A 1,100,225-nucleotide genomic window follows, 5' to 3' on the forward strand; every position below is an offset into this window, starting at 1 on the left:
AAGCGATACGCAAAGAGCGAGTTTGGAAACAGAGATTACAGAGGAAGAACTGTCGACAGCCCTATCCCAACTCCAAAATGGGAAAACCCCAGGGCCTAACGGCTTCCCAGTGGAAGCTTGGAAAAAGATCGGCAATGAGCACATAGTACCACAGATGCATAAAATGTTCCGATATGCCAAAGGTAAAGGAATTCTGCCCCCGGATCTGAGAAAGGCCACTATAGTGGTGATACATAAGGAAGGCAAACCAGCAAACATATGCAGCTCCTACAGGCCGATCTCACTTATAAACATAGAAGCTAAGATACTGGCCAAGACACTGGCTAACAGGCTCCAGACAGTCATACACACCCTTATCCATCCAGACCAATGTGGCTTTATGCCACGGAGATCCACACGAATGAATATCCACAGGCTACATGCCGCCATTGAGAAGTCTCCATCGCTGCGGGATGCACTAGCACTCCTCGCGATTGATTTCGAAAAAGCCTTCGATTCAGTCCACTGGGAGGCCTTGTGGAGCATTATGGGTAAAATGGGGTTGGGTGAGCAATTCATAGGCTGGGTCAAGCTGCTCTACAACACACCGACAGCTGAGATAAGGGTAAACGGGTGGACATCACGTAGTATTAACCTGGGTAAAGGGACCAGGCAGGGCTGTCCCCTTTCGGCAATGCTATTTGCACTGGCAATCGAGCCCCTGGCAATAATGCTGAGAGAATCACAGTTGTGGAAGGGGTTCCGGTGGGCCCGAGATTGGGAGGATAGGGTTTCCCTCTATGCCGACGATTTACTGATCTACATGAGTGATCCACTAGTATCATACCCCATCGTCACCCAAATACTAAATAGATACGGAGCATTTAGTGGTCTACGGGTAAACTATAACAAATCCATCCTTTTTCCGATCCAAGGAACTGATACGACAGCTCTACACAATTGCCCATATAGAGTAGAAACCGAGCATTTCAGATATCTTGGGGTACAGGTTGCGACGGACCTCACGCAATATGTTCCCCAAAATCTCCATCCAATCAGAGATAGATTTGCGAATGATGTGAAACACTGGATGACCCTACCCCTCACCCTGCTAGGAAGGGCGGCAATGTTTAAAATGCTCACTCTGCCACGATTCGTGTACATCCTCCAAAACGCCCCACTGTATGTACCCAAGATAGAATTCCTAAAAATAGATGAGACTCTCAGAAAGCTCCTCTGGGGTGGAGGGCATCCACGGATCGCGCTCAAAACCCTACAACGTTCCGCATGGGAAGGAGGTATAGGACTGCCCCACCTACAAACATATTATTGGGCAGCCCAGATGCCGGTGATAAATGATATCCTGCATAACAACCCTGAACTACCACATATTAAAGCGGATAGCCAGATGAGTGCCGGGCTCACCCCATTAGAGACCCTCTACAATAGTAGGGTACGCATGATCCCCAACACGATTAGAGCACATAGAACGCAAATATGGCTAGATGCACACAAGCACCTGGGATGGGATGGGAAACTCACGCTGGCACAGCCCCTATGGCGTAACAAACGTCTGCCGGAGCTAAGTAAAATCCCAAAATGGGCGACCTGGGAATCAGCTGGGATAACAAGGCTAGCAGACATAATACAAGATGGAGCAATAATACCATTCCAGACCCTGCAGGACAAATTCAACCTACCCCCCACAGAACACTTCCATTACAGACAAATACATCACGCACTTATCACATGTGAGATCGACCCACCGAACATTCCAGATTGCACACCAATTGAGAGAAACATCGTGGTAGATCGTATCGATAATAAAATAACCTCCACAATGTACAATGCAATAGCCTCTTTCGCCACAACGGAACTTACAGATCTGAAAGCAAAATGGGAAAGAGATGTGGGACCAATACAACCGGAAGAATGGATCAAAGCACTCATGTATCCGAGGGAAATTGCCATCTCGGCTAGAATCAGATTGATCCAACTCAAAATTCTACACAGGGTATACTATCCGAGAGAAGCTTTACATCAATGGGGGAGAGCAACTGATCCCAACTGTCTAAGGTGCCAACAGGCGAGGGGGACCTTTTTTCACATCTTGTGGGAATGCCCACGAATCCAAATTTTCTGGCAGAAATGTTGTGACAGGTTATCGGCAGTCATCGGCCGACGAATACCCATGGACCCCAAATTGCTATTACTAGGGATGGATGACGACCTAGACATCCCCCGATATGAGAAACTCATGCTGGCAACAACCACGGGACTCATAAAGAGGAATCTGGCCCAATTGTGGGGCTCACCCTTATCCCCTCAATGTGACCAATGGATAACAGACGTGGATATCTGTGTGCAAATGGAAATGAGAATATACACTACCAGAGGGTGCCCAGGGAAAGCACGCAAGATCTGGCAAAAATGGGAAGACACGTAGGGCTCTGTGAACTCATGAATAGACTTGACAGGGAAAGCACGCAAGATCTGGCAAAAATGGGAAGACACGTAGGGATCTGCGAACCCATGAATAGACTTGATAAACGTTTGGAGTCCTGCGAAGACTCATCTGCACAATGTATAATTTGGACGCCTAGTAACCCATTTCATGAAGGACCTAAAACTCTGAAACTTGCAATGTGCATGAAGAGCTATGCTTAGTGATTGCCTGTATGCCCGAGCGATGACTTGTTATTAACTTGTATGTATATGTTTACGTTTATAAAATAAATAAAATATGTTATTAAAAAAAAAAAATGCAGTGTTACCGGCAGAAATGTGCTAAAAACTACCGGTGCTGGTATTTCCAAAGCCAGAATTTCCAGCACCAGAAATAGTGTCATCGCAGGAATGGGAAGCTCTCTGGTGGCCATTTTGAAGAGCTCAATCCACTTAAAATCACCCACTTCCTGCTGCCAACCACCACATCTGAGACAGAAGACATTCCAGGAAGTAGAAAATCAAGAGTCCCCAAGGTCCAGCTTCAAAAGCCACGGTTCACGAAGCCGGAGATGATTGCCCTTAACGTAGAATCTGGTTGCGAATACAAAAGGCCCTCTTCAGAGCTGGTAATCATAGGACCAGCCAGAGGAGAAAGGTGGCCATATTGCAGGAGGTGGCCGACGAGGTTACAGCAGTGGGGACCGTCCCACGCACACCACGTGACGGCTACAAGCGCTGGGATGACTTGCGGCTGAGGGTCCGTAACATCCTGGCCACCCATAGGAGAGAATCTTCTTACTTTTCTTGAACAATTTTTGTTCTTTGACTCATCCCAGTCTGTCTTCAATCTGGTGCGAAACACTGAGAACATGTTGGTCTCAATGCTCAATGACCTCATGTCAATATTCATTGCGTCGTGGGAGCTCTTATCTTGTTGGACCTCTCTGCTGCCTCCGACACGGTGGACCATACGATTCTTCTAGATCACCTCGCCTGTGCCAGTATCTCAGGAGTTGTTCTGTCTTGGTTTTGATCTTTTCTCCAAGACCGCTCTCAATCTCTCTCTTCCCCCTAGAGCTATTTAATGTATATATAAAACTCCTCACTAAATCTATCTCCTCCTTTTGGTTCCTCTGCTATTCTTACGCAGACCATACTCAAATTCTATTCCGTCTTGAACTCTCCTCTGCTGACGCTTCACTTAGGATTAGATCCTGTCTTCAATCGGTTGGGGAATGTATGAGCCTTAATTGCCTGAAATTCAATGGCAACAAAACAGCTGTCCTTGTCGCTGTGGATACTTCACTCTGGACTCTCACATTCTTGGCCCTTTTCCTCCTGCTCTTCATGTTGTTAGAGATTTGGTTAAGATCTCCTCCTCTCTATCCATGGAGCCCCAAATCAGAGCTGTCTGCCAGAAAGGTCATCATCAGTTAAAAATTCTTAGCAGAGTCTTACCCTTCGTGCCTTCTCATTTTTATGCCCCAGTGGTCACCTCTCTCGCTCTCTCTTCACTAGATTATTGTAACTGCCTTTACTTTGGTCAGTCCCTCTACCAGATTAACCGTATTTAAGTCCTTCAGAAAGCTGCGGCTCGGCTTGCTCCTGCATTCTCCTGAATAGTGCCTATCTCTTTGATCCTGCGCCAGCTGTATTGGCACCCCATTGCTAAACAACCTCATTTCAAGGCCTTGCGCCTCGTACATCGAGCTCTTCATCATACAGGTGTCAAATATTTGTAGAAGAAATTCCATTGCTAGGTTCCTTCTCAGCCCGTGTCATAGCGGATTATTTCTCCAGGCCGCCATGGGGCAATAATGAACAAGATCGAGAACTAGACTGCGATGAGGAGTAACATGCTGAATGCATCATTGCACACATTGGCCCTCATTACAACCCCGGCGCTAAACCATGGCGCTTTTAGCACCATGGTTGGTGCCGGTGTTGTAACGAGTCCGCCATGGTGGAATGGGGAAATAGCGGCCCATTCCGAGGTTGGCGGGGCGGTATTTCCCCATTTCACCACGGCCCTTCCCCATTCCAATTTACGCCCCATAGAGCTCAATGGTACTGGGGAAGGCGCTAAGTACGGTACCGCAAATTGCGGTACCGTAATTAGCACCGAGGTCCCTTTGCGGCACCCTACTTTAACGGCTGGTAAAACCAGCCGTTAAGGTCGGGTCCCGCAAAGGGACCTCGTAATCAGGCGTTAAGGGTTTAACGGCGCCGACACCTTTTACGGCGCCGTAAAACTCTTAACGCCAGGGTCGTAATGACCCCCATTGAGTCAGGAATCTCAAAGGAAGAGTGGACAAGATCATCAGGTGATGATACTGAACCAAAAACCGTATGGCAAGCAGTACAGGAAGGATGGGTGAAAGTTGGCAATACCCTCAAAGAGTACTCACAAATCCAAAACGAAAATTGTAGAAGACCCAACATGTGTGTTTAGAGGAGAACGCATCATCGCACCGGCTAGTTTAAGAAAGAAGATCGGGAATGTGGCTTACGAAGGTCATCTAGGGAGGAACCTTACAAAAAGGAGATCCCGTGGGAGCTATTGGTGGCAGGGAATGTGGAATGAGGTTGAAGATTTAGTAAAAAATTGTCAAGCGTGCGCTTTGAGTGACAAAAGTAAGACAATACAAAATACACAGCAGCAACCAGTGGAGATCCCAAACATGAACATGGTTTGGAAAAAGTTGGCAATAAAGATTAAGGGCGTTTTGAAACTTTGGAGGCACACAAAATACATGTGGTAGTGTTAATAAACTACACATCAAAGGGGGTTGAATGGGGAATAATGGAGGGCACAGCAATGACTGGAAAAATTGTTAGATTTTTGGAAGTGTGCTCAGCAGAGAAGGTGATCCACAGAAAATAGTGTTCGACATTGGGGCACAATTTGTGTTGGAGGAAATGCCAGGGTTCTTAAAAGACTGGACTATAGAGCACAGACTTATTTTGATATATCATTGTATGGCCAATGGGCAGTTAGGCCCTAAGCCAATGCTTCTTTGTAGTTGACCTTGCTGACTGTTTTCTTCCTCTGAACTTTAAAGGGAGTGAAGGAAAAATTGCTATCTTTGCCGGGAGCTTTATGAATAGGCCTTGTTTTCTGGTCCTGAATCACATGTGAGGCGACCATGATTTCATACATTTTGTCCTTCGATTTAGTGCTATTTGATTCAATTATATTGGGTGCTATTACAGTCCTAAACCTCTGGACAACTGGTTGCTCCATTCTGCATGTGCTTTCTGCATCTTTAATTGAAGAATACTTGGCACTCACAACTGTTCACTCCTTTACTTAATCTAAGAGAAATATACCCTGCGTGAGTAGCTTATCCTCTTCGACTCCTTTCAAGCCTTGCAGTTGCTTCTTGCTGTGGCATCCTTGATTCGGAGCCAAGCAAATATTCTTTGTTCTTCCACAAATCTGTATATCAGTGCCTGTCAGCACTGCAGCTTTGGTTTTCCTTCTTGAGGCTTCTCGCTTATACGATGTTGACATCAATTTTCTCAACATGGCTGCTTTACTCGCTTTCTATTTCCTAATTTAGCAAGTTCTACGTTGTCTTATCTACCTTGCATTTCTGGCTGTATACATCGATTACAACTCTTGTCACTTATCTTCTCAGTGTATATGGTTTTCTTCATATTCACATATGTTTACTTTGTTACTTCAGTCACATCTTCATTCTTTAGATAGCCATACATCAAATTCAGTGTGTTCACATATATTCTCTTTCTAGTGGCATCTCTTTACATCTGTTAGACTTTGCTTATAGTTCTTCTTTGTCCAGCGGTGTCTACAAGCCAATGTCTACTGCCTCAGTTCGAGGGTATATTTGATACGGTTGTCTGAGCGCATATCGTAACTCATACCTTTGATGTGGTATTTGGATGATACCAGGTTTCAAACACAGTGATTTCTTGCTGTTCTTCCAGTATGACAGAGGTGAGGGGATGGGCTCTAGAAATGACATGCACATCTGCCTCTCTACATTCCCCCTCTGGTTTAGTCCTCAACCACTTCCTCAATTTTCTTCACCTTTTCTTCACACTGTGGTGTCTTCGGAATCCATATTTCTTTCATCCCCCTCATGTCACCTGCATTCTTTGTGTTCATCCACACTCCAGGTCATATGGCAACACTCCCCAGTCAGCATGCAGAACAACAAACGTCCCACATTGTTCTTATGGGCCTTGGGATAATAAAACTTTCCTGGTAGTGCCATGGGGCTTCCTTGCAGGTGCTCATGGGTAGTGTTCTCAGTCTGTGTGTGTTTGTCAATCACAACATTTACATTGATCATTATCTTCATTCCAACAGCTCTCTTCGCTGTCTTCTGACATTGTCCTATGATTATTCTTATGAGACAGAATCCCAGCAACACTAACACTAGTATAGCTCCTAACATTTTCGCCAGCCAGGTGTTCGCCAGCCAGGTTGGAACCCATGAGAACAGGTATGAAAACCAATCTTCGTCTTTACTTTCATCTACTTCTTCCACCATTTTCGTATGTAGGGTTCACTACAGAGTTAAAACGTCTGTCAGTGTTTCATTTTCTTCATCACAGACAGCAAGGAGGCGCGATCTTGAAACACACGCCTCCTTCCATTGCAGAGCATACCTGTTTTGGAGAGTCATGATTCTGAAGGCCCTCAATTCTTCTTTAATCACATTAAATCCTTTTATTGTCATGTTAATGGTTTGTAGCAGCCCTCACTTCGTGATTTGTAACCACTTGGTGTTTGCTGCAGCTTGAATTCCTTGCATAAATATGGCTGTAAATATCACTGCCGTACTACTGAACAATTTATGCTCATCTGGAATGTCGTAATGAACATCTGTTGATTTTGCCGAAAAGTAGTTCTCTCTCATCTGCCGGGTGAAGTTAAGCAACTTCATCTTTCTTTGATGTGCATCCATTTTCGGAAAGTTGGTTATGTGAAGATCACTTTGGGGGATCACCAACACAGGAACATGTATTACCACCATAAAACATATTCCTCCCCAATTTATATGTAGATTCATATAAGCGTTGGATCCACAGGCCCAATAGTGGTCCATTAGCACGGCAGTTCCTCCTTTTATTCCTGGCACATGAAATTATGTGTTTGCATACTTTATTTTCTCCAACTTTAGTCTGATCACTGTTTTTGAAGCAAGGTGTTGTATTCTTCATTGACAATATGGATACAGGTCCTGCTTCATCTTTAACCCATGTTAATAACTTTGTATACCTGGCCCATTCTTTAAGACATTCATCATTCACTACGTGCCCTATATTAACTGGTGCTGTCATCAATAAGTGTGCACTACATCCTACAATTCCTTCTTCCCATCCTGTACTGGTTGCTACTTGTCCATATACCAATAGCTCAGATCCCTTCCAGCATCCTGGCAATCCTGGTGTTTCCCACGTATCTGCACAATACAGGGCCTCATTACAACTAGTGCGGAATGGGTTTAACGGCGCCGGTAATGGTAATGGTGCTGGTGCCGTTAAACCCACTGCACACTATTACGAGGTCCCCTCGCGGGACACGCACTGGACGTCTGGTTTTTCCCGTTGGTAGCTCCCTCCCCATTCCCATTGAGCCCTATGGGGGCTCGAATGAGAATGAGGAAGGACCTGGCCGGGGTTCCCTGAAGGAGGAAATACTGGGCCCTCCAAAGTCGGAATGGCCCGGTATTTCCCCATTCAGGGAACCCGGACCCGGACACGATTTTGGAGGCAGTCATGGTGCTAATTGCACCATGGCTGCCTCCAAAGTCGTAATGAGGCCCACAGTCTTTTTTGTTCAACAATCTGCATCTGTCATCTATTCAGACCACACAATGAGTACAGGACCATTGTGCTCTTCCATCTTGGATCTTTTATCATCTTCTGAGTTTTTATGTTAACATCTTCATACGGGAACATCCTTTTTGACATCCATTGTCGGGTTAACCACTTCCCTTAAAATTGTACTCTTGTCATGCATGCTGCTATATGGCTGAGACACTTTGCATCATGTGTAGGTATTTCTCTTACTATAAATGTTCTGGATGTGCTCATGGCATAAGAGAACATACATAGCAGCTCACATCTGACATTCCTCCCCCCACTTTACTCATGGGTTGATACCATAGATTATTTTTTAAATGGGCTGACATATCAAGATATGCATTTATATCCTTATAATCTTCTCCAGCATTCCTCTTGAGCCGATTAATTCGTTTGGCAATATCAGGAAAAATATCACTTGTACTTTTGTTCGGAATAGAAACATATGCCTCATTGTTGCACACTCCATCTATATTGTAAAACATAATTTGATGAAACACTATAATAATAAGGAAGTAAAGACTACACATTGTACAAAACATAGCTACAGGGAATATTGCAAAAGAATTGATGCGCCACAACACATTTTGCATATTAAGCGGCCTTCTTGCTAGCAATGTGTATCTTACAAAATGGAAGATTCCCGTTCTTTTTTAGTCAACGTTTAGTACTTATTACTTTTTATTATCACCACACTCTTTTTATAACAGAAATTGTAATAATATTGCAATGATGATCCTGCGGATGATAGGAGCTGTTTTAAAATTTCCAAGAAAGGTGACAGTATCAACGTTTCGTCTCACTAGAGCTAGATAGGATCAAAGAATATATGTAAAAACAGCATACAAGAATGTGTGCAACGTTATAGGCAACATAAAGTTGTGTGTGCTCTTCTTTTCTTCAAAGCATTGGGCCTCATTACAAGTTTGGCAGTAACCCTGCCGGTGCTACTGGCGGGTTGCCGCCGGACTTGCAAGATTTACCGGCACCTGGCCTGCCGGTAACACTGGGGGATTACATTCTGGGAAGTCAGGCACCGGTAAATTGTAAATCCCCATTCCCATTTGAGTCCAATAGGTCTCAATGGGACTGGGGACCACGGAAGCACCAGCACTGTTATTAACTGCGCCGGCGCTTCCGTGAACTCTGCCAGCGGATGCCGCTCCACCCACCAGGTCTGACCCTGGCGGGCGGGATGGCACCTGCCCGCAGTTTCGTACTGTGCCGTTCCGGTAACAATGGACTGGTAGGTTTACCGGCACCATTGTTACCATACTGGCACAGTCATAATGAGGGCCATTGTCTCCGTTGCCTAACAAAGTTAGTTCTGTGAACACTGGAAAGTTTATTTGTTTCCTTTTAAACTTGAGAATGATCGACAGTCCAAATTGTTTTTATTTTGAGGACTCCTGTTGGCTCTTGGTAGTCAATCTGGTGTGCATACATGGAACTTCTTCTATTGCGTCACTGTCAAAGGTTGCAGGAGGGGTAGGGGTCTCTCCTTTGTAGAGCTTTATGTCAACCGGGTGCAGCCATGTGCGTGTTCCTTGAATCTTCACGGCAGTGGAGGTGACCTCCTCTACCAGGTAAAGTCCTTCAAATTGGTGCTTATGCCAAGTGCAGACAAAACCTTTGATGAGCACTTGGTCTCCAGGATACAAACTAGGTGGTTTTAAAAGTTCAGTAGGGTTGATTGTTTGGCTGTCTTCTTCAATCTTCTTAGATCCTTTCCTCAATTTGTTTATCTGTTAGTGCTCATATTTGTCAAATAATTATGCATCTCATCCCCTAATGTTTTTGCTACGTTATGGGCATCAGTTTCTGTTCGAGTGGGAGGAGCAAGGGGTACTCTCATGTGGCGTCCAGTCACCAACTCTTGAGGAGTCCGCTGGGGATCTGAGCCAGGCTGGTTTCTTAATGCAAATAGGGTAAGGGGTAGGCAATATAGCCATCCCTTCTTCAAAGTCTTCTTTATCTTGGCTATCCTCTCTTTCAGGACTCAGTTTAAACACACACAAATACCATTTGCCTGTGGGTGATAAGCAGATGAAAACGTATGCTTTATGCCTAATAGAAGGATATATGCTGAAATACCTCATTTACATAAAGAGGCCCATTATCAGACTGTAGAGGAGGAGCCAAGTACCCCTACTCCAACCACCCGCCCATATTACCTGTCTGTTGGAAACCAGAATATGAGACATACACAGAGCAGTTGAACAGACAAAGGTCAGAGTATGGACTCTGTGCAGTACTCGTGAAAGTACCAATACCTAAGAAGATCTGGGAGGCAAGGTACCCATTCCATTGAGAAAACCATACCTGCATACAAGAAAATATGATGGCCATTTGAATATGATTCCTGAAGAGGCAGGGCAGATGAATGGCAAAGATGAATGGTGACGTCATACAGAATCAAGGTGACGTCTGCAGAAGAGATGCAGAGACCAGAGGATGCAGATATCCTATAAGGCATCAAGAAAGTAGCAAGGATAAGTGACATCTTGGGATCAAGGTAAAAAAGCTTCTGCCATAGAATCAGATGAAAATATTAAGCTAGTTTATACGTGTACAGAAGCAAAAGAAACGCAAGCAGATAAAGTAATGTAGAGGCTAGCTGTACAGTAAATAGATTGCGGCAAGCACCAATATATATATATACATATGGACAAGTAAAGGATGTATGTTTCCACTACGCATTATAAGCAGTGCTGGACATTAGCAAGAAAGCCTCATTTCAGTGTATCACAGTTAAAAAGCAAATTGAATTACAAAATGAATCCCAGCAGGAAGAGTTCGATGAGCCTGAGAAGCCAAAGTCTTATCAAACTGGAGTGAACTGACATTGGGTACAATTAGTGCAAATGTCACCTTTCTCCCCCTTGAGAGATTAGCTGTCCTACAAACAAGACCTCTTCCTGGCAATACTGTAGTTTCTCTTTGTCCACTTTGCATACTTTTTCTGCTAGTACTGTCATTAACAGGACTGAATATTCTCTGCATTTGTCTTCTGTCTCACTGCACACTAATAGATCATTTACATACTGAATGATTGCGCTCTCTAGTTGTATGTTAACTAGGTCCATCTGAAGGACCCTATTAAAGATTGATGGGGGTTCACAGTGCCCATATGGTAATCTAATATGTTTCCACCGCTGATTTCTATATGAAAATGAGGTCAAATCTTGGGAGTCCTCATGAAGAGGAATTGGAAACTACAACTGTAAAATTTTAGACTGTAGCTGGGGTGTTACATAATACTGTAGCTGGATTCAGAACCAAAGAAAACTCTGCTTCAACAATATTGATTAGGGGGCGTGGATTTTTAATAAATCTCCATTGATTTCTTTACTAGGTACACAGCCATATTACACAGGGAATCTGATGGTACCAGTATTCCCTGCGGTATTAAGGCGGAAATGTTTTTAAATATGCCATCATCTGCATCTCTGGACATGGGGTAATGTTTTGCTCATGGTAAAATTGCTCCTGGCTTGAGATGTATTTTAACTGCTCCTGCTCCACTCAATAGACCCACGTCATATGGACTGTTGGTCCATTAGATGCGTTGCACCTTTTCTAAATCTTCCTGAAAAAATAGGCATTCCTTTTTTACCAGTGCCATTCTCTGTGGTATTTCCCTATTCTCAATTGTCATCCAATATGTAAGGCTAATGAAAAATACTAATTCATCATCTGAATCTTCATTGCTGAACAACTCTTCATCTGTCAAGTCTGTAAATCTATATCCTTCATCAAGAGCTATTACTGTCTCCATGCTCTTCCCTTATCGTCCGTCCCATGAACAACCACCCTTTCCTCTCTTACTAATGCTGCCTCCAGTTCTATGGGAAAAACCTGTCCTTCCTCATCATCGATAGATACTGCTGGTCTAAACAAAAATCCATCAGGTATCTTCAGTAATTTACCTATCAATCCAGGAAGCCATGTCAACAACATATTTACTCCATACAAACATACTTCTGGATCAAAAGGAACATCTCCCAATGCTTTTTTGCCTGTAAATGCTAATATAAATTCTCTTACATTTATGTAATCTATTCCTGTGGTGGAACATATTATCCCTTTGTCAGTAAAGAATATCATCGCATTAAACTTTGTCATCAAGACACATCCTAATATGTTAATTAGTGTCTACCGAGAATACAATAATGGCATAGACACGTCATGTTCTATTGAAATTGGTAATTCATCAGTAAAAGTCTCCAAACTCATAGCCCCATAGAAGCCCTGTGCATTCATGGTGATCCCAGACATTGGATACTTTCCCTCTCGAATCACATAAACAAGGTGCTCCTCTGTCTACAAAAAATGAAAATGTTATGCCTCCTATAATTACCCTGACCCTTGGTTCATCTTGGGAGTCTGGGGTCACAGAGAGTACTGAACACATCAGGCCACTCTGTGGGATTTCCTATTATGGATATAAATTCATCCCTGTACCCGTAAAAGGATTTTCTCCAACTACTGTCATGCTCCCTATCCTGGGTGTAGGTGTTTGTGGGGCTTCTGTATTCCCCTTCCATTGTGGCATTGTCACCTGTTGTGTCTGTGCTTGCATAGGCGTTTGCTGTGGTTGCCTTTGTGATGACTGTGATTGCAGCAGAATTTGCTGTGCTTGCTGTATTTGCGGCACAATTGTATGATATTGCGTGTTATAATAATCTGTTGGTTCTGGAAATAGCATGTCCCCCCTCGTGAGGTCTTCCAGTTCTACTGCATGCCCCCTCCACTTCTACACATACATTCAATATGTCCATTCTCCTACAATTCCAGAACTGCTGCCGCAGTCCTCCATTTAATCCTCCCCTTGAGCATTTTGAAATCCGCCTCCACATCCTCTAGGTCCATTCCCTCTACCATGTGGCCAAAAATGTTACCCGCCCGATCTACTGGGTACCCTACATTGATTGGCTGTGTAGGCAGCAACTCTTGTGTGGCCGCTCCTTCGGTGCTCGTCAATCTTATTTGGCAACTTTTGACAACTTTTTCTGAATTAACTTTGCTTCCTCAACCTTCCTATTCTCAGCTTTTTTCATATTCTTTTCTTGTAACAGTTGACAATGCTGTTGAATAGTCAACTGTATTTCTGGTGATGGCTTCGCTTCCATCCCTACTTGTTTGTCATCTACCTTTGCATTGGCTTGGGCAGCCCCTGATATAAAATATGATAAAATAACACTATTGGCTCGGGCAACCCCTGATATAAATTATGATAAAATAACACCATGGTTTTATCCCACGGTTCCCTAATCTCAAGACGCAACATTCTTGAATCTCCTGAATAGAAGCAACAGGATCTTCGTCCTCTCCCATTTTCTGTGTCATGATTGTGCCCATGTCTGTCATATCAGGATATTGTACTCGTAAGTGCCCTCCACATATCTGCTCTGCAATTATTAAATGGCACTCCATCATGTATTATGTTTTGTACTGTCACACTAGCATATCCCGTTTGTCTCCAAATGTCATCAGCTCTCTCCCCTAGAATCGGTGCTAGGAGGCCTTTTATGTCACCCACCACTAATGTCATTCCTGATGTCATTCTTTCTAGCCCATGAATTCATTTATCCGCTCTTGAAGTTAAACAAGGTAATTTGCATTTCAAATTGTCTTTATACTTTTGCAGCCATGATATATATTGGGCCTCATTACGAGTTTGGAGGTAGCCATGGTGCTATTAGTACCATGGCTGCCTCCAAACCCGTGTCCGGGTAGTCGGAATGGGGACTTACCAGGTCATTCCAACCTTGGAGGACCCGGTAAGTCCCCATTCTGAAAACCATTCCCTGATTCACTTGCATTGGAGGGGTGGCAGTGTTGCATTCTGGTACCGGTATTTCATTGGGTTTGAAATGGCCTGGTCAGTGACTGCTACATCTCTAGTTATATGTTCCTCCTGTGTGTTGTGCGATTTGATGTATGTGCAGGGTACTTGCCGGACATGCATTTGTGACATATTCCAGCTCCCTTGCCTGTCACCCATGCTGCAATGTAGGTGTAAATGTACATGTACTCACCCAACATCCAGGTCTTTTGTCGTCCGTGACACACCATGTAAGCCGGCAAGGTGCTGTGCCGGAGGACCATGGAGTTATGGGTTGATCCTGGGAACCGGGCATCGCAGTGCGTGATCACAGGTCAGTGTCACAGGTCACCTGGAAATTGAGAGACTGGAACTGCTTCCAGTTCCTGTAGACCTCCTCTGAGGCGTGGGCGGTACCAGCTCTATGTGCATGAAGTTCAATTCTGCAAAGACATTGAGCATGCCCGCAATTGCAAAGAAGCAGGCTTTGGTGGCATTTACCTGTGCCTGGGTGGTGGGGAGGGCGATGTGCTGGCCAACCAGGCACAGGAGGGCCTTCAGTACCTGCACCAGCACTCTGGAGAAGGCAGGCTGTGAAATGCCATGCAGCTGGCTCACAGAGTGCTGGAACGTGCCAGTGCCCAGTAAGTGCAGGACCGACACCAGCTTCAGCAGTGATGCTATGGCTGCCCTAATGCCGGACCTGCTCCCAATGTCATCAAATGGTCTCACAAATGGTCTCCCTGTTTAGGCGGTACATGGTGTGCATCTGGCTGTCTGTGAGGGCCCAGGATGTTGCACTTGTGTGAGGGATCACGGCATGCCTCTGTCTCGCACCTCATCCTCCTCCTTCTCTGTCCCTGGCCTCCTGTTGCCACTGCTGCTGCTCCAGTACCATCAGCTGCACAACAGCATGCAGAGCCTCCAGGTCCAGGTAGCGACAATGAGTGGCATGGTTATGTTGTGAAGTGTTTTTGGAGTGGGCGTGGCCCTTTAGTACTGTTCCCATGTGCACTGGGTGCACCTGGGTATATTGGGTGGACTTGTGGCCTTATTTCCTTCACCTAGCTCTATTTGCAGGCAGCTCTGAGGTGGTGGTATCTAAGGCTTGGATTATCCAGTAATACCGGCAAATATCTGCCTGTATTACCGACAAGTCCATGCTCACAATGTGCCGGTGATACCATTGTGCCTGTACTACCGGTACATGTTTCTGGTATTGCCAGTATTTCCATTGCCTGTGTTACCGGTGCTGGTAATTCCGGGAGAGGTGTTATCGGTGCCGGAAATTCCAGAGAGTGAGTTCTGTGAAACCCTTACTTTACCGGACCTGCAAAAGTGCCAGCAAACGGTATTACTGGCACTATTACAGGATAGCGGCAAACTTGTAATGAGGCTAGTTGTCTCTTACCTGCCAGTTGCTGTCGACTGGTTTTGAGGGCAGGTTTGGGGCTCCCACAGGTGAAAAGAGCAAGCTGCGGACCAGCAGATAGGGCAAAACATTCTTGCGTTGGTAACATTTGGCACTACAACCTTAGCCTGAAACTACTGAAAACAATATTTGCACTTTGATAAGGCTATGATTGTTGAGGATATGCCATACATAAATCCTCAATTTGTCCCCTTTGGTGTGATCATTATGCATCAGAAGTATCACAGTGATCATTACTCTTGCTTTTGGAGTTTGCTACTGTGTCTAGCTGTCAAATTACCAATCTACAGGAAACGACATGCAAAGTCATTTGAGTGTTTTTCATACAGATGCTTCCATGTCGTGCCATGTGGGGGCCATAGGAGTGGCCTGCAGGGTTGGTCTGCCAGCAATTTAGTCTATTTGATTGACCATATCATTTCTTAGCTTCCAGAGAAATTACTTTTGAGTTAAATTCCTTTGTCTGCTGGATATAGAACTGTGCAATTATATTGTCTGTCGGCACTCTGACATTTTTGTTTGAAATACCTGAAGAAATTCTTGAGTGCAAGAAAATCATTGTGATCTCCAAAGGACCACGTTCACTTTACAGTGGTCAGAAGTATATACCAGCCTACACCGCAACGCAAGGTCATCGAGCCACTTACAACACATTTACACCATGGCAGCAGTGAGGGGGAACTCACGAGGAATCAGGAAGCAATATTTGTCATCAGCTACCACTTGGGAGCTAAGTCATCTGCAATGAGATTTGAGCAAAGTGAGTACTTCACTCTTTGTGCAGCGGTACATTGACCAGCACTGATTCTTTCTTGGAGCTGGCCTAATCGAGACCGTGGGCATTAGCTGCAGGCCAAGATGGCCACCCCCTGCTCAGCACAGGAGTGCCACGGGAGGTTTCCATGGCAACCATCTGGTGCTGTGCCGATTGGCTGGGTGCACCCTTTTTCTGTCTAATAGGCAGCTGGCAGGCAAAGAAGCCGGCCCCCAGCTCAAAGGCCCACATCAGGCCCTGCCAGCACTGAGCTCTCTCCACTACCAGCCAACACCGCAAAGTGGGGACATTGCACCACTTAGCGCACCTTTACATCATGGCAAGGAATCAGGAAGCAATATTTGTCATCAGCTCCCACTTGGGAGCTAAATCATCTGCAGCGAACTTTGAGCACAGTGAGTACTTCACTCTTTGTGCAGCGTTACGCTGACCAGCACGGATTGTTTCATGGAGCCACCCTAATTGAGACTGCCCTAATTAGCTGCAGGCCAAGATGGCTGCCTTGCTCGGCACCGGAGTGCCGTGGGAGGATTCCCTGGCAACTATTTCACTCTGTGCCTGATTGGCTGGGCACACCCCTTTTCTGCCCAATAGGCAGACAGCAGGTGAGAAAGCCGGCTCCTGGGAGGAAAGGCCCATATCTAAAGCCCCTGTTTGTGCCTGTCCGGGCTGACACCCTTTTTCCCCTCTTCAAACTATGAAGCAGCTTCCTGACTTACAGCCTGCTACCCCACGAAATTGGCCCCCTGCACCTCTACACTCTCTGCAGATCTACCTGTACAGGAGGGTCCTTTTCCATCCCATCAAGCTTTCTGCCATCTGTGGACTCTGACAATGGAGACTGGACAAAGGAGGAATGGATTCCCGGATACAAGTTCACAGTCATCTTTAATACAAGTTCAAAAAGACAAACCCTATCCAAAAGCCAAGACAAAAGCCCTCCCTATCCTTTGAATGAGTGGCTTGTCTGTCACTCACAAAGCCCACATTAGCTCATTTTGGCAAGCACCGGCTGACTGACACATGGACTGATAAGCTTATTTTAGACTCAGCTAAACATAATTACAGAGCCTTCAACTCCTGCCAAGAACCAATCCTTATCTAATTCGCGAGGTCCTGCCAAATTTAATTGGCAGCTCATACTGTGAAAAACTTCATGAGCTCATTTTAATTGTTGCCAATTAAGCAGCTGTTCTGTCTAATTGGTAGCTTTCCCATGCCTTTATCTGATTTACTATCAATCATGCCTGGTTTCCTTGCAAAGATCTTTAAATATACCATCCCAAATGTGCTTATCTATGGTGAACTGCTGCCAAAGAATATCTGCTATCTGTATGAGTAAGGGCTTTGGACACCTGGTTGTACGACGCCATTTTGTATTTGAAATCCCTTTTAGAATCTATCTCAGCATGTTCAGCCTTGCTACCAAACGGTAAGTCAATTTACTTTTGAGCATAACTCATTTTTTATCCAGTTTCTGGAATATATTCTTACAAATTCATGATGTATGTGTAATACCTGAGGCACCCTTCATTTCCTTGGTCATTCTGACCCCAAATATATGTCACCCAATATGCACTTTTTATCTTCAAAAAGCACTATAATTCTGATTTTTGCAATACTGGAACCAACCTATCATGTTTTCTGTGCTCAGTGTGGGGGGTCTGGTACTCTCATACATACCACTGCCTCCTGAACTAACAACATCTGAACTAAAACTGTGCCTATCTCACTCTGCCTTCCTTGCCTCACCTAATCTACTTCTTATTTCAGTGCATTTTGTGTTCCTTTTGAAAAATCAAAATTTAGGTGTATGTTTTTAAACATCTTTGCACCCCATTTTGCATTGCATTTTGTGTCCCTTTTTGAAATTTCGAATTTAGGTGTGTGTTCATTAACATCTTTGCACCCCATTGTGCTTTGCATTTGGTGTACCTTTTTGAAATTCAAATTTAAGTGAGTGTCATTTTGTGTCCTTTGTATCCTTCTTGTAACTACTAGGCTGCCTGGTGAATTCGGGCTAGGAATGTGCTGTGAAGCCACTCCTCTTTCCTTCAACTATCCTCTGCCGCCCCTATGGCACTCAACATCTCCCCTATATTCTCTAACTGATACACTATCACCTACCCTTCCTCTCTCATTAAGTCTGGCAGAAAAAGGCATAAAAAGACATCCTGAACACTAACCCTGGCCTCTCCATTGCAGACACCTATGTCAACTTCCAGACGGGACTTCACTGATATCCTCTCCTCTGTCCCCTCCCCAGATCTATGGACTCCTCATCTCATCTCTGCTCGCTCCCCTTTCATATCCTCTCCCATTAATGGTGGCATCAACAAATGGGAAGTCCCCTTGGTATGCTTTACATCATCCAGGTGTATCATTAATGTCTATTACACTGGCACTATCTTTGTTCAGGGTCCTCAACCCAACCTCCTTCTCTTTGACTGGTGCCTGCCATCCCTCATTAACTTCCTTCCCACATCTGCTATTCACTCTTTCACTCTCTTGGCGTACCTCCGACTGGTGTACCACGCCCCTGCACCTCTCCTCAGAAAACCTTCAAAGGTGGAGACCTCCTTCATCTAGCTCGCTCAGCCATCAAACACGCTGCCAACATCTGCCTCCTTCTTGAAGACATTGACCTTGACATTCTCGCTCTTACCGAGATGGTGGTTCAATGCCAGCTCAGTCAATGCTTTTGGCTCATTTATCCCTGATGGCTACAAGATCATCTCCAAGCATCATCCTAACTGTGCTGGCAGTGGGGTTTCCCTGATTTTCACTGAGTGGGTCCCTTTCTCCTTCATACCCACCCAACCTTACTCTTCCTTTGAGAGCCTGGTTTGCAAGCTGGTCATCTCTCCAAGCTCCTCTCTTATCATTGCCACTATCTACAGGCCACCTGACTCTACCACCATGTTCCTCTATGAATGGGCTGATTATTGCTCCTTTCTCCTCACAACCACCTCTGAGCTCCTTCTTATGGTTGATTTCAACATCCATCTGGACTCCTCTATCATGGCATCTACTCTCTTCCGTGACCTTTGCACCTTGCTCTCCCTCTCCATTCTGCCTTCTGATCCAACCCACTTGGCTGGAAACACTCTTGATGCCCTCGTCCACTCTGATCTTTCACTCTCCTCCCCACTGATCACCCCTCTTTCCTGGTCAGGCCACTCTCTCCTCTCCTCTCATCTGGGTCCTCTTGGCCCTCAGACTGCACCTCCTCCAGCTCTGCCAACCTCATTCATGAACATCTGGCCGATTAAACGAGTGTCATCTGCTGCCTTTGATTCCACCTTCATTCCTCCTCATCCAGCACTGGAGACTCTACCTCTGACTATGCTCTGAGCAACCTCCATCTGGCCATTACTAACACTTTGGACATTCTTGCTCCTGTCATGAGGATCTGCCTGAAACCTGCCTCTAAGCGCAACACCTGGTACGACTCTGAACTTGCAGCCCTGAAACAGAGCTGCGGAACGGAAGTGACAGACCTCTGGCTCACCCTCTGAAAAACTGGCCCATCGCCTGCTCCAAAGACAATACAGACCATCCATCTGTGCCAAGAAAAGGACTCTCATCCAGGTATGTGTCTCAACATGGCTGAACTCTTTAAAATCTGCAGGGAACTAGCCATTCATTCCCCAGTCTCCTCCTCACCCCTCCCCTCATAAGCCCTCTGCAATGCATTGGCCACACACTTTACTATCCTTTCCACCCCATTGCTTCCTATGGCCTCCCACCCTCCTTCTTCCTTTCTCTACTCCGTCTCACCTATTACACCTGATGAGGTCACCAGAGTTGGCCGCTACATGAAGGTCTCCGGCAAACAGGTTTCCCCCTGCTCTTCCAGAACCATTAAGGACCATATTGGCTCTCTTGCCCCTGCACTTGCAGATTTCTGCAACCACTCTTTTGCCACTGGATCTTTCCACTCCTTCCTCAAGCACACTCCCTTGTTAGCCCCCTCCTGAAAAAACCTTCAGCAGAGCCCATTTGTCCAGCCAACCATTGCCCTATACCTATCACAACATGCTTTCCATGGCATGGTCCTCCATTTCGCAGGAAATTAAAAGTTATCCAGCATCAGTCGAGTCTAATCCCCAGCAAACTCGGCTGCGCTTGACAGCAGCCAGTATTAGAGCGATGATTCACCAATATGCCACAGTAGGGGATGCTTTGACGACCTCCGAGACGACACTAAGACCAAACTATATCCCAATCTTGATCAAGTATAAGACCAAGCAGAAAGAGGAAAAGGTCCCTCCAATCATCCACAACCATACCTATGACAAACTAATAGCAGATAAAAAAAAGGCCCTGAGAAAATTAAAACGCACTGCCAAAGCTGAAAATACCAATTGGGCATGGGAAATGTGGACAAAATAACATAAAATCTATAAATCATGGATCAGATTACGAAGGGCAGCACTATACCAAAATGATGCTGAAACAATGCTGAGAACCCTCTCGACTAAAAAATCAGCCGACTTCTGGGCTCTTATTAACATCTCTCTAAGAAATTCAGGGACAAACATGATAAATTCAGTTACTGAAGCTGCTTGGGTCACATTTTTTACAGATATTTTCGCCAGTCCGACAACGAACATGACCCCCTGCCTTGAGACTAATCTGGTGCCCTGGGTTGATCTCTCCTCACAACCAGATATAAGCTCGGCCATCCACAAGCTTAAAACATCTAGAGCTCCGGGCCCCGATGGTGTCACTAATACTGACCTAAAAAAATATATCAATGAATGGACAGTCTTCATCAGCCTCCAGTTTAATCACTGCAGAGCCAGCAGACAGATTCCAGCGTCATGGACGAAAGCAACTGTCATTCCGATCTTTAAAAAAGGAAGTAGGGAAGACCCGGCAAATTACCGCCCCATAGCTCTTCTGGACTTTATGGGTAAATTGTTTGCTACCCTCCTCCTTCAACATTTCCGTCACTGGGCCAAATCGGCTCCCTGCACTGACCACTTCCAGTTGGGGTTCAAGAAGAACAGCAGCACCGCGGTGAACATTTTCATACTCAGCATTCTAAAGGCTAAAATAAAACAGGGAGCTCCCACAGTCTATGCCGCATTCATAGACCTCTCACAGGTGTTTGACAAAGTCGACAGAATGCTCTTACGGAAAAAACTAAAACATTGGAGCTGCCCCAAATAAATCCTAAATCCTATAATAGTGCTTTACACCAATACCTCCTTATGTGTCCGTTTGAACAGGCAAGGTACGCTGTCCAAAGAAATTTATGCAGAAAGAGGAGTCAAACAAGGCTGCCCACTGGCACCGGCACTTTTTGTAGCTTTCCTTGGAGACTCCAAAGATTTGGAAGCAACTGTTCGCTGCTTTGCCCCGAAGATTGGTAATATTGAGGTGTTGCACATTCTTTATGCAGATGACATGATACTTCTTGATCAGACCCCAGTAGGCCTTCAACGACAGCTGGATAATCTTGCAGAATATATGGCCACTAACAGCCTCTGCATAAATAACACCAAGACCAAAATCATGATTAAAACTTGACCTCACAAATGAGGATGATTGATCGAAAGTTCGGTAAATTTTCGCTGATTCCAGATATCAACTTTTATAAAGGCAAAATAGTACCTGCATTAACATACGGTATGGATGCCATGATCACCATGCCAAACTCGATCTGGCAGAAACTGGAGGGATACATCTGGAAAACGGTCCTGGGTCTCCCGACCTCTATACCAATTTCGGCAGTGAGAAGAGAGTTGGGACTCCTGTCGCTGGGTGCTACCGTCAGTGTGTCTTCACTGTCCATCTATACGAAGACTCTTATACAAGATGGCCTTCTGATTTTCAATACCATCAGGAAAGAGCTTGTGTCAACGAAATATAAGGTGCTTCAGAAGTGGATCAATCAGCAAAAAAATAAACTGGAAGAACTTGCATGTACAACAGATGATTTGATTTCAAACCCACAAAGAGTGATCCACAAGCTGAAGAACCAAGACTGGATAATTACAGGCGAGCAAACAGTCGCGATCAAGTTCCTGAAACATCTGCCGCCAACATATAATAAGTTAAAAACACCCTTGGCGTATTGTATAAAATTTCCAGACAAAAAGCTCTGAAACATCTTCCTAAGAGCACGACTCAACCTGCTCCACACCAGAGAGATCCTGGGGATAAAAGCCAAGCAAGTGCGACAACATGTAGACTCTGCAAAACTCCGGACTCCAAAGAAACAGTGCGTCACCTCCTGTTAAATTGCACCATCTTAAATCCAGAGCGCACAGCAGTTTTGGCACCCCTGTGGGTCAATGCCGTGCTGGTAGAAGAAGACACATGGTGGTGTCGCCTTATTTCGGAGGAAAAAACAAGATGGGCAGTAGCCACATGCAAATTAATGGAAGTAGCCTTTACAAAAATAAACGCCAATGACACCAACCAATCACCACCGACTAACCAATTGTAAGCCACAGCCGACTGGCAAAGCTTACTTCGTGCCTTGGCTCCATTATTTGGAGGGGACTTACGTAGATACTCGATACTTGCAACGTTCGGAATTGCAAGCAATCAGGGATATTTGCTTGTCTGGACTTCGAGTTCTTAGGACTGATTAATCATGCGAAACAATGTGCATATCTGGAACATTGGTCGGAAGAGAGTATCTGCAAATTTCATTTTCTTCTTCTTGTAAAAATCATTAGTGTATTTCTTTGATTATACACAAGTAAATAAATAAATAAATAAATACATACATAAATAAATAAATAAGGCAATCTCTTAAAATGTCACTCTCCACAGTAGTCTATTGCAAAGTTATCACTTACCTGTTTGGCTTTGTGCGACCACCATCTGAGGACTTTCTTGATCTGGGTGTGACTCAAATATTGTAACATTCACCCATGGACTGGTTGCCAGTGCCTTCAGATATTGCTTAAGTGTCCTCAGTCGAAGCCTGCAAATTTGGACTGGATAGATGCAGGAGAGGACAAGACCTAATACAGCTGTGAAGGGCCAAACGGGTGTAGGGACATGGATCCTACACTGACCCCGCTCTGAAGGCTAGTTACTGAACTCTTTCTGGAAGCAGATTTACCTGAAATGGTCAACAATGACTGAGCATATTTTGTAGCTATTGAGGTCTCTCAGAACACACTTCTACCACTGCCTGCTTGAAGTTGGCAAGAATGAGCCAGTCATTTAGATAACAGTAGATATATAAACTCTTAGTCGTAGATTTGCCTCTACCACACCTAGGCATTTGGTGATCACTGAAAGTTCAGACAGCAGCCGAATGGGACATTTTTGAATGAGTATTGTTCCCCAGGATCCTGCAGTATAGAAATTCCCTGTAATTGTACACATTCCAGTGCGCATTGTGGCAGTCCACTGCGACCATGTTGAAAGATTTTATAAAAATGTATTGGTTCAGTAGTCTGTTGTTCAGAATGGGCCTGCACCCTTATTTGTTGTTACATTAAGACTCACAGAATTCCTGATCACTTTGAATTGACCTCTACCGCGTTGCTCGCCAGTCACTGGAAAACTATTTTCCAATCAATTGTTGATAGTCAATGAAGCAAGACCGGTATATTTGGTAAATTGTGTCTCCAGGTTGGAGAAGGTGTCAGCTGTCAGGTGGCCCAAAAAAAGGTTTGACCCACTATAGAACCTTTGTTGGGGGGGCAAAAAGGTGAAAGCAGAGAAACAGAGTTGTCACACAAGGGAGGCAGGTCAAGTCAGGACTGTTACTACCTGCTGCTGGTCTGGACTAGACTAGATTGGTGTAAAACTCTAAATGGTTTGATGAGTGAGAGGACAGCTGACCGCAGAGACATGCACACGGATCAAGGTCATGAAGAGCCGTTAAAAACAGCTCCTTGTCATCAGGCATCACCCGGGGGTCAGGAACTATCTCTGGGGTCAAGGGCCTAATACATGGCATGCTGTAAATATAACTTACACATGAGATACAAACTACCTTTTTGGCCATTATATCTTGGGTTGCTTTAATGTCTTCCAGAGTTCATCTCACATAGGTATATTTGTGTGGTAAACGTTGGCCTGGAGAAACAGAAGAAGGTCGTGGTGGCTTTGGGTGTCGCAAAACCACTCCTCGAGGCTACAACCACATGCTTAATAAGTTCCTAATAACTTCAAACCTTGCAGAAATAATGGGTAAGATAGCTAGTCCGTTAGATTGTTGACTCATTCACTGCCGCTGTTCCGTAAGAAGTGCTCTCCAATCCCTTGCTTTCACTTCTTTGGATTCATGTTGTCTTGTCTAGACCACTCTAGTTGGGCAGCTCTCCCTTTGACAATTAATGGTTATACAATAATTGGACATGATTTTGAACTATTCTTCAAAATCAACCTGGAAATCCCTGGAAATGTGTATTACCCATTTAACCCATAGCGTTAATTTAATTAGACCTTTACAGCCCATCCAGTTCCCTTTGAACTGCTTCCCCTCATCGAGTGGGGAGATGGGCTATCTAAGCGCTGCATTCCTGCCAGGATCCGCTTCAGATTCCTTCTTGTCCTGCTGTGGGAGGGATTTAACATTTGTAATCACGGATTGTAGTAAGTGACGGTATATGCTATTGTGAGATGACTGCTTTACATTTTGACATGTCTCGACTTTGAGCTTGCTGGTAGTCCTCATCCTTTTCTGAGGCCCCTCCTGCGAATCTCCGACTGGGAAAATATCTTAGTTTGAAAGAAGAAACATGAAATCCTCCTTTCTCAGAGTCTAAGTATCCAAACAGAAGAATTTAAAACCGTAAGATCCAGAGGTTTTAATCATGTACTATCTATACACAGAGCATATCATGGTGGTCTGTATAATGTATGGTAGCCTTCCCTTCAGGGCCAGAATGGGATAGGGATGTAAGGCTCCTAGGGTTTTTTCATGCTTTAGGACCCTCAGAATGAAAATGCAGCCTTCATCCTTTGGAGGATGATAAACCAAGTGCCGTTACAATTGGGTATTAGAAACATCAGTTATTTTCAAGGCAGACAGAAGAAAGGATCCTGATGTGGCAGTAAATTTGAAAGCGGCAGATTGTCACCTCCATGCCATCATGACAAATGACTGTGTTGAATGGAATGTCTAATGTCTTGAGGTATGAAACACCTGAGGGTTTGAACTGTGCCGGGTGCCTCGTATCCAGATTGGCTCTTCATCTGGGGAGAAGACTAACAAGGTGAACTGTAGGTACGCTGGAAGACATGGAAAGAGGAAATGTAAGCTTATTCTTGTGCAACATACGAATGATGGGGCCAGAGCTTTCCTTAGCGATGGGCAACTAGCTGACAGCTGTGATGATCTTCTCAGAGATGGACCTTAAGGTCACAGCTAGTGGGCAGGAGATGAGGACCTATTTGGCAATGACCATCTTCACAAACTCACTGTCACCTGAAAACAAAAACTGGAGGCAAAAATCTACCAGAAGGACCCCTGGGCAATATTGGTATCAGTTCAGATGTCCTTGCCTGGTTCGTTGAATGTGATTTAGTCTGTAAAGAAAAGATTTTCCCATAGGGATGAGACCTTTTGGATCACCCAAGGAAGGGATTGAGTTCCTTGCTTATTTTGGTGTCCTCTCAGGCAGAGAAGTAGGTCATAAATGTATGGCTTCTGGGAAACTGACCCTCTGAAAGGAAGACCCCAGTGAAAAGGAGAAACTGCATCTTTAATTTTCAGGGTACAAGCCTTCTAAGCCATGAAAGAAAGATAGGAGCTTCCGAGCCCTATCTTGTCTGGTCCCGATGGGAGAACCAGCAGAGATCTTACAGACATGCACCTTATGGTCTGAGTATAAACAATACAGGAAAAAATGATGTGGCTCTCACGGTTTCAGGTTCTACTATTTGATTTTGGCCTGGTGCTCAAATCTTGGTCGTCAAACTGTTTGGGAATCTTTGCTGTGGCCATGGAGGGTCTTCAAACATGCAAAGATTGTATATCTGCTGAGACACATTTGTTGAATTTGTTTCTGAATCCAACTACCCAAGATGCTTATAGCTTTTTGGAAATGCTGCATTCCATACTTGAACAGTGGTGCTGTGAAACACGCCACGCCTCTGTGATACTCGGCGGCAATTTAAATGTGAATTGCTTTGAACCAAGTAATATCAGAGTTAATAAACTGTATAAAAAGAAGATGTATTATTTAACTCCTAAGGAAAGGGGGTCGTTTAATATTAAATATCTTACACACTTCAGACTTGCAAGGGATAATTTGGAAAATTGGAAACCGCAACCCCAAGCACCACTTGTCAAATCGGGTCTTCATCAGCGGTTTTAGACTATGGCCCTCATTACAGGATTGCCAGTATTCCACTGGTGATTCCGGCACAATACCAGCAACCGCGCATTACCATCTCCACCACCTGATATCCCAGTATTATCTGTAGTAGTATCGGGATCACCCTAAAGATGTGTCTGTATCCCCCAGCATACCAATGATGAAAAACACAATGAGAATATTCTACCTGGTGTTCGAAATCTCCGATCCTACCCAAAGGATAGGATAGAATGGATGGAGTGGACGGAGTGGATGGAACGGACGGAGTGGATGGAATGGATGGAGTAGATGGAACTGATGGAGTGGATGTAACGGATGGAGTGGATGTAACGGACGCAGTAGATGGAACGGATGGAACGAATGGAGTGGATGGCACGGATAGGGCGGATGGAACGGATGGAGCGGATGGAACGTGTGGAGTGGATGGAATGGATGGAGTGGATGGAAAGGATGGAGTGGATGGAACAGGTGGAATGGACATGGAACGGATGGAGTGGGTGAAAAGGATGGAGTGAGTGAAACGGAGGGAGTGGGTGAAACAGATGGAGTGGATAAAACGGATGCAGTGGATGAAATAGATGGAGTGAATGAAACGAATGGAGTGAATGAAACGGATCGCGTGGATGGAACGGGTGGAGTGGATGGATCGGGTGGAGTGGATGGATCGGGTGTAGTGGATGGAACGGGTGTAGTGGATGGAACGGGTAGAGTGGATGGAGCGGGTAGAGTGGATGAAACGGATGAAGTGTATGAAACGGATAGAGTGGTTGAAATGTATGGAGTGGATGATGCGGATAGAGTGGATGATACGGATAGTGTGGATGAAATGGATAGAGTGGATGAAACATATAGAGTGGATGAATTGGATGGAGTAGGATGAAACAGATGGAGTAGTATGGAACTTATCGAGTACAATGAAACAGATGCAGTGGATAAAACGGATGGAGTGGATGTAACAGATGAATGCAAGGGATGAATCAGTTGGAGTAGATGAATCGAATGGAGTAGATGAAACAGTTGGAGTAGATTAAAACGGATGGAGTGGATGAAACAGACTGGATGAAACGGATGGAGTGGACGAAACGGATGGAGTGGACGAATCGGATGAAGTGGACGAAACAGATGGAGTGGACAAAACAGATAGAGTGGACAAAACGATGGAGTGGACAAAACAGATGGAGTGGGCAAAACGGATGGAGTGGAGAAATACGGATGGAGTAGGCAATACAGAGAAAGTAGATGAAGCAGATGGATTGGATGAAATGAATTGGATGGAATGACGGAGTGAATGCAGTAGATCGAATTCGATGAATCAAATAGAATTAACGACATGGATGGAAATGGGTGGTATTAGATGGAACTGGATTAGGCGAATGGAGTAGATGGAGTAGATGTGACCGAATGAATGGAGTGCATGGAATCGGATGACACCGATGGAACTAGATAGAGTAGATAGAACTGGGTGGAATAGATGGAACTGGACAGAGTGGATGGACCTGGACAGAGTGGATGGAACCGGACAGAGTGGATGGAACCGGACAGAGTAGATCGAACCGGACAGAGTGGATGGAACCAGACAGAGTGGATGGAACCCAGACAGAGTAGATGGAACCGGATAGAGTTGATGGAACCAGACAGAGTGGATGGACCCGGACAGAATGGATAGGACCTGATAGAGTGGATGGACCCGGACAGAGTGGATAGTCCCGAACAGAGTGGATGGACCAGACAGAGTGGATGGAACTGGACAGAGTGGATGGAATCGGACAGAGTGGCTGGAACCGGACAGGGTGGACGGAATTGGACAGAGTGAATGTACCACACGTTGTACCACTGTGCACTGTTCCCTTGTTGTTGCCATATATATGCAGCCCCTATTCATGCTATATATCTGTATGCCCATATATATCTGTATCCCCATATATACCTGTACCGACCGCTGTCGCTACATATCTGTATCCCCATGTATATCTGTGTCCCCGTATATATACCTGTATTGACCCCTGTCGCTTTATATCCGTATGTCGCTATGCATGTCCCCACCGTCCTGTCCACGTGCCTGGTCTAAGGCCTAAGGCGCTTTTACAGATAACCACCATTTCACACCACTACGCTTACTCGCTACTTTACACCATCATTCAACTAGAACACAGCTATGCCCCTGATAATTCGGCCTAGCTGTTAACATACGAACACAACCCCATGAACACCTCATCACCCTAACAAAACACAGCTAGCGGAGCACATTCCGGCCTAGCTGTTCACATAGGCATTCCTCAGGCCTAACACAGTCACAACTAGTCTGGGTGTCCACCCACCAGACTGCACACATCCAACTGATATCCACCACACCTATGGCTAGGAAGCAGCTATCATCCAACAACTACATCAGATGCTCACATATCCGGTGCACCCACACACCATACAAAACTATCTCTCTCTACTAACTTGAACTATGGTTCCCAGGGGCGTTCAACCTACCTGACCTTTCAGGTCATACCAATGAAATATAAAGCACTCTAAAAATGGCAAGTAACATAACAACATAACATATTAACGGCGGCGGAGTGCCGGTAAATTCCCATTCCCATGGAGTCAGATGAGATTACCCGAATAACCGGCACCAGGAGTACCGGTACCTATGATTCTGCCATTTATCTGCTGGTAGGGGCCTGATATACCGGCAGGTCTGGCCTGCCGGGAGATCCGTGCCCCCACCAGCAGACTTGTGTTTTGCTGGTTCGGAATAAATGCCAGTACCAGAATTATCCGCATTTATTCAGGCATTTATTACAGACCAGCAAATACATAAGGAGGGCCAATATATTTCTATCGGAACCGTTGATGTACTTGTTTTCTACCCTTACTGTGATTCCAAATAATTTGAGTGACCATTCAATTCTACTCTGTACCCTGTACATCTCTACACCCGTGGCCAAAAATCTTAAGCAAGTTAACGTCCAGGTAAATTTGCCTGGTAACCGTCTTAAATGCCCTCCCTCCACTATTAGGCTTTTTAATGCAAATATGCAGCAGCTCCAGGAGAACCTTTCGGAGCATCAGTAGTGTGATCTTGTAGCTTCAGATTCATTCGCTAATTGTGTTTATGAAAACACCCAGGTTGGGTTGGGGTTATCATAGCACCTGTATTTTCGAAAATGACAGAACATGCTTCACTTTTTTGACAGAGAGGTACAGACCAAAAAAGGGGAGCTGAGGCGATCACTCTGTCAAATTCCCTGGGGTAATTATATTGAATATATGATTCTAAAAAAGAGAGTACTTCAGCAATATAAAAACTGGTTTAAAACCCATAGAGCTACACTAAACCGGAGGGACAGGGAGGTGATGTTAAAAATCTTGGCTAAAAGGAAATCGAAAGACTTCTGGGGATGGATTCATGGTAATGGTCACGCTCAGGCCTTACTCCAGTTAACTACTATAACAGAGGAAACCTCTGTCCTATATTTTTCTTAATATGTACAATAAACCTGAGGGAACTTCTACAGAAGATTGGTTGTTGTTTAAATTAAATGTATCTAGAGCCGCGAGTCTGGACGGTTTGTCGAATTTAACCATAAAATCTTCATCCTCTATGTGGGCCAGATGTTATACATAGACTAATCCTTCAAGGGGTGAACAGAGAAAGATACGTATATCCTATCAGTCTTCTTATGTTATACGTATTTTTAAATAGGTTAATAGAAGCCTTTGCTAGTACTTATGGGCCTATTGCCCTTCTGGATATCATGAGCAAATTGCCTAATTGATATTGGACGGTTGCAGATCTGGGCATTTAAGATGAAAAGAATCGACAAAATGCAACAAGGTTTCCATGATACGGATAGTGTGGATGATCATAGGGGGATCTGAAACACTTTGAACGGCCTAGTTATACCTTATGTCAAAACACCTGGAGCAGGAAAGGTTGTCTCTATGCAGCCTTTATAGATCTAACGGCCGCTTTCGACAAAGTAAACAGGGAGAGGCCGTGCAAGAAACTGAAGATGTGGGGTCTACCATTAATGGTTCTGGGACCTATTATGGACCTTCATACAGGTACATCAATCACTCTATGTAAAGTTGAATACAGAGGGTTCGCTTTTCACTAAAGTCCCAACCCTTAATGGTTTATGTCAATGGTGTGGTTTTAACCCCTTTTCTTTTTATTCTATATATATTGGACATAGGGCACATGCTAGATACCGTAAGAGAGTTCCCACCCAAAATAGGGGTGACCCAGATTCACTAAATTATACGCTGATGACCTGGTTATATTGATTTTTCCCCAAATTGCTCTTGTTAGATCACTGGCAGCCATAAATCAATATATGGAATTAAATGATATGGAGATAAATATGATTAAGTAAAAAATGATTCAGTTTTCCAATACTAGGAAAAATAATGTGAATCATCCATTTGGGAGATTATTTTGTGATAATTCGTAAATTGATGGAGAGTTTAAATACCTAGGATTTCTTATTTTAGGAACCCCCTTTAGCATTTAGCTCCATTTAAGGATGTGTCAGAAGTTGATGGTTTCATACGCGCAAATGATCCAAAACTACAAAAAATATGGAAGCTTTTCTATGTTACTGATTATTAACTACTATACATTAAAGGTGATCACTATCTTCTTATATGGTGCCTAGATTAAATTACTTAATGATAAAAAACTGGTGGGATAAGTGGGAAGGACTATTATGGAGACGTTTTCTGTGTTTGCTGCCATCCTTGCCAGTTGCTGTATTCCAGTTTTAATTAGGTTTGTCTTCTTAAATGGCCCTAGTTAATTGGAAATCACTGATGCTCTATGTAAAGATGTTCATCCCCCTCCCCAAGCCCCCTCCCATTCCTTGTTTGTGGATATGAATTGTGGGATGAAGAATGCAAAAATAATGAATTGGGGGGATGAATAATGTAGGTTCTGGGTTTTTACATAACTGAAATCTGGAATGTCAAAATATATTGAAGGAGGTGGATGTATCTTTGGATCTATGTAAAATGGATCCAAACCGTGCAAAGAAAAAATTCCTGAAGAACGATTGACTGTCCACATGAAATAAAATATCAGGGATAAAAATGATCGATAGTTTGCAGAGGAAAGTGCTGTCAGTACCTTACGAGGATACCTTCTAAAATTCCCAAATTGAACATGGCCTGCGTCTCAATCTATATCCAACATAGGAGGTTGTGGGAGTAATCAGGGGTTCCCTGGATGCATTGGAATATGTAGGGTATGTAAAGGATCCGTAATAGAGCCTTTAAGGCACCTTCTTTAAATGCCCTATGCTATGTCGGCAGAGAATTCTATATTTTGAGAAATGTGTTCGTGCTGTTACGAGTGTGACTGGAAAATATCCTTTGGTCACAGATTTTTGCCGGGGCTCCGATTGCCTTGGCATTGGCAGCTTTTCCTTTTACATCATGGATTTTTAAAGAAAATTAATTGAATTTGAGTGAAATTCTACAGTGTCGAGAATTAAATCAATTCCTGTAGGGAATCTCAACACAGTTAGGGGAATTAATTTTATAGATGGAAATATATTGACATTTTTAAATTGTATTGTCGTCTTTGTTATCCCCCTTTCTGATTTTTCTTTGCTTCTCCTTTTTCTTCTTCCTTTTTTTGTGAATAAAGAAAAAACTGTGTATGGTTTGTGTGTTTAAATCATTTCACATAAATAAAAAATTTAAAAAATGTGCTCTGTGAAGAGGGAGTTTTTCTCATGTGGTGCTTCAAAAGAAAGTATTTTGTCAGTTGAGACATTTGAGGGAGGGATCTCACAAGAGGGGGCCTTCCCCCAGCAGGTCCTAGGTCAAGAATTGTGAATGTGTAAGGCAGCATTAACAAAATTTCAGAAATCTACACTTAACAGTGTTAAGCAGAAGGTGGGATGGAATCTGAATATGGTCATGGGTGGAATGCAGAACATAGGCAGCTTAGGCGGAATTACGGGATGGAATCTGAACATGGTCATGGGAGAAATACAGAGCATAGGCAGCATGGCGGGATGCAATCTGAACATGGTCATGGGAGGAATGCAGAACCTGGGCAGCATGGCGGGATGGAATCTGAACATGGTCATGGGAGGGACACAGAGCACAGGCAACCGAGGCTGCATGGTGGAATGGAACCTCAACATGGTCATGGGAGGGTTACAGAGCACAGGCAACATAGGCAGCATGGCGGGATGGAATCTGAACATGGTCATGGGAGGGATACAGAGCACAGGCAACCGAGGCTGCATGGTGGAATGGAAACTGAACATGGTCATGGGAGGGTTACAGAGCACAGGCAACATAGGCAGCATGGTGGGATGTAATCTGAACATGGTCATGGGAGGGATACAGAACATAGGCAGCATAGTGGGATGCAATCTGAACATGGTCATGGGAGGAATGCAGAACCTGGGCAGCATGGCGGGATGGAATCTGAACATGGTCATGGGAGGGACACAGAGCACAGGCAACCGAGGCTGCATGGTGGAATGGAACCTCAACATGGTCATGGGAGGGTTACAGAGCACAGGCAACATAGGCAGCATGGCGGGATGGAATCTGAACATGGTCATGGGAGGGATACAGAGCACAGGCAACCGAGGCTGCATGGTGGAATGGAAACTGAACATGGTCATGGGAGGGTTACAGAGCACAGGCAACATAGGCAGCATGGTGGGATGTAATCTGAACATGGTCATGGGAGGGATACAGAACATAGGCAGCATAGTGGGATGCAATCTGAACATGGTCATGGGAGGAATGCAGAACCTGGGCAGCATGGCGGGATGGAATCTGAACATGGTCATGGGAGGGACACAGAGCACAGGCAACCGAGGCTGCATGGTGGAATGGAACCTCAACATGGTCATGGGAGGGTTACAGAGCACAGGCAACATAGGCAGCATGGCGGGATGGAATCTGAACATGGTCATGGGAGGGATACAGAGCACAGGCAACCGAGGCTGCATGGTGGAATGGAGCCTCAACATGGTCATGGGAGGTTTACAGAGCACAGGCAACATAGTTAGCATGGCGGGATGGAATCTGAATATGGTCATGGGAGGGATACAGAGCATAGGCAGCATGGCGGGATGGAATCTGAACATGGTCAAGGGAGGGACACAGTGCACAGGCAACCGAGGCAGCATGGTGGAATGGAAACTGAACATGGTCATGGGAGGGTTACAGAGCACAGGCAACATAGGCAGCATGGTGGGATGTAATCTGAACATGGTCATGGGAGGGATACAGAACATAGGCAGCATAGTGGGATGCAATCTGAACATGGTCATGGGAGGAATGCAGAGCATAGGCAGCATGCCGCGATGGAATCTGAACATGGTCATGGGAGGAATGCAGAGCATATGCAGCATGCCGCGATGGAATCTGAACATGGTCATGGGAGGGATACAGAGTACAGGCAACATTGCAGGATGGAATCTGAACATGGTCATGGGAGGGATAGAGAGCATAGGCAGCATGGCGGGATGGAATCAGAACATGGAAAAGGGAGGGATGCTGAGCATAGGCAGCATGGCGGATGGAATCTGAACATGGTCATGGGAGGGATAGAGAGCATTGGCAGCATGGCAGGATGGAATCAGAACATGGTCATGGGAGGGATAGAGAGCATAGGTAGCATGGCGGGATGGAATCTGGACATGGTAAAAGGAGGATACAGAGCATAGGCAGCATGGCGGGATGGAATCTGAACATGGTCATGGGAGGGATAGAGAGCATAGGCAGCATGTTGGGATGGAATCTGAACATGGACATGGGAGGGATAGACAGCATAGGCAGCATGGCGGGATGGAATCTGAACATGGTCATGGGAGGGATAGACAACATAGGCAGCATGGCGGGATGGAATCTGAACATGATCTTGGGAGGGATATAGAGCATAGGCTGCATGGCGGGATGGAATCTGAACATGGTAAAGGGAGGAATACATAGCATAGGCAGCATGGCGGGATGGAATCGGACCATGGTCATGATAGGGCTATACAGAGCATAGGCAACATGGTGGGATGGAATCTGAACATGGGCATGGGAGGGATACAGACCATAGGCAGCATGGCGGGATTGAATCTGAACATCGTAAAGGGAGGGATACAAACCATAAGCAGCATGGCGGGTTGGAATCTGAACATGGTAAAGGGAGGGATACAGACCATAGGCAGCATGGCGGGTTGGAATCTGAGCATAGTAATGGGGGGATACAGAGCAAAGGCAGCATGGCGGGATGGAATCTGAACATGGGCATGGGAGGGATACAGAGCATAGGCAGCAAGGCGGGATGGAATCTGAACATGGTAAAGGGAGGGATACAGACCATAGGCAGCATGGCGGGATGGAATCTGAGAATGGTAATGGGGGGATACAGAGCATAGCCAGCATGGCGGGATTGAATCTGAACATGGGCATGGGAGGGATACAGAGCATAGGCAGCATGGCGGGATGGAATCTGAACATGGTCAAGGGAGGGATAGAGAGCATAGGCAGCATGGCGAATGGAATCTGTACATGGGCATGGGAGGGATAGAGAGCATAGGCAGCATGGCGGGTTGGAATCTGAACATGGTAAAAGGAGGGATACAGACCATAGGCAGCATGGCGGGATGGAATCTGAGCATGGCAATGGAGGGATACAGAGCATAGCCAGCATGGCGGGATGGAATCTGAACATGGGAGGGATACAGAGCATAGGCAGCATGGCGGGATGGAATCTGAACATGGTCAAGGGAGGGATAGAGAGCATAGGCAGCATGGCAAATGGAATCTGAACATGGGCATGGGAGGGATACAGAGCATAGACAACATGGCGGGTTGGAATCTGAACATGGTAAAAGGAGGGATACAGACCATAGGCAGCATGGCGGGGTGGAATCTGAACATGATCTTGGGAGGGATACAGAGCAAAGGCAGCATGGCAGGATGGAATCTGAACATGGACATGGGAGGGATAAAGAGCATAGGCAGCATGGCGGGATGGAATCTGAACATAGTGAAGGTAGGGATAGAGAGCATAGGCAGCATGGCGTTATGGAATCTGAACATGGTCATAGGAGGGATAGAGAGCATAGGCAGCATGGCAGATGGAATCTGAACATAGTAAAGGGAAGGACATAGAGCATGGGCAGCATGGCGGGATGGAATCTGAACATGGTAAAGGGAGGGATAGAGAGCATAGGCAGCATGGCGGGATGGAATCTGAACATGGACATGGGAGGGATAGAGAGCATAGGCAGCATGGCGGGGTGGAATCTGGACATGGGAGGGATAGAGAGCATAGGCAGCATGGCAGGATGGAATCTGAACATAGTAAAGGGAGGGATAGAGAGCATAGGCAGCATGGCAGGATGGAATCTGAACATGGTAAAGGGAGGGATAGAGAGCATAGGCAGCATGGCGGGATGGAATCTGAGCATGGACATGGGAGGGATAGAGAGCATAGGCAGCATGACAGGATGGAATCTGAACATGGACATGGGAGGGATAGAGAGCAAAAGCAGCATGGCGGGATGGAATCTGAACATGGTCATGGAAGGGATAGAGAGCATAGGCAGCATGGCGGTATGGAATCTGAACATGGTCATGGGAGGGATAGAGAGCATAGGCAGCATGGCGGGATGGAATCTGAACATAGTAAAGGGAGGGATAGAGAGCCTAGGCAGCATGGCGGGATGGAATCTGAACATGGTAAAGGGAGGGATAGAGAGCCTAGGCAGAATGGCGGGATGGAATCTGAACATGGACATGGGAGGGATAGGGAGGGATAGAGAGCATAGACAGCATGGCGGGATGGAATCTGAACATGGACATGGGAGGGATAGAGAGCATAGGCAGCATGCTGGGATGGAATCTGAACATAGTAAAGGGAGGGATAGAGAGCATAGGCAGCATGGTGGGATGGAATCTGAACATGGTAATGGGAGGGATAGAGAACATAGGCAGCATGGCATATGGAATCTGAACATGGGCATGGGAGGGATACAGAGCATAGACAACATGGCAGGATGGAATCTGAACATGATCTTGGGAGGGATACAGAGCATAGGCAGCATGGCTGGATGGAATCTGAACATGGGCATGGGAGGGATACAGAGCATAGACAACATGGCGGGATGGAATCTGAACATGATCTTGGGAGGGATACAGAGCATAGGCAGCATGGCGGGATGGAATCTGAACATGGACATGGGAGGGATAGAGAGCATAGGCAGCATGGCGTTATGGAATCTGAACATGGTCATAGGAGGGATAGAGAGCATAGGCAGCATGGCGGGATGGAATCTGAAAATAGTAAAGGGAATCTGAACATGGTCATGGGAGGGATGGAGAGCATAGGCAGCATGGCAGGATGGAATCTGAACATGGTAATGGGAGGGATAGAGAGCATAGGCAGCATGGTGGGATGGAATCTGAACATGGTAATGGGAGGGATAGAGAGCATAGGCAGCATGGCGGGATGGAATCTGAACATGGTAATGGGAGGGATACTAAGCCCATGCAACATGGGGGGATGGAATCTGAACATGATCTTGGGAGGGTTACAGAGCATAGGCTGCATGGCCCGATGGAATCTGAACATGGTCATGGGAGGGATACAGAGCATAGGCTGCATGGTCCGATGGAATCTGAACATGCTAATGGGAGGGATACAAAGCCCATGCAACATGGGGGGATGGAATCTGAACATGATCTTGGGAGGGTTACAGAGCATAGGCTGCATGGCCCGATGGAATCTGAACATGGTCATGGGAGGGATACAGAGCATAGGCTGCATGGCCCGATGGAATCTGAACATAGTAAAGGTAGGGATAGAGAGCATAGGCAGCATGGCGTTATGGAATCTGAACATGGTCATAGGAGGGATAGAGAGCATAGGCAGCATGGCGGGATGGAATCTGAACATAGTAAAGGGAGGGATAGAGAGCATAGGCAGCATGGCGGGATGGAATCTGAACATGGTAATGGGAGGGATAGAGAGCATAGGCAGCATGGCGGGATGGAATCTGAACATGGTAATGGGAGGGATAGAGAGCATAGGCAGCATGGCAGGATGGAATCTGAACATGGTAATGGGAGGGATACAAAGCCCAGGCAACATGGGGGGATGGAATCTGAACATGATCTTGGGAGGGTTACAGAGCATAGGCTGCATGGCCCGATGGAATCTGAACATGGTCATGGGAGGGATACAGAGCATAGGCTGCATGTCTACTCACAGACTGAGGAGTTGTGAATGGGTTGTCAGACCCAAGGCCCTCTGGTAAAGTTAACACTGGGGATGATTAAACGTGTGCCAAAAATGTCCATGGATTCCGTGGGCGATGTTGACAGACAGTCTCAAATCACAAATCACGTACATCTATTAAACCTCAAATTCCACACAACTCATCTTGCAAAGGTGGCAAAGGCCAAAGGAAGTCCCGCCCAATTAGAGTGGAGAAGGCAAGACCACATACATCCAAAGAAAGGGATAAGTAAGTGCTGCGGTAAACCGGTGCGTCCTAGTCCAGAAGTAACATCGAGAAGGGGTGCTTGGCTAGTCCAAGGATCACTCCAAGACGACAGAACGGAGTGCAGAGGACTCCAGACCTCGCAAGTGAAAAGATGGGAAAATAATGGAAACCTCACCATTCAAACGAGAGGATAAAGAGGGCAAAGGTGCTGGTCTAAACATTACCTAGCAATGGTAAATTATCCAGATGTCAACAGACACTTATGATTCCTTTTGGTTTTCATAAGTTGTGTCCGGGGGGCATCTCATTGAGAAATGCTGATATTTGACGATTTCCTCCCTCGCAGGCATGTGCCACCACCGGCAGTCTCCCCCCGCCACTGACCTGGAAAAGCACTTTCTACACTTGCACTACAAATAGAAATATCTCTCCTCAAACTCCCAAGTAACTGCTCCACTATCTTTGAATCCTCTCAAGGGGCATTGCAGGAGAAAGTATTCATGTCCCGGGAGGATAGCTCCGGTGCAACATGCTCGCCTTGGAAACAGAAGAGGGCATCATTGTAAATTTGGTGGTATCTACCTAATTCCGGCCGACAAGAGTGGTTACTCCCCATTCCATGCAATCACACAAGTAGCCGGTATTACCAGCACCACACCAGCAAACTCAGAGTATGCTGGTGTTGAAACGTGGTAAACAGAATTACTGGCAAGCTAATTCTGCACTGGGATACTTGATTTCAGCTGCTATGGGGAGATACCTAATGGCAAAAGCTGGCATGATAGATTTCGGGTTAGGCAGTGGAGCTGGGTAGGCAGTAAGGGAGAGTGTGAGTGTGCTTTTTGTAAGGTGTGTGGGATGTGTGCAGCATTGAGTGAAACAAGTTCTCTGTGTTGTCTGGGCATTTAGTTCCTACACCCTTCTGCTAATATATTAAATTGGAAATATTCATGTTTTTATGTTTACAGTTTTAGTATATTTGTGTTCAAGCACAAAGCTCCTAGGCACCGAAAGGTTGAAGAAAAAAAGGCCTGCACATGGACTTGACAGTTGAAAAGGTTCCCATGACAGAAGAGTTGGAAATGGGAATTTCAACAGAGCAGTGACCCACGTGATAAAATGGATGGCAGAGCAGCAAGCAGGTGGCGTGAAAATATTCACCCCCTGACGTCACTATGCACATCTGACCTGAGAAAGTAGAGCACAGCTGATCGGCTTTCCTCAGGGGGTACAGAAAAGTGGAATACCCACTGCTCGAGGTGCTGCTCAAAGAAAACCAGATAAGAAATTCGAACCAGCTGTGGGCCATGCACAGGTGTCTCACCTTACCGCTTGAGTATTCCAAGTGAAAAACGTGGGAGCAATGCACAGTAACTGGGACACAGAGGCAGTCTGATTGCAACAAGATACATGCACAGGAAGTCACGCTGGGAGCACACAGGAGAAATGACATTGTTTTATTCAGAAATATAAATACTGCAGACAAGAAAAACTTTCCCTGGATGTAGAAATGTTCTCTGTACAGCTTTTACAAAACAATTCTCCCAAGATCTTATTTTCTAACTTGAAGACCCCGCCGCAGGCCAGAACGCAGCGACGGAAACCCCCCCCCCGCCCCGAAAACCACACATTGGGGGGTGCACATTTCAAGTGGCTTCACCTCTTGCTGAATGGGAAATAGTGGACAGGAGACAGTATTCAGGCAAGGATTTGTTTAGCAGCAGCTCCACTACAGGGTAAAGCCAACATGCAGGCTCCTTGGGGTTCTGGGAGTCCTGGGGTACTGGGGGTGATGAGGAAGGAGAAGACTGGAGGTACTGGCCACATTCCAGACACCTTTCTAAAAAAGCATTTGGAGCCACAGGGTCGGAAGCGCCCTAAACTATTATGGAAGGATGCCGAACATGAATAAGGAAAATAGGCTTTTATTTCTGAATGCAAGATTTAAAAAAAGCAGCCTATAAATGCACTGGCAGCCACAGCAGATCCCACTAAAGGCTGGATTCAAATCATCCAACAGAACATTGGTTCCAGGATCGGATCTTTCATGGATGGAAATGCCTGTGTCTCCAGGACCCTGGAACGTAAGAACAAAGCTAATAGAGCAATTGATCAAGCGTGCTAACCGGGCTCAGAATCTCTGCCCTCTGAAAAATCAAACCCCTCATCCCGCTGAAAGACTTCCAGACCGTAGTGCAGGCCTTTGTGGTCTCGCACACCGATGCGAGAAGTGCTCTCCTGACAGGGCTCGGAGCTGCTCACTTGGCTCCCCTAAAAGCAGTGCACCGCGCTGCAACACGTCTTATAACGGAACCATGGAAATTTGATCAAATCACCCCCATCCTCCACGAACTACATTGGCTTCCACTCCAAGCCAGGATATTGTTCATGACTGCATGTATCATCTACAAGGCATTCACGCGTAGCACAGCAGCGTACCTGGTGGCTAAGCTCCACGTATCTGGTGGCACAAGCTCCTCCTGCAGCAAACAGACCAACCAGCTTCCATTACAACTGGCAAACAATCCTTCTCTTGTCATGCACCCACCCTCTGGAACTCGATCTTGGTGTTAGCTTAGAATACCCCCCAATTATTCAATTTTACAAATCTCTCAAAACATAGCTCTTTCAACAACATCTAACCAATGACTAGTTCCAGTGGACACACATACCGAAGCACACACCTTACAATACTGCGGTAGTGGTAAAAGATGCCAGTCCAAATGCTAGCTACCCACACTCTGTACAGCGCTGTACTGCTCTCAAACTAGATCCGCTCTTTAAACAATAAAATAAAAAATACAAATCTTTCATAAATGGATACGCATGCATCTTCCCCATCATTGATGGTGATTGAATTGAATTGATATTTTATTTCTATCGTGCTCTTACACAAGTGTTTCAGAGCGCGACAAGGCAAGGGAGGGGAACAAGGGGGAAAAACAATGATCTTACTAGGCCCAGTGATATTGAGAACGTGCAAGTGCATGAGGGAGAGGGAGGGGAAACGTGTAAGGAAGGGGGGAGAAGTGGAAAGTGCGGAGCAAAAGGAGAACAGAATATAAATAAATAATAAATAAATAATAAACGCAACAAAAGTAGTAGTCCAGCCAGCAAGTGGCAAGTGTTGAATTTAGGGCAGCACACAGGGTAGGTCAGATAAGTGCAAGAAGAAAAAAAAAGGGGGAGAACTGTATGGGTACAGCTACAGACCCCAGTGCAAGGGGTGGCCCGGAGGCAGTGTGGGAGGGTGGCAGGGTGTGCAGGAACCTGGGCCCGGAGGACAGAGGGTGGCCAGGTGCACAGTGCCAGGAGAACAGATCAGCAGGGGAGAGGGAGGTGGCGAAGGCGGAAGCAAACAGGAAGGTCTTGAGGTGCTGCCGGAACCAGAGATGGTTCTCCTCAAGTTTTAGAGTGGCAGGGAGGCTGTTCCAGAGGGAGGCCCCAGCCGAAGACAGAGATCTCCCCCAGCTCGTTTCTTAGAAAAACGACTGACCCTGAGAGAGTTAGAGGTAGAAGAGCCAAGAGCTCGAGAGGGGAGGTATTTGCGGAGGGATAGCTGAAGGTATTTTGGACCCAGGCCCCAGAAAGCCTTGTGGACAATGCAGAGGGTTTTGAATTTAATTCTTCATCCACCGGGAGCCAATGGAGAGATTTCAGAGCTAGGGAGATATGATCCCAGGGCATGAGGCCAGGGACACGTCTCGCAGTCCTGTTCTGTATTCGTTGCAGAGAGCGTAGAGTAGAGGCAGGTAGGTTTAGAAAGAGGCTGTTACAATAGTCCAACCTAGAGAGAACCAGAGCTTGGAAGACAGTGAACTTCTGGGAGAAGTAGAGGAAGGGCAGAGTACCTCTGAGGAGTTGAAGTAGGAAATTTGACTTTTTAGAGACATCAGAGATGTGGACGGAGAAGGAAAGTGTGGAATCAAAGATGACATTAAAGTCACCTAAAAGAACATTGGTTTAAGCATGACAACTTAAATTGATGGATATGACATGCGTGTTTATCTTCAGGGCTCTTGAAGATGATACTAAAGTCACCAAATTGAGCGTGTGGGATCTTTCATAGAAAGATAGGGGTGCATCTTCAAGAGCCTTTGGTAGATGGCAGTCGATAAACATTGGGCATCTGTGAAAACTCATGTGCTCGAGAAGCAAGTTTTGGAACTAGCAATTTACATGTATTGCCCTTTTTGCCACACCCACCTCGGATACCTCCACAAGCCTGCGTCTGCCTTACAGAAGTCTTTGCTGAGGTCGCAGCACTGGAAATTCCACACTTCCAGATCACTGGTGCGTCTGTGTTTAGGTAAACAAAGGGCTAGACTACTTCCTGCACGAGTTCCAACTTATACTTTCCAGGAATATGTATTTCAGGCACTTCATTGAATGGACACGGGCAGCACCAGCTCTAAAGTCATGCTGATTCTACCAAAAGCATAGACCTCCCCCCCAAACCACTAACCGGGCTGGAGGCCCCTCTGGACAGCTCACAGACAACAACTAATACAAAGAGGCTTGAAGGAACCTGAACCCAAAGATTGTAAAACAGTGAGCTTTTTAAAAGTACATTGAACGGCTTGGAGGGTGAGGAAGGAAATACCCGATTAGACAGGATCTCCTGGATTATGCGAATGCCCATGAACACGCATGCCAGTTAATCCAGATGCACATAGTCATGCCAGGACCATATGCCCATCAACCAGCATGCCAGGCCCAGAAACATGCATGACAGGACCAGGTACCCATGAAGGTATTGGCATGCCTGCCTTCTCCCTAGTTGAGGACACAGCCAAAGCGGTTACATGTCTTTATACCGAGGTATTGTATAAAGAATGCACATATATCGAATATTATATAACGAAAACTGAAATAGAGAATGCACTTTTTTTGCCCCCCCAAGCACCCCTTTCAGACCGCTTATAATCCGCCCCAACCGTTCTCCAAAAATATTTAACCCTTTACCCCACCCCAAAATGCATTATCTATAAAATCTTTCGGTAAAAAATCTTCGAGATATGTGCAATTTTTTTATATGATATTTAATATAAATACTGCATACCCCAGGTGAGATATGCTGTGTGGTGAGGGTTTGCCATCCATCATTTTAGGTCCTGTGTATTTATTTTCTTTCCTTTTTATACAGTTATTTCCGGTGTCCAGTCATAATTTCGAAAACATAATTTCTAAAGTCAAAAAAGTCGAATCAAAAATGTCGAAAAACAAAATGTCGAATTGTTTTTTTTTCGATATTTTTTTGGGCTCTAGTTTCTGTGAAAAAAATAGGTAAAAATAAAAAAAAGAGGGTTGGGGGGGAACCCCCCCATTTCGAAAAAAAAACGTCATTAAAAAAAAATTCGACATTTTTTTTCCGACGTTTTTTTTTCGACTTTTTGACTTTCGAATATTTTGTATTCGAAATTATGTCTATGAACCGTTATTTCCATTTTGCCCACGCTGTAGTCCCCTCTTCTTCCCAGACTGCAGTGGCACGCGTAAAATGGAAATAAACGTGAGGCCCTAAAATCTCCTACGGTCTCTCACCTCGCAAACACCAGGATGTCATCACTGATGTTTAAGACGCCATCCAAATCAGCGGGTGCCACACAGATAATGTTTTGAAAAGCTTTTGAAAAATCGCTGCCGATGACACCCCAAAGCTCATGCTCTTATAGCGATAGAGACCACGGTGTGTGGTAAAAGTTGTTATATAGCGTAAGTCAGGGTGCAGCACCACCTGATGGTATCTAGCCCGAAGGTCAAGCTTAGAGAAGAAGTGGGCCCCTTACAGCTCAGTGATGATGTCACTCGGCAGATGACACTCGGCAGATGTGTGCACATCTGCCGAGTGTGCATTGTAAATTTGGTGGTATCTACCTAATTCCGGCCGACAAGAGTGGTTACTCCCCATTCCATGCAATCTCACAAGTAGCCGGTATTACCAGCACCACACCAGCAAACTCAGAGTATGCTGGTGTTGAAATGTGGTAAACAGAATGACTGGCAAGCTAATTCTGCACTGGGATACTTGATTTCAGCTGCTATGGGGAGATACCTAATGGCAAAAGCTGGCATGATAGATTTCGGGTTAGGCAGTGGAGCTGGGTAGGCAGTAAGGGAGAGTGTGAGTGTGCTTTTTGTAAGGTGTGTGGGATGTGTGCAGCATTGAGTGAAACAAGTTCTCTGTGTTGTCTGTGCATTTAGTTCCTACACCCTTCTGCTAATATATTAAATTGGAAATATTCATGTTTTTATGTTTACAGTTTTAGTATATTTGTGTTCAAGCACAAAGCTCCTAGGCACCGAAAGGTTGAAGAAAAAAAGGCCTGCACATGGACTTGACAGTTGAAAAGGTTCCCATGACAGAAGAGTTGGAAATGGGAATTTCAACAGAGCAGTGACCCACGTGATAAAATGGATGGCAGAGCAGCAAGCAGGTGGCGTGAAAATATTCACCCCCTGACGTCACTATGCACATCTGACCTGAGAAAGTAGAGCACAGCTGATCGGCTTTCCTCAGGGGGTACAGAAAAGTGGAATACCCACTGCTCGAGGTGCTGCTCAAAGAAAACCAGATAAGAAATTCGAACCAGCTGTGGGCCATGCACAGGTGTCTCACCTTACCGCTTGAGTATCCCCTGTGAAAAACGTGGGAGCAATGCACAGTAACTGGGACACAGAGGCAGTCTGATTGCAACAAGATACATGCACAGGAAGTCACGCTGGGAGCACACAGGAGAAATTACATTGTTTTATTCAGAAATATAAATACTGCAGACAAGAAAAACTTTCCCTGGATGTAGAAATGTTCTCTGTACAGCTTTTACAAAACAATGCTCCCAAGATCTTATTTTCTAACTTGAAGACCCCGCCGCAGGCCAGAACGCAGCGACGGAAACCCCCCGCCCCGAAAACCACAGACCTGTAGGACATTGGGGGGTGCGCATTTAAAGTGGCTTCACCTCTTGCTGAATGGGAAATAGTGGACAGGAGACAGTATTCAGGCAAGGATTTGTTTAGCAACAGGGTAAAGCCAACATGCAGGCTCCTTGGGGTTCTGGGAGTCCTGGGGTACTGGGGGTGATGAGGAAGAAGACTGGAGGTACTGGCCACATTCCAGACACCTTTCTAAAAAAGCATTTGGAGCCACAGGGTCGGAAGCGCCCTAAACTATCATGGAAGGATGCCGAACATGAATAAGGAAAATGCTGGGAAAATAGGCTTTTATTTCTGAATGCAAGATTTAAAAAAAGCAGCTTATAAATGCACTGGCAGCCACAGCAGGTATCCCACTAAAGGCTGGATTCAAATCATCCAACAGAACATTGGTTCCAGGATCGGATCTTTCATGGATGGAAATGCCTGTGTCTCCAGGACCCTGGAACGTAAGAACAAAGCTAATAGAACAATTGATCAAGCGTGCTAGCCGGGCTCAGAATCTCTGCCCTCTGAAAAATCAAACCCCTCATCCCGCTGAAAGACTTCCAGACAGTCCTGCAGGCCCTTGTGGTGTTGCACACCGATGCGGGAAGTGCTCTCCTGACAGGGCTCGGAGCTGCTCACTTGGCTCCCCTAAAAGCAGTCCACCGCGCTGCAGCACGTCTTATAACAGAACCATGGAAATTTGATCAAATCACCCCCATCCTCCACGAACTACATTGGCTTCCACTCCAAGCCAGGATATTGTTCATGACTGCATGTATCATCTACAAGGCATTCACGCGTAGCACACCAGCGTACCTGGTGGCTAAGCTCCACGTATCTGGTGGCACAAGCTCCTCCTGCAGCAAACAGACCAACCAGCTTCCATTACAACTCGCAAACAATCCTTCTCTTGTCATGCACCCACCCTCTGGAACTCGATCTTGGTGTTAGCTCAGAATACCCCCCAATTATTCAATTTTACAAATCTCTCAAAACATAGCTCTTTCAACAACATCTAACCAATGACTAGTTCCAGTGGACACACATACCGAAGCACACACCTTACAATACTGCGGTAGTGGTAAAAGATGCCAGTCCAAATGCTAGCTACCCACACTCTGTACAGCGCTGTACTGCTCTCAAACTAGATCCGCTCTTTAAACAAAAAATAAAAAATACAAATCTTTCATAAATGGATACGCAGGCATATTCCCCATCATTGATGGTGATTGAATTGAATTGATATTTTATTTCTATCGTGCTCTTACACAAGTGTTTTAGAGCGCGACAAAGCAAGGGAGGGCAACAAGGGGGAAAAACAATGATCTTACTAGGCCCAGTGACATTGAGAACGTGCAAGTGCATGAGGGAGAGGGAGGGGAAAAGTGTAAGGAAGGGGGGAGAAGTGGAAAGTGCGGAGCAAAAGGAGAACAGAATATAAATAATAAATAAATAATAAACGCAACAAAAGTAGTAGTCCAGCCAGCAAGTGGCAAGTGTTGAATTTAGGGCAGCACACAGGGTAGGTCAGATAAGTGCAAGAAGAAAAAAAAGGGGGAGAACTGTATGGGTACAGCTACAGACCCCAGTGCAAAGGGTGGCCCGGAGGCAGTGCGGGAGGGTGGCAGGGTGTGCAGGAACCTGGGCACGGAGGACAGAGGGTGGCCAGGTGCACAGTGCCAGGAGAACAGATCAGCAGGGGAGAGGGGGGTGGCGAAGGCGGAAGCAAACAGGAAGGTCTTGAGGTGCTGCCGGAATCAGAGATGGTTCTCCTCAAGTTTTAGAGTGGCAGGGAGGCTGTTCCAGAGGGAGGCCCCAGCCGAAGACAGAAATCTCCCCCAGCTCGTTTCTTAGAAAAACGACTGACCCTGAGGGAGTTAGAGGTATAAGAGCCAAGAGCTCGAGAGGGGAGGTATTTGCGGAGGGATAGCTGAAGGTATTTTGGACCCAGGCCCCAGAAAGCCTTGTGGACAATGCAGAGGGTTTTGAATTTAATTCTTCATCCACCGGGAGCCAATGGAGAGATTTCAGAGCTAGGGAGATATGATCCCAGGGCTTGAGGCCAAGGACACGTCTCGCAGTCCTGTTCTGTATTAGTTGCAGAGAGCGTAGAGTAGAGGCAGGTAGGTTTAGAAAGAGGCTGTTACAATAGTCCAACCTAGAGAGAACCAGAGCTTGGAAGACAGTGAACTTCTGGGAGAAGGAGAGGAAGGGCAGAGTACCTCTGAGGAGGTGAAGTAGGAAATTTGACTTTTTAGAGACATCAGAGATGTGGACGGAGAAGGAAAGTGTGGAATCAAAGATGACATTAAAGTCACCTAAAAGAACATTGGTTTAAGCATGACAACTTAAATTGATGGATATGACATGCGTGTTTATCTTCAGGGCTCTTGAAGATGATACTAAAGTCACCAAATTGAGCATGTGGGATCTTTCATAGAAAGATAGGGGTGCATCTTCAAGAGCCTTTGGTAGATGGCAGTCGATAAACATTGGGCATCTGTGAAAACTCATGTGCTCGAGAAGCAAGTTTTGGAACTAGCAATTTACATGTATTGCCCTTTTTGCCACACCCACCTCGGATACCGCCACAAGCCTGCGTCTGCCTTACAGAAGTCTCTGCTGAGGTCGCAGCACTGGAAATTCCACACTTCCAGATCACTGGTGCGTCTGTGTTTAGGTAAACAAAGGGATAAACTACTTCCTGCACGAGTTCCAACTTATACTTTCCAGGAATATGTATTTCAGGCACTTCATTGAATGGACACGGGCAGCACCAGCTCTAAAGTCATGCTGATTCTACCAAAAGCATAGACCTCCCCCCCAAACCACTAACCGGGCTGGAGGCCCCCCTGGACAGCTCACAGACAACAACTAATACAAAGAGGCTTGAAGGAACCTGAACCCAAAGATTGTAAAACAGTGAGCTTTTTAAAAGTACATTGAACGTCTTGGAGGGTGAGGAAGGAAATACCCGATTAGACAGGATCTCCTGGATTATGCGAATGCCCATAAACACGCATGCCAGTTAATCCAGATGCACATAGTCATGCCAGGACCATATGCCCATCAACCAGCATGCCAGGCCCAGAAACATGCATGACAGGACCAGGAACCCATGATGGTATTGGCATGCCTGCCTTCTCCCTAGTTGAGGACACAGCCAAAGCGGTTACATGTCTTTATACCGAGGTATTGTATAAAGAATGCACATATATTGAATATTATATAACGAAAACTGAAATAGAGAATGCACTTTTTTTGCCCCCCCAAGCACCCCTTTCAGACCGCTTATAATCCACCCCAACCGTTCTCCAAAAATATTTAACCCTTTACCCCACCCCAAAATGCATTATCTATAAAATCTTTCGGTAAAAAATCTTCGAGATATGTGCAATTTTTTTATATGATATTTAATATAAATACTACATACCCCAGGTGAGATATGCTGTGTGGTGAAGGTTTGCCATCCATCATTTTAGGTCCTGTGTATTTATTTTCTTTCCTTTTTATACAGTTATTTCCGGTGTCCAGTCATAATTTCGAAAACATAATTTCGAAAGTCAAAAAAGTCAAATCAAAAATGTCGAAAAACAAAATGTCGAATTGTTTTTTTTTCGATATTTTTTTTTGGGCTCTAGTTTCTGTGAAAAAAATAGGTAAAAATAAAAAAAAAGGGGGGTCTGGGGGGACCCCCCCATTTCGAAAAAAAAACGTCATTAAAAAAAAATTTGACATTTTTTTTTCAACTTTTTTTTTTCGACTTTTTGACTTTCGAATATTTTGTATTCGAAATTATGTCTATGAACCGTTATTTCCATTTTGCCCACGCTGTAGTCCCCTCTTCTTCCCAGACTGCAGTGGCACGCGTAAAATGGAAATAAACGTGAGGTCCTAAAATCTCCTACGGTCTCTCACCTCGCAAACACCAGGATGTCATCACTGATGTTTAAGACGCCATCCAAATCAGCGGGTGCCACACAGATAATGTTTTGAAAAGCTTTTGAAAAATCGCTGCCGATGACACCCCAAAGCTCATGCTCTTATAGCGATAGAGACCACGGTGTGTGGTAAAAGTTGTTATATAGCGTGAGTCAGGGTGCAGCACCACCTGATGGTATCTAGCCCATAGGTCAAGCTTAGAGAAGAAGTGGGCCCCTTACAGCTCAGTGATGATGTCACTCGGCAGATGACACTCGGCAGATGTGTGCACGGTTCGGGCTCCGTGGTCGCTCTGACACGGCCGGGAACGCCCCATTTATTTAGACTGCACCTTTTCAGGGTGAAATGTCACTCCGTCGCATGTGTAAGCCATTAAAGGGGTAAGCACCGCACTGGTGGCGCCAGTAGCAGGCCCGTGGTGTACGGGGTACCAGCCCTAAAGGAGAGTCGGGCTGGAGCCCCCGTTGCAGCTCGGGCTTGCCCAGTCTCGCCCACCTCTAGCTGCTGTCCCCATGGATCAGCAGCACGGCACTGACTGGAGAGGGAAGCCAATGGGAGATAAAAATAATAAAACATACTAGCTGCCCTCTGCCCTCACGTCGCAGCCAGATAAAAAGAAAACCATATCCGTCAGAGAAAATGCTGTATCCCCTCCTGTGATGCCATATGTTTCCCCCTCCTGCGATGCCATATCAGTTACTTGTGAATTCTATCATTCTCTGGTATGACGTCACAACACGGGGATAAGGCATGCAGAAAGGGAAACACTTGCGAGCGCCTGCCTCAGGAATGCATGCACATGCAATCAAAGGCACAGCAAACGTTATACGTTCCTCTCCGTAACTCAGATGGCAACATCCTGCTGGAGATGTATTTTAACAATAATAACACAGTAAGTAGGATACTGGCAGTGGCACCCTACGCTTAATCTAACCAGCATTCCGAGCTCTCCAAGCAAATGTATCTATTGGGGCGGGCACCAGAAGTCAGCGCCCGCCACTGTTGGGTTGCTGCAGAGGACTGTGTGCCAAAAGCCATGTCGTCTCAGGTTGGTCTCAAACGTCTAGCTCAATGTCAGATGGTGTCTTTTCTATTCTTACACACACCGCTCCCTCAATTTCTCTTCCAACCTCAGGACCCCTTCCCCCTCTCGCCACAGCACTACACAAGAAACGCACATCCATACTGTGTAGCTTGGGAGCAACTGATTCCGTTACTCCTAGAGCCGCTCATTCGCACCCATGTGTGATCACACTGCCACCTAGTGGAAACACCTGTATATATGCGCGTTATAAACATCATATCATATATCACAGTCCTACAAACACATGTGCATACTGAGTTCAAATAAACATGTGCAGTCAACTCAGGCACCCCTTCCGCTGGCGCCATGCATCTCTAAAACACACTGCTCTTTTATGGTTGATGTCAGAATCGGTCACTTTGACCGTCTGTCTTATATGCCTGATGCTATAAATGACCGAATGAGCACACATTTCCACTTCTGCGCATCCCTAGCCAATAAGGAGGTCTATCAGAGACTCGTACCTAGAAGGCTCCCGGCTCCCAGCACACGTGTCTGCAAACTGGCTACCATTTTCCAATGTGTGCGCATCACCTAATTGCAATTGGTTACTTATAACGCGCTCAATACCCAGAGGTTTCTAAGCACAGACCCGGGGATGAAACCTGTGTTGCTCTGAGTCGGCTTGTTTGCAAGGCGAGCACATTGCTGCTGAGCTATCCTCCCAACCTAGATGGAAAAACCATGGTTCAATGTTCATAGAATAAATCTGATATTTCTTTCTGACCATTAATTCGGAAGGAAATCAAGCAATTTCACAAGAAAATCCAATGTCAGAAACCATTTGATTTCAGCATTTTTCTAAATTGCATGCCCCGAGGGGGCCCAAATGTTATTGGACTCTAATAATATATCTAAATCATGGTCCCTTGATTTTGATATAGACGATATCACTTGGTACATTAAGAGGTGCAGTACTTCAAGAGCACCAGGTCCAAATGGGCTCTATAGCAATATCTTCAAAAATGCACCAGAATGATGGGGCGCAATTCTATACATCCTTCTTGCTCAAATAGTGAATACTGGCAAGACTGCCGCCTTTTGGAAATAAGCTGATATTGTTTCCGCAATAAGTTACATCCAAATAACTATAGCTCCATCACCTTATTAGATGCAGACAGTAACATTTTTATGTCATTAATGTTAAGGGATTTAGAATTTTGGGACAATCAAACGGGGCACATCAAAAACAATTTCACACTTGAAGAGAGGGTCCCTGGAATGGCCCTCGTGTCCCATATACGCATGATAACCTGATGAATGATAAACGAGAGATGCCAGTCGCTGTTTAGCCACGCTCCAGGAGGGCCAGTACATCCTACGTATGTGAGCAGATATTCTCTTAGACAACAGCTCAAACCCTATCCAGCTGATGTCTTTGCGGATACGGGTGTCTCATCACTGGACCAGGTTGACTAATGATAAATATCCAGCCGTGCTGACATCATTTAGTGACACCACGACATAGCAACGTTAGTCACGAGGCAAACTCGCATTCTTGCACAAAGTTACACATACACGCACATGCACACACGAAGAACATGCATAGACAGTTCTGTAGACAGAGGAAGATGCATGCACATACTGTCTGAAGCTTTTTTTCCTTTTTACTAGCCAAACGCAGAAACTCAAGAAAGCAACAGTCACACATAGCAAGCTTGCAACCGCTTCACTGCAACTAACCATATGGAACTTCGGGGACGCATAAGGAACCTGCAAGAGCCAAATACTACTAAACCCTAATGAGAATACCACAATATATACATGTAGGAAAACCATAGAATGACTGAAGTGAATTCACATGAAGCCACAAGTCTCAGAATAAGGAACGAAAAGATGCAGATTATGCAGCACAAAGCAAAGGGCCAGTGCTCACAACCAAGGACAAGGGCGGGTGGCACATTCCTGGCTCTCAGGGCAGAGAGCTACCTGCAAAATGACAGAATAAATCCTCACTAATTGCAGATAGAAAAGCTCAGTTTTGCGGTCCTCACCCACGTGGCTCAGCCTAACCGAATAATTGCCCTTTACCCGTGGTGCGAAGAGAAGCAGTTCCCAGCACAGACAAATGAAATGTGTTGTCCAACGAACATTGCAACCTGCAGGCACTGTCCCAGGCTAGGTGGTTACCCCAGTGGCAACAATTGGGACACACAGTTTTTCTCATTACCTTGAGAAGGTACACTGAGCGCTGTGAACAGAGCAGGGTCCCAGGCCTGGTGGGATCCGCTCCAGCCAATCAGGGAGCACACATCCTGGGATGGTGTGTAATGGGGCAAGGGCCAATGGCCATCCTACATACGTGCAACAATGTAATAGATCATTTTTGGGGAAGTCTCAGGCAAGCTGACCTGACTTGGAAGGACCAGTGGGAACACTCATATAGGGGACACCTATAGGTAATAGAACCCAAGCTACCCAATAGAACACACTCTTAGGTTTTTTGGGGAAGGGTTAGCAATTGTGTTGTCATAATACAATAAAAGCTTGTGACACAGGCTGTGATTGCTGGAGAATTTTGTTTTTCCTGTAAGATCCCTGTCTGTTTGGAAAATAAAGGACAGTTATAACTTGCCCTTGGCTGAGTCCTCCGTCATTGTTGGGGGAGGGTTTGTTGGGCCCTTTGAACTCTGTTGAGCAGTGCTTTGTAGCGCGAACCGCGGTCATCTGGCCCTTTACAAATTGGTAGCAAAGGACAGTTTGCTACGTTCGTTTGGCACAAAGCTGCCTCTTCCTTAGCAACACCTGGAGGGCTAGGGTATGACCCATGGAAGGCAAGACCGCATAAAGGTGCACCAAGTGCAAGAGGCCATCAGGAGCCGCCTTGAAGAAAATCCTGCTCGCGGTCCGTGGGAAGCCTAGCAGACCAGAAGGGCAGAGTGGCAGATTTGGGGAGAGCCGGTGGCCGAGCAGTGTCAGTGGAATACAGAGTGTAAGTATTGACTCAGCCATAGAGCAAATAGGGAAAGTGGTGAAGAGATGTTGGATGTGGGGTGGTGTATTTATGGAGTATTAAGTGGTGGGGAGTATTGATGAGTATTAAGTATTTAAGTATTGTTGAGCAAGTAGTGGAGGTAGATGCAATTTGTTAGTGGTTAGGGAACATTCGATCTTGAAGAGATTGGTTGAGGCAGTTAGCTTAGACGACTGGATTAAAGGTACGGATGAAAGAAGTTATGTAAATATTGGATTTCCTGTGGATTGGGGTTGTAGCTCAGGTCATGGATGATGGTATCCCCATGTGTAGGGCTTAGCAAATTAAGCTAGCTTCAATAGCGGAAGGTGTTCTTTTGGTTAAGACTCGCGGAGGAGTTTTATCTAAAAGGCGACACTGTAGGTACAGATTGAGCACGTAAAATATTGGTATCCCCTGTTAGGAGGCAGGATGACGGCCGTGAATATATGTTATTTGTAGTTGTGAAGATCTCAGTGTCATTGGGAAGGGTTTGTGAGCAACGCTGTGAGTGGGCGGGTATTGGCGATTTTGTGTCCTTCACTTATACATTATAGAAGTGATATCACCAGTGAGGTTTGTGTATAGGACTTGGTAAGCACGAGGAGTTACAAATGTTTTGACGATTAAAGTTTGGTGGAGCGGTGGTATTTCTGAGGCGGTGCACAGAAAGCACATGCGCGGGATTGGTGGGTGTGCCTAAGGAGGTGGAGGTTTGTAGAAGTGAGGTGCATGGAGCACTCCCAAGGTATTAGTTGAGAGCCGGAGAGGCATCAGATCTTCTGGGGTATACTATTATTCGAAACCTTTGAAGTAACGTGAGGTAAAAGTAAATGTGTTGAATAAACAGTGGAAGTGTCGAAAGCCCCGGCTTGGGGTCAAGTAAGTATTAAACGTAATGTATCATGGAAATAATGTGGGGGACACACTCCTACAGCATATGAGCCAGCCCGTTCAGCGATATAAGGACAACATTTGTGAATATAGCGCAGAATGGACACAGAGCACAGAAGGTAAATTGCCTAAAACATGACCAAAAGGTGGGAGCTTCTCCAAATATGTGCAGCAACCATTACGTACACATATACAAGAGGTCTACAAGGGGAAGAAAGTGAGCAAACGAATGGTGATATTCGAGTTGTGGAACATGTTCCAGGACGACAGAGGGGATGTGGCGCGGCATCAATGAATGCTGAACCAACAGGAGGCCCTGGCTGAAAAGCCCCTGGCCCCACTCCTCCTCCTGCTGAACATGAGAGCGAAGGGGGAACAGCAGGGGTACAGGGATTATATCCAGTGAGGGAATTGAGAGCAGCGGCAGGGTACACAAACCTTTATATCTGCACCTCGAGCATACAGCAGAAGGAGGGGGTGGAACGAGGGCAGGCAAACAGCCACAGGAGCAGGAAATGCAGGAGGAGAAAAGAGAGAACACAGGGAGATCCAAACACGCATATAGGAGAACGACCTGGGAACAGAGGGGAGACAGCGAGGACTGGAGAATATAGCATTGCACAAGTGGGTGGGGGGACAAATATTGCTTATATTAGATGGGAAGACAGCAGGAGAAGCGGGTGGGCCAACTAAGGAAGCAATGGATTGCAAGGACACGAGTGAAGCAAGGGATGGGCAGAATTAATGGAAGAGGTAGAGAGATGAGAGAGGGAGGAAAGGGAAGAACGTGTGAAAGTGCGGAGGAAAAAACAGAAGGCAGAAGCGCAACAACACAAACAGCAAGAGATACAGAGACAGCGAGAGCTTGAGGAGATGGCGAGGAAAAGGGAAGAAGAAGAAAGAGAAAAGCAAGTACAGGTTAAGAGGGAAAAGAGGAAGTTTGAAATAGAACGGCTCCTAAGAGAGCAGCAGTGCAGGGAAGAGGAAGTGCATGCTGTGAAAGAAGTTAGAATAGAGATGGGTTTAGCATGTTTTGATGATAATGTGGCGAGGGAAGAGCAAGTAGAACGAGACCAAGGGAGGAGATAGGGTAGGGCAGCTATGCTGCTAGACAAAAGCAATACTGAGTCCTCCATAAAGGGGGACTGCAGGAGCGTAATTGATATAGAGGAAGGGAAGCAGGGAGGCAAAGTATTAAGAAGACTAAGCTTCCAAGACAACATTGACAGCGATGAAGGAGGCACCGGGTTAGATGATGGCTTCAGAGGGAGTGAAGACAAGGAAATGGGGCGATCTGCCTGAGGGATTATAGGGAAGAGCACAGAGACACGATATAGGGAGCTGGCAAACACACGGGTGGATTGCAGAGCTACAAAAATGAGAGGAAACATCATTCTCAGGCCATATTGCATAGCGTAGATAGCGTTACCCCATATATGCAGAGGCTCAGAGAACTTCCAGTGCGTAGGAGGGGAGAATTGGCGAGGGCGTTCACCGCCGACAAAGAGACCGGGAGATAGGATGGGAAGCCAGGGCTGACACAGTTCCCATTACTGGAGAAGGGAGGAGGGTGACCTCAATACATACCATAGCAACAAATAGACAAAAATTCAACTTAAGGTGTAAGCTACCCTCATTGACCGAGGGAGCATGGAAATAGATATACAAGATGGAAAGACTAACAGCAGTTCAGACATTAGTGGTGGGGGACATGAAAAGTTTACTGTCTGCTATTCTCAGAGAGGTTGCTGATGACGTATGGAAAAAAGCAAGCTACTCAGAAGTAACCGTCCATAACATGGTGAACGATGGTTCGCCATTTAACCACTGCCGAGCGGCTGTATGGCAAGCTCTACAGGTGCAGTAACCAGACACCTCGGACATTAGTGATATCATGGCATGCAAAATGGGAGAAGACGAAGACCCCTTACAGTATATCCAGGCTAGCCAAGAGAAATGGAGACTTGAAACACGAGAACCGTGGGACAAGACAGTGGGATTATTCTATCATATTCTATGTCAAGGGTTGCTAGAGCAGGTGCAGAAGCAACTAAAGGAGTTAGTTGGGATGGAGGCAAAACCGTGGTCAGAAATTCAACTCACCATAGTACACTATTTCAGGCTAATGCAAGAAAATGTGAGAAAGAAGCACGAGGAAAGAAAGCAGGAAGAGGCAAAGTTAGCACGGATGAAATTGTCAAAATATGCCATGGAAGGGGCAGTGTTAACAAGTATGGGAGGACAAGGTGCACCATAAGCGCAGTATGCACCGCCGCATGCGCATGCGGGGGGACATTGCATGGGGTCGGGCAACATGTATCACGAGTTTAGGGGAAGAGAGGGGCCACCGAGGGGCCACGGGTATGGGCACCCAATGCAACAAGGCCAAGTGGGGATTTCAGGGGGGTACCTAAAGCCAATGAGGGTACCACCCCAGTGCTGGGTGTGTGGACAGATAGGACACATCTCCAGGATGTGTAGAAACAGAGTGGGAATGCAACAGAATGGAGGTATGCAGTATCGACCCACATATCAAGGAGAACAGACAACAAGTACAGACTTCGAATGCATACCCACAGACATGCCAACCCATGACTCAGTTACCACAGATGCAGGCGCCAGCTCAACCGTACCCACAGGCACCACATGCACCACAGATGCAGAATAATACGCATCCACCACTGACACGCACCTTCCATGGGAATGACTGCCATTCAGAAACTAGGAGGGACTACCGTAGTGGGGGGTGGACCCATTTGCAGGGAACGGCATGTCGTTATACCCTCAATAGGACAGCCCACAGATAGACCTGATGTGCTCCATCCTATCGCTTACACCCAACCCGGCAGAGGAACATTGTAGAGGGGTGACGATAGGTGACAAGACTTTCTCCTTTCTTGTAGACACAGTGGCGACTAGATCCTGCATCCGGGAGGGAAGGTATAGAATGTCAGGCAACACCATAAATGCACAGGGATTTTCAGGGTGACTGAATTGGTTCCTTTTACAGACAATCTTACAATTTCTATAGAGGAGCATGACCTGGCTCTACCCTTATTGTATTCCTGACAGACATCAGTAAATATAATGGGAAGAGATGTCATAAGTAAACCTAACATAACCATCTTGTTCACTGACAAGTGAATGGTGTGTTCCACTCCTGGAATTCACCTTCTGAATGTGAGAGAAATTATCCAAGCCTATTGCGGACGCACAGTACAGAGGGGGTTGCCAACAGATGAATAGTTATTTCGATATGGAGCTGAAGTAATAATAGCATGGTTCCCGGGGATCCAGGGAAAAATGTGGCGCCTTCCAAATGAGTACATGTTCAGACCAGAGTTACCATTATACGAGAAGGAACAAGTTACTTACCTGTAACTGTTGTTCTCCAGCATGGGTCTGGCATGGATTCACATGCTCATGAATATTCCCCGTCGTCAGGCTGGGAATCCTCGGTAAAGAAAAAATCAGTTTCAGTTTCGTTTCTGAACTGTCTTTCTCCTAATAACCAATCACAGGTCTCTGGGTCATACTGCCCCCGCCCAATGACTGCCCTGTATCTAGGCCCCTCCTCTGGCAGCCATCTTCAGATTTGGTAGCACGTAAAGTGGCAGTAGGACCAAGTGAAGAGCCACAGAGGGGTAGGAGGGACGGTTCGCATGTGAATCCATGCCAGACCCATGCTGGAGAACGACAGTTACACGTAAGTAACTTGTTCCTTCTCCAGCATGGGGTCTGGCATGGATTCACATGTTCATGAATACAAGAATACATAGCAGTACACACATGCAGAACCACTGGAGGTGGCAAGGCTCAACATTAAGCATTTCATCACTCAACATTAAGCATCTCTTACCTCTTCACCAAGCCCACCTTCAGGCGAACAGGTTGTGCAGCACTGCCTGGCCAACTCTGGACTCCTCCCTGGAATCCCGGTCGACGCAGTAGAATCTCGTGAAGGTGTGTGTCGACCTCCACGTAGCAGCCCTGCAGATGTCCAGCAGGGGCACACCAGATAGGAACGCTGTGGTAGCAGCGATCGCTCTGGTCGAATGGGCACTCGGACGGCCGGGCAACGGTCAGTTTGCCAACCGGTGACAGTGCATGATGCAGCCGGAGAGCCATCTGGCAATGGAAGCCTTCGAGGGGGCCTTCCCTTGGTTCACAGGTCCAAAGTTCACAAACAGCTGTGATCTCTTCCGAAAACTCTTTGTGCGGTCCACGTAGAACTTCAGCGCTCCAGCTACATCCAGCGAGTGCAAAGTCCTCCCGGCCGGTGACGAAGGCAACAGGAAAAAAACAGGCAACACCAAGGGCGCGTTGAGGTGGAAGTCCGACGGCACCTTGGGCATGAAGGAGGGGTGCGTCCTCAGCACCACCCTTGTCTCGTGGAAAGTCAGGTATGGAGGTTTACAAGAGAGGGCCTGGGTCTCTCCCACTCATCATGCGGAGGTGATGGCCACAAGAAACGCTGTCTTCCACGACAGGAACTTCAACAGTGCCGAATGCAGAGGCTCGAATGGAGGCCCCGTGAGCCTGGTCAGCACCACGTTGAGTTCCCACGCCGGAGCTTTCTCCGGCGGGAAGGATCGGAATAGTCCCTTCATGAACTCCTTCACCAGATGATGGGACCACATGGATGAGTGCCCCGGAGTTCTGGTGAAGCGTGAGATAGCCACCAGATGGATCTTGATGGAGGCATGAGCAGCCCCGCCGTGGCCAGCAATAGCAAGTACGGCAGCACTTGAGGGGCCGTAATCCGCAGAGGATTAATCTTCTGTGCATGGAACCAGACAGAGAACCTCTTCCATTTGTGTCCGTAGCACTTGAGAGTTGAGGACGCCCTGGCCTTTGCAAGTACCTCCTTGCAGTCTGCCGGGATATCGTACCCTCCAAACTATAGTGCCGCAGGAGCCAGGCCTGCAAGTTCAGCGACCCCGGGTCGTTGTGGAGGATGGCACCTCCATCTCTGGAGAGGAGATCCGCGTCCATCGGAAGTTTGACTGGGGGGGGACGCTGACATGTCCAGAAGTCTGGGAACCAGATCTGTCATGGCCACGCCGGTGCAACGAGGATCATGCTGCACCGGGACCGTCTGAGTTGGTTGATGAGTCGCAGCAGCAACGGCAACGGCGGGAACGCATAGAGGAATAGGCCGTCCCAGGGGAATGAGAAGGCATCGACCATGCTCCCCGGCTGGGGAAACCTGCTGGTGAACCTCCGGCACTTGGCATTCGTCGCCGTCGCAAATAAGACGATCTGGGGATTGCCCCACCGTTGGAATAGCAGATCCACTTGATCCTGCCGCAGTTCCCACTCGTGGCACGAAGTAGCTCCCTGCTGAGTGAGTCAGTGATGGTGTTCTTTATTCCTGCCAGGTGGAAGGGTACCAGCAACATCCCTTGGGCTACGGCCCAATGCCAAAGATCCTGGGCCTCCTTGGATAGGGCTGGGGATCTGGTTCCTCTCTGTTTCCGAATGTAGAAGATCATGGTGGTGTTGTCGGTGAAGATCCTCACCACCTTGACCTTGAGGGACGGAAGGAATGACCTGAGAGCCCAGAACACGGCTCGGAGCTCCAGGACGTTGATGTGCAGCCACTTCTCCTCCGGGAGCCAAAGGCCTCTTGCGTGGAGATCTCTGGTGTGCGCTCCCCATCCCTCCAGGGAGGCATCCGTCGTCACCGTCTCCTGGTGTGCGGGGTTCTGGAAGTCCATCCCCGCTGCGAGATGCTTGGCGGAAGGTCTCGTTGAGCGAGATCCTGTCTTCGAAGTTGCCCGCCGCTTGCATCCAATAGGCATTGAGAAACTCTTGCAGTGGACGCATCCGCAGCCTGCACAGACGCACGAGGTAGATGCACAAGGACCTCATGCGAGCAGGGACTTGATGGACCTCACCCTGGCCACGTCCATGGCCGACAGTCATTGCACCTTGCCCAGGATGGCCTTCGTCCTTTCCTCCGAAGGAGAGATCAATCGCGCCACTGTGTCGAGCTTGGCTCCCAGAAACAGTGCGACTTGTGATGGGACCAAGTGGGATTTCGCGTAGTTCATGGAAAATCCCAGATCCATGAGCAGCTGGACGGTCTTCGCTGCATGTCCGACGTTGAGTTCTCTTGTCCTTGCTCGGATGAGCCAATCGTCCAGGTAGGGGTAAACGTGGATCCCCTGCAGGCGCAGCGCGCCACTTCTGGTGCTAGGCACTTGGGGAATACCCTGGGCGCCGACTTCAATCCGAAGGGGAGGGCCTTGAACTGGTAGTGCCGTCCTCGGACTACGAATCTGAGGAACTTTCGATGTCCTTTTAGAATGGGGACGTGGAAGTAAGCATCCTCCAAGTCCAGCGACGATAGGAAGTCGCCCTCCTCCAGCTGTCCCAGCACGTGCTGGAGAGTGACCATCCAGAACTTTTGGGACTTGATGTACTTGTTTAAGCGACGAAGGTCCAGGATGGGTCACCAGCCACCTGTCTTCTTCCTCACGAGGAGGTATCGTGAGTACACTCCGGAGCACTGGAGCCTCTTTGGGATGAGCTTGATGGCTCCTTTCTTCAGCATTGCCCTTACTTCCAGCAGCAGTTTAGGGACGTGGTTTTCCTTCCTGGCCACGGGAGGAATGCAGGGACACTTTTTTAGAAACTCGAGAGTGTGCCCGCGGGCCAGGGTATCCAGCACCCATAGGTCGGTGGAGATGGTTTCCCACACGCTGACGAACTTCGCCAGCCGGCCTCCCACTGGGGTGCTTAGGTAGGGGCCCAACGCTACGGCTGTTCAGTCCTGCTTGGTAGTGGCCTTGCCACCTTGGCCTCCTTGACGACGACGATGGGATCCTCCTGACTTGCCGCATCCTCTGTAGGCCTCCTGCGATGAGGAGCGGGCCGCCTGGCGGTACGTCGAGGAGCCATCATCGAATCAGGTTGTTTTCGTCGAAAGGCATGTCCAAAACTCTGCTTTGCTTGTCCTGGTGGAAATCGGTTGCCTTGAGCCAACCACGCCGGCGAAGACAAACACTGTTGCCCATCTGGCGGATGCCGGTGTCAGCAATGTCCATGGCCACCGTTATGGTGTGGTTCGACACCACCTCGCCCTCCTGCAGCATCTCCTCCATTGTCTCCAGGTCCGACGCCGCCTCAGCCCTCTTGTCGTCCGGGAGGAAGTCCAGCAGAGGAGCGATCTTAAACCACAGCTCCCTGTCATAGCGGGCCACAATCGCGAAAGGCGTTGGCCGCTTTAATCGTCGTTGCCACCGACAAGATGACCCGTCGTCCTATGGCATCCAATTTCTTCCCTTCGCCGTCCGGCGGGGAGGTCGAAGTTGAAGCTGTCGCCCCCACCGCTTTCTTCTTGGCCACCGCTGAGACAACCAAATCCGGGTTCGGCTGCGCCCTAATGCACATGGGGGCAGAATCCGGGACCCGGTACTTCTTCTCGTGCCGGTCTCTCTTGGCAGGGGTCGTGGAAGGGTTCTTCAGGAGCTCCAGCCCCTCTTCACAGATGTCGTCAAGGGTTTATAGTGATCATTTCGAAAACAAAAATGTCGAAAGTCATTATTTCGAGAAAAAAAATGTCGAAAAAAAAATGTCGAATTTTTTTTTCAATACATTTTTTTCGAAATGGGGGGGTTCCCCCCTCATCCCCCCTTTTTTAAATTTTTTTTTGTTTTACCCCTTTTTTTTTACTCCCGGACCCCAAAATAAATATATAATTTTAAAAAACGTAATTCGACATTTTTTTTTTCGACATTTTTTTTTTCGACATTTTTGTCAGTCGACATTTTATTTTTCTCCAAATTATGACTGACCACCGTCATCAAGCAACGGGACCGAGAGGACCATCTTCCTCTTGGCCTCACGCCGTTGCTAGAGGAAACCTTCCTTCTTCTGTTCCACAGGGCAGAGCTGAAAGAGCTCGGATGCCCTGCCGATCATGGCATGGAAGGAGCCAATTTCGTCAGGCAGGGAAGCCCGGGGCTGGGGGGTTGGTGATGGAAGGCCCATCCCGTCGTCACCACCGTTGTCATCCGTCCCGTCATAGCCTTCTCTGTTCCTGTGTCATCCCTTGGATCCGGGGAAGGAGATGAAGGCCTTGAGGGCCGCGCCGGCTGGTAGGGCGGGGGAGGGCTGAGTTCTCCTCTGCTTGCTTGGAGGGCTTCCCGATGGTCCAGGCTCCACTGGGTCGTCCGTTGAGGGTAAGGGCAACCTTGTCCTTATCTCTGTACACAAGGCCTGGATCGCCATCAGGATTGCTCCTGAGTTGTCCTCTGGCCCAGGTACCGGTTGCGATGGGCACGACGGTTGGGGAGAGGAATCCTCCACCTCCACGGGAACCTCGTCGGCGTCACCGTCGCTTTCTTCGTCGGCCTCGTCGGGATCCCTCCCGCAAGACCTGACTTCCTCGGACCTCTTTTCCAGGATCTTCACGACTTCAGCCAGCTCCTCTATGTCTGTGTCCACCGCCCCTCCACTCTTTTTCCACCGGGGTTTTCACAGGGGTCTTATCGATGGGCTGAAAAGAGGATTCCCTCCGCGGTGGCAGAGAAACTCTGGGCCCGAGGTTGCCTCCACCGGGTAAGCCTCCAAAGGCCTTGCCATGGCCGCCACGTCTCCCTTGATAGAGGCCTTAGCCGGGTGAATCAAAGCCTTGACAACTTTGGATGCCCTTTAGGCCTTCACCTTGTGGGGAGGGTCACCGCCGCGTCGCTCCCCCTCGCCTTTCTCCGTCGGGATCGACCGGGGCTTCTCCCGAAGCTTACCCGGGTTCTCCGACTTCCTTTTCCCCGAGCCAGAGCGTTGGCTCGTGGTGAATGGCGTCGGTGAAAGTGCACCCTGCCTGGCAGCCGAGGAGCCTGACCGTTCGGTGCTCCAGGTGCCCGCGAACTCCCGGTGCTTTGCCTTTAGTTGAGCCACCGCCGCTGGAGCGCCCTCAAAGGTCTTAGAAGACCGCTCAGACCTCTTCTTCTTCTCACCTGCCACTGGGCTCTTCCCCGCCAGCCAGTTGGTGAGGCGGATCCACCAATCCTTCATGGTCCATTCTGACATGTTCTGGCAAAACACACAGTCCTTCTCCACGTGCGTTTTGTCTTCGTGAAGGCAGTAGAGGCATCTAGAATGCTTGTCCTCCTTGAAGACATTGATGCATAGAAGTGCCACAGAGAATGGCGATGATGCTACACGCACAGCTGACATTACTTGAGGAGGAAGACTTAGCAAAGGTCCCCAGTGTCTTATTGACCATAAATCCTTATGATGTGGGGCTTCTGAAGAGAATAGAAGCAGTGAAGGTAAAATGTAAGCAAGGGGCAATTTTACCAAGAGCTAAACAATATCCCCTGTCGAGGGAGGCAGACAAAGGCATCTACGAGACAATTGCAGCCCTAGTAAAGCAAGGCTTCTTAATACCATCAGAGTCACTGTGCAACACAGCTGTGTACCCTGTGAAAAAGGCAACAGCGGGATTGTGGCATTTTATACAGGACTTACGCCCTCTGAACCATATTGTTGAGGCAGAATTTACTTTAGTTCTGAAACAGTGACAATTTTGTGTATTATTCCTACGGAAGCTACCCACTTTATGGTCATAGATTTGAAGAACGCTTTCCTCCATATACCACTACATTCAGACTCACAAGACTTAACATCATTCCTATATAGAAATAAGAAGGGGAAACACACTAGACTTCCTCAAGGGTACTGCGAGTCCCCTTCCATATTCAACAGGGTCCCACAAATGGATTTAGGAAATGTACGGTTAGAAAGTGTCATTATGCAATACGTAGACGCATCTTGATTTGCAGCAAAACAGAAACACAGTGTAGAAATGACTCTGTCCACATGTTGCACGTGCTTGCAGAAAAAAGGGTATGAGGTAGACAAAGCCAAATTACAATATTGTCAAAAAGAAGTGTTGTACTTTGGACAATCAATATCGCAAGATGGGTGGAAAGTGACACCAGAAAGAGCAGAGGCAATTCACAGGACTACAAACCCCACGACTATAAGACAAATGCAGACATTTTTAGCACTATGTAATTACTGCAGAGTGTGGATATTTGACTACAGCACTTACACTAGGCCCTTGTTAAGCGCACGGAAAGAAGCACAAAGAAGGGCGGGCACCTTTCAATGGAGAGAAGAAATGACCGATGAATTTGAAGAGCTGAACATAGCAATATGCACTGACTATCAAGACAAATTCTTCTTATTCTCGCACTCCAATGGAGTAAGAATGGCTGCAGTACTGACGCAGCAGACAACCATGGGGCACAAAACATTGTATTTGTAATAGTAATTGTTTATTTATACAGCACTTATGCACAGGTGGAGTGCTTGAAAGCGCTTCAAGGCGGGAAGGGAACAAGGGAATACAGTAATCATTCTTAGGCCTTGAAGTTTCTGAATGATCTAACAGAAAAAACGAACATACTAGGCCTGACGGCATTTCTCCTAGTGCATGAAGTGTTACAGTTGCGACCAAGCTGAGGTGGAGGGACGAAAAGGGGGGGTGGCAGGACAGACGTACGTACTAGTCCTAGTACATTTAGGTCATGCATGCGTACAGACAGAGGTGCGAGAAAGGTGGGGTGGAGGGGCACAAACGAGTCCAGTCCAGCACGGACCTGAGTTAAGTGCAGAGAGGTTGCAGTGCTCATGAAGCATAAGATGAAATTGCAGTAATGCTGATCATAGTGCAGCGGTCCAGAGGCAAGTGCAAAAGACTGTTGGGGAAGCCTGAGACCTGTAGGCTCTGGAGGTGAACCAGGCAACCAGTCAGCAAAAACTCAGCAGAGTTAGGGAGGAGAAGGGGGAAGGAGGGTGGAGAGAAAGAGAACAGAGGTTAGCAGGGCAGAGGGAGAGATAAGGAAGAGGAGGGTCTTGAGGAGTTTCCAGAACTTAAGGTGCTCCAGCTCAAGACGGAAAGAGGCAGGGAGGCTGTTCCAGAGGGAGACACCTGCAGAGGATAACGGTCTACCCCCAAATCTCTGTTTGTGAAAGCGGCTCACACGCAGAGAGTTGGAGGAGTACAAGCAGAGGACTCTAGAGGGAAAGTATTTAGGAAGGGAGCATTGTAGATAGTGTGTGCGCTGCTTAAAAGTTATCAACATGTCAGATACCCCAATAATTCACCTATGCAAAGTATTCCCTAGATATAGTGCCAACATTATTAAGTATCATGCTGAGTGGGTGAAAGGGACTGCTGGGAAGATGTACCTGTCATGGCCACATGAGGGCACTAACTGTAAAAATGTACTCTAATACATGTGTGCATACTTACACGCTACACACAAGGGAAGGAAGCTCAAGAACAAGCTAGGCATATTAGAACTCTGGAAGGCCTTAGAGGAAGAGACAGAGGGTCCTAAGAAGGAATGGATGCTTAATATGTGTCAGGCGGAGCGCGAACAGCCCACAGTGCTGCTGCCCCCTCCATCTGAGGAAAGCGCTTACACACAGCCAACAGCTTCGCCACCACCAGCTGAGGCAGGCATCCACACACAATTCACAGTACCACCTCCGTATGAGGAGAGCACACCAACCTCGACCATCCCAGGAATATACCATGTACAAGCAGCAGCTGTAGGGTATAGTAAACCCAGGTAAGAATCGCCTGATGGGGAAAGTGATGATAGTAGGAGAAGGGTGAAATTGGTAAAACAAAAGGCGCCATTAGTGCAAATGGAGAATGAAGCATGGAACCAGAGAAATGGGTAGGAGGAAAAATATTGCTGAAACTCAATGGGAAAGGCACAGAAAATAATTATGTGAAAGCAGTGGCGTATGAGGAAATGTAGGAAGCAGCCAGGGAGGAAGTCAGGAGTGAGACACAGGAAGAGATAGAGCAAAATGCACAAAAGAGAAAGAGAGGGAACAGAGAGAAGCAGCAGAGAAGATGGAGAGAGAGGAAAAGGAAAGACAAAGAAGGACAAGGGAATTAGGAGAAAGGGATGAGTATGTAAAGAGGCTAAATGAGAGGAACAGGAGAATGGCAGGAGAAAAGGAAGAAATTGAAAAAAGGAGGAAGGAGATGAGCCAAAAGATGATCAGAAATATGATTCCAGAGATTTGGGAAGAAGGGAGTGGGACAATAACCCCAGAGACTAGGGGCAGAGATATGTTACCAGAGAGAATGTGTGGAATATGTGTAAAGGAGCCTGTTAAGGGAGTGAGTTTTGATCTCATACTTGAACAGAGAAACAGATTGGGTAAACATTGATGGTGAAGAGCGGGGAGAAGAGGCACCACAAACCCCACAAATGGATATCACAGGACCACACGTAGGAGAGATAGCAGATTTACTGGGGCCAAACGTAAGCCTGTATCCATCCCTCACATCAGTAATGCCCATATATGAAGACCATAAATCACCATATTTCGTAAGAAACTTACCAGAACGCCAGCAACACTGTGTAACTGTGACATTGAAAAGGAGAACTCACGCAGCATCACCTTTGCGCAAGAAAGGTACAACACAATCACCACTGCTCCACAAGGGATTAGGGCAGCCCCACTATACTCCATGGAATCAGACAGACAAACATAGCATGATGGGAAAGCTGCCATCACTGACAGCAGGGGCAGGCTGGTGGATCTACAAGCTAGAGCGGGAGACAGCTGGGATAGCATTAGCTATAGGTGACATGAAAATACTATTTACATACACATTGGGTGACCAGGCAGAGGACGTGTGGAAGCGATCAGGCTATTTTGCAGTCACAGAACATAACACCACTAAATATGACAGGCCACCATTAAATAATTGTAGAGCTAATGTATGGAAGGCACTGAGGGTGCTGTTTCCATATAAATCTGACATTAGCACCATAATGACTAGGAAAATGGAGCATACTGATGTCATGATTCCTGCCCCTCATGTCCCCAGACCTCCAAGATGTCAGACTGGAGCCAGGCCACGATCACCTACATGGCCCTCAAGGGCCTCTCCATCCCTCCAAAGACCCACTTGGAGTCAGACTTGGCGCTTGTGGCACCAGAATCACTCACTCCCATAGCATAACATTGAGGATTGGACTTGTAGTGCATTGATGGGGACAAGATGGATGCCCCCACATATTTCGGTTCCCAGAACTGCATGTGCAGTCTAGTCTTTTGGGGGTGGTTCAGCCCAGAGACACCGGGGATACCCAGAGACTATTTAAGCCACGCCCAGGCTGAGAAACATGCTTTGTGTTTTCTGCACCTGCAGCGTGACACTCACTGTGTTCGGATCGGTCTCCAGTAGACCTGCATCTTTCTTCTGCGCTCAGCTCCTGCAAGAACAAGAACACCGTTAGGTACAGCCTTACCTTGCGGCGCTTCTGCCCATCATTCATCACTTCTTCTGTTCTGCGGGCATCTTCAGCGGTGTCATTCCCATCCCAGCACGCCGCTTCCTAAGGAAAAGGGAAAAGAACAGAAAAAAGGCATTAGTAAGCATTCAGCAAATCTTTGCCTATTTTTAAACACTGTTCGAGCTTCAAACGCTTACCTGAATCCCAGCCGCTGTGGGGGAACTCTGTCTCCGGAACTTCTTATCCATCTGCAAGAGGGAAAAGACACAGGTTAGCGTGGAAATATCTAGAGGCGACGCATACCGCGCTTACTCACCGCATTTCTTCTTCATAACCGGCATTCACGCTGAAAACGTTGCAGCACCTAAAAGACACAGAAAAAGAACTCAGTTCAATACAAATACGAAAGGGTCGCATCACGCTCTCACTCACCTTCAGCGCTACTTATCTCAGCAGCACGCCGCCATCCCCGGACGCCGGCCATCATCTAAGGAAGGAAAGGAATGAAGTTAGAGAACTGTTCAAAAGACTCATTATACTTACCTGTCGGACTCTTGCCAGTGAAGTAACTAGGCAGCAACGAGCCTGCATCAATCAACGCGCCCCTGTGCTGAAAGCAGGACAGAGAGCATACTTTCCAAGTAAACAGGGTGAGCTATGGATCAAAGGGAAGGGTTTGACCCCGGGGAAGAAGGGGTTCAAGCACACAGAGACAATAGGGAGTTAAACTCTACCAATCCTGTGTTTCAGGCCCAGTCTCCAGTCAAGTAGACTCCAGGGAAGGGTTCGAGGTCGTAAGAGGTCAGAACAGGCTGAGTGGCGTCCCCGTGGATACCAGGTGAGCGCTACAACTGAGTACCGCGCTGCCTATATTGAAGACATTAAAGAACGTTGGTGTTTGAAAACTAAAGAACATTGGGATACAAATATACCAATGTTTTATCATATTCTATGTCAGGGCCTACTTGAAGAAGTACAGAGACAGTTAAAAAGATTGTGTGGATTGAAATGTGACCATGGCCAGAGATACAACTGATCATTGTCCATCATTGTAGGTTAAAGCAGGAGAAGGATCAAACGAAAATAGAGGAAAGGCAAAAGAAAGAGGCACAAATGGCAGTAGAAGGAGCAGTATTGATAAATACAGGAAACGGGAATAATGGACAGGGAGCTGTCATGCCACAGCAGGGCATGGGTGGTTATTTTGCAGGAAGATGGTAGAGTAGTTTTTACCCCAGAGAAGGAAGAGGATTTGTTCACCCTGGATTTGGGTTTGGTGGGGGACAGTCTTGCTTCAGAGTACCTGGGGGCACTGGAGCAGTATCTTGACATGTGGGAAAGTAGGTCACATTTCACAAGTGTGTGGAAGTAGAGGAGCCATGCAGCAAGGTGCAATGCAGTATGTGCCAAAGGGGGGCAATGGCATATCCAGAACCATATGACTGACATTGCTCTAAATGTATGTTTCAATGTATGCAATTGTCCTTTCCTTGTAACCAAGTCTTAAGTATTCTTGTACTCTGTTGCGCCAAGTTGCCTAAGGGTTTGGTGCGCCCTAACAAATAAATAAACAAACAAACATATGGTGCACCACAACAAGACTATGGTTATTATGACTATACACAATATTCACCAGAGCAGACAAATGCACAGCAGGTGCAGTAACCCCAAGGGCCACAGATCCAGCCACAGATAGCGCTGCAATCAGAACAAGCAGTGACACAGTGGGATGCAAACATTTTGCCCCAGAAACCCCAGATAGGAGGAGTGACAGCGGTTGGGGGAACCCTTTTACAGGGACAGGGCTGTATCCCCAATAGGATAGCCCACAGAATAGCTTGATGTGCCCTATCCTATCAGTAACCACAGACACTGAACAGGTGGAGGTACCTATAGATGACCAGATTCATTTTTAGTTGACACTAGGACAACACAATACTGTGACAGTAGGAGATCTGATGGTAGCTATCCCATTCCTGTATTCCAGGAAGACACTTGCTAACATATTGGGAAGAGATCTGATGGCCCAACTCAATATGTCAATATCATTCACAGAGGACAGCATAATATACTCCACACCAGTCATATATTTCCAGACAGCAAAAAAATACATACAATCCTTTCATGGGCAGAAAGTACAGAGGGGAGTACCAGTGGATCCTGAAGTATTTTTCTATGGAGTACAAGTGATGTTAGCATGGCTTACCCACATTGAGGGATAGTTATTGAGACTACCCACAGACCTTTTATTCAGAACACAGATTCCTAGAGATGTAACTGAAGGGGAACTGGGTACAATTAAGATAGAGATGGATGTAGTGAGGGAGGATAGAGTGATTTTACATGACACTGATGAGGAAGGGGTGAGTTGGTGCACAGTAATCGCACTTGACGCCTTACACAGACTGACTCAGTTGACAGATGAGTTATTTGACTGCAGTGACTCTGATGATGAGGTATTGTTTGAGATAAATATACCATGTCAAGTGAGAATATAGTATACAGAGGTGCCACAACAAATAATGCTAGCTAAAAAAGTACCATCATTTATGGAAGAAGATTTGGCAAGGGTACCCAGCACACTATGGACAACCAGTCCATATGATGTGGGGTTGTTAAAAGGGATTGGAGCAGTAAAAATTAAATTCAAAAATGGGGCAATTTTACCTTGACTAAAACAGTATCCAATGTCCAAAGAAGCAGAGAAGGGTATTTATGAAACAATACATTTGCTCATGAAGCAGGGAGTGATAGTACCATCAGAATCTCCTTGCAACACTGCTGTATACATAGTGAAAACATCTCAGGGAGCGTTGTGGAGATTTATTTATTTATTTTACATTTATAAAGCGCACAATACTCTCGGGCATCACGGGTTAGCAAGATTCTGTGACAAACTGCATAAGGACTGGATGTATTATCTTCCATTGGCTCCTTTTGCCCTGCGCAATAAGCAAGGCTCAGACATTCACCTGACTCCATATGAGTTGGTGACAGGTCGCAGGATGGATGTGCCCATTACCCCACCCATGCACGCACAGACAGAGGCCCAAGCACTGCGTCTGTGTTTGTAAATGAGTTACATGACTATTTGATGTCCATGGCTAAATACCTCTCTCATTTCTTGACAGGAAAGGAAAGGTGGGGAGGTATCGCTAAAGGCACAGACAAAGACAAAACAGAATTGAATACTACTGCAGTTGTCAACTCCATCATACGACAATACAAGAGTGCCGTCTCCCTGCCCAACTACCAGGATCCCGTGGGAGAAGAGATGAAAACAGACCCAGGGCAAGAGCTCAAGTGCATGCTGTGAGAGAAAATAAAACGAATAAGGAACTCCAGAGTAAAGAAAGTGTTAATCACATTGCACCACTTGAGGAACACTGATGCTGAACTATCACTGGAACAGTAAGAAAGGAGTTGATGCTCAGGAATTTTTGAATACATCACCAGCACAGCATTAAGGACTATTTTTCACACGAACATACATCTATAACAGACTATTTCTTCTACATTCTGTCTTTACATTTTTATTGGGACTATTTCTATCTTCCACATTTTTATATTTTTTTTATCATCACTATTTTAATATTTTTATATTTTTCAATGAACCACATAATAGTGGAAGTGGTTTGAAAATCATCAGTCAAATCTTTTATACTGTCATTATATGAGGTTGAAAACATTTTTTAAAAAAGGTATATACAGCTCACCTCACTCACCATTGCAAAATAATAACCTAATATTGCCCGGTACTGTATGAACGTTTTCATATCATTATGTTCTGATGTCTTCATAATACCCTGATCAATATGCTGCAGGACACATCTACAGACAACCGAGATTATGGCTATTGCATTTAACTGATTATGATAAGATAAATGCGTCCCTATGGCATAATGTTAGTGAAGAAGTTAAAAAAGAAGTAGATTTCCAGTTAGAGCAGAAAACGGTATTCCACCCAGCTATGGAGACAGTAAGGGCTAGGAGAAGTATTGCAGATGATGAATATCACATGAGAAGGTATTTTGATAATTCCATAACTATTGAACGAAACTCATGGTATAGGTCAATGGAGAAGGTAGGACGAGAGAAATCAAGGCAAAGCTGCTTTGTCTGCTCACTTATCCCCTATGCCATAACAGTTTCTCGAGTATTTATACCTCAAGAAGTACCTGAGTCCAGAGCACACTGCGTAGTACATCTCGCATTATGCCAGACCAGAGGACAGTTTCTGGGACAATCAGCCATGATGAAGTATCTCACAGGACCAGAATTTCCATACGTAGATAACTATTTAAAAGAGGCACGCATGATGGGGAATATTAGAATGAAAAGTAAGCTGATCAAGTACATACTATCAGATCCAAAAAGCGGAGATGTTGAAGTAGTAGATCACCAAATATTTTGATGTACAGATGCCCAGTTTAACTTGATACCTCATTGTGCCAACAGACCACAATTACAAATAAAAGGGAAAGTATATTCCTCAAAAGGATTGGTTGATGGAATAATGGTATGCAAAGCAGAGGCAGTATGGACTGCACCAATAGAAGTGATAAAAAATGCATACAGAGTATGCCTTGAATAATGGAAAGAAATTGCAAAATGTTTAACATAGTTGTTAGATGAAGCAGGACCACTACCCATAACCAAACTACAAGCACCGACATTATGTTTTAGAATGATTCAGTAAAGCTTGTAACAATGAAGGGTGCAAACACATTGGGCCTCATTACGACCCAGGCGGTAAGGGGTTTACGGCGGCGTAAACAGCGCTGACCCTTACCGCCTGATTACGAGGTCCCTTAGCGCCATGGAGGTTTTAACACCTGCTTTTAGCAGGTGTTAAAATCCATGGCGCTAAGGGACCTTGTTGTTAATTACGCCACCGTAATTTACGGTGGCGTAATTAACGCCTTCCCCACTCCCATTATGCCCTATGGGGCAAAAATGGGAATGGGGAAGGGTAAATGGGTAAATGGGGACTTACCGCCCCACTCACCTCGGAATGGGGCGGTAAGTCCGCCAACCACCATGGCGTAAACGTAGTTTACGCCATGGTGGTAAAGGTACGACCCAGGCGGTAACTTACCGCCTGGGTCGTAATGAGGCCCATTATGGATTTATCAGGTATGCAAGATGGCACAGCTGTACTAATGGACTATTACTGGGCCTGTGGTACAAGAGCCTATATGCAGCTTCCACCCAACGCGGGTGGCATATGTACAATAGTGCTACTAAATGCACCATCATTATTAATACCACAAAGTGAGGTTGACATTGGGACTTTTCCTTTAATGGCACACAAGAGGAAGGAAAGATCCCTAGGCCTGAAACGCACAAGAAAAACAATTTTTCCAAAGAAGCCAATGCTACATTCGATGAAATATCAGAGAGTCATACGTTGTTCGGTAAAACAACAACATTCTTCACATCCTTTCTAATGCGTGGCCTGCAAGCAGCAGCAAATGCACACTGGATCCAGATAACTAGGTGGGAACTGTTACAAACTATTAATAGCACAATAAAAGGCATCAATGCCATCAAGGAGGAGTTAAGAGCAGTCAGACTGATGACCCTAAAGAACAGGTATGTTCTGGAGCTTCTCACAGTCATGGGAGGGAGGAGTGTGCGGAAAGATAGGGCCAAGTTGCTGTACATATGTACCCGCACATGATGAGGAGAATGGGACCTTGACAGAGGCCATATACTCCCTGAAAGAGCTGCATGATAAAATGGAGGAGGAAGTGGAAGACATTGCGGATGATAGCTGGTTCAGTTATCTATTCTCCTGGATGCCTACCTGGCTTTCAGATGCATTAAAATTCCTGTTAGCAATTTCGGTACTGGCCTTAATGGCTTTTTGTATCTTGAGAATAGCAATAAGCCAATGTAAAAAAAACTGGCAAGAAGGCACTCCAAATGACAGGAATGGTTAATGTGGCTGACACCGTACATCAGTGCAGTCAAACTGATGATGAAGTTTACTGTTCCATGCACCCATTGGATCTGCCAGCTGGACAACCTGGAGCATAGTTTACATGCCCAAAAGCTACCCAAAACTACAATAAGCACTGGATGAAATGTGACGACAATGGCTAGTGCTGGCTTATGACATGCAGTCCAGCAGAATATGTAGCACAAAGAGGTAACTTGAGAGGGGTCACCAGAGTGTGGCTGCCCAAGGATGGCTATAATATGAGAGAAAATGAAGGAGTGGTCGATGACTCGACCAGTGGGGGAATGTAGTGGGCCAATTATTGACAAGAGATCATTTACAGCTCTGCCCCCAGCCTTCCTCAGAAGTAACAAAATTATAAAATAAGAAAGGACACATTTCAAACTGCACTTTAAATGCTCCTGGAAATGCAGCTAGCACAAAGAATAGTTTGTTTTGCCACACAAGTAGGGGACAGATAAGGCATTAGCTTGCACAATTAGTGTGTTTTAAAATAGAATAGATTAGGTGACAGGAAGGCGTGTACCCAACATATGGGCTTACTACACAAGTAGGGCAGGAAATAGTACGGCAGATAAGGTTGCTGATACCCATAGGTAGGGAGAAATATAATGTGACAGGCATACATCAGGAACTCTGTAGATAGAAAACAAATGTGTCCTGCAGAGGAAAATAACGTGACAAGCAGCTGCCATTTTAAAACTGCACCAAACACAGCAGAGAATTAAACACTGCAGCTTTAAGACAGGACCCAGTTAAGCATGCTTTGTGAACAAATACATTTAATTCAGGAAAATGCCGTGGCCAGCTAGATGGTAGCTGCCTCAAAGGAATGTGAAGGCAAAAGACTCCGTAGGGGAGGGTTAAATGGCGGCACAAGATACCATTGTGTGCATCCAACTGTCAAGGTGAGTCAAGTTATGATAACACAGCGGACTATTTGAAGTCTATGGGACGAACTGAACATCCAAGGACATTTCATAAGTAGTTGGCAGATTGATGTCTCAGCGATCGGCTAGGCGTGACAAAGAAACGCGAAGCGACTAAAAAAACAAATAATGACCCTGCACGTGGTGAAAGCCGAATGATTCATAATAATAGTTATTCATAAATGTGTCAAGAACAGGATGGCATGATTACTGTTGCAAGAAGTGGTCCTTGAGACTCAGGTTATCATGGCAGGGACAACATAGGCTGTTTCATTTAATTAAGAACAAGGCAATATGCTTGTCTTCTCCTCCCATCTACATAAAACATGCCATCACGCAGCCAGTTCATGGAGAGTGTGACCGCATGTTAACAGAAAAGCACATGTCTTTTTTCACCACAGAATTCATTTAGAGCTTACCAATAATATTCAAGCACGATGAGGTAGCACATTTTTATGGGATGATTTATGGGTGGGATCCTAGATAAAGGATTGTCCAATCATTTTTATTGGACATATACAATTGTATATGTAGCTTAGTAGAGGGAGCCAATGACCAGGAGCGAAGGTTTTCATAACTGTGATATCAAAATGTCTATAAAAAATGCTGTTTCCTGTTGAGATGTGGAGAACAATGTTGAGTGAGAGCCTAGCTGTTAATCTTGTTTTTCCCCCATTTTATATTGCAATAAGGCTGGGTTACCTTGCATTTGACATACCACAATCCACTCAGGTGTTGTCTCTTTTCTGGCAAATACCAGTTAGAGGGTGTGATGCTGCAAATGCATTGGAGGGACAGGGCCTCCCTGTCCTTGTCCTGTAGTCCTTTTTCATTTGTGTTCTGTATTGTCTTCTGCCCAGAGTCCATGTGGGACTCCTGGCAGTGCAGCTCTTCCTATTTTTGGTTTGGTGTACAGACTCATGGGATAACCTTATGGCACCCATGGGTGAGGGTACAACCCTGTGCCCCTAGTGTATGTTTTTGGCCCACAGAGAAGGGTATGCGCTGGTGGCAGCTCCATGCTGAATTAGACAGGTGCTCTGAGAATCCTCCATTTTGGGAAACCCACGCCCTGCCATTGGAATCAGTTGATTCCTTATAGGAAACAAGATGGCCCCTGAGGCCTCTTGCTTTCTATTGCCTGTTACCTTGTTTTCCAAAAGACCTGGGAAGACCTGACTCTGTCCCTTCCCCCTGACTGGCTGTTGGGTGGAAGTTCTATATATGGTATTGTAGTGAAGTCCAGGCCAGACTGGCTGGAGCCTTCCCAGTGACAGTATGTTGTGGGTACACCCTGTGGGTGGGACCTGAGTGAATGGAGTGTGTGACCAATATGTACTTCTTGTTGTGGATGTCTGGTTTCTGGTATGAAACACAATGACTGAGACAGCCCTGCCCGAAACTGGTATGAATACAGTGTGTAGTGTTGAATGGCTGGGTACTTCTCCCAATACACATTCCTTGTTGTGAGTGTCTGAGAGGGAGGAGAATGGCCTGAATGCACTGTATGCCTGATTGGCTGATTGCCCTTCTGAGCGATTGGTTGCCTGAGTGTGACCCAGCAGAATGAATGGGAGATCAACAGTATATCTGCAGGCCTCTCACTGCTAGAAATCATTCAAAAGCTGAAGTCAAAACTGATGCTTGATCTCGAAGCCGAGCCTGAAGAAGAAGGTTGACTGCTGTTACCTTCACCACAATCTGAAAGCCGCCGTGACGTCAAGACTGATCCAAGAGAGTACCTGGTTAGGCACCCTCTTCCTGAGCTCCGAGGGACCATCGAGCACCACTAACCTTCGCTGAAGCTCCCTGGAAGTCAGACCCTCGACAGGCTGCCGACCAGAGACGGGGACCGCTGAGGAGAACGAAGAGAAGCACTGGACATTCCGTCCACCGTCGTCAACCAGGGTTCGCAGGTTTACTATAACTGCTGGAGACCCGTTGAAGCAGTGTTGCCCAGAAGCGGGGACCGCTTGACGCTGTGCCATCAATGCCCGGAGCCGCAACGCTCCATTGATTAAGACATTGTGATTCCCGGACGTGCTCGTCGGCACCGCTGACCGCCTTATTCCGCTAGAGAAGGCAAGGCCGTCGATGCGCCAAAGACCATCCGCCGGTGAGTTTCCCACCACCCAAAGACCATAGAGACGCCGGATGACTCAACGCCCTTGCTGGGCCAAAGATCTTCACAATCTCTTTGCGGTCCTGAACTTACGACACTGAGGTGCCCTGCACTCCTCTTCCTTGCAGGACATCTTCGACTCGTCGTCGACGAGCACCGCCAGGACCGAAGCTGCTGACTCGATGCCGCCGAACTTCTATCGAGGATTCTCCACACCAAGTTCACTTTCTCCGAGGTCCATCGATGATCCGTGGCTCCTGCTTTAAAGGGAGTCACTCAAGAAGGATCCCTCGACGCCTCCTCAAGGAACTCTGCTATTCAAGGTACTTTTGGGTGGTACAAACATTTTAGAAGGGAATAAGACTCATTGAATAATATATGGACTGTGCTTGTAGTATATCTTTACCTTATAGGTTGCCCAGGTGGGGGGATCTCCACACAGAGCTGTGTCTAGTGTTAGGGGCCAGTATTCTGCCAATTGTTCTAACCATCTGCTTTCCTCCTATGTCTTTTGTTGGTTACCTTTATTAATTGATTTTGTGACATTTGCCCAGAGTACAGTTGATGCACTTTAATGAAATCTGATAATAATTGTGGTACCACTTGGAACTGTATGTATTTGCCATTGTAGATTAACTGAGCACAAAGTGAGTTATTGTGATTGTGTGTATAACCTTGAACCTTAATTATATAAAGACTGTGTGGTAACTAATACAGTATGCGGACATTCCTTTGTGGGTGCTTGGGGACTACAATGTACCTAAGAACCAGCCTGCATCAACTCCTGAGAAGCTAATCCTTGATTGCTCGTCCATTGCTACCAACAATAGAGAATCTTGTCTGATGTCCTCTGTGCCTCTCCTCTACCATAGAGAACAGGAGTATAGACACCCCCTCCAGTCTTTACAGAGAGCTATTTGGCTTTTTGACCTCTGTTTCAGTTCTCCTTCCATTGTTCAATCTTGTTTGCTTTTTCCTACCCCACACCATGGCCACCCCTCACTTTGCCAACAAAAATAGCATCACAGCCACCCGCCGAACTCTACTCTCTATCAGCCTCGTATACCCCAGCAAAGCCACTGTTGGTGCAGGATCCACCTGCTCCCCAATAATGACACAGATTATAGCAAACACCTCCTCCCAAAATTGCAACACAGGGAGGCAACTACATGCCACATGCAAAAAATCTGCAGGTTACACCACACACCGAACACTCTCACCAGGTGTCTCCGGATAGATTTACTGCTGGCGTATAGTAGATTTGGTGACGGTACTTGAAATATATGAGTTCAAACCTACTGTTAAGCGCTACATCCTGATTTGTGTGCAGCAGTAGCGCATAGCTCCACCATTATAACCTCGCCCAGATTCCTTACCTACTTTCCCCGGGAGGCCTCTGCCTGCTGTACCCTACTGTGAATTATTTTACCATAGAGACCCGACACAAGTTTGCTAGTGTCATCCACCCCATCACAACACCCAGAATAGCAGGCACCTCCGGCTCCCTAGGAAAGTTTGGGAACAATGCCTTTAAAGACTCCTTCAATCGAAAGTACAGAAACAAATCTAAAGGCGTAACACCACCTCGCCATTTAAACTCCTCCACAATGAGGAATTGCCTCTCTGGGAATACGTCTCTAAGTCGAGACACCTCCAAACTTCCCATACACTTTACAAAACCAGGTTCACTGGTCAGTGGCACATTCGGAATGCGCACGACCGGCAACTTAGGAGAATAGAGAACATCTCCCCTACCTATGCCTTGGATACAAGTCCAAATTCTGCACGTCAACTCCACCAGGTCTTTGGGTCTGAAAGAGTTACCAGGAGCCGTAAGTACGACCGTCCTCAGTAAAGCTGGAGCTACAAGGGCCCTATCTAATTTCACATGTCTTCTATCCACTCCCAAACGAAACCAATACACCATAAATGTTGCCTGAGCTTCCTCATAGGATGCTTCAAAGTCTGTCTTTGGTATTCCCCCTCTATCTATCAGCGCAGCCAGCCTTCCTCAACTGAAATGCGGCTGTTTCCCCCCACCCATAGACCCAGACACCACCGATTGTACCCACTTAAAATAAGAACGACGGATCGTCCCCCGCAGCATTCAAAAACGCATACAAGAAACGTGTTAACAATACCATTTTGACCATGGAAATCCTCCCATACAAAGTAAGGGGCAGGCCCACCCACCTCCCAACTACCAATATAGTCTGCTCCAACACCCTCCCATAATTCAGTTGAAATAAAATCTCCTCGGAGCGAGCAATATCAATTCGCAGGTACCGGGTGTAGTCCATGTGCCACTGGAACTTCAGCCCTTCATCATATTGTAGAGTATTGATAGTCAGCAGAAAAAGTATAGATTTCGTAGTGTTGATTTTCAGCCCAGAGAAACCCCCAAACCCCAACACATCTGCCATAATCGGCCGCAGATTAACCTCCGGATCCCTAACATACAGCACCATATCATCTGCATAAAAGGACACCAGTAGCTTATGATTGTACAGCTGTACCCCCCAATGCAGGTTTTTGTCTCTGATCAATTCAGCAAGTGGTTCAATCACCAAGGCGAACAGCAACCGACAGAGTAAACTGACCATTAACTCTAATCCTGGTGCTGGCCGACTCGTACAACCGAGTGACCATCGCCAGAAATCCCTCCTCCATCCACTGCAACACTGCAAAGAGAAAAGCCCTTTCCACCACATCGAACGCTTTCTCAGAATCCAACAACACTGCCACTATTGAATCTTCCTGCCTCACCGCTGACTTCAAACCAAATATACGTTGCAACCCATAAAAGGTTGACTGCCCAGAATAAAACCAGACTCGTCCGACTTAATGTATTTATACATTAGTGGCATGTGCCGTGTAGCCAAGAGCTTGGCCAATATCCTATCTAAATTAATGAGCAAGATAGGAAGGTATGACCAGAACTCATCAGCATTTTTCCCAGGATTCACCAATGTAGTGACCACAATTTCCTGCATGGAGTCCGACAACTTACCATCTAGTAGGGCTTGCTGATACACTGCAAAAAGGTCACGGGCCAGGATCAGAGCAAACGCCTTATACAACTCTGCCGTAAAGACCATCCGGCCGCGGAGCCTTCCCCGACAACAAGACCTTAATCGACTGCAAAAATTCCTGCACCGTAATGGGTTGGCACAACCACTCCCTCTCCTCAGCACTAGGCCAGTACAGCACCACGTGATCAAGTTAGTGATCAATTTCGGGAGGGGGCACCTGAACCTGTGAGGAATAGAGACGTGTGTAGAAATCATAAAGTTCCGGAACAATATCCTAGTCCTTACATTTCGAAAATCTCTGCTTGTCTCGAATAGCCGTGATGTATGCACCAGGACTACCAACTCTAGCTGCTCTCGGCAACAACATACCAGGACGCTGAACTTACCCATACTGCCTAACTGCTGCTGTCTGTGCCCTAAATGTCGCCTCTCTCTGGCCCGCAATACGAAACATTTCCAATTCATCCGTGCCACACAATCTGCCAGTCCTTTCTGAATTGTTTTCAAAGTCCCTGACTCCCTGGATATGCATTCTCCATGTATTTAAAGGCATCCTGCAGCACTAAAAATGAGGTCAAAGAGGCCACATTATTGATTATCCTTAAAAAAATGCTCTGTAGTCTGTGCAGGAGCCGTTCTAAACACAGCATCAAACAGGATGGCATTCTTAAACACCCAAGGCGGCCTCCCATCCATCTTCACGGGACTTCAAATATAATTTCCACAGGTGCACAGACCGATAAGATACGTGCCCAAATCGCAGCCTCAGTCACCCACCCCATCATCCTATCCGAATCCAAAAAGTAATCTATCCGCGAAGCCGATTGATGTACTGCAGAGCTAAACGTGTAGCCCTCGTCACTCTCAACATCTCTCAGTTCCCAGGTCCAACACTTACAAGTTGATTTTGAAAAAGACCTAACCCCCGCCCCCCTTGTCCTGTCCATGGCAGGTTCCAACATCATTGCAGTTCCCTGCCCACACAATTAGATTAGAAGACTACTTAACTAGTTGCTGGTCTATCCACTCCAATGTTCCCAATGTGTCAACATTAGGCCCATGATAGTGACCAGCATTATCACATGACCATGTATCTTCCCTGTTCTGCTACCAACAACGCCCTCCCTCTTGATTGCCCACCACTTCAATAAGGCAAAACCCACAGAGCTGCGTATCAGTGTACAAACCCCTCGGGAATAATTGGAGTAGGAAAAGAAATATCGATGACAACACCATCCCCGCCCAAACTGTGATTCCCGGGATACTGTGAGATGTGTCTGCTGTAGGAAGACTACATCAGTGTGAAGCCGTTTCAAATAAAGCAGTACCCTGAGAGACTTGGTCGGGCAATTCAGACCTTTGACCTTCCACGTCAAACAACACAGTCCCTTAGCCATAACTTCGTACCCCCACATCAAACCTCCCTATAATCCCAACCCAATGCACCCCACCCTTTCAACTCCAAAACCGATCAAACGTATCCACACCAGTGCCATTCCCCTCCATCCAACTTGAATCACTGATAAAAGTAAATCTTATCTGCCCCCGATCAAGAGTACAGTCAACCATTGCCATCCCCTGCACACAACTACAACCCCACCAATCCCCCTACCATCAAACTCCAAATTGTCAGTAATAAGCATTCCACCCCAAAACAAATTGCAAAGTAGGGCTTCCACTAGAGGTAACTCTACTACCCAGGCAACCCAGCGGACCTTAAAACACAAAAGTGCTGCTCCTCTGTCACCTCCCAATCAGAAGTAGTATCTTCTGCCATCAAGCATCTTTAATCAGCTGCTCTCACTGTGAAGTCTCCACATCAGTCATTGTGCCCCCTTTGTTTAGAAACTCTTGGGAGCGATTCCAGGAAAGTGTTGGCTTCCTCAGGAGAATGAAAAAACAAAACCCGTCCATTATACGGTTATGCTCCACCGGCCCTCCCGATCCTGCGGTCGCGGATCGTGAGGTTGGAGACTGTATTCACGCTGGTGGCTAACTGCGCGGCACTGCACTTACCTGCGGGCGCCTGGCTTCACTCCACTGTTCCCAGGTGCGCAGCATTGACTTTGGCCCCCTCGATGGTGGTTGCCCGGGATTGTTGGGTGCTGACATGCTTTGCAAGAGCCTAACGGATGTCACGTCGTCCGTCACATGACCACGAATGCCAGTTTAGGCGTTGCCAGACAAACAAACCCCAACAACCTCGTTATGGTGATGAGGCATAAAATAACTAGAAGCGCGTAGCTTGGCGCGTCTCAACTTGCTTGTAGACTACACTCCCTCGCTTTCCTCTGCTCTCCGTTTACCCACTCTGGGTGCTTCCTTGACCTGATTCTTGCCTGGTCCTTCTTTGCTTTCTGTTCTACTCCCTGTGGCCTTCCCTTGCCTTGCTCCTTGCTGCCTGCCCTCTGGCAACTTCCTGTTTTGTTGGACTCCACTCTCTTATGCTGTCTGCAATTCATTCCACTGTGGTGCCCCAATCAAGTGCTTTGCGCTGTTCCTGCATCATGTTAATCTGGGGCACACTCTCGTGGTGCAGGAAGACCAACCTTGCACCTAGCCCTGTCAGGTGTAGGGGGGGTTTTGGTACCGCCTTTTCTTCACCAACACAGCAGACAACATGGCAACCCCTGCTCAACGGTCTCCACGCTCAGGTACGCATCCGTGCTCAGTACTGCTTAACAGATTGAGACATCCTATGCCAGACACTGCCGATATGGAGGCAATTCAGGAGTTATGGGATGAAGTGGTGGCACTTGGACAGGAAATGGCAACCCTTACAAGAGAACCAGTTGTTAAAAGACACTATTGCACAACATACTGTGGCACCTCTGGCAGAAAGCACTATGGCCTCTTCTGGATCTATCAAATACGATGGAACCCCCAGGACTCTTACTGAATTATGTAACCATTGCTGAGTACAGTTTCTATTTCGACCTGTGCATTTTGTGAGTAAAGACCAAGATAGGATATATCCTAAACAATCTGACTGGGAATGCCCTGGCCTGGGCAAAAACCTTACGTATCCACTAAGAGCCCTATTTTGGATTCTTATGCAGACTTTGAAAAGGGTTTTCTTAAGGCGTTCCAGTCGCCAAACACAGCAGCCATAGCCCATAATTGTCTCCTAGACATCAAACAAGGATCACAAAATGTTATCCTCTGCATTAGCCGGTTTCACCAGTTGGCCAATGAAGCCATATGGCTAGAAGAGAATCAAAAGACATTGTTCTGCATAGGATTGAGAGAAGAATATAAAGACAAGCTAGTCCATGAACCAGGACCTGTATCTATTCAGGCCTTGATAGACCAAGCGATCAAGATAGACCATCGCCTAACAGAAAGACGTACAGAACTCTGACGAAGTGACTTTAATAGACCTGTTGTCCAGACGACTCAGGCTCCGAGAGGTCCTCCTCCTTCTGGGGATGTTGGGGTAGAACCCATGCATCTGTGAGCTGTACGGGGTCCCCTATCTGAGACAGAGAGGATGAGACAAAGAACGAATAACTTGTGCCTGTTTTGCAGCAATGAGTCATTTTCTGAGCAAGTGTGCTGTGCGACCCGCGACACCAGGTGGAAACTAACAAGCTTATTGTCAGTCGGGAAGGAATCAACAAGCCCAGTCATTCAGTCCTGCCTTCCTATAGGTTTAGTGCATGCTATGCCGCCTCGTGCATTGTTTGTTGTGCCAGTGATAATGTCCTGGGGCACCCACAAACGTATGGTGAACACCATGGCGTTGGTGGATTTGGGATCCTCAGGCAACTGTATGGATGAAAGATTCCATGAACAGCAAGGGAGAAGACCCCATCCACAGTGGTTGAGGGTATTGATGGGGCATCTCTGGCCTCAGGCCCTCTAACTCATGAATCCGAGCCTGTTATGTTAACCAACATCATGAAACATTGGTTTACAACCTCATTCAGTTCCCCTCCTATCCATTGGTGCTTGGACTGCCACGGGTGGTCTTCCACAATCCCCACATTAATTGGACTACTCAGACCATGATCTTTTGTTCGAACTACTGCACTAGAAGGTGTTGTTCTGTTTCTCAGCCCTATCCCATCCAGTTTTCCCTCACCAATCCGAGTCCCGTACAGTCAATTTCCTGTTGCCGGAAGTGACCTCCAGAATATGCAGTTTTTGACAAGGTTTTTTTCTCCACCGGAAAGACATACCCTTGCCCCCATCATGCCCCTACGATTGTGAGATACATCTGCGTCCTGATCAACCGGTCCCTCATGGTCATGTTTATTCACTTACTACACAAGAACGTAAAGAACTGTGGCACTACATCACAGAATTTCTTGAGAAAAGATATAATCAACCATCTCATTCTCCAGCAGGTGCACCTTTGATTTTTGTGCCCAAAAAGGAAGGAACCCTTAGACCTTCTTTTGACTACCACCTGCTTAATGATATAACTATTAAAGACAGGTACCCGCTACCTCTTATCCGAGACATATTGGAGTCCTTGCACAAGGCATGTGTGTTCACAAAGATCGACCTACGCAGTGCTTACCATTTGGTGAGAATTAAACCATGGGATGAAAGGAAAACCGCTTTTAAATCTCCCCTCGGGCATTTAGAATACTGCGTAATGCCTTTCGGAATGTGCAATGCCCCCGCCGTTTTTCAGTGGTTTATGGATTCCATTGTTTCTGACTTACTCGGTCTGACCACTTGGGTGTACCTTGACATCATCCTAATTTTTTCTAAATCCCTCGAGGACCATGTGATGCATGTGTCTGAAGTCTTGCAAAGGTTGAAGGTCAATCATTTATACACCAAAGAAGAAAAATGCTCTTTTCATTAGTCACAGATAGAATTTCGGGGGTATGTGATTGACTTAATCGGCATCCAGATGCATCCCAAGAAAATCAAGGTCATTAGGGAAAGGTCCAGTCCACGCAATGTCAAGGCAGTCCAAAGTTTCTTGTGGTTTGCCAACTCCTATATGCGTTTTATACCAGACCTTGCCCAGAAGACAATGAAAACCACACGGCTATTACGAAAAGGTGTTATCTTCTGTTGGGACGAACCCGCAGAACAAGCATTTCAAGACATCAAAGCAGAATTCACGAAAGCAACCATCTTGTGACACCCGAACAAAGCACTCCCATTTATAGTCGAAAAAGTGCATCTGCTTGTGCCGTTGGCTCTATTATTTTGCAATGGAACCGTGAGACCAATCTTGACCATCCCATTGCTTACTATTCCTGTCAGCTAACACCCTGTGACCGGAACTATGCCATTAGAGGAAAATAACTTTTGCCCATTAAGGACAGTTTTACAGAGTGGAGGCACCATCCCCTTGGTGGCAAGTATCCAGTGGAGGTCCGAACTGATCAGAAGAGCCTACAGTACCACAAGTCCTTATCCTGCATCAACAGTCATCAAGCACATTGGGCATTGTATTTTTCACAGTTCATGTTTATCATTTCTCATATACCTGGTACACAAAACATTAAGGCTGATGCCTTATCTCGTAACTTGGACACCGATGCTATACCCCTCACTGAACCAACCACAATTCTATCTGCTCGGCACTGCATGTTAGCAGCCCAGACCTTCTTAGATATGGTGAAAGTGGCCCAGACTATGGATCCCAAGATGGATACTTTGAACAAGTCCTTATTCTTCAGCGTTCGCGACGGTCTGGGATTCTACCGTGGTGGTTTACATCTCCCCACCACTGAACTGCAACATTTGATCTTGCAGAGGTTGCATGATTCCAAGGCAGCGGGCCATCAGGCCAGTCTTCAACTGTGGATATTATTTCCTGTCAATATTGGTGGCTCAATATGAAAAGACAGATCCATTCCTATGTATCCACCTGTCCCACTTGTGCCATGCAGAAGGTGCCTCAACATACAACTGTAGGTCTACTGTATTCCACCAAAATTCCACCCTATCCCTGGCACACCATCTCAATGGATTTTATTGTTGACCTCCACCCATCGCAGGATTATATCTGTATACAAGTAGTGGTAGACAGCCTCAGTAAACTGGCTAACCTTTCTTCATGAAATCTACCATCTGCATGGGCTACCAGAGAAAATCATCACTGATCGAGGATAACAGTTTGTGTAACATTTCTGGACCGTCCTCTGTCAAACACGGGGCATACATAAGGCCCTTAGCTGTGGTTATCATCCACAGACTAACTGGCAAACAGAGAGAACAAATGAAACATTGGAGGCATATCTACGTTGTTACACCTGTTCCATTCAAACCGATTGGGCCACTGTTCCGGACATGGCTGAGGTGACATATAACAATGCCAAACACACAGCCGTACATTGTAGTACATTCTTTTGTTCCTTTGGACTCATTCTGAAGATCCTACCAATACCTACCATGTCTGCTACCTACTTGCCTTCCGTGGACATCCTGATCAAGAAACTGCAAGATACACATAAGACCGTGTCAGATATATAACATTCCGCAAAGCGGTGAAAACATTGATCTTCACCTGAACTCCATCCTCTACCACAGATAAGAAATATACCTGCATGACACAATGTACATTGTATTATGTGCAATTAATTATGTACAGTATTGCCTTTATCATATGTAACTAAGCACCTCACAAGTAACAGCACCGCAATGCCCAAGGGCTGCCTGTGCGCTATACTAATGCAAAAATAAATAAATAAATAAATATCCTAGTACACACCAAGGCACAGCAGGAACGTTTCACCAACAGACACAAGCACCCAAAACATCCTACTCCGTTGGCGACAAAGTCTGGCTCAGTACTCGCTATTTGCCTCTATGTAATTGTCCCTGGAAATTCACACCTCGTTTTATGGGTCTTTTTGATATCATCAAGAAGTTGTCTTCTGTGGATTTTCGACATGATCTTCCATCCACCTGGCCTATCCTCACAGTATTCCATTCGTCCCTTTTCAAACCTTTCCTGCCAGATACCTTCAGTCGGACTAGTCCTTGTCCGGCACCTATTCCAGTCTATGGGGATCTTGAATACGAGGTCGAGGCCATATGTGATGCCCCTATTTCTCATGGCTGGCTCCAGTTCCTGATTCATTGGAAGGGCTACGCACTGTGTGACCATTCTTGGCAACCCGCCTCACAAGTGCATGCCCCTCGTTTGGTCATCGTTTCCATCGGCAGTTGCCCTGGAAGCCCAGTGCCGCAGTTGTTTCTGTGGGGGAGGGGGTGGATCGGGAGATTGGAGGCTGTATTCACGCTGGAGGCCCCTTGATGGCAGTTGCCCAGGATCGCTGGGCACTGCCATGCTTTGCCAGAGCCTCAAAGATGTCACGTTGTCCATCGTGTGACCATACATGCCAGTTCAGGTGTTGCCAGGCAACCAGACCCCCACAACCTCGTTATGGTGCAGAGGCATAAAAGAACTGGAAGCGCCAAGCTCTGCGTGTCTAAACTTTCTTGTTGACTACGCTTGCTCGCTTTCCTCTGCTCTTCATTCACCCACTCTGGGTTCTTCCTTGCCCTGATTCTTTGCCTGCTCCTACTCTGCTTTCTATTCTACTCCCTGTGGCCTTCTCTTGCCCTGCTCTTTGCTGCCTGCCCTCTGGCAACTGCCTGTTTTGTTGGACTCTTCTCTCTTGTGCTGTCTGCAATTCATTCCACTGTGGTGCCCAGTCCAGTGTTTGAGCACCCTCTCATGGTGCAGGAAGACCAACCCTGCACCTAGCCCCTGATCCATTGTTTACTATCGGTTAGCTAGCGTGTAGGTTTTTTTTGGTACCGCCCTTTCTTCACCAACACTGCAGACAACATGGCGACCCCTGCTCAATGGTCTTCACGCTCAGTTACGCGCCTGTACTGCTTGACATATACTCAGCGGAAAGAGCATTGCATAACTCAGGCCCCTTTCTCTGAGCCATTTTGTAACATCTATATACATCTTCCTTGATGCCTGAACCTTATTGTAGAAGTCCGAGAAGAGTTTAATAGGATCGCCCTTATATGTCAATGTACCTCTCTCCATAGCTTTCCAGAGAGCCAGATCCCTATCCGGATAATTCAATAATCTCACAATAATTGGCTGAGCCGGCGCACCCGTAGACACTACCACTAGGAATGTAGTGTGTCCTCTCGGCAATAAACACTGTATAGAAGACCCCATCGCTCAGTGCTTCATGCAGGATCGGCTCCACAAGCGTTTCCATGTCTGTCTGACCCACTGACTCGGGCACACCCACAGTCCTCAGGTTGTTTCTCCAGGGCCTTGATTCAAGATCCTCATGTTAAGCTGCAAGTTCTTGAAGCACCTTCTTGACCTGGACAAATTCCATGAAGTTGCCGAGGATTCATTTGTATAATGCTTTATTTCGACAACAATGTCATAAGAACACACATTTCATCATAGTCAATTCATTAAAATAAATCATCCATATAAAATAAGATATTTGTTAAAAATTGGAAAAACACGACATATAGAGATAAAAACAAGTAACCTAGCTAATACATGCGATCTAATACATGTGCCTTCTTCTGTCTTACCTTCCACGCTCACACAAGGTATTTACAAGTAGCATAAACTGTGAACACATCGCTTAAATTGACACAAACAGCCATGGCCTCAGCAATCATAAAACAACCTCGGGCCCTCAATAATGGTCTTAGGAAGCATTTTCTTAGTAACAGTGTTAGTTATGGTGCTTGGATTGGTCCAATACTCCCCGAGACCCAAGCTGTTTAACAACTCCTTAACATGGGAGTCTCGAGGGAGACACGGACCGCATCATTACCTTGCTCAGCAGTATATCTCGATAGTGCTTCACTATACCTTGCCAGTGAGATCCTTGCTTTGTTCAGGTGCATCACACAACTGCAATACGTCGTGACCCTTATCCCCAAATTGTAATATAAACGGACCTGTTCTATGGGGCCCTCATCCAACTCTAACTTTGGAGCTCTTTGCTTTTTCTTTGGTTTGGTGTTAAAAGTCATTTAGTCTTTGAGACGTTGAGAGCCAGGCCATTGTTCTCACAGAAGTTCAAAAAAATCCCTAGTTGCTTGCACACGCCAATAGGTGTTAGCGTCATTAAAATGGCGTCATTGGTGACCAGTAGGGCCACGATCTTGTCTCCTGCTAGTGAAGGGGCATCAGACTGGGAGACCAGCAGCTCATCAAATACACAATTTGTAAAAATACAGAATAACTTAGGTGCCGGAACTCACCCATGTCGGACTCCATTTTCAATCTTGAATGACCTTGAGGTGCTTTCATCTGTGCCCCATTGCACAACAGCTAAATGCCTGAATATAGGGTCTGAATGGCATCTAACAACTGCACGGGAATATTTAATCCTCAGAGAACCTCTCACAGCCGGCTCGTGGGCACTCTGTTAAATGCTGTCTGAGAGCTACGAATATCGAATGGACACTAATTCTCCTAGGGACAGCATACTTGTCACATATCAATCTCAGCCGTAGGCATTGATTGAATGTGCTCAAGTCACCACAATACGCAGCTTGGCGGTGGTTAATTATGTGGTTATCAGAGAGCCAGGATTCGAGATGCGTGAGGATCGCTCTGGCATGGATTTTACCCCCTGCATCCAATAATGAAATTAGATAATAATTTGAAGCGATTCTCTAGCTCCCTTTTTTATGAATGGTAACTATCTCAGCCTGGTGGGCATTGTGTTTTGGAACTGCGTGAAAAATCTTAGTAAGATAGGGGATCCAAATACCAGGCCCTATGGCGTATAAGTTTATTGGCGTCCTATCTGGGCCCAGTGCCTTCCCCAGTCTTTGACTGTAAAGGGCTCTACCAACTTCCACACGTGTGAGGGCAAGTGGAGGATGATCACTTCCTGACACCCTCATCCCATTGCCGTCTTCCCCCAGATTTCCCTGGGTGAAAGATCTATTCTCCTTGTAAAACACAGAGAAATGCTCGACCCAGGTGGATTCCGTAATGCAGCCCTTCTGTGTGTTAAAGTGTTCCCGCACCCATGATGCTCCAAAACCCCCAAGAGTCTCCTTTGTCTATGGAAGTCAGTAGTGCACCCCAGATCTCCTCACTCCAGTCCCTTTTCTTGTGCTTTAGGAGTTTCTGGTATTGGTTTCTAAATTCCCGTTAATTAGAATAGCCGTTAACTAACCAGCCTTTGGCCTTCTTTCACTCTATCATTCCATGGGGTCCTAGCCTATGTGAATTTGCGCAACAGTTTATGGGGTTTGGAGAACAGGGACCCAACTTCGCAGTCACTTTCCCATGGAGTTTGTCTATCGCAGCATTATCTGCAGGTTCCGCAATGGCGAATTCCTCCAGGAGTGGGACTATACTGTAATAGGCTTTGGGCAAGATTGTTTCCAAGTCAAGATTTCCCTACCTGATGATAGGTCTAGCGTGACCGGAGATGGTCATTGGCACATTATCCTCAGTTGCCTCGAGTGCCATAACACCGTTAATTCCCAGAAAAGACACCTTCCCCTCCAGCACCAGGGGCTGATGGGCACTTTCAATCCTGCACTGGCTGGCAAAACTACTTATGTAGGATCATGCTTCTATGTTTACAGAAATGTAGTGAATTCTGCTTTGGGCCACATCATTGTCATAGGTCGCAATTGCCGGCGCATCCCCGGGAAACCACCCATTACACGCCCTGAGATTGGCCGAGAATAGGAGAATGGGTATCTCTTCAGTGTAGCTATATATAATGCCTATTCGATTTAACTGAATTAAGGCTCCCTATTCCCCAATGGCTGTCTTCCTCATCCATTATTTTGACCAAGCTGTCTAGAGACTTGAACTGGAGATTGAGGTCCCCAATCACCATCATCCTCAGGCAGTTGAGTGGATTAGATCTCCACAGGTTAATGCTCTCGGTCATTTTCTGGCGGAAGTCAACACCTATCCCAGGTGCAGCCCTGTTATAGAAATTTTATGAACATCAAGTTGGTATCGTCAATAGGTTTCAGGTGCAGTTCGAGTATATCAGGGGACTCGCAGTCCTGGACGTGTATGGATTTTAATAAGGTAACTTCTACCCATGCCACCAGCCCACCACTTGGGCGGCCCTTCTTTCCCTTCCTAGCTGGGACTGCAAAAGTGGCCTTCCCTTGAATATGGGGGGCATTAGTAGCCCAGGTTTCGTGAAGGTTAATGATCCCATGTCCCAGAATATTGTTATGCCATTCATTGTCCACAAGATACTTATTTACCCCAGCTGTGTTCCATGATAGAGCACGCACCCAAGGCCTCTCCTGATCAGGAGGCCCAGTAGGGTTTTGAGGTCCATCGTCCCCCATGTTTAGGGGCTCCAGCACCCCTGGATTCAGTGCTGGTGCCTATCCTTGGAGGGGGGGGTTATTAAATCCGACGCCCCTCACGCCTTTTCATCAGCCAGCACTGGAGCCTGGACGTCTACTCCTCAGTGCTCCATAAATAAGACCAATGGACGCATTCCTCTGCACGAACCGCTCCAAATGGTCTCACACAGGGGGGCTAAAATGGTTGTTTACTACCCATCGGCCACTGGGGCCGACACAATAATAACAGGCTGGTGCGGCCACAGGCTCTCCCCCGAGTACAGGGATTGTGGCTGCCAACCGCCTGAGACAAAGGCCAAGGGGTGGAGACCTCTTGATAGAAATAGCTAACCCCCTTGGTGGCAGTGACAGCTGCTCCATTGCCAGTATGCGTTTGACCAACTTATGGTCATTCATTTGGATTTTAATCGAATCCCTAGCCCTGCCAGTCTCACACAGGTTGCTATGTCGCTCAGAATAATCGAATAGCATCTCCTTTTTGCCCTCCACCAGTGAGTGGCCTTGTTGATCAAGCTATCCCCCTGTTCATAAGTTGGGTTCTGTGGTTTAGGGATATTCACCAAATAAAAACAATTAGTCAATGTGTTTCTACCATTGGCAGGGGTTTGGTTTGAGTGTGGGTCAAAGGACACTCCCCTCGCAGTACTCGCTACGTGGCTCTGCCCATAATGTTGAGAAGTGGTGGCCAACTGAATGTCTGCCAACATCTCACCATTATTACTCTTATGAGGCTTGCCTTGCATCCCTCCCCCAGATTCGTCACCCTTGTTGGCTAGTGTGGCCTTTTCAGGCATGGGCTCCGCAGTTGGTTGTATGCGAGATACCATCTCCCCAACCACCCTGTGAAGTTCGCTCAGCTGTAATTTAGGTGTCTCATTATCTTTTTGCAGAAGCTCAACGAGCAATAGCACTTGCTTACAGCCCCCACAGCACCGGGTGCACCTGTGCCACCCGATTGCTGTGCTAACTAAGGTATGGGACCAATAGAAGTCCTTTAGAGAGGTGAAATAGAGTCAGCCTCGTGGACACTCAAACCTATTAGCAATGATGAATTCGAGGGGCGAACAAGTGCCCTAATTTGCATTTGGGACTAGTACCATACCATCCCCATCTCCTCCCCTCACCCCACATCCCAGTAAGTTCCCTGTGGTATGGTAATTCACCTCAACCGTTATATTAAAAGAGTTCCCACACTACTGGTCAGGGTGGTTGATGACTTTGTATCCTGGCAACATTTGTCCTACTTCCTCTCTGGCCAGATTGAGTGAGAGTTTACGGGTCCCCAGGTTATCTCGAGCTTGTTTGCGAATTTCCTCTAGCCTAGGCTTGCATGGGAAGACTTTTCGTTGGGTAGGGATATCAAGTGGTCCAACTTCCTTCATAGCCATAACACACACTTCGTCGTTGACATAAACCACCACAGTTGGAATCAACTTTCAATCCCTTACATCTCCCATCCCCCTTCGCAGGGTTCTTTATTAGGGGTCTATTTCCATGTTGATCGACGTCATGCAGAGCCCTGCAATTTCACTAATCATGCCATTAGCCTCATCTGTTCGATGGATGAACTTGGAAGTTCTCTTGGCAGCCATGAAGTTGGATGGTGGATTGGCGGCCTTCCTTTTTGACATTTTGAGTAATTAAGTGACTTCAGGTGAGCACACAATATAAAGTGCAGGTGTAATAAGGTGCTTTGTGCTCAACGTGGCTATGGGCTCTCTTGGAAGGGTGCCTGGTGCCGAATGCAAAGGCCACAATACAGTATACAGTGCAGCCGCAGTGCTCACATGCACACTATTCAAGGGGAGACATGAACACCCCCACTAATTTGAACAAAGTGCGTGTGCTTTGTTCAAACCCCACAGTAGGTGGGCAGTGCTAGAGGTGGGATGTGGCCTGTATGGCTGCTGAAGTGCACAAATACCAAAGCACTTGCTCTGAGGGAAAATGCTATATGTCTTGTCTAAAGTCCCAGAGTTAGCTCTGTAGTGTTATCTTTGTGCTTGATTTGTCCAATCCAATAAAATATGGTAATACAAAAATGCAGAGCACAAATCGGTATAAACATATAGCTAGGCTGTTAGCAAAGACACATATGGTAATAATCCGGCATCTAAAAGTAAAAGATTCTGTTCCCAATGGCCCCACTAATGATAGGCCACAATAAGTGGTGGATCCCAAAAATTCACGAGTGGTCTTGCTGCCCTACTAGTCAATGCGTGGTGTCAGAGCATGTATCCTAATCCCCCACAGTGAAAGCTGGGCAGACTGCAACACTCCCAACGTAGAGGCCACACAGTCTAGTGCAGCCCAATTGCAGTCCTACGTAGGGTGAGGCATGCCCGACAGCTTGAGAGGCCGCCAGAGTCCATCTCGCTCCGCCCCACCCTGCCGTGCTGTTCTGCTCAGGTAGTCTGCAGGTTATTAACCTTTGTGTGGAATAAGTTAACCTATTCTGTGCTTCCTTTGGGACCCCTCTCACACCTCCGGGCGCTACTGCAGGGCTCAGAGACCAGTAGTATAGCTCATGTGTACAGGCGTATTGAACAGGGCCAGTCTCCAAAGGGGCGCCTCCTCGTTGCACAAAGTTCCAAAGACAGGACACACGGCAGCACACAGAACACAATATGTAATGTCCCTGTAATGGGGTTGCATGCAGGGCAGGGCGCAGGCAGCTGAATAACACACATCTACACAAGGGGGAGGTCATAGCAGGACTGCTTTACTAGCATGCCACGCGCGCTCACATTACTGCAGGTCAGCTGACCCTCTACGCTCATCAGGTGACAGCCGGCGATGCTAGACCTCCCCCCACAATAACATCATCCTATCCCATCTCCTCGATCCACCGTCTTAGCTTTCGAATGGTGCAGCAGGTCTATTGTTGATGTGGCGAACTTTGTTCTCTTCCTCGGTAGCTTCTTCAGCTGACGCCAACTCCTCCATTTTAGATTCTTCTTCATCTCCTGAGTAGTCCGACATTTCCCTTGCGTAGTCCTCTTTCTCACTCCAAACCTGCAGCCCTCTTGATCTGTCCTCTCCTATTTTTCTGAATAGTGAGCTGTTCCTTATTATCGTCCAACCCTCCCTTTCAGCCACCCCCCTGGACCCTTTCATCATGGGTGATGGTCAATGGCCGAGAGTCAAACGGTGGGAGGTCCTTGTGTGATTCAGCCTGACGTACCAAGACCTGATCTCCTGTACCCCATTCTGCCAATCGCGCTCTATTCGTTTTGTCAGCATAGTCTTTCATTTCTACTTTTGCCTGGTCATCCCTTCTCCTCGTAACCTGTCCATGCGGCAGTCTTGAGCGCACAGGGCAACCAAACATCAATTCAGCCGGATACCACACATATTCTCCTGAACTCAAGGGGCCAAAAAAGTCTATTGCCACTTCCTCCCACACCCCTTCCGGGTGTGGTGTCATGTTCAGAGGTTCTGGGAATACAGAAGGCTGTAGACTGAGACAAATGTAGCATGATTTTAACGTTGTCTCAATCATTTTGTCCATTCCGGGCAAACATACTTTCCTCCAGAGCATTCGCTTTGCAGACACTATCCCTCTGTGGCTCTTGTGTGCAATGTCAACTGTGCACGATGGAGTGCTGCTGGCTGCACAATGCAATCTCCTTTTAGTATTAGAGATGAGGAAGACACGGGCAGTTCGTCTATGGATTTGGCAATATATATATTGAGAAGGTGCCTGTCAAGGGCAGGTGTGCCTGGACGGAGGCTACTGCAGAGTGCCACTGTCCATTTCTGATGCAAGACGTGGCCAGCGAGAGTGTGGGATCTTCCGCTGTGCACTTAGTCAGTTCTGCCATTGAGATGGCTGGTGGCACTGCATGGTGGATGATGTAGTTTACGTAAGCATCCGCTCTGCTGCCCGATGACTAGAGGGAAAATCTGCTGGATGTTGTCCTTCCATGGCTTGTGTATGATGACGTCTTTGTATTCTTGTAAACACAATCCCCATCTCGCTGTCCTGGGTGGCATATGCGCCGCCGGCTTTCCATAGATGGTGACAAGCGCTTGATGGTCGGTGATGATTGTGAAGGGCTTTCCATGTATGTACAAGTGGAAATGCTCACTAGCCCAAACTACTGCCAGGGCGTCCTTCCCCTCATTCACATTTGTTCAGCTCCGGTAAGACTCTTGCTGGCGTAGGACTCCACCTTTCTTTGCGCGTGTTCACTTCCAGAGTTCTGGGCCAGGACTGACCCGAGACCCACCAGGCAGGCATCCATAGTCACCTCCGTTTGCATGTTTGGGTCAAAGTACGACATGAACACAGCTGTGGCGATGTCCCTCCGGATCCGGTCGAAACCCTTTTGCGGTGCCAGACACCATTCAAAAGTCCTGCCCTGTTTCATGAGCGACCGAAGGGGTGCGCCTGTGGTGGCAAACTTTGGCAAGTACCGTATGCAGTAGCTCGCCAACCCCAAGAACGACCTCACTTGTGCAACATTTAGTGGGTGAGGGGCCTGCGTGAATTCTGGAATCTTGTCTGGGTCAGGCTGAATATCTCTTTCCGAAAATATATGTCAGAAAAGCGTGCTTTTATTGAAGTAACATTTTTCTTTATTGAGGATTAGTTTGGCATTGTCGAGTGTTGCGCAGACCTTCAGCAGCGTGGCGTTGTGCACTTCGTAGGAGCGCCCAAATATCAGGATATCGTCACTGTAATTTTTGCAGTGTGGAATGTGACCGATGATCATGCGTATTTCTTCCTGAGAGATTTCTGCGGCTGCTGCGGCTGATGAAATCCCGAAACTCAGACGCTTGTGTTAAGATGGATTTCTGAACTCTGTCCTGGAGGGGCAGAGGTTCAGAAGGCCAGCCTAGTTTCTTGGAACAGGGTAACCTCTGGACAAGCCGGACCAATCAGGGTAGCGATCGCGGCAGTCAAGACTAGGTCTCAATAGGGGTGAGGGTGACTGAAAGCCCGCAATGAGCACTCAAAGCAAGGACATTTACAAATTACTCCAAGCAGGTGTTATATTAAAAATATATACACATTTATTACAAGGCCTTTCTAACATTGACCGTAGCGAGAAATCACAATAAAACTCTAGTAAACCAACACATACAAATCTAATACAATATATATACAAATACAAATGAGTCTAATGAGTTAGACGCATGAAATGTGTAGACCACCTAGATGGGAAGGAAAACAGGCAGTGCGAATTATAATTAGACCCAGTCCGCCTTCAGAGGCACGTAACTAAAGGGAAGTCCAAGCCCTACGAAGAGTGGAGCCTTGTGCTCAAAAGTACCTGCACACGCTGGTGCTAATGGGCAAAAGGGGAGTCTCTTCGAGGGAATCAGGCAGTTTAGTTCGATGAACAAATGAAGATGAACAGAGCTCCGCAACTCAAGCGCAGCCTCCACTGGGGGCAGAAGCAGAGCGCAAGTACGGAAAGGCGTGCTGGTAGACACAGCGGGGAAAAGCGATGGGCTACTGCAGGAGGGCGACCAGTTCCTAGCGATGCTACTCACCGGTCCCCGATGCAGGCAGACCCAGGCTTCTCCGCGTCAGTTTCAGTGCTGGCAGGTTCAGATATGAGCAGGGGACGTCTCGGCGTCATGTAGATTCCGCAGCAGCAGAAGTTGAGTTGAGGAGGTCCCAAACGCAGTAAACCCGCACAGTTTGTTACCACAGCAGGGCAACGGAGTGGCAGTGTGTATTTCAGCCAAATGTACACTACTCACTTCAGACCTGGGAATGCCAAGTGTACGAATCGTGTGAGAGTGACAAGGACTCGTAATACAACACAACCTGACGGCGGTTACAGAGCAAGACCCCTGGGTAGGCTGGTCAGTCTGCTGGATGGCCCAGAGACACTTCCGAAGGCTTACGTGCAAGATATGGTGAAGATCCAGAGAATAGTTGTTCCCACTCTTCCAAGGGTCAAAGTGCCAGTACAGGCCTTCTCGTTCGATCCGAGGTAGAAAGGGTTTCACAAAGCGACAGCAGTGCAGAGGAGCAGTCCTTCAGCGGGTCACCAGCGATTCCTCGGTTTAGCCTTGTGGTTGCAGGATACTTGGCTCCTGTATTCCTTTGTTCGTGAGAACTCAAGAGATCGACCTGGTAGTGGTGTTTCCAGCCCCCTCTTATCCACGGTTCCCTTTGCGCCAAAACGGAGGGGACTCAATGGGAGATCTGCTCATAAAACACTCACACCATACGTGGACCTATCACGGACCACGGGGGTCCCAGGCATTTACGACACCCTAGACTTGCTGGCGCCCAGGATGTGTATTGGGACCAGACATCCCAGCCCACATCCTGGAGGCACACACACGGCCTGTAGAAGCCCGCGAAAGCATCTGTGTTTCGCGGGAAAGTACATGCCCAAATAAGAAAGGCCCCGGGTCGGCTCGACCTGGGGGAGGTGAAGGGGGCAAGACGGTCAGCCGACAGGACAAAGAGCCTCGTGGTCTGGCCATTTTGGGATTCAGGCCACCATTTTGGGCTAAGCGCGAGAAACGCGCTTAAACGCCAAAAGAAGCTCAAAAACACAAGAAACGATCGCTGCCACCAGTCCCGTCCGTGATTCACTTGCACCGTTCATTAACAATCCAAAGAGAGTATCTAGGGCCTGTAGAACACTAGAGACCCAAGAGAGCAGTAACTTAGCTAACAGTGCCCTCTTGTGCCATGTTGCTCGAAAGCTGCAACATGATAAAAGAACTACGGAAAACAACGTTTCCCGGTACTGACTGTCTTACGGGCATGTCAGTTTCCCCGTAAGAATGGAGCGAAAGCCCAGAGGAGTGCGGCAGAAGATTGCACTTCTCTGGCAAAGTCTAGATCCTGGTAAAAACAACAGCAAAAAGTTTAGGGGTTGCCACATGGAAGGAAAATGACCCACAATTAAGAAATCTTTCCTAACACTAGCTGTGGTGATGTCCCTCCGGATCCGGTCGAAACCCTTTTGCGGTGCCAGACACCATTCAAAAGTCCTGCCCTGTTTCATGAGCGACCGAAGGGGTGCGCCCGTGGTGGCAAACTTTGGCAAGTACCGGATGCAGTAGCTCGCCAACCCCAAGAACGACCTCACTTGTGCAACATTTGGTGGGTGAGGGGCCTCTGTGAATTCTGGAATCTTGTCTCGGTCAGGCTGAATATCTCTTTCCGAAAATATATGTCAGAAAAGCGTGCTTTTATTGAAGTAACATTTTTCTTTATTGAGGATTAGATTGGCATTGTCGAGTGTTGCGCAGACCTTCAGCAGCGTGGCGTTGTGCACTTCGTAGGAGCGCCCAAATATCAGGATATCGTCACTGTAATTTATGCAGTGTGGAATGTGACCGATGATCCTGCGTACTTCTTCCTGAGAGATTTCTGCGGCTGATGAAATCCCGAAACTCAGACGCTTGGAGCGGAATAAGCATAGATGCTTGGTGAAGGTTGTGATGTATTGCAACTCTTCACTGAGCTCAATTTGATGGCATCACTTGTTGAGGTCTGGGTGAGAGAAAGCCTTGGCCCCGTTCAGTAGATGTATCATGTCAGTGATGCGCAGTGACTGGTAATGTTCCCGGAGGATGGCTTGGTTGGGTGCCCGCATGTCCACCCACAACTTTATCTGACCTTCTGTGCCCCTTTTTGGCACTGCGCCCACTGGAGGAACCCATGGCGTTGCTACTGAAGCTGGTTCGATTATGTCCGCCTCTACGAGCGAGATTAGTTCCTTCTCTACCTGATGTTGAATATTGAAGGGGATACCTCTGAAGTACTGTGCAATGGGTTTCACTATTGAATCAATATGCAACCAGATTTTTCATCCCTTGAGTTTTCTGATCCATTTGACCAGTCAAGGAAAATGTGCAGCTACTCCGGCGGCAGGCGAGTTGTATTTGCTTGCCATTCGAGTATATTAATTAGTCCCACTTGTACTGCCTTCTTCAAACTTAGCACACATCTGGTTGCAGCTTCTGTCGCCAGGACGTGTACTAGTATGCAATCTTGTTTGTCCTTGTGTTGACAAAGAGTTTCGAATGCGACCAAGCACGAGAGCAGCTCCTTGGCCCCATATGCATAAATGGCTACACATGCTTCCCTGGGATTGCATTTGAGTTTCTGATATTCTGCTTCTGTCATAGCATTTGTGGTCGCTCCAGAATCCACAAGGCCGAATGGGACTGTGTTCCGATGCAGTGGGATTTCCTAATGCATATAAGTACCCTCGTCTCTTCCTGTCTGTGCTGGAGTTCGACTCAGACTATTTTCGTGTGGAGCCAGTGAATCATCCTCCTGCCTTTCCGATGGTGATCCAGTGATGGTGAACATTTCTCTCCTTGTACTGTCGTCTTTCAGGGATTTGTGTTCGCTCTTCCCGATGATGTCGGGATGTGGATTTGTGTCAGAGCTGTCCTTGCTCCAACAAGCTGACTCATGCTGGCCTTTGGGTTTCCGCTCTGGTTCTCTCTAGGCTTGACTATTGTAACAGCCTCTTTCTAAATCTGCCTGCTTCTACTCTCTGCCCTCTGCAACTCATCCAGAACTGGACTGTGAGACTTGTCCTAGGCCTCAAACCCTGCAATCGTATCTCTCCAGCCCTGAAATCTCTTCATTGGCTCCCAGTGGCTGCAAGGATTAAATTCTAGACGCTTTGCATTGTCCACAAGGCTTTCTGGGGCCTGGTTCCAAAATACCTTCAACTCTCCCTCCGTAAATACCTTCCCCCTCGAGCTCTTCACTCCTCCACCTCCAACTCCCTCAGGTTCAGTCGCTTCTCCAAGAAACGGGTTGGGGTAGATCTCTTTCCTCGGCTGGGGCCTCCCTCTGGAACAGCCTCCCTGCCACTCTAAAACTTGAGGAGAACACCATCTCAGGTTCCAGAAGCACATCAAGACCTTCCTCTTTGCTTCTGCCTTCGCTCTTCCTCTCCCATGCTGATCTGTCTGCCTCGGTACCCTGCACCTGGTTACCTCTGACTTCGGACCCAGGTCCCTGCCGACCCATTCACTCACCCACACTGACTCCTGGCAACCTCTGCACTTGGGTCTGTATCTGCAATACTACAGTTCCTTATCTGCACTTATCAGGCACGCCTTGTCTGCATTTAAACCCTGGACTTGCCACCCTGCTGGCTGCACTTACAGTTGTTGTTTTTATCCCTTGCTTAGCACTTTCCACTTCTCCCCTCCCCCTTCACTTTCCCACTTCCCGCTCCACTGCACTTGCGCATTCTGAATGTCACTGGGCCTAGTAAGATCATGGTTTTGTCCTCCCTTGTTTCCCCTCCCTTGTCCCGTCGGGCTCTTAAACACTTGTGTATGAGCGTGATACAAATAAAATATCATATCATATGCAGCTACTAGTTTTAACCATTGTTGCTGAGTAAATATTCTTTAAATATCACAATTTGCTGAGATTTTAACAAAGAACACACCCTTGGGTACTATTCAAACAGTTTGTCACTAAAGGAATGAATTGACATTTGCAACTGTTGGTCACTTTTTCATTGGTGTAAGAGACAGTATTATGCTCCAGTCCAACATGTGAGCCATCCCTGCCCATTTCCTCCATTTAAAACATTTCAGGCTGGCGTCTGCATGCCCACCCCCTGCATTAATGCTTTATTGCACTAGTATTTCTAGATATGTTTTAAAAAACAAAATTTTAATCAATAATTTTAAAATGTATACAAACGAAGAACATACTATGAAGATGCCCCTTGCTTGTCCCTGGGAGCCAACAGTGGGGTGGTCAACAGGGCCGGATGCCAGTCGCACTAGCAGATGCTGCCACAAAAGAGTTATATGGGGATGCCCAGACTACCCTCACTGGTTCCCCACCCTAAGGCAGAGGGCAATCGCAGGAAAGCTCAGTCCCCTTATATCCCTACCACCAGGGAATAGTCACAGGGGCACTCATACCTTCAGTGCTTTTCTGATATGCAAAAACACCAGGGGATTGCCATGGCGGCCCTCAGAGTCCCACCAGTCCTCTCTCAAGCAACATAACCATCAACCAATGACCTCAGTACAAAGGTGTCCTATGTAATATCAAACACCTGCCAATAAGAGGCGACACCTTACTATAAAAAGTAGCTGGTTCAGTCTAGCTGTCTGTAGTTGGATGAATGAGTTTTGCAGAGTGGTGAGCAGGAGGAGTTCTGAGAGGAGAGCAAGAGAAGAGAGCTGGCGGTTGAAGGGAATTGGGGGAGGATGGAGGAAAGGTGAGGGTCATCATAGGGATGAGTGTGGTTGATGAAGGAGGCGGACCACGAGAGGAGAGGAGAATTGGGAGGAGGTTGGAGGAAGAGAGAGTTGCCATTAGGGGGAGGGAGGGGAGTCACTGTGGGGTGGAGGAAGCAGATCATTGGAGTAAGAGGAAGCTGTGAGGAGTTTGTTGGAGAATTGTTACCATGTAGAGAGAGACCTTGTGGGGAGGTTAGAACCCCTGCCCAGAAGAGGGAAGGAGGAAGAATCTGTTGTGGACTGAAATGCAGCACGGCACCCGTCATAGCAGCACGTGCTGCGGTCAGCTGGTGTCTCGTTTCCTGCGTCCATTACAGCCATGAATCAGAGCGCATGGCGGGCTCGGACGCAGTCATTAGGGGCAAACTTGGCTCACTGGAAACACTCTAACCTGTGTGTCTCCTCATTTGCCTCCCGGTTTCTGACTCAACTATCTGGCGACGAGCAGGTAACTTGCCTTCAAAGCCGTGCTAGGTCCTATTTTCTGGTGTTGCGTTGCCTTCCTGTGGCCACTGCTGGTATTGCTAGCTTCCGGAAGAAAGCTCACTGAAGACTGGAGCTCTAATCCTGGTAGCTGCCTACGTCATTGCCGAGTACAACCTGCCCGGAGTACAGGTTGCAAGGAGTGTCCGTGGCCATTGGTTACTGAGTGCACAACTGTTGGGTCTCTGCACTAAGACACTGTGCAGATTTTAGTGAGCCACACCGCCCCACATTGAAGCTGGTGTTATGTAAACCCTGAAGGCCGCCATTCAAGCGCACCCGCCTTTCCAGTCCACCACGGAAGAGCCCAGGATGGTGTGGGAACAGTGGGAAAAACATTTTGATGCAAATTTGATTGCCATTGGGGAGAACATTTGATGCTGAGAGGGAGAAAGCTATTTTGTTGAACAGTCTTGGTGTGGAGGGGAGAAGGATCTTTGAAACTCTCCCTCCTGTTCCTGTTGGAGATGGTAATGGTGACGCAGAGAATGTTTATGTGACAACAGAACAAACCCATATGGAACAGGTTGGGCACTGTACTAATGTCATGTAATGCCATCTGTTTTTTTGTCGCCGACAAGGATCCGGTGAGAAAGTTGGTTCATATGTTGCAGCCTCAAGAGGACTGGCGAAGAATTGGGCCTTTGGCAATCTGACAGACAGTCTCATTAGAGACCAGATTGTGTGCTGCACCACAAGTAGGAGGCTGCAGGAGAGACTATTAATGATTAAGGCCTAATCTCTAGAGCAGGCAGTGAGCATAGCCACGTTTACTGAGCAGTATGCAGCATACTCTGCAGCCTTGTCCAGCATACAAAAATGCAAAGTCAACACAGTGGACGTGAAGAATACCAAGACCAGCGGAGAAAGGGCAAACTTTGTGAAATATAGGGGACGGTGGAACTCTCAGAGACAAATGTTCCTGAACAAATCGAAAGTACACAAAATCGAGTGTTTTGCATGTGCTTAAAGTGGACGTGTCTCCACAAACTCTTGTCCTCTCAGAAATGTAATGTGTGGTAAATGCAGAAAGCGAGGTCATGTGCAAGATTCTGCAGAGTTGACCGGGTTATCAATGATGTGCGGCGTATGGATGATGACATGCAATACTTGCAAGAGGAAGTAAATGATATTTTATTGCTACTAGAGACAAACATGGTATGGCAGCGCCGTGCTGCATGGTCCAGATTGATGGTAACGATTCGCGCATGCTGCGGATTCGGGATCGAAGTATACTGTGGTTGCCATGAATACATCTGAGAATCTGGGGTTCAAGAGGTCAGACCTTCAAGCCTCTGACATTAACCCTAAAGGAAATGGGGGTTTTCCAATAAGAAGTGTTATGCTCCTGGTAGGCTCTATGTAGCAGACAAGGGGGTATCTCTGCTGAGTTGGAGGCACCAGAGGCATTGAAGATTGTACTTGACCCGAATGCAAGAGAACCAGTGATGCTTCTGGAAGGGGATTTATGCAGTGAATTTAAGGACGTTTTCAATGACAGAATTGACTGTTTGAAAGGGTTTCAGCACAAGATTGTTTTGAAAAGGAACGCAAGGGCAGTTGCTCACAAAGTAAGGCCTGTACCCCTAATGTGAAAGGATAAACTCAAAGCTGAGTTAGATAGGTTGTGCCAGGTGAATGGGATTGAGTCTATAAGGCAGCTGAGTGGGCTTCCCCTGTGGTCATAACAAGAAAACAAAATGGAGGGATTTGCATGTGTGTGATTTACGCTCCTTAAACAACAGTATATGGGTTGACCAGCTTTTTCTTCCAAGGCTGCAAAAAATGATAACGCTGTTGCATGTAGTGAGGTACTTCACGACTATAGATCTTTCTAGCGCATATCACCAGATAGAGTTGCACCCGGAGTCAAGGGCTCTCACATCATTTGTGACTCCGTTTGGAGCATAAAGATTTACAGCTGCCGTTTTTCAGCATATGATGGAATTTCTGTTTGAAGTTATAGAGAATGTGAGATGTTTCCAAGATGACACCATGATTTTCACATCAGCTGCAGATCAGCACAACATATGTGTAAGGAAAGTACTGTCTGTCCTTCAGAAGCCAGGGATGACAGTTAAAATAAAAAATTGTAAGGTCAAGGTGAAGGAGGTGTCTTATTTAGCTCATGTTATCAATGAACAGGGTATCAAACCAAAGACCAATCTGGTAGAAGCAATTGTATAGGCTCCCGCACCCCAGGACAAAGACGCCTTGAGAGCATTTCTAGGATTAGCTAAATATTATTAAAGGTTTGTAGAGAGGTTTGCCACTTTAAGTGCTCCGTTGAGGGATTTAATGAACAAAAAGTGTGGTTTTTACTTGGACTGAGTGTCATGATGAAGCTTTTATGAGAATAAAGGAGGGTGTTCTCCACGCCTTGACTCTGGGGATGTTTGATCCGTGTAAGAAAACTGTGTTAACCACTGATGCTAGTGCGGTAGGATTGGGAGCTGTGTTTACCCAGGTGAAGGAGGGGTAGGAGGTTGTAATCGTGTTCGCCTCAAGGGCACTTCAAGGTCCAGAAAGGAATTATTCTACTGTAGAGCTTGAAGCATTAGCTTGTTATTAGGCAGTGAATATTTTTTTAATTATTTCTTTGGGTATCCATTTTTTATTGAAGACCGACCACAAATCTTTGGTGCATGCCTTGGTGGGGTACAACTGTGGTGGTTCCTCTAGGATAAATTGGTGGGCTCTTGCCCTGTAGGAATATCATTCTGAAATGGCATATATACGCCTGGATTGACTAATGTTGTTGTGGATTGTTTGTTCAGGTTTCCTATTGAGGCGGCACACAAGCAGCCAATTGAGCAAGAGGCAGTGGTAGCACATATCACTCAAAGTGCAGTTTTGGAGCCAACAAATTGGCGAGAGGAATGGGCAGTGGATGAGGAAAGGAACAGGGCCTGTAAATTGTTGGAGGAAGGATGGCTGAAATCATCTTCGGGAGTGAGTGTGCAGTTCGATCATGTGCAGGGTGAATTGCGGATGGAGATCGGTCTGCTGTATAGAGGAGAGAAAAATGTGCCTCCCAGAGGGATGAGGTCAGTAATTCTTGAGGTGGCACATAGGGGCCATCTGGGTTGTAACATGACCAAGAAAAGAGTCATGGAAACATTGGTGGCCAGGCATTAATTCAGAGGTTGAGAGCATGGTAGTGAATTGCTCCTCTTATGCGGCCAGTGACAAATCACATGTGTCGGTGGAGCCGCCCTTGAAACCGATCCAGATGCCAACATGCCCCTGGGAGAGGGTGGCCTTGGGCATCATTGGGCCGTTACTTCGATGTTATCAGTGCAACACATTCATGTTCATGTTAATGGATTACCACAGTAAATGGCCATGTGTAGGTTGGGCTGACGAGGTTAGAGCCACTGCTGTGGTGGACTTTCGGATGATGTATTTCATAGAGAGGGATTTCCCTCAGTTGTACTAACAGACAATGGTGTACAGTTCCAATCAAATGTATCTGCCAGCTATCTAAAAAGTGCTGGTGTGAGGCATGAGACCACGGCTTTGTATTGTCCCAGGCAGAATCATTTGGTGGAGAGATTTAATTGAGTGGTTAAGGGGCTATTGCAGCTGGCTTTCATGTCCCGACTGGATGTTGCGATGACGGTGAGGGATATGGTGTGGGCATACCGACCGATGCCTCATTTGGCAACTGGGGTCTCTCCATTTGTATCCCTGAGGGGAAGGATGCCCATCTGCGAGTTGGCTCCGGAGTGGTTGGGCACGTCAGGCCTGGTAAAAGTGATCAGTAGAGGTGTATCATGAGAGATATAAGAGATGGTTTGATGACAGGAAATATATACAACTGGACTATTTTAAGTGGGAGACAGAGTGCGAGTAAGAAACCCCAGGGTAAGGGGAAAAGATGTTCCGTGCCTCTCAAGTCCTAGGAGAACTCAGAAGGTACTAGGTACCGTGGTAGTGTAAGAGGAGGGAACAAAGTGGAGCATGAGGCAACTAGTCAAATGTCACGAGGCGGTCGGTGTGTGAAGAGAGTGGTAGGAGAATGGCAAATGATGTTTCTTGTGTAGGAAGTACCACACAGAGGGATCAAAGTGCTGAAGGATGCGAGAGAAGCAAGTTCATGGTGAATGTTAATTTTAGACAGTTAGTCATTGGAGACCGATGTGTCTGGAGCTGAGGTTGAACCTACCATTTCTGGAGGGGTTGCAAAGTCTATGATGGCAATGGAAGTTTCACCAGACAGGGAGAAGACTGCACTGTGGAGAGATCATGAAGCAAAGGGCAAGGGGGACTCTAGAAAATAAAGACTGTGTATTGAGGAGAAGGTGGATGCAATATCGAAAGGTTCTAGGGTGGAATGTATCCTAAACAAATGAAAAGATTAGGTATTAAGTTTGTTATCTTGAGGAAGAGGTGTATTGTGGACTGAACTGCAGTGCGGCGAAGGTAATAGCAGCACACACTGCAGTCAACTGGTGTCTCGTTCCCTAAGCCTGTGACAGCCGTGTGTGCATATTTGAATCAGCGTGCACAGCTGGCACGGATGCGGTGACAGAGTCATTAGGGGCAAGCTTGGTGAGCGGTCGCCGTGCAGTGGCTCACTGGAAAAAACTTACCAGAAATAAACGGACCTCCTAACAGTACCGTGTCTGTCTCCTCATTTGCCGCCCGGTTTCCGACTGAACAGAATCCATTAAAAAGTAATATTGGTGGCAGAGAGAAAAGAGCTAGATGGGGAGATACCACTTCTACACCTGAGGAGGTTGGCTGAGAACAGGTATCCCTTTTAGAGAGACAGGACAGGGGACTGACTAGGACTGTTCCAGTGGACTGACTAGGTGGTCCAGGTCAGAAACTGGAAGCGGTAAGAGGAAGTACAAGCTGGTGCAATCTCACTGGGGGCCAGCGAGGACACCTACCGGTGGGGGGGTCAGTGAGGAGGTGTTTCGGGGAGCTGGCCCCCGAGAAGGGAGGTGGTCAACCGGCAAAGAGCTTCTCAGTCCTATCCAAAGAGACTGGGAGAGTTGACAAGTCCTACTGAGACTCACACAGTGTCTATCCCTGCTGAAGGAGACCTGCCGACTTGTGCAAGCCCAGAGCAGACCTGCCACAGGCGGCTTATAATTGTACTCAAATGGCGAGGGGTTGGAAAGCCGGCAAACCAGTAGCAAGAAGACAAAATTCAGGGTTATACATTGGACTCTCCAGTAGGGGTGGATGGATGCCTTTGCTGGAACTGTTTTACGAGGATTCACTAACGGTTTATGGAAAGGACATACTTTTACCATCGTTTTTTTGTGGTGGTGATCAAAATAAACACTCTTCGGTTACTGAAACGTACATGTGTGTCAGGCAGCCTCTTAGTGCCTTCCCACCCATGTACCCTGTCAAAAAACCTAGGAGGAAAGTTTTCCATTAGAGACACACATCAATTTACGGATGATCTATATTGTTTTACATATGAATTTCTCACTTTAAATGGAAATCAAAAATAAAAGGCCAGGTTAGAAGAAGGTCAGCATGCTTTTCGTTATATGTTATATTGAACAATTTAAGCAAACATACATTCCAGCAATGTTATTTATATATTTGTTTCAGTTTTATAACAGGCCTTGAAAAAGCTTGCTCCAGATCCAACAGCGACAAGCACTAAACACGTGTCTGATGGATGCTTCCTTTACTGCTTATTTATTTGTTTACATTGTCTAGTGAACATCGGTTTGTTTTTCCGTGCAAAAGATTGTGAATCGAAAATGGATTGTAATGTCCACGGGAGCGATGAAATTTGTTCTGTGGAGCTATTTTTTTGTGAATAAACACTAATCATCCAAACGCTATAATTGGCACTAATTGCTGGTTATGGTGAGTAATAGAATGACATAATGCAGTACACCTGCAAGTTGCGCGTGTCTCTTCTACTCCAATTTCCAAATGCCATGACTCCTAAAAAGTTTGCTTTAATCAGTTCGCTGTGACGTAGCTATGAATAATGTGGGATCACCCTTCGGAGTGTGTAACACAACTGACTTTCATCATTCATCTTTGCACACCGTTTCTTTAAGCAATGATCGTCATAGGGTAGTTCCCGCGCTTCCCTGTACTCTTGGGCTGGCCCTGGAACCCAATTATGCTAGAATGCAAAGTGGATAAGTTCGTTCCGTTTCTTAAAGTTCGACTGGTACTTTGACCCTCTTTACCAGCGGGCGGCCTGCATTGCTTGGCCCCGTCTCTTTTTAGCCTTGAATAAGGTATGCCATGCCAGCGACATGATCCAATTCTCCTGGGTTTAAGCTGGCCACAAGGACCACATCTACCAGCCTGCAACATGAGTCGGTTGTCTTTCTTCCCCTTAGATTTGAACTTGCAAGCAACCCATGTGGCTTGGAGACAGTGTCTTGAGTGCGCGCACCTCACGTACAGCATGCAACGCAATATCATTGGCTTCACGTAAACCTAGAATTTTCGTACTTCCGTTCCCTTTCTTTGCACTTAAGTAGATTTAAGGGCACTTAAGTGGCTACCCAACTGGGTTGGTTCACTTCCTTTGAGATTTGGCTGGTAACGAGGCCTACATCTACGACATTCCACATATACAATTTATTTCACTTTGACTGGCACTTGAACCACCTCTCCCGAGCACGAATTGTTTCACTTTTCTAGAATTTCGGCTGGCAACTTGAAACACATTCAATATGAACAACTTACATCCCGTCACTCGCGTTTTCCTGGCACCTGAAAACGCATTCACTGCGCCATATGAACTGCAGATATATAGTTCAGTTCTCGTTCCGTGTGGCCTGCAGTTTGGACCACACTATTGGCATGCACATTGAAATGTCTCTGCATTCCCTCGCTCAGCAGATCTTCATTTGTCCATCATTTTCCTTACCCTCTCTTTCTTGCAGCGGGCCTCCTTAACCATCTGGTGACACATTGGTACCCCTTGTTTCTCCACAACTTGGTTCTCTGTGGGTGATTGGGGGGCGTGGCCAACCGCCATGTGAGGAAGCCGTACCTTGGAAGAGCTCCGAGTAATACGCTCAACGATCCGCCGCCAACTGAAGATAAAAATTGCAAAAATACTTGAGAATAGCCTCATCGGACCGTGAATGACTGGGGAACTGGCAGCTGCGGCTTGGAGCAGATCCGTTCCCTTATTCCGACACTGCGACGCATGAGAGGGGAGAGACGCTGACGCCGGAAAATGGCCCTAACGCCCTGACTTTGCCTCGGATCACCCCCACCCCCTTAGGGATAGAGGGCAATGCACTCGGTCATATAGCGCAGCGCTGCGCTCCCACGAGACGGACCACCCCGACCACCACCTGGGGCCAGCAGAGCACTCGGCGGGCCGCCACATCACTTAAACCATGTCGGTTAAAAACGCCAGAGGCAAACATAGACAGACCACTATGGAATCCTTTGCCGCCTCCGGGGCACCCGGCCCGGACGCCACCCACGCCACCCACGCCAGCAATAAGGCACCAGACGCAGAAGCGCCTGAACCATCGAATTCGCAACTTCTGGAGGCCATCATGACACTCCAGAAAACCATGGAAAACAAGATAGATGCTGTGGCCATAGACGTGAATCTGTTACGTCAGGATGTGCGATCCATTGCCGATAGAACAGACACCCTAGAAACCCAAATAAAGGAACACTATGAGTCCAAAGCTAAGCTCTCAAAGGAAGTGGACGTCCTTGTACAGAAGGTAAAGAACCTCGAAGATAGAGCCGAGGAGGCAGAGGGAAGGGCCCGCAGGAGTAACATCAGGATCATCGGCCTACCCGAGGGAAATCGAAGGCAATGACCCCACGAACTACGTCGAAAACCTACTTATACACGAGATTGGCGCGGGGAAGCTGTCCCAAGGTTTTACTATTGAGAGAGCCCACCGATCCCTAGCCAGACGGCCGCCACCTGGAAATCCGCCCAGGCCTATAATAGCCAAAGTACTGAATTATAAAGACAGGGAGGCAATCCTGGCATTCTCCAGGCTGGGCGGTTCCATACAGCGAGACTCCGCCAAGGTCACCATTTACCCCGACTACACCCTACATGTCCAGGTCCAGAGAAGCAGGGCTATGTTCAACCACACCAAAGCCAGACTAAAAAATGCTGGATTGCGATACATGCTCCTATACCCGGCCAGATTGAAGGTCCTTCACAACAACAAGGCCCATTTATTCGACACTCCCGCTGAAGCGACTGATTGGATGGACAGAGCACAGGTCCCAGACTGGGAACCGAAACAGCACAAGCCTAAACCGCCCATCCCATGAGATCGCTCATACCATTCCCAAGCAACACCTGCCACATACTCAGAACTACCAGATGAAGAGCGGCAACCCAGATGCGACCAGAGCCACACTCACCACGGAAGTACTTCACACTTGTTACAATCAGGAGGTGAAGCCACACCCGCCCCAGAACTATCTCTGTTTTTTCGGGTAATTACCCGCCCGTAGGGCACCTAGGGACTTAGGTCCATGGAGCAGAAACGGGAATGTCAGAACGGGGGATACCCCGCTAGACGAGTTATGTTACAAGTTCAGTTAACAGTTAACGTTTATGGGGACAAAGAAGATCAAGACCAACGAACACACCGCAAACCAATCATACACCCAAAGATGCCAATGGAACTGATCAGATTCACTCGCCATATGATAGGCCGCCGAACTAAGAGCCAGACGCTGCTGGACGGCCCACCCAGGTACTCTCACCCACACCACATTCATGGCTAATGCGATCAGAGTAATGACATGGAACGTTAGAGGATTGAACAGTTACATTAAGCAACACAGAGTCTACACCTTCCTCAAACGCCATAAGATAGGCATTGCCTTATTACAAGAGACCCACCTGAACGCACGGAAATTAGCAGCGCTGGCCGGGGTGTGGAGGGGGACCCTAATAGGCACCAAGTACTCCAGCTACTCCAGAGGGGTGCTAATATGGATAGCCCCTAACATGCCTATCAAGGTGATGCACACTAACATAGATGACGAAGGTAGAATGGTCCAGATACGTTGCACTATAGAAGGCAAGGAACTATGCTTGGTCAACACTTATGCCCCCAACCATGACGCCACGGTCTTCTTTAGATCATTGTATAACCGATTGAGCCCAAGCCGGAATGGCACGGTCATATGGGGGGGGATCACAACTGTACTCTAGAGCCGCGCATGGATAGATCAGACAGTAAACACTCACAGCCCTCCCCGCCTGCAAAAATATTAAAGGCCCTTACACAACAATATGCCCTATGCGACCTCTGGAGAGCACAGCACCCCGAGGGTAGAGCCTACTCCTTTTATTCACCACCGCATGCAGTGCACACTAGAATAGATAGCATACTGGTTAGCGACGAACACTTAGACGCGTTTGAAGACACCCAATACCTGGCCAGAGTGCTGTCGGACCACTCCCCTCTGATGACCACATGGTCCCTAACTGCGCCCAGACCCCCTATACCCACATGGAGGCTCCGGAGTGAAGCGTTACTAGACAAGGCATTCTGTGAACAGATAGGGCAATGCACATCCACCTACTGGCAAATAAATAGAGACAGTGTCCAGCATATCAACACTGCCTGGGAGGCATACAAAGTAGTGATAAGGGGGGACATGATAGCCGCCGCAGGGGGCGCCCAAAAATCCATCACCTCCCAGCTAACGCGTGCAGAGGACGAGCTACAACACCTAGAGGCTGCAGCCTCATCGGACCCTGCCCAAATATGCAGAGCAGTCGAACTAAAGCAGGCCTGCCTGCTGCACTGGGAGGCGCTCGGGAGGCTCAGCTATGCCAAACACATAGAAAGAAGCCATGCCCTAGGCGACAAACCTGGGAAGTTGCTAGCGTGGCTATATAAACGAGAGGCCCCTAGACAACCCATCTGCCAAATCCGGGATGCAGCAGGGCTAGAAACATACTCACAAATAGATATCAACCGCACTTTTGCAGAATACTACCAGAAACTATACACTGACCCCTCACCCCCCACTGACATGGCAATAGAGGATGTGTTAGACATCATTAGGCTACCACACCTAGAGGAACAAATGGCAGAGTCCCTGGAAGGACCTGTCACCCCTGAGGAGGTAGCGACCGCCATCAGATCGCTGCCCTCCGGGAAAGCACCTGGACCAGACGGACTCCCAGGAGAGTTCTATAAGACCTACGAAGATACACTGGCCCCGTTATTGTCCCAGGTGTTCAATGAGGCGTATGAGTTAGGCTACCTCCCGGACACCATGAGAGAAGCAACCATCATCCCACTGCTAAAGCCCAACAGGGATGCCACAGACTGTGGGTCATACAGGCCCTTGTCCCTATTAAATGTGGACAGCAAGATTCTGACGGCAATATTGGCCATGAGGTTGCGCAGAGCCATCCCGATCCTGATCCACCAAGACCAGACAGGGTACGTGCCGGGTAGAACCATCACGGAAAACCTGCGCAAACTGCACCATGTCATTTACAGTACCGAGGGTAGACGAGAGAAATACGCAGTAGCGTCCCTAGACGCCTCAAAAGCGTTTGACTCGGTTCGCTGGAGGTGGCTCCTAGCTACCTTGTCCAAAATGGGGATGGGGCCCAGCTTTATTAAATGGGTTACACTCATTTACACTAACCCAGAGGCCAGAGTGCGCACCAATAAAACTTATTCGGACAAATGGAGGTTATCCCGAGGTACTAGACAGGGCTGCCCCCTGTCCCCCATGCTATACATCCTCGCCATCGAACCCGTGGCAGCATACCTCAGACAGGAATATGAGGACGTTGGCATCGAGATAGATGGTGTATCCCACCTGCTCTCTTTGTATGCAGATGATATGCTCCTCTATCTGAGGAACCCAGAACACACACTGCCCTACATCCTAGAGACCCTGGAGGGGTTTCACAGAGTCACTGGCATTCACATCAACCATAGCAAATCCTGCTTGTTCCCCCTGGCGGCCTTGAGCGAGCTTGCAGCCGACAAGCTCCCTACACTAGAATTGAAATGGGAACCCACCTCCTTTAAATACCTGGGCATCGTGATCCACAGAGACCCTAAGACGGAACACATCCTTAACACAGTCAGGGCAAAGGAAGGCCTAGTGAAATCAATGAACTTTTGGAGCAGGCTGCCGCTTTCGGTGGCTGGCAGGGTGGGGCTGCTCAAGATGGTAGCATTACCCAGGCTTCTTTACCACTTTACCAACGTGCCATACAACATCCCACATCAATTCTTTGACGACCTACATAAGCTCTGCAGGAAATTCCTGTGGCAAGAAGGAAGGCACAGAGTGGCCCTAGACACGATGCAAAGACCCTATGACAAGGGAGGCCTGAGGGTCCCCAACCTTGAACTGTACTATTTAGCCGGTCAGCTAAAACATGTGATCCAGTGGATGGCGGATGGTGCTTCCACAGACACCCGCCTGCTGCGGCCAAGCATCGCCCCATCGCTACTGAGAGACCTGCTGTGGGTTGAGCCATGCCAAAAACAACGATACCCATACTTAGTCCAACTCGGAACTCAGATTTGGAAAAGAGCCAGCAAATCCATGAGCCTCAAGGACCCCTACTCCCCACAGATCCCGATAGCTGCACTCATGGCAAACAGACCGGGGAGTCGGAAAATAATAAGAGACACATGGGAGCTGTGCGGCGTTGCCACCCTGGGGGACCTAGTGGATGACCAGGGCATCCTGACATTTGCTGAACTGCAGGAAATCTCTGGCCTACACACGGGTCAATTCCTGCTGCACAATGCTGTAGCGAAGAGGGTGGCTGCCCGCTGGCCATCTGTAGAAAACTTGGACACAGGACACGAAGGGATCGAGAGCCTGCTGGCGGCGGCGGAAGGGGGCCATGAGACCTCCAGGGTTTACGAAACGTTGCTAGACAGTACTACCCAGCACAGCCTCAAGTGCAAGGCAAAGTGGGAAATGGAACTTGGACAGCAATTTGAAGATGCTGAATGGGAATCCATTACAAGATACCACAAAAAGGTATCCAGAAACGCCAGATTTCAGCTCATACAGTTCTACATAACAAACAGAGCATATCTCACCCCGGCAATCATTTCCAGATTCAACGAAGTCAACAGCAGGGGATGCCCCAAGTGTAACGAACCCCACGCAGATATGACACACATGTTCTGGGGGTGCCCCGCAATACAAACCTTCTGGACACTAATCAAAACCAAAGTGGCTGAGGCTGACGTCACCCTGGAGGTGCATACGCCCACAGCATGCATCCTGGGAAGATACCCCAGGAACCGGAAGAACAAGCCACTGAATAAGCTAAAAGACCTAATGTACATTCTTGCGAAGCGACGCATCGCCATGTGCTGGAAACGCCCCCAGGCCCCGTGTTTAGTGACATGGTGGGAAGACCTCTGGAGATGGACACAGGCTGAAACGGGGGCCTGGGAAAACGCCCGAAGCCAGCAAAGGCTGGACACCTCGGCCGACCTACTCCAATGGGTGGAGCTCACGGTGACGCTGTTCAGCCCCAAGATGGTGGACTCAGCGAGCGACAGTACGATCACTGTGGAATAAAGCGGAAAGGACCTTGCGGTGCAGAGCAAAATGGTCTTGCGAGTTGGGAGGGAGGGAGGTGCAGGGTAGGGGCGGGGAGTTCAAAAGGTGTTGTATGCGGCCAATTCAAGGCCCTACTGTTTGTATGTTTAACTAAATGTAATAAACAAATATAAAAAAAAAAAAAAAAAAACTTGGTTCTGTTTTCACCGCTGGTTCTGCATTGGAGGGAGTCTCTTGAGTTTCTCACAGAGACGCGTTGCATTGGTCACGCTAGTCATCTTTCTTCCATCTGCAATTGCTAAGTCACCCATGGCGAGGCTGGACAATGTTGCTCTTTATTCTGGTGCTCGGCGTTCTCCATGGAGGCTCTCTCTCTGGATTGGCAACGGGTCTTGTTCTGGTCTTCCCCACTCGCTTAGAAAGCAGTCACCTGGATGGGTGCTCCAGCGCAACTCAAGTTGTGTAAAAACATCATGTAGCGAGTATGTGACTCGTGCTTGGCTTCCATCTTGCTTACACAGCTTGTTTTCTTCTCCACGCCGCCACTCCAGTATCATATGTGGGTATGCAACCAGCTCTCACAATTTGTCTGGCATCAACTGTGGCTCATCACGCCTTCCACCATGCCAGCATTTTAGCCTTGCATAGGCGCCCCAATGCCATACATCTCAACCCTTGGAGTCAGCATGCCGGATGAAAATTGAGGATTTTGGTTTTGGTGGGGATGGGTCATTTAAGTGTATGGACTGTTAAGGGGCCTGATGGGTGAGTGAGTGATCCAGCCCCATGGCGGGTGATGTCCGCCAAAAGTGTGTGAGTTGAGAGGCATACAATGCATTGTGGATTTTGTGGCTCCCTCTCTGTGTTGCCTCTGCTCACTTTTACTCACAGATCCGCAGGCACAGTCATATGTTCATAGAGATGAAAGACAGACTTCTCATAGTGCCACTATGTATGGTCAGATAGTGGCGCTTTACCACATTCACATAGCACTTGATTTTTCAGGGCACCTTTTGGTTCTTCGGTACATTTATTTTCAATGTGTGTAATGATTGGGCTTCTTTTATTTTGGATTACATTGTAGCGTTGTATGCATTCGTTCGATGTCTCATGGATTTGTATTAACAGTATATTCCCTTTTGGGGTCTTTTTGTACCTTCCTCCTTTCTCCACAGCTTTGGATACCATTTGATGGTTGTCATTAGCAGTTGTAACTTGTTTTGGGACCAGGGATTCAACTATACTTTTTTCATGTGCCAAGTCCACCTGGGCCTTTTACACAGCAAGGCCTCTGGCAAAGGCTACTGTGATCTAAGTTTGCGTCTCATTTTCTCCTTGGGTTACCACTTATTTCAGTGGGCTAATATTTTGCCAAAAAAGGGTGGAGCTCCTTTTTTTAACCACAACTAAGCTCTTGCTAGTTATCTTGTGCCTTTCTCCTGTTTTTGTAATTTTCCAGGTTCCATAAACATGTTGTTGAGGCTCTTCATTGACCGTTTTGACCACTTGTTTGCTCGCCAATGTGCCCAGGGAATGGCGGAATAGATAGATAATGGGCCTCATTACGACCCAGGCGGTAAGTTACCGCCTGGGTCGTACCTTTACCACCATGGCGTAAACTACGTTTACGCCATGGTGGTTGGCGGACTTACCGCCCCATTCCGAGGTTGGCGGGGCGGTAAGTCCCCAATCCCCATTTACCCTTCCCCATTCCCATTTTTGCCCCATAGGGCATAATGGGAGTGGGGAAGGCGTTAATTACGCCACCGTAAATTACGGTGGCGTAATTAACATCAAGGTCCCTTAGCGCCATGGATTTTAACACCTGCTAAAAGCAGGTGTTAAAACCTCCATGGCGCTAAGGGACCTCGGAATCAGGCGGTAAGGGTCGGCGCTGTTTACACCGCCGTAAACCCCTTACCGCCTGAGTCGTAATGAGGCCCAATGTGTATATGGTGGTGGAAGTGCATTAGTGATAGCCAAAATATTTCCCAAAGGCCAGTGTGGACAATAATGGATCATGGCCAATCTGAGTAGTCTGAGGAGTACTGATGGTCAATCTCTCCATCCTTATCAACCGCGCCTATGTTTCTTTACTTACTCCAACGCATGGCGCCAGGCGGCTGTGATGTCATGATATGCCTGTGCACATGACATCACACCACCCGTGCCAGCATTAATGACAGGCAAGCCGAGGCCGCGCTTGTTTACAAAGCTTCGGGTCTCAGAGTTTACCCTCGCTAGAGCCAACACAACTTTTGATAGGTAAGTGACAGGGTTAGGTTGGGCTGCTGCTTCTTTTGGGAGCAGGCGACCAATAATTGCACATCATATGTTTTTGCTATTGTTCCCTTACGATTTTATGTAGGCCATTTTGGTGCGTGATCCTCATCTCCATATGAGGTAGCAGGTTTTGAACTCAGGTATGATATGACTCTCTATTTTTCATGAATGTATGGTTGATTTCAACAGTGTATAGGCACCGTTGTCTCTCATTGCACGATTTTCCTCCTTAGTTACATGCCATCCATACAATAGCAGGTATTGTGAACATCTGCTACATTATTTTGGTTGCATACAATGAGACTAATTATTTTATTTTCACGTTCTTGATGTCCTTGTTCTATTTGTTTTTTATGTACAATTGTGTTATCATTTTTCTTGTTTGGTTTGATATGTTTCACAATAATGATTTTTGTTTGGTGCACGACGCAGTGAATATTGCGATGTGCAAATAGTGTTTTAGCCCTGAAGACGGACTCTGCTCCGAAATGCATTGGCAATACAACAACTATTAACGCTCACTGCCTTCAAAGATGGAATAAATTAACTGAGTTATTATACTAGTTCGGACTGATATTTTTGAAGAACGGCATCAAGACCTTACCTTATTGAATGTATATTAATTTCGATTGAATTCTGAATAATTGAGGATTGAGAGCATATGGTTGGTCCAGGGGAACCCCTGAACCCTTCTTTCTCAATCTCTCCATCCTGCCATTGCATGCCATCCCCCTTTGGGCCAATGATATCTACATCTGCTATGGTTTTTCCTAGGTTGGTTGTCTCCTAACCACTGCAATCTCACATTTTTCCCAAAGGGCTAATACAGTGGGCAGTGCCTTACTCCAGCCAGTAATGTAATAGGTTTGGGAGCTTCAAGGACGCAGTGCCACCTATTCCTCACTTTCAATTTCCAGCTGGTTTCTTCTCCTTACACTGCCATCGAGGACTTCTTGGAAGTGATCCTGGGGCTCTATGTCATTGAATCGAAATCCTTGCCTATAGATCCTTTCATTACGTCGCTGCATTGACGATTCATACCTTTTGCTACATTGTCGAGTTTTCAATAATTGACTTGCCTATGCCTGTTTTTGCACTGGTTTTACTACTTAGGAAAAACTCTGTGAGCTGAACAGTTTTTCTTTTAAATTGCTAATGCTCTTCAGACTTCTTAATTTGCGCTTTGCACTTTACCATCGTGAATGATTTTTAATGATTATCATATAGATTTTATTAATCGCGTTCTATGCCTTACCCTGACGTTATTTCTATAACATGTTGAGTTGCTAAAAATGTTTTATTGATTGATGGCACTAGGATTGGCAAGCGTAAGCCTTTGGACGCGAGGGGAAGTGCGGTTTAGCACATGATTTACTGTGTATATTAACTTTTTGAAACTCTAGTTGTTCTGAAGGGTGCAAGGAGTCTTATCCCCCCCTTATTTTGTGGTAAAACAATTTGCTGTAAAAGGCACTGTTCTAAAATAGAATCATTCACCCCATATGTGAGGATGCTTGGTAATCTGGCTCTGGGTCACCCTCTGCTGTGCCATCTGATTCAAATACACCTTCTTGAACTGGTTGTCTTGGTGCATGTCTCCTTACCTTCAGGTAAAAGCTACAAGCACCAGGTGTGCCCCTGTGAAAGCCATGTTGCTCTCATGTTCTGCTTTTCAACCCAGTTCCGACAGATCCTAGTTGGCGGCAGTTCCTGGCGCTGGTCACAATGTTTTATTGATACACATAGGATATTCATCATCAATTCAGTCATTTTTTTTAATGAAATTAATTCAACAAAAGCTAGTATCTCATTCAAGAAATGAAATTATTAGGTGTGTTGCTAGTGTCTTCATTTAATCAAGCAAAATATTTTTTAAGTTTGACCAATAGTCTCAATCATCATAGTGCATCATTTTACAGCGTTTTTGGAAAAGGTTCAACAACCTGCACATAGAACATAATACAGGAGACGGTGCTTGACAAGATCCAATCCAGTCTACACTGTACACACATAATTCTTATAGTTTTACAGACAAAATAACAAAAAAACAATCTGCACAGAGTTTTTGCGAATAGTCCAGGGTCAAAGCAGAGTAGCTGCACTTCGGCGTGAAAAAATATGCCGCCTTCTTCAGGACAGGACTCCCAAATCTTGTTCAGATGCAAAGAACCGGTCGACAGTAGTTGGTTTGCACTCTTTATTCAATTAGTTTTGAAAGAAGCTATCTTCTCTTATTCTGAGGAATGCTGATGGAAAGTGATGTGACAATGCACACAAAGTTATTGCATTTCAGAGGCAACAAATCCCTCTTTAAATTGGAATCAAATCAAAGGCTGGATCGCGTGCAAGCTTCATATTACCAAGAAGTCTGTTTTGTTGGCCCGCCTCAATTTCCAATAATTTTCTGGCACTCTCTAAACGAGGTCCTTAGTCTACAAAAATGAGAAGAGGTTCACTCATTGGAAGTGAAACACATAGAATGTCTTTATCAAATGAGGATCTATTTACAACACAAAGAAACGAAGTATAGGTCGCAGCAGGCCACCTTTAGCAAGACATCTTGTATATGACGTTGGCAATCATGTTATTTTTTAGAATCGCCTAAGCTATCGACTTCCAAACAAAAAGGTAAACTTTGTGCACTCATTTGTCATAATACCCACCGGAATTGCTTTAATGCAACCAATAAGGGAAGTACCTATGAGGACTCTATAGAGCAGGGGCATAGATCACTCAGTCCTATACCACGGTTTCAAATAATTCTCTAAATCTTCTGAGTGTGAACCAGTGATTCTAACTACCCTGTAACGTGTGTATAATCGTGTGGTTTGAAAAAAGGACCGCAGCGATACAAAGTCTTGCAGCGAGGAGAGCAAAGCTTAAAACACACGCAGCCAAGGTAGGATAATATGTGTGGAAAATGTAACTAGTTAGTTTAGGATACGCTATGAGAGAGCTCCAACTAGTAACTTAAAACAATCACAAAAACCTAATACAAAGCATTCAAAGAGTAAAGTTATGACTGTGTTGTGAACACTAACTGTTATTTTTATCAAAGCATAGTATTTAATAAAGAATAAATCATTATATTGCACTGACAAAAATGTTTAGTTTGGATTAATTTCTTAAATAATCTGGAGACATGTGCAAGGTGTTTATAGAAACCAATCTACCAGCTTTACCTTTGAGGGGCATTCTTTGGGCGATTAGTCTGCACCTATTGAACACATGCAGCAATAACTTAGCCCCTAGCTTGTCCATTCAGATAATGTCAATATGGGCAAAGTCTATGTAACAAAGTGACCTATAAGATGCCCACTCCGGAACCAGAAAATGCATCTGACCATGGGAAGATATCAGCCACGTGACACAACCCCTTGAGGTGGCAGTAGGGGTCCCACAAAGCTCCCTCTGTCTCCGCTCAGACCATGCTGTGTGATCTATGCAGATTATACCCCAGCTACTGCCAAAGTCTGTCCGGAATTATCCCAACAGAAACAAAGTTCTGGATTCAAAAGCAAGCTGTTTTTAGAGAACGTATCTGCTTCTAAGCATATTCTCCATTTACATACCATGTATTAATTTAACTATCACAGTTATTAGATTGTCCCATTTGTTCTACAGAAGCTTTGTTTAGTTTAGCAAAAACATTCCTGCCTCTTTATTTATGGAAGTAATTTCAAGACTAATATCTTGAGATCTAGGGTTTTCCATGGAGATTTCTAAACACTGTTAGCATTTACAAAGGATGTGAGACAACTGGAGTATATAAATCGGGCTTTCACTTAAAAAGCCACACTATAATGTGTTTTGCATTTTACTACCCAAATATAGTGTGACGATTTACTGCATGTCGTCACTTCTCCCTGAGGGGGTTCAGGGAGGTAAAACCACTACCTGACAGTTCCCTTGGGGGGCGGTATAATGAGGGAGGATCTCAAAAGGATGCCCTCCACCCCCCCCCCAGGGAGAAGGACAACCATCTAGGGTTTAGTCCTTATAGGAACATCACACCCCCACACACTCAGGCCTCGTGTTCCTATGCTAGTCTCTTTGTAGAGACAAGTTATATGTGTTGTTGTAAAGTAAACTACATGGGATGTAGTAGAACATCAGGAACATAGCTAATCCAAGTACGGGTACGGGGACGAGGTGGGACACAAGAGCAATGAAGAACACTAATAAGAAAGAACTGCAGCGGTATCGACTTCTACAGAGGCATGGTCCTGCTTGCGCAATAAAGATCAAAGAAGGACTGCCTGAAACAGAGACACAGCCAACCAGACTGAGAGACCGTGAAGCTTGGAAAGCATGACAGAAGACGCGTAGAAGGCCAGGATGTAGTAAAGAGGACAATGGAACGGGAATCCTTCACGCAGCGGCGGCGGCGTCCAGATGGTCATGGGAGGCTGTCAGATGGTGACGCAAACGCAAGAAACAGCGTACATACAGTTACTCAAAGGCTGGGCAGGAGATCCGCAAGGAAAAGGAACAGAGACGAGGAGAAGCTCGTGCAACTCTCTGAACAGGAGAAGGACCCCAGGAAGTATTGCCATACTGTTAAGGTCTTATGTTTAGGAGGAGGAAACACAGAAAAGTAGCCCCATAGGCTTTGTCATAAATTCCTAAGAGGAAAATCAGTATGCAGGGCTGGGTCCCCGACCATGTACCCACGCACAGAGAGGGAGTCTGTGACACATGCACATTGTGTGTGCTAGTCCCGGGGTGGATCTCTGAGCCTGCTGAGAAATACTCAACACAACAGGCAAAACCCATCCATGTCTTTGGCAGATATGGCTGCTGCGACACGTCAAGACACAGGAAGGCAGGACCTTCTGAGTCAGCTGCAGGCAGGGTAGTGGAGAGGCTTCCTCTCCATGACACAACACAAGACACCAGAGGAGCAGGCGTCCCTTCAAGGACTCTGGAATGTAAGGAGTGAGTTATTGATAGGGCATGAAAGAGTCCCCCTTCACGGTACCCAACTGGTCATCCCTGTTGCACTCAAAGACCAGGTCCTCAGCCTTGCACATGTAGGCCACCAGGGTGCCAGGAAGACAAAAGCTCACCTCAGAGAAAAGGTGTGGCTCCCGACATGGAAAGGAAAGTATATGAGACTATTAGCAGGGGAACGTGATGCCAGACCACTGGCAAAAGGTCCTCTGATTGCCTCACCATAAAGAGCATCAGCCCTGTGGAAGGCGCTTAGCCTAGATTTTGGAACAATAATACAATCCCGGCACTTCTTGTTAGTGCTGGACGATTTTTCACTGTATCCCCTGGTGCAGTTTGTGTATTCCATGCAGGGCCATCTTAAGCTCTTTGGGGCCCGGGGCATGGACACTTTTGGGGGCCCCCCTCCATCAAGCCAAATGAATTAAGGTATCCAGAATATCTGGTCGTGCCCCCGTCATCGCGATCACAACACATAGCTTGGCATGTTACCTCGCAGCTATTAAAACAGCCAACGGTATTCCCTTTCAGTCCCCTTGCTCTCTTCCTTCTTGCTGTAATAAGAATGATAAAGAAGTAGCATTTCAAGGCCGACATTAGCAGTCCACGACAAGGCTACTTGCATTCTAGCATAGGTACAGGCCCTTTTTCATCATTAGCAGTAATGAGGAAGGTACACCAGCCATAGTATACATGATTCAGCACACAGATCGTATGTAAAAGGCATACATGATCCAGAATAGACAGGCTCACATTAGCTCCCTCACAGAATGCAAAAATGCTCAAGCATGGATACAGAAGACCAATTAGAAGCAAGGAGAAAGATATCCCTACCATAGAATAGATAGTGGATGAAGATTAGAAGCTACGAGGAAGGTACACACATCCAGACAGATTGAGATTAGAAGAGGTACATGGTTTTCAGGTAGGGTTGCCATTACAGAGCAAAGAAACAACGGGCTGTGGTGTGCAATATATTGATGCTCACTATTAGTATAGAGGAAGCAACACTATAGCCAGTTAAACCCTGTGTGAAGCTGTTGTGAAGCTCATACCTTGAGAACAAAATCACTCAGAAGGGTGACAATTGTGAATGGTTTAGGGACTGACAATTGTGACATATCAGGCAGTGCAAGATTAAATGAGATGCCCAGGATTACACAGTGGTTAAAAGGTGAAGCTGGGATTTGCAACCACTCTGCAATTTCTGCACTTTACCACTTGCCTTTCTAGTACGTACCATGAACTAAAATAATCCCATTTTAGAGATCTGATTTAGAAAGTAGACCAACCACATAACCTAAAATGACAATTTTAAAAGCAAAATGTTGTAGAAGCTCATTATGCAAAATGGGAATGATTCTAGCTTCATTGTCTGGATCCTCAAGGGAAGTATGTAGGTGCCAACATACCATTTGATGTGATCCTAAAAGATTACATCTGGGTTTCTCTTTTGTATTTTAATGCTTTAAATTGGCCCAAAACACAGGCTTGTGAAATTGCTATTTATAAACATACACAAAAACCTTTTGGTTGTACAAAAAAGCAAACTGTTTTTTTGTGCCAAATGAGCAGACCTTGAAATATGCTTGCCAGAGGCATGCGTTATCTGATCCGCTCTCTTCTGTCTAGGACCTTTACCGCTGAAAGGACCTACATAAAAAGTAAGAATGGGCTAAACAATACCCTCAACATGTGAAAAGGCAACCTTTTCAAGGAAGACAGTACAGTAATGTCAGTGAAATAAGTTGATTTGTCCAGGATCACTGCATCGTCTGCTGGGGAAGCCAGGATAGAAGCATGAACGCTTTGGTTCCACTGTCTTGAATTGAATACCTAATCACTTCTCTGACTAACACTTTATTGGGCCGCTTATAAATGTACCGGTCCAGTAACAACGGTGCCGGTAGGCTTACCGGCACCGTTGTTACTGGACTGGCACACTACGAGACTGCGGGCAGGTGCTGTCCTGCTCGCCAGGGTCAGACCTGGCGGGCGGAACGCCACCCGCCCGCAGTCTTTCATGGAAGCACCAGCACTGTTGCACACTCAAATGGGAATGGGGATTTACATTTTCCGGCACCTGACTTCACGGACCGCCGGGGCTGTAATGGGCTGTAATGTCCCCGTGTTTCCATGAAGTCAGGCACCAGAAAAGTTTGCAAGTCTGGTGGCAAACTGCTGGTTTTACTGGCACGGTTGCCGCCAGACTTGTAATGAGGCCCATAGTCTTTATTTGAGGTAGCTGCCTAGGTTTTACAAGCCTCCATCTGCAGAAACCAATTTCTAGACCTTCACCATACTGATGCTATATTCGTTTTTGTTTTTATAGCAACCACAGTTAGAGGTACACTGCTGAAAATAGCACCTGTTGCACTACAAAACAAAGTACACATACCTGCAGATTTATCAACTTCAAACATAGGAAAGGCTGAGTTGCGGCTAGTGCTTAACACACTGAGCTATCTTCTGAACCGACACAGCACTCACATTTATCAGTATGCATTTCAACTTTGGCTATTGCATATGATCAATATTATTCCCATAGAAAGGTGATATTGCTACAGGAGTTATAGTGAACACACAAACGATGTGTGGGACAGTGAACACAGAAAGCATTACAGGATGTATTGATCAGAGCAGAAAGTATTTGTTGCAACAGACAGGCAATAGGTTCAAAGCCTCAGCAACACGCCATAAAATATCTTGATGTGTTAACAATGGTCACTAACCTCTTTAGATCAGACACCCTTCTGGGGGCCCCCTCCAAGGTGGGGGCCCGGGGCAAGTGCCCCTTTTGCCCTCCCATAAAGACGTCACTGATTCCATGGCAGCCAGCATGAACATTCCCATTCTGGAAGATATGTTTGTGGCGCACAGTATTCCTGAGTAAGTAAGATCGGACAATAGCTCCCAATTCCAGAGCAAGGAGATTGTAAAGTTCTTGGACTTCTACAAGGAGATGCACAAGCCCTTAATTCCCTGCTGCTGGCCGCGAGCCAATGGAGATGTGGATAGATTTATGTGGACCCTGAACAAGGCTTTTCCGCATAGATGTGGACAAGAAGCAACCACTGGAGCCAGCGCTTACGTTCTTCCTCATGGCGTAATGCACCACACTCCACTCCCCGATGGGGGTGGCGCTTGCAGAAGCATTTTTAGGGCGCAAAGTGAGGTCCGTCATCCTAGACATTCAGTGGGAAACCAGAGAGGAGAATATGATAATGAGTATAGCATGGGAGAGAAGTGAAAACTACTTCTCAGAGGTGTTCTTTGAATTGTGAGTAGAGTAAATGTGCCGACATTTCTTCTACAATGCTCATTTCATGCTCTCTCTCTCTCAAAAACATGTTAGAGCTGGGCTGATATTTAGTTTTTCATGCAGAAATAATCACGATTACATTAAAACTCAAGTAATGAATGAAATAAGATTTAAGTGGTTAAAAGTAAAGTGTACCAGTCAACGGAAATTTGACGTGACCTGGAGGGAGGTGATGCAGAGGGCGATGAAATTGGGACATAAATTACCTGAGTAATTAATGATTGAATGATTGTTCTAACGCTGATAATTGTACCATATGATGACCAAAACTGAGATAACAATGTCACGTAATGGGACAGCAGGAGCCTCATTACGAGTTTACTGCCAAATTCGATTACCGTTACTGCCACTTGGTCCTGTGGTGGTAATCCCCCAATTTATCAGCCCATAGAACTCCATGGTGATTTTTGCTGGATTTATCACCGCACAATAAATCTGCTGATTTTTGGTGGTAATGTGGCAGGTTATAATTAAGCAATGCAGGGAAACAGAATTACTGCCACTTTTTTCCTCCATGGTTGAACCTGTAATGAGGCTTCAAGAGCGCTATACCCATTGCTTTGAAATGCATGTTAGTAGTTAGGAAAGGTTTTACAAGCAGTTAACCTGGCTAGAATGGGGTTCTCAAAATCACCCGAACACATAATCCTCATGAACACCATGCAACCTTTTCCAGTGATTCCTTTGTCAAGTTGCCTAGGCAAATGCCCTTTGTTGGCAAGGACAAGTTTTGTTTATTTGTCCTACCTGAACATACAGTCAAGAAGACAACATGTTTGAATTATTGGGTCTCCGGAGGTATTTTCTCGGAACTACTGTGACTGCAAGAGACAGCGGTATGTCACGTGGTGGGACAGGGCGTCTTAGAAGTATTTGTTTACACTAAAGAACGCCTAGTTGGCTAACATTTAACTGTCCTAAGGGAAACCTTCACTATTGCCAGGTGTTCACTAGATTAGAGGAGCAAGCGCTCTCAGAAAAACCCTAATGCATAGATTTCAAAATGCACTGAATGTTCCCCTTTTATGTGGCACAATGTGACGAAAGATCTTCAGCATACATCATAAGCCTAAACCAAGCAATTGACTTAATGTAGGAATACATTCTAGTGCCTTCTGTTAAGTAAAGGAAAAATTATAACATATTGCCACGTGATGCTGGTATTTAAAGGCATGGTCTAGTAAAAAATGTTATTGTCCCTATGGGTCGGCCATGTTTTTTTAAGCCTAAGTGGCTCGATTTTAGAAAACTTTCCTATGGACCTTACCCGAGTTTTCGTCCATTAAACGCATGCGAAAACAAGCACCAGGGAGCTGCCATTTTCTGATAATCCTATCTTTTCCCCCATCGCCCTGGCTGACCTGCTTTTGCGGCACTAAATCAATTCCCCCGCCCCTGAGCCTGTCATCAGCAGACTCATACCGCCCATTTCCCAACGCCACAGCACGTCTCGTGTCAACATTCGCTGCGCTTCAGCTAATGACGTGTCGCCATGGAAATGGCAGGACGCCTCTTTCCTCAATAAGTATAAACAGACCGTTTCACAACACACAGCAGCAGATTTTCGATTCCATTCCTCTCTCTGTGTTACTTTGAGTATTCTGTGACTCGTTTCAGTGCTCTGGTCAGCTACCTTCGCCGCTTGTAGCCCGTGTGAACAGATACCAGTACCACCGCTATAAATTATTTTAGTTTGTTTAACGCACAATGGCTACAATAATGCCCTACATGTACGAGCCCGAGTATACCGAGGAGGAACTACTGGAAAGGGAAGCACGTAAAAATGATGGGGATTCGGACGGCAGTTGGCAGGACGAATCAACAGATGAAGAGCCTGGGCCTAGTCGAATGGACGGCGTCTCCACCTGGTGCACATGCAATCGGTGCGAGCTAATGCCAACTGAGGACGAGAACTGCTGCTGCCGAGAAAACTCGGGATGCCTGGCCTACATTTCGGAAGGCGAGCCACGACCGCAATGCATCACCGAGCTGCCAGACTTCAGGGCAGCCTGCTTCACACAGGCCGTGTTGAGAATAATGATGGTGCTTATGCACAAACTTCACGCAACTGTTCGTCCTCGTAATCCGGGTAACGAGTAAGTATACTCTGCTTGTCATGCCACTACTATTTCATGTTCTTCTACTATATCCAAAATTAAATCTACATATCATTATAACGCATGTAAGTCGTTCAATAGTGTACATTGTCTAGATAGCATTTGTCCGTGCAGAATGCCATTAGTTACAAGAATTGTCATTGACAACAAACGTTTATTAAACTTATCTTGGTCATTTAAAAACAGTTTGTTTCATTCCTTTTCACAGGTGGTACAGGCTGGTGGCCTATCGTTCCTTTACATGGTGGTTCCACGGGAGGCTTGGGCGCTGCGTTCCAAGAGTGATACCCGCCTGTGCCGTTCATGCCATTAGAGAAACGTTCCCGAGTGACAGCGGTCAGTACAGGGGATTTTCTCTCGCTGTGCTGCAACCTGACCTGTGTAATCTTTAAAGTCTAATATTTTTGTGTCATGAAAATAAGATACAAAATAAAACACCACATATATTTTAACAACGTTTGTTTTGATTTTTTAAATGAATCAAGTGTGTCTCCATTCAAGGATGGACGTCAGACATCTGTGCTCCGAATGGGTGATGGTCTGGTCGCTGGGAAGCAGGGTGGTCACTATCTATCTAAGCTAACATAACATATTCTCGATAATGCATGCACTAAATAACACTTGTTCAAAGTCTTTCAGTAGGTTATGTCTCTATAAAGGTCACACATATATCTATACTAACAATTACCATTGGATTATACAGGCCTTAGGGTCTTGACCACTATAATACACCGGTTGAAGTGTGGGTCTGTGCTCACAAGAATCTCCGGTATGTGGCATTTGTTATTGATAAGCAATGATATACTATCATTGATATAAAGGCGATATACTATATATTGATATAAAGGCGGTTCGCGCCAGTGGATGAGCGCTGGCATGGGAGGCTGTCAGGGGCGCGAAAGGCCAAGGTGCCAAACTACATGTACACTTTAAAAGGTGTCCCACGCCAAGGGGCCATCGGTCACATGGCCTCCTCAGACCCCGTGTCTCCAGCCAGGCCTCCCCTTGAAGCAGGCCGCCCCCCTGCAATCCACATAAGTGTGTCTCCATTCAGCAGTCTTCCTGTGCCTTATCTGCACGCCCCAGGCCCATCCATCCCACCACCCTGTATCAAAGGCGGTTCGCGCCGGTGGATGCGCGCTGGCATGGGGGGCTGTCAGGGGCGCGAAAGGCCAAGGTGCCAAACTACATGTACACTTCAAAAGGTATCCCACGCCAAGGGGCCATTGGTCACATGGCCTCCTCAGACCCCGTGTCTCCAGCCAGGCCTCCTCTTGAAGCAGGCCGCCCCCCTGCATGCCACATAAGTGTGTCTCCATTCAGCAGTCTTCCTGTGCCTTATCTGCACGCCCCAGGCCCATCCATCCCACCCCCCTGTATCAAAGGCGGTTCACGCCGGTGGATGCGTGCTGGCATGGGGGGCTGTCAGGGGCACGAAAGGCCAAGGTGCCAAACTACATGTACACTTCAAAAGGTATCCCACGCCAAGGGGCCATCGGTCACATGGCCTCCTCACACCCAGTGTCTCCAGCCAGACCTCCCCTTGAAGCAGGCCGCCCCCCTAAAACCACGACATACATACGTCATTCATTCACAAACACACCCCTGTTTCTAATACTTTATAAACCACTTGATATGTCTCATGAGAACATCTTTGTGCTTTGCAAGTCAACTCCTGAACGTGTTACCTGGCAACCACTGAGATCTACGCTAATCTGCTCGTCGTTGTGCTATCCGTGAACTTCTGTGACCGCTTAGAGCAAACCCATCAGTGTGCTACCTGTGGCCACCCACCTATTTTCCTGCAACATACTGCTCTGCTTGCTGAATCCAACTGTTTGTTGGTCAAGGTAAGGCCATGTATCCTAGTCATATTTCGCAGATTTTAAAATTTCTATCTATTTGCGAGTTGAGTACACAATAGTGCTAGGTTCATTGGTCTCATTGCTATTGACTTGAGTTTCCATTGCTATGCTATCAATAGATCTATTTATTTTCATCTGTGTCTATTGTCATCGAATTGCACCCTTCGGGGGTACAGTCTATAATGTAAGCATGTTTCCTTCTTGTGCAATACAGAACATCCAAGGGATGAGTCACATGTTCAGTTTTTAGTGACATAATTTATACATTTCTGCAACTTATGCAAATACTAAGCCGCACATAATGAACTGGTATAGTTCCTGCGACCAAAACAAACCTTGCATTGATCATTGTATTATTAATTTACTTTTGTATCAAATCTTTATTCTTGAAGATTGTATAATAATGTCGATATTTACTTTTCAGATTTATCAACAATGCCTGCCTGTTCAATTAGCGGTTGCCCTTCGAAGACCCATGCTAAATCTGAAGGCACTACAATGCATGTATTCCCGAAAACTGCTCATCGAATAAGAGAATGGGTCAGACATTGCAGATATCAACTGGATGAGCTGAAAAGTAGAGTCCAACAAGTTTTACAGGACAAGAGGGGTGATCGATACCGCATCTGCAGCCAGCCCTTTTCCTTGGACATGTACACAACATCTTGGGTAACAAAGAAGAATAAACTGCGAACGACACGGAAATTGCTCGAAACCGCTATTCCCACTCTATTCATCCACATTCCGCCACCGGTGAGTCAAGTGTCCGGATTTAGCTTTAGGCCTTGCGGTAGTGTATAGGTATGCGAATGGATTAATTGATATTGTAGGTGTTCTATCCCTTGTAATAATTTCGATATTGATATGAGTGTATAGTTTTATGAATAATGGCATTTACCAATATATTCTTTTTCGATTTCATAACCCACAAACGCAATGTATATATATATGGCAACAGGGAACTGTGCTGTATTGAGCATTTTACAAGTATTCTGTTGCCTTACATGGCTATTTTTAATATTGGCATTTCATTATCAATCATTAATTTACCTTTACACCTTCTTGACTATCCCTTGAATCTGAAGCAAGAACATTCTACATCCTTGACGTGGTCGCAGTTATCAACCACTTCTAGCGTGTATCAGGTAATCTTACTAGGCTAATCCGCTACAGACTTGTTTTATGCATGTCAAGTAATATTTTTATTTTATCGTGTAATCATTTTACCGAATGTTTGGTTAGTGCTTTCCAATTGATATACACCTTAGTTATCGTCCACTGGTGTTTGTTTTCAGTTATAATTAGTGTTATCCATACTATTTCAAGTACTGTCTTGCAGGGAGATGCGGAAGCGTCCGCCACATCTACAACATTTCTAGATGTTCTTCAACAGCAGGAGGTATGGATACTGACAGCTTCATCGAGCTTCATCATCAGAGCTGGAATTCTTGTTGTTTGATTGTTCTACACAATGTTTCATTCGTGGTTAGCCGTTGATATGTACCTGTGCTGTCGACCCTAGGTGTGAGTTATGTTTTCACTATTGTAATCCTCACTAATGCAAGTACTATGTTTCAGGCAGTTGATGGAGTGTCAACCTCTGCACTTGATGCAGAGCCTGACATTCAAGTAAATCCAGGGCAAGTGGAAGCGGGGCCATGCGTATACGAATCGGCGCAACAGCTTTCGGAAGTGCGCACTACATTTGCAACATCCAAAGATATTCTTCAGCAGCACGAGGTATGGATAATGACAGCTCCATCCTGCGTGATCATATAACGTGATTCCATTTGCTATACTTTCTTCCCTATTAACGCAAGTGCTGTGTTTCAGGGAGACGACGAAGCTTCCACTACATTCACAACATCCAATTTAGATGATGCAGATGTAAAGGAATCGTTGAAATAAGTCGATGAAATGTGATCATATTTGGATTTTCCTTGATTCTTTTGGACAATGCATCATTTGTGGTTATCTCTTTATATGTAGCTGTGCCGTCGACCCCAAGTGTGTGTTGTGTTTCCAATATCGAAAAGCATACTAATGCAAGTACGGTGTTTCAGGGAGATGCGGATGCCTCCTCTCCAATACAACCATTCATGGCAGTCCATGCAGAGCCAGAGGTGTGGATACTGACAGTTCCATCGAAATAGATCATCACTGGTCGAATACTTGTCGTTTGATTGTTCCACACAATGTTTAAATCGTGTTTGGCTATTGAGATGTACCTTTGTGTTCGTCCTCACGTGTGTTTTATGCTAACAATATTTTGATACATAGTAATGAAAGTACTATGTTTCAGGGAGACGATGGAGCCTCATTCTGTGCTGTCTATGCGGATACAGAAAATATAGTGGTTGCAGCGCAAGAGGAAGGGAGGACATGCGGAAACGAATCGGAGCTACAGCGTGCAGATGTTGAAGGTCGAGTCAAAAAAGTTGCAAAGAAAAAAAACAAACAAAAGGTTAGTTACAAACAGTTCATAACTTGAAAAAAATGTTTGTGCTGGGGACTATTTTATGTTTTCTTCCAGTCAATTCTACTACACTCAATCTTGTGTTTAAACTGAACATCCCTTTTCCAATCTCTCCTCCAGTTACCCGTGGGTGCCAGAACTATACACACACAGACAGTGAAGCGAATGAGAGATGTGGCTTGCCAGACCGTGTACACTATGGAGGAACTATTAATTGAGGCGAGGCGTGTTCAGGCTCGAGATGCTCATGTCCAATGGCTAGAACATGAATTAACTGTGTTTGGAGACTACAGCAAAGTTGCATTGGACCATAGCTACAGTGCGACCGCACCACCACAAGAAGATGTTATTGAATGTATTGAAGATAGCTCTGAAGTAGTTGCAGATCAATTTACACAATCTACACCCGCCAAAAATTTGCCACCAAAAAACCTGTCGACATTGTTGTGTTCTCCCATCAATGTTGAAGTAATAGATGTCGAAATGACAGAGAATGAACCAGCCGCAGCATCCATAGACGCATCAGAAATTGATATCAGCGATATTACTTTCCAATGTGTTGAAATCTCCACAACGTCACAGGCCGAAACAACGTTGACGCAGGATGACAGTCTCATGAAAGAGAGCAAATACATTGTATTTGACAGTTGTTTGATGGAAATTATAAGTATGCTGAAATGTGTGCATTCCATTAGAGGGAAAGTATGTGGGAAGCCATTGATTAATGTGACTCGTCAAATAAAAGGCAGTAACATCAAAATAAATGCCGCCTGTAGATTAAATCATAGGTTCTCATGGTCTGCACAACCGATGCTGGGGAAACTGCCAGCAGGCAATCTACTGTGTGCAGCTGCATCACTTTTTAGTGGCTCCAGTTTTAGAAAGTTAGAAGCTTTCTTTCAGTTTGTGGGACTCCATTTCATTTCTAAAGCGCTGTACTACATATACCAACGTGATTATCTGTTTCCGGCCATTAGTGATGCTTGGAAAATTTAACAATTGTCTCTAGCAAGTACATTCGAAGGCAAACGATTCAGGCTAGCCGGCGATGGACAGTTCGACAGCCCTGGATTTTCTGCCAAGTACTGCACCTACCACTTTCAGGACATGGATAGTAAGAAAATTGTGAGTTCGGTTGTCGTGCAGGTAACACAATGTACATCGTCAGTGGCCATGGAGAAACTAGGATTTATAAAATCAGTGGAATATCTACAATCAAGGGGAATGCATATCGATCTCATAGCCACGGATAGACACGTTTCACTTGCCAAGACAATGAGAGAGCAGTTCCCACATATTAAACATCAATTTGACGTATGGCATCTTGCTAAATCAATCAATAAGAAAATCTTGCCTACAGGGAAAAAAAAAGGTTTTGAAAGTATTTTGCAGTGGTCACATTCAATCACCAACCATCTTTGGTGGAGCTCAAAAACTTGTGAGGGGTCAGTGGAAATACTACTTGAAAAATGGCGGTCACTGATGCACCACTGTACCAACGTTCACCGCTGGACAGCAAATGAACATTTCCACCAATGTGGACATGGCCCTTTGTCCCCAGAGGAGGAACGCAAGAAGAAGTGGTTGATTCCATCTTCACCAACACACAAAGCCATTGAGAAGATTGTTTTCGGCAAAACTCTATCAAGAAATTTGAGAGGACTGACAGAATTCTGTCACACAGGAGATTTGGAGGTGTTCCACAATATGTGCCTAAAGTACAGGCCAAAGCGCTTGCATTTTAGCTTTCGGGGCATGAAACATCGCACTCTACTAGCGGTCTTGGCCCATAACAGCAATGTCAGACGTGAACAATCTAGGACTAGGGGTAAACTAAGGATGCCTCGCTACACTAAGGTGTTTTCAAAACAAAGTAAGCAATGGGTGATCAAACCAGCCTATGATGAAATGCAGTTCGACTTTGTGAAAGACCTTATTGTTGCTGTGTTAGAGAAGCACAGATATGGAATTTTGGACGTTTCTGTGCAGAGCAGTGATCCATTGCCACCGAACATTGCGACTGTGCCATGCCCACCCGAAGCACAGCTGATTGGAAAGTACAAATCCCGGTTTAAATAATTGCAATACGATTGTCTTTATGTAAATAAATGTTATTGTACAGTGTACCTGTAACCCTAACCCCTACCTTCACCATCATGGGTGGCGAACAAGCTGGGTGTCATCTTTGAATTCTCTCTATTCACCTCACATATGTGTATGTATATATTTTTCTCATGTCTCATCTCATGTAAATGTAAATGCTGCGCACTGTTAACGGAGGGGAGGCTTGCGTATTGCAAATAATAAAATAAACAAACAAACAATAAATCTAACTTTTAACTCAACTCCTGTGGTACTTTATATTTTCCCTGATCTTCCGCCTAAAATTAAATGTCTCAATTTGGGCTGCAAAGCTCGCAGACAACGGGGACAAAATTGGGGCACTTAGAACGCGCCAGCCAAGCGGGCCGTGGCATTTGGGAGAGAAGCCAGTTCGCATTTGCACATTGAGGCGCACTACATAGACGTATTCTAAACTTCAAGTTCTCACAGATGCCTATATTACGTGATGTTGCAAATAAAGAATGCGAAGGACAGCGCCCAGATGAGGCCCACAAGTCGCACTGGAAGTATAAGGGTCTAATGTTTTTTTACCTTGAGACAGGGACCATGCCGAAAGAACTACATTTGAAAGGAGTGCGCAATAACATAAGAGACGATAAGGCAGAAAATTCAGAAACTAGACCGAGTTTCATTTTATTTCAGTATACGAAAAATTGTTGTCAAGAGCATGGTCCGTTTTACAGACTGCATTACGAAGAGACACAATGGAAATTTCAAATATAATGTAACTAAATCTTTACACGCTTTTATACCAGAATGAAGATTTAATGAATGGATGCATGAATAAATGAATGAATGAATGAAGAGCTAGGAAAAGCAAGTAAAACGTGTTCGTAGTGGGCACATGGGCATGCAGGTCCACTGATCTCACCGATCTCGGTCCTTGGCCCAGCCACTTTTCCCTGCACTGCCTACCTGCACTACGGGACTGTCTCTGTATCCTTCAGCCCCTTCTCCCGGCATTTACCTTGCACTTGCCACCAGCTGGCCCTATTATTTAATTTGTATTTAACTAACCATGTACAACCCTTCCCCATGCGCGATCAGAAAGACACCTGGCCTAGTAGGATCGTTGTCTGTCTGCCCTTGTACCCCACCTGCCTCGTCACGCCTAGAAACACTTGAGTATAGGCGCGTTACAAATGCCATACCATATATCATATCATTCCTCACGCATGTAGACTAACTGTCGTTTATCATTGTGTGTTGGCCTCGATTTATCTCGTTACTTTTCGCATTGATTTTAGAGACGAACATACTCCATTGAACTATCCTTGCAAGCAAATAGTTTCTGATCGGCCGTATTAAATAAAATAAGTAATATTAATGAAGTTCGGCTAGCGAGACTAATTATAATTATTTTTGTTTTCATAACAGGTATTTGATCCCATTCTGCCACTGCCATCTGTTTGAGACACCGGCGGATGGATTCTTCAGCAGACACCTGCAGCTTCGTGTCAACAACTGGAGCACGATCACCATATTATGTGACGATCGCCAAGGGCCCACATGCCCTTACGCTGTACTAGTGGCGAGAAGCAACATATCAACCTTTACGCTGGACTAGTGCCTAGTTGATGGAACAGCCTTGCGGTTCACCGTGCTTCCAAAGTGATTCTTTTTACGAAAATGAACACCCTGTGTACCATAAAGGAACAGCGCGTGACTCAAGATGAAACGGAACAGTTATTGCGGATACAGATAAAAGAAAATAAATGGCTTTCGGAGTTCATATGGCAATTGCTGAATATTCTCTAAACATTTAATGTCAAATAAATGTACTTTACCAAATGTACTGTGTTGCTATTTCATTTTAAAGTACAGTTTCATATTCCGAATTGTGGCGCGCTGTGTTGTGAGTTGATCTGTGTTGGTTTCCGGGTTCTGTGTGGAGTCGCGCAGAAGATGACTGGGCGCGTTTGCCTACGCAGCACAGTAACGTCACGGAGAGAGGCGGGGAATATGAATGTTTTGATAATGTCAGGCTCAGGGGCGGGGGAATTGATTTAGTGCCGCAAAAGCAGGTCAGCCAGGGCGATCGGGGAAAAGATAGGATTATCAGAAAATGGCGGCTCCCTGGTGCTTGTTTTCGCGTGCGTTTAATGGACGAAAACTCGGGTAAGGTCCATAGGAAAGTTTTCTAAAATCGAGCCACTTGGGCTTAAAGAAACATGGCTAACCCGTAGGGACAATACCATTTTTTACTAGACCATGCCTTTAAACAATTTGTGAAATGCCTCACTCTAAATGGCAAAGCGGCATTCAAATGTGCAAGCTGTTAAAGGCAACCACAGGTAAAACTCAATAACCACGTACCACAAAATAGCCTGAGTGGGAATATAGAGGCAGACACAAAGCTACAGGTAATTAAAATGACACAGGTTTATTCAGAAAACACAAAAAGTCAGGATAATACTTCAATTATTTTGTGATAAAAAGAAAGTCTCTTTCAACGTTTGTGCCCATCTTCAATCTGCTTCAATATTTTCTACTGTCTTAGTATTCAGGTTTGCGTTTTTTTTCTGTTCCTGAACTTTCTTCCTCTGTGCTCCGGTTCAAGTCATCTGATGCCCACGCGTCCCGTCCTGGTAGTAATCTGTAGTCTCCACAAGCAGGAGTTTGCAGGCACTATTGCATCTTCCTCTGGATGGCTTTGCTCCCTCAGGATATGGAGAATAGGCCTAGGGGTATCAGCTTTCCTTTAACCACCACTCTGCTCTAGAGTACTAGTCCCCAGGATACCCCTCCAACCTCCAGCTTTCTCCTCCAACCTCTCCTCTCAAATATCCTCACGCTTGCCAAAAGAGGAAACGACCAGGTAAGCATTTGAGGTTGCCTGATGTGCTTGCGACTCCTTAGTCATGGGAGTTTTGCAACTTTGAAACTTCTGCAATGTTTACTGGAGCAGGAGGACGGGCTGTGTTATTTTTTCCAGTCTCCGGTGTAGAACGCGAGTCAGTTTCACCTTGCCCACAAGCAACTTTGTATCCGTTGGGTCTTCCCGGGCCGCCGCAAGCATCTCTTCTAGTAGAACAAGTTTGCCTCTGTACTCATGCAGGTCTCTCATGTGTGTCTTGGAAATCTTGCAGGTTTGTGTTTTTTAAAGTGGAAGACATTACTTCCTGTGCAGGATATCTGGGTCTGGCAGTGAAGCTGGAAGAGATATCTAAGTGGATGATTCTTATGGAAGAGGGTATCTTTCTGGGTCTAGGGCTCCCCCTTTTCCCTCTGGTGGTCATTGATGTGTTCTGGGGTGATGTGGATGGGTATACACCTGTGACTGAGCCCTGTCTTGGGGTGGTCTTGGGATCCACCAATATACTTTCTCTGGGTCCAGCATCCACAAGCTTGGAGCAGCACCCATCCCCTTTGACCACCTGACTGTTGTTCCCCAAGGTTAGGCAGAGGACTGTCACACTTCAAAGAGGATGCCCCATGATTTTCTATTCAGAAGGTGACTGAGTGACACACCTTTGAAAAAACAGTATCTGAGTGAGAATAGAACTATAAAAGCACTGCACACCGATTCATATGATGTTCTTATTAAGTTACTTTTGTAAGACACAGAAGATAAGGAACTGAGCAGCAGACTGAGTACAAGAAAGTGTTGTGCCAAGGTGCAGAGACTGTCACAGACAGCTGAATAATTAAGGAACATAATCTATTTTAAAGTTTAAAGCGAAGGCCATTGATAGGTACATGAAACTGCAAGAGATCTGCCAGTTAAGAGACACTGCATGAAACCATTGCAACACATCTCTGAGTGGAATCATTTTTCTGATGTTTCTCAAATGGTTATTATCCTCTGATGCCATTTTAGGACTCTATCTGACATGAAGATGGATCCTCAAATATGAAATGGGTGTACACACTCATTGTTCCCCTCAAGGAGCCAGTAGCTCCTTGGGCAAAACTTTAACCTGCAGACCTTCAAAGAACAAGTTACTTAAGTTGCAGGTAACATTGGATCTGGTGGACATGAATTCTCCTCTGTAAATTCCTCATCTCAAATCATGCTAGCAGGGCACTGGGTGTAGCATTACTCAATGAGGCCATGCCTTGTGGTCCTCGCTAAAAGGGACATTGCCCCGAGGCCAACAGGTCCCGATGCCTTTTGCAACAAGTAGACTGTGGACTAGGAACCTTCTGAGGCATCCATGGGTAGGGGGATTGGCAGGTAAGGGCTCTGCACAGAAGACATGCCATCCATTACAACCAACTTTACCCATACGTTACAGAACCTGTTCATCTCATGGCTATGATCTTCTCTACCGATCCCTCAGCCCTTGAATTCTGACCGTGCTTTGCAAATGTGTGCAGTCAACCAGGTCGCTTCCCTGCAAATCTCCGTGATAAGAACCCTCTCAGCAACCCAGTGATATCTGCATGACGCCTGGTAGAATGCTTCATAATCCACCCCAGAGGAGTCGTGAATTCAACAACCTAGCAATTTCTGATGCATGCAAAGATCCATCTGGAGAGGGTCTGCTTGGACACAGTCACCTTCATGACCAAAGGTCACAAACAGTTTCCTATCCATTTGGTAGTCTTCTAACCTGCATATATATTGGCTCAAGGCTTGGGCAAGCCACTGCAGCCTCTCCTCTACCTTACACAGATGAAAGCAAGGGTGGGGGGGTTCTGAAACTGTATAAATTGGTTCATTTGAAAATCACTGTTGCTTGGAAACAAAGTGTCACCATGTCCTTCGAAAAGATCATGTAAGGCCTTTCAGCCGACAGGTGCTGCAATTCACTCATGACATGGCCGAGGTTATGGCCACTAAAAAAGTAGTCTTCTGTGTGAGGACCCTAAAGCCACAGTTGTGCATAAGCACAAAGGTTAGAGCACTTGGTTGTGCTAAAACCAGATTTAAGTCCCACTGTGCTTGGTTATATGGTGCCTGTGGACAGAGGAGCCCCCTCAGAAATTCGACCACAATCCCTGTTCGGGCCTCGGCATAAGCATGGATAATTCCGCTAGGCACCTCTTCACAGCAGACACCTGCAAATCTCCCTTTACTACAGGGAGCATAACTACCAGATGGCCAGGTTCGCAAAGCTACCATCTGGTTGTGCCATGCATTACAATGGGCCTGGGTGGAAATGGGCACTGGACCTCTGGCAAAGGACCAGCAGGCCACCAGGGCATAGGACCGGTTCCCCTGGGAGGCAATACAACAGTGGTTGTGGGTGCTAGGTGGGCCCCCTGGGTGGGGGGCAACCTCTAAATGTATTACAGCTTTGCAGAATCCCGGGGCCAACCCAGAGCATGCAGAGGATGCTACTGGGTAACGGGGTATGGGTTTGCTGGCCAGGGTGCACTAGAGCTTTACCCTTCTGGGACGCACAGAGACTTCCACAGGGCATGGGGTGGCCGACTCTAATGGGAGGCTAGTGTCCAAGGGTGGGGGCAGCAACCCTGGCCATCCTGGAGCTCTGGCTGGGGTGCGTTAGAGCATTTCCCTCTGCGGTGGGCCATCCACTGGTTCGGGAGGCGGCTAACTCTCATGGAAGGCAGGTATCCAAGGGTGGGTGCAGCACACCAGGCTGTACTGGAGCTCTGACGGGCGTGATAGAGCTTTTCCTTCTAGGGAGGGCGAGGGCCCATGCCGGATGAGCTGACACCTCCGCTGGGCAGGGATGCTCCCAACCCTAGTGAGAGGCAGGTGCCCAAAAGCGGGGGCAGCATCCCCCACTGTCCTGGAGCTCTGGCTAGGCACATTAGAGCTGTTTGTTAGGAAAGATTTCATATTTGAATGTAATTTTCCCTCCATGTGGCAACACCCAAACTTTTTGCTGCTGTTTTACACCCTGATCTAACCTTTGCCAGAGAAGCGCAACCCTCTGCCGCACTCCTCTGGGCTTTCGCTCAATTCTTATGGGGAAATTGACATGCCCTTAAGACAGTCAGTACTGGGAGACTTTGTTTCCCTTAGTCCTTTCCTCATGTTGCTGCATTTGTGCAACATGTAACAAGAGTGCAATGTAACTTACTTTACCGCACTCTTGGTTCTCTAGTCATTCCAAAGGCCCTAGAAACTCTCGCTGGACTTATCATGAACTGCAGGTGTGTCACCGACTGGTGGCAGCTATTGTTTATCTTATGTTTTGAACCCTTTTTTGCCATGTTATCCGCTCTTACCGCGTTTGGCACGAATAGGGGGCCTGGCTCCAAAATGGCCATGCCACAAGGTTCGTTGTCCGGTCCTTTGGCCATCTTGCCCCTTCACCTTCCCCAGGTCAAGCCGACCCGGGTACGTCCTTATTTGGTCATGCACTTTCCCCGCGAAACCCAAAGCTTTCGCGGGCTTCTGCATGCCTTGTGTGTGTGCCTCCAGGATGTGGGCTGGGATGTCTGTTCCCAATACACATCCTGGGTGCCAGAGAGTCTAGAGTGTCCTGAATGCCTGGGACCACCGTGGTCCGTGATTGGTCCATGTATGGAGTGAGCGTTTGTGAGCAGATCTCCCATTGGGTCCTCTCCGTTTTGGCGCGAAGGGAACTTTGGATAAGAGGAGGCAGAAAACACCACTACACCAGGTCGATCTCCTGAGTTCATACCGAACAAGCGATAAGGAGCCAAGTATCCTGCAACAAGAAGCCGAGGAACCGCTGGTGAACCGCTGGAAGTATGGCACCATGAGCCCACTGTCGTCCTGCGAGACCCCCTCTGCATCTGATCGTCCTAGAAGGTCTGCGAAGGCGCTACGACCCATTGGAATAGTGGGACCAACTATTCTCGGCACCTTCATCAAACCCTGCAAGTAAGCCTCTTTGGAAGTGTCCCTGGGCCAACCAGTGGGGTGACCAGCTTACGCGGGATGTTTGCTCTGTCACCGCTGCTGTTTCGAGGAAGTCCTCGAAACTTGGAATCCTGCTTGCTCTGTGTCCCCGGCTCCCTCACACCGTATTTCGTACACTTGGCATTCCCAGGTCTGAAGTGAGACGAGTGTGCCCTGACAGCAATGAGAGCTGAACTGGCGATGTCTGGGTCCGCCTGCGTCGGGGACCCGTGAGTTGTCCATACCCCAACTGATGGCCCCTATCGCAGGAACCCATTTCGTTTCTATCGCTGTTGCGAAATTTGGGTCCTATCCCGCACTCTCACCCTGCCTCTGCCCGCAAGTGGAGGTCTTGCTTGAGTAGTGGGGACTTGTTCTTCATCGCCTCAACCACCTTCCTGAACTGTCAGAGACCCTTGAAGAGACCCTATTTTGTCCATTGACACAAGCGTGTGCATGTACCATTGAGCATAAGGCTCCTCTCTTCATAGGGTTTAGACTGCCTCCTAGTTAGGTGAATTTCTGATGTCGAACTGGGTCTAACGATTACTTGCACTGCCTGTTTTCCTCCCCATCTAGGTGGTCTACATATTTTGTGCTCCTAACTCCTTAGACCCCTCGGTCATGTATATATATTGTATTGATTGTGATGTGTTGGTTTACTTTAGTATTATTGTGATTCTTTACTATGGTCGACGTTACAAAGGCCTTGTAATAAGTGTGTCTATATTTTTAATATAACACCTGTCTGGAGTAATTTGTAAGTGTCCTTGCTTTGTGTGCTCATTGAGGTCTTTCAGTCACCCTCACCCCTCTTGAGACTTAGTCTTGACCGCCGCCATCGCTACCCTGATTGGTCTGGCTTGTCCAGAGGTTACCCTGTTCCAAGAAACTAGGCTGGCTTTCTGAACCTCTGCCCCTCCAGGTCAGAGTTCAGAAATCCATCTCAACACTGTTCCCTTTGCGGTGGTTCGGAACATCAGCCGGGGCATGCTGGGACCTCGTTTGGCAGGGACGGCTGACCCAGTTTAGAGGCACGTGCGCAAGAGTGGGGGAAGCAGTCCTGGCCATCCTGGAGCTCTGGGCAGGGCACAACAGAGCTTTTCCCTCTAGGAGAGGATGGGGACCCTGCCGGGACACGCTGGGACCTCTGCTAGGAAGGGACATAGCTGCCAAGTTTCCCAGTTCCATGCAGGTATCTTCGAGCCAGTCCTGTTTTTTTTCACACTGATGCTGGGACTTGTAGGCCCACCCTTACATTGGGAAAGCAAAATCCAGGACTGGCTTGAGGTGTTAGACATGGAACTGGGAAACATGGCAGCTATGTCCCTGACACTGAAACTCAGGCTACTGCTGCACAGGACACAGTTACACTCTATGCTTTTGGCATGGGGCTTATACAAGGGGAATTTTATCAGCACATTTCCCTTACAGAGATGGAATTACCAGCATCATTTTATTAATTTAATAAAAATCAAAAAAGCCGGGGTTCCTACACCCTTACCAAATGGCAATCCGTCACACATGTTCTATAATTGAGGGAGCAGTCTTGAGGCAAAAAGGAAAAGCAAAACTGTAGGAACTACCTGGGTTGACATGCGTCGGCTGCAGTTCTGAGAAAGATGAAATGAATATTATTTAGACTCTTAAATGGCTCAACGATTTTTGTATTTTGCTCCTTAATGTGACGTCACTATGTTTAATTACCACTGTTATTTATGATTATGCCTTCATTGTTACATAAGCTACATATATACAAATAAAGTATGTATATAAAACACCTTCCTAAATGATTCTCCAGATGTGAGAACAGTGCCAGTGTCCACACCACATGTTGGTGATAAATGCATTGAGGAGGGTCACAAGCTGGGTAGATTGGCGAAGGGAGGAGCATGGGACAGATTGATGCCAACCCCCTCGCAGGTTCTTAAAGGCAGGCACAGGCGTTGCTAGGGGGGTGGTGGGGCCAAGGGGGCTATAGCCCCTGGTCTTTTGGTTGTAGCCCCGGATAGAATCTTAGGAGCTGCAGCCAAAAGGCTAGCTACCCCCCCCCCCAGTGCCGACAGTTCTGAAATTAGCTTAGCCCCGGGTCTTTTCCAGACCTAGCAACACCCCTGAAGGCAGGACTCTAATATCTACAAGAGTTAGGTGCATGGGTAGCAACCTCTGGTTTTCACTACTGGGGCAGAATTCCCACCCCCTGCCTGAATATGATCAAGCGACAGGGCTAAGTGAGAGCGCCCAATTCCTGCCCAGATTACAACGGTGCATTTTACAGCACATTTTTCAGAAGGCATTGGAAAAAGCCATAGGATTCACAGGCAGCTCTGAACATCCAAGCAACAATCACTCGCCCTGCTGAAAGGACTTTGCAGTTCATAACCCGAAGTTCATAGAAATTAAAAATGGCTGGGGATCCTGGACACTGCTCAAAATTGTTAACAGTAAGGTTTATGTCCATGCCTTAAAAGCTAATAGTGTTTTATTGGCTAAATAAGGTTCATGCCCCGCTTGTTAAAGAACTAGGGGGCAGTTGCACCTTTTCCCACGTGTATGGTTGGGTGCTCGTGTGGTGTCCTTCGCCTTCCACTGCCAGGGTTTATGGGGGGATTAGGAGATCAAGCATAAGTGTTTCTATTGACTCCTCTAAGCAGCCATTGAAAGATTGGTTCAAATTGGTTAGGATGCCCATCACCAAAACAATTTCTCACCCCTAATGTTGTGACGTTTAGTGACTAAAGATGCATTAAATTGCAATGATCTGATTGCAATCCTATGCACGCAACACGCGCATTTTGAGAGTCCCAGGAAGAGAAAGGGCAAATGCTGGGTTTACATATCTCAAACCCAGGTTGACATGACAGAATCCTTTCTAAACTAAATGAAATCAAGAGAAAACAGGAGAATCTATAAGATTATTGCCAAAAAGTATAGCAAAGGTGACTTGTTCCCAGTCCTACAGAGTGAGACGGCTGATATCCAGGGGAAGGAAATATCAGCTGACCTGTAAAAGGAGGTCAAGGGAGTTGGGGTATGAGAAAGGGAGAGGCATCACCTCGTACAGTTGTTTAATCTTAATTAAAATTAAGTCGTTGTGCTTCTGCTTCATAGTGTTCAAAGAACACAGGCGTGCGACAGAAGAGCCTACCCACAAAAGTAGTCATAACACAGCAATACTGCCAAAACCTACAGAAGACGCATTATGAATTGAGCACTTGATAGCCTGGCCGGTCGGGTCATGAAGGTGCACTAGGGGAAAAGCAAATCTGCAGACGAGTCTTCTGAATCCAGGGACATGCTGAGTAGGTCAGAGGTAAGGTAGGGGTTCCAGACCACTGGCCAGCCGCTACATTTCCCAGCGTATGGCAGCTGGATGCGGAAGGTACAGTACCTTCAAATCGGATACTATTTTTCTTCGCCTCATTCAGCAGCAAGCAAGGTGAAGCGAGACCTACGGTTCATGGTGCCAATGATGTGAAAGTCAGAATGCCATATACGTAGTACTTTCTAATTGGAATCACATCCAATAATAAACCAGGAGTCAATGGAGTCATTAGACATCTTTGTGCAAAAGCATACTCTGTAATAATCCAGACATACCAGGAATAAACACCTGGCTGGTCAGCTCCACCCGGTGGTTGATCTGTAAGGGGTAATAGGTGTACCGCTGGGTATTGGGTGGTTTGGAAATTTGATCTTCACTACAATGGTCACATGCAGCTGTGATTGGCTTAATGTGAGATGTGGTGGTGATTGAATTCCACACATTTCACACCTACCTGGATGCCTTGGCAGACTGCGCTACACTCCGCAGCCAATGCTGCAATATCTCTGGAACGATACAATGACGTCACACCAGGGCATCATAACAGTTAGTTTTAATAAGACAATAGCCAATAATTCAATGCATTATTTTACATCTATGTTATTTTCATAAACAATTGGATTTTAAGGTTCAAATAAGTTTTCGAGAGCCAGCCTGTCTTCGCATTTTAGCTGACGCCCCCGGCAGAACCCTGCCTACTGTGTCCGCTCGGTGTCCTGCGGGGCTCCAAGCCTGCTCTCCAGGGCCAGGCTAAGCTTTCGCAGGGCGCCCTGGAACTGCGGGTACTCCTGCTGGATCTGATGAACGATGGTGCTGACATTGTGCATGCGGCCTTCCTGCTTCTGCTGCTCACAGGCCAGCGCTTGCTCCGTGCGGCACATTAGTGTGTACTTGCCCTCCTTCACCGCCTGCAGGTGCTTGTGGCGGGTCTGGTGCGCTACAATCTCAAAGAGGTTCTGAATGGGAAAGTGGGAACAAAAGGGGATGTTTAGAAGGCATTGCAATAACATAATAAATCAGCAAAATCAATTGTAAAACATGAAATCTATATGATATGATATGATATGATATGGCATTTGTAACGCGCCTATACACAGGTGTTTCAACTTTACTCTGCTTTTCCCATATAGGAGTCATCCATCTTCTGCCAAATCTCTGGCAAGGTTTGGGGTTACGTCATTTCTGTGTGCTGTGTTGTTTAGTGAATGGATACAACCTACAGCTGTTGTTGTAAGCATCTTCTATTCCAAGAGAATTTGAAGTAGAATACCTATTTCCATTACCAATCAATCATTTATTAAAGGGTTTGTAGTTAGTATTACATCTTAGACAGTTTTCATCATCACCAGGAATAATGAGTCTATTTAAATGGTTCCATATTGTAAGGGTGACATTTATACCATTCTATTTACTAATATAATTGTATCTATAATCAACATTCTATTGACTAATATAATTGCATCTTTAATGAACATTTACTTCCAAATGACAAGAACCAAAATCAGTTACACCATACCTTCATACAGTTAATATCTAGGTATTCAAACAAGACACCACATATGGCAATATTATGGGATGTAAACCAGGGCAATTATATGATTTTTGGTAAACAGTAAACATTAGAATGTTGTTTTAACTGAACATACTTTGGAGTGAAACATCAATGGGCAGACCTTTTGGGCAGATTATGCTGCCTACTCAGAGGTTGAAGATGCAGAATATAGATGAAAATATGTATGATTTTTATAAAGAGCAAATCTAGCTGGCTAGCAAGGGAGCACTATATATGGTGAGCTCGAATATACAACAACCTTTGTCATTGGCGGTTTGGACGATAGGCGGTCAGTTGGCTTTTCAAGCAGAAATTGCTTGAAAAGTGAGGTATTTAGTTATTTCCTGAACTAAAGGAACATTGGTGCTGTGCAGATGTCTGGTTGAATACTGGACCATAGTGTTGGTGCCTAACAGGAGAAGCCTGTTTCCTGATTAAAGAGTGCGACAGAGTAGCCAACAGTCCGAGCTAAAGGCGTGGCTGTCCGCCCTTGCTTGAATGTCCAATTAAAGGCCTTTGTCTTTGGGGTGCAGATTAGTAAGGTTTCCAAGCCACTGACGGTTCAGTACTATGATAGGCATTCCATGGCCAATATGTATAGGGCGTGTACCAGCCGGCAGGTCGCCTCCAGGAGGTCAAGCCACTGGGACCACTCTCCCAGGTTCTCAGGGTGTGGCCTTTGGTGCTTTCCTTAAGATGAACACCTCCCTTCTCTGGGGTCCAGGCCCTGAGGAACCCACCTCACTCACCATATCTTGTATCTTCTCCCTGACCCCTGATGATAGGGACCTGTCTCATACCATACCTCCTCCTGCCTCCACTAGTTTCAATCAGGCAAAATAGATGTGGCCCACCCTGTATGTCCTCTCTCTCTCTGCAGCTGACGTTAATGCCTTGCACCTCATTCTCTCTCTCTGACTGTTGATCTAAGGATGGTTCCTTTTCCCTAAGCTCCCCACCCTCTGTCGCTAGATGCTATTGAGTCTCCTGAATGACTTCCTAACTCTGATGGCCTGTCTCCTCCGCTTCCAAACAATTCTTCTACCCTCTTTCTCCAATGTCTTCCAAACTCTTTTACCAGCATCCACCTCTCTCTTCCTGCACTCCTCTCAGTATGGCACTTTCCCGTAAACACCTTCTTCTAACTCCTACTTGAACAGCCCCACACTGGTGACGGAACTGGCTGCTTTTTATAGTAAAGTTCCCCCACTCCTCGGGTGGTGCAAAAGGACATGGAGGACACCTATGCACTGAAGGTTGTGCAGCCCTGTGATTGCACCATGTATTGGTGGTAGACAGGTGGCCTGAGATTACCTAAGACCCTGCCAACACTTGGAACTCACTGTGGGCATGGACGTGTGTGGGGTCCCCCACCATCCCCATTGGATCCCTACTAAACGTGCCTGTGTCAATCTAGCGCTCTAGGTTCTGTGTGTTTCACATCAGAACATTCTCTGCTAATCAGGGAGGCTGCCTGTTACCATTGTAATTTCTCTGTCATTGGAAGGTTCTGTTGCTAGTGAAGCAGGTAGCATAGGGTGTGCTTATTTCGTCACGTGAGCTTGTCACCCAAACCACTTCTTCATTGTTCAGGTGACATTTTGTATCTGTGGGACTTCAGCGGTCCACGCGAGAACACACTACAATGTGGAATGCTCTGGCGGCCTCTGCATTGGTGAAAATAATTCATGTTTTCAATTGTTGGGTCCCTTGAACGGTTTCAGCTTTATTCCATAGAAGGGAGAGCACATAATCTCTGCATTGTATGTGTGGGTCTGTCTAGTTGTAAGCTTTGTGGGGAGTTTCCTTAAGAGGCTTGGGCATAATAGTTACTAGCATGAGTAAGGGTGAAGGGATTATGAGTGTCTGTGTGTCTACCCCCTTGATGGTCCTGTGAATCAACCTCCTCCGATCCCAACATCTGCCCGCGGTGGGTGCCACACAGCCCCTTTGGGCACCTCACTGTGGTTTCCCAAGGTTAGACAAAGGACTTTGGCTCAAGTGACATTCAGGTCAGAATCCGGATAATAATGTATATTATATTTTCTTGGTCTGCTTCATTGCGGCCAATGGTGCAAACGCTGAAGATGACAGAGTCACATGTAGAATGTGTAACAAGGAATTGCTCAGAGACAGAGGCACACCCCTTACATCTTCCTCGTGGATTGCATTACATTCCGTCCTGTCACGCCTTCAGGAGAGTTCCACTACTAGCAGACACACACACAAGTGTTCCTTTTAAATAGTAAGACCAGAGGACCAACATTCAGGCATGCACTTCCTATTCCAGCAAGGGGCTGGGAAGAGGATTTCATTTGGGACTCTGTCAAAATATTGGTACCCAGCCTTTTATCTTGATTTTCAAATGTCAAGATTGCAAATATACAACTCACAAACTCGTTCTTCGTGTAATATTGATTTGAAAATCTTGATAAACTCTGGATTAGTAGCAAACTAATTGAAAATATTCCCCTACCTTTAAAGAACAGGAATGTTGAAAAAATAGGGTTGGGGGGGGGGGGCGCTGTTGAGCGCCGAACAAGATGGCCGCCTGAGCGTAGCTCTTCGTGGTTGCAGATCCCACAATCCTTTTTTGGGCACCTTCCCGATCTGGTACCTTGCCCTGGAGGGCACGACTGATCCTTTGAGGGGACCTGGCACCACTTGGCCTTACTCCTGTTCGAATCGGAGCTGGGGATCCTGAGATCCGGGCACCCCTTCGCCCTTCACCCACCGTCGGTGCAGCTTCGCGCCAATACCTGGCCTGGCTGGGGGAGACGCGCCTGCCTTCCTGCGCTCCGGGGACTTCTGGCCGCTCTGGAGCGGGGCCGCGGTGTGCCCCGGGGCCCTGACCCCCATCGCCTGCTCCTGCTTGGTCCCACCGTGTGGGATCGTGTCCCCCGGGGCCGCAGACCCCTCGTTGCCCCGGGGCCGCCTCCTGCCGCTGCGGAGGCACCGCGGCTGTGGCCGCTGCTGCTGGGCGGCTCCTCGCTTGCCCTGGACTGGAGGCCCTCGCCGACCGTTCCGGGGGGGACCTGTGTTGTGCCCGTGGTCCCGGCCCCCACCGCCTGCTTCCACCTGGGCCCTTCTTGCGCGGGAGGACCCCCTGGAGCCGCGGCCCCGCGCTGGCCCCTGGACCGCCTGCGGCTGCTGCATGGGTGTCGCGGTTGCGGCTCGGGCCCCCAGAGGGACTTCCTCGGCGCTGCCGCGGCCGGGCCTCCTCCGGTCTTGGCCCGCATCCTGCTGGTGCCCCCCCACGTGGCAGACACCGGCACCCTTGGACGCGGAGCCAGGAGTGATAAAGGTACGTCAAGGGGAGGTGCTGCTGCGCCCCCCCCCCCTGCTTGGTTCCGTGACTCTGGGGCAACCACGGACACTGGTCCTTTCCGGTGCTGGCTGTGCTCGGGCTGTGGGCCCTCCTGCTTTGTGGTTCCATCTTCACCTGACCGCCCTACTGGGGGAGCCCTAATCTTCGCTGGCCGCCCGCATCCCTGCACTGGGGGGTCTCCTATCTCCTGAGTGGGCCGCGACGCTCCTGGAGCCACTACTTCTTGCTGGATCTGTTGTTCACCTGGGGCCTGCCTTACCCCACATTGCCGACTTCGATGCCGAGATCGGCCCGCCCTACTGCCGGGGCATTTAGCTCGGGGGCGCTCCTCCCTACTCACCACACTCAGTCATCTACGCCTGGGCCCCTGCTTTCAGTGACCGCTGGACATCGCCACCCCCGCCCCTGTGGTCTCCTGCATCTGTGCTCCCCTGGTGTTGTCCGCCAGGTCTCCCTGGGCTAGCTAAGTTTCCACATTCTGCCCTGGCAGCTGCAATATCTCATACTCATCGATCCACAACCTCTGGTTTCTCCATACTACTTCCTGTTCCATACCATACTTTGCACACTGTGATACGAGGTACGGGGTCCGAGCTCCCCCCGCCTTCTCCTCGACCTCCAATATCGCCAGGATGACCAAGGGGGGGCGTGAGGAAACAGAGCTCCATCAACATGTTTGCGAAGGCAGCGCTGAGATCGCCGGAGGAGGCTGCCAAGCAGGCCCCTGCTGCCTCATCTGATGCAGCTCCGGAATCCCAAAATATGATGGACTTTATTCGGGAGGGCTTCACCGCACTTCACTCAAAATTAGACGACATGAACGGCACTATATCCTCCATTAAGGCCCACATCGAGAGGACTGATAGCCTAGTGTCGGAGGTCGAGACGCGGGTCGGCTCCGCTGAGGAGGCGCTGGGTGCCCTGCGCTCCGAGGTTGTCGCTTTCTCCAGCTGAGTTCTCGAGGTGGAAAAGAAGAACAAGGACTTGGAATCCCGCTCAAGGCGCAACAACCTCCGCATTATCGGGGTTCCCGAGAATGAAGTCCACGAGCCAATGGAAGATTTTGTTCAGCACACATTGCTGTCGCTCCTTGACGCGCCCGAGCTTTCTCCGCACTTCGCTAGTGAGCGGGCACACCGCGCTCTGACAGCTAAACCTAAGCCCGGTGCTCCACCTCGGCCCATCATAGCTCGTGTGCTGAACTACCGTGACACTGACGCCCTCCTCAGGGCCGCAAGGGTGAGCTACTACTGGGCGGCGCAAGGATTCACCTTTACCCAGACTTTTCAACAGCCGTCCAACGGGAACGCAAGACTTTCCAATCGGTGAAACGAAGGCTGCGAGACCACTCAATCAAATAGGCTATGCTTTATCCCGCCAAACTTCGCATAGAACACGCTAACCAAGTGTTCTTCTTCACGATCCAAGAGGAGGCCTCCAAGTTCATGGACGAACATTTCCCTGGCCGGTCCCCCTCCTCTGACCACGGTTCTACAGTTACCCTTGGTGCCCGACGGGGAGTGGCCAGGCCCAGCCGCCTTCCTGCATCGGGGCCACACTGATCCTCTATCCCGTAATCTGCTTGTTCTGCTCATCTTACAAATACGTGCCATATCACCATGTACAACTCCCTTGCCCAAGTTACATGTGATTTCTATTGTGGGCACATTTTGTTCTACTGGATCTGCCGTAGCCCAGAGCGACGCGGCCAGTCCGGCGTACAGGCCCCCAGGCGCTGATGCCCCTGGTTTGGTTTTGGTTGAGGGGGGTTGGGATTGTCATCCCTCTGTTTGGGGGGGGATGTGGGTGGGGGTGGGACATGTTCGGGGTTATGTTATTAAAAAGTTGGCACTGGCAGCGAAGGCGGACTGTGGTGTGGCACTCAGGAACTGTTGCCGCAGGGCTGCGAATCTGACCCATTGGTTATTGACATTTTCCCTGTTTCAAACGCCACTGCATCTGTGATCGAGAGTGACTTGACCTTTATGAGCTGGAACGTACGGGGGTTGGGTAATTATAAAAAGATGAGGCAGCTCCAATTGCAGGCCGAGTGCCCCGGGTCCAAGATTCTTTTTTTACAAGAGACACATGCTCACACGGAACAGTGCATGCGCTTCGCCAAAACCTGGGACCCCCATAGATTTTTCACTGATTTCTCTACCCAAAGCCGTGAGGTCATGACCCTCATCCATAAGAGTCTCAAGTTCACCCTCATTTCCTCACTAATTGACCCCCAAGGCAGGTATGTACTACTTCATGCCACGCTCCATCACAAGGAGGTGGTTCTGCTGAACATCTATGCCCCTAACCTAGATGACCCGGATTTTTATGTGCAGGTCACCTCCCTCCTTGATGGCTTCCCCCTTGTCCCTATCCTCTGGGGGGGTGACTTCAACACAATCTTTGATGTAGCCCTTGATAGATCTGGCTCCAAGCCCCGTCATCTCTCCAGGGCAGCTCACGCTGCACTATCATCCCTACCCCGTCTGGCCATGGTAGATGCATGGAGGTTCTTTTATCCGGATTCCCGCATCTACTCTTTCTACTCCTCAGTCCACGATTCCTATTCCCGCATTGACAGATGGGTGATCTCCAACGAATTGGTTAAGAACGTTATACAGTTAATGATCCTTCCCAGAACCCTGTCTGACCATTCTCCAGTTACTGTTACCATCGGTTGGGGTCCAGATCCCGGCCGGACTCGCAGCTGGAGGTTGAAACCTCTCTCCCTACTGGACCCGGAGTTCTGTTCCGAGCTCGAGGTGTCGATTGCAGAGTTCTTCGAGACTAACACAGGCTCGGTAACATCTCAGGCCACTCTATGGGAGTCCTTTAAGGTTTATATTAGAGGGATTGCGTTGTCCAAGGAGAATGGGGTCCTTAAGTCGATCCGGAGAGATCTTGCCGCGAGCGAATCCAGACTTTCGACCCTGGAAGCTACATGCTCACTTCACTCTACCCCGGGCAACCTGGCGGACATCGGGATGGAGTTGGCTACGTTCTGATCCCTTGCGGAGCGTGAACAAAGGTTTTTGGATAGTCCTGGCATGGCGAGGAGATACAGGGAGGGTGAACGCCCTGGTCGATTTCTGGCGCGATTGATCCGTCACGAGATGGGGTCCCCACACATACTTGGAATTGAGAGGCCTGACGGCTCCATGGCTGTCTCCTCGCAAGACATCAACACGGAATTTTTCATATTCTATGAAACCCTATATCCTAACTCAGATGAGGTGTCAGTGGCGGAGATCGACTCCTTTCTCGATGCCCTTCCTTTGTCAACCCTGTCTCCAGAGACCGCGGGTTCCCTTGACTCCCCACTCACACTGGAGGAGCCGTCAGACGCTATTGACTCCTTATCCTCGGGGCGTGCCCCTGGCTCGGACGGTATCCCAGTCGAATTTTACAAGCATTATAAGTCACAGCTGCTCCCTCACTTGCTGGCTCTTTGGGAGGAGTCTGTGGAGGCCGGTGTATTCCCCCTTCACTCCGTGAGGCCACAATCACAGTACTACTTAAATCTGGTAAATCCCCTTCGCAATGTGGTTCATATCGCCCGCTCTCACTTATAAATTGTGATGTCAAAATATACGGCAAGGCTCTGGCGCTCCGGTTAGCTCCCTTTCTGCCATCTATCATCCATCCAGATCAGGCGGGCTTCATCCCAGGTCGCTCTACATCCCTGAACCTGAGGCGTCTATTTAACATAATTAACAGAATCAGTCCCGAGACGCACGCAGTGGCTGTCACACTCGACATGCAAAAAGCGTTTGACTCAGTTTCATGGCGGTATCTATGGCGGGTTCTCGAGAGTTGCAAATTCGGCCCCTCCTTTCTCTCCTGAGTCAGATTGCTTTACTCTACTCCTGTAGCTAGGGTCCGCACCGACGACCGTTGCTCCCCCCTCTTTGAGTTCGCCAGGGGGACGAGACAGGGGTGCCCCTTCTCTCCCTTGATCTTTGCTATAGCAATAGAGCCCTTCGCTGATATGCTCCGCCAATTCCACGCTCATAGAGGCCTCCGCACTGCGGGCCAGACGGACATAGTGTCCCTATATGCGGATGACGCATTGTTGTTTGTGCGCTCTCCCTCCATCAACTTACCCCCAATACTGGAGGACATCATTCAGTTTGGCCGAATCTCGGGCCTTAAAGTGAATTGCTCGAAATCCACTCTCTTCCCACTCACGGAATGCACTCTCCCCCCTCCTGACACCCTGGGTTTCACATGGGCTCAATCCACGTTTACCTACTTGGGGATAGAGGTAACGCGCCAGCAGGCGCTGACCTTCCAGGAGAACTACCAGAAGTATCTTACACACCTGACGGCTAAAGTCCGGGTCTGGGAAAAACTCCCGATTTCCCTTGCAGGCAGAATAGGGCTGTTGAAGATGGTGGTGTTGCCCCAGTTGCTTTATAGGTTCACTAATGTACCCTTGTGGCCAGGGGGGGGCTTCTTCCGTGATTTGACCCGTACAGTTAATTCCTTTCTTTGGCACTCGGGTGCGGTCCGCCTAAAAATCGACACCTTGTCTACCCCCATGACTAACGGGGGCTTCGGTGCCCCTGACTTTCTTAAATACTGGCTGGTATCCCAAATCCAATATACTTCCTACTGGTTTAATACAACGGACCCTCCCCCACATGTCCGACTTGAGAAACTTGCGGTTTGTGACCGCGACATCCGCTCCTTAGTGATACAACCCGCTCTCCTGGCACTGGACTCACAGAGTCCGGTCGCCTGCACATCCCTCGCATTGGCGAAAACGTGGAGGCTGACCGGAACTGCTTACGCCTTCCATGGCAACCTCCCTCTTTGGAATTTCCTCCCGGGGGTCCCACGAGTTCCACCAGGCACGGTTCGTCGCTGGGCTGACGCGGACTACGAGTTGCTGTGTGATGTGTTTGACCAGGGTATATTTGTTGAATGGCCCGATCTCCCATTGCCCTTGAGGAGCGGCCAGAGTGTATGGCTCTAATATACATCCCTCCGCAGGACCCTCAAGCTTAATTACAAAATGTTCCCCGCGTTGCCACCGGACGACCCTGCCATTGAGGAGCTCACCTCCCCCTGGCCCACGAGGGGCAAAATTTCCAGGTTATACACTATGTTACAATCCAGATCTGTCCCAGACTTTGCCAAACTGAAGCGTGCGTGGGAGGTAGACCTTGGTGTTGAAATGTCAGATGAGCGCTGGGCACACCTATGCGAGCGCACACATCGAGTGTCCTTCAACTCCCGGTTTAAACTTATTCAGTTCAAAGTATTACATAGGTTTCATTACACCCCGATCAGATTACATCGTATGTCCAGTAATCACCCTTCTGGCTGCCCTAGGTGCGGCCAGGATGATGCCGACTACATTCACATGATTTGGTCCTGCCCCCACCTCTCACAGTTTTGGGAGGCAGTTTGCTCGACAGTGTCTGCTGTGCTCGACCACCCCATTGTTCCTTCCCCGGTGTTATGCTTCTTTCATGACCTCCCAGGACTCTCCCGGAACTCCAAAAAACTAGCTGGCCTCTGCCTGCTTCTCGCGGTGCGATCCATCCTGCTCTGCTGGCTTCGCCCCTCACCTCCCACGCACGCCCAATGGCTAAGAGCGGTCACGTGGGCCTCGGACTCTGAGGAAGCCTGGTCTCATATGCAACCCACCCACTCCAGGCCTGGGAACATCTGGCTCAGGTTCCGTTCTTACATGTCCGACCTCAACACGACACCGGATGCCTCCCCCCCACCCACCCACTTCCCCCCACCCGCTCGGGTCCTCACCCCTATCATAGTTTTCTGTTATCCTCCCTATGCTGTAATTTTGCCTATTGATTGTGTTATTATGTGAAGTAACCTCTGCGCACCTACATTGTGTACATTGTATTCATATTGTATTTGCCTGATGCTGTTCACCTGTGTTTTGCTGCCACGCTGAATAATAAAAAAGTTTTTAAAAAAAAGAAAAAATAGGGTTGGGAATAATTTGTTAATAAAGCTGAAGTGGAGGCACATTTTTTATTTTTATTTATTTATTGCATTTGTGTAGAGCCCAAACCCGAGGGTGCCAGGATGCTTGAACCCAAATAGGTACATATAGGTAAATCAGGAAACGTGAGCATGCGCGTGACATACAAAGGTGAGGGTTAGTCATATTTGCGCAGTAGAGAGATGTGCTGTGAGACTGGAATGGCATGCTTCGTGTTCTGTGGTGCTTAGGGCTGCGCCCTTACTCGTCCATTTTGGTTGTGCCCCACTTCTTGCTCTTGCCAATGGAGCTTGGTGCCGGGGGCAGTAGGAGCTATCGACATTGTGCAGATTACAGACGTTCTCCTGCCTCACCAGTTTGGTTCAGTGAGGCACTGTGTCAGGGAACTCCAAGAGGCGACCGAAGCCAATAACAGCAAATTACCACTCTCCAAAACAAAATCAATGACAAAAAAACAGCCCGCAGACTAGCGCGCAGCACAAAATCCATCAGACCAGTGCTAGCACCAACAGTGATACCCTAAAACCATTCTCCTTCTCTCCCTTATCCACTACTGATGTTGAGCACATCATTAATAACCTCAAACCATCCAATTGTCAGGGTGACTTATGTCCTCCCACCATTGTTAAAGAAGCATCGCACAGTCTAGCACCTTTCATTACCACACTCATAAATTCTTCTTTCAGCACTGGGATTGTCCCTGATAACCTCAAGGATGCCTGGGTCATTCCCCTCCTAAAAAAACCAACCCTGGATGCTAATATACCCACTAACTTCAGACCCATTACAACAGTCCCCTTCCTCTTAAAGATTCTTGATCGCGCTGCATACTTGCAGATCCAGGACTACCTGGAAACCAATAATCTCCTGGGACTGAGACAATCAGGCTTCCGCCCTCGGTATGGCACGGAAACTGCCCTTCTAGATCTAAAAACTCAGATCGAAGACCTAAAAGACGAGGGCAAGCTTGCCTTACTACTCCTTTTAGATCTCTCAGCAGCCTTCGATTTAGTAAATCACCAAATCCTCTGCCGTCCCCTTAAAACTGCCGCCAACTTCTCAGACAAAGCCACGGCCTGGATCACTTCCTTTCTGGAAAACAGATCCATGAGAGTCTTTTCCCCCACCGCCATGGCGGATCCCACGCCTGTCACCTGCGGGGTTCCTCAAGGTTCATGTGTTTCCCCAACACGCTACAATGTGTACACGAAACCACTCTTTGATATTTTGGACTATCTGGGTGTCACATATACCAATTACGCCGACGACACCCAGATACTCATCCCCATCACAGGTGACCACAAAACTGACACTCTAGACATCGACTCCATCTATCAAGTCATCCAGGCCTGGATGGCGAAGCATGAATTGTGCCTGAATGATGAAAAGACGGAGATTCTCATCCTAGGCTCTCACCAAAGACTTAGCAAGCTAGACCCGTCCTTCAAATCATTCATAATCGATGGCAATACCATCAAAGTGGCCAAAGATACTAAAACACTTGGTATCTATCTTGACGCCACCTTATCACTCTCAAGACAGGTTAACGCCGTCTCCTCTGCAGCATCATACACATGCAAGCTCATCACTGCATGTCGCCCATTCCTGTCACCAGCCAACTGTACTACCTTAGCCAGGACCCTGGTCCTGTCGAAGATCGACTATTGCAATGCCCTCTACCTGGGCACTAACCAATGCAACATCAGCAAACTACAGATCATTCAAAATAATGCCATCAGAGCGGCACTTAACATCCCCAGGAACCTCCACATCTCAGACACCAGACGGAATCTCCTTTGGCTATCAGTCTCCCAAAGAGTTTCTCTCAAAGCACTATCACTAACACACAAAAGCCTCTCGCTTCAAGCACCTAGTTACCTGGCCAGCAGATTCTCTCTACACACCTCCTCAAGACCACTCAGAAGCGCCCAAACCAACTGCCTCTCCACCCCCCTCTTTAACCTCCAGAGATCTGGCGGGAGCAGTATCCCAGTCATGGCTGCGAAATTTTGGAACTCACTTCCAATTCACAATTATAGCAGAACCATCCTTCCTGGCCTTCAAGAGCAAACCCAAAGCCTGGCTGGCAGCCCAAGAGCAGTTTGATTGCTAGCATCCACTGGCACCCCGCTACACCTGCGCAAATCTGCTAGCTGCATGATCGTTATTATGTATAGTAATTGTATAATTGTATATTTTTCAAAAATTGCATTCTTTATCATTATAATTGCCTTTATTCCCTCCCCTTGTCATATTGCTGTATATACCCTGTAACATACCTGTAACCTAAATCATGCGCCCGGATGCCCTTGGGCCTGGTGCGCTTTACAAATAAATAAAATACAAATAAAAAATACGTATGTCAATATCTAGACCCTTTTAGTGCCATTGATCAGTTAAAGAGTGCTACCCCTCTCCTACTGTCTCCATTGAGTAGCGCTCTGGGGGTTAGCAGTATGGCTGGGTTTGAGGAAGGGGGGCTAATGGTGTAGAGTCCACTGCCCCTCCACCAGTAGGCAAAAATGATATGCCAAGTATGCAGCACTCATAGCATTTATAATAAAAAAGGGTTGTGCGTTGACTAAATGCTAATTGTTAAACTAGTTCAATGGTCCATCAGTTCATTAGTGAAATAGCTAAGAAACTGGCTATCTAAACAATATAATGGTGGAATATGTATGGAACTTACATAGAAATGCCATACTTATTATTTACAGAAATTATATTACTTAAAATGAAGATTTGTTGAAGATATTTGTAAATCCAGATGTAACTATAAGTATAATAACAGGGCAGGATTTACACGCCGTGCTATTGGAGAAGCTACACCAGGATCAGAGAAGACTGGGTCCAAAGTAACTGTGCTTCAGCTTAAAGAGAAAAAGATGACCAGTTATTACCATAAACAGACCCGTCAGAATAGCATGTATATGCGGAAACATGATTGCGGCAAAAATAATACACCTAACACATTGGACAGGGCATCAAATCAAAAAGAAACAGCAATAATGCCCGACAGCTCCTTTTAAAGAACTTGCCTTAGTTTACAATCATAGGCTCGCAACACCGAATTCGAACTTAAGAAATCATATCCTCAAGGGCAAAGGGGCTTGGAGGTCATTCTGAGCCTCGCTAGGCAGATGGGGTGCAGGTGCAAGTGGATCTAGGTCACCTGGCCTAAGCCCCACCTACCTGGTGCCTTCCTGCTTGCCGCTCTTTTTCACCACTTAGCAAGCCCCGCCCACCTGGTGCCTTCCTGCTTCCCGCTCTTTTTCACCACTTAGCAAGCCCCGCCCACCTGGTGCCTTCCTGACTGCCGCTCTTTTTCACCACTTAGCAAGCCCCGCCCACCTGGTACCTTCCTGCTTGCTGCTCTTTTTCACCACTTAGCAACCCCTGCCCACCTGGTGCCTTCCTGCTTCCCGCTCTTTTTCACCACTTAGCAAGCCCCACCCACCTGGTGCCTTCCTGCTTCCTGCTCTTTTTCACCACTTAGCAAGCCACGGCCACCTGGTACATTTCTGCTTGCCGCTCTGTTTCCCTACTTGAGGAGCCCTCCAGCTTCTTTTCCTTTGCAGATGGGGAGCAGGTGCAAGTGGATCTAGGTCACCTGGCCTAAGCCCCGCCCACCTGGTGCCTTTCTGCCTGCCGCTCTTTTCCACCACTTAGCAAGCCCCGCCCAACTGGTGCCTTCCTGCTTGACGCTCTTTTTCACCACTTAAAAAGCCACGCCCACCTGGTGCCTTCCTGCTTGCCGCTCTGTTTCCCTACTTAAGGAGCCCTCCAGCTCCTTTTCCTTTGCAGATGGGGAGCAGGTGCAAGTGGGTCTAGGTCACCTGGCCTAAGCCCCGCCCACCTGGTACCTTCCTGCCTGCCGCTCTTTTTCACCACTTAGCAAGCCCCGCCCACCTGGTGCCTTCCTGCTTCCCGCTCTTTTTCACCACTTAGCAAGCCCCGCCCACCTGGTGCCTTCCTGACTGCCGCTCTTTTTCACCACTTAGCAAGCCCCGCCCACCTGGTACCTTCCTGCTTGCTGCTCTTTTTCACCACTTAGCAACCCCTGCCCACCTGGTGCCTTCCTGCTTCCCGCTCTTTTTCACCACTTAGCAAACCCCACCCACCTGGTGCCTTCCTGCTTCCCGCTCTTTTTCACCACTTAGCAAGCCACGGCCACTTGGTGCCTTTCTGCTTGCCGCTCTGTTTCCCTACTTGAGGAGCCCTCCAGCTTCTTTTCCTTCGCAGATGGGGAGCAGGTGCAAGTGGATCTAGATCACCTGGCCTAAGCCCCGCCCACCTAGTGCCTTTCTGCCTGCCGCTCTTTTCCACCACTTAGCAAGCCCCGCCCAACTGGTGCCTTCCTGCTTGACGCTCTTTTTCACCACTTAAAAAGCCCCGCCCACCTGGTGCCTTCCTGCTTCCCGCTCTTATTCACCACTTAGCAAGCCACGCCCACCTGGTGCCTTCCTGCTTGCCACTCTGTTTCCCTACTTAAGGAGCCCTCCAGCTTCTTTTCCTTTGCAGATGGGGAGCAGGTGCAAGTGGATCTAGGTCACCTGGCCTAAGCCCCGCCCACCTGGTACCTTCCTGCCTGCCGCTCTTTTTCACCACTTAGCAAGCCCCACCCAACTGGTGCCTTCCTGCTTGCCGCTCTTTTCCACCACTTAGCAAGCCCCGCCCACCTGGTACCTTCCTGCTTGCCGCTCTTTTTCACCACTTAGCAAGCCCCGCCCAACTGGTGCCTTCCTGCTTGCCACTCTTTTTCACCACTTAGCAAGCCCCGCCCAACTGGTGCCTTCCTGCTTGCCTCTCTTTTTCACCACTTAGCAAGCCACGCCCACCTAGTGCCTTCCTGCTTGCCGCTCTGTTTCCCTACTTAAGGAGCCCTCCAGCTTCTTTTCCTTTGCAGATGGGGAGCAGGTGCAAGTGGATCTAGGTCACCTGGCCTAAGCCCCGCCCACCTGGTACCTTCCTGCCTACTGCTCTTTTTCACCACTTAGCAAGCCCCGCCCACCTGGTGCCTTCCTTCACCATCACTGTCTTGTGGCCAATGCTGGATTTGTCTTTTATGGACTTTATTCATTCACGGTGCGTCACTCTTTCTCAACTCTCATGCTGGACTTCCTTTGTACTCATGGTGACCCTGAATCATGCTGTTCCCATCTTCATCTTGTATCCTGGCTTGCAACATTATGTGTTACTACTGAATCCTGCAATTGTATTCGCTCTCCACGCTTGCTTCTCCACTCTTGTTGACTGCTTAATCTCTTTACTCTCCTCCTTTCCCTTCTCCCTTTTCCTATCTCCTCCCCTTACTTTCTTCTGTGCGCTTACTCTATCAGAATTGTCCCTGGACCTAATATGATAGCAACCTCGTCTGTTTCCTCCACCCTCCCATTACTGTTTTTTCCTCCCCACCACCTCTCCAGCACTATCTGAAATGTCGTCAGGCCTAGTATGATAGTTGCTTGTTTTGTTCCTCCCCTCCCTTTCTGCATGTCATCTGTTTCCATTTCCTTCCCACTCTCCCCCTCCCTTCCTTATCTATGTCTTAGCTCTTTCACTATCTGAAATGTCGTCAGGCTGAGTACGATAGTTAATTTCACATCCTTACTGTTCATGGCCCGTAAGAATGTGGTTGTATTTTCCCTTTTTCCCTCCCTTGCCTTGAAGCGCTTTGAAACACATTGTGTATAGGCGCTATATAAATAAACGATCATATCAGTGGGGCTTCAGTGAACCAGACGCACAGGACCTTCAATGATGATGACACTGCTTAAGAAACCTGATGGAGTTGGACTGTACCAAAGCGCACTTGGTCTTTCTTATTTCTACACTGCCAGCCACCTCTTTAAAAGCATTGCACTTCGTTTGCAAATTTCCACCTTTACGATGATATATATGCTGAAGCTAAAATCATACTGGTTTCCTAAGTAATTTGCTAATGCTATCACAATCAAATAATGAACTGATTAAAGAAGTATTATTATACAGATTATTTGAATGCAGACAGTCAATTAGCCTACCCGAAGAGAGTGGGGAAAAATACATCATGGTGAAAAGTGGTGATGGAAATCAAAATTTGATAGCCCCAGCATAAAAAATGTATGAACACTTCAGTAAATCAGTAAAAATAAATAACGCAAAAATAAAGAGAAATGGCAAGAAGCAGGGATATATAAGAAATGAAATATGCCTAAACTTGGGCCCCAAACTGATACATTAGAATGATATACCATGGCCAGTAAGAGGTCTGCAATATTAATAGGCCATAAGAATAAGGCGACTTTGATAGAAAATGTGGATGGATTTTATGACTTGCAAGATCTGTCCACATCGAAAGAAAGGGTTAGAAAGAGAAAAGCTAAAGTGAAAAACAACAAATCATGTCGCTATGTACGTCCCCACTGTCCTGCTCACGTCCCCGGTCTCAGGCAGGCACTTGTACTGATATCCACCATACCACACCACCATGCTTACTCTTTTCTATACACCACCATTCAACTAGAACACAGCTATACCATGATAAATTCGGCCTAGCTGTTCACATACGAACACGACCCCACAAACACCTCATCACCCTAATAAAACACAGTTAGATGAGCACATTCCGGCTAGCTTAGGCGCTCCTCGGTCCTAATGCAGCCAGAACCCCGTCTAGGTGTCCAACCACCAGACTGACCACATCCAACTGATATCATCAGCACCACACCTTTCGCTATAAAGCAGCTACCATCCAACAACCACACCAGCTGCACGCATGGCAGGTGCACCCACGCACCATATGACACACTTTCTCTCTACTGACTTGAACTACGGTTCCCAAGGGGGTTCAACCTACCAGCGCTTTGAAGTCATACCAATGATACATAATGCGCTATATAAATGCCAAGTAACATAACATAACATAACAGGATATGATGGAGACAGCATAACACTTTCTTTTGGCAGGACCGCCGATATCCAGAGGAGATATGTGGACTTAATCTAGAAGCAAGAAACCAATGGACAGTGGACATGCTCTTACTGAGTGTGATAAAGATGGAGGAAAAACTGGAAATCTCACACTGAGTCAGATCAGCAGTGATTTAGATAAGTCAGCAATGGACAAATCATGTTGTTGAAAAGCAAAGGAGTGTGTGGATTAGGAAATCAAGCTCATGCTTCCTCAGGTACTTTATACAAACATATTGCACAGTCTAGTCATCTGTCATTGGAGGGGATGCATTTGCTAAAAGCAATCATAAGGATGGATGAACTAGTTAAGCCATCTTTTGAGGGTGAGGAGTGGTCCATGCCACTAAATTGAACTTATATTAAAAATATCTGGTAGGGAATACCACGATTGGGAGTAATAATGTCTAGGGACTTGTCACAAGCAGACATTTATAATGAGGAAACGGGAGGAAACGGTTTCTTTAGTGAAGATTTATTTACGATCTATGGCAGTGGTGAAGTTGATATTGGATGAATTGGAGGCGTTATTCGCTCTTGGCGTTGATGTAACTGTATGGAAGGATTTGATTAAAAGGTTAAAAGTTCCATGCCTTGCCTGCAAAGTATTGTAGTACGCTGCCACTCGCTGTCCCCCACCCCGTGCTTCAAGGTCACATGAAAGGGGAATGCACACTCTCCTTGGCTCCCCCAATGCACCTCGTGGATGTTCTAGGGAAGGAGGGCTTACCCACATTGTCCTGCCACAACCCTACTCTGACCTTACCACCCAGGCAATTACTGTCTTGGGGTTTCTGTGTTCTTCACGGCATCCAGTGTGCCACTTCTGATATCGATGCTCCTTCCTAGGACCAGCCCCCCCCACACACACACACAAATACACCCTGCTGCCCGCCTCCCTCATACTAGGCCATGCTTCTTTCCCACAATGCAATTGCAGAACACTTTCCAGGAAACAATCTTGTAGTATTTTTCTGTACCAAATATTTAGTCGTTGGTTTTTGTAAAATATCGTGCTTGTACTAAAAAACCTTAGATAAAAAATTCTCTGAATAAACTATGATGTTGATCAAAAAGAGTACGCTTGGATGTGTATAATACTGATATGAACTACAGTATTTAAGAGTCCCATTTCCTACCTTATCAAAGGGAGAAAAGGGAGGGCTAACCAGTTTTCTTTTTGTTGCATATGTTCCGCTACCTCCCTGCTTCAAAACTGGTCCCCCGATAACAAAAAATATGGGAAGTACCCATATGCACACTGACCTAACAAAATACTAAAATGTTGAACCAAGATCCCTAACATAGGAGATTTGTAACGCTTACCTGGCACTTCCTGGAAGCACCTGGGTTCTCTGCTGAGTAACCCACGCCACTTACCACCCCAAGCACATGCAGCACTAATGCTTTAATTCGCCACCAGGCTTGAGAGGAAAGGGATGGGGATGGTGAATGGGACGATACCCCGGACTGGAGAGTGGATTCGACGTGTGGAATCTTCGATGTGTGGAACCGGTAACAGAAGTGGACGTCCTAAAACCAAATAACACAGATATCACAGGTGTGCCCAAGCTCCTGTGTTTCCCCTCTAGAGCTCTCCCTGGGAAGGCCGGATTCACCTTAGGGTTATGTGAGGAGAGATGCGCCGGTAGCTTCTTGCACCCGATGCCTGTTACTTCACTGGTATGCGCTTGCCCAGGCCTGCTGTGGCTTGCCAGGTACTGAGGGTAATGCTCTCCAGGTGTGTTATGCTTGAATAAAATGCCGCTGGTGGCAGTATATTCTGGGAGCGCTCGGAGCCATGATGGATATTTACTTCATTCCGCTGGGATAAGCTGCACATATTTTGCTGAGTGTTAGATTCACGGTGCTGAGGAAAACATGCTTTCCAAACCTGGTATGCGGTCAAGGACATTTCTGCTGGGAAAGCTAACTTTGTTATGGTTTGTTACTGTTCTCCGTGGAGCGTGTTTTTAGAGAAGGGAGACACTCTGCTCCTTGAGGGTAGCTCTCGATTGACCCAGCTGGCAACCGACGGCTGCTCATCAACTGCGCAAGTGCCATTTCCAGAAGGTTCGAAAACTGAATATATGCGGAAACCAAGAGGTGGTCAGGTGAGACTTCAGCCGGAGAAGGACGCTTACGTCCAGCACTCCTGTGAGCTGCGGTGCTCTCGGCCTGGCTGTTCCTGGGGTCTTCCAGCCGCTTCTGGGCGAGATGAAGAATTCTGTTACGCTCATGGTGATGTATTTCCTTTTGAATTCTTTGCTTCTTCTGTGATTTATGTCTATATTACTTCTGTGAATTATTCCTATGTTATTATTGGTTGCTTCTAAGCTTTGAATAAATAGCCGTATAAGAGCTGATTATCTTCTAAGAGGGTGTGGTTGTGAGTTATTGCGTCTGTCTACGTTCAAAGTATTTGCTCTGTTATTGCATTGGTGATTTATGTTTTTCCGTGTACTTTGGGGAGAGCAATACATTTTTGGCGTCACAAACAGGATACTTGTGATGAGTGGTTCTGAGTATTCAAGAATCTGTTTAAACGTAGATAGGATTCGGTTGTCTTGCAAGTGAAGTTTTTGAGTAGTGACGTTTTTTTTTCCTTTGCCAGTGTGTGAGCGTTTGTGGGAGTGAATGCAGCGTGGAGAGAAAAAAATATATAGATCCAACGAGGTTTTGTTTTGTTTGCGATAATGAGTAGTTTGTTCAGGAAGAAGGGCGTTACCGCTGGCTGTGACTGTTCTGATGTTGTTATTCCAGGCTGGACTAAGAGTCCATATGATAAGTTGGCCCAGGCGTGGGCATGTGGTGCAGGTCTAAGTGAAACATGGGATCAAGGATTGGGAGATGCCGATCTGTCTGATGTAATGGCATGCTTGCAACAAGTTCCGGTAGAACGTGGCAGAGAATGTGCGGCATTAGGTAGGCGAGGTTGGGTTCTTTTGCATGCTTATAGGAAAATACATCAAATGAAGGTGGACATGAAAAATGAGGTTTTGCGATTAGAAAGAGAGCTAGCTGCAGAACGGCAGACTGCGTTAATGCAGCAGATTCAAATGAAACTGTTTAAAGATAAGGCTGACACATATCAGGCGGTGGCCGAGAGGGCAGCAGTCAGAGTAGCCCGGTATAAATATAGGAAAGGACTGGGGGGGGTCAATAAAAGAAAGGTGGCAACTGTAATCGCTACCGCTGGTGTGGATTGGGATCCGGATAAGTGGGATGGTGATATTTTTGATTCAACCAGTCTAGAAAGTAGTTCCACAAATGAGTCTGACCCCAACATGGAAGTGAAACAGAAAACAGTAGCGGCTAAGCCCATTAGAAGACGGCGAGCCGGACCCCACCCGCAGAATCCTGCTGGCAGAATGGTGGATTTAACCACGCTGGAGGATTACACACAACAGGAGGTTGGGGAAATTGTTACCCGTTTGAGGCAAAAATCAGGGGAAGCTTTATTGACATGGATGGTGAGATTACTAGATGGGGGTGCTGCGGGGTTGTTGGTAGATTCTACGGATTCACCACGTTTTTTACCCCTGTCAATTGACACCAATGTACAGGAGGTCTTAAGGGCAGGACCGCCCCCCTGATGAAAATGGTCAAGATACTCAGGTGTCTTTGTTGCACCTGGTAGCCCAAGCATGTAACCGTAAATACCCCATTACCACAGATTGGCCTAGTGAAGAAACAAAGTGGCATACGTTGAGAGAAGCAATTCAAAAAGTCAGGGAGCATGCTATGAAAGAGGCCATTCACATAGATGCTCCTGATCACATGGGAGCCGTGTCGCTCTCAGTTTCAACTCGAAACATGGTGATTAGAACCGCATACGAAAGTGTCATTATGACTTTGCTCGTAGGTATGACGGGCAAAGCTACTGATGAGGTAGCAGATGCCATTCGGCAGCTTGCAGATTTAGGGGAGTGGGATAAGAGCGATAACAAGCCACGGGAGCGAGAGGGGCATAGTGAGAGAAGAACCGAAGGCAGGCGGCAAGATAGCAGAGACTCCCGAGTGTCCCGAAAAGACATGTTTTTGGCTTCGTTAAAAGATGGTGTGCCACACGAAGGAATTGATGGCATTGAAACCAGAGTATTGTATGAATTATACAAAAAACGAGGACTTGCAGCCAAAGAGCGCTATAAACAGGTTAAGAAACAGGTAGTCACCACGCCACAGGGGGACCCCTCACCTTCTGCTCCCCCTGCGGAAGAACAAGACAAAGGGTCTATGGGGACACCTTCCCCGTACCAGCCAACATACGCTGATTTGAGAAAGGTGGTGAGTGCGATGTTAGAGGCGGAGTTGAGCCACACTCATTCGAAGTTTGACTAGGGCTTCGGCCAAGCTCCGGCAGCATCTGCCCACATAAAAGTGGATAGGCGGCCTCATGTTGATGTTAAGATTTTTTGGGGGCCAGGAAATACACAAGGGGTGCGGGCATTGATAGACACCGGGACGGAGGCCTCTTTGATTCATGGTAATCCAACACAATTTAAAGGCAAACAGTTTACTATTACAGGTCTAGGGGGAAAGGAGACCCCCGCGGTACAAACGAAAGTGGAGATGAAAATAGGCAATTTGAATAGGCAGAAATACCAAGTGTTGATTGTCCCGATACCTGAATATATAATTGGCTTTGACATTTTGGAAGGGTTAACCTTGGGACTTGGCGGTAAAACGTACCAGTTTGGGGTGAGTGCATTGATCTGTACACCCATTACCGTAGGCAAATTGAAGATGCCCCCAGTGCAAGTGCCAGTGGCAACCAAGCGGGTAGCAATGAAACAATACCGCATTCCGGGGGGCACAAGGAAATTTCAGACACCATCAAAGAGTACATGGAGGCGGGTGTATTACGCCCTATTACCACCGCATGGAACAATCCGCTCTGGCCTATTAAAAAGGGAGATGGGTCGTGGAGGATTACGGTGGATTACAGTGAGTTGAATAAACACACTCCTCCCTTAGTGCCCGCAGTCCCAGATGGCATTACCTTGATTGAGAATGTCCAAATGTTTGAGGTATGCAGTGATCGATTTAGCCAATGCATTTTTCTCCGTGCCAATTGCTGAAGAGTGTCAAGAGCAGTTTGCATTTTCGTGGAGTGGACGTCAGTACACTTTCACGAGGCTACCTATGGGGTACATACACAGCCCGAATATCTGTCACCAGCTGGTGGCGGGGCACTTAGACACGATACTGTGTAAACCTGACATACAAATCTCTCATTACATTGATGATATTTTGATTCAGGGCAAGGATGAGCACAGTGTGCAAAGCCAGTTAGATGTCATTATGGAAGGATTGAAGAAGGAAGGGTGGGAGATTAACCCAAGTAAAATTCAAGGTCCAGCTGAAACAGCGATACTCCTAGGGATTCAGTGGCATCATGGGCATCGAGAAATGGTGCCAAAAGCCTGACAGAAAATACTTGAATTCACCACTCCAATGAACAAAAAGCAAGCTCAGCAGTATAGGGTTGTTTGGGTTTTGGAGACAGCACATTCCCCATTTAGGGCAGATATTAGCCCCCCTCCACAAGGTGACACGAAAGAAATATGAGTTTCAGTGGGGGGAGGAGCAGCAGAAAGCCTTTGAGATGGCGAAAGACACCGTGCAACAGGTGCTTGATTTATGGCCATTGAAGGAAGACGAAGTGGAATTAAATGTGTATGTACAAGACAATTATGCTAACTGGAGTGTGTGGCAGAAACAAGACAGGAAACGTGTGCCATTGGGATTTTGGAGTCGTAAGTTGCCCGATGCTGGTAACTCATACACTCCGTTTGAGAAGCAATTGCTGGCGTGTTATTGGGCTCCTGTTGATACCGAGCAGATGACGGTGGGCCATGATGTATTCATGAGACCAGAAATACAAATCATGCAATGGGTACTGAGCTCTCCTAAAACTCATAGAATAGGACATGCTCAAGAAGCCAGCATAATTAAGTGGAAATGGTATATTCAAGACAGAGCCAAATCAGGAAAGGGTGGAGTGGCAAAATTACATGAGCAAGTAGCCAACATACCGCCCTCAGATTACATACCCCCGGAAGTGCCTGAAAAACGTGAGTCTCCCGGGAGTAATTTACAGCGATTTGACCGTGGAGCAAACAGAGCATGCTTGTTTCACGAAATGGTTCAGCTCGATATGTGGGAACTGAGTGGTACTGGAAAGCAGTGTCGTACAATCCCAAAACAAAAAAGATGTTGACAACGACAGGGAAAGGGAAGAGCAGTCAGTTTGCAGAGCTTTACACAGTTTACCAAGCATTGAAACAAGAGACCCCTGGACAATGTTATGTGTACACAGACTCATGGTCAGTGGCAAATGGATTGGCAGTGTGGTTGCCAACTTGGCAAAAGAATGGGTGGAAGATTAATTCAAAAGAGTTATGTGGAAAAGAACTGTGGCAAGATATTGCAGAAAGGTTGCTACAAAGTGAAGTCACTGTATATCATGTGGACGCGCATTGTGCCACAGACTCATTAGAACGTTGGTTTAATTCTGTTGCAGGCAAACACACCAAGATTTCATCTGTGGATGCAGAGGCTCAGGAAGACGATTTGGAGGGTTTGGCCAAATGGGCCCATCAGAAATGTGGGCACCTTGGAGAAAAGGCTACTACCAGGTGGGCACAAGCTCGAGGAATCAGTCTTCCTTTAGAAGTAGTGAAAACAATCATTTTGCAATGTCCAGTGTGCCAACACCAACTGCATAGACCGATCCCTCAGATTGTTCGAGGCACATTGAGAAGAGGAAAATTACCAGGTCAAATTTTGCAGATTGATTATATCGGTCCCATGCCAATCAGTAGAGGTTGCCAGTATGCATGCGCTATTGTGGATACATACTCAGGATATTTGATGGTTTTGCCGTGCAAACATGCAACTTAACTGAACACCATCAGGTTGTTAGATCAGATCATACTACATTATGGAGTGCCTTTGCAGATTCAAAGTGACAATGGGTCACATTTTGTCAGGAAAAGAGCATTGAGTGGCTGTACCACGTTCCTTACTACCCAGCTGCTTCAGGGTTAATTGAACGAATTAATGGGTTATTGAAAGAACAGTTGTGCAAATCTGGAGAAGGCAGTTTGGCAGGCTGGCGTGATCATGTGTTTGATGCGGTGCAAGTATTAAACAATAGGCCTGTGTATGAACATGAAACTCCTTTGAAGCGATTAATGACCCCTACTTTACAGGTTCAACCCAATTCAGTCAGAGAAACACTATTGTACTGGGAAATTACTCCAGGTTCTTTAGCTCCCTATCGAGCAACTCCAGAGTCAGCAGGGGTAGACTTGCATTCCCATGAAGAAATCAGATTAGACCCGAGAGGGATAGTTTTAATTGAAACAGGGATTGGAGTACAAATTCCCCCAGAGCATATGGGATGGATTGCCCCTAGATCTGGCCTAGCATTGAAGGGAGTTCAAGTGTTGGGAGGGGTAATTGATGCTGATTACCAAGGCGAGATTAAAGTCATCCTAATGAATAGTGGGGACCAATTGTTATCAATCCACAAGGGTGATTGAGTGGCCCAATTGATAATTATTCCCGTTAAGTTGTCCATGATTAAGAGGGGGGAGCCTCCTACAGTGTTAACTACTCGTGGGGACCGCGGTTTTGGCTCTTCAGACAGTATGGTACCAGGTGCAAAGGTGTGGGTGGAAAAGCCAAGTGGCCCACCAGTGCCCGCAGATGTCATTGCATCAGGCAAAGATCAAGTAGTTTTAGTTATGGAGCCTGGTAGAAAGAAATAGCAATATGTGCCCGCAGACAAATGTTATCTGAGAGAGTGATGTGCAACACTGTTATCTCTTTTCTGGGTTTGCCTTGTAGATCCTGTGTCTGGCTGGTGTAATTGTGGTACTAAATGGACTCCATTTGGGAGAGTTAAACAGCCTGCTGCTACCAACGAAAAATGTCACATCTGTGCCAGTGATCAAGGGGATACTGATAGTGATGAATAATGTTGTCCCAAAGCAGCCTTATGCCGATGCCGAAAAGCCAGCCAAACCAAAGACATGGATTCGTGAAATGCGGCAAACACATCAGGAGCAAGTGAAAACAACCTTGATGCCAGTCATGCAAGATGCACTTTCAGGAAGGCGAAAACATTCTCCTATGATCACCCAAACGGAGAATATGTGGATATATCTGGCACAGCAAGTACTGAACATATCACACTTCTGTCTTACTGATGTGCCCAATGCTGAAGCATTATTGACTACGTGTTTAGCAGCAGTGCCAACGCCTGTTCCGGTTTTAAAGCATATCTTCGGCGTCACACACAATGATTCTTTGGTGCAAGACTCGGATATTAGGCAATCTTTTTCCGTTTATGAATATTATAGGTTCTGCTAAGAGACTAATCGTAAATGGAGAAATTTGACACGTGTTATTACTTATAATATAACCCAAGGTGATGTATGTTATTTTATGACCTGCAATGCACAAGAAATTGGCAAATGCCGACAGATCGAGTTAACCAACCAGCACAATCATACAATGTTTGAGAGACGACTATGTTTGCGAGTGCCACGCAAATGCACCAGTGTAAATAATACTATGTCTTGTAATCATACAGTGATAGCAGCCAGTCATTTCAATCATGTGAAACTTCCAACAGGATGGCTCTTTTCATGTGGTAATATCACATACACTTATATTCCAGCTAATATTTCCGGAGGTCCATGTGCTTTAACTCGATTAGGACTAATGATGTTTCCTTTACACCCAGCGACAACTCGAGGTAAAAGATCAACTTTCGAATCTGTAGGTCTATCTCCTGATTGTGATTCACATGTACACTTGTTATCAGAAGCTGAGGTTCTAGCATTAACCCTTTCATTAGTGGGAGTTTAGCTGCTGGAGGTTACAAATCTTTGATGAAATTAGCATGTTTAGTAGTCAAAAGCCTTAATCATACTTCTCAGGCATTAGAAGAATTACTCCTTGATAGTCAAGTTATTAGAAAAGCAACTTTTCAGAACAGAGCTACTGTTGATTATCTATTGCTAAAGCATAATTTAGGGTGTAACGCATTTGAAGGTATGTGTTGTTTCAATTTGAGTGACCATTCACTATCTATTGAAAGTCATATTCGAGGTTTGAGAGATCTCATTTCTCAAGTGTCTCAAGATCGTACTGGGAATTGGTGGGATTGTTTATTTTCATGGATACCTGATATTGGGGGTACACTATGTTACGCTTTTGCTTGCATTTTCATTATATTAGCTATCATAATACCTTGTTGTTGTTGTATTCAATGTATTCCCAATTTAGCTTTCATGTTTCGTAGGTTTCAGAGACCGGTTCCTTTGCCACCGGGCTATGGAAGGTAAATATCCAAGGGTGGAATTGTTATGCTTGAACTAAAATGGCGCTGGTGCGCAGTGTATTCTGGGAGCGCTCGGAGCCATGATGGATATTTACTTCATGCCGCAGGGAAAAGCTGCACACATTTTGCTGAGTGTTAGATTCACGGTGCTGAGGAAAACATGCTTTCCAAACCTGGTATGCGGTCAAGGACATTTCCGCTGGGAAAGCTAACTTTGTTATGGTTTGTTACTGTTCTCTGTGGAGCGTGTTTTTATCGAAGGGAGGCACTTTGCTCCTTGAGAGTAGCTTTTGATTGACCCAGCTGGCAACCGACGGCTGCTCATCAACTGCGCAAGTGCCATTTCCAGAAGGTTCGAAAACTGAATATATGCGGAAACCTGGAGGTGGTCAGGTGAGACTTCAGCCGGAGAAGGACGCTTATTTCGGCACTCCTGTGAGCTGTGGTGCTCTCGGCCTGGCTGTTCCCAGGGTCTTCCAGCCGCTTCTGGGCGAGATGAGGAATTCTATTACGCTCAAGGTGATGTATTTCCTTTTGAATTCTTTGCTTCTTCTGTGATTTATGTCTATATTACTTCTGTGAGTTATTCCTATGCTATTATTGGTTGCTTCTAAGCTTTGAATAAATAGCCGTATAAGAGCTGATTATCTTCTAAGAGTGTGTGGTTGTGAGTTATTGCGTCTGTCTACGTTCAAAGTATTTGCTCTGTAATTGCATTGGTGATTTATTTTTTTCCGTGCACTTTGGGGAGAGCAATACAAGGTGGCACTTGCTTTCTGTGCTTCGTTGCATTCCCAATGTCTCTATTGTCCAAAAAGGTTCCCTGTGGCAGTGTCCTTGCTTAGCCTTTGTCTTTCTCCTACGTGTCTAATCCCTTGAGACGGACGGGCTTGCTATATTCTGTCCATGTTGCGGTTTGCTCTGTCTCCTGCCATTTTGCTGTTGCCTTGTTGCCACAACCAGAGCTCGCGGTAAGTATTTAGCTGCGTGAGCAGATCAAACGCGAAGCGAGGTACGAGCTCTGGGGTGTGGTTTATATGGAGAGCTGCTTTGAAGAACTAGCGCGTGTCCCTTGCTTCTCCTCAGTGGGTCTCCACAGTGGCCGTCTTCGGTTTTGGTTGTTGTTTGAATGCGGTGGCCATCTTGGAGAGTCCTTGTTGCCTTTTGCCAGCATGGGTGATCTGTTGTGCAGGCACCAGTGGCGCAGTAGGGTAGTCCAGCCCTCCCTTTCCTTGCTGATGGTGGAAATGGTGTGGGTGCATGGGGCCCGTGTATGTGAAGCTCAGGAAGGGGCGCTGAAACCCGTGATCATGACAGCACTCCCCCTCAAGGTACCCCCCAAGGTGGTGCCACCGGGTACTGGCTTCATTGGGTGGTTCCGATGGAATCGGGCTACCAATCGTGGTGCGTGCACATTCGCAGCTGGTCCCCAGGTTCTATCTAATGGCCCGTACCCTTTCCAGTCTATGAGTTGGTACAATGTGTGCCGTACCATTTGGAGTCTAAGATGTTGTGTACTTTGTACTCAGGGTCATTGTTCCTGGTCTGTACTGGGGGTGGTGGTTTCAAGGAACTACGGGTCCCTGGTTGTACTGGGTTTAGTAGAGACACATGGAATACTGGGTGAATGCATAATGATGGTGGAAGAGCCAGTTTAACAGCTATGGGATTAATCAGTGCAGTGATGGAATAGGTATGTACCGTGGATTAAACCTTCGAGGTTCCTTTAACTGGATGTGCTTAGTAGCTAAACATACTTTATCACCAACCTGATATGTGGGAGCTTTCTCTCTTTCTGTCTGCAAACCTTTTATAGGCTTTGGCCTTTTGTAGATGTACAGAGGCTTGTTTTAGGACCTGATGGATGGTATGGTGCAGTGTCGTAATTTCTGGCATCTATAAGGCTTCCAGAGGGTCATAGGCTGAAGTTCGTGGGTGTCTGCCATGTAGCAAATGGAATGGGGTAAAGCCTGTGGAACTGTGCAGGGTATTGTTGTAGGCGTACTCCGCCATCCACAGTAGACCCCCCAATTCCTGTTAGTGTGTGAAAGCATGCAACGTAGATATTGTCTTAGAGTTTCATTTGTTCTCTCGGTTTGCCCGTCTGTTTCGGGATGGTGACTGGTTGACAGGCTGGCCGCTGGCGCAACACCTTCTCCAGAACCGAGATATAAACGGGCTTCCCTGGTCCGAGAATACTATAGTTGGGAATCCATGCAACTTGACTACTTGCTTCAGGAATGTCTGGGTGAGGGTACTGGTGTTGAGGAGCCCTTTGACTGCTATGAAGTGGGCCATCTTCAATAGGAGGTCAACTACTACCAAGAGGGTTTTAAATCCGTTGTATGCGGCAGATCCATGATGAAATCAAGTGAGACCATATGCCATGTGGCTGGGGGCACAGACAATGGGTGAAGAAGCCCCTGTGGTTTTTTTCTTCAGCGTCTTCTGTTGCACACTCACGTCGCACATTTGGACATACAGTTTGGTGTCCTTACGCCACGTAGGCCACCAGTAATGTATTTTGGCACGGGTTTTGGTGATTCCAGGATGACCTTCAATGAGAGAATTGTGATAACTGTCCAGGACTAGTGTTTGCTGAGTCGTGTTGGGAAGATACAACCGGTTGCAGTGGTAAGGAAGACCACCCCGATCTTTACGCTGTGCAGCTTTTGCAACCCATGTTTGAAGTTCTTTTGGCGTAAACATTTGCTTGACTGTGTTCTGCAGTTGTTCCAATGCGGTGGGCTGAATGTTTCTAGCGCCTAGTAACTTGTTCCTTGGGATGATGAGTATGAGTTCCGTAACTGCATAGACTCCGTCCCCTTCTTTGCTGCACCTGATTCTAGATAGTGCATCGGCCTTTATGGTAAGCGTTAAGCTGCATGAGCAGATCAATTGAAAAGTGAGGTACGAGCTCCGGGGTGTAGTTTATTTGGAGAGCTGCTTTGAAGGACTAGGGCTTGTGCCTTGCTTCTTCTCAGTGGGTCTCCATGGCAGCTATCTTGAGTTTTGGTCGTTGTTCGAATGCAGGCGGACATCTTGGAAAGTCCTTGTTGCCTTTTGCCAGCATGGGTGATCTGTTGTGCAGGCGCCAGTGGCGCAGTTGGGTAGTTCAGCCTTCCCTTTCCTTACTGATGTTGGTGGCAGTGGTGTGGGTACACAGGGCCCGTGTATGTCAAGCCCAGGGAAGCGGCCCTGAAACCCGTGATCATGACAAGATTAAAGTTTAATATTCCCTCGAAAAATATGAATGCAATTGAAATTAAATATGTAAATGAGAATGAAGGTGGGGTTGGTTTATAGGGAAAATCATATAGAAAATATTAAGGGGGATAACCAAGAGTGGGCTTCTTTACCACAGGCTTTACAACCCTGATCTTTGTTTTATCCTTAAATGTTGAGCAAGATGCTATTCCTATAATGTCCTGGAACACAAGAGGTTACAGGAGTTTCTTAGTAGAGGAAAATGGAACACCATAAAATCATCCTGGAAGAAATGTGGTTGACAGATGTCCCTGTAATTGATGGGTATAATACTTCAATACTATTATGATACTGGCAGAGATGGGTTGGTAAGCCCTCCCCAAGTGGGGACTAATTACAGCGATTAATGGAGCCATGGTGGCAGAAGAAGTCATACCAGGGTATTGGTGATTTATACACAAAAGGTGAAACTGCTGCTTGTGAGTATTTACTTTAACTGCTTGCAGCACACATAAAGAGGTGCCTGAACATATTTTCAGACATATAAGGCCAACTCATCGGATGTTGAATTCATATTGGCTGGAGATTTAAATGCAAAATACCCTGCGATCTGCCAAGAAAATCTTTGTTTAGCTATGTATAGTTGTAGACTTAAATCGCCCAATGTTAATGCAAAAGAGATGTGATTCTAAGGGTGGATAGGCATTTCGTTCTTAGCAGATCGGGGATTAATTATGGCTAATAGTTGTATGGAAAGGGTGATTTTACATGGATGACTGTACAATTGAGATCAACAATAGATTATTCAATTGTACCCTGCTGTATGTACCAACCAGTGCTTCACTTAATTGTAATAAGGACTACAGTAACTGATCAATCATGTCACTACTTAACAATAAAATATTGATAGGTTGAATGTAAGTAAAAAGATAAATGGGCAAACATTCATAAAATACCTGTTATAAAACTATGGTATTACAGTATTCATCAAGGGGAAAAACTGCTAGATGTCGCTGTGCTGTAAAAGTAATTTCTTGGAGGAAGCTTCTGAATTGACAAGGGAAATAGCTAATAGCAGTAAGAAATGGAATCCTATGAAGGGAGGGGTAGTAGAATGTCCATATGATCAGAAAATAAGGAATAGGAAAAGAAAAATGAGCCGATCTCTGGACAGCTTAAATCTAATAATTATGTGACACTAGAAGAAAAAATAAGAACAATCATCTTAATTAAACATTAGAGAAGCTGAAGTAAAAATGTAGAATACTGAATAACAGATAGATTGAAATGCTAGAAATAATTAAAAGAAGAGACACAAAGACAATTTGGGCCCTTATCTTGCATGATCAAAAATCTTAAATATATTGGCGATAAATCCAGTCTCAGAATTCGCCTGAGAGCAATTTAGGAAATGGTAGGGAATGTTTGGGAAGGAAGATATCGAGGCTATTGTAGCAAGATTTAAAACCTTGAGACCACCTGGGTTTAATGGAATTTCAAATACTTTCAGAAGAAAAACACATTTATCTGAGAGGAAAGCTTAGAGATTATATTTTCTAAGACTACCGAACGAACAGAAAATGCAGGATTTTATACCTTTTATTAGACAAACTGGACATATTATGCATAGGTGGAATAATGCATTAGCTTTCGAAGACCCACAGACTTCTACATCAGATGGTGCGGGGTGAAATGATTAGCAAAGGGACACGCACATTACAGTTCATTCTCAAAGCGAAAAGGAAAAAAGGTATTCTCAAATAAAATTTCATTGGTTGAAGAAAAAGTAGCTAGCAAGACAATGACATCAAGAAAGTGCGACAACAAACCTCCAGTACCACCTCTTACCTACAGTGGTTCGATACTTCCGTTTAGAATACCTAAAGGGTGAGGACACAGGACATTGACACTGGAAATCCTTGCTTTCTAGACTTAAATGGTTGGTAACCATTATTGAGCATGAGATACACTGAGATAACAATGGACATTGCACTGCTCAAAAATGGGTAATACATTTTGTATTTATGACATTTATGCACGCCAGGAAGCCATTGTGAAGCTTAAGAAGACATCCCTTATTAAACCTGGTGAACACATTTTGGAGTTTCACATTGTATACCACTTAGCAACTTTTATCAGCTATTTCAAAACCACTATATGTTCCTGACATTTCATAGAGGCTGCAAAACATGCTTGTAGACCCTGTGTAAGGAAAAAGCGATGATTGCCCTGCTTTGCAATTATGTTGTTATAATCTTTTATTTATTTTATGTATTTATTTATTTTTGCATTTGTAAAGCACCTGACCCCAAGGTCATCAGGGTGCTGTTATAGAAACCAGTTACATTTGACGTTTGCAGAAACCCGGGACAGGAGGCCACCCCATCAATAACAGTACATTCAGGGAGAAAGAGTTAGCTCCTCCACTCTGACGAAAATAGTATATTGCCGTAGAAGGAGAATATTCTTTGCAATTAGTTGTTTAGGCAAAGAGCCACATTTTTAGGGCCTTAAGGAAGGGCCAGCAGGCCTCCTCGGCCCATAGGGATGGGGGCATCGTGTTCCAGTGGTGTGCTGCCACTGCCGGTAAGCTTGAGCCTCCTCCTCTGGCTTTTTTGATGGTAGGAGGGACGAGGCGGTGGGCGTGGAGAGATCTTACTGGTCTGATGGACTTGGCTCTCACACACATTTGGGAGAGGTATATAAATGCAGTGTTGGCAAGGCATTTATGACTGATGGAGAGTGTTTTGAAGAGGATTCTTCCGCAAATTGGGAGCCGGTGTGTTTTCTATCTTGCTGCAGAAATGTGGTCATTTCTTGGAATGTTGAGGGCTGCACGTAGGGCATTGTTTTTATTCATTTGGAGCCTGTTGATGTTCCCTTCAGATGTTCCTGCGATGAGGACGTTGCAGTAGTCAAGCTTTGCTCCTGTGATTGCTCTGGTGATAGTGAGGCAGCTGGTAGGAGTGAGGAAGTGTATGGCTGCATTGATGAGCTTGGATGTATAAGCAGCCAAGGAGGCAATAGCTTATACTTGTCTGTAGAGGGTGAGGGAGACATCCTGGTAGACACCCAAGATTTTCACTGATGCTGAGATGGTGATGCGATTGCCATCTATGGTGTAGGCAGCGTATTGGGAATCTAGCTTTTTGAGCAGGGTTGGGGACCCTGCCAGAAGGATCCCAATTTTGTCATCATTAAGGCAGAGATAATTCCTAGCCATCCAGGCTTGTTGACAGCTAGGGAGTCCATGTCGTAATTGCCCGAAAGGGGGAGGAGGATTGGGTGTCATCAGCATAGTTGGTGTAGGCTATGCTGGGAGAGTCCAGGTGGTCAAAGAGGGGTTTGGTGAAGATGTTGTAGAGGGTGGGGGAGATGCAGGATCCTTGAGGGACTCCACAAGGGATGGGAGTGGAAGAGGCGCTGGCAATGTTTGAGAAGACTCTCATGGTTCTTCCTTCTGGGAAGGAAGCTACACATGTTGTGGCCTCTTGGGAGAGGTTGGTGGCTGCCAGGAGGTGGTGACATAGGGTTTTGCGGTCCACCAGGTCAGAGGCGGCGGACAAGCCTAGGTGGAGTAGGAGGGCTGGCTTGTCTTCATCCCTGAAGGCATCAAGCTGATTCTTTAGGTCTAATAGTGCTGATTCAATACTGTGCCCTGGCTGGAAACCTGATTGGCGCATCCCGAGGATGTGGTTGGATTCAAGGAAGGCTTGTATTTGTTCGTAGGCTGTCCTGTCCAGGATTTTTAGTGGGAATGGTACTGTTGTAATGGGGCGGTAGTTGTTCGGTGATAGTGGGTCAAGCAAGGGTTTCTTTAGTAAGGGGAGAACCCACGATTCCTTTAGGCTTGATGGGACTTGGCTGGTTGAGAAGGAGGCGTTGATGCATTTGGTGATGAGTGGGACTAGGGCTTCTGAGCAGTCTTTGATGATGTTTGGGGGGCAGATGTCCCCTTTACATTTAGGGGGTTTGAGTTTTCAGAGCATGTCTGGAAGGGAGGGATGGGAGGGAGATTGGAGTGGGGGCAATGTGGTTGGGGTGATTCGAGCTTATTTAGTAATTATTTTCTGTTGGAGGGAGGTGATTTTGGTGCGCATGGCTTTTTGAATGTCTATACACCAAGTCTCGTGTTTGATGAGGGTGGTGGGGGAAGGGGTGTTGGTGGATGGGGTTTCTAACTCTGAGAATACAGAAGACTTCTTGGGTGTTCGAGCGGGCATTGGAGATTCTGGTGTTGTAGGCGGATGCTTTGGCTTTGATGATGGCTTCTTTGTATTCTTTGGAGATTGCATTAAAAAGCTATTTCTAGTTGATCAGAGGGTTTTTTTCTCCAGAGGGCTTCTCCTTGTCTTTTCTTCTGGTGCAACGCTAGTAGCTCCGGGGTGAACCATGAATTGAGGGGGGCCACTGGTTTGGCTTACCTCGGTATTAGGGGGGCCACCAGGTTGACAGCTTTGGTTAGGGCGTTGGAGTAAATGAGGAAATCTACAGAAATCTTTGACTTTAATATGTTTTTAAAAGAGCATCACCAATTTTAGGAAATTACTGTAGCCCACTTTAAGACTGCCCTTTCCCAACTTTGAGAACATATTACATTGAACAGTTACATTTTGATTTCTTTTTATTTATTTATTTTATTGGGTGTTTTTTATTGGCTTTTTATAACACGCATAATACTGTACCTGAGTTCAGTTTCTAAGCGCAGATCCGGGATTCAAACCTCTGTTGCTCTGCATGGTCTTGCTTCCAAGACCAGCGCGTTGCACCTGTGATATCATTTTGCATGCAGAAGATAACATTTCTATACATGGGATAATATAATTAGGATAGTATAGTAATTAAATCTTGATTAGCCGATTATTTACCAGTCTGCTCCAATCAAGAATGTCCTCTAAGATATGTCCAAAATACCCTGAAGGAGCGGTTGTTTGTTCATGAAATTGTGGTTTAGTCTATTGCAAATGGTTAAACATACAGGTGCACGACGAAATACCCCTGCAAGGGGAAAGTAGAAACAACTAGACACTCTCTGTCAGATGCGGTATGCGGATTGTTAGTGGTCAGCAGAAGTGTATATATGTATGCATCCATGTATGAAATTTATGGGGAAACTGACATGTCCTTCAGGCTGTCAGTACTGGGAAACTATGTCTCCCTTAGTTTTTGACTATGTTGCCATTTCTTGGTAACTTTTTAATCTATGTGCCAAGTACCTTCCAGTACTGCACATAGGGGTCCTTTTGTTTCATGGCCCTACCGACCCTCTAAGGATCTTTTGGCCATTTTGTCCCTTTGCCTTCCCCCAGGTTGGGAGACCCAGGTATTCCTTATTTGGGCATGCAGCCTCCTGCAAAAACATGCATCTTTTGCGGGCTCCGGCATGTCACGTGTGCTGGTGCCCAGGAAGAGGGTTGGGACTGTCTGGTCCCAATCCACACTACTGGTGCAAGTATGTCTGGTAGTCATGAATGAATGGAACCACCATGGGCCACGAGTGGCCCATGCCTGCCGTGCATGCAAGAGAGCAGATCCTCCATTGGCTATCTGTAATTTGAGCGTGAAACAAGTCTTGGATAAGAGAAGGGGCTCTGCATCCATTCCAGGTCGATCTACTGAGGTTCACACAAGAAAGCATACTCGAGGAACCACTGGTGACGTGCTTGGAAGGTTTGGCAACCGGACCCTGCTGTTGTCCCGTCAGACCCCTGTTTACAAGAAGGCCTGCAAGGGCGCTTCGCCCCTTTGGAGTAGTAGGAACAACTACTTTCGGTATATCCTACTTACCCTCTGTGATGCTGGAAATGTATCAGAGGGACAGGGCCTCTGAATCCTTGTCCTTTTCTGCCTTTTATCGTGTGTTCTGTTATGTTTTCTGCCCAGGAATCCATTTGGGACTCCTGGCAGTGCAGCTCTCTCTTTTGGTTTGGTGAACAGACCCCTGGGATACCCTTATGGCACCCATGGGTGGGGGGTACAACCCTGTGCCCCTAGTGTATGTTTTTGGGCACCTGTGGGTGGCCCACAGAGCAGGGTATGGGCTGGTGGCAGCTCCATGCTGAATTGGACAGGTGCTCTGGGTGTCCTCCATTTTGGGATACCCAGGCCCTGCCATTGGGATCAGTTGATTCCTGATAGAAACAAGATGGCCCCTGTGGCCTCTTGCTTTCTATTGCCTGTTGTCTTGTTTTCCCAAAGTCCTGGGATGCCCTGACTCTGTCCCTTCCCCCTGACTGGCTGTTGGGTGGAAGTTCCATATATGGTGTTGTTGTGAAGGCCCAGCTAGACTGACTGGAGCCTTCCCTTTGACTGTATGTTGTGGGTACCTCCTGTGGGTGGGACCTGGGTGAATGGAGTGTGTGACCAATATGCACTTCTTGTTGTGGTTGTCTGGTTTCTGGCCTGTGAGACAAAGACTGAGACAGCCCTGCCCGAAACTGGCCTGAATGCAGTGTGTAGTGTTGAATGGCTGGGTACTTGTCCCAATCCACATTCCTTGTTGTGAGTGTCTGAAAGGGAGGAGTGTGGCCTGAATGCACTGTGTGCCTGATTGGCTGACTGACTGCATGAATGCCCTTCTGTGTGATTGGCTGCTGTGTGTGTGCCAGCAGTGTGGATGAGAGACAGAATAGTATATCTGGGGACCTCTCACCACTGGAAATTGTTCAGAAGCATTCAGAAGCTGAGTCTCCACTCAAGAGTAACTGGATTTGCTGATCCTCGACGTCCAGCTGGAAGAAGAAGACTTGCTGTGGCATTTGCTTCGACGGAACTGAAGGTTGTCGAAATTGTCGAGGGCTGACCCGAGAGAGGACCTGGCTAGGCGCCCTCTTCCCGTGCTCCGAGGGACCATCGAGCACCGCTGAATCTTCGCCGAAGCGCCCTGGAAGTCAGACCCTCGAAAGGCTGCCGACCCGAGACGGGACCGCCGAGGAGATCGAAGTGAAGCACCCGGACATCGACGCCGTCGAAGTCCATTGCCGTCGACCAGGGTTCGCAGGTCTGTGTAACCGCTGGAGGCCCGTCGAAGTTGTGTGCCCAGCCGTGGGAACCACTTGACGCCGTGCCGCCGACGATCGGAGCCGTCCGCTCCATTGCCTAAGAACATTCAATCGAAGGACTCTCTCGACCGCATCGTCGACCGCTTATCCTGCCGGAGAAAGTCGAGGACGACCAACGCGCCGAGGAGAAACCTGCCGGTGGGTTTCCCGCCACCCGACGACCCCAAAGACTCGGACGACTCGACGCCCTTGCTGGGCTCCCGTCTCTACAATCTTTGCGGTCCAGAACTATTGTCATCGAGGTGCCCCGCACACCTCCGCCTTGCAGGACGCCGACGCCCCGACGCCGACGAGCACCGCTCGGACGGAGCTGCCGCCTCTTCGACAACGTTCGGCCTCGTTTGTCGACGGACGTTCGACGCCCCGTGCCTCCCGCCTGAAAAGGAAGGCATTCAAGAAGGGCCGTCGATTCCCCGTCGCCGAACAGCGAGTCCCTCGACGCTTGTCGACGCCTTTTCGAGGAACTCGACTCCACCAGGTACATTGGGGGGGTAAAAACATTATAGGAGAGAAATAGACTATTGAACAATATCTGGACTGGGCTGGTGTTATATCTCTTTATTTTGCAGGTTGCCCAGGTGGGGGGATCTCCACACAGAACTGTGTCCAGTAGCAAGGGCCAGTATTCTGCCTATTGTTTCAACCCTCTGTTATCTCTCCTCCCTCTATTGCTGGTTTCCTTCTTATTGATCTGTGTGCCATTTCTACAGTATTGTGAATGCACTTTAATGAGGTCTAATATTAGTGGTACCACTTTAGAATTGTAGATATTTACCATTGCTGATTTTCCTGAGCACAAAGTGCGTTATTGTGATAAGTGTACATAACCCTTGAATATTAATTATATAAAGACTGTGTTTTCAGTAATACAGTGTGTGGACATTCCTTTGTGGGGGCTTGGGGATACACTGTACTTAAGAACCAGCCTGCATCACCTCCTGAGAAGCTAGGCCTTGATTGCTCGTCCATCGTTACCATATTAGAGAATCTTGGCTGGGGTCCTCTGTGCCTCCCCTCTAACATATAGAGAGCGGAAGTACAGACCCCCCTACCAGTCCTTACAGCTGGTGGCAGCGGTGGGATGCTTATGGTTTTAAGACTCAGTGTATAACCGTGCCACTTACAAAATATCCGCACTTTTATTAGATTAAGGTTTGGGTGTGTACCAAATAACTGCATTACAAGCAATGGAGGCCATTGCAAATGGTAAATTGACTCGGATGAGCTTAGAGGCTCTCCAGAGTGCTTGTGAAGCCAGGGAGTTAGACTTTGTGGATAAGTCTAGGGCTGAGCTGATAGCTGCCCTGGTGGATTACCAGACTGATGGTGAAACTCTTGAGGAAGGGGGGGATGCAACCAGTGAGGACTCTGCCCCTGGGGTTGTCGCTGAATCTGTTTCTGGGAATGCCACCATTCCTGCTGCCTCTGTTCCAAACCCCAGCAATTCCATGGAACTTGAGTTATTGAGGATGAAGTTAGCCTTTGAATATCGCAAGTTGGAAATAGAAGCTGAGCTTAAGAAAGAGGAGCTGGCACAGCAAGTGGAACTCAAGAATAGGGATCTTGAACTCAGAAATAAGGACCTTGAACTCAAAAGCCAGGACACTGAATGTCAGAGAATCCAGCTAGAGAAAGCTAGAGTGGAGACTTCAGCTAGATCCAGTGAGAGTGTCAGGTCCCCAGCCACCAAGTTTATGAAAGATTTGGTTGGTGTGTTTGTGGAGGGTTCAGATATCCTCCAATGGATTGAAGCGTTTGAAATGGCTTGTGCAATTCATGATGTAGATAAAAGAGATTGGGCTAAGTGTTTGTTAAGCAGAGTGCCTCAAACTGGATATGACTGTATTCTGAAGCTGAGTGTGGAAGAAAGGGGTCAGTATGAGTGTATGAAGTCTGCTTTGATTGCCAAGTTTGGCAAGACACCTGCCCAATACCTTAAAAGGTTCAGGGAATTTAAGAAAAGAGAGAATGTGTCTTGGGTTGACTGGGTGAGTACTGCGCACATGAACATGATGGGGTGGATTGATGGATACAAGGTGAAAACTTTTGTTGAGTTGTCCCACCTCTTGTTTTTTGAGCATTTTTCTGAAGCCTGTTCACCAGAGCTGCGTCAGTATGTGGCTGACCAGAACATTTTGGACCCCTTTAAGCTGGCTAGGTTGGCTGACAAGTGGGTCTCCCACCGGGTGTCCCCTAAGGACTCCAGTGGGAAGGACAAGGACAAGGAAAAGGGGGCCTCTCAGAAAGCTGAGGAGTCCCAAAAGCAGTCACAGTCGGGTAAACCAAAACCTTCCTCTCCTAAGACCCAAAAATCTAGTGGGGATAAGTCCTCTGTGGGTGGGAATAAGAGTAGTGGTCCACCTGCTGCAAAGCAGGTTCCCAGTGGTTCCAGTACCGTACCCCGCACTCCTGGCACTTGTTGGGATTGTGGGGCTCTGGATCACAAAAGGGGTGACCCCAAGTGTAAAGGTAAGGCACTTGGAGTACAGGCTGTCAGCCTGACCTACCCTTACCCCGTGTCTGAGGTGGAGGCCACTGTCCTCCCCTCCTCTACCGGAATCACCTTTGGTGCTCCGGTAGAGATTTCCTTAGTGTCCCTTGGGGCCTGGGACCAGTACGCAGAAGTACTGGCAACTATCCCGCAGAACACCCGTAGGTTTTTGAGAAGTGTCCTCTTGAATGGCCAGCCTTCTACTGGTTTGAGAGACACTGGGGCAAGCATGACAGTGGTGGACAGGACCCTGCTCAAGCCAGAGGACTATGTAGGTGCTCCTCTGAGAACCACCAGGTTAGCTGGTGGGCCTCCCAAATTATCGCCTGTAGCCCTAGTCACACTCATGATTGGAGACAAGACAGCAAAGCTTCCTGTCCTGGTTCAGGACAATGTCCCTGCTAACATTCTGTTAGGAAATGATCTAGTAGAGTTGGGGTTGATCTCGGATGGTCTTCCCATGACTGCTGCTGCAGTCACTAGGTCACAGGTGACACCGGGTCTGGCTGTGAGTCAGGTATCCGAGCCAAAGGCGAGGCCTAAGGCAAGAAGAAGGAAGACCAAGAAGGCCACCTCTGTGGAGGGAACACCTTCTCTTCCTGCTGTTCCGACAGCACCCAATGGGATCCATGCTCCGGACGGGCTGGGTCCAGCGGAAAACCCAAACTCAACTCCTGTGGGAGAAGAGACAGAAGACTCTCCTGTGGGAGAGGTTCTCAACCCGGAGGATCATCCCGACCTTCAATGCTTGTTAGCTGAAGGGGGACCCTCCCGGGCAGACTTCTGTAAGGGACAGAGAGAGTGCCACTCTCTCGAGGGCCTGAGGAAACAGGCCCTGTCCCAGGCACAAGGTGAAGTGCCTAGGACATTCAAGATTTATTGGGAGGGTGAGCTCCTTGTTAGTGAGCCCACTAAGCCCGAACCTGGTGCCCGCAAGAGGTTGGTGGTACCCCAGGTTTACAGGCCCTTCCTACTGCAGTTGGCGCATGAGGTGCCCTTGGCTGGTCATCTTGGGACCAAGAAGACTAAGCAGAGGCTCTCTGCCCATTTCTACTGGCCACGGATGGGAGTAGAGGTGGAGTCCCACTGCAGGACCTGCCCAACTTGTCAGTTGTCTGGCAAGACTGGAGGCAGGGTCATTGCCCCACTGCAGCCATTACCAGTGGTTGGCACACCATTTGAGAGGGTGGGCATCGACATCGTCGGTCCCCTTGACCCTCCCACTTCAGGTGGACATCGGTTCATCCTGGTCTTGGTAGATCATGCCACCAGGTACCCTGAGGCAATACCCCTTCGGACTGTTACTGCCAAGGTGGTTGCCAGGGCTCTCCTGGGCATTTTCACCCGTGTTGGATTCCCCAAGGAGGTTGTCTCTGACCGAGGATCCAACTTCATGTCTAGTTACATGAAAACCATGTGGAAAGAGTGCGGGGTAACCTACAAGTTCTCCACCTCTTACCACCCCCAGACCAATGGTCTGGTTGAGAGATTTAACAAAACTCTCAAGGGCATGCTAGGTGCTTTGGAAGAGCCCCTAAGGAGGAAATGGGATCTCCTCCTGCCATGCCTGCTGTTTGCTTACAGAGAGGTACCTCAAGAGGGTGTTGGTTTCAGCCCCTTTGAGTTACTCTTTGGACATCCCGTGAGGGGGCCCCTCGCCTTGATCCGAGAAGGCTTGGAAGCCACCCCTCCAGGTCCCGCCAAGCAAGTGGGGGACTATGTGTTAGGCCTCAGGCGGAGGATGACACAAATGATGGGTCAGGCAACAGCAAATCTCAAGGCCAGCCAGGAATTGAATAAGTACTGGCATGACCTGAAAGCTTCGCAAGTGGATTGGACTCCGGGACAGGAAATCCTTGTGATGGAGCCTACCAAGCCTAGAGCTTTGGCAGACAAGTGGACTGGACCCTTCAGGATCATCTCCAAGATGGGCGAAGTCAATTATCTGGTGGACATGGGAGCCTCTGGGGTAGCCCCCCAGGTGTTCCATGTCAACAGGCTCAAGCCTTTCCACAGGCGAGCAGAGGTCTCATGTCTCTTGCTAGCTTCAGGGCAAGAAGAGGATGAGAGTGAGCCCCTTCCTGATTTGCTGCATAGCAACCCTCAGGATGGCTCAGTGGAGGGAGTACAACTCTCTCCCGATTTGACAACAGAGCAGCAGAGGGCCTGCCGGGCTTTGCTCCAGCAGTATGCCCCTCTGTTTTCACTGACACCGGGCCTTACACCGTGGTGTAAGCACGAAATTGACACTGGTGACAGTGTGCCTGTCAAAAGCAGGAGCTATCGTATGTCAGATACCGTCAAAAACCACATCCAGGCTGAGGTCGCCAAGATGTTGGATCTGGGTGTTATTGAACCCTCCACCAGTCCCTGGTCCAGTCCAGTGGTCCTTGTCCCCAAGGCAAGTTCCCCGGCGGGTACCAAGGATTGGAGGTTCTGTGTGGACTACCGAGGAGTCAATGCCGTCACCAAAACTGACGCGCACCCATTGCCCAGGGCTGATGAGCTCGTGGACACTATAGGTGCTGCCAAATTTGTGAGCACCTTTGACCTTACCTCAGGCTATTGGCAAATAGCTCTGACGGACCATGCCAAGGAAAAGACGGCATTCTCCACACCTGAGGGACTCTACCAGTTTAGGGTCATGCCCTTTGGGTTGAAGAATGCCCCTGCCACCTTCCAGAGATTGGTCAACCATGCGCTCAGTGGGCTGGAAGCCTTTTGTGTGGCTTACTTAGACGACATTGCCGTCTACAGTTCCACCTGGGAAGAGCATTTGACACATCTGGATAAGGTGTTGCAGGCCTTGAAAAGGGCTAACCTCACTATCAAGGCCACCAAGTGCCAGATAGCTCAGGGGAAAGTTACCTATCTTGGTCATGAGGTAGGAGGGGGTCAAATCCAACCTCTCTCCAGTAAAGTACAGGACGTACAGAACTGGGAGACGCCCACTACTCAAACCCAGGTGAGAGCCTTTTTGGGCCTCACTGGGTACTATCGCAATTTCATGGCAGACTATGGAACCATAGCTGCACCCCTGACAGCTCTAACTTCACCCAAACAGCCTAGGAAGGTTAATTGGACTGAAGACTGTCAGAGGGCCTTTGATGGCTTGAAAGAAAGTCTGTGTAGGGCACCTGTGTTGAGTGCGCCTGACTACAGCCGACCCTTTATCGTCCAGACGGATGCCTGCGACACCGGAATTGGAGCTGTCTTGTCCCAGTTAGATGACAAAGGGAGAGAACATCCTATCATATTCATCAGTAGACAACTCAAGGGTAGAGAACTTAGGTGGGCTACTGTTGAAAAGGAATGTTTTAGTATAGTTTGGAGCCTTAGGCGTTTTAGGCCCTACCTTACGGGGTCTACCTTCAAGGTCCAAACAGATCATAAGCCCCTGAAGTGGCTTATGCAGATGAAGGGTGAGAACCCGAAATTGCTCAGGTGGTCCATTAGCCTGCAAGGGCTAGACTTCACCATAGAGCACAGACCAGGGAAAAGTCACGATAATGCAGATGGCCTTTCCAGAAGGTATGTTGACCGTCTGGATGAGGGTGTCTATCCCGTGGGAGATTAGACACCCTCCACCTCAGTCTGGGGGGGGCGACTGTGATGCTGGAAATGTATCAGAGGGACAGGGCCTCTGAATCCTTGTCCTTTTCTGCCTTTTATCGTGTGTTCTGTTATGTTTTCTGCCCAGGAATCCATTTGGGACTCCTGGCAGTGCAGCTCTCTCTTTTGGTTTGGTGAACAGACCCCTGGGATACCCTTATGGCACCCATGGGTGGGGGGTACAACCCTGTGCCCCTAGTGTATGTTTTTGGGCACCTGTGGGTGGCCCACAGAGCAGGGTATGGGCTGGTGGCAGCTCCATGCTGAATTGGACAGGTGCTCTGGGTGTCCTCCATTTTGGGATACCCAGGCCCTGCCATTGGGATCAGTTGATTCCTGATAGAAACAAGATGGCCCCTGTGGCCTCTTGCTTTCTATTGCCTGTTGTCTTGTTTTCCCAAAGTCCTGGGATGCCCTGACTCTGTCCCTTCCCCCTGACTGGCTGTTGGGTGGAAGTTCCATATATGGTGTTGTTGTGAAGGCCCAGCTAGACTGACTGGAGCCTTCCCTTTGACTGTATGTTGTGGGTACCTCCTGTGGGTGGGACCTGGGTGAATGGAGTGTGTGACCAATATGCACTTCTTGTTGTGGTTGTCTGGTTTCTGGCCTGTGAGACAAAGACTGAGACAGCCCTGCCCGAAACTGGCCTGAATGCAGTGTGTAGTGTTGAATGGCTGGGTACTTGTCCCAATCCACATTCCTTGTTGTGAGTGTCTGAAAGGGAGGAGTGTGGCCTGAATGCACTGTGTGCCTGATTGGCTGACTGACTGCATGAATGCCCTTCTGTGTGATTGGCTGCTGTGTGTGTGCCAGCAGTGTGGATGAGAGACAGAATAGTATATCTGGGGACCTCTCACCACTGGAAATTGTTCAGAAGCATTCAGAAGCTGAGTCTCCACTCAAGAGTAACTGGATTTGCTGATCCTCGACGTCCAGCTGGAAGAAGAAGACTTGCTGTGGCATTTGCTTCGACGGAACTGAAGGTTGTCGAAATTGTCGAGGGCTGACCCGAGAGAGGACCTGGCTAGGCGCCCTCTTCCCGTGCTCCGAGGGACCATCGAGCACCGCTGAATCTTCGCCGAAGCGCCCTGGAAGTCAGACCCTCGAAAGGCTGCCGACCCGAGACGGGACCGCCGAGGAGATCGAAGTGAAGCACCCGGACATCGACGCCGTCGAAGTCCATTGCCGTCGACCAGGGTTCGCAGGTCTGTGTAACCGCTGGAGGCCCGTCGAAGTTGTGTGCCCAGCCGTGGGAACCACTTGACGCCGTGCCGCCGACGATCGGAGCCGTCCGCTCCATTGCCTAAGAACATTCAATCGAAGGACTCTCTCGACCGCATCGTCGACCGCTTATCCTGCCGGAGAAAGTCGAGGACGACCAACGCGCCGAGGAGAAACCTGCCGGTGGGTTTCCCGCCACCCGACGACCCCAAAGACTCGGACGACTCGACGCCCTTGCTGGGCTCCCGTCTCTACAATCTTTGCGGTCCAGAACTATTGTCATCGAGGTGCCCCGCACACCTCCGCCTTGCAGGACGCCGACGCCCCGACGCCGACGAGCACCGCTCGGACGGAGCTGCCGCCTCTTCGACAACGTTCGGCCTCGTTTGTCGACGGACGTTCGACGCCCCGTGCCTCCCGCCTGAAAAGGAAGGCATTCAAGAAGGGCCGTCGATTCCCCGTCGCCGAACAGCGAGTCCCTCGACGCTTGTCGACGCCTTTTCGAGGAACTCGACTCCACCAGGTACATTGGGGGGGTAAAAACATTATAGGAGAGAAATAGACTATTGAACAATATCTGGACTGGGCTGGTGTTATATCTCTTTATTTTGCAGGTTGCCCAGGTGGGGGGATCTCCACACAGAACTGTGTCCAGTAGCAAGGGCCAGTATTCTGCCTATTGTTTCAACCCTCTGTTATCTCTCCTCCCTCTATTGCTGGTTTCCTTCTTATTGATCTGTGTGCCATTTCTACAGTATTGTGAATGCACTTTAATGAGGTCTAATATTAGTGGTACCACTTTAGAATTGTAGATATTTACCATTGCTGATTTTCCTGAGCACAAAGTGCGTTATTGTGATAAGTGTACATAACCCTTGAATATTAATTATATAAAGACTGTGTTTTCAGTAATACAGTGTGTGGACATTCCTTTGTGGGGGCTTGGGGATACACTGTACTTAAGAACCAGCCTGCATCACCTCCTGAGAAGCTAGGCCTTGATTGCTCGTCCATCGTTACCATATTAGAGAATCTTGGCTGGGGTCCTCTGTGCCTCCCCTCTAACATATAGAGAGCGGAAGTACAGACCCCCCTACCAGTCCTTACACCCTCACAAAGAGCCTGTTTGGAAGTGTGCCTAGACCATCCAGTGAACTGTCCTGCGTGAACCCAGGGTATTGCACAGGAACGCCGCCGTCCAGAGTTGAGACTCAAGACTTTGGGAATCGCTAGTGTGTACTCCTAGGCCCTCTCCCACCAAAATCCTAGCTCCTCAGTGTCGCGATTTATGAGAGTGGGCTCCGTGTCGCACCGCTGTGGTGACCTGCACGTGTCCTGGGAGGTTCTGCACCAGAACTATCCTTCTACTGTCTTCGAGAGCTGAATAAAGGCTACTGTCCCGCCACGGACAATCGTCCCTTCCTGCAGCCGCTGAGAGCCAGAGTGTCCTGAAACTGCAGGGTTAGCACCTACGAGTGAAGTGGGATTCGAACTTCTGTTGCTCTGCATGGTCTTGCTTCCAAGATCAGCGCGTTGCACCTGTGCTATCCCCCGTTCCCCATTTTCTTAATATGCAACTCTCAGTTACAAATGCAGACTGGGTTCAGTGTAAACTGTTATTTGCTCTTTGCCTCCAGGAGTTTTATTGTTCTTTAGATAAGAAAGCCACATCAGATCTATATTCCATGCATTCTTTATCTTCAACCAATGAAATTAAAATTGAGAATACTTTTTGATTTTTGCTTTGAGAATGAACTGTAATGACCAGAACCCTCTTTCAGGACCTTCCACAATAACCTCAAAACCTGGCTCTTTACACAAGACTCCTAAACACTAGGAGACCCCTTTGCTCCCATTGCTTACTCCTACAAGTGACAATACCACAGGTCTGGACAGCGCCTCTCTGTAACCAACTACCAACCTAACGTGCAATGTAGCCTTTCTGCCTATTGTCTTTTCTATGTAACCAGCGCACAGATGCCTCCGGGCTTGAAGCGCTCTACAAATGCTAAATAAATAAATACATGTAGGTATCCATTTGCTTATTATTCGTTTCTGCACCATAGTAATGAAGTATATGGAACTTCGAAATCTAATGCATTGTTCCGTCTCTGCATAATATTGCCAGTAAGTACAAAAAAAAGGTATCAAAACCTGCCTTTTTGTGTGACTTTAAAACTGGAATGACACAGCATTGAACTTTCTTTGCACTAGTGGAAAAACTCAATACTTACTCTAATTTTTAAGAAAGGACAAAGGGCGAACCCAAATTGTTATCAGTTGGTGTATTAAGTAAAATCTTTTGCACCCTTGTTGCTAAAGAAAATTTAAGGACACAGCCAAACTTGCCAAATGGGATTCAGGCGGTATGGGAAACGCTTATAACATGTCAAATTGGTGAGTGGGCTCCCCTTTTTCGTATTCATTATATCGAAGTATTCTACAAAGTTATAGGTTTTGTTTCCAAATTTTGCATGGAGTGCAGCCCACTAAATAGTGCCACCGTGTCAGGCTCCGTGTGTAGTGCGAAGAAAAAAGAAGACCAAAGCTTATTAGCCTTTGTTGTGGGCCGCGTACTCTATTATCCGCCAAAGGTTTATTTTCTTAATCATCAAGATCTTGTAGCAGCTGTTATTATTCCCTGATTAAATTGTTATTCCAGTTGAAAAGAATAAAGGTTTTATTTGGTAATAAATGAAATTAGTAGCAATTGCGAATATTGGCCTATGCATTTCAGACACAGGGCCCTTCGTCGGGGCCTTTTGTTCTCGCCTGTTCGAGATTATCCATAAGGTTGTCCACACATTTGAATTAATCAAAGTGGTCAAATGGCACACGTGAAACAATCGCAATATATGCAGTAAATCCCATTAAAAAACCAACCATAAATGCAAAAATTAAATTACATTCTAACAGTTAACAGCATTCGCATAGCCAGGTACATGTAAACGACATTGCAGACCACTGTGCCCTTGCTGAACTTAGCCCATTGTGCTTATGTTGAATTTAGCCTATTGCAGCCCACTGTGCCCATGCTGAATCTAACTCACTGTGCCTATGTTGAATGTAGACTTTCGCAGCCCACCATACCCATTCTGAATTTAGCCTACGCCAACTAGATATCAACCTGAGCTTATTTGATCCAGCCTATTGTAGCTTGTACTAACTGCCCTCAGTGACACTCCTATTCCTTCGTACTCCGAACTATAAACCTAGCTTAGTGCATTCATATGCCATGACTTAGAAGGTGCATCCTAACTCATCATAAGCCACCGTCCAAACAACATCACATCATGAGCATTATAGCCGGTAGCCTCTTAACCTACTTAGGTCTACTGATCATTATCCTTCAGACTCTTCATAGTAGCCACCTTACAACCAACAAGAGAGCTCTACACAATTCTACAATTTTTCTCTCAGTAACCCCCACCACCATGGATCTCCCTCACGCTGCCCCCAAAGTAATCCATGTAGTCTGCCCCTTTGAAATTCTAGACTCCGAGCAAGACTCACAAGACTCCATGAGCCCCTAACTAGAACCCTATCCCCTGCCAACAAAAGATCCAATAACGAGAAGGTAAATATCACCCACCTTAATATCATGAGACCTCTAACTACTCACACTAAAATAAAACCTACCCAATCCACTGGAGCGGCCTGCCCGCTTAAAGGAGGATTAATAAATGCCAGATCCCTTACCGCACACGCCACTGATATCTGTGACCTAATATCAGCCGATAATCTGGACTTTCTTGCTATCACAGAGTCTTGGCTGCACGACGCAGCTGGACCCCTACTCTCATTAGCAATCCTGGATGGGTACACCATACTGAGACAGGATAGAACTAATATGCGAGGCGGCGGCATTGCCATCATTGCTAAGACCAGCCTAGGTATGAGAACTACACCCACCCTAGTGTCTGAATCAGGTGAAGCGCTCACTATCACACTTCCTCTACTTAACTCCCAGACATTGACTATCCACCTTATCTACAGACCACCTGGACCCTTAGGAACATTCGAGGAGGATTTCCACAGCCTACTCTCCAATAACCTTAAAATATCTTCACAATTACTTCACAAAGACTTTAATTTGGGATATAATGACCCCTCAGATAAATACGCCACCACCATTGCCAATATTCTTTCTGAACTAAAGAAGTCTATGGAACTTCGAAATCTAATGCATTGTTCCATCTCTGCATAATATTGCCAGTAAGTACAAAAAAAGGTATCAAAACCTGCCTTTTTGTGTGACTTTAAAACTGGACTAAAACAGCATTGAACCTTTCTTTGCACTAGTGGAAAAACTGAATACTTACTAAAAATGTTAAGAAAGGTCAAAGGGCGAACCCAAAATGTTATCAGTTGGTGTATTAAGTAAAATCTTTCGCACCCTTGTGCTAAAGAAATTTTAAGGAGACAGCCAAACTTGCCAAATGGGATTCAGGGGGTATGGGAAACGCTTATAACATGTCAAATTGGTGAGTGGGCACCCCTTTTTCGCATTCAATATATCGAAGTATTCTACAGTTATAGGCTTTGTTTCCAAATTGTGTATGGGGTGCAGCCCACTAAATAGTGCCACCATGTCAGGCACTGTGTGTAGTGCGAAGAAAAAAGAAGACCAAAGCTTATTAGCCTTCGGTGTGGGCCGCACAACCTTTATCCGCCAAGGGTTTATTTTCTTAATCATCAAGATCTTGTAGCAGCTGTTATTATTCCCTGATTAAATTGTTATTCCAGTTCAAACAGAATAAAGGTTTTATTTAGTAATAAATGAAATTAGTAGCAATTGCGAATATTGGCCTATGCATTTCAGACACAGGGTCCTTCATCGTGGCCTTTTGTTCTCGCCTGTTCAAGATTATCCATAAGGTTGTCCACACATTTGAATTCATCAAAGTGGTCAAAGGGCACACGTGAAACAATCGTAATATATGCAATAAATCCCATTAAAAAACCAACCATAAATGCTAAAATAAAAATACATTCCAAAAGTTAATGGCATTTGCATAGCCAGGTACATGTAAACCACATTTGCATAGTTATAATCATGAGTAGGGCGCCCACAAGAAGAGAAACATAATCATAAGTATATTTGTTAGTTACGTTGTTTAAAGTAGACGAAAAATCATTTGTGCTCGTGCTTATTGCTCAGCCCAAGTTTATATATCTAGACATACATGCGAGTGTCTAAATCATGACTCATCACCATCCTTTTAAACTTGAGGAGAACCATCTCTGGTTCTGGAAGCACCTCAACACCTTTCTCTTTGCTTCTGCTTTTTCTCCTCCTCTCCTCTGCTCTGCTGACCTCCTGGCTATAACCAGAACTGCACTGGCTACCTTGACACCCTCTGATCTCAGGCCCAGGTCCCTCCCCCGCCAGCAGCACACACCTGCACTGCCCACCTGGCAACCCCCGCACTTGGGGACTGTTTCTGTATCCCTACAGTCCCCCTACCAGCCCTTGACACCTGATGTCTGCACTTACCCATGCACTTGCCATATGCTGGCCGTTACTTTACTTATTGTTATCTATTCTCATGTATTGCACTGTCCCTGCCCCTTCCCACACACTTGCGTGATCTGAATGACACCTGGCCTAGTAGGATCGTTGTCTGTCCTCCCTTTGTTCCCCTCCCTTGCCTCGTCGTGCCTTGAAACACTTGTGTATAGGCGCTTTATAAATGCCATATCATATATCATATCTCTTGTGAGTTGTGTATGTTGTATTACTGTTAACGTATACTGCAAGTACCCCCCTTAAGTAAGCATATGATAGCCTCTCAACTGTGAATTATCACTGTGGTATCTTATGGTGGTGTGTACTCATATTGAGCTGCTGGCGTATACTTTATATAGCTCTATTTGTTAGAGTCATGGTGATTCTGTTTAATGGACTGATAATGAAAGGCTGACCTGCTGTTGTACGAACGTTGTTCGTGATGCCTGATGTGATCGTGCGCTCTGTCAGAGAAAGGGCGTGTGTGTCAGTTATACAAGACTTTCTGTTTTCATGAATGATAATGTGCGCTGTAAATAAACATACCTTTCGTGTGTATCAGTGTTGGATTTTGCGAGCGCGTGGCAGCAGTCAAGCACGAATGTCGTGCCTGCTCAAATTTGTCTGCATATGTTGCCATGGTGATCGTGATGCGGACTGTCTGACAAGATGGCCGTCCAAATGGGACATGAGTGGCTATCTTACGTCAGTGGTCCGCTTACCTATCGAAGATGTGGATTCACTGGATTGCGCAATCTCTGTTAAAAAATGTCATGTGTCACATTAGATAATTTGAGAATTGTGTTGTAAAATCTACCAATTGAACATCTAACAAAACAAAAAGGCCCCCTATATGTGCCGTGTCTTTAGCTCGAACAGTGGCATTTGATTCAGTGGATATAGGGAAAATATGGAGGAAGCTGCAGGAACGAGTATAGATGAGGGCGACTAAAAATTAATTATGCTACTATACACTGTCAATGCAATTAAGATTTGTTTAAATGGGGAAGGATACTCTTAAAAGAGCTGTCCACTAACAAAGGTCTGAAGCGGGGGGCTCTTTTACCCAGCCTTTTTCATCCATATATTTCTGATATAACTGTGGAATTGGAGGGTATTAAATGTTCCCATCAAAAATTGTTACGGGACACGTCTCCTGGTTAGCTTAAGCTGATGATATAGTGTTACTGGATCTGACCCAGACTAGGCCGCAGCAGACCTCAGACTCAATATGGTAGTACTTGATAAGAAAATCAGGTTCATTTGGGAACAAAACAAAATAAAAAATGTTGGCACTAAGAGGAGAAAGCAATATTGCAATTGGTATTTGAGTGTAAAGAATATGGACGTTGTAAAAGAATGTGTATATTTAGGCATTTGGTTACCAGTAAATATCTCTGTTTAGGCAATCAATAATAAGCTGAAAATAAAAGATTCCCCTGTGATGGCAGTGATTAGAGGTTTTGACTTTAAATATGGAGGCTTCTCCTGGATACATATAATTATGGCATTTAACAAAAGAAAATCTGTCCTATTATTTTTCCACAGTTTGGAAGTGAGGGTCAATATACTGAACACATGAACGAGGTGGTTGGAAGGATTGTTTTGGAGAGCCTTATTAAGTCTCCTCCCTACTACACCAACATAACTAATATGGATTGAAGTGTGCCTTCATTCTTTCGAATGTGTACTGAAGGTATGATAAGACTTTTTTTATTAAAACATTTTGCATGCAGAAGATAACATTCCTATAAACGGAATAATATAATTAGAATAGTATAGTAATCAAATCTTGATTAGCCAATTATTTACCAGTCTCCCAATCAAGAACGCCCTATAAGATACATCCAAAATACCCTGAAGGAGTTGTTGTTCGTTCATGAAATTGTGGTTTAGTCATTGCAAATGGTTGAACATACAGGTGCACGGCGAAATACCCCTGCAACGGGAAAGTAGAAATAACTAGACACTCTCTGTCAGACTCCGATAAAACTAGAAACTTTGCCTCACCCAGTTTGGATGCGCTGTACAAAATACTGAAATAGCGGCGTCCAACCAATTCTGGGTGAGGATTGCGAGTGGTCAATAAAAGTGTATGCATGTATGCATCCATGTATGAGATTTATGGGGGAACTGACATGTCCTTCAGGCTGTCAGTACTGGGAAAGTATGTCTCCCTTAGTCTTCAACTATGTTGACATTTCTTGGTAACTTTTCATCTATGTGCCAAGTACCTTCCAGTACCGCGCATAGGTGTCCTTTTGTTTGATGGCCTAGCCACCATCTAAGGATTTTCTGGTGTTTTTACAAGTGTGCCTAGGACGAACCGGGCAGCAGTTTACTTTTAAAGTATTTTTACTTCATTTTTATGGACCATACTGCGTTTACCGCTTTTTGTTCAAAACTGTGGCCAGTGGCGAAATTGGTCGTGCCACAAAGTCTTTTGTTCGCTCCTTTGGCCATTTTGTCCCTTTGCCTTACCCCAGGTCGGGAGGCCCAGGTATTCCTTATTTGGCCATGCAGCCTCCTGTGAAAACCGCATCTTTCGCGAGCTGCTGCATGTCACGTGTGCAAGTGCCCAGGAAGAGGGTTGGGACTGTCAAGTAAGTATGTCTGGTAGTCATGAATGACTGGAACCACCGTCGGCCACGAGTGGCCCATGCCTGGCGTGCATGCAAGAGAGCAGATCCTCCATTGGCTGTCTATAATTTGAGCACGAAACGAAACTTGGATAAGAGAAGGGGCTCTGCATCCATACCAGGTTGATCTACTGAGGTTATCTTGTTATTCCACCACCCCCATCATCAGCCTTAGGCTCATCGCATTATTGTATATATGTTACATAGTGAATCAGCGTGTGTGGTAATTGTTTTCTTGATAACTGTGGTCTAATCGTGTTTTTGTTATAAAGGCCTATAATAAATATATTTTTGATATACCTCTGTCTAAGGGCCATCTGTGGAGTTTTACTGTGTGTGCTCATTGTGGGCTTCCGATCACTCTCACCCCTACTGAGATTTAGTCTTCACAGTCTGTGAAGCTACCGTAGATTGGGCTGGTTTGTCCAGAAGGTTCCCCTGTTCCACTAAACTAGAGTGGCCTCCTAAACCTCTGCCCACCAGATCAGAGTTTAGAAATCCATCTTAGCAGGATCCCTTTGAGGACCTTTGTCCAGGATATCTTTGAGGTCATCCTGTTCGAATGGGAGGGCTGGCCTGCGCCATCCCAGATAATCAACTACCTTGGTCATTAATTGGCTGTAAAAGACATCTGCATGCTCATCTGGTTCTGGCCTACCAGAATCCAACTCTGGTGAAGTGTCCACTCCACTGGCTCTCTGTAAATGTTCATGCAGGTCCCGTAACATAGATTCTTCTGATATGAATCGATAAGGAGCATTTGGAGTGCCATACCCCAATCCAAAGGGTGCATCATTGTCATTAAACGGTTCGTTGTCCCCAAAAATGGAAGTGAGTGACTTAAAGAGTGAATGTTTTCTGATTTACAGGCAAAGGCGTTGATGGCTTTGAAGGTTTCGAGCCATATGCCGATGGAGTCGTCTATGTCTTTGATGAAGACGTCTTAGACGTCGATGCCACAGTTGGCGTTGATGGCGTCGATGACTTTGACGTTGGCTTGTCCTTGTACTTTGCCCGTGACAGACTTCGATGGCTCAGAGGATTCCTCAATGACTTTTCATCGTGTCGAGGCCTCGACGGCTCTCTATGAGAATCTTGTCCCGGGCTTGAGGGTGCACAGGATTTGGTTCGAGCCCTTTCCTTACTGGCGTCAGAAGGCGTGGTAGGAGCATGGCCTACTTGCTTTGAGGGTTACTGGCTCTCGAAAACTTTGAGCATTTCCTGCCTGAATGGTTCCCATTCAGCCGGAGTAGAGGCCTTAGTGAGGCAAGATATAGTCCTCTCTGGGGAGGAGATAGATGAGGAAGACAAAGTAGGCGATCTGTGATGCCTTTTCTTTGATTTGCTCGACAACAACGAGGAGTGGTGGGAGCCACTCAGTGACCTGGACCCTTTAGTCTTCTTCTGTCGAGGAGAGTAGTCTCTCGCTTTGTCGGTAATATGTTTTTTCAACGGTGTAGTCGTATGGGATTTTTTGGGGAGTCTACCTATCGCCGATTTCCCTTTATGCTCCCTCAGAGCTTTTCCAGTCATCAACTGACACTTCTGACAGGCTGAGGTCTTGTGCTCCACACCGAGACATCACAAGCATACTCTATGTAGGTCTGTCAGCGAAATCTTGGCGTTGCAGTATTGACATTTATTAAACCGGTCTTCAGGGTTGTCGGAGACCTAACACAAAGACATTTTTTGATAGTTTCACGAAGCGAAAGCTTATTCGGAAAAACAGAGCTGAAGATAAAGGGTGCTGCGCGTTATATATATACCTTTGATTACCTCATCCTAATGACAGTTGCCCTCCAGGGGCATCGAGTCAACAGCATCGACGCACAGCACCCTCTCCCGAATTTCTTATTCGAAGCAGCAGTAGCTGGATATTGTAGATATCAAAATATGAGGAATACATGGGAGGACACAATCCATTCAAAAGTCTTGTACCTGAATACAGGACGTCTGATCCAAGATCTTAAGCAGGAACAGGACATTGGTAATAGGCCTATAATTTGAAGGGACACTGGGATCAAGAGATGTTTTTTTTAGGTTTTTTTAGGTAGCAGTGAAATCCATGCCTGCTTGATACATGGCGGCACGTTGCATCGACTACAAGAGGTATAGACAAATTTAGCGATCAGAGCGATAAGCTGAACAGCACAAGCCTTTACAACTAAAGCAGGATATAAATACACCTTGCAATGAGTCAGTTTCAGCTGATGTAGCAAATCTGAAATCTACAAACAGTGACTAATCTAAACTCAAACAAAGGGATGGTTTTCACAGGTCCAAGAGGATCTGGATGAATTACATGGCCTAGCTAGTGCAGCTCGTTTATTCACGATAGCTTTCTTGAACTTTCTTGATCTTATTTATCACTGAATTGTCTTGATCTTATTTATCATAGCGTTCTGAATAGATATACACCAGCTTTTATCTTTATTTACCATGGGAGCCGATGGACAGGGATCTTCTAACTCTTTAAGAATCTTAAAGAGTTCTTTGGAGTCAGAGTTAGCATTTTCGATTTCCCTGGTCATAAGAATATTTTTTGCCAAGATAATTGCAGCTTTATGGTCCTGGACAAATATATGTAATCCTATTTTAAAGACCGGAGGGGGTATCTGTAGTTCTGCCCTCTATATCGTTGGGACAGAGGCACAGAGCACCCCAGCCAAGGTTTATCTATATGGTAGCTCGGACGAGCAACCAAGGCTTCAGGCTTCTTTCTCTTTCACATAGGTTGCAGATCCCTCTGGGATGTTTCCAACTTGCTCTGGGCCTCAGTCCCTTGACTATAAGTTTCTTTGCTCTTGAATGGGCCCCTGACCAGTCTGCTTTGCTTTTGTGGGCCTCACCCAACTTCATATGGGTCCCAGACACTGTTGTGTTGCTTTCGCATTTTCTCTACCACTGCTTCACTCAATGTCCAACTGAACAGACCTGCTGTACTCTCCTGCTAGGTACTGTTCCACATAGGATACTTTGTAAAGTGTGTTCTAGCTTTTACAGTGCATTTGGGATTGGTCCCTTAGTATCTCTAGGGATATTAGTTCCTTTCAAGCACAATCTACATTCTCTCTCCTCTTGATATTCTCCGGGTCCCAGAACCTCTAATGTCGGCTTTGCCCTTATATTTTCCCCAACCAGTTTATTTTGGCTTTACCTCTGTGGTTCTCGTGGGTCGCAGACCCCTATGTATTGGCCTTCCGGGACACTTGGTTTACTCTCCTGTCTAGAGTCTACTGATGCAGAATATGTTTGTGTTGTTATATTTCTCTTTGTGTCCTTGACTCATATATTATCAGCTTCAGTTCATATTGGGTCCCCGACCCATTTTATGCTCCCCTCATTTGGTCCCCAGCCCCTCTTATGGGCTCAGGCAGCACCCATACCTTGTTTATGTGTTTCCGATGCATGGCATCCTGCTCAGGTTCATCCAACTCCCTCAGAGAGCTTCTGATTGTCCTCTCTCAGCTCCCACTGTCGTCTGTGGCCTTGCTTCGGCTTCAGCAAGTCGGGTAGCACGGCTTCTCTTCAGGAGGCATCTAAGTCTTCTGCGTACTTGGTTTCTCATGGTCTGCTGGTTATTGGCAGCACCCTTAGAGACAGCGGGTCCCTTCCACCATCTTCCCGGTCCACGGTCTAGTCCTGTCTCTCTCCATCTGTGGCACTCAAACTTCACGCTCAGTTCCTCCGGGGCAGGCTTGACGATTGGTTTAGTCCTTCTAATTTGTACTTTGGGTAACCAATAGGTAGTCTTCAGCAACTAGACAGTGTATTTGGTTCCCATAGGTATTTGTCATTTCTCCATCCATCCTCCTCATCATAGTACTGAATAGATGATCACCAGAGAGTTCAGTAGCACTCTTCTTTGTCTCAGTATTCTGTTGGGACTTGGTTTCCTCAATTCTACATAGATAGAGGTGGGGGGGATAACATGGGGTGTCTCATCCGCTAGTCCCCGGGATCTCTCAGGTGGCCAGGGCATGGCCATCACTTTTGTATCCAGACCCTGGGGGTTAGACCAGTACGGGAGGATCAACAGGGTGAGGGGTCTTTGGGGAGTGGGAGTGGGACACCTGATGGCGAGACACGGTACCCCAAACCCAATATAACACATTTACTCCATCCTACCAGGTAGGATACCTGGGAACTGTAAAACCCCACCTCCCCCACCCCTTTCCCTACACAAATACTTTCACACAGAAAGCCCGCTCTGGGAGAAAACAGACTTATACCTGAGCATTGTAACTGACATGTTCTACTACTATGGTCAGGCAAAGTCAGGCAATTACTGTTAACAACTCTTATCTGACTTCCATTAAGCTTCCCGACACAGATAAAAGGTGGAGCACAACAGCACACTCTGAGCGAGGCAAAGCACATGAAGGAACAGCGTTTTCTAGACAGCAGCTGAACGAGGGAAGAAAGGCAGCAAACCGAGAAGGGAGAGCAAGGAGGGAGATACTCTTGACCTTTCTGGCGAGAAACCATTACTTTCCAGAAACCTTCAGATTAAAAGGCGTAAGCTCATAGTATATTCGCCGCATGAACGTACACTGTAGATGCATGCCACCCACCCCTCTACGAAAAGTAACGCTCACGCTTTGGAAAATTAAGCACGCTCCCATACTGGGAACCTTATCCTATAAAATGTACAATGATCACAAATGTGTTTTAAAAGATGCAAAACTCACTGAGCTCCATATTCTTGCGGCGAAGCATGAATTACAGTCAACGATTTGGCTCAGATATATTCTCTAACAATCCAAGACAAAACCATAACCATATCATACACAATATCGCGGGCAGGTACTATGAACCAAAAATATCCTTACAGAATGATCTCACGAGAAAGTGCCTCCTGCACAGCAATGGACAGTGAATAATAAAATTTATCTAATGATTCCCCTCTTTCAAATTTGGTTTAGTCTCACCCTGAATTGAAGCCATCACAGGGAGACGGCACCAAAGAAGGAAAGGAACATCCCCCAAGCCCAGAGGGAGACGCGCAAGTCTTGGACATGAGGTAAAGATTAGCAATTCTAAATCCCGAATGTATGTTAAATGAAGATAATGAGAACAGGGGCAATAGAGGCTCCGACACCTCTATGTGGGCAAGGGTTTCCCAGGGTAGTGAACAGGTCACTACTAGATCAATATGATCTCTTATAGTGATTGTGGTATTTACTTGCAAACGAAAGGGATGTTCAGCACACCAAGGTGAACAAAATGTGTTTAATTCTTCCCCAGGTCGGACATGGAGGCCCGCCATATCTGATGGACAACGCGATTGTTAATACGCACTCAGACCACAGGTTCTGAAGAAGATGACTACACCTACCTTGTCATCGAAACCGGTCGACCCCTCCACTGTAATATATCCCTGAAGGGAATTGGGGATACAGTATATGCTTGTTAAAACCTCACTGTCGGTAGTACCGTCACCTCATTGGTGGTACTTATCAGATTCATCTGGTGAGAACTGAGGAAAAGAATAACCATCTCATTCTTTTAAAATGTTGAATCATAACATGATCTATACAGTATGCACATACTTCTTTGCAGGTGAATAAAGAGAAAACGGCTCTGTGCCGGAAGGAAATGCTTCCTCCTCGAAATGTTCATGAAAGAAATATAGACTTGGTTCAACAATTTCTGTTTCTGAATATTCTCTCTGCTCTTTCCTATTAGATAGGCGGCGCACCAGCTCTGACCTAGGGACAGCATTACCCTATAGGGATAGGGTGTGCTTCTGCCTAGGGATAGTGCTAGCATATACATTAAGTGTCTGCTGTTGAAACACTGATGATACAAATAAGAAGTATGTTCTATGATTGTTCGTGTGTGATATAATACATTGAATACCTAACAATAGAGTGCTTTTTAACCCTAATCAGGTTCCCTGATTGTTGTTGGATGTAAGGTCAGGAAACCAGACTGAAGAATTCTTCATTGTGTGTCGGAGATACCCATGGCCCTCCTGCATGACTGGCCGAGTTGGAGAGGAGCAGCAGCCACTGTGGTACTATCCTTGGCTCCAGGATCAAAGCAGCGCCAGAAAAATCATCACAGCCGGTGAGTTGGGGAGACAGATGCAAGACCGTTTAAGTCAAGGTTGCAAGCAGCAACATTGTATGAAGAGCGCAAGAGCGAAGACTATTAATGCGTGTAATTGTCCATGAATTTTATAACTTTAATATGAATCAGAGAAGGTATGAGACAAAGTAACAAAGTGGTCCGGCACCGCGTGTGTGCTCAATCAAAGTCCTCTGTGTGATGTACCCAGAAAGGAAGTGGCAGAAACAAAAGCAATAAAGTGAAAGTTATGGATAAAGGGAATCAAAGTGGTCCTGCAATGGTTTAAGAAAAATCCATTGCACAGTCGCAAGACTTTGAATTTTGATAACAAAAAGAAAGCAAAGAAAGAGAGATTATAAGGTCTGAGCCCGATCGAGGGAGACCAATTGTGAACTTGTGTTTAAGGGTGTCCGAGCCCGACTGAAGGAGACCCATGGTGAACAATGAACTGGAGAGCTTGTGAATGGAAAAATCCTGATGAGAAAGGAACTTTGGTACTTGTTTGATACACCAGGCACTCTGCAATAACAGAATTTATTGGGAAAGAGACTTTGGTGCAGAAGGCCCAGATACCCATGTTCTGAATTGCATCTTCATGGCAGAGAAGCCAGAGTGTGTACGAAGCTCGAGTGTGCCACCATGTCCCATGCTGAAAACGTGGGGAAGGGAAGCTAACTGCTCAACTATCCTGACATATTGTTTCTTGAACACTTTTCTTTTGCATACATCGTTTCCTACACCATTTGTATTTAGAAGTAAGGATTGGCAATAGATGTATTAGTATAGGCCCTTTTATTTTGGCAGAGAGTCCACTAGAACAACATTATTATTTTATGGTCGTAGCTTGCTCCCATCCTTAGATTTAGGGCTAAATAGGCATTCAATCAACCCATTGAAGTTCAATAAACGCCCTTGTACTGAGTGGGGTGAAAGGAAGGAGGGCACAGAAATGAAGGAGGGAAATACTGCATTCTCCCAAGGTGATCGTCACTGGTCCCACGGAGGGTTTCCATCCCCATGAGATCCACCTGCCTAGTACCACCACCAGGGGGACTATCGGGTAGCAACCTCACCTCCCTGGCCTCATGGGAAGGGGCTTCCCCAATGAAAGCAGTGACAATACTCTGGGATTCGTCACACACCTTATAATCAGACTCCTGTAAAAACACTGAAGTCCTCAGCTGGAGGAGTAGATTCTGATACGCTAATCCAAATGGCAGAGGTGGAGACACGCAGAGCGGATGCTTCCGCTGGATAGTGGAACAAACATGTCCTGACAGAGGGGCCACAGAGAGGACATGGTGGGTCAGGCACCCAAAAAACTCTGCCGAAGCTAGAAATGCTGGGGGCTGAAGCGCAGAAGGAAAGAGAACCCAGATGAGACCCGAGAAGGCTGTTGCGATAGGAGGCAAAAAGGCAGCAGGCCGAGACACATTCTGCCAATAGCAGCATCACCGACCCTCCCTGGCCGAAGCACCATAAGAGACCAGGTATGCAGGCGGCACAGGAAGACGGGAGGCATGTGGTTGAATGCTGCGGGGAAGCCGAAACCCTGAGTTCTTTACTGGCAAGCGAGCCCGTGAACGACCTGAGCAGGGACCAAAGTGTCCTGAATAGTTACAGAATGGTAAAGAAACCATAAAAGCCAAGTAAGCCATATTGAAAAGTCCCACCAGGAGGAAGGGACTCAAACAGAGAAGAGAACCCATGAATAGCCTGCACAAGGGCCTAAGTGCCCCCAAAGGACACAAGGACTGCTACCAATACTGAAGGCCAAGAGAGTCATAAAAGGGAACTGAAAAGTAGAATACTCATGCTAACCGGAGTGTGAAGGCCCGAATGAGCGCATGGGGCAGTAAGATACAGAATTGTTGGAGGGGTCAGGTTGAGTACCCCATTGGACCCAAGCATTGAAATCTTTGTTGAATTGAGTTATCCTTTATGATCACTTGACAACCCTTCCTGAACTGAGTGACTTTGTAATCGGAGAAACTGAGATAGACTTGGCTTTTTAACTTTTTGGTTGCTTCGTTTGAAAACCGCTGTGGTGACCCAAGCCAGGAGCCGTATCCTGGGGCAAACATTTGAATATGAACATTGTCTGCAGCAGAAGGGGTCAGCTAGGAGGCCTGGGCGACCTCCAGTTTGAATACACATTCTCTCAATTTTTGTTTTCTTTTCCATCTAGTGCTAGGGCTAGTTAGTTGGACAGTTAGGCCAGAGGACTGTTTTGAGTTGTTTGACAACCTGACAAGCACCTTAGTTTTAGTTGTTAGGAAGGGAAAACCCACTTCAGCAATAGGGACAGTGAGGCATTTTATTTCAGTTAAATAAAAGTTTACTGTTGAACCATGTCCTCTAGTCCAAGTATTACTTCTAGTTCTCCACAGGTTATGCAATGTGTTTGTGTATATGTAGAGTGTGTTCATATTGGTACACTGTTTGTGTGATATGCATTACGAGTATGTGAGTAGTATGCACCATGGTCGACTGAGATGAATGGGAAGCATTTGAGATGAATGTACTGTAATTGAGTGAAGTGCATGTTTGCCATGCGTGATATGTGGGTTGAGGTTGTTCCTGTATTTTCATCTGTCCTGCCACTGGGGTACATAGTGATGCTGCACAGCAGGTTTAGTTGCATGGAATAGGTTTTATTGGACATTTAAGGGCTTGGTTTGTGCTTGTGCATAGCAGTCTTGAGCATGGAGCTTTTGATTGCCCTAGTAAATGTTATCCATGGAATTGGACAGTGTGAATTTCAGGCTTTTGTGAGAATGGTACATAGGTCTCTAGTATGGACATCCCTAAATTTTGAGGATGTGTGAGTTGGACATAGTGTTCCATGCCTAATATGAAATCTTACACTGAGGAGGTCGACTAAAACATCACTGATTGGAAGATGGTTGTCAGTGGACAGCTGTGCCAATTCTTATGTCTCTCTAATTTTTGGTGCTGGGTGCAAGATGTGCATGCATGTAGTTATTGATATGCATGGAGCCTGTATCTGCATTGTCATTGTGACGGATTGCCATCTGCAAGGAAGTAAATGCCCTGGCCTTTTTGCTTTTTATTACATAAAGTGACACATTTAATTCTGTTGCTGAAAGGGTGGTTTGCTAATCAGAGCCCCATTTCATAAAATGCTCCATGCCAGAATTATAGTGCATACATAGGCCTTTGCTGGGACAGCCCTCAGACCCAGCCCTGTAGGGGACAGGGCAGGGATAAGGGTCACATGTGCATCCCTAATAGCTGCTGAGACACACGGTTCCTGTAGGCAGAGTTGGCTTTTGAATCATCTGCACCTCTAATCTAAATTACAACAATTGTATGCCTTAGTCGGTCTGGTGGCACATAACTCTTTAAATATAGGTCATGCCTATTTAAGGCCAGGCCTTGTTATGGCAGTGTGACTGCTAAGAGCACACAATTATACAGCCACAGCAATCTGATATAACATTAGTGGCATCACGTTTTAGCAGGGCACACCTATGACAAGACAATGTATATTGGTATCTGGCCTGTCTCCACAGCTGATATGTGGACTCCTGTGAACCAGTGCCTCAAATGCAGCACATACATAAAAAAGCCACTCTCACACTAGGATGCTGACCACTGGAGACCCTTTGGAGTCAGCAGGCATGGGGAGGCATGGTGGTAGAGTAGACAAGAGGGAAAGAGAGGCTTAGAAATGGGTTCCACCATCTTGATTTCCGTCAGGGCTCTCTATCTCTTCCTACTTCCTCACCCCCATTTTATGCTGGCAAAGCACTCTGTATGTGATGTTATAAGGCAAAGGGCACTTATCACAAATGCCTGGATTGAACTCCTTACAGCAGGCTTTCTTTGGACCAATCCCCTGTGACATTTTATAAGGAGTGGGGTGCCCCATATTTCCTTGATTTATATGTGGGCTCTTGAAGCACAAGAGGAAATCACTTGACCTCGGTTGGGTATGTAGTCCATTCCTAAGAAATCCATCAGAGAGGTGAAGACAGAAGACATCCAAGTCTGAGTAGAGCTCTGTCTCATCATCCCTACGGAAACAAGTGGGGCTGAACTGCTGTAGAATGTGTCCCGACTCCATGCTCCCTGCACTGGAAACAAGCTCATGTTCACTGGAGGTAAAGCAGTCGCTTGTAGGTGGCAGCCACTTTATTGAAGTGGAAGCGGTGACCTGAAGGACACACCTTGCTCCTAAACACCCTGGATTGGCCTTCCCAGCAATCTAGAAGTCAAGTAACAGCTGTGGATGCTTATTTCCGCCTTTAACTGCTTTGCAGCTACAGTGAGTCGGACATTGCCTGCCTGTCCTACGCTTCTTCTTGTCATTGTAGCTAGTGAACCACACCTGGCTTGATGCTGTAGAACAAGAAAAAAGGGCATTTGAAGAGTCCCCGTCCCCCTGGTTTATTATAAAGGACCAAAGTGACTTTTAAGCCCCTTCCACTACCTTGTTCTATAAAGAAATATCCTTGAACGGTGACAGGGGTGGGTTTTTCTAGTGTTTTCCAGTTAATTGTTTACATTTTATTGTTTGATTAAATGTCTATACTTTTAGACAACCTGGATTGGATATTCTTTTATTTTACAATCAAGTGTCAGTTATTTGAGATGCTACTTCTATCAGCTCACACCACTCCTGAAGATATAGCTTTCACTAGCACACAAGCTAATGGAGGTATATATGTTAGGCTGTGCCCGTTTCTCCTTTATGATTGGGATCACTGCTGGTTTAGTAGTACTGTGGGGCTGAGTAGGTAGTTTAGCCACTGCTCATCCTTGGGGCCATTTGAAAATGTTGCTATTAAAATGTAGTCAAGTGAAAAAGTAGTGAGCAAAAAAAGGAGTTTTCAAAATATAGTCAATCAATAAAAGCACCGTGAAGTGTGAAAATGTTGCCAGTGTTAAAGTCACTGAAGAATCTATTTTTAAACACTCAAAAGTACAAAAGATGTAATCATGAAAATGAACCAAACCCCTAATAAAGCCAGTTAATCATGAGCCCTCCACACTCACCCTATCCCTAACCCTAACTGCAGCCATTATTTTACCCCTGACCTTTATGATTTCACTAACCCTAACTTTTCAGCACTCCAAAGCATCTTACTTGCATGTGACATTATACAAAACACCAAATATATAGAAAACAAATAGAAACCATAACTCCAATCCCATCTCTAGCTCTCCACAAATTCAATAGCCCTTAACTAAATGCAAACCCTTGCTCTAATGCTAACTTTAGTCTTACCCTAACCCTTACTCTTCCCTATCCCCTAGGGGAAACCTAACCCCTCTCTAACATCAACCTCATCAGACCTCCCAACATCCTTTTGCCCTTCTTTAACTCTACCCAAACCCCAACCCTTATTCTACACTAACCCACAAACACCAATAACACCAGCCTCCCACAACCACCCTTACCCTAACACTTAAGGTAATTATAAGCATAATCTTTACTGTAGCCATAACCCCTATCCTACCCTAAAACAATCACAATGCATGCACACCTCTTTCATCCATAATGCATATCCTAGCAACACTGCATTTGTGGCTACTTTCTGCATATTTTACGTCAATTTGCTTGGAGACTTTTTCACCTCAAAGTTATTTTCGGCACAACTTTTTTACTGGCTACATTTTAGTTGGCAACTTTTAACTTGATACCCTGCACTCCTGAGGAGTAGTAATTATGTCACACTGGTGGCAGCGGTGGGATGTGCAGCTTAGTTATCCAAAATAGAGTGCAGTTAACATTAGAAATGCTACCAGGCATATTTTTGATTTTGCACAACTGAGCTATACATGGTCTCAGAGAGGGGAGAGGTCTAGTTCCCTGTGGGAGCTATGTCAAGCACAGGGATTTCCCCACTGCACTAAGGGTAGCAAGCCTGAATGTTTTCAAGGAAGCTAGGGTGGGGGAGAAGGCCCTGGGGGCCATTAGTGATCTGGAGAACCCAACGCAGGTGCCATTCCACTGGAGGATGGAATTATGGAGGGGGACAGAATTAGTGGCAGTTGTTCCCGCCATTCTTCCCAGAAGGTGGATAGTGTGGTCCAGAGTTTCAGTAATATCCCGAGCTTCGTTTAGGTCACAGACCTCAGTGTAGCCTCAGATTAGTATCGCTGGGGAGAAGCTGCCTGCTAGTAAGCGCCGCTTAAAGTAGAAGGAAGGTTGCCCTAGCAGAGAAGAAGCAGAGGGATTTGGCAGCATTAGAAACTGAAAAATAGAGGGATTTAGTGATTCTGGGAAAAATTAGGTGGGAGTGCTTAAAGTGGTAGCACCCAAAAAAAGCTTATATGCCACATCTCCAAGGATTTAGTCTAACCATATTAGGTGTGGAAAGACATCTTTGAGTGGTTTGAAGTACTGGAGCTAGTCTTTTGGCTCCAGGAGGTGGAGTAGGAATTGTAGGGTACAGCCCTAATGAGCTGGCTACTAATGGCTAGAAATGATGAAATAATCATGTTGGTTCCTGAGAGGCCCATTCATGCCAATCTTGCCTTCCCTGATGTCTGTGAGCTGTGTGGCTGTATTTCCTCCCAGTAAGGTGAGGAGTGTGTTAAGATGAGACAGTGTGCAACTTGTTTGTGATGTGCAAGGACAACAGGAGTGTTAGGCATATATGGCTGGCTGGTTTACTGTATGGGTGGCTAGCAACTTTAGGAGAGTTGTGTGTGCTTAGTTATTTGGACCTGATCTCGATGGGCCCAGCCACCCTGTGTGTGATGGTGTGTGAGCAGGCTTTTGGCCAGGAGGTCCCTCCTCAGTACACACCATAGTTAAAGAGTTGCATTTTTTGTACTGCTAGCTTTCCTTTTGTGCCCAGTCATATACTTTCTTGTCCAGAAGAATAGATGTTTTGAGTTTGTGTTTGGTTCTGTGATATAATGTTATAAGTGATATGCATTAACATTTTAGCTCTGCATGGCTTCTGGGTCTTTGTGGTGCGGGGTGTTTGCGTTGTTGGTGGTGGTGTGTGTGTACGCGTGTGTGTGTGTGTGTGTGTGAGTGTGTGAGAGAGAGAGAGAGAGAGAGAGAGAGAGAGAGAGAGAGAGAGAGAGAGAGAGAGAGAGAGAGAGAGAGAGAGAGAGATATGAATGGAGTTATGACTCACTCTGCATGGCCTCTTCAGGCTGTTTGCGTTTTTTCACCTTTGTCCTCATGTCGTGTGGCATTTGTAGTTTTTTTAAGTGGGTCTTTGAGTGAGTTTGTTGTGAGTTTGTTGTGAGTTTGTTGGGAATGAGAGTGGCCTTGGGTCTGAGCCGCTGGCATGACTAGGTGGTTGACTGCGTGCATGTATATGGTGCGCAAGAGAAGGAGAGGCATTTATTTTATTTATTTATTTTTTACATTTATTTCAGTGCACAGAACCTCGGGGATCTGGACACTAGATACAGAAAGTGCATAGTACACTGGTCACAGGTAGGTAAAGAGCGACAGAGGTTTGGGTGCACAGTTTGGAAAGCCTCACCTCATTGTACGGGGTGCTACAAACATGCAGTTACAGGTAGGAAAGGAGCAAAATGTGTCTAGGTGCATAATTGGAAAGCCCGCACCTCATGGTGCAGGGCGCTATATCAATCATATAGTGTCAGATAGGTGGGAACCAACATAATGTATCATGCACAATGACAGTAGGATGTTCACCATTATAGAGACCAACACAATCTAGCAATAGCGTGAGACATGGGATAGGTGAGTGTCAATACGCAGTGGGAGCAATTCATCAGGTAGTGATACAATTGTGGGTCTGACACTCTCAGGCGAGCTTCTAGACGTGGTCGGTGGATAGCCTGGTGGACTAGGGAGTGGTGTATAAACCCCAGTTTCAGGTCCCGCATTGATAGGTGCACAGGTCAGGGAGTGCGGTGATGGGTGTATTGGGTCCTGTCTGCCTGTCCTGCTGGCTATCATGAGTGAGGGATAGAATGTTGGTGTATTCTGTGTGCATGAGTAGCTAAGAGAATGAGGGTGAGTGATGAGAGAAACCTGAAGGTGTCTCACTTACTAGTCCCTTTGGATCTGTCATCCAGGTGGCCCGGACACTGCCATCGCTATTGGATCCAGTTCCTGGGGGTGAACCAGTGAGGGAGGATCACCTGAAGAGGGGGGGGGTCCTTGGGGAGTGGGAGCGGGATGACGATGGGTGAGACGCGGTATCCCCCTTATTCCAACACATTTTCCTCATCCTACCACATAGAGCATTCAGAAACACAAACCCCCCCTTTTCCAAATTAACACTTTCGCACAACATAAAAGAAAACGGACTAACTCTAGAGCTGTTTACCTGTCATGTCCCCACACAAGGGTCAGGCAGAGTCAGGTAATTGACCAGAATCACATAACCTGACAGACCTTTCTCTTCCCCACAGGTATAAAAGGTGGAGCACAAGGGCACAGAACGAGCAAGGCAAACCGCAAGATGAGAGAGCTAAGCTATCCAAGCACGGCAGTTAAAGAGGAGGAGAAAGGCGTCGAGTATCGTAGGCACAACAAGGAGAGAAGTGACCTTGCCCTTTCGGACCCAGACCCGCAAAGCCTCTTCAGAAGGAAACATAAGACCGCAGACAATAGCCCAAGTGTGTTGTAAGCAGATGTCAATGATACACAGAGTGTGCCCACACTGATAAGGGGGACAGAGGGAGATGCCTGCTACCGTATTACCAGCCTTGACTCCAGACAGAGTGAAAAGCCAAATGGTTCATCACAGCCGGTGAGTCGAAGGGGAACCGATAAAGAAACCGAACTGTGTTGAATGAAAGTCGCTTAGTAGCACATTGAGGAAAGTTGAAAGAACTGTAACTTGTTAAGGGACAACCAGCTGCAGACCAGCTACAGAGGGGTCCGGCTGTCATGCACTGCATGCCATGGAGCCTGTGGTCCCATGGGCGGCTACACCACGGCCAGTAGTGATTCCATTACGTTTTTACATGCTGCGCCTGCAGCAGTCTAGTGTTGTGGCTACAGCCTCCAGGGAGGCATATTAGTCACTAAACGCTGTGCATTTCCTCTGTTGCTCTAACGCTTATTAACTTTCCTCTTTTCCGCTGTTTTTCTTTTCGGGACATTTCCCGTTCTCTCTCTTTACTCGCAGTGTTCCTCCGGGTGCACCGCACTCCTTTGCTCCACTGCGTTCCTTCGGGGGCTCCAGTCTCTTCCCCTTGTTTCCGGTTTCCCTCGCAGGAAGGTTGGAAGCCCTCTTAGTTCCGGACCGATCACTCAGACTACTGAACTCTTAAGACTGTCTATGTATAGCAGCATTCTGAAGAAATCCAGTTCGATATTATACGTGCTGCACACTTTCCATTGATTCTGGGAATCACATGGTTACGGAAACACAATCCCCGCATTGACTGGTCTACCAACAGTCTAAGTTTTGAGTCACTGTTCTGTCGCAAGAGTTGTCTTCAAGATATACTCTACATCAAGGCAAAGGTGCATGTCATCCCTCCGGTTAACACTGTTGGGGATCACTCCCTTCTATTTGATTTTACTGGTTTGAGGCAGTCTTCGCAGAGAAAACCACTGCACCGGCCAGAAGGCTGTTCTATAGACCTAATACCCAACGCACTGGTTCCGTTTGTTAGGATGTTTGCATTGTCTCAGGTGGAAAGGAAGGCTCTCCTTTCATATCTGGATGACAATTTACAGAACTGACTCATACGACCATCTAAATCACAGGCAGGGGCACCACTGTTTTTCATTCCCAAGAGGGATTCCCTTGATCTCCAACCCTGCATTGATTATCGAGGATTAAACAAAGTAACAGTTTGGGATCGCTATCCTATGCCTCTAATAACAGATATCTTGGAGGCGGTGCAGGGAGCTAAAATATTCACAAAGTTAGATCTCTGCAGTGCTTACCATTTGTTAAGGATTTGTTCAGGCGACGTATGGAAGACTTCGTTTAGAACGCCTTTTGGCCTGTATGAGTATCACATGATGCTGTTTGGACTAGTCAACGCCCCAGCTGTGTTTCAACGGTTCATGGACCGTGTGTTCTCAGATCTCATGATAGTGTAAGTTATTGTGTATCTGGACGATATACTGGTATTTTCCCAAGACCCACAGGAACATAAATTCCACCTAACAGAAGTCCTTAATCGTCTGAAGCTACATCGTCTCCTCACCAAAAGAGAAAAATGCCTATTTGGCGTCAGTTCTGTACCCTATTTAGGGTATATCTTGTCATCACAAGGTGTTCAGATGGATAAAAGAAAGACGGAAGCTATCCTGAGCTGGCCCTCTCCTATATCGATCAAAGAGGTACAGAGGTTCTTGGGGGTGGTTTTGCCCATTACCCACTTACTGAAGCAGTCCTCTTCTCCCTTTGCCTGGGATTCTAAAGCTTTTACACGTCTCAAGGAACTGTTCTGCAGTGCTCCCATTTTGCGGCATCCAGATCAAGGTAAACATTTCGTGCTAGAAACCGATGCCTCGGCCGCTGTTGGGGCAGTACTGCTGCAAGAACAAGATCACGAGGAACACCCGATAGCATACGTATCACGGACACTCACAGAAAGTCAACGCAATTATTCAGTAATTGAGAGGGAGCTCCTAGCAATGAAATTTGCCCTCGAAGAGTGGAGACACTTGTTACAGGTGACCACTCACCCCTTCACCATTAGAACGGATCACAAGAACCTACAAGTGCTCCAAACTATGGATTGTGTCAATTCACGAAAAGCCCATTGGGCTCACTTCTTCGCTCAGTACGATTTCCGGATAACATTCATACCTGGAAGTCAGAACACTCTGGCGGATGCACTATCACGCAAAGGGGTGTCTCCGGGTTCCCATCACCCTCCTCTAGAAAGGATATTTCCAAGAAGCAAACTGGTTCGGCCAAGTGACAACATTCCTACGACAAGTAAAAAGAAACCTTGCTTACAACAGGACCGTATGAAGAAAAGGAGAAGCTCACAGAGCAAGAGGGGCTATTGTTCCATGAGCATCGGTTGTACATACGCACGGACCCACTCCATCATCAGGTTCTGACTTGGTGTCATGATCACAAGATCGCTGGCCATCGCGGCTAAGATGGCACTTTGGACCTCATCCAGAGATCATTCTACTGGCATGGTTTAAAGGCCAATGTTAAGAGATATTTTCTATCCTGTAAAGTGTGCAATAGCAGTAAACATCGCACCACCAAGCCCTTAGGCCTGCTTGCACAAAGTCCTATACCCTTACGCCCCTGGAGCCATATCTCCACTGACTTTATTGGAGACCTTCGGGAGTCACAGGCTTGTACATGTTTTATGGTGACTGCAGATATCATGTCCAAACTGGCCCATTTTTCTCCTCTCCATGGTTTACCTACAGCCGCAGAAATGGCCGAGATTTTCATAAAGGATGTATTCCGTCTGCATGGTCTTCCTGATAAGATCACCTCAGATAGAGGCAGTCAATATATCTCTAAATTTTGGTCAGCCATGTGTCACAACTTGGGCATTGAACAGGCCTTATCCTCTGGGTTCCACCCCTAGACCAATGGGCAGACAGAACGACTAAATGGCACACTCAAGCAGTATCTCCGCAGCTACATCAATCAAGAACAGGACAATTGGGTATCTCTTCTACCTACGGCTGAATTCTCTTATAATAACTCACAACATACCGCCTCTGGCCTCACTCTGTTCTTTTGTACCTTTCACCCCCGTGCCATACTGCCTGTTGCTCCAGTTAAATCAAATCTACCAGCGGAGAAAGACACCTTGACCAAGATACGGGAAGCCCATAGGACGGCCAAACTGAGCCTTGTAGACAACCAAAAGACATACAAGATCTAGGCAGACCGACACCGCTTGAAAGTGCCAAAGTGGAAGCTGGGCACCAGGGTGTGGCTTTCCATGAAATATTTACCTAGTTGGACTCGTCCATCCAAGCTGTCACCTGGCTTTATCGGTCCCTATCCCATTATGGCTAAGATCAACCCAGTGGCATTTTGCTTAAGTTGCCCCTAGCCTACTACATTCCTCTTTACTTATAGAGGCGGTGCCAGGCTCAACTCTCAGACCAATTCCTTTGCAAGCCCCATCCGATTCTGGTGAAGAATACAAGGTCTCACAAATATGTGATTCTCGTTATAAGCGGGGTCGCCTTGAATACCTCGTACATTGGAAAGGGTATTCCAGGGCGGAAGACTCGTGGGAACCTTACTCGCACATCAAGGCCCCCATTTCACTTAGGAAGTTTAATCAGGCTTACCCCGGAAAGCCTGGGGGCTCTCGGCTGGGGGGGGGGGAATAGTGTCATGCGCCACATGCCATGGAGCCTGTGGTCCCGTGTGCGGCTACACCGCGGCCATTAGTGATTCCATTATGTTTTTTCACGCCGCGCCTGCAGCGGTCTAGTGTTGCAGCTACAGCGTCCAGGGAGGCATATTAGCCACGCCCTCCCTGAACGCAACGCAACCCTGCTTGGTCAGCCTGGCTGGTGCCATGCATTTCCTCTGTTGCTCTAACTCTTGTTTACTTTCCTCTTTTCCGCAGTTTTTCTTTTCAGGACGTTTCCCTTCTCTCTCTTTACTCACAGCGTTCCTCCAGGTGCGCCGCTCTCCTTTGCTCCGCTGCGTTCCTTCGGGGGCTCCAGTCTCTTTCCCTTGTTTCCGGCTTCCCTCGCAGGAAGGTTGTCCTTCTCCTACTCGCTCCTCCTCTGGTTACTCTCCTCCTCTCTCTCTCGCTGTTTTCTATATCTATTTCCCTTCAGGCATCTGTTGTTTTCGTATACCTGGCTCCTGTATTAATGCGGATTCCCACACTTTTCTTGGTAAGCCGCTTGTCACAGTAATTTGGAGACTCACCTTTGGTACGCACTTACCTGCCTCTCCATAGAGCCTACAGGGCCCATTTCCCACTCTGCATTGGTGAGGCCAGATCAACACCAGCTAAACTACTGCTTAGGGGTTTTTGTGCCTGGACAGCTTTTCCCCAATTAGTCCCTCACAGGAGAGGAGTCACAGGTTGTGCTGGCGGGCAGCTTTTCAGAGAGAGACGCAATCTACGAAAAAAAAGGAAGAAAGAAGAAGAAGGATTATCGAGCCCGAAGACCCCTGTCGTCTGCTACTCCAGACTTTAGTCTGTCAGGTGAGGAGGAGGAGGAGGAAAGTCAGGGACTTTGGGAGGAGGATCAGCCGCAAGGGGTTGACACCAACACCACATCAGTGCTCACTCGAGAGACTCTGGTTGATCCCACGTTGAATGAAACTAATACCAGAAGGTACTAGGGGAGCTGTGAAGGTCAAAGTGGTCGTACCGGGTTCTAGCAAAATCCCTATACAGTCAATGGTCTTTGACCGAAAAACCATTGAAAACACATGGGAAGTAAATCCTGCATCAGAAGAAAGTAAAAGGAATTGTGAAACGGCAAGAGTGAACCTGGCGGAATGATGCCTTTTTGTAGAAAAGAGACTTAACCACCGAAGGTCCTAATCCGGGAAGCGGAACTGCTGTCTCGTGCTGGGAAAGCTCGAGATGGCTCTGTGCTCAGGAGTCCTTCCCTGTCCTGTGCTCAAAACGTGGGGAATGGAGACCCCCGGCTAACACATCGTGACTTATCATTTGTGAACACCTCTTTCTTTCTTGTGAACCTTATCCCACACTCTTTTTATATTTAGCGTAAGGATTGGCAATATGTTTTTCTTAGTATAGGCCCCATTTTATCTGACACAACGCCACCAGGACTGCCTTATTATTATTTGATGGTCGTAGCTTGCTCCCATCTTAGATTTATATTAGGCATTTTTCCAACCTACCTATACAGTTTAATAAACACCCTCGAACTGTGATCACTTGTGTCTGTCCATTCTTGATACCATGCCTTCCTTACAGTGCTTTGAATGTATATCCTGTGTGAATGATGCCTGTTAGGGTCCGAGTTGGTATGGATGAGGTGGCCAGTGGGTGTCTCCTGTTTTATGATAGAAGATGAAGCTCCTTTGTAGACTGGCCTATCTGTGTCATGCTTGAGAATCTAAATTGCAGAAGGGTTTCTTTTCCAGGAACATGGTGAAGAATGTCTGTGCAGTCAAACTGGATCACTAGGCCCACTGGAGTTAACAGGTCCAGGGTGTCTTTGCAATAGTCCACTGAGAGGAAGCATGTGGCTTGCTACATGCAGATCCTTGCATGAAGTCCAGCTGAGATAAAGTGTCCAGATCATAGCATCCAGAAGGTTGGATGCCACCTCGGTAAGGACAGCCTCCTGATCATAGAATTCCACTGGGAAATCCTCCACCTCTCCTGAATTCAAGGGTTCCGACCCATAACATATGGGATCACACTCATCGTCAAGGTTCTGGCCCATTTCTGTGCATAATTGGGCCACCAGAGCCAGAGTAAACTTCAGTTAAGTGTTGGCTACCTGCTGAAACTGAGAAAGCTACTGCCAGGGGTATGAAGCCCAAAGGTGGGGCCACTCTGCATTAAAAGATAGCAGTTTCAAGCTACTGCACCAAAACTGAGCTTTGAGGTGTGCTTCTGGAGTCTGAAGAGATGCCTCTGCTGGCTTGTTGAAACATGATCTGACCTTGCACCACTACTAGCGCTGGAACTAAAGTCGCTGGCACATTGGCAAGGATGTCTAGCATCTGTTTCCTGAATTCCTCGTATTGCTCTGGCTTAGAAGAAAAAATGGGGAAGGATACCTTCATGAGTGGCGAGGTTCCCTAATAACCTTCATCGTCCAGTGATGACTCTTCTTTTTGGAAGATGAGAAGGCAGAATAAGGCCGAGATAGTTTTCTGGGTGATCTAGACCTCTAGTGATGCTTCTTCTCTTTCTGACCACCTTCATCAGAGCTGGAATCTTCTCAATGTGTGTCCTCCCTCAAGCTGTGTTCCACCCCTTTGCCCTCTAAAGACCTGGCCTTCTTGGCAAGGGGCTATGAAGCAGGAGACTTAGAGGAGGTGTTTTCCCAAACTTGTGGATTAAGATGTACAATTGAGCAGCATGCCCCCAGAGGGCCTTTCCATGCATGAAACGGCATGAACTGCAGCCTTTCATTTTGTGTTCCTCCCCCAGACAATAAAGACAGATCTACCCCATTTCCATGGATTTTACCATTGCCCTTCTATGGGGGCCATCCCCTCATATCCCAGTTCTACCACCCCACCTCCATACTTTTTACCTCACTAACCCCTTCTTTTCCACCCCTTGTCCCTCTACCTGGCCATATCTGCTATGGTGAAAAGAAGTAAAAATCCTGCTGTGAAATGTCGCTGGGGGAATGGAGATAGCGAAAAGATAGACCATTTGGGAATTGGCGACAGACATCTCCCTTGAGCAATGCCTACAGGGCTAGAAGCCCACCTTAGGATTTGGCATAGCACAGCTATGGTTTGTAAAATGCTAGTGGCTTTCCTGAGCAGAGTCCTGAGGCCATGGAAAAAAGGAACTGAGGCCATGGGGTACCAATGGTTCCACATATACTGCCTCCAATGTCACATCAGGCATCATGGGGTCATGCACTGGAGTTCAGTGGAGCTAAAGCGCAACAACATGGCACTCCTTGTGGCTGAAAAAAGTTTCTGAAAGCAGCCATCGCTGGAAGATATATATCTAAGAGGAGGAATCTGTGTGAGGAAGGAATTGCTTAGAAAAGTAAGCTATGATACTGAGGAAAAGAGATTTAGGTAGTACTCATTTGTAGACATTTTAGGCATTGTACATTAACGTAACATGCCAAACATTATCCATAAACAACATCCTTCTCTTAGTGGACCTAAGGTAGCATTTTCAGCTTTAGCTTTACCAGTATTAGCTTTTAGTAATTTACCTGTCGCTTCTTTTCCTGCAGCCTCTCACACTCAGTGTCCAAGGCATCACTGTCAGACTGTAGGCTAGCATTGCGGAGCTGCTTCTCCTGGAGGGCATCAGAGAGGCATCTTTGGGAGTCTTGTAGCTCATTGATTGTCCCGTTACACTCGTCAGCGTTCTATGAAAAGCAGAGGGAGGCATAGTGTAAACCTTCTATAAATTTAAAAGCAACTATTTCCCCGGAATTATTACATGGCTAGATGGACTGCAGTCTCTACCAGGCACTGACCCTCATGAAATGCCAGTCTTCTTGCAGAAACCTCTAAAGCACCATGCACTTCTGGCCTGTTTGAATACCATGTGGTCTTCTGGTTACCCACGTTTTTGATCTGTGTGGACTCTGCCAATTTAAGCAAAAGTTCTTAACCTGGAGCCATGACTTTCTGGTGTAGGTGTCCTAAAACAGTCAGACCCCTTGTAAATGCTCTTTTTTAGACTATTGGTCCTCAAAAATTGGTATTAAATAATTCTCCAAAACAAATAGTCATTTAACATCCACATTATCGCCATGTCAGTAATTCTGAACAATAATGGCAATAATGGTGATATTTAGTTATTTTGTAGAACACACACAGCTAACACAACAATATTCCTCAGAGGGTTGAAAGGAAAGGTTTTGGATGACCATTCAAGTTACTTTGGTCAAGAGCTGTTGCCAAAGGGTGCTACTGTGGTGGGCACAGCTCTTGTGTATTACCTTCTGAATGTGTGAGTTGCCACATGTTCTTAAATATTTCTTAAACTCATTGAAACTCTTTAATACCGAAATCAGATAATACAAAAACCTGCCTTTTTTCAGAGGGCCATAGTCTTGTTCTAGAAAGTGTATTCGGAAGGTCTAGTGATGACAGCAAAGGGTTCAGAAAGTAGACGGTGAAGTGTGGCGAATCCACAAACGTAGAGTGTTAACAATGTTTATTGTTGTTAGATTAAGGTTGGGCTAAACTCCTTTGAGGACTAGAAGTTTATATACTTTTTTTATTTTTTATTTTGTATCTAGCATTAGTTTATTAAACAAAAACAAACGTTTACAAATTACATTTCAGCTATTCCATCCCACATGGTTCAAATTATATAGTCTCAATGTCATACACCATGTCACAGAAAGGTCAAGGATAATCTGTTGGAAGGATTCCATTGTGGGTTGTCTGTTAAAAGGACCTTGTTCATAAAAGTTGACAACTGACCAGACTCGAGAGACCATATTGCCTTTGTCAAGGCACCCCACCATTCCCCCGGAGACCATAATGGGAAGGCCCGGATCAACAAACCAAAAATAGTATTCTAACCTCGGGCAGCCCTGGGCAAAACAGGAGCAGATACTTCAAAGTCTCCACTTGACCAATCTCTGAGCTAAATCAACACTGGCTTGTTTTTCTTTGCTGGTGATGGAGATCTTGAGGCAATTATTTCGTTAGAGTCCGCCTTAAACAATTACCAAAGTAGCCAAATTCTACATCCAATGGCGGTCCGCATACTGAGTTCAGATGTGCCTGAGGTGGCGGCTCTGATTGGTTGAGGCCACTCATTTCACCGGCCTATCCGAAAGCCAGCAGGCTTGCCGGCCCCCATCCAAAGGCCCACTCCTAAGCGCCCTGTCTGCTCCCTGTCTGCTGCCAGGACACTCCCAGGTGAAATGCTGTCTCCCCGTTGTATATATGCGCTTGTGTGCCTGAACCCTGCATCTAACTATGCCCCCTGTTGTATGTATGCGCTTCTGTGCCTGAACCCTGCATCTAACTATGCCCCCTGTTGTATGTATGCGCTTCTGTGCCTGAACCCTGTATCCAGCTGTTCCCCCTGTTGTATGTATGCACTTGTGTGCCCGTAATCTGTATCTAGCTGTCCCCCCTGTTGTATGTATGTGTCTGTGTGCCTGAATGTGCGCTCTTTATTTGACTCAATGCATCTTGTGTCACTGCCGCCCAGCAACATGGGTTCAGGTTCCTCGAATGTGCCCTCTTGATTTTAATCTTTGCATCTTGTGTCGCAGCCGTCCTGCAACATGGGGTCAGGCTCCTCGAATGTGCCCACTTGATTTGACTCTTTGCATCTTGTGTCGCAGCCGCCCTGCAACATGAGGTTAGGCTCCTCGAATGTGCCCTATTGATTTGGCTCTTTGCATCTTGTGTCGCAGCCTCCTGGCTAGGCGAATGTGTCCTCTTGATTTGACTCTTCTGCATCCTTGTGTCGCAGCCACCCTACAACATGGGGTTAGGCTTTGCAAATGTGCCCATTTGGACCTTATTGCACACTGTAATGAAACTGCCTAGCTACATGGGGCCAGGCTATGCGACTGTGCCCACCTGAACTCTACTGCACTTTTGTGATGTATTACCTCCGTTTGTTCTTGCCTGTAACCCAACTTTTGTAACCACATTAACTTTACTGTTCTCTGTGATGTAATTACTTCCTGTTCATTCTTGCCTGTAAACATAAGCACTGTAACCAATTTCTTAAGTATAAGTGCCTAGATACCTCTGGTTTTGTGCCCTATATATATTTTTTCTTTTTACTTCATATAGTTTATACAAACTTTTCGAAATATAAAACTCAAGTCAAATATTTCCTGTGATACTCATCTAACAGTCAGCTTTTTGGATTATATTACTTAACAGAAAATAGGACAAAAGCAAGACTTGGTGCCCTATATATATATAAATAAATAAATAAATTAATTAATTAATTAATTAATAAAAATAAATCAGCCACTATCCCCCCCCCAGGGTTTTTGCATATTATTTGCTACTGCATTTACTGTTGTCCCCGCGTTAGGCCTTTCTCCCTCTATCCAGGTGTCCCAAGTCTAGGCGCTGCAGTTGCATCTAGGGTTATTGCGTTTTCTGTTACTGCATTTACTGTTGTCCCCCCGTGTTAGGTCTTTCTCCCTCTATCCAGGTGTCCTAAATCAAGGCACTGCTGTTGTATCTAGGGTTGCATCTCCTGCTGAGTCCACCTGCTATTAGTCCCAACTCTAACCAGGGTCCGCCTTAAACTATTACCCCCGTAGCCAGATTCTACATCTAATTAGTATCCCCCAGGGTTTTTGCATATTATTTGCTACTGCATTTACTGTTGTCCCCGCGTTATGCTTTTCTCCCTCAATCCAGGTGTCCCAAGTCTAGGTGCTGCAGTTGCATCTAGGGTTATTGCGTTTTCTGTTACTGCATTTACTGTTGTCCCTGTGTTAGGCCTTTCTCCATCTATCCAGGTGTCCCAAGTCTAGGTGCTGCAGTTGCATCTAGGGTTATTGCGTTTTCTGTTACTGCGTTTACTGTTGTCCCCCTGTATTAGTCCCGTTCTCCTTCTATCCTGGTGTCCCAAATCTAGGCACTGCTATTGCATCCAGGATTACTACATTACTGTTGCCCCCCCCCGTGTTTAGACAGTGTTTAGACCCATTCTACCTCTATCCAGGTGTCCCAAATCTAGGCTCTGCGATTACCTGGGGTTATTAAAATTTATGTTACTACATTTACTGCTGTTACCATGTTAGACCTTTCTCCCTCTATCCTGGTGTCCCAAATCTTTAAAGTATGAAGGAGATTATGTGGAGATGATGGAATAATGGAGGCCAATGGTATGCCCTCTTCCTCTCCATATTCCGTTAGGAAAGATAATGAGCATACATTCAGTAAGTCAGCAGGGCCATCTCTCATTTCCACATGCTCTCTGTGTGTAGGATCCTTATTAGGGTAATCAATAGCAACACTTTGTTGTTCTAAGGCTAATTCTAGTAGACTTCCATCAGCTATGAAATGAGTCCCTTCCAAATCCGTGTTGAGGGCCTCCTTGTAAATTCCTTGTCTAATCCCTGCACTTGTGCCCGCAATGGAAAAAAGTCCCTAATAGATCTATTTCCTTTTTCTACACTTGGTGTTTTATGGCACGTCACAGTGTATAATTGCCCATTCTTCTCAAAACCTTAATTACTGGGAGCTATGTGAGAGGCATTTGGGTCATTGGCGATCTCTAAAACACTACTCAAAGCTGATGGTGTTTGTTCAATGAGAATGTCCTGGAATATTATTGCAAGTTGGAAGATCTAATTAGCAGTCATCCAGTACATTTTTACTCTGATTACTATGAAGATTATAATTATAATGTTGCCCAATCTGTGTAGTAAAATGAGGAGTAACAAATGTCTTTTTTTTACCATCATTTTCTTTAATGTGATCAGTCTCCAGCAAATGTGTCAGCGCTTAGGAACACACTAGCCACGCCAAACACCTCCCACTGACTCCAATTACTACCTCTGAATATCACAATATGGTCTTCTTGCACAACGTCCGTTGCGCGTTTCCTCTTGTCAAACTTGTCAAACTTATCAAGCTTGTCAAACTTGTCAAACTTCTTACTACCGTATCACAATGAGGCGTGATCAGGCTGCACTGAAATTAGCCGCCTCCGAACAGCCTCAGGTACGGCGTCCAACTCCTCACAGCCACGCCCTTGATTCAGTTGGAAACTCGCTGCTTAGGAAGTCGGGGCTGGGTGTTTACGTCAGCCGCCTCCAACCTTTCCGATTATTAAAGCTCTGCAGTTAGAAACAAAAGTTTCTAAATTTCTAGACCGTGCTTCTTTTATATACAGACTTGCTGGAAAATTCTGTATATTTTAATACCCGCTGCACTATCATCGTTTGAACACTTTCTCTGGTAACCTAACTCTTCCCTTGAGAGTGTACCATGCCCCCAGCCAAAGAGAAGTACTTTCTACTTTTGTCTGTTCAACCTTTATGATAGAAACAACACAGAGCCAGGTTGAGGTACAAGTTCAAGTTTGGACACCGCATAGAAGTCTTTGTCCAACTACTTCTTCTGGTCAGAATAGGATTTCTTTACAAGGCCAGTCAATCTCTGACAGAGGCTGACATGCATTATTACTTTGTTTAATAGCTCAGGGTTTAATTAAGAAGAACTAAAACATTTTGAGAATGTGTTACCTTTTTATGAACATTGCCTAAATGTTAGTGTGTGCATTGCTATGGTGGATATATGTATTTCCTTTGAATGGTCATTTTGTTGATTTTAATACAGTGTTATATTTTCTTTTGTGGTGTTTTGTTTTGTGTAAACTGCAAGATGTTTGGTGATAAATCAAACTCTAATTTGTAAATAGTAAGTTGTTTTGTAAAAAGTCAAATTTGTATCTTTGTATTGACTATAGCACAATAAAAAAATAGTGTAACTGGAGGAAAAGCAGAAGTGAACTATGGTCACAAGTGCCTTGTGAGCTTTCTATTCTGTTAAATGCCAAACAAAAAGAAGAGAATCTGGTAAAGTTTGTGGATCAGATCTGTCGAAAGTTGTGTCACATTTAAGAATGAATCCAATAAGACTTTGCAAGGGATACACATAATTGATACCAAACCGTACAAATACAAATGGTTGAAGCCATTCCCGCTTGTGCTTGTCCAAAGAAATAACTCACAATAGTGAAAAACAATCTCATAGCATCATGGGCTAACCAGACTGACAACAAAACATTCTATTAAAATGACATTCATGAACCGCAGGGTCAGGTGCCAGATCACAAATGGTAATCAGCTTTTGATCAAAATGTTATAAAATGTACAGAAATAGCATATTACATACCTGTAACTCCTGCCCTCCAGCAGGTCCATGAGCTTGGAGGGTACCACATTGAGCTCCCACGCTGGAACTGGTGTGTTTTTACTGGAAGGAATGTCTGGAACAGACCCTTGAGGAACTCCTTAACCGGCCTATGAGACCACAGGGAAGGCTTGCCCGCTGGGCAAGTATAGCGATAGATGGCCGCGGGATCCTTTAGGGATCCGTGTGCCAGCCCTGCCTTGGCCAATGATAGAAGATATGCCAGTATTTGATTTGCCTTGATTTGAAGAGGTTTGAGCCCTTGTGAGTGACACAATATAGTGACTGTTTGCCACTTGTGCTTGTACCAGGAGAGAGTGGACAGAGCTCTAACCTTTCTAGAATTTTCCTTCAGTCTAAAGGCAATATGAAGTTTCTAAATTCTAGGCTCCTACAGCCATTAACATCAGGGACGCTGGGTCATGGTGCAGAACGGATCCTCCTTTTCTGGAGAGCAGGTCCGGACGAGGAGGCTGTCTGATGCAAGATGCTACCGGCAGATGTAGCAGGTCGGAATACTAAATCTGCCATGGCCACGCCGGAGCAATGAGGATCATCAGCTCTGTTTGAGTGCATTCATTACTCATAGAAGAAGAGGAATTGGAGGGAATGCATATAGGAAACTGCCCTCCCAGGGCACAGTGAAAACGTCCCACAGGCTCCTCCCTTGCGGGTACTTGAAGACAAACTGGTTGCACTTGGATTTTGACGCTGTGGCGAACAAGTCAATCTGCAGGCAACCCCACCTTGAGATAAAACGAAGAACTTGATGAAGTTATCATTCATGGCAGGATTGGAGTTCCCTGCTGAGGGAATCTGTGATAGTGTTGTGGATCCCTGCTAGGTGAAAGGGAATGATGAACATGCCCTAGGATAGCGCCCACTCGGTGGTGATGTTCAGTCATTGCTCGACAAACTGTGCTAGCCAGCCTCCCACGGGGGTGCTGAAGTGGGGTCTCGAGACTTGACGCTGGTCATGCTTGTTTCAGGGTGGCATGCGGGTGGAGGCACAGTGTCGCCTTTGTGTACCTCTATGCGCCTGTGATCTTCCTCTGTATGCCTCCTGCGAGCTGGACTTTATATTTTTTCTCCAGTTGGTTTTTCTTTGGAGGTGCTGAGGAAGGATTCTTCATAATCAACAGCCAATCCTCGCAGATGTCGTCAAGCATTGGGACAGCAACTACAGATTTTCTGGAGGTTTCCGACTCTGAAAAAGGAACCCCTCCTTTCGGTGCTCCTCTGGAACAAGGTCAAACACCTTTACAGCTCACGAGAGCAGAGCATGGAAAGAGACCATTTTGTCCGGAGACTAATCTCTGGAAGGCAAGTCTGGTGGCTGCCAATCATCTTGTACCAGATCGTCATACTCATTTGTAGTAGTATGCATGTCCGAAGATGCATCCGTATCAGGGTCAGTATCTGTGTCTGTGAGCGTAGCTGCAGGGGCAGCAAACAACTGAGGAGTTGGTCATGGAGGTCGTGGTGGCAGAGCCACTGCCTCACATGAAGGCCTGGGAGGAGGACTTCTACTTGGACTACTTGGGCCACCGTGTGCACCTTGCAGGACTGGAGGAGGCAGGCGCTGGTACAATTCAGTGAAAAAAGTTTGTAGAGTAGACAGAATGTCTACAGACAGGTCTCTGGATGCTGCTGGCATTCCCACTGGCACTTTGGAACAGCCACTGGTGGCTGGGGAGCAGGCAGAATTGGGTCCGGTTCTTCCTTCATTTCCTAATGCTCAGAGAATAAAGGTTCCAGAGGATCTTCATCTCCTGAGAACACACTCTCTTTCATCAACTGGGCAGGAGGTCTCGCTGACACCAGAGTGAAGAGTGGTTTGGTTTTAGTTGGCTGCGGTAGGGAAGAGAAAGGTGGGGGTATCTCCCTGTACATACTCCTGCACATAGGAAATAAAGCGAGTGCTGGTGCTTGTGGAGTCGACAGCAGGGCCGTAGACGCCAATGGTGCAGATGCTGGCCTTGGAGGCAGACAAATCCTGGATACTGTGGTAGTCGTTGTCAAAGTCGTTGACAAAGCGATCGTAGACCGAGTGGTCGTCAACAAGGTGTCAGATTTTAATCGATGCACCACTGACGGAGTCGTTGACAGAACTGTCGTTGACAAGGTCGTGGACGAAGTAACTGGCATCAACAATGATGTTCGCCTGTGGCTCGTAGACAGGGTAGGCACTGTGGTCATCGACGGACCCCTCTTCTCAGAAGAGTGGGACAAGTGTTTTGTCGTTGCTGTAGTCGTGATGTTAGGCAACGTGGTCGTAGACAGGACCGGAGATCGGGCCACTGCCGATATCGACGGGGAGGCCTTCCAAACCTGCGACTTATGTCCCCTTTTAGGTTTATTCCCCCAGGAAATATCCTCATGGGATCTCAACCTCTTTGTATAGGGAATCCGATCTATGGATCTGCCAACCCTGGCAGAAGCATGACTCCGGACCGAGTCAGAAGCCTAACACCCTCTCCCAGCCAAACCACCAACCTTCTAAGGCGATCCTTGCGAGTCTTCATGGAGAAGGCTTGGCAAATGGAGCAATCGGCTACCTCATGTGGGTGCAGGAAATAGATGCATGTTTCGTGTCAAAAAACTTTCTTGAGGCGACACTTAGAGCAGCACCTGAAAAAGCTCATCTTACTGGCAACAGCCATGCCTACGTGGACAGGGCTACAAATTGAGAAGAGGGCATCTCTGAAGATCGTTGGATGTTCAGAAGATTGTCAGATATTCAGATCTTCACCGGCAACAGACCCATGCTACCAGCAGTCACAGCAGTGACGGATGATAAAGAAAGTGCAACATTTTCTCAAAAGTAGACGCAAAAGTCAAACTTTTGAGGAGCGAAACAACGAGTACTCTCAACACTTAAACTTGCACTAAAAAACTGTAGATGTCCACCAGGAGTGGAGCTACGGTGGACCACTGCTATTGGTTGCGGCAGTGTGACCCAAAGTGACAGCAATAGCATATACAAGTACCAAGCAGTTTTTTAAGTTATGAGCAAAACTGCTTTATTATTACTGAGAATTCCCAGCCTGACAACGGGGAATATTCATGAGCATGTGAATCCATGAATGATCCAATACTGGAGAACTAGCCATTACAGCCAGCCAACATCCTTTCCAGCTGCTTGGGGAATGGGAACACTCAAGTCCATCCCCTTTTGATCCATAGCTGTAACGCTCACCTGGTTCCCTCGGAGGCGCTGGTCTTGACTGGACGGTGAAAACGTCTTCAACGTTAGGCGTAGGATTCGTTTGGCTCCCGGATTTGGCCCCTTCCTCACCGAAAGCTTGACCTGCAGAGTGAGGTGTCTGCAAGTGGAAAATCAAGGTATTAGTGGCTGGAAGGTTGGGAGTAGTTCTTAGCCCCTCTCTCCCTCTCTTCCCGTGGTACTCGGGTGATTGTTGTGCTCACCTTAAGTAAGTGAATGCTGCGCTCTCCATCCTGCGTCTTGTGAAGGGGCGCTAGGTCCAGTTACTTCACTGGATGTGAGTTCCGCCTCTTGATTGCAGAGGGTAGATGAGAGCGATGCCGCCGTTTGCTGCATGAGCGTGACTTGTAAGTATTAAAGTTTTCTTTAGATTGCTCTCTTCAAATGTCTTTTTTCCTTAATGTCTATGGCCCTCATTACGACCCTGGCGGAAATCGGAAAACGATGGCGGAAATGCAATACCGCCATCGAATAGCGCTCGGTGCGACTATGACCCGCCACCGCAAAGTACGAAGCCATTAGCGACACCGTAGTGAACGCCAACGCTAACTGCACCAAGTACGCGCGCGCGCGCCATGCCAAACCGTAAATACCACCATGGCGCAAGGGTACGCGAATTCCGACCCTAGCGGACATGTACCTAACGCCATCAAGCATGGCGGAAAGCACCATTCCGCCATGGTGAGAAGTACGGCATCGCGAATCAACCGTAAACGGCCCCACTGAGTGCCTGTACACCGCTCCCTGCCCACAAAGTACAACTCCCCGTAGGTGCAATGAAGTCACAATGCAACCAGTGAAATGTACAAGTCACCCATGCATGCCAACGAACAAAAGATTCACAAGAGGGGCCAATGGGAGCTGCAGGGCACAGATGGCACGAATACAGAAGCCATTCCAATGGACATGACCACAGTCCCCCCCCCCCCGAAACGCACGCAAACACAGGCACCTGTGACCAGCAATATTCCGAAAATCACAACATTCCACCAGTCCACCTGGCTGACCGGCGTCTGTTACACAAAACCCAATCCCCCGCCCCTGAGCATGACAACATTCAAACAGTCATATTGGCAGCCCCCATCCCTGACCTCACTGGGCTCCGTAGGCAAACGCCCCCAGCACAGTACCACGCGACTATACTCCGAAACCGGAACCCAATGCAGATCTCCTCACAATACATCGCTCCCCAAATAGGAATATGCCACATCACTCGCAAAGAAGAACGCTACACGGCCCATATCAGAATAGAAATTTAATGCACAACTAAATCACCAAGCTCATACAGCCATTAGTCCATGAACTCCAAAACACATATCACCATTGTGGGCTGCATCCGCAAGGAATGACCAGCTACTACTTGTGTGACGCCCTGTTCCATCATGGTACACAGAGCCACATTCACGTACGAAAAGGCAACATGGAAGCGCACAGAACCGCAGGCCCGTCCCAATGGGGAGGCACTAGTCCAACTGAAAGGCCGAAATGTTGCTCCGAGCCACTAGTACTGCGTAAGGGCATGTGGCCCATTGGCGATCGTCCCATAAGATCGTAATGCTGCTCCACTGATTAACACGAAGCAGCAGGTGTCGGGAGTAAACGCCATCTGCAGGAGTGGCATACAGATGGCAGTGGCAAAAGGGGAGGAGATACCTGTCAACCAAAAGAAAAGAAAAAGAACAGAATGGCCATCAGAACTACATTCGAACAACTCACTTCAATGATCACACTAAATCCACAGCCATATGCATGCTAGCCCACTCCAAAGGATCATCACCACCCCAAAACCACTTGCGACTCATAACTATCTATATCGAGGTGTAAACACCATCACAAACGAGTGTACCTGTGCATGCGTCTGTCAAAACAGATTCCATCAGATGGGAATGTTAACGTGCATGGACACAAGTGTCTGAAGGCGCGTCGAGACAGGGAGGGCTCAACAAGGCCAGATAGACGATGGTCCCACTATGGCAGCCCTGCATCACATAGCGCAGGGAAGGCGGATAGATTCCAAGAAGCACTGTACATGGCAAACCCTGTATCAAATCACCTGCCCATGCATCCATTCATCATTCCCTCATCCTGTTATAAAAACGCCTGAATATTTACTCACAAAACATTCGAAATTTCCATTGAGTCTGTGCGTTATGCAGCCTGCAAAATCCACAGTGCCCCAGCCCGTAATTCCAGTGTTGTGAAGTTACATGTATTTGGGAACGTCCGGCCTCATCGGCCACGTCACTATTGCGTATCCCAAACTATTCATATCAATCATTGCTTCCTCGCCATGGCCTCTGTCTCAAGGACATTGAACAATAGAACGTTATATTTGCAGTCAGACCTGTGGGCATCTCCTCTCCGCTAGCTGAAAACCGAAAGCGCCGGCCTTCGAATTCCTCATTTGCAACATCACGTCGAAAAGGCATCTGTGGCCGTTTGAAATCACAAATTAATCCATCTAGTGCGGCTGTGTGTGAAAATGGCAACTGCCATCACCCACTAATGGGACGCCCCGCCCGTCGTTGCAACTCGGTACAGTGATGCATGAGGGCCCACCGTTACTCGAGTACTACGTTCCACTGACCCATCACAAGTCTGTTCGCGACTGCAAAGATTGTATGTGAAACAATGGGACCATAGCCGAATGTACATATCAACAAATGTTACACGGCCATCGGGTACAAATACATGATTGCAATAGCAAGATGCCATTCCTCGAATAGCAGCGTTGTGTGCGGGACGTGCTCGCCCAAAGGGGAGAGCAGCTTGCACAGGTGGAATGAATCACCACAGGTGGAGGCCATACAGCCTGAAAACACATAAAGTGCACACCCAGTCTCCTCCCACAACCACACCCACTCCGAAATGCTACCGGCAGGACTCGCGATGTTGGCCCTGGGGGACCTGATAGCACTGCAAGTACTCCAACTACAAGAAGAAGACGAACACCAACTACAACCGGCCGCACGGAGGAGACGCAGGAGGAGGAGGAAGCCAAGGCAGGGCCCGCAAGGTCCGCCAGCACAGCCACTACCACCACGCAGGCAGCCCGCAATCCCACGCCTCCGAGCACATCCGTTCAACCTCACTGATGAGCAGATCCACACCCTCTACCGTTTGGACCGGGACACCATAGCCGCAATAGTGGACATGACACAGGCTGACCTTGTCAGCATGATAGATAGCCCAACCACCATCCCACCCCTACTGAAGGTGGTGTCTGTACTCCACTTCCTGGCCACAGGCACCTACCAGCACACAGTCGGACAGTTGCATGGCATTTCTCAGCCACTGTTCTCACGGACACTATCGCAAGTGCTCGATGCCCTCCTGCAGCATGCAGACAAATACATCTCTCTACCACGCTCGGAGCAGGAAATTACCAACACAAAAGTGGGATTCCATGCACTTGCCGGCATACCGGGTTGCATTGGTGCCATCGACTGCACCCATGTGGAATTGGTCGTCCCACATGCCATGGAGGCCCAGTACCGCAACCGAAAACAATTTCATTCCCTGAATGTACAGATGGTGTGTGACTCCAACAGGATCATTACACATTGTTGTGCCAGATTCCCTGGATCAACCCATGATTCTATGGTCTTGAGGAACTCTACTATACCACGCTACATGGAGCGACACGCAGGGAACAGATCCTGGCTACTCGGTGAGTCTCTTTTCATGCATGATGATGTGGGGTATGTGATGCGGCAATGACCTGGCAGGAAGGGGGGGTGGTGTGCGTACGTAGCAATGGCATTCCACATCATACGTTTATCGTCCACATACAGGTGATGCTGGGTATCCACTGAAGAGATGGCTCCTCACACCAGTCCGGAACCCACGGGACCAGCAAGAGGAGGACTACAACCATGCCCACTCACGTACCCGTGTAGTCATTGAACAGGCATTCGGCCTACTGAAGACTCGTTTCCGCTGCCTCAGCAGGTCTGGCGGGGCTCTCCTGTACCGCCATGAGAAGGTTGCAAAGATGGTCATGGCATGTGTCATGCTCCACAACATGTGCGTACGTAGAAATGTGCCCATGCCCCCTGACGCAGAACTGCAAGCACCTGATGATGGTCATGATGAGGGTGGGGATGTGGCAGCACCTCAAGGAGTCTGCGAGGCACCGGAGGGCCGTGACATTCGTCAGCATCTCATTGATGCATGCTTCTAGCACTCACGCCTGGTGGCTGATACATGGACACGGGACTCGTGGCACTGTGTGTGTCTGGTACATGCACAATATGGACTGTACGCCTATGATGGCCTAGTACACAAAGATCATTGTCGACACATCTCATTGGTTGATCGTGCACTGTTTATGGCATATGTGATATCATGTTGAACACCCTATCGACCCGCCACCCAAGTGAGCCCAACACACCCCCTCCACCCTCCTACCTCCCCCCCGAACACCAGTGTCCAAAGATGCTCATTGTCAGTGGGCTGTCGCTATTGCAAGCCCCCTCTGCGGGTGTCAGGGGCACCCCTGCCTGTGGAGCGCAGGTTCCTCCCAGATCTACGTTGGGGGCTGCCCTGGACGGAACTTGCAACGGATGATGTCTCTGCCTGCTCACGTCCATGCATGTCCCTAAGGGTTTGTGAGAGCTCAGTGAGCACACGGCGCACTGCGGCAAGTTCGGCACATACGTCTTTGGACGTCGCATGCAGTTCCCCCCTCAGGCTCTCGGTGCTACTCTCCATTTGTGCCCTTAGTGTCTCTGTACTTCTCTCCATTTCTGCCCTGAGTGTCTCAGTTGTTGTTTCTATGTCTGCCTTAGTGGGCCCACATTCATCGGCATGGTCCTTGAGGAGCGTGGCCAGTTGCTGCTGTTGCACGATTAACTGGTCGAGGGACTGTTGCCTCTGCTGGGCCATGGCCATTTGCGGGGGTGTCACAGAGGGGCTGTTGACCTCATGTTGCCTTGCCACAGGGCTTGTGGGGGATGGCCAGTCGTCGTCTTGTGGGTGCCCCTGCGTGGTATCCTCATGTTGTATGGGATGGGACAGACAGGGGGAATGGGACAGGTCATGGATGGATCTGACTTCGACATCCCCGTCTTCTGTGTCGGAGCATGCTGCCATCAATGGGGTGTCACCTATGGTGCTGCTGCCACCAGAGGCAGTGCCTTCTGTGGCATCCGTTGGGGGGACCTGTGGTGGTGGTGTTGTGGGCATGCTGGCTGCTGGGGTGCCTGTTGATGTTCCCTCCTCTGTGCTGCCACCTGATTTGTGCTGCTGCCGTGTCTTGATGCGTGCAGCTGAGGTGGAGGGTCTTTGGCCGTTGGTCTTGGCCCTCTTTGCAGGTGTGCTGGTAGGGGTGTCCTGATGCTCGTCGTTTGGATCGGACCCTGTGGTGGAGTAAAGGAGGGCGAGGGTTATTAATGGGTCTGTGGGTATTGGAATGGCATTGTATCACATGCATTGGGGTGGTACCTGAGGGTGATTTGGGTCAGGGCCTTGGAGGTGCTTTCATTTGTGTGTGGAGTGAGGGTGCAGTTGTTTGGCAGCCTGCAGTTAGGGTGTGCCTGCTGGACGTGTGGTGGGTGTTTTAGGGGTTTTTAATTATTTATGTATTTATTGTGGTTTTAAAGTGCGCTATCAGGGCGATGTGTGTGGACGTTCTCCTGGACATGTGTTTCTGTTGCACTATGTGGACACATGGTACTTCACATGATTGGACATTGTGGATTTAGCATTGTTTTATCTGGCCCACCTACCTGATTCTTCTGATGTCTGCACTCCTTTCTCCATCCCTCCGACTCCCTCTATGCTCTCCATTCCGATGGTGGAGGCACAGATTTCTTCCCAGGGGGTCAACTTGATGGGTGATTCAGGACCTCCCCCGGTGGCTGTGGCAATGTTGCGGTTGGCAGAGAGTATGCTGCGGACGCGTATCCGCAGGTCGTCCCACCGCTTTCTGCATTGCTGTGGGTTGCGGGGTGCGGTCCCCACCGCGCTTACCCGCTGTGCCACCAGAGCCCATATGGCCTTCTTGTTCGCAAGTGCCGTCCTGGTCATTTGCGTGGAGAAGACGACGGCAGCATTCTCCTGGAGGGTCTCTGTTAGCACGGTGAGTTCCTCACGGGAGAAGTGGACCTGCCGCTTGCGGTCGCACGCTTTCTTCGCTACTTTTCCCATTTTTCTTGGTTTCGCTAGGGTGGATGACGGGTTGGGGTGTGTCTCGGGGTAGTGTTTTTAGTGGTTGTGTGGTTTTTGTGGTTTTATAGGTGTACGGCGGGATGTTTCCCGTTCCGGGCCCATGTTTTTACTTCCGTTTCCGTATATTTCCGGTCACCGTACTTTCCGGTAGGCGCACTCTGCGGTGTCCGCTGTGATGGGTGGCGGTATTGCACCTAGGGCGACGTACGGCGGCGGTGTGGGCCGTTTTGGGGTCATTTCCGCCATCGCGGACTTTGCACTTCCGCCATGCCGTGGTGCTCGTGCCCGATGGGTCGGAATGGACCGCACTTTGCTCCTTCGTGCAATGGCGGAAACGCTATTTACGCTGTTGCGGTCCGGTCAGTCACTTTCCGCCAGGGTCGTAATGAGGGCCTATGTCTTTTATTTTTCAGATGCTGTCGGTGTCAAAGAAGATGCTCTCCCCGATTCGTGGCAGAGAGCGTGACAGGAAGATGATGAATTCGAAGGCACGTAAGTAGGAAGGCGGCTTTAGGGCCGTAGAATGCACCTTAATGTCCCCTTTTGTCTTTACAGGTGCCGGAATGCAGTGCGAGCAAGTTGGAGCAAGCGCAACACAGGTAAGCAGTATTGTAACTAAGCGTTACTAAACCAATGTTCTTTGTCTTTGCAGGCCCGATGCCGGACGAGAAATGCCGAAAAAAAACGTCTTGGATGCTGCCGATGGATCGGGTGAGTTGAAGCGCTAACTTGCCTTTGTTCAATCTGTGCCTTTTGTTTTGCAGGAGCCGCTGAAGATTGAAGATTGGTTCCCAGCAGGTAATTTTCGTAATTACAGGATCCGGAGCTGAAGATTCGCTGGAGCTGACACGGTGAGCGTCCTGCTGCAGATGCAGAATAACGCGAAGCATGTGGTACCAATCGGGTGTGGTTTAAATAGCCCATAGGAGTGCTTAGGTGTCTTCTTCCACAGCAGCCTCGCCCAGGTAAAAGAGTTCCTGCTTCCAGAAGGGTTCCAGCATCAATGATCCAGGGAGTGGTGCCTGCCCCACCCAGAAGGAAAAGTAGTCCCTGCCAGAAGAGAGTAAAGCATCATCTTGCTGGTAAGTAAGCAGCATGGTCTGCTCCAGGTAGGTTCACCCAAGCACTTTTACACTTGATATGAGCCCGGCGCTTCCTGTGCCGGGCGGGTCCTTACTATGAGCATGGCACCACCGGTGCCAGGACAAGGTCCAAAGGGTCCCTATTGGGACTTGCTGGTGCCGATAAGACATGTTATGAGCCTGCTTCCAAGGATGTTGGGTAGGTCCTGACTCCTTGAAAGCAGTGGTCATGACAATAGCTTAAGAAGACCAATGGGCTTGGGACAGGAAACACCACAGAATCCCAGCTTCTTGTCCCATGAGACATGGGTTTGGGAGTAGCTACCCAGTTTTCCACCACTGTCAGACCTCCCAGCAACACTCTTTTTCAGTCCACTACATCGGGATACACTTAAGGCTGAGGATGAAAACGCTGGTGCTTTACACAATCAAGCTATCTGGCAACCAGTGCTCCCTTAAGGAGCAGACCCAGTTCCCACACGTGACCCTTCTACTTCTCAAGACTGGGGATATGCATAGGTTCAGTTCCTACCTGTCAGCACCATCCACCAGGATGGAGCTAAGCTAAGAACACACCCAGTACTTCCGCATTCAATTTCTCTCCAACCATGCTTGGAATTTGTGCACACCCAGTTCTCACATTTGCCCCCTAATGAGCTGAGGTAAGAAGCACTCACAGTTTCTTCACCTTCCATAACCTCTCTAGTCCGGAGTGGTGATAGATGCACTCCATTTCCCTTTTACCATAAAGGCTATTCTTAATTTGCTGTACCTACAGTCCCCACAAGAGAGTAGCCTTCATTTCCCCAATCAGAAAGCCTGGACAACCATTGGGGAGGACTGGGAGTTTATGCCTGACAATCCAGATGGCAGACTGAGGTTTTACAACCTCAGTCCGTGCATGGAGGAGCAATTGGATAAGTAGGGATATCACAAATGTGGGCCAAAGCTGGGGAAAATGCATAGAGACCAGCTGGAAGAGGATCTCCAACAATCATGCAGCACTGCCATAATAGAAAAATTGCCAAACCAATCCCCTGTGTGTTTATGCTCTTTAAAGGGTGAGCAGGGATATAAAAAGATGCAGGGGAAATAGTTTTGAGGAGGTTGATACATTGGTCACTAGACAGTTGTTGCAACAGGAGAGCGAGAGATCGAAGACAAGAGCAAAGAGCCAAAGCATAGTGAGTGTTATACCTCAGCCCCTAATACGAGTCAGACAGTGAGAATAGCCAGCGGCAGAAAGCCTGTTGTGCTACAACCCAAATTCTGGCAAGGGCCAGAGAACACAAGAAGGAGAATATTTGTTGCCAGCCTGTAGGCACTATAACCCAGATTCTGCCAGAAGCCAATGGCTAGAAGGAGAAGAATTTCTTGCCAATGGGGGTCTTGAATGCAGACCCTGGCATGTGTTGGGAGAGAGAGAGAGAGAGAGAGAGAGAGAGAGAGAGAGAGAGAGAGAGAGAGCCAGAGGGACATGCAGAGGCAGAGGCAGATGGAGAGACAGATGGAGAGACGGCCTGCTGTGGGTTCAAGCCTGGGAGGACATGGGTGAGTAACCCTTGGCTGGTGGGCTACAATAATTTCAGTCTGACAAGCACTCAGGTGGGATAAGAGGCAGTAATGTTGCAGCTGACTTCAGGAGACTGAGGAGAAGACCACGAAGCAACCCCTAAGAAGGTAACTAAACGAATTGGGCGCTCTATCCTAAGAATGGTGTAAGATTAGGGAACTGGCACAACGTCCCATTTAGGATTACTGATTTTATGACTTGAACACTAGATCCTATTTACGACTAGAGAGTCTAGACTAGGACACTAGATCCTGTTTAGAACAAACCCTTGAACCTATATTCTTATACATCCTGATATTATTTTCCCCAGTTTTTCCCAACTTGAAGGACATTCCTCCAACACCACTTTGCTGTACAATAAAGCTGTTAAAGTTTAACTTGTGTCCAGATGCTCTTTAGTCCCTCTCCTTCAAACAACCATTAGGCGATATTGTATGATTCTCCCTAACCTCTCACCTTTGTGTTGTTACAAAGCTTTTATTCTGTACCAATTACCACTGTAGTAGCCTCAGAGTGCCCAGGCATGTCCGACAAATGGTGTACTGTGGCCATGTCAGGGGTTTCCAGACACCAGTGTTTGAGTAAAGGGAAATCGGAGGAAGTAGAGGAAAAGGAAAGGGGTAACAAACAATGGGCAATAATGAAAGAAAAAGCTAGAAGGTACAATAAAGAGGGGTGATGTTCCAATGAATAATGCAACAATAAGCCTGAAAAGTTAAAGAATTGTATGACAAATGAAGGTAAAGAAATGGGAGAATTTACTGGAGATCAAGTTTATTATAGAATATTGATGTTTAGCGTCCGGCTGTGTAGAAGATGATGGCATTTTACATTAGGTTAGTGGACGTACATGTGCCTCGGACGGTGCAGGACAGCAGTCATCACTGTGGCAATGTCATAGGAACCACAGCCATGCTAAGGGGCGGTGGTGCGGATAAAACACTGATTGTTTGGCACGCGTACAGATGCCGATAAGGCTGTACCAGGATGAAGCCAGTGCCCCAGGCTCAGGTACGGCTACATAAATTACCCGGATTAGATCATGAAGCTGGTTTAGCTGCCTGAGAACCGGAATGGTGACCACGTGACTGCGGGTTTGGCATTATTAGCTGCAATGGAAATCTCCCGTAGAGGTGGTGGTGGTCTAGGTCACGTAGGTGGGTTGAGCAGTAGTACAATGAGCGAATGTGGTCCTTCTAAAGCCATGCTCCCAATATGTATTGGTAGGTACTTCAATATTAATGTAACCAACTAAATGTATCATACAAGTTTTCTGTATTGGGTTGATTGTCTAAAGCCATATTTAAAAAAAATGTTTATGCTCTCAGCGGTCACATTTTAGGCACAGTGATACTCTGCCAGATTCCCTGTCTGTTTCTGGACAGCTATATGGAAATAAACCCTGTCTATACGTTTGCTGACCGTTTCCCTGTTGGATTATTTGGTGATGTGCTTAGAGTGTCTGTATTTGGTGACATTACACCACTGATCAACCCAGCAGAGACAGTATTGTGAGTAGCGGAGCGCTTCCCTTAGAATCCCTTTGTGAACAAAAAGGATAGATAAATGGCCTACTTGAAACCTCCAAAGCGGTGTCAGAGAAGAGATGCCATTAAGGGTTGGTGTGTCTCAATGGGATGCCTTTCTAAATTGGTTTGCAGAGAGTTCAAAAAGAATAGGAGACCCAAGAATAGGAAACCTAGAATAAACAAACAAGAAAAAAAGCTATAAATTAGAGAGGGTGCAGCAACATGAGGGAGTAACAGAAGGGGAAAGTCATAACTCGTATGTCCCCAAGGCTAAAGTGTATCCACAATTGAAAGAGAATAGAAAGGGGGAGGTAACAGAAGAAACCGGAATTATAGAAACTTAAAGGACGCACTGCATGATGCAAGCGGCGAAGGTGAAAGCAGCACGATCTATGCAAGATCAACACTAGGAAGCCCCCTGGAAAAGCACATCACGATAGCCCCAAGATCTGGTCTGCTCTGCTCTGCGGGAAGTGGGTCCTCCACAAGTCCCTCCCTCACCGATGCATGTGGCATTCATGGTGCAGAAAATGAACCCCTCAAAGACTCTCTGAGACACTTACCAGGAGTGTGTTCCTGTTGGAAAAGGTAGCCTGCTAATGGTACATGTCCCATGCCATGGAGGATTTGAGAAATGTCTATAAAGAGTTTTGAAATATTATCGAGGAGCCTGAGAAATTCACTGAAGAATTAATTACAGTACTATAATTCCTGATGGGCTTAGAGGAATCAGCTCATGAGAGTGAATATACCTGGGGAAGTGTGCCAGTGTTTCACACAAGCGTTTTGGTCTACTTCCAGGTACGGTGCCTAGATGGTAGAGATGCTTTGGTACGATAGATTGCTTCAGTGTGTCCATGTACAACTGACTGGGCAAACATGTCCAATTGCAAGCAGAGGAAAGATGAATCGCCATAGATTGTTTGCATTTTTTTTTACACTTTTACACAACATTTAGGAATAAACCAGCAGAGATAGCACAAGAAGCAATAAAAAGTGCATTTGTAAAGTGCCTGTTGCCCAAGATAGAGCAGCACCCGAAATTGGTTTGTGTTAGATGGCAGACTAAGCTGCTCTCGCAGTTAATTTCAGTTGCGAATCATTGTGTATCGTGTCAGGAGCAAATGAAAGAGGCTAATAAGGGTGAATGAATGCCCCACAAGGTACAGAGCTTACAACAGCAGCAACAAATGGTGGTTTGGGCAAAGGCAGTCTTTGCAGTCAATGCAGGCATTCTCTCCGGCACATTTATGCTGGAGGGAAAATCAATAAGGCGTTTGTAATGCCGTAAAATATAAAGAAATAGGACTTGCGTTAGAAATGAAGCAGAGCCTTTCAATAGGAATAGATCCAAGGCAGAAACAATGTCATGGAGGGCAATTAAAAGTACAATATGTAAAAGTTATCATAGCAGTCAATACAATAAAATTATTAAAGTAAAATACAATATAGCAGCGCTGCGAGTGGCTTTAAAATGGAGATCCCCACAGGAACAACCTCACCTCTCGTTTCAAATAGTTTTTTTCGCTGCCCAACAATGATGATTTCTATAGTCAGCGCTGCCTTCTCATTGATTCAAATCCATATGGAAAAAGAACCTTTGCTTGACTCTAACACTTAGTGTCCCTCAGATAATTGGGAAACAATCGGTACCCCCCTTTCAGGACAGATGGTATTGACATCTCCAGTACCTCACCTTCTGTACTTCTTTGATCTTTTTACGCAGTTCCTGTAGTTTGATCTGGAAGTTGCTGGCTGTGACCTGCTTTTTATCCTTTTTTTCCTGGTTCTTTGCTCGAATAACGATAGTCTCCCTGCGAGCAACCACCGCCTCCATGTCTCGAATCATCTTCTCTTGCTGCTTCAGGAGCTGACCGTATCTGACCTGCATCATGAGACAGGGAGAAATAAAATTCAGGACAGGGTCAGAGGAGAAGAGGAACATGGACAAAAAAGTTCAGGATGATGTATAATGAAGGAAAAAAGTGCCCAGTGGACCAGAGGAGGGTAGAAGAGAAAGAAGGAGATGGAGAGTGTTGATAGAAGAAGATGGAGGATAAGAAGAGCATGGAAGAGAAGTGTGAAATGATGGATGCAGGAGAAGAAGCGGTTAGGAGAACATCAAACGCTGGAGTGCGACAAAGAAAGATGGGGCAGAGGATAGAGGAGTGCAAAGGAATGCAAGAGATCAAGGGCGACTAAGAAAATAATGGGCTGCAGAAGAGTGGAAGAGATCATCAGAGATTGAGGGTCAAGAAGGAGGAAAGTGCCTGGCTGAGAGGAAGGTGAAATAAAGTGAGAGATGGAGGATGATGATGATAGGAAGACGTCTGGGAGAGAAGCCATAGTGGGGGAGAAAGAAATCTATTGTAATATTGGGTCATTACATTTTTGGTATTTTGTACTGTGGGGCTGGCTATAGTCAGTTATCTACACAGTTGATGATATCTCAATGATACCAAAAAGTGACTTACATGTAACCCTACTTCCATAAGGAAATACTCCATGGTCACACACACACATTTAGAATAGTCCCGGCTGCCGGAGGAGAGTGGGCCGAGGGAGGTCTAGTAGCACTATGAAAAAATTGATTTGGGATATGAATTTCATAAGTGAGGGTCATCTTGTTTTTATTCCTATGACAGAGTAAAGTGAATAAAATATCCCCATCAGCAGGATTTCTTTTTCCATTTGGAGTAAGAACAGGACAAAAAAGTACAGCATTCTCAAAAATAAGGGCGGTTGATCCTGGCCTACACTTGAGAACTAGAAATTAGCACATTTCCTCCCCAGAAAATGACTGCCTTTAGATGTGGATGGATAGCCAAGAGGTTGATGCAGTGAGCCTCCAATAGCATGTTGAAACTGTGGAATGAGCTTCCAGATGGCAAGGTTATTGAGAAAGTATCTCTCCTCTTGAGCAGGTATCAGTGGTGGTGTCCAAGCAGAAGATATGGACCAATTTTCGGTGGCGTGCTTTGCTCATTTTAGCATACCTTTTTAGTTACTTACCTGTAATTATTGTTCTCCAGCATGGGGTCTGGCATGGATTCACATGCTCATGAATATTCCCCGTCGTCAGGCTGGGAATCCACAGTAAAAGAAAAAACTGTTTCACTTTCGTTTGAAAACCGTATTTCTCCTCTAAACCAATCACTGTCCTCTGGGTCATACTGCCCCCATCCAATGACAGTCCTATCCCTAAACTCCACCCCTGGTGGCCATCTTCAGATTTGGTAAGCAGGTAAAGTGGCAGTATGAACCAAGAAGAGCCACAGAGGGGAAGGAGGGAGGGTTCGCATGTGAATCCATGCCAGACCCATGCTGAGGAACAACAGACTTAAACCTTCTTCAGCATGGGGGTTGGCATGAATGCACATGCTCATGAATAACTATTACATAGCAGTATATATGCACAATCACAATAGGTGGCAAGCAATAAACACTTACCTCTGTAAAAGACTCACCTCAAATGAACAGGCTTTGTAGCAATGCTTAGCCGACTCGGGATTCCTGCCTGGAATCCCTGTTGATGCAGGAGAACCTTGTGAAGGTGTGTAGATCTCCACGTAGCAGCCCTGCAGATGTCGAGCAGGGGCAAACCAGAGAGAAACTCTGTCGTTGCTGAGTTGTTTCTGGTGGAGTCGCCTCTTAGCTGGCCTGATAGCCAGTCGATGATAGTGCATGATGCAGCCGGAGAGCCACCTGGAGATGGAAACCTTTGACAAGGTCTTTCCGTGATTCACAGGTCCAAAATTGACGAACAGCTGAGAAGGCTTCTGAAAGCTCTTTGAGCGTGCAACGTAATACTTTGAGGCACGACCAACATCCAGCAAATGCAAGGCCCTCTCCGCTGGCGACCATGGATTTGAGAAGACGGGCAACATGAAAGGCTCATTGAGGTGGCACTCCGACGGCACCTTCAGCATAAAGGTGGGGTGTGTACGCAGTACCACCTTGTAAACGTGATTGATTGATTGATATTTTATTTCTATCGCGCTCGTACACAAGTGTTTCAGAGCGCGACAAGGCAAGGGAGGGGCACAGGGGAGAACAAAACAGCGATCTTAGTAGGCCCAGTGACATTGAGAATGCGCAAGTGCATGGGAGAGGGGGGAGGGGAAAGTGCATGGAAGGGAGAGAGGTGGAAAGTGCAAAGCAGAGGAGAAACCGATAAATAACAATAAATAAATAATAAAGGCAACAAACAGTGGTAATGCAGCCAGCAATTTGCAAGTGCTAGGTTTAAGGCAGCAGACAGGGTAGGTCTGATAAGTGCAGGAAGAAAAAGGGGGGGCTGTATGGGTACAGATACAGACCCCAGTGCAAGGGTTGGCCCGGAGGCAGTGCGGGAGGGTGGCAGGATGAGCAGGTATCTGGGCCCAAAGGACAGAGGGTGGCCAGGTGCATGGTACCAAGAGAGAACAGATCAGCAGGGGAGAGGGGGAGCGAAGGCAGAAGAAAAGAGGAAGGTCTTGAGGTGCTTCCGGAACCGGAGATGGTTCTCCTCAAGTTTTAGAGTGGCAGGGAGGCTGTTCCAGAGGGAGGCCCCAGCTGAAGACAGATCTACCCCCAGCTCGTTTCTAAGAAATACGACTGACCCTGAGGGAGTTGGAGGTAGAGGAGCGAAGAGCTTGAGAGGGGAGGTATTTGCGGAGGGATAGCTGAAGGTATTTTGGACCCAGGCCCCAGAAAGCCTTGTGGACAATGCAGAGGGTTTTGCATTTAATCCTTGCATCCACTGGGAACCAGTGGAGAGATTTCAGAGCTGGAGAGATACGATCCCAGGGCTTGAGGCCAAGGACAAGTCTCACAGTCCTGTTCTGGATTAGTTGCAGAGGGCGGAGAGTAGAGGCAGGTAGATTTAGAAAGAGGCTGTTACAATAGTCCAAGCTAGAGAGAACCACAGCTTGGGATACCATGAGCTTCTGGGGGAAGGAGAGGAAAGGCAGAGTACCTCTGAGAAGGTGCAGTCGGAAATTTGACTTTTTAGAGACCTCAGAGATGCGGGCAGAGAAGGAAAGGGAGGAGTCAAAGATGACCCCGAGGTTCTTAGCCTCACAGGTGGGGGTAGGAGGAGGGCCAAGGGAGGCCGGCCAGAGAGTGAGGGGAAAGGATGGTGAAGGTGTGCCGATGAGGAGGATCTCCGTCTTGCTGGCATTCAGACAAAGATCATTGGCGGCACACCAATCTTGAATGGCAGTTAGGCAATCAGAGATGAGAGAGGGAGAGGAGGTGCAGAGGGTAGCCTGAAAATTATTTGAGTGTCGTCAGCGTAGCACTGGAAATTTGAGCAGAAAATGGCAATGCAGTGGGCGAGAGTTGCCAGATATTGGTTGAAAAGCCAGGGCGAGAGGTTAGACCCGTGGGGAACACCACAGGTAGAGAGGAAGATATATGAAAGGAAGGACCCAAGTTGGACCTGGGAGGGTCGATCTGAGAGGAAAGAGGTCAGCCAGGCCAGAGCCTGATCAGTGATACCCAGGTTTTCACGGAGACGGTTGAGCAGGATGGTATGGTTGACCATGTCGAAGGCAGAAGAGAGATCGAAGATGATGAGGACAGAGGGAATGTTAGAGTCAAGGTTGGAGAGCAGATCTTCACGGATGTTCAGGAGAGCAGTTTCCGTGCTTCTGGCAGCTCTGAAACTAGACTGGTGGTCATGGAGACTGCCAACAGAATTGGAATGAAGGCTAAGCTGAGAGATGGCCAACTTTTCCAGGAGTTTGCCAAGAAAGGGAGTAATGGAAATTGGGCGATAGTTAGCTGGACAAGAAGGATCAGCTGTGGGTTTCTTGAGAAGAGGATGCACAAATGAGTGCTTCAGAGGGGAGGGGAAGGATCCAGAGGCAAAGGAGTGATTGCAAAAATCAGCAAGGGCCGGAGCGAGGGTGTCAATGTGGTCCTTGATGGTTTTAGAGGAACAAGAATGAACCTGTTTTGAAGAGGCTTTCATAGATCGGACTTGTCTAGCAACCTCGTCAGGGGTGAAAAGAGGAAAGGACGAGAAGGATGGTGGAGGGTGGCTAAAGGAGGGTCAGCAAGCACAGATGGAGAGGGAAGAGGAGGGGTGTGGGTGGAGAAGGTGGACAGGATGTCCTGGGTTTTTGAAATTAAGTGAATGGCAAGGGCATTGCAAAGAGTTTATGGGGGCAGCTTGCACGACAGGGCCTGGAACTCCCCGACCCGTCTGGCCCAGGTGATCACCACAAAGAAGGCAGTCTTCCATGATAGAAGCTTGAGCGTGGCCTGATGCATCGGCTCAAAAGGAGCCCCCATAAACCACATTGAGCTCCCAAGCTAGGGCAGGAGCCTTTACCGGCGGAAAAGTCCTGAAGAGTCCTTTGAGGAACTGCTTAACGAATGTATGCGACTACAGAGAAGGCCTACCTGGCGCCCTGGTGTAGTGGGATATGGTGGCCAGGTGCACCTTGATAGAGGTCTGAGCCAGTTTAGCGTTGGCCAAGGAAAGTCGGTATGCCAAGAGCTGGGGGGCTGTGATACGCAGAGGGGTAATCTTCTGAGCCTGGCACCACACGGAAAAATGCTTCCACTTATGGCCATAGCACGTCAACATCGAAGAGGGCCTTGCCTTCACCAGGATGTCCTTACACTCCACAGGTAAAGCATAATGTCCAAACTCTAAGGCTGCAGGAGCCAGGCACGGAGGTTCAGCGACGCTGGGTTGTGGTGTAGAATTGCTCCTCCCTCTCTGGACAGATAGTCCGGAAGTAGTGGCACCTTGATGGACGGGACCGCTGATAGCCGTAGCAGGACTGGATACCAGATTTGTCACGGCCACGCTGGGGCGACGAGTATCATCCTGTAGTGACTCTGTCTGAGTGTGTTGACCACTCTTAGCAGGAATGGGAACAGAGGAATAGTCACTCCCACAGGAACGAGAATGCATCCCCCATGCTCCTCGGCTGTGGGAACCTGCTGGCGAACTGCAGACACTTGGATTTCATCGCCATTGTGAAAAGGTCGATCTGGGGATGACCCCATTCGTGAAATAGAAGATCCACGCAGTCCTGGCAAAGCTCCCACTCGTGGCAAGAACGTAGTTCCCTCTTGAACGAGACTGCAATGGTGTTCTTGGTGCCTGCCAGATGAAAGGGGACAAGAAACATGTCCTGCCGAATGGCCAAGTACCACAGATCCTGGGGCCCCCTTGGATAGAGCCGGAGAGCACGCCCTGTCCTGCTTCAGGATGTAGAACATGGTGGTGGCATTGTCCATGAAGACCCTCACCACCTTGCCCCTCATCGACCGCTTGAGGGCCCAGAAGACGACTTGAAGCTCCAGGGCGTTGATGTTCAGGGTCTTTTCTTCTGGAAGCCAGAGGCCACTGGCGTGCAACTGTCCAGTATGAGCTCTCCAACCCTCCAAAGAAGCATGTGTGGTGACTGTCTCCTAGTAAGGAGGGACTTGGAATGGGGCCCCTTGCGTGAGATGAGAGTGCACGCCCCACCACTGAATTGCTTGTCAGAACTCCTCATTGAGGGGGATCTTGTCCATCCAGGACCCCGGGACTTGCATCCAGAAACTTCTGGAGAGGCCTCATCTGTAGTCTGAAAAGGAGAACGAGGTTGATGCAGGAGGACATTATGCCCTACAGCGATTTGACTGCTTGCAAAGTAGCCGACTGCACCGATTACAGGCGCTGCACCAATGGCTCCAAGCAGGACTGGATAATTTATGGAGAATCCCAAGACCTCGCCGTGTGAAGGCTCGCCAGAGCATGTGAGCCAGATCTACTAGCAAATCCTCAGGATAAGGGTATAGGTGGATGTCCTTGAGACGAAAAAGTGGCGCCACCAGAGCCAAACACTTTGCGAAAACCCTTGGGGATGATTTCTGGCTGAAGGGAAGTGCCTTGAACTGATAGCGCCTCCCCTGGACCATGACTGTAGGAACTTGCAGTGCTTCCGATGGATGGGGATTTGAAAGTAGGTGTCCTGCAGGTCCAGAGACTTCAGGAAGTCACATTCCTCCAGTTGGCCGAGCATGAGCTGTAACGTGACCATCCTGAACTTCTGGGACTTCAGGTACTTGTTAAGGCGTCGCAGGTCCAGGATCAGACTCCACCCTCTTGTCTTCTTTCAGATGAGAAAGTATCTGGAGTACACCCCGGAGCCCCAGAGCAGCTGAGGAATGGGTTCTATCACCTGCTTTTTTAACATGACTTGGACCTCCTGTAGTAGTGTGCTGTTCTTGTCGAGCTACAGGCGGAATACGAGGACACATTCATTGGAACTCCAAGGTGTGCCCTTGTCCGAGAACATCCAGCACCCATCTGTCGTGGTGATGATGATGATGATGGTCCGCCACGCGCTGAGGAACCTCACCACCCGGCTTCCCACCGAGGTGCATGAGTGGGGACCCGAGTCCACGGCCAGTTCAGGCCTGTTAGGCGCCGGGGCCCAGCCATGGGGGCCGCACTGGCGCTGTCCTCCGCTGCCATATGCCTGCGAGCGGCCTCTGTACGCCTCCTGCATCGTGGAGTGGGAAGGCTCCGACAAGGGATGGTGTAGCCCTTGGAGGACAAGCCAGGTTTTCCCCTTGAGGAACGAAAGGATGACGACCGGCGTTGATGCAGGCTGCCCAGCGAACGTGCCGTCTCCATATCACTTTTGATCATGTCAAGAGACTCGTCGACCATCTTGCCAACCAGGTTTTCTCTGTCAAATGGCAGGTTTAAAACCTTCGACGGAACATCCACCCTGAAGTTGGTGACTTTTAGCCATCCCTGCCAATGAAGAGACACTCTGTTACCCATCTTATGCAATCCTGTGTCCACGATGTCCACCGACACTGTGATGTCGTGGTCCGAGGACACCTCCCCCTCCTGGAACAGTTTAAGAGCTTCTGCCTTCTTGTCGCCAAGTAGGAAGTCAAGAATAGGGCCCAGCTTATACCAGAGCTCCTGGTCGTAGGGCGACAAAATGGCCAATGCATTAGCAGCCTTAATGGTGCTGGCAGCCGTATAGCTAATCCTCTTCCACATAGCTTCCAGATGACGGATGACGGATTTGCAGATCGTTCCCCAGCCGTGGCTTAGACCACAGAGTCCGGTGAAGGTTGGGACCTCAGGCACTTGGGGGCTGAATACGGGACTCTGTATTTCTTCTCGAGCCTGTCCCGCTTGGGCGGTGCTTGGATTCTTCAACAGTGCTAGGCCTTCTTTACAGATATCGTCCAACAAAGGAACCAACATGATGGTCCTCCGCCTGGACTCGCGATGTTGATAAAGGAAACCTTCCTTTTTCGTCTCCTCAGCCACCAGTTGAAAAGCTTCTGAGGCCCTGGACATCCTTGAATGGAAGGAGCCAACCTCATCCAGTGCAGAGGCCATGTGCGGGACTTTCGTGTCTGCTGGCTCTCTCTTAGCTGACACAAAGTCATCGGCTTCGTCGGTGTCCATTGCCATATCCGCACCCATATCCATGCGTGTGGCAGGGTCCCTTGTCGGGGTCAAAACCCGAGGTGGAGGTGGCGGTTGGCACCTCGGAACAGCAGGGTAATTTGACTTTTGTTGCGCCCCTTGGAGGACTTCCAGGTGGCACAGGACCTGATGTGGGCAGCAGTCGTTGCTGAATTTCTGATACCAGCGTGTGCAGCGTGGTCAGAATGTCCAACAAAACGTCTCTGGGTTAAGGTGTAGAAAGAATGAGAGGGGGAGGCTCTGGGCTGGTAAGCCTCTTCTGGAGAGGTAGGCGATATGGTTCACTATGTGGCGACCCACCTTCCAGCGAGGGTCCCTGACCCCCTTCGTGGTCTGAATATAAGCCCTCAGGCAGGTCGTCACCCTCATCGGAGCTAGTATAAATGTGCCCCGGCACACTTGGTTCAGCTCCTTGTTTAGTACCCTTCCTAGTACCCTTCCTAGGGGTCATTGGAGGCCTCCTCCCTCCCCTCTCCTGAGACTTCTGGGACGAAGAGGCTGCTGTTGCCTCACGCTGTGCCAGTAGGGACACCCGCTGAGTAGCCGTCGCTGTCACGGTGGGCGCCACCTTCGTGGTCTGCTGTCCTTTCGAAGGAGTAGTGGTCGTCAACGAGGCCGTCGCCGGGGTGGCAACATCAGTCATAGTTGTTGTGGCCGTTGATGACGCAGTTGAGGATGGTGTTGTCTTGGCTGGTTGAGATGTTGATTGAGGCAGAGATGGGACCATCTTGGATCTCTCCTTCATCGCCTTGTTCGCTGATGGCAAGCTGAGTTTCAAAGGAGTCAAGTACTTTCTCTTTGAGTGTGCAACCCTCACTGGCAGGCTCACCATGGATGTGGTCAGCGATGGCGCTCTTATCCTTCCCAAACTGGGACCGCAGCAGCAGCGAAACCAGTGGGATCCGTGGCGTGTGGCCTTGCCTTCTTTTAGACCCAGCGGGCGTGGCATCCTCAAAGGACCTTGTTGGACTGGCCGGTCTTGGGAGAAGCGTGCTCATGCCCTGGTGCCGAGTCAGAGGCCTTATCCGATTTTTACCATGCTGCCAGCCTGCTGTTGCAGTCCTTCTTGGTCTTCTTCAAAAAATCACTGCAGACCTTGCATCCCTCCTCATCATGGAGGCGTAAAGACATTTGTGGTGTCGATTCTCCATGAAAGTTTTCCTTAGTCCACATTTCACGCAGAGTTTGAAGAGGCATCTCTTCTCTTCGGTCATGGTGAAAAGGCAAGAAGTAGGCCTAAACCTGGGCCCTCTCTGATCCGATGAAAGATCCTCGATGAAGTATGATCTTCATAGACAGCGGATCCCCGTGGCCGGTAGTCGAACTATAAAATGTTAGCAAAAAAAGCTTGGAGAACACTAAGAGGACTCCCAACACTGAAGCATGCAGTAAAAATCTGAAGATGGCCACCAGGGGCAGGGCTTAGGGAGAGGACTGTCATTGGATGGGGGCAGTATGACCCAGGCGACAGTGATTGTTTTAGAAGAGAAATACAGTTTTCAAGCGAAAGGTAAACAGTTTTTTCTTTTACTGAGGATTCCCAGCCTGACGACTGGGAATATTCATGAGCCTGTGCATCCATGCCACACCCCATGCTGGAGAAGAAATATTGACCAACAGAACTGCAGTTACCAACAGACCTTTTGATATGATACTCTAGAATAAAAATTGAAAGGATTTCCCCACTCAGAGGTGCTTTGCTTAAAAATAACTTTTCCTATAACACAAGGTCATCAACAACAAAGTTTGTATTTTGTCTCTACATGCTTTGGTTTTATTCAAATAAAAAGGCATAGTATTGTATTGGAACCAAGAGTTCAACATGGAATGCATTACCAAGAAATGTGACTTAATGGAAAAGTGACTGATTGCAATAAAACCAGTGTTTCAGGAAGGTGATTAAAGGTGTTTGAAGAATTACCTTTTCTTTATGAAAATCAAATAGCTCGTCACTTTACAGAGCATGACTTTCACCACTTCTTCTACATGAGCCACATTGAAAGCTACTTCCCAATGCCTCTGGAGAGTATGTATGCTGACACTGACCAATATTAAGTCTAACCAGAGGAGGGATGTTTCTTTTTAAATGCTCAAGAATGACAGCTAATCATTAAAAGCAGCATTTGCTGGAATCTTTTTGCTGGGCAGAATCCCAATAATTAGAAGAATAAGACAGGCATTGCATCGTCTAATTGACTGACTCTGGAATAATAGCCCCTTTTCATTCTTTCAATAAATATTCTTTATACAAACACTCCTCCTGATAAACGTGTGGTGATCCCATAAGACATTTGGGGCTCATGTGAAGCCAGATATCCCAACTAAATCAGATGAGGATCAAATGCATCTTCTTGCATATGAGTGAGTGACCATACTCCCATCAGGGCCTCTTGCCTTGTAACACTAACACCTAAAAGGTTACCATGGATATGTTGAGTGTATCAAAAGGAGTAAGGACAGACTAATTGTAGTACTGAAGGAATTGGACCATAATAATATTGAATGAAAAACAGCTATAGACTTTGAGGCCTAGTCAGATTATTCTGACAACACGTCTAGTCTTTTCTAGAACAAAGACAAACTGAACATTTGACATGGGAGGTAGAGGCATGTGGGCTAGACTGCATTAGAAACGTTCATGCTGAGAGCCAGAGAACGTGGTGCCATTGCATACGGTGTAAGAGAGCCTGACATCTTACCTGCATGCGATGTACCTCTCCCCTCATGGCCCGAATCTCGCCCTGCCCAGCCTCTGAGTCCACAGCGTACCGCATTTCTTTGGCTAACTGGATCTTCTTTTCCCACAGCATGATCTGATGTCTGGGAGGTGGAAGCAAATGTAGAGAGAGAAACAGAAAGCAAAATAGAGAGGAAGTGAAGGAAAAAGCATGAGACAGGTTATAAAGATTTTATTTGTAAACAAAGCTTCATTGGTCTCTGGCATGATGTGTTCTCCGATGGGAGCATCCCAAGTGGAAAACGTAATGATCACACTGGCAACACTGTGAATTGACATTCCAAATAGTGTTGATAGGCACACCCTTAGAATGATACGTTATTGTTTCAGAAAATTATATGGAACAGAATGAAGAGGGCAAAAGTTAGCCAACAAATGCGTACCTGGATTCCTACCATTGTGTTACCCCAGTAATGTCTGCTTCAAATTGCGGTATCATACCAGGGTGTCCCTGTCTATTTCCTTTGCCGTGGAGAAAACCTCTATTCTTAACAACGCCATCCTGGCTTTTCACATCCTTTTAGAGTACATGCTGCTGGTTTAACAGCATTCAAGCAGAACTATGTGTATATTTGTGTTGAGGTCTGTAAAGACAATCTCTTGCATGCATTATTTGGCACGATAAGATGAACAAATTGCTTACCACCTGGTAATGTTCTTTCTGATGGATCTTTCTCCCACCCATTCCTCATCTATGATATCCCTATCCCAGGGGAACATGCATCAAAAAGAACATTAGCAGTCACTCCTCTTGTAGAATGAGCACACAGACCCTCAGGCAAATTCTTACAAGCCAGATTGTAGCATTCTGATATGCAGATAATGGTCCACTTGGACAGGATTTGCTCGGTCACAGCCCTGCTAGGACCAGCAAAGCCAACAAAAAGCTTGTCATCCTTTCCAGCCTCTCTAGTACGAGAGATGTAGAACTGAAGAGTCCGAACTGGGTCCACTTGTTGGAATAGTTTCTCTGCCTTGAAAGGGTTAAGCAGAGGAAAAACACAGGAACATTGATTTTCCAAGAGAGTTGGAAATTCGAGACCACCTTTGGCAGAAAGGAGGGTATCACTCTCAAGTCACCTTCTCTTTGGAAAAAACAAATAGGTGGGTAAAACAGTCAATGCTTGGAGCTCACTCACCCGCCTTGCGGAATTGACGGCCACCAGGAAAATCACCTTATGGAATAGCAATCTAATAGAAGAGGAATGAAGGGGCTCAAACAGAGTGCCAACAGGAAACGTTAAAACTAAATTCAAATCCCACGCAGGAACCACAAACTGCTAGGGAGGAAACTGGTTACACAAACCCTGCAAGAACAGCATAATAGTAGGGACTGTGAAAAACGAGCCCTGTTCTAGGGACCTCTTGGACATCGAAATAGCAGCGAGGTAACCCAGACAATGACAGTGCATGATGCAGCCAGAGAGCCATCTGGATATGGAAGCCTTAAACAGAGCCTTCTCATGAATCACTGGTCCAAAATTGGGAAAGAGGTGAGACGTCTTCCGAAAAACCTTCATGCATGCCACATAAAACTGCAAGGTGTGAGCAATGTCCAGTGAATGCAATGCCTTCTCAGCAGGCATTGAAGGGTTCAGGAAGAAGACTGTCAGAACCAAAGGCTCGTTGAGATGGAATTCAGAAGGAGCTTTCGGCATAAAGGTGGAGTGGGTCTGCAGCACCTCCCTCGTAGCATGGAAGGACAAGTAAAGCTGCTTGCAAGAGAGGGCCTTGATCTCCCCAACTCGTCTGGCTGAGGTGATGGCCACCAGGAAAGCAATTTCCATGAAAGAAACCTCAGAGGAGCTTGATGCATGGGTTCAATCGGGGATCCCATGAGCTTAGTCAAACCCACATTGAGCTCCCAAGCTGGAGCAGGAGCCTTCAATGGTGTAAAAGTCCTAAAGAGGCCTTTGGGGATCTCCTTGACGAGCCTGTGCGACCACATGGAGGGCTTACCGGCGATAAGCCGTTAAACTGACCCGCATGGGGACTGGCTTCCTCAAAGCTGGTCAGTCCCCCACTGCTAAGTGTTGTGCGTTGGCATGGCAACCTTGTGCACGTGCAACAGAGTGCCGTATGGAGCTGCGGCCATCTTGCGAGTGTCCATGGTTACAAGTATAACGCTATTCTTCCGAACTACTCTGTTGTTACGTTGCATGGGAATGGGGCATATTAGTTGCAATAATGACTTGGTGCCCCACCTCTGTGCATGTAATTCACTAAGCAGACCCTTCAGTTTACAGCGATTTTGCGATCCCGCAAAATGCCGCGAAAAACTGCAGTTTTTGCAAAAAAACACATAAATTGCAGTTTTTGCAGAAACACCCACAACAACGTTTTTGCAACAAAAAAAATACTCAAGGGGCCAGTTTCTCAACTCCTTTTTTGAGACTCAAGAAATGAAATGCGCAAGCACATCTCATCCCATTCAGATGTCCTTTTTCACACCTTTGCGCAAATCAGGGGGCGTTTCTGAGCATTTAAAAGCGCATCCCAAATTGACAAGCAAGGTGCACTTTTAAATGTGCAGAAATCGTAGGCCACCCTATACGTGCACGAGGGATGCCACTGCTTTGCAGAGTCTTTACTGACCCTACTGACTAACGTAAAACGTTTTTAAAAATCATTTTACAGTGTGACAGCTGCTGTCTCACTTGCATTTCTGTTCACCAAATGGGATAGAAATGTGTTTTTTTTTAGTTGCATTTTACAGTGGCAAGACCCTTAAGGGCCAGGCACAGTGAAATGTATGGGGAGCCTGTAGACCATCGCCGGGAGAGCACTTCCAACACAAACGTATTTAAGGCGGCTGGCCAGCCCATCATTTGCGCTACAGGTCAGACCTGTGGAAATGTGCAGGTCACTGTTGAGATTAAGGTGGCCTGCTCATTTCCAAAAATGGGTTATCTAAAAACAGCACATCCTCTGCTCTTTTTTTAGATGCCCCATTTTTTTAGGCCAAAATCTACAGTTTTCTTCAAAAATTGAAAAATGGCACAATATGTGAAAGGAGTGAGAGGGTGAGTGATGGGTGAGCTGTGGCTTGGTAGGCAAGAAAGCAAAGGGAGACCAGAAGGAGAGCAGTGGGTCAGAGGGGGAAGCGATGGGCAAGAGAGCAGAGCAGATGCAGTGGGGCGGTGGGCCAGAAATCGGAGAGAGAGCAGAGGTACAGAAAGTCTTAGGAACGTGGGCTCAGGTGTAGTAAAAGGCCAAAAGCAGAGAGGGGTTGGCTAGAAAGGGGCAGTTAACTGCAGATTGGGAGAAAGGATGAGGAAAGAGTGTGATAGAATGGGAGAAAGGATGAAAGATGCGCAGGTAGCACACAAGAATGAAGGACTTTATATACTGCAGGAGATATTGGGGAGCGTACTGTGTGTACGGTGTGTTGGAGTTTGGCAGGGACTAGAGAGCACAACTTTTGACTTGGCAGTGTGAGTATGACTGAGGTTCATAAATACAAGTTGTGATGGGGAATTGGTGAGACGTGTGAGGTGTGTTGGGTGAGAGAGGTGTGTGAGTGTTTGCGGGATTGGGGAATGATTAATAACGTTAATAATATTAAATAGGCATGCACATTAAACCAAAAAAACATAGCCAAAACAAACACTGTTCTGCCAAACCAGAGACATCTAGGACTCTTCCTATTTGATACAAAAGATCCATAAAAACCCTCCATTCGCATACAAAAATTAGAGTTAAATTAAACCATCCGGGCGCCCTAGCGGAGAAGATCATCGTAAATCGAGGGGTTCAGCAGGGTTGTCCCCTGGCGCCGGCACTGTTTATAGCATTTCTAGGTGACTACCAACTCTGAGAAAGCAAAATCCGAGCTTTCCCATCGAAAATCGGGAAAACGGAGATCCCACGCCTATTGTATGCGGATGACATCATTTTGATCGATCAGACGAAAGTGGGCCTACAAACAAAATTACGTAACTTTGAGGACTACATTGCTGAAAACCACCTGGTGCTAAACAAAACAAAGACAATAATTCTGGTGATGGAGAAAGTTCCCAGTAAATCAACGAAAAAACCAAATTTGTTCCTCGACAACACCCGAATCGAAATAGTAAAAAATTTCAAATATCTAGGGATTCAAATGGACAGTTCCAGAACAGAAAAGATTCTCCAAAACCAACGATGGGAAAAAGCGAAATGCTTGACCGCCCAAATAAGAGCAGTTGATCGCAAGTTCGAAAAATTCTCACTGATACCGGCAATAACCTTTTACAAAACCAAAGTGGTTCCTGCTTTGGCTTATGGAATGGAGGCCTCGCTATACTTCCCACGTAACACCTGGAGCAAATTAGAAGGCTATGTTTGGAAAACAGTGTTGGCCCTTCCTAAATCAACTGCAATGCCAGCTATCAGGAGAGAGCTGGGGCTTGTGTCATTAGCGTCCATGGTAGATCAAAGTGCGATGCATCTGTATAGAACAATAATCATGTCGGACACGCTACCCATCTTTAACATCATAAAGGATGAAATGGAAACAGGCAAATGTGAGGCTCTGAAAAAATGGGTAAAAGCTAGAAAGGATGATCTGGCAAAAATTGAATGTACTGAAAAAGGGCTGAAAGAAAATCCAGATCGAATTAAAAGAAAAACGGAAGAAACGGACTGGATTCTGACAACAGAGAAAGCGGTGGGGAATAAACTTCTAAACCACCTGCCTCCAACATTCAATAAGGCGAAAAAACCACTGAATTACTGTGCCAAGTTCCCAGACAAGAACCTGAGAATCTGTATTATGAGAGCAAGACTCAACCTACTGCCAACCAGAGAGATCATAACAATCAGAGGAGCTTCGACCGACAAGCGATGCCGCCTTTGCAAAAAGGAATCTTCCATCGAAACATTGAAGCACCTTGTGATAGAGTACGTAAAAATGAACGAAAACAGAAACATCTAGCTTCCCTCGCTGGCGGAAAGCCTATGGATATTCCAAACGAACAATCTGTGGAACAGATTAATTTCTGGCGAGAACACAAGATGAACCACAGCTTTGGCCAAACTTATCGAACTTGCTTTTGATCAGATTAACCGTAATCAGCCCGACGGCTGCACTTTGCAGGACTCAGAACCAGGATAAAGAAATGAAGAATCAGGAATTTAAGCAAGCTTAAGTGGCTTGGCCAGTTTTGGGGAGGTTTCTGCAGTTTCTCTGTGAACAAGAGCCTGAAGACGTTGAAGTTTTGACAAAACTTAGTTGTAACTGAGTAAAGTTCAAATAAAAAAAAAAAAAAAAAAGATACATATATTAACACCCTGGCTCTCTTGTAGCTTTGCACAACGCCTCTTTCCTGAAATGTACCAATCTTGCACCCTCCAGCCAATACAGTCAATAATAAATGTACTGCAAAAATGCCACCATAAATAAAGGTTTGTGCAAAATCCTGGAGGGTCTGACTAAGAGAATAGATCAAAGACAATTCGGCACTCTGTTGCACGTGCACAAGGTTTCCACGTCAACGCACAACACTTATTTAGCAGTGGGGGATTGAGTGGTTTTGAGGCAGCCAGTCCTCACGTGGGTGTATTTAACAGCGGTACCAGAGAGAAGTGTAAGTACCAAAACCATTTGGGAAGATGTTTTATTGGTCTAGTAAACTAGATGCCGGGCACGCACTTACAAGACATAGTGTCCGCGTGAGGAACGATAGCAGGGACAAGCTACTGTATGGTTCCACTGCAAACACATTGTGGAGCACTTGTATAGAGGCACACGCCAGTTGAAAGAATGGTCTTTGATCTATACACTTAGTAACTGCTAAGCGGGATCGCAGTCTCAGCGTGAGGAACGATAACGTGGACAAGTTACTGTATGGTTCCACTGCAAACACATTGTGGAACACTCATATAGAGGAATACGCTAATTAAAAGAATTGCATGCATGCTTTTCAGCACGCATTCCTCGAAGTACTGACTTGATAATAACAGCTACATAAATACAACTGCGGGGATCATCAGGGACTTTAGGCTATTTGCCAACAGCCATTTGTGACACAGATTTGGTCTGTATATTTCCCCTTAGATCACCAGGAGTGAGTGGAGAAAATTCACGAATTCAGCTCTAAAATAATAAACGAGTACATGACGGAATACAGCGCCCTGTGGATTGACTGTACATTTTGGACGTCAGTTTTAAAAGGAAAATAACTATTGACACCATAAGCACACCCTATGTAAAAATAAATTAAGCGTGATTGCAATGTACCGAAAACTAATTGTATCTGGAGATGTGTTTTGAGGTGCAGAGGAGAAGGATGCAACCTTGACACCTAGGTTGCTTGATATATAGGAAGAACAAAGAAGTTCCCTAGACGGGAACTTACGTCCCCTGCACACTATCTTTTGTCTGGAAAACCAGACCAAACATTAGAGGTATTCAGACATAAGGTTCAATCAAATTAAATATATCAAGTAATAGAATAATCTTGAAAGAATAATTTCTCAGACAGAAAATTTTAGGTCACAAGAAACCATCTTCTTTTTATTCATGATGTCGAAGTCAGGAGAGGCCCAACGCGTTTCGAGTGCTTCACACTCTTCATCAGGGGCAATAAGTGATTTCTAAACAGAAATTATAATTTGAGCTTATGTTAGTAATTTAACATAATAATTGTAAAACAATTCTGACTATAAATTTGTACCATATAACTGCCTTTACATCATCATGGTATTTCTAATTTATCATTATTCGTTTATCATAACCATTTAGATTTTCAAGTGATGGAAAATTTCAGTACTGGTTTCAAGAAGGCAAATCCAACTGATGTTTTGACTTATAATTCGCAAACAATAGATGCATAGATATTCCTGACTGTTGTGGAAAAAATTGCCTAACTTCAAGTGGTCATAGGGGCCAGCTAGTTAGGCTGAAAAAGATTTTTTAAAAAAAAAAGCTTCTAACCTTGTGTTTTTCAAACTCCACAGGGTAGATATAGAGATGGAAAAGTCCTCAGGGTGAGCATTTTCAAGTTTTTAGTCCGATATGTGCGTCCAGGGGCTGACTGGGCTCCTGCTTCCCGGTTCTATCTGTTAGGTAAGGCCACAGAGAAAATTAGGACTGGGTTAATAATAGGAGTGTAAAAAACTCCATGGGGATAACTATTCCTAAGTATATTGAAAGGACTTAGGCTCAATGAAGATTACTACCTAGGTCCATTCATTTGACACCACAAATCCACACATATTTTTTTGAATTTTTTTTAATCCTTTGAACACTATTCTGTGTATACATAGCTATTGACAAGAATGTGAACCTGTATCACAGGACAGGTAAACGGGTTACCAGCAGTTGGATTATTCATTCAGTGCTTACTGCCAGCTATGTATTATCGTTTTCTCAAATATTGTTGGCGGAAATTGAGTTTTCACCCTTAAATGAATATGATTCAGAATGTGAACCCTATGCAGGGCAGTGGACTCTTATTTTGTAATATGACTCCTAAATTTTCTTATAAACATGTTTGCATAATGGAGGATATAACGTCTGAGTTGATTACATGTAGAAATTGCACTAGGGGTCCATTTAGGGCCCTTGAGTACACCTAGAAGGACATGCGAGATTGGTCACACATTGCCTCCGTAATCCGTAAAAAATCTCTTTTACATCCCAATGATAAATGTACATTTGGAGTTTTTTCAGTGCACCTGAGTTTTTATTATCTTTGCACATTAATTGCCACCCAAAAATTCCTTTTACTCACATCTCTCATAAACCAGTCAAGAGAGTAGTTGGGCGTGGTTGCGTTCCCCCTCTCATCCTTGAGCAACAGAATAAGCCTGTTTTAACACATGGACGTCTCTTGCCTATATCCGACGTCATCCAAGCTGTCTCGTGGGTCGGTCAGAAGTTCTCTTGGCAACTCTTTCTACTAGGTAGGGTGGCGCTATGTTATTGAGGCATTTAGAAGTGAGATAAAGTGTTTTAAGGAAGATCCTGTCCTTAATCTTAAGCCAATGAGCATCTCTTCTGAATGCAGAGATGTGCTCTCTGTTCGGGATGTTTAGAGCTGCTCTAAGGGCATTATTTTGGAGTCTTTGCATTTTATCAATAATGTACTTATAGGATCCAGCGTATAGAGCATTGCAGTAATCCAATCTGGATAGAATAAGGCATTGGTTGTAGCTTTCTTTTTTGAATACTTAGTTCTTTCAGATGTGGGGTGAACCAATTATTAAGGTGAGATGTCTGTCTGCCTTTGCGGATTTTGACAGGTGCGCTAGTGTCTAGTACCTTTCTGTCAGTTGGCTTGCGTTCTAGTTCTTCCGCCTCTATGTCGGACAATACTCCCTCCTCACCTGTTTCTTCAGACGTGCTTTCCTGTCGAAAGTCCTTTCTTTGTCGTCCTCTTGTTTCTTTTTGAAGAGAAAGGGTCTTCTCCGGAGCAAAGCCACAATGCTACCCTTATTGAAAGGGCAGCAAGGGGCCCTCTCCGGAACAGCCCTTGGAGAGGAAAAAGCCAGGAAGGCGGAAAAAATCTCTCAAGAAGATTGATTGGCAGGACAAGCGGAGTGGTGACTCAGCGGTTGATGGTCTTTCCAAGGTATTAGAAGAGCTGGCTGGTCCAAGCTCTTTGAAGGTCTCCAAGGCACACAGGCGGTCCTTTCAGTAAGTATGGGAAGTGGAACAGTAATATTCAGATGGAAATGCAGCAGAACCCAGGAAGACTGGTTCCGCGAGGGTAAGTATGCCGAAGACCCGGCAAGGAAGGGAAAAAGAAAGAATGAGCGCCAAAAAATGGGACGGACCCAACTCGGCGAAGGAAAGGGGAAGCCGGGTAAAAAACCAGAAAAGGGGAAGAAAGGCTAATAGCGGAGGAAACCGCAGGGAAAAGGGAACAGAGGAAATCGCAGAGGAACGGGAGAGGGAGCGAGCAGGAAGAGAAAACAAACAGCGTGTAAACCCAAAAGCGGAAGTGAAAGGGTTGCAACGCGACGCGTCGCAGGAAGGGGAGTGGTTAAAAAGGGCCGGAGAGATGACAGGTAAGAAAAAACAACTAGACCCACAAACCCGGAAGTAAAGAAGAGAAAGAACGGCACACCCTAATGGCCGGAAAACCTCCAAGCCCTCCATAGCCTCCATGAGGACAGGCGGCCAAGGTGCATGACACTTTCTCATGGCGCTATTGAAGGCATCCACTAGTAGAGTGGGGTCTGTATTGTTGGTAAGATTGTTGAGAGTAGGGAGGAGATGTGGTAGTAACTTTTCCGCAGTAATGTCTTTTTTGCTCCTAGTAGGGAGAGGTGGTGCCATTACTATCTTTTTAGGGCGGATGAGGTCTAGCGAGGCAGAGAAGGTAATTAAATGGTGGTCCATCCATGATTGAGGTGTTATATTAGTGATGGTAATATTGCAATTCAGGTCGGCAACCCAGTCTAAGGTCCTGCCTTTGGTGTGTGTAGGGGTGGTAACTTTTTTTGTCAGCCCATAATCCTTCAATAGTGAGGCTACGGATGTGGCATGTTTATCATTACTATCGCTGAAACCGAGGTTAAAATCTCCCAGCAGCAGGATTTGTGCATGATCCTTGGTATTAATGGTCAGGATACAGTTTAGGTCATCCTCAAAGGATCCTAGGGGTCCAGGTGGTCTATAGATCACATGGATGGTAAGGGTACGGTTACTGGAGAGGTGAAGTTTAGCTGTAAGAGTCTCACAGGAATGGAACAATGGGGTGGGAGTAAGTCTGATAGGAAGGTTAGATTTGTGGATGATAGCGAGACCGCCACCTCTGGCGTTGGGTCGGTCAGCTCTCAGTAATTGGTACCCATCTGGTACAGCTAACATAATGGTAGGGCCTGCAGCCTCGTGGAGCCAAGTCTCGGTTATGGCCAGCAGGTCCAAGTTCTCATTGGTTAAGGTGTCCACGATGTCAGCAGCATGCGCCACCATAGATCTGGCATTGATAAGCAACCCCGATAATGGTAGGGTGCTTGTAGGTTTGGTAGTATGGGGTTGTTTAGTTGTAAGTTTAGTAGTAGGAAGTTGTTTATTTGTAGGTTGGGTAGATCTTTGGGGGTTTATGGGTGTGGTGGCTAGGGGAGCAGAAGTCCGGTAGTTATGGGTGTGGTGCTGTGTGCGTTTAATGGATGATCCTATAGGTTGGGCAGCCTTACGTGTGAGGCTTCTAGTGGAGAGGTTTATTATAGGGTCATAGAGGCGGGGCAGTCTTGATCTCAATCTCATGTTTCTGTCCTTTGGTGGGCATGAGGCAATGGAGGCAGTGGCCATAATGGCAAGGAGGCCTAGTGCAGTATGGATTATCAAGGTTCTAATGGTTCTACTCATGGTCATGAGCTGGGCAAGGCAGTTAAATGATCACAAAGTAGGGCTGATGCAGCATCAAGCATAAGCTTAGTGTAGCACTCAGTTGGCGTGGTGAGTATAGGCCAGATGCAACATTCAGATAGTGGCCGATAAGGGCTAATACAGCACACAATTAACGAGGCATGTATATGTTAAATGCAACAATCAGATAACAGGTAAATATGGACTGTTACTGCACTCAAAGTGCAAGGCAAGTATATGCGGAATACATCATTCAAGTAGTGAGGTCAAAATAGGTTAATGCAGCACTCAAAAAGGCACTCAAAAAGGCATAAAGGCAAAGCAGGTATATTCTAAATGCAACAGGCAAATGGCTAATGCAGAGCACACGTAGCAAGGGAAATAGGAGCTAGTGCAGTGTTTAAATGGCAAGGCAGATATAGGAAAAGTACAACATACGCAGGGAGGGCCAAATGCAGGATAATGCAGCAATCAGGTGGCAGGATAAATAGGAGCTTAATGTCATAGTTAAGATTGTGTAAACGGGAGGGTAGTTTCATAGGTTCATTTAATTGTATAATTGTATACTTGGACTTGACATACCCCCCCTTTGGGATTCAATTTATGTTGAAATATATACTTTGGCCTGCAGTGCCAATTCAGGAAGTTCTAAATTGAATGACTCTATCTAACATCTGTTGTATCATTGGAAAATGTTGGATCATGATCCGTACATTTTAAAATAAAATTGGATTGTTCTTAACTTTGAAACTAAAGAGATCGGTCTTCTATTGTAGGAGTACTCTCTGGTTATGTAATCCACACTTTGTTGTGATATTGAACAATTTTGACATAAAAAATAGTCATGTATGAGGGTTTAGGCCTCTAAGAGTGCACAGGGGTTACCTGTTGGCGACAACAGGGAGAGCGTGATAGTATTGATTAAGGTCTCCTAAGGACAGGAGATAATACCCCTATGCACCTGAAGTGTATCTTGAATAATTGAATTATCTAGTTTGTGACACTAGGTGTTGCGTTACTAAACAGGAAACAAACAAGAAGTTAACAGCCATTATAATTGTTGTGCCCCTCTACATAATCTGACGTTCTCCCCCACAGGAACAAGAAGGCAGTCCCCAGGCTCCTCGGCTGAGGAAACATGCTGGCGAACCTCTGGCACTTGTAGTTGGCAGCCGTTGTGAAGAGGTCGATCTACGGCTGACCCCACTTGCGTAAGTGAAGGGATACTTGAGCCTGACTAGTACCCTCTCATGGCAAGACTGCAGCTCCCTGCTGAGCGAGTCCGTGATGGGGTTCTTGGTCCGCCAGGTGAAAAGAAACAAAGAACATGTCCTGAAGAATGGTCCAGTGCCACAGGGTCTTGGCATCCAGGGAGATCGCGAAGGAGCCCGTCCCGCCCTGCTTCCAGCTGTAGAACATGGTGGTGGTGTTGTCCGTGAAGATCCACACCACCCTCCTCCGTAGCTGGGGTTGGAATAATTTGAGGGCCCAGAAGACAGCCTGCAGCGCCAGGAAATGGATGTGGAGGTCTTTTTCCTGCGGGAGCCAGAGGCCTCTGGTGTATGACCCCAACCCTTCCAGGGAGGCATCCATGGTGACCGGGGCCTGGTACGGTGGGGTTTGAAAGGGAGCTGCTTGCCTGAGATGTGGGCATACTCCCCACCATCGTACAGCTTGCTGGAACTCTTGGGTGAGCACAATCGTGTCTGTCCAAATGCAAGTGACCTGCAGCCGTCGTGAGTCTAGCATCTATTCAAGAAGCCTCATCTGGAGCCTGCAGAGGGCCGCCGTTCCCAAAAGCTGGACGTATCGGCACCAAGAAACCTCTGTCTTTATCTGGTAAGTCCTGAGCTCCAAGGCATGTGGGTGAGATCCCTAGAGGGTACCCTGATGGTCGTAATAGATGCAGCAGGACCCTGCTGTGCCATAGATGAAGATAGTGGTGTGTTACCGGTGATGCAGAAACATCTTCAGGCAGAGGTATACTCAATCCTCTAATCTGAAGGATTAGGTAGGGAAAGGAACCTACACCGGACACTCAGGGGACTCCCTGTAGCGGTGGCTCATCTTCTTCGAAGAGGAACATGAATGTTGGTGTGAAGACTGAACTCGGAGACCACGACCTGTTCCGATGCTTCTTCTTCTTGTTTGTCTTTTCCTTGTGCAGAGCCGTTTGCTCTTTGAAGCATCATTCCGCACTGTGCACACTCGACTGCGCAGACCCTCACCATTTGCCTTGTGGACAAATGTGAAGAACTTTGCTGCCCTCTCCCAGAGTGCCTTCAGGTGTATGGACTGGCATGACTCGCAATCTTGGGTGTCATGTTCCTCACCCAAGCAATACAAACAAATTTGGTGCAGATCCGAGACTGACATCTGCAGGCCGCAGTCCGCACATGGCTTGTAGCCTGAGGCCTTGGACAGAGTAGGAATGGAATATGAAAAAATAAGTAAGCTCGACCAGCGCGTTTCGATTAGCGAACAGAGTGCACAGAATAAAGGAAGTGAGGTAACAGGGCGCCACGCTGCTATATATACTGATCTCAGTCCTTAAATCAGCAAAACAGCTTTTAGATATCTTAAACAGCTTTTGGATTTCTTAAAGAATTGCAGCAGCAGAACTTCTTCCTCCAGCTGGATTTCAGGATTTAAGATTTGTGATACTTCCGCTTCTGCTTCGATTCCAACTTTCAGCTTCTGGCAAGGAGGTAGGTGAGCGGTCCCTATTTATACACACATGTGCCCTATTCACTTAGGTGAGCTAGGCTCAGTCAGCCAATCACACACGAGTGCATTCATGCAGGCACCACACAATCAGGCTCACAGGCATTCAGGCCAGTCACCCAAAATGTGGATTGGAGGCAACTCCCCAGCCTTTCAAAGCATTCACTGCATTCACTTTCAGTCAGGGCGGGTTCAGGCAGGACCGCAGGCCTAGTGACGCATGCCCAAAACCAGACACCCACAACACAGGATGTGATTTCACTCCTCTCTCCATTCAGGCAGGTGCAACCCCTGGGGTGTACCTACAACAGCAATCCCTGGGAAGGCTCTAGCTATTCTAGTAGGAGGCAGTCCCAGTTCCATATATGGTCCTTCCACCCAACAGCCATTCAGGGCAAGGGGACAAAGTCAGGGCTTTTTCCAGGAATCCATTGATTTCTATTGCAGGGCCTGGGTATCCCAAAAAGAGAATACAGAGTGTAAGAAACCAGAAGGTGTCTCACCCAGTAGATCCAAGGATCTGTCATCCAGATGGCCAGGACATGGCCATTGCTTTTGGATCCAGCTCCTGGGGGTTGACCAGTGCGGGAGGATCACCTGGGTGAGGGGTCTTCAGGGAGTGGGAGTGGGACACCAGACTGTGAGATGTGGTATCCCCTTCCTTAGAACATCTTTACCCCATCCTACCCAGTAGGATATTTAAGAACTCCAAACCCGACCCCTTTACAACAAGAACACTTTCTCACGGAGAGCCTTCTGTGGGAGAAAATGCACTTACACCGAGCTGTATACCTGACGTGTCCCAATACAATGGTCAGGTAATTACTGACCATCACACACACCTGACTTCCATTAAGCTTCCCCACAAGCATAAAAGGCGGAGCACGAGAGAACGCTCTGAGCGAGGCAAAGCACACAAGGAAACAGCAGTTCCAAGATGGCAGTTTAACAAGAGGAGAAAAACAGCGAAACAGAAGGGGATCGCAAGGAGGGAAGTTCCCTTGACCTTTTCGACAAGGAACCATTGCTTTCATGAGCCCTTGAGATTGGAAAGCGTAAGACCAGGAAAACAGGCTGAAGAATCCTGCAATGTCTCTCGGAGATACCCGGGGCCCTTCCTCATCAATAATCAAGGCAGGGAGAATTCTCAGCAACCGTGATACGGTCCTTGGCTCCAAGAACAAAGCAGCCGCAGCGTCAGTGAAATCATCACAGCCGGTGAGTCTTCAATGTTGATACAGTAAAGAAAAGGTGTGGCAAAGGTGATAAAGGTGGTACAAGCCCGGCAGAGGGAGATCAATTGAAAGCTTTGTATTAAAGTGGATCTGAGGCCAGCGGAGGGGGACCCGAGGTGAAACAAAAATCACCAGGGAATTTGTACATGTGAAATCCTAAGAAGAAAGGAACTTTGATTTTTGTCATATTGCATCAGGTCATATGAAAAAGAGACTTTGAATGGCAATGAGACTTTGGCACAGACGGCCATGTGGTTGAAGTTCTGAACTGCACCCTCATGCTAGAGGAGCCAGAGACTGTGCTAAACTCGAGTGTGCCGCCTTGTCCCGTGCTGAAAACGTGGGTAAGAGAAGCCAACGACTTGAATATCCCGACATATCATTTCTTGAACACTTTTCTTTTGCACCACATTGTTTAACACACTATTTGTATTTAGAAGTAAGGATTGGCAATAGGTTTATTAGTATAGGCCCTTTTATTTTGACAAGACACCACTAGGACTGCGTTATTATTATTTGATGGTCGTAGCTTGCTCCCATCTTTAGATTTAGGTTTAGCTAGGCATTTTCCAAACCCAATTGAAGTTCAATAAACACCCTTGAACTATTATCACTTGTGTCTGTTTTACTGTTTGATACCATGCCTTCCTTACAAGAGCCACTCTCAAGTCAGCATGTTGCTCCCATCAGCTCATACCCTTCTATGTGGGAAACCTACATGTGCCCAAAAATACACACTAGGGGTATAAGTGTGTACCTTCTACCCATGGGTGCAATAAGGATAGGCCATGGGACTTTGTCCGCCAAGAACAAAAATGAGGAGCTGCACTGCCAGGGATCCAAACTGGACTCCTGTGCACAAAATAATGAGAACACACAGTCTAAGAGGGTTGTGGGACATGGACGCAGAGGCCCTGTCCCTCCAAGGCATTTCCAGCATCACAGTGTGTTATCTGTACAGATAGATTAACACAAGATGTACGACAAAACTCAGACTTAGGGTATTTTTTTGCAACACCTGAGCAACCTACCAATGAGTCATCAGGTACACAGGAATATAGAGAATTATAATTAAAAAGCCCTTTTTACCCTCCAGTGCATAATTCAGTGTTGGATATGTTTGAGAACATGACATTTTCCAAATTAGCTTGTTTGAATGTTACCAAAAAATCCAAAGATCACTTTTCTCGCAAAGAGGTGGCAGAGTTAAAACGCCTAGCAGATGGTCCTACAATCACAATCAAACAAGCTGATAAAGGAGGAGGAATTTTCATTATGACCACAGAGGATTATAATACAGAATGCTTAAGACAGTTGTAAGATGACACAACCTATATGCCTTTATCACATGGCCCCACAGCAGAGGTAATGTCATTACGTAAAGACACATTGGAACACGCAGAACATGTGGGGTGGATTTTTGAGAAAACAGGTCATTTTTGTCAAACAAATACCCAGTTATGCCAGTATTCTATATACGGCCCAAAATCAATAACATCACCACCAGGACATCCCACCATAGCAGCACTCAACAGGTTACTAGAACCATTGGGTTATTGTGATGAAATATTGCAACCATTCATCCAATGAACATACACTTATTTTAAGGGTTCCACACATTCTTTACAATTATTGGTACAAACATCCTTTGCGGATTCTGACATTCATGTAACTATATATGTAGTTAGTCACCTCAAGTCTGCTTGCTGAAGGATTAGAGGCTATACAATGGTGTTTATTAAATCGTAATATTACTGATGCCATTCCATACTTTGTTCTGAGCATAGTTAAATTCATTCTGAATAAGAATTTCTTTTGATTTGGTGAACAATATTATTTACACATTTCAGGAACCTCCATGCTTGCCTGTATAGCACCTGTCTATACAAATATTTTCATGTATGTGTTTCAGAGACAACATATCTTGGGCCAAACGAGATGGTTACCTCACATTAAACAGACGTTACATGGATGATTTTTTTTGATATGGCAAGGGGGACATAAAGACTTAGAAGCCTTCTTTGGATACCTGAATTAATTTCATACACATATTACATTTACTATGGAGAATAGTGAGTAGTATGCACTATCTAGATATTCAAATCACAGTTTATAAGGCCCAATTCGTACTTCGGTTTACACAAAACTTACAGACAGGAATCATTTGCTTCAAGCTAACAGTTTTCATCCACCTAAACTAGTTCAGAATCTACCATACAGCCAATACTTGAGAATTAAAATAATCGACCAAATTGATTTTGACTAAAGAAAATGAAACACTCAAACACATTTCTAGTCGAGGATACTCGCCAACCCTGATGTAGTGTATGGTGGCGGTGTTGTCTGTGAGGACCTGTACAGGCGTACCTCGGATTAATGCTAAAAGGATTTGCAATGTGGTCAAGCTGCATGGAGTTACAGTAAGTTGATGGAAAGGACGTCTCACTGAAATATACTTCAAATGAGCTCTCCATCCACTCAAGGATGCACACATGACTATAATGAAGGACGGCCTTGGCTGTTGAGACGGGGCAGCATTAAGGAGCTTTGTCATGTATGCCCCCCAGCGGAGGTCTGAGGAAATGTGTGGGGGATCAGGATAATGTCTGTCATGCCCCACTGAACATTGGCTTCTCGGAGACCAATGTAGACAAAGTCCTGCATCACTATGAAGTTGCAGGAGGCTGTGAGTCCTAACATCCTCAGGAAAGCACCTGCTGGAAGTCCCCTTTTCGGTTGGAAGAGCACTACTGTGGTCTGAATGCTCATCACTCACTCTGATGGAGGGAAGGCTTTGCCTCATTCCGTATCCACGCTGTCTATACACATTTGGAGGGGTTGTTTAGAAAGCACTTCTTTAGTTTGATGGAGAAACCCAAGTTGTGAAGAAGATTGCACAGTATCCCTAAGTCGCGCAAGGCACACCCTTCCATTCTGGCCCATAGGAGTCAGTCATTGAGGTAGGGAGTGACATGTACTTTCTTTCTGTGAAGATGGGCTACCACCAACGACATGACAATTGCAGACACTTCCGATGTTTAAGATGGATAGGAACGTGGAAGTACACATACTACGGATCCAAAGATACAAGCCAGTTCTGATTATCCAAGGCCAGTAGGATGGCTGAGGTAACCATCTTTCAGAGGAGTTTGGTGAGGAGTCTCTGGTTTAAGTTAGGTCTGGCACCTCAATCCTTTTTTGTAATCAGGAGGTCATGGAAATACCACCCTTTCCTGACTTCATCTTCTGCAACTACCTTCACCACTCCCGGCAGCACTGGATGTGTCAGTTTTTCCAAGAGAAGCATTTTCCGGAGGAGCCAAAGATAAAATAAGTGGGGCATTGGGAGGATTTATTACAAGAAAGGCAAGCAATATCCTTAGTCTACTGACTATAGAAACCATCTACCATGCATTTCTGAAGAACTGAACCATCCTGCCACCTACAGGAGAATTCTGGTGCAAAGAGGAGAACAATGTAATGTAGATTTGCTGTTTGCAGTCCTGATGGGACTTTAGCAGAAGCTTTTTGTTCTCCTTTTTGTTGGGAGAATATTCTGCTCCTGAAGAGTCTAAAGAAACCACTTTTCTGCTGAAGCTGTTGGTCCACCAACCTTTGCAGTGAATGGAATAGGGCCTAAACCTCCCCTGTGTCCAAAGATCAGTAGTGGGAGTTGACAAGAAAAGACCCAACAGCCTTGTAGCGTAACTGGACTCCATATACATATGAAGGCTCTCATCTGCCTTTGTCCCAAACAAATCAGAACCATCAAATGGCATGTCAAGTAATTTGTTCTGCAAATTGTGCAGTTCAGAAGAGGAACACAAACTGATTATCTATCTCACTGAAAGTTTTATTAAACAAAAGAACAAATGTCTATCTTTCCCTATACTATGGGGTTTTCCGACCTAATAAACTAGCTACAGTGCTTGTCATTCATCATTGAGAGTCTAAACAGAATCTGTCCACCTCCCGAACTAACCTGTTCTGACCCTATTCTGACCACCTTTTCTGACCACTATTATAATAACTAAAGACAGGAGAATGACTCCCATCTCCTGAAGGCTTTTTTCTGACAAGGTTCAGTTCAGCAAACTATCTTAAAGTAGTTACTGTTTTGATCAACTCGTATAGTTCTATTACAAGGTAATTTAATTTCTGGGTTTTCTTCCATTGCGACTATTCTGTTTCTTTTTTGTTCTTCTCTTGAATTGTTTTAGTTATAGTTATCCTTCTCTTTTCTCAAGGTAGCGTTAACAAATACTTAGGGCTCTCCTCTTAGACTCTCTGGTCTTTGTTATATAGTTCAGTCTTTGGTTTCTCTTTGGACTTTACTCTTATTTTCTGTTTTAACCTTATCTTCAGGATTTTATTTTCTATTATGTCTCACTTCTTTAATTAGATCTTCTTTGTCTGGTCTAACACCATTTTGAATATTCCAGTCTGGAGGCTTGATCCCTCTCTTACTTTATAGGGAGCCAAGGTTTTCTTCTTGACTGGGACGAGTATGAGTATCCCAATAAGGACTAATTCACTTCTTTGAATGTGAACATTTTATCTTGACAGGGACGAGTAAGAGTAATCCAATAATGATTCTCATTCACTTCTTTAAATGTCAATGCTTCATCTTGACTGGGACGTGTCTGAGCATTCCAATAATGTTTCTCCGTCCCCCTGCCAGGTCTCGCATTTTCCCTGTTACCTGCAGTTGTTAGGGATAATATCACCAGGTGTATTATTCAGGAGAGAATTCTCTCCAGTTTGTCAGGATGGCCTCTCTTGATTCTTCTTCTGCTATTTCTTCAAGTTGCTGCATAAGAAGGCTCCTCAGTACTCCGTCTGCCAGTAGGTTCCACGTTAATACTAGCGGGGTGGTATTGGCATTGTTCACATGACCTCTGGTACACCACAACTCTGTTGTGGTCACGTCACAACTCGTGTCTCTGTCTGAGAAAAATTGAAGACATGGAAGTGTTTCCTCTTGTTCTTCCACCTCAAAAATATCTATATATCTTTTATATTGCTCTGCTCTACTTAGGCTTGTAAAAAGAACCATCTGACTTTGACTCATATGAACCTGGCTGTACCGCAAGCAAGTGCCTGCAAATCTGAGGGCACTTGCTTCAATGTTATCGGCATTAAGTGCACAGCCAGCGTCGACAGTGCTGATGCCTTAGGGATAGCGGCTGAAAGCTTTTCTTTACTTAGCATTGGAGGTGTCATCTTCGGAGATGTCGATGGTACTGGACATAAAAAGGATATAAAAAGTCTAGTGGCCCATTCTCTGACAGATTTGGGTGTTATTGTCCAAAAGAATCTTCACTCCTCTGTGTCACGGTTGTTACGAGGTAGAAAAGACATCAGGAGTGCAAATCCATCACTGACATGGAACAGTAACAGGTTTTACAGGCCATAAAGGTTGAATTTGGTGGTGAAATTTTGAAATTTTAAAAGAATTGTCCAGTGACCTCGAAAGCCCCTTAGTGTTGCCACTGAAAAAATGAACTGAGGGAAAATTGCGCTGACGGTTCCGAACATTCCCATCTGTTACGTAATCACGGCACGAAATGCTGCCGACGAGAAGAGGAGGCTGTGATAGAGCCGCACAGCTACAAAAGGTTTCTGGACTTGAATATGCAATAGGGGATATTTCACAAGATGAGGAATCTGTCCATTGGAAATGGCACACACTAAGCTAACCAAGAATAACAACTTCCCTCCGGAAAGGATCTCCCAAGTTGTACTCACATTCCAGACTTGCCTTAGTCTTCCTACATTCACCAGTTTCTATGAAGACCTCTCTGTAAGGAAGGCATGGTATGAGCTTCTCTGGCACAAGGTCACAGTTTCTTTCACCAACATCAGGGACTTCTGTGTCTAAGTCTCTTTTGTGAAAAGTCTCTTGCATGTGATGAAAGTCAGGTGTGTGTAATTATCAGTAATTGCCCGACTCTGCCTGACCCTTGTGTTGTTTGTGAGAAAATGTTCATATCGGAAAAGGGGGAGATTTAATTTCTAGGTGGAGAAAAGGTTTTGGAAGGATGAGGGGGTACCACGTCTCACCCATTGGTTTCCCACTTCAAGTCCCGGAAGACACTCCATCCAGGTGATCCTCCCGCACTGGTCCACCCCCATGAACTGAAGCCAATAGCGATCGCCGTGTCCTGGCCTCCTGGATGACAGATCACTGGGGACTAGCGGGCGAGACACCTTCAGGTTTCTCACACTCTCCCAGGGGTAATATGCTGTGGTTACTTGTATCAGGCTCTTTCTCACAGGCTTAGTTTCATCAGCTTTCACATAAGGGATTTACCAGATAATGTGCTTCACAGCATTAAACTCAATATGTCTTTCACAGAGATTGGGTTTCAATTAACTTCAATAAGCCGCTCCCCCGACCTTGGGTTTCACAGCATTAAATTCAGTAGCTATTTCCCCCCTAGTCATTTCTAGTCCTTTTAAGGCAGACAGTATTATTAGTTAAGAAGCTCCTTCCTTCAGGCTCCCCCCCTCTTAGCCTAGGACCACCCACTAGGTCCACCTTTCTCCAAGCAAAGAACTTGCACCTGAGCCGACAAACTCTCTTGTGTGCTTGAGCACGCATGGAGGAGAATGAACTAAAAAAATGGCTCAACTTACCTTTTCACTGGTTGGGTGAAGAGGGGTCAAGAGGGAGAGGATCACTGCTAGCAGGGGGTCAGCGCCATGATAAGATAACAAATGGAAAAGAGGGTTTGGCGTGTCTCTCGCTGTATTCTTCAGAGCGTATTCTAAATAAATTCCAAGTAACCATTCACATTTCTTTCACTAGTTTCAGGAGAACGAGTTTCAGACAAACATCAACCAGATAATCTGTTCTTTTCTGAAAACGGACAACAATGGCAAATTTCAACCTTTAAGAACACAACACCCCAGGTGCTGCATTTTGCTTTGCAACTGTTCTTGGTGAGTACTCATGGCTGAGAAAATGAAAGAGTACATTTTAAATCAGAAGCTGCCACTGGGAAGGAATTTGGATCAACCCGAAGCACTCTTACAAAATGAACTTTAAATCCCACAGACGAGTACAGCACTTAAACAAGCATTGGCAATGCCAACAGTTTGGGCATTTGTGTAGGTATGGTAAAGGCACTTACCTGGCACAACCGTAGTGTTATTAACTATCCATTGTTGGTAGCAGGTGCAAAATGGTGCGAGTGCCTGGTCATCTAATAGCAGTGCCTAGCAAAAGCTTACACCTTATGCACAAGCCAAAAATGTTGACGTTGCCAATGCTTGTTTGAAACAGGACTACAGTGGCTTTGCCAATGCTTGTTTTTAACAGAACTTCAGTGAAGGACATGCAGAGGGTTTATAAATCGAGTGGCTGAAGGAAGGCCTGGTAAGACATTGTTATTATACCAGTAGCATGTTTACAACTCCAATTAAGTCATTAACTCTCAGAAGACTGCTTTGAACAAACACTGGCAGGCACTTTGAATGCAAAGCCTGATGGTAAGGCTTGATTATATCGAGCTCAAAATGTTCCCATGAGGAGGTGTTTTGGGCAAGAAGAGGCAGGAATGGGTGGCAGGAATGGGTGGGAATAGCCATAGAAATTAACAGGCCATGGGTAGGCAATGGATGGGCACATAACCAAAACACAGAGATTGTGTGTGCCTCTCATATGTCATTCCTCGGTGTCCCTCCTCATATGCCATTCCTCCCTATCTGTACTCCAATGCAATAGTTTTGGTTAATAGGTGTTGCGCACGACACCTAATAGCCCAAACTAAAAATGCGAGCACCAACTCTGTGCCTGCCCTGCACTAAGAGCACCCTGCCGCTATGCTATCAAACCTGAATCTGCCGACAAGAACACAAAGCAAATGCAGAGGGAATGCAGGAACAAGGGTTGAATGTGGGTGGGCAATGGTACTCTGAGGAGCAGTGGTGAGGTCTGGGGAAGGGGGACTCTAAGTAAGGTTTTGCCTAATTCTAGGAGGCAATTTGAAGAAATACTGTTGTTGACAAGGCCCACTCCTAAGGCCCCTGTCAGCTACCTGTCCGCCATAGTCTTGCCATTTTGATCGGGATGATGTAGGTCTGGGCCACATGTGCAACTTCTTCCAGGAGCGGAGCCAAGAGGAGCACGATCATGCCCAGAAGCTGCTGAGATATCAAAAGAAGAGCGGGGGCCGTCTGGCCCTGCAGGATATCTGGAAGCCGGAGCGTGAGGATTGGGGCAATGCATTGGAGGCTATGCAAGCAGCTCTCCACCTGGAGAAGACGCTTAACCAGGTGCTACTTGACTTGCACAAGTTGGCAACAGAGAAGAGTGACCCCCCATCTGTACGATTTTCTGGAGACGCTATATCTACAGGAACAGGTGAAGACCATCAAGAAGCTGGCAGACCATGTGACCAACCTGAAGCACGTGGGCGTGTCACAGATGGGCCTGGGAGAGTACCTGTTTGACAAGCACACGCTAGGTTAGCATCGCAGGGGTGAGGCTCCTGCGCCCAAGGAGAATGGATGTTGGCCTGTATCATTAAATTATTTTTAAAACTGGAGAAAAAAAAAGAAAAAAAAAAGAAATACTGTTGTTTTCATCCTGTGTGCAGGAGGCCACAAACGCTCCTGCTGGGAAGCACTGTCACCCAGTGGTACTGTAAGTCATTTTGAAAAATGTAAGCGATAGAGAGACCCTGAGCAGATGCTTGACACTAAGCATAATGCTGCTGAGCCCCCCTTTTTAGGTTAGCAGTGAAAAGAGCATACAGCATACATCACTATTATATCAATTTTGATCAGAGAACCTGACGCCTGCTGCCCTTAGGCCATGCCCACACATGCTAGGCCCCCTAAATTTGGTATCCCACTTAAAGCACTGTCCAAGCAGTTGGTCCGCTGTTATGTAGAGATCTGGGTTAGCCCTCTAGGAAGTAGCTGATGCAGTTTTATCAAGGCAACACTTTCTACTCCCAGGTAGGATGGTCCACGTGTATCCAGTGACAGTTGTAGAATCCATCTGTTACCGCCAGGCTTATTCTCTGTTGACCCCTTTTGATTGTCCTTCTGGTGAGTCTGCACTTGGGCTAGCCCTTTTGGATTGGCTAGGGCCAATGTGGTTCAGTCTACGGGTTTCAGATTTTTTATATGTGCTGTTACTAACATACATTTTAATCCCTGATTTAGGTATGCTTTGCAGTGGTTAATTGTGAGATTTCCCTCCCCTATTATCGCCACTTTTAAAAACACCATCTGTAGCATTGCTGCCATCTTGCAATCTCTCCTGCTCCGGTATTGGCATCTCCTGCATTCTGTGTGAGTGGAAAGCCGATCCATGGCTTCTGCTGTCATCTCTCCCGACATCAAGATCTACCGTCTTCCAAACTCCTTCGAGGGTAAGTGTGTGAACTTCTTGGTTGCTTTCACAGGAGCATCACCCTTGTTTTGTTTGACACTAGATTGGTTTTCTTGTGAACCACTCCTGTGATGTTCACGGCGGGTTTAACATGAGGAGCTGGTATTATATGAGGCTCCTCAGTGGGTAATAAAGTCATACTAGGCATTGTTGCCTAGAAACCTTGACCTGGACCTTGGGTAGATGTCCCTGTCATTACTTCTCTGGGGTTTGAAGGAGCGGTCTGTACCCAATGAGTGGGTATTGTTCTCTGCGTGGGATGGTTGTTGAGCTTGTAAGATCCCTGCTCCTTCCTCACTCTGGGAGGCGCATCGGGTAGTGACTGGCCCAACGTAGTCCCTAGCGGCTCGCACCCTTACAGAGTCAGATGCTGGGTTATTGCAACTCACCACACCTGTTGGATTGGATTACCTATACCAGATAGTAAAGGGGTAAGAATAGGAACATAAAACAGTGACAGGGACTGGAGGATATTACAACATTTTTAACATTGATCACCTGAGGCCAGTATTTACATATTTGAAAAATTCCACAGACTAGTCCTGGGGGCAGAATGCAGGACAGGTGGGTTGGGACATTAGTTTGAATGAGAGGGTGTGGGGATATGCAAATCCTTTTTCATTGCTAGCAGGTAGAGTTTGAGCCTAGTTCCGAAGAGTTCCCCTAAAGAGATGGCATTAATGGCTCAAGGGAGAGCATCCCATTGGGCAGGGCAAGTAGGGTAAATGAGTGAAAGCAGGAAGAGGCACAGGGGAGGGTTGGGGGACTAAAAGGCGGATAGTTTGGGAGGGAGCGTACAGTGAGAGGCATTCAGTAAGTTAGCGCGTAGCTAGTCCATGGGTGGATTTATGGACAAGAGGCAAGAATTGAAAGGTCCATTTCCATGGAGATCCATCGAGCATGGTGACGGTAGTTAGATGTTGGAGGATAATCTGGGTATGTTGAAAAGAGTGCTTGATGCAAAGTAGAGGACATTGTCGAGGGGATCGAAAGGGTAGAGATGTAGACCAAGAAGTAGGCTTGCCCAGTAGTACAGTTTGCTGAGCATTAGAGTAGAGATGAGGGTTTTAGTGGAGTAGTGTGTAGGATATGAGCACATTTTCCTAATTGTTTGGATGTTGAACCTGGCTGCAGTGGCCATAATGAACAGGTAAACTTTCAGGTTGCCGTCCAAGATAATCTCAAGGTTGTGAACCATGGGTAAGGGGTTGAGGAGGTCAAGGAGAACGAGACAGGAGAAGGGAGAGTGGGTTTGGCAGGGAGAAATAGGACTTCTGTCTTTGAATAGATTAGCAGGAAGCAGCTTAGTGCCCTCCAGTGTTGGTGGCAGTTAGACAGTTAGTTATGCTTTTAGAGTTTGGAGGAATGTAGGAGGGGGATGAGAATTATCTGCGTACTGTCATTGAGAGAGGATAGTTAAAGCCAAAGGAGGAAATTAGTTAACCATTCAGAGGAAGTTTATAGGGTGAAGATTGGGCCTGGCACTGATCCTGAGTAACACCCATGGGAAGCAGAGTTTGGGAGGAGATGCTGAAGTCCAATGAGATGGAGAAGGATTAGTCAAAGAGACAGGGGACACCAGTCAAGGACAAGAAGTGAAAGGGTTTGAAGAAGGGAATGATGATCCACAGTGTCCATGGCAGCTGAAACGTCTGGAATGATGAGAATGGAGAAAAGGGGAGCATGGGGGGACAGTGGTAAGGTGATGTGATGCGTGCAGTCTCATGGAGTGTTTGGACTCGAATCCAGATTGGAGGGCGTCAGCGAGCGAGTGCACCTCGAGATAGTTGAATCTGCAGTTGTAGGCAACCCTTTTGAGGATTTTAGAGTGATGTTGGGTCAGGAGGATAGATAGCTCAGGGGCAACGCATTTATCTTGGAAGCAAAACAACGCAGAGCAACAGAGGTTTGAATCCCGGTCCTGCGCTTAGAGACTGGTCTCTGGTATTAAGCGTGTTATAATTAAGGGAAGAGAGACAGGGTTGTAGGCAGAGGTGTTGCTGGGTTCAGCATTTACTTTCTTTAGGAGAGCTACGAAATGCCAGTCTAAAGAGACAGGTTGAATGAGGTGGAGAGGTGGGTATATTTTGTGTCGTAAAGGGATCACTTGGAGCACAGGCAGGGACGTCATCTGGGGGTCGCAGCAGTTATAAGTGTAAGGGACAGAGATGGGGACATTTTGACACAGGTTGGTGGACTTTTTAGTTATGAAGACATCCTGCTGTGACTTCACCTCCAGTCCCACCACATCCCTCCGGCCACCCCCTCCCATCACAGGTGAGTACATGTTTTCCCTTTCTAGCACTGCAGATAAGTGGATGCGCACAGGCCATGCATTCCAGGAGCACATGTAAACACTGTATAGTACCTTTCACTCTGGAGACCACTGGAGAACCCTCAAGCCTTCACCACCGCCCCTCACCCTGCACTGTACCCACTCTTGCCCACTATAAGGGGCCTCTGCACCCATCCACTCTGGAAAGTAGGCTGATAGCCCCCAGCACTCGCCATCCCTCCAGCTAAAAACGACCCCCAGGAACGCGCACAACTCACTCTGCTTCCACCAGGCTGGTCAGGATGCGCTCCTTCTCTTCTTGCAGGCTGCCCAGCTTCTCCTGCATCTGGATGGATTCCTTTTCCGCTTCCTGGGCACAGAAAACAGGAGAACACTGTGAGACGGCAGCCTCCCTGGCCAAAGCTGCCTGTGGATCATCACTAGGCCTCTACTGGCTGCTACATATTACCATAACCCAACAACGAGAAGGTTTCCAATGTGTATCTATTAATAAAGTAACTTCGTGCTCTGAACAAAAGCATCGTGCATAAGGTGGTGCGGTAGCAGGAGCAATACCCTCGTTGGGTGGTGCAATAGCTGAGCATTGGACATATGTATTGGCTGATGCACGAATCTCTTTGCGAGATGGATATATAGATGTGGACAGTTAAAGACAAGCTTGCAATATTTACAGTAAATTATGCACGAAATTCTTCATAAGCATTTGCACAATTTCCAATATTTACAGCAAATGTTCTACAGTATAGCTGATCCCTCCCACCCCGCCCCCCCAACCACCACCTCAACCCCTCTTCTCCACCAAGACCTCCACGATGTAGAGTTTGCACCAAACGTTTCTCGGCGTTGACACCAAGCGGTAAACTGAGAAAGTTACCATACTCGTCTTTTCCAGTCACTTGTTTACTATTGTTCCTTTAATTCAAACATGATGCAACACCGCCACCTAGTGGACACATCAGGAAAGTTTGCCAAACCCTCACGGTGTCGTTATTTTTCCCAATTTACAAGGCTCCTCGTAATCCTTCCCTACCAGACTAGCCTCGCTCCTAACCATAGGAAGGGCATCCAGCCCTAAAGGCAGCAGCTGGGTGCAGGTAAGCGCAAAGCAAATTTTGAAAACAGGACTTGTTCTGGCTCTGTGGAAAAATCCCCCATTATAGTGGACATCTAGAAGGGTGACCAATGGAGCCAGGTGCCCCGCCCTCCCCCAGGTAGTGGATTATGGGCCCGGTAGGGGCACTTGGTGAATTTTTTAATTGGAGGGGCATAAAAAAGAACCAACAGAGGTTTGGGGCGGTTCTTTCACCCACCAACACCCCTCTTCCCCTCACACGTAACCCCCCTAATCCCTCCAACACGCCACCCCCAAGCAATCTTAGAATAATGGGTCCTTTCTACGTATTACAGCACACTTTCTGTGAAAAATTGGGTAAACAGCAAAGCATTTCCAATCGGTTTTGTAGGGTAACGCATGAAAAAATCCAATCGATGCAAGTCACCAACAGCGCAGGCACATTTCCCAATGCGTTTTCATGATGCCTTTCCCCACAATATATGCCTGTATAATAAGCATTTTTACGCTGGCTGTGCCCATACGTTTCCATGCTGGTTTCACCTATACATGCCAGTATTTCCATATGAGAACGTACTCATGTTCGCTTTGGACATAATTAATGCCAGAAACGATACTATAAGAACATGTGTCCACGTTGGCTCTGCGAACATATTTGCCAGTACTTGCACATAAGAACAAACGGCCGTTGGCGTTGACATTAATCCATGCCACAATAAGAAAACATGTCTGACACGCAATAATGTTTGCTTCATCGTAGATGTCCAGTGAAAATGTCACGCGCCAGTAAGAAATGGTTAGACTGGATGCACCAAAAAGAAACAATGTTGCAAAGAAAGAAAATCACATTAGCACGGGTAGCGAAGGGCCATTCCGCCATCAATGGAACATGATTTGTTTTATTGGATCTACGTGATTTTTCCGTCACGGAAACGTCTGCAACGGAAATGTTCGCATGGGAAATGTACGCACTACAAATGTTCGTACATTTCCCATGCGAACATCCTACAGAAAACCATACATTCATACACCCCCACCCACAACACACCCTCACCCACACCCCCAACGTACCCCCACCACCCTACTTACCTTTCCTTCCTTCGCGCTGTGTCATTGCAGCGCCGGTTCCCTTTCACCTCCGTGATCGTGGAACTGGCGCCGCTGGGTCCTTTCCTTTTTTTTTCGGGTAGCTGCAGGGGTGTACCCCGCAACCCCCGCTCACTATACTGTAAAGTATAGTGAACAGGGTGTTGCAGGGGACACCACCGCAGCCCCCGGCTTTTTTCTCTTTTCTTTTTGCTAGGGTGAGCTGCAGGAATGTATAGTATAGTGAGCGGGGTGTTGCGGGGGACACCCCGCCAGCCCCATACCGACCCCACCGAAACACATTTCGAACTTTTGGTAGTTAGAACTTTTTGTGGTGTGTGTTTTAGGTCTTTTGGTGGGGTCGGTAATTTTCATTCAGACATTTTGTCCGAACCCGTTTTATTCAGCGGTTGCTCGACGAGGCTGCTCAGAAATCAGAGCAATTGTATTTTTTTAGGGCACTGCCCTGGTAAACCTGAGCGCACATCAGCGCTGCGCCACAGTGTAGCGTCACCATCACTCAGAGTGTCCACCGTGGATACAAACAGCGTGTGTAGTGTGCACCAGCTCATGCAGGACACCAACACAAGACACACAAGTGCGTTCGCTTTGCTCGCCTTCTGCGCAGAGCGTGAGCGCAGGCGCTGGAGCCTTGGCACAGAGCGGGAGCCCTATGCACACCCTGAAGAGCCTGCCTGCATCCCCAACAATAGTTGAATACAATCCTAAATGCTGGGCCTGCCTTTTAAATGCTTGGTCCCTCCTCAAAGTGCTAAAGCAAACAGGTGATTTCATTAAGCATACCCAATCCCAGCCACAAACTCATTAACGTTCACATGGGCAACTTTCACAGGGGGCCTAGCCGCAGAGGAGGGGTCACAGGGATTTTTAAGTGCAAGATCTCTGCCAGTCAGTGGGGGTAGGAGCTGGCACATGAGTTTGGAGCAGTTTGGTGAGCAAGTAAGGAGTTTGGTGTGAGAGCGTAGAGTGGAGTTGGTTGGAGATAAGGGGGGAGGAGATAAATCTGGAGGGGTTCAAGGATCCGCAGGAGGCAGCTTGAGGAGAACAGGAAGTTGACTGAAAACATCAGAAGGGCATCGGGTGGAAAGATGAGCAGGAGGTTAGTTTAAAAGAATGAAGAGTATACCAGGCGGCTTGCAAGATGAAGAAGAGAGCCCACTTGGCCCAGAGAAGGAGTGAGAGCCCGATCTAAAGGGGCTAGGGCCCCCCACAGTGGGCGGAGGAACGAGCATGTGGCATGGCATTGAGGGGGTGCAGGACCAGGGCAGGAGTACAGAGGGGGTAAAGAGAAAGATTAGGTCCCACGGAGAGGGAGGCAACAGAGCGCACCTAAGGCCACCTGCGGAAACTGGCTAGACAACACTCTCTCTCAAAGTGGAGGAGAACGTCATTTACTACCTGCAGCTCATGGCAGAGACGCAGTGACAGCTGCAGGATTTGCATGGCCCAGCGGAGGGGATTGTATCCCACCCGCAACCAAACTCAAGCAGGAAGATGCACTAAAAGATTACCCCTGAGACAGAGTGACAGGGAAGTTCCACAAACCTTGTGAACATGTGCCTCACCGAACACTGGTGAATGGGACTATACCGATGCTTTTCATTTAAAGTTTGGCCCAGCAGAGAACCTTTGTGTGTTTAATAAAATCTCTTTTTACCTGAGACATTTTGTTCAGTCTTTTTGTGAACCCCACTGGGCTATATGATACCTCATAATCCCATATAAATCTCTACTTCTTCCTGAGAATGTCCTGTATTTCCAAGCTTGAGCAAGGCTGTAGCCGTGTGCCAGGTATAGAGGGAGGATAATGTGGCAATTCAGGACGGATAAAGGGTCATGTCAATTACTCTGCATAATGAAACATGACCTCCCATCTTACCTCATTCTTACAGTAATAACCATATGAAGAAATATCCAGCAATGTAACAGACTTGCTCAAGAACCACTCACATAACTCTATCTGCTGCTTCAGTAACTACATTGGAGGCTTCACGTTACACAGTTGATTCAAGAGCTCGTGAAGGAAGTCTGACCAACGGAAAAATCGAAAGAAGCCTGTCATGTCAGACGAATGATGATGCCCATGTCGCTGCATTGTAAATCTGCCATGGACCCCTCGTAGGCCTCTAAGTAAGAGGCCACAGTATGTCGGGTTGATCTCCTTTTAAGAGACCCAGGCAGCAGCTCTGCTGCCTGGGGGCAGGGCTCCCCAATAGTAGCTTTTATCCATCTGCTCAGGTGTAGAGAAGCCCCTCAACGCTCACACTAGAAAAAATACAACCCACTAGGGAAAAAGGCCCAGCACACCTCTTGCAAGGAAAATAAAGTTTTATTTCCACAAAACTAGAAATGCGCAAGCAAAGGACTCTGCTGCCACGGAACGTTCTGCCAAAATCAGTACGAACAACACTTTATGAAGGCATACAGAGTCAACAGTGACGTAAGTTACATAATGTACAAATCCAAATGGCTGGTTGGTGCGACCCTATACATAGACTACCTGCTCCAAAGGGGATGCCAGGCCATTGGTCCCAGCCCGGTCTGTCCATCTTCTTCCACGTGGGTTCCTCCTTGCAAGTCATCAGGCATTAAGTTTCAACTAATTGGCAATTATGTGAAGAAAAACAACACTGGCTCCATCTCTGACCTGATGTGCACCTGGCACTGCAGACATGGGCTAAGAGGATACTTCGAGGCCATCGCTTCTAACCAATTACAGCTTAATTCCAGACACCTTGGCGCCCAACCACAGTTCCCCACCCTCGTTTTAGCTTTGTTGTTTTATCCCTTCCGGTACCTCGCAGCACAAATCACGTGACTTATGGTGTAGGCAACTGATCCCTGTTTTCAGATCTTTTCTGATCGATTGGGTGTCTAACAGTTGTATGGTTCATGGTATGGGACTGACTGGTACCTTGGAATGCAGGGGGTCTTCGGTCTGGGGCTTTCGGGTGCTATTACTTAGAGCTGGGACAGGAAAGGGCGGAGGCTCGTGCCCTCCTTCTCATGGGATCTCTTTTCATAGAAAGCTCTCAACCCCCACGTGGCCTTCTAGGAAACGAAAGGTTGGCAACATGAGACAATGAGGGGTCAATGAATCTCTGCAGCTCTGGCTTTCTCACCGGTGCCCTAGCTACAACCCAATCCAGGCATGCATACCCTTTATTTCTATGTGTGGCTCGGGGCTGTGGCCCTGGCAGCAGCACCAAGTTAGGCCTAGATTCCAATATGGCTGCTACTATGTAAAATGGTGTTTGTTTCCCCATGTTCGCTGGACCAAAAGAAACATCCCCCATCCTCCCAGCGCAAAGAATCTGAGCTTCTCTGTGTAACGTGACAGAGGTTACAACTCAGCACTTGCTTACATAGTGCAGCGCTGGGTTTTCTTGTCCATGAGGACCATCATCCTGTTTGCCTGCAGCTGGGAATGAAAAGCTTACAAGGTGAGGCGAATAATGCTCTGCTCCAGCAGATTGATGTGCACCCTCTCTGCTCTTTCTTATCACCTCAATGATGATTAGGTGGCCACCACAGCCCTCATTAAGGCCTCCGTGCCTACCTGCGTCTGAAAAACCAATAAGGCAATCGGCTCTCCACCAACATGTTTTGATCATTGTTCCACCAGCTCAGATAATGATAATTATGGGTTATTTATTTAGTGCTTTCACCAAAGCGGTTTACATAGAACATATTTACATACAATATTACCCAACCAAAATTGGTACTCCTATCAACCTCGAAAGGATGAAGCTCAACCCGCTGAGCTAACATGCCGGCTTACAGATCTTGCACCAAAGGGTTGCTCAACGGCAGCTTGTCCCACATGGTCCACATTGCCTTCGACCATCTGACTCTCAGTTCCCAGTGGAATGTCCTCATATTAAGTCTAGACTAAGGAACCAGCAAAGTACAGGAGGCCATCTGATCCAGTAATTTCCGGAAACAACCGTGGTGCAACCATGACGCTCAACCTGAAAGTTGCCAGTGTGCACCTGATCACCTGGAACATCTCTGCTGGTGGAAAAGCTTTCATCTGTGCTGTGTCCAACTTTGCCCTGATAAACTGCAGCCATATCATCAGAAGAAGATATTACTTTGTGTTCTGTTCAGGAAGAACACCAGTCTTTTCAGCAGTCATACGATCTGTTGAAGTGCTGACAGCAACCAATGCAGACCCAATGACTTCACTAACCAGTCATCAAAGTTGTGCCACACCTCCACATCTGCCAAAAGCAAGTGAGCCACGACCACCACCATAACATGGGTGAAGGCTTGTCGATGCTTATATTAAGCCCTGGGACCTCAAACTACTAATGCTGATCTGTCATCACAAAGCTAAGGACCTTTCCGTGAGCTGGCAAAATTGGAACATATAAATACATGTCCACTATTCAACTGCCCTCAGACAAAGGCATCAGGATTTAGAGTAGAGTCAATAGCTTTATGTTTTCATTTTGCACATCTTTGTTTAGACCTTTCAGATCCACAATTGGCCTCAACTTCCATGGTTCCTGTTTAGGAATCCAAAGATATCTTGTGTAAAACCTAGTAAGATGTTCTACTTCTGCCATATTTTCTATAGTTCCTTTGTTAACCATCTGCTCTTCCACTAGGAGCAGCTCTTATTGATAGAAGTCATGCCCTTGGTCTTGCAGTGGGCACCATGGAGGAAAGGTAAAGATAAGTAAGATTGTAACCTATCCGTACTATCCATAAGACGCACTGGTATTTGGTCGCAGTCTTTCACTCCTCTGTGAAGTGCCCGATTCCGCACAGCAATGCAGTATTCTGTAAGGACACATTAAAGTGGCTTCCACGAGGCAGGAACTACATGAAAAGCAGCCAGCTATGAAGCAATCGTTTTCTGGTTCCTGCTTCAAGCAGTCCTTCTAAATAACTGCACTCTAACCAGCGTCACTTTGATAACACTTTGTTATTGTGGAGTAGCTTGCATCAACCTTGCGCCTGCACCGCTGGGCCTTAACAGCTTTGGAGTGGCAGACAAACCCAAACCATCTGGATTCCTTGTGCTTTTCTACGGTGTGTTCCTCCATATCCTCGAATAGCTTGTTCCCTTGAACAGGACATGTCCACAAGCTTTGCCTGGACCTCCAGCAAAATTCCAGATAACCTCAGCCAGCCATGGGAACTGGAAAATTGCAGACATTGGCATACCTCTGGCCAGAGACCCCACTGTCTCCAGTTCTGCCTTATTATGTGCATTGAGGCCTCAAATACTTCAGGCCCCATCTTACACATCGCATCACAGGTCTGCTGGCAAGTGATCCACAGCCTTCTCCACCAGACGTATTGACTGCAATGGCAACTGATGGGGCGATATAACCCGAGGAAGCAGACCCCCCCATTCTATAACGTACTGCCGGCCAAGTTAAGGGCCTTAGCGAAGCGTCACCGCAGTTTATATCGCCTTTAGCACCCATGCAGATCCTACGCTGGTGCTAATGGTCAGTATAACTGATACAAAAAAGAAATCTTACCTTTTTGGGTGGTACTCTGCTCCATGTTCAGAGTCTGTTTTCTGTGTTGATAACCGTCACATCATCAACACAGAAATGGACTCCGGAAAGGTAAGATTTCATTTTCTAAAAAAAAAAAAAAAGGTTTGACTCACCCTTAGCACCCACATAGGATCTACACAGGTGCAAATGGGTGCTAATGGTTGCGTGGGAAGCAGGAAGAGAAGAAGGGGCAGGAAAGGCCATTTTCACTATCTGGAGGCAAGAATGTCATGAGTCCATACTCGTCCAGATCGTCGCTATGGGAGAGATGGAGGTGTGGCCAGTCAAGACAACATACAAGCTGCATACGTCAGCCTAACCACGATGGCGGTCGTATGACAACTTGCCTTGCTTCACCCAGATAGCGGTTAGCGCCAACACACAAAGGCATGAAATCATGATGTTGCGGCCCTAGTCACGAAAGAGTCACTTCCATAAATGTGACGGCAAGCAACCACATCGCAACACACAGGTCAGTGCGTTTCCAGTGCGGATGTTCTTCCACCACTTCTTTGCTCTTGTCTTGTTCGTGCCTCTGCCCGCCTCATTTCTCCAGTGCTTATTCTGTGTTCCTCCAGTTGCTCCTTCCTTGAACCCCTTGAGTGCTATTGTCCCAGCGTAAGGGTTTTAACCTTTGCAGCCGCCGTAGGACTCACTAGGCATTTTCGTGACAAGTTGGTGGACTTTGTGTGACTAGCCTAATTCTCTATGACCATGGCATCTAGAAGCCAATCTAAGGTACTTCTACCTAACACTTTGCAATGCCAGCTGTAAAAAAATATATATGGATAAACTAACTGCAACAGTTAGCCACAGCTGTGAAGCCCTTTCTACCGAAGTTCAGGCATTAAAAGTTGAGAGTGTCGCATTAAAGCTAATAGTCTCTGATGGGAACCCAGTGGATGTTCTGGTTGGTGGTCTACCCAATTGCAAGTTTAAACGGGAAGCAAAGAAACTCCAAGAATTCCTTGATGCATTGACCGTGCACTTTACTTTCAAGGACCCGTCCTTTCCATTGGATCATTCGAAGGTTGGGTATATGATTTCAAATATGGCTAGCAGTACTCTAGCCTGAGCTACACCCCTAGTGACCACTGGCCACCCTATATTGGATGACTATCCCGAACTTGCAAACAGTGTAAAATCTATGTTTAGGCCTCCACAGTTAACCTATTCTGCCCAAGAAACACTACTGGACTTTCACAAAGGCAACCAATACATACTGGCCTATGAAAGTCGTGTCAAGTGGCTTGCCTCTGAAACAGCCTGGCCAGAAGAAGCATAGTTAGCCTTATTCTGTAGGGGTGTAAATGAAAACCTAACGGAGGAAGTGGCCCAAGGACAAAGATGTCTTGCGCAACTGATTACTCTTGATCTGCAATTGGATTACCGCTGTGACAAATCCTGAGGTATTGCTGTGCTTTAGATGGGGGAGTCCCTTTCCATGAAGCTAGGGAGGTGAGGATGCTACCCGATAGTCCCCATGGGGGTGATACTCAGCAGGAGGATCTCATGGGCAGGAAGGACCGCATTGAAAGTAGTGACCATTTTGAGAGAACACAGTATCCCTTTGACCCTCTCACCTTCCCTCAAAAATCCTCCAATTCCACACTCCCTAATGCCTCCATTTGTTTTTGCAGTATATCCCAGGCAAGAACATCTGGGATGAGAAAGACGCCACAAGGAATGAAGATCATTGACCGGAACGAACGTGCCCGCTTTAGACTTTCGAGTGATCCTTTTGGTCAGCTATCATTCAAAGGCAGAGGGGAAGAGAACAATGACATCTTTGTTTTCAGCCCGGCACACAGGTGTGCGCAGATTAGCAGAACGGAGAAGCAGAGGATGTCCAAGGGAGAGAAACACTTGCGGAAGGCCTGCAATACAGACAGTAGACCGGAAGAGTGGTAACATACCTGCCAATGATCAAGGCCACTGGTGTGCAAAGAAACCACAGTTGAACTGCAGTAGAGATGCGTGGAAGACCAGGGAAGGTCCCGCTAAGTCAGAGAAATGGCTGAAGCTCTTGGGAAACACCCGAACAACCGGAGGGTGATGGCCAAGACCCTGAAGGTACTAGAGGGTGGCTAATCTCAGGGTTGGGCAGACCGAGAAGGGGCTTGAGGCCTGAAAGAAAGCACTGAAGGAGACTTCATCGGGGCAGAGTAACCAAGTGAAGGGGGTCTGGGACCCACATTGGGAAAATATATCCGAAACAGTAATAAAAAGGAATACAAACTTTGTATGAACAAATAATGCAGGAGTAAACCAAGGCTGTGGTTTAAACAGAGACCAGATAAAGAGACAAACTTTGAATATACAATTGATACTCACAGACCTTTGCAGGGGAGTAAACCAAGGCTGTTGTTTAAAGAGAGCCGAGATAACACAGACCTTTGCAGGGGAGTAAACCAAGGCTGTGGCTTTCAGAGAGACCAAATTAAAAAACTCTGAGAGTAATCATGCAAAGGTGGTCTGGGACCCACGTTGGGGACGTGCACCCCGAACAGTAATAAAGAGGAATACAAAGCTTACATGCGTAAGTGACAAACAGAGCCCTTGGCAGGAGAGTAAACGAAGGATGTGGGTGGAAGTGAAGTCAGAAAGAGGAAACCGTGAGAAGGAGATCGTTGAGTACCCTACTTGGCATGAGAGTGGACCAAGGAGGGGTTACTGAGAAAAGAAGATTCGGGACCCTCAGCACAGCTTGGGAGACCGAACCAGGCTATTCTTCCTCGTTGCAGTACCTGGGAGCCGGGCTTGCTTAGAAGGGTCAGGGACCCTCAGCACTGCTTGGGAGAGAGAACCAGGCTATTCTTCCTCATCGCAGTACCTGGGAGCTGGGTCTGCTTACCAAGGCGCCCTCAAGACGGCTTGGAAAAGGTATCCAAGCCATCCTTCCTTGTCGTAGGGCCTGGGAGTAAAGCCTACCAAGTAAAGATAAATACCTATCTTGACCATTGAAGACACAGAGACTATTTTGGACATAGTTGGAAAGACTGTTGGTAAAGGGAATCTACTTTTGTTTGCTTCATACACCTTTTTGGAACCTTTGTTTTGAACTATGAAGTGGGGCTGCATGCCCAAGAGTCTAACCAGGCTTGTCCGTGTCTTCGCTCTTATGTCATACCAGGAACACCGCTCTATACCTAGTGGTTTCTGGAAGACCTACAGGCATCAGGATTATTGATGATCGGTTATCAACATGAGACAATCAGTTTCAGTGTCATACAGGCAGCACATTTCCTATCTTTCTTGGTCTACCATGGCTCATAATACACAACCCGTATATTAAGTGGTCATCAGGCACTTTGTTCAGAGGATCCGAACATTTTGTTAGTCAATATTTCCTAAACAACGCAAGCGTGGACTTGACAACTACATATCATCTCCGTAATACCAACCAATTGGTCTCTGCAAACCAGCTACAAACCATCCCTGTGCAGTATCATGAATTCCAGGGCGTGTTTTCCGATTTTACAGAGCGAAAGCTATCTCCACATTGTGCAGAAGACTGTACAATTGACTTGATGCTCAAATACCCTTTGGGCAAATGTACACCCTTTCAGAACCAGAAAAGACAGCCCTTTTACAAACATATGTAAACTATGGTCTTACTGTGCATTCTGAATCCCCTGCAGGAGCTTCTCTCTTTTTTGTTCCAAAACGATTGCTATGAACTACGGCCATGCCTGGACTACAGATGACGGAGCAGTCACAGTGAAGAATAAATACCCTCTTCCACTCATCCCTGACATGTAGTATGTGAGGCTACCATATACACTAAATTGGACCTCAGGGGAGCTTACCACATAATACGCATTAGATCAGGGGATGAGTGGACAACAGCGTTTAGAACACCCATTGGGCATTTCGAGTATAGGGTGACGCCCTTTGTACTTGCGAATACCCCGTCCTATTCCAAGGGTTCATGAACCAAGACTTTTCTGATTATCTACTACAGTCAGTAATCATTTACCTGGATGACATTTTAATCTACTCCAAGACGCTTCATGAGCAACATGTGAAAGCAGTCTTGCAATGAATGTGAGCTAACCATCGCCTAGCTGTGAGGAACCAGGAATGAGACACAGACACAGAGGACTCATGATTGTGGTTATAGACTTTTATTAAATAACTGGGTTGGAAAATGCCTCACTGTGCCTAATCTCTGAGGTATTTCCCTACCTCAACCAAAACTAAGGGTCTGTCCTGTGTCAAGATGGGCAAAGCAAAACAAGTCCTGTGTCCAAAATCCTATCCTAGCTCTCGCATTCTAAAAGTACCCCTAAGGTGTTAAGGGTACTGACTTTGGCTTGAAAAATGTTCAAGTTCAACAAAAGATTATAACTCCAACAAAAAAAGTTCCAAATGGATAATATTCAGAGTTCCAGGTAATAACTCCTTTCCCTAGGTTTCTCACCACAATCCAAAAGTCAAAAGGATGACCAAATTCTTTACAGGCCAAGAGCATAACCCCTCCTCTTGGTGTTCGTGTTCCAATCTACTCCAGGGGAAATTATTCCCTTTCGCAGGTCTCTTCCACATTCAAATGCAATTCCAAAATCCTAATGGCATGAATCTTCCTTGGGATTTAATTTTTTAAAAAATACCACTGATGCAATTCAAAGTACAAAGGGCATGAATCTTCCTTGGGATTCTCTTTTTCAAAGTATCACAACTTGGGTGCGGGTCCCAGACTTGAACAACACTGGTAATTCATAGAATCCAGCGCACAAGTAGCGCACGCGGCTGGCGCACAGCGTGCGCCTGCGATAGTCTGCGCCAGCCGCGTGCGCCAAAACCGAATCCGGCGCACAGCGTATTCATGGATTTTAGCTTCCCCAGGCAGCCGTGGCGCACAGTGGCGCAGCGACTCGCTGCAGCGCCAGTTACGCCCCCAGGAATGCCCCTTGCGCTGGGAAATCTCATAAAAATCACAAACCAGCGCAAGGGGCTGCGCTAACACTGGACCATCACGGCAAGCGGCCCATGCGATTTTCAAGGGTGCGCGGGAAGTTTCACACGTCAAATCCCAGGCTACGTCCATTTCAGGGGTGCGCGGGAAGTTCCACACGCGAATAGCCTGGCCGCGTGTATTTCAGGGGTGCGTGGGAAGTCCCACACGCGAATAGCCTGGGCGCGTGTATTTCAGGGGTGCGCGGGAAGTCCCACACGCGATTACAGCAGGGTACGTGTATTTCAGGGGTGCGCGGGAAGTTCCACACGCGAATAGCCTGTCCGCGTGTATTTCAGGGGTGCGCGGGAAGTCCCACACGCGATTACAGCAGGGTACTTGTATTTCAGGGGTGCGCGGGAAGTTCCACACGCGAATAGCCTGGGCGCGTGTATTTCAGGGGTGCGCGGGAATTTCCACACGCGAATAGCCTGGGCGCGTGTATTTCAGGGGTGCGCGGGAATTATCACACGCGAATAGCCTGTGCGCGTGTATTTCAGGGGTGCGCGGGAATTTCCACACGCGAATAGGCTGGGCGCGTGTATTACAGGGGTGCGCGGGAAGTTTTACACGCGACTTCAGCAGGGTACGTGTATTTCAGGGGTGCGTGGGAATTCTCACACGCGAATTGGCTTGGTACGTGTATTACAGGGGTGCGTGGGAAGTTACACACGCGATTAGGCTGGGTGGGCCCTCACAGGTGTACCCTGTACACCCTCCACGGCCCCTGCAGGCAGCCCACAAAACAGGGGACTACCCTGCACACCTGATCATGTCCCCCTGCACCCCCATCCACCAGGGGCACCCTCCACCAGGCCCCCACCCATGTCTCCCACCACCCCCACCCCCCATCCACCAGGGGCACCCTCCACCAGGCCCCCACCCATGTCTCCCACCCCCCCCACCCACCAGCACTGTGGGGCACGTGGCCAGCAGGCAGTCAGGCAGCAGCAGATGGCAGGTGGGAGCGTGCTCAGGGCTCTGGGGGACTGTAATTTTGCCTCCTGGCCAGGAGCGTGGTCTTTCGTGTTTGAACGCGTGGACAGCCTGATAGGGAGTGAATCTGCACGTGAAAACCCCACACTCAGCGAATCGCGCGAAAACCCGTCACCAGCATATGTGCGTCTATAGTTACCTGCACGTGCAGTGTCAAAGCGTGTGATTGGTGAAAATGGATCTACACGCAGGAGTGACAAAGCGTGTGATTGGTGAAAATGGATCTACACGCAGGAGTGACAAAGCGTGTGATTGGTGAAAAGTGAGCTACACGCAGGAGTGTCAAAGCGTGTGATTGGTGAAAAAGGATCCACACGCAGAAGTGACAAAGCGTGTGATTGGTGAACATGGGCCAAGCACGTACACGCCGTAAGTGACGCTGTACGTGTGGGCCTGTATATAAGGTAGTGTTGAACACCATTTCCTTGTACGTGCTTTTCGTGGAGAGCGAGTGGGTGAATTCTGTACTTCTTGTCGTTTCACACGCGATTTACTTCACGGCGTTTCCAGTTCGTACTCCCTGTTACCTCTGACAGCTTTTTCTCTTTTTCCTCTTGTACTGGTTTACCTGGGCCTGTTCCCTCAAACAGTGTCCCCTTCTACTGTTGTCCTGTCTCCTCAGACAGCGTACACATCTTCTTTTGGCGGGGGTGTTGCCAACCAAACGCGCTCATTTTTCACGCTCTTTTACCTGGCAGACGGTGAGTCACGCACGTATCTAACTTCTGTGCTTGCCCCGTGTGTAGCCTACCCCTTCAGAGGTCATTCTAGGCTGCGTGTGACACGCATACGTTCATTGTGTTACTGGATGCCACAGCGTAGTGCAGGGTTTTCCATCAGCACACGTGGTCTAGGAGGGGTATTGTGCACGTTCCTTAACTTTTCTGGGGTGCCTGTGCGTTGCGTGACCCGTCATCTTTCCCCAGGGGTGTCATATAGCCTTGCCACTGCACTAGGGTACGAATACCATCTGGTACCCAACCCCTTTGACACCCAATTGCCCAGGACAATTGTGCACACCGACTCCCATACGCACAATAACATCAGTGCCATGGTTGGGAGGCGTGCAAGTCGTAAGGGTGGCAAAGGTGGCCGAGCCACACGTGGTGGCCGTGGAGGATCCACTAGGGGACGTGGTTGTGACTTGCAGGGTGCCCCTGTCCCCCCCAGTCTGGAGGACCAGTCAGGGACACCCATGCCCCCCCCCCCCCCAGTTGAGGGTCATGTGGCTGATACCAACCCTGATCAGCCCTTGTTGGACCAGCCCATTGTGGCAGCAGACCTGTCCGAGGGTGATCCCATCGCTGACATCCAGGTCAGCAGGTCCACTGCACGTGCACCGGTGCACATTGGTGTCATCAGGGCACGCGCATCTATGCCAGATAGGTCATCTGCTGGCCCCCGTAGCCAGGGTGTGGCTCCATCCACCCCACCTCTCATACACCCTGCCAAGACTGTGTCGGTCCTAGTTCATGCACCTCAGATCAGGCCTGACCCCATCCCACTACCCCCAATGCCTGCACCTACTCCCATGCTGAGTGTGCAATCCCACACACCCAGTACTGAGTCCACCACGGCTCCTGCCCCTAGTGTCCACAGCGGCGTAGGACACTCTGGATCCCCACCCCCTTCCAAGCGCAAGAGGAAGAGTGCACGTCCGGCACAGGCTGATTCCCCAGGCACGGCTGCACAGTCCGGCCCATCAAGGAAGCCAAGCTTCACAGACGCCGAACTGAATGCACTTGTTCAGTATGTGTCAGATCATGATAGGGAAATGGTCATCGTTGCAGGGTCCAAGACCACACATGCCAGACGCCAGGCACACTGGCAGACCATTGCTGACAGAATAAGTGCCCTTGGAGTAGTGAGGCGCACAGCTAGTGATTGCCAGAAGCGCTGGAATGACCTTAAGCGCAGGGCAAAGGATAAGCTGGCCTCAAGTCATGCCGCAACCTTGGTGACTGGAGGTGGGTCCCCAGCACAGGAAATAGAACTCACACCACACGAGTCCGTAGCTGGATCCTACGTCACCGAGGGACAACTCCAAGGTGTGGGAGATCTCCCTGATTACGAGGCATCATCCGGTGAGTGCACATGCATGTGTGTATTATCCATGTGCATGGTGTGTGTGTGAAGCATTCATGTTGGGTGCCTGTCAAGGGGGTGTGTGGCAGAGTAGATAGTGGCACCCATGTGCCTCATCCAGTATGTTCAGTGCAACACCATCTGCCCACAGCACTATCCCAACTGGCAACAGTGCACATATGGCCCTACACCATGGAAGTTGCCCTTGAATTGTCATTTTGTCACTACATTGTTGCTCATACTCCCCTGTCTATTCATCTGATGTCTTACATACCATTCCTATACTTTCCCCCAGCCAATCAAGTTTCATCTTCACATGCCTGACATGCAATGATACCACATGCTAATGCGTCCTCTGTATATAAATGCCTACCAACATGCTGTCATACTGTGGATGTTGCCTTGACATCCACCTCCTACCTGTGTGCTTTGGTACCGTCTGGTTTCGAGCCCCATTCCCTCACACTCCATGCTGCTCTTCATGGTCTATCTTCCCTGACTTCTACAGTTCAGACCATCGTGCCCTACTCACGACACCTGCTTGCTAACAGTCAAATGAGGGCACCCTGCCCTCCAATGCGACCCACCCTATTGCTGACAAGTGCATCTGAGCCTACTCAAAGCCAGCTCTCACTGACATCTGCTCATACATGCCTTTGCCTGTCCCATAGACCCTTCACATGGTCCCTGTCCTCTCTCCTTGCTCCTCTTCCACCATCAATGGTGGGACCCGTTGGGGTGTACTCCTGGCCTCCTTCCAACCCTCAGAGGCCACAATTGATGTGCATGGTAATGGGAGCATCTCAGTCCAAGGCCCTTAGGCCAACCTCATTCTCCTTGAGAAATGCTAGCCACATCTCATCAACTTCCTTACCTCTCCTGCTGTCCCCCCTCCTCTCTCCTCATCAATCCTGCACTGCCTCCCTGCACCCTCCCATGATCCTTCTCCGCCTCCCACTCCAACTCCTACACATGCTGCACCTCTGATCTCTAGCACTCCCCGTAAGTCCTCCAAGGCTGTCAACCTCCTCCACAATTACACTCCTTTCACTGCGGCTGCATCAGGCATTCCTCCGATATCTGTCACTTACATGAGGTTATGCACCTTGACATCCTTGGTCTCATGGAAACATGTCTGACGGCCAGCTCTGTCTGCATCCTTCACACACTCCTACCTGATGTTCAGGAGACCCTCTCCTTTGCCCGCCACTACTGTGCAGGGGGGGTGTGCCCTTGGCTTCCCTGAGGGTATTCCTGCCACTGTCACTCCTACTTAGACCTACTCCACTCTGGAATGGCTTGTGTGACGTCTCTCTCTACCACACCTTGACATTCACAAACTGTGCGTACTGTGTCTAGGAAAACTGGTCAAATGTACTACTTCCTTTCTGAGTGTCCTCACCTCTCCTCCTCACTCATGTCCCCAGACACAGAAATCCTCTTCCTTGTTGCTGTACGCATCCACCTGCATGCTTGTTGACCCCCCCACGTGACCTTTCTGTGACCTCAGCAACTCCCTCTCACCCTCTAGACTCCCGTCTGTCCCTACTCATTCTGCAGGGCACACTCTTGATGCTCTGATCTCATCTGACTTTCCCCTCTCCGTCCATCTCTGCACTCCTCTCTCCTGGAGTGATCACATTCTCCTCTCCTCCCAGCTCACCCTCACCACACCACAGGCAAAGCCACGCTCACCACTGTCACACACCTTCTTGGTATTCCAACCCATGAAGTGTGTGTCAGTCGAGGCTCATGCTGCCAAAATCTCCCCCCCATCCAGCTCCCCCTTAGGCTCACTCCCATCCTGACAGGGCCCACTCCATGCTCCACTCTATGTCAGGTACACTGGATGTCTTTGCCACGGTCATGACCACCTGTCTGAAGCCCCATGCCAATGCAGAGTCCTGGCATGACTCGGATCATGTGAACCCAGACCACAGGTGCCGGGTGGCAGAGAGGGAATGTCCTGCATCATGCTCATCCTCTGGCAAACTGGCCTGCCACATGCTCCAAAGGCAATAGCGCCTCACCCTTCTCACCAAGATGAGATCCCCAATCCAAGGGCACATATCTGCGGCATGTGACAACTCTGCAGGACAGATAGAAATCTGCAAGGACCTTGCCGAGCCAGATGCAGTGTGTACCTCCCCTGTCCCCTCCGAGCCCACAGCACTGCATGATTGTCTCTGTACCCCTATAGGCCACCCCCCCCAGCACTTGTCTGCGCCTAACACCATCTGCCCTTGACGTTAAGTCCTACTTACCTTGTACAGCACTTCCAGCCGCCACTTCCCCTTGCACATCATTGTGCCACCCACCCCTGCACTTGCGTGACATGAATGACACCAGCACCAGTAGGATTGTTGACTGGCATCCCCTACTGCCCCACCACCCCTCAGTGCTCCGCTGTACCTTCATACATTTCTGGACCGGTGCTTCACGAATGCTATATGATTCCTTAACAGGTGATGGGGAGGTGGAATCTCATTGTTTACTGCATTTTGTTGATGTAGACAAGGCACTGTGCATCGTGGCCAATTTGGACTAGCAGATCCATGTACAACATGTCAACTTATTGATGTGATGATGCAATGTCAGGACCAGAGTGGTAGAAATCCTAAAAAGTTGCCCTCCTCTCCCTCTTCACTTGGTGGCTATGTCACATGCCATGTGTGTGATGGCATGTGCCTTTGACATGGCAATCACCGGCCAATGTGTGATGGCAGTGCTAGGCAGCATGGTGAGCAGGCGTTGCTCTCCAATCTGTACATTGTATGCCCTGAGCCTCCCCTACAGACCCAGTGATGGTGAATGCATAGGAGCTCTCCCAGTCATGTGGGACATGTGTCGTAGAACTACTGCCTCTGTTGTTCATCAGCCCTTGTTGCATGCCATGGTGCTAATGCCTGTTTCCATTTTTCTCTTTCATGTCTTTGCAGGGGACGAAGCACTTGTTGATGCTGGGGATGTGGTGGTTGAGCCGTCCCAGGAGGGCAACCCGGGCCGACCTTCCACAAGTGAGGGACGTGGTGTGTTTGTGGGTGAAAACCCACAAGTGCTGCAGGTCGTGCTGTCGAGGGGTGTCTCTGGGGGTTCCTCCCCCGAGCAGTATTCAGGTGTAGACTCGGAGGATGACACCTATGTGCAGTCGCAGGTGAGTGTTCTTGGGAGAGAATCTCCTCTGTCCGACCCACCTGCAGCCGGGCCATTGCCCTCAATGGGGATGTCAGTGTCGGCAGCTCAGCCTCCGGTGGTTACGGATGCAGGGCCACACCACACAATCTCTGATCCTGTTCCTGGGGCTGCAGATCAGAGAGGGAATGCAGTCCTGCAGCCTGAGGCCTTGCCGGCACAGCAAGGCGCAGTCCGCCTTGCCCCAGGCAGGTGTGGTGCCCGTCAACGTGGTGGCCGTATGCCACCTGGCAATACCGCTTGGGAGCAATCCATCTACGGTATGGCCAACCAACAGGCAGCATCATCCGAGATGATTGCACAGGCCATGGATAGGGTGGCCACTTCCATTGTCCCCCCAGAAAGGCTGATGGAGCGACTGGAGCAGGCTACAGAGTCCATCAGCCAGGCACACAGGGAGGATATGTTGGCGTCCAACAAGGACAGGCGGGCGGCACTGGCGACTCTGCGGGAATCACTTTCCATGGAGTCCCAGCGCCACAGGGAAGGCCTGAGGGAAGAATTCCGTCACCTCAGGTCGACCCTGTTAGAGCTTGAGGCTTCATCCCATAGAAGGACAGAGGAGCAGCTGGAGCGTCTGACACGGACGCTCTCGGCCGAGATGCAGGCAACTCGTGCGGAGGTCAGGTCATCCTGGGAGTTACTGCATGGGGACCTCCGCATGATTATAACCCAGAACCAGAACTACCAGACCCGCCTGCTTGCAGCCATGGAGGAGCAAACTCGTGCTTTGCGTGGGCTGCCTCCCATTGTCACACCATCTTCTGAGGCAGCTCCCCCACCTCCTGAGTCAGCTGCAGGGTCTGGCCAGAGCGATAGCGACTCATCTCCCACAACAGAGTAGCCGTGTGGGCCACGAGCCTATGGGGTGTTTTAGTTTCCCATGATCCACACAGGTGGATTGTGGCGTGCATCCTGTCCTCGGACCTCATAGGTGGCCCCCCCCCCCCGCCGGCCCTTTCATGGCCATTTTTTCTCAATTTTCTTTTTTCTTTTCCAAGAGTGTTGCCTTGTGTGGGTACCTGGGCATACACTGTTTTGTGGCTGGGCACATGCAGGCTTGTCCTGAGTTTGGTTTAGATGCTTGGGTAGCAGACATCCACACCCCTCCTGCTTCCGTTTACATGGGCTTGCAAAGGGTGTGCCCAAGTGACAGCAAATTACACGGTGACATTGGACTCCCATGAGCTGTTGGCCAGTCCATAGTCAATACTGTGTAGACATTCATAGTGTACATTGTTGTTGCACCTAACTATGCATGATGGTTTGATATGTGCCTCTACTTACATATGTTGCTCATGTTTTGCAGGTATTTCACACAGTTCTTCACACGGGCATACTCTCTGGAGTCAGACTACATGTCGGTAGATGTGCACTGACACTTTTGCGTGGCGCCATCACTGTACATCTGGACGGTGAGGACATACCAGCAGAATCAGGTAATGAGACTACCATTGATTACATGCATTGTGTCTTGTTTGGGTGGGCTTCAAGGTGGGTTGGTGTGTAATTTGATTGAAATTACTCTTACACAGGTGTGTAGTAGTGGCTCCAGCGCGGTTAGCTGTTCAAGTGCGGCTATGTTCCATTTGGGGCACTGCTATTTGTGACACCGGTGTCATGTTGTGATGGCCAGTTTGTTTGCTCTCACATACCATGACATGGTGTCCTCAGTGGCGGGACTGTGAAGGGAATGGGTGACATGGCAATGTTGTCATGTAGTGAATCGCCTGTGGCAATGCATATTTGATTGATGGAGTTGTGTCTTCTCGTTGTGATGCATTGCTGGTGTATGTGTAGGTAGGGGTGCACACATAGTGACACTTCCATGTTAACAATCTCAGGCTGATGTGTATCTGACAGTTTATTGTCGAGTAATTTTGTGACATTGTCAGGTAGTGTCATCATTGATTGTCAGATGGTATGTGCCAGAGCAGTGTGCACTAGCCAGCACTGTGATTCCTAGGTGAAGAAGTTGGCCACCAGTTGCGTACGGGCTGCCACCCCCCGTGCCCTTTCCCCTCCCATGCGCAGCGGGCGTGCATGTGGTTGTGGATGTGGGGGCACCACCATGTCCACGGGCAGGCCCCGGCGTGTTGCAACGTTGTGCAGGACACATGCTGCCACTATGATCCTGCACACTATTCGGGGAGCATATAACAGCTGCCCGCCAGAACGGTCAAGGGAGCGAAAGCGTGACTTCAGCACTCCGAATGTGCGCTCCACTATGCCCCGTGTTGCAATGTGGGCTGTGTTGTACCTTACCTCGGGTGGCGTGGTGGGGTTCCGGATTGGGGTCATCATGTGGGGGCTGATAGGGTAGGCACTGTCCCCTGCGGGGGTGGTGATGGGTATCATTAGTGGTGTTGTGTCATGACCCAGTATCTGACATGCATGCATGTGCAGTGGCATTCATGCTCACCAAGCAGCCATGTATCTCCATGCTGGCCAGCCTCCAGGTCCCGGCATAGTGTAGACATTCTGTAGATGAAGCTGTCGTGGGTGGACCCGGGATAGTTGGCATATACTGATGTGATTATTCCCTTGGCATTGCATACAACTTGCACGTTGATGGAATGCCAGTGCTTGCGGTTTCTATAGATGTGCTCTGTTGCCCTGGGTGGACGTAGAGCCACATGTGTGCAGTCAATTGCACCAAGCACTTTGGGGAATTGAGCCACACCATAGAATTCCTGGATGCACGTCCGCCTTTCTGCATGAGTCCTGGGGAGATATATGTGCCTGCGGACTGATGGCCGTGCAGTGATGATGTTCAAGACCTGGTGTAGGCAGCGTGACTGCGTGGCCTGTGACACACCACCCACTATGGCACTTGTCCGCTGAAAGGATCCAGTGGCCAAGAAGTGCAGTACATTCAGGACCTTCTGCAGGGGGCTGAGTGCTTGGGAGCACAGGGTGGGTGATGTGAGGTCATCCTCCCACTCACTGACCAGGTCCAGTATGATGTGTGCTGGAAACCTGTACCTCCCATACACCTGGTCATCAGGCATCCCGAATAGGCTGGTTCTGGGTGTGAATATTCTGGCCCTGACTCTCCTCCTCCTCCTCCTTTGGTAGCCCACTGCCACTGCTGCTAGGAACGGTATGTTCATCCTGGCATCTGGCTTGTTTATTGATAAGTGCGCAAATTAATGCCTTGCGCGTGTTCTAGGCGAGCGTGTGACCCTCGCACCCCTGGAATCTAGTTCCCACTCCAATAGCGTGTGGAAATTCCCACGCAGCAGGCATACAGGTGCGCTGACGTACTTGCGTGTGTAAGTGCCCGCGCACCCCTGTAATACACGTACATTGGCCAATCGCGTGTACGCGCACTTTTGGCCAATTACACGCGATGACACTCTGACGTGCAGTATTTCCACGTGTGCTCCGTCATCACGTGCTGAGTGGGGAACGCCCGTGCGGATCACGTCAGACGCGCTTACGCGGTGAGGGACTCTGGTCCAATAGAATCGCGTATGCGTGCTGATGCACTTACGCGCTAAGGCCCTTTCCTCGGATTTCACGCTGACGTGCAGGAATTTCACGTGCCAAATCACTCTGGCCACCCGAAAACACACGGAACACCACGCTCCTGCCCAGAAGGCCGAGTTACTGCCCCCCCAGTGCCCTGAGCAGCCTCCCACGTGCTATCTGCTGCTGCCTGCCTGCCTGCCTGCCTGCTGCCACCGTGCCCTGCCATTTGGTGCCTGCACATCAGCCATCTGCAGGGGTCCAGTTGCTGTGTCCACCCCTGCTGGAACTGAAGACTCCCAACTGGGATTACATCGCTCCACAGCCCAGCCCCAGGACCCAGTTGCCCACCCACACCTGCCTCTGGGGTTGCTATGTCGGGCACTTCGACATCTGGCACCAGTGGCAACCCCAGGCCAGAGGGGCAGAGGGGCACCAGCTTCACTGCCACCGAAGTTGGTGTCCTGGTGGAGCATGTCCTGGGGCAGTATGATGCCCTCTTTGGATCGTCCCGCGCCAGCAAGGAAGGACGGGAGAGGATCTGGGCCGACTGTGTGGTTGCCATCAACGCGGAGGGGGTGGCAACCCGCAACGTCCAGAAGATCAAGAAGCGCTGGGAGGACTTGAGGTCCAGGACCCTTGTGAAGGCCCGGCGCCTCGTGGAGGGGGGCCGGGGCCGCATGAGTTCCATCCAGAAGAGGGTCCTGGAACGCGTACGCCCAGCGCTCCACGCCCAGGTCCTTGAGAGGGAGGCCCGTCTGGAGTTGAGCGGTAAGTGTGCAAGCATTACTGTGTGAGACAGGGCATGTTGCGGTGTGCTGGTTCTATGATACTTGCCTGTATGTGTGCCATGGGCCATGTATGCATGTATGTGTGCAGGGACATCATGGTAATGCATGTGCGACCAGTGATGTGTGACCCACATGGTTGTTGCATGTGTTGAAATGTGGCATGGGGAGCCCTATGCAGATTTAGGACATGAGAGCATGCCAGTCTCTGTACCTGGACATGGATGGGGGTGAAGGATGGGTGCTGATGCCAGGTACATATATGGTAGCCATGTCTGTGTGCCTGACCTGCGTGTCTGTGACTTGTGCATGCCATGGATGCATGACACATGTGTGTGACAATGCACAGATTCTGTGACGCACCCAACTAACCCTTGTTTCGCCTGTGTTCGTTGTGTTTGGGGCCAGATGGATGTGACTGAGGTGAAGTGTGTGCATGTGATATGCATGAGCCATGATGCATGTGAGTCACATATCATTGAATGTTTCAAGAGTCAATTGGACATGCATGGAAATGTGCATGGCATGCACCATGCCTGTTACTGTGTGTGTTTTGCCTGGACTGACCCATGTGTTGTGGAGGGACATGATGGAAGTGTACTTTGACAGGGGTGCTCATCTGCTATTGCTTCCTGTCTAGGGGACCATTTTACAGTAGCCTGATGCTTGTGTCCTTTGTCTCCCTCTACGCAGCGGCTAGTGAAGAAGAGGGCGGAGACGGCACTGTCGAGCAAGGCGGCGGGGATGCCCCCACGGCTGCAGCGGAAGGGGTGGGTGAGCCCCCACAGGGGCCTGCTACGGCGGGAGACGGTGAGGAGCCATCCAGGTTGGTGGTTTGCACAGAGGAGGAGGAGGCCGACACTGGTGCACACATGGGGCCTGGTGGGAGCATCCCTGCTGGTGCAAGTGGTGCAGTCCAGGGCCAGGGGCAGGAGGCAGCACAGGTCACCGTGGAGGTGCCTGTGCATGTCGCTGTCCCTGACCCTGTGAGTGCACCACCATGCACCAGCAGGGATGCCCCGTCCCAGGCCCGTCCGCAGGTAGTGGGGATGTCCATGTCAACTGACTCCCCTCCACCTGCGGCCGTGGGAACCCCTGGCCGCGTGGAGCAGGTCCTGATTGGGGTCGCGATGCGCACGGCTGTGATTCGTGATGACGTGCGTGCTTCCCGGGAGGAGCACGCACGTCATCACGAAGTGCACCGTGCCGACGTGGCCCAATTGGGATCGGCCATGTTCGGGGGGTTCCTGCATGTGTTGGCCAATCTGACGGCCCTCTCCTCCTCTGTGCAGGCTATCCAACGGTCGTTCTCCTTGCCGTCTTCCGGCCCAGATGCCACCATGGCCCCCTGTGGACCTGCCCCGACCAATGCAGCCAGCTCGGTGGGGATCCCATCCCTGCCACAGTTGGGAGTCGGAGGTCCAGCAGGGGTGGACGACACAGCAAGTGGACCCCAGCAGATGGAAGATGTGCCGGCATCATCGGGCAGGGCACGTGCACGACGGCGTCGGTGGTTACCATCAGCCTGGATGCCGTCGTGCTGGCAGAGGCAGTGGCGTCGGAGGCAGCAGCGGGCTCGACGTGGGAGGCATCATGGCTCAGGGCCATCAAGATCAGAGGGGCAGGCATCGGCCGGAGGGCAGGGCAACCCTGGCATGGCGGTGTGTTCCGTGTGGGAGGAGTTTGGCCAGCGGATAGGTGCGGAGCGGCAGCGGGCGGAAGAGGAGCGGCTCGCCATGGCCAGGGCGGAGATCTCCATGCATCGGGCATTGAGGCGGGCTGAGTGCCTCGAGGAGGCTCGCAGGGATTTTGGTGAGCACATGGGGTTGTCCCTGCGAGACCTCGGGGCCAGGACAGAGTCCCGCCTCCAGGACATTGACATGGAGTTCGAGGATGCCCTGGCCAGCATCACCAAGTGAGCCGCAGGACTAGCCCGCTGCCTTTGTATATAGTTTTTTAGTTAGTTAGTGCTAGGTTTCCTTTATTTATTTTTATTATTTTGGACCGCTCGGACAATGGCCACTTTTTTGTACATATTTATTTTATTAGTTAGTATTAGGTTTCATTTGTGCTGTTGGGCTCATGGACCCTGGACATTCCTGTATATATTGTTATATTTTGGGAGATACATTTTTTAATTTTTTTATTGTTTACACCATGACGTAATGGTTTTTCTTTGATTTCCTACTACATGGTTTTGCTTTGGACAAATTATATTGATTTTTTAATCCTTTGTTTTTTGGTTTATCATTTTTGTTCTCGGACATGGACCTTTTATTTACTTTGCCACATAGTTGTATGTTTTATTGGTTTACTTGATTTGTGTTTTTTATACATTTTTATATTATCTTACACTTGTGTTATTTTCTCTTTGGTTTCTTACATGTCATGATATGGGTTTTGACATTCACTTGCACCCATTGTGTATGTGTGTGTGACAGACATGTGTTCTTTTGCATACTTGCCTTTGGGGTTGTGTCATGTGATTGCATTCACTATGTGGGTGCATGCAATCCTTGCCTGGGTGTTTGTGCTGGGTATGCTGGCCATTACTGCCATGATTGTGTATCGTCAGGACCTGGGGCCAGGGGGACATGGGTGGGGGCCTGCTGGCAGGTTCCCCACAGTGCTGGGGGTGGTGGGAGACATGGGTGGGGGCCTGGTGGAGGGTGTCCCTGGTGGATGGGGGGTGGGGGTGGTGGGAGACATGGGTTGGACATGGGTGGGGGCCTGCTGGCAGGTTCCCCACAGTGCTGGGGGTGGTGGGAGACATGGGTGGGGGCCTGGTGGAGGGTGTCCCTGGTGGATGGGGGGTGGGGGTGGTGGGAGACATGGGTTGGACATGGGTGGGGGCCTGATGGCAGGTTCCCCACAGTGCTGGGGGTGGGGGTGGTGGGAGACATGGGTTGGACATGGGTGGGGGCCTGCTGGCAGGTTCCCCACAGTGCTGGGGGTGGGGGTGGTGGGAGACATGGGTTGGACATGGGTGGGGGCCTGCTGGCAGGTTCCCCACAGTGCTGGGGGTGGGGGTGGTGGGAGACATGGGTTGGACATGGGTGGGGGCCTGGTGGAGGGTGTCCCTGGTGGATGGGGGGTGGGGGTGGTGGGAGACATGGGTGGGGGCCTGGTGGAGGGTGTCCCTGGTGGATGGGGGGTGGGGGTGGTGGGAGACATGAGCAGGTGTGCAGGGTAGTTCCCTGTGGTGTGTGCTGCCTGCAGGGGCCGTGGAGGGTGTACAGGTAATGCCTGGGAGCACACAGCCATATCGCGTGTGGAACTTCCCGCGCACCCCTGAAATCCACGTACCCGGCCATATCGCGTGTGGAACTTCCCGCGCACCCCTGCAATCCACGTACCCTGCCATATCGCGTGTGGTACTTCCCGCGCACCCCTGAAATCCACGTACCCTGACTAATCGCGTGTGGAACTTCCCGCGCACCCCTGCAATCCACGTACCCGGCCATATCGCGTGTGGAACTTCCCGCGCACCCCTGAAATCCACGTACCCGGCCATATCGCGTGTGGAACTTCCCGCGCACCCCTGAAATCAACGTACCCGGCCATATCGCGTGTGGAACTTCCCGCGCACCCCTGCAATCCACGTACCCGGCCATATCGCGTGTGGAACTTCACGCGCACCCCTGAAATCCACGTACCCGGCCATATCGCGTGTGGTACTTCCCGCGCACCCCTGAAATCCACGTACCCGGCCATATCGCGTGTGGTACTTCCCGCGCACCCCTGAAATCCACGTACCCTGACTAATCACGTGTGGAACTTCCCGCGCACCCCTGCAATCCACGTACCCGGCCATGTCGCGTGTGGAACTTCCCGCACACCCCTGAAATCCACGTACCCGGCCATATCGCGTGTGGAACTTCCCGCGCACCCCTGAAATCCACGTACCCTGACTAATCGCGTGTGGAACTTCCCGCGCACCCCTGGAATCCACGTACCCGGACATGTCGCGTGTGCAACTTCCCGCGCACCCCTGAAATCCACGTACCCTGACTAATCGCGTGTGGAACTTCCCGCGCACCCCTGGAATCCACGTACCCGGACATATCGCGTGTGCAACTTCCCGCGCACCCCTGCAATCCACGTACCCTGACTAATCGCGTGTGGAACTTCCCGCGCACCCCTGAAATCCACGTACCCGGCCATATCGCGTGTGCAACTTCCCGCGCACCCCTGCAATCCACGTACCCTGACTAATCGCGTGTGGAACTTCCCGCGCACCCCTGAAATCCACGTACCCGGCCATATCGCGTGTGCAACTTCCCGCGCACCCCTGCAATCCACGTACCCTGACTAATCGCGTGTGGAACTTCCCGCGCACCCCTGAAATCCACGTACCCGGCCATATCGCGTGTGCAACTTCCCGCGCACCCCTGCAATCCACGTACCCTGACTAATCGCGTGTGGAACTTCCCGCGCACCCCTGAAATCCACGTACCCGGCCATATCGCGTGTGCAACTTCCCGCGCACCCCTGAAATCCACGTACCCGGCCATATCGCGTGTGCAACTTCCCGCGCACCCCTGCAATCCACGTACCCTGACTAATCGCGTGTGGAACTTCCCGCGCACCCCTGAAATCCACGTACCCGGCCATATCGCGTGTGCAACTTCCCGCGCACCCCGGTATACACGCACACGTTTATTTTTTCTCTCTGCGCGTGTCTGTGTTTGTGGGTACCCCTTTGTACGTCATTTGTCCTGGAGGGCCACAGTATTGGACATTGATCATGTCTGTATATAGGTGCTATTTGTTGGCGCACCTTTTAGCGCACATTTCTTGCAGGCGCAGAGACGCTACCGCCTGCTTTCTTGTGGCGGTCGTGTTTGTGCCTGTTTGTGCCTGTGCGCTGCTTTGAGCGTGCGCTTTTTTGCCCTATTCTATTCCATGAATACGTGTTGTACGCGAGCGTGTGGGCGTTCCGCGCACTTGCCTCCTAAACTTTCCCCGTGCCGCCCACATTCTTCCCCATTCCGAGTGTTGTGCCCCATTTTATTCCCCATTCCGAGTGTCCCGCCCTGTGTTCCGCCTACTTTAGAGCTGTGCGCTGCGCTCGGAGTGATAGCGCAGTGGCCGTGGCGAACGACGTTGGTTGACCTGTGCGCCGGCCTGCGCCGCGCGCTTTTTCAGCGCACGTCCTCTGCTTTTCTTGCGCACGGACTTCCATGAATCGACGTGAGCTGGTTTCCCTGCGCTTTTCGCTTATTTTCGGCGCAGCGCACGTATTGGCCCCTCTGCGCCGGGATTTTCGGCGCACATTTATTCCATGAATCGGCCTGCTCTCCTGACAGGTTTTCTCATATAGTCCCTTTACACAAACACCTGGTATACTCTCCTGCCAGGTTTCTTCATATATATTGGATGAAAAATCCTAAGGGCATGAATCTTCTTTGGGATTTCTCTTTTCACACAAATTAGGATGCAGGTCCCCGGCTCGCAAGATACCTTGTATAATCTCTTGCCAGGCTCTATCCTATTGATTCTTATGGTTGCAAATCCCAGATCCGCAGTTCGCTGGTATATTCTCCTGCCAGGAGTTTTACATATAACTTCTTCACTTTGCATGCAGGTCCCAGACTTGCACAGTTTGTTAGGCCTCAGCCTTTTCAATATTCTTCCCATGTTTTGGGTTCATGACCCGCTGCTTGTCAGTTCATGGCTTTCTTTCCACTCGTGAAAGTCTTTCACTCTCTCAATCTACTTTGTTATTGCTGTCCCAGCAGCGCAGCATTTGCTGTGAAGCACCAGGGCGTCCCTCCTCCTCCTGCTGGGCTCATTGGTCTGCTGAGGTTGCATCGACAAGCTTTGCGCCGCTCGGCTGTTGCTGTTGGCCTGACGGATATGTGGAGCATCCCACTCCCTCTCCACCGCTTGTCTGACTCCCAGTGTCCTCTGAAAGCCTTGCGCTGCCCTCAACCTCAGGCTGCCTGACTTCCAGTTCTCCAGCGTACAGGGACCAACGGATCCTTCAGTCATCCTCGCTCGGGTAGCACTTCCCTTGCTTCCCGCTCTCTGTCTTGTCTCGCCTGCACCACAGCTCTTCTCACGCGTTCCCTCCACCTAACAGGAGGTGTCGGCCACTGTCAGCATCTCTCTTTCTTCCTTCAGATGTCAGGTTTTTAAATATCCTGGCATTGCATGCTTCTCTCCAACGACTGGAGCACAACGCCGGCTTTCGTGCTCTAGGGATCCTCACAACTCCATTCCTCTTTTTCATCCCAGTATTTTCGAAGGATTCCTATACAGAGGATTGATAGTCAGATCTTGTTATTTTATCGGTTATCTGTTTTGTGAGTTGTTGAAGGGGGCTATCACAATATGTCAGTAGGCATGAGAAATGGAGGGGCTATCCCTAGAAGGGAAAGGGGATACCATGTCTCATCTGTTGATCCCTGTTCCTCCCCGTTAGGTTTGCCTCCCCCTATGTGATCCTCCCTTGTATAGCCACCCCCAGGACCAAGATCAGGTAGCAGCTGCAGTCCCCTGGCAACACGAGCAAAGGCTACCTCCGGGAAAGGAGGGATAACGTCATCAGATTCATCAAATAGCCCAACCAGAGAAGTGCATATTTCACCAACCTCCATTCCATAACTTGAATACATTCTGTTACCTAAAGAGACGGCTATGGACCATCATAAAGTGTCTGCTATTTTGGAGTGTACGGCCTCTCGATCTTTTGAAGAACTGCAGCAATACCTCGGAGTCATGAATGTTTATTGAAAGTTCATATCAAACTACTCCAAAAGAATTCTCCCATTGACTCGGTTTTTATAGAAAGAATTACATTTCCCCTGGGATTGTCTAAACAAGGAAGCATTTCATGCCATAAAAAGAGCCTTTTCGTCGGCACCCATCCTGTGCCAACTGTGAGAAACCTGAAGGTGTCTCACCCGTTAGTCTATGGGGATCTGTCATCCAGGTGGCCAGGACACGGCCATCGCTATTGGATCCAGTTCCTCGGGGTGGACCAGTGCGGAGGGATCACCTGGATGGGGGGTCTTCGGGGAGTGGAAGTGGGACACCGAAGGGTGAGATGCGGTATACCCTTCCTTATGATATCTTTGCCCATCCTACCCCGTATTATATCTAGAAACTCTACCCCCCTTTTCCTACACAAACACTTTCTCACACCACGAAAGACAACGGACTAACACCAGAGCCATTTATCTGACATGTCCCAACATAAAGGTCAGGCAATACCGATAATTACACACACCTGACAGCCCTTTCCCTTCCCCACTGGGATAAAAGGCAGAGCGTGAGAGCACGCTTTGAGCAAGGTCAAACGCATGAGGAAGCAGCTATTCCGGGATGGCAGTTCAAACGGAGGAGTAAGGCGGTGGAAACCGAAAGGACAACAAGGAAGGAATTGACCTTGGCCCTTTCAACCCAAACCCACAAAGTCTTCAATGAAAGAATCATAAGACAGGGAGTCGCAGCAGGTGACTGGTGTGGCAGATGTCAATGGTACACTGGGCCCTCCCGCACTGGTAGCCAGGGTGGGGAAAAGAGCTTGCCGCCATGGTACCGTCCTTGACTCCAGCGGAAGAAAAGTTCAGCGCAGCCGGTGGGCCGGAGGAACCTGATAGTGGACCAGACTGTGTTAAACTCTGGGTTGCAGTGGCAACAGTTGTATAAAGGAAAGAGGATACAAGACAAAGGTCTCTTTGTGAAAAAATGAGGCATCAGCGTTAAGAGTAGTCCCATGCCACGTGGGTGCTCATTCGAAAGACTCTAATGAATGCCCCGCTCCTGAACAAGGAAGATATGGTAAATTGAGAAAACTGCAAAAACCAAAAGGCCCTAGGTGAGGCCGACGTGAAATTTCAAAGTGGTCATACAAGGGTTAAGTCAAACCCCTTGTACACTCGAAAGTCTGTGATATGTTGTGAATTGGAAAGCTAAGTGAACTGCATTGTGGTGACAAAAGTGACTCCGACTGAGGTATGTCCACAGTGTGATGTTGGTTTGAGCCTGGTTGAGGGAGGCTGACGTTGTGAAAGGGATCGGAGCCCGGCTCAGGGAGGCCGGGGGTGAGGAGAAAACGCCCACCATAAAGATTAACAGAAGGAACTGTGAGTTTGTGCCGGTGAAGCCTGGAAGTGTGCTGTGCTCGAGAGTCCCACCTTGTCCCATGCTTCAAACGTGGGGAAGGGAGACCCCGACCATACCATCCTGACTTATCATTTTGACACTTCTTTCTTTTCTTGTGAACATTATCCCACACTCTTTTGTAGTATAGCGGTAAGGATTGGCAATGGTTATTTTTTAGTATAGGCCCTTTTATTTGACTAGACTGCACTAGGACTGTATTATCATTATTTGATGGTTGTAGCGAGCTGCCATTTTAGAGTTAGGATTAGATTAGGCGTTTATCTAACCCATTTTTACAGTTTACTAAACACCCTTGAACCGTGATCACTTGTGTCCGTCTTACTTAGATACCATGCCTTCCTTACACAACACTTATAGAGCCTTTGTAATTGAGTCTGACGCATCCAATGATGCAAAGCAGCCGTGTTGAAACTACTACAAGGTGACCCACTGCCTATTTATCACAGACACTAACCAATTTAGAACCGAACTATACCATACTCAAAAAGGAACAACGGTATAAACAAACCTGCTTTGAATGGAGACATCTGTTGTTAGGTTCCCATCATCCCGTTGAGATACGGACAGACCAACAAAACCTGCAAGTGCTACAACAGTTTGAGTGTTGGAATAGCCACCAGACAAAGTGGGCATATACTTTCCTGCAATATAGCACGGTTCTAAACGATCTACTGTGAATAATCGGAGGGCGTCCTCACATCTTTTCCCAAAATATTCTCCCCCCAGGTGGCCAGTGAAAGGCTGTTGCTTTCAGATCCTGACCCTGGTGGTGGCTATGCAAGTGAGGATCACCTGGGAAGAGGAAACTTGGGGAGTGGGATGAGGCACTCTTGGGTGAGACACGGTATCCCCATTTCCCTTTCATCAAGAATCAAATGTCCTCCAGGGTTTTATCGGATATTTCTAATCCCTTCCCTATTGTGTTAAAAAAACCATCTCACAATGTATACCACAATGATACTGAGATGAGGAAGAGACCACATAGGAACTCAAATTCATCATTTATTAGCTCAGACATACACAAACACCCCTCCTATACCGGGACGAGGAAGAGGGATGCCGAGTACCAAGATCGTTGTGAAATCAGTGTGAATGGCCTGCACCTGAAGCCAAAGGGGCAGTATAAATGGCCCACTCGGGTGAGGCTAATGAAGGAAGTGATGAGATTGAGATCGCCTGTGGAGTGCTTGCAGATGGAGAAGCAGGAGGTGAAGGCAGAGAGATGAGGCTGGAGCGCTGAGGTGCATCAGAGTTGCTGCAGCAGAAGCAGATTGTGGCTGGCGCTGTCGGAAGGCCTCCTGTGGCAGGGTGTAGCTTCCGACCTCCTGGAGTCAAGAGAACTCCCTCTTCGGTAGCCTGAGGTGTCAGAGACCCAGGAAGAGGGGCCTGCTAAGCCAGAAACAGCAGCAGCCACAAAGAACCAACCAAAGCGGAGAAGGGCACACAAAGACAACATACCCGGTGAGTCAAGTGAGGCTGAATGACTCTGGGACACTTTGGAGCGAGCCATGTTGTGAAGGAAGGTTGGAGCACTCACGAGTGAGCGGGTGACAGCGGAGTGCAATGTGACTGCCGGTCCAAAATTGTAAAACAAAGAAGTTTCATGACTACAATAATGTGAAGGTTGATGAATGGAGCGGTTGGTGAATACCTAACTGAATTGAAATTGGGAAGGCCGCGGAAGGTGCCAGAAAAGCTTGAAATTGAATGCAAGGTGCAAATTCCCAGCAGGTGAGAGAACTGGGAATTTGCAGTTACGTTGTTTTGCTATGAATGAACTGCAACTTTGAATACCGAACCAAAGAAAAATAATGAGTGAATGCCACATGAGTGGAAAGCAGAGGAAAGCATTCCCTGATACAAAGGAACTGTGAATCACAGAAACTAAAGAAAGCAACCATTGGTAATGAATATAAAGAACTGTGAATTGTACAAGCTGTGGAAAAGCAAGCATCGGCAAGAGCCATATGAAAAAGAGGAATTGTACAAGCTGAAAGGTGAAACTGTGGCAACACTAGGAGAAAGTTTGATAATCAAGCAAGTGGACGGTGGCAAAACAAGTGTTTAAAAGAACTGCAAGAATATAAGTCCAATACCACTGTTGAGCTGAAGCATTGGTGATGTAACTGTAGAAAAGAAGCCAATAAGGTGTGCCGGTTGCTTGACCTGTAGTGGGTGGACCGTGTGGTCCGACGAACTGTGCCTAGACCGACTAAACTCCCATAAAACGAAGCCACTTGACTCATATAAACGCTTATGGTTGAATATCCAGAGAAGCTTGTACATTGTGAACTTAACAAGTTGAACTTTATGATATTGATGAAAGAGCCAAAAAGCCTGAAAGCTGAAAAGAATCCAGAAGGGTTGTGTTGTTGTGAAAACAGCAAGAGACTTTAAAAGCTTGTGGAAGGGAACCCCTTGTGATTAACGGTGAAGCTTTTTGAATTCTTGGGAACGGTGAACCCCTTTCCAACCAAGAGCTGGAAGAAGCTCTGAACTTTTGTTTGAACACTTTTTCATTTGAGGCTGACATCCCCACACAGTTTGAAGAAAGAGATGTGAGCTTTCGACTCAGACAGACATTTAGTTTGGGCTTCCTGACACAGACTATCCTTAGTTTTAGTTAGGTAGGGAACACCCATCTTAGCATAAGGAAAGTTAGACCTTATCCCAACCTATGTGTCATTTTAAGTAAAGGTTTCTTGCCCAAACCTTCCTCAGTTGTCTGTGTCTACTTCCTGATGCCTTCACACTATCAGGAACTGAGAACATAACAACCGATTTTCTTTCTAGAAAGATATGTTCAGCTACAACAACTTTCACACCAGGAACATTGTTACACCAGGCTACTTTTGTCTTTGTGGTCACAGACTTTCTCCATTGAGTTGACATCTACAGCTGGGGAAAACCACTCAGTAACCCAGTCACTACTTCAACAGCAAACTGCCACCGAGAATGAAGGGTTGCTATGTCATGGACAAAACCTGTATTTTATTGTTTCACAAGTATGTCAGTGACACAATAGGTAGAATTTGTAAAACCTTTATTGAAGGTTCTGGGGTTGGGAAAACTTCTACTTTGCCCCAGAACTAAGATGGGAGTAGTCTCGACCATCAAATGATAAACAAAACAGTCCTAGTGGAGTCCGTCAAATCAAAATGGCCTATGCTAACAAGACCTAATGCCTGCCCTATCTCTTGTACAAAAAGTGTATAAAGGAGAAATGTATGCAAAAGGAAAAATCAGTGTTCAAAAGAATAAATGTAGTTGAACCAGCTCCCCTCCCCATATTAGACCACACAGAGTCAGGCGGTCCCTGTAGGCAGGATCACACATTCGGGCTCAGTTATCAAAATAATGAACAGTTCCAAAACGTGGATCGAGGCCCGTCTGGCCCTCCACGTTAAAGTCTCTCTTTCCTGACTTCCAAATAATGTTTCCACAAATATTTCACGTAGGTCCCCCTCTGTCTGGCTCAGACCTCTCACGACAACGTTCATCTGGGTCACCCTCTTATAGGCTCAGACCTCGTCAGAACAAAGTTCAACAAAACTTGCAAGGGGGGCTCCAGTCCCCAAGCTTATTACACTTCGGATCTCCCTCAGTCGTGCTCATACCACTTTCGGATGTCAAAGACTTTCGAATGTGCATGGCTTTATTTACAGACTACCCCAGGACCACTTTGACTCAAAGTTCAAAGTTTAAATTTCACTCTCCCCTTCTCTAGGAGTTAATTTTGCTTACTTCACTTTTGCCGTTCATTTGCTTTATCGTTTCAAACAATGCACCTTGCACTGAGGTCCTTTCGCCGGACCACTCCGTTACTTGGTATCACTGATTTCTCAGCTGTCCTTACTTCAAAGTCCATTCACAGGTCTGCCTTTCTTCATGCCTCAGCCACATGCGTGCAGCCTTCACTTGCAATATAATGTTGCTACTTAAAACTTTAACACACAAAGGTCTCTCAGGTCGCTAGCCAACTCACCGGCTGTGTCCGTTTCTTTCTTGGTTTTACACATTTCCAATTCACAGGTCAAGGTTAGTACCACAGGCTGGGCCTTGCCTCCCCAACTCTGGCATTCACATGGGAGGGTCGCTGACGTCCTTGAAACACAATGCAGCCTTATGATGTGGGATAAGCTGATCTGGGCTAAGAGAAGGGGCTCTGTAGCCATTCCAGGTCGATCACCTGTGCTCTAACTGAACTACAGAAGGAGCCAAGTCTCCCACACAAAAAAACAGACTTGTGAAAAAGCCAGAGACGCTTTGGAAGGTTTTAGCACCCTTCGCCCCCTCTGCTGTCCCATCGGACCAATGCTTTCTTCTTCGATCAAGAAGGCCTGCCAAGGTGCTTTGCCCCTTTGGAGTAGACGGAACAACTTCTCTCTGCACCCCCCGCTTACGCACTGACCGAGCTCCTTCGGAAGTGTTCCTAGCCCATCCAGCGAACTGTCCAGCTCTACCTCAGAGAAACCAGCTGCACCGCTGCCGTCTTGAGCGCAGACTGGAGATGTGGGACATCACTTGCTTACGGTCCCGTGCATTCTCCTGCCAAATTTCTCAGGCCTAGCTCCTCTGGGTCCCGAATTAGGGGAGTGTGTAACGCTGCCCGAATACACGATTCCAGTGTCACTACCTGTTGGTGATGGTCGCTATAGTTCCCCTGCTTTTTTTGTTCACCTGTGACCTGAAGCCAGCTGCACCAGAATGTTCTTCATACCTCCTTCGGAACCTGAGAAAAGCGAACTGTCCCGTCACGAACAATCATTATCCACTGCAGCCGCTGAGAGCCAGAGCGCCGCAAAACTGCAGGACTCGAACTCACTAGCGACCTCGACTAAACTGGCGAAGTTTGGTCCGAACTGTGCTGAGGGTCGGTGAGTACTTGCATAACTTATCTCCTCAAGCCCCTTCCTGACTTGCTACAGCCCCTACAAGAAGACAAGCTTTTTGCTCATCTGGGCGATCGTGCCTTTTTATGCACAACTATACTGTTGAGCATAAGGTTCCCCACTTCTTATGGTTGGACTCGACAGTTAGGGAACGAACTCTGAAGAATTACCTAATGCCATTTGTATGCTAACTTAACCCTCTCTTCACAGGTTGTGGTTATTTCATCTAACTGAAATAGCATTTTGCGTTAGGAATTGTACTGTATTTATATTGTATAGTTTAAGGATTTGTGTGATAACAGTTTTTCTCATTGCTAAAGTTACTTCTGTCTATTTGGTCCATCCGACAATGAATGTATAGATCTTTTTGATATACATTTGTCTAAGAGTAATTTGTGGTTAGTTGCTGTGTGTGCTCATTCTGGGATTCCGATCACTCTCCCCCCTCCTGAGACTTAGTCTTGACCGCCTGGCAAGCTACCTAGATTGTTCTGGCTTGCCCAGTTTTACTAAACTGAGGATGGCCTCCTAAACTTCTGCCCACCAGGTCAGAGTTTAGAAATCCATCTTAACATCCGGCAAAATCCCAGTCATCAACGGCCTTGCAAGAACTATGCAACTTGGCATGGTTTGTACATTTGTGCGTGAAAGTATTGGCCGTATTCCAGAACGGGGGACCAAATCTCAGGGAATCGGTGTAGCAGCCCCTCCTTAGCTGCTGTGACCTTTTCCGCTACTAGAATGTCCCAGACTTTTGCCCACCACTCGGAATAAGCAGGCCTTCAAGGGCTTTCCAGGCCTGGGCGATTGTAATTCTTACTGCGAAGAGGAGGTGAGTAAGCCGTCACCCCCGACCTTGGGTATTTCTCCAGGATTGGCACCCCCAGCAAAGTTACTTTGGTTTCGAGGGGAAGCTGGACCTGGGTTATAGCCTCCATTGTAGCCATCACTTTTCCCCAGAAAGTCTGGACCATGGGCATTCCCACCACAGATGAAAATATGTCCCTTGTGCCCCGCATTTCCACCAACATGCCGGATCCAGGGATTTTCTGATATTATGCAGCCCAACCAGGGGTAATAACAAGAGTATGTCAGCTTAAAGACACACTCCTTGTTGGTCAGACATTTGGAGGAGGAGTAGTTTTGTGTTTCCCTGCCGAATGACGGCCAAATGCCATTCATTCACTACAGGTACTCTGAACCCCTTCATACTCATCCACTACGGATGTCTCAGTCACGAGAGTGATTTAGGAGTTTCATGCATTGCCTCCTTTATCTGGTGCCTTACCAGACGTTTGCATCAGAATTGGCCGCAGTTACACACTTTGGCACCTCCTGGGGCCACTTTGTCCTCTGGGCCCCTGCAATCCTCCTCTACTCTGTCCTGCTAGTCCAACCGTCAAGTGGCACTTTGGACATATTGAAATCTGACCAGTGCATATTCAGCTAACCGTGCAAGCCTCTTCGGGCTGCTCAATCCAGTTACCTTAGAAGGCAAGTCAGGCAACAGCTTTTGAATACACCACAGACTCCACCAAGTCGTGAGAAGTGATACCATTTATGATGTTAAAAATAGTTTTGCCCTCTCGTTGTGGTGGATCAAGGTATGGGACGTGCTGGTGGTAGAAAAGGTTACAGCAGCAAAAGAGGGAAAGATACACCAATATCTGTCTATATGGTCCCCCCAACTGGACTACGACTTCAAGTATCCAGCATTGACACTTAAACCCCACCTAGCGATACTCTATCTGAACGCAGGCGAAAAGAAGTAACTTTTGAATCCCCCGGGGTAAACAAAGTATATGAGCTATGAGGGGTATTGGGGGAGACTATGTTTGTTGGCATTCTGGCCATCCAGTTAAATGTATACAATATGACCCATGAGGGATGCTAGAATAATTGTGCAATGTGTCTTATGTCATGTTATATGTGGATTATTCTATGCTCCAACCATTTAATAAAAAAGAAGTTTAAAAAAATGGTTTTGCTCTTGAAGAATGTCCTTAATAAGAAGAACAGAAACATTTTGGGTTGTTTTTAGAGAAGTATAACATTTGGTATCATATAGACTGCTGTGGGTGGATGCAGTAGTGGAGACATTAGTGGTGGTGTAACCCCTATTGGTGTTATTTTACGGTTTAGGTTCAGCACATCGGGTGGTGTCAGACATTTATTGTTTTCATTTGTGATATTTATTTTATGATCACATACAGCTACATGTATAGCCCTACTGTTATTTTTAGAATAATTTTGGCTTTGTATGAAGCATTAAAAAAGTATATTTTTATAAGCTCTTACTACTTATCTTTTTTATATATAGCAAATCAGTGGTACATTATGCCTTCCTCTGCCCATAACTTACAGTGAGGGGATATCTTTTGTGTTAATACGGAGTAGTTTCGTGACCAGATGTCCACCCATGTCTGATCATTGACGTGGCGGCCTACATCCGCCTCCCACTTGATCATGTACCGGGGCCGGACAGACCACGTGTTCACCTGCAGAAGTCTGTATAACCTGGATATGTTCCCCCTCGTGTGCCCTCTAGTAGGTTAAGCTCAATGACCCCCAGATCTCGGGTTGCTTCTTGCCGAAACAGCGGATTAACTTTCCAGTGCCTGATTGAGCGTAGCTGTATCTATCGCAAACCTCTCCTTGCAGTCTACAAAGGTCAGAAGTGGCCCAATCTTAAAAAGCTGCGAGAGGCAGTGTGGGCCTCCCTGTGACCATCTACTGACCTCGGCGGGCCGAAGGCCTGGGGTGAAGTCTGGTTTGTGAAGGATTGGGGAGCGTGGGCCCAGGCCCCTTGGGATTTCTGTTGTTTTCATCACCCTGTCCCATATTGATACCGTAGTTTTCATGGATGAGAGAAGCCCGGCCCAGTATTTCCACGCTAGTGTGGAGAAATATGACAAGGAGCAGAGGGGCAATGGGAGCCTGGACTGCTCAATTTCCACCCATCTTTGGGGGTCGTTTGTCACGTGCCAGGCCAATTGTGCTGCAGCGTTGTATTTGCACAGGTTGGGGGCCCCATCTCTCCCAGCCAAGCGTTCCCCATCCTCATTGCTTTGGGGAGTCTTATTTTCCTTGCCGTATGAACCGGAGGATCTTTTGTTACAATCGAAGCAGGAGCAATCGCGGGATCTCCACTGAGAGCACCACACAATGATAGAGGAACCTTGGAAGCAAGTTCATTTTACAAGCAGTGATGTGACCCATTATCGAGATCTACTGGGTTTTCCACCTGTCCAGGTCGGTCTCCAGGTCCGTGCAATGTTGTGGCAAACTAGTGGCATAAAACTCTGTCGAACGTGATGAGAAATGAACCCCCAGATAGCCTTTAGCCTTGTTTTTCCATGTGATAGGACAGCAGGGCTGGAGGGCCTCCACTTCCCCTTGCGTCAAGCCTACCCCCATTGCCCCAGATTTAGGGTAATTGACAACAAAGCCTGCAGGGCATTTGAAGGAATCTAATTCTATTAGAAACTGCTGCAGGAATGACTGGACATTCATGAGGGTTAGCATTACGTCCTCAGCGTATTTGGACAGCTTATATTGTTTCCAGCCCACCATTATGCCTTCGATGGAAGGGTTATTTATGACTTGTTGGGGAAAGGACTCCATTATGAGGATGAAGATTAGTGGTGAAAGGGGGCACCCCTCTCTGGTTCCACAAATAAGTGGTATGGAACCCGCCTGCCTATGGTTTACCCATAGTGAGGTTCTGGGCGAGCTGTAATTGGGCAGGATCATTTATTTAAAGAGCGGCCCAAAGAAGAATGCCTTGAGAGTCAATTTCATGAGGGCCGAGTTGACCCTGTCATAGTCCTTAGTGCCGTCTAATGCCAAAAGTGCTATTTTGTACCGCGAGAGACCGGGGAGAGGCCAACATGATTTATTTTCAGTGTGATTCTGCTAACTGTACTTTGGTGTCCTCTGAGTACTGCACTACTCCTCAAGAGTCCCTTAGTCCCACTATCGTGTTCAGCCATTTCATTTTTGCCAACTTCCTGACAAGGAATTTGTTTGCCTTTAGGGTAATATCCCTGTTTCGTTCTGATTAGGGCCTGGGCAGTTTTATCCGCGAGATGTGCTTCTAGTTTATCACAAGCTATCTGGAACGACCGCTGTGAAATCGCTCCCTTTCCCCACTTGGCCCTCAACAAAAGGAGCCAGCTCGGATTCCAGATCTTGTAGAAATGGCTCTTGCCTCTTGATAGGGGCATAAACACAAATTAGGGTATAAAGTTAGCCAAACAACAATGTTTGAACCCCACATATCTTCCATCTAGGCCCTGTTGTGTCCCCAAATCGACAACTGGGACCACTCTCGCGGTACGGATAGCTGTGCCTCCTTTCTTGGAGCCACTAGAGGCCATGAACTGCTATAAAAAGTGTTTGCTTCACAAACTGGGGAAGTCCTAGAGGGGCCAGGTGGGTCTCCTCCAGGAATGCGATAGAACTATTTAGGTCCCCAAGTCCCTGCAGGATGGATTTATGCTTGGGCAGCAAGTTGAGCATTATAAATCTCAGCTTTCAGTGGGGATGGGGGGCTGTTGATTGTGGTTCTGCGCTCTCCTCAGAGGTGAGGGGGGCGAGGCGGGTGTCAGCTGCCAAATGGCTTCGCAGTCGCTTTGTGCTTCTGGTGCAACTGAACTTTTTTCAGAAATCTAAACCAAAACTGTACCAGTGCCAACAGGGGCCATCCGCCCAGGTTACAAGCGAGCAGCATTACTCTAGTGATCGGTCTGGCTAAGTCCATGCAGGGCTCGGGCCGATTTGATATTGCAGTAGTTTAGGAGCCGGTAGCCTGCAGTCAGCTTGCGAGCTGTGCTTACTCGGGTAGGAGTCGTGTCCGGTGTCATTTGCGCTTCGGGTGAGCTCCAGGTTTTCAAACTATCCCCATCGCTGACCACAGGGTGCACTGAGGCTTCGGATCATCGTCCCTCGAGGACGTGGGCTGCTGTGGAGGGGAGAATTTGTCTGCCACAGGCTGGGTATCTTCCCACAGACCATTCCCCTCCTCGAGGGAGCCGATTGTCTTCGTAGTATTCGCTATATTAAACTGAAGTGTTGCTAGGAAGATCCACCAGTGGCAGATTTAGTTGTCTTGGAGGATGGTGGTCTGCGGTCTAAGGGTCCCCCGTTTCATTATGGTCACCATCGCTAAATCCTGGTAGATCTATAGGGATGCCTCTTGGTATATTATTTCTATTTGTGTCAGGGATGCAGCCATGATGACTTGCTTAGTGGTGAAGAAGTGCACTCTCGTTATCACATCTGCTGGGGGGTCCAAAGGATTAGTCCTCTGATGCCCCTGCAGTCTGTGAGTATGGTCCAGTAGCGGGGTGGCTCGCTCATGATGTGGGCGTAGCATTTGGAAAACGTCACCAACATATTCGCCTAGAGCCTGGTCCGGGATCGTGGATGGGACCTCTTTAATACGCAGATTATTTCTCTGCACCCTATTCTATAGGTCCAACTGTTTCAATGCCATGGCCTCGCTGTCCCCCTCAAGGGAGTGAACTCGGCGCTGCAGGTCTGCGATCACCGACATGTGTTTATAAAGACTAATTTTATAATGACTCATGTTACATCGAATTTTAAATATCGAACAATACATTTAAAGAATTGATTTTATATTGAATTATTCATTGTAGAATACATTTAATAAATAATTATTAATATTTCATATTTAATACATATAACATTTTAAATAAATCTACATACAATCACCAATTGCTCTGCTGTGTTTTTTTCTTAATTCTCGCAGCAGAAAGCTGTCCAAAACTGAAGTTTGGTTTGTTGGGTAGATCGTAGGGAGCTATCCGGGTGCTGAAACATCTAAAGGTGTCCCATCGAACATACTCATTTAAGTGTAAGTTATTTTATACCTGGACTGTAAATGGCCCAGGCATACAGTATCAACTAAATGCAAACATAGGGTTCACTGGAAAGGATGAAGTGTGGAGGGGTCTGGCCTCAGACCCTGTAGGGAGCAGTGCACATTCAGAAAGCTCAGGCACAGCGAGCGTTTATTCAATAAGTTGTACTATATAACATTCTACTTAATGATTACATACAGTTCGTCTGCATTTCGTTGTAAGAACTGCCGATATATTGGAATCGTTATAAAGACATGTAACCTGTTCCCACATCTGGTACTCTACCTCCCCCAGCATTAGCTCTGCCTCTAACGCTCAGCCATCCAGCCATTTAATCTTCGTAGCTTGCTCTGACATACAGTTGCGGAATTCCACCTTCATTTCTGTCATAAACGTCTGGATGTCTTCCTTCATTGCCAGTTGCCCAGGAGAATCCAGAGGCCTTTCTGGGGAGTGAACCATGGTCCTCACCATTTCTGTTTTTCTGTCTTTCTCCTGCAATTGCAGTAGGGTGGCTATGTCCAAGCTCTTGTTTGTTTTGTGCTTGGCCTTTTCTGGTTTTGAGAAGCCATTGGTCGCGACTATTTTTGGACCTTTCCTAGTCCCTTTCCGCGGGAGAGGCTGCGTTTTATAAAGCGGGGAATATTCTATTGGTGATGGGCCCTTCTCCCAGCCCCGGGCACTGTGCCCGTCTCCGGTGGACTTCCTCTTCGGGCTGTTTCCAAGCCTCCTTTGTGTTTAGGCCTCCCTCGACTGAGGTGGTAAGCAGTTCTCTTCTTGGGGATGCCCTGCTCCCACTGCTGTGGACCCAGCTGTGCTACTTCTGGAGACGCCTCTAGGTCTGGCACTCGGGACTGCCTGGGAGGAGAAGGTCTGGAGGTGCGCCTCCACACACCAGCCACAGACTCACTGCTGTTTCAGTGTCCTGTGAGTTGCAGGCTGCCAAGCCTAGGTACTGGGTAGCTGTTCCCACATTGTTGCCTCGCAGGATAGCGCTCGGGTAAATGCAGCAACTCCTTCTCTTGCCACGATGGCTCCCTGCTGTTAGTTTGAGCTCCGGCTCCCTCATCTAGCCCAAGTAAGCGGCTTGGTTGTTGAGATCATTTTGTACCCCGTGTGGCTTATACATGCAGTGGAACACACTGATGCTGCTCAGGAAGATAGCAGGAGCGCAAACCAGTACCTAGTCCGGCGCCGCTCCAGATCTAGCCTGGACTCTGCAAGGAAACCATCCACGAGACGGCTCCCTCATTGTAGGTAGCCCCCGCTCCTAGATCCGTTCAGCCTCCTCTTCAGAGAATGTCAAAGCTCCCATAGGGGGCGCTCAAGGGACATCCCACATAGCAGGACGCCCCTCTGGCCGCCTCATCCCCTCTTTAGGTTCTGTCGCCCCTCCCTCCTGTAGGAAGGGGTGTCTCCAGGGCAAGAGCATCCGGCGTGCCCTGGGGACAGTATATAAGGCAGGGGGGGACTGGAGCTCAGCCTCTTTCCAGTCCCCCCGCCTGAACAACCACCCACCCTCACCCTTCTTGGCTAAGTCAGAGCAGATAGGACCCTGCAGGTCCGCAGGTGATTGCTGATCAGGATAGCGTACAGAAGGAAATATGAAGTTGTGGCAATATGTCAATTTTGTTACAGCAGATTTTGATTGGTAAGTTGGTAAATACAGTTGGATGTTTTTCTCACTAAATAAATATGTTGAATATGGTGGTAAAATCTTGGTGGTTCTTGTTCCTTAATTATGTATTAATTGTTCATTTTCTGTCACAGGCGGAGTTCGGGGCAGGCCTAGCCGGGGAGAGGAGTATGCCGCGGCTTCAACCGTGGGCAGGTTGCCCGAGGGCCGCACTCGAGCCAAACTCGGACGATGGGCACTGAGTCCATTAGGGACACTTGAGATTCCTCACCTGCAAGTTTCAGTGGCCCGAGGAGGAGCAGTACATGCTGGAGTGTATGTCTGGTGCCTTGCAAAAGCCGTGGGCGGCAAGGGGACACCATGAACATCCAGAACTTTGACATTGCCCTGCTCACGGGCCACATTTGATAAAGTATGGTCGTGAACCATGATGTGTTTAGTGCTGGATCTGCCCCTCTTGTTATGCTCCAATAAATTGTGATCTGTTTCCAAAATGTAGAACTATTGTCTGGCGATTATTTGGTTAGTAATGGTATGGTCCAGTATCTGGTATCCCCCTCATGGAAGAGGGGCTGGGGGGCCAATGGGAGCTCACACCGCTAAGCGCCGTGCCTCCCGCGCCCGTTCACGTTGGGTGCGTTAACTCTTCTGCCGCATAGGCCATCCACAAGCCCCACTTCGACCAGGCAGGGGGTCCATTCCCCGGTGGCCCTCCCGCTGTCTCCGCGCCGTCAGCAGCTGCCCTTTACACTTCCGCTGTGAAGGGGTATGGCTTGCTTATCATGGGGGGCCCCCAATCATCGCTCTTAGAACCGCTGGGCTCATCCGTTCCAACTAGCCCACTGATGCGGTGAGCGACTGCAGGTCTCCGCTACTGATGAGCAGCAGGCACCATCTTTGTCTTTCTCCATGGCCGTTCCCACTGGAGCTTCCACAACTTCAATCGCTGGGGTTTCTCCGTTCCCAGATGATTTCCTCAGCTTTGTTATGCTCCTCGACAGCTCCTAAATGTATCTGCTGCATTTAGGCTCTGAGATCAGCATTTAACCAGTATTAATCGTTGATTGTTCCGAGCATTGCATGGAGGTTCTCAGAAGAGAGTCCTCATTGATGACACTCCAAGCCACGCCGCCCACTCCCCCATAGGCAGTTGTTTTGCCAAACAAAATATTAAATTTCACCCTTGCCTCAACCAGTATCCAGTGCAATTTCCTAAGCACCGGTGGATTTACCACATCCGAGGAGTATTGGTCGAGCTGCAGAATTAAGGAGAATTTGTAGTAGTTGAAGAATGTTCTTATTTGCGCCTAAAAAGAAGGCAGTACAGTAATATACTTTCACGCCGATAATGGCCTGTGCAATAATACGATTTTCTGAGGCTAAAATGGACTGCCTTAACAGAATCAGATAATAGAGTTGCACTAAGGACTGCATTCGCTCGGGAAGTATGGGCATCCTGTTATCAAACACCAAAGGATTAAACTTTGTCAGCTACTTTAAAAAATCAAGCAGCATGAGTGGAGCAATTATTAATAATTATTAACCAAAAAAAGTAGGGTTGTGGTGTGCACAATGTAAGTTGTTACTATTATGAATAATATTAATAATATTAATATAATCATTTCCTCTTATCAAATTGTTGACAGGCAGATGAATACATCATACGTAGCTATTGCCCCTCCGCAACAGGGATCTCAATTCAACAAAATGCCAGGGGTAGCGGAAGTGACATTACACACACGGTGACATCATAGGGAGTGATATCACAAGACCTTTCACCAGGATGACATCAAATGATATTTAACCCCAATGACTATCACCTCCTTCTTGCCTCACCACATGCTTGTACCTCCCCCAGTCTACCGCAAAAGAGTAGCATGCCTGTAGCGCCTTCCACCATGTCTCATTCTTTTCAGGTTTTGTCTTTTCTGCGCCTGCTCCACAAATCATCAACAGCTCCCTAACTCAAGGCACCTTCTCATCGACCATAACGATTCTAGATCCCGACAACCCTGGTAACTATCGCCCCATCACCCATCTTCCCTTCCTAGATAAGATGATTGAGAAAGCGGCAGCCGCGCAACTGCAGCAACACATCGACACCAACAAACTCCTCCAAACCTACCAATCCTGGTTCAGACCCAAATGCAGCATGAAGACGGCAACCATACAGGTGGACAACAACGCCCTCAACATCCTTGATGACGGCCACCCAAACCTCCTTGTTCTACTCGACCTATCGGCCACTTTCAGCACAGTAGACCACTGGGCGCTCACGAACACCCTGCATTGGCAAATAGGGATCAGCGACCTTATCCTACACTGGTTCAAGTCCTACCTCGTCAACCGCCAGCAGTTTCTTCAGATGGACTCCTCTAGATTGCCAGTGCTACCCTTCACCTGTGGAGTCCTGCAGGGTTCTATCCTCTCCCGAGTGATCTTCAATCTATACATGGAGCAGCTTGGAGCCCTCCTAGCCAAACACAACATCCACATCCACCAATAGGCAAACGACACATAGCTATACCTCAAGATCGGCTATATCAAGGACATCCACAGGCTCAAAACCTGCCTCTCGCGGATCCAGTCTTGGGATGTCCAGTGCATACTTGAAGCTCAACCCCTCCAAGAGCAAATTCTTACTCCTCACCAACAACACTGAACCCCCAGACATACAGACATACTGGATATTAACCATGAACCCTGAGGACTTCACAACCAAGCACACCTGCTACGCCAAGTCCCTCGGGTTCCACATCGACAAACACCTCTCCTTCAAGACAAACATAGCCAAGAAAACTCAGACAGCTTGGTATCAGCTTTCCCACCTGTGGAAAGTCAAACCCTCCCTCCCTTTAGATCCATCTTTCAAGCACTTGTCCCATCCTTCCTGAATGGGGGTAATGCCCTCCTCGAAAGCCTCCTGTCATCCTCCCTTATACCCCTGAAAAGTGTCCTACATGTGGCCGCCGCCTAAAGGTCTATACAGATACGACCACATCACCCCAACCCTCATCGACCTTCACTGGCTCCCACTGCACGCACAAATCATCTTCAAGTCTTGCTGCATCATCTATAAGACAGTCGCCCTCAAGTCACCCAGCTACCTCGTAGAGAAATTCAGCCTCTGGCGGACTACGCACCACCAAAAGCCAGGACACGGGCAGACTTGAAATCTGCTGCTGCAGAAAGTAAAGGACTAGAAAACAGACTTCTCTGTCTTTGCCCCAAGACTATGGAACTTCCTCCTCCCTGTCAGTATCAGACATGCCCACACGCTCCTACAATTCAGAAAAGAATTCAAAACTACCTCTTCAAAGAGTATCTCCTCCTCAACACCTAGGCCATCACGTCGCCCCCGCGCCACCTGACCCAATGTCTGCCCCGTTCCTCCCTGCCACCCTGTACAGCTGTAGCCCTCCTCTGTGCCCCTCTTTATCCTTCCCCCCCACCCTGCTGTATATCTGTTCTGTTGTTACCTCGGAAAAGCACTCAGTTATGCATCAGTACTGTTGTATACCTCTGTAAAGTGCTCAGTTGTGTGTCTGTATTGTTGGATACCTCTGTAATGCGCTCTGTTGCTTTTCGAAGCTAGGTCAGTGCTCAATAAATACCATAATAATAATTATAATTTCATAAAATACCAAAATGGTAATAATGTATACATAAGAGTTTTTTTAAATACCAACCACATTTTAGCTATGTTGCGTTCCTGAATTGCAATGGAGGGGGTCATGTTATGACAGGGCTAGCCTTGTCCAAAACAGCATATGCCAGGAGCACTGCCATACTTATTCCACTGCGGCCATATTTACTGCCATATTATTCCAAATATAGCTGCTCATGTCAGGTTACTAATAATGTAAAGCCCCACATTTCAAAGTGCTGCCTCAATACATTATACCAAATGTAGATTCTATTTGGGGATACTGACATCTCATATCTGTTGTAGCATTGCAGTATAGGTACAGTCAAAATATATTAGTTATAGCTTATGTTATGTTATGGGAACTTATTAAGCGCAACGGTCACGCAAGGGCATCTTGCCACTAAGAGACCAAAAGTAGCCCGCAGAGATAGGATCAAATTTGATTTAGAAAAGGAGAGTCTTCAGGGAGCGGCGAAAGGAGAGGTGGTTATCAATCGTGCAAAGGGAGAATGGGAGAGAGTTCCAGGCCTTTGCTGCAGCAACGGAGTACGCGCAACCTCCTATCCAGGTGGAAAGCAAAGAGCAAAGTGCTATTGAGGATACATAGGCACAGAATTGTTCCTGGAGATATTCATCCCCTAGTTTGTAAAAGGTGCTCTGGACAATACACAGATTTCAACACTACATGCTTTCCAACATTGAGCCAATGCAGCTGACGTAGAAGGGGAGTCATGTGAGAACGAAAATCAGCGTGGAGTACAGCTCTTGCAGACATATTCTGCAAGAGCGGGAGTCAACAAATCAAATAGGCAGATTGAGCCGGATAGATGGCGTCACAGTAGTCTATACTGCTCATGACTAGAGGAGATACTACAGGAGATTGGAATTGAGAGCGAATAAACGGCAGGACTTTACGGAGGGTTCTTAACTTGAGATGGCCAGCTTGACAGACAGCTGCCACCTGGTCAGACATTGACAGAGATGCTGAAATGTTAACGCCCATATCTTTCACCACATTAGCCGGCACCGGACAGGGTCAGAGACTAGCAGGCCAGAAGTCAGGGGTCCAGAACAGAGAAGGGGAGACAGATGCAACTATCAGCACCTCTGTCTTATCACCATTCAATTTCAGCCAATTCCTGGTCATCCATCCACCCACGGCCCCCAAGCAGTTCCTAACCTGAGCCCCCATATCAGGGCAAGACAGATCAAGACGTAGAATAGTTTGCGTGTCATCGGCATAGGAATAGCAGTGGAAACCGTGAAAGCCGATGAGAGCCAGGAGTGGCTGGGAAATATTGAATAGGATCGGTGACGACGCGGAGCCTTGTGGGACTATGCATGACAGAGGCACTGGATTGAAAAAAAAAGGAGAAAGTGCAAAAAGTCATGGGTTCAATCCTTGCATTTATCTAAAGACCACTTACCCATCAAGGCACAGTGATTTGGATTAGCCCTGATTTGAAAAAGGCGGTGTTTTGTCCGCTGAAACACGTGTCATCACAAAGGGCAACTGTACAAAAATATAACACCACCACTCAATATTTATTGAAGTGGTCTTCACATGAAAAAGTGTGTGGACCTTGATTTTTCTATGGCGCATGAATGAAATAAGAAGTAAGATTACAATTGCTTTAGGATCTTAAATGCAACTCCAACATAAAGGATTCAGAAGGATACTCTGCTGGGTATTCTGTTTATCACCTTTCATTTGCCTAAATCAATCCCATTCAACCATGAGTGTTAAGAAAATATTTTATTTTTGCAGCATTCAAAGTAGCCCACGCAAGCCTGCAGACTGTGTGATTCTGAAATGATTTTTGAGAATAAGGTATTTTTCAACCTCACTCGCTGGCTTGACTTATTTTCTTTTAGGGCACTGGTCCGTCCTTAAGGATACCAGAATAGGGGATCCTGTTCCCCATTTATGTCTATGGTAAGCACTACCACATGCCATAAAGATAGTGTGGGGGAACCTTTGCTCCCCGTTCTTTTTACTTTTTGAACATTTTTCTAAACCTACTGCAGCCTCGACAGGCTGGTGGCATTGTACCTTTATTTTTTTTGATTTATGTGTGATTTGGTTTACAAAAAACATTACACAAAATACAAAAGAGAAAACATATTAGAATTAAGAACATGACATACAATACATTATTATTACATCATCATCAGACTCTTCCATCGGATAAATCGTTTAGTAGTTTTATAAGGGATAAACTATTACCCCACATAAGGCAAAGCTATACAGTTCTTTGTCAAAGCACTTTATTCTGATCAAACTCAAAGAGTAACAATCCCAGTGTCTCAGATTCTCCGCCACCTCCACCATGGAATTACCTTTGCAGAAGCAGCAGGTAACCACTGTGCCAGCCCCCTCTGAATCAGAAGTGTACCAATTCCTTGTGCGTTCGAAGGTATGAATTTGATTCAGCCTAAATCTCAGGTATACCGTACGGGGCTTCGGGCAGGGAAAGCATTTTAAGTGGGGTGGGTGCTAATCCAACCTTTGGGGAACCGCATATTCCTTTTACGTGGAGAATGTATTCATGGTTTCAATCGTAATTCTCCAATCATCCCTAAACAGCTTGTCCTTAACTGTGTCAATACTGCATTTGAGCTCAACCACATTCAAGCCTATGCTTTCCAGTAAGGTGTCCATATTGTCTCGAAACCCTTTCACAGACTGTCAGAACCTTGCAACATAATTCACAGGAGGATAGCTCTGTGGCAACGTGCAGGTCTTCGAAGCCAAGACCACGCTGAGCAAACGCAGGTTCGAATTCCGGAACCGCGCTTCAAAAAAAAAAGAAAAACAAAAAAAAGGAAAAAAAACAAGCGCGTTATAAATAACCTGCCCTTCCACAATGAAACTAGTGCCTAGATACCTACAGGTTATGAGCGCTGCGAATAAAAGCAAAAAAAAAAAATTATAATCTGATTCAAGTCTATGTACAGTGAATTACTCGGAGGGCATAGAAACTTGAAATAGGACAATAACTGTCTCCATTGGAATCTGGCCTGCAATGAAGTTAAACTGAATACATGCCTAATGATACCGCTGGGCACTGTCAGGGCTAGCGCCTACACCGTTTTCCAGATAGTCCCTTGCATGACGTTCAGGCAGGCACAAAGTTCTACAGACGCCATGTCTAGCCCATACAGCAGTATCAGCTCTATCTTGCCCAAGGAGTATTTAAGAACAGGCAAGATAGAGAACCTACATAATTTCCAGAAAATGTGTTTCATATGAGACAGTAAAGGAGCCAACTTCTCCTTTAGTGCGCATGTGTACATTTTGATAGACCCAATGTTGGATGGATTGTAACCCAGGTAGCGCACGGACAGCACCCTTTCAACCTTTCCTCCCCCACACATCATCGCCTGACCTTAGGGTGCTTGAGTTTCGAAATCGCCACCTTTAATTTTGCACCATTGATGGCCAGATTATTTAATGTGGTATAGGCCGCACAAATGTTAAGTTCGCTTTGGAGGCCCTCGGAATCTGATAAAAAATGATGATATCATCCACAAAGGCTTTTATTTTTCCAGCTTCTGGGTGCACTCCTGTGCACCTTTTCTTTTACTGCATGGCAGCATAATGGGTACTTCAGTGCCCAAAATGGCTGGCCATGCTGTTTGAAGCCCTGTCTTTGTGCCCCTGTCTATGCGCGTCACTCTCCTTTAGACCATCTTCCTCCTGGGCAAGGGTAGGATGTGACCATATATTTACCCTTTCTTTCAATGCAACTGTTTGGACTGAAAAAGGGGGCTGCAGATGGCCCCAATACACATTTCAAACCTTCAGTGAGTCAACCCTGTAATTGAGCTGGCAGTTCATGACTGAATAGCCACCCAGGAGTTTGAATGCAGTAGATTCCTTGATAGGTGGGCTGGGATCCCATCATGCCAGGATGTCACATATTAGGGGAACATCTGGAGCCATTCTTCAGTCGACCATTGGAGTCAAGTATCTGAAGACAAAGAAGACACAGAGGGATGCTTACGAACTGCTGCTGGATCCACCACTGTCCAAGCCATCCATCCCAAGGTGAAGCACTGCTCTTCACTAGAGAGGGGGAATATTCCTCTGTGCCTTCTTCCCTTGAACCGATGGGCCTAACCAAGACAGAGGTCTGGATTGCCAGAGTCATGTTTCTGGGGCACTGAAGAGTCGTGGTCCTGTATCAAGAGCTGAGCAATGAATTGGGGACTTCTCCTGTTGCTAGGATCCTGTGCAGCCTGGTGCTGCAAATTGTTCAATGTATCCTCGTCCTGATCCTGGGACCTTGCTGCATCACTGCCTCTGCACTCTACCAAGACAGAGGTACCTGGTAAAGCCTTTGTTCTACAGACCTTCCTCCTTGTTCCTACAGACCATATGCAGGGTCATTTCAACAGGTCGTAATGCCTGAGGTGTTCTGGGGCAGGGAGTCCTCCAACGTCTTGGGCACCATTGCAGAGCCCTTCCTGCAACTTCAGTTCAGTTCAGCCAGGTGGTGATTCATTTACGAAAGGTGGCTGACATGGACCGGAACCACCGAATTATCAGAAGCAGCTGTCATAGTTGTCATCTGAAGTCCACTATACTCCAGCAGCCCTAATGTATCTCGGATCATTGTATCTCTTGATCAGGGTTCAAGGGGCTGGGTTGCTTACATGTATGGACTCCGCCTATTGCATTTTTATTGTAACAGCTGTAAACTACTTACCTGCAGCTACCCAAGCCTGGATTCTGTGAGATGGAACCTGAGTCTGGGCATCCTGTCTGGGGTTCCTCCTGGGCAACTGGGATATGTAGCTATCCCTCCCCCACACGGGAAACGTTACTTTCCTATCATATGAAAACTATATAATGCCTCTGGTATTCTCTATTTCACCAAGCCCTATGGTAGAACTGTGAATAACTTTACAAACTATTGCTAAGCAGCCAAAACAGGGTTACTTACCTTGAACACTGGTGGTCTTGGTTCTTAGGAGAGGGCTTGGACTTGGTAAGATTAACAATAAAAATTGTATCGCCTTATACCATTATAGGACTCATGAGATATTGTCTAACAACTCCCCTCCCACCAGCCTAAGGCTGTTTTTCAGTGCTGCTGTTGAAACTGTGAAAATACTAAAGTGTGGGGTGTCCCATTTGGAACACCAAACTGTGACTGTTTACTCTATTTGTGTATGCATTGTTTTAATTACCTTTCAGTATCTGACTTAATGCATGTGTGTTGCTAAATATAGCTTTTCGATACTCACCTGTGTGGACAATCTATTGCTTGACAAGTTCTTGTGTTTGTTAATTGTACTGTACACCAAACCCATGATCTCTTTAATCTAAGCCTCATTGCTCAGCTGTGTTACCTAGAACCCTACACCATTAATGGTTCTGAGAAACCTACTAACAACTCTCTGATGAACTCTTCAAAAACAGAATTAATCTCTCTCCTGGCTTCCAATCCTGCCCCCCGTAACTCCCCTAGTCTATCTCCTTCCACTTGACCTTCTTGCTCCATCTCCATCGCCAAAAGTGCACAACCTTGTAGTCCTCTTTGATAGCGACCTCTGACTGCAACAATTCCTCACTAGCGCTACCTCTGCAGCTCATATTTATGTACTAAACAATCAGAAAAATATGTTATTTTCTTACTACCCACTCTAGGAAATCTCTAATCTCCATCCCAGCAAACCTGACTACTGCTCAAGCCTACTCCTTGGCCTTTCTCTTTCCCATCCTTCGTTCTTCGAGCGTCCTCAACTTTGCTCCCCGCACTATCTACAACCTACCCAGATCCTGCCCCACTTCTACCTACTGACAACATGCTGGTTGGCTCTCCATGCAAAACCACTCCCTTTTCAAGTTCCTTCTCATTGTCTAAAAAGCTATCAATGGACTAGCTCTTCCAGTTCCTGTCTGATTGTATCTATATTTACTTACCATTGCATTCCCTCCTATCAACCTCTGCATGCAACCTCAATGTCCCACGCCCCCGTGCCTCCTCTCACTTCTGCTCTTTCTCCCTACACCGTCCAACTGCACTGGAACCCACTGCCATCACATTCAAAGCCAGCCCAACTGTGGATCTCTTCAAAGCTCAACTTAACTCCTCTTAAGTTTAAAGTACTTGCCCCTTTTGGTTAATGTTCCCTTTGTAAGTAAAATGTTTTCATATATATATATATTGTTTTCTGTTTATTTTGTATATGTTCCACTTTTTCTTTTTTTACTCAATTTGTACTAATCTTTGTGCTACTGTACAGGCACCATATGTGGAAATACCTCTGCTTCTATAAATGTGTATTTGTAAGCTATTTCTGATTGAAATTGACATATCTGTTCTTTAAATAAATACAAAATACAATGGGCAAGGCCAAAACAAATGAAATCATTTGTATTTGTCTATATTTTAGCATTAAAACACCTTAAATGATTTGATTGATTTTGGATACTTATAATGCGCTCATGACAGACTTAACCATATAGCGGCACAGCTGATATTAAAAGCAATAAAGTCACCAAAGCAGTGTAGGCACCAAAAACTATTTTCATAACCAGAATGGCCCTCCATCACCATCCCATTGCCCCTTTACTTAAACAGAAGTGCCTTGAGTGCTCTGCAGAACTGGTGGAGCGTCTCAAGAACCCTGATCTCTCTGTGGATACTGTTCTACAGCCTTGGAACAAAGACTGCACATCTTCTGTCTCTCCTTGATACACACCGATGGAGGAACAGTCAAGAGCAACAGATCTCTTGACCGTAGACACCTAAAAGGTTGGTAGCGACAAATCTTATCTCTTAGATAGGCAGGTGCCAATCTATTTAAGCATTTAAAACCAAGGCACGCCACCTTAAATTGAATACCTTCCTCCACTGAAAACCAATACAACGCTCGATGGGACGGAGATACATTGGCCGATTTGTCCAGACTGCATACCAATCTAACGGCCGCATCATTCTGAGTTTTTTGGAGCCTGTACAGTTGTTTAGCCGGGATGCCCATCAACGGACTATTGCAGTAGTCCCAATGGGCATTCGTTAAGGCGTCCCCCACTATGGCATGATCTTCATATTGGATAAACGGCAGAATCGGCCCTAACAATCACAGTGAACACAAAAGTGCCTGTACCTTGGCTCCTACCTGGTCCCTGTTACCAAGATTGTCCTGCCAAATACAGCCCAGGTTTTTAATCTTGGAAGAAAACCCCAGGTCAGTGCCCATGAGATTAGGGACCAACAGTTCTTTAGCAGTTGTGAGTAGATGTTCAGGTCCAAACAATACAAGCTCCGCTTTGGACGCATTCAACTGTAGCTGATTCGTAGACATCCACTTAATAATAGCTATTGCAACCTATCTAACCTCAGAACAGCGAATAGTCAAAATAAAGCGGTATTCGGGCAACACTTAGTGTGGGAGAACTGAATTTTGGAGGCTGGGGAGATGCATAATTGAAGGGGGCACTGGCGACCTCCCCCATGATATGAACAATTATCAGCAATATATGAAGGGGGTGTGCTATTTTGAGGTGCTCTATTTTGTCATGGCTCTTTTGAGGTAAGCAAGTTTCAAAGTATCTGTTTTGGACCAGAACCTTATTTCTCTGGCTTTCACTCCCTTGGGGAACTTGCTTTCGACTTTTATCACTGGCATGTAAGTGGTAGCTCTTCGAGAGAAATCATTGTTTCCGATAAGGTGCGTAGTAATGTGACTGAGAGCTGCACATCACTCTTTATTAGAATAATTCTCCAACATTGGGTCTTCTAATGATTTGGTGAGTGGTTCCTAGGCATGAGAACTGGACCGTTGCCTTAGCCGATGACAGCGATAATTCATTGCAGGAAATAGATCAATGGAAGATGGTAAAGGTTATGTAGCTGCAACACGAGTACAACTTCAACGGCATTAGAACGTTTGATAGATCCGGCTGCTTTAAAATAACCCCTGACATGCCTGTTCCCCAAGGAATATTGAAAAGCATGTTAATCCTTGCAAGACACCAACGCTGAAGAAATAGTGGTGCAGGTAAGCATGTTTCTTCTTTTTCTTAGACTAAAGCATGACAGAGAGAGAGAGAGCAGGACACTCCTCTACATTATGTTGTTTGCCATGAGGTAGCCTTTCACACAAGAAAGATATTCATCTACATTACTAGGCCTGTTTCCGCCAGAGCACCTTACCCTGAGTGCACGCATGAAATCACTCTCCATCAGCAGGTTATCTTGTTGCAGCTGCTCCTTAACACTGATATTCTTGTTCAGCAGGGTATTGAGCTTCACCATGTCATTGGCCAAGCTTTTCATGTGATGCTCAATGTCTTTCTGTTCGGTCCTCTCTTGCTGTATCTCATCTGTCGGAAAGAAAGGTCAGGAAACTGATATAGGTCTATAACGCGTAAAAGCAAAAAGAACATTTCCCACATAGACTTTGAGCACACCAGAAGCTAAGATTAATCATCCTATATAGGCAACTGGGACATAATACTTTGCAAGCTCTATTACTTTCATAACAAGACACGAATTTGTGTCATCTCTGTTTCCAAGTGTATTACACATGTGTCCCTCAGGGAGCGATGAGAAACTAACTCTAAAATAAAATAGTTTTCTCTACAAACATACTGCCTGATTTATTGTTTGCTTTATTCATTGTCCAGAGAAAGAGCATACAGAATACATGTCAGAGACATATAGACATTGGGCCTCACTACGAGTGTGCCGGTAAGGAGCACTCCAAGTCTGACGGCCGGAGCACAACGGCCACGATAGGCAGACTTCCACGGAAGCACCGGCACCGTTATTACCAGGCGCCTGTAAAATGTGCAAGTCCGGCGGCAATCTGCCAGTTTTTCCGGCATGGTTACTGCCGGACTTGTAATGAGGCCCATTGTGTTACCTAGTGTGCACTATAGGACTATGTGATCAACACACTAAAAACATTTATGTTTTCTGAGGTGCAGGATTCCAATTATTTGTCATCTTTTAGATGTTCCTAACATTTGTAAATGTTTGGAATATTTGTGTGTGATCCTATTAATTGTGACCAGTTATATTAGTCTTGTGTAGTGAACAAAACAAGTAACTGCTAAAGTAACAACAGCTCTACTTTCAGCACAAGAAAAGTTGTCATAGCACTTTAAGTCAGTAAACATTACATTTATGATGATTATGGCACTCTTGGTCCTTGCTCCCCCTTCTTTATGACTGACTAGCAATAAGTATCCGTTCTTGGAATGGGTTCTGTGGACAGACATGACAATACTCTCATCAGTTGTTGAAAATCAATGGTCCTGTAGGTCGCTGTTCCTATTCCGATGCGCTTATTGCTTGATGTGCTTTGCACGCTGAGGTAAATTACACTTAGAACGGGTGTGTGTGGCTGGCTAACATACTCCGGAGCAGACATTGGAGAGCGGGAGAGTTGGTGCTGTAAGGAACTCATGGTGACAACACTAAGGACAGACCCAAGCAATCACAGTTCAAGGGTGTTTATTAAACTACATGCAGGTTGGAAAAACGCCCAATCTAAACCTAAATCTAAGATGGGAGCAAGCGTCAACCATCAAATGAAAATAAGGCAGTCCTAGTGGCGCTGTGTAAAATAAAAAGGGCATATACTAAGAAACCTATTGCCAAACCTTACAACTAATACAAAAGGATGTGGGATAGATATTTAATTAAAGAAAGAAGTGTTCATAAATAATATGTTAGGATGTGCTAGCCTGGGTCTTCCTTCCCCGCGTTCGAGAACGGGGCAAGGTGGAGTCTTGGAGCACAGCACACACTCGAGCTTCTGTAGCACGAGTCGACAGTTCCACCCGCAGCTTCAGGACCGTCGATAACCAAGTCTTGTTTCTCTGAAAGTCTCTTATTTTCGAGAGCCTGACATGTTCAAATAACAAAACAAAAGTCCCTTCAACAAAATAAAAGTTAGTTTCCTTCTCTTGCTTAGGGTGAGGATTCTTCACCCCTGGGTCCCCCTCTTCTGGGAGCTGACCCTTGTTCCTTATCAATATCAAGGCCTTCAGTGGTTGAGTCTCCGGTTTCCGAGGGCCTCAAGGATTCACAAAAACAACTAACAAACACAGAGTTCTGTCTCAAATCTCTCGTGTGTTGGCTTCGCCTCTGGGTCCCCTTCTTCTAGGCGCAGACCTCTCTGAATACTTTTGGGTGATAGTTTCACCCCTGGATCTCCCTCGGCCGGGCTCAGATCCCAAATGACAATCAGGATAGTGTACTTCTCCTATTTTATAGTGCCTCTTGGTTTCTCCCTTGTTCAGGCACGGACTCCAAATGACAAGCGGGACAGTGCACTTCTCCTTGTCTTCCTAATGTCTTTTCAAACAGTTCTTAGTGGACATCCCTCTGCCGGGTTCACATGTGTCAACACACTGTTTCCTGGGACTTTAGACTTTGCCCCCTTCTCGTCAGCATCCCTCTTCTGGATTTTCACTTGCCAACCTCCCATTCACTTCTGTTTGCAGGATTCGCTTCCCTTGCTTTCTCATATGGCAGGATTCACTTCCCATATTCACTTTACCTTCAAGTGTTGAAGGATTCACATCCCTTGCTTTCTTTCTCTCAATGCAGGATCCACTTCCCTTGCTTTCACAAAGTTTGTAGATCCAAGTCTTTTGATTGTACTGGGAGTTTACTAGACCTCCTGTATGACCACTTTGATGTCTTTTGGCGATTCTCCTACGGCCTTATGGTACGTGTAGTTTCGCTGAAATGGGGATCCACCATAGTCTCTCAAGTTAGCACCCATGTGTTGCCGGTTTCCCTCTGCAGCTTGTCTCCCCTTAACACTTTTCACAGTTCATTGAACTTGATTCAAACTTGCCACTTTGCGATTCTCATTCAACACAGCCCAGTTCTTATCGGCTCTCCCCTCGACTCACCGGCTGTGATGAACCACTTGTCTTTCGGCTTCCCTGAAATCAATACCGCTACCACAGTTGCAAGAGCTTCCCTTGCTCCTGCTTATTGGCGTAGGCTTGCCCCGAGTACTGTTGACATCTGCTGCAAGACTCTTGTGGTATTGTTAGCAGTCTTATGTCCTCTTCCACAAAGGTTCTGCGGGCCAGGGACGAAAAGGGAAAGCTTGCTTCTCTCCCTGCCACTCTCTCGATTCCCGCCGCCTTTCTCCTTCTCTCGAATTGCCGGGCCTGGTTAGCTGTGCCATTGTGCGGTTAGCCTGGCTCTTCCAGTGCTCTCTTGCTCCACATTTTATCCCTGTGGGGAAGGGAAATGGCTGTCAGGTGTGTGTGATTCTGATCAATTGCCTGACTCTTGTATGGGACATGTCAGGTAAACGGCTTTGGTATTAGTCCATGCTCTGGTGTGTCGTGTGAAAGTGTTTTTGTCGGAAAAGGGGGGGGGGGCAGTGGTTTTGAATGTCCTATGTGGTAGGATGGGGAAAAGGTGCTGAAAGAAGGGGGATACCGCGTCTCACCCGTCGGTATCACACTTCCACTCCCTGAGGACCCCCCCTATCAGTGATCCTCCCTCACTGGTCCACCCCCAGGAACTGGATCCAATAGTGATGGCTGTGTCCTGTCCACCTGGATAGGACTAGCTAGGGAGACACATTCAGGTTTCTCACAGTGTGCTTCTGCATACTGGGACCTACTGTGCTCTCTCCCCACCTGCTGCCTCACCTTGGTGTGGTGCAGTGCGGTGCAAATGTCCCAGAAACCATGCCATGTCAACCACATTGATGTTTTGCCGATTTCAGGCAACCGTCTTATGTGTGAAGGTGCTGAAATCCAGAGGGATGCGTATAATTTAGCCTCCAAAGCATATCAGTTGGCAATCATTGCCACAAAAAAGACATTGGGCTTTATTACGGTGGTAACCCGGCAGACTCGTAATGAGGCCCAATGTTTGACAATAGTCTCTCTAAGGCACAATGTGAATCCAAAAAGTTATTAAAAGTTCTAAAAGAGCTGGAAAATCCTTGACCAGGAGTTAAGGATGGTTAAAAAAAAAAGTCATCACATGGTGCATGCAGATCCAAGCAGATACAAGCGCCCATGTTGAGGGAATTGGAGCGAATTAAACTAAACATTGAGACTAATAGAAAACAGTACATGCCCCTTGTACCGTTAATATACAGACAAATAGAGAATGCCAATTTAGTTTCAGACCAGTATCTGAAACAGAGTTGGCAGCTATTATAGATAAGCTCAAACCCACTAAGTGCAAAGTGGATGCGTACCCAGCCACCACCATCAAAGCTTGCACTCCAGCACCGATTAGGATTTTGTCTAGATTTGTTAATCTTTCTTTTAAGGACAGCCATGTTCCTGATAAACTGAAGAAGGCCTGGATTATGCCTTTGTTGAAAAAAAAACAGACTGGAGCCATTGGTGAGCATAGACTATAGGTCCATTAGCAACACACCATTCTTATTATAAATTCTCCACCGCGTTGAGTATGTACACATTTTAGAATATCTGAACACACATGATATTTGAAATAGATGGCAGTCTGGCTTCAGGAAAGGTCACAACAGTGAAACAGCCTTATTAGATGTAAAGTCTAGGCTGTTACAGGTGTTGGATAAAGGGCAGGTTGCACTACTCATGCTGCTTGACCTATCTGCAGCTTTCGACCTGATTGACCATTCTCTATTGGTCACCAGGTTGACGGAAGTGGGTGGCTTCTCATATAAGGCTGCTCAGTGGATCCAAATAACAGGTTAGGCTTTGTAGTGAGGACGCAGAGGTTGCGCCAGCACCATTGCTGTTTGGGGTACCACAGGGGGCATGCCTCTCCCCCACACTTTGCAATATCTTTACATTCCTCCTTTTTGATATGTCGCAGGAGAGGTGTGTCTGGTTTACAAATTACGCAGACAATGCCAATGTGTTATTCTGCTCTCTGGCATGCATGAGCAGGACACCAAAGATGTGAATGAAATAATCAAATAATACATGCCTCGATGGTGGATAGTGGCCTAGCTCTGAACAATGGGAAAACCAAGCTGATGATTGCAGGCACAGAAAACAAAATCACCAAGCTCGGAGAAGAATACTTGCATTTTAAAGGTAGCAGAGTGTCTAATTGCCACACAGAAGAAAGTCAAAACACTGGGTATATTTTTAGACCAGAATCTTAACATTCAAGCCCACATGAATAATCTAGTATCCATATCAGCTTACTATATAAAATTGTTGGCCCAGCTACGTCCTTACATTGCCACAGCAAACTGTGAGACGGTCGCTAGAGCAATTGTGGACGCTAAAATTGACTACTTTGGCCATTTACTGGTAGGGATCTGCAAGAGTGATTGTGCCAGGCTTCAACTAATACAAAACAGCACTTTTAGGATCACTCTAGCCTTGAAGAAGTGAGACCATGTAACTGAGGCTAGACGAGGCCTACATTGGCTCCCCATTGAGGCTAAAATTGAACATCGGCTGATGATGATCACTTTAAATGTATGACATCTCGAATAAATGATTATACTTATCTGAAGTATTAAAGAGTAAGGTATTGAGTCGAAAACTCTGATCGAACAGCCTGAACATACTGAAAGTGCCCAGGTGTAAACTCACACTGGTGGAAAAAGGGGTCTTCTTTCTGGAACAGGCTAGCGGCTGATGTTAGGGAAATTAAATCTCTGGACATTTTCAAAAAGACGAGAAAAACGTTACTTTTCAGATAGCGTCCATACTTAATTAGCTGAAGTTGCTTGCCGATGTGTTTCGCATATATGCCATTTTTGTACTGTATGTTACTGTTTTTTGTTGGTGTTTGTCTGTCTGCAATGCACCCATATGTCTCTGGGCCAATTGATGCGCTTTATAAATATATTAAAGTAAAGGAAAGGAAAGGGGTGGGGTGTTGTGAGAAACCAGAGGGTGTCTCACCCGCTAGCTCCCGGGGATCTCTCTCTCTCAGGTGGCCAGGGCACGGCCATCACCTTTGGATCCAGACCCTGGGGGGGACCAGTGCGGGAGGATCACCTGGGTGAGAGGTCTTCAGGGAGTGGGGGTGAGATAGCCGATGGCGAGACCAGGTATTCACCCATATTTTGTTTATCAAACCCATCCTATGTTTTAGGATGCTCCGAGATCCCAACTCCCCCCCCTTTCTACAAAAACACTGGGCTGAGGAAGAGGATGACTGAGAATAACAACACTGACTTGCATACATCTTACTAGCCATGTCCTGCTAATCGTGGCAGGCAAAGTCTGGCACTTAATCCTAAGTGCATACACCTGATACCAATTAGCTCTCCTGACACGAATAAAAGGTAGCAAGGTGGAACACGAGAACGAGCAGAACCTCCGGGACGAAGGCACACCTACTGGAGCAGAGCAACAGACCAAGGGACGAGAGCAGCGGGCCGAAATCAACAAGACTTTTCTATTGGAGGTGTTGCCTCTGACAGACCGCGAAAGATGCCTAGAGAAAGCCAGATCCCACAAGTGAAGATTGCATTGTGTTTCAAGGACGCCAGAGACCATCCTGGGTGCACGGCAGAGTTGGGGAGGCGAGGTCAAGCCTGCGGTACTAACCTTGACTCCAAAATCAGAAAACGCCAAATAAGAAAAAAGGACAAAGCCGGTGAGTTGGCAAGCGACCCGAGAGACCAGTGTGTGTTAAAGTGAATGAAGTAGCAACATCATATCACAAGTGAAGGATGCACGTGCATGGATGAGACGCAAAGAAAGGCAGACCTGTGAATTAACTTTGATGTAAAGAACAGCTGGGAAATCAGCAATACTAAGTAGCGGCGAAAGTCTCAGTGAAAGGTACTTTGTTTAAAGCGAGAAAACGAATGAACAGTAAAAGTAAAAGAAGAATAAGAATATTAATTCCTAGAGAAGGGAAGAGTGAAAGTAACACAGTGAACTTTGAATAGAAGTTGTCCAGCAGTGGTCTGACAAATAAGCCATGCACATTCGAAAGTCTTTGACATCTGAAAGGGGTCTGAGCCTGGCAGAGGGAGACCCGAAGTTTGTGTTGAAAGTTATTGTGAATGGTCCGAGCCCCACAGAGGGAGAGCCTAAGTGAAATAAGCTTGGGGAAGGGAGCCTCCCCTGCAACTTGTGATGAACTTTAGCATAGATCATCTGAGCATGACAGAGGGAGATCTAAAACAACTTTGTGGTGAAAGGTCTTAGCCCCCGGCAGAGGGGGATCTTTTGGGAACGTTTTGGATAAGACATCATTTTGGAAGAAAGAGAAAGAGTCTCGAGCGTGGAAGGCCAGACGGGCCTGGATCCACGGCTTTTGCACTGTGTATATTGTGTTGAAAGCGAGCCAGAGTGTCTCATCCTACCTACGAGGATCTCCTTACTCAGTGAAGCCAAAACGTGGGGATGAGAACTGGTTCAACTACATTATCATTTGGACTTTTTGTAGCCATTTTTCCTTGTCATTCTTTTTGTACAAGAGATCGGACAGACATTTGTTTTTTTTTTAGCATAGGACATTTTGATTTGACAGACTACACTAGGACTGCGTTATTTATTATTTTATGGTCAAGACTACTCCCACCTTAGTTATCGGGCAAAATAGGAGTGTTTCTAATCCCAACCACTTAAATAAAGGTTTTACAAATTGTACCCATTGTGTCAGTCTCTGCTTGCGATACCATGCCTCCCCTACAGCGTCCAAATATTATGTAGCCAGTAACGTCCGCAGGGTCCTAAACAGGTAACTATGCAAAATTTGGTGCAGAATGGTGAAACGATGTGGAATTGTATAAGGAACAACACTTCGCCAAAACACAAACCCACACATTTTGACGTGTGCTGAAATCCGGGGAAAGAAGTAGGGTGTCCAATTGTCATGTCACCAGTAATGTCCAGAGGATCATAACAGTTAACTATGCAAACTTTGATGCAGATTGGTGAAACGGTGTGGAATTCTATAAGGAACACCGCTTTGCCAAGCCACAACCCCAGCCACAAACCCACACATTTTCACTTTTATGAATATAGATTGGGAAAAGCTTGCACCGCAGCTGTGCTCGAAAAGGCATGTTAAAGATTGCTGTTGCTTTCCAAACTTTGCACACTATGACCCTGCATGCTAAGGACTGCTCCTAAATAAGTGCACCACTAATCACTGTACCTTGTTCCAGAGGATCTTTCCTAATACGAATATATTTGGAGAATTGCATATGGTTGAGAACTGGTAAGAGTGGTCTGCAGTGGTGGGAGCAGACCCTGTTTGAGTTTGAGTGTTTTTACCGTTTCTACTGCAAGAAGGCTGTGCATTTCACAGCAGAAGGAAAATGACACCTTTACAAATCTTAAACCTGTGTGGAGCGCTGCGCAGAGTGGTCATCAAGTGGTCTGCACTGGTCAGCAGGGGTGTGCAGGGCGGAGCACGCCTGTACACAACACTCCACACTGCAAACAGACCTTGCACCATGACCTTGCTTCCTAGAAGCAGTGTGGTGAGCGCCTATTTCTTCTTCTTTCTCGTTAGAGACTGTAACATTGCACTGTTGAAGCATCAGCCCATATTGTACATGGATAAACGCTCCAATCAACATTTTCCAGCATACTGTATCGAGTTACCTTTGTACCTCAGTGATAATTCATTGCCAAAAACACTCCCTGACTAGATACAATGTATAATTTACATAGCGGTTACTTTCCAGATGATCTGAAAGCAATTGAACTAGACCATATTGATTACATGGGAGAGGTGGACATGCTCAATCCGACGCCTGAAAAAAAGTGCAGGAACGGCTGGAGTACCGGCACAAGCTCAAACTTATTCACCTCTGATAGTAGGTGAACATAAGCGTACTTCATCCAAAGCCGTCTTGAGCGCATTAAATCAGAGAGGGCCGCCGGGGCTGCCCAGACAGGTAATGAATGATTACATGCTTTCAGCTTCTTCAATAAAGCGAAAAATACTTTACTTCTTTAAGAAGGGACGCAGCCAGATCCTGTCAAATCTACAGCTGGTAGAGACCCCACTTCGAATCAGGCTATTGAGGACACCAGGGAGGAAGACATTGTAGAATTTCTGCTATCGAGGCCATGACAACGCTCAAATCAATCACTTTGCATGGATTTTGAAGGCAACCTCAATCTGAGTTCTATCTCAGTGATGCCAGCGATTGGGGATTCATAAGGCCTGTATGGTCATTCAAATGTGGGTGGAAAGCTTGTGGATCAAATCTAACCCCACCCACAAACCCCTGAGTTGCAAGGAAGATTTGGCAAATACAAAAGCAAAGTGACCCTGACAGCATTGAACTTTGGCTTTGAATTGCTAAAAGATTAAGTGCAGGTCCATTCCGGAATTCTATTGGAATTGACTATGGAAAAGGAATGCTGCGACTCGTCCATAGTGGGTTTAAAGACAGCAGTAAACACATACATTTTCAGGATGTTGGATTCTAGAAAATCAGAATTCAGGCACCATTCAGTATTATTGGGTGTCATGAAATCGAATACGCCAGCAACAACAGCCCAATTAGGCAATATAAGAGAGAAACTCGCTAATATGTTCAGTGGCAATCATCCTAATAATGATCAAAATGAGCGAGTCACACTGGTACATGAAGCAGAGCAGGCCCACAATGACTTGAATGACACTCCACTCTCGGAGTCCGCCTTGAAGGATTTTATAAGGGTAGCCCAGGTCCCCTGTGAGCAGGGGGAGTATAGAGGCTTTTGGGGTGAGGGAGGAGCCCAAATCTGCAGCCTGATCCTGCTGCAACTAAAAAGCAAAAGGAAAAAGAAGAAGGGTTGAGGTGACAATGGTCCACGTTGCAGGGAACCCCCAGAGCAGATATAGACAAATAAGAAGAAGAAGATCATCAAGAATGGCACAAAATTAACATTTCTCGAAGCACTTTCAACTCCTGGGCTGCACAACAATGATCATGGTGATATAGGCCTCTTCGAAAGAGGCGGCCCAGCTACTGCAGTACCAAATGTGGCATCTATATTCATGAAAAAGGGGAGGAAGGCTCAAACAGTAGAATTCCCTATTAATGTAATAAGGAACAACGCTAATTTCCGGACAGTTGAGATGGCCTGTCAAACCGAAAAAGCAATACAGGAAAATTCTCATATAGTGTGAGAAACCTGAAAGTACGCTCACATCTACCTCCCGGGATCTTCTGTTCAGGTGGCCAGGGAAGGGCCATCGCTTTTGGATCCCTGCCTTGGGGTTAGACAAGCAATGGAGGATCACCTGAGTGGAGGGTCCTTGGGGAGTGGAGAGAGGGTACCTAAAGGCGAGACATGGTATCCCCCTTCACTAACCTGACCTACCCGACCCTCTCTCAGTCTTCATGGGATATTGTCAGTCCTTTCCCGATTTTCCCTATAATCTCTCATCAAGTAATGAGAACAGAAAGAGGCAACCAAGAGAAATGCACACTTCTAATGGCAAACACCACTCTGGTACTAGGACGAAGAAGAGTGGCCTGAAGGCATCAGTAATGAAGATTAGGCATGTCACACTAACAGGCTTATACAAGGTCAGGCAATTGAGTCTAACCCTTTTCACCTGCAGCCTGTTAATAATGTTAAAGAGTATAAAAGGTAGAGTCCAAAACCAGACAGTGAGAGAGGGGAAAGAGACTGCCGTGTTGGGACCAGGCCGAGAAGCAGATACGCTGGGAACTAAGCCTAGAGACCTGCAGGAGGGACTTTGCAGGACCAGGAACCCTCTGATTGTAAGGCGGGCAGCAGGCACTGCCGTGTAGCAGGTGGCAGAGAAGAACCGTCCGCGCCCAAGCCCGGGTGCAGCTGGAGCTGCGGAAGATGCATGGAGAGAGAGCAGAGGTGCCGAGGCGGGTATGGAGACGTGCCCGGCGAACTGGCCAGTGCTTTGCCGCTCGGGAAGAGCCACTGGGAAGAGCCGCAAAAGCTGGTAAGTGTCAGAAGACACTGAGGAGACCAGAGCACTCTCAAGGAACTTTGAAACAAATAACGATGCCTGCATTTAAGCAAATGCTACCCATATTGAATATCGAACTGAAAGAAAGTTGCCATTTTAGTGAATACAAGTAAATGCTACCTATAATGAATGACTAACTGAAAGAAAGCTGCAAATTGAGTGAACTGCGATGTGCTGAATGGTGAATGAACACTTTAATAGACTTGGCAACCAGCACTGCTAATAAAAAGCAGTATAGACAGAATTAAAGGCATATGAAGGATTGAAGAGAATCCAGGATCTCCTTTTGTGTGTATTGTGCTACTTGTGAACTTGAGAAGTTAAAGCCCAGGACCTTTGTTTTGTGTAAACTGTACTATGTTTGAACTTTTGTGTAAATGGTGGTACATTTCAATTTGGAGACGGTAATTTCAGAACTTGACCAAACCCTATTTGAATTGAACCTTTATTGGAATTGTGTTGAACTTGAAACAGGGAACCTAACAAGAACTCAAGCTGAAAGTAGCTCAGTCTTTACTTTTGACCATTTATATTTTGTTGAGAAGATTCCCACATCATGTTGTGTTATAGTTGTGAGGACAAGCATAGGTTTTGACACAGACAAACTTTCATTTTGGACTTGCAGACAAAGACTACTCTTAAGTTTCTTTAGGCAGGGAAAATCCAATTATAGTACAGGACACGTTAGGCGTTACACCATCCTGATCATTAATAAAGTTGCCTGTCTCACAAGAGGTGTTCCAGTGAATAGTGGAATTGTTACATTCTCAGCCAACCTGGGTCTAATTGACTTAACAAAAGAATCACAAGCCCAGGCTACCTCTAACTCCGGTAAAAGTGTGCACCCAAGTGAGAAATTTAACACAAGAATGTCCATCAGGGAGCGTTGGAGGGTGTGAGGGATCAGAGATGAAAGTCAGACACAAGGTTGTCATGTTTTTGGTTAAAAACTTTTATTTAACTGAAATGAGTTGGGAAAATCCCTCTCCAACCCTATTCTAAAGATCAGTTTCACTACCTAAAAAACTAAAAATGAAGTATCTGTCTGTGTCAGGATGTCAGAAATCTAAAAGCCGTCCTTGTGTCCAAACATTCTATCCTGACCCTCACACTACAAACAAAATAATAAAGTGAGAAGGAAAATATCTTTAATCTGGTATTGGCAAAAAGTGTTCACAAATGAAAAACAGAATGGCTCTAACTTAAATGTTCTCCAAGATGAAAAAAGACATTGGTTCCAGAGTGGTCCCTTCCCCTGGATTCTTCAATGGGATGGCAATGTCTTTTGTTCTAACAGTTCTTTGTGCCTCTCTTTGGCCAACAACACCTGTTAGGTAAAAGGTTCTTTAGCCTTGCAAGTGCTTCTTTAACACAAGTTTCTTCTTTATTTAACAAACACTGTCTTCTCTTAACATTTCTTGTAGTTTTGCAATTTTCTTAAAAAGCTCCCCTGCCAGGACTTTTTAGGCACTTCCAACTGCCTGGAGTACTCCCCTGCCAGGACTTCTTATTTACTCGCAACTGTCTGGTGTACTCTCCTTCCAGGACTTCTTATGTAAGTTCAACTGCCTGGTAATTTCTCTTGCCAGGACTTCTCCTCTTGTACTTTCAAAACTGCATATACCGTTCTTGGTGCAGTAGATCTGTCTGTTTCAATGTTCGCTTAAACTTTTCCCCACATTTGCACATCAGACTCTCATATATGTTATTGGGGTTTGGGTCTGCACTCTGCCATTCTTACTCAGAAACAATCTTCTTACTGTTTCTGTCTTGGCAATCTCAAAACGTTCAAATTGTCATTGGTGTGGTTGCTGAAATGCCATGGGGTCCCCACTTGGTTTGGACAAATTCACCGGCTCTGTGTAGGGTCTTCGGTCCTGTTCGTGCTTACGCGGCATTGCTCTACCACTTGCTTCCTACTCTGGGTCTCTCTGGCTAACCTCACTACTCTGCTCCTGCATGCCTGCTTCCCTTCGATCCAGGTAAGGATCCAGATGCCTCTTCGAGCCGGCGAGTGCCCAGGAACCCTCTTGCATCTCCTGGCGTCTCAACGGCATGTGCTGCTCGCACAACGCTACTCTCCTTCTATGCTGGTGAACTCTGCTGTTCCGTCACACCAGCTCGTGCTTACAGTATTTGCAGGGCTCTGCGAGAGATGCAACGTTTTCTCCAGAACCATTTATCAGAGTGCGGTGGCCATCTTTAAATTTAAATGTCCCGCCACAGATGTTTTAGGCAAACGACTAGCATGCTCATTGAGTTTGAGGCTCCTGTTGACCATCATCAACTCCTTCATCCTCCTCATCTCAGTACTTAGGAGGCTGTGGGAGTTGGAGTCCATTGAGGTTACTTGACACTGTAAGGAACTCATGGTGGCAACAGAAAAGACAGGCGCAAGTGATCACAGTTCAAGGGTGTTTATTAAACTGTATATGCATGGTGGAAAATGCCTAACCTAAACCTAAATCTAAGATGGGAGCAAGCGCTGACCGTCAAATGAAAAATTAGGCTGTCCTTGTGGCATCTTGTCAAAGTAAAAAGGCCTATACTAAAAATAAATATTGCTAAATCCTTACAACTAATTACAGAAAGAGTGTGGGATAGGGATTTCAATAAAGAAAGAAGTGTTCACAAATAATAAGTCAGGATGTGGTTGCCAGGGGTCTCCCTTCCCCACGTTTTCAGCATGGGACAAGGTAGGTATCCTGAGCACGGCACACACTCGAGCTTTCCCAGCATGAGCAGACAGTTCCGTTCAAGCTATCAGGTTATTCGATGGTTAAGTCTCTTTTCTTTCAAAAGTCTCTTGCCTTTGAGTGCCTGATATTTTCAACAAACACAAACGTTCTGTTCCACGTATGGCTTTGGGTGACGGCTTCACATCTGGGTCCCCCTCTTCTGGGGCGCAGACCTCTCACAGTAGTACTCGACAACTCAATTAACAGTTCCTTTCTTAACAAACTTTGGGTGGGGACTTTCCACCCCTGGATCTCCCTGTTCAGGGTTCGGACCCCTTTTCAATTTCCTGCCTCCCTCCTTCGGGTTCACAATTGCTTTTCTTTCTGGTTTCCCTCTGCTGGGCTCGGATCCCAATGCCAAGGGGGACACTCCACTTCTCCTGGTTTTACAATGCTTTTGTATTCAAAAGAAACTAAATGTCTCTTTAAACAATTCTTTCAGGTTTTGACCCTATTCCAAAACAGTTCACTGTGGACATCCCTCTGCCGGGTTCACTCCTGTCTACACAATGTTCATGCCTTTAAACTCTTACACTCCCGAGACTTAATGTCTTGTCAAACAACTCACTATGGACTTCCCTCCGTCGGCTTCACTCCTGTCCACACAATGTTCAAGGGACTTTAGATTTCGTCCCCTCGGTTAGCATCCCTCCACCGGGTTCACTCTTGCCAACCTTTACAACGCACTGTTCGTGTACTACTTTTACCATGCAAGATTTGTTTCCCTTACTTTCCCAATCATCTGTAGTCAAAGACTTTTGACGGTACAAAGGATTTCACACGACCCCCATATGACCACTTTGACCCCTCTTCTTGCCTTTCACCCAAGGCCTTCTGGTTACTGTAGTTCAATAGTAGGGTAATCGCCTAGCATTTCTCAAGTGAACACCCATGTGGTGTTTGATTCTGTTATACTGGCTTTCCCTTTTTCCAATAAGCAATCAGTTCTTTGTTTATTCAAAGTTCAATTAGCCTCTTGCTACTTTCCTTCAAAACAGCTCGGTTTCTTTATCGGCTCTCCCCTCGACTCACCGACTGTGATGAACTGCTTTGCTTTCCTGTCTGTAGAGTCAAGGCCGGTACCATTGGGCCATGTGGCTCTCCCTGGCTTGGCTGTCAGCGGAGGAGGCACCCAGGTACCGTGGCCATCTGCTGCAACACACGCTGGCTATTTTCCGTGGCCTTCCGATTCCTTCTCTTGAGGCTTCACAGGTCTCTGTCGATAAGGGCAAGGTCACTTCTCCCCTTGGTATCCTCTCGACTGGCGCCGTCTTTCTCCTTCTCTTGAACTGCCGTGCTGAGTTAGCTCTCACTTCGTGCGGTCTGCCTTGCTCGTTCTATGCTTTTGTGCTACACCTTTTATCCCTTTGGGGAAGGGAAAGGGCCGTCAGGTGTGTGTACTTCTGGTCAATTGCCTGACTTTGCCTGACCATTGTATTGGGACATGTCAGATAAACAGCTCTGGTGTTAGTCTGTTGTCTTTTGTGTTGGCGAAAGTGTTCATGTCGGAAAGAGGGAGGTGGCAGTGTTTTGGAATATCCTACGTGGTAGGATGGGGAAAAGGTGTTCAAAGAAGCGGGATACTGCGTCTCACCCGTCGGTGTCCCACTCCCACTGCCCAAGGAACCCCCATCCAGGTGATCCCCCCTAACTGGTCCAATCCCAGTAACTGGATCCAAAAGCGATGGATGTGTCTTGGCCACCTGGATGACAGATCCCCAGGGACTAGATAGGGAGACACCTTCAGGCTTCTCACAACACATAGTATTTGGAGAATCACTCTCAATGATTCCATATGAAAGATTAGTCTTATATGAAGGTAACTTAAGTAAAAGGGTTTTGTTGGAGCCTTCATTCTTCAGGTCATAGATGGAAGTTTGACCTAGAATATTGGGAAAAGGTTTTCTTGTCTTCCCTAATGGGGGGAACTAACGCATGGCAATAGGACATTATGGTATTGCTTATTAGGGGGTCTTCCTCATTGGAAAAGGGGGGATACCGCCTCACCCGATGAAGTTAGGATATCTGCCTGGAGGTTGTCTCTCCTATGTGATCCTCCCTCATACAGCGGCCCCCAGGGTCAGGATCAGGTAGTGACTGTCGTCCCCTGGCCACATGTCAAGAGGTCACTGCCGGGAAAAATGTGATGAGTCCATCAGATTCATCACATACACTTCCTATTAAGATCGGGCTTCCCGCATAAGGACTACTTTTAGATAATGAATTGGGGCTTCCCCTGTGAGAATGGCTTTTCCTTCAAATTTGGTCTCCTCTTTCAAAATGGGGTGTCCTAGTACAAATCCTTCTCTTCCGTTGGTGTCAATAGGGGAATACAAATCTATAGGGTTATTAACATTCCCTAAAGTGTTCTTGTCATTAGGGAGACATGGCAGGGGTTTTGTCACTAGTGGGTCAAATGTTTCCTTTAGGTTGGGGAGTCTAGCCTTCTGCATTCTTATTCCCACTTGGGCCACCTGTGAGACCCATTGATCAAAATGGGGAACATTACTCCCTATAACTAGATGGGCCAGAAGCTCAGGGATTATGGCTAACACATTGTGTAGTTCTTTTTTCCATCATGGTGATGGGGATCTGTTCTTATTGCATACCCGTTACTCCCAGTGTCCAATTGGGCCCAAGTAGTTTTTTTCTTTTAGGACAGCAGAGATTCTAAAGGTAGTTTTGGTCCCAGTGTATAGGAAAACATGGGTCTCTTTCCTGTTCCTATGTTTCTACCCTTTCGGGAGAGGTTTCTTTTGGTTCTTTTCCCCCTCTGCTAGCATCTCACTGGGTCGGGTATAGAGCATACTTGTATAGGATGGTTCAGCTTGACTGGGATCTTTTAACGATGGTGTGGTAAGGATACTAATCTTATTCAAGGGGCAATGCCTTGTTGGATGACTATACTCCATGCAAGAGAAGCATAATTTCCGGGCATCAGAACCTGGTTCATCATTCTTGGAACCACTAGGTGTTTTTTCTGGGGGAAATGGTTCTTGGTTTTCTGGGTGATACCCAGGAGGAAATTCACATTCTGCCCGTGAGGGATCTATCTCCTCTCCTATGGGAGATGATGATCTAAGGTTCTTTGGGGAAAATAACAGAGCGCCTGTAGTTTCAGGAGTGTTACAATTTTCTGTTTTCAAGGAAAGTGGGATATTGCGTGTTATTGGGGTATCAGGAGCTCTTCTCTCTTCCCCTAAGAGTCTTGACTCCGTGTGATAATAACTAGAGTCAGATTCTTTTCTCAGCCTCCAGCTTCGAGCCATACAAAACAAATTCTTGGTCCCACCGCCCATCAGGTGGTTTCCCTGGGTTATCTCCATCTCCCTTCAAACTGTCAGACTGGGACAGAGGTTCCCAAGGGGTTTCATGTACCAAGAGCCCCACCAGGGTGTCCGGTCAAATGTTCGAAAACAAAGGGTCGAATGACCTTTTGATCGAAAATAAAAGGATCGAAAAAAATGATCGAATTTTTTTAATGTATTTATTTATATATTTTTTAAGTTTAGAATGTAAAAAAAGTTTTTTATAAAAATAAAACAGGGGCTGTTAGAGTAACCCCCCTTAAAAAAATTTTTTTAACAAATTCGATCCTTTTTTTCGTTCCTTTGACTGTCGAGAAAAAGGCATTCGAGCCTTTTGTTTTTGAAACTTTAACTGTGAACGCCCCACCAGCTCACCACTCTTAATCTGCATCAGACTGAAAAAAAGTTTAAGAGGGCTATTTGTATCTGCTCCGCATTGAACAAGAGAGGCAATACCTTTAATCTTGCCTTTTGCCTAGTTTCACTCAGAGCCGTAAGATAAATAACCAAGTTAGCAGGGATGTCAACCTTAAGCTCTAGGGAAATTATTATTTTGTCCCTACCGGGAATTTGGCATTCATGGGGAAAGAAAGGGTTATAAGTGTTACCTTCCACATTTTTCCTAGTGGGGAAAATGGCTTGGGCGGTCAAGGGGAGAAACCGGACTCCTACTTTGTGGCCCAGATGGTGAAGGGGCTCTCCTGATCTTTCTACAGGTTCCAGCTCACTGGAAGAAAAGAGGCCCTATCAAGATCTCTCCCCAGGTACAAGGGTAATGAAACGGGCACCTATCTTGGTATTTTGGGTGTAAACACCTGTGTGGCTAAAGCTTTCTCTACTCAAGTGGGATCCCCAGTTTGTGTCAACTGCATCCGATCCAACTTCTGACACCATATATGAGGGGTCAGAAATGAAGGACGGACACTAAGTTGTCATTTATTTGGTTAAAGACTTTTATTTAACTGAAATGGGTTGGGAAAATGCCTCTCTGACCCTATTGTTAACAGGAGTTTCCCTACCTATAAACTAAGGATCTGTCTGTGTCAGGATGTCAGAAAGCTGTCAAACATTCTAATCTGACCGTCACACTGTAAACAAAATAATAAAGTGAGAAGGGTATGGGGTGGCCATGTATTTTATTCTAACAGTTGTTTGTGCCTCTCCTTGGCCAACAACAACCTGGTAGGTAAAAAGCTCTTTAGCCTTGCAAGTACTTCTTTAACACAAGTTTCTTCTTTATGTAACAAACACTGTCCTTTCTTGACATTTCTTGTAGTTTTGCAATTTGCCTGGTATACTACCCTGCCAGGACTTTTTATGGGTTTTATTAGTGTTTCTAATCAGGTTCAACTGCCTGGTACATTTCTCTTGTCAGGACTTCTTCTCTTGTACTTTCAAAACTGCATATACTGTTCTTGGTTCAGTATATCTGTCTGTTTCAATGTCTGTTCAACCTTTTCTCCACATTTGCATTTCAGGCACTCGTATGCTATTGAGGTTTGGGTCTGCACTCTGCCCTTCTTACTCGCAAACAATCTTCTTATTGTTTCTGTCGTGGCAATCTCATAGCTTTCAAATAGTTGTTGGCACGGTTGCTGAAATGCCCCAAGACCCCACTTGGTTTCGGCTGACTCACCAACTATGTGAGCGTCTTCTGTGACGTTTGCGATTAAGCGGCAATGCTCTGCCGCTTGCTTCACACTCTGGATTGCTCTGACGTCTCTCCAGGCGTCCCTCATGGCCCTGCTCCTGCACACCTACTTCCCTTCAGGTCCCGGTAAGGATCACGCTGCCTCTTCCAGGTGCCGAGTGCCTAGGAACCCTCTTGCGTCTCCTGGCGTCTGCAGGGCATGTCCTGCTCGCACAACGCTACTCTCCTTCTCTGCTGGCAAGCTCCACTGCTGGGCCTCATAGTGCAGTGGCCATCTCTAAATGTCCCGAACACAGGTGTTTTCACCAAATGATTAGCAAACTCATTGAGCTTGAGGCTCCTGTTGTCTTGCATCAATTCCTTCATCCTCCTTGTATCAGCACTTAGGTGGTTGTAGGAGTTGGAGTCCATTGAGTTTACTTGATGCATAGTATTTGGAGAAGCTCTCTCAATTATTCCATATGAAGGATTAGTGCTATATAAAGGTGACTTAGGAAAAAGGGTTTTGATGAGAGTTTAGCCTAAAGGGTATTTGGAACAGGGTTTCTTGTTTTTCCTAAATGGGGGAATCAAAACATGACAATAGGGCATTAGAGTATTGGATAATAGGGGGTGTTGCTCATGGGAAAAGGGGGGGATACCGCACCTCACCCGATGAAGTCAGGATATCTCCCCGGTGGTTGTCTCCCCCCATGTGATCCTCCCTCATACAGCCACCACCAGGATCAGGATCAGGTAGCGGCAGCCATCCCCTGCCCACATGGGAGGTGGTCACCGGCGGGGAAACAGTGATGAGTACATCAGATTCATCACAAGGGACTGTTGGAAGTAGGGGGCCTCAAAGAAGGGGGACATATGGCACAAGGCCTATGTATACAGAACAGGACGGAAAACATTTTGGAAATGAGTAATCGTTTCAGGATGGATGATTTATTCCATGATGACGAGAACTTAATCATGAATCAGAGCATTATCCTGTCCCTGCTGCATTACATCCCGGCATTGAGAAACAACACCTCTAGGGACACATCGAGAGTGGTATTCATTTCGGATTATAACCTGGACATGGCAGTAATCAATCTCCCCTCCATCTTGGTCCAAACCCACTGTTGTCATATATTGATGACCTAAGACTTAGGGGTCATCGATGTTAGTACGTATGGATGGTCCCCGACTTACCCCATCCCATCTAGAATGTAATGTTGATTGTTGGTGTGGCTGTATGCAGCATTGCACTAGAGCAACTCGAGCCCAGCCTAATATGAGAGGTGAAATTGGGTCTGGGTCCCAGATACACAAGTGACTGGCGCCCAGGGGGCACTGTTTGAACAATCGGATTTTTAACTTTGTTAGTTGGAATTCCAGAGGGTTCAAGCAACTCACCCACCAGAAAAATGCCATTGTAAAACTTGGTGAAATGGATCCTATCCTTATCCAGGAATCTTTGCTGATGGGTGCGGTTACTATTGATGGCTTTGAGGTGTGCCAGTAAATGGTTGGTAAATTTGCTTGGTAGACCATGAGGGGGCATGTTGGTTTCAGTTAAGCAGGAATGGGTCCACTCATTAGATCTTTTATGCTCCCACCCTTGTGCATCCAGGTTGTGCGTCACACTCCATGATGTGATCTGGGCCCTTTGTTGATTATTGATCTGTAGACTATTTATAGAGAAATAAAACAAGCAGAAATCAATGAATGGCTGGAATACATATTGATGGACAACCAAAGTGGCCAGAGCCCTAAACAGGTGGTATTAGCAGGTGATGTCAATATTGACTGTTTTAGGAGTGGCACGCACTCAATGAGTACATTGGGTGTGACGGGCCTAAGGTGGGAAACATTCCAGAGACAGTGGGATCTTATCCCGCTAAATGTGAATGTGCAAGGAGACCTGGAGTGTACTACTCCTTGGCAGCGTGGTAACAAGGTTTCGAGGATTAACTTCATATTTGTTTCACCAGGAATGTTCCGATGCTATGAGCAATTTATTGTCAATAAGGCTGAACCAAGTGATAATTTCTAAATTTGCACATTTATGCCAAGGAGAAACACTGGGTCGGACACCCAATGTAACTGTAAACAGCTCAAAAAATAGACTTGAATATTAACAAAATTGGCCACTTCATGAAACTATTTGCCGAAGCCTGGAATAACATGGGGAGTGATGTAAGGGATATTATGGCCCTTTGTGCCCTGTTTGTTAGAGTATTGTAAGAGACCACTGAAAGCTTTAAGAAAGAGTTTTTTGTGCAATTCCAAAGAGGGGGATTTATATGCCTGAAATTCAAAAACTAAAAAGCAACATGCGTATGATTATGAGAAGTTTTTAAACAAAAACCTGAGCACTCTCGAACGCTCAAAGGCATAAAAGAAGCAGAGAAGAGGCAGAGAGATATAGGCATAATTTAAATGTTCTACGAGTAATGGGATATCAGAGAGAAGGGGAGAGAATATTAAGGGCCATAATGAAATAATCTGATAAAGAGCTGTTGGCAGATTATAAATGGGAAAGAGGGTGTCCAAGTGTTAATTCAAGAATGTCTTGTTCCAGAGAAGCTTTGGGCGACTCATTTTACTCAGTTATACAGCACAAGTATACCATCTTGTATTTTTGAGGCTGTGGTGGGTTCTTGGGATTTGGACTTTGTTCCTGAGGATATCGAGGTATTAATACAGAAGCTCAGTCACTCGAGGGCTCCTGGGCCGGGTGGGCTCTGTAACGGAGCCCTCAAGTCTGATCCCCCTTTTTGGGCCACTTTACTACATGGAGTATTTAAATCTGCCCTAGCTACTCAAACATTTCTGGAATCTTGGCACATTGCCACTGTCGTCCCCATTTTCAAAAGAGTTGACAAATATACTACCCTCAATTATAGGCCTTTAGATCTTTTGGACTCCAAAGTCTTTGCAACCTTTGTCCTGGTGGAGCTCTCCTCATGGGCTGTCAAAGAAGATATTCTAAAATCAAACCAAATTGTATTCCGCAAAGGAGTAGGGACCACCAATGCGGGCATCTTTATCAACCATCTTCAGCAGAGGGTATGGGAAAGGCAAGTGCCTGATATCTATGCTATTTCCATTGATTTATCGATGGCGTTTGAAAAGATTGAGAGAAACCTGCTCTGAATAAACTAAAGAAGTAGGGTGTCCCTAACACCCTGTTGGATATCCTGGTAAACTTGCACTCTGGCACGACTTAACGTGTAAGATTACGTCAGGGGTGTAATACATCTGTAATTATACAAACCTCGAATGCACTTCACCAGGCTGTGTACTGGCGTCATTCTTATTTGACATCTTTGTATCGGATATTGAGGAAGAATTGGCAGATACAGTGTTTATTGACCCCTCTGTGCTTGGGTGCAAGTTATTCTGGGTCACATATTCAAACGACATCCTGCTGTTGGATCACTCCAAGGTCGGCATCCAGTGTCTTTTGGATGCTTTTGGCAGATACACAATGAAAATGCATTGATCATTAATTTGAGCAATACAAAAATGTTGGATGTCCATGCTGGTCGAAGGAAGCTTTCAACAAGCTGGAGGTTGACTTCGCAAAATATTGAAGAGGTATGCTACTTAAAATATCTGGGCTTGTCGGGCGCTATTGAGCATGAACAAGATGGGAGCTTAACCGTGCGGCTCTACAGCTTGTGATTTCAACACAGCAGTTAATGCATCCTTGCCACATACATAACAGCACAGAAATGGCTGAGAACAGATCTGAAAGGGTACAGCACCCTCCCAGCCGACTTGTGGTCCTGTCTGCAGACTCTGACAGCGGCTGACTTCTGTCAGTGACCCATGTGGCCTGCACAGTGCCTGCTACAACTCGCCTGCTACGACTTGCCTTCCTCCGGCCCGGCATCTGACGGCGGTGCCGGGAGCGCAGAGGCTGCGGGACCAATGCCGCGAGTCACCGTGTGACATCACCTGCAGCTGCAGGGACCGCCCGTTTACCAGCATACCCTCATCTACCCGGTCTCTGTGGTGGCTGTCGACCCTGTGCCCAAGGCGCGCTACTCTGAAGCTTCGTGGGACAGACTCTGACAGCGCATCAGCTGCCCTGGACCGCTGTCAGCATTGATGCGCCTTTTGCACTGTCGTCGCCTGAACCGCGGCTCGCGTACCACCTACACTGCCGCTCCCATCTGAGTGTACCGAAATACTGGAGGGCGAGGGCAGACGCGAAGTAGGACTGCAGGGGGCGCCCCTCAACTGCTGATGCTGGTAGGTGATTGCACGGAGGGAGTGTACCGGCACTGCTGCTCCTGGCGCCCCGCCACCTGGATCCTGTCATAAGGCCTGTCTTTGCAACTACGGCACAGAGAGGAGCTGCTACATCCCCAGCCCTGAGGCCTTTCACATGTAAGGCCTTGGATCCTGCAAGACTCGCCCTCGAGCACCACCAACACTACAAGGCTGCAACACCCCGCAGGTACCCTCTCCAGAGCTGTTCCTGAACCTCAACTGTGGGGGTGGGTGATCATTCCCCCTCCCCACCCCATCCTCGGTGGCGACACTGATTTGCGTGAGCCAGCATTACCAGTCGCCTCGGTCTCACGCATTCCTGCCTCTGGGAGCGCACTGCAGCATGCCAACCAATAGACTGCCGACCTGGGGGCTGGGTGAACTGTGCACAAACTTGACTAGCTGCAGTGGGGCTCAACCTGGGGAGAAATTAATAGTTACTCACGGTAGTGACTAACGTACTCTAAGTCCATAGTCCCCTTTCCTCCATACTGCATGGGGCGTCCCTCGCTAGGGACGGAAGACGGAACCTTTTTCACCAGAAAAAACCCTTCTGCCCCTTTAAATTGAAAGGCGCGCTGGGGCGCGGCCCTGGGAGCATGCGCTCCCCTGACTCTGCCCACCGGCGCCACTCTTCAGTCCCCATTGACCCGTCAACAATAATTAACATTGCCTAATGACACCAGTATTATTAGGGGGGAGGATTGTGGGACGTTTGGAGGAAAGGGGACTATGGACTAAGAGTACGTTTGTCACTACGGTGAGTAACTATTAATTACTCTTACGTCCTGTCCCCTTTCCTCCATACTGCATGAGCGATTACAACTGAATGTAGCTCTAGGGTGGAGAGGAGACCCTCCTAAGAAAACAGATTCCTTAGAACCGCCTGTTCAAAAGTTGCGTCCGACTTAAGAGCCGGCGTCCAAACAGTAATGCTAACAGAAACCCACATCTATTCCCATCCTCCAACCGGCAAGCGTTGCCTCACTAAACCCATCTGCCCTCCACTCAAATCAAGGGTACAACCATGACCAAAGGAGGGGGTAAAAAGCAAAGCTCCATAAATATGTTTGCCAAAACTACCCCCAGAGAACTAGGGGACGCTGGCGATGCTGGGGCGGGCCCCCCCCCACCTCCAGCAGGGAGCCCACTGAGCTGCAGCAGATGATGGACTATATACAGGAGGGGTTTACAACCCTTATTACTACACTGGATGACATGGGCAGCACGATTAGCGCCATAAAGTTCTGCATATAGAAAACTGACACTCAAGTCACTGAGGTCGAGACCAGAGTTGGGTTGGCCGAAGACGACATCAATGTGCTCAGAACCGATTTTACCGCGCTCACCAAACAGGTGCAAATTGTTAGCAAGAAGAATAAGGACTTAAGAGTCCAGATCACGGTGCAATAATATACGCATAATTGGGGTCCCTGAGGATAACATTACTGGCTCCATGGAGGATTCCGCGGAGCGCACCCTCCTCTCCTTGCTGGAGATCCCTAAGCTATCACCTCAATTCGCTATAGAGCGTGCCCATCACTGGCTGACCACGAAACCAAAACCTTGGGCCCCTCCCCGCCCAATCATCGCCAGAGTCTTGAATTACCGAGACAGTGTAACGCTCACCTGATTCCCGTAGAGGCGCCGGTCTTGACTGGGCGTATACCGTATCTTCAAAGGTGATGTGTAACACACGGCTGGCTCTTTGGGCTGGACCTCTGTGCACTGTATGTCTGGCTCGAAGGGTAAGATGTCTGCAGATAGAAAATGTGGGATTAATGAACTGGGTTATTGAATGTCTCTCTCTTCTTCCCTTTCTCTTCTCCTGTAGAACCCCAAAGGTTAACGCTCTCACCTTAGGTAAGTGAACGCCGTGCTCTCCATCTGCCTCGAGGCAGGGTGCTGTAACCAGTTTCTTCACTGGATAAGGGGAGCAGGCCTCTTGACTTCAGAGGACTGCTGTCCGTCGTTTACTGCACGAACGGTAAGTTTCGAGTAATTCTAATGTCTTTAAAGTCTTTAGTAATGATGTCTCTTGTTTTTCAGGGTTCCGGCGATGGCGGATGGCGGGCTGAAGTGAGTTGAAGATGGAGCCCGTGTGATGAATAGAAGCGCCTGGAAGCACGTAAGTAAGCGCTTGTTGCCTGCTTCACGATGCGCTCTAACTGTCTTTTTATTTTGCAGGTACAAGTTCGGGGCGGCTGCAGGGTGCCGGAATACCCACTGGGTTAGATGTGGAAAGGAGTAATGGCACGTGAGTATTAAAGTTCCCCAATGTCTTTAAACGCACCTTGTTTTGTCTTTCAGATGCGGGATGCAGCGCCGAAGGCCTCCGGAGCGTGCAAAGAGTTGGTAAGCTTTTGTCTTTCAGATGCCGGAATGCAGTGTGAAGACCTCCGGAGCGCACGAAGAGTAGGTAAGCCTTTGTCTTTTAGATGCCGGAATGCAGCGCGAGGCGTTGGTGACAGCCGATGGACCAGGCAAGTGAAGAGCTGTCACTGAAGACCGTAATGCTAACCTGTTCTTTCTTGTCTTTATAGGTGTTGCTGAAGACTGGATTCAGAATGGTAAGCCTTTTTCCTTAGGCCCAGGATCAGATGCAGAAGACACGATGAGCGTTCTGCTGCTGAGGATGCAGAATAACGCAAAGCAAGATTCATCCATCGGGTGTGGTTTAAATAGCCTCCTGTAGTGCTTAGGTGTCTCCTTCCACAGCCACGCCTAGGTAAGAAAAGAGTTCCTGCTTTCCAGAAGAGTTCCAGTGTTCTGAATCTAGGGAGTGGCTCCTGCCCCACCCAACAGGAAAAGTAGTTCCAAACAGAAGAGGATCAGAGACTCAACTGGCAGGCAAGTAAGCAGCATGGTCTGCTGCAGGTAAGTCCACCCAAGCATTATGAGCCTGGCGCTTCCAGCGCTGGGACTGGGCATATTTATGAGCCTGGTGCCACTGGCGCCAGGACTGGGTCCAAAAGGTCCCAATTGGGACTGGTTGGCACTCGGAACCTGGGTTATGGATCTGCTTCCAAGGGAGTTGGGAAAACTCTGACCTTTTGGAAGCAGAGATCATGACAGTACCCCCCCTCAAGGCCCCTCCCAAACCGGGCTTCTCCGGGGGTTTTGGCTTGTCAGGAAATGTTCGGTGAAATCTTTTGATTAGGCGAGGAGCGTGGACATATTCAGCAGGTTCCCAGGATCTCTCTTGGGGGCCGTAGCCTTTCCAGTCAATTAGGTAGAATAGTTTAGATTTGGAGATCTTGGAGTCCAGAATGCTTTTGACTTCAAACTCGAGTTCTCCATCAACTAGGATAGGTTTTGGAGATTCGGTTAGTCGGGTTTGAGGTTGCACGGGTTTTAATAGAGAGACGTGGAAGACCGGATGTATCTTCATGTGCGGGGGCAAGTCCAACTTGACCGCTACTGGGTTTACTATGGTAGTGATGGAATAGGGACCAAGGTATCTTGGGTTGAATGTGCGTGGCCCTTTTAGAGGTAGATATTTGGTGGATAACCAGACTTGATCCCCTACTTGATATTGAGGGGCTTCCTTCCGATGTTGATCTGCTGCTTTCTTGTATTGTTCTTTAGCCCTTTGAAGGTGAGAAACAGCTTCCTTAAAGGCTTGGGTGATTGTAGAATGCAGGTAGTCTACTGCTGGTGTTTCAAGATCTTGGAGGGGATCCAACTCCGAGGTTCGAGGGTGACTGCCGTACAAAAGAAAAAAAACGGGGTTTTCCCAGTTCCCGAATGGACAGAGTTATTGTAGGCATATTCGGCTATCCAAAGGATGTCTTTCCAAGCTTTTTCAGTTTGTTGCAGCATGCAGCGTAAATACTGTTCCAGAGTTTGATTGGTCCTCTCGGTTTGTCCGTCGGTCTGAGGGTGGTGACTGGTCGATAGTCTCACATCAATTTGAGCCGACCGACAGCAACTTCGCCAAAAATGAGAAATAAATTGACTACCTCGATCCGAAATTAGAACCGAAGGAAAACCGTGCAGTCGGACGATGTTTTCGAGAAATTCTCGGGCCAGAGTTGCTGCTGTTGGCAAGCCTTTGAGCGGAATGAAATGCGCCATCTTGGAGAATAAGTCCACGATTACTAGAATCGTATTGTATCCGGAGCATGGAGGTAGATCGGTGATGAAGTCCATAGAAAGCGTATGCCAAGGGCGAGGTGGGATGTCAATAGGGCGTAAGAGGCCTGCTGGTCTTTCCTTTTGACTCTTGTTTTGGGCGCATACTCCACAGGACATTATAAAGTCTCTGATATCTTTTTTCCAAGACGGCCACCAGAAGTAGCGCTTGATCTTTTCTGAGGTCTTGGCCATACCGGGATGTCCTTCCATTAAAGAATCGTGATAACAAGAGATTACTTTTTTCTGTAAATCTGTGCTGGGTAGGTATAATCGTTCTTGGAAATACAATAAGTTGTCCTTTACTGCAAAGTCCTTTCCCTGCAGATGCCAATTCTGTATGTCTGCTGGAGTTACAAGTTGCCTGGCTTTATCCTTAACTTCCTCTATGGATTCTGTGGCGATTACACCCAGAATTCTTTGTTCGGGAATGATTGGTACAGGTTTAGGGTTGATCAAGTGTTCTTCCACTCCCATCCGAGAAAGGGCATCAGCTTTACCGTTTTTTATACCAGGTCGATAGGTAATTATGAAGTCAAACTCGGCAAAGAATAATGCCCAGCGGAGTTGTCTAGAGGATTGGGCTTTTGCGGTTTTCAAATATTGCAGGTTTCGGTGATCCGTAATCACAGTAAGGGTGTGTCGGGCCCCCAGCAGATAATGCCGCCAAGCCTTAAAGGCAGACTTGATAGCCAGAAGTTCCTTGTCAGTAATCGTGTAATTGATTTCAGGAGGCGAGAATTTGCGGGACCAAAATGCAACGGGATGCAACTGATTGGTTACCGGGTCCTTTTGTGATAGAACTGCCCCCATGGCAAGGCTTGAAGCATCAGTTTCCACGATGTAGGGGAGTTCGGGGTGAGGGTGTTTTAAGATTGGTGCAGAGATAAATTTAGTCTTCAAATCCTGGAAAGCTTGTTCCGCCTCGGTAGACCATTCAAAACGTTTGTTTTTCTTTAACAAGGCAGTGATGGGCTGGACTATTCGAGAGAATTCGGGGATAAACCTTTTTTTTTTTTTTTTAAATGTATTTATTGGTTTTAACAGATTAACAAAAACAAGTATACATCGCTTGAGTATCAGACGAATAATCAGAAAGTAACGTAACCCTCCCACCCCCACCCCCCCAACTCAAGACCAAGTAAACATTATTGTCCCATTACGATAGGCCAGATTGATGGCTAGGGAAGTCCGATCCATCCGAGGCATCGTCAGAGTTATTAGGATGCAGAAGTGGCTCAGTCAAGGCCACCCAGCGTTGTAGTTCTCCGCTGGAGTCTAGCCTTTGTTCAAGGATTGCCGTTTCCCACGCGCCAGTCTCCGCCGTTATCCATTTAGTCAGGTCCCCCCACCACAATGCCTCATGCGGGGCCCTAGGGCTCTTCCATCCCATGGCTATGCGCCTCTTCGCAGTTATGTAGATCAAGTCTTTGAGCTTGTTCAGAGGTTTGTTTTTGTGGTTGCGTTTGCATCTGCCCAGGATGCATACTGCGGGGCAGTTCACCTCTAGCTCGATGTCTGCGTCCGCCACCCTCCCCTGAACCTGTGTCCAGAAGTGGCGTATCTCCGGGCAGCCCCAGAACATATGCGTCATACCCGCCTTCGGCTCCCTACATTTGGGGCATAGCTGGACCTCGGCTCCCCTGAAATTAGATATAGCCTCTGGTGTTAGGTAGGCTCTGTTAGTGATGTACAGTTGAATGAGTTGCAATCGGGCATTCCTGGAGACTTTTTTATGGTAGTGGGTTATTTTCTCCCATTCGGCATCCGTGAAGTCTAAGCCAAATTCGATTTCCCATTTTGCTCTACATTTAAGCTCGGTGTTAGTCGTGCCCTGGAGCAGGGTTTCGTACAATCGCGAGGTTTCATGGCCGCCCTCGGCTGTGTTCAATAGTGTTTCTATGACCGTATTTTCCGTCATGGGGGTGGTAGCCTCCGGCCATCTGACCCTAATGGCGTGTATCACTGCCCCATGGAGCAAAAATTGGCCAGCGGGTAATCCCGTAGTTTCAGCGAGATCAGGAAAGGGCATGATCTCTTCATCCCGCATTAAGTCTCCCAGGGTGGCCACTCCGTAAGGTTCCCATTGGGTGCGTGATTCGTGAAAGCCCCATGGCTGATGAGCCATAATTGCTGCTATAGGGATTTGAGGTGAGAAAGGATCAGCTGGCCCCACAGTTTTGCACGCTCTGTTCCAGAGCTTTATTCCAAGTCTAATTAAGTATGGAAGGGGCTGTGTGAATCTGCCCTGTGCCCACAGTAGGTCCCTCAGGAGGAGGTAGGGTAATGCAGGTTGGAGGAGCCGAGTGTCCGAGGAGGTCTCATCGGCCATCCATCGCATCACTTGCCTTAGCTGGCTCGCCAGGTAGTACAATTCGAAATTAGGGACCTTAACTCCTCCCCTCTCGTAAGGTCTTTGGAGTGTGTCCAGCGCCACCCTGTGTCTGCCCTCCTGCCAAAGGAACCGTCTGCATAGTTTGTTTATGTTTTTAAAGAAGGAGGGGGGGATATTGTAGGGAACGTTTGTAAAGTTATATAGTAGGCGGGGGAGAGCAACCATTTTGAGTAGACCGGCCCTACCGGCCATCGAGAGCGGAAGCTTACCCCAGAATTCCATAGATTTTTCTAGAGCGTCTTTGGCTCTCACCGTATTAAGTGTATGTTCCGTGAATGGGTCCCGGTGTATGGTGATTCCCAGGTATCTAAAGGAGGTCGCTTGCCATTCTAGATCTAGGGAGGGGAGGGATCCAGGGCCATCTTTATGTAGGGCGGCAAGCGGGTAGAGGCAGGACTTATCTTTGTTAATACGGATACCCGTGTATCTACTGAATCCGTCCAGTGTTTCTAGGATGTAGGGCAGGAGGTGTTCAGGGTTATGTAAGAACAATAGCGTATCATCCGCATACATAGAGACGAGGTGGGTCACTCCGTCGATTACAATACCCCCATCTCCGTATTCCTGCCTAAGGTACGTGGCTACGGGTTCGGTGGCGATGATGTATAGCATCGGGGAGAGTGGGCAGCCCTGGCGAGTGCCTCTATGTAACGCCCATTTGTTTGAGAAGGTCCTGTTCGTGCGCACCCTAGCGGTGGGGTTGGTGTAGACTAGCCGGGTCCATTTCAGGAAGGCAGGTCCTATCCCCATTTTAGCCATAGTGGCATAAAGCCATTCCCAACGCACTGAATCAAAGGCCTTGGTGGCGTCTAGTGACGCCACCGCGTATTTCTGAGGCCTCTGCTCCGTGCTGTACATAATATGGTGCAACCTACGCAGGTTCTCTGTTATGGAGCGACCGGGCACGTAACCCGTTTGGTCCTGGTGGATCAGGTGGGGAATTACCCTTCGCAGTCTACTAGCTAGCAGGGAGGTTAGGATCTTGCAATCGACATTTAACATGGAGAGGGGTCTATATGAGCCGCAGTGCGATCCGTCTTTCCCGGGTTTCAGGAGAGGGACAATCACCGCCTCCCTCATGGAGTCGGGGAGGGCACCCCGCTCGTAGGCTTCGTTGAACACCTGTGCCAACAGTGGGGCCAAGGTCTCCTCGTACAATTTATAAAATTCCCCAGGGAGGCCATCAGTGCCTGGGGACTTACCGGTTGGGAGTGACCTAATGATTGCCTTGACCTCATCTGGGGTGATGGGTTCGTCCAAGGCGTCCGTCATATGGGGCTCTAGCCTGGGGAGATCTATGTCGTCCAGGATGTCCTCTATGTCGGAGACGTCCACGGGTGGGGGTTCGGCGTATAAATTGCTGTAAAAGTCAGAGAACACCGAATTAATTTCAGTCTGGGTGTGCACTAGGGAGCCATCTGGTTTGAGTACTTGGCAAATGGGTGTTCTGGGGGCTTCTCTCTTGTACAGCCAAGCTAGGAGTTTACCAGGTTTATCACCTAGAGCGTGGGTACGTTCAGTGTGTTTGGCATAGCTCAGCCTACCCAGGGACTCCCAGTGCGTGAGACAGGTTTGTTTGAGGTCAATCACCTTCTGTAAATGTTCTGGGGATGGGTCTAGTCTGCCTTCGAGCTCCCCCAACTCACTCTCTGCATGTTCTAAGGAGGAAGTAATCGACCTCAGTGCTCCGCCCATGGTTGCAATCATCTCCCCTCTCAGGACCACCTTGTATGCCTCCCAGGCGGTGCCTATGTGTTTAACACTGTTGAGGTTCCTTTCCCAGTAGTCTTCAGTCCTATCAGCAATGTGTTCGCGGAGGGCTATGTCTAGGAGAGCTTCAGCCCTAAGTTTCCAGGTGGGGACCGGGGGTCTAGGCGGGTAGATCTCCCAGGTGGCTACTAGTGGGGAATGATCGGACAGTACTCTGGGCTGGTACTGAGCACCGCCGAACGTTGCCTGTTGTTCTAGGCTCACGAAAAGGTAGTCTATCCTAGTGTGGACTGCGTGAGGAGGGGAGTAAAAGGAGAACACACGTGCATCTGGGTGCTGTTCTCTCCACAAGTCTCGGAGTTGTAACTGCTGTATCAACCTTGACAGAATTTTGGCAGGCGGGGAAGGGCGTGTATGTTTATCGTCCGACCTGTCTCTCAGGGGGTCTAAGGTGCAGTTATGGTCGCCCCCCCATATCATGGTTTGGTCCCTGTAAGGGCCGAGGCGTGGATACAGGGAGTGGAAGAAGGTGGTTGCATCATGGTTGGGTGCATAAGTGCTGACTAGACAAACCTCTCTCCCTTCAATGGTGCCACATGCAATTGCCATCCTGCCCTCATTGTCTGCTTTGGAGCCGACCAACCGGAAGGGGACAGAGGGGTCCACCCAGATCAGGACACCCCTGGCGTAGGAGGAGTAGGAGGAACCTACCAGGGTACCACGCCAGGCCTTTGCCAATGCTTTCAGTTTGTCCGATGTAAGGTGTGTTTCTTGTAGCAGGGCTATTTTGGTTTTGCTTCTTTTAATATAGGAGAGTATGCGCCGTTGTTTCACGAAGCTGTTCATGCCTCTGACGTTCCACGTCAGGATTTTCAACGAATCGGCCATGTGAGATTTGGGATTCTGGTGGCTATGTCCAACGCCCCCGGGAGCACCACCAGTGGCCGGAGGATCGTGGGGGTCTTGTGGTTTCCTGGAGATTCGTGCATGCGGGTCTCAGCCGGGTTACTTGCACCCCTGAACTTCTGCTTCAGTGACTGCCAGCCTATCCAGCGGAGGGTAGGTGCCTCGTCCGTGCTGACTGAAATGGATGTTGGTGGTCTTGGTTGTCCCTGATTCGGGCACTTAACAACTGTGCCAACTTCCCCTATCCCTCCCCCCCGTAACTGTGAACTTCCCCAACATAAACCAGGTCGAGTGAGGAGCTCCTCACTATGACAGACCCGTTTCCGCTCCTTTAGACCGAAGGACGGTCGCATGGTGCCCTACGGGCGGGTAATGAGTACCCTTAACAAGAAAGAACTTCCAGGGGTAGGAGAGTGTTCGTCCGGGCGCCTCGTGTTATGAAATCCGGTCAGCTGCGGCGTAAGTGGCCGTTCCATGGTGGGGCCTCCGAAAGGCACCGGGGCCCTGAGAGACGGGGCTCAGCGGGGTTGTCGTTTCCTGACTTCGACATCTGGGATCTGCTCCCTGTCCATCCAGTCTCGGGCCTCTGCCGGGGTATCGAAGAGGTGAGTTCTGTTGTTTCGTATCACCTTCAATCTGGAGGGGTAGAGGAGCATGTAGCGTAGGCCTGCAGCCTTCAGTCTTGCTTTGGTGTGTATGAACTGTGCCCTCTTCATTTGAACCTGAAATGTATAGTCAGGGTAGATGGATATCTTGGCTGAACCCCTGCAGATCTGGCCGCCTGACCGCGAGAAGGTGAGGATGGTTTCCCGGTCTCTGTAGTTAAGTACTTTTGCGATCACGGGTCTGGGTGGGCTGCCAGGAGGGGGTTTCGATGTGAGGGATCGGTGAGCCCTTTCGATTACAAAGCCCTGAGAGAGTTTTTCTGCTCCAATCTCCTGTATCAGGAGATTCTCTACGAAGTTCGTGGGGTCCGATCCCTCGATGCCCTCCGGGAGCCCCAGGAGGCGAATGTTGTTGCGGCGTGCGCGCCCCTCTGCCTCCTCGACCCTGTCTTCTAGGTTTTTAACTTTTTGTTGAAGTGCATCGACATCTTTGAGGAGCACTGTCTTAGCTTCCGTGTTCTCGCGGACCTGGGCCTCCAGCACCTCTGTTCTGCCGGCCAGGGATCGGACGTCTTGGCGCAGGAGGTTCAAGTCTATGGCGACAGCGTCTATTTTATGCTCCACGGCTGCCTGGGAAAGTTTGATAGCTTCAAGGATCTGTGTGTTACTAGGTTCCGCTGAAGGCCCCAAGGGGTCGGGTAGGTCTGCAGCAAGAGTCTCGCTCATGTTATCTGGCGCTGTGGGCCCCGCCGCCGTGAACGTGTCGATGGTGGTCTGACGTTGCTTAGCCCTTGCTCCTTTGGTAGACATGTCGACTGAGCCTCCGGGCTTCGCTGTTACCGAGGTGGCCGGGGTGAGCCGCGATGGAGTGGCCGAGGAAGCCGTATCGGGTGGGCCGCGATGGCGGATCGCTGTATGCTGTGGGCGGCTCCGTAGGCACAGGGGGGACGGATAGTGTGCGCCGGGGCCGCTTCTTCGGGTTACCAGGCCGGGCACGCCTGTATGTGTCGGTTGCGTTAGTCCCCCCCGCTCACCTCGAAGGGCCTCCGAGACCCTGGCTCCCGGTTCTGTGGCTGGCAGCGCCCTCGTCCGGGACGTTCCAGGCTGGTCGTCCCGTTGGCACCGTCGTTCGCGCTCCAAGCTTCACGGGTGCCCCACAGGCCCCCCTCGTCAGTCCAGCTGGGCGTTCGTGTGTCCTCGGCCCTCAGCTGAGTGTTACGGCGCGAGCGGCTTTAGAGTGCGGGCCGCCGCATCTTGCAGGGCTCGGGAGCCGCCATCTTGGCCCTGGTCCGCGGGATCGTGTCGCACGGTCTATAGGGCGAGACCGGTCCTCCAGGGCCACAGGAATCGACCCGCAGGTGCAGCAGGATGTCGGCCCTCGATGAGGCGGTTCGTGGGGTTCGGAGCCCCCGAAAAAAGTAGTTAAAAGCAGCTTATGATGGTCGCATCAAGCGGAGCGCAAGGAGCGAACGTCCTCTTCACATGGCGGTTAGCCACGCCCCCCGAATTCGGGGATAAACCTGCGGTAAAAGTTAGCGAAGCCTAACATGCTTTGCACACCTTTTACGGAGGATGGTGATGGCCATTTGAGAACTGCATCGACCTTCTTTGAATCCATACGCACTCCGCCAGGTGATAATATGAATCCCAAGAATTCAACTTCAGTCACGTTGAAAACACATTTTTCCAACTTAGCGAAAAGTTTGTGTTGACGCAATCTTTCGAGGACCATTTTCACGTGTTTCCGATGTTCAGATTCCGATGAAGAATAAACGAGGATGTCGTCAATGTAAACAACAACACACACATCTATGAGCTCTCTGAGGACATCGTTCATAAAATATTGAAAGGCGGCCGGGGCATTACAAAGTCCGAAGGGCATGACCTGATATTCAAATAGCCCATACTTGGTGCGGAAGGCCGTCTTCCATTCATCGCCCTCTTTTACTCGTACCAAGTGGTAAGCTCCTCTAAGATCCAGCTTTGTATATATGCATGCTTTTCTGACTTGGTCCAGGAGTTCAGGGATCAAAGGTAACGGATATCTATTCTTAACGGTGATCTGGTTCAGGGAGCGATAATCTATACAAGTTCTAAGGTCTCCTTCCTTTTTTGGAACGAAGAACAAAGCTGAAGAAGCAGGGGACTTGGAAGGACGAATAAACCCATTTGCCAGGTATTGATCCAGGTATTGTCGAAGGTGAAGGTTCTCAGGCTCGGTGAGGGCATAAATTCTACTACAAGGAGGAGTAGATCCAGGTATCAGGTCGATCTGGCAGTCATAAGACCTATGAGGAGGTAGAGAGTTAGCCTGATCCTTCCGGAAAACATCTTGGTATTCTAGGTATTCGGGAGGTAACTGGGGAGTCTCTGAAGAAATTGCTGCCAGTGCAACACCAGGTGGAGGGTGACAAGTAGAGACACATTCTGGAAACTGGACCGTTCTTGCTCGCCAATCGATCAGAGGATTGTGTTTCTCTAACCAAGGTATTCCTAGAATAATCTGAAACTGAGGGGCCTTGATCACATCGAACACGATCTTCTCATGGTGTCCATCTTGACTTACTAGCGTCACTTCTTGAGTGGTATGCGTTACTGGCCCGGAGGCTATCTCCGTACCATCCACCGTAGTAATGACGTCCTTTACAGCCTTGGGACAAAGAGTTAGATTCATCCTCAAAACCATTTCATGATCCACATAATTGCCGATGGCACCGCTGTCGACGTAAGCTTCAATTGCATGTAATCAATCCGGATTATCAGGGCTAATGAGGACCATAGGTATCACGAAATGCGAGGTCACGGAACTGGTTTTCACGCTCGGCAAGAGGACCTCTATTCTTGTCGGGCGAGGTCGTTTCGCTGCTCAGAGTTTGTAACTTTGGTAACTGCAGCTCCTACTGCCTTCTTGGCAGGTTTCACCGGACAGTCTCGAAGAAAGTGCCCTGAGTTTCCGCAATAGAGGCATAATTGCAACTGTTTTCTCCTTTCCCGCTCCTTTTGTGTTAGAGGACCTTTCAGACCCCCTATTTGCATGGGTTCCCCGGAGTCTACTCCTTTGGAAGGAGTTGGCGGTTTGGAAAATACTCGAGCATCAAACTTGGAACGATCGGCCTTCCTGTTCTGCAGTCTGTGATCTATTTGAACGACTAAGTCTATATAGTCCGAACAATCTTGTGGGGGATTCACTACTTGGGCTAACACATCTTTGAGCTCTCCGCGTAGACCTCTATAAAACAGCGTAATCCTTTTGTCCTCAGGCCAGTGAGTTTCCACTACCAGTCTGTTGAAAGACGCAAAAGGTCTTGATTACCTTGTCGCAACGAAAGAAGCTCATTGTCCAAGGCCTGCCCCTGTGAATGTCGTGCGAACAGTTTTTCCATACTGAGCTGAAAAGCTTGAAAATCATGGAGGACCGGATCGTCTTGATTTACTAGAGGGATCGACCAGTCTGCCGCATTGCCACTAAGGTACGAAAGCACGAAAGCTACTTTAGCTTGATCAGTTGGAAAGGCTGCTGGCCGGCATAAGAAGTGCAACCGGCACTGATTGATAAATACTCCAAACCTCTTTGGGTCACCAGAAAATCGTTCGGGCGGAGCCAGAGGTACATTCCCAGGTAGGTTGATCTGCACTGGATTCATAGAGGATGTAGAAGGAAGATTTCCCCCAGATGCGGGTAACGGGGTCTGACCGGCTTGTGACTGTAGCAATTGTCTAGCGAGGTCATCTGTTCGCTCCTTGGAAATAATCAGTTCCCTTCTTAGAGCGTTCGTTTCCTGACGGGCTGCATGCACTTCTGCCCTTAGTTCCCCAAGTAACTGGGCTAGCTGGTCGGTATCCGAGGTTTCCATAGCGCCTGGATGGGAGTTTTGTGGTAGGCTTTGCGTTCTGTAACGCTCACCTGATTCCCGTAGAGGCGCCGGTCTTGACTGGGCGTATACCGTATCTTCAAAGGTGATGTGTAACACACGGCTGGCTCTTTGGGCTGGACCTCTGTGCACTGTATGTCTGGCTCGAAGGGTAAGATGTCTGCAGATAGAAAATGTGGGATTAATGAACTGGGTTATTGAATGTCTCTCTCTTCTTCCCTTTCTCTTCTCCTGTAGAACCCCAAAGGTTAACGCTCTCACCTTAGGTAAGTGAACGCCGTGCTCTCCATCTGCCTCGAGGCAGGGTGCTGTAACCAGTTTCTTCACTGGATAAGGGGAGCAGGCCTCTTGACTTCAGAGGACTGCTGTCTGTCGTTTACTGCACGAACGGTAAGTTTCGAGTAATTCTAATGTCTTTAAAGTCTTTAGTAATGATGTCTCTTGTTTTTCAGGGTTCCGGCGATGGCGGATGGCGGGCTGAAGTGAGTTGAAGATGGAGCCCGTGTGATGAATAGAAGCGCCTGGAAGCACGTAAGTAAGCGCTTGTTGCCTGCTTCACGATGCGCTCTAACTGTCTTTTTATTTTGCAGGTACAAGTTCGGGGCGGCTGCAGGGTGCCGGAATACCCACTGGGTTAGATGTGGAAAGGAGTAATGGCACGTGAGTATTAAAGTTCCCCAATGTCTTTAAACGCACCTTGTTTTGTCTTTCAGGTGCGGGATGCAGCGCCGAAGGCCTCCGGAGCGTGCGAAGAGTTGGTAAGCTTTTGTCTTTCAGATGCCGGAATGCAGTGTGAAGACCTCCGGAGCGCACGAAGAGTAGGTAAGCCTTTGTCTTTTAGATGCCGGAATGCAGCGCGAGGCATTGGTGACAGCCGATGGACCAGGCAAGTGAAGAGCTGTCACTGAAGACCGTAATGCTAACCTGTTCTTTCTTGTCTTTATAGGTGTTGCTGAAGACTGGATTCAGAATGGTAAGCCTTTTTCCTTAGGCCCAGGATCAGATGCAGAAGACACGATGAGCGTTCTGCTGCTGAGGAGGCAGAATAACGCAAAGCAAGATTCATCCATCGGGTGTGGTTTAAATAGCCTCCTGTAGTGCTTAGGTGTCTCCTTCCACAGCCACGCCTAGGTAAGAAAAGAGTTCCTGCTTTCCAGAAGAGTTCCAGTGTTCTGAATCTAGGGAGTGGCTCCTGCCCCACCCAACAGGAAAAGTAGTTCCAAACAGAAGAGGATCAGAGACTCAACTGGCAGGCAAGTAAGCAGCATGGTCTGCTGCAGGTAAGTCCACCCAAGCATTATGAGCCCGGCGCTTCCAGCGCTGGGACTGGGCATATTTATGAGCCTGGTGCCACTGGCGCCAGGACTGGGTCCAAAAGGTCCCAATTGGGACTGGTTGGCACTCGGAACCTGGGTTATGGATCTGCTTCCAAGGGAGTTGGGAAAACCCTGACCTTTTGGAAGCAGAGATCATGACAGACAGGGACGCAATGCTGCGGGCTATCAGAGCTAAAGGGGAGCTACTAACGGGATCAAAAAAAATGAATCTTTACCCAGACTTCTCCATCACATTGCAACGGGAGTGGAAATCCTTCCTGGTAGTGAAAAAGAGGCTTTGCGACCTTGGCGTCAACTACGCTATGATGTTTCCCGCCAGGCAACGAGTGGAGCACTCTGAAAATGTTTATTTCTTCACAATCCCTGAAGAAGCAATGAAGTTCCATGACCACCATTTCCCTGGGCGGACCTGTCTATACTATCGCTAAGTAAATGACTGTATCTAATGGCCACATTTAAGATAGCGAGGCAGAACCCAACAAAGCATGTCTGTATTGGGCCAAGAGTGGTAATCATCCTCTCTTTTCTGTGTCAGTACGGACCATTTATTATTGTGCTTATTACACTTGCTATACCGTACACCGCTGTGTTGTGAAACGGGCGGAACAAGGAGTGGCTGACTTCTTTCCTTTCTGACCGACCCTCCCAGGTTCAACTTGGGTCCTTCCTGTCCTCTATTTCTACCTGTGGTGTTCCCCAGGGGTCTAACCTCTCTCCCTGGCTGTTCAACTAATACCTGGCACTTCTTGCCCACCGTATTGCCGCAATCTGCCCCAACTTCCAGTGCTATGCGGATGACACTCAGCTCATTTTCAGGCTACCCTCAGCCACCTCTTCTCCCTCTCTCATCTCTGACTGTCTGACTGCTATCCAGGAGTGGTGTGCCGCCAATGATCTCTGCCTTAATGCCAGTAAGACTGAGATTCTCCTCATCGGCACACCCGCTCCCTCCTTTCCCGTCACACTCAGGCCGGCCTCTCTTGGCCCTCTTCCTGCTCCCACCTGTGAGGGTAAAAACCTCAGGGTCATCTTCGACTCTACACTCTTCTTCTCTCCTAACATCTCTGACGTCTCTAAGAAGTCACACTACCAGCTGCACCACCTCAGAGGTATTTTTCCTTTCCTCTCCTTCCCCCAGAAGCTCACTGTCTCCAGAGTTCTGGTTCTCTCTAGGCTGGACTACTGCAACAGCTTCTTTCTAAATCTGCCTACTTCCACTCTCCGGCCTCTGAAACTCATCCAGAACAGGACTGCGAGACTTGTCCTTGGCCTCAAGCCCAGGGATCGTATCTCTCCAGGACCGAAATCTCTTCACTGGCTCCCAGTGGCTGCGAGGATAAAGTTCAAAACCCTCTATTGTCCACAAGGCTTTCTGTGGCCTGGGGCCTGAATACCGAAACTCTCTCTTCCTAAATATCTTCCTTCTCGAGCACTTCGCTCATCCACCTCCAACTCCCTTAAGGTCAGTCGCTTCTCCAAGCAACGAGTTTGTGGTAGATCTCTTTCTTCGACTGGGGCCTCCCTCTGGAACAGCCTCCCTGAAACTTGAGGAGAATCATCTCCGGTTCTGGATGCACCTCAAAACCTTTCTCTTTGCTTCTGCTTTTTCTCTCCCTCTCCCCTGCTGACCAAAACCGAAACTGCATTGGTTACCTGATCACCCTTTTGACGCGGGCCCAGGTCTCTCCCCCGCCAGTCACACACACCTGCGCTGCCTTCCTGGCAACCCGCGCACTTGGGAACTGTTTCTGTATCCCTACAGTGCCACCACCAGCACTTGACACCTGTTGTCCGCACTTACCCTTGCACTTGCTACCTGCTGGCCTTACTTTTATTTATTGTTATTTGTTCTATTATCCCTTGTACTGCACGTTCCCCCTTCCCATGCACTTGCACGATCTGAATGACACCTGGTCTAGTAGGATCGTTGCCTGTCTCCCCCCTGGTCCCCTTTCCCTTGCCTCATCGTGCCTTGAAACACTTATGTATAGGCGCATTATAAATGCCATATCATATCGTATCATACAGTCCCCCCATGCTAAGTGGCAATTGTTATGGTTATCTATGTTACACGGTTTTCATCCCCCTGATTGGGAGGGATTTGGGGGTGGCGGGAGGGGGCCGGGGAATAGTAAACAGATGGTTACAACCCTTCAGAGTAATTTTTACAGGGTGCACCCTGTGGGCCCGCCTTGGGCCCTTGGCTCTCTATCTACAATGGGCAGATGGCGGCTGACACACTGGGGTGCATAAGCTGGAATATTAGGGTCTGGGCAGCCATGCTAAGAAGCGGAAGCTGCAACTATATGCAGAACAGCACAAAGCCTGTATCCCTTTTTTGCAAGGAACACACTCGCTGGCAGCAGGATGCGAAAGATTTGCTAAAAGTTGGGGTACACAGCGCTTTTATACGCAATACTTGACACAAAGCCGAGGCGTTATGATCCCGATTCACAAATCACTACAATATGTACCATAAACCACACAAGTAGACCTCCTAGGGCGTTACGTGCTGACGCGCGGCTTGATGGCTGGACTGGAGGTGGTACTACTCAATATGTACGGGCCCAATAAAGACAAACCCGATTTCTACACGCAGCCATGCTTGCTATATACCCTCTAGTTCCGGTCCTGTGGGGCGGGGACTTGAATACCATTGCTGACCTCAACCTGGATAGGTCTGGTAACAGGGCCCGGCAGCTAACTAGAGCCACTCGGACTATACTGGACAGACTGGTCTGACTCAGGGTTGTGGATGCCTGGAGACTATTGCACCCTCAGTCTCGTGGATACACATTTTACTCAACAGTGCACAACTCACACTCTAGAATTGACCGGTATCTGGGACACTAATAAACCGTAAAGCGGATGCAGACATACTCCCTAGGACATACTCAGACCATTCTCCAATCACCCTGACCCTAACCCTAAGGCTTAAGCCTCAAGCGCTGTTAGAGCCTGTATTTAAGGCTGAGCTGGGGGATTGTGTGAGCGACTATTTTAACATAAACACGGGCACAGTGGACTCCCTGGTTTCTCTCTGGGAATCTTTTAAAGCGTACATTTATGGCATAGCCCTTGCCAAAGAATCAGGAATCCTCAGCGCGATATGCTGAAATATTCAGTAATGTAAGGCCTCTCTCAAGCAACTCGAAACATTATGTGCTACAGACCTGGCCGCCACAATCCTAGGTGCAATTAAAGAGGTGCTGGACAACTTCAGAGAGTCTGCCGAAAGGGAGCGGAAATTCCTCGACAACCCAACAACTGCAAGGCAATATGGCGAGGGGGAACTGCCAGGTAGCCTTCCTGCACATTCCTACACGGACTGTCGTTGTCGGTGCTCTCCAATGAGACTAGAGATGCCCTTGACTGACCAATGGAAGTCGGGGAGATATTGCAGGCTATTTAGGCATTACCCTACGATAAGGCCCCGGGCCCAGCTGGCTTCACCATGAACTTTTATAAGTGTTACAGATCCCGCCTAGCGCCCCAATTAGCTGCCTTATGGGAAGACTCATGCGCAAGAGGGGTGCTTCCCCCGACACTCAGAGAAGCAGTGATAACGGTACTCCTCAAGCCCGGTAAACCCACCATGCACTGCGGCTCATACCGCCCCCTATCACTAATCAACAGAGATGTCAAAATATTTGCGACGGTGCTTGCCCTTCGAATCGCTCCTTATATGACGCACCTAATACACACTGACCTGTCTGGATTTGTTCCCGGCCACTGCAGCCCCGACCGACCTCATGGGTTCACTTGGGGTCCTACTGAGATAGAATACCTCGGGATCACGAGGCACCAAGACTCGCTATATGAACATAACTTTGGGTCCTATTTACAGCAACTTAAGACATAGCTACTTACTTGGGCTAAGATGCCCATTACCCTCATTAGTAAGGTGCCGCTCCTCAAGATGATAATATTACCGCAAATAGTGTACTGCTTCTCAAATGTCCCAATATGGCCCAGGGCTGCGCTGTTCGATGAGCTCAGAACCGCGATAAACAGTTTCCTGTGGCATTCTGGAGCGGTAAGACTAAAATGGTCCACACTTATGAGATCCTACAGTCAGGATGGCCTAGTGACCCCAGATTTTCGAGAAATACTGGCTAGCAGCCCATGCTCAGTATGCGGCATACTGATTGCAGAGGGCCTTTTGCTCCCACATGTGACCTCCGCTCCCTGGTACTACCCCTGTTTAATACTGGCAACACCACCATGGAGCCCTGTAGGACTGCATGGAATGGAGCTTAACCACCCTTGCCGGCACTTGTAATCTGCCGCTAATTCCGGCAGACAAAGTGCCGACCTTGGTAATTCCGTTTGGTGGTATCGAGCCGGATTTACCGGCAGGATGCCACGAAACATGTAATGAGGCCCATTGTCTTTCTCTCACCATATGAAAATGTATGCCACTGCAGCAGGAGAGCTGTTTCTTTGATTTTCTCCTATCTGAACACATTTCTATGCAATGTGCAGTGCTCAAGTGGTGGGCCTGATTAAAGGGCTTCAGGGGCCTGATCCAGCCCAGGGTCTTTATGTTTGACAACTCTGGGTCAAGACCAACTGAGGCTACTCATACTAGTGTACTAGTGCTAGAAGACAGACCTCTAGATACAAGAATAAGGTAGGGTGTCTTGTGATGTAGTAGGTAACCTATTAGTGGAGATTCAGGTGAAACCATATTGCTCATGTGCCCCATGCTAGAAGAAATTAAATAAATGGTGATGTGAACGAGTCTTCATTGGATACAAAAGATACCGTAGTGGTGGGTAGAAGAGATGCTTTGAGTCATGCACACAGATTCCACGTTATAAACACACACACACAAAATACATGCATACTACACAAACACAAATGATCCACCTACTTTCAGTGCGGAGCTTCTTCTGCTCGTGAATGGTCACCTCCTTCTTCAACATCTCCACTGATGCCTCCTGCTCTTCCCGCTCTCGAGTAAGCTTCACCAGCTCATTCTGCAGTCGTAGCCAGTACTGCCGCAGGGCAGCGATCTCCACACTGTAGTCCTCAATCTGCTTCGTCAATGTGTTGATCTGGATCTCCAGTGGCCCTAGTTCCTTTCCCTAAAGAGGAAACAATAAAAGGAAACCAAAGTGAAACTAAATTTAGTGTTGGCTCTGGAAACCTCCTTTGTGCCCCAACGCCATTCCATCCAAGTATTGTTGCCCATGAATAGAACTTTGATTGCCATTACAGTTCCCAACTCTATTCAACCGAATTTGCTATATGCCGAGCTTTTTTAGATGTCATAATTTAATAACTAGGCTAAGATTTAATTGACCACTTATTAACTTAGTTTTTTCTTTTTTATGGATGCATTAGAATTAAATATACATCTGTTGTTCTTTTGTCTGTGCTACTATGATATTGGGAAACAACAATTACTCGTTTATTGAAAGAGCAAGGTTTTAATAGATGCCGCCCAGCTTTTCTTTTCTTAAGATCAGCTGCATCTGTTTTTACGTGGACGTTGTTATCTTTTCTAAAACCAGCTCCTAATAGAAGGATGACAGATCTAAAGCTTCAATCAGTGTAATAGATTAATCTCTGTCCTGTATCCTAACTTCTTTCCTTTCTTATGTTATTTTTGTTCTTTTTATTTTTATTTTGGATCTATCTTGTATTTGATAAGTATGTTGTTTTAGGGGCCTTGTGGCCTGAAATAAACTTAATAAAGCAGGAGAATGAGATATGATCAATTTCATGACCGCAAAATGCCCACAATGCAAACAGGCAAAAGGGAACTCTAGTTGGAGGCACTTGAACTGCTTGAAGGCCAAATGTACACACTGCCACAGGACAACAAGTTGTGCAGATGAAGAAAAAAAATCCCATGGCCTTATCATCAAGTCAACCGAGGCACATCTTGCTCTAGTTTTGAATTCATTGTCACTTGACTGCAAATAGTCCAGTGTGGCTGCCCATGCTGGTGTCAAGCAGGATATGTCCAGTTAGTAGAGCAAATCACAGTGAGTTATTTTATTTTAGTGCAATCCACTTGCTGTAAAATACTGATGAAATAGCAAATGTACTGCCTCCTCTCAACGTGGCTGCTGAATGATACCGGCCCTGCATGGAAAGCTTCAAAAAATTAACATCCTCTTTCAAATCTATGTGTAAATGTACCCCCAAGGAAAACCAGCAAAAACAGGTCAGTTGTTATCAGGGCTGTATAACCTATTAAGAACTCTATAGTGCAGCGCCACCTCTGAAAACAACACCTGCAGAGGGATAGAAACAGAAAGGATACAAAGTAGGATAGTTTGTGTCAGGGGGGGAAATATGCAAATATATACTTAAAGAATTCATATCAGAAATGTAATTGTAAGTGAACTTAATATAACTATAAGGATTATGCAGAATTCAGAAAGACTAAGCCTCAATATTAATTTTAGTCCTAGTGCAGCTGAAGAAAGAATCAATTTTGAAAGTGTTTGTCTCCAGGCAGAATGAAGAAAGGTATCTTGGCAACTAACAATGGATTTACTTGTACATTTTTAATCTACTTCACTAGCAACAAATATTTAGAAACATGTTTGCACTGCCAAACAATATATCACAGCCTGCTGATGATGTTATTTCAATTGAATGCTGTTAGAGGAATATTATAGCCATTAGACCGATGGAGGGATCATTATTACGGATAATAACCTGCCACCAAGTTATTGGCTGAGGCAAAGCTGAGGGCCTTAAGTTGGGGAAGGGTCATTATCCCGAGCGATAATTACCCCTCCCGAGGTGTACAAGGCTATTAGCACATAGTGGTAGTAGCAATACATGTCTTGGTGGTGAAGCAAGAAAAGAACAAATTACTTACCCATGGTAATGTTCTTTCTGATGGATGTTAATCCCACGGGTACCTTATCTTTGATATATCCAGTATCCTGGTAGCAGTTCTGGAAACTTTTGAACAGCAGAAAACTCTGTGCATCGTCAAATTGTGGTTTCTCTGCAGCTTCCATCCCGCTCACGGACTTGACATTGACGCTGGAATAAGTAGAATGCACCGCGACTGTTGCCTCAGTTCATGTTGTTCCCCTCTTTATGGCATGCCGTCTCGAAGGTTACAGAAACCCAGACGTTAAAAGAGAGGAACATGGAAACCATGGAAGTTCTAACAAAGAGAGAGGGGTAGGCTGGGAGGGTGATGAGGAACCTGTAGGAGGAACATCCATCAGAAAGAACATTACCAGGGGTAAGTAATGTGTTCTTCTAATGGATTGTATCCTCCCATCTGTCTAGGAATCTCAAATTCAGCTGTGTTTATATCTGCCACTTTGTGAAACCCAGGCCTTTCTCCCACTAGCTAGGAATCTTAAACGTAGGTGTGTTTATATATGCCACACTGTGAAAACCAGGCCTTTCTCCCACTATCTAGGAATCTAAAATGTAGGTTTGTTTATTTCTGCCATTTTGTGATACCCAGGCCTTTCTCCAGGCTGACTAGGAATCTCAAACGTAGGTGTGTTTGTTACTGCCTTCTGTGAAAACTAGGCCTTTCTCCCACTATCTAGGAATCTCAAACTTAGCTGCGTTTATATCTGCCACTCTGCGAAACCCAAGCCTTTCTACCACTATATAGTAAGCTCAAACTTAGCTGCGTTTATATCTGCCACTCTGCGAAACCCAGGCCTTTCTACCACTATCTAGTAATCTCAAATTCAACTGTGTTTATATCTGCCATTTTGTGAAACTCGGGCCTTTCTCACGCTGTCGAGGAGTCTCAAATTCAACTGCCAGGCCTTCACCAACCACCCAGGAACATCCGGCTACCCGCTGAAAGCAACTAACCATAGCTTGATTACTACCCAACTAACTAAGAACCAAGGTCAAGTCGTTCACCTCCCACAACTGACTGATAACCCAACTGCCTACTGTCTCTCCAACGCTTAATATCCCAACACCACTGCACTTAGACCCTCCACCCACAGGAAATAGATACGAAACCCAAATCCACTATTTAGGCAGTCACCGGGGAAACCCCCAGCAAACTACCTGCACCCTAGAACAACCCAAGCCCAGAATCCCCCAAATATCTCAAAAATTACTCATATGCAGACACCCCAGCCAATCTACAAAAGCAGCCTACTATATCACAACTACCCCACAACTAACCCCGTATTATAACTATGTCAAAAGAAGCGAAGTGAGATAGTGCACAGCGCAATCACAAGGCAAAAAGACAAGTCTCAACACCACCCAAACCACAAGAGATCCTACAGGTGGGATAAAGCCCCTGTAACCGAAACCAAAAATAAAAAAATAAATGTCCAATCCCTGAGCCCACCTAGGGCCACAAGATACACCGAAACAGAACAGGACGCCACGAAAGAAACACGGAACAAGGAAAAATCACAATGCAGCCGCTCCCTCTTCCAGTACAAACTGCCACGAATACAGAACACACCCCTACAAACAGCACAACCAACAGAGCAAACGTCACGAGAAGAGAAAAATCCCTATACCTAACACTGTACCTCGCAACTGCCTCCACACCGCAACACCCCAATGCCACCGGCAGTTCTAGTCAGACAGAAAACCCATTGGAACCTTGCAGGAAAAGAAGAGAAGATCCGAGAAGAGAAAGGAAAACAAATCAATGCCCTCACTCCCTATAACACAAAAATACAGGGTCAGCGTCAACAACTACATTAAACAAAGAAGATGAAGTAGAAGATTTCTCAAATACAGGAGCAGAGTATACAGAGCTCCAATCAATTTATGTAGGCAAAACAGAAGCAACCCAACAGAACTACTGCAAGACAAAACAGATAAAAAATCAAAATAAACAAAACACTGTTGAAAAGATCCATTGTAACCTAATCAACGCAAGATCAATGTCCAAACATGCCACAGAGATTTTTTACCTGCTGTGCGACGGGGGTATTGGCATCCTATTCATAAACAAAACTTGGCTAGACGAAATCTACAAAAGCACACTCTACAACTGCCTCACTGACAACTTCAAGTGCTCACAGGCAAACAGAAAAAACAAAAGAGGAGGAATGGCAGTAGCTTACAACCACTAAGCATAGAAAACTGCGAATCCCTAATCATTCACCTAACAGCAAACCCCAAAACAAACCTCAAATTTGTTCTAGTTTACAGACCACCGACATACGATGCAACCTTCGTGGACGCCTTCACAGAATCCATTACCAACCTAGCCATCGAGCAGGAACACCTGTTAATCCTGGGAGACTTCAACATCTGGTTTGAAGAAGAAATCGCTAACTGACAAAAATCACTAGCCAAACAATTGAAGAAAATGAAACTACATCAGCTAGTCAAAGGAGCAATTCACACGGCGGGTCATACACTGGACGCAATCTTTGCCAACAAAAACCTCATCACCACAGCACCACCAATACAGATCCTCTGGAGCGACCACCTCATCATTCCTTTCATAATCACGCTGCCCAGAACAACAGCCAAACAACCGGACAAACCGACCACCATCATGAAAGAGACTTGAGGACCAATAAAGCTAGCAACCTAATAGAACAACTGGAAATCAGCAAACCACCGACAATGGCCATGGACCAAGCTGACCTCGACAAAAAAACAGAACTACTGCACAAGTGGATCACCAAAACAATCGACGACATGTCCAAGGAAAAACCTTTTACCCCATCAGGCAAAAGAGCAACAGCAAAATGGTTTAACCCGCTTCTCAGCGACATGAAAATACAAAACAAGACGCTTGAACTAGAGTGGAGGAAAAAATACGACCAGGCAAAGAAATTACAATTCCAACGACAAAACCGCTCGTACAAAAAGGAAATCCACAAGGTCAAAAATAAATTCTACGACAACCGAATCTCTAAAGCTGCCAACACTCAAAAAGAACTGGATAACATCATAAAATGAGAAACCCCCTAGCTGCAACAACACACCCATGCCCTCCCTGAAACTATGCAACAACCTTGCAGATCACTTCAAGACAAAAATCAGCACCATCCACCATACAAAGCAGACCAATCTACCACAACATGCAACCAACCTTGCCAGCCGAAGATCGTCTGAACAAACTACAAAACCTTCCCCAAATATCAGCAGAGACATTCATCAAGCTGGTAAGAAACAGCAACATAGTTGGCTCCCCTGTGGATCCCTGCCCCCCCCACACCCCCAGACATACACAAATCAATCCTCACGCAAGGAGCACCCATGGAACACTACAGAAACTTTTACAACCAGTCACTATTGACAGGTAAAGTACCACGATCATTAAAATCAGCATACAGCAAGCCTCTTCTCAAAGACACAGCAGGCAGCGTGGAAGGCCTCGACAACTACAGACCGATCTCAAACATCCCCTATTCACGAAACTGCTCAAAACCTATAAATATATAGAACAATACAAGATTACATAGAAGAACACCTTCTGCTGGACCAGGCACAAGTAGGCTTCAGACCGATGAGAGGAACAGAAACAGCACTGCTCTCAATCTGGGACGACCTGAAGCCTAATGCAGACTCAGACACAAGCGCAGCTCTAATACTTCTGGATCTCTCAGCAGCATTTTACACAGTCAACCATGAAGTCCTTATCAGGAGATTGGAAGAAATAGGAATCATATTCCTAGCCTTACGCTAGATTAAATATTTCCTAACAGATAGAACAGAAACCGCCTGGATCAAACCCTTCAAATCCACCCCAAGGGAATCCACCTGTGGAGTACCACAAGGATCCTCCCCATCTCTGCTGCTCTTCAACATATACCTGGCTCCACTAATCAAGCTCATTAAAAGAAATGGCCTCACATGCTACAACTACGCTGATGACATACAGATCATCTACAAAGGACAAACACACGCGAAGAAAACACAAACCTGCAAGAATGCCTACAAGAATTCTATGGCTGGATGAACACAAACAACCTCAAACTCAACCCTGGCAAAACAGAAATAATGGTTATATCCAAAAACAGCCACTACATACCATGGCCAACAGAACTAGGAACATCACCAACACCATCAACAACAGTAAAGAACCTCGGAGTCCTGATGGACCGCAAACAAACACTTGAGCCACAAGTAAATGCTATAATCAAGAAATGCTTCTTCCTCCTGCACACAATAAAAAGGATTCTACCGTTCCTCTCCTTCACCCACAAAACACTCACCATCATCAAACTCATGTCCAGAGTAGACTAAGACAACAGCCTATACCAAGGAATGCCAGAACGCCTATTAAAGTAACTTCAGCGTATACAAAACGTAACAGCCAGACTCCTGCTCAAACTACCACGAAGAGAACACATTAGCCCAGCACTGAAAATACAAAACCGGCTAGCGATAAAACAGCGAATAAGGTTCAAAACAATGTGCATAATGGACAGAGCAATCCACGGCCGAGGAGCAGAGTTCCCAAAGAAGAAAATAACCATCTACCATCCAGCAAGGCCACTCAGATCAAGCTACGACATTCGCCTAGAACCAAAACCATACAATAAAAGAAAATTCGGAGGAGTATCTTTCTCACACCTGGCTCCTAAAACATGGAATTCCCTACCAAAAAAACATACGCAATACAAGGAATCATCTGGAATTCAGAAAATGATTAAAAACTTGGATCTTCACCCCAAAATCAGAAGGGAATGAATAGGAATCATACATTCTGGCAGAACCAGGAAGCCCACGGAGGGACCTACAATCCATTGCCTAACCATCCCCAACTGGTGGCCGTAGGGAGGACATTTTGGACCTCTCATTCACACACGCCACCAAGTTTACAGAGGAATACCACAGTAGGCAGGGCTCCCCCGCTAGAAGTCAAGGGAGAGACCCATAACCTTCCTAACCTATCCATCTCTAACCCCAGGGCAGGGGGGAACACACCTCCACGACCCATGTCCACATACCGCTAGACTTCTACAGAAGATAATTACCACACCACAACGTACCTGCCGACTAGGATGCCAAACAATTTCAAAGCACACAGGACGGTCAAAGATGCTGACCACAGAAACCAAAGCAAAGAGGTAAGAAAAAAAACCTGCTAACCCAATACTAAAACGTAATTTTTCCGCAAACTCTTCTCCTACATCTCTGCACAGCAAACTGCACATACTTCACCACACTGCAAAAACATACAAACAACACATAACCATACACAACAGCACATGGGAATCGCTCAGACGCGAAAATCGCACCTAAGCTCAGCGAACGGTGCAAACCGAACTGAAGCTGCCAACAGAACATCATATCTCACTTTCCTATTCCCACTGCACCTTACTAACCCGCTCCCACAGCCTCCCTGTTTCACACCGTCCTTTTTCAGATTCGCCAGAGGGGACCACTCCGGTGGCGAAAGTGCACAGTACAAGTAACCTTTAACATTAACATCTTTGATAGTCTCCCATAGCAGTATGCAGAAGGAGGTGAGAAAAGAGAATTTACTTTCAAATTATTCTGTGGAGAACAGATTTACCAAATTTAGCCCCCTGACCGGATACAGAATCAAGGCAGTAATGTTTTGTAAAGGTGTGCAGCGAAGACCAGGTTGCAGCACGTGCTAATGTCCTGCACCGGCACCCCTTTTTGAAGGGCCGAAGAAGTAGCCACTCCTCTTGTGGAATCGGATTTTCAGACCCTCAGGGACCTCTTTACCAGCCAAAGTGTAACATTCTGTAATGAACAAAATGATCCACCGAGACACCCACAAAGAGCTGTTCCTCCTGCCTGACTTTAGCAAGCCTGCTAATGTAATAGCTCAACGCTCTCTTGGGTCCAAATGAGGAAGCCTCACTTCATTCTTGGAAGGTTGAGGAGGTGGATAATAGGATGGCAAGACAATTGTTTGTGCCAGGTGAAACTCTGGCAGCACCAGAAATGAAGGGCATACCCTCAAAACAACCTTCTCTTTATAAAAGGTAGTAAACAGTGGTGTGCAAGTCAAAGGCTGAAGCTCGCTCACTCTGCAAGCCGAAGTGATCACTGTCAGAAAGACAGTTTTCAGAGTCAACATCCTAAGAGGACACAAATGTAGAGGTTCAAAAGGAGCCCCCATTAAGAATGTCAACACTAAGTTAAGGTACCAAGCCGGAACTATAAAAGGAACCAGTGGGAAGATGTTTGCCAGTTCCTTCAGGAAATGGACAACAATGGGAACTTTAAAATACAAGCCTTGTTCGGACAAGCGCTTGAAAATGGATAGCACCGCCAGATAACCTTTCACAGTGAATCCTGTAGCCCCTTATGGGCCAGATGTTACAAGAAAGATGACACTGAAGATGTGTCACAAGAAAAAGGGTCTATATTTTTATCTCTACACCAGCTGCAAAACTTGTTCCAACAGCAGCAATATAGAGCTTTTGTTGCTGGTCTTCTTGCCGAAAGCAACTGCTCCATTACGTCCTCTGGGAGATCCCAATCCCTATACCTTAACCTTTCAGAAACCAGGAGTGAAAGTTCAAGGTTCTGATCTCTGGGCAGAAAAGGGAACCTCCCTCCTGAGTGAGTAGGTCTGCTCTTTGAGGAAGATGAATCAGAGCACAGCTGGACATGTCCAGCGGTTCTGAGTACCACGTCCTCTTGAACCTATCTGGAGCAATCAGGATCATGAATTTCCCAAAATTCCTCAACCTCCCGATGATATGAGGAATGACAGCGATTGGTGGGAATGTGTACAGCAGTGGGAATTCCCAGTCCACTATGTATGCGTCCCCCAGAGCTCCTCTCTGAGGAAATTCCCTGTAGCAGAACAGGTCACATTTCCTGTTGATACTGGACTCAAACAGATCCACTTAAGGGGTTCCCCAAAGGACCACGTTTGATACCTTGAAGGATGCTAGTGGTCCAGATACTTCACCAGAAGTGGAATATGCCACGCCAGATGACACTGGGCATGCTGATGCCTCATATAGATTGGTCATGGGCAAGGTGATGGAGTATTTAGGCTGAAGTAGACCAGTAGCAGAATATGAGAAGGATTACCTCATGGACATTCTTGATAAGGGTCCTCCAAAAGATCTGGTATTGCCTTTTCATACAGCACTGAAGAACAGGGTCTTGGAAAACTATAAAAAGCCAGACACTACACTGGCAGTAAATAAGGACTTGACAAAAAAGTACAGACCTTCGGGTATAGACCCATATTTTCTGTCTAGACATCCAACTCCAGAAAGTCTCGTTGTTCAGGTGGCCACGTCAACCTCAAAGGTGGATGCCTATCCCACAATCCCTCCAGAAAGGAACAACAAGAGATTTGACAATGTGGGAAAAAGAGTGCTTTATGCGAGTAGCCAAGTATTTGTCATTATAGAAGCCTTTTTCGGTTCACTCAAAGGGTTGGGTGGAGCTGCCTTTGTAAACATCTCTAACATTTTGAGGTGAAAATCTTCCCATTCTGCTGTTGAAGCAGATTTACTAAAGAAAACGTACCTGTTTTCTATTGGGCAAGGAGTCAGAGGAAGTCAATGGTCTTCGCTTCCTAGATCTCTTGTGAGAGGAGGACGACAAGTGTCATTCTAGACTGGATAGTGGAAGGGGATTTGGACAAGGCCTACCTTGGGTGAGTTTCCCCTTCCTTTCCTTCAACTGGCAGCCGTCGACCTTATGGCCCACCCCAAGACACCAGAGGCAAATTCGGTGTGGATCCGTGATGGACATCTTTGACCCACACTTCGAACACCTTTTGAATCCGGTCATCGGAATAGACATCTCCAAGATTTTGAAGACACGCAGTAGAAAATCGCTCTGGCGAATGAACTGTTTTGAAGCGTGCAGTGCATGCAGAAAAACAGAACTGAAGCAACAGGCTTGGTGCGTGCTACTTATACCAGTGTCGATGTCACGGCCGAAAGGGGGATGGAAGCCGCTGAGGTGCCCATGTCAAACCTGCACATGCTACAGCAGGCCCTAATATGAATTGAGACAGGATTGCCTATAGCTGGGGGACCCATGTAGGAAGAGGGGACAGAGCTTATGAAGTCTTTTATGTGTTTGCTTACCTGTAACGTCTACCCTGCATACAAGAAATCCAGAGATTGGCTAGGGGGATCAGCTTGGAGCCCATAGAGGGGGAATGGAAAGTATGAAAAGGGGCACAGGAAACACGAAACAGTGGGTTTTTCAGGTTAGATCAAGGGAGTAAAAGGAGGACAAAAATACCAAGCAGAGGAAGGAGTGTCCAAGGTGAGGTATTGTTTGGTGGGGGAAAGTGGTACTTGGGTGAAAGTGTGCATGCTGTGAAGAATTGTACAGATCCCTCACTGAAACCCTGTCTAAAGTCTCCTTGCAGGTGGCAAGGCAAAGACAGACGCTTCCTGATCCTGATCTTGGGGGTGGTGTACTGCGGGAGGAGATCCAGTGGGATAAGACATAGTATTTGTCCTTTGAAATGAAGAACCTTTCTAGGTAATGTGAAGGCATCATGAAGTACGACACAGACAACAAACTTCAAATTCAAACATAAGATATTTATTAACTTAAATGTCAGAATGGTTGAAGGCCTAAACGTGCCCTATGCTAAGGTGGGATTTCCCTACCTGAATGAAACTAAGGAAAGTCTGAGTCAAAGAGTTCAACTTAATGGTCCATCTGTGTCCAAAACCTAGTCTTATCCTCACAACTAGAACAAACAAATGTGTAGGGATATGTGAGAAATCTGAGGGCATTCTCACATTTAACCAGCTTAAGACCCCCTAACCCCTGAGGTAACCAAGAGAAGGGTGATGCTGTCAGATTCTGTCCCCGGGAGTGAGGCTGTGAAGGGGTACTGCTGGGATGGAGGGTCTTTGAAGAACGGAATTGGGATGCCCGAAGATGAGATCCTAATCCCGATCTATCCTACCTCTCCTCTACTGTCATAGGATATCATCACGCATTTCCTAACCTACCCCAAGATCTTCCGTTGAACACTCACACTCGGAGGAAAGCAAGAGAATGTAAAACCCCTTTTTCTAACAATAACCCATACTTATCCTCCTGACCCTCTGTGAGGAACTTGAAGGTGTCTCCCCATTTAGTCCCCGGGATCTGTCATCCAGGTGGCCAGGACACGGCCATCGGTTTTGGAGCCAGTTCCTGGGGGTGACCAGTGCGGCAGGATCACCTGGATGGGGGGTCCTTGGGGAGTGGGACACTGACGGGTGGGACGCGGTATTAAGCCAAAGAAAGGGATGAGGAAGACGAGCTTCCTCATGCTTTTATAGGTTGCACCAACTCAACCTCCCTTTCACCCAAAGGATCTCCCTTATTCCAATCCCATGAACACTCTGTATCTGACAGATACCCTAGGAGCCCAAACCCTGTCGCACTTAAAACCTACAACCCCCAGAATCCTTGTTTTCCTACTTTCCATTCAACTGCTCCCCATCCCCCGTTTCCACATCCCTCTGGCTATTCTTTCCAGACCACCCAGTCTACATGGACTAAACACTACCATTCCCATAATCCCTCCGGTAGCAAGTGGCTATTTGAACTTTGAACAAACAAAGAACTGTTCATTGTTTTGAAGGGGGAAAACCAGCAGTAGAGGAGTCCGGCACCATGTGGGTGCTCACTCAAGAAACTCTGGGTGATTACCCAACAGTAAAGACTACCATGACCAGAAGGCCTTGGGAAGAGGGGAAGAACGGTCAAAGTGGTCATACAGAAGTCTTTGTAAAATCCTCTGTACCGTTGAAAGTCTTTGACCAACAGAGAATTAAGAAAGCTAAGGGAAGTGAATCCCGCATGATGAAAATGTACATATGAACTGTGTTTTGTGAAGATTGGCAAGAGTGAACCCGACAGAGGGATGCTAATTAAAAAGGGGTGAAATCTAAAGGTCCTGTGAAGAATTGTTGGTAAAGGTTGGCAAAAGTGAGCCCGGCAGAGGGAAGCCGACAACCAAGGGAAAGAACCGAAAGTCTGTTTAAAAAAACATTTAAAGTTTGTGAAATCAAAAAGCATTGCAACATAAGGGGAAGGAAAGTGTCCCTCTTGTTATCTGGGGTCCTAGCCCGGCCGAGGGAGTCCCAGTGGTGGAAAGTTATCAGCCAAAGTTCACTGAGAAAGGAACTGTCTTGATCATTTGTGGAATATGACTTCTGAGGGCTCTGTGCCCAGAACAGGGGGACCCAGAGGTGAAGCCATCACCCAAAGTATTTGTGGAATGGAACTTTGTGTAGGTTTGTCGAGAACATCAGGCCCCGAAGGCAAGAGACTTTTGTTAAAGGAGCCTTGGCCATCGAAGAACCTGATAGCTAATACAGAACTGTTAGCTTGTGCTGGGAAGGCTGAAGTCTGTGCTCTGCTCCAAGGTTCCACCTTGTCCCGTGCTGAAAACGTGGGAAAGGGAGACCCCTGGCAATCACATCCTGACTTATTATTTGCAAACACTTTTTTCTTTATTGAACCCTTATCCCACACTCTTTGTGTAATTAGTTTTAAGGAATTGGCAATAGGTTTTTCTTGGTATAGGCCCTTTTATTTTGACACAACGCCACAAGGACTGCCTTATTTTTCTTTTGATGGTCGACGCTTGCTCCCATCTTAGCTTTAGGTTTAGGTTAGGCGTTTCTCCACCCTGCATTTGCAGTTTAATAAACACCCTTGAACTGTTATCACTTGTGTCTGTCTTTACTGTTGCCACCATGAGTTCCTTACACCCTCTAATATCATCAACTACTGTGAGAACAAATCTTTTCTTTCCCTTTTAACCTCATTTACTGAGGGTACCAGAGTGAAGGAACCAATACCAATCTCCCTATACCAGAGATATGGTATCCCCCCTTCCTTGACAGTACCCTACCAATCCCCCCTCAGCTTCAAAGAATGTATCAAGACACACAATCTTCTTTTCCCTCAGTATCACTCAAGTACTGTGACGAAGAAGAGCAAATCAAGAGGAGTACAGATTTACTATGAGAAACACTACTATGGTACTGGGACGAAGAAGATGCAAATAGAGGCACGTAAACATCTTCATAGGCCATGTCCCACTAACAAAGCCAGGCAGGGTCAGGCAATTGAAATCAACCATGCCCACCTATCAAGTCTTCAGGAGAGTATAAAAGGAACACTAGCAATCAGCAAAGGGAGCGAGTTGGGAGGAGAGCCGAGGAGCCGTCGCTGCCCAGGACCATCTGGAAGAAACAGGGACACTGAGACGCTGAGGGTCTGTGTGAGGAAGCATCCGGGAGAAGTGTGGCTAACGACCCTGTTTCCAGCAAAGAAGAGAAGTCCAAAGAAGGGAGCCGAGAGGTGATCCCTTGTTACTTTGGTAAAATGAAATGCTTGTTCCCCTAGGCCAGGACAGGAGCCCAGGAGTGTCTGAGGGGTAGGTGGTGTGAGACACATGAAGGGGTCTCACCCGCTAGTCCCCGGAGATCTGTCATCCAGGTGGCCAGAACACGCCCATCGCTATTGGATCCAGTTCCTCGGGATGGACCAGTGGGGGAGGATCACCTGGATGAGGGGAGTGGAAGTGTGACACCGAAGGGCGAGATGCAGAACACCTTCCTTTTAACACTTTTTCCTCATCCTACCCCATGGGATGTTTAGAAGCTCTAACCCCCATCCCTATTCCGTCACAAACACTTTCTTACACCGTGAAAGACAATGGACTAACACCAGAGCCGTTTACCTGACATGTTCCAACACAAGGGTCAGGCAGAGTCAGGCAATTGACAATAACTACACACACCTGACGGCCATTTCCCTTCCCCACAGGGATAAAAGGTGAAACATGAGAGCACACTGTGAGCAAGGCCAAACGCACAAGGAAGCAGACATTCCAGGACAGCAATTGAAACATAGGAGAAAGGCGGCGAGACCGGAAAGGACAATGAGGCACGTGCCCTTGCCCTTTTCAACCCAGACCCGCGAAGCCTAGGTGAAAGGAATCATAAGACTGGGAACTACAGCTGGCATGTGGTGTGACAAATGTCAATGGTGCACAGGGCCTGTCCGCAGTGATTGCCCAGGCGGGGAGACACGCTTGCTACCGTGGTACCGTCATTGACTCCAGAGGCAAAAACACCAACAAGTTCAGCACTGCCGGTGAGTCGGAGAGAGCTGATAGTAAACCGAACTGTGTTGACCCCAAGGTTGCAAGAGGCAACATTATATGAACAAAGCACTTGACGGTGATAGAACTTTAAAGAAAACCCAGTGAAAAACCAGCTGCAGAATTAACCAGCGCCACGTGGGCGCTCATTCGAAGGACTCTGGTTGGTCTCCTTTGTTGAAACTACAAATACCAAAAGGCCCTAGGAGAAGCCGGTGTGAGGTGTCAAAGTGGTCATACAAGGGTTAAGTGTTACGCTTACCATGTCTCTGCGGGGGCGTTTGGGCATGGTTTTAGCCCTCCCAGGGGTGAAATTCGTCCTGGGGCTGCGCTCGCCTTCGGCACTTGTGACTGCGGTAGATGGAAAGATGCTTCTCAGGGTCACGCACCTGGTTATTAATGTCTGTGGGCACTCCGTCCTGCTACTTCTGGCAGGGGCGCTTAATTGCTTGGACCGAGTTTCTTCACTGGTCCTATGCAGGCGGTAGACCAGTCCAACTGCGACTACCCACTTCTTCTGATAAGTAGTGTTCTTGTCTGTTTTCCTTTGCGTGTTTGTTTTCAGCATTCCCTTGTTTGTATTGTTTGTCTCCCGTTACCGTTCGTTTTCGTTCGTTCCTCAATACGCTGTTCGTTCTGTGTGCCATTGTCTGTTCCTTCTCTGATCTTGTTCTTTTGCTCTTTCCCCGTGTAGGTGGTGGAAGCGCGGCCCTGGAGCTGCTGAGCGTGACTGCTGTAACCGGAGCGGTGAAGAACTGGATCCGCGGCTGCAGGTAAAAGGTATGCTGTATTGTAGAGCTGCGCGCGTGCTTATGAATGCGGCACGGCTTTTCAGTTGGTGAGATGTTCTAATCTTCTTTTGCAGTGACTGGGCTTGTGGAAGGAGACTGCCGTGGAGATCGTCTGATTCCAGGGTGAGTATTCTATCCAAGGTTAGTGCGTCTGTGCGCGTCATGTTGCTTTTAAGTGCAAGATAACGCGAAGCACTGGCTTCGAGGATGAAGCGGCTTATATACCTGGGCTCCCCTGGCCACGCCTATTAGCCTGGTTTGTCTGCCACACCGAGCCACACCCAGTAGCTGGCACATGAGGTTGGGCCAAGAAGGCCACACCCAGCAGTTTGCAAGTAAAAGAGGCCTAGAAATAAAGCGGCCCAAATGGAATTAATGCAACCCAATGTTAATTCCTTACATGAGCCTGGAGCCAGAGGCGACAGGACAGAGTCCAGCCGGGCCCAATGTGTCTGTGTGTCCCGAAGGGACATAAATGGGTCATTCCTCGGCATGGTCCCATGGCACCCACCACCTGGGGGGTTTGTGCATGTGTTTCTGGGTGTATGGTCGTGACAGCACTCCCCATCAAGGCCCCTCCTAAGGGTGATCCTCTCTCTGGACTCGGTTTGGTTGGGTGATTGAGATGAAAAAGTCTGATTAACCGTGGGGCGTGGACACATTCACTGGGTTCCCAGGTCCGGTCTTGGGGTCCGTACCCCTTCCAATCAATGAGATAGTATAACTTGGATCAGACTAATTTGGAGTCCAAGATGTACTTGACTTCGAATTCTGGCTCCCCATTCACTATTACAGGATCTGGCGGTGCATTGATCCGTGTACCAGGCTGCACTGGTTTCAAGAGAGAAACATGGAATACAAGATGGATTCGCATATTGGGTGGCAGGTCCGGTTTCATGGCGACAGGGTTGATCACAGCCTTGATGTGATGGTGTAAGGTCCCAAGTATCGGGGGCGGAATGCCTGTGGGCCTTTCAGGGGAATATATTTTGATGCCAACCATACCCTGTCTCCGACTTGGTAGTTTGGAGCCTTCCTCCGATGTTGATCCGCAAATTGCTTTTGTTTCTCTTTGGTCTTGGTTAGATGTTCTGTGGCTTCTTTGAGGACCCGGGTGATGGTCTTGTGTAGTGTCATTACTGCTGGCATTTCCAATGACTCAGGTGGGTCGAAGACGGATGTTCGCGGTTGGCGTCCGTACTCAATGAAGAATGGGCTTTGTCCCGTATTGGTGTGGATAGAGTTGTTGTATGCGTACTCCGCTTACCACAATACATCCTCCCAGGTGTCCTCAGTTTGTTGTAGGATACCTCTCACGTATTGCTCCAGTGTTTGATTAGTCAGTTTGGTCTGACCGTCGGTCTGGAGATGATGGCAAGTGGGCCATCTTGGAGAACAAGTCTACAATAACTAAAATGGTGTTGTACCCGTTACAGCAAGGAAGGTCTGTGATAAAGTCCAATGACAGAGTGTGCCATGGAGCGGGTGGTACCACCAGAGGACAGAGGAGATCTGCAGGGCTTTGTTTTTGGGATTTGTTCTGTGCGCAGACACCACAGGTTGCGATAAACTGGGCAGCGTCCCTCCGCCAGGTTGACCACCAGTAGTTTTTTTTATCTCGGCCAAAGTCTTGGCTATTCCCGGATGTCCATCCACTAATGAATCGTGATAGCTTGCAATAATCTGATTCTGTCGTTCCTTATCTGGGATGTAGAGCCACCCATGATAGAATGGCAGATTGTCCACAATGGTGTATTTTCCTTTTGCCGCCCATTCCTGTTGTGCCGTTTGATCCATGAGATAGTTGTTGGAGGACGGATTTTAATTCATCTAGGCTGGAAGCCGCAGGAATCGTGCCTAGGATTCTTTCTTTTGGGATGATGACCACCGGGTCTGGCGCAGCAAATGCATCCTCATCCTCGCTCATACGGGACAGAGCATCTGCTTTCCCAATGTGTACTCCGGGTCTGTAGGTGATGATGAAGTCGTATTCAGCGAAAAAGAGAGGCCAACGAAGTTGACGTGAGAACTGAGCTTTGGCGGTTTTCAGGTATTGTAGATTACGGTGATCCGTGATTACGGTAACTGTGTATCTAGCTCCCAAAAGATAATGCCTCCAGGCTTTGAATGCTGCCTTGATCGCTTGCAATTCTTTGTCAGTAATCGCGTAGTTCAATTCGAGGGCGGTGAACTTGCGTGACCAGAACGCCACGCGATATAACTGTCCGGTATTGAGGTCCCGTTGTGACAGAACTGCTCCCATTGCTATGTTGGAGGCATCGGTTTCGACTACATATGGTAGTTCTGGTCGGGGGTGTCGCAGAATCGGCACCGTAGTGAACGTCTGTTTCAATTTCTGGAAGGCTTTCTCTGCCTCTGCAGACCAATTGAACTGTTTATTCTTCCGCAACAAAGAGGTGATTGGGTGGACGATCTGGGAGAACCCTGGGATGAATCAGCGGTAAAAACTAGCGAACCCGAGCATGCTCTGGACCCCTTTTATGGATGTTGGTGAGGGCCAGTTGAGGATAGTGTCCACTTTGCGTGTGTCCATATGTACGCCTTTTGGAGTGAGAACAAATCCAAGGAATTCAACTTCTGTTACGTGGAAGAAACATTTCTTCAATTTGGCGTATAGCCGATGTTGCCAGAGTTTTTCCAGGACTGCTCGGACGTGGATGACATGGTCTTCTTTTGTGGCCGAGTAAATTAGGATATCAACTATGTACACTAGTGCACAGACATCTAACAGCTCATGGAGGACGTCATTCATGAAGAATTGGAACGCCGCGGGGCGTTGCAGAGCCCAAAGGGCATAACCTGGTATTCATAAAGGCCATATTTTGTGCAGAAAGCGGTCTTCCATTCGTCCCCCTTTTTAACTCTTACCAGGTGGTAGGCCCCTCTGAGGTCCAGATTTGTGTACATTTGGGCGTCTTTGACCTGATCCAAGAGTTCCGGGATAAGCAGCAATGGGTACCGTTTTTTTACCGTGATCTGGTTGAGTGATCTGTAGTCAATTACGGTTCTTAAGTCCCCCTCCTTTTTTGGACGAAAAAGAGGGGTGAGGCTGCAGGTGACTTGGACGGGCGAATGAAGCCGTTTGCCAGGTATTGATCAAGGTACGTCCTTAAGTGTTGGTTCTCCTGTTCAGTTAGAGCATAAATCCGGCTGTAAGGAACTTGAGCTCCACGTACGAGATCTATCTGGCGTCGTAAGACCTGTGTGGAGGTAGAGTGTTTGCCTGCTCCTTCTGGAAAACATCCATGTAGTCCATGTATTCAGGTGGTAATGTTCCGGTTAAGCCCAGCATGATTCCCTCTTTGGGTCCTGGTTCCGTTGGGCCATTTGAAGGGGATCCTTTACCATAACAGGTGTTGGCCCAGTCTTGGGAGAAGACCAGAACTCGTGTACGCCAGTCAAACCTGGGGTTATGGCTCATCCTGCCAGGGCATGCCTCGGATCATCTGGGACTTAGGGGCGCTGGTGAGATTGAAGGTGAGGTCCTCCCAGTGGCCGTCCGGACACAGAAGGGTGACTTTCTCAGTGTAGTGCGTCACTGGGACTGAAGATAGCTGAGATCCATCAACTGCTGTGACGTTTTCCGATATCCGCATCTGCCGGAGAGCAAGGCCTATCCGGTTCACCAGGTCTTGGTCGATGTAATTGCCCACAGCTCCACCGTCTATGTACGCCTACAAGGCATGTAGCTTCGACGGTTGTTTGTGGTTCACTAAGAGCACTGGAATTACTAGGTGTGAGGTCTGTAAAGGTTCCTTCTCGCTGCTCGACAAGTGGCCCCCTACGCTTGCCGGGCGCTGGAGTTTTCCAAGTCATGTTCTTCTTCAACTTTGTCTGTTGCTCCGACTGTTTTTCTAGGTGGTTTCACCGGGCATTCTCGGAGGAAGTGACCGGCCTTACCAAACAAAGCTGCGGCTGTCTCCTTTTCTCATTTTCTGCCTTGGTGAGTGGGCTCCGCAAGCCCCCAATTTGCATAGGTTCAGACTGGTCGTGTTGTTTGGTTGGAGCCTCACGAGGCCGCACGTAGACTGGTCGCCCCTCTGACTTGGCTCCATCAGTTTTGCGGTCCTGCAGCCTATGGTCTAGTTGCACCGTCAAATCAATGTATTCTGCACATCCTTCGGGGGGGATTCACTACCTGGGCTAACACGTCCTTTAGTTCCCCTCGCAAACCCCGATAGAATAGCGTAGTTCTCTTCCCCTCTGGCCAGTTAGTTTCGGCTATAAGGTCATTGAAGGAGGCGATATATGTCAACAAGTCCTGGTTGCCCTGTCAAAGTGACAACAGCTCGTTGTCCAGGGCCTGACCTCGGGTGTGTCGAGCGAAAAGCTTCTCCAGTTCACGTTGGAAACCCCTGAAGTCTCGAAGCAAGGGATCATCCTGGTTCACCAAGGGTATTGACCAGTCCGCTGCACTACCCCTTAGGTATGAAAGTACAAACGCCACTCTTGATTGATCATCGGGTAATGCTCCCGGTCTGCACAGGAAATGCAGGCGACATTGATTCATAAAGATGGCATACTTATTGGGGTCGCCTGAAAAGCGCTCGGGAGGGGCCTAGAGGAACCACCCCAGGAAGGACAACCTGCACTGGCGTGGATTGCGAGGCTACGACGGGAGGTGCAGACCCGGGTAGTGGGGCCTAGCCAGCCTGTGTCTGGAACAGCTGTCTTGCTAGATTGTCCGTATGCTACCGGTTCACTATTAACTCTCTCCTCAGGGCATTGGTTTCTTGTCTTGAGGCATCTACTTCAGCCCGTAGCTCCCTGAGCAACTGGGCCAATTGGTCAGTGTCTGACTTTTCCATTACGGCCAGCCAGAGATTCGTAGGAGGCTTCCGTTCTGTTATGCATGTCTCTACAGGGGCATAGGGGCATGTTTGTAGCCCTCCCAGTGGTGAAATTTGTTCTGGGGCTACGCTCGCCTTCGGCACTGGTGACTGCGGTAGATGGAAAGATGCTTCTAAGGGTCACGCACCTTGGTATTAATGTCTGTGGGAACTCCGTCCTGCTACTTCTGGCAGGGGTGCTTAGTTGCCATGGACCGAGTTTCTTCACTGGTCCTATGCGGGCGGTAGTTCAGTCAAACTGCGACTACCCACTTCTTCTGGTAAGTAGTCTTCTTGTCTGTGTTCCTTTGCGTGTTTGTTTTCAGCCTTCCCTTCTTTGTATTGTTTGTCTCCCGTTAATGTTCGTTTTCGGCTTTGAGGATGAAGCGGCTTATATAGACAGGCTCCCCTGGCCACGCCTATGAGCCTGGTCTGTCTGCCACACCCAGTAGCTGGCACGTGAAGTTGAGCCAAGAAGGCCACACCCAGCAGTTTGCAAGTAAAAGAGGCCTGGAAATAAAGCGGCCCAAATGGAATTAATGCAACCCAATGTTAATTCCTTACATGAGCCTGGTGCCAGAGGCACCAGAACAGAGTCCAGCTTGGCCCCCTGTGTCTGTGTGTCCCGAAGGGACATAAATGGGTAATTCCTCTGCATGGTCCCATGGCACCCACCACCTAGGGGGTTTGTGCATGTGTTCCTGGGTGTGTGATCGTGACATTAAGTCATACCACTGGTACAATAGAAAGTCTTTAATATGTTGTCAAGAGGAAAGCTAAGAGAAGGGAATCCATCATTGTGATAAAGCAAAGTGATCTGTGTATTTGGCAAATGTGAACCCGCCTGATGGATGCCTCTGAATCGGGGTGAACAATAATAACCTTGTGAACATTGTGTTGACATGAGTGTACCCGACCGAGGGATGTCCACAGTGAATGATTGTTTAAAAAGACATTGAGCCTCACAAATTCAATAGATGATGATATTTTTGAGGCAAGAGAATGTGTGAAAGAAACTTGGTTGCAGAAGGACCTGATATTGGTGAAAGGAACTGTAAGCTCGTGCTGGAGAAGCCCAGGAGTGTGCTGTGCTCAGGAGTCCCGCCTTGTCCCGTGCTAAATATGTGGGGAAGGGAGACCCCAGCTATACTATCCTGCCTTATCATTTTGTGAACACTTCTTTCTTTTCTTGTGAACATTATCCCACAATAATTTGTAGCATAGCGGTAAGGATTGGCAATAGTTTTCTTTTAGTATAGGCCCTTTTTATTTGACTAGACTCCACTTGGACTGTATTATTATTATTTGATTGTCGTAGCTTGCTCCCATCTTAGATTTAGGTGTAGATTAGGCATTTATCTCACCCATTATACAGTTTAATAAACACCCTTAAACTGTGATCACTTGTGTCTGTCTTTACTTCGATAGCATGCCTTCCTTACAGTGGGGAGACCCTGAGGTCAGATAACAAAGACGTTAACCCCAGAACGAAGAAAACACCACCGGTGAGTGTTCACCAAGGGTATTGACCAGTCCTGATGGATGCTGAAATGTAGTGAAAGCCCGGGTGTACCGGGTGGCCACCAAGCGAGAGTGATCTAGGCTGGCTGCAGAGACCCCAGAATAAGGAAAGAGTATTGGAAAAGCATTGCGATGGCCACCAGGTGGGAAATTAAACAAGGTGGGCCACAGAGACTGCAGTATAAGGAAAATAGAACTCTATTAAGGATAAGGCACCTGGTTGCACGACCTGTAATGGGTGGACCGTTCGGTCTGACAACTGCGTCACGATCAGGTGAGCCCAATTGAAACAAAGGAGCTGCTCTAAAGGGCTTCGGGGTTCACAGAAAAGAGGACCCGGAGAAGCCTAAAGAACTTACCAGGAAAAGGTACAGTGAACTTCTTTTGCCAATTGAACCTTTTGCCAAATTAACTTTGTGCCAAGTGAATTTTTCTTTGCCAAGTGAAACCTGAGAGACTTATGGTACCTTATATTCCTGAGTGCCTTAAACTTGGGGAAGGGAGCTGCAGAAAGGCTCCATTGTCACATTAACTGTCACATTAATTGTCACATTAACTTTACTTTGAACACTATTGAGTTGGCCAAATGCCATTTGCCATATTATTCTGTAGCCATGAGGACAAGCATAGGTTTTGACACAGACAGTATTTTGATTTGGACTGACACACTTAGACTTCCCTTCATTTTCTTTCAGTTAGGGAACAGATATCAAAGTCAAAAGAAACAGTGTTCAAGTCAAGGTTCTGAGCTTCTTCCAGCTAACAGCTTTCTCTCAGCTCCCCTTCCCCAAGCATAAAAACGTTCCATTTTAAAGAGTCTTAAGTTTACCTTTCTCCAAGACAACGCATATAGGTTGCCAAGTCTCAGGGTTCCCTCCCCCAAGACTTCAATGTCTCACACAGGTTCCTTGGTACTTGCTCCTGTGCACCAGGTCACCTTTACTTGATTCCTTTTGTTGGCCTCTGGGCATAGGGTGTGCTCTTGGGCTCCTCTGGCTTCCCCTAAGTACCCTCGTGGCTCTGCCACCATGTGTCACACACCCCTTTCCAAATGGTAGCCTTGCCAAACTGCATTCACTCATTAAGGTTCGCTGTTTGGGCTTCATTCAGCCTTTTATGTATTCAACTTGAAGATTTGTATTAAACTTTAAGGTATAAATTCATTTGTTCTGCAACATGCATTCAGTATTATTCAAATGCAGTTCAGAGTTTCATGCAGTCTTATGTTGCTTAATTATATTCACTTTTCAAAGTTTATTTGTAATTAGGTATTCAATATACATTGCCTTTCTTTGAATTTCCCTTTAGTTCGGTATTCAATATGCATTGGCTTTCTTTAGTTTTAGGATTCTCTCATTCGGAATTCAATAATTTCAAAGTTCACATGCTTTACGTTTTTTACTTTAATTCCTTAGATGAAGACTTTCGACAACGTTCTTTCTTTTCCCCAAAGTGCGCAACCATTTCAACAACACATTAATTCCATAAGAAGAAAGGATTCATAACGTTCGGAGACATATGAAAACTTGCATGTTTCTTTAATAAGACAAACTCTGATACATTAAAAAAGTCTCTGGTTTCATTTAACAATAGCTGTTCACTTCTTAAGACTCACGGTTAAAGTAACACTGGGTTTCAATATCTTGGAAAATCACTGGCTCAATTTGAAGTCCTTTTCCGTATTGCGTTGGCCACAAACTTGGCATCTTCTGATCAGGGGTTCTTTCTCCGCCCCTCAGACACTCTTGCGCTCTTACAGCGCCACAGGAGAATGAGCACTCCCTTCGATGGGATGAAGGACGACCCATCATCTGGTCTCCTTCCTTCACCTCGCCCACGGGGCTCCTGCTCCCAAGCCACACTCGCCTGGACTCCCAGCTGCTTCATTCCCCAGCATGTTTCTCAGGCTGTAGAACGGCTCACCACAGCTCCCATCAGCATCTCGCCTCTCTCTCTTTACCTTCCTTTCTACACCTCTTTAATACACTTATGTTGTGTAGAAGGGTTGCAGGTGTGTGTCCTCTCAATTAATTGCCTGACTATAGTTAGGCTTATTAGTAAGACATGCCTGGTCTTTGCAACAGTACTCCTCCGAGGCCCTCTTCCTCATCTCAGTACCAAAGTGGTAAAATGAGGGGAGCTGGCTTATAATAGCCAAAAGTCCAATAGCCCTGAAAGACCCTCCACACAGGAGACCCTCCCTCGCTTCTTCACCCCAACGGTCAGGATCCAGGAGCGATGTCCTTTCCCTGACCACCGGCGCAGAGAATCCAAGGGGAATAAGAATGAGAATACCCTCAGGTTTCTCACAGTTACCAAAACAGGTAATGGCTTATTGCCATTATAATGTCCCTGACCCGCATACAAGACCTATGGCTATGGGTATAAGCACTATAAAATCTGAGCAATTCTTACCTATAGAAAGACCTTACCAAGTAGTTCAGAATAAACACCTTCCTCAAACCTAAAGGCAGAATGGAAAGAAATGTAGAAATATTGCCTTAACTGAATTGTCTTCCCCTATAATCATGAACTCTAAGGATTCCTCTTTAAATGACTTTGAGGGAAGTAAGTTCACCCTCAAAATTAAGTCAACACTTAAAAGAACTAATTGTGTTATTGGGGACTACATGTCACATAATCCCAAGAGTACTGGGACAAGGAAGAGGGCTGAAGATGCATGCTATGGCAGTAGTCAGGCAATGAAGCCTAACAGCCTACACCTAAAGGAAACTGAGGCATAAAAGGCCCCCTCAGGTGGAGGCAATGTGAGGGAGTTGGAGCTCTGGCTGGAGTGAGCACTGTAGTAGCAGAGACAGAAGGAAGAAGAGACAGTGCTGGCAAATCAAGCAGAGGTGGGAGAAACAGAGGGATGCTGGAACGTGGATGCAGCAGATTTCACCTGCTTGTTCTGAGAGGGTCCTGGCTTCCCAAACTCAGAAGTGCAGAGGCTGCGCAACGGAAGATGTGCAGGGAGGCTGTCTTTCGCCATGTGAGCCTGATTGCCGTCTTGCTGGGCAGGATACGTGTTAGAGACCAAAGTGAGGAGCCGTGGGAGGGTTGCTGTTCTCAGGAGTGAGAGGGGCTTCAAAAGAAAGAGACTGGACCGAAAACCCCTTCAGCGAGGAAGGGTGCGGGTCCCTGAGAAGCCAGAAAGTAGCAGTTGTACCTGTAGTCGTAGAAGTTGGGCAATTCACAGAACAAGGATCACAGACGACGGTGAGTCAAACCTGGAATTCTGATTCCTTGCACGAGCATTGCCTGCAACAGTATCCAGTTCCAATATTCACTCACGTATAAGTTAAAGAGAGCTGAAGTGTTCGTTGAAGTCTTTAAATCAAGGGACATTGGGAAAGTAGCACTCGCGTGTGAACGAGTAATTTACATTTCACTTGCGTGAAGAGCAAATGTTACAAAGACCATTGTTAAACCCTTAAAGCTCATAACGTTATGAAGAAGTGGTTGTGTGTCTTCCATTATACCAAATAACGGTGCGAAAGACATTGTTGAACCTCTAACCTTTGGGAAACCTATTAAGTGGTTTCCAAAGGAATACTGAACTCTAACCCTTTATTCACGCGAATAATCACAACTCATTTAAGAAGTCAAGTGGTTAAACATTGTATCATTACATATGCAGCTGAAGAGATATAGCAAGCATTGCCCAAGCCAAGAGTCTTTCCCTATATAACACTGAAAGCAGCCTTTCTCAGAGCCAATAGAAGTTCAATCTTTCTTAAGATATCAATGTGCAAGCAGTACCTGAAGCCAAGTGAGTGGCACCAAGGCTTTTGGATAATTGTTTGGCTAACAGTTGGCAGAGAAAGTGAAGGCAAAGTTGGGGAAGGGGAACTTGCTGCTCATAAATATTGTTGAAGTTGACACAACCTATGTTGCCAAAGACTGTGAGAGAGAAGTGGATCATAAAGGCAAACATGGGTTGTTACTGTAGCAGACAGACAAGAGAATCAAAAAGGCTGCCCCTTTTGAAGAGAGACATTCAGAGGAAGAGTGCTTTGCACATGTGAGGGTGTTGAAGTACTGTGAAGGGAGTCTTGACAACGTTTGTAGACTTAATACTACTGAAGCAGTTGTGGTATATCTTATTGTCAGTGGATGCAAACCTTCATTGACCCAAGTAAAGTGGAATGTTATGAGACGGAGGAGAATGTCCTCATGGTAAACTACACTAGAAGTGAAGTTGTTGAAGTGGAAGTAGTAGTAGCATTGTGAAGTATTACTGACAAATATACCTATTGTGAAGACTAATATTGAAGCTGTGGTTGTATCACAATGTACTGAGACTGTGGCTGTATCACAAAGTACTGAAGCTGGGGTTGTATACCAATTTGAACAGAAGAATAATTACTGTTAACCAAGACTCATTCTTCACTAACCTTCTAGACGTTGTATTTCTTTTAAACTGCATAAGGTCTTCTTGAAAGAGGTGAAAAAGCATCATGGTTGGGAATAACATTGATGCTGTTCTGAGGAAGTGGAAAGTCTGCATTTCTTCAGGAAGAAAAACTCTGTTGTTGGGACTTTGGTTAACAAAACTTCGCCTTGCTATTGGAATTTCAGGAACTGGAATACGAATTTGCTCCCTATCTGGATTTCCTTCTTTTTTCTTTGATGAACAGTGAAGCTGAACTAACCTTCAATCCTGGGGAAGGGAGTTCACCCAGGTTACTAAAAAGTTTCACAAGAAACTGACTACCGTGGTGTGGTGTATGTTGATTGAATTGCCATATATTTTTCTTTGTATTGCATGTTTAAGTGTGAGGGCCTGTGTTAGAATGTTTCCCCTTAGTTTTGTTTGGCAGGGAAATCCTCAGCAGAGTAGACATAGTGAGGCATTTAATATTATTTTCACCTTAATAAAATGGCATGTTTAACACTCATCAGTTGTCCACCTCGCATTGCTGACACCTCACATAGCAAAGTATGTGAGTGAGTCAGGGGAAGAGTAGAGAGTGACTAAAAGGTGAGTGAGGGAGTGAAAAGAGGGTGACAGAAGGAGAACAAAGGTGTGGGAGTGTAGAGTAGTAATAGTGTGTAGTAGCAGTTTAACTATACTAGTAGTAACAGTAGTGTAGAGAGTGGAAAGCAATAGCAGAGTGGAGAGTAATAGTGTAGAAAGGAGAGAAGAGTAGTATTGTGGAGAGGGGAGAGTAGTGGTAGAAAGCAGTGGGAAGTAGGACTAGAGAGAGAACATTGGATGGACAGAAGGGAGCACCACAAGAGGGTGATACAAAGAAGAGTGGGAGGAAGAAGTGGAGAGATTAGAGGGAAGGGAGAGAAAGGATAGTACATCAGGACGAGGAGTAGAAGGGAAAAGGACCAAATGGGATCTGATTGTCTGGAAGACACCTATTCTTGTATTCATTGTATTTTGGGAGCTAGGTTAGAATTCACATAGATTGTTCCCAAAGGGAGATGGATAGAAAGCGATTTTTTGCCCTTAGGCCATCAGGCCCAACCAAGCAGTGATTAGACAGAAGGCGTTATCAATCTCTCGCGATCATCTGGGCGTTGAGGGATGCCTGGGCTAGGGAAGGAATCACCCAGCGAAGACGAGAGAGCAAGTAATGGCCTTTAGCAAACTATTTATAAAATACTACCAAAAAAAACTAGAACTGTTTGAGAGTTGGTGTGTTCCTGAAGCCATCTATGAAAAGTGTTAGATGTAGGTTTGGCATTCTTCTATATACTTATACACCCTGTCAGATAAGGTTTATTTGCCTTTACTTATAGAAACTTGCAATACAAATTCACTGGGCTCCAACAGTGGTTCGTGGAGAGTCCAACTATCTCAGATTTAAAAATTAGACCTTGATTCACTGGTTCACTCGATTCAAAGGGGGTGGTGGTCGGTTCCGATTCAATAATTAAGTGTTGCTCACCGGAGTGGTCCTCCATCCTGTATGGGCGTCCCTCGCTAGGGACGGGAACAGAACCTTTTTGCACCAGAAAAAAACATGTTCCCTTTAAATGTATACGCACACTAGGGCGTGCCCCTGGGAGCATGCGCTCCCCTAACCCTGCCCACCGGCGCCACACTCATTCCCCTTTGACACGTCGGCTGTATTGAACTGTTCAACCTCACTGCTCTTTTTTTTAGGGCGATGGATGGTGGGACGTATGGCGGAAAGGGGTCTATGGACTCGGAGTACAATAGTCACTCCGGTGAGTAACAATTACTCCTATGTCCTGCCCCCTTTGCTCCATCCTGTATGGGTGACTACAATTGATACAACCGCACTGGAGAGGAGAGCTTGACCCCCGAGGCAAACACGTTACGCAGCACAGCCTGACCAAATGCTGGGTCATCCCTGGCACTGGTATACACACAGTAGTGCTTGCAGAAGGCCGATGAGGTGGCTCATGCCTCCGCCCTGCTAATAACTTGCCACGGTACGTGGCACTGAAAGGCAACAGCCACTACCTTGGCCCTGATGGTGTGAGCGTGCATGCCCCTTGGTGATTGTTTCTGCTGAGCATTGTATGCCTCTTGGATGGCAGCAGTCATCCATCTGGCTATTGAAGCTTTGGATGCTTGTAGTCCAGGCCTTGGGTCACCAAATGTGACAAATAAGGCATCCGTCTTGCGAAAGTCCTTGGTTCTGTCAAGATAGAATTTTAAAGTTCTTCTGACGTCTAATAAGTGTACAGCCTTCTCAACGTCTTCCTTGGGGTTGGGAAAGAAAGTGGGGAGCATAATCTCTTTGTTAATGTGGAAGGAGGAGACCACCTTTGGTAGGAACCTGGGGTGAGTGCGGAGCACAACCTTGTCCCGATGAAATATAGTGTAGGGCTCGGAAGCCACCAGAGCCTGAATCTCGCTAACTCTGCAAGCTGAAGTAAGCCCCACTTGTAGCGCTGTCTTGCGCATGACCAATTTGATGTCCACAGTGGCCATGGGCTCAAATGGTTTGTGCGCAAGGGCCTCAGAACCACGTTGAGAACCCAGACTGGGTGTGGGCTTCTGACAGAGGGGTGCAGCCTGGTTACACCCGCTAGATGCCTCTTCACTACTGGATTTGCCGAGGCGGAGGTAAACTGGTGTGATTTTCTGTATGCGCCAATGGCTGCTAGGTATGTCGACCTGGACTTGTGACCTGGCTAAATACGCAGAGAAAGAAAACACCTGGTCCAGAGTGAAGGATAGCAGGTCCACTCAACTTTCCTTGGACCAGAAGCAGAACCTGGTCCTTTTGCTTTTGTACTGCTTTCCAGCAGCCTGACTCCTGGCTCCCTGGATGATTTCTAGGTTGTCCTAAAACAGCCAGAGATGTTGGAGTCACCTGCTCTGGTACAAGGCTGCTAGGGCTAGCCTCTCCAGGCAGGGGTTAAGTAACGTCCCTCGTGCTGCATCATGAGCTGACCCTTCCCGAGTGGGAGAGGGACTTCTGGCTGGACTGACAGCTGCCGAAAGTCTGAGAACCATGGCCTGGCCGGCCACTATGGCGCTATGAGGATGAGACACAGTCAACGGGACTGTCTGATCTTGCAAACAACCTTGTGGATGAGCAGGTAGGAGGAAATGCATACGCCTTACCTCACAGGATGTGAACTGCTGACAAGTTTGGTTGCTCTCTGTCGCAAACAGGTCTGTGACCGGGTGACCGAACCTGCTGAAAATCTCCTTCAACGACTCTTGTTCAGTTGCCATTCATAGTTGTCGGAGCCCATCCGACTGAGTCTGTCTGCCTCGAGTTTGATTCTCCTGGAAGATGCACTGCTGAGATCCAGATGTCCAGTGCTATCGCCCACTCACAGATGCTGAGGCCCAGCCTGCATAGAGTGGTGATCTGGTGCCCTCCTGCTTGTTTAGGTAATACATGCAGGTAGAGTCGTCTGTCCAAATGCAAACAGCACTGCTCCAGATTAATGGGAGGAATGCCTAGAGTGCGTGCCAAACGGCCAACAATTCCAGCCAGTTGATGTTATTTTGCTGGTCGATCTTGGACCACAGGCTGTGTACTGAATATGACCCCAGGGTAGCGCCCCACCGTTTTAGTGAGAAGTCCATAGTCCTAGTTGGGTGCTGTGGACTGAGAAGAGCTATCATTGATTTTTTGGGTCGGAGGCAGATGACTGGGAGGGGGAGTGAGGGGGACTGAGAAAAACCCTTGTGCAAAGACTTCTGATGTTTTCACCTATGTCGGGTGGGTGACCTGCCTTGCCCGGCGGTCCTGGAAACCCCGGAAACCGCCAAAGGATTGCCCATTGTCTGATCGAGAGTGGCCCCATAAAAAAGAGGGTTTGGCTGCTGGCTTGGTGAGAATGGCCAGTGATTTGGCCGTCTGCGAGCTGTTAGTCTTTTTATTGAGTTCCCCGTCTGTGGTGGAGTGGAACAAGTCACCGCCCTCAAAAGGTAGGTCTAGAATCCTGTCCTGAACATCAGGGTTGAATCTGGTTGCCTTGAGCCATGCCGTCCTTCTCATGTCAGTGGCCACACTGATTGCCATGCTAGCGGTATCTATGTGCGCCATTGTGGCTTCCATGATGTCCTGTGCCACAAGTTTCGCTTCTGTTAGTTCTGCCTTGAAAGAGGCTTATTTGTCGGATGGAATATCCGGGAGGAAATCTGCGGTCTCCCTCCACAGCCGTTGTTTAGCCGCTGCCAGGATGGCATTGGCGTTGGCCAGCCTGAGATGAAATCCCTCATTAGAGTACACCTTCTTCCCATAGGCCCAAGCATTTTTTCTTCCTTGCCCAGTATGTCTGAAGTTGAGGTGCTCATGGTAGAGGTCTGGGGCTTGGCTTCAGAGACACCGCCACAATTAACGACGTCAGTGGCTGGGGGTGCACCAACATGAGCAGAGTGTCGCCCTGCACCTGCCTGAATTTTGTATTGAGTATTTTACTTGTTGGCTGAGTGGAGTAGAGCTTGAGCCATCCCGTCTTCACCAGATCCTCCACGTCGTTATGCAATGGGATGCCAGATCTGGATGCTGCGTTAATGGTGAGTACTTCATCCAGTACCCCCGACTCCAGCAGCTCCTTCTGGGGCTGAGGTATGCCCAGGTATTCCGCTAAACCAGCGATCCTATCATGGAATGCCCTAGCTGAAGAATGCGTGTCCTACTCCTCCTCATCAGTGTCTTGTTGGTCACCTGTGTTAGAGGGGGTCCCTGGGTCCGCAGGCGTTAGTTCTGCCACTGGAGAAGCCCCATGCACTGGAACTGGAGCTGTAGGCACTGCAACCTGTGAGAAACCTGAGGTGTTTCTCCCAGTTTATTCCCGAGGATCTTTTCTTCAGGTGGCCAATGGAGGGCCATCACTCTTGGATCCTAACCCTGGGGGTGGCCGAGTGGGGGAGGATCACCTGGGCATGGGGACCTTGGATACTGCAAGAGGAGCGCCCTTGGGCGAGATGCAGTATTCCAATTTTTCCAATACAGCCCTACCCGATATCCCAGCAGTCTTTATGGGATGTTGTCACCAAAATCCCATCCCCCCAGCACTTTCCCTTACGGAAAAGATGGAGAAAACAGGGGAACCCCAAATTACCTCTAAATCCCAAAACAAATTGTACCTCTCCACAACACTACAACTCCCATAATCCCATTCCCCCATTAAAATCCACAAGGACTGGGCAGAGGCAGTTGGAGTAACGAGGGTTACTGTCCATAGGAGCCAATGGGCAATGGATTCCTATGGACAGTCTCCATAGGAATGGAGTCCCGATAACGAGGTCAGGCAGAGTCAGGCAGGGAGGGACAACTATTTACACCCGATTCCAATTAATTCTAGCTGGGAGTATAAAAGAAGGTGCCAGGAACAGCATTGTGAGTGAGTTGGGGATGCTGGAATGTACCGGAGAGCAGGAGAGAGCCCTAGTGAGCTGGTTAGACCCTGGGAGACCCGCAGAAGAAGGAGAAAACAGCCCAAACACTGGCCCTGCTACCATAGAGGGGATTGCAGTGTGGAGGAGGAAACCATTCCTCCAAAAGGCAAGACCAGGGGCAGCTGGGGTTGCCTGGAGGTACCAACAGTTAAACTGCTCCCCTGGGCCAGGCAGGCAAACTCGGGTCTCTGAGGGGCAGAGGGAGAGACCCTGACCACCTACAAACATCCCCTTTTGGCTCCTGCAGCACCCAATGACAAAGTGCCATTTCAGGGAGCAAAGGAAGTGGGAGCAAAATCAGCCAAGTGCATTCTGAGACTATAAGTCCCACAACCTTTTTTTGTTAAAATTGTGACTTTTGCAAGCAGCTCCCGACCCGGAAAAGGGATGCCTTTGTGAACCTACAAAGGGATCTGTGCCCGGCCAAGGCAGAACCTTGAGGCAGGAGAAGGTTCAGAGCCCCGACAGAGGGAGACCCTGTGGTGAAGCTATAAATAAGTAAAACCTTAAAGACCAGCTGCAGAGTGGTCCGGCACCACATGGGTGCTCGTGAGAAAGACTCTGGCTGATCCCCCCCACTTTGTTTTGCAGTGAAACTACAGATACCAGAAGGCCGTAGGAGAGCCACTGAAACAGGTCAAAGTGGTCATGCAGAAGGTCTAGCAAAATCCCCGTACAGTCGAAAGTCTTTGATGCAAGAACTGTAAAGAAAGCAAGGAAAGTGAATCCTGCAAACATTAAGAAGCAAAAAGCAAAGGAGAAGTGACAAGAGTAAACCCGGCAGAGGGATGTCCACTACGAACGGTTTGAAAAGACATTGATATTCAAGAGGGGTTTGCGCCCGGAAGATGGGGACCCCAAGGTGAGGAACCATCACCTCAAGTGAAATCCAAAAGGAACTTTTTGTTTGTTGTTTTGTAAACCTGTCAGGCCCTTGGAACTATGAGAGTCAACCACCGAAAGCCCTGATATTGATAGGTTTTGTTTTGAGATCCAAGCCCAGAAGATGGAGATCCATGGAGATCTCCATGGGGTGAAAAGCTGCAACAACACGAGGAACAGGCTTACATGCTTCCGAGGTCAATAAATGAGCACCACACACCGTGGGTAATCATAAGCAGTGCTCAGATACCTGAAGGTTCGTAGCGCTATATAAATGCTAAATTATTATTATTAATTATTATTATTATTACTGTTTGTTATATTTGTCCCTCAAAGGCAAGAGACTTTATAAGAGAAAGAGACTTGGCCATCGAGACTCCTGATAAGCTGAAACAGAACTGTGAGCTTGTACTGGGAAAGCTTGAGCGTGTGCTGTGCACATGACTGCCACCTTATCCCGTGCTCAAAACGTGGGGAAGGGAGAGCCCTGGCTAAAATCCATCCTGACTAATAATTTGAGAACACTTCTTTCTTTACTAAAACCCCCATCCCACACTCTCTCTATATTTAGTTGTAAGGATTTGGCAATAGATTTTTTTTTAGTATAGGGCCTTTTATTTGACACGCCACTAGGACTCATTTGATGGTTGACGCTTGCTCCCATCTGAGATTTAGGTTTAGATTAGGCGTTTTTCCAACCTGTATATTGTTTTAATAACACTCTTGAACCGTGATCACTTGTGTCTGTTTTTACTGTTGCCACCATGAGTTTCTTCCAAACTGGAATTACCAGAGGCATGGGCAACGGTGGTGGTGGAGGTGGAGGTACAGGCTGCGCAGGCACCGGCTCAAGTGGTAGTGTGGACGGCAGCATCTCCTGGATTATGCCTTTAAGGATGTTTCCCATTTGCGGAGACCGTATAAGGGTAAAAAATGTGTCGAAAACTATCCTTGCCAGCGGGCTGGGTGCGATCCTGCACCGGCGCCGGATGGGGTGGAGTAAAGGCCTGCTGTCTGCCGCCCACCTTACGAGTATATGCCCTCATGGTACCGAGCCTGACCCGTGAATGTCGGGTATGACATGGTCCACGTGACCGGAGTCATAGGACCCCAATTTGTCCTAGACATAGGCTCATGTCTTTGTGGTTCACCTGGTTGGCAGGCTTCTGTCCTGGGCGCCATCTTGTCTGCGTGCGCCGCCATTTTGTCCATCCCTTCCGCATGTAGGACTGTGGACGCTGCGGTCCTGGGCTCGGCCTGCATGCCTGAACGCATCGGCACTGCCGACCCTGCACCTCAGGCATGGGCCTAGTAGGCAGTTGGCCCTCAGCCATGTGGTCGGAAGCGCTGTCTGCGCTGCGTGTAGGTGCCCCTCAGGCGTGTGCTCGGTAGCAGAGCAGAGCCCCTCGGGACGTGTATCGGGACCAGATCCCAAAGGCTCCTCTGCACCAGAGCCGTTAGAGCCCACGGCCGTTAAGCCGATAGCTACAAGAGCCTCGGTGACCTTGCTGCTGGAGCGAGGGTCCGACTGACCCCTTCACCAGTAGGCTTCCCCCGGGAAGGAGACATCCCTGCGGGGTGCTTTTGAAAGAGTACGCTTACCTTCTTGGTCTTCATGCGTACCTATTCCTTAATGCTCTCCGGCGGAGTCATGGAGAACAACTCGCTCCACTGCGCGAGCCAGATTCTGGGGGATTGGGGTGTGAGCATTGCACGCTGAGCAGCCTTCCCATCCGTGGTCTTCCCCAAGGCACTGAAGGCAGAGCACATGCAGATCCGAGGTGGGAAAGGAACCGTCGCACGGCAGGCACCTGCTGAAGCCAGCCGTTGGACAGTGTTCCCATAACCTGAAAATTAGAAAAGCAAAAGATCAGGGAAAGTGCATGGAATGACAAGGCTTGAGGCCTCACCCAGGAGCGCTGGTGAAAGCTGTCCGCTCCCGTTGACGTGGAAAAAAGGACCGGCGTGTGGCGCCGGTTAGGGGTGCACATGCTCCCAGGGCCGTGCCCCTGCGCGCATATGAATTTAAAGGGAAAGTGTTCTTTTTCTGGTGAAAAAAGGCTCTGTTCTCGTCCCTAGCGAGGGACGCCCATACAGGATGGAGGAAAGGGGACGGGACGTAGGAGTATGTGGATAATCTCTTATTGGCACCCCACTTACTAGAAGCATGTAAACAAGATACTGACCTGAAGTTTGAATTAATGTAATTTTGTATCTAACCAGAACCCAGACTGGTACAACTAAGAGAATTTCTTAGAAAGGCTGGTTACTGCCAACAATTGATAATGGGCTATGCTTGATAGTGACACTCTTATAGTATCTTACCATTGATTCAACTCCTGAACCCCTCCGCATGATCCACTGAGGTGGATAAGTCATTAAAATCAAGCAAGAACTGGCAAGGCTCTGACCTCAGGTTTGCCAAACTATCAAAAATCTTTTAACATTTATTGCAATCAACATGTGTTTTATTAAGGTGAATTTACACAATCGGCCATGTGGACAGATTCTGAGAGTCCACCCTATTCTGGTAAACAGGGAAAGACACTAATGTCTTGCCAAACTATCTGGGTAGTGCGAGTGAGCAGCAAGGCTTAGATGTAGGATGTGTGAGAATGGGGAAGGGTTCAGTTAAGCACACACAGAGGACTCTTAGACGGAATGTATCAAATATAATTATTTATTTAGGCCTTGGACACATTTCTAGCAATTAAAAACCTTCTTCGGATACTGAGTCAGAGCTGGAGGGGGGTGGGGGATGAGGAGGGGCATGAGCGAGTGGGGCAAGGGCAGTAAGAGAAACCGCAATCATGGAGGCATACTAACGAAACAGGAAGTAAACACCAGGTACACAAGGATTAGGGGAGGAGTAGGATGAAAGACTAATGGCAAGGCTGTTGCATATTTTCTCACGTAATGTACGAGGCCTAAACACTCAGGTAAAACAGAAGAAGGTGTTAACTCAGATAAAGAGATATAGCGCAGATATATTCCTACTACAGGAGACACGCATCCGGAAAGAAGACCGGCACAAGACACAGATACAGAACTACACCCAATTGTATCAGGCAAATGCCCGGAACAAGACAGCGGGGGTAATGGTGGGCTTTAAGAATACACTAGGTGCACAAATAATGAACACACTAGTAGACCGGAATGGGAGGTACATATTTGTGCACAAGCAAATAGGAAAGAGAGCTATTACCATTGGTACTATATACGCCCCTAACACAGGACAAGATCCCTTCCTGTACCAGGTCTTGGGGGAAACTGGAACCGTTTGCTGTGGGGGAATTCATAATTACAGGAGATATGGAGGGCAAAAAAGGAACAGGAGACCGGGTACACATGCTTCTCACATGTGCACCGCACATATTCCAGAATAGATTATGCATGGGGTACACCCGAAATACTCGGTTCATTAAGGGACATAGAACTGAGTTAAAGTTAAGCAATCCCTTATGGTCATGGAGACTCCCAGGGGACCTCCTGAGAGACCCAGTAATTCGGGAAACTGTGAGGGGCAAAATAATAGAATACTTTGCATTTAACACTACAAACGGGGTCCCGTTGAGGAGCGTATGGGACGCCTTTAAGGCAGTTTTAAGGAGGGAGCCGATTTCATTAAAAGCCCCAAAGCAGAAATAAAGAGACAGACTGGAGAAAGAACTAGAGGAAGCGCTGACATAGGCACAAAGTCTATTAGCGGGCCGGAAGAATAAGGAGAACTATAATAAAGTTAAGGAGGGACAGAGGCAGCTGCGGCTATTAAACACCTCGAAGGCGGAGAGCACCCCGTTAAAGCTTAAGCAACAAAAGTATGTTGACGCCAATAAGGCGGACAAAATGCTAGCCAGGCTCCTGAAACAGCAGAAGGGGCAACGGCACATAGAGGGAATAAAACAAGCAAACAGCGCGTTAGTAACGGAATCAGGTGGGATAACAAATGCCTTCACAACATATTATAAGGAGCTCTACTCTACGGGGCTCCCAGAAGTACAAAAGATACGGGCCTTTCTGGAAGGGATAGAACTGACCAAGATCAAGATCATGGTAGAAGAGAGGGATAGTGTAGACAGGGGAATTACGGAGCAGGATGTGGAATGAGCGATTGAAAAAATGCCAAGCAATAAAGCACCGGAACCGGATGTCTTTCCTGTTTTTTTTTCTAAGGTCTTTAGTAAAGAGGTCAAAGAGTTCCTTGCAAAACTGTTTAACACCTTTAGGGATGGGGAAGGGGCGACGAGTTCCATGACGGAAGCAAAAGTAGTCCTATTCGGGAAACCAAACAAGGACCCCCACTAACTGTGGGTCATACAGGCCATTAGCATTACTGAATACAGATGCTAAAATCTACACTGGGATATTAGCTGACAGGGTAAAGGAGGTTCTCCCGGGGTGTCATTGGGCAGGATCAATCGGGATTCACAAAGGGGAGGCAAACCTGGGACAACCACAGAAGGGTGACCCATCTCTTGGAGAAATTAGAAATTAAGCAGCTGCCGGCCACTCTAGTCTCGTTGGATGCTGAGAAAGCTTCTGATAGAGTGGAGTGGCCGTATACGTTTCAGACGATGGAGCTAATGGGGTTTGCATCAAGAAACATGCAATGGTAAGGGCAAGCTATAGCAATCCTCTGATTCGTTTGGCAGTGAACAATCAAATCTCTGAAGCAATACGGGTAGAACGAGAGACGAGACAGGGATGCCCCCTATCCCCACACCTATATGCTATTTATTCAGAACCCCTGTTAGTAGCAATAAGGCAGAACCAGTTCATCAAGTCCCATTTGGAGGGGAAACACATAAAACGGCTGCATATGCTGATGACATGCTGCTAACACTGGTGGATCCGGAGAGGTCTATCCCGGCTTTAGTATGCACTCTTAAAGAAAAGGAAGGGCTGTCGGGCTTCAAAATAAATATGGGGAAATCAGAGATGCTGGAAGTGGGACTCTCGGAGGAAGCGGCTAGCCAAATACAGAATAATTCCCCAATCCGTTCAGCAGAGGGAAGCCTTGAATATTTAGGTATAAAATTGAGAAGCAGGGTGGCAGCACTGTACAAAGTAAACTTTCCTGAACTAATCAAACAGACGTTGATAGATTTTGCAAAGTGGTCCCTGCTGCGTATATCCTGGCTGGGACGTGTAAACACAGTGAAAATGGTGACACTGCTGAGAGTCCTTTACAGGTTTCACACATTGCCAATAGCTATCCCGAACACTTTCTTTAAAGCACTGAATACACTACTCTCTAGATTCATCTGGCAGAATAAACATCCTAGAGCAGATATGGACTTACTGAGGTCCCCCAGACACAGGGGTAGTATAGGGCTCACTAATTTAAATCAATATTATGAAGCTACACAATTTAGAGTGGTCAGGGAGTGGTTTACTGGAAGTACAGACAAAATATCGGCTTGTATGGATAGAGCGGTGGTCGGTATGCCATTGACAGGCTTGTTGTGGCTACGAGGGAATGCAAGACCCCCGACCGATAGACGCAGTAGGATTTTACGTACGAAGTGTGACATCTGGGACAGGAGGTTAGGAAAGGTCACCTATCTTCTATACCCTCCCCCTTCACTCCAATGTTCGAAAATCCTAATTTCACCCAAGGTTTGGCAAAGTAAAGATCAGAGACATGGCGTGGGAGGGGGAAGTAATGTCTTTTGTGGGTTGCAAGACACAGGTGGGGGCGACGGAGGGGGATAGATTTGAAGATACACAACTGAGGCACTGGGTGAGGCAGAAGGAGACACTTTAGCTGCAATTAGGTCACTAACAACATTTGAGACATATATTAGCACACACTCTGGGGGCAAACATTTGGTGGCGAATACATATAGATTGCAAAAGGAATGCCTAGCCCCAAGACTTTGGCCGTACCAATCAGGGTGGGAAGGCTCCCTGGGAGAAGCAATACCCCATGGGACATTAGGAAGAACTGTGGAGGAAGGTAACAAAATTAACCAGGTCACTGCAATTGCGAGAGGCATGGTATAAAATGATGCTCCAGTGGCACTACACCCCCAGCAAAATGAATAAGATGTTTAGATCAGCATCAGAGGAATGCTGATGGGGCTGCAAGGGAATTGGGAATTGGCTGCACATTTGGTGGGGTTGTCCCAGGATAAAAGGGTACTGGGAGGAGATTATAAGAAGTCTGCGGGAAATACTCCCAGAAGTCTTACCCTTTACACTAGCCGAGACCCTGGTAGGGATATTGAGACCGGCGTTACATATAATATAAAGTCGCAGAAACAAGCCCTGACAACGGCACTAATAGCCGCTTGGATGGCAATTTCTAACGATTGGAAACAAAGATCGCCCCCTGTCTACAATCAGTAGGTTTTGCAAACTTTGGGACATAGTGGCGATGGAGTGGACTACCTACAGGGTCCAAGGAGAAGCGGACAAGTTCCAGATGGAGTAGGGGGAAATGTTACGTTTCTTAAAAAGCGATTTCGTCCAATAGTGGTGCCCACAAAACATCCGGGTGCTGAACATTATTTTATTTTATTTTATTTAATGTTTATTATGCGCCGGTAGCCCGCGGGCCTCGGGGCGCAGAGACAAGGACACGTTGCAAGGGACAGGTGCTTTGCAAAAAACGGGACAGACAAACAAATGAGCAGTGGGCCTAGTAGTGGGTTTCCACAAAAGATTATTTAAAGATAAGAGTTTTCACTTGCTTGCGGAAACTCATGTAGTTGGTTTCCAGTCTAATGTGGGTGGGAAGATTATTCCAAAGACCAGGTGCCAGTATCGGGAAGGATCTGCCAAGACCGCATTTGAGTTTATGTGGAGCAACTGTGATTTTGCAGAGGTGGGTTGATCTTAGTGTTCTGCCTGGAACATAGGAATGAATCCTGGATTTCAAGTAAGCCGGGGCTTTTCCATGGATACATCTATGTACGATAGTTAAGGCCTTGAAATGTACCCTATCCTCAATTTTCAACCAGTGTAGCTCTCTTCTGGAGTCACTGATGTGTTGTGATCTGGTTATATGCTTCACAATCCTTACCGCGTTATTCTGAATATGAATTCAGATGAATTCAATATGAATTGACATAATGGAAAAAGTTAAAGAGCAATGGACTATAGACTGGTTGTTTTGAAGTATGTGGAATTTGGAGGCGGTTCCTGAGAGGGGAGAGGGGGACTTCTCAAAATGTTTAACAAATGCCAATAAAAAGATCTTCACAACAAAAAAAAACAATACGAGCAACTGTAGGGTATCAAAGCGAGTGAATCAAGAACAAGGTAAATAAGAACCAAACTAGAAAACTAATATGTAGGAAAGAAAGGAGTTAGATGCAACATACACAGTCTTATTAAGTCACTACACCTTAAAAAGTACTTCCCTAGCTAGAAAAGAGGGGACGTTAAGAGTCACAGGTCCCAATGTAGTTATTTTCAGAAGGCTAGTAGTCTTTAAAGGAAGGCTGAACAGGTGTTGGCAATGCGAACAGGCAGATGCAAGTGTCTCAAATTTGGAAGACAATGAAAGTAAAGTTCTTGGGAGAGCCTCTCCCAATCCTATGGCGCCATTCCCTTCTAACCGTGGGGACATTTGCAGGGACTTCAAACTAGCTTGTAGATCCTAGGTCCAAAGCTGTGTTTTAGGTAATATTCACAATTGGGTTTTTTAGGCTTTCCAAATGTTCCCCCTCCTGATCAGCACCATAAGAAAACTGTTGCTATTCTATTATCTCCTGCAAGAGGCCTTCTTTTCTACACTAATTGTGTATCGCTATTTATGGAAAATAAAATTGCAAATTCTGTCGGTCTACAACAAGCAACATCACTATCAGTGCTATATGTTTATCTTTTATTAATGATTTTTCTTGCATTGAATCTAGTTATGCAACTTAGCACAAAACTAATTGGGACTAGAGTCGTTATGTGGGTTAAGTGCTACCTGCCATTAGGCACATTACTAAATTGCTATCTCCCCCAAGAGATAAAAGATAATTAGGTTGGGAGACATTTGCTGAAGGCATGAGCTATCTGATTACCGGAGTAACACGATTCTTAAATTGCCACCTTTGTTAGAAAAATGGCAAATGATCAGGTAACGGTCAGTGTTTGTAAACTGTGTATATAAGATCCTGAGTTATGAATACTAACAGGAGGACACATAGAAATAATGGTAGCCCCTTGCCTTATAGACTTTGAGCAAATGGGCACCGCCATGATAATGAATATTAACATGCTGTAGACAGCACCCTACTGGGATAGTTCCAAGCACCAAGTAGTGATGGTTGTCGTTAGCATTACAACATATGTGAGGTGAGGGTGCAACTAATAACAGTGTAAAGTAAACCATATAGACAGTTTACAAACACTGAACATTACCTGATCTCATCAGAAATATAGAGTCTAAAGCTTGTTACTCTGTATATAAATGAACAATGAGAGTGTTAGATTATAACTATATACAATAGCAACTCTTGTACATTAACTTACAAACGAAAGGGGACCGTTTCCCCTTTTCCCAACAGGAAGTTAGCAGTGTGACTCTTCCAGATCTCCTGTGACCTTCATCTCTAACAAAACTGTAGCTAAAAGAATGACTTGTGAGTATCTATTTTCCATATGTATGTATGCTCCTCAGTTGATGGAAAAGCAAAACCAATAAAATATCACACAGGAGTGATCGGAATAAGTGATACGGTCTCCTCTCAATCTTTTCAGGGGCAGGTTGAATGTCTCAACGCCCCAATTAAGATCAGACCGCTCCAATACAACGTTACTGTCTTGGAAACGGAATTAGGGTGCTTGATTACAAGTGAGCCATACCTAATTGCAGATAATCCTTACCAACACATCACAAACACAGTCCTGAAGAAGGTGGCAAGAATAAGAGAGCCCACTGAAACCAGTCGACAAACACAGGGAGACAGCAATGAAGGTTCTGCTGCAATCGCCGACATAATGAAAGGGGTCCACCTAGACGCTAGAGTCTATAGACACCTTATTTACAGTTTTCATAGTGAAAATAGTTTTAGCTCTTCACTTAGAGTGGTTCCTAGTTTTTAATGGGGACATGCTGATCCTACAGTACTGGCCAATAAAGTAATCATTGCCACAATACTGTACGACAACCATCCCATTTCACATTTTAATACATCAATACGAGTAAGGTACAAAACTGGTTATCGTTGGCCTGGAAATTTAGATGCACTATACAATTTGGTAGTAAAGTTGAAAGAGTCGTTTTGTAAAAAAAAGAAAAAAGATTATATTTCCTTTTCCTTTATCTATCCGCTTTTAGATAAGCTGCACATCAGCGCAGACTAGGGATAGTCCAAGAGTGAGACAGAGTGAGATAGAACTTCTCTATCACCTTTACCTTCCTGTCCTTGAGATAACTAGCAACCACCCACCTTCCAGCTTCCAGTCTCTCACCCTCACAATTCTGTTGTTCCTCGAGAAACTGGCCAGTATGTAACCATTTAAATTCTGCCACTGTCCCTTGGTCCCATAAAAACAGTTCCTAATCTTTAGCGCATTATAGATGCTTAGCTGAACTTTAAAAAAAACGGGTATGTAGCCCCAACACCTAAAGACACATTCTGAGCAAGGCGGAACACTAGTACGAGCAGAACCTCTGGGACAAATAACATAACATAAGAAAGGCACACCCACTGGAGACTGGAGCAGAGTAACGGACCAAGGGACAAGAGCAGCGGGCCGAAAACCACAAGGGTTCCCTACTGTAGGTTGTTGCCTCCAACAGACTGTGAAAGACACATGGAGAAGGCCAGATCCCACAAGTGAAGATTGCATTGTATTTCAAGGATGCCAGTGACCCTCCCAGGTGAACGGCAGAGTTAGGGAGGTGAGGCCAAGCCTGTGGTACTAACCTTGAACAGTGAATTGGAATTAGCAAAACAAGAAAGAAGCGCACACAGCCGGCGAGTTGGCAAGCGAACTGAGAGACTGGTGTGTGTTAAAGCGAATGATGCAGCAACATTACATCACAAGAGAATGCTGCACGCGTGTGGATGAGACGCGAAGAAAGGCAGACCTGTGAATGAACTTTGAATGAAAAGGCAGCTGTTAGATCAGCGATACTAAGTAACAGGGTCGTCAGCGAAAGGAAGTAGCCAATTCGAAAGTCGCTGTGAAAGGTACATTGTTTGAAGTTAGAAAGCAAACTAACAGCTAACGTGAGTTAAGCAAGAGTAAACGTGAACTTTGAGTCAAAGTGGTCCTGCGGTGATCAGTAAAGTGCCACGCACATTAGAAAGTGTTCGACATCCAAAAGGGCTCCAAGAGACCAGAAGTACAATAAGCTTTTGGAAGGGAGCCCCCTGGCAAGTTTGTGTTGAATTGTGACGTGAAAGGTCTGAGCTCAGCAGAGGGGGACCTTCATGAACTGTTGTGCTGTAAGGTCTGAGCCCGGCAGAGGAAGACCTTTGTGTACTTTAAGTTGGAAATACAATTTTGGAAAGCCAAGGAAATGACATTAACGTGGAAGGCCAGGCGGGCCTAAATCCACGGTTTGGAACTGCTTAGACTGTTAGAATCCGAGGCAGAGTGTGTAATCCTTCCTACAGGGACAGCCTTACTCTGTGAGGTGTAATGTGAGGAGGAGAGCTGGTTCAACTACCTTTATTCTTTTGAACACTGATTTTTCCTTTTGCATGCATTTCTTCTTTTACACTTTTTATACAAGCGATAGGGCAGGCATTAGGTTTTGTTAGTATAGGCCATTTTGATTTGACTGACACCACTAGGACTGTTTTGTTTATCGTTTGATGGTCGAGACTACTCCCATCGTAGTTATAGGGCAAATTAGGAGTTTCTCCGACCAACATTTTCAATAAAGGTTTTACAAATTGTATCCATTGTGTCGGTGTCATACTTGTGATACCATGCCTTCCCTACAGGAGTTACCGCCATCTCCGCTGCCTGTAATATCCCGGTAATGCCAGGTTATCATGCGGCATAGACTGTGGCACTGTTCGCTGGTATCCCGCTGGTAATACCAGCGGGATACCCGCTGGTAATACCAGCTGGATACCAGCAAACACATAATGAGGGCCTATGACATCTCTCTCTCTCTATTCTACCCTCTGGCCCAACTCACCATGCAGGCCACACGCTTGATATTTTGATCTCTTCCAACCTCCCCCTCTCCGTCCCTCTGACCACTCCTCTTTCCTGGAGTGATCACTCCCTCCTTTCCGTCCTTCTCTCCCTCTCTACCCCTCAGGCCACGCCAACTGCAACACTGCCACCTACCTTCTCGCTCATTCGACCCATGAAGCGTGTGTCAGTTGAGGCTTTCGCCGCCACTTTCTCTCCCCCTCCTCCTCTGGCTGACTCGCATCCCAACGCAGCCCTTTCCATGCTCTACTTTTCTATCTCTGCTACTCTTGATGTTCTTGCCCCTGTCATGAGGATCCGCTTAAAGCCGAAAGCCAAGTGCAACTCTTGGTACGACTCTGACCTAGCAACCCGTAAATGCAAGTGTACTGTGGCCGAGAGTAAATGGCGGGCTTCTTGTACATCCTCTGACAAACTGGCCTGCTGCCTGCTCCAAAGGCAATACTGGCTCCTTGTCCGAACTAAGAAAAGAGCCCGCATCCAGGCCTGCATCTCTGCGGCATCTAACAACTCGGCCAAACTCTTTAAAATCTGCAAGGATCTGGCCAACCCTGCTGCAGTCTCTACTTCTCCTGTCGCCTCCCAGGCCCTTTGCACGGCCCTTGCCTTTCATTTCATCTAAAAAACTCAGGACATCCAGTCCACCCTCTCGTCCTCTCCTCTTCTTTGCCCTTCTCTATCTGCTACCTCTGGCCCTCTTGCTGCCGCCCCCCTCCCTCTTTCTCTTCCTTACCTCTGTTCTCCCCGGACGCCATATCCAGACAAGTCCGATCTATGAAAGTCTTGTCAAAACAGGTTCTTCCCTGTTCGTCCGAAACCATCAAGGACCACATTGACACCCTTGCTCCTGCTCTGGCCGACTTCTGCAACCTCTCCTTCACCCCTGGAGCCTTCCCCTCCCTTCTGAAGCACTCTCGTGAAACCCACAGCCGACCCCTCATGCCCGGCTAACTATAGCCTGATCTCCATCACTCCTTTCCTGGGCAAACTCCTGGAATAGCTGGCCGTCTCCCAGCTTAATCTCCAAACCGATTCTGTTGGTTGTCTCCATGACAATCAGTCTGGCTTCAGAGCTGCCAGAAGCATGGAAACTGCTCTCCTGAACATCCGTGAAGACCTGCTCTCCAACCTCGACTCTAACATCCCTTCTGTCCTCATCCTACTCGATCTATCTTCTGCCTTTGACACGCCCAACCATGCCATCCTGCCCAACCGTCTCTGTGATAACCTGGGTGTCACTGATCAGGCCCTGGCCTGGCTGACTTCTTTAGTCTCTGATCGACCCTCCGAGGTCCAACTTGGGTCCTTCCTTTCCTCTATCTCACTCTCTACCCGTGATGTTCCCCAGAGGTCTAACCTCACTCCCTGGATTTTCAACCAATACCTGGCACCCTTTGCCCACCGCATTGCCGCTGTCTGCTCCAACTTTCAGTGCTATGCGGATGACACTCAGTTCATTTTCAGGCTTCCCTCTGCCAGCTCTTCTCCTTCTCTGATCTCTGACTGTCTGTCTGCTGTACAGGAATGGTGTGCCACCAACGATCTCTGCCTTAATGCCAGTAAGACAGAGATTCTCCTTATCAGCCCACCTGCACCCTCATTTCCAGTCACTCTCTGGCCGGCCTCCCTTGGCCCTCTTCCTGCTCCCACCTGTGAGGCCAAGAACCTCAGGGTCATCTTCGGCTCCACACTCTCGTTTTCTCCTCACATCTCTGAAGTCTCTAAGAAGTCAAACTACCAACTACACCTCCTCATAGGTATTCTTCCTTTCCTCTACTTCCCCCAGAAGCTCACTGTCTTAAGAGCGTTGGTTCTCTCCAGGCTGGACTACTGCAACAGCCTCTTTCTAAATCTGCCTGCTTCTACTCTCCGCCCTCTGCAACTCATCCAGAACAGGACTGCAAGACTTGTCCTTGGTCTCAAGCCCTGGGATCGTATCTCTACAGCCCTGAAATCTCTTCATTGGCTCCCAGTGGTTGCAAGGATTACATTCAAGACCCTTTGCATTGTCCACAAGACTTTCTGGGGCATGGGTCCTTCAACTCTCCCTCCGTAAATACCTTCCTACTCGAGCTCTTCGCTCCTCCAACTCCCTCAGGGCCAGTCGCTTCTCCAAGCAACAAGTTGGGGGTAGATCTCTTTCCTTAGCTGGGGCCTCCCTCTGGAACAGCCTCTCTGAAACTTGCGGAGAACCATCTTCGGTTCCGGAAGCACCTCAAGGCCTTCCTCTTTGCTTCTGCCTTCGCTCTTCCTCTCCCATGCTGATCTTTCTGCTTCGCACCAGGCACCTGGTTACCCTCTGATTTTCGGGCCAAGGTCCCTGCCCACCCAACCACACACCTGCACTGCCTCTGGCAACCCTTGCACTTGGGTCTGTATTTGTAACCCTACAGTCCCCTTACCTGCACTTACCAGGCACCCCTTGTCTGCGTTTTAACCTTGCACTTGCCAACTTGCTGGCTGCACTACCAGTTGTTGTTTTATCCCTTGCTCAGCACTTTCCACTACTCCCCTCTCCCTTGCACTTGCCCCCTCCCCTATCCCCTGCACTTGCACGTTCTCAATGTCGCTGGGCCTAGTAAGATCGCAGTTTTGTCCTCCCTTATTCTCCTCCCTTGCCTCGTCGCGCTCTGAAACACTCTGGTATGAGCACGATACAAATAAAATATCAAATCATATCATATGACATGTACTGAGAAGAAGAATATGATCAGGAGTCAAAGGATCACTATCGAAAAGCAGAATGAGCGCTCTAGTTTCCTAACAAACGTGATTAGGCCAAAGCAACTCTGTTTCCCAACGCAGTAGTTTAAATGTCAGACAGCTGAGATGCAACGGAGAGACAATCCTCCAAGGAGGAAACTGGCAAAAAGTACTGCAGTGAGAAGGGCAAGAGCTAGCTGGAGGGAAGCTGAAGGTGAACGCGAGAAATATCCCAGAAGCCAGGACTGCTCAAGTTATTGCCGACTGGAACCTCTGGGCACCCAGAGCACCGGTGAATCACCCAGCAGAGAGGACGCACTGCCGGGAAGAAGCAGATGTCAGGAAAGCTGCTCCCGGCCGTAATGAAGCCCTAACGTGACCAGACCCTCCAGAGATGCTACAGTTGCTTGGGAAACAACAGTACCTTACCTTCCATTGGGAAACAAACAAGTACAAGGGTTACCTGAGTGGTTCAGGAGGTCCGGAGGAGCCAATGGGTGAAGGTGGAAGCCGCAGAATGGGGGTTTGGGACCCTGGGAACCAAGTGCGAGTCTCATATGAGAAACTGCAACAAAGCCAAAACGAATATTGAGAGTCTGGGACCCGCAGCCAAAGAGAGGTAGCCTATGTAGGAACTGTTACTTGGCAGGAGAGTAAACCAAGCAACTGTGAAGGTTCTGAGTCTGGGAATTGTACCCATAGAGGGACAGTACGTGAGTTGACGAAGGCTTGGCAGGAGAGTATACCAAGCCAGATTGAACATTGCAAGTCTGAGACGCTCACCCACAATAAGAAAATACAGTGCAACAAATCCTACAATTGGCAAAAGGAGTGTGCCAAGTTGGTAGGATAAATAGGCGAAGCAGAAGGAGGATATTTTTGCGAACTGCTTAATGACAATTGTATAAGCAAGAACAGGCCTGAGGGGCCTCAAAAGGAGAAGAACACTATAATAAGAAATCTAGAGCAAAGAATTACGACACTAACCTTGGAGGCCTACAGTTTTGAACATTTCTTTATTTTGTGCCATTTTTCGCCGAAGAGACTGGGAACTTTTCTGTTACGTGGAACCACAAAAAACACTTACTTTGGGAAGAGATCTTCCTTACACAGTTTGTTAAGGAGAATTCTCAGAAATGCGGTAATTCCTCTCTACCTTAGAGACCCCCAGCAACTTTGCTGGATTTTGAGGACTTGCATTTTTAACCTGGAGAGAGTGAGACCCTTTTTCCCCACTCTCTCATGTATTCTTAATGTGATTTGAACTCTGTGTTTCTTTTGGTTGTGGAGTCTGATAAACTCCATAGACATCATCTTTCACATTGTGTCACACAGCACCTTCAGTGCAGTGACACAGGGAAGTCTTTCAGATTTCCCCAAGGTTTAAATACCATCTCTTGGATAAACTACTGTTTCCAAGAGCAGTGAAATGAAATTGACTTTACTTATAGTGTAACTTTCTAGACCCAGCACACACTATCTTACAATAAAGTGCTGGAGGGGTTACTTAGTATGCCCTTTGTCTAGCGTCTCATGTAACATTTTTATGTTACCCATTTTCTCGATGAATGGCTGGTGGCAGTGGTGTACTTTTAACTACTGTGGTGTGCATTTACCGCGGGCTGCGTTAGCAGTTACAGCAAAGCACTCAAGAGTGCCATTTTTGTAAAAATGGCCCTGGTCTTCTTTTTTCGCCCTTTCATGTGTGGAAAGGTCCTCCTTGAGATTTACTCTGCGTGCCAAACAAGGTTTGGTCCCTTTGTTTGCTTTGCCTTTGGCAGGATTCACAAGTGAAGCCCGCCTCTGGCTCCAGGGTGTCTGGCAGGGGCCGGAAGCGAGGGAGGTGCCCGAAACTCCCTGTGCTTAGTCTCCTAAGAGAAATAAATGCACTCTTAGGTGATTGGCCGGCTGGCTGTCCGGCAAGGGCAGCCACCCTGCTGGATTACTGACAGCTAGGCTGAAATGAATAGGAGAAACCTGCATAAAAGGCGAGGCCTTTTGGTTTGGAAGGCTGAGTTGACCAATGGACGAAGGAATCCAAAGAAGAACTTGAAGAAGACGGCTGCTGCAACTCCTGGACAGTTGGTTTGCCCGGTGAAGTCCTGCTGCTGTGCTGAAACTCCAAATTCGTTCCAACCAGAGAAGCCCTGCAAGGACAAATTCTCCCCTTGAGTTGGTGGGACCAATCAACTCCAAAGTAAGCCACCTGGACATCATCTCGGAGCTGGTTGAAATTCCACTGCAGTTGCTGCTGGAACCGAATAGCCAGGGAGAGGAACACCAGATTGTGTGTGTTTTTACTTTAAAGTTGGCCAGGAGCTCCAGGAAGATCCTCTGGACTCCCAGGAAGCAGGACTGACTGAGCCTGAGCCACCTCAACACAGTGCTGGACCCCAGATGCAAGGAAAACCCATCCCAACAGCCAAGAGTCTGCGGTGGTGCTATTTGCTTAAACGCGAGGAGCTGAAACCGCGAAGTGCCACTGAATAGAAGTTGGTCCTTATCTGTCACCGCCCATCCCGTTGCAGTGCAGGAGTCCTCCAGATGTCCTCCCTCTTGTCCCCGCGACTGAGGCCCAGGAACACAGAATCCTCAGAGCTGCACATGAACAGAAGCCAGCCAAAGCCCTTTTCTTCTAACCAAAGGTACTGTACAGTCTAAGAGAATTTACCTCTTGTTGTGCAACCTCAATTGTTCTCTGCTGAGACCTGTCTTGGTTGCTCTGTAGAGTTGCTAACAACTCCTTTACTTCAAAAGCCTAAATAGCTTGTGACCCTACTTTGATTTCTTTTTTTCCACAAAGACTTCTAAAACATTTTGCAATACTTTTACCTACCTCTGAGAAGTGCTTCAGCTCAAGTAGACATTTGCCCAATTGACTTTGGCCTGGCCTGGCTCCCTGAATGACTCATCTTCCCTCTGACATTGTATTTGGTCGTCCTTCCAGGAAGGGGTTAACTAACTTTGCATTGGGGGGTTTTCAAAAATACTTACCTGCTTTCCGAATATTTGTGAGATCTCTTCTTTTGTCCTAATATCCTTTTTCTTTGACAAACTCTTAAATCTGATTCTAAATGCTAACAGTGATATATTAATGTCCACAGTGTCCTAGTTACTAAAGTCACCTGAGGGTGTCGGAAGTGACTGTGTGCCATCCCAAAAGGGTACTTACTGATTTAGAAATATTAAGAATGTATATTTTTTACTGTATTTGTGTGCTTCTATTGTATTGCCCCTAAACTGACTTAAATAAATTAATAATTGTTTAATCAAGAAACTTTGCGTGTAAGAGTTTATTTGAATACTTGTCACTGTAAATCTCTGTGTAACACCCCTACAGCTCACATTGACCCCTCTTGAGATAAACCTGGCTGCTCAATCACGCTACCAACCTGTGTAGTACAGACTTGTACCAAAGGTTGGGTTCCCATTGCAAGGAGGTCAGGGTTGTTTTAGTGCACCCAAAGGGTACTGCATACAATCTTGCCTCACACAGTTCATTGATGTTATTAGTGTTAGGGGCAGACGAAGGCTTTTTGAGACACAATAGGGACGGAATTTATCATTTGGACAATCTGACAATTCGATTAGTTTTCTTAGAGGCAGGAAAACCACTCTTAGTTTTAAGGACAGAGAACAATTTTCCAACCCCTTTTCATATAATAAACATTTCTGCCGAAAACCATGCCACCATTGTGTTAGAGTCTTACTTCTGACCCCCTCACACCTGCGAAAGGGTAATCTTGTGGTAAATCCATGGGAACGAGTGGCAGTAACGGTAATTGATTTTTGCTGTAAATCTGCTGATTTACTGCCAAACCTGTAAGTAGACCCAAGATGTTTGGGGAGAAGCAGCCCAGGAGAAAAATCTCTGTGTTATCTCTATTCAGGCAGGCGGTTGTCTTACTTCCATTACTGCACCACACATTCGGTCAACCCTCAAGGCATTCCCTCTATCATTGTCAAGATCCATCACTAAAAGTCTGACACAACCAGCAGAAGAAAGGTTGGCCTCACTCTCAGAGTCACCTTCTGCTTGGAGAAGACAAGGTAGGGGGTTTATCAGACAGAGCCCGAAGCCCCCTCCCCACCTAGTGGAAGTGATGGCAACTAGGAAAATCACCTTAAGTGTGAATAAACGCAAAAAGGCATAAAAACAAAGGCTCAAAAGGTGCCGCCATGAGAAAAGTCTAAATAAGGAATAAGTAATTTACCTTTAATTCCTGTTCTCTAAAATTGGTATATTTCATAGATTCACATGCTTTTTGAATGTTCCCCATCATCACGCTGGGAATCCTCTATAACATTAAGCAATTTCATAGAAATGCAAGAAACTGCATTCACTTTAGTGTTGTCTTAGTGTTGGTTTGGGTCGTTTACCCTCTAGCCAATAGGAAGTGCCTTCCTTAGCTCCACTCCTGGAGACCATCTTTAGATACTTTACTGCACGTTTAGAGTTAGGAGTCCTCTCCGAAGTTCTCACTTTACTTGATGTTTTCTACAAGAATCTTCATTGTTCAGCTTTACTTTTGACATTGTTTGAAAGCTACAGATAAGTAAAAGCTACAGATAAGTAATTTACTATTGTGGGGTATGGATGTTCCCACACTCATTTGGTGTTCACTTACAGGGGACATAAGTTGATTTGTGTTCCTCCAGGGTTCAGCCCTGCACAGACTATCAGTATTGCTATGTTGTGTACCTGGCCTATGCTCAATAATAAAGTAAAACCATGAATGCTTATGGTCCACCTGAACGGTTGAGGATTTCACCCTTCATTTTCATCAGCCACTTTAAGGGATGTCAGTCTGAATGGTGAAGTGAGTTCCAAAGAGGTAGTCTGTCGGCTTCCTAGGGCCCACACAATGGCAAAACATTCCTTTTACAGTGTCCCACCTCATTTAATCTGTCCTTGAGCTGGTGACTGATGAAATAAATAGAGTGTTTCCTGCATTTGTCATCTATCTGTGAGGGGACTACTCAAATTCCAGTGTCAGAGGCATCAGTTTCTACTATGAAGGGTCACAGACAGTCGGGTGCTCTGAGAACAGGGACCTGCCCAAAGAAGTATTCAAGGCCTTGTCAGACTCCTCTGACCAAGAGCCCATCTTACGTTTCTTTGGAGTAGTGAGAGCAGTCCAAGGGGCAAATATGGATCAATAATCTGTTAAAGTTCCGTGTGAAGCCAAGATAAGCCCTCACCTGGGTTTGGGTTGCGGGAGTCTCCCAGACCAGTGCAATTTGTACTTTAATGGATAGAGGCTTAATCTTGCCCCCACCAACCTCATGCCCAATGTAGGTCAGAGATCCTTGTCCAATCTAGCATTTAGTTGACTTTATAGTCAAGTGGGTATGGAGAAAGGCCTGCAATACAATCTGGAGGCGTCTTACATGTTCGTCCCAAGTGGGACTGAATACTGCACTATCATCAAGATATGCCATGCAGAATCTGATTAAAGATGTATCCTTCACGACAAATTCATGCCTGGAGGCCAGAATGAAATCCAATGATGTGTTGGCGCTGACCAGCAGTTGTGCGAAGTACACACCAGGCTTCGACACAGGTAGGTGTAGGTGAACAGCTTGACAAGTAGCGTGTTATAAATAACCTATCATATCATATATCATATCATATCATGTGGTCGCATCTCAAAGAGGTGCCCCCTGATGGCCTCACAAGGCACAGTGGGCATATATATATATTTCCCTGAACCAAGACTGAGGCTGTCAGTGGTGAGGCCTGCATTCCAGCGATTGCTCCAGAGGCGAGGAGCTAGAGGGAAGGACATCAGTTGTTTAGGTGGTGATTTCTCTGACGTATCTTCATCATACTCCATGGAGTGGGAGTGATGGTGGCTCTTGGAGGATGAGGACGAAGAATCCCACTAACGTTAGCGAGTCCGTCAGGCATTCAGTGGAACAAAGAATATATGGATGACAGCAACATACACAACGGATGCTGCTATTAAAGGCGTTGGCTGCTCCCCAAGTAACAAGGCAGCATGGATAATGCAAGCGGTGGTAACACATTGCATACACGTTGACTGTATGGGCTAACATAGACTTCAGAACCCAGGCGAGTGCTCTGAACCAATCAGAGGAGCGGCCTACGAGGATACTAAGCCATAAGTGACAGAGATGTGCAACTTAGCACAATAAGATCCAAGGTGTCACGAGGGGTAGTCACCAGGAATCACGGAGATCTGGGACACCGCGACACTGGAGGACATTGGAAAAGATGACGGGGATGATGAGGACCCAACACCAGTCTTGATCTGTAGAGTCAATACTCCACAACGGAACGCATTAGGACATACCGCCAAGGGCTAACGGCCACATATATTATAGACACAGGCCCAGACGCAGAGGGTCAGACCCAGGCAGTGCATGAGGCGAGCCGGACACACGCTTAACGCCAACCAGTTAAGATATAACACGCCCATCAGCGCCGTAGAACCTAAATTAGAGTGCTAGTAGAGCCACTGCCAGCGTGGAGGTTACCAGATGCCAACATCACCCAGCACATGGGATAAGCAATGCTAAGATATTATCAAGCCGTGGTCAACACTACTCTATATCCGGGAAAGGAACATCACAGCCCAATGGGTGAAAGTCTCTACGACTAGAGAGATTGGTCCTTCCCAGGTGCACGGACGATTACCAAGAGACCCTACCAGGAGGAGGCTACAGGTGACAAGACCTGGTGGATGAATGCAGTTAGGCTGAGTGGTGACGAGACTACATAGAGACGCCTTACTAACATACTGAAACGGGGAAGGAGAGCGGCCACACACCAAGGCGGGGCGAACCACAACTAAGCGCACCGACGGTAGCCCACAGCGTTGTCGAGCGACCCGCAGCCTGTACCAAGTGGGACACGCGAAGAGTCTACGAAGGCAACATGTCTTCCAAAGTGGTCAAATCAAAGGTGAAACAATCCTCCTTAGACATTTTTAGTAAGCCAAACCGGGGAAGCGGCTAACCCACAGACCACATCCGGGAAGGGGGAAACGCTGCAAGGAGATCTACAAATCCTGGAAGCGATAGCTGAGCTGAAGTGTGTATGGGAATCCAAACTCGATGCTACCATAGCAGCACTGAAAACCTCTCTCGAGACTAAGATCGATGTGGTCAGTGTGGACGTTAATCTCCTAAAACAAGATGTCAGGGCTATAGCTGAAAGAACGGGAACGCTGGAGAAGAAAGTGAAGGCTACCTACGGAGTCCTGCGCGGCAGGCACCAAGGAGATCCACATCTTATGGCAGAAAGTGGACAGTCTAGAAAAAAGAACAGAAGAGGCAGAGGGAGAGCAAAAGCAAAAAGAAACAACATCTGCATTGTGGGGCTTCCGGAAGGAGAAGAAAACCCAGACCCCACCAACTATACTGAAAACATGTTATTGCAGGAAATAGGTGCGGGAGCGCTCTCCCAAGGGTTCACAGTGGAAAGAGCACACAGGGCCCTACTAGAAACCCCCCACCTGGAGCTCCACCTCGACCGATCATAGCCAAAATATTAAGTTACAAGGATAGGGAGAAGATCCTTGAACACTTCCAGAAAGGCGGAACAATCAGGAGAGCGCCGGCGACAGTAACGGCGTATACGGATTACACATTCTTGGTGCAGAGTCGTCAAGAAACAGTTGAGAGGCACTGGCCTGAAGTACAGACTGCTCTATCCAGCGAAACTGAAGATCTTACACGGGGACAAAGCACTTTTCTTCAAAACTCCGGAGGACGCAGCGAAGTGGATGGACGGGATGAACTGCGCAGACGGCCGGACATCGGATGAAACGGATAAGTGAACTGATGTTTCCTCCTTGATTGGCGTTGAGACTGTGTAACGCTCACCTGACTCCCACGGAGGCGCTGGCCTGGTTCGCGCTGCTGTGACCTCTTCTAAGGTGATGCACATGGTTCGGAAGACGGACTGGACCGGGCCCCCAAATCTGGCTTGTCTGGCTCGCAGAAGTATCCTTCTGTAGGCGAAAATAGGGGATTAACTGTCTGCGGGGTAATGCAATCGGCCTCCCACTTTCCCCTCTCACCCTCCTCGAAACCCTTCTGTGATTCCTCGTAGCGTCTCACCGTAGGGTCTGGAAGGACGAGCTCTCCATCCTACTTCTGATGCAGGGGCGCGTTGGTATCCAGTTACTTCACTGGATTTTCGGATTGGTGAGAACCAAACTTGCTTGGCTTCCAGGTAAGTTTCTTGATAAGAGGTTCCCCTTGTGTCCATGCATTAATGTACTAATGCTAGTGTCTTTTTCCCCATAGGGGCCGGGGTACGGAATGCCGGGGAACAGGCACCGACCCGAGATGAGAGGTGAAATCCTTGTAGAAATCAGGTAAGTCTTTAATGAGCATTTTTTGATAATGTCTTTTCATTCGCTCATTAACGCTGAATTCTTTTTTTCCCCTTAGGGGCCGGGGTCCGGAAATGCCAGTATGCGGCGCTGACCCGAAATGAAGAGGGAATGAATCAACAGGTAAGTCTTAACATGGAGATTTAGCTTTCCTTATTCCCTTCTCTCTCTCACCTTTTGTTCTGGTCTTTTTCTCCCTAGGCGCTGGGGCGTGACTGCGAATCCGGATGATCGCTGCTGAACATGGAGGCGCCCTTAAAGGTGAGTGGAATGCGGCGCTGCAGCGATCGACGCGATGAGCTTTTAAATAAAAGTTTTCCTTTTCAGGATTGTCGTCGAGATGTCTCCGGGATGCGGAATTAGCAGGTAAGGACTTTTCCTTCTTCTGTTCTCTTCTTCTCTTCCTTTGCAGGTGATCCAGGATGCTGGCAGGCGTGGCAGAAGTCAGGAGGCAGGAGCAGACACGGTGAGCGTCCAGCTGCTAGATGCAGAACAACGCGAAGCACGTGTGGCTGTTCGGGTGGGGTTTAAATAGCCTTGGAAGAAGTTCTAGGGATGTATCCTTCCTCCAATCAGGTGTGTATCCTTCACCAACCACGCCCGGATGGTAAATTAGTCCCACAGGTAAAGTAGTTCCTTTCAGGCCTCAAGGAGGGCGGGATCCTGCAGCATGGTCTGCATCAGATAAGTGCACCCAAGCACTCCCATAATGAGCCTGGCGCCTATGGCGCCAGGACTGATGTCTTTTATGAGCCTGGTGCCATAGGCGCCAGGACACTGTCCAAAGGGCCCCTATATGGGGTTGCTGGGTCCTTCTTGGGGACTGGATGTCCGCTTTCGGGGACGCAGGGCTTGCATCATGACAGCACTCCCCCCCAAGGCCCCTCCCAAGGTTGTTCCCTCCGGGGGTTTTGGTTTGTCTGGGAAGAGTCGGTGGAATTTCCTGACTAATCGAGGTGCATGCACATGGTTGCTGGGTTCCCACAACCTCTCCTGAGGTCCGTACCCCTTCCAATCAATTAGGTAGAACAGTTTTGACCTAAACATTTTTGAGTGTAAAATGTTCTTCGCTTCGAATTCGGGCTCCCCATCTATTAGAATAGGTTCTGGAGGTTTGAGTAGTCGGGTTCCGGGTACCACTGGTTTCAGAAGTGACACATGAAAAACAGGGTGAATTTGCATACTAGCTGGTAAATCAAGTTTAACAGCCACTGGGTTAATTATTGCCGTAATAGTATAAGGTTCCAGATATTTTGGGTTAAAAGTTCGAGGTCCTTTGAGTGGTAAATGTCTGGTAGCTAACCAGACTTGATCCCCAATCTGATACGGAGGTGCTTCACTCCGATGTAGATCAGCATTCTCCTTGTATTTTCTCTTGGCTTGTTGTAAATGCGTAGTTGCCTCTTTGAAGGCTTGGGTAATTGTAGAATGCAGATGTTCTACTGCAGGCATTCCGAGGTTCTGATGTGAGTCAAGGTTTGAGGTTCGAGGGTGATGCCCAAACAAAGTATAAAAAGGACTGTGGCCAGTTCCAGAGTGTAACGAATTATTATATGTGTATTCGGCTATCCACAGAATGTCTTCCCAGTTGCTTTCAGATTGCTGTAACATACACTGTAAGTACTGCTCAAGGGTCTGATTTGTCCTCTCGGTCTGACCATCGGTCTGAGGGTGGTGACTGGTCGATAATCTTACGTCGATCTGCGCCATTTGACAACATTTGCACCAGAAGTGGGAAATGAATTGGCTTCCCCGGTCAGAGATTAGTATAGATGGGAATCCATGTAGCCGAACAATATTTTCGAGGAATTCTTTGGCTAGGACAGAAGCTGAAGGTAAACCTTTCAAAGGAATAAAGTGGGCCATTTTGGAAAACAAATCCACAATTACCAGAATAGTATTGTACCCCGAACAAGGAGGCAGGTCCGTAATAAAATCCATTGATAGGGTGTGCCAGGGTGCTGGCGGTATGTCTAGAGGTTGAAGGAGACCGGCTGGTCTTTTCTTTTGACTTTTATTTTGGGCGCAAACACCACAGGACATCACAAAAGATTTAACATCTTTTCGCCAAGAGGGCCACCAAAATTGTCGTTTCACCTTTTCCTCTGTCTTGGCAATACCGGGGTGTCCCTCTATTAATGTATCATGATAACCGGAAATAACTAGTTTGTGTAATTCCTTTTGTGGCAGGAATAAGCGTCCTTGGAAATAAGGTAAACCATTATCTATGGTAAAGTCTGATCCCTTTTGTATTCATTCCTGTAAGGTTGTAGGGTCCAGGAGTTGTTTCACTCTGGCTTGTATGTCTTCAAGCGTCTGTAACGAAGTCATGCCTAGAATCCTCTGTTCGGGAATTATTGTACTGGTTCTGAGTTTGTATCAGATTCTCCCATTCCAATTCGGGATAAGGCGTCTGCTTTGCCATTCTTGCAGCCAGGTCGATAGGTAATCACGAAATCAAATTCAGCGAAAAACAAAGCCCATCGGAGCTGCCGTGATGACTGAGCCTTGGCGGTTTTCAAATACTGTAAATTCCGGTGATCAGTGATCACCGTGATGGTATGTCGAGCGCCAAGCAGATAATGCCGCCAGGCTTTAAAAGCGGACTTAATGGCTAACAGTTCTTTGTCCATGATTGCATAATTAACCTCGGGTGCCGAGAATTTTCTGGACCAAAATGCTACGGGATGCAGTTGGTTGGTTTCGGGATCTCTTTGGGACAGGACAGCTCCCATGGCTAGGCTGGATGCGTCAGTCTCGACGACATAAGGGAGATCTGGACGCGGGTGTTTCAATATAGGTGCGGAGGTAAACTTAGCTTTTAAATCCTGCTCGGCTTCTTCAGACCATTCAAAACGTTTATTTTTCCTCAAGAGTGCAGTAATGGGTTGTACCATGCGTGAAAATTCCGGGATAAACCTGCGATAGAAATTGGCAAAGCCGAGCATGCTTTGAACCCCTTTTACAGAGCTAGGTGATGGCCATTTGAGGATGGCATCCACTTTTCTTGAGTCCATTCGGACTCCTTTGGGTGTCAGGATAAAACCTAGAAACTCGACTTCTGTGGTATGGAAAACACATTTCTCCAATTTAGCAAATAGTTTGTGTTGGCGCAGTTTTTCAAGTACTGCCCTGACATGTTTTCTGTGATCAGATTCCGAAGAGGAGTACACCAGAATGTCATCAATATATACGACAACACAAACATCGATTAGTTCCCGAAGGACATCATTCATGAAGTATTGGAAGGCAGCCGGCGCGTTACACAATCCGAAAGGCATCACCTGGTACTCGAATAATCCGTATTTAGTACGGAAGGCAGTTTTCCATTCGTCGCCTTCTTTAACTCGTACCAGATGATAAGCCCCCCGGAGATCTAACTTGGTGTATGTGCAAGCGTCCTTCACCTGGTCAAGGAGTTCAGGGATCAGAGGCAGAGGATAATGGTTTTTAACCGTTATCTGGTTCAATGCACGGTAATTGACACAAGTTCTAAGGTCGCCTTCTTTTTTGGGCACGAAGAACAAAGCCGAGGATGCCGGGGACTTTGACGTGCGAATAAAACCATTAGCTAGGAATTGATCCAAATATTGTCTCAAATGCAGATTCTCAGGTTCGGTAAGGGCATAAATCCTGCTACAAGGGGGTTGTGCACCGGGCACCAGATCGATTTGGCAATCGTATGATCTGTAAGGAGGTAACGTGTTGGCCTGTTCCTTTTGGAAGACGTCCTGAAAGTCTTGGTTTTCCGGAGGTAGTTGCATGGAGGCAGAGGTTACAGATGCTAGATTAATCTTCAGGTTTTCTGGGTAGCAGGTTTGTGTACAATCCGGGAAGGTTATTCTCTTAGCTCGCCAATCAATTCGAGGATTATGTGTCTCTCACCAAGGGATTCCAAGAATAACCTGAAACTGTGGAGCCTTGATTACATCAAACACAACACCCTCCCGATGGCCGTTGGGACCAATAAGGGCCACCTCAGTAGTGGAATGTGTTACCAGTCCAGAGGCAATTTCAGTTCCATCGACTGTGGTGATGACATCTTTGCTGGTTTTAGGACGGAGAGGGAGGTTAATCCTAGAGACCAGTTCATGATCCACATAGTTTCCAATAGCCCCACTATCGATGTATGCCTTTATTGCATGCAACCGCTTAGGCTGTTCTGGATCTACGAGAACCACCGGCACAATGAATTGCAAGGTCTGAGAGTTAGTTTTCAAGCTCGGCAAGCGGACCCCTACACTTGTCGGGCGGAGTCGTTTCCCGAAACAGAGTCTTCATGGTTTTTTATCAGCGGCTCCTACCGCCTTTCGGGGTGGTTTTGCCGGGCAATCTCGTAGAAAGTGTCCAGAATTCCCACAATAAAGACATAATTTTAACTGCCGCCTCCTTTCACGTTCCTTTTGAGTTAAGGGTCCTTTAACCCCTCCAATTTGCATAGGCTCAGAGACATCAACTCCCTTGGGATTAGCATGGGTCTTGACCAACACCCGGGTCTCAAACTTGGACTGATCTGCTTTTCTGTTTTGAAGTCTGTGATCCAATTGGACCACTAAGTCTATTTACTCTGTGCATTCTTGGGGCGGATTTACAACTTGGGCCAAGACATCTTTAAGTTCTCCGTGACTCTTTTAAGTTCTCACAATGTGACTCTTTTATCCTCTGGCCATCCCGTTTCCACAATTAGTCTATTAAAGGTTGCAATATAGGATAGGAGGTCCTGATTGCCCTGTCGCAGGGATAGAAGTTCGTCATCCAGAGCCTGCCCCTGAGAGTGTCGAGCAAATAACCTTTCCATGCTTGCTTGAAACCTTTGAAAATCACGGAGAATCGGGTCATCTTGAGTAACCAGTGGAACTGACCAGCCGCTGAGATATGACAATACAAAGGCTACCTTGGTCTGATCATTAGTGAAGGCCCCAGGTCTGCATAGGAAGCGCAAACGACACTGATTCATGAATACGGCAAATCGTTTGGGGTCCCCAGCAAAGCGTTCGGGTGGGGCCAGCGGCATGTTTCCAGGTAGATTAATCTGCACAGGGTTACTGGAAACCACAGGAGCGGGGTTCCCTTAGGAACCGGGTAGAGGAGTTTGCCCAGCTTGACCTTGCAAAAGCTGTCTGTCCAGGTCATCAGTTCTTTCCTTTGATATTATTAATTCCCTCCTGAGGGCATTAGTCTCTTGACGAGCGGCATGTACTTCGGCCCGTAATTCCCCCAGCAATTGGGCCAACTGATCAGTCTCAGAACTTTCCATAGCGCCTGGGTGGGAATTTGTAGGAAGGCTTCGCGTTCTGTAACGCTCACCTGACTCCCACGGAGGCGCTGGCCTGGTTCGCGATGCTGTGACCTCTTCTAAGGTGATGCGCAGGGTTCGGAAGACGGCCTGGACCGGGCCCCCAAATCTGGCTTGTCTGGCTCGCAGAAGTACCCTTCTGTAGGCGAAAATAGGGGATTAACTGTCTGCGGGGTAATGCAATCGGCCTCCCACTTTCCCCTCTCACCCTCCTCGAAACCCTTCTGTGATTCCTCGTAGCGTCTCACCTTAGGGTCTGGAAGGACGAGCTCTCCATCCTGCTTCTGATGCAGGGGCGCGTTGGTATCCAGTTACTTCACTGGAATTTCGGATTGGTGAGAACCAAACTTGCTTGGCTTCCAGGTAAGTTTTTTGATAAGAGGTTCCCCTTGTGTCCATGCATTAATGTACTAATGCTAGTGTCTTTTTCCCCATAGGGGCCGGGGTACGGAATGCCGGGGAACAGGCACCGACCCGAGATGAGAGGTGAAATCCTTGTAGAAATCAGGTAAGTCTTTAATGAGCGTTTTTTGGTAATGTCTTTTCATTCGCTCATTAACGCTGAAGTCTTTTTTTCCCCTTAGGGGTCGGGGTCCGGAAATGCCAGGATGCGGCGCGGACCCGAAATGAAGAGGGAATGAATCAACAGGTAAGTCTTAACATGGAGATTTAGCTTTCCTTATTCCCTTTTCTCTCTCACCTTTTGTTCTGGTCTTTTTCTCCCTAGGCGCTGGGGTGTGACAGAGAATCCGGACGATCGCTGATGAACATGGAGGCGCCCTGTAAAGGTGAGTGGAATGCGGCGCTGCAGCGATCGACGCGATGAGCTTTTAAATAAAAGTTTTCCTTTTCAGGATTGTCGGCGAGATGTCTCCGGGATGCGGATTTAACAGGTAAGGACTTTTCCTTCTTCTGTTCTCTTCTTCTCTTCCTTTGCAGGTGATCCAGGTTGCTGGCAGGAGTGGCAGAAGTCAGGATGTGTAACGCTCACCTGATTCCCATAGAGGCGCCGGTCTTGACTGGGCGTATACCGTATCTTCAAAGGTGATGTGTAACACACGGCTGGCTCTTTGGGCTGGACCTCTGTGCACTGTATGTCTGACTCGAAGGGTAAGATGTCTGCAGATAGAAAATATGGGATTAGGGAACTGGGTTATTGAATGTCTCTCTCTTCTTCCCTTTCTCTTCTCCTGTAGAACCCCAAAGGTTAACGCTCTCACCTTAGGTAAGTGAACGCCGTGCTCTCCATCTGCCTCGGGGCAGGGTGCTGTAACCAGTTTCTTCACTGGATAAGGGGAGCAGGCCTCTTGACTTCAGAGGACTGCTGTCCGTCGTTTACTGCACGAACGGTAAGTTTCGAGTAATTCTAATGTCTTTAAAGTCTTTAGTAATGATGTTTCTTGTTTTGCAGGGTTCCGGCGATGGCGGATGACGGGCTGAAGTGAGTTGAAGATGGAGCCCGTGTGATGAATAGAAGCGCCTGGAAGCACGTAAGTAAGCGCTTGTTGCCTGCTTCACGATGCGCTCTAACTGTCTTTTTATTTTGCAGGTACAAGTTCGGAGCGGCTGCAGGGTGCCGGAATACCCACTGGGTTAGATGTGGAAAGGAGTAATGGCACGTGAGTATTAAAGTTCCCCAATGTCTTTAAACGCACCTTGTTTTGTCTTTCAGATGCGGGATGCAGCGCCGAAGGCCTCCGGAGCGTGCAAAGAGTTGGTAAGCTTTTGTCTTTCAGATGCCGGAATGCAGTGTGAAGACCTCCGGAGCACACGAAGATTAGGTAAGCCTTTGTCTTTCAGATGCCGGAATGCAGCGCGAGGCGTTGGTGACAGCCGATGGACCAGGTAAGTGAAGAGCTGTCACTGAAGACCGTAATGCTAACCTGTTCTTTCTTGTCTTTATAGGTGTTGCTGAAGACTGGATTCAGGATGGTAAGCCTTTTTCCTTAGGCCCAGGATCAGATACAGAAGACACGATGAGCGTTCTGCTACAGAGGATGCAGAATAACGCAAAGCAAGATTCATCCATCGGGTGTGGTTTAAATAGCCTCCTGTAGTGCTTAGGTGTCTCCTTCCACAGCCACGCCTAGGTAAGAAAAGAGTTCCTGCTTTCCAGAAGAGTTCCAGTGTTCTGAATCTAGGGAGTGGCTCCTGCCCCACCCAACAGGAAAAGTAGTTCCAAACAGAAGAGGATCAGAGGCTCAACTGGCAGGCAAGTAAGCAGCATGGTCTGCTGCAGGTAAGTCCACCCAAGCATTATGAGCCCGGCGCTTCCAGCGCTGGGACTGGGCATATTTATGAGCCTGGTGCCACTGGCGCCAGGACTGGGTCCAAAAGGTCCCAATTGGGACTGGTTGGCACTCGGAACCTGGGTTATGGATCTGCTTCCAAGGGAGTTGGGAAAACCCTGACCTTTTGGAAGCAGAGATCATGACAGTACCCCCCCTCAAGGCCCCTCCCAAACCGGGCTTCTCTGGGGGTTTTGGCTTGTCAGGAAATGTTCGGTGAAATCTTTTGATTAGGCGAGGAGCGTGGACATATTCAGCAGGTTCCCAGGATCTCTCTTGGGGGCCGTAGCCTTTCCAGTCAATTAGGTAAAATAGTTTAGATTTGGAGATCTTGGAGTCCAGAATGCTTTTGACTTCAAACTCGAGTTCTCCATCAACTAGGATAGGTTTTGGAGATTTAGTTAGTCGGGTTTGAGGTTGCACGGGTTTTAATAGAGAGACGTGGAAGACCGGATGTATCTTCATGTGCGGGGGCAAGTCCAACTTGACCGCTACTGGGTTTACTATGGTAGTGATGGAATAGGGACCAAGGTATCTTGGGTTGAATGTGCGTGGCCCTTTTAGAGGTAGATATTTGGTGGATAACCAGACTTGATCCCCTATTTGATATTGAGGGGCTTCCTTCCGATGTTGATCTGCTCCTTTCTTGTATTGTTCTTTAGCCCTTTGAAGGTGAGAAACAGCTTCCTTAAAGGCTTGGGTGATTGTAGAATGCAGGTAGTCTACTGCTGGTGTTTCAAGATCTTGGAGGGGATCCAACTCCGAGGTTCGAGGGTGACTGCCGTACAAAAGAAAAAACGGGGTTTTCCCAGTTCCCGAATGGACAGAGTTATTGTAGGCATATTCGGCTATCCAAAGGATGTCTTTCCAAGTTTTTTCAGTTTGTTGCAGCATGCAGCGTAAATACTGTTCCAGAGTTTGATTGGTCCTCTCGGTTTGTCCGTCGGTCTGAGGGTGGTGACTGGTCGATAGTCTCACATCAATTTGAGCCGACCGACAGCAACTTCGCCAAAAATGAGAAATAAATTGACTACCTCGATCCGAAATTAGAACCGAAGGAAAACCGTGCAGTCGGACGATATTTTCGAGAAATTCTCGGGCCAGAGTTGCTGCTGTTGGCAAGCCTTTGAGCGGAATGAAATGTGCCATCTTGGAGAATAAGTCCACGATTACTAGAATCGTATTGTATCCGGAGCATGGAGGTAGATCGGTGATGAAGTCCATAGAAAGCGTATGCCAAGGGCGAGGTGGGATGTCAATAGGGCGTAAGAGGCCTGCTGGTCTTTCCTTTTGACTCTTGTTTTGGGCGCATACTCCACAGGACATTATAAAGTCTCTGATATCTTTTTTCCAAGACGGCCACCAGAAGTAGCGCTTGATCTTTTCTGAGGTCTTGGCCATACCGGGATGTCCTTCCATTAAAGAATCGTGATAACAAGAGATTACTTTTTTCTGTAAATCTGTGCTGGGTAGGTATAATCGTTCTTGGAAATACAATAAGTTGTCCTTTACTGCAAAGTCCTTTCCCTGCAGGTGCCAATTCTGTATGTCTGCTGGAGTTACAAGTTGCCTGGCTTTATCCTTAACTTCCTCTATGGATTCTGTGGCGATTACACCCAGAATTCTTTGTTCGGGAATGATTGGTACAGGTTTAGGGTTGATCAAGTGCTCTTCCACTCCCATCCGAGAAAGGGCATCAGCTTTACCGTTCTTTGTACCAGGTCGATAGGTAATTATGAAGTCAAACTCGGCAAAGAATAATGCCCAACGGAGTTGTCTAGAGGATTGGGCTTTTGCGGTTTTCAAATATTGCAGGTTTCGGTGATCCGTAATCACAGTAACGGTGTGTCGGGCCCCCAGCAGATAATGCCGCCAAGCCTTAAAGGCAGACTTGATAGCCAGAAGTTCCTTGTCAGTAATCGTGTAATTGATTTCAGGAGGCGAGAATTTGCGGGACCAAAATGCCACAGGATGCAACTGATTGGTTACCGGGTCCTTTTGTGATAGAACTGCCCCCATGGCAAGGCTTGAAGCATCAGTTTCCACGATGTAGGGGAGTTCGGGACGAGGGTGTTTTAAGATTGGTGCAGAGATAAATTTAGTCTTCAAATCCTGGAAAGCTTGTTCCGCCTCGGTAGACCATTCAAAACGTTTGTTTTTCTTTAACAAGGCAGTGATGGGCTGGACTATTCGAGAGAATTCGGGGATAAACCTGCGGTAAAAGTTAGCGAAGCCTAACATGCTTTGCACACCTTTTACGGAGGATGGTGATGGCCATTTGAGAACTGCATCGACCTTCTTTGAATCCATACGCACTCCGCCAGGTGATAATATGAATCCCAAGAATTCAACTTCAGTCACGTTGAAAACACATTTTTCCAACTTAGTGAAAAGTTTGTGTTGACGCAATCTTTCGAGGACCATTTTCACGTGTTTCCGATGTTCAGATTCCGATGAAGAATAAACGAGGATGTCGTCAATGTAAACAACAACACACACATCTATGAGCTCTCTGAGGACATCGTTCATAAAATATTGAAAGGCGGCCAGGGCATTGCAAAGTCCGAAGGGCATGACCTGATATTCAAATAGCCCATACTTGGTGCGGAAGGCCGTCTTCCATTCATCGCCCTCTTTTACTCGTACCAAGTGGTAAACTCCTCTAAGATCCAGCTTTGTATATATGCATGCTTTTCTGACTTGGTCCAGGAGTTCAGGGATCAAAGGTAATGGATATCTATTCTTAACGGTGATCTGGTTCAGGGAGCGATAATCTATACAAGTTCTAAGGTCTCCTTCCTTTTTTGGAACGAAGAACAAAGCTGAAGAAGCAGGGGACTTGGAAGGACGAATAAACCCATTTGCCAGGTATTGATCCAGGTATTGTCGAAGGTGAAGGTTCTCAGGCTCGGTGAGGGCATAAATTCTACTACAAGGAGGAGTAGATACAGGTATCAGGTCTATCTGGCAGTCATAAGACCTATGAGGAGGTAGAGAGTTAGCCTGATCCTTCCGGAAAACATCTTGGTATTCTAGGTATTCGGGAGGTAACTGGGGAGTCTCTGAAGAAATTGCTGCCAGTGCAACACCAGGTGGAGGGTGACAAGTAGAGACACATTCTGGAAACTGGACCGTTCTTGCTCGCCAATCGATCAGAGGATTGTGTTTCTCTAACCAAGGTATTCCTAGAATAATCTGAAACTGAGGGGCCTTGATCACATCGAACATGATCTTCTCATGGTGTCCATCTTGACTTACTAGCGTCACCTCTAGAGTGGTATGTGTTACTGGCCCGGAGGCTATCTCCGTACCATCCACCGTAGTAATGACGTCCTTTACAGCCTTGGGACAAAGAGTTAGATTCATCCTCAAAACCATTTCATGATCCACATAATTGCCGATGGCACCGCTGTCGACGTAAGCTTCAATTGCATGTAATCGATCCGGATTATCAGGGCTAATGAGGACAATAGGTATCACGAAATGCGAGGTCACGGAACTGGTTTTCACGCTCGGCAAGAGGACCTCTATTCTTGTCGGGCGAGGTCGTTTCCCTGCTCAGAGTTTGTAACTTTGGTAACTGCAGCTCCTACTGCTTTCTTGGCAGGTTTCACCGGACAGTCTCGAAGAAAGTGCCCTGAGTTTCCGCAATAGAGGCATAATTGCAACTTTTTTCTCCTTTCCCGCTCCTTTTGTGTTAGAGGACCTTTCAGACCCCCTATTTGCATGGGTTCCCCGGAGTCTACTCCTTTGGAAGGAGTTGGCGGTTTGGAAAATACTCGAGCATCAAACTTGGAACGATCGGCCTTCCTGTTCTGCAGTCTGTGATCTATTTGAACGACTAAGTCTATATAGTCTGAACAATCTTGTGGGGTATTCACTACTTGGGCTAACACATCTTTGAGCTCTCCACGTAGACCTCTATAAAACAGCGTAATCCTTTTGTCCTCAGGCCATTGAGTTTCCACTATCAGTCTGTTGAAAGACGCAATATAAGCCAAAAGGTCTTGATTACCTTGTCGCAACGAAAGAAGCTCATTGTCCAAGGCCTGCCCCTGTGAATGTCTTGCAAACAGTTTTTCCATACTGAGCTGAAAAGCTTGAAAATCATGGAGGACCGGATCATCTTGATTTACTAGAGGGATCGACCAGTCTGCCGCATTGCCACTAAGGTACGAAAGCACGAAAGCTACTTTAGCTTGATCAGTTGGAAAGGCTGCTGGCCGGCATAAGAAATGCAACCGGCACTGATTGATAAATACTGCAAACCTCTTTGGGTCACCAGAAAATCGTTCGGGCGGAGCCAGAGGTACATTCCCAGGTAGGTTGATCTGCACTGGATTCATAGAGGATGTAGAAGGAAGATTTCCCCCAGATGCGGGTAACGGGGTCTGTCTGGCTTGTGACTGTAGCAATTGTCTAGCAAGATCATCTGTTCGCTCCTTGGAAATAATCAGTTCCCTTCTTAGAGCGTTAGTTTCCTGACGGGCTGCATGCACTTCTGCCCTTAGTTCCCCAAGTAACTGGGCTAGCTGGTCGGTATCCGAGGTTTCCATAGCGCCTGGACGGGAGTTTTGTGGTAGTCTTTGCGTTCTGTAACGCTCACCTGATTCCCATAGAGGCGCCGGTCTTGACTGGGCGTATACCGTATCTTCAAAGGTGATGTGTAACACACGGCTGGCTCTTTGGGCTGGACCTCTGTGCACTGTATGTCTGACTCGAAGGGTAAGATGTCTGCAGATAGAAAATATGGGATTAGGGAACTGGGTTATTGAATGTCTCTCTCTTCTTCCCTTTCTCTTCTCCTGTAGAACCCCAAAGGTTAACGCTCTCACCTTAGGTAAGTGAACGCCGTGCTCTCCATCTGCCTCGGGGCAGGGTGCTGTAACCAGTTTCTTCACTGGATAAGGGGAGCAGGCCTCTTGACTTCAGAGGACTGCTGTCCGTCGTTTACTGCACGAACGGTAAGTTTCGAGTAATTCTAATGTCTTTAAAGTCTTTAGTAATGATGTTTCTTGTTTTGCAGGGTTCCGGCGATGGCGGATGACGGGCTGAAGTGAGTTGAAGATGGAGCCTGTGTGATGAATAGAAGCGCCTGGAAGCACGTAAGTAAGCGCTTGTTGCCTGCTTCACGATGCACTCTAACTGTCTTTTTATTTTGCAGGTACAAGTTCGGAGCGGCTGCAGGGTGCCGGAATACCCACTGGGTTAGATGTGGAAAGGAGTAATGGCACGTGAGTATTAAAGTTCCCCAATGTCTTTAAACGCACCTTGTTTTGTCTTTCAGATGCGGGATGCAGCGCCGAAGGCCTCCGGAGCGTGCAAAGAGTTGGTAAGCTTTTGTCTTTCAGATGCCGGAATGCAGTGTGAAGACCTCCGGAGCGCACGAAGAGTAGGTAAGCCTTTGTCTTTCAGATGCCGGAATGCAGCGCGAGGCGTTGGTGACAGCCGATGGACCAGGTAAGTGAAGAGCTGTCACTGAAGACCGTAATGCTAACCTGTTCTTTCTTGTCTTTATAGGTGTTGCTGAAGACTGGATTCAGGATGGTAAGCCTTTTTCCTTAGGCCCAGGATCAGATACAGAAGACACGATGAGCGTTCTGCTGCAGAGGATGCAGAATAACGCAAAGCAAGATTCATCCATCGGGTGTGGTTTAAATAGCCTCCTGTAGTGCTTAGGTGTCTCCTTCCACAGCCACGCCTAGGTAAGAAAAGAGTTCCTGCTTTCCAGAAGAGTTCCAGTGTTCTGAATCTAGGGAGTGGCTCCTGCCCCACCCAACAGGAAAAGTAGTTCCAAACAGAAGAGGATCAGAGGCTCAACTGGCAGGCAAGTAAGCAGCATGGTCTGCTGCAGGTAAGTCCACCCAAGCATTATGAGCCCGGCGTTTCCAGCGCTGGGACTGGGCATATTTATGAGCCTGGTGCCACTAGCGCCAGGACTGGGTCCAAAAGGTCCCAATTGGGACTGGTTGGCACTCGGAACCTGGGTTATGGATCTGCTTCCAAGGGAGTTGGGAAAACCCTGACCTTTTGGAAGCAGAGATCATGACAGGATGCAGGAGCAGACACAGTGAGCGTCCAGCTGCTAGATGCAGAACAACGCGAAGCACGTGTGGCTGTTCGGGTGGGGTTTAAATAGCCTTGGAAGAAGTTCCAGGTATGTATCCTTCCTCCAATCAGGTATGTATCCTTCCCCGACCACGCCCGGATGGTAAATTAGTCCCACAGGTAAAGTAGTTCCTTTCAGGCCTCAAGGAGGCCGGGATCCTGCAGCATGGTCTGCATCAGGTAAGTGCACCCAAGCACTCCCATAATGAGCCTGGCGCCTATGGCGCCAGGACTGATGTCTTTTATGAGCCTGGCGCCATAGGCGCCAGGACACTGTCCAAAGGGCCCCTATATGGGGTTGCTGGTTCCTTCCTTGGGGACTGGATGTCCGCTTTCGGGGACGCAGGGCTTGAACCGGCTCCCCGGGAGCGGGCATCATGACAGACTGTTGGGTTGATGCTGAGCATCATTCTAATAATAAGACAGGTGTAGGAGGGTCGTCGGAAATATTGCCATATAAATCAGGATAATGGGGGTACACTGGTATGGGCTGGGCACAACAAATGTTTGTGGACTCTTACTCAAGAATTGATAGTTGCACTGGATTATATCACAGGAGCGACACTGAGGATAGGTAGTTTAGTTGAGTTAGTTTAGTTGAGTTAGTTTAGTCGGGATACTTTTAGGGCGGTATCCCCCTTCTGAGTACAGAGTATCGGTATACGAAAAAAGGGCTAGATGAGGGGTATCCTGAAATCCAGGGATGGATCTGGGCAACAGTTTTGGGAGGTTGGAAGGGGCACAGGGGGAGGTCACCATTTGGGTTGGGTAGGGTTGGGGGAGGCAAGAGGGGTGGGAAGTTGGATGGGTTGTTAACGAAACCAGCTTACACACATACGCCATTACACATGAAACGGAGGACAAGGGGGGTGGTGGGAGGAACAGGATAGGATGGGAGGCCTGAAGATAGTCACCTGGAACATCAGGGGGCTCAATAGCTATTTGAAGCACAATAAAATAATGATGAACTTGAGACGGCAGAGAGTTGATATTGCCCTACTACAGGAAACTGTCAGGTCCAGTCTTGAATCTTCCTTCAGGAGTGATGCTGGCCCACCAGACCCCCCCAAGTATGCCCGCCAAACAGTCCTACAAGATAAAACTACCTAGCTGGCAAACCCAAGGGGAAAGGGGAATGGAGGATAAAACAACAAAAGACAGATCTTCACTGGCTGGCACTGGAGTTCTCTGGAGTTGGTAGACGCTTCAGGTCTCAGTGTCTGTGAAATCTAAGAGACAATATATATATATATATATATATATATATATATATATATATATATATATATATATATATATATTAATTATAAATCCACATTACTAATATTATTACTATAATACCACCCTTCTCTTTAAATACCTGTAGCCTATGCTCTGATGCCTATAGGCTTATTCAGTTTGTAGTATTGAATTAGGTAATCAAAGTCTCTGCATTCTTTTACTGTGGAAGGATTTCTTAGGAAATGTCTTGATTTGTATTTAGCTGACTTATGAGAATTCAACCTTATTTATACAAAAAATATTTTACATAAAAAATAACTTCTCCATAAATACTAATCCTAGTATTTATTGATTCTGAAAAGAGTTTATTGCATAAGTTGAGTTAGTAACACTCGAAATGTCCATCTGATGAAAAATTGTAGACTCCTTAACAGATCGACTCAAGTGAAAAGATTACCGTGAACAGTTTGTTTCCAGAAGGATTCAGACGACACAACGCTTCACGTACACAGTTGTCCTGAAGGAACGATCGCTTCCAGGAAAAGCGTCACGACGTAATAACGCGCATAGAGACGTATGCAGGGTTCCTTACTCTAACTTCTAAACCATGCACTGCGTATTACTAAACAAAAAATAAACGCTCGCGGTAGAACTGAAAACGAGCGAATATCAAAATAAACAAACTAACAAGCGAACCGCTAAAGAAGAATTACGCGCGCATTGTTAGTAATATTACACGCGCGCAAGTAAACTTCGATTCAAAAATATGCGCAACAATGGAAATTCAAAAACAAACTCAGAACAATTTTCTTAAAACCAAAAATCAATAAAGGTTAACGTAGATATCACACAGTCTTTATCTTTTATAGCAATAACTTCGAATATAAATTTCTCGATGTAAAACTTTGTAGTGTAAATGACTTAGCTTGCTTCATCTGTTCAGTAATTCACAGATTCCCGAATAGCTTCATTAAAATTGTCCATTAATTTCTAAAATCTTCTTAAAGGATTACTAAGGATTAAATATACTTAAAAATAAGTCACTGGAGCTAAGGAAACTGCAACCTGCCACTATGGCTACTAAAATGAAAGGCAGTTTAGAACTCTGATCAACATTCCAAACTACCTCATCAATTGTTTACTCGAATCACTGCTGCAGGACTAACCCTCCATCTTGCTTTGGGGAAGGAAGTGATTCCTGAAATCTCATTAAGGAATTTTTGTACAATTTTTTTATAATAAAAAACATAACCCAAACATCACACTTCTAAATAGAATTACCTCCAAAGGTCTTATTGCTAAATGATGATTTTTAATTAAAATGTGTAATTAATTGATGTCTATGAGAATTATCTTGGAATTGTAACAGTGTGTCTTTTAAAGTTTTGGACCCTTGAAACTCTAGAAATATACCATGGAATCCTGACAGAAACCCACCTCACGAAGGAGAAACTTAAGACGGTAGGGAGGAAGTGGAGAGGCATTACTATAGGAGCGACGTACTCAGCGTTTGCCAGAGGGGTTATCACATGGATAGCACCACATGTCCCCTTGAAGCAGTTACAGACCACTATAGAGCCTGATGGGAGGATGGTACTGGTTAAAGGTCTGGTAGAAAATAAAGAGGTGTGTATCATCAATACATATGCCCCTAACCAAGATACGGTGGGGTACTTCAAGACCCTGTATAGTAAGATTGGCCCTTATATGGGAGGAGAGGTCATATGGGGAGGAGACTTTAACTGTACACTAGATCCCAACATGGATAGATCAGATGGTAAGATGGTCAAGCCCTAGGAGTCCTACTGAGGGATTTTGGTCTAGCGGATATATGGAGGATGCAGCACCCGAGGGACAGAGAATACTCGCACTACGCAGCACCACAGAACCTACACACACGGCTTGACTACGTATTTGCTACAGCTGGCTTGACAAGAGAGTTAATGGGTTCAGAGGATAAGGCGAGAGTCTTATCGGACCATTCGCCATTGATCATGGAGTGGCAGTACTCACCACCCAGAGCACGGATACCGACATGGAAACTGAGGGCAGAGGACTTGAAAGATATAAGGTTCAGGGAAGACATGAGAAAAGAGATAATGGAATACTTTGAACTGAATATGGGTAGTGTGGAATCAGCAGGCACACTATGGGAGGCATTTAAGGTGTTGTGAGGGTTGCAGCAATATCCAAATCCAAAGGCCTACAGGATAAGATCACTAGAGAGCTACATGCAGTGGAGGAGAAACTCGAGGGAATCGTGCTCAATGGGGAACACTCCACGGAAGAGATTAAAAGTATTGGCAGATTAAAAGAAGATTGTGAAGGACTATGAGGAAGGTTGTGTAACAAATTACAGAAAGTACATAGAAAGACAGCATGCGGGGGTGACAAGCCAGGCAGGCTGCTAGCCTGGTTGTACAAAGGTGAGATGCCTAGGCAACCGATCAGGGCAATTAGAGACAAAAATGGGCATACACTAGACACCCAAAAAGAAGTGAACGATGGTTTCTATCAGCAACTGTACGCTGACACGGGAGGGGAGACAGACGAGGATATATTAGACACATTGGAAGATATTGGCCTTCCCAAACTGGGGACACAGGAAAGGGAGGACTTGGAGTCCCTGATCACCCTAGAAGAACTAGAGGCGGTGATCAAGCTCTTACCCACTAGTAAGGCCCCGGGAGCAGACGGACTCCCTAGCAAATTTTATAAAACATACAGGGCGGAACTGCTCCCACCAATGCTGGTAATGTTGAATGAAGCACTAGAAAGAGGAGTGTTGCCAGAATCTCTGAGGGAGATGGAGCCCCCCCTCCCAACATCAGGCATCACCAGCACCCGTGAGGAGGAGTGGGCTGGAGCCCCCCCTCCCAACACCAGGAGATTCTGCTGCCTGCACAGCTGATCGTCGGAAGAATCAGCTGTTCTTCGATCATTTCCAAAGCGCGGCCCATTCCAAAATGGCCGGCGCGAATCGGGCCCATATCGAGGCTCGACCAGGTTGCTAAGCGACCAGCCCGCTTTTGCCCCAGCAAGCACCGCCGGCAGGCGGAAGCCGTCGGAGGAAGGCCAGGAGAAAGGCCCTGTTTGCCTCCTGTAGCCACTTGTGCCACTAGCCCGGCAGTCTGGAGCTTCTTGCTAACTCAGAGAAGTAGCTCACATTCTGCAATCGCCCAACAAAACCCGTGAGTACATATGTGCTGCTAATTTCTATTCACACAGCAAACAATCATCATGGTGCACCTCCATATTCAGCACTATAACCTGACTGATCTTCAAATCTAGCATCTGCTAAACTCTGAACTACCACCCGGACCCATTGCTCTCAGTTGGTTCCTAATTATGCTACCCTGCCCTGTCATTCCCTATGGTCGTTAATGGACCATTGCTACTGTGTTGTGCCCTATGGTCGTTAATGGACCATTGCTACTGTGTTGTGCCCTATGGTCGTTAATGGACCATTGCTACTGTGTTGTGCCCTATGGTCGTTAATGGACCATTGCTACTGTGTTGTGCCCTATGGTCGTTAATGGACCATTGCTATTGTGTTGTGCCTTATGGTCGTTAATGGACCATTGCTACTGTGTTGTGCCCTATGGTCGCTAATGGACCATTGCTATTGTGTTGTGCCCTATGGTCGTTAATGGACCATTGCTATTGTGTTGTACCCTACGGTCGCTTACGGACTATGCATTCTTATGCCACATTGTGATTCTTAAATATCATGCTCTATTTTACTTGGTAAACCTGACTAACAACTAGCCACCTGCTATCTACACTGTCCTACTCTAGCTAGACATCCTAGCAAAGTAAGGGAAGTTATTAACGGTACCAGCTAACCATACTAACTACCATGCGTAGTAACCTGACCTCCCTGACCTTCATAACTATAACCATGGCCTTTGCTACCTACAGCACTAGCCCCCCCTCAGACAGAAACTTAAGACTTAGGGCAAGACTACCTTGCATATACGAACCTAAAAGAAACAGCACCAACTATACTGCCAGACCCTTAACCACACAGACGCACTTGGACAAGCAAACTCAAACTACAATACCTTTAGTTCCGACCCCAAACCCCACGCGGTATCACACAAAAAAAAAACACTTGAGTCATAACAAGCTCACTGATAAACCGGTAAGCTATCCCACCACTAAGAACACCTTACCTCTTACAGGATCCTTGATTAATGCAAGATCCATGGTAGCCCATGCAACTGAGATCGCTGACATACTAAACACTAGTAGCATTGACCTCCTTGCCGTAACAGAAACATGGCTCCACGAGGCAGCAGGACCCTCCCTGATGCTAGCCATACCTGAGAATTACCAGATCCATAGAGTAGACAGACCTAACGCTAAAGGCGGTGGCTTAGCCATCATTACCAAAACTACTCTGCCCATCAGACTCACCACCTCTCCCCCATGTACTTCCTGTGAAGTACTATCAGCTAAAGTGCAACTTTCCAATAACCGTACGCTATCCATTCACCTGATCTATAGGCCCCCTGGCCCCATGGGAACCTTTGAAGACGATCTCACTACCCTCATAGCAAACAATAACCAAAATCGTTCGCAAATGCTGATGCTGGGCGACTTCAACATCGGCTTTAATGAGCCAGACAACAAAAATGCCCTCGCCATAACAGCTATTCTAAATGACCACGGCCTTACACAAAAAGTCCTCTCCCCCACACATACTAAAGGACGGACCCTTGACTGGGTATCTGAACTTAACTGCAACATAGTCATTACTGACATCACCCCTCAACTATGGACCGACCACCACCTAATAAACTTCACTGCCACACTTGACCTGCTCAGCCCTAAAATTATCAAAATGATACCACCACTTCCCACTAGAAGTAAAAAAGACATTACCACAGAAAAACTTATCCCCCTTCTCCTCCCCACTATCAATGGCCTGAAAGACAACACTGACCCAGACACCTTAGTAGACACCTTTAATAAAGCCATGTCTCATGCTCTAGACACGATTGCACCCCCAAAACTACGTAAAGCTAAACAAGAAGCCCACCTTAATGCTTGGTTCACCCCCCAGCTTAAAGACCTGAGAAATCAGAAACGAAAACTCCAAACTATCTGGCGTAACTCGCCCACCGACGACAACAAGGCTAACTTAACCCAATTTACTAAACTTTACAAGTCTGAAATTATCAACACTAAAAAAAATGTATTCAATAACAGAATTACCAATGCCAAATCTAATACTAAGGAACTCTTTGCCATCCTCAGGGAAATGGAATCTCCCATCCAACCTACTGATACAATTCCCAAAGACAAGATATGGTGCACGAATATCCAGAATGCCCTATCAAATAAAATTGCCACCCTCCAACTTAAAATAACTAATAAAAAGGACACCCTCTCTCCCACTGTTCAACAAGTACCACTAGTGACTGAACCCAATACTATCCCCCCTTTTAGCTTTAAACCTATCTCTATCATCGACACTGAGAAGGTTATACTCTCACTGAAGCCTTCCAATTGCAAGGGTGACAGTTGCCCTGCCCAAATAATAAAGGACGCAGCTAGAGATTTAGCCCCATTTATCTCGAAGCTCATTAACTCCTCCTTCAAATCCAACACAGTGCCAGCCAACCTAAAAGAATCGTGGGTCCTCCCCCTTCTTAAAAAACAAACCCTTGACCCTTCCATCCCGACTAACTATAGGCCTATCACCACTGTACCCTTTCTACTAAAAATCATCGATAGAGTGGCCTATCTCCAAATTCAAGATTACTTAGAATTCAACCATCTACTTGGCTCACGCCAATCGGGCTTCCGCCCCCTCCATGGCACCGAAACAGCCTTAATAGATCTTAAAACTAAAATGGATGAATTTAAGGATAGTGGTAAAACAGCGCTGCTGCTCCTACTGGACCTGTCAGCAGCTTTTGATCTGGTGGATCATGCAGTCTTATGCAACCACCTCAAGCTCGCTGCCAACTTCACAGGAGAAGCTATAGCATGGGTACAATCCTTTCTAGCCAACCGCACCATGAGAGTGTTTTCCACATCCACCTGTGCCGACCCCATCCAAATTACATGTGGAGTCCCTCAGGGCTCTTGTGTCTCACCCACCATGTACAATATCTTCACCAAGCCACTGTTTGACAAGTTGGACAGACTGGGTGTTACCTATACAAATTACGCAGATGACACCCAGATCCTCATACCCCTTTCGGGCAACTATGGAGCGGACCTGGCTTTGGTGAATAAAATCTACATCCTCATTCAGGCATGGATGGCCACCCATGGCCTCTGCCTGAACGACGATAAAACTGAAATATTGCTCCTCGGCTCAGACCATAACCTTTCTAAACTCACCCCGGACTATGCCTCATTCAACATCGACAATAATACTATTAAGGTTATGCGCGAGGTTAAAACTCTAGGTTTTTACCTCGATTCAGCTCTCTCCCTCAAAAAGCAAGTGAACTCCCTAGCCTCCACAACCACTTACACGTGTAAACTTATCCGTGCTGCCAGACCCTTCCTGTCAAGGGCCAGCTGCCTCACCTTGGCCAATGCTCTTGTCATGTCCAGACTGGACTATTGCAACGCCCTATATTCAGGTGCAAACAAGGCGGTCACAGACAAACTACAAAGATTACAGAATAATGCTCTTAGAGCAGCCCTGAATATCCCACGTAGAGAGCACATTTCCAAACATCGGACCGAGGCACACTGGCTCAAGATCAAGGACAGAATCTTCCTCAAAACCATCTCTCTCACAGCCAAATGCCTTAACAACCAAGCACCCCCATACCTAGCTGAAAGAATCCTATGGAGGTCCTCTAACCGATCGACAAGATCTGCCAACACCTACTTACTTGAAGTCCCTAGATTTAAACTCACCACGGCGGGTGGATCTAGCTTCCCAGTCAGAGCTGCCCAAGCATGGAACACACTCCCACTTGACCTTAGACGCCCCCTACCTTACACTAGATTTAGATCTAATGCCATCAAATGGCTGCACAACAACGATTGCAACACCTGTTAAGACAACATTCCTCTGCGCTTCCTCCTGCTGATCCTACATGTACTGCCTCACCTGTATCACCTGCTGTAAAGTATCACTTGCTGTAAATTACCACTGTTTTTGTAATAGGCTGTGTTCAGGCCTCTGTAACTAAGTTTCGAATCTACTTGTTTTGCTGCGCCCGACTGCCCACGGGCTTGGAGCGCATTAATAAATAAATAAACAATAAACAAACAATAAACAATAATCCCACTCCTTAAACCCAACAAGCCCAGCGAGGAGTGCGGGTCGTACAGACCATTGTCCTTGCCGAACCAAGATAGCAAAATATTAACTGCAGTGCTGGCGAGCAGGTTGAGACCGGTTATTAATAAACTAATACACCCTGATCATACGGGTATGTCCTGTACAGGAATATATCTGATAACCTCAGGAGGCTTCATCATATCATTGAACAAACGGGAGAGGACTCACAAGAGGTGGCAATAATATCATTGGACGCGGTGAAGGCCTTTGACTCTGTTAAATGGCCTTGGTTGATGGCGGCTCTAAGAAGCTACGGGATGGGACCAATATATTTGAGGTGAGTGCATCTGTTATATAGTGAGCCACTCGCTCAGGTCAAGACGGGCGCAATCATCTCTGAGCGCTGGCAACTTGGTAGGGGCACCAGACAAGGATGCCCGTGGTCCCCGATGCCGTTTATCCTGGCTTTGAAACCCTTAGTGATATACTTGAGGCAACAGTATGAGGAAGTGCGGATCCCTATGAAGGGGGGGGCTACATTTGATCTCTATGTATGCTGATGACATGTTATGCCCAAGATATCCGGAAGAAAACCTAGCATACATATTGGAAGTGATGGATAAGTATGCATCGTTTTCTGTAATAACTGTGAACCCCAAGAAGTCATGTATGTTCCCCCTGGGCAGATATAAAGGAATACTACGGGATGAGCTACCATCACTCCAAATACAATGGGACATAGAGACCTTTAGATCCTGGGGATCGATATATATCATAGGCCGGAGGATGAACATAAGCACACTACGGAGAGGGCAGTGGCTAATATTGAACGCAGCATGACATTTTGGGCCTACTCCCCCCGACCATGATGGGGAGAGTGGCATTGCTAAAAATGGTGGTGTTGCCTAGGTTGTTGCACTTCTTCGGGAACATACCACACATGATACCCAAGCGATTCTTTGTCAGCCTGTGTAGGGGATTTATATGGCACAATACTAGACATAGGATAGCACTGTGGAAACTGCAAAATACATACAATAGAGGGGGCATCAGGTTGCCAAACTTTGAGACTTATTACTTGGCCAGCCAACTGCAATATGTCGCAAGGTGGCTCTCAGACAACCCGACACCAGAATCTAGACTACTAAAGGCAGAATGCGCCCCGTTCTTTCTGATAGAATGGATTTGGTTGCCAAAAGCACAGCAGAAGGGATGCACGGGGATGTTGGACCTGGGACGGAAAATATGGCAGAGAGCTTGCCAGGCTATAGATAACCCAGCCCCGTGCTCCCCACAGGTACTGCTAGTGACATTGAGGGGAGTGGATGAACAACTGAGGAAGATAATCCGCAGACATTGTTGAGCCGAATGGTATTGCAACGGTTGGGAACATGTGGCAAGAAGGAAAGGCAGGCAATCACTGATAATTTCACACACCTGACTTCCATCACACTTTCCCACACAGATAAAAGGCGGAGCATGAAGGCACACTCTAAGCAAGGCAAAACGCACAAGGAAGCAGAAATTAGAAACTGGCAGTTTAAACCGAGGAGAAAGGTGGCGAGATTGGAGAGGATGACAAGGAGGGAAATGCCCTTGCCCTTTCCCAGACAGAACTGCGACTTTCAAGAAACCTCAAGGAAAAGAAACTTAAGACCAGGGATTGCAGCTGACGACCAGTGTAACATGTGTCTAAGGTACACAGGGCCCTCCCGCATTGATAGCCAAGGCGGGGAGAAGCGATTGAGGCCGTGGTACTATCCTCAACTCTGACAGTAAAGCAACGGCAACGAGTTCAGCACAGCCGGTGAGTCTGGAGAAAGCGATAGCAGGCCCGCTGTGTTATGGTCAAGGTTGCAAGCAGCAACACTGTATGAACAAAGAACTTGTGTACGATTGAACTTTAAGAAAACCCAGTTAAGTAACAGATACAGAGTGGTCCGGCGCCACGTGGGTGCTCACTCGAAGGTCTCTGTCTGGTGCCCCCCCCCCAAATAGGGAAGAATTATTGAACTGTGGAATTGAAGTGTCCTGCAGCGGGTTACGTTAAATCCTGTGCACATTCGAAAGACTTCGATTGGCTAAGAATTGAAATTGGTCTGAGCCTGAAAAAGGGGACTAATTGGTTAAAAAAGGGAATCTGAGCACAGAAGAGGGGGACATGGGGTGAACAGTAAAAGTCACCCGAGAAGATTGTTGTGGCAAATGTGAACCCGACTGAGTGATGCCTGAAAATTGAAGTTGGTCTGAGCCCGACTGAGGGAGGCTAAAGGTGAAAGAAGGATTGGAGCCTGGCTGAGGGGGTCCAGGGTGAAGAGTAAATCACCCGCTGTGAATAAGGAGTAAGGAACATTATTTGTTGTTTTTGGTACATCAGCTCTTCTGAGGCAAGAGACTTTGCACAAAAGAGACTTGGGCACAGAAGGCCCCGATATTGGTGAAAAGAACAGTAACCTTGTGCCAGAGAAGCCTAGGAGTGGTTTGTGCTGGAGTGACCCACCTTGTCCCATGCTAAAAAGGTGGGAAAGGGAGGTCAACGGCCTAACATCCTGACTTATCATTTTGTGAACACTTCTTCTATTTATTTTTTAACATTATCCCACACTATTTTGTAGCATAGCGGTAAGGATTGGCAATAGGTTTATTTAGTATAGGCCCTTTTTATTTGACTAGACTACACTAGGACTGTATTATTATTATTTGATGGTCGTAGCTTGCTCCCATCTTAGAGTTAGGTTAGATTAAGCATTTATCTCCCCTATTTTGCAGTTGAATAAACACCCTTGAACTGTGATCACGTGTGTCTGTCTTACTTTGAAACCATGCCTTCCTTACAGAACCCAGACTGATGCTGAAGAGTGCATTTCTAAGATGAAGAATCTATGCAAGGAAGCCATTAGAATATGCATTTGACAGAGGAAATGGTTAAATCATGCTTCGGTTAACACCGACATCTCCACTAAAAGGCAGGGTTTGCCCTTCATCTGCTGCCCAAGATTCCTGGTAGCTCACCTTGCTGTGATCCTGTTTTTGTGGAAGGCATGGGGGATTCACGGGCACATTAGGGCTGTTATTTTGCTTGGTGGCCTTTGAGACAAGCAAAGGGTTTTAAACCAGTGATTATTTTTGTTGTGTAAACTTAAACTTATGTTGATCTTTTTAGTCGTTTTTCTTTTCTTGCATGGAGTTATTAATGCTTTAATTGGTCATGGCTGCCATACGTTTGATTCCGGGGAACAATTTAAGATATCAAATAAAGAGTAATGAACTACTCCTAGAACAGCAACAATGAATTGAATTACAGTCACATCGCAGTGTGGCCCTCGACAATCAGTCAACAGCAGGCCCTACCTTGGCCCTATTGTCCCTCTGCCTCACCTTGCATGTCGCAATGACCTTACAGTTCATAATAAATATGTGTCTGAAAACTCCACAATACTTATAATGCAACCGAGTACTGAAGCATGAAGGCAAAAGACCCCGGGCTGAGGAACATACCCCGAAGTGGACGACAGCTGCCTCGATCTGTTTGCTAAATAGATTGATGGCCGCCTGCTTGCGCTCAATCACGAGGACCCTCTTGGAAATCTCATTCTGGCTGTGGGTGATCAGCTGATTGATATCTTGCATTTCCTTGTCCAGGTCATCAAGGGTCTTCTTCAGCATATTTATACGTGCAGTGATTTGGGTCACCTCCAGTGCCATCTGTGCAGTTTCATTCTCTATCTTGGCAATTTCTGCCTCCTGAGGAAAAAGAAATAAGTAAGTTCAAAAGAAAAGGCCGGATACACAGGTATTCAGGTTTTTTCTGCACAATACATTTAAACCCTCAAGTGAGGAATTTGAATAAATGAATTGCCTGCGTCTTTCTTGTTTGCTCCCTCAAATGTAAATATATTAGAAATTAAAAATATTATAAATATAAATACACACACAGGTGCAGTCCCAAAAGCCTAGCTTAGGTTACATCTCAGGTTACATAGGAAAATGGAAAAATGCTTTCTGTGTTAACAATTGAATCTTTGGCCAATTTTAATATCCTACAAACTTCGCATTGCATGGTGGCAGCTTTCACCCAAATGGGAGGCCCATAATCAGTAGATGGAAGTGTACAGGAGATTGCAACATGTATTATAGTGCCTACTAAATCAAAACAGCTTGCTGGCCCTCAAGATGTGGGGCTGATGCCTATAACACTCCATCTTCATGATAGCCTCCCACATGGAGGATGATGAAAAAGGGCAGACATACTAAGCCAAAAGTCGTAAATCCTTCACATGTGGGAGCTGCATGTGGCAGTGCTGGAACTGATTTTTCACACACGGGGAACGCCAATAGTTGACTCTTTGCCACCCGACAAAACAAGAAGTGAATACTGTATGCATCCTAGAAGGTGGGGGGACGGGGGTGAATAATTCTCAGGGGGATGCTTTCCACCTCCTAAGGGAGGGACAGACTTTTTATGACTTTCCAACTGTCCCCTTAGTGTTGCGCGTCCTGCATAAATTGAACGTGACAAGGAACTGTCATCTGATTCTGATTGTGCTGAACTGGCCTAAAAAGGGTATTGTACTCGATATGATATGATAAGTCATTTATAACGCGCCCGTACACAAGTGTTTCTAGGCCCAACAAGACAAGGAAGGGAAGACACAAGGAGGACAAAACAATGATCTTACTAGGCCTTGGGTCCTTCAGACCGCACCAGTGAGGGGAGAGGGGGGGCGAAGGGGGAGAAGTTCCAAGGGGGGTAGGGAAGAGTGTAATGGAACGCGTAAATGCTGCCAGGGAGGTGGCCCATAAGTGCAGGGAGTCAGGGGACTGTAGGGTTGCAGATACAGTCCCTAAGTGGTTGGAGGGCAAGGGCAACTGGTTGTGCAGGAGTCTAGTCCCCTAAGTTCACTGGGTGGCCAGGTAACCGTTTGCGCAGCAGACAGGAGCATCAGCAGGGGAGAGGGAGAGAGAAAGCAGAAGTGAAAAGGAAGGTCTTGAGTTGCTTCCGGGAACATTCAGTGGTACTGCTCAAGTTTGAGTGAGGCAGGGAGGCTGTTCCAGAGCGACGCCCCAGCCGAGGACAGAGATCTACCCCCCACTCTCTGCCTGGAGAAGCAACTGACCCACAGAGACTTGGAGGTGGATGAGGAGAGGGCTCGAGAAGGAGATGCTTAGGAAGTGAAAGTTGGATGTAGTGTGGTCCCTGACCCTGGAAAGCCTTGTGAACGATGCAGAGCGTCTTGAATTTGATCCTTGCAGCCACAGAGAGCCAGTGGAAAGATTTCAGGGCTGGCGAGATACGATACCTGGTCTTGAGGCCAAGGACAAGTCTTGCATTCCTGTTCTGGACAAGTTGTAAAGGGCGAAGAGTAGAGGCAGGCAGATTTAGAAGAACAAGTTACTTCTTACCTTGTAACGTTCTTTCGACTGGATGTTCCTCCGACGTATTCCTCATCTTAGATATCTCCTTCCAGCTCTGCTGGCCTCGGAAAATTTTTCTCTAGAGGGCGCTGCGCGTCGACGTCCTCCGAGTCGATGTCCCTCGACAGCCGCCGTATCGACGTCGACGTCATCCTGCCTATAAAGGCCGCGCGCAGCGTCCGTTGCTCAGTTCCGTTTTGTAGCCCACAATAATTCTTTCTGGACTAGACTAATCACCCTGAAGGAGCGTGAGCTGCAACAACAAGGGAAGTAGAACTGCGGGGATGGATGGGAGGGTCGATGAGGAATACGTCGGAGGAACATCCCGTCGAAAGAACGTTACAAGGTAAGAAGTAACTTGTTCTTCGAAGGGATTGTGTCCTCCGACGTATTCCTCATCTTAGATAGGCTCCCATAGCAGTATTCTATTATCGGAGGAGGGAGTACTGACTTCATGCTGTCTTCTATTGATGAATAGAATGCAGTACAGCCCTTCCAAACCTAGTCTCTTGACTGGAGGAGGAATTCAAGTTGTAAAATCGTGTAAAGGTATGGACAGACGACCATGTAGCGGCCGCACAGATGTCTTTAACCGGCACACCTCTTTTGAGGGCCGATGAAGCTGCAATACCTCTGGTCGAATGAGCCCTAAGGTTTTGAGGGGGCTCTTTCCCTGCCAGTTTATAACATTCCAGAATGGCTAGAATGATCCATCTGGAAATGGTCTGCTTAGTTATTGGTAACCCCAGCTTGTGTAACCTACAAACAGCTGGTCTGCCTGTCTTATCCAGGTTAGTCTACTGATGTAAAAACTTAAAGCCCTTCTAGGGTCTAGCCTGTGTAACCTCTCTTCCTCTTTCCCCGGATGAGGAGGAGGATAGAAAGATGGTAGGGTAATCTTCTGAGTGATATGGAATTCCGAAGCCACCTTTGGGAGGAAATTAGGCTTCACTTGCAGGACAACTTTGTCTTTGTGAAATATTGTGTGAGGGGGTTTACAAGAAAGAGCTTGTAATTCGCTCACCCTTCTAGCAGATGTAAGTGCTATTAATAAAATAGTTTTAAGGGTAAGGAATCTTAACGAACAAGAATGGAGTGGTTCGAAAGGTGTGCCCATCAGGAAAGTTAGTACTAAGTTTAAATCCCATAGGGGAACTTGGAATGGTCTTGGGGGATGAACATTGTTTAACCCCTTTAGAAACTGTATTACCAAGGGTAATTTGAAATAGGATGGTTCCTCCGCAGTGCGCTTAAAGATGGATAGCGCTGCGAGATAGCCCTTAATGGTGCCAACTTGAAGGCCTGAATTCGCCAAATATAGAAGGAAGGACAAAACCATTGGTGTACCACATGAAAAAGGGTCGATATTCTGTTCTCTACACCAGCTGCAAAATCTATTCCAACGGCAGCGGTATAAAGATTTTGTTGCTGGCCTCCTTGCCGAAAGCAACACCTCCATAACATCATCAGGGAGGTCCCAATCCTTGTACCTCAACCTTTCAGAAGCCAAGTGTGAAGGTTGAGGGTTTTGATGTCTGGATGGAGAACCTGACCTCCCTTCTGTGAGAGTAGGTTCTCTCTGAGTGGAAGTCGAATTTGAGGGCAGATGGACAAGTCTAGAAGGTCCGGGTACCACGTTCTCCTGGCCCAATCCGGGGCAATTAGGATCATGGTTCTGCGGAATCTTCTCAACCTCCTGATCATTTGAGGAATGACAGGGACCGGTGGGAACGCGTACAGAAGCTGAAACTCCCAGTCCACTATGAACGCGTCTCCCAGAGCTCCTCTCGGGGGAAATTCCCTTGAGCAGAACAGATCGCATTTCCTGTTGACGCTGGTGGCGAACAGATCCACCTGAGGGGTTCCCCAAAGGGCAAAGATCTCTTGAAGGACTTCCTGAGCTAGTTCCCACTCGTGGGAGACTGTGCTCTGCCTGCTCAGAGCGTCCGCTGTCAAGTTCTTCTCTCCGGCTAGGTGAACTGCCAATAGAGAGATTCCTTCTTGGATTGCCCAAAACCAGAGCTGCATCGCCTCTCTGCACAGGGGTAGTGATCCTACGCCTCCTCTTTTGTTGAGGTAATGCATGGCCACTGTGTTGTCCGTCATTATCAGGACGTTTTTCCCTTGTACAGCTGGCAGGAACGCCTTCAGCGCAAGTCTGATGGCTCTCAGCTCTAACAGGTTGATATGTAGTCTGGACTCCGATGGAGACCAACGACCGCTGATGGTCAAGTTGTTGGCGTGGGCTCCCCACCCAGTGAGTGAGGAATCCGTGACTACTGTTATCTCCGGCCAGGGTTGCCAAAAATGTTCTCCTTTCAGAATGTTCTCCTGACAAGCCCACCACTGAAGGTCTCGAGCTACTCTGTCGGGAACCTGAAGAAGATCTGTCATTCTCCCTGAGAATTGTGACCACTGAGTCCTCAGTGCCCACTGGAGGGATCTCATTCTCAGGCGAGCCTCTGGCACTAGGAAAATGCAGGATGCCATGAGGCCTAGCAACCTCAAAAAGTCGAAGGCTGGGAGGCGTTGGGCATGTTGAAACTTGGTAACCATCTGTAGAATATCTTGAGCCCTCACCTCTAGTGGCGAGGCTTTTCCCAGGGAAGTGTCCAGGATCGCTCCTATGAACTGGAGTCTCTGCGATGGTATCATTTGTGACTTCTTTAAATTGAGGGAGAAGCCCAGTCTGTGAAGGGAGTGGCACACATGATTTAGTTGGATCTGAGCTTGTTCCGAAGAAACAGCCCTGATCAACCAATCGTCCAGGTAGGGGTAGACGTGAATCCCTTCCCTCCTTAGACTTGCTGCCACTACCGACATTAACTTGGTGAAGACCCTCGGGGCGGAGGTCAGCCCAAATGGCAGCACTCGAAATTGATAGTGAGAGTTGCCAATTGCGAACCTCAGGTATTTCCTTTGTTTGAGATGGATAGGCACATGGAAATAAGCGTCCTGAAGGTCCAGAGATACCAACCAGTCCTGGAACTGAAGGGCCTGGAGGATCTGAGAAAGAGAGACCATCTTGAATTTGTCTTTTCTGAGGAATTTGTTCAATTCTCGCAAGTCCAAGATGGGTCTCAGTCCTCCGTCTTTCTTTGGAATGAGAAAGTAAGGGGAGTACCAGCCCTTGTTCCTCTCCGCTACAGGTACCGGTTCTATGGCACCTTTCTCTAGCAGGTCCAAAATTTCCTGCAAGAGGAGCGGATTTGGAGCTTTCTGAGAGCTGATCCCCGGTGGATGACTCTGAGGTATACTTAGGAAAGGCAGGCAGTAACCTTGGGCAACTGTTTCCAATGCCCAAGCATCTGACGCGATAGCCTGCCATACCGTCAGATGTTGAGTCAACCTGCCTCCTACAGGTGTCCTGTGAGGGAAGTCCTCAGAGTGGTTTTGGGGCGGCTGATGCAGATGCCGATGGTAAAGAGGCACCTGCTGTTGCTGCGGCTTTTGAATATCTACCCCGTCCACCTCGGGTAGTTCTTCTTTGTCCCCTTTGAGCCGGTCGTCCTCTACCTCTTCCGAATGCGGAGTAGAAGCGAAAGGATTTGCCCCTCGCAGAGGTTCCTGTGGGACGAAAAGGAGTCTGACGGATTGCAGCTCCTAGGGATTTTGCTGCTGCTTTTGAGGTTTGCAGTTTTTCTAAACTGTCATCCGCCTTTTTCCCGAACAAAGAAGAGCCATCGAATGGCATGTTCAAGAGCCTGGCTTGCACATCTGGGGCAAAACCAGACTTTCTCAACCAAGAGAATCTCCTGGTTGATGTACTTGCCGCCATTGCTCTGCTGATACTGTCAGCCGAATCAATGCCCGTCTGGAGGGATTCACACATAGCGTCTTTACCGTCCTGTATAATATTCAGGAACGCATCCCTTTCTTCTCCCTCCGGGATGCAGTCAGCCGCTGTAGAAGCACACTCCCAAAGTGTATGGCTGAACCTAGCAAGGGTGCAAGTAGCATTAACAGATTTTAACGCCATGCTACATGCTGAAAAGACTTTCTTTGCCATAGCATCATATTTTTTATCGTCCCTGTCCTGTGGGACGGTAGGATAAGCCGTCTTGACATCGGTAGAGGATTCTGCCTGTACCACCAGACTTTCTGGGGATGGGTGTTTAGACAAAAACTCCGGGTCTGTAGAGGATACTCTGTACTTAGTAGACAGTTTTTTATTTACTGCTGGTACGACATCTGGGGTTTCCCAGTTTGTCATGACCTTCCTCTGAAGAGCTTTATGAAAAGGCACCACAGGATCCTCCTGTGGGCCTTTGTCAAGAATATCCGTGAGGTCATCTTGTTGGAAAGATTGTGAAGGTGCAGACCACCCCATGAACTCTGTGATCCTGGCCATTAAGGCTCTATAGGGGGTTTCAGCATGCTCCCCCGGGTCTGGCCTAGCAAACTCCACCTCAGGGGAAGTGTCTAACCAACTTGCCTCATGTAAGGAATCATGAAGATCCTTTAACCTGCGTTCTTCAGAGGAAAATTCCTCTCTAATTGGGGTTACAGGACCCTGCAACTCAAATGTGTCTTCCTGTTCAGACAATTCACCCACTTCCAAAATTGAGGACATAGTTCTCAATTGTTCTGAACTCATAAAGGGAGTAAATCCCATTTCCAGGGCAGAGGGTGCCGAGCTTGTCATTATTGGCCTCGAAAACGTCAATGTCGTCGACGCCGACGTCGAAGGCTTCGAGCGTGGCGTCGAAAACAAAAGCGGATGCTTCGATGACCTCGACAGAATTGGGATTCTACTCGACAATCTCGAAGCCATCGCCATCGAGGACCTGGGGATAGTCACTGGGTGTGTCGTGACCGTGACTTTTCTTGGCGTCGACGCCGGTGTCGAAGCTGGCGTCGAGTCGACAGACCCGTGTGTCGAAGGTTCCTTCGACAACGGCGTCGAAGACACCGACCTCGGCGTCGACGGAACCCTCGTCGACGGAACCTTCAAGGAAGGTTTGGAGGTCATTGTCCTACTCGAGGGTTCAAGGCGCGCTCGAGAGGTTTCCTTCGCCGGGTACTGCGACTCGCAGCGTTTTTGACCTTCAGGTCTTTCGACCAGAGCATCGCTCTCGGCAGTCTTCGAGGGGGTCGAGGCCGCTTTCTCGAAGACGCTCATCATATTTTTGCGGAATTCCTCCCATTCAGCCCGGGAACTATGTTTCGTGGGGCAAGGGATTCTTTTTGGCGAAACAGAGGAAGAGGAAGACGGAGAAGGGGATCTCCGACGTCTCCTCTTCGAGTGTTTCGATCTCGAGGAGTGATGGGACCCACTCCGAGACCTGGAGCGCGAATGGTGACGAGGAGACGAATGTCTCGACTTCGTCGACGAAGAAGAAACTTTAAAAGTCTTACATTTCTCCAGCTTCCCCCTACGCTCCTTCAGGGCTTTAGCTGTCATGGACATACAGTCCTCGCACTCCGAACAATGATGTTCAGCTCCCAAACACCACAGACAAACTCTGTGAGGGACAGTCAGCGACATCTTTTTTCCACAATCTCGGCATTTTTTGAAGCCGGATCGAGGAGTTGTCGGTTCCGACGAGGAAGCCATCGAGTACGGATCGAATAACTCGAGGAAAATAGGATTAATCTGACAAGAACTGAGCAACGGTATTCCGAGGCACTGAGTAAGCGCGGAAAAACGGAACTGAGCAACGGACGCTGCGCGCGGCCTTTATAGGCAGGATGACGTCAACACGGCGGCTGTCGAGGGACATCGACTCGGAGGACGTCGACGCGCAGCGCCCTCTAGAGAAAAATTTTCCGAGGCCAGCAGAGCTGGAAGGAGATATCTAAGATGAGGAATACGTCGGAGGACACAATCCCTTCGAAAGAGGTTGTTGCAGTAGTCCAGCCTAAAGTGAACCAGGGCTCTGGAAACAGTGAGCTTAGGGGGGAAATTGAAAAAAGGAAGAATACCTCTGAGGAGGTGCAGCTGATAGTGTGACTTCTTAGAGACGTCAGAGATGTGAGGAGAGAAGGAGAGGATAGAATCGAAGATGACACCAAGGTTCTTAGATTCACAGGAAGGTGCAGGTAGAGGGCCCAGAGTGGGCAGCCAGAGTGAGAGAGGGAACGCGGGAGCAGGTGTCCCAATGAGTTGGATCTCAGTCTTACTGGCATTAAGACAGAGATCGTTGGAGGCACACCATTCCTGAATTGTGGACAGACAGTCAGAGGCTGAGGGGAGCCTGAAGGAGAGCTGAGTCATCCGCATAACACTGAAAGTCTGAACAGAAGGTAGAGATGCAGTGGGCCAGAGGTGCCAGGTAGTGGTTAAAGAGCCAGAGAGAGAGGTTAGACCCCTGGGGAACACAACATGTAGAGAGAGAGAGATAGAAGAGAGCAAGGACCCAAGTAGTACCTGGGAGGGTTGATCAGAGAGAAAGGATGTCAACTAGGCTAAGGCCTGACCAGTGATACCCAGGTTATCACAGAGATGATTGAGCAGGATGGCGTGGTTGACCGTGTCGAAAGCAGAGGGTAGATCAAGAAGAATGAGGACAGAAGGACGGTCTAGATTAGAGAGCAAGTCTTCACGGGTGTTCAGAAGAGCAGTTTCCATGCTTCTGGCTACTCTGAAGCCAGACTGGTGGTTATGGAGACCACCAACAGATTCAGTATGTAGATTACACTGGGAGATGCCCAGCTTTTCCAGGAGTGTGCCCAGTGTAGGGGAGGAGTTGTCCAAAAGACCCCCCCTTGCCTACATCCCCTCCCCAGGTGAGGGCCATGGCTCATTGGGCATCCCCTCAGACCACCCGGGCCCAGGTGGTGGAGGGTTCACCTGCTGAAGTCATTGCCCACATGTATTGAATTTAGCTAGGCCCAGAAACCATTTTGTCTATCAAAGATGGTGTGAGCTCAGCGCACTGTAGCGCGGCCCCCACCCTCGGAGAGTTTCAATTATCCCTGTCGCCGCAGCACCCTGGCAGATCCGCTGTGAGCCCGTTCCCACGAACAAGACGGACATGAGCTAGCATAAGATACTAACACTGTAACATTTCACCGGCCACAGTGTATCACTGCTCCCAGCATGACCCGGTCAGCGAGGCCTGGGTGATGGGGAGAACTGTAGAATGGTCATCCGATGAAAGCAGAAAAATACCCAAATACGAATGTCAAAAACTACTTGTAATACGTGTATCCTTTCCATAAAACTACTTCTACTAAAGAAACCTGTAAAATTTTGTAATTATTGTAAGAAACGCATGTTTACATGACACCAGCAATAAAAGACCCACACCCCTGCAGGGGTGTGCAAATGATAAAAAGCATTCCGGGGGATTATTCTCTATATGTATCATTGAAAACCGCACACCCCGCGGTCCCGCGCCATAACTGAACTAATGCTGCTAGAGTGCAGGGGAGGACGAATGCAACTATACATAAGGCTCGTGTGAAAAGACGCGGGCAAATGCGCCAGTCATGTGTACATATCTACAGCCCTTATATGCCATTACCGCCACATACAATGGCGGGTCTCGTTCTCTATGCTCCACCAACCACACTACTACCTCACGTAATGCAAATATATATGCATATTACTAAATGCTGTAGTTGTTAAAACATAATGTACTAGCAAGGTGCTCAGACTGGCTATATTCGAGAGACATGTAGTGAGTTGAAATGTATGTTTTCAAGTGATCCAAATGAGTATTATAAGAATGTTCAAATGTTTATGATGTTCTCACCAAAAGTCGGCAACACACGAGAAAAATACCTTTGTGAATATGTGCAAGGCCATTTCCCCCCCCCCCACCCTGCAAAGTCTGCCAAATAAGAGAGCTAAGGCCTGCGCCACGCTGCTCCACCTCCCCCAACTAGGCTGGAGCCACTTCAAAGATTTGTAGTCCCTGCTACAGCACCCAAGGCCACGGCCTGCCACCTGCATTATTTACAGCCCAGCAGTAAACCTCCGCTTGAATACCAAATCCAAGGCGCCCCCTCGTAAACCCCACAACCCCCCGGAACACCTCAGACTTATGACCCGGTGCAACGAAGACACCCAATACTGTAGCAACACACAACAGCCCATTCATAATAACTTCTAACGAGACAAAAAGACATGTACCGCCCGTCCCATGCCCGGAGACTTAGCCCCACGACCTATGGTACCGGTCAAACAGGACACCGGTAACCATGCACAGATAAATCACCATCAAACCCCTCACAAGGTGCATTCCTCCTGTGTTGCATTAACCTATAGAATAACCTATTGATAGATTTACTAAAGAAGATAACATTGCAATGACTGAATGACTGCGGTGTGCATGGCATAGGGCAAATAAGTCAGGAAAAGACATTCATCTCTGACACTGGCCACAATGGCACAACAACACCGCCCGGATGAACTCAGCTGACCTGCCAGGCCCAGCCCAACCCACGAGGCTGACCAGTGACGTCCTCCAGCCAAGGCCAACCACATCGCAGCAGCACCTATAGCTAGTCATCGCCACCCAATCCCATTGAACTTGTGCCCCTTATAGTATGTAGGTACTGATGACGTTTTTTGTAAATATATACGCCTGTCTTTGCTATTGTCAGACAGAGCGCTCTCGGAGTTTGCAGAGTTCTTTGCATGCCCTATTCTGATTGATAAACTCCCATTTAAGCTCACCCGCACTCTGTCTTGGCTTTATTCCCGACTTGGGAGAGTCCGTCATTGTCTCTCATAGCGGGGAGGATCGTGCTGGCTGGGGACGCTTGCCTTCAGTGGTGACCCCGAAAGCGTGATTATTATTATTATTTTTATTTTTTCCCGACCTAACATTACCGTCGCCTTTTGGCACGAGAATCTCCGGTCGAAAAGGGATACGCACGGTGCGCCGGCTCTGGGAGGCTGCCCGCCAACGGCGACCGGTACACTAAGAAGTGCGCACTCAATAGAGAGAGGGTACGGGATCCCGGTTGAAAAATCCCCTTTGAGTGCCGCTCGCCGGAGCCGGGGCTGACTGTTGAGCGGACGGCAACACTGCTTGGACGGACCCAGTTTCGGAGACTATCGGTTCAAGACGGGCACGTGAGTATTGAGTGCGAGCGACCGTAAAGGGAGTGGAGGAAGAAATTTAGGACAGAGAACGAAGAGGGGCAGAAAAGGGGGGTACGCAGATCTACTAAGGATCATCCTAAACTTTCTTTGCTTTTTCTTTGCATATGGCCATTAGGATTAAGAGGTGAATAAGAGATAAAAGTGACGGGAACCTAGCTCCGAAAGGGGGTGGAAGGCGGCGCCGCATAGTGCTATCTTGACTAGTACTGGGAATATATGAAGAAGTGGATAATAAGATAAAAGTGTCTGGCAAAGGGGGACACGGAGAATATATTAGTGACTGCTATTTCTTCTTTCTATTCTTTTCTTTAGGGTTGGGGGGGAAAATAAAAGTGAGATCAGTACAAAACGTTAGGGAGAAAGTAAAAGAGAGAGAGTCCTACTAGAAGAGGGAAGAGCAGACCAATATATATATATATATGCGCATCCATATATCTGAATAAGACTGACAGGGACAGCCGGCTAGGGAGGAAAGGGAGGGCAGCTTGAATTGTGAATAGAGTGTTACAGAGAGGTGTGTGCACCTCGTATGCGTCAGAAGACAATTTGGTGCTGTGGGTGTGTAAAATGGTTATAAATGTATAGTAATTGAATGGTCATGGTAAGTGTGGCCGGATAAAGCTTCTTGAAGACAAAAATGACAAGGTGAAGTGAGTGTGTACCTTTTTGATTTCCGGGTTAATATTGTCAAAATCACTGATGGTTTGCTCTTGTATGTGCCCCCCCCCAAAGAGAATAGAATAGAGACTGTGTACAGCCAGTTTTGTATTGCGCAGGCAGGGGTAAGATCACAAAGGAGCCCATTATTGAATGTGAAGTAGAAGACGAAACCCATATTGGTAATAGGTTTACATTGTAATTGTGGACACACAGAGACACACAAGTACTAGGAAAACATAAAGATGGGGGCCGAAACACCCTTATCACATATCTGTAAGAACCTACCAGGGTACGCGGAGCGAATTAAGAAATATCATGACCAATGGATAACAGAGCTGAAGGGAGAGGGGTTACCCCAGATATGGCCCGAGGGGGGGTCATTTGATAAAAGTGTTCTGGATATGGTGGCCACATGCATTTGTTTGAAATACAAGGGGAAGCAGTTGCACAATAGGAGGGAAATATTAGATCTCTGGAGGTTATTTGAAGAGATACCACCGCCTAAAGCACCAGCATTAAATCCTGACCTACCATCCACCACTGACAATCCACTGATGATACAGAAAGATGCTAAAGAATCGTCAAATGTAGAGCCACAAATAGAGGTAATAAGCTTGTACCCGATATTAAACAAGCCTGTGCCCGCAGAAGGGTACAGTGACCCCACTTATGTCCCTCCCCTGACAACTACTACACCCCACCGGCCAACGGCACCCCCGCCATATGAAAGCACAAGGGAGCGAGCCCAGGCATGTACACAAAGGGTGGACATAGAAAAGCTAACAGAAGATTTACAATCAAGACTCTCAATAGCGAAAGATGAGCTCGCAAGGATAAAAGACATATGTGAACAAACAGCACTTAATGCAGCAAGATCAGGGCGCACGTCTAGAGCGCCGAGTGAGAATAGAACACTTGAAGACGGGTGGAAAAAAGGTGAGATACTGTTCAGAATTGAGGAAGAACCGACACGAATAATCGAAGTAGGGACACGAGAGGGAGGTATTGATAATGAAGAAAGGCCTAGAGGGGACAGAGAGGAACTACTATGTGATATAAGGGACGATTTAGAAGAAAGCGACAGGTTGAGCATGGCAATGGGAGGGGGAAGTGAAGGGGTGGATGGTACATGTTCAATGAGAACACTTGATGATGAGTGGATGGGGCGATTAAGGAACAGGGTGGGGAAAATGGCATCACTGGGAACCTCAGCAGCCAAAACGGGTGTAGATGCAACGACAAAAGGAAAGCTACAGCTCCCATTGATACATAGGGGAGGAGGGAGGCCGAATTATATCCCATGGGCTCAGATGGATAAAGCCAATTTATTAAAGCTATTGCCCCCGTTATCGGGAGGGGCAAGTAAGTGGATATACGCCTTTGAGAAACATACTGCCGGGGTACCCCTAGCAATAGGAGATGTGAAGAGCTTGCTTGTATCAGCAGTGGGGGATCAGGCTGATAGAGTATGGGTCAAGGCCGGTTTCCCGGGAGTAACATTAGACTGCGACCGCCATGACGAGGCCTCCTTTAACACAGTGCGTGCAAGGGTGTGGGATGCCTTGCGAGAAACGTTTCCAGATACGCCAGACTTACAGTCAGTAATGCAGTGTACAATGAATGACGGGGAGGAGGCTATGGATTACATTTTTCGGGTCCAAGAGATGTGGAGAGCAGAAATGGGCACGCCCTGGTATCAATCGACATCTTTATTTTACTTCATTATAAAAAGAGGGCTCCCAAAGGAAGTGCAAAAGGCGCTCGACAAGATAGCAGGTATTGAAGCGAAGGGATGGCCTGAGATTCAGAGCATAATAGTACACCATTGTAAGCGAATAAAGGAAAGGGAGAAGGAGGTGGCGCAGAAGAGATTGGCAGACGAAGCAAAACTAGTGCAGACAAAGTTGGTGAAGGTCGCAGCGGCTGTAGCCGCACTCCCCCACAGCAGGGAGGGAGATGAGGAGGAGGAGGGACTGGTAGCAATACAAGGTAGGATGGCAACTAATTGGGCTGGAGCAGGACAGCGGCAGTGGAACGAGCAGGAGCAAGGCAGAGGTCCGCAGTGGCAAGAGTGGACCCCTCGGGGGGGACGAGGTGGGTAGAGGAGGTGGACCGGGTACGGGGGAATGGGAGGAAATGGATGGCAGGGCCCTAGAGGTGCACAAGGGAGTTGCTGGAACTGCGGAAGATGGGGGCATTACTCTAGGGAGTGCAGAGCCAGACCCAACAACGGGTTCCAAGAGGTAGAACAGTATGGCCATCCCCACCCGGGGAGCCCATATGGTCTTCCAATGGGACAACAGCAACCGAGAAACCCAGGCCAACGTAATAATGAGCAACAACAAGGGGCACCAGTATAGAACACAGAACCACCCACAAAACAATGACAACATGCAGTACACGCCAGGCAACCCTTTTGCGACAACAGCAAACAGGGCCCCCGCACCAGCACCTTACAACGGCGTGTCAGTAGTTTCAGGAAGTGTCTTTAATGAAGGGGGGGCGATTAGACACCCCGCATAGGACAGCCCACAGAGAACACTTGCGTGTCCAGTTCTATCTACCACCTACGATGCAGCAGAGGAACCATTGGTAGGGGCGCAGATAGGAGACAAGCAGTTCATATTCATGGTGGATTCGGGAGCGGAGAAATCATGTATCAGGGAGGGCCGGTTCCCGTTATCTAACCGGAAGTTAGAGACGCAGGGGTTCTCTGGGGCTGTAATTGAAGTTCCTTACACAGAAGCATTGGATGTAACAGTGGGGGGTAAGACTGTAAAGACACCCTTACTGTATTATGAACACTCACCAATAAATTTATTAGGGAGGGATCTCCTGAGTAAACTCAACATGACCATATCATTCACTAAGAGAGGTATAGTGTGTTCAACACCCGGAATATGCCCATTGCGTGCAATGTTGGTAGTACAAGCCCACACGACCACACAAGAAGTACGAGGTTTGCCGGAAAACGAGGAAATGTTTATTGAAGGGCTAAAGACATTGGCCCTCATAATTCCAGAGCTGAGGAAGATGGATTGGAGGATTCCAGCAGAGTTCCTCTTCTGCCCCATAGTGTGCCCCGACACAGCACCAGGGTCAGTGGTATCATTAGACTTGCACACTGTACAGGTATCAGCGAAAAGGATTGCGGTGATTGGAGTAGATATGGAAGGATGTGAGTGGCGTACAGTACTGTGCACGAATGCCAACATCGCCCTAAGAGACTTAACAGATGAGGATCTCTTTTCAGATGCAGAGGGGGATGGTGAAATTGTAATGGAAATAGCGATGCCCTGTGACATTTTGATTCAAGCTAGGGAAATCCCCGCTCAACTGATGGCAGTGGTAGGAGCACCGCCATCATTCTTTGATGATGACATGAGACTCGTACCAAATAATTTGTGGACAACAGGCCCCCATGATGTAGGGCTGTTGCATGGAGTACAACCTGTGATAATAAAACTAAAGCAAGGAGCAATTCTACCCCGAGTGAAACAGTATCCATTGTCCCGTGAAGCTGAACAAGGGATAAAAGAGACAATAGATGCACTACTAGCACAAGGGATAATAGTGCCTTCAAATTCCCCATGTAACACATGTATTTATCCAATCAAAAAAGCAAAGGGAGGGTCTTGGAGGATGATACAGGATTTACGCCCCCTAAATGATGTAATTCAGAAAGAGTTCCCTTTGGTCCCGAACCCTGCATCAATATTATGCAGCATCCCAAAAACGGCATTACACTTCACAGTAGTCGACTTGAAAAACGCATTTTTCTCAATCCCCCTGGCTGAAGAGAGTAGATACCTGACAGCATTCACACTGGGGGGAAAGAGATATGAACACTGCAGATTACCGCAGGGATACTGTGAGAGCCCAAGCATATTCAACCGCATATTGCATGAAGACTTGGGAAACCTATCAGTTGAGAGTACGATCATTCAGTACGTAGACGATTTACTAGTGTGTGCACAAGACGAAGAAACATGTAGAAAGGATTCAACAACGCTCCTGACTCTATTGGCCAATAAGGGGTACAAGGTAGACAAGGAAAAGCTACAGTACTGCCTGACAGAGGTCTTATACTTGGGACAGCTGATATCAAAAGATGGAAAAAGAATAATCCCCGACAAGGTAGAAGCGATAAGATCAGTAGGAGAACCCACAACAGTGAAAAACATGCAGAAGTTCTTGGGAATGTGCAACTATTGCCGAGCATGGATATTAGACTATGCAGCATACACGAGACCCCTACTACAAGCATTCAAAGAAGCACAACAGGAAAATAAAAAAATAGAATGGTCAGAAGAAATGAGCGCGTCATTCAAATCATTAAAAGAGTTAATTTCAAGCGCTCCAGTGCTAGCAAATCCCGATTATGGACGCGAATTTTACCTATTCTCACACTGCAAGGGAACACTCATGACAGCTGTTCTGACACAAAAGACGTCCCTAGGTCACAAGCCTTTGGCTTACTATAGTGGTACTTTAGATGCCGTGATGCAAGGCCATTTCGCGTGCGAGCAATCACTCGCTGCAGCCGCATTCGCGATTGAGAAAAGTGCCACAATAGTAATGAGATGCCCTATGACATTGTTTGTGGAACATTCACTATTTGCAATACTTGAGAGGTCAAAAAGCACACTGACGACACAGCGGGCAACAGCCTATGAGATCATATTGTCTAGCGCCAATATCCATGTGGTGAGATGCAAGACAGCGAACCCCGCAACATTCATTACAGAAGCATGCACACTAGAGGACATGCAGGACCACGATTGTGCAACTTACACAGGAGAACGAGGGGAGGACACAGTGGTGTGTGAGAACGCTCTGAGCGAGGGGGAAGTGTACTTCGTGGATGGGTCTGCATCGATTGATGTGGACACGGGAGAAAAACATGTTGGTATGGCAGTGGTGAGGTTAGAAGACGGTGAGTATGAAACACTATTAAAGTACCGCCTCCCATCACATTACTCCGCACAAGCAGCAGAACTGATTGCGCTCATAGAAGCACTACATGCATCAAAGGGTTGCGCAGTGACAATATATACAGACTCAGTTTACATGACGACGACAGTGCATGGAGGTCTAGCGAGATGGGGGCGGAGGGGATTTCGACGGGCAGACGGAACACCAGTACAGCATGCAGAATTGTTGAAAGAGTTAATTGAGGCCCTACAAAACCCTACTGCGGTAGCAATAATGAAGTGCCAAGCCCATACATCCAACACAGACGTTGTGTCCTTGGGAAACGCGGCAGCGGATGCTGCCGCCAAGGAGGCTTCCTATTTTCAGAAATATGAAGCAGGTGAGTACATGCTGCAGCACAAGGCGAACGAAGAGCTCCCAGAAGGGTACAACATGATGCCTGTATCACAAATACTAGAATTACAGGAAGGAGCTAGTGCAGACGAAAAATTAATGTGGACAAAACGAGGGTGCAGCAAGTCGGCGACAGACTTACTTTGGCGGCAAAACAACTCAGGGAAAGTGGTAATGCCAATCAAGTTATTGGAAATTGCGTTTCAACAACTACACTTCCCTGCACACAATACCAAACAGCACATCGCAGCAGAAATACAGGAAGAATGGTTCGTGCCCTGTCTCCAGGAGCACGTATCTCGATTAGCGATGGAATGCACAACATGTCAGATATACAATTCAGGAATGACATTACGCACGCTCCGGGGAACAATTCCAAAACCCATTGGCCCATTCAGAGAGCTACATATGGAGGAAAGGTGTAATGGAGCACGGTACATGATCGTGGTTGTATGCCCATTCTCAAGGTGGGTAGAAGCAGGACCATGTGCACGACCTGATGCCAAAAGCGCTGCAAAGTTCCTAGTGAGGGAAGTGTTCCCGCGCTGGGGAATTTGTGACGTTATTCGCTCAGATAATGGCACTCACTTTGTAAATGAGCTTTTCAAGGAAGTTACTACATTATTGGGAATAAAACATAAATTGTGTTCGATTTATCATCCTCAAAGTAATGGCGTAGTGGAAAAGATGAACGGACTGTTAAAGGCAGGTTATCAAAACTATGCTTTTCATTGAAAAAGAATTGGATTTACTGTCTGCCCCTTGCGCTATTTGAGCTCAGAAATCAGCCAAGCAAAGACCACCATTTGTCCCCGCACGAGATCGTGACTGGGAGACGAATGTACACAGCACACTCTCCACTGCGCGAACACTCAGATGCACACAGGAGCGCCACGATATTGGGAGAAGAGTTCACAGACTATTTGAAGAAATTGACAAGGGCAGCGCGCGCAATATCAAAGCAGCTCTCTCCACCCTTCACGAGAGAGGAGGGAAACATAACAGGGTCTGCCACGAAGCCTGAGCAACAGCTACAGCTGATGCCGGGCGAATTCATTTATGTCAGGAGTTTTGTGCGTCGATGGAATGCACCACGGTTCCATGGCCCATACGAGGTAGTGTTCTGCACGCCCACGGCAGTAAAAGTAAAGGGCCTAAAATACTGGGTACACTTGACAGATGTACGAAAAGCATATAGTAATGTGCAAGAGGAGGTAGATGAGGAGGTACAGACAACAGCAAACGATGCAGCTGAGCAGAATGTCTGAATATGAACTTGTGTATGTGTGACAGTAACGGACCTGAATGGGAAAATGACTGATAAGTATACTTGCATTCTTTTTAAGATGTTACTGGGAAAAAAAAAAAAACGTTTTTTCTTTTTATCTTGTGGACTTATATGTAATTAATGAAGTGATCAAATTATGACGTGTTTACACCCTTGTCTGTGAATACCCTTCCCTGCAACCCTACCCACTTCCATTCCCCGTCAATATATAACTGGCACTGGTAGTGCCCACAAAATGTTTACATTCATGCACTTAATGCACTTTTATATCTCCAACAGGAACTACCATGGCATCTAACGGGCAGCCTGCAACGGATACATTTACTAGAGTTAGAGAGTGGTTAACTGAGAAATGCAGATATTCGTATGAATGTGGACTATCAGTGTGTATTACATTGTTTTTTACACTAATGTTTGGCCTGGTCACATACTGGTTAATAGCGTTCATCTCTATCGAGATAAACGAGGGGGAGGGACTAACAGCACTACTGTAAGTAATGCAACCACGAGTGTAAATACTAAGGAAGGTGACTTCTTGGTATGGGACGGGACGAAACTTGTATGGGGTTATTATACAACACCATCCAATGCTGTCATGATAAAAAACGAAGAGCTACAGGGTGAAATGCAAAATAACACAGTGTCCCCGCCAAAGATATCTAATTACAATGCTCACAGTCTAAACGACCGAAACCCCTCCGCCATATCCTGGTTGTATAACACCCCTACCAGCCAACCTGCCCCCATAGCTATAGACACATTGTCAAATAATAGAATGGAAGAAAATGGAAGAATGAAAGCAACACATGAAATATTATATGATGATTGGGTGAAGGGGGGCGGGAAGGAGAAAGGGGGGTCTACTGTGTCTATCACCCTTGAAGCCGGGAAGTACATTAGGAAAAGAAATAACAGAAGAAAAAGGGGAGCGGAAAGGAGGAAGTATGATGAGTACTATGGGTTAGGATTAGATAGAATGGAAGACCCACGACACCCCCACCAGACGAATAAATGGTATGCGGATATGAGTGCAACAGCTAAACAAACAACAAACGAGAGCTGCTATGTCTGCTCCCTCATTCCCCATGCTTCAGGTACACCCAAAGTATTGTTACCCAAAGAGTAGCCAATTATATATGCCCAATGTCTCCTTCATCTCACGTTATGCAGGATTAAGAACACCTTCCAGGCACATGGAGTTACTTTTAGAATGCTGCAGAACGAGAAAACTTGCTATCCAAAGACGGCAGGGGTGGTATGTCTGGAGGAACCATTTTTTGTAATACAAGGGACACTTTTTTCGGACAAGTGGAAGGATGAAGAAGTAATGTGTAAAGCTGAAGCACTGAGAGATGTGGCACCAGAGAAATTGCAATGGATAGAAGAAACATGCACACCAGTATGGAAGGAACACATTTCAAAACTAACTTGGGTAACCGCCATTGAAAAACCGTTCAAACTACAGAACGAAATAGACTATGAACTATGTTTTAAAGGAGAGGGGAAAACCTCCATGGGGACAAACAAGAACTGTAACAAGACCCTCACCATCCCAGATCTGAGAAAAGGGACAGCGGCCCTGATGGACGCGTACTAAGTATGCGGCAACCAGGCATACCTGCACCTTCCCCAGTCATGGAGTGGCAGCTGCTCAATGGCCACTCTGCACTCAGCCCTAATGGTAATACCAGAAAGCCACATTGATGGGAGCAAAAATACACAGGAACGCATACAACAGAGTGCAGCCCAGCCGACTGCGGAGTCACAAATGTATGTCCTGTCTTCCGGGAGCAAGGGAGAGGTGCTGACCCGTAACAGATGAGCATCAAACTACATATCAAAGGCATCATCAGAACTGTTGGCTCAGATCCCAGACAGATATCGATTATTCAGCTCAGCAGAAACATCCTTTGCCTCACTCATCTCAAGTGTCCAAGCAAGGGCAAACGCAAAATGGCTCCAGATAACACGCTGGGAATGGATTCAGCTGGCAAATGACACTGAAGAAGGGTTCAACGTAATAAAAGTGGAACTAAGGGCTTTACGGCTGATGACAATGCAAAACAGGTATGTCTTGGACCTGTTGACGGCGATGGATGGAGGTGTTTGCCGAAAAATTGGAAGTGCCTGCTGCACTTTCGTACCTTCCGAAGACGCAGAAAACGGCTCCCTGTCCCATGTGATCGAAGCAGTACACAACCTAGGAGAAAAAATGAAAATGGAAGGTGGAGCAGAAGACAGTACGTGGTTCGATAACATCTTCTCCTGGGTCCCCTCATGGCTTGGAACGACTGTGAAATTTTTGATGCCAGCTGTGGTGTTCCTCCTTTTAATTTTTTGCATGTGCCAGGTGGGTCTTCGATGTTGTGCTAACGCAGTACCTAATGGTGCAATGATGATGGTGACAATGGGCAACACCCGTGGGACAATGCAAACTATGCAGGAAGTGCAGGTGCAAACCGGAACTGATGATACACCAAGGTATCAACTAGTGCCTAGGTATCATGACAAGGATATCATAGACAAATTATGGCACACCACCATCAGAGAGCCCCGTATACTAGAATGGTATCAGGAGGTGTGGGTAGACTTGGAAGGAGAGAGCGGATGTATATACCTAACCTGTACCCCAGATGAATATGCTAGGAGGGGTGAGAGCTTAAGGGGGGTGTGCAGAGCCTGGATGCCGATAAAAGGCACACCAGCATGGGATGAGGCAATTATGGACGAAGAAGAGTGTAGGAGATTGAATGAGTTAAAGAATTTGTTACTTAAGTAAGGAAAGGGGGGAAATGTAGGGGAGGAGTGGTCCAAAAGACCCCCCCTTGCCTACATCCCTTCCCCAGGTGAGGGCCATGGCTCATTGGGCGTCCCCTCAGACCACCCGGGCCCAGGTGGTGGAGGGTTCACCTGCTGAAGACATTGCCCACACGTATTGAATTTAGCTAGGCCCAGAAACCATTTTGTCTATCAAAGATGGTGTGAGCTCAGCGCACTGTAGCGCGGCCCCCACCCTCGGAGAGTTTCAATTATCCCTGTCGCTGCAGCACCCTGGCAGATCCGCTGTGAGCCCGTTCCCACGAACAAGACGGACATGAGCTAGCATAAGATACTAACACTGTAACATTTCACCGTCCACAGTGTATCACTGCTCCCAGCATGACCCGGTCAGCGAGGCCTGGGTGATGGGGAGAACTGTAGAATGGTCATCCGATGAAAGCAGAAAAATACCCAAATACGAATGTCAAAAACTACTTGTAATACGTGTATCCTTTCCATAAAACTACTTCTACTAAAGAAACCTGTAAAATTGTGTAATTATTGTAAGAAACGCATGTTTACATGACACCAGCAATGAAGGACCCACACCCCTGCAGGGGTGTGCAAATGATAAAAAGCATTCCGGGTGATTATTCTCTATATGTATCATTGAAAACCGTACACCCCGCGGTCCCGCGCCATAACTGAACTAATGCTGCTAGAGTGCAGGGGAGGACGAATGCAACTATGCATAAGGCTCGTGTGAAAAGACGCGGGCAAATGCGCCAGTCATGTGTACATATCTACAGCCCTTATATGCCATTACCGCCGCGTACAATGGCGGGTCTCGTTCTCTATGCTCCACCAACCACACTACTACCTCACGTAATGCAAATATATATGCACATTACTAAATGCTGTAGTTGTTAAAACATAATGTACTAGTAAGGTGCTCAGACTGGCTATATTCGAGAGACATGTAGTGAGTTGAAATGTATGTTTTCAAGTGATCCAAATGAGTATTATAAGAATGTTGAAATGTTTATGATGTTCTCACCAAAAGTCGGCAACACACGAGAAAAATACCTTTGTGAATATGTGCAAGGCCATTTCCCCCCCCACCCTGCAAAGACTGCCAAATAAGAGAGCTAAGGCCTGCGCCACGCTGCTCCACCTCCCCCAACTAGGCTGGAGCGGCTTCAAAGATTTGTAGTCCCCGCTACAGCACCCAAGGCCACGGCCTGCCACCTGCATTATTTACAGCCCAGCAGTAAACCTCCGCTTGAATACACAAATCCAAGGCGCCCCCTCATAAACCCCACAACCCCCCGGAACACCTCAGACTTATGACCCGGTGCAACGAAGACACCCAATACTGTAGCAACACACAACAGCCCATTCATAATAACTTCTAACGAGACAAAAAGACATGTACCGCCCGTCCCATGCCCGTCCCATGCCCGGAGACTTAGCCCCACGACCTATGGTACCGGTCAAATAGGACACTGGTAACCATGCACGGATAAATCACCATCAAACCCCTCACAAGGTGCATTCCTCCTGTGTTGCATTAACCTATAGAATAACCTATTGATAGATTTACTAAAGAAGATAACATTGCAATAACTGAATGACTGCGGTATGCATGGCATAGGGCAAATAAGTCAGGAAAAGACATTCATCTCTGACACTGGCCACAATGGCACAACAACACCGCCCGGATGAACTCAGCTGACCTGCCAGGCCCAGCCCAACCCACGAGGCTGACCAGTGACGTCCTCCAGCCAAGGCCAACCACATCGCAGCAGCACCTATAGCTAGTCATCGCCACCCAATCCCATTGAACTTGTGCCCCTTATAGTATGTAGGTACTGATGACGTTTTTTGTAAATATATACGCCTGTCTTTGCTATTGTCAGACAGAGCGCTTTCGGAGTTTGCAGAGTTCTTTGCATGCCCTATTCTGATTGATAAACTCCCATTTAACTCACCCGCACTCTGTCTTGGCTTTATTCCCGACTTGGGAGAGTCCGTCATTGTCTCTCATAGCGGGGAGGATCGTGCTGGCTGGGGACACTTGCCTTCACCAGGAAAGGAGTGATGGAGATCGGGTGGTAGTTTGCTAGAGAGGAAGGATCGGCAAAGGGCTTCTTAAGGAGGGGGTGCACAAGGGATTGCTTAAAAAGGGATGCAAAGGTTCCGGTGGCAAAAGAGTGATTGCAGAAATCGGCCAAGTCATGAGCAAATCCGTTGGTTCCAGTGAGAGGTGCCCAGGAGCTGCAGGTGCAAGGATTCTTCCGGTCAGGTACAGCAGCAACCTCTGGTGAAGACGATAGGCAAGATTCACCAATGCAGACCTCTTCAGGACACCTCACAGGATGGAGGAAGACAAGTTCCAGCTATGGTCTCCGTACACAGGCGACGACAGGCATCCTTCCAGTCACAGTCACAGAAGCTTCTCTAGAACAGGATCCCTTGATGCTGAGATGGTGAAATTCAGAGGGAAGGTGACGTGTGGCATGTGCTGGTGACTACCAAAGTTCCGGGTGCAACCACGGAATGGCGACTGTTCTTGTGAGGTAGCCCACAAGGGAGTTGGTTAGTCCACGGATTGGTCCAGGGACTCTTCTGAAGGCCCAGGACAGCTGGATCCTTGAGAAATCGTTGAGACTAGTTGGCCCCACTAGTCCAATGGCTAAAGCACCACATAGGGTCTTCGGAGATCAGGTAGTACAACAGGGCTTTGTCAGATCTTCAGTTGGCTGTTCATCTACGAGGGATTATTGGCTCCAATACTTGTCTGAAGAAATAGCTGCAGGAGTTCTCTTCGTAGCCAAAATCCAGGCTGGAAGCAAGTCGAAGCCCCCCAATGGTACGGATCTGCACCATTCAAACAGCCAGCAGTTGTCAAATCAGGGACAACTACTGGTTTCACTCATGCCCCACACATAGATCCCCTGGCACTACAGATGTGGAGTGGGACCAGGCAGTCCCACCCCCTTCCTGGGCCATACACACACAAAGGCATCACTAAGCCACTGCATGCCTGGGCAAGTGCATGACCGTATATGGGATTTCCTGACCTGCCCCATAGGACTCTATGGGAGTGGGGACCACGGAAGCACCGGCACCGTTAATAACGGTGCTTTGGTGACAGTCCGACCTGTCGGGTAGAACGGCTCTGGCAGCCAGAGCTGTAGTATGCCGGTCCGGAAACAACGGTGCCGGTAAGCTTACCAGCACTGTTGTTTACGGAGCGGCATTCTTGTAATGAGGCCCTCTGTGTTTACTTACCTTAGTAAAATTGTTGATACCCCCATCAACACACATACATTGTAACTTACCTGCAAACACCTGGTAAGAAACATAAGGCCCATTCTTCTTCTTTCTTTGAGGGCCGCCAGTCCCTTTTCAGTGATCAGGAGTCTTCCACGCCGTAGTTTGGGCATAGACATGTCACAGTTGGAAAGAGGTTATGTACGCAATGCCAAAGTGATTTTTCGTTCCACGCCATGCTTACCGTTACGCAGGAAATGAGGCCTTGAAGTCGTGCCAATCGTACCTCCGTCCCAGCTTCTCTGCGCCCCTCGAGCCAAAAGACCAAAAGACCACTTAATGATCCACTTGGCGATCCACGCTGTTCTGGAGACTATATGGTAGTCGGCAACCTTGCGGGCAGCAGTGGCTCCTCCCAGTGGAATGGAGAGTATAGACAGACTCCAAACTGAGGACTGTTCGTGATGGGTTTGTTAGATAAAGCGTAGCATAGCACATCAAAAAGCAGTCAGTGCAGTGAATCACCAAAAGGCCACTTAATGATCCTCTTGTCGATCCGCACGTGCTATGCGCTGTTCTGTAGACTATATGACAGTCAACCTTGCCGGCTGCAGTGGCTCCTCCTAGTGGAATGGAGAGTAGAGACAGACATCAAGCTGAGGACTGTCCGTGATAGGTTTGTTAGATACAGTGTAGCGTAGCACATCAATAAGCAGTCAGTGCAGTGCATCACCAAAAGACCGATTAATGATCCACTTGTCGATCTTGGCATTCTCTGTGATGTTTTGGAGACTATATGTTAGTCGCAACCTTGCCGGCAGCAGTGGCTGCTCCCAGTGCAATGGAGAGTAGAGACAGACTCCAAGCTGAGGACTGTTTGTGATGGGTTTGTTACCACTTAATAATCCACTTGTTGATCCGCCCATTCTTCTTAGAGATTGGACTGCTTAAGTTAGGGAAATCACTTAGGAAATAGTTCCATCATATACTGCATTATTTTACTTACCTCCTATGGGTAATGTATGTATGCTTATTATTGAGTTCTGTGCAATAATATCAATTGTTAGTTTCATTTTTCAGTGTGTGTAGAAGGCCTAGAATAAATCATTATATTTTTATACATACATGTCTAAATTGAATTATTGTGTATTATGCTGCGTGGACTCATTTAGAGCCCACTCACACTCTCCAGAGAATAGCCTTGACTGCTCTCCACTGTTACCTTGAATGGGTTTTGGATAACCTTTCAGAGTTCCCTTTTCACTATAACTAGGGTGGCATCCTAAAATCTTGTCTCCGGGCCAGATTCTAGAAATCCATCTTAACAAATGGTGACTGATTCCACCACCTAACAAGGGGTAGATCCATGCATAAGCCAGTTGTCGAGGTACGAGTAAATATGGATCCCCTGGCAATGCAGGCGAGACTGCGCGGCCATTGCCTTTCTAAATATCCCCATTGCAGAATTTAGGCCAAAGGGCAGGACTTTGTACTGGTAGAGCGTATTTTGAATACTGACGCGTATGAATTTCTGTGGGGTTTCCAAATCGGGATACGCATGTGTGCATCCTCTTAGTCCAGTGTACACAGCCAATCCCTCTCCATGAGGGAAGTCTGGATTTGTTGCAGAGTAGCCACCTTGAACTTCTCTGCCAGAAGGTATCGGAGAGGTCGAGGATAGTACTCTATCGCACTTCATCCTTCTTGGGCAGGGAAAACATGAAAAGTAGCCATCGGAGGTTGACTCCAGAGCTACCAGCCCTATACGATCCACCTTCAATAGTATTTGAACACCCTTCATGGGGTTTGATGAAAATTGTTGAAAGGGGTTGGGGGCTAAGGGATGTGGTATTTGTCTAAGTCCAAAGGTCTGATGGTAGTTCCCGCCATAATGACTGGTGGAGGGATACCCATACATGCTGCTGGATTTTTGGGGGTGTCACACATTAGGCTTTTCAGCCTGGCTCGACGTAGAGTTCAAGAATGTTTTACATGTTCGAGGGCTCGTCCTTGCTGGGAGTCTGGTGCTCTGGCCCGGCTTATCCATGTTCTGGGAATGGGCGGCCAGAAACCCCCAAAACCTGTCAAAGCTTTTGGGCCCCCTGATTCACTGAACACTACAGCTTTGGAAGCCAGCCTGGAGATTGTGAAAAGACTTCTTGCCGTAAGAGAGTGAATCATTTCCTTAGTGAGGACCTTATGCGATTAAAAAAGGGTTAGACGATCAAAAGGCAATGCCATGACCTTTCCCTGGACCTCTGGTAACACCTTCATGCTCTTGAGCCAGGCACTGCTGCGCAGATCCATTCAGAAGCACATCCCTATCACTGTCGTGTCTACATGCAGATTCAAGAATACCAGGGGCACCATCTTGGCCTCTCAAACACCTGAATGAAATTGCTCCATCCTGTCTTCACTAAGATCAGTCACAAACTCTTCTATTTCTTTCTAGGGCTTGTTATTAAAAGCTGCTAGTATAGCACTGGCGTTCGCATGCAACAGGTATAGATCGCTGTACAAATAGATCTTTTTCCCAGCAGAGTCAAAAGGCCTTTTCTTCTTTGCCCAAAGGGCCAACAGAGAGACTGCAGCCCCTGTGCAAGAGGTGGAATGGGCTTTGCCCTGCACTAGAGCAGTCGTAACCACCACGGAGTGCACTGATGGGTTTATGCTAAAGCACAATGCCTTTCATGAAATAAACCCGAAATGTGCATCCAATGCCTTACTTATGGGTGGCATGTTGTGAGGCTTCATCCTAATTTTCTGGGCCTCTGCAATGATATCCAGCTGCAGAGGGATCCCCGATTTCTATGGTCTTTTTGTGAGAACCTCTACCTAAACCCCAGCCTCAGAGAGGGCAGTTCTAGTAACTCCATGACGTACAGATTCCCTCGTGGAACCAGCAGATTTAATCTTGCCTCTCTTCCTCATTATCTGCTGAGTCTTTATGTCATTTATCCTGCATTTGTATAGCGCCTCCTGCCATAGTTTATGGCTTCGAATAGCTTTGCATGTCAGAGAGGCAAATAGAAAATTCAGTAGTGATAAGGAGAAGCAAAGTAGGGTAGATAGTTTGGATGGGGGTGAGGGATAGAAAAGATGCACAGGAAGGCATGAAAAGGAAAAAGTAGAGGAGCTATGTGTACAATTTGACCACATTACTCAACTGTATTCAATGTGGTGCAGTGCCAAGAGGAGAGATAGATGTAGAGGAGGCGTTCTCTGTGCAAGGGGGGTATGTCTGGAAAAACACTCACTGCATGGTGCCTCTGGGCATGTTGAAAACACATGCAGAAAAGCCCTTATGCTTACTGCCCTAGGCCCCAACAACATTTGGGAGGGGTTGTATGTCAGAAATCTAAATCTGTCAAGTTTTTAAAAGCTCCCTGAAAAGTGAGCAAAATAACTCACTTTTTTGGGTTTCCTCATTATGTCATGGGTTCCTAAAACCCTAGGCTTGTGCTCAAAGTGGTTATGGCCAGACTTTCAGCCTTCCAGCCTTCCAGCCTTCCACAGTGCCATGTTGAGCCAAGGCATGTAGAAATCCATGCCCAATAACACACAAAGTCCCTCTACTTACTCCCCGAACAGCCACAAATGGCCCGATTCTATATATGGGACACCTAGAAGAGAAATATGTGCACATTTAACTGGAGGTGGGATTTCAAGCAGCGCTTCCTTGGCAGCAGAAGCCCAGTCCGATCTTCCTGGAGGTTAAAGAGTCCTGCTACGGCCCTTAATATAATTATTATATTGGTGTGTGGGGCAGGAATGCTCTTAGGCTGAGGCTGGGCACTTATGAGAGTTAATTTACTTAATCCAGACTTTGACTAGCCTTCCCATCCTGGGCTGCAGTTACTGTATAGTGTTAATAGAGGGTAGCATATGAATGTTAGGTAAACATAGGAGTGTATGCTCTAGTTAACAGATTAGGTTTCCAGGTCTACCTTCTAGTTTGTTTTTTGCCTGTTTTGGGGGTTGTTACCTGGTGTCATAGGGCTGCTTCAAAAGCGCTTGAAAACTAGACAATTAATGCAAAACATTATAATGAACCCTCATCATAATGTAACATGACCTAAATAGCTCCTAGCCCAAAAGGAGTGAATGAGTGTGTTGTGGGATGTAAATGCTTACAACACTGAAGTAGACAAACAATTGGGAAACCAATTATGCTATCGCAGATTGTTTGGGAACCCTACTAAGGGACTAACGGAGGAAATCATGAGCCTTATGAACCATGCACATGACCAAAAATGGATTTGCAAAGATGATTTTTTGTTTTTGACCAGACCTAATCCTGCCATTCTGGCCTTCTATCTACTACCCAAAATGCACAAGAATGCGAGTAATCCTCCAGGCCGCCCAATTGTCTCAGCAATTGGCTCCTTGATAGAGCCCTTGTCCATCTATGCAGACTCATTTCTAAGACCGTTTGTGGCCAAGATGAAATCGTACATCCAAGATACGACAGCAATGATTCATACCATCGCCAGTTTACATCCTGGGACAAATGATATCTTGGTAACTCTCGATGTAGAATCATTATATACTAACATTCCACAGGACCACTGTATTGAAGTACTGCATCAATATCTTGAGAAAAGGGTAGACCTCACAGTTCCATCTAATTTTATTATCAAATGTGTGAGGTTAGCGTTGACTAAGAACTTTTTCTTGTGCAAACAAACTTTTTACCAACAAAGACAGGGTACATCAATGGGGGCTACCTTTGCACCAGATCTGTCCAATTTGTATATGGACCATTATGAGACCAACTTCATCTATGCAATGACCAATCCGTTTCGCGAACACATTAGTTCATGGCATCGCTATATTGATGATGTCTTTATGTTATGGCATGGCAATCAGGAACAGTTGGAACATTTCCTTCTGTGGCTCAATGAACAAACTCCAACCATTAAATTTACTATGTCCCATAGTAAGGACAGTATAGCCTTCCTCGACCTAAAAATCTTCAAAAAGGCAGACCATCTGGGCACCACTCTATTTAAAAAACCCACAAACAAAAACACCCTACTACATTTTAGTAGTTTCCATTCGTCTAGTTTACGGACAATTCCTGAGAATTCGACGCAATTGTAGCGAAATTTCTGATTTTAAAACAAATAGCCAGGAACTCAGTGAGAAATTAAAATACAGACAATATCCCCGTAAAATCATTAAAAGATCTATGAAAAGAGCACGCAATGCTAACCGTGCGGTAATACTACAAAAACACAAGAAACCTCATGATGAGAGAATTACATGTGTTTCATCTTTCTCACCCCTGAGTAATGACCTAAGGAGGGTCATCTTAAAGAACTGGATAATCATTCACACTGAAGATTTTAGACCTAATTGCCCAAGATTCGCTTTCAAACGGATGCCAAATCTCAGAGACAAACTAGTACACACCTACCCAATAATGAATAATGAGATACCAACACAATCTACACTGTGGGGTTTACCGCCAGTGAATGGTCATTACGCATGTGGACAATGCGCAGTCTGCCATCTGACAAAAAATCTGAAACAAATTGACCTTAATGGCTGGATTTGGAAATATAGATCCTTTTCAAATTGTTTAACCAAATGGGTGATTTACGGAATAAAATGCCCTTGCGGCCTAATATATGTAGGTAAAACTATCAGGTCCGTAAAAGTGCGAATTGACGAACATCGCTCAGCCATTCGTAATGGCACTCCGGACAAACCACTTGTAGCCCACTATACAAAGGCCAAACATACATGTGAGGATATGTTTTGGTTTGTCATTCAAATAACTAAAGCTCACCCACGTGGTGGTAATAGGGATATGTCCCTTAAAAAACTGGAACAGAAATGGATCTATACACTAAAAACAGCACAATCCGGACTAAATATTTCTGTGGAATGGAATCTTTTTATCCACTAACTATATAAACAGTCTATTGGGTGTGAAGCATTGGTGTACAAAACTATTGCTTACCATAATGGTGGGTCCTATATGATGGTATGCTAATGACCACCTGTATAATTTATCTAGCATTGCGTGAGCACCTAAAGTGCCTATTTTCCCAATGTTGAGTACAAGGAATGTGCCCGTAGCACATTTAAATCATTTACAAAGTTAGTGGCTGATGTTAAATAACTTGCCACAGAATAATCACCTTTATAGATTAGCATATACAAACAACATAGCGCGATGTTTATGGATGCAGTCATGTAAGGACACAAGCTCCATGCTATCCCAGGGTCTTCCAACAGCCGGCCAGTGTTTGTAATCATTCACCCATTCCAAAATGGCTGCCCCCGTGAAAACACTGTGGGAGTCCTTAGTCCTTCCCCCTTTTTGATTTCTAAACAGGAAGACGCTGATATAAGATCATAGAGAGTCCTTCCTCGATGTTTACGTGTGCTTTTTTCATCTATGAACACGGTGTGAATGCAGCCGCGTCTTACACCGGGACCCTGTGATGGTTGGAAGCGACTTGAGAGGTAAGCCCGCTATGATCCCTCCATTAAAAACCTGGAGGGCACATACGGTCATTTGACCAATGAACAAGAGTATGACTTGTCCTTTCCTGTCCTTACATAGAATAATCCTCTGGAGCAAGCATTCTGCGAGTCGATATCTCGCAGTGAAATAGGAGACACTCGATAACTAAGGCATCCCTGTGGACCACCACTGTATAAGTAAGTGATGCAGACTTGAATTTAACTTACTAACAACTAAGTAGAATCAGCGGGGAATTGATATATATTCTTACCCACTATAGATTCTATGATGCCGTGTAGGAAATGTAGTGCCCTATCATGGACATGACCGACGTCTGCGACTAAGACGTAATGTGGGATCTGTCAACAAGACACTGAGGTTTATACGGAATGGTAAATACCCATCACTATGATAATAACCGCTTCTAAGCCATACATCTATTAATTAAAAATATGTATTGATCTCCAGCTTGAACCATTGAGACGGACTTGTTTGCCGCCAAACTTAGATTGACTATTGCAATCGCCTCACCCATCACATCATAAGAAATAACCATAAGGTCAGCAATTTGGCTACTTTTTTGCTTTTTAATCATCACAACATTGATACAAGGTTTTTAGACACATTGAGCAACTTTTATATTTATTTTATTTTTACTTATCCTTTAGGTTACCACACCGACATATAGGCGCCATGTTGATAGTGTAACCTGGTTCCCAACCAATTGCGTCCTGAAGACGGGTCCAATGACACCATTGATAAGCTTTAGATTGCAACAGTGCTGTCTTTGGACCCAGAAACACACTTAGATTGTGGACGCTACTATACTACTTTATGTATAATTGTAATGTGATTAAGTCACGCTATTACTAACATCACATTTGCCAATGAATGCTTACCCACTGTAAAATACATTGGTTTGAACAACAGCCATACATGCAAAGTGGTATTTTCTCTCTCTCTACTGTGGTTCGAAAAAAAAATAATGAACGCTGGAAATGGTTTTTTATGCCTTTTTATTGTTATGTTTTTGAGTAATTAACTATTAAAATATGCCAAATATATCACCTTGATCTTGATGAAATTCCTAGTATGAGGAAAATTGCTGATGAGTAGCCCCTTTGGTGTGTTAGAGGTGGGTAGCTAGTGGTCAGTGCACCTTGTTTTTGGTGAATGAGTACATACAGAAGCATTGAGGTAGATTCTAGTTAACGTGCATTTAGCTTTGGGAAAAGAACACTATGATCCCAGCAGAGCCAGATATTACAAACCTGTTTGTGCAGCTTAAAACTTATGCTGAGTTGGGGCTTGTCTCTGGGGATCAGAGGGCCCCGTCATGCCCGGCTGTCCAGTAGGGCCTGTTGTGGGTGCCTCCGTTGGCTGTTGTGATATCTGCCTTTCCACTGTCCTCCTGTATGAGTGATGGAATGTTGAGGAGTGTTTGAGTGACAGCTCAGGAGAATGTTGTGGTGTGAATGTGTGTGAAAGTTCCAAGGGTTGACAGCGGGGGCCTGAGCTGGGATGCATGTGGATGCTGGTGGTTTGTGCTCCATTCCCTCTTTCCTGTCCTAATGTACATATCAACTAAGAGTAACAGGTGCATGTATATATATATATATATATATATATATATATATATATATATATATATATATATATATATATATATATATATACATATGTGAATAAAGAAGATTACCTGGCAAACCTACTTGTCTACAGCTGGTCTGTGACCCACACTATCATCTCGCCCAAAACAACCTCATTATAACATACTGGCGACGAGTTGGTCGTTGAAAAGAAGAAAAACGTATTTCAAGAGTAACTGGAGTCTGGACAGACAGAGTGGACCCTGTAACGACCAAGTAAGGATATCTTAGAGCTGTGGGTGGGGGGGGAAGCAGCTAAAGAAGCAACCACCGTCTCCCCAATGATTAACATTCATCCCATCACCCAGCAGAACAAGTGGTCCTATAAGGAACCGGTGGGCTCTGAATGGCATCTTCACCCCAAGTCCTCGGTGTGCCATGTGCCCCTAGTAATTGCTGTGCCACGGCGGGCGTTATCTCTGTAAATGGACAGGTGAGCGGAGGCAGCTTGAAGTTTGGGTGGATACAATAACCGCAAGGGGGGGGGGGGGAGTATAAAGCATACTGAAATTTCAAAGTGGAATGTTGGTATAGGAGCACTATCCCGAGATATCTGAGGTTGTACCCGTGCAGCTCTATTCGAGCAAGTTTTTGAGGTTTAGACTGAACCTATATCCTATGAAGGAAATCATGCGGTTAGGAAACAATGGCAGGGACCAGACATGAAATATAGATTCTGTAATGGGCATGAATCCGAGGAGTCGTTGTACCATTTAACCCTGGTTTTTCAGGGCCTCACAGAGAAGAGAACCTTGCACCTGGGTGAAAGTCTAAATAAACAGAGTACGCCCTCCTTAGACGAATGGTGGAGAAGGACCCTTACCATCGCTATGATCAACTACTTGGAGGATATCTTCCAAGGATTAGATAATGAGGTTGAGAAGCCTTGTTAAAATCTCAGGCTGGGAGAGAATTAAGACCCTACCGCTTGTAGAGAGGAATCAATTTTAACTGCATCATGGGGTTTTAATGTGCTTTAAAAGTGTGGTGTCTATGTATTGTGAAATTTTGTATGTTAGGAGAGGAATTGTTTTTATTAAGTGTGGGAAATGTGTTCTTTATGTGTGCTTTTGTAATTGTTAGGAGTGGAACTGTTTTTATTAATTGGGGGAAACGTGATTTTACATATATGTTTTTGTAATTGGCGAAAGGTTTATATATAAGCCAAAGGACTAAGAAATAAATAATAATAAGTTAAATATGGGACAGCCGGCATAATGTTAGCGCTACGAGTGCCGGGAGTGTAGTGCTAACATGGGGGTTTGGCACTGGGGCGGAAATTGGCAAAGTGGTACCCGTGGGAGAACATTCAACACCAGGTTGCGGACATGGTCACCACACTGAGGCTGCTTATCACATGGTTATCATTTCTTTGAAGAGACCAGAGCGCTGTGAGACACCTGAAGGTGTCTCACTTACCACTCCCCGGGGAGCTGTCATCCAGGTGGCCAGGACACGGCCATCGTTATGGATCCAGTTTCTGGGGGTGGACTAGTGAGGGAGGATCACCTGGATTGGGGGTCCTCGGGGAGTGGTTAGTGGGACACAGATGGGTGAGACGCGGTATCCCCCCTGCTAATAACACCTTTTCCCCTTTTACCCATCCTACCCCGTAGGATACTCAAGCACCATAATCCCCCTCTTTTCTGACACAAACACTTGACAGGAGTGATCCCGGCGGAGGGAGGCAAACATCAGAGAGGGATCTGAGCCCGGAAGAGGGGGACCTAGGGGCAAAGAATTATCATCCCAAGTACTAAGAGGGAAGAAGGTTTGTATTATGATTTTGAGCTAATCAGGCCCACTGAAGCAAGAAACTTAGAAATGTAACAACCGAATGTTCTGATATTGCCAAGAACTTTTGTGAGTCTGAGCCCCGAAGAGGTGGATCCAGGGGTGAAAGGTATCACCCAAAGTGCAAGCAGAAAGGAACCTTTGTTTATTATTTTCGGAATTCATCAGGTCCTCGGAGGCAAGAGACTTTTTGTGGAAAAGAGACTTCACCACCGAAGGCTCTTATAGCTGAGAACAGAACTGTTGGCTCGTGCTGAGAAAGCTTGAGCGTGTGCTGTGCTCCGGAGTCCCACATTGTGCATGCTCAAAATGTGGGGAAGGGAGACCCCGACTAACGTATCCTGACTTATTATTTGTAAACACTTCTTTCTTACTTGTGAACCTTTGTTAGTATTTAGCGCAAGGATTGGCAATAGGTTTTTCTTAGTATAGGTCCTTTTATCTGACAAGACGCCAGTAGGACTGCCTTATTATTATTATTTGATGGTCGTAGCTTGGTCCTATCTTAGATTTAGGTTTAGATTAGGTGTTTTTCCAACCCACATATACAGTTTAATAAACACCCTTGAACTGTGATCACTTGTATCTTTCTTTACTGTTGCCATCATGAGTTTCTTACATAGCTACCTGATCCGAAGTGCACTCGTTGGGCTAGTCGGGGTCACGAGCATCCTCCTGGTTTTGGGTTCCCCAATCGCCCACCTGCAAGGCGGTGAGCTAGTCTGAGAGGCCCTTCATCCAGGTGCCATTTGAGCTCCCTGGAGATCCCTCCTAGGCCAGGGCTAACGAGGCATGATGAAGTCTTGGCATCTTCAATGCTGTCTGCGGTGCACGCTCACCGTGCAGCCACGGCTATACACTGTGTGTGCGTGTTTCATCATTGGGTTCTGAACTTTGACCCCCTAGCGACTTTCAATGCTGCAGCGCCGATGGAGGTTAATGGAATGGCTACTGTTTCAGAATGATTTGCACTCCGATCCACGTCAGAGTTTCTGTTTCCTGCTTGAGAATGGAGGATTGAGTTCCGATAGACGTCCAAAGGGAAAAACATTCGTATTTGAGTTTCTGGCTGTGTGCCTCCTAGGGAAAACATTTTTTTAATCGTATGTTTTATTTTTTTTAAAATGGTTGGGTTGCGAGGGACATTAAAAAAAAGAAAATTTACAAAAAAGAAAATTGGTTTGAATGCATGTTTTGCAACTACGTTATGCATTCCACAACCATGTGTTTGAAATGCCCCTCTGTTTCTCATGGAAAGTGGGAGGAGAGATGTTGCGCTTCTGACAACTGGTTTATGTGTGCTCTGCCCAGCAGAAACATTGCGCTTTTCACATCTGTTTTATGTACTATGAGCCTAATGTTTTACAGCGCAGGAGGAATATAACCCACACTAAAAGTATTACGCACTGTTGCAGTTTGTTTTAGCATTGCATGGGAAAAATATTTTGAACTGTAGTAGTTTTGGGGGGTGGTTTTTGGCTCGCAATGTTGCTTTAGGAGCCGTGTTATCCAACATTTGCTGTATCGTCAGCTGGCTCGTCAGAATTTAAGAACATGACATTGTAATCAACTTGGTTGGGGGCAACGGGCAGCAGGACCGCTGTAGCAGTCTGGTTTCTTCCACTGTATATCACTTGGTTGTTCAATGAATGCAATTGCAGGTTTAGCACAAGAACTATGGTGGCTGAAATGTAAGTTTGCTTAGCAATATTAACAGTAACGTCTTTGGGCCATTGTTTCGTGCTCCTCAGTTTAAATGTTCTTTGTTGTGGCCACGTTGGATGTTGTGTGATCTTATGCTTGCCATCAGGGGCAACCGCTCGCCTTGGAAGCAAGACGACATGGAGCAACACTGGTTCGATTCCCGGTCCGTGCTTAGAAACCTTTGGGTATTGTGATAAACCAGAGGCATTTATAGCAGGCTATTACCAGGGATACTTGGAAAATGCTGGGGGGGGAACGCGGGCAAGACAGGGTATTCTTCTCTTCCTAAAGAAGAACAAGTTACTTACCCATGGTAATGTTCTTTCCACTGGATGTTCCTCCCACGTATTCCTCATCTTATGATATTTCCATATCAAGCTTCAGCTGCTTTGGACATTTTTTCCAGCACATGGCGCTTTGTGTCTATGGTGGTCAACTCGATGTCCCTTGGAGGCCTTTATCTCGATGTCGACTTCATCGATGGTATAAAGCGTGCGCAGCGACCGTTGGTTTCAGTTCCGTTTCTTAAGCATGTATAAGATATCCTACACCCAACAGTTACTTCTCCTGAAAGAGTGAAGACTGCAATCACATGGAAAATTCTACTGCAGGGCAGGTTGGGAGGAGCGATGAGTAATACGTGGGAGGAACATCCATTCGAAAGAACGTTACCATGGGTAAGTAGCTTGTTCTTCGAATGGATTGTGTCCTCCCCCGTATTCCTCATTTTATGTATGTATTCCTGGAGGAGTAAGTCCAGATTTTCAGACTCATAATAATTTTGAAGTTCCTTCATAGGTCGGCGTGCACAGAAAGTAGCACTGCCTTTCCAAATAAACCTTCCCGGCTTGAGGAAGAGTCCAGATTATAGTGTTTGGTAAAGGTGTGTACGGACGACCAGGTGGCTGCCGCACAAATATCTATAATTGGGACACCCCTCTGTAATGCAGAGGAAGTAGCCATGCCACTGGTTGAATGAGCTCTAAGACCTTCAAGGGGATACTTTGCTGCTAATCTGTAGCATTCAGATATTCCCAAAATAATCCATCTTGACAACGTTTGTTTTGAAATTGACATACCCAACTTGTGGCCCGTGTAACCTACAAAAAGTTGATCATCGTGTCTTATCTTAAACATCCTGGAGATGTAAAATGTCAGTGCACGCCTGGGATCAAGCCTGTGTAATCTCTCCTCTTCCTTTCCAGGATGAGGAGAAGGACACAATGAAGGTAAAATTATTTTATGAGTTAAATGGAACTCAGACACAATCTTAGGCAAGAAGGTCAGTTTCACTTTAAGGACCACCTTGTCCTTATAGAAGATTGTATAAGGAAGCTGACAGGACAAGGCCTGAAGATCGTTCACTATTCGGGCTGATGTAATGGCCACTAAAAGGATGGTCTTTAAAGTTAATAACCTTAAAGGACAAGTATGGATAGGCTCAAAACTAACACACATTAGAAATCTCAATACTAAGTTGAGGTCCCAGGTCGGCACTTGAAATGGGACTGGGGGAAATGTATTTGTCAGTCCTTTTAAGAATTGTATCACAAGGGCAATCTTGAAGAAAGATACCTCTTCAGAGAGAGAGAGAGAGAGAGAGAGAGAGCGAGAGAGAGAGAGAAAGAGAGAAATAGGGAGAGAGAGAGAGATAGAGAGAGAGAGCGAGAGAGAGAGAGAGAGAGAGAGAGAGAGTCCATCCTCTTTGTGGAAGACGTATCGGAGGGCAGATGGACATGGCCAGAAGGTCCGGGACCACGTCCTCCTGGCCCAATTCGGAGCAATTAGGATTATGGATTTCCTGAACCTCCTGAACCTTCAGATGACTTGAGGAATTACGGCAATTGGATGAGAAGCATACAGGAGTGGAAACTGCCAGTCCACTACGAACGCATCTCCTAGAGCTTCTCTTAGGGGAAATTCCCTTCAGCAGTACAGTTCGCACTTCCGGTTGACCCTGGTCACGAACAGATCCACTTGGGGGGTTCCCCAATGGGTGAAGATCTCTTGAAGGACTTTCTGAGCTAGTTCCCACTCATGGGAGACTGTGCTCTGCCTGCTCAGAGCGTCTGCGGCCGTATTCTCCACTCCGGCTAGGTGAACAACTATAATCCCGGTTATTCCCTTGACAGACCTCCAAACTATTATTTTACGGATTTTTCTAATTAATTCCACAAACACTACAACTCCCCAGATTCTCACCCTTCCGATTTTACCAACCCTCCTAGGATGAGGAAAAAGGACCCAGGAGACAGAATAATTCCCCATAGGAATAAGAGGGCTATTCCTCCCTATGAGAGCCCGCCATTTTGTCCCAATTTTGAGGCCAGGCAAGATCAGGCAATCAGCTTTGATTACACACACCTGACGTCCATTTGTCTTCCCCACAGGAATAAAAGGCAGAGCAGGAAAGCACACTTTGAGCAAGGGAAAACACACAAGGAAGCAGCAGTTCCGAGGTGGCAGTTTAATACGGCAAGACCAGAAAGGGCTGAAAGGAGGGAATTGCTGTTAGCCTTTTCAGAGGAAGAAAAGTGCTACTTTCATGAGCACTCGAGAATAAGAAACATAAGACAGAATTAAAGCTGAAGAAAGGTGCATTGTGTGTCGAAGGTACCTGGGGCTCTCCCGCATCAATAGCCGAGGCGGCGAAAAGCAAAGCCTCTCCAGTAAAGTCAGCACAGCCGGTGAGTCAGGGAGACTGATAGACCGGTCTGCGTAAGAACCAAGGTTGCAAGCGGAATGTTGTATGCAGAAATCTGCAAAGACCACAGTGTAAGGCGTATGTGATGAGCGACGCAAATATAATTGAATATACAAGGAGTGATTGAACTTATGAAACCAGGGCGGATGCCATATACAGAGTGGTCCGGTGCTATGTGGGTGCTCATTCGAAGGTCTCTGTTAGGTATCCACCTGAGAGTGGAAAATTGTGAACTGTGAAATCGAGGCGGTCCTGCAATGGGTCAAGCCAAGCCCTGTGCACATTCGAAAGTCTTTGATAGCTAATACGAACTGTAATTTGTACAAGTCAGCTGAGGGAGACTAATTGTGAAAAAGGGATCTGAGCCCGGCTGAAGGGGATCCGGGGTGAACCGTGAGTCACCCAATAAAAGATATTCTATAAGCGTTGGAGAAGAGGATCTGAGCCCGGAAGAGGGGGATCCCAACTAAAGGTTGTGGTCGAAAAGGTATCTGAGCAAAGCTGAGGGGGATCCAGGATGAAGCGTGAATCGCCCCGACTTGAATATTTGTGAAGGAACTTTCCGTTGTTTTGGAACGTCAGGCCATCTGAATCAAGAGACTTTGATAACTTAAGAGACTTGGGCACAGAAGGCCCTGATGTTGGTAATTGAACTGTGTCCTTGTGCCGATGAAGCCCAAGAGTGTGCTATGCTCGAGTGGACCGCCTTGTCCGTGCTGAAAACGTGGGGAAGAGAGGCCAATGGCCAGAACATCCTGACTTAACATTTTGTGAACGCTTCTTTCTTTTTCATGAACATTTCCCCACACTATTTGTAAATTAGCGGTAAGGATTGGAAATAGATTTTTTAGTATAGGCCCTTTTATTTTGAAAAGACTACACTAGGATGGCATTATTATTATTTGACGGTTGTAGCTTGCTCCCATCTTTAGATTTAGGTTTAGATACGTGTTTATCACAACCTTGAGAAAGTACAATAAACACCCTTCAACTGTGGTCACTGTGTCTGTCTTACTTTGATACCATGCCTTCCTTACAGTATTAAGCGTGTTACAAGTAAGCAATTATAATTATATTCCCTCACTGTGCTTGTTTAGTTTTCAAGCTGTTTTAAAAAAAAAGTTCCAGAAGTTAATGCCGTGAACAATGGTTATGTTTTCTGACTCGTGGAACAAGGTCCGAGATTTCATTTTCCTTTGGTTTGCATTTGGTTGTCTTTTTTTGTGTGCGCATGTAAAAGTTGCCACTGCATTGTGGTGTAGTTATTGTGCACATGTAATAGAGAATTTTGTTTTTGTCTGTTGTACCCCGAGATGGATTATTTCTTTTTTTTATGGAAAGGGTGGATCTCTAGGAAAATGACCTCTGTGTGGGTACGCTTTTGCATGATGATGGGCAGTTTCCAACTTCAGGTTGTGTGAGTGTTGTCTGGGTAGTGGCCTCTATGTCTAACTACTTGCAAGTTTCTTCAACGACTCTAGAGTGTGTTCCTAGTTGTTGCAACATTGTTTAGTTCTCACATTGTTTCCTTCTCATCATATATGTTACTGCCAGGTGTACCACTTTTTGTCTTCCTTTGTGAGGATGGTGTGTTCTGTGTTTAGGAAGGTAGTCGACTACGTGCCCCATCTGTGATGTTGTACTTTGCTTGTGTGCGACACTACCAGGTTGTTGTTTGCTGAATGGTCTGGATGTATGGTTAGCGCTTGGGTGTGTACGATTTGGTTGGTTGGCTCTATGATGAGTGGTTGGGTTGATTGTATGGTCTCCGGGTGTGGGTGAAAATTGGTTGTTACGTACGCCGTTGTGTGTCACCATTGCTATAGTGTGACACCACTGTTCCTAAATGTTAAATGAATGTACCGGGCACATGAATATGGTTGCGGTACCGTTGTTTGTCAACCCATTCTGTTCTTGTCTGCTTTCTGGTTCCCTTGTGTGGCTTGCAGTTTATGTGGGTTGAGTGTGTGCCAGGATGTGACAGATCCTGTGGCTGGGGTGGCAGTCCCAGGTGGATGGAAGCTTTGTAATGTTGGTTGGTTTTGATTGTTCCTGATTGATTGCGTTGCCAATTGTACGGAGGTGGATGTTGTGATGTTGTCTTTTTGTCTCAGTTCTGTTTTTTCGATGAAACATATAGGAGGAACACCCAGGCGTGCCCCATAACTGATGCACTCTTCATGAGAGGGAAGTGTAAGAAAACGTAAACTGTACTGTGGGGTAGGATGGGAGGGTCGATGAGGAATACGTGGGAGGAGCATCCAGTCGAAAGAACGTTACAGTTGGTAAGTAACTTGTTCTTCGAATGGATTGTGTCCTCCCACGTATTCCTCATCTTATGATAGACTCCCATAGAAGTGGCAATTTTGGAGGTGGGAGTACTAATTACAGTTTTCATGTACAGAATGCAGAACTGCTTTGGCAAATAACCCCTCATTGGAGGAGGCAGTATCCAAGCAGTAATGCTTGATAAAAATATGCATTGTGAACCAAGTTGCAGCTGCACAAATATCTGCTGCCGGGACTCCCCTCTTTAAAGCCACAGAAGTAGCCATTCCCCTTGTAGAATGAGCTTGAAGCCCATCTGGTGGGTCTTTTCCCGACAATTTGTAACATTCAATTATGGCCAAAATGATCCAGCGGGATATGGTCTGCTTTGTTACCAATAAGCCCAGTTTATGACCAGTATAACCCACAAACAATTGGTCATCTTGTTGTAATTTAGACATGTAAAAAATGTAAATGTAAAAACTAAGAACCCTCTTGGGATCTAGTCTATGCAGTCTCTCCTCTTCCTTGCTCAAATGAGGAGGAGGATAACATGTTGATAGTATTATTTTTTGTGACAAATGGAAGTCCGAAACTACCTTTGGTAAAAAGCAAGGTTTAACTTTAAGGACTATCTTATCCTTATAAAAAATAGTATATGATGGTTTGCATGAGAGAGCCTGAAGTTCACTAACCCTGCGGACTGATGATAGAGCCACAAGAAGGACAGTTTTAGTGTTAAAAGCCTCAATGGACAGGAGTGCAGAGGCTCAAAAGGTATGCAAGTCAAGAATTTTAGTACTAAATTTAAATCCCAAGTTGGGACATGAAAAGGTACTGGAGGGTATACGTTAGTAAGCCCTTTTAAGAATTTATTAATGGTATTTTGAAATATGAAACCTCTTCCGAGGTGCGCTTGAAAATGGACAGCGCAGCAAGGTATCCTTTGATTGTTCCTATCTGGAGCCCCAGATTAGCTAAATGTAAAAGAAAATAGAGCACTACTGGAGTCCCACATTGAAAAGGGTCCACATCCTTATCTTTGCACCAGTTGCTAAACCTGTTCCAGTGACATCGGTACAAATATTTTGTTGCTGGCCTTCTGGCCGAAAGCAAAACTTCCATTACGTCATCCGGAAGATCTCAATCCTTGTATCTCAACCTCTCAGAAACCATGCGTGAAGGTTGAGTGTCTTGATCTCTGGATGGAGAACCCGACCTTCCTCTTGCGAGAGAAGATACTCTCTTTGTGGAAGACGTATTGGAGGGCAGATGGACATGTCTAGAAGGTCCGGGTACCACGTCCTCCTGGCCCAATCCGGGGCAATTAGGATAATGGTTTTCCTGAACTTTCTCAACCTCCTGATTACTTGAGGAATCACGGGGACCGGGGGAAACGCATACAGTAGTGGAAACTTCCACTCCACCACGAATGCGTCTCCCAGAGCTCCTCTTTGAGGAAATTCCCTTGAGCAGTACTGATCGCACTTCCGGTTGATCTCGGTGGTGAACAGATCCACTTGAGGGGTTCCCCAAAGGGCGAAGATCTCCAGAAGGACTTCCTGAGCTAGCTCCCACTCGTGGGAGACTGTGCTCTGCCTGCTCAGAGCGTCTGCCGCCGTGTTCTTCTCTCCGGCTAGGTGAATTGCCGATAGAAAGATTCCCTCTCGTATTGCCCAGAACCAGAGCTGCATTGCCTCTTTGCACAGTGGTAGTGACCCTACACCTCCTCTCTTGTTGAGATAGTACATGGCCACTGTATTGTCCGCCATTATCAGGACATTCTTGCCCTGTACAGAGGGCAGAAAGGCCTTCAGCGCTAGTCTGATTGCCCTCAGCTCCAAAAGGTTGATGTGTAGTTTGGACTCCGATAGAGACCAAAGCCCGCTGATTGTCAGATCGTTGGTGTGTGCTCCCCACCCCGTGAGTGAGGCGTCCGTCACTACTGTTATCTCCGGCCATGGTTGCCAAAAAGATTCTCCCTTGAGAATGTTGTCGTTGCAAGCCCACCATAGAAGATCCAGAGCAACTGCGCTCGGGACTTGTAGAAGATCCGACATATTCCCTGAGAACTGGGACCACTGAGTTCTGAGTGCCCATTGAAGGGATCTCATTCTCAACCTGGCCTCTGGTACCAGGAAAATGCAGGATGCCATGAGGCCGAGCAACCTGAGAAAATCGAAGGCCGGTAGACATTGGGCATTCTGGAACTTTGTTACCATCTGATGGATGTGGAGGGCTCTTTTCCCGAGGAAGTATCGAAGACTGCCCCGATAAACTGGAGTTTTTGGGATGATATCATATGGGACTTCTTGAAATTGAGGGAGAAGCCCAATTTGTGGAGAAAATGGCAGGTGATCGAAAGATGTTCCTGAGCTTGTATTGGAGAACTTGCTCTGATCAACCAGTTGTCCAGGTAGGGATATATGTGAATACCTTCTCTCCTGAGACTCGCTGCCACAACCGCCAACAGTTTGGTGAAAACCCTCGGGGCGGAGGTCAAACCGAATGGCAGAACTCGAAACTGATGTTGCCAATCGCGAACCTCAGGTACTTTCTGTGCTTTGGATGAATTAGCACATCAAAGTAGGCATCCTGAAGGTCCAATGATACCAACCAATCTTGGAGTTGGAGAGCCTGAAGGATCTGAGAAAGAGTCACCATCTTGAACTTGTCCTTCCTGAGAAACTTGTTCAAGTTTCTCAAGTCCAAGATGGGTCTCAGTCCTCTGTCCTTTTTTGGAATGAGAAAGTATGGGGATTACAAACCCCTGTTCCTTTCCGCTACAGGTACCTGCTCTATGGCACCTTTCTCTAGCAGGGTTAAAATTTCCTGCAACAGGAGCGGATCTGGAATTTTGACGGAGTTGGCTCCCGGTGGATGATTCTGAGGCCTTTTTAGGAAGGGGAGACAGTAACCTTGGGCTACTGTTTCCAGTGCCCAAGCATCTGAGGTAATGCCCCACCATTCCTTCAGATGCTGAGAGATCCTGCCTCCCACTGGTGTTTTGTGCAACAAGGTCTCAGAGGGATTTGGAGGCAGCTGCAGGAGTGTCTGAGGGTACAGATGCCGCTCCTAAGGCTGATTCTGCACCTCTTTCTCGTGCTCCACGAGGGAATTTTCTTTTGCCCCTTTGAGAAGCCTGTTCTCTTCCTCTACTAAATGAGGAGTAGTAACGAAAAGAACGACCCCTCCAGGAAGATGAGCCGGAATAGGGTTTTAGAGGCTGGCGCATGGAGGCGCTAAGCGATTTAGCTGCCGCTTTCGAGGTCTGAAGTTTTTCTAGGCTTTCATCAGCCTTGCTGCCAAACAGCCTCGAGCCATCAAAGGGCATGTTAAGGAGTCTGGCATGCACGTCTGGTGCAAACCCCGACTTCCTCAACCACACAAATCTGCGTAGCACAATGCTTGCAGCCATGGATCTGCTGATACTATCAGCAGTATCCAGTCCAGACTGGAGACATTCCCAGGCATCAACTTTTTTATCTTCTCTATCTGGAGGGTTAGTGGGATATGCAGTTTGCTTTGATGTGGATGCTGCCTGAATGACTAGACTTTCTGGAGTCGGATGCTTGTTTAAGTATTCGGGATCCGTACCAGCTGGTCTGTATTTCTTGGGAAAATTACTATCTGCACCATTAATGCTTTCAGGCTTTTCCCAGTTTTTCTCCACCGTCCTCTGAAGAGCCCTCTGAAAGGGGAGAACTGGATCTTTTTGAGGACCTCTGACAATTATATCCGTCATGTCATCCTGTTCAAAAACAGGTGAAGTGTTACCCCAACCCATATACTCAATTACTCTGGTCATAAGACTCCTGTACCCATCGTCTGCATGCTCTGCAGGATCTGATCTGGCAAACTCTAATTCTGGGGAGGTGTCAATTCCACTGGCTGAATGTAGAGTGTCACTCAGGTCTCTCATTTTAGATTTTTGATCAGTGAGTTCCTTAGGAACTTGCTTTGTGCCATATGAAACTCCAAAAGGAGTATGTTGTCTTCCTCTGAGCCAGATGCCTCATAAATTGAGGGCATGGACTTAAAAAAAGTCTGATCCGGGCAACGGATTGAATCCTCTTTCTACCTCTACCATACGCGTGGAAGAAATAGAGAAATCCTTCGAAGTTGTCGAAGGAATCTTCGATGACTTCGACACGGACGTCAAGGTTGTTTTTGGTTTCGATGCCGAAACGGTTCACGCCGATGGCGTCGATGAAATCGTCGAATCCTTCGACGACTTATGTTTTTCATATGGCACCGGAGAGGTGCTCGACTCTCGAAGGGTCCTCGACGACTTGGCATCGACTCGAGTTAGACATCGAATTTCTTCGGTCGACTCTGAAGATGATGAGGGAGATCTACGTCTCCTCTTCATTTTTTTGGACGAGGAAGAAGAGTGTCTCGATCTACTCCTAGATCGAGATCTCTTGGAGTGCCTATGGCGATCCGATTCCTTCGAATCAGTCGCTTTCTTATGTTTTTTGGACGTAGCCTTCTTAGAGGCTTCCCTCCCCACCGACAGTTTACCTCTCCTCTCACGAAGAGCTTTCTCGGTCATGAATTGGCAGGAACCACAGTCGTCGGTCCGGTGACTGGAACCAAGACACCAGAGACAAACCCGGTGAGGATCCGTGATCGACATTTTTGATCCACAGTCTACGCACTTCTTGAACCCAGTCTTGGGTGTCGAAGGAGTCGAAGATGACGACATTTTCTTCACAGAAAATCGCAAGCACGCCGTTCTCCATAGCAAAGCAATCGGAAAAACGGAACTGAAGCAACGGCCGCGGCTCGAGCTATTTATACCATCGGTGACGTCGACAGAGTACGGAGTCCGTCGAAGGACAATCAATGCCACGACCTCGAGCACAGCGCCCTCTGCCGAGAGAAAGTTTTTTTTCCGAAGCAGCGAAGCTGGAGATAACGAATTATCATAAAATGAGGAATATGTGGGAGGACCCAATCCATTCGAAAGATTACCTTGTAACCCTATGTTTCTACAACTGGTCTGTGAGCCACGCAATCACCTCGCCCAAACGACTTCACTATAACATATGGCATCTGAGTAAATTTCCCCTTTACCGCTGCAGGGGGTCCCACGGGGGCAGGTGGGTCCCATGGGTGAGAGTATTTCCCGTAGGATGTCTTTAAAAAAGAATCGTCTCATTTGAGGGCTTGTCATGAAGCCCTTGAACCTGGTCATCATGAACTCAACCAATGTGCTGGGAAATGTCCTTTGGCCTACTCCCGTTGCACAAATGGGTTGCTGCAGATGCAGCTGTACCTTCTGTCCCCTCAGGTATGGGTTTGTGTGCACAGGATGCTGGAAACAAAGCTGAAAAGCATGAGGTGTATGTTCCTGTGTCAGACCAATGGGTTCTGCCGAGAGTACTTCTGTTTCTCCCGTAGTGGCTGTTTGAACTGAAACGTGCAGGGGTTCCACCTCTGTTTCTGGTGTCCTTCCCTCTGCAGCGGGGTCATTTCCGCAGTTTGCCCAGCATTGTCACTCGCACATGCAATCTCGTGATTGAGTACGTTAGTGTGATGCTGTCCCCTTTAAGAATGTGTGCCATGACTTCATGCTGAATGACTCCCAATAAGAGGAGCCTCAGCCGGCACGTCCAGCAGAATGGCACTTTTGTCTCTGTGTCTCAGGTTGACGCTGTGTGATCACGGTACTGCACCCACTGATCTGGATGCCCGCAGATCAGTGTGTGTGACCTAGGTGTCCTCAGGCCACTGTCCAGCCATGTGATCATGGGAGAGCCCAGGTGCCCCTGGCAACTGTATCCCGCTGTGCTACTATGGCACTGTAACTGTATAGGTATCTGGTCATTGCATCAAATGCAATAGCATTGAAGGCCATACCAGGGGAAAAAACGCATAGAAAAAAAGCATTGAAGGCTTTTTGTTTTTAAGGTAAAGGGTTTAGTGTAATAAAAATGTGTTTTAAAAGTTAAAAAGGGAGATTAGGGGGGGACCCCCATTAAAATAAAATGCATTCAATGCTTTTTTTCGATGTTTTTTTCTCTGGTATGGCATTCGATGCTATTGCATTCGATGCAATGACTAGGAACCACTGTATGACGGGTGCTCCCAGCAACGATCCAGCTGGCCGTGTGCCTACGAGCCAGGCCCACAACAGTTAGTGTTTCCACAAATCTGCCATAGGCCACCCGGCCAAGAGCAGAAGAGCGGTGAACCTGCACACTCAGTCTTCCTGAGGCTCTGTGCGATCCCTACCATGCATGCAAGGGGTAACTGAGTGTAATTTTTTCTCTTCTGTGTGCCTTGTACCAACAGGCGCATGCCCAGTCCTCATTCTGTGGGACATCAAGAGTATGAAGTAAAGGAGACAGGACATAAGAGTACAATTGTTTATATTGTATGTGTTGTATGTGTTGGGCATACACAAATAGTTAGGTTAGACAGGGATTTGGCCAGGTTTGTAGGTCAACAAAATGAGCATTTTGGGAAAATATTCCTTCTTCATTTGTACAACTGTAATTATATTATATCCATACTTGTACACATATTTGGCAAACATAAAAATACAAATATTGGTTTCCAATTACTTTTGTTGACCTGGAACAGGTTTGCTCAACAAAGCAGTAGATAGGTTAATAAAAACAACCACTGGGATAATGCATATTTCAACAGAACCTACACAATATATTCCTCTGCATGTTTCATCAAAGATTGCTGACCTAACCATAACTAATTTCCAGTGTGCTTTCACTGACATGCATTGCATTTTTAAGACTTGGAAAAAAAGGAAATGACAGATAATATAGAGATGGTAGATATGGGGATGACATGAACCTCCCTGTACAGTGAATCACTGTAGTCATGACTCATCAACATAGTGTAATACCTTCCTTTAAATGCAGTGATTTGCTTCTGTCCAGATACAGCAAGCCCCTTATTACACAACATGTATTAATAGACCAAATAATGTATTTAATTTTAAAACACTTGCCTCACACCATTTCTATCAATGAGTAAGCCATTTAATGAAGCCTGGGGTACCTTCTAAAAAGAATTCAGCAAATGATTGCACCTTTGGTGCATGCTTTCACTGAGAGCTAGGTACTGTAATGAAGCCAAGTGGGGGCCAATGAGACAGAAAGACGTAACAATTAGGCTTTTAAAACTAACAAACAACAATTACTCCACTCAGGTACAGAATAGGAAGCCGCCTTCTCAAGGTGGAAGACAGGCAACCAAATGTTTTGATGGGTCCTTTTAGTACGACACCAGTAGATAATATGTCACTCTCAGAACCCAACAGTTTCAATGTCCTAGGCCTGGCGATCCTGTGGCTATGGTCACTCCTTCTCCACAGTCCTTTTGGTGTCTACCTCCTTATTGACTACTAAGGTTCCAGAGGCCTTCATGGCTACTCTCAAGGTCAGCGCGAGCAGTTATAGGAGTGCTAGGTCTTGTCAGTCTCTGCCATGCTTTTAGTAGGTAGGCTGGCATATTGTAGGGAGGGATTCCTGTCTCCGGTTCTGCAGCTTGCTTACCACTGTCTTATTTTACTTTCTGGCTACCCTCTTCTGTGCTTGGTATCAGTCTTCAGAAATGGGGTTGCTCTTCTTTCTACGTCCCACTAACATCTTCCTTGTGCAATAGAAGCAGTGTGCTTTTACTTCCTCTCAACCCCACTGGTCCAGGATCGGGACTGAGGCCTTTCTCCCTGCCCTTTCTACTTCTTGGCCTATTGTAAGAAGCTTGCTGTTCCAGCTCACTCCTCCACACACCACCACCACCTGTCCTGAGCCAGCTGGGCCCATCTGCGACTTGTAATACTCTCTGACTCTAATATTCCCTCTATTTTTAATCTCCTCCACCTGCTCCTCCTTCAATTTTTTATTTCCATCCAGTCTCCAACTGCTTTACCATCTCCTCGCTGACAAACTCTCCTTCCAATTACTTCTGGCTCTCTGGTCCCAAAAACGACCTTTCCAAAACCTTCTCCCGCTCTAGGTCTCACAAACTCCCTTTGCACCTCTTTCTACCACTATGGTTTCACAAAGCTATCTTCTAGATCCTTCTCTCCCCCTGGGCTCACAAATGTTCATTCTAGCTCCTTCTTCGCACCTGGTCTCACACAATATCTTCTCCTCTCGCCCTCTGGTCCTCAATCTCTTTTACAAGCTCCTCTGTGTACTCACAAATATCTTTTCACCCTCTCTCCATCTCTACTCCTTCTTCCAGGCTGCCTCAACCATCTCTCTCCCAACAGCATCAGTCTTCCATCTCCACACTCCACAACAGACTAAGTGGGAACCAGAGTCTATATAGGCTGGTAACTACTTATCCTGGGCTGGACTACAATAAAGGATCTGCACCTGTGTTTAAGTTTGGGCTCACTGGGGACTGACTTGGCTCCCTAGGATCACCTGATACTGAATGGCAGTTTGGGCACTGGACTATGCCTTTATGAGGTATGATTGCCATCTTGGTACCCAGGAAGGTCATTCTGGCGTTCGCTTAAATTTCGACCTCTGCTGGGCTATCTGCTCCCGGGTTCCATCTGTCATGGAATTCCTTGAATTCCTCGGACGTCCTAAGGTTCTCCTTTCGATCTGTCAGGCAGAATGGTGCTTCTCCCCAAGGGCTGTGGATAGACATTCCCCATGTACTATCGGGCCTGGATCCTGTTGTTAAGTCGCACCCTACATCTGGCGAGATCTTCTTCCCCTGTGGGCCATCTAGGTCTCTTCTCGAGCTGGGCCCTGCTAGGATGCAATACCCTGATCTTGGCACCTTTTCCAGCTGCTACCTGGGCTAACAAATGGAGGTGAGCCATTAGCTCGCCAGATCAGATATGGATGGACATCCAAGTCAGGTTAACTACCAGGACGGCTAATCCTTCTTGGCAATCCTCTGGACCCAGGATACTTGAGTTTATTATATTCTTGACTGGGCCGGTATAAGGAGTCTTCTGTCTGTCCCATACAAGACCTTGAGGATTCTAATTGTTAACCCTCTATCCACCAGGACTCCAACTTGTCCGGAGAAAAATGTGTAAGTCTGGGGCCCAGAAGCTCTGACAGATAGGCATCTGAGCGGCAGTGGTCTTGATAATAAACCATAGGAGAGGTATACTTCCTGGTGCGCTAGGGCTATCCTCAGGTACTGCTCATTGTACTGCTTTTCTGAAGTTGTGACTTGTCCCGCCCGCTCGCCTGAGGGGAAACGAAAGGTCTGGGAGCATGGTTGGGGGGCAGCTATTGTTGCCGAAGGGATGGGGTTTCCTGTCTAGGTTTAGCAATGAAGTAACTGGTCCGGCTACCTTGAAGAGAGGGTTGCAATTTCTTGCATGTTGTAGGCTTTCCAGGGGTCACCATATCCTATCAAAAAACCATTTGGTATACCAAATGGAAAAGTCCAAAAACCAAACCAAAACAAAAGTATCATGTTTTAGGGTTGCCCGCAGCTTTTTAGTGCCCAACCAGGTCCGGTGTGCTGATGTAAGGAGGCAGATGCATGGGCAAAACCTCTTTACTGGCAGGAGAATCCGCTTTGGCTCCGGTAAAATAGCCACATTTGGGAAGTGATTATCTGGTGGTTGATTGATCCAGGGAGGAGGGTCCCCTCAAATATCAGGACCAGGGCCAAAGTCTTTCCTTTCTCTTTGCCCTTCTCATCTCTGAGCCTATTTTAAGTTCCCTGTCCCTGCGCATTCCTCCCCTTGCCTCCATCACCTGTTTTGGCCTGCACAGCCAGGTAAAACCATTGTGCTCTAGCTGGCTAACCTCCTCCCTCTGGTGTTCCTTCTCATCAGTCTCCACTCCATAATACCTCTCTACACCCACTCTCTCACTCGGTCCATCCTTTCCCCTTTGCTCCTTTTGAGGTTGGTATCTCTCTTTGTCATCTTCCTCCTTATGATCCACCTCCTCCTCCCTCTTACATGTTTCAGCATAGGTTTACACACTAAGGAACAAGTTACTTACCAGTAACTATTGTTCAACCGCATGGGTCTGGCATGGATTTGCATGCTCATGAATATTCCCCGTCGTCAGGCCGGTAATCCTCGGTAACGGAAAAAACTGTTTCACTTTCACTTATAAACTTTAGTTCTCTTCTAGGCCAATCACTGAACTCTGGGTCATACTGCACCCAGCCAATGACTGCCCTCTCCCTAAGCCCCTCCTCTGGCAGCCATCTTCAGATTTGGTAGCACGTAAAGTGGCAGTATGACCAAAAAGAGCCGGCGAGGGGCAGGAGGGAGGGTTTGCATGTGAATCCCTGCCAGACCCATGCTGGAGAACAATAGTTACAGGTAAGTAACTTGTTCCTTCTCCAGCATGGGGTCTGGCATGGATTCACATGCTCATGAATAAGGAAGACATTGCAGTACAATATTACACAACCACAGGAGATGGCAAGCCTCAACAGAAGCAATTACTCTTGCCTCCGGAACAGGCTCACCTTCAAGCGAACAGGTTGCGCAGCACTGCTTGGCCGACCCTGGACTCCTCCCTGGAATCCCTGTCGATGCAGTAGAATCTCGTGAAGGTGTGCTTAGACCTCCACGTAGCAGCCCTGCAGATGTCCAGCATGCGCCACATCCAGCGAGTGCAAAGTCCTTTCTGCCGGCAATGAAGGTTTCTGAAAAAACACAGGCAACACCAAATGCTTGTTGAGGTAGAATTCATACGGATCCTTTGGCATGAAGGTGGGGCGTGCTCGTAGCACCATCCTCTATTCAAGAAAAGTCAGATATGGCTGTTTGCAGGATAGGGCCTGGATCTCACCCACCCTCCTAGCAGAGGTGGTGGCCAACAGGAAAGCCATTTTCCATGAGAGGGACTTGAGAGGGGCTTGATGTATTCCAATGCTGGGGCAGGAGCCTTCACCGGCGGGGACGATCGTTTGAGGAACTCCTTGGTGAGACGGTGGGACCAAAGAGAAGATAGTCCTGGAGACCTGGTGGAGCGGGAGATAGCCGCCAGATGCACTTTGATAGAGGTGTGAGCCAGCCCAGCCTTGGCCAAGGATAACAAGTACGGAAGAATCTGCTGGGCCGTGATCCTCAGAGGGTTGATCTGCGTCTGGCACCACGTAGCAAAGCGCTTCCACTTGTGCCCGTAGCACTTAAGAGTCGACAACGCTCTGGCCCTGAAGTCTGCTGGAAACTCATACCCTCGGAACTCTAGGGCTGCAGGAGCCAAGCCCTCAAGTTCAGCGATGCTGGGTCGTGGTGCAGGATTACGCCTCCTCTGGTGAGCAGATCCGCAACTACTGGCAGCTTGACTGGAGGTGACGTTGGAGGTTCGGGTACCAAATCTGCCTCGGCCATGCTGGGGCGTCAAGGATCATCTTGCATCGGCACTGAGAGTTGACGGATGACTCGCAGCAGGAAAGGCAATGGAGGGAACACGTATAGGAACGGGCCTTCCCACAGGAAGGAGAAAGAGTCCCCCATGCTCCTCAGCTGGTGGAACCCGATGGTGAATTTCTGGCATTTGGAGTTTGTCGCCGTCGCAAACAGATCGATCTGGGGTCTACTCCACTTGAGGAAGATGTGGTCCACCCGATCCTATCGAAGTTCGCATTCGTGGCAGAAGCGCAGCTCCCTGCTGAGGTAGTCGGAGATGGTGTTCTTGACTCCTGATAGGTGAAATGAGATGAGGAACATCCCTTGGACGACGGCCCAGTGCCACAAATCCTGCACCTCTCTGGAGAGCGCTGGGGATCGGGTGCCCCCCTGCTTCCTAATGTAGAACATTGTGGTGGTTTTGTCCGTGAAGGTCCTCACCACTTTGCCCTACAGGGACAGAAGGAACGACTTGAGGGCCCAGAACATTGCCTGCAGCTCCAGGACAATGATGAGGAGATCCCTCTCCTCCGGTAGCTACAGGCCTCTGGCGTGGAATCATCCGGTGTGGGCTCCCCAGCCCGCCAGCAAAGCGTACGTGGTGACCGTCTCATGGTACGAGGGGCTCTGAAAACCTGTATCCCCGGCGATGCTAGAACATACGCCCCACTCCCTTATCGCTCAACTGAACTCCTCGTTGAGAACAATCTTGTCTGCAAAGCTTCTGGACTCCTGGATCCAGCGAGCATCCATAAACTCCTGAAGGGGTCGCATCCGCAACCTGCAGAGCCGGATCAGGTATATCCACAACGACCTCATGCCGAGCAGTGACTTGATGGTCCGCACTGCGAGGCTCTTCAGTGCCAACAGTCGGTGTACCTTGCCCAGCAGGGCCGCTATCTGTTCTTCCGAGGGAGACGCCAGGCAGGAGACCGTGTTGAGCATGGCCCCCAGGAACAGTGCATTCTGCAATGGTATCAAGTAGGACTTTGGATAGTTAACAGAGAACCCCCAGATCCATCAGCAGCCGGACGATCCTCTCCGTGTGTTCGACGGCCAGTTTCCTTGACTTGGCCCGGGTGAGCCAGTCGTTGAGGTACAGGTACACATGTATCCCCTGTAGACGCAGATGGCCGCCACTGGTGCCAGGCACTTCTTAAAACACCCTGGGCGCCGACTTCAGTCTGAAGGGGAAGGTCTTGAATTGATAGTGCCTTCCCTGTACTACAAAGCGCAGGAACTGCCGATGCTTCTCATGAATGGGGACATGGAAGCGTGCGTCCTCCAGATCCAGCGATGTCAAGAAGTCTCCTTCTTCCAGTTGGACAAGCACGTGCTGCAACTTGACCATCCTGAATTTCTGGGACTTGAGGAATTTGTTGAGATGCTGCAGGTCTAGAATGGGCCTCCAGCACCCGGTCTTCATCTTTACCAAGAAGTATCTGGAGTGGACTCTGGAGCCCTGGAGTCGCTTTGGAACCAGCTCTATCACCCTTTTCTTATCATGGCCTGTACCTGCCGCAGGAGCTGAGGGATGTGTTGCTCTTGCTAGGCCACCGGAGGAATCCAAGGACACTTTTGCTGGAAGACCGTGTGTCCGTGAGCGAGAGCGTCCATCACACATCAGTCGGTGGAGATCTTCTTCCACTCGCTGACGAATCCCGCAGGCTGGGCTCGCACAGGGGTGCATGGCTGGGGGCCCAACGTCATGGCCGGTTCAATCTTGCTTCAGGCCCTGCGTGCCGCCTTGGGAGCGATGATGACGTTGGCTACTTCCACTGAAAGCCTTGGAACAGCCTCTGTAGGCCTCCTGGGTCATGGACCGGGAGGGCTGACGGTACAAAGAGGACTACTCACCGGAGGCACGAAAGGAGGGGCAGTGTTGTTCAATAGTGCCCAGGGCACGGGCCATCTCCGTGTGAGTTCTAATGGCCTGCAATGGCTCGCTGACAGCCTTGCCAAACGAGGTTGTCCCCATCGAAGGGCATGTCCAGCACCCTCGCCTGGACCTCCTGAAGGAAGTTGGTGGCTCTCAGCCAGCCACGACGACGGAGGCAGACACTGTTCCCGATCTGCCAGTACCGTGTGTCTGCGACGTCCAGGGCCACAGTGATGGCATGGTCCGATGCCACCTCCCCCCTCGAGAGGATCGAAAGCACCTCAACCCGCTTGTCGTCAGGTAAAAACTCCAGCAGCGGTCCATCTTATACCACAGTTCCCTGTTGTAACTGGCCAGGATTGCAAGTCTGCCTTGACTGTTGATGCCGCCGAGTAGATCACCTTTCTTCCCATGGCATCTAACTTTTTCCCCTCCGGTGAAATGTAGGATGAAGACGAGGGGTTAGACGACTTCTTTTATGCCACCGCCGAAACCACCGAGTCCGGGGAAGGCTGCGAATGTAGGAACTTGGGTGCGGACTCCAGCACCTAGTATTTTTTCTCCAGCGTATCCCTCTTGGCCGTGGCCGTATGTCTCATCAAAGCTAGGCACTCAGCGTAAATATCATCCAGGAGAGGCACCGCCAAAATGGTCCTGCTCCTGGCCTTGTGCCGTTGGTATAGGAAATCTTCCTTCTTGGTCTCATCAGGCATCAGTTGGAAGAGCTTGGACACTCTGCCGACCATGGCATGGAACAACCCCACCTCATGTAAGGGAGAAGCCCTTGGCTGCGGCGAACCACCCGCTGTGGTCATGACGTTGTCCGTGTCCGTAGTCATGGTGTCCATCCCTGGGTCCCTAGGGGGGAGGGCACATGCAGAGTTTGATGTGGCGGCGTAGGGTGCTGCATTTTCTTTTTCGGTGGACAATGGCCGCCGGGACAATGGCCGGGGCCGGTGGTATCGCCGGCAACCTTTTCTGAATTTCAGACACCAGGGTGTGTAGGTCCGGTACCACGTTCTCCTGGCTCAGTCTGGGGCAATTAGGATCATGGTCCTCCGGAATCTTCTCAACCTCCTGATGATTTGAGGAATGACAGGGACTGGTGGAAACGCGTACAGGAGTGGAAACTCCCAGTCCACTACGAACGCGTCCCCTAGAGCTCCTCTCGGGGGAAATTCCCTTGAACAAAACAGATCGCACTTCCTGTTGGTACTGGTGGTGAACAGATCCACTTGAGGGGTTCCCCAAAGGGCGAAGATCTCCTGAAGGACTTACTGAGCTAGTTCCCACTCGTGGGAGACTGTGCCCTGCCTGCTCAGAGCGTCCGCCGTCAAGTTCTTCTCTCCGGCTAGCTGAACTGCTGATAGAGTGATTCCTTCTTGAATTGCCCAAAACCAGAGCTGCATTGCATCTCTGCACAGTGGCAGTGATCCTACGCCTCCTCTTTTGTTCAGGTAGTGCATGGCCACTGTGTTGTCCGTCATTATCAGGACATTTTTCCCCTGTACAAATGGCAAAAAAGCCTTCAGAGCTAGTCTGATTGTTCTCCGCTCTAACAGGTTGATATGTAGTCTGATGGTCAAGTGTTTGGTATGGGCTCCCCACCCTGTGAGTGAGGCATCTGTGACTACTGTTATCTCCGGCTATGGTTGCCAAAACAGTTCTCCCTTCAAGATGTTTTTCTGGCAGGCCCACCACTGAAGATCTCGAGCCACCTTGTCCGGAACCTGAAGGAGGTCTGTCATTCTGCCTGAGAATTGTGACCACTGAGTTCTCAGTGCCCACTGAAGAGATCTCATTCTCAGGCGAGCCTCTGGCACAAGGAAGATGCAGGATGCCATGAGGCCTAGCAACCTCAAAAAGTCGAAGGCTGGGAGACGTTGGGCATTTTGAAACTTGGTGACCATCTGCAGAATATCTTGAGCCCTCACCTCTGGTGGCGAGGCTTTTCCCAGGGAAGTGTCCAGGACCGCTCCAATGAACTGGAGTCTCTGTGATGGTATCATCTGTGACTTCTTAAAATTGAGGGAGAAGCCCAGTTTGTGAAGGAAGTGGCAGACATAATCTAGCTGAATCTGAGCTTGTTCCGGAGATACAGCTCTGATCAGCCAATCGTCCAGGTAGGGGTAGACGTGAATCCCTTCCCTCCTTAGACTTGCAGCCACTACCGACATTATCTTGGTGAAGACCCTTGGGGCGGAGGTCAGCCCAAATGGCAGAACTCGAAATTGATAATGAGAGCCGCCAATTGCGAACCTCAGGTATTTCCTGTGTTTGAGATGGATTGGCATATGGAAATAAGCATCCTGGAGGTCCAGAGATACCAGCCAGTCCTGGAGCTGGAGGGCCTGAAGGATCTGAGATAGGGTTACCATCCTGAACTTGTCCTTCCTGAGGAACTTGTTCAATTCTCCTAAGTCCAAGATAGGTCTCAGTCCTCCATCTTTCTTCGGTATGAGAAAGTAGGGGGAGTACCAGCCCTTGTTCCTCTCCGCTACAGGTACCGGTTCTATGGCACCTTTCTCTAGCAGGTCTACAATTTCCTGCAAGAGGAGCGGATATGGAAATTTCAGAGAGCTGTTCCCCGGTGGATGACTCTGAGGGATGCGTTGAAAAGGCAGGCAGTAACCTTGGGCAACTGTCTCCAATGCCCAAGCATCTGACGTAATAGCCTGCCATTCCGTCAGATGTTGAGTTAACCAGCTCCCTACTGGTGTCTTGTGAGGAGAGTCCTCAGAGCGGTTTGGAGGCGGCTGATACAGATGCCGTGGGTAAAGAGGCACCTGCTGCTGCTGCAGCTTTTGTATTTTTAACCCGTCCACCTCGGGTGAATTTTTTCGGACCCCTTTCAACCGGCTATCCTCTGCCTCTTCCGAATGCGGAATAGAAGCGAAAGGACTTACCTCTCCAAGAGGTTCCTGAGGGGCGATATGGTGTCTGATGGATTGCAGCTCCCAGGGATTTTGCTGCTGCCTTTGATATTTGAAGCTTTTCTAAACTGTCATCCGCCTTCTTACCAAACAAGGAAGAGCCGTCAAAGGGCATATTCAAGAGTCTGCTTTGCACATCTGGAGCAAAACCAGACTTCGCAACCAAGCAAATCTCCTGGTTGTTGTACTTGCCACCATGGCCTGCTGATGCTGTCAGCAGAATCTATGCCAGTTTGAAGGGATTCGCACATTGCGTCTTTACCATCCTTAATGATGTTTAGAAACGCTTCCCTTTCTTCTCCCTCCGGGAGGCAGTCAGCCGCTGATGAAGCACACTCCCAAAGTGATTTCAACGCCATGCTACATGGAGAAAATACTTTTTTGGCCATAGAGTCATACCTCTTGTCATCCCTGTCCTGTGGAACAGTAGGGTAAGCCGATTTACTACCTGATGAAGTTGCTGCCTGCACAACCAGACTCTCCGGAGTTGGGTGTCTGGATAAATATTCAGGGTCAGCAGTAGACACCCTATACTTGGCTGATAATTTTTTGTTAACCGCCGGGATAACCTCAGGGGTTTCCCAGTTTGCCAATATTTTCCTTTGTAATGCCACATGAAATGGCACCACAGGATCCTCCTGTGGACCTTTAACCAAAATGTCTGCGAGGTCGTCTTGCTGAAAAGCAGGTGAGCGTGTAGACCACCTCATAAACTCTACTATCCTTGCCATCAGGGTTCTATAAGGGGTTTCGGCATGTTCCCCTGGGTCTGGTTTGGCAAATTCCACTTCTGGGGAAGTGTCCAACCCACTTGCTTCATGTAAGGATTCTTGGAGGTCCTTAAACCTACTTTCCTCAGAGGTAAATTCCTCTGGTACAGGAGTAGCAGATCCCTGCAACTCAAAAGGTCTCTCCTGATCCAAATTCTCCCCTTCTTCATAAATAGATGCTAAGGCTCTGGAATGATCAGATCTTGGAAATGGTATAAATCCCATTTGCAGAGCAGAAGGGGCCAAATTCGTCATAATTTGCTGAGAAAACGTTGACGTTGTCGACGCGGACGTTAAAGGCTTCGAAGCCATCGAAAAAGGCATCGAGAAAGTTGGTAGAGGCCTCAAGGAACTCGAGAGTATCGGAATTCTACTCGAGGTTGTCGATGACATTCTCGTGATCGAGGATCTGGGTATGGCCACTGGCTGTGGGGTTGCAGTGGGTTTTTCCTTTCTCGGCGTCGATGTCGGCGTCGAAGACGGCGTCGAATTGACTGACCTGTGCGTCGAAGAACCCTTCGATAATGGCGTCAAAGACGCCGATCTATGCGTCAAAGGGATCTTCGACGACGGCGTCGAAGACACGACTTTGCCTTTACTCGACGGTTCATGACGCTCTCGAGTAGCTTCTTTCGCCGGGTGCTGCGACTCGCAGCGTTTTGATTTTTTGGGTCTTTCACCCAGGGTATCACCCTCAGCAGTCTTCGAGGGGGTCGAGGCCGCTTTCTCGAAGACGCTAAGCTCTTTTTCCTGAATTCCTCCCACTCAGCCTGAGAGCTATGTTTTGTGGGGCAGGAGACCCTTTTCGGGGAAACGGAAGAAGAAGACGACGAGGAAGGGTATCTTCGACGTCTCTTTTTTGAATGCTTAGACCTCGAAGAGTGATGGGAACTGCTTCGAGACCTAGAACGAGAATGTCTTTTGTGATGGCGAGGAGACGAATGTCTCGACTCCGCCAAGGAAACTTTCGAAGAAGTTTTAACTGCCTTACCTCTCTCGAGCTTCCCCTTACGCTCCTTCAAGGCTTTCGCTGTCATGGACATGCAGTCCTCGCACTCGGAACAATGGTGCTCGACTCCCAGGCACCACAAACAGATCCTGTGAGGATCCATCAACGACATTTTTGTTTGACAGTCTCAACATTTTTTGAAGCCGGACCGTGGAGTCGTCGGTTCGGATGAGAAAGCCATCGAGTACGAGTCGGTATTCTCGAGGAATAATGAAGTATATTTGACTGAAGAACTGAGCAACGATATTCCGAGGCCCCACGAAGCGGGGAAAAACGGAACTGAGCAACGGATCGTGCGCGAGTCTATTAATATGCGTGATGACGTCGGCGCCGATACGGAGGCTGTCAAGGGACATCAGCTCGAGGGACGTCGACGCGCAGCGCCCTCTACTGAAAATGTTTTCCGAGGCCAGCAAGCTGGAGATGATCTATCAAAGATAAGGAATACTTCGGAGGACACAATCCCTTCAAAACTGTTTTTTCTTTTACCAAGGATTTCCGGCCTGACGACAGGGAATATTCATGAGCATGTGAATCCATGCCAGATCACATGCTGGAGAATCTGATATTCTCCACTACCAATCTGCTCTTGATTGCCAGTGTCATTCTCTTGGTTTGCTATGCTAATATTTTCTCTATTCCCAAACTCCTCCTTTTTCTCTTAGTATGCTCTTCCTCCAATCTTCTCTCTCCTTCCACTCCCCAACTGCTTCACCACCATCTCCTACTTTGGTAACCAGCTCTCTTTTCAAGTTATTCTCCCTTGTTGAGCTCCAGCTCTTTCCCCACTTCCTTCTTCCCCTCTGGCCTCACAAACTTTCTTTCTACTTCCTTCCTCCCTGCTGGTCTCATACGCTCTCTTTATAGTTCTTTCTCCTCCTCGGGTCACACAAACTTTAATTCCAATTCCTTCTCCCCCTCTGCTATCACAAATGTTCTTCTCGCACAAACTCGGGTTCCTAATCTCTTCTCCAACCTCCTCTGTGTACTTGCCAATATCTTCTTGCCCTCTCTCTCCAGATCCAATCCTTACCCCCAGTCTTTTTCTCTCTCTCTCTCTCTCTCTCCCAGTCGCATCACTTTTATTTTCCAGGCTCTACCATAGACTGGGAGCCGGAGTATGAATAGGCTGGTGACAACTCCCTCTAGGATTGACTATGGCAAAGGGTCTTAGCCTGTGTGTTTAATTTTGGTTCCCCTGGGAATGACTGGGCTCGCTTGGATCAACTGGAACTGACTGGCTGGACTATGCCTTTAAGAAGCATGGCGGCTATCTTGGATTTCATCCCGACTATTGTGTCAAGGCTTTGAGCTATAAAGAAGATGCAGCTCTCTGGCTTCTTCAGCAGGTGTGTGCTCATTGGAACCAACTAAGGGGCCTTTGCGGTACTTACCCATCCTGATAGGATTTTGGAAGTTAAGGGGGTATGGGTTTACGGCTGCAAGGATTCTATGGGTCCAGTGGCATAAGCGTGCTGAGAAAGGTTTGCAGACCAAACACGGTTTAAGGGCCTGTATGACAGACCACCCATCAAATTTCATAGGGGGGAAAGGGTCGGATTCAGCTGATATGAGGCAGGTATCCGTATGCCCTCTGGATGAGTTTGGGTCTAGTAAGCGAGAGCTTTACATGCTCTCCCTCAGCATGTGGGTTGATGGAGCTGCAGCATCTTAATGTTCTCTCCCCTGTTAGGGAAATCAAGGGGGGTGCACAAAGAATTCTCTCCCTACCAACGCCAATGGAGCTTCTCCTTTGATACTATCAGAGTCAGCTAGTGGACTTAGTCACAAGGGCCATTGTCAACCTAGTTGCCCTAGTGACAAGTCCCGGCCGCTGAAAATTGGGGGTGTTATAAGCTAGAAGACACAGTGCCACTGGTTCCACATCACGTAGCAGGTGATGGTTTGAAGCCTCCTTGGTCACCTTCTAAAGTAAGGCAGGGCACTTTCTCACAGTCCCTAAACATAAACTACAGGGAACGTGTGACAAGTATCTGCAGAGAGAACAGTTGTTTACAAGAGTTCACATGAAAGAGTATCATTACGGGTCTTTAATTTACATGTACTACTGACTGATACTTCCTAGATTAAAACATTATCAACTTTAACTGTGCAAGCATTCCAAATAATGTATTTTACCTAATAATGTATGAAAAACAAATAACTCACTTCTGTTTAAAAGGACAGCCTTAGCAAGTTCAGTGTAGTATAGGCAGTCACAGGTATTTGTGCAATTGCAAGCGGACATCTTAACACACAAGTTACAATATGTGCGCTTTGCAGATGTAGATAACCATTAGCGATTCTACTACTCAGCACACAGAATAAACAAAAGCAAAATACATTGCTGATAAAAGGATTTCTGTGCAGTCAGGCACACCAGTCGTGCTGAACAGGTTTTGGAGCAAGACGGATATCTTTATAGAGAGCCAAAAATCAAAGTGAATGACTTTCTGCATTCTGGTTTACTGTTCTGTTTCATTATTAAATAGGATGACTAAAAAAGCAACCATCTACTAACTGCGGCAATACACACTAATTATACCAATTGATTTTGGCACAATTAAAACTTGCTCAACCAAAATGTGGCTGCAATCCTGACCTATAAAGGTGTTCGGTGTGAAATGGATAAATGGCTGACGATGCATTCTACTGGTGAAGGAGCTGGAACTGTACAAATCCAATGCAGGAGGGATTTCAATCTCTCATTCCCTACCCATTTTGAGCTCCCATTGCAGAGAAAATATAAATTGGACAATGGGGAGTCGACGGTGATGACGAACTGGATATGATCGTTTCCAAAAGTATGTTAAGGATTCTTACTTGCTTAGCCCTCCGGCCCTGGGCTCTGTTGATCAGTTGCATGGAGTATTTTGCAGCCTTGCTGAGCGTGATCTTTTCCTGAATCTTTGCCAGGATCTGCTTCTCCAGCTCCAACTTGATTTGTGACTCCTTCTCAATCTGCTTGCGGACTGCAGACATCTCACCCATGCGTGCAGCCCGCTCCTGTGGGATAATCACATAATAATGGAAAAGGCTGAGAGGCAGGCAGGTGAATAGCAGCATCAGACAAATCTCTTACCCTGGACTGTCCCTTCCTAAATGGGCCAGAAGCAGACTGACCTGACTCTGATTTTTGGACAGACCACATTTCTGAAATATCAGTTTCATGGCAAGCAAGGATGGCATGCAGCCGTCTCTACATCATCCGTAGCATTCGTTTCAGGACCATCATGCACTCCTTTGTTGGGCTGCCCACTGCAGTATTAAGTATAGTACAAAGTGGAAATATTGCTAAAGGATACTTCATTCATCACACAGTCATCTACCAGCAGTCTCACAGACTACAATTACACCAATCTGCGGATCCAAAAAGCTTTTTTTCATGGAGAGTTGAGAGATAAATAGCAGTGAATCTCTCTTCCTCCTGAACACCTCCCGCTGTCAGCTGTCAGCTGTGAGATGTTCCAGGGCTAAGTGAGTGGTGGGAGATAAGGATCATTTGAATGCATGGGGTGGAGGCAGTGTTTTACATGCAGCTGGGTAGGAAATGTAAGACACAGAGAAAGAGTAGGATTTGTTGGGAGGGCTCAGCACTCATAGGACAAAGTGAGCAGGTAATATGACGGGGCACAAGATGACAAATAGGGAGCAGAAAACCTACATGTGGTGTCCAAAGGGTGCAGTGAGGTGGGTTAAAGACTGACAAGTATTGAGTAGAGTGAGAGGTCAGGAATATCAAGGGCAAAAGAAGAGGGAATACAGAAGAGGATATCCTCTGCACTCCCTCCTCTACTCTGTTTAAGACAACCTACCCAATCTTTAAGTCACCAGGGGAAAGCACTTTTGGGGACTTTTTTCTGTGTGTTTTCTATTTAGTATTCAGAAGAGATAAACACATTTGTATTCATGTGCTCCCTATTACAATCAGTGTTGCTGGTCAACCTTACAGGAACTATAACAACTGGATTAGGCATTGCACCAGCCCGTGCAGTGCAATGCACAGGCTGCAATGTGTAAGCATACAAGAGCTGGCTAAGAAAATAAGCAATTTAACAAAGGCATTTTAAGAGGGGAAATACTTTGATGGTGCCACAGAAATGGGAATGCTAATATAAGGTTTACATGCCTGGATATCACTAAGGTGGTGAGCTGGCACGGTGTCCAGTCAAATGGTCGACAGATAAATGGTCGACAGGACAAATGGTCGACACAATTTGGTCGACAGGTCAAATGGTCTCAAATTTTTTTTAAATTTATATATTTTTTTTGGTTTTCATTCAGGGAAAAAAATGGGTTTTTAGCAAAAAAAAGGGGGTTGGGGGGACCCCCCCCCCCCACAAAAAAAAAGTGAAAAAACCAAAACAAAAAAAAAAAATTCAACCATTTGACCTGTCGACCTTTTGGTGTCGACCATTTGTCCTGTCGACCATTTTCTTTCGACCAAATGACCTAGAACCAGCTGGCACAGCATAAACAATCTGGGAAAGGCACCAGAGCCCAAGGTAAGGCCTTTCTTCACTCAGGCCTATAACCTGGACTCTAGCACATTACTGGCCAATCAAGCACATATTTGCTGGTAGTGTTGCTATTTGAAAAGTTCAGACATTATCTGCCTCATAACTGACATTCCCTTGAGCAAGAGAGATTCTAAGACAAAGCTCATTATACGTATGTGTGGACACAATGAATGACAATGGATAACAATGGATGGAACGGGATTTCAAGATGGCCGCCTATAGGAAGGGCGTTTAGGTGATCGCTCCGTCCATACACAGCGGCCAAGTCGAGATACAGTGGGTGCGAAAGCCCTCCTCGATCTATGACCACAATGGAGAAGGTCGGCAGCAACCCATCACCCAATCATTAACGCTTGATGGTTGTGAACTAAATGCGGCATGAGCGCGGAGCACAAGGGACCCGCCCTAACTTCCTGGGCATGCAGATGGCCTCCAGAGGAAGACTTCTAACACAGACCCCCCCCCCCACCGTCCGTTATCCGGGGCTGTGGCAGGCTAGAGGTATAATACCATATCCACGGGGTAACCTGCCAAGGAGGGGGCCCAGACGGGATACAGACAACAGCACAAGTGGGGCAGAAGAGTCACTGCAATTAAGCAACCTGGTGCAAGCTATATGGTATAGTGTTCACAAAGCAAATTATATCCTGCCTAGGTGTAGGCTGAACATTTCCCGCCATAAACAGCAGAACGGTCAGCCCGCTTCCATTCACCAGCCAGACAAGGGTAAGTGAGGAGACACCAAGGATTCTCCAAGGGTGAAATTAACAGTGACAGAGCAGCTACCCAAGAGGAAAGGGACATCTTGTGATATAAGGTAGTAAAAGCTCATTCGCAGTACACTTCAAATTCCAGCATAGTCAGAGACAAGGTATTAACATCTGATCATTTGAACCAGTTAAATACATAGCGGAATGAAAGGTCGCTAGCTTCCATAGAAAGAAATCCGCACCCAGCTAATAATTGGGGACTTATGTCTGACAGCACGAAGAAGCCCATCCAACTGGGACACATGGACTCTCAGCAGAAACAACTCAAATCCTAGGATTCGCTGTGGGTAAAAAGCAAATGCATGCTAGGGTCCCTGACTAAACCAAAACCGCAAGCTTTGCCGAAAATACAACTGGGGGTATCTGACATGGAGGCATCCAAAGATGTATTTATCAAAAGCTTCCAGGAATTCCAAGATAAAGTCGCCTCTGCCTTCCAGTTGCAATTTTTTACTTTCACCTCGGAAATCAGAGCCTCGCTGGCAGATTTCAGCAAAGAAATATCTACTATGGCAGAAAGGGTAGATACTAATGAGCAAGCCATTCAGGAACTGATGAAAGGGAGCAAGCAAACAGATATCGCCCTGAAAGAACTGTCTAGAATGACACACAACCTGGAACTGCAATACAAAGATCTTGAGAACCGCTCACTGCGCTCTAATATCAGAGTAAAGAATCTTCCAGAATCAGTGTCAGACGTAGAATTGAAAGAAACAATCACTCATATATTTGCAAACCTTATAATTCATAATCCTCCTTGATAGGGTTCCTAGGGCGGGTCCCAAGAGGATGGAAACAGACACCCGCCCTCGAGATGTGCTGGCAGCTTGTGCGCTCTACCCACAAAACGAACAAACATTAAGAGAGGCGAGAAGTGCAGCCAGGATCATGCATAATGGGTGATCCTACAAAAACGATATGTATCCAGAAGTATAAGATACAGATGGACTTTTCCCTTTGGTTTACTCTTCAATCTGGAAGGCAGGCAACAAAGGATCACATCCAGGGAGTCAGGCATGGCACTACTACATATCGAGGAGGACACCCAGGTGGAGCTCTCAGAAGGGGACCATGCTACATCTGAGCAGCAGGCGGCGCTTCTTAAAGCAGGGGAATGGTCTTCCATGGATCGACAAAAGAGGAATCGCAGGGGCCCACAAAAGGAAAACTGGAGACCTCGACTTAGAGGCCCAACCCATAAATCTGGCACTTTATAGGATGTCGTGGACACCGTTTAATAAAATTTCTCAAGAAACATAGGGCCTTATTACAACTGTGCGGGACCAGAAACAACAGTGCTGGTAAGCCTACTGGCACCATTGTTACCGGACCGACACAGTACGACTCAGCAAGCGGGTGACGTCCCGCCCGCCAGGGTCAGACCTGGCGGGCGGAACGGCACCCACCCGCAGAGTTTCACAGAAGCACCGGCACCGTTATTAACAGTGCCAGTGCTTCCATGGTGCCCATTCCCATTGAGTCCTACAGGACTCAATGGGAATGGGGATTAACAATTTTCCGGTGCCTGACTTCCAGGAACGCTGGGGTCGTAATCCCCCAGTGTTTCCGGCAAGCCAGGTGCCGGTAAATATTGCAAGTCCGGCGGCAACCCGTCGGTAGTACCAGCAGGGTTACTGCTGGACTTGTAATGAGGCCCATAGACCTGGATAAAGAACACTAGACAAGCAGATTGGACGGACAGCGACATCTTGGATTCTATCTGTTCAGGTAACAGATGGGGGAGGTAGGACTCTCCGCACAGATCCCTGGGACAGAGGGTGATTCGGAGTCGGGTGAGGTGGCCCCGGGATACAGTAGGTACTGTGTCTCACACCAGGGAACAGTTCAAGGGAGGGGGAAATGGGCTGGGGGGAGGTTACAAAAGTTAGCAGGGAAGTTAAGGCAATAAAAAGGGAGGGGGGACATACAGTTAAGGGTGGGGGGCCATCCATTTTGCAGACGGAAGATTATGATAATGTGATAGAAATGTACCTGAATGTATCTATTTCAAGGCGTAGTCGAAACACAGAGTATAATTAAAGTGCTTATGTGGAATGTAAAGGTGCTTAATACCCTGCAGAAACGAAAGAAGAAAAAGTTGAGTCTTTCTTGAGACGTCACCAACCGGATTTGGTGGCACTCCAAGAAACCCATATCCGAAAGGCAAATAGGGGTAGACTTTGTCTACGTCAGTACCCGAATATAATACCGGCAAATGTGGAAAGCAATGTGGCAGGGGTGTTGATAGCGATAAAACATGGGTCAGAGTCCAGGTTACTCGCACCAAGATTCATAAGGAGGGCAGACAAGTATTTGCTATTCTAAATCTTATGATAATTAAACCACAAACACAGGCCAGGATGGCTTTGAACTATGTCATAGGGCAACTGGAATCTTTCATGGAAGGGGAATTATTGATATGGGGTGACTTTAATATAGCGTGGGATCTGGATCGGGACAGCAGTAGCTCGGCTAGATATGTTGCAGCCTCTCCATCGGTGGCCCTGCAAAAGAGATTTGCAGACCTTTCCATTGTAGATGTTTGGCTTACTTTAAGGGGGGGGGGGAAGAGAGGGATATAACTTTTACTCACACGTACATAGGACATTCTCCCGGATAGATTATGCATGGATCTCCACCCCACTCTTCGGCTCAATCACACAAATAATGACCCACACTATTACTCTATCAGATCAAGCCTTAATCACGGTAGACCTTAATATTGAAAAAGAGAGACAAAGACTTTGGTCTTAGAAATTTCCATTAACACTAGTGCAAGATCCAGTTGCCAGTGGAGACATTGCAGAGCAAATAAGTGAATACTTTGGTCAAAATCGAGAGGGGGAAAATGTTGATGAATACTATTTGGGATGCGTTCAAGGCAACATTAAGAGGTTTTCTTATAGCAGACGCAAGCAGAGTATGGCTCTAAAATTGGAACTAGCAGATGAACTAGTACTAGTTTTAAAGAAGATGGAAACTGCCTCAGGTCCCTCGATCCAGAAAGAGTATAGGCAGCGGTTGGCCAACTAAATCTCCATATTGCTCAGAAAACTGAGAAAGCCCTTATTTTCTTAAAACAAAATTACTATATAAAAGCAGACAAAATGGACCGCCTTTTAGCATTTAAGATGCATCAACGAGCAGCATTTAGTATTATACAACAGATCAAACTGCCCTCAGGTCAGACCACATCAGAAACCTTAAGCATTCTCACACAGATCCACTCCTTTTATACTAATTTATATAAATCCGTAGCACACGTAACTCTTTTACAGCTTTTACACTTTCTCAGCTCACGCTAACAGACACCCATGTGCTTGAAGCGGCCATAACTCAAGATGAGGTGATTCGTGTTATCAGGGAGCTACCTTTAAATAAGTCACCAGGGCCAGACGGGTACCCAGCCAGGTTTTACAAAACATTCATTAACATTAACTTAATAGCTCCCATATTGACTAAATTATACAATTCCTGCACACACACAGGTCAAATTACGTTACCCCTTCCATGAATGAGGTGAAAATGATCTTCTTTCCCAAACCTGGAAAAGATCCTACAAATTGAGGGTCATATCGCCCAAAAGCCTTAATCAACATGGATGCAAAAATGTTGACTAAGATGTTGGCCAGCCGGTTAATAGATCATATGCCTATATTCATACACCAAACAGGCTTTATAAAGCGCAGACAGACGCATGACAATATTCGACAGAGTGCGTCATATCTTCAAAGAAGTCGAAAAAGGAGCAGATTGCTGCAGTCCTTGTCTCCACAGACTCAGAAAAAGCTTTTGACAATCAATGCAAAATGGTCGTTTCTCTTTCTAGCCCTGACTAGGATGGGATTTGGAGCAATGTTTATGGTGCTTATTACAGCCAATTATAAAAATCCTACTGCACGATTACTAATAAACAGCCACACATCTCCCCTTATTTATCTACAATGCAGAACCAAACCAGGGTGCCCCCTGTCACCCTTGCGATATGCACTTCACTTAGAACCTTTATTGGCCAAGTTTAGACAGAGGGTTTAAAAAGGGATACATTTTGGCGGTATCTCACATAAAATTATGGTCTAGGCCAACAATGTGTTACTTATGGTAGCACATCCACTTAACACTTTGCAGTCAGCCACACATGAACTGGAGATTTTTGGCGGGTTGGCAGGTCTAAAGATTAAAGAAACAAAACCTGTAGGTGGGTACCTCTACTGCACTGGCACTCTGAGGTAGAACAATTGTATATAGAACAGTGATTGTGCCAGATGGAGAAAAACCTGGGACAATAGTCTAGACTCTAGAGCTGTGGCTAATTGAACATTGTTTTATTTCATTCTAGATAATGTTTATAATGTGAACAATTAATGAATTGAATTTGCAATTAAGTGTATTGGAATTGAAAAAATCTATACGAAAACATTGAGTTCTCAAAATAATGAACTGTTTTAGAATATTGAAATTTAATGAAATTGAATGATATGTATGGAGTATGAATGAATGCTTTAGTGAGGATGTTTTATTGAATCAGATTTGTATTTGTATTTTCATTTAAAAAAATGTTTTACATCAAACTAGAATTAAATAAAACAATGTTCAATTAGCCACAGCTCTAATCTCTAAATATTAAAGCAGCCAAATCTGAGATTTTAAACTTATCCCTCTCACCGTCGGAAATGCAGTAACTACAGGAACATACGCAACTTGGTTGGGCTAAGTTGGGGATAAAACTACTTGGGGTAGTAATAACCCCTACACTTAAACACTTATATGCAGCTAATTATCCCACATTGTTGAGTGAAATAGAAGCACAGTTAAAGAGGTGGGATCCTCTTACCATTGCATGGTTGGGTAGAATACATTCTGTGAAAACGATTACCTTTCCTAAAGCCATGTCATTTTTCCACAGAATACACAAAGCTATTTCGCGATTCATATGGCAGAATAAAACCCAGCGGGTAGCCCTAAATACGCTAATGATCCCAACCGACCAGGGAGGACTAGGTCTCCCAACCCTTTGAAGTACTATCATGCTGCTTAAATAAGGGTGATTAAAGAATGGTCTATGGGCGAGTCGGGGAAAATATGGGTACAGGTGGAACAAGCGGTGGGGCGACATAAGCTTCATGAAATACTGTGATTACCAAAACAGGACCGCCCGGCTAACATACCCGCGAGTGCTAATATGGGTGTAGTAGAGGAAATTTAGGACGCAGCAGTTAAGAATCATAGCTGGACAACATACCCCTCCCCACTCACAATTCACAACTCTATTCTTTAATCCTCAGTTTACCCAGGTCTAGAGCACAATGCATTCAAAGAATGGAAACAGGCAGGATGCGAAAAACTTAGAGATTTGTTTCAATGGGAGGAGGTTAAATCATTCACACAATGTAAACAAGAGTTTGGTCTGTCTGAAAACTCTAGATTCCAATATTTTTAGGTGAGACATTGGATCCTTGCCCCACCTGTAAAATCTGCCGCGGTAAGAGAGTTAACACCCTTAGAAAAGTTTGTGACACACGATCCAGGGGTCACAGCCCTTATCTCGAATACACATTAACTGATGAGGGAGGGTGAAGCTGACAAGGCGACTAGCGACAGACATCGCTGGCAGGTAACCTTGGGGGCAGAGATCTCAGACATAGACTGGGAAAATATGTGGAAAGCAATTCCCAAAATGACTAGATCAATCCAGATCAGAGGTTTTTGGTACAAACTAATACTGCAATGGGATTATAGCCCGGCTTGTTTATGGAAGCTGAAACCAATATTATAGGATGAATGTTGGAGGGATTGTGGACGGGTGGGGAATTGGGAATATGTTTGATGGAGCCGCCCAGTGTTGACTCAGTATTTGGATGCAGTGAATAAACATATCAGCAAAATATTTCCTTCTCAAAAGTCAAGATCTCAACGCTTGTGCCTTCTAGTAAAGATAGAGGAGGACTTTAGGCGGCAACCAAAGACAACACAGAAGGCATATGTAATGCTGCAACTGGCCACACTGCTAGCGATTGCACAAAAATGGAAAGCGAAAGAGCCCCCTCACATCACGGAATGGTTCTCCAAAGTTTGGAACTTTTTAGCGATGGAATGGATGATGTATTCTTTACAGGGGGAACATTCCGCATTCTCTAAAGACTGGAAAGAGAAGCTTGCTTTTTTACATAAGGAATATCATGTTATGTATTGCCCTCAGAAACTGTGCATATTGGGCATTGCTTGAGATGGTAACAATTACTAATGCATGCTCAGTGGTATATACCTTACAAGGGTACTGAAATGTCTGCAAAAGGGGCAGCGATGGGTAGGGAGGCTGGAGTTGGGTTAAAGGGCGATTCGTGGGTGGGCTGGGGCTGTTGTAAAGCTGCACATGAGAAATAAAAATAAAGATGCATTTAAAAAATAAAAACAATGGATAGAACAATGAAATATTGGCCCGACATTTCAAACAAGTCAGCAGTTTGCCAGTGACAATTGTTACAAAGCCTGCGTTTATTTTGCCTAACATTGCTTGGCAAACATTCAACCAGGACAATGCTCATTGAAATGTTCTGCGCAGCTTCTCGGTTTTGTTTTGTGTCCAGCAGAGTTTCGCAGATTTTATAATTTTGCCATATTATAAGGGGTTGGATGGCAGTAAAAGGTGTTATCATCCCTTGACTTTGTTATATGTACCTATCTTCGCCTCAGGCCCATTAATCGGGTGTGGTCTAAAACACCTACAGCAGCCTTAACCCCAAGGTTGAAATACCACAGTAGTGAGCATTCCCAAAAGCCTGCAATGGCCTAGAGGGAGCCCATTTCCGCCCCCACTATTCACACACTAGCATGCCACATATGCATCACCTCATGCTCCATTGCCCTGCTCACATGAACATTCATTACAGCTATGTTACCTAAAGACACAACTCAGACATCCAAATCAAGAGGTAACAGTGAGTAATGCAGCAAAAGAACTCACCTCTAACATCTTTGAATATTCTGTTTACTTGCATACATGCTTCATGGTGACTTACCCAAAATAATAGTGCATAAGCACATGCCAACATGTCCCAGTCCATTTGGAGGATGCTAGTCAACTCATGTCTTTTTCTTTGTATTGATGGCCATTTTCTCCTTACAAAATCCAGACAACAAGTCCCACAATACAAAGAAAAAAACTGGATTAAAACAGCATCTCCAGAATGGAATGGAGCATCATAACATGTGGGCATATGTTTGACCTCAAGTCATGCTTCATAAGGGCTTGCCAAATACAGTAGTACCCAGGGTTCACTTCCAATTGCGGTGCGGAACACTCACCACAGTCACCCTATTGAAGGCTTGCTCAATTTCGTGCAAGGTTCGTGTGTACGTACTGTACTCCACATTCAGGGCCTCCTGCTTTGCTTGGCTCTGGGCTATTATTTTCCTGGTCAACGCAGCATCATTCTCAGCACGATTTAAGATAACTGTTAGCTGTTCATGTTTTTCCTCCTCCTTCATTGCAGACTTCTTGTAGCCTTCAATCTCGGTCTCGTACGACTTGAGCTGGTGTTCAGCCTGACTGGGGAGACACAAAAGAACAACATGAAAACAGTATGGCCCTAATGAAGCCATGGAGTATGGCCTCATTGTGCGGGGCATGGGGAGAGACATAGAATGATATAGCCCTGAGAGGGACTGAACTGGGGTTTTTGTGGATGGAGAACTAGAGCCTAGAATATGTATTTTATTTAATTATTGGGTATTTATAATGCACCTATACAGGAATGGGGTTTCAAGGAGCAACAAGACAAAAGAGGGGACTGGGGGGCAGGGATGAAGAGTAACAGAAAAAGGTCCTACTAGGCCTCGGATCATGCAAATGCAGTAACAAGAAGTGCAGGGGAGTGGGGAGGTGGAGGGAAGCGCTGGTCAGAATGGAAATGCACCAATGTTAAGGAGGGAAAGGAAGTGCAGATCGGAGTGGAGAGAGCGCAAGTGCTCGGGGAGCGGGGGCAAGGGGGGCAACAGGCCCCTGAGCTAGGCAAGTTCTAAGGGGGGGCAAGAGGACAAGTGCCAGGGGTCTGTAGAGAGTGCAGGGAATGAAGGACCACATGCTAAGTAAGAGGACGGGGCTGGATGGACTCAATAGGGGTGCAGGCCCCCGCCAGGCTAGTACAGGGGGAGGGAGCCCTGCAGGGCGAGCGCAGGTTTGAAGGAGGGTTGTCAGGGGAGACCAAAGTGCTGGTGTAGACTGGGCGAGGAGGGACTGGGGCCCTGAATGAATAAGAAGGAACCAGGCAACCAGTGAAAATGCGGCAGAGAGGGACATTAGCAGGCGAGGGGGATTGGGGAAGGAAGACGAGAAAAGGAGGGTCTTGAAAAGCTTCCAGAACTTAAGGAGATCCAGTTCACGCCTGAGAGGGGCAGGGGAGCCATTGCAGAGGGAGGCTCCTGCAGAAGGAAGAGATCTACCCCCGCTCTCTGCTTGGAAACGTATCTGATCTGCTGAGAGTTGGCGCTAGAAGATTGAATGGCTCCAGCAGTGGGGTATTTAGGGAGGGAGAGTTGGATCTAGCAGGGTCACAGGCCCCACAAAGCCTTGTAGATGATGCAGAGGGTCTTGAACCTGATCCTCGCAGCAACCGGGAGCTAGTGGAGGGACTTTAGGGCTGGAGAGATGCGGTCCATGGGTTTGAGGCCAAGGATAAGTCTTGCAGTCCTATTCTGGATTAGTTGAAGGGTGAAAGGAAGGAGTTGGGCGGACTGAGGAAGAGGCTGTTGCAGTAGTCCAGCGTAGAGAGGACGAGAGCACTGGAGACATTGAGTTTCTGGGGGAAGGTGAGGAAAGGGAGAATGCCTCTGAGGAGGTGCAGCTGAAAATGGGCCTTCTTGGCAAGGTCCGCGATGGGAGGAGAGAGAGGAGTTTTGCCTCACAAGGTGAGGGGAAGGGGCCCATGGAAGGCAGCCAGAGAGTAGGATGGAAGGAGGGAGTCAGGGTTGCAATAAGAAGCGTCTCAGTCTTACTGGTACTAAGGCAGAGATGGTTAGCAGCACACCATGCCTGAATAGCAGTCAAACACTCTGGAATGAGAGAGGAAGAAGAGGCAGTGGATGGAAGGTTGAAGGACAGCTGCGTGTCGTCCGCATAACACTAGATATGAGGAGAGAAGGAGGAGATCAAATGGGCAAGAGGGGCAAGGAAGATGTTGAAGAGCCACGGCGAGAAGATAGAGCCCTGAGAGACGCCGTAAGTGGAGCGTGTGATAGGAAAAAGGGCCCCGTAGAACCTGGGATGGTCGGTCAGAGAGGAAGGAGGTCAACCAGTCCAGTGCCAGGTCTGTGATGCCAAGGCGATTTATAAGGGTGGCATAATTGACTGTATCAAAGGCAGAGGAAATGTCAAGAAGGATGGAAATGCAAGGAGTATTGGAATCGAGATTAGAGAACAAGGCAGTTCCGTGCCTCTGGTTGCTCTGAAGCCAGACTGGTGGTCGTGGAGACAACCAGCAGAATCAGTGTGGTGGATCAGCTGGGAGATGACCAACTTCTACAAAAGTGTTTTCCCAGGAAGGGGGTAATGGAGATAGGGAGATAGTTAGTCGGGCAGGAGGGGTCGGCAGAAGGCTTTTGGAGGAGAGGGTGCACAAGGGAGGGCTTGAGAGGTAGAAAGGGTGGGAATGCAGAAATCAGCCAAGGATGGAGGATGGGAGGCAATGTTGTCCTTAATAGTTCTGGAGGAGCAGGGTCACTTGATAAAGGTGGAGCATATATTGAGAACTATATGGACCTGCAGGAGCGGTTGACTATATAGCATGATGCTATGAAATGGAGGGTACCATTCACTACATTTCTCTTCTGATAGATGGCGGATCAGAATATGGACTTGGGGATGTCAGGACTGGGACCTTTGAATGAGAAGGGGAACAAGTGCAACACTGGCCAATAGAAGGCTGGACCAGTCTCTAGTGTGTGAGCAGAGCCAGACAAGCATAATGTAGCAACCTATCCTTGAGTGAGATCTGGACTATGCATTCTGGTAAAGGTGGAACACAAGCAGAGGATAATATAGACCAGATGAGGCTGTAGAACATAGCCTGGTGCAGACATGAAATTGCCCCTTCTCTCTGTTCGCAAACTTTAACCTTAATCTCCCACACGCCAAAATACCTTACCGTTTACTTCCCAATGTGGATTCTTTTCATCTTGTCCAGCTGAACTCTGCTTCTCACACAGCTGTGCCTGCCCTTATGTTTCTAAATGCTGATCCCTGTTTTCCTTTATCCACCCACTGACATTCCCCTCCCTCCTTATCTTTTAAGAAGTATGATCTTTGTAATTTAAATAATTCTTGCTTTGTCACAATAATCTCAATTCCTCCCTGTCCTCTGACCATTCTCTTATTCAACATGACTCCCCTTCTGACCTTATGTCTACTGCCATTACCTCCTATCCAGACTCACTATAGCCATCCCGGCCTTTTGTGCCCGTTTGCAGGTCAACCAACCCTAGCTCTCCCAAATGAAACAACTCCATAACAAACTCCCCAAAGTTGAAAGTTGCTTGAAAAAGCCACATCTCTCTTTCAGATCTGAGTTTTCTCTCTCCTCTTTCATCTTCATACGAGCTGGCTCGCTTCCATGCCAAAAAGCTTCATCAAAATCTTGTCACTTATCTGTTCCCTCATCTCGATCATCCCTTGACTATACACTCATTTTCTATCACCCCAGACTTGTAGTTCTGCTCTCCAACCTACACTTCCACAGCTGAACTTGCCTCTTTCTTCATGCTAACTTAATTGATAAACTCAGCACTTCCTTCTCCACTTAACTGCTTCCCCTCTCCTCAACTACTCATCGCTCCTTCTCCCCACTTACTGGAACAGAGCACAGTCTACTGCTGTCACTATAACCATCTCATGACTGTTCTACTTAAGGCTCTCCCTGCCTTTCTCATCCCCTCTACATATTCATTTTTATTCCTACATCTTACTTTTATCTTTACTTCTTCTCTTTCTACTGGTACTTTTCAAACATTACACTATTCTACAGATTCTGCTCTCTACTACCCCAGCTATCTTCCTGTTCCTTTAAAAGGCTACTTGAATGGAGCAATTATTTCCAGCTCTTTAATTCTCTCACTCTCCCTCTCTCTTTCCAATCTGAATTTCGTCCAGAACATTCCACTAAAAGTGCTCTTCTTCACATCCTAACTGGCTCATGTCCACTCATTTTGCTAAACTTGAATCTCTCCTCTTATTTCTCTGCCTTCCTGTGGTTTTAAATTAGATTGGACACTTGAGCCTCTTTTGATCTCTTATTTCTCTGGTACCTATGGTTCTGCCCTATCCTGGTTCTTTCACTAACTTTCCAGATGCTCATATTCTGAATTATGGTCTGGTACATCTCCCCTGTCTGCTGTTAAACATGGTATGCTCTCTGTGGCAAAGTCCACTGCCTGGTTCCTGGGATGAACAATTTGAATCAATGTGGTCCGCATGCCCCTTTCAGCTTACTGCTGCTGTGTCTGGGTGTGGTGCTAGGAGGATACCATGGCTCATCCCACCACAACCTAGCCGTATGGCATGGGCATGTCACTGTGAGGAAATCCGTAACTGTGCCCCTTTAAAAGAACCCTCCCCATGTACAGTATTTCCCAAATCAGGCATCACGAAAAGGTAGCAGAAACATGGACCAGACATGGAAGGCCTGCTACCGTTAAAGACAAGAGATTGCTGGTGTATGTAAGACACAGGAATTACAATGGGGGGGATCGGCATGTGAAGAGCGTGAAGGAGCAGCACAGGAGCAGGTCGGAGACAGAAGCAGACCATGGCCAGAGAGGAGGTGGCAAAGGAGTGGGGAAAAGGGGGCTAGACAAAGAAGGCTAGAGAGAAGGAGCAGGTAAAGTTCAAAGGTGGCAGTAAAAGACAACTGAGCAGGAGGAGGCCAGCGAGAAGGTGGGGTGAAGAACAAGGAATGTTTTTAGAGGAGGATGTGAAGAGTCAGAAATGAAAGGCGGACACAAAGATATAATGTTTTCGACATTCGAAATCTTTATTAAAATAATGGGGTTGAATAAAGGCCTTTCTGTTCCTATCCTGTTTCCCTACCCAGGAAACTAAAACTAAAAATGAGTCCGTGTCTCGTCATCAAAATTACACAATCAGTCCTTGTGTCCAAAACATAGCTGACCCTCACAATAGAAATGAACAACCAAACGTGGAAGGTAAATGTCTCTGTTTAAGATTTAGCAAAAAGTATGTGCAAAAAGTCTGTAAAATCCAACAAAAATAATCCTTGGACCCAGGGAGTGGTTCCCTTCCCCTGGACTATTTCAGGTAGGATGGTAAACGTGTCATTTTCAAACAATGCCTCCTAAAAATATTTTGATTAGCAATCCAACCTAAATGATTTTGATGTCACTATTTTCATTGGACAAGCAGTTAATTGCAACACGACTTCAATAAAAACTTAACAGTTTTAGTGTGTGCCATTTTTTATTTTATTACTAATTTATTTAGAACAGTTAGCCTCCTGTAAGGGCCATCCAGCTTTCCTGTCTGGACCTGTCCAGGCCAAACGGGCCCATGAACTTCAATAATGAAGGTGTGTTCATTGCCCTCCAACAAACACTGATTAACTTTGAGACCCGGGCACGTCATGCTAAAACTCATTAGCAGGGGCGCCACCAAGGGGTAACCAAGGCCTCCCTTATAAAAACGCTGGCCCTCCCACCGGCCCATTCAGTAATGTGTGTTTGTTTTGATGTGCCTCCCCAAGATCACCAGTGTGGTCACCCCTATGACAAATGTCTGGGGGCTCCACTGCTCATTACTCCCTTGCTTTCACCGATGTAGGCCCATGTATTCACCATGTGAGTGGCTTTCGCAGGATATACCCAGCATCCAATTTGCATCACTGTTTCCATTATCTAACTGTGATAAACTTGCACCCACATCGCTATTTACCTCAATTCCAGTAGTGTGACGAGTCGCAGTCGCTCATTAACCACCCTAGTTCATTGTTCTATACACGCACTGTTGCTCTCCTCATCTGCCTGCTGCAACACAGTAGTCACACTATAGTATGGCCCTAGGAGGGTGTGCATTTTGTTTGCTATACCCCAAACCATACTAATGCTGACCACTCTACTTCACGAGAGCAATACTACGTGTTAGTGTTCAGAGTGCAGCTTATCATTCCCCGCTTTACGCACTCGTCACACACTGACTTGGATGGTCGTCCCCTTGTCCAAATTCCATTCCACACCACCTTATTTCCTTTGATCCTTTGTTGCTAATGTAACCTGATAGCATCCCACTTAATGTGACAGCCTCATGCTATCGTTGTAATCTAACTTACATGCAACCACAGATTTTGACGTTTTTCAGCCCTGTGCTGTACTTGTAATTCAACTTGCTTGCAACCCACCTAATGTGACTCGGCAGCCTCATGCATCCATCGTATTCTAACTTGTCTCCAACTACCGATTTTAACGTTTTCAGCCCTGTGCCGTACAGGTAATTTAACCTGCCTATACCTACTGATTTTGACGTATTCAGCACTGTGCTGCCTTTGTAATTTAACCAGTCTGCAAATACCGATTTTTGACCAACCATGTGCTGTATATGTAACTTACTTACCTGTCTGCATCCCACGTAACTTGACTCTCTAGCCTTTAACTGCAGGTAAATCTCGCTTGTAATACCCAAGCACTTCCTGCAATACCTTACCGAATTTAACTGGCGCTTAGATGCCTCCTGAGCTTTGTGCACTACTATAAATGTAAAAAATAAAAAATAATAATAATTTAGCCAGTGCTTAGCATTGGTGCAATTATATCTGCGAGAAACCCAGGCACTTTGTTAACACGTGAAAAACAAAGTACTCAGGTGTTACAACCTACAACAGGGTGAGAATCTCCTGTAAGATCTTTCAAGGATTTGCGTCCTAGAGGACAATCAGGCTCTTTTTACAAAAGGGAGGCAGTAGCCGTCAGCCACTGTCTGCAGTGCACAAGCATCGGTGGTTATGCTTCGCCAACTCTCCAAATGCGGAGTTAGCCAGCTCCCCACCACAGTCCTGTGAACCAAAGACTCAAAAGGGGTTTCAGGGTTGATGCCAAGGCCAAGGGCAAACAAATAGAGGGTGAGAGAGGAGCCTTACCCTCCTCGCCCTTGTGAACCACGAGGTGCCCTTCTCTGTCCTCTCTATGTGAAGTGGTCTCTTCTGCTTGCAACTGAGGGTTAAAAAGAAAAGTCCAACCCCTCCAATTATGTGAAGACCCGTGCGATTGAAGAGGCTGGCGTATCACTGCTCCCAACAATTTAGCTGCAGCCTTGGATTCCTGTAATTTCTCCAATCTCTCGTCTGTCTTGGAGCCAAAGAGCTGGGAGCCATCAAATGGCGCATCCAATAGTCGTGACTGAATGTCAGTTGCAAAACCTGACTTTCTCAGCCATGAAAATCTCCTTGCGTCAGTACTCGCTGCCATGGATCTGTTTATGCAGTCCAAGGAACCTAATCCACACTGCAGAGACTGGCATATGGCATCTTTGACATCATGAACAAGGTTTAAAAAACCTTCACTCTCCTCCCCAGTGCTCCAGATAAGATTTTGAGGTCGGAGTATTTCACTGCCTATTTTTAAACTTTGAGAGTAAATGTGATTTCAAGAGAGTAAAAAGGACTTTTCTCTTTTGCAAGAGAGTAAAATGTATGGACATCCAGCCAACGTGTGTAAAAACTGTATGGAAATCATTAACATGAGGCAGCTTTCTGCATTGTGACAGAATACACCTTTAATTATTTTTCTAAGGTCTTGGCATTTGATATCTCCTATATATATTTTTAAATTTTGAAAACAGAAAAACCTAGTCATTTACATAGTAAAGCAAACATGAATTGTATTGTATGTTTTGAGGTTGATAGCAGAATTGTCTTTTGATGTTTAATAGAAGTCTTCATTTCCTGGCGCTATTAATACCTAATGGTATGCCAATGTTATTATACAACAATGCACAGAGGCAAGGACCCCATGCTAAATTCTATACCTAATCTCATGGTCATATGGTTATTTATAAAACGCTTTTGGCAAAGCGATGTATATACAACGTATTTATCAGAATTATCACCAAACCGAAGTTGGCACTCCTTTTTCGACCTTGAAAGGATGAAAGGCTGAGTTTGCCTTGCCGGGATTCGTACCTGCAACCTACAACTCATCCATAGATCGCAACAATGAGCGCTCAACCGGTTGAGCTATCTTATTGGCTCACATCCTTCAGAGGTCAGTAAACTGAGTATCGACTGAGGTATAATAATCACAGTGCCTAAATGTTGGACGAACCATGTATGAAGTGCTACATAAAGTTAAAAACCTATCTGGACCATCACAGGTACAGGTTTTGCTGGATTTCTATTTCAATTACAAATGTAACTTTCATTTGTTTATTTTTGAACAGCGCTTGCACCTCCTGTAGGGTCAGATTTTTGATGTTTTCATTGTAGTGTTGAAGATTTGAGAGGCTTTAATACCTGTGATTGGTGTAATGAAAATCACTCACCTGTGAGCAAAGACTCTGTTGCCACTGAACATGTTTAGTAATCCACCTCATTGAGTGCAAGGTTGAATTAATATAAACCAGACCGTGCATACTCATCATTTCACACATTGTTTTTATAATCAGAATGTAAATTAAATTATAAGTGTACAAATTATCTGTCTCCACATGATTATGCACACAGCACAGGAACTCTGAAAAATATAATTGTGCAATACTGGTTTGCTTTCACTGGAAAAAAAAGCATAATTTGTTACAAAGATTAATTCTCAATTGCAGCTTAGTTTTCCATCTTATTCATTATACAATCCTAAAATGCTAGGAAAATAAATATGCACAGTGCTTCTGTTTGCTCCATGAGCATTTACACACATCATTGCAGAAGCTGAATGTAAATAACCCTTTCCTTTTATCACAGTGTGCAGTTTCATGTTTTTAAAGGCTTCAGAGAAATAAATTCTGTTTCAGAGGCTTTTCTCCATGGCTAGCAATTACATCCATGTAGATAAAAAACCAAAAGAAGCGTTCTTTTTTCTTTAAAGTAACCTGACCTTTACACTGCTCTAAACTTATGTGTAAATGACACAGGAAAATAATAAAGCTGTTGCATTTACAAGATTTTCATGCATAAAAAGGCCTAATACAAACCTTATCTGGAGGCCTACTGCTCTCTTTCAGAGATGTGCTCCGCTGCCAAAACCGCTACATCCCACAAGGCTATAATGCTGGCTGAGAACACTCTCTTCCCGAAGGCGTCAAACCTCTTATCATTCCTATCTGGAGGGATAGTTGGGTAGGCTGCCGCCTTAGAAATTGAAGTGGCTGCCTGAACCACTAGGCTCTCTGGGGTAGGGTATTTTGAAAGAAAACTGGGTCAATTGTAACAGGTCTGTATTTCCTCACCAGATCTTGGTTAACAACCGGTGTAGTATCTAGTTCAACCCAGTTTCTAATACTCTGTTTAAAGCTGTGTGAAAAGGCACCACAGGCTCCCTCAGGGGACCTCTATCTAGGATGTTTGTAAGATCTGCCCCAGCCCAAATACTCCAGGACTTTGCCCATCACCAACCTATAGTAGAATCTGGAGTGGCAATATCTGTTTCTGGTGCTGTGTCCAAGCCACTAGCATCTGACCAAGTGTCCAAAAGATTTTGCCGCCTGGATTCCTCTGAGATTTATTCTTCAGGCAAATTAGAAGTGGCGGTCTCCAAGCCAAAAGGCACATCTCTCTCTTCCCCCGCTACCTCAAAAATCAACCCCATGGCCCTGAAGAAGTCTGTCCTAGGTAAAGGCTTGAAAGACTTTGAAGAATCCTTAGAAGACTTTGAGGGGTTTAATGGCACCGAAGGCGCCGGGGGTGTCAACGGTTTTGACGGCTTCGACAACAACACTGGCCACGATGGACCTGGTGCCCGCTCCTTCAAAGGATTCACAGGAGGAATGTTTTGGCTTCACTCTATGAGGAGACAAAGCCTCCTTCAACGGAAGTCGATGAGACTTACTGCCTGGGATCTTAGGATCATGAGTAGTGATCGCTGAAGATGCACTGCCGGCTTTACTAGGTGCACTGATGTCCGGAGCCTTCTTGGTTCCCACGAAGGGGCAGTTGGAGCACCTCCAGCATCTGGAGACGAAAATTCTCCAAGTCAGCACGAGATGCCGACTTGCTGGGAAAGCTTATCTGCTGTCAGGTGAAGAGTCTGTCGAAGACGATCACGAGCGATGGTGACATTTCTTTGATTTTTTAAGCGAGCACGACAAGGATGAGTGACAAGATCGTGATTCAGAGCGCTTCGAATGTTTAGAGTGCTTCTTCACAGGAGAAATCTCCTGGGATTCATCCAACGATCCCATTTCGGAAAGGGGTTGTTGAAGGAGATTTAGCAAGGGACCTACCTGCAGCGTGCTTCCACTTCCTCTCCCTCAAGGCCTTCACAGTCATCGACTGACAGGAACTGGGGTCGTCAGTTTTATTGTCAACTCCCAGACACCAAAGGCAGATGCATTATGGGTTGTAATGAACAAAAACCTTTCAGATACTTTAAAACACAGAGAAAATAGCTTAGGCGATGAACTGTCCAAAGCTTGCTGAGCATGCAGAATAAACGGATGTGAGGCAATGGGTGCAGCACGAACAACTTATAGCAGCGTCAACGTCAAGGCCGAAGACAGGATGGAGGCCGTTGAGGGCCGCGAGTCGACAACCCACAGCGCCGGCTACTATAAGAAAAATGTTTCCAAAGCTGCAAGCAGACTAATGAATATATCAAAGGTGAGGAATACATGGGAGGATACAATCCATTTGAAATATTATTCTTTCCAGTCTCATGTCAAAATGCATGCCTTTCCATTGTTTTTCTCTTGTTCCCTCCACTCACCCGTCTGTCATACTTTGTAATCTAGGAGCAATCTTCAAGCCCACACCTGCCACTTTAACTATCTGGAAAGCCTGCCCTTTTCTCACTTACTATGCTACCAGGATTCAGTAACTATTTTTAGTTGTATTTATTGAGCATTTGTATGGCACATATACATCAGAAAGTGTAATCGGGTGCCACAAGACAAATAACAGGAAATGGTCTTACTAGGCCTTGTGACATTCGGATTGTGCAAGTGCAATAACAATAAGTGCAGGAGAGGGGAGGAGAGGGAAGTGCAGGGGGGAAGGTGCAAAGGATTGGACAAGTGCAAGGGAGACCCAAGTTGGCAAGTGTTCAAGGAATAAGGGAGGGAGTCAGCTAGTGCCGGGGGTGGACCAGACTCAGTAGGCAAGTCAGGGAAGGGTGCCCAAGGGCAAGTGCTGGTAATGGGTGAGGGGTGGTGGAAGACTGGTCGAAGGAGGGCCTAGCTCGGTGGCTCATGAGGGATCCAGGCAACCAGACTACATTAAGAAATTGAACAGTTTCCACGACATAGCAAGGGACAGTAACATTGACTCACCCCGGCCCATCTTGTGGATCTCAATCCACCCCAATGCATAAGTCTACTCGGTGAGCTTAACACTAAAAACTCTACACCTGCTCAAATTCCAAAGCATCTAGAAAGCTTGCCCTGTCTGTTTCCAGTATCAATTCCACAGGCTGGAAAATCAAAAGCTCTGGCCACATGGAGGACCAGAGAAACAAATCTAAAATCCAAAATAGCAGAAAGGCCAGATATAGGCTTCTTCCTACCCCCTAAGCACGAATAAGACAGGTTATGTCAGGAAAGCTACCCATTCCCAGCCCTCACTCATTCACTACTCACATGGGCAGACACTTGGTGTAAGACCTGTTAGGAAAGATTTCCATTTTATGTGTAATTTTCCCTCCAGTTGTGAACACCCCAACTTTCTGCTGATTTTGAACACCATAGTCTGACTTTTCCAGAGGAGCACAGCCTTTGGCTGCACTCCTCTGGGCTTTTCGCTCACTTGTTATTGGAAAACTGACATGCCCTTAAGACAGTCAGTACTGGGAGACTTTGTTTCCCTTAGTCCTTGTTAATGTTGCAACTTTTCTGCAACATGTTGCAAGTGCACAATGTACCTTCCAGTATAGTGCACTTGGGTCTTCCTGTCATTTCTAAAGGCCTGAGTAACTCTCGAAGGATTTTTTAGGAGATGTGCAGATGTGCCTTGGACAGGGCTGGTGGCAGCTTATCATTTAGCATATTTTTAAACCTTTCTTGCCAGGTAAACTGTGATTACCACGTTTGGCACGGTTAGGTGGCCTGGCTCCAAAATGGCCATGCCACGAGGTTCTTTGTCCTGTCCTTTGGCCATCTTGCCCCTTCACCTTCCCCAGGTCGAGCCGACCCGGGTCAGTCCTTATTTGGTGTTGCATTTTCCTGCGAAGCGCCAAGCTTCCGCAGGCTTCTGCAAGGCTTGTGTGCGCACCCCCAGGATGTAGGCTGGAACATCTGGTTCCAATACACATCTTGGGTGCCAGAGAGTCTGGAGTGCTGTGAATGCCTGGGACCCCCATGGTCGGTGATTGGTCCTCTTTCTTTTGGCGTGAAGGATATTCTGGATAAGAGAAGGTCCCAAAAACCCATTCCATGTCAATCTCTGGAGTTCTCACTGAATGAAGGATAGGATCCAAGTATCCTGAAACTAAGAAGCCGAGTCGAGGAACCGCTGGTGACCCGCTGGAAGGCTTGGCCCCCTGAGCCCGCTGTCTTCCCGCTCGTGACCCCTCTGCATCTGATCGTCCTAGAAGGTCTACAAAGGCACTTCGACCCACTGGAATAGTGGGATCAACTATTCTCGGCACCTTCATCTTAACCTGCAAGTAAGCCTTTTCGGAAGTGTCCCTGGGCCATCCAGTGGACTGACCAGCTTGCGCAGACGTTTTGCCCCGAGACCGTTACAGTTTCCAGGAGGCCCTTGAAACTTGGCACATCACAAGCTCTGTGTTCACAGCACTCTCGCACCGAATTTCGTACACTTGGCGTGCCCAGGTCTGGAGTAAAATAAAGTGCACCCGAACAGGAGTATACGCGGTTGCCGTGTCGCCCAGCCGTGGTGACGAACTTTGCAAGTTCATTGTGGCTGTGGTCCTCTGTGCCCTGAAGCCTGCTGCAGTGGAACTGGCCTGATCCATCCACCAGAAGCAGAGAAATTGCCACTGTCCCGTACGGGAATCAGCGCTCTATCTTCGTCGCTGAAAGCCGCAGAGCCGCGAAATTGCTGCAGTCGAACCTGCGACCGAAGTGGACTCGACAGCCAAACTTTGGTCTGGAGTGCGCTGGGCACTGGTGAGTAATAACAACCCTTTAATCGTCCAAGATCGAAAAAGTAAAAAGTTTTAAATACTTGGGAATCATAGTAGACAACACCAAAAAAGAAACAGCTATGCAAGAACATCTAAGAATAAAAATCAGGAAGCTGGCGGCACAAGGAAAAGCGATCGACCAAAAACTCGGGCGCTTTTCAATGATACCAGTAATTGACTACTACAAAATGACAAAATGAAAGTAGTCCCTGCTATGACCTATGGTACAGAGGCAATGATCCTTTTGCCGAGAGACATCTGGCCAAAACTTGAAGCCTACCATTGGAGAACAGTTCTCTCCCTTCCGACATCGACATCCGTCGCATCAATACGAAGAGAACTGAGCCTCCTTTCTTTACAAGGGACCATAAACTGCAACCCCCTGAGGTTATACAGAAAAATTCTGCTCCCCGAGAGCCTTCTGCCCTACAAAGTGATAAAAACAGAACTAGCGGTTGACTCAAATAAATCCCTACAATCCTGGAAGACACACATCTCCACGCTTGTTGAGTTCAATTGAGAGCACAGAAGACGATTTGACCCAAAATCCGGCAAAAATAATGAAAAAGATCAAGGAACTAGACTGGATCACGACACTGGCAAAAGCAATGGAAAACAAGTTAACGCAACATCTGCCCCCTAACATAAAGAAACTAAACGAGCTTCAGGGATTTATAAAACAATTCCCAAACAGACAAGCCAGAAACTGTCTTTTAAGGGCGAGACTTAACTTGCTACCAACAAATGAAATTAAAGCCATCAGAGGACTTTCAAATACAGCTCATTGCAGACTAGGCCAGAACAAAAAGGAAACTGAGATAATTCGCCATCTGGTTATAGGCTGCCCAGAAACAAAACAAATCAGGACAGCCTACATGCAGCATTTCTCGTTGGATCCCTCGATCAACACTGAATCTTGCTGGTGGTCTAGAATGATCAGTGGGGACAAACCAACCTGGCTAATGGCCACTTCCAAAATAGTGCAACAAATCATGTCCAAGATAGACACCCTGAATAACCTGGAAGGAATTGTAGAAAGCTAAGTCAACTCGCTACAACTACAATCACCCGAGTCTTCAGATCACCTGCAACTCCGGATGATCCACTCTTTTTTCAGCTACCAGTTTGAAAAGGCATATTCGGGCTGAAAAAGGAAGTTAACCTCGCTTAATTTTACTTCAGAACTCACGCGCGAACTACTGAAAGCTGTTCGATAAACTGACATTGAAAATTCTTTGGGAAAATTCATTTTGTAAAAATCAATTCACATTTTGATTCACACAAATAAAATAAATAAATAAATAAATAAATAAAAACCCTTGCCGGTGGCCCCTAGCACATCCATCAATTTTTATGCACGTGTGGCCCCTGGTGGCCCCTCTCCTTTCCACTGCTTATGAGAACTAGCGAGCTCTGACCTCAAGTGGAGGTCCTCCTCGAGTAGTGGAAACCTTTTCTGCATTGCCTCACCTACCTTCCTGAACTGCTACAGCCCCTTCAAAAGACCCTACATTGCCCATTTGAACTACTACGTGCGTAAAGCTTGCAAGTACATTTGAGCATTAGGCTCGTCTCATCTTAGGGATTGCACTGCCTTTCATTTATACTTATATATGATGCAGAAGGGTCTAAAGACTATTTTCACTGCCTGTTTCCTTCCCTGTTTAGGTTGTGGACCCATTGGTGCAATTCACCTTGTAGACCCCATTGGTCTTGTATATATGCATATAGATAGGATTGTGTTGGTTTGATAGTGTTACCGTGATTTTTCTACTGTGTGTTGAAGTGCCTTGGAATAAATGTATTTGTATTTTTGATATATATATAAACCTGTCTGGGAGTGATTTGTAAGTGTCCTTTACTCTGTGTGCTCATTGAGGCCTTTCAGTCACTCTCACCCCTCCTGAGCCCTAGGCCCTCATTAGGACCCTGGCGTTAAGGGGCTAACGGCGCCGTTAAAGGTGTCAGCGCCGTTAAACCCTTAACGCCTGACTACGAGGTGCCTTTGCGGGACCCGACTTGAACGGCTAGTCTAAACCAGCCGTTAAAGTAGGGGCCCGCAAAGGGACTCTCGAGGTAAGGGGCCATGGGGGCATGGGAAATTACCGCCCCGCCAACCTTGGAATGGGGTGGTAATTCCCCATTCCGCCATGGCAGACTCCGGCATCGACCATGGTGCTAACAGCACCATGGTTTTCCGCCGGAGTCCTAATGAGGGCCCTAGTCTTGACCCCCGCCATAGCTACCTTGATTGGTCTGGCTTGTCCAGAAGGTTACCCTGTCCCAAGAAACTAGGCGGGCCTTCTGAACCTCTGCCCACCAGGCCGGAGTTCAGAAATCCATCTTAAGACCCAATCTGGGGGAACAAAGGACATAGGATAAATACAAACAGTCCCAGTCACTAAGTCTGGGTTGCAGGAGTAGGAGTCAAGCATTTGTTAAAGGCTGGAAACTTGAAGAAGACCAAGGAGCAAATGTGACAGGGTCAGTAGTCTGATCCTATCAAGAGGGGATGTGGACTACTCTCAGGCTGGGGTTGAAAGGCCTACCAGGGTGTAAGCTGAATCCAGTCCTACCACAGATGGTGAAGGTGGCAGTTGGGAGGCCCCCACTTGCTTTCCCTTCTCTATATGTCCTTGTGATTGAAAATGGTGCCACTCTTAACCACCCCATACCTCGGATTCCAAATGCTGGCTAGATTCACTCTGTATGTTTCAGGGACCTGCAAGTAGCAGCAGCCCAACAGATTAACGAAAAAAATAGCAACCGACAAGAACCTCTCTCTGTGGGGGTCCCAATATTAGCGCACCCCAACTGGCAGCATTACACCAGAAAACTTCTGCGCAACACTAAAGAAAATATCAGACTAAGTAAGTGTCAGCTGTTAAGATGGATTTCTGACCTCTGGCCTGGTGGGCAGAGGTTCAGAAGGCCATCCTAGTTTCTTGGAACAGGGTATGATAGATATGATATGATAGGATATTTATAACGTGCTTAATACCCAGAGGTTTCTAAGCGCGGACCCAGGGATCGAACCTGTGTTGCTTCGTGTCATGTTGTTTCCAAGTCGAGCACGCTGCCACTGAGCTATCCTCCTGGGACAGGGTAACCTTTTGGACCAGCCAGACCAATCAAGGTAGAATTGGCGGTGATCAAGACTAGGTCTCAGGAGGGGTGAGGATGATCGAAAACCCACAATGAGTACACACAGCAAGGACACTACAACTTACTCTCAGTCAGGTGTATATCAAAAATACATATATATTTATTAAAGGCCTTTTAAATCAAACACAAGCAAAGATCAGCAGTAATGCTTAAAACTCACACAACACTATTATAGAACATATGTACAGTTACAATGGGTCTAAAGGGATGGCACACAGCAAGGATCCACAACCTGTAAACGAAAGGGGCATACAGTGCGAATAGACTTTAGACAATTCTCCACTTATCAAATCCTAACTCTGAGGCAGTCCAATCCCTACAAAGAGTGGAGCCTAGCTCCCAAAAGTGATTTCCGTGTAGACACACACGATTGTGCGTTAGAGCAAAAAGCAGGGTCTCTAGCAGGGGCTATAGCGACTCAGGAAGGCATGTAAGGCAGCGAAGAATAAGTTCCCATTATTCGAAGGTCTCTCCCCAAGAGGGCAGAACAGGTTCCAGTTGGGAATAGGACAGTAGCACAAGCTACCTCGAGAAAGGTGAGTGGCCATCAGGGGACACTTGTGCGTAAAAATGGATGGATGCACCAGGGGCCACCGGTAAGGGTTGCAAATACTCACCGACCCAAGGCACACTCCGGACCAAACTTTGGCTGGCGAGTCCACTTCTGTTGCGGGTTCAAATGCTGCAATTGTGTGGCTCTGAGGCTTTCAGCGGCTGAGTTCCAGGGATGATTCCGTGGTGGAACAGTAGCGATTTCTACTCTCATGATGAAGGGATGAGCTCGATTTCACTGCAGCACGTCTCAGAGCAGAGGGGGGCACAGCCACAGCGCACCCTAGAAGTTTGTCACCACTTAGGCATACTCTCATAATTCCAGACCTAGAGCGCCTAGGTGTACGAAACTCGGCAGGAGTGTGCCTTATACCCCGTGCTTATGATCTCCCAAGTCTCGAGAGTTAACTCGAGACAGCAGTGGTTCCTGAGCAAAGGTCCTGCACAAGCTGGTCAGTTAGCTGTTTGGCCCAGGAACACTTCTGAGAAGGCTCGCTTGCAGGTTAAGGTGGAGGTGCCGTGAATAGTTGTTCCCACTATTCAAATGGGTCGAAGCGTCTTTGCAGACATTCTGGTTCGAGAAGATGCAGAGGGGTCCTGCAGGACAACAGCAGGCTCAGGGTGCCAAACCTTCCAGCGGGTCACCAGCGGTTTCTCGACTTTGCTTCTTAGTTTCAGGATGCTTGGATCCTATCCTAGGTTCAGTGAGAACTCAAGAGATCGACCTGGTATGGGTGTTTGGGCCCTTCTCTTATCCAGAATCTCCTTCACGCCAAAACGAAGAGGACCCAATGAGAGACCTGCTCACATACAGGCATACCAGACGTGGACCAATCATGGGCCATGGTGGTCCCAGTCATTCACAGCATCCTAGACTCTCTGGCACCCAGGATGTGTATTGGAACTCGATAGTCCAGCCCACCTCCTGGAGGCACACACACAAAGCATGCAGAAGCCTGCAAAAGCTTGGCGTTTTGCGGGAGAATGCATGCCCAAATAAGGACTGACCTGGGTCTGCTCGACGTGGGGAAGGCAAAGGAACAAGATGGGCAAAGGACAGAACAAAGGACTTTGTGGAATGGCCATTTTGGGGCCAAGCCACTGTCCAAGGCCAAACACGGTAAATGCAAAAGAGACCACAAGAAAGGGTTAAACATATATGAAAAATAACAGCTGCCACCAGCTCTGTCCAAGGCACATCTGTACTTCTACTGAAACATCCTTTGAGGGTGTGTAGGGCCTTTAGAAACGAAAGGAATAACCCAGCTCACTGTACTGTAAGGTACTTTGTGCACTGGTAAAAATGTTGCAAAGAAATTGCAACAGTGGAAAGGACTAAGGGAAACAAAGTTTCCCAGTACTGATGGTACCTTCTTGGGTGTTTTGACTAGGCCTACTCACCTTAGCTGGGAAGGACCTGTGTTAGGGGCCTTATTTTATAAGGCAGGGTAAAATGTTTAATTTCTTTTGCAGTGTTTTATGATGGTTTCTTTAAATTTCAATTGCTTTTGCATTCCTCAATTATTTTTCTTTTCTATATAGAGTTTTCATTTTTCATATTTGAATAGGTTTAACTGTAAATGTTTAAATGTAAAGTGTGGTTGATCTCTAGTGAGAGCACCAATTGTAAAAGTATATCTTTAAAGTATTGATTTAGTATTACTATTAGCTGTGATTTTCATTGCTTAGAGTGTGTTCAGACCTAATAAATATTGTATTTTTATACTTACTGTCTGATTTGATTTATGAGTGCTCTGCATATATGGAATTGTAGCATTAAACCACCCCCATAACTCCTGAAGTCTATGCCTTACTGCTCTACCACATACCTTGATTGACTTTGGCTAGGCCCAAGTGTTGTTTCCTTATTAGAATTTTGAAAACTACTCAAAACCTGGCTCTTTACTACAGAACCAGAAGGGAACGACTAGGAAGCATAGACCCAGTGGGTAACAGGAAACCCACGGAGGAAGCCATGACCCCTAACTTAATCTCCCGTAATGGTAGGGCGGGGGAGGATGCCCCGACCACCCATGTCCACATACCGCTAGTCCACAGAGGAAACATATGTAGGTAAGGACCCCACATGGGATGGGCAGGGAGGGACCAGAATCCTCTAAATTAAACATCGCCAATCACAGGGCGAGGGAACACGCCTGCATCAGCCAAGTGCACATACCACTAGAGTAATACAGAGGAAAACTGCCACTCCTCAACGTGCCTGCCAACTAGGCGACAAACTATAATACCAAAAACACAGGATAATCATAGATGTTGAGCGCAGAAATGCAAAGACAAACAGTTAAGGAAACCCCACTAACCCAACACTAAAACCTCAACCTTCGCATACACTTCTCATACAGAAACTCACACAACCACTTCTCTGCACAGCGATCCGCATGTACGTCACCACATTGCAACAACAGAAAAACAACACATACCCCGGCACAACCACAACAGCATATGAGAATTCGCACCGACCCGAAAACCGCACTTAAGCTCAGCGGATGGTGCAATCCGAACTGAAGCTGCCAACAGGACATCACGACTCTCACTTTCCTATTCCCACTACACCCTACTAATCACCCCCAGCCCCTATTTTTTCACACCCTCCTTTTCAGATCTGCCAGAGCGCATGGGGACCACTCTGGTGGTGACAGTGCATGGTACAAATACATTTAACATTATTATTAAAATAGGTTGGCCTCTCAGAACTCTTCCCTAAGAACGGATTCTGAAAATCCATTCTAACAATGACATTGTACCTTTAAAACACACGAGCTTCAAGCACTCCAAGGCAAATAAAGCAGACTGTATGGAAAATCTCTGTCACACATCAAAGCGTGCTCAGAAATCGGCAACAGTTTCGAAAATCTTAGGTAAGCTGTTGACATCACACGCAGACTTCAGGAGGTTGCACGAGTCCCTGGTGTCCCCCAGAGACTGAGTCTGTGGAAATGCGCAGGCTCCTATAATAGTACCAGACACGCTTGCTCCATGAGAAAAGCAGTCATCAGAAAAGTGAGTCTTATCCAAACACTTACACAGAGCTTACAGGTATTTCAAATACCGGCCTTAGTGAAACAAAACCCCACAGCTCCCAAGACTCCTTAGAGAGCACAGAGATGACAGACCAAATTCAAGACAGTGACCAACTGTTTAAGGACTCAGCACACTTCCCCATTCACATAGTAAGCCCAGCTAAATGACTAAACCACAGTCAATCCAGTACTTGGTCCTGCCAATGCGAAGGTCTTACCAGGCTATATAAACCCGGGCTCCACAGCAGTACATGTGGGTGCATTTAAGATAGTGATGGCTGAGGAGAGTGGCGATATTAGAAGGGGTAGTGGTCAGAATTTGAAGAGGAGGGTGGAGACTAGAGGAGGAGTTGGCAGGAGAAGATAAGGAAGACGTGGGTAAACATCTAAAGGAGGTAAGTGAACATTTATGAGAGGTGGGTGAATATGAGAAGGGGAAGTACGAGAAGTTAGCGAAGTTTGATTGATCAGGAGGAGGTGGTAGGAAAAACCAAGGAGGAGGTAGGTGAACATTCAAAGGAGGTTGGCAAATGTCACGAGAAGGTGCTTGGAGATGAGAAGGAGGAGGTTGGTGAGCTGCAATAGAAGGAGGCAGGAGAAGAGGAGAGTGGTGAACATCAGGTGGAGAGCGACAAAGATGAGGTTGGAGACAAACTAGAGGAATTAATGCATAGAAATCCCAGGATGGTTTGAGGAGCGCAGCTGGAACTAAGGCAGGGCGTAGGAGATAGACCCCGATCTGAAGAGATTGGACCCATAGGGGGAGGATCAAGCATTTGGCTAAACAGCGACAAGGGACAAGCACAGAATAGACAGCAGCTGAGGAAGGTAAAGGTTAGGAAGCGGAAGAGGGAAGTGACAAGGCCTAACTCAAAACCCATGGGGCGGTGTGAGAAGAACAACCCCCTCGGTGCCACCTGAGTCTAGGTGAGAAGTTTGCACTACACAGACAACTGCTGGGAAAATCACTACAACATCTACCATAGCAGTAGATAGCCACCAGAGAATAACCACAGAGAAGAAGGGTGTGGGAAACATTTAAGCCTGATACTGAAAGAGGAGAGCAAAGTGTCACAGAAGAGGTGTGTGGAAAACCCTCAATCCTGGGACTAATCTGACATTGTAAGTTTAGGTGGGAGTTTTGGGGGGTAGTTGGCTGGATTGGTTGTGTATACAACAAGTTACAAGTCACCTTGTTGTACTCGTCATTAGTGCTGCACACTAGCCTATATGACAACACACACACACACACACGTTTTCCCATCATACATCACCAATGATGGGGCCATACCGGAGTGCCTCCTGAATGGCAGAAAAGGCTTCATCACGCCGGCTCATCCCGATCAAACTGCTGCTCCACTGCTGCAGCAGCTGCCTCTTCTCCATTATGATGGTTTCTATCTCCATACATGCCTGAAACGAGAGAGGGTGGTCAGGGCTGGTAAGGGCAACAAGGGCCTGGCAGGAGGGCAGTAAGGGCCAGTGAGGTGGGGTGTGAAGACATTGAGGATCTGATAGTGCCACAGTCACATGCAGAGGTAAGGTAAGGACCTCAAACTTGGTTGAGCAGGAAAGGTTCAATTCCTATATTCTGATCCCAGTGTCCACCTAAGAGGAACACGCGAGTCAGAAATGAGATCCTAATGTGTAAATGGTCAATAGGCAGACTCTGTCTAGTCTGCCTAATGGAACGTAATTTAATATCTGAGAGAGGTGCTGGATACTATTCACATGGTGCATGAAAATAAGTGGGGGAAGAAGAGTCAGAGTACTGGGATACCACGGATGCTGCAGGCCAGAACCTGGGTGCATTGGTAAGAGATGTGTCAGAGTTGCTAGTGCTGGAATATCTGAGGGTGTGGCAGATGCAAGAGCAGAACTGTATATGAGCACTGGCCTATAAAGAATTGTGGCAGTTAAAGACAGATCTGCACTGCCAGAAGGTATGTGTGCCTTTTACTTGAATACTAGGGAGTGTGGTTAGTAGGCAGAAGGTATGCGAGTCCTAGTAGTTAAATAGTAGGGCGGATGGCAGGACAGAATGATATGAGTTGGCTGACCTGTACGCGATTCCAAATGTGCATTGATTAATCACTGCAGTAACAATAAGAGAGAGCACAATGTGCTTAACCTTCATTGATCACAAATAATTCTAAAAAGTGTAACACTGTGACCTCTACCTCTGCCACAGTCTCCCGAGCTGCTTTGGTGTCATAGCTCTGCGCTTCTATTTGAGCCTCGTACAAAGCGATCTGCTCACGGAGACGGTCAGCTTCTCGGGTAAGGCGGTCCATAAACAAGTCCTGGGAAAAAGATGAAAGAACCGTTGATGTGCACAGTATAGATGGAGCACAGTGTTAAGAATGTGTTGTTCCGCCAACAGACAATGCTCCACAGGTATATTATGCTACCCTGGAAATAACATGAGCTCTAGATTCGGATGCAAACCCTACTTCATCATCTGTTTGCACGCATTACTACACACAATTGGTATACAAATATGTGTCAATATCTAGTGCTGCTATTCATAAGGTCAGTGAACTACATAGTGGCTTAAAATACATTTCTATACAATCAACACCACCCATGATCTCAGGCTGGATTGTCTCACATCCGGATCTTGTGTTAGTGGTTTGTATTACCTGGAGCTCCTCCGGATTCAAAACTAAACAAGTCATGAAAACGAGTTCTGGAAATGAACCCTGCATGTCTCATTGGCATGGAATAGGCTTTTGCACAATTGCCTTTCCTAAAGGTTTTCTTGTCACATGAATTAGTCTCCTTAAGGGGACGAAGCACTGACAAGAGTCCTCTTGAGATCAGGCAGAGGAGCAGGGCTTCACCGCATTTGATGCTGGTCAGCTGCAAAGGTCATCCTCAGATCGTCATCTATGTTCTGGAGGTATCTATTCCCCATTATTACCAATCTTGTAGTATGGCAGAGCATCAAAAGTGGCAGTAATTCTGTTACTGCATCACCATATCCTTACTGAGCGCACCAGTGTGCCTGGCTCCATTTGCACAGAAGCAAATCAGGAGATACCCGTGAGCATCTCAGGTGTGCACCTTCTGCCTTATACTCAATTCACAAAGCCTAAAACCAAAGCAATTCTGGAGAATAAAGGAAGCAGGTACAAATCTGAGATGCTCAAGGGCATCTCCTGATTTACTGCAGTGCATGTCATGTGTGAATTGATGCAGGGGTACTTTCTGAGTCTGCTGCTTTTTAACAGTTAACTTCTGCCCCTGAATAAATGGTTGTATACCAATTGACCTTTTCACAATTGACCTCCGGAGAATTGACCTGGGGAGAATTGACCTAATTTAGAAGGTTAATTAGGACATATATGCGGGGGGAAACCACCCAAAACCCCTCACCCAATCCAAAAACCCCTGCAACCCCCCACACAATCCCCTTATATTATTTATAATCCAAACCCAACGCAACCAATACATATATAAAATAACTCAAATAATATTAAGGTCAATTGTGCAGAAGGTCAATTAGGACCACTATAATTAGGTCAATTGTAAAAGGTCAATTTGGCTAATACTGAATAAATTAATTCATTTAACATCAGTCTTCACAACTATGTGGATGACACCCAGTTGTTAAATAAAGCTTAAGCTTAGTCATGAGGATAAGCATCATAACTGTTCTAACTGCTCATTGACAATGAAGAAGATGTTTGCAAAAAACAACCGGATGTTGACAAAAAGCTGATGATGAAAGCTTCCAAGATGGACATTCTAGTGACAGATGCAAATTATGACCATTGACGTAGGTGGCTCTAACCCTCACACTAGGTGCAAAAGGTAAACTGAGCCATTGTAGGTGATGCTGACCTTAGTGTGACCTGTTAGGCAGGAAACATGACGAAAATTGCCTTTTTTCATCTGAAGGTCCTTCACAAAATCTTTACCCTGCTTCATTTGATATTGGCCATCTCAAGGATTGCAAATGCAAGCAACATCTACTTCGGTTTACCTTCTCAAATGACTACAGAGTTTACAAAATGTGGCATCTCTTCTCCAATATCAGGATCACACATCATCTCCCCTATGAACAATGCACTGGCTTCCACTGTCCAACAGGTTGGAAGTAAAGCCCTTTCTGTAGTTTACCAAGTGTTCTGTGGCACAGAAGTGCCCTTTCTTACTAATAAATCCTTACATTATAGACCCACAGCAGTCCCTCAGGAATAGAATTGATGTAAGCTTGTCCTCTGTAAATGCCAGATATATTTTATAACTTACTTGCATTAATGAGAGGCTCTGTGGCCCACTTAACTTTTAGAAAACATCTAAAATACAAACACTTCCAGGACCAAGGTATTATTCATAACTCTCTAGTGCTCTGTGTTATGGTCCGAAGTCCATACTGCCAAGAAGCCTTTTCGTCAAATGACAGCTCAAGAACACTAACTACACATGGAATTCACAGAGGAGCATTTGTACGGGTATATTGCTCAGTTACAGTGACCTAGATATACCAGGTTAGTGTGGCATGTTGTATAGTAATGTAGTACAAGTGTTGATTGTTTATGAAAAAGCGCCACAGTTTGGGGTTGGCATACATAACATGTATATAGTCAAACATTGTTCTTAGTTCTAAGATAGAAGAGTCCTAAGCCCTCAGCCTCTGTCCAACCCCTCTATCTTCTTGACACATCTGAGCTCATTTTTTGCAGCATCAGCATCTATCCACTGTTGCCTCCCTACGGAAGCCTCACAAACCACAAATACTTGATCTTATATATCACAATCCAAACCTACAGATTCGGACTAGCTGAAGTCTTCTGTACTTCACTCCTTCCCACCACAGGAAGTCCTTACAAGTAAGGCAGTGCAGTAAAAAATGGTGATAACGGAGCAGTAATTAAGTTACTGCCGTATTACCACACCGCTGTACACCAATTTCGGTGGTGAAGTGGAGGATTTACCAACAGAAAAAAGCTGGAGGAAAATCTGCTGCTTTATCGCTAAACATCAGCTTAATTGGCAGAATTACACTGCCAAAATTACCAACGTCCCCATGGAGTCCTACGGACTCCAATAAATGGGGACTAACACGATCTACCACCACTTGTAATCCAACGGTAAATCCACCGGACCATGTGGTGGTAACGGTAAATCCGTTTGTTTGTATTTCAGCAAATTTACTGCCGAAACCACTAAACTTGTAATGAGGCCCAAAGAGACAGATACAAGATCACAGGAGTGGGTATGTCTGATTTTCCGCAGGCTACACTTACAATACACCTGCCTGTGCTGCAACTGCTCTTGTGTGAATGGGTAATTCCCTGTCTCTGTACCTGAGGCTGACACAAGAATTTGAAAAAATCAAAACATGTTTCTGTCACTGTCATAGATAAACCAGCATTTTAGGGTAATGGGCCACAACAGCTTCTGTTTCGATAGGAAACTACTCAAACCTCTAGCGAAAGATGTGTATTGAGGACAGGCAAAGCCTTACCTGTTTCTGCTTCTCCACCTCTGCCTGAAGACGCTCCGCCTCTGCTTTCTGAACTGTGCGCTTCATCACCACGATGTCACCGTAGACGTCCTGGTTTGTGTTTTGCATGTAGAAGAGTCGGAGCGCCAGGTTCTCCACTTCGGTCTGCAGTGCCGACACTGGAAGAGGAAGAGACAAGACTTTAAAGGAAGAGCTATGCATGAGAGGCACAGGAGATGGTGTAGACTGTATTCTGTGTAAGAAAAGGTCAGCTGAAAAATGTGCCTAGAACACTCCCGTGGGACACCCACAGGAAAAGCACTGCTGTGACACTGCGTGGAATTTAGGACAGTAGTACTTGAGGAAAATATTATTAGGCCATGCGCATGAAAAGCTCTTCTGTTTTATGCCCAATGACAAACTGTTACTTACCCGTAACAGTCCTTCCAGGATGGATACGTTTTATATGTTCAATATGCTGTAAATTTAATTTACAACTTTGGCGGTCATCCCAATCAACTTTATTGAGTTAAATAATAATTCTACATCAGGTCCTACGTTCAAGCAACCAGGATGATGTCGCCAAAGACGCATGTGGCTTTATTGAGGACTAGATGAGGTGTAGCAGCTCACATTAGTAGGGGAGGTTGACAGGGTGGTAAAATGAATTTATGAAACGTATAAATGCTGGGAAACAAGGTTACAGGTAGGCAGCTTTTCCTTTAAACCTATTGATCTTTAATAGATGGAATATGCTGAGAAAAGGACTCAAACGAGGACAAACAACTAAAAAATAATGCAGTCAGCTGCGTGACTTCAGCACCGGACCTGAACCTTGCATGCACGCGGTCATAGTTGCAGAAAGCTTGTGCTGGCATGTAGGTGGCTGTTCTGAAAATCTCTGCTAGAGGTACTGGTACACAAACCCTGGTAGCAAGAGTATCCTCCTGCACAGAATCATATAATCTCTAGGTGATTACACTTAGAGAAAACCCTTTATCTCCTGTGGTGAACCAGAAGAAAGACTCGGACCACTGACTGACGTATTTACAAAGATCTTTATTTAAAGTAAAAGGGAACTCCTAACTGACACCAATACTATGAGGGAAGTTCCCTACCTAAAAATAAAAACTAATAGTGCTGGTCAAATAAAACAGTCCTTGGTTCAAAATCCTATCCAACTTCTCTGGTCCTACCACTTAGGAAAACTGAACTAAAAAGAGCGGCTAGAGCAATTACCTCTTTCTTCCGCTTCTGCCTGGCCCAATCACTCGGATGCTCTGGTGATAGTTCCAAGTTTGTTATTATAAATGTTTGTTATGATGCCCCTTGGCCTAGCGCGCTATATAAATGTCAAACAAAAACCCAAGTTCACAGTTGTCTTGCATGCTTCGCTATACGAAATAAAACGTTTCTCCTTGCGGTTCCCTCTTCCTCGAGAACACAAGGGTTTTTCTCAAGACCACTCCAGGGTCTCTTATGCCACAGTTCTCTTCATAACGGTTTTTATGCCTATGGGACTCCCCAAAGTCTTCTGGGGTTCCTATATGTAGGTGTTTTCTCAAATCCCGTAATTCATATAGGGCGCTTTCCCACTTGCGATTTCTCAGGCTCTCACAGCCTCTTCGGTCTTCACAACCTTGACTTACAATGTTCGTATATCCTTCACTCTGGTTCACAGAGAACGCTTGTCTGCTCAGGTTTCTCAGGCTCCAGTAGCCTTCATTGTCCTCCCAACCTGGAATGGAAGTTCTGTACCTCTTGCATTCCGAGACACACAGGCCCCTGCTTGCCCGCTTGGTTTTCTTAGGTTCCCGAAACCTTGTTGACTCTCCCAACCTGGATTTGCAGTATTTGCATTGTAGTCGCACTGAGGCAAATGGGACGCATGCCTGCTCATATTTCACAGGTTCCTGTAACTTCGTCAGCTCTCCCAGGCTTGATTTGCAATATTCGGACCTCTTAGCGGTATCCGCTCCCTGGCAGCATTTCCCTCCCTGTTGCCGCTTGTTGCCGCAACCAACGTTCTTCGGTGTAGAGACTGGAGATTTGGGCTCGCCCTAGGGTATTGGTCTCAGCATTGGTTGCTGTGCTCCGAGCCCACCAAGGTCTGTCTGTGGTCATGCCACCAGTAGAAATGGGTGCCTCTCCATTTCCACCTCTTTCCCCGACCTGGACTTCATGGTTGGAGAAAATACCAGCCATCCGGCATCCAGCTAGGGTTGGCCTCACTCTCCACACTCCAGCATCCTTCGTGGCTCATCATGGCTACTCCCCTTATGGACATCTTCTTCAGAGGGCTCGCCTTAGCGTAGATATCACACATACCCTTACATGAGAGTTTCCTTCTGTCTATTCACAGTTACAGTCCTGTTAAAGTACGTGAATCACGATCAACAAAGGTGTGGCCTTCTTAAGTGCCTTTGGCGCAAAGGTGAAATCCAGCATTGCCTGAGGCCAACAGGAAGCAAGGGGTGCCATGGGTTGGAGTACTCAAAACAGGGATACAAGTAGGTTGTACAATTCCCATATAGGAGAATGTATTCTGGTCTGGGAGGTTTTGTCCCCAAGAAAGGAGTCACTCCCAGTGAGGTTCCACTTGCCTAGACCGCCAGGGAGGTTCTTGGGAAACAGGCTCACATCCCTAGCCCCACAGAGGGTGGTTCTCCTCTGCGGAGAAGAAGAGACGAATTGACAAGATTCGTCACACGGGTCAGAATAATTTAGAGCACTAAACAAGAAATCAAGTACACAATTGACATTCATGAAGTATACATTTATTTTGACATATATATATATATATATATATATATATACATATGTTTATTTCAACAAAACCCCAAATAACTTACAATTGATACAATGAATGCACTATTGTGAAAGCAGCTCACGATTTAGAGTAAAGACTAAGTAGAAGAATAAAGGCAATGTATAGACATGAAAAAGTCTTGAGTCAACAAGAAAAAGCCAGTGAGAGTTTGATGAATCGTATGGACAGTAGATTGTGTAAATATCATTGTACTGCAATGTCTTCATTAGGTGCATAATACTGAGCTAGCACTGTGGTGGTCCAGGCAATGGCTGAAATTGATGTCAAAAGGAAAGGAGTTTACTGCACTGTGCAATGCCCGTGTTAGTAATGGGAATCTAGAGGTAGAGTAATGATTGTTGACATTTGCACACAAAAGGTTGCAGATGTATGGTATGTTAGTAGAAGGGCAGGATCAGGATACCTTTCATCAAGCGGTTCAGTTGACAATTTTCCCTGCCCCCGAACCCGTTTACATTTGATTACACCCAAAAGAAAATGTATGCCCCAAAACATTTGATATATATTTGATATCAAATTGATAAGGACACTGCTGTAGTGTATAAATAAAGATGTATTTGACTCCAATAAATGCAAGTGAACCCCATAAAAGTGTGTTGAACCCCACATCTTTTTATATTAATGTTACAAATGTCATATAAACACAATATGAATTTCAATTGATTTGATAGAGATGTATCCAACCCCCTACAAATTTAATTTGAGGCCACCTGTGAAACCAGTGACCAGCTCCATTGCCCGTGAGTTATATCACTGATACCGTCTCCGACAGAGGCGCGTTTGCAGCACATTTCAGTCGCTGTGCCACTAGGGAAAGCCTCGTCAGGTATGCAGCATCTTGAACCTCCTTTATGTTTGGCGGGGTCATTCGTGCTGTGGAGTGGACAATGACGTCACTGTGTGAAGGGCAGTGTACAAGCAGCACCCCTTAGTGAACTCCCCATTAACGGCACCCTTACTCTACAACTAAAACACATAACCCACTGGAAAGCATCCACACACCCTATGCTACACACCAAAGGTCCAGAAAAACAATGCCAGACACCGTTACAGACTTCCCCTCCACGCCCACTGTGAATATCAACCATGCTGCTTTTGGCTTGATGTTTATCATTGTTTGGCGGCATAACAGTATATCCCTGTAGGGGCACGTCAACGTTTTAAGCGTCGTGGCATCATGTTGAGGCTGTTTTATTTTCACGCCATGATATGGAGAGTCTGCAGGTATTTCGCTCCTTTAATGTACAGTATTTAAGCCACTTATTTATTACTGACACGCAGAGAGAATGTTCCAAATGTTACAAGGCACAGTGCACTGGGTCAAATCCAGCCTAATGCCTGAAATAGCATCAGGATTAGTTTAAACAACATTCCATATCTCCGTTTCTAAATGTGCCCTTTATAGTGCCAGTTGGGAAAACTCATAGCAACTGATTTTGTTGTCAGTAAATGCTCCGAGATTGACAAGTTTTGTCTTTGTATGGTATTTGCCATATTTCATATAACAGCATTCAGCTGTACTGTGTGTTTCATAGCAGATAACATTTTTTTACAGCAACACATCATTTTTATAAAAATGCTGCTTCTTGAAAGAACCACATGGCAAGACTTGTCCAGGGACTGTCCTTTCACTGTGAATAAGGTAAGCAAATCTCTGAATCTTTTTCACAATTAGCCAGATGCCTACTTTGTGTCCATAGCCTGTGGAGAAATATTTGTTTTAAACTGTGCACTTGACTGTTCGGTGGAGATCATATTTGAAAAGAATGTACCCCCTCGCTCTCTTTAGGCTTCGCTAATATAGTGCGATAACTGCTGGGGGTCGCTGTAGAGATACACTTTAGGGTTCTGCAGCTTTTGAAGCCTGTGCCACAGAGGCTTTGACAGCTCCCACACATTGTGGGAGATGATTGCCATGCTGCATGTGTATTTAAAAAATGTAACCCTTAACTCTCTGTAGGCCTCACTAGTCTGATAGTGAGATAAAAGCCAGGGGTCTTTGAAAAGATACGCTTTATGGTCCTGCAGCCTTGGTCACATGGACCAAGCAGAATCTCACCAGCAGAACATGTTATGGGAGAAAATTAAACTGTGCGCTTGATTGTGATGTGGAGACTTTGTTTTTAAAATGCAAAACCTCTGTGATGTTTATTCTTTTGTTTTTTTTTGTCTTATTGGTCAAACACAATTCTCAACCTTTAACATATAAAAATTCCAATTTCCAAACGCTTAGGTCCTATGCAGCCTCTTTAAAAGTCTTCCTGATTCTCCACATCTTCAGACGGTTGCTCATTCATCTCCAAAAGTGCCAAGCAAATCTGTTCCACCAATTTTAGGGCACTCACTGTCTGCCCAAGTTTATCACACGCCATTAGACGATCCCACCATTCTTCCTCGACAATTGCATCCAATGGCACCGAGGTGTTCTTCAAGTAAATGTTCCTTATTTTCTGGAATTTCGGGCAGGAAAGTGTTAGATGCCTCATAGTTTCTAGGATTTCTGATTTTCTACAGAAATGGCAACCTGCCTCTTGAGCCGTGAGTTGTTTTCTGAGGTACTGCACTTCTCTTGACGGCAATAAAGTGAGTCTGCATCGCATCAGTAGGCTCCTATAGTGAACTGATGGAAATCTTGTAAGATATGGAGGGGGGTGATTTAGTTGTTTCTTTTCCCAAATTATATTATGGCGGTAGATATTTTGCGCCTTATGCAGATCCGTATCAATCCAGTCCTTCTCACGAAGCAGTTTCTTGGCCTTTTCCGGGTTGTCTTTGAGAGTCTGTTAGGATATTATTTTGTTGTAGTATGTCTTTAAATTTCTGTCTCCAATTACATAGGAGTTTCTCTGGCTTGTTGTTTCCTGGATTCGCCAATATCTCAAATGGGATAGGTGGCGAGTCCAATACACATTTGCGATAGAGGGAGATAGCTTTCCATAGGATATGATATGATATGATAGGACTATCAAGGCCATAAATTGTAACCTTAGCTGATGTCCGATTGTTTCAATTTTTAGACAATTTGGTAGTCGTAGTATTTTCCACCAGAAATAGGCCTCCAGCTTCCCCCATTCTGTCCATGAAAGATTAAGGCAAGTCTCAGTGCCATGGGTCAAAATGGGTACAACCTTTTGCTTATAAAAGGAGATAATCGGCAGCATAGAATAGGTGCCGTATCTCTGGTGTAGGGCTCTCCCTTGATTTGTTAGTTTTTCAAGTCGTTCTCTGATGAAATTGATTTGAGCCCATTCATTGATGTTTTGGTTCATTTTGACCTCGAGGTATGTTATAGTATCCACTATTTCCAGCTCCTGTTGTTAAATTCTCCATGTGAAAGTATTCCCTTTCTTCCTTGCCCCTAGGGCAGATTGCATAACCATGATCATCGACCTGTCGGCATTGATTTTCATATTATTTATATCAAGGTAGGTTTTGAATTCCGCGCTGAAGACCGACTGCCGTTAGGTCGATGAAAACAATACCGTCCGCGTAGAGAATCCATGCGAGTTCTGTCCCTTCGAGTTTTGGTGGAAAGGCTCTGATTTTTTCCTGGGTCTCTTTTATATCTGCCAGATACAATATAAACAGAAAAGGAGCAAGTGCACAGCCCTGTTTGATGCCCTTGGACGTCAGGATTTTAACCGTTGTATCCCCTCCTTTTGAGACAATTATTTTAATTGATGTACCTGAGTAGAGTGTTTTTATTGCTTCCAAGGGATCCCCAGGGTATTGCCATTTTTCAAGTTTGGTCCATCGTTGTTCTCTGCTAACTGCATCAAAGGCCTGTTTGAGGTCCATGAATACCAGGTAGATATTTCCTTTTGTTTCGAGGGCTCGAAATTTTAGGAGGTTTAATAGAAAAAGGTTAAGCAAAGTGCCCACTCCTGTTAGAAATGCAGTCTGGCGTTTGTCCAGAATTTCTGCCTTAATAGCCCCTTTTTTTAAATCTCGTAGTAAGATTGAGGTGAAGATCTTACCTATTGAATCTAAAAGGGCAATAGGCCTGCAGTTTCTCGGGTTGGTCCGGTCACCTTTCTTAAAAATTGGGAATATCAGGGCTTCCTTCCACGATTGCGTGATAGCTCTAGATTTCAGAATCCGTTGAAACAAAGGCAGAATGAAATCCACCCATGCTTCTCCATTTTGTTTGAGCATATGGTTCAAAATGCCATCAGTGCCAGCCACTCTGGAAGAGCTCTGGTGTTTAATTCAAAATAGGATGTCGTCTCTATCGATCTCAATCATCCATGGTGGTGGTATGGTCTTTTTTGTGGAAAGTTTGGTACTTTCGCCCGCTCTAAATAAAGCCGTGAAATGCTTCACCCAGTCTTCCTTTGAGACCTGGCTGGTAGTTAGCGTGGTCTGGAAGTCATTGCCCTTATTTATGATTTCCCAGAGCGAGTTTGGATTCCAGTAACCCATGGTCACTGGTTAGCTGTTTTTTAACAGTGAATAATGAATCTACTTAAGTGTGTTTCCTGCCACGAAGCAGTAGTCCAGGCAGGCGCTGCTCTGATTACCAAACCAGGTGTCCGCACCAGGTATTTCACCCTGTGTCTGCCCGTTAAGCATTACCATTTCTATAATAGCCATTTCAGTGATCCATCTGTTTTCTCATGGTTCCAGGAGTGTTCTTTGTTTCAGTCTCCCATTTTTATCAAGGAGCTTAAGATTCAAATCTCCACAGACTAGAATCAACTGGTTTGGGTCTTCCAGTATAGAGTCGTCAATAGCTCCCATAATATCTGAGTGGTATTTCTCTGTTTCACACTCTTCACTACTCCGGTAGGTGTTAATAAGGAGGGGTCTGATCTCATCACTCCCTCTATTCTTAACCAATTTCAGCACCTGAGTGAATGGATTAGGAGTTTGATGCACTCGGACCTGCAGTTCGCTATCCTCTTTGATTAAGGTCATAAGTCCCGCGCGAGGTCTTCCCAGAGACCATTTCAATGCGGGATTGATATAAATTTGGTATCATTCGCATATCGGTCTTTTTATTACCCAAGATTCCTACAGGCAGATAATTTCAAAATCTCTCAGAGAGTCACATTCCCCGGAATAGAGATGACTAAAACCCCTGGTGTTCCAGGAGGCCAGGAGAGATTTTGCTTCAACGCCAACCACCGGGCTCTATTGCTTCTTTTTTTCCCACCGGATGTCAGGCTTTCTTGAGGTCTATTCATCTCAGACTTGTTTAGAGGGATTATTTCTTGGGTTATTCCCCTTAGGTCTCGAGTTGTCAACAGTGAACCTTAATTTTATCAAGGTGATGTCGGGAGCTTTCTTTTGGTCAACTCGCCCATAGTACTTATCAGAACTAACATTGCAAGGTTGTTCCGTGCGTTAAGGTCTGTTAATAGTCCGAATTAGATGGATGCCTAGTCTGTAATTTCATTGAGTTAGTCATCCGTAGTTGGATTTTATCGACGGGCCGGTCATGTCGGGGGTCAGAATAATCCTTTTCTCTGTATCTTCCCTCGCCATCATCCAAGTTCTTGAGACTAAAGCACAGGTTCCACAACTTGTCCTTTGTTTTCATCACCATATCCAGTATTTTCTGTGATCTAAAGTGAATGGTGATAATATCCATTCTGCGCTCATCTGGAAATTCAATGATCGCTATATCGTTGGGTTCTAGGCTCCCTGAAGCAATCACCTGGTTAAGCAGAACTAATGTGTTTTTCCTATTAAGCTGAATTTTCTTATGATCTTTTGTAGACCTTTCTAATTTCACCTGAAATGTTATTATGTTTTTTTCCTTCAAGTGGTCTGGCCGCAACAGTCGATCTTTGACCCCTTTTAGAGTTCTCTCTGGCTCCTTCTCTTTCGACTTCTCCAAATTATTAGTTGATCTGTTATCAGTTTTCCCTCATGTCGCCTTTGAGCTCTTCAATGCTCTGAATTTCTCAGGAGATCCTGTTTCATTTTATACGAATCATCCGGTCTTTGTAAGCGAGAAATATTCATTTTCCTTCCGGTTAGGTCTTCCTTCTGGTTGACGCTGAGATTTAGTTTGCATTGTTCTTTAGTCCTCAAGTTCCCACAGGATATCATTTAGTTTTCCCACCTTGGATGACAGTTTTTTACCAAAACCAAATGCCTTATGGGCATGCCTTTGTTTTTCTTCCACCTCCAATGTGTATTTTACCTTAGTTTTTTCTCCTTAGCATCTTCCTGATTTCGAGCATTCATCTATTACTTGCCAGTCCGTCAGGCTGATGTTCTCCCAGGATTCCTCCTCCTGATTTGTTTTGATTATTTAAATCAGGTCACTTAGGCATTCCGATGAATCTAGGTCTACTACTGGGCCTTGTTCCTTCTGCTTACAGGTCCGCTCTTCAGAGGTGCCCAGTGAGGAGTGGTCATACAATTTTTTACTGAGTTTTATTTCTCGTCTTGGCTTTTTTGCTGGTGGTAGGCTTTCATCCTGGGTTGGAGTGTGTATAGTCCTTATAAAAGCCCAAGAACCATTTGTTTTGCGTTTAATAGATTGTTTTTTTGGTTTCTTTTGAGGAGGTATCAGGATCGGTGGCAGTAGGATTGGTTCAGCTATACCTTTAGTGGGATGGATCAATTGGTTTCGGTCTTGGAACAATGAGTAATTAGGTTTAGGTTCCTTTACAACCAGTTTCGCATTGAATGCTTTCTTTCCTTCACACCTCCCAGGCCGTTCCCTAGGATCATTGGGCACCCCTTATCTTTAGGGGGGGAGTTCTGCGTTGATGGAGGCTTAGAGAGGGACTTGCCTTGCTGGGTAGCTGACGGATTAGTACATAGGGAGGCCTTTGCTTCAGTGGATTTCCTGATCCTCTTATGATTTTCTAAAATGGCCTTTATGAGTAATTGTTTGTCGTTCGACTCCTGTCGTGCTAAATCGCACAAACGATTTTGCCACTTGCAAAAGTTATCAGATTCCTTTTCGGTTCGGGCATCCAATTTGTTCACGAAACTTGTCAGTTCGTTCATCTGCTCCTTCATGTGCAGGTTTTATGAATGGACCAAATTCAGTGAATCATTAATATTCTTATATACCTTTAGAAACGGAGCAATATCGATGTTAAGGGCTGCCATCACTACATTTTGAGTATGGATGAAGTCATCCATTCTTCCTTTGCTACAGAGTTCGCAGATTTTTTTTTAAGGCGGCTTCATCTTTCATCTATGAGGGAGCATCTTTGTCCCCATTGGACACTGATTGTCTTATAGATTCCTCTGATTTTCTTGCTTCCTCTTCTGGTTGGTTTGCCTCTTGGGTAGTAACAGTCAAAGGGTAGATGCAAGAGGGTGGATCCTCATCAAGGGCCGCAATTTTATCCATGATGAATGAGAGACTTCTCCTTTTTTCCGACATAAATCTCGCCTAGAGATTCAAGATATCTTGGATCCATTTATTGGCCAGGCAAGCATTAGATGGTAAAGGTGTTCTTAGCCCCGGGGCCCCCCTCAGTGAAACAGGGGATATAGAAACCATCAATGTCAGTGCTAAAATCCTGGCATCGGATGGGTAGCGGGATTCGTTCTGGCAAGCTTCCTCACAGAAGTCCTGTGGGGCCATCTTTGGCTCCACCCACATCTTATTCTGCTCCTTTGTCAGGTCAATACACTGGGGAGATCTGAGGAAGTCCAATGAGTTTTCCCAGATGACCCAAGAGCTCCTTACACTCATACACTCATCCTCAGAGATAATTATAGTAGAGGGGCCTCCTTGATCCAATCAAGCATTTGAGATTGACTGGCTCGATCTTGGTGGCTCTGCATCCAAGATTGGAAGATTCAATGTTGGCGTATGCCCCAGTAGAACTAATTTTCGGAATGATTTCCTGTTCTTCTGGAGTCATTAAGTCCTGCGATTCCTCAGTCTGAATTTTAGGTGGTAGCATTTTGGGGGGGGGATAGGTCACTGATGGCAATTGGATCAATCCGCCCTTCCAAATTAGATCTCTGGGAGGGACTTACCATTGTAAAGCCATCCTGGTTGTTACCTGGCTGCTCCCCCAACCTAGGTGGGGAGCTAATATCCTCCATCAAGGAGTTTCCCTTTGCGTCCAGTATGGTAGCAGGAGAGGACGACTGACTCGCCTCCCCACAGATGCTTAATATGGCAGGGGGGGGGGGATCACTTTCCATCATGGTTTGATCCATAGGTTTCAGCCGCTCCCCTTGTTTCAAGGGCACTCCTGGAGTCAATGTTGGCAGATCCCCCCCCCCCCCCGGGTTGCACCTCTTCCATAGCCCTAGGGCTGTCCGTTAGAGGTGGATTGTCCAAGTTCCCCATTGAGATTGGAGGCCAAGCCAGCCCCTCCTTTTCCAGGCATTTGCTGGGAAACGGCAGACGGGTTTGTTTTAAGGACAAGGGGGCTTTTAGGCTAGGTCTAAGAGCAGGCGACCTCATATTCAAAGGAGCAGGGCAAGAGGCTAGGCGCTGCCTTACCTGTTGCCTGGTCTCGATCCTGGTCACAATCTCAGTAACCGTCGAGTTGTTCATCCTGCGCGGGCTTGTACCCTAATGCAGCTCCTCTTGATAAGATGAAACTAGGTATAAAGAACACGTCTCAGTCACCGGCGCCCCTGGAAACACCGACAACAGCACTTGCGCACCACTTCCGCTCCGCTGACACGGTAGTGGGCGCTTTTGAATGTTGGTTGGTTTCACCTCACGCTCCACCTCCTTTGCCTTAAAGGGGACCCCACAGCACTTCACTCCTGGATGGAAAAACGTCAGAAAAAAAAGTCAGTTTTCTGACTTTGCAGCACAGTAGAAAGTAAAGGCAGCAGCAAGGGGGTCCTGCACACCACTGTGTGCCTGTTCAGGCCTCGCAAATGTCATAGTGAGATAATGCTGGGGGTCGCTGTAGAGATACGTTTTAGGGTTCTGCAGCTGTTGGAGCCTGTGTGTTGCAGAGGCTTTGACAGCTCCCACATGTAGCGGGAGATAGCTGCAAACCATTAGCATGACATTTACGTTAGCACAATTGTATTGTAGGCAGTGGTTAGGGGATATTTTTATTTACATTTTTTTAAATAACCAGAAAATGTCACGCTTTGTACCTATTGCCTGTGGGGAAATATTTGTTTTAAACGTTGCACTTGATTGTTATGTGGTGAAGGTATGTTTAAAATGCAAAACGTCTATGTCTGTTTAGGCCTCATTAATGTCATAGTGGGATAACTGCCGGGGGTCGCTGTAGGGATACGTTTAAGGCTCCTGCAGCATATGTAGCCCGGTTGCGGGAGATAGCTGGAAGCCATTAGCACAACATTTATGTTGGGACAATTGTATTGTAAGCAGTGGTTAGGGAATATTTATCTTTTAATAATAGTCAGAAAATGCCATGCTTCGTGCCTATAACCGATGGAGAAATATGTGTTTTAAACTGTGCACTTGATTGTCATGTGGGGATTGGGTTTTAAATTTAAATTCTCTCTATTTTATTTCGAGGTGCGATGGACTCCATTTGTGGGACTACACAGCCATCAATGTGGGATCCACATATTGGCACTAGGAATACAGAGGGATGCCCACCCCTGGATAACAATCCTAGATCCTTCAAGAGAAGCCGCAGAGTGACTCTGATTGCTCATGTACATAACGACAGTGTGGAGAATGTGACACTGTATCAGAATGTTTTTTTATTTGTTACACCAGATCACAGGGCCCTTGTTTTGGGGACTGATTTGTAACAGGGGAATGTTTCATCAAGGGTTCTTTATTCAGCAAAGGGCGTGGAGCATGGCCCCGGCCAGCAGTTCGGAGGGCCTGGGTCATGGGGAGTTGTACCGTGGGAATGTTGAAACAAGATGTCTTGTTTCACCACTGGGTCTTGGAACCAGACCCCAACTAACACAGACTGGCCATGTGGAGAGTGTGATACTGGATCTAAATTGTTTTTTGTTGCACCAGATCAGAGGACTCTTGTCAAGGGGAGTGATTTACACCATGGGAATGTTTCATCAAGGGTCCTTGTTTCACCATGTGAGCGTGGAGCATGGCCCCGGCCAACAAATCAGAGGGCCCCGGTCACAGGTACTGATTTGTATTGTGGGAATGTTGAAACGCGCTGTCTTGTTTCACCACTGGGTCTTGGAACCACACCCCAACCATCAGCGAAGCAGAGGGCCCCAGTCACAGGGACTTGTTTGTACCATGGGAATTTTTCATCAGGGGCGTGGAACAGGACCACTTACAACACCAAAGGATAGCTTGATGGGCAGCACAGACGAGGATTCTAAGATGAAAATATCCATTCGCTGTAGACCAACTGTTGCCTTACAGGTGCAGTTCTCTATTGAATGTATAGGAATGGGGAGAGAGACTCTTGAAATGCCAGCTCCTTCATGCATAAAGGCGGATCATTCGGGGTTGAAACACAACTTTAAAGCGTTCAACAGCCTCGGGCGAGAGTGGAGTTGAAGCGCAAGCTGGGGTTTGTAGATATAAATGCCAGCTCTCACAAAAGACAAAAGTTTCAACCCCCGATACAGAAAGTTGTCATAAATTAACATGTTACTGAAATAGGGATACATTCTAGAGGGACAATCTTGAGCCTTAAAAAAATAAACAAATACCTCGTAGTGGGACAGGGGGTGTTGCAATGCCAAACTGTATTGCTATGGTTTATGCCGATGTACCGGGGCCTCAGGTTGTAGCAACAACAGGCAATTGTTATAGCGGGGTGGCACACAAGCGTGTTTAACAAGGGGTTGACACAGCTAACAGTGGTAATCAGCGATGATGAGGATGTTAGAACACAGTCTATACTTTTAGCTAATGGGGAAAGTCTAACAGCTGTTAGTCAGGAATAAAAAATTGATATAGCTAACTGTCAAGAGCAGATTATTACAGATAGTGTTGTGAATGCCCCGATGAACCCACCCAGCAATGCAAACAGATCACATGGCGATCCTTCACCAGTACATATAGGATTTATTCAACAGTGTGAGCATCACCCCCTCAGTATGAAAGGGAGGATGAGGATGTATTTGTGGGAGGATTGTGACAGTCCTGTTGTTACGCTCACCTGGTCTCTGCGGGGACGTTGGGGCGTGGTTGCAGGCCTCCTTTGAAGTGGATTCCCCTTGTCAGGCTACTTTCCCTGCTCGTGTGCTATGGACTGCGCTGGTTGTCGGCACTGCCCCTGCGAGGATATGAGAGAGCGTGAGAATGCTACGATATGATTGCTGTCTCTCTCAAACCCTTCTTCCCAGTATGTGGTGAGCATGTGCCGACCCATATAGTCTCACTGATTTATTGATGAGGGTGAGCTCTCTGTCCTGCGTCTCACTGCATAGGCATGTTTGATGGACCGAGTTCCTTCACTGGCCCATGTGCGTTGCAGCCCAGAATGGCTGTGGCTGAACCACTTTTAATGTAAGTGTTTTTTTGCTTTTAGATATTGTAGTATTGATTCTTGATTATTCTCCGTATCCTTTTGATAATGTCTTTCCTCCGCTTTCTCCCAATAGGTGATATGCGACCCAGCAGTAGTTGCGGTGCATGAAGTAGAGCCCAATGAGAAGAGAATGCAGTTCGCAATGCTCCGCCGGAAGTTGAGTGTTGATTTAAGGTCTAGCGCAAGGATTTGTCAAAGCACAACCTTAAACGTGATGTCTTTTGCGAATTCTAACCTGTCTTTATCTCTTTCTCTTGCAGCTTTTGTCTTCCGATGGATTACTGGTGGTAGATTGATGTCGGAGAGAACGCTGCATTCCAGAGGTCTCCAAGCAGATGAAGAATGCCTGGGTCTACGATGAATGCTGGCCTTAAGCTGAAAACAGGTAAGGATGCGATCTGCCTGCAGTAGCTGGAAACAGGTAAGGATGCGTTCAGGCTGCGGTAGCTGGAAGCAGGTAAGAATGTGCTCTGCATGCGGTAGCTGGAAACAGGTAAGGATGAGTTCAGGCGGCGGTGAGCGTTGTGCTGCCATAAGCAGATTAACGTGAAGTGCTTGCCTGCGGGCAGGGCAGGCTTAAATAGCCTGGCACCGGCCAAGCCCCTTTGTTCTGACTCATGGCTGGGCCCACCCTGCCACTCCTAAATGATGCTGCACGTTCAGCCCAGCTCCTTCTCAATGCCACGTCCGAACTGGATGCACACGTGTGCCCCTGCAAGGGAGACAAGCACCTTGCACAAAAATAAAAGTGTGCAGTGCACACTTGCCAAAGCCTCTCTGTTGTGGGGTCTGTGGTTCCTGACAAGTGGCCATGACACCTGTTAATTAAAGTGTGCAGTTCGACTGTATAGTTGCAGCGTTGGATGCACTGAGGGCTGATGAGTTACAACTCTGTGTTAATATGTCCACTCAGGAGGTTTGTGAAAAGGCTTATAGCCTGTTCCAAATGACCCCTGAAATATTTATTGATGACCCGTGTACAAGCGCGCATAATGATCATGATGTTGCAACTGAAAAGAAATGTGATGATATTTCAGATTATGTGTGTGATAACCCCCCGGCTACGCCTGTTGACATTCAAGATGGTGATGTTGTCAGTATTAACAGTGTAAATGACACAAATGCATGCATTGCTCAGGATGTTGAAACTCAGAAGGGCAGTGTCAGTGGCGTGGGGTGGATGTGTAATAAGAGTCCGGTGGACCCCGTTAACATTCACAATGACCCCAATGGTAGTACCATCACTATAGATGACACCGATAATGTATGTGAATATACATCTGTCATATGTAGGGTGCCTAGTAGAGTATGAAACCCCCAAACTTCAGTGAAAAAGAACCGAGAAGGCCCCAGAAGAGTGTGAAAACCCAAAACTTCAGCGAAAAAGAACAGAAAAAAACATGTATTGTAAAAGTAAACTGGGGTAACCGTTTACCAGAGGTTCTTTTGAATAGGTAGAGAAGGTAGTTTCCACATTAGTAAAACAACTGATTACAACCTTACCAGCGGGGCATTGTCGGGCATCCACGAGCAGCCAGTCCAATGATCCTAATAGCGCAACATGCCATGCTCGAGAAATTGAACACTACATACTAGCGTCCCAGTGACCCTGTCCGTTTGAAAATCATAACATAGCTTCTACCTCACTGATATCCACAGAAAATCACAATGTAGCGATCGCTAGTCCTAGTCCTAGTGCAGTCACCATCCCACCAAACCCTGCCCCAGATATATCACAATCATGAGATATAACAAGTGATATCGATAACAAATGCTTATGACTACTAAGTAGCGCACATTCAAAAACCAAACACATCATTACAAAACAGACGCCTCTTTTAAACAGACAGCAAACCACTAGAGCACGCTCGCATTTAACCAGCACCCTCTGTAACAGGGGTGATCCATTGGCTGAAGTTAAAAACACAGGTACTGTGACAGTCGGTAGGGAGTTTTATCGAGGGGCGAGGCGAGGTGTTTTTTTTTGTCACCCCCATAAACATTTCCATCTCAGCCCCTCAGAAGATGACTCATGACTTCATTTATTTATTTATTTATTTAGTTTATTTGTAACGCGCTGGGACAATGCTCAAGGGCATTAAAGCACGGTGATAAAACAGACAACAAATACATCAAAAAGATAATAAGAACAATTTAGTCAGCCAAAACGGGGAATCCAGGAGGGAAGCAAAACACAAGAGAGCTGAATTTATTCAAATAACAGAGTCTTTAGCCTACGCCTGAAAGTTGAGATTGCCCCACACAATCTAACATCCGATGGGAGGGCATTTCAGAGCCGAGGTGCGACCACTGAGAAGCAGCCATTTTGGACATGGGACGGTTTAGCTGCCAAGGTTTCCACCAGGTCAGTGTTCTTGGTGCGTAGTGCTCGCTTAGCTGGCAACCATCTAATCCTCTTGGTTAGATAGGCTGGACCTTTTCCATACAGACAGGCATGCGTGACGCACAGAGTTCTGAACTGATTTGCTTTTGTACTGGCAACCAGTGAAGTGATCTTCTTGCTGCAGACACATGCTCAGTTCTGTGCAAACCAGTCACCGCCCTAACTGCATTGTTCTGGACCATCTGCAGCTGAATAATCTCTGTTTTTCCAATGCCCTGCAGAAGAGTGGCACAGTAGTTCAGACCTGATCCAGCTGTCTGCCTTATCAAGAAATGGTGTTGCCTGTACGAGTAGCTTGACATAGTAGGAGGCACGTGATGCCAGGCTACTGATGTGTGCTTTCATAGTAAGCTCCGAGTCCAGTATGAAGCCTAGTGTTTTAACTTTGGGGAGTGTTGTTAAGAGACAGTCGGAGATTTGAAAAGAGGCATACGCAGTATCCAAGTTATGTAGTTTGGAGGCTCTGCCTACCAACATAATCTCTCTTTTCCCATTGTTAAGTACCAAGCTATTAATACTTATCCACTGATGGATGCGATTATATGTGTTATTAATGGCCTGTGAATCAAGCTAATGATTGCCGGAAAGGGGAAAGAGACACTGAGTGTCATCCACATAATTTGCATATCCGACCCTTTCCACATCCAGGCACCTGAAAAGAGGCAGAATAAAAATGTTGAAAAGCGTTGGGGATAAGCAAGAACCCTGGGGCACCCCACACTCCAGGACATATTCTTCTGCCACAAAGTTGTTAAAGAAAACTCCTTCCATCAGCTTGGAGAGAAAAGAGAGAACCCAGAAGGCTGCCTCAGTAGAGAAATGGGCAGTGTCTTGCAACCTAGTGGTTAGGAGAGTGATCAACAAGAACAAATGCCACAGTAAGATCTAATAGCATCAAAACTGATGCTTTGCCTTTATCCGTGTATTGCAGAATGGAGATTTTTAACTCAAGGAGAGTGGTTTCCGTGCTGTGATTGTTTCTGAAACCAGATTGATTGGAGCAAAGAATGTTATTAAGCTCCAGGAATTATGAATTTGTTGATAGGCCACTTTATCAAGGATCTTCAGAGGAAAGGGTGAGTTGGTAATAGGACGATAGTTGCCTGAGATGTTGGGATCCAAAGAAGGCTTTTTTAAGAGTGGTGCGATCCAAGCATGTTTAAGCAAGCTTGGGACAATAATCTCGCTGAACGAAAGATTGACAAATTTGGTTATCAAAGGCGTCAGCCATTCAGCATATGTTTGCGTATGGAACACATCAAGGGCAAACCCGCTCGGCGGGTGCTGGCAAAACTATGCCTTAATTCGTTGTGGGGCAAGTTTGCACAAAGAGTTAATTTGTCAAACATAGTCGTCTTCACAGACCCAGATGAGATTAATGCTTATTTATTCGATCATTCCTACGACGTGAGCAGCTGCCTGTTCATAGGTGATGAAACAGCTTGTTTATGCTGGCGATACACTGAGGAATATCCAACAGCTTCTGGCAACACCAATATATTCACAGCCGCATTCACAACCGCTCATGCATGCTTGAAGCTGTACGGTGTGATGGAGCAATTGCAAGAGATGGTTCTGTGTTATTTTTGGCTGCGCCCCAACGGATGGCAACCCCCTCCACCAGCGATTATTTAGGGGATCTAACTTCAGAGCTAGCCCCAACGAAAACATTGTAGAGTTCATATCCACAGGCCCTAAACATAAGCCTATCGCACATCGCTAGGAATGGTCAGTATGAAAGTCCAAGGCATAACGCTGAGCATTAACAATACAGCTGAGATACATTATGACAGTTTGAAAGATCTTCTATAGCCATAAACACAGGGAGATGGGTATAACACAGCAAGGTCTATCACTGTTACACAGCCGTGTATCGTGCATGATAAAAAACAATGGGAAATGAGCTTGAGTGCTCTAGAGAAGACTCAGGTTAGATAAAAGGACATTGGCACCAGGTGGCTTGACGCATCCCTACGATTATTGAGTAGCTGGTATTATGGATAACAGAGTACAACATCTGTTTGCATGTGTGCTGGCTGGCCCTTCTAGCTGCGACAAGAGTTATTTTGGCAGAAAATCTCTAGAAAATGCCCACACAGCGATAAGTCATGTGGCCGCTGCAAGGAACTAAGGGTGGGAACAGTAAAGACAGTCACAAGTGATCACAGTTCAAGTGTGTTTATAGAACAATGAATGCAGGATGGAAAAACCCCAAACCTTCACCTAAATCTAAGATGGGAGCAAGCGTTGACCATCAAATGAAAAATGAGGCAGTCCTAGTGGCGTTGTGTCAAAATAAAAAGGCCTATACTAAGAAAAACCTATTGCCAATTTCTTACAATTACAGAAAAAGTGTGGGATAGGGTATCAATAAAGAAAAGAAGTGTTCTCAAATCATAAGTCAGGATGTGATTGCAAGGGGTCTCCCTTCCCCATGTTTTTAGCATGGGACAAGGTGGGACTCGGAGCACAGCACAAGCTCGAGCCTTCTCAGCACAAGATGACAATTCAGTTCCAGCTATCAGGTTCTTTAATGGTAAAGTCTCTTTTCTATAAAAAAAAGGCTCTTGTCCTCGAGGGCCTGATGCATTCCACAACAAAAAAAACACAAAGTTTTGCTCCACGTATGCTTTGGGTGATGGCTTCACCCGCGAGGCCCCCTCTTCTGGGCGCACACCCCTCAGTAGTTGTATTCAACAAAGTCATAAGAAAGTTCCGTTCTCAGTGAACTTTGGGTGACAGCTTTCCACCCCTGGATCTCCCTAGACCGGGCTTGGATCACTTTCCTTCCCCTTGTCTTGCAATACTTCTTGCTTTCACAAATCTTTTTTAAACAGTTCTTCGGGCTTCGCCCCTTTTGTCAGCTTCACTCCGCCCGGTTCACTCTCGCCAACTTTTACAACACACTGTTTGCTATGGAACTTTAGACTTCGCCCCGTTTCGTTAGCATCCCTTCGCCGGATTCAGTCTTGCTAATCTTTTACGAAATACAGTTCATGTACTAATGTTCACCATGCGGGATTCACTTCCACTTAGCTTTCTCAATTATCTGCCGGTCAAAGACTTTCGACGGTACAGAGGATTTTACAAGACCCCTGTATGACCACTTTGACCTATTCTCGCCTCTTCCCAAGGGCTTCTGGTGGCGGTAGTCTTTCTACTATCGGGTAATCACCCAGAGTAATCCTGTCTGAGCACCCACGTGGTGCCGGCCTCCTCTTTTGCTGGTTTTCCCCCTCTTCTGCTTTTCAAAGTTCAATTTAGCTCTTGCTACTTTTTTCTCAACATAATTCGGTTTCTTATCGGCCGTCCCCTCAACTCACCGGCTGTGATGAAACGCTTGGCTTTAGAGTCAATGTTGCTACCACTCAGGCAAGCTTCTCTCCCCGGCTTGGTTATCAGTGGAGGAGGGTCTCATGTACCGTTGAGATCTGCTGCAACACAGGCTGGCCTTTGTTTGCGGTCTTACGTTTCTGTCTGTGAATGTTTCATGGGCCTGGATCGGAAAGGGCAAGGTCACTTCTCTCCTTGTCACCTTCTCAGTATTCGCTGTCATTCGCCTCTTCTTAAACTGCTGTGCTGAGTTAGACCTCACGTTGTGCGGTCCTCCTTGTTAATCTTGTGTTCCACCTTTTATGCCTGTGGGTAAGGAAAAGGGCCGTCAGGTGTGTGTGATTCTGGTTAATAGCTTGACTTTGCCTGACTCTTGTATTAGGACATGTCAGGTACACAGCTTGATGGTTAGTCTGTTATCTTTTACAGTGTGGAAAAGTGTTCATGTCAGAAAAGGGGAGATGTAGAGTTTGCAAGTATTCTGCGTTACAGAAAAGGGAAGTGGTGTTATAGGAAATTATAGTGTTTGTACCAGAGGAATTGATAAACTTAGAATTGTGAAACTGATAGGATTTGTGAGACAGGCGGGAATGACCGGGTTTACTATCTTGAAATAAAAAAAGGGGGAGTGTGGGAACAGTAGTGTTTCGTCCTAGTGGACTGGGTGTTCGGAAAGGAATAACCAGAAGGACGTGGAGACAAAGGATGGGGAGTATTTGAGTGGAAAGGTGGAAAACAAGGATTCTGGGAGTTGTGGGTTTTAAGTACAACAGGGTTTGTGCTCCTAGAGTATCTATCAGATAAGGAGGGTTTGTGGGATTGGAATAAAGGAGATCTTTTGGGAGAAAGGGAGGATAAATTGGTGCAACCGATAAAAGCTTGTGGAAGCTTGTCTTCCTCGTTCATTTCTCCAGCATAATACTGCGTCTCACCTTGGATATTTCCCCAAGCATAACCCTGGGCTGCCTTACCCAGGTGATCCTTCCTCGCTCCTCCACCCCCAGAGTTGGGATCTGAGAGCGCCAGCCCGTCCCGGGCCATCTGAATAATGGACTCCCGAGGTCTACTTGGGAGAATACCCTCAGGTTTCTCATACCGTGAATATTGTTTGGCTATTTAGCTGCTGGACAGTCTCAATGATGTTCACCTACTACCACCGAACATTGTCATCGTCAACGATTTGATGAAAGAGGGTGGCCAGAGTGCCGAACTAGAAAAAGCCTTTACTCAGTATTCTCATCACTGCAATCTAATCATTTGCTAGATTGTGCAGAACTTGTACAACCAGGGTAGGAGCAACAGATCTATAACACTAAAAACTAGTTATATAGCACCATTTAAAAAAACATGATAAGCAACAACTAGCCATGATAGCTAGACAGATGTATCTGTCCAAAACACAATTCTTCATGGAGGCTTTTGAAGGCGCGACTAGTAAACCCTACAGATATCTGTTGGTTGATCTAAAAACAACCATTCTAGAATATTACAGATTGCGCACTGATATGTTACCACCTGGTCTACGCGCCGTCTACATCCCCAAAAAGGCATATAAAACCTCTAGAAAACACCCTTAACCCTAATACTGCGTCAGTAACGGTTAGAGTTTTCCACACGTTGGCAAGTGTACAGAGAAACATTGTGCTTCTGGAAATGCTTGTATCGCCACCAGTCCGCAGCGCAAGGCCATTCTAGTAATGACCTCTGACAATCTGGCAGCCGCTATTATGGAGATTGCTCAGAACACTTTAAAGGGACATGTCCCCCTAACGCAATGCCAAATAAGTGTGTTAAAAATAAAAAAAAAGAAGGGTATCATCAAGAAACTGGTTAATAAGTGGATATCAATACAGGTTAAAAGGGATGTGGGTTCTCAGGACGGTGGATTCATAGCATCTCTCATAGGCATAGCCCTACCACTAATCACCAGACTACTCGGGGGTCAGAGATGGAACATGATCACAAAATGTATTTGGTGGACAAACGCCAGCTAGAAAGCCTGGCACTCGCACCTCTGGGGACCAGGATATACTGAAGGTTGCCACCATGCAGCTCGACTCAGAAATTAAGGATGTTTTAAATAGACCTGATTTAATGGTGCATGATAAAGCCGCCTTATACACAGATATTCTGTATAAATACTTAAATCACACTAAGCACAGTGATGCAGAAAAGAACAAACTGACGTTATACATGCCCCCTGATGAATCTATTAGTGTGAAGGTTCCACGAACAGAAGACCCGGTTGTGGCGGATCTGGTGAATACAATTAGCCAGCGCTATAAACCTAATGCAAAATTACTGCTACATAAAATGGAGCTTGAGAGAGAGAGAGAAAGAGAGAGAGAGAGAGAGAGAGAGACAGAGAGAGAGACAGAGAGAGACAGAGAGAGAACAGGCACATCCATTCTGCGGCTTGCAAATGCGAGTTTCACATACCAACATGGCGTGAAGGAAGGAGAGACGCAGCAAGCACATTTAAAAGGCCATCTGAGGACTCAAGGCCGGAGCAGAGTTCCTGGAGGTACGGTCATGCCGGGAAACAGCATTCTCCAGTCCAAGCCACAGAGGGGAGCCAGCGGGTGAGCACAGAGCTGCAGGAAACGCTGGAGAAAGGTCTGCCTCCCTGAAAGAAGCTGTCCCAGGAGGGAACCTTCACCATAGAAGCACAGCACAAGTTGGAGACGCTACAAACGACCGTTGAGTCTGCCCAGAGCCATTAGAGAACCTGGGGCATACCGACACGCATGAAAGCAAGTGAATGAATTATGTGAGACTGTCATTATGGACAATGCTCAAAGGCTGATTTAAATACAGACAGAACCCAATGTTAAAGCAATGTCCAAAACGAAGAATATTTGAATACCGATAAAGTGCAGCGAAAAAACTTGAATAAATCCTTATGTATGAGATGTCAGCGTGGGGAAAGTTGGTGCAAGTGTTAACGTAAACAAACATATGAAACACATCAAAGTTGATAGGACTGTGGCATATTAAAAAAGAACAGTGAAACCAATAAGAAGTCTTGGAAAAAGGAATACACCATGCAGTTGATATTTGGGGGAAGATACCTGGCAGAGAAATATACCAGGCAATTTACCAAAAGTGTATAAGGTTTTATGGATTGTGGGCGGATACCTGACATAGAAGTATACCAGCGGATCTAGTCCATAAAAGAGCTCCTGGTAACCAGATATAGCAGCCACTTTTAAACTGATTGAGAACATTAACATTGTAGGACGATACCTGACAGTGGAGTATACCAGGGGATCTGAAGAACCCATCAGAGGATTCTTGGCAGAAGAGTATACCACGAGGGAAGTTTAATCATGTTGCAAAATACCTGGCAGAGAAGTATACTAGGGAATCTGAGAAGCACATCAAAGAAGTCCTGGTAGGCAGATGCACCAGTTGCACAATGATTCAACACCAGTTGAAGTTGTACAAATATTGTTAAGATACTTATAAGATATTGGATTATAACTTAAGACCCATTGTGAATTGAATTTGGTAATAAAAGCAGAAATAGATCTACCTTCAAACCGCTTTTGCAGGTATCAAAACTAGTCTCAAGAGACCTGTCCAAATCCCTCTAAGAAAGGAACAGTTATCCGATTCCGATCCAAACCTCCCAGTAGAAATAGAACCATCTGCTAAGGAAGAAGAAGAATTTTCCTTCCTTGATCAACCAGATAAGGACTTTGATACCTTTCAGATTGAGCAAGACATTAGTTTATTTGTGGAAGAAGATTCTGGAAAGTGTGGCAACATGTCAACTTTAGAAGATCTCATAGCCCAATGGACAGGTCATCAAATTGAGGCGGAAAATAGATTTCAAGCTGAACTAGATAGAATTGCTGCATCTTCTCAAAGACCCATATTTCCACATGGAGTCTTGCAACCAAATAGAGAAGGGGAAGATTTGGGGAATTGGTTATTAAACTTGAACGCTTGGCCCGACAGTTTCAATGGAAGGATGAATTAAAAACCTGTTACTTAGACACTTTACTGAGAGAAGAGATTTTAAAAAAACGATCAGTTATTGAATCTGTTAAGAGCAACACCTTTTGAGGACATCAAACAGGGACTATTGAAAAAGGTGAGCCAAACGAAAGAAATGTATGAACAAAAACTCTGAAACATCAGAATGTACCCTGATGAAACCCCAGTGGAGTTAGCAGCTAGAGTACAAAACACCTTGTCTCTATGGTTAAGAAATAAATCTCGACCAGAGGTATTAGAGACCGTAGCCATAGAACAATTCATAAATTTGTTACCTCCCTACCAACAAAAGGCCATTCTACAATTGAATAAACCCATTCTGATCTTGGCTACCGAAACAGCCCAGAATTGTGCAGAGGCCAATCATCACCTACGAAACCTCCATAGAGTTGAAGAGCCCAAGAAGGACTTAAAAGGGTGCTCTCATTTTCTTTCATTAGGTCAAGATAAAACACAAGATAGCCCTTAGAAAACCTTAGTGAAAGATTTATCTAAAAGAGAAAGAAGGCCAGTCATGGTAAAAGAAAGGGGAGAGCTGAGGCCTGAAGGGGGACAAATCCAAGAGTCCACATCACTGGTATGCATTTCATGTGGACAGCCCGGACAACTAGACCGACCTCGTAATGAGGCCCAGGGCCTACTACAACCTACCACTAGGTTGTCCCGCTAATAGAGACAGGCAAGGTCTGGCACTCTACTCCAACTGTGCACACCTGACTCCAATTGACTCATTACACCAGTATAAAAGGTGTGGTTTTGTCAGAGGCAATGAGCAAGCTGGGGATGCCGACTGGACCAGAGGAGCCAACGTGTGGGAAGAGGCAGGAAGAGAAGCTTGGAGAGTCTGGCGATGAGCGGCATGCTGAGTCGCCGGCCCAGAGTTTTTTAGGAGCTACAGCGTGGCTGAGGAGCCGTGTCTCCCGAGAGCCAGAGTGAGGCAGACTGCGACCTACTGGCCGAGTCCAGAAAGATGCTTGTTCCCTTGGGACGTGTGCCAGTCCCAAGAGTGTCTGAGGGGCAGGTGGTGAGACCCTGACCTCGACCAAGTGTATCCCGAGGGGCTGCTTGCCAGCGCTGCGCTACCTGGTGAGTTTCACGACAGTGAAGAGAGAAACTCGGCAGCGTGCGGGTGGCTGGAGCGGGAGTGAAGACAGACAAGATGTATAAGCGGCATAAAGGTAAAGCCAAAAGCAAGAAAGTAAAGCAGCGTAAGTAAGCGGCACAGAGGTAAAGAGAGATAAGAAGAATGTGAGCCTTAAGGAATGTAAGAGAAATGAGAGGGTGCGAGTGACCCGAAACAGGAAAGAGAGCGTGAGTAACCCAAAAGACTGGAAAAGTGAAAGTGAAGTGCAGGAAAGCGAAAAGAGGCTACGAGTGACCTGGAAGTTGAAAAAGGAAAGTGCAAGCGGCATGACAAAGTGAAAAGAAGGCGCAAGGGTGCTCAACCAAATGAACAGAGGCTGCCAGGGGCACGATAAAGACAAGTGAAGTGTGCAAGAAGCACAGTAAGATGAAAAGAGGGTGCAAGTGTGCACAATAGAAAATAAGGCATGCAGGAGGCACAGTGAAGTGGAAAAGAACAGAGTGAAAGGTACAGAGAAAAAGGATAGGTGTCCGAGTGGCTGCACCTGGGAAGAGCAAAGAGCTCAGCGTTTTCCGAAAGTCTCTGATACTACCCCAATGTAAGAACTGTACAGTGACCAGGAGAACTTTGTTTGTTTGAAGACAAAAGGGCCCTAGGCTTGGGGAAGGGAACCCTGAGAGGCCTGACAAGAACTGTGTATTCTTGTTTGGAACCAGAGGAGGCCGAGCTTGGGGAAGCGAACCCCAAGAGACCCAGAGACAGTATGAACTTTGATGATTTGCTGCAAGAGCCTTGCGTTAATGGTTCATTGGGCTACCCTTTTGAATTTAACTATCTTGCACTGGCACAACTACACCCATTGGTAAGACTACCTGAAACCAGCTGTGGTTTACATCTCCTTTTTCTTGAACCACTATTTGTTCTTGAAGTAGATTTCCTATAACATTTTGTCAAAGAGTGAGGGCAAGCATAGGATTAGACACAGAAGGATTTTGGTTTTGGACTTTCAGACATCGACCGGCCTTAGAAACATCAGTTGAGAGAACAATCCCTTTAGGAGTTAGGGTCAGTTAGGTACTACACCAACCCCAGAACTGTATTTGATAAAGGTTTTTGAAACGGTTACCTTTGAGTCTGTGTCTCTCTGGATACCATGTCTGTGTCTGTCTCACACTGCCCAGAGCCATTGGGGACCCTGGGGCATACCGACATGCATGGAAAAAATTGAAGGAATTATGTGAGACTGTTATTATGGAAAATGTTCTAAGGTGGTTTAAATACAGACACAACTACCCAAAAGGAATAATACTTGAATACTGACAAGATAAAGTGCAGGGATAAAACTTGAACAAATCCATATGCATGAGATGCCAGTATGGGGAAAATTGAAGCAAGTGCTAGCCTAAGCAAACATAATGAAACACAGCAAAGTTGATACGACTGTGGTATATTTAAAAAAAGGACAATGAAACCAATAAGAAATCCTAGAAAAAGGAATACACCAGGCAGTTGATCATTGGGGGAAGATACCTAGCAGAGAAGTATACCAGGCTATCTGTAGGACCTCAGAAAAGGATTCCTGGCAGGGAGTATACCAGGCAATCCACCAAAGGTGTATAAAGTTGTATTGCATTGTGGGAATATACCTGGCAGAGAAGTATACCAGGGAATCTAGAAGTCCATAAAAGAATTCCTGGCAACAAATACATCAGGAACTTTGAAACAGAATGAGAACTTTAAAATTGTGTGAAGATACCTGGCAGGGGAGTACAACAGGGTATCTGAAGAACCCATAAGAGGATTCCTGGCAAAGACATACACCAGGAGGTCCACCAAAGTTGTAGGGGGAAGTTTAACCCTGTTGCAAAATACCTGGCAGAGAAGTATACCAGGGAATCTGTGAAGCACATGAAACAAGTCTTGGTATGCAGATACACCAGGCATTTGAAGTTGTACAATTATTTCTAACAATGTGACAAGATACCTGGCAGGTGAGTATACCAGGAGATCTGAAGAGCTCACAAGAGGATTCCTGTTAAAGAAGTATATCAGGCAATCTGCCAAAGTACAAGAGTAGTTAAAGCAAGCTTAACGTGGAATTTATCATATGAATAACAACTTTTGTGAATCCAGTACAAAGAAACCAAGGAAGTGTTGAATGTTATGGAATGTATTGGTTGCACAATAATAGTGTCAGGAAGTCATCATTTCGACTGAGAAATGGCATGAATCATGTTTTGACCTCTACATAGACAAAGAACCTTCTGCATCGATTGTCAAGGAAATGAGTTTGTGAGGAAAGATTTTCTTTTTGTTGCTTTCCTCCCATAGACTTCTATGGGACACACTTCCTTTTTGCTTTTGACTGATGACCTGGCTTTTTGGAGGGAAGTAAAGCCTGCTTTACTTTCCTGGCTTTGTACTCATTTTTATGGGAAGTGTCAACTGATATTGAATTATCGATGTAAATATCACTAACCTGGGCAGACTGCGGTCCGCAACGGAAGCAACTGGCAGAAAATGGAAAATCCCCCGTGGGAATATTGCTCCCTCTCTCCCTGTGAAGAATACCAGTGAGGAGGAAGGCAAGACGCCCAGGGAAACCCTCCTGGGGGGAAAAAACCCTGGGTGGCTGGAACTCTTCAGACTGGACGGTAGAAGTCTGGAGGGTTCCCTCTAGATGAACTGGAACGCGAAGAGGATCGAAGACCTTACCAAGGAAACAAGACAGGACAGGTAAATCCCAGCAAGAAAGGCTGCGAGGAAAGGAGAGCACCGAGTATAGGAGATGTGACGTACAAGGAATTTAGAATGGGGTCCTTAATGGAGTCTGGATATTCTCGGAGATGTCCAGAAGTAAAAGGAGTCTGTTCCGGTTTGTTGGAACTGTCGTGCTAAAGCGAACAGGAATGGAGAGTGAAGTGTGAGTCACGGCGGGAGAGAGAGAGCTGGATGGAAGTATAGTTTTGTTGTACTCACTGACAAGGGTGGAACTCCCGACACAAAACTAATGGTGTATGTGGAATACGGCCAGAGTAAATGCCTGTGGGTATGAGATGCAGAGAGAAGGCAGAAGTAAGTAATAAGAAGGTAAGAGATTCTGAAGTATCAGAATGTGGATATCCTAGATGCAAACTTACGGAGCGTCGATAAAGGCAGTAGCGACGCGTAAACTAGCAACACTTCCTTCCTTATCAGGAGTCACGTGAACAGGGACGGGTACGTCAGATGTACGTGAAACAACTAGACCGTTGTCTTCTACCTGAAGAACCGTCGCTTTGGGAGCCTGCATGAATACATTATGAGCCGTTCTTCCTATTCTCCTACTCTGCCACCATGACCAACGTTGGTAATGTGTAACAGGAAGACTGATCAGTCCATAAGAGTATTACTAATGAGAGATTATGTGTCTTTTTATGGATTGCTTGTATTTTTAAAACTGCACACAGCACCCTAAAGTGTTGTTACAATTCCTTGTATGCTAATAACTGAGTTTTGCTACTTTTTGGTTATTGCAATATGATAGGGATTAGCCAGTGGCAGTGGATATTTTTCTACAGTGTTGTAAATACTTTACGTGAGCACTTCTGCAATTACAGCAAATGGCTACTAAGTGTTGCTAGCACTCTAACATGGATGGAATTTTCACCCATTTTTGCCATATTGTTCTTTGGCATTATTGCTGCCCTCTCAGGTCCGCAATTGCTGTATGGAATACCCTTTTCCGGGAAAATCAGGGTCCAAGAATCTTCATGCAGCATCAAACCGCGGCTAAGGAGGTGAACTAGACAGATGCCAGGAAATTGTAGGAAGACACAAGGACGACCATAAATGAAGAGGGAGGAGCCATGGACCACAACGGAGTGTTGGATTGGATGGGAGCCCAGGTCACGTGTCCGGGGACGACGATTACAGCAGGTATCATTGGATCATTGCAAGCTGATTGGTGGGAACCAAGGGAGGTTTATTTAAAAGAAAATCAGGAAAGTAATACAGCATCATTTCTTTTTGTATCGGATTAGAAGCAGACCCAGACCGAGAAGGATCCTCACTGTCCTGGGCAGACTAAGACCCAGGGCCTCATCACGAGTTTGCCGGTATTTGGGCAGTAATACCGCCCAACTATATTAGCGTTTGTGCCCACGGTTGGGCGCTAACTCTAAGTCCTCATTCCCCATTGGGTCCAATGGACCCAATAGGTAATACCACCGGCGGTAAATCTGCAGAGAATTAGCATTTCTTGGCTTATTTAGCTTACAGCTGGGGGTAAATACGCCAGACTCGTGATAGGTCTAGCCCCTAATACCGTTACCGCTGCATGTAAGGGCTACCGCCCAACTCGTGATGAGGCCCAGAGACTTCACAGAAAGTGCCTAAGGAGAACTATTCCTTATGCCAATAATAAGGAAGCCCTGAGAACAAAGAGAGAAGGAGAACCTGGGTGAAGTAAGCTTCATTCAAGAGACATATACATATAAACGCTACCCGAGTCCTTGTCTCTATACCCACAATCCACATACCCCAACAGAATCTGGAAACTCAGCAGTGGTCTCTGGAGAAATTGGAGTAGAGAGTGGGGTAAGTTAACAAAACCTGTGCTTCCCCCATCCTCCATAGGGTGACATGGACATAAAGTCCTGTCCCCATCTCTCTCTTATTTGACCTATATTGGTGAGGGTGTGATCAAGGATCTCTGTCTAGGACTACGCTAGTGTAGTGAGATTGAGAGAGTTACTTACCTAAACATTTCTTAACTTTTTGGAGCTCATTGCCAACAAACGGCATTGGCCAATCACATCATAAACCTACCTTAATAGTATAACTTTGGAACTGATGATTTCAGGGTACTAGGCCCAAGTCCATTTTAGGGCTGGACTTACTAAGTGATAGGGAATTATTCTTGTGTAACTGTTTCTACCATGTTTGTTTTGCATGTAACTACTTATCTGTATTGCAATAGTTTTCAATCATATTATTTTCTATCTTCTGCCAAGGGTGAATGTGTATGCTTTTAATAGCCATTGTGTGACAATATTTGCCAAGAGGTGTTATTACTTAGTGTGTGTTTGAAGGACCTTTTAAATCATTTTATATGTTTATACTTACCTGTCTAATGGGAATTGCTGGTGTTGCTCTGTGTGGACTAGTTAAGTCCTAGATCACACTCCTCCAGAGTCTAAGCCTTACCGCTCTGCTAACTACCTTGATTTGGTTTGGCTTGACTTCAGTACCTTTCCTGTTCACCTGAACAGGTTGGCGCGCCCATAATGCACCCCAGGGTTTATTTTGGAAATCAATCGTAGCAGTCTTCATGTTGGTGCATGTCTAGATGAAGTATCCAACTACTCGCTGATTCAAACATTTTGGACAAAATCTGTTATCTACAGGATTTTATCTTCCTACGGTCACCCTCCTTTTCCTAAATATAAAACTACATATGCCCATTTGCCTCTCCATATTTGGGCATCTCTTATTTTCAATTTCCTGAGCTTAAGCCTGCTTGGTTTACAGATTGTTTAGCATAGCAAGCAGCAGAATTGTGAGACTGCAGCAAGCAACACATGCAGGAGTCATGTTCGCTCTTTGCATCAACCTTCTTTCCACAAACATGGAGATTGAAAAATATCAAAACATGGCTGCCCAGAACTGAAAACAAAGACTACTGCCAGCAGGAAGACATCTAATTCTTACAACCACCCTCCAAAACTGCCACTCCTCTTCAATGCAATCCAAGTTAACCTGTCTGAGCATGCCAACCTTCAACTATGCCTAGGGAGAAAGCTGTTAAATGACTTCACCGGTGCAAATAAAATACAACGACATGAAGCTGATCAACTTGAAAAATAGAGCTTACGGGTGCTTTATGAAAAAATGCTTGCATATTTTAGGGGAAATTCCCAACTTTTGAGTAGCAACTGCCACAAAGGGCTCAGAGTCCTCAGGATCCATTTTGCTCAATAGAATGGGAAACATACAGAAGCACAGGGGGGAAAGACTAATGTCCCTTCAGTGATGTCAGCACACAGCTGGAAATCTAATCCGGATAATGCACATTGATGCCAAGTAATTTGTAAATATTCAAAGTCTTCTGAGATCTCCACAGTCGTGGATATAGCCGTTTACATGTTATCAATTATTTATGAAATATTTAATGGTACATATACATTCAGCAGAAACAAGTGCAACAAGCAATGGCAAGGCCAACAGTTTGGTATTTTATGTAGGCGTGGGAAAGGCACTTACCAGACCCTGCCATAGCGGCCACTGATGGGAGCAGCTGCAAAATGGTACGAGTACCTGGGTATGTAAAAACAGTGCCTGCCAAATGCCTAATACTGATGCACAAGCCAAAACATTTGGCCTTGTCAATGCTTGTTTTTATCAGGACTTTACTCAAAAAACACGCATAGTATTTATAAATAGCGTGGCTTAAGTCTGACCTGGTTTAGACAGTTTTAGTACAACAATAGCAGGCCCTTAAAGTGCAAAGTTTGATGGCAAGGCTTCATTAAAGCGAGCTGAAAGACTTCCCACGAGGAGGTGTTTTGGGTGGAGGGGGGGCAGGAACTGGCTGGGAAGGCTATAAGGATTATCATGGCCACGGGCAGCCAATGGGTGGGCAAATAACCAAACAACACCTACAAGCTTTGTCCCCCCCATATGCCATTTCTCCCTAATGTACTCTAATGCAATCGTTTTGGCTTAAAGATGGCGCAATGTCTGAAATTGTTTGTATTGTTTCATTATTTATGATCGCTGAACATGAGCTGTAAAGGAACCGAACAGAGGTAACACTGGTGAATAGGCAAAATGTCAGTATTTCTCACCATAGAGAAATAGTAGTAGGCCGGGGAGAGTCCGATGCTGTCCCAGCCAAGCTAACTTTCCTATTCAGTGGCCTATTGGGAAAGCCTCGCGGTTTCCCAGTAGACCAGGCTCTGTATGGATCAGTCTCTAGCCGGAAATGAACCGCAAGAACATATGCAGTAGTAAATCATCCTTCAGGACAAGCATACAGGACGCCATGTTGTGGAACATTTAAAAATGAAACTACTGGGAGTGCTGAGTGAGTCCTGTTTCTAAGGACTGTGTGCCGATGTCGAATAAACATGCCAAACAGAGGAGCAAAAATGAAACATATATTCAATTAGGGGGGAGTTATTTAGATTAGATTTTTAAAACTTTACACTGTCTGCTCACCTTTTTTGCGCTCCTCGTTAGTCGTGCTTCGGGTGTCCTTGTAGAGGTTGCGGATGTGCTGCAGCTCCTCCTCCATCTGTCTCCGCGTGGTGGCCATTTGCGCATGCCGATCGTGGTGCTGCTCCAGCTCCATCTGCAGGCGGGCCAGCTCCTGCTGCATTCCGTAGAGCATCACGCCCAGGTCCTCGCGCTGGGTCTTACTCTTCTTCGTCTGCACGGACTGAACGTAGGACCCAAAACCGAGAATCAGAGCAGAGCAGAGCAGATTGTACTTCATTTCATTGGGCCAAGAAAGAGCACACAACAGGTGCTCATTAGTTTATTGCCCGTCAAGTCAATCACAACTTTTCACAAGTGAAATGATTTGTTCCTTTCATTTCAGCATGAAGTCAGCGGTGTAATATACTGCAGAAGCTGACAGTGCAACCTTTCTTTGCTGGTCTTTGACTGACTGATTCAAACAGATAATTAATGCACCGTCACCGTTTATCAAATGCAACTACACTGTTTTCCTCTGAGCTCAAAGTTGGGAGCTCCCACACAAGAAGAATATACGTCTCCCTAGACATTGGCTGACTTGAGAACCCTTGGATTTCACGGTACTGGAGTTTAGAAGGAAGGCTGTTCTGACAAGTTGGCCGGTGCGGTAATAACATTTACCGGTACGTTACTGCACAGGCCAACTACAAGATTGCGGTGGGGCAACCGATTTACCTCCAGCTAAGAGTCGGCAAATCCAATGTGACTCCATGGAATGGGTATTTACAACCGTTGCTGGCACTCGCAATCTGGTGGTAATACCACCGAACCGAGTGCCGGTAACGGTAATACAGTGGGTAATACAGTGTGCCGGTATCCTTACCGCCAGGATACCGGGAAACTTGCAATGAGACCTGTCTGTTGTGCCGGCTGCTACCAATTCTGGCTATAATACAGTTTCACAACCCCCGGAAACCCTTCCAAGCCACCAAACCGTAAATATTTGTTTGCACTGAATGCAGACATTTTCACAGATTATGTTCCTCCTTCCACATATACGTGGACTGACTCCAATCCGATACCTGCACCAAAGCTCAGCACCCGGTGTATACTGAGTTGAAGCTGCCAACAGCCCACCACTTCTCTCACTATCCTACTCCCTTCTTCAACCTACTAACCCATCCCACCTTTATCGTTTGCAGATCCGCCTGAGCGCCTGGGGACCAATTCCGTTGGTGACGGTGCGCGGTACAAATACCTTTAACATTTAACATATATATCTCCATAGGATCAGTTTTGTAAACAAAGCACTAGCTAGCGTTATCATTCCTAAGAGTTTCAGTGGCATGTTAAAGCAGCGTGGTCTTTTGACTGCTTTGACAGTCCAGTGAAGTCTGATGGGGAAAGAGTTAGTGGCTAGGGCCTACAAAAAGAATTCACTTGAAAGAATGTAACGTCAAGCAGAGACTGCTACAATCCATCATCCCTTTCACTTCCAGTGCCCAGCAGCAAGAAATGCAACGAATGGACAGCAAGAACTTCAGATGAAAGTAATAGACCCGCTGCATTTCCCTCAGTTTTCCTCTTTTCTTGCTACTCTTCGGCCAAGATACAACCCTATTTGTTAGCCTTAATATCTGTTTATTTGATGTGTATGACATTTACATTGTTTGAATAATTAGGGAGTGATGTGACATGGAGTGTCAGTGGATCTTATCATGGCTGACCCACTGCTTCCATGATACATGATCACGAGTATTGATCGCTGTGTCTGGTGCTGCATTGACAGTGGATCACATGCATCACTGCGACACTGCTTTTGTGACTCTGAATCAATTGCATCAGCATACCAGCACTCCAGAAATACTGGATCACATCCATCATTGCGCTGCATTGACAGTGGATCACATGCATCACTGCGACACTGCTTTTGTGACTCTGAATCAATTGCATCAGCATACCAGCACTCCAGAAATACTGGATCACATCCATCATTGCGCTGCATTGACAGTGGATCACATGCATCACTGCGACACTGCTTTTGTGACTCTGAATCAATTGCATCAGCATACCAGCACTCCAGAAATACTGGATCACATCCATCATTGCGCTGCATTGACAATGGATCACATGCATCACTGCGACACTGCTTTTGTGACTCTGAATCAATTGCATCAGCATACCAGCACTCCAGAAATACTGGATCACATCCATCATTGCGCTGCATTGACAGTGGATCACATGCATCACTGCGACACTGCTTTTGTGACTCTGAATCAATTGCATCAGCATACCAGCACTCAAGAAATACTGGATCACATCCATCATTGCACACGTACTAGAGTGACAGAGGATAACAAGCAGCATTGTGCCAGCTCTGCAATGACACTGAACGGCACTCATCATTAAGCCAATGTGCCCAGAACACGGGGTTACATGCATTGCTGTTCCATTGGCGCAGCAACACTGGTTCACACACACAAAAGTGGACTGATAGCCATCTCAGAACTGATGGCATGGCTAAATCATACGTACCATTTCACGCAGCTCCAGGTTTAACCCCTCCATCTGCTTGAGGAGGTAGCTCTTGAGGGCCGACTGAAACCTCGTCATGAGGGGCTAGAACACAGAAAAAGAAGAAGAAGAAGAGTGACAACTTGGACCTGCATGCCTGGGCTGAGCAGATATGCCGAAGGAGTGGACCCAGTGTTTTCATTTATTGATCCACTTACACATTTCCATAGGACGATCTAACCATAGAAGAAGCCAAGGGCATTACATGAAAGAGTGAAAGACAGATAGGGAGGAGACTCAAATGTGTGGTAGTACAATTATTAAGGAAAGGAGGGAAACTGGGGAAGGAGGAAGTCACAGTCATGAGAGAAAAGTACTAGCCAGGTGGACGAGGCACACAAGATAGTGAGTTTGGAAGAAACACAAGGGTTGCCATAAGGAGAGGTCTGGGGAAATGCAAATTACTTTAGAGAGCCAAAGAAGATTTTGGGTGCAAGTTTAGCAACACGGTGCGTGGGTCTTGAAGTTGGATGGCCTAAATTAGGATGTCCCTTTCAAATAATACTTAGTAGAGCAGTAAGAGTGCATCTACGGCCAAATGCATAGGCATGTCTCTGTTAACACCTGCTCCATTCCATGACGTCCTTTCATCGCGGGATGTTTTATTGCGAGGATTTTTGCCGCAAATATATTTTTTTTAAAACCATCACATTTTTTAGGGGTGGTTAGTAAATTATATATATGGGGTGTGGGTGTTTGGGAATAAATACAAATTAAAGAAAATGGGGGTTGGGGTTGACCCCCTCAAAAATAATTGTAAAACAATTTGATGTTTTTTTTCGTTTAAAAAATCACGGTAAAAAACCCAGCGAAAAAACATCCCGCGATGAGATGACATGGAACCCCCATCCCTACCTCGCCAACTGACACCTCCCAGTTCCGCTGTTTTTTCCGCCATGGAGGCTGTGGTATTGCATATGCGCATGGGGACATGGCTGTGTGGCAATCGTGAAGTAGGGAGAACACGGACTAAGAGTACCGAAATGCCCATGAAGGTAATTCGTTCGTACTCCAGCATCCTGCTCTACCACCTTCCCAACTGGTTAGGGACCCAGACTGTGGAGATCCATGAAATGGGTAGACGGGACAGCATATACCCGGCAGACAGGACTCAAGCTAAAATGTTGTGTAGAACTAGGGGGCCAAAGAGCATCCCTCTTGGATGAGGAGTCTAAAAATGGTGCCTTGCAAAGGCATGAGGCATAGCCAAGGTAGCAGTTCTTAGTAGAGTGGGCACGTAGTCTATCCAGAACCTGGCCAGCAAGCTTGTAAGCCTTGGAAATATACGAATCTATCCACGTAGTGATGGTAGCTTTACTCACCCTGTTTCCAGGAAAAAGGCCCCGAAAGGTATTGAACAGGCAGTCATATTTCCTGATGTGCCTAGATCTTTCCGGGTACATTTTTAAGGTTCTAACCAAATCGAGATTGTGCAAAGTATACTCTGCTGAGGAAGTGTGAAGTCTAGGGTGGAAGACGGGCAAACCATCTCTTGATTTAGATGAAAGTCCTATAATGGTATGTTATGTTGATTTAAACTGCGCACCCCCACCATTTGGCATGGTCTCCAGGTGCTCATATGGCTCTGTAAGACAGTGGAGGGGGAAGGTTAGTGAGGGAAAAGGGAAAGGACAGAGGTTGTGCTCTTCAGTTGGTGCTTGCAGAACCAGGAGAAACAGGCATCGGTGCGTGTCAGCATTCTGCGTGTGCTTGGGTTGTGTGCACTGGGTTTATTGTGCCCAGAGGGCCAACGTCCAGTGTCTGGGTTGTTTGCAGCAGTTTGCTCCTGTGGCAGATGTGTGGGCTTGTGCCATATGGATAGAAGTGCTGATTCTTTTCCTCTGATGGGTCTGAAGCCGACTTGGAAGGAGTTGAGTATTCCGTTGCTTTCTACATGGTTGAGTAGTATTTTGTGGATGTGGATCTCCAGTAGTTTTGCGGGGTAGAGTAGGTTTGATATAGGTCTGTAGTTGGTGAGATCTTGCGCACTTCCTGTTTTGTGTTATAGAAGGGGCTTGATGCATGCTGATTAGAAGGTTTAGGTACTATTTCTGTGTTTAGAGATAGATTCATCAGTAGCCAGAGGTATGATGCTGGTGTTCTGTGGTTGAGGGTTGTTTTGAAGATGCCTGGTGGGCAGGGGTCACTGGGGGGAAGCGGGCGAGGTTGGTTTATTTTATTGGTTTGCTCAAGGTTTCTTTGTCTATAGGTTTGAATCAGTCGAGTGTTGTGGTGCTTGTTGGTGCGCTGGTTTCTGGTGGTTCCGGATTTGTGTTTATTGTTGCAAGGCTTACGTCAATGGGTCTGTTGAATTGCTTCTATTTTTGTTTGTTTGTTTTGTTTGTTTTTATTATTTATATTGCACACCAGACCCAAAGGTATTAGGGCGCGAAGGCATAAAGAGGGTTGTTAAGCTTATGTTACATAGATGACATGAATAGTAAGTACAGCTCTGGTTACAATGCTGTAGACATGAACAACAGGCTGGTGGATAAGTATTATACAATAAATAAAAGGAATACAGAGAATAAGTGTGAGACACATATATATAACAAAAGCAGTGAGGTCACATATATACAATAAAATCTAGGAGGTTGCCTGTGAGGTGAGGTCAAACGTTCTGTTTCTTTAGCCAACAAATGAGACTAGATCTGAATTGTAGGTAGGGTAAATCTTCCCTTAAGGCGGGGGTGGGAGTTCCACCGTATTTAGTGCGCTTAAATCTGGGTACTACTAGAAGGTTAGAGTTGACTTTTCTTAGGGGGCGAGAGGCTGTTTGTCTAATAAATCTAGCTGAGAAGTATTGTGGTGCTGCTTGGTTGAGGCATTTATGTGTCAGAGATGCAGTTTTAAGGAGGATCTTGTCTTTCGTAGAGAGCCAATTGACAGATCTCCTGAGGTCAGAAGTATGGGAATTTTTGGGGAAGCTTAGGGCAGCTCTTAGGGCATTGTTCTGAAGGGTTCTGAATTTTGGACGTAATATATTTGTTGCTGCCTAGATATAGGGCAATGCAATAGTCCAGTTTGGATAAGATGAGGGCTCTCGCTAAGGTGATGCAATTGTTAGGTGAGAGAAAGGGCTTGGCTGCTCTGATTAGCTTGCAAGTGTAGGATGTAGCTGAGGCTATAGCATTTACTTGTTTGGCGAAGGTGAGAGCGGAATCTATGTAGAAGCCGAGGGTTTTCACTACCTTAGCCACAGTGATGTTGTTGTCAATTATGAATGATGAGTAGTTAGGACCTAGTTTTTTGATGTTGGATGGGGTACCTAGAATGAGGAGTTCTGTTTTGTCATCATTCAGGCATAGACCGTGAGAAGCCATCCATGCCTGGATGATGAGGTATACTCTGTTCACAACGGCCAAATCCTTGTCATAATCTCCTGTCAGCGGGATGAGGATCTGTGTATCATCGGTGTAATTCATGTAGGTGATACCTAGACCGTCTAGATCATTGAAAAGGGGCTTTGTGAAGATGTTGTACAGAGTAGGATATACGCAGGAGCCGTGGGGTACACCACATGATATGGGACATTGTCACATAGGGATTGTGATTGTATGCATTTGTTGCACGACGTTGGGTTTTTCATTTCTTTGATGATTTTGAATAGTTCTTTTTGTGCGTTTGTCACTGATTGGAGTCTTGTGGTGTAGTATGCTTTTTTTTGCTTTTAGGACTGCTGATTTGTACATTCTGAGTTGTTGCCAGTATTTGTTTTTGTTTGATGGGTTGTAATGGTTTCTCCATTGTTTTTTTCATTTTGCAGTTTGTTTTTCTGAGTTCCCTTAGTTCTTCTGTGAACCACCTTGTTGCCATTTTGTTTGCAGTGGCTTTGAAGAGTTTTGCAGGTGCTAATTGGTCGAAGGCCTCTGATCCAGGTTTCAAGTTTTTCTTCCGCTGAGTCTGGAGTCATTCTATTTAGCTGGGAAATGTTTGGTTTGGTTGATTCCTTTAGTTCTGTTAGGGTTTCCAGGTGAAGACTCTTCCAATTTCTTTTGTCAGTAGCATGTATTATTGCATTTCACAGCAATTGAGGTTTGGGATTTTGATGGTGAATGGTATCAAGTAGTGATCGCCATATGATCGGTACCGGCAGGATGGTGGTCGAGAGTCCATCTCTGCAGAAAATTGCGTCCAAGGTGTGTCCAGCACAGTAGGTGGGTCCATTATTATTTGTTTGAAGAGTGGGGGTCTTCCATGAGGGCACTGAGGGAGTTTGCTGTGGTTGCGTATTCTCTTTCAAACCAGATGTTGAAGACCCCCAGAACAATTATGTTGTCAGCATAAGTGGAGTGGTTGGCAATGGAGTCAATGAGCTTTGTTGCAAAGCTAGGGTTGTATGATGGCGGTCTGTAGATCAGGAGGAAGAGTAGTTTGGCCTGGTTGCTGAGCTTGATGTTTATCAGGAGTGAAATTTCGATTGTGGGAGTGGTGTGGCGCAGATGAGGTCTTTGTGCGCTATCGCAATTCCACCTCCTCTTCATGTTGCTCTGTTGGAATGTATTCATTTGATGTTGTCTGCTTATGTGTGGTTTGTTTTCCGCTTTGGTGAGATTGTAGGTGGAGAGGTAGTGGGAGATGTATTCCATTTTTGTTCTCGTCTTGTTCGGTGTCCTCAGTCTGTTTAGTGGTGGCTGGTGGGGATTCTGAAGTGTTGCAAATTCTGGTAGGTGGTTCCCATTCCACAGAGATGCAAATTTCTTCCTCTTTCTGTTTTCCATCCTTGTTTCTTTGTCCTTCTTATGTCGTGGCATATTTGATTACTTCCTGGTTTAGGGTTAAATCAGTGTGCTCAGCCACTCAGTGGTGTCTGCCTCACTGTGGATGGTGTGTTGTGCCTCTGTTTTGGATTTGAAAATTGAAAAATTATAATTATGTTCCAGGGGCGGGTCCCTCCTAGGTGGATTTCTTTCCTGAGCTCGGTGGTAGGTCAGTGTGCTGCATAATATAGTGGCGTCTGCCTCGCTGTGGTTGTAGGTTGCAGACTCCGATTAGGATTTGGGATCGAGTTGCAGTACATTCCAAGGGCGGGTGCCCTCCTGGGTTGGTTACTATCGGTTAAATCATTGTGCTCTGAACCACAGTCGCGTCTGCCTCGCTCTGTTTGTTGTATTGTGCCTCAGCTTTAGATTCGGGTTTGTGATATATATATATGTATATATATATATATATATATATATATATATATAAACATATATAACAGCGCTCAAGATAAGATTTTACTCCCTATTTTTAAACTTTGAGAGTCAATGTTATTTCAAGAGAGTGAAAATGACTTCTCATTTCAAAGAGACTAAAATGTATGTGACATCCAGCCGATGTGTGCAAAAACTGTATTGAAATCATTACCACGTGGCAGCTTTCTACATTGTGACAGAATACACCTTTAATTATTTCTCTATGGTCTGGCCATTTGATAGCTCCTGTATATATTTAAATGTTGAAAACACAAAAACCTAGTCAATTGCATAGTAAAGCAAACATGAATTGTATTGTGTGTTTTGAGGTTGATAGCAGAATTGTCTTTTGATGTTTAATGAAAGTCCTCATTTCCTGGGGCTATTACTACCTAATGGTAAGCCAATGTTATCATACAACAGTGCACAGAGGCAAGGAGCCCATGCTAAATTCTATACCCAATCTCATGGTCAAAGGGTTTTTATATAGCACTTTTGGCAAAGTGATGTACGTAGAACATATTTATCACAATTATCACCAAACCAAAGTTGGTACTCCTTAATCGACCTCGAAAGGATGAAAGGCTGAGTTGGCCTCGCTGGGATTCGAACCTGCAGCCTCCAAATCACACACATATCGCAGCAACGAGCACTCAAACAGCTGAGCTATCTTATTGGCTAACATCCGTCAGAGGTTGGTAAACTGAGTACCGACTGAGGTATAATAATCATAGTGTCTAGATGTTGGACGAACCATGTATGAAGCGCTACATAAAGTTAAATACCTATCTGGATTTTCACAGGTACAGGTTTTGCTGAGTTTCTATTTCAATTACAAATGTAACTTTCATTTGCTTGTTTTTGAACAGTGCTTGTACTTCCTGTAGGGTCAGGTTTTGGACATTTTAATTGTAGTCTAGAAGATTAGATTTGAGAGGCTATAACACCTATGATTGGTGTAATGACAATCACTCACCCTTGAGCAAAGACTCTGCTGACACTGAACATTTTTAGTAATGTACCCCATTGAGTGCAATGGTGAATGGATGTAAACTAGACCGTGCATACTCATCATTTTACACATTGTTTTTATAATTAGAGTGTAAATTAAACTATAAGTGTAAAAAGTATCTGTCTCTGCATGATTATGCACACAGCACAGGAACTCTGAAAAATACAATTGTGCAATACTGGTTTGCTTTCACCGGAAAAAAAAGCATCATTTGTTACAACAGATTAATTATCAATTACAACTTATTTTTCCATCTTATTAATTATACAATCCTAAAATGCTAGTAAAATAAATATGTACAGTGCTTCGGTTTGCTCCATGAGCATCTACACACAACACAGCAGTAGCTGAATGGAAAGAAACCATTCCTTTGATCACAGTGTGCAGTTTCATTTTTTTAAAGGCTTCAGAGAAATAAATTCTGTTTCAGAGGTTTTTTCCATGGCTAGCAATTACATCCATGTAAATAAAAATCAAAAGAAGCATTCTTGTTTCTGTCAAGTAACCTGAACTTTGCACTGCCCTCAGATCTAAACTTGTGTGTAAATGTACACAGGAAAATAATAAAGCTGTTGTATTCACAAGAAATCCAGACGTGGACCCCTTGCTCACTATTCTTAGAGAGGCACAGCTCCTCCCTACTGATGAGGTCCAACCAGACCGAAACACGTGTCTGGGGATGCTGTTGGTACTCTTGTTCAGAGGAGAATTGCCTAGCATTTCGGTGCTGGACTGCCCAAGGGCAGGACAAAGACTGATATGTTTGGGATATTTCTTCTCTGTGAAAGACAGTGAGCTAAAGACTCTGGGTAAGTCTCTCGTAACCAGGACTTATGTCTGGCAGAGAGACTCCCTGGACCCCCCTTGTCAATTTGTATTCACAAGATTGGCATACATAAAAAGGCCTGGTATGAACCTTATCTGGTGGCCTGCATATATATATATATATATATATATATATATATATATATATATATATATATATATATATATATATATATAATTTCAGGTGCGGGTGCCCTCCTGGGTTGGGTTACTTTCCTGGTCCCGGGCTAAGTCTGTATGCTCGGAAATACGGTGGCGTCTTCCTAGCTGCGATTGATGTACTTTACTCTCTGAGTCGGGTATGGGTTTTTTGTATATTCCAGGGGCGGTTGCACTTCTGGGTAGGTTACTTTCCTGGCCTCGGGTGAGCTGTGCCTCTGTTTTGGATTTGAAAATTGAAAAATTATGTTCCAGGGACGGGGTCCCTCCTGGGTGGATTTCTTTCATAGTCATATAAGATGAAACACTGTCTTACGAAACTTTAAGTAGATTGATAGCCTTTGATAAAGACCAGTAGCAAAGCGTTTGCCTTGTACATGAGTCATGTGACAGGTTAGCATTTTGCTCTTATATTTACTTCTTGTTTTTGTCACAGATTCCAGCATTGGTGTAGACTAGTTCTGCAGGAACCAAACACTGTAGTTCAGCGATGGCAGTCAGCGATGAAAAACTGCCCCTCCATGCTGTACTAGTAGATGTTTTGTTCTGTAAAAGTGATGGGACAGACCCCTTGAGAGCAGAAGAAGGTCTGAGAAGCATGCCTGGCATTGCCAGTACGTAGAGCCACTAGGATAAAGCTGCAATTGTAAGCCTCCATGAAAGAGCATAGAGTCTGACAAATTAGAGGAAAAGGAGGCAAGCGGGGAATGCATAGAAAAACCTCTGACAAATCCAAGCTGAAGCCATTTTTCAGGGAGTGGAGGCAGAATCCTTGACACAATGCAAACTCCCGATGCAGACGGCTGCTTACTGTCGTAATCAATTTGACTGAGGGATATTCCCATTTACAACAACATTGTATTATGGCCGACCTGTTACGCTCCCATTCATGAGTGGCATGGAAAAATCTGCTCAAGTACTACGCTTCCAAATTTTTCTGCCCTGAATATGGGATGCAACAGGGTGAACGTGGCTCAAGAGACAGCACTAGCAAAGCTAGTAGGCTAGGAAGAGCAAGGAGAGAGATTTCAATCCTGCCTGCTTCTTATGGTAGAACATTGACATGGTGTTGTCGGTGAACACCTGAACCACCTTGCCCTGGATTGAAGAAGGGAAGGAATTGAGGTTCAAGAAAATAGGATTATGGTAACCACTTCTCGCATTTATAAGCTGATTCAAAGAATTCTTGCCTTCCAAGCTTCACTGTTGACGATGTGTGCATTGCAAAGCATCTTGGAGAGAAGCCATGTCCTCCTTTAAAACTTACACTGGAGGAAGTGAAAAATGCAATAGCTAACCAGAAATCAAGTAAGGCGGCTGGTCCGGACAAAATGCCTCTTGGTTTATTTACGTCAGAATTGGACATATGGGTGACGGTGTGGCTTCTAGTTTTAATGCATTAGAGACGGAGTGGCATTCGAGTACGGCGCAAATAGACCCCCTCTACAGAAAAGGAGCAGAGAAGAACCCTCGTACTACAGGCCGGTTACCAGATGCAGCAGTAAATATTTATGCCAGGGCGGTGCCATCACATTTACTGAGCTGGTCGGCCGAGAACAACAAAATACACCATCAACAGGACGGTTTACATACCGGCATGAGTACAGTGGATCAATGCTATAGTATGCAGAATTGAGGAGGATTAACTTATACGTATTATTCGTGAACCTAAAAATAGCGTTTAACTGTGTTCCGAGTGGTACATTTTGGAAAGCATTGAAGTAGGTGAATATTTCAATACATTGAATGCAATATCAAGCCTATATCGTGATGACATAGCCACAGTCCGATGGAGCTTATCTGGGGATAACACTAATTCAATTAGCATCGACAAAGGAGAAGGCGGGGTGACTCCTTGCACCAACCCTTTTCAGCATCTTTATAAATAGACATATAGGTATACTTCTAGCCCTTCATTCCGATGCAGCAGTTAGGTACAGACAAAATTCCAGTCCTGCTATTTGTGATGATGCCGCTTTGTTCTCCTTAACACCTGCCGGACTGAACAATCGGGCATAAGCATTATGTCCCTGCCCTCCCAGTTGCACACCCGCACTGCCTCCTGGCAACTCTGCACTTGGGGCTGTATCTACATCCCTACAGTCCCCCTACCTGCACTTACCTAACACTTCTTGTCTGCACTTAACCCCTGCACTGCACTGCCACCTGTTGGCTGCACTCTTTTATTTTCTATGTCTTGATCCTATATCTGGCACTTGTCCTCTTCCCCTTCCCCTGGCACTCTTCCCCTTCCCTCTCCCCCCACAATTGTGCGATCTCAATGTCACTGGGCCTAGTAAGATCGTTGTCTTGTTTGCCTTGTTCCCCTCCCTTAGCTCATCGCTCCTTGAAACACTTGTGTATAGGGCGCTATAAATAAATTAATGAGGGGTTTAAAAGCAATGGTCTAATGATCAATTATAGTAACACAAAGTCCATGGTTTTTCACTCTTCATGCAAAGAGACTCCATAATTGAAAAGAATGTTAGATGGCCACAACATAGATCAGACGAGTCCCTTTGACTATGTAGGCAGAAAGTTTACATGTTCTGGCAGATGGAGCAACCAGGTGGACTCATCAATGCTGGCTTTGGAAAGGACGAGTGATTCCATCGCTAAATGTAGCTTTATACATGGAAGTGGCACACTCTCACAGTAAGGCACAGGAAGCAAGGCTAACCCATGTCCCAAGCCTGTCGGAGCCGAGTGGGGCCGAGGGGCACCCAGTCCTAGTCCTCCCGGATCTTGCTCAGGTTCTCCCCGGTCAACTTGCACCCCTCCGTCCAGAAACTTGTTAAGAAATCACACTGGTGGCAAGATCGCGACTTCCAGCTTCGAGAATCACTGAAACTCATGTATTTCTCTAGTGAAAAAGATAAACATTGTACTTTACGAACGAATCACATAGGAACTGCCATTACCCTGAGCATCTTATGCACATATGCCTGCCGCGCTGATTAACCTTCGCTCATATGGTGATCGCGCCTTTGTCACATTTACCTGTAAATCACACAAAGCATAGTAGTGACACACATATGATACGCTCCTTTGTAATTTGCCTTCGCTGTTATTTGGCTTACACTTTGTTTAGCCATAGTACTGTGAGTGTTACCTGCTTTCTATTGTCTCACGGCTTGGCCATCGGCCTCAGCCCATATTAAGTACCTCACCTGCCCTTACCGGTGTTACTGTCCTCCGGAATACCCAACTTGCCACATTAACATGCGCCTATTCCCCATTATTATACCTTATTAGACTGTGCTTGACCGAACTGCTGTGCTGTCTTTTACGGTAGTTCTCATAATTTATGCTTTAACCTAGCTGAGCCCATATCATGTATTAGAGCTTTGCTGTATGCTGCCCGGTATTGTAAATCCTACCGCTCAGCCACTGATACGTGCTCTGCCCCGTTATGCGAAACACTAAATGCATATTGCTCTACGTTGAGACCCATTGTCCAGTCCTAGGGGTCATTTCGCTGTTGTACGTCCTACCGAGCTTTATCACACTACCAAGGCAGATATGCAAATATACAAGGCTCACTTGTAGTTGACCTGCTCCACTAAACGTGCGTATCCCCACTGGATGCACACCATTGTTCTAGTTTTAAGCTGCTTTAAGCCATTGAATTGGAGGTGCCACTCAGTGTACGTGCGTATCCCCACTGGATGCACACCATTGTTCTAGTTTTAAGCTGCTTTAAGCCATTGAATTGGAGGTGCCACTCAGTGTACGTGCAGATCCCCATTGGATGCACACCATTGTTCTCATTTTAAGTTGCTCTACGCCACTGTATTTGAGAGGCAACTCACTTGCACTACCGTATTCACCGTACGCTGATTTTATGCCTTTGTATTTCACATGTCTACTGGTGCCTTGTCCCTAATAGACCTAGTTAACTATTGGGTGTCATGTTTCCTATTCGCACACTGTTATATGGTCCATTCGATCTAATCTGCTCTACCCTATGGTAGATTACATTCCAATATGTACATCCCTCATGTACTGCATTCTATTTTGCATAGTCTGACATAACAGCTGCCCAGTGCTGCATCAAATGTACCGATACTTGTTGATGTATTGTACCCTGTTCTGCCTAGCCCTGCATATTAGCAGCCCAATGTTGTACCCATTTGGCACCTATACCCGTTGATACTACTCGAGTACCTTCCCATGCTCGTCTGTTCGGCATACTCTTGCATATTAGCAGTTCAGCGTACCTTGACTGTACCTAACTCGCTGCTGTTACCTGAGAGCCTACCCACTATCTGTGTACCATATAGAGCCTCATGTTATGTTATCGAGACTCTCATCCCATAATGCTTACAACCGTCCAGAACATCAGCGCCATAGGCATACTTCTCTTACTAAACATATTAATGTGCACTGCTAGACCCTCCACCCCACACTACTGTGATCCCCGGCACTCGAACAACCCTATAATGCTTACAAACGCCTCACCACGCCTACCCCTACTCAGCAACCCAACCCAGAGTCCATTCCTAAGCAATCCTTGTAATACAGACACTAGGAATACTAGACTCCGATCTAGACTGGTCAAATTACTTGAGCCCCTCGCCAGATCTACACCCTTCCAAGACCATAAAAGAAATCATCCCCCTTCCAGCCGAAACACCATAAGTGTCAAACCCTCCGACAATTGGGCACCTTTTCCCACTAACCCCTAGTACCGTACTGCTATACAATCCAAGAGTGTAGCACCAAAATCCCTCCCACATCTGCCTCAGATCACCCTATCCTTCCGCTCGAAGGGGCACTAATAAACGCTAGATTTCTGGTTGCACATGCCACAGAGATTGCTGACTTGATTCTGGCAGAAAATCTCGACCTTCTTGCCATCACTGAGTCATGGCTGCACACTGTAGCAGGCCCTGTGCTCATGTTAGCAGTTCACAATGGTTATTCGATTCTAAAACAGGACAGACATGAGGCGCGTGGCAGAGGCATTGCCATCATCTTCAAATCTAGCCTATCCTTGAGATTAGCCTCCTCCCATGACATCCAATCCTGCAAAGTTCTCACAGACAAATTACTGCTAGCTAATTCCCAGACACTTATCATTCATCTTATTTATAGACCCCCTTGCCCCATGGGGACCTTTCAGGAGAATATTTCCACCATTCTCTCAAACAACCTCAAAAACACGTCACAAGTACTCCTATTAGGCGACCTCAACCTGGGCTTTAATGACCTACTGTACAAACATGCCATTACAACTGCCAACATCTTGTCTGAACTTGGCCTGTCCCAAAGAATCAACGCGCCCACCCACAATAAAGGGAAAATACTTGATTGGGTGGCAGATTATAATTGCAACGCCAACATTACCTCAATCTCCTCGCAAGCCTGCACTGCTCCATTTCCTTTTGTCATTTACACTTACAGTTAGCCAAACTTCCCATAAACGGTAAAACAACTATCAACCTATTAGTTATCTGCAGAACCCCCAACTCTATCAACCAGCCAGAGAACGAAATCCCACTTCTATTAGCACCTTATATTAAACCTAACACCAAATGCACCCTCCTGGGAGATCTGAATCTAGGATTTAACGATAGCCAAGACCACAAAGCAGAAGTATTACATTCCTCGCTGAAGGATATGAGCTTCACTCAGTTAGTGAACTCCCCTATCCATATCAAAGGACGAACTCTTGATTGGGTCCTCTCGCTCAACATGAATGTCTCTATTGATGCCATAACACCACTTGACTGGTCAGACCATCATAATATCATGTTCACTATCAACACCTTTGAACCACCTTCACCCACCCCCAAAATATCCAACTCCTACTAAACTAGAAATAATCGCAAGCTCACACCAGAAAACCTAGAACCTTTGTTATCCAAGGCGTTAAATACTCTGGACATAAATGATGACAGTCCCAACACACTGGCAGCTGCCTAGCATAACTGTCTCATGGCCACCGTTAATGCAGTAGCCCCACTAACTACAAAAACCAAACGCTCAGAAAAACGATTGTGTTTCTGGTTCAATGAGCAACTTGTTGCACTCAGGAGATCAAAACGAGCCCACGAACACACCTACAGGAAACATCCCTCAATAGAAACCGAATTAGCTTATCAGGAAGCTAATAGAATATACAAAAAAAACCATCATCACCCACAAAGCCAATGCTTTTAACATGGATCAGCAATGCTGCTTCCGACGCTAAATAACTATTTTCTATCCTAAAAGGATTAGAAAGTCCCATACCAACTACAAATTACACCAACTCTAGCAAAGAGTGGTGCAACACCATACAGTATGCTCTTGCCGCCAAGATTAACCACCTACAAAACAAAATACTAGCAAAAAAACAATTATTAAGTGGCAAACATACCACTAATAATCACTTACCAACCCTCAATGAAAACAATAAACCTACTTTTCAGTTTACCCCAGTCTCACAAGAATTGGTGTTTAATACTATCTCGAAGCTTAAAGCCTCCAATTGCAAGCGAGACTCCGTCCCAGCCAAAGTTGTGAAATCTTGCGCCACTACACTGACACCCATCATAACTAAATTCGTAAATGCCTCAATTGATAAAAATCTGGTGCCAGCCAGTATTAAGAAAGCTTGGGTTACACCACAGCTAAAAAAAAACAACCGTGACCCTGCTGTGTCCACCAATTATAGGCCCATAACCACGTTCCCTTCCTGCTAAAAATCCTTGACAAAATAGCCTACAACCAAGTCCAAGCACACCTGGAACAGAACCAACTCCTTGGTACCACACAATCTGGATTCCGCCCCAACCATAGCAAAGAAAAAGCCCTACTGGATCTCAAAATCCAAATGGACACCATTAGAGACGCAGGAAAACTCTGCATCCTACTCGTATTAAACCCATCGGCAGCGTTCAGTTTGGTAGACCACAATAAACTCTGTGCAACCCTAGCCCAAAATTTCAATTCCTCCACTAACGTCACCACCTGGATCAAATCCTTCTTGGCCGAACCCACCTCCAGAGTGTCCATAGGCAAAGATGCGGCCAATCCCATCCCAGTCCCTATTGGCATCCCGCAAGGCTCCTGCCTATCGCCCACACTCTATAACGCTTACACAAAGCTCCTATTTGCAGTACTGGACGATATGGGTGTCATCTACACCAACTTTGCAGATGACACCCAGATCCTCATTCCTTTATCAGGGAATTGCATTCAAGACTCGTTAACCATAAACAAAATCTATTCCATAATCCAAAACTGGATGGCTTTAAACAGTCTCTGCCTAACGATGACAAGACAGAGATACTCATTGTGGGTTCCCAACACAAAATAAATGCTCTTCATCCCAATTACGCTGCCATCAACATAGACGGCACCACCATACCAGTACTCAAACACGTCAAAACACTAGGAGTTTATCTGGATTCCAATATCTCCCTAACCAAACATATCAGCGTACTCTCATCCTGCACGGCTTACCCCACAAAACTCATCTCCCTCAGTCACCAATTCTTGACACCTACTAACTGCATTACGCTGGCCAGGGCCTTGATCCTATCAAGAATTGACTATTGCAATGTACTGCTCCTAGGTACCTGTTACGCTCACCTGGTCTCCACAGGGGCGCCGAACAGAACTGGACAGTCCGAAGTTGAATGGCTCCACATGCCCTTCTGTGTGCCCCCTTCGTCATGAAGGCAGATTGCCTAAAATGTTAAAATAAAATGTTACCTAACTGTGAGGAGGAGGACAGACTCCCACCTCCCGTGGCCTCCTTATGCACCCCTCTGATATGTCTCACCTTGGTGTTATGAATGGCAGACTCTCCATCCTGCAACTGTATGCAGGGGTGTGTAGCAGTTCTAGGATCTAGTTACTTCACTGATCCTGAAGAGTTCCAGACAACAATGACTCAATGGGTAAGTCTTTACACCAACGGTATGGATTGCTTTAGAGTTCAAGTTGCTGTAAGTTCACTCCTGTGCCTCTTCTTTGTAGGCTTTCCCTTGGTGCATAAAATGAAGTGGATTCCTCCCCAGAAACGTTGAGCTTAATGCCAAGGTAAGTTTCCACGCCAGCGTTATGCAAAATGTCTTAACATACGGTATTGTTCTTATGCGCAACTAACCAGCTGTTCTATTTCTATCCTGCAGGTGCGGTACCTCCGGGGCGGACATCGCGTGATGATGTCTTGAGGGACCGCAAGGAAATGCAGCCTTCGGTGAGTAGTAGCGCTGCGTAAGTTTTAAATGTCTTTAATGAGGCCCTTCCCCATTGCGCAGCTAACCTGATGCCTTCTTTTGTGTTCAATAGGTGCGGCAGTCCCGGAGCGGCACGAGTGATGGTGCTTCGATGGATCGCAAGGGTGAGCAGCCTTCTGGTAAGTATTAGCGTTGCGCAGAGTAGCAATGTCTTTGACATGGTCTGCGCGGCTAACCTGTGTTTTCCTTTTCAGCTCAGCAGGAGCAGAGATTCCAGAGCGCTGGAGATGGAGCATCAGGAAAGAGCCTTGATCGGTTTTCTTCTCTCTCCCTCCCTTTCCTTGCAGGCAGCTCGATGAAGACCTGGACGGGGGTGGCTGAAGACTGGCCTGGAATTAGCAAACACGGTGAGCGTTACGCTGCAGGAGTGCAGAATAAAGCAAAGTGTGTTCTGTTCTGAAAGCGTGGTTTATATACCTTTCAAGAAGTAGTCCCCAGGTAAAGTAGTCCGGTAACCCTGCCTCAGACTGTTCTGCACGTGGATCTCTTTCTTTGAAACCTGCCTTGCATAAGAGGGCAGTATGAGCCTGGTGCCAACGGCACCAGGACTGAGTCCAGGAAGCCCTTAAAATATTTTTTGGGGCCTTTAAGGTCCCCATGGGTGCCAATACCCTGGGCAAGCTGGTTTGCTCCCGATGTCTGGGGGCAAGTACCGAGACAGTACCACCACCACCAACCTCAAAAAACTCAGCTGATACAAAATAAAGCTCTGAGGGCTGCCCTCGGAATAAGAAAATCGGATAACATATCCAAAACCCGAAGAGAGCACAATTGGCTACCCATTAAAGCTAGAGTCATATTTAAAACCTTATGTATCTCCTGCAAAGGCCTCTACGAAAATGCTCCCATTTACCTCAATCAGGTAATATCTAGAAAAACTAATACCAGACCCTTAAGATCTAACAGCCAGTCTCTATTGGTCTTACCGGGATTCACGAAGAGCAGAGCAGGGGGCTCTAGTTTCCAACACCTAGCCCCAAAACACTGGAACTCCCTTCCACTCGACATTAAAAACCAGGATACCCTTACAGGTTTAAAAAAAACTGCTGAAAACGTGGTTATTTAACCAATACCAATAAATCAAGTCAGCTCTACACCCTGTAAACAGGCATCCTGTTTCTCCATTCATATGTATACTTCCATGATGTTCTCAATTATTACTGTGTCCTTATGCATCCTTTATCATGTATGTTGTTCCAATATAACTGCGCCACATCGGCCTCTCCAATGTTTGCATTTTTAAGCTGTCTGTAACCTCGCTGTGATACCTAAGGGTCTGGGCGAGTAACAAATGTAATAAATAAATAAATAAAATAAATAAAATAAATAAAAATAAAAATACCGCCAGACCCCTCCCCATACTCACTCCCACCACCCCACCTACCTTAACCAGGATCGCTTGTCGATGAGTATAATAAAATCATGACAACTCCGGTAGACACTATTGCCCCACTCAAATTGAGACAAAGTAAGCCTAAAGCTCACTTGAACAAATGGTTTACCCACATTTAAAAGACCTACAGCTAAAAAATAAGAAGCTGCGAAACTTCTTGGAAACTACTCCCCTCAGAAGAAAACAGAATCAAACTTACCAAGATTTCAGCCTTCTAAAAAAAAGAAATCTGCCTGGCTACACGAGAATCTTATAATAATCAAATCTCTCAAGCCAACTCCAGCATAAAGGAATTATTTACGATCTTAAAAGAATTAGAGACCCCCAACTCCAAGCCAGACACCTGCACCAAAGACAAAATCTGGTGCTCCGACATCCAGCAAGCGCTAACAAATAAAGTGACCACCCTCCAAAACAAAATAGCCCCAAAAAAAAGAGTATCCCCAACTACCGTAACTACCTTAACGTCTCCCAACAACTAAAACTACTCTCTAACCTCTGACAGCCCACCCACTCGTTTCCATTTTTCTAAAACCTCTGTTCTTGAGGTGGAAAAAGTCATACTATCACTCAAGCCCTCCAGTTGCAAGGGTGACCTTTGTCCAGTCCAGCTTATCAAGGATGCAGCTAGGGACCTAGCTCCCTTTATATCTAAGCTTATCAATGCCTCGTTCACGACTGGCACTATTCCCAGTAACCTAAACGAATCTTGGGTGCTCCCACTGCCAAAAAACCAAACCCTAGACCCATTGATACCAACTAATTACCGGCCTATCACGACAGTACCTTTTCTTTTAAAAATATTGGATAAGGTTGCATATCTACAAATTCAGAAATACCTGGAACTACACCACCTTTTAGGAGCTTGCCAATCAGGTCACCGTCCCCAACACGGAACAGAAACCGCCCTCATGCACCTGAAAGCCCAAGTTGATGAGCTAAGGGACAAGGGGAAATCAGGCCTCCTCCTCCTCGACCTCTCGGCTGCATTTAATCTTGTGGATCACAAGGTCTTATGTAGCCATTTAGACTCGGCCGTACACTTCTCTAAGGAGGCCATAGTCTGGATCGAGTCATTCCTAAGTGATCATTCCTAAGTGATAGGACCATGAGGGTCTTCTCTCCCTCAGCAGCCGCAGACCACATTCCTATTACCTGCGGAGTGCCTCAAGGTTCTTCTGTCTCTCCCACCTTGTATAACATATTCAATAAGCCCCTTTTCAATGATCTGGACCATCTTGGTATCATCTACACTAACTATGCAGATGATACTCAGATTCTCCTCCCACTTTCTGGGGATTACGGTAAGGATTTGGCCTTGGTGATAGAGTTTACCTCATCATCCAGTCATGAATGGCAACTCACGGTCTATGCCTGAATGATGACAAAACAGAGCTCATCATCCTGGGTACTCCCCCTAACCTCAAAAAACTAGGCCATGAATATACCTCCTTCATAATTTATGGTAACCTCATCAAAGTTGCCAATGAGGTAAAAACTCTAGGCTTTTACCTCGACCCCACTCTCACCTTCACTAAACAAGTTAATACCATAGTCTCTGCCACCGCTTACACTTGTAAACGCATCAGAACTGGCAAACTATTTCTTTCCAATAACAGTTGCATCATCCTGGCCAGAGCCCTCAACCTGTCCAGGTTAGACTATTGCAATGCCCTCTACATTGGTTCCAACAAATATGTCATTAGGAGAGTCCTGTTCTGACTTGAGTGTCGTGTAGACCGTTGAGACCTCCGTCCCCAAGTGACGCACAGGGGAACCAAAAGAAACCCGCTGTGCAACCTTTGGAGCCACAGGTGGGAGATGTTACTCCCGGATCCACGGAACCTCTGGAACACCGATGCTGCTGCAGAAAGAACGAGGTTAAGTACCAGGCAAATACAATATAACACAGTAATCAAAGGATCTGAGTAATCTTACCTATCCGGTGATTGGAAAGCCCGGGAAACCTAGTGAAGGAGGTTCGAGACTCAGATGAGAGGCGGTCCCCAGAACAATAGGGAACGGAGTCAGGTGTGGATACAGGAGAGTCCCCCTGTAGAGCTGAAGACGTAGTTTGAGTTCCCAAAGGGCAATGGCGTAGAAGTCCAACAAAGTACCAAGGGATGATCCGAAGACAGGTGAGGGACGGGTCGAGGTTCAGCAATGGTTAAACAGTTCCAAGCAAAGGTACAAAAGTGAGGTACGAAGAAGTCCAGGTGAAATATCCAAGATCAAGGTAAACCAACAGAGTATATCAAACGTAGCGCCAAACAGAGTCGAAGACAGCTGAGAAGCGATGAGTGCTCCGTGCATTAAGCTTTATATACTGTGCGCCTCTGAGTCATGTGACGTCCACCATGATCACGTGGGAAACGCCGCTCTGAATCACGTGAGCAAATGAATGATCTATGCGGAGGTGTTCCGCCGCCCCTTCTGCTGTATATTCTCCATGGCAACTGCCAATGCAGGAAGGGCTGCAACCGGGCACGTACATTGTACCTGGTGCAGATCTTTCGGTCCTTTGGGGCAACCACATCACACCGTGAGTCTCGAACCCTGGAGGGAGTAGTGTGGGAACCCGAGGTAGGTGTTTTGGAGATGTTAGCAGTGTTCTGGTGTGCAGAGGAAAGTCTAACATAGCCCCCCCCCCCCAACGGCCCACGACCCCGTGGGCAGGACGGGTGATCCCTATGGAACCGGGCCACCAACCAAGGAGCGTTAACATCCAGGGCGGAAACCCAAGAGCGCTCCTCCGGGCCATAACCCTTCCAATCCACCAAATACTGGAGCCCACCCCTAAACCAACGGGAAGCCAAAATGGCTGACACTTCAAAAATATCAGGGGAGGCCAGGGACACCGGGGCTGCTGGAACCCGAAGGCGGGAGGAATCAGGGCAGGGCTTGAGGAGAGAGACATGAAAAACAGGATGGATACGCCAAGAGTTCGGAAGAACCAGACGAAAAGCCACTGGATTCACAACCTGAGAGATCACATACGGACCAACAAAGCGAGGCAGAAGTTTCCGACAACCAACCAGGAGAAGGTGATGGGAAGACAACCACACCTTAGAACCCACTGCAAGGGGAGGGGCAGCCAAGCGCTTGCTATCAGCACGGGACTTCATAGAGGCCTTTGCTTCAGTAAGATGGACCAGAGTACGAGCATGAACAGCAGACAGATCCCTAAAACAAGCCGTGGCCGCAGGATTCAAAGAGATAGAGGCGTCAGGGACAGGCAAAACCTTGGGGTGTTGGCCATAGAGGGCGTAGAAAGGAGAAAAACCTGTAGCAGAGTGTGCCGCGTTATTGTATGCGAACTCGGCAAGCCGTAAAGTACTCAGCCAGGAGGACTGTTGTTGTAAAATAAGACACCGGAGATACTGCTCCATAGATTGATTCGTCCTTTCAGTCTGCCCATCAGTCTCGGGTGATAGGCCGAGGAATACCTGGTATCGATGCCAAGCAGCTTAGTCAAGGCTCTCCAAAAACGAGAGGTGAACTGCGACCCACGATCGGAGATAATGACAGAAGGAAGCCCAAACAACGAGAACACAGATTCAAAAAACAACCCAGCCAGGACCGATGCCGAAGGAATCCCCTTACAGGGAACAAAGCGAGCCATTTTTGTGAATGTATCTACCACCACCCAGATGGTATCAAAACCCCGCACCTTGGGAAGATCGGTCACGAAATCCATAGTCAGTGTGTGCCTAGGTCTTGGGGGTACCGGTAGCGGAAGCAGCAGGCCGATTGGACAACCTCTTCGATGTTTGGCCTGAGCGCAGACAGAGCAAGAGTTGACATAGCATTCCACGTCGCGCTTCATAGAGGGCCACCAACACCAGCGCTTTAGGAGATCCATGGTACGCTCCTGGCCGGGATGGGCATTAAAGGGAGCATCATGAGACCATTCAAGGGCCAGGTTACGGGTGTCAGGCGTGGGAAGAAACAAGCGATCATGCACGAATGGTAAACCATCACAATAGACCGGATCCCAATCCTGCAGTTGGTCAGAATGACTGCTCGTCCAAGCTCGCACAGAATCCAACAATGATAGAGAGGGAGTGCAGAGACAAATCACATGACTCTTACCTAGAACTGTATCGGGGAAGGTTGGCAACGAGACTCCACCCGGAGAGCGTGACAAGGCGTCCGCTTTCCCATGAGTGATCCCAGGACGATGAGTGATGTGAAAATCAAAAGCGGAAAAGAACAGATGCCACCGGACCTGTCTGCTGTTGATGCACTTTAGGGAGGCCGGATCCTGCAGGTTCTGATGATCGGAGTAAACAGTGATTGGATACTTAGCCCCCAGGAGATGATGGCGCCAGACTCGAAAGGCGTCCATGACAGCCAGAAGTTCCTTCTCCGTTACAGTATAATGGGTCTCAGTACTGGAAAACTTACGGGAGTGATATGCCACCGGGTGCAACTTGCCCGTCGTAGGACATGTCTGAGACAACACCGCACCGAGGGCAAAAGAAGAGGCGTCCGCCTCAACTATGAATGGAAGTTCGGGATTGGGGTGCTGAAGAATTGGTGCAGTGGTGAAAGTGGTTTTCAGAGCCTCAAAGGATTCCTGATGTTCCTTTCGCCACTGGTAGGGTACATGAGGGCTAGTAAGAGCCGTAAGTGGGGCCACGATTTTATAAAAGGACGAAATAAAGTGCCTGTAAAAGTTGGCGAAGCCCAAAAAGGCCTGCAGGGCCTTGAGTGTCTGAGGAATCGGCCAATCTAAGACCGCCTTGACTTTGGATTCGTTCATGGATAATGCCCCAGGGGTAATGTGGAAGCCCAGAAACTCACCAGACGTTTTATGAAACTGACATTTCTCGGGTTTGGCAAACACCGAATGTTCCCTCAGACGGGATAAGACCTCCCGAACATGCTGTACATGGTCATCAAGATTCCGTGAAAAGATCAAGATATCGTCCAGATAAACAACCATGTATACATCCAGTATATCCCTGAATATGTCATTCATAAAACGCTGGAATGTTGCCGGGGCGTTACATAGGCCGAAGGGCATGACTAGGTATTCATACAACCCGTAACGGGTGCAAAAGGCAGTTTTCCACTCATCGCCCTCGCGGTAGCGCACTAGATTGTATGCGCCCCGAAAGTCCAGCTTGGTAAAAAAGGAAGCATGGGATAATCGGTCCAGGAGGGGGTAATCAAAGGGATTGGATACCTGTCCTTTTTCGTGATGGCATTAAGGCGTCGGTAATCCACACAAGGACGTAAGTCCCCCTCTTTCTTGGGTACAAAAAATATAGGGCTTGCAGCTGGGGAAGTGGAAGGGCGAATGTGTCCTAGTCGTAGGGCGTTCTGGACATACTGTTTCAGAGCTTGTTCTTCCGAGGGGGACAGAGAATAGATCCTGCCCGAAGGAACGGTAGAGTCCGGGATTAGTTCAATCGGGCAGTCATATGATCTGTGTGGAGGAAGCACCTCGGAAGAACCGCGATCGAAAACTGACTCGAATTCTTTGTACTCAGAGGGAATCCCGGTAACTACCCCTCCGATGGTATGGGAATTCACAACCGCTGGTCCACCATCATTCAATGTGAGCTGAGCAAGAGCTTCCAAAGCTCGTGACGGATTATCTGTTTCTAAATGGGTTGGGAGGCAAAAGTTCTGGCAAGTATCTGACTCAAAGAGTACTTTGCCTGTTTGCCAATTAATCAAAGGATTATGTTCACGCAACCATGGAATTCCTAATATGATACCGAACTGGGGTGTGGTGATCAAGTCAAAACTTAGCGTCTCTGTGTGAATGTCTTGTATAGTCAATAATAGAGGAGCAGTTTGGTGTCTAACGGGACCAGAGACTAGGGCAGTGCCATCTACGGCCTGAATCGGTTCAGGTCGGGTTTTCACCACTAAAGGTAGATTGAGGGAATGAGCTAAAGCAATGTCTATGTAATTCCCTGTGGCACCAGAGTCAATGATGATCGTGACTGCGTGAGAGATACCCGCAGAAGGACAAAGAGTGGCCTGTACAAAGATGGGCTGGATACGAGCGAAAGCAGGAGTGGCACCCGGAGATGAGGACTGGAAACTTGGCCTGGTCTCCGGATCTAAGGTCGAGCTGTCCGAAAAACCTGGGACTTCTTGGGACGTCGAGGGCATTCCTTAACATAATGTCCTGTGGTGCCGCAATAAAAGCATGCATTATCCACCCTCCTACGTTCTCTCTCAGATGTCGTGATAGGACTACGTAAACCTCCCACTTGCATAGGTTCCTCAGTACTGGAGGCTGGAGTACTGACAGTTGTAGGATGAGAGAAACCCAACTCAGCCCTGCGCTCTGAGCGACGTGCATCTACCTGTAGGGCAAGATCCACTAGTTCTTGATACTGAGTGGGTACAGTAGGGATCACGGCTAAGGCATCTTTCATTGGATTATTCAACCCTCTATAGAATATGACCGCCCGCTTGCTTTCTGGCCATGATGTTTCGGCGACCAATTGGTTGAAGCGGGTAATGTAGTCTATCAAGGTCCCTCTCCCCTGGGTTAGTTCTAACAACTCCAAATCCCTAGATTGTGCCTTGTGTCGAGTGTCGAAGACTCTGGACACCTCGGTAACTAACAAATCGAAATCATAGAGAACCGGACTATTGTTCTCCAGTAAAGGATTAGCCCAAGCGGCAGCCGTTCCGGCCAGATGGGAAAGGGTAAAGGCTGCTTTAGCAGTAGAATTAGGGAAGGCCAGAGGTCTACACAGGAAGTGTAACTTGCACTGATTGATGAAGGTCCTGAACTTCTTGGGGTCGCCTTGATAACGTTCAGGAGCGGCCAAGGGAGAAGGGGCTGGAAGGACCACTGGGGTTGGAGCTGGGGTATTTGCCAATGGAGGAGGTGTAGCTGGAGTGGGAGCATCCCCAAATTCAGAGTCTGCAGGGAGGGAATGCTGGACACTCTGTATGGAATCTAGCCTTTGGTGAATCACCGTGTTTGCGGCGGCCATATCTGCCCTTAATACTGTAATTGCCTGAACTAAAGCAGCTATGGGTTCTTCCGTGGACCCCTGCATTATCCAACACGACTATACGGCTTCTCAGTCTGTTCTGACTTGAGTGTCGTGTAGACCGTTGAGACCTCCGTCCCCAAGTGACGCACAGGGGAACCAAAAGAAACCCGCTGTGCGACCTTTGGAGCCACAGGTGGGAGATGTTACTCCCGGATCCACGGAACCTCTGGAACACCGATGCTGCTGCAGAAAGAACAAGGTTAAGTACCAGGCAAATACAATATAACACAGTAATCAAAGGATCTGAGTAATCTTACCTATCCGGTGATTGGAAAGCCCGGGAAACCTAGTGAAGGAGGTTCGAGACTCAGATGAGAGGCGGTCCCCAGAACAATAGGGAACGGAGTCAGGTGTGGATACAGGAGAGTCCCCCTGTAGAGCTGAAGACGTAGTTTGAGTTCCCAAAGGGCAATGGCGTAGAAGTCCAACAAAGTACCAAGGGATGATCCGAAGACAGGTGAGGGACGGGTCGAGGTTCAGCAATGGTTAAACAGTTCCAAGCAAAGGTACAAAAGGGTAATCCGAAGAAGTCCAGGTGAAATATCCAAGATCAAGGTAAACCAACAGAGTATATCAAACGTAGCGCCAAACAGAGTCGAAGACAGCTGAGAAGCGATGAGTGCTCCATGCATTAAGCTTTACATACTGTGCGCCTCTGAGTCATGTGATGTCCACCATGATCACGTGGGAAACGCCGCTCTGAATCACGTGAGCAAATTAATGATCTATGCGGAGGTGTTCCGCCGCCCCTTCTGCTGTATATTCTCCATGGCAACTGCCAATGTAGGAAGGGCTGCAACCGGGCACGTACATTGTACCTGGTACAGATCTTTCGGTCCTTTGGGGCAACCACATCACATCGTGAGTCTCGAACCCTGGAGGGAGTAGTGTGGGAACCCGAGGTAGGTGTTGTGGAGATGTTAGCAGTGTTCTGGTGTGCAGAGGAAAGTCTAACAAGTCCAAACCCTCCAAAATAACGCCCTTAGAGCGGCCTTTCGGCGTAGCCAGGAGAGAACATATTTCTGAGATCAGGCGACAAAATAAATGGCTTTCTACCAAGAGCAAAATCCAGCTGAAAACCGATTTGCTTACTCATAAATTGCTGAATAATGCTGCTCCCAGCTATCTCTCTGAGAGATTCCACAGAAGGACCTCTTCTAGACCCTCCAGACTAATCAACACTAACTGCCTCTCTATTCCTAGGTTTGAACTATCTAAGGTTGGGGGCAGTAGCTTTCCTGTCAATGCGGCCCAGCTTTGGAATTCCCTGCCACCTTCACTCCGAGTTGATCAATCACACCAGAACTTTAGACATTAACTGGCTTAAGACAACAGACTACTAAGGCCTGCCAGCCTCACTACACTGTACATTGACTTAAAAATACTGCTCTCTAGGTCTGAGTGTTAGTGCTCCTGTGTGTGTTCCTATCTCTGTTTGCAATGACATGTAATTGTGACCTTATTGCCTGACTTTGTTCCATATTCGCAATGTGTATTTATTTCTGTCACCTAAGCTGTGAACTTACTTGTAAACTTCTGCGCCCTGATACCTCCGGGTCTGGTGCGCAATACAAATAAATAAACAAACAAACAAACAAACAAACACCTGCGCCCACTCATATATGTATATATTACATGGCTGGGCTGTAACCCCTTGTTCCGGTACCTGGAACGGGGGTGAACGTCACATTATTCCCATGAGCATAACACAAAATGCTAATGGAACTGTTGGAAAAACGTATTGAGTCTATGTACTTTACTGAGCGATGTAAAGTAGATGGGAGTCTATAAGATTTTTTTTTAGTTCTATTTTTTAACTGTGAAAGGTGGTTCCTAAAGGAAACTTTCTTTTGTTGTTTTAAAAAAAAAAATGTTTGCAGGAGAGGTTAGAACGAAAGGTGAGGAGGGAAATGAGGGAAGAGGCACCCAGCACTAATATGGAGGGGCAGGTGGACAGGGGAAGATGTTGCACGTGTTTTACTTCTAAGGTAGTGGGCAGTGTTTCTCATGCTCCTTGATTACAGCTTCAAACGCATGACGAAATAGATTCCCCCCTCAGAGTGGTGTGTTGCAGTATATACAGAGGACTGTTGTTTTCCAAAGATTTGGATCAACAGCCTCTTTTAGTGCTTGCAAGATAGCTGGTGGGATTTTGTGTACCACAGAAGTAGGCTGTGTGGTTACAGTATTGGTTGAGGAAGATGAGGTGGAGGAAGACAGCCTCCTACTTACTAAGAAAGGAACAACCTTTCTGAGACCATTGCAGTGGCTGGATTTGGTGTGGCGGCGCATGGAGGTGGTCCTGTAGGATTACTGTCCAGGTAGTCTGCGACTGAGTACAAAGTTGCACTCAGTGCATTTCACTTTGGTAGCTTTAGCCTTTGGTACACTCCCAACAGTGGTAAGGTACTGCCACACCCATGACTCTCTCTGAGTGCTAGAGGTAGGCACTTCCTCTACCTCATCTTCTTGGTCCTCCTCATTGTCTTTGGAAGTACTGCGCTTTTTTTGTTGTGTAGGTCCTCCAGCTGTTGGTGGTGGTGGCTCTTGGGGAGGAGGGATGGCAATAGCTGATGGCATTTTTAAGAGAAATTGCAGTTTTGCTAATATTCTTCCAAGTATGTGCTTTGTACTAGATTGTTAATGGTTAATTAGTAGGTATCGGTGTAGGAGATGTGTAAGGGTACATTTTGAGCTTGAAAGTTCCTAGATCAGTCGAAAAATGCAGTTCCAAACAGTCCTCGAAGCGTGGACCCGATCGCGAAGTGCAGACACCTTTGCAGACACATCATTATGCTGCGCCTGTGATGACAACAGACGTTTGTGAATGTCGACGGATGTAAAAACAGTGGAAAAAGTTGCAAAAAGTGTATAAAAGTGTTCAAAATGATGCTAGAAGATGGGAAATGGCAGAGCTTTAAGGTGAAACATTGTAAATTGGACAGAAGCGGGGTAAGTATGATATTAGTAAGTTGTACGAAAATAGCTTGCAGTGTCAAAAACCCATGAAATCCAGTGAAAAAACTTGTTGGTGATGTCATCTTTGATGTCATGGGTGTTAGTCTTAGCAGTGCACAGTGGTGGCGCAAGTTATGGTTGCTTAGTTTACCATGACTGGCAAATTTCTGGGGTTTTTCGGTTTTACTTGTAACCATAATATGGATAGGTTGTAATTAGTGCAAAGTAACTATAACGTCCCTTTAGCAAAGTTTTTGCACTGAATTTGCTAGGTTTTAATTAGGGCAACTGACGATAACGTCACTTTAACAAAGTTTGTTTTACTGAATATATGTATATGGACCTGCCAGGGCTTCAGCATTGTACGGAGCAGATTGGAGTGGTGGAGAATACATTTTTTTTAAAAAAAATAATGAATTTGCCCATAAGCACTCTGTGCACGTAGAAACAGACGAGAAAGACACTACAGACGAAATATCCAGGGTTCCAAATTGCTGAGAGCCATTTAGCTCCTGCATCTACCCTATTAGAGCCGGTTTAGCTTAAAACTAACAGTTACTAGGAGCTACATTTGGCTCCCCAGGCCAACTGCGGCCTTACAGACATGCATATGTGACAATAACGTTGTGTGCTTGAGAATGTAAATAAAGAAGACTTGGGACACATCTAGGATTCATTTAAATATAATGGATCATACATAATCGGCACAAAGTTGGTTAATGTGGAAGTTAGAGAAGCAGTGCACTGTGTACCCGCTCCTGGTTCCCCAGTGGTAGCTCCTGCCTACTGGGAGATGCCTGACACCCAGGAGCTAGTTTTAGCTCCTGCTCATTGAATCTAAATTTCGAACCCTGCACTATCACTCAAAATGGTGGTCAGTCAGTAGCCTGGTGCAAACATGGAAAAACGTCTTTATCATTTCTAGGCCTTGACGATCTTTGGCTTAACAGGCACAGAGTATGCAGCAAAGCGCCCCCTGCCGTAAGATATGCACATGCAGCGTTAGTAAAGGATACAACCTTAGCTTTCTGTGCAAAATCAGCCAGTGCTACATTAAATTGGACAACCAAACATCAATTTATCAAGCACTTATATTGTGCACTGTCACCAAAGGCGTCATGGGGCATTGAAAAGATACCAGAGGAACGAAGGATCAGATGGAAAAGATGAGTTTTTAGGTTTCGTTTGAAAGCCTCAAAGTCCGCTGTGCACCGTAGCACAAGCGGCAATGAATTCCGGCTACAAGGACTAGCTCGAACAGATTCCCGTCTCATTCAGCCTTTCACTATATTTTAGACTTTGATTAAGCGCATTCCCTCTAGCTTCATTAGAGCACAAATGGAATACGTCTGTGCCAGACCTATGCCAAGTCTGACAGAAACACTGTTAATGCTTGTCACATTTTCCTTTTCTATGCTCTGGTTATAAGCACACCAGAGCGTTATATGTGATACCAATTTCACATTATTTTAAAACTCGGTGAATATCAGAAACCTCAGACCTCTGTAAATCAATGACACATAAAAAGGTGATTTTTGTTGTCTCTAATATTTGCAGATAAGAAAGACAGTGTTCTGCAATCATGGAACGTAATAATTGTACACATCAAAAGTGGAGTTTTATGATACAAAGAGATTGTGGAGCTCATTACGAGTTTGGTGGTATCTCGGCAGTAAAACTGCAGGGAAACCCCCAAACTGTATTAGCGTTACCGCCACTTGGTATGGTGGTATTAATGCCATATTACAAGTGGCGATAGGCGGTGTTAGTCCCCATTAATTGGAGTCCTTAGAACTCCATGGCAGATATCAGCGATACTACCACTGGCGGTAATACTGCCAAATTGACTGATTTTGGCCAGTAAGGGGGTTTTCCACTTTACCCCCAAACTCATAGCTGGGTGGGACGGTAATGCGGCAGTAATGGTATTGCCACTGCATTTTTACCAAACTGCCCAACTTGTAATGAGCCAGTGTCTTTAATGCATTTAATTGACATTGGAATTTCTGTTTTACGTGTATAAATGGAATGCTGTAATGATTAGTAGTTATTGTATGCATTCAGCAAGGTAATTGTATATTTTGTATGCACTTATTTGTAGGCTCTTTTATGTATTGTATTGTTTTATTCTGTATTTTATATATGTGTCGTTTTTAAGGGCTCGCCCGAAATAAAGTATTCTTGATGACGATGAAAATAGATCTGAGTTTGAAGTAATTGATGTGGAGACTCCTCTCCTGAAGATTCCACTAACCATGAGTTTGGTGATTTTGAGAGGGACCACCCCACCCCAAGAGGGGGGAGTCCATCATCATGGACAATTGAGGAAGATGTGGTGAAACATGGAGATCCCATGAGAAGGTTCTGGTCCAAAGACCTCTCCATTTCTTTTGTGATGGTAACATTTCTGGACTGAGGGTCATAAAGATATCCCAGTTTGCTAGTAAATGTGAATGTAAGGACCTCATTCTGAGTCTTGCCAGAGACACAACTAGAATGCCCGAGCCATCCGCCCCAGCAGCTTCTAGAACTAACGACAGATGTTTGATTCCTGATGGGGAAATGGTGGATTGTTTCAAGGCTGCAAAGATGTTGCTAGGGGGGTAAGATTTACCAAGAGAGATGCTTAGAACAGAACCTATGATAACATTTTCTGGGCTGGGACTAAAGAGGACTTTTATGGTGATCAAAAACCCCAGATGGTGTACAGCGTAGTACACAACTGCAAGGCTGTTCAGATATTACTCCCGAGAGGGAAACCTGCTCAACCAATGATCCAGTTAGGGGTAAATGTGGATATTTGGGAGACGAAGCTGAGCAGCCACCACTGAAAGTGCCTTCATGGACACCCTGGGTGCTGCATTCAAAGCAAATGGAAGGAGCCTGTATTGGTAGAGTTGACCGTCCAGAGTGAATCAGAGGTAATGATGGGGTTCTTTCCTAATGAGGATGTGAAAATGAGAGTCCTGAAGATCCCCTGGTGCTAGCCAATCCCCTACCTGGAGAGCTTTCAAAATGTGTGCCAGAGATATCATATGAAATGTCTCTAGGGGAAGGATCTCATTGAGCTCGGAGTATTGCTCTGATTCCACCTCACTTCTTCAGCACTGTGAAGTATTGCGAGTAGAATCCCTGGCCTTTTTCGTTTTCTGAAACCAACTCTATTGCTTTGAGGTAAAGATGATTTTGAATCTCCTGTGAGCAATGGGGAAGGCCTGACAGTGTTGTGAATACAATGGAGGCGGGGGTGGAATGTTTAATCCCAGATCTTCCCTGATGTGGAAAGTACCCAAGGATCCTGTGTGATGTTCAACAGGATTCCTAAAAGGAGGAAAGCCTTCCCTCTATTGGGGATGCATGATGCCTGGGGAAAAAATGGAAGAGAATGCACCCCACTTTGAAGTCAGTCGATTTTGTTATATGGTGCTGGCTTGTGGAGGAGGAGGGTGCTGGCTTGGGTCTTGAAATCTACTTTTCTTTTTGGCAAAAGTAGAAGAGGAAGAAAGAAGAGAAAGAAGTCTTGCACTTTGCCGATTGTCTCACTTCATAAACTCTAAAGGCTGCCATGGGTTGAAATCTTGACCTGGCTGGTACAGAAACGGCACTTAATATCTTTGCAGCAATAATGCAAGTCTTTCAAGTTTGTAATACCTCTTCCGTGGAAGGGGAAAAAAGATTGTTCCCATCAAACAGATGAGTTCATTGGTCTGGATGTAGTGTCAGTGAGGTCTTTATTGACCTGCATCTGCTGTAAAGCCACTTCTTTGCCTTCCGATGACTAAATGAAAAATTCTTCCCGAGGATGGCCTGGCTGCTCTGCCACCTACCGGTACCTTGGGTGGTGCAAGACTGTGCTAGGAGTTTGAGTTCTGTATTGCCAAAGGGATAGTCTTCTAGAGTCTTACCACCGATGGACTTTGGTAAAACTGTCCTAACACACAGCGACATCAAGGATAAACTCCATCTCAGCTTAGGGTATGTACAAACGCACCACTTCGGTGGACACCACGGCTATTTATTGTGCATTTGTAAGGCATTTATACATCAAGTAAATTGTGTTTCAAAGCGCCCACAGGGCAACAGGGAGGGAACATGGGAATGAAAATCAAATATAACAATGAAAGATAAAGGTGGTCCGACTAGGCCTTGTGAGCACTCTGAACATGCAAGTGCATAGAGATAGAGTGAGTTGGGGGTGGGAGTGTAAGTGCTAGGTGGACCAGGAGGGAAGTGCTAGGGAGTGACTGTAACTGCCTAGGTGAGTGGTCAGCTGGCAATAAATAAGTGCAGGCCTATGGGGGCATGGGCCAGTGGGTGCCAAGGAAAGTGCTGGGAGCGGGCTGACGCTGAAGGCGATTGCGTGTGGGAGGCCAGGGCCCAAGAGGACACATAAGGGCACTAGTGACCTATCTCAGCAACTGTAGGGGTTTAGCAGAGGAGGGAGAAAGGGAAAGACGGGGTGAAAAGGAAAGTCTTGAGGAGCTTCCAGAATTTGAGGAGATCTGGCGAAGAGAAAGGGGGAGACTGTTTCATAGGATAAAGCCTGCTGATAAAAGAGATTGGCCACCAGCTCGCTGTTTAGTGAAGCGCTTGATACACAGAGATTTGGTGCCAGAATACCGTAAAGATCTGGAGGTAGAGCAATTAGTAAGCGCAAGTTGCAGATAGCGTGGTCCCCAGATCCAGACAGCCTTATGGATGATGCAGAGGGATTTGAATTTGAGCCTTGCAGCAACCAGGAGCCAGTGGAGAGTTTTTAGGTCTGGAGAGATACAGTCTCTAGGCTTGAGGCCAAGGATAAGTCTTGCAGCCCTATTCTGGATTAGCTTGAACGGTCGCAAAGAAGAAGCGGGTAGATTAAGGTAAAGGCTATTGCAGCAGTCTAGCCCAGTTGGAACCAGAGCTCTGGAGACATTGAGTTTCTGGGGAATAGGGAAAAAGGGAACAATTCCTTTGAGGAGGTAGAGTTGAAAGTGGGCCTTCATGCAAGGTCCTGAAAGTGAGGGAGGAAGGAAAGAAAGAGGATTCGCAGATGCCTCCAAGGTGTCTGGCTTCAGATGAAGGAGAAGGGGGAGAGCCTTTAGAAGATGGCCAGAGTGAGGGGAGGAAAGATGAAGCAGGAGTCCCAATAGGAAGGATCTCAGTCTTGCTGGCGTTGAGGCAGAGATCATTGGAAGTGCACCATGACTGGATGGCAGATAGGCATTCAGGAATGATGGAGGAAGTGAGGAGAGGATCAGTGGGAAGTTTGAAAAAGAGTTGTGTGTCATCGACATAACACTGAAAGTTAGGGGAGAATGTGGAAATGAAGTGAGCAAGCAGAGCAAGATAGAGGTTAAAGAGCCAGGGAGAAAGGTTCTGGCCCTGGGGAACACCACAGGTGGAGATAGAGGTGGGGAGGAGAATGAGTCCAGAATAATCTGGGATGGACGGTCATTGAAGAAGGATGTCAGCCAGTCCAGTGCCCGCTCCGAGATACCTAGGGTATCGTGGAGCCGTTTTATGAGGACGGAGCGGTTGACTGTGTCAAATGCAGAGGAGAGGCCAAGTAGAATGAGAACAGCTGGAGAGTTTGAATCAAGAGATGCAAGCAGTTCCTCACAGAAGTTCAGAAGAGCAGTTGCGTGCCTCTGGATGCTCGGAATCCAGATTGATGGTCGTGGAGGCAACCAACAAGTTCAGTGTGCTGGGTCAGTTGGGGGAAGACCAGCTCCTCCAAGAGTTTCCCAAGGAAGGGGGTTATAGATATGGGGTGGCAGATGGCTGTAAAAGAAGGGGCTGCAGAAGGTTTTCTTCAGGAGGGGGCACTCAAGGGAGTGCTTAAGGGAGGAGAGGAATGATCTAGTAGCAAAAGAGTGGTTGCAGAAATCAGCAAGTGCAGGGGCAAGAGGGCACATATTGTCCTTAATGGTTCTGGTGGAGTAGTGGGGAAAACCTGTTTGGAGGAGACCTTCATGGAGTGGACAACTCTGACCTCATCAGGTGTGATAGGCGAAAAGGAGGATAGAAAGGCAGAGACGGAGGATTGGAGTTGGTAGGAGGCTGTAGGGTGGGGGAAGGCGGGGGGAGGAGGGATGATAGGGTGCTCAGGATGTCCTGAATTTTAGCAGTGCAGTGTGTGGCCAGTGTGTTGCAGAGGGCCTGGGGGGAAAGGGGTGAGGAGGAGACTGCGGAATGGTTGGCTAATTCCCTGCAGATCCATCCACACACTTTAGAATGCAGCTACGACTATGAAAAATTCGATCTTGCTGGTCACATAACCACTTCGGACTGAAACACCAGAGCAACAACCTACGACAAGTTTTCAGTTGAGCTGGGTAAACATCGACCCTCCTGCATTAGCGATGTGCCGTGACCTCCCTCAACACCCATCCACATGCCTGACCTCTTGGGTAGGTTACTGGAGCCTGGTCAGCCCTCTGTAAGGAACTCATGGTGGCAACAGTAAAGGGTGTTTATTGAACTTTATAATGGGTGAGATAAACACCTAATCTAAACCTAAATCCAAGATTGATGCAAGCTATGACCATCAAATAATAATAAGGCAGTCCTAGTGGCGTCTTGTCAAATAAAAAGGGCCTATACTAAAAATAAACTATTGACAATTCTTACTACTAAATTACAAAAAGAATGTGGGATAATGTTCACCAATAAAAAGAAAGAAGCGTTCACAAAATTATAAGTCAAGATGATATGGATGGGTCTCCCTTCCCCACGTTTGGAGAACGGAACAAGGCGGTACTCTCAAGAACAGCACATTCCTTGGCCTTGCGAGTCAATCCCCATTGCCTGCCAAACCCTATTCTGGCAAGAATTCCTTTTGTTTCATTACAGGACCACCAGTCCCAGAAGGTGTCATGAATCGCCGATTCCGGCCCTTTTGGACTTTGTGGTCCATAATGCACCGCAACATCGGGTCGGTGGCCCTCCCAACATGGCCGACAGCACAGAAGCACTGCTCTCTAGCGTTTACATATGACGTGCTGCCTCCTAGAAAAAGGGCACACCCCTGCGGCTCTGCACGTCTCAACGCTACTGTTCCGAGTTGTTCAGCAAGTGCTATCGTTTCTTCTCCCTTCCGTTAGTGCCCCAATCCTGTTTCCTACCGTCCTTTCCTTCCTGGTAACTCTTTGAACTGCCCTTGCATCCGCCAGGCCCGTTCATTCTTCCATCCTGGACTACTGTTCTGTGCTTTGGTGCCCGCGGGTGTTTCCCTGCACACTGTGAGCATCACACGTCCTACTCCTATTCCTTCCTGGATTCCGCCGCCACAGTCCTCCTTCCTGGATACTGAACGCTACCCTGCTCCTGAGGCAGACAGTGATCCTCACACTGGAACTAGAGGATTCATGCCCTTACCCGTATGAGTCCCGATCAGTCAGGAAGAAGGAAGGAGCTTCAAAGAAGACACCGACCAAAGACAAACAGGTGAGAAAAAGGGCAGAGTGTGACAGGTCATGTAGCAAATGAAAATCACTATGCCCTGCAGAATGAAACTGCCGGCTTCGTGAGTGATTCAAGAATAGATGAACTGGTAAAACAAAATGTCCAAACAACAAAAAGGGCACTCACCACATCTCCACGAGCCCCACACCAGAGAGACTGATTCAACCACTAGGCATGGAAAGGGGTTGAGTGGGCAGGATTTAAAACCTCCTGGTGTTGTGACCCAATCCCGATAAGCAGGGTAACAATGTAACAATGGATGAGGGGTTAAAGGGGGAGAGAGAAAGCAAAGGAAGACTTGGGGTATAAAAACCTAGCAAGAACCAGAATGAGTGAGAGGTGTTCGGGTGAGGTCAGATGAAGTGGAGATGAACCAGGAGACCAGATGTTGGAAGGATGGTGGATCAGAGAGGTTTGGAGATTATGATGGATTTTGTTACAGGTAACGTTTTGGTAGTGAGAGAGAGTGGTACTTAATTGAGAATATAATACTGTGAATAAGTGAGTGTTCAATAGACCATAAGAGAAGGGATAGTTGTAGAGCAGAGGTTTGAGTGAGAGCAAGAGGAATGGCAGAGAGTGAATGTGGGGTGTGTGTGGGTGGAGTGGGGGAGGGAAGGAGAGCAGAGTGGAAAGGAGAGAGTGGAGTGGATAGGGGAGAGGAGAGTAAAGAAGAGGGGTGAAAAAGGAAGAGCAGAGATTGAGTGAGTGCTAACATCGGAGGCACAGAGGAGAGGAAGTGGGAAGATTATTGGAGGGAGTGAGACCGGATGGGAGAAGGGGGGCGAAAGTGAGAGAGTAGAACAGGGTGAGTAGTAAGACCACAGGATGAGAGAAAGGGAGCAACTGAGACAGAGTGAACCAGAGTCTCTGACTGTAGTAAATTCAAAAACATAATTTCTTATTGAGAAATCTAGGGTAGTTCTAGGAGAGGACACCCTTCTCGAAAATCCCCGGAGGGAGCCAGAAAGATAAAGTTCACCAGTAGCTAACCATAGATATGAAGTATTACCAATCTCTTGTTGGACAACTTTGTGTTTAAGGACACCTGTGTTAGGGTGGAGTGAACAGACAGGAGGTTTTCTCAAATGGAATTTCTTGTGGTTTCTACCTACTGCCAATTTCCCCTTTTGCTCCTTCAGAGCTTTACCAGTCATCGCCTGGCATTTCGAGCAGGCCGAGGTCTTGTGCTCCACACGAGACACCACAAGCATACTCGATGTGGGTCGTTTATCGACATCTTGGAGATGCAGTCCTGACACTTCTTCAACCCGGCCTTTGAGGTAGTAGGTGTCGAAGATGAAGACATGTTTGCATAATGAACAATAGAAGCATGCCGTAGTTCTCCATGCGTAAGCTTATTCGGAAAAACTGAACTGAAGTCAACGGGCGCTGCGTGTGCTATATATACCTTCGATGACATCCCCCTCGAGACGGAGGCCCTCGAGGGACATTAAGCTGACTGCATCGATGCACAGCGCACTCTGCCAAAAATTATTTCCGAAACAGCTGCAGCTGAAGCTGAAAATCGAATATCAAAGCTGAGGAATACGTGAGAGGACATAATCCATTCGAAATTCTCATTTGATATGCAGGATATTAAACACTGGGCCCTGATGGATTATCCAACCTAATGCTTAAAACACACCCAGATCATTCAGCTTCTATTTTGCGATGCATTTTAAAAAATAAAATCCTCTATGAGGAGAATACTTCCTGACTTGGAAACATTCCATCATCATTCCAATTTTTACAAAAGAGAGATAGATCTAATCCCCTAAACTATTGCCCAATAGCCCTGTTAGATTTCCTGGGTAAACTGTTTGTGTGCCTGATGGACAAAACACACATAGGGCTTCAGCGGAAACTGCAGGCGCTAGAACAATATGCTGCTGAAAATACCTTAAAAAAAACTGGTTTCAGTTGGAGAATCTGTAGCCAGACCTTAGATATACTCAAAGAATACACTTATCTAGGACTAAACACAAACAGTAATCTTTCTGAAAAACCTTATAAATCAACTGGTAAACAAAAGATGCAGACACTGACAGCGCAAGCCTCTATAGTCTATAAAAAGTATTGTGCTTTCTCAATCATGGCAGTGATGACCTTTTATGAACAGAAAGTGACCCCTGTAGTAATTTATGGAGCCGAGACAAAATTAATGCTGAACAGACCTAATTTGGAGAGGCTGGAAGGCCTATACTGGAATAGAATACTATCATTGCCTCAGAGCTGTCCTATCCAATTAATCTACTTAGAACTGTAGCACTATGTAGAAAATGTTGCATTAATCGCCCATCTAACTCTACCCTATTCCCAGTTCTAGCGCAGGTTTTAATCCCACAAATTGATATCTCATTAAACTCTTGGGAGATCAAAAACCAAGAATTGATGCAAAGGGCTGATTTTAGTCTTGAATTATTACTAAACGATCCCAACCGTGCGAAAAAAACATCTTCCTTAATGATTGGATAAGAACTAGGGAAGCATGTAATACTTTTAAAACATTAAACTCTTAAAGTGTTTTGCCTGAACCACACTACCTTTGTCCCCCAGAACAGAACCGGCCTTCCACCAGAAAGAATTCCAAAACATGGATTCTTTCAAAAGAGGACTAAGAATCTTAGTTGCGCTGCACATCACCTTCCATCACACTAATAACTGTCTCTGCTATTCTCAACTCAACTGTGATTTGTTCATCTTATGCTACCATAGTAACCTATCCACCGCACATGTAATCTATGTAAATAACCCTCATGTCCTATCTTGTACCACTTGCAAATGTAAATCTATTGCCTTGTTACCTATATCATATGTATTTGTAAATTATTTTGCGTCTGTAACTACTTATTGTATGTAACTGTAATACAATGCACATGTAACTAAGTAATGCGCCCAGATGCCTCAGGGCTAGGTGCGCTAGATAAATAAATAAATAAATAAATAAATAAACAAACAAACAAACAAACAAACAAACAAACAAACAAACACTTAACCAACTTCCTGCTTACTTACAAAATGTCCTAGTGCAAGATATAGGGCCTCACTCTGAGATTGGTGGTAGTCATGGCGCTATTTGCGCCATGACTGCCACCAATAGCAGGTCCGGCACCGGTCTAGTTCAATGGGGACTTACCGGTGTAGTCGGACCCTGGCGGGACCGGTAAGTCCCCATTGAACATGCCATTCCCCATTCCCATTGAGCTCCCATAGGGCTCAATGGGAATGGGGAGGGCGTTAATAACGGGCTTGTGACTTGCAAGCCTGTTATTAGCGCCCTGGTCCCTTAGCAGGACCCATAAAGGACGTGTGGTCAGGCCACATGTCCTTTACAGTTCCCTCCAAGGGACCTCGGAATAGGGCGGTAGGGGATTACCGGCACCGGTCTCCTTACCGGTGCCCGGTATCCCTTACCGCCCACCTTGTAATGACCCCCTCAGACATCTGTTTTTGAGATTCCATCTAAACATCTGGATCACAAGAGAAATTTCAGGGACTCACCTGAAGATGACCAAAGAGCATGTAGATTCTGTGAAAATAGAAACCCTGAAACATATTCTTTTGGTCTGCCCTAACCTAATAACACAGAGGAAACAATATCTTTACCAGTATATTAAGCATTATATATCATTATCAGCTGATAGGATATAGGAAATGATCTTCAACGCCCAATCCCCTTCGCTAATTCTGACAATAATCAATCATTTGTTATTCCTAATGATCCACCCCAATAAGAAGACGTTGATATAGGATTTATGAATGGGGGCGCTTTTATTGGGTATATATACGGTTTGTTGGGAATGCTCGTTCTTGATCTTAAATCTGCACTTTGCACATGTTGATCTGAAATTGGGTCTATATGCAGTCTGTTGGGAAGGCAGTGTTTCTGGCTTTAAATCTACCCTTTGCACATTTTAATCTGACATTTTTATCTTCAAGAAAGCAAATTGGATATGTATATTTTATGCGCCCTGATCTTAATGTTTTAATGATGTGATGTCCTGTTTTAGAGGATTTGTAACATTTGGATACATGCTGCTAATAGTTTTATCCCGGACTTTTTTGTTTGACTTTTCCTAATGTTATCTCTGAATATATTTTCTTGTGCTTCTTTTCTTCTATCTCTGTTGCTCCTTTTCTTTCTTTCTCATTTCGCCTTTCCAAATTATGTATTCCCTTATAGGATTACGTATTTAATTCAATTTCTGAAATGTATATTGAAAGACTGTAAATTAACAGCTAAACAATAAATAAAAAATAGAAAAAATACATTTAAAAAATACTATTGAAAGAGCTGACTTTTGTGTTAGGGACTTCAAGTCCCAGAATTCCCAAAGTACTGGAATGAAGATGATGTCTGTAAAGGCAAAGGGCTGCAAAGTGCAGCCCATCAAGGTTAATGACCGACACTTGAGGGTGGCTGAGGAGCACAAAAAGCCCCCTCATGTGCAGGCCATGAGAGTAACGTGGAAGGGGAGAGGACCGAAGCTGCAGCAGCAGGGGAACAGTAGTAGTAGTAGTGGTAGTGGTGGTATTGGGTGGAGGAGTGTTGCACTCTCCACAAAGCAGTGGAAGAAATTGTGGACAAGACTGAACACTGGGACAAGAGCAGCGAGAGAAGTTCATGCCGGTTCTGAGAGAGGCGTGTGGGCTCCAGATTTCAGCTGCAGAGGTTGCACAGCGGAAAGCACTCCTGATTGTAACGTTCCCCAAAGTCAAGCATTCAGCATGGCAGGCGAGCAAGGAGATGCTGGGGAAACTCTAGCTGCAGAGGTTGTGCAGCAGAGAACACATCTGTTGATGGTTTTCCCCAGCGTGCTGCGTTCAGCGGTGTCAGGCGAGCACCGGATCGCAGGGGGGGCGAAGGGTCTGAGACACGAGAAGCTGTGCAGGAGAGGTTGCCGGACCGCATCAGAAAAGTGAACGAGGCGAGCAGGAAACCGCGAGATCTACCAACACGCAGACCACCGGTGAGTTCACTGTTGTTCGGTGACCCTGGAGCGCTCTGTGGGTACTCGTGGCCAACATTCAGCCTCACTATTGAATACCAAACTAATGTAAAGGAAAGTACAGACTATGACATATACCAAGCTGATGTAAACCAAAGCTGTTGCCTGGAAAAGACTCCAAGATTCTATCTGAAGGCGGTGACTCCTATATAGTGGGTGATAATAACAAACAATCATACAAAGCAACATTACCTCAAAAGGGGAACCCAAAGCACCATTTACAAAGCCAAAAGGGACGTACACTCAGGCAATTTCCAAACCACCAGGGTTACCTAAGACAAAAGAAGATAACTAACTATAACAGAGTGTATAAGGAATTTTGTCCAAATATAAAGAATGCCTTAAACCAACATTGCCAAAGCCAGAGAAATGTGAGGAAGAGGGAGAGTTGTAATCAGCCGTTGGTTAGTGATACAAAGGTGAAACAAGATTGGCAGGAGGGCTGCCCTTCTGATACAAGAGGTTCAGGAGGAAGGAAGAATTGCTTGTCTTGCATGTGGCAAACACTGAGGTGTAGTAAATAGCACCAGTGTGATTCTTGTGTCCCCTGAAGAGAAACCTATGAACCTGGCTGTGTGCAGCAGAAGACTCTGCTAATACTTTTTAATTTGAACCTTACCACAGAGGTACTTAGAAGTAGTAGCTGGTCTGGCAAGGGAGTATACCAGACATGGGAACTTTATGCCAATTGACTATGTTTGGGCATAAGAGTATACCCAAAAGGAGAACTGCATGAATAATTGGTGTTGTTCGGGCAAGGAGTAAACCAGAACAGCGAGTGGGAATAGTTGTAAACCTGGCATGGGAGTAAACCAGGTGAACGTTGTTGAAAGTACTGTGGTGGAGTAAAGCTTATACTTTATTTATTGTTTTATTTTGCATATATTTATTTCAGCACACAAATCCCTCAAGCATCTAGTCGCTAGTTACATAAAGTGCATGATACATAGGTGGAGGGCAAGACGGAGCATATGGTTGCAGACATAAGGCCTCATTACGACCCAGGCGGTAAGGGGTTAAAGGCGCCGTAAAAGGTGGCAGCGCCGTAAAAGGTGGCGGCGCCGTTAACCCCTTACCGCCTAATTACGAGGTCCCTTTGCGGGTCCCTACCTTAACGGCTGGTGTTGCCAGCCGTTAATGAACGGGCCCACAAAGGGACCTTGTAGGCAATTACGGTACCGCAATTTGCAGTACCGTAATGACCGCTTTCCCCATTCCCATTGAGCCCTATGGGGCAAAAATGGGAATGGGGAAGGGCCAATCCATAGCAGATTCCGGCGTCAACCATGGCGCTAATAGCGCCATGGTTAACGCCTGGGTCGTAATGACCCCCATACAGTGGTGTGAGTACACAGCCTGGCAAAGCCTCATCTCATGTTACAGAGGCTACATCAGGCAGCATAAGAGACAAAATAGGTACAATCACACCGACTGGCACAGCCTCATCTCATGTTACAGGGGGGGCTATATCAGGCAGCAAAAGAGTCAAGGTAGGTATGATTACACTGACTGGCAAAGCCTCACATAACGATATGGGGGGCTATAACAGGTCATGTGGATGGAGGGTCTCATCCACCTGAATGGTACATAAAGGGACCATAAGCACAAAAACGAAAATGCTTGCACAGATCAAAGAACACCTAGACTCAATCTTTTCACACAAGGCACTCTAAGGAAAAAACGAAAATGCTTGCACAGATCTAGATTCGATTTTTTTTAAGCAGTGAAGAATCACTGAATTGTTTTGGTAAAATAGTGCTGAAACTAAAATTGGTATCATCATATCCTGACAAAGACATTGATTATGGAGTAGCTGAAGACTCACTGAAGTGTTTGGATGTAGTGGTACTTAAACTAAAATTGATGTTAAAATATCCTGATGAAGACATGTATTTTGAAGTCTTTGTTCATGACAAGAAGCTGTCTGAAGACCTTGGACACAAGTGAAAAGAGGAAAGCTTCTGGCAAAATGATTCTATGTCAAGACCGGAGGCTCACATTATGCTTCTCTTTCTTTATTTTAAACATATGAAAGAAGCTCAGCAGCAAGTATTTTTGTGCACCTGACTGCGAGCACGTGGTATGCAAAATAGAGGTGCAGTAAAATACAAACAAAATCTTTAAAGTACTATAGGTCAGTTTAACACTGCCTCAGCAGGAAGAAAAAACTCAATTTCCCATGAGGCACTCCATAGTTCACCCAAGGTCACCAACATGTGACACTAGTCTACCAATAGTCACACAGATATTCCCATAAACATTCTTGAACGTGATGTAACTTCCTCTTTCTTTGCTGCTCACAGCAAGAGATAAGTACATTCATTTTCTAGACTGAATTTATAAATGAATGTGCATGTTTCTCATTATGTATACTTAAATGTAATTTTTTCTATCATAAGTTAAAGCATCTGTTTATCGCGATCGTCACGCTACCTTTATGCTTTAAGTCTTATTTTCTCTGAGGTATGCCTTTCGGGTCCCCTTCAGCCTTTGTGGAATGTTTCCGATGCCGGCTGTTTCCCGCCGGCGTTGGAAAACGTAACAACATTGAGGAACGGCTTTGTTTTTCATCTATCACTATTAAGTGTTTGTTTTTATACATTAAAGAGAGCAGCCTTTGCGGGCCCTCGCGTACTGTTTTGCCTGCTTCCCCGGCCCGGCACAAGCCTCCGTAGACTAGGGGAAGCAGCTTTTCATTTTCCATTGTGGCCGCGGCGCCGACCGCTGCCACTAGAGGGAGCGTTAGTAAGCTCTGGTCCTTTTCTTAATTTTCTGGCGCTCGCAAGCGCATTTCCGTTTCGTTTCATTGCGGATTTGCAATCAGAAGACAGATTAACTACTTTTGACACTTAAAAAAAAAAAAAAAGGCAGGAAGATTGTCAGACGCACGAGTTCTGAAGGCTGGGATCAGTCTTACAATCCTGTCAAGTGGGCTAGAGGGAAGGCGTCCAGTGCCCACAGAGAATATCAGAGATTTATATAAAAAAAAAATAATAATAATAATAAAGTGGGAAAGGTGCTACATTTTATACTATGGCAGCGCAGTACCCCTCTCAGGCAGTCCAGGATTGGTCTGAGTATGGGGAGGAGGAGTACCCTATAGATGAAGTAGCAATGGCTAACAGCTTTAAGAAAGTACTGGGATACTCAGTGGAGACCATTATCAAGAAAGCTGTATCTGAGATGCTGCTACCAATCCAGCAGCGCCTGGACAGCATGGAGGAGCACCTACAAGAAACCTCCCCGCCTGTGACAAAAAGAACACAAAAAAGAAAGCACCTTTCCGTAGGGGGATGTACTCCGGCTCGTCTGAGTAAAAACTCTCTCACCCCCCAGCCAGAAGCTGCTACTGCTGCCGTCTTGGACGCCTTCTTCAGGCTGAAAAAGGCCTTTTTGAACAGGAAGGAAGCCCCTTCCCTTGATGGACCCTTTTACCCGAGGAAGAAAACAGGGGTATAAGACCCTCAAGACTGGAGGGATACCGACAGGGCATGGACAAGATCAAGTTGAAGGAGTGTACGATGCCGATGATCAGTCCTCCATTTCCTCAGACGAGGATGGTCAGACCATAGGGTCACGACCCTCAACTCGAGGATTGCGGCAGCCCCCATCCCCAAAAAGTCAGCCGATGGACAGTCTCCCTCCAGAGGGAGTTTTGTGCCAGAAGATCTAGTACAAGCCAGATCTACCGACTGGGAACCATAGTCCAGAACAACGGAATATATCAAAACAAGGCTGCGTAAGCCTCTAGATAAGGAGGTTAGAGCCAGACTCAAGGCAGAATGCCCTCGCCCTGAGATTCCAGGGAAGGTAGCTTTAACACCGGAGCTAGACTCCAAGATGATAACCTTTCTAGGTAAGAATGTTAAAGATCCAAGATCCAAGAAAGGGCATTGACCGTGCCTGGAGGGCCTGCCAGGAAAGAGTCCTGGACGTCACTGATCACCTGGCGAAAATGATGGACTTACTTGAAGCGGCCATCGACACAGGCGACCCAATTGATCTGATAATTCTTTCAGGATGGGCTCAGAGAGCAATCTGTCTGCTGGGAAACGCCAGCTGCGCCATATCGGCCGAGCGCCGGAAAGGCATCCTATTCAAGATTGATGCTAAGCTCAGTGAGCTAGCGGACACCGAATCAGGTGCCGCAGCCCAAGATTTGCTTTTTGGCGATACCTTTATGAAGGAAATGTCAACGTCGTCGGTACCTTTACCGCCTTAGATAAAGCTCAAGCTTCCATCAAAAGAGTTATTTCTTTGAAAATGTTCTCCAGGGCCGGACAAGGTCGAGGTCGCTCTTCCGGCCACTACTCCTTCGATAGAAGACCTCAACAATCCAGGATTCAACACCATACCTGGCAAGACCGCTTGGACACCTTCTTTCCTTCAAGGGGGCGAGGAAGAGGTCACAGTGGGAGAAGAGCTGCCAGATACCCAGCCCAACAACAATCCACAGGTCAGTGTATTTATAGCAGCGCCAGGTCAGCAAGCGCCCATAGGAGGGAGACTAGCTCTTTTTGCGCATGCATGGGACTCCTTATCAGGGACATAGCTCGCGGTCTGTGTCCCTGATAAGGAGTTCTTCGTGCAACCCTTTCAAGCTTGTCACCCAGCCCCAATAGCGAGGTCCATTGCAGACGACGTAGCTCTAGACAGCGAAATACAAAGCCTACACCGGAATCGAGCAATTCGCCCCTGCTCAAACCAGAGCGGCTTCTACAGCCCCATATTTTTAGTACGCAGGAAGCAGAAAGTATGCCCAGTGATAAATCTAAGGGCTCTCAACGATTTCATTGTCTACCATCATTTCAAGATGGAAGGCATCCATATGATCAGAGACATCTGGAGATCAAACGATTAGCTCATGCGATTAGACCTAAAAGACGCTTACCTAACAGTACCCATACATCAGGCCCACGTAAGTTATCTGAGGTTTTCATGGAAACATCGAGAGTTTGCCATTCACGAGTTCACGAGTTTGCCATTTGGGCTCTCTTCAGCACCTTAGGCTTTTACCAAGCTGCTGAGGCCCGTAGTGGCTAATTTAAGAGAACAAGGCATCAGGTTTATAATCTACCTGGACGACATCATTTTCATGGCTCAATCTCAGGAACTAGTGGAAGAGCAGACCAAGCTAGCCATAGATCTGCTACACAGTCTAGGTTTCCTTATAAACTGGGAAAAATGGATCCTTTTTTCCCCATCCAGGAGCCTAGAGTTTCTGGGATTCGTGGTGGGCACCCAGATTTCTCAGCTCCATCTCCCAGCGGACAAGATTCATTCCACCCGACGGGAGATTCGCAGACTTCTACAAAGGAACTTCATATCTCTTCGAGAGCTAACGAGAGTGATAGGTCTCCTATCCACTTCCATCCAAGCAATATTCCCTGGTCCTCTTCACTACCGAGAACTACAGAGGCTGAAAGGCCAGCATCTAAGGCGCAGTCTCTCTTACTCTCAGCGTCTGACGCTCTCAGCACAAGCGAGAACAGAACTCAACTGGTGGCTCACTCACATGGAAGCCTGGAATGGCAGAGCCATTTTTGGAGCCACCCTAGATATCATAATCGAATCGGATGCCAGCCGCTCCGGTTGGGGAGCAAGATGCGGTCCAATAGCCACAAGGGGAACTTGGTCCCCTCAGGAACTACAAAGGCTCCTCGCTGTCTCTTTCGCTGTGCACTCCTTTGCCAGAGACAGAGTAAATTGTTGTATCTTGCTGAAAATGGACAACATTTCCGCAGTGAGATACATCAATCATCTCGGTGGCATGAAATCTCAGCCTCTGGCGGAATTAGCCAAGGATTTTTGGCATTTCTGCCTAGAGCATCAGATCTCTGTATCTTCCAGGGCTCACAAACGTTGTAGCAGACTGGCACTCCCACCACTCGATCGATTACAGCATCTGGAGGCTCAACAAAGGTATCTTTCTCCGCCCCATGTCCAAGGATCTCTTTGCCTCCCGCCTCAACACACAATTACCAGTGTTTTACAGCTGGAGACCGGATCCAGCAGCGACCGCGACAGATGCGTTCCTGCAGCTCTGGCTCGAGGGGATCCACTATGCCTTTCCCCCCTTTTCCATGATCGCGAGGACCCTGGCGAAGGCCCGTCAGGAGCGAACAGAGTTGGTCCTCATAGCCCCGGTCTCGATCTGTCAGACCTGGTATCCAGTTCTTCTGGAACTTTCCTCGGATTCTCCAATCCTTCTACCCCACTTTCCGGATCTCCTGCTAGACCTGTCAGGTCAGTGTCATCCCCTTCTACTCAGCGGGTCACTGATCCTAGCAGCCTGGAGGATTTCAGGTCAAGGTGGAGAGTCCCAGGTATGTCACTCAAGGCCGTCAGCCTTATTGAGGAGAGCTGGGCCCCTGCCACCCTCAAACGATACTCCAACTCTTGGAACACCTGGAGGATCTGGTGCCAAGATCAAGGGCTTCATCCAGTTTCGGCACCTATAGAGGAGATCCTCAACTTTATGGCATCGTTAGTTGAAAAAGGTCTCGCCTACAGGACAGTCATAGCTTATCGCTCAGCTATTTCCGCCGGCCACAACCTTATTCAGGGAGTCCCAGCGGGCGAGCATCACCTCTTTGGCAGGTTACTCAAGGGTATTAGGCTTACAGTGCTGCCTCCATCCCGCTAGAACAAGCTGTGGGACGTTAATAAAATGCTCAATCTTTTTCTTTCATGGCCTCCCAATAAAGAGTTATCCCATACCGCTCTCTCCGGAAAGCTGACTACGCTGCTCTGCTTGGTCTCATGCCGGAGGGTTGCGGACGTCAGATCTCTCGACCTAGAAGGCAGGACTTTTTCTCCTGATGGTATAGTGTTTCACATACACAGGAGGACTAAATGCAACTCGAAGGTGATATCTTACCCCGCCTTTTGAGGAGCCCAAGCTTTGCCTGGTCAGATGTTTGAAAGTTTATGAGGAGACTACAGCTCCTCTTAGAAGCTCTCAAATTATTGATAGCACTGTGTAAGCCTCACAAGGCAGTTTCCGCCCCAACATTGGCAGGATGGGTGCATTGGACTGTCACAAGAAAGTATTGATACTACCCACTTTGGCGCCCACTCCGTGAGAGCGGCATGGCTTCAAAAGCCTTTCAAGTTGGTGTCCATTTAGAGGACATCATGAGGATGGCTGACTAGGCAGGTGAGTCGATGTTTAAACAATTCTACCTCAAACCGGTAGAACAGCCTGCTTCAACTGTGGTAAGTAAGCTTTAAACAAGCATAATGTGTGCCTCCGGTCTTGACATAGAATAAAGATTTTCCATAATAACTTACTAGAAAGTCTTAATTCTATTGAAAACATGGAGGCAAGCATTATCCCGCCCGGCGAGAGAAATAACGGAGCATACCACGCGTGGGATCAATTATCATTTGCATTACGGAAAAGTTTATCAAAAATGTTTTTTTTTGCATGTTATAATATACTTAGATAACACACTGATTTCTCTCCCACCCCCACTAGGGGAACTAGGGTTTCAATACGCATGAAGTAATTATGATTATTATGTTTTCTTCCATGACAGCCCCTACAGACAAGCTCGTCTGATCTCCGACTCGACTCAGATTCTCCTTTACACAAGACAGATTATGCCACAGTTTCGTTCTACTGGTTTACGAGCAGCCAAGTTCGCAGATCGAAAGAGGAAGTTACATCATGTTCAAGACTTTTTATGGGAATATCTGTGTGACTATTGGTGGAATAGTGTCACATGTTGGTGACCTTGGGTGAACTATGGAGTGCCTCATGGGAAATGGAGATTTTTCTTCCCGCTGAGGCAGTGTTAAACTGAACTATAGTACTTTAAAGTTTTTGTTTGTATTTTACTGCATCTCTATTTTGTATACCATGTGCTCGTAGTCAGGTGTACAAAAATACTTGCTGCTGAGCTTCTTTCATACGTTTAAAATAAAGAAAGAGAAGCATAATGCTTGCCTCCGTGTCTTTAATAGAATTAAGACTTTCTAGTAAGTTATTATGGAAAACCTTTATTGTGAATGATTCATGGAATCCAAGTTGGAACTTTGTGTTATCAAGTTGGATCAGAAAGAGGACGGATGTGGAACATTTTGTTGACACAGGATTTCCTTATCCTTTCTTCGAATAGCTACAAAAGAACTTGATTGAATCTGGGGATTGGGAATTCTACCACATTATCAGTAGAAGCAGTTACTGTATGGTGACTTATACAGTTATATTTGTTGTTGTTGAATTGCCATATATTTCCTTGTTGAATTTCTGTATGTTCAAGTGTGAGAGAGAGGGGTCTTTTGTTAGAGTGTTTCCTTTAGTTGATTTTAGGCAGGGAACTCCTGGTCAGGGTAGGGATAGTGAGGCGGTTATCCAACCTTTTGAGTTAATAAAATTGCATCTTTTGTAAAGTCTTCACCACGTTGTCTGCAACACAATTCTGACCCCTCAGGCACCCCTCAAAATTACTCGAAACTACATGTAAATCTAGAGCACAACCACTTCATGATGTGACTGAGGGGTTGGACCTCATTATGAGTTTGGTGGTGTGGCCAAAAATGGCCGGAATGCAGCGGTAACAAAGTTACCACTGCGTTACCACCGTATTACCACACCACCGAACTATGGGTTTAGAGATAAGTTGAAGGAAAAGCCTCCAGCAAAATGCTGGAGGTAATTCTGTGACTTTACTGCCAAACAAAATCCATTTCGGCAGTGTTACCGCGGGCAGTCATTCTCCCAAAATTCCAACACCGCCATACTGCAATTTATAATCCGGTGGTAATTCCGCTGGACCACGTGGGTTCTATGTTCATTCATCCCCAGTTTATTGTTTGCAGCTTTTATTGCGAAAAAGTTGCCGAAAAAAATCATAAATTTTTTTATTTTTATTTGGGGGATCCCTCTCCCAATCTCCCTCCCCTATTATTTATTCACTATACACCACCCCACCCAACCCCTTATATACTCCAACCCATATTTTTCAATGATTCTTTTTCAGCCAAACATGTTCAGCAAAAATGCAGTGAAAAAAAAAGAAAATGGCTGATGAATGAGCGTCGTACTGGCCAAGTGGCGGCAATATTAAATCCGTTTGGTGGTATCTCAGCAGATTTACCACTGAGATACCGCCAAACTCTTAATGAGGCCCTTTATCAGGTAAATTAACCACCGCTGTCCAGACATACTGGCAATGATGTAACAGCTAAACATGATTATCATTGTTACTGCCTCATCAGAATGGTGAATGCCAGATTGCAATGAGTAGAAAAAATAAAGTCCAGATAAATGAAGTGCTAAGAGGAGGTTTGGTTTTCTGCTGTGGGAGATGCAGAATAAATAGGGAATAGATGATGAAGAGTCTATCAATGAAGAGCTTCTAAATGCTGCTTTGTACTTTTTAAACCTTTAGTGTACAGATAGAGGATGTGATGTGATAGGTTATTTATAACGTGCTTAATACCCTGAGGTTTCTAAGCATGGACCCGAGGATCAAACCTGTGTTGCTCCGTGTTGTCTTGCTTCCAAGGGGAGCACGTTGCCCCTGAGCTATCCTACCGAGACTAAAGGCTAAAGAGGATGCAGTGGAAATTCCCTTGAAGAATTCTGCACATTCCCAAAATCATAGGCTGACTGTTTCAAAGGACAATTCTGAGATTTGTTCTTAGGTGGTGCTTTGAAAAGGCTGGCAGGGCAGTGACACAGTCAGAAACTGTGACAGAGATATACCCTACCACAGCCTTACCTGCCTTTCAAAGACATAAGCCTGTCAGGTCATTGCTCGATTTCCCCATAGGCCATTACTCCTCTTGGACAGATATGCTGTCCCTGGTGTCTCTGTATTGACAGTTCATAAACTTCAAAATGAAACATTATCTTACATGATCGGGATCCAAGACCACCAACTGTGTTTCATCATCGTCTTCACTGGTTCCCCCCTCTGCTTGTCCTTCATCATGCCCCAAACTGTGCTCTTCTTCTTCGTCACACTCTTCTTCACTGTCCATGCCCACCAACTGAGAACTGAATTGCTGGAGAGCAGAATCCGGGTAAGGGGAGGAAGTTGCCACCCCAGTATCACCTAGGAAAGAACAATATGCAAAGAGGAGAATGAAATAAAGATAAATGCAAGGCGAAAAAAGGAACACAAAAAAGAGGTATGGAACCATAGAGTTGCACACGGCCAGAGGAACAGATTCAATGGAAAGCCCAGAAAAATAACTCAAAATGGTTGAATATCCTACCCGGAAGAGACAGACTCCCAGGATCCACTCATGGGTTATGGTAACATAGCATACGTTGAGGTACGAGCTGCACAGGTTCAGGTGGGACTGATTTTCAGATCTTGTCAACATAACTATGAGTACTGTACACAGATTAATATACAAGTATGTGTCAGCAAGAGAGAAGGGCGTGAGCAGAGAAGGACTCTAACTCTAGAGTTCAGGTTGGTCGATCGTGGAATGTGTTTTGAGAGAGCTTCTAATGCTTGACTTAAATAAAGACACCTGAAACGTCTACTGTGTGTGGAGTCCCACTTAATACTGGGGACAAGGATGGGCGTGCCAGATCTGCAAAAGTTCTGGGAGCCCGCTGTTCATGTTCACCGTGCTCCGCCTCGCTGTTCGTGCGCGTTGCCCGGTATCCAAAGCGTGCCTCCTAGAGATTGAGTGGTGAGTGGGGCCTGCATCGCACCTGTGATTCTGGATGTGGGTGCTCCAACTCCCACTTTGTGCCAACTGGGGTTTGTATGCTCGGGGCATTCGGCATAGCTGCATTATCACTTCGCTACCAGGGAACAGAAAGTAAATGAGCCCTGGAAGAAACCAGAGGATGTCTCACCCGCTAGCCCCGGGGATCTCTCTCTCAGGGGTCCAGGGCACGTCCATCACCTTTGGGATCCAGACCCCGGGGGTGGACTAGTGCGGGAGGATCACCTGAGTGAAGGATCTTTGAGGAGTAGGGGTGAGGTAGCCGATGGTGAGACGCAGTATCCCCCCCCCTTTTTTGTACATCGAACTTCTATTTTGTAGCATCCGATGACCCAACTTCCCCACTTTCTGCACAAACACTAGGCCGAGGAAGGGGGTGACTGAGACTAACAAAACTAAAAATTGTATATATTGTACTGGACATGTCGCACTAATCGGGTCAGGCAAAGTCAGGCACTTGACTTCTACTGCATACATCTGATTCCAACTAACTCTCCTCACACAGATAAAAGGCAGAACCTAGACACACACTCTGAGCAAGGTGGAACACAAGTATGAGCAGACTCGGGATCAAAGGCAAACCTACTGGAGCACAGTGACAGACCAAGGGACGAGAGCAATGGATTGAAAACCCCAAGAGTTCCCTACAGGAGGTCATGCCTCCACAATGCGGCGACAAATCCCAATATCGAAGACTGCATTGTGTTTCAAGGATGCCAGCGACCCTCCCTGGTGAACAACAGAGTTGGGGTGGTGAGGCCAAACCTGTGGTACTAACTTTTGATCGTGATAGAAAAAGAGAGAACCGCACACAGCCAGTGTGTTGGCAAGCGACCTGAGAGACCGGTGTGTGCTAAGAAAGATTGAAGTTTGCAATAATATATCGCAAGTGAAGGCTGCACACATGTGGATGAGGTGCAAGGAAAGGCAGACCTGAGAATTTACTTTAAAGCAGGAACAGCTGAGTATCAGCAATATTGAGTAACAGAGTGATCACGCGAACAGCAGTAGCCCACTCGAAAGTCTCAGTGAAAGATGCATTGTTTGAGGTGATAAAAGTAAATGAACTGTGAAATGTAAAAGCGAAAATGAACGAAGTTAACTCCAAGTGAGGGGGGGAGGAAAAGCTTATCATTGAAACCTGAGTCGAAGTAGTCCTGCTTTAGTTAGCAAAAGAGGTCCCGCACATTCAAAAGTCTTCGACATCCGAAAAGCAGTCTGAGCCTGATTGAGGGAGACCCAAAGAGTAAAAGGCTTGGGGAAGGGAGCCCCGGCAAGTGTTGGTGAACTGCGAAAGGTCTGAGCCCGGCACAGATGGAACAGTGTTGAATTGTGCAAGGTCTGAGCCCGGCAGCGAGGGACAAACATAGAATTTTTGTTTTCTTTGAAGAGGTCTGAACCCGACAGAGGGAGACAGGTGTGAACTTTTTATTTCGATACATGGGGAAGACTGGAACAGGATCCTTTAACATGAAAGGCCAGGCGGGCCTCCGGTCTACGATGCAAACTGTTTCAGTGTTAAAAGCCCAAGCCAGAGTGTGTCATCCTGCCTATAGCGATTGCCTTATTCCGTGCTGTCTAAACGCGGGTAGGAGAGCTGGTTCAGCCACATTTATTGTTTGTCGAAGATGGTTTTCCTTTTATATACATACCTCCTTTACACACTTTTTTGTACAAGAGATAGGGCAGGCATTAGGTTTGTTAGCATAGGCCATTTTGATTTGACAGACACAACTAAGACTGCTTTCTTTATTATCTGATGGTCAAGATGCCTCCATCCTAGTTATAAGACAAAGTAGGAGTTTTTTTTTCATAGAACCTTTTATTGGCATTTATAACAACAACTGAACAAAGAAACCTTAACCCTCAAACCCCCCCACACCCTTCCAACATGCCCTGCCCTCCCACCACCACAGGTCTTGGTGCATCACTACATTTCTCTTAGGTTCTGTCCATTGTAATGTCCTTACTTTGCCCGTCCCTCACCCCCACTCCCCCATTCTGCACGCAGTCCAAGTTCCATCGAATGGATCCACTCAGGACCCAGAGTCCTCCCATTCCAAACCTCCCTCCCCCTCCCTGTCCCTGACCCCGTATCATGCCAATCCCAAAAGCTTCATGCTACGCGGGCACCAGGCAGCGCTTGAGTCTCTTTTGAGAAATTGCAAAACCAAGTCCCAATCCAAAAGAAACAGCTGATGCTCTCCTTTCAGTGTGTACATCACCATCTCCAGCGCTGCTAGCCTTCAAATCCTTCCTACCCATTCATGCTCCGTGGGCCCCTCCTTTGCCTTCCATTTCTGTGCTATCACCAGAGCCCCCGCCATCACCAAGATCACATATACTTTCCTTTGGGCCTTCGTCCGTATCTTGTCTAGGGAACCATCCAGCCCCAACATAAACAGCCCTGTGTCTGTGCCCAAATGATAGCAGTGCCCATCATGTCTTGCACCGCTTCACGAATGTTGACCCAGAACGGGGCAACCTTCGGACAAAGCCGCCAGACGTGTCTCCAGGAACCCTCGTCCCCACATCCCCTCCAACACAAGGCGGTTCCGGACCGATATATTTGAGCTACCCTGTAGGGGGTGAGGTGCCATTGGTGCATCAACTTTACCCAGATTTCTTGGGAATCCGCGCCCATAGGGATTGCCATTGCTCCAGAGAAATTGCTTGCCCAGTTTATTTTTCCCAATTGGCCATAAAGCCCCTCTTGCCCGCCCCTTCTCCCTCCTTGAGCAACCTATATAATTCCCCCACTAGGTGTCTATCCCCTGCTTTAGTACACACATATTTCTCGAATTGGGTAAGCTCCCTAGTGGCTGCCCCTTTTATAGCGGGGTGTAGGGCCCAATGTCTTAATTGCATATATCGGAACCGCTCCTTTTCTCCCACCCAGAAAGTGCTCTCGCAGGTAAAGAAGTCCCTCACCTGCCCTCCTTCGTAGAGGTCTTTGAGACACCTACAGCCCACCTCTTGCCACGCATCAAACCTGGAGTCAGTCCCCAGCGTAGGGGTGAACTGAGGATTAGCAAAGATGGGTGTGAGAGGTGAGGGAAAGGTAGTGAGTTTTGATCTACGCACCGCTTCATCCCATAGCCTACCCACCAACTCCTCAAAGGCGTTGCAGTACATCCTCCTGGGTCTGTCTTCCCGAGGAAGCCACAGAACTCCCTCCAGCCCGTGTCCCAACACCGCTCTATCCATTTCCCTCCACACCTTTGCCCTGTCATCCTTCAACCAATCACGAAATATCCTCAACTGCGCTGCCCGGTAATAGTTCACCATATCTGGTTCCCCCAAATCCTCTCTATTTCTGGGCATTTGCATCAGCCTACTAGAAATTCTAGGCTTCCTCGAACCCCATATGTAGGCCTGAGTAAGCTTACTTAACTTTCTAAAGAAATGGGCTGGTGCCCTAACCGGTAATGCCATAAATAAATACAACAACTTTGGAAGGACAACCATCTTTAGGGCATTGACCCTGCCTAACCAGGACACAGCCAGTGGACCCCAGCCCAAAAGCAGCCCCTTGATTGTCCCCGATAGCGGGAGATAATTTGCCTCATACATTTGCTCTATCCTTCCCGTGATAACAGTCCCCAAATACTTTATTTTACCCTTCGCCCAGGCAAAATCAAAGCTCTCCCTTAACTCCTTCTCCACCCCAGGGGCTATCTGTAAACACAACACCTCCCACTTACTTTTATTAATCCGTAGCCCTGCAATTTGGCCAAACTCCCCAATAATAACTCTCTCGACTGCCTCCAGGGATCCTTGGGTGTTCATCAGGATTAGCAACATATCGTCGGCAAAAGCGGCCACCCTATGCTCCCTCCCCCCAAAAATCACCCCTTTAATCTCATGGTTAAGTCTGATTTTACTCAGGAGCGGCTCTAGATATATCGCAAAAAGAAGCGGTGACAGCGGGCAGCCCTGCTTCGTGCCCATAGATACAGCCACTGGATCGGATGCCTCCCCATCAATCATCAGGCGCAGTGTGGGACTACAATAGTTCGCCCTTATCTTACCCATAAATATTTCCCCGAAACCCATCTTACGCATAGTGGCAAAGAGAAAGCCCCATTCCACTCTATCAAACGCTTTCTCAGCGTCAAGGGCCACCACAATAGCCTCCATCCTAGATGTATTCACTTTCTCTATAATGAGGGCAATCCTCCTGGTGTTGTCGTGCGTCTGTCTCCCCTTAATAAGGCCAGACTGATCCTGCTCTACTAGGGAAGGAAGGAGAGGTTCAAGCCTAGACGCCAAGATCTTAGTAAAGATCTTTGCGTCCAAATTAATTAAAGAAATCGGTCTATATGCCCCGCACAATGTTGGATCTTTACCCTGTTTAGGGATTAACACTACTTTCGCCTCCTCCATTGATGGGGTTATCCCTTTCACTCCCCTGAAGGCATTATATAAAGCAAGCAATCTCAGGGCCAATACATCCCTAAACGTTTTATAGAAATCTGCCGTGAACCCGTCAGACCCAGGAGCTATGCCGAGGGGAAGAACCGCGATAGCCTTGTGGACCTCCTCTACAGTTAGATCCTTCTCGAGTTCCTCCCTATCTGCTACATCAACCCCGACGAGCTGACACCCTTCTAGATATCTCCCCTGATCCCCTTCCACTGGACTATCAGATCTATACACCGCCCCATAATACCTCGCAAACTCCCTTTTGATTTCTTGGGTCTCCGTCACCTCCCTCCCCCCCGCCGTCTTAATTCTCAGTATTGTACTCTCCTTCTCCTCGCTCCTCAGCTTTCTTGCCAGCAACCTAGCCGCCCTGTTCGCCTTCACATAGTACTTACGTTTGAGGTGCAGCAGTGCCCTCTCCGCCTTAGCCGAGACTATCTTGTCCAACTGGCCCTTAATCACCCTATACCATCTTCTGATCTCCGCGGAGGGTCTAACAGCTAGCTCCTGCATGACCGCTTTCAACTTCGCCTCTAGATCTTCTTCCATCTTCCTGCATTCCCTATGCCTCCTCGCTTTGATCCCAATAATCGCCCCTCTAATGGTAGCTTTAAAAGCATCCCATACTATCCCAGGATCCATGCCCTCCGTATCATTCCTCTGAAAGAAGTGACCCATCTCCTGTCGCAGCTCCTCCTGGAGCACCACGTCCTTACAAATATGATAAGGGTACTTCCACTTCCATAGCCCCACCGCCTGCGACGGCAGTGCAAGCTCCAACACAATCGGGGCATGGTCTGAAGTCGAAATCGCGCCCACCTCAATCTCCCTGAGCCTACCTACCAGAGAACGAGACATCCAGACATAATCTATCCTAAAAGCGGATCTGTGCAATTGAAAATAGAAGGTATACCCACTATCGTTACCCCACTTTTCTCGCCATGCGTCTACCAACGCTAGGTTCTCCAATTTGGACTGTAACTCTCTGGAAGGCTTAGTCTGGGTTTGAAAGAGTCTCGCACTCCTATCCCTCGCCGGATCCCAAGCTAAATTGAAATCCCCTGTGAGTATTATGTTACCCCTAGCCGCCCTTTCCAGTTTACCCAACATATTTTGTATAAAGTGGTCCTGCCCGTATTTGGCGCATAAAGGGTAGCCACTGACCACACTTCCCTGCCGCTTTGAAGGTTCAACACCAGAAACCTGCCCAAATTATCTCGGGAAGAGCATATGACCACCACATCTAAACCATTTCTTAGGGCTATGAGGACGCCCCCCTTCTTCCCTTGGACGTTCGATTGATGGAGACGGCCAAACCCCTTCAGCCTCACCCTCAAACTGTCCTTTTCTTGTATATGAGTTTCCTGAAAGCTAATAATGTCTGGTTTTTCTCTCGCCAGCATGAGTTCCACTTTTTTCCTCTTCACCAGCGAATTCAATCCCCTGACATTCAGGGACAAGATTTTCAAACCTTTACCAATTGCCCAAAGAAACCGTGGGTCTCCCTCCGACAAGACCAACACCCAAACCCTGAAACCCCCCCACCAGACCCGTCACCCCCCCTCTCAGGGTGCGCACTGCCAGCCTCTAGCCCCCCCCGAACCTCTGCCGCTTCCCCACCCCAGTGACCCCATTGGCAGGTCAACCCTGACCCATAGGCAATCCTCCATGACCCCAATCCACCCCCCAGCCACTCCAACTTCATCTAGACACCCCTCCCCGGGTACCCCAAAAACCAGTTAGAACACAACCTAGAAATCAGCGTTGCGACACTCTCCCTGCCCCCCCCTGGGCTCAGAGCCCCTCCCCCAGGGGGAACCCCCGCTGGGCCCCTCCTCCTCACTTTCCTTCTTGGCGCCTGTGTTGACCACTCCCACTCCTTACGTTTTGGGCTGGCTTTCCCCCGTCCGGCGATTCACCTGAGGATTGGTCCACCTCTATCCCGAGGATGGACGCACCTTCCTCCACTGATGTGACCCTTCTCTGCCTTCTGTCCAGTTCAAACACCAAGCCAAACGGAACTGTCCACTTGTATTTCAAGCCCCTCTTCTGAAGCTCCTGCGTTATCGGGCGCATCCGCCTCCTCTTGTTGAGAGTAATAGCCGACAGATCCTGGAATAACTGAATCGATGACCCATTGAAGCTGATTGCATCCACCTCCTTGCAGCCCTTAAGATTTTCTCTTTTTGCACATAATCGTGCAGCGCCACTAACACATCACGCGGTCGGGCACCAGGCTCATCCCTTCTGGGCCCCACTCTATGAGCCCGCTCTACTCTGATCTCCTCCGGGCTCGAGACATCTGCAAGAGGAGCGAACAACAACCTCACCGTCTGTAGGAGGCCTGAGTCTAACAGATTCCGGTAAAAACGTAACCCTGATGTTGGCCCCCCTTGATCTATTCTCAAGATCTTCGGTCTGAAGCTCCAGGTTGTGGATGGCATTGGCCAGGCTCTCCACCCATTCCTGCACTTTATGAGAATCGTCTGCTAAATCTTGGAGGGCCCTTTCATTAGTGTCCACCCTTGAGCCCAGATTGGTCAAGTCACTGCTCACCCCCGCGAGGTCCTCTTTCATTTTGTCAAGTTGCACTTGCATGACCTGGACCATCCTATCTCCAAAGGATTGAAAACACTCCTCCAGGAGCGTCTTTGTGACCCTTTCATCCCCTTGTCTCTGCCCCCTCCTCCTTTCTCCATAACTTCTGAAGCATTCCCTCCGGTGATTTCTTCTCACCTTTCGCCGGGGTTCCTGGAACCTTTCCTCTGTTCTTAGACATCCACCTCCGCCGCCCTTGTCTGAGCCCAGCGTCACCTCTTCGTGCGGACCTGTTTTCTCTACTCGCCACCGGGACTTCGTGCCACTTACCCCCCAGGTCACCGGGGCACGAGCACCCCCAGCCGTGTGCCCAGTATTTTGGAGTTGCTATACCTTCTTGAAGACCTGACGCAACTTTACAGTGGCCCGAGGCCTTTGAAAATGATCCAGAAGATTCACTGCTCCTCTCCCTAGGGTGGGGTTGGGCCCCTTGCTATCAGGCCTCCTCGCGCTGGCCCACGGTGCGAACTGTCCCTCCCCACTGGACACACCAATACCGGAACTGTCCCAGTTTAAGGCAATGGGGCGAGGGGGTGTCCGGGGGTAGCCCGAATCAACTTCTCTGAACACTGCTGGCACAGTCTTAATATAACAGTTGAAGTGGAGGGGCAAAGGGCCAAGGAGCAGGCACAGTGCACAGAGATCCAGGGAGTGTCCTTATTAATTTCCCCCCATAATAGTCTTCCTTTGTGCCACAATACTCTCAATGACCCTCCACCTGCCCCCACGCTCAGTCGCCGCTCCTTGCAGAAGCTACCAAAATTGCTGCAAACCTCACAGGTGGAGCTCCGGGTCTTCCCCCGGAGGTGCCCCGCTTTGTGCTTCCCCACAGCGGGCTCCTCCTCCTCCCTCCAGTGGGGCCTCAGGCCACACACTCACTCAGCCCCTGGCACGCCACTCTACCGGCCTCCCACAGGTTGCTGACGATGCTCCGGGTCCTCCCCCGGAGCTGCTCCGCTTCTCCCCTCGCTGCAGGGAGCCCCTCCTCCATCCTCTGCTGGGGACTAGGAACGCCCACTCTCACCGCCCTACTGCGCCCTCTTCCTACAGCAGCCGCAATCCATGGATGCCCCAGGGGGCGAAGACAGGTTCAGGCCGGACGCAGGTCCCACATGGGTCCCCGCCCCTCCGCCCACCTTCCGCACCTGCCAGGCTGCGAACCCCGGGTCCACCACTGTATGCCTCACCGCAGCGGGCTCCTCCTCCTGCACCGGCTCCATTTGAACGCTCCACCGGCAGCGCCGCTCAGCCCGGTCACTCTGCCTCCTCTTGCTGACACGGTCCCCCACGCCCGAGGTGCGCATCAGGCCAGTTTCACGGGCGTTCCCCTTTAACAGGCCGCGCCCCACCGCTCCAGCTGGAGATCAAGTCCTCCAAGCCCGCCTTGCTGCACCACTAGGCACCACTGTTCCAGCCACCAACACCAGCAGGTAGGGGCACCCGGGGAGGGGTACTGCTCCGGTTATCCCACTTTTTGGGCTGGGGGTTCCGGGAGTGCTTCTAGCACAGGGTCGTCTCTCCGGCGGCCAGCTTGGATCTACAGGAGTTTTTTTTTTAAAACACAAAGTTAATAAAGGTTTTACAAATTGTATCTTTTGTGTCAGTGTCATACTTGTGATACCATGCCTCCTCTACAGCCCATAGAAGAATTTGTTTCTGCTGTGAAAAACCTAAGGGTCTTCCCATGCCTACTCCCCGGGGATCTTCTACACAGGGGGCCAGAGGAGGGCCATCGCTTTTGGATCCCAGTGACTGTTAGCCACTTAGCCTAGTGACTGTTTCACACCGCTATACTTGCATATTTCTCCTACTGCCTCCTCTCTCTACCTGCCCATGGCGTTATTTGTTTCTCCTATCTACTCCAATTGCTTCTCTATCAACTATTCTTCCCTTTTCACTAAGTCTGGTAAGAAGAAATTTAAAAAGGATATCTTAGCCTCCAACCCAGGTCTCCTCATCACTGATACCTATTTCAGTGCCTCTGCCAGACAAACCCTCACTGACATCCTCTTTGTCATTGCTTCGCCAGATCTCTGGACCCCTCATATGATCTCTGTGCTCCGTCCTCTCTCCTCCTCTCCCATGAATGGCGGCACCCACTGGGAAGTCCTCATGTATTCCTTTGACTCCTCCAGAGTCATCATTAATGTCTACCTTAATGGCACTGTCATGGTGCAAGGCCCTCAGGCCAATCTCCTCCTCTTTGATAGGCGGTTCCCTCGCCTCATCAACTTCCTCTCATCTCCAGCTGTCCCCTACTCTCCTCCGTTGGCTACCTTGCCCTCTCTTCCTTCCTCCTCTGCCCCACCTCAAGTTCCCTCCACACCTCTGTAGGGCGTACCTTTCATTTGTACCCCTGTCCGGAAGGTCTTTAAGGTTGGCAACCTTCTTCATCTTGCCATTCTCAACTCTCGCTCTGCTGTCAAACACTCCTCTGACATCTGCCACCTCCTTGAAGAACCTCACCTTGATGTCCTCGGTCTTACCGAGATATGGTTCACGGCCACCTCTGTCACAAGCTTTGACACCCTCCTTCCTGATGGCTACAAGATCCTCTCCACCCCGAGATACACCCGGCCCAGAGGGGGTGTAGCCCTGATCTTCCCTGAGTGGATCCTGCCTCTACCATCCCTACTCAGACTTTTTCCTCTTTTGAATTCCTTGTCTGCAGGCTCTCTCTCCAAGCCACTCTCTTATCATTGCTACTCTCTACCAACCCCCTGGTCAAATCACCTCTTTTCTCTCTTAGTGGGCAGACCTCTCCTCCTCCCTTCTGGCCTCAACCTTTCAACTCCTCCTCCTTGGTGACCTCAACATCCATCTTGATTCTCCCTATTCCTTATCTGTGCTCTTTCTCAACCTCTGCGATTCACTCCCTTTCTCTAACCTCCCCTCTGGCCCGACGCACTCTGCTGGTCACATACTTGATGTCTTGATCTCCTCTGGACTCCCTCTCTCTACTCCCCTCAACACTCCTCTCCTCTCTCCTGGTGTGATCACTGCCTCCTCTCATCTTTCCATCTCCTCCCCTCAAGCCAAGCCTACCCCAAGATTGCCACCCACCTTCTCGGACATCCGGCCCATGAAGTGTGTGTCAGTTAAGGCTTTCGCTGCCTCCCCCCCCTATCTCCTGCTCCCCAGGCTTACTCACACCCTGACACAGCCCTGTCCCGGCTCTACTCCTCTATTTCTGCTACTCTTGATGTTCTTGCCCCTGTCATGAGGATCCGCTTGAAGTACAAAGCCAGGTGCAATTCTTTGTCTGACTCTGACCTAGCTACACTTAAACATAAGTGTAGGGCGGCGGAGAGGAAATGGAGGGCTTCTTGCTCATCCTCGGACTAACTGGTCTACCGCCTGCTCCAAAGGCAATAATGACTCTGTCCGTACCAAGAATAGAGTCCACATTCAAGCCTGCGTCTCTGCAGCATCTAACAACTCTGCTGAGCTCTTTAAAACATGTCCATCCCTGTTCGTCCAAAACCATTAAGGGCCTCGCCGATTTCTGCAACCTCTCCTTTGCCTCTGGACCTTTCCCCTCCCCCTCTGAAGCACTCCCTTGTGCATCCTCTCCTCAAGAAACCTACACCTGGTCCTTCTTGTCCGGCTAGCTATCGCCCAATTTCCATTACTCCCTTTTTGGGTAAGCTCCTTGAAAAGCTGGCCACCTCTCAGCTTAACCTTCATTCTGATTCTGTTGGCTCTCTCCATGACCACCAATCTGGCTTCAGGGCTGCCAGAAGCACGGAAACTGCTCACCTGAACATCCATGAAGACCTGCTCTCCAACATTGACTCTAAAATTCCTTCTGTCATCATCCTACTTGATCTCTCCTTTGCCTTCGACACGGTCAACCATACCAACCTGCTCAATCATCTCCGTGACAACCTGGGTATCACTGATCAGGCTCTGGCTGACCTCTTTCCTCTCTGATCGACCCTCCCAGGTACAACTTGGGTCCTTCCTATCTTCAATCTCCCTTTCTGTGGTGTTCCCCAGGGGTCTAACCTCTTACCCTGGCTTTTCTACCAATACCTGGTAACTCTCGACGACTGCCTTTCCATTTTCTGCTCAAATTTCCAGTGCTATGCTGATGACACCCAACTCATTTTCAGGCTTCCTTCAGCCACCTACTCTCCTTCCCTCATCTCTGATTGCCTAATCGCCATTCCAAAATGGTATGCCGCAAACAATCTAGGTATAAATACCGACAAGACTGAGATCCTCCTTATTGGTACACCTTCACCATCCTTTCCCCTCACTCTCTGGCCCGCCTCCTTTGGCCCTCCCCTATCCCTAACTGCGAGGCCAAGAATCTCAGGGTCATCTAGGACTCCACACTTTCCTTCTCCGCACACATCTCTGAAGTCTCTAAAGAGTCAAACTTCTTACTGTACCTCCTTCGATGTACTATGCCTTTCCTCTCCTTCCCTCAGAAGCTCCCTGTCTCCCAAGCTCTGGTTCTCTCTAGGTTGGACTACTGTAATAGCCTCTTTCTAAATCTACTTGCCTCCACTCTCTGCACTTTACAACTAATCCAGAACAGGACTGCGAGACTTGTCCCTGGCCTCAAGCCCTGGGATTGTATCTCTCCAGGTATGAAATCCCTTCATTGGCTCCCAGTGGATGCAAGGATTAAATTTAAACCTTAACATTAAATATTAAATAGCATTGGTTGGGTGATCTTACACTTGTCAGTGCGCCGCAGAATTAGGAAATGAAAGCGTCTTTTCCAAGACATTTTCATTTCTTAATTCTGCGGTGCACCGACAAGTGTAAGCTCACCCGACCAATGCTACTTTGAACAAACGGAGTTGAGGGTCTCTGTGTCTCCGTAGAAGCTTACTCCAATGAGACAATTGACCTAAATATGCATCTCCTATAATCAAATGTCTAAAATTTAAAAGCACCAATACACAATAGGTTGCAAGGTACTACCCCTGAAGGTGTCAACAAAAAAGTCCCTCATTAGTTATTTAAATATTAAACACCTTCAACTATCCCTCCATAAATACCTCCCCTCTCGAGCCCTTCGCTCCTCTACTTCTAACTACCTCAGGGTCAGTTGTTTTTCAAAGAAACAAGCTGGGGGTAGATCTCGGTCTTCGGCTGGGGCCTCCCTTTGGAACAGCCTCCGTGCCACCTTGAAACTTGAGGAGAATCATCTCCGGTTCCGAAAGCACCTCAAGACCTTCCACTTTGCTTCTGCCTTTGCCCCTCTTCTCCCCTGCTGATCTGTTTTTCTCTCTCGGCACCGTACACCTGGCCACCCTCTGTCCTTCGGGCCCAGGTACCTGCTAACCCTGCCACCATCCTGCACTGCCTCCGGGCCACCCCTTGCACTGGGGTCTATATCTGTACCCATACAGTCCCCTACCCACTTTTTTCTGCACTTATCAGATACACCCTATCTGGCTAACCTAGCACTTGCCACTTGCTGGCTGCACTACCACTGTTTATCGCCTTTATTTATTTATTTTACTTATTATTTATTCTGCTCTCTCTTCTGTTACGTACTTTCCACTTCTCCCCTCTACAATGCACTTTCCCCCGTTTCCCTTTCACATGCACTTGTGCGTTCTCAATGTCACTGGGCCTAGTAAGATCGTTGTTTTTTGTTCTCTCCCGTTTCCGCCCCTTCCTTTGCGTGGTCACGCTCTGTAACACTTGTATATGTGCGATATAAATAAAACATCATTTCATTTCATCCCAACCCTGGGGGTGGACTAGAGGATCACCTGGGCAGAGGGCACTCAGGGACTGGGGAGGGAATATCCAAGAGGAGAAATGGCACCAAACTTTTCTGATCCAGGGGGCGTGGCTTGGTAGCCATGTGAAAGGACGTGCCTGTACGGGAGCTCCCGCTGATCCGTACATAATCCGACTGATACCGCGCAAGGACCGCTGTGATTTGGCGAAAATTGGAAGACTGTGTACATGAAGTCCGGCTGCACGCGAGGACACATTTTTATATGGGTTCGTAGTGCGCACGGATACTTAAGAGCCGAATGAAGCACTGGCGGCCAGACCTCGACGGATGACAAAATGGCCGCCGCCGCTTGACGAGGGGACAAAGGAGCGGTAGATCGGGACCACAACATACGTGCGCCCTCTCAGCGGTACGAAGGGGGCAGCGCGACCCTGCCCATCTGGGGGGAGCGCCGGACAACAGCGGTGCCTGAGACTGCTGGGCGAGCTGAGACTCTCAACAGAGTCGTGGTGTATGGGCACAGTGCCTCCCTGGCTTGGACCGGGACGCTCCTGACTGGAGATATGTCGAACAAGCCTCTGAGGGCGAAGAATAAACAGCCCACGCTCGACGAATACGCCAAGACGTCGCCCGGCCTGGAGGGGGCCAGGAGCAAGGATAAGGCTCAGACCAAGGAGATGGCCGCCGGTGGTGCGAACCAGGAGGTTCTCGCTGCGATCGCGGATCTGAAGGCGACGTGGGAGACCAGGCTCCAACTTGCTGTGGCCGAATTGAAAACCGCGTTGGAACTACAGGTTGGGGCGGTGCAGGAGGACGTGAACCTCCTGAGGCAGGATGTGCGAGCCCTGGCTGAGCGCACGGAAACTTTGGAAAAGGAGATGGGCCCTACTGTAGCAGACTGCACTGCACATAAGCGCGATATCCATGCCCTGGTGCAGCGGGTGGGCAACTTGGAAAGTAGGGCTGAAGAGGCGGAAGGACGTGCCCGGAGAAACAACGTTCGCATCGTGGGCCTGCCGGAGGGGGCTGAAGGCCAGAATCCCACGGAGTTTATTGAGAACTTGCTGCTGCAGGAGATCACTGGGGGAGCCCTGTCGCAGGGGTTTGCGGTGGAGAGGGCGCACAGGGCCTTGAGTAGAAGACCACCGCCGGGGAACCCACCTAGGCCTGTGATCGCCAAGATCCTCAATTATCGGGATCGGGAAAGGATCCTTGAGCACTTTCGCAAGGGGGGCACCATACGGCGAGGAGAGGCGACCATTACTGCTTACCCCGATTACACCTTGCAAGTGCAGCGCAGTCGTATGAACTTTGGGGCGGTCAAGAGGCGATTGCGGGCAGCAGGGTACAAGTATATGCTGCTTTACCCGGCCAGATTGAAGGTTTTCTTCAAGACTAAGATGCTGTTCTTTGACACTCCGGAGGAGGCCATGGAATGGCTCGATGCACAAAACTGTCCTCAGGAGCCAGATGAGCGGACGGCGGATGGAACGGGAAGAGATAAGTGATGCTGCGGGCCCGGTTGGGCTATGAACATTGGGACTGGAATATAGTCGGTATGACTCTGTTTGGTAGTGTATGCGTTAGGACTTCGAAACATGGTCCGTGTGCGCGGATACGGAAGTGCGGGAGGGGAGCCTCCGAGGGCTGGTCTTTGTACCCCAGTTTGAGTCTAGTTTAGTCACTGTGTGTGGGGTGACACCCTGTCGGGTTCTCTACTTGGGTTCCAGAGAGAACCGAACACAGGGATGCCTGAGATCCAGGGATGGAGCTGGGCAGTTGGTTGGGTTAAGGGGGTTAGGGGGGTGGGGTGGGTCAGTTTTTATATGAGCCTGGGAGAGAAACTGGGGATGGGGGCCCTTGCGGTAGGGGGGAGGCGAGTGGTCCTGGGAGAGGGATGGGAGCTACTGATGCGTCATGGGGGACCTTAGGATACTAACGTGGAACGTTAGAGGTCTTAACAGCTATCTTAAGCGTAACAAGGTCATGTTGTACCTAAAAAGACAAAGGATAGACATCGCCCTGTTACAGGAGACACATCTGACACGGGATAAGTTGGAACTGGTGGGGAGAAAGTGGAGAGGGACTGTAGTTGGATCCACATATTCTGCCTATGCTAGAGGTGTGCTGATTTGGGTTGCACCACATGTCCCGTTTAAGCTACTTGGGGAGGTTGTGGAGTCTGATGGGAGGCTGGTCATGGTAAGGGGGCTTGTGGAAAATAAAGTAGTGTGCGTTATAAATACCTATTCCCCCAACCGTGACACGGCGACATACTTCAGGACACTGACCACTAGACTGGGTGAGGGGATGGGGGGTCCTGTGATTTGGGGAGGGGACTTTAATTGTGTACTAGACCCCAAGGAGGACAGGTCAGACGACAGGGTGGACAGGCCCAGCCCGGCGGCTAGGGTACTGCAGGCGCTGCTGGTAGACCTTGGCCTGGCAGACGTGTGGAGGACGAGACACCCTGGCGTGAGACAATATTCACATTACTCGGCCCCGCACCAGTTACACACAAGGCTGGATTACTTTTTCGCCACTCCGGACATTGTCGCGGAGTGTGACCAGATAGACTACAGGGCGAGAGTCCTTTCGGACCACTCGCCCCTGGTCATGCGTTGGCAGCTTTGTCCCCCACGTGCGCGTATTCCAACATGGCGCCTCAGGGCGGAAGCGCTCAGGGATCCAGTCTTCAGAGAAGAAGTGAGGGAGGAGATTGTTGCTTATTTTGAGACGAACACAGGCAGCGTCAAGTCGGCTGGGACTTTGTGGGAGGCCTTTAAGGTTGTAATGAGGGGGGTTGCCATTGCTAAATCCAAAGGATTAATGGGAGGAGTCCTGGCAGAACTGCGTAGAGCCGAGACTGAGTTGGAGAGAGAGCTGGGGGAGGGGGGGTCGGACATGGAGGAGGTCATTAAACTGCAACAGAGGTGCGCAGAACATTGGGACAGGCTTTGTAACCTGAATTACAAGAAGTACATTGAGAGGTTGCATGCCGGGGGAGACAAGACGGGCAGACTTCTTGCTTGGCTGTATAAGAGCGAGACCCCAAGATCCCCGATCCGATCAGTTATCACTGACAAGGGAGTGGAGCAGAACACCCAGGAAGGGGTGAATGGAGCATTCGCAGAATATTATCAAGCATTATATGAGGATCGAGAGGGGGGAAGCCGGGAGGATATAGAGGTAGTACTTGAAGACATAGGCCTGCCCAAGATAAGTGACGAAGAGCGAGAGGAGATGGATGCTCCGATCACTCTGGAGGAGCTGCAGGAGATTGTGCGGCAGCTACCCACTTGCAAGACCCCAGGAGCGGATGGGTTCCCCAGTGAATTTTATAAAGCGTATGGAGAGGAGGTGCTCCCGCCCATGCTGGAGATGTTTAACGAAGCGTTCGAGGTGGGGCGGTTGCCGGAATCACTCAGGGAGGCGATTATAGTACCGCTCCCCAAACCCAATAAACCGGGACATGATTGTGGCTCCTACCGGCCCCTGTCGATGCTGAACCAGGACAGCAAGATCCTAACAGCTGTCCTGGCGGCCAGAATGCGGAGGGTAATAGGCAAGCTGATCCATCCTGACCAGATGGGCTATGTCCCGAACAGGAATATTACCCACAATCACAGGCGCCTTCACAGGGTGGTGGAAAAGGGGGGCAGTGATGACAGCGAAATGGCAATAGTGGCGCTGGACGCGGTTAAAGCGTTCGACTCCGTCCGATGGCCATGGCTCCTTGCGGCTTTGGGGCAGTTCGGACTGGGACCATGCTACATGAGGTGGGCCGAGCTATTATATAGTGCGCCTCTGGCTAGGGTCCGTACGGGTGCAGTAGTGTCAGACAGATGGCAGTTAGGCAGAGGTACCAGGCAGGGATGTCCTTGGTCCCCAATGTTGTACATACTGGCCCTCGAACCCTTAGCAGTTTACCTCCGGCAGCAGTATGATCCGGTGGGCATAGAGGTGGGAGGAGAGTGCCATCTTATATCCCTGTATGCAGACGATATGCTGTTATACCTGAAACACCCGGAAGAGAACTTGCAGTATATCTTGGAGGTATTGGAGAGGTACGCCTGGTTGTCCGGCATAGCGGTTAACCCTCAGAAATCCGTATTATTCCCGCTGGGCAGTTATGTGGGGATACCGGCGGAGAGGTTGCCGGTGCTGCGGATTCCGTGGGCAACGAGCTCCTTCCGGTACTTGGGCATTGACGTGTATCACACGACTGAGGAAGAACACAAGTATAATACTGAACTAGCTGTGGGAAAGATTGAGAGGTGCATGAGGTTCTGGGAAAGATTGCCTTTAGCAATGATGGGTCGCGGAGCTATGCTTAAAATGGTGGTGTTGCCCAGGCTCCTGCATTACTTTAATAACATCCCGTATATGATACCTAGGAAGTTTTTCGCCAGGTTACATAGCGTGTGCAGGAATTTCCTGTGGCACGGCACGCGCAACAGGGTCGCATTATGGAAATTGCAGAACTCTTACGAGAAAGGTGGCGTGAAGCTGCCGAACTTTGAGGCCTATTATATCGCGGCGCAACTGCAATATGTGGCCAGGTGGCTTTCAGATGAAGAGACCCCCGAACATAGGCTGCTAGGGAAAGACTGTTCCCCCTTCTATCTGCGGGAGGTGATTTGGGTGACTGGCTCATGGATGAGAGAGCGTTCTAAGATGCTGGCCCTTGGCAGGAACATATGGCGGCGTGCCTGTCGGATGATGGGTGACCCCGCGCCGTGTATGCCGCAGTTCCCTCTGATCGCCCTGGCAAAGGAGGACGGGCAGCTGAGAACTATTATCCGGACGTATTGGGAGTCAGTGGGATTGATTACAATGGGCGACATCTGGCAGGAGGGGACCCTGATGGAGTTCGATGAACTGGAGGCAGGGTCGGGACTACATAGGGGTCAATATGTAACATATCACAGGGTGGCCTGGGAGGTCCGGAGCACGTGGCCCGAAACTACTTTGGCCGATGAACCGGATGCCACGCTGGAGACGATGTATGACGCATCAGAGGGCGGACACGAGGTCTCTAGATTGTACGAGATGTTGATGACAAAGGTTGGGAAGGATTTAGGGCACCTGAGACTGGAGTGGGAAGCAGAGATGGGGGCCCCGATGTCGGATGGGATGTGGGAGCGCGCCTTGGGGTACCACAAAAAGGTATCGAGGAACGCCAGGTTCAAGCAGATACAGCTCTATATTACGCACAGGGCATATATGACCCCCCTCAGAATTTCCAAATTCCTAGGTAGTGGGCGCCAGGCGTGCCCCAAGTGTAACGAAGAGAATGCGGACATGATACATATGTTCTGGGCGTGCCCAGGGATTGCAACTTATTGGGGTGAAGTGGCGCAGAGGTTGGCAGGAAGGGGTATTACACTTAAGGTGGATTCGGCGTGGGCTTGTCTGCTGGGAGGGTATCCCAGGGCGCGTAAGCTTCGACATGTTGATAAACTTAAAGATCTGGCCTATGTGCTTGCCAAACGTAGGATAGCCATGGAGTGGAAGAAATGTCACAAGCCGCGAGTGGAGGTCTGGTGGCGGGATCTCCAAAAATGGGCGGATGCTGAAACGACAGCGTGGCAAGATGGCAGTATGGCAGGCGATGGGGAAGAAATAGGCTCTCTCATGGCATGGAAGTTGTTGTTAGCTGAACTGTTTTGTGCGGGATCGGCCTCGGCTGGACTTGAGAGCGATGAGGCCCCACCGCACGGAACGGACACTGATGGCGAACACTCTACAGGCTCATAGGGGGGAGGGATGGGGATTGCAGTGCCTTACTTTTTGTTCGTTTGGTTTTGTTGTTTGAAGTGTTTTATTTATGTTTCGTTGTAATGTTGTTTGGTTGAGATAAAATAAAAATACATTTAAAAAAAAAAAAAAAAAACTTTTCTGATCCCGACCTATCCTACCCTCCCTCTACTGTCATAGGATATTGTCACTCATGTCCTGTCCTACCCCAGGACTTTCCATCACATACTCCAAATAGGAGAAAAGAAAAGAAATCTAAAAACAAAGGTTGGTGAAATCCTTTTTCTAACTATCACACTAACCTATCCTCCCCTCCCTCAACTCTTGTAGACTTATGTGAAACACAATCCTTTCCTTCCCTTTTATTCTCATTTACTGAGGATACAAGAATGAAAGGACCAGAACATACACCCATTTACTATCATTATAGTAATAAGACAAGAAGGAGAGGATTCGACTCGTCACCCCCTTACCATTATGAACATCACTCTAACATTAAGGTTGCAAAGAGAAAACTAAAAGTGATGCAACCTTACTATCATAAGTAACCCTCAAGAACTAAGACATGGTATCCCCCATTTTCTGACATTGACCTACTCATCCAACTGTCATGGGATATATTAAGGCACACAGTCTGCGTTACCCAAAATAGCACTGAAGTACTGTGACAAAGAAGAGGGAGTCAGGAGGATACATAGTTCCTATGTGAAACAACGCTATGGCATTGGGACGAAGAAGATGCAAACAGTGGCACACCAGCATACCCAATGGAGATGAATAACAAGGCCAAGCAAGGTCAGGCAATTGACTAAGTATACCCACCTGCAGCCATTAACCAATCACAGGTGTATAAAAAGGTGAGAGAAAGCAGCAACAGCAGTAGCAGTCCTGGGCATGACAGAAGCAGACGTGGTTGTGAAGCCAGAAGAGAAACTGAAAGGAAGCGAGACTCTGACGGGAGCCGGTGCATGCAGTGAAGTGCTGCAGCCTGGAAAGTGACCACACCCGATGGGACTAGGCAGGCTGTTGGTCCTGGCAGGTGTGGCTTCGGAGCTTCGAGCACCTTGGGACAGAGGCGAGGCAGAGGAAGGAGGCCAGGTGAGGGGCCATTCTTCCACCCACCAAGAGGGCACTGTGACAGAGTTGGAGTGCCTGAGGGGTAGAGGAAGAACCCCAAGAAGGATTTAGCAAAGTTTGTGGCAAGCACAATAGAAAAGAAGGTCTTCAAAGGGGAGCCGGTGAGTGTGAGAAGCTGAAAAACCCTGTGTGACCTTGATGTCGACTGCTAGAGGAAGAACTTCTATTCTATCCAGTTTTAAAGTATACATTGTATCTAAGTGGTTGCGTTCCAAAGGAAGTCTCCATGTGAAATGTACTGTAAAGAAAACAGCCTCTATGTGAAGAAGGAAGACCTTTAGAAAAGGGGGCTGTGTGAAGCTGTGAAGTGAGAGCAAAAAGGCATTGCGTGAAAAGGGGAGCTATGCGAAGAGATGAAGCGTGAGCAAAAAACCCAAGAAAAACTATAAAGAATAACTAAGCATTCCAGGCGGGAGAGTGATCCAGGAGGGCCACAGAGACCCAGCCATAAAGAAATATATACTGGGAAGGTTTCCAGGAAGGGGAGTGTTCAAGAGGGAGCCACAGAAACCCAATAAAGAAAATATGAAGAAAGAGTAATGTATAAAGAAAGTGAACGTTGAACGAAAATCTTATTGTGGCTAATGAACTTTAACAAGAGGGCACAGCTAAAGCCCAGGGCACCTGGTTGCATGACCTGTAGTCGGTGGACTGTGTGGTCTGAAACTGCACCACGACTAAGGGAGCCCCATTGAACATATGAACGGCCCGACAAACTAAAGTGAAATAAGCAAAGAAGAGCTATTGCAAATGGGGACGGGAACCCCGAGGGAAACCGGTTGAACTGTCATGGTTTTGCAAGTGGAATTTTCTGTTAAGCAAGTTGAACTTGTGTGTTAGAGAAAATGGAACTTAACCAGTTAAACATTGGTATTTTGAAAGTGTACTCTGTGAAATCTAAAGGGTCTAAGCTTGGGAAAAGGAAGCCTGGGAGACCCATTGAAGAGTGTAAACCAAAGGGCCTTTGGGTTCAGGGAGAGGGAATCCAGAGAAGCCAAATAAGGCACTGAACTTTTTGACAAGTGAATCCTGTACTGTGAACTTTTGACAAGTGAATCCTCAGAAGCCTGTGGAACTTTGTGATCCAGAGTGCCTTGAACTTGGGGAAGGGAGTTAAAGAAGAACTTAAAGAAGGTTTAGTTGTCTGTGTCATCTCTTGATACCATGCCTGTCTCACACCACCCTCAGGGGGTTGTCAATAAAGTGTGGGTTTGAACTCTGAAGGGAGGAGCATTTACTAGATCAGTTGATGATCAAATGCAACAACCAAAAGATTTGCTGTGATTTTTGAGGCGTTGTGGAGGAAGGGTGATATAACCATGGATAAAGCCATCAAGGTTGCGAAGATCGTAGAACACATGGAGTCATGCATAAAGGAATTGGATGGAGATTGATGAGCCCATACACATGACAATGTGAATGATTTGGAGCATTAAGAGAAGACTAAGGGAGTGGAGGAGGTGCCCAAATCAACGGCTAGGAAGAAATTTTAATAGAAGCTATGATAGGAAGGAAGAAAGACAAGCTTTCAACAGAAAATGTTATCACTGTTGGAGTGCTGATCATCTTGTTAGTGATAAGGATTGCTTTCCCTTTCATATATGTCACTATGTCGGGATTGTGGCAGAAAGGGGCACATTGACAAATGCAGTAGGCACTGATCATATAGAGCTTGCTCCATTCACAAAGGAAAGTCGTTGATGAGTGGGCTAGGGGCAAGATCGAGAGATGAGGAGGAAGAGGAAGTGAATGTGGTCAATGCTGTTGACTCCCGCCCAAGATGCACAAAGCCACATTCGATGAGCAGTGTAAACGGAGTTGGGGTCCAGCTGCTTTGCTTCACCCCGTCCTAGCTGCGGTGAAGCTCCGGCTCGCCCTCAGTATAGGCCACTCCTCAAGGGTGAACCTCGGCTGCAGCCTTCTGCTAATACCCGCGCCAGTCCCATCAGGCGGCCAAACTGCCTCCAACACTGGTGCAGCCCAAGAGCCGGCACTGGCCACTTGGACCCAACACTTCACCTCGGTCTCCCATACAAGGGCAACGCTATCCTGCACTGTGGAGAAAGCTTGTATATAAATGAAGGGATGGCATCTTGCGGAGCTCCGTATTATACGCCCATCTTGGTCCGTGTCCCCTGTTGGTCCTATGCCCAGCTTTTGTGTCTGAGCGTTGTCCGCCAGGTCCACAAATAACTCTGTGACACAGTCTTCTAGGTCTGTCCCCTCTGTTCCTTCCTTCAGCTTCTTAATCCTGATGTTCTCCCTCCTTGACCTGTTTTCCAAATCTTTGCACTTCTGTTCCAGAATCCATGTTCTCTCCTCCACCACCTGTGCTTGTGATAACTCTGTGATCTTTTCCACCACCGCTTTTAGTTGACCCTCCATGTCCATTCCTCTATCCCCGAAGTCCTCGAGATCCAAAAGCCTTACAGGACGCATGAGATGGTGCCCGATGATACGTAGCACGCAACGCTATGTCTACGCTTCCGAGCCTTTTAGAACAGAGGATCAGACCCTCTGCGGCAAAGCCCTCACAGGTCAAGGCCGCAGTGTTGAGTGACACAGGTGCGCAGGAGACTCTGCTCGATGAAACGTAGCATGCAGCACTACATCCACGCTCCCAAGCCTTTTAGAACTGAGGATCAGACCCTCTGCGGCAAAGGCCACAGTGTTGAGCGACGCAGGTGTTTGGTGATGAAGGGGTCGGAACGGGACGCGGAATCGAAGAGTGCAAGCAAGGAGCGCAGCCGTCGACCAGCAGAAACCGCAAGGTAGGAAAGGTGTGGACAGGGGGCGCAGCCATTACTGCGTCTTACTAAACTGCCCTACCTCACGCATACTTTCCTTTCCAATGCGTTTTCTTACCTTGCACTGTGCCCCACGCATCCACTAGGCTGCACTTTTTCCAGGGTACTGTACTCTGTTTCTTCATTACTACTACTACTGTTTTTCTTGCACTTCTCTCGCATCTCCTGCTTTTTCCCTCTAGGTTATCGCTTGTGGACCCCAACAACTTCTTTCCCTTACAGATTGTATTGGGCCACAGCTTTATTCTCATTATATTCTTTTTCCAATAGGCCTTTCTTGGTTCCCCCATTCTGGCTTCCAGCTCTCCCCCCTAGGGTGCTCCGAACCGGCTCCCACTGTTGGTACTCATTGTCTACGGCTGTTCTGTACTTTGTACTCTGTTTTATATGTTGTAACCCTACTGGAACCTGCTGTTCTTAGCCTGTTCCCTGTACTTGTGTATCCCTATGTTCTCTCTATCTCCTTCCCCCTCCCATCATACCCCTTCCTTGCACCACAATTGCTCAGCCTTGCAAAATGCCTCCTCTCCTCCCTTTCATACCCACTACGGTGCTCTCTATTTCCCCTATCTTCTCTAATTGTTTCCCTATCTCCTATCCTTCCCCTCTCACAAGGTCTGGTAGGAAGAAGCTTAAGAAGGACATACTGGTCTCCAACCGAGGCCTTCCCATTGCCGATACCTATGTCAGTGCTTCCGCCAGAGGGACTCTCACTGACATCCTCTGTGTCGTTCCTTCACTCGCCCTATGGGCCCTTCAGATGATCGTGCTGCTCTCTCCTTACTCCTCCTCACCCATTAATGATGGCACACGTCTGGAGGTCCTCTTAGCCATCTTCCACTCCTCCAGAGTAATCATTAATGTCTATCTCAATGGTACCATCTGTGAGAAACCTGAAGGTGTCTCACTTACTAGTCCCCAGGGATCGGTCATCTCAGGTGGCCAGGACACGGCCATCGCTATTGGATTAAAGTTCCTGTGGGTGGACCAGTGAGGGAGGTTCTCCTGGATGGGAGGATCTTGGGGAGTCAAAGTGGGACACTGACGGGTGAGACGCGGTATCCCCCTTCTTATAACACCTTTTCCGCACCCTACTCGGTAGGATACTACCCACCCACTTTTTCCAACACAAATACTTTCACACACCACGAAAGATGACGGACAAGCACCAGAGCCATCTACCTGACATGTCTCACCACGAGGGTTAGGCAATTGACCAGAATCGCACACACCAAACGGCCCTTTCCCTTCCCCTCAGGGATAAAAGGTGGAGCACAAAAGCACAATACGAGCAAGGCAGACCGCACACCGGGAGAGCTAACTCAGCACGACAGTTCAAGAGGAGGAGAAAGAGGGCGCTAATTGAGGTGGTAAGAAGGAAAGAAGCAACCTTGCCCTTTGCGACCTCAGCCTTTGAAAAGTCTGCAGACGGAATCGTAAGACCGCGAACAATAGCCAGCGTGTGTTGCAGCAGATGTCAATGGAACACAGGATCCTCCTCCGCTGACAACCAAGTCGGAAAAGCCTCTTAGCCCTATGGTACCAACCTTGACTCCAGAGACAAGAAAAGCCAAAAATAGTGAGCAGCTGATTAAAGAAAGTACAAAGAACTGTTGATACTCAAGGAGAAAGCCAGTGATAGAAGAGTCGAGCACAACAATGGTGCTCACCTAGGAAACTCTGGTCGATTACTCTGCTGTTGGAACTACCGTTACCAGAAGGTCTTGGGAGAAAGGCGAGAAGGGGTCAACGTGGTCATACAGGGGTCTAGTCAAATCCTCTGTACAGTTGAACGCCTTTGACAGACAGATGATTGTGAAAAGAAAGGAAGCGAATCCTGCATCGTAAAATTGGCAAAATGAACCTGATGGAGGGATGCCAATAAAGAAGTGGCAAAGCCCTCAGACCACACCCCTGCTGCAATACATTCGCACCTCCCAGGGATGCAGAAGCGTGATATCGACAGTATATAAAATGGTACTGGCAGGTACTCACTATGAACCCCCTCCAAGTAAGGGTTACTGGGAGAGTGACAGCAGGGCCATACTCGACACTACGCAATGGGGATGAATATGTGAAATCATGCATACGGGGGCGTTCAGTTCGAGGCTACAATTGATTCAACTTAAGATGCTCCATGGGTATATGTATCACAAGCGAGGGCGCATAAAATTGATGCAACCAGATCTGCTGCCTGCCCTAGGTGCAGGAAGGATCAGGCGGACATGATCCATATGCTGTGGGACTGTGCTGTTCTGGGCCCCTTCTGGGAAGGAGTGTTCAAATCTGTGGCGGCCATGCTAGGGCAGAATGTTCCATGGGTGATGCTGTGTGGAATGTTGGGATGGTCCCCGGGTCTGCCTGTGAAATGTCGAAAAGTTTTGGCATCCTGTATGATAATTGCTAGGAGATGTATACTAACGAAATGGACGCATTCCTCCCCCACCCGGAGGTCAAAGTGTGGATGAAAGACTTGCTCCGGCTGAGCGATTCAGATAAAGACTATGCTGCCTTGTGCGGGATGCGAAATAGACCAAAGGACATATGGGGCCCGCTGACGGCATATCTGCTGACCAGGGATGTGGATGGTGACGATACACTACCGCATCCGGGTATTGGTGGGGTAGGGGCAAATTAGGTTTTAGCAAGGTGTATTAAGTAACTCTTGGAGGTTGAATGATGTATAAGGCTGGGACTCTGCTATTGGGCTCCTGGTGCATTATTGTATTCGTGATATGGTCTGTGATGTTGATGTGAACCTGTTAATAAAGTTAATAAAGAGATATAAAAAAAATATTAAAAAAAGAAGGGGCAAAGACAAAAGTCCTAATTAACAATGTGCTGACAAGAGTGAACCCGGCAGAGGGATGTCCACAGTGAACTGTTTATAAAGACTAAGATTAATGAATGAAATAGATGTCACAGATGGGATTGTGTTGAAAGTCATAGTGAACCCAGCAGAGGGAGGCTAACCATCGAGAAGGGTCTGAGCCCGAAGAGGGGGAGCCAGGGGTGAAGAACTATCACAATAACACAAGCAGAGAAGAACTTTTGCAATATTTATTAACCTTTTGTTTAATATTTTGGAGCCCATCAGACCCGTGGAAGCGAGAGGCTTGAATACCGAAGGGCCTGATATTGCTAAAAACTTCTTGTGGATCTGAGTCCGGAAGAGGGGAATCCAGGTGTGAAAAGACATGCAAGCAGAGAGAAACTTTTTTTATTATTTTGTTGAAGACATCAGGTCCTCAGAGGCAAGAGACTTTTTGTAGAAAAGAGACTTAATCACCGAAGGCCCCGATAAGCCTAAAGCAGAAATGTTAGTTTGTTCTGGGGATGCAAGAGCGTCTGCTGTGCTCGTGTGTCCCACTGTGTCCTGTGCTCAAAACGCGGGAAAGGGCGACCCTACTACTTCATACTGACTTATTATTTGTAAACACTTCTTCTTTACCTGTAAACCTTATCTCACACGCCTTGCTTGTATTTAGGTTAATGATTGGCAATAGGTTTTTTCTCAATACAGGCCCTTTTATTTGACAATACGCCACTAGGACTGCCTTTATTATTAATTGATAGTAGTAGCTTGCTCCCATCTTAGATTAGATGTTTTTCCAACCCGCATATACAGTTTAATAAACACCCTTGAACTGTGATCACTTGTGTCTGTCTTTACTGTTGGCACCATGAGTTCATTACACATCCTGGTACAAGGGCCTCAGCCCAACCTTCTACTTTTCGAGAGGCGCCTCCCTCGCCTCATCAACTTTCTTCCTTCTAGCACCCCGGCTACATCTGCGCTGGCCCCTCGGGCACCTTCGTCTACCACCCTGGCTCCCTTGCCATCTTCCTCCATGGCTCCGTTGCCACCCCCTCCCTCCACTACTCTGGCTCCCTTTCCACCCCCTCCCTCCCAAACTCTGGCTCCCTTGCCTCCCTCGTCCTCTACCTCTCTTGCTCCCTTGCCAGATGCCTCTCTCCAAGCTTCCCAGGCTTCTCTGCCACTTCCGGTGGGGACCCTTGACCCCTGTACCTCTCCCCAGAAGTCTTTCAAAAGTGGCAACCTGCTACACTCCGCTACTCTAAACTGTGGCTATGCAGTCACACTTCTCTGACATCTTCCACCTCCATGAACTGCTGGATCCAGATGTGGCGGAGTGGCCCTGATCTTTCCTAAGTTGATTCCGGTCTCCATCATTCCCACTCAAGCCTACTCCTCCTTTGAATGCCTGGTCTGCAGCCTCTCTGTTTCTCCAGGCTCCTCTGTGACCCTCATCACCTTCTATAGGCCACCTGGCCAGGCAACCCTATTCCTCTCTGAATGCGCTGACCTCACTTTTTCTCTCCTCTCCTCTCCTCTACCTCCCAGCGTTTCCTCCTTGGGGATCTCAACATCCACTTGGACTCCCCTGACTTCTTAGGACTTTTCCGCAACCGCTGCGACTCTCTCTGTCATTCCATTCTACCCTCTGTTCCGACCCACTCTGCCGGACACACCTTGGATGATCTAATCTCCTCTGTCATCCCTCTCGCTAACCCTCTCACTACTCCTGGACTGACCACATTCTTCTCTCTTCTCACTTAAAGCTTCCTGTTCCCCTGGCAATGGCCACCCAGCACTGCCATCCTCCTTCACGGTCATCCGACCCATGAAGATAGTGTCAGTGGCAGCCTTTGCCTCTATCTACTCCTGCGGCTGACTCCTATTCTGACACAGTCCTTTCCAACTTTCACCTTTCCATCTCTAACACTCTTGACATCCTTTCCTCAGACATGAGGATCCGCCTGAAGCCTGCCACAAAATGCAATTTTTGGTACGACTTCGACCTGGCCGCCCTGAAACACAAGTTCAGAGCAGCTGAACGGAAATGGGGAGCTTTAGGTTCACCATCTGTCAGGCTGGCCTGCCGCCTACTCCAAAGGCAATATAGACTCTCCATCCTCTCTAAAAAAAAAGGCTCTACATTCAAGACTGCATCTCCGCGGCATCTAATAACACTGCCAGACCTTTTGAAATCTGCAAGGATTTGGCCAATCCTACTGCAATATCTTCCTCTACCACACCCACCCAGGCCCTCTGCTCAGCCCTGGCCTCTCATTTCACCACAAAAACTCAGGACCTCCTGTCTTCACTCTCGTCTGCTCCCCTCCCTCCCTCCCTCTTCCTCTCTCAGGCTCTTCTTGGCCACCCCTTCTCCCCTCCTCCGCTCCTCCCTCTCCCTCTCCTGTCACACCTGATGAGGTTTCCAGACAATTCCGGTCTATGAAAGTCTCATCCAAACAGGTGTCTTGCTGCCCCTCCAGAACCACTAAGGACAACATTGACTCTCTCGTTCCAGCCTTCGCCTATCTCTGCAACCACTCCTTTGACACTGGAGTTTTCCCCTCTTGTCTCAAGCACTCCCTTGTGCATCCTCTGCTTAAAAAGCCTTCTGCCGACCACTCCATCCTGGCAAACTATCGCCCGATTTCTATCACTCCTTTCCTGTGCAAACACCTGGAGAAAGCTAACCCTCCACACTGAATCTGTTGGTTGTCTCCATGACCATCAGTCTGGTTTCAGAGCAGCCAGAGGCAGGGAAACTGCTCTCCTGAACACCCGTGAAGATTTGCTCTCTAACCTTGACTCCAACTCTCCCTCTGTCCTCATCTTCTTCAACCTTTCTTCTGCTTTTGACCACAACATCCTGATCACACGTCTCCAAGATACCTTGGGCATCATGGATCAGGCTCTGGCGTGGCTATCCTCTTTCCTCTTGAAACGAGCTTTATTTTGGTTTTGCAACAAATAAACAACATACAAAGAGTCTGAATCCCAACACTGCCAGCCCGCACAGAAGAGTACAATATGCAAAACAGTGCCGGTGACGTAGGGTTGTCCGTTGATCACAGTCCATAATATGTAGTGTCTATGCATATGATGTCAACCTAACCCTGTTCCTCACCACTGCTCTAGTCAGCAATTGAGATCAAATATTGCACATATGGTGCCCAGACATACGGCAGGCCAAGCATACGGATGAAAGCTGTCTCCACATCTTAACAGTATGCCACATCTTGCAACCACCCCTGCAGGCTAGGGTAGGACCCCTCCCTCATGTCATGGCCACCTTCCTGCGGGCAGTCACCAGTAGCAATCCTGCCAGGCGCCTGATTCCCCTCGGCAAGTCCCTTGTGCAAACCAGAATTGCAAGCACAGAATCTGGCTCTAAGCGGTCGCCAATAATCAGGGACTTTATCTCCAGTACCCCGGGCCAGAAATGAGATATATTGGGCAGTTGCAGGCCAGATGGAGAAATTCTGCCAGTGAGTTACCCCACCTAGCACAAGAGTCCGAAGCAGAGAGAAAATGCCGGTGACGCCTGACCAGGGTATGGTAGACCTGATGTAAGTAGTTAAAATGAATGTGTTTGAATTTGGAATTCAGCGACACACTCCGGGTCTGACCAAGCACATATGCCCAGTCCTCTTCCACTATGCTCCTGCACAGAGGTCTCCCTCCCGCTGCCGCCTCGGCCTCTCTCCGCTTCCCATGGCATATATGCCCTAAGGCTACTGTAGATACGTGGAACCAGGCGGCCCTCCCCTTGGGATTGAATCACCCCCCTGTAGCAATGTCATTGGGGATGTTTAGGGAATGAGGGTAACAGTGACCTAAGTGCATGGAGCACCCGAAAGTACATGGTGTCTAAAGCTGAATCCCCACTTTCTCTCTCGCCTGCTGTATAGAGAGGAATTCATCACCAATGAAGAAATCCCCAAAGGCGACAATCCCCAATCTATCCACCCACCGAAAAAAGGCTTGTTCCCTTGTCATGGCCAACCCGGCCACATACCGCATTGGAAGAAGAGGTGAATAAACCAGGATGTCTCCTAACTTCCCTGCAATCTTCCTCCAGTGATCTTAATAATATTAAAGGTGTTATGCATTGTGCCAGAAGATCAGAGGATAGACGTACGCAACAGGTACGGGGCAGTAAGCACCCTTTCCACCTGGACATGGGGGCGCACAAAACAGGTAGCATACCAGTGGCCGAAGAATTGCGCATGTGCCACCCAGTAATAACGTTCTAGGTCTGGCAAGGCCAGCCCCCCTCTCGCAAGTGGTTGTGTTAGTGTGGCATATACCACTGTCGTTGGTTGTCCCAGCCCAGAGCAAGTCAACGATGAGCCCCCGTAGCCATGAGAAGAAGCCCCCTGACAGAAGCAAGGGAACGTTAAGAAAGAGAGAAAGTAGCTTGGTGAGAATAATCATTTTCACAATCGAGACACAGGCGAGCAGTGTGAGAGGGAGCATCCGCAACCACTGCACCACCTCCTGGAGGGATCTTATCGTCCTCCCATAATTATCCTTAAAGAGAGCGCCCGACTGCGCGACACCTCCACCCCCAGGTAGTGGTCCCTAGAGGACTCCCACCTAAGGCCAAACTCGTCCTCTGTCAAGGGGAAGACAACAGATTTGTTGTGGTTGATCTTAAGACCGGAGAACTTCCCAAACCGAAAGCACTTCTCGCATCACCAGACTCAGATTACATGCCGGGTCCGCAATGAACAGGGCCACGTCGTCCGCATACAAGGAGATGACCACCGTGTGTGGCTCTAACCTCAACCCCCTCCCATAGAATCGCTGCCAGTGGCTCCATCGCCAAGGCAAACCCTGACATGTCCCCCTTCCCAAAGCAAAGCTATCAGATTTGGCGCGACCCACCACAATTCTCGCCGATGGGTTTACATATAACAGGGACACCAATGATACAAAGTGAGCACCTAGCCCCAGTTTTTGAAGTACTGCAAACAAGAAGGGCCATTCGACAGAGTCGAATGCCTTTTCGGCATCCAGAAAAACAGTGATCGCCTGTGTCTCTTGTTCAAGGGCCGCCATGATACCAAAAAAAGGTTGTAGCCCAAACGTTGTATTCCTCCCGGGGATGAGCCAAGCCTGGTCTGCCAGCACAAGCCCTGGCATTAAGGGGAGAAGGCGGTTGGCTAGCAGCTTGGCAAAAATCGTATTGTCAACAATAGCAGATAGTTCGGTACGATGCGCAGACCTCAACCGGTTTCTCCTTCTTATGCAGCAGCACAATATCGCCTCGCGCATCAAGGCGGGAAGTGTGTCATCCACAAGCGACTCTGCATAAACCCACAGGAGGAAGGGGGCGTATGCCTTATTGAACTCCTCAGACAGTCCATCAGGTTCTGGGGACTTGGAACCAGAAAGCCCCTTGATCACCGCTAAAATTCATCCCAGCGTGACCTCTCGGTTTAGAGCCTCACAGAGATGAGACTCACCCAGAACAACGCCACCTTCTCTAGATATTGTCGCAGGCTTTCTGCATACTGCGAGTGCCTAGACCCATATAGTGGTTTGTAGAAGGCTCAAAATACTGCTGCAATGTGCTCCTCTGCATAGAGGGGGTCTCCCTGAGGGTCAAGGATACATTCTACCTGCGGGGACTTGCGATCGGCCACCACTAACCGAGCCAGTAGAGCCCTTGGCTTCTGCCCTTCCCCATATTGATGCACCTGGTGACCGCTGCTCAGGTACCGAATATCACGGTTGGCATTTGCCCTGAATCCGTTGAGCTCCTGATTCTCCAGAGTATCCAATTTTCTTTGACCATACACACCTCACTGAGTCGCATTTAAAACACTCCCAGAGAACCCCTTGCGAGCAGACAGCGCCTTCATTGAATTCAAAATAATTGTTAATCTCTTCCTCCACTTCCTGATGGAACACAAAGTCCTGCGGTGCATCTGATTTGAAATGCCAGGAGTGGGCATCTCTCCTCCCGCCGTCTAGAGTACATTCCAGGAGAACAGGCGAGTGGTCCGACAGGGTCTGGGGGAGAATCCAGCAATCCATCCATGTGAGCCCCTCCACCCAGGACAACAACAGATAATCAAGCCTGGAACTGGTCCCGTGGACCCAGGAGTGAAAAGTAGAAGTGCGCTCGTCCCGGTGCTGCCTCTACCAGTCGTCCAAAAGGATGTAAGTTCTACAGATCTCTTGCACCTGCAGGATCGCTTCAGATACAGAGTCCCGGGCCATCCCAGATCTATGCAGTACAGTGTCAAGAACGGTGTTCAGATTCCCACCCCATATTATGGTGGCATCCTGCCACCCAGCCAAATGGAGCATTACCCAATAAATAGCGTTACCATCGTCCACATTGGGCCTGTAGGAGTTCACCAGTGCCAGCCTTACCCCTCAAGGATACCACAGACCAACAGGCCTCTCCCCTCAACCTCCGTTACCAACAAGATCATGCAGAACTTCACTCCCCTACCTATGAGGATGGTCCCCTCCCCCCACATAGGATGAATATGATGAGAAATACTGATGGCATCCCCAGTGAGCGCCCCACTGTGTTCCGAGGCAGAGGTGAGGTGAGTCTCCTGAAGGAAGGCCACTTCCACCCGATGTCTACGAAGGTACTGCGCTATCTTCCTAACTTTGGGGGGGTGGCTGCCCCCCGCCCGATGTTCCAAGTAGCTACCCGGAAGGCCATATACATTCAATTCCTCCAGGCCAGTGGTGCCGGACTTCGCCAAGTCTCCCACGTGGCCGCACCAATTGAGCACATGCTAGTAGGACACCAGACTGGGATTGGACCCCAAACAAACACCCCACAACATTCCCCCTCCAACATTACCCCCTGTAATACGTGTGCGAAAATGAGCTAAAAAAGTGCGAAAATGAGCTAAAAAAAACACTGCCCCTGTGTGCGGTCATTTTGGACATTCACTTAAATAACCGCAATGGAAGCCTACATTTCTGTGAGCTCAATTAGCATACATGAGTTCTGCCACAGTTGCACATTTGCAATGTTTATATTTGGAAGCAGATGAGTTCATTATGGAGGATAGTTGGCGCATTGTTCACTGAAGGACGCGCCAAGAAGGGAGTCTGAGTAATGCAGGTTCAGTGATAAGGGGTGCTGGGAGCGAGCGCACGGGAGACGAGCTGGGTTTTTCCACTCTGTGCCCCCATGCTTGCTGTATGTCCTTTGGCCGGGGATGGTTGGCAACCTACGGGTGATGAAGTCTCGATGAGAGGGAGGACTTTCCTCTCCAGAGTCCGTTAGAACGTGTGATCTTTCTGCCTACCGGTCTTGGGACTGGGTAGTGTCATGGTGGCCGAGATGAAGTTCTCTCCTTCAACTACCCTAACAGTGATGTATGTTTTCTATTCTTGTTGATGTATATGTATAAGCGACCTTATTCAGTTATAGTGTTGTGTGCATGTTTATATTTTATGTGAATAAAGAGCCGATTATATTCTAACTATTGATCTAAGTGTGGGTTATTGCCTCCCCGAGTCCAAGAACTTTTGGTCTGTGTGGTCTGGTAAGTGGTTCCTAGGGGGAGGACACGACAGAAAAGCAAAACACCCCCCTTGTACATCCGCCCAATCCACCTGAATCCCCCGCCCTCTACCTCCCCTGCATTCATACTCCCTCCACCCCCTCTGGTAAACGCAAACCCACCCGAACATCAGCCTCCCTCCAATCCCCAACTGGAAACATAATCAACGCTGTCCTTGGGGCACTAGTGCCCACCCACGTAGGTGTCATCTCATTCACTTGCACCAATCTCAACACATCTCCGAGGCAGCCCGGAGCATTGTGTAAAGGGGTCAGAGCAGCAAAGTTATCCCCCACTCCCTCAGGTCATCTGGTCTCCCTGATACTCTGGGGAGCCACCGGGCATCAGCCGTCCTCTTGGCCATCCCAACCTCGGTTCCTGACCCCATTCCGGGGTCTTGCGCCGGTCGAACGATGTGGGCCGCCAATCCATTCCAGGAAGTCACTTGCCGCCTCAGGGGTCATGAAGAATTGCGTCTTTCCTTCATGTTGAATACAGAGTTTTGCTGGGAAAAGCATGGCGTACGGGGTGTTGCTATCTCTAAGGCGACACTTAACCCCTACAAAGGATCTCCTTGATGCCTGAACCGCTGCCGAAAAATCAGGGAATACCTGGAACTTGTCTTCATCGTACTGAAGATCTCCCTTCTGCCTGGCTACATGGAAAATGATATCCCGGTCTCTGTAATTAAACATGCAAGCATTGATGGGGTGGGGGGCCGCCCCTGGAATTGGTTGTGTTGCAGGAATCCGGTGGGCTCTCTCAACCACAAATAAAGAGGACAGCTCAGCTCCTCCAACGACCTCCCTGCAAAGAGCCTCAACAAATTCCTCCATCTTAGCCGGACCCTGGCGCTCCCGGATCCCTACCAGGCAGATGTTGTTCTGGCGGGCCCTGCCATCTCATTTTTGGCGGTCACCGTCTTGAGTTGCACCTCCTGGGCCGAAATCCTGGCCGTGAGTGACGTCGACCCATCTTCAAGAGCAGAGACTATGTGCCCCGCCTCATCCAGGCGATTGCCGTGTTTATCCAGCTGATGCTGGAGCATATCCACCTTAGAGGAGTTTAGAGTCCAGCCCACGAATGTCCGCCTTGAGGTCCATCAGAATCTCCTTGATGTCTCCTTAGCCGCCCCAGAGGTTGGTCCCCCAGCTGCCCCTTCATCCTCCTAGGGCAAAGCTTGGGGAGTCTTAGAGGTTGTGGTCGCCTCAAACCCCAGCTTCCTCTGTAATGTATCTGCTTTCCCTGGGACAGGGGGTCTCACCTCCAAAAAGCAGGATCAACAAAGGACAGACAACAGTCAGGATAATGCTCCCCAGATTGGGCCCTCGGGTCCCAGACAGAAGACCTACTGTTCAAAGATCAGTGCTCCAGGCACACCAGGATCAGGAACATTCCACCTATGGGTCAGCCCCTACACATCTGAGCAGGGGGCACTCACCACTCACGTGTTCCACTAGGCCAAAGCTGCAGCTCTATTCAGGGCCTCAATGCAGTGTTCCTTCCAATCAACGCTCGCCCAGCAGGGGCTGCCCCTGGTCCTACCTGGGCCTCAGTACATACGCCACCGCTGGCTCCAGAAGTCCTGGGTGCTGTAGGCCGACTCCACACCGCCTCTTCCCTCTAGATTTTGCGGAGTCACACTGGAGCTCCAGCGGCCCGCAGGACTCCCCCGGGGGTCCTCCTCCACACTACAATGTCCTTGCAGCCTGGGCCAGGCTGCTCAACTCCTCCTCCTCCTCCTCCTCCCTTTTCTCCTCCGTCAGCGGGCACACCTCATCCTCCTCCGGTAGACCACTGGAATCAGAATGCTCTCCTCGGATCGGCCCCTCCGCTCCTGGGTTTCCACCAGCGTCCTCCTTGCACTCGGCTGTCAACTCCCCCTCGAGCCTCCCCAGAGGGGGGATGTTCGCCACAGGCTGGCCTCCAAGCCACTAGGGCCGTATGCCGCCTTTGTGAAATCAGGGGTCCAAAACAGGTTGAAGACACAGATCTATCTCCAGGGTGCCCCCGGGTGCCTCTCTGCTGCTATTTTCAGGATTTTATGAGCCGACGCGCAGAGCTCAGCAAAACTCTGCCATTCCTGGCCGGGCTCACTAGCACCACCCCTTTTTCTTAATCTACCTTACTCTACTCTCTGCCCTCTGCAACTCATCCAAAACAGGACTGCATGATTTATCCTTAGCCTCAAGCCCAGGGACTGTATCTCTCTGGCTCTGAAATCGCTTCACTGGCTACCGATGGCTGCAAGGAACAAGCTCAAGACCCTCTGATTCATCCACAAGGCTTTCTGGGGCCAGGGCCCATACTATCTCCAACGCTCTCTTCCTAAGTACCTTCCTTCCAAAGCCCTCCGCTCGTCTACTTCCAATTCTCTGCAGGTGAGTCGCTTTTCCAAGCAGAGACTGCGTGGTAGATCTCTTTCCACTGCCGGTGTCTCCCTCTTGAATGGCCTACCTGCCACTCTCCGCCTTGAGTTGGACTTCCTTAAGTTCCGGAAGCCCCTCAAGACCTTCCTTTTCTCTTCCTCTCCCCTGCTAACCTTTCCCATCCTCCTTTTCTCTCTGCCTTCCCTCGGCTATCCTTCCCTTCCTCCTGCTCAGTTACATTGACTGGCTCCCTGGTACTTCTCTGAGTCATATAGGACACCTGGTCCCCCCTGCCCGTTCCTAGCACTTGCCTTCGGGCCCTCCTGCACTGCCACCTGGCCTTCCTTGCAATTCCGGGCTTGTTCCCTGGGAGGGTCTGCCTTCATTGCACTTAACCCTGCCTTCATTGCACTTAACTGTTGCACTGGGTACACTTCTCTCCCTTCCTCTCCCCTGCACTTCCTGTCTGTGCACTTGCACAATCTAAATCATAGTAGGCCTAGTAAGATCCTTTGTCTTTTTCTCCCGTTTTCCCCTCCCTACCAGTTTGCGCCTTGAAACACTTGTGTATAGGTGCATTATAAATAACCTATCAATCAATCCATCTGTCGTGAACCATTGGATGCGTCCTTTCTGGACTTCCTGGTCTCTGACCCATAGGGGCTTGCACTCAGCAGTACTCCCAACATGGCCGCCGAACGCGGAATACTGTTTACCAGTTTCCGCGCCGTACGCATTACTTTCTATAAAGCGGACACGCAACCGCGGCCCAGCGCATCTCAACGCTACCGCTTGCCAGGCTAGAGGTGTGCTGCTGTAGTTCGCTTGTGCTTTCCCTTTGATTCCTGGTTCCCGGTTCCCCTAAATTCCTCCTCCTTCATTCCCCCTCCTTTTGTCCTCCTTGCATCCTGGATCTCCGTGCACTCGTCTTCTCTGTGCACTCTTACTGTTTTCCTGGATTTCCTAAGACTTCCCGGACATCTGAACATTCCCAGGACTCGGAACGCTGAACGCACACTGGAACCCGAGGACCTGCACTCAGGGTTACACAAGACCCGAACTCTACGAAAGAAAACTCCATCGAAGAACTCCCACAAACAACAAAGACAGGTGAGAAGGGGGGAAACCTGTGACACCATCCTGTATCTGTAATGTCACTTTTAAAGCTGGCCAGCACAGAGTCAAAGTCTTCCTTTGTAAGCAGCATTTCTTCTGCTCCCACTTCTCCTTGGACACAAATCGGATTGTCAATTGATTGGGGGGAGGTGGACGCCCCACTCCCCATTCTCTGGTTTTCTCTGTCTGTCCCCTCTTCTTTGGCCCCATTTACATGCAACTCACTTGTCTAGATGATATGTGGGAGCCCTCAGGGAGTTAGTGGTGCGTTCACTCGGCTGCTCACTATTATTGGTCCTGTCTTCTCACCTGTCTCTCTGACCTGTATGTCTTCAGGTAGTGTAAGGAAGGCATAGTTATCAGAAGTATGAAAGACACAATGAGTACAATCCAAGGGTGTTTATTGAACAGCATACGGGTGATAAAAACGCCTAATCTAAACCTAAATCTAAAATGGGAGCAAGCTACGACCATCAAAGTAAAAACGAGTGCTGTTCTAGTGGTGTTGTGTCAAAACAAAATGGCCTATACTAATAAACCTATTGCCAAATTGTTACTCTATGTAACAAAAGGATGTGGGACAATAATATGTATAGCAAAAGAGTGTAGTGCAAACTGAAATGCCCAAAAGGGTTTTGGTAGTTCAGGACTGCTGAACTAGTGCACTCCCTTCCACACGTTACATCACGGGACAAGGCGGAACAGTGGCATGACTGTGAGCACCCCTTGAGTCTATAGGCATCGGAAGCAGTTTCTTCAGAAAAGGCAGGATCCCTCAGATCAATGTCTTTTGTTTGGCATCCCTCTGTCGGGTTCACTGTAGCCTTCAAATCAATGTAAGTTAACTTTACCAGCTCTGCTAGCTTATAACACTCAGGAGCTCTTAAAACAAATATTTGGTTCACTTTCACTGATTCACTCAGGTCCCCCTCCTCCGGGCTCAGACCTTCCTCTGCAGACATTTCTGGCTTCCCTCGATCGGGTGCGAGCCTTCAAACCGCTAGCATCACACTTATTTTGCAATCTTTCACACTTTCACTTCAAAGTACTTGCACGTTCAATACAGAGACTTCTGATAGGCGATCGCGATCGCGCCTCACCGGGTAACTCTGTTATATTGTAGCAAGTGCATTTATTTTCAACAAACAGGCTTCTCTTTCTCACGGCTGTCGTCCTACGCGTAACCCACAATAATGGATACAGTTCCAAGGTTTATACTAGCCTCCTCTCCCAAGAACCTCTGGTATCTGCAGTTCTTAGTTAGCATCAAAGGGCTAATAATTCCTTAGGTTTAGCTTTATACTTCGTTTCACCTTCTGTCAAAGTCTTTCGACTGTACGAGGGGGGGGCTTGTACCCTTGACCTTACCCTGGTATGACCACTTTGACTATTTGCCTTCACTCTTGGTTACACTCCCCAGTCCTTCACATTTCTTTCACGGCTTCTCTCACATGCACAATCTTTTCATTCTTCATTCTTGCTACAAGGTGCTTTTGCTTGCGGTTTCTCAACAACCCAATGAGCACTTCAAACGTTAATGTCCTTTTCATTTATCAACAGAAGCTGGTCTCCCATTTCACTCACTGACAGCGGCTGATACAGTTTATCATCAAGGCTTTTGGCCCAGGGCGGCTCGCCTCCTTTGAAGTCCTCACACCGCACATGAATGAGGTACCGCCATGACAGAGAGAGAGAGAGAGAGAGAGAGAGAGCTTAACTAGAAAATGGAATGAGGGTGTTCTGCAGGAGAATGGGAGCAGAGATACTGTGTCTCTCTTCCGGGTGCCCCACTCCCACAACCCAGGGACCGCCCATCCAGGTGATCCTCCCACACTGGTCCACCACCGTGGTCTGGATCCAATAGCGATGGCCGTGCCCCGGCCACCTGAATGACAGATCCCAAGCGACTGGTCTCACAATAGCCATAAAGGTACGCTTCTCCAGCACAGATATTCTGCCGTGCCTGGTTCACGCAACTGTCAGTGAGTGCGCCGCTGGGTGATGAGTAGTAATAAACATGGTGGCTCCCGCACCCGCAGGCCCCACAGTTTCTGGGCTGGCTCCTGTGGACCCGCCTCAGTCCCAGCCTTCTTCTGGGCCCGTTACTGTCCAACCACTAGCAGAGGTATCTGGCCCCATACTCCTCCAAAGAGATGCCCACCATCTGTGTAATTGTCTCTAGGCTACCCTGCCAGTTCATGCACTATCCACATAGAGTACAGTCTAGGTCTGCAACGTGGCTTCCCTATGGCTCCTCCACTGCAGCGCCCCTCCCAACTCTCATTATGCTGATGAGGCCGCTGCCGACACCACATGAACCCAGCCAGGCCTGGTGTCTCGACTTGCAAATGCTCCAACAGAGGGCCAGTTCCTGGCCTCCCCCTGCTCCTGATGCCGGGCACGGTTCACCCGCCGCTGCTCACCTCCCTTATCTCACTGCCGCTCCTGGGCCACTACAGAGTTACCCGCTGCTGCCTCCTGCCTCCTGCAGCTCGTGGTGGGCTTACCCATCTGCACCGTGCTCTGCACTGTCCCCCAGCTACTCTCATCTGTCACAGCTGTGTTCCTCCTGCCAGTAGGCTCCACCGCTTCCCGGGGGTTCAGGCGCCAACGAGCGCAGCCGCCGTTTTTTTGGACACAGCATACACACTTCTCCGCGGGGCTCCCCTTACACCACTGCCTCCACTACTACTTCAGCAGCATGCTTTGCTCCACAAACCCAGCTACTTTTCGGCACTCGTATTGTTGAAATTCAGGGGACGTTACGAGGTTTGGGAGTCTTGCATCCCCACTCGCCAGGATGGGAGACATTTCAGGTGGCATCCACAGAGCCCACCATCTTTGCCACGCCCCAGAAGACCTTTTTTTTTTAAAAAAAAGAAAAGATCACCCTGAGCTCATCCTTCCGTCTCACGTATAACCTTACTAAAGGCTACTGTTAAGATGGGATTGTTATATTGGGGGAAAGCTAGGTCTGGAATGAGCTCTACTTCCTCAACTTGTGGGACAGGCTTGTCCTTTTTCTTTTTGGCTGCTTCGCCAAACCCTTTAGTACCCCTTTCTGTTTCTTTCTGCTCTTGAACATTTTGGGGAACAGGGATTATAGCTTTTTCAAAAATGCCCTGTGCCATTTCCCCCCCCCTTCCGTGACACTATACGATTGACTCACATGGTTAAGGAGTAAGATTTTTACATCTTCCCTATAGTCAGGGTCAATTACTCCAGCCAAGATGTCTAGACCGTACCTCCAAACCAATCTAATGTGTTGTATATTCCTTGGGGTGGTGAGAGAACTAGACCAGTAGGGATTAACTGTCTTTCCCCAGGGGCTATCGTTACCTCGGCATGACTATGTAGATCGAAGCCTATGGACTCCATCGTGGCTACTGTGGGTGCTGAGACTTTGGAAGTACGTTTAGTAAATTATCCAACTTTTGTCAGCTGGGCCTGATCCCATCCGCGACACCATATGTCGTAAGTCAGAAGAAGGAGGCAGACCAGTGTGTTCCACTGTTAAAGGATGTTTATTGAAAACATTTCCCTAGTCTAAGTGTTCCCCTATCTAAACACAACTAAAATAGGGTGCATGTCATCTTGTCTAAATTTCCAAGTACGTCTGTCCTCTGTCCAAAAGCTAATCCTTGCCGACCCTACCAGTTTTCCTAAATAACTGAAGGCTGGGAGAATGACTCCCTTCTCCTGGAATTGCTTAGCCAGCAAATGTCTCATAATATATGATTTTCAAGTAGCTACTTGCTATTTGCTGTCCCTGTATGTTCTGTTCTTTCAAGGAAATTTGCCAGTTACTTTTATTTACGTCTGTTTGTACTTTCAAGTTCCTCTCTCTCTAGGCACTCGGGCCACCACACATTTCATTACGCTGGTTCTCACAATGGTTCACTTAACTACAACAGGAAACTGTAATTTTCCTGACACCAGTTAGTACTTCAATCTGTATAGCTCTGGGATTACTATTGGGTATTCTTTGTGGTTGCATTGTCATCACACTGGGATCTTTATAATGTACCCAGTGTCCGGAATCAGTCCTTTTATAGGCTTTCCATTCACTAGGATATTTAGGTAGAGCTTCCTTATTATTCTCACTCTTTTTAATACGTTTACATTGATTGGGACAAGTAGGCTGATTCCCCTTGTGCTAATCACTCTCCTCAATATATTCACGATCATTGGGACGAGCAGGCGGAGACCCTTGGGATTCTCACTCTTCATAAAGTATTCACATTTACTGTGACAAGCAGGTTTATTCGAATCGTCAGATTCATTTCTGTTATTAATATGTGTGATAGTATTCTGTTTCTCTTGATCTGTGCCTTTTCCACTGGGTTTCCTGCTCTCCGAGTTACCTGTATGGTAGTAGGTCTGTGTCACCGGGTCGACACTTGCCTTTGGCGTTCCTTTTACAGTTCGTCAGAATGGCTTTCGCGTTTGACTTGTCTTCTCGATCCGACAAGTTTTGTTGTTATTCGCCCAGGGAAGTCTTGGTGTGAAAAGGAGGTTTCTCCTTGTCTCTTCCCCAGCCACCACCAGGTAAGTACTCTCTTCTCTGCAAGTTTCCCCAACTGTTCCTCCAGGGACCGGTACCTCTCATTTGAGCTTCATCAGTTCCAGCCTTCACACAGTACCGCTTGTGCACCTCAGCATTCCAACTCCTCGCTTGCATTTAGTACAGCGTTCTCTCCTGGTTATCAGCTTCCACTGTGCTGATTCGTAACTCACGTGTCTCTCTCCCTGGTTCTATGGCTCTGCCCCTTTTTATGATGCTGTCCTGGGGCTTCCCCAGTTCCCAGCCAAAGTCCTTTCTTTGTATCGGATTCCTGCTCAGCAGGACTCATTTGGGTTTCTTTGTCCCAGTGTCAGACAATGTGGTATTCTTTCTCATTCTTAGGTTCCCAATCTTTTCACTGTTATTTAAGTACTGATCTTCTGTAGACAGGTTGCAATAACAGATATAGGAGGAGTCTGGTTTTCTTGTAAATTATATTGCCTGAGGGTGTTTCTTATTGTGATGGAAAGGGAGTTCCTCGTCGGAACGGGGTCCATGTCCTCAGGAGGGTAGTCTATCCCTGTGAGGTCCCACTTGCCACCACTCATGTAGGAAATGTTGTCTAGCGTGCTCACCTCCCTAGCCTCACATGGAAAGGCAAGTGACTGAATCCCTTGATTTGACACAACACACACACACACACACACATATATACACACACATATACAATCTGACAAAGCCCGAGCAGGGTGAAACGCGTTGTGTTTATTTCTGTCCATGTTGTTTATTATGGAACCAAATAAAAAGAGGATTAATTATATCTGAAGGGGTCGAAGTGGTTATTTAATTCCTGGAGTGAGTGCCAGCATTAATCGGCAGAAGGGGCATCCCTACTGTCAAGTCTTTCTCATATATAACAACAAATACACACATTTTTATCATTTAAAAGTTAGGTTCCTCACACTTTACATAAACACACTAGAAATTAATTTCAGTAAAACAAGTATAACTGTAGAAAGTAAAGTGTAAACATTGGGCAATACAATTCAAACATATACCCTACGTTATCCACATATGGTCCGTTAACTTTTAAAAGTCCTTCCATACCAGGTACGTAGGCCTAATGTCCCTAAAATGGTCAAGAGTTCCAGGTTTCTACTGACGGATGGAGTTGGAAGTCTTAAAAGTTCAGAAACAAGTAGTCGCAAAGCCAATGAGTAGGTAGTAGTCCCAGAAGAATGCACTTAAAATGTAAGTAAATGTTTTGAGGGTACTCTCCCAATCACACCGTACGGTTGCCATGGGGGGGGGCTAGGGCCAGAACTCCACCATCCACGACCAAGGGTTGGGGAGGACTTTGCGCACGTGCACTACTTATATGGTACTCGAAAAGGCATTATGCAGTAAGTGCACGTGGAAAAAACATGGTAGAAAAATATCGCCACCAACAGCCCATCTTGGACACATCAGAAAAGTAACAGGAATATTACAAAAAGAAAAAGGAAAAGAGACATGAAGTACCCGTTTAGCACGTCATTGTAGGGTGATGTGTGCTACATTAAAATAACAAGGAATCTCACAAAGGGGACAGGATCCCCCTGCACTGGAAGTCTTAGGGAATGACCAGTATCCCTAAAGAGATGAGCTGAGCAAGGAAGGCAAAGCAAAAAGGCTTTACTTACCTTCAAGTAAAGACAGGGTTCAAATCATAATAATAAGATGGAATGTTAAAATTGATGGAATTTGAGGGAAAGCAGCACAAACAACATCCTATCTAACAGTCCCATACAAAAGGGTGAACAGCTTTTGGTTTTCAAGGTCTTTGTCATATAGCTGGTTGCATAGTGCTTGCTTTGTGAACTAAGAAACCCTCTCTCCTACCTGACTCAACATGATGTTGTGCCCGTGTGGAAAAGGATGAACGTTGACTGCTGGCTCCTGAAGAAGTACGTGTGCCACCATCTGCTTTATCAGATGAAATCTCAATCGAACTTCCCCGCTACATGAAACAGACAAAAGAAATTAATATCGTTGACATAGACTTATTAACATAATATGCCTATAATATATTGCTTTTATGAAACTTGTATCCAAAAGCAGTTTCCACGCAAACATTCATTTTCTTCTATATAAATTCTATTAATCCATGTCATGGTAGTCATTGTACCTTAGATAGATCATTGGCTACGTTACCCTTCTCAAGATTAAACTCAACACGTGCAGCTTGATTATGTCTAGCATTTACCTTAGTGTAAACTACACAGCACATGTTTGAATCAGTACCAAATATATGGTGTTTTTGTTCATTATTATCATTATGTATTCAGTATTCAATATTTTTTTTAAAAAAAATAAGCAAAAGAAAGTCATTCAAACTCAAATATAAACTGTGTAAACACTTTGGTTTCCAAATTCAATTTAAAACAAGCACTGAAATATTCACATCATTGGTCGCAGGACACAGGTACGAAAAAGATGTGTGCATGCTGTGATAGTAGACATCTTCCAAAGTCACACATACCTTATAGAGCATTGATACTGCAAGAAAGTGCCAACTACTACAAAGGAAAAGATCTTATATCATTTAATGGCTTTCATATAAAGTTATAACAGCTGCAGATTTTGGATTTCTGAACCTATCTGAGGGCGATTAATCTATATGGCAAAGCTCTTGGCTGCTATGTTCTTTGTGCAGGAGATCACAATCATGATGATGGTTGCTGTAGTATTTTTCATCATTAATGTTGGGTAACTATAAAGGAAGTATCATTGTCCTTCAAGGCTGTAAGATTGGTTTAGTTGTTGGACAACTTTTAAAAGCTTGATAGATGCTCAAATGCAACCAGAGAAGACCTCAGAGGTACATGAGCTTCCGATACACACACTGATTTCCAGGTGCATATGTGACACGATTCAGAACATCACATGTTTTTTTAAGCACACCAGGGACATCCATGCCCCTCAAAAGCATGCCTTGGCCTCCATATTCATTTGAGGAACACCTCAGGTGGCAATTTGAGACTGACAGCCCGTCAGAAATCTATGTGCTTCTTGTTACCCAGAATAAGAACAATAACAGAATCTGGCAAACTCACCCCTTCCCCTGACAAACTCTTAGATGTGGCTGATCTTGTTGGAGTGCTTTCTCCAGAGGCATCTACAGGGGCACCCTCTGCCTCCCATGGTTGCAGTGCCTCCTCCCGCTCTGGCTGCTCTGGCTGCTCTGGCTGCTCCTCATCATCCTCCTCCTCCTCCTCCTCCTCCTCCTCTTCCTCCTCTTCCTCCTGCCAGAATGACGCACTCTGTTGTTAAACTGTTACTTAAATACTTAGAAAGATTGTAAGACTAGCACTAATAGGCAGTGAGCATTCAGATTGCTCAGAACATGAGCTGATTCACATGGCACAAGTTTGGAGCAAGATGTTGGCTTGATACCTCAGCTCCCCATGCTCCGTCTTCTGGCAAAGTAAAACAAAAAGGAACAACGAACTGTCATCTCAACCATTCACCTGCCCTTTCCACTCTGCTGTCCTCACATGGCACCTGTCATGGAATTCCAAAGGGGCTCCTTTTAAAAGGTATCTGATTTAGATGGTTGCTACTGTGATATCATTGTTTGTGGGGGCGGAGATGAATAATGTGAATATCATTTTTTTTTTTAATGAGGGGGCCTGCTTAGCCCACCATGGGAGACATTAATGTCTAAAGACAAAATTAACAGAATACCTGAGATATTATACACAGAACATCTTCACTCTGTCCCCATCTACAGGGAACGTGAAGATGAACATATGGATAGTTTTTGAGGTCTTGCTTCCTGGAAATGTACACACAACATGGCAACATGCATGTTCACCCCATGGTAATTGTCTTGCATAATTCTTGGATAAAAGGCACTATATAAATAAAATAAATAATAAATAAAAATTCTCTTCTAGGATCTTTGTCAGGGAAGGGTAACAAATGGAAAAGATTATCTGTGTTTTGGATCATTTACAAGATCAAAATAGTCTGGAGGAGATCTCCTTTCTTGATCTACATATTTACTTTAAGAATAACAAAGTAAAAACTAATCAGAAAAGAAAACAGAGGTCCACCTGCTCTTTCATGTCACATGTGGTCCCAGACAAAGCACAATCAAAAACATCCCACTATGAGAAATTATAGGAGTCTGAGTAAACAAATGAATTTGAACTAAAATCTAAAAGAAATAAAAAAGAGATGTGTTAAACGTAGATGAAGAAGCTAACACGAATAATGACAACAGCAGAACAAGAAGTTTAGATTTAGAAAGAGGCTCACTGCTCACTCCCAAAAAAAAAGCTGATGACAAGAAGGAAAAGAGAATAAGATTTGTTAATCAATATTCTGAGTATTGTTATGTAATATAGAAGACAGTATGCAAACAATGGAGTATCCTGCTACTAGATATGGGCCTACAGTGGTCATTGAAGGAGCAGCCTTAGATTACACAAAGCCAGATTATTCTGAATCATTTAAATCCTACTTATGACATTTCTGAAGCAACTATGAAGTAAAGTAATGGTTACCGGAACGAGTTAAGGGATTCTGTAAACGTGGGACATGCAAAATGTTGTCTAGTTCAGGGTCTGATAAGCACTCAGACCTTTCTGATGAACTTGTTTTCTGTCGCACCTTGGTCTTAAAGGCTGAGTCCCGAGAGGTCTTCTTGCTCTGTTGGTTTCTCTGCATGATTCGGGAATCATGCAAAAAAGGGTCTCCGGACGCCACCCTGGCCAGTGAAATGCCCACCGGCCAAGGAAACAGCCAGAGCCAACCGCCTGTCAGGAAAAACCCTAAAGGGTGAAAAAACCTGATCGATATAAGTAGGTAGCAATAATGTAGAACAGATGATTTAGGAGATGATAAGACGTCCAAGGTAGCAGGCCCAAAGGCAAAACAAAGGAATCCAAGTAGATTAGTACAGCGGGAGGGCTCAGAATAAGAGCATGGAAGGAGGGCAGGAGGAAGAACAGGCAGCACAGGAAGGAATCAAGACGAAGCAGCAAGGGCAGAAGGAAGGGGGAAACGGAGGACGAAATTAGCAAGGAGAAGCGCTGGCTAGGATTACCTTAGCAACGAGACACCCAGAACCCTTTCCGGGAACAGATGATATCCAATGCAGCAACGTAACCACGCTGCGAAGCAGCAGCAGAGCGGCATGTTGGAACAGAAAAAGCCTCCGAATGTATAATGAACATGGGCGCCATCTGGGAAAGATATCTCAGTGCAATAAAACTATATGTTTGTCTCCATCTCGCCCAGATAGATATGTGTCTAAGTGGCCTGTTCATGACAGTATGCCCCTTCCGGAGACCCAGCCCGCCAGGCTTCCCGGGGTGCAGTCGATGAAAGTGTTGTACCAACCTAGGAACAGAAACTTTGACCACTGGTTCCCAAGACCATTCACTGGGAGGGTAGCATTTCCATTCTATCAAATAGTGCAGCCAACAATATCTGTATCAAGAATCGCAGATATGAGAAACCTCGTACTCAGGTACGTGATCAACCAAAATAGGTGTTGGAGGAGGCTTATGAGCAGGAGAGGCAGGATGGTACGGTTTCAACAAGGAAACATGGAAGGTGGGATGGAGGTGAGACTATGAAGGAGATAATTGCAAGCCATAAGCAATTGGATGGATCTTCTTAGTTATCTGAAAAAAGGACCGAAATACCGTGGAAACAATTTAGATGGACATAGATGTCTTGGCAGGTATTTGGAGGAAGGCCACACCTGCTGTCCAGGTGAGTACGAGGGGGCTTCTTTCCTTTTCCGATCTGCATCTAGTTTGGTAGTCCGTTGAGTGGATTCCAACAACACCAGTCCAGTGTGAACTTGTGAATGTCTTGAATGTCGGTGGCCCATTGTTCCACGGTAGGGCTTGTAGTGGGCTCAGTAATTGGAACCGGTAGCAAAGTGGGATGCAAACCATAAGTACTGTTAAATGGAGTCGTCTTAGAGGAGGTATGGATTGAGTTATTGTAAGAGAAATCTGCTATAGGTAGCAGTGTGACCCAATCGTCGTCTACCTTAGTAGCAAAAAAAAACACAGATATTGTTCAAGAGTCTGGTTGACCCTTTCCGTGACTCAGTTAGACTTTGGATGGTATCCTGAAGAAATTGTTCTTTTTACCCCTGTCAAACGACATAAAAGTAACAAAAACGGGAAATATATTGGGAACCATGATCAGAAATGTTGCTATTCGGTAGACCATGTAAGTGAAATATGTGTGAGTAGAACACAACGGCCATCTGTGCCACTGTGGATAACTTGGATAAGGGTGAAAAATCGACAAATTTAGAAAAGTAGGCAATGCCCATCATGTTGGTAGTATGACCCTTAGATTCAGGAAGATCCACAATAAAGTCTGTGGCAATCTTTTGCTAGGGTCACAAAGGTAGTTTAGGTTGTAGGAGTAACCCAACAGGTTTGTCTTTGGGTTCTTTAGTTTGGGCACATGCAATACAGGACCTGATATGTTGTTTTATGGCAGGGACCATTGCAGGCCACCAGAAATATCAAAGAATCAAGTTCTTAGTAGCATTTATCCCCCTGTGTCCAGCGGTGAGCGAGTCATAGCATAGACAGTGAACGGTCTCTCTAATCCGTTCAGTCGGGACGTAAATGCGATGGTCTTTAAAGAGAAGATTCTGTCCCTTCTGTAGGTTCCAGGGATTATCCATGGAACGTGATGTTTAATCCGGTGATTTAGCTGTTTCTTGTTTGAGAAGGTCCAGAAAGCTCTCCAGGTGATAGATGAACCTTTTGTCCTGAAACATCACAGTATTTGGCATGGATGCAGCAATGGACATAGTAGGGTTACGTGACACAGCATCTACAAGTACATTTTGAGATCCAGGAATGAAAGTGAGATCAAACTGGTACCAGGCAAAAAAGAAGGCCCATTGGACTTGTCAACTATTTTTGCACTCCAATGATTGCAGAGCTTGTACATTCTTGTAATCAGTGCATATCTGAACAGGGTGCATTGCTCCAAGTAATAAGTGTCTCCATTCAGGACAGGCTTGTCTTAGTGGCAAAAGCTCTTTTTCAAGGACTGAATAATTCTGCTCACTATCATTCAATGTTCTGGATAGGTATGCCAAAGGGTGTTCTAACCCATCAGATTGAAGTTGGTTCAGGACTGCACCAATAGCATAGTCTGAGGCATCCGTTTCCACAGCAAAGGGCTTGTTGACATCCGGCTGTGCCAGTATGGGTGATTGAGAGAGCATCTTCTGCTTCATATGACTGATGAAATGCTATGCCATTCTTCAGTAGAGTAGTAATGGGTAGCACAATTGTAGAGAAGTTGTTAATGAACTTCCTATAGAAGTTTGCTAACCCCAGAAAACAATGGACCTGTTTTACCGTTGACGGGGCAGGCCAGTCCAGCAATGCAGAGACTTTGCGAGGATCTATGGAAATGCCAGATTTGGAAAGTATGGAACCCAAATATGAAACAGAATATTGGTTAAACTGGCACTTTTCTGGTTTTGCCAACAAACGGTGTTGTCTTAAATCGTGACAGTACCAAGCGTAAATGCTCCACATGTTCCTTGGGTTTGGATGAAAAGACCAGAATATCATCCAGATAAATGATGACACAGTGGAACAATAGATCCGAAAATACCCTGTCCATGAAGTGTTGCAATATTGATGGAGCATTCATGAGGCCAAAGGGCATAACCAAGTACTAAAAAGCGGCCGAATGGTGTTCTAAAAGCCGTTTTAAACGCATCCCCTTCGCAGATGCAGAGCAGGTGGTAAGCCCCTCTATGATCTAACTTGGAAAATATCATGGCCCCTCTGGAGGCCTCCAGTATATCTGCAATCAAAGGTAAGGAGTACTTATCATTTAAGGTTACTTGATTTAAGCCCCTATAATCCAAACATGGACGTTCAGCAGTGTCTTTTTTTAGGCACAAAAAATAATAAAGCACCCGCCGGGGACTTGGAATTTCTGATGAGTCCATTACAAAGGTTCATATTCAAATATTCCTTAAGAGCTTGTTTTTCTGAAGTAGATAGAATAAACATTCATCCAAAAGGTATCATAGACCCAGTATGGTGTTGATGACGCAATCCTCAGGTCAATATGGGGGTAAGGATCTTTCCATTGACTCTGCAAAGACATCCTGGAACTCCCGGTATTCAGAAAGCACTTGTTGTAAATGAGAAACCGCGACATGCTGATGTTGAGTAGAGTTGTTCTCTCAATTGACAGGTGCTTTAGACTGTGGAAGGATACAATGTTGTATACGGTCAGGATTCTGGCTTTACAGAGATCGCTGAGGAGGCATGGCAATGCTTGTAACATCATCACTGCTGAAACCCGGGTTCTGAAGACAGTTACGACACTCAGTAAACCTCGCCTCGCCCCTGCTCATAGTTCGCAGATGCGGTTTCCCCATTACGTCAAGTTAAAACCAGGACTCCCGTCCTTGCACGTACAGGGTTCTGCAGAAGAGATGCCCTGAAGTTACCATGGTGACTGTGGCATACGTTGCGGTCACAGCGCTATGTTCAGCGTTGCGGAGGCGTAACCACTGGTCGCCATAGCAATGCTACTTAAACTTCGGGGTTTTTGGAAAATGGCGCTTCCCTTCATTGTGCTTACGGACTGCCTTCCTTCAAATTACGACCCAGGAACGAAGACCGCTATTTTGCAATATCTGTATTGTCCAAGATCTCTCCACGAACGGTTATCAGACCCGAACTGCTTACCTCGACTTTCCGTTATCCTGCTGATTTGGTCTATGTCCTTCCTCGCACGACAAACAGATCTGGACCGCTAACTTGACTCGCCGAACGCCTGCTGATTTTGTCTACGTTCCTCCTCGCACGCTAATGGACCCTGACTGTCAGCTGGAGATCTTACCGCATCTACGCTCACCAACTCCCCGGAAAACTGCTACTCCTCCCAAAACATCTGGAATTCCCAAGACCTACACTCACCTGTCTTTCCTACATAATACAGCGCAGGAACTTACAGACTTCCAACCCTGGCGCTCAAACATCCTTAGGCGTCCGCGTGCCGTTGTGACAGGTGGTCCTAGAGGACTACAGACTACTGACCACAACCGCAATCAGGTGTCCTCGTGCTGTCGGGATAGTACCGTTGTGGGCAAGGCATATTGAGTGTACTCTCTGGATATTTGTACAAGAAACCATTCCTCTGGTAAAAACCATGTCTTATATCTTGTTTTTTCCTACTCTCTCATTTTGAGAGAGGGAGATGTAGTCTACCTGTACAGATCTAACGTGTTGCACGTATGGAATTAGCCTGGGTTTGGCCTTTCCCTCTCGTGTTACTAAAAACTCTTCTTTTCTATCATACAGTATTCTGGTGCTGCTGACTTCCTCATCGTCCTGTCAGTAATCCCAAGGGTGTATCCAGTGTCCATCTCTCAACTAATAGATCTCACTATCTGTATTATCAGACAGAGTTACAATGGTAGGGAGAATTCTTCGCCTACACTACGAGGGCAAGAATTCTTCACTTACACTATGGGAGCAAAATCCTCACACCTCCCAGAACTTATCAGGTATTTGACATATACAAAATTCCGACCCTAGAAATAGCATCCCAGCAGACCAGTTAATGTAAGGAGTGTGTAAACGCAACCAGGGTATTCCAAGAACGAGAGGCTAGTATATTGCCTTTATCAGATCAAAGGATATTTCTTCAAGATGATGAGCGATCTGCATTTGGACCGGTTCAGTGTGTTCAATGATACGACCGGAAGATACCAATCAATCCCTTCCACAGCTAAGGTCTTTTGCTTGGCTTGACGAGGGATATTGTGGGCTAACGCCCAGGCTGTATCCATGAATAAACCAGCTGCTCCACAGTTCACTAATGCATAAGTGGGCATAGGTTCTTGATTTGTGGTCATGATAGTGACTTGCCAAAACAACCAATGACAATGAGGATACCGTAGTGTTCAACTGAATCTGGACGGAGTGAAATAGGCTCTTCCTTTTTTGTGCTCTGCCTGGGATCGGGAGGACAAGCTTCCCAAACGACGGGGTGGTGCTACTGGACAATCCTGGACCAAATGAGCTCTGGAAGCACAGTACAAATACAATCCTTGTGACATCCTTCTAGCCCTTTCCTCAGGAGTAAGAGGACATGTGCTGCGCCAAGCTACATCGGCTCAGGATCAGGTTGTGTATTGAAGGTAGAAGCAGGAGCCGGAAAGGGAACGCAAAAGAGGTGGAGGCCAGCATTTCTTTCTTTCCAATCGTCTCTCCTGGAGACAAAAATCAATTTGCAAAGCCAAAGTCATTAATGCAGACAAGACATCATCCTTTATTTCTTTGTGTAAGCCCCTCCGAAAGATGGTAAAGCACGCCTCATCCGGCCAGGCAGCTTCCTTGGTGAGTTGTCAAAATTTTGAGGCATTTGTCATCACATCTTGGGCTCCCCGTCGGCAATCCATAAGTGACTCCTGAGCATTATAAACCATTTCAGGTCTATAGAACGCCTGAAAGGCATTCAAAAAGGCAGCATAGTTATCCAAGATCGGATCACCCCTGGTAACGAAAGGGGTAGCCCAAGCTAGGGCATTCCCGGACAAATGGGAAACCAGGAAACCCACTTTTGCCCTATCTGAGGCATAGAACAGGGGCTTAAAGGTGAAATGGTCGGTACAGGAATCCACAAACTGCCGGAAGCGCTTTGGGGATCCTTCATATTTTTCTAGGACCATCCCCGAAGAAGGATTTTCCTGTGAGAGAATGTCCTGTGTAAGCACCATCTGCTTCAAAGCAGCATTTTCTGCCTTCAAGGACTGTACTTCGGTGGCAAGTTCTTGCATAGAAAGGAGTACCTCCTGCATAGGTTCCATCCTAATAGGAGACTGTTGGTGTCTCAAACTGTCAGGTTCAGGGTCTGATAAGCACTCTGAACTTTCCGATGAACTCGTTTTTTGATTCACCTTGGTCTTGGAGGCTGAGATGTCTTCTTGCTCTGTTTTCTATGCATGATCTGGTACTCATGCAGAAAGGGGCGACTGTCTCCAGACGCCATCCTGGCCACCACCCTGGGCAGTGAAATGCACACCAGCCAGGGAAACAGTCAGAGGCAACCGACTAGCAGGAAAAACCCTATAGGGTGAAAAAAACTGATCAATGTAAGTAGGCAGCAATAACGTAGAACAGATGACGCAGGAGGTGATAAGACGTCCAAGGCAGCAGGGCAGCAAAAGCAAAACCAAGGAGTCCAAGTAAAGGAGTACAGCGGGAGGGCACGGAATAAGAGCATGGAAAGGAGGGACAGGGGGAAGAACGGGCACTACAGAAAGGTCTTATCCGGACAGGGCAGAAGGACGGGGGAAATGGAGCACGAAAGTAGCAAGGAGAAGCGCTGAGCTAAGATAACCTTAGCAGTGAGATGCCCTGAACCCTTTCCGGGAACAGCTGATATCAAATGCAGCGACGTAACCACTTTGCTAAGCAGCAGCAGAGCGCCATGTTGGAACTGTGAAAGTCTCCGAATGTAGGGAAAACGTGGGTGCCACCTTGGAAAAGTATCTCAATGCAGTAAAACTATATGAATGTCTCCATCTCGCCCAGACAGATCTGTGCCTAAGTGGCCTGTTCATGACAAATGTGTGAATGTGCCAAGCACAAGATGGAATCTTTTATGCAGCTTATAACCAATGCCATATAGCAAGGTCTTCCATCTGTGGCACTTAATATTTTGTGGACTACAAAACCCATGACCCCTTACTCCCATGACCCCATAACCCTAACTGCCATGACCAGCGGTGCTGATTAGGATGGATGGGAGTTGCAGTTCAAAACATCTGGAGAGACAAAGGTTTAAGACCCCTGCCAAATAAAGACCAATAAACCAATTAACTGCAAGAGTACATTTGTCATATGGCATATGTATATTTGTGTGTGTTTGTTGGAAATTCCATGATGGAAGGACCACATGGGAACACAGAACTAGGGAGCATGTGTATGCTATCCGGGCCAAGAATGAACAATATCCCATGGCAGTGCACTGGAACAAAGAACACACATTACAAAAATTGAGACAACCGATTTCTGGTATTTAAACAGATCACAAACACTGACAAAGGAGGTGATAGAGAACTAATTCAGAGTCATGAAAAAGCTAGGTTATTATTTGATCTGAAGAGCAATTATTGAAATATCTTAATAAGGATAATGTGTTGTATATCTGTCTGAAATACAGAGGAAATACCAAGTTAATAATGGCTAATTCAGATGCAATTACCTCCTGGCCAATTACACATTAGTGTGTGTAATTCACGGTTACAGCCTTATTTGTTGGAACGCTAATCTTTAAACATGTAGAATATGCAATTTGGAAAAGAAAAAGGCAGGACCACACCCATGCCCCGGAATCTTTTTGTGAAATTTTAGTTTGCAGTTGTGATGCTCATTTACTATGACGACCACATTGATTTCCAATAGAGGGCCCATCCCCAGCTATTTTTATTTGTGATAATAAATATAAGAATTTCATTTAAAGTGCAGGTTCGAAATGCAGCATGGATAACTGGTCCATTAAAGGGTAAATATGAGTATCTGCGATAATTCTTAATTTGAGAATACTATTTTGATTAGTTGTAATATTGAATATTAAAAAACATGCCTCTCCCAATTGATATTGTACACGTTCAGGTGTGCAATAACAAGAGATGGGAACCCATGCACAATATTAAGTAATATATGAGTTCAACATATATCATTAGTATTTTGCAAGGAGGTTTTTAGACATCCCGAAATTGCTGACATAAGAGTCAGTCCCCTGTGTTTTTCTAGTCCGGTTATTGCAATCATGAAAACATAATGGTCTCTAACCCCTTAAGTGCCAAGGACAAGTATGCTCGTCCTTTTTGCATAGACTTGATTAAAGCTCAGCAGACTATAACACAAATGTGTGGAATTAGTGCTTGTACACCTAAGATGGCCAACACCATTGTTCAATATGAAGTCGTTTATCAATATCAAATCTGGAAATAACTAGGAAAAGCAAAATGGCCGACAAAGATCAGCAACTACGCAGCAATGGAGTATTCTGGGCCTTGCCTAGACCATTTGTGGACCCATGCACAACATAATTCACCTAACGAGTTAAGTGTATACAACTGACTCTGAAGAGACAAACACCCAGGACCGCAAAGAGGAGATTGGGTCACTGTGAGGAAAAGAGGACTGTGCTTGCTGCAAGTCAGTAGGTTGTATACGAATTGTTCGTTTTACAACTGTTCGAATTACAATTGACCTTTTCACAATTGACCGAATTGTGAAGGTCAATTGTAACATATGTGGGGGGAAATCCCCCACAACACCCCACCTAACGCCAAACCCCCCAAAACCCCTATATATATATATATATAAATATATATTACCAAACAGATATATATATATATATATATATATATATATATATATATATACCGTCAATTGTGAAAAGGTCAATTGTGACCCTTTAAATTCGGTCAATTGTTCATTCGAACAATTGTAAACGAACAATTTGGGTAATACCAGTCAGTACTACAAGACGCAGGTACGTGGACCTACTAAGACAAAACAGAGAATACAGCAGTTAACTGCAGCAGTGGGAGTGAATAGCATGATCTGCAAAAGTGGCCCAAACTCAGAGAGCCTGGTTTAAACCAGAGTTCCAAGGCAGTCAGGCATTTTTTCAGACCACAGTGAGTGAGATAAGATGGACGTGTCACATGTAGATAGTATCGTATGGAGTGTAAACGTCTCTTTAGTTCTCACCAAAATATAAAAGATTAATTTAGAAAGACAGAACAGAGAAGGCTCAGGGGCTCATTCCAAGAGTGCCAGTATCCTGGCGGTAAACCCACCAGGATACCGGCAAAGGCTGTTGCTGTTTCCAGAACTCGGACCAGCGGCATTGCCGCAGGATTAAGAGTGGCGGAATGACGGTGTAAATCTCCATTCATGCAGTCCCATAGGACTCCATGAGGGGATTTGCAGGGCTTTTTTTGTCGATAGGGCGCCTGGCTTATTCTAGCTTTTCACTGGAGGTAGCCCAGGTGCCCCACCGGCAAACCCGTAGTCAGGCAGTCCGGTAAAGTGCTGGTATCCACGAATACTGGCACTTTTTTACTAGACCGCCCGACTTGGAATGAGGCGCTCAGAGCGGTCTTTCTAAATCTTAACTGGCACTGGCCCTGCCGCACACAATGGTGCGGAGGGGCTGGCGGGCACTGGAAGAGTTTTATGAGTTAAGTGTTTGTGTGTCTGTGTGTATGCTTTGCGTTTTTAGTCGGAGGAGGCTGGAGAGAAGGTGTTTGTCTGCGTGTGTTATGTTTTATTTGTTTGTGAGCTTGTTTGCAGTGTGGTCTAGGAAGAGTGTTTCTTGGGTGGAAGGGAGGGGGCGGGCGAGCGCGTGCATGTGTGTGTTTGTTTCTGTCCATTTTGTGCCAGGGGAAAGGAGATGGTGGGGGGCGAAACTCCCCAACATAGTGATTATTCCGTGTTTTAAAGGCAGGGAAAGAGGCCTATAAAATAAAAGTACGTAACCTGCACAGACCCTAAATTTGGGTTCAGGAGGGTGCACCCTCTCACCTGAAAATAATTGGCCTTGGCAAAGCTGGTGTTACTAGCCCTTACAGGGTTTATCTACAGGTAGACCCAACTGGGCACCACAGAATAAGTTACACCCCAAAGACCTGTGACATGGAAGAGACTAGTCCGCAGGTCTGCACAGAGGAGCTCGGGTATTCATGGAAGAACTGCTCTTACTGCAAGTCAGAGCTACAACGTGCATGTATGTGACCTACTAAGCTGATACAGAGAATCCACTGGAGGACAGCAGAAGCCAGCAGCCAACAGCATGATCTACAAAAGTGACCGAACTCATGCAGTCTGGCTCAGATCTTGCACCAGGCTTACCATGGTTACCATGGGGATAATTTTAGGTGGTGGACAGACGTGTTTACCCCCCCCCCCAACGTTTGTGGCACACCATTTTGTCCCACTCATTTGGCAGGGGTACCTTTCATTTAGATGTCATGTCCCGCCCCAACATCTTCAGCACAGTTACTCCACTGAGAGTTACACAGTGATGGTGGAAGAGCAGGATTCAGGCCTTTTATCACATTCCAGAGACAGAGCCACTGCGAGTGGGCCAAGACGGACAGGCCCCAGGCAAACAGAATTCATCTTTAACCAATCAAGACAAGGCAATAACGAGAGGCGGGAAAAGAGGCCTATTAAAGGAGTAACCAGTGTGAAAGTTGCAGAAGAGTGGAAAGTTGGAGCACAGAGAGAGATAGACACACGCGCACACACACAAATACAGACACACACCCCTCTGCAGTAGAGAACACTTGGAGGAGCCACAGAGGGCTACGCAGGAACTACTGGGATGAGCAGATGGATGGCGGCTGTCAGTGGGCTTGACTGACTGCACAGAGACCCAGGCAAGGTCTTGAAGAGGCAACAGAGAAAACCTAAAGCTTTGTGGAACTACCAGAAGTGATGCTTGCATGAGTTGTTCCCGTTGAGAGATTTCTAGGACAAAGTAACTAAATCTCTGAACAGAGAGCTGTATAGGCTATGGTGGGTCGGACACCAAATATGTTATCTATATGAAGGGGTGAGGAATGCCTAAGAGGGTCCGAAGGGCATCATAGCGATTATGATGAGAAGGGCACCATAACTCTGGGACATTATGTTCCTGGGACAACAAGAAGTGTACCTGGCACTTTTCCATGGGTTGTATTACAACTAGTTAGCAGAGCCCTATATCCTTTTGAAGAAGACTGGTGGAAAAGAAGTGGCTGGGTGCTATATCACTGGAACTGTGTTATACTGTAGGGGTCACCCAACACTTTACGGACACTGGCTGGTACATGACATATTGTAGAGGTAACGCTAGTCTCACCAGTTGTTTATATCCAACAAATCCCTGTTTGTAAATAAACTCTCTCTGAACCTTTTTTAATAAGTCTAGTGTTTAGTCAATCCATTACCACAATTGCCAGCAGCTACTCTAGACTTGGAAAAAACCTGCTAGTAGTACACCCTGGAAATTAGGTGTTGTTAAATTGATAGAGAACCACAACCACTCTCCCCTATCTCACTGGCCCTGATTCTGGTGTTGCAGTCAGTCAATTTGCTGTGGAAAGACTTTTTTCTAAGGTCTGAGTCCAAGCAAAGTGACTGAGCACGACATGGAGCTTCTAGGATCAGGCTGTTGTTTAGATTGTTGTAGGCAGTGGCAGAGGTTATTAGGCCAGCAAGAGAGTTCGCTCAATCTGCAGTATGAACAATTGTTACACATTTGGAATGTTTTCACAGGTGGTGTAGCTGCTCACACACAACTAGGGGAGGAGGGGGCATAGAGATACACATGCTTCGAATACACAGACCTGATTTCCTTGTGAATCCAGGACACCTATCTGAGTAACCTTCTAAAGCGCACTAAGAAGAACCATGTTCTTCCAGAGGAACACTTTGCATTTCCACATGCTTCTGAGGGACACCTATGGTGGCAATGTGAGGGGCAGCCAACCCACATGTCTCTGTGATTCTGTAGCATTCCTTGCACCTCCATGTGCTTCCAAAGGTCACAATGGGTTACCCAGCATAAGAACAAGTGAACTGTAAACACTCACCCCTTCTGGAATAACACTCTCTGATGTGGCTGGTCTTGTCGGAGTGGTTCCTCCTGAGGCATGCTCTGCCTCCCCTACGCCTGCTGGCTGCAATGCCACCTCTTCCTCCTCCTACGGACTAGTCTCTTCCATGTCCCTCTATTATTAAATTGTTATTCAAATGTGGAGTCGAAATTTAAACATTAGTACCCGATTGAATGCTCTCAGTCCAACAGTTTGCTCGGAACGTGGGCTGATTCCTATAGTAGACGTTCACATTCTGATCAACCTGTTTCTGCTCTTGCTTACTCTCCCGCCTTCTCTCTTACGCTTAAGTTAAAAAAAAACAAAGAACAGTAACATTCCTACGCTATGGTTTTTCTCTCCTATCCACTTTGCCTCCCTAGCATGCTGCCCGCCATTGGAAGTGAAAAGAGGTTCTTGCTAAAGCTTCTCCTCAGAGTCACAAGGTGGAGCACAGTGCTGAATAAATTGTGGAGAAGTTTGACTGGTGAGGTATTGTGTGTGAGACAGAGTGATACCAACTGGAAAGACTGAAGCTGTGATTGTGAGCAGTGTAGAGAGAGAAGGGAGTAAATGAGAGTATTTAATAAATAGAGAAAGAGATAGAGCGAGTGGTAGTGAGAAGGTAGAGGATTGTGTTGTGGGGAAGGTTAGAGGTCAGAGAGGGTGGTACGTGGATGAGGCAGGGACAGTGATGGGACAGAGAGAGTGTGAGAAGACTGAAAGTATAGCGTAGAAGTGGAAAGAGAGTGTAAAAGAGAGAGAGAGTGTAAAAGAGAGAGAGAGTGAGAGAGAGAGAGCAGAGGGAGTGAGGACATTGGAAGGAGAATAATGTGAGAGGAAACGGTAGGAGCAATAAGAGAGGGACTAGGAGGGGACAAGAGAAATAATGAATAAGGATGTGTATGATCAAGGAGAGGAGCGAGAGGGAGAAGAAGAGAGAAAGGAGAGTGACTGAGGTAATTCAGGCCTTCAATGTAAGATTGTAGAGAAGGGAACCTTTAGGAAGTCCCATGGTAGGGTTAGATAGAAAAGGCCTTGGCCTTTACGTCTTTCCGCATAAAAAGGCTATATTAAATAGTAGGGTTCCCAATCTCCAGTATTCCATGAGAATCTTGAGTGCCAGGGACATCTAGGCTAGGATAGATGGAACTCAAGGGAGGTCAAGGGCCTAGTAAGAAAAACCCTAGTTTGCCTCAACCGCAGTCTCAACACCCAAAGGAAAGTAGAGACTTAAGACTATTAAAAAAGAACTTGCACCACTTGACCATTCATCCCCCCACAGAAGGAGAGACTTGGGGACTGTGGGTGCCAGTGGGCTGTTAGCCTGCATTGAGACCCAGGCAGGGTCTTGGGGTGGCGCTTTATGGAACTAACTCAAATGACACTTTCATAGTTGTTCCCCTTGAGAGACTTGTGCAAGGCTCTAGGCATTTGCAGGGCCAAGTAACTCAATCGCTGTACAGAGAGCGTTAGAAAGGTGTTATATTCCATGGGATAATACCATATATTCTATCTAGAAGTAGGGGTGAGGAATCCAAACAGGCTAGGAATGGTACCATATCCCTTATGGTGAGGAGGGCACCACAACCCTTAAAGTGACCCAAGAAACTTGATTCCTGGATCAACAAGCTTTGGCTTAGTTTGGATTACAAATAGTGAGTAGGGAGCAATATCCTTGTGATGAACACCTGTGGCAAAGAAGTGATGGGGTGCTGTATCACTGGGACTGTGAAGCTTGGGAAGCCCAGTATTCCCATGATAGGTGTAACACAACACTTTACTGTGTATCCCATCCTGACATTGTTGATATCCGCTGAACCCAAGAGAGGCTTCCTTATATGTTACAAAGACAATCATATGCCCTAATTGTGTTCAACCCCAACAAACCTCAGTATATAAATAAACCATCTTTGAACGTTTACTTTACATTTCTAGTGTTTTATCCACCCACCACCACAAGTGCCAGCAGCTACCCTGGACTTAAAACACATGCTAGTAAGAGCAACAGTCTGGAAATAAGGTGTTAAATCTGGGCAAATCCCCTTTATTCCCAGCTCTGGGATCTAAAACAGGTATTGCAGTTGCTGTCCTGTGAAAAGACTACCCTTTTTTCAGTCTAATGGGTGGGGCCAAGGAAAGTGATCGAGCACTATGTGAAACTTCTTGGAAAAGACTGTTGCTCAGATCGTTGTAGGTAATACGCTCTGAAACACTTGTGTACGAGCGCGATATATAAATAAAATATCATATCATATATCATAACAATGATAGAGGTCATTAGACCAGCAACAGAGTTCACTCAATCTACTACATGAGGTTTCTGATAATGAAACTAAAAGGGTGGTATGTTTTTACAGGTCGAGTAGCTACTCACATACAAAAGGGAGACCTTAGGGACACCCTTCTGAGTAGGTTTATCCAGCACACCAGGGTTAGCCATGTTGTTCTGAGGAACACCTTGCAACTCTAAATGATTCCAAGGGACACCTCTGGTGGCAAGGTGAGGAATACTCAACTCAAAGGTCTATGTGATTCTGTAGCAGTCCTTGGACCTACACATGCTTACAAAGGTCCTAATAAATATGCTATCCATAATAAAATCAACTACAGAACCATAGCAACTCACCCCTTCATGAGTAACACCCTCTGCTGTGGCTGGCCTTGTCGGACTGCTTCCTCCTGAGGCATGCTCTGACTCCCCTGTGCCTGCTGGCTGCAATGACCCTTCCTCCTCTTCTTCCTCCTCCTGATAGAACAACAGACTTTCATTTATTAAATTATTATGAAAAGCCTAGTAGAATTTTAAAAACTAGCACCCGACAGATGAGTCAATCAGGTCACTCGGAACGTGGACTAATTTCTATGCCAAGACGGAGGCGAGCATTAAGCTTCTTCTTTTATTTTCTCTCTCCAGCAGTTTCAAGAAATAATATACATTTTTTAAACCTTTTTTTTTTAAACTTCAAGTCCCATCATTTCTGTAGTCCTTTAGTCTCTGGCCATGTGGCCTAGTCCTTCCTTTTCCTCTGTCCTTCCTCTTCTTTTCCTGCTCTCCACAGATAAGGACCATATTATCTTAGCTGCGTAGAATTTGCTAATAGAACGTGTATTTTTCATAGAATTGACTGAATTTGTTCACCATTGTAAATATCATATGTATGGTGATTATGCTTAGGTCCCCGGGACGCGCGACGCGGCAGAGCTAGTAACCTACATTTTTATATTAGAGGGAGTTGGAGGCCCCGTGTCGCACTATACGGCACTTCAGGGGCCTGCCGAATTCCCTTTCAGTCAAGCAGCGCGGCCCGTAAGCGGCAACTCAGCCCACACCTTTGGAAGGGCGGAGCGAAGCGCGACCCGGAGTTCATTCCCCACGCACAGCTGCCGAGGAAAACAGCCCCCACCGTCGTGGGGGTGGAGCGGCCAGTCAGATATGCTCGTGACGCGAGCCAATACACATTTCAGACGCGGCCCCCACCCTCGCGAAGGTGGGGCCGTACACGGAGCACGCTCGAATAGAAAGGCACAAAGCTCGGAGCAAGGAGCCTCCACCCTCACGGAGGCAGGGCTTCACGCATAACGCTCCAAGGGAGATTCAATCCCTGATTTCACAGCGTTATGGAGCGACATACAACACGGAGAAACACGGAGAAACTTGTGTGATTAAAAGTCATAAACAAGTGTTTTCTAACATGAAAATAGATTACTGTCTCAATACAATCCTGCATAGATACAGCATACAGTGCGGTGAAGGTGCAGCCTCAAGGGAAAGTGAATCTGTGGACGTGCCACTACACCTGGAAAGGTATTTGATCAGGCAGCTGTCAGCACATAAAAAATGTCAAACTTCGAATGGAGCGAAGAGGAGCAAGAGGCAGTCTATCAAGAAGACTTAGCCTATAGCTTCAAAGAAGTACTGGGAGATTCACTAACGGAGGCAGTGGCTCAAGGGGTCAGACCCTTACAGGAAAGACTACATACAATAGAACTATTTCTGAGCCAGAAGGAAGAACGCACCAAGCAGGAAGAAAGCACGTCCACAAGGGCAACTGCAAAAGACCCTAAGGGGTGTAATGAGGCCCGGAATAGCAAAGACTCTTCTGACCCCCCGGGCCAACTGGAAGGGGCTGGTACAAGAGCCCCAGAGGCTACAGATGCTTTCCTTAGACTAAAAGAAGCGTTCATGAAGGGTTCACAGGTGCCGAGCCTCGAGACCCCCTACCCAGGGGAAGACAATATGGGTTATCCAGAGGATGACTCCCTAGAAGGTTTCCCAGAAGAGAAACCCGCCGATATCCCCTACATCCACTCAAGAGGATGCAGATAATTAAGGGGACGAGGGAAGCCAACCCCCGCCTAAGAAAAGGCAACGAAAACTCCATCACATAGAAGAAGAAGAAACATCAGACATGTTTCAGCCAGAGGAGATCAGAAATCCAAGATCCTCAGAGTGGGTACCTTTGCCGAGAGTCACGAAGTATATGACGCAAAGACTGCAGAAAGCTCTTGAAAAAGAGGTTAGACAAAGACTGAGGGCCGAATGCCCAAGACCAGACCTGCCAGGCAAGGTCGCAGAAGCTCCAGAATTAGACCCCAAAATGCTATCATTTGTCTCCAAATCCAACAGAGACCCAAGAAAAGGCATAGACCGCTCATGGAAAAGTTCAAGAAAAAGTCCTCGACCTGGCCGGACCTCTGGCTAAAATACCTAGTAGAGCAATCCAAGGATACAGGCGAGGAGGTAGACCCTGGAGACCTGGAGAAATGGGTCCAGCGAGCCTTATGCCTGCTAGGCAATGCAAATTGTGAAATTTCATCTGAACGCAGGCGAGGTCTCCTGCTCAAAATTGACCAGAAATTAGGAGATCTGTCGTCAAACGAAGCTGGAGAGGCGGCTCAGGGCCTTTTGTTTGGGGAAACATTCGGCAAAGAAATGGGGAGGTTCGTAGGGACCTACACCTCCCTAGAAAAGGCACAGGCCTCGATGAAGACATTTTTTCCAGGGAGAGTTTTTGGCTGGACCGGTCGCTACAGAGGTGGCTCGACCGGTCGGTACCAAGCATTTAGAAGGCCTCAGAACAACAGAAACCAATACTGGGAGCCCAGGCAACCAGACACCTTCTTTCCCCCCAAGTGGCCGCTTCCATAGAGGAAGGCGGGGCAGAGGACAGGGAAGAGGACAAAAATTCCCCACAGGTGAGAAATTGTACATATCTGCCAGTTGGGGGGAGGACAGCTACATTCTGGGAAAATTGGCACTCGCTTTCCAGCAACGCCTGGGTCCTGCAGACAGTGAAAGGAATGCGCATAGAATTCACAGAGACCCCTGCCCAGTCGCAAGCGCCACACCCCTTAGTCTCGACACAGACAGAGAAAGAGCGGCTAGATGCAGAACTGCAAAGCCTAGCAGAAAAACAGGCGATCGAACCATGCGCTATACCGTCAAAATTTGTGAGCGATATGTTCCTGGTCCAGCGGAAAAAAAGGAATCCACCAGCTCAGAGACACGCTCAGACAGAGCGACTGGTTAGTAAGGATAGACTTGAAAGATGCTTCCCTAATGATTCCAGTGCAGAGAGATTTCCGTCCGTTCCTAGCGTTCGACTTGGACTGGCAATTATGGCAGTTCATAACAATGCCATTCGGGCTGCCCTTCAGTGCCATGGGCATTCACGAAGATCATGAAACCAGTGGCAGCGGCGATCAGAGGAAATGGGATTCGGATGATTATATATCTAGATGACATCCTACTGATGGCCGACAGCAGAGAGACCCTTGCCTATCAGACCGACTGGGTGGTGAAACTCTTGACCTCACTAGGTTTCCTAGTGAACCGAGAGAAGTCAGAGATGACACCAGCGAAGAGGATAGAATTCCTGGGTTTTATTATAAACACCAAGTCGGTGACATTGGAACTCCCGAACAGAAAGATCAGAGACATAAAAAGAGAAATAAGAACATGTCTCCGCAAGACGAACATATCACTCCACACCATGGCGCGAGTAGTAGGCTTACTAGCAGCATCAATACAGGCGATATTCCCAGGACCATTACACTATCGAGCCCTGCAGAGGCTGAAGATACGACATCTTCAGCAAGGCCTACATTACCATCAACTGGTACTCTTAGATCAAGAGTCCAGCACAGAACTGGAATGGTGGTTAGCGAACATGGAAGCCTGGAACGGGAGAGCCATTTTCGGCGACCGCCCAGACTTGATAATAGAATCAAACGCCAGCAGAGCAGGCTGGGGAGCCCGGTGCGGATATCTCCAGACAGGAGGGAGATGGAGCGCAACGGAACTCCAATTACAGATAAACTGTCTGGAACTACTAGCCGGATCCTTTGCGATCAAGGCATTTACAAAAGGAAAAGTGAATTCTTGCATTCGGCTGAAAATGGACAACATTTCAGCAGTCAAGTACGTCAACCATTTAGGAGGAACGAGATCCAAATTACTAGCGGAAATAGCCAAGGATTTCTGGCATTCCTGCCTGGAATCGGGGATCTCAGTAGTAGCCGAATACTTACCAGGTTTGTTGAATGTAGTGGCGGACTGGAACTCCAGGCATCTCTCAGACTCCAGCGACTGGATGCTGGACTGGGTAATATTCCAGAAGCTGGAAAAGCTTTGGGGCCCAGTACACACGGACCTGTTTGCATCCAGGCTAAACACACAGAAAGAGAGGTTCTTCAGCTGGAGATTGGAACCAGCTGCAGCCGGAGTGGATGCATTCCTGCAAGACTGGAGAGAGCAGACACTTTACGCCTTTCCCCCATTCATAATGATGAGCCAAGTACTAGCAAAAGTACACAGAGAGGCAGCGAACTTGATAGTAGTGGCTCTGATCTGGAAATCTCAAGTATGGTTTCCAGCACTCATGGAACTAATAGCAGATTACCCGAGAGTACTGCCTCAAGGAGAGAGCCTCCTCACGGACCCAGTTGGGTCATTTCACCGTCTGAGAGTAAAGGGGACGCTGCCGTTGATGGCGTGCAGGATAGCAGGAGACGCTGGAATCTCCCGGGTATTCCGGCACAAGCTGCAAGCCTCATCGCCGAGTCACGGGCACCTTCAACTAGAAGGAGCTACAACACAGCTTGGAACAGGGGGTCGACATGGTGCAGAAGGAGAAACATTTATCCCGTTTCTGCCCCTCTAGTCGAGATGGAACAAGTTACTTAACTGTAACTGTTGTTCTCCAGCATGGGTCTGGCATGGATTCACATGCTCATGAATATTCCCAGTTGTCAGGCTGGGAATCCTCGGTAAAGAAAAAATCAGTATCAGTTTAGTTTCTGATCTGTCTTTCTTAGTAGTAACCAATCACTGGTCTCTGGGTCATACTGCCCCAGCCAATGACTGCCCTCTCCCTAAGCCCCGCCCCTGGCAGCCATCCTCAGATTTGGTAGCTGTAAAGTGGCAGTATGACCAAGTGAAGAGCCGAAGAGGGGTAGGAGGCAGGGTTCGCATGTGAATCCAGGCCAGACCCATGCTGGAGAACAACAGTTACATGTAAGTAACTTGTTCCTTCTCCAGCATGGGGTCTGGCATGGATTCACATGCTCATGAATATAAGCATGCATAGCAGTACACACATGCACAACCACGGGAGGTGGCAAAGGCTGAATATTAAGCATCACATAAACTCAACTTTAAGCAACTCTTAGCTCCTCACCAGGCCCACCTTCAGGCGAACAGTTTGCGCAGCACTGCTTGGCCGACTCTGGACTCCTCCCTGGAATCCCGGTCGACGCAGTAGAATCTCGTGAAGGTGTGTGTCGACCTCCAAGTAGCAGCCCTGCAGATGTCCATCAGGGGCACTTCAGACAAGAATGCTGTGGTAGCAGCGATCGCTCTGGTCGAATGGGCTCTCGGACGGCCGGGCAACGGTCGGTTTGCCAACCGGTGACAGTGCATGATGCAGCCGGAGAGCCATCTGGAAATGGAAGCCTTTGAGAGGTCCTTCCCTTGCTTCACAGGTCCAAAGTTTACAAACAGCTGTGACGTCTTCCGAAAACTCTTTGTGTGGTCCATGTAGAACTTCAGCGCTCTAGCTACAGCCAGCGAGTGCAAAGTCCTCTCGGCCACGATGAAGGTGACGGGAAGAAAACTGGTAATACCAAGGGCTCATTGAGATGGAAGTCCGACTGCACCTTGGGCATAAAGGAGGGGTGCGTCCTCAGCACTACCCTCGTCTCGTGAAAAGTCAAGTATGGAGGCTTGCAAGATAGGGCCTGGATCTCTCCCACTCATCGTGCGGAGGTGATGGCCACAAGAAATGCTGTCTTCCACGACAGGAACTTCCACGGTGCGAATGTAGAGGCTCGAATGGCGGCCCCATGAGCCTGGTCAGCACCACGTTGAGCTCCCACGCCGGGGCCGGAGCCTTCACCGGCGGGAACTAACGGAACAGTCCTTTCATAAATTCCTTCACCAGGTGATGAGACCACAGGGATGGCCGTCCTGTAGTTCTGGTGTATCGGGAAATCGCTGCCAGGTGTATCTTGATGGAAGCATGAGCTAGTCCCGCCTTGGCCAGCGACAGTAGGTACGGTAGCACTTGAGGGGCCGTAATCCGTAGAGGGTTAATCTTCTGTGCACGGCACCAGACAGAGAACCTCTTCCACTTGTGTCCGTAGCACTTGAGAGTTGAGGACGCCCGGGCCTTTGCAAGAACTGCCTTGCGGTCCGTTGGGATATTGTACCCTCCAAACTCTAGTGCTGCAGAAGCCAGGCCTGCAATTCAGCGACTCCGGGTCGTGATGAAGCATGTCGCCTCCCTCTCTGGAGAGAAGATCTGCGTCCGTCAACAGTTTCACTGGTGGGGACGCTGACAAGTCCAGAAGGTCCAGGAACCAGATCTGTCTCGGCCAAGCCAGTGTGACGAGGATCATTCTGCACTGGGACCTCTTGAGTTGGTTGATGAGTCGGAGCAGCAACGGCAACAGAGGAAACGCTTACAGGAACAGGCCATCCCAGGGGAACGAGAAAGCATTGCCCATCCTCCTCGGCTGGGGAAACCTGCTGGCGAACCTCTGGCACTTGGAGTTTGTCGCCGTCGCGAACAGGTCGATCTGGGGTTTGCCCCATCGTTGGAAGAGTAGATCCACTTGATCCTGGTGTAGTTCCCACTCGTGGCACAAGCGTAGCTCCCTGCTGAGTGAGTCAGCAATGTTTTTTTTATTCCTGCTAGATGAAAGGGCACCAGAAACATCCCATGGGCAATGGCCCAATGCCACAGATCCTGGGCTTCCTTGGATAGGGCTGGGGATCTGGTTCCTCCCTGCTTCCGGATGTAGAACATCGTGGTGGTTGTTGTCGGTGAAGATCCTCACCACCTTGCCCTTGAGGGACGGGAGGAACGACCCAAGGGCCCAGAACACTGCTCGGAGCTCCAGTATGTTGATGTGGAGCGGCCTCTCCTCCGGGAGCCAAAGGCCTCTCACGTGAAGATCTTCGGTGTGCGCTCCCCACCCCTCAAGGGAGGCATCCGTCGCCACCGTCACCTGGTGTGCTGGGGTCTGGAAATCTGTGCCTGCCGCGAGATGCGCGTGGGTGCCCCACTACCGAATTGCTTGGCGGAAAAACTTGTTGAGCGAGATCCTGTCCTCGAAGCTGCCCGGTGCTTGCATCCAACGAGCATCGAGGAACTCCTGTAGGGACGCATCCGAAACCTGCACAGGCGCACCAGATCGATGCACGAGGACATCATCCCGAGAGGGGACTTGATGGACTTCACCCTGGCCACGTCCGTGGCCAGTAGACGCTGCACCTTGCCCTGGATGGCCTACGTCCTTTCCTCCGACGGCGAGGTCAATTGCGCTACTGTGTCGAGCTTGGCTCCCAGAAACAGTGCGACCTGCGACGGGACCAGGTGGGATTTGGGGAAGTTGAAGAAGAATCCCAGGTCCGTGAACAGCCGGACGGTCTTCGCTGTGTGTTCGACGGAGAGTTCCCTTGTCCTTGCTCGGATGAGCCAATCGTCCAGGTAGGGGTAGACGTGGATCCCCTGCAGGTGCAGCTGTGCCGCAACCAGTGCTAGGCACTTGGTGAATACCCTGGGCGCCGACTTCAATCCGAATGGGAGGGCCTTGAACTGGTAGTGCCGTCCTTGGACTACGAACCTGAGAAACATTCGGTGTCCTTTTAGAATGGGGATGTGAAAGTACGCATCCTCCAAATCCAACGACGATAGGAAGTCGCCTTCCTCCAGCTGGCCCGGCACGTGCTGGAGGGTGACCATCCGGAACTTCTGTGCCTTGATGTATTTATTTAGTCGACGCAGGTCCAGTATGGGACGCCATCCTCCCGTCTCCTTTCTGACGAGGAAGTATCTTGAGTATACTCCGTAGCCCAGGAGCCTCTTTGGGACGAGCTCAATGGCTCCTTTCTTGAGCATCGACCTTACCTCTAACAGCAGTTGAGGGACGTGGTTTTCCTTCCTGGCCATGGGAGGAATGTGGAGGCACTTTTTTAGAAATTCGAGCGTGTGCCTGTGGGCCAGGGCATCCAGCACCCAAAGGTCGGTGGAAATGGACTCCCACGCGCTGACGAACTTGGTCAGCCGGCCTCCCACCGGGGTGCTCCGGTGGGGGCCTGACGCAACAGTCGGTTCAATCTTGCTTGGCAGCGGCCTTGCCGCATTGGCCTCCCTGGTGACGACGGCGAGATCCACCTGACTTGCCTCGTCCCCTGTAGGCTTCCTGCGACGAGTAGCGGGCCGCCTGATGGTATGTCGAGGAGCTGCCGCCGAGTCCTTTGGAGGCACCTTGCTTGCCTCCGGAGTTCTGAAAGGGCGGCCGTCGTTGCTGCAGAACTCCCAAGGCCCGAGCCGTCTCTGTGTCTGTCTTTGATGGCCTGCAGTGACTCATCCACTGTCTTCCCAAACAGATTGTTCCCATCGAAGGGCATGTCCAAACCTTGGCTTGCACGTCTTGGCGGAAATCTGTCGCCTTGAGCCACCCTCGCCGTCGAAGGCAAACGCTGTTTCCCAACTGGCAGAAACCGGTATCGGTAATGTCCGTGGCTACCGTTATGGCACGGTCCGACGCCACCTCACCTTCCTGTAGGATTGCCAGGGCCTCTGCCCTCTTGTCGTCTGGTAGGAAGTCCAACAGGGGGGGCGATCTTGTACCACAAATCCCTGCAGTAGCGGGCCACAATAGCTAGGGCGTTGGCCGCCTTAATCATCGTCGCCACCGACGAGATGACTCATCGTCCCATGGCGTCCAGTTTCTTTGACCTCGCCGTCTGGTGGGGAAGTCGAAGTTGAGGCCAATGCCCCCCCGCCGCTTTCTTCTTGGCTGCCACCGAGACGACCGAATCCGGGGTTGGTTGTGCCCTAAGGCACAAAGGGGCGGCCTCGGGGACCCGGTACTTCTTCTCGTACCGGTCCCTCTTGGCAGGTGTCGTGGACGGTTTCTTCAGAAGAACAAGTCCCTCGTCCCAGATGTCATCCAGCAATGGCAACGCGAGGACCATCTTCCTTTTGGCCTTGCGCCGTTGGTAGAGGAATCCTTCCTTCTTTGTTCTGTTTTGTTTTGTGTCTGTGAAGGCAGTAGAGGCATCTCGAATGCTCGTCCTCCTTGAACACATTCTGTAATCCGCATCCAGGGCAGTTCCTAAACAGCTTGGATCCAGGTGTCGAGCTTCCTTTTTCCTGGGCCATGTCCACGAGTTAGGCCTCAGAAACTTCTGGAATCCTCCAAAAAGCGTAACGCCATGAAAACTTCGCCCTTCAGGGGCATAGTAAATTCTGAAACGGGTCCCCGTTGATCGAAAGTAGAAACTGTGGAGCTTGAGGCTCGATTGACCGAAAACAATGAGATAAATCTCTTGAAAAAAAACGCAAAACACAGTAAAAGCTCGAGAGCTATAGCACGAGGACTCCCAACACTTGAAAGTGCGGTAGAAATCTGAGGATGGTTGCCAGGGACGGGGCTTAGGGAGAGGGCAGTCATTGGCTGGGGGCAGTATGACCCAGAGACCAGTGATTGGTTACTACTAAGAAAGATAAATCAGAAAAGAAACTGATACCGATTTTTTCTTTACCGAAGATTCCCAGCCTGACGACGGGGAATATTCATGAGCATGTGAATCCATGCCAGACCCCATGCTGGAGAACCTGAATTTCTTAGCGGAACTCCTCCAAGAGGGCAAAGCATGCAGAACAATAGGGGTATACAGATCCGCGATTTCAGCAGGTCACCTGCCCGTGGAAGGAGTACCAGTAGGAGAAAACGTAGCAGTGATACGACTCCTAAAAGGAATAAGATTCAGGGAGCCACCTCAGCCGAGATACGAGACTTTACGAGACGTATCGGTAGTAGAATGGCCCAATAACAGATATTTGTCACTAGGACAGCTTTCAGAGAAACTAGCCATGTTATTATGCATGGTGTAATGCAGGAGAGTAGCAGACGTGAAAGCTTTAGAAGTGAATATGAAAACGTACGGCCCAGATGGTGTAATGTTTAACCTAGCTAGAAGGACGAAAACAGACTCTGCCACGATCACAAACCCCTACATGCAGGAACATCCCAAATGGTGTGTAGCAGCATGTATAAAAGAATACGAAAACAAGACAGCCGAGCTAAAACCGGCAGGGACAACCCAATTGCTAATAGCACGCAGGAAACCACACAGAGGAGTGGCAACAGCCACTATAGCGCAATGGGTCAGAGACATCATGAGTCTAGCGGGCATAGACATGACAAAATTTGGCGCGCACTCAGTTAGAGGAGCAATGGCTTCGAAAGCGTTAGAACAGGGCGCAGCTTTACAAGACATTATTAAAGCTGCAGACTGGGCTAGCGATACGACATTCAGAACGTTTTACTACCGGCCTATTAATACAATAGCAAAAGTAGTAGTGAGAAGCTTTGAACAAGCTTAATGCTCGCCTCCGTCTTGACATAGAATGAAGATTTCCCCTGCTAATAGCGCAGGGAGCTCTTGATTCTATTAAAGACAATGAGGCGAGCATTAAATTCCCAGCCCAAATACACAAAAATATGAGACAAGAATGTGATGTTGAGATGATGTACTGCATTTAATTGACATGACTTTTCCTTCCAGAATAGGGTGTGGATTCCCCGCCCTGACATGTATAATTGTTTGTTTTGGCAGTAGGAGATGAGCAAATGAACAGCTGATCACTAGAGAAAGCAAGTTCCTCAGAGCGAGTCTGCAAGTTAAAATGCGGGAGACCGGCTCAGCATGAGGCAGGAAGTTCGGAGCAGAAGTTGACCCAGTTGGTTACACAGTTAAGAAATGATTGCAGTTTGAAGCAGTCAAAGAAGAGGAAGGACAGAGGAAAAGGAAGGACTAGGTCACATGGCCAGAGACTAAAGGACTACAGAAATGATGGGACTTGAAGTTTAAAAAAAATAAAAAGTAAAAAATAAAAATGTTCTTTTAAAAAGAAAAGTTTACAAAATGTATATTATTTGTTGAAACTGCTGGAGAGAGAAAATAAAAGAAGAAGAAGCTTAATGCTCGCCTCCTTGTCTTTAATAGAATCAAGAGCTCCCTCCGCTATTAGCAGGGGGAATCTTCATTCTACCGTATAATTTCATGTTCTGAACAAGCGCTTGCTCTGCTGCTTACTCTCCTGCTTATGTGATAAAAGGAACAATAACATGCCACTTGTATAGTTTCTCTCCCCTATCCACTTTCTTGCCCTTAAATGTTGGCCACCCCTGACATTGAAAAGGGGCTTCTGCTAAAGCTCCCTCTCCGGTTAACAAGGCTGCCATCTTGATTGCATTTTTTTTTTTTTGGGAGAAAGGGTACTGGGTGTGGCATGCATGTAATTTCTTTCTTTAAAAAGAAACGACCCTTCGCAACTTGGCCTGCCGCGGAAGCCGTTATTGCTAAAGTGCATTATTTGGGTGAAAACAATGCGATCAACAAATCCTCCCTTTTGGCAAATCCAGGGAACGGAAGGATGAGCCTATTTATGGTTTATGAGGTCTTTGCACCTAATATTGCTTTCATGATGTAATTCTGCACAGATAAAATTGCAACATGCAACCCCTTGTCGAAGGAGTTCACCCCACAGTTAATAAATATATATTTCTGGGGGTGAATCAGATTATCGTGGGGGGAAATACATTTTTGTCAATGCACTTTACAATGATGTTCCCCTAAGATTGGTAATATTAATATGGATAGGGTCAGAATATGCAGTCCTATTATATTTGAACTTTTGTATGTGCACACAGGTAACGTAATTTTGGAAAACACCAAGTACATATGCAAAAATGCATTTATAATAGGACTTGCAGTTAAAGTAATTTTGCAAAACACCAAGTACATATACAAAAGTGCATTTATAATAGGACTGCATGTTCCGACCCTGTATTAAAGCCGGTCAAGAGCCTGCGAACGCAGGTTCGAATCCCGGCAGCGCCAAACTCAGCGTTTCATCCTTGTGAGGTCGATAAATGAGCACCACACACCGTGGGTAATAATAAGCAGCGCTCAGATACCAAGGGTTCGTAGCGCTATATAAATGCCAAATTATTATTATTATTAATATTATTTTCATGTCCGGGATTTGCAAGGTATTTTCCCTGGATTCTTAAATCTATTAGAGCCCATAAGATTGCTAACATAAGGCATTTCTCATGAAATCTGCACATATAACATCGCAAAATGAAAGCCCGGCTTGATGAAGCTCACCACATTGTGCCTGCCACACCACACTCTCCATTAGAATCCTTCTCAGGGATGTCTTAATGAAAAGAACATGTTGGTTGTGGGTTGGGGTGTTTGTAAGATCTAAAGCTAGGTTGAAAAGGCAGAAAGCAAGTCCATGTGATTGTATGGTCTGGATACCCTCCTTACTTTTAAGCTTGTGGAATGTAGCTAGCGCCACTTGATTTGGTGAGTGGTGGATAAAACCCTTATAGCTCAGCCTACACACAGGATAGGAGTTCCCTTTCCTAAGGAGTGTTTATCAAGACGACATCTGATAAAGCGGGTATGGCTCTGCATCCTCTCTACCTTAACTTGTATTTTATTTAGCGACAAAACATGGGCATGCCTACCCATGAATGGGATGTTACAAATGTTGGTCAAGGTAATTGAGTGGGATTGAACATGTGAAACACTCTGATAACTTCCCCCATCTACTTTGGAGCACATTTTTGTTGGAGGAGAAATTGGATGTCCTATTGGTATAATTGTAGTTTTAGACATGCTGAGGCAGCTCCACTGGTTTACGGTGGATAAGAGGATATTGTTCAAATCCCTGTGTATGGTACATCAGGGTTTCAATGGCCTCAGTCCAGAATACATTCAAGATAAGTTCCCACATTACGTACCAACACAATGGGCCTCATTACGAGTTTGGCGGTAGCCATGGAGCTATTACCGGGTTCCTGCAATGGGAACTTACTGGGTCATTCCGACATAGGAGGACCCAGTAAATCCTCCTTGCAGGAACCGTTCCCCATTCCCATTTGAGCCCCCATAGGGCTCAATGGTAACGGGGATGGAGGTAACAATGGGCACATTATGAGTGTCCCGTTGTTACCTCCCTCTTCCCCTCGTGGGACCCGGAAAGGACGCCCGGTTTTACCAGGCGTCCGAACCGGGTCCCGCGAAGGGAACCTCCTAATCAGCCCTGACGGAATGAAGGGGGCCGGTCCCATACTGGACCCCTTCATTCCGTGAGCGCAAGCCTCGTAATGAGGCCCAATGTCTCCGCTCCCACTCTGCTTTCCTGGTCAAGGTCCCCCGTTTTAGACTGACTCGTACTGGCGGCCGGGCCTTTTCTGTGGCTGCCGCCAGCGCCTGGAATGCTACTCCCCTGCCATTGCTGATGACAGCTGATCACCTTACCTTTCAGCGTATGCTCAAAACATCTGTGTTTTAATTTGTTATATGGTAGCTCTGTATTCATCCTAGCGCCAGGGTGCCTTCGGGTGTTTGTGCGCTCTAGAAATGCGTCTAACATAACATAACGTTTGCGCTTCTCCCTCAATGTTTAACAATATCTGAATCTGAGTTCTAAACTGGTCTTGGGCCTAAACAAAGGGTATCCTATTATAAAGTTACTTAGCCTCACCATGGGGACTAATCGGAAGATTACTATGTGGGCCCTTTCAAAGAAATGATGACCCATGCCCCAGACCAGACGTGAAGAGATATGGGAGACTGTATGATGAAGTCAGCGCTCTTACCCATCACAAGGCCCAGGACAACATAGAGACGGGGTCGCCGCTGGAAGAAAAATGCACCAAGCTTACTGTAAGAATGGAAAGGCACATGTCTATGGATCTACCAAGCTGAAACAGGGAATCCAGCGGATGCCAGAGGCAGCCAGGAGTAGACATCCTGATGTAAAAAAGTAAGGAGCCTGGTCCAAGGTTACGCATGGAACATGGCTGTCTGGCAAGTCATCACTTTTCCAGACTGCAGACGCGCAGGGAGTTGGGTATTTAAGAAGGATAAGGGCTCTCACCAATCTGAGGACAAGTGCTCCTACCCAAACAATAAACACAGTGGTCAAAATGTTGGGCTTGAAAAGAGGTCCATAATAGGCCAAGAAGAGCGAGTGAACAGTATGGGAGTTGCAAGAGAGCAGAGAAATGTGAAGCATCCACCGAGAGAGCGATGAAGAGAGGGAAGGAGAGCGAGACGTAGGTGGTGATATCACATGGAGGGCTAGTGACGTTCAAGCAGAAGCTACTGCGAGCAGCTGGTGTACTGATGCCGCCAGTGGCCTTCATGGCCTGCACAGAGAGCCAGGAAGGGTCTTAAGGTCATTGCGGAGAGAACCTAAGGCTTTGAGGAACCAACTCAAATTGCTTGTAGAAGTGGGTCCATTGGAGTAAATGAAGGCTGTAGATCTTTCCAGGGTAAAGTAACTCGATCCCTGTGCAGAGTGTTGGGCGGTCACTATATCTCTTAGGTTGAGACGGGCACCATATCCCCAAGCCTGACCAGGGGCATCATATTTCCAAAAGAACAAGAAGTGTACCAGGCACTTTCTAAGCCAGTTGTGATATCCTTGTGAAGAATACCTGTGCCAAAGAAGTGGCTTAGTTCTATATTGCTGAAATAGTCAGTGAAGAAAAGAAACAACTGAGCACCATTGCACTGAGAAAGTGCTATACTTCATTTTTTATCCCATCATGACACTGTTGATTTAAGTTAACCCAAAGGGAGGGGGGGTTCTAGGAGTGCTTATCTCCAAGAACCCTTTGTTTGTAGGTAAACGGCATATGAACCTACACTTTGTGGGTTTACTGTTTTGCCAATCCACTAGAAATGCCAGCAGCTGTTCTGGACTAGGTATGAACCTGCTTGTCAGATCACTGCAGATGGTTGTTGTTAAATATGGTCAAACACCTCCCTCCCTCACCCGCCCCACCTCCTGCCCTTGTGCTGAGGCTACCTTTTTTTTCCAGTCTAAGATATGGGGCCACAAAACGATCAAGCAGATGGTGCTCCTTGGATAAGAGCCATAAGGCTGATGCTCAGATTCTTATAAGCAGTGATCGTGGTTATTTGACCAGCAAGAATGTTTTCACAATCCACTTCATGAAGGGTTGGATAAAGAAAAGAGTATTTTTCAAGGAGTCAGTATTTAAAAGTTCGCTGTGTTAGATGCTCAGACGCAAACAAAGGAGGCCTCAGGTGAACACATGGAAAAATCATGTGACCATGCGAGTCTGATGAAAAATACACACGTCTATGTGCACCTCAACTATTTCCTGGACCTCCACATGCTTAAAACGGTGACTCTGTGAGTGGCACCAATATAAAAGAAACAACAGAACCACGCATACTCACCCCTTCTCGTAAACCACTCTCTGCTGTGGCTGGTCTTGTGGGGGTGCCTACTCCAGGGGATTCTGCTGGTGAACCCACTGCCTCAACGGCATCCGCTGGTTGCAATGTCCCTTCCTCTTCCTGCAAGAATAATGGGCCCCTATAAATAAACTATTTCTGAATAGCTGAACAGAATTTTCAAAATGAGCACCCAGAAGGCTGGGAACAGTGAATGGGGTTGCTCGCACTAGAGAGAACAGACGAAATCAATAGAACTGATGTATGGAGTGGATGGGTGGGTGGATGGATGGATGGATCAGACGACTGGAACGGTGGATGAATGGATAGTTGGAATAGATGGAGAGGAATGCATGGATGGAGTAGACGGACGGATCGAGGGGATCCATGGAATGGATGCTGAATGGAATGGATGGACGCAATAGATAAAAAGACTGACAGATGGAAGGGATGGAAGACATGGATGGAGTGGATGCACGCATACGGGCAGAGTGGATGAAATGGATGGCGTGCATGCATGTGGCATGATTGGAAGATGTGTACAGAGAATTGATGAATGCAATGGATGGAACATGTGTATATGGAATTTATGGATGGAATCAGATGATGTGTGTGGAATTGGATGGAATGGATAGATGGATATGGTTGGATAAAATGGATGGATGGATGAATGGATGGAACGGATGAAACAGTCTGAGCGGATGGAGCAGATGGAACGGATGAGCGGAATCGATCAGATGGAGTCGATGGAGTGGATAGATGAAACAGATGGAGTATTCGGAATGGATTGAACAGATGAATGAAATGGATGGGGTAGATGGAATGGAGGGATTATATTGATATGGAATCGATCGATGGATGGAACGGCTGGAGTAGACCTAGTGGTTTGAGTGGATGGATGGGGCAGATGGATGGAATGGATAAAATAGATGGAATGAATTAAATGGATGGAATAGGTGGAGTGAATGAGGTGGACGGAGTGGATGGAATGGGTGGAGTGGATGGAATAGATGGGGTGGGTGAAATGGATGGAATAGATGTGATAAATGAAGTGGATGTAGTAGATGGAATGCATGGAGTGGATGAACTGGGGCGAGTGGATGGAATGGTTGAGATGGATAGAGTGGATGGAATGGCTGAGATGATTAGAGTGGATGGAGTGGATGGATTGGTAGCATGGAGTAGATGGAATAGATGGAGTGGGATGAGATGAGTGGAATGGACGGAATGGATGGGAGGTGGGTTGAATGGATGAAATGGAATGGATGCAATTGATGTAATGGATGAAACGGAAGGAATAGGTGTAATGGATGAAATGGAAGGAATTGGTGTAATGGATGAAATGGAAGGAATTTATGGAATGGATGGAATGGATGAAATGGACAGAGTGGATGGAGTGGATGGAATAGATAGAGTGGATGATGTGGATGGATGGAATGGATAAGATGGATGGAATTGGTGTAATGGATAAAATGGATGGAATGGAAAAAAATGGATAGAGTGGATGGAATAGATAGAGTGGAGGAAGTGGATGGAACAGACGGAGTGGACGGAATGAATGGGGCAGATGGAATGGATGGAATCGATGAAACAGATGGAGTGGATGAACTGGGGGAGTGGATGTAATGTACGAGATGGATAGAGTGAATGAACTGGGTGGAGTGGATGGAATGGTTGAGATGCATAGAGTGGATGGAATGGATGAGATGATTAGAGTGGATGGAGTGGATGGAATGGTAGCATGGAGTAGATGGAATGGATGGGATAGATGGAATGGATGGATGGAGTGGATGGATGGAGTGGATCGAGTAGATCGAGTGGATCGAGTAGATCGAGTAGATCGAGTGGATCGAGTGGATCGAGTGGTATGAGATGCGTGGAATGGATGGAATGGACAGAATGGATATGAGGTGGATGGAATGGATGAAATGGAATGGATGGAATTGATGTAATGGATGAAATGGAAGGAATAGGTGTAAAGGATGAAATAGATGGAATGGATGAAATGGATAGAGTGGATGATGTGGATGGATGAGAAGGATGGAATTGGTGTAATGGATAAAATGGATGGAATGGGAAAAAAATGGATGGAGTGGATGGAACGGACCGAGTGGACGGAATGAATGGGGCAGATGGAATGGATGGAATCGATGAAATGGATGTAGTGGATGGGGTGGATGAGGCGGATGGAGTGGATGGGGCGGATATAGTGGATGGAATGGGTGAAATGGATGAAGTGGGTGGAATGGATGGAATTAATGGGGGACTCAGTTAGAACTGTGAACATCAGCCTGCGCCAGATCCTGACAGGATTGTGAACGTTAGCCTGAGTCTCTCCTAGATGGAAATGCAATGTTGGCATGTCCCACACTTTGAGCTGTGAACATTAACCTCAGTCACATCTGGATAGAAATACGAATGTAAATGTTAACATGCCCCACATGTGTATCACTATGGACCCCGTCTTCCTGTTCCCCATGCCGTTGCTATATATCCGTATCTCCCCCTGTCGCTGTAAGCCCAGCCCCCTGTCTCTGTGTCCGTGTGTCGCTCTGTACCCCGCCATCCTGTTCACGTGCCTGGTCTTGGGCGCTTTAAAGATAACCATCATATCACATCACTACACTTACCCACTACTATACACCATCATTCAACTAGAACACAGCTATACCCCTGATTAATTCGGCCTAGTTGTTCACATACGAATACGACCCCATGAACATCTCATCACCCTAATAAAACGCAGCTAGCCAAGCACATTCCGGCCTAGTTGCTCACATACGCATCCTTCAGGCCTAACGCAGCCAGAGCCCAGTCTAGGTGACCATCCACCAGACTGCACACATCCAACGGATATCTCCAGCACCACACCTAACAATAGGATGCAGCTACCACCCGGCAATTACATCAGCTTCACACATATCTGGTGCACCCACGCACCATACGACACTATCTCTCTCTACTGACCAGAACTATGGTTCCTGAGGGCGTTCAACCTACCAGCGCTTTGAGATCATACCAATGATACATAGAGCGCTATATAAATGCCAAGTAACACAACATAACATACCAATCTGGGCTGAATCCTAGAGTATACGCCTGCATTCTGAGCAACCCGTTGGCTCTCTTCCGGTTTGCACACAAAACCTATCCTCTTCCACCAATGTTTAAAAAATAAAAATAAAAAAGATCAATAACCTGCTGCCTCCATTGGTCATCTCCCCTATCTGCCCTGCTGCCTTCACATGCTGGGTGCCACACAAAGGGAAAGGGAGCCTTTAATAAAGCTCCTTTTAACGATTTACATGGCTGCCATCTTGAATTATATTTTCGTGGCATAATCTTTGCACGGATCACTTTTTCCTCAAGAAAGCCTTAGAGCCTGCTGGACCTATTAACTAGGGGAGCAGGCTTTTACCACCTATTACAGCCCACTTCGGAGGTGCACTCCCAACTGGATGCTTTTCCTTATTTGGAATCTCCCCACATGACTGTGGTCAATCTTTGCGTGATCATCAATAAACCATAGGTCATACTTTCTACCTTACCTCATTATCAGACACGTGCAGCTCTGCCTCTTCTTCATCTGAGCCCGGCTCCATCTCAGACCTTTGACTATAGGCAAAAATAAACAATATCTTAGTAGAGTTCCTGCTCCAAAGCTCCTGGAGAAGAAAGGGAAGAGAGAAATCCAGGAACAGTAGTAGAGGAGACAAAAAGAAACAGTATGCCAGGAGAGAAAGGGAGCAAGCCAACGAAAGCGAGGAAGGAGGGAAAAGAGGAAAGAGGCAAGATAGCAAGGTAAAAGGACAAAGACATTGAGAGTGGAAGGAAAACAAAAATGACTTTAAGAGACGAAGGGAGTGGATCAAAGTAGTGAAACGGGAAGGAAAACAAAGTTTAAAAGAAAGGAAGGTAGAAAGAAAGAAGTCACAGTTCTAATGATGACTTCTTTCCTATGCAGCGCTTGCTAACTGCATTATTTTGCTATTTGTCGTCTCTGCATTGAGTTAATTAAATGAAACTGCATTTACCAACCTCAAAAAGATAAAGTGCTTAGTTGGCGCTGGTTGCACTGAAACTAGTTATATGCAGGGAGACTAGCGATCACTGCAGGAAGCACATAAATCAGTGAGCTATCTGAGCAGATGAGAGAAGGGACGCATCAGAAAAAGAAAGCAATGGAAAAAGAATGCAGGCGCATTTGAAGAAGGGCAGACAGTCAAAAAACAAAAGAAAGACACAAGGGGCAAGAAGGAATAAGGAGACGGGTGCGCTGGGACAGAGACTGGCTATAACGGCTACTGGGCACTTAGAGGCTGGCCCGACTGTTACTGGGGACGTGTACATAGGAAATACCAGCTTCAGTTGGGAAATGTGGAGGATCCACATTCACCCATTAAATGATCTGCAAACCATACAGAATTTTGACCAACGGGGCTTGCCCAATGTGCTCTAAAATGCACAATTTGACAATCATTTTCTAAACATGTCCATGTGTTTAAACTCCTGTGAAAATTCTTTTTTTTAAACTCATCAGTTTTTGGTCTCAGTTACTCGTCCAGTACACTTGTAAATGCATAATTTGAATTCCTTTTTCAAAAGGGGAACCTTGGGAGACGTCCCCCAAACCTCACTATGAAATTGAGCGCTTCAGCATTATTTGGACCAGAAATTGCTTGCGGTAGGGGCTGAAAAGACCCAAAGACCACCCAAAACCTTTTATAAATCCTTTAATACATTTTCAAAAGTACTGGTCGTGTGCACATTCATACATCTTTTCATACAATCCCCTAATATTTAAAAAACAAAAATAAATTCATGAAATTCCCACTGCAAAAAAAAAAAAAAAAGAATTGTTTTTGTTTTTCTGGGGTGGTGGGGGCACAGTGGCCAATAGACAATGAGGTTCTCGGACAAACACCAATCCAAATTCTATATCGTGCCAGAAAACGTGAGCACTCCATCTAGCCCAATCAAGCTAATGATTCTCCAGGACCCATCCCCATGTAACCTCTATTCTATTTGGTTACGTCACGCAAATTTGAATAGTTCTGTGATATCATAATATATTCCTGTTTCTATGTCCTTCTGTAACTAGGACTATTCACAGCGCTTTGTAAGCCTGATTCGTTTTTAGCTATGCAAACTCTGTGTTGTCCACCATAGTTAGGTTTCAGCCATACAGCAACAAAGTCACATGGTCATAGTAAGGGTATGAAAATATCCCCCCAGAAATATAATTGGGCCACACCACCAATGGCACCACGGTGCCAATGGAAATATCTGACATGGCCCTGTTGATGGTCTAAGTGACACACTGATGGTCTTGCTGTAATCAACCCCTGCCCTGTGAGCAACCTCAGTGCTGCCCCTGGACAACAGTGAAGTCTATTAATGCTTGCAGCAGTTCTCTAGTGCTACTAGCTGGGAGTACAACATCCTGTTGGTTCATATTCTTCCGAGGTTATTTGACAAATAGGGTACGGCTCAGGCCAAGTGGAGACACAGGGTGTCCCGACTTGTTGAACACAATAACACACTGAGGCTGGAGCACTGCCAGCCTTGCTTTCTTTTCCCTCTATTATGTGGGACACCATTGATTGGATAGAGCTAGGCACACCACAAGGAATAGTTTAACTATCCTATTTAGCTATGTTCCAAAAGGTATCGCTGTCACAAGTGGTCTATATGCCCTGACGGGTAGGGTGGAGATTAGCTGACAGCAAATCACCCTTGCAGAGTAGGACTCTGATGTCACTACCCGACTGACTGAATGTCCAGTAGACCAGGTAAACAGTACTGTGATGCTTCTAGCAGACAGCAAGGACCCCTGGTAGACTATCACAGTGATGATTGGTGATCATCACAGAGACGTTGGTGATCATTACCATGTAACTACAGCTATGGCCAATGTGGGCTCCTGGTGGTACGCTCATGTCTCTAGCTAATACTCAAAACACCCTGTAAGCTACCATATCCATGAATTGATGTCCATAGCCAATAATGAATGACATCATAGACACTCGACTATATAAATCCAGCTGACAGTTTTACCCAGATGCCCAAGATGACGCAGCAGTACACTGGCTGGCCAGTGAACACCAATTATAGATCTCAGTGATCAATATAGATCTCAGTGATAGACAAATCCCCCAGCTGACACAGAACACCCTCTATAGAATGTAACCAAATAACAAAAGCCTCTTGTAGACACTCCCAGCTATACACTGGTGGGCCACCGGCCTAAGAAATCTAATGTGTCTGCGGTCTGAGCAGTATACTGATGTCCTCAGCTCCGCTGACAACAAACACAACATGAATACTATTGTTGGGCTGCCATTATATAACCTCCTTCCTGGTTCACTGAGTGCATAGTTCTGATGTTCCAACACTGAATCAAGAGTAAGAGGGCCTGTGAGTTGGACTTTAGGGTTCAAATTGTTCTCACTTTGCAGGCTGAGGGCAAGTCTGTGTTCTTTTATTGGTCGTTAGAGATTTTGTGCTGATTTTATATTTCTTTTGGGGTGACTGAAAAACATAGTCTCTCTTTTAGTTCTACTTCGCGGGCATTTTGTAGCCTAATTCGTGGTGCGTTGAGTGTTGCAACCATGCAGCAGAAGCCATTTACAGATGCCAAAGGCAAGTCTGGCTGTGCCTGTATGTGGCCAGGACGCACAAGGCTAGACAAATAAATTCACTAAACATCAATATTCATTCACGCTTCTAAGAAAGCTGTGGAAGCCTGCTGGACTAGTTAATTAACTAGTAACAGTAGAACATATTGCAGATCCAAAGATAAATATCAAATCTGTGGTTTTCCATATGTATACAGTAAGCTTCCTGCTAGTCACTTCTGAATGGCACTTATTAATACAGGCTCGGCGGCCAAAACTCAGACTGAGAGTCATGATTTTATTCTAAATCAGATAATGGCTATCTTATTTAAACAAAATCTTTGCTTAATGATAGCTATATCCGCCTTCTTCAAGATATATGATACCATGATACCACCTGGACAAAATATGGTTACGGCCAATCGTGGATCTAGATCTGGCAGCGAATGGCAGTGATTTATGCCTCACACATAATGGATGAATCTATATCCTGACGGCCCCTATTAAATTGTAAGAGCCTCTTGACAGCTTCTTCACTGAGTCCTGATAAAAACCAGTATTTTGTATTATTCTATTGCTCTCCAAAAGCTGGTACAGAAATGTAAGTTTTAGTGTACATCGATAGTTTAACAACGAGTAATCTTATGTCCAACTTTGAAGATCCACATTTCTCCCAGCTAATTCAGTGGAAGCCCATGACAAAGGTCATACATTATATCTAAACTTTAGCAGAGACAATTAACTCAAGGTCCCTGCTTCACTACCTTTTACTTCATCAGATCTCCATGCACGTGTTTTTGGATTGAAAAAAGTTATGCTCCAAGAAAAGTCAAACACCCCCCCTCATGTAAAACTTAATAGTGACTAGAAGAATTTCACAATGGAGGAGGTAATAGAGAAACTGAAAACCATGGAAATGAAAGAAGAGCATGTTTAAACTATAGACAGCTGCCTATTGTCTTTCAATAAATTGCTTCACTACACACTAGATTCTGTATCATTTTCAACATCAAGAAAAAAATAGCAAAACCACTAAATAATTGGTACTCGGAACTAAAGAAATTAATAAGTGAACAACAATTAGAGCGCAAATGATGTACATATTATCATCCTGAAGATAGGATTAGGTTTCTAAGATTCTACACACTATTTAAAACAACATTCTATTATCAAATACGATTGGAATGATCTAGTTCAATGCTAAATTAATTTTATAAAATTACTGAAGAGTTCCAACCACACACAGCAATACTATATTGACTTTCATTTACAGGAAAATAATCCATCGAGAGGTCAGAGTAACATCCAAGACAAGGAGGGCAAAGCTTGATTTGTCTGTGGTGTGACTAACTCCCGAGGTGGAACATTTAACCTTGTTTGATAGTCATCCAAGTACAATTTCTTGTTGCATGTCCAGTGTTTCAGAAGGAAGGAAGATCCTTTCCTCAATGGGATCCCTGACATCCTGTTTCACCATGGCCTGAGGGCTGGCTGGAGGCAGACTCTGGTCTGCTGTGAGGTTTCAGAGGGAGCAGCATTAAAACGGGCCTGCCAAGCAGTTCTACCAGTGACAGCGGTGCAATGTAGGCATGTGCTTGTTTGATGATTTTCATGTTTCACTGCAGTGACGTGAAAGTAGGGAATAATGATTTGTGCATGGTGCATAGTCACAGAATGGGTTCAATGGAACACACAAACAAAATACCTCCATCTCTGGAATTATGCAATGATATTTCTTTTACTTTTTTTCTAAAAAAGAAAGTTGACATACAAAAGGAAATTTCGCAAAAAAGTTTGAATACAGGTCAACACATCACAAAAGGTACCCAAGATCTAGCCAATGTGACCTCTGTGATGCTCTCTCCCTTTCTATACTCCCCTCTGGCCCGACTCACTCTGCAGGGCAACCACTTGCTGTCTTGATCTCCTCGGAACTCTCCCTCTCCATCCCCATCCCTCTTAGCACTCCTCTCTCTTGAAGCAATCATTCCCTCCTCTCATCTCATCTCACCCTCTCCTCCCCCAATACTGCCACCTACCTTCTCGGATATCCGGCCCATGAAGCGTGTGTCAGTTGAGGCTTTCACCGCCACCTTCTCTGCTCCCCCTCCACCTCTGGCTGGCTCACATCCTGATACATCCCTGTCCATGCTCTACACCTCTATTTCTGATACTCTTGATATACTTGCCCCTGTCATGAGGATTCGCTGGAAGCCCAAAGCCAAGAGCAATTCTTGGTTTAACTCTGACCTTGTTACACTTAAACTTAAGTATAGGGTGGCTGAGAGGAAATGGAGGGCTTCTTGTTCATCCTCTGACAAACTGGACTGTCACCTGCTCCAAAAGGCAATAAAGACTCTCTGTCCTCACTAAGAAGAGAGCCCACATCCAAGCCTGTGCTTCTGCGACATCTAACAACTCGGCCAAACTCTTTAAAATCTGCAAGGACCTGGCCAACCCTGCTGCTGTCTCTACCTCTCCCGTCGCCTCCCAGGCCCTTTGCCTCTCACTTCATCTCTAAAATCCAGGATATCCTGTCCACCTTCTCGTCCCCCTCCTCTCCTACCCCCTCTCCTGCAAACTCTGGTCTTCCTACAACCACCCTTCCACCTTCGCTCTCGCCCTTTACTCTATTTTCCCCTGACAAGGTCTCTAGACAAGTCTGACCTATGAAAGTCTCATCAAAATAGGTTCCTCCATGTTCTTCCAAAACCATCAAGCACCACATCGACGCCCTTGCTCCAGCCCTGGATGATTTCTGTTACCTCTCCTTCACCTCGGGAACCTTCCCCTCCCCTCTGAAGCACTCTCTTGTGCACCCTCTTCTCAAAAAACCCACAGCCAACCCTTCTTGCCCGGCTAACTATCGCCCAATCTCCATCACTCCCTTTCTGGGCAAACTCCTGGAAAAGCTGGCCATCCTGCAGCTTAACCTTCACTCTGACTGTTGGTGTTCTCCATGACCATCAATCTGGCTTTAGAGCTGCCAGAAGCATGGAAACTTCTCTCCTGAACATCCATGAAGATCTGCTCTCCAACCTTGACTCCAACATCCCCTCTGTCCTCATCCTACTTGATCGCTCTTCTGCCTTCAACGCAGTCAACCATACCATCCTGCTCAACCGTCTCTGTGAAAACCTTGGTATCACTGATCAAGCCCTGGTCTGGCTGACCTCTTTCCTCTCTAATCGACCCTCTCAGGTCCAACTCAGATCCTTCCTTTCATCTATCTCTCTTTCTATCTGAGGTGTTCCCCAGGGGTCTTACCTCTCACCCTGGCTCTTCAACCAATACCTGGCAACTCTTGCCCACTGCATTGCCATTTTCTGCTCATTCCCAATTTCTGCTCCAATTTCCAGTGCTATGCTGATGACACAACTCATTTTCAGGCTTCCCTTGTCCACCTCCTCTCCTTATCTCATCTCCGACTGCCTATCTGCCATTCAGGATTGGAGTGCCGCCAACAAGCTCCCCCCACCTGCGAGGCTAAGAACCTCAGTGTCATCTTTGATTCCACATTTCCCTTCTCTGCCCATATCTCCGACGTCTCTAAAAAGTCAAACTTCCAATTGCACCTCCTCAGAGGTACTCTGCCTTTCCTCTCCTTCCCCAAGAAGCTCACTGTCTCCAGAGTCTTGGTTCTCTCTAGGTTGGACTATTGTAACAGCCTCTTTCCAAATCTACCTGCCTCTACTCTCCGTACTTTGCAACTCATCCAGAACAGGACTGCAAGACTTGTCCTTGGCCTCAAGCCCTGGGATCGTATCTCTCCAGCCCTGAAATCTCTCCATTGGCTCCCAGTGGATGCAGGGATTAAATTCAAAACCCTTTGTGGAGCCTGGGTCCAAAATACCTTCAGCAGTCCCTCTGTAAATATCTCCCCTCTTGAGCTCTTCCCTCCTCTACCTCTACCTCTAACTCCTTCAGGGTCAGTCGTTTTTTCAAAGAAATGAGAAGGGGGTAGATCTCTGTCTTCGGCTGGGGTCTCCCTCTGGAACAGCCTCCCTGCCACTCTGAAACTCGAGGAGAACCTTCTCTGGTTCTGGAAGCCCCTCAAGACCTTCCCATTTGCCCCCCTGCTAATCTTGTTTGTTTGTTTGTTTGTTTTATTCATTTTTTGTGCGCGCCAGACCCAGAGGTAGCAGGGCGCAGTGACAAGAAAATGCGAGACTTACAAGGTTACATCATAGCACAGTGTACATTAGAAATTACAGTAGGGTCACAAGGTTGCATCATAGCATAGTGTACATTAAAAATTACAGTAGGGTCACACAAATAATTACAAAATATACAAGTTCAAGTAGATCAATCAGAATTCTAGCTATATGGAATGAAGGTCTAGTGATAAATATCAGTAGGAGGTAGGTAACACCGGTCAACTGAGGTCAGTCGAGGTAAGGAATTGAATTACTTTTTTCCTGAAACAGAGGTAGGGCAGGTCCACTCTAAGGTCTTGTGGTAGTGAGTTCCAGGTTTTAGCCGCCTTAATCGGGAAACTATTTCCTCCAATAGTGGTGAGTCTAAAGTTCGGTATTGTCAAGCAATTGGCGTTGCCAGCTCTAGTTGGTCTAAGAGATGTTCTCCTGTGGAATTTGTCAGACAGGTAACTAGGGGCAGAGTTATTTAGGGCTTTGTGGGTCAGTGATAGCATGTTAAGTTTTATTTTGTTCTCCGTGGTCAACCAGTTATGATGACGACTGGTGGAAGAGATATGGGACCTTTTATTAATGCCTAGTGCTGCTCTCAAGGCATTATTTTGTAATGTTTGTAGTCTTTGGGTTATTTTTTTTTTATTAGCTCCAGAGTATAGAGCATTACAATAATCAATTCTGGAGAGAATTAAGGCTCTAGCCAAGATTAGGCAGCTCTTATTGGAAAGGAATGGTTTACCGGCTCTTATCAGTTTGCACGTGTAGGCCGTAGAGGAGGCAAGGGATTTTAGCTGTTTATCAAGTGATAGGGTAGAATCAAGATAGAATCCCAAGGTTTTTACATCCTTGGATACTTGGATGATGTTCCCATCTATGTTGAAAGAGGAGAATTCCTGACCTAGTTTTTTGATATTGGCTTGGGTACCCAGGATAATCAACTCTGTCTTATCATCGTTTAGGCAAAGGCTGTGAGTGGCCATCCATACCTGGATGATAAGGTATACTTTGTTCACCAATTCCGTGTCTTTGGCATGATCCCCAGAAAGCGGGAGGAGGATCTGTGTATCATCTGCATAATTAGTGTAGGTGATACCAAGATGGTCCAGATCATCAAACAAGGGCTTGGTGAAGATAGTGTATAGGGTTGGGGATACACAAGAGCCCTCTTGTGTATCCCCTTATCTGCTCTCTTCTCGGCACCGGGCACCCGGCCTACCCTCTGACTTCGGTCAAAGGTACCTGCTCACTCTGCCACCCACCAGCACTGCCTCCTGGCAATACCTTGCACTGGGGACTGTATCTGTAACCATGCAGTCCCCCCCTGCACTTACCAGACACTCCTTGTCTGTTGCCTTCATCCCAACACTAGCCACTTGCTGGCCGCATTACCATGGTTTGTTGCTTTTTATTATGTATCTGTTTTTCCATTGCTCAGCACTTTCCACTTTCTCCCCATCCATGCACGTTTCCCCTTTCCCTCTCTCATGCACTTGCGCCTTCTCAATGTCACTGGCCCTATTAAGATTGTTGTTTTTGTTCTCCCTTGCTCTCCTCCCTTGCTTTGTCACGCTCTGAAATACTTGTGTACGAGCGCGATACAAATATAATATCAATCAATTGTTCAGGATGTCATGCTTCCTCGGTATCGGGGAACTCTAGGTGCCAGATATGCCTTTAGGAAGCAGTGCTTTTGACAATCTAGTGTTCCTTCTGTGAGATCATCACTCTCTGCACGTCCTGGTTCAGAAAGTTATCTCCGGAGACGGGCACTGGCTCATTTCAAAGCCTCAAGTTTTGTAGGTACTCATAGTCTCTCGGTTTCCTTCTTCTTGTCCTGTTCCCTCTACCTCCTGCTTCTTCTTCAGCTTTGTTTCCATTGCTCCTTGTTCCTTCACCAGCCTGCTCCGCTTCTGGCTCACTCCAGCGCCGAATCAGCCTTAGCTCTGCTTCTGAATCCCCTTCGTCCTTCCTTGTTCCTGGACTGCTGTCGATCCCTACTTCTCCGCTGCTCTTTCTTCCAGACCTCCAGCATCGCCACTGACCTTTCACCTGGACTTAGATCATCACAGGGGTTTGCTTCCCCACGAATGATTCCCCCTATTGGACTGTCACCTGGGGAGGATCCACCAGGCAGGGCTCAAGTCGAGGGGACACGCGGGTGGACGGCGTCCGCCCACGTATTTCAGAGGGCAGTAGCTGTCACCACTTGGTATTTTAAAAGCCATGGGTAAAACGAGATACTTTTAAAAGTTTACTCATGCGATCCATGGTGGGGATTCGAATCGCAGTTTACCAGGTTCCCAGATTGGGCACTTCACTACACCACAAGACTAGACAATAGAGCAGAAACGACTGAAGGTGAAATGTTACATATGAGATGCGCTCAAGGGCAAACTTAAAGTGCACATCTTTTATACTTTTCCAACAAAAATATCTTCTCTTGGGTTATATTTTGTGCGTTGATTTTCTGAAATGCAAATAAACCCAGTGTATTTTGTTCTGTTATGCAAAGCCAATTAAATGAAATGTGCATATTTCGATTATAAGCTAATTTCTGGTGACGTCACTCTCCATTTGCCATGTTAATGAGTCCCCCACTTATCTTTTTAGTTAGGACTCGAGCACTGCCACCAGGTGACCGGTTTGGTTCACTTCAAAGAAAACCCTCCAGACATGTACTCTGAGAAATCCTGCACAAGTACAGTGCAAGGTGAGGAACATGTAGTCTACTCTCCATAGTCCTGACCATAGTCCGGATATAGGTTGTTTAATGAAGTGAAAAATGTTTTCTTAATGAAAATCAGCTGGGAGATCCCCATGGAGGATCTACAAAGATCTAGCAGGTACAGAACCAAAAGCATCTAATTGAAGAGGTGTATTCAACACATCGATCACATCAGGCACAGTACCTGAAACTTAAAACTGACTGTTACTCCACTCGAAAAAGAAATCTCATCAGATGTAATGATCTGCCCATTTATGGCATAAGTACAATAAAGTTAACCTTACACATAACACAAATTACACAGATATGAATAATGTACAATAAATAAAACCCAATTTCTTATCACATCACTAAAACGGTCTCAAATTACCTATATGTAATTGTACAGGTATTAAGAATGGTGGCATCCAATAAATAACAAAACTATAAACAAGTTCGTCATACTACATTAAACTCATAGACACATTATTTATACAACAGTCTCACAGCATTTAATCTCTTATAAAGTGCAAAGTCCTGCCCAGAGAATAAAAGGCTCAAATCAAATTCATATATACAAGTGCTCATTTGTAAACTCGTGAGTCTTTTTCCCAATCAAATTATTGATTACCATATAATCGAAACCACCCCTATTTGATTTAAAAAATGTTAAGAACGCTATTGTCAAGGGTACACTTTACAGCCTCTCCCAGAATTCTACGAGAGTTGAGCCACAGATCATTATGTGTGGATTTACCAAGGAACAGTAATCTTGAACTTTGTAGGGCCTGGCAATGAATCAGCAGATGTTCTGAAGATTGGATATTTTCCTCAATGCTACAGAAAGCTACAACAATGTATTGTTGTTGCAAATAGACTGGATTTCTCCGGTTAGCAATAGATTTAACTTAAAGCTGAGAAACTGAACTCTCCCGTATGAATTAGGAAATGCATACATGTATGATTGAAGTGAGCCCAGTGGTTTGTCCCCTTTAAAAGAACGTGTATACAGTTTATAGCTATATATGTTGTCAATTGTAGTTATCCAGTCTACCTGAAACAGCTTTTTTTGTAAGAATTGCATTTTCTTTCAGCATTTCAGGTGTTTAATTACTGTTGCTTAAAATGGTTTCTGCTCAATGTCTAAAATCGGCCAACGGTCCAGTATTTATAGCAGATGCAGTATGGTTCAAAGCGACAAAGATTGGGTCTGGCAGAAGGGTATATATTCCTATAGAAAGAGCGAATTGTCCACCTGTACCAGCCATTGAATGAACGTAGACCGAATTTGTATCTCAAGACGACTAATGGAAGGCAATCTGGTAATGTAATAGCTTTTTTCCAAATACTGGCTTCAATTATATCCCAGTCAATCCGTCATGATAAGTGATCCATATAGTATCGCCGGGACTGCTTTCAACCTGTAAAATTCAATAACTGGCAATATGGAAAATCTAAAGTATTTGGAATGTATTCTCTTCTTTTGGGCAGCCAATTGTGTAGCCTTATTATTTAGTCTTGCTAAAGCCATACCTTTGTTAGATGTTGCATCCTGATAAAACCCCAAGTACGTTACATGCAATACCGGTGTAAGTACAGATTTTCCAAGAATAACCCTAATGCTTCTTCACACTTTGCGAAAAATGAATAACATTTGTTTTGTTTTCATTAAATAACAACTAATTACCAGTGGCATAGTTTTAGTGGCACCTATGAGTTGTGTATGGTCTATAAGGACAATATCATCTGCATAAGTCAGCCAAGATACAGCCAAGTTATACATTCTAGGGGGTGCAAAAGTTGAGCTGGTTAAACAATCCCCAAAATCTGATAGGTAAAGGTTGAACAGGCAGTGAACGAGGACGCTGCCCTATCAAAATCCTATATGAGTTCCAAAATCTTTTGTCAAATTACCCTGTCTGTTCAACCTGACCTGTAAAGATGTCCCCTCATGCAGATGAATTAAAATAGCCAATTAAGAGTCTTGGAGTTTCCAATTATTCAACTTTGTCCACAACAAAGCTCCATTTGCTGAAGAGGGAGACCTAAACGTGACCCTCGTTGCACCTACCCCACTCTCACTCAGCGGCAGAGAAACAGGAGGTGTACATCATTCATGGGTCCTTCTTCGACCATCGTCGATGTTTCGCAGGTGTGAGAAACGCTACTCACTAAGACAATAGTTTATACCCTAGCCTGATGATGGTGTTCAAGAGATACATCTGCAATCAATGGAACAGGTCGACTGACTGTTGTCAAGGCATCATGAAGCAAGACACAGACAACAGATTCAAAGTTCAAACAGAATTGTTGTATTAACTTAAATGTCACGATGGTTGAGGCCTCACTTGCCTCAACCACCCTAAGGTGGGATATCCCTACCTAAAGAAACTAAGGAACGTCTGAGTCAGAAAGTTCAGCTTAAAAGTCTGTCTGTGTCCAAAACCTATACTTGCCCTCACAACTAAAGCTAAATAATGTGTAGGGCTGTCAGCAATAAAAGAAAAAGTGTTGCAAATAAAGTTCTGAGCTTCTTCCAGCTGGCTTACTTTTCAGCTCCTTTACCCCAGGTTCATGATAGTTCTACAAAAGTCTTGGGTTCCCTTTCCCACGTTTAAGACAGTTCCACAAATACTTGGTGTTCCTTTCGCCAAGTTCAAGACAGTTCCATAACTTCTTGGAGTTCCCTTCCCCAAGTTCAAGACATTTCCACAAATCCTCTGGGTTCTCTTCCCCTTCCCCAAGTCCAAGACCGTTCTACAAATCCTAGGGTGTTCCCGTCCCCAAGTTCAAGAAAGTCAACTTGTACTGGTTCTCAATCGTTCAAGGTTCAAAAACAACTCCAAATCAACTTTACACTCATTCTGGTTTCTTAATATTTCAATCAGATTGCTTTCTCTTGGGTCACTTCAGCAACCTCTTTGACTTTCACAATTGGGGTTTCCATGGTCTAGGCGTGGTTGTCAGACCATACAATCCACCCATTACAGGTTGCGCAACCAGGAACCCTAGGCTCTCTAGCCCACACAGGTTCTTCTGTTTCTGTATATGTGTGATGGTTCACCCTCACTTGGCTTCTCCTTATCAGTCTCTTGCCTTTGTCACAATTTGTTTCTTCTTTTGCAAGTCTTTGGCCTTTCCACAATATATCTTATCATATAGTTCACTTTGTGGCAATTTTGTTCCTTCACCACCTTGCTTTCAGGCTCTCTTGCGATGCCCCACAAATGTTCTTCTGTATCTGTATTTGTGTAATGGTTTACACTCACTTGTCTTCTCCTTACTAGCCTCTTGGCTTTGCCACAATGTGTTTCTTCCTTTGCGAGTCTTTGGCCTTGCCACAATGTATCTTCACATATAATTCACTTTGTGGTGGTTCCTTCACCACTTTGCTTTCAGGCTCTCTTGCAATCTTCCATACTTGCTTCCTTCTATGTTTCATACGGCTCGTGCTCACTTTTCAAATAGGCAGTACAAGAATTTCACACACACTTGTCATCGGGTCATAGTTTTGTCAAAGGATTTCATTCAGTTCGGTATTCAATATCTGTAATCGGTTAATCTGCCACTTGCACATTATATTCACCTCATTTGTCTCTCAACCCGTTGCTTTGGGTTTATTTCAACTTGCGCATGCTTTTTCATTCATTCAGCAGTTCATTTCGGTTTCCCCACAGTGCCCAGGAGCACCCCCCCCCTTTGAGTGATCTTCCCTCTCCTTCACCAGTCCCTGATGTCTCCTCCGGGCAGCTGTTTCTGTTTCTGGCTCTGCCGATACATGTTCCTTCAACCATGAGCCCTGCTTGCACTTCAGTCCCCCTCCGTCTCCCGCCGGCAGCTCTGCTCTCGCACTGCGGATGCAGTAGGTCACTTTGCTTCTTTCCTCTGCATCCGCAGCTGCAAACTTCCGACCGGTGATGCTCCCACACATGTGGTCTTCTCGCAGCCCACTTGGCCCTTGGCTCCACAGCTTCCTGAAGTGGTCTGCTGGTGCCCTGGCTCCCCTGCAGGACCCACCTTGGCTGCCTCCTCGCATACAGGGTTGTCTACTGGTCTACTTGCTGCTATCTCCTCCCTTTCTATACACCTGCAACCACTTGACAGGTTGCAGGAGCGAGTCACAAATTGTAATTGAATGGCTGCAATTAGTGGAACATTTGAGACATGCCTGACCTTTATAACACTCTGCAGGCCTCCTCATCGTCTCAGTACTACAGTGGTGAAATGACTTACTAGTGTTCACTACTCCTAGCCTCTTCCTCATCCCAGTACTATAGTGGGTTGAATGCAGGGAAATAAGGGGAGATGTTTTGCAACAGCCCATGAAGGCCGGGGGAGGATGAGGTTGGTTCTCAATAGGGACAGGTGGGTTACAATGTCTCACCTGTGGATATCCACTCCCCAATCCGCAAGGACCCTCCACCCAGGTAATACTCCCTCACTTCTACACCACCAGGGTCAGGATCCAAGAATGATGGCCTTTCCCTGGCCACTTGAGAAGAGGGTTCAAGAGGAGTAAGAGTGAGGATGCCCTCAGGTTTCTCACACTGTAACCTCGAAGAAATCTGATGATGTCACAATTGACATCATGACACAGATGCATTAGACATGAAGCACAAAGGCATCCCTGCATGAAGTTACGCAGACACTTAGATGTATGGCTGGCAGAAATGAAGAACATGCTTATGACTTCCATAGTTAGTTGACTGACACACATACACCTTTGCCACACAAAAACTGCAAGATGCACAAGAAACACAAGCTGCCCGTTGATGCTTAAACGCAACTAACATGGGCGGCCATATAAATCAAGATGGAAGCCATACGTACATTGGAGTGAATAGAAGGAGCAGGACGGACTCAAGGATATGGAGGAAAACTGACAGGCTGATCCAGCTTAAACAAGCAGACCGGGTTTCCAGTGCAGCCATGGCGCACAGCCTTGCCAAGCACACAGAGAGAAGGAACATTTCAAGTTAGCAGAAGAGATAGGACACCTTCAGGGAATACAAGCTGAAAATCCTCATAATTGCAGGCAGGAGAAATCCATTTGTGGTAGCTACACACATGATCTGAACCTGTAAGACAGAGCCTATTCATTTGAGCCAGACTGAGGTGGCTGTTCCCATCCAACTGAAGGCAGGATGATACAAAAGTAATACCAGGTTCAAATGTTCTGTCTCATAGCCTAGAAGATCGGAGATGGTAACTTGTTGAGAACATGCAGCACCTTCTGGGACATTCTTAACATCTTGAATAGTTGCACTTGGCCTAGTAACTTTCCAAAGCTCCAAGGCTGAGAAGACCCTCTTTACCCTAACCCTATCCACCTTCCGGTTAAGCCCACACTTTGTTGCATGGTACAATCACTGCACACTAACCTGTAAAGTTTGTATTTGCAACTTTTAGAGGTGGTCGCAGGATGGGCCACCAGATAGGTTTTATCCAATGATCGCACTACCCCCTATATAATGTGTATACATATACCTTTCTAGCCAATTCTGATCCACATTAGGTTTTCTGACTTCATATACTATCAAAACTGGATGACAGGCTCAAGGACGATGAGCGAGTATGGAGAGTGTTGCATTGTTCATTCCTCAATACCCGTTGTCCTATGGCTGGACCTTCCGTTTTCTGGTGAAGGAGATTTCCTTGGCCCAGTTCTTCTTGCCTGTAACCAGGGAGATTGATAATAATTCCCCTGCCTGTAATTCAGGCGGCAGCAGAGGATGGTTGCTAAGACCTGCGGCGACAAATACAATTTTTTCCCATCGCATGCCCGAAGGGATGCGTCGTGACCCACTAGGTCCAGATTGAAAACCACACATGGACACTGAGCGGTCGACATGAGCCACCTTGGAGAAATTCCTGCTCGCTCCACGTGGAATGCCAAGCAGACCAGATGCCAGAGTGGCAGATCATGGGAGGGACGGTGCCCGAGGGCTTCAGCGGATCCACGGAATGTAAGTATAGTCTCAGCCACACGACAAGGATTGAGAAGGGAAACTCAGCCATACGGCAAATATTGAGGAGGGAAATAGTTGTTGGCGATTTGTTTTGTGTTATTTGTGAAGTATACCACTTTCCAGGCGTTTAGCTTGGTTATAGATTAATTACAAGTACCTGTTTTCTAGCCGCTATCTTTGTTAAGCGGATGATGAGGTTTCCCTGTTTCTAGGTGTCAGCTTAGTTTACGGATGAAGAGGCTTCCCTGTGTCTAGGCACTAGTTTAGGTCGCTTAGGTTGTGGAAGGTGGTTTCTAAGTTTATCTTTATGGATGTATCCCTATGCTCTAGTATAGAAGAAGGACCACATATTTTGATTTTGTTGGATACCCCTGTGATTTGAAAAGCAGGAAGACTGCCATATGTCATTTGTGTTGTTTCTTGGGGTATAGGATTTTTGCCCTCGGTTCGTGACGTCACATAAAAGGTTGTTAATAGGGCATGGTGTGTTGATGTGGGGATGAAGGCCCTTGGTGGGGCACATACTTGTTGGCGGATGAAAACCAGAAAAAACCTGGGCGAAAACAGTGGTTTGTCACGTGACAAGGTGATGTTGAAATTATAAAAGAGTGCTGTACCCTCTGGGTTGGGCTCGAGGAGCACGTGGAAGGATTGTGGCTTGGCCTTGAGGGCAGAAAATAGAGTGTGGGCAGTGTGCAGAGCATGCTCGTGTTATCGTTGGTGAGCCAGAGAGGCTGGTGGAATATCTTCAGTGCTGTTGTGGTTTTGGAGAATTTGATTGACAATTGACAATAACTGTGATATAGCAACACAAGGAGAAAGAGCAAGAGGACAGAGAAAGGGCAGAGATAAGGGAGTAAGAGAAGAGAGAGTGGAGAGAAAGAGGAACGTGGGTGATCAAGAAGGCAGGCAGAGGAAGCAGAAGAGAAGGAAAGAGAGAAGAAAAGGCAACAGAAATAGAGGAAAAGGCAGTGAGAAAGGCAAAGGAAGAAAAAGAAAAGCAGTTGCAAGTGAAGAGGGAGAAGAGGAATGAAAATTGAAAGGCTTGTTAAAGAACATTGACGTCAAGAGGAAGAAGAGACAAGACAGGAGCGGGAAAGAGAGTGAAGTAGAGAGAGATGCCTCAAGGAGGTAGAGGAAATCATGACGGGACCAAAACATTTGAATGACCATGAGGAAGAGGGGATACAGTGAAGAATAGGGATACTGTATTGGAGCAGGAGGGATAGCGCCTCTACCCCAAGGCAAGCAGGAGAATAGTGAGGTCTGCATTGGGGGAGGAAAGGGGCTCACTGGACAGAGTAACGGGGAAATGACCGGGGAAACGCATGGCGAGAAGGATTAATTTTGAAGATGAAAGAACGAGGACAGTGATGACAGCATGGGAACCATGGGGTCAGATGGGGACTTAGGGGAAAGTGACAATGACGAAGGGTGGAGGCCACGCAGATCCTCCAAGGAAAAAAGAGCAGGAGACACTGTGGTTGAGAGGACATTAAGAAGGGCAAGATTGAACCCAAGGGATGCCTCCAGCGTTCCAAAGGTAGATCGCATAGCGCAGACAAATTGACTCCATATGCACAGAGGCTGAGAGATTTACTGGGATGAAAAAGAGCAGGATTGATTAGAGCATTCACTACCACAATAGACGTAGGGAAATATGAGAGGGGTGGGGCTGACACAGTTTCTGTTGCTAGAAAAGGGTGACGCACGACCACAATATATACTGTGGTAACAGTTGGATAAGAATAATTTGAGTTGTAAGTTACCCTTGTTGACTGCAGGAGTGCAAAAATTGATATACGAGTTAGAAAGACTGACGGCAGGGACGAAATTGGCAGCGGGCGACATGAAGAGCTTACTCTCAACCATTCTTGGGGAGGTAGCTGATGATGTTTAGAAATGGGCAGAGTGCCCAGAGTGATGGCCCAGAACAAAGTGCACAATGGTGCACCATTCAATAACTACAGAGCAGCTGTATGGCAGGCTCTGGGAGTACAGTACCTAGACACAGCTGACATAAGCGCGATTATAGCATGTAAAATGCTTGAGGGCGAAGACCCACTTTAATATATTCAGGGGATGCAAGAACATTGACGTCTCGAGACACGAGATTGGTGAGATAAAACAGAGCAGGTACAGAAGCAATTAAAGAAATTAGTGGGGATGGAGGCGAAGCCATGGTCAGAAATTCAGTTGACTATAGTACATTATTGTTGACTAATGCAGGAAAATCAAGGAAAGAAAAAGCTATCAAAGTATACAATGGAAGGGGTGATGTTGACAAGCGGAGAGGGAGTGGTTACCCAGAATACACAAAACTGACAGCAGGTGACAGGGGGGAGTTTTGTGGGAAGAGGAGATGCAATCTATTGGCCATGGGGAAGAGGAGGAGTGGCCCGGTGAAGAGGAGTTGGGTATCCAATGCATCACGGTGGAGTCGGGTTTAACAGGGGACAGCCTAAAGTCATAGGAGGTCCACCACAATGTTGGACGTGCAGGAAAATGGGTCACATGTCGTGAATGTTTAGGAGCAGAGGGAAAATGCAGCAGAATGGGGGAGCAACATTTCAACCAACATACCAGGCTGCACAGCCTGACTACTAAGCCCAAGATCACACACAGATGCAGACACAGACACAAGGGCCACAAATGGCACCAGCACAACAGGCACCGGTACAGTCACGTCAGCCCATGGTGTGCACATTGCAGATGCAAGGGTACGCACAGCCACCACAAACAGCACAGCAAGTACCAGCGCAGCAGAACACTGTTGCCACGAAACACGCATAATACACGATGCAGACTCCAATACAGAGACTAGTGGGAGCGACTGTATTGGGGGCAACCCCTTTACGGGTACAGGGATGACTTTATATCCACAATAGGACAGTCCACAGACAGGTTTGATATGTTCAATTCGATCTGTTATACCCTACCCGACCCAAATAAGGAACCACCTGTAGGGGTAACCATAGGTGACAAGATGTTCTCTTTTCTCGTGGATATGAGGGTGACCAGATCCTGTATTAGAGCGGGGAGATGCCCAATGTCAGGCATATGTCAGGCATTGCCATGAATGCAGAAGTATTTGATTTTCTGGGGCTACGGATTTGGTTAATTTTACTGACAAGCTTCCAATTTCTAAAGGAGAACATGACCTTACCATGCCACCGTTATATTCCTGACAGACACCAGTTCACATACTGGGAAGGGATATGATGAGCAGACTTAACATGGCCATTTCATTTATCGATCAGGGGATAGTGTGTTCAACACCAGGAATTCACTATATGAACGCACAAGAGTAGTGTAGAGGAGGAGCCAAGTACTCCCACTCCAACTACCCTGCCTACATTACCTGAAGCGTAAGTATGTGACGTATACTGAACAAGTAAACCAGCTAAGCGAATACCTATACCTAAGAGAATATGGGAGGTGTAGTACCCTGAAGAAGCCAAGAAACTAAATGACAAGGGTGAATGGTGAAGTCATATAAAGTTGAATCGTCACGCATATGAAAAGATAACCAGACCAGAGAGGCAGACGATTTATAAAGAACAAAGAAGTACCAGGGATAAGTGACATCTTGGGATCAAGATGACAAGACTTATGCCACAGACCTGATGAAGATACTTAGTTAGTTTAAATGTGTACAGATGCAATGAAACGCAAGCAGCAAAACAATCATGAAACTAGCTACATGCTTTTAAATAGATAAGACCGCGGCAAGCACCAACATATACATATATATCTCTATAGACATATGGACAAGTAAAGGATGAGTGTTTCCGCTACGTATATAAGCAGTACTGAACAAAACAGAAGGCCTCAGTTCAGTGTCACAGTTCAGAAAAGCAATTGAATTAAACAGAATAAAAGTTCAAGCTAAGGAGTTCACTGAGCAAAGAAAGCTAAGGTCTTATCAAACTGGAATTGGCTGACATTGGATACAATTAACGTGAAAGAACGGAAGCTCCTGTTCAGAAAGGTCAAGCAAAAACAAAAGACGTCAAAGGACTATTGAAAATAAAATAAAATACACAAAAAGGCTTAATTTCATGGTGTCCAGTCATATGATAGAGGGAAGTTGGATGAGTGAGATGATCACACCTATGCACGGAAGCCGGCTAGTGCCCATACTCCTTAAAAATTCTCAGAGCACAGTACAAACTCAAGGCCAACTTCAAAGTACTAATTGACACTGGACCATTGAGGTGATGATGGATGATATTTTAATTTGTGGGAAGTTGGTGCAAAGACGAGGTCACCCACACCTGGTTGTTCAGTCTGCATGCTGCTAACGTAGGTAGGAAAAGTACTGATGGGGGTTAGAAGCCAACCAATTGTAGGGGACCACGTAGTTAGGGGTCCTATAGTGTGTGTAGCCAATGGGACGTCGTACATTTAGTGACGTTCATAGTGGCCATTTTTAGGGGAGGGCTTAGTCGTCCCACCTGATGTGAACTATCCCATTATCTTTCCGTTACTCTATACAGATATAGAACCAATATTTAGTTATTCACCTAGAACCAATCTCACCTCCCAACAGGTTTTTGTAGTTTGCCACATAGGATGATGTTGGTAATGATGCAGGTCGGCACGTCAGTAATGACCACTTTTGGGTACAAAAGCCCAGCTTTTTCATGAAGTAGAGTCAGAGTATCGAGCAATTGCTGATGTTCGTTGTACTCCCTGTTTTAGATACTTGGCATTAAAACAGACAAACTTTTGCCAAATTATTTGTGTCATCTTGATTATTGATGTATGAATAAAATCTGCATCCCCGTCTATCTGCAGGGTAGCATTACTCATCTTAAAGGGCTGGAGAGCCTCCAGTTCAGTGTATTCATGCATTTTACGGGCAGACCGTACAGAGGCGGGTGCCTGCACACCCCAAGGTATTTCTATATGGAGTGGAACTACTATTAGCAGGACTTCCAGGGATACAGAGCAAACTGTTTTGTCTGCCCGATGAGTTTTTGTTCAGACCAGAGATTCCCTTAGACAAGGAAGGAGGGCAGGTGTTTTCGCTAGAACCATAGACAGTTATAGTGGTTATAGTGACAGACGAAAGAATAGTATTACATGGGACTGATAATACAGGACGGGCATGGAGAGCAGTGATTGTGGTAGGAGAAGGGCACAGACTGACTGACTTGACAGACTAAGTTGTTCAGAGATGACCATTCGAATTTGGAGACAGTGTTCTTTATGAGCATTACTTATTGGGTGAGAATTTGTTACAGGGAAGTACCACAGAGAATGGCCCTACTGAAAAAGGCGCCAGCACCCTTTCTTGAGGAAGATAAACAAGTACCGAGCATTTTATGGACCATCAGCCCATATGACATTGGCTTGTTGAAGTGAGTGGGAGCCATCAAAATTAAGCTCAAGCCAGGGGAGATTTTACTAAGGGCAAACAATATCCTTTATCCAGGGAAGCAGACAACAGCATGTTTTAGACAATTTCTGCGTTAGTGCAGTAAAGGATTCTGGTGGCATCAGAATTGCAGTGTAATACAGCTTTGTATCCAGTGAAGAAGGCAACAGTGGGGATTGTGGTGTTTTATTCAGAACTTGCACCCTTTGAACAACATTGTTGAAGCAGAGTTCCCGTTAGTTCTAAATCCAGCGACATATATTTTGTAGCATTCCGCCGGAAGCTACCCATTTCACAGTGATAGATTTCAAGAATGCTTTCTTCTCTATCCCACTTCATGAGGAGTCACAGTATCTAACATTTCTATACAGAAATAAAAAGTGGAAACATACAAGACTCCCAAAAGGGTATTGCAAATCATCTTCTGTATTCAACAGGGTCCTCCAAATGGACCGAGGGAACATACATTTGGACAGCACAGTCATCCAGTACGTGGATGACATTTTGATATGCAAAGGGTCAGAAGAACAGTGTCAGAAGGACTCAGTACAGTTGCTGGCAGTGCTAGCAGAGAAGGGTTACAAGGTGGACAAGGCAAAGCTATAATATTGCCAAAGTGAGGTTGTGTACATTGGACAGTTAATATCATAGGGAGGAAGAAAGGTAACCCCTGAAAGAACAGAGGCGATCTTCAGAACACCACCAGCACAGGCTGACGGAAATGCAGCAATTTTGGGGTCTCTGTATGTAATGCAGGGCCTGGGTGTTTGATTACAGCAAATACACTAGAACCTCTTTCAAGCGGCTCCGGGAGGGCCAGAGGTGGGACAGTAAACTGACTGTTATGCTCACCTGGTCTCTGCGGAGGCGTTGGAGCACAGTTGCAGCCCTCCCAGGGGTGAGGTCTCTCGGGTCCGACTTCGCCCTCTGTGCTTATGTGGTGACAGGTGGTAATAGGTGATGCTGCTCAGGACTGCTCCTGCATGGAGAATGGGAGGCGTGAATATGCCAGCTTGTGATCCCCTTCCAGACCCCTTCTCCCAAACCGTGGTACCCGTGAGATACGCTGTCCCTGGAAAGATCACTTGTTGATTAATTTTGGCGAGTACTCTGTCCTGCTGCTTCTGGCAGGGGCGCTTGTAATATCTGGACCGAGTTCCTTCACTGGTCCCTTACACGTGGTAGTCCAGTCCTGCTGCGACTAAGCCACTATACTTCAGGTAAGTGTTCCTGTTTGCCTTTCCTCGTCTGCTTTTGTTGTATTGTAAAGTTTGTTGTCTTGTATTGCTGTCCGTTCCACTTTTGATGTTTGCTCTTTTGCTTTCTTCCCTTGCAGGTGACGTTGCCGGCAGGGCAGAAGCTGCAGAGCTCGTGGCGGCAGCCGGAGGGAATGAGGAACGAAGCTGCAGCGGTACAGTAGCTGGTAAGTTTTTAACTAGGGGGTGCGCGGGGTTCAAATGCGGTGCGGCCCTAGGACGGATGTTCTAATCTTGTCTTTCTTCTTCTTCACAGGATCCGAGTTCGTGGATGCGGAGTGCAGCGTTGCGGCGTCGGGATCAAGATCACTGGATGTCAGGAGATGAGTCTGCAGATGAAGCGATGAAGCACCGGTTTCCTGGAGGGGAGTATGCAGAAGAACGCCTGGTTTCAAAGGTAAGTAAACTGGTCCAAACGGCGATGAGCGTCAGGTTGCACGCGAGTGCACAGTAACGTGAAGCACCGGCCTTAAGGATGGAGAAGCCTATATAGCTGAGCTTCTGAAGCTACGCCCACTAGGTTCAGCCTGCCTGCCACATCCGATGAGTCAGCACATGAAGACCAGGCCTAGGGAGCCACACCCAATGAGTCAGCACATGAGGATGTTCTCTGGAATAAAGGCTTTCAGCTCCTGGAAAGTTCTTGTAAAATAAAAGCACTCCTGCACTGAAATAAAGTAAAAGCACTCCTCCACTGAAATAAAGGGTTCCTGCTCACATCTCTATATCAGCCTGTTGCCAAAGGCGGCAGGACTGAGTCCAGCCAGGGCCCCTGTGTTTATGGGTCCCAAAGGGACATGTGTGAGTTAAGTGACCCATTGCCCCCATCACTAGATGATGTGGTTTTTGTGTTCTGGGGCCTGTGGCCATGACACTGACATGGACGAAGGAGATGAATGAGGCATTTAAAGAACTGAAGGGGACAATATGCACAGTCCCAGTGTTAGGGATTCTCGACTACAGTGAAGAATTTTACTTGTTCTCACACTCCAATGGAGTGGTGATGACAGCAGTGCTCACACAGAAAACGACCTTAAGGCGTAAACCAATAGCTTACTATAATGGGCATTTAGATCCAGTAATTGGTGGTCATTACCCTTGTGAACAAGCATTAGCTGCTGCTGCCTTTGAAGTAGAGCAGTCAGCAAATCTCACAATGGGCTTTAGTATCATGCTGTACATGGAGCATGCCCTTTTAGTTATCCTTAAAAAGTCCAAGAGCACATTGATCACTGAGAGAGCGTCTGGATACAAGGTTATTATCTCGAATCTGGCCATAAAAGTAGTAACATGCAGAGTTATAAACCCAGCGACATTCATAGCAGATCCAGTATAACAGGAAGACTATGTACCTGATTGTACCACATACACAGAACACTAAGAGGACATTCCCAGAGCAAGGGAAAATGTCCTTGGGGGGGGGGTACACTTTATTGACAGGACCTCGACCATTGACCAGAAGCGCAATGGCATTAGAAGGGCATGAAGATGAGGAGAACACAGTGTACTCTGACTCCACCTATGTGACGTCAACAGTACATGCAGGACTGTCACGTTGGAAGAGGAAAGGCTACCGACGTGTTAATAGCATGCCAGTGCAGCACACGCCACTACTGGCTAGATTCAGACACGCTGCAACTCCCATCAGCACTAGCAGTCGTGAAGTGCCAAGCACGCACGAAGCGTGAGGATGCGATCTCCGACGGCAACAAAGCCACAGACACAGAAGCAAAACGAGCAGCATATTTTACAGAAATAAATCAGTTTGAAACCTCATCTAACAAACGCATAAGCACGCTCAGCCCATATTGCGAGAGGGATACAGTTCATTTCCTTAACTAGCTGAATTTCAGGGGCGAGCACCAGTAGAGGAGAAAGAGCTATGGATAAAGAGAGGGTGTTCAATATCTCCTACAGATGCACTGTGGGGACAGGACAGCACCGGAAAGCTAGTGATTCCTGCAGCATTGTTGCAGATTGCGCTCACGCAGCTGCACTATCCAACTCACCTTAGCAAAGAAGTTCTTACTGCACATATTCGGGAAAAGTGGTTATTTCATTTGGAGGATTATTTCGCCATTATTTATGAGCATTTGCATAGTATGCCAAAATTTTCTACGCAGGTCACACCTTGCACGTAGTGCGAGGAGCAATACCGCACCCTAATAGGTCTTTTCTACATAGCCACATAGATTATGTGAACCTGATCATGGTATTATGCCCCTTTTCTTGCTGGATCAAAGCCGGTCCATGCTCATACCCTGATGCGCTCAGTCTGGTGAAACTCCTCGCCAATGAGGTATTCCCACGATGGGGCACGGGGGTGCGAGGTCCTGTGTACAGACAATGGACCTCACTTGGTAAATTTGAGCACATCACAGCCCTGCTGGGGATTCATCATAAGTGTTTCTGCACTTATCACCCACAAGCGAATGGGATTTTGAACACCTCAATAACATGCTCAAGGAAAGGATTGTCAGAACAAAGGTAATGCTGAGAAAGGGATGGCTCCATTTCCTGCCATTAGCCTTGTTCGCATTGCATAATCAACCTGGATCCGGCCACCATTTAACCCCTCATGAGGTGGTGGCAGGACGATGCATGCGCCTCCCGCTTGCTCTTCCCACTAGAGTGTTGACAGATGCCCAAAGTACAGCCACTGTATACACAAATATACAAACATATCTTGCTTCAGTGATGTCTAGTGCCTCTTTTATTTCTCAACAGCTAAAGTCCCGGCAGGGGAGGTTGAAGAAGGATGAAGATAACGCACCAGTAGAACAATCTGAACTGCTTAAGCAACCACCTCTTTATCCAGGAGACTGAGTGCTCCTAAGGAACTTTGTCAGGTTCTGGTATAAACCTAGGTTCGATGGCCCTTTTACTGCAGAACAAGCCACAGAAAAGGCTGTAAAGCTAGTAGGGAAAAAAGCCTGGAACTACCTTGGAGTGTCAAGCCCTTGAGAGGTGAGACCCCCTCGCCCAACATGCAGACGATTTGACGCAAGAAAAAGAAGAAGAAACACAGCGACAAATTCAGACATGATCAAGAACTAGAGTTAGACAAGAGCAAATTGAAATGCTAGATTATTCACACTAAGCTTCATTACGAGTTTGACGGTGCGGAAAAAAAGTGGAGGTAATGCCATTTACCTCAATTTTTCACATACTGCCAAATTACACGTTTGTCGCTATTAGCTCCAGCGGTATTACTGGATGGTTATACCGGCAATTTAAGGTAAAGTGGTGGAGTTACCTTCAGTTTAAGCTGGAGGTAACTCCTCCACTTTACCTCCACGGTCCCACTTTACCCCCAAAAACCACAGTTATTAACATCCAGTAATACTGCTGGAAGTAATACAGCAAAATTCACCAATGGAGTGCTATGGGCTCCATTAAATGGGGATTTACACCAGCAAACAGCCACTTGTAATCAGGTAGCAATAATACTGCCTCACAAAGTGGCAGTATTGGTAATTCTGGAATACCGGCAAACTTGTAATGAGGCCCACTGTCTTTTCCTTACAGCAGGTAATCATTGTGAATGTTTGGACTGATTCTGACTAATAATTTTATACTTGCTCCTACATTGAAGCGCTTTTACAAACTTGTAGTCACCTCCGGACAAATGAAACCACCGACGGGGTTCTTTCATGCTTTCCTTCTCTATGTAGCCCATACCTACCCAATATTGGCATGAGGCGACACACCTGTTATTGCATTGCTTAATAGTGCAAAATATGATTTGTTTGGGAATGACTGTTCACTGCCGCATTGGCACAGTATTACTGCAGGAGATCCCCATTGGCCCAACAAGTAATAACAATGAATATCAGGTTTTTTTTAAAATCTTTTGACAAAACAGGGGCATTCATCCTTACAAGATATGGAAGTTACGGCAAGAACAATTGTGTTGATATTTTCTGCATTCTGCTGTCTCTACCTTTTTGCATTACTAACTGTTGCATTGTCTCACGCACACTCTGTAGTACTTGTTAACACAGTCCCAATTCCTGCCATTACTGAAGCCATATCTGGGAAAGACTCAGGTAAAGAGCAGACATAGATTTTGAACACATGAATGCATATCTAGCTGATTCACCCCATGTATCTAACGTGTGGTATCAGCACATGCACATGGTGGGGAGAGAGACAACGAAGGAGAACTGTTATGTGTGTTCTCTCATCCCCTATGCCAAGAGTGTGTCCAGAACATTCATAGCTACAATAATTCCAACAGCCAGAGCACAATGTCTTATGCACCTATCTATCTGCACAACAAGATGCTGATTCCAAGGGAGATGGGCCACACTGAGATGGATGTCCCAGAAGATGAAGCTAGCCACATCAAGAATCAAGAAATGATAGAGCACTATTGGAGTATAGACAAGACAATAGAATATGTTCCAGGTGGCCCAAACAAACGAGAAGCTAGAATAGTGATACAAAAGGAGTTACAATGCACGAACACACGACAAAAGGAGATAGGAGGAATGCCAGGATGCTGGGAGAGACCTCAGCTGCTGGAATATGGACAAATAGTCACAGGAGAAGGATGGATGGAAGGGATGGCAGGGTCACATGCAATCTTGACAGTTCCAGTAGAAGTGGTGCAGAAGGATAATGACGATTGCCTCAAGGAATGGGCAGCAAGTGCCAAGTTGCTCATCTGGGTGGAGAATGAAGCAGGTCCCATGCCAATCGTAACATTCGAGAATGCGTCCTTGTGTTTCAAGAATAATGGTCCAGTGAAGTTTAGAGAGAACAAAGGATGCAAACGAATATCGAAGATACCAGGCATGAAGGTCGGTACCGCAGTGCTAATGGATCACTACTGGGCCTGCGGGCCCAAGGCATATGTGCAACTACTGCCAAACTGGGGAGGAATATGCTCTCTAGTACCACCAAAACATAGACAGTTCAACAGAATGAAAATGTTCTTTGTGTCCGTAGTTCCAGGAGTCAAGGACAACATGAACGCCAAATGGCTCCAGATAAGATGTGAACGGTTGCAGAAAATAAACTCGACCGTCAAGGGGTTCAATGCTATCAAAGAAGAGTTGAGAGCTGTCAGACTGATGACCCTACAGAACAGATACATTCTGGATCTCCTCACAGCCATAGATGGCGGCGCGTGCACCAAGATCGGACTATCTTGCTGCACATATGTGCCCTCCCAAGATGGAGAGAACGGGACCTTTGCTGAGGCAATCATGCAATTATCAGACCTGCACGCCAAGATGGAGGCAGTAACAATTATTCACCTTCTGTGTTATTAGAGTAGCTATAGCACAGTGCAGGAAGACCACCAAAAAGGCAATAGGGATGAAAATATTACTGGACATAGAGACGAAAACAGATGGAGAGACACAGACTTTCGACGTATTGCATTCACAACTGAAGCAGTGTCCTCTGGTCCCTCAAGTTATCATTTGCCCAGAACCATGCAACTATTGGGGAAGATCGATATAGTGCAAACCTGATGGAGACTGCTACTATCTGACCTGGAGCTTAGATGAACAAATGAAACATCACGTACACTTGGGAGGAGTGGTGAAGGTAGCCGCACATGAACAGGAGAAACGGTCAAGAAAGTGTGGTCGAGTAATCTACCAGAGGGGGGACTGAAGAGGGAGACCTAAACGTGGCCCTTGTTGCACCTATCCCGTTCTCATCTCAGTGGCAAAGAAATGAGAGGTATACATCGCTTGTGGCCTTTCCTCCACATCGTCGATGTATCGCAAGTAGAGAGCACATAATGCACCCAGATAAAGTTTATTCTGGCAGGTACATTCTGGAGCACATATATATATATAAATATATAATATGATGGAGGGACCTCGTCCATTAGCACGCAGGTGTAGCCAAGTCCCCACCGCCAAATTTTCGTCATTTGCATGGCAGAGTGCAAACGTGCAAGGCAAAAGGCGGCAACACAATTAGCCTCCCTAGCAGTGCCTCGAGTACTGTCAACCTTGCACTGCACTAGGGAAGGTTTTTTTAAGATCTACTCCAGCTCCCTCCAGCGGATATGCCCCATCTCTAGTCTCCATGCTTCTTCACTTGAACTCAGGGACTGCCCTTGGGCCCTTCAACCATTTCCAGGGAAATAGCCACCACATCTTAGGGGTCATGTGACTGTTTAACATTCTTAAGTCGACATTAGAGTTTTACACCTGCGCTCCTCCTCCCACCCTCTTACTGGCAGTTTTTCTTTGTTCTGCTGTGCAGGGAACAATAATCTGCATCCAGAAGCCCCCTTAAAAACTTTATTTAGTATCTTGTCACAGGAACAGGGTCAAGCTGACATGAGGCATACACATATTGACTAACGAGGAAGTTTCCCATTATCATGATGTCGATCTCTGAGACCTGTAATCCAGCAAGGAAGTTGAATAAACTGCATTGAAAAATATGGGGAGAGGGCGAGTGTTCTTCACTGCCCTTTCTTTTGAAAACCTTAAGTACACTACACCATTGCATGTTTGAACGAGGTGGGTGGGGGCAGGCTTCAACATGATGTCTATCCCCGCCCCCCACTCTTTAGCCAGCCCCGCCTGCACTGCTCCCTGGTACGTTACAAACTACAAATCCCAGCATGCACTGTGGAAAAACTGACATGGCTCGTGGTGTCATGCAGGACACGGTTTGGGGGGGCAACGTGGCCGTTGCCCTGTACGCAGTGATCCCCTTTCTGTGCTCTCCCGACTCCCGCTGAGGTCGGTCGAGTCCCTCATGTCAGGCTAATCGCAGGGCAAAGCTTCGGGACGTGCCACGGAATCGGATCCCACGCTACCCTGGATTGCCTTCTGGTCTTTTGCCCCTTCCCAGATCAAAACACAGGTTCGGCCCGCCGTGGAGCACCAGACCCACTCCCAATTCCCGGACCCCCGCTCCTGCTCTCACCTACCTTTCGGACATCTTCTTGTTGCTAGGAGACGATGTCAACTTCCGGTGTCTAGAAGTAGCTAGTATCCTCGGTTATTCTGTGCTTTCGGCTCTGTTCGGAGCTCCACCCCTTTGCTTGCAAATAGCGCGTACTAACCGCCTCTCCTGTTTCAACTTTACAAAGTCGGTGGAGTGCGTTATATTTTCGAGGAAGCAAGACACGAAACAGCTCAGTGAAGGCCTCACAACTCTGGCAGATTCCTGAATGACTGGTGGGGTTCACGGCTCTTTCTCCAGACAGTGGTCCCTGTCTCTCATTCTTTACGGGGGTTGGTGCTACCAGGGACCTCACATAGCTTTTCGGGGCCAAACGTAGGGCCCAAATATTTGCTTGGTGGAGTTTATCAGAGGTGCAACTAGACTAGAATGGTGGGGGGTGTTAACCATTCGGATGTTGGGAGAGAGGGGCTGACTGTGGGCAAGGGGTAAACTTACTTGTGTGGGGGCATCACTGAGGGGTGTTGCTAAGTGTGGAAATGATCCGGGGCTACGCTAATCACGGGGCTGGCGGGACTCGGGGCTAGCTAGCCTTTTGGTTGTATACCCTATCCGGGGGCTACAACCAAAAGGCTACAACCAAAAGACTCTGGGCTATAGCCCCCTAAGCCCTCCCCCCACCACCCCCCCCCCCCCCACCCCCCAGCAACGCCTCTGGGCATCAGCATCTAACTTTACACATTCTAACGACACTATTCTGGCTGTGGGAATGGGCTTTCTCATACACTCTGCCTCTCCCCAAATCACTCCCCTGACATGCAAGTTCAAACACCCCATCACAATTGCCTAAAAACCAGCCCTGGCCCCAGCAGGGGGGCAGGACCCCCTAATGCCACCCCCTGCACCCACCCCCCCTAGAAAGGAGGCCTTGCCAGTGGTGTTAACCACCAATGGGAGCCAAGGGGGGTTGCAGGCAGGGGGGATTAAGCAATTAGCACTAGTTATTAGGTGTAAACCAGAAGGATTGCATTGGATCACATATAGGATTGGAAAAGGATGTTAGGAGGAACACACATTCTATGAATAAGTTTGGTCGTTTACCCATCCATTGCCATGTTAACCCCTATGGTATTCCTACCAACTACCTGCCTCTCCCTGCTGAAACATATCATCTTGGGTACTCTGAGCTAGCTCTGTCAAAAAGTAACACAATACATTGTGCTGCATAGGGCCTGCTTGTGTTATAGCTAAGCATTCTTTTGAGTGTTTAATGACTTAATTGTCTCTGTAAATGAGCTCCTGTTGTAATAAAAAGATCTCTTAACAATGCGTGTTTTCAGCTTCACATCTGCTCCTTGCATGGGAGTCCTGTCTAAAACAATCGCAAAGCCAACAGTGTTGTAAATAATTGAACCCATGAAATGAATGTATTTGAGATTGATATGTTGTTTTTGTATATATTTTTTATAGATTCAGTTGTTCAAATCTACTGTTGGGGTATAAAGTCTATCTTGACTTATTTTGAAGAAATTCTGTCCTGAAGATGGCCCTAAAAAAGAAAGTTTAAAGACACTAGGGATAGTGTCTGGAATAAATTAAAGGCCGAAACATGTCGACAGCGATCTAGAATACCCATGTTAATTCACTGCGGGATTGTGTTCTATATGAACAAAGTGGTCAGAATAATATGAAACCTTGTTATATAATTGTTTGTGTATCCCTCTTCTTTGACGTTCGATTGTTGCGCAACATATTTTTGTTTTTGAGATTTACAGCTTTTTAATCCAATGGCAAAGTGCCTAAAATGTGTATTATCATGTGTTTGGCACTTAGTGCCTTTTTAATGTTATACAACATGTGAAAACAATACATTTCAAAAAAATATTTTTGTAAATATTGTATACGCATTGGGTTCTTGATTTTAGACAGTAGCTTATGCGTGAGGCATCTGTGTTTGGTGTAATTGTGGCTTCTCTTTAGAACACTGGGGAATGGAAAGAGGGGTACCAGACTCACTTTCATGTTTCATATTGTGCTCGTCTTAGAGCTAGTTCCCTTTGAGTCTTGGTCTCCCGATAAAAAAGTTGGGAACCTTACCTGTTTTTCGGTAACATTGGTGTTAGACAGACATTTAAAAAAAAAAACTTTTATTTTTATTGGCAGTGGTTTACAGCAATCAGGCATGCCAGAGCATACATTAAAAAAGAACAATACACGCATAGGACACAGTGCATTCACAAATATGAGTAGTACATTAGCAATGGGAGATGCAGTCCGTTATAGGGCAGTACTATGATCCAGAGCAATCCTATGGAGCAGGGGACGAATTAATTCCAGATGGGCTCTCCTCCTGGTTGACAAGATAGTTGTTGAAAGCGGACCATACATTCTTGGGGCGAGAATGTGTGGGGAGCATGTTGAGGTATTCTTCTTCACAGTTCCGGGCCCAGGTGAGTGTGTTGAGCCATTTCTGAAAGGTCGGGGGGGGGGGGGGAGCTCTTCCAACATTGGCTATCATGCAGCCTATGTTTAGAAATGTAGCCATGCGTCTAGTGTCATCATTATTCCACACCCCAAACAATACCCCTAACGGATCTGGGTCAATTGCTGTGCCGGCGATATTGGTGAGAGCCCTTAAAATACCATCCCAAAAGTCTCTCAATATGTGGCATGTCCAGAACATGTGTAGATGGTCTGCACACTGTGACTTACAACGAGCACAGGTATGAATAGTAGTACGAGCAAATTTAGAAATCTTGAGTGGAGTGTAGTATAGCCTATTCAATAGTTCAAACTGCATGACCCGGAGACGGGAGTTGAGGGATACTCTATTTGTATGAGAGCACATTTTTTCCCACAAGTGGTCGGGGACCTCTAGACCCAATTCGCCAGCCCATTCGGTGCGTGCTTTGGATGGTCGGATTGGGGTGCCTGTCAGTAGCAATTTGTATAGCGAGGAGACGATGCCACGGGCGCCACTCGAGTTGGCAATATAAACTATTTCTGGGGTGTCAGGAGGCTCGGCAGGGAAGGAAGGCCACCTGGCACGGAAGGCCGCTCGGAGCCTATAATATTGCAACAACTCAAGCGCAGATCCAGAGTGACTATCCACGTTTGTGGGTCAATGAACTTCCCATCAGGGAAAAGATCAGTCAGTGCCTGGTAGCCTAGCTCCCTCCATCTGCGGGCTAAGGCTGTGTCGTGTGTGGGTTCCAGCCCAGGGAACTTCCATATAGGGAGCCATTTATAGTAGGGGTGGGTTCCCTCAGTCACCTGCAGGAGCCGGCCCCAGGCCAGCAGGGTAGCCGCCACAGGGTCGATGGGGGAGTCTGGCTCATAACCTTGGTGGAATATAAGTGTTATGGTATCAACCTGAGCTGTTGCCATGGTTTCTAGTTTGACATGTGGGCGATTCAGGGAACCCGGATACCAGTAGGTGGCGTACTGGGCTTGTGCGGCTATCCAATACAGTAGCAGGTCAGAAGCCGTAAATCCCCCACGCTCATATGGTAGTGTCATATCCGACCATTTTTTCTGTACTGCCCCTGAATGCCATAGGAACTGGGCGCATGATTTGTGTATTTGTGTGAAGTATTGTTTCCCAGGCCAGATAGGTACATTGCTGAAGATGTAAAGCAATTTGGGAACTAAAACCATCTTGATGAGGGAACGTTTACCTGCAAGTGACAATGGGAGGAGACGCCAGCGTGTCATTTTCGACTCAACAAGTTGTGCTACGGCCAAGTAGTTGTCTGCTAACGGTTGATTTGGACAAGGACAATCGGACTCCCAGGAACCTTATGCCACCGGGGGACCAGCGAAGTGGATGCTCCGAGGCGGGTTGCTCAGTAGAGTTGGTAAGGGGGAAAATCTCAGACTTGGAGTAATTGTAAATCCCGAGTGGGTACCTATACGTGTGTTGTCTCGTAATATTGGGTCCAGGTTAGTAGCGGGATCTCTAATGTATAATAAAACATCATCAGCGTACAATGATATTATCTCGGGGGAGTCCTTCAATCGTATTCCCCTGTGGGAATGACACGCTCTGACATGGTCCGCCATGGGTTCTATCACTAGTGCGAAGAGGATTGGGGTAAAGGGGCAGACCTGTTTAGTACCCCTGCAGAGTGTGAATAGCGTGGATGTCAAGGAATTGATCCGGACTCTTGCCATCGGGGTAGTATACAGTAATTTAATGTAGCCAATCATATTGGGGCCGATCCCCATCGTCTCTAAAACCAACCACATGTACTTCCATGAGACTATATCAAATGCTTTCTGTGCATCAAGCGTAACCGCAATGGCACTTGCGTCTTGATCAATCCAAGCCATCACATTGAAGAGACGTTGGATATTATGAGAAGTGGATCTCCCGGGTACGAAGCCCCCTTGGTCTTCATGGACCAAATATGACATGATTGGAAGGAAGCGATTTGCTATAACCTTAGCAAAGATCTTGGTATCTATATTCATGAGGGAGAGGGGCCTGTACGAGCCGCACTCGTCACTAGGTTTATCTGATTTGAGTAGCACTATTATAACGGCTTCACGCATAGAAGGAGGGCGAGCAGACACACAGAGTGATTCCTCCCAAATCTCTAATAGTTTGGGGGCTAGGATAGCGACATGTTCCTGGCAGAACTCAGAAGTGAGTCTGTCAGGGCCAGGAGCCTTGCCTTTTGGGAGGTCCGAGATAGCTTTCACTATTTCATCTAGTCGAAATGGGGAGTCCAGCTGGTCTCTAGTGGAGGAGGAGATTTGTGTCGTGGGGATCTGATCAAGTAGGCCCCTCATTTGTTGTTCACTATGTTCGGGGGGTGAGGCGTAGAGAGCAGTGTAAAATTCAGTGAATATGTCTAATATCCATTGGTCTGACCAGTGCAGGACCCCCTGTATGTCCCTGGTGATCTGGGTTTGCCCCTCATCTCCCCCTTATCCGTCTCGCTAGTGTTCTGCTCGGTCTGTCCCCCTCCCCGTATTTACATGCAGCCTGTGGACGGCTGAAATACAGAACCTCTCTGGTGGCATGCGCCTGGAATATCTCGAGCTCCTCGCTGATCTCTGCGAGTTTGGCGGGGTCACTTGCCGAAGTACACCCCCGCTCAAGTTCCCGCAATTTGGATTTGGAGCGGCTTAGGTCACTTCGTATGGTCTTTAACACCCCCGCCTCTCTCGAGATGGACATCCCTCTAATATATAGCTTGAAAGCATCCCAGCGGACCCCTGCTGTGGTGTCTTGTAGGGAGTTGCATACAAAGAAAGTCTCAAAGTCCAATAATATGTCAGCCTTAGAGACTATATTTAAGAGGGCCGCTGACTTGAAGCGCCACGTACTGAAAGTGGGGACGGGAGCACCCATCTCCACTGATAAAGTGATCGGGGCATGATCGGACAGTGTGCGAGCGAGTATCTGCGCGTCAGCAACATTCCCCATCAGGTTGTTGGACCCCAGGAAGAGGTCAATTCTGGATGAACTATCATGAACAGTTGAATAAAATTTATATTCATGTAGCTGAGGGTGGAGGGTCCTCCAAGCATCACGGATATTAAGTGATGAGCTGTGTATATGTAGTTTGCGTGCAGCTCGTGACAGAGTCCTTGGTGCAGTTCCAGTTCTGTCCAATACAGTGTCAAGTATCAGATTCATGTCGCCTTCCCATATAATCTGAATGCCCACATACCCAAGGAGTATTTTGGCGATGTCATCTACGGAATCTGGGGTGTCCACATTGGGTCCATAAGAGTTCACAAGTAAGTATTCCCTGTTAACTATAGTGCAGTGCAAGATAATATATCTGCCTTCTGGATCAATATAGCTCTTATGGAGTGCGTGCTTAATGGATTTGTGGATCAGGGTAGGAACACCTCTGGCCTGGGCTGAATATGTTGTGTAGTATCTATTGGGGCCCCAAGATGGTGCAATATGTGTCGCTAGGCGACCAGTGGTGTCCGTTTCCTGCAACATAAGTATTTTGACGCTGTGTCTCTGAGCATGAGCCATAATTTTGCGAGACTTTGTGAAATTGCTTAGACCTTGGACATTCCAGGACATTATCTTTGTGGACATTAACTTATATTAGGGTACATCCCAGCTGGTGTGTCCCAGTGTATCTCCACAACTGCAATTGTTCATGCCAACACGCCCCAACATAACCCGAAATACTGGTCTGCCTCTGCCATTTTCAGTAAGATTGCCCCAAACATCGCCTCCCACCTCCCACACCGCCCCAAAACAGATGGCAGTGAACCCACCCACCCACTTCACCCGATTAACAACAATACCTACTAAACAAAGAATAGCAGCCAGATCCCAACCTGGACTGGCCGTGCCGTCGGCCCAACGGGGCCCAACACCTAACAATACCACTAAGGCAACCATTGCAACTGCAGTGGGGAGTGCAGTTGCCGTGCAATCGACAGAAACAGAAATAATGAAGCACCTGGTGTGGTGCCGTTTGGTCGGCAGCTTAACAATTAGAACTCATGTACATCACGACAATTTTTGCGGCAGCAGTACGTATCTCGGCCGCAGTAGGAAACCAGTGCTTACACATAGCTTAATTGAAGCAGGATACAGCCGTACATGAGAGTATACACAGATACGATACTATGACGAGCAAACAGGCATCATGGGGTGTTTGGTGGCAGCGCCAACAATAGAGTGTGCAGTATTTGGTTCCTCATTGAAATGTGAGGAGGGTGTAATGGGGCAGTCGCTGCCACCCGACTAATGTTTAAAGGATACTGGGCACTCGGCCCTAAGGTGTCTAGGAGCAGTTTGATTAAAGGTCAATCATTGTCCATGAGATCGTCAGCTGGATCGACGAGAGGTATCTGTGCTTCAATAAATGTTGCCGCTTCGCTAGGGACAGTGAAGAAATAAAGTTTCTCTTTAAAAGTAAACTTCAGTTGTGCAGGGAACAGTATTGCGTATGATAAATTGCGTTCGCGTAGCATCTTTTTCACGCCTAGGAACTGACGCCTCTCCTGTTGTACACCCACAGAGAAGTCAGGGAAGATTCTGATTATTTGAGAGCCAAGCCATAGTTCCGCCTTCTCTCGTGTCAGACAGAGGATGAGGTCTCTGTCTCTGTAGCTGAGTGTTTTGGCAATGATTGGTCTGGGGAAGTCTCCGGGCTTAGGCTGCGGTGAAAGGGCCCGGTGAGCTCACTCCACAGTAAAGAAGGGGGATAATTCAGGATTGTCCAGTAGGTCTTTGAGTAGATTTTCAACAGCTAACTCCATGCGGCCTTTAAGAGCATTTTCCGGGACGCCTATAATGCGTATGTTGTTCCTACGCGATCTCGACTCCAAGTTATCACACTTGGCCTTGACTAGTGACATGTCACATGTAAGGGAGGCAACTGTGTCCTGGAGTGTGTGTAACCCATCTTCTTTAGTGCTGATTCTGGATTCCGCCTCAGTGATTCCAGTTCCGGCGTGGTCCAACTGGGATTTCAGTGATGCAACATTTGCATTAATATCGTCCAACTTTTCGTGAAAAGAGGCGAAGTTCTTGATATTTTTGCAGTGTGGAAGGGCACTAGAGCATGCTTTGATGTCTTTTTTGAATACCTCAATAACATCGATCAGCGCATCCAGATCACGAGAGAGACCTCATATGACACTATTACTTTCCTGTATGTCCTTATCAAAAAACAAATAACTGGCTACAGCACTTCTCTATTTCGCAAATCAACTGACCGCAATAACCTTCTACACCACCTCAGCTTCCACCAACCCAGTCTACTCAGAAACCTCCCATATAGCCAATTGCTATGAGTCAAAAAGATTGTAAGTGACCCAGAGGACTGCATAGCACAACAATTGGAGATGAAAGAAAAATTTCTAGCACGCAGTTACAAGCAAGATGAACTCGACACAGCATCTACAAGAGTTAGCACCTTGTCACGTGAGACCCTACTGTCTACTCAAAACCCTAATAGCAAAAGAGAATTGAAGTCACCAGTATATGTATCCAAATTCTCCATTCAAAGCAATAAGATCAAGAAAACCATCAAAAAACACTGGGGGATCTTTAAAAACGATATCAGGGTACAAAATCTGTTCAGTGAATCACCGATGTTTGCCTATTAACGGAGTAGGAATCTCAGAGATGAATTGGTTTAAACAAGACCACCCCTTAAAGAACCAATGACTCAACGAACTGGAACATTTCCTTGTCTCCATTGCATCAATTGTAATTCAATCATTAAGGGCACTATCATTAATCATCCAAGAACAGGGTGGACGATTACCCTTAAAACATTTGGAACCTGCGACAGAACCAACATTATCTATGGCATCAACTGCCCATGTAGAAGATTTTATGTAGGTCAATCCACAAGAACGGCCAAGACATGATGGAATGAACATCGATCCTGCATTCGGAATGCAAACACCAACTCGGCTGTAGCACGCCATTGGGCTGAAAATGGACATAATGTGACACAGATTAGATTTGTCATTTTGGAAGTACTAACGAAAAACAATCCACATGAAGATTTGGGCCAGCGGCTTAACCGCAGAGAGACTTTCTGGATAGACAAACTGGGCAGCTTAGCGCCTAATGGACTCAATGAGGAAATCAATTATCACTTTTTTCTATGATCTTGTGTTATTCCTACTGTCATGATTGGTATGTTCCTAGATAACACTTTATACAGTGTTATCAGTGCCCATATATTGTGAACTTTGTATAAGCTCTACTATAATTCCTGGACTCTAAGTCTGGGACCAAAGGTGCCGTCACTCGATGATACCAATTACTGAAGGTATTGTCACGCTCACCTGATTCCCACGGAGGCGCTGGTCTGGCTTCGAGTGCTGATGAAGCGCAGGACTCTGAAGATGGCCTCACTGGTTCGCAGGAATATTCCCCTGTGCGTGAAAAGGGAGTATTACCTACTGACGGAGCAATGCTCAAGTCTCCCACTCCCTTCCAACCCTCCACGATACCCTTCCTTGATTCCCCGTGAAGTCTCACCTTAGGGTCTGGAAGGATGAGTTCTCCATCCTGCTTCTGATGCAGGGGCGCGTTGAAACCCAGTTACTTCACTGGATTGAGGTTTGATGGGAGTTCAAATAAGCTTGACTATTCAGGTAAGGCACTGTAAGAGTTCTGTAGCAAGTTCAAAAGTTCAAGCTTAATAATAATGTTCTTTGTCTTATTGCAGCAAGCGCTAACGCTTATGTCTTTTTCCCCTTAGGGGCCGGGGTTCGGAATGCCGGAGATATGGCGCCGACCCGAAGTGAAACGTGCAGTTCCAGTAAATGACAAGTAAGTTCTGGATGAGCGTTCGGGTAATGTCTTTGCATTCGCTCATTCAATGTCTTTGTCTTTTTTCCCCATAGGGGCCGGGGTCCGGAATGCCAGGATGCGGCAGGACCCGAAATGAAATGGGAATGACCCAACAGGTAAGTCTTAGAAGGAAACTGAGCTTTTCCTATTCCCTTCCTTCTCTCACCTTGTGTTCTTGTCTTTTTCTCTCTAGGCTCTGGGAAGTGGCTGCGGATCCGGACGATCGCTGCTGAAGATGGAAATGCCCTGGAAAGGTGAGTGAAATGCAGCGCTGCAGCGATCGAAGCGAAATGCTTTTAAAATGATGTCTTCCCTTTCAGGATCGTCGGTGTGAAGTCTCTGTGATGCAGCTTTAGCAGGTAAGGTCTTCTTTCTCTCCAATTCTCTCTTAGCAGGTGACCCAGGATGCTGACAGATGTGGCTGAAGTCCAGATGCAGGAGCTGACACGGTGAGCGTCCAGCTGCGAGGAGCAGAACAACGGGAAGCGTGAGTTGCTGATCGGGCGTGGTTTAAATAGCTTTGGAAGAAGTTCCAGGTATCCTTCCACCGATCAGGTATGTATCCTTCCCCGACCACACCCAGGGGAAAGTAGTTCCACAGGTAAAGTAGTTCCATTCAGGCCTCAAGAGGGCCTGGATGTAGCAGCATGGTCTGCATCAGGTAAGTGCACCTTAAAACACTTGAACACATGTCTAGCTTTATGAGCCTGGCGCCTAAGGCGCCAGGACATGGGTCCAACATGAGCCTGGCGCCTAAGGCGCCAGGACTGTGTCCAAAGGGCCCCAGCTTGGGCCCGCTGGCACTTCCCTGGGGGAAATGATGCCTGCCTCTGGGGTTGCTGGGTCGAACCTGGCTCCTTGGAGGTAGGCATCTTGACAGTACCCCCCTCAAGGCCCCTCCCAAGGTTGTTCCCTCCGGGGGTCTTGGCTTGTTCGGAAATCTCCAGTGGAACCTTTGTATTAATCGAGGTGCGTGAACATGGTTACTAGGCTGCCACGATCTCTCCTGAAGTCCATATCCCTTCCAGTCAACAAGATAGAAGAGTTTGGACTTTAACACCTTGGAGTCTAAAATGTCTTTAACTTCGAATTCTAATTCCCCTTCAATTTGAACTGGGTCTGGAGGCTTGGACAGTCGGGTCCCTGGTTGTACTGGCTTCAAAAGTGATGCATGAAAAACTGGATGAATACGCATGTTAGACGGTAAATCCAGTTTAAAGGCCACGGGATTGATTATAGCCTTGATGGGATAAGGTCCTATGAATCTGGGATTGAAGGATCGCGGGCCCTTGAGGGGTAAATGCTTCGTTGCTAGCCATACCTGATCTCCAACTTGGTAAGGAGGAGTTTTACTTCGGTGCAAATCAGCGTTTTCTTTATACTTTTTCTTGGCTTGCTGTAAATGAGTTGCAGCTTCTTTGAAGGCTTGGGTTATTGTGGAATGCAGATGATTTACTGCGGGCATTTCCAGGGTCAGAGGTGGATCTAGATCAGAGGTCCGAGGATGGTGACCATACAAAGTATAAAAAGGAGTTTGTCCGGTTCCAGAATGCACTGAATTGTTGTATGCATATTCTGCGATCCAAAGGATGTCTTTCCAATTTAACTCGGATTGGTGTAACATGCACCGAAGATATTGCTCGAGAGTCTGATTGGTTCTCTCGGTTTGTCCGTCGGTCTGTGGGTGGTGGCTGGTGGATAGCCGCACATCTATTTGTGCTAGTTGGCAACACTTCTTCCAAAAATGGGAGATAAATTGACTTCCACAATCAGAGACTAATATGGAAGGGAAGCCATGTATGCAAACTATATTCTCCAGAAATTCCTTGGCCAAGGTGGAAGCTGAAAGCAAACCTTTTAAAGGGATAAAGTGGGCCATTTTGGAGAATAGATCCACAATTACAAGAATAGTGTTGTAACCAGCACAAGGAGGCAGGTCAGTTATAAAGTCCATTGACAAGGTGTGCCATGGTGCCGGTGGAATATCCAAGGGTTGAAGTAAGCCGGCTGGCCTTTTCTTTTGACCCTTGTTTTGGGCGCAAATTCCGCAAGACAATACAAAAGACTTTATGTCTTTTCTCCAAGAAGGCCACCAGAAGTGGCGTTTGATTTTTTCCTCCGTTTTAGCGATACCAGGGTGTCCTTCCATTAAAGATTCATGATGATGGGCAATAACAAGTTCTTGCAATTCTTTACTAGGCAGAAACAACAGCTCCTGGAAGTAGGGTAAGTCATCCTTAACGGTGTAATGAGGACCCTTTTGACTCCATTCCAGTAAAGCTGAAGAGTCTAGAAGTTGTTTTACTTGCGTTCGGATGTCCTCAATAGTTTGCAATGAAGTTAGGCCTAAGATTCTTTGTTCAGGTATGATTGGCACAGGTTCTAAACTCGAATTGGGTTCTTCCATGCCAATCCGGGATAAGGCGTCCGCTTTACCATTCTTGCAGCCAGGGCGATAGGTAATTACAAAAGCAAATTCCGCAAAGAATAGAGCCCATCAGAGTTGTCGTGAAGATTGAGCCTTGGCCGTCTTTAAATACTGTAAATTTCTGTGGTCCGTAATTACGGTGATGGTGTGTCTTGCCCCGAGAAGGTAGTGACGCCAAGCCTTGAAAGCAGATTTAATAGCCAGTAACTCTTTGTCGGTAATTGCGTAGTTGATTTCAGGAGGAGAACATTTCCTGGACCAAAAGGCCACAGGGTGTAGTTGGTTAGTTTCTGGGTCTCTTTGCAACAGGACAGCTCCCATGGCCGAACTGGATGTGTCGGTTTCCACAATGTAAGGGAGATCTGGGTGCGGGTGCGTCAATATAGGTGCAGAGGTGAATTTGGTTTTCAGGTCCTGAAAGGCTTGTTCGGCCTCAAGAGTCCATTCAAAGCGTTTGTTTCTCTTTAGGAGAGCTGTGATGGGTTGGACTGTTTGGGGAAATTCCGGGATGAATCTTCGATAGAAATTGGCGAAGCCGAGCATGCTCTGAACTCCCTTCACCGAGCTAGGAGATGGCCATTTGAGGATGGCGTCCACCTTTCGCGAGTCCATTCGGACTCCTTGAGGTGTCAGGATGAATCCGAGAAACTCCACTTCTGTGGTATGAAAAACGCATTTTTCGAGCTTTGCAAATAGTCTGTGCTGGCGCAATTTCTCAAGAACTGCCCTGACATGTTTTCTGTGATCGGATTCTGAAGAGGAGTACACCAGGATGTCGTCGATATAAACAATGACACAGACGTCGATAAGTTACCGAAGAACATCATTCATAAAGTACTGAAAGGCGGCAGGTGCATTGCACAAACCGAAGGGCATCACCTGATATTCGAAGAGCCCAAATTTGGTGCGGAATGCAGTCTTCCATTCGTCGCCTTCTTTTATACGCACCAGGTGATAAGCTCCTCGGAGATCTAACTTGGTGTACACACAAGCGTCTTTCACCTGGTCGATAAGCTCAGGGATCAGGGGCAGAGGATAACGATTCTTAATCGTTATTTGATTTAGGGCGTGATAGTCTATACATGTTCTAAGGTCGCCCTCTTTTTTCGGCACAAAGAACAGAGCTGAGGAGACAGGAGACTTGGACGGGCGAATAAAACCATTGGCTAGGTACTGATCTAAATACTGACGCAAATGTAGGTTCTCAGGTTCCGTAAGAGCATAAATCCTACTACAAGGTAGTTGAGCATTGGGTACCAGATCGATTTGGCAATCATAAGACCGATGGGGAGGTAACGTGTTAGCCTGTTCCTTCTGAAAAACGTCCTGGAATTCTTGGTATTCTGACGGTAGCTGTACAGGGGTGGATCTACTATCTGAGCTAGAACATCCTTAAGCTCTCCGCGCAGGCCTCGATGAAACAATGTGATCCTTTTGTTTTCTGGCCATCCAGTTTCCACAACCAGTCTAATAAAGGTGGCAACGTAGGACAGAAGATCCTGATTACCTTGTCGTAAGGATAGCAGTTCGTTATCAAGGGCCTGTGCTTGAGAGTGTCGAGCAAACAATCTTTCCATGCTGGCCTGGAAACCCTGAAAATTCTGGAGAATGGGATCATCCTGATTTACCAATGGAATAGACCAATCGGCAGCACTGCCACTGAGGTAAGATAGTATAAAGGCTACCTTGGTCTGGTCGTTAGGGAAGGCCCCGGGTCTCCATAGAAAGTGTAAACGACATTGGTTCATAAAGACGCCATATTTCTTGGGATCCCCCGCAAAACGTTCAGGCGGGGCCAAAGGCATGTGTCCGGGTAGATTGATTTGTACCGGGTTATCCAAACCCATTGATGTGGAAGTATCTCCGGAATTAGGTAAAGGAGTGTGCCCTGCCTGGGCCTGCAATAACCTTTTGGCCAGGTCATCTGTTCTTTCCTTGGATAGGATCAGTTCTCTTTTGAGAGCGTTAGTCTTCTGGCGGGCTGAGTGCACTTCTGCCCGTAATTCCCCCAAAAGCTGGGCTAGCTGATCTGTCTCGGAAGTCTCCATAGCGCCCGGGTGGGAAATTGTGGGTAGGCTTCGCGTTCTGTCACGCTCACCTGATTCCCACGGAGGCGCTGGTCTGGCTTCGAGTGCTGATGAAGCGCAGGACTCTGAAGATGGCCTCACTGGTTCGCAGGAATATTCCCCTGTGCGTGAAAAGGGAGTATTACCTACTGACGGAACAATGCTCAAGTCTCTGACTCCCTTCCAACCCTCCACGATACCCTTCCTTGATTCCCCGTGAAGTCTCACCTTAGGGTCTGGAAGGATGAGTTCTCCATCCTGCTTCTGATGCAGGGGCGCGTTGAAACCCAGTTACTTCACTGGATTGAGGTTTGATGGGAGTTCAAATAAACTTGACTATTCAGGTAAGGCGCTGTAAGAGTTCTGTAGCAAGTTCAAAAGTTCAAGCTTAATAATAATGTTCTATGTCTTATTGCAGCAAGCGCTAACGCTTATGTCTTTTTCCCCTTAGGGGCCGGGGTCCGGAATGCCAGGATGCGGCAGGACCCGAAATGAAATGGGAATGACCCAACAGGTAAGTCTTAGAAGGAAACTGAGCTTTTCCTATTCCCTTCCTTCTCTCACCTTGTGTTCTTGTCTTTTTCTCTCTAGGCTCTGGGAAGTGGCTGCGGATCCGGACGATCGCTGCTGAAGATGGAAATGCCCTGGAAAGGTGAGTGAAATGCAGCGCTGCAGCGATCGAAGCGAAATGCTTTTAAAATGATGTCTTCCCTTTCAGGATCGTCGCTGTGAAGTCTCCGTGATGCAGCTTTAGCAGGTAAGGTCTTCTTTCTCCCCAATTCTCTCTTAGCAGGTGACCCAGGATGCTGACAGGCGTGGCTGAAGTCCAGATGCAGGAGCTGACACGGTGAGCGTCCAGCTGCGAGGAGCAGAACAACGTGAAGCGTGAGTTGCTGATCGGGCGTGGTTTAAATAGCTTTGGAAGAAGTTCCAGGTATCCTTCCACCGATCAGGTATGTATCCTTCCCCGACCACACCCAGGGGAAAGTAGTTCCACAGCTAAAGTAGTTCCATTCAGGCCTCAAGAGGGCCTGGATGTAGCAGCATGGTCTGCATCAGGTAAGTGCACCTTAAAACACTTGAACACATGTCTAGCTTTATGAGCCTGGCGCCTAAGGCGCCAGGACATGGGTCCAACATGAGCCTGGCGCCTAAGGCACCAGGACTGTGTCCAAAGGGCCCCATCTTGGGCCCACTGGCACTTCCCTGGGGGAAATGATGCCTGCCTCTGGGGTTGCTGGGTCGAACCTGGCTCCTTGGAGGTAGGCATCATGACAGTTATGCACACTGTTGTGCAATATAGATACTATTTCTTATTCTACTTACCTCCTTACTCCATCGTTACACATCCTGGACCCTGTGTCTAGGACCCAAGGTGCCGCCCTAGGACGACACCAATGGCAGCAGAGTTTATTGTCATTAGCATTATTCTTTACCTGTCTTTTTTCATTTGTCATTTTACTCTGTCAGTACTGCCTTCTTGCACCAGTATTTCTTCTATTTCTACTATACTCTTTTTTCATTATTTGATCACTCTAAAATTCCTCATTCATCCTCGTGAGGTCTGATAAATGTCTAGATTCATTTATTTCAAGCCCATCGGCCTGATTGCAGCATCTCTTATTGCCCGCGCACCCTTTGGGCCGCGATGCAGTCACGTGTCGTATTTAGGAAGCGTTGCCTCGGCAACACTTCGATGCGACAACGGCAGTCTGCTTCATGCCGGCTACGGGAGAACAGCTCCGCTCCCGCCCTCGGTACGGTAAGACTTTCCCCACCTTTTAAATAATCATGACTACGGATGAGAACCGGTTTGAACAACGGGTTTCTTCTGTTTCCAGCAATCGCATTGCAGGCTACTTTACTGCGCTGATTCCTGTCAGGCAGTTCGATTCGGTCACCACATGATTTGATAAGGCATTTGTAACGCGCCTATACACAAGTGTTTCAAGGGGATTGGCCGCTACACTTTAGTTCGCCACACTCAACATTCTACCTACCTGTCACAGGTAACTGGCTCTTTTTCTTTTTCATTTAACTGATAGTTACCTATATACAATAGTGACTCATTGGCTTTTTCCATTTTTTCTTTTTTCTGCTCTTTCTTACTCATCTACTACTGCAACCTCAACTGAATGGCATGTTTTTAACTTTACCACGATGATGTATGACACCAATATGCAATTATGCACTGTTTTGAACTGTTTCCTTTGTTCATGAATATATATATATCATTTTTAGACTGGCCCTGATGAAGGAAATTTATTTCCGAAATGCATTGATATGATATGGTATTTGTAACGCGCCTATACACAGGTGTTTCAATTGGCAAATTCGGTCTGATTGATTAATTAATTGTGGCAAACTCTTCCTCACTAAGAAAATATTAGGGACCACTCATTTTTTTAGATCATTTTTTTGATATAAACTATTTTGAAAAACAACAGAACTTCTCGTTTATCTTTTTGAAATTGGAAGTATATTTTTGACTTTAAAGCTGAATTGTTAGTAATTTTGAAAAACCACAACCCAGGTTGGGTAACGTAGAGAGCGGCTGTGTGACTAGGTATTTTACTTGGTCTCTTGCTTCACATGTATTTTTGAGTTTGGGTGTCTCCAAACTTGTCACAGCCAGCTCCTTTTCAAGTGTTTTGACATATATTGTTCGAAAAGTTTTTTTCATGCACTAATTTTGAATACCAGAGACACGTGGATTTACTACCAGTGGTGCCCACTCACTTCACTTTTAGCAGTCACAGAGCAGCCACAAGGCAGGGTCACAGACTAACACCACCATGCAGGTAGATGCCAGCCAGGCGGGACACTGGTAATATGTAGATTCTTGAGAGGAGCCACATGCTGTTGTCCGTTGTCCCCACCGCAGGGGTCACAGCCGGACCAGGCCAATGGGTCTATGGCCGAGGATGTCACCTCAGAACGTGGTGCGTGGTTGGACAGTAGGGGCGTGCATACAAGATTCGCCGGGGGTAGCTGTAGAGATCCCGCTGCAGCTACAATTGACCCCCAGGAAGCACTAGTCTACGCCCTGTAAGAGCAGTGGGGGGTGATGAGATCTAATGCGGGAGGAGCAGTATAGAGGGTGAAATCCCTGCAGTAGCACTCAGGCCTGCACTCAAGTTAAGTAGGGAGCGTTATATGGCTTGGGTATCTGGTTGGTAGCTGGTCTCCATAGTAGCCAAGTGTAAGTAAGATAGTTCGCACAGTTGTAGATCGGGGGAGTAGAGGGGATAAGGTGGGGTGGCAGTGGAATTAGTGTACAGTACCCAGTACATGTATATTAGCAGGATCCAATTGGCAAGTGCGTATGCAGGGCTGCTCTGAGGAACAGGAAGACGCTGATGCTGCAGGAGTTCCACTATAGAAGGACAGCTGGTAAGTGAGTTATGAGTAGCGTTAAGTTCAGAGTTAAGGGGCCGCAGCTATCAGCCAATCCACACGTTGCTCTCCGGCTTAGTAGGGGAGCCCGGGGGGAGATCCCCCGCAACTCAGCGGGCCAGCTGAGGGCCGAGCAGCGGCTCGGGCACAGCAGTGTGGGGAGCCCTTGTTTAGCTGAGGGGGACCGGGGAAGGGGGAGGCGAGAAGAGACGCAGGTCCGTGCACGGCCCCGCCCCACCAGCAGCAGCCCAGGTCGTAGCGCTCACCTGCTTTCACAGCAGCGGGATTCCATCCGGGGCTCAGGATGGCGTGCGTGAGCCTGAGCCTCGCCTGGCGGAGTGGGCCCAGCAGCCACGGGCAGGAACGGTGACGCCGACACCAGCCACGCGCCAGGTCACCTTGGAGTGTGTTGGCGGCCAGTCAGTCAGGGTCTCCAGGAGCAGCCCGCCAGCGGACCGCCAGCCAGCGCGATGGTCACGCCGCAGGATGCCCCCACCGGGTCCGTCACCCCCAACAGGCACAGGAAAGGCGGGCCCAGTCTCCGCTCGCAACTCGTCCGGGGGAGCAGGGGGGAGGTGATGTCTGATGACAGCCACAGGGATCGTCACAGGGTGGGATAAGGGGTTAGCAGACTCCAGTGATCAGGGAGAACGCAGCGCCGCCGTAGATCGTAGGTCCGGGCTGCCTTAGTCCATGGCAGTCGCACAGCAGCCCCACGTAGTGCTAGTATGGTGGGCCCGTAGCTAGCCCCAGCATCCAACCAAGATGGCACAGAAGCTCTGCAGGGCCGATTCAGTCCGGATTTGGAGGTAGGAGTACCTCGGGCTGTCTACTATGTACGGTGACTGATAAATCTTGAAAAAAGATGAGTCAAGCAGCCGATGCAGCCAGATTTTAGGTTGGTGTGCACGGAGCACCAAGGCTAAGCAGCCATTTTCTAGGCTGTGCAACAGCGCCCCCCGGTGTTAGGCAGACATTTGCCAGACAATGACATAATATGTTTAAGTACTCGCACCATTTTCCAGATGTTCCCATTTTATGGCAGGTGGTACCCTTATAGCAGTGCCTGGCAAATGCCTATCCCATATGTACTCAAAAGCCCAAGCTGTTAGTGTTGCCAGTGTGTGTTGGTTTCATTTTGTCTCCCTAAGTTAAAGTGTATGTGCCCAGAAGTGGCTGCCTTGCTTGTTAGACCTAGAAAACCAAGCAGCACCTCACAGAGATGTTCCAAAATGGCCCTACCTGATCATTTCCAGGCTAGGATGGTGAGTATGTACCAGCCTCAGATGTTCTCATGCATACTTACCAGTTGGGTTGTGACCTAAATAGTATGCATCTTTGTCTTGATGGAAGTCTATGAAAGAATATAGAAAATGGACTCTGGTGACGGGGCTAGAAAAATTCAATATCTGGTGACTGAACACTCAATTCTATCAAAAAATATATATTTTATTCAATTCAAAATGACATTCATATTATTGTTTACACATTAATCTTCTAAACTATTGGACACTTTTTCAGGATCTTCACCCATCTCAACTCATTCATTCCATACCATTACTGATTCATATTCACAAAATATATCAAAGAAAGATTTTATTTCCCTTATCAACACCAAACTCTAATATACAATTACAAATACACTTGTGGTCAATCTTTATGCGTGTGTATGCAACAAATAGCTCAACAGCTTATTCGTTAGATCTACATATGTTTCAGTTGTCTTGTCGGTCCTTGCATACTGGACCCATTGTTCCACAACCTTCTTCAGGATCAACACAGACTTCAACTCTGGTCTGGTCTAAACAATATATGGGTGAACAGTGTCTTCTGGCACATATCTCCCACTTCAAAATAATGGGGGTAGTTTCAACCATGGAATTATTACAGTGTGCCTTCCAATGCCAAATATTATGGACGGCTTCTTTATGTCTGTGACATTATTTCACAGATGTTTCTTCTTTAATAGGTGCGAAAACCAGTTTATATTACTGCCTTCTCACTAATCGTAGTAGATTGCAATGATGTCCCAGCCACATGGGTGTCTTCAGCACCTGTACACTGTGACCACGATGTCTGCGCAAAACAGGCAGAGTAACTGTTACTCTGCCTGTTTTGCGCAGACATCGTGGTTTAGTGGAGCCCACAACAGCAAGCATGCTGTAAATCAATTTGGACGCTGCCAGAAGTAAAAGACCGGGGGCATACTACACATCACAGTGTACAGGTGCTGAAGACACCCATGTGGCTGGGACATCATTGCAATCTACTAGGATTAGTGAGAAGGCAGTAATATAAACTGGTTTTTGCACCTATTAAAGAAGAAACATTTATGAAATAATGTCACAGACATAAAGAAGCCGTCCATAATATTTGGCATCGGAAGGCACGCTGGAATAATTCCATGGCTGAAACTACCCCCATTATTTTGAAGTGGGAGATATGTGGCAGAAGACACTGTTCACCCATATATTGTTTAGACCAGACCAGAGTTGACGTCTGTGTTGATCCTGAAGAAGGTTGTGGAACAATGGGTCCAGTATGCAAGGACCAACAAGACAACTGAAACATATGTAGATCTAACGAATAAGCTGTTGAGCTATTTGTTGCATGCACACGCATAAAGATTGACCACAAGTGTATTTGTAATTGTATATTAGAGTTCGGTGTTGATAAGGGAAAAAAAATCTTTCTTTGATATATTTTGTGAATATGAATCAGTAATGGTATGGAATGAATGAGTTGAGATGGGTGAAGATCCTGAAAAAGTGTCCAATAGTTTAGAAGATGAATGTGTAAACAATAATATGAATGTCATTTTGAATTGAATAAAATATATATTTTTTGATAGAATTGAGTGTTCAGTCACCAGATATTGAATTTTTCTAGCCCCGTCACCAGAGTCCATTTTCTATATTCTTTCATGTATACCTTACCTGGAGGAGTCTGCTAGGTCAGGTAACCCTTTTTTTAACTCTTGATGGAAGTCTAGCCTGCCCGGCCCGAACTTTTCATGAAATGAACTGACTTGATAACAATATACTGTTGGAGTGACTATTAACAGTGTTAGGTTGCATGCAAACACAATACATCACATGCATTGTAAATCTTGTTTGGAAAGTGTGATGTAACTGCTGAGTGTTTAGGCAGTGCCAGAAATGGAAGTTATTTATTGTGGGATCCCACCAGTGACAGGGAGGGGGCGCGGGACTGGAGGAGTGTTACCCCCTACCCCATAAACATTTGCCTATGAGAAGATTGATCATGAATACCTGGAAATAAAACAAGAAAAGAGCATTTTGTATTATGTTTCTTCCATACTATAAACGGTGCACATACTTTAAAACTAAAAAAAGGATATTGAAATATTTGCTGCAGTGTGCAGTCAGAGGTGGATTTAACAGTAGGACATGGGACACATGCCCATGGGGCACCCTGCTCTTTCTTTTCTTTTTATTTTATTAGTAATCTGGTTTATTACAACTCTTCTTCTGCAAGACATCAATTAAGAGATTATCCAATTCATCAAATATATAATGTTCAAGATTCAAAAGTTATTCAAAGTGGTTACTTCCAGCCAGAATTGAAGTACCCTAAATATAAATGATTTTTGCTTGCCTAATAGCAGAGAGGACCAGCGATCGTCTTCAGACATCGATGTGACTTGGCAATACATTCCGATATTGCTGTCTCGTTTGAGCCTGCGCATCATAGTCGATCAAAATATGCTGTATGTTTCCACTTGATCGCAGTTGAGATAGAATCGGCAGTAATTCAGGTCTTCTTTTAGTTGTTTCCGGTGTATTAAGACATCTCTTGTCGGAAGGAGGTTCAGCCTCAGGCACAAAAACAAGTCTCTAAACCTTGGACACGGAAATTTGAGTAAATAATGTGGCAATTGATTTATTGCATGACTGTCAGCAGCACAGTTTAAAGAGAGTTTGCATTTTGCCTTGCTTTCTTAAATCTCCATCCAGTTCATCCATTGATTTCTTTTTTTTTTGGATCATAGAATGTTTGTTTTTAAAACTTCTTCTGATAAATCTAATGCACTTAGCCATCTGGAACAACTGGATTTCCATTGATTCAGTATTTCAGTTTGCTGTTTAGTTGTACTTGATCTCAAAATCCCGATTGGGAGAATGCCATCATTGACCAGAGTTTTTCGATACAGATCAAGTGACTTCCGGAGCACTATGGAATGGATCGATTGTGTCGCAATTTCAAACCTAATTCGTAATATAGGAAAGGACTTTGGGAGGGATAAAACCTTTCTCCAAAAAGTACCTTCTAGCTGGTCCCAGATTTTCCACGATAAATTGAGAGGAGCTTCAGCAACGAGGGATAAAATTGGAATCACCTTCTGTCGGTGTTAGACTCACAGAGAATATCTCATATTTTCGATGTAGTACATAAGCTTGACGAGCCAAAGAACGCACTTCAGTGCGAAGGGCATTTCCCCAATCATGTTCATCTAGAGAAGTATTGAGATCCATAACCCTAGATATTTGATCTTTTGCACTTTGCCAACTTGGTTCTGCCCAGGTAAAGGGAATAATTCTCTTTATGATCCCCTTGCTGGTTTGAGAAAAACATTGTTTTTTTTTTTTTGGAGTTGATAGTTAGCCCATTGATACCAAGGTAGTTGACTAGTGTATTTAGGCTACGTTGAAGGCCAATCTGTGTTTTCTTCAGCAGAACAAGGCCATCTGCATATATCATCCAGGGTACATCAATACCATTTAGAATCAGTGGAAATGTTCGTATTTCTTGTTGGGATGTATTCAGATCTGAGATATACAAATTGAACATAATTGCCGCCAACGGGCAACCCTGGTTTAGTCCGTTCCATATATCGATTTTCTTGGAAAGTGCACCATGGTTAGGTAACCTGACCTGAATCGATGTGGCAGTGTACAGCTCTTGAATGGCAGATACCAGGTCGGGAGGGCAATTCCACAACCGTAGTTTCTGCCATAAGCTCAGACGGTCGAAGCTGTCGAACGCTTGTTTTAAGTCTATGAACACAAGCTTTAGGAGATTTAAGCGTGTTAGTTGTCTAAGCAGTACTGAAGCGAAATGTTTTCCCAGTGGATGTAACATGGCAAGCGGACAGTAATTGATTGGGGAAGCTCTATCTCCTTGTTTGAATACAGGAATCAACATCGCATTTTTGCACAAAGGTGGAATCTGGTTAGTGTCCATTATCGTGGAAAACGCAGAAATGCAGAAAGCAGCCCATGCTGTCGGGTTTAGCTTCAAGATGTTGTTTGACAAACCTTCTGGCCCCAGTGCTCGTGATGTATTAAGATTTTGCATCAAGATGTCACCCTTATCCCATTCGATGTTCCATCTTGAAGTTTCAGCTTTTTTCGGTATGGGTTCCCAGCAAGGGGACTTCGCAAACAGGGTAGCGAAATGCACAATCCACTTTGCTTCTGAAACTGCCACCGTCAATGCCAGGGAAATATCCTGCTGGTCGTTCAATAATGCCCAAAGCTCACAGGTGTTTTGTTAGTGATTTGAGCATTCTTTCTGCTTTCAATTGGAGGCGTGGAGCCCTTGACATCATGATCCAGTTTTTATATTTCCATTTTCGTCTTCGTATTAATGTTTCACGGTCTGGTGAAAATAAAGAGTTGAGCTTTCTTATGTCAGCTCGATATCTTTTTCTCTGCTCAACTAACTCATTGTTGAATACATGGGTTAGCAGCCTTACTTTTAGCATCAGTGGCTTGGAATGGTATCAGCATCCAGTCATAGTTCAGCCTATCATATCCAAATAAGGTTGAATTTAGGTACCTTGTTGTCATCACTAAGACATCACTACTATGTATTTGCAGTCTGGTTTTCTTGCTGTTCACCATCAAAGATGGGTGATTGGTCAGCGTTCGTTCCCCTTGTTTACCTTTCCAAGTCAGAATCGGCAGCCGATAATCACTTTTTAGAGTCAGCACCACTTTTAAGGTGTCTAGTTCCGGAAACATTTCTGCCGAGGTAAAGATATTATCTACATAATCGAGAGAATTTCCCTTTTCCCACATGGGAATTGGAGCCATGTCTTCTGTCAATTGTCCATTTCTCAGCAAGATGGATCTTGCTTGAAGCTCCTTGACCCAAATTTGGACTTTTGCAGGAAAGATCTTGATTGTCTTCAATGCTCCTGCATTGTCAAACAGATGAATATTCAGATCGCCGCAAATTATGATTTTAATTTATTTGAAATAAAGTTGGAACTTGTCAATTGCAGCAAGCGCTGTATCAATCATTCTCAGCTCTGTAATAACCATAGGATTCCAATACAGGTTACTGATCAACAGGAAGTTATCCCGATTTCCATTGTGGGGCATTCTCTTGATAAGTAAGATCTCTATATAAGGATTTGGATTCTGCTCCTCTAGAACTTCCAGGTTACAGCAGATTTTATCGGAATGAGAAGTCCTGAGAAAGGGCATCATGTTTTGCCTCTAAGGGCTGGATTTAAGTATGTAATGTAGCCGCTGCAGGCCGGTAAAGTTTGCAGCCAGGTGTCTTGGAGGCAAATGATGTCGCACAACTGCAGTTCTAATTCAGTTTTCGAGAACAAATGGGAATATCCCAGAGTATTCCAGCAGCAGAGTTTAAACGGGAGCAACTCCCAAGTTCCTGGTTGGTAATCTGCTTGATATGACGATGGTCTTTGTTCCATATATCTCTTGATATTTTTCTCATCTCTATTGGCCGGCTTTAAGCCCATTAGCTACACAGACCTTAGAAACCCCTGGTCAGTTGGCTCCAGGTTCACTAGTAAATTAGCGGTCCCTTTTCTTTGGCACTTCACTTCCTTAATCATTCAACACTTCGTAGAATGGGAGCTTCTTGCTGGAAGGACAGTTGTCTCAATCTTTTCTTCTTTTCATTAATTTGTTCTCCTACCCCTTCCATTTTAACATTAGTTTTTTTGACTGATGTCGAACCCTAATGGTAAGAACAAATCTTTCTGGTCAGGGATTGTAGATTTCATCTGGGTTGAATACAGATGAACTATGACCCTGTTTTGTCTGGATTCCTCCACGAATGGGACTATTTAAATATCCCTAGACTCTAAGTCATTAAGTTTTGGAATGAACTGGAACAACTTAATCACGTTTGCGCGATTAAGGATCAATCCATAAGAAGCTCTGAGTATCCGTTATATTACGACTGTATTGGGTTACCTCACAGAATTTGGTAAATCGAAATGAGGCCCTTCGTTAGTTGTGTCCACTAATCCTTTGTTAGTTCGTTTCTCTTCTAATTGGACATCTTTCCCCACTGTTTTAGCACGTCTTTGGTCAAGGGTGAGAAAGGTGTTTCCTATTGATGCTGACAGGGGATCTTGAGCAAAGGGGGAGCTGCATCGGCTGTAAGCATTTAGATCCTCATAAGAAATTTCTTCTACTGAGAATTGAGTGTTTATAATAGGAGGTGTCTCCTCCTCCTCATCAACCTCAGAGGGATATACTGATAAGTTCATAATGCTCTTGCATTGTTCTATTTCTTCTTCAGAGTGGTTGTTCACTGTTAGTCTTTCTTCTTGTGGAGGCAGTGTGCGCGTCTCTCTCTGTTTCTGAGTTGAAGGTTTAGAGGCCACTGCTGGACTATCTGCCGGTACTCTTAGGTTGCGTAGAAACGCTCTTGAGCCATTATTCTTAGGCTTAGTGCCTATCAGTTGATTTTTCATTTTCTTAACAGGTGAATCACGTCTTGGTGCCTTTTTCGGTTTATTAAGGCAAGGTTTAGTATCCAAGGTTTTATGAGCTTGAGCTTTGAATATAGAAAAAGGCTGCTTCATCAGCAAGCCCAGGTTTTCGCCTTTTTGTGATATCTGTTGATTTCCAAGCATGCACCTAGCACAAAACACCTGGAAAGCACTGCTTTGCACCGGATCCTGCTGCTGTTGCTTGGACGTTTGTTTTCAGTTCAGATTGAAATTGGGTATATTACCTGTTCTAATTACTGTTCATTCTTCTTGGACCAAGTGGACTTATACTCAGTATTTCCTAGTTATATTTATACTATTTCTTTATTGTTTTTAGATCACTTATAATTTATGAACCTTGGCTCCGCCCCTTTTTCCACCAATCCACAAAAGGAGTCTTTTGCACGCACCTTCACCGCGGCGTCGTGCTGCTGTGGTGCCTAGTTTGTGCAATTTTAGTGTAATTTATATAGATTTTTTATTTTGCTAGTTTGCTTTGAGGCGGAAACCACCCTCTTCTTCACTGGGCAGCTTCACAATAACTGAGCAAGTTCTTACCACTGCGGTTATTGTTGTTTACGAGCAGAAAGATTGTGTGGATTGTGAACTATTCTATACTCTGAGAACAGATATGGCGCCACCAAGAATCGAATGGCATTCTGCACCTGATGTGGAGAACGCTGATATTGTTCAGGAAAAAATATCAGGCTTTCTTCCTGCCTGCTCAACACCGAGATCTTGTTCATATGGTAAGAAACGAGGCACAAATAGTGAGAGTGTTGCAAATACCACGGATATTACAACTTTTTATTCACCAACAGTGCGTAGGGGTGCTCCCTTAAATATTGGCAGACAAAAGGATATTTTTCACTTTAGTGGCAAAGCTGCTATGGTTGTTCCTCCCGCTGCGCAACTTGAACATGATGTGATTGAAATAACCGCTTGCAATATATCACTGTCCGATAGTACTGTTTTAAGAGGGGAATCCTTGGCACCTGATGCCATAGAAAATTCCGGGTCTCAAACTGAGAATAATGAAGATGCTGTAGTCATAGACTTAAACATATCAAATTCAGTTTCATCAAAACAAGCTTTAATGCAAAAATTGACATTTTCTCTAAATGTGTCATTTTCATCAAATATGTCTAAAATTACACATCGAAATAAAAGTGTAATATCCTCTTTTTTAGCGCCCACTCCTCGTTAGCAAAACACCAATGTAACGCAACACGTAAATGATGGTGTATCAAAGCTATTAGCTGTTACTTTTGATGCGATGCAAACTACCATGAATACTATAGTCATGCTATTTGATACTTTGAATGATAAAATGAACACACAAAGTACGCAACTTGCTTCTATTTTAGCATGGCAAACAAAACACAATATACTTTGCACTGAGAAACGTGTACATTAGAAAGGTCTTGTAAAAATGTGGATAATACGAAATGTGTAGACAAAGCTACCTCGTCCTTGATAATAACACCATTGGAAGGTGCTAAAATAAATGTAAGTGCAAATGAGTTGCAAGTAGGTTCTTCTTTACCATGCTTCCCAGACATTACTACCAACATAGTCTCTACAAGCTTGTGAAATTATGTACTGTCTGACAAAAGCTGTATTGAGATAAAAGTAAATTCAAGAAACACAAAGAATGCATACACAATTTTTTCCAAAACTAAGAATGTGGTAAAAAAGAGTAGTACTGGAAAAGGCATTAGTAAAACGAAAAAGAAAACCAAAAACATAAAAGGGAGCAAACAATCGATGACGGCTGCCTCAAAACAATTTATTAAAACTCTGACGGTTCCGGCTACTAGGTGTCTAATAGCATCCTCAGCAGTTTCCAAACAATATATGTTACTAGCTCAAGCTCGAAAGTCTAAATCAGTCGTAGTAGGAAACTTGGAACAATCGGTTGTTTCCTATGAGCCTTTAGATGATCTAGTTAAAGCCGTCCAACAGCAAACTAGCTTGTCTAAATCAAAGATAGTGGGCCCTGTCGCTGTCCTTCCCCCTGGAATACCACAGCCTCCGTTGCAACATGATGAACAAAAGGAAAATTAGCTACAACGCAAAGAAATTAGGAGAGAAGTTGATGCATATATGTCACAATTTTTGAATACGAGAGATCTAAAGGCTCCTGTGCCACTTTATCAACCCTTAAATGTTGAAAAAATGAAAGTAGGAAATAGGCATACATCTTCTTCTGAAATACAACAACTGACCATGACAGAAGTGAATGAAAAGTGCAACTCTGTAAAGAATCCTCCTTGTAGCGAGAATGGTTTGAATCCAAACTTGCCAAATAGAACCTTTCGAAAATAACCGTTCGGGCCTGATTAAACCTGCACCTGATTTTGAGAGCGCGGGTGCGGAGATAGCCCGCATGTTACAGGCTTTATTGCCAAAACATTCTGGGAAAGTAAGTGAGAAATTGCCACACATAAATATTGCTAAAGCATCACCTGTGTTAAAGGTGCAAAACCAAGCAAATTCGAATTATAAAAATATGTCATCTTTGATCCTTGGCTGTCGGCCTGATCCTTATCCGCAATATGACCTAAATCGGCTGTCATGCACCCTTTTGCCCGTAACCCTTCTTTGTGTAAACACCCCTTTCAGGCTATGCCTCAGCCCTTACACTACGGCCGCGACGCGAATCCGCAGCATCGAAGAGACGAAGCAGCTCCGCTGGGCTCACGGTCCCCATTTTTTAATGCCTGGCGGCTCCTGTGGCGGAAATGGGTCCCCTTGGCAGACAGGCGGAAACTCACCATCCCGCTGTACCAAGTAAACAGCAAGCTCAGGACCCATTCACGTGACGGGATTCCAAGGACCACAACACGTCGTGTATTCCGGTCACGTGAGACACGTAACAAGATCAGGTGTCCAAACCGGAAATAAAACAACGCCACTCCCGACAGACTTTGCTTCTCAGCTGTGTTTTCCGGCGAGTGGCGTCTCCTCTGCTTTACGGATTACTTTGGCTTTTGAACTCGGATTGCTTCTCAGATTGCCTCGCCTGCCCCTTCTGCTACTTCTGGAAATCGTGTTTACCTGGACTGACTCGAACTGTTGACTGGATTACTCATGGATTTAACTTTGGCATTTTTGGTTACCTTTGTAACTTTTCTGATCCAAACCTTTGTGATTCCAGGGCTACGCACAGCTAGTGGCCTTGGTTCTGTGACTCTGTCATCCTTGCTTCAGGTGCTGCTGGTGGGCTTCCTGGCTGATTTCTCCTGTATTCACAGTCCTTCTCACCAGACCCCCCCCCCATAAGGAACAGTTTTCAGCTACTCTAACACTCTGCAGTCCCTTCCTCTATTTCTGCAACTGGTAGGTGCTTGGTTTTTCTTTTAATACTAAATACTGTAGACAGTATTACTGGCCATTTCCCTTAACCTGCACATTCTTTTTCAGCAGCCACCCGGAGAACTCTGTGTTCCTGTTCCACCCACCACCTGTGGCTCTAATCCTCAAACAGTGAGTGGTTTCTATCCTTCACAGTTTGTGGCTTAGGGACGGAGGTCCATTTACTCCACACTACAATCAAGTCTTGACAGACTGAGAAGCCGTTGCCCTGGAGTATGGATTCCTCTGCCGGAGACCCGGTGGCTGCATTGGTCCAAGCTATCACCGTGCTCCGCTCCGATATGGCAGCGGCCACGGCAGCAATCCATCAGCGTCTGGACACCATCCGGAGCGAACAGCATGCATTACCCGCAGACCCCGAATTTGGTGACCCCGAACCACAACCAAGCGCTCCCCAACCCGGCCCATCAGTTCCCACACAAGTCTTTGTCCCAACTTCTTTCCCCTTAGCAGCTCCAGAAAAATTTCAGGGTGACCCTCGTAAATTCCGAACATTTCTGAACCAATGCAAACTACACTTTCTATGTAGGCCCCAAGCGTTCCCTGATGCAACCACCAAAGCCTCCTTCACCCTGTCACACTTAAGGGGTATCGCGGCCACCTGGGCCAACCCACTGCTTGAAAACAATAGTCTGGTACTCTATGATTTCGATCTCTTGGTTGCTGAAATGACCAAAGGTTTCAATACAAGACACAAAGCCCAATCCAGAGTTCTAGAGCTCCTTAATCTATCACAGGGCAAATCCGCTCTCATTGACTACATTACTCATTATAACCAGTTGGCCGTGGAAACAGCTTGGCCCGAAGACAAAAATGCAGTAGTGTTTTACAAGGGTTTGAGTGAAAACATGAAAGACGCCTTGGCTGTAGTGCCTTCTTTGCCCGCTCAATATCAGGAGCTTGTGGATTTAGCGTTACAGGTTGATGCCGGCAGTTCTGAACAGAAGGCTGAGGCCAGTTTTGGTCCTGCTAAATCTTTCTCACTTGGTGAACCTTCAAGGGAACCCATGCAAATCGTCCGGGTTCGTGGCCCAATTACGGCCGTCGAGAGAGAACGAAGAAGGTCAGTGAACGCATGCTTTTATTGTGGTCTCAATGGACACTACGTTAAGGAATGTCCCCGCCAGCCCAAGCTAAAGACACCGGGTTTTCCCAAGTCTCGTCCCTAGATCAGGGGGCAGGGACGGGCCAGGTCAGGACCCCTGCATCACCCACGTCCGCTTATGACTCCATGAAACCCATTTCTGTACGAGCTACCTTGCTCCTTACTCTTGACTTAAAACACAATGTTCAACTAGTCATTGATTCCAGAGCCACCAGCAATTATATCGACATTTCCCTAGCAGCCACACTCAGGTTGCCCTTACAGAACAAGTTACACCCAGAACCTGTGAAAGCAGTGGACGGCACCTCACTCATTTCAGGTCCTATAAGACAACAAACGGCACCCATGACTCTTGTGATCCAAGATACCCATCAAGAAACCATCTCCTTTGATTTGATAACCACGCCTCAGTATGGGTTGATCCTAGGAATACCATGGTTGCGTACCCACAACCCTGTTGTGGACTAGACCCTGGGTCGTCTGTATTTTGAGTCCTCCCATTGCCAGTCCACGTGTCTTACACCACCAGTACACAACGATTGCCCCTCGCAAGTGCTGGGGGCCATTGCTCAACTTACTCTAGACGACTCCTGCCCTATGGACTCTGATCCTCAGCAACACACAGTGGGTACTACTACAGGGGGTATACCATTTGAATACCAAGAGTATCGAGAGGTTTTTGACAAAGGATGTGCAGAAGTCCTTCCGCCCCACAGGCCATATGACTGCCCCATAGATTTTCTCCCTGCCACCACGGTGCCATCGGTAGGATTTACTCCCTCTCACCCTCAGAGGATCTAGCCCTCAAGGCCTATATACAAAATGCATTGCGCCTGGGTCACATACATCCTTATGTATCTCCTGCAGCAAGCCCCATTTTATTTGTCCAAAATGGGAAGGGGATCTCCGTCCCTGTGTTGATTACAGGAAATTAAATGCCATGACCATCAAAGATCGTTACCCCATACACCTTATTGGGCCCCTAATAGATCGGTTGTCTCATGCCTCTGTTTACACCAAGTTGGACCTAAGGGGGGCTTACAATCTGGTCCGGGTACGCAAGGGTGACGAATGGAAGACGGCTTTCTGTACCAGGTATGGGTTGTACGAATACTTGGTCATGCCCTTCGGCCTGTGCAACGCACCTGCTACCTTCCAAATATTCATGAACGATATATTCTGATCTTCTCTTCCTCCATACAAGAACATGTGACCCATGTACGCGAAGTATTGTCACGCCTTTAGACGCATGCCCTCTTTGCCAAACCTGAAAATGTTTTGCTTCACGTAGACCATGTGGATTTCTTGGGCTTCTCTATTACACCGAAGGGATTGGCCATGAATACCGCCAAAATCCGTGCTGTCCTAGACTGACAGGTTCCCACTTCTGTAAAGGCCCTACAATCATTTCTTGCTTTCAACAGTTTTTACAGGCGTTTCATATCAGGTTTCTCTTCGATTACAGCACCACTGACAGCACTCACTAGTCCCCAGGTCCCTTATGTTTGGACTCCTATGCATCAAGAAGCATTCGATACATTGAAGAATGCTTTCACTTCAGCTCCTCTCTTACAACATCCAAACCCGGATCTGCCATTTGTGGTAGAGGCGGACGCTTCCTCGTTTGTCCTGCGCGCTGTTCTTTCCCAGTCTTGTCCTACTACCGGACTCCTACATCCCATAGCCTTTCATTCACGCAAGTTTACCCCTGCTGAATCTCATTATACATCACTGAAAAAAAGCTATTAGCCATTAAGGACGCATTCCAGGTATGGAGGCATCACCTCCTCGCGGCTAGACATCAGACCACGGTCTACACGGACCATCAAAATCTACAGGACTTGGCCTCCATGAGATGCTCAAACAGCAGACAAGTACGATGGCATTTGTTTTTTTCTGCATATGATTTCGTTGTCAGTCATAGAGCCGGCAGTTCTCACGGGAAAGCCGATGCCCTGTCCCGATCTCCGGGGGGTGTTTCCCTACCCATCTACCCGGGATTCTTGTTAGAGAAAAGGCATTTGATTTGTTTGTGTACACCTACGCCCAATCTTTGTCTTCCATTCGAGATTGGGTTTCCACCCACCCAGAACAACTAGCTGAATGGGATTGCAGGTTATATGGGGGCCTACCCTTTTTTCAGGAAAAACTGTTCCTTCCTACTCCAGACACTCGCACCCAAGCGTTGGAGTGGTCCCATGATGCCCCAATCAATGAACACCCTGGTCAAAGACGTACCTTGGCGTTGCTCCAATGATTGTGTTGGTGGCCATCAATGCGCAGGGACGTTCAGGCATATGTCAACACCTGCTCTATATGTGCTCAATGTAAAAGTAGAACGGGACGCCCATTAGGTTTACTCCAACCCCTACCCGTACCGCCCAGACCGTGGCACACAGTCTCTATGGACTTTGTTACGGACCTACCCAAAGTTGATTCTTTTGACACAGTATGGGTCATTGTGGATTCTTTCACTAAAATGGCCAGGTTTACCCCCTGTCCTGGTGTTCCTTCGGCTCCCAAGGTAGCACGCATGTTCTTTAAGGAGATATTTTGTCTTTTTGGGTTACCCTCAGTTCTCATTTCCGATCGGGGTTCACAGTTCACATCCAAATTCTGGCGTTCCCTGACGAAATTACTCGGAATCGATGCCCGATTCTCCTCATCATATCATCCCGAGACTGACGGGCAAACAGAGAGGGTAAACCAAGCTATGGAACAATATCTGCGTTGCTTGTCCCTTCAGAACCAGAAATCCTGGTTTCAGTTGCTACACCTAGCTGAATTTGCATACAATAATGCCCCGAACTCATCCACTGGTTTCTCTCGCTTCTATTCTTTATACGGCCAGCATCCTCGCACTCTTCCCTTCCCTGTCTTGCCCGTTTCTCAAAACCCTGCTGCCTCGACCTGTATCAGGGATCTGACCTCAGTACATTCACAAACACTCACTCACCTACGTGAAGCTCAGGAAATAATGAAGACAGCGGCTAATAAGAGACACTCACCAGCTCCCACATACTCAGTTGGGGATAGGGTTTGGTTATCCACCCGGCACCTCCACTTACCTGGCTGTCGCAAGCTTCTCCCCAAGTTTGTGGGTCCTTACAGGATTACCAGGATAATCAATCCAGTTGCCTTTCGATTGTCTCTTCCCGTCACCCTGTGTTCCATGCTTCCCTCATTAAACTTTACGTTGCAACCACTAGAACGGTTTTGCCTCCCAAACCCGTGGTTCAGGACGGTTCAGTTGAATACAAAGTCAATGCTATTCTGGGTTCCCGCATGTCTCATGGCCGCCTGTTCTATCTCATCGATTGGGTGGGGTATGGCCCCGGGGAGAGGTCATGGGAACCCGCAACTGCTGTCCATGTTCCGCTCCTAATTTCCTGTTTTCATAGGGAACATCCGTCCAGCCCACGAGGTTGTGGGCCGTTGGGGGGGGGGTTCTGTCATGCACCCTTTTGCCCGTAACCCTTCTTTGTGTAAACACCCCTTTCAGGCTATGCCTCAGCCCTTATACTACGGCCGTGACGCCCACCTGCAGCATCCAAGAGACAAAGCAGCTCCGCTGGGCTCACGGTCACCATTTTTTCATGCCTGGCGGCTCCCGTGGTGGAAATGGGTCCCCTTGGCTGACAGGCGGAAACTCGCCGTCCCGCTGTACCAAGTAAACGGCAAGCTCAGGACCTGTTCACGTGACGGTATTTCAAGGACCACACCACGTCGTGTATTCCGGTCATGTGAGACACGTAACAAGATCACGTGTCCAAACCGGAAATAAAACAACGGCACTCCTGACGGACTTTGCTTCTCAGCTGTGTTTTCCAGCGAGTGGTGTCTCCTCTGCATTACGGATTACTTTGGCTTTTGAACTCAGATTGCTTCTCGGATTGCCTCGCCTGCCCCTTCTGCTACTTCTGGAAATCATGTTTACCTGGACTGACTCGGACTGTTGACTGGATTACTCTTGGATTTACCTTTGCCATTTTTGGATACCTTTGTAACTTTTCTGATCCGAACCTTTATGATTCCAGGGCTACGCTAAGATAGTGGTCTTGGTTCTGTTACTCTGTCATTCTTGCTTCAGGTGCTGCTGGTGGGCTTCCTGGCTGCTTTCTCCTGTATTCACAGTCCTTCTCACCAGACCCCCCCCATAAGGAACAGTTTTCAGCTACTCTAACACTCTGCAGTCCCTTCCTCTATTTCTGCAACTGGTAGGTGCTTGGTTTTTCTTTTAATACTAAATACTGTAGACAGTATTACTGGCCATTTCCCTTAACCTGCACATTCTTTTGCAGCAGCCACCCGGAGCACTCTGTGTTCCTGTTCCACCCACCACCTGTGGCTCTAATCCTCAAACAGTGAGTGATTTCTATCCTTCACTGTTTGTGGCTTAGGGACGGAGGTCCATTTACTCCACGCCACAATCAAGTCTTAACCTCTGCATAGCATCATGGAATTATGTGCGGATGTTCCATTGCTTGATGATATTGATAGCTTAGATATCGAACAGGTAGAGTTCATAAACAAAAAGCTCTTAAGCCCTGTAAGAATATGGTTTCGCTCAAGAGTTGTGAGAAATCTCATATGTCAATAAAAAGGGAAGCTGTTTGATATGGCCTTTGTCTTGTTATCTGGTCCTTTGGAAATTCTGAATGAGGTTATTCATAAAGAGGTGGGCAAAAAACAGTGTCATGTTCCCTAAATAATAGTGGCCAGGACACAGCGGTTCGAATAAATCCTGCTTGTGGTTGTAAATGTGCAGAGACCAGAAGTTAACTAGAACATGAAGAAGTAAACTCAGTGATCTCATTAGTATCATGGAACACGTGTGGTTTCCAACATTTCATTAATAATCAAAATTGTAATTTGACAAAATTTAGTATAGTTATGCTGCAAGAAACTTGGATCACTGACTCTCTACTGTGGAATGATCATGAACTACATTTAACCCCTGCTATAAAAGGTATTAGAGGCCGACCTATGTCTGGTCTCATCACAAGTTCAAAGATCAGTACAAACATTTCTATAGTTCATACATATTCACCTAATTCCTATTCGGAACTGACCATCATCTCCGTCCCTACTACTTTATATGCTCTAGTTAACATATACTGGAATCCAAAAGAGATTGAAAGTCAGAAATTCATCAATGATATATCAACGATGATAGATCATATTGCCAGTTACCAGAGATAGCACATACGGTAGTAGCTGGAGATTTATATTTGCATTCTTTTGACCACAATAAGCCATACGAGCAGATAAGACGGGTACCTTGGGAATATTTGATGAAGTCACAAGGTTTGCAAATGTTGAATAGTACTGGTATTTATAATTGTCCCCCACAAGCGACATGGTCACGAAGAGGTATAGAAGGTACAATTGATTACATATATGTAGACAGTGGGTTACTTTCTAAAGTCAAATTGTTTCAAGTTGAAGAATCAACTGCCATAAAAAGCTATATGTAGAATGGGCCATTACTCCATAACATTCAATGCCTAGTAGACAAAAATGGTCAGGAACAATATTAGCTAATAACAGCGCCAATCGAGTAAGAAAAATCAATATTACAACTAGGCTGTCTGTTGAATGGTGCTTTTACCCACTCCAAATTCGATCAGGCTATGAGTCCATCCTTTTATTATGATGCTATACAAAGATTTGGCTCTAGCAACACAAGGCGGAAAGATAACATTCATAGGACCCATGCTTTTGACATAGTAGTCAAAAATAGGAAAGCAATTTTCCATCAGGAAAAACGTGAGGCAGCAAAACTTCCAATAAGTGTGCGCTATAAAACCTTAGCGCACACAAAGACTACATATAAAAACTGGACTCGAGCATATCAATCACAGCTATACCAAATCGATGGGGAAAAGATGCTAGAATTGCTGCGAGATAAAACCACAAGCGATTAACAATCAAACCTCATCCTCCCAAGTATCCACACAAGTTCAAAATGTACCTGAAGCGGTTTGGGTGAATTATTTTGGTAAGATTTATGCTCGCCCATTTGTACGATATGAGTCCCAAGTAGACAGTGGGTCGGGGCAATTTCACCTCAATATAGAGAAATGTGATATAATGCATTTCATCAATGCAGCAAGTCAGTCAAAAGCCCCAGGTCCGGATGGCCTATCAAACAAAATTCTCAAGCAACATCCAGAACTTTGGACTGATATTTTATTCTCTATATTTCAACAAATTAATTATTCGCAGACCATTCCATTGTCTTGGAAACATTCAATAATTGTTCCCCTTTTTTTTCAAAAAGGGGATCATTGTAAACCAGAGAGCTATAAACCCATTGCTCTGTTAGACGCTCCAGGGAAAATGTATTCCCGTATTGTGTTCCAAGAGCTAAATAAATGGATGAACATTAACAGCTTAAGAGATCCCTTTCAGACAGGATTTGTTGCCGGTGTTCGGACTGCGCCAAATATGATAACTCTCAACATGCTGAAGTCCAAATATATTAACCGCAATCAAGCCTTATGTATGGCTTTTGTGGACTTTCGCTGTGCGTTTGATTCGATGGATCGTCAGCTGCTTTTCTCCAAATTGAAGCAACGTAGCTGTCCACCCTCTCTTTTGAAAATAATTAAGACACCACTGTCCAAATAGGTCATCTTTGGAAGGTCTGCTTTCCTTTCGAATTAAAACAGAGAGAGGTGTGAAGCAGGGCTGCATTTTGGCCTCGTCTTTATTCAATTTATTTATTTTGGATTTGGGAGCTGCTTTTGATGACATCTTGACTAACGTCCCCAAGCTAGGTGGCCAAAAAATGTGTTGAATATTATATGCTGATGATCTGGTGCTTCATTCTCAAACTCTGCAAGGCTTGAAAAATGTGCTTGATTGTTTGCATAACTATAGCGTTAAAAATAACTTGATAATCAACACAGAAAAAACGCAGGTTATGATATGTAAAAAAAAGCTAAATAGAAGACATCTAATTTAAGCTGGTTTGTGGGAAAGCAAAAGCTTTTGGTTGTAGATAATTATAAGTATTTAGGACTACCGTTTGTAAGAGCCTCTAGTGACTGAATCCATTCTCTGATTCTTGATGCCAAAATTAGAACTCTAGCTTCTCAAGCGACCATACTAATGCGTAAGTATGGTAAGTTTACCACTAATCATATAATGACTTTTTATTTACAAAAAGTAAGTCCAATAATCACATATGGTTCTGAGACACTAGTGCCTAAACCAAGAAACTACTGGGATATATACGAAGGAAGATTTTGGAAATCCGTTTTTAAACTTCCGGGATGTACTCCAATTCCACTTCTACGATATGAATTGGGTACTATCTCAATATATTGCCAGGTAATCTGGAAGATTTGTAGCTTTTTTAGAAAATGTTTGATAGGAGCGTCAGCTAAAAACATGTTGAATTCTATAGCTCACTATCTTCTAATTTCGACTGACAAATTTCCCAATACTTGGTATAACTGTGTTTTGGCATCACTAGTTGAAGCGAATGTAACATTAGAACTTCTGATCCTAAATCCTGTAAAAGCGAAGCTATCTCTTTACAATCAGGATTGGATTAACACTCAAAACCAATGTGAAAAGTATGTAGATTATTCTGTCTTATTATTTGGTCATAAACGCTTGGGACACATGGAAAAGTATCTACAAATGTGTCCTTCGAGCATTGTTCGAACCCAGCTACTTAGAATACATCTCAATTTGTATCCCACTAATGTAATTCTTGCTAGACGGGGGATTGTTTCAAAAAACAAAAGCTGGTGTCGCTACTGTAATAACAACACACAGAAAGAAACTTTAGCTCGTGTAGTGGTTGGCTGCCCTGCGCTTACTACTTTTCGGCAAAAATATTTTAAGAACTTGTTGCAACTCTTCTGTTATTACTCAGAAGAGGAAATTTGGAGTCGCTTATTGACCGGCAGTATAACAGCAATACATATTGCCTTGGTTCAATATTTTTCTGTGGTCTTCCCAAAACCAAACTAGCATCTTTAAGGAAATTGAATGTATTTTATGAAACTGAATAAATTATATTGTAACTATCAATTGAATGTATTTTATGAAACTGTATGTATTATATTGTAACTATCGATTAATTATGGAATTGGTAAAAAAAAATTGAAAGGTTGAAGCATTCAGCCAAACAAATAAAAAATAAAAAAAAGATATCTGTTGATTTAGGACGGTTGCCTCAGTGGAACCATCCAAAGGATTCAACATTGTTCACTGTTCAACTTCGACCGCTGAAACTACAGTTTGATTCTCCACTTGTAAGTCGCACTCTTCTAAGGTATGAGATCTAATGTCTTTAGAGCTATGTTCAGATCCCCTCTGAATGAGTGGACTTGGCAAAACATTTAGGTGTTTGTCTGTCTGCCGCAATGTAGACCCATAGTGTTCATCGATGGAAATGGGCACTGATTGGCTGTCCTTTCGAATTAAGGGTAGTCCTGTAGATAGCTTGGTTTTCATTGCGCCTTTCAAGCCTCGATCAACGGTTAAAGAAGGTTAAAGAAGAACTTAGAAAACTTGCACTATCTGGGCGCAAAAGTCTTTATCATGTCCAAGATCCAGGTGATCATTGTTGTTTTATCAACTTGGTTGCCTCTCACCAGATCAAAGAGCCTTGCTTGCCATTGTGCGTCAGCTCGGATTCTCTGTCTAGGCGGGCTTGGATTTTTGTCGTAAAAGCTTTCATGTAGATCTTTTTGAGTGTACCATAGCTAAGAGGGTGGCCTGGTCCCTCATAGCATCGCTGATGGTCTTGTAAAGCTTCAGAAATGGAGATAACGTTGAAGATAAGGCTGCAGTTACGATGTTCTGCAGATCCGGTTTCTCTATAGCAGCTAGGCAAGGAGCAACTTCATTATTCTTGGTCTGGACTCATTGTTTGCGAGCATTTTTAGGTGATGAATTCTCTTCCGCAGTGATTTCTTCAGACAACAAGCACACGCTAGAACGTTAGCATGGGGACAAATCCATAGAAGAGCTGCTCAGCATGGATTCTTCTATTTTGTTAAAGTCTGAGGGTCTCAAGCCTGTGTCCACGGTCGGATACATTGCAAGTTTTCTTGCTATTCTCTGCGAGTGAGTTGACCTGAGTGATTTGTTCCACCAGACCAGTTGTAGGAGTTACGTTCTGATTATTAAATAAATGCAGCTATATCATCCATCAGATGCTGCTACTTTCAGAGCGGCGTACCTGAAAACAGCATTTCTCTTATGATGATTCTGCATTAGAGCTTCGATTTCTACAGTGTCTAAGGAAAGGCGCGATGCTCTCGCCACCGCGCTTTCTCTACAGTTCTTATTGCATTCAGAGGTGACAATGTAGTCATTAGTTTATTTGCATTGTCAGCATTGGTAATTACAGCCATTGCAGTAGGAGTCTTTCGACTCTCTCTGAAGTATCACTGTTTCCGCTAGCTGTTTTTTCGGAATCAAAATCAGGTCATTCAGTACTTTGTTTCTCTGTGACGGCTGCACAACTTCCATTTCTGTTGTGACGTTAATATAATGCTCTTTAAATGCTGGTAATGTAGGAACAGGTAAGCAGTCAGTGCTTAGGGAGGATGTTGGGGGTGGTGAATTTAAACCCTGAGTTTCAGGAAGGAGGGGAGGATAAATACTGCATCATCACTGCACAGGGGATGCGGTTCAAACAACTCACCTCCACATGGAATATTTGAGCTCGAACCCTAGGCATCAGTGTTTACAGGCAATCCACCGGCGGTGTTCATATGCTGATCCACGTTCTCTGTTGGTGTAATTAGTGATGGGAAAAGGTATCTGGTACCTTTTTCTTAAAATCATGGTTTTAATAAGCTATGTAAGTGTGATTGGTGAGCGATTGGAAATGATGGGGGTATAGAATAAGCTGTGTGAAACTATGACTTTTGCTATGCATTTCATTTCACTTTGTGTCTGTATGAGATTTTTTGTAAATTCTCATTAATTTGCATTCTGGAGCTTGTAGGCTTCCATTCAGGATGGAGAAAATAAAGTTACAATCATAAAATGGTTTTAGCACGGCTTTTTCCACTCCACAGGAATTGGAAAATGACCCCCTTTGATTGTAGCTTTATTGGTAAAATCAAGCTGATTCCAAATTATTAATTGTGAAATAGATTTACGCTTTTGCAAACACGTATTCTAGAAGTGTCGAGAAAAGGCAATTTTTGCCTATGTTTTGCTATTTACTTTTCCAGTACTTGGTGGAAACGATTAAAATTGCCTGTAGGGGCCCTTTTGCAACAAAGTGCAAACAGGAGTGATCCCTTCCATGCAATGTAGGATTCAAAACAAAACTACCCGATTACTATTTTCATCAACCCATTTTTACAATGTTATACATTGTCAGGTTAGTTTATCACATAACTTGTGTATTTTTAAAGTAATCTGTATAAAATTGAGTATTTCTTTGGTATTTAAGACCAAACCTCAATACATATTTGTACCAACTTGAGCTGAGAGGATGTGTTGTCAAGTAACTAGATTTCAGGCGAGGTCAAATTCTGGCTTTACCACTTAACAAAAGTGTAAAATGCTGGTCAAATCATTTAATCTCACTGTGTGATCTCTGTAAAAATAAGTGCCCCTGGAAGTGATTTAGTTTAGTTTCAGATATTCAAAAAAAGTCCCACTCATGGTTTAATAATAAACAGTATGTATCAGACAATGACATATAGGGAGTGGCAGAGGAGCAGCAACTCCTCTTCACTGCCACACCCAAACAGGAGCGATACCAGGAGGCCGAAATCCCTCAACCTGCACCGTCTACCCCCTGATTTCACTCTCTCATGCATGTTAGCACTCCCACACACCATCAACTCAATTAAAACGTGCTGCAAAATTGCACACAAAATAAAATGTGCTTCAAAATGTCATTTTGTAAGAAACAAAATGTCCTATTCCTTGCTTCATTATTTATCGAGGAGGAGGGGGGTCTGTCTTTCATAACAAGATGGCTGGACCACAAGCACCTCCTCCGTGGCCTGCTGCGAGTAGCCACTGTATTCAGGGAGGTATTGTTGAGTACACACCATTTGAGAAGAAATGAGGACTGGGTGCCTAATTGCTCATTCCGTGCAGATGAGCAGGTTGTATCATCATCGATTCTCTCCAGCCAGTTCAACAAGACATGGTGCGAATGCGGGCGGGGAGTAGTGCAGGTGGGAATGGTGGTTAGGAGAGCTGTTGGAAGGTGACTGGAGGGTGAAATGTTAAGGAGGAGTGAATAGAAAGGGGATAGCAACTGGGAAGAGAAGACAGTGGGAAGTGCCAGGAATGTGACGCTGATACATTAGATTCAGGGTTTTGGTTAAAGACTTTTATTAAAATGAAAGGGGTTGGGAAATGCCTCTCTGTCCCTACTCTAAGAGGTGTTTCCCTACCTATAAACAAAACTAACGGTCTGTCCAAGGTCAGGATGTCTAAATCAAATTGCCCTGTGTCCAAAGTACTGTTTTGGCCCTCACATCTAAGAAAAATATCTCTAAGGCAAAAAGGAAAAATATCTTTGGCCTTCTGTAGTGCACAAATGTTCAAAATGAAAATGGATAACTCCAGCACAAAAATTATCCAGAAGGATAGAGTTCCTTGCTCCAAAGGGTGATTCCCTTCCCCTGGATTTGTCTTCACTCTTCCTTGTGTTTCAAGAATGTCAATTCTTTAAGACTCTTTGATCAACCACAAAAAACAACGTGGCTGCTAATCTGTAGTTTACTAGGATCCTTGGTATGCTCTCCTGCCAGGTTTTCACTTCCTTTTAATGTGCTTTCTCAGCCTTCTCAGCAGTCCTATTATATCCTGCTCAGGACTGTCCTAGGTACTGTATAGTACATACTGTTCACCTTGACTGTACCTGGTATACTTCTCCCACCAGGGCTTTTCCACTTAAAGTTACATTGTATTCGCTTGGTATACTCTCCTGCCAGGGCTTCTCTTGTCTGCAAGTATTCTTATGACTTGGCTTTGCCTGGTACACACATATAGGTTTATTCCTGCACCTTTTTCTCTGCCTAGTATATTTTTCTGCCATGGCTTTCCTAATTTGTATGTTCTTGCACCTTTAATTTGCCTGGTATTCTTTCTTGCTAGGGATTTTTCCTCTTCCGATTTAAACCTGCCTGGTATGCGTTCTTACCAGGGCTTTTCACCTCTCTTTATGTTCTTGTAGCTTTTAAGTTGCCTGGTATCTTTTCTATCATGAATCTTCTTAGGTATATATTCTTGTAGCTTATATCTATCTGGTACGCACTCACAAATTTGATTACCTCTGTGGTTCCCTTTTAAATCCGCCTGGTATATTATTCTGCTAGGGCTTTCCTAATATATATTTATTGTGCACCTTCATAGACTTGACAGTTTCTTGTATTTGTACTGTTGTGTCTTGAACTCACCCAGTACACTATCCTGCCAGGGTTTCTCTCATGCACGTATTGCATACACTCATAAACTTGATAGTCTTTTCTGTATATTTCACTTTGCCTCTTTAAAGGAATTTCCCTTGCTCGTTCGTTCTTATGCACTTTACTTGCATTTGCTTCGGTGTGGCAGGCTTGCCTATACGCCTTGGTGTCCCCGCTTGCTTCCACTGTGTGGACTCACCGGCTTTGGCAGGCATACGTCAGGTCTCCTGCTGCAAGCCGGTGGCTGCCTTCTGGTGTTCTGCCTTTTCTCGCTTGCCAGCTCCATAGCCTATCGCGGCTCTCGCTTCTCTTCTTCGTGTCTCTCCGGGCTTCGGTTCGGTGGAGTCTGCCTCGTAGTACCAGTGCCTTCTGGCATTCTCGCTGTGTACTTTCCCCTGCAATCTGCTTTTCCTTCCTTTTTCGAAAAGCTGCATCACTCCACACCCACCACTCCAGCCTTTCGGTTCCTCGGTCAGCCCAGAGGGAAATAGTGTTCTCCAGCCAGCGTCCTTTCTTGAGCTATTGTTCCAGTTTAAATTTCCCGGCTTCAGGTAGGTTTCTGTGACAAATAGAGTGCAGCTTGTGCTCTGGGCCTCCATTAATCCGCATTACTTGGTTCCTCTTCCTCATTACAGTACTTTCAAACGTAGGAAAATGAAAGTCTGTTTTGGATGAGGATATGGTTCTTGGTGATGTTGAAGGGCCAGTCAGTCCTTGATGTCTTATGTGCAAAACCTGGGCAGATATTTTCAGTGTCTTTCTTGGATCAGTGAGGGGAGGGATAATGGAGTGCCATTAGGGCATGGTGAATGACAAGGGTATCCTCAAATGAGAAAGGGGGATATCATGTCTCCTCCGATGATGCCATAACATCCCCCCAAGGGTCACCTTCCCCCCATGTGATCCTCCCTCATATAGCCACCCCCATGGTCACGAACAGGTAGCGGCTATTGTCCCCTGGTCACATGGGGTGAGGCCACCACCGGGAGAGAAGTGATGACACATCGGATTCATCACAATAGGTAGATTGATATTGCCACTATTTGTTCTGCTCTTTTGCTATCTACTATTTCTTTTTATATTGCTCAATTATACCATTATGTTGAAAAAGGTACACATCTTTTGTTCTTAGGGCATGATTCATTGGGATTAATCTCTCAGACTCTTATTAAGGGTTCTGCAATATACTGGTGTAATGTGTCATACTTTGGCAATAGTTTTCCTTATTGTGATTGGGGAAATGGGGGAGCAGATGGAAGATGAAGTAAGTAGTGAATGGAAGGTAAACGTAGTTAAGGAGCTTATGGAAGGAGACAAAGGAGCAGATGGAAGAAGAAAGCAGAAGACTTTGGCATGGAGAGCATGTGATTTTGGAAGGGGTGAGCAGGTGGAGGGCAAGAGCAGATGTCCTACTTGAACAAATTGAGTGAACCTGGGCAAGTCACTTTATATCAGCAAAACTTGATGAAGTGAACAGGGTGTTTCCAGCCAGAGTCATACCCCTAAACACAAAGCTCCAATAGTAGAAAAAGACAACTTAAAAACATGTAACATTAGTTGCACTTGAGACAGCCATTAATTACTCCCGTCATAAACTCCACACCCATGCCCCATCTACTCAGGGCCATCTGTCAGCCTTGCACAAGAATCCATTTGCCTTATATCTGCCACGGAGTGCAATCCTAACAAGCATCTTTATCAGACAATCAAGTGGTCTTGCACCTCAATGTGCGACCTCTGGTCCTGCCTGGGATCCAGATGATGGTCAATGCCAAATGGTTGAGAATTACCAGATGGGAGCTTCTGCAGACGATCAATACCACCACAAAGGGATTCATTGCTATCAGGGAAGAGCTGAGGGCCATATGACTGATGACCCCGCAGAACAGATATGTCCTTGACATGATCACAGAGATGGAAGGAGGTGTTTGTGCCAGAATCGGGCCATTATGTTGCATGTTCACACCTTCTCACGATAACGAGAATGCGACCTTGACAGAGGCCATGTCATGTCACGCGGAAGACTGGGGTCTGCCGCTCCCATTTCCTCCTGGCGAGTCTACCCGTGCGTTCGCGTCTGGGGACTCGCCGGGAGGGGAGCGACTGGTTACGGGGCCGGCGGCCTTCGGCGCATGCGCGGAAGACCTCTGTCTCGGTTCCGCGCATGCGCCGTGGACTGGGCTCGCCTCCTTGGAGGGGCTTGCCTTCCAAGCCTCGTTGTGGGTTCGCCGGCGCCCGGAAACGGAACGGCTTGCGTTCCAGGCCTCTCGGGCGCCGGCGGCCCATAAAAGAGGCCGCGAGTCAAAGCGGGTCGCGTCTCAACGCGGTTCGCTTCGCTCGCCTCGTTGTTCCTGCCTCCAGCACTTACCTGTGGCCTGTCTTGGGCCAGACTGCCTCCAGTCCTTACCTGGGTCCTGTCCTGGGCCTACCTGCCTCCAGTCCTTACCTGGGTCCTGTCCTGGGCCTGCCTGCCTCCAGTCCTTACCTGGGTCCTGTCCTAGGCCTGCCTGCCTCCAGTCCTTACCTGGGTCCTGCCCTGGGCCAGCCTGCCTCCAGCTCTTACCTGGGTCCTGTCCTGGGCCTGCCTGCCTCCAGTCCTTACCTGGGTCCTGCCCTGGGCCAGCCTGCCTCCAGCTCTTACCTGGGTCCTGTCCTAGGTCAGCCTTCCACCAGCCCTTTCCTGAGCCCTGTCCTGAGTCATCTACCACCAACTGTGTATCTGGGTCATACCCTATGCTAGCCTGCATTCTCCTGTTCCATCTTGGGCACGTTTAGACAGTTCTTTATTTGGCCAGACAGCAAGCTCCACCTGACCTCCCTCTTTCTTGTCTTGCCTGACTCCGAACTTTATCCTGTGTACCATTGGAACCATCAGCACCAGCCAAGCTCCTTTTGCCTACTGCGAATACCTTTTCTGCCACACTGGTCTATCTACCAACTGTCGCTGCACAGAGGTTCTTGGAAGATTCATGGTCTTGACAACAAGCTCCACCTGGACTATGGTTCCATCCATCTGAGCCTACAATCCTCTTGTCACGCATATCTGGAGAGTGCCTTTCGTGACATTGGGAGTTGGTCCATCCTCCACCCAGTTCCTCTTTTGGGTGGTGGAGAGGCTGGTTCCTCGTGCCGCTAGTTCATCAGTTCCCGGACTCCAGACTGGCGACCTCTGCGAGACCAACCACCAAGACTACAGGTACGCGGTCCTCTCGGGCCAACCAGCTTGACAGATTGAGACGCCTGCCTTCTGATTCAGAGATGGATGATTCGCAAGACATGAGGAACGAGTTGCTAGCGCTCAGGGCCGAGATGACCGCCCTGCGTCAGGAGAATCAAACATTACGTCAAATGATAACGCAAGGAGCACCCAGTACCTCTCAAGTAGAGGGATCATTGGCTCATACAACACCCATCAAATTCGACGGAGACCCTAGACGGGTGGCAGAGTTTTGTAACCACTGCAGGATACATTTTCTCTTCAGGTCTACCTACTTCAACAACGATAGGGCCAAGATTGGGTACATCTTGGGGAACCTAACTGGGAACGCATTAGCTTGGGCAACTCCGTTTGTGGTTACGAACAGTCCTATTTTGAATGACTTTGCTGCCTTTGAAAAGGCCTTCCTTGAGGTGTTCCAGACGCCGAACCTGGCCTCCGTTGCACAGAATCAATTGATGGACTACAAACAGGGAAGCACTGACATCATCACCTACATCAGCCGCTTCCGACTTTTGGCTACCGACTCCCAGTGGCCCGAAATTACTCAGAAGACACTGTTTCGTCGAGGCCTGAGAGAGGAGTACAAGGATGAGCTACTCCACATCCCTGAACCAGAGAGCCTTCAACTCTTGATTGATCAAGTACTCCGTATTGACCAAAGGTTAGCCGAACGAAAGGCTGAGAGACGTCGGCTTGACAGAAGCGGTCCCAGGACGACCAACTCACCCGCAGGTTCGTTCGGGTCGACCGAATCCGGACCTGAGCCCATGCAAGTAGGAGCCATGAGAGGACCTTTGACGGAAGAAGAGAAGAAACGAAGGAGGTCTGCGTTTGTGTCTTTACTGTGGAGCAGCTGGGCATTATTTGGGTACGTGTCCTTTGCGTCCGCAGAAGAAGAAGTCGGGAAACTAAGAGACCTGTCGTATACGGGAAGGGCAACGACAGGTCCTATTCCTTCCTATTCCTTCCTCAGACCCTTCTGTTATTTGTTCTATTCGTCTGCCCATGCAACCAGCGGTGCTACAGACCCTGAAGGTCCAAATTAAGTTACCAGACAAGAACTTGGAAGTATCCGGTCTACTGGACTGTGGGGCTTCTGGCAATTACATTGACGAAACATTCGTCTCCAGACATAAGATACCACTCATTTCCAGACACACACCTCTGTCTGTGGAGCTTATTGATGGTACTCCCTTGTCTTCTGGACCCGTTAGTCAGTTCACAGTTGGACTGGCTCTTCTGATTGCTGATCATTACGAAGAACTTGCCTTTGATGTTATTAAGTCACCGAACTACAAGGTGGTCTTGGGATTACCTTGGTTGCAACACCATAATCCTTTGATAGACTGGAGAACCCAGACCTTGACCTTTTCATCCGTAAGGTGTGCTCAAGAATGCAAGCTACCGGTTCCCACCATGGCCGTTTCGACTTCTCTAGAAACAGAATGCAGTGGGGTCCATCTATGTTCCACGTCTCTGGTCCCACAGGAATATTCCGAATTCAAACAGGTTTTCTCTGAACCCGGCAACATACCCCTTCCTCCACACCGTTCCTTTGATTGCTCCATTGACCTGCTGCCGAACCACGTCATTCCCCATGGGAAAATATATGCTTTAACACGTGACGAGAAGCAAGTTCTTCAGGAGTATTTGTCAGAGAGTCTAGAAAAGGGGTACATTGTGCCGTCAAAATCACCCGCAGGATTTCCCCTGTTTTTTGTAAAGAAGAAAGAAGGTACATTGAGACCCTGTGTCGACTACCGGCAGTTGAACGACATAACAGCCAAAGACCGGTATCCTTTACCTTTAATTCGCAGTATCCTTGAAACCCTGCATACTGCGCGAATCTTCTCCAAATTGGACCTCCGCGGAGCTTATCATTTGGTGCGCATCAGGAGTGGGGACGAGTGGAAGACAGCTTTCAAGACATCTTTTGGGCATTTTGAATACAGGGTTATGCCTTTCGGTTTATGTAATGCCCCCGCTGTTTTTCAACGATTCATGGACTACATCTTTGGTGATCTGCTAGGATTATCCGTCTGGGTTTATCTGGACGACATATTGATATTTTCTAAATCCTTAGACGAGCATGTGGAACACGTTCGTGAGGTCCTTCGTCGGCTGTCCATCAATAACCTGTTCGCCAAAGCAGAGAAATGTAGCTTTCACCAACCCAGCATTGAGTTCTTGGGATTTGTTATCAATCAAGAAGGTATTGGGATGGATCCCAAGAAGGTGCGAGCCATACAAGAATGGAAACATCCACACGATATCAAGGCTCTCCAACGCTTTTTGGGATTCGCAAACTTTTACAGGCGCTTTATTCCACAGTTCTCGCAGATCTCGGCGCCTCTCACCAGGCTAACCAGCAGCAAGATCACTTTCGAATGGGATGCCGTGGCTTCTCAGGCTTTTGACGTCTTGAAGTCGGCTTTTATGGCTGCCCCGATCCTGCGCCATCCCCAGGAAGAGTTGCCCTACATAGTGGAGGCCGATGCTTCCAGCTTCGCGGTAGGAGCAGTCCTTCTTCAGAAAGATCCAACCACGTTAGTGGAACATCCAGTGGCCTATTATTCTCGCAAGTTGAGTCCCAGCGAAAGAAACTACGCGGTGATTGAAAAGGAACTGTTGGCCATCAAGACCGCATTCGAGGAATGGAGACATTTTCTCCTCGGAGCTCGCTTTTCTGTGGAGGTGCGGACAGACCATCGCAATCTGCAATATCTTCGCTCTTTGCAATGTCGGACTCCTCGTCAAGCCCGGTGGGCCTTCTTCTTCTCTCCGTTTGAGTTCCATGTTACTTATATCCCGGGAACCTCCAATTTAAAGGCGGATGCTCTTTCCAGGTCCCTGGAAAACGTGGAAGGGACGCCTTGTCCAGATCTGCCACTGATTTCTCCTCGCCATTTTTTGCTGGCCTTGTCCCCTCACCTTAAGTCCATCGCGGAAGCCACTCGGTCGGATCCAGAAAGAACGACCCTTCTTAGTCGGCAATTGGTTTCAGAACGAGATGGACTGTTGTTTTTTCAGAAAAGACTCTACATACCTAGAGGAGCTGTTAGAAGGGGCATTCTACATGGATTCCATGATTCACCCATAGGAGGACATCGCGGGGTCAGAGCCACTCGAGAGTTGATATCCCGACAGTTCTGGTGGCCTGGTTGGGCGACCGAGGTCCAGAAGTACATCGAAAGTTGTCCAATTTGTGCCCAGTGCAAGGTTCCCAGAAGACGACCATTGGGTTTGTTAATGCCCACTGAAATAGCACCCTATCCGTGGCATACAATCGCTACCGATTTCATTGTGGATTTGCCTCCATCAGAAGGGTACACCTGTATAATGGTGGTTGTGGACAGCTTCACCAAACTGGCCCATTTCATCCCATTCCAGAAAATCCCTACAGCTACTCAAATGGCTTCAGCATTTCTGCACGACATTTACCGGTTGCACGGCCTACCGGAGAAGATCATATCGGATAGGGGTACCCAGTTCCTTTCATCATTTTGGAGACAGGTGGGTGGTCATCTGGGTATACATAGAGCTCTAAGCTCAGGCTACCACCCACAGACCAATGGGCTAACTGAAAGGACCAATCAGACTTTGGAGGGGTACCTCCGCTGTTTTGCCAATGCCACACAGTCTAATTGGAAAGATGGGTTAGATCTGGCAGAAGTATCCTACAACAACACCGTTCATGCTTCCATTGGAGTCAGCCCATTCTTCTGTTCCACTGGTCTACATCCTCGATTGATGCCTTTTCAACCAGTTCCATCTAGTACTGTTCCCTCTGCTGATGGCCTGGTCTTACACATCCGGGAACACCAAGAACTGGCACGCAAGATCTTGAGTGAAGCCAAGGATCGGATGAAGAGACAGGCAGACAGGAAGAGGAGTGCAGAACCTAATTTCCGGGAGGGTGACAAGGTGTGGTTGTCCTCAAAGAACTTGCCCCTTCGCAACCTGCCCATCAAACTGGCCCCTCGATATTTGGGGCCCTTTGTTATCACCAAGCGGTTGTCCTCTGTGGCCTTCCGTCTTCGCCTACCCCCTTCTTGGCGTGTACATCCCGTTTTTCATGTGTCCCTGTTGAAACCCTATGTGGTCGATAATTACGGCCGCACCTCTCCTCGCCCGTCCTCCGTTCTGGTGCAGGGCGTCCCAGAGTTTGAGGTACACGAGATCTGTGATGCCCGTTACCGTAGAGGGGTGCTCCACTATTTGGTTGATTGGAAGGGGTACCCAGCCTGTGATCGTACATGGGAACCGCGCCAGCACGTGCATGCACCCCGGCTGATACGTGAGTTCTACGTACGATTTCCCTGGAAACCTGGGGCCCCGGGTCTTCCTGGGAGGGGGCATAGTGTCATGTCACACGGAAGACTGGGGTCTGCCGCTCCCATTTCCTCCTGGCGAGTCTACCCGCGCGTTCGCGTCTGGGGACTCACCGGGAGGGGAGCGACTGGTTACGGGGCCGGCGGCCTTCGGCGCATGCGCGGAAGACCTCTGTCTCGGTTCCGCGCATGCGTCGTGGACTGGGCTCGCCTCCTTGGAGGGGCTTGCCTTCCAAGCCTCGTTGTGGGTTTGCCGGCGCCCGGAAACGGAACGGCTTGCGTTCCAGGCCTCTCGGGCGCCGGCGGCCCATAAAAGAGGCCGCGAGTCAAAGCGGGTCGCGTCTCAACGCGGTTCGCTTCGCTCGCCTCGTTGTTCCTGCCTCCAGCACTTACCTGTGGCCTGTCTTGGGCCAGACTGCCTCCAGTCCTTACCTGGGTCCTGTCCTGGGCCTACCTGCCTCCAGTCCTTACCTGGGTCCTGTCCTGGGCCTGCCTGCCTCCAGTCCTTACCTGGGTCCTGTCCTGGGCCTGCCTGCCTCCAGTCCTTACCTGGGTCCTGCCCTGGGCCAGCCTGCCTCCAGCTCTTACCTGGGTCCTGTCCTGGGCCTGCCTGCCTCCAGTCCTTACCTGGGTCCTGCCCTGGGCCAGCCTGCCTCCAGCTCTTACCTGGGTCCTGTCCTAGGTCAGCCTTCCACCAGCCCTTTCCTGAGCCCTGTCCTGAGTCATCTACCACCAACTGTGTATCTGGGTCATACCCTATGCTAGCCTGCATTCTCCTGTTCCATCCTGGGCACGTTTAGACAGTTCTTTATTTGGCCAGACAGCAAGCTCCACCTGACCTCCCTCTTTCTTGTCTTGCCTGACTCCGAACTTTATCCTGTGTACCATTGGAACCATCAGCACCAGCCAAGCTCCCTTTGCCTACTGCGAATACCTTTTCTGCCACACTGGTCTATCAACCAACTGTCGCTGCACAGAGGTTCTTGGAAGATTCATGGTCTTGACAACAAGCTCCACCTGGACTATGGTTCCATCCATCTGAGCCTACAATCCTCTTGTCACGCATATCTGGAGAGTGCCTTTCGTGACATTGGGAGTTGGTCCATCCTCCACCCAGTTCCTCTTTTGGGTGGTGGAGAGGCTGGTTCCTCGTGCCGCTAGTTCATCAGTTCCCGGACTCCAGACTGGCGACCTCTGCGAGACCAACCACCAAGACTACAGGTACGCGGTCCGCTCGGGCCAACCAGCTTGACAGGCCATAACGTTGCTGACGAACCTGCATAATAAGATGGAAGATGAAACATTGCGGACGACAGTTGGTTTGCTTCCATATTCTCATGGATTCAGCAGTGGATGGCAAACATTTTCAAGTTTCTTGGAGCAATATTGGTCATGGTGATGTTTGGATTTTATATGATCAGGATAATAGTTGCACAATGTAGGAAAACGGCAAAGAAAGCAGTAGGAATCAAGATCATGATCGATGTGGAATCAGGGTTTGGACCCAAGGAATTGACTGATGAAGAGGTCAAGAAACACATAGAGGCTAGTATCGTAGCACCTGAAGGAATGAGGTTTCTGTATCCAAAGAATCACATGAAGTATGTGGGACGATGGGTCTATTGCAATCCGAATGGACAGTGCAACTACATGATCTGGAGCGTGGATAAACATGTTAAATCAGCCGGCACCCTGAGGGGGGTGATGAAGATCTGGACTCCAAAGAAGCACTTCTTCAAGAGAAAATATCAAGATGTGGAGATCATTGAAGAGGTGGTCGATGACGTGACCAGAGGGGGGAGTGTAGAGGAGCAGGAAGTCCCGCCCCCACCTCCTAAATGTTGGAAACCTGAGATTGTGCCATGCTTGACACCTGCATCTGTGCCAATTCCGCAGCGAGTGTTTGAGAGAAGATATCCTCAGAGGAAACCCTATCAAATGTATCCCTGAAGAGACGATAATCTGAGGGAGGAACTCCCTGAAGGAATATGAAAAAGAGTAAAAGAGGAGCCAGTGACGTCACAAGAGACGAGAGTGACGCCCAGAGAATACTGGCTGAAGAGAGAGTATGGATCATACAGAAACTGATGATGAAGTTAAGAATTGAGTAAACTTTAATATGCAGAAAAGAAGATTGCATGTCTGCGAATTATTGCAGAAAATACAATCCATTCAATGACTGTACAGATGCTGTAACACACGTAGATTAAGTGATCGTAGAAGCTGGCTATACGTAGTGAATAGACTGCAGGCGAACCCACCATTGTATAGAAACTGGACACCTATGGCATACCTCTAATAACAGACCTCACATGACATCGTAGCACACAATAGGGTCTTATTCACTGCAATTTATCTCTTTGCTTAATTTGACAGCGCCTCTCCGAAAAATGATGGAAGCAAAAAAAAAGTCAACCCGCACCTTCAAATGTCATCTGGCGCTTTTGCAATACACAAAACTTCTAACAGTACCTCGTCTAAGCAAAGGTTGCTATACCCCTCATGTCACCAGCAGCATACTCTCACAACCTTTTCAGAAATTCTTTGACTGTTCCCAGTTAACTTGGGGCACCTCCACCAAAGCACCCGTGTACCACGTTGCAGGCAAACAGCACCGGAGCCCGACACGGTGCAATCCAAGGTTCCAAACGGCTGAACACACCAGGAATTAAATCTGCGTCACGAAAAGAAGACTCCATGAAACGACATCGGAAGCACGTTCCAGGGTTCTTTACTCAGTTGGATAAGCACTTAGATTTTGGTGCCGATAACATTGTTCCAACTGCTTCAGAACGTTCCCTCAATCATATGCCTGTTCACCGCCATCACCCCAAGAAGCTAGAGTGACATCACCAAAGAATTTCTGAAAGGGTTGTGAGAGTGCTGGAGTGTTGTGTGGACATTGGAGTGCGTGGTGCAAGCGGTCACGTTGTGAGGTGAGCCCACAGTGACTGGGAGAGATCACGGCTGACGAGGTGTGGATGGTTGGAGCTGAGGACTCCCTTCCGGGGTTTTAGCTTCACACTACAATGGTGACGTCACTCCAGCTTCTTGGGGTGATGGCAGTGAGCAGGCATATGATTGAGGGAATTTTCTGAAGCAGTTGGAACAATGTTATCAGCAGCAAATGGGATTAGCTCTTGTTAAGCTAGTGTAAGATTCAGTGGGGGTGAGCAGTTTTTGGCTCAAAGCGAACAGCTTGGATTAGAAGGGATTTTGGTGGTGTGAGATTACGGTCTAAATTGTGGGTTCTTCTCCGATCGTATCTTTTAGTGTGTCCTTTTTGTTTCTTTCCCCTGCTTGTTCCTTTGATGTGTAAAGGGGGGAGATTGTCATGGCCACAGGCCCCAGAACATAAAAACCACACCATCTAGTGATGGGGCAATGAGTCACTTGACTCACTTATGTCCCTTTGGGACCCATAAACACAGGGGCCCAGGCTGGACTCAGTACTGGCGCCAAAGGCGCCAGGCTCATATAGAAATGTGAGCAGGAACACTTTATTTCAGTGCAGGTGTGCTTTTACTTTATTTCAGAGCAGGAGTGCTTTTATTTTACAAGAACTTTCTAGGAGCTGAAAGCCTTTATTCCAGAGAACATCCTCATGTGCCGACTCATCAGGTGTGGCTCACAAGGCATGGTCTTCATGTGCTGACTCATCGGGTGTGGCAGGCAGGCTGAACCTGGTGGGCGTGGCTTCAGAAGCTCAGCTATATAAGCTGCTCCATCTTTAAGGCCGGTGCTTCGCGTTACTGTGCACTCGCGTACAACATGACGCTCACCGCCATTTGGACCAGTTTACTTACCTTTGAAACCAGGCGTTCTCCTGCATACTCACCTCCAGGAAACTGGTGCTTCATCGCTTCATCTGCAGACTCATTTCCTGACATCCAGTGATCTTGATCCCGACGCTGCAGCACCGTGCTCCGCATCCACAAACTCGGACCCTGTTAAGAAGAAGAAAGACAAGGTTAGAACATCCGTTCTAGGGCTGTGCCGCATTTGAACCCTGCACGCCCCCTAGTTAACAATTTACCAGCTACTGTACTGCTGCAGTTTCGTTCCTCATTCCCTCCGGCTGCCGCCTCGAGCTCTGCAGCTTCTGCCGGGCCGGCAACATCACCTGCAAGGGAAGAAAGCAAAAGAGAAAACATCAAAAGCGGAACGGACCACAATGCAAGACAACAGACTTTACAATACAACAAAAACAGACGAGGAAAGACAAAGGCAAACAGGAACACTTACCTGAAGTATAGTGGCTTAGTCGCAGCAGGACTAGACTACCATGTGCAAGGGACCAGTGAAGGAACTTGGTCCAGATCATACAAGCACCCTACCAGACTCTGGGTAAGTCTCTCGTAACCAGGACTAATGTCTGGCAGAGGGACTCCCAGGACCCCCTTGTTAATTTGTATATTTAAGTAACTTTGGGTCTCTCCCTAAGTTGCTAGGGGAATCCAGACGTGGACCCCTTGCTCACTATTCTTAGAGAGGCACAGATCCACCCTACTGATGAGGTCCAAGCAGACTGAAACACGTGTCTGGGGTTTCTGTTGGTACTCTTGTTCAGAGGAGAATTGCCTAGCATTTCGGTGCTGGACTGCCCCATGGCAGGACAAAGACTGATATGTTTGGGATATTTCTTCTCTGTGAAAGATAGAGAGCTATAGACTCTGGGTAAGTCTCTCGTAACCAGGACTAATGTCTGGCAGAGGGACTCCCAGTACCCCCTTGTTAATTTGCAATACCCTTGGTAAACCAGGATGATCCTTTGCTTCGAGAATTCGGAGGTTTCCAGCGTGAAATGGAGAAACTATTTTCACAGCATACTAAAGGACGGGCTCTGGACAATGAACTGTTATCACTACGGAAGGGTAACCAAGACCTACTAACATATATCGCTTCCTTCAATCGTCTGATAGCACAAACTAACTGGCCAGAGGAGAAAAGACCCACGCTCTTTTACCGAGGCTTGCGAGGGGAACTTAAGGACCTATTAGCCCAAGTAGTAAATCCCCCGGAAAGATGTGCTGAATACATTGACCTGACAGTGCAGCTCGATCACAGAGTGCAGGATCGGAAGATGGATTGGGCCAAGGCCGAGGGGTCGTCGGCCTATATGCGAAACTCGTGAGAATCAAACCAAATCCCATGATCAGTCTGAGCCAGTGCAAATCAGAGGCCTGCGGAGCCCACTCACCAAGGCAGAGAGGGAGAAAAGGAGACAGCAGCAGCTTTGTTTGCACTGTGGTAAGGCAGGTCACTATCTCCGAGAATGCCCGGTAAAACCACCCAGGAAAGCAGCTGGAGCAACTGACAAGGGTGAAGAAGAACAGGACTCAGGAAACTCCAATGCCCGGTAAGCGTAGGGATCCACTTGTCGAGCGGTGAAAAAGAACCTGTACAAACCTCACACCTAGTCATCCCTGTGCTCCTGTTAAACCACAAGCAACCGTCGAAAATACATGCCTTGGAGGCATACATTGACAGTGGGCTGTGGGAAATTACATGGACCAAGATCTGGCTACCCGGATAGGCCTTCCTCTTTGACAGAAACAGGTTTCGGAAAACATCATAGCAGCTGATGGATCTCCGTTATCATCCGGACCAGTGATGCATTACACCGAGAAGGTCACGCTTCTGTGTCAGGACGGTCACCAAGAGGACATCACCTTCGATCTCATTGGCACTCCTCAGTTTCAGATGATATTGGAATGCCCTGGCTGGAGACCCACAATCCCAGGATTGGCTGGCGTAAACGAGTTCTTACCTTTCCCTAAGACTGTGCCGACACCTGTTATAGCAAGGGATTCTCATTAAAAGGTCTTACCAACCCAGGTTCTTGGAAGAAAGAAACCATACTGGGCCTCACCAGTTCACTACCACCTGAATACCTGGATCACCAAGATGTCTTTCAAAAAGATCAAGCGAACACCCTACCTCCCCACAGACCGTTTGACTGGCAAATTGATCTGGTACCTGGAGCTCAAGTTCAATTTACGCCCTAACAGAACAGGAAAACCAGCATCTAAAATCTCGATCAGTAGCTGGCAAACGGCTTCATTCATCCGTCCAGGTGCCCTGCATCCTTGCCCCTCTTTTTTGTGCCTAAAGAGGAGGGAGACCTGAGAACTTGCATTGGCTACAGAGCACTTAACCAGATCACGGTAAAAAAACGGTACCCGTTACCGCTTATCCCCGAGCTCTTGGATCAAGTCAAAAACGCTCAGATATATACAAAGCTAGACTTACGAGGAGCCTACCATCTAGTAAGAGTCAAAAAAGGAGACGAGTGGAAGACAGCGTTTCGCACGAAATATGGCCTTTATGAATATCAGGTTATACCCTTTGGACTATGTAATGCCCCGGCGGTGTTCCAATTTTTCATGAATGACGTGCTCCGCGAACTGTTGGACGTCTGCGCTCTTGTCTATATTGATGACATTCTTATCTATTTGACCACCAAGGAGGACCACGTCAACCATGTCCTGGCAGTTTTGGAGAAACTCGGGTTCGCCAACTTTTATCGCGGGTTCATTCACAGGTTCTCCCAGAATTGGTCCACAGAGGCAGAGAAAGCCTTCCAGGAGCTAACACAAGCATTTACCACATCACCAATTCTACGACATCCTTGACCAGAACGGCCATACGTGGTCAAAACCAATGCTTCCAAAATAGCAAGGGGAGCAGTCCTGTCACAACGAGACCCAGAAACAGATCAGTTGCATCCCGTGGCATTCTGGTCTTGCAAGTTTTCAGCCCCTGAATTGAATTATGCAATCACTGATAAAGAACTGCTAGCAATTAAGGCAGCGTTCAAAGCCTGGAGACATTTTCTTCTTGGAGCTAGACATACAGTCACGTCGTCACAGATCATCGCAATCTACAATATCTGAACACCACTAAAACGCAATCATCACGCCAACTCCGCTGGGCTCTCTTCTTTGCGTAATCCGACTTTGTCATCACCTATAGACCCGGAGAACGCAATGGAAAAGCGGACGCCCTGTCTCGCATGAGTGAGGGAGAAGAGGCATTCACTACACCAGACCCCGTGGCCATCATCCCTAAAGGACGAATCCAAGGCATGATTGCCGCAACCATCACTCTAGACAACTTAAAATCTGACCTGCCACACTTGATGAGTCCACCAGCGCAACAGGCTAGGGAAGGGAGACCAGTATACGATCGTGGACAACCTATTATACTACCAAGGACGATTGTACATCCCGGATAAGAAATTACAGAATCAAATAATTGCAAACTATCATGATTCATTAGTAGAAGGGCATCTGGGAATAGCGAAAACCCTAGCTAAAATAAAGAAAAATTACTGGCAGCCAACTTGGCGAAAGGACATTGTCCAGTGAGTGGAAGAAGGGGACATCTTGAACCCCCCCACTATTCATACACTTCCAGAGTAGGCCCAGCCGCGGCTGCTTTGGGTTCAGGGCCCCGGCCCCAGAGCACTTGTGCGGGTATACCCCTAGGAACTGGGACCCCTGTGTAACACCCCTCATAATAGTGTGAGGCTAGAAGTGAATAAGACTCAATTTTTAAAATCTCAGACTCCATTTTACAATGGTAAAACAGTTGTGAAGTTTTCACTCGAATCTGCAGCTCTACCTGTTAGGCGCGTACAGCGAGCAACTTCCCCCACCCCCACCTCCTCCCCTGTGCCGTCTCCACGACTGCTCGGTTCCCATGAGAAGGCTGGCTGCGAGAATGCAACAAAATCCACACTGTATCTTCTTCCTTCCGTCCCACTTCACTAACCCAGATGAAGCCCAGAGCATGGTCCAGAGCAAAAGCTTTTTGTCTCCATAAACCTGCCCCACACTCCGCAGATCCTGGCCATAAAAACATAATCCCCATGCCCCCTGGAGCAGAACCAACAGTTAAAGAAAAACATCATTGAGTCGTGCGTCTTCAATATGAATAGAGTCAACGTGCCCTTTTATGCAAAATCGTATAAACCTAATGGTGGGGTAATGGGTCCAGGAATGAACAATACAAATGCATACGAACCCACCACGACAAAAGCATGATACATGTTAATTTGTGATACAGAGATGTTCATCTGTAATTGTCTGTAATAGTCCAACACACAACTAAATGTAAAACTGTACACACCAGCATCACGCTACTTCACCTTTTATAGTTTCAGATGTAAACATATGTGTAATATCGTGCAAATACAACATAGCAGTTACTCACTTCCAGTTTAAAACGAACCCACAAGCCCTAAGATGCAACCTGTCTTTCCTGTACGTAAATGAATAGCAAGCCAAAGATATGTTTTATTTCTTGATGTATTCTTTCCTTTCCCTTCTGTTATAATGAGAGTGTCTAGTTAAATGGAAAATATAGTGTGTTACAAATCAGTGTGACTTAAGTGCAACACATCAAGCCACATGCAAAAAGCCTGCATGTACAATTGTGTTTCAAAGGCCCTAATTTATTTTTACAACATGGAACCAAATTGCAAGGAGGCCTTGAGTCTCTCCATTCCCTTGGGTGTCAAAAGAGATTACCAAAGAGTTATTGATGTTTGGACATTCAATAACTGAACCCCCACGAGGAAACGTAGGTCTATAATGATATGCACCTTTTTGTGACCTGGCCATTTCAACCATCTATTCTGAAACCCCTTTGTTGTTATCAAGTGGACACTTCCGACCATACAATGACCCCATGAGCTCTACCCCTCAGCCAGTATATTTTGAATTGGTTAAACAAGGGAAGCATCACATTGGATGGAAGACAGTTAATTTATGACTACTAATAAATAACCTGCTTTTGAACCCTGTTTTCACAAGTGCTCAGATACATGCCTTTCCTCTGGACAAACAGATCAGAGTTCTGAATGAATGAGAGTGCATGGCCACAAGGGCAAATGTTATGTGGCTAAAATGTCAAAGGATACATAAAAGGCAACGTGGAATACCAGGCTAATGAGCCCAGCTGACCGAGTGACCCCGGACACCATGTCATCTCATCACGTGCCCTCAGGCCAATCGGTCGCCTCTGACCCTATAGCACCTATAGGTGCCTGCCCTTAGTATCCAATCCCAATCTCTCTTGTGCCCCCTAGGCCTTCCCACGATGATGACGTTTTTTGTGAATATAACCAAAGTGTAACATGTTTTCTGCAGAGTGCTCTCGGCGTGAGCAGAGTCGATTCTGCTTGCCCTCATTTTAGATAAAAAACCTTTAATATCACTCTCACTTGGTATTGGTCTCATTCCCTCCTGGGATGGTATTGGTCTCATTCCCTCCTGGGATGTGCTTTTATTTACTCTGTTGGGTGATTTACCAGCATTATTGGGGGTCTCTCGCCTTCATTGGTGACCCTGATGCGATAGCGTCCTTTCCCGTCCTTCTGGCACGAGACGCCCCCCTGCTTTGACCCAGAGCGCGCTCCCTCAAGAGCTACCCGCCAACGGCAACCGGTACACCTAGACGTGTGCACGCAGTAGGGCGAGACGGTACGGGATACCCCTTATCAAAACCCATCGTACCACTCGCAGGAGCTGGGCGTGGTCTTTGAGCGAGGAGTGGCACACTGACTGATCGGGACCAGAGGGTCTCGGATCAAGACGGACACATGAGTATCAAGTGTGGGTGATATTGAAAGTACGGGTGGGAGTCAGATTAGGAGGTCTTGGGACGAATGGTATATTCTTGGCGGAGAAGTTGTGAAAATTCGTAGCATAAGGGGAAAGGATCTTGGGGGCCTGGGTATTTTCTATATTCAATCTTATTCCCAGTCTATCGCTTATGGCCATTAGGACAGTGACGAAGTACAAGGTGAAAGGAGATTGACAGAGATCCTATCTCTGATGGGGGGTCGAAGGCGGCGCCGCGCAGTGCTATCTCGACTAGTACAGGATATATGAGTGTGAGGAATCGTGGTAAAAGGGATAACGTAGGAGACCCAATGGGAGACCCTGAAGAATATTTAGAAACGCTTTTTTCACAACTTTATCTTATCTATCCCTTTCCTCTCCCAGTGAGCGGACTAGAATAAGGTGAAGGGAGAGAACAAGTCCAGGGAGGGAAGGGGAGCTAGGCAAAAGTAGGAGGGGTATTGGGAATGGTGAAATATAATCTATGTTGTTTATGTTGTTTTGTTGTCTATGTGAATCGTTAAACGTCCGTCTTTTTATGGGAAAGAGTTTTTGGTGTATAAACATTGATGAGTGAATTGATAATATATTTTTAAAAAGTTGCATGCATGTTATTACAGTATCAAGAGATTGAAAAACAAGTGAATAGTTCATTTCGTCTGAAGAAAAAATTGCAAGAGCACATTTGAATTGATCACACGAGAAGTGTATAAGTAAAAGTTAGATGTGTCAGTTGAGGTGTAGGGATAGTGAAGCACAATGGGCGCAGAAACGCCCCTTGCCCATATTTGTAAAACTCTACCAGGGCATGCAGACAAAATCAATAAGTACCCTGACCAATGGGTTGTGGAGTTGAAGGGGGAAGGATTACCCCAGGTGTGGCCAGAGGGTGGGTCCTTTGACAAAGAGGTATTAGATATGGTCGCCACCTGCCTATCTATGAAATATAAAGGGAAACAGTTACAAAATAGGAGAGAAATATTAGATTTGTGGTGCCTGTTTGAGGAGGTGCCCCCGGAAAAAGGCAGCGACCACAATGCATCTACCCTGACAACAACTGGCAGTAGGGGGCCAACCACACAGGATGAGAAAGCGATAGAGGTTACACATGTCTATCCTCTGCTATCAAAGCGGAAGGGTATAGTGACCCTGTATATGTAGCACAGCCCACGGCCCCACCCATACATAAGCCATCCGCCACTGCACCACCCCCGTATGAGAGCCAGGGCGTAACAAGATCACTAGATACGCCTACAATCGAAATTGGAAAGCTCGCACAGGATTTAGACTCACAACTAACAATGGCCCGAACTGAGCTGTCCCGCATAAGGGCCATGGGAGAAGGGGGGATCCACTCCCCGGATAGAACGTGATGAAACACCCCCGCCAAGTGTAGGGACGGGGGAAGATGGGTGGAAAAAGGGAGAGATCCGATTCAGAATAAATAACAACCCTACACGAATAATAGAAATAAATACAGCCGACAGTGAACGGGAGGTAGAGGAAGGAGGGGTAACGTCAGACAGAGAGGAAGAGTATTGGAGACACTTAGAGGAGCGGGAAGAAGAGGGAAGAAGGCTAGGAATTGCCACTGGTGGGGCCTCATTTGGAGAAGGGGTGTCTCCCATGGAAGAATGGAGGGGGAGGCTAATAAACAGAGCAGGGCGCATGGCTTCGATCGGAAGGAAAGGGAAGAAGGTGAGTACTAAAAAGGGGGGGGAATTTACAGCTGCCTCTAATACACAGGGGTGCGGGGAGGCCAAACTACATACCATGGGCTCAAATGGATAAGGCCAACATGCTTAAACAGCTACTCCCACTATCCGGAGGTGCCAGCAAGTGGATATATGCTTTTGAAAAACACATGGCAGTGGTGCCCTTGGCAGTGGGGGATGTTAAAAGCTTGCTGGCATCTGCAGTGGGAGACCAGGCTAACAGGGTCTGGGCAAAGGCGGGGTTCCCAGGAATAACGTTAAATTGTGACTGCCATGATGGGGCCTCATTCAAAACAGTGCGAGTGTGCGTGTGGGATGCGTTGAGGGAAACATTCCCAGACACTCCAGATTTACAGTCAGTGATGCAATGTACAATGAATGATGATGAAGATGCTATGTATTTCATTCTCCGGGTGCAGGACATGTGGAGAGCGGAAACGGTACGGCCTGAGACCAATCAACGTCCCTGTTTTACTTCATTATAAAAAGGGGGCTCCCAAAGGAAGTGCAGAAGGCCCTTGATAAAATAGCTGGGATAGAAGCCAAGGGGTGGCCTGAAATTCAAAGCATCATAGTGCACCACTGCAAGAGGATCAAAGAGAAGAAAAAGGAGATAGCTCAGCGGCAGTTGGCAGACGAAGCTAAATTAGAGCAAAGTAAACTACTGAAGGTCAGTACAGTGGCAGCTACCAGCCCGGCAGGAAGGGAGCGGGAGGAAGAAGACAGACAGATGGGGATACTAATGCAGATGTGGCAAACTGGGCAGGTAACAGCCAGGACCAGTGGTCAGGGGAAAATCAATATAAGGGACCACAGTGGCCATCAAGAGGGGGCGAGGCAATATAGGAGGATTCAGGGGATCAAGGGGAGGGCGTGCGGGATAAGAGGGGCAACGCAAGGGCAATGCTGGAATTGTGGGAGGTGGGGCCATTTCATGAGAGAATGTCAAAGCAGGCCCAACAATTCATATCCAAATGAACATCAAATCGGACACCCCTACCCGGGAAGCCCTTACGGGCTGCCAATGGGCGAGAATAGACGAGATAGTCAACCCGACCCAAGATACATGAATGAGCGCCCAATGCCCCCTCAAGACACGTCCTCACACCCCCAGTGTCGCAATCACACCGTCCCCATGCGCAACAACACTTATTCTACCACAGCAAATGGGACACCAACAACACCGTGCAGGGGGACAACAACGGTGACAGGGAATGTGTTTGATGTTGATGAACTCCCATGGCACTCAACATAGGACAGCCCATAGAGATCACTTGCGTGTCCAATACTGTCGATGACCCTTAACACAGCAGAGGAACCACTGGTAGGGGCGGCGATAGGAAATAAACAATTTATTTTCATGGTGGAGTCGGGGGCGGAAAAATCATGCCTCAAAGAAGGCAGGTTCCCGCTTTCTAATTGGACTTTGGAAATGCAGGGGTTCTCTGGGGCAGTGGTCAAGGTTCCATACACTAAAGAGCTAGACATAACGGTGGGGGGGAAAACTGTACGTGCGCCCCTACTGTACTATGAGGAGTCACCTATCAACTTGCTGGGAAGGGACCTTCTCAGCAAGCTCAACATGACAATCTCCTTCATTGACAGAGGAATAGTGTGCTCCACACCAGGCATATGCGCGATCCGTGCCATGTTAGTGATACACACCCAGATAGACTTTCCACAAACACGCGGCATACCTGTAAATCCAGACATGTTTATACAGGGTTTGAGGATACTAGCGAGGGTAGTGCCAGAATTGAAAAATAAAAAATGGAGCGTGCCATCAGAATTCATTCTCCGTCCGATTGCAGACCCAGAAATAGAGCCAGGGTCCATGGTGTCCCTGGATATACATACAGTACAAGTGTTAACACAAAGGATAACGGTAATAGCAATGGACATGCAGGGATGACAGTGGAGAACAGTGCTGTGCACTGACACTGGTAAGGCCCTGCGAGACCTGACTGATGAGGAGCTCTTTTGTGACACAGACGATGATGGGGAAATAGTGATGGAAATTGCAATCCCCTCTGATGTTATGATCCAGAGAAGAGAGGTGCCACTCCCCCTCGTCGCAGTGATCAGAGACCTACCAGCATACTTTGAGGAGGACATGTCCCACTTGCCACAGCAGCTGTGGACCACAGGCCCACACGATGTAGGGTTACTACACGAAGTGACACACAGTAAAGATCAAACTCAAACCCGGGCTATCCTACCCCAGGTGAAGCAATACCCCATATCCAGGGATGCTGAGGAGGGAATAAAAGACACAATCTATGCATTAATGGTACAGGGCATAATAGTCCCATCTAGCTCACCCTGCAACACCTGCATTTACCTAATCAAGAAAGCGAAGGGAGGGGCGTGGAGGATGATCCAAGACCTGCGCCCCCCCAATGACGTAGTACGGAAGGAGTTCCCTCTTGTCCCAAATCCTGCCTCAATCCTATGCAGTATCCCAACGGAAGCCACCCACTTCACGGCAGTGGACCTAAAAAATGCTTTCTTCTCTATCCCACTCGATCAAGGTTCATGGTACCTAACAGCATTCACGCTGGAGGGAAAAAGATACGAGCACTGCAGACTGCCCAAGGGTACTGCGAAAGCCCTAGAATTTTCAACAGAATATTGCACGAAGACCTCTGAAACATACACACAGCGAGTCCCATAATTCAGTACGTAGATGATCTGTTAGTCTGCGGGAGAGACGAGAAGGAATGCAGAGAGGACTCCATTACCCTGGTAACACATCTTGCACAAAAGGGGTACAAGGGAGACAGACAAAAGCTGCAATACTGCCTGACAGAGGTACTATACCTAGTCCAACTGATTTCCAAAGATGATAAAAGAATCATACCTGACAGAGCAGCGGCAATAAGAGCAGTGAAAGAGCCCAACACAGTTAAAGAGATGCAAAAGTTCCTCGGCATTTTTAATTACTGCCAAGCTTGGATATTGGACTATGCTTCATACACCAAACACCTGCAACAGGCACTCAAGGAAGCACAGCGAGAGAACAGTAAGTTGCAGTGGACACAGGAAACGCACATAGCTTTTGACACACTCAAAGAACTGATATCTACTGGCCCAGTTCTCGCGACCCCCAATTATGAGCAGGAATATTATCTCTTCTCACACTGCAACGGCACACTCATGACAGCTGTGCTGACACAAAAGACATCCCTGGGCCACAAGCCTTTGACATTTTACAGTGGAACACTCGATACAGTAATGCAGGGACAGTTCACATGCGAACAGGGTCTCGCAGCCACCACGTTCGCGATAGAAAAAAGCTCTACGATCGTGATGGGATGCTCTGCCAGGTTATATGTAGAACATTCCCAGTTTGCCATTCTTGAAAGATCAAAAAGCACATTGACCACTCAAAGAGCTACAGCATACGAGTTGATCATCTCCAGTGCTAACATTCATATTGTGCGGTGCAAAAGTGTAAACCTAGCTACATTCATCACAGAGGCATGCACAGTTGAAGACATGCAACAGCACGACTGCGGCCACATACACAGGGGATGATGAGGACACTCCAAAAGCACATGAAAATGCACTGTCAGAAGGGGAAATTTACTTCGTGGATGGGTCTGCCTCCATAGATTGCGAAACAGGTGAAAAACATGTAGGAGCAGCAGTAATTCGGGTGGAGGATGGAGAATTTTAAGTAATTGTGCAGAAAAGATGACCACCACACTTCTCGGCCCAAGCAGCAGAACTAGTAGCGCTCATAGAAGCGCTGCACACAGCAAAAGGGTGTAGAGTGACCATTTATACAGATTCTGCCTATATGGCGACAACTGTACATGGAGGATTAGCAAGGTGGGGAAGGAGGGGATTTCGAAGGGCAGACAGGTCCCCAGTACAACATGCAGCATTACTAGGAGAGCTGAGTGATGCGTTGAAGGAACCTACACTTGTAGCAGCTGTGAAATTCCAAGCCCATACACAAGGCGATGACATCATATCATTGGGAAATGCAGCAGCAGACGCTGCCGCGAAAAAAGCCTCTTACTTACCAAAAGCCCCAACAGGTGAGTACATACTACAGAATATAGTAGAAGAAACACAACCAGATGGGTTTCATTCATTACCAGTCTCTCAGATAATCGAGCCCCAACAAGACACACCCAGCGAGGAAAGGGAGGCGTGGGTAAAAAGGGGGTGCAGCCAATCGTCCACTGACTTACTATGGAGACAAAATAACACTGGCAAGTTAATGATGCCAGAAAAGTTGTTAGAGGTAGCATTTAAGAAGTTACATTATCCAGCTCACAACACGAAGCAACACATCATTGCAGACATACAGGAAAATTGGTTCGCCCCCGGAATACAGGAACATGTCACAAAGCTCATAATAGAATGCATCACTTGACAAACATACAACTCCGGCATTACCTTACGAACCCTCAGAGGCACATTGACAAAACCAGAAGGGCCCTTCAGAGAACTGCATATAGATTATGCAGATATGGGAGGGAGGTGCAATGGGTCTCACTATTTGATTGTTGTTGTATGCCCCTTTTCCCTGTGGGTGGAGGCCGGCTCCTGTGCTCATCCAGATGCGCGGTGTGCTGCCAAATTTCTAGTGAGAGAGGAGTTTCCCCACTGGGGCATCTGTGACATCATACATTCCGACAACGGAACGCACTTTGTGAATGACATGTTCAAACATATCGCTGCAATGTTGAGCATAACCCACAAACTTTGCACGATTTATCATCCGCAATCGAATGGAAGTGTTACACATAACAACTCTACTGACACAGTAACGCCAGCCACAGAGAGCCCAGACTGCCAGTTGATGACAGGTGACATGGTGTATGTGAGAAGTTTTGTGCAGAGATGGAATGGGCCAAGATTTCATGGTCCATATAAGGTGATCTATTGCACGCCCACGGCAGTCAAGGTACAGGGACTAAGGTACTGGGTACACTTGACAGATGTACGTAGATCCCATGGCAGCGCAAATGGCACAGACCCCGAAGAAGGTGAGATCGAGGGTAGCACACAAACATATAAAAATAAAAAGTATACAGGGACAGATGCAATATGAAGCATGAGAAAACCTCAAAATTGGGAAACAGTGTAAATAGTTGTACAGTATAATAATGTTTTGAGGTGTGTATGACAGAAGTGAGATAACGATGAACTCTCACTCTCTCCCTCTCCCTATTTATCCCTTCAGTCTTATTGTATAATTAAAACATGTGCACGAAAATAATATTTTTCCTTCCCCAGCAGTGGACTGAACGGACAGTATTTTGCCTCCCTTGGTTCCCCTCCCCATACTCGAGGTGTGGGAGACAGAAACTGAAGGACACGGAAGAATAAAGAATGTATGTATACATATAAAAATTAAAAATGATAATGAAAACTTGAATATGACTAATTCAGACCCAGAAAAGAGAATTTAAAACGTATCGAATAATGATTGCAAAAAAACACACGCGAGTAATGTGTACGATTAACAATTGATTAACAATTGCTCATATTTCATTTATCAGGAGTCTCAATGGGCATGGATGAGGCCCCAGCAGCAACAAGTGATAGTGTAGATAGGACTAGACGGAGGAGAGAGGCGTATCCTAGTTATTCATATGAATGTCTGCTGTTTGTGTGTGCAGTAATATTCTTTTCAACATTGTTTGGCCTCTTTCTACATTGGAAAATTGTATATATATCAATTGATGTTGGCCAGGGGGGTGTGGGCCTGGAACCAATAAAGAAAGGGACTCATCTGATCTGGGACGGTGCCAAGTTAATATGGGGTCATGAGACTCCCTAGGATAAATATAATAATGATACCACAAGTGTTCCCCACATCACAACAATGCAAGCCATCCAACTGTCCCCACAAACAAATGATTCCCATTTTAGTGTGTATACGATGAATGACAGAACCCCTTCAGAACTAACGTGGGTGCAAAATCACCCTTACCCAACAACCGCGCCAGCTTCAGAATTGGCAACATCTAATGGCCCAACCACTAAAGAAGGGGGTAATAGGAGTGAGCACATGGTAAGCACGTACTACAACTTATACATTCAATGGGATGGCAAAATGGGTCACAGGCAAAGGCCGGGGACTGAGGGAGGGGGGCCTAGAAGAAAGAAGAGGGAAACACCACAAGAAAGTTGGGAGGAGCATTATAAATTCGGCTTAGACACAGTGGATGATTCCCAGCACCGCCACAAAACGAATAAGTGGTATGCAGACATGAGCAACACGGCAAAGCAGACAACTCATGAGAGCTGCTATGTCTGCTCACTCATACCCCATGCCTCAGGCACTCCCAAGGTATTACTGCCACAAGAAATTCCATTTGCAGAGGCCCAATGTCTCCTACAACTTGCGCTATGCAGGATCAAAAATACTTTTCAAGCGCACACAGTTTCATTCGAACTTTTGCAGAACGAGGGGACATATTACTCCTGGCCGCAAGGAGTGGTTTGCGTTAAAGAGCCTTTTCTGGTAATAAAGGGAACATTACACGTGGACAATAAATGGCAGAAGGAAGAAATACTGTGCAAAGCAGAAGCGCTGCAAGGACTGTGAAGAAAACCTCTCATGGGTACAGAGAACATGCGCTCCCATATGGACTAAACACATAAGCAAACTCACGTGGGTCACCGCCATCGAGAAACCCTTCAAGCTGCAGAAAAACATTTCGTATGAACTGTGCTTCCATGGAGAATGGAAAAGGGACCTGGGGAACAACAAAATCTGCAGCAAAACTTTCATAATACCTGACATGAAAAAGGGAATAACAGCAATGATGGACACATATTGGGTCTGCGGCAACATGGCGTACCTGCATCTCCCGCAATCATGGAGAGGCACGTGCTCTCTGGCAACGCTGCATTCTGCATTAATGGTGATCCCTGAGAGCCACATCCATGAAGGGAGTAAACCTGCAGCAATCCAAGAGGAACCATACCTGATGCCGCCGGAAACGGCTCCTGTGTATGCCATAGACAAGGAAGGTGTACAACATTAACTCCAGAGAAAGAAGCGAAACTCAAACTACATTTCAGCCAAATCCTCAGAACTTTTGGCCCAAATACTGCACCGATTTCGATTGTTTAGCTCCGTAGAGACATTTTTCGCGTCCTTCGTTCCCAGCATCCAAGCGAGAGCAAACGCCAAGTGGCTACAAATCACAAGGTGGGAACTCATCCAATTGGCCAACGACACTGAAGAAGGGTTCAGTGTCATCAAAGTGTAACTTAGAGCCCTGCGAATAATGACAATGCAGAACCGATACGTGCTGGATCTATTAACAGCAATCGATGGAGGAGTTTGCCGAAAAATCGGGAGCGCATGTTGCACATTTGTACCTTCTGCAGACGCTGAGAACGGCTCCCTCTCACATGTGATAGCAGCAGTGTACGACCTCGGCGAGTGGATGAAGGACGAAGGAGGAGCTCAGCCCAGAACCTGGTTCGACAATCTTTTTTCATGGGTACCTTCCGGGCTCAGGATGACGGTAAAACTCCTCATACCACTCATCGTACTTTTGCTCCTCATTTTTTGTGTGTGTCAACTGGGACTCCGATGTTGCACAAATGCAGTCCCAAATGGTGCACTGATGATGGTGACAATGGGACATGCAAATGGTGTTGCACAAAATTAAACATGAGGCAGAGGTGCAAACAGGAGGTAGTACAGAGCCCAAGTATAAAATGACTGGCATATACAACACAGGGCATATAGTGGATAGCCTATATCACACGACCATATAGGAACCCAGAGAATTACAATGGTACATGGAAGCATGGGTGGATGTGGACAGGGATGGAGGGTGTATCTACATGAGCTGCACCCCTGATGAATATGCTAGAAGGGGACACAGCCTCAGGGCTGTATGCAGGGCATGGATGCCAATAAAGGGGACACCTGCATGGGATGAGGCTGTAGCAGAGGAGGACGAGCGTAAGAGATTCGGACAGTTGTAGTATTCATTACTTAAGTAACGAAAGAGGGGAATGAGTGCAAGGAGGGGGCATCTTGAACCCCCCCCACTATTCATACACTTCCAGAATAGGCCCAGCCACGGCTGCTTTGGGTTCAGGGCCCCAGCCCCAGAGCCCTTGTGTGGGAATAGCCCTAGGAACTGTGACCCCCGTGTAACACTCCTCATACTAGTGTGAGGCCAGAAGTGAATAAGACTCAATTTCTTTAATCTCTGACTCCATTATACAATCTTAAAACAGTTGTGAAGTGTTCACTCTAATTTGCAGCTCTCCCCGTTAGGCACGTACAGCAAGCAAGTTCCTCCCCCCACCTCCTCCCCTGTGCCGCCTCCACGACTGCTCGGTTCCCATGAGAAGGCTGGCAGCGAGAATGCAACAAAATCCACACTGTATCCTCTGCCTTCCGTCCCACTTCACTAACCCAGATGCAGCCCAGAGCAGGGGCCAGAGCAAAAGCTATTTGTCTCCATAAACCTGCCCCACACCCCGCAGACCCTGGCCATAAAAACGTAATCCCCGTGCCCCCTGGAGCAGAACCAAAGGTTAAAGAAAAACATCATTGAGTCGTGCGTCTTCAATATGAATAGAGTCAACGCGCCTTTTTATGCGAAATCGTATAAACCTAATGGTGGGGTAATGGGTCCAGGAATTAACAATACGAATGCATATGCGTGTATAGTTAGAAGTCCCTATGCCAACCCACCACGACAAAAGCATGATACATGTTAATTTGTGATACAGAGATGTTCATCTGTAATTGTCTCTAACAGTCCAACACACAACTAAATGTAAAACTGTACACACCAGCATCACGCTACCTCACTTTTTATAGGTTTAGATGTAAACATATGTGTAATATCGTGCAAACACAACATAGAAGTTACTCACTTTCAGTAAGCCACATTTCCAGTTTAAAACGAACCCACAGGCACTAAACTGCAACCTGTCTTTCCTGTACCTAAATGAATGCCGAGTCAAAGATATGTTTTATGTCTTGATGTATTCTTTCCTTTTCCTTCTGTTATAATGAGAGTGTCTAGTTAAATGGAAAATATAGTGTGTTAAAAATCAGTATGACTTAAGGTCAACACAGCAAGCCACGTGCAAAAAGCCTGCATGTAAAATTGTGTTTCAAAGGCCCTAATTTATTTTTGCACATGGAACCAAATTGCAAGGAGGCCTTGCGTCTCTCCAGTCCATTGGGTGTTAAAAGAGATTACCAAAGAGTTATTAATGTTTGGACCTTCAACCACTGAACCCCCACGAGTAAACGTATGTCTATAATGATGTGCACCTTTTTGTGACCATCTATTCTGGAACCCCTTTGTTGTTATCAAGTGGACACCTCCGACCATACAATGACCCCATGAGCTCTACCCCTCAGCCCGTATATTTAGAATTGGTTAAACAAGGGAAGCATCACATTTCATGGAAGACAGTTAATTCATGACTAGTAATAAATAAGCTGCTTTTGAACCCTGTTTTCACAAGTGCTCAGATACAGGCCTTTCCTCTGGACAAACAGATCAGAGTTCTGAATGAATGAGAGCACATGGCCACAAGGGCAAATGTTACGTGTATAGGATGTCAAAGGATACATAAAAGGCAACATGGAATACCAGGCTGATGAGCCCAGCTGACCGAGTGACCCCGGACACCATGTCATCTCATCACGTGCCCTCAGGCCAATCGGTCGCCTCTGACCATATAGCACCTATAGGTGCCTGCCCTTAGTGTCCAATCCCAATTTCTCTTGTGCCCCCTAGGCCTTCCCAAGATGATGACATTTTTTGTGAATATAAGCAAAGTGTAACATGTTTTCTGCAGAGCGCTCTCGGTGTGAGCAGAGTAGATTCTGCTTGCCCTTATTTTATATAAAAAAACCTTTAATATCACTCCTACTTGGTCTTGGTCTCATTCCCTCCTGGGATGTGTTTTATTGACTCTGTTGGGTGATTTACCAGCATTATTGGGGGTCTCGCAACCTGTGGCAACTGTGCACAACACAAGTCCCAAAAACAAAGTCCTGCAGGTCTGCTACGTCCTTTAGAAGAACCCCCAGCACCTTGGCATACGCTATCAATGGATTTAATTACAGACCTTCCCTCCGGTAACGGATACAATACCATCTTAGTCGTCGTAGATCTTTTTTCCAAAATGGCCCACTTTAATCCCCTGAAAGTTCTCCCAACTGCTTCTACTCTGGTTAGCGTGTTTTTGGAACAGATTGTCTGGCTACACGGGTTCCCATCAATATTGATATCAGACCGAGGAACTCCGTTTGTCTCTGCATTCTGGAAAAGGTGTTGTAAAATTGCCAAAATCGACCTCCGGTTATCTATAAGCCATCACCCCCAAACCGACGGCCAGACCGAACAGACTAACCAGACCCTCGAGCAATACATAAGATTTATGCTGCAACAAATAGAGAATACCTGGAAGGACATACTTTGGTTAGCAGAACACGCATATAACAACTCCATTCACACCAGTACAGGACAAAGCCCATTCTGCATAGTGTACGTCGACATCCACAGACATCCGTTTTCGACCCACTCATTAGAAATGCCTGCTGTAACGACCTTACACAAAACCATCACCCAGTTTCTTAAGGAAGCAGCAGAGCATCTTTCCAGAGCCAAAGAGAAACAGAAACAGTTTGCGGATCGACACCGAAGGGAAGCTCCCAACTACCAAGTCGGTGACAAGGTTTGGTTAGCATCCAAACACATCCCCCTGAAAGGACCATGGGCGTTCCGTCCAAGATATCTGGGACCCTACACTATCAAGGCTGTGATCAACCCTGCAGCCATGAAATTAGAATTACCGGACCACATGCGGATCCACTCAGTGTTTCATGTCTCCCTCCTAAAACCATTGAGACCAGGTACGCAGATCGATACTACACCGGATCCCAAAATAGTTGAAGGAGAACCAGAATACGAAGTTAACAGGATCCTAGACTCTAAGATGGTCCGGTCCAAGTTATACTACCTTATAGACTGGAAAGGTTATGGACCCTAAGATCGGACCTGGGAACCCAGTGAGCATGTCCACGCTCCACGATTAATCAGGCAGTTCCACCACAATAACCCCACTAAACCAGGGCCAGGGGGAAACCACCCATGAGAGGGCAGTGATGTCATGGCCACAGGCCCCAGAACACAAAAACCACACCAACTAATGATGGGGGCAATGGGTCACTTGACTCACTTATGTCCCTTTGGGACCCATAAATACAGGGGCCCAGGCTGCACTCAGTCCTGGCGCCTTTGGCGCCAGGCTCATATAGAGATGTGAGCAGGAACACTTTATTTCAGTGCAGGAGTGTTTTTACTTTATTTCAGTGCATGAGTGCTTTTATTTTACAAGAACTTTCCAGGAGCTGAAAGCCTTTATTCCAGACAACATCCTCATGTGCTGACTCATCAGGTGTGGCTCCCTAGGCCTGGTCTTCATGTGCTGACTCATCGGGTGTGGCAGGGTGTGGCAGGCAGGCTGAACCTGGTGGGCATGGCTTCAGAAGCTCAGCTATATAAGCTGCTCCATCCTTAAGGCTAGTGTTTTACGTTACTGTGCACTCGCGTCAACATGACGCTCACCGCCACTTGGACCAGTTTACTTATCTTTGAAACCAGGTGTTCTCCTGCATACTCACCTCCAGGAAACCGGTGCTTCATTGCTTCATCTGCAGACTCATCTCCTGACATCCAGTGATCTTGATCCCGATGCCGCAGCACCGTGCTCTGCATCCACGAACTCGGACCCTGTGAAGAAGAAAAAAGACAAGGTTAGAACATCCGTCCTATGGCAGCGCTGCATTTGAACCCAGCTCACCCCTTAGTTAACAATTTACCAGCTACTGAACCCCTGCAGCTTCGTTCATCATTTCCTCCGGCTACCACCTTGATGCTCTGTAGCTTCTGCCGGGCCGGTAACATCACCTGCAAGGGAAGAAAGCAAAAGAGCAAACATCAAAAGCGGAACGGACAGCAATACAAGACAACAAACTTTACGATACAACAAAAACAGACGAGGAAAGACAAAGGCAAACAGGAACACTTAACTGAAGTACAGTGGCTTAGTCGCAGCAGGACTGGACTACCATGTGCAAGGGACCAGTGAAGGAACTCGGTCCAGATCATACAAGCGCCCCTGCCAGAAGCAGCAGGAGGAGTGCTCGCCAAAACTAATCAACAGGAGCAGTTCCAAGCAGCATCACCTATTACCATCAGTCACCGCATAAGCGCAGTGGGCGAAGTCGGACCCGAGCGACCTCACCCCCGGGAGGGCTGCAACCGTGCCCCAACGCCTCCGCAGAGACCAGGTGAGCGTAACAGAGATATGTTATGTTCTGTGTTTTACTCCCTTTGGTCTTGTGTGAATGCTTGCTGGTGAGGTTTGCTTGTTGTAGTGCTTGGCAGAATGTTGGTATGGAATGTTATGAGTGAAGTGTCCCTGTGTGTTCCAGAGTGTCAGTTGGGACCTGATGCTTGGTAGATAGGGGGCCGGCTCTTCTCTGGTAGCATTGAATCTCTTTATGGTGGTGTTGATCGTTTACAGAAGCTCACATCTGGTAATTTGCAACCATTTTTCATTGACTATCATCTGGATCCCAGGCATGAAGATAGAATAGGTCCTTCTTCTTCGTCATCGATCGAGTCTGCACACGCTGAAATTCTTCTTCTTGTCTTGCTTTGAGCAAAGATGACTCACTCCAGTATTGCTGCTCGCGATTCATTGCCAAAATGCTAGCTTTCGACCCCATACATGAGAATGGGGCTAATCTTTGAAAGGAATAGCTGTGTCAAAATTCCTGCAGACTATCATCCTCCAATGCAGGCCATTTTCCCCACAGATCCAATGGCTTGCGAGCATCTGACCTTGACATGAGCAAGATGAGAGGTACCACACAGACCTTCCTCAAGGTTAATCATATGTATATTCCTTTACTACCTCGAGGCGGACTTCCTCCAAATGCCCAGGTGCCGTAATACTACGGCTGCCAGGTGGATAGAATACCATAACCTTGGTTTTCTGGATATTAACCATAAGGTCCAAGGCGTCCGAAAATCTCTTCAGGGAATCAAGAGATGCCTGTAAGCCTGCAGGACTAAGGTCAAGGAGAATGATATTGACAGTATATCCAAACCATTGAAGGGCAATATCACCCAGTTTGGGAGGAATAAAAGTGGGGTTTGCTAGTGCGTGGCCCATGTCTGCAAGATATAAAATAAACAGAAGGTTGGCAAGATTGCAGCCCTGTTTTAGGCCCCGCACCATCGGGATCCAGGAAGCGAAGATCCCAGATTGGTCCAATCTGACCTAAACCCTGATTTCAGAGCGTAATTGGATGATCATAGACAAAAAACCGGCAGGAACAGTCCAGGCAGATAGCTTTTTTCAGAGCTTATTTCGATTTACAGTGTCAAAAGCTGCACTGTAATCTATAAAAGCTGCATATACAGGGCACTGTCGAATCGGCCATGCCTGCTGGATGACAGTGCAGAGAGCAAGACAGTTGGTCGTCGTGCTTAGGCCACTTTGGAATCCAGTCTGGTTAAGTGGAATAAGTTTAGCCTCAATGGCCCATGTCCAGAGATCATCAAGGACCATACGTGCAAAAATCTTTGAGGAAACGTAATGCATTGCGAGGAGATGATATTTACTAGGAGCAGTACGGTCGCCCATCTTCCAGATAGGAACAATGATGCTATCTCTCCATGAGGAGGGAATAAGTTGGGATTCGTCAATCCACCGGAACAGGCAATGAAGACCTGATGCCCAGGTATTTTTTGACTATATCACTGCAAATACCATCTGTACCTTGGTCATGTGAGGAATTAGTGCTGGTAATGATGTCTACTGCAGTGGAGTTATAATGCCATCTAGCTAATGAAGGTCCACGACCCTCGGCTTTTTTCTCCACTCTTCCCAATGATTTTTCCATATATTCAACCCAGGCCAATTGTAAAGCACCCTGGAGATCACGCTCACCATTAATCAATTTCCAAAATGTACGTACATCCTTGTTGAGAGCTGCATCCACCAAACAGCACCAACGAAAGCACTCTAAACCATATCGGTGCTGTTTCAGCCATTTCGGATATGCCCATTTGGTTTTGTTCTAACGCGACAAACGCACACTAGGCAAAAGTTGAATGTTCACAATGTTGCGCAGCTCCCTTTTCCTGGAAACTAAGCTGCCATCATAGCGGTGCTGGTGCTTGCGCGGGAGAGCGGTGGGTATCTTTTTCCTGCAAACTCTCCTTCTAAAGGCAAGATCGACAACAGTGCAAGTTACTTTGCCAAAGTCCTGCCTCACTCTGGGGGCACTAAGTTTGTGGCCATCTGTGCCGTCAAATGAAGAGCGAATGAGTTCAGTGTAACACGAAGATGCAGAGCGCCTCCTCCAGTCTCTTCTCATTCCAGGATATGCGGTTTAAAGAGGAGTACGCCATTAAGTCACCAGTAGCCTCCATAACCAAAGCAGAATCTGCAAGATTTAAATACATCACTAGGCAAGAGTGGTCACTCTCCAACCGAGGGTACCAACGTCATGGGCCAAAAAACCATAGTATATAATACTACTGGAGTTGGGTCCAAAACAAGTACATTTGGGTGGACGGTTCGATGGAGTAGCACCATTAATCATGGAAAAACCAAAAGAATAAAGAAGAGTAGCCCACTACAAACCCCTGCCACATGAGGGTGCAATCGGGCTATCATCCGCAGGTGAGGACAACAATTGGCCCTCAAAATATGAAACACTTGGAGGCGCAGAAATGCAGGAGTTAAAGTCCCCACAAATAATACATGCAACACAAGAGCTCATGTTGCCAATGATAGTCTCAATCTCAGATAAAACCAAGCCATGAGGATATCTATAGGGAGGGTCATAGATATTAACAAGGACAACTTCCCTGCTACCTCCCCCAAGGGGGGTAGTAATCCCGGCCATTAAGATGTTCGAGGAGCAAGTACTACCATTCTGAGAGAGTTCCTAAGGCCTATTAACAAGCCTCCCTTAGGTCACCCACGGGGGCCCTTAACGGCAGATTTGTGAATGAAATGCCACCCATCACCAACAATTGGTTCCACCAGCCAGGTTTCCTGAAGTGCCATTATAAAATATGGTTCTAGATCGTCAAACAGTCCACCCTCTTCAAATAGATGAGTGTGCCCACGCATGTTCCAACTAATAAGCTGCACTGGTCCCTGGGCAGCCGGGACTAAAGGTCCAGTGCACCTCTTTGGGCAGCCATGCCCAATGGCATTCCTCTCCCGTCTGTACCACCCCCACCCCTGTCCCAGAAGGCAAGCTAGAAGCTGTGGTGTGCGGGCGATTGTGTGTCAAATTGGCCAGAATGCTAACATTCAGATCTGCTGGGCAATATCTTCTACCGTATTTGGAATCAATTAGCATGCACTCATATCTGCAACATATTCTAAAATATAATCTAATGTTTCCCTAGAGTAAAAATAAACCACTGCTGTTGTTCAACGGTCTTAATATTGTCACTCTGTAGAAATCAGAGCGAAATGATGATACAGTGACACAAATCAAGTAGTCGTGAATGATTTAAAAACTGTCCATTTGCCTCACCAAAAACACACTGAATTAAGAGAGCTTTAGTGCCGGACAAGCCACCGCCAGACCGGGCCGGGAGAAGTATCGTGGCCTTGTCCAAAGTTTTAGAAGTTACCCTTGCATCAGCTGTGATTGTCTTAGCTAACGCTGCAGGCTCAAAATTTCCATTCAAGTGATTAAACATTACATCATTACTAGTTTTAGTGACACTACTAGGCAGGCCACTAGTGCAGGGTATTGTTTGTTGAACAACTGGATTGTGAACAATCTCTGATAATCCTTTATTGGTATCCCCAAAAATGACACTGTTGGAAGGAAAAGCAGCCTTCCCGGCGACCACACTGTTCGTGTTTAAATGCAAGCCATGGTTTAAAATTGGGAAACAACCAGTATTTCTCCTGTGGTGATTTAGATGTCACAATAATAGGCCACGTAGTGGCTGTAACCTTCCTTTTTTTCTAAGGTTTGTAAGGAAGGCATGGTATCAAGAATAGACAGACACAAGAGATCACAGTTCAAGGGTGTTTATTAAACTGTATAGGTAGGTTGGAAAAACACCTAATCTAAACCTAAATCTAAGATGGCAGAAAGCTACAACCATCAAATCCTAGTAGGCAGTCCTAGTGGTGCCTTGTCAAAATAAAAGGGCCTCTACTAAAAAAAACGATTGCCAATCCTTACAACTAAATAACATAAAGAGTGTGGGATAGGGTTTACAAGAAAGAAGTGTACACAAATGATAAGTCAGGACGTGGTAGCTGGGGGTTTGCCTTCCCCATTTTTTGAGCACGGGACAAGGTGGGACACCTGAGCACAGCACACGCTCAAGCTTTCCCCAGCACGAGACGACAGTTCAGCTCTCAGATATCAGGATCGTCGGTGGTTAAGTCTCTTTTCTATAAAAAAAAGTCTCTTGCCTCTGAGAACCTGATGTGTTCAAAACAATAAACAAAAATTCCTTTCCACATGTACGTTGGATGATGAGTTTACACCCCTGGTTCACCCTCTTCCAGGCCCAGACCCCTCTCAAATCTCAGCCTCCCTCCGTCGGGTTCACTACAGCTTTTCACAAATCAATGTCTCCTGTTCCATTCAGGATTCTTAATGTCTTTTTAAACAGTTCAAGAAAGCCAAAGACAGAGCTAAAAACATTATGTGAATTGCGATCGCGTCTTGCACTGTAGCAGCCTCAGAACACAGAAGGGCATTCTAAGTGAGGAAGAACATTTGCAACACACAGAGATACTTGCCTGGGCATCTCATGCGCCGCAGCTGGGCTGGACTGGGCCACCTACTACCAGTGAGGATAATGGATCAGATACACATCTGGCACATGGGTACTCACCAATAATAACAAAGGTGAGCCAGACTGCTTGTTGGCCAGCAAGTGAACCTGGGGAGGGGACACAGTAGGGTTCTGAGGGATAAACAGGTAGATAGACACTGATTTTCTCTACTTGTTTGCCTGTAGGTTGTACCCCAAGCTGTCCCACATCTATCCAGCAGTACTGGGAATGTACCAAACCACTCCCAACCACACTGAACACTGGGCAATAGCCATTCTGTGGAACAGTGGGAAGGGAGTGGCTTGGAACACACATCCCATCATCGGGGGCGGGGGGCACGCTCTTGAAGATCCGGACTAGGCGCTCCTGCAGGGCTCCAGAGGTAAGCGTTATACTGACATCAAGCAATTTGACAAAGGTTGTGCAGTAGCTTCTGTCAATTTCCTAGTGCAAGGTTACTCCAAGGGTGTCAGAGAAAGCGTTTATGTCAAGGCCAGTGCCCTTCATAGGGATTCTTTAGTTAACATGAATAAACTCCCTAAACCCTCCATCAGTGATGATCCACGTCGGATGGTCAGATTTGACACATCAGGGTTCAATGTGAAAAAGATGGTCCAGAAGCATTGACATGTTCTCAAACTGGACAAGGACCTATCCTCTTTGCGCTCACCATGCCCGGTTTTAACCTATAGACTAGCCCTCTCATTAAAGAATACATTGGTGTTGAGTTCTTTGCATTCTTCTATCAAGAATCCAACCGGCACCGTATGGCTTCCTGTGCCATCTACTGGTTCAGTTAAATGTCACAAATGTAAGGTTTGCCCTCATGCTATTGTCCAAAAAATCTTTGTGCATCCCATCATAGCCTTACCACAGTATATCAAACAGATTATCACATGTGATACCGCATTTGTTGTCTACGTCCTTTGTTCTACGTGCAACAAATGGTACGTGGGAAGTACCACCTGCAAATTAAAGCTGAGGATTTGAGGGCCATCAGAACATCCGATCTTTCGCATCCCATGGACAAGCATTTCAAGCAGCATCATGACAATAATCCACAGTTGCTGACATTCTTTGGGGTGGTCCATGTAACAAATCATCCCAGAGGGGGGCGACAGGGTCCTCCAGTTGTGCCAGTTTAAAACCACATTTATTTTAAATTTCGACACTAAAGTGCCGATTGGTCACAATGTTGACGAAGAATTGTATACCTTCATAGGGGTTTAATCTTCCCCTCTTTGGCACTTTATGCTGTCAATTTCTATTTTCGTTCTTTTTCCTGCTTTGATAATGCCTTATTTCTTGACACATGATGCAATAATTGCTTCTTGTTTTTGTTTAGACTATGCTGCTCTTTTAAGCTGTACAGTAACTTGGTCATCAATACTTTTGCTCAGTGTACTTGTTTCTGTATGTAAGGTTAGCACTGGGCTGTTTCAGGTCTCTGTCCACGTCTTATGACAGTGTTGGCACATATTTTTTTTAACATTCTGTAGGGAATTAGGTCATTTTAGCTCCACCAAAGTGCTTTTAGTATACTGCAGTTACTTCTTACCTTGGGCTGTTGATGTATGCTGTTTTTAAGGAAGTTGTACCATGCTATTTTGATAATTACCTTTTCGGATCATCCGACTATGTCATGCTCCAGCAGTTCCGTAATTGCTGCTATGCACATGCACTTTATTTCATGTGGCTAGCACCCCTATCACATGTAGTTAGAGGGCAGTCTAGAGGTATTTCTGATAGCACTTGCACTTTACTCCTATGATTACATGAACGTTGCATCATATCGGCATTTGCACTTGCACTTTACTGAGTGTGCTGCTTTCCATCCTGCATGTTTATGCATTAGCACTTTATCATGTAGCATCTGCATGCCACTACCCGATAACATTGGTAGCCATTTGCACTTTATTTGCATGCAGCTGCTCTACTACATTAGCAGGCTTTTTGCATTTGATTTATTTATCACCTTTTAGTCTGACTTTGACCCATTGTTGCGAAAATTTTTAACCCTGCATTGATCTCAATCATGGTGTTGCATTCATTCATGATAGATTAAGCTGCTGTCCACCCTTATGTCTGGAGATTCTTTATTCCATTGCTGCTAGCAATTGCACTTTATGAAATCTGCCCTTTGTTACATTTCCATGCATGTGGCCTGCCCCCACGTTTCTTCTAATTGTGTTTTTACAGCTCATTTATATTGTATCTGTACATGTATTGACACTTGCCATGTCTTGTGTACATTCATCTCCATGAATTGCCAACATGGAGAAAGGACTTTGTTGTATTTATAAGCCTATTTTTGTTGTGCTTCCTTTACTGCGAGTACGGAGTGCGTCGCATAGGACTCAGTCCCTGTTTTGTCCTGCTGCCGCATATTATTCATTAAAAACTTCTGTGTCATTTGCATTGGAGTTATTTATTTTCTTTGCAACATCTTCTGACTTGGTGTGCGGTCCACACTGCCTCGTGGCAGTTTTTTCTTCTGTTATATATATGTTCACAGAAAGTTATCGGTAGCGCTAATGCACTAGTTCTTTTTATTTAGTTCACCAGTGCATTGTAAATACAATTTAGAAGACAGACATGGACTTACTCAGGATACAGGTAGTCCTGGAGTTTGCACTCCGTGTTCATCACGTGTTCCGTCCCTATTTCTTCAGGTGCATATATATATATCTTTTTTCATCAACAGGATGTAATTTCAGTGAAGGCAATTACCACGAGGTAATTTACTTTGCTAAAACAACACCACACAACCCAATTATCACAACACTTTAGGGCACAGCTGTCTCTTCCTTTTTGCAGAACTATAGTCCACCTAACAGAACTGATAAACACTCATGCTATCACAATCACCCCACCCCCAACTGTATCCCTCTGTCTCTTCCACCCTGGGTTTGTGGCACCTACTTCTTGCTTTCCCCATCCTCTTACCTTCCCTTTTGCTCACTTTCTCTTCTCGGGCAGACTTAAGACTATATACCTTGGCGAGGGAACAGATTGCCACTCCAAGGACAAGCCAAAGTGCTCTGAAACTACTACAGTGCTAATTTGGTGCAGTATAAAAGTAGGTTAACATAACATACCATCCATTATCTGCCTCTCTCTCTCTCCCTCTCCCTCTTATTAGATTATTGGGGTGGACATTTGGCATTCAGGTCCCCAGCAACTATAATGAAATCAGCTGGATGATATACCATCCATTCCTCTAGTGTATATAAGAGGTCAATGCCCACATTTGCGGTCTCCTTTTGCTGTAGTGGACCCTCCATATTCATTTCTAAAGGTTCTTTGTATGTTCCAGTTTTGCCCTGGATTCTTATGTACATGGCTAGGTAAGAATTAGCTGCAGATTTCCCTTTAAGTTCCTCTTTGCGCCTGTCAAGATGCCACACTGGTTCTATGTGATATGGTCGGCTGAAAATTCCTGCGGCCGCTGGAAAAATCCATGCACTTTTCAACGCTTTTATATGCAGGCGAGACCCCCTGCAGCTCCCCCAAAGTGCCCTTACAATAAATGATAACCCTAACCTACCCCCCATGTATATATGCATTGAAAAGTGAATTTTTATGACAGCATTTTCGGCCGCTGGATTATTGTCCACGACTTTAACACTAGACAATGCCACACTTAGGTCTTCCTTTGGTCCCTTTAATTGAAGGTTTGACAACGGAGGTAATATAGACATGTTGTCTGGAGCAAAATAACAATATACGCTTGAAGGATTTCTAAAGAGGAACCGTGGGATAAGAAGTGTTTATGGCCACGGGTATGTCGGGAGACAATGTCAACGGTTAGCTAAAAAAAGTACTAAGGCCATGTTTTAAAATCTGATAGTAAGACAGAGAGCAGCCAACCTTCCATAAGGGCAAAAGACAGCCTAAATTACTTGTGTGGACCACTTTTCTAATTGCAGGATCACTAAGTGCGTAACAGATTTATAAATTACCTTGCCTAATTGAAGGCTAAAACTTCAACCCTATTGTGAGAATTCAGCCAACCCTCTGTGAGTTCTTTTGACTCAGTGGCTTTACTCAGGATGTTAAGATTTAGAAGGTATTTGATTTTCTGAGCCGGTGGGTCTCAAACCAGGGTTGGGTTTATGATTCCTCTAGCAACTAGGAGGGGTCATTGATATAGGGATTAAATATAGGTTGACCAGATTTTCCAAACTAAAAGCGGGGACACTATTGAAAAGTTAAACTTAGCATACGAACATCAAAGGTGTAGGCCAAAATGATGATGTATCAAAATGGATTCTGGTGGAAACACTAATTTCCCTGGATCTACATTTAAAACTTCCATTCCTTCCTCTCCTTGAACCCATGCTTTATTCTACTCACTTATACTACTTCCTTTCTGAATCATAGTTTCATGTGTTTTTTCCCTACCCCATTATTTAGCCACACTGCATTTCGTCTCTTTATTGTTTTATTATTATTTATTTTGCCTTTCAGGATTATCTATTTCTGGTAGCAAAACCAGCTCCTTGTGTTAAACTCTCTGCCTTGCAGGGGGCTTTTCCTGCAGCATGGCCTTGACCTGCACTCACTGCATTCTTAGTAGAGCTCTGATAAGGATCTAGCTTGAAATTCCTTGTCTAAAACAGGGACATTTGACTGGTTTATAGAACCTTGTAGGGGGACATGGTGTGAAAAACCGGAACCTTGCCCCCAAAACCAGGATGCCCGTCACCCTAATTGAATAGGATTAGCTGAGGTTGCAAACTTGTCTCACTCTTCCTTCCGGGAACTGCTTTTAGGAACATCGCTGGCAGTCTGCTACTAAAAAGCAGCTCTAACGTTGGGATAAAGGCGCCAATTAGCTTTGTACAGTGTCTTTTTCACTATGTGAGAACTTCTTGTAAACTATTGCTAGGGTGGTTGCTAAGGAAGCTCCCTTGGGACCGGAAGTGGGTGAGAAAGTGGAGTTGGCAGAGGGTTGATACTAGTTCCCATCCGAGAAACGGACCATTGGTTGCTAGGGCCATTTCTCAGTTGGGAAATAGCTGCTTAAGTGTAAGTGGGCTAGTTCCCATTAGAGAAATGGCCCTTTTTGCTCCCCTAGTGTCCAAGTCCTGCATAATAATGGGAACTAGCCTAGTCACACTGAGATGGCTAGTTCCCATTAGAGAAACTGCCCTTTTTACCCTTAGTGGCCAAGTCCTGCATAATAATGGGAACTAGCCTACTCACACTGAGACGGCTAGTTCCCATTAGAGAAATGGCCCTGTTTGCTCCCCTAGTGGCCAAGTCCTGAATAATAATAGGGGACTAACCTACTCACACATGACTAGGCTAGTTCCCATTAGAGAAATTGCCCTTTGTGCTCCCCTAGTGACCAAGTCCTGCATAATATTGGGAACTAGCCTACTCACACTGAGAAGGCTAGTTCCCATTAGAGAAATGGCCCTTTTTGCTCCCCTAGTGGTCAGGTCGTGCATAATAATTGGTTTTAGATTACCCGCACTGAGAAGGCTAGTTCCCATTAGACGTGAGTGGGCTAGTTCCCATTAGACGAGAGGACCTTTCTGCCTTTCCAGGTCAGAGGGCCGTTTCTCTAATGGGAAATAGCTGCTTCAGTATGAGTGGGCTAGTTCCCATTAGACGAGGGGACCTTTCTGCCTCACCAGGTCGGAGGGCCGTTTCTCTAATGGGAAATAGCTGCTTTAGTGTATGTGGGCTAGTTCCCATTAGATGAGAGGACCTTTCTGCCTCTCCAGGTCAGAGGGCCGTTTCTCTAATGGGAAATAGCTGCTTCAGTGTGAGTGGGCTAGTTCCCATTAGACGAGAGGACCTTTCTGCCTATCCAGGTCGGTGGGCAGTTTCTCTAATGGGAAATAGCTGCTTCAGTGTGAGTGGGCTAGTTCCCATTAGACGAGAGGACCTTTCTGCCTCTCCAGGTCGGAGGGCCATTTCCCGAATGGTAAATAGCTGCTACAGTGTACGTGGGCTAGTTCCCATTAGATGAAAGGACATTTCTGCCTCTCCAGGTATGAGGGCCGTTTCTCTAATGGGAAATAACTGCATCAGTGTGAGTGGGCTAGTTCCCATTAGACAAGAGGACCTTTCTGCCTCTCCAGGTCGGTGGGCAGTTTCTCTAATGGGAAATAGCTGCTTCAGTGTGAGTGGGCTAGTTCCCATTAGACGAGAAGACCTTTGTTCCTCTCCAGGTCGGAGGGCAGGTTCTCTAATAGGAAATAGCTGCTTCAGTGTGTGTGGGCTAGTTTCTATTAGATTTGGAGACCTTTCTGCCTCTTCAGGTGGGAGGACCTTTTCTCTAATGGGAAATAGCTGCTTCAGTGTGAGTGGGCTTGTTCCCATTAGACGATAGGACCTTTCTGCCTCTCCAGGTCGGAGGGCCATTTCTGTAATTGGAAATAGCTGCTTCAGTGTGAGTGGGCTAGTTCCCATTGGACGATAGGACCTTTCTGCCTCTCCAGGTCGGACGCCCGTTTCTCTAATTGGAAATAGCTGCTTCAGTGTGAGTAGGCTAGTTCCCATTCGACGAGGGGACCTCTTGATCTCCTGTTGTTCATCAACTTGTCCCAAATGTACTCTTTCTGATAATGGTCAAAACAACACTTTATAGCCATCCCTCACAGTGCTGTAACACACACCTCAATGGTTTCACACTATTTCTGTTATCTGATGGCAAATTGATAACAAGCCAAAATGTTATTCCACTTCACCTCGTAATGCTTGTCCATGCATATATCAAACTGAGTCGGTTGCCCATCTCGATGCATTCAGGTAGTTTTAAGAAATTGTTGTTCAGCCCGACCGTGAAATGCAACAGTGCCTCTTTCCTTTTACTCAAATAATCAGGGTATCAGGTAATAATATTGCCATATATATGGTCGCCGTAAATAATATCGCCGGGAAAATGCCATGGCGATATTATTTGGGTGACCATATATATGGGGACAGGGGCAAAAACAAAAAAAGAAAAGAAAAAAAAAAGGAAAAAAAAAAGTTTGGGGTTGCAGGGGTGTTCCCCGCATGTTCCATGCAATAATGTCACCACAAAAAACGTCCGTTTTTCTGCAATATTTTTGCATGGCGAGATTTTTGTGGCGACATCATTACATTGAACCATAATCAGGACCATAAACTGCATATACTTCTGGAATCTTTCTTTCCATTTAATAACCTAGGGATATCCCAGTGCCTGGAATATTTGCCATATTCTTTGAATTAGTTTCTGTTGCTTTCCGATTTTCGTGCCCTTGGTATTTGTCACCTTGTTCACAGAGACACGTCTGTAATCTCCCTTTTAAGATGCAATGGAGAAATAAACTCAGAGTGACAGGCAATTGTGCTATAGCATGCTCCCTTCTTTATGTGTGCAAGTGTTTCTTTCGGTCGCTACACTGCATGTGGGAGAGGCACAGCACGGAGCGCAGTGCCCGCAGTGAAGGCCTTCAGCTTGTTACATAGCTAAGCAACGGACATGTGAACTCCTAATCATGTCTGAAATTGCCAGGTAACAAATGGTAACACCGGACGATGCGTCCTTGGATCACATGTTCTGTCGTGTGCATACACGGCTATGCAGCTAGGGGGCTTCCTATGTCCTCATAGGCTCACGCACAGCCCAGATACTCCCCAATACAGGCCTGGAGAGTCCTAATGAGCCACCATTCGACTGCGCAACTAAACCTGTGCCTGCTCATCCAGAGCAACCACAATCAATGCAAATTGCAGGCTCTTTGTCATTGCCGCAACTCATCACCAGTTAAGGAAATGAACCAGGACACAGCCAGTATGTGTAACTTAATTTCTTTTTGGTTCATCTTATTGCGGGAACAACTCTCTCTGTCCTCACCCTCACACCAACCACCGTACTACTTGCCTTGCATTCTCTTCTAGTGTTCTCTGTTCGCATTCCACACCCATAACATTCCCTCTGCTGACATTCCTAACACTGTGAGGAGGCCCCCTTTCTTCTAGAGGACTTTATTCCCATGGCTACTTTCCGTATTCTAATATTACTCAACTAGAGTTGTATTACAAGTGTGAATGGTTCAGTTAGTCCCCCCTCTAGTGTTCTATATGAGCACGGGTTGACCCTCATAGGATTGACGATGCATTGGCCCTATTGGGCATGAAGATTTGTTTGCTATCCTGGCCAGAAAGACCATTTGTCTGTCCTGGGCTTGAAGACAAAGATAGGCTCTTCCAGTGGCCAGAAACTGATGATGTGATGCATCGGCAGGGCCAGAAACTGAAGAGAGGCACCACTCACCTTGGTGTTGAGAGTTAAACCACAATCAAGTTGGTTGACCCAGGGTACTGCACTAATCCTCGTCTTTCCACTACCCCTCTCTACTTTTGATGGGCTAGTTATTAGGTTAAGATGTACAACCAGGCGCCGGCTAGCATACGTCTTAACGGACACAGGCCTTCTTCCACAGTATTTACCTCATTTTCAGGGTCCACCTTCTGCACTTCTTCCTTCCTTCCTCAGTACCTCTCCCAAAATGTTCCTCCATCAGTGGCCCTCATCTTCCTACAACGATTTTGACTGTAGCTTTCAAACTGTTCGCCAAGTAATTTCCTCCTTTTTTTGTGTCTCACTTTCCGTCTCCTTTTCCCCCTTGCTAGTTTTCCCCTCTTCACGCTGCTCTCCCATTTCCCTTCTTTTGATGCATCTTCACCTTCCTCTCCCATCCACCTCTTTAAGTCTTACCCTTCTTCCTCTTTTACTCTGTTCTTTACTGCAACGCTTGTCTCCAAACTCCCATACTAGGCCTTCAAGCCTGCCTGTATAGTCTTGCCCCTTTTGAAACTGAAAACGGAAGAAAAGGGTGTTAATTAATGTGCCCAAATCCTTGTGTGTACGTGACAAAGTGATTGGCTCTTCTGAGTAACTCACCATCTTCAGATCTAGTGATTTGTATCAGTTATAAATTGTCAGCTGACAACTTGAAGTCAAGCAGCGCTGTCATGGTAGCTGCCTGACCCCACCATGGTGCCTCCTGCAGGCAGCTGCACAATAACTCCGCCAACCTTGAACCTCCTCATCTGCTAACTTCACTGCATACCCTCAAGCAGGTCTTTTTCACAGTCCATCCTGCAGACGGTTTATTCTAATGTACCTTTAATGGGACCAAAGACAATACCCACAGACCTTTTGGCGTTCTAATGCAAAGTTGTTCATTCTTCAAAACTCTACCAGTTCTTGAATTACAGACTGGTACCTGGCAAAGGATAAAGTGGATAAGGTAGACACCTTGGGAATACCTTATATACTTGCTATTATCTTTCTGAAGGTACGGCCCCCCCGTCCCCCAGGTCTTGTAGCTCCATTCCCATGTGTCCACCTAGAAACATGGTCAGTTCTCTCCTTTGTCTATGCTGTCACTCAGTTCATTGTTGTACTCAATATGTAATTCTTTTCATTGACAGTTTCATATTTTCAGTCATTTATATTCCATGAAAGTATTTATATTGTTAAAGTAGGGCTTATTTTCATTTATTATATTACTCAAGTTATTAATTCATAGTTCTCACAGATTTATCATGTTCCAAGATTTATTATAACCATTTAATTGGACCAAAGTGTAAGCTATCTTAGCCATTGGCATAATTATGGATCTATGTGTTCAAATTGAACCTGAACTAGTTGTTTTTTTAATGTCAAATTGTGGGTTAGGTCGCCCCTCCACCACCCACCTCTTACACAATCCAATATGGCCTGACCCCAACCCATCATCTACCTTTGGTGGTGCCCAGGAGGAATGGAGACCCTGCCGGGGCCCCCCAGAACTGCCGCTGGACTTGGGGGATGGTCGACCCACATGGGAGACAGCCATCCAAGGCCAGGGACATCACCCCCCACCTTCCGGGAGCTCTGGCTGGTCTGGTACAGCTTCTCCCTACAGGAAACGGTAGACTCACATGGGAAATGAATGCCCAAGGCCAGGGACAGGACCCCCAACTGTGCTGGAGCTCTAGCTGGGTTGCGTTACAGCTTGCCCCTCTGGGAAGGACGCAGACCCTGCTGAGGCTCCCTGGAACCAATGCTGGTTTTGTGGATGGTCAAACCACATAGGGGACAGCCACCCAAGGCCAGGGACAGCACCCCTTACTATCTTGGAGCTCAGGGCTGGCCTGCATTATACAATTTCGCTCCGCTGCACTTAGGGATGGTGGACTCACATGGGAGACAGATGACGAAGACCTGGGACATCACCTCCAACCGTCCTGGAGTTTTGGCTGGGCTGCATTACAGCTTTTCCCTCCGTGGACGTATCGGCATATTGCCAGGTCTCCCTGGTGGGAGGAAAGCTGTAACACAGGCCAGCCAGAGCTCCAAGATAGTCGGATGTGATGTCCCCGGCCTTGGTCAGCTGTCTCCCATGTGGATCGACCATCCCCAAGCACAGCGGCAGTCCCAAGGAGCCCCGGCAGGGTCCACGACTTTTCCCAGAGGGAGAAGCTGTAACGCTGGGCAGCCATAGCTCCAGGGTAGTTGAGGGTAATGGTCCCTGGCCTTGGACAACTGTCTCCCATACGGGGCAACCAAGTGCAGCGGCTGTCCCAGGTACTGTTTTCATCCAGACACCTGTGGGAATGTGTTGTTGGCGGTATGTTTCAGTAGTTTTCAGGTGGGAAATGTCTGAAAATTGTGTTTTTTTCCCTCTAAATATCAGACTTTGACTGGCTTTTGGGTAATACATTCTAGGGCGATTCACGCAAGTCAGTCCTCTGTGGATTCCCACGGGAGTCTGCTCTCCCATAAACACTTGGGTTACCAGTGGTTTAGCCTTTTCCCTTTGTGCCCAGGTAGGTGCACCCATACATGTGAGGTACAGTTTTCGTCGGGACACCTGTGGGAACACGTGAAGGTACATGTGTTGTTGGCAGTGTGTTTTGGTGGATTGGAGATGGGAAATGTCAGAAAAATTAGTTTTTCCACAAGATTTTGGACTTTGCCAGGGCTTGTGGAAAATACATTATGGGGCGATTCGCACAAGTCAGACCTCTTTGGATTCCTACAGGTTCCTTCTTTTTGGAAATGCATTGGGTTCCGTGTTTTCCTTGGTAGCTGCGACACCCTAGGCCCAAATCAGTAGGTTGTCCACAAGAGTAAATTACCACAAAATCTGCTCTGCCAAAACACTTGGGGTAATCAGTGGTTTAGCCTTTTCCCTTTGCGCCCAGGCAGGTGCACCCCCACACGTGAGGTACCATTTTCATTGGGACACCTGTGGGAAGGTAGGACATTTGTTTTCTCTTGGTTTTCATAACATTTTCATACATTTGTTATTGCACTTTGTTACACAACCCTTTCATTTCCCAAATGTAAACTACATTTAGTTGCTGATTTAGGCTCTGTATGCTTTTGTAACCTGCACAAGTCACCTACCCTTCAAAAGGTCTACCTGTGCTCTTTCAAAAATTGTAAGCTTGCTATTCCTCACATTTATTTTCCTTATTTACACATCGGTTTAGGCCATCAGCATAAGAATCTTGTGTACCATGGCTACGTTTTTGGCTTGAAGTATGTGAAACAATACAAATAATTTGTGATTTCCTAACTGGAAGAGTTGGGGGAATGTAGCAGGGAATTGCTTTTCTCAATATTTACAGAAATCATTACCTTACAGGTCCAACCATGGGCAACGCATACCTTTTTTATGTCATTTTTCAAATTTTTCCCCAAACTACGGGCATTATCCCTACATAGATGTTGCCTGACCTGCGCAAATCACCCTTTCCAAAACTTGGAATTTTGTCTACTTTTCAGAAATGTATGCCTTTCTGTCTTCCCATTCAGCTTTCCTACCCTCCTCTTCCAATTCGTCCACGCATGGCCAATTGGGGGTGAGGGGGAGAAAATTGTATACCTCTCACAAAATTGATGGTAACCTTATAAAAATGTTTTGTTTTGGTTTCCACTGCACCTGTTCTTGAAAGCCTGGAAAATGGGGAATTCAGCACAGCAAACCATTTGTTCCTAGCTTTAACAAGGAAAAAAACACAGGATTCTCTGTACATCATTTTATTGCTCCCTTTTTGGTTATTTTCCCTCACCCCCATACAGCAAACTAGGATTCCTTGGTGGCGTTATGACCACCTACATGTGGGAAGTAAGGGGGCCAAATTTGGCCAAGATATCACATGTAACAAAAAAGTTACAAGGGACTGAATGGCGAAACCACCAAAAAAGGGATTGGCACGGGGGGGGGGGGGGGCACCATTGGCAGTTTAAGTGGTTAAAAACAAACACCACATTCGCTTAAAGAAATAGACAATTGGGTAATGGAGTGTTTTTATTATGACAAGTGCTTACACTGTAAAGCAACAAATAGTACATATACATGTGTAGACTGGATACATGCTATACATTACACAGTATATTTGGGAATTGCCTTTTTAAAACCAAAGATCGAATTGGTGGAGCCATATGAAGTGAACCTGCTTTACCTGGGGGGATTGGAAGAAAAAGAAGTCGAATAGTGAAACGTTTATGAGAAAAACAGTTCTCATAACAGCAAGAATTTGATACCAGAAAAAGTAAACTTTATTATTGCAAATGTTCACAATCTTTTGTCACAATATTTCCTGTAAGGGCTCAACAGATATCACAACTTCCCATCTTCAGCAGGGGCACACTGATACACAGTGCCAGAGGTTTGTGACGCAATTATCGATCTATAAATGATTTTCTTTGCATAATGGTGCTGTAGTGTGAACAAGTACGGGTAAACTATAGACAACTGAAGATCTCAGAAAGAACATTTCCAAGTTAAAAACGTCACTCGAAATATGGATTTATAGGACAGTGAGTTAAAATAACATGAAAAGCAACTCACACTGGCTAAAAAAAATGCAATTAGAGTTGAAGGAACTGAGAAACACTTGACACTTTTCTGAAGCGCACCTGGCATGTTTTGAATCAGTTATACTCTTTGCACTTTAGTCTAGCATTTCCGATATTTACGATTTGCCTTGGTGAAGTAATATGGTTCTGCTTTGACTTTATGACGCATTTTGCACTCAGCACTTTTATATGGATGTATAATGGATTTGTATGTACAAGGCAGTTTTGTAAGTATTTAACATCAGGCATTCGCCAAGCAGAGTGTCCGAGCAGGAATGTACATACAGAATTTGGCTTGTAGATATTCTGCCCCAGTTCTATAAAAGGCATGATGAACACGACATAAGGCCTTGAAATGAATGGGCTTGGCCATGGGTAGCCAATGAAGAGAGCAATGTGAGCACAACTAGGTGTGTAAGTGGCTACTCTGGCTGCAGAGTTCTGCAGGACCTGAAAGTGCCATACAAGGTAGACAGGTTGTGCCAGAAAGGAGTTGCAGTGGTCCATGGAAGACATAACAAGTGAGGACAGCACAGGGCCACGTAACTAAGAAAGGAGTAAACAAAGAACCTTACTAAGGGTTTTCAGTTGAAGAGAGCCCCTTTGACATAGTGGACTTATCTGAGATTCCATAGACAGAAAAGCTAATCTAAAGATGGCCAAAAAGAGGGGGTCCAAGAGGCAGAGGAAGGAGGGCCCACCACCAACACCTCAATTATTTCCCCATTCAACTTGAGCCAGCTATTGCACATCCATGGATGCACAGCTTCGAGGCAGGCCCTAAATCTGGGGAGGGAGAGAGAGAAGAGAAGAGAAGAGAAAGGAGAGAGAGAGAGGAGAGAGAGAGAGGAGAGAGAGAGAGAGAGAGAGAGGGGAGAGAGGGAGGAGAGAGAGAGAGGAGAGAGAGAGAGAGAGAGAGGGGAGAGAGGGAGGAGAGAGAGAGAGGGAGGAGAGAGAGAGGAGAGAAGAGAGAGAAGGAGAAAGAGAAAATTGAAAGCCGTGAGAGCAGATAAGCTTGGTAAGAGTTAAACAAAACCTGGAAGATGGAGGAAACCTGAGGGACTCCACATGTCAAGGCAGTGGGCACAGAGTGAAAAGGGGGTGGGAGGTGGGAATTGACTGTTCAGTCAGGGAGAATCAAAGAAAAGCAGGAAAGGATGGCACCAGAAAGGCCAGCCCGGACGAGCAAGACAGCATGGTCAATGGTATCAAAGGCGGCAGATAAGTCAAGTAACAGTAACAAAGCACAGACGCCGCCTGAGTCATGCAGCCAAACCACATTGTCAATGTTGGAGACCTGTACCCCCCTCTGTGCCACGTCCTGGACAAAAACCGGATTGGGAAGTGTGGAAGAAGAAGAAAGATTACTCAAGAAAGGGAAGCCTAAGCCTTCAAAAAGCTTCATAAGAAGATTCCAAGATGCCCACTGTGACCACTCCATCGTGAGGAGCGCACTCCTCCCCGGCTACCCGAAAAACAAGCAATAAGCAGCATTAAGACCAAGACCCCATGGCAGCAAAAGCAAAGGGGACAACCCAAGACCCGAGCGGTCCCCAAGAAAACTACAACTGGAGCGTTTGAAGGCAGAGAGGGGCAGAGTGAGCGGACCTGAGACCACCAGCAGTGATACCTGTGTGGGGACTGGCAGCCGAGCCGGAGGAGATCAGAGACAACCCCCGCGGGTGGTGCAGAAGACGTCGGGTGTGCCCGTTCAGCCACAGCAACATAGGCGAGACTAGGGAGTGTGAGCAGACCACCGCAGATCCCCGGCGGCCGACCTGGGGGAAAGACTAGGCTGCCGAAACCAGTGCACCCGCTGGGACCGGGACGCGCTGGTGCACGCACCGCAGCAATCCAGCAGAGCCGGCGCGGCCCAGACACCCAGCTACAAAAGTAAGGAGCGGGAGCGGGTAGTATTCCCCTGAAATCCTGCACCTGCCTCAGCCCCATAAAGCAATCCCGACACCGCACGGCCTCCACTAATCAGGGGGCACAGCGCCCCCATGAGCTGTGATGCGCACCAGCTTGCGGAGGGTAAGCAGGCATAATTAAGGGAGTCGGCAGCTAAGAAGCAGGCGCACGCAAGCCGCTTCCCTCCCAAACAATAGACATGGAGGTTTATGAAAGCATCTGCCCCAACACAACATAACCTACACTTAGAAGGGGACACCCTATGGCGGGAGACCCGCAGCATACCCGGATCCAGGCAAAGGCCCAAACCCATAACATTCAGCATCATCAGGGGCAAACTGCAGTAATAAAAGGGTGACAGCACTAAGTCTCCTGCAGCATCCCCCTGGCCAGGGAAGGAACCTAGGGGGGACGATGCGTACTCCCAACCGCCAGCATTGGACTCAGCCGAAGAGTGCTGCTCTGCTCCACCACCCACCCTCATGAAAACTAACCCTGCGATGCAGGATTAACCAAGAAGGAACCTCCAGGGGGGCAAGAGTGTACTTAGAGGCCTAGGAGCGGTGGAGCACGGGGGGGACTCCGAGAAGAAATTCAAGAAGCTCCTGGGCTCCGGGCCACTGTGACACTGCAACCTTGACCAATTCAAGGTCACCTTTGAGCATACTAGCCCCACGGCCCCAAAGGGCCAACCAACCCAGGCTCTAAAGGGGAGATAGACCTCTGAGGCGCACAGGAGGGAGTGAGGACCATCACCTTCATACAGAACAACTGGCCAATACCCCAGGGTCAAGAGGAACCTCAGAGGCCTGGGGAGAAGCTCCACAGAGTAAAGTGCAGGCAGGCACTCGCCATCACCTGGCAATGTCGTGCAGCAAGCCTAAGGAGGCCCAAGAGGGCCCCTGGGGCCAAGATCTCAAAGAAACAGGAAGGGACCTTCCAAAATCAATGGAGAAAGGAGGGGGAAGCCACGGAGGAGGATCCAGCGGTGACAAGAGGCAGGGTCGGAGGATCCCCCAATGCTGCCACAGTGGCAAGAGGTCACGAGCGAGGTGCTGCAACAGTACTTGCAACAGTACTTTAAGGTATTCAGTGACCAAATGACAGCTACCCTTCAGACACAATTAATTCTAATATGCACAGAACTTGCACAATCCCTGCAGGAAATCAAAGGAGACATAGTTGAATTGGGTGACAGAGTTGATACAAATGAAAACGCCATTCAAGAACTCACTGAAGACACCCGAATGATAGATGTATTAGCGGAGCAGCTGGCGGTAGCGACACACAACCTAGAGCTCCAAGCAGAGGACTTGGAGAACTGCTCGAGAAGGTCCAACATCAGGGTGAAGGGGCTGCCAGAAGGTGTGAGCAATGCCGACCTCAGGGAAACAATGCAGCATGTGTTCAAAGATTTGCTGGACATAGAGGCTGGGGGAGAAATTCTCAGATAGAATTCACCGTGTGGGTCCGCAACGAGAAGAACCTGGGGCCAGGCCAAGAGAGGTGGTGATGGCTTTACAGCTATACCACCAAAAAGGATCGATCCTCCAAGTGGCTAGGAAAGCAACCCTGATAAAGGTGAACGGCAACCTCATAGAACTTTTCCAGGACCTGGCCAAATCTATACTAACAAAGAGGAGGCAAATGGGCCCGGTGACCAAAGCCCTTACCAAAGCCCAGATAAGATACAGGTGGACATTCCCCTTTGGAATGGTTTTCAAGTGGGAAGGGCGCCAACACTACATCACCCCGTTGGATGAGCGACTCAATATCCTGAATATTGAAGAATGGGATGCAGGGGGAGGACATAATAGGAGGCCAGAACATGAGGGCCACCAAGAGAAGCCATGGGAGTGGAGAAGAGTAGAGGGGTCAAAGACAAGACGCAAACAATTGCGGGGCCCAGGGGGGCAGCAACCGAAGCACACAGGCTGAATAGATCATCAACAACAGCAGCAGTGGGGATCACGAGACAAGTGTTAAGAACCGGTGGGGTTGCAAGGGAATGTCAGCCTAAGGGTCGGCTCGGTGAGACGGGGCCTGGGGGGGAATGGTGACAGATCTTGGAAACAGGGGAGAGCAGAGGAATGGCTCTCCCCACAAAGTTTTTCTCTGGGATGGGAACAAGACCCGGCAGCCTAAAACATTACGGCCTGGGGAGTTCAGCAGAGTCCAGCCGAAGGAGGTGTGGGGGGAAAAAGAAATTAAAATAAATAAACAAGAATCGAGGGGGATAGCTGCAACCTGGTTATTCTCAGGGCATAACGGGGTATGGGTAGCAGAAGAGGGATCCAAATACTAACACTTAATGATAGCGGACTAAACACACCGGCTAAGAGACAGAAACTGGAGAACCTCCATGATACCAAGCTTGACGTGACTCTCCAGGCTACCTATATCTGTAAGTAAGCTAGACACAGAATTAAGTTGAGAGGGTATCCCCAGGTTCTGTAGGCCAACGACAAGAGCAAGGCCTGAGTGGTCCTCATAGCGTTTAGACATATATCTCATGTCCAAATAATAGGCACATAAGCCGACAAAGGAAAGCAGATTCCTCTTCGTCCAGCTACAAAAGGGGGGGGGGCCTCTCACAATCGCCACGGTGTATGGCCCCCAACTCAGGGCAGGACGGATACTTGTGGGAGGTTTTGGGGAAGCTAGACCAGTTCACAACGGGCCAGCTAATACTGACAGGGGATTTTAACTTGGCGTGGCGCCCATCCACGGACAGAAGCGCAGACAGGATGCCCACATCTAAATGCCCATATAGTAAACTACAGGCTAAAAACAGAATGGCATTAGTGGATACATGGCATGAACTAAAAGGGGACTCCAAGGGGTATACTTACTACTCACATGTACACGATCATTCTCTAGAATTAATTACATATGGGTTTCGGTGACACTTCTTGGCCAAGTACGGTACATAGAAAGGGGATCCATAGCCCTGTCCGACCACGCACACCTGCAGCTAGAAATCCAATGGGAAAGGGTGCGGGGCTCTGGAAGTGGCAGTTCCCTGCCATCTGCTTAGAGATGCAGTAATTTGCGATGAGATACGCAACTTCTTTGGGGGAAAAAAAAGACCCTGGATGTGCAGGAACATGTAGTATGGGACGCCTATAAGGCAACCATTCAGGGGGGTGCTCATAGCAAAGCAGGCATCTCGAGCCAAACAGGAGAAGGCCCTCCAGGTGGACCTCGAACAGAGCTTAAAAGGGGTAATGGCGAGAATGGAGACCGATAGGGGGGGGGGTATCGATCAGGAGGGCTTATAGGCATATCAAGGGGCAAATCAATATCCTACTAGCTAAACAAGCAATAAAATCGCTCCTATTCTTGCGGCAGAAGTATTACTTCCAGGCAAACAAGACAGGCCGGCTCATAGCTAGGCAGGTGAAGCAGAAGGAAGGGGCAGGTACAATAAGCTGCATTCAGATGGTGGGGGGACAGGAAACCACAGGTACAGAGGAGATCCTGCAGGCGTTTACCGAGTTCTATACAGGCCTCCACTCTACGGAGGCACTGGACAGTGTCCTCCAAAAATCTTGCCGGCTATAAAGATTAGAACAGAGCCAGCATGATGCTTTAGAAGGGACGATTACCGAAGACAAGGTGCGTGCTGCGATCCAATCGCTACCACCAAATAAAGCCACAGGCCTGGATCGGGTACCCCGCCACAATCAATAAAGCATTCCAGACCACATTAGTCCAGTTAATAACATGCCTGATCAACTCCTTCTCCGATATGGGCCGCATCTCCCAGTCCATGGAGGAGGCCAAGGCAATCCTCTTCCCTAAGCCAAACAAGAAACAAACCCTCTGTAGCTCCTACAACCCTATTGCCCTAATAAACCCTGATGCCAAAATCTTTACAAAGGTTCTAACATTTAGAATGGATAAAGTAATCTCCGACCTGATCCACCCGGATCAAGCAGGCTTTGTCAAGGGGAGACAAACGTTTGACAACATTAGGCAAATATCCCACCTGATAGAGAAGTCAAACAGGGCGGGCCGGAGGGCAGGGGTGTTAGCGCTAGATGCCGAGAAGGCATTCGACCGAGTCGAATGGTTATTCTTGTTTGCTACCATGGAGGTTATGGGGTTTGGCCCAGGCTTTCTCCGCCTGGTCAAAGCCAATTATGGTGCACCACTTATCAGGCTAGCTATCAATGGGCATGTCTCCCAGGCGAGAAGGGTCACTAGGGGTACTAAGCAAAGCTGCCCCATGTCACCAGTCCTGTACGCATTTTTTCTCGAACCCTTCCTAGCTGGAATTTGACAGGAGAGGGGAATAAAAGGGATTACATTCGCTGGGGAAGACCAAGGCAATGGCCTTTGCTGACGACCTCCTGGTCGTGCTAACAGACATGGACACTTCACTCCCGAGGTCAACGGCACTCCTAGGGGAATTTAGCAGAGTGGCAGGCCTAAAGACCAACAACCAAAAATCAGAACTAATGGTGCTACAAGAAGGCACACCCTCAGAAACAGGGATCCCTTCTATACCTGGGGATGACAATAACCAGTACCCTAGAGGATATGTACAAAGCAAACTATCCCCACCTGTTGGAAACTATCAAGACCTGGCTGAGAGAGAGGAGATAATAATTCTCCCCAGAGTGCTATATTACTTTCAGACTCTCCACCTGGTAGTCCCCCAAACATTTTTCAAAACCCTGAATAAACTAGTACGTAACTCCATTTGGCAAGGGAAAAGACCATGGGGGGCCTGGAGGGCCATGGTCACTCACACAGGAGCAGGGGGAATGGGAGTTCCGAACTTTCAAATGTATTACCGAGCAGCTCAATTGAGGGTCATCCGAGACTGGTTCAATGGGAATCCCGACAGCATCGGGCAAAGGCTGGATAGGGCAGTGGTGGGAAGGCCCCTGGATGAGGCCCTGTGGTGCCCAAGAGCAGACAAGCCCCCCCAACATGTACAGAAGCCGAATTACAGCCCTGGTCGGGATACATGGGATGCTATGGTTAAAAAAGCAAAGATCATGTCCTACCCATCTCCGTTCACTGCCATATTTTGCAACCCACAGTTTACACCAGGGCTGGAGAAAGAAGCATATGCCAGGTGGGAAGAGGCAGGCAGCAGTCGCACAAGGGACATGATGGAGGGACAGGAGGTTAAGTCATTCCAGCTCTGCAAACAAGCCATGGTTTTGCAGGAGGAGGATAGGTAACACTGTGCCCAACTGCGGCACTGGCTCTCTTCTCGAGATATGAAACAATCCACCACCAGAGAATTCACTACGCTAGAAAGGTACTTGATAACAAATTCCGGTGATATTCAAATGATTAGCATAATGTACAAATTATTCACCATGTCAGAGGGACAGCTCCAGTGGCCCTATATGAAACAATGGGCAGACAAGCTGCCCCTCCCGATCTCCGAAGAACAGTGGTGGGAAGTGTGGCAGCGAATCCCCAAATTGATGAGAGAGATGCAGATCAGGGAAATGTGGACCAGGATACTGGTGCAGTGGTACCCAACAATGGAGACGCTACATAAAATATAGCCCTCAGTATCACAGATGTGTTGGCGGGGCTGCAAAGAAGTAGGCACATGGCTCCATGTCTGGAGGTCCTGTCCCATCCTAAAACCGTTCTGGGAAGAGGTCAACAAAGAAATGAAAGCCATCTTTGGTGCCCAAATATGGAGAAGCTATGCTGGGCCTGAGTGACGTGCTGGACACACTCCTGACTAAAACCAAAGAGGAAAGCTTTTATGGGGTCAAGTGTGGCGGCCCTCTCCCTAACTGCGCAAGAGTGGAAACAAACCACAATCACCAGCGAACAAGAATGAATGGCAAAAATGTGGCATTACACTTTACTGGAATGGGCAACATACACTATACAGGGAGATTACGTTAAATTCGAGAACGAGTGGAACGCCGTCCTGAACCTCCTGCACAAAGACTACCGTGAACAATGGTGTCCTCCGACACTAAGACTATTGGATATACTTTAGACCTACGACCTGTTATACCCTATACATATGCCTCAGAAGATATGCAGCGCGTGATCGAGGGGGGAGGGAGGAGGCATTGGGAAAGGGGATTGTTAAAGTTCAAAACTTTAAAATGGCAATAAAAAGTAAAAAATAAAAAAGAAGCTTCATAAGAAATTGAAGAAGCAACAATGGGACGAAAATTAGCTAGAGCAAGAGGCCAGGGCGACCAGCGCCGCCTGTCCAGCCCGCCGCGGCGAGACAGTCCAGTGCCCCATCTAGCTTCCCCACTTGGGAGTTGGCCGAGACGACTAAGGTTTTAAAACAAAACAAAAATATCCAGGCGCTCAGCCCAGGAAGCCTGCCCGCCACCTGCAGCAGCATGGCAGCAGGGCATCCCATGGTGACGGAGGCAGGCCGCTCTGCTGCCGGCCCGGTCATCCTTTCCCGAGCCCCTCTGCTGCTTCCTTTTGAGGGGCCGGACAGAGAGGCGGGCCAGTCGGGTGGGATCACTAGAGTCTTCAAACCCCAGCCTGGCCGCATGGGGCCAAGCTCCAGATACCTGGGCAAGAGGGAAGGAATCCTGCTGAGCCAGCGGGCCTGACCATTGCTCGCCCTCGGACATGGCCGGTGGGAACCTCAACGCCCGCCTGCACCATGGCTTTTCACGTAACTAGTTAGCATGGAGGAGTCTCGTTTGTTATCGGAAAATCGCTTCACCAACTAAGAACGGCCATGCACAACCACCCACATAATCGAGAAAGAGCCATCAATGTGTCAATCCTTTCCGTGTCCGGGCGAGGTTTCCAGTGTTGAGTCAAATTAAGCCACAGGCTCCACGCCTGGTTGTTCCCTTCCGTCAATTCCTCTAACTTTCAGCTTTGCAACCATACTCCCCCAAGAACCCAAAGACTTTGGTTTCCCGGATGCTGCTCGGTGGGTCATGGGAATAACGCCGCTACATCGCTAGTCGGCATTGTTTATGGTCGGAACTACAACGGTATTGGATCGTCTTCGAACCTCGGACATTCGTTCTTGATTAATGAAAACATTCTTGGGTAATGGTTTCACTTTGGTTCGTCTTGCGCTGGTCCAAGAATTTCACCTGTAGCGGCACAATACGAATGCCCCCGGCCGAACCTCTTAATCATGGCCCCAGTTCCAAAAACCATCAAAATAGAACCAGAGTCCTATTCCATTATTCCTAGCTGAAGTATTCAGGCAACCAGCCTGCTTTGAACACTAATTCTTTCAAAGTAAATGCTTTAGACCCCCAGGACACTCAGTCAAGAGTGTCAAGGGGCCCGAGAGGCAGGGCCTGGGACAGGTAATAGCTCATCTCGCGGCGGACCGCCAGCTCGATCCCAAGATCCAACTACAAGCTTTTTAACTGCAGCAACTTTACTATACGCTATTGGAGCTGGAATTACTGTGGCTTCTAGAACCAGACTTGCCCTCCAATGGGTACTCGTTAAAGGATTTAAAGTGTACTCATTCCAATTACAGTGCCTCGAAAGGGTCCTGTATTGTTATTTTTCATCACTACCTCCCAGAGTCGGGAGTGGGTAATTTGCACACTTGCTGCCTTCCCTGGATGTGGTTGCCTTTTCTCAGGCTCCCTCTCCGGAATCAAACCGTGATTCCCCATTACCTGTGGTCACCATGGTAGGCACAGAAAGTACCATCGAATGTTGAAAGGGCAGACATCAGAATGCATCGCTGCCGTCATGGGGATGTGCTCTCGGCCCCGGATTGGTCTTGGATAAAAGCACGCATCCCGGGAGGTCCGCGCTAGTCAGCATGTATTAGCTCTAGAATTACTACAGTTAACAAAGTAACAGCTGGAGCGATCAAAGGAACCATAACTGATTTAATGAGCCAGTCACAGTTTCACTGTACCGGCCATGTGTACTTACACGTGCATGGCTTAATCTTTGAGACAAGCATATGCTACTGCCAGGATCAACCAGGTATCCACACCTGCTGGATGAGGACAACGGGGGGAGCCGCGCGCCCCCCTCCGAGCCATCCTTCGCACTCTTGTCTGCAGGACTCGATCGTCAAACAGCGTTCCCACAGGGTGGGTGGGAGACAGAGGCCGGCCCTAGGCACAACTTGAAGCGGGTTCGCCCGCACACCACCACCGGGGTGTGGCCACAGAGGGGGTCAGAACCCCACAGAACGTGCGTTCCGAACTGCTGGAAAACATACTTGGTGAAGGAGGGGCTGCGTTGTGGCTTACTGGGGGACCCGTCCACTCTGATCTGAACACCGGTGAGCTGCAGGGCTGCTCAGCCTTCGCTCTGCTTGGCGGGGAGAGCTGCCCACACGAGGGGGCCACACCTGTGAAACGCTCCCAAGGCGGGTGGAAGTGAATTGCTTGAAACAGCCCAGGCTAGCCAAGCAGTCCAACCCTAGACGGACCAAGTGCGCTAAATCGATCCCATGGAGTGCTTGGAAGAGCACCCCCAGCAGGACAGTCTTGTCTCTGCTGGGACATCGCGTGGGGCACACACCCCCAGCTGGCCCAGGGAGGTGCAGTTGTTTCTCCACTGAGCCCGGGTCGGGCAGCGAGATCCAAGAGGAGCGCAGACAGATGCCTCTCACCCAGTCTATAGTAATCCTGAGGAAGGTGACCAAGCTTTCTTGTAATCTGTGTACCCAGAGTGGGACTGCTCAGCAAAAGCGTCCGGGCTCCATATAGACCCAACTGGGGAAACATTTCGAATTGACGCCCTATCCTAGGCCAACCGAGGCTCGACAGCGCTGCGGTATCGTTACGGTGTAGGAAGGATTCTGACTTAAAGACGTTCAGTCATAATCCCACAGATGGTAGCTTTGCCCCACTGGCTCCTCAGCTAAGCACGTACACCAAATGTCTGAACCTGCGGTTCCTCTTGTACTTAGCAGGATTACTATTGCAAGAACACATCATCAGTAGGGTAAAACTAACTTGTCTCACGACGGTCTAAACCCACCTCACGTTCCCCATTAGTGGGTGACCAATCCAACACTGGTTATAGGTCAAAGTTTCGAAAACAAAAAGGCACGTATGCCTTTTTTTCCGACAGTAAAAGGACCGAAAAAAAGGATCAAAATGTTTTTTTTTCTTAGGGGGGGGGTCCCTCTAACCCGCGTTTTCTCTTTATAAAAACGTTTTTTTATACATGCAAAACTAAAAAAATATATAAATAAAAAAATTATTAAAACATTTTGAAACCTTTTTTTCGATTCTTTTGTTTTCGATCAAAAGGTCATTCGACCCTTTGCAGTCGAACCTTTGACCGGACACCTCCAACACTTGGTGAATTCTGCTTCACAATGATAGGAAGCACTGATATCGAACGATCAAAAAGCGATGTCGCTATGAACGCTTGGCTGCCACAAGCCAGTTATCCCTGTGGTAACTTTTCGGACACCCCCTGCTTGAAAGCCAAAAAGTCAGAAGGATCTGTTTTCATATTGAAAAATCGAGAACAAGCAAGCTTTTTCCCTTCTACTCCGCGGGAGGTTTCTGTCCTCCCGGAGCTCCCTTTAGGACACCTGCATTATCGTTTGACTGGTGTACCGCCCCAGTCAAACTCCCCACCTGCCCCTGTCCCCGGAGCGGGTCACGCACGGCGGGCGCTTTGCGCCACCTCACAGGTTAAGTGAAAAAAAATAAGAGTAGTATTTCACTGGTGGACCGAGGGCCTCCCACTTATCCTACACCTCTCATGTCTCTTCACAGTGCCAGACTAGAAGCTTGCGCAACTGGGTCTTCTTTCTCTCGCTAATTCTGCCAAGTCTGTTCCCTTGGATGTGGTTTTGCTAGATAGTAGGTAGGGACAGTGGAAATCTTGTCCATCCATTCGTGTGCGTCACTAATTAGAGGCTGAGGCATTTGGCTACCTTAACAGAGTCCTACTTACACCTGCCGTTTACCCGCACTTCATTGAATTCCTTCACATTGACATTCAGTTCTAAGTCAGCTGCTAGGCGTCGGCCGAGGCAGAACGTCGACCCAAACCCCGGGGGTGGAGGTAGGGTGAAACAGAGAGAGGCGACCAACACAGCTGGGGCGATCCACAGGCAGGGCCTGGCTTGCATCCAGAGTCAATGCCGACCCCCGAGGGGAGGAAGGGTGAGATGCTTTGTTACACCGCAATGTGCACCCAGCCATGCTTCGCGCCACAGCTCGACCGACCCAGCCCTTAGAGCCAATACTTATCCTGAAGTTACGGATCCGACTTGCCGACTTCCCTTACCTACATTATTCCAACATGCCCGAGGCTGTTCACCTTGGAGACCTGCTGTGGATATGAGTACGGGCCGTCACGAGACTAACACCATCTCCCCTGGATTTTCAAGGACCAGCACAAGCTCACTGCACACCGCCAGAATCGAGATGCTTTCCAAAGGCTCGGCCCCTCTCTCAGGGCAAACCCATTCCAGGGTGCCCTGCCCTCACAAAGAAAAGAGAGCCCTCCCCGGGGCTCCTTAGCAGATTCCGACTTCCATGGCCACCGTTCTGCTGTCTATATCAACCAACACCTTTTCTGGGGTCTGATGAGCGTCGGCATTGGGCGCCTTAATCCTGCATTCGGTTCATCCCGCAGCGCCAGTTCTGCTTAACAAAAGTTGCCCACTGGGCACTTGCATTCAATGCCCGGCTCCACGCCAGCGAGCCGGGCTTCTTACCCATTTAATATTTGAGAATAGGTTGAGATCATTTTGGCCTCAAGACCTTTAATCATTCACTTTACCAGATAAAACTGGGGTCTCCATATGCCAGCTATCATGAGGGGAAACTCTGGAAGGAACCAGCTGCTAGATGGCTCAATTAGTTTTTCGCCCCTATACCAAGGTCGGATGACCGATTTACACATCAGGACCGTTACGAACCTCCGCCATGCCTATTTCACCATCTTTCGGGTCCTATAATACACTCATGCTCCATCTGCCTGACAGAGCGGGCGAGATGGGTCAGTGGTGCGCCCACCGCAACGGGATCCCACTGCAATCGGCACGCACCCGCCCTCACCTTTTTTGCACCACATGGTTTCATTCGGCCCTTCGACTTGCGCACGTGTTAAAACTTCTTGGCCCGTGTTTCAAGACAGGTTGGGTGGTTAACCGCCATCCCCTCGGACCCCTGGCGCCCTTTGTGAGCCTCCCCGCCCAGCGACAAGATGTGGTTGGGCGCACTGAGGGCTGTCCACCACAGTCGCATCAGCAGCCCTGTCTCCCGTCGCTGCCCTGGCGACCCCCAAGAGGGGCCAGGACGGTTGACGGAGAAGGGCACGGCAGCGGTCAATTTCCCTCGGCCCTGCAGACACATCAAAACTGCTGTCAGGGGGCTGCACCACTCGCTGCTGGAGCAGAGAGCCACCTGCCCTCCGGGGCCTTCCCAGCCGGTCGCCGTGCACAGCCACAGAGGAAATGCGCCCTGCGGGTGCTGGGTCTGCCTGGGCCGCAGTGCCACGAGGGCATCCACTGTTCCAGGTGACCGACCTGCCTGCTGTGTTGAATCCTGCAGGCGGACTGCACAGACCCCACCAGTTTACCTCAACAGTTTCACGCCCTCTTGAACTCTTTCTTCAAAGTTCTTTTCAACTTTTCCTTATGGTACTTGTTAGCCATCGGTCTCGCTGCCGTATTTAGCCTTACATGGAGTTTACCACATGCTTTGGGATGCATTCCCAAGCAACCTGACTCCAGGAAGACCTGATCCCGGCGCCCCAGAGCCCGCTACCGACCTAAAATCGTACGCAGGGTGAGACTCGATCAGAAGGACTTAACCCCCTGAGCGATGCCGGGGAGTTGGTCTTCTGTACGCCACATTTCCCACGCCTGCCGCTGAACTGGGATTCGGCGCTGGGCTCTTCCCTCTTCGATGGCTGCTACTGAGGGAATCCTGGTTAGTTTCTTTTCCTCCGCTTGGTAATATGCTTATATTCAGCAGGTCCCCACGTCTGATCTGAGGCCTTACTCAGGGGGAGCACAAAGCTTGGCGCAGCTGGCTCTCAGGCCCGTACGGGAGGTTGACCCAGCCCTGTGCCTCTGGCGCAGCAGATTGTGTGCTGTCCTGATCTGCGGCCGAAGCCCACATGGCCATCCTGCGCCGGTAGCCGTGGGACACCACAGACAGCCACAGAGCATCGCCAGGTGCCCTGGGGTAAGGTGAAGGGGCACAAGACTTTTTTCAGGCCCGCTGCCGCCGCCACCACCACCACATCCGGGGCGGGTCAGCCAGCCGACCGCCCTGAAACTTGCATGAAGCAGGGAAACTGGGGAGGCCAAGATGCACCGGCAATGGACCTGCGCGCCAGATCCAGGGATCCTGCAATGGTGCTGATCGGGGTCTGACCTAAGGGGGACGAAGGGAACGGGGTCCATGCGACAGCCCCAGCCATGCTCCTAGGAGAGAACCCCGGGGCAATTGATGTACAAGCAAACCCCAGACAGGTGTAGCCAGGGGAGGAACCCGGGGCCGCATGGTGCAATCGAAGTGTTGATCAATGTGTCCTGCAACGCACACCAATTCTCACAGCAAGCTGCATTCTTCATCGACACGTGAGCCGAGTGATCCACTGCCAAAAGTCACAGGTAACTTTTTTTTTGTTCCAGACGTCAGCCTGACACTGCCAGTGCAGGAGAGGCCGGGGGGAGGCAGCGCCACCTGTGGCGAGACAGCCCAGCGCCCTGACTAGATCGGCCGAGACCATCGTGGTTTAAACAAAGAGGAGAGGGGGCTGCGTGGGGCTCCATTTACGGTGAGTGGTTGGGGACATCCCCAGCAGGTTAACCCAACCCTGCCAGGCGTCCCCGCAGACCCCCCTACGGTGGAAGGGAATCCCTGCTCTGCAGTGCCTGGTTGGCCACGCACCCCGGAACGCTCTGCGAGAAGTGCCATGGGCTATGGGTGTGCACGTCTGGGATGCAACCGAGGTCAGGCCCACGGCTCTCCCTCCAGCTGCTCCGCTGTTAATGATCCATTATGCCCCCACTCACAGGCAGATACCCAAGCACTACATGTCCCAATTCACACTCAAATACCCCAATTCTCCTTCCAAACACGCGTTCCAGATTCAAATGCCACCTCCCTCCCAACCCACATGCCACCATCCCTCCCTCGGAACCCACACAAAGACACCAACATCCGTCCCTCCATACCTACACCGAGAAGCTCCACCTCTCAGAGCCACACCCATATGCTTCACCTCTACCTCCAGACTCACACTCAGATGGCGCCATCCGCCCTCTCTCTGTACCCACACCCGATTACCCCCATCCCTTTGACACACACATGCTCCCACCCCTCCCATAAACCAACATCCTTCTCTCTAGACATACATACCCCATTCCCTCCATTCACACCCAGATGGCCCCTTCCTTCCCAACAGAGTGCTCCAGCCCTCACTCAGACCCACATGCTCCATCATTCCCTGACATGCCCCATCATATTCCCTGTCCATCCATTCCAGGTCAATGATGCCCCTGCTCTGATCCAGACTCTGCCAAGATGCCCAATCACTTCCTCAAGAACTATACCATGATGCCCCATCCTCCCTCCACACAGCAAGATGCCCCTATCCCTACCCCGACCAATGAACACCCATCTCTCCCTCCAGACCAGACTCACACCAATGTGTCCTATGCCTCCCTTCTCACACACAATCCCCTCATTCCTCCCGACCAACACCATTGCTTGCATCTTCTACACCTCACAAGTCTAACAGCTTGTGGTCCTACATTAATTCTTCTGTTTCTACAAATACTTCTAAAACATTGTGCAAGACTTACTTACCTGCAAGAAGTGCTTCAGCTCCCCTTGACTTTTGCCCAATTGGCTTTGGCTGGCCTGGCTCCCTGAATGACTCTTCTCTCCTCTGCTTGTGTGTCTTAACCTTCCTTCCAGGAAAGGGTTAAGTCAGTTTGCAGTGGGGGGGTTCAAAAGTACTTACCCGTTTCAGAATATTTGTGTGATCTCTTGTTGTATTCTGAAAACTCTTTTACTTTAACACTTATCTCAGTATTGCTCTAAATGTACCAGTGATATATTAATGTCCACAGTGTCCTAATTATTTAAGTCACCTGAGGGTGTAGGAATTGTGTGCGCCATCCCAAATGGGTACTTGCTGATTTAGAGAAACTAAGAGTGTGTATATTGGAGTGTATTTGTGTGTTACTATATATTGCCCCTTCTGAAGAAGAGTTATTCAAACAAACTGTTAACAAAATTAATAATTGTTTAATCAAGAAACCTTGAGTGTAAGTGTTTATTTGGATACTTGTCACTGTGAGTCTCTGTGTAACTACCCTACTGCTCACACTGACCCCTCTCGAGATACGCCTGGCTGCTCAGCCACACTACCAACCCGTTTAGTACAGACGTATACCAAAGGTTGGGTTCCCATTGTAGTGCCCCCAAATGGTATTGCTCCAAATCTTGCCTAACAACCCCATCCCTCCCATCAAACCCACATCAATGTGCCCCCATCCACACCAATATGACCCATGCCACCCTCCAGACAAACAGATGCCCCATACCTGTTTCAGACCGACACCAATGTGCCCCCATCCATTGCAGACCCCACCAAGATGCCACCATCCCTCCCTCCAGACCCACACCAATGTGCCCCATCCCTCCCATCAAACCCAGACCAATGTGCCCCCATGCCCTCACTCCAGACCCACACTGATGCCCCCATCCAACCCAAACATGGATGCCCCATCCCTCCCTTCCCAGACCCACACCAAGGTGCCCCATTCCTTCCCCACACCAATGTGCCCCACCCCTACCATCAAACAGACACCAATGTGCCTCCATCACTTCCTCCAGAGCCTCACCAAGATGTCCCATCCCTCCCTACAGAGCCGCACCAAGAGGCCCCATCCCACCCCCCAGGGGCACACAGATGTCCCCATCCCACCCACACCAGGATGCCCCATCCCACCATCCAGACCAACAGATGTCCCAGACCAACACCAATGTGCCCCCATCCATTGCAGACCCCACCAAGATGCCACCGTCACTCCATCCACAAGGCAAGATGCCCCCATCCTGCCCTCCAGATCCACACCTGGATGAACCAACCCTCCCCCAGACACAGACCAATGTGCCCCCATCCCTCCCTCCATACCCACACCACTGTGTCCCTATCCCTCCTGCCAGACTCACACCACTGTGTCCCTATCCCTCCCTCGAGACCCACACAACTGTACCTCAACCCTCCCTCCAGACCCACACCACTGTCCCTATCCCTCCCTCCAGACCCACAATGTGCCCCTATCCCTCCCTCCAGACCCACAATGTGCCCCTATCCTTCCCTTCAGATGCACACCACGGTACCCCAACCCTCTCTCTAGAGCCACACCACTGTACCCCAACCCTCCCTCCAGACCCACACCACTGTGTCCCTATCCCTCCTTCCAAACCCATACCACTGTACCCCAACCCTCCGTCCAGACCCACCCCACCGTGTCCCTATCCCTCCCTCCAGACCCACACCACTGTGTCCCTATCCCTCCAGACCCACACAACTGTACCCCAACCCTCCCTCCAGACCCACACCACTGTGTCCCTATCCCTCCCTCCAGACCCACACCACTGTGTCCCAACCCTCCCTCCAGACCCATACCACTGTACCCCAACCCTCCATCCAGACGCACACCAATGTGCCCCCATCCATTGCAGACCCCGCCAAGATGCCACAGTCACTCAATCAATCCCTCCAGATCCACACCTGGATGAACCATCCCTCCCCAGACACAGACCAATGTGCCCCATCCCTCCCTCCAGACACACACCACTGTGTCCCTATCCCTCCAGACCCACACCACTGTGTCCCTATCCCTTGCACCAGACCCACACCAGTGTCCCTATCCCTCACACTAGACCCACACCAGTGTCCCTATCCCTCACACTAGACCCACACCAATGTGCCCCTATCCCTCCCTCCAGATCCACACCAATGTGCCCCTATCCCTCCCTCCAGACCCACACCAATGTGCCCCAACCCTCCCTCCAGACCCACACCACTGTGCCCCTATCCCACGCACCAGACCCACACCACTGTGCCCCTATCCCTCCCTCCAGACCCACAATGTGCCCCGATCCTCCTTCCAGACCCACATTAATGTGCCCCAACCCTCCCTCCAGACCCACAACAATGTGCCCCAACCCTCCCTCCAGACCCACATCACTGTCCCTATCCCTCTCCAGATCCACACCACTGCCCCGATCCCACCCTTCAGACCCACACCTGTGTCCCTATCCCTCCCTACCCACACCACTGCCCCAAACCCACAGACCGACACCACTGTACCCAACCCTCCCCCCAGACTCACACCACTGTCCCTATCCCTCTCTCCAGATCCACACCACTGCCCAGATGCCTCCCTCCAGACCCACACCTGTGTCCCTATCCCTCCCTCCAGACCAACACCACTGTACCCCAACCCTCCCTCAAGACTCACCACTGTCCCTATCCCTCCCTCCAGACCCGAGCTGAACATGATTTTTAAAGCAAATGTAATTTTCCGCTGCCCGTCTCAACCTGTTGTCTTGCAGGAACGTGCACGGTATCACGAAGAAAATGCAAATTGTGTTCTCAGCCAACTAAGAGCACACGGATTGCTGCTGGTCTTGCAGGCTGGTAGCCAATGCCTTCCCGGTTCCCGCTCAGAAAAATGATGAGGGACAAGACGAAGTCGGACGCTCCGGGGTCTTGCAGAAGCGTTTCGGTATCCTGAAGAAAATGCCCAATTGCACCCGCAGCCACAGCCTTCCCGTATCCCGCTCAGCGCTCACTGAAATTGCTCGGGAACCGTTTCATTGCTCCGGAAAAATCATAATGATGACGTGAAAGTCACGTGAAGAAGAGTGGGCGGGCCGTTGCTATGGTCTATTTTTCCGATGGGACCTAGTCGCTACCTTCGGCAGTGCTCTGTGGGGGAGGGTTTCCTTGTTCTGACCCGGAAGTTCTCCAGGTGGGCGGAATCAGGGGCGGGCTGCTTCTGAGGTAGCAGGAGGAGGCTGCGAAACGGGACCGCCCAAAGAGGGAGGCTCTCCCAAGAGCAGTGTCGGTGGGCTGGGCGGGGAGATGACAGTGCCCTCCCCTAGGGACAGAGCGCAAAGGAGCAAGCGGAGGGTGAGCTACCGTGGGACAGTGGGGAGGGACATAAGGGGGGCAGGCGACCCATGCGTTGATGAAAATAAAAGGGGATATTGGGGCGGTATATAACTGTGACTAATGGGTTAATCAAGGGGTGAGGACAAGGGAGTTGGAGTTGAGCGATAAAGGACATGGCAATCGGAGCATATCCATCCCTCTGCAGGAACACTGTATACCCGTTGCAAATTCTGCAGTGCTTCTCTTTTACTGTCCATATATTCTACACGCTTTCTGCTGAACTGTATCCGTGTCCCATTGAATCCCATGCATCTGGACTCACGTTCGCCGCACTAAGCGTGCTCTCTACTACTCCTGCCCCCCCACCCCCCATCCTCAATCCCGTGTTGCCATTTTCCACACCCTATTTTATGCTGCCTATTCATTAGTCAATCATACAATCCTTCTGTCTGCTCCTTATTACTGCTTGCCTCGTGTCTACTCTCCGGGTCATAACTATCCCTAGCCCCAAATAGCATGACTTCTAAAGCAGTCCCATCCTATTTGGTTCCTCTGTTAGATACCATGACTCCGTATGCCATCTGATTCATGTTTGCCTGCGGCTCCTAGGTCATGTGCTTTTTCACTATAGGATAGTTCATGTTTGCCGAAGCTGCCTGGTTCATATCTGCATATACTCTGTTCGACGAGTTTCATATGGTGTGTATGGTTGCCCTCGCCTTGGACTCTTTCTCGATCTCTCAACATGCTTCGAGTCTTGTATGTACTTCAGTGAGATCATCCGCCCAAAACAAGTGCTTTCAAAAGCCTCGGAGACTTGCAGTTTGAGAGCCAGCCGTGCAGTACCTTTGTCTGCCCTACGTGAATTGGCTCCTCTCTGGTGACTTACCACCTATGACGACATTTGGTTCCTGGATAGCCCCACAATGCCCGTTCCAATATGCTTCTTTGCAGGTTTACTGCTTTCTATACAACCTCTTACTCTACATGACTCCAATGTGCTTTTTCTATATCGGTTCCGATATACAACCCGCAGTCGTGCCTGACGCCCGTATGCTTCTATGTTGCTTGGTTTCTATGTACCCATCAACACTCTATGCCTGCTCTATGTTTCCTTGTTTTTAACTTTTATGCATCACTAAACTACCTGCCTCTTGTGCACTTATTACCGCATTGCTTAGTTCATATACATCCTCATGCTTCGAGTCTTCTTTGTGTTTTCTTCCATACCTCCTGTATACCCCTCGCTGCCTGCTTCCTATGTGTTTATTTCCATGTTGCTTGGTTCATATATACCTACACTTATATTGCCTGCCTCCTATGTGTGTCCATGTTGCTTGGTTCCTATATACTCCCACTGCCTTCCTCCTATATGCTTTCTGTCCATCTACCCCAGCCACACTGCCTACCTCCTCTGTGCTTCCATTCTGCCTTTTTTCTATGTACCCACACTGCCTGCCAGTGTCGCCTATGTACTTATTTCCACTTTGCTTGGGTTGCGATGTACCGTTGGCATTGCCTGCCCCCTGTGCGCTTTTCTTCTGTGCTGCCTGTTTCATATCTGGCCCTTTCCCCTTAAAGTTGCCCGCTCCTCTTGTTCCTGTTCCATGCGGGCCGGTTCCTATTTCCTCGCTGCTTCGTGCTACAATTCGTCCACCATCATTTACGTAGGGCTCCGTTTCTACCACATTGAATATCCATGCTGCCTTCCTCCCATCTGATCCCTTTAACATTTCACCAGGGACCTGTGTATGTCTTTTTCCTGCCTAGCCTATGTCCTATCTGAAACATATTTGACCTGCACCAGTTTGTTTGACTCTGCACCTTGGTTTCTGTCTACACTGTTTGCACCTTCATATCGCCTGACTTTAAACTATCTGCTTGCGTGCTTACCTTGCTCTTTGAATGCTTCCAGTCTGCCTCGTTCCTCCAAAGCTGCTCGCTCCCATGTTTCCTGCATCCATTTAGTGTGTGGCCTTTATATGGAGCTGCTGGCGTTCAGTCTGTAGTCCTTACATGTAGCTGCTGGCTGCGCCTTCCAGGCCCAGACTATCATACGGGAAAAATCCCAGTGGGCCGGTTCAAAAGATTAGTGTGGGCTGGTTGCTTCTTACTTCATCCCGTCGTGGGTGGTGCAGGCGTTTCCCCATCCACTTGGATGAGGGATGACCTCCATGTCATGCAGCAACTGTTGACCATAACTTATATCGGTGTCCAATCACTCCCATGTCCCTATCTCCTTGACAGTACGTTAGGGTCTCTCACTGCTTACCAGTCGGTTCGTAGCAAATCCCTAAGTTACTGACGCGTTATCCCTGTTCTACTTAGTATGGCGTTCACCAGTACCTAACATTCCACTGTCTCTGTAATATTGCAAACACTGCAGTTGCCCCTTTTTCCTATATTTTATGTTTCAATCCTGCAGACCACTGTGCCCCAGTCTTAGTCTGTTAATAATCGTCTCCCCTCTTAACTCCTTTTTAGGGAGCCCTGCTTCAGGTTTTTTTTCTTGGACCGTGTCTTGTAGATTTTATAACTGTAATCCCTGGGCATTTGCCACTTTCTGTCGATATTTCCTGTAACCAAAGCCTTAATTTCTCCAGTACTAAGTGGTATTCCTGTGTCCACATGCTCTTTCTTGGTTGCCCCGTAAGCTGCTCTGACTGCTAGCTCAAATAGCTAGAATCCCTCTAAGACTGGATATCCATTCCAATTGCCCACTTTTCCCCTTCGGGCTAGCTTGTCTATCCACTGGGGTATTTGTGGGATTGTATCTTTGTTATTGCCATCACCTTTTTCTTCTGCTTGAAGAGCACCACGAGCCTACAAAAACGATTGCAGGGTCCAAGCCTAGTTCTGCAAGGCTCAACAACTCAATATTAATGTCCATCGGTTCAGAGGCCTTGCCATTTTGTACTCTTCCCTGTCTATTACGTAATAGGCTGTGCCATACCCATTATGTCTGTGCCTGGACCTTTGCAACCACTTGTGACTGTTTTTTCTTATTTTTCTTTGTGCACATTCTTGCCTTAGCCTTTGTGATTTTAATTTTTTTCTTCGTTTTCCCCCTTCTTTTTGGACACGGAGTTCACTAGGCTGGTACATATGTTTGGTTGTCTCATGGCCCATATTGGAAGCATTACTCTTTATGTCCCTGCTACCATCTTGTACCTCTCCATCTTCATTTTCCTTATCTCCTTTAGGACATGGAATCCATATGTTCTACTCCTCATCCATTTACTTGCCTTGTACTCATGCATATAATTGTCAGTTAGATGGTACCTTGCAGTGCTTTTTGCCCTATTTATCCAGCCGTTGACATGCAGGAACATCCTTCTTATATCTGTGGCTTCATTACTATTAATTGCACTGCTTCATTGGGTCTATGGCTTCTTGTTCTTCTGGCCATTCTAAGGGCTCTGGCCTGATTATTCCCCAGGAGTTCCTCTGTGCTGTACTGTAACAGACTATCTGACTGTCGCGTATTCTAGGATGTCTGCATCAATCGTGTGCACAATATAAGCAGGCTCTTTTGGTTACCTCCCCATTCAGTGCCTGTAATTGCTACCATTAAAGCTTTTCTTCCCGCATTTGGTGATTGCCTTGGCCACCTGACCATTCCATGATAGTTTGGTGTCAAGAAGTATCCGCAGGTCTGCATTGAGTACTGTTTCATGTACAATTCCAGCGAGTGCCTGTTTTGCTTGTAAATGGCCATTCTGCCTTCTTGACCCTGGATACTGAAACTCCTTCCTTTTTATCACACAAAGTTATCATAGCATTTGGTGTTCTGTAGTTCATCTTGTACTGCTTTCAGAGGTTTCCATTTGCACAAAAATATTCAATTTTCTCTGTAGAACCCAACTTGCCAGCCCTTATTTTTCAGAACTTCAAGTAGTTCATTGATTAAATAGTATTGGGCTGATGACTGTGCCTTGTGGTGTCCCATTTTCCATTTCATATTCCTGGGGCAATATATCTTGGATTTGTACATGTAATGTCTGATGATTCAATTATCCAACCGTGCATTCTACCCTTCACTCATACCACCTTCAGTTTATGCACAGAAGACCCTTTCAACACATTTCCCCCACAATTCTCTTCCAGGCACCAGCCAAACAATTTGTCCCATAATAATGCCTGCGGGCTTCGCCGCCTTACAAATCTCAAATCAAAATCAAACACCACGAGATGCCACTCTAGAATGAGGGTTACATTTATTTTGGAGCCCTGGCTTATTATTTTTTTAAAATCAGAATCTGCCCCACCTCCCTCTGTGCTGCCTTGCTCCTGGAACGCTCCCTCCCTAGCTCCCTGCTGATTGAGCCCTGTTGACCCCCTGGATTGGATTGCCCATGCCTAACCCCTGCATGCTCAGCTCTCGCGATTAGCTGTTTGCATGCTTCTTCGTGTTGTTTTTTGCGACACTTGCGGCATAGATAGTGTAGGTGGCAAATGTGCATTACTACATACCCGCCATAGCGATGTCTCCTTACTTCCTCAGTTTGCATGCTTCTGTTATTGTAATTTGCAGAAAGATCAATGTCCTGTGTGTGAATTAGTTGAAATATGCTGCATTTCGTTTGTATTTAAGAGAGTACAGGCTGGAGAGAAGCCTTTGCCCCCACCTCTTAAGTGTTTGCCTGTTTATGCAGTTGTTGAATATCCCCTGTGATGATGTGAATTTATTTCTCCTCTGGCGCAAAGTTTATGGGTCCTTTTTAAAACTGCCCTTACCATAGGCCCGTTAAATCCTCTTAGCTTTGTCCATGCTTGTTTTGTGTGCAGTACTTTTAATTATTGTTGTAACTTGTAATGCTGCGACCTGCATTGCTGACCTTCAGCCACGTCTTGTGTTTTCTTGGGCCTTTTGAAGTAGCGCTTGACGCGTGACAACAAAAACCGATTGAATTTGCCAAGGCTTGTTTATGCTATCTTTTCAGGGCCAAAGCGAATGGTTTAGCATTGACGCCTTAATGTTTGCTTCTCCGTGGTTCCTTTGTCACCAGGAAACCAGGGCTAGTCCAGGATGTGAACGAGCAGGTGACTGTTGCAGAAAGCATTGCCTCAGCTTCTGCACGAAGATAATTACAGTACCACGAGACCGGGACACCGTGCCTCGCTCCACGTTTTTTCATGAACCCACGCGTTGCCTGTGGGCTTGGCAATGAGCAGCAGGCTCGTTGCGTTCTGAAGGGTCCCACATACATGGGCTGTGGTTGAGTGGAGGGGTTTCTCATAGTGGTGCTGGCCTCTGTGAGATGACATCTAGTTAGAATTTCGACACTTAAGCTTCATTAACTCTCACATTCGGGCGGTTCCGAGCTCTTCAAAAATGTGCACCAGAAAGCCGACATATTCCCAGCCACTGTTTAACACCACCCTTCAGATATATTGTATTGTATTGTACTGTATTATATTTGGTTATTTATATAGCACTCTTTCCCCACTTGTGTGACCTCAATGTGCTTTTTTCTTTGTTGGAACGCCCTTGGTGACCGTAGTCGATGTGGTTGGAAATTCTATGGAGTTTGGCTTAGAAGATTCATGTGTGCATGTTGCCATTCTAAGGCTTGGGTGGCTGGCAAGAGTGGAGTAACTTTGCTGAAAATGTTGGGGCGGACATGGCATCTTTAGAAAAGGTGCTCCAGCCAAATGAATGGGGCCAAAATGGTGTGCCATGAAACTTGAGGGGGACAAACACCCCCGTGCCCCCTGCAATTATGGCCATGGCTGGAAAGGCTCGACTAAGCAGCCCAAGAGAGGTCAGGCTCGTGGGTGGGTGCTGTTGAGGGTTAGAGATAGATTGCTATTGTTGAGAGAGTCTGGGACCAGCTATATCAGGTTCCTTTTGTGCGATTGTCGCTATATGCTAGTAGCAGAAGTGTTGAGGTATGTCGGGTGTTTTAGTCTGGACGGCTATGTGTGAAACTATACCAGATGTGCTTAGCCGCATTCTATCGTGAATGAATGGTTGGCCGTGCCTGCGGCCTGTTTCCACATTAGTGGTGTGAGATATTCGTACCGTAGGCTGCGTGATTGCTCGGCTGGGGCAATATTTGTCCAGTTTTAGAATTGAGTCCTACACCAATGGGCCTACCTGTAGGTGACAAAGTGGTGGCAATCATCCGTGGCAGGGCCAGTGGGCACAGCAGCACAAAGACACACTTCGGATTTGCCGAAATTTGATAAGAATTGCAGAATGGTTATATTTAAATGTGAAATGATACATTGTATAAGCATAACACATTTAAACCAATTCACAAATACAAATTACCTAAATTGTATCCCGGGCCTTCAGTTTCTCGGGGACACTTTTGGTGAATCGGTGAAATGCTGCGGATGAGTAAAATTTGCAATTGAGCATGTTATTTGGAGCGTGCTGCCCGTCGCACAGCTAGCACCATTGATGATGGCTGCCCTGCCCCGCATTGGGAGTTCTGTAAACATCGGGCCAGCCTCTGCACACAAGTAGAGGCACCCCCAGCCAAGAAATGCGAAGCGTGAAGGCCTTGCCGTGGCAATGGTACCGACACCACACAGTCTGCTGTACTTTTACTAGGGAATACATGGAAAGTGTACAGGCGATGAGGGGGGGGGGGGGATACCTTCGCATTGCATGGGACACTAGGGCTGTTGCTATGCCGCCAGGCAAGCATGGCGCATAATTATGAAAAGTTGATGGGGAATCCTCTGTAACCAGTACTCTGTGCAAATAACCAAAGTGCTGTGGTGATCAGGATCTCGAAATGTGTAACTGTGATCTATGTATAATATGTTGGCATTTAGTGGGGTTTAGGATTGTAAATCTGCCGACCTTTTGTGACCATTCACAAACATGGGTTAGATTCCACTATGGTTTCTTGGTAGACTTTTAATATTCGATACTCAAAATATTAAAATACTATATACTGTCGATTTATAGGACACACAACAAGCTGATTATGCTTTGACAGCGATATAATTGTTGGTGATATTGCACTTTGAATTGATTTGTAATGGCGATTTGCGCTTGCTGCGACTAGAACTTGAACATATATCTGCAGCAGGTGCATAACCCACCAGATTATTTTACTTAACTGGGAGTCAGCGTAAAGTCTGCTTTTAAATAGACGCAATATGTAGTTTATCTAAACGTGTCAAATGAGATGAGGAAAGGGCTTTTAACATTATCATGGATTAATAGTGAACGCACAATATGGTTGATTCTTTTATTGATTGACGGATACTCCATTTTATATAAATATAAAACCATTTCCATTCTGAAAATTTGGAACTATAACCGATCATTTTGTGAAGTGTGAATTATCAAATGGAATATAGTTTATGATGGGGTAATACCCCCTGAGTTATTTCGCATCACTTATTGGTAAGTAGATCAATATAGTTACAATGTTGAAAGAGCAAACGGAGTCAAGAAAATTCCATAGTTCATGCACAAAAAGACAAATCTATTGTGGAAAGTGCAACATAGTTTGTAAAATACAAGCTGCAATTTGTGAATGTATGCAATTTATTTGTCTTGGGTATTGTAATTACTTTCAATAGACCATAGTTAAGCAATGTTAATGCTTGAGCATCTTCATTGACAACCTTCTTCAAGACTGACAATGCCTACATTTTTGAATTTCCTTGGTTGCTCAAATCGGTGCATCCACCAATTCGGAGAACCCAAATCTCTCTAGCTCTTCAACATTGCATACCCAAATTCCCAGGTACCGGACTGTAGATTCTTGCCTTAACAGTAGATACGTGCCAATGTGTCTCCTGCACTCTGCATCTGGTAATCTCATTCTGTCTTAATTGAAGAGGTAATGTTTTTTTCAGTGAAGGCAGTAATGAGCTAAGTTTTGAAAATGTCGAAGTTGAGTAATGCTTTCCAAAAACCCATAAAAATGTTTTATTTTTTATTTATTTTTTTAAGAAAACGTATGATAAGTACGACCATATGATAAGTACGACCATTCTAGGAATAGTTTACAACAGTTATGCATTAAAACAAAAGGTTTACTGGCGCCAATCGACAGTCTTAAGACTAACCTAGCGCCATGATGCACCTCATGGGTTTTACATTGTCTTCTTTATGTGTTTAAATATTACTTAACATATCGGGTTCAAGGAGCAGCGTATTTGTCCCCAGTTTTGCGGCCCGCCCTGTTGGAATCCTGTGTACAGGTTATTGCTTTGCACAAGCATTAGCACCATGTTGACCGGCTGCTGTTTGTTTTAGATATGCTTCCATACAACGTGTTTTGTCTGAACAGATGTCTGCCGGGAAGGAACCATGTTTAGCAAATGATTCAGACTTGTTTGGTACATTTATCGGAATGGTTGTTTTAGGGCTGGTTGAGTACTATGCCAAGTTTGTCAGGAACCTTTGCGATCGCTGTGTGCACTTCAGACCGTTGTGCAAGAAAAATGTGAGCTTTGAGTGGCCAGAGGCCTGTAATAAAGAATTTCTGTGAATCAAAAAAGGCTATGGCGAGTGCTCCAGTGCTGGGATGTTTCAACACTGAGAGACACATATCTGATGACTGATGCTTGTGACACTGGACTTGGGGCTGTCATATGTCAGCGTTAGCATGGTGTGGAGAGAATGATTGCCTTTGCCTCTCGGGCCTTTATGTCGCCCTTAGTGAGTTTATTTATGTCAAAAGGACTCAACTGGGTCTCTCGCTCGATTGTCAGGTGGGGTGACTTTGCTGCAAAGCCATTCCTTCAAGTTTGAAGTTTGTGCTTGGTAAGGAAAATATTCTATCCAACTTTCTTTTCAGAACAAATAGTGCTGTGGTGGACGATGAATAACTGGAGAATGAATTGTTGGGGCTAGATGAGGTCTTTGTGATTCGTGGTGGAGCCATCACAACTCAAGAGTGGGAGCAGGCTGAGAAGGCAGATGAGACCTTGAGAAGGGTGAAGGAGATGGTGGGCTCTAATTGGTAGCACTGGATTGGTGATTGTGGTTTTAACAGAATTTCACAAGATCTGCGACCAGTTGAGGGTGGAGGGGACGCAAGTTTTCAGGCCAGGACGCATTATTCCTCCTTCAGGGGTTAGGAGTACGATTGTAGAGGCAGCTCATGATGGACACCTGGGCATGCCCAAGATGAAAGGTCTCGACTGAGCGGGCTTTTGGTGGCCCGGCAATAGACAATGAAGTGAAGGAGATTGTCAAAGGTTGTGCTGTGTGTAGGGAGTCTTGACAGAATGTTAAATACATACACACAACCATTGAAGCCATTAGTTTCTATGATCGCCATTTATGTGCTGGGCCCGTTGAGTGGTGTTAGAGGGCGCTAGAAGTATGCGTCTGTTTTAATAGATCTAATTCGAAGTGGGTGGATACCAAGGTTGTACAAGAGGCTGACTCTCGTGCGGTAGTAGCTTTCCTGGATCGGACCTTCTAAAGGGATGGTTTCCCGAGCAGACCGTTGACTGATAATGGCGTGCAATTCACATCCAGGGTAATGTAGGATTACCTGGCTGGGACGGGACTAGTTCATTTCAGAACATCTGTTTCATCTCTCCACTAATGGGGCAGTGGTGAGGTTTAATAGGTCACTTTATGGAGGGGATTTGCATGGCCCTTAAGGAGGGCAAGGAGTGGGAAGCAGCATTGGAAAGGAGGGTGTGTACCTACAGGTTTGCAGCGCATGCCACAACTGGCCCAGTTCAATTTGAGGCCCTCGGGAGGAAGGCAGGATCTGTGGTTGGCCCGGCTTAGTTGGAAAGGATTTTAAAAAAAATATTTATTTATTGATTTTACAACAAAAAAGAAAAACAATATCCTAATAACAGAGTCCAGAACAGACAGCAACCCACAATAATCTTGAAACATCACATGGAGTCACTGTACAAACAAACCAAGAGAGGCAGTATACATTCAGGTACAACTCAATTATTCCTCCACGTTAAGCAAATATTGTACATATGACGGCAACACCTCTGTTGGATGGGCATGTAACGGCATAGTACGGATGAATGCCATCTCCATATCGTGACAATATGCCACGTCTTTCAACCAGGTGAGCATGATGTGCGGGGGTGGGTGGAGGGCCCTTCCACCAAGACATAGCAACCAAGAGCAGGCCAGTCACTATTCGGACCGCCCGAGGTAGGTGCCTTGTGCATCCCAATAGCACCACCATAGGATCATGATAAAGCTGTTCATCGATAATGCGTGAGACCCTGGACATCACTTCTCCCTAGGCTAGGAATATATACGGACAGTCCCAGGCCAAGTGCATAAAATCTGCTGGACTGAAGCCACATCTGGCGCACGTGTCTGGGGTGGTCATCAAGTGTTTATGCAGTTTTACTGTGGTATGGTAAACCTGATCCTTAAAATTAATCAACTTAAACTTGGAATTCAGGGATACCCTTTTGGTTTGACTCATCACATATTGCCAATCATCACTTGCGATTTCCTTACCTAGATCTCTCACCAGAGCTGCCTAGACACATCTTCCCGACGGAATATCTGCCATAAAACTGCGATACAACTGGGAGACCAGATGGCCATATCCTTGTGACTTTATCAACCCATGCAGTAACGCCCATGTAGTGGGCTGCTTTGGGAACGAGGAAACTGCAGCTTTTAAAACATTTCACACTCAAAAGTATATGAGATATGTCTTGTGAAGTGGTCCCACATCTGTCTTTCGCCTGTTGCAATGACCTGAATGACCAACTCTTTCAACCCACCTTAGATGGGCCTTCTTTTGTTGGGAAGGATGAGATTTGTGGAGTGCTCTTAAGGAGCGTGTTTGTCAGTAGGGTGATGACATGAAATTCCAGTTTGGTCTTCAGAGGACAGTTAGTTTGATCAGAGTGCAAGAAGGAGATCGTCTGGGTGTGGAAGCCTGGATTGGTTCTCGAGGGTCCTGCGAGTTCCAGTCAGTTGTCTCTACCAGCTGCTTGAAGGAGGGCATTTAGTTCTACATAGCCATACACACATAAAGGAACCCAAAAGAACTCTGGAAGTTCGTGTGTTCATTGGGGAGTGACTGGGATGTATGTGTATGAAGTTGGTTCCAGCCCAGGCAGTTGGAGAGATGTGAGCCTGGGTGGTGTGTGCCAGTGGGCTCCTGCATGACTCCGGAGTTCCTGTCTTGTTCCTATGCAACTGCTTGATAGTACCTTTAATAAAAGGAACTTGTGAACACCTACCTGATGTCTCAAGGAGCATCCATTATGACAGAAGCATTTTAAACGCGGCTAATGGAAGGGGCTCGGATGAAACCAGTGGGGTGTGAAGTTATTTACATAAGCCTGAGATCTTTCCGATGCCCCCTAGTGCTGGCTCCCTGTGCTACCTAAATGTCCACTCTGCCCCCCACTACATGTTCTAGCCTCCTGCACTACTCACCCGTGCTTCTTCCTTTGGTAGCAAATGTGTGTATTGAACACCCGTTCCAGTTAAGGCTCCATTTCTACCGTGTCCTTCTCTGCAGTTCTTTTTACCCCCACACTTTCCCCTTCCCCTGCACTTGCACGATGTCGATGTCACTCGGCCTAGTAAGATCGTTGTCTCTGTCCCACCTCCCTTGCCTCGTCGCGCCATGAAACACTTGTGTATAGGCGCGTTATAAATGCCATATCATATAACGTAATGTATATCTCAGTAGGTTTTATCTAAAAGTTTCTGAGGTGTAGCTCTTGCAGTTGAGGAAAGGACGTCCCAAACATTGCATCATTTCAGGAAATGGCTGGTTTTAAGTGGACTTGGTCTGACTGAAGCGCTCCTCTCTTGATCTGCGCCTTACATTGGATTCCTATTGTCTAAGTGTTTGCCATTTCCTTGCAGTGCTAATAAGGAGGTAATTCTGTGGTGGCCCATAGTCTGTCTCCTTTCCTAGTACCAGCAGGAAACGGATGCTTTAAGGGAAGCCATTTGAAAGCAGGAAACCCCAACAAAGCAACCTATTGCAGCAAATGTCCGCGTTGCAGGAAAATTCCTACCATCCTTAATAACGAGACCTCTCCTCCCTTGGCTCCCAGCCCCTTTAGGCAGTTGGTTGTCACTCTCCAGCACACCCTAGGATCACGGTTTTGATGAACGGGACACTTCATAGAGAGCCCCGTGGAACACTTTATTTTAATTTATATGTAAAGTGCAAACCACTGGCACTGAGGCATGGAGGTGCTGGGACAGGACAAAACAGAAAACAAGGAGATGGGCAATACGGGGTGGGGTGGGGTGTCAGAGCAACTGGTGGTATAATGCTCTGATTACTTACCTGTAATCCTCATTACTCATAGTCCTACTCTTCCTCGTCACAGTACTTACCTCATGAGGCCCCCTGCTTCCGACACAGAACCTTCTTATATATTTTTGTTTTCCAAATCTCTTTATTAGTATGTCATTAAATTAAATCACAGAAGAATCAAATACAGAAAGGAATAGTTAACCAGAGAACACAAATCAAAATTATTCAATCAAAGAACATATCAATAAAACAGCATAATCAAATGATCCCTCTGACATACTAAAAACATTTTCTTTTTTGTGAACAATAAAAGAGCAAAATACAACAGTCAAAAACATTTAACATAGAACATACACCAAACCAAATCCCCCAAAAAGTATAATAGTGAGACATTTTTTTTTATCTTTCCCTTTCTCTTTTCCCTTTCCCTTTTTCCCTTTCCCTATCTCTTTTCCTTTCCTCTTCCTTTTCCCACTTATCATTTCTATCCACTTCTTATACTATTCCACAGCCTATATAGTCAATCATACATGGTATTGAATGCACCCCAAAACAAACTGTACACCTCTTCCTTGTCTTTCACTGTAAATGAGAACTTTTCAAAATTCGATAAGGTGCGCAAATCAACTAACAAATCATCAACTGTAGGCTTCTTCCTAGTTTTCCAAACTCCAAGGATCAGTCTTATGGCCACCAATAAAGCCTTATGTATCCAACCACTATATTTCAAAGAACGCCTACACCTACCTCAATGTAGAAATAAGATAATGTTCCCACCTGATCTCTGTAAAGCTACATCCAAAATTAAATCAATTCTATCAATCACATTAGTCCAGAAAGTCCGAACTCTAGAGCAATCCCATAGAAGGTGCATAAGGGTACCAACATCATTTCCACATCCCCAACATAGATTATCAGATTGTAACCCCAGTTTATACATTTTAACTGGTGTCCAGTACACCTTACCCACCACGTTCTGTCTAATCGGACGAAACTTCAAATCCGTACCCACATTGGCACTCACCCTAAGAATATCCTTCCATTCCCTGTCCGTAAAATGCATATTCAGATCATCCGACCACACCATTCTCAATTTATCCCACGCCGCAACATATTTATCTTCCATTTGCATAAAGGCCATATATGTACGCACAGAATATTCCTGTCCTGTAAGCAGTTGACACAGTGCGGGGCATTACCTAGCATTCTTTTCCTAAGATGAATCAGGGAGCTTAGGTCTTCATATTTTTGTCTTTCTCTTTCATGCAATCCGTACTTTCTCTGTATGTTCCCAAATGCCAAAAGAACATCACCATCCAATATATCACCTATTGCCAAAACCCCCTTCCAAAACCAAATTTTGCCAAATCAAACATCTATCATTTAATTGTAAAACCTCATTGTGCCAAAAGAGAAGCATCTTTACTAAAACCATATGACTGGCCATTCTCTCCAAACCACTCCTGCAAGGTTTGCCTGGTTGCCACTATAGACTTCAACTTTAATCTATTAACCGACATATTGCCCATGGTATGAAGGCTATTTAAACGATACGGATTGCAAACCCCGCTCTCCATGCCTAGCCATATAGCACCTGCAAAGTCATCATTCGTATAATAATAAGTACCCTTCTTGAGCAGGAACGCCTTACAGTACTTGCATAAGTCAGGATATCCAAAAGCTCCTTCATCCACACTTTGCATCGGGATAAATCTAGGGATTTGCGGCTTCTTACCCAACCCCCACAAGAAACATTGAAAAATCTTTTCAATTTGCAAAATCTGTTTTTGGGAAATCAATAACGGAATCGACTGAATTTTATATATAACACTTTTGGTAATAAAATCATCTTTATCCCATTTATCTTTGCCCATAATGATAAATGTAGTCTTTCCCATCGTCTTATTGGATATATAATTTTATCCACGAGTTTATCAAAATTATATTGCATAATTTTCCTCAAATCACCGATGATATATACAGCAAGATATTTAACATACTCAGGGGACCATTTCCATTTCCATACCTTCAAAATATCCTTACTACTCATTAGACAACTGGAATATGTGTCTTATCCCAGTTTATCTTATGGACCGAAATCTCACCCACTTCTTCAAACATCCGTTTCAGAACCAATCCACATTGCTCAGGATTAGACAATAGGACCAACATATCATCCGCATAAGACGATACCTTAACTTCCACACCTCCAACACACAAACCTTGCCTCGTGCCCTTGGACAAAGAAAAAGACTCTGATATTTAACCATTTATAGAGACCCTTGCTCCAACCTCATAATGAATACACTTAATCATTTTCATAAAGTTTGGTCCAAAGCCAATTTTTAACAAAGCGCATTCGAAAAACCTCCAATTAACTTGATCAAACGCTTTCTCTGCATCAAAAAACCCAATTATCCCTTTCGAATTTTTTATTATGATGTATTCCAATGACATCTAAAACAGTCCTGATATTATCATACCCATATCTGGCCGGGATAAAACCCACTTGAGACTCATCCACTAGATCACGGTTCGGTCAAAAATGTTTATTGCCCCTACGGGTCGGCCATGTGTTTTTAAGCCTAAGTCGCTCGATTTTAGAAAAATTTCCTATGGGCCTTACCTGAGTTTTCGTCCAGTAAACGCACGCGAAAACAGGCACCAGGGAGCTGCCATTTTGTGATAATCCTATCATTTCCCCCATCGCCCTGGCTGACCTGTTTTTGCGGCACTAAATCATATCCCCTGCCCCTGAGCCTGACATTATCAAAACATTCATATTCCCCGCCACTCTCCGTGACGTTATTGTGCTGCGTAGGCAAACGCGCCCAGTCGTCTTCTACGCGACTTCACACAGAACCCGGAAACCAACACAGATCAGCTCACAACACAGCGCGCCACAATTCGGAATATGAGACTCTACTTTAAAATCAAACAGCAATACGGTAAATTTGGTAAAGTACATTTATTTGACATTAAATGTTTATAGAATATTCAGCAATTGCCATATGAACTCCGAAAGTCATTTATTTTCTTTTATCTCTATCCGCAAATCCGTAAAATTTTATTGTGAGTCATGCGCTGTTCCTTTGTGGTACACAGGGTGTTGGTTTTCGTTCAAAGAAGCACTTTTGTCGCACTTTGAACCGCAAAGCTGTTCCATCAAGTAGGCACTAGGCCAGCGTAGAGGTTGATATGTTGCTTCTAGCGCTAGTACCGCGTAAGGGCATATGGGCCCTTGGCGATCGTCCCATAAGATCATCAGAATGGTGCAGTTGTTTACATTAAGCTGCAGCTGGCGGCTGAAAAAACCATCTGCCGGTGTCTGAAACTGGTGGCAGTGGCAAAAGGGGAGTATATACCTGTTTTGAAAACATAAAATGTATAATTAGTCTCGCCGGCCGATCTTTATTAATATTATTCATTTTATTTATTACGGCCAAGCTGAAACTATTTGCTTTCAAGGATAGTGCAATGGAGTATGTTCGTCTCTAAAATCAATGCGAAAACTAACAAAATAAATCGAGGTTAGTACACAATGAGAAACGACTTTTTGTCTACATGCGTGTGGAATGTGGACCTGCATGCCCATGTGCCCGCTACAAGGACGATCCCACAAACCTTTTCAAAGCTCTTCATTTATTCATACATCCATTCATTAATTCTTCATTCCGGTATAAAAGCGTCTAAAGAGTTACTTACATTATATTTGCAATTCCCATTGTGTGTCTGCGTAATGCAGTCCGTAAATCCCACGATTTTTCGTATACTGAACTAACATGAAACTCGGTCTAGTTTAAGAATTTTCTGCCTTATCGTCTCTTACGTTATGCCCCCCCCCACCCCCCCTCAAATGAAGTTCTTTCTGCATGGTTCCTGTCTCTCAAGGTCAAAAAACAATAGAACCTTATACTGCCAGTGCGAGTTGTGGGCCTCTTCAGGGCGCGAGCTGAAAATCAAAGCCGCTGACCTTCACTAGAAATGAGCATACATTCCTTCTTTGCAACATCCCGTAGTAAAGCCATCTGTGAGAACTTGAAGTTTAGAATCCATCTATGTAGTGCGCCTCAATGTGCAAATGCGAACTGGCTTCTCTCCCATCTGCAACGGCTCGCTTGGCGCGTTCTAAGGCCCCCAATTTTGTCCTCGTTGTCTGCGAGCTTTGAAGCCCCAAAGAACCATAACTATTGAGACTTTTAATTTTTTGGGGAAGGTCAGGGAAAGTATAAAGTACCTGAGGAGTTGAGTTGAAAGTGAGATTTATTGTTTGTTTGTTTTATTATTTGCAATACGCAAGCCTCCCCTCGGTTAACAGTGCCCAGCATTTATAAGAGATTGCGAAAATTAGTTACATCAACAAAAATATATACATACACATATAGAAAAGGTCAGCAATATGAGGTGAATAGAGAGAGAATTCAAAGATGACACCCAGGAAGTTCGGCACCCAGGATGGTGAAGGTTAGCGTACTTTGTATGCACACTGTACAATAAAATGTATTTATAAAAAGACAATCGTATTACAATTATTCAATTATTTAAACCGGGATTTGTACTTCACAACCAGCTCTCCTTTGGGTGGACATGGCACAGTGGCAATGTTGGGTGGCAATGGATCAGTGCTCTGCGCAGAAACGTTCAAAATTCCATATCTTGCTTCTCAAATACAGCAACAATAAGGCTTTTGACAAAGTTGAACTCCATTTCCACATAGACTGGTTTGATCACCCATTGCTTACTTCTTTTTGAAAAGGCCTTAGTGTAGCGAGGCATCCTTACATTAACCTTAGTCCTAGATTGTTCACGGCCGAGATTCTCGTTATGGGCCAAGACGGCAAGTAGAGTCCTATGTCTCATGCCCTGTATGCTGAAATGCAAGCGCTTTGGCCTGTACTTTAGGCACATATTGTGGAACACCTCCAAACCTCCTGTGTGACAGAATTCGGTCAGTCCCCTCAAATTCTTGATAGAGTTTTATCGAAAACAATCTTCTCAATGGCTTTGTGTGTCGGTGAAGATGGATTCAACCACTTCTTCTTCTGTGCCTCCACTGGGGATAAAGGGCCATGTTCACATTGGTGGAAATGTAGGTTTTCTGACCAGCGGTGCACGTTGGTACAGTGGTGCATCAGTAACCGCCATTTTTCAAGTAGTATTTCCACTGACCCTTCACAAGTTTTGGAGCTCCACCAAAGATGGTTGCTGATGGACTTGGACCACTCTGAAATACTTTCCAAACCTTTTTGTTTTTCCCTGCAGCCAAGATGTTCTTATTGATTGATTTAGCAAGATGCCATACGTCAAATTGATGTTTAATATGTGGGAACTGCTCTCTCATTGTCTTGGCAATTGAAACGTGTCTGTCCGTGGCTATGAGGTCGATGTGCATTCCCCTCGATTGTAGATATTCCACTGATTTTATAAATCCTAGTTTCTCCATGGCCACTGAGGATGTACATTGTGCTACCTGCACGACTACCGAACTGACAATTTTCTTACTATCCATGTCCTGAAAGTGGTAGGTGCAGTACTTGGCTGTCATGATGCCTACCTCCAAGGTGCCAGACAAGACCCAGCTACCCCAGAGGCAGACATCATGTCTTCAAGGGAAGTCACAACAGCCTCAAGCAGGGGCTCTTTGGACTCAGTCCTGGCGCCTTTGGCGCCAGGCTCATATCGGGCCACAGTTCTGGCGCCATAGGCGCCAGGCTCATAAAAGGGGACTTTGTGTTAAAGGTGCTTAGTGTTAACTTACCTGATGCAGACCATGCTGCAACATCCAGGCCTTCTGAGGCCTGAATGGGACTACTTTATCTTTGGAACTACTTAACCACACGGGTGTGGTCAGGGGAAGAATACATACCTGAGAGGAAGGATACATACCTGGAACTACTTTGAAGGCTATTTAAGCCACGCCCAAGCAGCAACTCACGCTTCGCGTTGTACTGCATCTAGCAGCTGGACGCTCACCGTGTTTGCTCCTGCATTCTGTCTTCTGCCACTCCTGCCAGCATCCTGGAACACCTGCAAAGAGAGAAGAGAAAAGGGTAAAGAAGAGTCCTTACCTGCTAAATCCGCATTCCGGAGACATCTCGCCGACGGTCCTGAAATGGAAGACATCCATTTGAAAACACATCGCATCGATCGCTGCAGCGCCGCATCTCACTCACCTGTACAAGGTACCACCACGTTCTACAGCGACATCTGGACTCGCAGCCACATCACGGCGCCTAGGGTGAAAAAGACAAGAATAAAGGTGAGAGGGGAAAGAAAACAAGGAAACCTTAATTTCCATTACAAAGCTTACCTGTTGGGTTATTCCAACTTCATTTCGGGTCGGTGCCGCATCCTGGCATTTCCGGACCCCGGCCCCTAAGGGGAAAAAGAGACATCAGCGTTAGTGGGCGCATGAAAAGACGTTACCCAACGCCCATTAAAGACTTACCTGATTTCTTCTGGATTGATCTTTGTTTCGGGTCGGTGCCGCATCCAGGCATTTCAGAACCCCGGCCCCTATGGGGAAAAAAGACATCAGCGTTAGTGGGAGCATGTAAAGACATTGCCCAAACGCCCATTAAAGACTTACCTGATTTCTTCTGGATTGAGCTTCGTTTCGGGTCGGTGCCGCATCCAGGCATTTCCGGACCCCAGCCCCTATGGGGAAAAAAGACATCGGTGTTAGTGAGCGCATTGATACAAGGACACTGAGGGAACTCTCATCAAGCTCACCAGAGTCTCATTCTTCGGTTCCACAGCTCTTCTCGGAATAGTTTCCGCACCTGAAAAAGAGACAACGAACAATTATTATTGCAGAATCATACTCCTTAACAGAATCCTTACGGTACTATACCGGGAAAACAAAACTTCAACCCTCTACAATCAAAATCCCAGTGAAGTAACTGGATACAACGCGCCCCTGCATGAAAAGCAGGATGGAGAGCTCAACCTTTCAAACCCTAAGTTGAGACTTCACATGGGGGTCGCAGGAGGGTTTCGTAGAGGGGTGAGAAGGGAGCGGAGGCTTATACTTTCTCCCGCAGATTGTTAATACTCCCTTTTCACATACAGAAAGATATTCCTGCGAGCCAGACAAGGCAGATTCGAAGGTCCGGTCCAGTCCATCTTCCGGGTCCTGCGCTTCACCATAGAAAGAAGCAACAACACTCCAAACCAGACCTGCGCCTCCGTGGGAGTCGGGTGAGCGTAACATTGGCAGAAAATCCAGGGCTGTCGCACTGTCCATCGCCAGCTAGCCTGAATAGTTTGCCTTCGAATGTACTTGCTAGAGACAATTGTTCAATTTTCCAAGCATCACTAATGGCCGGAAACAGATAATCATGTTGGTATTTGTAGTACTGCGTTTTTGAAATGAAATGGAGTCCCACAAACTGAAAGAAAGACTCTAACTTTCTAAAACTGGAGCCACTAAAAAGTGATGCAGCTGCACACAGTAGATTGCCTGCTGGCAGTTTCCCCAGCATCTGTTGTGCAGACGATGAGAACGTATGATGTAATCTACAGGCGGCATGTATTGTGAAGTTACTGCCTTGTTTTTGACGAGTCACATGAATCTATGGCTTCCTACATACTTTCCCTCTGACGGAATGCCCACATTTCAGCATACATATAATATCCATCAAACAACTGTCGAATACTATTTGCCCTCTTTCATTAGACTGTCATCCTGCGTCAAAGTTGTTTCGGCCTGTGACGTTGAGGACATAATCACCACATTTGAAAGAAATACTGCTGCTATCAAGTTCTGATGCGTTGGTGAATGCTGCTGCTGGTTCATTCTCTGTCATTTCAACATCTGCTACCTCAACATTGATGGGAGAACACAACAATGTCGACAGCTTTTTTGGTGGCAATTTTTTGGCGGGTGTAGATTGTGTGAATTGATCTGCGAGTACTTCAGAGCTATCTTCAATACATCCAGTATCATGTTGTTGCGGCGGTGCTGTCGTACTGTAGCAATGGTCCAATACAACTTTGCTGGATTCTCCGGACACATTCATTTTATTTTCTGGCCATTGGACATGAGCATCCCGAGTCTCAACATGCCGCGTCTGAAATAATAGTTCCTCCATAGTGTAAATGGTCTGGTAAGCAACATCTCTCCTTCGCTTCACTGTCTGTGTATGTATAGTTCCTAGACCCACGGGTAACTAGAAGACAGATTGGAAAAGGGATGTTCAGTTTAAACACAAGATAAAGTATAGTACAATTGACTGGAAAAAAAACATAAATAGTCCCCAGCACAAAAACATTTCTAAAGTTATGAACTGTTTGTAACTAACCTTATTTTTGTTTCTTTTCTTTGTAACTTTTTTGACTCGACCTTCAACATCTGCACGCTGTTGCTCCGATATGCATCCGCATGTCTCCCCTTCCTCTTGCGCTGCAACGACTATATTTTCTGTATCCGCATAGACAGCACGGAATGAGGCTCCATCGACTCCCTGAAACATAGTATTTTCATTACTGTGTATCAAAATATTGTTAGCATAAAACGCACGTGAGGACGAACACACATGTACATCTCAATAGTCAAACATGATTTAAACATTGTGTGGAACAATCAAACGAAAAGTATTCGAGCTCTGATGACCTAGTTCGATGGAGCTGTCAGTATCCATACCTCTGGCTCTACATGGACTGCCACGAATGATTGTATTGAAGAGGAGGCATCAGCAACTCCCTGAAACACAGTACTTGCGTTAGTATGGTTTTCAATATCGTAAACATAACACACACTTGGGGTCGACAGCACAGGTACAGTGCCTGTTTTGCTTGTAAATGGCCATTCTGCCTTCTTGACCCTGGATACTGAAAACCCCTTCCTTTTTATCACACAGTTATCATAGCATTTGGTGTTCTGTAGTTCATCTTGTACTGCTTTCAGATGTTTCCATTTGCACAAAAATATTCAATTTTCTCTGTAGAACCCAACATTGCATTGTCTAAAAGAATCAAGGAATATTGAAAAACGATCAGATTTAATCGACTTATTTCTCCGATTTCTTTACATCTGCATCATCTAAATGGGATCTTGTGATTGTAGTGGAAGCTCCATCATCTCCCTGAAACACAGTACTTGCGTTAATAGGGAAGAAATTATAGCAAATAGAATCACGTTATGATCACGCTCTATGGAGCTGTCAGTATCCATACCTCATGCTGCTGAAGAATATCTAGGGCTGTTGTCAATGTGGTGCGCACTTCCGAAAGCTGTTGCGCCGATTCGTATCCGCATGGTCCCGCTTCCACCGGAATTACTTGAATGTCAGGCTCTGCATCAAGTGCGTGGGTTGACGATTCAACAACTGCCTGAAACATAGTATTTGCATAAGTAAGGATTACAATATTGAAAACGCAACACACCCTTGGGGTCGACCTCACAGGTACATATCAACGGCTAACCACAAATGAAACATGGTGTAGAACAATCAAACGGCAAGTGTCCAGTCCTGATGATCACGGTCAGTTGAGCTGTCAGTATCCATACCTCGGGCTGCTGAAGAACATCCAGGGCTGTTGTCAATGTGGTGTACGCTTCAGCATCTCCCTGAAAGACAGTACTTGCATTAGTATGGATAACACTAATTATAACTGAAAACAAACACCAGGGGACGACAACTAAGGTGTATATCAATTGGAAAGCAATAACCAAACAATTGGTAAAATAATCACACGATACATACAAACTATTACTTGACATGCATAAAACAAGTCTGTAGCGGAATAGCCAAGTATGATTACCTGATACACGCTTCAAGTGGTTGATAACTGCGAGCACGTGACGGAAGTAGAATGTTCTTGCGTCAGATTCAAGGGAAAGTCAAGAAGTTGTAAAGGTAAATTATTGTTTGATAATGAAATGCCAATATTTAAAATTGCCATGTAAGGAGACAGAATACTTGAGTAATGCGCAATATAGCACAGTTCCCTGTGCCCATATATAGATTTTGTTTGTGGGTTATGAAATCTAAAAATAATATATTGATAAATGTCATTATTCAAAAAGCTATACACTCATATCAATGTCGAAAGTATTACAAATTGGAAACAGCACCTAAAATATCAATTAATCCATTCGGCTACCTACACACTACCGCAAGGACTAAAGCTAAAAACGGACACTTGACTCACCAGTGGCGGATTGTGGACTAATAGAGTGGGAGTAGCGTTTGCGAGTAATTTTCGTGTCGATCGCCGTTTATTCTTCTTTGTTACCCAAGATGCGTTGTACATGTTCGAGGGAAAGTGCCGGCTGCAGATGCGGTATCGATCACCCCTCTTGTCCTCAAAGACTTGTTGGACTTTCCAGCTCATCCAGTGGATATCCGCAATGTCTGACCCATTCTCTTATTCGATCAACAGTTTTCGGGAATACATGCATTTTAGTGCCTTCAGATTTAGCATGGGTCTTCGAAGGGCAACCGCTAATCGAACAGGCAGGCATTGTTGAAAATTCTGAAAAGTAAATTTCAAGATTATTATAAAACCTTGTTGAATAAAAATATCATAAAGTAAATGAACCATACCATGCTCAATGCAAGGTTTGTTTTGGTCGCCGGAACTATACCAGTTCATCATGTGCGGCTTAGTATTTGCATAAGTTACAGACATTTTTTTTAATTATGTGACTAAACTCTGAACATGTGACTCGTCCCTTGGATGTTCTGTCTTGCACGAAAAGGAACCATGCTTACATTATAGACTGGGCCCCCGAAGGATGCAATTCAATGACAATTGACACAGATGAAAATAAATAGATCTATTGATAGCATAACAATTGAAACTCAATCAATAGCAATGAGTCCAATGACCGTAGCTCTATTGGGTACTGTAATAGCAAATAGATTGAAATGTAAAAATGACCGAAATATGACTAGGATACATGGCCTTACCTTGACCAACAAACAGTTGGATTCAGCAGGCCGAGCAGTATGTTGCAGGAGAACAGGTAGATGGCCACAGGTAGCACACTGACGAGTTTGCTCGAAGCGGTCACAGATAGCACGGCGACGAGCAGATTAGCATAGATCTCAGTGCTTCTCAGGTAGAAGGTTCAGGAGTTGACTTGCAAAGCACAAAGATGTTCTCATGAGACATATCAAGTGGTTTATAAAGTATTAGAAACAGGGGTGTGTTTGTGAATGAAGTGTGTATGTCGTGGTATTATGTGGATTGCAGGGGGGCGGCCTGCCTCAGGGGAGGCCTGCCTGGAGACACAGGGTCTGAGGAGGCCATGTGAGCGATGGCCCCTGGGCGTGGGATACCTTTTCAAGTGTACATGCTGTTTGGCACCTTGGCCGTTTGCGCCCGTCACAGCCCCCCATGCCAGGGCTCATCCCCGGCTGCGAACCACCTTTGATAGAGGGGGTGGGATGGATGGGCCTGGGGCGTGCAGATAAGGCACAGGAAGACTGCTGAATGGAGACACACTTATGTGGATTGCAGGGGGGCGGCCTGCCTGGAGACACAGGGTCTGAGGAGGCCATGTGAGCGATGGCCCCTGGGCGTGGGATACCTTTTGAAGTGTACATGCTGTTTGGCACCTTGGCCGTTTGCGCCCGTCACAGCCCCCATGCCAGCGCTCATCCCCGGGTGCAAACCGCCTTTGATAGAGGGGGTGGGATGTATGGGCCTGGGGCGTGCAGATAAGGCACAGGAAGACTGCTGAATGGAGACACACTTATGTGGATTGCAGAGGGCGGCCTGCCTCAGGGGAGGCCTGCCTGGAGACACGGGGTCTGAGGAGGCCATGTGAGCGATGGCCCCTGGGCGTGGGATACCTTTTGAAGTGTACATGCTGTTTGGCACCTTGGCCGTTTGCGCCCGTCACAGCCCCCCATGCCAGCGCTCATCCCCGGGTGCGAACCGCCTTTGATAGAGGGGGTGGGATGGATGGGCCTGGGGCGTGCAGATAAGGCACAGGAAGACTGCTGAATGGAGACACACTTATGTGGATTGCAGGGGGCAGCCTGCCTCAGGGGAGGCCTGCCTGGAGACACGGGGTCTGAGGAGGCCATGTGAGCGATGGCCCCTGGGCGTGGGATACCTTTTGAAGTGTACATGCTGTTTGGCACCTTGGCCTTTTGCGCCCGTCACAGCCCCCCATGCCAGCGCTCATCCCCGGGTGCGAACCGCCTTTTGGCGTGCAGGCAAGTGTGGGGGAGCGAGGGGCCATCGGGCCCCTCTCATCCTTTACTTCTCAGTAGAAACTCGTACCAAGTGCCTCCAGTAGTGGGTTCGCTCCTTGCCCTTATGTGATGTTAACTTTGCATGACATTCGCGTAGATGGGAACACTGAGCAGGACACGGGGCATCCATTTTTGTACCCCCTTTCCACTCCATTTTGGTGACCAGGCCTCACTGCGATAGTACAGCGCGCAGAGCACATGGCCCACAGCCTCGTTGCCACTCTGACTGGAAAACTCCAGAGGTATTTGCAACAGCTAATAAATGTAACACATCACTCTCTGAGATCACGGTCCTGCATGTGAACCGGCCTGAACCAAGCACATGGCTCGCTCGTTCATCTCCACAAACGTGTCCTTGCCCACGCACCCTCGCCAGTGGAAAGGTACTGCCATTCAGACCTTGTGTTCCTGCAAGGTATTCTCTTCATGTGCCAGACCACTGACCACGCCATGATGCCCACCTAGCAGATCCCCAACTAACATTAGACCCCTACTGCAGTATATCGTTGCCTATCAATAACAAACGCCACATATCGGAGATTCATGTGAGTACACACCCACACCTCAAACAGTGCATTATAGTGGTCAAGACCCTTGACCTAAGGCCTGTATAATCCAATGTTAATTGATAGTATTGATATATGTGTGACTTTTATAGAGACATAACCGAGTGAAAGACTTTGAACAAGTGTTATTTAGTGCATGCATTATTGATAATATATTATGTTAGCTTAGATAGTGACCACCCCGCTTCACAGAGACCTGAACTTCACCCATTCCGAGCACAGATGTCTGACGTCCATCCTTGAATGGAGACACACTTGATTGATTTAAAAAATCGAAACAACCGTTGTTAAAATATATGTGGTGTTTTATTTTGTAGCTTATTTTGATGACACAAAAATACAAAACTTTACACATTGTACAGTTCAGGTTGCAGCACAGCGAGAGAAAATCCCCTGTACTGACCGCTGTCACTCGGGAAAGTTTCTCTTATGGCACGAACGGCACAGGCAGGTATCGCTCTTTTCGAACGCGGTATCCAAGCCTCCCGTGAAGCCACCATGTAAAGGAACAATAGGCCACCAGCCTGTACCAACTGTGAAAAGGAATGATACAAACTGTTTTTAAATGACCAAGATAAGTTTTAATAAACGTTTGTTGTCAATGACAATTCTTGTAACTAATGGCATTCTGCTCGGACAAATGCTATCTAGACACTGCACACTATTGAAAGACTTTCGTGCGTTACAATGATATGTATATGTAATTTTGGATATAGCAGAAGACCATGAAATAGGAGTGGCATGACAAGCAGAGTATACTTACTCGTTACTCGGATTACGAGGACGAACAGTTGCGCAAAGTTTGTGCATAAGCACCATCATTATCCTCAACACGGACCGTGTGAGGCAGGCTGCCCTGAAGTCTGGCAGCTCGGTGATGCATTGCGGTCGTGGCTCGCCTTCCGAAATGTAGGCCAAGCATCCCGAGTTTTCACAGCAGCAGCAGTTCTCGTCCTTGGTTGGCATTAGCTCGCACCGATTGCATGTGCACCAGGTGGAAACACTGTCCATGCGACTAGGTCCAGGCTCTTCAGCTGTTGAATCGTCCTCCCGACTGCCGTCCGAAGACCCATCGTTTCGCGTGTTTCCCTTTCCAGTAGTTCCTCCTCGGTATACTCGGGCTCGTACATGTAGGGCATTATTGTGTTACACAAATTAAAATAATTGATAGCGGTCGTACTGGTATCTGTTCACACGGGCTACAAGCAACAAAGATAGCTGACCAGAGTAATGAAACGAGTCACAGAACACTCAAAGTAGCACAGAGAGAGGAATGGAATCAGAAATCTGCTGCTGTGTGTTGTGAAACGGTCTGTTTATACTTATTGAGGAAAGAGGCGTCCTGACATTTCCATGGCGACACGTCATTAGCTGAAGCGCAACGAATGTTGACCCAAGACGTGCTTTGGCGTTGTGAAATGGGCGGTACACGTCTGCTGATGACAGGCTCAGGGGCGGGGGATATGATTTAGTGCCGCAAAAGCAGGTCAGCCAGGGCGATGGGTGGGAAATGATAGGATTATCACAAAATGGCAGCTCCCTGGTGCTGCCTGTTTTCGCGTGCGTTTAATGGACGAAAACTCGGGTAAGGTCCATAGGAAATTTTTCTAAAATAGAGCGACTTAGGCTTAAAAACACATGGCCGACCCATAGGGGCAATACATTTTTTGACAGAACCATTCCTTTAACCATAAGCCTATTCGCCCACATTTTTGCAAATATCTTGAAATCCACATTCAACAGCGAAATAGGTCTAAAATTACTGCACTTCCTGTGCTCTCGATCAGGTTTAGGAATGACAGTAATCATCGCATCTGTCATTGAATCGCATACCATTCCTGACTCTAAAAATTCATTAAAGAGGACACATAAAATAGGCGATATTTGCTCAACAAATTTTTTATAAAATTCCGAAATAATCTTATATTTCTTTAAATCCCTATAACTCCTCCCCCACATCCACGTCACTCAGTTTCATATTAGCAAGCCGGAGCATGGGACCTTCCCCCGCATGGAGGGTGAGGAGGGTCGTCAGTACTGTGACGAGGAAGAGTAGGACTCGGAGTAATGACGATTACCAGTAAGTAATCAGAGCATTACCTCCACGTCCACTCTTCCTCGTCCCAGTACTTACCTCATGAGGTATACCAAAGCAGGAACGGGGAAAAGGTCCCAATGAGACAGATTCAAAAACAGTGTAGCAAAACAGACCCACAATAACTGCTAATTCACATCCCCACAGACAAAACTCCAACCCCGAAGGAACCAACCCCCGAGTGGGAGAAACTCAACCCATAGCGGTTGATGAAAATGCTTAGACTAGCCAGGTGGCAGCCATACAAATCTCTTACAGAGGGACCCTCCTTGCATCGGCCCAGGAAGCCGCCAAAACCCTGGTGGACAGCCCCTGATCGTGCGCAGGCACAGGCAGGCAAGAAGCCACATAGGCCATGGAGATCACAACACGAAACCACAGGAAAATGGAAACCACAGATGCCTTACGCCCAGCCCAAGCCGGACCACAATCAATCGGAAGACTGTCAGATTGGCGAAAAAGAGCAAATCTAGACAAATACTCCAACACGGCCTGCCGGACATCAATGTTATGCCAAGCCACCTCCTCAAGCGTTTTCGGATCATGAAAAAAGTCAGGGAGAACCAGATCCTGAGAAGTGTGAAAACTGAGGCACAACTTTAGGGAGAAACTTCGGACCACACCTCAGCAACACCGAGTCCGGCAGCACCCTCAGGAAAGGAGGGTGACATAAGAGAGCCCGAATCTTCCCAAGCCTACGGGCAGAAGTGATGGCAATAAGAAAAGCAGATTTCAGTGTAAGATGTTTGATATCAATCTCAGAAATGGGTTCAAAAGGGAGGCCCTTCAAGGAAACGTAAGTCAAGAGGGAGATACCAAGGGGAAGGCCCTTTATCAGTACAAGGACGGGAAGAAGAAAAACCCCGGAGCAACATCCCCACCAAAACCTCCCCATCCAAGTGACCATCAGAGTCTCCAAAAAGGAATTTAATGGAGGCCCACTGAGAGCGAAGCCTGGAAAAACCACCAAGCCCTTGTCAAAACCCCTCCTGGAGGAATTAAAGGATAGCGGGGAGGCCAGAACGCAGGGGAGGGATCCCAGACCACCCATACCAGTCTCGGAAATGGCCCCAATGGCTGCCGAACACCTTCAGAGTGGAGGGTCTAATAGCATCAATTATGGACTCCACTACAGGACCTGAGAACCCCAGAGATATCAGCATAGACTGAACAATAGCCACACTGCCCATTGCATCCAGGGGACTTCCAACCGCAGATCCCCTTGAAGGAGACATGGCCACCTCAGAACCAGCCAAGGTTCCTAGGACCAAAACTCCAACAGAGAGGGGAACCAACTCCGCCGGGACCAGAACGGAGCTAACAGTCACCCTGAACACTCTAATGTGCCGAACCACCCGGGCAGAAGGGGAATAGGCGGAAAGGCAGAAAGGAAACCCCAAGGCCTCTGTACAGAGAGGGCATCCACCCTCAATCCCCTCGGCCTGAAAACCGGGAGCAGAAGAGGGGCACTTCTGCTGAGGCCGGGGATGCAAACCGGTCTAGAACAGAGGACCCTAATTTGACACGGGTCACCGCAAAGACCTGGGCTGACAGGACCAGTTCCGCAGAGGAGTGAAACCGGCATCTGAGAGGATCCGTTTGAACATTGTACACCCCCCCTGATACGTGAGGCCACCAGAGACACCAGATGTGATTTCCCTCCAGGTGCCTATCAGCGCTGCCAGAGCATTCAAGGAGCGGCCGGAACCCCTTTTGCGGTTGACATATGCCAAGGCCGCTGTATTGTCAGTTTGGACCAAAACCGCCCGACCGTCCAGCATCTCCTCGAAGTACACCAGAGCTTGGAGAATGGCAAAACTCTCGCCAATTGGATGATCGGCTCTCCCCAGATCTCACAACCCTTCAGCTGAGAGGACCCCCAATGTAGACCCCCCAACCCATTCTGCTGGCGTTGGTAGTAAGAGAGGCCACAGGAAGAAGGACCATGGACACCTCCGCCTGTAGATTTGGATCCCCTCAACCCCATAGCAGGGAGACTCGCAGCGCTGGGGACACTGAAATCAAAGCTTCGAAAGCTGAGACGTTGGGAGCCAGTGGGATAGAGTAGAAGACACCAGGGGACGTAACTGAAGATGGGCCAAAGGAACTAGAAAACACGCAAGACGCCACGTGCCCTGTAACTTCAGCAACAGGTGAGCCGAGACATACTGCCTTCTGAGAACCCTGCCCAGAATAGCCAGCAAGCGACGGACCCTCCCTAGGGACAGGAACACCCTCTCCATCCTGGTGCAAACCAGTGCCCCAATGAAAACTAGATCATGAGAAGGCTCCAGCTGAGACTTCCGCCAGTTCACTAGCAAAACCCCAGTCCCGCAATGCCTGGCAGACTAAAGGGAGATGAGGCAGGATAGCCTGCCGACAGGACTCCTCGACCAACCAATCGTCCAGGTAGGGAAAAAAATCTGCACTCCCTGCAGATGCAAATGCACTACCAGGTGTGTCACCAGCATGGAGAACACTCTGGGTGCCGATCGCACCCCAGAATGGAGCACTCGGAACCGAAAACACTGTGATCTCATCCAATGCCCCCTGCACAACATCCAGGGTACGTTCCAGCAAAGCCTCCACGTTGAAGTGTTCCGTCAGGACAAGCAGTGCAGGGCCTCGAGACCCATAAGCAGGTGACATATCCCAGAAGGCATAGGGACCAGGAACACGCGCAAGTAGAAAACTTGACCCCGAACAGGGAGAGGAACGGGCAAGACGGTAACCCACAACCACAATTCGGAGAGCACGGATCCCATGGCCAACTACTTGGTCCGTGAGCTGGGTACCAAAGTCCTAACCATACAAACCTGGACAGGAGGAGACCGGAACGGCAACTGATACCCCCCCTCCGGAAGGAGCCCATTACCAAGGAAGCCGAACCCCACCGGTCCCATACACCTCCGAGAAGATAGAAAACCGTCAGTCACTGCACTTGCACCAGAGGAAAATCTCAGGACGTTGAAGCAATATAACAGCATGCTTGTCAGCCCACAAAGATCCGACCTATCAAAAGGAAGATACAGGACAGCCCAGTAGGCCAGCAGAAGAGACACTGGGCACCCCCTGCATGGCCGTTACTTCCATGATGCATTAACAGTTTCTATAATTCCATGCCGGACAAGGGAAAAGAAATTAATCTCCTTCGTCCGTCCCCGGCGCAGATCAGAGGAAGAGTACAGGACAAGTAGCCTGCGTCCATGGCTTGCACAGACCCAAACACACCACTAACTCACCACCTGTATACACAGCACATGACTGAGAGGTGGCTTGAGCCCTGCATCAAGTAGCTGGTAGCCACATGCTCTGAATTGTTCTCAATGCGTCGGCCTTGGAAGGATGAAGGGCTGAGACAGCCCCGCTGAGACTCGAACCCCCGAAGTGTAGAGTATGCCAGACTGCTACCCTTCGGGCCGTAAGATTGTACTTGCAAACGTGTCCAAATTTGCACCGGTTTCACAGGCTGCACGCAGAGAATGTAGCTAACATCCGGTGCATCCTGGTTTGTGTGTGTCTGAGGAGTGGGTGGTATGTGACATGCCTGCGACAGAACAGAGCCCCCGCACTTTCAAAGACTCCCTGCCACTGTCACCCCACGACAAGAAGCAGAGAGACCTCACAACAAGTGCTTGCTATAATTTCTTAACGTCCCCGCTTCTCAGTCAGAGCGTCTTCAAACATGCAGCCAATAAAGATGAGTACCCAGAGCACGAGGAAACAGCCTGTCGAGCTAATGGGTACCCCTCCAGAAGGCACCAACCAAGAGGTAAAAACCAAACAAAACAATCCCCTGAGGGCACAAACATTCACAAAGCCCCCAACTCCTTACCGCATCCTGGGCGCTGCAGGACCCAGGCCGTGATGTCCTCACACCGGCCTACAACCTCGCAAAACACAACCAGGCGAGGCACCAGCCTACGTAAGGCACACCAAGGAGCCGGGATGAATGGGACGCCAAGATGGCCATACCAGCAGGAGAGGGGATAAACAGCAAGCACAGAGCTCCCTCCTCTCTCCTTACCTTCCCCCGGGCCGTGCAGGACCTGGAACACAATGCACACGCTGTGGTCCGGAGTCCAGCAAAGAACTGAGCGAGGCAATCCCGCTCAACTGGGTCCCCAAGCCCCGCAGGAGACCCAGGAGCAGCACCGCAGCCGAGGGAGCCGAAGGCCCTGCCACATAGCCCCCCCAGGGGGCCAGCAATTGGTGCTCCCCAGTGCCCTGCCGGAGGCAGGAAAAATTAAACTGAGTGACATGGATGTGGGGGAGGAGTTATAGGGATTTAAAGAAATAGAAGAAGGTCCTCTGTCGGAGGCAGGGGCCTCATGAGGTAAGTACTGGGACGAGGAAGAGTGGACGTGGAGGTAATGCGGTTTTCAGCTTCGCTTAAAAGCAGCAAGCGAGGAACATGCTCTCAAGTATGGTGGAAGAGCATTCCAGATCCGAGGGGCTGCATGGGGGAATGAGCTCTGGGCGACATAGGAAAAGTGAGTCCTAGGTATTTCAAGAAGGTGGGTATTGTTTGCCCTCAAATGCTCTGCGGGCTGGCAGCGGCGTGAGGCAGTTGGTCAGATACCTGCATGCTTGTCCATATAGGCATCTGTGTGTAATACATTGTATGCAAAGGGTTGCAAACAGGAAGCCAATATGTTCTGCGTAGGCCCTCAACAACACGCACAGCCTTCTCATTTAAGTAAGGTTATCGCCAACAAACTCCTGAAGCAAATATCCAATTTTTCAGCTTGCCTATTTTTAGAAAGTAACTGCAGAAGGTGGCCTCTACCCACCTAATGGATTAACTGGAGTGGGCTGGTTTCAGGGTTCACGTCCAATGTTTGTGTGGTGCATGCCTCATTAATGGCCATAGGCATGTTATATGTCAGCCCTTTTCTTGTTGGACTTACTGTCTGATAGCCTTGCTGCTGCTATACCGGTAGCGCATGACTGTTATTGGGTGTGACGCTTGTGAGACCCTACTTTCCATTATGCCGCCTGGCGTGAGTTCCAGTTTGTACTTTTGTTTGTACCTGGGGTACCTAACTTCATTCACCCGCTGTCTTTTTGAAAAGCCCTCGTTAGCTGCTTCATCAGAGATTCAAGAATACCCCTCCTTCCCCATTCCCTCCCGAGAGACCCAAAGTCCTCCATGGTGTATCCCATACACTGTTTCCCTGTGAAAGTCGCCTCCACTGGTTAGTGTCAACCTTTATATAAATCGAGGCTGTGCTCCCTCCAGTGTCCCTTCCAGGTACCCCAGTATACAATCCACCGACCTTGCTGGCTGCCCTCAAAACAGGATACGACATGTCAGAATGGAATCGAGCCTAAATTTACACCTGCGTAATCCAGGAAGCGAGCCCTTGAAAGCTCAGTTAGGCTGATGTGGTAACCTGCATGTTGTCTGCTGGGTGCTGCTTATGGGATGCCTGATGGAATGTGGAGTGTGAGTGTGTGAGGGTTGCTTCAGCCGCCCCTACTAATTGGGTGTCCAGAAAACGTTTGTTTGAATGGATTTGCACCTCTTAATGAGGACTGGGTGTCAATTAGATCCAAACGTTCCTTAAAAGTGGCGATCCTGCTCGGTCCCTTTGGAATATAGGACCAGTTTGGAAGACCAAAGATGTGAAACCGAATCAGAGTGAGAAATTTTGCAGTGGCCACTATTGATATTGTGACTTTTGGCGAGTAAGAAATTGTGTTCTTTGTGTATGTATAGAATTGATGTGGCGAGTGGCTTTTTTATGGCTTGTTAGTAGCTTGCAACTTTTTTGCCCCAGCCGAAAATTGATTATGAAGAGACCCTACCCAATCTGCACCTTTCTGATCCCCTTCCTGAATGTTTTAGCCCTGTCCTGCTATAAGCCATGGCGCACCTCCAATTGAGAGGGAAGCCCATGTGTTTTTCATGATGTGACAGAAAGAGCCCATGCACTGGGATCCCGAACAGACAGCGATGCCTTGCATCAGACTTTGGGAATGCAGTTAAGAACCAGCGAGTACACCCAGATTGGTGGCCGTTACACACCTTTAAAAAAGATAAGATACCTGGATTGCTTATAGCTACAACTCCCTTGGTGCGGATCAGGAAATGGAGCAATGGCCCTCGTTAAGTGCCCCTGAGCCCTAGGCCGTTACATGACTGATATACCCCCCACCTCAGTGCTTATTGCTTACATTCCCCTGTTCATTTCCCACAAAGGGCAACCCTTTTAGCCAGATCGCAATGTAAAATGAAATTTCATGTTTTCTGAGCCAGTTGACTCTAGAATAACCCAGATTTCTGCAGTTCCTTGTGTTTTAGCTACATACTTTTCTTTTTCTAAATAACATCAGACGGGACATCATGTTTGCTGTAATACTCTGTTCTAATGTGCTCAGTGAACCCTACTAAAGAGGCTAGATCCACCTATGGGTAGCAACTGTTGCATGAAGGCTGCTAAAAGGCTGTTTCCTCCTTCTAATCAGTCCATAAGTCCTAGAGGCCTTGACTGAAATAAATATCCTCGTGAGTGTTGCTTGTGGGCACTGGACATGCTCCCAGCTGACCACAATTGGAAGGCTGGCCTGGTAAGTGCAACCAGTGCACTGGCGACCATGTAGCATAAATAATACTTGACTATGTATAAAGGTCGCTGGGCAGCGAGGGTACTCTTTACACACATTTTCCCTTCTGCCTAATGAGGAAGCTCAAAACTGTGCAGAACCTTGCTCTTTGGTTGAAGAGACCGTGCCCACTCTTCCACGCCCATGCAGAATAGTCCTTCATTTTCTCATTCTGTTCAAGCTGCCCATACGTTTCTTTAAAGCCTGGCAGAGTGTGGGCCTCTGTTTCTGTGTTCTCCAGTGAACTTGTGGATCCCAGCTGGAACATTATTTATTTCTCTAGAATCGGGTAGGACACTGTTCAGAGCGGCGTCCAGACGTTCTACTCTCTTCTACCTCACCACAGATGTATGACTAGGCCTAAACCGCCACCCTGCTCACCTGCTGCAAGACCTCTTCTGCTGTACCTCTGATAGGTTTGGGCTGCATTGGCGGTTGCTTCTGCACATACCTTTTTGTAGATTCGCATTTGTGCACTCTCATGCTGTGATGCTCCACCTACTGGTTGCACGCAAATGGTAGTCAGAGCTATATCAAAACAAAATAAAAAATGGGTGCACCCTTTCCAGTTAACCGTGAACATATAGGACGCTGGCAGTTCTTCTCTTTAATATTCTGTGGTTTACAATATGTTTAAAAACTCACTAACGACAGGCGGCACGGGGAGATAGGAAAATGTGTTTATTAGGGTAGGAAATACCCTTCCACCGTCTTTCCTCAACTTCGTCCCATGTTCTCTCCTTGACATTCCAATCTTATTCTGGAATTTCGCCACTGGATACCACAGGCCTCCTTTCCTTCATGGCTTGGGTCCTTCTTCACAATATTTAATCCCTGAGGTAGGCTAGCACCAAGTGAGGTCTTCCGGCCCTGGATGTAGAAACTGGCACAGAGTTCATCCAGTCTGCAGCGGAACACATTGCTGCTGTCTGCTGGTGGAGATGGAGGCAAAGCAAACAACTTGTTTGCAGATTGAGAATGCACACATCGAAGACACCTCTCCCCCATACTTCCTTCACACAGCTTCTCTATCTACTCTCTTCTTGCACACCTTTCCATACTCTACCACCCTTGGCGCTAATTGCATTGTGCAACAACAAATGCTTGGATAGGTAAGGACGACTTTAACGGCTCTGCTCGGAGTGGACCAGGGCGTTGATCCTAAACCAGCGTCCAAAAGCAACACCCAACCTGTATTCTGTGTTTGCCTGTAGTAGATTTTGGAGTCTGTCTCGCAATCTGCTGTCACACGGCTGGGGTTCAGTTTCATGTTCGGTTTTCTACCCTGACATAACACACAGGTGATACCCTAGTCATTGTGTGTGAGGTACTGCTTCTGCCCAATCCCGTTGATTGGCTCCTGGCCGCCGCAGGGTATATTTAATGATTCTGTTAAATCTTTCTACAACCCCGTTGGTGGCGTATGCCATTGATATGGTGCTCTATGGCAGTGTCACGTAGAAAATGTTTCATTTCCCTGGGCTTCGACTTGCTGCCTTTGTCTGTTAATATATTGCACAAAATCTCTCTTTTGATATTTATCAACAAAATGGCTAACTTTTTTTGTATTGATATTTGCAGAGCTAAAGATCTCCACCCACTGTGTTGCGGTAACAATGAAATGTAAGGTTTAGATATCATGCATCTTTAATTCACACACACTTTCACTGTTTGCAAAGAATACATTTTCTCACAGCTCTTTCAATATGTAAGTCTCAGCCGACCACTAATAGTCGCTGCAGAACGGTTATTTCGTCTTGGTTATCCTCCGATTTACTTCTTGACCTAGGTTTATTAGGTGGTCACGGATATTCCTGCCGGGAATCATTCTTTACCCCTCTTTAGCGGGCTCCCTTAGACTTGCAGTTTGTCTGTGATTAGGCAGACAGACTCCATGCTAAGGTGCTTCAGCATTGTTTTGTTCAACAAACCATCTCCCCTTCAATCTGTCCTGTTCACTTTCTTGAATGGCTCGGTCAACGATGGACAGAACCTGTTCCAATTCGTCCATCATAATCTGTGAGCCAGGACTGTGAGACTGGACAGGACATATGATTTGTTTTTGTATCTGCAACATCAATTCGCTTGAATGTGCTCTTGCATAGCCATGGCCCGTCTCCTTATTCTGGCATACTTTCGCAAGGTTTTTCAAACTCAACATTTCTTTTGGTGCTTTACGGACTGTATCCCCCCTATAAAGGACCTGAATGTATCCACTGACTATTTTATTGCCAATGTTTCGTTCTCGAATGTCATGTAGTAGGCTCTTGCAGTGAAAGCCAGGGTCTATTTTTTCCTTCCTTTAATTGGGTGGGGAGAACGCTCCTAAACTGCCATTGCTGGCGTTAGTTGAGATTACTGCCCTCCTTGCTTGCTTATAATCTAGTGTGCAAGCTTTGTTTAATGCAGTTTGGATCACTCTAACTTTCTTATTGCTTATTAAATTTAAGGGATTGAGCGAGGTGAAGAGAATGTTTGATGTTTGTTTATTTCAATCAATTCTCCATATAACCCACCAGCAGCACAGCGTCCATCTGACAGCACCTCCTCAGAGGTACTCTGCCTTTCCTCTCCTTCCCCCAGAAGCTCATGGTATCCCAAGCTCTGCTTCTCTCTCGCTTGGACTAATCTAACAGCCTCTTTCTAAATCTACCTGCCTCTACTCTCCGCCCTCTGCAACTAATCCAGAACAGGACTCCAAGACTTGTCCTTGGCCTTAAGCCATGGGATCGTATCTCTCCAGCTATGAAATCTCTCCACTGGCTCCCAGTGGACGCAAGGATTAAATTCAAAACCCTCTGCATTGTCCACGGCTTTCTGGGGCCTGGGTACAAAATACCTTCAGCTATCCCTCCGCAAATACCTCCCCTCTCAAGCTCTTCGCTCCTCTACCTTCAACTCCCTCAGGGTCAGTTGTTTTTCAAAGAAACGAGCTGGGGTAGATCTCTGTCTTCGGCTTGGGCCTCCCTCTGGAACAGCCTCCCTGCCACTCTAAAACTTGAGGAGAACCATCTCTGGTTCCGGAAGCACCTCAAGACCTTCCTCTTTTCTTCTGCCTTCGCTCCCCCTCTCCCCTGCTGATCTGTTCTCTCTTGGCACCATGCATCTGGCCACCCTCTGTCCTTCGGGCCCAGGTACCTGCTCACCCTGCCGCACTGCCTCCGGGTCACCCCTTACACTGGGGTCTGTATCTGTACCCATACAGCCCCCCCTTTTTCTTCCTGCACTTATCAGACCTACCCTGTCTGCTGCCTTAAACATAGCACTTGCAAATTTCTGGATGCATTACCACTGTTTGTTGCCTTTATTATTTATTTATTGTTATTTATCTGCTTCTCACTTTCCACTTCTCCCCCCTTCCATGCACTTTTCCCCTCCCCCTCTCCCATGCACTTGCGCGCTCTCAATGTCACTGGGCCTAGTAAGATCGCTGTTTTGTTCTCCCCTGTTCCCCTCCCTTGCCTTGTCGCGCTCTGAAACACTTGTGTACGAGCACAATGGAAATAAAATATCATATCATCCATCCATCCAGTCTGCCCTCATTCTCTCAACTGCTCTCCCTCACATCGGAATCCTCCTAGAAGACATTTGCTACTACTAGCACACTACACACCTCCCTCCTATTCATTACAAAATCTTTGAATCTCTCGGGTCGACTCACTAACCTGAGTGGCCTACTGCCATGACTCATTCTACACAGAACACAGTTCCTCCCAACTCTCTCCATATCAAGATTGCATCCGGGCCACCAGAATTCTGCTCTCACCACAGTTTCTTTTGTGAGGCCTTGATGGCCCTCATGAGCTACTTCAATCATTCTCAAATGGAGGATGTCACCCCTCAACACAAAACCTCTCTCCACATGCAATTCATCTCTCACCATACACAACCCCTCCAAGCTGGTACTGTTCAAACTTTCTCTCTTAAACACTTCTCCCTTCTCTAATACTTCCTTAACTTTCCTAAAGATTTCACCAATCACAGTCGCTGTGATTGGTGTCCCACGACCTTATGCATCTTCAGGCCCTGACCTCCCACACCCAATTTTTGTTTTTTTTATTTTGCATTTTTAAAGTGCTCACCCAGCCCGGGGGCATCGAGGTGCTGTTTCAGAATGTTTTGTTGTTGTCTGAGTTGCATATTTATAGCACGCTTAAATATCCTGAGGTTTCTAAGCACGGACCCGGGGATCGAACCTGTGTTGCTTCGTGTCGTCTTGCTTCCAAGGCGAGCACGTTGCCACTGAGCTATCCTCGAGACAATTGCCTTGCTTCTGTGTCCCAGCACTTGCCTCGGCACAACCCTCCTCCCTGGAGGCTTCACACTTCTCCACCTTTCGCGGGGCTAGGTCGTATAGCACTTACCATATCATGCACTTCACCTGTGACTCTTCCTCAAGCACGGACACCCCAGCACCTTCCCCCACTGCCCTCTTCCTTGCTGCACTTGCACGTTCTGAATACTCACAAGGCATAGTAGGTTTGTTCGTTTTTTCCCAACTGTATTTTATATTCCTTTTGTTTTCTACTGTATTTCTGTCACATGTTCCCTCCCTGTTGCCCTGTGGGCGCTTTGAAACAGCATTTACTTCCTGTACAAATGGCTAACAAGTGAACATGAAATAAACAAATTCTCCTGCATACTCTTCTCTCATTCCTCTTTCGTTAACATCTTCTGTCAGACATAAAGGGTGTGAAATGTTTTCAAAGGGGGTGTGGAGGCTGACTTTCTATGCCCAATCCACTAAGGATTCTGATAGGTTAGAGGATTCCCTGTAACCTGACTGGAGAAAGGATTAGTGAGTCATCCTATGTCATCATGTGTCATGTTTATGGCTTGTGGAAAGAACACTCACCTTTGCATTTACTTAGAAAAACAATTTTTCATAATCAAACATGTTTCCAAGATACACAAGTTGTTGAGAATACATGTACACATCACAGATTAATTAAGACGGGTCTCTGTTCAACCCTGATCTTTCTAAGAGATTGGGTTCAGAAATTACAACTTATTTGCGATTTTAGTGGGTTTCGCAATATTGGTTTTGAACCAAATCTTACACGGAGGTACACACCCTCTCTGCGCATATTACTGTAAGTTTTCATTTTTCTAGTATAAACACAGTGTCTACAATATTAATAAATCCTGGGGTTTGGTGTCAGAACATCGTACGGATTTCAGCTTAGTCTCAAACTGTGAGTGCATTTGTCATATTAAGAATCCCAAAGTTGTACATTTCTGTCAGCTTGATACAATAATTTATAAGCAATTTAATGAAACATACATTTGCCTCCAATTCAGTACACCCATTGGTTTGTCCCCGCCCCCAGAAGCTTGGCTCTGACTCAGAGGTCACATGTCTTGCTTCTCCCAGAGCAGTCGTTGTTGTCACATCCCAAATCAGCATATTCTATTCAATTGAAAATGTCTATTGTCTTGTTTCTCCTGCCAGCAGAGCATCAGTCCAGGGTGCCACTCTCACGTTCCTTTTCACAACAACTTGGCAATCTCTTGGCTTGGGGCAGGGGATGTCTCCTTTGTCTAGGGATGAGGTGTGCAAGGTTCCCAGAGACAGAAGGCCTCTTGAACTTTTAACTGCATCAAGTTACTTTCTGATCAATTGTAACATACTTCCTTGTAAAAAAAAGAAATACATTTATAAACTCACAATAAGCAACATATCTTTAAATCAAGTCTTCTGTTTCAGAATATAGCTTTAAATGGTATCCACCTCTTAGCAAGTCTTTCTTTGGCATAGTTTGAGTTCAATTGTTCATTTTACAAATAAACTGGTGGATTTTTTTAAAACGCTGGCTTTCTGGTAGAGGTGAGTAATGGTATTGCACCCATTTTGACAGCTGTCTAATTTTTAAAAGAGGATTTTACTTTGATAGCAGAGGATTCTTGCTAATATTGTACTGATGTGGATTCTTGCAGTAGAGTAATGTAGAACACCCAACAAGAAGTTGTATCCTTTTGGTGGTTTTGTGAGCCATGATTTTAGCAATTTTGACAATCAAGAAAATGAATTCCCAAACAGCTCTGGGTTGCTTTTGGCAATCGGTATTGGTATTTCCAATGGGTTTCAGGCTACTGTGTGTGTAGCCCAATGGTGGTTTTAGGCAGTGACCTTCTGTGCTCACTAATATAGACAAAAGTGGGTGGCATCCTTTTTTTCAGATTTTTACTGCACATTTTTGGATGATTTCTGGCAAGCAGCATGCTTTCCAGTGGCCAATCTGATGTTTCTGCTACCAGCCATTCACAGTACTGTTGTAGGGCTTGGATGCGTGGGTGAAAACATCCCACATAATACAGAAAGGGCAATGGGGCGGTAGGAGGGACATTCATCTTGTGCGTGTTTTCACTTTTTATTAACTCTTATCCACCAATGGTCATTCTAATCCCCGTTGCCATTCCCACTCACTGGATTGTCTTTGAGCTAGCTGTGCCAGCAATGACATCAGCGTTTGCTGTATATTTTCTGCCTGTCATTTCTAAGCAGACTTCTGAGAGGTAATGGCTTAATTGCAGCTCTTATTGAGCATATGGTGCAATACCCATTCTTAACCAAGTATGCCTTTAGCCACTTGATTTTTAATCAATGTGTGTGCTTCCTTGGATATTTTTATTCCACTGAAGTGCTGTTCAAACCAGAATTGGTAAAGCCAAGTATTTAGGCTTGTGGATGGGTACAAGACCTTTATCAGCATGATATGCCCGCTGGTACTCCCACCGTATGCCAGCTGTTGCTATCTTATGGCTAAGTAGTTCCATTCTGGCAATGAAAGACAAATACCTATCCAATGGCTACACAAAAGCCAAACTGGTGGCTTTGACATTGCTTGAATTGTTTTTTTTATTCTAGCAGTGTTAAGTAATTAAGAAACACATTTCACATTAAATAAGCGTGGGAAAAGCTTGGGAATTCGAACCCATAGCAAAACTGCTCCTGGGACTCTGGGTAACCTTGGCCATAGCAGTTCACTAGTTGTTTGACTGGAACAGTGGAACATGGGAGCCTCCATAATTCATATATCTGTTACATTTCCATGAGAGCCTCTGTGAAATGAGCTGATGAGAACGGGCAGGAAGTAGAGTTTGGAATGCCGCATAACAGGTACTGCTGCCTTTCACTTGGAGTCAGAATATGCTACTATTGCTTTCTCATGGGCGGTTCTATTTGATTAATAGCTATTGCGCCTACATTCCTCTTTGACCAAAATTGAGTGAGGCCACATCACTTAAATTCCTGCTGTTCTGTAACCTTATAGTTGCTGTTTAGCAATAACAAGAACATTGGCAGCCCACCACTATTTGGGCGGGGGTCGGGGGTAAAGCGCTGCCCCCTTGCTGGAGTGGCTGGCAGCACAGTCCACCCATCTGCTTTATTTTCACAGACAATTGTGCTGCTTGCGTCTGAGCAGGGAAGCCCCTCCCCCCCGCTATGCTATTTGTGTTTGTTTGGGCTCTGCCAAAAACCTAGCAAAAAATAATGAGGCAGCAAGTGTGGAAGCCTGGTCCGGCCACCTCATTATTGCACTAGCAGCGTAAACAATCTGAAAGGAGGGGAGTCCTCGCCTCTCAGCCTGTGGAGGCAGAGGGCATACGATCTTCTTTGGTAGCGCGTGTGCAGAGTGCAAGCAGGTAAAATGAGTTTTTTTTTAAATTTAATTTGTATATATGTATGATGGTGCATGGCATTTTTTATTTAGCATCCAGGGTAAAGCAAACACTAGTGTTAGGACGTGGTTAGACTGGCTTGTATTTGTGGCTCCAGTCTAGCCATACATTCTTTGTGTTTCATGGCATCTCTGTACTTTGCATCAAAGGTTAAAGCAAATATAAGAGTGGTTACTTGGTTCACTGGCTTATCTTGATATAACGAGTCTGGATATACTTTTCTTTTTGTGGCATGACATTTTGTTTTTCTGGCTTGGAGTCCTTATATGGTAATAGTGACATGTATTGGTGCGGCATGTGGTGGCACAGACAAAATTAAAATGTTTTATATACTAGCAGGGGTAGAAATGTCAAGTTACAAACTACTCAGAAGCCATAAAAAGTTACTTGCCACCTCAATTGTTCACATGAGCACCCAGCATACAATTTCTTACTTGCAAGAGTTCTTTTTCACTAATGGCAAGAGCACATTTTGAGCCCCGATAGTGGCATATGTTGTGGGCAAAGGCATCATGAAAATGCATTGGAAAATCGTCCTGTGCACAGTTGGTTACTTGCATCTCTCAGGATTGTTTATGTGCTACCATACCAGACTGATTGTGAACAATTAGGTAAAAGGTCGCACAGTTTGCAATGTGCAATAAAGTGCGCCATTTCAACTCCCCACACCCGGACCTCCCCTTGTTTGGTTTGGGCTCTCTCACTGCGCTCCGTCACTTCTATATATTAGGAGCATACATTTATCCCCCTGCAGTTCAAAAATTCACCATCCCCCATTGAAGATGAACACCAGCATGATGTGCTAAATGAAATCAAAACGATTGAGGGTAGGAATGTGAACGAATTACCTGTAGAAGTTAAGTTGCTGATGATGTTGGAACGGATGATTATGGCTTTATTCCGTGTTTCCCCACTAAAACTGTTGGTACTTGGGCAAATCATGTTCTCCAATCAATCTCTCTCCTTTCTCTCGCTCTCTCGCACACATCTGTCAGTTCTTGAGCCTTAACACTGGTAAATCTTACACACCTGCTCCAGGAGGACTTGTGGTGTTATTTTGATGGAATCATAGATCTGGAAGCAGACAGTCTGAATTATGGGAGTCCTTTTTGTTTATCTATTGCTACACCTACTTTGCTGGCTGCAATCATTTTGGGAGATTTTGCAAGCCAAGTGCCTTAACCACTTTGACTACTAATTTATTAAGTCATTATGCCTTTTAGCTTTTGGTAGTTGCAATAGATGGGTGTTAATGCCTGTTGTCAATCCCAATGTAAAATTGTTCAGCCCAAGGTTGCAAATAACTATTGTTTAAAGGTGAGGCACTGGCCCATCACAACTGAGGTTTGATGCGTCTCCTGTCATTTATTTGGCAGTTACGGGTTGACACAGGTGGTTAAGGAGACTGGGAGGTAGGAATGCCCAAAATGGATGTAATGGTAGGCAGAGGAGGTACACGGGGGATCACCCAAAGTCCCTCCCCACTGCCCATCCTCTTGTACTGTGTTGCAGCCAGGGAAGAGAGGTCTATATTTCTAGAGCTATTAGCAAATTATTTCAGAAAACCATGTGTAAGGGAAGCACACACACGATAATTTCCATTACAAATCTTCCCATAACTGGGCATAGATCCTTGCACTCTCCACACACCGAGGCTGTTTTATCCTTGTTTCCTGCAGAAAAATGAACTTATCAGCAAGAATATTTCCTCCCTGCCCCCTTACTTAGGGTAGTTGTTGGGTAAAAGTTATCGCCCACATCCCGGGGCTCTATCTCTGGCGCAAGACCTCAATAGGCTCCAGTTCCTCCTTTTGGTCTCTGGTTCCTGCCTTTTTTTAATATGGATTTGCCAGTAGACTTGGAGCAACTTGTCATCCCCCTTCTCTGACCTTTAGTCTGCGTCTAAACTAATGCGCTAAGCAGGCTGGTTCTTTTCCTCCTTTCCTTGGAGTTTGTTCTCTTCAACATCTGAATGATAGACCTTTGCAGCCTCTAGATATTTTTCTCGTTTGCTCTCTAGGTGCCCAGCATCCCCTTCACTCTTGAGGGACCATCGTCACAACTGTGCTAATTTCTTCTATTTTATAGGGCTATACGTTACTTTGATTGCTGAATAACCCACACCATTGATTCCACTTTGTTTTGCGCTATTGGTCCCTACCCCAACTCCCACTCAGGAGTTTAATGTCTTTCATTTAGGATTCCCATAAGTTATCTGTTCTATTGCCGCCTGTATTTGCAGTTTTGTGTATTTTTTTTGTTTTGTTGATCAATGATATCAATTTTGGCCAGAAGGGTGCCTACACAATAACATAAAGATGAGCACAAGTATTGAGTGAGTTTGAGTGCGTGAACAAAATGCGACCGAGTGGGCCAAAATAAAATATAAAGAGCTGGTGACTTATAAAGGTACTGTTAACCTACAGGAGAAAGTGCTTTAGACCAAGGAGAACTGTACAATTCTACAAAATTACGTTATTACATGGCACTGGAGGGAGTAGTGGGGTTGGCTAGAAAGGATAGGAATAGTGCAGGGGGAGCTCCCTCTTTTGGCAAGTAAGTGAAGTTTAAGTTGAACATTGAAGAGTTCCACAGTGTGGCCCGCTTTGATTGTGTTGGGCAGTGGGTTCCAAAGGAGTGGGGCGTGTTGGGAGAAAGAGCAGATGCAAAATGGGGCACTGGATAGTGAGGTTGGGTGCAGAGGGATCAAGATGGTAAGTACACTGAGATGGCCATGTACTGAGAAGCAACACCATTGATGTCTTTGTCTTCTAGCGAAAGGAACTTATAAAGGAAGTGGTTATGCATGAAGAACCAACCAGCAAGGTATAATATGGGTGTATAGTGTGGGTATTGAAGTTGAGGACTTTGTCTAGAGAGAGAAAGGAGTGGAGAGGAAGGCAGCGGAGCCCCCACAATTCTCCAAGTTAGCAAATCTCACAAAACATGGCCCTTTCAACAACACATGAATAAGGACGAATTCCAATGGACACACATACCAACGCACAGACTTCAGTGCTGCGCTTTTGTTAAAGAATGTTAGCCGAAATGCCGGCTACCCCCGCTTTGTACAGAGCTCCACTGCTCTCGAGCTAGGTCCGCACTTTAAACAATACAATAAAAAAATAAAAAAGCATGCATGTGCAGTAATCCAGTATGCTGAGCATGAGGGTGGAAATTAGAGTTTGTGTACAGTCATGAGCAATAGATGAGGATCCCAGTGTTACAAGCCTTGGGCGAGGGAGCAAGAAGGTCAGGCAGGAAAGAGATGAGAGGGCAGGGTGATTAAGCTCCTGGCATGGACCAGGGGGTTAAAGCTTTGGTCTGCTATTTTGGGATCAAGTGGAAGTGATTGCTGCTCTTCTCGACTCTGCGCTCCACTCAGTAGTGTTGGAGGGCTGTCTGCAAAGTTTACAGTCGCATTCAGGGCTGGACTGGCCTTTAGGGAACTCTGGAGATTTCCCGGTAGGCCTCTGCACCCTGGGCCTCTTTTGTGTGGTAACCTATTTTAGTTCCACATTTTTTCACAGGAAAAGGGTTGGCCTTGCTGAAAGTGTGTAATATGGGGCCACTTTTGAACATTATTTCCTGGGCCTCTTGGTTCCCAGTCTACCTCACGTTGGCTCTGCTCCGGGGAGACAGCAGAGAGTCGTAACAATGATCCTCTGCATCTGAAATTAGGAAGTATCGATCACCTACTAGGCAAATGCTTGGGTCGGCTTCTTGGCTTGCATAGGGTTATCTGCTGTAGCGTAAACATCCGTCCCTGTACTCAAACCTTTACCCTTCTGAGACGATCAAAATGTACCCATTAGTTGGGCAGCATATAAAGAGTTAGATTTAACGAAATGCGGGCACCACTGGAGGACATGACTTGTAAACAGTTGTTTTCATGTCTGTCTTGGTAATCATTTCATCCATTTGAGGGAGATGAATGAAGTTGGGTTACAATGGATTATATTAAAATGGTGACTTCTGTCTGGTACTTTTAAAAAGATATTACCATTGAGGCAAAGTAATTCACATACCTGGTATAACTGACTTACCCTTTTATCCTTTGCAGTAGAAGAATACTAATATTACAAAAGCGCACTATAGAGTGCAAAAAAAGTCCGCTTTCAGAACAGCCTTGTGTAAAGACTGGAGTTGGGTGTCTGTACTTCTGCCCTCTATATGGTAGAGGAGAGGTACAGAGGACCCCAGCCAAGATTCTCTATTATTGGTACGTGGTCGAGCAATCACGGCCTAGCTTCTCAGGAGATGATGCAGGCTGGTTCTTTACTACAGTCTAGTCCCCAAGCCCCCACAAAGGAATGTCCGCACACTGTATTAGTTAAAACACAGTCTTTATATAATTAATATTCAAGGTTATGTACAATATCACGATAACTCACTTTGTACTCGGTTATCTACAATGGCAATTATACAGTTCTGTGTGGTACCACTATTACTATTCGATCTCTTTAAAGTGCATCAACTGTACGGTTAAATGTCACACATCAGTTCGTAAAGGAAACCAACAATAGATATAAGAGGAAACCAGTTGGTTAGAGCAATTGGCAGAATACTGGCCCTGTTACCTAGACACAGTTCTGTGTGGAGATCCCCTCCCCTCCACCCCCACCTGGGCAACCTGTAGAATAAAGATATATCACAAGCCCAGTCCACATATTGTTCACAAGTCTTTCCAATAGTTCAGCAACCCCAAAGTACCTGGTGTTGTCGGGAAATCGACGGCCCTTCTTGAGTGCACTCGCTTTAAGGCAGGAGCCACGGGTCATCGAACGTCCGGCGAGAGGAAGGTCGAACTACGGCGGTGAAGTGGCAGCTTCGTTCCTCGCGGTGCTCGTCGACGACAGAGCGTGGGCACCCTGCAAGGAAGAGGCGTGCGGGGCACCTTAGTGACAATAGTTCTGGACCGCAAAGAGTTTGAAGAACTGTGGCCCAGCAAGGGTGTCCAGTTGTCGGCGTCTCTGTGGTCGTCGGGTGGCGGGAAACCCACCGGTGGATGTTCCTCGACGCGTCGACAGCCTCAACTTTCTCCAGCGTGAAAAGGTGGCCGGCGGTGCGGATGAGCGCGTCCGTGAATCGAAAGTTCTTAGGCAACGGCAGAATGGCAACGGCAGTTGTCAACAGTGGCGGACAACAGTCCGGACGCTTCTCTTTGGGATTCCGTGGCAGTCCCTGTCTCCAGTCGGCAGCCTGTCGTAGGTCTGTCTACCAGGGAGCTAGCTTTGGCAAAGATCAGCTGGTGCACGATGGTCCCTCATAGCTCGGGAAGAGGGCGCCTTACCAGGTCCTTGGAGACACAGCAGCTTTTAGTGCGACGAAGTAGAGCAACAGCAAGACTTCTCTTCCAGCAGGGTTTCAAGGTTAAGCTTCAGTTTTACTCCAGTTACTCTTCGTAGTGGACTTCAGCTTCTGAACACGAATTCTAGCAGTGAGAGGCCCCCAGATATACTAGTTGATCTCCCATTCATTCTGCTGTGTCACACTCAGGTCCCCAATCGGTCAGAAGGGCATTCATGCAGGCAGGCAGGCAGCCAATCGGGTGCTAGTGCATTCAGGTCATTCACCTCTCTCCAGACACTCACAACAAGTTATGTGTATTGGGACAAGTACCCAGCCATTCAACACTCCACACTGCATTCATACCAGTTTCGGGCAGGGCTGTCTCAGTCATTGTGTCAAACACCAGATACTAGACATCCACAACAAGAAGTGCATATTCGTCACACACTCCATTCACCCAGGTCTCAGCCACAGGGCGTACCCACAACATACAGCCACTGGGAAGGCACTAGCCAGTCTGGCCTGGACTCACAACAACACCATATATGGCACTTCCACCCAACAGCCAGTCAGGGGGAAGGGACAGATTCGGGGCTTCCCAGGACTTTGGGAAAACAAGGTAAGAGGCAATAGAAAGCAAGAGGCCACAGGGGCCATCTTTTTTCCTATAAGGAATCAACTGATTCCAATGGCAGGGCCTGGGTATCCCAAAATGGAGGATATTCGGAGCACCTGTCAAATTCAGCATGGAGCTGCCACCAGCCCATACCCTGCTCTGTGGGCCACACACAGGTGCCCAAAAACATACACTAGGGGCACAGGGTTGTACCCCCACCCATAGATGCCATAAGGGTATCCCATGGCTCTGTAAACCAAACCAAAGGAGAGAGCTGCACCGCCAGGAGTCCCACATGAACTCCTGCGTGGAAAACACGACAAAACGCACGATAAAAAGCAGTAAAGGACAAGGATACTGTGGCCCTGTCCCTCCGATGCATTTCCAGCATCACACCTTGTTCCTGTGAAAAGTCAATCAGCGTCTGAGACAGTCCGATGTAATGGATGCTTGGTTTGGGGTTTCATGCTTCTCATTGTTACAAAGAGATTAGCACTGAGGTGGATCATTTAGAATGGGGACCTCATTAAAGTCGTCTATGCGATCGGCAGAGTCGTCGTCCTATGTTTAGTTTTGAGCGTGATAAAAATGTCTGAGCAATTTTAAATGGGGCAATATGATTGATCACACACAGCTGCCTCTCGTCAGTGTATTTATTTTTAAATTTCTTTATTGGCATTTGTTATGAGTACAACCGCAGTTTGGCATTGGTTGCCGTATAGCTTGAGTGAGAAATAAATGATAAACCAACATTAACATAAACAATTAACAATAACGGTGACTGTCTCCGTAAGATATGATGAACAGTTCAGAGTGGGAGAATTATCGGGGGGTGGAGCGGAAAGGGTAAGGGAGGGGAAAGGAGTATGGGAATGGGGGTTCAGTTCTGATTCAGGCAGTAGTTTAAGTGCCCCTGGTTTGGCAAGTTCAATGGTGAGTCATTCAGGGAGGCTTCTCATCATCGGAAGGGTGGAACATTGCCCACGTCAGGGCTTTCCAAGCGTCTAGTGTCTGACTCGCATCTTCAGGAGATTTAGCGACGCTGTCCTCCCAAGCCGAAGTTTCTGCTCCCACCCAACGCTCCAGCTCTCCATACCATGCTTGGAATTGTGGGCCACCTGGTCGTTTCCATGCCATTGCAATGGTCCTCTTAGTTAGGATGCACGCCATGTCCATAAGTTTCACAGTGTGATTGATTTTGGCGAGTCTGGGGTAAATTCCCAAGAGGCATTCACTGGGAGTCCATTCATGGACATGCCTGCCTTCCTACAGGTTTGCTACACCTTAGCCCAAAGCCGTTGGACCCTGGTGCATTCCCAGAACATGTGTAGGAGATCTGCTTTGTCTCTGCTGAACCTCGTCAGTCTATATGTAGTTAGGTAGGTGCGGTATAGCACATTCAGTTGGATTAATCTAAATCTGGAGTTCCTGGATATCTCTTTGGGGAAAACCAGGGCTCTTTCCCATTCCTTGTCGGTCATTTCGCGCCCCAGATCCTTGTCCCATTTAGGTTTTAGGTCGGGGCTGCGGGGATTAGGCCTGTCCATTAAATGGCTGTATATTTGGGACACCGGTCTCCAGCCATCTCCCAAGTTGTACAATAGTGTTACAAAGGGGTTGGCCTCGGGTTCCTCAGGCCATGCATCCCATTTGGCTCGTGCCAGTTTCTGAATCCTCTGATACCACAGGAATTGGCCGCTGGATATGCCATCTTCGGATTGCAGGGAAGAGAAGTCGCGGAAGGAGCCCTCACTGTATAAGTCTCCCCACGTATATACCCCCTTCCTTTCCCAGTGCTTGATGGTCGCCAAGTCGATGCTGGTCTTACATAGGTCTGAAAGCAACGGTATAGCTGGGGCATATGTGTGTTCCAGGTGGAGAAGTGGCTTTGCCCTGTGCCATATTTGCCTTCCCAGGGTGACCAGTAGGGATGCTTCACTCAGAAGGTGTTGGGGTTCCCAAATGAGTTCCTTCAGTCGGGTCGGGGTTACTGGGTGCTGTAGTAGTGCTGTTTCGGAGGTGGCGTCGTCAGCCAACCATTTGGCTACAAAGCTGAGCTGGGCAGCCAGATAATATTTCTCCAGGTCGGGGAGTTGAATGCCACCCTGCCTATCCGGGAGGGTTAGTGTGGTCAGCGCCATCTTGTGTCTGCCTTTGCCCCATTGGAAGTCTCTAAATATCGTCTCAAGTAAGCGGATGAAGGGGGCTTTAATATAGTAATGTATGTTTTGGAATCCGTAGAGGAACCTGGGGATAAGAATCATTTTTATGATGGACGCCCTTCCCATCACAGACAGGGGGAGCTTTGACCAAAAGCCTATCGATTTCCGTAGAGGGGGCAGCGCCGCCAAGGTGTTATTCTCATGCATTAATTTGGGCGTGTGCATTATGTTGACTCCAAGGTTGCTGAATGTGGTCAGTTGCCATTGTACACCCAGTGGAGGTAGGTCTTCAATGTTTGTTTCTGAGATCTGCCAGTGGGAAGAGGCAAGATTTATGTCTGCTGAATCGTATTCCAGAGACCTTGGCGAAATTGTCTAGAACCTCTAGCATGGTCAGTACGTTCAGGTGAGGGTTCTTCACATATAGGAGGACATCATCCGCGTATAGGGAGATTATGTGGTCTGCCCCATCCAACCGTATGCCTGCATCGAAGAATTGTTTTCTGAAGTAGATGGCGATAGGTTCCAGTCCAAGTATATAGCGCATCGGGGGGAAAGTGGACATCCCTGCCTGATGTCTCTCTGTATGTCCCACACCGTAGAAACGAGCCTTCCAGATTTTACTCGTGCTTTTGGTTTGGTGTACAGCACTTCGACCCATCTGATAAACTTCTCGCCGAAGCCTCGGAGTGCCGCGATCAGCCATTCCCAGTAGATGGAATCGAATGCCTTGATAGCGTCTAAGGATAGCAGGGCATAGGAGCTCCCGCTTTGGTCATCCTGGGACATAACGTGCTGAAGCCTGCGAAGGTTGGCAGTGGTGTTGCGGCCTAGCACAAAGCCGTTTTGGTCAGTGTGTATTATTTCTCCCATCAACCTGGAGAGCCTTCTGGCTAGGATCGTGGTCAATATTATTATTATTTTTATTATTGTATTTATTATTTTCATATGTCAACATACATTCAAACAATTGTAACATCCTCCCCAACTCCCCCCTTCCCCTCCCCTTGGGGCGTGTGCGTCTGTCTTTTGGGGATCCCTTTATCCACTGAAAATATCCGTTATTTTGATTTTATGGGGGCACCATTGTTCCATAAAATCTGACTGAAAGTATTCTTGGACTGTTCCCCATTCCTTTGCAAATAAGTCACCTGTTCCTTGGATAGTGTGGGTAACTTTCTCCATAGCCAGTTGGGCCCATACTTACTGTAGCCATGTGAATGTTGGTGGGGTGTCTTTCTTTTTCCGATTCTGGGCAATTGTTGACCATGCCGCTATGAGGAGTCCTATGAAGCTTCTCCATTGTGGCTTTTTGTATTTCCTTGCTGTTTTGTCTCTTATTCCGCACAGCCATACTAAATCTCCCAGTTGCCCCACTTCCGGGAACATCTTCCCCATCTCTCCTTTTCCTCCTCTCAGAATGGTTTAATCCCCTTGCATTCCCACCAGGTATGTTTCCATGTTCCCACCTCATCGCACCCTCTCGAGCATTGATTTGACGCTTGGGGGGAACATTGTATGCAACCTTTCTGGGGTATAGTGCCATTGGGTTACTATTTTGATCCACGTTTCCCGTGTTTGTGCTGAGCGGGTCATTTTGGGGATCTGTGTCCAGAAGTCCAACCACTGTTTTTTTTTGTTGGCTCCTCCCACAAAGTTCTACCCCACTTGATCATGTATGTCCATTTTATTTCTACATCATAAGAGTTTATGAAGGAGTATAGTGTCGAGACCCATTTCTTCCCCCCTGAGTTGGAGATGACATATTTCTCAAACGGTGTGAGGGTTCTCGTTGCTGCTCTAGCTATTTCCGGGGATCTTAGCCAGTGTCTGAGTTGGTTGTGTTTTATATTTGTCTCCCGTAGTGAGATGTAAATGGGGGTTGCAGGCCTCGTATGGCCTGATTTCGTTGTCCATGAACATTTCCCCTATTTTCGTTATTCCTGCCTCCTCCCATGTCTCATATGCCCCTCGCTCCATTCCTGGTGGGAATTGGGGATTCCGGCAGATTACGTGTGAAAGGGCATATCGCCGTGGTCATTATACCTCTACGTGTTTGGTTGTCCCATGCCTCCATTGCGGTCCTCATTATTTCACTTATCCCTAGGTTGGGGTGTCTGTGTTGTCTCTGTTTCCAGAGCAGTTCCACAAGCAGGGTTCTAGCCACTGCCCTATCTTGTTTTGCCCATATTGGCTGCGGGTTTTCCCCCATCCATTCCCAGAGCACCCTTGGTTGCGCCGCATGATAGTATTTCTGGAGGTGGGGAAGCGCCATTCCCCTCCCACCCGGGTTGGTGCTGTGAGGATCGCCCTGGCCACCCTCGGGGTTTTCCTTTTCCATATGAAGGATGATATCACCTAGGATAGTGTTTTAAAGAATGATTTGGGGACCCCCACCGGGAGAGCCTGAAAGTAATACAAGAGTTTCGGGAGGATGGTCATCTTGACCGATTGGATTCTGCCCCACCACAATATTAATAATGGGTTCCATCTTTCCAAGTCTCTGCGTATGTTTGTGTCCTGTTTACAATGGTCCTCCAACTCCTGTTCCTCATCGCTCTCCTCACCTGATTCCAAGTCTTCCAGGTGTCAAAGTCTGTGTGACAGGTAATCTTTCTCCTTCTTGTGTGCAGTGTATCTATCTCGGGGAGGGGGGGTGGCTGAGGGGGCGAGGCCACAGTGAATGCTGGTAAACAGCGGTCCTGTGGCTCCCTTCCTACGATTAGACAAGTAGTGAAGGGAAAAAGCCTTAACAGGCAGAAAAAACCCTTCGTCCAGAAGAACAGCAGATTGGACGTTCCACCGATCCCCGCTGGATACGGAGTCCTTGGAGGTAAGTAACTGAAGTGAGCAGGCAGTAGCGGGATCGGTACCAGATGGAGCTCTGAAGCAAATGCAATACCACTGGAGGACGTAACCAGCGAACCTCGCCTGCGGCGAATGAAGCTGGGCCGGAAGCGGCCGAGCGAGGAACCGCAGACTGAAGGAAGGAGGAGGAGGCGGATGTGGGAGAAATCCGCTAGCAGCTCAGGAGAGAAAACACAGAGAGAAAGGGTAAGCAAGGAAAAGGAGAGAGGAGGACAGAAGAGACTGAGAGAGAAACAGTCCACGAGGGGGGCAGACAAGAGAAAGCAAGAGGGGCGGCCTGCGAGGCCGAAAGTGAAATACTAGCGTCTGACCCAAAGTAGCGAGGAAGCGCAGCTAGGGGGTTGCAATGTTGGAAAACCTCTAGAGTGGCCAATACGCTGGGGGAAAGAAATGTAATTGAACTATCCGCTCGGCTTCCCGACTCGGAGCCGCCAACGCGGATACAGCCAAGTTGGGCGGCGGATGACAGTTTGTGAGAAGCTGCGGGTAGTTCTTTTCATACAGCTGCCCTACCTTGTGTGATAGCATTATTCCCAGGTACTTGATCCCTGTTTCCGCTATCTTTGGGTCAAGTAATGTTGCTTCCCTTTCTATTTCTCGATCTCCCGCCAATATCAGGATTTTTGATTTTTTTCCTATTAATCTTGAGACCGGATATAGCCCCGTATCCTTCTAGTTCCCCTACAATTGCTGCTAGCGTTCTCCCCGGGTCTTCTAGGGCTATTAACATATCATCCGCGTAGGCTATTACCTTGTGTTGCATTCCTGCCATTTCGATCCCCTTTAATATGAGTAGACTCCCTTATTTTCATTAGGAGAGGCTCTAGAAAGATAGTGTAAAGAAGCGGCGAGAGCGGGCAACCCTGTTTTGTTCCACTTGATAGGATTACCCTTTCTGTAACCTCCCCGTTGATGGCAATTCTGCTTGTTTGGGAGTTATAGTTTGCTCTAATCCTTGCAATATATTGCTCCCGGAATCCCATGCGTTTTAACATTTTAAATGGCATTGACCATTCCACCCGGTCGAAAGCCTTCTTGGCATCTACTGAAAGCAAACTCGCCAGGGTGTGTATTACCCGTTTTTCCACTAAGTGAATGAGCCTCCTAAGATTGTCATGGGTTTGTTTACCCGGCATAAAGCCCGATTGATCCAGGTTGATTAGGTTGGGAAGAAGCAGGGACAGCCTTGCAGCCAGGATCTTTGTGTATATTTTTGCATCTATGTTTGTCAGGGATATTGGCCGATATGCCGCGGGGTATGTCGGGTATTTCCCTGTTTTGTGGAAGACTAGCACCTTCGCCTCGTTCATTGTAGGGGTAACATTGCCACTATCTTTTGAATGAGTTTAGGAGCCTAGTTAGAACTGGGATTAGTATGTCCGCATACTTTTTATAGAAGGGGGGCCGTGAAGCCACTGGGACCAGGTTCTTTATTTACCGGGAGTTCCATTATTGCTTTTTTTTACTTCCTCTTCCCTTATCGGGCTCTCCAGGGCCAACCTATCCTCCTCTGAAATTTTTGGGATGGGTAGCGTCTCTAAATGTGTCCTGCCACAACATCCGGGAGGTCCCTGGAATATAGTATCTGGTAGTATTCTCTAAATGCCCCCCCCATGTCTTGTGTGCACGTCAGTAACTCCCCCTTCGTGTTTCGAATGCTTTTGATAGTTTTCTTTCTGTTTTGCGCAGAGTTGTCTGGCTATCAATCTGTCTGCTTTATTTGCCTTTATATAATATCTATGTCTAAGGTAAAGCAGTTTTCTCTCTGCTCCTTTTGTACGCAACATTTCTAATTGGCCCTGAACATGTTTCAACTACTTTTTTTAATGCCTTTGTGGGTTGGATCTCTTGAATTTCTGCTATTGTTGTTTCCAAATCCCTTTCCCACCTGTGCCTCTGTTTCTCATTCGTGATCTTCAGCGCTATCATCTTCCCTCGGATTACTGCTTTAAATGCCTCCCAAACTGTCCCCAGAGAGACTTCCCCCATGTTGTTTTGTTCAAAGTATTCTTCTACCATCTCCCTTATGGATTCCCCTGTTATTGGATCTTGAATTAAGTCCTGGGGGAGCCTCCACCTCCATGGCCCATTTGTTTTCCCCGGAAGATTCAACTCTAGCCACAGCGGAACATGGTCCGACAACAAAATGGATACCAGATCTAGACCCTGAATCTTACCCATTATCCCCACTGATACCCAGAAGTAATCTATTCTGGACATGACCTAATGCACATGTGAGAAATATGTATATCCCCTCTGCTTCCCCTTCAGTTCCCTCCACACATCGTTTAGGGCCATTTGGTCCATCTGTTTGAGGCGTTTCGATGGTGCCCCTTGACCATGTAGACTCCCTGTACTTCTGTCTAGTTGTGGGTGCCATGCCATATTGAGATCTCCTCCCAGGATCACCTCCCCCCTTGCAAAGCCTTTGTGGTCAATATTTTGACATCTTAGTTAAGCATTGCGAGTGGGCGATAGGAGTCACAGTCGTCCGCTGGTTTGTTAGGTTTAAGCATTGGGACCACCAGTGTTTCACGCATACTCTCGGGTAGGATCCCCAGTTCATATGCCTCCTGGAAGACCTCGTGCAGCAACGGGGTTAGAGTTGGTTTGTAGGTCTTGTAAAATTTGGAGGGTAGCCCGCCACTGCCCAGGGCTCTGCACGTGGCCAAGGATCGAATTGCTTCATATATGTCTTCTATGGAGATGTCTGCATCTAGGGCATCGCTGTGTGTGGGTGATATTTTGGGAAGCCCTATCTTCTCTAGTGTGTTTGAGATCTCGTCAGGTGGCACCTGGGCGTTGTGTGAGTACAGTTGGGTATAGAATTGTTTGAAGGTGTTATTTATGCTCTGCTGGGTCTGATGTAGCGCGCCGTCTTCGCTCTTTGGGGCCGTGGTTAGATGCCTGGGGCGTTCTTTTTTGCATAGCCAGGCTAGAAGTCTTCTGTGCTTGTCTGCGCTCGGTGCGCCCTATTGGTTCTGGTGGTGTAGTCAAACTTGGCTAGCTTGCCCCAGGCTTCCTTGCATTCAGTTCTGATCTGTTTGAGTGTACCTTCATCCCGCCGGGTGTACTGGGTGTCAGATTCTAGCTTCTCGATTTCTTTTTCACGTTGTTCTAGGTCGGTTCGTAACTGTCTCCTGATGCCTCCAGCTTTTGCTATGATTTCTCCCCGTATTACTACTTTCAGGGCGTCCCAACTCAGGTGGTCGACACTACCAATGTTTTCGTCTATATAGTTCTCTAGGGAGTCCCTGAGGTTATCTCTGAACGCCGGGTCTTTTAGTGCTTCCGTAGGCATTCTCCATGTCGGTATTGGGGATCTGGGTCCCGCAATGTTCCATTCTACCATTAGGGGTGAGTGGTCGGAGATGGTTCGACCCAGGTACTGTGCCACATCAATCTGGGGTAGGTGTTCCCTACCAGTGAAAACGTAATCGATCCTGGTGTGGAGGCTATGCGGGGATGAGTGAAAGGAGTAGCCTTGCTCGTCTGGGTGTAAGTCTTGCCAGACGTCCACTAGGTCTGGGCGGTTTAGCATGGTGTTCAGCACCGTGGTGGGTGCCGACGGGCCACTGAAGAGCAGTGTGGACCTGTTGTTAGGGAGAATTCTCTGTAAAGGCTAATTTCCTAAACCTAGTGAGTCCCCCAGCAGCTTTGCTGGATTTTCTGGGGTTTATTTTTTCTCCTGCTAAGAGTGAGACTCTTTTACTCCCACTCTTAGACATGATTTGAGGTGTTCCTTTGTCTTTCCATGCGTTTAATGGGCTATGGGGTCTTTTACTCCATAGGGTCTCATGTGTTTTTTTAATGTGGGTTACACGCAGTTGAAGTTGGCCCCCCCCAGATGAAGAATTCATTTGTATATTGTGTGACCTTGGCGTACATTAGGTTTAGGTGGGTTGGTACGCTGTTGTTGGGGAGGTATGAGTTCACAATACATACTTCAGTTTGTTCAATATGTCCCCATAGTATCACATACCTTCCTTCTGGATCCGACTCGGTCTTGGTTAGTTGGAAGGGGATTTGGGGGCTGATCCATGTGAACACCCCTCTGGCATATTTGGAGTAAGCTGCCCCGAACTCCTGCCCTCCCCAGTGCGTTTGTAGCGTTGCAGTGGCTTCCCTTGTAAGGTGGGTTTCCTGCATTAAGGCCAGTCCAATATTCTTCCTATGTAGGTAGGATTTAATCCTGTTTCTACGAAGGTAGGGGCCCAGCCCTCTCACATTCCAGGTTAGAACTTTGATGTGTGTGGCCATAATGGTTTTGGGAAGAGTTCCAGTGTTGCTTTCCTGTTTCCCATCTTTCCCTGCGTGGTGATCACAGGGTGTGGGCGCTTCGCCCCTGAGTCGCCTATGGAAATATTTCCTTTGGAATTTGCTGTCTCTTCAGCTTGGTTATTAGCAATCTGCTTGAAACCGTTAGAGCTTGGCGTTGGGGATTCTCCCCCTGTCAAGGATTCTTCAGCGGTTGTCATTGTAACATTACTGCCGTTAGTTTCATGACTTCCTTCCGAAGTATCAGGGTTAATGGGTCATACTGTAATCGACAAGTTTTGTAGATCAATAGCTTTATTGCTCACACTTGTCGATTCTTTTGTCAGGGTACTCACGTTACGTCTGTTCGTGAGCTTCATATCCTTTTTGTTGACAAAGCTTTCATTTAGGCGCTCTCTCATCAAAAGAAAGTCAGCCTTTAGCCTTTCAACATCAAAGTTTGTCGTGACATTTGCCACGGCATTCAGCTTTGTCCTGGGTAAGGAGGAGACCGCCAAACTTGCGGGTGCCGTTCTTTTCTCTTCGTCTTTCGAAAGACTTTCACTGTCTGAGTTAATGGCTCTTGAATCGATGGCTAAAACTTGACTATTAAAACCATCATTCGTGTTTTTTGCTGGATTTGCGAATGCAATTGCTCATGCGTATCCTCATTCGCAACATGTATCGAGTGGACTCGCTCATCTGATTTCCGTTCCTCTAGTGTTTTGCAGTTTCTCTGAAGGTCTTCGACTGCATTCGCCTGATTCTGCTGCCGATTAAGGCTCACATGCGGGGCCAACGAGGGCAGCACCTCGTCAGAGGGAGACCTTATCGCTAGTAAATCTGCATCAGTAATGTCAAAGGAGAAAGTGGTCTCAGGCATCTAAGTATACCGTGGATGGCGGCAGTGTACTTTTTTCTTGATTTACTTGATTTTCTGGTAAATGTACACTAACATCTAGTCTTTCACGTTGCCTCAACAGCTGGTCACTTGTTATGGGTAGAGGAATTGGGGTCACAATTGCCATACATGACAACACTGGCACTAGGTCTGATCCCGTTACTACTCCCTGCAAGTGTTTTTCACTTTTCGACGGCAACGACAGCAATGTCTCTTCACTCAGCAGGATCGATGTAGGAATAGCAATACACGCTTGCTCAACATAAGTTTGTTGCTCCGCAATTGCAACAGTCACAGCGGCTGGCAAACAGTCATCGCTTATATCGGTCTCCGGGTGCTTCATGCTAGAGGGGGAGGCATCTACCGGCACACACAAAACGCTTACCTTTGGCTTGGATGAGATTTTAGATTGCAGCCGCCACAGCTGCAGCAGTCGGTTTCGCGTGTGTGGGCCGACCCCCGTTAGAGACCCTTCAATGTCATTGGGCACAGGTTCCATGTGTCGTCCTGTGGCGTCCAGAGGCGGACTGGGCTGACTGGAACTCAGCACCGAACTCCGCACCGAACTCCGCTCTGCACCGGAAGTTCGTTTTTATAGCTGAGTTGCAAGTTTAAAGGTACACCGTCCAAATCTCGTCGCTGCAGCTCCTCTCTGGGAAGAAAAAAAACAGGTCTGGGCTGACTGGAAATCAGCACCGAATTTCTGCTTAATGCGACTATTCACATGTACCTTCTCCCTGCACACAGACCCTTTCTTGGAATCAATTTCCCAGAAAAAATACCAAATACAAACCTTATGTAAGCCAACCAGAGACTGGGCCATATGATGGTTCTGGTCCTAGCACGACCAGACTATTGTAATGAAATCTACCCTGGCCTTCAAAGAAACAACTCCTATAGAAGTTGTATTAAAAACAAGTGATGGAAGCAGTACGCTTAACATGCCATACACTGGACAGAGTATTTTATAAGTGGGTCCTCGCAGCTCTGGCCTCATCTCTTTCACGGAGTGGCCACATTAGCATCCTTATCACCATACCAATGTACAACCTACTGTAGAGAAGCAGCTGACGTCATCTCTAGTGTCCGCCCCCTCGCCTCCGTCATACTGGAAGCAAAACAGGAAGACTCTGCGCATGTCATCAGGTATCATCCCAATACCGCTCCGAAGATATGAGAGACATTATGCACTCAGACAACCGTATTGAGGTTACATGTGATGTTAACAAATCAACAAATAACGAAAACTTTTATAACTAATTAAAAGCAACAAAACAAATACCCTGCCCCATATATACTTTAAACAAAAGATTTGATATTTGTTCGTTATTTTTTATTCGTTATAAAGTGATTTGTTATTTCCAATTTGTTGAATTCACTGTATAGCCACCCGTATTGAATGTACCCTTGCATGCACGTGGTTGAAGGATGTCGGCATACACTACTGGATATAGAAGAACTGGAAGTGTGAACCGATGAGAATAAAGTGATGTCCTGAAGGGAAGATAGGATGATGTACATAAACTATATGCGAATGATTAAAGAATGATAATGTAACTGAAGCAACAAGAGCAACAATTATGCAGAGACGAAGAAACCATATATACAAAGAAGATGGGTGACCAGACAAGTAGTGGATGTATGTAGGCAGAAATGCAAGGTAGATGATATTAATAGAAGCTTGCTGCAGTCGAACTATAACGTGAGGAAAGTAGCCATGATGGAAAGGTGGTCTTCGGATTGTGCCAAAACTACCTCAGAGACGAACCAGGACCGCAGATCAGAAACGCTGCAGAAAACAACTTCATGCAAGAAACAAAGAATATCTGTTTTGATGAGAGTAAGAATGACACAGCAAGAAATAATTGGAAAGTACAAAGGTAGTTAACCAGTATACGCTATGAACGAAGGCCACATTTTTCTTAGATTAAGCAGAAGCGAAAACATCTGCAAGTGCCAAGTATTGGACAATTAAGGGTGAAGAAAGCACATGTGAGACAGAATAAGTCTCCAGAGACCAAGAGGAGTAATAGTTCCCAGCATAATTAAATCAAATGACAGTAATGAACAGGTCGAAATTGACAAATTCATGGTCTACTGAGACATGGTGCAGGACTCAAAAACGAGGTCTATTCATTAAGCCTCAGATGAAGATAGTGGTGTACCCTGACTCCCTTTAAAAATCCCAGAGGAGAAATGATGAGAGATTGTAGGCTAATTGCTCAAAGTGGGCAGTGTTCTGACGTTGTTCTCTGCACCTGGGTTTCATTCTGGTCGCGTGCTGCTAGCGAGCCGAATGTCCAAGGTTGGGAGAGTATGCCACCCAATCATGAGTGGCCATGTAGTGGCATACTATACAATGTTGAAGAAGCCAATCCACCATTCTTTTTCTATGATCAGTATTCTACGTATTTGGAGGTAGTTTGAGGCGCTCCTACCAGAAAAATGGCAGCCAATGATGTTATTAACACTTCTTCATACTATAGGTATATATGTTTCCCTATCCAATCCCTCCCCTCGATAGGTTTTGCTGTTTACCTCGTAGGAGGACCTCATAGCTGACGTGCATCGAAGTATAAAGCCTTTTTGTAATCAAAACTTAGATGAGAGTGAGTGAGCTGCATTTCGTATGGTCACCAGATTTCCCTACTTTGAGCTGACAATAAAGTAGTAATCTGCCATGTTCTTTGAGTCTGTCTGGTTCTTTGGGTCCAATGTCATTTACTATGGTAATTCCATTCTGCGCATGAGATGCGCTCCAAGGTGCTACTGCACACTACCAACACAAGAAAATCGACCAAAAGTCAATAGTGCATGAAATACCCTCAACCTATAATATCTTAAAGTAATGGTTCGGTCAGAAATTTTTATTGTCCCTACGGGTCGGCCATGTGTTTTTAAGCCTAAGTCGCTCGATATTAGAAACATTTCCTATGGACCTTACCCGAGTTTTCGTCCATTAAACGCACGTGAAAACAGGCAGCAGGGCGCAGCCATTTTGTGATAATCCTATCACTTGCCCCATCGCCCTGGGTGACCTGCTTTTGCGGCATTAAATCATATCCCCCGCCCCTGAGCCTGACATCATCAAAACATTCATATTCCCCGCCTCTCCGTGACGTTACTGTGCTGCGTAGGCAAATGCGCCCAGTCGTCTTCTATGCGACTTCACACAGAACCCGGAAACCAACACAGATCAACTCCCAACACAGCGTGCCACGATTCAGAATATGAAACTGTACTTTAAAATCAAACAGTAGTACGGTACATTTGGTAAAGTACATTTATTTGACATTAAATGTTTTAGAAATATTCAGCAATTGGCATATTAAATCGGAATGGAATTTTTTTTCTTTGCTCTCGATCCGCAAATCCTCTAAAGTTTATTGTGAGTCACGCGCTGTTCCTTTATGGTACACAGGGTGCTGGTTTTCGTTAAAAGAAGCACTTTGGTCGCACGGTGAACCGCTAGGCTGTTCCATCAACTAGGCACTAAGCCACTGTAAAGGTTGATATGTTGCTTCTAGCCGCTAGTACTGCGTAAGGGCATATGGGCCCTTGGCGATCGTCCCATAAAATAGTCAAAGTAGTGCAGTTGTTTGCAAGAAGCTGCAGCTGGCGATTAAAGAATCCGTCGCCCGGGGTCTGGAATAGATGACAGGATGTATCTGTTTTGAAAACATAAAAATTGAAATTAGACTCACCAGACGATCTTTATTACTAGTATTCATTTTGTTTATTACGGCCGAGCTGAAACTATTTGCTTGCGAGGATAGTGCAATGGAGTATGTTCGGCTCTAAAAGCAATGCGAAAACTGACGAAAGAAATCGAGGTTAACACACAATGTAATGATTTATTAGCGTTGAACCACTGAGAAACGACTGTTTGTCTACATGCGTGTTGAATGGGCACATGCATGTCCATGTGCCCGGTAGAAAGACGATCCCACAAATGTTTTACTTGCTCTGCATTGTAATATGCCACACAGAACGAACAAGTACAACTTAACCTGCCTTTAACGGTACGCTATTGGTATTATATTCCGGTATAAAATCATCTAAAGAGGTACTTACATTATATTTGCCATTTCCATTGTGTCGGCGTAATGTAGTCTGTAAAGTCCACTCTGTTTGTGCCAACGATTTTTCATATACTGAACTAACATGAAACTCGGTGTACTTTCAGAATTTTCAGCCTTATCGTCTCTTACGTTATTGCACCCCTCCTTCAAATGAAGTCCTTTCGGCATGGTCCCTGTCTCTCAAGGCCAAAAAACAATAGAACCTTATACTGCCAGTGCGAGTCGTGGACCTCTTCAGCCCGCGAGGAAAAAAATCAAAGCCGCTGACCTTCACTCTGCATGAGCATACATTCTTACCTTGCAACATCCCGTGTAAAGCCATCTGTGAGAACCTGAATTTTCGACTCCATCTTTCTACTAGGCCTCAATGTGCTAATGCGAACTGGCTTCTCTCCCATCAGCAACACCTCGCTTGGCGCGTTCTAAGGCCCCCAATTTTGTCCTCATTGTCCGCGTGCTTTGCAGCCCTAGAGAACCAGAACTATGGAGACATTGACTTTTTGGGGGAAGGTCAGGAAAAGTAAAAAGTACACAAGGAGTTGAGTTGAAAGTGAGATTTATTGTTTGTTTGTTTTTATTATTTGCAACGCGCAAGCCTCCCCTCAGTTAACAGTGCGCAGCATTTACATGAGATTGCAAAGCTTAGTTACAGCAACACAAATATATACATGCACATATTGACAAGGTCAGCGATATAAGGTGAATAGAGAGAGAAGTCAAAGATGACACCCAGGATGGTGAAGGGAGGGGTTAGCATACTTTGTATGTACACTGTACAATAACATTTTTTTCAAAAAGACAATCAGATTACAATGATTTAAACCGGGATTTGTACTTGTCAACGAGCTCTGCTTTGGGTGGACATGGCACAGTGGCAATGTTTGGTGGCAATGCATCAGTGCTCTGCACAGAATCGCTCAAAATTCCATGTCTGTGCTTCTCTAGTACATTAACAATAAGGCCTTTAACAAAGTCGAACTCCATTTAATCATATACTGGTTTCACCACCCATTTCTTACTTCTTTTTGCAAAGGCCGTAGTGTAGCGAAGCATCTCTGTTTCCCGTAGTCCTAGATTGTTCACGGCACACATTCTCGTTATGGGCCAAGACCGCTCGTAGAGTCCTATGTTTCATGCCCTGTATGCCGAAATGCAATCTCTTTGGCCTGTACTTTAGGCACATATTGTGGAACACCTCCAAACCTCCTGTGTGACAGAATTCTGTCAGTCCCCTCAAATCTCTTGATAAAGTTTTATCAAAAACAATCTTCTCAATGGCTTTGTGTGTAGGTGAAGATGGAATCAACCACTTCTTCTTCCGTGCCTCCTCTGTGGACAAAGGGCCATGTTCGCATTGGTGGAAGTGTTGCTTTTCCGTCCAGTGGTGAACGTTGATACAGTGGTGCATCAGTGACCACCATTTTTCAAGTAGGATTTCCACTGACCTTTCACAAGTTTTGGAGCTCCACCAAAGATGGTTGCTGATAGACTGAGACCACTGTGAAATACTTTCCAAACCTTTTTTTTTTCCCCTGCAGCCGAGATTTTTTTATTGATTGATTTAGCAAGATGCCATACGTCAAATTGATGTTAAATATGTGGGAACTGCTCTCTCATTGTCTTGGCTATTGAAACGTGTCTGTCCATGGCTATGAGGTCGATGTGCATTCCCCTCTATTGTAGATATTCCAATGATTTTATAAATCCTAGTTTCTCCATGGCCACTGAGGATTTACACTGGGACACCTGCACGACCACCAAACTCACAATTTTCTTACTATCCATGTCCTGAAAGTGGTAGGTGCAGTACTTGGCAGAAAATCGAGGGCTGTCGCACTGTCCATCGCCGGCTAGCCTGAATCGTTTGCCTTTGAATGTACTTTCTAGAGACAATTGTTTAATTCTTCAAGCATCACTAATGGCCGGAAATAGATAATCATGTTGGAATTTGTAGTACTGCGTTTTAGAAATGAAATGGAGTCCAACAAACTGAAAGAAAGACTCTAACTTTCTAAAACTGGACCCACTAAAAAGTGAGGCAGCTGTACACAGTAGATTGCCTGCTGGCAGTTTCCCCAGCATCGGTTGTGCAAACCATGAGAACGTATGATGTAATGTACAGATGGCATGTATTTTGACGTTACTGCCTTGTGTTTGACGAGTTCAATGAATCAATGGCTTCCCACATACTTCCCCTCTAACAGAATGCCCACATTTCAGCATACTTATAATATCCATCAAACAACTGTCAAATACTATATATTTGCCCTCTTTCATTAGACTGTCATCCTGCATCACAGTTGTTTCGGACTGCATCGTTGCGGACATATCACCAGAATTGAAACTAATATCGCTGATATCAGGTTCTGATGCGTCGGTGAATAGTGCTGCTGGTTCATTCTGTCATTTCAACATCTGTTACTTGAACAGTGATGGGAGAACACAATAATGTCGACAGCTTTTTGAGTGGCATTTCTTTTGCTGGTGTAGATTGTGTGAATTGATCTGCGACTACTTCAGAGCTATCTTCAATACATCTAGTATCATCTTCTTGTGGTGGTGCAGTCGCACTGTAGCAATGGTCCAATGAAACTTTACTGGATTCTCCGGACACATTCAATTCATGTTCTGGCCATTGGACATGAGCATCTCGAGACTGAACACGCCGTGCCTGAATAGTTCCTCCATAGGGTAAATGGTCTTGCAAGCAACATCTCTCATTTGCTTCACTGTCTGTGTATGTATAGTTCGTACACCCACGGTTAACTAGAGGACAGATTGGAAAAGGGATGTTCAGTTTAAACACAAGATAAAGTATAGTACAATTGACAGAAAAAAAACAAATATAGTCCCCAGCACAAAATGTTTTCTAAAAATATGACCTGTTTGTAATTAACCTTATTTTTGTTTCTTTTCTTTGCAACTTTCTTGACTCGAACTTCAACATCTGCACGCTGTTGCTCCGATTCGTTTCCGCATGTCTTCCCTTCCTCTTACGCTGCAACGACTATATTTTCTGAATCCGCATAGACAGCACGGAATGACGCTCCATCGACTCCCTGAAACATAGTACTTTCATTACTATGTATCACAATATTGAAAACATAAAACACATGTGAGGACGACCACACAGGTACATTTCAATAGCTAAACACGAATTAAATATTGTGTAGAACAATCAAACGACAAGTATTCGAGCTCTGATGATCTACTTCGATGGAACTGTCAGTATCCATACCTCTTGCTCCGCATAGACTGCCATGAATGATTTTATTGGAGAGGGGGCCACAGCAACTCCCTGAAACACAGTACTTGCATTAGTATGGTTTTCAATATTCTAAACATAACACGCACTTGGTGTCGACGGCACAGGTACATATAAAGAGATAACCACAAATGATGCATTGTCTAAAAGAATCGATGGATATCTAAATATGATCCGATTTAATCGACTTATTTCTTCAATTTCCTAAAATCTACATCATCTACAAGGGATGTTGTGATTGTAGAGGAAGCTCCGTCGTCTCCCTGAAACACTGTACTTGCGTTAATAAGGAAGAAAGTATAGCAAATGGAATCACGTTATATGATCACGCTCGATGGAGCTGTCAGTATTCATACCTCGTGCTGCTGAAGAATATCTATGGATGTTGCAAATGTAGTGCGCACTTCCGAAAGCTGTTGCGTCGATTCGTATACGCATGGTCCCGCTTCCACTTCCCCTGGAATTACTTGAATATCAGGCTCTGCATCATGTGCACGGGTTGACGCTCCATCTACTGCCTGAAACATAGTACTTGCATTAGTAAGGATTACAATATTGAAAACATAACACACACTTGGGGTTGACCGCACAGGTACATATCAATGGCTAACCACGAATGAAACCTTGTGTAGAACAATCAAACGACAAGTATTCCAGCTCTGATGATCTAGTTCGATGGAGCTGTCAGTATCCATACCTCGTGCTGCTGAAGAATATCTATGAATGTTGTCAATGTGGTGGACGCTTCAGCATCTCCCTGAAAGACAGTACTTGCATTAGTATGGATAACACTAATTATAACTGAAAACAAACACCAGGGGACGACAACTAAGGTGTATATCAATTGGAAAGCACTAACCAAACATTTGGTAAAATAATTACACGATACATAAAAACTATTACTATAGTCTGTAGCGGAATAGCTAAGTAAGATTACCTGATATGCGCTAGAAGTGGTTGAGAACTGCGGGCACGTCACGGATGTAGAATGTTCTTGCTTCAGATTCAGTAGATAGTCAAGCAGTTGTAAAGGTAAATTATTGTTTGATAATGAAATGCCAATATTAAAAATCGCCATGTAAGCCTACAGAATACTTGAGAATAATGCTATTGAAAATGCGCAATATAGCACAGTTCCCTATGCTCATAAATAGATTTCCTTTGGGGGTTATAAAATCGAAAAATAATTTGATAGTCATTTTTCAAAAAGCTATACACTCATATCAGTATCGAAAGTATTACAAGGGACACAACACCTAAAATTTCAATTAATCCATTTGGCTACCTACACACTACCGCATGGCCTAAAGCTAAATCCGGACACTTGACTCACCAGTGGCGGAATGTGGATGAATAGAGTGGGAATAGCGTTTGCGAGCAATTTTCGTGTCGTTCGCCATTTATTCTTCTTTGTTACCCAATATGTGGCGTACATGTTCGATACCGCATGTGCAGCCAGCACTTTTCCTCGATCACCCCTCTTGTCCTCAAAGACTTGTTGGACTATACTTTCAAGCTCATCCAGTGGATATCCGCAATGTCTGACCCATTCTCTTATTTGATCAACAGTTTTTGGGAATACATGCATTGTAGTGCCTTCAGATTTAGCATGGGTCTTCGAAGGGCAAACGCTAATCCAACAGGCAGGCATTGTTGAAAATTCTGAAAAGTAAGTATCAAGATTATTATAAAACCTTGATGAATAAAAATGTCATGAAAAAGTAAATGAAACATACCATGTTAAATGCAAGGTTTGTTTTGGTCGCTGGAACTATACCAGTTCATCAAGTGCAGCTTAGTATTTACATTACTTTCACAAATTAAAAAATGATGGAAATAAACTCTGAACATGTGACTCGTCCCTTGGATGCACGAGTAGGAAACATGTTTACATTATAGACAGGACCCGCGAAGGATGCAATTCGATGACAATTTACACAGATGAAAATAAATACATCTATTGATAGCATAACAATTGAAACTCAAGTCAATAGCAATGAGACCAATGAACATAGCACTATTGAGTACGCTACTCGCAAATAGATAGAAATTTAAAAATGACCGAAATATGACTGTGATACATGGCCTTACCTTGACCAACAAACAGCTAGATTCAGCAAGCCCAGTAGTTTGTGGCAGGAGAACAGGTAGATGGCCACAGCTAGCACACTGACGAGTTTGCTCGAAGCGCTCGCAGAAGTCCACAGATAGCACGACGACGAGCAGATTAGCATCGATCTCGGTGGTTCTCAGGTAGCACGTTCAGGAGTTGACTTGCAAAGCACAAAGATGTTCTCATGAGACCTATCAAGTGGTTTATAAAGTATTAGAAACACAGGTGTGTTTGTGAATGAATGACGTGTATATGTTGTGGTATTATGTGGTTTTCTGGGGGGCGGCCAATGTGAGGGTGGGGATTCTGGCCGGATACACGGTGTCTGAAGAGGCCATGTGAGCAATGGCCCCTGGGCGTGGGATACCTTTTGAAGTGTACATGGTGTTTGGCACCTTGGCTGTTATCGCCCCTGACAGCACACCATGGCAGCACGCATCCACTGGCGCGAACCGCTTTTGATAGGGGGGGGGTGGGATGGATGGGCCTGGGGCGTGCAGATAAGGCACAGGAAGACTGTCGAATGCAGACACACTTATGTGGATTGCAGGGGGGCGGCCAGCGTCGGGGGAGGCCTGCCTGGAGACACGGGGTCTGAGGAGGCCATGTGAGCGATGGCCCCTGGGCGTGGGATACCTTTTGAGGTGTACATGCTGTTTGGCACCTTGGCCGTTTGCGCCCCTGTCAGCACACCATGGCAGCGCTCATCCCTGGGTGCGAACTGCCTTTTGATAGGGGTGTGTGTGGATGGGCCGGTGGGCGTGCAGGCAAGGCACAGGAAGACTCTCTTGAATGGAGACACACTTAATTCATTTAAAAAATCGAAACAACCGTTGTTAAAATATAGGTGGGTGGTTTATTTTGTTTCTTAGTTTGATGGCACAAAAATACATAAATGTACACATTGTACAGGTCAGGTTGCAGCACAGCGAGGGAAAATCCCCTGTACTGACCGCTGTCATTGGGGAAAGTTTGTCTTATGGCAGCAACGGCACCGGCGGGTATTACTCTTCGAACACAGTGTCCAAGCCTCTCGTGAAGCCACCATGTAAAGGAACGATAGGCCACCAGCCTGTACCACCTGTGAAAAAGAATGATACAAACTGTTTTTAAATGACCAAGATAAGTTTATTAAACCTTTGTTGTCAATGACAATTCTTGTAACTCATGGCATTCTGCTCGGACAAATGCTATCTAGACACTGCACACTATTGAACGACTTTCATGCGTTACAATGAAATGTAGATGTAATTTTGAATATAGGAGACGACCATGAAATAGTAGCGGCATCACAACCAGAGTATACTTACTCGTTACTTGGATTACGAGGACGAACAGATGCGCGAAGTTCGTGCATAAGCACCATCATTATCCTCAACACGGACCGTGTAAGGCGGGCTGCCCTGAAAATATAACTTCTGGCAAGGTGAGTATGCATTAAGGCAGGCACTGTGTAAGAGGATTCAATTCAGCACTACAGCCCAGTTAACGCCTAGTCTAGAATACTGAATGAAAACCCTTATTGATATATCTTTAGGTCCAGTTCATGCGTTCTGGATGACTACCCTTGTATAACACCCCTCTCTTGGAATCCCCCTGACCCCACTGAGCCAAGAAGTAGTTCTGTTTTGCAAGTTTAAAAGGTTTATTTGATAAATTAAAATATATATATCACACTTTATAATAAATTAATAATTGAATATCACACTTAATCTGAGATGGTAAATATTAACAACGGAGAATCTGGCACTAGCACACTTCTTTATAATGACTAATGAGTTGACCTGAAATGGATAAGGTAGCACACTGGTAAATAGGAACAAAAGTATAATGTGGTAGAGGATGCTTTATGTAGCTCAGGTGGATGCAATATTCAATGAATGCAGTACAGAAAATACGCAATATGATTTCAACCAAACAATGTAATCACTTTTCTCTGGCTATTCACTCCCCCCCTCTTTATGCAATGCAAGGAAATGGGAGGAAGCACACAGTTCTCAGAAATGCAATCAATGTAATCAGTTCAATCCAGCAAGCTTAGACAACAGAAAACAGATAGGAGTTTTGAAATCACAGGCAATGCTTGGATATGTGCTGGCAATGAATGAGAAATATGCTAAATTTGCTTTTAATTCCCTTATAGAGGTTCAGGGTGAGTGGTATCTAGTTAATATTAGTCCAGGCTCACACTAGCAATGATGCAGGAATGATTAGCAGGTTAAACGAATTTCTGGCAAATGGAAAGCAAAACTGCTGTCTTTTTACACGTGAAGAAATTTGCAAATCGCGGCAAAATTCGCGGATGCGCCGAGCGCTATTACAAAGGAACCGCAAGGACTATCTCTACCGTTTTGGGGTCCTAGAAAAGCCTGGGATCTCAGCTTCCAAATGAAAGTTATTGCAAGTCTCTAGCCCAAACGGTTGCGGAGATATGAGTAATTTAGTAAAGGTCGTTTTTGGTTTTGTAAATTTTAAACGCACACTTTTTCAAAATGACAAGTGACAAATTTTTGCAGCTAGAATGACAGGTGACAGCTAGGAGGCAGTTCTACTTAGGTTAAATAGATTGAATTAGATGAATTTAAACTAAAAGCTTGGTTCTACACAGTTTGCTATGTACTCGCACTATATTCTTGAGTGAAATGGGCCTCGCCATGGATCTGGTCAGGGTTTTGGACTGGGCTCTGGTCTGGTCTGGTCTGGCCTCTGCACTTCACAGTGATCTGGGTCACTCTCTCTGCTGGTCTGGGTCTCTCTGGTCTGGTCTCTTAGTTCTGGATAGATTGAAGTCTCTAGTTTGGCTCTCTGGAGGTTGATGGAGGTAAGTATGGATTTTTCCGGCAGGGCTTCCAGCGGCAGATGGATTTTGAAGGTCCCTATCTGTCCTGTCTGTCTGCTTTTATGTGTTTAGAATGTGGGTGTGTTCTAGCATCACTGACCCTACCTCTCTCTCAGCTTCTAATTGGTCAAACTTCCATTCCTCCGCTTGATTGGCAAACTGAACTGTGAGTCAGATTGATGTCATTTTACAGCCTGCAGAAAGTCCACTCCTCCTGTCAACTTACACACAAATCTAGATTTGAAACAAATACATATTTGCAGAGGTACATATTGTTTTAAAATCATATGCACCCATCATGCATTACAGGAGGTATCCCCTGTTCAAACTCTGCTCTTCCTGGGAGCTTGCATTCAGAACTGGCACATATTTCACTTTTTAACTGCTTTTTCAATTTCCGACATGGACCCAACTTTACATACATGTGTGCAGGGGGTAGGGACATTAACTGATGAAGTTTCAGATTTTTAACATGCACACATTTAGAGTAATATCCACTTTTCCGCTAAAACCCCCCTGAACATACCACCGGTTCCTACCACGTCTTAAACTGTGGGCAGAAAAATCACAAGAATTATGGTATCATTTATAAAATTTTCACATGTCCGCTCTATGAATTATCCCCCTTTTTATAAAACCATATCCTTGCTGCAGGGGTGTGTCTTTTCAGGTCACATGGTACAGAAACCAGTCTTTCCAGTTTCTGCCAAGCCAGCTTGCTTCTCACAGGCAGTGCTCCTCCCAGCTTCTCCAGGAGGAAGCCACTTTTTACGACGTCTGTAATAAAAAACCTTTGCCTGAGTGGAGAGGGCTTTGTTCACTCTCTGGCAGAGCACAGGAAATTCAATTATCAGATAGATGGCATCTCCTTAGCCTGGGCAGCAAAAGGAAGGTTGGCCTGGGAACACAGTGGTGACTCAAGTTTCACTGCTGATGGGTAGTTGCTAGGCAAAATCAAGTTCCTTAAGCCAGACCTTCAGCTAACTTTTTGTTGCTTTTAAAATAACTTGTAATTTTACACATGCAGCTAGAATGCTGATTCTAAGCGCAAAACTATGACATTTCAACAGTTACAAAGGCATGTGACACCAAACATAGGTCACTCATTTAATTTAACATTTTCGATTTTGGTGGTTTTAAATCCAGTTGTAGTTAGGCTTAAGCTGCTGACTCCATAGCATTTTTGTTATAAGCATTGTTTTTGGGCTCTTCATTTCCCAGATTTTGTAGGCACACAAAACTCCATTCTGCCAAATGTCTGCTGGTGTTCAGTGAATATTTTGCACATGTTGCAAGGTTTGAAATAGGCATTTTGCTTGCCTTCAGAAAAACACACAGAGTGGTTTTAAAACGCCGGCTTTTGGATAGTGGTGAGTACTGGTACTGCACCCATTTTTGGGATTTAAGAAATGAATTCCCCACAATTCTAGGTTGCATTTGGCAATCAGCATTGTCATTCCCAATGGTTTCAGACTACTGTGCGGGTAGTCCAATGGTGGTTTTAAAGCGCTTTGAAGCTAACCGGCGCTACTGTTTTTCCTTTGGCAACCCATTTCCCTCATGGCAACCCGGCCTTTCATTCTCGCACTGGTGGGTGGCAAGTGAGGCAACCATTTTGGTGGGCGCACAAACTGCGCAGCTTTCCTGGATTTCAGCGCACATGTGGGTTTTCCGCCATCTTGAATTTTCTAAGCCCACAGCACCAAATGTTGTAGCAGGGTAGCTTAAACGTGGGTCAGGACACCCAACAACTGAACTGAGGAGCCATAGCATGGACCCACCCCTCTCCCTCCCAACCGACCGACCACTGGACCTGTTTATGGCCAAAAAATAATGAACCCCAAATATGCCACAGATGCGATGGCCAGCAGTCCTATAAATGATTCAGATAGATAAAATGCACCCCTTGGGACTAGCTCACCGAGCCAGTACTCACTAACCTGTAGTAACTTTTTGGCCTCCCACTCTAACGAACACCATGTACCCCACCACCACAAAAACACTAACACTCCATACTAAACACTCTTGATCACAAACCGCCTAAAAGACCTTCATTCATAAAAGCGCCTATGTCAAAACATAAATTCACATTTGTATTGTGCATTAGGTTTGAATTGCCCAGGTTTGTTCATTGCTCTTACAGAATATTGAATACAGAGCCCAGTTTCTTCTGATGTACACACGTCAAAACGTCGGGAACCGCAATCTTGCACTCTTCTCTCATCTCATGCGAAGTTCTCACCACCTAAAGCCATCCCTGCCATACCATTCTCTTCGCTTGCCTGCCGTGAAGTATACCAAGTGGCAAGTGTCACACTCCAAAACCCAACCGAACATAAAGAGCAGGCCTCCAAGTAATTCTGACTTGGTGCATGAAGCCCACATATGGGATTCAGGTCAATGAAGCACCCATTGGGCTCACTCTGCTGCTTTTTTCAGGCTATGAGAAGATGAGTGGAGGAGCAGAACTTATTTGGGACCGTACACATTTAAGCCCAGCGTCACTTGGCATTGTATTTAGTCATACATCTCCTAATAAACACGGCATTTGTGGGCCTGAGGCCCCAGCACACAACCTGATGGTTGTTCACTGAGAGTATCTGAACATCAGAGCGCGCTGAAGAGGGTGGAAGGCAAAGCTTCATGTCCCATAGGATTTCTATAGCGCACCTCTGCCATTTGCACAACTTGATGGCATGGAAAAATGTCAAACTAACCATTTATCTTCTAGAAAGACCAGTCCTGTTGGCTTTACCGATGCGTTATTTCCTTATGTTGAGCTATTTTTTGTTTTAGCGTATTGGCCCGTTCGCCTCAGTGCGTCTTCTTTTAGTTTTCAGTTTCGCCTGTGTTATTTCTATTATTCTTCAGGCCCCGATCCTGCTTTCAAGAGGGCCTTGCAGATCTTTCACTCTGATTGAAAATACTTTCTATTTTCTAAGTCCGTGGTGGCTGCTGATAGGAGGCTCAAACAACGGCATTTCTGAGAACCCACATATCAAGGAGCACTGCGTTTTTTGGGCATGTGGTTAAATGGCGCTGGACTGGTTAAACTTGCCTCGGACAAAGAGAGCGAAAAGAAAGATAGGCGTGGTGGCAAACCGGATCCTGCTGGGTGACAGTTTGTGGAGAGGGAAGGGCCTTTAAACAGGAGCCCGTGTGTGGCATGTCGCTACCTAGCGTGCCTCTCTCGGTTGGGTAACGTTTCACAAGCAATGGCAAAGCAAGAACTGGCAAATGAGCCCAAGGGTGGCGGACTGGCTAGGTGCTCAGGTCTGCCTCAAACTTGCTGTTGGGAATGGAGGTGATTGTACAGGTGTTGCCAAACATTATTGACCCTCCCTCAACCCTCTTCTCTCACCTTTGACGAATATAATTTGGGGTAGCAGATTAAATGTGTGAGACCTGATGTTCAGTACCATGTGCTGGTGTCTCGAGTAGGTAGGTAAACCACTCCCATGGGAGTCGTTTTTTGCCGTGTGGAAGGTTATCCTTTCTTGCCGTTTTCGTTGTTCGCACTACAAAGTGCATGACGTATGTACAAGGAAGTATAAATGCCTTCTGCTAATGTACACATGGCGGAAACATTTACAATCGATTCATGTGGAAACTTCCTGCTTTTAAACTAGCAAGTGCAAAAAGCAACGTCTTTCATAGGAATCCAATGGTTTTCAGCCAGCATGCTAGTGATTATGGCAGGTGGAGCAGGACAGTATAGCAGACGCGGTAATCACGTGTCATGCCCAAACCCTCCCAAATTAAAAAGAAAAAGGCGTTAAATTGGCCTTTACCCTTGTATGCCTGGTTTCTACAGCAGATTTTGCACTCTTGGGATTTGGAAATTACCCTGCCCCCCTTACGTGTTTCCAGACAAACAAACCAACAACCCCAAAACTGCTTAAGGCCTGCTAACTGGCCCCAAAAAGTGGCTGCATGACAGCGGTCTTCCCTAGTATGGTGACGAGAATTAGCCATTTCAAGGGGCGCCTTACACCAACCAGCCTTCCCATTTCAAAACAAAACTTTCTGGCAAACAATGACATACTGATAATTCAATCGTAAACCTACCCAGGTAATGAAATTAACAGTGCCTCCAGAAACGGCAGTTTATAAAGCCAGTACCGATTGCAAGCTATTTCTGGTCAGCAGCAGTGCGTTGTGATGGCGAATTCACTTTGTGAAAACTGCTGCTTCAGTTGTGTAGCCAAAATGTCACAAGAATGTGGGCCTGGGTCAGCGTGACCTTATAAACTTAGGGAGATGTATGTCATTGCAGTGTTTTCTTTCGAGCACCCCTGCGAAGAGTTCTTCTAGGCGATCTTTAATGTATAAATGTTGTATGACTTTACTAAATGATACTCCTTTGTTTGGCTTTGTAAGGATCGAATTTCCATGCCGGTTCTATAAGGATCTCTGTATAAATGTGCACCTTTCCACCCAAGGCCTGCACCCTATCAATTGATCTTATATCCCCCATCTATCTCTCCCTGTCATGCTCTCTGTATGGTCCCCCATTATTTACAGAGCTTTGTTGCTTGCTAACTAGGCTCCCACTATATACATCCCATGCATAGGCAGATGTTTGCTCTTCTCCTGCATAACAGTAATCTGCATGCAAAATAACTGCTGCGTGTACACATGCTTAAGGTAATGCAGACTGACCACTGCCCACTTGAAACATTGAGAATGATGCCGGTACGTGTGAGCATCCCCCTTGCCTCCAACTGCCACGCCCCTTTTCCTGCATTCCTGCCCTATCAGTTAGATGCAGGAAAGGGGTTCTCGACTTTCTCCTCCTGCTGCCTATTTATTCTGGAGGCAGGGATTCGTTTTTCCTGGCTCCCCACCTTGAGGAATGTGTTCTTAATATTTCATTTGCAAACACATTTTACACAGACTGCTTTCCTCTCTGCAAATGCTGTTCACCACAGGGGTCCAAGTGATGCATGGGATGTGGTAAGCAGTTTTTGGTGGTGGCCCCTCACAGAGCTTACGACAACCTTCCTGTCACTGGGTATTACTCTGAAGTTTCTAAGAACGTGCTTAGGACGCTTCCATACCACTGACCACCTTGGAATTCATGGCAAGACAAAGACTTTGCATCCTAAGGTTAAGAAGGATTTGGGGCCAGGCGCTGTCTTTGGGTTTGCAGTCTATCTGTACAGGTGGTATGGTGCCAGGGGGCTTCCTAATGCCACCAGTCTGAGAGTTCACTCTGGGCCTATGCATTTGCAACCACCTCTGAGGGGAAAGCTGCGGGTTGTGAGGCTTGCATTCCAGTACAGAGTGAAGTTCAGACAGACGGGGTACAGATGGTACCAAAGGGAAGTGCTCAGTTCTGTGCACTGATCCAAACAGGAAAGGGACACTGTGGGGACCACAAGTCCCCCAAGACATTTGAGACTGCCACCCTTATTTTGCAGGTTGAGTTTGCATCCTTCCAGGATCTCTGTGCTGCTTAGTCTCAATCGAAATTTCCTAGGTTGATTACTAGGGTGATGGAAAAGGGGAAATGTGCTAAATTCCTCGACCCTTTAACTTCAACACTAAATACTATTAGAGGAGATAAGCGGGCGCTTACAGCTCCAAGCTTGGTACTGAGCTCTTGGTGAGTTCACTTGAAAGCACACAAAATACAAATGCCATAAACAACATGCATCTTCTCCATTAAGCCTTGTTCTAAATTCGGAACTGCCAGCTCCTTAAGGACTCTAGGCCAGCTCCAGCCAGACAGCATCGAGTAGGCTGCTGGTCACGTGACCAGGCCCTGACACTCAATTGCTCTGCCCACCACCTATTTCACCAGTCCTTCTTAGGCTTCCCGATTGCCAGTGTCCTCCGCAAATGATGGATGAAGACGAGAACCTCACCTATTTGTGCCTGATAGGCCAGACCCCACTATCCTGCATTTCACCTACAAAGCAGTCCCTACTACTGCTATTCGCCAAATTACATCACAATGTGTCTCCTCCCTTCCCAGCCCATCCATACTCTCACTAGGGTTCGAATGGCCAGCGTCCTGAGCAGCCCCGGCAATGTACCCTAGTGAACCTCATTGGTTTATAGTGATAATGTCGAAAAACATAATGTCGAAAGTCAAAATGTTGAAAACATAATGTGGAAAAAAAAATGGAATGTCTGTTTTTCTTTGTTTTTTGTTCGAAATGTTTTGTTCCCCAACCCCCTTTTTAATTTTTTTTTCCGGTTTTAACCTTTTTTTTACTTGCGGAACCCAAAAAAACATGTAAAAAAAAACAAAGCATTCAAATTTTTTTTTCGACATTTTTTAGACATTTTTGTAATTCGACATTATGTTTTTGACATTATAACTGCAACCTCATCAATATCGCCCTTGCCCCATCCAACACCTACAGACGGCACACACACACACCCTCTCATGTTTATCAATGCTCGCTCAGCAGTCGCACATTCTGCAGATATCGCTGACTTCATCTCATAAAACAACCTTGATGCCCTGTTCATCACTATAACTTGTACGTGGTTTACCCCACCCTCCTCCCCCCTCCTCTACCCTCCCCATGTTTTAAACATCCTTCTACCCCAAGGCTACTGCATCCAACATGCTGACCAGCCTGGAAGGGCAGTAGGTCGAGTGGCAATCATCCATTGCAGCGATTGACCATGCTTCATCATACCCTGTTCCAGAACAAGCTCGTTTGAATCAAGTCCCTTTATCGCACAAGAAATCCATGAACTATCACCTTCCACCTCATCTACGGACCACCTCACAGGAGTGACTCTTTCGTTTCCAACATTTCCAATTTAGGCTCTGCCAAATTAGCGCACTCAAATAATGTCTTTCCTGAGATTTTAACGTCCTGGATTCAAAGGCTTACAACCACATTTGAAGCATGCTTTTCGCACTGACCCGTTTCATTGACCTTAAGACAATTGTGCCCTCCCACATGTACAACAAAGGCAACATCCTAGACTTAGCGTTCACATCATCCCTCCTCATCACCTACGTAGACCCTATCCCACTTGACTGGTCAGACCACACCGCCATCCCACTATCGGTCACCCACTTGACTACGGCCCAAAAAGGTCAGGTTAAATGCACCCTTACTCAATTCTGCTCATTCACAACCTTCACCGTCGGAGAGCTAGAAGCACACTTTGCAGGCTTCCACACGACAGGGAATGCCTCTGGCGTCCTAGAATTATTCAACAATTCTGCTATGAATCGGCTGAAAACTCATGCATACAAGCCCTACCATAAAACTGTGCAGTACTGGCATGGAAAACATCATGATGGCCAGAACTCCCCAGAGAGTGCACAGGGAAAAGATGAAGAATAGGCTGCCACCCATTTTTGCCTATGTTGTGAGCACAGGAGGGCACTGCCTAAAACCACCATTGGGCTACACACACAGTAGCCTGAAACCATTGGGAATGGCAATGCTGATTGCAAAAAAAAGCAACCCAGAACCGTGGCGAATTCATTTTCTTAATCCCAAAAATGGTTGCATTACCAGTACTCACCACTATCAGAAAGCCGGCGTTTTAAAACCACCAGACTTTTGTGTAAAACTGAACAAATGAAACAAAACCAGACCAAGGAAAGACTTGCTAAGAGGTGGATACAATGTAAAACTATATTCTGAAATGACTTGAAGGAAGTAATTATTTAATGTATAGGTAAAAATTGTCAGTTTGATTTGAATGTAGAAAACTGGGAACAAAAAGTGACATTTAGCTGAAACCTGGCTTAATGAAACTGAATTCTGCCTGACAACTACCCCCGACAGGAGTTGAAACTGGATGCTCAGCCACTCTGCCCCTGGCCAAAAGGAGTTAACACCTCTCTGATTAGATTAGGGGTGGAGCAGCTGGGGACTAAAGGGAGTTGAACAAAGGCCTGTCCTGGACTCAGGCAAATGTTATATTGGCGGCGACGTAAAGTGGCTTCCTCTTAGGGGAAACTGGGAGGGGCAGTGCCTCTGCAAACCAGCTGAGCTTGGGGGAAGTGGATAAACCAGTTATTCCAACCTATGATGTGGGAAGCCACACCCCTTTTTGACCAGGGCATAATTTTAAAAAGATAGATAACTCATAGTGCAGACTTGTCAGAATTATATAAGTAATATCATTATTTTTGTGATTTTTCTGTGAACATTTTGAGAGGCGTTGAGAGGCGTTAGGACCCTGTGGTGTATTCTGGGGGGTTGCTAGCGGAAAATAGGGTCTCACTCCAAATGTCTGCATGTTAAAAATCTGACACTTCATCAATTAATGTCCATACTCCTTGCGCACATGTGTGTAATTTTGGGTAAATGTCCGATATTGCAAAACCAGTTAAAAAGCGCAAAATGTTGTCATTTTTTAATGCAAGCCCCCAGGAAGATCAGAGGCGGACAAGCATGGACCATAAGGAATATATAATGTGCACATGTAATTTCAACAAATTGTATATCTGGGAAAGATGTATTTGAATCAAATATAGATTTGTGGGCAAACTGACCAGGGGAGGATCCTCTGACCCACAAACAGACCTCATCATGATGACAATCCATTTTCTTCCCCCAATCATGGGAGAGGGGAGAATTGGGCCAATGACAAGTAGAGAGGGGCAGGCTTAGCTAGGCCCAGGCACACACCCATTTTCAAAACATGTAAAAAGAGACTGCTGGGACAGGTAGAGACATTCAATTCCATTTGCTGCGGAGCATGCTGACCGCCGACTTCACATCCAGAGATCCAACACTTAGACTTCCAAGCTAAACAGAGACTACAGAACTTTGAACCAAGAAGGCCCACTGCAAGCAAAAGTATTTGTCAGCAAGCCTCAAAATCATTTGCAAACTATTCCACAGCCGGGCGAGCTGTCTGAATTCTTTTGCCAAGAATTCTTGCCAGTACCCAGAAAGCAGTGTTACATCCAGAATCCACTTGATCCGGACCGGAAAGCAGAGCAGTATCCAGAACCAGAGGCCGCTGAATCCAGAGAGGCTAGACCAGCAGAGCAGAGCTGACCCAGATCGCTGTGAGCAGAACCGGTGCCTGATTGACCCGCCGAGCAGACAGAACCACAGCCTGACGTGTTGACCAGATCCGTGACGAGGCCTAGTTCAAATTTATATTGTACCTAGCAGAACTGTGCAGAACCAATCTCTTAGTTAAAATAATCTAATCCTAACTATTTTAACCTAAGTAGAACAGCCTCCTAGAAATCGTGTCATCTGTCATTTGTAAAGCTGTACAACTGTCACCTGTCAATTCTGAAGTTGCAAGCTGTCACCTGTCATTTTGAGTTTTACTTTAAATCCGAAAAACTACCTTTATTTAATCGTCTGTATCTCTGGAAACGTTTGGGCTAGGAACGAGATTTAACTTTCCTCTGAAAGCTTAGAATCTATGCTTTCCAACAACCTAGAACCGATTTGTTACTCCTTATACTTTTGCCGCAATCACGATTCACGCACTCGCGAATTTACAGCGATTTGCGATTTTGGCTCAATTTCTCCACTTGTCAAAATAGCAGCTCCATTCTTTCTTTTGTTAAAATCTGTTGCAACTTGGTAATAACTCATAGAGCATTGCTAAAGTGAGCCTGCACTAATACCAACACGCATCTCCCACTCACCCTGAATCTCTAGAGGGAATTAAAATCATTGGCACATTTTCCCATCCATTGCCATCACATTAAAAAAGCATTTTGGGCCTGTGTTTCAAACTCCTACCTGTTTCCTCTAAGCTTGCTGGGGGGGGAACTGAATTTCGTATTGTATTTGATTGCATTCCTGAGAACTGTGTGCTCCTCTTTCCATCTCCTTCCATTTCTTACATTGCATAGGGGAGGGGGCTGAATTGCCAGAGAAAAAGTGATTATCTTATCTTTTGCTAAAATCATATCAAGTATTTCTGTACTGCATTTTATTCCTCATTGGTTTTCCCTTGAAACCATAAAAGTATTTTTGCTACTTTATCCATCCTATACTAACTCCTCATTGATTGTAAAGAAGTGTGCTAGTGCCAGATTACCCATTGTTGATCAACATCATATGTCTAAGTGTACTATCGGATATTAATTTATTATAAAGTGTGATATATATAGTTCAAATTCTCAAATAAACCTTTTAATGTGCAAAACAAACCTACTTCTTGGCTCAGTGGGGTCAGGGGGATTCTAAGAGGGGGGTGATATACAAGGGTGGTCATCCAGAGTACTGAACTAGACATAAAAATACATTAATAAGGGTTTTCCTCAGCTTCCCAGACTAGGCATTGACTTGGCTGTAGTGTTGATTGAATATCGCTTACAGTGACAACCGTCGGATTCTAATTACGGAGGCCAAAGCTGCTTTATTACTCAACCACCATTACAGCAACATCTAACAGGAGCAAAGGCCTCTTTGAAGTAGTAAAGTATTGTATCAAACCCTCACCCGACCCTGACGTACCAGCAACTCAGGAAAAATGTGACTGAAATAATATATTTTTAGACAAATCACCTCCCACAGCATATTCAACGCCCACAGCACGCACACTACTTCCCTGGACTGAATTATCTTCCCTCTCTCTCTCCCCTGGATCTCCTAAAAATGATTGCCTCCCTCAAACCTACTTCTTACTCTGATGAAAATGAAATATTCGGCTAAATAGTTTCCCCATAAAATACAATAAGTACTGCTTTGACTGTGCGTGCAATCATTCAGGCATGTCAAGTTTATCCTTTAAAAGGACCATTAAACAAATGCTGCTGTCACTTTCTTAATTGATTGCAGGCAGAGTAGAGGTGTGAAAGTGCAAACAATGTCCCTGAACATCATGTTCTGGACAGACATTCATCTGGTGGTTTGCCATGGACGGGTAAAACGCAATATTTTGAATGCATCTCTGGTCTTCCCTGTATTTGCAGTTGAAAACCCTTGAGCTGGAACAATAATTTATAAAGTCGCTATTGGTAAATGGTATTTTTGTTAGGCGATTATTGATTTGCTGATCACCTGTGGGAGGAATCTGGAAGTTACAGGTTCAAATCACACACATTCCAAATAATATAATGAAGTGGATTAATATAGTTGTTGCAGAGAGCACAGTAAGTTCCAAATACTGAGTAAAATAGCTCAGGAGAAAGAGTGCCTGCAGCAAAGAACTGTATTCATCCTGCAGGCCAAGGTTATACATTTAAATAAGATGGCTCAGTGGGAACTGTGCCTGTGGTAGAGATGTGGTTGCAATATCAAAACATAGGTTACAATTCCTTCCCTCCAACTTTCTCATGTTGCCAAAATGAGTCCTTTTTGAATTGAGTAAAAGTGAGAGATGTTACGAAAGAACATTATTATTTTAACCAAAAAATGCCACAGTTAGGCAACAGAAATATTCTTCCCAATAGTAGAAAGAGAGCTATTTGTGTAATAAAGACAAGGAGACAGGAGATACACCTTTACAATTTAGAAACATTGAAACAAATGGATGTACAAGAGAAACAAATAAGTAAAATAAAGCTGCTCATGCCAATTAAAGATCTGAAAATCAGCACTGCAACTTTCCTATAGGATCAGCCAAGAACCATGGCCTCTGCATTCCATTATATATTTTTGTCTGGTATCTTTTCCCATGATCCAAAACACCACTAACATCCCCCACCCGGAAAATAAAGAAAAAGTCTATGCATTATGAAAAGACATTTTTCAAATGCCTCGTCCCCACTCGGTATCACAGGTAGAAAGCATGGCTTTAGAATCCCAAAGGTTTGTATTGAGTAGCACTTCATCAGGGTGCTAATTGATGCAATCACGTCTTTTGGGTTTAATTGATGCAGGAACATTTAAAAGTACAAATGGGCACATTCCCTTGCATTTTGACTAGGTCCATGGCCAAGCACAGTTGTTGCATCCCCAATCCTAAAAGATTGTCATTACGGAGGAAAATCAGGACTCTCTTCACTGGTGTACTCAAGAAGTGAAAAGAGCACTCAAGCTCTCCCCTTTCCACCTTGTTAAATATTTCATATCCTATTGACCACAGACTTATCCCAGTTTGATTGGAGGGTGGTGTTCTTTAACAGACCATCAGACACATGGCATCTGTGGTACTCGGTACATACTATTGCAAACATATCTGCAAATAAAGTTGATTTTCCAGAGTCTGAATGTTTGTTTTTTTGCACCGTATCCCAAAAAAGTGGATCACATTAACACTGACAACACAACTTCTATACTTTATCCAAACAATCGGGGAGGGTGAGAACCACCTCCCCCACCCCCTCCATGGCCATCTGACTTCCAATATTTGAGAATGGTGCCTACTAAACCAGCTTCTGCTTGTGGCATCTATGTTGAAAGCTACTGCCCATGTTCATCCACAGCGTGTATTGAGGTACTGTGGACTGAGACAGTTCCATCTGTGGATGATTTGGCAGTTAAAAAAAATCCCTTGGATGATAAACAAAACTATTTTTTGAAGTAAAAAGGGCTTTTTTTGCAAGCCTAGATTTTAGGCAGAACATAATTCTAGGGAACGTTTCACCTTGCTGCAACAAACCATTTTTGGAACAATGTGTAACTCTTATTCCTTTTGATGACCACAATTAAAGACATTCAGCAAGCCATTATATCTAGAAAGATTTGTTCTACGTTAATGTAGGAATGAGCCCCTAGCTTTGATTTCCATCTGGGTGTTCAATACCTTCAACTCTCTCTTCGTAAATACCTTCCTACTCAAGCTCTTCGCTCCTTCTCCTCTAACTCCCTCAGGGTCAGTCGCTTCTCCAAGCAACAAGTTGGTGGTAGATCTTGTTCTTCGGCTGGGGTCTCCCTCTGGAACAGCCTTCCTGCCTCTCTGAATCTCGAGAACCATCTTTAGTTCCGGAAGCACCTCAAGACCTTCCTCTTTACTTCTGCCTTCTTTCTTCCTCTCCCCTGCTGATTGCCCCGTCTGATAATGCACTGGTTACCTGGCTACCCTTGATTTCAGGCCCAGGTCCCTACCCTCCCAGTTGCACACCCACACTGATTCCCGGCAACCCTTGCACTCGCGTCTGTATCTGTAACCCTACAGTCCCCCTACCTGCACTTTTGGACACCTGCTGTCTGCACTTACCCTTGCACCTGCCACCTTCTGGCTGCACTTCTTGTTATTGTTTTGATCCCATATACAGCACTGCCTCCTCCCCTTTCCCCTGGCAATTTCCCCTATCCCCTCCCCAACACTTTCGCGATCTAAATGTCAATTGGCCAAGTAAGATCGTTGTCTCTGTCCTCCCTCTGTTCCCCCTTCCTTGCCTCAATTGCGATTTGGAATACTTGTGTATAGGCGCGTTACAAATGCCATATCATAACATCCAGTGACCTCCTGCTACATTTGGCCACTTTTGTCCTCATTGTGCCCTACATGTCACCTAGAGGATTCACTTCAAGCACTTGCAGTAAAATGGCACACTGAAACATCACCTTTTACAGTGAGTTTCATGAATCCTTTTTTGCTTCAGCGGGTAGTTCTGCATTTGCTTAGTCAGTGATCACCCTGCTCCTCCAAATAATCTTCACTTGATCCCCTTGTTTTGAAGAACTACTAACCTATTGCGGGTGGGTCTCCCATGGCTCTGGAAAATATTCTAATAGAGACAATTTTTACATTTTTTTTTCTTTATTTTTTCATCTTTTGTAACAGAGTGGAATTAGTCAAGGATCTAAAGTGCTTATACTTATTGTATGCTGTAGCTTCACAAGATGTTCTGATGTTTCTTCGCAGCCCAATTCCTTGCATAAACTACACGTTCTATCACTCTTATGTAGTTTTGTCCGAGGTCCAAAACATTCTAATGTTGGAAGCTGGTTGAGTTTGAATCTTAAGTAAATGTCACAAGTCCTACTATACAGAAATGAACTAATATATCTGGACAGGAAACTGACTATATTCTGTGTACAATTTATAAGGGCTCAGTTGGTCCTGTGATGAATCCTATGGATCCCTCAGTAGAACCCTGCCTAAAATCTCCTCCCACATGGCCAGGGAAGGGCAGATGCTTCCTGATCCTGACCTTGGGAGTGGTGTACTGTGGGAGCATCACCTGCGAGGAGACGAGGCATAGGGAAGTGAGGCGATCATTGGGATGAGACACAGTATCCTTGAAAGGAAAGAACCTTTGCCAAAACATGTTATGATTGTCATTATAATATGTCTGAACCACATATTACACCTGTGAATATGGGTAAATCTCTTCTGACATCTTTACATACCCCAAGGAAAGAAAGATTTGATTTTAATGATTTTGATTTTTGGACTTCTAGTGCATATATCCCATGGGGAACTTGGCAGAGAATGCATCTGGACACAGATAGAAAAAGTTATGTAGATCAAGGATCACACAGACCTGGATTACTTGCTTCAGACGAGCAGAGAAATGTACTTAAACAGATCTGTTTTGAATTTTTATTTTCTAAAAATATACGTGGATTCAATTGCCTTACGTTTGGTGGAAGGGAGTTGCAGGATCAAGGACCCGTAAAGAAAAAGGGACCACCAAGAGACCTTGTCCCATGGATCACAAGGAACAGTTTGGACTGTGAATTGCATTCTTAGATGACCGATAAGCTGGGGCCAAGCCATGGATACATTTGAAAGCCATGCATAGTATTTTGAACAAAATCTTCTGCTGTACTGGAAGCCAATGAAGGCCTTTTCGAAACTGCAAAATGTCTGTTTTCCTAGGCAGCGCAAAGATCAGTCGCACAGCAGAACTTTGGGCGACCTGCAATCTCTGAAGCTGATATTTCGGTATGCCCATCGGAAGAGCATTACAATAGTCTAGCTTAGCATTTGTAAGTGTTCCCACTACGATTGAGTGGTCCTTCTCAGAATTAAGAGGAAATAAAGGCTTGATGAGTTTTAATTGAAAGTATACAGACTTAACAATCTGGTTGATATGTGGATTGCAGCACATACTGGACTGCCATATGCAGCCTTGGTTTATCACTGTCTGGGTGTATTTGGTTGGATTCCCAAATGGAGTTGGGCAAGGGACAGAATTTAAAGCATTTACTAGCTTCTTTTTCGAGCCAAACATGATAATCTCCGTTTTGGATGTGTTAGTTATAGCTTGTTTTCCAACATCCAACTTTGTATTTTGTCTGCACATGTTAAAACTCACTCACTTGCCTCCAGTGGTTGCTTTAGCCGGACATGGATGTGAGTGTTGCGAGCATATGAATGATAGCTTAAATAAAACTGGGCGAAGATGTAAAGCAATGGGCAAATATAAACATTGAACAATAAGGGAGACAAAGATGAACACAGAGGCGCTCCACGGGTGACAGGTAATGAATCCGACAGATATAGACCTGTTTTGACCTGTTGAAAACGGTCTGTCAAGAAAGATGTCAACCATTTGAGTGCATCATCAGAAACCTGCGTCAGTAACGATAATCTTGACCTGAGAATGTCAAAATGGACTGGGTCGAGGGTGCCAACAAGTCCAGCATGACAAGCATGCTGATGTCACCATCATCATCAGCCTCGAGTAAATCGTCCCAGACGGCTGTTAGTGCCGTCTCGGTGCCATGACTTGTTCTAAATCCTGACTGATATGAATCTAGGATTTTGTGATTTTCCAGGAGGTTCTGTAGCTGCCTGGTCACAATTGTTTCCAAAATGTTAGCAGGCCACAGAAGACCAGCAATAGGTTGATATTTGGACAATATGTTATGGTCCAATGTTTTTTTCAGAAGCGGCGTGAGGTAGGATGCTTTCAATTCCGATGGGACACACACTTGGATTAGAGAGGCATTAACCAGAGCCTGAATAATCCCACTAAGAGCATGTGCATGCTGTTTAGCCAAGTCGGCAGGTATAGGGTCATAACTGAAATGGTTAGGTTTAAGATTGCTTGTCAGGTTAGCAACGCTTTCTGAGCCTACTGGTAGGAAGATCAATTTAGACAAGGTTACTTGATTATCAGAGTGTGCTCCCTCAGTAATCACATTGGGTTGTGGGACAGAAGGTTGAGCATCAATATTAGTACTAATCAAATACATCTTTTCCAAAAAAGAGAGCGTTAAAATCATTAACCTTTTTTTGGTATGCAGGAAGGCTTACATTGGTGCAAGTTGGACTGGTAAAATTTCTTGAAAAAGGGTTTGGAAGATTAAGATTGAGCCTCTAAACAACATGGGGTCCAGGGAGGGGCGCCAATATAGATCGGTAGAATGGATAATAATTGGAGGTCATGTGATTGCAGAACATCATTGAGATGTCTGCAATCTACTTCTACAGGTTTGTTGCACCATATAATGAGATCGCCTAAAATGATCAACTTCTAGTGACAAAGTGCTTCTGTGCCCAAGTAGGCATCAAAAGTATCTAAAAAAAAACGGCTAGCCCTGAGGGTCTGTAACATAAAATCAGTTGACATGATTCATTATGGGTCACGTGACATGTACATGCCGGTATCTGGGATGCTATATCCCAGTTTAGGGAATGAAAGCTTAACAACTCGAGGGTGCCTTTTGCCAAAATAGCAACCCCACCTCATTTCTGAGTCCCCCTATTAAGCCATTTAATCTGAAAGTGCTCTGGTATTAGGAGATGGAAGAATGTCATACAGGTGGAGGTAGACCAAGACTCAGTTATAAAAAGAATGCCCAGTGGGGATATGGACTGGGCCTCTACAATGGGCCAATTAGCCCGAAAGGGAGCATATTGCAAACGTCTGTCCAGAAGACAAGTGGCTGGATTGGTGATCACAGAGGGATAGTGCCGGGGCAAGGCACAGAGGAACGGAAGGTGAATTCTTTGGTCTGGGATAAACATAAAGGCCTAACGGCACAGAGGACATTCGGGCAGGCAGTGCCAAAGTTGAGTGATGGGGGTAGCTGGCAAAACCCTGTAAGGCCCCGGGGACAGATGCTGGGTCACCACCCACCCCCGGTGCCTGACTGAGCTAGGGGGGGCAGGGTCTAGGAGTGGTGCAGTGCCAGAGACCGGGGGCAAGGCAATAATGGAAGGACAGTGACTGCACATCACTTTCTGGCAATAGAAGCAACATTGGTGGCGGGGTCAGACCCGAGGGCCATTTAAGTTTTATTTGGTCAGTGGGGGTGAGGCTTATAGCAATACCACTCAATACGACTACAGGCTAAAGGAATAAGAGAATGCTCTCCTGAGTGCTGGACGTGCACAGGACATTGTAGAGATGAAACTGAGGGGGGCAGTAATACAAAGGCAAAGAAGGCCCTCTTAAAAAAAGACAAAACACTGCAAATTCAGGGGCAATTTTGCTGTGGGATATAGCCAGAATGGTGAAAGGACTACAAAAAAATCGAGAAGTACACGGACACAAGGAGCAAGGTACAGAAACAGGAGGGACTGGAGCGAGGTCCGGATGAAGCGTCTGTGGGAGGTGCAGGTGGTGTGACCCTGGATGCGCTGATGTAAGCAATCCAGGCCCCAAACTCCTTCCTCGAAGGGAGCATCAAGGAGGTGGGTGTGGATGTGTCCCTGGTACGTGCAGACCTCTGCAAGGTATGTGAACGTGTCACAGAAGTAGAACAGAGAGTAAGCTCCGTGGAAGATGCCCTCCAGCACCTCAATAACCAAATGGCGGGTCTGGTGGGTGCGACCAGGACCCTGGAAACTAGAGCGGAGGATGCGGAGGGGTGATCTAGACTCTGCAATATTCGACTGGTCGGGATACCAGAAAGAGAAGAAGGACCTAGTGTGAACTTTTGTGGAAAATACCATCCTGAAGGTGCTGGGGATAAAGGGATGTCCACATTTGTCACAGTTGAGAGAGTCCACACAGTGCTTGGTAGAGCCACTGGGATGTCCGCAGAGAGTAATAGTGGCGAAGCTTATGAACTTCAGAGACAGGGATGCCGTACTGCAGGAAGCCCGCAAGGTGGGGTTTTACGAAGTGGGTAACACAAAACTACCTGTCTTTCCGGACTTCACACTGGAGGTGCAGCGCTAGAAGACAACACATGATGCAGTGAGACGACGAGAGCATTAAACATGAAATATACGATGTTCTTCCCGGCCAAATTGAAAGTCATAGCAGGGGGGAAATCATGGTTTTTCACGGCCCCTCAGGAGGTGTGGCCCTGGCTAGACACTACATCGCATGGGGGGACTTGCAGAATGGAAAAGGGGCGGGGATGACAGTCACAAGCAGGAGATTGAAGTAGGACTGAGATATGTGCAGGCCACATATTGGTGACGTAAGTCCTGGGGGAGAGTGCAGTGGTAGCACGGATGAAATGGAAGTGGGAGATACAAAGCTGACGTGGGGGGGCGAAGAGGAGTCCCCGGTTGGCACCACTGACCGCTAGCCCATGAGTAAAGGGGGAGAGGTGGGGTAAACCGGCCACGGTGTCAAGTTTTGGGAATGGGGAGACTGGACGGTTAAGAGGGAGGGATGGGGAGTTTGGTGTGGGGATATGGAGGGGTGGGAGGGCTAGGAGGGAATGGGAATTTTGGAAAAAGGAAGGGTGGCCTGGGGGGACAAGGGGAGATGGGGAGAGAGGGGAGTTGGGTATATGGTAGGGATGTAACGGTATTACGGTTTACCGTTAAAGATACCGTGAACCACTTAATTGAACAATAATAACCGTCACATTGTTTATACCGGTATACCGTTCATACCCTTAAGTGTGCTTTTCAATCTGATTTGGAAAGGCTGCACTAAGCAAGTTCTGCGCAGTCTTGGTCTTGCACTGTTGGATGTGCCGTCTGCCAAGTAGTTTCAGTTTGAGCAGTTTTTAATGCCATTCCATAAACCACACGTGCCTGACACAAAATCAACATGTTAGCAATAGGAAGAATAAATACAGTGCCAAGAAGGAAAGGGGTTTACTTTTTTATTTACATTTTTTTTTTAAAGCGCTCACACAGCCACAGGGCATCGAGGCGCTGTTAAAGAAATTGGTTTTGTTTATTTAGTTGCGTAATTCTTTTTGTCTTAGTTGCGTATTTATAACATGCTTAAACACCCAGAGGTTTCTAAGCGCGGACCCAGGGATCGAACCTGTGTTTCTTCGTGTCGTCTTGCTTCCAAGGCACGCACGTTGCCGCTCAGCTATCCTCCCGGGACTTTGGGTTGGAGGCTTTGGGGTTTATATATTTATAATGGATAATGTTTTCTAAACATATGACAATGGCGGATTTCCCTGGTTCTATCATTGAATTTACATATAATAAGTCACACTGCGAAATTTAATCATCTCTGTGGGTATTCCCTGCTGCCATACCAAAGGGTAACATGTCCGTGATTACTGAACACCTTTTGGCCCAGAAGTAAACTAAAGGCTGTAACGTAAAGAGAGAGTGCGTGTGTGTGTGTGTGTATGTGCACAAGCGTATACTACCATCAGACTCCATTGATCTGTGGCATGCAGATTATCAATTTGGCAACATGTTCATCTTCACCAGTAGCCAGTGGGGGAGCTAAAAGCCTAAATGACCACTTAAGAAAAGCTATTCAGTTTGCTTTGCCAGTCGCAGCAGGGCCCCACCTCCCCCTCCTCTCCACACGTGCGTTTGCGTTTGGTGCAAGCAAGGGGTGGCATTTCAGTGGAAAGTATGTTGAAAAGCCCAATTCTGGCCCTGGGTGCATGGTTTTGTTTGTGATGATAAATCTGACAATTTATGACCTTTTAGAAAATATTTGTTAAGATTAGTTAACTCCACCTGCTATACCGCGATAACCATGATATACCGTCATTTGGCAAGAAGGTTATTGTACCGTCCTAAAACTAATACCGTGACACCCCTAGTATATGGTCAAGTTGTGCACGATTGCCGAGTTGGGTACAGTTCAAATCAGCGTAAAATCTCTCAATGCATCTTTTAAAAAAAGCATTCTTTTATAGCAAAGAATCATCATTGATGGCGTCAACCTACGTATTACTAACATCATCCTACGTGGCAAACTATAAAAACCTATTGAAGAAAGTGATTTGGACTGTAGGGAACATCTACGTATATGATCCATACTAGTGTAAGAGAGTGAAGAAAAGTGATAGGTTTCTAAAAATCAGGTGGGGCAACTAAGCCCTCCCCTTAAACAGGTCACTATGAACATCACTAAATACACAACGTCCCATTGGTTACACAAACTATAGGAACCTTAATCACGCGGCCCCCTACCATTGGTTTGCACTATAACCTCTTTCAGTTCTTTTCCACCTACGTTAGCAGCACGCAGGCTGGTCTTCGAGGTACTGGTGAGCTAGTCTTAACCATAGCCTCCCTCAGCATATTCATCTATCATCACCTCAGTGGTCTGCTGTCAAAATCAGGCTTTTAACTTTTCTTTGGGAGTGTTCTATTGCTCTGGAGAATTCAGGGGGTTGAAGGCATGCTCTGCCCTCATGCGTAGGTATGACCATCGTGTTCATCCAACTTCATCCGTCCATGTGACTGAAGACCACAAAATGGAGCTTCAGAGCATTTAAAATACTATTTTCTAATGGACCTCTGATGTCTTCCTTATTTTTGTCCATGTCTTCTGAACAAGAGTTTCGTTCTTTCACACGATTTGTATCCAATGTCTGTTCACCCCAGCCTGATAAGACCTTGGCTTTTTGGGGCTTGTCCTGCCTTACCTTTCTGAGATCTGCTTCTGTAATTCAATTGCTTTTTTTTAACTGGGACACACTGAAAAAGAGGCCTTCCTTCTCTGGTCCACCTCTGTTATAATACGTAGTGGAAACATTGTTAGGACAGTTTTTCTGAAGTCCAACTAAGGGCTTAGTAAAACCATTCAACTGAGGCAGTACAAGACTCCACTCTTAGTATAAAACTGTACCACCTGAATACATGGCCTCGTACGCAGAGCAGCCAGGCTTATCTTAGGAGGGAGAGAGGGCAGTAGACAGTACAAGTGAAATTGTAATACAAATGATCCAAAGAAACACTGAAACACTATGTATTGTAAAAATAAAGGATTTATTTAAATACAGATAGGTCCAGATAAATCTAGGGGTTAAGTAAGTACTAACACATTATATGAAACACAACACTATACTTGAAAGCACACAGGCCCAAGTATAAACCTTATTTGGAACACCTAACAGTAGTTCTAGGGAAGTCAAAACCTTGTTATATACATTTAGTATAGGTCTAGCCTATTATTTGGGAGTAAAAGACCAATGGTTTCTTTCAGATTACTTTTCATAATACAAGGGCAGTGGGCCCTTCCAGTTGTACAGTGACTCTTGGAACAAATCACATAAACAGTCAACTGAACAATATACCTTTTGGTGAATAGTGAAACACTTACTCTAGGTGCAGTAGTAACCTATAACTACTTTTGTCATAACACACAGTTATACCAGGTGAGTAAAACCTAAGGATGTAATACAATTACAGATGCTTTGGAAATCGGGGAACCCCAGATTGAGGTAAGCAATAACTCTGGTAACTTGTTTTGGATGGCACACAGCTAACGCAACGTAAGTAACCCACTTACTTTAACTTCACAATGAAGGGGAAAGTAAAACCCAATGTCACACTTTACTGAATAGTTATTCTAGGTAGGCAACAACCTAATGTACACTTATTAAGGACAGGCTAGCAGCAAGTCAGGGGAAGCAAGACCCAGTTGGGGGACACTCATACAGTTATCCTAACAGGACTAACCTGGTGATACCAACAGTTGGAGGACACTCGGACAATTACCCTACAGGAATAATCTGGTGAAACCAACACATTACTTTTGTAAAGAGGCACAACCTAATCACAGGAGAGTAAATCACCTTTACCTCTACTTTCTTTTAGACTGGCAAAACAGTGGCTAAGGAAGAAAAGATGTTAACCATACTTTTAAGAATAGTGCATCACACATTCAAGATCAGTAAGAACTTTTGTAACTGTTCACTCTTAGAATTACAGTTACCCACCAACTCTTTACAAGTAAGTAAAAAACTTGATTTCTTTTCAAGGCAGAAGTCCCAATCCCTTCAAAGTCTTTCCCTTATTCTTGGAGCATGAGTGTTCTCAGTGGCAGAACGGGGGTCACTAGGACTAGTGACCAACAGGCAGTTTTAGAATAAGTTCTTTAGTAGCAAAAGTCAGAGTTCCTTAGGAAAACTGGGCAAACAGGTGATTACATTACTTCTAGGGTTAGAAGAGGGTCCAGGGGCTTCACAGAAGACACCCCAGCAGGATTCTAGCAGTGGGACTGGGTGCACTGGATGAGGGACCTCCCAATCACAGAAAACACCCCAGGAATACACAGATAAAGCCAACACAGTACCTAGGCAATGAAGAAGCGAGTGCAGCAGGAGAACTTCAAGGACTGCAGCCAAATACCCGGTCAGTGGATTCCTTGGCCTGGAGACTGAACACAAGACCTCAGAAGGGACTTTGTAGCAGAGATCGATGAAGGCTCTAGGCCAGATTTCTCTCGTGGCTGAATGCGGTTCTGCTGGTTTGGCGCCTTTTCAAGGAGCACAGAAGAAGACAGAAAATCGCAGTTGAATTCTCGTAGTTTAAAAGGTCCAGTACTCTTGTGAGGGGACTTTTTGGACTCGCTTTGTGTCTCTGGAGATACACCAGGATGCCCATGAAGTTTCAGCGAGATTCGGAATTCGGAAGACCGTGCACCGCACAGTGGCTGGAGGTCCCAGGGTATTGGGGTATTGCAAGGTCGCAGTACCCTGTGGGATGGCTCAAAATGCAGGTCTTCTTGAGTCTAGTTGGTCTCACCAGGCTCTGGGTTAGGGTTGTCGTTTTCAGAGACCCCAGGTCGATTGGAAGGAAGGGCTGCAGCAGGCTCCGGTTACACAGCAGGCTCTCCGGTCGCTGGGAATCATTCCCGCCATTTTCCTTAGTCATCCTCTTCGGTTTAGTGTTCCATTGGTCGACATGACTTCAGCTTCCAGGTTTCCAGTATTTATCGGGAACTACAGCACAACCTCTGCATTCTCTCCCTGCGTTTTACAAGAAAGGGGTGTCTGCTTGTCCAATCAGGACAGCCAGCCCGACACTGGGATTTGTCCCAGTTGAAGGAAGGCGTAAGACAAAGGATGAGGGAGTTTTGGACTCCTCCCCCACTTCCTGTGCTTACAGACTGACTGGAGCCTGGGCGGGGTGGCCAAGGAACTCCCGCCAAAGACAAGACTCAAACAAAGGAATTTCCCACCCTGGATGTCGGGGAAAAAGAACAAGAAACGACAAGAAACACTAAAATGGCAGAAAAAGAAGACCGGGGCCATTTTGGTATATTGAGCACCCTTAGGTGCCTTTACTGCAGCTGTGTTTACAGCCCGCGGTAAAGGTGCACCAAATTAGTAAAAGGTATTACTCCCACCAGCCATTAAAGGTAAGCTGGTCACTGTAACAGAATTATTACAATGTATCCCCTTTCACATTAAAACTGTATCTCCCCAGCACTCCACATAAGGTGGGGTGTGCTGGTTTCACAGAATAAAGATCCTTTCTACCCTTGAGAACTGTAGTTCAGTCAAGGTTAGCACAAGAAAGTTAAATGGGGAGCCCTTAGGGCAACCCAGCAACAACAGGCACTTATTGCCAATAAGTTGTTAGACATGATAAGTTTAAAAAGACACTATGGAGAGTCTTAAAAATGACACCCATAAAAAGAGTTAAAGATTAGGTGAGTGTGGAAAACGGTTCCCACTCACTGAGGTATTAATGAAAAAATATCCCACTAGAAAAGCAAAAAGTTCTGGAGTTGAACCAGGAAAGGAAGATTTACCAGCTCTGTGGAAATGTTACCCAACAAACATCCATTCTTTATTCACTTCAATATATGTATATGTTGGTGCATGCCGCAATCTATTCACTGCAAAGCTAGCCTCAAGAATACTGTGTCTGCTTGCGTTTCTTTGCATCTGTACACGTATAAAATTGTACACGTATAAAATAAGTTGATCTTTTCATCGTTTCTGTAGCATAAGTTTCTTCATCTTGATCCCAAGATGTCACTTATCTTTGATACCTTCTTGATGCCTTATTCTTGTCTCTGCATCTCTTCACTGTACGTCAGCCTTCTTCGTGTGACGGTGGTGACATCACCATTCTTCTTCCCTTCCATTCATTGGTCCTGTTTCTTCCGGGATTTCATTCAAATGGCCATCATACTGTCTCGTATGCAAGGATGGCTTTCTCAATGGGAACCTTACTTCAAGGATTCTCTTTGGTATCAGTATTTTCACTGGTACCGCACATGTATCACACTCTGGTTCCCAACATATAGGCAATATGGGCGAAGTGGTTGAAATGGGGCTCCTTCTCTACAGGGATGAGTAAAAAAAAGCCTTTTAAAGCCTGTATAGCGCATGGTTTCATTAACAACTTGGTGTGCATGCACAACCAATCTATTTGTGTGCGGAGCAAGCTGAATGCTGGTCTTGCATGTACCAGTCTGCATTCCACCTGCCAGCCATTTCCACTCCTTATTCCATACCCAAATGATGCCAAACATAGAAAAAACATGAGGCCTTCCTTACCTGCTCACCATGGGCACATGTGTTTGCTGGTGTCATGGAAATGTAAGAGGGGCTTGTGCTTGTCTCCATTTCGGCCATCTTAAATATCGTTAATTTTTTTTACTGGCAAAAACGGTTCATGGGCGGGCTCCTCGTGACCTTTTTTTTATAATTTTATTTTTTACCCTAAAAATTGAGCCTTTCTAATCTCTGTGGTAAGCACCGGAGTTCTATTGCTGCTTAAACCTGCGCTGGCGGGCTGTACCTGATGGGAACTGCCTTGAGCTCTGGCCCTCGCTTTGCACAACCTGTTACCTGGTAGGCTGTTACTTGCAGGCATAGCCCATGATGGGCGTGGGCTTTATCACCATAGCGTGGGACTGCAGCAGACAATTTTGTATAGCATTCGGAAATTGTAATACGTTTTAGCTCTCAATAAGAAATAAACCAACAGCCCGTTTCACTTCAGCAAGGCCTTGCGCTTACAAAGGGAGTCATACTGGGACGCAGTGTGTATCATTAAGAGACGATACCAGCATGACGTTTGGGTTGGATTTCTTTTCTTTGACGGCAAAGCAGAGGTTTGGGTCGTGCTATGTGCTGTTATGAACGGATGACGGTTGTGCTGCTTGGAACACATTCAAGAGGGCCTAGTCCCTGGCAAAGGAAGCAAAACCTTTCTGCCAATCAAGATGGGCACAGAAAGCATGTTATCTATCCCGGGGTAGTGTAGATTAACCACAGAGCTGAGTCTGGTGGGAACTAGCGCATGCACTTGATATGGCAGGGCTTCCGGGATAAGCTGTCGCATGAAGCAGGAGGAGGGGGGTGGGCTACTTTGCAAGGCCAGGAGTATTTTTATGCAGAACCGGGTGGGAATGCCTTTAGCAGCGATCAGCCGATGGTGGGGCGGGGAGGGGGGGATAGGAGGGAGTACCTAGTCGTAGCTTGGGTGTATTCATAACACTAACACAGTATCTGAATTGTATTAAAGCGTCGCAAGGCATGCTGGCCCCTATGAAAGGAAGACGGCCTCGGGCAGGAACAAGAGTCAGTCACATGTTGAAAGGTTGCAGGGCAGGCGCGCAGTGCCCATCAGCCGTACATAAACCAAGGCGCTCTCGAGAGTCCGGCAGCAATGCGATTGAAGTTGTTTGCTCGCAATCGGTGCTAGGGCCTCCGCGGCAGATATCTGGCGCATTTCCGAGCCCTACTTCTGAATTGTAGTGACTTGGCATACGCTTTGCTCCACTTATCACTTCAACCCAAGAACGTGTCGACCCCATCCCTCAGCTGCTCTTGCACACAGCGTCAGACTGGCACAAGAAATCTGCCCATGGACACAGTGGCCCACACTTGCAAATTGCAATTCATTACTTTTCGCAATAGACCGATTCTCCCAAGTGGAGGCTTTTTGTTAACGTTTGTTGAAAATCGTGCTTTTGAAAGCATATTTGCTTAGAAACACTGTTAAAGCTAGTGTTGTAACTCATTACACTGGCCCACTCTGGGCCAAAAAATTGTCTCCCTCCGGCCAAAAAAACTGCCCACAGTAGAATTATGGGCTGGCACTTAGGGCAATGCCTTATTGCCCTATAGGTCAGTCTGAGCCTGCTTGCCCACGGATGTAAAGGGCGAAGTAGATTAATTGGCAGGATGGTCCAGGACATGATTTGTGTAGCTGAGTGAGTTACTGTTGGTCTCACAAATATCCTCTTTACCCTCACCTGATGATTCAGACTCCGTATCTGACGTGCTCTTCGTGTGCAGGACAGACTGCTTCCTTGCTACTGGCAAAAAAAATAACCAAGGTGTGAATTGCAGGGGAATGATTCAAGCGTCCGATAAACCTCCTCGGAAGGTGAAGATCTCTGTTCAGAATACTGCCGTGTAATAGAGCGTCGAGCAACAATGATCGTAGCAGGTAAACGGGTCAGAGGGAAGAGGCATATCGGGAAAGGAGGCAAAACCCGGGATGCAAGAGGAAAGGCAAGCAGAAGAGGGGTTTGCCGAGAAAGTCATGGAGGGCAGAGCAAGAAAAGGTAAGCAGGAGGATCAGAGAGAGAAATCATTACCCAAAGCACAAAGATCAGGGTTGCAACGCACTGGGTGGCGTCTGCAAGCGGATGTTATCCCGGGAGGAGGTGTTGTAGTGAAAAAACACTAGAATGCTAGAAACGCAGGAGCAGAAACACGGCAGCACATTAATTGTGGTGTCTCCAGGTATGCCACAATTTCCAGCGGGTTTGTGCTATGACATTTGGTCGTAGGGTGAAAGGTTACCTTCCTTTTTAATCTTTGGGTGGCAACCTCACTCTCATTAAATGATCTGCATATCCCTAAATCAACAAGGACTGAGCACCCAAAATACAAAAAGCTAAGGTGTGATTTCCCTACCTTAAGAAGATTAAAGATAGTCTGTCTCAGGAAGTCCAAAGCACATTTCTGTGTGTACAAAACTTGCATGCCCCCACAACTAAATGTATACAACGTGTAGGGATGTTAGCATCAAAATAAGTAGTGTTCAAATAAGAGTTCAGAGCTTCTTCCCAATCCTGACTTGTGACCAGCATTCCCTTCCCCAAGTTCAAGATAATTCACAAGGCACAGGGTTTCCCTTCCCCACGAGTTCAAGTCTTTCAGCTTTTCAAAACAACGCAATTCTTAGGGACACTTGCTAGTTCTTCTGTTATTTAATCAGTTGAGTTCCTTGACTTCAAATCATATAAAAGATAAAAGTTCCTTAGGATTCAGACACAAAGTAGGTGCTTTCAGTGGCTTTTTCATATGGGGTGCACTCTATCTAGGCGCAGTTGTCGGACCACAGGGTCCACCCATCACAGGTCACACAACTGATAAACCTTACTTGTTTCTTTTCCATCAACACGTGACCACTTCTTCAGCTTAACAGTGGTGCCCGATTCATTCACATATATCACACCGTCTTGAACTTGTATCGTGGCTTGGTTGCCATCATGCACTTGTTGCACTTTCTTTTATTCTCCTGTCTTTTGCCAATGCTTGTTTTCTCATATCCTACAGTTCCTTGAATTCTTTTGGCTCTTTCCAATGCTTTTCACCAATATTTTGTGTGGCTCTAGCGTATGCTTGTTTTCTCATATCATACAGTTCCTTGTATCAGGAAGTTTCGCAAACTTTTTTTCACCCAGATCGGTATTCAAAAGTGCTTAAACTTGCTTTCACTTAAAACAGTATTCAAATAAATACTTCCTTTCATTCAGATCAATGTTCATTGCTCGCTTTGCGTGCTCGCCTTCCAGCCCAGTGCCCTACTTGCTTGTTGGTATCACCAGTCGGAACTTACGCCTTGTCTACAAGGTCTCCTGCTGCCACAAGCTCTTTCCTGTGGAGCACCTCGCTTAGTCTCCCAAGTGGCTCTCTGTGGCTTTGCTCACCCTTCAATCCTTCTCCTGCAGCTCGGGATTCCAACGACTGCTTCACTGGGTCATGCCGGTTTCCCTCTCGCGGTCTGCTACCGGCCGCCAGCGTCCTTCAGCTCTGCTTTACGCTGCATATGCTCTGCATCTTCCAAAGGGTCTCCAGCGCTCGGCTTGCCACGCCACTTCTTCGGAGAGGTCTGCTTTCGCGTAGCAGTACATTGCACTGCTCCCACAGTTCCCTCCGTTTCCAAAATACTTCCGGCTTTTAAAGTGCCCGCCACCATGTTTGGTCCAAAAAAGGACTAGACCGCTCACTGTTGAAATGGTGGTCCTGCATTACTCTTGCTGGCTTACTCCTCGTCCCAGTACACAACTGATGTCTGTATATGTGCGCGTTAATAAAGTGAGGATGTGTCTTTCTAGTTGGTCTCTTCCTCGTCCCAGTACCAAACTGGTGTTTCTTGTGGAATGTTTTAAGGGGGCAACAGGGAAATAGCCTATAAAGGCTTGAGGAATAGTGGATTCATTATGAAAGTGAAATGGGGGAGATCATGTTTCACCTAAGGACGTCCTGTCCCCACTCCCCAAGTCTCCTCCACCCAGGTGATCCTCCCGCGCATCTCCACACCCCGGGTCGGGATCCAAGAGCGATGGCCCTTTCCTAGCCACCTGAGAGGAGGATAGATGGTGAAAAGAAGTGAAGAGCGCCCTTGGGTTCCTCACATATGATATGATAAACTGAACCGGCTTGACACTAAGACATGAAATTATCCAAGTTATGGATGACACCCAAAGGACCGAAAGCCACCAGACTGATGTGGCACCCAGAGCTTCAATGTACCTTTCCCGCTGAGTCTACCCAGCCAAAGCACTCTGTGATCTGCATAGCTTCCAAAAGATAGAGGCACCCACCAGGTAGCTGTGATACTCGAGGCATAAAGTCAATTCAGACTGAAGTAACACTCTGGGATCAAAGCACCCTCAGACTACTAGTGGTGACTAAGATCATTGCACCCACAGTCTGCTGTGCACCCAAAGGAAAATGCATTCCTAAGACTCCGGGATAGACTAAGACCCCCACAGACCACTGTGAGATCAAAGTCTGACACAACTCCTGGCTAGGAGAGATTTCGAATATAGTGTTACTTTAACTTGGCTTTCGTTCAGGCTTCCAATCAGACACTATCTGATACAGCTTTTAAGCTTCAAGCAGTAGAGTGAACACCTGCAGGAATTGACTGAGCCAATAGCTTTTGCTTTAGTATAGTAACAATGTCTGTGTTGCCAGGTTTTAACATCCATGCTTGCCTAATATTCTAGTCATTGATATAATTTGCCATATGCTATCATCAATTTAAATCTATTGCCATAGTCTGCTCAGGTACTCCCTTCGTATAGCAGATACTGACATCAAATGGACAGATGGTTGCATTATTGTCTTCAAATAATCTGCAATTCGTATTTTGTCAGTTTTGGCCTTTAGATGCACCTCTACGGACGCCATTTTTGTGTTTTTGTATTTGTGTATTTTGGACATGGGGTGACATTTTGAACATAACTGATGTACAAAGGAATCCGTAAAGAATAGCTGAGGCCATCCCATCCATGGGTCAGAAAGGCCTAGCTATCCCTATGGCTATGGGGTGTTCCCTACCTAAAGAATAACTAGGGTGCTAGTCAGTCATAGTTTCCTAAATGTCCAATCTGTCGAACGTCCAAAAGAATACTATCTGACCCTATTGCTATCGTAACAAATTTGGAATTTGCTTCCCAACGAATTTGGAATTCGTGGGTACCGCATCCTGCAATGGCTCCGCCTCTTTCCAGGCATACGTCAGCAGAGAACCTTCCCTGCGTGGAGACGCACTGCTCTCCCTCTCTTCGTCCTCGTTCTCTACATGACGAGTGTTCCCCTTTCAATCCACTCCACTCCACACAACTGTTGGTAGTCCCATGTATGCCATTTATTTTTTACTGGTAAAGGGAGTTCCTCACAAGAACGGGAGTCCTTGTCCCCAAAGGGGTATCTCCCGGTGAGGTCCCACTTGCCTCAACTTCTGCAGCGTGGCTCCCACTTGCAGAGAAGGGACAAATTCCTTGAATTTGTCACACCACCCATTTTTGTTTGGTGTTACTGAAGCCAAGAGAAAAGAGGGTTAGGAGCCTGGTAGACTGTGTCAAAGGCTGCAGGTAGATCTAGTAGAATTAGAATGCATGGAAGGTGAGAGTGCTGAGCAGCCATTGGAATGTTTGAGATGAGGGCGAGGGCATTTTCAGTGAAGTGTTTGCTCCAGAATACTGATGAGGGCAGGGGCTTGCATATATAGTGTATCTCAGGGAAGCTCATGATGCGGTTGAATCTCTCTCTTTCTCTGTCTCTCTCTCTGACTTTTAAGTGGTGAAGCAGTAGGGAGACTGGTCTGTTGGAGTGATTTTTGGGGTTCTGTGGTATTATTTTAAGTATGGAGAGAATGCTGACTGATTGCTAGCTTTTAGGGAATATTCCTGCGGGGAGAGAGTGGTTAAATAGAGGGGATGTGATAAGTGCGTTTTCTTAAATAATTTGTGGTGGAAGTGGGTCGGTAGGACCACAGGATGGGTTAGCAGAGCAGAGCAGAGGATAGGTAGCAGTGTGTTTGAGGAGGTGGGTGAGAACAGGAATAGTTCAGGGAGGTTGGTAGAGGAAGAAGGTGTAGTGAAGGCAGGAGGGGAGTCGGAGAAAGAGGCGAGTTTCAGACGCCTGTCTTTGTGTTTTTGGAGGATAAGTAGGAGGCAAATTCATAAGGTGAAAGAGGAGTATAGGGAACAGTAGGGAGGGGATGGCCTTGGAGGGTCATATAGAGTTCTCGAGTGTGTGAGCGAAGTGATATGAGGTCTTTGTATCAGGATGATTTGGCACAGTTGAGAGCAGTGGTGGGGGCAAGGATAGAGTCCTTATGAGCAGTGAGGAGGATAGGAGAGTGTTTATAGTACCAATGACATGGCGGAAAGTGGTATGATGGTGGAGGTGGGACAAGGTAAAGGAGCGTGCGGAACAGTAGTAGTCCAGCGAAGCAGCTTGTTTAATCAAGTAGGCAAGGGGCAAAGCGAGGATTGGACATGTTCAAAGAATAGGGACGTGGAATGGGGTTTGAATGTTTTAAAAACTATTGGTCGTTATTGCCATCATTTTCCCAGGTAGTGACAGCATATGCAAGGCATTGCAAACATGTGACAGATATTTGCATTATAGTTACAATTTCACATTTATTTCCATCATCTGCCCAGGTCCACCAGTTATCAGGTTCCGATTCCCATGCTAGGCATAATGTGTCTAGATACACTTATTGTGCCATCTTATGCTCAGCTACTTGGTGTTTGTCAAATATTGGCATGGCATATTTGGTATGTGACACAATGGACATCTGGTGAGGGCAGGATAGCTTAACAGAAAATGATGCAGGTAATTCTGTTGCTGAAAGGGAGATCTGCAGATCAGACTCCCTTTCATAAATATTCCATGCCAAAATAATAGTTCAAACACGTGCCTCTGCTTAGGCTTCCTAGAGGTGCCTTCAGCCCCAACTCTCTAGCGCCACAGGGAAGGTGTTTCAGCCTATTCATTGACAGCAAACTCCGATAACCCCAGTACTCCTCTTGCTGCTTTTATTCCACCCAACATGCCCTTATGTTTATTCATTTAGTGTTTCTTTATTTTGATAGGATGTTTGGGTTATGTCCTCTGCAATTATGCCCAATTTCTTATCGTCCTGATCAGTGATAGTCTGTCTTTACTCTGCACCCGGTTGTGGACAAATTGTTAGGGACAAAGCTGATGGGGGGGCTTGTAGTGTGCTTTTACGGGTGCTAATCATCAGCCAGCATCACTTGACCTGGTAGGAATCCAAGTGTGCAAGTGGTGGGAAGGATGGGGGAGACGACGCAGATGACTGGGGTTTCATGGCAGTTTTCCCCTGGTTTAGGATTATATGACCACACTCTTCCTTGCCTCATGGATTGGGACGTGTATTAGTTTTAGCACTAATACACATTTGACAGACTTTTTACGGGTATGCAGTGATTTTAACGAATTAAAAATAACGAAAAAACATTTTGGTTGAAAAAAATAATTAATGTTTTAAAATCTATATATATATATATATATATATGGGGCTGGGGTGAGGGGTTAAAATGGGTGTGGAGGCAGTTGGTGTGCAATTATAAACAAAGGGGGATTGCGGGGGACCCCACTGAATTATTTAAAAAAAAATCAGTATTTTTGAAGTCGTTTATGCTGGTACATGTTAATTGAATGGTGATAGTTGGGAGCTTCTGATGTGGTGATGATGGTTCTACAGTCCGTGCTGCTAGACTGATCTAGTGCTTAAAGAAATAGTACCACATCTTTTCAGCCCTAAAATCCCCGAAATTAAATGCATTTGAGAACAATCACCATCAAAGGACTGGGTGTGACACACACGCTACTGGAATTCAGGCCCATCATTCTACACACTACAACGCTATGGGAAATCCAAGATTTGTGTACGTGCTAACATGGAAAAAAAGGTTGCCTCATTATATCCATTGCACTCGTCACTGTGTTAAAATGTAATGGACTCCCTGCTGAATTAAGAAAAAAACAAAACCACACAGGCTTCAAAAGACCAATCAGTGCCCAATCAAGCTTGATCTGTACTGAGAGAAACCAACCCACAGCGCACTTATATTAGTTTTTATTTTATTAAGGACATAGAAGAGGCTAGTATTCTCCTTTATCTTCATCTGTTTCAGCAGCAGAAAAGCCAGACAAAAAAAATTCCCCAGCAATGCCTAGTCGTTCATGTAGTTGCCCCAAGTGTTGCATTGATCACAAGTGCCCTTTTAACCAATTCATTCTCTAGTTGGCCTATGATGTCACTTCCAGGTGAGACCCTCCCTCTTTTTTTAATTTTTATTTGCATAACCACAGTATGACATCGTAAGTCCATGACCAACGAACACTGGTAACAACAGCCACCAACCACGGAAAGAATGGGTCAACGGATCCCGAACCAGATGAACTCCAGCCAATGGTCAATCAGGACAGGCTTCAATCCACTTGCTGTACCTACCCCTGCTCATCAAAGAGGCATCGAAATCTGGAAAGGAACATAACATCACTAACTGCACAACCAATACATGACAAGCCATCTCCCAGAGATTACAATAATGTTTTGTACAATCAAGGAAGTAATAATACCACAATGCCCTTAATAGGATAACATCTCCATATACCGATAATTCATGGCAATTGGTATTCTTTGTCAGGGACACAGCAATAAGTATTGTGCCTGTTCCAAGTGTACTCGCCACTTATGAAGCCACCTCCTCTATTGGCTTGAACTAAAACTAAAGACTGAATGCCTCCACCAATAAACTGTCTTCATAACATCTTTAGGCCTGATTCCCAAGCAGGAGTGTTTGGGAAAGTAGGGTTTGGAGAATCCCAGTAAAACTCCTAAAGGAACTGTAAACCCTGGTTGCGCTGACAAGGCCGTTGATACCACCATGAGGCTCACCTTTTCTCTTCTCGCTTTCATTAGGATCCTTGTTATCATTGCAAAGGGGGGAAAGGCATATCCTGTCCGCGAGACCCATGCATGAAGGAAGACATCCAACACTGGCAAAGGAGTCAGTGCGTGTTAAGATGAGACTCAAAATGTCTGTTCTGGAATGGATCCCCATTGTGCATGCAGGTTGGCAAAAACCTGAAGAACCAGCTTCCAGTCACTGAGATCTGTGAGGTACCTTAAGTCCCAGTGTGCCACAATCTGGGAAAGACCTGGGAGGTTTTTAGCCATTCTGGCATGGTGGTTCTGTAGGCAATAGTGCTAAAACTCCTTTGCCTGCTCCTCTTACAATTACAATCATGGGTAGTTGATGTACAAAATTAATGATACATTGTCCATCTTGAACAGGACCCAGGCATCCACCATATGACCACAGAGGCATCACGAAGTAGACACAGACAACAGATTCAAAATTGGTCCTCAAAAGGTTTATTAACTTAAAAGGCAGGATGGAGTAAGGCCTAACTTGTCCTATACTAAGGAGGGATTTCTCTACCTAAAGAAAACTAAGGATAATTTGTCAGGAAGTCCACATCAAATGTCTGATTGTATAAAGTTGTGAGTATAGGTTTTGGACACAATGTGTGGAGATGTCGGCATCAAAATGAATAGTGTTCAAAATCAGGTTTTCTTCCAGCTCTTGGCTTGTAACCAGCTTCCCCTTTCTCAAGTTCAAAACAGTTCACAAGATATCGGGGTTCCCTTCCCCAAGAGTTCAAATCTTCCAGCTTTTCAAAACAACACAATTCCTTGGCACACTTCCCTGCTCTTTGCTATCTGTATTTTTCACAGGTTCACATCGGCAGTTCTGTTTCTTGACTTCAAACTCACATAAAAGGTTGTTGCAAAATGCAAGGTTCTTTATGGATACTTTCATTGGGTTTTTACATACAGGGGGAACTCGGTCTAGGTGCAGTTGTCCGACCACACCGTCCACCCATTACAGGTCATGCAACTGATACACTTTCTTGACTTCTTTCCATCAACAATTGGGCACTGCTTTCATTTGACAGTGATGTTTAGTGGATTCCCAGTGTCACACTCTTGTGACACTGTACCATGGCTTGGTTGGCCACCATGCAGTTTTCTGTATTATTCTGGCTCTTCCCAATACAGGTTTCCTCTTAACCTGCAGTTCTTTGAACTCTTTTAGCTTTGGCCAATACTTGGTTTCTCATCTCATACCCTTCTTGGTATTCTCTTGGCTTTGCCACACTTGTGTCTCCGACAATGAATTCCGTGGTATCTGCTACTTTTACCACCTTTCTTCTACTACATACACAAGTGCTCAAAACTTGCTCTTACTCTGTGTGGCATTCAAAAGTGCTAACAATAACTTTCTGTTTGTTCGGGATTCAAAAGTACTTTTTTCTAGTTCACGGAGCACCCCGGCATGAGTGCTTCCCTTGTATCCACTCATCGGTTGCACACAGCTGCCTCCTTCTGTTGGTTGTCCTTAGCGACGGGACTCTGAACGCTCCTCCTTCTGCTTTCCGGCTTACCTGCGCTTTGGCTTTCATTCGCGTCTGCCACAGAGAGCAGTGCTCGCTCTCCTGGTTTCCTGCAGCAGCTGGCATTCTTGGGCGCACCACAGCTCCTGCTGCGTGTACCCGATTAGGAAGGTAGCAGGACTTCCAGACCCTATTGCTGCCGACCTCATCCCCCGCATCTCTCTCTCCTGAATGACACGGCTCCCAGATTCTGTCTCCAGCTCCCTTTTATCTAGCCCGTTGCTCCTTGCTCTTTGCGACAAGGATTTTTATATCCATTAGGAGTGTTAAATGACCTTGGGTGTGGGTCATTGAGTCCATTTGCCTAACTATGGTGAAACCCATTAGGTCAACGTGCCTGGCTGTTCCACCTGCATACCTGTTATGTCTTGATGGTCGTGCAGATATATGGAACCTCCGTCCCCAAGTACCGCACGAGCAGAAGTGAAACCACTACTCATGCAATGTTTGAGGCCACAGGTGTAGAGTGTCATCAGCCTGGAACCGGAACGCCGGAAAAACCCCTGGATCACTGTAAGGCAAGGAGGGGTTAGGTTATACACAGTGACTAGATGGAATGCACAAGACAACTTTCCTAATGTAGGTGGAGGGCGATCTGAGTGGAAAGCGAAGCCAAGCTGCTAAGAGGGCGGCGGCAGCAGGCTGTTAAAGTTCTAATAACACGCTGGGAGGCACCTGAATCGCTGTACAGAGCAGCGTGGCTGATCCTTAGGCAGTCCAGTATACAAAGCAAGGTCGAGAGCCAGAAGAATGACAAAGCCGAGGGGGTCCAGTCTCAGTCCAAAGAACGATGCAATAGGTCGAATTCCAGAAGACCAAATGATGCGGAAGAATCCAAGGGAAATGACAAAGATAGTCCATGAAATGTTCCGAGGTCGTAAATATCAGGAAATCCAAAAAACACAACAACGCCAAACAGAGCTCCGAAGAAATCAGCTGTGAAGCGTTTCTCCCGCGTTCTCCTGCTCCATTTGAATGCAAGAGCATGGTCATATGACACGGAACGCGGGACTGTGCGTGGAGCGTCACGTGACTCACGATGTAAACAGAGACTGCTTCCTGACCACGTGACGCGGGGAACTCTGTGCGCTCGTGTAATGCCGGTGGCTATGGGAAAGACGCCAGGGCAGGTGCCAATGCAGGAAAGGCTGCAACGGAGCTGGTTTGCCAGCTGTGAAACCCCATTTTCTGGCGAGCCGCTGCCGCCGCCGTTGGGTACGTGAATGGGAATGGGCAATGCTGGGAGTTTGGTGTGAGGGTGATGTGTGTGCAGACATGACAATACCTCTATAGCCCTCTTCTTCATCTCAGTGCCAGAGTGGTGTTTGGGGATGTCTGGAATTAGAAAGGAAGTGTGTATAACTGTGTTTTCTCTTCCTCGTCTTGGTACCTGACTGATGTGTGTCTGTATTAACAATATAAGGCTGATGGATGTTTGTCTCAACCAAATGAGGATATGTCTTCCTAGTTGGTCTCTTCCTCATCCCAGTGTTGAGGTAGTATTTCCGGGGAACAGTTTGGAGGGAAAAAAAGGCAAAGGGCTGATGGTAGCCTACAAAGGCTTGAGGGATAGAGGGTTCATTCTGAAAAGGGAATGGGGGATACAATGTCTCATCTAAGGACATCCTCTGTCAAAGTTCCCTCCACACAGGTGATCCTTCCTCGCATATCCACTCCCAGGGTCAGGATCCAAAAGCGATGGCCTTTCCCTGGCTACCGGAGAGGAAGATCCAGGGGGAAATGAAGTGAGGATGCCCTCAGGTTCCTCACAGTACATATAGCAAAAAGACCAGGTCAGGAGCTTCAAGCAGTTGGTATGTAAAGCTAGTTCCTGGGAGACTGACTTCACCCTCTCTTCCCCTCAAACTCTCTCTCCCACATTGTGTGCTCACCACAACAGACTGGCATTCGACTCAGTCACTGGATTGGGGTGGACACTGAAAGTGGCCCGACTGTCTCCATGTGCTCTAGCCGCTAACGCAGTTCTTTGCTGTTCGGAGTCCAAGGACATCCTATCGTCATAGGCTGGCCTCTTGTAAAGCTGTCCGATCTTTAACCACGGCAGAGCTCTGTAGTATGGACGGCCAGGTAAGATCACCTGTACTGGTACGGCGTCCTTTTATCACAGGATGTTTTTTTGCAGGGTTTATTAGCGCACATTTTTATACGAAAAATCCCATCGAGGTGGGGTTAGAAAATTGTATATATATGGGGTGTGGGGTACATAAAAAATTAAAGCGAATAGGGGAGAGGGGGATTGGGAGGGAACCTCCCCCAAAAACAGTGTGAAAAAAATTAGATGGGGTTGCTTGTTAAAAAAAATCACTGTACAAAACCAGCAACAAAAACATCCCGCGATGAAATGACATCGAACCCCTGTATTGAGGTCTGGAGACCCAGCAGTCTGTCAAGGTGACATCTGGATGGACCAAGGCCATCTTGATCACCTTCTTCATATTTCAGTTGAAGGGGGACCAAGTTGGAGTCTGCTTGGAAGCAAAGGAATTCCACCATTTGACATATTTGACTCCTCCCAGTCGTGGCCATCACCATTGCAGAAGAGATGTGGCCATTGTCACTTGCGATGACAGCGCCACTGGGTCTTTGAACATGAAAATCACATCTATATATAAATGTAATTAGGCATACACCCCTCTCTCTGTGAGGAAGGCTCCAACCAACCTTATGAACCTTGTGATGTGTGGCTGGCCATAGCAGCTAAGGCAGGACCTAAGAGGGGGAATGTGGGCACCGCTAGGTGGGTGTGAGTCAAGTCGGGCGAGCCAATCTCTCGGCTGCATGGAAAAAAACCTTTAACGAGGTAGATACCCACCATTTTGAAGTTGCAGTACACCACCAAGCTGTTGAACTCTTGGAAATGCAACGCAGGCAACACATTATTCTCTTTTCTGTGTACCAATAAAAGGTTACTCACAAAATCATCTGAAAGGGTGTGTGTGGAGAGGAAATTGCATGCTGTTCCAAAACCACCCAGTCCAACAAAACCTTTTCTTCCCTTGAGAAATGAATGGCAGGATAGAGCAAAGCCTGTTGTGGCTCTCCCATTCCCGAATATCCTTTGTCACCCATTTTCCAGTTGTGAAGGAAATGTGCTTTGCTACCCACCCCAAGTAGTAACAGTCATTTCTCTCACCTCCTTTACTGGCTGGCTACCTGGTATTCCACCAGCACCATTTATGGCCTCCTGGGCCCCTGCTGTGAATAGAGGTGTTGTGGGAGGGAATCCCAATAATCCGCACACACCTCCCTGGGGACTTATTATATTATCCTTGGAACCGGCTGTATGTGCTGCCCCTTCCACACCCAAGTCTTGTTGAAACCCAGGAGGGAAAAGCTACCTTGAGCATTGTGCAGTGTAGGTATTCAAAAACCTGTTGAGCTCTTTTGAGAAGGGAACCTGAAGAATAGGCCATCTGTTTCAAGCCTTGCCCCAGACAAAGCCAACTCTCCTTGTTGGCGACTACCTTTACACGAACTCCCTTGCGGCACTGGAACAGTTTGTAACAGGTCAGGGGGAAATTGTCCACTGCAACAAGACACCTGAACCCTGTGATCTACTAGCTTTCAGACATGTCCATAATGTCTGGCCTGTTTACATCCAACAATTAATTTTGACATGCACACCAAGACAGGTGAGTGCTCTGGTCCTTATTGTTCTTAGACCAAAATGTCAGGATGAGGGGATCCAAGTCTGGCATTACTGCCACCTTCTATCCAGGGCCGTCCAGGACATTCAGCCTTGTTTAGCTCTAACCTCCTTATCAATCGCCTGACATTCACATAGTCCCATACAATGTGCCAATTGTGTATTCTGAAATGTGAGGGTGCTTTCCGCACCTCTACTTTTGGGAATTCAACTCATGGCTAAACCGAACTCTTAATCTTCCTGCATTTATTATCATTATTAGTCACTGTCATTGGCCACTTCATTCTTATCTGAGTCTGACGCATCAGTGGGCAGCTTGAGAACCCTGTCTTGCAAGGAGAGTATTGCACTGCTAATTACTTCCTCTGTGGCTAAGAGTACGAGACCTGGCACCATTCCACTCGCAATGAAGGTGGCCTGCAATTTTGGTCTCAGGGATGTAGTCCTTTGTGGAAGGTTCATGTCTCTTCTGGGCTTTGGGTCTGCCCTTTGCTGAGCGATACCCATGTCTGCAGTGAAGAAAGCTCTTTAGTTGCCTGAAGGTGGTGCGCATGGGTTCTCAATGCCAACAGGCCTTCAGGGCAACAAGTTCCTGCTGTACCAGTTTAATTTCCGTCTGAGAAGATGTGATGCACCGTTAGACCAAGTTCCCCAGAACTCTCTTGAAAGTAATCACCAAGGCATAATCAGGATAATCCTGGGCTGCTTTGCCATAATAGCCTGTCTGCAGGTAAAAAACCTCATGACCCTTATCATAATAAAGGTCTTCTTCCGCTAACTTACCCTCCTCATCCATTCGACAGAGCTAGACATGCTGCATGTCCACAGAGTATGTCAAGAGTCCTGCAAGCAGAAACATTGGGTTTGTGAGTTGTGGGTGAGGGGTACCAATGGTGTGTAGGAAGGTAAAACATCCCTGATAGGCAAAAAGCTGATGGACTTAACTGCACATACCTCCATGGTGCACACAGACCAATATGAAGTGTGCCACATTATCAAGTGTATGGGTGGAAAGGGCTCCATATCGATATGCTCATGCACACTTAGACAGCTCGCATCCCCAGCTGTCCTAAACCTCAGAGTGAAATTCTGCTCTGAGGAGCAGTGAAAGAGGAGGTCAGGGCCACTGGATAACATGAGTAATGAGACCTGAGGACTGTAGCTACATGCTCCGTGTAGGGATCTAAGGCCATTTTATATGCTGGGCTGCATGACCCAGCTTAACAACCATGAGCCAGGGTTGCGTGTCAGGGCAGTCTGGGCTCTCATGAGGCCATGGGGTCAGTCGGCCCGCCTGAGGGCCAAACCGGATGGACCCAGTAAAAGCAAAGGGCCAGGGCAGCGTGCACAGGGCTGCCTCGGTCAAAGAACCACCCAGTTTGTGCCAGGTAAGGGGGTGGACTGAACCAGGCAGCCTGGCTGTTCCCCCAACTCGACGCGCCACGGGGCTGGTGAGGCGGACCCATCTGTGAAGTCCTCCCAAGCCGCGCATGCCAGGCGGCTCAGCAGATGAAGGAGGGACCTATGAAGAGAAGTCCGGGGCTGCTCTCTAAGGCAGCCCAGGTGAAGAGGGTTCTGTTGATGTCTTGAGCTGCCGTTGTGAGGTAGCCCGGCTGAAGCTCCAGCGGCCCGCCCCCTGAGTCCCTGCGACACAATGCAGAGTGGGCAAGCCGGCAAGCTCAGAAGGCTGTGGGCGTGGCAGTGTGCCTATAGCAACGGGGAAACTGCCTGAATTAAAGATCGTATCCGGGGTGTGCTGGTGACACGGGGAGCCCACATGCCAACAGGGCTGCCCAGAAGGGTACAATATGGCAGCAGTGATTGCGGGTGGTCCCCCAGCTAAAGGGGCCTCCCTGAAAATATTACTGGTGCAGCAGTCACCTGTGTGTGCGCCCACTGGCCCACCCTGATGATTTTACTGGTGCTGCGGGACACAGCATTGATGGGCAGGCCCCCACGTAGACAAGATTGACTGCCCAGAGACATTTGAACAGCGCGGATCATGCAATGGTGATTCCGAGTGGACGAAAAAGCATCCAAAAGAAAAAAACTGTGGGGCCAGTCCCCAGCTCCATCAGGGGACAGAGTCCAAATCAGTCCATCCAACCACCAGAAGGACAGCACCAAAGGTTACTGTGAAAGGGTGGCTGACCGCAGCAGCCACCCCTGTGTATTAAAACCTGTGTTCTATTTTACTGTTTGTGTTTATGTATGTATAGTTTATTGTATATTAAATGTTAAGGAGTGTATGTATTAATAAATAGTAGAAATGTAAATATTTCCACTCTACCTTCCCCTACCTATTGGGGCTAAATGTTAAGTAGGGCAAGTCTTAAGTATGTGCAACTTAAAGGAAAGGAAGTAGAGGGTGAAGTACCCGGGTGTGAGTTAAGAAGGCAGATGTGGCGGCCTGCCTGAGGCTGTCTAGGGACAAAGGACATCCTCTGGCCTCGTGCTTCAGTGGGTGGGACCAGGGATTAGGTAAGGGATCTGTTGGGGCAGACCCAGCCTCTGGATCTCGCAAAGACCCATCCAAGGAAAGGAGGGCTGGCAGAACAGATCCCATTTAGGGTGAACTCATATTAGGGAAATTCTAGGAAGAGAAAATGGGAAGAAATGTGTAACTAAGGGATTAAGTGTTTTTATTGATAAAGAGGGGACCCTGTTGGGATCCCTATACATTCCATCTTGGTGTGTGTGTCCAGGTTATACGGTAAGAACTATCTGTTCTTGGTGTAGCATATCCCCTGTTAACAGCAATTTTGTTTTCCAGGTGCAGCGTCCCTTCTTAACCATCTGGTTTGTTGGGTGGGGGTGATGGTTCCCACGGGGACTGTCCCTGACCTTGGGCAGGGAAGGAACGCTCCCTGGCTAGGGTGAGGGTCAGAAATCGGGGGCTACAGATGTACAGAAAATGGAACAGCACCATCACTAGCCAGCCATGCTATCATGCTTTAAACTGGAAAGCAATCAGTATGTTAATTGGTGCTACTAGTTTTCTATTGGGGCATTACTGGCTCTTCTCAGTAGGCCTGCCTTACTTTGGTGTCACAGTAGTATAATACATCTGCAGGGCAGCCCTATTTCTAATAGGACAGTATTAGCACTTTAGTAGGCCAACCATATTTTAAATTCTATATTAATAATTCTGAGCAGGACTGTTGTATTTTTAGTGAACAATGCCACCACTTCCCAGTAGAGTTGCTATATTATGCCCTTCTCATTAATACTAACACTCTTTGGCGGCAGAGTGCTGGCAATTCTTAGCACGACTTTCTCTTACACCGGGCCGTACAACACTTTGCAGTGGAGCTGGTTTACTTCAATGAGGCAGTATTGGCCTTTTTAGCTGGAGTACTATACTTAACTGGGCTAGCACCAGCTCTTCAGAATAGAACGTCTTTATTTATTTTTACATTTGTAAAGCGCGCTTCAGCCCGAGGCATCAAGGCGCTGGTACATGTCGGGTTGCAAAGACTGTGCAGGCATAGCATACTTATCAGTGTCGCCGATGCAGAAGGTGGTTCCAGTTAAGAGAAAAGAGTTGTTAGTGCTTTCTGGAAGGTCCAGTCTGATTATTCAGACCTCAGTGAGTTTGATAGAAGGTTCCAATGTGTGGCTGCAATGGCAGGGAACCTGGATCCGCCAACTTTGGTACGTTTAAATGTAGGCTGGTAGATGAGGTGCAGGGTCTGGTCGATGGCGATCTAGTGAGTTGTTGAGATAGGTAGGGAGGTGCATCATTGGACAGGTATTTGTGCGTGATGGACAGTATCTTGAAGATAATTTGTTTGGGGACTGGGAGCCAGTGGGCATCTTTAGTTGCTGCGGAGATGTGTTCCTTTTTTGGGATATTGAGTGTGGCTCTGATGGCATTGTTCTGGATAACTTGCATTTTTCTAATGTTCTGTTCAGATGTGCCAGCAAAAAGAGTGTTGCAATAGTCGAGCATTATATAGTGGCTCGGGCTATGGTGAGACAACTGTCCGGGGAAAGGAAGGGTCTGGAGGCGTTAATTAATTTGGTGGAATAGGCTGCAGACGAGGAAATGGCGTTAACTTGCCGTGTAAGAGATAGGGTAGCGTCCAGGTATACACTCAGTGTTCTCACATAAGGTGAAGCAGGAATCTGGAGGCCATCAACGGAGAAGGAGGAGTATTGGGATCAAGTTTCTTTTAAATCACAGATGGGGGGGGGGGAGGGAGGTCCAATTGGAAGCAGTTCTGTTTTGTCGTCATTCAGGAAAATCCGATGTGTGGTATCCAAGCCCGGATGGACGGGTAAACGGAGTTTAGAGTGGTGGAGTCATCGAGTTGCCAGTGAGGGGGGAGTAGGATTTGTGTGTCATCCGCATAGTTTGTATATAATATTCCGATTGAGTTCAGAAGGGTGAATAGGGGTATCGTGAAAATATTATACACAGTAGAGGATACACAGGAGCCTTGAGGCAAGCGATGGGTGTAGGGGGGAGCACTGGCATTCTCTGTCTCCTAAGAAGACAGCAATCCAAGCTATGGCTTGAGGAGAGAAATTGGCTTATGTTCCAAGGTACTGGCCTAATATGTTTATGGTCTACCAGGTTGATGCTGACGATAGGTTGAGGAGGAGCAGCAGGGCGGGTTTGACTTTCTCTGATTTCGTTGATCTGGATCTTTAAGTCGAGTAATGCTGACTCTGTGCCGGGCCGGATCGTAAGCCTGACTGACGCATCCCTAGGATGTGATTGGCTTCGTAGTGTCATTGGATTTGCAGATAGGCAGCTCTATCTAGGCTTTTTAAAAGGAATGGGACTGTGGTGATGGGGCGGTAGTTGGTGGGAATGGCAGGGTCTAATGTAGGTTTCTTGATGAGGAGGAGCACACAAGCTTTGTTGATGCTGGTGGGAAAATGGTGTAACCATTCCGCAAAGCAACGGAGAGTGCTGGACCATATGCTGGGTGCAGGCAGGTTTCAGGAGTTGCTTGGATTTCAAGGTTTAATGTGGTAATCAGATCGCTAATGTCAAGGCCATGAGCCGTAGTGAATCTTGTGTTAATGAGGACACATTTTAATGGCTGAGAGGGTGCTGATCCATTTGAGTGGCATGAGGGAATCTTAGGGGCTGGCTCTGTTGGTAAGTGGGACTCCTTGGGGTGGTATGTAACTGGCTTCCTAAGTAGTGGTCTAAGTGCAGTTGTAGCATACTTGGGCACCGATTTTCTTTTGATTGTGGTTTGAGGATGCAAGAGGGGCATTCTAGGAGGGTGTGCCTGGGAGGAGATAGGGTGAGTAGTGGCCAGGATTGTTAGGGTGGGTGGCGGGGGTATTTGAGTAGCGGTGCTTTGGCTGTTGGGGGGCCATGAGTGTGATGATCCGCAGGCAAGTCGCCATGCTCAGTAACCGAACTGTGGTGCAAGGACAGGTGTTTGAGGTGTGGTAGGAAGGAGGTAGGTCTAGGTAATGGTAGGTGAATGGGGGTTTGAAGGGTGTGCACCAGCCGGCATATAGCTGGCGGGGTAAATGACTCAATAGGCTGTGTGTGCTTACTGTGGGCTGAAGTTATGTTTGCTTGTGAAACTTAAGTGGCAGTAGGAAGGGTGTAGGGGGCGGTAGGCATTGCAGATAGGCTGTGGTTGCTTAGGAGGCAGAAGGAATATGCAAGCCGTCACCCTTTCGCGCCTTGAAACACTTGTGTATAGGCGCGTTTATAAATGCCATAGCATATCATACTGGAGCAAGCGTATTACCTTGTTTCAGGCTTTGGATGGAGTGAACAGCGATGCTGCTGCATGAGGCCTCCAATGAAGGGTAGGGGTTGAGCAGTGGCATGGTGGTGAGCCTGGAGCCAGGATCGGCCAGGACAGGCTAAAACAGGAGAGACTATCCTTGGGAGTGGCCCTTGGTAATAGCCTGGCTGCACCTGCTGGGCCGCCTCTGTCCCAAGACTCTGACCTTTAGCCGACATCTTACTCTGCAATGCAGCAGACAGTATGGGGGGGGGTCAGGGTTGGGTTATACACGAATAAGAGGCGCAAGAAGTGTGAGAAGGGTCAGAGAAAAACTTATTAGGTGCCAGAAAGGCAGATAGTGGGTGTCTTGGCCCAGGAACCTGCAGCTTTCCCCTTTAACAAGAGGCTCTCTGGTGGTCGGTACTCTGGCATCTCTAGGTTTTGCCTCTATCGTCATCAGTACAAACTACTCTCTAAAGTGGACTGGGTTTCTCGCAGCCTTCCGCCTCTGCTTCTCTCTACAAGAATGGTTATGTTTGTCACTCTTAAAATATCCTTTTCTCAGACTGTTTCTCTGTGCCCAGGTGTCCTTCTGTTGGAGTGACATCAGTTCTTTTAGGCATCCTCACTTGTGTGACTAGTTTGTTTGGCTGTTTTCAAGTGTCTTGGGCAGTATCTAAAGCGCCTTCTGCCTCACAGGCTGCCTGAGCATGTCTATCACTCCGTGCCCAAGACGTCTGCGCACTCTCTCACTGTTTCCAATTGGTTGTACCCGTCCTCACTCTTGTCAAGCCTTTGTGTAGCTGTGTTTCAGGCTCACTAGAACTATCAGGTTTGGCTGGCGCTCAGCTGGATCTTACTTTATCTGCTGGGTGAGCGGTTTCCTATACTCTTGCTACACTGTCTGCCTGTCTCAAGCTGTCACCCCTCTCTCTCTCTCTCTCTCTCTCTCTCTCTCTCTCTCTCTCTCTCTCTCTCTCTCTCTCTCTCTCTCTCTCTCTCTGAACTCAGGCTGTCTCTCCCAGCTTCCTCTCTCAGGCTGGGTGTGTTAGAGGAGCTTGTACACAGGTTTGTGCATCTGTGGGTATTGCATTGTACATAGTTTTGTAGTTCACTGTTCATTGTCATTATGTTCCAATTGGCGTCAGGCCCAGGGACTGCATCTCTCCAGCCCTAAAATCTCTCCACTGGTTCCCGGGTTGCTGCTAGGATTAAGTTCAAGACACTCTGCATCATACGCAAGGCTTTCTGAGGCCTGTGACCCTGCTTCATCCAACTCTCTCTACCTACATAACTCCCTGCTAGAGCCATTCAGTCTTCTAGCTCCAACTCTCTGCAGTTCAGACGCTTCTCTAAGCAGAGAGTGAGGGGTAGATCTCTCTTCTCCGCAGGAACCTCCCCTTGGAATGGTCTCCCTGCCCATCTCAGGCGCCCGATCTCAAGTTCCATAAGCTCCTCAAGACCCTCCTTTTCTCTTCTTCCTTCCCTCTACCCCGCTAACACACCTGTCTGCTGCAGTGATTGGCTGCATGGCTCCCTCTGAGTTCTACAGGGCACCAGGCCCCCCGGTCCAGTCCACCCATCTCCTTGCCCCTAGCATGTGGACCCTTCCCCATGCATCCCTGACACTTGCCCTCCTGGCCTCTCCTTAGCACTCACCCAGCTTATGTGACCCTCTTCCCCTTCACCTCCACCCCCCTTTCACTTGCACCCTCTCCACTTTACCCTGCACTTCCCTTCCCACCCTAGCACTTTGCATTTTGCCCTACACCCTCCCTTGCACTTCTGGTTACTGCACTTGCACGATCTGAATGTCACAAGGCCTAGTAGGACTGTTATAGTTATCTTTCTCCCTTGCCCCCCCCCCCCCTTTTGCTTGTGGCGCCTTGAAACACCATTTGTTGTATAGGCACCTTACAAATATACAATAAATAAAATAAATAAGTCGCATTTAGGAAAGTTCTTAAAACATATCTGTTTAATTGATCACCGGCAGTACCATCCCTAACGTAAGCATGTGTCAGCTTTTTGGCCGTTCCACTTGTCTTTAATATCTGTGCCTCGGTGCAGTTTGTTTGCCCGGAGCTCATTATAAGTTCATCAAATAAAATAATTGTAACAGTTCTTCTGATAGTAAGCCCCTCTGAGACCCCAATGACCGAGACCTCTCCCAAGAGTGTTATTCTCGCTTGATGAGCAAGACTGTGTTCCCAAAAGGGAATGTTCTATCCATGGAGTGAAACTGTGCTGCAGGGTGCGAGACTGAAGTCCCGTGGGCAAGACTGTGCTATGTGGTTTGTCTATTCCTCCATGTGAGATCTCTAGAAGATGCAGTTCTCAGACCCAATGAGTGAAACTGTGCTGCAGAGTCCAAGACTTTTCTTCTGTGTGTGGTACTTGCACCCAGTATACGCTCTCCTGACCTATGCCTAATGATGAGACATAATGTGGCCAGCAACTAATTGGCAGGACTTTTGTGCAGATTAATGATGGGCAGCCTTTTGGGTCATAGACGCTGAAGGAGAGACATTCTAGGGACAGTAACTGAAGGAGTATTCTGTGCTGTAGCAATATATTGAGAGACCACCCTTAACCTGAGGAGTTCCAACACCCCACACCCCCAATCAGGGAGACCTACGATGATTTGTGTCAATTTTTTGTAGCGCTGGCCCAACAACAACTCATATAGAGCCACGTAAGCAGCCCCCTTTCGCTCTCCCCCCGCCCCCCCATACTCCTGCCCCCCCACCCCGTGTCAGTGATCCAATAAGCAAGCTGGGGAAAAGAGAGAATATATTTTTATTTAAATTATAAGCTCAATTAATAATTTGCTTAATTACACATGCTACCTTCTCTGTGGCAGACAACAAAGCTTCAATTACAAAACAGATAAATAGTACTTGATAAAGTTTGGAGTAAAAACGAAACCTATTTTTAACATGAGAACACTTTACAAGTGGTACATGCGTTCTTTTGTTTAATTTCCGGCACACTTTAAAATGCTTGCAGTTTTGGAAACACAGACTTGAGCAAATGCATGTAGCAAATCACATCATGGTTCCTTTTCACCCAAAAGCAGTGCAACATCCTTCTGCTATCACCGTCACTTGCTCACTCTCAAGAGAGAGTGTATATTGTTCACCGGAAAGTACACTAGATTCACTTGGCAAAGTGCCGCTCCCCCAGCACCAAAACCGCATGCCTCAGCGATATGCAGGCCGGGTATAGGGAGTGGGAACAATTTAGGAATTTCGTTTGGGTCCAAGAGCACCCCTTTTGTTTAATACAATGATTAGGGAGTGGTGACGGGTGAGATTTTCGTATTAGGATGAGTATACTTTTTATTTAAAAGAAAGGTATGGGAATGGGTATCAATTGGGATTTTCGTTTTAGGGGCAAGGATCTTTTTGTTTTAAATACAATGTTAAGGAACGGAACAAACACCTTTTTTGTTGTACAGGAATGTTTTGGAAATGGTGACAATTACAAATTTCGTTTTTGTGGCCTGGACATCCCAATTACTTTGTGACTATAACATTATTCCCGCTAGGAGAGATGGCGGAAGTTTCAAACTCTTCCAAGCTCCCCCCTGTGTCAATCTATTTGGGAATTAATTAAATTAATGAACGGTCAAATATGCTAAGAAGCTACACAATTTGCCCCCCCACCCACTATCAAGGGAAGATATTAAGTCAAGAAGCACCCCCGCACACACTTGGTTTCAAATGGATCCATTCTACTTACATTGGACCTCTGTTTTGGGGTGTTCTGGGAAGACAGCCAGACTCCTCTTTGGACAGCACATGGTCTGGCCACTTCAGTCAGAGATTGTCACCGACTTTCATCCTTCATCTGGCTTCTCCTTAAGGATCAGGGCCTAGTCCGCTATTGGCTCCCCCGGTTCCTCTCTTTCCCAGGCAACGTTTAAGGCCTCTCAATGTTAAGGCCTCTCCACCCAAGATGGTTTTAGGCAGCTGTCTCAGAATACCCCCAGGTGAAATAAGGGCAAGTCATCCAAGATGTTTAGCAACCCTCCTTTTTCTTCTCTCTCTTTCCTGCTGTCCTTTTTCTTTTCTGTCGTCTTTATTGCATAGTGCAAGTGCTTTTTAAATTATAAGCCACACCTCCAATTATTACAATGAGGAGGTGCCAGTTTATTGGTGCTAAGGTTCCCATTAGAGGATCATTCTCTCTACCTCCTCCCAAGAGCCAACACCTCCCTGTGGATAGGCTAGGGAAATTCTGTGATTGAAGTGAAGAGGCACACCCATTCTATCAATTGCACTTTTTTAACATGACAGCTTTTTGTCCAGAAAGTCCCCACATGGTAAGTTTTTGTAATTGACCAATAAATGCCATGATATATAGATATTAATATTTCCCCTCCTCATGGCAGATCCGTGAAGCTTACTTTCACTTTTGTTCCTTATTGCAGGGACACACTATGATTTTTTGCCCTTTACACAAAACGTATAAGGTGCAAATCGGAGGTGTGCTATTACTATTCCTTGCCATATATCTCTCAGTTCTCATCCCAATTCCCTTATATCCTGTGACAGGTCCTCCGAATGTCTCCCCAATGGTCGCTCAATTGTTCCTCCCTATCCTTTATCTGTTCTTCAACTCGGACTCACGCAAAGTCCTTTCCCTCTTTTTGACCACCCACTCAGAAATAAGGCAGCAAAAGGTGGCCTTAGACACCTCCAACACTATGTGAAGCAGGGAGTCCTGTGTAACATTGCGCTGAATATAATCTTCCACCTCCAAGCGGAAAGAGTCTCTTAAGACTCCATCATGGAAGAGGGTGTCATTGCAACCCAGCATCTATCTATTGGCCCTCCTGGCCCCATGTCCAGTGTCACATGCACATATCATGATCCGACCTCAGAACCAGACGGAAACGACTAGGAAAAACAAAGATGCCACTGAAAATAAAACACGCCGCAACAAGCACGCATGATAGGAAGAGGGCGGGGAGGGAGGGAGCCCAGGTTATACCCACTCCCAAGCTAATCCCACACATTAGGCATTGCCTAAGGGACAGGCACCCAAGCTGAAGATAAGGGAGCATTAACCAATAAATGGCACCCAAGGAGGACAGGGAGCGTCTGCAACTCAGAGGGAGAGGACCCTGCCCTTAGAGCTCAGGGAGACAATGTCAGGCACGTCCTTTGAAAATCTAAGAGCATACCCACTGCCATACCCATCTCTACCCAAGGGCGGGGGGGCCTTCACCACCTTCCTGCCCAACAAACCACTAGAAAGTTACAGAGCTATGCCACAACTGTGCGCAAAACATGGCGAGTGACCCACCACGGAACGGCCCAGCAGATGTGCGAGCAGAGACACCAAACACAGTTGCCCAAAGCAACAAGGTAATAAAAAATCCCACTAATCCAACACTAAACCTCAACTCTCTGTATACGCCTCTCAAAGGCTAAACAAACACATCACATCCTTGCACAGCAATCTGCATGCACTTCACTAAACTGCAACAACAAAACAAACCACACATAGTCCTGCACAACAGCACATGGGGGTCTACCAATCCATAAACCGCACCCATGCTCAGCGAACGGTGTTAAACGAACTGAAGCTGTCAACAGGACATCACAACTCTCTCTCTGCCTTTGTCCCGCTAATAACCCATCCTACCCTCTTACCTTGCAAATACTCCAGAGCGCCAGTGGACCACCACTACGGTGGTGATGGTGTGCAGTATAAATGTCCCTTAACATTAACATAACATAATAGTTATGAATATGAAATTTAAAATCCAGACTTAATTTAACAAGCCATCAGCTCGCCAACTTTCAAGTTGCTAACATTCTCGGGCAGCTAGAAACACCTTTTGAATTGTTACAGAGTTATAAAACATTGAATCCAGATACACATGACATCAACACCATCACCTTGATAACCCCTTTCAAATGCGACCTTCCCAAGTCTGTGAGTCTCTCGGTCTCTAAATTATTACATAAAATAACATTTTGCCATGAAAGTCAATGACCACATAATTAACATATATAATATTTAGTTTCACATCACAGTTCCCATTTCTTGGTATAATTTCCTTGTTCAGAGTCTGCAGGCTGCAATGTTGATTGAGGCTGGTGTAAAAACATTAGCCTTTTGTCCTTTGCGAGATAATGGGCTGAAGAGATTCTTATCCTGCAGCAGATAGTTCACGCCTGCCCTGTGATGTCATGAGGCCTTGCTGACATCTGGTATTCTGTCCTATCTTGAGTCAACCATAATTTTGATCTAAGATTCTGTATTTTCGAGCATTTTCCCTCACCCAAGCCGCTCCTGTTGTCCATCAGCCTGTCGGAAATTCTTGGTGTGGGCCAGCTTCACAGAGATCTCCCTCACAGAAAAGGAGATAAGGAGCCAAAAGGTTTACAGTGGTGAAAGGCATTTGAGCATTCTGCCCAACAACAAAAACATTGATTGGTCTTGTTCCTAAATGAGATTTACATGTGACCTATGAAAACAAAATAGCCTTTTCAATGGTTGCCTTCTCTTCTCAGTGCTGCATGTTACTTTTTTGCACTTCCAGTATTAGTTTTTTTCCAATGGGGGCATTTAGAAAGTGAAGGGCTGCTACAGTTCATTTTGGTCACTCACAATGTGCTTTTCCATTTGACACAATGGGCCTCATTTCATGTGTGCCGGTCCGGAAACAACGGTGCCGGTAAGCCTGCTGGTACCGTTGATTCCGCCTGGCCCACTACGGGTTTGCCTGCTGGAGCCGCTGTGCCTAACAGGGCAGACACTGCCGGAAACAGTGGCCACGGTAAGCAAGCCGTAACGGACTCGGTGGGAATGGGGAATTACAATTTACCTGCGCCTTACTTTCCGGAACGCCAGGGTTGTAATCCCCCGGTGTTACTGGCAAGCCAGGCACCAGTAAATCTTACAAATCTGGCAGCGTTACCGCCGGACTTGTAATGAGGCCCAATGTCAGCTTCTTTTCTATGTTATGTTCCTTGCGTCAACTGCAGAAATACCTGTATTTATATTTGCTAGACCCATTAGGCAGTATTAAAGTTTTATGGCAGGCTATTCATTCAGCAGTGGGCCTTTCAGTTATATTTGTTGGGGCTGCGATTAACCCCCCAAAAGTGCACGGTAACTGATGGGCAGTCATTCTGTGGCACAATTACTGTTGTGCATGGTTTTATGTGGGAAGTGACTGATGGCCCAATATCTGTGGAAACATAATTCATGAGTAAGCACTACATGCACACTGACCCACGGGTAGCCATTAAATGCTAAGCAATTATGGGCACAAATGATTTGCATAGCAATCATTTGACAGATGTTCGGTAGCACAATACATTGAAGGATGCAGCCAGTGATGGACGTGCCCCCTGTGCCACAATGAGTGATGGGCACGCATTATGTGCATTCTATTCTGTTAATAACTTGGGCATTTCTACAAGAACTGTCAATAGAAATTGGTATTGGCATATTATGACACTTTTTTCTTTCGTCAGGTGATTTTAATTGATCACTTGTGTTCTTATACAACACTTCATATTGGATCCCTCATGCGTCTAGGAGTAATTATGGTACAATTCATCGGGGAATCGACCAGGGAACTTTAGTTCTGACAGGTGGCTTGCGTTTTGTGACATGATTTTTCAGATGGGCATTATTTCTACTGGGTGGCACGTACCATTACACATAGGAGTAAACCGAGCCTATTCCTTTTATTGCAGAGATGCAACTATTTTTTGCTGCATTGTAAACCCACATATTAATGTATTGGATTGCTTTACAAGTTTAACATTAAAGCCATCGCTAATAGTCAAAATAGTTGGAAAAACATGCCTAAAATGCATTATGTTTTTAAGAAACTGCCCAATCGTGAAAAGTGCACCGCATTCCAGAGGCCACCTATCGGGTGCTGTCTTTATTGGAGCTCTTGCCCACTCTGTACATACTACTGCGTGCGTGTCTGGGCCCGAGCCAAAGTCTGCAACCCTGCTGGCTCATTCAACAGACACTAAAATGACAATGTGAAGAGCAGGATTGCTGCGGAACGAGCAGCGCTGCAATTATTAGTAATGGGGCCGCGTCACTGCCAAATGTTCAAGAACACAGAAGCACCCAGCCCCACACAGTACTTGAATAATTAACGTATATTCATGTACCATAATTCCATGCGCTGCGCACAGCGGACAAAGACTAGTTACTTGACTGCCGAACGAGGACCGTGTTCAGTGTCGCTCCTTGGGCAGTTATTACCTAGCAGCACCCAGGAACGGACCGTCTTGAGTGGTCGTGTTATTACATAGAATGGTGGACTGGCCTTTACGGAACTCTGGATATTTCCCGGTGGGCCTCTGCACCCTGGGCCTCTCTTCTGTGGTATTTCCACATTTTCTCATAGGAAAAGCATTGGGTTTGCTGAAAATGTGTCATATACGGCCACTTTGTACTTTATTTCCAGGGCCTTTTTTAGTTCCCAATCCAGCCATCCCACAGGAAAGGCCCCTCTTGGGTATTCGCACCTTGAATTGTTATTTTACCTGTTTTGTTTTCTTGCTCATTGTTTCTCCTCTGTTCACCTGTCATGGTAATTCCTTGCTCTCTTCCTGTACATTTTCTAATGCAAATAACATAGTTAAAGCGTCACTTATATTACACATCACAATATATAAATAACCACCTTCTGTCTTCAGTTATGTAATAATCGTTGTCTTAATAAATTGTGTCCAAGTTGTCTTTCATGAATATCTGAGCTTGGTGTGTTCGGCTTGGCGCCTCTGCCGGCCTAAAGCCGTGCAAGCTGGAAATTCTTTTGAAAGGCAAATGAGCTGAGCTCCGTGTGCAGCGAGGAGTGCTCAGATATTGAAAATGTGCCAGGTCGCCTTGCCCTCGTGTGCATGCTGTATTGTGTGGCCAACCAGTGCCTGTGCTTCGTGGCATGATCGTTTTTCAAATATCCATACAATTTTTAATTGATGGAATTTAGAGTTTAAATCTTTGGCAGGTTGCTTGCAGCTTGTTTGCTTTTTTGAAAAACAGTTTTTAAAGCGTGATCCATTTATCAGGCTATCTCCTGTTGGTTTGCAAGCTTTGTGGATACCAATCCCTTTCAAGCAGTTCTTTGCAGTGGAGGCAGATGACCTATACAAAGCGTGACAGTGCCCTCCCTGGATCAATTCATAATCGATAGAAAGGGATTTAATCGGAGCATCAATGATCAAGGAGAGGGCTACCTATAATGTATTCACAGCTAAAATATATGAATGACCTATACTACAAAATCATTAATACAAAGACAATGACATATATAGTGTTATGTTAAGATTTCTTAAATAGCTCCCGGTCGCCCGAAGGCATCATGGAGCTGGAGAGGAAGAGGACAGGAATCCTGAAAACAAAGCTACCACGTATCAGCCACTAGAGTAAAAAAAATATACGTTTTAAGGGCCTTCCTGAAGGCCAGATGGTTGGATATTTTTTTCAATGTCACAGGCAGCTTATTCCATTGCTGTGCCACAGCAATAGAGAAGGCATGTCCCCCCCCATCCGGGAATGATGAAAGGTAGGCGCAGAAAGCAGGCCAGCCGACTCAGATCTCAAGGAGCAATTCGGGAGATAGTGAGATTTTGACACAAAGAAACTCGGCCCCCTGATCGTGAAGAGCATGATGCACAATGCAGAGTGCCTTGAATTCGATACGTTTGGCCACTGGCAGCCAATGCAACTGGCGCAAGACCGGGGAAATATGAGCACCATAAGGTGATCCTGTCTCCACTCGCGCTGCAAAGATCTGGAGGTGTTGTAGTCGGAGGATCAGTCCCTTAGGCTGTGCAAGATAGAGAGAGTTGCAATAGTCCAGCCGACTAGATACCATCGCAGCCACGACCGGTAGGCGCAGGGAAGGTGGTATCAAATGAAGTATTTTTTTCAGGATTTTCAGGTGGAAAAACCCAGTCTGACAGAAGAAACCTTTGCATCCATAGACCGGGTGGCAGTCATGATGACGCCCAGATTCTTAACCTTTGCCGTAGGAACAGGAAGAGAACCCAAAGAAAGAGGCCAGAAAGACGCAATCCAGAGTGAAGGGTCCCGAGGAGAACCCACCTCCAGCACCTCTGTTTTGTACCCATTCAGCTTCAGCCAATTTTTGCCCATCCACTCCCTCACAGCTGTCAGACACTGATGAAGGCTCGACGACACCCTACCCCGATCAAGGTATAAACTGATCAGGATTTGGGTGTCGTTGGCATATAATTAGCATCTGACGCCGAAGGAGCGGGTGAGAAAAACTAAATGATATGATATGGAATTTATGAAGCGCCTATACACAAATGTTTGAAGGCGCGGAAATCCCATAGCTTTCCCTGAATCCCCTGGAGCCATGCTATCAATACCTCCACTCCATATTGGAAAAGTTCAATATCTGCTGACACCCCCCTCTGTACCGAGTGCCCACAATCTGCCTGGATAATCTCCCTTACTTTCATGTAATGAATTCCTGGTATTACACACTATCCCCTTGTCTGTAAATGAGATGGTCATATTGAGCTTACTCATTATGTCTCTTCCCGTTATGTTCACTGGTGTCTGTTGGGAATACAATGGTGGCAAAGCTAAGTCATGCTCCCCTATAGAGAGTGAGAGTTTGTCTGGAAAAGGAACTGAGTCTGTCGCCCCAAAGAATCGCTGCACAGTCATGGAATTGCCTGACATTGGGTATCTTCCTTCCCTGATACAGGATCTAGTTGCCCCCCTGTCCACGAGAAAGGAAAACGTCTGGTCATCTATTCTCATCCCTATACGTGGTTCCTCTGCCGGTTTGGGGTGTAACCAATATGATTGAACACATCAGGTGTATCTGTGGGCTGTCCTATTGTGGGTATAATGACATCCGTGTCCCTGTGAATGGGTTGTCCCCCACAACAGTCACCCCAACCCCTAAATTCCGAATGGGAGGCGATCCCATGTCATCTGCGATTGTCGGTGTCCCAGCATCCTGCTGTGCTGTTTGTGGTGGCTGTGTGTGTTTCTGTATCTGCGGTGCAGGTGGTGTATGTGGGTACGGCTGTACGGATCTATTTGATTATTGCGACCCCCCCATAATTACGATATATATATATATATATATATATATATATATATATATATATATATATATATATATATATATATATATATATATATTGGGGTGTGTTTGTGATATAATGGTAATATGGGGGGGTTGCAGGGCAGGGATCTCCCCCCGCATATGTATGTAGTGTAAAGGGGGTTAAAAAGTCAGCATTTTCGCCTGTCGTAATTATGGGGGGGTCGCAATAATCAAATAGATCCGTACAGCCGTATATGTGTTGGGGTGGGTATGTGATATAATGGTAATCAAACACAGTGATAGGCACAGACCCAAGATGCATACATGCAAGCATATCAACCTATGGCACAGGCAGCACAATTGCAGGGACCTGTACAGCCGGGGGTCTTACAAAAAAAAAGTCTCAATCTTTGGCCATTGTAATTGTGAGGGCGCCACTTTGGGCCATTGCCTGGCTGTACAGGTCCCTGCAATTGTGGTGCTGTGCCATAGGTTGATATGCTTGCGTGTATGCATCTTGTTGTTGTTGCCCTGTTTCTTGGGCTGGGTGACTACTGTTTTATTTATTACCTAAGCAACATAATTTGTTCTGTCTGTCCAATTACATATTTATTTTGTTAATGCAGCCTCAGTGGAAGAGCATGAAGCTCGAAACACGTGTCGGGCTGCAACAGTGTTGATTAAAAATTGATAAACAAATATAGCATTTGTGCTATTCATTGTAGTTATGTGCGCAGTGTGAGAGCAAACCCTCTCTTTTCATAATTATATTGAAGGGGATCCTCATCCTCCCTTATCCTGTGTGCCATAATTGCGCTAATGTCTGAGGTACCTAGGTACTGTACCCTCGGAGTGTGCCACACGACCGCTCGACAATTATTGAACGGCAAACCATTGTGCGCTGTGTTCTGTACTGTCACTCTGGGGTAACATGCTCTTTTCCATACATCAACTGCAACCTCCCTGAGAATTGCTGATAGCAAACTCTTCATGACACCCAGCGCTAATGTCGTCCCTGCTGTCAGTCTCTCTAGCTCATATATCCACTTCCCAGACCCTGCAGTCAACAATGGTAATTTACATCTTAAATTATCTTTGTCCATCTGCAGCCATGGTTTATATTGAGGCCTCTCCCTTTTCTAGTAGAGGACAGCGTGTCAGTCCAATCCCTCCACTTTGTCTCTGTGTGTCTTTGGTGGAGGTAAACAGCCTTGTCAGTTCTGCTTTCCTCCGCCCAGGCAAATCCCTAAGCCTACGTGCATATTGGGTAATATCGCCTGTGCTGTGCTGTGCGATATACCTTTCGGATGCTGAAGCCGTCTCCCTACGTCTTCCCTTAGTCTGTCCATGTCCTTGTCGTCTCTCCATAGCGTGACTCTATCTGGGCTTACTCCTTGGGAGCGGCAAGAGGCAAGTCTCTTCTCTTTGCTGTCCTCACTCCCCAATAAATCATTCTGCCCTTGTGTCCTCAGCGATAATGTCAATGTACTCCTGAAAGCTAAGTTTCCTCAATGCTGTGTCTCCCTGCTTTTTTCCTCCTGATTGACACATACTTCTGCGTTCCTCCCGCACTGTCTGTCTGTGGGGTTGCCCTGCTGCTTTTTCCGCTCTTGTCTCTTTTTCTCCTCCCTTGTGCCTCCTTCTCCTCTTCATCACTAAAATGTGCTAAACCCATCTTTACTTGTGCTGCCCTTAAAGAGCGTCCGCCTCTTCTGTGCGCCGTTGCTCCCTAAGGAGTCGTTCTACTTCAAACTTCCTCTTGTCCTTTATTTGCAGTTACCTTTCCCTTTCTTCTTCTGCATTTCTCTTTTTTATGTCCTCAAGCTCTGTGCCTTCTTGCTTCCATTCCTCTCACGCTTCTACTTTCTGTTTCTGTGTGCACCCTTTCATTCTCTTCTCTTCCCTTTCCGTCTTTCTACTTCCTCCATTATCATTGCCCATTCTACGTCCTTGTTACTTGCAATTTCCCTGCTCACGCATCCGGTTTCTCCTACAACCTTCCCATCCAATTTAAGTAATATCTGTCTGCCTATGCATTCATTCAGGACTATCGGCTCTTTCCCCTCAAGGCTTCCCCCATTCCCCATGTCATTTTCCTTTAACCTCGCCTGAATCTCGCTGCACTTTTTTCATTTGCTGGCTGCGTTCTGCGCTCCCTTGGTCGTCTGTTCGGTCTTGCTTTGCCCCTCCTTCTTACTATATGCTGGTGGTGGTGCCTGTGGGCTTGGTGTAACCTGCCGCTGATTGTAAGTCTCTTGCAGGGTATAATCCCTGGGTTCCCGCCGCTGCTCCTTCGCTCTCTGTTTGAGGAGGAGGAGGAGGAAGAGCCGAGGGTGATTCGCTTTCTGCCTCTCGCTGGCTCAGCATCCATTGTTGCCATGCCAGGTCCCCTTCTTAATCCTGAAACATTTCCCATAACTCTAGTATGGCAGTCCGTTTGCTTAACTTGTTCCCTTTGTAAGCTCTATGTGTATGTACGTGTGTAATTGTTGCTGCACTTATTTGGAGAAGCTCCCCTCTTTAGGCCAGGGCTTTGCCAATTTGCCCTCTGTGCCGCAAGTCCATTCCGTGCTATATGTTAATGTTAAAGGATATTTGTACCACACACTATCACCACCTGAGTGGTCCCCTGGCGCTCTTATATATACAGATTTTGTCCTTATATCATGGGAGGGACTTGCAGATATGCTGTAAGCGTGTGTCCCTCCTTTTACATGAATACATTATATATCAATACTTGCTTGACCTCAAATCGGGATTTAGGCACATCGATCTTTTAAGATACACTTATGTTCACCTTGATATCGTGTAACAGATACCTCTTATTACCATTCATTCACCACTTTAACCTCAGCCTCTCCGCTCTCAACCAATACCACGGGTGTGCTCCGCGCACCGCGCCTTCTGCAGCTCTCTGCACCAAAAGGCTCAACTGACAACTCTGCTCATTCGTTTCCCACAATCCGCCCCAAAGGCGCAACCACTGTTTCAAAACTCGTTTATAGCTTTTAGCCTAAAAACTGTGCGCCTCCCGTGCTCCAAGTCCTACACAACAACCTCATTGGTGACATCACCTCAACAACAAGGAAGAAATCGCTGCCACCTTCCCCTGCAATCTGTCGCTTACACAGTTCCAGAACACAATGACAACCCTGACGGAACATAGATAACCTATGTGTGGCCACCTTCCTGCCTAACCAACAGGGGAACCAATAATTCACGTGATCTACCTGTGCCTATAGTGTTGCCTTATAAATAAAACATCTCTGCCTGACTTAACGAGGAGAATACCTTCTGCGATACAAGCTAGCCTCGTCTGCTAAGCCGATACATGGAAATACTGTCATCCATGACCCTAGATACAAGCTCAAACCACAGGAAATCCAAATTTACATATCTTTTGTCATCTGTACCCCCCAAGTCAATCGTGTACTTTGACTGCCCAAACTGACCACCCCAAAGACTGAATGTTCCCTAACCAAGAACAAAAGTTACACAACAATGCTCTTTACTAGACCAAACCCCAACACTACCATCAAGCAGAACCTGTCCACTCCCTCCCCTGTTTGCCATATAGCTGAATCTATACTTGAATCCGTGATCCGCTGACGTAGCTCAGACACCGACTCTCCCGCAAATTGCCACTCTGCCTTTTCCGGTTTTCTGGGCATCCACGGAAAGTGGACAGGAATTTCTCCAAGGTGGTTCCTGAGGACCTCTTCATGGTGTCCACCTTCCGTTTGGCTCTCGACTTCCGTGGGTCACCTGATAGCCCTACAGGCATGTGGCAGGACGAAACGGCTTCTCGCCGATCGAATGTAGCGACCGTCCTCTGCTGCCAGCTGTTGTGACCAGAGATTTCGCAATAACAATGTCCCACGTTGGCAGAGAATCTCTGGCTCATCAAAGACTCCCCAATACAAAAACTGAAGACTCAGCCATGGGGCAAAATGTACTGTCTTTTTATTATGCAATACAGATGGGGATCATACAGCAAAACAAATCTCCAGCATTCTCTCAGCTCCTGAGCCTGTGTCGCACGTTTTTATGCACAAGTGAAGTCACAAACACTGGGTCCACCCCAAAAACGTACGGGGTGTCCTCATTGGTCGGTTTGGGCTAACTACATATATAAGGACTATATATTATTAGGTTGATAGGTCGCTCTGCCTGGGACTATCCCCAAAAGTTGCAAACTACACTATTGCATGGTCGCAGGAAGACCATTGGCTCATGCAACATTTGTCACCACCTGGAGCTTCTGGATTGGCTAGAGCAGGACCTCCGAGGCCTGGGACCCTTACTGGTCACAGCGCTCAGTGTACTTTTTCAAGGTGATGGGAAGGACTGTGGAGCTCTGTGTGTTCCATATTGTTGCCACTTTGTGATCACCTAGCCTGGGAGAGTGCCTGCAGGTTGCAGTTTTGGTGGGCAACACTTGTATCATTCTACTCCGTCTCGCTGTGAACAGCTTCTCTTCCTTCCACGAGTAAATGAGAATTGTCCTGGTCTGCTGGTCACGTGTGAGAAGACTGCAAAACAAACTGTTTTTGTCTGCAATTATGAGGATTTTACTCTGAATTATTGCAGGTGGCCTGCTGCCTCGGGAACCAGGAATTTTCCACCGGCTCTTGTCCTTGATTGTGAACACCAGCTCTGCGCCTCGTGCTGCAGGGATCATCTCTCCCCTTCCTTGTATTTGAGGCCTGGATTTTCTTACCTGATCCACTTCAGTCACCCTATAGATTCCCTATGCGTCTTCATGGCTTCATATGGTTAGTTGCATTAAAGCATATGCAAGCTTGGTCCACGTATATTCTGCATCTTGCGTTTCCACTTTGGCGAATGAAAGGAAAGATTTTTAGCATTATGTAAATGTATCTTCTACCTGTAGGAGTCCTAAGCATGTTTTTCATGTCTACAAGTAATACATCTAGTGCATGTCTGTGTAGCTTCATACATGGATGCATAGTTGCTTCGTTGGCTAGCACGGCTATGTTGTGATGTCACTAATGACATCATCGATACCTGGCTTTATTGTCGGTCGATCTGATCCATTGATGAGACCTCTGTCTCGTCGAAACCATCAACTGGATACAGTTTGAGTGGCTGTCTGAGAGAATATTTAGTGACTGGCCAAACAGTGAGTTTCGCCTTTCATGCTTCATTCTGCGAGTCGACCGTCGCATAGGGGTTATAAGAGCCATTCCGGGGAGACACTGTTCAGACTCTTGTCCCTGAGCTCCTGGATTGGCACTCACAGTGCTACAAGCCGAGCACCTGGTTTCCTCCATTCTACCACATCGAACCATCGTTGACCATGTTAAAATGCATTTGAACATACAGGACCCACGGTGCTGTATTGGGCTCTTCTTCAAACTGCTTTTTCTGCTCTTCAACACTGTCTGCTGCCTCACCCGGGCCAGCTGAGTGTGTCGTTTTGCCCTGGCTCGAACAAGAAGCTTGCCACTGTGCAGCCTTCGAACCGCCACACCTTGAACCGAGACTCGGACCACCAGCATCTCCATCATCAACCCCCCTGCTTGAACATGGAGCTGACTTTGTTACCCTCATAGAGCCTCGTCGTTCCACCGTCTCATTGAACCGCAGTGAGCTTCATCTCCGATGCCTGATCCCTGTATAGGTCACAGCGGCGCACTGCATCTGAACCTGGTTCGAACCCGCTCGTGCAATGTTAAGCCTGATTTAGGTACTTTTGGAAGGCCCAAACCCCTTGTACCATTTGTCAGGACCCTAGAGAATGTGGTTAAGCCCCCTTTTGCACCTTTTTCTCCAAGTAATCTCCTATTTGACAACATTATAGGGTTCCATGTAATAATCTCCCCGCAAAAATGTCCGACAAAAAAGTCGCTGTTTTTTGCGTAGACATTATTACATTGAACATGTGGGGGACACCCCCGCAACCCGTCCCCATACATAATGTCACCCTATATAATGTCGCCAATGGGTTTTGCTGGCGACATTATGATTGGGGACATTATTACTTGATACCCATGATAGTGATTTCTTGCATTTTCCTCCCATCTAAGTATCCAGAGTGCTTGCATCATTACATTCAGCATTTCTCTGCCTTCCTTTACAGGGGTCGTCTTTTGTTAGTGTTTTCTAGTACAATTTTTATTACATATTGGTGTGTTTAACTAAAGTATGTATGTGTGTGTGTATATTTATAGGACCTTGATTGAACATTCCTTTACTTAGGACTGTTTCACTTTTGCTGTTTGGGTTGCTACTGTCTCACATTCACACCCCTCTTAAGAGTATAGCCTGCCTATAGCCCATGTTACCATAAAAGGTAAAGGGGGTACATCTCTTCACTATGTCTGTTTAATCTTTGATTGGGATCACTGTTGCTTTGTAGAAGTGCGAGGGCTGAGTAAGTGTTTTAGCCACTGCAAATCATAGTACTCCTTCTGGGCAGTAGTCATTTTGTCACAGTAAATAAATCCCTTTCTGACTCTGGTTATAAGCAATTTAATCGGAGAGTAAATCACCTTCATTTTGTAAATAAATGACCAATGCCCAGTTTGTTTAATAGATCTTTTTAAGGGCTCATTTCGGTTTTCAGCTCCCCTACCATCCTCCTGTCCCCTCATAGTAGCTATCAACCCCCTGCAAGAATGGGCTAATAATATGTACATATTCCAAAGGGACCCATGCTTCTTCTCAAACTAAAGGCTGTGCCACTTTAAATTTGCTTGTGATGGCCAAAGATGTACCACACCATGTGAACGTATCCCTGACCTCTTCAGTAGGCCCTGGAGACATCCAGGGGAGCACCTGTGATAAAGGGGAGAAGGGGAGAAGGGGACAAATCGCAGCATTATAAACTACTTGTTGCTTTACATAAAATCACATAACATTTTGGGAATATAAGACGAACACAGTCGTTTATATGTGACCGTCATTCAAGCCTGCAACTCTGCTGAGCAAATAATGCACACTGTCCTCTTCCTACTTATTTCATTTATAATTCCACCCTACGAGCAAATTGACAGCAAACTATAAGCCATATATACACTGTGTCCCTATAACACACTCAGGCTTTGACTAAAATCACGCCAGGTGCAATGGGGACTGATGGAGCCCCAGCTCAAGGACAGTTCTTGGAGACTGCCGGGGCTCTGCCAAGGCCCACTTAAGTCACTGGGTATAAGTCCTTTGTCTCAACATGCTAATGTTTGTTTCTCCTAGTTTTACAGAGAACAGTCTACCCTCTTTGACTGGAATGTTCTGATGCCAATTATGTGCCCCTTCTTGGGCCATTACCATGTGGTAATGGTACTTATCTCTGTTAAAGGCCTGGAATGCGACATTATTGCATAAGTGAGGAATACTGCTAAATTCGGTTAAGGGAGAGTTTGGATGCTTAGTCGCTAATGAGTACTTTTTAGCCAGATGGACAGGGGGAACAAAATCACGTGGTGTCGGTTGGCTGGGTGATGCTGGTGGTGGAAATGAGGATTGTTTGGGAGCTGAGCAAAGGTGCGTCGCGAGGACGCAACATACTGAGATCCAGTCCGTGGACACTAGCTGGGATTCTAGTCGAGGTTCCCACAGTAGGAGATGTATTTGAGCCTTGATTCCTGCATCGCGTGGCGCGCCTCCACCCTTAAGCTGAAAGATCCTCCCTCCTTGGCTACTGCATGCTAAGCACTTTTCCTTGTTCTGCCTGCTCAATTATTCCTGCTCTAACGTTTCCCATGAGAGATGCTCGTGAAAAATGCTCGCTATTTTGATCTCAGAACACTGTCTTGGTAGCTTAGATTGTGTTTCATGGCTTGGGTTACCCAGGGAGGACGTCTAAAACAGAAAAGAAATGAGATTCAGTTACCATTAGCTGCTGCATAGCTAACGTTTCATTTTTTGCAATCCATCCAGAATGATTCCTTTGCAAAATCGGCAGCCTGTTTATAGAGATCTGGCATTCAGGTTATTATTACATTCGCCACTGCCCGATTAGGACCAGATCCCCGAAACATGTTTGGGCGCAAGTGATGAGATGCGCTAGTGCATCTTCTCACGTGCGCCAAATAAAGGACCGCCGCCCATTTTTCAAAGGGCATCTGAATGAGCTAATCTTAGATGCTATCACTCAGATGCCCTTTTCCCAATCTTTGCGTATTTAAGGAAATTGGTGGGCGTTTCTGCACATTTAAAAGTGCATCCTGAATTCACCAACTGGATGCACTTTTAAAAGTGCAGAAATGTGGGTCACCCCCGCGCCTACTGGGAAAATATAAAGGGGGAGTTGCAAATCGTGGTCCATTTTTACGATGTCATGACTATGTGGCGGCTGCATTTAAGCTCCGAATGTCACTAGCATTGCCCTTAGTCTTTTTCTTTCAGACCCCCGTGGGCTGACGGCTGATGTACTTACCGTGCATTCATAGATTAAGGTCTGGCGACAATGCATACTTCAAATTGATTGTGTCCTCCCACGTAGTCCACATCTTTGATATTCAAGTGTGCATGCAGCGTGCTTCGTATTTTTTTTCGTAGGGTCTAGCGTTGTGCAGCATCGAATCTTGGTCCTTGGCGGCCTCAATAGCGTTCTTCGTGATGTGGACGCTGACTATATGTTGGCACGTGTGCTGACTTTTACCTCAGTTACGTTTTTTCTGCATTTCTGCGTGCTTCGGAGCTACTCGCCTCAGCGATAAAACTTTTTACTTCGAGAAATGACTTACACACCAAAGACTCGCTTCAAGCAGTGTTCGGACTGGGGGGGGCAAGATTTCGATTACAGACCCGCACCGTGTTTATCTGTGGTGCTTGGGATCGGGCCACAAGATCGATGACTGTGGCTCGTGTCAGTCGATGGCGGTTAAGGCCTTGCAGGAAAGGAAGGGGAAACTCGACGCAGGTAAGCCCTCTCCCAAATCCCCGGCCCTTACCCCTTCTAAGAGAAAACCTTCCTCTGATTCGAGAGATGTCTCTCTTGTTAAAAAACATTCGAAACATAGGCTTTCGAGGTCTGGTTCATGATGCTTGTCATCCTCTTGCCATAAAAAGGGTAAGAAACAGCTTTCCAGGTCCTCGTCATCATCTTCATCTTCCTCTTCTGAAAGTTAGTTGCCCGAAAAAGAATTGTTAGACATTTTTAAAAGGCACGCTCCTCCGAGTGTTCCTCTAAAGGAGTCCGAGAAAAAAGGCCACCCCTCGGCGGTAGGTTGTTCTGCATGTCCCCTTCTTGCGCGCCTGAGAAAAGAGGTTCCTCTACATAAATAGAAGGAATTTTCTTCGCACATGAAAAAGCCAGTGTCTGTTACCTCGAAACATTCACAATCGGCATCAAAGCCTTCTTCAAAGGATTAAAAATATTTGACACCTGAACCTTCGAGGCATATAATTCATATTGAGCCTTCGAAGCAACATAAGGTGTTGATGTATTCGTTGACGGATTCGACCTCATCTGAGCATTCTTCTCTCTCAGAAGATTGTAAAATCTATTCCTGAGCCTAAATTGTTCCAACCCATTCCAAGACCCGATTTTCTTTAGACAAATGGGTTATTTCGAAGGGATTGTGTCCTCCGACGTATTCCTTATCTTAGATAGAAATCCTTCAGCTTTGCTGGCCTCGGAAAATTTTTTCGCCAGAGGGCGCTGCGCGTCGATGATCGCCGAGTCGATGACCCTCGACGGCCTCCGTGCCGACGTCGACGTCATCCTGCCTATAAAGGCCGCGCGCAGCGTCCGTTGCTCAGTTCCGTTTTTCCGCGCTTCGTTGTGCCTCGGAACACCGTTGCTCAGTTCTCGTCAAGATAACGTATATAATAACTACTATTTACCTCGATATCGATGGCATCCTCCTCCGACCCGACGACCCCTCGGTCCGGTTTCAAAAAGTGCCGAGACTGCGGGAAGAAAATGTCGTTGACGGACCCTCACAGGGTCTGTTTGTGGTGTCTGGGAATCACGCACCAGAGTTCGGAGTGTGAGGAATGCCTTTCCATGACGGCGAAAGCCTTGAAGGAGCGTAGGGGGAAGCTCGAGAGAGGTAGGTCAACTTTAACTTCCTCGAAAGCTTCTTCGGTAGAGTCGAGACGTTCGTCTCCTCACCATAAAAAACACTCTCGATCTAGATCACGAAGTGGCTCCCACCACTCGTCGACATCGAGACACTCGAAGAAGAGACGTAGGAGATCCCCTTCGTCATCTTCGTCGAGTTCTCCTGAGAGAGTTCATTGCCCCACAAAGCGCAGCTCGCAAGCTGAGTGGGAGGAATTCAGGAAAAAGATGCTAAGCGTCTTCGAGAAAGCGGCCTCGTCCCCCTCGAAGACAGCTGAGGGTGATACCCCGGGTAAAAAACCCAAAAAATCTAAACGCCGCGAGTCGCAGTACCCGGCGGAAAAGTCAACCCGAAAGCGCCTCGAGCCATCGGGAGATAAAGCATCATCGACGCCATCGTCGAAAACTCCTTCGAAACAGAGGTCGGCGCCATCGACGCCGTTGTCGAAGGATTCATCGGCGCATCAGTCGATCGAGTCGACGCCGACGTCGACGCCGATATCGACGCCGGTGAAGGAAATAACCACGGCTACTCCACAGCCAACGGTTAGACAAAAGACCTCCGACTCGACGCCGAGAACGTCGACGTCGTTCTCGAGCAGGACTCCGATCCTTTCGAGTTCTTCGAGGCCTAGTACACATTTCTCGACGCTTTTCACGGCGCCTTCGAGTACTTTCACGTCGGTGTCGACGACATCGACGTTTTCAAGGCCTGTGATGATGGCTCCTTCTGCATTGGAAATGGGGTTTATACCATTCCAAAAACCAATGTATCCCCCTTTAACCTCGATTTTTGAGGAAAGGGAGGATTCAGACCAAGATATTGATTTACAGAGGACCACATCACCAGAGCCAGAGACTTTCGCCTCTGAGGAAGGAAGATTAAAAAATCTTCAGGATGCACTTCAGGAAGCTAGTGGCTTGGACACTTCTCCTGAAGCAGAATTTATCAAACCAGACCCAGGAGAACATGCGGAGACTCCATATAGAGCTCTGATGTCTAGAATCATAGAATTTATGGGTTGGTCTGCACCTTCTCCTGCCTTTCAGCAGGATGACCTCACTGACATACCGGACAAGGGCCCACAGGAGGATCCTGTGGTTCCATTTCACTCTGCTCTACAGAGAAGGATTTTGACAAACTGGGAAACGCCAGAAATTATCCCGGCAGTAAATAAAAAACTGTCAACAAAATACAGGGTGGCTAGTTCTGACCCTGAATATTTGTCAAAACACCCTACTCCTGAGAGCTTGGTTGTACAGGCTGCAACCTCATCAGGCAGCACATCTGCATACCCCACTGCTCCGCAGGATAGGGATGACAAAAAGTATGATGCCATGGCTAAGAAGGTTTTTTCTGCCTGTAGCATGGCGTTAAAGTCTATTAACGCGACCTGTACGCTCGCTAGGTTCAGCCACACCCTTTGGGAGTGCGCTTCATCAGCGGCTGACTGCCTCCAAGAAGGAGAGGAAAGGGACGCATTTTTAAACATCATCAGGGATGGTAAAGATGCGATGTGCGAGACCCTACAAACTGGCCTAGATTCTGCTGACAGTATCAGCAGGGCCATGGCGGCAAGTACCACAATCCGCAGGCATGCGTGGTTGAGGAAGTCTGGTTTTGCCTCTGACGTGCAGACCAGGCTTTTGAATATGCCCTTTGACGGTTCTACCCTCTTTGGAAAGAAGGCGGATGACAGTTTGGAGAAACTGCAAACGTCCAAGGCAGCAGCCAAGTCATTGGGAGCTGCTATCCGTCAGAATACCTTTCGTCCTTCGGGATCATCGTGGAGAGGACGGTCCTTTCGTTACTATTCCTCATATGGAAGGGGCAGGGGACGACCGGCTCAAAGAGGCCAAGGAAGATTTACCCGTGGTGGACGGGGTAGGGGAAAGAAAGCCGCACCCGCAGGAGCAGGAGCCACTTTACCTTCGGCAACTGCATCAGCCGCTTCAAAACCACTCTGAGGTCTCCCCTCACAGAACACCAGTAGGGGGCAGGTTAACTCACCATCTGACGGAATGGCAGGCTATTACGTCAGATGCTTGGGCTCTGGAGACAGTGGCCCAAGGTTACTGCCTGCCCTTCCTACATATCCCTCAGAGTCATCCACCGGGGAACAACCCTTTGAAGCTTCCAGATCCGCTCCTCTTGCAGGAGGTTTTAGACCTGCTAGAGAAAGGTGCCATAGAACTGGTACCTGTAGCGGAAAGGAACAAGGGTTGGTACTCCCCCTACTTCATAATACCGAAGAAGGACGGAGGACTGAGACCCATCTTAGACTTACGGGAATTGAACAAATTCCTCCGAAAGGACAAGTTCAAGATGGTGACTCTCTCTCAGATCCTTCAGGCCCTCCAGCTTCAGGACTGGTTGGTATCTCTAGACCTCCAGGACGCTTATTTCCATGTGCCGATCCATCCCAGGCACAGGAGATACCTGAGGTTCGCAATTGGCAGCTCTCATTATCAATTTCGAGTTCTGCCATTTGGGCTAACCTCCGCCCCGAGGGTCTTTACCAAGCTAATGTCGGTTGTGGCTGCAAGTCTAAGGAGGGAAGGGATTCATGTCTACCCTTACCTAGACGATTGGTTGATCAGAGCTGTATCTTCGGAACAGGCTCAGAGACAACTAGATTATGTTTGCCACTTCCTTCACAAGCTGGGCTTCTCCCTCAATTTAAAGAAGTCACAGATGATACCATCACAGAGACTCCAATTCATTGGAGCAGTCCTGGACACTTCCCTGGGAAAAGCCTTGCCACCAGAGGTGAGGGCTCGAGATATTCTGCAGATGGTCATCAGATTTCAGAATGCCCAATATCTCCCAGCCTACGACTTTCTGAGGTTGCTAGGCCTCATGGCATCCTGCATATTCCTCGTGCCGGAGGCTCGCCTGAGAATGAGATCCCTCCAGTGGGCACTGAGAACTCAGTGGTCACAGTTCTCAGGAAGGATGACAGATCTCCTTCGGATCCCGGTCAAAGTAGCCCGAGACCTTCAGTGGTGGGCCTGTCGGGAGAACATCCTGAAAGGAGAAATGTTTTGGCAACCATGGCCGGAGATAACAGTAGTCACGGATGCCTCACTCACGGGGTGGGGAGCTCACGCCAACGACTTGACCATCAGCGGTCGTTGGTCTCCATCGGAGTCCAAACTACATATCAACCTGTTGGAGCTGAGAGCCATCAGACTAGCGCTGAAGGCTTTTCTGCCGTCTGTACGGGGAAGAAACGTCCTAATAATGACGGACAATACAGTGGCCATGCACTACCTCAACAAAAGAGGAGGCGTAGGCTCACTACCACTGTGCAGAGAGGCGATGCAGCTCTGGTTTTGGGCAATTCAGGAAGGAATCTCTCTATCGGCAATTCACCTAGCCGGAGAGAAGAACTTGACAGCGGACGCTCTGAGCAGGCAGAGCACAGTCTCTCACGAGTGGGAGATAGCTCAGGAAGTCCTTCAAGAGATCTTCGCCCTTTGGGGAACCCCTCAAGTGGATCTGTTCGCCACCAGTATCAACAGGAAGTGCGACAGATTTTGCTCAAGGGAATTTCCCCCGAGAGGAGCTCTAGGAGATGCGTTCGTAGTGGACTGGGAGTTCCCACTTCTGTACGCGTTCCCTCCGGTCCCTGTCATTCCTCAAATGATCAGGAGGTTGAGAAGGTTTCGGAAGACCATGATCCTAATTGCCCCGGATTGGGCCAGGAGAACGTGGTACCCGGACCTTCTAGACATGTCCATCTGCCCTCCAATTCGACTGCCATACAGAGAGGATCTTCTCTCGCAGAAGGAAGGTCAGGTTCTCCATCCAGCCATCAAGACCCTCAACCTTCACGCTTGGTGTCTGAAAGGTTGAGGTACAAGGATTGGGACCTTCCGGATGATGTTATGGAGGTGTTGCTTTCGGCCAGAAGGCCGGCAACTAAAACTCTATACCGCTGCCGTTGGAACAAATTTTGCAGCTGGTGCAGAGAAAAGAATATTGAACCCTTTTCTTGTGGTACACCTATGGTGTTGTCATTCTTACTTTACCTGGCTAATTCAGGCCTACAGGTTGGCACAATTAAGGGCTATCTCGCAGCGCTATCAATCTTTAAGCGCACTGCAGAGGAGCCTTCATACTTCAAAATTCCATTGGTAATACAATACCTAAAAGGATTAACTAATGTTTATCCCCCGAAACCTTTTCAAGTTCCCTTATGGGATTTAAACCTAATTTTAAACTTCCTAAAGGGTGCCCCTTTTGAACCACTACACTCTTGTTCATTGAAGCTTCTCACCCTCAAAACTGTTTTGCTAATAGCATTGACATCTGCTAGAAGGGTTAGCGAGTTGCAAGCCTTATCGTGTAAACCTCCACATACAATCTTTTACAAGGACAAAGTTGTTCTTCAGGTGAAGCCTAACTTCCTCCCGAAGGTAGTCTCGGAGTTTCACATCACTCAGAAGATTATATTACCTTCTTTCTACCCTCCTCCTCATCCGGGGAAGGAGGAAGAGAGACTGCACAGGCTGGACCCTAAGCGAGCCTTGAGCTTCTATATCAGCAGATTGGCTAAGATCAGACAAGCAGACCAACTCTTTGTAGGTTATGCAGGACATAAGTTGGGCCTTCCAATAACAAAACAAACCATCTCCAGATGGATTATTTTAGCCATTCTGGAGTGCTACAAATTGGCAGGAAAGGAGCCTCCTCAAAATCTAAGGGCTCATTCTACCAGGGGTATCGCAACATCCTCAGCCCTTCAAAGAGGGGTGCCAATTCGAGATATATGTGCGGCTGCCACATGGTCGTCCGCACATACATTTACCAAATTCTATAGCCTGGATTCCTCCTCTAGTCAAGAAACTAGATTCGGCAAGGCTGTGTTACACTCTGTCCATTCTGGAAGGGTAACATAACTTTTATTACTCCCGCCTCCAGTCACAATACCACTGCTATGGGAGTCTATCTAAGATAAGGAATACGTCGGAGGACACAATCCCTTCGAAGAACTAGTTACTCTTACCTTGTAACGTTCTTTCGATGGGATGTTCCTCCGACGTATTCCTTATCGACCCTCCCATCCATCCCCGCAGTATGACTTCCTGTGGGTTTGCAGCCTATGCTCCTTCAAGGTGATTAGTCTAATCCAAAAACATTACTGGGGACTACAAAACGGAACTGAGCAACGGACGCTGCGCGCGGCCTTTATAGGCAGGATGACGTCGACGTCGGCACGGAGGCCGTCGAGGGTCATCGACTCGGCGATCATCGACGCGCAGCGCCCTCTGGCGAAAAAATTTTCCGAGGCCAGCAAAGCTGAAGGATTTCTATCTAAGATAAGGAATACGTCGGAGGAACATCCCATCGAAAGAACGTTACAAGGTAAGAGTAACTAGTTCATCTTTGATGATGATGAGGAGGAAGAGGAACAGCCCCCTTTTCAATATGAATTTGGAACACCAAATGTTCCAGAGGAATTAATATCGGAGGAATCTAAGATGCAGAGTCGTGTAGATACATTAAAGGAACCCAGTATTTGGGAAACATCACCAGAGACAGAATTTGGTAATGCTGAGATAGCTGGTTACACTGATCCTTCATACAGAATGGTTATTGGTAAGGTAGCTGAGTATCTGAGATGGTGACCTGCAGCTACTGTGGAAAGTGATGATTTCATTGCCATATTAGACAGTGGTCCAATTAGGGAAGCTGTACTGCCATTCCATGCAGCCCTGAGGGTAAGGGTAATGGAAAAATGGTTAAAATCAGATTCTATACCATCTGTTAAGTTATTGACAAAAAAAATACAAGACTGCTTCAGTGGATCTTCCATTTCTGAACAGGCATCCAACGCCTGAATGTTTAGTGGTTCAGGCTGCAACAGCATCTTCAAAGGCTGCAGGCTCTCCTTCTGCTCCAGCAGATAAGGAGGATAGGAGAATAGACCCTTTAGCTAAAAGGGGTTTTTGACAAATCTGATGTAAGGAAACCAGCGGAGATACAATCAGGCTCGGGCTCTGGCAATATCAGGTCAAACAGGGCAACAAAGGGTTAACATTGTTCGCCAACTGCAGGGAATGATTGACAGTTTAATTAACCAATCCCTAACGGAGATGTAAGTGTCGACATTTCTTTTTCTTGGTTCTGGTTGCTAGGAAACTGAGGAGGGAGAAACAGAAGACGTCCGTTATGAATGGGCGTATTAGCTAATGCTGGCGAGGAAATCTGTTATGAGTTTTCGGCGATTAAGTTAGTGCACCGTTGCGCCAAAGAGTTGATCGGAAGTTGAAAAGACCTGAGAAGACGGCCGACACGACTTCCAAGGTGTCGTTGTAAAATATGCAGAGAGACGACTACGAAGAGGAGGGGCTGACACTCGAAGACCGCTGGGGTCTTGCAGAGCCTTCGTGAGACAGGAGGAGGGGTAAAGTTGAATGAGAGAGTGAAGCGGCGAATCCGAAATCACACGAGAGGTTCCCAGTGAGGAGGCTAATAACATTGTCGCTGACGCACATAAGCTACGCCCATAACAAGGTGAAAGCAGCACTGAGGTACGAACGTTTTATTTTATGGTTATAACGCAACAGTAGTCCTGAAATGTGCCAAAAGGCTATAATACAGGACGAAATACCAAAGACTATAAGTTCAACATAAAAGAAACTGTATTATACGTGTTATTAAGAGTGAAGAGAAAAGAAACGTTGGCAGTTGATGTTGTAAATAAGTTAAGATTTATCCAGTCAAAAGAGATAAGGAAGGAAGAAAGTCACAGCACGTACCAAGGTGTGAGATTACATAAGAAGTATTATAAATATTGACAATCTTACAGAGCAGGAAGAGCAATTAAAGCAAATGAGGAGGGGTTGTCATATACAGGAAAGAAAGAAAGGTAAAAGGAAGAACTAACAAATAGAGAGTCTGAAATAATTTTGCAAACAGGAAACAGATATTACCTACGAGTGAAGACAGAAAAGAGTTGAAAGGAAGTAGGGAGAGAGTTGTGCTAACAGAGACTATAAGAAAGACTTTGAAAACTGATGAAAGTAATTCCTAGAGACTTACCTGGGGAAACCCCTACTCTTCTGCATGAAGTCAGTTTCAAGACAAGATCAGCAGGAGAGTTAAAGACGTATCCTTTTTTACCTGCAAACAGAGAAGGTTATAGTTAATAAAAATAATTGTTACAAACAAAACAACATACTTTCAGGCTCAGTGTAATTTTTTCATAGTCTACAGTATACCCGCTTACAGGGTTTTACTGCAGGAAGTATGGCATTAAAATCTGCCAATGCTACCGGTGCATTAGCAAAATACACCCATACCCTTTGGGATGTGGCTGCTCTAGCAGCAGAGCACATACCAGAGGGAGAAGAGCGAGAAAGCTTTTTAAGCCTGATACAAGATGGCAAGGATGCCATGAGACAATCCCTGCAATCTAGTTTAGATACGGACTCGACCAGTAGAGCCCTGGCTGTCAACTGTACTTCGACGCATGTCTTGGCTGAGAAAGTCTAGATTTTCGGCAGACGTCTAGGCACGTCTGTTAGACATGTCGTTTGACGGTACTTCTCTTTTTGGGGAGAAGACTGATGGCAGTCTAGAAAAATTGCAAGCTTTAAGAGCTGCAGCTAAATATTTGGGGGCAGCGATAGGAAAACCTCCATCTACAAGTCAAGGACGGAGAGGTTGTTCTTTTTGTTTCTATTTTTCCATTTCTAGAGGAAGAGGCCAGTTTGCACAAAGAGGTCAACAATGACCCTATCGTGGAAGAGGTAGAGGAGGAAGGACTACCCGTTCAGCACCTGTTAAGGTAACCTCAGCTGCAGGTGGACCAGCAAAATGACTCCTTCAACCAATGTGGTAGGGGGCAGAATTACCATGTCTAGAGTTGGCGAAGCATTACTTCGGATGCATAGTTCGTACAAACAGTAGCAGACGGATACTGTCTCCCATTCCTGAAAAGACCTCCCGATTGCCCCACAAGCGCAAGATCAACCTTGATTCCAGATCCGCTCCTCCAGAAGGAGATGTTCACCCTTTTGGAGAAAGGTGCCATAGAATTGTGCCTGTAGCAGAGAGGAACCAAGATTGGTACTCTCCTTACTTTCTAATCCCAAAGAAGGACAGAGGAGTGCAACCCATCTTGGACTTGAGATGCTTGAACAAGTTCAAGATGGTAACTCTTTCGCAAATCCTTCAGGTCCTTTGACTCCAGTATTTGTTGGTGTCACTGGACCTTCAGGATGCTTACTTTCATGTGCCGATACATCAGAAGCACAGAAAGTACCTGAGGTTTGCGTTTGGCGGTTCTCATCATCAGCTTCGAGTTCTGCCATTCGGGCTCACCTCTGCCCCAAGGGTTTTCACAAAGCTTATGGCAGTGGTGACAGCAAATCTGAGGAGGGGAGATTCACATCTACCCCTACCTGGACGACTGGCTGATCAGAGCTGGTTCTCCGGAACAGTGTCTGGATCATCTCAGTTGGACCCGTCGCCTCCTCCACAAGCTGGACTTCTCCCTGGACTTCAAGAAGTCCCATTTGACACCCTCTCAGAAGCTTCAGTTTATTGGAGCAGTCCTGGATTCAGCCTTGGGGAAAATCATTGCCAACTGAGTTAAGGGCTCAACATCTTTTGCAGATGGTCCAAGCATTTCAGAGTGTCCTACGTCTTCCGGCGTACGACTTCCGAAGGTTGCTCGGCCTCATGGCATCTTGCATTTTTCTGGTGCCAGAAGCCCATCTGAGAATGAGATGCCTTCAGTGGGCTCTCAGATCCCAATTGGTCTCAATTCTCCGGCAGAATTATGGATCTTCTCCAGGTCCTGAGAAAGGTCACCCAGGATCTCCTGTGGTGGGGCAGCCTAGAGAGTGTGATAAGAGGAGAACTTTTTTGGCAACCATGGCCGAAGACGATAGTTGTGACAGACGCCTCCCTATCAGAATGGGGAGCGCACATGAGAGAGCTTTCAATAAGCGGGCACTGGTCTCAGTCGGAGTCCAAACTTCATGTCAACCTTTTGGAGCTGTGGGCAATTGGACTAATTCTGGTGGCCTTTCTGCCTTCGATATGGGGAAAAAGGGTCCTGATAATGACGGAAAACACAGTGGCCATGCATTACCTCAACAAGAGAGGGGGTGTAGGGACACTGCCTCTGTGCAGAGAGGCAATGCAGCTCTGGTTCTGGGCACTAAGAGAAGGAATAACTCATCTGGCTGTTCATCTAACCGGAGACAAGAACAGGGCAGTGGACGCTCTGAGCAGGCAGAGCACGATCTCCCATGAGTGGGAACTAGCTCAGGAAGTCCTTAAGAGATCTTTGCCCTTTGGGGAAACCCTCAAGTGGGTTCACAACCAGTGTCAACTGGAAGTGCGAGCTGTTCTGCTCCACTGAATTTCCCCAAAGAGGAGCTCTAGGAGACGCGTTCGTACTGGACTGAGAATTTCCACTTCTGTACTCCTTTCCGCCAGTCCCCGTCATTCCTCTTGTAATACGGAGGTCAAGGAAGTTCGGAAAAGCCATGATCCTCATTCCCCCGGATTGGGCCAGGAGAACGTGGTACCCGGACCTTCTGGAAATGGCAATCTGCCCTACAATTCGTCTTCCCCAAAGAGAGGACCTACTCTCGCAAGAGGGAGGCCACATTCTTCACTCAGAGATCAGGATTCTCAACCTTCACGCCTAGTATTGGAAAGGGTGAGATATAAGGATTGGGACCTTCCGGAAGAAGAAATGGAAGTGTTGCTTTCAGCGAGAAGACCAGAAACTAAATCACTGTACTGCTGCCGTTGGAATACATTTCGCAGCAGGTGCAGGCAAAATAAAATAGATCCTTTCTTATGTAAACTTCCCCAGGTTTTGTCTTTCCTACTTCATTTGACCCATTCTGGGTTGCAAGTAGCCAAAGCAAAGGGCTATTTAGCAGCCCTTTCAATTTTCAAAAGCTCTCCGGATAAGGGGTCATATTTCAAAGTATCGATTTTGACACCATTTCTGAAGGGCTTGACAAATTTGTTCCCGCCTACTCCTTCATCGTGCCATCATGGGATCTAAACCTGGTTCTAAGAGGTCTTATGGGAGCTCTCTTTGAGCCCTTATAAGGTGTCCTTTAAGGATGCTCACCATAAAAACTGCCTTTTTAGTGGCTATCACATCTGCCCGTATGGTAAGGGAGCTTCAGGCACTGCCTTCCAAACAAACTTTCACAACCTTTTCCAAGGATAAGGTAGTTTTGAGGGTTAAGTCATCTTTCGTGTCGAAGGTTGTGTCAGAATTGCATTTGGCACAATTTATTGCACTGCCATCTTTTTATCCTCCTCCTCATCCATCTAAGGAGGAAGAGAGACTTCATCGTTGAGACCCAAAGAGGGTTCTAAGTTTCTATATCACAAGGACTACAAATATTCACCAAGATGATCAGCTTTTTATTGGTTATGCTGGTCATAGGTTAGGATTAGCTGTCACAAAACAAACCATCTCTAGATGGATTTTGATGTGCATGAATGAGTTACTCATTGGCTGGCAAGGATTCACCTGAAGGTCAAGGGGCGCATTCCAAAAGAGGAGTGGCTGCTTCATCTGCTCTTGAGAGAGGTGTACCAGTGAGGGACATTTGCAGAGCGGCAACATGAAGTCCCTGAATACATTTAGTAGATTCTACTGTGTAGATCCTTTTTCAGGAGAGATGTGGGTGGAGATTCCTTGTGTGCTGTAACATTGAACACATGACGCCACACTTCATTTCTACTTTTATACATTATTTTCTTTCTGGATACACTATCGATTTTGGGTCAGGTGGACCTCGGATCTCTTGTTTATCAAGGTTGTCTGGATCATTCTCTATATCCTCTCTGAGCAATAGTCCTCTCAGTCATTCTCTCTGGGAGCTTTTCTCATCTAGATTGGCTTCACCAGCCTTTGTTTCTATATAGGTAATTTGCTTCAATGTTGGGTTAACAGTTAACCAGCTTTTGACTTTTTGTTGACTCTGCTTTCATTTGTCAGTTACTCTGTAGTCTGCTTTAGGAGTATCTGGACCACAGTTCTTAAAATGCATTTCAGCACTGCTTGTCTTTTGGTTCTAGACATCAACTCACTGGGTTTCTTCGATGTTCACTCGGTTATTATTGTGTATTAGCACATGGAAATTGAAATCAGATTGCAGTCAGTAACTCCTGGTATAACCTGCTGTTGGAAGGATTCTCCACGCATGACTTAATTTGAGAGAGAGTTTATTTCAGTTACAGTTTCAACAGACCCCCAGTACTTCTCTCACCAACACACCAAAGCAACGACGACTCCTGGAATCTGTTTAAAGTTAAACACTCTAAATGGAATTGTTACCTGCATCGCACAGCTACCTCACTAACATTCTAATCCCCAGTTATTTACAAGAATAAGATTACAACATATCTCCCTCCTTACAGTGAATCATAAATTGGTCCCGAATGTGCTTGTCGAGAGTGTCCCTAAACTTACAAGACAAGGCCAAATGTCTCAGAGCTGGGACATACTCCTCCACACTCTCCCCTTGTTCTTGGATGCGCACACCGAAATTATATCTTTCCAAAATTGTGCTGGTCTTGGGATTAAAGTGTATATCCAGCTTTCCCAGGGCATTGTATAACTCATTCACATGGTCGCCGTCCCCTTCCTCTTGCAAGGGCGGTAAGGTGTCATAAATTCGTTGACCCTCATATCCTAGAAGGTGCATTAACAATGACAACTTTCTGCTGTGGAGTACGAGTTTCCACATGCTGCCCTGATATAATGAACAAAGCCCTTCTTCCTTTGGGCTCACTTCACTTTAACTGGGCCAGGTCATGCCATAAATACAGGTAATAGTATAATACAAATAATCAAGTTCAGAGATCACAAGTCAAGTTCTTGATTGTATACCTACACACTTCTCTATTGAGTGACTGGCCAAAGGGCCTGTAATTGAAGTCAGAGGACATTTATTTTTTTACCATTGGTCGTTTAATTCCATAAAACAATTTCGTTTCTGTACATTTCTGAGTGACAAACCCAAAACAAAACGGACAACTTTTTACTTTGACATGAAGTTAGTACCACTGTGTACCATCCTCTTGAATGCAGAGGAACTTAACTCATAACTGTGCACATTCTCTATCATACATAATACAATTGTACCAAACGAGAATGTGCTGTCCAGAGCAGATTATAACTCTGAAATATCAAACAGAACACAAAGTGACATGTGAATAAAATAGAACAAGACATTGGGCCTCATTACGCTATTTGCGGCATGGCTGCCTCCAAACTCGTTCCAACTCCGGCCTGGTGAATGGAGCAATTACTGTTCCATTCCGAGGTCGGAGGGACCGGTAATTCCCCATTCACCAGGGCCATGGGAAGGGGGAAAGGGGAAGGCGGCAATAATGGTACCGCAAATTGCGGTACCGTTATTGACCCCGGTATCCCTTTGCGGGTCCCGTCCTTAACGCCTGCAAAAACCTGGCGTAAATGAAGGACCCACAAAGGGAACTCGTAGTAGGGTGGTAAGGGTGGTACTGGCACCGGTGTCCTTACCGGTGCCGGTAATCCCTTACCGCCCACCACCATTTTGAGGCCCATTCGACAGAAAGGTCGACACTTTAGTGCTTCGGCCAAATGTAGCTATTCCTTAACGCTTGTAGTTGGTATGGCCTTCTTCAGGACGGGGGAGAAGTGTTCTCTGAGTCCCTGGGGTATCTTTCAAGGGATAATGACAGTGGGAAACGAGTGTAGACTGATGTGTGATGTCGCTAGGGAGCTATTCTATAATTTACACGTTCTTGTTAGATGCTAATTGAGCTAAGAGCACCACTGTCCCATAATGGAATCCTGGTATGAGGCTTACCGTCAAAAACAAATGCTGTGGTAAGTATTCGTAAACAGGTCCCTCTGTGCTTGATGGGGGGCTGCTAGTCGTGCAGTGTTCCATGTTCACAGCTTAAAGGTTGGAGAATTCAGTGACTCCCTCTTGTACGCCATGGCTGAGCCTGTTTCTTGTGCTGTCCAGCCAGGACAGTGTGACGCCAGTTAATGACGATGCAAGGGCGCGGATCTGGGGATGGAAAAGTGGAAGACTCTGTGATCTAATTGTTTCTGTGAGTCATGGCCCTCTCCCCAATCGTGATGGTGACATAAAATGTTTATCTACTGGCCTGTCACGCATGCATAGTGCATATTATTTTCTAGGCAAGCATTGGAGAGGAAACACGTCCTGTGTCTGTGCTCTTATAACGGTAAAAACAGGTTCACGGCACCCCGGGGCGTGTCCACAGTGGGTGAGGCTATGCTCGTGCCACGACCGGTAGTGCGAGGTCTGGCGGACTACTTTGGGTGCAGACCGTTGTGGAGAATCTATCAAATAATAGCAGTGTTACTTACTGCTGCTGCGGACGAGTTGTGCTTCGCGCTGGCCTGTGTGTCTCAAAGCCGGCGGCAGAGTTGACTGCGCGTTGCCGGGGTGATAAAAAAGAAAACGAAACCAGCTATTCGTGAATAGGTCCCTCCCTCTTTAGTCACGCCCATTCAAAGCCAGACAGATGGGCCAATGTGGAGAGGGGGGGTGCGTGCTTCGGCGCACTGTCGGGCACTGAGATGGGGCGTCGTTTAATATTGATGTGATTACTCAAAAGGAACACGGGGGACCAATCCTCCTCTCTGCGGGTTTAGGCCGCTTCAAAAACCCAAGTGCTAAATTGTGAATAGACCCGGTTGATTTGAAAAACATGGCGGTGAGGCATCCTGGGACATGTAGTCCTCCTATAGGGTGCTCTCATGCCTATTGCACTGACGTTATGGTACGTGTAGCATGTATAGTATTTTCACATACATGCTTTTGAATTTCCTAAATCCAAGCTAGATTCAGAAGTTCTACCAGACAATCTCTAAATGTAGATGTCCACTTGTTGTACAAAGGGGAGCAAGGGTTGAGGGGAACACACGGAGTTCACAGCAACAACATAGCAAATGCTGCATTTTGTGTTTCGTATATACCACATGCAATCAAGGTTATATCGTGCAATTCATAAATGCAAAACGGCTTTTCAGTAACCTCATACATTATGTGAAAACAAAGTGAAGAAACCATTCTAGTGCTTGGTGAATCACTGGACCCATCATCGAGGTTCTTGAGAAAATTATATGAGGCGTTTTCAACATCCGCATTGTGGATTTCACAACAGTAATTCTGAATTTTCTAAATGAGATTTCAATTGCAACAGGGTACGGGGCAAATACTAAAAACACACAGACATCTGCTTTGTGTGAATGGGAGGACAGGAGTTGAGAGGAACACATTGAGTTGATGAAACAACCTTGGACCTGCCTAATTTGGGATTTTGTGTGGCTCACAGGCAAATAGTGTTTTACAGTTCCATTCTTGACTTAAATGCTTTTTATTTGGTAACATAATGCATTTTGTGCAAAATGAGAGGAACAAAACTCCTTATTGTGGTTAAATAATCACAGGAGACACCGACGCAGATCTTGGAGAAAACAGACAAAACATATTTGACATTTGTTGTAAACGGTATACCACATCGGTGATCTAAATTTGACTTCACAAGGTTAAGGAAACATCCAAACTGGATGGTACGAATACACATCTGTCTCAAAGCCTAGTGTGTCTCAAAATGGGTTGCCAGTGGGTGTGTGGCTAGTGTACTTCCAAATGTTCTCGAGGTTGATGTGTATTATTAGTCTGTGGCAATCTTTGATACAGATTTCAAGGTTGGCGTAGGTTCTGTATTTTTGTCGTCTCTCGCTAACCTTTAGTTTCAAAAGTGCTTCCATTCAACTGTGATATTTAATCCATTCTGCACCGTGTCCAATCTATGCACCCACTGCTGTTCCAGTTTGGTGAGGAATCGATTGATGTCTCCACATCTTTTTTTGTGGGGTCAGTTGTTGTACAATCATCCAGGTTAGAACTTCATTGGTGTGGCCATATCTCACAAAATGGTCAACAAGTGGTTTATCCGCCATTTTATTTTTGATACATGACCTGTGCTCACATATCCGTTGTTTAATGGGTCTGATTGTTTTGCCGATGTATATCGGGGCGCACGGGCATCTGATGACATAGATGACGAATTTACTTTCGCAATTGGTGTGATTTTTTGAGAGTCCAGTGGAAGTCCTTATGGGTGAATGTTTTGCATGATTTGGTGTATTTACACGACACACATCGACCACAACTGAAATGGCCCACTACAGGCGGTAGGCTCCATAGATGTTTGTTTCTTTGTCTGGTTCAATAAAGGTGTACACCAATGTGTCCCTCAGGTTTTTGTTTTTCTTGAATGCAAACATGGGTTTTTTGTCTAAAGGACCCTCATTTATTATGAGGTACCAATGTTTGTTGATGGATGCTTTGGCTAGGTTGCTGATAGTGTTGTATGTGGTGACACATACGGTCCTCTTCATAGAGTTTTCTCTTTCAAGGTTAGACAGATGGCCCGGTCTGTGTTGGCTGCTCTTTTCTTAGCCATTTTTATAGACTTCTTGGGGTAACCTCTCTCTGAGGCGTGTTTCCAATTTCTTGGCATGGAATTCAAATCTTTCTCTTTCAGTGCAGTTTCTTCGTACACGAAGAAATTGACCATACAGTAAATTATATTATAATAGAAGACTATTCCTGTCCGTAGGTTTTCTGAATAGTTCGGTCTTGTGGTTGTTCCCCGACCGATATATGTGTAGGTCTCAGAAGTTGACTGTTTGAAAGCCCCATTCTATGCTCATTGCGTAGATTGAGCCATTGGTGGAATGCTAATAGATCTTCTTTGATGCCCTCCCAAACCAGAAGGACATCATCTATGTAACAAGACCATAGTATAATATTCTGGGGCGAAAGTGGCGCCCATACTCACTCCCTTCACTTGTTGATAAATCTGTTTCTCAAAATGGAAGAAATTCTCTGACATGGCTAAACGGATGCATTCCAAGATGAAGTTTGTAGGTGTTGTTGTAATGTCACTTCTTTTGTTAAGGCATATGGTTAATGCTTCTAGGCCTTCTCATTGGGGGTTAGAGGTATAGAGGTATAGAGGTGTACAATGACTCTACATCCATTGTGGCCAGAATGCAACTTGATGTCAGGTTAACTGCTTCAGTGATTCACCAACCACTAGAATGATTTCTTCACTTTGTTTTCACATAATGTATGATGTTACTGAAAAGCGGTTTTGCATTTATGAATTGCACTTTATAATCTTGATTGCATGTGGTAATCTTGATTGCATGTGGTATATACGAAACACAAAATGCAGCATTTGCTATGTTGTTGCTGTGAACTCCACGTGTTCCCCTCAACCCTTGCTCCCCTTTGTACAACAAGTGGGCATCTACATTTAGAGATTGTCTGGTAGAACTTCTGAATCTAGCTTGGATTTAGGAAATTCAAAAGCACGTATGTGACAATTCACTATGCGGATGTGAAAACACCAGATCACTCCCCCTTCCCCTCTTCCCCCCACCTCAAATCCTACACCGTAACTCCCTTCAACTACCCCTCCTCTACCCTATCCTCCCATCCCCCCATTGTAAATACTTCTACTTATTGTTCTAATGACCTGTACATGTTTGTAAATATGCCTTTCTCACTGTCATGATGCCTACCCCTGGGGATCCAGATCAAGTCCAGCATCCCCGGAAGCAGGCATCAAGTTATTCCAAGCAAGCCCAACAACCCCTGCTAGGGGCTATTTGGGTGTAGTCCTGGCGTCTATGGCGCCAGGCTCATATGGAGAGTCAGTCCTGGCGCCATAGGCGCCAGGCCCATAGATTAAAACTTACCTGATGCAGACCATGCTGCAGAGCTCCAAGCCAAAAGAGGCTTGGAAGGGACTACTTTACCTAGGGACTATTTTTTACTCAGGTGGGGTCGGGGAGGAATACTTACCTGGGACTACTTTGGAAAGCAACAGGTTACATACTGACATTATTTTATCGAACTGTGTTGGATAATATGAATCCTTACCTGAAAGTTACTGGTTGCCACAAGGAACTCTTACGAACAATATACCTACGGTGTCTTGCCGGAAATCTCACAGTCAATATTGTTCTAGAACTCACCTATTCCTTCGAACCAGTGAAGCAACTGGTTATCTACGCGCCCCTGCGCTCAATGCAGGATGGAGAGCTCATCTTTCCAAACCATCAGGTGACACTATAAGAGGGGACGTTAAAGCTGATCAGTGGGGACAACAGCGGGGCTGGGGGTTAACACTCAACTCCACGGGTGGTTAATTCCCTTTCTCCATTTGCAGAAGAATACTCCTACGGGCCAAGCAAACGAAGCTAGGTGGGCCAGTCCAGTCTGTCATCTCGGCACTACGCATCACATTGGTGGAGACCGCAGCTGTCCAGTTCAGATCGACGCCCCCGTGGGAGCCAGGTGAGCGTAACACTCACTTTTGTACCTGTTGTTATATTGTAAAGCGCTTTGGCTTAAAGCGCTATATAAATTCAATAAACATAAACATAAAATACTATACATCCTACGCGTACCATAACGGTAGTGCAATAGGCATGAGAGCACCCTATATGAGGACTATATGTCCCAGGATGCCTCACCGTCATGTTTTTCAAATCAACCCGGTCTATTCACAATTTAGCACTTGGGTTTTTGAAGTGACCTAAACCCGCAGAGTGGACGATTGGTCCCCCATGTTCCTTTTGAGTAATCGCATCAATATTAAACGACGCCCCATCTCAGTGCCTGACAGTGCGCCAAAGCGTGCACACCCCTCTCCCCATTGGCCCATCCGTCTGTGTTTGATTGGGTGTGACTAACGAGGGACTAAGCAAATTAACAAGTCGGGTCCTGGGAGTCCCTCTGCCAGACATTAGTCCTGGTTATGAGAGACTTACCCAGAGTCTTTAGCTCACTATCTTTCACAGAGAATAAATATCCCAAACATATCCGTCTTTGTCCTGCCCTGGGGCAGTCCAGCACCGAAATGCTAGGCAATTCTCCTCTGAACAAGAGTACCAACAGAAACCCCAGACACGTGTTTCGGTCTGGTTGGCCCTCATCAGTAGGGTGGATCTGTGCCTCTTTAAGAATAGTGAGCAAGGGGTCCACGTCTGAATTCCCCTAGTAACTTAGGGTGAGACATGTCTGGGGATGGTTGTGGTCTCGTGCAGAAGGGATGTGACCTAGCAGTTCGAGCTGGACAGCCCCTTTTGGGGTAGGACCAAGCCTGATTTGCATATGTTTTTTCCCCTTCTGTAATGGCTTGGCAGGCTGAAAAACGATGGTCTGGAGGGTTACCCAGAGCTTTGCCCGTGGTTATGATTAATTCGAAACCATTCAGCCATCACGTTTCTGTTTTGCCAAAGTCACCCCGAGTGGGACGGGTATGCCCAGACGTGGGTCCCGAGTCTGCCGGGCCTAGAGACCCAAGCTACTCCTCACTGATGATGCCCAACAAGGCTGAAACATGTCTGGGGATGCTTGTGGTCTCATGCAGAAGGGATGTGACCTAGCAGTTCGGGCTGGACTGCCCCTTTTGGGGTAGGACCAAGCGTGATTTGCATATGGTTTTTCCCCTTCTGTAATGGCTTGGCAGGCTGAAAAATGATGGTCTGGAGGGTTACCCAGAGCTTTGCCCGTGGTTATGATTAATTCAAAACCTTCCAGCCATCACCTTTCTGTTTTGCCTAACGAGGGACTAAGACCTATTCATGAATAGCTGGTTTTGTTTTCTATTTTATCACCCCGGCAACGCGCAGTCAACACTGCCGCCGGCTTTGAGACACCGAGGCCAGCGCGAAGCACAACTCGTCCGCAGCAGCAGTAAGTAACACTGCTATTATTTGATAGATTCTCCACAATGGTCTGCACCCAAAGTAGTCCGCCAGACCTCGCACTACCGGTCATGGCACGAGCATAGCCTCACCCACTCTGGACACGCCCCTGGGTGTCGTGAACCTGTTTTTACCGTTATAAGCACACAGAGACAGGACGTGTTTCCTCTACAATGCTTGCCTAGAAAATAATATGCACTATGCATGCGTGACACGCCAGTAGATAAACATTTCATGTCACCATCACGATTGGGGAGAGGGCTATGACTCAGAGAAACAATTAGATCAGAGTCTTCCACTTTTTCATCCCCAGATCCGCGCCCTTATTTCGCCATTAACTGGCTTTACACCGTCCTGACTGGACAGCACAAGAACTAGGCTCAGCCATGGCGTACATGAGGGAGTCACTGATTTCTCCAACCTTTATGCAGTGAACATGGAACACTGCATGACTAGCAGCCCCCATCAAGCACAGAGGGACCTGTCTACGAATACTTTGTTTTTAACGGTAAGCCTCACACCAGGGTTCCATTATGGGACAGTGGTGCTCTTGGCTCAATTAGCTCAATTAGCATCTAACACAAACTTGTAAATTATAGAATAGCTCGCTATCGAGATCACACATCAGTCTACACTTGTTTCCCACTGTCATTATCCCTTGACAGATACCCCACGGACTCAGAGAACACTTCTCCCCCGTCCTGAAGAAGGCCATACCAACTACAAGATTCAAGGAATAGCTACGTTTGGCTGAAACACTACAGTTTCGACATTCTGTCACAATGTCTTGTTTTATTCATATGTCACTTCGTGTTCTGTTTGATATTTCAGAGTTATAATCTGCTCTGGACAGCACATGCTCGTTTGGTAAAATTGTATTATGTATGATGGAGAATGTGCACAGTTATGAGTTAAGTTCGTTGTCATTCAAGAAGATGGTACGCAGTGGTACTACCTTCATGTCAAAGTAAAAAGTTGTCCGTTTTGTTTTGGGTTTGTCACACAAAAAATGTACAGAAACGAAATTGTTTTATGGAATTAAATGACCAATGGTAAAAAAAAATGCCCTCTGACTTCAATTACAGCTCCATTGGTCAGTCACTCAATAGAGAAGTGTGCAGTTATACAATCAAGAACTTGACTTGTGATCTCTCACCCTGATTATTTGTATTATACTATGATGTACCCACCTGGGCAAATCGGGGCCTAGCCAGGTTCCCTTTTTGTATTTTTATAAATACAAGTAATCCAGGCAATCCTGCCATTGACATTTTTAAAAAATGTTTTAAAACTTTGTTAGTTATGTCAATTGTCAGCTATTGGCTTTTACACTTAATGCTTCTTGGTAGGTGTGTTTTCCTACTGTGCTTTATACGGTTCCTTCTTTATTTATTTTGCTTTCTATTCGTGGAAAATGGGATGTATAGACATATCCAGTAGTTCTTGTGTGGGTACCTTGCTTATTTCTTATTAGCACTCACTGTCTCTTCTTAAGTGAGCATATTTTTTTATAATTTCCAACGCCGCGCGTGCCCATAATTCTGCCTGGACTCCTATACGGGACAAAACACCAGCGTGCATGTGCACTCTATCTAGCGCATGCGCGTGTTCGGGTTCTTGTCAAATTAACACGATGTTGTGCGCGGCTTTCGCTTTTCATCCTATCCTATGAAGCATTTCGTTTTGGGACTTACAAGCGATCCCCTTGCACAGAGACCTTAAGTGCTTGCCCTGATGCCGACGCTCCTTAGAGACGAAACCAGGCAAGTTTACCCAGCCGTTTTGTTGGCCGCTGCTACGTTTCGTGTTAGCGTAGCGGCTCCCACAGTGGCTGCAGCAATGCCTCAGGGCGGAGCGGGTGGTTGATACTTATTTGGTTATCGGCAGCTTGTCGCTTTCAGCTTGCAGCAGGCCGGGGGTCTGTCTACGTATCCTCAGATTCTCGTTGCCATCTGTAGGAAGGATTCTCCACGCATGACTTACTTTGAGAGAAAGTTTATTTCAGTTACAGCTTCAACAGCACTTCCTCTCACCAACACACCAATGCAACGACGACTCCTGGAATCTGTTTAAAGTTAAACGCTCTAAATGGAATTGTTACCTGCATCACACAGCTACATCACTAACATTCTAATCCACAGCTATTTACAAGAATAACATTACAACACCTGCATTCTGAACATTCAGACTTCAAAAGCAGACAAGGAAGCAATAATGTAGTTTCCATGTAAGTTGTCTTTCAACAAGAGAGTTCATTTCTAAGAGAACCTGTTTTTTCACTGCAACCTTATTGAACACACTAACAAGAAAGCTAAAACATGGGAAAATGCTTTCACTTTCTTATCAAGGAACCGTTTACTTAAACATGACCGCTAATGCATGATCATGTTACACCCACTCCAGTTTAAACAAGTTTGCAATTGAAATGCTTAACGTATGAAGACAAGCTTGCTAGTTAAATACTACACTATTAAACCACTTTTAGTTAACTCAGTTTGTCGATATGCCTTCTTATTATTAAACTACCATTTTGTAATTCAGCTCCAAAACATGCATTGCTAATAGTATTATGTGTTTATAGCCTTCTACACCTCTGAAGGGGTCATTATCACTATGTATAATGACCTGCCACCAAGTTACTGTAAGGCTGTATTATTTTTCCTTGACTTATTATGTGCCTCTAGTGTTAAAAAAGACACAATGAGCAATGTCTCTTTGTTGCTCTTGGTATCCACACCAATACACTGCACTTTAGAACCACAATTCCTAGTTCTCTTGGCTTTGACGGCTTCACTGCATTAGACTTTTGAATGGTTTCAATGACAACTCCCAGTATGAATTTCACTGTTCACATGTTTTTGTTCTGGTCCCAGTTTCCATCTCTTCTTGCTTCTCTCGACGCCACAGCCTCATTCACCTCTTTTCTCTGGCAGCTCTCTGGACTCTTATCACCTCTTCAGGGTTGGAGCTTCTCTGGGAACAGCTTCTTCCCTTCGCTCCAAGAACTGTCATCTTTCTCACTGCAACCTTGTTCTCGAGTTCCCTGGGTCTCTCTGCTACCCCCATGCATGGGTCTTTGTAGTTGCACACAGTCTGGCTTGAGCACTGTAATGTTTAAGGTTTGACATTGCCAGGTGCTAGGAGCTATTTGACAAGTACAGCCATATGTCAGTGAATGAGTACTGTCACCCATCCATGTGAGATGGACATGATGAGATGAAAAATGCTAAAAAGTGTGACCAAAAAACGCATGTGCCACACAATGCAACACATCCAGTGTACAATACAGTGATTGCAGGCAGATGTACACATCAATGGTTGGTCACTTCAACATGACAGGAAATAACTATCATGTTCCACATTCAAACAGGCCCCAAAAATGAATGTGATCAGACCAATACTCAATCAGCCTGAATGGTCTAATCATTCACATAACAAGGTAACAAATGTGGGCCAGTGTGGGGTGTAATCAATGACAGAAGCATGCCACATTTGTGGCATTAGGGCTGAAAAATGCGTTGCAAAAATGGGAGAATTGAAACAATCAGCCTGAATGAACACTGAAAAATTCAGAACAATGTTGTTGCAAGATGACAGTTCAAGGGCAACTGCAGTAATATGGGGGCGCCAATTGGCTACTGTGGGCAGAAGGGATACTGTCATACCCAAATCCAAGGCCGCTGAATGTTTTGGAGGAAGCACATGGGTGACCCATACCACTCAGGAGTACACACACTCACCTGGCACTCAATCGGAACCCGTCACCCAAACAACATACACATGGATTACACACACCTGCATGGGCACTCACCGGACAATGCGTCATAATCGGGTAGGTCTCCCACGCCTTGGATCTGTTCCTCTGTGACGAAGGTTCCAGCAACAGCCTCATGTTCAGTGAGTTGGTGGTCCTCTGGTGGAGACCCACCGCCAGTCACCAGAGTAGAGGCATGATTTGAGGCCATCTTGTTCTTTTCTCTGCGTTTCAGGTCATTCCACCGCTTGTAGCAATCATCAGCTGTGCGCCTCACAAATCCAAGGGCACTAATGTGGTCCGCAATGGTCTGCCAGTGTGCCCTACGTTGACCAGGTGTGGTCTTGCACTCTGCAGTCACCACCATTTCGCGGCTATGTGTCGACACATAGGCCACAAGTGCATCAAGTTCGGCATCATTAAAGCTACGCTTCCCTGATGTGCCGGAGTGTGTAGCCGTGTCTGTGGTCTTAGCCTGTAGTGCCAGAGCACCCTTCTTCTTTTTCAAAGGTGGTGTGGATCCTGAGTGGCGTACGCCGCTCTAGTCAGTATGGGCAGAAGTGCAGGTGGACTGGGTACTAGAAGTGTGCTAGAGTGATGTTTGCAGGGCCAACGTCGGTTTGTTGGACCTGGACCGACACTGTCCCGGCTGGGAGACTCAGAGCTGGGGTGGATAGAGCTGCAGGGGCAGCTGCAGCCTCCCCACCCTGACTACTTGGGGCAGCAGATGACATTGCTGCCCCAGATCCACGTGGCCTGGTGACAGCAACTTGCACCGCCACACGTGGCTTAGACTTGCTGACCTAGAAGTCCGCCTGGGAGTCATCCTGTGCCGGTTCAGGTGCCAAAATGGGCCGGTTCAACAAGGGCTGAGCTGGGATGGTGTCAGCTACGTTTCCCACAACCATGGGGGGGCATGGGTGTCCCTGATTGGTCCTCCACACACGGGGGTCTAGGGGCACCCTACAAATCCTGGCCACGTCCCCTACCGCGCCCACCACGCCCACCTTTTGGAGGTCGGCCACCTTGGCCTCCCTTAGTTCTTGGTCGCCTCCCAACCATGGCACTGGTGTTGTTGTGCGTATGGGAGTTGCAGTAAACAATTGTCCTGGGCAATTGGGGTGAAAGGGGTAGGGTACTAGATGGAATTCGTACCCTAGTGCTCTGGCAAGGCTGTATGTGACCCCTGGGGGAAGATGGCGGATCACTTAAATGCACAGGCACCCCAAAAACAAAAGCACACGTGCATGCAACCCCTGGTAGACCACGTGCGTGGAAAAATAAACCCGCACTACGCTGTGCCACCCAGAAACACAAAAATAAGCATGCGCGTGTTACACACAGCCTACAATGACCACTGAAAGGGTACGCGACACACGGGGGCAACCACAGTTGGGAAATACGTGCGCGACTCACCGTCTGCCTTGACAAAGAACGTGAAAAAGACGCGCGTGTGCGCATAGGAAACACCCCCGCCAAAAGAAGAAAAGAACGCAGTCTGAGGAAACGGGGAGTACGAACTGGAAACTTTGTGAAGTAATCGCGTGTGAACCGACAAGAAGTACAAGATGCACCTGCTCACTCTCCACAAAAAGCACGTACAAGGAAATAGCGTGATACTCGTACCTTTTAAGCCAATCGCGTGTGAAACCTCCCGTGCAGCGGGGTACGTGTATGCGGAGGGGTGCGCGGGGAGTTTTACAGGCGTTGTTGTGGTTGGGGGCCTGTGCGCCATATACGAGATTTGTGCGCTTTACTTGGCGCACGGGGAAGTGTTGGGGGCGTAACTGGCGCTGCTGCAGGGTCGCTGCGCCACGGCTGGTAATGGATGTTGAAATCCATGAATACGCTGTGCGCGGAAATGGATTTTGGCGCACGCGGCTGGCGCAGACTGTCGCACGCGCACACTGTGCGCCAGCTGCGTGCGCCACTTGTGCACTGAATTCTATGAATTACCCCCTTAATGTTTTCATTTACAGCAGTAATATGGCTTTGTCTAGTACAATCTGTTCTTGTTCAGCCAATCTATTTCTTATTCTGTTCTGTAGTATGGCCCATTCAAAATCATCATATTTATGTCATGCCTCACACACTTGACTATAGAGGTCCCTTTTCAACCTTCCTTTTTAAGCAACTCTCATGTTCCATTATTCTTCTTTTTCATGTTCTTATAGTTTTGCCTAAATCTACTTCTGACATCTTCTTGGTGTTCTTACAAACTCCATATTTTCCACATGGGAAATGCCCTTATACATGTTTCATGCCCCACTGTTGCAACATGTTTTTTGTTTTGTTATTATTGTCCTAATATCATTCTTCATCCCCAGATTCTTTATAGTGGTACTTTTCTTATATGCAAATAATGGACTCTCCAATTTAACTACGGATTTCTTAAAAATCGTCCATTACTTTTTGATCTTTTTTTGATCTTGTAGGGCAAATACTATTCTGGTGTTCTTGTCCTGACATCCTTTAGGCGGCTCTAAGAGAAAATGAATGCTTTCTTATGAATTCCTTTATTATTACAATTAAAGAGTATGTAATCAGATTTTCTGGTATATACTTAGTGTTAACAATAATTGCTTCCTGTTTCTAACAGTAATTCTGTGTGTTTGTCAGGAATAGCAGGAAGCGTTTGTCTTGGCTCTTTCTTATGCATGTGTGTATCTACCACAATTATCGCACCTTTTCTCTGGCCGTGTTAATTTTCTTGTCCCTTTGGCTCTCTGCTCTGCTCATTGGTACAATTGAATAGTTTAAGGGTTTATTTGTATCTGTACTGCAAGTGTTCAATGGGGCTAGTTTATCACAGTGCATGCATAGTTGCCTTTAAGTCCTCCCTCATGCATTAGGATGCTCTGCCCCACCCTCATTCACAGGGACTGTCTAGGGCACAATTAAGGACATGTGCAGGGAGACCTGTTTCCAACAGAACTCTGGCCCCACTAGCCTGCAGTCCACTCTCTACCCCCTAGTATCTCACTGTTATGCTAGGCTACTTATATTTGTGTGGCACATATATACCAATATTTTGGTGTTATTGACTGTCAGGAATGTAGGTTTCTGAACAGCACTGGCTTTTCATGCTGACTGCAGTTTGAAAAGGAGAGCTTTGCAGTTGTATACGCATATGGTTGGGAAGTTTAATTCAGGAGTAATCCAAAGGGGGACGCTTGGCCTTTTGAGGATCTACTTGGGTGTGCTGGTAGTCCACTAGTAGGATATTAACCCATTCTGGCCATTCTCTTGTGTCTGCTCTGAGTAATTCTTGTTGGCCTTTGTGTGGTTCTGGGTTTGGTTTGCATCATAGTGAACAAATGAGAAACCAAATGGTGTGACTGATCGCAATCCATTGACATCAAGAAATATGACTACAATATATATGTGATGTAGTGTGTGGTGTCTGGGATTGAGTTGAAACTATGAAACCTGATGTGTAGAAGGCAGGTTGGGTGCTTTTTAATGTTATCATTTGAGGTATGCAGGATAGAAAATCCCTCAGTAATCCTTTAACATTTGCTTGTTCGCTTGACCGACCCTGGAAACAAGACTAGTATTTTTGGTGCACTGAAATTCCTTAAGAATCTTGAGCATTTGAGATATTAATTACCTTACTCATACACTCCTACAACCCCCTTCCTCGTTCCTGTTATCTATCTAATCTTGGTTGGTGGCATTGCTTTTGTAAGTAAGACCCTTTATTCACGATCCTGTTGGGACCAAATGTGCAACCTAAACCGGGGTTCACAACCAAAGATGTGCCAGACTAGTCACCAACAGAATCCTAGTTTTTCTGATTCTTGGATTAGATAAGGTATCGTTTTTCTTAAGCATCCAAGCGTTCCTTTTAACCCCACCAGTGGATCTGGAGGCTTGAGAGTCACTGAGCCACAACATCCCCTTGCTGATTCCCCACCTGTCAATGAAAGGTCGGCCAATCTGAGCACTCTGCGTGTCCAGCTGACCATGGACGAATTGCAGCGCAACCTGTCGCACACCCCCTTCAACTGTTAGCCCTGCTTTCAGTTCAAAGCTAGAGAGGCTGGTAAACTGTCAAACCACAATAGCGCATGTACAGGCGCAGTTAAGGTTTTTGTGTTTTGTGCTTCTCTTATGATTTGGAGGACAGGGACATTTCAACATCCCCTTATATCCCATAAATATCCCCCCTAAGGAAAAGTGAGCTAGGGGTCATCTTCTACCTGGTGAAGAGCCCATTCACCTGTTCCTGTATTCCTATATAAACTGTGACTTGCCGTCCTGCCTAGAAGAGGACCTTCGCAGTGGGCTGCTTGAACAAAGTGTTTGCAACAACATGTATGCCCTCCCCATCTTGATAGAGCCTATGCGGGAGCATACAACAGATATATGACATTCTCCTGCCCATCCAGAGTGTGCATAGATGTTTGCAGACACCAATCTGCCCAACTTACACCAACAAACAATAGAGCGTAGCTATGCCCCTCAATCAATTTCAACCTAGCTGCACACATACCATCAACTCTCCATGAACACCTCAACAACCTGTTAGAACGCAGCTATACCCCACGAAGAAATCAGCCTAGCTGCACACATAAACGTCCTACACAGGCGTAATACCGCTTGAATGCAGTCTTGGTGACCAACCACCTGACTGCACACATTCAACTGATCTCTCACTACTACTGCACCTAATGCTAGGATGCAGCCTCCATCACAGAATTTATACTGGCTGCACACATATGGAGTGCACCCAAGCACTGTATCCTACTCTATTCTCTTGACTGACCTGGACTATGGTCGGTCCCCAAGGGAGTTCAACAGACAAGTGCCTTGAGATCATACCAATGATATATAGGGTGCTACATAAATTCCAAATAACAATAATGTCACCCCTGGAGGAACTAGACAGCAGTTGGTGAGAACAGCGGGCATAGGAAAGGTACTGCCACTAACTAACCCTACTAAAAACTCACCCTTCTGCATATGCCTCTCAAACTCTGAACTAAATACAACCATACCTCTACAGCACAACAAACCTCATGCACTTCACAACAACAAAACAAACCACTCATAGTCTTGCACAACACCACATGGCGGCTACCAACCGAAAAACACCTATGGTCAGTTAACCGTGTCACCAAACCGAAGCTGCCAATAGTACATCACAGCTCGCTTCCTCTTTTTCCCGCTCAGTCCGATTAACTCACCCCCCCCTCCCGCCTCGCTTTACAGATTCGCCAGAGCACCATGCGACCCTGCAGGTGGCAACAGTGCGCGGTATAAGAACCTTTAACATAACCTTTTACTTTCCAACACTCTATCTTATCGCCCTGCCTTCAGAAGCGGGTACATGAATCTTCCTCCCACGTCTCCCCTTACCCCTTTTGGAAGCGGATTCATGCACAAGGCGTGTACAAAAGCTGCCCACTCATTGTACACCATCCAGAAACCTCTGGCCCTCCAAATTACAGACCAACAGGTGGAAATAATGTAAGTGTTTTGTTGTGGTGTCTTTTCTTTTGAAGTACTGGACCCAACGTATTGGAATAGTTTAAATCGGACACCGAGATCAAGCAAATGTTCTCCTCCAGAAAGATGCTGATGACTGAACCGACTGTTAAATGTCTCTCCCCTGGGCTGCAGAAGTAAAACCAATGGAGGGACTCTAACCTCAGTGTCATTGAATATACTGCCTACATTCCCTTGCACCTAACTTATGCCACTACCCTCTTAACTATCTCCTGTTTATCCAGTTGCCTACTTTCTGCCATCTTGCTCCAATTCCTGTGTGTCCCATATCTCGGGAGTATAGCTCGGGGGCAACGTGCTCGCCTTGGATACAAGACGACACGGAGCACCACATGTTCGATTCCCTAGGCCCCGCTTAGAAACCTCTGGTATTAAGCGCATTATAAATAACCTATCACCCCCACCTTCCCTTCACTCGTCTTCTCATGGCTGTCCATTTTCCTCACTTTGCATTTTCCCCTTGCTACTCATGTATCTTACATGCTACGGAGTACACATTTTTTTGTTCCTGAAAGACAACAATGTTGGTGCTATATTAAACACTGTAACTAAATTGCGCAACAAACCCGGATTCAGCCTGTGTGAAATGCAAGGAATGTCATGGAGTGACACATTAGCTGTGAATTTGCATTCATAATCCAACTTTTAGTAGTTTAATTGGAGAAAGTGAATGTGGGTGTGGGCACTGCCTCCAATGGAATAAGCTTTGTTTCAGTTCGGATGAGTGGGTTTTTAACAAACATGCCCTCCTGGCAGCATAACCTTTTTGTATCCGGGATGAAGGTCTGCCAGTGCCTAGCTGGCACTGAAACAGGAATGTGAGATGCTTGTCCCCAGCTGCAAAGATGGCTACTTGGATATGTGTGGCCTGGCTCTGTGGGAAAATGCATGTGAACCAGGACCGTACCTTACGAAGACTACGCTACAGAAATTCTTATATGCAGGACTCTTTAGAGGTGCTATTTCTTTCCTGTAAATCAAAAGAATTAAAGGTGGTTAGGCCATTTTCCTGAAAGGGAATTTCATTTTAAAATTGAATGTGGCCAATTGAAGTAGAAAGTGTGGAATCATCAGGAAGAATGTATCTTATCCAGGAAAAATCTCTTCTTCACTGTGTGCAATCTGCCCCATGTGATGATAACCTTAAGTATTTTCCTCCTCCAGCAAAGCTCACATTGGGCCTCATTATGACCCTGCCGGTCTGGTTAAAAAAGTGCTGGTATTGACATATACCAGCACTTTACTGGACCGGCAGAGTACAAGTATGCCGGTGGGGGTAACCTGACTTACCCCCAGCCAAGTGCGAGAGGTAACTCCGGCCCCCCGTAGCATAAAACAGCGGGTACTTTCGGCATAGGTATTGCTGGTGCTGGAAATACCAGCAAATCCAACCCATGGAGGCCTATTGGACTCTAGGGAATGGGGATTTACTCGTGGTTCTGCCACCTGTAATATCCTGGTATTACTGGGATATCGGCGATGGAAATGGTAGATGTTTGCCTGCCAAACTTGGAATGAGGCAGACTGTTCTGCCATCCCTACATCGGCCTCCTGTGAGAGTGTTTTTTGTTTTGTTTACCCCTCCCACCAATTGGGACAAACTTTATAAGGTAGTTGTCCTTAAGGGACCATGGTGGCAACAAGTAAGACAGACACAAGTGATTACAGTTCAAGGGTGTTTATTGAACAATGAATGCTGTATGCAGGTTGGAAAAACACCCAATCTAAAACCTAAATATAAAATGGGAGCAGGCGTCAACCATCAAATGACAAATAAGGCAGTCCTAGTTGTGTTGTGTCAAAATAAAAAGGCCTTTACTAAGAAACCTATTGCCAAAACTCACAACTAATACAAACCAAGGGGGTGGGATAGTTTTCTAAGAAAGGAAAGGAGTGTTCTCAAATAATGTCAGGATGCGGTAGCCTGGGTTTCTCTTCCCCACGTTTTGGACACTGGGTAAGATGGGAGCTTGGAGCACAGTACAGTGTCGGGCTTCTCCAGCACAAGACGACCGTTCCAATTGCAGTTGTCAGGACCGTCGATAGCCAAGTCTTGTTTCCTTTGAACGTCTCTTGCCTTCGGGGGCCTGACGTGTTCAACTAACAAAAACAAAAGTTCATTTAACCAAATGAATGTTTGTTAGGGTGATAATAATTCACCCCTGGCTCCCCCTCTTCTGGTCGCTTACCCTTCTCAATTGTAATCCACAGTTCAGGTAGGGTGATGATTTCATCCTTGGGTCCCCTTCTTCTGGGTGCTGACCCTTCACGTATCGTATTCCTTAATGTATATGTCAGTTCTTTTCTTTCTTGAAGTTTGGATGATAGCTTCAACCCTGGATCTCCCTCCGCTGGGCTCGGGACACCTCTTGACTGCTAGTACTTGGGTGATAGCTTCATCTCTGGACCTCACTCTGCCGGGCTCGGACCCTTCTTCTCTGGCTTTGCCACGGTTTATTACGGGGTCACACTCAACTCAGAGAGTTCCTTTGCCCCCAATGAATGTGGCGCACAATAAAGCACTATTAGTTTGGTTATGATATGATATGACATTTGTAACGCGCCTATACACAAGTGTTAAGGTTAAGGACTCTCAGTCCCTGCCTTCAAAAGAGCTAAAGCTGACGGTGCAAGTTTCAAGGTGCTAGCACCAAAATCCTGGAACTCACTACAGCTTAAACTCAGAAAGGAAACCTCTTTAACTGCGTTCAGAAAGATGCTGAAAACTGAGCTTTTCAACTGGACTGTACCTGAAGGTGTTCCCCCTGTAACCATGGAACCTTCATACTGCATTATTGTCGGGAACCTCTGTAACACCTTATGATCTGCCTTCTTTTTTTTCTTTTTTATGTAATCTGCATCTAAGCAAATATCCTGTAACAGTGCCACGATGCCTCAGGGTCGCTGCGCGCTTTATAAATTTAAATAAATAAATGTTCAATTTGGTAAGGCCGCGAACCCATCTTGCACCCAACCCCAACAAATACCCGGTGCCACAATGGACTAGGAACCAGGACGGTGTGTATTAAGAATATAGATGTATTAATTTATTTAAACCAAATTTGACAAATAGATGAACATCAGCCACCAGTGCTGTGGCAACACGAGAACAAAGAAATTACTTCCGTAAAGGCACCAATGCAGAGATAACTCTGAGATATGCAGACACAATTATTTCTTTTTAAATCACACATCAATACAGAAAAAGAACAATTCAAGACACACAGGGATTGCTGATTTGGTTATGATACTCTTCCCCCAGCAACCCTCACCCTCCAAACATCAATTGGAACACAGTGGGAAAATCGTTTTTGGTATTCTAATCACAGATGCAATATGAGGGAAAGAAAAGCAATGGGAAATTTGTTTTGCCACATCTAAAAAGAACAGCAGGACTTTGTGGTTTTGGTCAGAGCACAATGGGAACAAGTGGGCAATTTCATGTTGCACCCTGCACATTCACAGGCACTACCAGGCTTCACGCTTCTGATCTAAAATGTAGTGGATCAATGGGAATTTCGTTTATGCACCCTGCACACGCACGTGGAAACAGGGTTTTGGGATTAATTATTTGAGGAGATCTTTGTCTATACCGGCTCAAAACAAACTGGGAAGAGCTTGTTGGTTTCAAATGCCAACACAATACACCCCATGAATTCTATAGGAGAATTAAATGATTTACTTTAATTAAATATGCTAAGGCTCTACAGAGACAAACCGGATATTTTGCTATGGGGAAATAACTAATACAATGCTTTAAAAAATGCAGGGCCTACACAATCCATGGCTTTGGGGATAGGTTTACTTACAGGAGAGGCCTTGGAATGGGCATCGGGGAACAGCAGGGCACCGCTGGGACAGCAAGGGTCAGTCATGGAGAGTCTCCTCTAAATCCTCTAAGCAGTCCCAGTCAGCTTCTATGTCTCCTAGTACCTGTCTCCAATGCAAGATTTGTGCCTCTCTGCAAGGATGTTTCTCGCAAGAGTCCAGCAGCTGGTTGCCTCCCAGAATAAGTGGAAAAAGCCTAGTTCTAATGCAAACTGATCTACTTGTAAGACAAATGACATCCCAAATTTGTCATGATTCCCAAGAAAAGGATTGGTTGATTTTTCGCTACCCACCTCCCACCTGTGTGCTAATAGGACAAGGAGATGGGGGGAATGAGTCAGGACAGCTGTGGGAGGAGAAAGCTTTGTCATCCCAATTTGACAGTCTGCTCAGCCTGTTTAATACTCTGAAAATCTATCAACATGGCAATCACCCTAATTTTTCGCATCTTTACATGTATGAATATATTTTTAAGAATTACGTTTTAAAACTAATCGTATGATGCTAATCTGAAGTCTGCATGCCTTTGTAAAGCAACCACCGGTGGGGGGCGTCTGTACTCCTGCTTTCTATATGGCAGAGGAGAGGCACAGAGGACCCCAGCCAAGATTCTCTATTACGGTAGCAATGGACGAGTAATCAAGGCCTAGCTTCTCAGGAGGTGATGCATGCTGGTTCTTAAGTACAGTGTAGTCTGAGGTCTTCGGGTGGCAGGAAACCCACCTGTGGATTCTCCTCGGTCGTCGACGACCTTGACTTTCTCCAGCCGGACGAAAGCGGTCGACGAGGATGAGCAAGGGAGTCCTTGGATCAAATGTTCTTAGGCAAAGGGAAAACAGCGGTTCTGGTTGGCGACGGCAGTCGTGGATGGCTGTCTGGTGCTTCTCTTCGTTCTCCTCGGCGGTCCCCTTCTCCGGTTGGCAGCCTTTCATAGGTCTGTCTACCAGAGAGTTTTGGCAAAGATCAGCTGGTGCACAATGGTCCCTCATAGGTCGGTGAGAGGTCTCCTTACCAGGTCCTCACTTGGATCAGTTCTTGAATGCACAGCAGCTTTCAGATTACACGGAAGGGACCAGCGGTTCACCTTCTTCCGGCTCGGCTTCGAGAGTAAGCATCAAGTATCCACTTCAGCTTCTGAACGATTTCTAGCAGTGAAAGCCCCCTACATACACTGTTGATCTCCCATCCATTTTGCTGGGTCGCACTCAGGCAGCCAATCACTCAGAAGGGCATTCAGGCAGTCAGTCAGCCAATCAGAAGCACGGTGCATTCAGACCATTCTTCTCCCTCCAGACACTCACAACACAGAATGTGGATTCGGACAAGTACTCTGCCATTCAGCACTTCACCCTGCATTCATAACAGTTTCGGGCAGGGCTGTCTCAGTCATCGTGTCAACCACCAGATACTAGACACCCATAACACAGAATGCGTATTCGTCACACACTCCATTCACCCAGGTCCCACCCCACTTGCACAACTTAGTCATTGGGAAGGCTCCATTCAGTCTGGCCGGACTTCCCCACAACACCATATATGAAACTTCCACTTAACAGCCAGTCAGGGGGAAGTGATGGAGCCAGGGCTTCCCGGGACTTCAGGAAAAGTAAGGTAACAGGCAATAGAAAGCAAGAGGCCACTGGGGCCATCTTTTTTCCTAACCGGAATCCACGGATTCCAATGACGGGGCCTGGGCATCCCAAAATGGAGGACGCTCGGGGTACCTGTCAATTCAGCACGGAGCTGCCACCAGCCTGTACCCTGCTCTATGGGCCACACACAGGTGCCCAAAAACATACACTAAGAGTACAGGGTTGTACTCCCACCCATGGGTGCCATAAGGGTATCCCAAGGTTCTGTTCACCAAACCAAATGCAGGAAGAGCCGCACCGCCAGGAGTCCCACTTGAACTCCTGTGCAGAAAACAAGTTAGAACACATGATAAAAAGCAATAAAGGACAAGGATACAGAGGCCCTGTCCCTCTGATGCATATCCAGCATCACATCCCTTCCTATGCAGATACAAGTTTTCTTCGTTTACTCTGGAGCTATATCAGTGAAACATATGCCACTTCATAGTTTTCATGTTAATTATTTCTTTCACCCTCACATCAACTTTCAAATCTCTTGGAATCAAGGGAAGGCCCAAATAATATTTTCATTAATAACTTTAGTTATGTTTATCACGAAAAAATCATTTTAGGATGGTTCAAAGGGGGTGACTGTCACCTTTTTAATAAAAGTCTGGAATGTCCGTTGTGGCATCTACGGGTTTAGTCAAGGTAAAACCGAGGATTTTGGTGGTGTTAGACACTTTGATGGTGTTCCATTGATGTTGAAGGATTTAAAGGCAGGGTCTAGTTTGTTGAGTTTTAGGTGAGAGCCTAAGATGAGTAGCTCAGTCTTGTCATTGTTAGATTCTTCGATTGTGCTGCCAACATTCTTCGCAGCAGCCTCTTCGTTCACAGAAAAAGCTCTCCATACGTTGGACGTCAAAAGAACATTGAAGTTTTATCTGAGTCGTACTCAGGATTTTAGGCGTACGAGACAACCGTTTGTGGTTTATGGGCCCTCTGTAAAGGGAAAACAAATCTCCAAACAAGGACTAGCCCGCTGGGTGTCGTCAACTATTGCCTTCTGCCACTCTAAAGCAGGGAAGCCTCTGGAAAGACGTCCAAAGGCTCACTCAACAAGATCCACCTCGTCATCGGCAGCATTGTGGTCCGGAATCTCGCTGGTGGACATCCGTCAGGTGGCATCCTGGTCGGTGCCGCATACCTTTACTCGGCAATACTGCCTAGAGCAACAGCATGCAGCGGATGTGCAGATGGGACGGCAGCCCTGCGACATCTGTTTCAGTAAGGTAAGCCCCACAGAGTGGAGTATCCTCCTGTCAATGTTCTGTCTTGCTAACTGCATGTGCTATTCTTGTAGTAGTGGTTTGCATTGCACACCTCCAGATTAGGAGTACTGCTATATAATCTATTCTAAGCATGTGAATCCATGAAAGATCCAATGCTGGAGAAGGGAGTCGTTTCTTACCTGTAACTCCATTTCTCCAGCGTTGGTATCCTTCATGGATTCACATGCGCCCGCCGGCCTCCCCTGAATGCAAACTTGATATGCCCCCCTACTACTTTGGGGGTTAAAATTTGAAGGGAACCGCGGGGTGGGGCTATTTATACCGTACGTCCTATTGGGTCATGCATAAGCGGCCCAAAAGGACCTAGATAGGACACAGAAGTGTCAAGTTTTTTCCAATGGAAAACGTTTAATAACTATACCAAGGGTTCCCAGCCTGACGATGGGGAATATTCTAAGCATGTGAATCCATGAAAGATACCAACGCTGGAGAAATGGAGTTACAGGTAAGAAACTACTCCCATCCTTGCAGGATACCGCATGTGACTGGTGATGGCTCGGCAGACGCAGATGGGAAGAATACCCTCATGGTTCTGTTTGCGAGAAAGGAGCTGATCCAGGAGGTGGCTTTATCTGAGAAGTGGGCAGCTATTTTTAGATGATGGCAGAGAATTCGATGGTTAACTAGGTCGAAGGCTGCAGAGAGGTCTAATAGGAGTAATAAGGCTAACTTGCCCTTGTCTTTAATGTCCTCAATTTGTGTTTTTAGGTCAATGAGGGCGGTCTCTGTTCCGTGTCTAGGATGGGAACCTGATTGCTGGAGGCTGAGGAGTTTGTTAAAGTCAAGGTAACCCTGTATTTGTAGATCTGCTGCTCGGTCTAAGATGTTAAGGAGAAACGGCACTGTGGTGATGGGCCTGTAATTTTAGGGGTTGCTTAGATAGAGGGTACGTTTTTTGATGAGAGGGATGACCCATGCATCTTTGAGATTATCGGGAACTGTACCTGATTTAAATGAGGCATTGATGAAGGAGGTAATGAATGGCGCTAGGTTGTGGGACGCTTCCTTGATAACTGTTGCGGGGCAGAGGTCACCTTGGCAGTTGGTGGGTTTGAGCTTTTTGATTATGTTTTCCACCTCCCAAATAGAAAGGGGTGAGAAGCTGAATGGTTTGCTTTGGTGGGGGGGTGCAGGGTGTTTAGGATTGGGGTTGGTGGAGGGTATGTCTTCAGGCAAGTTGCTTTTTTTGTTATTGATTTTAACCTTTATGGTGGTTATTTTATCGAGACGTGCCTTTTGGATGTTGGAGCACAAGAGGGTGTCTGTAGTACAGTTGTCGGTGGGGGTTATAGGAGATTCAAGTTCTTTGAGAGTTTTAGTGTTGGATTCCGTCTGCAGGATGCGTTTATTGTATGTATCCTTCTTTGCTTAGAGTATCGCATCCGTATAGATAGTAGAGGCGGTGATTAGCACGCTTTTATTGGCATTGGTTTGGTGACTTTTCCAGTGTGGTTCCGCGTTTCTTTTTGCTTTGCGTAGATCTCTCAACTGTGGTGTGAACCACGAGTTGAGATGGGCACGTGGTTTTGATTTACGCAATTTTAAAGGGGCTATGGAATTTAGAGCTTTTAAGATGGTATGGTTATAGGTATCAATTAGTACTGTGGGGTCGGAACAGGTCATAGCAGTGTTGTTGAGAAGGGGAAGGATTAGCGGTAGTAGATTCTCTTTTGTAATATCCTTCTTATTGCGAGTTTTGATGGGGGCGCAATGTCAGGTTTGGGATTTGGAGGTGATGCTTTGACTGTGAAGGTTATTTTGTGGTGGTCAGACCAGATGCAAGGTGTTACCAACATTAGATTGGCTCACAGACCTTAACTGCAGCATCAATCTAAGGTTCTCCCTTCGTTGTGGGTGGGTTCGTGGATGTGGTGATTAAATCCTAACTCACACAGGGAGCTGGCCAAATCTATGGCTTTGGGGTCATTCAGGTCTTGGAAGCCAAGATTGAAGTCCCTGAGTAATATCATTTTTGAGTTGGGTTTGGTGTTAACTATGAGGAGAGTAGATATGTCTTCGGCAAAGGAGGAGATGGGTCCTGGTGGGCGATAAATGAGGTGCAATGTGGCGGTTTGATTGGGGGATAGAGGTAATTTAACTAATATTAATTCAGCAGAGGGAATCTGGTCGTTAGGGATGTGTCTAAGATCTAAAGAGTTTTGGAAGATGAAGACGACGCCTCCGCCTTTTGACTGGTTGGTGTCCCTGTCGCATCTAGTGATGGCATAGTTGTCGGGTATTGCTAAGACCAGTGATGGTCCGGATGCTGCGTGTAACCATGTCTCGGTGACGGCTAAGAAGTCTAGGTTTTCGGTCACAATGAAGTCCGCGATATCAAGAGCGTGTGCTGAGAGCGATCTGGCGTTGATGAGGGCCCCTTTAATCGTAGTATCTTTTACTGTGGGTTGGCGGATGTTGGGGTCGGTGGTCGGTGTGTTTACTAGATTAGTGGTGGGGTTGTCTGTTTTGTTGTCTTGGGTTGGGCTTGCTGGTTTTTTTTTTTGTGGGGTGGGAGCACGTTGGCTTTTTTTCCTGAATCTAGAGCCTAGTATCAGGTTTCTGAGGTTGAGTGAGCATGGTTGGTTGGGTGTGGGTTTCCACCTGAAGTGTTCAATCCATAGGGCTGGTGAGTTTATTGATGCAGTGCATGATGTGGGTTGATTGATGGTTGTGCTGGGGGAAGTAAGGTGTTGATGTAAGCATGGAGGTGCAAATCGGTGAGGAGGGCTGTATGTAACCAGGGTTGGTATACCGAATTGAGGTGAGGTGTTGTGGGCATGCTAAATGTGGGGATATGAGATGTCTGCTAGTGCTGATACTGAATTCAAGGATTGCAGATGTGGTCAGAAGGAATACATAATAGATGTGGTATGGGCAGTACATAGTTTAGAGTGGACTGTTGCGTGGTAGGGGCACCGGCTTAGAAGGTGGCAGTTTGGGCACAGTTACTGAAGTAGTTTATTTAGACATTAATTGGCAAGTCAGATGATCAGCAGGTGAGCTGTCCTAGTGCAGTTACCAAAGAATATGGGCTAGTTTATCAAAATAGGCTAGCTCGACATAGGGATATTCACTAGAATAGGCTAGTTTTATAAATGGTTAGCAGTTCAAACAGTTCAAGCAGCAGTTAGCAATTAGCAGTAATGCAATTATCACCGAAATGGGCTAGTACAACATGCAGTAGCGATACGGGATACTCAATTTGCAACAATAGCCATGGCCAATACCGCCGCAGTTATTAAGTTCGTCAGATCGTGTGGTGAGAATAGGCACACAAAGGAGGCAGGAGTTAATAGTAGAAGGCTAACGTTGGGGCTTGCCCGTCTGGCGGAAGATTGGAGGGATATGTGGCCTGACAGTGGCGAACCGAAGGGTCGAGGGTGTCTGAGGATTACAAGTGGCATGTGAATGGGAGGAGAATGCTGGGTGCATATGGGCTCGGGTGGTTATTCTTACCCTAGAATATCGAGTGAATGAGGCAGCATTTCTGGCCCCACGGCCCCGAACGGCCACAGACATCCGACCTGCTAGGCATAATTGCCATTGCTCACGCCCTTGACATTACACAGTGTTGCATATGTCTTAAAATAGAGTTCCCTCTTTCCCCGAAGGTCTGAGCAATACACAATTAATGTTCCAGTGTTTCCACCGTTGAGGATAAGTTACAAAAAACGACAAGTCATAGGTCATTGGGTACCAGTATTGTAGCGGGACAGTAGCTCCCTTGCCAGAATAAGATTCAAACTAAAATGAATAAAAAGTTGCCGGACCGCAGGATGAGGATAAATCATCAAAAAAGGGCCTGCAATCTTGGCGCTGCTTTTTTATAATCACGTTTAAGATGATGCAAACATACAGAAGAATGCATAGTATCGACTGTAAGAGCCCAATCATTCCTGTACAAAAGTTACGTGACTCTAACAGGATTTTCAATGAAATCAGTGGGAGTCAGGCCCAAATCTGAGAGAATCGGATTGCAGAAATATAAGAGGGTTACAAAAAATGTATCCGTAGAATTCTCCATAATATTCTTTAGGTTAGTATACAAACAGGACTCCTTCTCTGAGGTGATAATTTTATAATAGAGTGTAAGGAACGTCCAGGATGCTCTACACTTGAGAGGAAAAAGCCCCAGGTCCTAGCGTATAGGAGCATTGGGGCACTACTGCGGACATGCAAGACCCATCTCCATATACTTCCTTCAACTTGCAGATCACAGATCCAACCTGGTACAAATTCAATACCATACAACAACTTGGGTATTATCTTCCGCTCTTAGAATTTAATTGCTGCAAAACTTGCCATACTTTAGGTCAACTCGAAGTAACTGATTACCCATACAAAGACCCCGCGAGAGTAGACAGTCTTGCAGTAACAATTTTGGGTCCCAGGATAGAATAGAAAATAATATTTTGGATGGATTGTGCCCTCCCATGTATTCACCATCTTATGATATCTTCGTTTTCAGTTTCAGTTGCTTCGGAAAATGTTTTCTCTCGGCAGAGGGCGCTGTGCGTCGAGACGGTTGCCTCCATATCCCTAGAGGCGTGCTTCACGAAAATGGCCTCGTCCTCAGCTCAGAATACTCCGAAGACAGGCTTAAAAAAGTGTCTTAAATGCAGCGCGAAAATGTCCATCACGGACCTACATAAGATATGTTTCTAGTACCTAGGCGTCAAGCATGTAACCGACGACTGTCGATCCTGTAAATCGATGACAGGTAAGGCCTTCAAAGAGCACAAAGCTAAACTATTGGTGGGTAGGATTGGCCCCAAATCCCTGTCAACTCCATCTACATTTGTGTCATCCCACAAGACGAGAGATTCCGCTCCTCACAAAAAAATGAAAAACCGGTCCCACTCGAGGAACAGACCCTCCCTGTCATTGAAAAAATTGAAGCAAATGCATAGATCACCTTCTTCTTCCTCAGAAAGGAGTGTAGTCTGCCCAACTAAATCCTCCTCCAAAGAGGAATGGGAACTCTTTAGGAAGAAAGTGTGCAAAATCTTTGAGGATCAGGCCCCACCCTCCTCAAAGCATAAGAAAAGTGGCTATGACTAGCATGAGACCAAGGCAAAACCCTACACGCCCTCCAGCCCGGGTCATAAGCCTAAGACTACTCGAATCTTCGAGTACTCAACAAGACGAGAAATCCTCGGAAGAAACCGTCGAGTCGAGGATCAAGTCTCTCGAAGCACAAGACCAAAGTCAAACCATCGACACCATAGACCCTACTGACGTCGACGGCATCGACGCCGATACAAAAAACAAAGACGCAGACTGTACATTCTTCTACGTCTTTTCCACAAAAAAGCCAGGAAAAGGTTTTTAAACCTTAACCTAAAAAGGATTTTTTTAGATCCTTAACATATATATATGAGGGCTATGAAACCTAGGATGATATCCCTCCATGTGATCTCTAATTGGATACTCCTAGTATTAAAAAATATACTAACATACATGAATGTTTCCTTTTAGAAGAGACCAGGGTTAGGGTACTACATGACACCCTACGGACAGCTAATGGGGTAGACACCTACCCAGAACTAGATTTTGGCCCGGCTCATCATGCAGATGCATCATACAGAAGCCTAATGTCCAGAGTGGTAGAATTCTTGGGATGGAGTAAACCAGCTCCTGCATTTGAACAAGACAACCTGACTGACATATTGGACAAAGGTCCTCAATATGACCCTACATTACCATTCCATGTGGCACTTCAAAAAAGGGTTGCAGCAAACTGGGAGGCTCCAGGATTCAGTCCTGCAGTAAACAAAAATCTGACACAAAAATACAGGCCATGCAGTAGCGACCCTAGCTACCTGTCAATTCATCCAACTCCAGAAAGCCTAGTAGTACTAGTAGCTACATCTGCCTCCAAGCAAGCTGCGTACCCAATCATACTCCCGGATAAGGATAACAAATGCTTTGACTCTTGGGCAAAGAAAGTCTTTTCTGCTAGCAGCATGGCTTTAAAGTCTGCTAATTATACATGTGCCGTTACAAAGTTTACATTAAACCTAGCGATGGCGTCTGATCACTTCGCTAAGGGTGAGGAAAGAGACGGCTTCATGAACCTGATAAGGGATGGCAAGGAGGCCATGTGTGAGTCTCTGCAATCTGGTCTTGATACTGCTGACAGTATCAGCAGGTCCATGGCGGCAAGCACTGTCATACGCAGATTTGCATGGTTGAGGAAGTCAGGATTTGTACCTGATGTACAATCCAGACTCCTTAACATGCCCTTTGACGGTTAACATTTATTTGGAAATAAGGTTGACGATAGCCTTGAAAAGCTGCAGACCTCAAAGGCAGCAGCCATGTCCTTAAGTGCTGCAGTCAGGCAGCCACAGCCTTTTCACCCCAGTGGCTCATCTTGGCGGGGTAGGTCTTTTCGCTACCACTCCTCAGGTGGAAGTGTGAGAAGACAATCTGGTCAAAGAGGACAGCCTCCTCAAAACCACTCTGAAGTCTTGACTCACGACACCCCGATGGGAGACTGTCGCAGCATCTGAAAGAATGGCAAGGTATTACTTCGGATGCATGGGCACTGGAAACAGTAGCCCAGAGTTACTGCCTCCTCTTTATACAAAGACCTCGGGATCATCCACCGGGAAACAATTAGCTAAATGTTCCAGATCCATTCCTATTGCAGGAGGTTTTACCCTGCTAGAGAAAGGTGCTATAGAGCCAGTACCTGTGATGGAGAGGAACAGAAGATGGTATTCTCCCTCTTTCCTAATCCTCAAGAAGGACGGAGGACTGAGACCCATCTTGAATTTGAGATATTTGAAGTTCCTCAGGAAGGACAAATTCAAGATGGTCACACCTTGTCACCCGCAGGCGTTCCGACTGGCGACTTCTTCCGCGCTGGGTTTTGAGACGTAGGTACGGGAGGTACTATTCCCTCCTTTGTGTCGGTTACTTTTTCCTTCTTGTAGCGCGGGGCCGCTGGGAGTATATCTTCTCTCCCGACCCAGCGGTCCCTGCGTTGCAACTATCCTTTGGAAGCTCTCGCTCTTCTGGGTTTCTTCGCTCCTGCCTCGCTCTGTCCAGGCTTCTGTCACTCGCGCCCTCCAGCGAGTGTTCCTCTTACCTTCTCTCCCCTGGAGTTTTTCTCTGCTGCCGCCGCGCCTCGGCAGTAACCGTTTCTCTTCTCTTGCGGCCCCGTCCCCGCGGACAGGCGCCGCCCCTTTCCCTACGCTTTTTCTTTTCTCTCTCTGCTACTTGTCTGGTGCTTTTCTCCATTGCCTACCTCTCCTCCGGTCCTCGCCCCGCTTGTTGCAGTGGCTGGTGGGCGTTCCGTGGAGCCCTGTCCTCCGGCTCCCCACTGCAGGACTCCTCTGTTCCGCTGCAGTGTTGCCTTAAGTTACTCATACGGATCCAGTCTATTACCTACCTCCTACTCATCTGAAAGTCTACTTTCCGCTGGAACTACGCCTTCCGTGCTGCAGACCAGAGGAGTCCAAGGGTTTTTCCCCATTCGGGGTTTTTCCCCTATTTCGGCTTGGCTCCGGAAGGGAGGTCCTCGGACAGCTGTTCTCCTCAGAGGTCATGGTGGCCTCCCTCCGTGACAAGCAAGCTCATCGGAAAAAGGAGAAGGATTATCTACTTCGACGGTGTCTGCAGGACCCCGACAGCAATTCTGGCAGTTCAGGTGAGGAGAGCTCGACCGAAGGGGGAGAAAAGGGAGACCAGGCACTTAAACTGTCACACACCTTCTTAGATCCATCAGGCCCTCCAGCTCCAAGATTGGATGGGATCGTTGGACCTTCAGGATGCTTACTTTCATGTGCCAATCCATTGCAAGCACAGGAAGTTTGTTTGTTTGTTTGTTTGTTTTTATTATTTATATTGCGCACCAGACCCACGGGTAACCGGGCGCATTTTATAAGACAGCTCAAAGCTTTGTTACAGGATTACATGGTCAAATAGAGCAGCAAGAATAATATACAACAAAAAATACAGGAAGTACCTGAGGTTTGCCATTGGTGGTTCTCATGATCAGTTTTGAGTTTTTCCATTCAGCTGACTTCAGCCCGAGGGTTTTCACCAAGTTAATGGCAGTGGTGGCAGCAAGTCTCAGGCGAGGGGGGTATTCACCTCTACCCGTACCTGGACGATTGGCTGATCAGGGCACATTCACCCGAACGGGCCCAGGAACATCTCAGTATCACCTACCACTCCCTCCAGAGACTAGGCTTCTCCCTCAATTACAAGAAGTCCCACATGATACCATCTCAGACTCCAGTGTATTGGAGCAGTCCTGGATGCTTCCTTGGGAAAAGCCTTGCCACCTGAGGTGAGGACGCAAGACATTTTGCAGATGGTCACCAAGTGCCCAGCGTCTTCAGGCCTTTGATTTTTTGAGGTTGCTCAGCCTTGTGGCATCCTGCATTTTCCTGGTGCCAGAGGTTTGCCTGGGATTGAGATCCCTTCAATGGGCTCTCAGAACACAGTGGTCTCAATTCTCAGGCAGGATGTCAGACCTCCTTTAGAGTCTCACAGGACCATCTGTGGTGGTACAACAAATAAGCTTGAATGGTTTCATCCACTGCGCATAATCAGTCAATACAACGTAAGTGTCCAATAATCAATATTAAACTTCCTCCTTGTTATTGTCCAAAAAAATAGTATCAAGTTAGTTCTTTTTTTCAACAGTATTTAATTCCTGACAGTGATTTATCTACATCCAACTCTTGTTTCAACCTCAATTCACACAGGTCTTCATCAGGGCCATTAAATCACCTCTCTGCATCACATTTTACTATGCCATCAAAGAAGAACAATTGTTCAATTTAGAGGAGCTCCTTTGCTCCACCAACTATCTTCCTTTTTCCTCTTCACTGTTTTAAAAGTACTGGCTGCTTATTATGCTGTTGCATCACACCTTTCCTACATTGTGCTCTTAATAGCACTTCCGACACTCTCCACGACTCAGATGGCATCCCTTCTGTGATGGGCCTGCGAGGATAGCATTCTGAAAGGAGAGCCTTTTTGTCAACCATGGCCGGAGATAAAAGTAGTGACAGACGCCAAACTCACGAGGTGGGGATCCCACGCCAACGATCTTAAATCAGCGGTCGTTGGTCTCCATTGGGGTCCACACTACACATCAACCTTTTGGAGCTGACGGCAATAGACTAGCGCTGAAGGCCTTTCTGCCCTTTGTACGGGGAAAGAATGTTCTGATAATGACGGACAACATGTACAACCTCAACAAGAGAGGAGGCGTAGGGTCACTTCCACTGTGCACAGAAGCAATGCAGCTCCGGTTCTGGACAATTCAAGAAGGAATCTTTGTCGGCAGTTCACCTAGAACTGAGAGGAGTGAAGAACACGGTGGCAGACGCTCTGAGCAGGCCCAACACAGTATCCCACGAGTGTGAACTAGCTCAGGAAGTCCTTCAAGAGATCTTCACACTTTGGGGAGCCCCTCAGGATCTGTTTGTGACCAGTGTCAACCGGAAGTGCGAACTGTTTTTCTTAAGGGAATTTCTTTCAAGAGGAGCTCTAGGGGACGTGCTCATAGTGGACTCGAAATTTCCACTCCTGTACGCATTTCCTCCAGTCCCCGTCATTCCTCGTGTGATCAGGAGGTTGAGAAAGTTTAGGAAATCCATGATCATAATTGCTCCGGATTAGGTCAGGTGGACGTGGTACCTGGACCTTCTGAACATGTCCATCTGCCCTCCAATATGTCTTTCACAAAGAAAGGACTTTTGGTCGCGGGAGGAGGGTTGGGTACTCCATCCAGAGGTCAAGACACTCAGCCTTCACGCATGATTTCTGAGAGGCAGAGGTACAAGGATTGGGACCTCCCGGATAACGTAATATCCTTAATAATTCAATTTCTTAAAGGACCCAAAAGGAGTTTCCTCCTACACCATTCCAAATCCCAACTTGGGACCTTATCTTGGTTTTAAAGTTTTTGACGTGCGCTCCTTTCGAGCCACTCCATTCCTGACCTTTAAGGCTGCTAACTAACAAAACCATTTTGTTAGTAGCGATAACATCAGCCCGCAGAGTGAGTGAGTTGCAGGCATTATCCTGTAAACCTCTGTTTACCACTTTTTACAAAAATAAGATTGTCCTTTAGGCCAAACCCTCTTTTCTACCTAAGCACAGATAATTGTGCTTCCGGCCTTCTGTCCTACGCCTCAAACTGATTCCATAGACTCGATCCGAGGAGAGCTCTAAGCTTTTATATCTCAAGGATGGCAAAGTTGCGACAGCATGACCAACTTTTAATTGGTTATACAGGGCACAAACTAGGTCTGTCAGTTACCAAAGAAACCTTATCCAGATGGATCATACTGGCTATTCCGGAGTGCTACAGCTAGCCGGGAAAGATCCTCCAGAAGATTTAAAGGCTTGTTCCACTAGGGGCATGGCAACTTCCTCTGCTCTTCAGAGGGGAGTTTTGATGAAGGACATCTTGGAGGCAGCTACCTGGTCCACCTTCCACACGTTCACAAAACATTGTTTAGACACCTCTAACAATGAAGGAAGATTTGGGAAGGAAGTAATATGGGCAAACATTAACTCTCAATTGTTACTCCCGCCTTTAAAAGAACCTAATACTACTTTGGGAGTCTATCATGAGAAGAGGAATAACTGGGAGGAACATCCAGTTGAAACAACGTTACCAGGGGTAAGTTACTTGTTCATCTTTTAAGAGAAAGTCGCCCATAATATTTATATAGGTTGGTAAAATAAGATGCATGATCCAAGACTGATTATTTTTTGCTCAGACACTGGGAGAGGGGACCCATAGATGCATCATGCGTTTATTTGAGTGGCGGGCAGTCAAGACGCATTCTAGCAGAAGCTAAGGACCACTCACCATGTGGTGAGTAGGCTAAGAGGACCTGCGGTCTGTGCCACACCTTGTTCAATCATCTTTGAGGGAAATAAATGACAAAGCCTAATTGACCACCATGTTTCCCACTAATGTAATGATACCGTATAATTAGACGATGCCTTGGAAAAAGACAATAATGAAATGAAAAACGGGCACAAGGAGGAAAGGTAGCAAAAGAGGGAGAGAAGGGGATTATCATGAAGTAGCATGGGCTGTCCATTTTTTTGTGAAACAAAAGCAAGAAAGGCGAACAAAATTATGTAGTCAAATAATGGTCATTTGGGCAAATCTGTGAAATGGGTAGAAATGAAACCTTATTACCTATATCCCTCCATACACTCTCCGTGTCCCTTGGACTATAATAATGCCATACTGCACTAGAGGCTGAAGCCCCACACCTGCCACGTGTTGGTGATTAATGGTTTGTATATAACCAGAAATAGTGAAGTTGTAAGCACTGTCCCAACACTCTGAGGTTGACTAATGAAAGGATTAGTCCACTTAAAGGTCTGTTAGAAGACTGGTGAAGGGAACATACCACCATAACAATGCTTAGGGTGGATATTGTCCAGGGAATACTGTTAACTGTAGAAGAACTGGACATAATGTACTAACTTAATGATCCACAAAGGTGCACTGTTCCTGCAAATGTAATGTTCCTGATGTACCTGATTGTAAGTGAGATTGTTTTTCCTGTTGAGCCACGTTTCTGAACGCTGAGTGGGCTACATCTTGTGCCTCTGATAATGTCAATTTAGTTGTTAATTTAAAATTCTTATTTTTCTGTGATTTGGTTTCTATAGCATTGGATTGTTTATTGAATAACATGCTGTTGGATATTTCATATTGTCAGGCTGGGAATCTTGGTTATGGTATCAAATTTCTTTACCTGTACTTAAGTAAAGAACAACATACACTGAAGTCCTCTATCAACATTGTTTCAGGCCATTTGGCACCTGCCAATGAGGTGGTAGTGCCTGAAGGGCCATAATTGGAGGCCATCTTCAGATTATTCAGCACAATTCAAGTTCTGGCAGTCCTCTTCACCAGCTGTATCTTCACTCAACATTTCTTAGCGTTCTTACAGCTACAGAATCAAGAAAGACGTTGCTGGAAAGCCGACGATAATCCCTTCCATATTTCAAAGATTTGGACATTTACACCTACTCATTGCTCCCCAGTGGGCACTCTGGGTGCAGAGTCGGGAATCTTATGGTTCCCCCTCAGAGTCTGAGGTCCTGTAAGGAGTGTAATCTCCAGATCCTGTCAGTATGGTTCAAATACAAAATTATGAAATGTCTGTTGAAAAGATTCTGTGCTGACACTTGTATGTGGAAGAGAATGTCTTGATTGTTTTTTCATGTTACAAACATGGAACCATGGGCAAATATTTACTTTTTTAATTATAATTTTTATTCAGCCGTGGCCCTATCCAAAGTATCTCGGAGCACCTTACAAGGCTCAAAGGTTAAAAAGGTGGGAGGTGAAAGAAAAGTTACAAAATGTTTTTAGGATAGACCAGTGGTAGCAGGGGAGATGGGGCAACGGGGTTATCTGTGCCAAAACAAGTATGTTTTGAGACTCTTTCTGGAAGTAATGAGGGAGGGTTCCCAGTGGCTAAGTGCTTGCTTTTGTGTGCATGTTAGTTTGCAAAGTGGAATGTGTCGGTGGTTACTGGCAGGCTTGTCTGGTGTTTGTGTGGGTGATGGGTTTACGTTTGCTGTGAAGGTAAGATGGTGTTCAGTGGTGGATAGCTTTGAAAACAATAAAGAGTCCTTTGAAGGCAATTCTGTGAGGAATGGTGGGGCAGTGGAGCTGGGCTAGAGCGGGGTGATATGTGAATGTTTTGGTAGGTAGAGGAAGAGTATGGCTTCTGCGTTTTGTATGGTTTGCAGCAGGGGTGAACTGGGAACCAAAAGAGGCCATGGAAATAATTTTCAAAGTGGCCCCATATTCATACTTTCAGCAAACCCAACCCTTACCCTATGGGAACATTTGTAAATGCCACACAAAAGAGGCTCAGGGTGCTGAGGCCTACAGGGAAATCTACAGAGTTCCCTATAGGCCAGTCCACCCCTGGTTTGCAGGGCTTGCATTGAGGAGGGCATTCTCGTAGTTGGCTTGGAGAAAACCAGTGCTTGGCCTGTGATGCAAAAGTCATCAGGATGAAGAATGGGTCTGATCTTTCGCAGGAGGTGTAGTTGTAGATTGAATGTTTTGGTGACAGCAGCTGTGTTGTGTGTTTGAAGGAAAGATGGGGGGTCAATGGGGAAGCCAAGGGATTTGACCTGTCTGCAGAGGGATATTAGTGGTTTATCCGTGGGGTGTTCTTTAATCCAGGGTGTGAGTTTGGGTTTGTGTCTCAGATGGCAGATGAGGAGTTCCTCAATCTCAACCCTTCCAAAACAGAGTAAGTGGATGGCCATCCAGGTGGTGATGGTGAATAGACCGCCCTTGAGGGTCAGTGTTGTGAGAGCATGATGGGATTTGAAAGTATATTTGCAGGTCATTTGCATATTGGTAGAAATGGATGTTGTTTGCTAAGGGGCCGGTGCAAGGGATTCAACATATAGGTTGAACAGGAGTGTAGACCGGTAGGGGCCTTGCGGGAACCAATACTTGACCAGGTTGGGGGTTGGAGCGAAAAAGGGGACATGGAGTAAGTGTTTTGAGGACGGTGCCTGCGAGTTTCATTCTGTGGGATAGGATGTTGAGTAGAATGGCAGGGTCCGTGGAGTCAAAGGCTGCAGAGAGCTACAGGAGAATGAATAGTGCTATATGTCCTATGTCCTTTGTCAGTGATGTGGAGGTAATTGAGGATGTGAAAACGACACTTCTCCAACAAAACTTTGAGAGACTGGCACAGGATTCAGGTTGCTTGGATGAAGGAACTGCTGCCCCAGGCACTTGATCTGTTAGGGATTCTGCCTCAGCCAGGTCAAGAAGGTCATTGTGAAAAGCCTTACCCCTTGAAAAAGGCCTTAGTCCTTGAGGGGATACCTAGGGAGAAAAGGATGAAGGTTCCTGACTCGTCTTGGGCTTCAAAGGAAACCATACAGCCCTCTCTAAAGGCCAAGATGCCAACTGATGTTCTTACCACCACATCATCCATGGGGTTGACATCCACAGACAGGCTGTTGACAAAGTCTATGTTGGTAAGACCTCTAAACCTATGTTTACCAAGGCTAAAACTACCGATAAAGTAATGTCCATGGTACCATTGACGACCAAACCCTTGTCACAAAACCATTGGAGACGACCACTGTTCTTCAGAGCACCATCATCAAGTCTGCCATCAGAGTAGTCTGCAAAGCTGACAATGAAAGCCCATTTGTGTTCGCTGTGAAGACCCTGTCAACAGTGACCTCATTGACTTCCTGTTGTGTCCTTTTTCGACAGTGGGACAGTCTGTGTCAACGAGAGACTCATCGCCACAGGTTTTGTCTTGTGACTTATCAATGCTGCTATCATCAAGGAAACGTGGTTCCCTGACTGCTCTAAAAGATCTGCCTTCTATGAGGGATGCTTTCAGCGCCAGGATCTAGTGTTTTTGAACAAACTCAGCTTTTTCCTCACTCCCCAAGGAAGTCCAAGGAAGGCATTCTTAGTTTGCGAGTCTGTGTCCTGCCTACTCTAGTGGAAGCAGTCTATAGTCTACTAAAGATATCCTAAGGGATCTTGCAGATTCCGAATTTGATGGCCCAAAAGGCCACTTCTCAGATGATGGAGATGAAGGCTATTAATAACCACAGATGTCCTGTTATCCAAGGCGTAGGCCTCTTGCGCCCACCCCATTGAGAAAACCACAAGCCCATTTCGTGTCTTTGGACATATTATTGCACACACTAAACCAGAACACATGCCAGTACGTTAGAAGCCTATGGAACCAGCCCCCTGACCTTCACAACAGTACAAGGGGCAGTCAAGAGAGCAAAAAGAGGAGGACCTCTTCTCTGATGAACCAGACATACCTGAAGAGAATTGTTCCCAACAGATGAGTTTGATCACTTCATCCAAGCATGCACAGAGCCAGTAGGAGAACCAACCCTACAAGGGACCCTACACCAGATGAAATTAAGGCTTACACATATGATATGGCATTTATAACGCACCTATACACAGGTGTTTTAAGGCGCGACGAGGCAAGGGAGGGGGAACAGAGGGAAGACAGACAACGATCTTACTAGGCCAGGTGTCATTCAGATCGTGCAAGTGCAGGGAAGGTGGAAAAAAGAAGTGCGGGGGATAATAAACAAACAAGATAAATAAAAGAACAGGAAGTGCAGTACATGGGGAAAATAAATAAACAAATAAAGAGCGGCCAGCGGTGGCAAGTGCAGGGTGAGTGCTGAAATAAGTGCTGGTGGGGGGGACTGCAGGGATACAGAAAACAGTCCCCAGGTGCAGGGGTTGCCAAGGAGGCGGTGAAGGCATGCATCTGGCAGGGCATGGGCCCGAGATCAGAAGGGGCCAGGTAACCAGTGTAGTCTCAGTATCAGCCCAGAATTCAGCAGGGGAGAGGGGGAGAGAAAGCAGAAGCAAAGAGGAATGTCTTAAGGTGCTTCTCCTCAAGTTTCAAGGAGGCTGTTCCAGAGGGAGGCCCCAGCCGAAGAGAGCGATCTACCACCAGCTCGTTGCTTGGAGAAGCGACTGACCCTGAGGGAGTTGGAGGCGGATGATCGAATAGCTCGAGAAGGAAGATATTTAGGAAGAGAGAGTTGAAGGTATTGAGGCACCAGGCCTCAAAAGGCCTTGTGGACGATGCAGGGTGTTTTGAACTTAATCCTCGCAGCCACTGGGAGCCAGTGCAGAGATTTCAGTCCTGGAGAGATACGATCCCTGGGCTTGAGGCCAAGGACAAGTCTCGCAGTCCTGTTCTGGATGAGTGCAGAGAGTAGAAGCAGGCAGATTTAGAAAGAGGCTGTTGCAATAGCCCAGCCTAGAAAGAACCAGAGCTCTGGAGACAGTGAGATTCTGGGGGAAGGAGAGGAAAGGAAGAATATCTCAGAGGAGGTGCAGCTGGTAGTGTGACTTCTTAGAGACATAAGAGATGTGAGGAGTGAAAGAGAGTGTGGAGTCGAAGATGACCCCGAGGTTTTTGGCCTCGCAGGTGGGAGCAGGAGGAGGGCCAAGAGAGGCCGGCCAGAGAGTTACAGGAAAGGCAGGAGTGGGTGTGCCGAAGGAAGCCTGAAAATGAGCTGAGCGTCTTCCGCATAGCACTGAAAGTTGGGGCAGAGAGCGGCAATGCGGTGGGCAAGGAGTGCCAGGTATTGGTTGAACAGCCAGGGAGAGTGGTCAGATCCCTGGGGAACACCACAGGTAGAGAAAAAGATGGCAGAGAGGAAGTCTGCCATGCTAAGGCCTGAACGGTGATACCCAGGTTGTCGCAGAGAAAATTTAGCAGGATCGAATGGTTGACAGTGTCAAAGGCAGAAGAGGGAACGAGCAAGATGAGGACGCAGGGGGTGTTGGAGTACAGGTTGGAGAGCAGGTCTTCACGGCTGTTCAGGAGAGCAGTTTCCGTGCTTCTGGCAGCTCTTAAGCCAGACTGATGGTCATGAAGACAACCAACAGATTCAGTGTGGAGATTAAGCTGGGAGATTGCCAATTTCTCCAGGAGCTTGCCCAGGAAGGGAGTGGTGGAGATTGGGCGATTGTTAGCTGGGCAGGAGGGATCAGCGCAGTGGCGAAGGAGTGGTTGCAGAAGCCAGCCAGGGCAGGAGCCAGGGTGTCAATGTGGTCCTTTTACATACCTATTACAAAATCTTTAAGAAGGCTGCAAAATATTTGCCAAGCTTGTTGAGATTCAGAGTCCATTTTCATCTCCAGCAAGAAGTGACCACAAGGAGAAAGAATATCCAGTATCTGGCAGTGACCTGCAGGCTCAATCTAGCTCAGAATTGGTTGTATTAGCAGCTGCCAGAAAACAGATAAGCAAATTCATTGTCCCCTTGTTTGGGTCTTATGGACAAAGAAGGCAAAGAGGTAGATGGCTTTGGTAAGTGTTATCACTACTAACACTATGCCTGTTGTGAGGCTGCCAATGCACTGGCAATTCTGCATAAATATGTCTCTGAAATGTAGTTCATACTGCAGCCTATCCTGGAGGTTTTGCCGGATGGTAAAGTGATGAGTCAAGGACCCATCTGCTTGAGGACGAGGAGGCATCATATTATGCAATATCTGTGATAGTGGACATTGCAAACAATTGATTTAGACAGCTGGGAAAGAATCTTTTGCAGACAGGAATGGATGAAAGCCATAAACATTAGGCCAGCTGTTCAAGCCAGGTGGTCGAAATGCCATTAAACTGACATGTCCATTCATTGGGCTAGATCCAGCAAAAGATGTTCCCTTCGTCCTAAAGGTATTTGGAGATTGAGCAGAGGATCACAATCACACTTTTCTCCCTTTCTTGCAGACGCTCCACATATTCCAACAGGGCATCAAGGAAAGTCCTGCTCCCGCAACTATCACCAGCACTCTATGTGCAGAGGCTTCTATCAAGAAAAGGGGAAGAGGTCTAAGCAAGCTTGACTTTCCCGACCAGCATTTTCCATGCTTTAGTACTACATTCGGGAGAGAGAATGGCAGAGAAGGGATCCTGACGCAGTACATTAATCAGTACAAAAACATAACTTGAGATTGTTGGCTGCTAATGCTGCTGGCCTTCAGCCCCACATTAGATTTCCTGGAAAAAAACGTCCTGCACACCTCTGCTGTACAAGAAAGAACATCTTGACATCCTTGAAGAGGAAGTCCCAGTGCTATTATGCAAGGGATCAAAAGAACCTGCCTCTTTCCCCAGTGAAATCAAGGCACATAATGAAGGTACTTTCTGGTCTGGAAAAAGTCAGGAGGCTTACGGTTCTACGATTTCTCTACACATTTCTCAGTTGCAGCCGCAAAATGGTGACTTTTCTTACCTCCATGAAATTGGCAGATGCTCATTCCCTCATCCATATTCACTGCAAACACAGACTGTTCCTCTGGTTTGTGGTAAAGGGAATTTATAACAATTCAAGGCTCTACATTAGTAGCTCAAGTTGGCCCCACTTCTATCCTTACCTGGACGATTGTGTGACCTGGGTCCTCAGTGAAACAGTAGGCTCTGCGCTGGACGCAACTGACAAAGGAGACATTGAAATCCTGAGAAAACTCCAACAAAATCTCCATAACTCCATCCAAACAGATTGTGTTTTTAGGCGCAGTTCTAGACATGACATTCACGAAAACGTGATCGCCAACAAAATAATTCAAGCGTTACTCTCTAAGGCTCACCTCTTCATGACACAGAAAGTGACAACGTTACAAACGTTCAAGTCCCTGTTGGGCAAGCTTCCATCCTGCATTCCTTCATTCAAAGCAGTCAACTGCGCTTCTCCGTTTTGGCTTATGTGGAGAGGCAGAACGGGCTGCCATTAGCGTGCCATCATGCTATTCCTAGAACCGTACTTCCCACTCTAGTCTTTTCTAAGATGGCCGCCGCCTGAAGTATTTACTGGACTCCGGAACGCCACTCCGGTGCGTTGCAACACATTACTCTCTTCCTTTGGGTAAGACGCTCCGTTTTCCTTCTGCGTTGCCTTTCCGCCTTCTGTGCTGCTGTTTCTGCTTCCTCCTGCCTTCCTTGGAACGCTTATTTCTTCCCTAGACCTTTTTCTTGCTGCTCCGCGCTCTGCTTGTTTGTTGCCATTCCGTTTTATTGCTATCAGTTCCTGCTACCTCATACGCTCCATCTCTTCCTGTGAATTTATCATTGTGCTACGTGCATCCTCAATCCTCCTACAAGTGACCCTGCAGTGGCAGAGACATCAGGTTTTTTTGGTGCCTTTGTCTTTTTCCCCTATTTGGGTGTTCCGGGGAGCTAGCCTTTTGCCCAGGCGAATATCAGGTTGGCATAGTGGCTACTCCTCGTGGCAGGCCTTACCTCTACAAATAGTGAAAGGCTTCAAGAAAAAAGAACAAGAAGAAGTCTTTCCAGACACACGTCACCGCACACCTCATCAGAAGGCTCAGGTGAAGACCTTTAAGAGGTATTTGACAATGATGTGCTTCAAGTATCCTAGATGCCAGATGGTGGCAGATTTCGGGTTTCTGGAACAATTCGATTTTCTGGACCACGTCTTTTTGAAAGAATCTCTCTTGGTGGTAGAACAGGGAAAATCTGAGCAGAGCTCCTTTTGAGGATGCACAGTTTGCTGCAGCTGTACCGATGGACCTATCCATGTGCAAGGAGCCTATTTGAAACATCTGCATGCCAGAAGCCTTTTCTAAAACGATTACAAATCAATGTCTCAACCACAGGACAGTGTGGTCAGGGTTTTCATGGACAATACCATAACTGTTTTCTATAAAGAAGCAATGAGGAACCTGTTCCAAGATGTTAACAACCGATGGCCAGAGCCTTTGGACATGGGCTCCTCGTCCAGGGAGGTTTCTTCTTCTGTTCCGTCTACCTGACATTCAGACAACTACAGCAGTCACATGGAGCAGAGACCTCAAAGTTTGCTACGAACGGGTACCCAATCAAGGCCAAATATACTTTGTCTTTGGTACATGAGGCAAATCTTCACTAGACCTTTTCACCACTACATAGTATTCGAAATGCCAGAATTATGCCAGCAGGTATTGCCATCTGTCTTGGAGGAGAGATTTCTGTTCTCTTGAAAAGCATGTTTCTCTACTCTTTTTCCCCTTCTGCTGTTGATCCCATAACGGATGATTCTGATTGCCCTGGCCTGGCCCAGGCAGTACCTGATTTCGGGTCCATTTCTGCTGTGTCAGACACATCTCATCATACTCCTTTAGTCAACAAGGTCAAAATCTGCACTTTGAACTAGCCATCTTCAACCTCAGTGTGGCCGCTGAGTTCCTGGAGTTAGGGAACATAACAATGTATCAACAATGTAGGGACATTTAGCACTGCAAGAGCTCTTTCCACCAAGTGTTATGACAAAAATTGAGAAGTTCCTGTTCTTAATTGATGAGGCCCAGGCTCTTAATTAAGGTCCAAATGGCAGTGATTTCTTGCTGCACTTGCAAACTAGATGTTCTTTCTCTTCTTTTCTCAAAGCATTATTAGGATACGCTAAGGGACTTTTCAGAACATTTCCTCCGATCAAGAAGGCAGCCGTGGCATTGTTGTGGAACGCTGTCCTCTCTAAATTGATGGGACATCAATTGGACCCTGTGTATAAGGCACAGCGGAAATGTGTATATTGCAAGGCAGAATTTATGGTGGCTATTATCAGCCAGAAGTTTTAGATAAATTCAAACCTTAGCAGTTTTTGAACCTTTCTTGCAGTCCAGAAGGGCAAAGTAGTTTGTTGGACCAACCCAGAATTTTTGCCAAAGGTGCCCATGACCCTCCATCTGTATCGGCATATGATCCTTTCTACCTTTTAGTCACAACCCCTCCAAGCCAGCCAAAAGATCTCTACTCACTGAATGTGAACTGTAAGGAAGGCATGTATCAAACAGTAAGACGCAAGTGATCACAGTTCAAGGGTGTTCATTGAACTTCAATTGGGTTTGAAAAACACCTATCTAATCCTGGATCTAAAGATTGGGAGCAAGCTATGACCATTAGATAATAATAACGCAGTCCTAATCCAGTCTGTCAAAATAAAAGGGCCTATACTAATAAACCTATTGCCAAACCTTACTTCTAAATATAAAACGTGTAGCAAACAATGTTATGCAAAAGAAATAAGTCATTATATTCAAGCCGTTGGCGTCCCTTCCCAACGTTTTCAGCTCGGGTCAAGGCAGCACACTCGAGTTTAGCACACTCTCTGGCTTCTCTAGCACAAGGATTCAGTTCAAAACCTGAACATCAGGGCCTTCTGTGCCGAAGTCTTTTTGCTATTCAAAGTCTCTTATTTCAGAGGTCCTGATGCAACACGACAAACAATTTTATTTTCTTCTTAGAATTTCACATGTACAACCTCTTGGGTGATTTTCAGTTAACCCCGGATCTCCCTCTGCAAGTCGCAGACCCACTTTAACACAACACTTTCAATTGGTCTCTCTCTGCCAGGCTTGGACCAACTTCATCTACTTTTCCAAGCTTTCTTTACTTCAAAAATCGAAGGCTTTCAATTGTGCGCAGGATTTTGCTCAACCCATCCCAGGATCACTTCGATTCACAATTACTCGCTCTCTTCTTGAAATTATCTCTTTTCACTTTCACTTTGCTAATTCTAAGCTGGATACCTTACAGAGACTTACGACTGAGCACCCACGCGGTGTCGGACCACTCTGTCAAAAGTGTTGTATCTTGCTTTAAAGGTTCAATTACTCATCAGCAGTTCACCTTTACTTGCGTTCTATATAGCACACGTTTTAACAATGTTTCGATCCAGGGCTCGCCATACAATGTTGCTGCTTGCAATCTTGACTTCAACGCAGACCGGTCTTGTCTCGGTCTCCCCAACTCACCAGCTGTGTTGATTTCACGGACTCTGCTTTGTTCTTGGAGCCAAGGACAGTACCATGGTGGCTGGCGCTTCTCTCCACTTTGATTATTCATGTAGGAGGGCCCTGGGTACCTCCAACACACAATGCATGATTCTTCAGCCTGGTTTCCTGGTGTTACGCTGTGCATTCTCGAGGTTTCAGGAAAGTAATGGTTCCTTGTCGAAAAGGTCAAGGGCACTTCCCTCCTTGCGAACCCCTTCTATTTTGCCATCTTTCTTCTCTCGTTAAACTGCCATATTGGAACTGCAGTTTCCTCATGGGCCTTACTTCGTTCAGGATGTGCTCTCGTGCTCCGCCTATTATCTGTGTGGGGAAGCTTAATGGAAGTCGGGTGTGTGTGATGGTCAGTAATTGCCTCACCTCACCTGACAATTGTAATGGGACACGTAAGGTATACAGCTCGGGTTTTAGTCTATCTTCCCTTGTAGGTTGTAAAGGGTGGGGGTAGAGTTCCTAAATATCCTACTTTGTAGGATGGGGTAAAGGTGTTACAGGGAACAGGATACTGCGTCTCTCCATCCGGTGTCCCACTCCTCGAAGACCCCTCACCCAGGTGATCCTCCTGCACTGGTCTCCCCCACCCCACAGGAACTGAATCCAAAATCGAGGGCCGAGTCCGGGAAGGGCATGTGAGAAACCAGAAGGTGTCCCCGGGGACACCGGGCAGATCCCCGGGGACTAGTGGGTGAGACACCTTCTGGTTTCTCACATGCCCTTCCCGTATGTGAGGTGGATATAATTGGTCCTTTCCTAGGTTCTTCAATTTGAAGATCGTGGTTGGAACAAGAGGGAAATATATCCAAGGACTCTCGCATAGTTTACAAGTTCCTTCTCCTTCGTTCTGGTAGAGATGAGGTGTTCCTATTTGTCTTCCGAATGTATCCCATAAACTTGCATTGAAGGGTTGACTCTAGAATTAGATGCTCTCCACGTTTCGTAAATGGTAGGCTCAAGGGGCTCTGTCTCCATCCAGTCCCACAATGGGGACGTTTGGGAGTAACAGTTGGAGTGCCAATGGTCTTGGGGTATAAATTCCCTATGAGGGATTGGAAGTTCCTGCAAGAGAGTGGAGAATGCAGGAAAGTCTTTTCCCACAATGACTTCTTCGGAGAGTCCAGGAATAATGACCAATGATACTAGGTATGACTCCCCCTGATGTTGATGTACACAGGTACAGGTATTTTGGGGTATATTTCGTTATTCTCATGTACACATGTAACCCTAACTAGAGTTGCATTCTCGAGGTCTGTTGTTGTAACCAAACAGTCCTTATAGCGATCTGTTTGCTACCTGAGTCGATTAATGGCTTTACTGGTTTTCCATTTACCAGTGCCACATATACTAAAGGTTTCCAGATGTTCTTCGGGTTCCTCCCACTCTTCCCCTTTTAGACAGGCTATTTCCATGGGTTCTTCCTTAGATTTGAAGGACAGTTTCTGGCCAGATGGCCAGTTTCTCTACATGAAAAGCGATGGGAGGGGAGGGTTTGATTCCTTTAGATTCTTCTTTTACTTTCCTCTCTACCCCTTGGGTCAGTTCTTTTAATTTCTATTCTTTCTTTCGGCATCCATTCCCTGGATTTATAGGATCCTCCCATTCTATCTAGTACCTGGGGTTCAGAACGATGAGTAAGCTTGTGATCCTTTCACTCTTCATTTCGATGTATCAAATGGAACTGTTTGACTGCATCAGAATGGTTTTGGGCAGTTTCAATAGCCATGATTAAGGTGGTTCGATTCAGTTGTAGGACTGCCTTTTGCAAAAAGGGTGGTAAAGAATTAGTGAATTGCTCTAGACTAATAATTTCTACCAATTCTTCCATTGTTTTGTTGTTAATCCAGAGGGTGACTGTATTTTTAATTCGCTCTCCTAATTCAAGGGGGGGGGGGGTTTCCCCACGGGTGAGTCTAATAGCTCTTAATTTTTGCTGATAGAAGTTACAGGTTTGAGCTAACCTTTTAAGAAGCCCCTCTTTTATGGATATAAAGGTGGCCCCCTGGGCAAGGTTTAGTAGCTGGTAGGCGGTGTGTAGCTCACCTTTCAGCAGAGGCCCTAAGTAACATTTTTATTTTTATTTTCTTCCTATTCCAATTGCTCGGAGAATCACTCGAAATTCTAAACGAAATTCCCCAGGCCTTCACCCTCTTGGTATGGTTGTAGTATCCCTTTAGGTAGTAGGGGTCTTGCCTGTAACTCAATCAATTTTGTTAAATTCTCTTGAAGACAAGCTTCGGCCTGAATCTGATTGGTGGCCAGCTGGGCCATGATGGCTGTCAGGTCGGCCATGTCTCCTGGTGGGATATGGGTTCCTTCTATCGTATTTTCTGAATCAGAAAAAAAGGTCTTGACTCCCTCTGATAGGGTTTAAAGGTCGTTTGATACCTCTGAGTTTGGTTCCACCGGAGGGGAAGATCGGGATATGTTGGTTGCTAAACCTGATGGACCAGGGACTGACGCTGATTTGGTACCAAAAAGAAAATGTTCGGGAAGAGGTGGATTGAAAGTGTTATGACTAATAAAGACGTGTGTGGGTCGTATTTTTAAGATTATTTGATCCCACTTCTGGATGTTATAGCGTGAAAGAAGAGTTTTGAAAAATAAATCTTGTTGACTATTTGGGACGTGAAGCTGGGAAAACAAAACCTCTTTAAGAGTGGATACACAATCTGAATTGAGGAGTTCAACAATCCTATTTTCACCTTCTGGTGGTACGATTTTCAGCATGGATTCTCAATTTGTCGCAATTGAATCATATATCTCTTCCCCCCCCCCCGACACCATATGTAAGGAAGGCATGGAATCAAACAGTAAGACAGACACAAGTTATCACAGTTTAAAGGTGTTTATTGAACTTCAATTGGGATTGAAAAATGCCTATTTAATCCTAAATCTAAAGATGGGAGCAAGCTACGACCATCAAATAATAATAATGCAGCCCGAGTCTATCAAAATAAAAGAGCATATACTAGTAAACCAATTGCCAAACCTTACTTCTAAGCACAAATAGTGTGGGAAACAATGTTATGCAAAAGAAAAGTGTTCATGAAATTATATGTTGGGATATTCAAGCTGTTGGTTTTTCTTCCCACGTTTTCTTTCTCTTCCCACGTTTTCATCACGGGACAATGAGGCACACTCGAGCTTAGCGCACTCTCTGGCTTCTCTAGCACAAGGATGCAGTTCAAAACCTCAACATCGGGGCCTACTGTGCCAAAGTCTCTTTGCCATTCAAAGTCTCTTATTCTTTTTATTTTTTTTTATTTATTTAATATACATACAGCCATCAGGCTTTACATATAAAATCAACATTTCATACAATACACTTCAGTTCATCTTAAAACAGAAAAACAGATCGCCATAATCACCTCAAAGAAAATTAAAATGCATACAAATCTTATTTAAAACACTGTGCCAACAGACAGTTCCATTAAAATGGATAAAACAAGTTCATAGAACTTCATCATGTGAAACGTCAAGTTCTGATCGTTTCCTAACAGTAAAACATGCCACGTATTATACATATTAACATCATTATATCTATTGTCATATGCCTTCAAATATTTGGCTCTTAAAAAATGCAGGCTTTCACAGTGACATATTAAATGTTCAGAAGTTTCTATGGTTAAATTCCCACACAGTCTACAGTATCTCATATCCTTCGCAATTCCCAATGTTGCTCCTAAAATTTCTAACGTGTTTCACATATTAAATTTGAATAGCAAATACTGCCTTATAATTCCACAGTCTGGGTAAACTGCTTGGTACATTGGCCTTGTTAAGTCTGTAAACCAAAATTCCAAGAAAAGGCAGCTGTTCGCTTTAGTCGCCAAATTAATCATGTCACGGTCTTGCGCAAAATTAAGTATGGCTGATTTCAATAAACGTTTGGTCTTGGCATGGGTATTTTGTAACCATAGGTAAACATTTTCTTTAGCCCATTTAAGGTATACCCTGCTTATCGCTACTATAATACCAGCATCCAACAAGATTCCTTTTGTTTCAATGCTTTTCACTAGTTCCACAATAAAAGTATTATTAGACAAAGTACATAGTTTCACATAAAACAGAGCATTTTTATATTCTTAAATATCTGTGCCTCCTCGACCCCCCCATAAAATTACACTATAATAAGAGATGGTCTCTGGGTAGTGATTTGGGCATTCTGAATAGAATCTTATTCCCCATATTTCTGCATAATTCAAGAGACAAAATAACACTTTCAATGAATATAGCAACAAAATGGTGTTGACCGAGAAACCACCTTGTTTACCAATAAAATCACTTAAAGACATCACTATTTTTAAACATTTAATGTTTATGTCTAGCCAGTGTTGATTCCAGCTAAGCTTCTGATTGATTATTACACCTAGATATTTGTAGCATTTTACTACCTCTGTAATTTGACCCATAATCATCCATCTGTAATCGTTAAAACCGGAACATTTAACCTTATCTACGAATTGTATTATTTTAGTTTTACTAATGTTAATACTAAGACCATTCATTTGGAAAGTTTTCCAGGGCCATCAGTAAATTTTGGAGGCCTTTGCGGGAGAAATCTAAAAGTAGCAGATCTGCGTAACCCAGCCATCCCAGCCTTGAGGTGCCTAGTTTAATATCATCTGCTAATATGGTCTGTAAACTTATCATGAAGTCAGCTAAATATAAATTAAATAAGGTAGCTGCAAGTATGCAGTCTTTAACTCCTCGCGTAGTTTTCATAGAGGCTGATAACTTTCCTTCATTGTCAAGGCACATTCTTACAGTAATGTCCCTATATAATAGTTGGATCATGCCTAGTCAGCCAGCTGGTATTTCCCATGCTTTCAATTTCACTCATAGTCGCTCCCGTATTGTGGTGTCGAAAGCTGCTGTAAAATCTATGAATGCAGCAAATACGGAGAGATTTCGAATTTTCAAAGAATATTCGATAGCTGTTACTAGATTGACTATGTTGTGCATGGTGGAGGATAGCTTTCTAAATCCAGATTGATTAGATGGCAGTATGTTAAATTCATCTATCCACTGGTTTAATTCAATCAAGAGGATTTTAGCAAAAATCTTTGCAGGGATATCTAGCATGGCTAGCATCCTGTAATTTCCAGGATCTTTCCATGATCCTTTTTTGTGGCACGGGAGAATTATACTCTCTTGCTTGGATGATGGTAATTTCCCATGTTCACCGATCCATTGGAACAAGATATTCAATGCCATTGCCCATTTCTTCAGAGACATCTTCATCTGAGCATTGCAAGTGCCATCTGGGCCTGCTGCTCTAGAACTATGCAAGCTCTTGATCACTTTAGTCAAGTCATCAAGGATATATCTACCTTTCCAGGGGACAAAATTACATGCTATGTTAGTATCCACAGATATAGAGACACCTAGTGTTCTCTCTGTATATTATCCAATCTTTCTCTGCAACACTGTTAAGGCCGAGTTTTGTTTTCTTGGTGCCATTAATTACCGCCCAATATTCCTTCACTGTTATTGTTCTTCGTAAACAGTGCTACACTTCATTATCTTTTTGGGTACGGTGGGACCGAAGCCATGTACAATACGTTTTTTTAGCTAATCTAATTTTCATCGTGGCATCTTTACTGCCACTATTCTTGATTTCTCTAATGGCAACTCTAAGTTGTTTTTTGGACTTATGAATAGCTGCATCAAATTGATTCTTCTTATCATGGGTGGGGTTCCATCTCTCGTAATTACTTTGGTTTGTGTGTCTCTGGGTCATTACAGTTTTTATAGCTACAACTATCTCTTCAAATGCTGGTATAATTTCTTTGTGTCCCTCATCTCACATACTTATCATACAGTCAGTAAATTTCACCAGCTCACGTTCTGCAATCAATTTGCCTTTTTCTAATTTAGCTGCATTGTATACAATTCGATTCCCCTCATTATTTACACTTATGTTTCCATTCAGTTGGAATTCGCTGCATGTGTGGGTCGTGGGTAGAAAGAGATACATGGGTAGATGATCGCCTTTCTTCGCGGCAACCTACTGCCATATGCAATATCACTTCATGTGCACTTTCATTAGTGAAGATATAATCAATAGTAGACGTATATAAGCCGCTAATCCGCTTCACACTACGGTTAGGACCACTCATGGTTCCATTTAACATCTTAAGCTGATATTCAAGAAATAACTTGGCCCAAGGTTTTCCATAGGTGTTAGATGGAGGTTCCATCAGGCCAGATATATGTTTGTCTATAAAATGACCATTCATCATTCGAATCTGAGCGTTCAAATCTCCCAGTATGATGATAGGAACAGAGCAATTGTATACATCCAGTATACTTGTTATTGTGGCTATATTTTCTTTGTTGTACAAGCCATTAGGCGGATTGTAAATGTTCACTATCCTAACACTGAGAAACATCGATGGTTACACTTCACCAACACTGCTAAAACCATAGATGTTGACCAGATGGTATTCTGGTCTGTCAAGGGTGCCTAATAGAGGTCAACAGGCCACCCTTGGGTCGGCCTATTGGGCCTTTCGGGGCTAAACTTTGTAATGTGGTTCACCCATCAATATCACCTTCAGTGTAGAGCCATGTTTCTTGCAATGCCACTATACTGACATGGGTTATGAACTCAAGTAAACCATTATCTGCCACTTAATGTGAATTACCATGTGTATTCCATGAAAGTATTAGATCATTGTCATCGGGACCGAGTCTCCAGGTAACTTTTAAATTCTACCGGCAGCCACTGCCAATAGCCATTAGTGTGAGGCACACAGTCTTCTGATGGTTTAGATGTACTTCTGAGATCATTAGTACCTTTCACTGGATAGTCTTTTACCGTTGTCTTTTCTGTAGGAGTCTGTATAGTTCCTGCACTCGTAGTGCTGACAGAGTCTTTTTTGGTATTTAATTATGGGCATCAAGGTTTCCTTACATGTATACCCCAACTTTTCAAATGGGTTACTTTGATTTAAAATGTATTCATGTGTCAGTTTATCGATACACCATACATTGGTAATTACTTTCAAAGGAATGACTAACTGGTCTACTATTTTTAGATCCTTAAATGTTACCATACGAAGGGGAACTAAAGATCTACACAGTTCCAAAATTGCATTTCTATTCAGTATTACTGAGTTTTTCATAGGTTCAGTTGCTTGAAATTGAAGAGCATTGGTCATATTAACGCAATCTCTTTTATCCACTTTTGAACTGTCTATTACATTTCTCTTAACAGCTTCTACAAATATAACTGATTTACTCACACTTTTGGCAATATCGGTAGGAGGCTGTGTTGGTTCAGAGATCTGACCTTCCTCATAATGAGTCTGTACAATAAATCTAGTCTTTAGATCTCTAAATACTGCATCAGCTATCACATTTTCTTTTTTTTTGCTTTCTTTTTTCTCTTGGTAATGATATTATTAGTTCTTATCAAACCCTCCGGAGGGCATTGTCCCCTTCCCGGTTCTGTATTTTCTAAGAGGGATCTTATATTCGTAGTGCTAGCAACTCTAAGTTGTTTTTTGGACTTATGAATAGCTGCATCAAATTGATTCTTTAAACTCTCCAATTTAGCATTCTCTGTATTAACACTTGGGGTGCATTCTTTTATCTCATTCTCTAAATTAGCATGAATCATTATTGTATGCAGGCCAGTTTACTTGGGTTCCTTCCATAAAGGCAAAGGCCTCAGTGAAACCACTTTAGATGTTATTTCTTGTTCTGGTTTATTTTATGCACTGAATTTTTGGTTACAATGCAACCGTTGCTATTGCAACGCAGAGGCCTATTACTGTTCATTATTGCTTGGGAGTACTTTTTCTCATTTCTCAGTCTGTTTTTTGGGTCATTACTAATGTATCTAGTTGCCTCCTATTCTTTTTCCAACATTAGATGTATTACTATCTGGTTTTGTAATGGTATATCTATTACTACCATTCAAAGGTTCAAATTGTTGTTCAGTATTTATAATGGGCCTCATTACAAGGTTGCCGGTCCGGTAATAACGATACCAGTACGTGAATACCGGCATCGTCTACTAGGACTGGTGCATTACGACCTGCAATGCCTGTGCTACCGGCATCTGCAGGGTCCCGTTGTGACAGGGTAGCACCTTCCTGCAATGAGCGCGGGCACGCGGCAGCCAGAGGCGTAGACAGGGTAGGGCCTGAGGGGCAAGGCCCACCCAGAATCTGTAAATGCCCACTCAGCAGCGCTATGTGGGCATTTACAGATATTTTTGTCAGTGCAGTGGGCCCAACTTCAGGCCCCATTTGCTAGACAATATTGGCTATGCCTCTGGCGGCAGCCATGCCAGTAACACCGGCATGCTGCAAGGAATTGCATATTACGAGGTGCACGGACATGCACTTACCGGCATCCAGATGCCGGTAAGAACGGTTACCATGATGCCGTTAACACCGGCATCGGAGGGCAGCCGTAAATGGCAATCTGTTGTGTTGAAACCTGCTGCAGGTGCACACAATAAGCACAGGTGGAGGCAATGGCGTCTGGCACAGCACAAAAGGAGCACACCCACACACCACACCCCTTCCAAACCCAAAATGCTACCATTAGCATTTGCAATACTGGGGCTGGAGGACATGCCTGCACTGCTACTACTCCAGCCGGCATTGAACCAGGGAATGCAGCGGAGGAGAAGGAAGGTGAGGCAGGGCCAGCACATACCACCAGTACAGGTAGTTGTACCCCGCAGGCAGCCACCAATCCCTCGCCTACGGGCCTCATCCATGACGACCTGGTAAGCCTCATCAACATCTGGACAGGCACCCCCCCTCCCCCTTGCTGAAGGTAGTGTCTGTGCTGCACTTCCTTGCCACAGGCACCTACCTGCACACAGTGGGGCAGCTGAATGGCATCTTACAACCATGTTTCTCCTGTGTGCTCAACCAGGTAATAAATGCCCCTCCTGAAACATGGAAGGGACCACATATATTTACCATGGACTGTGGAGGAGGAGATTGCTACCAAAATAGCATTCTATGCACTGGCAGGCATGCCAAACGCAATCGGTGCCATCGACTGCACCCATGTGGAGCTGGTAGTCCAGCATGCCGAGGAGGTAGTGTACCGCAACAGGAAGCTCTACCATTCCCTGAATGTTCAGATGGTGTGCGATGCAAGCAAAATATTTACGCATTGCTGTGCCAGATTCCCGGGATCCACACATGATGCCATGGTGCTGCGCATCTCCACGCTTCCCCTCTACATGGCACGACGCGCTGCACAACGTACCTGGCTGCTGGGTAAGTCCAACGACAGGTTAATGAGGGGTGTTGCCTGGGCGTGGGGGGGGACCACAAGCATAGGTAACCTGTCTGCTGGCTGGGGCATGAGGGGTGTTGTTCGGGGGGGGGGGGACCCAGTGACCTGGGTGGCAAAACTGTGACTCCAATCACCTCGACAGAATGTTGGACACAGACAATGGATGCAGTTGTGGCATGCCTACACAGCTGTGCGTTAATGTAAGCAACATACACAGCGCCCACCCTAGCACAGGCACCTTGAACACCATCGGACATGAACCACGGGTACCACGATGCACCATCCTGCAGGCACAATGCATGAAATACATGAGCGGAGCAAAGCCCATCACGGGGCATGCAGCCATGCTTGGGGCAAATCCAACTGCCACAAATGGAAATCTGTCGCTGCACCGAGCCCACAGGTACACCGCAGACCATTATGCCGGCCCAGGCACCTCACGGGACACTTCCAATTGCAATGGTGCAAGCAAGGAAACTAATGTGATCACCAATCAGTTACCACCACTAACATATGAGCAAGCGGCGCAGGACCCATCCACAGTACCTCTGCTCGACCATGCCAGTACACACCCAGCCCCATCACAGAAATGTTTGCTGTCACTGGCGGACCATACCACCATTGCCATGGTCATATGGGGGAAGGCAGTGATGGACAAGTACATGGTGACATGAAGTAGTCGTAAACATGATTAGCAAAGCACTGCGTATTTTGAAGCACATCAGGCAAATGTGTCATGATGCACTCCACATGTATAGTACATATTTCAAATGCAACACACCCATCAGATGTCAGCACATCATGGTCATTGTCAACTCATTTGTGTGAGTGCTGTACCTGATGGAAAGGTGCCTAAGATGTGAACGGCGCACATACCCCCCAAGCATGGATCATCCCTAAGTACACTTACCTGGATCTTACTATAAGGAAATGTCAAGTGCAGTCATGATGAATCTGTGGTATGTGACCATGAACACTGTACAGGCATTGCACACAAGGAATGACAACAATGTTCACAAACACTTTCCATTGCTTCTGTGCAGGTGATGCTGGGTATCCCCTAAAGCCGTGGCTCCTGGCCCCCATCAGGCAACCAGTCAACGGGCACGAAGAGGACTACAACTGTGCACATGCATGCACTTGTGTCATGATTGAGCAGACTTTTGGCCTGTTGAAGGTCCGTTTTCGCTGCCTCAGCAGGTCGGTGGGGCACTCCTATACAGGCCTGAGAAGGTGGTCAAGATAGTGTTGGCATTTGCCATGCTGCACTTCATGTGCATCCGGCGCATCGTACCCCTACCCCCTGACATGGACCTGATTCCACCAGAAGATGAGGAGGATTATGGTGAAGATGCTGCATATCGACCATGGCACAATGTGAATGACGTGTTCTACGCCAAACTTTGATTGTACAATACTTTTGATGGACTGGGTAACACAAGGCACTGGGAATGGGGGGAACTGGGCTCTGTAAGAAATGAATTGAAAACCCACTCAAAAAGCAATGTACAGTCATGTGTTTTTATTATGCACACCAGGTGTATTAAATGAAAACTATGTACAGTGAACAGGAACCAGCGTGGACCTCTACCCTTCAATATACAACAAACTACCTCCAACACCCACAGCCGACCCCCGCACCCCTCATCCCCCTACAACCCCCCCCTTCACTGCCTTTCGCCCACTTCAAGTTCAACTGGACTCCCGCCTGACATGTCCATGTGTGTCAGGCTACTGACGCCCCCGTTTAGGTGGAGGGGGTTGTTTATCTGGGCACTGCATACTGTGCAGTGACCACTGCACCGGGCTTGTCTGGGTAGAACTTGCTGGGGTTGTGCTGGTCGATGGTGGGGGTTGTGGGTCGGCCTCTGCATCACGATGTTGGGCCATGGTGGCAACCAACTTGGTATGTCATGGCTGCCATACCTTCATGCACCCGCCGGGCCACACGGTAGACAGCACGGCTTACTGTCCTGGAGTTCTCTTGCATGGCCCCGCTGTGGCTTCCCCATCCGCAACGTACTGCTTGACCAAGTCATGCATGGCCTGCTGGCGCTCCTCCATGCCGGTCAGCCTCCCCTCCAGGTCCCGGATGGATTGTGCAGCTGGTGGTTGCACGGGCGGTAGTGTGTGTCTGGTTTCAGGGCTGCGTTCAACTACGGGCATGCCCTCCGCAGAGCTGCGTCCACCTGAGCCATGTTCGGAGGAGAACTGTGGGGTAGGCAGCATGGTTGGGGTGTTTGGCATGTCCTCAGACATGCAATAGCCTGCAGTGTATGCCGTCTCCAGTTCTTCCTCCTCTTCTGCGCTATGTTGTGCGGATTGTGTCGTCTCACTGAGATCACTGGTGGCCGTTGACTGTGGCCCCTCCACATCACTGGCCGCTGGGGATCCTTCGTCATCCACCTGAGGTGTTTGCTGTGGGGCAGATCTCTTTTTTTTTTGTGTGACCTTTGTGGCAGGGGTGCCTTTCAGCATGGGGGCCTTGATGGCAGCAGTGTGTTCTGGCTGGGGCTCCTGCCTAGGTGTTGGTGGTAGCTGCTTGTCTGGTTCTCCAGCCTTTGTGCCCAGTTGGCTCGGGGGCTGTGGCTTGGGAGTGGTGGTTCGCTTCTGGCCAGCCCTTGATGTTGAAGGCCTGGAGGCGTTGTCGCTCCCTCTGCTCAGGCGTGCTGGTGTCTTTTTTTGGTGTCGCAGTGTGTTCTGCCTCGCTGTCTGATGTGTGCCTGTGGGGGACAGAGAGACAGGGTATCAGTCATGGGTGAACGTACATCCTACATACATCGATGCTAGTACAATTAGAGTCCTGTGCATTCTCATGTACATGTTGGAGGGGCGGCCATGGTGTTGGGGTGGGGGTGCAGTGTTTGGGCATCCTTCTGGTGCAGCCATGATGGGCATGGTGTCTGTTGGGTGGCCTACAGGTGTATCGTGGCTTGCGTGTTGTAGCCATGCCTCAGGGGCTGTGTGCCATGTGTTTTTTCGATGTTGGTCAAGTGTGCAATCGGTAGTGGCGATGTGTGCACCATGCAATGGGATGGCACAGTGGTCAGGCCTGCATCTGTACGGTGATGTGTATATGTATCTATATTTCTGAGGCTTGTGGAATCTGCTTAGATCACATGCTGTGCATAGGCCGACATCTAGTGGAAGCTGCGGAGTATTACAGTTTGTTTTTCGAAAGTCGAAAATGGGCGTCGACACAGGCGTGCCAGTAATACTATCCCTAGTGTGACGTCCACTGTACCCAAGATCCCTCACGCGTGTAGGATCCTCAGATTGTTTTTTTCCGCCATACTGGTCGGAAGCATCTTGCGGAGTTCCCTGGCCTTAGCCATACTTTTGCTGTTATTATAATTTTAATTCTTATTCATTCCCTTCCCCACCCCAACGTCGACCCTCAACCTCGACGACGGCTGGAGAAGTCATCGACCGTCGACTGCTGCACGACGGATCTGGGCCTCGGTAGGCCGCTGGCCTCGGCCCGGGCCTAGTAGGCCGCTGGCCTCGGCCCTTACAAGTAGGGAGAGTGGGGGGTGGTACATACTCTTCACTCTTGATATATAGTTACATTTATATATATTCCTACACTTAGCAGCCCGCTGCCTTAAGGTGCGTATGGAGGGTACCCCTTTTCAATTCTGCCCCAAGTGCAATCGCAAATACCCTTGGGTCGACAGGCACGCCACGTGCAATCTCTGCTTGCCGAGGGATCACCCCGAAGCGAACTGCAGAGCGTGTAGTAGGTTTAAACCTAAGACACTTAAGGACCGTTCGACAAAGCGTTGGGCCCACCACGCCAGGCAGGAGGCCATGGCAGCGGAGGGCGCCTTCAGCGATGGCAGCGACGCCGTACTTTCGGACGGCGAGGGCATTACGGCGTCGAAAGACAGCCGACGAGCGCAGGTCCCCGACCTCGGAAGGTCGTCCGGCAAGGCGGCTATGGGGAAGACCCCCGGCGACGCAAGCGCTACACACCTAACACACACTAAACACACTAAGACCAACCGGACCTCGACGACGTCGACTTCCCGGAAAGAGGCACAAAAAGAACGGTCCGACTCGGTGTCCTCTGGGCGCTCTCGATCGAGATCGCCTCACGACGCAAGGCAATCATCCACTCTTGCCAAGAGTGCCTCGCTACACACACTAACGGAAGTTCGATCGTCGGGAGACGAAGACGACTTCCACCCCCAGGCCGCGCTCCAAGATACCGAGACCGCGGTTAACATCAGTGAGGCCCCACGCCCGAAGCACACAGATACCTCTCCAGACCCTCGACGCCAGGCGTCGAAAGTCTCTGGGGCCCCCAAGGGACAGGGAAAACATTTTTCCACGCACGGAGAAGGGGGGAAACAGCGGAAAGCACAGCCTTCCACCCCTGTAAAGCCTAAGCAGACAAGCAAACACAAGTCTACCCTTGAAAATAAATCACCTGCTAAAGTAATACCCTGTTCCAGGGAATGGTCCAGTGAAGACATAGACAGGGTTATGTCTAGGATGTCTTCCTTGGCTGATTTTTATGATAAGAACCCAGAACACTTTCTTTCATATAACCCTCAAGGGGCCACACCCTCAGGCTCCTCCGATCCTATCCCGCTAAGTAAAGAGCCCCGGGTCGAAAGACCTGAACCCTTCAAGGTTCAGCCTTACTCCACTCCATATTCTACTCCACTCCCCAGTTATCAGGGACAAGTTTTCCCTGAAGAGGACCAGGAGTTTGCATTTATGGAAGAACAAACCGGGACAGATTACTATGCAGAGGATGAGGACCTGGAGGAGGGAGAAGATGAGCAGGAAATTTACAGAGTAGATTCCCCAGTACAAAGCGAAGCCCCAGTTACTGACTCTCCAGTTGATAACCAGCCCCTCCTTAACGAGGTTCTCGCTCGAGCAGCGGAACACTTCCACATCGACACCCACGGTGTACAGGAGGAAAGGGACTTCGCGGAGGAGTTTGTAGGAGAGAGAAGACCGGTCGCTCAGACCATCCCTATCCTCAAATCCATCCAACGAAGAATAGATCCTTCCCTGGTGAATCCTAACCTCACCAGAGCTGTCAACCCCAGAATTGAAAAGATTTTCCGGGCAGCCCAGTCTGACCCTCTGTATATAAAGGGACATCTTAAACCAGATTCCCTAGTGGTGACCAACACTAGAAAGAGGGCTGGCACGCCCTTATCTTCATCAGAAGCTCCTCCCGACAAGGAGAGCAAAAAACTTTACGGGTTTGGCAGAAAGGTAGCCTCAACGTCCGCCTACCAAGCAAGGATTGCGAATTCCACCACCCTGTTGGCTAGTTACAATTGCCATCAATGGGAAGAAGTCGCGGCGCTCATTGCCTCTGCTCCAGAACCGTTAAAGGGCCAGCTGGCTCGGATCTCGGCAGAGGGGAGAGCCGTGTCTGGTTGCATTTTAAAAGCAACTTTCGACGCCGCTGACAACGCAGGGAGATTGATAGCAGAAGGTACTGTTATCAAGAGACATGCGTGGTTACGGCAGTCGGGATTCAAGACAGAAACCCAGGCTTCTTTAATAGACAAGCCAGTGGAACCCGACCTATTGTTTGGGAAAGCGGTCGAAGACGCACTTAAAAATGCCAAAGATGAATATGAGACTCTCAAATCCCTTGGCCAGCTTACCAACAAACCCCCTAACCAGAGGGGGAACAATAATTTTCGTCGCCCACGCGGCCAAAATTCACAAAGAGGCAACTATGCCCAGGGACAAGGTACACAATGGAATAACAACCAGCAGTCTACCCAGAGTTACGGCAGGGGTAACAAGAGAGGTCGTGGAAGAGGCAGAGGCAGCCCCAACAAGGGCGGGGGCACGCCTCCACCAAAACAGTGACGCTCAGTTCAGGGTCCCTTGCCACGCAACCCCAGTAGGGGGACGCATTTCCACCTTCACCCAGGCTTGGGAAGGGATCACCTCAGACAGATGGGTGCTGTCAACAGTATCCGCAGGATATTGTATAGAACTACTGCAGCGTCCCCGGAATCATCCTCCACGACAAAGAGTGCACTCCCTAGAGCATCAAAGGATCCTTCTCGAGGAGATCGCCATTCTGCTAGAAAAGGACGCGATAGAACTCGTCCCAGGACACCAGGTAAACAAGGGTATCTATTCAACTTACTTCCTTGTGCCAAAGAAAGATTTGACAATGCGCCCAGTATTGGACTTACGGCCTGCCAACAAATATGTCAAGCCCCAAAAATTCCGTATGACCACGCTACAAGAGGTAATCCCCCTCCTAAAAAAGGGGGATTACATGGCAACCTTGGATATGAAAGATGCTTATTTTCATATTTCCATGCTCCCAGCGCACAAAAAGTACTTGCGCTTCAAGGTGGACAGTCGCCACTACCAATTCAAGGTACTGCCCTTCGGGATAGCTTCAGCACCAAGGGTATTCACCAAGGTACTGGCGGTGGCGGCTGCACACCTACGCAGGGAAGCAATCCCGGTGTACCCTTATCTGGACGACTGGCTCATAACGGGGGAAACCCCAGGAATTTGCAGGTCAAACATTCAGAGGACTATCGACCTCCTCCACGAATTAGGCTTCTCCATCAACGAGAAAAAGTCAAGTCTGGTGCCAAGCACCTCAAAACAGTTTCTAGGAGCTATCCTAGATACTCAGAAAGGATTGACCTTCCCTTCGGAAGAGAGAATTCGGAATATACTTCTGCAAATTCCGCATTATCAGTCAGGTCAACAGATAACAGTACGCAAAGCTATGCGGTTACTGGGCATGATGGCGTCATGCATTTACCTGGTCCCCCACGCGCGTCTGCGCATGCGTCCCATGCAGGAATGGTTGGCGAAACAGTGGTCTCAGGCAAGTGGTCATTGGGACGATCTAGTGGTCGTTTCGCCAACACTCGTACAGAGCCTACACTGGTGGACAAGAGAGAATCTCGCAAAGGGGAAACCCTTTTACGATCCCGAAGTACAAGCCGTGGTGACTACAGATGCATGCCTGACTGGGTGGGGAGCTCACCATCTCCACCACACAGCTCAGGGTCTCTGGTCTCACTCAGTAGCCAAGAACCACATCAATCTGCTAGAGCTTCTGGCAGTATTCCGAGCGCTAAGGGCGTTCGAGCCCCATCTACTGAACTTGTCGGTGCAGATCAGGACGGACAGCACGACAGCCATGTTCTATCTGAACAAGCAAGGGGGGACTCGTTCGCCAAATCTGTCCAAGCTTGCCCAGAAAATATGGATATGGGCACTCAGACGGAACATCTTCCTGTCATCGCAACATGTTCCAGGGGAGCTCAATTCCCTAGCGGATGCTCTAAGCAGAAACTCCCTCCCAGAAGAACACGAATGGGTCCTTCACAGAGACGTAGTAGAAGATCTCTTCTCTCAGTGGGGTTTCCCCACTATAGACCTATTCGCCACAAGCGAAAACAAACAATGCCCAGGATTTGCATCCAGGTTCCCCCAGCCGGACTCCCAAGGGAATGCCCTGTGGATGAACTGGTCAGGGATGTTTGCGTACGCTTTTCCACCAACTCCTCTCATCAGGAAGGTGGTGTACAAGATGAACAAGGAATCTATGACGCTCATCCTAGTTGCTCCCATGTGGGCGAGACAACCATGGTTTCCACACCTACGCAGGATGGCGGTGTGCGAACCCATCAGACTCCCAGCCTGGTACAACCTACTGTCCCAGCAACAGGGTCAAACAGTGCATCAGGAACCCAACTCTATGAACCTAGCAGCATGGCTCCTGAAGTCATAGAGTTTGGACATCTCAAATTACCACAGAGGTGTATGGACATTCTAAAGGAGTCCAGGAAACCAAATACAAGGCACTGTTACTTTGATAAGTGGAAAAGATTCGTTATCTGGTGCCAGAATAAACAAATCAACCCGGTTGATTGCACTCCTTCCAACGTTGTGACATACATGCTCCACCTGCTGGATGCAGGGTTGGTTTTTAACTCGCTGAAAGTACACCTGGCAGCCCTCTCGGCTTACACCACATCCCATAACAAGGTCTCGTGGTGGAAAGTACCAGTGGTTAAAGCCTTCATGGAAGGAGTAAAGAGACTTCACCCTCCTATTTCGAACCCACCGCCAGGATGGGACCTCAACGTGGTGCTAGCTAAGCTCATGGGACCCCCATTCGAACCCATGCATAAAAGTAGTCTCAAACACCTGACTTATAAAACGGCCTTCTTAGTAGCCATTACCTCCATAAGAAGGGTCAGTGAAATTCAGGCTCTGTCAGTGCAGGATCCTTTCTTTACTATCCACAAGGACAAACTGGTTTTACGCACACACCCTAGGTTCTCACCTAAATTCATATCCAAGTTCCATGTAAACCAGTCCATCGAGCTTCCGGCTTTCTTCCAGAACCCGCAAAGCTCGGCTGAGGTGAAACTACACACCCTAGATGTGCGTAGGGCGGTCCTATACTATGTAAATAAAACCAGACCGCTAAGGAAAACAGATCAACTGTTTGTCTCCGTAGCTACAGGCAGAGAGGGGGATCGCGTCTCTAAGGGCGCTATCTCGAAGTGGATTATCAACTGTATACAGCTGTGTTACTCTCTTTCGGACAAGACTCTGCCTTTTACGCCAAGGGCCCACTCTACTAGAGGCATTGGTGCCACTCTGGCTTTCATTGCAAATGTTCCCCTCGACACCATTTGCAAAGCGGCTACTTGGAGCTCTATTCACACTTTTACTCAGCATTACTGCATTGACACTCATTCCAAGACAGATACACAAGTGGGACAAGCGGTTCTAAGACACCTGTTTGCTCATGACCCTTCTCACATCCCACCTCCTTCTTCTGGTACTGCTCGCTAATCTATGCACAGCATGTGATCTAAGCAGATTCCACAAGCCTCAGAAGGGATACATTACTCACCGTAATCGTATTTCTGATGCTTGTATCTGCTTAGATTCACATGCGACCCACCCTTCCTCCCCTCCGAGAGAAGGCGCATGATTGCTTGTAGTCTTACCTTTTCTGTCTATCTGCTTGGATTATCTGTACTCACGCTACTCCTCATGCTTCCTCATGTCAGAAAAAATACAATCTGAGGATCCTACACGCGTGAGGGATCTTGGGTACAGTGGACGTCACACTAGGGATAGTATTACTGGCACGCCTGTGTCGACGCCCATTTTCGACTTTCGAAAAACAAACTGTAATACTCCGCAGCTTCCACTAGATGTCGGCCTATGCACAGCATGTGAATCTAAGCAGATACAAGCATCAGAAATACGATTACGGTGAGTAATGTATCCCATATATATATATATATATATATATATATATATATATATACACACACACACACGTCAGCATGCAGATGGTGCTTGTGTTTGCTATTGGGGACTCATGTGGTTTTTGTCAGTGGGGTCTGTTGTGTGTTTTCATGGCGGGGATTTTGCGGTTTTGTAGGGGCTGACTTTATTTAGGTGGGAGGTGATGGGCCATGTATTTGCTCTCAGCTACTTGCCATTTGGACTCCACCATTGTACTTGGGGTATTGGGTGTGTGTGTGGTGACTTTTGTATTATGCTAAGGGTCACTCACCGTCATCGGCCGATGAAGGGACTCCCATCTCGGAATGGCCATCACCCTCGATGGCCTCCATGTCTATGACGGTGCTGCATGGTTCCTCCCAATGAGCCAGCTTTATAGGGAATGATGCTCTGCCACCTGTGGCCTGGGCCTGGCTGCCATTTGCTGTGAGGATGTTGCAGACACGCAGCCGCAGATCGTCCCAGCGTTTCCTGCAGTTTCTTACAGTTCGTGGGGTTGTCCCCACCGCAGAGACCTTTTGCGCCACCTCCTCCCAGATGTTTTTTTTGCGGATTTGTGCAGCACAGCGCAGGTCTGCACAGAACACAACATCTGCGTGCTCAACCAGTGTGTCGGCGAACATGTGAGCTCCTCATCACTGAAATGTGGCTTTCGCAGCCGCACTGTGCCTTTTCTGGTTGCCTTGGCCATCACCTTGCTGACACAATCAGTTTGCCGATCCAGGTGCTGTAGGCAGAGGATTGCAATGGATTGTGTTTTTAAAGCTGGCCACCGGAGCATTTCCCGTTCCGGCGTGATGACGTTGCTTCCGGTACTGCCACTTCCAGTACCAGTATTTACGATACCAGTATCTATGGTACCGTTCCTTATGGCAGCTAGGATGCCAGTGCCGGTGTCTGCGGCATTGGTGATGCCGCTATCAGGGGTTTGGAGGGCCTTACCGGCATGTCAGTGCAGCCGTTACCGGCATGCCGGTATGCGCGTGCATGCTGACTTGGATTCCGGCAGCAGTGCTACACGGACACAGTTGCACAAGCATGCCGGTAATTTGCTTTTTTGTACCGGCCAACTCGTAATGAGGCCCAATGTCTTCTAATGGTGGCAGCTGTATTGGTGCAGTGTTAGTACTACTATCCTTCAAGACTTTCCTACCTCTGTTTATGCTTTTATGCAACAATACAGAGTGGACGTCTAGTTTCCGCTCTATATTTTCACACTTATCAATTAAGGTAGTCGGCACATTTTCCAAAGCATCAAAAAGTATTGGTGTACTCATACTCACACGCTTTCATTGTTAGATGTCTCATCCACCCGTACAGAGGATAATTTTCTAGGGGCGATAGTAAACGGGGGCTCTACAAATGGGGTATTGAACAATTTGCTGCCTGCTGCAGCACTAACTGCCCATTGATGACGTTAACGACCACCCTGTCCTCCCTCTTGTGAGTGTATTACTCCTTGAGTGCAGAAGGAGGAGTGAAAACACATGGCAGAACGGAGTAATCGCAAGTGTTTACTGACGGTCCGCTATGGCTATAGAGGTCTCTATCACTGTTACAAGGAGTGCCTACATCACCATGCACAGTCGTTTCACGCTCCATAGACTACATGGCATTGTAACCTGGGTACTGGAGATCAGATCGAAGTAATGCCATATTCAGGTTAATTTTTGCCATTTCACTTAAAGTAGGAGCCTTCATCCTTGTGACTTCATTGCCTAAACCATCTTTCATTTCACCCTGCATTTCCACGCCATTTGAGGTTGGCAGTACATTCATTACCATACTCGTACTCTGCTTCCATTCACTCAATGTGAATGCACTTTCCTTGTTAGTTACGCCAATTTCTGTCAAACCATCTTTGTCATTGAGAGTAGCTATTTCACGTGGACACTGAAATACTTGTGTAATCAATTTCGATCTTATGCAAGGTAAGCTTGCACAGAGATCTACCGAAATTTAATTGCGTGATATAACTTCTGCGTTCACCTTCATACAGTTTTTTTTTTTTTCTTCCTCATTGCGCTCTATTGCAGAAAAGAAACTAGTCATTTTTGCGAGTTTTAAATCAGGAAGAAGCATTGGGTGGCTTATTACTTTACGTGCACAAGTTCGATAAGAGCGGGCCGTTCGTTCTTATATAAGATTCCCCAAAGGTTTCAACAGGGATCGATCAACCGCCTTATCAGCACGCAGTGAGGGCTCGGCAGCATATCTCAATTCTATCGTGCTGGTGAATACAGTGTTTGCTACTCGCCACTCGGGGAAGCTGGAGCGAGAGCCCACAAGCAGCGAGGAGCAAACAGCAGCTACCTGGCAAGCTTCTTGCTCCTTCAGTCATCCCAAACAATCACTACAGAGCCCACTGAGCAACTATGGCCTACTCTGCAGTGCAACCAATACAGGAGCACCCTACGAAGGAGGAGGGAGGAGGGAGGGGGGAGGAGGGACAGGGGAGGCAGGCACGTATCTATATCAATCTCATGTAGCAGGTATCAAATATCAAGCGCCCGCTTATACCTTCATTACATCTCACTTCACCATTACAAGTATGCAACCAATACTCTGCCAGGTGACGGTCAATTCCACCGCAGCGTGAAGATAATTATTAATGTAATATGTGCTTATTTAGTAACTTACTACAGCAAGCGGAGCATAAGCCAGGACATAAACCTGTAGAAGACTGAAAGAAGGTGCAGGGGAATGCGTATCCATTGACCGTATTCTGCTGCTGTAGCTGCGCGTGAAGCAGCAAACAGCAACTTTGAAAGCGACTTGTGAAGCTCGCACTAAAGCGTGTTCCCCTGGGTAATGTAGTCTTTTCCAGGGAGAGGGGGCGGGGACACAAGGATTCAACTCTGTGGCAGGAAAAACGAAAGAGGATATTAGCATAAGGATAACATAAGGCTAACATACAGTATGGAGTCCAGTTTCCTTCTTGAGGTATGCTATGTGTCCATTAAGTAGCTGTTCGTACCGCAGCAATTCCGTTCCAGAAAGGAAGTAGCCAAGCGTCTCCTGCCAGCGTCGTCTGCCAGCAAACAGCAACTTAGAAAGCGACTTGTGAAGCGTGCGCTAAAGCGCGTGCCCCTGGGTTTTATGTCTGCTGCTTTTTAGTAACCTTTTTCTAATTTCCATCAAAGTGGCTCTGTGCTACTGGTGGGATGGAAGCTAGACCTGCCTTCTTTTTTCGTGTAGTTTTCAGTTGTCAAGTTTCCACCTTCACCAACTGTTTACGCATCGAGGTGACTTTATTGATTATGAGGCAATTTGATAGCTCAGATGGTTCATCTTTCTTACAGAGGGAGCAGTTTGTGTAAGGCCGGCATTCATAGTGTTGGCTGTATTGATCAGACCAGTTGGGAAATGTGTGATGGTCACTGAAGTATGGTTCACTGGGACTGTCCTCTGCTCCCCCCTCTTCTGTTTAATGTATATATATTTCTGAGGCTTGTGGAATCTGCTTAGATCACATGCTGTGCATAGGCCGACATCTAGTGGAAGCTGCAGAGTATTACAGTTTGTTTTTCGAAACTCGAAAATGAGCGTCGACACAGGGCGTGCCAGTAATACTATCCCTAGTGTGACGTCCACTGTACCCAAGATCCCTCACGCGTCTAGGATCCTCCGATTGTTTTTTTCCGCCATACTGGTCGGAAGCATCTTGCGGAGTCCCCTGGCCTTAGCCATACTTTTGCTACAATTTAAAATGATTAATCTATTAACATCCTTCCCCACCCCAACGTCGAACTTCGACACTCAACGCCGGCTGGAGAAGAAATCGACCGTCGGCTGCTGCACGACAGATTTGGGCCTCGGAAGGCCGCTGGCCTCGGCCCGGGCCTGGTAGGCCGCTGGCCTCGGCCCGGGCCTGGTAGGCCGCTGGCCTCGGCCCTGCAAGTAGGGAGAGTGGGGGGTGGTACATACTCTACACTCTTGGTATATAGGTACACCCTATACATTTCCTACACTTAACAGCCCGCTGCCTCAAGGTGCGTATGGAGGGTACCCCTTTTCAATTCTGCCCCAAGTGCAACCGCAAATACTGTAAGAGGATTCAATTCAACACTACAGCTAAGTCAATGCCTAGTCTGGGATACTGAATGGAAACCCTTATTGATATATCTTTATGTCCAGTTCATGCGTTCTGGATGACTACCCCTATATAACACCCCTCTCTTGGAATCCCCCTGACCCCACTGAGCCAAGAAGTAGTTCTGTTTTGCAAGTTAAAAGGTTTATTTGATAATTTAAACAATAGATATATATATCACACTTTATAATAAATTAATAATTGAATATCACACTGAATCTGAGCAGTAATCAATAATGGATAGTCTGGCACTAGCACACTTGTGAATAGGAACAGAAGAATAAGGTGGTAGAGAATGCTTTATATAAGTTCAGATGGATGTAATGTTGAATGAAAATGCAATACAGAAAATACTCAATATGATTTCAACAAAACAATGTAATCACTTTTCTCTGGCAATCCCCTCCCCCCTTTATGCAATGCAAGGAAATGGAAGGAAAGCACACAGTTCTCAGAAATGCAATCAAATGTAATTCAGTTTACCCCAGCAAGCTTAGACCACAGAAGTTGGAAACACAGGCCCAAAATGCTTTTATATGTGCTGGCAATGAAGTGAAAAATATGCTAAAATGCTTTTAATTCCCTCTAGAGGTTCAGGGTGAGTGGTATCTAGTTAATATTAGTCCAGGCTCACTCTAGCAATGATTCAGGGATGGTTCTTAAGAGGCAAACGAATTTTTAGCAAGGAAAGCAAGGAAGCTGCTGTTTTCACACGTGGAGAAATTTGCACGCGAGTGCGTTTTTCGCGATTGCGGCAAAAGTGTATGGAATAGGAATGCGGTTCTAGGTTCGTTGAAAATCCAAGTTTTTCAGATTTTAAATTTTAAAAGTTCAAAGTGACAAGTGACAGCTAGCAACTAGAAATGACAGGTGACAGCTTTGAAAATGACAAGGTACAACTTCTAGGAGACAGTTCTGGTTAGATTAAAATAGATTGAATTATATTATTTTAACTAAGAGATTGGTTCTGCACAGTTCTGCTAGGTACTCACAATATATTTAGAAATAGAATGGGCCTCGCCACGGATCTGGTCAGGTTTTAGACTGGACTCTGGTCTGGTCTCGGCACTTCACAGTGATCTGGGTCAGCTCTCTGATTCTGCCAACAGTGGTCTGGGTCACTGGTTCTGATCAGGTCTGTGGGTCCGGATACAGCGGTCTCCGGTTCAGCTGGTCTCTCTCTGGATACAACACTGCTCTCTGGCAAATGGCAAGAGTTCTTGCAAAGAATTCAAACAGCTCGCCTGGCTGTGATAATGGCAATGATTTGAGGCCTGCTAAAGAGGGATTTAGCTTGTAGTTGACCTCTCTGCTACAAATTCTGAAGTAAAGTCTTGGTCTCTGAAGGTGGATAGATTGAAGTCTCTATGTTGGCTCTCTGGAGGTTGATGGCGGTAAAGTATGGATTTTCCCGGCAGAGCGTCCCGCAGCAGATGGAATAGAATGTCCCTATCTGTCCTGACTGTCTGCTTTTATGTGTTTTGAAAATGGGTGGAAAGGCTAGCTTCCTAGGCCCTACCCCTCTCCACTTGTCATTGGCCACTTCATCCTCTTCCCCTTGATTGGGGGAATGAAATGAAGTGTCATCATGATGAGGTCTGTTTATGGTACAGAGAACCCACCCCTGTCAACTTTACACACAATCTATATTTGATCCAAAAGACATATTTGCACAGGTACACATTTGTTTAAAATTACATGCACCCATCACATATCACAGGAGGTATACCCTGTCCAAATCTGCTCTTCCTGGGAGCTTGCATTCAGAAATGGCAACATTTGCACTTTTTAACTGGTTTCGTAATATCGGACATTACCCCAAATTTATACACATGTGCGCAAGGAGTATGGACATTACTTGATGAAGAGTCAGATTTTTAACATGCATACATTTTAAGTAATACCCTCTTAACTGCTAGTTTGCCCCCAGATCATGCCACCGGTTCTAAAAACCTCTTAAAATGTGGGCAGAAAAATCACAAGAATTATGGTATCATTTAAATAATTATGACAAGTCCGTACTATGAGTTATTCATCTTTTTCTAAAACCATATTCTGGCTCCAAAGGGGTGTGGTTTCCCCCCAGCACAAGGTTGAATTTCTGGTTTTTCCAGTTCTGCCAAGCCAGCTTGCTCTCACAGGCAGTGCTCCTCCCCTTTCCTTCCAGGAGGAAGCCATTTTTACGGCCCCCATAATAAAACATTTGCCTGGCCCTGGAAGGCCCATTGTTCAAGAGGAAGCCATTTATGGCCACTTCAATAAACCCTCTGCCTGGGTCCTATGTTTAGTCTCTAGCAGTCCCTTGGTAATTCAATCAGAGAAGTGTCATATCCCTTTTGGTGGGAACAGCAAAAGGCAGCTAGGCCTGGGAACACAGCAGTTGTGCAAGTCTCAACTCCTGTCGGGGGTAGCTGGTGGGCAGAATTCAGTTCCTTAAGCCAGGCCCCAGCTAATGTCACTTTTAGTTACCCCGTTTTCTGCATTCAAATAAAACTACCAATTTTTACATATGCAGCTAAAATGCTGATTCTAAGTTTAAACTATGACATTTAAACAATTGCAACCTCCTATGTGATACTCAAAAGTAGGTCACTCGTTTCTTTAAAACATTTAGATTTTTAGTGTCTTTCAGTCCAAATTTACTTAAACTGCTGAAATCCACAGCTCAGCCAGTCTTGTTATAAACCTTCAAGTCACTTCAGAATATAACTTTACATTGTATCCACCTCTCAGTAAGTCTTTCTTTGGCCTGCTTTGGGTTCATTTATTCAGTTTTACACAAAAAAAAAATCTGGTGTTTTAAAACGCGGGCTTTCTGATAGTGGTGAGTACTGGTACTGCACCCATTTTAGGGATTTAAGAAAATGAATTCCCCACAATTCTAGGTTGCTTTTGGCAATCAGCATTGCCATTCCCAATGGTTTCAGGCTACTGTGTGGGTAGTCCAATGGTGGTTTTAGGCAGTGCCCTTCTGTGCCCATAACATCGGCAAAATGGGTGGCAGCCTATTCTTCATGCACTTCCCTGGGCATTTTCTGGGAATCTCTGGCCATCATGATGTTTTCAATGCCAATACTGCACAGTTTTTGAGGTAGGGGCTCGGATGCATGGGTAAAAACATCCCACAATACCCTTGGGTCGACAGGCACGCCACGTGCAATCTCTGCTTGCCGAGGAACCACCCCGAAGCGAACTGCAGAGCGTGTAGTAGGTTTAAACCTAAGACACTTGAGGACCGTTCGACGAAGCGTTGGGCCCACCACGCCAGGCAGGCGGCCATGGCAGCGGAGGGCGCCTTCAGCGATGGCAGCAACGCCGTACTTTCGGACGGCGAGGGCATTACGGCGTCGAAAGACAGCCGAGCGCAGGTCCCCGACCTCGGAAGGTCGTCCGGCAGGGCGGCTATGGGGAAGACTCCCGGCGACGCAAGCGCTTCACATACTACACACACTAAATACACTAAGTCCAACCAAGACTCGACGACGTCGAGTTCTCGGAAAGAGGCACAGACAGAACTGTCCGATTCAGTGTTCTCTGGGCGCTCTCGATCAAGATCGCCGCATGACTCCAGGCAATCATCCACTCTTGCCAAGAGTGCCTCGCTCCCTAGGCTAACAGAAGTTCGATCGTCGGAAGATGAAGACGACTTCCACCCCTAGGCCGCGCTCCAGGAGACGGAGCCTGCATCTAAAGCCAGCGAGGCCCCACGCTCGAAGGGCAGGGACACCTCTCCCGATCCTCGACGCCAGGCGTCGAAAAACTCCGGAGCCACCAAGGGACAGGGAAAACATTTTTCTACGCACGGGGAGGGGGGAAAACAGCAGAAGAAACTACCTGTACTTTCTTCCACACCTGTAAAACACACCACCCCCCTAAACAGACAGACAAGCCCAGGTCTGCTGATAGGTCCACAACCAGCAAAGCTACTCAAGACAAATCCCATAGACTTGCTGAGAGAGTCATTCCCAGTTCCAAAAAATGGTCCAGTGAAGACATAGATAGGGTCATGTCAAGAATGTCTTCTTTGGCTGATTTTTATGATAAAAATCCAGAACATTTCCTCTCGTATGATCCACAAGGGGCCACACCCTCAGGCTCTACTGATCCTATCCCCCCGAGTAAGAAGGCCCGGTTTGAAACCCCGATGAGGTCTGAACCCTTCGAGGTACAACCTTACGCAACACCGTACTCAAGGTATCAAGAAGAGGCTTCCTTTTGTGGAGACCAAGAATTTGGTATGATAGAAGAGCAAACCGGGACGGGCTACTATGGGGATGATGAGGAACAGGAAGAAGAAGAGGTTAACCCGGGAACATACAGAGTAGATTCCCCGGTAGAGAACGAAGCCCCGGTTACCGACTCCCCGGTCGATAATCAGCCCCTCCTAAATGAGGTTCTCGCTCGCGCAGCAGAACATTTCCACATTGACACCCACGGTGTACAGGAGGAAAGGGACTTTGCAGAAGAGTTAGTGGGAGAAAGGAGGCCGGTTGCCCAGACCATCCCTATCCTTAAATCCATTCAGTGGAGAATAGATCCGTCCCTGGTGAACCCAAACCTCACCAGAGCAGTCAATCCCAGGGTTGAAAAACTTTTCAGGGCAGCTCAGTCTGACCCTCTCTATATAAGAGGGCATCTAAAGCCAGACTCCCTAGTTGTTACCAACACTCGTAAGAGGGCTGGAACACCCTTGTCTTCGTCAGAAGCTCCTCCCGACAAGGAGAGCAAAAAACTATACGGTTTCGGCAGGAAAGTAGCCTCAACGTCCGCCTATCAAGCAAGGATTGCTAACTCCACCACCCTGTTGGCCAGCTACAACTGCCATTAGTGGGAAGAAGTCGCGGCTCTCATAGCCTCTGCTCCTGAACCGTTAAAGGACCAATTAGCTTGGATTTCCGCAGAGGGTAGAGCCGTGTCTGGTTGCATTTTGAAAGCAACCTTCGACGCCGCGGATAACGCAGGCAGATTGATAGCAGAGGGTACTGTTATCAAGAGACATGCGTGGTTACGGCAGTCTGGGTTTAAGGCAGAAACTCAGGCATCATCTGTTGTTTGGTAAGGCGGTCGAGGACGCACTGAAAAATGCCAAGGACGAATACGAGACACTCAAATACCTTGGCCAGTTAAGCAATAAACCCCCTAACCAGAGAGGGAATAGTAATTTTCGTCGCCCACGCGGCCAAAATTCACAGAGAGGATCTAACTATTCCCAGGGGCAGGGTACACAGTGGAACAATAACCAACAGTCTACCCAGGGTTACGGCAGAGGTAATAGGAGAGGTCGTGGTAAAGGCAGAGGCAGCCCCAGCAAGGGAGGCGGCACGCCTCCACCAAAGCAGTGACTCTCAGTTCAGGGTCCCTTCTCACGCAAACCCAGTAGGGGGACGCATTTCAAACTTCACCCAGGCTTGGGAAGGGATCACATCACATCAGACAGATGGGTGCTGTCAACAGTATCCACGGGATATTGTATAGAGCTACTGCAGCGTCCCCGGAACCATCCTCCACGACAAAGAGTACACTCCTTAGAACATCAGAAGATTCTCCTCGAGGAGATCGCCATTTTCCTACAAAAGGACGCGATAGAACTCGTCCCGGGACACCAGGTAAACAAGGGTATTTATTCAACTTACTTCCTTGTGCCAAAGAAAGACTTGACAATGCGCCCAGTATTGGACTTACGGCCTGCCAACAAGTATGTCAAGCCCCAAAAATTTCGTATGACCATGCTACAAGAGGTAATCCCCCTCCTAAAAAAAGGGGGATTACATGGCAACCTTGGATATGAAAGATGCTTATTTTCATATTTCCATGTTCCCAGCGCACAGAAAGTACTTGGGCTTCAAGGTAGACAGTCGCCACTACCAATTCAAGGTACTGCCCTTCGGGATAGCTTCAGTACCAAGGGTATTCACCAAGGTACTGGCGGTGGCGGCTGCACACCTACGCAGGGAGGCAATCCCAGTGTACCCTTATCTGGACGACTGGCTCATAACGGGGGAAACCCAAGGAATTCGCAGGACAAACATTCAAAAGACTATCGACCTCCTCCACGAATTAGGCTTCTCAATCAACGAGAAGAAGTCAAGCCTAGTGCCAAGCACCTCAAAACAATTCCTAGGAGCAATCCTGGATACCCAGGAGGGGTTGACCTTTCCTTCAGAGGAAAGAATTCGGAATATACTTCTGCAAATTCCGCATTATCAGTCCGGTCAACAAATAACGGTACGCAAAGCAATGCATTTACTGGGCATGATGGCGTCATGCATTTACCTGGTCCCCCACGCGCGCCTGCGCATGCGTCCCATGCAGGAATGGTTGGCGAAACAGTGGTCTCAGGCAAGTGGTCAGTGGGACGATCTAGTGGTCGTTTTGCCAACACTGGTACAAAGCCTTCACTGGTGGACAAGAGAGAATCTTGCAAAGGGGAAACCATTTTACGATCCCGAAGTACAGGCAGTAGTCACTACAGATGCATGTCTGACGGGGTGGGGAGCTCACCATCTCCACCACACAGCTCAAGGTCTCTGGTCTCACTCAGTGGCCAAGAACCACATCAACCTGCTAGAGCTTCTGGCAGTATTCAGAGCGCTTCAGGCGTTCGAGCCCCATCTACTAAACCTGTCAGTGCAAATCCAGACGGACAGCACTACAGCCATGTTCTACCTGAACAAGCAAGGAGGGACTCGCTCGCCAAATCTGTCCAAGCTTGCCCAGAAAATCTGGATATGGGCACTCAGATGGAACATCTTCCTGTCATCACAACATGTTCCAGGGGAGCTCAATTCCCTAGCGGATGCTCTGAGCAGAGACTCCCTCCCAGAGGAACACGAATGGGTTCTTCACAGAGAGGTCGTAGAAGATCTCTTCTCTCAGTGGGGTTTTCCCACTATAGACTTATTCGCCACAAGCGAAAACAAACAATGCCCAGGATTTGCATCCAGGTTCCCCCAACCAGACTCCCAGGGGAACGCCCTGTGGATGAACTGGTCAGGGATGTTTGCGTACGCTTTTCCACCAACTCCTCTCATCAGGAAAGTGGTGAACAAGATGAACAGGGAATCGATGACGCTCGTCCTAGTTTCTCCCATGTGGGCAAGACAACCGTGGTTCCCACACCTACGCAGGATGGCGGTGTGCGAGCCCATCAAACTTCCAGCCTGGTACAACCTACTGTCCCAGCACCAAGGTCAAACAGTGCACCAGCAACCCAACTCAATGAACCTGGCAGCATGGCTCCTGAGGTCATAGAGTTTGGACATCTCAAATTACCACAGAGGTGTATGGACATCCTAAAGGAATCTAGGAAGCCAAACACAAGGCACTGTTACTTTGACAGTGGAAGAGGTTCGTTATCTGGTGCCAGAGTAGACAAATCAACCCAGTTGATTGCACTCCTTCCACTATTGTTACATACTTGCTCCACCTGCTAGATGCAGGATTGGTTTTTAACTCACTGAAAGTACACCTGGCAGCTCTCTCGGCTTACACCACTTCCCATAGCAAGGTGTCGTGGTGGAAAGTACCAGTAGTTAAAGCCTTCATGGAAGGAGTAAAGAGACTTCACCCTCCTATTTCCAACCCACCGCCAGGGTGGGACCTTAATGTGGTGCTAGCCAAGCTCATGGGCCCCCCTTTCGAACCCATGCATAAAAGCAGTCTCAAACACCTGACTTATAAAACGGCCTTCTTAGTAGCTATTACCTCAATAAGAAGGGTCAGTGAAATTCAGGCTCTGTCAGTGCAGGATCCTTTCTTTACTATCCATAAAGACAAACTGGTTTTACGCACACACCCTAGGTTCTCACCTAAATTTATATCTAAATTCCATGTAAACCAGTCCGAGCTTCCGGCTTTCTTCCAGAACCCGCAAAGCTCGGCTGAGGTGAAACTACACACCCTAGATGTGCGTAGGACGGTCCTCTACTATGTAAATAAAACAAGACCGCTAAGGAAAACAGATCAACTGTTTGTCTCCGTAGCTACAGGCAGAGAGGGGGATTGCGTCTCTAAAGGTGCCATCTCGAAGTGGATTATTAACTGTATCCAGCTGTGTTACTCACTCTCTGAAAAGACTCTGCCTTTTACGCCAAGGGCCCACTCTTCTAGAGGCATTGGGGCCACTCTGGCTTTCATTGCAAATGTTCCCCTCGACACCATTTGCAAAGCAGCTACTTGGAGCTCTATCCACACTTTTACTCAGCATTACTGCATTGACACCCATTCCAAGACAGATACACAAGTGGGACAAGCGGTTCTAAGACATTTATTTGCTCATGACCCTTCTCACATCCCACCTCCTTCTTCTGGTACTGCTCGCTAATCTATGCACAGCATGTGATCTAAGCAGATTCCACAAGCCTCCGAAGGGATACATTACTCACCGTAATCGTATTTCTGATGCTTGTATCTGCTTAGATTCACATGCGACCCACCCTTCCTCCCCTCCGAGAGAAGGCGCATGATTACTTGTAGTCTTACCTTTCTTTCTATCTGCTTGGATTATCTGTACTCACGCTACTCCTCATGCTACCTCATGTCAGAAAAAATACAATCTGAGGATCCTAGATGCGTGAGGGATCTTGGGTACAGTGGACGTCACACTAGGGATAGTATTATTGGCACGCCCTGTGTCGACGCCCATTTTCGAGTTTCGAAAAACAAACTGTAATACTCTGCAGCTTCCACTAGATGTCGGCCTATGCACAGCATGTGAATCTAAGCAGATACAAGCATCAGAAATACGATTACGGTGAGTAATGTATCCCATATATATATATCCAGCTTTTGGTGAAACTGATTGTAACAGCCAGACTGCATCAGAGGCCATGGGACGCCATGCGAACACCAAATACCCGGAAACAACGGAGGGGCCCGCGGGAAGCATTGAGGTGGACACTGGAGAAGCAGATCTCGAACCTGAACATACGGGCCGAAAGGAGGAGGAGGACACTGAAGGAAGCAGTCATTTGTGGTCGGGGCCAGACCTGGGTGCCATCCGCGAATTTTGTTGCCTGAATGCAGATAGTGGAAACCCTAACGCACGGCCGATAGCGGGGTTGAGAAGTGGTGTGGGTCCTACGGGCGAGGAACGCGGAAACCACGACACAGGCGACCAGACGGAGCAAGGGTCTGCCGGCGTGCGCCGCGTGTACCGCAGCACAAACGACCAACTGGGGGCGGTGGTTGGGCCAAGACGCCACAAACTGGGAACGGAGCAAAGAGAAGCAAAAGAACCGTATAACCTCACACTCGTAAAACAGAGAAAAGAGACCAAAAAGAAGGATATTAGAAGGACTTTATCCTTACCAAAGCTGGGGACCTCTGACTGTACACTTGTACCTCGTGGCACTTGGCGGGGAGACATCATGGCGACTGGGAGCACAGAAGGAAGGTGGCGGGGCTTGGGAGGGTTTTTATATCCTCGGACAAAATGAGAGACCTGATCGGGTCAAGTGGGCAGCCCCTATATAAAGCAAAGAGAGACGAAGGACTGATGGGGAGTTCTCTTTCTTCTTTCAGAATCGGTTTGGAAGCCAGGAGACCACAAGTCCATACCAGTGGGCTTACGAAGATTAAACAGAGATTTCTGCCTTACACTCGAACAAAACCCATTAGAGTAATCTCGGCTGGAAATAGAATCGATACTTGATTTAATATTTTCTTTTTATTTCTTAAAAAAGTCAATAAAGACTGACCTTTATTCAAGTTACCTGCCTAGTCCAAGTGGTCTGTCACACTGATACTGATTTAGTTTTTTGGTGTTATTCCTATGCAGATGACCTGCAAATTCTGGTGTGTCTTGATCTTTCCCTTTTTGTCCACTGCTGAGCGTTGCCGTTCCTGTTTGTCAGCCATCCACTCTTGGACACGTAACAACTGGTTGTGCCTCAATGGTTAAAAGCTGAGGTGCTAATTGGTGGCTATGCACCCGAGACTTCTTCCTGGTCCACAGCCTTCTGGCCTGATTATCTTGGCTCTCTTCCCCTGCCCTTTTCGGTGATTAAGAACCTGGGTGTTAAACTTTCCACCTCATTGTCAATTGTGGAAAACCAGAAGGTGTTTCACTGCCCAAACCCCGGGGGTCTTTTGCTCAGGTGGCCAGTGTATGGCCATCACCCTTGGATCCAGGCCCTGGGCGTGGACAAGTGCAGGAGGATCACCTGAGTGAGAGGTCCTCAGGCAGTGGCACACCGGATGGCGAGACGCGGTATCCCCTTCCCTGTAACACCTTTACCCCATTCTACCAGATAGGATACTTAGGAACTCAACCCCCACCCCATTTCACAAAACAAACACTTTCTCACGGACAGCTCGCTATGAGAGAAAACAGACTAACACACAAGCTGTATACCTGACATGTTCCATTACAATGGTCAGGCAGGGACAGGCAATTACTGACCATCATGCACACCTGACTTCGATTACACTTCCTCACATGGATGAAAAACTGAACACAAGAGCACACTCTGCGCTATGCTAAGCACACAAGAAAACAGCATTTCCAAGATGGCAGTTTAACACGAGGAGAAAGACGGCAAACCAGAAGTGGATTGCAAGGAGGGAAGTGCTCTTGACCTTTTCGACAAGGAACTGTTACTTTCATGAAACCTCGAATAGAAAGCTTAAGACTAGGAAACCAGGTTGAAGAATCCTGCATTGTGTGTCGCAGGTACACGGGGCACTCCCGGGTCCATAATCAAGGCAGAGGGAATAACCTGCTGCCGTGTTACTGTCCTTGGCTCCTACAACAAAGCAGCGCCAGTGAAATCAACACAGTCTGTGAGTTGGGGAGACCGCTAGCAGACCAGTCTGTGTTAAAGCCAAGGTTGTAAGTGGCAACATTGTATGGTGAGCTCTGAAGCGAACAGTGTATGAAAAGTATGTGATAACGCAAGTAAAATTGAACAACAGATGAGTAATTGAACCTTGAAACCAAGATACGATACCTTTGACAGAGTGGTCCGGCACCGCATGCATGCTCATTGCAAGGTCTCTGTAAGTTATCCAACTGAGACTTCACAAAGGTGAAAGAGTGGCAAAGAACTGTGCATCGAAGTGGTCCTGCGGCGGGTCAAGTAAAATCATGTGCACAATCTAAAGTCTCTGATGTTGTTATTGCCAAGCAAGTTGATCACAAAGTAGATAAAGTTGGTCCGAGCCCGAACAAGGGAGATCAGTTGAACGATTTGGGTTAAAGCAGGTTTGTGTTGGAGTGCATTAAATTAGTCTGAGGCTGGTTTAGGGAGACTGATTGAACATGGTGTTAAAACGGATCTGAGCCCAGCTGACAGGTTATCGGGGTAAACCGTGAATCACCCGAGAAATTGAATACATGGAAATCCTACGAATATTGTGTTAAATGGGATCTGAGCTTGGCTGAGGGGGATTCGAGGTGAATAGTGAATCACTTGAGAAATTGAGTATGTGTGAAATCCTGAGAGGAAAATAACTTATTGTTTGTTTGTTGCATCAGGCCCTCTCAAAGAAGAGACTTTGAAAGGCAAAGAGACTTGGGCACAGAAGGCCCTGATGCGAACGTTTGAACTGTACCCTTGTGCTGGAGAAGCCAGAGACTGTGCTGAGCTAGAGTCCTGTGCAGAAAACATGGGGAAGGAAGGCCAAACGGCCTGAATATCCTGACATATAATTTCCTGAAAACTTTTATCTTTTACATAACATTGTTTCCCACACTATTTGTATTTAGAGGTAAGGATTGGCAATAGGTTTTTTAGGATAGGCCCTTTTGTTTTTGATAATACAGCACTAGGCCTGCATTATTATTATTTGATGGTCGTAGCTTGCTCCCCTCTTTAGATTTATGATTAGATAAGCGTTTGTCAACCCTTTTTGAAGTTCAATAAACACCCTTGAACTGTGGTAACTTGTGTCTGTCTTTACTATTGCCACCATGACTTCATTACACCATGCAGGCACATGTGACCACGGTATGGCAATCTGTTCATTACAAGTTACACATTCTGTGCAAAGTCCTGCCTTTTCTCCTTATATAACGTCATCACATGTGGAAAACAGTAAAAACCTATCGGGTGGAGTTATTGGTTAAGGGAACATCTATACCTATTTTCTGCATAGGTCTTAGTATCATTATTGGCTGCCCCTTATCCGGTAGGTACTCTTTAACCAACCTCTAACTACATAAAACACTGATAATAGCATAACATAGTCCACCATCACATAGGCCCTCATGATTGGTTGGCACTCCCTCCAACCTTGGACATTCGGCTCGTTAGCAGCACGTAGGTAATGAAACTCGGGTGCAGAGGAACAATGTCAGACAACTGCCTTTCTTAGCTAATTAGCCTACCATCTCTCATCTGTTTGGCCCTAAGCCAAGGCTTCTTCTCTGTAGTTGACCTTGCTAACTGTTCTCTTCCTCGGAACTGTAAAATGGAGTGAGGGCACATTGTTATCTTCATCTGGAGCTTTATGAATAGGTCTTGTCTTCTGGTTTTACACCACGTGTAAGGTGACCATAATTTTGTCCGTTCTGTCCTTTTATTTAATGCTCTTTGTTTCAATTATATTGGGTGCTATTACTCTTCTCGGCCCCTGGGAACTATGTTGCTCCGTCTTGCATATGCTTTCTGCATCTTCGATGGTTCAATTCTTTCCACTCACAAATGTTCACTCGTTTGCTTAATCTAAGCGAAATATGCCCTGCGTATGTAGCTTATCCTCTTCGACTCATCTCGTGCCTTTCAGTTGCTTCATGTTGCGGCATCCTTGAGCCTAAGCCAAACAAATATCCTTTGTTCTTATACAGATCTGTATCCTGACTGCTCCGCACACTGGTCATTTGGTCACCCTCTGAACTCGGGCCCAGATTTCTGCATGTCCAGTTGCTCTTGCACTTCCTCCAGGCTCCCCGCACTTAAGAGTCTGTATCTGCAACCCTACAGTCCCTCTCTCTGCACTTATGAGCCACCCGCTGGCTGCACTTGTGAGTTAATTGCACTTCCCCCTTCCACTACCCCCTTGCACTTCCCTCTTCTCCGCACTTACGCGATCTGATTGACACAAGGCCTCGTAAGATCATTATTTTGTCCTCCCTTTGATTCCCCCTTCTTGTCTTGTCACGCCTAGAAATAATTTTTTTTTTTTAAATTTATTTCTATTTTCAATAAAACCAAACAAAATAACACACATTACAACTGTTTAGGACGTACATAATCAGCATCAAACCATCACATTATACAGTGTAATTCTCCATCCTCCCTCCTCCCACCACACAAACTAGAGCCGGCACACTCATGTCATCTACAGGAGCATTATCAGGTATCGCAGTGCTTGTGCACTCATCCGAGTCCTCTAATTCGTTATTGTCCTGGTGAGGGTTTGCCATAGAGGTCACCAATTGCTGCCAGGCCAACAAGGGCCCTACTTCCTCCTCTCCCCTCCTAGTAACCGCTTCAAACCAAACTACGGATTCCGCCTCTGCCCATCTGAGGAGGTCCGCCCACCATAGCTCCACCTTGGGTCTGTGGGCCGCCTTCCAGCCCATTGCGATCCTCCGCTTGGCCAGGATGTAGGCTAAGTCCTTCATTTTGCTTATGTGCTTTAAATCCCGTGGCCTGGGAAAAATCCCGAGCATGCATGGCCAAGCTGATCCCACGTCCAGCTCCACTCCCCCACCAGCCAGTTTAGTTTTAATCTCATCCCAAAATCTGTGCACCTCCGGGCAAGCCCAGAACATGTGTAGCAGCCCTGCTTCCACCTCCCCACACCTGGGACATTTCTGCGTAGAGAAGCCTCCAAACCTTGCAATTTTCCCGGGAGTCAGATAAGCCCTGTGAGTGACATACAATTGGAGTTGTTGGAGTCTCGCATTCCGGGATATCTTTTTATGGTACCTTTGCGCTCTCCCCCATTGCCCATCTGTCATGGGTCCTCCTACTTCATCCTCCCGTCCTGCCTCAATTGAAGCAGCTCCTTCCCTGCCTTTGCTCTTAGAAGCTCGTATATTGTAGATATTTCGTGCCCGCCCTCCGAAACATCATACATCGTTTCCAGGGAGGCATCGGGGTCATCCGCTAGCACTGTCTCCGGCCATCTCTCCCTAACCCGTTTCATGAGCCTAGCGTAGGTTATATACTGGCCTTTATGCACCCCTGTCTCTTCTTGCAACCTCTGAAATTCCAATGCCTCCCCTTCCTGCCATATGTCCCCAAGGGTGGCCAGGCCTACTGGTTCCCAATATCTACGGACCGCTTCGAACAGTTGAGTCGTTCCTGCATAGTGCCACCAGCGGGGCCTGCTGAGAGAACGGCTCTATGTCACCCATCATTCTCCACGTTCTGCGCCAAACCTCCCAGCCCAGCCTCAATAGCTGCCCTCTTCCCACCAGTTTGTTCTTTTGTAACCACACCACTTAATTCAAAAAGTATGGGGCCGAGTCTTCCCGCAGAAGCCTGGCTTCCGCCGAGTCTTCAGTCGACCGCCACCTGGCCACATACAGCAGCTGCCCCGCCAGATAATAAAGCTCAAAATCTGGCAGGCCTATGCCCCCCTTGTCACATGGGTTGTGGAGTTTCCACAGGGCCACTCTGTTCCTGGAGTTACCCCATATGAAGCCCCTGCACAAGCTATGAAGTCTCACAAATAGGCTCCTGGGAATCAAAAACGGGACATTCACAAAGAAATGCAGGAGTCTAGGCAGGACCACCATCTTAAGCAAGGCCGCTCTCTCCATCATAGTCGGGGGCAATCTAGACCAAAACACCATGCTGTTCTTAACTCCCTCTAATGCTTTCTCCGTATTGTGTTCGTGCTCCGCCTCGATCTTGTGGTAAATATTTACTCCCAAATACCTAAATGTCTGTCTGCCATGGTATCGGCAGGATAGGCAGCCTCTGTAACGGGACATTCTTATATCTACCCAAGGGGAACAGACTAGACTTCCAAGGGTTCACTGATATGCCCGAGAGGGTGGCATATCGGTTCATCACCTCTAGCACATATTGCAGGTTCTCCTCCGGATAGCGCAGATAAAGGAGCATGTCATCTGCATACAGCGATACCAGGTGTCTACCACTTACTGTACTAATCCCCACCTCCCCGTAATGTTGCCTCAGACATATTGCCAACGGCTCTAATGCCAGAATGTATAGCATGGGTGACCAGGGGCATCCCTGTCTGGTCCCCCTGCTAAGTTGCCAAGTATCTGAGATTATGGATCCTGTTTTAACTCTCGCCACCGGGGTGCTGTATAACAACTGGACCCACCTGATATATCCAGGTCCCATTCCGTATCCCCTCAGGGCCGCTTTCAACCAAGGCCATCGCACGAGTCAAAGGCTTTGACCGCGTCTAGCGACACGATAGCCAACTCACCCGTATCTTCCTTAGTGTGGTCAATGATGTGGTGTAGCCTCCTATGGTTATCTGTAATGTTCCTGCCGGGGACATATCCCGTCTGGTCTGGGTGTATCAGCTTACCGATCACCCTCTTCAGCCTATTGGCCAGCACTGCCGTAAGTATTTTGCTGTCCTGATTCAGCATGGACAAGGGTCTGTAAGACCCACACTCCACGGCCGGCTTGCCTGGTTTCAGGAGTGGGATGATCATTGCCTCGTGAAGGGACAATGGCAGTTCCCCCTGCTCATAGGCCTCGTTGAACATGGCAAGCAGTGGCTGAAGCAGTTCCTGTTTGTATGTCTTGTAAAACTCACTAGGCAACCCATCCGTCCCGGGTGCCTTACACGTGGGCATATGTTGGATCACCACCTCCAGCTCTTCCGAGGTGATAGGGGCGTCCAATTCCGCGCGTTCTAGGTCGTCCAGGGAGGGCAGCTCTATGTCCTCTAACGTGTCCAGTATGGCTTGACCCCTATCCTCCCCTGCGTCCTCATATAAGTGTCTGTAAAACTTGAGGAACTCCTCTTTCACCCCCTCCTGGGTATTACAGATGCGACCTTCCTCATCCCTTATCTCACTGATCACTGTGCGGGGGGTCTCACTCTTATACAGCCAGGCCAGCAATCTGCCCGGCTTATCGCCCCCTGCGTGTAGCCTCGCCGTGTATTTCTTGTAATTTAGTCTACATAGCCTATCCACTGCAGGTTAACTGTAGGTCTTTTATCTTATCGCTATTCTCCCGAGCGGTATCCTCATGTCGTGTGAGACTCTCCAGCTCCCTTTCCGTTTCCTGAAGTTCCCTTTCGATGCCCCCCTGGAGCCCTTTAGATTTCGAAATGGCTACTCCACGCACCACCACCTTGAACGCCTCCCATACTGTTCCAACCGAGCGCACACTGCCCATGTTTATATCAAAATATTCCTCGATGGCCTCCCTCAAATCCTCCCGGAACCCCTCATCTTGTAATGCCTCAGTCCTAAGTCTCCATGTCGGGATCCACGCTCTGAGGGGTTGGTGTCGCCACTCTACCACCAAAGGCGAGTGGTCGGATAGTACCCGGGCCTTGTATTCCGCTCCCACCATTTCTCCCGCTATCTAAGCAGCTACGAACACATAATCTAGCCTCGTGTGCAGGCCATGTGGCGCTGCATAGTGCGAGTATTGCCTATCCATTGGATGCAACCTTCTCCACACGTCTTCTAGGCCTAGATCTTTTAACAATGTCCCCAGTGCTTTGGCCACTGGCACCGGCTTCCCCGCTTTGTCGACTGACCTATCCATTTTGGGATTCAGGGTGCAATTAAAGTCCGCACCCCCAGCCAGGGGGCTAATTTTGCTGTAAAGGGACCTGAAATAAGCCGCTGTATCATGGTTAGGGGCGTACAGATTTATAATGTGCACTTCCCTGTTCTCCAGGAGTCCTAAGCACCTGGAGCGGCACATGCGGCGCCACCCAAGTGATAACCCCTCTAGCGTACGCAGAATACGTAGCCCCCACAACATGTCGCCTCCATTTTCGCCTGACAACCTCAAACTTCTCACTTGTGAGATGAGTCTCCTGCAGCAGGGCTATATCAATGTGCATCCTTTTTAAATACAGCATCACTTTATTACGTTTCAGGTAGCTATTAAGGCCCCGTACATTCCAGGTCACAATTCTGAGATTACCCGATGCCATCTACTCGGTTTGTTCCCAACCCACCTCTCCCTTCGATGCTTCCCTTGATGGTTTGTTTTCCGACTCTCCCCCTTCCCCCCCTCAACAGTTTCCCCCCTCCCTGTTCCCCAACTCCCATCCACTGCACACCCAGTGTTTCTGCCGTTGCGGTGGGGGTCTCCTTGCTCTTGCCTCCCTCTGCTTCTGGGGGCGACCTGGCGTAAGCCTCCATCGTGGGCTGTCGGATCCTGGGTCTAACCACTTTAGAGGACATCCTGCTATGTTAACTGGGCGAGGGCCTGCCATGCCTCCCTCCGCACAAAGGTCTGCGTGGTCACGGACCACTCTCAGCAGGCCAAGTATGTACTTGTCTCTTCCCTTGCGCCCAGAGTGGGCTGTGTCCTCCCACGTGCTCGTACCCTCTCGGTGTCGTGGCCCAGTCTCTGTAGTGTTCCTTCCGTGGCCAGTGCTAGAGTGCGCTCACCTATTCGCCGCACTCCCTTTGTTCCCCCTCTTCCGCGATCACAAGGCCATCCGGCCCACAATGCCCAGGCCCAGAGGGGCCGCTTTAAGTGTCAGGGGATCAGCAATTGTCTCGCATCGGCCTCCACAACTGGCCTGCGCCGATGTTTCGTCTGTCCCTATGGGATTTCTCCCATCTCCCTGTGTATACAGAGTTAATCCGCTGCACTGTGAAAACTGCAGCCACCACCGCCCGCTCGTTCGCGTTGGCCCCAGGATCCGCGGCCACCTTATTGGTGCGCTGCCACAATGAATCTTCGACGAGTCTCAGCAATGTACAGTCCGTAGGTTGTACCAGCTCCGGGTGCGTGTGCCTTCAGATGTGCGCTGCCTCAGTGAAGAAACAGCGCGTTCCGGGCAAACGCCGTGGTCTGCTTCTAATCGCTGGTCTTGGAGTGTGATGCAGGGGCTTTACAAGACCTACATCTCGTGACCCCTGTTGTCCTCTTTCTCTCTGCCGCCTTTTTGTTCCACTCGCCGATTTGGGGCCCGCGGCGAGCAGACGAGTATAACTCAGTGTCCTCATCCTCCACTCGCATCAAAGTTTCAGCGAGTGTAGCCGTCATCTTCACACGCACAGACATTATTTTTCGGTGCCGGCCGGTTCCCGTGAACGCACTTCTACTCAAGGATCATTGCAGGATCAGCGGAGCTCCACGAGAGCACGTCCCTTTACATGGCCGTCCAAGCCACGCCCCCCTACAAATACTTGTGTACAGGTGCGTTATAAATGCCACATCATATTGTGTATCATTCTGGTGCCTGTCAGCTCTGCAGCCTTGGTCTTTCTCCTCGAGGATTCTCGCTTACTATCATACAATGCCAACAGCCATCTTCTGAACATGGCTGCTTTACCCAGGTTATATTTCCTACTTTAGCAAGCTTTTACATAGTTTTATCTACCTTGCATTTCTGCGTATATACATCTACTGCATCTCTAGTTACTTGTCTTTTAAGTATATATGGTTTTCTTCATAGCCGCACATATGTTTACTTTATCACTTTAGTCACATCTTAATTCTTTCAATATCCGGATGTCATTTCAGTGTGTCCATGTGTCTTCTCTTCATGACGTCACTTTGCACTTGTCAGACTTTATTTATAGTTCTTCTATGTCCAGTGGTGTCTGCAGACTTCCTTCTACCACGTCAGTTCGAGGGTACATTCGGTAAGGTTGTCTCAGTGCATAACGTCTCTCATACCTTTGATGTGGTATTCGATAATACCAGGTGTCATGCACAGTGTTCTATTGTTGTTCTTCCAATATGACAGGTGAGTGGGCTCCATGAGTGACGTGTTCATCTGCCTCTCTACATTCCCCTTTCACCCTCTTCGCTCAGCCACTGCCCTGCACGTTTCGGTCCTGTGGATCAGATACTCTGTATGATGTCCTTTTGTCGCTGGTTTTTTTCCCGCAAATGTTTTACCAATAAAACTCATTGCATTTTTTGGGGGGGGGGGTTCAAAAAATATATAAATTGGGTGTGGGTGTTCGGGAATATATAAAAAATAAAAGGGGATAGTGGGTTTGGGGGGGTGGGACCCCCCAAAAATAAAAAAGAAATAAATTCGATGAGTTTTTTCATAAAAAAATCTGAAGTAAAAAACCTTGCGAAAAAACATCCTGCAATGAAATGACATGGAACCCAGGTACTCTAGGCTAGGCGGGCGCTCTTTTTCATTTGCAGCCTCTCAACTGTGGAACTTTATTCGGCTGCCTCTCCGTGCTACCTCTGATCACCTCCCATTTCGGCAGGCCCTCAAGACCTTTCTTTTCTCGGCCTATCCTCTCTTTCTGGCTTTTTAGCTCTGTCTAGTCTAATGCCATCCGCGCCATGATGCTCCAGTTGGTGAGAGCCGCGCTTTAGAAATGTTTTAACATAACAATGATGTTAGGAGATTGTGAGATCTGTTAGTTATGACTTGCACGACCTTTTCCTAAAAAAAGAAGCCCAAAACAACTTTGCATGCACATGGAAGGCGATTTATAAGACTCAATTTGTTCTGGGAAAGTGATCTCTCTAATGATATATTTAAGAGCTCTTTTTTATTTCATAGCCAAGACAATTTTGGCATAGAATTATTTTTTCCAGTGTCTAATTGATAATTGGTAGCCTTGGGTGTGGATCTTGCAGTTTACAGCATCAGCCTCGGAGTTGTATTTAGACTATTTTACGCTGCAAACTCCTATTTGTCTTCATTTTGGCCAGTTTTCTAAACTATTTTTCAGCTAATGTTTCACTGGTTTTAGGTTTCTTCGTTGTTGCTTGGGCCAGGATGTTCAGTGTTTTCACTATTTCCTTATTGAAGTTATTGCAGGTTGACAGAGGATCAGACCCTAGGGTTAGTGGCATGGTAGAGTCGCTAAAGGTGTTTTTGACATTCGTGGTCTGTAGGCTGCAAAGATGGAAACCTGACTCACAAAAGTTGACCTACAGAAGCACGACATGTCTGACGAGGAAGGCATCAAAACCTGCAGCAGTTAAGTGGAGGGGGGTGGGTACAGAGAGGCCACAGAGCGAAGGGTGCTGGACCGGATGAGGGCCAGGGAACAAAAGGCAGAACTTGCAGGGTCGGCCTTCACTGCATGGGTTCTGCAGAGTCAGCCTTCCGTTCCCTGCATTTGGACATAGATCAGTTTTTGAAGACTTCCACATATGTAATCGGTATCCAATGTGCCGAGGTAGGATAACAATCTTGATTTGTATTGTTTTTGTACTGGGGATCTGGATGCAACTAGTGACCAGGGTTAGATACTACTGGAGTTTCGTTACATAGGTCGGGGCGACAACCAGACCTAAGACGGAATGACATCAAGGGGAATGCCTATTGTAGATCGGATCTAGGTCATCCGTGTTTAAGAGGAACTCCTGGCTGCTATTTTGGTGTCACCTTCGAAGCTGTATTAAAGGATCCCTCCATTCTGATATTTTTATTTATATATTGGCCTGTAGATTGATTAAGTCAAACATTTCTCTAGGAAGGTAACAATATATCCTGGGGTAAAGTGTGTAATGAAGGTGATATTGGAATTTCGTTCAAACAGAACTTTGATGGTGAGCTCTTGAGATGATTGAGAGTTGTAGGAACTGGGGTACACAAAGTTATTGTGAATAGATGATAGCTTCACTTTCACCTGGTTTGCCTTCCCTTATTCTTGTCAAGATTGTAGGCCCTGGGGGGCATTTTATCTAAGAGTTGTACGGTTTGTAGTTTCTTATGAAATCAACATTGTTATCTTGGATCACACTGCAGATAGAGGTTGCATTTTTGTTGGCAATTCTTGTACTTATAACAGTAAGTTGTCCTGGACCTGGTGCAAGACTTTGGTGGGTTGTTCCTATAATAATAAGTGTTTTATATTAAAACAACATTTTTAGGTATTCCTTCGGTATCCTGTTGTTTCCATGAGGTACATTACTTCTCAGTAATTAACTTGGTGGTAATTACTTCAAATGAATTATATGTAGTTGTGGGCTAAGGAGGTGTTTGGGGTACTAGTGAAAGGGAAGAGGGGAATGGAGGGACCCACATAATTCGTTTTTTAAAAGTAAAAGTTTGAAGTACTTACCATGAAGTAAATTAATTTTTATAACCCTATTCTTGAAGCTGATTGTGAGTTTGTGAATTTGTTTTGTCTTGCCTTGCCTTGCATAAGCAGTTTTTGCCCTTTTAAGTGTTGCAGTAATAGATGTTATTATTACCCCACTATGTATTTATTCATTCATGTGTATTGTACAATGTGTCAACTTAAAACAATGTGTTTTTGCAGTACCGGAATCTGAGGAGCGATGGGGAGCAGGGCAGTGCAAATCAATCATGTACCGCACATTCCTGTTTTACAATCATATCCCATCAATAAACTAAACTTAAATGGTAAATGGAGAGTGGCATTAGGGGGGTTTGAGAAGCTGTAAGTGCAGTCAAGTGTGCTTAGATTGAAGGAGGACCCAGGCACGGTACCTAGTGATGGAAGACGTTGAGTGAGTCTGTGTGGGGTACCCAACCTAGGGTGTTCTGGTCAAGATTTTCATAGGGCCAATTTTCTGTGAAGGCAGACTTGAACAGGGCAGATTTTAGAGTTCTCTTGAAGCTTTCACAATTAGGTTCAGTTCTCAAGCAGGTGGGAATATCAACATTACATATCAGAGTTTCACATTTTGTTTAAGCCTTTGAAATGTAAGTGGAGTTGAGAAATGTTTGCATGTGAATCTAAAATTGCCTACAAGTGGTGCAGGGAGACAGAGTTCAGAGGTATTTGGGTTCTTTGTTATGTAGGAGAGGAATCTGTGGGTTCCACACAACTTTCATGTCAATTTTGGCTTTCACTGGGAGTTGTTTGAGTGCTGGCATGATGGGTTCTCACATGTGGAGGTTTAATACCTGTCCCGTTGTATTGTTTTGGTTGAGTTGGTGGGTCTGGTGTTTAGGGAAGCCTACGTACATGGAGTTAAAGTAGTCTTGTATTGACAGGACATGTGCCCTGAGTAACTTCTGAAGTACCTGCAGTTTGAAGTGGGCTTTGTGGGAGAATTTGTTAATTTATGGGTGGGTGGACATGAAGATGAAACCTAGTTTTTGTATTGATTTGGGGTATTGAGATTGACGTCTGTCTGACCATTGGAAGAAGAGGGTTTTAGATGCATATATGTATATCACCTGTGAAAAACCTCAGTGTTTCACGACTCAGTGCCTGGGGATCCCTTATTCAGGTGACCAGGGACGAGCCATTGCTATTGGATCCTGACCCTGGGGGTGGACAAGCGAGGGAGGATAACCTGGGTAGGGGGTCCTCAGGGAGTGGGTCAGAGACCCCCGGACGATGAGACATGGTATCCCCCCTTTTCCTGACACATATTTACCCCCTTTTCCCTCTACCTTAATGGGATACTACAACTCCCATAAATCCCCTCCTTTCCTTATCAGCCTAACTACTAAGACGAGGAAGAGGGAAACTGAGACTAGGAAGAGTACCTCTAGTAACATGTTCTGGCCTTGTACCACTAATAAGGCTAGACAGGGTCAGGCACTCAGTCACAATCACACACGCCTGAAACTCGTGGACCTTTTTCCAAACTACAAAAAGGTGGAGCACACAAAGACACAGAGAGCGAGACAGGAGCCAAGCAGGATGGTGAGATGGAGGAGCAGCTGAGAGAGAGCTGCTGTGAACCAGTCCTGGGAGAACGGGACGCTGAGACGCCGACAGGCTGCATGTTGAGGCAGGAGAAAGCATGGCGAGGGAGCTGTGTCTCCAAGAAGCAGGGAGAGTTCAGAGAAGGGAGCTGAGAGGCCGGCAAATCCCTTTCCTCCATGCACCAGCAAACAGCATGTTTCCTCCCTGGGGCTGCAAGGCCACCGGGGAGTGTCTGAGGGGCAGGTGGGCAAGACACTGACCTTGACAAGCTGAAAACAGGACGACGCGCGAAAGCAATCACAGCTGGTGAGTTTAATGAAAGTGAGAGCCCAGTTTGTGGTACGTGCAATTGTGAAAAAGCTACAGTAATGCACGCAAGGCTACGCATTGAAGGATAAAGACATTGAACTGAAAGCTTGAATGTATTTAGCTGGCGAGGGAGCCGATGAGAAACAAAGTAATGGAGCGGTGCCGTGTGAGAAGGCCTGTTGTTAAACGCTTCTTCAAAGATAACAGAATAATGAATAATGGACGTGAAATGTGTTGAAAGCCATTGAAGGAAAGGACAGGAGGGAAGAAGAGCGTGCAGAGATCCCGAAAGGCTCATGTGAAAGTGAACTGATATTTTTTTGACACGAGAAACAGAGTGGATGTGGGCCCGTCCTAATGAAATATATGTTTTTGTGAAATAAGGAACATTGTGGCCGAGGTCCCGCTCCGCGAAACCAAGTGCACGAGGCAAGGACATTGAGAAATCAACCCTGTTGTCAGAGTGGTCACGCATAGGGGTGAGAATACTGTGCCGTTGATAAAGTCTCTGACAAGGCGAAAATGATGAGAACCCTGCTGTCGGAGTGGTCACGCATGGGGGTTATACTATGCGGTCACAAAGGTCTCTGACAGGTGAACATTGTTTAGCTGGAAAGTGTTTCAGCCATGTTTAAGTGTTTGAAGACAGGCAAGGGCAGCTTGTGGAAGTAACTAAGATGAAAGTTTGTGACTATCTGTTTGTTTGAGAATTGTGAATTGTGAATTGACGTAAGCCCGAAAATCCATTAAAAAGAACTGTGATGTATACTGAACTGACATTGAATTAGGCAACGGAAGCCTAGCAGGTTTATGGGAAATCTTTGAGCTGTGCATACTGCCCACTTTGAAGGAACTTTGTAAGAACCACAGTTAACTGAACTTGGGGAAGGGAGTGGTGAGCCACTTCCTTTGCCGTTCTGACATTCTTTTGATACTCTATATTTTCATACATTTTCCAACACTTAGTTATTGTGAAACGTGAAGACAAGTATAGGTTTCTGACACAGACTTTTCCTTTTTTTGATGACTGACTGACTTAGACCATTTTATTTTACTTTGATGGTCAAGGCTACTCCCATTATAGAATTAGGGCCAGGTAGGAAGTCTCCAACTCCAGTCAAACTTAATAAAGGTGTTGAAACGTGTACCTTTTGTGTCTGTGTCCTTACTTGTGATACCATGCCTGCCTCACACCCTGCATGAGATTTTCAGTTTTTGCTTTGTTGAGGCATGAGAGGCACAGCCACTCCTGCAATACCCAGAGGCAAATGAGGATCTTGTCTTGAAGGCTCTTTTATTTCTGTTAAGGTTAAAGACTATTTGTGAGTCGTCGGTATAGCATTAGATGCTCAGAGAGAAGTCATTAAGGATAGAAGCCAGGGATCTGTTGTATGAAAAACCATGGGCAAAGTGTAGATCCGTTTGGGATACATAGGCTGAGCGTGGATGTTCTATATTTGTTGAACTCACCTGCTTTGCGATCAGTGATGAATTACAAGATCGAGTTTAATATAAGATCTTGATGCCCATTGCCACATTATAACAACTGGGGTGTCATCCACATATGCTGAATATGCACATACCCAAACCAATCACTCAACCCTAATCGAGTGTCTAAAAGAAGTCTTCAACTGGATGAATGCCAACAACCTGAAAATCAACCCTGCAAAGACAGAAATCATGATCATATCCAAAGACCAAGAGAACGAAACCGCCATTCTGTGGCCAACGGAAATGGGAACCGCACCACCACCATCTAAGGTAGTAAAAAATCTGGGAGTCCTGATGGACAACACCCTGACCTTAGAACCACAAATAAATGCAACAGTCAAGAAATGCTTTTTCCTCCTCCACACGGCAAGAAGAATCCTACCTTTACTCTCCTTCATACACAAAACACTCACTATCGTCGCCCTCATCATGTCAAGAATCGACTATGCAAACAGCCTCTACCTCGGAATACCAGAATACCTCCTGAAGAAACTACAACAGATCCAAAACACAACAGCCAGACTACTCCTCAAACTATCCAGAAAAGACCACATCACTCCTGCCCTAAAAACACTACACTGGCTCCCAGTAAAACGTTGCATCACCTTAACAAGAATGTGCACAACGCACATGCAAATCAATGGACAAGGAGCAGAATTCCTACAAAAGAAAATAACCATCTACAAGCCAACGAGACTCCTCAGTCTCAAGCAGCAAAATCCGCCTGGAACTAGAACCATACCTTAAAGAACTCAGAGGCACCTCCTTCTACCGCTTAGCTGCAAAAACCTGGAACAACATCCCAAAAGAAATAAACACCAATGATCACCTAAGATTCAGGATATTACTAAAAATCTGGCTCTTCAACACCACAGACTCAAACTGAAAACCGAAACAACAGAAAGGAAAAAGGATGACTAAACCTAAGAGGATAATGACAACACTCAGAACCGACGAAGAAACCCCCACAACACCTAGACAGGTGACGGCAAGTCAAATCGAACACAAGCGATACCCATAAAGACAAAATCAATACCCCCAGCCAATCCCAGCCAACATCCTCACTCGCCCCATACTTGCTACAAGGTACCACACTGTTATAGAATTGTCTAAATGTTAGCAATCACCACACTCGAACTGAGTTGTGGACATTAGCAGGTACACTGGCTATATGAGTGGGAAAGGAGCACAGGTAAGGTTATGAAGGAAGTTGTTGGAAGTGGAGGCCAGATGTGAAAGGGACTCTGAATACCAAACAAGCCTGGATCAGGACAGAGGCGCAGAAATGCTCCCACACCCGATCTGGGCAGATTATGCAAACCCAGCGCCCCACTTCAAGACAGAAATGCCAACTAACCAATCCACTAACCATTTCTCCCCGTGCATACACCTCAAACTCCAAACCAAACACAACCACAAACCTACAGCACAACAAACCACATAAACTTCACTACATTGCACAACACCAAGACAAAAAACACACATAGACTCGCACAACAGTACACGACGACTACTGGCCGCGAACACCCCAGGCCCAGCCAACGGACCCACCAAGCTGAGGCCGCCAACAGCACATCAATGCTCCCTTGCACTTTTCCAGCCTCATCCCACTAACTCACTCTCCCTCCCTCTTTCAGAGCCGCCAGAGCGCCAGGGGACCACTCCGATGGTGATAGTGCGTGGTACAAATGTCCTTAAACATTAACACAATGAGAACCGAAGCAGAGGTGTCAAGTGCTTTGAGAATCTTTTCTCGCATAATAAATGAGAGCTATTTTGGTGCTTTGGCATGAGCTGAACCCTGATTGGTTGTCCTATATTGAGTCAAATTGTTCACCAATTTCCGGATAATCGTGCAGTGGCGCTTTTTTTTTCTTCATAATATTTTGTAGGTACAGGATTTTTGATATGGGCTGGTGCTTTGGGAGTTGCAATCAAGTTGCTGGTTTTTTAAGCAAATGTGAGGTGGTTACCTTTTTGAGGGGACCTAGGATAATGGCTGCCTGAGAGAGGTATTACAGATGAAGTAGATGAACGGTGTTTGTGAGGTGGTTACCTTTTTGAGGGAACCTGCCTGAGAGAGGTATTACAGATGAAGTAGATGAACGGTGTTTGTGAGGTGGTTACCTTTTTGAGGGGACCTAGGATAATGGCTGCCTGAGAGAGATATTACAGATGAAGTAGATGAACGGTGTTAAGATGTTGATGTCCTTAATAAAGGGTGTGGAACAAAGGGGTGTTCCAAGGCCTTCAAGTCCTTACCAATTGAACATATCTCAGAGGTAGAGGTGGGTTTGAATTTCAAGAATGCAGCTATGTTCTCTGCAGGGGCCCGAGGGAAGACCAGGATTTGAAATGGCTCAGGGCTATTTAGCCTCTGCTTCTATCCTAATAGAGCCTCGTTAGCTTAAAACCATCAGTTCTCCAGCATGGGGTCTGGCATCGATTCACATGCTCATGAATATTCCCCGTCGTCAGGCTGGGAATCCTCTGTAAAGAAAAAATCAGTTTCAGTTTCGTTTCTGAACTGTCTTTCTCCTAATGACCAATCACTGGTCTCTGGGTCATACTGCCCCCAGCCAATGACTGCCCTCTACCTAAGCCCCTCCTCTGGCAACCATCTTCAGATTTTTACCGGCCGTTCAAGTGTTGGGAGTCCTCGTGCTATATCTCTCGAGCTTTTACTGCGTTTTGCGATTTTTTTAAAGAGTTTACTCTATTTCTTTCGGTCAATCGAGCCTCAAGCTCCACCGTTTCTACTTCCGATCAACAGGGACCCGTTTAGGAGTTTCCTACGCCCCTCAAGGGCGAGTTTTCGTCGAGTTGCGCTTCTTCGATGATTCCGGAAGATCTTTGAGGCCTACCCCGTGTGGACATGGCCCAGGACAAAGGAAACACGACACCGCATCCAAGCTTTTCAGGAGCTGCCCTAGATGCGAATTACAAAATGTCTTCAAGGAAGATGAGCACTCTCTCTGCCTCTACTGCCTTCATGACGACAAATGGCACGTGGAAAAGGACTGTGCGTTTTGTAAGAATATGTCCGAACGGACAATGAAGGATCGTCGTTCTCGACTCACCAACTGGCTGCAGGGGAAGAGCCCAGCAGCGGTTGAGAAGAAGAAGAAGTCCGAGCGGTCTTCTAAGACCTTTGAGGGCGCTCTGGCGACGGGTGCCCAACAGAAGGCAAAGCACAGCGAGTCCGCGGGCACCGGGGTTGCCGATGGGTCGGGCTCTTTGGCTGCCAGGCAGGGCGCAATGTCACCAACGCCATCAACCACGAGCCAACGCTCTGGCTCGGGGAAGAAAAGGAGTCGGAGAACCTGGGTAAGCTTCGGGAGAAGACCCGGTCGATCCCGACAGCGGCAGCCGAAGGGGAGCGAGGCGGCAACCCTCCCCCCAAGGTGAAGGTCTCAGGCACGCCCAAAGTCGCGAAGGCCCTGATTCACCCAGCTAAGGCCTCGATTGAGGGAGTTGTGGTAGACCTGGCAAAGCCTGCTGAGGCTATCCCAGTAGAGGCGACCTCCGGGCCTAGAGTTTCCCTGCCACCACGGAGGGAATCCTCTTTTCAGCCTATCAATAAGACCCCCGTGAAACCCCAGGCAGAATAAGAGGGGGGGGGGGCACGGTAGACGTTACGGACACAGATACCATCTCTGAAGATGAGCTGGCTGCGTTGCAAAGATCCTGGACAAGAAGTTCGAGGAGGTCCGGTCCTACGGGAGGGATACCGACGAGGCGGACGAAGAAAGCGACGGTGGTGCTGACGAGGCATCTCGGACCGTGGAAGAGACAGAGGATCCTACTCCCCAACCGTCGCTCCCGTTGCAACCGGTGCCTATGCCACAAGACCACTCAGGAGCGATCTTGATGGCTATTCAGGCCCTGTGTACGGAGATAAGGACAAGGTTGCCCTTACTTCCAGCGGGCGATCCAGCGGAGCCTTGACTGTCGGGAAGCCTACCGAGCAAGAAGAGGCAAATCCACCCCCCTCCTCTGGTCCAGCCTTCACAACCTTTTCAGCTTTCACCTCTTTCCCCTCCACTGAGGGATGAGACGGGAACGGAGACTGCGACGACGGGGATGGACGACGACTGTGGTGACGACGGAATGGGCCTCCCATCACCACCTGCTCGGGCCTCCCCCCCCCCGGGTGACAACGGAATGGGCCTCCCATCACCACGCGCTCGGGCCCCTCCCCCGCGACGAAATTAGCTCCTTCCACGCCATGATCGCCAGGGCATCTGAGCTCTTCCAGCTCTGTCCTGAAGAACAGAAGAAGGAGGGCTTCCTCTACCAGCGGCGGGAAGCCAAGAGAAAGACTGTTCTCCCAGTCCTGTTACTGGACGACATCTGGGACGAGGGGCTGTTGCTCCTGAAGAACCTGTCCACGGTCCCTGCTAAGAGAGACCGGTACAAGAAGAAGTACCGGGTCCCGGACTCCACCCCTATGTGCCTCAGGGCACAGCTGTCCCCGGATTCAGTGGTCTCCGCAGCGGCCAAGAAGAAAGTGGCGGGGGCGACGGCGACAGCTTCAACTTCGACATCCCTGCCTGACGGCAAGGGGAAGAAGCTGGACGCCATGGGACGACGAGTCATCTCGTCGGCGGCGACAATTATTAAAGCAGCCAACGCCCTCGCGATCGTGGCACAAGATCACTCCCCTGCTGGACTTCCACCCGGACGACAAGAGGGCTGAGGCCCTAGAGATCCTACAGGAAGACGAGGTGGCATCAGACCACGCCATTACGGTGGCCACGGACATCGCCGACACTGGCTTTCGTCAGATGGGCAACAGTGTTTGCCTTCGCCGGTGTGGTTGGTTTAAGGCCACCGACTTCCGCCAGGACATACAGACCAGGGTTCTGGACAAGCCCTTCAATGGAAACAACCTGTTCGGCAAGACAGTGGACGAGTCACTGCAGGCCATCAAGGCGGACACCGAGACGGCTCGGGCCTTGGGTGTTCTTCAACAACGACGGCCGTCCATTCGGAACTTCGGAGGCAAGCAAAGGATTCGGCGGCGGTTCCTCGTTGTAGCGCCAAGTGGCCCGCTCCTCATCGCTGGAAGCCTACAGAGGACGCGGCAAGACAGGAGGATCGTGTTGTCGTCACCAGGGAGGCCAAGGCGGCAAGGCCGCAACGAAACAGGACTGAACCGGCCGTGGCGTCGGGCCCTGACCCGAACACCCCGGTGGGAGGCCGGCTGGCGAAATTCATCAGCGTGTGGGAGTCCATCTCCACCGACCGTTTGGTGCTGGACGCCCTGGCCCGCGGGCATACCCTGGAATTTCAGAAAAGGTGTCCCCGCATACCACCCGTGGCCAGGAAGGAAAACCACGTCCCATAACTACTTCTGTAGGTACGAGCGATGCTAAGAAAAGGAGCCATAGAACTCGTCCCAAAAAGGCTCTGGGGCTTCCGGAGTGTACTCGCGGTATGGTACTTCCTCGTCCGGAAGAAGACCACGGTTGGCGACCCATCCTGGACCTTCAGCGTCTAAACAAGTACATCATGTCTTAGAAATTCCGGATGGTCACCCTCCAGCACGTGCTGGGACAGCTGGAGGAAGGCGATTTCCTATCGTCGCTGGACTTGGAGGATGCCTACTTCCATATCCCCTTTCTAAAGGGACACCGCAAATTCCTACGATTCGTGTTCCAGGGGTGGCACTATACGTTCAAGGCCCTTCCTTTCGGATTGAAGTCGGCGCCCAGGGTGTTCACCAAGTGCCTGGCACCAGTGGTGGCGCGGCTGCTCCTGCAGGGGATCCACGTCTACCCCTACCTGGACGATTGGCTCATCCGAGCTAAGTCAAGGGAACTTGCCGTCGACCACACAGCGAAGACCGTCCAACTGCTCACGGATCTGGGATTCTCAACCAAATTCGCGAAATCCCACTTGGTACTGTTGCAAGTCACCCTGTTTCTGGGAGCCAGACTCGACACAGTGGCGCGATTGGCTGCACCGTCAGAGGAAAGGACGAAGGCGTCCTGGGCAAGGTACTACGGCTGTTGACCATGGAGGCGGCCAGGGTGAGGTCCATCAAGTCCCTACTCGGCATGATGTCCTCGTGCATCTACCTCGTGCGCCTATGCAGGCTGCGGATGCGACCACTGCAAGAGTTCCTCGACGCCCGTTGGATGCAAGCCGCGGGCAGTTTCGAAGACAGGATCTCACTCAACGAGACTTTTTCCGCCAAGCGATCCTGTGGTGGGGCACCCGCGCACACCTTGTGGCGGGCATGGACTTCCAGACCACGGCACATCAGGAAATGGTGATGACAGACACCTCCCTGGAGGGATGGGGAGCGCACACCGGAGATCTCCACGCAAGAGGCCTTTGGCTCCCGGAGGAGAGGTCACTGGAGCTCCGAGCCATGTTTGGGGCCCCCAGATCGTTCCTTGCGTCCCTCAAGGGCAAGGTGCTGTGGGTCTTCACCGACAACACCACCACAATGTTTTACATCCGTAAGCAGGGGGGCACCAGATCCCCAGCCCTATCCAATGAAGCGCAGGATCTGTGGCACTGGGCCGTTGCCCAAGGGATGTTTCTGGTACCCTTCCATCTGGCAGGAACAAAGAACACCATCGCCAAAATCACTCAGCAGGGAGCTGCGCTCGTGCCACGAGTGGGAGCTGCGGCAGGATCAAGTGGAGCGCCTATTCCGACGATGGGGCAATCACCAGTTCGACCTATTCGCGACGGCGACGAACGCCAAGTGCTGGAGGTTCACCAGCAGGTTTCCCCAGCCGGGGAGCATGGGCGATGCGTTCTCATTCTCCTGGGACGGCCTGTTCCTGTATGCGTTCCTACCATTGCCATTGCTACTGCGACTCATCAGTCAACTCAGATGGTCCTGGTGCTGGATGATCCTCGTCCCACTGGCGTGGCTGAGGCAGATTTGGTTCCCGGACCTTCTGGACATGTCAGCGTCCCCCCCAGTCAAACTGCCGACGGACGCGGATCTTCTCGCCAGAGATGCAGTTACCATCCTCCACCACGACCCGGGGTCACTGAACCTGCAGGCCTGGCTCCTGCAGCACTAGAGTTCGGAGGGTACGATATCCCGGCGGACTGCAAGGAGGTGCTTGCAAAGGCCAGGGCATCCTCGACTCTCAAGTGCTATGGACACAAATGGAAGAGGTTATCGGTCTGGTGCCGCGCACAGAAGATTAACCCTCTGCAGATTACGGCCCCTCAAGTGCTGCTGTACTTGCTGTCGCTGGCCAAGGCGGGGCTGGCCCATGCCTCCATCAAGATCCACCTGGCAGCAGTCTCCTGCTACACCAGAACTCCAGGGCGATCATCTCTGTGGTCCCATCGCCTGGTGAAGGAGTTCATGAAAGGACTATTCCGAGCGTTCCCGCTGGTGAAGGCCCCGGCCCTGGCGTGGGAACTCAACGTGGTGCTGACCAGGCTCATGGGGCTGCCATTCAAGTAGCTGCATTTGGCACTGTTGAAGTTCCTGTCATGGAAAATAGCGTTTCTTGTGGCCATCACCTCTGCACGATGCGTGGGAGAGATCCAGGCCCTTTCCTGTAAACCTCCATACCTGACATTCCACGAGACAAGGGTGGTGCTAAGGTCGCACCCCTCCTTCATGCCCAAGGTGCCATCGGACTTCCATCTCAAAGAGTCCTTGGTGTTACCTGTTTTCTTCCCGTCGCCTTCATCGCCAGCCGAGAGGACTTTGCACTCGCTAGATGTGGCTAGAGCGCCGACGTTCTACATGGACCACACGAAGAGCCTGCGGAAGACATCACAGCTGTTTGTGAATTTTGGACCTGTGAATCAAGGGAAGGCCCTCTCGAAGGCTTTGATTTGGAGATGGCTCTCCGGCTGCATTATGAACTGTCACCGGTTGGTAAACCAACCCTTGCCCGGCCGTCCGAGAGCCCATTCCACCAGGGCGATCGCTGCTACCACGGCGTTCCTGTCTGGTGTGGCCCTGCTGGACATCTGCAGGGCTGCTACGTGGAGGTCGACGCACACCTTGACGAGATTCTACTGCGTCAATCTGTTTGCCTGAAGGTGGGCCTGGTGAGGAGGTAAGAGATGCTTAATGTTGAGTCTTGCCACCTCCCGTGGTTGTGCATGTGTGTACTGCTATGTATTCTTGTATTCCTGAGCCTGTGAATCCATGCCAGACCCCATGCTGGAGAAGGAACAAGTTACTTACCTGTAACTGTTGTTCTCCAGCATGGGTCTGGCATGGATTCACATGCGTACCCTCCCTCCTACCCCTCTGCGGATCTTCTCTTGGCCCTACTGCCACTTTACGTGCTACGAACTCTGAAGATGGCAGCCAGAGGAGGGGCTTAGGTAGAGGGCAGTCATTGGCTGGGGGCAGTATGACCCAGAGACCAGTGATTGGTTATTAGGAGAAAGACAGTTCAGAAACGAAACTGAAACTGATTTTTTCTTTACCGTGGATTCCCAGCCTGACGACGGGGAATATTCATGAGCATGTGAATCCATGCCAGACCCATGCTGGAGAACAACAGTTACAGGTAAGTAACTTGTTCCTCACTTGGAGCTGCTTTTGGCGCCCCAGGCCGACTGGTGCATTACAAAAATGCATATGGGACATTAACTTTGAGTGTTTGAGAATGTAAATAAAAAGGAATTAACAACACATTTAAACATAACGGATCATACATAATGGACAAAAGGTTAAAGTGCACATCTCAGGTGGAAGTTAGAATTCCAGTGCGACGTGTACTTGCTCTAGGTTCTCCAGCGGTTACTCCTTCCTACTGGGTGATGACTGACAACCGGGAGCTGGTTTTAGCTCCCGCTCATCGAATCTTAATTTCGATCCCTGAAAAGGTTATCTTTTTCTCTGGTGATATCCTGAATAGTCTGTAAAGTTTTTTACTGGAATCGTGAGCCAATTGTTGGCAGGTTTCTGTGGTCAGTATATTTGAGGTGGTGGATTCAGTTCTTTCAACATTTTAAATACTTCAGAGCAGCAGTGGCAGCACTGATTCTGTCAAGTGTTTTGTTCCTTTCGATAATAGTGCTGTATATTCGTACCTCGTATAGGATATCCGTTCTGTCTCCACCTGTGTTTGATGAGGTTATTCTCTCCATGTTGAGCTCATTGTCAAACAATTTGTTTGCTGTTCCCATGGGGATTTCAGTTTTTATCTAGACATCTGACACTATGATGTCCAGAGAACGGTAACATCTTGGTAAAGAGCATCCAGTAGTTCATTTAGATTTTGACCAGAATCAGAAAAGGGCTGATTCTGGAGAGATAAAAAAAGAGAGATAAATGGGATTTTGGAAGTCTGGATTTGTTATCTTCCTCAGTCTGAAGAAAATAAGGGTAGGTTGTGGGTGGGCATGTTGTTTGGGCTGCTGTGGGTGAGGACACTTGCTGAAGATTACTTATTAATCGTACCCAGTTTTTCGACCTCAGAAGGATAAAAAGCTAGGTTGGGCCAGTCATGGCATTCAAACTTACAAATTGTAGACTGGCCTCATATGAGAGACAAGTACTTTACCACTGAGCTAGGAAACCAATAAAACTTAAGAAAAGTGCATTTTGCATGCCCTAATACACTGTGTTTTTTCTTTGAAAAAGAGTAGGATAACTGTGGTAGTTTTTGGTTATGTATTGTGCATATATGTGCGCGTGCCCCATTGTGTTCCAGGTTACCTGGTATTTGATAACTTTTACAACAAATCTGTCCATCCGTGTGCC

General features: G+C 46.8%; 2 protein-coding genes and 1 pseudogene across 3 annotated transcripts in view; 1 reads left to right on the plus strand and 2 right to left on the minus strand.

Moving 5' to 3' along the window:
* Positions 1-143,474: 143,474 nt before the first annotated feature.
* On the minus strand, positions 143,475-742,663 carry CCDC40 (coiled-coil domain 40 molecular ruler complex subunit). Of its 2 annotated transcripts, XM_069655197.1 has the most exons (21): positions 742,628-742,663; positions 713,186-713,252; positions 709,641-709,760; positions 694,458-694,577; positions 677,041-677,158; positions 633,541-633,740; positions 584,385-584,468; positions 581,871-582,090; positions 549,646-549,803; positions 546,350-546,472; positions 545,461-545,582; positions 524,431-524,674; positions 514,659-514,841; positions 453,032-453,277; positions 373,125-373,338; positions 330,635-330,804; positions 275,339-275,430; positions 249,083-249,203; positions 238,635-238,823; positions 217,702-217,860; positions 143,475-143,892 (listed from the first exon to the last, which is right to left on the minus strand). In XM_069655197.1, exons 1-21 carry the CDS (start codon positions 742,636-742,638, stop codon positions 143,632-143,634), a joined length of 3,222 nt encoding a protein of 1,073 aa, XP_069511298.1. In that variant the 5' UTR covers positions 742,639-742,663; the 3' UTR covers positions 143,475-143,631. The 2 variants fall into 2 exon arrangements, with proteins under 2 accessions (XP_069511298.1, XP_069511299.1); XM_069655198.1 differs by lacking the exon at positions 694,458-694,577.
* Positions 742,664-847,323: 104,660 nt separating this feature from the next.
* Positions 847,324-847,474, minus strand: LOC138448139 (5.8S ribosomal RNA; annotated as a pseudogene).
* Positions 847,475-851,938: 4,464 nt separating this feature from the next.
* The window catches only part of TBC1D16 (TBC1 domain family member 16), a 1,332,482-nt gene continuing 1,084,195 nt past the window's right edge, over positions 851,939-1,100,225 (plus strand). Inside the window, exon 1 of the mRNA XM_069655199.1 lies at positions 851,939-852,025. The gene's annotated coding sequence lies outside the window, so the exon portion shown is untranslated. The remainder of the gene's footprint in view (positions 852,026-1,100,225) is intronic.

This window comes from Ambystoma mexicanum, chromosome 3q (genome assembly GCF_040938575.1).
Source record: "Ambystoma mexicanum isolate Mex_15411 chromosome 3q, UKY_AmexF1_1, whole genome shotgun sequence".
NCBI lineage: Eukaryota > Metazoa > Chordata > Amphibia > Caudata > Ambystomatidae > Ambystoma > Ambystoma mexicanum.

Coding starts and splice junctions, on each gene's coding strand:
- CCDC40 (XM_069655197.1), bottom strand. Junction 514,842..524,430: donor CCTTCAATAGGGTGACTGTG/GTGAGTGTTCCG, acceptor ATTATCCCACAG/GAGCGGGCTGCACGCATGGG. Junction 275,431..330,634: donor ATTTCATGCGTGCACTCAGG/GTAAGGTGCTCT, acceptor TTCTGTGCCCAG/GAAGCGGAAAAGGAATCCAT.